Source organism: Balaenoptera borealis, assembly GCF_965194805.1.
Source record: "Balaenoptera borealis genome assembly, chromosome: 2".
NCBI lineage: Eukaryota > Metazoa > Chordata > Mammalia > Artiodactyla > Balaenopteridae > Balaenoptera > Balaenoptera borealis.
This window is the reverse complement of record NC_138867.1, coordinates 8180258-9315641: the sequence shown is the minus strand read 5'-3', so window position 1 is coordinate 9315641 and position 1135384 is coordinate 8180258. Positions and strand designations below refer to the sequence as shown.

Sequence of the window (1135384 nt, the reverse complement as noted above, 5' to 3'; positions counted from 1 at the left end):
CTGCAAATCTCCTCAATGTCTCTCTTAACAGAGGACAGTGGGTTCTCACATCTGCTTCTAACAACACATTCAATTCAGTGCAATGTAGAGTCTGGCCACATCAATATGTTCCGTAGTTGGAAAACAGTGCATATTCTGTTTTAGTCTCTTCCGAAACAGAACAAGTGGTAGTTTCAATCAACTTTTCATTCTGTTAACGTTGGTCCACCTACCCAAGAACGAGACCATAATATACTGAAGGTTGGAAAATACTAGCTTACTGAGCCACACACAAATACCACCAGTCGTTGCTGGTGGGGGGTGGGGGGGGGGAGGGAGAGAAAGAGGGAGACCCCAGAGACCCTCCCGGAGCCGCTGAGGACACAGAGAGCAGGGGGCTGCCGCCTACACGCGCTCTCACCAGACACCGCCCCGTCGGCACCTTGATCTTGGACTGCCAGCCTCCAGAGCTGTGTTGTCTAAGGCACCCAGACTATGGTACTTTTGTTGTAGGAGTTCCACTGAAGCGACAGGGTCACAGTTCATTTCTGAGCAGCCGTCCGTCACGCACACGTGCGAGTAACCGGCCGTCAGTCACGTTTAAGTAAAGACGGTGCCCACGGGGAGGGGCCAGTCCAGCTGAGGCGGCTGCCATGCCTGGTACGTGAGGTGCTTCACACACTTGCTGTGTCGAGAGCACCGAGACGCCGTGTACTCAGGGGCCGAAGTTTAATGGCTCCGTGGCCGGCACTGCTTCGAGGTCACCCGTCAGTGCGAGCGGCTTCCTAAGCGGGTGGTGGTGAGGGATACAGCTTCCAGCACCACCACCTGGTCCCCGCTCACATGAGTTTTACTCGTCACTGCTTTTGCACCATCAGTGCAACTGTCAACACAGTGAAAAAGCCAAATCAGCTCTTAGCGAGAAACTACTGTTGACCTCACAGCCCCTTGAAAACCGCTGTTATCACCTACGTAAGATGTTACAGCAGCACTCAGGACCCAGCACGTGAAGGTGCCCTCGCTGCTGCCACTGCGTTCCCCCCTCCCTGGCCTTCAACGCTCCCCAAGGAGCCACCTGTCTTTGGTGCCCTCTTTCTTGGCGCTTCGGATGACCCCCGTCTGCCCGGCTACCCCCAAGAAGCGCCTGAAATGCAGAAACACTTCTCCACGCCTAGTAGTAGTTCAATTAATTATTTGTTACTTCGTTACTCCCATTCCCCCCCCTTCAGTGGGGCTGTTTCACCAGGAACAGAGAAAGAAAGGATTGAAGACATTTGGTCACATACAACCCACTAGCCTCCCAGCCCCTGCAGAAGCATTTGTATTTTTGAGTGGTTGTTGATAATTAAAGACCAGGCCACCTAACAAACATGGAATAGGGAACTCCCTGGTGGCCCAGTGCTAGGACTTGGTGCCTTCACTGCTGGCGCCTGGGCTCGATCCCTGGCCGGGAACTAAGATCGCGGTGCAGCCAAAAAAAAAAAAAGCAAACGAAAAAACAAACAAAAACACTGAATAAAGCCGCAAGTGCAGCAATTGGGAACCAACAGGACAATGTTGGGCCCTGCGTGGGAATCCGGCTTCAGGGTCAAGTGCCTTCACTGCTCCTGATACACACGGGGTCGGCTACAATACAAGGGATATAAACTCGACAAGCCATTTGGAACTGGAAGATAAAAGGTAACATGGTACCCCGAAGAGGCGCTTTTACCGGAAAACATCAAAAGCTTGTGAAACAACATGTCTATGAGTTTGTTCATAAGCCACATAGTTTCTCTCGACCGAAACCAGCAGAAACATCTGTGAGGTCCACTTTTCGGAGGAGTGGTTTAGTAGCTCTTTTCATTCAACCACAAACCCCTTCATGTAAGACTGGTCCAAAGCAAGCTGCTGTATGTTCTTTATAGGCTAGAATCCACCCTTGTAAATCAACTCATCTGAACTACTAGGTCAAGATGTTTATCTAAGTGGGTCTAAGTCTGACTTGATCCCAAACTTGACGCATTCTGACGCTGCACCCAGAAAGTAGTAGTGTAAGTGATAATAGTGCCACTTCACAATCCATTTCATGATGAAATATGTACCAGGTTGTATGTTCGTTAGGATGAATGATATTGGCTCTTACTACTACGTTTCCTAGCGAAACCACCAATGCATTAACGTAGAGAAAACACAACAACCCAATAGTTAGGACTGGTCAGCACCCAGGTCCCCAGGAGAAGGAACCCTGAATCGTTTCCTGATCCTATGGAACCTGACTGGTCCAAATCCTCTCCCCCTGGTGGCACAAGAGTGAACTTTATCATCATGATTCTCTAAGAAACATCCTTTTAGAGAACCAAACACAAGCCAATGGGGGCAAAACAGCACAGGGGAGAGGGGAACTCTTGAGTTAGATTGCCAGGGTTTGACTAGGCTCTACCACGTACTGGCCAGAAGAGGCTGGCAGATCATTAAAACTCACCTGTAAGATGTGAACAACAAGAAACCTGTCTCCTTTCCAAGGCGGTGAGAACAGATAAAGTTCTCAGAACACAGCTTGGCCTACGGTAAGGGCTATGTCACTGTTAGCCAGTATTATTTCAGTAAGCAGAATTAATTCAATACCAATCTACTCATACATGGTCATTGCAAGGTATTCCCTCCCACTTAACCCATTTTTCCACATTTCACTCTAACCTCCACTCGTTCTGTTCCTCTGATAAGAAAACCCCAACAGGGTTCTGAATCGCCCGTCTAAGCACCTGCAGGCGGTACAGGAGACTGTGCGCACTCTGGCCTTCTCTGTACACATGCTGGCCTGTGCTTAGGGTGGAGCCAGGGCAGGATAACGCCAAGGGGACTACGTGAAGGTTATGCTGTTGACGCGGTCTCAGTAGCACGATAATAACGCCCTAGCACACGTCGGTGTAACCTAAAAGCACGTTAAGACATCCCACAATCGTTTGGTGGATACTCTCCTCTGATGGGTCTCTACAGTCAAAGATCCACCCATTTACACAGATGCAGCATTTAAATAATAGGACCAAGCCCATAATTCCGCAATGTTAAAATAAACCTTGAGAACAAACTGAACATCTAAAGCTGTTAAATACAGGTCCTACAGCTTATTACAAAAAAAAGAAAAAAAAAGAAAAAAAAATCAACTCAAACCCCTTCAATTAAGGCATTTGATGGATGTTACAGTGAACGTTTCTTAATGTGAAGAGCAGAACATAAAGGCTGTTTAAAGAGTTCCCTTTAATAACAAATACAAAACCCTGTGAGATCACATCTCTACAGTTTCATGTCTCTGAACAAGTGAAACTATTGCTACCAAACAGCTACTGTTGTTATAGCACCTACAGTGTCTAATAAAGGACATAGTAATAAATAACTGTAGATGCATCACAAGACACCCATTTATTTAATCATGGTAGTGGATCTTACTTCTACATTTTATTCTAAATTCTTTTCTTATTCTTCAGATTCTCCAGGCTTACGGATGTCATCAATCTTCAAAATCATTCTAACCATCTGTGTTGCAAGAGAGATCTGTTGCTTTTTGCCAATCAAGGTTTCTATGACGTGTTGTTGCTTCATATCTGAAAAACACAGATAAATTACTATAAAAGAGCATACATATTTATTACTAATACTTTGCTCCGATTTATGGAATCAGAGTAAAACTTAAGAAACACAAACTTGGCAGCCACTAGTCCCGGTTATACTTTCAGAAGAACGTAATTCCACTGCTTGCCACGACATTCTGGAATGCGAGCCTGGTTACCGGAGAGCCGTGGGGACAGAGCCGCCTCAACCGCAGGCGGAGTTTCTCAGTGACCTGCCGAAGGGGGGATCGCTCAGCGACACCTCAGCCCACTACGCACCCAGTGCCGCCACTTACTGATAGTAAGCCCGACGCGACCGTGCCTGAAACGTAAAGTGACTCCAGTGAAGACCTGGGCGTTCAAGTGAAAGGAACTGAAACGTGTGTCTGACAAGGGGCTGCGGCTGTTACTCAAGTCCCTGGGCTGTTGACCTAAACCCCGGAAGACACCTCCAGTGCTAAGTAAAAACAGCACAGAACACAACGCCAACTGCTGGAGACTCTGTGGTCGGCACTGACGCAGCACCCCCGAGACGGCCCCATCAGCACAGCAGTCACTGGGAACCGCCAGGGCCACCGTCCCAGCACGCTAAAGCCGCGCTACCTTCTCAGCAGATCAACTACGCGAATGCTACAGAAGTTACAGTACATCCCATTTACAAAACACCGGGGAATTTATGGGACACGACCACAGAATCAGCTGTAAACCGAAAGTCAATTTCAGAGCTGTCCTATAGGTCATACAGAACCCACGCCGACAGACATTTGTGTAAAAAAGGTAAGATGGAAATTATTTTCTAAAACGGAAGTCACCTTTGGAATAAACACCGCACTGCAGCTTTTTGTTATTAAAATTAGCTGTAGGTTGCCAAGACCAGCAGTCCAACAATTCCCAAGGTAATTAAGTCAAATATTCTAAAATTCAGGACGTGATACCTGAAGTGTGTTCAAGTATTTAAAAAGACAGGACAATACGCAGCACGCGATGCTTCAAGTCAAGTGGCACCGCAGCCCCGGAGCGGTGATAGCGCCTCACCGTTTGTCCCCCTGTGCATGCAGTCAATCCCGAGGGCAGGGTTCATCTCCTTCACTTGTTTGGCTCGGACTTCGGTCATAGTCTGGATGGGATTCATGCCGCTGTTTTCGGCGAGGGCCATGGGGATGACCTCCAGGGCGTCGGCGAAGGCTCGCATGGCGTACTGCTCCAAGGTCGGGCACTGGAAAGGCACAGGGTTACGGTCAGCGTACTTGGCCAATGCCCCCCCAACAGCTATTTGGAAACATAATTAAATCGCGTACTTTGAAAAGCTAACTCATAAAGAATTCTAAGGACAGGTCGTCCTAGAAAACGTCACTACATGATAAGGATGGAGAAGCTCCATGTGTGAGAAGTCGGAACAAGTCAGCCCTTCCTGCTGTGCCTGCAGGTACGACGTCTGATTAATTCTGAATTTCAAGTAACATTAAGAGTGCAAAGTTTTGCTGTTGAGGCTGCAAGGTCTGAAAAAGGCTGAGACACGCTGTTCGTGGTAACCCGCACTCGAGTACACGGGCACGAGAGTCGACGCAGATCGGACGCCTGGGGTCTAGCGCCCCCGCCGCCCACGCTGCACAGTCTGTGACGGGTCTCACTCACCTTGTCGGCCTCCTGGCTGACGGCCAGAGCACAGGCTACTTCGGCAGCGCCTCCGCCGTACACCACGCGGTTGTCACGGATGAGGTTCCGGATGACACACAGAGCATCGTGAAGGGATCGTTTGGCTTCCTCGATGATCTGGGGAAAACAATTTTGCCTAAGTTAACGTGATCACAATCTAATCACTTTAGAGCCGAATACCGTGCACCTGGGGTTTAATCTAAGTGCTTGCCGGGTACTGGAAATATTCCTACCTCGTCCCCAGTAAAATCCTTGGTTAAAAAGACTGGTGCCAGAAGGTTCTTTGCCAGATGGTTTGTATCTATTCTACTTTCCTTCCCTATAATGTAGTTTAAAAAAACCAAAATACACGGCAGCCAGGGACTCGTTCCAGGACCTATGCCCAAGTGAAGGGGGTCAGACAAAAACGACAAAGAAATACCCTTACGATGAGTCTTACTCATCTCGATGCACTAAAACCCATTCCTGGTGAACGGAGAGCATGCCAATGGTTACTGCTCAGGTTCCCCGTTTGTACCTATGAGACGGAGGAAAGGCAAGTGTGCCTCGTAGACCCAACGGTGGAACACGGTCTTCAGTATCTTACGTTGTGACATGTCCTTTTTTTCCCCGGCCGCACCGCATGGCTTGCAGGATCTTAGTTCCCTGACCAGGGACTGAAGCCAGGCCCTGGCAGTGAACGCGCTGAGTCCTAACCACTGGACCGCCAGGGAATGCCTGACGTGTCCTTGCTTCTCTAAGAAAGATGCTGTCATCTTTCTTAAGGTAACCGTGTCTCAGTTAAATACATTATGGGAAAAGCCAAATCACGTTCCAAATTCTGAAAAAACGGAGGACCAACAACTGCGTTCTCACCATCTTATTTCCTCCTCTGATGAAAATGGTGACGGCTCTGGAGTTCTTGCACTGCTCGATGACCAGCATCTTGTCTTTGGTGGTCCCGAATGAAATCTCCTTCACAAGACCCGCAAAGCCCAGCTTCTCGGCCGTGAGCTCTGAGAACCTCGGGACGATGCGGCCGCCCGTGGCGATGGCGATCAGCTGACCGGCGGGCCGGGAGGAAGGAAGACCAGGTTGGTGAGCGGGGACTCTCAAAATCGGACCACGGAGGAGCCAGGCTTGACCCATGAGCACCGTGTTCAGTGGAACCTCTGCCCCAGCCTGGCCCAGGTTTCTAAGTCCGCCCCGAAAGCCTGGCTCACTGAACAAGCTTCCGAAGAGCTGGGCGACCTGGTCAGGCTGCAGGGCGGCCCGGCGCCATGACCCCGTGCACAGCCCTCAGCTCTCCACCCGTCCCCGCCACGAGCAGCCACGAGGCCACGTGTGCCGGGCTACGGACCACGCCTGCAATGGCTCTCACTACCGATGTGGCTGACACCGAAGTGGGCAGCCCGTCCTCCTGCCTCAGAGCGCCTACGAGACAGCCAGGGAGAGAGGGGAAAGCGTTTCCAAATGCCGTGAAACATCAGAAACACGTATAAAAATGATGACAAAGACTCTAGCGGTCTCCTCTCTCCCAGCTCAGCCTCCTCTTATCTGTGGAGCCCCGGCACGGTGTGCTGACCGCAGGCGAGCGAGGTCACTGCAGCCGCACGTACAGAAACGCACCGTAAGCTCAACCCGTGTTCACAATCTCTTCACAGCGAGCCTCCTACCTCGATTTCAGGGCCTCCGACCCAACGAACCGCAGGCAGGTTATTCTGAAGGAGTAAATGATTTGCTTCGTCGTCAAAGCCCCACTGGCAAATGGCTAGGTTAGCGCCAGTTTCTTTAATCTGGGGAAAGAAATGCCGCAATCATGTGAATAAAAAGTAAGGGGCTTCCCTGGTGGTGCAGTGGTTGAGAGTCCGCCTGCCAATGCAGGGGACACGGGTTCGAGCCCTGGTCTGGGAGGATCCCACATGCCGTGGAGCAACTGGGCCCGTGAGCCACAACTACTGAGCCTGCGTGTCTGGAGCCTGTGCTCCGCAACAAGAGAGGCCGCGATAGTGAGAGGCCCACGCACCGCGATGAAGAGTGGTCCCCGCTCGCCGCAGCTAGAGAAAGCCCTCGCACAGAAACGAAGACCCAACACAGCCAAAAATAAATAAAATTAAAAAAAAAAAAAAGTACATATATAACTTCAATTTAAAAAAATAAAAATAAAAAGTAAGTACTCCTTGAGCTCTTCTGTTTGAAAGAAGGTGAGAAACATCGCTAGGTGTGTAGGTGTGTGCATTAAAATAATGCACAGAAAAGAGAAGAAAAGAAATATCCAAATGTCTACCTTCTGTCAGCTCTAATCTCTAAATACTGAACACGTATCAACGGGAATCACCTCATTTTTAAACAAAGCCTTAAACGTTAGCAATTCACGTGAACAACACTGTTACCAGGGAAGCAACATGAGGCACGTCAACAAGGCCAAAACCCCGCCCCCGGGAAACCAAGGTCCACAGCTCTGTGTTGCCACAAACACCTATGAAGCAGTTTATTCGTGTGTATGTTTAACAAAAATTGAATCTTGCGATATAATTTTCTGTAGCTTGCTTTTCGCACTTGAGTGGGCTATCCTCCGTGGAACAAGATACAGGCTAATTTACAGGCCGACAGAAGTGACCCTGATTCTAGTAAGACCTTCCCCCGCCCCCAATCCCACAAACAGCTAAGTGGCTCGTCCCGGGACGGCGGCAGTGATCGGTACTGTCAATCCCTCCCCGGGCAGTGAGGACTATACCGTGTCCCACAGCTGCCATTTCACTCCTGTCTCCACCCACCTGGCTCTCCACCTCCTCCCCCCCTTCCCCGACCCTCTGGAACCTTCCAGTGGCCCTCTGGAATTCAGCCCATCGCCAAACTCCTTCTTGGCAATGTTTCCTTTCCATTCTTGCTGGAACGCACGCTGGCTGTCCCCTGAAAAACCAACGTGCCCATGCCTCCTCCTCAAGTGGCTATCTTCCCTCCCACATGCTCCAAACAGGAGGGGCCCTTGCCTCTCCTGGCCACCCACGGCGCCCCTCTTCGGGTCACGCTCTCGCCCCCGACAGCGCTGGCACCCAGCCCCATCACCACTCCTGTTATCACTCCTGGCAACCTGCACACCTATCAACCCCTTGGCATCTTGGTTCCTGTCCTCTTCTCCTGCAGGGCACCTTGGCCAGCACTCCCATGGCTACCCTAGGTAGAGGCCAGATAACAAGCTCTCATTTACAACCCCCTGCCAGCATACCCAACCCCTCAGCCTGCTGTTCCCAGCCTCAGGGCCTTTGTACATGCTGCCCACTCCCACCTCGCCGCAGCCTGGAATGCTCCTCACCCAGACATGCTGCTCTCACTTCTCTGAGGTCTCTGCCCACATGCCACGCCCTTAGAGGCCCTCTGACCAGTGTCTGTACCAGTCCCCCGACCCGCTTTCCCCTTATTCTGCACCCCAAGAGCAAGCGCTCTGCTTTGTTTACTGCCGTATATCCAGTGCCACAACAGTGTCTGGCATATACTAAGCAGAGAAATATACCATGAAAGCGTAAATGAACTTAACTATTCCCCCCTCCCCTCAAAAACACTGAAACAGCTTCTAGTTTGTTTGCTATGATAACGTTTCGATAGAGGCCCATGTTCATGCATCCCCGAGTGCTGGTGTTTTAAACTCCCAAGGACAGAGTCCCCAAGAGAGGAACCGTTCCGTCGGAGAGCAGGCACGTGTAAAACGTTAACAGCCAGAGAGGAAGTTAAGTATTCATAAAATAATACTCTTGACTCGTTTAAGCAATGAACTGGGATGACCATGACTGCATTCTGGTTTGATTTCGGTTACTCACTAACTCTTGTCTAACAGTTATACTTGGAAGTCTCAAACATGTGGTAAGCCACACTACAACTGTTCAAACCAGGCACACACTAGCTCAGGTGTGTCCAGAACAAGCACGTAAAATCACAAGGGCAGCTCCACGTACCCAGGCCAAGTCGTTCATGCGCCCCAGACACGTTACCCTTTTAAGACTTGCCCCCTTACGCCGTTCTGTGCCATTTGATTTTTTTCTCACTGTGAATGTTTATCCATTTGATAATTTAAAAGTAAAGGAGGGGCTTCCCTGGTGGCGCAGTGGTTAAGAATCCGCCTGCCAATGCATGGGACACGGGTTCAAGCCCTAGTCCGGGAAGATCCCACACGTCGCGGAGCAACTAAGCTCGTGCGCCACAACTGCTGAGCCTGCACTCTACAGCCTGCGTGCTACAACTACTGAAGCCCATGCACCTAGAGCCCATGCTCTGCAACAAGAGAAGCCACCGCAATGAGAAGCCTGCGCACCGCAACGAAGAGTAGCCCCCACTCGCCGCAACTAGAGAAAGCCCACGCGCACAGCAACGAAGACCCAACGCAGCCAAAGATAAATAAGTTTATATATACAAAAAATAAGATTTAAAAAAAAAAATAAAGGAAAGAAGCCTATACTTTAATACCTTATTTGTAGCCACATAAAGTATCAAGATTAATACAGATTAGCATCACATGTATTTACTACTACCTGGAGCTAACTAACTGCATCCTTTCAAAGTTTTAAATTTCACCAAGAGCCATGGTAAGACTTACCTGCCGAATCATCTCCTCAAACTTCTCCTTTTCATATTTCTGAAGGGCTTTAAAATCGTCTACAGACGTCACATCCAGCTTATGCTTCGTCTTTGGTTTCGGCGGTTCAAATGGACACGTGAGGATGGCAATCTTGGCATCTTCCACTTGCTGCAGTGAGAGACAGAAACGTGTGAACCACCCAGGGGGCTAAGGAGGGAAAAGGCTGAGGCTGCAGGAGGCGCTGACTCACTTTGGGCATCTGCGGGTGACTGAAATCCTTGTCCACGATCACGCCCTTGATCAGCTTGGTGTCCTCCAGCCTCCCGCCCACTTTGCCTTCTACTTTGATGAGCTCGAAGTCAACGTCTCTGCGCTGCATGTCGGCCACAGTGAGGACGGCGTTCACGGCAATCTCGGCCATTTGTCGGTGACAGCTGTTAACCCTGAAACACGTGGAACAAACCTTTCACGTTCACTGAACACTGACTGCAGCCAGAGCACAACACGTGATGTGGTAACTCATATGACACAACATACTGCGACCCACAGATACTGTACGAAAAGAATGCTGCCACGACCTTCACTTTCAACCATCTGGAGCAGGGATTCCTAACCTGGGATGCAGGGACCCCAAAGGGAATCATAAACTGGGATGGGAAAAAAATTCCATCTTTATTTTCACTAACAATAACTGAAATTTACTATTTCCTTCCATTATGAATATACATAAGAGACCACTGAAGTACGGTAAGAACCAAAAATTTACCAAGACTGCCACTTTTTAATACTATTAACATTCTGAAGTCCAAAACAGAATGGGAAAGCTATGAAACCACCAAGGAGAAGCCAATCTCATCCACAGGAGGTGCAGCACTTAATGAGAAAGGCCTGACCATATCAGTTACAGAGGGGGGACGTTATCTTTTCTGAGAGTTTTGAAACATTTGAAAAGACTTCTCAGTAATTTTAATTTGATTCTGGAGAAACCACAAGGGAACTCTAGTACTTGAAATACAGTGCCTGAAATCTTAGGTCACCTAGAACAGATAACCATGAAACTAAAAATACCGTGTAACCTAAGTAACTGATATACAACGTTTTGCTTTATGTTGAGGATATCTGGCCCTCGTTAATCCATTTGAACATTTTCTATAGACCTACACATACTGGGGTTTTATAAAGACTTGCAAATAAAGCAGGGTCAACTTAGAAAGCAGTAATAACACACGATTTGTGCACTTCAAGAAAGGGTAATGCCTCCTTTCCAGGAGAAAAACAATGCTGTACTTGTGACAGAGGCCGCCCTGGGTAGTCACCCTTGCCCCGGAGCTGTCTCAGCTCAGACCTGCAACGAGGGGACAGCTGGCATCACCGAAGACATCTCTGCTTTAACACAGTGCCGCAGTGGATGCCCCTCCCCCAAGGCAGAAGGCAGCAGACGCGTCTGTAGTGCTTCCCCGGACCTCTAAGTTGGGACCATGTCTTCCTTCTTGGCACAAATTAAAAAATTTCTCAAATTGATATGGATAAGAAAAACAGCGTAATAAGGCACCTTACACTGGATTTTTATGCGACATTTTTACAAGAGCCCACGAGTCTCTACCGTTGTTCAAAGTAAGTGTGTCCTGGGGCTGACGCTGCTTTGAGTCTCTGGGGCAACAACTGTGTCTTGAGTCCCCAAGACTTGGCAGCAGGCCTGGCAAACAGTCAGTACTATGTAAATGTTATAAACGTAAGTCACTTTCAGCTTAAGTCAAACTTCAAGACTGCCCCTTTATACTAAATCAAAATTCTGGATCATTAACTTGCTTGTTGAATGAATAAAAGCAGAACCTCCCCACTAAAAGGCTTCCTGGCAAAGAAATGGTAGAAAGAAGTGTTATGAAAAATTAATACATCCCACTAGTAGGACCTTTTTCTAACCCATCTTATCCTGCCAAATTAAAGAACTCTATAGTTTCCAAATACTGTCAAGAGGCCTTAATAACCAAACCTGGAAATTCAGCTTCCAACTAAAACACAGAATGCCCGTCTACATTTGCAGTAAAGACAGAGTAAACCAAAATAACAACACAAACCGAAAGCAGCTCATTAAATCAACAGGAAACCAGCAAGGATAATTCTCAGGTGCCTTTCTGAACAAGCACACAAACTCCGCCCACTCTGTGAACGCGCCCGGCAACGCTGTACTGAACACGCACACTTTGGAGCCCAGCGTGGTCTTCGCGGTCTGGATCAGGGGCTCGGTGTCCTTCATGTCGACGAGGACACTGTCGCTGATCCTGTCCAGGTACTCGATAGCGATGCGGGCGGCCTGCTCGTAGCCATCGGCGATCCTGATGGGGTGAATGCCGCGGTCCAGCAGCTGCTCGGCCTCTTCCAACAGGGCACCAGCCAGGACTGCGGACGAGACAGCACACACCTGGCTCAGGAAATCGCTAAAACTCAAAACAAATTAGATGCTGCTGCTGGAAATATGAAGGTTCCAGAATTAAGCTGGAAGCGTCTTAGAGGCTGAGGCCATCTAATCTAATTCTGCTTCGGTTCTAACAAAGTCCTAACAGGTATCTCTTACAGATGAATGTTCAATTCTTGGTGATATACAGAATGTAAAGAACATAAATCGCAAACATTTTTATAAAGGGGAAAAAACTTCTTATGTGTCCTGGACCAGGGATTTCTGTTCAGGGACATTTATGTTGGTGATAAAAGGATTACAGAATTTGTTTATTATCCTCCCCCAACCTTCCCTTCCCCTCTCATTTCAGCATCACAAAGATGAGGAGTTTGTTTTAATGCTGCTGCATTCCAAGCACATCCAGAACAGTGCTCGGTACCCAATGAATATTTGAAATATTTGCAGAATAAATTAATTCAAATTTCAAATACAGAAAAAGTAACATTAAAGATATTCATCTTATCAATCCTCCCAAACTTTTAAAAAATTCAAACCTTCAGAAAAAATTTCAAGAAAGTTAAATGAACACTAGTTTACTCATTAATAACATTCGGTTGCATTTGTTTTCTCTACAGATGTGTGCCTTTTCTTTTCAACTATGTGAAAAAAAGTTGCAGAAATCAGACATGTCACCCCTAAATACTTCAACACAGCTCCTAAGGAAAAGGTCATTCTCCTGCAGCATTCTAACACTACTGTCACACTCAGGAACCTTAATATCGATAAGATACTACTCTAATACATGACTCACAAATGACCCCGTATGTCCCAAACATTCTTCACAGCTAGGGAAAAAAAAAAATCAGGCATCCAACCAAGTTTTACACATTACAGCTGGTTGTCATTTCTCTTTAGCCCCTTTAATCTAGAATAATTGCTTAACTCTACTCCCCACCCCCTTATTGTTCTTTTATGACAGTGACAGTTTTGAAGAGTCTGGGCCACTTGTCTTGTATCGTGTCCATTTGGATTTGTCCGACTGTCTCCTCATGATTTAATTCAGAATAAACATTCTCAGCAGGCGTGTTAGGCCTGTAATATTAAATAACACCTCTTAAGTGAGAAAGGATATTTTGCCTTTTCTTACCAACCACTCCTGTGGTTCCATCTCCAATTTCATCATCCTGTGATTTGGACAGTTCGACCATCAGCTTGGCGATCTGATGATCGACATCCATCATGCTTAAGATGGTGGCACCGTCATTAGTTACGGTCACGTCGCCATCCTTATCCACCATCATCTTATCGAGCCCTAAAAGACACCAATGTTTAAAATGGCTTTGACCTCTTGACCCAGTTCCTATCTAGGAATTTATTATAAATAAATAATTCAACATACATAAAGGAATATCTCCATGAAGACCTTTTTAGATTGGCTAATCTAAAGCAAAACATTGGAAGCAATTTAAAATGGCTAAAACTAAAGAAATGGCAAAAAAATTAGGGAGCATCACCAAATGTAACAGTCATCACAAAACATAATGTCACAAAAGACAACAGCTATGATTTAGAAAATGCTAATTGTAATTATGTTAAGTGGATAAAACATCTAATCTAAAATTGTATGCGCATTATGACTGTAACTGTGTTTAAGGTCTGGAATACACCAAACACGTTTGGCCATATTAGGGGGGAGGATGCCTCCCTTCATTTCCTAACTTTCGGCAAAGATAACGTATTGACTATTTATATTTATGACTTTTGTTAAAAAACAGAGAATGTTAGTCTCTTACCATTTGGTCCAAGTGATGTTCTCATTGTATTTGCTACAGCCTTTGCTGCCATTATATGAGACTAAATGAAACAAAAAAAGCCATATTCAAGTTACATATAATTTTAAGAGTTAAGAACATACAGCTGATGGTTATAAAAATCACTTATGACATATTTTCCGTTCTCTAGAAGTAGCAGCAGACAGGTCCATATCTAACTGTGACCACTTCCCAACTGCTAGCGTTAGAAGACAATTCGTATGTAAAAGAACAGAACTAAGTCCTCTGTGCTCTCTCTTTAATCCTCAACACATCTATGAGGCAGGTTCTACGGGCCCATTTTACAGCCCAGGGCATAGACAGTCTGGCCCGACAGGCCTTGCAAGACCACTGTGCAATGCTAACGTCACGTGAAGAGCCTGGCCGGCCACACACGGCACCCTGAACTGTCACACCATGGTGGCTGCACGCTCCTCTCTCAGGTGGTCCAGCCCGTACACAGCCCACAAGGCGGCCAATGCTGAAAACAACAGAAGCCTGCACGCATCCTCTCCTCCTTCCACGCATGACTACACTCATTCGTCTGGTTCCGTCTTCCTATTCCTGCCGTCACCAACCTAACCCTGACCCGTCGCACCTTACAGACTTCCTGGTCTCCTACCTCACCGATGCTTCGCGTTCATCCTCCATCCAGCTAAGCCATCCACTTCTCTCAAACACGTTACTTTCCAGTCCCCAGCCCTTCAATGACCCCCCAGTACCTCCACCCTCACGTCCGAAAGCTCCAGCTGTTCTTCAAGGCCCTCCACAGTCTGAGACCTGCGCCCTTCCAGCGAGGACAGCCTGCGCCTGCGCCCCAGCAGGCCCTCTGATCCCTGAAGACCCTCCGCCCACCAAAATCCTGACCAAGTCTCCAAGCAGTTCAAACGCACGTGTGCCGTGAAGCCTACCCTTGTCACCCCATCTAACAGGTAACAAGACACACAAAGTCCACCAGGTTTGTGAAAATACTGGTAATCCTCAAAATACACCTGGACTGATAGGTCTGCACAATGGGATTTTTATACAATAATAACCACAGGGAGGTGGTAGATATATTCTTAACCAGGGGTGCTACTGCCCCCCAGGAGATATCTGGCGATGCCTGGAGACACCTCTGGTTGCCACAGTCAGGGAGGGGACCCCAGTGGGAAGAGGCCAGGGATGCTGCTAAACATCCTGGACGGGACAGACCCCACAACGGACAAGGATTCAGCCCCGAACATCAGCAGTGCCGAGGCTGAGAAGTGGGCTTTAGACCGCTGGCTGCGGAGTCAGACAGAGGTGGGCTTGAACCGTGGTCCTGTCCTTTACTAGCTCTGGGACCTCCAGCAATCCCTTCACTGCTCTGGGGTCAAGTTCCCTATTCCATAAAATAGGACCTGTCTCAGAGTGCGAGGACTACATCAGATGTGGCAGGTGCAAAATAACCTGGACCTTCTGTTGTACTGGTATTTTGGGTGCAGGTAATGGCTACTACTTTCTCTGAAGTGAAAAATGGAATTGAATACGTAACACAAGTGGTGCGAGCATCTACCACGGATCAAAGGCTGGGTGGCCACTCCTTACGTTACCCCGTTTAACTCTGGTCCTCAGCTCGACGGGGGTGTATTGCCCCCACTGGGTTGTGTAACTTGTCCTAAGTCAAACAAACAGCCCGGAGTAGAACTGTACTGCTTCTTAATTTAAGTAAAACCCCAAGAAACGAAGCAAACAGGGACGTCTCAGACCTGGTGACAACAGTCCATACACAGCAACGTCATGGATTCCATCCCAGATGCTACCTCCCCAAGTTTAGTTCTACTTAAATTGTGATTCTGTTCAAATCCCCTTCCATGGCTCCCCTCCCATCCCTCAGGATAACATCTCGATTGCGGGGCATTCAAGAACTTCCACGTTTTGGGAGCCACTGTAACTTAAAGTAGACTGTGCTGTTAAAACCAAAGTGCTGTCTTCTACAACATGCCCTGAGTTCTCCTGCCCCGGTCCTTGCGTTCGCTGTTTCCTCTTCTTAGAAGCTAGCTCTCTCCCGTTCAAAACATAACTCCATCCCTGATCAAAAGCTAATCAATCCTCTCTCCAACGCCTGAAGGACACCCTCCAACTTTTACCTGCCACCCCTGCCATAACTGGTGATTCTGGTCGCACACAATCTTGTATTATGGTTACTGGTGACAACTTTTCACTCCTGCAGTAGTATTTTCTTCCTTAAAGGAGTACGTTTTTAAAATTTTACGACCCCACGTCCAGGAATACGCCATGCATAAAGGGACTCAAAAATGAAATGCGCCGTCAATGACTAAGCCTTTAGGAAGCAACAAAGAAAATGAACCTCATTTCCTTTGCGGCTGTTGTAGGGACACCGCCTGAGGGTTAAGAATCAGAGTCCTAACCGGCCAGGTGACCTGAGAACACCTCCGCTGCATCTTACTGCTGAAAACGCTGTTCGGAAGGACTGCAGGCTGGAGAAACCAGCGGGGACGCGCCTTCAACGCCTGTGAATTCAGGCCGCCCCACCCGACTCTGAAGGGCGCCTGCGGGCCACTTTAACCCCCAAATGGGACTAAGGGCTTATACGCTGGCTTTTCCCGGGCCCGAGGCGTGGGGTGCAGGGCTGGAGACCAGAGGGGCCCCCTCGAACCTTCCCCGGGAGCACGTGGCAGAATCACTTAAGTGGCGCAGGCGCAGAGACACCGGCTTCGGCCGCGTCCCCTCATCCCACCGCCAGTGCGTCCCCGTCCTGTTACCTTGAGGGCCTCAAGTCCCATAAGACGAGACTTGCGGTCCTGATCCTTGATGATGAGGAAAGGGCGGCCATATTCATCGAAGGCGAGGGTCCCCACGGACGCCATGATGCAGCCACAGCAGTTACTCTCCCACAACCGGCGGAAGCTACCGCGGAAGCAAGAACACACTCTGCTCTCGCGGGCGGGCGCAAAAGCTCGCGCATGCGCAGTACAGGACGCCTGAGACTTATTTCTCACTAGAGACTAGCTTAACGCCGGACAGTACCTTCTGGAATCAGCGGCCTTCGGAAACTTCTATCATCCAGGAGGCTGTGGGGGGAAGTTGGAAGACACGGACGGGAACTTGAGAACCCACAAGCCAGGAGTAGATAGAAGTTCAACATTTATTAAAGCTATAAAATCGACTATTTCTTTATAGTCGTTCCCAACGAGGAGCTCATTTACTTAGAGCATTATTTTCTCCCTCCTTCCCACCCCGGCTCCGAGAAGATGGTAGAGCCCACTTCCTCTTTTCAAAACTACCGGAGATCTCGCGATGGAGGGAGGAGGTGAGTGCGGCTGGGCGCGGGCGCGGCGTGGGCCTCCTGGGCCTGGTGGTCAGTCAGCCGGGATGTCAGCGATGCCGCAGGTCCGTGTCGGCGCGGCGGGACGGGGAGCCGCGGGGCCGCTGCTCGGGCTCGAGGTCTGGGGTTCCGTGCTCAGTGCTTGTGCCTGCGGCGCGTGCCTGTGCTGGTCCTGGTATCTGGCCACCAGGAACTGTTCTCAGCGCTTCAGGGCGAATAACTCAATCGGGAACGATCTTCTGGGATGTGGGCACTGGAGTCACACTGCCCGGGTGGGGGTCACAGCTCTGCCACTTACTAGCTGTGTCTTTGGGGAAGTGACTTGTCTGCAAAAATGGCAATAATAACAGTAGCATCTCTGTTTACGGCGGCTTTACGGATTCAGGGAGAACAGTGCCCGGTCCCTAGCAAGCTCTGTTTGTTTGTATTATGTGTTTGTTAAAGAGATTTGTTTGTATTTGTGTTTGTTAAGGAGATCACCGTTTTGCACGAATACTTCAGTAACTTGCCCAGAGTTACCCAGCTAGTAAGAAGCAAAATGGCCTGGCCTTGCTCTAAGAGTCCCACTCTGAAGCCCTGCGTTGTGCTGCCTCTGAAAGATCTTTTCCTGGCAACCCTATCTAAGTAATGCCAGGTCCTCTGAATCCCCTCTGCTGCTTTTTCTTCGGAGTGCTGATCACGACGTAATACTTTCTAGGCTTAGACTTATTTGTTATGGGTTTCCAGTCTCCCTGCACTCCAGCTTTGTAGAATTGGGACTAACCCTGCTGTATTATTCCTAGCCTTTATCGGCTGCTCAGATGTTGAAATGAGTGCGTGGGTTATAACATTTAACCGTGGCCTGAAAGTTAAGAACTGGCTTTGTCACCGGATGGTTGGTGGTGATCATTTAACCTCTCCTGATGCTTGGCCCACTTCAGTGATGCTCCAAGGACATTTTGGCTTTTGGTCTCAATTCACTTTGGCTTGGCCAAGTCAGTGTTTCCTGTGATGAATCCTGCAATCCATTTGGTTCATTAGATTGTCCTGAAGTATAGGAAATGTCTAATAATGTCCCCTATGCAGTTTATTTCCTGTCAAAACATGGAAAAAAAGTTTTTTTCTAATGTCAGTACATTCTGTATTTCAAAAAGACACAATGACGTTAGACCAGTACAAGAAAGGCTTCTTAAGGGACAAAATAATATACGTTAAAGGGACATAAAATATATGCTGTAGTTTTTCAGCTTGTATGTATGTGCAAGTACACAGTGAACAGCCCTAAAATATTGTGACGTTCAAATATAAACCCCACTTTAAACAAACGGCAGGTCCCAATCCCTAAAAGGCCTGTCCTTTCTTCCTGGCCTTTTTCCTTTGGCTTGAACTTGGATAAGAACCCTGTACCTTTTTGTGCCTCTGTCACTGCCTCTAGCATTGGCTGACCCAAATCTGTCACTGAAAATTAAGATTTTCAACCATTATCAGAAGTCAGTAACTAGGCAAGCCTGGAGACAACAGAAGTTCACTTTTTTGGGTCATTTACTTTCAACAACTGGCTCCCTCCAAGTGCTCGAAAGTAGCCAGTGGTCCCCAGAGCTCTCATATAAAGGAATGCTGCCATGTTCAAAAGAGCACATGTGACAGAAATCTTGTGTCATTTATATGACAGTAAGCAGACTGAATCTAACATGTTCCATCCAGAGGATTAGGCATTTGTAGAAGCAGTCTTGATTTTAGTTTTGAATCTTTAAGGATTGCTTTTCACTGATAAAAATCAATACATTTTTTACTGAACGGACATAGCAATATTTTGGATATATATATTGGATTTACATAGCAGCTTCTTCAAAAGCTCATGCAAATTTTTGTGACGTTGAAAGACTTTTGCAGGTCTAAAAACTTGACACAGAAGATCGAGTGATTTCATCAAGGGATACACTGCTGCCAGTGTTGACTTTCTTAAAAACACAAATACTGTAGTGCTTTTGCTCAAAAAGTTTCATCCCAGTGCATAAGAATAAAGTACATGTTTAACCTGGCATTCAAGGGCTCCCCTCTCCTTCCTGTCTTATCTCCCACCCTGTGCTCACCAAACTGCTCTCCCGCCTTCCATGCCTTGGCGTCCGTCCTTTTGAGAATGTCCCTTTTCTAATGCAGGCATCCTCTGCTTTTTGAAAATGAACTTCACACCACTTTGCTTTTGTGAAAAACCTACATTAGCCCCAGTTTTCCCAAACTGAAAGGAGTGCAGAGAAGGCTTTTGCTTTCATGACAAAAGGGGAAAAGGGAACGCAGCGTGCTGAGTTAGTTTTGCAGGGAGCTGTCCCGGAGGCGGTGTGCACCCCGCCAGGCTCCTTCCCCAGGAACCACGCTCAGCGTCCAGCCGCCGCAGCCCTGAACTGTGTCTGGGGGCATCCGTGCTTCACTAGATTTATTTTGCTTTAAGCCGTTTGGCTTACGAAAGATTTCATGGAAACACTCTGCTTTTGGACAGCAGGGGAAACCTGTACCCTCACGCCCCACTCGGATTCTGTTTCTGCCGACACCTCCCCGGTTCCATCATTGGGATCAGTCTTTCCTCCACCTCCTCTCGTATTCCCATGGCGTTTGGTACACGTTAGAGCATCTCTCACAACCTGCCTTGTAACTGTCTCCACTGGGCCCCCACCACTCACTCAGGCTAATGGGGGCCCTGAAGACCAGGAGGTCTTCATCGTCTCTTTTGCTGATTAAGTTGAAGGGCCCGTGTGTACACAGGTGAAACAGAGTTTGGGTCATCTGACTCGTGTTGGTCTAATCAACTCCCTACTGGCTTACGCTGACTAGAGAAACAGTCCATCAACAGACAAATGGATAAACAAAATGTGGGCTATCCATACAGTGGAATATTACATATTTGGCCATAGAAGGAATAAAGTGCAGATACATGGTACAGCATGGATGAATCTTGAGAACTTTATGCTAAGTGAAAAGTCACAAAAACCACATACTGTATGATTTCATTCATGAAAGTCTGCTTTCTTTAGAGACAGAAGGCAGATTTGTGACTGCTTAAGGCCAGAGGGTGAGGGGGAGGATGGGGGGTGATGGCTAAAGCATAAGGGGTTCCTTCCGGAAGTAATGAAAAAGTTCTGAATTTAACTATGGTGATGGTTGCACATATCTGAATCTACTAAGAACCTTTGAATTGTACACATCAAATGGGCAAATTGTATGATATATGAATTACATCTCAATAAAGCTGTCAAAAATTATTGAGCCCCCCCCCGCCCCCCGTGATAGTATTGAGAGTAATAATAATAGTGGCCAGTAGTCATCACTTTCTCTCTCGGGCTGCGCTAAGGGCTTTATATGCATTGTTGATTTAACTGACCCAATAACTCTGTAAGGATAGTATTATCTTAGAATCTTACAGGCAAGGAAACAGCCTTAGCAACAGCTTAACTAGTGCCACACAACCTGTTCAGTTCTGAGGCTCCAGAGTTGTGTGGCTGGAATCTTCCTAACCACTGTCCTCTACAAGTGCAATGCCTGCAGGAGGATTTTACACAAGGCATGACAGATGTGCCTTGACTTTAAAAAAAAAAAAAATCAAATGCACTTCTATTAGTATGTAAGTTCATACAATGCTGAAAAGTATAAATGAGAATGTATTTAAAACTCTTGCTTTCTATCAAACACAATCACTTTCCTAAACTTTACTTTTACTTTACCTCCATCGCCTGCATCAGCAATAGACTTTTGTTGTTGTGTCTGAACTGGTTTTCCTCCCCGACACTAGTTGTAAAACTCACTTTAGGGGACCTCGGGCATCAACAACAAAGCTGCACCGAGCGGGAGATGCTGAGGTGGGTCAGCGCCCCCCCCAGGCGGTGACTCACAGCCGTGGGCCAGCTTCTGGCGTGTCCTGTGTTCACATTTGGACCTCACCACAGTTGTGACAGATTAGCACATCTCATGGGTATGGTAGGCGGAAATAGGTCTGTGTTTGAATCCCCGGACCCTGTGAGGACGCTACCTGGGGAGCGAGTTGGCAGATGTGGGTAAGTTAAGGACCTTGACATGGGGGCATTATCCTGGCTTGTCTGGGTGGGCCAGTGTGCTCACAAGGAGAGGTTCCTTTCCTATAAAGGAAAGGGGGGCAGAGCTGTCAGAGGAGGTGTCGCGATGGAAGCAGAGGTTGAGCGATGTGGGACCAGTGGCCGAGGAATGCGGGTGGCCATCCTACCCTAGAGCTTCCAGAAGGAACACAGCACAGCCAGCCTATTTCAGACATCTGACCTCCAGAACTGTACGTTAATAAATGCGTGTTGTTTTAACCCACCAACTTTGTGGTAATTTCTTAACAGCAGCAGCAGGAGACTAACCCAGTGGGCCTTTTGTACGGCTTACTGACGCCAAAACTATGAACACTAATGTCTTCGAATGATAAGACTCTGTTGTCGCCCCTCCTCTCACTCTCCTTTCTCCTACAGATTCCTGTGGTTTTGGTCTTAGCGCCCCAGTGAGATCGAGAGCTGGTTCAGGGCAGCAATGGTCGTGTTCCCTGTCGGGTTCAAGTGCTGGGCGCTGTTCTGAGTGCTCTTCCTGTGTCCCCTTGTTTCATCCTCACAAGGATCCCATGATCCTCACCTTACAGAGGAGGAGACTGGGGTTCGGAGAGGTGAGGGGTCACAGCTCTCAGTGAGGGGCGGAGCCAGGGTCCTGACCTTGGCAGCCTCTGCCGCCGTGCCCTTTGCTCTGTGCTGTGCTCATCATTAATCCATTTAGAAATTAATTTCAAGTCAGTTTCAACTTAAAAAACTTGAGCTCCTATTAGGAATACCTTTTAAGGGATAAAACTCAACAGGAGGTTATGTAAGTTACCATTTGTTTCCTCTGTAATCGGTGACTAGAGTTTGCTTTATTCTGTACTTGTGATAGCATTGAAATGCTTATTTTATTTTTTGTTCTTTGTGGATCTGCTTTAAAAATCTCCTTATTACCATATTCAGTAAAACCTGAATTTTGTCTCCTCTGTTACTTCAGAATTTGTACAACTGGATTATTGATGCCTGACCAATTTTGATGTAGAATACTTTCATCCTATTTGAAATAGGGTAATAATCAGACATTTTCATGCTTATTTCTTTATGGGGCTTTGTTCTGAACCATAAAAATATGGAGTACATAGTTAATATTTGAATTAATGGATACTGATTCATAAAATACCAAATAGATTGGAACACATTGTTTTCTAAGGTTGATGCCTAGAAAAAAAATCAATATGTTGGAAAGAAAAGGTTTTAGTCTTCCATGAGTATTGAATAATTTTCTGTAAAACACTTTAGTTGCTGGACTCTAGAACTCATTGTGGACTTCTACATTTGTAATTTAAATTGCATTGAGCAAAATTATCCTTTAAAAAGCATGAGTTTATTTGTCAATAATAACTGTAAAAAAAAAACACTACCTTGGATTTCCGATTTGGTGCTACATATATCTTTTCTGCTTGCTCTCAATCCAGGGACACCCCCAGAAACACTTAAAGAAGAAAGGCAGTCAGGATGTGTTCCATCTACAAGTCTTGAGGGCAACAGTTTGAAGAAAAGCAATTGGGGGTTCTTATTTACTGGCATTGTTGGGGGGACGCTGGTGGCCGTGTACGCTGTGGCCACACCGTTTATAACACCAGCCCTCCGAAGAATCTGTTTGCCTTTTGTACCTGCAACTGCAAAGCAGATTGAAAATGTTGTGAAAATGTTGCGATGCAGGAGAGGACCCCTGGTAGACATCGGTAGTGGCGACGGGCGTATCGTGAGTTATGGGAAGATGTTTTAAGATTTATTTTTTTTAGGTTTTAAGGTTTAAAATTTCTGTTTCACAGTTCTTGCGAGGCTTATGCAAAGACTTGCTAAATTGACAGCTTAATAAAGTAGTCATTTAATTTTGTGTTTGTTTGGCTGAACTTCTAAGCCCTCCAGCGGGATTTTGGAATTTATTTTTCTCAGATTTAATTTTTCTTAAAGGCGAAAGTACACTGTAGATCTGCCAGGTAAAAAGGAACAATTAATTTGTAATTATGAAATTGTCCGTTAAAAAACTTAGGCAGTAGAGGTAGCATAACCAGAAGAAACATGTTAAGTCATGTAGTTTGTTTTACATTTTTTGCATCACAAATGCTTCTACATTCACCTGTATTTATACAAGTATCATAATTCCTGTGTGGTAATATTGAGTTAAATAGGGAAGAGCCAATGTGTTGAGCCCCACTTCTCCAAAAATCAGACTTTCAGTGACTTCAGCTCACTGTGACCCCAGCTGGGAACCTATAAATAAAGACTCAAAGCCACTGGCTGGCCAGCGGTGTCCCTCGCTGGGCAAGGTGGCGCCATCTTTAGGCCCCCACCCAGATGATGAGCAGAAAGTGAGGATAGCGGAAGTATAGGCTCGTGTTCTGGAAACATTTAGTGTGGAAACCAGCAGGGTACAGCACCGTTCACTGCCCCTGCAGACGTGGACCCTGCAGTTCCATGGTAGTGACCTGGAATAATCAGCAAGAGTGACTTGTTTTGAAGAAATCAGGAGATGTATGTATTCACTAGGAGGACATTTAAAAATCCAGATATGAACGCTTTACATCTCTGGATGGTCTCTTTCTGGTTTCTAAGAAAATGGCAGAGGGGCGACACTGTAGTTACTTGGGAAATTGCCGTAGATGGGACAGTTCCTTCAGGGCCGCTCCCTTGAACAGTGGTGGCAAAACAGGGTGAGCAGAGACCCCAGCCCAGCCCACCGTCCCTCTCACCTTTGGAGGCCGGGGGCATTTGGCACTTGACTTTATTCTGACTCGTTCCATTTTGCCTTTACCTGTTGTCGATTTTGAGCGAACCATCTTTAAATACCAAGGAAATGTGTAATTAATGGCAGGTTCCTCACTGACCGGTTGTTCTCGTTGCGTGTTACAGCCAGTTCACAAGGCGGGCTCTGGGCTCGCTCAGTTCGCCTGCTGCTGTCCGTCAGTGATGGAGGAGAAGGCAGGTTTTCACAAACTTTTTGTCAGCCCTTCCTGGGGTGGGCCAGTCCAGAATGAATTAGGCAGCTGTCCAAAGCAAGCCTGTCTGTTCTGATGCTCAAGGTGAAATCTTTGACAGAAAAATAAGAAAACTGAGTTTAAATGGACGGGCATTACGTTGTCCACAAAGCTATTGTAACTTCAGAGCTCCACCTTTAAATGGTGTCTTGAACAAACACCTTTTGATTGGATGTTTTATGATTATAGACAATAAATAGGAAGTTTTCATATGATTTGACCATGTGAGTTGATGTTTTTCTTATTTTGAATATGGCCTCTCTCCACAGGTAATAGCAGCTGCAAAGGAAGGATTCACAGCTGTGGGTTATGAATTAAACCCCTGGCTCGTCTGGTACTCCAGATACTGCGCTCGGCGGGAAGGGGTGCAAGCATCGGCCAAGTTTTACATCTCAGACTTGTGGAAGGTAAGTAAGGCAGAGGATGGTACTAGGAAACTCCACCCCCAAACTTTATAGTTCATGATTAGTATGACTGAAAACTGAAGATGTATTAAAAGAAGAAGAAATATAAGTGTATATTTCAGCATAATGAAATGTGAACAGCTTTTAAATTGATACATTTTACAAATCAACCCTACTTTGGAGTAGAAACTTCGGGTTTATAACTTATAGGTCATGTGAATACTAACATTTTATTTACTCAATTAAGAAAGTTCTCATTTCTATTTATTATGCAGTGATAAGATTTTGATCTCTTTTGGAAGTCTTATACATCGTAATATAGGCATTAACTTGTTAATGTCATTCTTGGTAAATAGGGGTGTGTGTGTGTGTGTTTGTGTATGTGTGTGAGTGTGTTTATGTGTGTGTATATGCGTATGTATGTGTGTGTGAATGTGTGTATGTGTGTTTATGTGTGTGTATGTGTTTATGTATGTGAGTGTGAGTGTGTGTGAATGTGTATGTGTGTGTTTGTGTGTTAGTGTGTATATGTGTGTTTGTATATGTGTGTGTTTGTGTGTATATGTGTGTATGTGTGTGAGACTGTGTGTGTGAGTGTATGTGTGAGTGTGTGAGTGTGTGTATATGTGTGTATGTGTGTGAGACTGTGTGTGTGAGTGTATGTGTGAGTGTGTGTGTGTGTGTGAGTGTGTGTATGTGTGTGAGTGTGTGTGTATGTGTATACATACCTAGAGAGAGACAGAGATGGTGCAGGAGAAAAGAAGGGATCCACCAACCATGCTGTCATGGTTCCTTCATGTCTTCATAAAGCACAAGATATTTCCAAGTTTACTTGTTCTCTAAAAAGTGCCCTGTAAGTTTGCTTTAGGAATGCTCCATAAAATACTTTTTCTTAAATAAGAATTTCCTGTTGTAATATTGTCATCAGTAGCTTATAAAAATTCACTCGAGTTTTGCTTGCATTCTTTTTATTCTGTATATACGTAAATGATCTCTCCATAGAGTAAATAAAACTTTTATTGGGCACTAAGAATTTTGACTGGCGAAGCACTTTTCCCTCCAGTTTTCCAGCTAAAGACCATTTCATTGCATTTTTTACTTAGTATTTTAGAGAAGAGGAGGGGGACTAGAATTCTAAGGGTGGCGCAACAGGAAACACAGGTGGTTCTGAAACCCCTTGAGCTCTTGCTAAGCTCGTTTGGTAGAGAGTGGAGTAGAAAGTGGGCCAGGGGTGCGGACGGCCCGGGCTACCTGGATGAGCACCTGTGGTCACTGGATGAGTCACTGCCTTCCTGACAGTTGACCCCGGGCGGCCCTGCATGGAGTGGCTCTGAAGGTGAGATGAGATAACTTACGGGAAACTTTTGGAAAACTGTAACAGATGAACTAACACGGGTGAAAGTGTGAACGTGGGAAATCTTAAAAAGGACCGCTCTTTGCGAAAAACCCACTGTTGGGTGAAATGGGAAATTGCTACTCATTTTGAAATAAAACTTAAGCTAACGTTTGGCTTTCAAAAATTAATCTGTGTATTGTTTTCTCCCTCCCCTTTAGGTCACTTTTTCGCAGTACTCAAATGTTGTTATCTTTGGTGTGCCCCAGATGGTGAGTACGCACTCTCCTGCCCCCTGCGTGTTTGGTTCTAGGTTATGAGGGGGCTTCCAGCCCGAACAGACCACCTCTCTCTGGCCTGCTCCCCCATGTGCAAAATGACAGCCTCCCGAGATTCTGAGGGAACATCAGATTTTAGATCATTGGTTTAACAAAGTACTTCAGGGCCCTAGAAGATTAATCATAAAAGATCCAGTCTTGTAGTTTAAAACTTTTGCTTCAGATAAAGGTCTCAGTGATCTACCTAAGCCCTAAAAATTCCAGTCTGAAAACTGCTTTATGAGCTCCTGGTGTCTAATATGGGTGGACATTTTCACGTTCGCTCACTTATATTCTGCTGAAATCACTTGGGAAAGTTAAGGGAATGTTCCCTTTGAGTTGATCATTCCTTGGATTTTGCAGTGAGATGATTTTCAGGGTGGATGAGCATTGACTAGTTTCAGTTGACCTCAGTTGACTGATTTGTATTAAACTCTGACTCTGTACTTTCACAAGTGAAAATGCTGCAGCATCAGACTGAAAATGATCCTGAATTTAGCCTTTGGAAAGGTGACCAGAATGGGATGCTTTCATTGCAATTGTTGGTTTACAGACCATAGAAAGAAATCCCCCTTCACTTTTCAAAATATATAATTGTAGCCATAATAATCTTGGTAAAATTGGATGCTTGCTGAAATGCCACTGTATGACTGATATGGTTTTTAATTTAAAAAAAAAAGAAATTTACTTTTTTCGTTGTTATGCCTTCTTATTCGTATCCTAATTTTTGTTTAAGATGTCTCAATGCTGGAGAAGTTTTGTCTTACTATTAGGACTTTCAGTGCAATGCCATTTTCTTTAAAAAGTCTATTTAGAAGTGCTTTTGTTAGATATCCTTGAAAGTGGCAGGAGTATATATGTTCGTAATTCTTAGCAAGCCTAAAATTAAGATGAAACCTTCGCATCTACACTTCTGTTATAGAAATGAAAAGAGGTAGAAAGGCATGATCCCTGGTTATTAAAAAAAAGAAAAAAAACTATTTAGGATCATAGAACTGCTATGGAATTTGATGGTTATTTCCTACTTATTGTGAAGTTTGGGCATTCTTTTAGAATAATTAGCATTTTGGGGCAAATAACTTTAATTTGAAATCTGTACTTTCTAAAAACAGAAAGTTGGTATTTATTCCTCGCTATCTCGAGAGGCCCCGTGGCGGCCGCAGCAGCTGTGTCCCACTAGGGGGCAGCAGTGGCCTTTGCTGGCCTCCAGCTCCTTGCGCTTTTCACCACGTTTGCAGTCAGTTTTGGGAACTGTTCACTCAAGGGAAATAAGAGTCTGTTATTTTGATGAATACTGTTAGGATTATCGTCCATTCTTCTGTACACGGAGAAATCTTAAATAAGGAACTTGCAGCATTTCACTGTTCCCAGAAAAAGGGAGCAGGTGAAATACACGAAGCACCCACGTTCCCTGGGATAAGAGGGATTCAGCCAACTTGGAGTCTTCCATGCAGGGGGATCGATCGGGGTGCAGGGCCCAGGTGGCTTCTGTGGGTCTGGGCGCCCCGGTTTCCGGGTGGAGGGCCCTGCTTTCCCCCTTGTCCAGCTTTGCCTACGTGGAGGCAGTGAGGGGAGGGGAGTGCTCCTGGGGGACTCAGGGGGCCGGTCGGCCCTCGGCGGGTCGTGTGAGCGCTGGAAAGTTCTTCAACCCATCTGGGCCCCATCATGCCATCTTCTGTCAATAGAATGCATTTCCCTGGCCAGTTTCCTGGCAGTGGCTCGGTGGCTGGACAAAGCCAGCATGGCAGGAAAGGTTTCCACTGGCGACTGAAGCACACGTAGGCTGTGAGAAGCCGGGGGACGCTTTGGGAGCTTCAGAGGGAGGGGCCCTGGTGTTACTCCTCCTCACTGTGCTCCTGGTGCCGGGCTGGTGCTTCCTAGCAGCGCTGTGCAGGGGTAGCTCAGATGGGAGCGGCCCTGACCTTGCATCCGGGGTGTGTTTCCGGCGTAACAGGAGTGAGGGTGCCGGTGGACCTGGCAGGCCACTGCTAGGATGGTAAACAGCCGCACTTAACACAAGCTCATGCCCTGAGAGTGTCTTTTCGGAACGTGGGGCAGATCGGTTGTGTCCTTGTTGAAAACCCTTCTGTGACTTCTTGCTGCTTGAAAGCAGTGAGGGTTCGGCCCGGCCCACCACGTGGCCCGAGTGGCCCTGCTTCCGCCAGCCCTCCGTACACCAGCTCCATCCTTCTCTTGGCCCTTAAACCGCACTGTGTGGGGCTGTGTCCTTCGCTCTGACTTCAGTGCCCCCAGCTCTGGGCCTGGCTAGGGAGCGTCTGCTCAGCGCTCGCAGGTCGGATGTCTTTTCCTTCGAGGAGCCGTCGCTGATCGCCCTGTGAGACAAGCCCCAACGCCCCCGACTTCCAGAGCCCTTTGCTCTCTCTGAGGACACGTGGCCGCACGTTTCCGTGTGCGATGGCTTTGGTGCTGTCGGCCATGGGCGCCGCGCACTGAGCTCAGGAGCAGGGCGGGCCTGTCGTCCTCGCTGCCAGACCTCCAGCTCAGCAGCACCCGGCCCCGTGATGGCCCCGGAAACGTGTGTCAAACGAATGGATGAATATCGTGTGAACATACCCATTAAGTACACTTTTCCAGTGGGCTGTTAAGTTTCGTAACTTCAAAGAATGACTCCTTTATTTTAGTTACGAATCCTGTTATGACTTGATGAATGAAAATACTGTCATCATGTTCTGATCAAGAAACATGATTCACAACCGAATCATTTATCATTCATTCATTCATTCATTCATTCAACAAGTGTTTATTCAGGGCCCACTAAGCACCAGACCCTGTTCTGCTCACTTGGAACACTTTAGTGGATGAAAAAGAAAAACATCCCCGCCCCAAGGTGTTTATATGCTAGTGGGGAGAGCAGATACATTCAGTGAGATGTCTGTGCACTGACGGAATATGTCGTGCGATAAAAGGGGGTCAGTGCCGTGGGGCTAACTGAAGCGAGAGAGGGACGGGGCAGAGACTGTCCTGAAAAGGGGACCCGTGGAGGCGAGAGGGGAGCCGTGTGGCCTGCTGGTCGGGAAGAGCGGTCCAGGCAGAGGAACAGCCACTGCGAAGGCAAAGGCGCTGAGGGGTGTGTGCCTGCAGGTCCCAGGAGCAGCAGGGAGGTGGGTGCGAGGAAGGGAGGAGGGGAGCGGGGGTGGGGGGAGGGAGGAGGTGAGGTCCGAGAGGAGATGGGGGTTGGGCGGGAAGGACACAGTCTGCCATGGAGAGCAGACGGGGAGGAGCCGGGGCACAGGGTCTGAGCTCTGGCAGGCCTCCGGGCCGTCGATGGAGCAGCTGGGGAGAGGTGGTCCAATTCTGGATGCGTCGTGAGGAGAGAACCAACAGGGTGAGCAGGCAGATCCAGTCGGGGGCCTGAGGGAAGGAGGAGCCCAGGGCGCCCCGAGGTGTTTGGCCTGAGCTGCTGGAGTTTGCTGAGCCGGAAAGGTGCAGGCAGAGCGCGCAGGGGTGGGAGGGGAGGTCAGGAATTCCACGTGGCACGTGCAGTCTGGGACGCGTGTGGGTACATCAGGTGGGCGGCAGTGGACGCCAGGAGTCTGGGGTGCGGGAGGGAGGCCTCGTGGGGCATTAGTGCCAGGAGTTGAAGCCGACGAGTGGCTGAGGTCACCTGGGGAGGGGCCGGAGCCGTGTAAGGCCTGAGCCCTGGCCCCCAGCAAAGGACTCGAGAGGAGGGGGAGGGGGAGGGGGAGGGGGAGGAGGAGGGGGAGGAGGAAAGCGGGTGTGCGCGTGGGTTACTCCAGAAGCCGAGAGAAGCCCGTTCCAGGGAGGAGTGACCAAGCGGCTCGGAGCTGCGGGTGCACTTGGCTAATGTGTCTTACGCCTTTGAGCTGGTTTCAACTTACGTTTAAAGTTTTGAAGATGTAATTAGAATACGATAAGTTCGTGTCACTTTGAAACGTGTAATTGTATGAATAATTTTGAATTTCATTAGGCGGACAGGGCACATCACGGCTTCTCTTTGTGTATGATATCAAGACCCAGGTTTGTTGCATATTTTTGTGTAATTTAGTCAGTTAATTTCTTATGATTGAAATAGTGCCTTTCATTTGTAGGTTTATCTTGACTTAGCATATGACAGTCATTTTGAAATAAAAGATCTGTAAAAGAGAAAAGAAGAATGGTAATGTGAATAAATTTATAATTGTTCTTTCTGTGAACAAAATTACCATAAGAAACGTCTGATATTTTGGAAAAACACATATTGTCCTATTCTTTGCTTATTTAATTTTTTCCTTCAAGGAACAAAACTTTTCCTTTTTTTTTATTTTTTAAAAAAGCAAAAGCAGTCTTTTACTAGCTGTTAAAAGAGTGGAAATATTCCATCCTTAATGGAATTTATTCTTTGTTATCTTGGTATTGATTCTGATGAAGAATCAGAATTCTGGCTCACTGCAGCCATAGGTCATGTAGAGGAGTTTTTCCAAACCTTTCTTTAAAGATACATAGGTGAGGAATAAAATCTTCCTAGAAGCCCTATTGATTTGTTCATCTTGATTTAATTGATTACTTTTAAAGGGAGTAGGTTTTGCTCAGATCTTGGTTTCTAAATATCATTTCTCACTCAGAGGAACCAGGAATGTTTGAGAAATGGCTGATCCCAGGGCTGAGGAAGGGAAGATAGAAAAGCCTGGAACATTTTGTTGAGCCCGAATAGCAGGAGGTGCTCAGAATGTTTGATGGGGCACATCCACTGGAGAGGGAAGCCAGCTTGAGGGAGCTCCCAGTGGCCAAGCTGGGACAATTTGTGTGCTAGAATAAACAAGGACGATGGTGGGTTGTAATCCATTGAATGAAGTGAGAATCCAGGAGTTCACACTTACAGTGATGGAGAGACAGAGGGGAAAGCTATTCCTCGACGTTCTGACTGTCGATCTGGGAGGAAGGATGGAATTAGCAAATTGCCACTTTCAATCCTTACAGTAAAGCTTGACTCAGGCAGAATCATCAGGAATGCTGCGTGGAGTGGGGGCAGCTGGATGAGTAACAGGACATTTGCATCTTCTCAAGGCGTCTCCCCGCACTTGCTTACCCATTGTAAAGGAGCAGTAGTAACCACACTGTGCAGACACCAGAAAACTCCTTGACCGAGTGGTACGTCACCCTCAAAGCAGGAGGACCCCGTGGGCTCGGGACCGTGGAGCCCTGCGAAGTTCACAGCCCCGCTCGTGGGGCGTTGCCAAGGATGCAAGCGCCAAGTCATCATGAGCGCGTGTCAGAGGGACGCCCGGTAAATAACGGGCCTGTGTTCTTAAAGGAGGTTATTGTCATGAGAGACTAAAGGAGGCTGAGGAGCTGTTACAGCTCCATGCAGCGTGGGAGCCCGGCTGTGGGACAATGTGAAGGACATTACTGGGACGTTTGACGAAATTGGGATGCTATTGGAATTATTATTACTGGAATACAATGTTAAATTTCCTGAATTTGATAACCGTGCTGGGGCTCTTTCTTAGAAAACACCGAAGTAGCAAGGAGTAAAGGGCCACGTTGTATGCGACCTGTTCTCAAGTGGTTTAGAAAAAATGTTCAGAGAGAGGGGAAGAGAGCAATAAGACAAACTGTTAAAAATTGGTGAACCTGGGTAAAGGAATACAGGAGTTCTTTGCTCTATTCTTGCAACTTTTCTATAAATTTGAAATTATTCCAAAATAACAAATTAAAGGAATAAAGTAGAAAAGATGTTTTTAGGAGGTGAAGTTGGTAATATAATTTTAGGACCTGAAGATAAAACTTTAAGCAGCTGTTAATTTGCTGACGTAATTACAATGTCAGTACTCTTAGCAAGCAGTAAAACTCCTTCTACACAGATAGATCAGTAATAAAATTATGCAAAAGTGATAAATAAGAGGATTTTATTTTTTATAAGTTATGTTGACTATCAAGAAATTAATTATCAGTGTATTATGGATACATTTTTAAAAACTATGAAATATTTCATCATATTTCAAGTTGGTAGAATGTGTATATTTTTTCATGGTCTAATTATACCATTTTTTGTTGATTTTAGGTGCTGTTGATTTTAAGATGTACCATTGCTGTTGGGAAAGAAAAAAAATGTTGCCAATTATAATTCTAAGACAATGTCAATTGTAAGATGTATCCTGATTTCAGACATGTTAAAAATGTGGAAAAAGATACGTAATTCAGACAGGGTAGATTGAAATGTTTAGGTAGGTAAATAATTTAAGGCTGCTTCTCACATTAATTACTGCCACATCATGATTTTAGTCAGGAAAGTGGAACTCTGTGGTACACATCTGCTATAAATGGCAAATTTTATAATTGATACTAGAATATTCTTATAACTGTTGTTCATGTGACTTCTGTATTTTAATGGATTATTTGAAGATGTATTTATGCCCAGGAGTGATCTTTTTACAATCAGTAATTTTGCACAGGTTTTTTTCAGGGATGCAGATACAAAAGGACATTGAGAAATCATTTCCTCCGACTACCCGCTCACTGAAATGGTGGCTGTCGTTCTCCACAGATGCCGCAGTTGGAGAAGAAGCTTGAGCTTGAACTTGAGGACGAGGCTAGAGTCATTGCTTGCCGGTTCCCCTTCCCACACTGGACCCCGGCCCAGGTCACGGGGGAGGGGATAGACACCGTGTGGGCCTACGATGCCAGTTCTTTCAGGAGAAGTAAGAAAAGGCCCTGAAGATCCGTGCATTTCCAGTTGGTCATTCAAATATAAACTTTATCCAGAGAGTTTTCTGAAGTGTTTGGGGTCTTTGATTTTATAGAGACTTAAGACTGTGTCTTCAGCAAAGAGTATATTTTTCCTTGTTATGGAATGAGAAATTATGATTGCTTTCCTTAACTTTTGGAGAAAATAAACAGAAGTTGAGACCAGCAAGTAGATTTCAAGCCCCTTTCATGGTGGGTTCAAAACAAATGTGCTCACTGCTTTTCATGCACTCAGGTGTGTGAAGATATGGATGAGCTGTGGTCATGTTGATGGGTGGGAGAGATGTCAGCAACTCTTCACATTATAAAGAGCATGCTTTAACGCCACAGATGAGAAGAAGCAATTTAAAAAGAGGGAACGCGTTTGTAAATGTTCACAATTTCCTGTAACTTTATTCACACTTGAGATTTATCTCTTTTTTTTCTGTACTTAGGGCAAAATTAATTTTCTAAAGGATTTAGAGAGGTATTTATATATATATATATATTTTTTTTTAATTTAATTAATTAAGTCATTTATTTACTCTTGGCTGTGTTGGGCCTTCGTTGCTGCACGCAGGCTTTAGTTGTGGCGAGCGGGAGCTACTCTTTGTTGTGATGCGTGGGCTTCTCATTGCGGTGGCTTTTGTTGTGGAGCACGGGCTCTAGGCGCGTGGGCTTCAGTAGTTGCAGCAGGCAGGCTCAGTAGTTGTGGCTCACGGGCTCAGTAGTTGTGGCACGTGGGCTCTAGAGCACGGGCTCAGTAGTTGTGGTGCATGGGCTTAGTTGCTCCGTGGCATGTGGGATCTTCCCGGACCAGGGCTTGAACCCGTGTCCCCTGCATTGGCAGGCAGATTCTCAACCACTGCTCCACCAGAGAAGCCCGGTATTTATATTTTATAACACTTATTAGGAATAATTTGTTCCAAAGTTAGTGGATTACTGTATTTTGTTGAATCTAAGCTGTGTATGTGTGTGTAGATGTGTGTCTATAAATACACATTTTAACGCGTCTGAAATTGTGATGTACCTTCCAGTTGATGGTGTCTTTTCACTGTAACTGGCAGTGCTGTACTTCATGATGTAGTTGTATGTCAGCCACTGTAGATAGAACCTCAGATATGATGAACTGTGGTATTCAGAGAAGACACAAGGTGTAGTGGAGTAGTTGGTATGGATTTAATAGTAAAATAAACAATCCTGAGCTTTGGTGTAAGCCAGACCTGGGTTCAGATCCTGCTTCCTCATCAGCAGGGACCTTGGACAAGAGGCTTTCCCTTGGTTTCCTGAGCTTCCCTGTCGTTGGGATAATGATACACTGAATAGGGGGCTGGGGACCGATCTGTAAAACTCGTGGCACAAAGTCCGTGGCCTCTAAGTGGTGTTTATTATCTTAGACACGAAAGAAAAGCTTGTTCACAGAAGTTGCAGATTATTTCTGCTAGTCACTTCTTTATTTTATGAAAGCAGCCATTTATTTAATATTTCTCACTTATGAGAAGAGACTTGACTGATTTAGATAAAGACAAGTTAAGGAAAACCTCTGAATGTGAGTAGACAAGCTTCACATATCTGAAAAATTAATATTGAATGGTGGTTGAATAATCCTTGTGTATCACAGAAAATAATTAAACTCCCAGTTATATACCTGAAACCTAAATACCAAACCTTTTTAAGAGAGATTTGATATAAAGTGAGATGGTTTGCATCTTTAACTAAACTGATAAAAATATGATCAATTCGATAATCTTCATTTTAGTGAGAAGCAACTGTGGACTCATTCATTCTTCAGCAAATGGTTATCGAGTGTCTTCTGTGTAATAAGCTTTTCCAATTCAATGGGGAATGACATGCAAGTTCCTGAATCTTATGGGATTTGTGTTCTAGAAGAGAGACAAACAAACAGGTGAGTGAATGTTACTGTGTGTGAATTATCTGGAAGAGGTAAACAGTGGGTGGTATAGAGAGAAACTGTGTGTCTGGGGTGAGGGGCTGGGATGTTGGGGACATTTGTCAGGTTTTTAGCTGTCACCATCCGTCCGTTTCCCAATAGTCCCTGATTTCCTTATGAAGAACAAATTCTTTCCCACTGTGTGTAGCTTTGGTGTCTGCCCCTTGCTGCCACCTTCCATTCCAGCCAGACCTGTAACTTGGCTGGGTGCATCTGGAGAGGGACCTCTCATAGCTCCCTGCCAGGAGGGTGAGGTGGGCAGAGGCCGGGTTTCGTGGAACCTTGGAGGTATTCCATAATTTCCTAGACATATTCCTGCCGGACTTGTAGAGGCATCAGGCTATCTGTGGAGTCATGTACGACTTGGCTGTTTTGGGGGTTCCTCCTTTAGCTTCCTGAGAATTAGATGATGCTTGGTCCTGCAACCTTAGAGAAAAACGGACCGTTTCATAGAAGTTCTGTGATTCATGGCAGCTGCAGGGTCTTTAATTGATTTTTAGTTCCTAGGTTAAGGACATTGATCAAATTTGCAAACAACACGAGGCAGGGAATGAGAGCTGCTATATTTGATGTCAAAAATAGGATTCAAAAAATGTCTATACAGATTGAAATCAGAGGCAAGTGCTAACTTGATAAAATTTAAAGTTAAAAAACACAGTAGAAATACAGCTTAGGGGCCATGTAGCATAACAGGAGCCTTTGTGAACAGGCCTGGAGGTTCCATGAGCACTCAGGTGCTCAAAGGCTTGAGCACATTCCCATCTGAACGCATCTTTCTCTGGAAGCATGGCCCCAGGATCGCAATGCTTGTGTTCCCCAGCTGTGCCAGGTGGGCACCTCATCAGACCCTCAGCCAACTCTGGCATTCAGACTCCTCGAAATGCTTAGCTCCACCAACTGCACATGAAACCAAGTTTAGAAGATGTAGGAAATGAGACTCTTCCACATACATTGTTCACCGTTGCTGGGAGATGGCATACACCAGCACAGGTGATAGCCAGAATAGAAAAAATGCAAGATTCCTGATATTTAAACCACGCAGCTGGATACTACCCCACTGCCAAAGTACTTTCCCTGATGGCCAAAATTATTAAAGACCTGCTGTGAAGAAATCAGTGTCCTCAAGTCCAGGTGTCTTCTAAGCTTGTGCTAGTATGTGTATTTCCTAGCTTAGAACTGTGAGAGGTAAATGCTTGGTGTTTAAGCCCCCCAGTTAGAGCAGCCCAGGCTAAGACAAGCTGATACTTAGAAGAGCCACGCTCGGCACTGCCCAGACTTGTCCGGGCCCTAGCCAGCATTCCCTTAGCTCTGACGAGGAAAGGAAGTTAAAGGGAGCCAAGCTTCAAGAGGACTCTCCCATGTGCCGGCTGCGAAGGGCAGGAAACCATCCCGCTGACCTGATGGTCAGGACTGAATAGGCTCCAGAAGTTCTGCTGGGCCGTTGGAGGGTGTGGTTGGACCATGCTCACAAAGGAGGCCTCCCCGGGAGGGGTCTCCTCTCCAGGTCTCCCCTCCAGGCTCACATGGGGGAAGCTTTTGGCAGTTTGTCCCTAAACTAACATGGGTGATATAAAAAACTAGAATTAGAAAAGGGAACAGAAGAAACCGCATTGATAAGCAGAGTGACTCTAGATGGTAAAGGGTCTTGAAAAGACATCCTAAGAGGCACCGAGTGGTGTGATGTTTACCCTGGGTGAGAGACGGTTCGGAGGAAAGATCTTCCAGGTTTTGAAGGGCTGCCACGCGGCAGCAGAAAGGAAAGTGGTAACACGGCTGTGTGCCTGGGTTTCCGTGCACTGGAACTGTCCCGTTCTCATCCTCAGGGAGGTGGCACCGTCTTTACATATTTTTCCTTTTTTAACCAAGGTGGGGGGGTGTGTGTCATTAACTTGCTCAGTGACGACCTGACCCGGAGGCGCAGGGTCTTACTACACTTGGCTGCTTCCCTGCAATTCGACCTGTTCTGTGGCTCTGGGATGTGAACTGGGGTCCTTGGGTGGGTGCCAGAGGGACGTGACGTTCACCCTCAGGATGAAGTACAGTCCTAATAAGGTCATTTAAAGTCAAAATGTGTTGCCTCTGGACCTGGTGAGTCCCTCGTCACTGGAGATGCTGGAGCAGAGGCTGGACAGCCACTTGGTGGGGATGTTGCCGAAGGGATCCTTCCACAAGCAGGCTGAGTCCTAAGACTTGAAATGATGATGAGTTTCCCCATCTTAGCGGGGCCGCCAACCTCCGGGGGTCTGGGACGCATCACAGCAGCCTTCAGCTGTGAAGGCGAGTCACACAACTGCAGAACTCAGCATCCCCAAACACGAGGAGGCTGTGATTTGCTAACAAGGAAGTTAGTTGAAGTACTGGGGTGCAGATGAGTGAAGAGAAACATATCAGGGCTCCAGCTGAGAAATGTGTAGGGCCAGAGAAGGAAATTGGACTCTATAACCCCCCCAAGGGCTCTGCTGGAGAGAACACAGTTGTGTTTCCTGGGTCCTGATTAAAGCAGAGGACTGTTTTTGAAGACTCTGGTCACTAACGGTGCGTCATCCCCTTCTGGCACTGCCTCACCCATAACCTTGTCCCTGGAGCAGCCTTCTGAGGACCAGAAGTCCCCGACCCTTCTCCAGTTTGTTGGCCCAGGTTTGGACATCTGGTGCGGCTGGTGGATAGACGCGAGCTGAACTACGGGATTCCGTGTTGAGAATTTTAACTGGGGAACAGAAGGATTGGGAAAAACTTAGTGGAACTTAAGGTTATGAAGTTGAGGCCAGAGGAACTTGGAGGGTGTGAGAGACGAGAGCCAGGTTTCTCTCTGGGTCAAGCGCGCCGTGCAGGGGCCAGGCCATGGTGCTGGGGGCAGGGAGGGTGGGACCCCCTGCCAGGTGCCTGCCCCCACCCACCAGGCGGCAGGAGGAGCTGGCACTGTCCCTGGAACGCCTCAGCTGCCTCCTCATCGGAGGAGTGTCCTCTTCCTTGAAGAGCTCCATTTAGGAACTAGGGTTATTTTGGACGAATGAAAATACTACTCGTCATAGCAGGTATTAAACAGGAGGAGCTCATTTTCCCCAAAGATGGTGCAGGCTATATACTTTCGTGGAAAAAAATGGATATTTGTATAAATGGAAGAAAATCTCCATTGAAATAACACAATAAAGTTTTTCGCTCAGATAGAAAACTTTAGTCGTCCAGGATCGCCTCGGGCAGGACTCCTTCTCCCTTCGGAGTGAAGCGTTCCTGTAATAAGGACGTGTTGCGGTTGTATTGGAATTGGTGCACTCGTGACCCAGTGGACTGATGCAAATGGAACACGAGCGACAAAAACCATATGCCTTTTCCAGGTGAGGGAGATTAGGTGTCTTACTCTTTCTCATTTAATATTATGGTGTGAACGTCATCCGGAAGGATGGATAAAACAGTAGCTCATCGATCACAAGGTTTAATTCAAGGATTCGAGGGAGGAATCGAGTGAGTTTTCTTCTCCGTAATATTGTAGGATGAACAACTGGGCAGCTGTGTCAGAAGAATTTCACAGAACTCCATCTGTATCCCAAACTCGGTGGATACATTCGTGTGGCGAGGTCTTGTACGGTTGGCTATAAATTCAGCTTTGCGGTATTGTCCGTGGGGAACGTGACAGCTGAAGGAGGGGTGGCGTGTCACAAGACATTAGGCGAGTGCCCGTACCGCATAGCTAGTAGTCAGCAAAATCCTAAGGCAAGTTCATGAAGCTGCTGCTGTTGCAGTGATCTTCCCTTTACCTCCCCCTGCACTGACCTTGTCCCAGGCTCTTACCCTTTACCCCTTTACCTTTTTGTTTTTTGCACATTTTTTCACACTTTAACATTAAAAAAAAAATTGTATTGAAGTATAGTTGATTTACAATGTTGTTTTAGTTTCAGGTGTACAGCAAAAGTGATTCAGTTCTACATATATATATATTTTTCAGATTCTTTTCCTTTATAGGTTATTACAAAATATTGAGTATAGTTCCCTGTGCTATACAGTAGGTCCTTCTTGTTTATTTTATATACAGTAGTGTGTATCTGTTATTCCCAAACTCCTAATTTATCCCTCCACCCATCTCGTAGCCCCTTTTTCACATCTCTGCTTTTAAGCGTTACATTTTCAAAGGCACTTGCATTTCGTTAAGGAGTGTGTTAATATGAATTTGAGTTTTAGTAAGACCGAAAGAGATGAATTTGTAATGGAGACGTGTCAGATTCCTTGCTTCCACCTGCCCTTACCCCAGTCTAAACTACTCAACTGGTACATCTGTGACAGCTTGGAAATGCAAACTGTGGTTGCCAGAAGTTTCTCTTGACCTGAAAATGTTAATTATGAATGGAAATTCGTAGTCCAGAAACTATGACAGTAAGGATAGCGCTCGTGTAATGACTGTCTACCATGTGATCAGCCTTTTACATACTTTATTTTTAATTCTCATGTTAGCTCTGCAGTGTAGACATGGTATTTCTTAGTGGGGTAAACGGAGGCATTTAGAGAGATTCATTTGCTAAGGCCCAGGCACTAATAGGCAAGTAGTGGAGCTGGTATTCAAACCCAGGCCCTCTGATATTAAAACTGTGCGATTTCCCCCATTTCACTGCCTGGGCAGGACGCAGGGGACGTTATGTTGCTCGGGAATCAGTCCCATCTACCCAGTTAGCTTAGGTATCAGCAACACTTGAGAAACTCTGAAGCCTGGGTTCCCTGACTTTCTATCACATGGTAGCGGGCACAGGGTGGTCCTCGAGTAATAATACCTTCTAAGCAGAACTGAATTCTCACCACCCCACCTACAGTTGGGTTAGTGCAGACATACCACCTATGCTGGAAAATAAACGACTGGTGAAAAGTACACATCTGTATTAGTTTGCTCAGGTTGCCATAACAAAATGTCACAAAATGGGTGGTTTCAACAACAGAAGTTTATGTGTCACAGTCTGGAGGCTGGACGTCTAAGATCAAGGTGCCAGTAGGGTTGGTCTCTCTCCTTGGCTTGCAGATGGCCGCCTTCTCACTGTGTCCTCACGTGGCCTTTCCCCTGCGCACCTGCATCCCTGGTGTCTCTTCCTCTTCCTTTAAGGGCGCCAGTCCTGCCAGATTAGGGCCCCACCCTAATAGCCTCATGTTAACTTAATCACCTCTTTAAAGGCCCTGTCTCTGAGGTCCTGGAAGTTAGGGCTTCAACACATGAATTTTGGGAGGACACAAATCAGTGCATAAGAACATCTGACCAAGTTAATTACGGCATCGTTTTGGTAAGTAAATAATTGGACCTAGCCTAAATGTGCATTGTTTGGAGACTAGTTAGTACTTTTTGGTCTGTGTGTCTGGAGCAGCTGTGAAAAAAACTACAGCAGAGTGACACGTACCAATGCACGTGTGATTTCCAGAGAGAGGTTCCTGTGCTGTGACATGTGTTCTTCAACAATGCACATTAAATGTTACCTGCCTTATGGAAAAGTTGGGTTAATGGGAGACTATTCAAAATGGGTGCAACCTTGAAATCAGAGCATTAACAGAAAGAATCACTGGTACCTGGGGAGATTACCTGGACTGTCCAGAAGGATAGCTCAGTGGCACTGGAGACTGCCCCAGGGGATAATAATTTATACAAATAGCGTGGGAATGCTGGTTTGGGGGAACAGCACAGCAACGGTGAGTCTCCTAGAGCTTCCACTTGCTGCAAGCCCGGGACTGTGCAAGCCCTTGGGCGATGCAGACCCTCCTTTTACAATTTCTTAAAGTACAACGGAAAGGGCCCCAGGTTGAGAACCACTTCCCTTCCAGGCGAAGCTTCCAATTCTGCTCTCATCATTCAAAGCTAAGCTCCCCTTGCAGGAAAATCACACATGAACCAATATGACTTCCAGGTTGTTCTCTCCTCTCTGCACCAGGGGTCTGCGAGCTAATTGGTGTTGTAACAATAGGTGTTGCTGCAGCGTGGGGTGTTGTCAGATGTAACGAACAAGGGGCACAACAGTGATGTTTGCATCTATTTATGTCATCACGGGGCATTCACATGCTCACACATGTGTTCTGTTTCTAACACACACACACACACATCCCGCCCGAAGTCATCTATGAACACAGGAGAAACTGGTAATAGCTTTTGTGTCTCAGGAGGGTGGGTGGCGTTTGGGACTTGAGGTAATAGGAAGACATCTTTCATTAAATATTTTAAAAATTGTTTTTTGCATTTTTACCATACATATGACTTTTCAGTGAAAAGTTAATTTTTACAAGTTCAGATAGAAGGTTAGCTCCAATTCACATATGAGATGCCACTTTTTAAAGCACATCAGAGGGACTTCCCTGGTGGCTCAGTGGTTAAGAATCTGCCTGCCAATGCAGGGGACATGGATTCGAGCCCTGGTCCAGGAAGATCCCACATGCCGCGGAGCAACTAAGCCCGTGCACCACAACTACTGAGCCTGCGCTCTAGAGCCTGTGAGCCACAACTACTGAACCCGCATGCTGCAACCACTGAAGCCTGTGCGCAGCAATGAAGACTCAATGCAGCCAAAAATAATAATAATAACATGACAAAGGATTAATCTCCAAAATTTACAAGCAGCTCATGCAGCTCAATGTTAAAAAAAAAACCCAATCCAAAAATGGGCAGAAGACCTAAATAGGCATTTCTCCAAAGAAGATATACAGATTGCCAACAGACACATGAAAGAATGCTCAACATCATTAATCATTAGAGAAATGCAAATCAAAACTACAATGAGATATCATCTCATACCGGTTAGAATGGCCATCATCAAAAAATCTACAAACAATAACTGCTGGAGAGGGTGTGGAGAAAAGGGAACCCTCTTGCACTGTTGTGGGAATGTAAATTGATACAGCCACTATGGAGAACAGTATGGATGCTTCTTAAAAAACTAAAAGTAGAACTACCATATGACCCAGCAATCCCACTACTGGGCATATACCCTGAGAAAACTGTAATTCAAAAAGAGTCATGTACCAAAATGTTCATTGAAGCTCTATTTACAATAGCCAGGAAATGGAAGCAACCTAAGTGTCCATCAACAGATGAATGGATAAAGAAGATGTGGCACATATATACAATGGAATATTACTCAGCCATAAAAAGGAACGAAACTGAGTTATTTGTAGTGAGGTGGATGGACCTAGAGACTGTCATACAGAGTGAAGTAAGTCAGAAAGAGAAAAACAAATACCGTATGCTAACACATATATATGGAATCTAAAAAAAAAAAAAAAACGTCATGAAGAACCTAAGGGCAAGACGGGAATAAAGATGCATACCTACTAGAGAATCGACTTGAGGACACAGGGAGGGGTAAGGGTAAGCTGTGACAAAGTGAGAGATTGGCATGGGCATACATACACTACCAAACGTAAAATAGGCAGCTAGTGGGAAGCAGCTGCATAGCACAGGGAGATCAGCTCAGTGCTTTGTGACCACCTAGAGGGGTGGGATAGGGAGGGTGGGAGGGAGGGAGATGCAAGAGGGAAGAGATATGGGGACATGTATATGTACAACTGATTCACTTTGTTATAAAGCAGAAACTAACACACCATTGTAAAGCAATTATACTCCAATAAAGATGTTAAAAAAAATAATAAAGCACATCAGAGAGAGACCTGCTCAGCAATGCTGTGGGGCTGAAAGCTGGGCTGTTGTGACCATGTACGTTGGTAAATGAGTGGAAAATTGGAGAGCTGGGTATTTCAGGGCACATCTACCGGCAGTCAGAGCCACGCCTTGTGAAGATGGAGAGCTGAATTTCAGTGGTTGTGTTGGTTACATGTTGTTTGTGATTTCTCTTTCATCGTGTTGGTTACATATTGTTTGTGATTTCTTTTTCATCTTTTTTTTTTTTTTTTTTTTGGCCTTGCCGTGCAGCGTGTGGGATCTTAGTTCCCTGACCAGGGATCGAACCTGTGCCCCCTGCTTTGGGAGTAAAGTCTTAACCACTGGACCACCAGGGAAGTCCCTTCTTTTCCTCTTCAGGTCTTTCCCTCTTTCTCCCCTGATATATGTGTTTATCATCAAATGAAACAGAGAAACACGTGATTTGTGTGATTGAGGTCAGCAGTCCCCAAAGTTAGAGACTGGAAGACAGGAGGCGGGTGGGGCGAGGTGGTGGAGACAGTGGGTGAGGAGGTGAGCGGGCAGCCCTGAGCAGAGCATCCTTTCCCTGGGCCAGACCTTCCCCTCCGCCCCCCTCCTTCCCAGCCACTGTAGGTCACGTCCAGCCCCTCCCCCTCGCCTTCGCCCTCGGTGTCCTTTCCCTCCTCCTCCTCTGGGAGATTGCCACTAACATTTAGAACGGGTCACGCCCAACACCAAATTTTGACAGCAAGTTAAAAGCCAAAATGCGTTCTCTTTTGCTTTTTGTACTGCCTAAAAAAGGACATCCTGCGTGGATTAGCAAGTGACGTGCACGAACAGTGCTGAATGGAACCTTTAGGTTATTGATTCTAAATAACCATAACTCCTGTCTGAAATGTTTCCTTTGAGGCTAGGGAGCCCTGAGTGAATGCTTCCCGGGACTGGCCGTTCGCTCCCAGCCCTTCAGGCAGCCCGTTTACCTCAGGCACCCCTCTTGGAAATGCCTTCTGTAACCGTGACTGAAACCAGGGTCCCTGGCACTTCCCACCCACTGGTCTAATTTTACCCCCTGGGGATCACCCTGAGGCAACCTAATTCTTCTTCCATGGGCTAGAATTTCAAAGGTTTGAGGGACTGTCTCCTGTCCCCAGTGAATCTTCTATTCTCCAAGTTCTTCATATACACTAACCTCCGTAGGCTGGTAACTCTCCTCTTAACAGAAGCTAGAGTTTGTATGATCTTTCTAAAGTGTGGCTCCTGGACCCAGACGTGGCCCCAGATGTGGCCTGACCAGCCCAGAGGAGAATGGATGACCCCCTTCCTCATCTTCAAATTAGACGACACATGACACTCTCAATCACATGGAATTTTTAGTTATGCTTCTAAGTCATCATCTGTCCCATATAATAATCTTATATAAACCACATTCGTGGAGTTTTTTTTTTTTTTTAACCCAAGTGGGTTTTAGTTTTTTGAAGCAAATAAAGAACCTTAAATATATTCCTTTTGAAATTTTATTGTGTTTGGCTTACCCGACTGCCAGGGGTTTTGAGGGGACTGCTGGATCCTAATTTCATCATCCAGTCATCTGGTTGCCCCTGTGCCACCCACAGCTGTAACAACCATATGCCATCAGTCTTCTCATCCACGTTGTGTGAAGGAAGCAGCCACAGAATGAGGCAGAACCCTGAGACCTCCCCACCTGTAACCTGTACCTTTGCTCTTCTGGCCGCACTCCTGGGAGGCTGTTGTTCACTGAGCTTATACTCTACTCAGTGACGCTCTCTTACAGCTCGTGTCCCTCTGTCTTGACTACAAGGATGTGTAGGCGAGCGTGTAGCCAGAGTGTCAGCTCCACGTGGGATTCATCCCTGTGTCCCAGCTCGGAGGACAGTGCCTGCATGTCTTAGGCGGTTGGTCCATAGTATTTGTTGAATAAATGGGCGAATGAAGGGTGTCAGGGGAGAGTTGTTCACGTGTCTTACTGAAGTTCAGCTACACTGTTTTCCTTTATCCCACACCCAGTGGTGTTGGCTTCCTAGTTAAAAAAGAAAACTTGCTACCCTGCCATGATTCATTCCTAGCCATTCATACTGTCTTCTGTAGTCCCTACATATTTTTTATGACTCATTATTTTTTAATTTGCTTTCTCACATTTTTCTTAAAAAACAAAACAAAACAGGTTTATTGAAGTCTAATTGATACACAAAAAAACCCCCCAACAAAATCCTGGATGTATTTAATGTATACAATTTGATGAGTGGACATATGCACACACCTGTGAAACCATCACCACAGTCAAGGTATAAACATATCCATCCCCTCCAAGAGTTTCCTCCTGCTCTTTTGTGTTTTGTAGTTGTTCTTGTCTTGGTGGTAAGAACACTTACCGTGAGGTCTGCCCTCCTAACAAACTGTGAAGTGTACAATATTGAATTCTTCACTGTAGGCACCATATTGAGCAGTAGACTTCTATAATATATATATATTTTTAAATTAATTATTTATTTTTGGCTGCGTTGGGTCTTCGCTGCTGCACACGGGTTTTCTCTAGTCGTGGCGAGCGGGGGCTACTCTTCGTTGTGGTGCGCGGGCTTCTCATTGCGGTGGCTTCTCTTGCTGTGGAGCACGGGCTCTAGGCACGCGGACTTCAGTAGTTGTGGCTTGCGGGCTCAGTAGTTGTGGCTCACAGGCTCTAGAACGCAGGCTCAGTAGTTGTGGCGCACGGACTTTGTTGCTCCGCGGCATGTGGGATCTTCCCGGACCAGGGCTTGAACCCGTGTCCCCTGCATTGGCAGGCGGATTCTTACCCACTGCGCCACCAGGGAAGGCCTAGACTTCTAGAATTTACTCATCCCGTATAACTGAGACTTTATACCCACTGAACACAACTCCTCTTTATCCCTCTACCAAACCCTTGGCAACCCTCATTCTCCTCTCTGCTTCTGTGAGTTTGACTATTTTAGATCCCTCGTGGAAGTGGACTCATGCAGTATTTGTCCTTCTGTGCAGGCTTATTTCACTCATCACGGTGTCCTCTGGGTTCGTCCGTGTTGTCACATACAGCAGGAGTCTCTGCTTCCTTTTTGCTGGTGTTCATAAACCTTCTCAGCCTGACTCTTTCCTGAGGTCCAGGTCTTGTCAGTCTGTGGTTTCCAGAATTGACCTTCCTCCCCTTTTCAGGACTAATGTTTGCACACTGCTACGAGATCTCTGCACCTCTCCTGTGGTACATGATTTCTCCAACATCCCCAGTAATAATCTTATTTCTGGACAATATTTTATTCTAACATGGATTCATTAAGAGCAGTTAACTGACCCAGCTGTCTCTCTGTAGATTAAAAAAGGCCTAGTTGGAATACATTTTGCTATTCATTCTGTTTTTTAAAACTTTCTTTCCCTTTGGATGACTATGAAATTCTTGCAGTGCTGGTTTCTTCCTGAGTAAATGAGTCCAAATTTGAAATTTCTTTCTTTTTTTTTTTTCTGGCCACACCGCTCAGCACGTGGGATCTTAATTCCCTGACCAGGGATTGAACCTGCGCCCCCGGCAGTGGAAGCATGGAGTCTAATCACTGGACTGCCAGGGAAGTCCCTAAACTTGCAATTTCTAATGAAGAAGTTTTTCTTAGCATAATCACTAATTGAGATAACATTTCTCTCTACTGACAATTTTTCATTTATAATATCTCAATTCAAAATCTAAGTATTTTGGGTGGTGGGTTCTAAAATAGAACAATGGATTTCACACACCATGTGTTTCTGCCTGTATTTACAATTTACAAATCACTTTCCACTGTCCATCGGTTCAGCTCAGCTGACTTTTCTCCTCCTCTCTCATACACTCACCTTCATCTTATTTTCCATCCTGTCTCTCTTGCATTTTGGGACCTGGCATGTGCTGTGTCCTCTTTGTGTTCTTGAGGAGGTGTTAGGTGTTTTCCTTCCACATTTTAGTTTTTCCAAATACAGTTTTTGATTGCAAAAATTCACACCCTAACGAAGCCTCTTGTCGTTTTCTGTTCACGTTTAACTAGGCGTCATCTTGTCTTTTTTTTTGTTTTTATTTTATTTCATAGCCTATCTGCTGATGCGGCATCACCTTTGTTTCTAGTAAATGAAAGGAAAACATTTCCACCCACTTAGTAGTTAGGCAAAGGGAAGAAAAGAAGCTTGAGTGCTCAGCAGTTCTCTGAGGTAAGTACATGATGGATTTACATTTTATTCTGTTTCACTGTTTGGTTCACAGGTTGGTGTTTTGTATCTTGTGTAGTTTGGTGATTATTTGTTAAGGTTTTTACTTGATGCTTTTTAAGACACGGATTTTGATCCTATATAAAAAGAGTTTCCATTAAAACAGAAGGTTCTGATTTTTTTTTTTCGGGCATAAAGAATTATTTTGCTACAGAATGCAATGGATTATGTTTAGCGTGATAGGAACAAATAAATATTTCAAATTATCCATATGACTATTGGTCAAATCCTGCAAACTGCTAGCAAACGTGAAAATAATCCAGACTGATGATGATGAATTTTGTCCCAGAATCAAATGAACTGTTGCTGGAATTAAAACGAGAACAAGGGTCTTACCGCTCCCTTTGTATGTGGAGGGAAATGATGAAGGACAGGGATTTGCTATTTACAGTTTTTCTCCCACAGCGGGAGGAAGCTTCAAAGTTTCAAAGTGGGTTTGATATGTTTTTTTTTCTTTCAGCTGTCAATCCTTTGTTCAGAAAAACCAATATTCTGGCCTAAGGAAATATCAATGGAAATGTCTTCCAAGTGTTGGCCAATAATGATACCATATAAAAATACCATTTAGAATGTTTTAACCTAATGTTTTAAGGTGTTAATGGTAAAATGTGAAAGCTATATGCTTTTAAAAATTGAGGTATAATTTACGTACAGAAAGACAAATGCATACCGTCACGTAACTACTACACAATCGAGATATAGAATAATCCCGTTACCCACAAAGTTCCCTTGTGCCCTTTGTGGTCAGACCCTCTCCCCACCCTCACTCCCTGGCAGCCACTCATCTGTCTCCTCTCCCTCTATTTTCCAAAATACTGTATGGATGGAATCATACAGAATGTGAACCTTTGAGTCTGGCTGCTTTCACTTAGCATAATGCATTTGAGATTGTTTCGTGTTTATCAATCTTTATTGCTGAGTAGGGGTCCACTGTATGGATATACCCGACTTTATCATTCACCAGTAGAAAAAGTTTGGATTTTTTTTCTGCAATTCTTGATGATTATGAATAAAGTCACTACAAATATTTGAATAGTGTTTATTTTATTTTATTTTTACTTTTTTGTGAACACGAGTGTTTGTTGAAGTTGGGTAAATCCCTAGAAATAGAGTTGCTGGGTGTCCGTTATGTTATAAGAAATCGCCAGGCTGTGGCTGTATTATCCGCATTCCCACCAGCAGGGCAGGGGAGTTCCGCTTGCTCGGCATCTTCATCAGCACTTGGTTTTCTGAGTTTTCTCCTCTCGTTCTCATAGGTTTGTTCTGGTTTCTTATTAGGACATCATTTTGCATTTTCCTAATGATGTAATGGGGAGCATCTTTTCATAATCTTATTTGCTACCCATAGCAAATCAGTTCTTTAATGACGTGTCTGTTCAGATCTTTCGCCTGTTTTTTTTTTTTTAATTTTTATTTATTTATTTATTTTTGGCTGTATTGGGTCTTCGTTTCTGTGCGAGGGCTTTCTCTAGTTGCGGCAAGAGGGGGCCACTCTTCATCGCGGTGCGCGGGCCTCTCACTGTCGCGGCCTCTCTTGTTGCGGAGCACAGGCTCCAGATGCGCAGGCTCAGTAGTTGTGGCTCATGGGCTTTGTTGCTCCGCGGCATGTGGGATCCTCTCAGACCAGGGCTCGAACCCGTGTCCCCTGCATTGGCAGGCAGATTCTCAACCACTGCGCCACCAGGGAAGCCCCTTTTCGCCTGTTTTTAAAATTGGGTTGTTTGTTTACTTATTATTAAGTTTTGATAGTTCTTTATAAATTTAGGATCCAAACATATATCAGACATGTGTTTTATCAGACATATGTTTTGCCAACATTTCTCCCAGTCTGTGGCTTCTCTTTTTCCTTCGTTTAGCAGTGTATTTTGCAAAGCCGAAGTTTTAAAAAAAAATTTATTTTATTCAAGTATAGTTGACTTACAATGTTGTGTTAATTTCTGCTGTACAGCAAAGTGATTCAGTTATACATATATATACATTCGTTTTCATATTCTTTTCCATTATGGTTTATCACAGGATATTGAATATGTTCCCTGTGCTCTACAGCAGGACCTTGTTGTTTGTCCATTCTATAAATAATAGTTTGCATCTGCTGACCCCAAACTCCCAATCCATCCCTCCCTCCACCGCCCTTGGCAACCACAAGGCTGTTCTCTATGTCGCAAAGCAGAAGTTTTTAATTTTGATGAAGTCCAACTTAATCAACCTTTTATGAGTTGTACTTTCATATCATATCTAAGAAATTCTGCCAAGTCACAAAGTTTTTCTCCTATGTTTACTTTTGTAGTTTAGGTTTATAGTTACAGTTTTAGGTTTTACATTAAGGTCTATGATCCATTTTGGGTAAAATGTTATGGAATAAGGTATGAATTAAGGTTTATTTCTTTGCATGTGGCCATCCAATTATTCTAGCAACATTTGTTGAAAAAACTGTTCTTTCTCTTTTGAATTGTCATTGCATTTGTGTTGAAAATCAGTTGACAAAATATATGTGAGTCTACTTCTGGACTGTGTGTTTTGTTCTACTGATCTATGTGTCTATCTCTCGTCAGTTCCTTACAATCTTAAGTATTACAGCTTCATGGTAAATCTCAGCTTTGTTCTTTGTAAAAAGTGTTTTGGCTATTGCAGTTCCTTTGACTCTCCATGAAAATTTTAGAATAAGCTTGCCAATTTCTACAAAAATGTCTACTGGGATTTTGAAGGAATTTGCATTAAATCTATAAATTAATTTGGGAGAATTGACATCTTAACAATATTGAGTCTTCCAATCCATGAACACAGTATATCTCATGTTTACTTAAGTATTTAAATTTTTTTTGCCAGCATTTGGTAGTTTTTAGCATACAGATCTTGAACATATTTATTGGATTTGTACCTCAGTAGTTCATGTTTTGGGGTTGTATTATAAATAGTAGTTTAAAGAAGTCAATTTCCAATTTTTTATTGCTGGTACCTAAAAGTACAACTGTTTTTTATATGTTGATCAGGACCCAGTTATTAGTCCTTGTAGCTCCTTTGTAGGTTCTTTGGGATTTTTTTTTTTTTTAAACATCTTTATTGGAGTATAATTGCTTTACAGTGGTGTGTTAGTTTCTGCTTTATAACAAAGTGAATCAGCTATACATATACATATATCCCCATATCCCCTCCCTCTTGCGCCTCCCTCCCACCCTCCCTATCCCACCCCTCTAGATGGTCACAAAGCACCGAGCTGATCTCCCTGTGCTATGCGGCTGCTTCCCACTAGCTATCTATTTTACATTTGGTAGTACATATAAGTCCATGCCACTCTCTCACTTCCTCACAGCTTACCCTTCCCCCTCCCCGTGTCCTCAGTGGGATTTTTAATGTACAGAATCTTATTGATTGCATTTCATTTCTCACTTTCTCTTATTAAAAAATGAAATAGGGATATTAATTTCTGATTTCTCCCTCCTTTTTCATGGATTAGTGAGATAATTCTGAAAAGCAAGCTTCTCGTAAGAAAGGTGTAATAAGCATTATAATTGTAATGTATTTTAGTTAAGAAATCTATTAAGATAGCAGTTGATACATGTGATAATTATAATTCAAATCCAATATGATGAGTGCCCTCTAAAATCTATTGTATATCCACAGTAACAGTGCTGGAATGATGTTAAACATAGTGGAAATTTTATCCTCCAGTGTTTTAAACCTTCAGGAGCTTCTCTAGTTTTTTACATTGCCATTTTCTAAAGAATAACGGATTGAGCTTTAGAGCTGTAGGTCAGTTGATATCATCTGAGGTTATGAGATAATTGTCATATTTTTATAATTATCTTTTAAGAGTGATCCTTGTTTTAATGAACATTAGTTTATAGTTAGTTTCCTTGGACTGGTTGCCATTTCTTTTCCAAAATTAAAAACACGTATACACACACCATATTTCAAAAGGAACAGTGGTGAAATTTTTGATGAGTCAATGAATAGTCAGTGCAAAGTGCAAAAACTGGAGAATAAACTTCAATAGTTGCAAATGCCTGCCTTAACTATGGCTGTACTTTATTAAACTTCATTGATCAACTTTTTTGTAAAAATGGTAAGCATGTTGAGGAAAGGGAAAAAGTGGAGCATAATCAATGCATAGACGTGATTTGCCTCCTTCTGAAAAATAATCATTGCAGAATATTTTATGATAATTATCCTAATAAAAGAAAGAAGGAGTGATTTTTTTTGTCATTTTATTAGCCATTATCCTATACAAATGTAGTTTTGATGACATATTTTTACATCCACACTCTATGATATATAAAAGTAATGACAAAATTCTCTTTAAGGAAAATAGATGCCACTTAAAGAAAAATATTATGATTTTTAGTGTTTTCATTTTCACCTTAATTGTAATAACTTTTTATATAATTTTTGGGACATAATCAGATTTTCAAATATCAGTATTTTGTCTGATGCTTTTTTTTTTTTTTTTTAAAGGAACTAGTACTTTATTGTTAGGGCATTGATTTTTTTAAGTGTACATTTCAGTGGTTTTTAGTATATTCACCAATTGTGCAATCATTGCCACCATCTAACGTCAGAACATTTTCTACACCCCAGAAATAAACCCTGTACCAACTAGCAGTAACCCCCATCCTCTACTTCCCCAGCCCTTGGAAACCATTAATTTGTTTTCTGTTTCTATGAATTTGTCTACTCTGGAAATTTCACCTAAATGGAATCATACTATATATGTGGCCTCTTGTGCCTGCCTTCTTTCACTTAGCATTACGTTTTCAGTGTTCATCCATGTTGTAGTGTGTAACAGTACTTCATTACTTTTTATGGCTGAATAATATTCCACTGTATGGATAGGCCAGATTTTATTATCCATTCATCAGTTGATGGACATCTGGATTGTTTCCACTTTTTGGCTATAATGAATAATGCTGTTATGAACATTTCTATACGAGTTTTTGTGAGAACATTCGTTTTCAATTCTTTTGCTGGGTCATATGGTAATTCTATGTTTAACTCTTTGAGGAACTGCCAAATTATATTCCAAAGTGGCTGTACCACTTTACATTCTCACCAATGACGTATGAGGGTTCCAGTTTCTCTGCATCCTCACCAACACTTGTTATTGGCCATCTTTTTTATTATAGCCGTCCTAACGAGTATGAAGTGGTATCTCATTGTGGCTTTGATTTGCATTTCTCTAATGATGAATGATGTTGAGTATCTTTTCATGTGCATATTGGCCACATATATGTTCTTTGGAGAAATGTCCATTCAAATCGTTTGCCCATTTAATAAACTAAATTATTTATCTGTTTTATTGGTGAGTTGTAAGAGTTCTTTAATTATTCTGGACACTAGACTTTTACCAGATGTATGATTTGTAAGTATTTTCTCCCATTCTATGGGTTGTCTTTTCACTTTCTTGATAGTGTCCTTTGAAGCACAAACATTTTTAGTTTTATTAAAAATTTATTTATTTATTTATTTATTTTTATATTTATTTTTGGCTGTATTGGGTCTTCGTTTCTGTGCGAGGGCTTTCTCTAGTTGCGGTATGCGGGGGCCACTCTTCATCGCGGTGCGCGGGCCTCTCACTATCGCGGCCTCTCTTGTTGCAGAGCACAGGCTCCAGACGTGCAGGCTCAGTAGTTGTGGCTCATGAGCCTAGTTGCTCTGCGGCATGTGGGATCTTTCCAGACCAGGGCTCGAACCCGTGTCCCCTGCATTGGCAGGCAGATTCTCAACCACTGCGCCACCAGGGAAGCCCAACATTTTTAGTTTTGATGAAGTCTAATTTATCTTTCATTGTCTTGTGCATTTGGTGTTACCTAAGAAATAATTGCCTAACTCATGGTCATGAATATTTACATTTGTGTTTTCTTCTAGGAGTTTAATAGTTTTAGCTCTTACGTTTGAGTCTTTGATTCATTTGGAGTTAATTTTTGTATATGATGTGAGGTAGAGTTACAGCTTCATTCCTTTGTATGTGGATATCCAGTTGTCCCAGTCTCTGTTGAAAAGACTTATTCTTTCTCTGTTGAATTGTCATGCATCTTTGTCAAAACTCAATTGACCATACATAAGTGGTTTAATTTCTGGACTCTCAAGTCTATTTCATTGACCTGTAAGTCTATTCTTATGCCAGTACTGCATAGTCTTGATTGCTGTAGCTTTGTAGTAAGTTCTGAAATGGAGAAGTGTGAGTCTTCCAACTTTCTTCTTTTTCAAGACTGTCTTGGCAATTCAGGGTCCCTTGCATTTCCACATGAATTTTAGGATCAGCTTGTCAATTTCTGTTAAAAAAGTCAGCTGGGATTTTGATAGATGTCTCATTGAATATGAATACCAATTTGTGGAATATTACCATCTTAACAATATTAAGTTATCCTCCATGAAATTGGGATGGTATTCTATTTCTTTAGATCTTTAATTTCTTTCAACAATGTTTTATAGTTTTCCATGTTCAAATCTTGCACTACTTTTGTTAAGAGTATTTCTAAATATTTTATTCTTTTCTATGCTATTGTAAATGGAACTATTTTTTTTTCTTTTTTAAAAATTTTATTTTATTTTTTAACATCTTTATTGGAGTATAATTGCTTTACAATGGTGTGTTAGTTTCTGCTTTATAACAAAGTGAATCAGCTATACATATACATATATCCTCATATCTCCTCCCTCTTGCCTCTCCCTCCCACCATCCCTATCCCACCCCTCTAGGTGGTCACAAAGCACCCAGCTGATCTCCCTGTGCTATGCGGCTGCTTCCCACTAGCTATCTATTTTACATTTGGTAGTGTATATATGTCCATGCCACCCTCTCACTTTGTCCCAGCTTACCCTTCCCCCTCCCCATGTCCTCAAGTCCATTCTCTACATCTGCGTCTTTATTCCTGTCTTGGCCCTAGGTTCTTCAGAACCTTTTTTTTTTTTTTTAGATTCCATATATATGTGTTAGCATATGGTATTTGTTTTTCTCTTTCTGACTTACTTCACTCTGTATGGCAGTCTCCAGGTCCATCCACCTCACTACAACTAACTCAATTTCGTTTCTTTTTATGGCTGAGTAATATTCCACTTGTATATATGTGCCACATCTTCTTTATCCATTCATCTGTCGATGGACACTTAGGTTGCTTCCATGTCCTGGCTATTGTAAATAGAGCTGCAGTGAACATTGTGGTACATGACTCTTTTTGAATTATGGTTTTCTCAGGGTATATGCCCAGTAGTGTGATTGCTGGGTCATATGGTAGTTCTATTTTTAGTTTTTTAAGGAACCTCCATACTGTTCTCCATTGTTAATTTGCCCAACTCTTAATCTCATTATTGGGCATTTAATTATTTATTCCTTTTTGAAAACTTGGTCGCTGATTTCCACTTGATAACCTCATTGTTTGCCGAGACCTAAGATAAAACAATTTAAAATTTCTGTTCTTTTCAAGTCTGTTATATCTGGCATTTTGTTCTTTAAGTAATTAATTATGATTTAACAAGGGTGATTTGACCTCAGGACATTAACTAACAGACATTTGTTTTTAAGAGATTTGCTACCACCATTAATCAAGGAAGATGAACATGAAAATAAGATCCTAAGTAAACTTGCTAATTGCTAATTTGATTATTTCTTGTAGTTCACCTTATCGTTGTCTCTCCTTTAAACAAAGCCAGCTACAAAGAAAATATTCTTAGGTGAATAAAAACATGTCCTTTCCTATACTTAAAAAAATCAACTGATGTCTAAAAAGTTTAACTTTAGTTACCCCCAGTTCAGAGAATTCCAAAGCATTCCTCAGTCTGAAGGATATTCTTAGAGGTGGAAAAAAAGGAAATTGTGCTACAGCAAAGCAAATGAAAGTCTCAAAGTGAAAAATCTGTAGTGAGATGAATCGTCAATCACTTTTCAAGGTCTAATTCTTCCTATTGAATTTTCTTATTTTGGCTCAGTGACACATTCAGTGAAGGGTCATGATTTTATATAATTAATTCCATGACTATAAGTACTGAAAAAAGAGAGGTTATTAAAACCCGGGAGACTTCTGAGTTCTAGTAAAACCATTAAGAAGGAACTAATGTGATAATAAAATGAAAAGCAATTCAAAACTTATCAGCCTAATAAAGAACATTACCAAATACCTTACCATAATAAAAATCTTTGAAAATGAAACAAAGGGAAAAAAAACCCTCACCAGCTCAGATTGACAATCTGTTATGATGGGTTTGGCCCTCATTAAATCAGTCATGATATCTTGAAGAGGGTATTTAATTACCAAGTGATTTGTAACCAGATTCATGGGAAAGTTATAGGGGGAATCGTAAGCATCTTGGCATCAACAACACACACACAAAGTCTAGCCACAAACGTGGTCTATTCTTTGGTACTCACCTGTCTTTTCTGTGAACCAGTTAGAAGCAGTTCTTTCCTCTGCAAGGCAGTGAGTTACACATACAGTGCATTGAAATAATAGCATTCCGCCAAGAAGGACAAAGTATTTCATCTCTATGAAGGGAGTCTGATGTCAAGAAATGCTTTGTGGCAGATGGCAATACGTACAGGTTTCCCCCCTCCATTTTTACAGTGGTGAAGGGAAGAGAGGATTAAGTGTCCAACCTTGGATTCTAATTCCTTACTGCAGAAGAAAGGCTGTCTTTCCCCTAAGGGGACTTGTGCTCATTCCATCTTGTTTCCACATAGGATTGTAGAGCACACGATTATATTTCACAACCACCAGCAAGCCTGAGATGAGCCATCACGCAAAATTCAGGTCATCAGGATCTCAGAGATGCCAGGTGCTCTCTCCTGCTCGGAGTGTCTGCTCCCACCTTAACATCCCTCACGGATTTCTCTTCAGCATCTTCCATTCCTGTTTCTCTTCCTTCTCCCTCGTCTCCTTTCTTCAAGGCTCTTCTCCTCCCAGTACCCTTAAGTTACTTCTGGGTGCTGTCGACTGAAGAAAAACTCACAACCTAGAAGTTGCCAGTTAAGTTTTATTTGGGGAACTTACTGAGGACTGTAGCACAGGAGGCAGCCTCTCAGATAGCTCTGAGGAACTGCTCCGAAGAGGTAAGGGAGGGGCCAGGATACAAAGGAGTTTTTGCTGTAAACAAAACAAAACAAAACAAAACATGTAGTTGAACATCCAAAGATTACTGCTGATCACAAAAACCAGATATCTCAAGTTAATGATTTTAGTGCTTTTCTATGTATGGGAAGATGCAAGAGTCTGGGCTCATTGAAATTATTCTCTAGATATGCACCTTAACTATCTAGGACCAGTATCCTGTTTTTCTTCATCCTGAATCCCCTAAGGGCACAAGGTGGGGTGGCTGATGGCATGATGGCCACAAAGTTTGTTGTTTACTGAAATGGCAGGCCACATTCTTTGTCCACAGTGCCCAGTAGAGTCTTAGAAATCTCACTGTTCTCAACTCCCCATGCACAAAACCCATGCTTATGAGCGTTCCCATAATAATCTCCAGTAATTATAAAATTGGAATGGACTTTAAGAAGTAAAGGTAACTGAGAAAGTGGTGTGCGCCCCGTCACACAAAAGTGGCTGGCCTGGAATGGGAACCCCAAGTCTTTGGACCTTCCTAAATGCCTGATGAGTTAGTTCACACCAGGCTGGTAACAGCCAATGCTGGCGCACCGTCAAGTCTCTGAAGTGTTTTTTCAGAAGTATATAGAGCCATTGGATGAATCAGTATGGTACATCTTCTTGGAGCATCAATTCAACTAGAACTGATATTGGGGAAAAAATGAAAGACTGTGCTAAGCTATTGTCTCTCAGCTTCCTCTGCCTTTCCGTGTTCAGTGTCGTGGTGTTGGGCTGAGACTCTGCAAACACGGTTCTACTTTGGAGCCGCTCCTTTTTAGGCGCTGCCTAAAGGGGGCGCTAAAGGGTGGCTGCTAGGCTGGAGCGGGAAGAAGGGACCTCCTTCTTCCTGTTTGTTTCCTGTTAGAGACCACCCAGGGACTGACTGCCCAGTGACAGTTTCTTACCCCGCAGCATCCGATGTTCCAGTAGCAATGGTTGCACTTTTCCCCACATGTACAGAACCCATCTCATTGGTCCCCTTAGAAACACCCGCACTGCTGTTTACGTTTCCTCCGGCAGAGAGCTCCATCCCCCGTGGGACTCCGCCTCTCTGCTTCTAGGGTTTAAGGATTCCAACTGCTTCCTTTTGTTTCCCAGCACTGGGGGGTTGGTTGCTTTCTGCATTACAACCTCTGTGAAACTTGGGGTCCCCTATTTCCATATTTTAGGTCACCAGTGCTTGGTTATCAACTTTATATGTTAAATTCTCAGTTAAAATCGTGGGCGTGGCTTCTGTTTCCTGACCAGACTCTGACTGATACAAGTACTTCAATCCGTATTTAAGATTATATTAAAATAATCATAAATGTCTATGGAGTAGAGCACAGAATTTAATTACATTTAACAGACAAAACAGGGACTTCCCTGGTGGTCCAGTGGTAAAGAGTCCACCTTCCAATGCAGGGAACACGGGTTCGATCCCTGGTTGGGGAACTAAGATCCCACATGCTACAGGGCAAGCCCGCGTGCCACAACTATTGAGCTTGCACGCCTCAACGAGAGAGCCTGTGAGCCGCAAGCTGCAGAGCCCACGTGCCACAACTAGAGAAAGAAAACCCGCATGCCACAACTAGAGAGAAGCCCACGTGCCTCAAGGAAGATCCCGCGTGCTGCAACTAAGACCCAACGCAGCCAAAAAAAAAAAAAAGACAAAACAGGAACTACTTCAAAGGAATTTGACACCTCTTCAGAAATGCCTCCTGCATTCCCTTCCAGACACCTTCATTATCTTCCTTTAGGGGTACCTTAGTGGGAAAGTTTAAGAAGCATTGGTTTGAGGAGTTATTCCCGAGGGTGTATTAATGCCAGGAGGGGGGGCTTCCAGAGACGAATGCCTTCATTTAAAGAGATGGAGATGGCGTGTTGGTTGGGAGGATCACTTGTAGCAGCTCTCCACAAATTTTACCTATGAGCAAGTCGGATTGTATCATCAGAGATGAAAAGTGTGTGACTTTAAATGGCATTATTCAAGTAATGATCGGAAAATAGCAATGGATTGGTATCAGAAGCACTGTTTTCCTGAACTCTATAAAATTCTAATAGAAAGTTTCAGCTGGAGCTGAGTGGCCCACCCCATGTGGGCTGGGTAGTTCCTGCATGAATCAGAGCTTTAAGCAGCCCTTGGAAATGGGATAAGTCGAAACTTCTGATTGGAACCAGAGCTAAACTAGCAGCTGTGGTTTGTTCTGTTCACTGATCAGCAAAGCTTCTGTTTCGCATTGGAACACCCCTGCATATGCTTGGCAGGCGGATGGCGTCTTGTTTGCAACTCCCGGAGAAGACATAACCACGGAGCTTCATCCTTCTTGAGCAGGCTCCCAATGTTCTTCTTGAAGAAAATAAGGCAAGAGAACAGCAAGAGAGCAACTCATTCTTGAGAGTGTATCGAACATTAAAATTGTTCATAATGCAGTTTAGTGTCAGTAGATAAATCAGTCTTTTTTTTTATCATAAATTTATTTATTTATGGCTGCGTTGGGTCATCATTGCTGCGCGCTGGCTTTCTCTACTGCGGCGAGCGGGGGCTACTCTTCATTGTGGTGCGCGGGCTTCTCATTGCGGTGGCTTCTCTTGTTGCGGAGCACGGGCTCTAGGCGCGCGGGCTTCAGTAGTTGTGGCGCATGGGCTTAGTTACTCTGCGGCATGTGGGATCTTCCTGGACCAGGGCTTGAACCCGTGTCCCCTGCCTTGGCAGACGTATTCTTAACCACTGAGCCACCAGGGAAGTCCTGATAAATCAGTCTTGCATTGCTAAAGTAGTAAACGCAATGGTAACGATAGAAACAGGTACACAGCCTCCTAGTGCTGCAAATAGAAAACCAGGGCATGGAAATTACACTGTGGTCAAAAGTAATGTCCAGTAATAGTTGGGTAAGATGTATGGAATAGGTTGGAATCAATGAAGCTGCACATGTGGGTTTGGGTCAGACCCATGAAGCTTATGGAATCTAGGTAAAGCTTTCTTCTACCGTTAAGTGTGTAAAATTGCATGAATATGAATGACAAGGTAGTCTTTATGGGAAGGGAACCCCTAAAAAAGGGCAACTTGAGAAGAGGACCCACCCCATCCCCTTGCCTGATTAATGGTCAGAAGTAGAGAGCAGAGAGAATCTGTGATAGGAGAATGATCTATATGAAAACATCTTTCCATGCTACCTGGTGGAAGCTTCCTGAAATCATGGAAGCACAGAATATGAAACTCTGGAATGCTAGAGCTGGTTCCATAACACACAGACACCCTTTCCTAGTTATAGGTAATTTTTTGGATCCCTTCGCTTATATCCTTGAAAATAACCAAGCCTAGAATTAATTCACCTGAGAAACAAAACTTAAACACAACCCAGATAATTCACTTACTGAATTATATTCTTAGAAATGAAAGCCAGTCCTACCCAAATGTATTTTAAGGTCCCCTCGTTCCATGGGATGCTCCTGAGAAGTTCTGCAGTGAGGAAACCCGTTAAATGTTTTATCCATATTTTTTAGCTTCATTGGAACACACAATTCTTTTTTCATGTAGCATCTCTTAAGATCCAGTGGAACCTGCATTTTTTATTTTTTTAATTTTCAACATGGACTTTAACTTTTTTCTGCTGTCCTCGATTTTGTGGTTTATGGTTTTAGAGATTTTTTTCATATTCTTTTCCATTATGGTTTATTACAGGATATTGAATGTAGTTCCCTGTGCTATACAGTAGGACCTGTTGTTTAATCCATCCTATGTATAATAGTTTGTGTCTGCTAATCCCAAACTCCCAATCCTTCCCTCCCTCACCCTACTCCCCCTTGGCATCCACAAGTCTGTTCTCTATGTCTGTGAGTCTGTTTCTGTTTTGTAGATAAGTTCATTTGTGTCATATTTTAGATTCCACATGTACATGATATCATATGGTATTCATCTTTCTCTTTCTGACTTACTTCACTTAGTATGATAATCTCTAGTTGCATCCATGTTGCTGCAAATGGCATTATTTCATTCTTTTTTATGGTTGAGTAGTATTCCATTGTGTATATATATATATATATATATATATATATATATATATATATATATATACACACACATATATATATATATATCTCTCACATCTTCTTTGTCCATTCATCTGTCAATGGACATTTAGGTTGTTTCCATGTATTGTAAATAGTGCTGCTATGAACATAAGGATGTTTGTATCTTTTTGAGTTAGAGTTTTGTCTGGATATATGCCCAGGAGTGGGATTGCTGGATCATATGGTAGCTCTATTTTTAGTTTTTTGAGGAAACTCCATACTGTTCTCCATAGTGGCTGTACCAATTTACATTCCCACCAACAGTGCAAGAGGCAGTGGAACCTACATTTTAAAGATCAGTCTGGGAGGTGGCCTAAAATATTCTCCTGCATATAGAAACACAGATGAAGATTGGTGTCTTCTTTTTGTGTGCAGTCTTTTGGAAAATTTATTGGCGCTTATTCTTAGGTATCTTGATCGAAAAAAGTGAGTGTGAAAATCATAAGGACTGTTGATTATTATTTTGGTAGTCTGCTTTCCACACACCTGGTAGGATTGGAATTCCCCAACTCCTTGAAATTAGGCATGGCCATGTGACTTAATGTGGTCAATAAGATGTGGACAGAGTCTTTATGATTTAGTGCATCAATTACTGCACTCACTTCTTCCTGCCATAACAGTTCCAGATGGTGGAGTCTTTGTCAGACTCTGTCCCTTAGTGAAGATGACAGGGAGCAGAGCCCGCTCTGTGCCCCCTTATGGCTGATGCATGATGAACAGGTAACATGAGAGAGAAATCATTATTTATTTTTTCTAGCCATGGAAGTTGTAGGGCTGTTACTCACTGCAGCATAGTTTAGCTTATTCTGACTGATACAGAAATTGCTACCAGGAGCCGGATGCTAGCATAGCAAGAAAGTTATAATTTGTCATTGGCTCGAAGGCCAAGTCGTAGGCAGTGAAGAAACTGTGATAACGCCCGGAAAGATGAGAATCCTTGTTATGCAGGCGCAAAAATTTTGGTGAAACTGTTGTTCACAGTTATTTGGAAGGCAGATTATATGCCTAATGAATTTGCAGTTCTAGAGAAAGAGGCAGGAAAACAATAGAGTTGACTCTTGAACAACCATGAATCACGTAGTACCATAGTATTTACTATGGAAAAAAAATCCGAGTATAAGTGGACCTGCACAGTTCAAATTCATGTTGTTCAAGGGTCACCTGTATTAGTAACATGGTGGTTTCTGTTGGCTGCGCTTGACAAAGTATTGTAAGAGACAAGGTCAGAAAAGAATTAGCTGGATTCCAAGCAGGAGGTCATGGAAGATTTGAGGCTTTGCAATATTGGAAAGGCTGACTGATTTTAGATCCCACACAACAGAAGATAAAATTGAGAGAAACTTTTAGTAGTAAAAAACATTAAATCTGAGTCTTGCAGCACAGGGCATGACCTCTGTGCCTACTGTTATAAACCATTCAAATGATTATATTTCCTTGGCTATCACACCATTATTACAACCTCTGCAAGGACTAAGGTGCACCAGAGTAAAGATCCAAATGAGACATGTCTTGAAGGTAACTGTGGTTGTGCCTGTTAGCAGATGGAGTTTTCTGGAATCAAATAGATAAAAGACTAAATTGTTGCAAGGGGTACACTTCCAAAAGAATCAGCGGGTTGGACTAAAAGAGACTATAACTGTTAAAGACCTAAAATGACCCTTGGGCCCCAAACACTTAGGTCAGGAGTAGGCTGAGCAAGCGGTGCAGCCCCTGAGCAGAGCATACGCCCTGATGCCTACTTCAGGATGTGTCAAGGAGCATCATGTAACAGGAGGCCGGGGCCTGTGCAGGATGATGGGTAATGAGGCTCCTTGCAGGGAGCATGTTCAGGGGCTAATATCCCCCCCGCCCAGCACAGACCTCAGAGTATTTGTCCAGGGGATTGCAGAATTGCTGAAGGCCACTGTCGGTTATATACCTCCCATTTTCCTTCTTTCCAAATAGAAATGTTTGTTGGAGTTTTCTCTTCCCTATTTCATCTTCATAAATTGGGTGTGTGTGGGGTAGATAACTTGTCTTTTTATTTTGTAAGTCTCCAGAACAAGAAGAGGCACATCCAGGACCAGTTTAGTCGCTGTGTATCACCTCCTTTCACAGACTGAATTGTGTCCCCTCAAATCAAATACTGAAGGCTTAACCTCCAAGGAGACGACACTTGGAGACAGGAACTTTACAGAGGAACTTAGGGTTAGGTGAGGTCAGAATGTGAGGTCCTAAGCTGAAAAGATAGGTCTCAGGGGAAACCAACCTTGCCGACACCTTGATCTTGGACTCCCAGCCTCCAGAACTGCGTGAAATAAACTTCCGTTGTTTAAGTCCCGCAGTCTTTGGAATTTGTTACACCAGCCTGAGGAGACTAATACACCTCTGGATTAAAGGATGAACATACCTTACCCAGAGGTGCTGGATCAATGACTGGGGAGGGAATAAGTGAATTTTGTTTAAAGGAAGAAAACTGAGCTGACTCGCCACTAGAGAGGTGGATTGCGGTGGATTCCGGTTATCATTAGGACTCTTCAGCTATTAACGTTATATTCCCATGACCCCTTGAAAAGCGGCATGGTCACGTGGCTCCCTTGGCCAACGAGATGTGAGCAGAAGTGACAGGTGTTTGTCTAGGCAGAATCCCTTAAGCGCCAGTGCACCATTTGTCATCTCCCCTCCCCTCTGCCACAGCATTTGTGATGTTCCAGATGGTAGAGTGTCTGTCAACCTGTGTCCCTGAATGCAGATTACACGGAGCAGTCCCAGCCAATCTATTGAGCAGGGTGAGAAATAATGTTTACAGCCATTGAGATTTTGGGGGGTGTTTATAAATGTGCCATAACCTAGTCTATCTCGATGAATCTAATCAATAATACAGGTTGGGAAAATTTCCAAAATTCTTATAGAAAATTTGATTGTATAATACGATTAATTCAATATATTGGAGCTTGTCCTTCATTAGATAAAGAAGTAGAGCTGATATCGGAAGATGCCCACCAGTCACTGTGCTGTCCTTTGTCTTCAAAGGTGATGCTATTGAATCACTGTCGGAAGAACATGTTTTAAGTTAATTTGTCAGTAGTGGTAATGGATTCTCTTAAAACCATTCACTCTTCTCCACTCAGCTGCCTCTAGGAAGGCGAGGGTTATATGTAATCATCAATTGGAACCAGGCGGGGCCTCAAACCCACCACGTCAGTTCCATTCACTTTGTGCTGCAATAAATGGGCACGAACAGTTGACAGCAACAAGGCAGAGTCACCAGGGAATCGTCAGGTCATGGTTTAGCTTAAAAATGAACCACAAACCAGGAACAAGGAATCGCCACCCATAGATTGCAGACATTTGTAAGATCAAGGCATAGTGACCTGAGGAACAACTGTTGTATACCTTCGTGAATAATGAGTGTGCAAGAAAGTTTCACCATGTGCAATGCCAATAACTCATCGATAAAATTCTAAGAATGTAGACAGGTGCGTTGTTATAATAAGGAGTTAAGAGAAGCTGAAAACATTCTATGGAGTAGAATGCATCGTTGTCTGTTGTGTGGTTGGTTGTTTATTCTCTAACAGTGCTTCAGAAAGCAGAGAATCCCAAGGGTGTGTGTGTGTGAGAGCGAGAGAGAGAAAGGGAGGAATCCTGAAGAGTAAACTTTTGGGAAAGACTGCATATGAGGGAGAAGGTAGAATTTTAGTCTTCAATCAAAGCATCATCCCTGTCTTCCAGAAACTATCTTCTGCCACATTTGCTCAAGCAGTCATTCCATGCAGTGTGGTCCCTCCTCCCCTGCCCACAACTATTTGCCCGAGGGGCCTCTTGACCCAAAGCGGGTCCTTCCCTGGGCTTTTTGACCAAGAGCCTAGAGTCTCTTTAGTGACAGAAGTCGTAAGAGATGAAGCTGACACAGTGGAATTGCTGACAGAGTGGTCTTGCCCCTCTAGAAGGCCTGTGGTGAGAGATGGAAGAATAAAGCAGGTTGTAGAGGGGATGGCTGGAGACCAAGCCTGTCAGGGTTCCAGGGCCTGGCTTCATCTGGTCCTGTCCTTGACTAGCACAAGACAACCCAGTGTCCTTATGTATTAGTTTCCTATGGCTGCTGTAACAAATTCCCACAACCTAGGTGGGCTTAAAATAACAGAATGTATTCTTTCAAAGTTCTGGAGGCCAGAAGACCAAGGTCAAGGTGTTGGCATGGCTGGCTCCCTTCAAGGGCTCTGAGGGAGGGAAACTGTCCAGAGCCCTCTGCTTGCTCCTGGGGATGGGTGGCTGTTCCTGGCATTCCCTGATGTGGAGATGTGGCACTCCAATCTGTGCCTCTGCTGTTACACGCATGCTCTCCATCTCTCTTTGCATTGTCTTCTCTCTGTGTGTCTGTCTGTATGTCTCTTCTTCTCTCTTTTTTTAAAAAATTATTTATTTGTTTGGTTGCACGGGGTCTTAGTTGCGGCACGTGGGCTCCTTAGTTGTGGCATGCGAACTCTTAGTTGCAGCATGCATGTGGGATCTAGTTCCCTGACCAGGGATCGAACCTGGGCCCCCTGCATTGTGAGCGCGGAGTCTTATCCACTGTGCCACCAGGGAAGTCCCTCTTCTTCTCTTTTTATAAGGATACCAGGCATACTGGATGAGGGCCACCGTAATGACCTCATCTTAACTTGATCACACCTGCCAAGACCCTAATTCCAAATAAGGTCACATTTATAGGTGCTGGGGTTAAAACTTGAACACATCTTCAGCAGAGGACATAATTCAAACCATAACACCTTGTATGTATCTTTTCCCTTAAGCTTCCTGGAAATGATCTCTGTCTCTTGCAGTTTCACTTGGGTTTGCGGGGAGGGCACCTGAGGCAGAACTTGAGGCCCTGAAGACAGAGTGGGTGTGAGGGAAGGAACACTGAAGAGAGTTATAGAAGTATTCATCGGTGTTGGGAGGGGATACTGGGTTAGGAGCTGAACTAATAGAATGACTCAAAGGAGAGGTGTGTGAGGCTGCCTATACTATTGGCTCAGGAGAGGACAGCCAGGGTTAGAGCTGCTGGGACTCTTGCCTTTGGAAGGCAGAAATCCAGCTCAAAACTGCTTAAGTAAAAAATAGGGAGGTGGAATTATGATACATGTAACTGGGAAGAGAGGAGATGTTATATATAAAGCAGAATAAAGCATAGCTGTTGCTCTTTTACATGGAAATATCAAAAAGAGCCAGGAAATATCTTGTTATTATGTGTAAAAATTAATAATACCAGTAATAATATTTAAAAAATGAGTGCCCAGCTGTATTTTGAATGGCCAGTTTTTAAACTAAATATGACACTACAATAATTACTTAAACTATACATAACATTACAGGGGTCTAAAGAAAGAACAAGTCTTTTTGCTGAAATAGATAGAAAAGGTTTCCTGGAGGAGTTAAAATACCAGCTATATTTGTCTGATGAATTACATTATTTTTTTAAATTTTTAAAAACTTTTTATTTTATATTGGGGTATAGTTGATTAACAATGCTGTGATAGTTTCAGGTGTCCAACAAAGTGATTCAGTTATATAGATACATGTATCTATTCTTTTTCAAATTCTTTTCCCATTTAGGTTGTTACATAATATTGAGCAGAGCTCCCTGTGCTATACAGTAGGTCCTTGTTGGTTATCCATTTTAAATATAGCAGTTTGTACATGTCAACCCAAATTCCCTAACTATCCCTTCTCCCCACCCTTCGCCCCTGGTAACCATAAGTTCCTTCTCTAAGTCTGTGAGTCTGCTTCTGTTTTGTAAGTAAGTTCATTTGTATCATTTCTTTTTAGATTCCAAGTTGAAGCAATATCATATTTCTCTTTCCCTGACTTCACTCAGTATGACAATCTCTAGGTTCATGATATTTTTAATCGTCCACCATTGATATACTTTTAGGTCGTTTACAACCTTTTGCTATTAGAAATAGTGAATTTTTTTGTGCGTATACATGATTTCATACAGGTGCGAGTATACCTGTAGGATACATTCCCCAAGGATAAATGTGTCAGACAGGGGTCAGTCAGAAAAACAGAAGCCAGTCCCTGTAGTTCTGGTGTTAAAGATTTGAATAAAGGGAGTGAGGGCTTACACATCCTTGTCAGATCCAGGTCAGCAAAGGTTAGGGAAGATGCAAACGGCAGTCTCAGGTCGAAGCCTCTGAGTCGGGGGTCCTTAGAAGCTCACTGCGAAATTGCTGTAGCTCCCAGGAAGCTCTCACCAAGGACCTCACTGTGCGGTGCAAGGTCGTGGCTCTCAAGAGCTTACCAGGAGCAAGCATCAGCTCCCGGCTTCCTTGCCTGGCTCCACCTCTATATGCAAAACAATGGTGGCTCCTCCCCTGTCTCTCATCTGCAAGGGCTTCTCATTGGACGCCTAACTCAGAACAAACCTGCCAGCGGCTTCTGGGGATATAGCTCCTCCCTTTTCTTTTCTGATTCAGAGACTTTAGAAGCGGTGGGTAGTGATGAAGGGTTGACAGCAGACAATCCAGGGCAAGCAATGTGTAGAGAAGTGCTGGGTTGATGGGTATGTGAACTTTAAATTTTAATTGATACTTCCTAATTGCTGCTCAGAGAGGCTGTACCAGTTTACATCCCCAGCCAAGAGTGTAAAAGACTATTTATAAGAATGCCTCTTTCCTTACGCTCTTGTCAACACAATGGATTATAAAAAATTTTTAACTTGGCAAAACCAATAACGGAAAATAATATTCTTTTGTAGTTTCTAATTTGTATTTTTAAATGATGAGACTGAGTGTTTTTCAGTTTTAAAAGCCGTTTTCCCCTCCCGTGACTAGTCTGTTCATGTCCTTTGTCCATTTTTATATTATGTTGCTGCACTTTTTCTTATTGATTTATAGGAGCCCTTTGTCATAGTGCTACAAACATATACCAGTTCTGGTCTTTTTTTTGCCATGCATAAAATTTTAATGTTCTTTACTCAGATTTTAAAAATCTTCTATTTATAGCTTTTGGATTTTGTGTCATACATGAAAGTCCTTCCCTACTTTGAGAACATCAGGGAATTTGCCCATAATTTCTTCAACAATATTTATGGATTTTTAAAAATTTAAATGTTTGACCCATTTGTGATTTATTTTGATATGATGAGTGTCATAGGGATCCAACTTGATATTTTCCACATGAATCAAAGGAAAGCAGAGAGTTCTAGATTAAACTGTATTCTTTCTAGAAGTTATAAATTGCAGACATCCCACCTGTAGGCTCGAGCAGCCCCAGGTGAGGTTGGGCAGGCAGAGGACTGGGAAGGACTCCGGGCTGGGGCAAAGCTGGAGGCAGGCGTGAGCTTGGCACGTTCACAGCTGGGAATGAGACTAGCCTAGGATATGGCTGGTGACGTGACGTGGAAGAGAGAAGCTGGGTCCACCTGGCGGGAGCCACGCTACGGGTGCGCCTCAGTATCAGGCCACGGTGATAAGGAACAGCACTGTGAGTAGAGAGCTGCAGTCGCTGCGTTTTGGGAAGTCTGGCCTGGCCGAGGATTGGTGGGGCGTGGGAGGGCAGATGACACAGCAGGGGAACCTGAGTGGATGTGCTGTCCCAGCCCCAGGCTGAGCCGACTCAGGGCTCCTTCCCCAGGGCTGGGTGGGCGGCTGAGGCAGAGGAACTGCCTACAGACAAGGGGCAAGTTTCAAACCAGGACTCTCAGGAGCATCTGTGGAGTCAGATCGGAGCATCCCCAGGGGGCCTGGAGACCTGGGATTCTGCTTCTGCTTCTGACTCAACCCCTGAGAACTTCACATCAGACCAAGTGCCCTTGTGGGATCCATGGCTCAATAATGAGACTTCATAGATCTGGTGAGGAGTTTGCACTGTGCCAGGGTGTAGGTGAGCTCTATACCTACCATCTCATTTAATCCTCACCTGCTACCATCCCCATTTTATAGATTGGGAAACTGAGGCTTAACTCACTCAAGGTCACAGGGATTGAAAATGGTGGTGCTGGTCCTGAGAAGAGTCTCTCTGACTCCAGAACTGAGCTCTTCATTGCTCTGAAGTTAACTCTGTGACTCAGGGTCAGCAAAACTTTTCTCTGCTCTTGGTTATGAGCAAAGGGCAAAGATTCATGTACATATATAAACTCTTCCATTGTAATTAAAAATGCACCTGCACATTGGGATGTACAAGAAAGTAATTCTGAATTGTTGACATACATTCTAGTGTGATCAGGTAAATGCCTCCATAGATTTTAGGAACTTCATTGGGGAAGACATCCCCTTCTTCCCAAATTGCTTGTCCCAGCTTCTTACAGATGCTTGGTGTTCCTCAGAGGGAGACAAGGGCTTTCCTGAGAGATAAGGTGTAAACTAAAGGCTGGGCTGCCGTCTGTTCCTCCGTGCCCTTCACGTTCTCTGCAGGGCACCTGAAGCAGAGATTTAATTATTTTTTTCTAGAATAAGGGAGGAGAAAAGGTGGCTTTTAAAGTAATGTTTATCCTTCACATTCACTTGCTATTTTTGTGTAATTATTTGATAAGAAAACCAAAGTTATAGGATTGACCGTGTTTCTATGAAAGGGAGGGAACAGTCTCTAAGCACTTTCTCAGCAGACTGTGACTCTCCCTTTCACTAGCAGTGGGCTTCCTGTGGTCCAGAAATCACGGCTGGCTACAGGGGCACCACCACCCGGGCTGTTGTACAGCGTCGCCTGCTTAGAAGGGCTCTGTGTTTTGTTTAATGCACCACAGTCGCTGTCTTAAAATTCTTAATAGTTTTTGCACAAGGAACCTTGCATTTTCTTTTTGCACTGGGTCCTGCAAATTATGTACACATTCCTGCCTGAAATAACATGGTTAGGGACACTTGTAGAAACTTGAGATAGAATACTTTATTGACCTCCAGTGACGTCCTGCATCTTGAGGGTAGGTGATAAAATGTGGGAGACCCAGGTGCAAGGAGCAAATTTGGTAAGGTTTTATGTAGGATGCCACCCGGCATCTTGCTACAGGCACCTCTGCAACCTTTCTGCCCTGTTCCTTGCTGTAGCAATCCACAACCCAAAATTAAAGCAGGAGAGCTGTTATTGAGAGAAATGGGAGAACTAAGCTTGCAACTAGGACCTTGCTCCAAACTCGCAGTTGTTTATCCTCCGAGAATTCTGTGAGCCTGTCGGCCTGGGGCTCTTCGTACCTTGTTATATATAGTACCTGTCCATTAATACTGGGAGAATTTCCAGGTGGGTCCTGTTTCACCTGACAGCCTGGCACCAAAGATAGCACTTAGGGGAGTGGGTTTTGAATCTGGTTCATGTTAAATCATTTGCAGAAGTCCAGGAGATAAGACATAAAATAAACTCGTGCTTGTTGAAGCAGAGTTGCCTCAACGGCTGCATCTCCTTCCTCGTACCTTCCTTCCCTCTTACCTCTAGAGTGCTATAGAGAAAAGTTTACAAACTCCTGGCCTAGATCCATGTATGGTCCTACCAATGTTTGTCAAAAATCTAAGCTTACTTCAATCTGAAGCTTTCCAGCTCAGAACACAAAAATTACAAGAAGAGTGAAAAATTCTCTATGGTAAAATGTATTGCCGAGTATTCAAATAGTTCAAGGGCACTGTTCAGCTGAACAAAGGAAATGGAGAGAAGAGTCCAGAGCAGGCTAGCTCTGTCCTTGGACATCGCAGCTTAGACACCCACTATAGATTCCTCAGTTCTTCTTGAGTATCTGCTTTTTCAATCTTGTCATTGTATTGCTTCATTCAGTTCTCCTAACAACCCCAGAAAGCAGGGTAGTGGGGTAGGCTGATCACGTGAATGGGCCCACTGAATGGCTCTACCCCCAGCCCCCTAGCTTTTAAACTCCCCCAACTCTGAAGCTGGACTTGGCCATGTGACTTGCTTTGACCAATGGGATGTAGAAAATGTGAGACTGTTTTGCTTGCTCTATCAGACTGTTTTGCTTGCTCTATCAGACTGTTTTGCTTGCTCATACATATATATATGTATATTAAGAAATCCCACAGTCTGCCTCTGCAAACTGGAAAACCAGGAAAGCTGATGCTGTAATTCAGTCTGAGTCCGAAAACCCAAGCACCAGGAGAGCCATTGTCCAAGGGCAGAAGCCTGATGTCTCAGCTCAAGCAGAGAGAGTGAATTCACCTTTCCTCAACCTTTTCGTTTCGTTCAGGATCTCAGTGGCTCGGATGAACCCCGCCCGCCGTGGCCAGGGCGATCTTTACTCTGTCTACTGATTCAAATGCTACTCTGTTCTGGAGACACCCTCACAGACACATCAGAAATAATGTTTTCCTGGCTCTCTGGAAGAGAGCCCAGTCAGGTCGATACATAAAACCAACCATCACAGGCTATAATGAAATTTGCAGTCCTTTCCCCATCCTTCCCTACTGCCGTCAGCAAACACTTTCCATGCCTTTTCGTTGTTTTCTCATGTATTTCCCTCCATAACTCTAAGTATGATGCTTTTACTGCTATTTCTTGACTTTTAGTTTTAGATTACAGTTTTATTACTGTTGAATTTATATTATGAAAAATCAGGATTTAGCTGTGTTTCATGATTACGTAACCCTCACACAAAGATATTTCCCTTTCTCAGATCTCCCCTTAAAAGGCTGAACAAATATTGTGTGTGTGTGTGTGTGTGTGTGTGTGTGTGTGTAATTCCCTTTTCTCCACATTCGGGGGTGGGTGGGTTTATATATCTAGTGTTTTCGTTATTTTATCTGTATAAATCTTGCTTACAAATGAGACAAATTATATCTTAGTGATTATATTTCATTTCCTGTGCATTTTTTCTGGTTCCTTCTATTGGGAATTGTTTTCTTCTTCGCCCCTTCCTGTCTTTCTTCACATCTCTCTCTGACATTATCTTTTCACATCTCAACCAGTTTTTTTTCCCAACTTTTATTCCAACAAACCTCTCAGATAACTTCTCAGATTTTTGTTTGGATAAGCTACTGAGATTTTATGTTTTTTCCCCCAGCTTTATTGAGTTACAATTGACATATCACATTGTGTAAGTTTAAGGTGTACAATATGATGATTTGATACACTTATATGTTGCAAAATGATTCCCCCAAGAGGGTTCATTAATATCTCTATCACCTCACGTAATTGCCATTTGTTTTGGTGGTGAGAATGTTTAAGATCTCCTTTCTTATCAAATTTCAAGTATAGAATATCAACTGTAGTTGACTATGGTCATCATGCTGTACATTAGGTCCCCAGAACTTATTCATCTTATAACTGGAAGTTTGTACCCTTTGATCAACATCTCCTCATTTCTCTCACCCCACCCCCTGGCAACCACCATTCTGCTCTCTGTTTTTGTGAGTTCTGCTTTTTTTTAGATTCCACATATGAGATCATACAGTATTTGTTTTTCTCTGTCTGACTTATTTCATTTCGCATAATGCCCTCAAGGTCCATCTATCCACCCATCCATTAATTTTGTAGCAGAAGGCGGAATTTTTTTCTTTTTTTTAAACGGATGAATAACATTCCATTGTGTGTGTATATATCTCTCTCACATCTTCTTTATTCATCCATAGATGGACACTTAGGTTGTTTCCGTATCTTGGCTATTGTGAATAATGCTGCAATGAACATGGGGGTGCAGATATCCCATCAAAATACTGATTTAGGGAATTCCCTGGCAGTCCAGTGGTTAGGACTTGGCGCTTTCACTGCTGGGGCCTGGGTTTGATCCCTGATCAGGGAACTGGGATCCGGCAAGTTGCATGGCATGGCCGAAAAAAAAAAAAAAAGATACTGATTTCATTTGCTATGTATATACACTGAGAAGTAGGATTGCTGGATCATATGGTAGTTCTATTTTTAAAACATTTATTTATTTATTTATTATTGCGGCTGTGGGCTCCTTAGTTGCGGCATGTGGGCTCCTTAGTTGTGGCATGCAAACTCTTAGTTGTGGCATGCATATGGGATCTAGCTCCCTGACCAGGGATCAAACCCAGGCCCCCTGCATTGGGAACACGGGATCTTAACCACTGAGCCACCAGGGAAGTCTTGGAAGTCTATTTTTAATTGAGGAATCTCCATACTGTTTTACATAATGGCTGTACCAACTTACAGTACTACCAGTAGTGCACGAGGGTTCCCATTTCCTCCACACCCTCGCCAACACTCTTCTAGGAGTCTTACAGTTTCAGTTTTATGTTTAAATCTTTAATCCAGTTTGAGTTAATTTTTGTGAGTGGTGAAAGATAGGCGTCCAGTTTCACTCTTCTGCATGGGATTATCCAGTTTTCCCAATACCATTTATTGGAGAGACTATCCTTTCCTCATTGAGTGTTCTTGGCTCCCTTGTCAAATATTAGTTGACTGTATATGTACAGGTTTATTTCTGGGCTCTTGATTCTGTTCCAAATAGGTGTGTATTTTTATGCCACCATCATACTGTTTTGATTACTATGGCTTTGTAATAAAGTTTGAAATTAGGAAGTGTGAAGCCTCCAGCTTTGTTCTTTTTCAAGATTGCTATGGCTATTTGGGGTCTTTCATGTTCCATATGAATTTTAGGATTGCTTTTTCTATTTCTGTGAAAAATATCATTGGAATTTTGATAGGGGTTGCATTGAATCTGTAGATTGCTTTTGGTAGTATGGCTATTTTAACAATATTAATTATTCCAATCCATGAACACAGGATATCTTTCTATTTATTTGTGTCTCTTTCAATTTCTTTCATTAAAGAAAGAATTGTTTAAATTGTTAAATTCATCATATTGTTTTTGACGTTATTATGAATAATATTGTTTTGTTGTTTCTTTTTCAGATATTTTGTTGTTAGTATATAGAAGTGCAGCTGATTACTGATTTGTTGATTTTGTATCCTGCGACTTTACTGAATTTGTTTATTAATCCTAATAGTTTTTTGGTGGTCTTTAGGATTATCTATATATAAGATCATATCATCCGAAAATAGAGACAATTTTACTTTTTCTTTCCTGACTTGGATGTTTTTTATTTCTTTTTTCTTGCCTAATTGTCAGTCTTGAGATTTTGTGGTTATTTTCCATGCAGGATTATTATAGCAATAGCTGAGTGATAAAGAGGCTTTCCTCATATGTCTAGAGATCCTTGGCTGATGGCTCACTTTTTTTTTTACGATGAAATGTCTTTAACTATGATAAGTAATTTTGGCGTACATTGGCATTGTGTCATACATGCACTTAAACAAGTTCAATTACATGTATTTAACAAAAAGAGAAGAGGAGAATGAACCTTAAGAGTACAAGTGTGTTGTACCCTCCACACTCTTATCACTGATGGCTCACTTTTAAGAATGGAGCACTGAAGATGGGCCCGAGACCCTGTGTGTGTAGATGGGGCTTGCGGATTATATAGTGACTGTGAGGGGACATAGATGTTTGATGGGGAGCCTCCAAATGTCAGTGTCTGCACATCTTGCTATTGTGCCACCACTTTTCCTGGGATGTCCCTGTCGCATGACTGGAGTTTATACATCTTACTTCCAGCAATCTGGTGGACATCTTCCTAGCATATCTTCATATGGCAGAGAGAGAGTGAGAAAGCTCTTGTGTCTCTTCTTATAAGGACGCTAATCCCATTCATGAGGGCTCCACCCTCAGGACTAAGTCATCTACCAAAGACCCCACCTCCTAATACCATCGCTTGGGGGTTAGGATTTCAACATATGAATTTTGGGGGGACACAAGCATTCAGTCCATAACACATCATGAGATAAAGAGTCAGATGTGGATATTGCTGAACCTGCAGAGTGCTGATGCTGGCTTACCTCTTGTACTTGTCAGTAAGAGCTTTCCTGATCTCCTTGCCTCCCCCTTCCTGCCTGACCTGGAGGGGTCAGAGCTGGATTTAGCAAACAGGAGCAGAATCACAAGCTAGGGAAAAGAGAAGAGGCAGCTCCCCTCCTAACTGCAAAAGCCTGACCGGGGGAAGGAAAGAAATATGAACTTAGAATCAAGGTTTGAATTTTGAATGCTTCTGTGGGACTGGATATTTAAGATGTGGAATCGAACTTTTGTTTCGTGATTTAGGTCTTTTTAAAGTTTTAAATTTAACAGTGACCAGAAAATTCATGGGGATTTTTTATCCAGAAGTAGAAGAACTTGTCCATTAGCAGTTTTAAAGGGAAAATGAGTCGAAAGTGGATGTTAATAAGTTTCAGTTGCTTTATGATTATATCCCAGACTTTGGAAAGTTCATCCTCATGATTACATTTATCTGAGAATCTTTTTATTTTGCCCTTTCTCTTGAGAGGGTGAAATTCTAGACTATTATTTTTGTCATCACCTCAATGATATTATTCCATTGTCTTCCAACATCTAACGCTGTTGAAGAGAAGTCTGTGTCACTGTAATTGCCGTTTGTGTTTCTGACCGTCTTGTAAAGGAGGCACTGACAGCCTTTGTTCTGGACTATCTTTTTAAGGATGTTTGTAGAGCAAACAGCCTCGGAAGGTGGAGATGATGTCTCCTTCTGGAGCAAGGGGTAGGCTTGCTTAGAGCCTTGGGAGCTGAGAGAGCCTCTCCTCAGGGTCTTCAGCTCTTCTTAGTGCATTGAGATATTTTTCCTGTTTGTTGCGGGAGATGTTTTGAGCCCAGCTTTGCCTTTTTTGTTTTTTTTCTTGGAACATAGTGAGTACCATTTAGACAGGAAGTTTACCAGTTGTAGATAAATAATCACTTTAATGAAGTTTTCTGGAGTATTTAATCACGTTTCATGGTAATGTAATTAATCCTGGAGTTGCATTTGTTGCCATAGCAATTTACTATTGATAATTCCATTTAACAGCACTGATTTTAATTTTAGCAGATATTGTCTATAATTTTCCTCAATGTTTACTTCAGAGTACTTACTCTATTTTTTAAAAAACATAACTCATCTAGCCTTCCTTATTATACACTCTCTTGAGACTTTCAGATCAGTGGTATTACTATTCCTAGAATTTTACACTGATTCCAGTCCCATTTAATGCTCTGCACACTTCCCATTTCCCCTTGCTTGGGCTGGATATGTTACATTTCCCATTTTACGACTTTTCACTTCTTCAAACTGCCCTTTATTGCTTGAAGTTCCACATTGTAATTTGAAAAGTAGAACACTACAATATCTATTTCTGAATGATTTGCTAACTACTGGGCTGTAATTGTATTCAAAATTGATAGTTCAGTTGAAACTTTAACTATTTTATTCAACTTGAGAGGTATTTTTGTAGCTGATTATTCTTGCTTATGGCTTTACCTAGAGCTTTTATTTCACGGTTACATTTTGTACCATGTTAAATATTTTTCCATCTATTTTCACAAAGCTAGATAAAAATGTTAACAAAGGCATAAAAGCCATATGTTAAACCAGGAATAGTATTGGAATCAGAAATGATATACTGCATCACCTTACTTTTACTGTTTTCTGAGATTTATTGCTATGGAGAAGATTCAACCCAAGAGTATGATGGCTAATACAGTTATACCAAATTTTCAAACCTCTAAAATTATGACGCTAAAACTTTCATATGCTGACTGGAAATGAAAAGGAAAATATGTTCAGATAAATGTCCTGAGGTAGAAAAATAAATACCAACCATACAGATGAAACAAGTCTTGCTTGTTATCTGTGTTAGATTGGCTGCTCTCCTGCTGAGAGCTCTTCCATCATTTGAGTCTTCCTTCAGTGATTTCGCACAGTACACTGTTACCCAAGGGGAGTCAGGAAATATGTGTAGGATGGCAGAGAATCACTGCAGTTCTGTTCCTTCCCCGTAACTGAAGGGCAGCAGCTCCTGACCTGAGATCCCTGGAGTCTCCGGGGTTCCCTGGGCTGGCTTTATGGACAAGGGTGCAGGGCATGGGTTATGTGTCTATTTATGGGAAGTGGGTCTACATCTTTCGTCACGTTCTTAAAGGGGTCCATGATCTTCCAAATGCCAAGAATGGAGTGTAACAACTTCTCTCTTTTATCGAAGACTATTTTAGAAATCATTTTGGCTATTACAAAAGGGCTAATGGGTATTAAGCACATTATTAATAATAACGTGTATGATTATGTGCAAGAACTGTCCTGAGCACTTGGTTAAAAAATTATTATGGGTAATTGCAAATGTACAAAAGTAGGGAAAGCATTAAAATGATTCTCCATGTGCGTATCACACAGCTCCAATCATTATCAACATTTTGCTAATTGTTCTTAGCCACTGAAATGCATGGCTTGATATAATTGCCGTAGGTACCCTAGGGGTAGGTACTGTCAGTATTCCTTTTACAGATGGGGACCCGAGGCTTGGAGAGGCTCAGCCGCTGGCTGAGGCTTGCACAGCTGGGGAGTGGCTGGGCTGTAGGGAGGGGACTTGAACCCGGGGCCGGCCAGCTCTGGAGGGCCACGCTCACCTCAGGCCACTAGGTGCCTCCCTTCCTGCGTGGCTGCCTCGCCTGGAGGATCTGTGGCCCCTGCACTCCTGTGCCTGGTTTCCCTGGAAGTGCTTTCATCTTGGAAGTAGCTACCGTTTACTGAGCATCTCCTCAGCTTTACACATGGTTTTATTCTATTTTTTTTCTCCTGTGTTTCAAAAAGTGTATTTTTGCTTTTATTTTAATAAAGACTTTCTGAGAGAAGGACTTTATTCCCACTTTACAAGTGAGGAAACCTCAGAACAGACGTTAGGCAACTCGACCAAAGTTATACTTAATCAGCGATGGAGTTGGTGCTGGAATCCAGACATTCCGTCTTCTCTCCAGCACACACTGGGCTCCGGGCTCAGTGACATGTGACATGAAATTAAGAAAAAAAATGTATAGAGTGTATTTTCTAGAAGAGAGTTTATATTCATGGGGTCAACTAATGGTGGCTAGAATCGGACACCTAGCTGGAGACTGCCGCTATGTCAGCACGGGGGAGGGTGCGAGGCTTCCGGTGTGAGCCCCTGCCTGCCTGCGGGGCACTGCGGTGTCTCCCTGAGACCCTCCCCCCAGCAGGTCCTCAGTGTCCAGTGCAGGCTCTTGTTTCCCAGTTGCAAGCTGGGCCCTCGGGCATCGCGGTGTATGCTCCCACGGCTTTGTGCACTCTTTCAATAGAGGAAGAAGAGACTTCCTGGAAGTGGTGGGTTTTAGGACCGTCCCTCACCCCTGGACGGTGAGATCTGCCTTCTGGGACCAGAAGCAGCATCACTCGTCATCACCCAGAAGGTGCCGTGCTCCATCTCGCTCAGACGAGCACCCAGGCCAGTGGCACCACAGCATTCAGGAGACACTCCTGTCCTTCAGGGGGTGGCTGGCCTGGGGCTGCATCACTCCAATCTCTGCCTCCACCTTTGTTTTTTTTTTTTTAATAAATTTATTTATTTATTTTTGGCTGCGTTGGGTCTTCGCTGCTGCGCGCGGGCTTTCTCTAGTTGCGACGAGCCGGGGTGCTGCTCTTCGTTGTGATGCACGGGCTTCTCATTGCGGTGGCTTCTCTTGTTGCGGAGCACGGGCTCTAGGTGTGTGGACTTCAATAGTTGTGGCTCGTGGGCTTAGTTGCTCCGCGGCATGTGGGATCTGCCTGGACCAGGGCTCGAACCCGCATCCCCTGCATTGGCAGGTGGATTCTTAACCACTGTGCCACCAGGGAAGCCCTCTGCCTCCATCTTCACATGGTCTTTTCCTTGTGTTTCTCTGTGTCCTCTTCTCTTCACATAAGGACACCAGTCATTGGATTTAGGGATTGCCCCCAATCCAGGATGATCTCATCCTGAGATCCTTAACTAACTACATCGGCAAAGACCCTATTTCCAAATAAGGTCACATTCTGAATTCTGGAGTAGACATGAGTTTTGAGGGACACCATCAACCCACTGCATTCTGGATGGCAGAGAGAGGGCAGGATCATGAAGTAGAGTTCTCGTGGTAGCCTTTTGTCATGGGGGTAGTGAGTTCCACCAGCTGTGTCCTCAGAAAACAGAGGATGTCGGGATGGAGGGGCTGGCCTAGCCAAACGCACTTGAGCCCACTTCTCCCCGCATGTATTGCTGACCCCAGGCATCTTCATCTTAGAAGCGCAGCCTCCATGGGTTTCCAAAGAACGCTTTGGAAAGTGGGTTCTACCGAGAGAAATATGACTCGGAAAACTCAAAGAAGAGTCTTGCAAGTCAAGCCACATAGCTGCAACCTCACACGCTCCAACAGGCACAGGAGTAGAAGTGCTCAACTGATGGATTTGCATATTTTACCTGCTCAAAGCGGAGGTTTACACTATGGCTAATAGGACATGCCAATTTAGTGTTGGGTTATTATTATTGTTGTTGTTATTGTAATGCCCTGCTGTGTCCTGGGAACACTCGTTGTGTCACTGAGGGTAACTAGACATGGTGGGGTGTGACAGTTGCCCAGCTATATCCCCACAAGGGGCTGGACTGTGGTGGGTCGTGGCCAGAGCTACTGCAGGTTCAATGACTCCTGGGACATGGGACATGGAACATGGAACATGTCACTTAGTTGTAGCTTCCTTACACGGTACTGCTTAGACCCTCGTCTGCTGATGTGCCCCCAGCCCATCCTCGTAGTATAAAATGATGAATTCTCGGCTCTGAGCTTCTCTGACCTGGTGGATTACTCCTCCATGATGGCTGCACTGACTATTAAATTTTGGACCTGCCTCTTTGAGCATATAGGAAAGCCACAGGTGTTTTGTTCTCTTACGTTTAACCTTATCTCAGGAATATCTTTTGCACTGTTTGCTACTCAGTGGCATACTGAAGGGGACTGAATTCACGCTTTTAATTCCAGTCTGTTTTAGACTCTGTGGTCTGGCCCGACTCCCAAACCATGCCCGAATCCATCTCCATGGCTGGGGGATGGAATAATCTATTTGATTTTAGCCCGTCTGGCTCGAACCTTGCATGGGGTTGGGGGAGGACGGTGGAGTCAGTCTCTCAACCACAGAGCTGAGTGGTGCGGGAGGCTTGTAAAGACGTTTGGAATTCTATGCCTTGAATAAAGAGAGGTAATGCTGGAGGAAGTAGCGGATGGCTCCTTCATTCATGGGTGTTTTCTAGATTGTATGTACTCTTTAGATGGCTGGACCAGATACTCACAGATTTCAGTGTTTTCATTTCTTGATGACCTTTTTCTTCATAGTGGGAAGTATAAGTCTTTTTTTTTTTTTTCCTCCAGGCAAATAACATTTCTCCTTTATTTTATGCTGCTGTAGCTCCATGTTCTTTTTTTTTTTTTTTAACATCTTTATTGGAGTAAAATTGCTTTACAATGGTGTGTTAATTTCTGCTTAATAACAAAGTGAATCAGCTCTACATATACGTATATCCCCATATCTCCTCCCTCTTGCGTCTCCCTCCCAACCTCCCTAACCCACCCCTCTAGGTGGTCACAAAGCACCGAGCTGATCTCCCTGTGCTATGTGGCTGCTTTCCACTAGCTATTTTACATTTGGTAGTGTATAAATGTCCATGCCACTCTCTCACTTCGTCCCAGCTTACCCTTCCCCCTCCCCGTGTCCTCAAGTCCATTCTTTATGTCTGCGTCTTTATTCCTGTCCTGCCCCTAGGTTCTTCAGAACCTTTTTTTTTTTTTTTAGATTCCATATATATGTGTTAGCATATGGTATTTGTTTTTCTCTTTCTGACTTGTTTCACTCTGTATGACAGACTCTAGGTCCATCCACCTCACTACAAATAACTCAATTTCCTTTCTTTTTATGGCTGAGTAATATTCCATTGTATATACATGCCACATCTTCTTTATCCATTCATCTGTCGATGGACACTTAGGTTGCTTCCATTTCCTGGCTATTGTAAAGAGAGCTGCAATGAACATTGTGGTACATGACTCTTTTTGAATTATGGTTTTCTCAGGGTATATGCCCAGTAGTGGGATTGCTGGGTCGTATGGTAGTTCTACTTTTAGATTTTTAAGGAACCTCCGTACTGTTCTCCATAGTGGCTGTATCAATTTACATTCCCACCAACAGTGCAAGAGGGTTCCCTTTTCTCCACACCCTCTCCAGCATTTATTGTTTGTAGATTTTTTGATGATGGCCATTCTGACTGGTGTGAGGTGATACCTCAATGTAGTTTTTTTTTTTTTTTTTAAATAAATTTATTTATTTATTTATTTATTTTTTGGCTGTGTTGGGTCTTCGTTGCTGTACGAGGGCTTTCTCTAGTTGTGGCAAGCGGGGGCCACTCTTCATCGTGGTGCGCGGGCCTCTCACTGTCGCGGCCTCTCTTGTTGTGGAGCACAGGCTCCAGACGTGCAGGCTCAGTAATTGTGGCTCACGGGCCTAGTTGCTCCGTGGCATGTGGGATCTTCCCAGACCAGGGCTTGAACCCGTGTCCCCTGCATCGGCAGGCAGACTTTCAACCACTGCGCCACCAGGGAAGCCCCTCAATGTAGTTTTGATTTGCATTTCTCTAATGATTAGTGATGTTGAGCATCCTTTCATGTGTTGTTGACAATCTGTATATCTTCTTTGGAGAAATGCCTATTTAGATCTTCTGCCCATTTTTGGATTGGGTTGTTTGTTTTTTTGATATGGGGCTGCATGAGCTGCTTGTAAATTTTGGAGATTAATCCTTTGTCAGTTGCTTCATTTGAAAATATTTTCTCCCATTTTGAGGGTTGTCTTTTCATCTTGTTTATGTTTTCCTTTGCTGTGCAAAAACTTTTAAGTTTCATTACGTCCCATTTGTTTATTTTTGTTTTCATATCCATTTCTCTAGGAGGTGGGTCAGAAAGAGTCTTGCTGTGATTTATGTCATAGAGTGTTGTGCCTATGTTTTCCTCTAAGAGTTTTATAGTGTCTGGCCTTACATTTAATCCATTCTGAGCTTATCTTTGTGTATGGTGTTCGGAAGTGTTCTAATTTCATTGTTTTACATGTAGCTATCCAGTTTTCCCAGCACTACTTATTGAAGAGGCTGTCTTTTCTCCATTGTATATTCTTGCCTCCTTTATCAAAAATAAGATGACCATATGTGTGTGGGTTTATCTCTGGGCTTTCTATCCTGTTCCATTGATCTATATTTCTGTTTTTGTGCCAGTACCATAGTGTCTTGATTACTGTAGCTTTGTAGTATAGTCTGAAGTCAGGGAGCCTGATTCCTCCAGCTCCATTTTTCTTTCTCAATATTACTTTGGCTATTCGGGGTCCTTTGTGTTTCCATACAAATTGTGAAATTTTTTGTTCTAGTTCTGTGAAAAATGCCATTGGTAGTTTGTTGGGGATTGCATTGAATCTGTAGATTGCTTTGGGTAGTATAGTCATTTTCACAATGTTGATTCTTCCAATTCAAGAACATGATATATCTCTCCATCTGTTTATATCATCTTTAATGTCTTTCATCAGTGTCTTACAGTTTTCTGCATACAGGTCTTTTGTCTCCTTAGGTAGGTTTATTCCTAGGTATTTTATTCTTTTTGTTGCAATGGTAAATGGGAGTGTTTCCTTAATTTACTTTTCAGATTTTTCATCATTAGTGTATAGGAATGCAAGAGTTTTCTGTGCATTAATTTTGTACCCTGCTACTTTACCAGATTCATTGATTAGCTCTAGTAGTTTTCTGGTAGCATCTTTAGGATTCTGTATGTATAGTATCATGTCGTCTGCAAACAGTGACAGCTTTACTTCTTCTTTTCTGATTTGGATTCCTTTTATTTCTTTTTCTTCTCTGATTGCTGTGGCTAAAACTTCCAAAACTATGTTAAATAATAGTGGTGAGAGTGGGCACCCTTGTCTTGTTCCTGATCTTAGTGGAAATGGTTTCAGTTTTTCACCATTGAGAATGATGTTGGCTGTGGGTGTTTTCATATATGGCCTTTATAATGTTGAGGTAAGTTCCCTCTATGCCTCCTTTCTGGAGGGTTTTTATCATAAATGGGTGTTGAATTTTGTCAAAAGCTTTTTCTGCATCTATTGAGATAATCATATGGTTTTTCTCCTTCAATTTGTTAATATGGTTTATCACATTGATTGATTTGCATATATTGAAGAATCCTTGCATTCCTGGGATAAACCCCACTTAATCATGCTGTATGATCCTTTTAATGCGCTGTTGGATTCTGTTTGCTAGTATTTTGTGGAGGACTTTTGCATCTATGTTCATCAGGGATATTGGCCTGTAGCTTTCTTTCTTTGTGACATCTTCATCTGGTTTTGGTATCAGGGTGATAGTGGCCTCGTAGAATGAGTTTGGGAGTGTTCCTCCCTCTTCTGTGTTTTGGAAGAGTTTGAGAAGGATAGGTGTTAAGAAGTATAAGTCTTATTTTGTTTTTCTGAGACCTGGGAGCAATTGTGGATAGCTCTGCTCACAGATATGGATGTTGCATTTGGGTTATTCAGTTAATAGCTGAGCCATGCTCTGCTGTAAGCACTGGAGATACAGAGAAGGGAAAGTCTCTATTAATTGGGGTAACACGAGCTGCTGTAACACAAGACCTCAAATCAGAGAAGCCAAATGTATCAACCATTTGTGAGAGTTTTGAGGGGCGCCCTGCAGGTTGGCAGGTGGGTCTGCTCATTCAGGGACTTTGGCTGATGCTGGGCTTTGCAGTTTTCAACACATGGCTTTCAAAGTCACCCTCATCCTTGGCACTCCAGCCAACAGGAAGAGGGGAAAGAATGTTGGTGGGGGCTGGGGGTTGGAGTGGAATACAGGAACCAGGCTTGGAAATAGCTCTCATCACTTCTGCTCACATTCCTTTCTTCCAGAAAGTTCCTACCTGCCCTATGAGGACGCACTTAATTTAATGGGGAAGATCAGCATGTGAATCAAAGGCAGAGGAAGTATAGGTCTTAAGCAGTAGTTTTTCTACCTCACATCCTACACTTTACAATTCCAAATTGTCCCAACGTTAGGAACTACTCAAAAGGGAAGGACTATAAGATGGAAACCCATTGTAGCCTAACACATGGAACAAGGCCATATTTTAATATCTTTATTTCCCCCTTATATCTGTTTCTAATTAGTTATTTCTTATTGTTAGTGATGATGTTAAGTTTTATTTACCTCACTGCAGTTCCTGGTCATTCTTTGTCTCTATTCCTTGGAAAAAAACAAATCCAAGCTTGTACTGGAGATTTATAATGTTCCAGGTTCAGATTTCCATCCCCTTCCCAACTTAATTACCACAACAAACCTGTAAAGGGCTGTTAATATTTCCATTTTACAGACATGGACACAGAGAACTTAGGAAACGTCAAGATCGTGCATCAGTAGAGATAGAGCTGTGTGTTTGTTAGGGTCACATCAGTTACTGAACAAGCAAACCTCTAAATTTCAGACATTTGTTTCTTACTCATGGGATAACCCAAGTGGGGGTTCCCAGGTGGTGGGTGGCTTTTGTCCCCTGGCTCCTTTTTTTTTTTTTTTTTTAATATTTATTTATTTATTTTGGCTGTGCCAGGTCTTAGTTGCAGCATATGGACTCTTAGCTGCGGCATGCGGGCTTCTTAGTTGTGGCAGGCATGCGGGATCTAGTTCCCCAACCAGGGATCGAACCTGGGCCCCCTGTATTGGGAGTGCAGAATCTTACCCACTGGACCACCAGGGAAGTCCCCCCATGGCTCCTTCTGTCTTGTGGTTCTGCTATTCTCTGGGACCTTGGAACACTCAGCACCCAGCTGGCTTCCACCCAAACTCAGGTCTTTTTGTTATACTGGAATCCCGTCTTTTCCCATGAATATACAGTGTCACACATACACTCGCATTTGGTGACTTTTATATTTTCGTATTGTCTTGGTAAACTGTGCCATTACCAGCATTTTAAAAACAAAGTTTGTAAACCTTAATGTAGGCTCTTTTTGCCTCCCAGTTTTTAATTTCCAAACAATAGTAGAGAAGCCATATATTTTTCTCACTCTCTAATATTAGCCTCATTTTTCCCTTTAGCTTTTTTTTCAGCAAAGCTGCATTTCTTGACAAGGTCTGGGTGTTTTTTTTGCATTGCTTCCCTTCTCGTTTCCCACCTCAAGGGTTGCTTCTGTAGGTGTTTTGACAGATGCCTGGCTCAAACAGGCTCCCATGGAGAATGGGTATTTCTTGGCTCTTCTGTGTTACCGTTCAGGCTATTAACAGCTCCTTAAATGGATTCACCACAGTCAGCTTTCAGGTCACCACTGGCCTTTTCAAGTTTGTCAGCCACAGGTGGGGATATTTCTAGCCCTTCCTAAAGCTCTCTGAACCTTGTTCCACATTTAGCTGTTTCTTAGAAAACCCTAGACTGTTTAGGGGAAAAAAAAATTTCTCCCTATTCCTGGGATCAAGAATTTGAAAGGAAATGTCTATAGTGTATCATTTTTGATCCTTTCTTAGTGAGTTACTCTGGCACCCAAGATGAGGGGCTTGAGATTTGATAGCCAGGGAGGATGAATGAACAAGAGGATGAAAGGTTAAAGGTAACCCCACTATGTAGTGAGCTATTCCCTGGCAATTAGCTTTATCCCGGGACTGTGTCAGCATCATATTTATTCTCTGGATACCTTTTCTCCAAGACTAGCATTGTTAGTCACGTGCTTCCAAGAAATGTACCATTTTGCCTGGTCATTCACAAAGCTTGACTGCTGAGTGAAGAGGCGCCTGAGCCTTCTGCAGCAGTGCAGGGACTCTGAGACAGACACTGGCCATTGCAGATTTGACTCACTACCCACACTGGCCCCACCAGAGGCAGAAGGCAACGGTGGCCAGGGGCACTCCTTTCTTAAAATTGAAGACTTGACATTGGGCTGAGCTCAGAGGTTTAATCCACCCCTCTGTCTTGGCTTGGTGTACCCTCAGACTGGTGAGAGGTGGGCGGCTCCTGCCCAGGGAGAGCTTGGTCAGGAGGTTCACCTTGCAAGGCCTTAGGTGTAAGGTAGGTCTAACATCCCTCTGGAAATTCCAAAAGTTGAACCTCTGGGTCTCTGGGATGCAAACAAAAAACATTTGACGAAATGGATATGTGTGGAAAGCAATGCTTAGCCTCTCAGTATTCTGTTTCTAGTTGTTCTATAATTCTTTTTTTTTTTTTAAACATCTTTATTGGAGTATAATTGCTTTACAATGGTGTGTTAGTTTCTGCTCTATAACAAAGTGAATCAGTCATACATATACATATGTTCACATATCTCTTCCCTCTTGCATCTCCCTCCCTCCCACCCTCCCTATCCCACCCCGCCAGGCGGTCACAAAGCACAGAGCTGATCTCCCTGCGCTATGCGGTTGCTTCCCACTAGCTATTTATTTCACGTTTGGTAGTGTATATATGTCCATGCCACTCTCTCACTTTGTATCATGGTAATTACTGAATTTCCTAGATTCTAAGATATCACTGATTGTAAAACACATTATCAATTTAATAGCAGTATTTTTGGTGTGTTGAGGAGGAGAACAAAATACTACTGTTTAAAATGTGCAGTTTGACTGCAAAACACATTCCAAATTTTAGAAATGATAAAACGTGATGAAATGGTAATATTTTAGCTCAAGGAAATATGTTAGAAAAGAATATGTTTCTGCTCCAGACTAGAGCAAGACCAGCTCCTTGGGTAGCTGGAGAGGCTTCTTTTTTTTCAGGTTAGTTATCCCTTTTCTGGCAGTGGTTTTTGGTCTGCAATTATAGGAGCAGGCAGAAGCCAGTGGTTTTAGCACTGAGGCTCCCGCAGGGCGATTTGTGGCTGTAATTTCTTGCTGTTGTCTGTTCTGCCTCCCACCTAGCTTGCACTGAAACACGCTGTGAGCCAGTGGACCCTTAGGGAATGAATTTGCAGGAAGATAAATTCCCCTTCCCTGCCTACATTTGAATGATATTGTGGAAACTGAATAGAATACAGATCACCCCCAAATTGAATTCTGTATACCTGCTCTGCTAAGTAGAAAATTGCATATCAAATAGGTTCCTGGACTCAGCTCTGTCTAGACACAAAGCTTGCTTCCAGTTTTTAATGTTCTCAGTCATTCAGGCATGTGAAACCCATTTGCCCCAATCATTTCAGGATCTCAGGCATTTTACTGAGGGGGAAGTTATCATTTTCTACTGCCAACTCCTATCCCTGCCCTACCCCACAGTATTCTCGAGGATGCTGTGTTTATCTCTGTTACAGTATCAGCACCCTCAACTGGAACTGTTTGGGTGTAGGGACTGGGTCTCATTTTTGCAATAAGTGTTTAGTATTAGTAGCAGCACACATCATTGTGCGATAAATGCATGTTAAATGCATGAGGGCAGGGAGAACTGGCTGGCATTAGAACCTCTAAAGATCCTTCTCATGTGGACTTAGCCCTGGAAGGAAGCCCATTGCCCCTCTCCTTCTGTGTACAGCACGTGGGTAAGATGCTGACTTGTGTCTGATTGGCGTTTGAGTATAATTTTCTCCTTGATGTAACTCCTCATTACGCCCTTTGTCTCTGTTTCCTCTAAACACTGGTAGATGCTGGGGCTAGAGGAAGCCGCAGAGACTGGTTGTGCCATTGCAGCCGTGCCAGTTCTGTTCAGTCTCCAGGCGGCCACACAATTTCACAAAGCAGGAAGGAAGATGCCAATCACAAAGTGAAAATGCAAGGACACTCAGGTTCCATCCAGGATCAGTGCCACTTGTTGGCAGATTGGGTGTCTCCAAGCAGGGGATTATTTGGGGACCATCAGGAAGATCAAGGATGGTTCCCTCAGTGGTCTAACAGCACATAGGTTTTCACCATTAGTGCTTTGCTCCTTTGAGGCTGAAACCTTTTTTTTTTTTCAAGAGTCTTAAGTAAAATAAAACTCCATGTCAGGGACTTGTGTGGGGAGGGCATAAACTGTGTGTCAAAGAAATTAAAACACGAAATCTGAATTTTGTCCTGAGATGGCTTTGCAGAGAGGACCCTTTGCTTGCATTCTGAGACTTGTGTGGCTCTCGCCTGGGCAAGGGCCTAGGGGTGGGGCCTGAGCTGTTTGATTGGCAGGGTACAGAATCTGGGGTAAGAGCCCCCCCCTTGATTTTCTCTCTGGGTCTCATGGTTTAGTCAGGCAGTTCTCACTGCTTTCTGTTGGGGTGGTTTTCCCTGGGGGGGGGGTGCGACATTATGGAAACTGGAGGGGGCATTTTTGCTTGTGACAAGGTTCTGGGGGCTCTGCTGGCATTTAGTGAGCATGGCCTAGGGACCCTGCACCCTGCAGTGTGTGAGGTAGTACTGCCCATGGATGGATTGCCCTGGGTCCTGCCAGACTTTCAAATGTCCCATGGGACTTTCTTTTTTGTTTGTTTGTTTTAATTTTTAAAATTAAATATTTATTTACTAAAAGGTGATTACCCTGAATATTTAAGTTACTGTTACTATTTCTTTCCTTTTTGAGCAAAGATCAGGTTTCTAATTGTGTTTGGTGCTCCTGGGGTCTTTTCACTGATGCCTGTGAAAGTGTACAGCCAAGTAGACACCGCAACCCAAGCAATCTCCAGAATTTCAAAATTTACACGCAGGAAATGTAATGGTTCATCTCGAAATTTACATAAGCCTTGAAATATTGGGAAGAATGACCTGAAAACAGCAAAAATAATGCAGTAGATGTTTACGTTTATAATATTTACAATTTGAGCAATTACAATCACACATTACATAGTTTCTACCAGTGAACATTGACAAAGGCCATGCCCATCACTGCTTAAGGAAACACACAGAGTTACTGACCAAGGACACCGTTGCCCTGTTCAAGGGGAAAGAATGTGGCAAAATTAGCCCATATGTTCTGCAGAAAGAGCTTCCTAATATCCTTTTTGTCATCACCATCCTTTGAACATGTCATCCACAGGAAGAGAATTCTAACCCATGATACTTTGGGTTAAACCACAACATTTAGCATGCCATTCATTCCCGAGGAATTTCTCCATGCCCGCCTGTGTCTTCAATGACAGTCTCTAAGAAGCTATGTAAGAAGGACAAAGATTACATCTTGTCTTTTACATTTGGGAGGATTTTCCTTTGCATGGAGTGTGTTGGGATTATGAAAAGCAAGGAAACAGAGAGTAGAAATCCCAGATTCCTTTTCTTTCATTTACTTGTTCATGAAACAAAATAATTATTGAATGTATCACACATGCCAGCTCGACACTCAGAGCTGGTGAGCGATGCACATTCGTAGTCTCATGTTGTTTCCTGCCATGGGACTTTCATACGGGTGAAAATACTCTCTGTTTTCCACGTGCACAGGTGTGAGCTACTCTACATTTTCTGAAGGCAGCCGCCATATAAATCATTTTGCTTGGAACTTGACTGAGTTAGAGCTGGAAAGTCACTTGTGGGGTTTGACTTACCAGTGTAGTCACCTTGTCCACTCACCTCTATGGCTTTCGTGTTCATGAAGTTTCTAGGGATGGGAGAGAGCATCTGACTACTGTATTACATCCTCCAGTATTGCGTTCTCTGAGATTTTCTGTGTTGAAATATATGTACATTTTACTGCAAATTTATTTTCCCCTTTTTATTATAGTTTTAGGGCGCTGTGATGATTATTTTTAAAATTATGTTTGCGTTAGGATGTATATATATATTATATATATTTTATATCATCTTTGGAACTTTTTCACCTTGCAAAACTGAAACTCTATACCCATTAAATAACAACCCCTGTTAACCACCATTCTGCTTTCTGTTTCTCTGAATTTGACTACTTTATGTACCTCCTATAAGTGGAATCATGCAGAATTTGTCTTTTTGTGAGTTTTTTATTTCACTTAGCGTCCTCAAGGGTCATCTGTGTTGTAACATGTGACAGGACGTCCTTCCTTTTTAAGGCAGAATAATATTCCACAGTATGTACAGACCACATTTTGTTTTTCCATTCATCATCAATGGACGTTTGGGTTATTCCCACCTCTTGCCTATTGTGAATAACGCTTCTATGAACACGAGATCCTGCTTTCATTTCCTTTGGATGTATACCCAGGGTGGGATTGCTGGATCATATGGTAATTCTACTTAAATTTTTTGAGGAACCTCCATACTATCTTTCATAGTGGCTGCACCATTTTACATTCCCACCAACAGTGCACAAGCGTTCCAATTTCTCCACACCCTCGCCAGCACTTAATATTTTCTGGTCTTTTTTTTTTTGATAGGAGCCACCTTAATGAGTGTTTTTATAGACTATAATTTATGTGTATTCTATTTTAAGATAGTAAAGGGGTAGTTAAAAAATGCTTGCTATCAAAAGAGTTTGAGCACAGCTGCTCTAGTGTTTTTCTGCATGACAAGACGATAGTCTTGTTAACCTACTACAGTATCTTTGGAAATTCGTTAGAAAACAACTCTCCCTTCCTCCTCTCTAATGATGCTCTTCTTTTCCCATAGCTGACCCTTGGCAGCAGCTTTGTCCAGTGTGGCCTCTGTGGTTTTCCTTTGTTCTGTGCGGAATTAGACATTTTTTCAGTATGTTTTTTCCCCCTCTGCAGTAATTAGTGATCTCTTTCTATTAAGTAGGAAACCAGAATTGCTGTTTTGGCACGGAGCACTTGAACTTACATACAACATTAATGAGTAATGTTTCCATGACTGACCAAGCTTGGATTTCCTGGTGGAAACATGTCTCAGAGACACAACAGAATAAACCACAGTTGGGGTTCTGGGGTTTTTACCTGCTGTATACTTTTTGGCCATATAAGTTATGACAATGCAAGTTAATGTTATCATTGGGAGAGTTGAAAGGTAGAGTATTTCATTTAGAACATTATGGGGTAAGGATGGGGAATAAATGGACTTCCTGTTCTGTAGACAGATGTGGAAGCAACTTGGTTGGACTGTTTGCCCCAGGACCTCAGTCTCGAGGTGTACTTCGTGAAGCCTTTTATGCATTAACCCTGGGCTCATTCAGAAGTTTTCCCCGCCTCACCTTTGGTGGTCTCCTCTGTGCTCTAACGTGGAAACCCATTACAAGGACTGACCTGGGATGTATTTTGTAGCTAATGTTTCCTTAGTAAACTTCAGTATAGGTCCCCCAAAGAAATTTTTCTGTGATGTGTCAGGGACCAAAAATATATATAAAAGAAAATCATTACAGTATTTCACTTGAGATTGTGCAGATAATGATAAGTTCCTTTCTTTTTTGGAAGAATTTATGGCTATTCAGTTAAACAGCCACCAAACAACCTGGAACCCACCACTGTTTCCAGGTGCGCTGTCTTGGTGTTTGTAGCTCACCATATGTTTGAAGTATGACATAATCCTTATGGAACACATTCAATTTGTTGCTTCCCAACTTCAATAGAAGCAGTTAAGTCTGTCTCCTTGTAGACAAATTGTTAATGAAAAGGGAGCTGAACAATCATTTTCTTGTAATATGCAATTCTGTCTCCTTAAATACAGGAGCCTGACAGAGCCACTCAGCACTTAGTACTTTGTCTCTACAACTGAACTCTCTCTGACCCTTTGAAACTAACAACTGGAGCAAAAAGAGAAGAAAGAGGGGGGAAAGTTAGCTAAAAATAAAAACTCACCTGTAATACATATAATCCTGAAAGTTGAGTGGAAAGTATATTTTACCTTATTGTTTTCTGATAATGTATGAATAATTGCCTTCTGCAGCCAGATCTATTTTTATTGGTTTTCAAGTATTTCGTGATGTTGGTGCAATGTTTAGAAAATGGTGAGACTGTCTGAAAGATTGAGAATCTAGAGTCCTGAGCTTTCCTGTGTTTTAGCAATGAGTCAGTGCTGCTGATCATGGCACAGATGCCCGGCGCTCCCTCTTCCAACAGAGCCACGCAGGAGAAAACAGAGAGATTGGCCATCGGTCCAAAATAAGTGTGTGATTTTATCTTATTTTATTTTACTTTACTTTAATTTTTTTTTTTTTTTGCTTTTAAACACACTTTAATATTTTAAATATTTTTAACATTTTTTTGATAAAACTATGTAACCTAAAGAAAAGTTGAAAAATGGTGTAGTGCACAGCCTATAATCACCAATTAATTTTACAATTAACTTTTTATAAAATTATATTTTATTTATTTATTTATTTATTTATTTATTTATTTAATTAATTTTATTTTTGGCTGTGTTGGGTCTTCGTTTCTGTGCGAGGGCTTTCTCCAGTTGTGGCAAGTGGGGGCCACTCTTCATCGCGGTGCACGGGCCTCTCACTGTCACGGCCTCTCTTGTTGCGGAGCACAGACTCCAGACGCGCAGGCTCAGTAGTTGTGGCTCACGGGCCTAGTTGCTCCGCGGCATGTGGGATCTTCCCAGACCAGGGCTCGAACCCGTGTCCCCTGCATTGGCAGGCGGATTCTTAACCACTGCGCCACCAGGGAAGCCCTATTTATTTATTTTTTATACAGCAGGTTCTTATTAGTTATCTACTTTGTACATATTAGTGCAGATATGTCAATCCCAATCTCCCAATTCATCACATCGCCACCACCCCCTAATTTAATTTTATATTTATTTATTTATTTATTTTTACAATTTTCCCAAGAGTTTCTTGAATAGAATTGAGCAAAGACAGCTTTTCACCCCATTTTAAAATACAAATAAAATATTCAACAAGGTCTTTAGAACATGGTGTAGAATAGTAACTGCTGGTGTTTATTGAGTGATTACTCTATGCCATCCCATACCCAAGTTATCTGTGGACCTCACCAGTGAGGGGTGATGATCACCCCCATTTGACTGATGCAGAAATGTGGGTCAGAGAGGTTAATTAACTTGCCTAAGATCACCCAGCAATTTTGTGGTAGAGCCAACTTTTACACGCAAGAAGGCAAACTCTCAAGTCAAGACGCTTAACCCCTATATGATGCCGCATGACAGCAGGAGATCACTTCACACAGTAAAACCTCGTCACTTCAGACTACTTTGGAGATCTGTGGGGAGGATCAGTCTGAATGACAGAATGTTTGAAAAGAAATGCAATCTTACACCTCCAAGGAGATGTGTACAGAATAAATTAATATGGGTTTTAAAATTAGGCAAGCAGGGAGTTCCCTGGTGGTCCAGTGGTTAGGACTCAGCTCTTTCACTGCTGTGGGCTCAGGTTCAATCCCTGGTTGGGGAACTAAGATCCCGCAAGCTGCGCGGCACGGCCAAAAAATTCAATAAATAAATAAAATTGGGGAAGCAGTCTTGACAATCTTATTTTATTGTAAAGGAAAATATTTGGTTTTTAAAATAATAAAGCATTTAATTAAGTGTCTTACTTTCATGATTCTAATCCATGGTTTCTCATAGTACAAATCTAAACTATTCGCTTGTTGATTAAACAAACATCGTGCCGTGCGGACCACGTAAGTGCCGTGCAGACATGTAAGTTACATGTGGTGGAATCTTTGAGAGTGTAGACTCCAGGCTCAGGGCTGGGTTCAAAGGCTTGTGTAATGTCCCAGGGTGGAGGACTAGATGGACCCAGAGGTATTCAGCAGCCCTTTGCACAGTGCCTGGAGCAGAGAAGAGGCTCAGCTGATGTGGATGATCCTCACTAGTACCCCCGACATGAGGACTCGGGGCCCACGGAGCGAGCAGGAGGCAGGGATGCAGCAACTAACCGCCTTCTGTAGTGAAGAGGCGTGTGCGGTCATACTGGAGGCGGTGAGTCTGGAAAGGCGGGATGTGGCCCGACCCTGGGCAGCCTTGGGACAGCGTTTGGGCTCCATTCTTTGGTACTAGGGAGCACGGAAGATTCTTGAGGCTGGAGTGATAGGGTAGGATTTAGGGAGTGATTTGATGGAGACACAGCAGAGACCTTGTCTGGAGGGGAACAAAGAGAAAGGAGACTAATGCTCCTTAGCATTACTCATTAATGTTGTATGTAAGTTCAAGTGCTCCGTGCCAAAACAGCAATTCTGGTTCCCTACTTAATAGAAAGAGATCACTAATTACTGCAGAGGGGGAAAAAACATACTGAAAAAATGCCTAATTCCGCACAGAACAAAGGAAAAGTGGGGCTAATGCTCACCGTGCCTGTCAGGCACACCCAGGTAGGGGCACCTGGGGGCCGTTGGCACATCAGGCCACCAGGCTGTTCCCACCACATGGGAGACCACGTAGCTCACAGGGCCTGACTCCCTGCTCAGCAAGTGGCCACTCGTAAGTCTTCTCTCCAGGTTACTCACAGACAGAGAACGCAATGGCTACAGTAAACAGGGGCTTTAGGCCACTCGACAGTTGGATTTCACACTGTGAACTGGGAAGTCTGGGTGTAGTTGCACGTGCCATTGCTTCGTTAGCGTGAGTCAGCATCCCAGCCCCGCACCCTCTGACACTCTGCGCAGATCAAGCTTCTGGGCTGCCCAGCTGGAGGCCAGCCCCAGACCACAGAGAATTCACCAAGGTAAATGCCACCCACGGGCTTTCCTGGGGGCCCAGCTGCACATGGTGGGTTTTCTTCAGTTACTGTGTGAACTACTGGAGTCATCCCTGCATCTCTGACTTTTCTCCTGAATTCTAGACCCATGTTTCCATTTGCCCTTTAGGGGTCCATCTTGTGGATGCATCTTCAGTTGAACTCGTCCCACCCACACCCGACTTGATAAAACCAACCCCTGGCCCTTCCTCCCTACGTGTGACAGCCCCCAGCACTCCTCCCTTCACTTATGACCTTGCTCTGTGACCTGGCAGAAAGTCCAGTTCCTCCAAGGCCTGTGACCCCTGATGCTTTCTCCTGGGTTCAGCCCTTGGCCAGCAGCACTTGACTTTCATAGGCTTTATCTCTAGGTGTTCCTTAAGGTCTTTAAACCAGTCTCCCCCTTTGGGGGGAAGGGTCTCAGCTTTGGCTTCCTTTGGCAAGACCACTGCCCCATTCTTGTGTCCTCCTCACCCCTCCCTTGGGACCCATGCAAATTCCACACCTGCAAATTGCCTCAGTTTGACCTTTGGACCTCTCCGTGTGGATAGCCAAAAGTCACGGTCAAAGTCAAAATTATTGACCCCTCAAATCTGTTTTTTCTTTGACGTTCTTGAATTTTTAAAAATGGCATTAGCTTTTGTCTGTTTACTCAAGGTAGAAACTTGTGGCCATTTTTCCCTCTCTTCTTTTTGGACACCAAGCCCGAGGTGAATCCTCTTCTTAAATATCACTCACAGCCCCGGATCTCCATCCATCAGTTCCACTCAGAACTTGGGTTGGTGCCCAAGTACAGGGATGGCCTTTAGCTGGTCTCCTTGCCTCTGTTCTTCCTCTTTTCTACCCCCATCACAGTCATGCTCTACACTGCTGCTCTGTAGAATACTTATCATCTCTTCTTCCTACGCAAGGAAACAATAGCAGCAGCAAGCAACCAACCAACAAAACGCATAAAACCTCCTTGGTGGCCCTCAGTTGCCGTCAGGGTGAACTGGATTCACAGTAAAGGATGTTCGTCATTTGGCCCTGACTTTCCAACCCCTTCCCCTGTGTTACAATTCAGCCACACCACCTGCCACTGTGCCTCTGTTTCCTGAGAAAGCTGTGCATTTGTGAGTTTGCTTTGTTTTTAAACGTACCTTTGTGCTTTTACATTTGCTGGGGATGCCATTTCTCACACCCCGTCCCGTCGTTTGCTTGTTGAACTCATGTTCACCCAGGCTTGGTTCAAAGGGGCACTGGCAGACATTCTTTTCTCTCTGTTTTCACGGTGACAGGAATGCAGTGATACTCACATTGTGTTACACTTGCTTGCCTCCCAGGTGGCCTGAGTAGCCTCTGAGCTGCTGGAGGGTAGGTCCTGTGCATTACTGTACTTGCACGGGTGCTCAGGGCTGTGCATGGCCCCAGTGGTCACTGAGCAAGGAGGGGGACGGAGGAAGGGACGGTGGCAAGGCCTGGGAAATGGAATGGGCGGCAGTATGCCATGGGTGGGGGGTGGGCATTAAGGAATGTAGAGAACAGCCAGAATCCATGAGCTGTAAAAGCTCAAAACTTTGTGATTGACTTTTATGTGCCATAGAACCTTGCCCTGTTGGCAACAATTTTGGGAAAAGCCTCAGCCCTAATGCTTTAAGTACATTGCTGTAATTTGGCTCTTCATAAAATGGCCTTTAAATTGTGTTTTGAGGCTGGGAAGTGCACATTAATGACGTGCTTAACTGTACAGCCGCAGCGAAACAGGAATCTAGGCCTATCTGTATGCAAATGCAATGCTTCAAGTTCATTATTGCTATTAGGAAATGGAAATACAGCCAGAGCAGAAATAACAGTATATTTCCCTCTGCCTATGCTGTGTTTTTGTCAATGGGGCTTCTGAAGGACTATGCATTTACTAATCCATTAGAATGAGCGATTTTTTTTTTTTTTTTTTTTTTTTTTTTTTAAACATCTTTATTGAAGTATAATTGCCTTACAATAGTGTGTTAGCTTCTGCTTTATAACAAAGTGAATCAGTTATACATATACAATATGTTCCCATTTCTCTTCCCTCTTGCATCTCCCTCCCTCCCACCCTCCCCATCCCACCCCTCTAGGTGGTCACAAAGCACCGAGCTGATCTCCCTGTGCTATGCGGCTGCTTCCCACTAGCTATCTATTTTACATTTGGTAGTGTATATATGTTCATGACACTCTCTTACCCTGTCACATCTCACCCCACCCCCTCCCCATATCCTCAAGTCCATTCTCTAGTAGGTCTGTGTCTTTATTCCCGTCTTGCCACTAGGTTCTTCATGGCCTTTTTTTTTTTTTCCTTAGATTCCATATATATGTGTTAGCATACTGTATTTGTTTTTCTCTTTCTGACTTACTTCACTCTGTATGACAGACTCTAACTCCATCCACCTCATTACAAATACCTCCATTTCATTTCTTTTTATGGCTGAGTAATATTCCATTGTATATATGTGCCACATCTTCTTTATCCATTCATCTGTCGATGGACATTTAGGTTGCTTCCAGGTCCTGGCTATTGTAAATAGAGCTGCAATGAACATTGTGGTACATGACACTTTTTGACCTATGGTTTTCTCAGGGTATATGCCCAGTAGTGGGATTGCTGGGTCGTATGGTAGTTCTATTTGTAGTTTTTTAAGGAACCTCCATACTGTTCTCCATAGTGGCTGTATCAATTTACATTCCCACCAACAGTGCAAGAGGGTTCCCTTTCCTCCACACCCTCTCCAGCATTTATTGTTTCTAGATTTTTTGATGATGGCCATTCTGACTGGTGTGAGATGATATCTCATTGTAGTTTTGATTTGCATTTCTCTAATGATTAATGATGTTGAGCATTCTTTCATGTGTCTGTAGGCCATCTGTATATCTTCTTTGGAGAAATGTCTATTTAGGTCTTCTGCCCATTTTTGGATTGGGTTGTTCGTTTTTTTGTTATTGAGCTGCATGAGCTGCTTGTAAATCTTGGAGATTAATCCTTTGTCAGTTGCTTCATTTGCAAATATTTTCTCCCATTCTAAGGGTTGTCTTTTGGTCTTGTTTATGGTTTCCTTTGCTGTGCAAAAGCTTTTAAGTTTCATTAAGTCCCATTTGTTTATTTGTGTTCTTATTTCCATTTCTCTGGGAGCTGGGTCAAAAAGAATCTTGCTGTGATGTATGTCATAGAGTGTTCTGCCTATGTTTTCCTCTAAGAGTTTGATAGTGTCTGGCCTTACACTTAGGTCTTTAATCCATTTTGAGTTTATTTTTGTGCATGGTGTCAGGGAGTGTTCTAATTTCATACTTTTACATGTACCTGTCCAATTTTCCCAGCACCACTTATTGAAGAGGCTGTCTTTTCTCCACTGTATATGCTTGCCTCCTTTATCAAAGATAAGGTGACCATATGTGTGTGGGTTTATCTCTGGGCTTTCTATCCTGTTCCATTGATCTATATTTCTGTTTTTGTGCCAGTACCAAACTGTCTTGATTACTGAAGCTTTGTAGTATAGTCTGAAGTCAGGGAGCCTGATTCCCCCAGCTCAGAATGAGCGATTTTATATCCTAATGTAAAATTAAAGGAATTTAAGGATAGGCCTAGGAGATATACTTGGTTAAACCTATATTAATGTCTCTATTGGTTCTGTTGGCTAGGTTAGTGATATATTATTGGAGAAGAAAATGTCCCCGTCGCATGTATACTTTCTAAATCTCAATGTATTTATTTTCTGACAAGGTGTAGAGCTGATTTTCTTCTCTTCTGTCCAAAGTATAAGACGTAGGGACAACATAACTGTTCTTAAATGCAAACCATACTATCAATCCTTTATTATTATTATTGTTAAAAATCTCCTTGCTATTATCGCATTCTCCATTTTCCTCTGCTGTACTCTTGGCTTCTCCCAGCTCTCATCTGTGAGCCCATTAGTTCCCTTTCCTTAGGCCCATCAAGCAGTGTTTACTGTGGTGTTTACCAGGGCCTCCCGTAGGTTGTGTGGGATCCTGGGCAAATATTCTTCCGTGGGCCCTCTGGCCATATTAACAATTTGACTGAAACGTGTTAAAAATGCTTGGGCCCATTGAGGTGTATTGATTTATCAGCGAAGATTTGGAATCACGGTAGAGAAGAGATACTTACGTTCTTACTTATTCTCCATCCGGTGCGTGTGAAGGTGCTTCCTCCTCTTCAGGCACCCTCTCTTCCTGTTCAAGTCGAGGCACCGTCTCTTCGTTGTGTTTATGGCCAAAGGCATCAGCCCCTGATTATTCCACATCCCTCACCTTGTGGTCACTCACAACACATGGCTCTTTGGAACCTGTTTGTGTTGAAACAATACGGCTCACCTTGCCTGTGCAGCTCCCCGGACCACTTACTGACCACTTACACTATATTATTCATGATGTATATCGTCCCTCGAGCTGTCCAGGAACACTAGCTTCCAGGGACAATCTCTAGGGTGTTACTGTGCTTTGTCAGTGATGATTACAAATGCAACCCTGCCCCAGAGAATGCAGTAACACTTGGATGATAACTTCTTTGTGGTCGTGTTAAATATACTAATTTTATAGCATAAAGCACATCTTCCAACTGCGTCTTTTAACTCTTTAGATGCTCTCACTGCATCCTTAGGATGTGCTCTCTCTCAGTGTTGACCACAGCTTTACACTCCACAGCCCGGGGGTAGGGCGGGGTGAGAGGAGTGGTCCCTTGGTGCAGGGGGTATTCCTCCCTCATCCTGTACCTAGGGAAGTACAACCATAAAGGAGTCCTGCTAGATTTACTGTTATTTCTGTAAAAATGTCAACCTGAAGGTTTGCAGACAGTCTCTTGAGTTACCCCAGAGACAATCCACGAGGTATTCTCAGATAACCGGGAAGCCTGACAAATCGTGAATTATCCAAGAGCCGAAGAGTTTGTAAAAATAGCATTCTGTATGTCCCGGCCATTGTGTGTGTGCGTGTGTGTGCATGTGAACTATTATAAGTGCTCAGTGGTTCTCATAATTTTCTGCACCCATTTGTGAAGTGTGCCTTGATGTTGGTTTTATTTTTCCTTTGTGAAAAAATATAATAATAGACATAAACATTTTCGAAAGGAATGTTGATGGTGAGGGAGGCTGTGTGTGGGGGGCAGGGAGTATGTGGGAATGCTCTGTACTTTTAGCTCAATTTTGCTGTCAACCTAAAACTGCTAAAAAAACACACCCTGTTTAACAGGAAAAAAACATTAAAAAAAAGTCTGGCCCGCAAGAGTGTGACGTCACCATGTTGATTGGAGCTGGAAGAGGATGTCTCCAAAGCCCCACGGTGTTGTGAGGCAATGGTCTGGGAAGTGTTAAGAGGAGATGGGTGCAGCCGCCTTAGGACCGCCTGCCATGTGGCGTGGAGACTGCAGAAGAGTTGGGGTGACCCCCCTGCCTGCCAGGGTAAAGGACACCTGCTAAAACCCCAGCTGTCCCTGGGTGCTGGGGACCAGAGGCAGCACTGTGGGTGGAACACAGATGCCAAGAGCCAATCCACAGACCTGCACACTTGGCTCAGGTCCACGGGTCAGCAGTGACTTTTCAGGAGCTCAGAACCCTGAAATTGTCCTGTGTCTGACATGAGTGAGAATCTCCAAAATCAGCATGTTGGCATCATTCTGGCAGCCTGGTGTCACACAGACCTTTGAAACCAATATTACACTGCCATCAGTTGGAGTCATCCACTGGCCAGGCTGCCCTTCCAAAACCAGAGCCCAGCCGGGGCTCAAGACAACCCCACAGGCATGAGTCTGATTGCTCCTTGGGGCATCTGGTTGACCCATTTCCAGACCACGGGGTCTGTAAATTAGACACGTTTGCCCTCTGGTGGTGCAAGAAGCCTGTGCTTCACTGCCCATGTCTTTTCTCCACTAGCAGTTAAAATATGAGGGGCCAAAACCAGCAGCATTAGGTCCTTCCTGAGATCCCCTCACACCTTTGGACTCCACTTTGCTGACTGGCCTGGCCACTGCTATTCGTCTGGTCTCACCGTCGACACTCAGAGCTGCTCTGTACAGTTGTGCAGGTTGTACATTGCACAGTGGTGCCCGTATCCAGGGGGCGCCACTGACATCACAGAGGGTGCAGCTCTGTGTATTTTACTACAGTAGATGGCAGTAAACTGTCTTGTTCTAACAAAGATTGGTATATTATGATGATTTTTTGATAAATGGAAGTCTTGAAGAAGGGGGTGCCTTTTAAGAATTTGCAGGAAATCACCGATATGGGCTAGCAGTGCCTTGGACTACACCTGTCCACTCCCTCTGCTGACCAAGCTGTGGAGGCACCTTCGTTTTCCCCTGGTTAACTTCATTCATTTGTTCATTCATTCATGCATTCATTTACTCGTTGAAAATTACTCAATGCTAACTGTGTGCCGAAGCCCTGAGAATTTTGAACGCTTTGTAAATAGTTTCACTACATGTGGGGAGGTGGCCCAGGCCCCCTTGGGCGTGTCCGGTGCTGGCCAGCGGACCTTGAACAGGAAGTGCCACTCCGGGCCATGCGGTTGAGAGGTGGGTGCTGCTCCCAGCCCACTTCCCATCCGGGGCAGACGCACGAGACTGGGAGGCCTGGGGGAGGCCCAGCTGCAGGGCTTGGCCTGCGGTCCTACTAAGTTCTGATGAGCCCAGTCGACGTGAGCACGGCTTCCTTGTCAGAGAGACCTGGGTTCAAGCCTTGACGTCACCACTCATTAGCTGTGCGGCTTTAGTCTTCAACCCCAAAGTCTATTTCCTCACCTAAAAAGTGCAAATAATAATCACCACCCCCTCCATGGTTGTTGTGAGGAATAAAGGGCACGACACACACACACAGTGCGGGGAACGAAAGGCCCTCAGTGAGTGGCCCCCCTGAGGCCCGGGGCTGGGGTGTTCTCAGTGGTTACAGGTGTGGGCTCCGGACCAGGCTGCTTGGACCTGAATCCTGGGTCTGCCCCTTCTGTGCTCCCTTGGGGAAGTGATTTACTCATTTATTAAATGGGACAACAGTCCCTATGTCATTAACCAGTTGGGAGGATGATATTCAATTGAGAACCGCCTGGCACAAACACTGGGTGTAGTGGGCTGAATGGTGGCCTCCCCGAAAGGTAAAGATAATCCAGGTTGTAACCCCAGGGACCGGTGACTGTGACCTTATTTGGAAAAAGGGTCATGGCAGGTGTCATTAGGTTGCAGATCTTGAGACAAGATCATCCTGGATTATGCGGATAGTCCCTAAGTCCAGTGACAGATGCCCTTGAAAAAGGCAGAAAAGGAAAAGGTAGACGAGTAGGGATGAAAGCCGTGAGGAGACAGAGATTGGAGTGATGTAGCCAGAAGCCAAGGAACGCCGGCAGCCCCGAGAGGCCGGAGGAGGCTGGAGGAGGCAAGGAAGGATCCTCTCCTAGCGCCTCTGGAGGGAGCCTGGCCCTGGAGGCACCTTGATTTCAGACTTCCAGCTCTCGGGACTGTGAGAGAATCCATTCCTGTGCTTTTAAGCCACCCAGTTTGTGGTAATTAGTTATAGCAGCCCTAGGAGACTAATATCCTCAGTAAATATCATCTCATCGTTATTACTGATGTCATTTTCTCACGGAAAATAAGAAAAGAGAAGGTGAGTGAGTAGCCATAGATTCGAGCAGACCAGCGGTGCCGAGACGGATGGATGGACGATGTCCCCTGAAGTGGTCTAGGGCGGGGCCGGCAAGCATTTCTCTGTAAAAGGCCAGATAGGCAGTGCTCATCTCAACTACTCAGCTCTGCTTCCCGAGCGTGACAGCAGTCACAGATAGCACGTAGATGATGAGACGATTTGGCCACCCTGGGGGGTCGTGTGCTCACCCCTGGTCTGGGGCAGCACCGCTCCGGGGTGGTTTGTGGATCGTGCCAGACACAACTACGTGTTACCCTCTGCAGTGAGATAAGGATAGAACGGAGCGTGTTTACAAACTTTCATGGCAATTTCATAGAGTAATTTTATGTCTATTGAGGCTAATTATGAAAAATTTAGGTGTATAGTTTGTATGTCTTTCTTTTCCTTCCACTTTTCTAGGAATTTCTTACTGTTAATTTTACACAAGTGTCCCTGGGCGGCAGAATTGAAATAAAAACCTGGCCTTTGCCCACAGAGGGTTTGAGAGACTTTGGTCTGGGCAGGACACTCTCCTACCTAAGAGGGCATTGCTTACCATAGGGAGCCCCAGAAAATGAGGAGGCCTGGGGACACCCAGCCCCTTGGGCAGCCCAGGAGGTGGAAGGGTCTCCAGCCTGGGGACCTGAGGTGGCTGAGTTTGGAAAGGACCTAGAGGCCTCATGCACGGACCCTGGCCAAGCCAAGGGTTGCGTCACATCCAGTGGTGTATTGCTTGACTGAATCCACCTTGCAAAGCAGGGCAGAAGGCTGACAGCTGGCCAGCCCAGGGCACCCAGGACTCGAGGAGGGACCGGCTGTGTGTGTGGGAGTCTTGGGTTCCCTCCCCCCTACAGTTGACCCCTTCCAGCCCTTTCCCACCCCACGTGAGGCTCTGTGAAACCCCGGCTGCCTCGTGCCATGACTGCCACCTTGGTGAGAGTGACTCTCCCAGGGCAGGGCGAGGCCTGCTTCCCCATCCTTGAGGCTGGGTCCCTGCTCTCCGCTGGGCTCACAGCAGGCGCTCAGTGAATGTGGACTGAAGGGCCACTGGACACACAGATCTCCCTTCCAGTGGCGTGCCCGCCGCCTGTGTTAGGGTATCAGGTCCTGTGAGCGTGGAGGACGTGCTGAGAACCGTGAGACCGGGGGAGGGGGATGGCAGAACCCGGCAGATCTGCCATCGAGAGCAGGGAGGTTTCTGGAGGCGCCACACATCCGTCCTCTTGGTCTGCGTGGATCTGGGGCTGGAGGGGTCCCTCAGAGAAGAGACGGGACGCAGGGCCAGCTGGAGAGGGAGTGCACGAGGGCACGGAGTAGCCTTCCCACGCGGCGGGGGGCAGGGAGGCGGTGCTGCCCGCTCACCTGGAGGACCCGGGAGAGAGGCGTAGCTGAGCTGACGGGTAGCACCGGCCCTCAGATTTCGCGGGGGAAGCACGCACTTCCCGCAAAGCGATGTTCCCAAAGAAACGCGCCTGAGCAATGCTAGACTTTTAAGCGTCATGAAACCTGGAGGGAAGAAGACAGCCAACCAGTCTGCTGGCTCTGGGGGCGGTGGGTGATGCTTCCGCCCTTGATGATTCCCTGCATCGAATCAGCCCACCCGGCTGTCTGGGCGCCTCCCTGTAGAATTCCTCCCCAAACTTCCCCAAGGTCCGCCCCGCCCCCCGGGCCCTTTTGAGAAAAGGTCAGTGCAGGTGTCACGAAGCCTGAAGCCTGGGAAGAGGCGGGATGAGAGCCAGCAGGAAGGGAAGCCCGAGGGCGAGGACTGAGCCCTGGAGACCGCAGTCCAGGACTGCAGGACACAGTCGTAGGGGGTTTGTGACTTCAAATAAACCTAGGACTGGGTTTCAGGGTGGGGGCAGGGAGACGGATCAGTGCGGACACTCAGAGCGAAACAGAACGTGATGTCAGACAAGTCTTGTCTTTTGGAACCAGCCGCCCTTCCATGCGCGATGTTTCAGTGTCTTTGCCATTTACCTCGGTCCTCAGGGAGGCTTTAGCTCATGGAACAAATAAGACCTCACATTTCAGTGACTGAGCCCCGTGCAAGCTGCTTTCTTGTAAAAGTCCAGTGAGGGTGTCCTGGGTGCTGGGCAAGGTCCACGTGGCGATTCAGGAGCCCAGGCTCCTCCCTTTGTGGGGTCCAAGGGCTCGGCTGCATTTGCATCCAGACGGGGGACGCGAGGGCAAAATGAATGAGAAGGGCCTCTTAGCTCCCGCCTGGCTGGCCAGAACGAGGCCCCTTGCCCTCCCCAGGGTCCCCAGGGCCCTGGGGGAGTGCCCTCGTGGAGGAGGTGCCAGGGACCTGCCAGCACCTGTGTTTACTGTCCCACCAGTACCGCACACGGTGAGGCTGGGGGTGGGAGAAGCCCTTCCTCGGGAGCAGACCTGGGTTCTGTTAGAAAGGGGATGAATGCTTAGTTGGTTCCAATGACACGTGTCCCTTCTAGGGTCCCTGGACGTGAGTCCCGGTGGAAGGAGGCAGGTGGTAAATTCCTGGGGTCGGGTGGGGGCATGGATTCCCTGGAAGGACAGAGCCACAGGGCTACTCGGGGCAGCAGGTGACCCCACCTGGGGCCTGACTGCCTGGCTGGGATGAGGGAGGAGGAGGGTGGGGACATGCAGAAGGAACAGGAGACCCCAGAGACAGCCTCACCCCCCACAGAGGTTTGGGGAACATGCGGGAAGGACCCAGTGCCCTGGAGGGAGCAGCGGCTTTAGCTCCCAGCTCCGTGAAGGTGGAGGCGGCTAGAAGCCCTTACCTGGCTCCCCTTCTGTCCCTTGCTGAGAGTTTCCGGGGTGAGATGGACAGTCCATGGCAAGAAGCACTTGCTCTGCTCCCCATGGTCTGATGACACAGGGGGGCTCCCCCTTGGTCTCACAGCCGGGGATACTGGTCCCGAGAAAGGTCCTGCCCAGGCCGTTCAGGGAGCTGGGGTGGCAGGTGGGGACCAGAGTTCTCCCAGGCCCCATCCTCTCCCCGGGGCCCTTCTCATCCCTGGCAGAGACACCTGGTCTCTGTGCGTGGGCCGCTAGGCTCCTACCCAGCACTTCCTGTGGCCAGTTTGTCTAATCACCTTACCGATCCTTCCGCCTGGCAGTTCTGAATTTGTGGATGCCTGGTCACCTGTTGACAGACGTGGAAACTGGTTCATAGAGTGATTTAAACCCCAGACCTGAGGATACGTTCTGGGAAAGTACGGGGCGAGGATGTCTTTCCATCTGGTTTATGGCTTCCCTCGCTGAGCGGTGCTGCCCTTGGCCTTGCCGAGATTTTATAACTGGCTCTCGTTCTGGGTCAGACAGAGCCCCCTCTGGAGTCGTAGGAGAGAGGAAGCCAGTCCCGCTTTCTGTGTGAGCTGGATCTTTTCTCTTGCCTGAATACAACAGTCATAAGTAAGACTCCAGTAAATAAATAGTTCAGTTCCCATCGAAATTTCCTATGCTGGAATTTGTGCCTTTAAAAGAAAGAAACATGAATGATGACTGGGACAGAGCATTCTTTTACTTGAACCCAGATGATTCTAACACAGATAGTAGAAATGTGAGAAGCCTCAGCTAAGTGTATTCTCTGGGTTATAAATTCCTTTTCTCTCTAATGCCTCTGCCTTATCTGGAGATTCTCTTGGCTGCACTTTCTTCTTTCACTTCTGTCTCTTGCTTCACTGTGTTCCTTCTTTTCTGGTATTTTACTAGCTCAGCAGCTGCAGCTCAACTGAGCCAAGAATGTTTGCTCTGGGTGGTGAAGAGGTGCACTCACTCTGCCCCCGTGGCCCTGCTCTCCCCGGCACACTGGTGCCCTTATGTAACTCTGTCCTTTTCAGAATCAACTCTGCCGGAGCTTGGTTAAAAAAAAGTGAGTGAATGACAAAATGACGGGGTTTGTTCACCTTTCATTAGCTGCCTCTAAAACGGAGCCCCTTTCCTAAGTAACTCTCAAAGTGTGTGCTTTGGCTGTGTCTACAGGATGCTTTGAAATGTATTATTTCTCAACTAAAGAACAGTGTGACCGGATGCATTTTAAAATAGCGAGTGCACTTGAAATATTGAGCCAGAGGTTTCTTTGCTGGGAGCATGGAAATAATGCTGGAGTTCTGGCAAAGTGGAAAAGTAACTGGTCATTCACACTGTTCTCAGAACTTGTGCTTGAAAGAAGTGTGACCTGTGCACTTTGGGGACAGTTATGGCATTCTTCATGGAACCTAAACTTACCCCGGAAGTTGTAATTGAACTTGAAAACAGCTGAGGCTAAGGTTTCAGGTGTGCAGAAGGGTAAATAGAAGTCAGATTTGGGAACATAGGGTCAAAAGGAGCCTAGAAAAAGCAAGGTGAAGGGAAAAAATATGTTGTAATGGCAGAGATAAGCACACATTTATCAGCTGTTATGATAAAGATGAAATAAAAATCAGGCTGAAACAAAATGACTCTGAAAGTTTTAGAATTAACTAAAAAATAAAATGTAGCAATATTCATACAGATAAATTAGAACTCGAAATGAGAAGTTTAAGAAGGACAGAGACAGACATTTCATATTAATAAAAGTGAAAATGCATCGAGGAGATACAATAGTTTTGACATTGTTTATACCTAATACCACATCTTTGAAATATTTACAGCTAAATATCTTTGAATCGTAAGGAGAAATTGACCAACTTAGAATTGAAGAGATTTTAACACACCCCTCTTGCAGTGGGCTGAATTGTGGCCCTCAGATATGTTTACATACTAATCCATAGAACCTCTAAATACTACCTTGCTTGTAAAGAGTCTTTGCAAACGTAATTAGTTAAGAATCTTGAGATGAGATCATCCTGGATTACCCAGGTGGGCTCTAAATGCCATCACAAGTGTCCTTATAAGAGAGAAGCAGAGGGCGATTAGACACACACAGAGGAGGAGACTTATGAAGACGGAGGGAGAGATTGGAGTGAGGTGGCCTCCAGTCAAGGAGTGTGGGCAGCCCCCAGAAGCTAGAAGAGGCAGACAATGGATTATCTCTTAGGGTCTCAGGAGGGAGCACGGCCCTGCTGACACCTTGATTTCGGACTTCTGGTCTCCAGAACTGTGAGAAAATAAATTTCTGTTGTTTTTAAGCCACTAAGTTTGCAGCAACTTGTTATGGCAGCCACAGGAAACAAATAACAATTCTCAAAAATGGATCGATCAAATAAAAGAATAATTAATAAGACTATCAAGGATTTGACAAAATTAACTCTACACCCAACTGAGTATGCTCATTTAAAAAATATGTAGGAAAATTTATTAAAATTAAGCATGTCCTAGGCCACAAAGAAAATGTGCAATTTCCCAAGATTGAAGTCACTGAGTCCTTATTCTTTGGAGGCAGTACGATGAAAACAGCAACCACCAGCAAAAAGATAGACAGAATATCCCCTGCATGCACTGGGAGATTAAAAAATACCTTCTAAAATATTCTTGTTTTAACAAGAAAATCAAAATGGAAGTTATACTACTTAAAAACAAATGACTCTAAAAGTTGTGCATATAAAGTTGTGAGATGAAGCTACAGTGTTACTCAAAGGAGAATTTAGAGCCAGAAATGCGTTTATTAGAAAACAAGAAAGATTGAAAAGAAATGAGCTAAGCTTTCGTACTGTAAAAAAAAAACTTAAAAAAAGGACAACAAAACAAACCTGAAGAAAGTGGAAGGAAGGAAATAATAAAGATTAGAGCAGAAATTAATGAAATAGAAAGCCAGAAAGTCCAGTAGAGTTAATCAACAAAACCAAAAGCAAGTTCTTTAAAGTGACTAATAAAATTGGCAAGCTTTGTGCAGGTATTGGGTTGGCCAAAAAGTTCATTCAGGAAACCCCAAAAGAACTTTTGGGCCAACCCAATATAATCAATAAAAAAAAGAAAGCATAAATAAATATCATGAGGAAACAAAAAAGGATCCATAGCTGTAGATATATTTGACCATTAAAAATTTTTAAAGAATTAAATATCTTTATACTAATATATTAAGAAAGTAGCTGATATTGAAAAGTTCCTAAGATACAAATAATCAAGATAGACCCAAGAACAAGTAGAGATACAATCATAAAATAAATGGAAATGATAGACAAAGATCAATAAGCAAGTGCCACCAATGCCATACAGTTTAATAGATGAGTTCTACCAAATAGTCAAGAAGATAACAGATTTGGGGAAACTATTCTAGAGTGTAGAAAAAGATGGAATGCTAAGCAACCCATTTTATGAAGTTAGTAGAAAACATATTATCAAAACCACACAAGGAAAGAATAAAAAAACTCCAAAGGCTCATTATGAACGTGCATGCAAAAACCATAAAAAATATTAGCAAATTGTATTTTACAGTTTATTAACAGGATAGTACATCTTGAGCCAGTTAGGGTTGCTTCAACAAAGAATATTTATCGGTGTGGTTAACTGCCTGAAATTAAATGAAAAAAAAAACACCCCAAACCTCCATGGTTTTCATAATAGATGCTAACCTCCCTCCCCCAACCCACAATAATGTTCATTCACCACATAAACATGGAGAAAATGGAATAGAAGGAAGCTCCTTGAACTAATAAAGAATATATACCAGAAAATCATAGGGGCCGACTTACTTAATGATGTAACAAAATAAAAGTCTAGTCACTGCTCCTATATTATACATCTTAGCCACATTTCAAGAAAAGAAATAAAAAATTTAAAGGAAGAAATAAAACTGTGATTATGTTCAGATGTTTTAGTTGTTCAGTTTGAAAATCCAAAGGAATCACCTGATGAATGACTAGAACTAATAAATTAGTTTAGCAGGAGTGCTGAGTGTAAGCTGAACTTATAAAGATCTTTAATTTTTCTTTAGCTACCAATAACTAATTAGAGATTGCAATAGAAAAAAAAACAATCCCCTTCATAAAAGCAACAAAATCTGTTAGGTACCTGAGAACAGACCTGTGGCACCATGCCAGGAGCATAGCCACTCTCTTTTTTTCTTTACTCAAAAACCCTGAAATTTTGTTTGTGTTGGCAATATACTCACCTAAAAATACATGATCTCCCAGCATCCTTTGCAGCTATGGTTGGCCATGTGATGAAGGTCACATGCTTCAGGAAACATAGGCAGAATTCCATGGGAGGGCATTCCTCACCAAATAAGAAGAGAACGTCACCTTCTTCCTGCCTAGGATACAGACAAGATGCCAGGAGGTACAGCAGTCTTCTTGTGATCACAGCGTGAAAGCTTCCTGCTGGGGATGGTGGAAGAAACGACTAGAAGATGCTCTGTTCCCAAATGATCTCTGGCCCTGGACTGCCTTACCTTGGGCTTCTTGGAGAGAGGGGAAAAGGAAGAAGGGGAGGCAAGGGGAGGCAAGTGGAGAGGAGAGAGGGAGGAAGAGGGAGGAAGGGAGGGAGAACCTTACTTGTTACAGTCACTGCTGTTTAGATTTTCTCTAGCTCACAAGTGAACACATCTTTAACTGATGTGAAACCTAACAAAGAAATGTTAAAACCTAAGTGAAGAAATCTGTAATATTTCATAGTAGAATATAAAAGATAGCCTAAATAAAAGGAGAGCTGTACTATTGGGTTGGCCAAAAAGTTCATTCAGGGCTCTCTTCCCGGCTTGTAGACGGCCACCTTCCTGCTGTGTCCTCACATGGCTATTCTCAGTGTGTGCGTGGGAAGGGAGAGAGAGAATGAGCTCTCTGGAGTTTTCTCGTATAAGGACACGAATCCTTTTGGGTCAGGGCCCCATCCTTATGACCTCATTTAACCTTAATTACTTGCTCAGAGACCCTATATTCAAATACAGCCACACTGGGAGTTAGGGCTTCAACATATGAATCTTGGGGGGACACATACTCTCAGTTTCTAACCACAGACCTTGTTGGCATCCTCATCAGCACAGAAGGACAGCCAGGTGGCCAAGTATTGTTTAATTTGTTGTGGTACTGTTGGGAATCACAGAATAGGTAGGTAGGAGTTTGGAAATTGGCTACTTCACCATCCTAAAAACAGACAAACTCCCATGGGCCACCCTATGCTGTGAGAACAAGAGCTTCCCCAGGCTGTGTCTTCACAGCGAAGACTGCTGCTTTCTGACCATGTCCCCTCCTGCTGTGCCAGAGGGCTCTGAGGGTCCCTCTGGTGCTGGGAGTCCCCAGGTCTGGTCTCATGGGTCCTCATGAAGTGGTCCCATCATCTTCCCTGTGGCCCGCTCCCCCTGTCCTGCTGGAGCCCCCGGAGCTGCTGACTTCATGCACTGACCATGTGGAGGGTCCTCAGGGCTGATGCTGCTGCAGCATCACCACCCCTTAGGCACTGCCACCCCCGGGGGCCTCACTGCCATGCAAATGCCAGAGCTCTTGGGGTGCCCGCAGGGCTCTGGGCTCCTGTGGTCCCAGGTCGGGAGAAAGCCTCTCTCCTCTGCATCCCCTTGGTCACAGGGAGCAGGGCCGTGGTGCTCTTGCCTCTGTGTACCCCACAGGTTTTAATAGCAGAGCTCTGTCCTCCGCCCTCAGGCCTCTCCTCCGTCATGCCTTGGGGATCTGGGACCCGGTGCAGTCTGGGATGGGGCTGTTATGCTGGGCTGTATCACTGGACCAGGCTTGTCTGCTTTGCCCTCTGGTCCCTAAGGATGAGCACCACACAGGAGTGTCCACCCCAGCACTGGGCAGCCTGGACAAGCCTTACTCCCAGAGGGCTGTGGCCTGGGCCTGGTGTCCACAGAAGGTTTACTATGACGTGGACCAAAACCTCCCCCAAGGCCAGGTGTGCGGAGCGGGGCCACCTCTAGTGTCTGTTCCAGGTCCCTCCTCTGCCAGGTGCCAGGCATGTGATTTCAGTAGGTTTGGGGTCTTCCTCCCCTTTCTCTGGGGCTGTGTGTCAGTTCCAGGGGACGTGCATAGTGCTGAGGCACCATGGATGTGTGTGCATGTGTGTGTGTGTGTTGGGGGGGCTGGGTGGGGGATAAATTATCAGCCTTCGTCATCTTCCTCCTGGCACCCTCTTGAGCATCCTTCCCCTTGCCAGGTCTTCATTGCCAGCTGCTGTGTGTCTAGTTTCACTCTTCTCCCTGCACGTGAAGTATCTTTATATCTGCAGGCCATTTGGGCCATGTTGGCACTGTGTCTGGGCCAAAACTGGACTACCCTTAGCCATGTGTCAGGGCGTCCAGGTGTTCCCATCCCCTGCCAGAGACAGTAAGCCTTTGGTACTGGTATGGGTTGGGTTGTGCTCCCAGAGACAAGTTCAAGTCCTAACCCCAGGTACTAGGGACCTTGTTTGGAAACAGGGTCTTTGCAGATGTAATCAAGTTAAGTTGAGGTCATACTGGGATGGGGGGAGGCCTTAATCTGATGACTGGTGTTCTTGTAAGAAGGAAATCTGGACACAGATGAAGATGGAGACAGAGATTGGAGTCCTGCATCTGCAAGGTGAGGGGCATCAAAGAGCTCCAACCACCACCAGAAGGCAGAAGAAGCAAGGAACAGACGCTCCTTCAGAGTCTCCAAAAGGAACCAACCCTGCTTAAACACCTAGATTTTGGACATCTGGCCTCTTGAACTGCGGGAATAAATTTCCCTGTTTTCGGGTACCTAGTACGTGGTCTTTTTTTACTGAAGCCACAGGGAACTGATACAGGTAGTGTTTGGAGACGTCCCTGCACACAAGACTTTCAGAATCAGGACACTCTGGCTCCAGTCCTGCCCCATCTCTCTGACCCTGACTTATCCCCTCTGCTCCTCAGAAATGCCACCGCCGTTTCCACTTCAGGGCTTTGCTTAGCTGTTCACCTCTCAGCCTCACTTCCTCAGCGACAAGTCTCTGACCACCCAGCGCAGCCACTGGACACTTTCCCTACTAATTCTCTGTGTAGCGCTGACATTTTCTTACATATTTCTTTGTTCATTATCTATCTCCTGCATATGACTTGGTGTTTAGAAAAGTTTCCTTGATGTGTAGAAAGTACCTAGCCATGGCTAACCCAATAACGAATAGACACAATGCTTCTACTTTGAGGTAAGTGTGTTGGTTTCCGTGTGTTGTTGTGACAAAGCACCGCATACTGGGCAGTGAAAACAACAGGTAGTTACTGTCTCACAGTTCTGGAGGCTGGAAGTCGGGAATCAGGGTGTCAGCCGGGCCGTCTCCCTCTGACACTGGGGAGAACGCTTCCTGGCCTCTTCCAGCTGCTGGCGGGGCCAACAGTCCTTGGTGTCCCTGGCTTGTAGCTCCATCACCTCAATCTCTGTCTCTGTCATCACCTGGACTTCTTCACGTCGTCTTCTCTCTGCCTGTGATATTTCTGTGGTCAAATTTCCACTTTAGATAAGGACCCAGTCATGTTGGACTAGGGCCCACCTTAATGACCTCATCTTAACTTGATCACCTGCAAGGACCCTATTTTCTTTCTTTCTTTCTTTTTTTTAATTGAAAGTTTGGCTAAATTTTTTTTTTTTAAGATTTAATTTAATGTTTTGGTTTTTTTTTACTGCGTTGGGTCTTTGTTGCTGCGTGCAGTCTTTCTCTAGTTGCGGCGAGCAGGGGCTACTCTTCATTGTGGTGCACCGGCTTCTCATTGTGGTGGCTTCTCTTGTTGCAGAGCATGGGCTCTAGGCGCACGGGTTTCAGTAGTTGTGGCACACGGGCTCAGTAGTTGTGGCTCGCGGGCTCTAGAGCGCAGGCTTAGTAGTTGTGGCGCACGGGCTTAGTTGCTCCGTGGTATGTGGGATCTTCCCGGACCAGGGCTCAAACCCAGATTCTAACCCACTGCGCCACCAGGGAAGTCCCGGACCCTATTTTCATATAAGGTCTCATTCACAGCTACAGGGGTTAGGACTTGAATGTATCTCTCTTGGAGGACGCAATTCAACACAGCAGTATGGATTCTTCAGATTACGAGTCACTTCTCTGATTTGGGAAGAATCTGGGTCTTTCCAGCCAGCACGACAATGCTCAGCTGTCACGGCTGCAGCCTGCTCCCTGGTGGGCTGGGGGCTTCAGGGGATTGTGTTCCGCTGTCTTCTGCAGCCGGGCTCTGGCCTGTACCGTGGACTGCTCTCCAAGGAGCTGCTGAACACTGAACAGATGGGCCAGTGCTCTGTTGAGGTACCAGGAAACTTCTTGCAAACTGCCCAAGGGATGAGCTCAAAGTCAGGTCCTAGATAAAAGAATGCTGACTTTTGCCTTATTCTCTGCTACTGAAAGGGTCCCTCGCCCTTGGATAATAATGTCCAAAAGTGAAGGAAGATTGGGTCACTCTGGGGGTAATACTGACAAATTTCCATTATTTATGGGCTGCTGGGACCATGTTCATGGTAGATAATGGATTTTGGTTCAAAAGGGAGTTGCCAATTTACCCTACAGGAATTCAGAAAGTTTTATTAAAAAACACTCAGAGCTAAGGCTAGTCTCTGGGTGTGTGTGGGTGGGGAAGTTTTGGGGGTGGGGAAGGTGGTCCCTGCCACAGAGCAGAAAGAGAAGCATGTAGCCAAAAGGCAAGCAAGCCGCTGGAGGGAAAATTCTGGAAGGGCTTGCCCCACTTCATGCTGAGGGAAGCCAGGAGGCAGCAGCTCCTGGCGGGCGGGCCTGTCAATTAGAAGCTGGACACAACAGAAGCCTGTGTACTTAAAACTCATTTTATTTGACAGAAAATAAGATGCTGAGGGTCGGTTCCAGGCCTGGCTGCTGGTTGTGGATGAGGCCCATTGGGTTGTGGTCCTTGGGTTCAACCAGGCCAGAGTTTCTGGCGGGGCTGAGGGACTGGGAGCAGAAGCTTCCCTTGGGGACAGAGGAGAGGTGGGCTCTAGGGTGAGGCTTCCTCAGGCCTTTCTACAGGTCTGTATGGAACATTCTGGGAACTAGAATGAGATGGGGGATGGGAGTTTGGTGGTGGATAGACATAGCCCTTAGCATTCAAGGTCAGTCTTAGCAAGAAGCCATTTGAGTTCACAGACTGTTAGAATATAGTCTGACAGGCAGAGCAGAGGGATGTGATGGAGAGATGCTGGCCTGGAGTGGAGGACAGATCCAGGAGGGCTTCCTGGAAGAGGGGCCCTCTCCACTGAGTTTGCAGGAGGGCTTCTCAAATATCAGAATGGTGCATTCTGAGTGTTAAGATGGTCACCATGAAGCCAGAATCGTGTGCCCATTATTCCTGCTGTAATCATTGTGGCTAGAAGGATCCACTCCACTTTACCGCTGATGTAGATGCTTCTCGCATGGTAGGGTTTGAGGATTAAATGAGAAGTCATATAAATATGCTGAGTGAAAGGAGTCAGTCAGAAAATCTCACATATTCTATAATACCATTGTGTTAGGGTTCTCCAGAGGGACAGAACCAATGGGACGTGAGTGTGTGTGTGTGTGTGTGTGTGTGTGTGTGTGTGTGTGTGTACACAGCTGACCCTTGAATAACAAAGGTTTGAACTCTGCAGGTCCACTTATACGTGCATGTTTTTCAATAGTAAATACCACAGTACTGTATGGGTCTGTGTCCATGTTTGGCTGAATCCGCAGACGCAGAGTGGAGGACATGGAAGAAATGAGTATATACAAAGGGCCAACTATAGGTTATATTTATTATATTTGGATTTTGGACTGTGTAAAGGGTCAGCATCCTTAACCCTTTTGTTGTTCAAGGGTCAACTGTATACATATAAATTTATTTATTTCATGGATTTGGTGCACATGATTGTAGTGTCTTGGCTAGTCCAAAATTGTCCTGGTAGGCTGGTGAGCCGGGAGAGAGTTGCACTTTGAGTCCAAAGGCAATCTGCTGGGAGAATTCCTTCTTGCTTGAGGAGGTTGGTCTTTTTCGATTAAGGGCTTCAACTGATTGGATGAGCGATTATTATGGAGAGCGATCTGTTTTATTCAAAGTCTCCTGATTTAAATGTTAATCTCATCTAAAAATACCTTCACAGAAACATCTAGAATAATATTTGACCAAATATCTGGGTACCATGACCTACCCAAGCTGACACATAAAATTAACTGTCACAGCCACTTATATGAAATGTCCAGAATTGGCAGATTTTGAGTGGTTGCCATGGGCTGGGGAGAGAAAGGATGTGGAGTGATTGTGAATGGGGTACAGGTTCTTTTTGGGGAGATGACATGTGAACTACAATACTACTGTACAGTGTACAGGCATACCTTGTTTTATAGCACTTTGTTTTATTGAGTTTCACAGGTATTGCTTTTTTTTTTTACAAATTGGAGGTTTGTGGCAACCCTGCATTGTCAGATGATGGTTAGCATTTTTTAGCAACAAAGTATTTCTTAATTAAGGTATGTACATTGCTATTTTAGATGTAATGCTATTGCACACTTAACTGACTACAGTATAGTGCAAACATAACTTTTATTTGCATTGGGAGACCAAAAATTCGTGTGACTCAATTTACGGCGATATGCACTTTATTGCGGTGGTCTGGAACCGATCCTGCCATATCTGCGAGGTGTGTCTGTAGTTTTGTAATACAGTGCCAGGAAAGTGGAAAGAGCAGTCCTGACATCCAGCAGTGGCTGGGCATTCACAGCCAGGCACGTTAATCTCCTGTTGGATGTAGACAATCTCACAGAACACCTACCTCAGATAAGGTTACTCTGAGCCCGTGATAAAGTGAGACCAAGCAAAGCCCCTTCATCAATTTGTCTAAGCACAGATGAAAACAAGATCACTGTGCCACCCACAGAACACCTAGCACGCCCCTCCTGGCCAACATGAGTGATCACTGTTTCACCAGTTACAGCTTCATCTTTGCTCTAGTCGGCTGTCCCCAGGGATAAGATGTACTGAGATACCCCCTCATAGGCTTGCCCCCTCTCTCTGATAGCATCCAATCTAGAGAGAAACCCTCCCTTAGAACCTCGTCCAAATCACCAATCAAAGCCCAAATCCTATAGTTGGTTGTATCTAACACCATCTTACTGACCACCATCCCCCCCAAGTTTCCCATGGTGCATGGTCTCTTTCCTCACAATGAATAATAACTGCAACTTGTTCACCAGAAATTCACAAGTGTATTTCTGGTGGCTTTGGCTGGAGGGCATTGACAATACACATAGATAAAATATATGAAATAGAATTTTAAAATGAGTGAAAATATGTAATATTTAAATAATAACTTATTCCTGTTTATTAATGGTACTGAAATTTTCTATACCATTTCTTTCTGTTCTCTTTAGAGTACATTAAGCACTTTTAATAATAGTAATATAATCAAATATGCATTATTAAAAAATCTTGTTTACTTTATTGTGATACAGTGATCTGAAGGCTAGATTTTAAGTTCAGTTTCCTTTGATATGGGTTTTAATATCATCTTAACTGAGAGTGAGACTTTGCAGATATATGTAGATTCAAATGGCTGTGCTTACTAAACCATGAAATTCATTTTTTTTCTTGACAGTGAAATTTTTCCTTTACTGATTTTTGTCTATATAATCATGCTGGGACATTTTTTTAAAAATGAAAAATAAAAAATTACAGTAAAAAGGAAAAAGTTATAGATTCATATTTTAAAAATTCCATTAATATACTTCTAGGAAAAAGAAAAAAGCTTGTATGTACCTACTAGTTTTTTTTTTGCAGTGGCAAATGGTATCATTAAATTTTCTGTTCTTAAGCTGTAACTTCTGCAAATTTGTCAATGACGTTTTCAAAATCTGATCTTGTCGTATTTATATGCACTTCCCAATATAGGCAGCTTTGTTCGTCTATTTTCATTTGTAGTTGAAGAATACCTCCTTATCATTTAATCACGTGAAGATGGAAAAGTCATGATTAAGGTGTTAATGGATAAGTTTGGCAAAGATTTATAAAAATCTCATTTTACAATAAATTCTGGAAATTGAGTTCACGTCTTCAATGAAACTCATTTTAAAAATCACAGCCACCAGTTATGCAACTTAAAACATATGGAATCAAAATCCATTCAAAATATTCATTTGGAAACCTTTTAAACAGCTTAGAAAATTCTGTTTTAAGTGTGCAGTTCAGAGAGTTTAGTGGATGACGTATTATCTTGTTTTGGCCAGCAAAGTCATATAATAATGAAAACATTTCCATATATCTGTATTCAGAAGCTCTCTGTATAACATTACTCTTTCTTTCATACTCATTTTAAAATGTTACTTTTACTTTGAAGGGACAGATGGAGTGTGTCTGTTTTTTCAAAAGTGTTTTTATGGTAACTGAATACTTACTAGTTGTCTTAAACAAAAGTCAAGGCAATCGGGAAAACTTACTTTTTTGGTGCAACTAACCTCTTTATATTTGACAACTGTTATAAGCACTTTGCCTACACTAATAAATCTTTGTGAGGTAATAAGAGATACTTGTGGTTCCTTATTTCATTGCATATTCTGCTCTTATAAGGAGTGTAATCTGCAGGTCTCTAACTAGGCAGAAGTGACTGCATTGTGCCACCAGACCCTCAACAGGAGCCCTGACGTGAGGGCACCACCGTGAACTCCCCAGCCTGTCCATCCCCCTCCCCTCACTCCAGGAGACCTTGGGATTGGCCATCACACGGACCCAGTAGGCAGCCCAGGGTTCACCTGTATTTCAAACTGGTCATGTGGCCTTGAACAAGTCGCTTACTCTCTGGCCTCAGTTCCATGAAATGAGGACCATCAGTCACAGCGCTTCCTGCTGAGTGGATGAAATGGAGCCAACATGGCGTCAGCTCAGCAAGCAAGTGCAGCCTGAATGCTGGGCCTTCGTGATTCTTTAGAGACAAGACTTCCCTTCGGGTAAGGTAAGTACAGTCGCAGAGAACACAGAGAACAGGGGGGCACAGAGGGTATGAAATCAGCACTGGGCTGGGTGATGGGGATGATTTTGCTTCTTGGGGACCGTGGCATTAGACTGGGTGTCAAAGGGTGGGCTTGATTTAGTTGGTAGGAACTGAGGAGAGGTGCCTTCCTGGGAGTGGAGGGGAAAGCAGACGAAGGAATCAAGGTGGAGAAGGCAGGCTGCCTTCGGCAGTGGGACGTGGGAGGCTGTCTAGACTGGGGGTCGTGGTGGGGGAGGGGTGGATGTGGCCCTGGTCTCTTAGCGGAGGCTGAGATCTCCCAGGGAGTCATAGTCGCCATGCAACCCCTGGTCCTGCCCCTTCTCCCACAGCATCCCTGGGCCTCTTACATTTTGGTAGGTTGGGTTAAATTCTTCTGGGTCCATGAGTAGGGGGCAACTGGCCCTGCCCCTTCCTCCCTCCTCTTGCACCTGCCCTTCAGCTGTGCCCTTGCACTTGTCTGGTTTGTCTATAAGGGCTTAGCAGACTTGCTTACTTGATGATCTTTAAATTGTTAATGATTTTGGCATTTTGTAATTAAAATGCTCATTCTCTCCATGAATTTTAAGCGCACATATGTCACAAATACAGACAGTATCTATTTTAATGAATGACATTAAAACACTCAATTCCAAGTAATGAGGTTATTTCCATGTCTTGGCTGATAGTTCATATTTGATTCATTCATTTATTTATCTACTCACTTACTAAATATTTTTGCCCCCCTGCTATGGGTAAACTATATTAATACAGCTTTGCAGATGTGGCTTCCATACATTATGGTGAAACAGTATTTCTATGCCTGAGTAACACACAATCGATCTTATGGAAAATATTCTTTTTGGCTAGGTATTTCATGATAATACCTAAATCTGAGCACCTGCATGCTGTTAAATAGTGCTGACTGTTTAGGAAAATACTCTGGCATTTAGGAAAATACTCTGGTGTGAAAGGGGAAGTTTCCCAGGGCATAGCCCGGAGAGACAAAGGGAGCAATGAATTGCTTTGTGTAATCAGGTTAGAGGGATTTTGAGGTTTCTGGGATGCTGAGAAGTATGGAAGAGAGGATATCAGAAATGTGAAGAGGTTTTATGGGAGAGTGTATTTTCCAAAGATGGAAACATCTCCCATCCCACAGGTTCTTCCATCAAGAGGTGGAGGCCATGTCCTCTTCCCCTGGACCCTGGGTAGACCTTTGTGATTGCCTCAATCAATGGAATACAGCAGAAGTTGCACCATATGACTTCCAAGGCTAGGTCATAAAAGGGCCATGAACTTCTACCCTGTTCTCCTGGGATGCTTGCTCTTGGAGCCTGGCGGCCATGTTGTGAGGAAGCCCAAGAGAGCCCAGGTGGAGAGACCACATGTGTAGATATTATGGTCCACAGTCTGCTCAAGTTCTCAGCCAACAATTGGCCTTAACTACCAGACAGATGAGAGAGGAAAATTTCAGCCCCCAGCTATTAAATCACACCCAGCCTTTGAGTCCTCCCAGAGGACATCCCAGAAATCATGGAGCAGAAAGAAGTTGTTCCTTTTGTGCCCTGTCTGATTCCTGATCCCTAGAATGTGTCAGCATAATACATTACAAATATTTTTAAAGATTTGAAGAACAATTCTAGGTTCATGGCAAAATTGAGAGGAAGGTAGGGACTTCCCTAGTGATCCAGTGGTTAAGGTTCTGAGCTCCCCATGCAGGAGGCATGGGTTCGATCCCTGGTTGGGGAACTAAGATCCTGCATGCAATGCAGCACACTGCAGCCAAAAAAAAAAAAAAAAAATTGATAGGAGGGTAAAGAGATTTCCCATATTTTCACTGCCTGAAAAGTCCTCTGTGGTCTACCTACTCATCCCTTCCTACCCCTCTCACCCCCACCCAATCCCTGGCAACCACTTTTTACTTGATTTTTTCAGGATGTTATATAGTTGGAATCATACAGTATTTAGCCTTTTCAGATTGCCTTCTTTCACTTTGTAATATGCATTTAAGATTCCTCTATGTCTTTTCATGGCTTGTTAGCTCATTTCTTTTTAGTGCTGAATGATATTCCATTGTTTGGATGCACCATGATATATTTATCCATTCAGCTACTGAAGGACATCTTGGTTGCTTCCAAGCTTTGGCAATTATGAATAAGGCTTCCATAAACATCTGTGTGCAGATTTTTGTGTGGACATAAGTTTTCAACTCCTCTGGGTAAATACCAAGGAACATGATTGCTGAATGGTACAGTAAGATTATACTGAATTCTGTAAGAACCCATCAAACTGTCTTCCCAAGCGGCTGTGCCATTTTGCGTTCCCACCAGCAGTGAATGAGGGTTCCCGTTGCTCCACACCCTCACCGGCATTTAGTGTTGTCAGTGTTCTGGATTTTGGCCTTTCTAGAAGGTGAGGAGTGGAAAATGTTTTTCACTTTTTAGTTTGGGGTGGTTTGTTGCATAGCAATAGTGACAGGAAAAGGCCTCAAAAGAGACAGGGACAGGATTGCAATGGGAGGCCTGGGGGATCTGGGAAGAAATTTGGCTTTCAAGTTAGTTCCTCAAATAATGGCTCTCCTTTTAAAACCAGAAATGTCTGCTATTTAATTTATCTTCTGTGATATAACTCCTCACCATCACCCTGAGTCTTTAGTAAAAGTCTGCTACCTTGAGGGAGCTGTCTTTGGAGAAATAAAGGAAAAGATCTGCATTTTGTGGGTGGTTTATAGCAAGGGGAGCTAGAAGATTCAAGTCCAGGGTTATCTGCATGGAGATTATGGAATCTGTGAAGGAGGAAAGAGGAAAAGGGGACTGGAGGAACTATGGGCCCCAGAGAACCCCCAAACATACAGGGAGGGTGGGGGGCTGTCCACTTTTGGGTAAAGAGGCTTAAACCATTCCATTTACATATTAAAGGAAAAGTGAGCTCCTGGGTCACCCAGCCCACAAACATTTGGATTATATTCATGACAAAATTGGTTCTTTGTCTCAACATCCTCTTGGCTGAGTGTCTGAGTGTCACTACCACACGTCTCATCAAACGTGGCACTGGTCTGTTCGAGTGTCTGTGACCGAGCGTGTCCTGGTAGCTGGCGCGTGCTGGTGGTGCTTAGAAATCAGCTGGGCCCCAGCTGGTGGAGGTGGGTCCTGCATTGCCGTCCTGTGACACCCTGGGCGGACAGAGAGCTTCTCTGTTCTTTGGAAATAGCATCTCAATTTTCCTTTGGGAACCACATGGGCTCCCCACTCTCAGGTCCTGTGTTTAGTTAGAAGGGCCTGACCCCCACCCCAGCTCCCAGGGCATCTCTATCTCCTGACTTAGTGGTTGAATCAAGGTGGGCTGATGACCCAAGTCAGTCCACGAGATCCCACCCCGACTCTTCTCCATGCCCTGCTCTTTCTACCAGGTGGAAGGCTAGTGGGATATTTGCCTGGAGCTTCCAGAGGCTGCCCAGGGAAGATGACCACCAGCAAGAGGGCAAAGCATGCGGTGGGGTCGGGGGGGGACACACAGGGAGGCCTGCTGGCACTGCTGGAGCCTGGATCCAGCCTGACCAACAGGCAGAGCTTAAATGCCGTGCCCAGGATTGTGGATCTAGGAACAGGCAGTGACATGAGGTCAGGCTGCGTACAGCCCTGCGGGGAGTGCACTGGGTTCCCACCCCTGCCCCTCATCCGACCCAGGAGGCTCCTGCAGCTTGGAGGACAGTCCCACAGGCCCACGCCTGCTGCCTCCAGCCCCACGTCCTCTGCCTAGGCCTCTCTCCGGTGGCTGGAGAGCTTACCCTGAGCCTAGGGCAGGGAGATGCTGCACGGGGGACAATCCCCCCCGCCCCTCACCCAACAGGGATGGGAACAGGTGACACTGGGCAGTCCCCCAGCCACTCCAGTGGGCCCCAGATCCAGCTGCCCCGGGGGTGACCTGCCCATGGACACACCCTTCACCAGCTTTCCCACTTCCCCTCCCCTCCTCACCCCTCCCTGTCCCTGGGTCACCTCCCAATAAACCATCATACCCAAACCCTTGTCTGAGCTTCTGAGGAGACCCCAGCTGACATGGACACCATGGCCTGCAGCATCCCTGTGCCTGCATCATCCTCCGTGCCTGCAGCATCTCTGTATCTGCAGCATCCTCCGTGCCTGCAGCATCCTCTGTGCCTGCAGCATCTCTGTGCCTGGCAGCATCTCTGTGCCTGTAGCATCTCTGTGCCTGCAGCATCTCTGTGCCTGCAGCATCCTCCGTGCCTGCAGCATCCTCCATGCCTGCAGCATCTCTGTGCCTGCAGCATCCTCCATGCCTGCAGTGTCCTCCGTGCCTGCAGCATCCTCCGTGCCTGCAGCATCCTCCTTGCCTGCAGCATCCTCCATGCCTGCAGCATCTCTGTGTCTGCAGCATCCTCCGTGCCTGCAGCATCTCTGTGCCTGCAGCATCTCTGTGCCTGCAGCATCCTCCATGCCTGCAGCGTCCTCCGTGCCTGCAGCATCCTCCGTGCCTGCAGCATCCTCCGTGCCTGCAGCATCCTCCTTGCCTGCAGCATCCTCCGTCCCTGCAGCATCTCTGTGTCTGCAGCATCCTCCGTGCCTGCAGCATCTCTGTGTCTGCAGCATCCTCCGTGCCTGCAGCATCCTCCATGCCTGCAGCATCCTCCGTGCCTGCAGCATCCTCCGTGCCTGCAGCATCCTCCATGCCTGCAGCATCTCTGTGCCTGCAGCATCCTCCATGCCTGCAGTGTCCTCCGTGCCTGCAGCATCCTCCGTGCCTGCAGCATCCTCCTTGCCTGCAGCATCCTCCATGCCTGCAGCATCTCTGTGTCTGCAGCATCCTCCGTGCCTGCAGCATCTCTGTGTCTGCAGCATCCTCCGTGCCTGCAGCATCTCTGTGCCTGCAGCATCTCTGTGCCTGCAGCATCCTCCATGCCTGCAGTGTCCTCCGTGCCTGCAGCGTCCTCCGTGCCTGCAGCATCCTCCGTCCCTGCAGCATCCTCCTTGCCTGCAGCATCCTCCGTGCCTGCAGCATCTCTGTGTCTGCAGCATCCTCCGTCCCTGCAGCATCCTCCTTGCCTGCAGCATCCTCCGTGCCTGCAGCATCTCTGTGTCTGCAGCATCCTCCGTGCCTGCAGCATCTCTGTGTCTGCAGCATCCTCCGTGCCTGCAGCATCCTCCGTGCCTGCAGCATCCTCTGTGCCTGCAGCATCCTCCGTGCCTGCAGCATCCTCTGTGCCTGCAGCATCTCTGTGCCTGTAGCATCTCTGTGCCTGCAGCATCTCCGTGCCTGCAGCATCCTCTGTGCCTGCAGCATCTCTGTGTCTGCAGCATCCTCCGTGCCTGCAGCATCTCTGTGTCTGCAGCATCCTCCGTGCCTGCAGCATCCTCTGTGCCTGCAGCATCTCCGTGCCTGCAGCATCCTCTGTGCCTGCAGCATCTCTGTGTCTGCAGCATCCTCCGTGCCTGCAGCATCTCTGTGCCTGCAGCATCTCTGTGCCTGCAGCATCCTCCATGCCTGCAGCATCCTCCGTGCCTGCAGCATCTCTGTATCTGCAGCGTCCTCCGTGCCTGCAGCATCCTCCATGCCTGCAACATCTCTGTGCCTGCAGCATCCTCCGTGCCTGCAGCATCCTCCGTGCCTGCAGCATCTCTGTATCTGCAGCGTCCTCTGTGCCTGCAGCATCCTCCGTGCCTGCAGCATCCTCCATGCCTGCAGCATCTCTGTGCCTGTAGCATCTCTGTGCCTGCAGCATCTCTGTGTCTGCAGCATCCTCCGTGCCTGCAGCATCTCTGTGCCTGTAGCATCCTCCGTGCCTGCAGCATCCTCCGTGCCTGCAGCATCTCTGTGCCTGCAGCATCCTCCGTGCCTGCAGCGTCCTCCGTACCTGCAGCATCTCTGTGCCTGCAGCATCCCCCGTGCCTGCAGCATCTCTGTGCCTGCAGCATCCTCCGTGCCTGCAGCATCCTCTGTGCCTGTGGCCTCCCTGAAACCTGAGCACTCAAGGACCAGGGAGCAGCCTTCAAAGATGGAGAAGAAATGATTCTCACCTCTGAATTCTCACCTCTCTCAGGGGAGAGAAACAACAACATCGTACGTCTTTTCAGACCTGCAGGATGGGGTCTGCAGAGTAAGGATCTCCAGAGACGTCTACGCTCTGTTTCCTGGAACCTGGGAACATGGACCTTACGTGGCAAAAGGGACTTCGCCGATGGAGTTAAAGTCACAGAGCTTGAGGTGGGGGGTCGACCTGGATTATCTGGGTGGGCCCGATCTACTTACATGGGCCCGTGAGAGCGGAGGACTCCCTTGCTCTGCCCCGGGTCAGACTCGATCTTACCTCCCTTAGGACACCGGGTAGGAGGAGCAGGGGCTGTCCAGTCATCTGTCCAGTTTTCCTTCCTTGATTCACCTGTTCAAGTTGTCCCCAGGATGATGGTTCGCCCTGCGTGAGCTCAGCTCAACGCTTCCCACTGTACCATCCGGCCAGCCTGACCTGGGCTTTCCTGTCCCTGAGCCTCTCCTGTGCGCCTGGCGGTACAGCGGTGCCGGGGGCTCCTTGCGACGGCCTGGAGTGGAAGCCGCGGGTTCCGGCTTTAGTGACTGCAGGTCCAGGGGGCCTTCCCCCACCCCCGCTCCCGCCTCCATCCCTCCCTTCTTCCCTTCCTCCGCCTTTCCCTTCCCCCCCTCCCTTCATTCTACGCCTCCCTCCTTCCCCACCCCCTCTCCCCCCATCTGTTCTGGTGTAGAAAAAAGGTTTCAAGCACAGGATTAGGAAACCAAATAGTACAGGGGGCCATATAATGAAAAGGGACAGTGCTTTGCTCTGCGCCCTCAGCCCAGCTGAGGGCTTCAGACAGACCTGCTTTGAAGGGTTTCTGTGTTTCAATCTCCTGGCCGTTCCTCCATGTCTCTAAGCTAAAGCTCTTACCCGGCTCTCTCCTGATTTATCAACTCCAAACACCATCTACTGGCTTCCTGCTGAGAGAGATGAGGCTTCAGCCCCTCAGCCCCTCCTTCCTTCCCCATCCCAATAGCTACATCACTTATTTCATTGCGCCTTTGTTTAACTGTGTAACTCTAAATAATATATTTAAACATCTAATTCTTGTTACTTCAGCTTGAGAAAACCACACACTGTCTCTCCCTTCCTTTCTCTCTTTCTCTCCCCACACCGATGTTTCATTATCTGGATTCAAAAGGAAGATCAAAACTGTCTATGTACAAACTCCTCTACAAGGACCCCTGCCAAGTGTCACTCCTTCCACTGAGATTTACAGTGGAGGTGCCCCTGGCCACCAGCTGTCATAGGAAGGCAGCCTCTGCTCTCCTGGGGTTTTCCTCCCAGCTTGGTATTTTGGGTCTTTATTTCTTTCCACTTTCAGGGCCCCTCTCCAGACACTCCCAGCTTTGGGCGTGTCCTGCACTTATGGCTGCCAGAGGCTCATGGCTGATGGTTCCCTCCTGGGCAGCGAGCACAGCCTCCCTTGCTCGTTGCCCTCCTGGAGGCTCTGACCCCCTTCTCCAACCGTGCCTTCCTCTCCAGGTTTGCCACCAACGGTCCCCGGGGCCTTTCCCTCTCCACTGTCCTTGGTGGAAGACTCTATTTCCTGGAGTCTATCCTCCCCCTTTCTTTGTTTACTCCCTAATTTTGTTAGAGCACATCCTTGGGTAGTTTTCTAAGAAAAGGTGCATGGGAGAGAAATTTTCATCATCCTATGTGTTCTTTTGCTGCCATAACAGATGACCAAATGCTCAGCATTTATTATCTCACAGTTCTGGAGGGGTGAGGGTCCCGGACATGACCCAAGTGCACTTCCCGCAAGGCTGTACAGAGTCTACTCTCAAGACACTGCCCCTTCCTACCATCTCCCAGATCCATGATCCTGGGCATGGTATTTAAACTTTTGTGTTTATTAGAGTCCCCAGGGGTAACAGATGGCATGTTCTGTTAGGATAAATTGAGGAGGTTTTTTTTTAAAGGAACTCATTACAAAGGTATGGCAGGTATCGGGAAACCATGGCATAGCGTGGGAACCAGGGCTAGCAATGGCGGAGCAGTTGCCACCCTAGGAAGAGGGAAGGGACAGGTTACTGGAACCCAGAAGAGGAGAGAGTGGCTGGAACAAGCCACCTTGAGAGGAACAGTGACAGTCTGTGGACGGACTTACCAGACCGATGTGACCTCCATGGCGGAACCAGAGAATAAACACCCTGATTTACTCTCCTCCCTCCCTCCCTCTCCTGCTGGGGCTCTTGCTAGCTGAACCCAACTGGAAGCCAACTTCTTTGGGAGCCTCTTGTAGAGTTTAATCAGTCCAGAGTCCTGGGGCAGGGACCAGGGTGGAGAAGGGTGGAGACAGACCCAGAAAAGCAAATGGAAGGATCTGGGACAGGCGACCCCTTTGCCCTCAGCATCCATTCCTGTCCTTTGCATGAAGAGCTCATGTCTCCCACAGAGGGAATGCGTGAAGTCCCACCAGCTACTCTCACTGCAAAGTGATATTAATTTGGTCATGTTTCCATGTGAAATCTAAATTGTCAGCCAATCCTGTGTCCTTCATTTAAGGAAATAGACATGAGGCAGGGATCAGCAACTAGGTTTATCACCACCGCTGCCGTGATTCCCAGCTTGGTAGGTCAGGGGGCCTAGAGAGACATCTTTTCCCACCACCCATACTTTAGTCTCCCTGCCATGTGCAAGCCCATGTTGGATGGATTCTTTACTGGTGCGATGACTCCCACTTTCATTCTTGCAGGGTGTGAGATCTTGGTGACTTTTCTGCAGTTTTTTTTTTTCTTGGCCAGGAATGTGGGGCAAGGGAGAACAAAGAAGTACCCCAACACATCCTGTAGGCTGTAAATACTTGATATCCTCTTTTCCACTGGACCCCTACTTTGGCTGTTGGTTCACTGGGAGGTGGAGGGGGGACAGGGGAAGGTGTCTCAGCTTCCAGTTGATCAGAAACATGATTGTTTTCTGCTTTGGTCATGGACCTCCAAATCCACTAAACCCAAGTCCATGGGCATGGGAAGTAAAACTTCTGGTGTGTTAAGAGCTAGAACAGTAAACACTTGTATCTCCACCCCTTGTTTCTTTGGCCTGTGCTCCTGGCTGTGGGGGAAGATTGCACCATACGTTGATCATTGGTTTAATCCTTAAACTTTAAGGCAGACATTCTACCCTACAACCTTATAGGATGTTTGCTTCCAGCTGGTACTGTAATTGGGCTTTGAGCAGACCATCCCATCATCTCTCGAGCCAGCTGATTCTGGGCAATAGGTAAACCCAGGGGATTCTATAGGCATGATCCCACTGAGTCACTTCCTTTAAGTGTCCCCTAGTTGATGTTATGTGGGACACCAGGGTGCTTGTTCAGGGATTCTGGCATTCTGTAAATCCATTAATGGTGAGATTGGCAGAAGTGCTGAGGGCAGGAAAAGAAAACTCACACTTGGAATGTGTGCTACCCTATGAGGACAAAGACTTGTCTCCTCTATAAAGCGAGGGGTCCAATGTAATTCACCCACCACCAGGTAACCAGCTGGTCCTCCCAGGGATGGTTCCAGAGTGGAGGCTCAGTATATTCCTCCGTTGTTGGAAGTTTGGGCGCTCGGCAGCAATGGTGGCCACATATATCTTGGCAAAGGCAGCCATGCAGTTAGGCTGTTGAGTCCATGTGTGGCATCCATCCTGACCCCATGCCCGGGTCTTCTTGCCCACCTGATATAGAGTGCCTCTTCCACCGTGGCTGCCCTCTGGTGGGCATTTGCATGAACACAAATGTGTTCACATTCTCAGAAGTCCTTCCACACAGCTCTCCCCCAACCTCCTTACTACCAGTTTTTCAATTTTGTTTTCTCAAAGGCCCTGACTAGTTGGTCAACTCATTGACCCCTGTGCTGATCACTCAGGGTATATTCACATCTTCAACCATTTATCCTTCACATGAAAACCAGATGTGCCTCCTGAAGTTCTATCTTGGGGGAAGATTTCCTATCCATTGTTTTTCAGAAATGGTCCTGAGTGCAGCAGGCACCCTCTTCCAGGGTGTTCAGGTGACCACGCAATTAATCCATGAGTCAAGCTCATACTCTTTCCTCCTTCATTAACTGGCCTTATGGAATCCCCATGAGGCCATAGTGCAGGATGACAGAGGGGTGAAACAGACACTCTAAGGAGGCATCTTGGAGGCTGAAACCACCTCCTTTTGCAGGTCAATTATGTTGCCTACACCTGCTTGGACCAGATCTCCACGTACCATTTCCATTTTATAATGGAATGCTTTCATGCACATTCAGTTGTTCTTCATGGTGGTTTGGTAGATCAGACATCCAGTTCTCGATGGGCAGTTCAGCTCACATTGTGCCTGTGCCTCGTGGTTAGTCTTTCTTCTTCTACCAGGTCGGGTAAGAAAGGAGCTGCTTGCGCAATGGAGAAGGTCCTTGGCAGAGGGAGGCAGTGCCTTGCTCCTGCACCTTCAGGGTCTGTGCTGTGAACTCTTTTTGGAGCCTCTCAGAGGCTCCACACAGCATCCCCCTGCTGCAGACACTTCCAGTATCATTGGGTCAAACGGCCCCAAAGTCAAAGTCCAGGGCAGCGTTCACTGCAGTCTCAGCTCTCCGTGGAGACTTTCCTTGCTCCAGACTCTGCTTGAAACTGGCACCATCCGCGTTGACAGGGTTACTTTATGGGCGATATGGCTAGAGAAGCATTTTCAAACGTGGTTTGTCTTACCTCCCCAATCCAAAGAAACCTATAAAGATTGTGCCTCTTTCTTCGTGGTTATCAGCTCAAGGGCAGTAACTTGTCTCTCATTGCAGAGGAGGTATCCTGACCACCTTCCTTGATGTGCCAGGCTCCTGAATTTTCCCAGGTTTATCTCTACCTTGTGGCACACTTGTGAGGACTAAGGCTTGCTGAGTGCCAAGATAAATGTGGAGGGCATGCTGGAGTTGGAAAATTATCATTTTATGACCATTAATGATTGGTTCAGGCAAAAGTCTTCAATGAGTTCTAAACCAAGAGGGAAACTTTGAAGAGGAGGAAGATCTTTGTATGGTTTCACAACATCTCCCCACAGACTGCTTGTTGCTTACAAGGGGAGAAATAGCAACTACGCAGTGGAGAAATTGGACACTAATTTAATGAGGAGGTAAAAATTAACCTGTGAGGAGTAGATGAATATCCAGGGCCTCCAGATATGATGCTCTGAGAAGGATAGGCATCACTCATGGCGTTTTCTGTCCTGGAAGAGCATAACCTGAATCCGGCTATGAGGGACCATGGAATAAACCCCAAATGAGGAAGACTCTATTAAAAATAAATTGTATTCTTTAATAGTGTGTCTTAGTCTATCTGGACTTCTATAACAAAATGCCATAAACTGGGTGGCTTAAACAACAGACATTTATTTCCCACAGCTCTGGAGGCTGGAAGTCTGAGACCAGGGTGTCAGCTTGGCTGGGTTCTGGTGGGAACCCTCTTCCAAGTTGCAGACTGCAGACTTCTCATTGTGTCCTCCTCACATGTTGGAAAGAGAGTGAGAGAGCTCTCTGGGGTCTCTTTATCAGGGCACTAATCCCATTCACGAGGGCTCCACTTTCATGACCTAATGCCCTCCCTAATACCATCACCTTGGGGGTTAGGATTTCAACATATGAATTTTGGGAGGACACAAACATTCCTTCCATAACAGTGTCAATGTCATAAAAGACAAAGAAAGGCTGTGGGAAATGTTACAGACTGATAGATATTAAAGAATCATGGTAACTAAGTACAGTACCTGAGCTGGGTTGGACTTTGTAATGGAAGAAAACAATTCTCAGAGGACATTTTTGAGTCAGTTGATAAAGCTGGAATAAGAAAGGCAGATTGGATAAAAGTACTGTTTCCATGATAAATTTCCGGAGGTTGATAACTGTTGTGATTATGTAAGACATTATCTTTACATTTAGGAAACACACACGGAAGTAGTTAAGATTAAAGGGCTATGATGTAAGTAGTCTTTGTTCAAAGGGTTGAGAGAGGCTGACAGAGAGACAGTTAAAGATGATAAAACAAATGAAGCAAAATGTTAACAGTAAGAGATTCGGGGTAAATGGTGCATGAGCATTCTATGTACTATTTTCATTCTTGCCAATTTTCAGTAAGTTTGAATTATTTGCAAATAAAAAGTAAGAAAAAATGAGCAAGGGACAGAAAAAGGCTGCAGGAAACATTCTTATACATGTCTTTGAGCCCTTGTATCAACATTTTTTGGGGAAATACTCTACATTCTTGGACATGGAATTGCTGGATCAAAAATAGTCACATTAAAAAAATTTGGTTGATATTGCCAAATTGCCAGGCCGTTTTTGCTGCACTACATCTCAAGGTAGAAAGTGATTGAAATGAACATCACTGATGGAGACTGACAATACCACCACCAAAGGGGCGTGTTGCAGGCTTGTTGGGCATGGATCCCATTTTCAAAGGCCCTTTAAATGCCCCATGTGCCTTACAAGTAGAGCAGGAATCACAAGAATAGTCATCATAGGTGTATTAGTCTGCTTGGGCTGCTGTAACAAACTACCACACACTGGGTGGCTTAAACAACAGAAATTTATTGTTCCACAGTTTTGGAGGCCAAACTCTGAGACCCAGGTATCTGCAGGGTTGGTTTCTTCTGAGGCTATGCGGGAAAGATCTGTTCCAGGCCTCTCTCCTGGGCTTGTAGACGGCCGTCTTCTCCCTGTCTATTCACATCATCTCCCCTCTGTGTGTTTCTGTGTCCAAGTTTCCCCTCCTTATTGGGACTCCAGTCATATTGGATTAGTGCCACCCTAATGAAGTCACTTTAACTTGATTAGCTCTGTAAAGACCCTATCTCCAAATAAGGTCACATTCTGAGGCACTGGGGCTTGGAATTCTAACATACGAATTGGAAGGGGGTGGACACAATTCCACCCATAACAGCAGGGGTCTATGTGCTCTGGAGCAATTCCCGAGTTTTTCCAGGCTTACCTCCCACCTGCTTTGAGCCCTGTGTCTGGGCTCCATCTCTTTTGGCTGCATATCTTAGCTTAGTTTTCATCTAGCTCTGCTCTCATTGGCAGCTTGTCTTGGGGCTTGTTCTCCTGGCTCTCACCAGGCATTCACTTCTGGTAGTCACCCCCAGAACCACTGGTAAAGAGGCCCTGCAGGCTGAGAAAGAGCTGAGGGCTGCACAGCTCAGCTGGTGGCCAGAGTCAGGAGAGAGAAATGAAGCCTGCATCTCGTTTTTCTCAGCATCCTCTCTGCTGCCCGACATCCATCACTTGCTACTATTTGTGAATACAGTGTGTATGTCAAATGTTGTTTTCTGTTTATGAATACAATCCCATCAGCACATCATATTCCTTCTGTTCATTGCACCCCATTTGCTAAACCCCTGCCGGGGGTAAGGCACCATGGCAGGAACTCTGTTAAGGGCTGTAAGAGACAAAAAAGGAATCAGACTCAGGACAGCATCAGGCATAGACAGTATGCCTGATGGAGGACTAGGGAAAAGGTGTGAGTGCAGATACATCATATCAGCAGTGGTGAGGGTCTGCTCCAGAACAGTCCTTAGACTGAAAGATGCAGTGGCCTATCCTATTAATAACAATTAGTGAAAAAAAGAGCTGGAGCCTCTGAAACAACATGGGCCAGCCCAGTCAAAGGTCTCACCTTGAATCATGTTTGTAAATCCTATGATTTGCACACGACGCCACTGGGTTGCCTCTTCTCTCTTAGTAAACTTTGCATGAAAACAAGCTGCACCGAATCAGAGGGATGCAACACAGATTTTGAAAGGCTTTCTTTCCTTTGAGGCTTTTCATTTTATACCAGAATTCTGATGTAAACTCTTCCACACAACTACATGTCCCCATGGGCCAACTAGCAAGTCAACCAGTGGGTTTTAGGTGACGTGTCCGCACACAGACTCACGCTCCACGGCTCGCCAGAACGCTCCAAGTGTCCTCAGCCTAGAGCTGTCCTGTGGGCATCGCTGGATCAAAATACTTCCTTTCAAATTGAAAATCCCAGTAGCTCAAAATCATCAGAACGTAATGAACCAGGTGAAAACCTGATTTAATATCCATCTCTGCAAACTGAACACTGAGGTGAGGAAGGCAGGGGCTGGGGAATTCCTTCAGGATGGAGAAGGAAGCCACCGACCCAAGGCAGCCACTCATCCGTGGACAGCAAAGGACAAAGGGACGATGCAGCCAAGGCCGAGGTGTCACTCGGGATTTCAGGGGGGTCCTCCTTGGGGGCTCTTATCAGCTGAGGAAATGAAGTTATAGAAACTGGAATCAGGGACTTCCCTGGCGGTCCAGTGGTTAGGACTCTGCTCTTCCACTGCAGGGGGCATGGGTTCGATCCCTGGTCAGGGAACTAAGATCCTGCAAGCCATGCGGCACGGCCAAAAAATAAAAAATAATGATAATACTAATAAAAAAACCTGGAATCACCCTTCTGTCAATCCTAATTCCAAACCTTCTCTTCCTTTACCTCACCTTCTCCTCTGTATTGGATTGAATAGGTTCCCTCCCCTTCCTGCTCCCACCCACCCCAGCTCATGTCTACCTGGAGCCTCAGAAGGTGACCTTATTTGGAAATAGAGTCTTTGCAGACGTAATTGGTTATGATGAGGTTATACTGGAGCGGGGCTGGAGTAAGGACACTGGTGTCCTTATAAGAAGAGAAAGCAGACAGGCAGGGAGAAGGCCATGTGATGACAGGGCAGAGATTGGAGTGATGCATTTATAAGCTGAGGAATGCTAAGGGCTGTCGGCAACATCATCAGATGCCAGGAAGAGGCAAGAAGGATTCTCTCCAGAACCTCTAGCTAACACAAGACCCTGCTGACACCTTAATTTTGGACTTCTGGCCTCCAGGACTGTGAGAGAAAAAATTTTCTGTTTTCTCCAGCCACTCAGGTGGTAGTCATTTTTTTGGCAGCCCTAGGAAACTAATACATCCTCTTAGAAGAGGTGTTTGGGGATAGTTTAAAAGATCAGAAACTTCTTTTTCTTCTTGGGTGGTCCGGTGTGTGTGTGTGTGTGTGTGTGTGTGTGTGTGTGTCAGCTTGGCCCTATTTGCACTCACAGGTGAGTTGTGTAGCAGATCACAGGCTGGTTTGGGGATTGAGGCTGCTGAACTCAGATTTATTTCAGAGATGGTGGGTTATTTTGTCTTTCTGTTGTCTGAGGGCTCACTGGAGCTGACTCAAATGTTTTCTCAGTCATATGAGAGAAGCAGCTACTCCAGTATTTAATGAAGTTCTTGGCTCCGTGTCTGGGGCCGTGAGGTTGGTTCCCTACTTTTGGGAGGAGGAGGATTTGGATGGGCAGAGGTGTGCAAAGGGCACAGAGCAAAGGTACGGGATGTAGAGGTGAGCAGGGACTCTCCATGTTAGGAGGAGGGGAAGTACCATCGGCTAAGGGAGGCCAGGATGGGTTAGAGAGCGGAGGGCCTGGGGAGTCCCTGTGGGTGTCTGACTTGCCAGAAGAGGTATTGAAGAATAGTCTCAGCTTCAGTTTGCGAGATGGGTCAGATGAGGGGGACAAGGAGACAAGGAGAAAGAGAAATCCCTGTGGACCTCTGATGTCCCCAACTTCTGTGCTGTGACAGAGCTGTGCCAGGTCTGGAAAATCTCCCCAGCAACATGGCAAATGGGGCCCAGAACCTTGCCACTCAGGGTTCCAAGTTCTAATTCTTGGTCTGTGGTTTCAGCAAGTCACGCTGACCTTTTTGTGCCTTCATTTCCTTCCTAAAAATAATAAATCACTGACTGTTGTGTCCAGTTTCAAGTGGCACATAAATGATGGTAAAGCAGGCTAGACATGTAAATTATCCAGAAATGATAAATGGTGGGTCCCACGAGTCCGCCAGCCTGGCAGGATCTTCCTGCCACAAAGCTTTCCACTGGTCTTTCTCTGAATATCTGACGACAAATAAGTTTCACTTTTTTTTTTGAACACAAGCATGAGATCCTCTGTGTGGAAGTACGGATTCTGGTTTGTTTTTCCTTGTCCATTTCCTTTCCAGTGCTCTTTCTGAGGACAAATTTCCTACATCCATGAGCCCCTCAGAAGTGACAAGGAGTGTAGTAGTGTCGTATGCGTATAAGTTGTGGTATTGTGCAGAAATCAGACTCGGCAAAGACTCTGCAGTCAGAGAAAGGGGCAGAGGTGTGGAAAGACAAACTTGAGTTCCGTGGGTCTGGGTCCTGCGTGGGGACCGTGCTATGGCTGTTACCATTTGACTGGTATTATGCTCAGGGCCAGGTGCCGCAACAATTTTTGTTGTTGTTTAGAGTTCTTTTTAAAAAATTGATGTGAAATTCACATACCTTAAAGTTAATCGTTTTAAAAGCGAACAATACTGTGGCATTTAGTATATTCACAGTGTTGTGCAACCATCACCTCTATCTAGTCCCAAAACAATTTCAGCACCCTAAAAGGAAACACGTAGTATGCTAAGTTGTGGCTCCACCTCTCCCCTCCCCCACCCCCTAGCACCCACCAATCTGCTTTCTTTCTCTATGGATTTACCTTTTCAGGACATTTCATGTAATTGGAATCATATAACCTTTTGTGTCAGTCTTCTTTCTCTCAGCATAACATTTTTGAGGTTCATCCACGTTGTAGCATGTATCAGTACAGGTGTACCTCACAGATATTACAGGTTTGGTTCCAGACCACCACAGTAAAGCAAATATTTCAATAAAGTGAGTCACACGAATTTTTTGGTGTCTCAGTGCATATAAAAGTTATGTTTACACTATACTGTAGTCTGTTAAGTGTGCATTATGTCTAAAAAAACAAGGTACATACCTTAATTAAGAAACACTTTTTGCTAAAAAATGTTAAGAATCATCTGAGCCTTCAGGGAATCATAGTAGTAACATCAAAGATCACCGCTCAGAAATCACCATAACAAATGTAACAATAATGACAAAGTTGGAAATACAGTGAGAATTACCAAAATGTGACACAGAGACACAAAGTGAGTAAGTGCTGTGGGAAAAATGGCGCAGACAGACTTGCTGGAGGTATGGTTGCCACAGACCTTCAATAAGTACAAATGAACTTATTTACGAAACAGAAATAGAGTCACAGATGTAGAAAACAATCTTATGGTTACGGGGGGAGGAGGGGAGAGGGATAAGTTGGGAGATTGGGACTGACATATACACACTACTATATGTAGAATAGATAACTCATAAGGACCTACTGTATAGTGTGGGGAACTCTACTCAATATTCTGTAATGACCTGTAAGGGAAAGGAATCTAAAAAAGAGTGGATCTATGTATCTGTATAACTGATTCACTTTGCTGTACAGCAGAAACTAGCACAACATTGTAAATCAACTATACTCCAATAAAAATTTTAAAAAACCTTCAATATGTAAAAAATGCAATATCTGCAAAGTTCAAAAAGTGCAAAAAATAAAGAGAAATAAAAAAAGGTATGCCTGTACTTCATGCCTATTTATGGCTGAAAGAGATTCCATTGTGTGGCTAGACCACATATTGTTTATCCATTCATCTGGTGATGGACATTTGAGCTGTTCCTGCCTTTTGGCTATTGTGACTACCATTGCCATGAGTACATGTGTATGTATATATATTTAAGTGCCAGGTTTTAATTTTGGGGGGATATACCTAGAAGTGGAATTGCTGGGTCATATGGTAATTTTACGTTTAAATTTTTGAGGAACCACTGAACTGTTTCCCACAGGTGCGGTACCATTTCACACTTCCACCAGCAATTCACGGGCACTCACTTTTAAGGAGGCATATACCTCCAGGGTCAGGCAAGTCCCGACTCTGCACTTGAAAGACCCCAGAGCGAGTGCGTCCTTAATCCCACAGACTCTGATGCCTCATTCTCCTCACCTTAGTCTTGGCCCCCATCATGCTGCTGGTCAGGCCTGTTCCCTCCATTGAAGGGCCATTGTCAGTGATGGAGGTGAGTCTCAAGAACACTTTTGTGGCTTAGGAGAAGGTTTTTTTTTTAAGGTTTATTTTATTTTATTAATTTTTATTGGAGTATAGGTGCTTTACAATGTTGTGTTAGTTTCTGCTGTGCAGCAAAGTGAATCGGTTATATGTATTCATACATCCACTCTGTTCTAGATTTCCTTCCCATTTAGGTCACCACAGAGCATTGAGTAGAGTTCCCTGTGCTATACAGTAGATTCTAGGAGAAGGTCTTTCAATATAATTTCCCATGCGGGTGTTGAAGTACCTGCAGGGTTTACACAAAGGCTCTGGGTGTCAGGGTGTACCAACCCGGTCTCCTAGTGACAGGGAGGCCCACCTTGAAGGGGGCCTAGGCTGGGGCTCCTCCAACTTTAACAAGCGCCCGACCACCTGGGGATCTTGTTAAAATGCAGCATCTAGTCGACTGGGTCTGGGCTTGGGCTGAGATTCTGCATGTCTAACAGGCTCCCTGGAGGTGCTGGTGCTGACATGCTGAGGACCGCCCTTTGAGTAGCAAAGGCCTAGAAAACAAGAAAAAAAACATGTCACTGGGAGAAGAGCAAGATGCAGCTGGGCCTCCTGGTCTGACCGTCTTTCTAACTATCTGTTTGCTTCTTTCAGAGTCCCCGACTTCCACCTCTCACGTGGATGCTGTCCCAGGGTAGAAAGCCCCCTCCAACAGCATATCCTCCCACATCACGTGTCAGCCCCCCCCCCATTCATGCCTGTCACATGTCTGCCCCCCCCATTCATGCCCCTCAGGGACCAGGCTCAAGTCTGCGAGGGAAGTGTTGGATTTGCCCATGTGGGTTAGGTGCCCTCTGGGGACCGGTCAGCACAGACAGGAGGTGGGGTCTGTAGGCAATTGACATCCCCCACTGGAAACACGTGGTTAGGGTGAAAGGGAAACATTTTGCAGAATAAAGGAAGAACACGTGGAGGAGTGATGGGAAGACAAAACAATGAACACCATCAAATGGGCGGGGGGTGTTGTCTAACTGTAGCTCCAGGCTCTGGACAGTCTAAGGCAGGAGAGTCTTCTTACCTCACCTACTGCAAGGAAGAAAAATAAGGAAACTGATTTTACATTGGGAATGTCACAAGCTTTGGCAATTTGCTTAACAGTATTTCTGTTTTCTATAAAATTAACATGGGAATTTCCTTGGCTTAGGTTATATTGTAGCGGTGCTTCACAACCTCTTTTCACATCATGGCATGTGCAGAAAATGACAGCAATTGTACAGAAACTGGGGTAATTGGAGGCAGCTGTGAGGTGAGGGGTCTGGACTCTGGGTGTCATGGGACTGAGGGGATCAAACCCTATACAACCATCTTTAACACATTTGCCAAATGCCAATGCGATATGGCACCCTGCTTGGGAATCTCTCTTTTCAAGGGCTGTTTCAGGTTCACAATCCTTATCTTTATTAAGAGAATCTGCACCCTAGTATCAACATTATTAGTCAGACAGTCATGCATGCAGTCAAAGTCTGTATCTTTAAGAAAAAGTCATTATCATTAAGGAAAATTATAACCAGTTGATTCAAAGAAATGTAATGATCATCAACATTTCATGCTAATTTTTTAATTTGTCATGCATCCAAATGCAAAATCCCCTATTGCTTTAATTTCCACTGAGTCTAGTTCATCGAAGCAAGAGTTAACCTATAATGAAGAGTGTCTCCTCCTTACTTCAGACACTTATTGCTTCTAGATGGCTTAGTACATGAAGAATGTTGCCCATGCTACACTTACTGCAGATGTGGAGATGATTCCTGTGGTTAGATGTGATATCTATTCATTGGTTTATAGATCCAGGCCACCACAGAGCGTTCCATGAAGCCACGTGATCCAGGAGGCCTGGAGTCTGTATAATAAATCAGAACTAACTGGAAGAGGTTTCCAAGTGCTGCCGCCACCGCGCCCCTCCCAGCCCCCTGGACTATTGTCTGTGCTACAGAGAACACTTCCTCTTTGGAAAGGGTGTAGTAGATCTCCTTAGCAGTCCCTTTTGTTTTTAGTGGAGGTAGAGGTAGAAAAGGATGGGGTGTTGGGTACTAACACCATGTACCGCCACTTCTACAAAGTGAGACACATCCTGGGACTAGGGCAGGCTTTGGTCTTTGTAAGTCTTGGGTAAAGTTGGCTTATTGGGAAAGTGGGGGGACCAATGGGATAGTCACTAAATGTCAAAACTACCCATCCTCCCAAACCAAGGAGCAAGAATTGTCAGATGCTCATCAGTGGAATCATGACCATAGGGTAGAAGGAGTGAGTGATAAAACGGCAAAGACTTGGGGGAAAAGCTACATACCTTGCAATAAAGTAAAAGGCAAAATAAAAAAGTAGGAGGCAGCTCCTTGTTCTCATTTCCTAATGTCCCCCAGCGTTGGGAAGAGTACTTGGAGCATGGTGAGGACTCAAGGAATGTTTGCTGAATGAATAAACAAATGAACCCAAGCATTCCTCTCCACACCTTGTCCACAGCCTGGAAAAACACCTCCCAAAATAGAGGCTAAAAATCTAACTAGATTCAAAGCCAAGAACAAAACTGAGTATTCGAAATGTGAAATATTGTAAAACTTGAGAAAAAGCGTCTAAATCAAAAGTAATTTACACAGCATTGTTAATCAACTACACTCCAATATAAAATAAAAATTAAGAAAATCAAAAGTAATTTAATAACAGCTTGGCAAAGTAGTGGTATGTCACCAGGTTGGGAATTAGGAAGCCTGGGTTCTGTACTACATATTTTTCAATTTCATACATGCCTCAAGGAGGCACTTTAAATCAGTAGGGAAGGGAAAGAATACTCAATAAATGGTGTGGGAAAAAGTGGTAAGGAAATAGGAAAAATATCACCATAGGACATCAAGTCATACCATACAACGAAATAAGACCCAGTTGTATTAAAAAATCGAACAAAAAAGTGATAAAAATGGTAAGCTGTAAGAAAACGTTATTGTGTACTTATTGAGCTCCTAGTGGGATGAAATTTTTGTTCAAACTTTATTGGATTAGTGTTGGTTTTAAGAGCTCTAGAATATTACTTTCTTATTTTTGTTCAAACCATTTTTGGATTATTAGTGTTGGTTCTAAGAGCTCTAGAATATTACTTTCTTATTTTTGTTCAAACCGTTTTTGGATTAGTGTTGGTTTTAAGAGCTCTAGAATATTACTTTCTTTTTTTTTTAATTTTTGGATTAGTGAGGAAATTGCAAGGTAAATTGAGAAATATGCAGGAAATACATAAACTCACATTTTGACCAGAGTCCCACAGTTCTGGAACCTCCTGGAGCCGCTGGTGGATCCCTTTCCAGATTTTTTGATATAAAAGGTGCACACCTTATAAATGACTTGGAGACTTGTAGTTTTCATTCAGCATGGTGCCTTGGAGAGCTATCCATTTTAGTATATACCAATCTGTTGTGTTCTTTCTAACTGCTCCATGCAGGATATGAAGACAAATAGGGCTGCACCTTGAAAATCCTGAGGGAAAGTGAGTTCACACTAGAATGCCAATGGAATTCTATGCGGAAAACATCCATCAAGGTTTAGAGACACTCGGAGGCATTTTCAGACACGCAAGAACACAATGTACTTTCTGGTGTTAGGGGTTACTAAAGGATGTGCTCTAAGAGTCACAAACAAGCAAGCAACAAAGTAGGAGGAGGTGGAGCCCCCCCAGAGGTTTAATATTGCTCAGCCCTCTTATTATATCATTATTGCTCTGTCTGTCTCTCCATCTCTGCCTTCATCTCTCTCTCCCCTTCTTATATTTCTTGTTTCCTCTCCATCTCTCTCTCCTCTTCTTATATTTCCTGTTTCCTCTCCTCTTTAGAACACTCACCCCTCATCTGAGGGTCCCCACCAAGCCCCCTCACTTTATTATACAAAGCAATCCAGTCGTGTCTTTGTCTCCCTGGCCTGCCCTGGTTATGCTCTGGGAACTTCCCCTTTACTTTCCTGAATAGTCAAGTCCCTCTATTGGAAATTCTTTCTCCTCCCTGCTGTACTGCAGGGTCATTTAACATTTGCAGGCATTTAAGTCCAGCCACCACTATAAAAAATGGCTCAGCCAAAAGAAGCTGTTCTCTGAGCAAAAGTGGCTTTCAGATTTATCTTTTCTATTGTTTTTCTGTCTTCTAACTTATTATTTTCTACATTTTTCTTTAATAATTCTTCATTCAACTTTCCTTTAGTTTGCATTGCATTCATCTACCTTTGTGAGTTGGGTGTTTAATTAATTTCTTTCCTTTCATTCTTCATTTTTCTTCTCTTTTTAATGGATAGAATGGAAGTGTTTTTTGCTGAGCTTTGCTTAGCTCTTTCCTATGGATTCTTACCTGTGACCATTTCATTATTGTTTTCCAGATGTTATGTATTTCTGTTCGTCCATTCTCTCTGACTCAAGGAGAATTTAAGGGCATTTTTTTTCCTTCTAGGTGGAGAGATTTTTTGTGTGTTTTGTTTCGATTTTCAGTTTCTGGTTTTCTTGCATTGTGATCATAGAAATTTTTCTTCCCTGTTTTTGCTTTCTGGAGATTTTCTTTTTTGGTCTGAGTCCAGTTTTTATGATAACACTTGAACTGAAGATATTTTCTTTATTTTTAGGGTGTATGTGTGAATATATTTGTGTATATATAAACCAGACTTACTTTATTAATTATTTACTTAATTACTTTATTAGTTGTGCTATATTGGTCTTCTGTAATTTATTTATTTGTCTGTCTACTTTATGTATCAAGAACAGATGGATGTGCATAGATGTTTAGGGCTATTATACCTTTATTGTGAAATTGCACCATTTAATTTAATAAAGTGCTCATTTTTGTCTTTTAAAAAATGCTTCAATCTGGTCTTCATTGCTATTAAGTGGTCTTCAATCTGTCTTCATTGCTATTAAGATCACAACTCTTGCTCTTTTTTTTTTGTATTTGAGTTTTGAAAACATTTTATTCAAAAGTCAAAAGACTTTTTAGTCTTTATGAAGTATTTTGTTTTTGGAACAGCTCTTGTGTACAGCTTAGAGTTGGGTTTTGCTTTTGGCATCCAATTTCTTCCCCTGATTCCTTTATTCCTCCCTCCCTCCCCCCACCCTCCTTCTCTTCTTCCCTCCTTCCTTTCCTTCCTTCCTTCCTCCCTTCCTTCTTTCCTTCCTTCCATCACAGATGAGTTAAGCTTGTTTACCTCTATAATGATAGATGGATTTGATCTTAGTTTTTCATATTATTTTACATTGTTTTCAGTTTTTATGGCTTTACATAAAGTCATCCACTATGTGGTCTGTTTTCTTTGAAAAATCTTCCTGAGGTTTAGGAAGGTTTGTAATTTTATTCTAATGGTTGCTTCAAAAATTTCATTGAAAATGAACACCCTTGGTCCTCTATTTTCACACAGTGTATGTTTGTTACTCTGAATAAAGTACAGTTCTCCCTCTGTATCCATGGGGCATTGGTTCCAGAAGCCTCGGAAGATACCAGAATCTGCCAATGCTCAAGTTGCTTATGTAAAATGGGGGAGTACAATGAATACGGTCGGTCTCAGTATCTGCAGGTTTGGCGTCAGTATCCATTCACGATTGGTTGAACTCATGGATGCAAAACCCATGGATATGGAGGGCAGACTGTAACAATAAATTAATATGTTTACTTTTTTCCCCCTCCCACATACCCAGTTTTAGTCAATAATACCCATCTGTCTTAGTGTTTATCCTTGTAAGGTAGATATGTTTATACTTCTACCACTTGTCAGCTGTAATGACTTTTGTGATCTTTCAGCTTTTTTAAATGAGGCGATTGACAAACTCACTCTGCCTTTTACCTTCTCATCCCCTTCTGCTGAGTCTTGTTTTTGTATCGTTTCTACATTGTAGTGGCATATAGCATTTACTTCTGCTCTGCGACCCTAGTCTATACATTTGTTTTGGTCTTATTTTACAATTAAATATATCCAATACTCACTACCAGGTTCTGTGCCTGTGGTTTTCTTGATCATCTTCTGGTTGGCAGAAGTATATACTCTAGTAGCTTCTCAAGAATGGTTCATGATAACAATATTCCCTAACTTCTTGCAATTAAAAACAAACATACCCTTTATACTCAAAGGACAAGTCGAATTTTCCCTATGAGTATCTTATAAATGCTGTTCCATTATCTTTTGGTTTTAATGGTGGATAAATAGGAAGCCAGACTGATTTCTTAGTCCAGAATTTTTTTTCTTTTTTTTTTTTTTAAAGTACATGATTAAGACTATGATTAAGTTTTGGTATTAACCATCCTAGGTCAACTTTTCTTTTCCTGGTACACAGTGTACCCTTTCAATTGTGCAGATTACATTCTTCTTTTTTAATTTCATGAACATTTCATGGATTATGTCATTAAATATTTGTTTTGGGTTTCTTCAGGATTCCAATTATGTATCTGTTGAATCTCCTTTACCTGTCTTCCAGGTCTTTTTCTCTTTAACAACAACAAAAAAATCCTTTCTATAATTTTGTTTTCTAATGTTCATGTTCCTCATTATTCTTCTTTACGTTTCTTATTGAGTTTCCAGAGTATCTAGGCTCATTTCTGCCCTTCTGGTATTTATTCATTTATCCTTTCTTGGAGTATACTAGCTTATGTTTTCTTTCTTTCTGTTGAGTAGCCACATTTGTTCTAGGTTTCTGTGTTTCTGATCTTCCTTTGTAGAGATAATGGCCACATTGAATATTTTAAAATTCATGGTGAGATACTTAGTTAAAATTTTTATCTGCTCCGTGGCAACATTTTTCTGGTGAGCATTTTTCATCTTTGATACATTTTGTTGCTCTTTCCCCATTATCTCCTAGTCATCTTTGTATTAATACTGAGCTAATTCCTTTTTCATTACTTATCATTGAATGGTCATATTTTCCTTGACCAGCTGGTAAGTGGTTCCTGTTTGGGGACCAGGTATGGAGGCTAAGGTGACTTTTCAGAGACAGTCTGCTTCTCGCAAATATGGCTTTTTTAAAATTATTTATTTATTTATTTATTTATTTATTTATTTATTTATTTATTTATTTATGGCTGTGTTGGGTCTTCGTTTCTGTGCGAGGGCTTTCTCCACTTGTGGCAAGTGGGGGCCACTCTTCATCACGGTGCGTGGCCTCTCACTGTCGTGGCCTCTCTTGTTGCGGGGCACAGGCTCCAGATGCGCAGGCTCAGTAATTGTGGCTCACGGACCCAGCTGCTCTGCGGCATGTGGGATCTTCCAGGACCAGGGCTCGAACCCGTGTCCCCTGCATTGGCAGGCGGATTCTTAACCACTGCACCACCAGGGAAGCCCCGCAAATATGACTTTTTATGTGATTCTTTATATTCACCCTTCCCCTCTGCTTCTTTCAACCAAAGCCTTTCAAGGAAGGCTTTTGCCACTGGCTCTGCCCACCTTCCATCTTTCACAACTGCTGTAGATGAGAGACACACCTGTTATAATAGAGTATCGGCCCTTCATCTTTAGGAGGTGTGTCCTGGTGGCATTTTCTGACCTCTGGCCACACTATGTCCTCTCTCCATTCTCTGTGCTTTTCCTTTTCCTTCCTCTATGTGGCTTCTGCTCATTTCAGCTGCATTCATTCGTATTTACATATATTTTAAAGTCTGTTGATTACACTGTTTTCCAAATTTTACAGAGAATGAAGTTCCTGCATTGTTTCAGTAATGCTTCTTGTTGTTTTATGATTTTGAGGAGGAGAAAGAGAAATGTAGACTTAAATAACCATGTTTACACTTGAAGCCCATTTACGTTTTCTTTAATCTTTATTTCATTTTGACATATAACTAAGCCATCAGGCATTTTCTTTTTTCTTTTGGTAAAATATGAACTTGAGGTCTGATATATATGTTTTCTAGTTGTCCCAATATTTTTTATTGAATAATCTGATCTTCGTTCCTGTTTTGAAACGGTATGTTTATCACATGCTGCAATCTTATATTTACTCTTTGTGGAACGTGTTATTATGTCTATACCTTCAGTTACTATTACCACAGTATTTTAATACTGAGTATTTATAATCTGTGTCTACCTTTTCAGAATCTATTTGCTATTTTCGCTGTTCTTCTAGAGTTAATCCAGTAAGGTATATTTTGAATCTCCAAAATGGAGATACAATATGTATTATATTCTGTGTTCATTGAAATATGGAATTCTTTCAATAGTACAATAAGAATTTCTCTCTTTTGAAGCTAATATTGTATAAATCATAGTTTGAGAAATGCTACTCTACTATTTTAACAGTAAACATCATGCTGGCTGTTGGTTAAAAAGAAGTCATTTAAAATGTTAAAGAAGCATTGGTCTACTCCTATTCTTCTAAATTAAAAAGAAAAATCAGAAAGGAGGTTAAATTTAGTACCTATTGAGAAGAATCATTTTCCTTCCTTGACCTGTTAATATGATGTATTATGTCTGGAATTTAGTTCTCACTATGAACCATTTATATATTCCTGTTATAAATGATATGTGTTCAGGGCATATTATTATTTTAATATATTTCTAGATTTGATATAACAGGATTTTTGCATCTATATTTGTGAGATTTAGTTTTGTGTCATGTCTTGATTTAAGGTGGCTCATGCTTCTTAAAATAAAATAGAACACTTCCTTTTTTGCTATTTTCTGAAACAGTTTAATTCCATAGACATTATCAGTTGCTCAAGAGTTTGAAGTAGCCTGCTGGGGAAATCATGTTGCCCCCCTTCGGTCCTTGGGGGCTGCTCTTTGACATAACGTTCAATATCTTCTGCACTGCAAAGGTAACAATGGTGGCAGCCATCGAAATGCCAGAGTCAAGGTGCTCTAATTCCAGTTATTAGAGGGTGGGAAGCTTCTTAATTTTACTTAACTTCTCTGTCTTCATCTGAGCAAACAGGCATAATGACAGGACCTACATCATAAGGTTGATGGGCAGATTAATTGAGACAGTACAAATTGAGACAGCCAACGAGTATCTGACACCAGCAAATGCTGGATAAATGTTAGCTGTTTCCTTTCTTTTTTTTTTTTAACATCCTTTTTTATTAAAAAAAATTTTTTTTAACATCTTTACTGGAGTATAATTGCTTTCCAATGGTGTGTTAGTTTCTGCTTAATAATAAAGTGAATCAGCTATACATATGCATATATCCCCATATCTCTTCCCTCTTGCATCTCCCTCCCTACCACCCTCCCTATCCCACCCCTCTAGGTGGTCACAAGCACCGAGCTGATCTCCCTGTGCTATGTGGCTGCTTCCCACTAGCTATCTATTTTATATTTGTTAGTGTGTATATGTCCATGCCAGTCTCTCACTTCGTCCCAGCTTACCCTTCCCCCTCTCCGTGTCTTCAAGTCCATTCTCTGGTAGGTCTGCATCTTTATTCCTGCCCTGCCCCTAAGTTCTTCAGAACCATTATTTATTTTTTATTTTTTTAAGATTTTATATATATGTATTAGCATATGGTATGTGTTTTTCTCTTTCTGACTTACTTCACTCTATATGACAGATTCTAGGTCCATCCACCTCACTACAAATAATGCAATTTCATTTCTTTTTATGGCTGAGTAATATTCTATTATATATATGTGCCATATCTTCTTTATCAATTCATCTGTCGATGGACACTTAGCTTGCTTCCATGTCCTGGATATTGTAAACAGAGCTGCAATGAACATTGTGGTACATGCCTCTTTTTTTTTTTTTTAATTATTATTATTTATTTATTATTTATTTTTGGCTAGCGGGCACCACTCTTCATCGTGATGCACAGGCTTCTCACTATCGCGGCCTCTCTTGTTGCGGAGCACAGGCTCCAGACGCGCAGGCTCAGCAGTTGTGGCTCATGGGCCCAGTTGCTCCGCGGCACGCGGGATCTTCCCAGACCAGGGCTCGAACCCGTGTCCCCTGCACTGGCAGGCGGATTCCCAACCCCTGCTCCACCAGGGAAGCCCCATGCCTCTTTTTGAATTATGGTTTTCTAAGGGTATATGTATGCCCAGTAGTGGGATTGCTGGGTTGTATGGTAGTTAGTTAGTATGGTAGTTAGTTAGGTAGTTAGTTTTTTTTTTTTTTTATTTATTTTTGGCTGTGTTGGGTCTTCAGTTCGTGCGAGGGCTTTCTCCAGTTGCGGCAAGCGGGGGCCACTCTTCATCACGGTGCGGGGACCGCTCTTCATCGCGGTGCGCGGGCCTTTCACTATCGCGGCCCCTCCCGTTGCGGGGCACAGGCTCCAGATGCGCAGGCTCAGTAGTTGTGGCTCACGGGCCCAGCCACTCCGTGGCATGTGGGATCTTCCCAGACCAGGGCTCGAACCCGTGTCCCCTGCATTAGCAGGCAGATTCCCAACCACTGCGCCACCAGGGAAGCCCGGTAGTTAGTTTTTTAAGGAACCTCCATATCGTTCTCCATAGTGGCTTTACCAATTTACATTTCCACCAACAGTGCAAGAGGGTTCCCTTTCCTCCACACCCTCTCCAGCATTTATTGTTTCAAGATTTTTTGATGATGGCCATTCTGACTGGTGTGAGGTGATACCTCATTGTAGTTTTGATTTGCATTTCTCTAATGATTAGTGATGTTGAGCATCCTTTCATGTGTTTGTTGGCAATCTGTATATCTTCTTTGGAGAAATATCTATTTAGGTCTTCTGCCCATTTTTGGATTGGGTTGTTTGTTTTTTTTGATATTGACCTGCATGAGCTGCTTGTAAATTTTGGAGATTAATCCTTTGTCAGTTGCTTCATTTGTAAATATTTTCTCCCATTCTGAGGGTTGTCTTTTCGTCTTGTTTATGTTTTCCTTTGCTGTGCAAAATCTTTTATGTTTCATTACGTCCCATTTGTTTATTTTTGTTTTTATATCCATTTCTCTAGGAGTTGGGTCAAAAAGGATCTTACTGTGATTTATGTAATAGAGTGTTCTGCCTATGTTTTCCTCTAAGAGTTTGATAGTGTCTGGCCTTACATTTAGGTCTTTAGTCCATTTTGAGTTTATTTTTGTGTATGGTGTCAGGGAGTGTTCTAATTTCATTGTTTTACGTGTAACCGTCCAGTTTTCCCAGCACCACTTATTGAAGAGGCTGTCTTTTCTCCACTGTATATTCTTGCCTCCTTTATCAAAGATAAGGTGACCATATGTGTGTGGTTTTATCTCTGGGCTTTCTATCCTGTTCCATTGATCTATGTTTCTGTTTTTGTGCCACTACCATACTGTCTTGATTACTGTAGCTTTGTAATACAGTCTGAAGTCCGGGAGCCTGATTCCTCCAGCTCCATTTTTCTTTCTCAATACTACTTTGGCTATTCGGGGTCTTTTGTGTTTCCATACATATTGTGAAATTTTTTGTTCTAGTTCTGTGAAAAATGCCATTGGTAGTTTGACAGGGATTGCATTGAATCTGTAGATTGCTTTGGGTAGTATAGTCATTTTCACAATGTGGATTCTTCCAATCCAAGAACATGGTATATCTCTCCATCTGTTTGTATAATTTTTAATGTCTTTCATCAGTGTCTTATAGTTCTGCATACAGGTCTGTTGTCTCCTTAGGTAAGTTTATTGCTAGGTATTTTATTCTTTTTGTTGCAATGGCAAATGGGAGTGTTTCCTTAATTTCTCTTTCAGATTTTTCATCATTAGTGTATAGGAATGCAAGAGATTTCTGTGCATTAATTTTGTATCCTGCTACTTTACCAAATTCATTGATTAGCTCTAGTAGTTTTCTGGTAGCATCTTTAGGATTCTCTGTGTATAGTATCACATCATCTGCAAACAGTGACAGCTTTACTTCTTCTTTTCCGATTTGGATTCCTTTTATTTCTTTGTCTTCTCTGATTGCTGTGGCTAACGCTTCCAAAACTATGTTGCATAATATTGGTGAGAGTGGGCAACCTTGGCTTGTTCCTGATCTTAGTGGAAATGGCTTCAGTTTTTCACCATTGAGAATGATGTTGCCTGTGGGTTTGTCATATATGGCCTTTATTATGTTGAGGTAAGTTCCCTCTATGCCTACTTTCTGGAGAGTTTTTTTATCATAAATGGGTGTTGAATTTTGTCAAAAGCTTTTTCTGCATCTATTGAGATGATCATATGGTTTTTCTCCTTCAATTTGTTAATATGTTAATTTGTTAACATTGATTGATTTGTGTATATTGAATAATCCTTGCATTCCTGGGATAAACCGCACTTGATCATGGTGTATGATCCTTTTAATGTGCTGTTGGATTCTGTTTGCTAGTATTTTGTTGAGGATTTTTGCATCTATGCTCATCAGTGATATTGGCCTGTAGTTTTCTTTCTTTGTGACATCTTTGCCTGGTTTTGGTACCAGGGTGATGCTGGCATCAAAGGATGAGTTTGAGAGTGTTCCTCCCTCTGCTGTATTTTGGAAGAGTTTGAGAATGATAGGTGTTAGCTCTTCTCTAAATGTTTGATAGGATTCGCCTGTGAAGCCATCTGGTCCTGGGCTTTTGTTTGTTGGAAGATTTTTAATCTCAGTCTCAATTTAAGTGCTTGTGATTGGTCTGTTTATATTTTCTATTTCTTCCTGGTTCAGTCTTGGAAGGTTGTGCTTTTCTAAGAATTTGTCCATTTCTTTCAGGTTGTCCATGTTATTGGCATATAGCTGCCTGTAGTAATCTCTCATGATCCTTTGTATTTCTGCAGTGTCAGTTGTTAACTTCTCCTTTTTCAATTCTATTTCTATTGATTTGAGTCTTCTCCCTTTTTTTCTTGATGAGTCTGGCCAATGGTTTATCAATTTTGTTTATCTTCTCAAAGAACCAGCTTTTAGTTTTATTAATTTTTCCTATCATTTCAATCATTTCTTTTTCATTTATTTCTTATCTGATCTTTATGATTTCTTTCCTTCTGTTAACTTGGAGGTTTTTTTTGTTCTTCTTTCTCTAATTGCTTTAGGTGTAAGTTTAGTTTGTTTATTTGAGGTGTTTCTTGTTTCTTGAGGTAGGATTGTATTGCTATAAACCTCCCTCTTAGAACAGCTTTTGCTGCATCCCATAGGTTTTGGGTCATTGTGTTTTCATTGTCATTTGTTTCTAGGTAATTTTTAATTTCTTCTTTGATTTCTTCAGTGATCTCTTGGTTATTAAGTAGTGTATTGTTTAGCCTCCATGTGTTTGAATATTTTACAGATTTTTTCTTGTAATTGATATCTAGTCTCATAGCGTTGTGGTTGGAAAAGATACTTGACATGATTTCAATTTTCTTAAATTTACTAAGGCTTGATTTGTGACCCAAGATATGATCTATTCTGGAGAATGTTACATGAGCACTTTAGAAGAAAGTGTATTCTGTTGTTTTTGGATGGAATGTCCTATAAATATCAATTAAGTCCATCTTGTTTAATGTATCATTTAAAGCTTGTGGTTCCTTATTTATTTTCATTTTGGATGATCTGTTCATTGGTGAAAGTGGGGTGTTAAAGTCCCCTACTATGACTGTGTTACTGTCGATTTCCCCTTTTATGGCTGTTAGCATTTGCCTTATGTATTGAGGTGCTCCTATGTTGGGTGCATAAATATTTACAATTTTTATATCTTCTTCTTGGGTTGATCTCTTGATCATTATGTAGTGTCCTTCTTTGTCTCTTGGAATAGTCTTTATTTTAAAGTCTATTTTGTCTGATATGAGAACTGCTACTCCAGCTTTCTTTTGATTTCCTTTTGCATGGAATATCTTTTTCCTTCCCCTCACTTTCAGTCTGTATGTGTCCCTAGGTGTGAAGTGCATCTCTTGTAGACAGCATATATATGGGTCTTGTTTTTGTATTCATCCAAGCAGTCTAGGTCTTTTGGTTGGAGCATTTAATCCATTTACATTTAAGGTGATTATCGATATGTATGTTCCTATTACCATTTTCTTAATTGTTTTGGGTTTGTTATTGTATGTCTTTTCCTTCTCTTGTGTTTCCTGCCTAGAGAAGTTCCTTTAGCATTTGTTGTAAAGCTGGTTTGGTGATGCTGCATTCGCTTAGCTTTTGCTTGTGTGTAAAGGTTTTAATATCGCTGTCGAATCTGAATGAGATACTTGCTGGGTAATGTTGGTTGTAGGTTTTTCCCTTTCATCACTTTAAATATGTCCTGCCACTCCCTTCTGGCTTGCAGAGTTTCTGCTGAAAGATCAGCTGTTAACCTTATGTGGATTCCCTTGTATATTATTTGTTGCTTTTCCCTTGCTGCTTTTAATATTTTTTCTTTGTATTTAATATTTGATAGTTTGATTAATATGTGTCTTGGTGTGTTTCTCCTTGGATTTATCCTGTATGGGACTCTCTGCACTTCCTGGACCTGATTGATTATTTCCTTTCCCATATTAGGGAAGTTTTCAACTATAATCTCTTCGAATACTTTCTCAGTCTCTTTTTCTCTTGTTCTTCTGGGATGCCTATAATTTTAATGTTGGTGCTTTTAATGTTGTCCCAGAGGTCTCTGAGACTGTCCTCAATTCTTTTCATTCTTTTTTCTTTATTCTGCTCTCCAGTATTTATTTCCACTATTTTATCTTCCAGGTCACTTATCTGTTCTTCTGCCTCAGTTTTTCTGCTATTGATTCCTTCTAGAGAATATTAAATTTCATTTATTGTGTTGTTCATCATTGTTTGTTTGCTCTTTAGTTCTTCTAGGCCCTTGTTAAAAGTTTCTTGTATTTTCTCCATTCTCTTTCCAAGATTTTGGATCATCTTTACTATCATTATTCTGAATTCTTTTTCACGTAGACTGCCTATTTCCTCTTCCTTTATTTGGTCTGGTCGGTTTTTGCCTTGCTCCTTCATCTGCTGTGTGTTTCTCTGTCTTCTCATTTTGCTTAACCTACTGTGTTTGGGGTCTCCTTTTCACAGGCTGCAGGTTCATAATTCCCTTTGTTTTTGGTGTCTGCCCCCAGTGGGTAAGGTTGGTTCAGTGGGTTGTCTAGGCTTCCTGGTGGAAGTGAGTGGTGCCTGTTTTCTGGTGGATGAGGCTGGGTCTTCTCTTTCTGGTGGGCAGGACTGTGTCTGGTGGTGTGTTTTGGGGTGTCTGTGACCTTATTATGATTTTAGGCAGCCTCTCTTTTAATGGGTGGGGTTGTGTTCCTGTCTTACTAGTTGTTTGGTATAGGGTGTCCAGCACTATAGCTTGCTGGTCGTTGAGTGGAGCTGGGTCTTAGCATTGAGATGGAGATCTCTGGGAGAGCTTTTGCCATTTGATATTATGTGGAGCTGGGAGGTCTCTGGTGGACCAATGTCCTGAACTGAGCTCTCCCACCACAGAGGCATAGGCCTGACACCTGGCCAGAGCACCAAGACCCTGTCAGCCACATGGCTTAGAAGAAAGGGGAGAAAAATAAAATAAAATAAAATAAAAAGTTATTAAAATAAAAAATTAAAAAAATTATTAAAAATTAAAAAAAGTAAAAAGTAAAAAAACCAAAAAAACGGACAGACAGAACCCTAGGACAAATGGTAAAAGCAAAGTTATACAGACAAAGTCACACAAAGAAACGTATAACATACACACTCACAAAAACAGAAAATGGGAAAAAAATATATATCTATGTATTTTAAAAAAAGGGAGGTGAAGAGAGCAACCAAATCAATAAACAAATCTACCAATGATAATAAACTCTAAATACTAAACTAAAATAAACATAAAACCAGAAACAAATTAGATGCAGAAAGCAAACCTCAAGTCTACAGTTGCTCCCAAAGTCCACCACCTCAATTTTGGGATGATTCATTGTCTATTCAGGTATTCCACAGATGCAGGGTACATCAAGTTGATTGTGGAGATTTAATCCACTGCTCCTGAGGCTGCTGGGAGAGATTTCCCTTTCTCTTCTTTGTTCGCACAGCTCCCGGGGCTCAGCTTTGGATTTGGCCCCACCTCTGTGTGTAGGTCACCTGAGGGCATCTGTTCCCGCTCAGAAAGGACAGGGTTAAAGGAGCTGATTAGGGGGCTCTGTCTCACTCAGGCCGCGGGGATGGAGGGGTATGGAATGCGGGGTGAGCCTGCAGTGGCAGAGGCTGGCGTGACATTGCACCAGCCTGAGGCGCACCATGTGTTCTCCTGGGGAAGTTGTCCCTGGATCATGGGAACCTGGCAGTGGCGGGCTGCACAGGCTCCTGGGAGGGGAGGTGTGGATAGTGACCTGTGCTTGCACACAGGCTTCTTGGTGCCTGCAGCAGCAGCCTTAGCATCTCATGCCCATCTCTGGTGTCTGCGTTGATAGCCGCAGTTCACGCCTGTCTCTGGAGCTTCTTTGCGTGGTGCTCTGAATCCCCTCTCCTTGTGCACCTGAAACAATGGTTTCTTGCCTCTTAGGCAGGTCCAGACTTTTTCCCAGACTCCCTCCTGGCTAGCTGTGGCGCACTAGCCCCTTCAGGCTGTGTTCATGCAGCCAACCTCCATCCTCTCCCTGGGGTCTGACCTCCAAAGCCCGAGCTTCAGCTCCCAGCCCCCATCTGCCCCGGCGGGTGAGCAGACAAGCCTCTCGGGCTGGTGAGTGCTGGTCGGCACTGCTCCTCTGTGCGGGAATCTCTCCACCTTGCCCTCTGCACCTCTGTTGCTGCGCTCTTCTCCATGGCTCTGAAGCTTCCCCCCCGCCATCCCCCATCTCCACCAGTGAAGGGGCTTCCTAGTGTGTGGAAACTTTCCCTCCTTCACAGCTCCCTCCCCGAGGTGCAGGTCCCATCCCTGTTCTTTTGTCTCTGTTTTTCCTTTTTCCTTTTGCCCTACCCAGGTACGTGGGGGAGTTTCTTGCCTTTTGGGAAGTCTGAGGTCTTCTGCCTGCGTTCAGTAGGTGTTCTGTAAGAGTTGTTCCACGTGTAGATGTATTTCTAATGTATTTGTGGGGAGGATGGTGATCTCCACGTCTTACTCCTCCACCATCTTGAAGGTCTCTCCTAAACATCTTTTTTTAAAATAAATTTATCTATCTTTGGCTGTATTGGGTCTTCATTGCTGAGCATGAGCTTTCCCTAGTTGCAGTTAGTGGGGGCTATTCTTCGTTGCAGTGCGCGGGCTTCTCATTGCGGTGGCTGCTCTTGTTGCGGAGCATGGGCTCTAGGCGCATGGGCTCAGCAGTTGTGGCTCACGGGCTCTAGAGCGCAGGTTCAGTAGTTGTGGCTCACAGGCTTAGTTGTTCCGCGGCATGTGGGATCTTCACGGACCAGGGCTCGAACCTGTGTCCCCTGCATTAGCAGGCGGATTCTTAACCACTGTGCCACCAGGGAAGCCTGTTACCTGTTTTCTTATTCTTGATCTGTTCAGACTTGTTCCCCTTTGAAGAGTTAACTTCAGTAAATAGACTATTTCTAGACAATTAACCATTTCATTGAGAGTTAAATATTTATTACCATACGGTCGTTCATAGTATTTGCTTATGATTTTAAAAAGCATTTTCTACATCTGTGGTTGTGGCTCCTTTCTAATTCTTAATAATGTGTGTTTGTGCTTTTCCCCTCATTTTTCTTGATTAGATTTGTTTGGGGTTTGTATATTTTATTGGTATTCTCTAATGTTGGATTTATTTACCAATGGTATTGTTTTTCTGTCTTCTCTTTCATTAATTTCTGTTTTTAGTGTTATATTTTTATTCTTGCTTTTTCTGTTTTGCTGTTGTTGATATTTTTCTAGCTTCTAGAGTACATTACTTATTTCATTGCTTTCTATTCCTTCTTGTTTAGCAATAAAAACATGTAAAGTTAGGAATTTCTCTCTAAGTCCTTAACATTTAATTAATATAAAACAGGAGTTGGTAAACCAAGGCTATGGGCCAAGTCCAGCCTGCTGCCTGTTCCTGTAAATAAAGTTTTACTGGAACATATCCACACCCATTCATTTGTGTGTTGTGTATGGCTGCTTCACACTACCATGGCAGAATTAAGTAGTTACAGAGAGACCTATGGCCCACAAAACCTAAAATATTTACTGTGTGGACCTTTACAGAAAAAGTTTGCTGTCCCCTAATATGAAGCGTTCCATAGTTTTTGATATATAGTTTTATCACTTTTTTCTAAGTAGTCTATAATTATAGACCCAACAAGTTATCCAGGAAAGTGTTTTAATTTCCATGTGGTTTGAACTTTCTTGTTTATAGTTTTGTTAATTTCTAGTTTTATTGCATTTGGTCAGAGAATATTGCCTAAACAGTGTCTTCTTTTTTTCTTTTCTTTATTTTTGATTTACTGAGATTTCTTTTATCACCTCAACGTGTGGTCAAATTTTGTAACTGTTCCAAAGACATTGAAGAAAGGATGCATATTCTCTATAGAAAACAGACTTTGATATTTGGTGACCTTATTCATTATACTATTTGAATCCTAATTCTTTTGTCTATGTAAAGATTGAGAACTCAAGATAAAGCTATGGCTGTGGTTTTTTTTTTTTAAATTTATTTATTTATTTATTTATTTATTTATTTTTGGCTGCCTTGGGTCTTCGTTGCTGCGCACGGGCTTTCTCTAATTATCGTGAGTGGGGGCTACTCTGTGTTGCAGTGCACGGGTTTCTCATTTCGGTGGCTTCTCTTGTTGCGGAGCACGGGCTCTAGGCACACGGGCTTCAGTAGTTGTGGCACACAGGCTCAGTAGCTGTGCCTTGTGAGCTCTAGAGCACAGGCTCAGTAGTTGTGGCGCACGGGCTTAGTTGCTCCACGGCATGTGGGAATCTTCCTGGACCAGGGCTTGAACCCGTGTCCCCTGCATTGGCGGGCGGATTCTTAACCACTGCACCATGAGGGAAGCCCTTTGATTCTTCTTATATTTCTGAGAGCTCTAGTTTGGCTTATTTTGATGCTAAGTTATTTATAAACATGCATAGGTGCAAACATGGCAGAAGCACAGACTGAAAAGCACTGGCCCACTGGAGCTTGCTCTTTTGCTGCTCTGGGGACTCCTGCCACCACGGCCATATGACCATCCCCGGCTAGCCTGGCCCCATCCTCAGCGTTGCTCCTGTTGGCCCTGCAGACAGTCAGCCAACCCCAGCTGCTGACCATGGCAGCTGACCACAAATGCAGACTGAGCCCAGCAGAGACCATCAGAAGAAATGCCTAGTGGAGCCCAACTGAAATCACCAACTCACAGAATAGTGAGATAAATAAAAAATCATTGCTTTAGGCCACTAAATTCTGGCATGGTTGGCCACATAGCAAAGACTAACATGTTCCCTGTGAATTTTGCCTTCCTTTAACATGTAATGACCCTCTTTGTCCAATGATAAATCTACGCATGTATTCTATTTTAACCATACTGTCTGTTTTGCTTCCTTTTAAATTATATATTTTTATGTATATCTAAGCTGTAGAACATGATGATTTGCTATATATATATACACATAGTGAAATAAAAACTACAGTCAAGCTAATTAACATGTCATTTCCTCATGTAAGTTACCTTTACTTTTTTTTTTGGTGATGAATGCACGTGAACTTTGTGGTAGATAGTGTCTGAGAGCTGAGGGTCTCGGTCATTTAACCACAAGTAACTGAATTCTGACAATAACCAGTGAGTTTGGAGAAGCACCTCCAGCCTCAGATGAGACCACAGCCCTGCCTGACACCTTAGTTTAACCTGATGTGAGGCTGAGTGTAGCACCTAGCTAACCCACACTGACTCTTGACCCATGGAAATTGTGAGATAGTAAGTCATTTTAAGCAACAGGGTTTGTGGCACTTTTTACACAGAGATAGAAAGCAATTACACCTCTGTATTTCTAACCAAAGGGCTTTTGTTGCCATTTATGGAATTGTTCATTTTTGGCATCCTGTATCACCTTGTTCTCTGATGGGTGAAGAGTAGCTCACTTACAAGGCTTGATCCTGTCCCCCCATTTCTACCCCATTAGAGTTTGAACAGTGGGCTACCCAGGCTACTTGATTTCATCTTTGCCCCAGGGATGAGTCTTAATTGGGTTTTGTAGCTCAAGGCCTTCTCAGTTTTATCTTTTACAGGTTGGAGATGAGAAACAGCACTATTTTTTAACCTGCAAATCCTGGAATTTATGGCCTCTCCAAACTGTCTTTCAATTCTGCTTGCAAAATGGCCATTTCTTCTATGAGCTTATTCCTTTTTTATTGTGCATTGTCAAAAACAGCCATTAGCAAATATCCAGTGTTACCAACATTCTGCTTTCTCCCCAAAACCACAAGTTCATTAGTGACACTCTGCCTTCCAGATTATCGCAGGTGATAGTTTTATCAAATGCTTCGGCACTGCATAAAAAGCCTTTAATATCAGGTTTTCTTTTTTTTTTTTTTGTCACCTGCCACTCGACCCCAAGGCCCATGCACACATTTTGTGTTTATTATAGTAACACTTTATTCTGGTATCAGTCTTGGAATCGTTCAGCTCTTCTGCCAAAACAATCAACATCAAAATCAGACAACCAAACCTATAGCTTATAATAGCAAAAGTTTCTGTCTGCAGAGGTGACTATGGGCTGGCTGGGGGTCTACTCCATGTGTCTCCTTTGTTCCAGGATCCAGGCCAAAGGGGTGGCCCCTCTCTGAGAGCAAAGTACATGGCAGTTTCATGTCATGAATCTTAAAGCTTTGGCTTGAAAAGATCACGTCACCTCTGTTCACATGTTTTCGCCAGAGGAAGTCATATGGCCAAGCTTGTTATCAATGGGTCAGGCGTGTGTAATCCTCCCTCAGGGAAGGGCAACACATGTCTACTCTGACATCATTGCCAGTGTTGACAGACTGAGAAAACATTTCTAAAACACACAGTCAGTGAATGATTAGTTTCTAGTGTATGTAAGGAACCACCTGTAAATCAACAAGAAAAAGTCAGGAAACAAATAGAAATATGGCAAAGGGCAAGAAGAGGCAATTCAGAGAGGAAAAAGCTAACGGCTTGTAAGAAATCTCATTAGTAATCAAAGAAATGCAAATTAAATCAAGATAACCATCCAACTGTCAAAAGCTATAGAGTTGGAAAATATCAAGCATTGACTTGAACGTGGGGAACCCTTTGTATCCTGCTGGTGAGAGTGTGTAGACTGGAACAGCTGTTTGGTAGATTAATTTGGAAGGAGTAAGTGAAATGGGCATAGACAGAGTGAAGTGGTGAATGTGTTCTGGATTGGAAAGATCTAGCTCTGTGGGATTATCATCACATCCACTTTCACCCCTCTATCCTCATTCTGTACTTGGGTGATGAGCAGAGTTCATTCTACTAGACTGTAAGATCTGAGAGGTGGGGACCATGTCTCGTTTTCCCACCATTGCATTCCCTGCACCTTGTACAAAGCTTGCCAGAGATGGACACTTTGTATGGGTTTGGTAAATAAAAGCATGTTTTAAAACATCCATTAAAACCGAGGGACTTGCCTCCTCTAGGGTAGGAAGGTATGGACTTGCCAGTGTAAAACTGCATTGTCTGAGTACTCCTTTGGGATCTGTTTTGGACTGAATTGTATCCCTCCCTCCTTCTCCCCCAATTAATATGCTAAAGCCCTGATTCTCAATGTGACTGTGTTTGGAGATAGAGCCTTTGGGGAGGTAATTAAGGTTAAATGATGTTGTAAGGGTGAGGCCCTAATCCAATAGGGCTGGTGTCTTTATAAGAAGAGGAAGAGACACCCAGAGGTCTCTCTCTTTCTCTCTGCACACGTGCACAGAGGAGAGGCCAGGTGAGGACACAGCAAGAAGGGGTCCATTTGCAAGCCAGGAAGAGAGGCCTCACCATACACTAACCCTGACGGCACCTTGTCCTTGGACTTCCAGCCTCCAGAACTGTGCGAAAATAAATTTCTAATGTGTAAACCCCCCAGTCTGTGGTATTTTGTCATGTCAGCCCAAGCCGACTCACAGAGGATCCAATGTATCATCCCGTATAAACCTGCCTCCTTTGTTTAATTTGCATTTCCTTACAGTGACTGTACCAAGGCAGAAAGACATCAAGCTGCTCAGGTCTCTCCTACTGATCATAATTTGCTAAAATAGAAATAGATTTGGGGAAGCTTTCTATTTGAGGTGGATGGGAACTTGATAACACAGAGTCCACTGGCCTGTCTTAACCATTGTTTGAAATGGTTGGATACTTGTAAGGCATGTAGCTCTTTCAAAGCCGATATGGAGTTTTCAGATCACTTCCTTCTCGGTGGTTTAAATCATGGTTGAATTGAGCAAACATCATACTCAGAAAGGCTCAAGACCAATCTGATAAAAACAGGAGCTAAGTATCTTTAACAGTATCTTAAAAAGTAACACCGAGTGTGCCAGGGCCATGATCCAATATTTCTTTGCCTGATTTGGGGGTCAGGCTCCTCTGGGTCAAGGGCAGCTCTGTTTCCTGTGGTCCAGGATGCCTCTGATCCCGCCTCCTCTGAGCTCTCAGAGCTCTCGTGTGTGTCCCCTGTCTCCAATCAGGTGTGCATCGCCACTGCCTGGACCCTCTCCTGTGAATCCTGATGTATTTGGGGTGGGCTAGGGCTTCTATCTTTTTAAACAAACCTCCTAGGTGATCCTGAAGTACACTAGAATTTGAGAACAACTGGTGTATAACGTGTTTGCACTTAATTATATTTTGTTGTGTTACTCTTGACTATTGTTTCTTATGTTTTAGCAATGAATTCTAAACCATTTTTACAATCCTCTGCAGGCAGGTGATACATCTCGATTTTCCTTTTATCCTTCATTGCACTGTAACGGGCCCATAACAGGCTCTTAGCAGATGCTAAATGCTAACGGGTAGCTAGTCTAATGACTAAAAGCACTTTTCTTTGCTCAAAGAAACTCTGCTTTTCTTGCGGGTGCTGGGTCTTTGGTCATAAGTTTCTCAACTGTTTCCTTTGGATTCCTTCTTGCTTCAAGGTCCATATCTTGGTCTCCATATCATCTGATGGCACCCAGACTTTTCACAGGCATCACTGGCCTTCTTTTACGTGGGCTTGAGCACCCATCTTTGGAGTGGTCCACAGTCGGCTGTAGCAGCCAATACTGAGGTTCCAGGACAGAGAGCACCTCTTCTTCAGGCTGCCTACTGACCACAGCTCTGTCTGTCTCTGGTGTCCTGCTGATGGGCCGAGCCCAGTGGTGAGCTGTGCACGGTTCTGTTTGGACATTGCCTTTCTTCCGTGCATCAGTTGGCTTTGGTCACTAACCGTGGTAAGAATTGCTGCCCTCTCCACTCCTCCTCACCTCACATGGCCTTGGTGGCCTCATCCTAGTGACCATGCTCTTGGATACACAATTTTCTTCAGGCAACCCTCTCTAGGCATGGCGTGGACTCCCACAATTTACTGATGAAATGCAGAGTTTGCCCTAGGATGGCCAGCGACCTTCCCTTGCCTGTCTCCAAGCTGGGTGATGGGGAAGGTAGCATTCCAAGAATGTTCTTAGCCCACCCTGAGAGAAGTTATTCTAAGTATGGTAACATTCACTCTAGCACAAAAACGAGAAGAAACATACGCTTAAGTAGCCTTGGGAAAGGGTTTGTCTACCCACCTACCCAATATTCAACAAGCCTTTCAAGTGACAATTAGTAGCACACACAATTCCTCAGGGACAAAGTTAATTTTGCCATGATGCTTTGTAGTAATGATATATCATATGTTTGAGCACCCTTTCAGATTAAGTCATGACTAGGGAATATCAGATAGGGGTACGGGAAACAGAATAGGTCAAAGGGAGGGGGAAGGTCTGGCCCTGGATTCTGCAGAACATGGAACGAATGGAGATTTTAGAGGAAACTTTCTATTTGGGGGATGGAGGATGGGAATTAGAGTAATGAGTGAGCACGCTGTCCACCAGAATCCAAAGGGATTGGATAGAAAGTCAGAAGATATGCATGAAACGTGGTATAGAAACTGTCACCAGGCTAGGAAAACCAAGTTCAGAATGGAGCGTCCACCTGGAGAATCTGCCCAAGGTGCAGAATAGAACTTAATGGAGTACAGAGCATGTGGTCCTACCCATGGGCGGGAGGCAGCTTTACAGTCTTTCAAGTGCTCTTACATACATGATTTCAATTGATCTTCCCAACATGCCAGTGAGGTAGTTGGGGCAGATGATGTTGCCTCTGTACTAGTTAGCTTTGGCTGTGTAACATCCACTCTGAGTTATTTATTCTCATGGATGGCTTTGCTCATCTCAGTTACATTTGCTGCTGTGGAATGGGTGTCAGCTTGACTTGGCAGGAGAGACGTGGCAGGGCACACTTGGCTCTGCTCTACACGTCTCTCACCCTCTTCGGGGGCTAGAGTCCCAGCATGTCTTTCCCATGGTGATGGCAGAAGCTCAAGAAAGCAGGTGGAAACGTGCAAGGCCTCTTGGCCTAGGCTTGGAACTGATGCACTCTTTTTTAAAATAAATTTATTTATTTTATTTATTTTTGTCTGCGTTGGGTCTTCGTTGCAGTGAGCTGGCTTCTCATTGCCATGGCTTCTCTTATTGCGGAGCATGGACTCTAGAAGCACAGGCTTCAGTAGCTGTGGCACATGGGCTCAGTAGTTGTGGCTCACGGGCTCTAGAGCACAGGCTCAGTAGCTGTGGCGCATGGGCTTAGTTGCTCCGCGGCATATGGGATCTTCCTGGACCAGGGCTCGAACCCGTGTCCCCTGCATTGGCAGGCGGATTCTTAACCACTGCACCACCAGGGACGCCTGGAACTGATGCACTTTTATTTCTATTATATTCTATCGACCAATGTCAATGGCCAAATCTAGAGTCAGATTGGGAGAGTATTACCAACTTACTTGGCAAAGGGTGACGATACAAGAGGGGTGAAGAATTGGGCCATTAGTGCATCAACTACTATGCCCCATTTTACAAATACTGAAACAAGGCTGAGAGGAAGTGATTGCCTCAGGGTCTACAACTCCTTGGTGGTCAAGCTGGGGTAAAATCCATGTCACCCATCTATCTAATGTGTCCTTAAATTACAAATAGGACCCATATTGGAAGAGTGCGTTGGTTACGGTTCTGTTACAGTGCCTGGTGGCAGTGAGCACTTGAATAAGTTCTCTGGAAAATAAATTCAATTTTTAAAAAAGCCTGGCTGTCAAAATCTGATTTCCTGGTTGAATGAATTGGCTTTGTTGTTCAGATCCTTTGGGTCTAAATTTATTTTACATGAATTTATTTAAGAAATTGATTACAATTCCCCCTCTATTTGGTACCGCGGGTGTTATAATTGGAAATTTAGAGAGAAAAGACAGAAATGACTTTAAACGATTTATGTATCCACCTACAATTTGCAACAGGGCAAAAATATAGGAGACTTTAGGTAAAATGAGCTGCATTAGACTCCTTTTTAGGCTTAACTAGCTTTATTCTTTTCTGATATCAATGCCCATTGGGCCTTTTATCTGCTTATTTTGAAAAACAAACTCAAAGTGTTTTGGCTGCTTGCTGTTCGTCCCCCTTTACGGTTTCTAGCACACGCGGCTGTAGGAGAAATTTGAAGCTGTGCACAATCTTTGACACATGCCACTCAAAATGAATCCCCCTTGTCTCCCTCTGTGTCCCTTGTTGTCAAGGATGGAGCTATCTCTATATAGTCAAGTTTCAGGTTGTTGTCAAATGCTTTTCACTCACTCTAAACCTATTAGGATTTCCACTCCAGAGGAATGTTTCTGGGGATTTGGGCCAAATCTTTGGCACCAAAACATCCTGAGTGCACAGGATTTTACCTGGGGACAAGCATTCCAGTTATAGCTAACGGACATAAGAAAATATTTGGAAATTTTGACTTAAAAGTGAAGCTTAACTTTATTGGAGGTAGACCAGGCTGGGACAGATGACTAATGGGAAGCACATCTGTGACACTCAGATTTTGGGTTGAGGGCCCTGGGATGGGATGGCTCTTTACACAGGGAAGTCACAGAGCAGCCGTGGCAATGTTGTTGGCTTGTGGACTTGGGGGTTTCCATGTTGCATTTGAGGAATGAGTTCCTTTACTGGTCAAAGTTTTTAGTACCAACCATGGCCATCAGCATTTGGTTCTTGGGACCCATAATTCTACTTGTCCATTTCTGTGTGGTCTTGTGTTGCCACCACTACTCTGGTAATACTCACCATGGTTATAAGCGTATGTCATGGAGGTAGGACTGTGCCATAGCACAAGTTTGCCATTTGCAGCTTGAGTTCTGAGTCTTCTTCTTATCCTGCCCCCACTCCTTATTCTCTACTGCTTCTGACCCTCCCATCTTCTGGCAGGGGAGCTTTCTCTTTTGTGCCATTTCATTCCAGGGCAGTGTAAATGCTTTTTTTTTTTAAACCAATTTTACTTTTGTCAATTTGCCAATTGAAAAACGAGTATAAAAATCATTATCAGATTGAAGAATTGTGTCATAGACATACTCAAAACTGAAATTTTAGCTCTGCATTTTAAAGATGAGTAAACTGAGGGCCAAAGAGATGTACAGGGAATGCTCCCAAGCTCACGGGGTGACTGGTGGCAGAACTTGGCTCAGAACATGGGGGGATGACTTTAAGAACTGTTCTTCCCACCATACCACATGGCTGCACTCACAGAAGAGGCTTTGGTTTGACCTGCCTGTTTATTGTGTGTTTGAGTATGAGCACATAATAAAGGAAAGATGCAATTTTTTTACTGTCTCTTTTTACTACATGTACATGTATTAATTGAGGTGATTTCCTAGATAGAATAGTGTTTTTCTAATCTTAGGAAATGGCATGTTGGGGTTCTTTTTAAGCAGGACTACTACAATGTTAAAATCATACATAAACATTTGCTAAATATTTAATATAAATGGTTAATTTTTAACCATATTTTTTGGCTGATATTAATTATCATCATTATTTATTTAAAGAACATTAGAGACATCTAGGATAGTTTAGGAGAAGTCAAATGTCATTATAGAAGGTCAAGGGCAAGCTGGTTCCATTCCCTTTGATTATGGCCCAAATGTGCCAGAAGGTATGTAGAACTGAGTTATCCAGAGAAAAAAGCACTCCAAGGGAGTGACCAGTGAACCTGTAGCAAGCTGCCCATGGTTCAGTTAACTTTGTTGAATTTTTAGAAAATGAGAGGTTAATGAATTTCAGATGGGGAGATTATTAGTTCTGCAATGTTTTAAATCTTCTTTACACAGCATGTAGAACAGCACTGTGTTTGGGTTCGTTCTTTGGAGAAACAGAATTAATAAGATGTATGTATATACAGAAAGAGATTTAATATAAGGAATTGGCTTACGTGATTTTGGAAGCTAACAGGTTCCAAGAGCTGCAGTTGGCAAGCTGGAGACACAGGAGAGTTGCTAGTGTTGTTCTGGTCTGAAGGCTGGCATGCTTGAGACCCAAAGAGAGCAGCTGTTTCAGCTCGAGTCTGAAGGTAGGGAAAGACTGATGTCACAACTTGAAGGCAATCAGGCAGGAAGAGTTTCCCTTATTTTAGGGAAGTTCAGCTGTTTTGCTCTATTCAGACCTTCAACTGATTGGATGAGACCCACCCACATTAGGGAGAGCAATCTGCTTTAGTCAGTCTACCAATTTCAATGTTAATCTCATTCAGTAACACCCTTTCAGACACATCCAGAACAACGTTTGACAAATATCTGGTTACCCTGTGGTCCAGTCAAGTTGACACATAAAATTAACCATCACTAGCACTGAATAAAATTAATAGTTCATTAAAGGCTTTCTGATAATGCTGAATTTTCCAGTATTGAAAGGTTTGGGCAGGTAGGATAGTGTTAAGATGGAGAGTCAGAATTCTACCTGCCAATGAGAATGGAGATCTTAGCTTTCCATGCCTTTCCACTTACGGACACATATGTGGATTCCATTTGTTACATTCAGTCCAGGATAAGATGCTGTGAGGACACTAGCGGACAGGGCCCTGATTCCAAGGAGTTTTCAGTTCTTTTGGGGTGAAGAACAATTAGGTGATAATAAGTGGCAGTGAAGAAGTTATGAGAAGGGACAGAGGTCAGTGTGGGTCTGTGGTTCTCACATTGCACACCTCAGTGTCTGAAGACATTTCTGATTGTCACAAACAGGCAGGGTGCTATTTAAGGTATTTAAGGATGCTGTTAAACATTCTACAGTGCACAAGACAACCCTCCATAAAAGATTGTCTGGCTCAAAATAGCAATAGCTCTAAGTTGGAGAAATGCTGGTATAGGCTTTATGGAGGAGGTGACATATAATTTACTTTTTCTTTCATTCATTCTCATATTTGCTCAATATTTATTTAGTGCCTACTCTTTTCCAGTACCAGTTTTGTCATGGAGAATAGGATAGGGAATAACCAAAGCAGTTCTGTGGGCATAGGTCTTACAGTTTAAAGGGAAAAAAGATTTAGAAAAAAATGAAAATCATGTATAATAATTATTGTGATGGGGAATACAGGGTGCTAAGGGAACCCACCACAAAGAGACACATCTTAGAAGGCCAGGAAACTCCTGCCAAAGAGAAGTATCCTTTAAGATACACTGAGAAGGGTTAAGTGGGAGTTGGCCCCTGAATAAGGTGTTAGTGGGTGTGTATCAGGAGTTGGAGTGTAGGGAGGGAGTGCTCTTTGAGGCACAGGCAGAACGGCTTGTTCAGATGTTTGCAGGTGAGTGAGAGGGTGGCATATAAGTGGTTCTGCATGTCAAAGATGCAAAGAGAAGAGCAGCAGATGAAGCAGAGATGCAGCAGTACCTGTGTCTAGGAGAACCTTGATTCATACCAAGAGTTCAGGTGTCATCCTAAAACCAATGGAAAATATTTAAGAGTTTTAAAGTCTTAAAGCAATGGAGTGATGGGATCAGATTTAAGTTTTGGAAAGTTCACTCTGGTTGCAGTGTGGAGGTGAGAGTGGAGGAGAGGAAGATGGTGCAAGGATGCCATCAAGACTGATGGGCTGGGATGGGCAAGAAAGGATGTCAGCTCAGAGGATGGCGACAATGGGAATGTCAAAAGCAGACTGACAGATTGGAGGGCTGTTGAGGAGGTAGAATAAAGGGCACTCGATGGAAAGTGAGAGGGAGGAATTAAGGAAGATATCCAGGTTTCTGATGGGGACGAGCAGGTATTTTGAGGTGCCATTTCCAGGGTGCACTGGAGTGAGTGACTTCTCCTTCAGTAGTAGTTGAAATAATGTGAATTATTGGAATTGTGGAATGACGTGGAGTCCAGTTGTGGATATGTAGAGTTTGAGTTCCTGAGTGATGTTCTACTGGATTTGCCGATTGGCCTAGAGAAATCTGGGCTGGAGCTCACCATTTAGAGTCAAATGGTTGATGAGACTTTGTAGAGCAAGGACAGAAAAGTGCTCTGAGACATGGCCACATTTAAGAATGAGTGGAAGATGAGGAGCTTGCATGGGCTCCCCAAAAGGGATCAGGATGGTGGAAGCAAAACCAGAGGAGTGTGGTGGTGGAGAAAATAAGACAAAGCAACCAGGAGAAAGGAGTAATTTGTGCTGTACTGCTGCTAACTGTTGCTCAAACCATCCACGCCTTTGGGAACATGCAGGTCCTTGGTGATCTTGAAAGAGCAGTCCAAATGGAGCCTCGCAGGAGGAAGTTATGTTGGATGGATCAAGGAGAAAGGAGCAGAGAGCATCTTCAGAAATGGGAGATAGATGAGCTGTGACCCAGGGTCTATTCAAGCTACTTAACAACTGGTGTAGCACATGTGCTGACCCATCAGAATAGCTGCAGGCTGGTATAGAACCAAAACATTCTGACTGATCTCAGACCTGACTGTAGTTCTGATGGACATACTTTCCAAATGAAAAGGTGAGATAGCTTGTTTGGACGTACAGCCTGGCAAAAAAAGATGGAAATTCTGGAGCATGTGGTTGTTAAGGAATGGCCCTACCCTGGAAAGATGGTGATTCATTGATTCATTTGGTACAGTGTATGAAGGGGTAAGAGTCCAAGATAATGTCAAGGTCATTTGAAAGTGATCTCAGGTAAGGTTTCTCAATAGTCACATCTCTGAAATGCAGATATTTACATCTGCAACTTAATTTGTAGCACTTCTACAGAAAATGATTAGCTAAAGGGAATAAAGTGCACCGAAAAGATGAAGCTTACTATATATTTTAGATAACCTATAAGTCTTAGCTAGCGAGACACTTCCATTAGCACAAAAAAATAATGGCCTTTTTCAACAAGATGACTGTCAAAAAGAAAAAAGGTAGACAGTCAAATGATTTATTTCCCCATCCATATTGAGTTTATTCATGGGGAGATTCACCTTGTGAACTAATAATTTTCTGGGCTACGAAAAAGCAGCAGGCATTTTTCTTTTTAGGAAATGCCTATTTTTATTTTATTTTTTACAGCGGGTTTCTTTTGGCCTAAAAAAATGATCCAAGTCTATGGCTTTGATATCAAGGAAAAGGCTTCTTTCAATTGCTTTAATCTTTTCCAAAAAGTGACCCATTGAGATAAATGCTCTCATGCTGAGAATCAAGGTTTTCTCTGATAGCTCAGGCAGAACAGGAAGCAGAACACTTTCTTGAAGTGGCTGAAGAAAAATTCAAGATCTCAGGCTGAGGAAAGGAACTCTTTTGAAAGGGCAAATTTAAGACCCATACTTTAAGCAATTAAAAAAAAAAAAAAGATAAATCTCACTCTCATGTCAGATGGTGGATGACACCAGAACCGGGCGACCAGGACAGAACTAGGGACCCAGGAAGCAGCTAAGAGGAAAGGTGCTGGCAGATGACTTCTTTCCTTTTGGGCAAACAAAGGGCCAAATTCCTGGAGGCCCGTTCAGGCGGGGGGGGGGGGGGCATAGGCTGTGTGACAAGTCCCGTACGCATGTCACATCCAGAGCTCTTCCTCCCCAGGGCAGAGGCTGGCCCCACTTATCCAGGCTTCCCTGCAGGCACGATGGCCATGGGACTGACAAGGGGTGTGGGTGGAAGCAATTAAGCCATCCCGTGTGACCCTCCCTGGCTATGGCCACCTTGCTGGATGCATGCTCTGATGGCCGACTCACACCAGACCCCATGAGGAAGAACATCTTCATGGTGTTAAGCTACCCCAGAAAGTCTGGGTTTTCCAAAGTGTGGCATTGCTTAGCACTAAGCTCCTCACTTTCAAGGTCTTTTTAGGGGATCTAAACAGGGCAAGTGCATTTCTCTGTGATCGTCTGATTCACACATTCAGCTCCACACTGCAGCTCAGGATTTGGATATCTGCCTGCCTGACCATGATGTCCTCGCCTGTGTCCCCTGTGACATGGGCTTCAGCACCTGTGGTCGTGCTGGGCACTTTATAGAAGCTCAGTGGAAAAGCAGCTTGTGTCTCCTTTGAGCCCTTGATCAGACCCTCATTTGCCATTTGCCTTTTTTACTGAAACGCTCTGTTTATATACACATTTCTCAGTAGAGCAAAAGCAGGTCAGGATGGAGCTTAAGGCAGGTTCTTTGATATAAATGGTCTGCCCAGGGGACAGACATCCTTAAAGGGCAGGAAGTCCTGAGGCTCGCCTTGATGACTATCCACTCTTCTCTTCCCCAATTTGGGGACCCCAAATTCCAAGACTACTATTTGCCTCTACTAGGGATTCTGGGTTATACTTACCTTGCGGGAGAGGAAAAGAGTTTTATTTACGGTTGCCTGCTTCACATATAGGAACAACTAGGGAGAAGCAGTTCCTGACTGAAACTGTTTTCTTGTCCAGCTCATCTCCTCGTGTGTGACCTTGGACGTGATCTCCTGGCTTTGGTGGGCTTCCTCTGTTGACTCCATGGGGGTGGCTGTAGCTGTCCTTAGCTTGAGTGGCTTCGTCGGAGCTGAGGAAACTTGCCCTAGATCTTCCCCCGTGAAGTCTACAGACACAAGTACCGTGAGAAGAGACCTAAGCCAGTGTGGTCATGCGCATCTCTTGGGCTCTTTTTGGTCCATTTGGGTAGCAGCTATAGAAGTTTGAGGCAGGTGAGGGCCGATTTGTCCTTTGACATTTTGCTCCTTGGTTTTTGTGACAGAAACTCTCAAACCAGCTCAGCCACACACAAGACATTTACTGAAGAAGCATTAATTTGCTGGCAGGCCCCAAGTGCTCATCAACCTGTTCTGTGAGCTTAATGAAGTGCCAGCTCCTTGCCCCTTAGATGCTCTGACCACCCCTGGGCAGAATGAGCCTCGAGGCTAATGCCAAGACTGCAGAGGCAAATGCTGTCACCCTGAGAGCCGGCATCAGGCAAGCTAAGACCTCCAAGTTTCAGGTTCCACGGGCGTGGGGATAAGGAGTGTTGTTATACCTCTTCCCACGAGAAAGGGTCCAGGCATCACCGGACCCATGCACTCTCTTCCTGCAAGGGGGGGATATTTTCTTAAACATTTCAGCCACTCCACGTATCTTGAATATCTTTAATGTCACCACAGAGAGCTCATTTCTAGCAGCCTTCATGACAATTGATAGGACACTAATTGAACTTATAGGAACCATTTGTTGATATTCTGTCAAGCCTTGTTTGATGACAACAGAAGTGCTGGCAGTAGCTGCCCTGTGTCTGGGCTTCCTGAGCAGACCACCAGAGGTCCACCCTGAGCTCTGCTCTCTTGTCAAGGATACTGGCAGCACACTTCACATCGCATGGTACATCTGGAGTATTTTAAAGGGAAGTCCAGACATGGAGATGGTCAACAGATGCCATCAGGTGAGCTGAGCCTGTGCTCTCAGCTCCCTTTGCCATTATAGGTGACACCAAAAGTAAGAGTAGCAGCTGACGTGTTGGGGCACTTCACTATTCCCTATATCTTATGTTCATCGTCTTGTGTCATCCTGATGGTAACCTGGCAGAGTGGTCTTATTATCCCCATCTTTCAGGTAAGGACACTGAGGCTCCAAGAATTTCTAAATTTTCCCAAGGTCAAGAGCTAGTAAGTGCAGAGATATTGACCCCAGTGCCTGAGTTCAGAACACCTCTGTTGCCTACTGGGTTGGACCCAAAGCAAATGGCCGATCAGCCAGTGAGAGCTGTGGCCAGCACAGCAGATTTCAGGAACTGGCTGAGGGTGTCCTGAGGGTGATGGCTAGACCTCATTAGACTGCTGATCCCAGTGATAAGAGGCCAGTGCAGAATGTGTTGATAGGAGCCTCAACTGCCCAGGTATCTAGAGGGGGTCTGTACAGGTGGGTAGATGAGGGTTGGGTTTAGGTCACCTTGCAGCTGCCCAAAACTGTGGTTCAGGCTTGTCCTCTAGCTGTACCCCCCAGATGAGCCCCACCATGGACCGGCCATCCAGGAGCTGTGGGCAGGGAGCTACACTGCGTGCTGGTATCTTCCTTGCCTGCCTGGACCTTAGCAGTTGATCTTGGCATGTCCTCTTGGGCGTTCTCATCCTCCTGGGGTCACTCTCATGGATCCTGAGGAAGTCTTCATTTTTTATAGGCTTCACCTTTCTTCTCTGAAACAGCCATTTGTATCAATGCAATTTACTGATGAATTTGATGAACTTCAGTTCATTAAAAATTTTCATTTAATGCATCATTTATGAGACTAATATCAGCACACACAGAATGATTGTATTGGTCGGGGCATGTAGCATGGTCAAACTCTGGCTTGGCCACTTCCTGGCTGTGCAACTGTCGAGCAATTGATTGGACATCTCTGTGCTTCAGTTTCTTCCTCTTAGAATGGGGATAAAATGGTACGTGCCTCACAGGGTTGTTGGAGGATTAAACTATTTAATCTATGTGAGGATTTGCTCCCCAGCCAACTCAATTGAATGGCTTTATGTTAAGATTTAAATAATAGTCTTCTTTTCTAGAATCCTTTTTTTTTTTGACAACATGATTTGCTACTTTGACACCGCAAATGAATGTGGGAAATGTTCCTTAATAGTGGAGGATTTTGAGGGAAGGTGGATGGATGGGAGAGAACCCACTGAAAAGTGTCGTGTGAAGAGATGCTTCATGAGGAAACACTAAACGCAGTTGGGAATTTTTAAGCAATTGGTGACTGGCTTAGTTCTTACCATCTTTATCTGAGTTTTACTTTGCTAAGTACTATCCAACAGTTTTTAATATCTAAGTTATTTGAGGTGGTTCATTCAAGGCAAACTGCTGAAAGTAAAAGCAAAATCAAGGAGAACCCCAGGGCTTTGAAGGTTTTTCTTAACTCGTAGCCATTTTCCACCTTTAAAAGCACTGACTTGACTTTTGTAGGAGCCTGTAGAATAATCTAACAGAAAATGGAAACCACGAGCACAGTCATTCCCTTAAATATTTTATACTGCATTCAGATGTGCATTTTTCAAAGATCATTTCCTTGACATTTTCTGGGGGTATATTTCTTGGGAAATAAATATGTTTGGTAGATGCTCATACCAATTTATTTAAAGCTATAAATAAGATAAAGATGCCTCCTGTCATTTGTACTAGAAAATATACGGATTAAAGGAATATCTTAGGAGGTCAGGCAAATGATTCATAATACTGTTCAGGTTATGCAGAGGTCAGTTGATGCTTTAAGCCATTTTAGCTGATCCTCAAATGAATTACTCTTAAGAATGGACAAGAGAGATCCTATGGCCAAAGCGTGGGCCAGAGACAATGCCCAGGCCACACACTTCATTAGGGGCCACTGAGCGAAAGAATCCGATTTCCTGGTTTTCCAGTCTAGGTATGTCACACAATCTCCCCAACTGTTCACGATCTGGTAACTAGATCACTCCGAATGCTTCCCAGAGCCTGGGAACAACCCTTGACAGGCAAGAAATCCAGTCATTCCATTTGGAGCCTGTCATAGGCCATCTCCCAGCAAGGCAGCAAGGAATCTATGCATGCAATGAGTCTATTCAATCATTGTATTGCTGCTCTGAGAGATAAGATGGAAATGGCTTCCCTCAGGGAATGGTTGGGAAAGGGTGGAATATGCAGGAACCATGGCACAAAGTATGTGACCTTAGGGAGAGAAGAGGCACCCAAGTCTGGGTTGGTCAGGCAAGGCTGTGAGGAGGCAAAGGGGCAGAACAGGGGTCCAGAGGAAGGGAGGATGTTACCTTGGTGTGGTATCCATGAGGGCGTGGTATCCATGGCAACAGGAGAGGCAGCAGGACAAAGGAAAGCACTTTGGGAGACACTAGAGTGGCTCCATCTGACCCAGGGAGGAGCAGGAGGGAAGAGAAGGTTTCCAGGTGAGCTGCACTCAGGCTGTAGCCTTTCATCCCCAGGAGTTCAGATTTGAAGGCAACAGGAAGCAGTAGGTGATTTTTAAGATAAATCAAATCAGATATGAAATACCTCAGAGGAAAACAATCTTCTAAAGAACTCTTTTGTAAATCCTTTTAAAAATGAAGTGAATCCTTCATCATGTAAATGCAGTGAAAACGGTAACTTTCAAATTCAATTATAAGTTTAAATTTTGTGTATCGCTTGTTTTCCTGAATTAAGTGAAGTACAACCTCATTTCTTTTATCCCACCACCAAAGTAATGCCGTCCTGAAAGAGAAGCCTGGTGTGGAGAGAAAAGGGGGAAATAAATATTTAGTAGAAGACAGAGCAATGCCATCAAGTGCTTATTTTGAGTTTTGTCTCAGAACTGAGAAGAAGTTTTCCATTTCTTCTTTTCATTTTTATGTCAGTATATTTAGGGTCCAAATCCCTTCAGAAATTTGGGACCTTTTTAAATTAGAAACATTGATATGAAGAAAGATGTAGTGGTGACGACCTGAGTCTGAAACTCATGAGGTGGTTGTTAAGTGGCTTACTAGCTGCCGTCCCCTCTTCTTCTTCCCAGGAGATTCCCCATTTTAAAATCAGAGCTCAGAGTGTGCTTCAGAATCCTTCTGAACACAGTGCTCTTGCACTGTCACTCCCAACTGAATTTGCAGTCAGGTGGAACCAACTCGCCTACTGGCTTTGAATGTAGTAAGAGTGGTTCTTACACTTGAGTGGGCATCAGAAGCCCCTGAAAGACTTGTTCCAACACAGGAACTGGACCCCACTCCCTCTGATTTAATAGGCCCTAGTGGGGTGTGGGGGTGGGGGGACAGAGATGTGCTGTTGATGCTGCTTGATGGGGACAACACTTTGAGGACCACCATCTTGGATTTTAGAACAACCATCAACAGATGGCAGCTCAATTTTCCGCTTTAATGTGGATTAGATTGGTGAAGAGAGCAACCGTTTAGAATTCCCTTACATTTTCTCCCCCTTCCTTGTTCTCTGTAGTTCTTCCTTTTGATCCCTTAATTAGAGGCTTTACAAACCTATGACCTTAAGTCAAGAAAATGTCATAGTACAGGACATTCAATTCTTGACATTCCAATGACTATAGTACCTTAGTTGGAAGGTAAGTGAATGTTTTAGAATATGAAATGGGCAGTTTCAGAATATAAGAAGAGCTGGTGGGTTGAAGAGTAAACCAAAGAAGAATGTGCTGGGAATTTAGGAAAAGTCCCAGTTTTCACTCCAGGTCAAGGGTTTCTACCAATGGTTATGTGGTTATTGGAAGTTGAGATGATCATTACAAGAATGACAAAGGGTGACTGTTTCCTGGAGCTGCCCTAACAAAGTACTACAAACTGGGTGGTTTAAACAATGGAAAGGTACTGTCTCACAGTTCTGGAGGCCAGAAGTCTGAGATCAAGGTGTTCCTTCTGAGGCTGTGAGGGACAATCTTTGTGTCCAAATTCCCCTTTCTATAAGGACACCAGTCCTATTGGATTAGCATCCACCCTAAGGACCTCACCGTAACTATTTACATCTGCGATGATCCTATTTCCAAATAAGGTCACATTTGGAGGCATAGGGCCTGGGGGCTAGGACTTCAACACATGGATATTTGAGGGGCACATTTCAACCCCCGACAGTGACCCTGAGCTTAGTTCTTGTTCAAACTGTCTGCAGGAGACCCGTCACCATGAGGAGCCTTCAGGGGCCTCAGGAGAGTCACCCAGGAGCTGTGACACCCACCCCTTTCCTCACTGGCTCTGGTGATTGGCCAAAGATGCCACAGAACGTATCTGGGTACGTGTGCATGACCATAAAGTATCCTACTATGTGGAAAGTCTACTTCTCTTCATGTCCTAGCATTGTCCTTCGAATTGCTGAGCTTTGAGATGATACCATCTCAGACTGGAAGACCAATTCCTAAGCTTGAAGAAGCATTGCTTTAAAAAAGGCAGGACCTTGTTATAACTGATACTGCAGTTGAGGGGTCCTGTTAACCCCCGACTCCAAGACAGAGGCTCGAATCTTCTGAGACGAGGTGTCTGCCAAAGGCTGCCAGGGACAATAAGAGCAGTAGATCTGTCAGTAGCTGCCAGGTGTCTGAAGGGGACACAGTTACCTGAGGGGCAGCTCTGATGCGCAATGGGACTACCAAGGCCAGCCACTTGGCTTGTGGTTTTTTTTTTTTTAATTAATTTATTTATTTATGGCTGTGTTGGGTCTTCATTTCTGTGCGAGGGCTTTCTCTAGTTGCGGCAAGTGGGGGCCCCTCTTCATCGCGGTGCGCGGGCCTCTCATTATCGCGGCCTCTCTTGTTGCGGAGCACAGGCTCCAGATGCGCAGGCTCAGTAGTTGTGGCTCACAGGCCTAGTTGCTCCGTGGCATGTGGGATCTTCCCAGACCAGGGCTCGAACCCGTGTCCCCTGCATTGGCAGGCAGATTCTCAACCACTGCGCCACCAGGGAAGCCCTTGGCTTGTGTTTTGACCTGAGGAACTGTTGCTTAGCTTTGTGGGGTGAATCTTTCTCTGCATCTCTCAAGAGAATTACCTCGTTTATTAACGTGTTGCTAAAATTTAAAATGCTACCTTTCTGCTCTTCGGGTAATTATTGCAGACAGGTTGGAGGCCTATTGTGAAAGCATGGTTCTCACCAGAACCAGATCCCACAGAATGTTGGTGGGTAGTGTGCTTGGGTTTTAACGCTTGGTGTTCCCTGTTTAACTAGTTCATGCGGCACCAAGGTCGGCAGTGAGCTTGCTTCTTCCTCATTTCCCCTTTGTGGGGCTTTTTGTTTGTTTCACTAATTTCTGAGTCTGAGTTTCCGTGTAGTCAAGTACATGGAATCATTCCTTCCAGGAGTCACAATTGCTGGGAGGAAATCGTTTTGCTTTTGATACTTTAGAACTTTTCCTCCCTTGCTCTCGTCCATCACTATTCCCCCATTTCTGGGAGTGCTGTTACCTCTGGGCATCTACTGGGCAGAGATCTTTAAACCCCACAGTGGAGACCTTAAGACACATGGCTTGAGGTTCAGTGAGAAATGGAGAGTTGTTGACATCTGGCTTCTGGCTTTTCTTTTTACCTCTTTCATCATATCATTGGTTTCATATTTCTTAATAGATTGAAAAATTAAGGATGTCTTCCATACTCTTCAATTTCTAATTTTTGTGATGACTTGGGAGCTCTCTATTGGCCCAGCTTTCTTTTATAAATCTTTTCATTGTATCCTTTGGAAGCCTGCCGAAAAAGTACTCTTGTTTTGACTGTGAAGTGTACATACTGTGGAAACAACGCTTTACAGAAATGGACTCATAAACGTATCCATGTGCAGGATGGATTTGGACTCAGGTCATTGTTTCAGACAAGGTGGCACAAAAGACAACACTCAAGATTCTTGTGTCCAGGTGCTATAATGACAGGTCACTTCACCTTTACCTTCCTTGCTTTATTGTCTTGCTTGTCTTTATCACTATAGGAATTCTTGGGACTTCCCTGGTGGTGCAGTGGTTAAGAATCCACCTGCCAATGCAGGGGACATGGGTTCGAGCCCTGGTCCGGGAAGATCCCACATGCCGCGGAGCAACTAAGCCCATGCGCCACAACTACTGAGCCTGCGCTCTAGAGCCTGCGAGCCACAACTACTGAGCCCACGTGTCACAACTGATGAAGCCCGTGTGCCTAGAGCCTGTGCTCTGCAACAAGAGAAGCCACCGCAATGAGAAGCCTGCGCACTGCTACAAAGAGCAGGCCCCCCTCGCTGCAGCTAGAGAAAGCCCGCGCGCAGCAACGAAGACTCAACACGGCCGTAAATAAATAAACAAACAAACAAAGAAAACAATTAATTAATTAAAAAAAAATTCTTTTTAGAAATGGCCATAAAAATGTGGAAATTGATGAAGACCAACCAAATGAGAAGAAGCACAGGCTATTTTTTCTTTACTCACCCTAGCAAGGGAGTCAACCACCTTTGCTGTGTTTTGGCAGACACTCAAAGGCAGGCAGGGGATTGGGGAAGGTTTACAGGGGAAAAAACCGGAGGACTTCAGGTGGGCTCTGATTGGAGGCTGTTGTTATGGGGAAACTGGAGGTGGGCTAACTAGAAGCAGGGCATCCTGTGTGATTGGTTAGGGGTGCACATTTGGCTTCCTCTGGTTGGTGCTAGATTGGAGGTGGAGACAAAAATTAGGGAAGCTGTCAGTTATTAACCAAGTCCTGGCCTTTTTAGGCCAATTGTTACAGGGGCTATTGGTTGGCTTCTGGGATCAGTCACTAGAGATGTGGTCTGACGTCCTGCAAGTCTGACTTAAAGAGCAGGCTGGCTTCCTGGGCTGGTTACTGTAGAGAAGGGGCTGGTTTCCTGGGCTGGTGGTTGCAGGTTGTGGGTCAGAGCTCTGTGTCCATATATAATCTGGCCACTGTCCATTTATATATTCAGTCTCTCGAAAGCAATCACGAGCACTAGTTGTGTCAATTAACTTCATTAAAATGCAGTTGAACATATTATCTTTCCTTTTCTCATCAAACCATTTCAGATCTATCTTCAGTGAAATACCATCCACAGAAATCCACATACAGTATATAAGCTGGTTGGTAAACAGTGGAAATGAGTCCCATGCCTGAAATTGCATGTTAAAGGAATAGATATCACTATATATAAACTATAATCATCATTCTTAGAAATGGAATTTTTTTTAAGGGAATGTAGTTTAAGTTACTAATGGGCAAATAATTTTGTAATGATATTTCAGTCATAGGTTAATTCCAACACCCCTTTAACTCTTTAGGTATTAATTTCAATGCCATTTAATAGAAGAGTGACCCACTTGTGTTACATTAAGTATTTAGGATTTTCTTGCAGGACACACATACCCTGGAGCCTCGAAAAGACCACCCTACCCCGACAGTGACCCTGCTGGTCCTTCCCTCTTGCTTCCACTCATTGGGCCATCCTCACTCTCTTTGGGGCTTATTCAATATTCCTTCCACCTTTGAAATCTCGCATCATTAGCTCCTGTGTTCCTCCACAGGCCCAGAAAGTCTTGTCAAACGTTATGTTCTATAGAGTGTATTATGAAAACAGCAAGTGTTACTTTTTTCGGCCGTACATTCCAAACTCTAAATTGCATCTTACTGTCCTTTATCAAACTGCACATGCTCCCCAAGTCCCCTACCACTGAGCTTCTGTCTCAGGTCACTTGCCAGCCTGCTGATTGGCTGTCCTTGGGCCAGGTCCTCACTGGCCTGATCGAGTTATTCACAGCGGAGGGATGCAGGAAAGTACGTTCAAGGTAATTTCTTCCCTAACTGCCTTCTCCAAAGGGAATAGATCCAGACACTTCTGCTAGAATCTGCAATTCAGTAGGGAAGGACACTGCATCATCCTGAAGAACACGTGCTCCAGGAAGGAGAAGACAAATAAGGATGCATTTCAGGTCTGGAAATCAGCAGTGAAAGTTCAGGTTCTGTGCTTGACGAGAGTTGAAAGCTGGCAAAGGAAGCAGAGCTGATGTCCTTCTGCACCAGCCTCCTGTTGTCTGTAAGGAGATCAGAGGAAAGGCCACAGGGACAGAATTCTGGATTCCAATTAACCTGGAGAGAAGGGCACAGGGACATCTACATAAAATAGTAAAGAATATTTAAAAGAGAAATTGCCAGCCATTTGGCCTTTAAATTCAGGGGCATTTGGAATTTTAAGGGGTGGAAATTAGAGTCGAGGGCATTTCTCATTTGTGTGGATGATTACAGGACTATGTTTCAGTTTGCTAGGTTCTTTATAGAACCCTTGTTTATGGAGAATGATTGATACATTCTTATCTGGTTTGTTCTTTAAACCATCCCTTCTAGTCCAGGTTTCAGGAGATCAAGTACCTTGTCATACTTCAGGTCTAGTTCATTCGTGGCCCCTGGTCATGGTTGAGATCCTGCAATGGAAGAGGAACATCTATATTTTTCTGAGAATTCATTCGCACTGAAATCACTTCCTGAAGTTTCCTGTGGCATAAGCCTCTCTTTGGTCATTATAACACTCAATTTAAATTTAAATCCTAATGTTCTTATTTGTTCATCCTCCTGTACCATGGAGAAGATAATTGGTTGTGAGCTATCTTCTCATTACTTTTGGCAAATCAGAAGAATTCCTTAGAACCAGCCATAGGTGAGCATAGAAATTCCCAGACGGGGTTAATAAGCCGTTCTCATCATGTGTGTTCTTTTCTCCCATTTGAATCGTGCTGCTGGTGGCGTCATCACTGGCAGCAGAAAGAAATATGATGTTTGGCTAATGGTTTGAGAAGGGGAGGGAAGGACTCGGGGTCACCTGTGGCAAAGCCTATTTTGAGCTGAGCCAAAGGAGATTAATGCTGTCACTTGCTTGATTAGCATTGCCACTTGTGTGGCTCTCCACTTCAAAACGTATTAATACTGAGAGAACAGCTAGCTTGGAGTTGTCTCGTTCACATTTGCAACTAACCTTGTAAAATCCCACAGCAGTGGGCGGACTGGAGGGAGAGCCTGAGATGCTGCAGAACCTCCCTTGTCTTTTGTTTGCGTTTATGACAAGGGCGTTCAAAATCATGCTAGATTGGTTAAGCTTGAGCCTGCAGAGTAACCGGTGTTTTGTGTCTCAAGTTAAACCTCTTTTTAGCAAAGCGTTCTAGAGCGAGCATCTTAAATCTATTCAGATGTGTACATGCATTTATTCATGTGAGTGTCAGGAAATTTCTTGTTAAGATAACCTTCCTAAGTATATCATGGTGATGTGAATTGGTAATGTGTTCCTATAGTCAGAAGTCATCTGCGCTCGGGTTTTTAAATGCTCAGTGTACTGTCTCATTTGGCTGGGCATGATCTGGGTTTAGATGTTCTGCAGGTCAAAGTATGACTTAGAACTACTTAAACATTTTCCATCCCGTTTGCTGATAGACTGAAAGTAGCTCTGCATATAAATGCTCTGTTTCTAGTTCTGTGGACCCACTCTCCTTTCTGTGGGAGGCTGAAAGCCTGATAGGTTCCTGAGCTTTGGAGCTAGAAGACTTCAGTTCCAGTCCCATCTCTGGCACTTCCCGGGAGCAATGGTTCTTTAAGTACAGAAAGCATTGTGGGTGAATTGGAGTAGATTATAGGTGCTGTCATTGAATCATAAAATAGGAATTTTAAAAACCTTTTGACAGATAATGCCAACTTTTCCTTTAGAAGGGTTATGCCAGTTTTACACTCCCACCATGCTTGTTCTGAAATTCATCAGATTTATCATTTAATAATCCTACCCAGAATATAGGAAATTTTTTTTGTGATTGTTCTAATGAGTGCTTCTTTGATGACTTGTGAGGTTAAACACACTTTTTCAAAAAACACAATGTTTATTGGCTTTTTTCTCTTTTCTTCTGTTTCTTTTTTCGAATTGCCTGTTAATGTATTTTGCAAATCACCTGTTCATTCTCTCTTCCTCAATACAATGAAATAATCATATGAGTGGTAAAGACATTATGCTTTTTTGGGAAGTTATAACAATAGTACCACAGCTCTTTTTTTTAAAAAAAATAATGGCTCCAAAATATATTGTATGAACCTGGTGTCTCTATGAACCCCACACATTCAAACCTATCTTTCCGCATATAGGTTTTCTTCTCTGATCCTATTTTTCTTTTTCTTTGTCACGAGTAGTTTCATGGGTGATTCTCTTTCTCTTTTTTTCTTCTTATTTGGCTATCTTATCAAACTCTTTGACATTTCCCATTAAACCACACTGCCCTGGCCTTTAGTAGATTAGGATGGTCCAAGCTACAGTTCTCCTTCTTTCCTGGCCCAGATTCCCCACCTGTCAGGCAGACCCTACTCCCCAGTGTGAGACTGTGTTGGCATCATGGGACAGATGGAGAGTTGTTCCTCTGGGTCTGAGCAGGAGGTCGTGGGCATTGAGAAGCATCATTTCTTCAATGGTGCAGCAAGTATTCATCGAGGGACTGCCACGCCGAAGCCCTGTTCTCAGGGCTACAGAGAAAGCTAGGGCCTAGCAGCCAGGGTGGAGAGGAGTATCATGGTTCCGTGTGGAAAGGTCAGGGAAGGCCTCCATGAGAGGATGGGACCTGAGGGAGATGGGGGAGGCAGCCACGTGGATATTTGGGAGTGAACGTTCAATGCAGAGGGAGCAACATGTGCCAAAACTCTGAGTGGGGACCATGAAGGGTATGAGGAAGAGTAAGGAATGGGCTGTGAGGCTGGAGTGGTACCTGGAGAACCAGACCATGGGAGGCCTTGTTGGGCATTGGATGGACTTTGACCTTTGCTTTGGGTGAGATGGGACATCAATAGAGAGTGAGAAAAGGGGATGTGATTTCAGTTGGTTTTCAAAGGGTGACTTGGACTCCTGTGCTGAAAATAGATTGTTGGGGAAGAGAGGGGGTGAGAGTGGAAGCAGGGAGACCAGGCAAGGGATGATGGAGGCTGGGGGCAGGAGGGAGAAGATTAGACCAGAAACAAAAAGACATTTCAGGGTCTTAATTATCCCTTGGATACTCTGTAGTCTGCTCGTATGTGGCAATGAGCCACATACACACAGCTGCATTGATATCACTTTGAAATTCACTCTCCTTTCCCCTCCTTCTCTGTCCTCCAGTGATCACTTCTTTGATGCACCTCTTCCTTTTCTTCAATATTTTACTGTAAAGTCTTTTAGCAATTGCCTGGGATTCTGATCTGTTTTCACTGGGAGATGAAACTGTCCAAGGTAGACTAGATCTCTGAGTTCACAATTTCTTCTAGAGTGTTGTACATAGGACATACACATATAGAATATACACATACATGTTTATTCTATATATGCTATATACATAGAATAGAAACAGACCTGAAAACCCCATCGTGCCCAGAATGATGATTCAAGGTTCTAGTTACAACCGGAAGGGTCTGCCGAGCATTCTAAAGGCATTCTGGAATTTACCCACTACTGTTAATTAAATTCACACTCATCTTTTCTAAGCTCCAGAATATCTTCCAAATAAAAGCAGAGAGAACCACAGGTCACATCAAACATAAAACGACCACACAGCGCTTCTTTGGCCTTTATCAAGAAGTTCGATTGAAGTTTGTCTAACAACTTTCCTCTTTTTAGCATGAATTAAATGTGCAATGTCCATGTGCCCAATTTGTGTTTTCTGGTGCTAGTACTTAGAACTCGATCCCAAGTATATAAAATATGAAAGAAGAACTAAACTTAGTGATTTTTTGGGTGCTTATCCTAATAAAGACCCAACTCACAAGAGTGTTTGTAAAATCCAACTGTCCTAAATCCTTTATCTTGCTGGACAGTGGGAAGGAAGATTTTGGCTTGGAAAAGCACAAGGGCTGAACCAGAAAACATGGTGTATTGCTTAGATGCAAGTGGCTTCCCACCTTCCAAAAAGAAAAGTTGCCATTAAGTCCAAATTAACCCCTTATGTACAGATGCAAACATTACTTTCATCCCTGGATGAATGGTGGTTATTCATTCATATTTTTCTGTTAGAATCCTAAAGAAAATCGGTAAGGCCAGCTCACCCTATCAGGCACATTATTTTGCTATAACCAAAATTATTGTATTGTATTGTTTTGTAAATCTGCTGAAACCAAATTTATTGTAACTCGATGGTTATACAAATAAAATATTTTTCTTATCTCTGTTACTGATTTCTAATAATTGCATAGTGGTCTGTACAACTCAAATCCTTTAAAATGTGTTCAAACTTGCTTTGTAGCTCAACATATGGTCGATTTTTGTAAATGTTTTGTATGTGCTTGAGAAGAATTTGTATTTCCTATTTTTTGGATGCAGTCTTAACTTTATAGTGCCTTAAATAAATCTTAGTGATTATAGTCAAGTCTGCTATGGCCTTAATTATATTATAGCCTTAATTAGGCTAATCATTTGTCTAATTAAGCAAATTAATTTGACCTATCAATTGCTAAAAGGGGTATGTGAAAATTTCCCATATGATTATTGATTTGAATTTTCTTCCATAATTCTGTCAGTTTGGCTTTTTCTCTTTGGAGTCTATTTTATGAGTTGTGTACAAGTTACAAATTATTGTATCTTCCTAGTAAATTAAAATTTTTATTTTAACTTCATGTTAAGAAATGCTTTTTGCCTTAAGGTTTATATATCTAATAATATAAATTCATGTGTGTGTGTCTCTATATGTATGTATCTATATATGTGTCACTCTATCTATCTATTTATCTATCTATCTATCCATCATCCACCTATTTCTTTATATATTATCTATCATTTACCTATCTATCTATTTCTCCATCTATTTATCTATCCATCCATCTATCGATCATTTACCTATTTCTTTATATCTACTGTATCTATCTATCTACATATTATCTACATATCTATATAGACTACCAAGCAGGGTGACACCAACTCTCTTTTGTTACTATTTTCCTGGCCTATCTTCTCATAACCTTTTTCTTTGAACCTTCATGTGTACTTTCATTATATATTTGCCTTTTGTAAACTATATGCAGTTGGGTGTTTTAGTCCAATGTGAACATCTTTGTCTTTAAACTGAAACATTTAATCCATTTACATTATTGTCATACATATATTTGGGTTAATATTTACCATAAGTTTTTATTCTTGTTATTTGTTTCTCCTTTTTTCTGTCTTCTTTCCCCATATTCTCACTAATAATTTAGAAGCTCTATACTCTTCCTCAATTCTTTTAGTGTCTATCTTTGAAATTTTAATTTGCACATTGAAGTTAATTTTCTGGCTCCTTCTTTTCCTTTTTTTTTGGCTTTGGAGAAGTCTTTACTCTTTTTCTATTTCATTAATAGATTTAAAAGATGTTTTTCTATTTATCCAGGATTTTTAGTTGTGTCAGTGAGAGAGTCAGCCAGGGTATCTAGTCTTTTATACTGACCGAAATGGAAGTCCTGAATGGATTTTATTTTCTATTTAAACTATGATTTTCATTATTTGAAATGCAATAAATGAATATTCTAGGAAGTTAGAAAATACAGGGAAATAGGAATAACCAAATAAAAACACCTTATTCCTGTCACTCATAGATGATCACTTTTTATACCTTAGGGTATATTGTTCCACATGTGTGTGTGTGTGTGACATGATATATATCTTTGTATGCTTTTAAAAGCCAACATAATATCATACTACTAATGCTAAGTAGTAAGGTGCTTTTCCAGTTAGTAACATCCACCTTTGCATGTCCATACATTTTTATTTTATCCTATACACTGTCCCTATTCCGGTTTTTCCAACTGTGACCAAATGTCCAGTTCGGTTGATTTGTTCACCCTCAACCCCAACCCAGGAGCCCTCACCGAATCTGGTTGTTGAATCCCCACGTCTTCTCTACTCAGACACAACTTCCCTCTTTGTTTCCATGACCTCGACTTGTTGAGCTGGTCAGGCATCTTTCCTGCAAGCTGTCCACTTTCTGCATTTGTCAGTTTTGTCTCTCATGGTGCCATTGGACTTGAGCTTTCTCCCCTCTATTTCCTATGAACTAGGAGTTAGTTTTATAGGATTAATGGATCCAATTCACACATTTTTGATTAGAAACCATCGTAGATGATGTTGCGACCTCATTTTGCATTGGGACACATCATATCTTAGGACACCATTAGTGAGTTTGGCCACTAGATTACGATGATAGTGGCTTGATTCCTCCATGGTAAAATTATTGATTTTTCTCCTTGACATGAGAAAATAATCTGTATGTTTCTACTTGGGTGCAATATGAATATCCAATTTCCATCAGTCATACCCAATAGTTTAAAAAAGTTTTATTTAAATTTTTTACCCATTTTTTATTTTTAAATTAATTTTTATTGGAATATAGTTGATTTACAATGTTGTGTTAGCTTCTGCTGTACAGCAAAGTGAATCACTTATACATATACATATATCCACTCATACCCAATAGCTCTAACATCACCTGGATATTTTTGCCTGGGCCAATGGCTTCATAAAAGTTTGCAGAATGCTGATTTTTGAATTCCATTATTTCTTCTCACTATTATCTGGCATTCTTCTGTAAAGCAGAGCTTTCCTTCATCAACCAGATAATTGATTTCTCTGAAATGCTATTTTTACTGGGAAGGCTTGATAAATGCTTAATTATTTCATTTTAATTACCAACTTTCAATTTACAGCATATTGTGAAGAAATTTTTCCTAATCTCTCTCTTTTTTAGCATCATTGTGGACTCACCTATTTTCACTGATTCATTGTGTTTCAATCCACTATAACTGAGATTCTTTTTGTTGCTCAGATTGTCATAGATTTGGATGTGGAAGCTTCTAGGCCATGTCAATGCTTAAAACTAGGAAGTATATTCTACATTTCATCAATACCAAGGCTTCGTTCATTGTATGTTGCAGCATCATTTTAGGTAACATTGAAAAAATAGTTCACAACCAATTTCGTATGAATTGTCATTAATTGTAAGATAACTCCTGATTTCAGAGACGTTAAAATGTAACAAAAAATGTGAATCTTAGATTCAATGCGATATTCTATTTTAAAACATACAGCATGGTGACTATAGTTAATAATACTGAAATAAATACAGTATTTGAAAGTTGCTAAGAAAGCAGATCTTATAAGTTTTCATCACAGAAAAAAATTCTCTATCTATGTATGACGATGGATGTTAACTAGATCTATTGTGGTGAACATTTTTCAATGTATGCAAATAATGAATCCTTATGTTATATACCTGAAACTGATATAATGTTGTGTGTCAATGAAAAAAACCCATGAGTTCGTACTGATAGTTTCAACTTATGTTAATAATAGTATGTACACTTAGTTTCTGTGATTTTCATAATGGTACATCTTTCCTCTTACCCTAGAAATATGGATTCCTAACATCCTTGTATGAGTTTCCTGTGGCTGCGATAACAAATTACCACAACCTGGTAACACAAAACAATAGAAATTCGTTCTCTCGCAGTTCTGGAAGCCAGAGGTCCAAAATCGTTATTGTTGGACTGAAATCCAGGTGTCAGCAGAGCTGCGCCTCCGCAGGGGGTTCTAGGGGAGCGTCTGTTCCTGCACTGCAGTGTTGGGTGGCTGCAGCCTTCCTGGCTCAGGGCTGCTTCACTCCAGTCTCTGCTTCTGTGATTGCATCACCCTCTCCTCTGTGTGTCTGTGTCAAATCTCCCTCTGCCTCGTTCTTATAAGGACACGTGATCGCATTTAGGGGCCACCTGCATAACACAGGCTAGTCCCCCCTTCTCAAGATCCTTAACTCTTTCACCTCTGCAAAGTAATTTTTTCCCTTTTAAGGTGATATTCACAGGTTCCAGGGATTAAGTTGCAGTTCTCTCTTGAAGTGTCATTATTCAACCTACAAAAATCATTCATGTATAGTTATTTATAACTTGATCATACAATGCCAAGTGAGCAGCTGTAAGATATCCGTGCACATATTATTACTAAAAATAAAAGTACTATGTGAAGTTTAACTTTAATATGTCAATTTTTTTTGGTCCGTAGAATTAAACCTTTAATTCTAAGGTTTAATTCTAAGGTGAATTCAAAGTGCTGTGTTGCAAACTTACTTGAGAAAAATCCTTTCTCCGTGTTTAAGTTCATTTGTCTCAGTTTGCCTTCAATTTCAAGGATTCCAACAAAAGTAGTCATTTTAAAATTAGGGGATATAGTTCATGATTCAATGTGTCTTTCACCAGTTCCTAAATTGGGAACTGACCTCAGCCAAGTCTTGTTGAGGGCAGCTGGGCCTGGGATATAAGACAGAACCTCTCCGTCCTGGACTTATTGGGTGCTCCACCTCTGCATGGCTGTGGGGCTCCTTTGGTCCCCCCATCAATGTTCTCACCAAGACATCTTTGTTATACTCTCTTTTATACAGATACCTCCCCTTCCCTTCCTTTCTAGCACTTTCCCCTTCTTTCTGAACTTTTCTGTCTAGTCTCCAGGATGTACTTTCCCCCCAGTCTTTTTTCCGGTTTCCTCTATACCTAACATTGTGCAATTTTTGCAAAGATGCTGAGAGTGAGATGAAGTGGGATTAGGGAACACTTGGAACTTGGGTCTCCTACTAGAATGCGAGTATTTTGCTTAGTTTCTGGGTCATCTAGAGCTGAGGACCAGGAGGCCCTGCTTTTGTGAAGGAGGGAACAAGACCTATCCTATTTCAGTAACCTCAGAACAAAGCACCCTTGCTCTGCAAACATATGCATGCCTGTCCTTTGGTATTTTCTACTACTTTATTTGTCCTTATTTTTCTATTAAATATCCTTTGGGGAAATATCCAACTTGAACCAGCTGAATCAAGGAAAAAGAGATCCTTCTTGCTGTAGAGGTCAGGATGTCCCTAGAGACCATACGTGGTCCCAGAGGGACCACCGTCTACCTGGAAAACTCAAATAGTCTGTTGGCAATGGGGTCAAAGGTAGTGAGAAGCAATTCTGAGAGTGGGACAGTTGTGACTTTTTGTGCTTTTATAACCCAGGATGATTCCTTACATGCTGCTATTTTGCACACATGGTACTTAATCTATTTTCTTAAAAGCATAAGCAACTGAAGGCCTCCCAGAATGTCTGTGTGTCTTTGTTGACTGTGCATCTTGGTAGAGCAAACTTAAGTCTTCCTGGGAGATGTAATATAATTCAAACATTTTTTCCTCCCTGGCTTGTCTTGATTGTGTGACTTGGTAAAGGAAATAAGACTACTAAAAGGAGAAGATAATTTATGTTATGGGAACTCTGGTTATTACTGAGACATACTTGAAATAACACTGTTACTGTTTTTAAATATTAATTCTGTTTCCTGAAACAATAAGCTAAAGAATTCAAGCAATTCTAAAGCACATGAAGGAGAAACTAAGCTCTCAAGAAAAGAAAATTGCTAGAAGGTGAAATATGCAATTTGACAGTGTGCATATATTATATTGTTATAAATGCTTCAGATTGTTTAACATCAAACTGTAGGATGTGTTTTGACAGAGCACAGTAGTTTTGAAGACAAGTGATTAATGTAGTACTTAGTTGGATAGTTTCTAAGAAATGAATTAGTTTTCTTGGATATGGAAGTGGTTGAAGGCATGTATGAATATTTTGGTTCACCGGGGTAGCATTTGTCAAATTGAAGCAATAATGGACTAAGACTCATTCTAGGGAGTTTAGAGAATTAAAATTCCCCGGTAAGTTTCTTTTATTGGAATGATTCCAGGAATCAGTTAACCAGATTATTAGGTATGTATGATAGAAACAGATTGGGGCAGGTGCCCACCTTACAGTCATCTTTTGGTGGTCGTTTCTAAGTCACCCTTCTTGTTGGCTCTTTCCCCTTGTCCCACTTTGAGGTCTGCGTGGGTCCTGTATGGGTCCCAACTGTGATCCATTAAAGGGCAGACATTTGACCTAAATTCGAGTGTTGGTAACTCACCTCGATAGCTACAATAATTGGTCTGGAGGTAGCATTACTAGGGTTATACTTGCTCAGACTTCCCCAATTTCAAAATTGAAAGTCCCACATCCGGGGAACCTCTTCAGTCTCAGGCAAACTGGGACAGATGGTCATCCAACATTTAACCAAAATTGGCCAATCAGAGTTCTTCCCTGGGAGATTTGGACCTGGGAGATTTGGACTAGAAATGAAGTCTTTCTCTTTCTGGCCACAAAACTGTGAAGATGTAAGTGCAGAGTAGCTGGCAGTTCTGCTTTCAATCCCAGGACTAACCTTGTCTGAGATAATAAAGTCTCTTTGTGGAGAATGAGATAGAAACAAAGTCCCGAAACCACTTGAGTTTTTGGTTCCATCTCTCCCCACCTTTGGCAAGGACAACATGTTTAATGTGAGCCAATGGATCGCCAGCTTTTGCCCACACTTTTCTAATTGGGTTTCTGACAATTGCTGAGCAAAGAATCCTAATACAATATGTTTGCTCCTAGACAAGTCAGGGGTTTCTAACTTTTAATCCTTTTAGTTATAATTTTCTCCAGTCTTACGAAACTTACAAAATAAAGAGTAGAAACATTTTAAATAGTAATTAGAGTTTCTTAGAGGATCCAAAAGCTAATCTTGCAGATAGGACAGAATTCCTTTCTACAAAATGTCTGAAAACCACTTGGTATACTTCACTCTTTCCCTCTAGTTATCAAGCCCAGTATCATCATAGCTTATAAGGCATCTCACATCTAGTGGTACATAAAGGCATGCTGCCCCTGTTAACTGATTTACTGTTGAATGGATGCATGTTTAATTGCACTTAACTCAGTTGTAATGATCCTTTAATCTTAATTTTACATTTGGGTTTTGGAAGAGAATCTTAGGAAATTATAGAATCAGATTATTAAGGATCAGGGGAACATCTTATAGCCACAGTGTATCATGCATATTGCATAATACAGGTCAAATGAATTTTGGCCATATATGTTTTATAGTTTCTCTTTTAGATGTTTAAGAAAGTGGCTTTATTTTGATATATGATCATGGAGGATGTACAATAGTCATGTCCAAAATTGCTCTTTGGAAAAATGAAATTTTCTGTTGTAGCTTGTTTTTGGAAAAGAACTGTCTGTTCATATAGTTAATAAAAATTTACCAAGTGCCCACCTTGTGTGTAGAAGGTGTGTAGAAGCTCAAGGAGTTAGGAGCCTCTAATCACCTTACAGTGTGTCTAGGAGGTGGAAGATGTATCAGTTGGACCCTTGCAGTTGCAAGTAATAAAAAATGCTACTCTAACTGGCCTAAACAAAAATAGGAAGGTTTTTGTTTATATAATGGAAAAGGTGGACCAAGCTCCAGGGCTCCCACACTGTTACCAGAACCTGGCTTCTCTCTCTAGGTATGAGCTCTACTTTCTCTGTGTGAATTCTTTCTCAGAATGGCCCCTCCCCCATCCCACGGTGGTTAGCCAGCTGCTGCAGCCTGAGCATCACTTCATCTTAGGTTCAGGTGGGGATGGAGAGGGAAAGAGTATGTGTCTCTCCAAGAACAATCCCAGCCAAGGTTTCCTTATATCCCCTTAGTTCTAATTTTCTATGTGGATTTCTACCCCCAAAATCAATTGCAGTAGCTTGAGGGTTGCTGATGATTCCCTTAGGCTTGGTCATATCCTCCATCCTGGAGCCAGAGTGAGAACCCCAGAATGTGTGAGAGGTAGTTTCCCAAAAGGAGGAGAGAGGAGGCATCATGGCTGGTAGATGGAGAAACAGTTAGCAAGCAATTTCTACAAAGGATATCTGGCTGAACAGCGTTTGGGAGTATGAAGCCTTTTCTCATTGAGTGTAAGTGGTGCAAGGCTGGACTATATCAATGTAAAAAAGAAGTTTGCACGAGTGCCTTGCTGGCTCCTATATGTACGTACACTATTCTCATACACTGAGAATCTTGGATTTTTTTAATCCATGTGTAGTTAATGCTGCAGGTCCACTGGACAGCCCTCTGCCCTCTTGTCACAGGGGCACAGAAGAGAGGGGATGGAAGCCCTGTGCAAAAGCTGGGCTCTCCCTGCCCCAGAGCTACCGAGCTGGACTCTGGGAGGAGGAGTTCGGGGAATTTTAAACAAGTGCCCAGGTGATTGCAAAGGGCAGGAAGAGCCAATCGTGTGGGCTCGTTTTGTCCAGAGAGTCATTCCTCCTGTTCGCACCCAGCCTCCGCCACCCAGCCTGCACAGTCTTGGTGACGCCTCCCTGCCTCTTGCGGGAACACTGATGCGCTCTCTCCTCTACAGCTACCTTGTGCTGTCTTTGGTGTTCCAGCACTTTTCATCTTGTGTTGTTGTGACTTTTTTTTAAAAAATAATTTTTAATTGAAGTAGAGTTGATTTACAATGTTGTGCTAGTTTCAGGTGTACATGAGAGTGATTCAGATATGTATACATATATATATTTATATATACGTATATTCTTTTTCAGATTCTATTCTGATTCATAAAAAATGCTTGTCTCACTCTGAACTCCCTAAATTGACTTCAACCCCTGCGCTGGGGGCCACGTCCTGCAGCTTGGGACATGCCGGTGTAGATAACGAGGGGGAGGCTTGGAGAACGGTTGGATTTGGAGCCTTGAGCCATGTCTCCCGAAGAGTCTGTAAAAATGGAGCTTCCGCAGGCCTCAGTCCTGGGGTGCCCTGGGGTCTGAGAACCATGGCGAACACAAGAGGGATGGGCTCTACGAGAGGGGAGAAGAAAGAGGAAATTTGCAGAGGACAGCTGGAAGATTGATGTTTACTAGAAGTAAAGGTCGCTAAGTAGGCCTGGACCAGCTCATGCAGAACCTTGAAAGTCAGGTGAAGGACTTCTGGACAAGATGGAAGGTGTTCATTCATCCATACTATTAAGTCATATCAGCCTTGCCATGGTCAGTCACCTGAGAAGTGTTAACACAAATTCCTGCCGGCCGAATCTGCTGGCCTTGATTAACGGGGGTGCCAAACAACGCAGTGGGGAGGTGGGTCAGTCTTGCTTTATCCCGTTTCGGGGTAACAGTTGGAGAGGAATATGAAACCGCCCAGGCACTATGGGGAGTGATTCCACAGGGATGGGTTTGCCACCAAACAGCTCCAAGCCCTTAGAATTTGCTCGTGAAGGCTGTAGGCCTCCATTTATTCTGGACCTTGACCTGTTCTCCTCTAACCAGAGATGAGTGGCAGCTGAATGGAGACTAAAGCCTGTATTCGATTTCCTGAAATTAATGCCTGGGTGTGACCTGCTTCTTCTTCTTCCTTATCTACTCTTCTTCTTCTTTCCTAGTGATGGCACAAAGATGGCAGGAGGAGAAGTTTCCTCGAAAGCTCCCTGACAGCCACCCAACACCCTGCTCTACTTTTTTTTTTTTTAATGTATTTATTTATTTTTGGCTGCGTTGGGTCTTCGTTGCTGCGCGCGGGCTTTCTCTAGTTGCGGCGAGCGGGGGCTACTCTTTGTTGCGGTGCGCGGGCTTCTCATTGTGGTGGCTTCCCCTGTTGTGGAGCACGGGCTCTAGGCGCGCGGGCTCAGTAGTTGTGGCATGTGGGCTCTAGAGCGCAGGCTCAGTAGTTGTGGCGCACGGGCCCCGTTGCTCCGCGAGCATGTGGGATCTTCCTGGACCAGTGCTCGAACCCATATCCCCTGCACTGGCAGGCGGATTCTTAACCAATGCACCACCAGGGAAGCCCTGCTCTACTTTTAAATCACTTGGGTTGGGCTATTGTTTTATCTGATGGGAAATGTCTGGGTGCTGAGACTTTCCTCTGGAAGCAGTAATATGAAAATCATATTCCATTTTGGACCTAACCAGGCCTGTACCTTTTAAGCAGACTTAACATCACTTTGGAGTAAAAACTCTTGCATGGCAAACGATGTGTGATCTTGAGGCTTTCCAAAATGAAAGGCTTGACGTTGAAAACTGGATGCTCTCGATAACCAGCCCGACAAGGCTGGCGAGGAGGTGGTTGAATGGGGTCTTAATGTTCTAGTTTTCATAAACTAGTCACTGTAGCAGGAGTTTATCAAATTGCAAATCGGAGCCTCGGTTAAAAGTGTTAGCTGTGATCCAATTAATATATTCATTTTTAATAGTGGGGCCCCAGGCTAGGAAAAGGCACTAACTCAGAAATGCGTGTGGGTTCTGTCTGGGTCCTAGCGCCTGCATTTTGAGGTTAACCTGGCACCTTATTGCCCTGCTTGGTCAGCACCCTTGGATTCACCTTTGATAACTTCTCAGAGGAAGGCAGGGGGAGACAGTGTGAGTTTTGCTCTTTTTGTAGTCCTAAGGATTTCTGCTGTGCCCAGGGTGGAGAGTTTCTTGCCAGTTGACCTTCTGATTTGCCAGGGGAGGTATAAAATGTAGTGTGTATTGATTGGCTTTGACTTTTGAGAAATAAGACAAAGTTGCTGTCTGCTGATGGAGAAAACTAATTACAGCTCGGGATCGCTGGGCTTTCAGCATCTTAAACAAAGCAATGCCCTAAGGTCTCCTAGGAAATCAAATGGAATCTAAGAGCGGAGGGAGAAATCAACATGCGGAGAGGTCCTTTTTATGCCCTGTGCTTATTTGACATCTGAAGTGAGAATTCTGTTGCAAGACTGATGAATCCCTTATAATTGTCTTCCTTTGGTGACACAGGACCTGTGGGGCAACTACGTTCATGCCCAAGCCACCTCGAGGCGGGACTTGGTGTTTCTAAGCATCCCCCAAGCACAACTGATTTGACTGTACATTAATAAGAAAGGGATGCTTGGCTTCCTATTTTCTGCAGAAATGGTGAGGACTCATCACCGCTGCCCAGCTGAAATGGAATCAAATTCCCGACGGAGAGCTCTGATCCCTGTCAACATTCTTCTTTGCCTTCCAATCCAAGTGCACCCTCGAAAGTTCCCTTCTATCTTCTGGGTCCGTTTTGGCGCGTTGGCTGTCAGCCTGCCGGCTCACTCAGCAAAGCTGGCGCAAGGGACCTGAGCGGTGCTATCTGTTCCTGGTCCTTGGCTCGCCCCTGGTGTCTGCATTCATCCCCTTGTTTGGCTGAGTCTGTGTCCCGAGTGGAAGAACTCCTCCTCCCATTGGTCCTGTTGGTTGTGTTTCGCACTCCAACAGCATTCAGCATTTTTGAATGTGGGTTAGAACCAGGATGCCCTGGCTGCTTCCTGCCAACACTTGCCTTCTAACTTCAGGTTGTGATCTGGCTTGCTACAAAGCCAGGGGACTTGCGAATCCCCTGAGAATTGGTTACATTCTCGGACGATTCCACGTTCCATAAGCCTCGTTGGCAGGGCTGCTCTGATCCTGCCCCAGTGACTGTGAATGTACTTCCACCTTGTCCTTGAGGCCAAGTCCCCACCGGTACCCCAGCCTCACCCACCAGCCCTGGCTTTGTTCGCTAGACCTCCATTTTTGCTATGATAACACGCCCGTTACCCCCCGTCTCCCGAGTCTGACACCCTGCTTTGCTCTTGGAAAGCCATTCTAGATTCTTAAACTTCTCCCTGGTCTTTGAAGTGCTGCTACCAACTACCCCTCCTCCCTGATTCTGATTTCCCCTCTATCTCCCCATACTGCCTTCCCCAGATCGTGTATGGTGAGCAGCGTAACCACAGCCCCCCAGAGACGTCCATGTCCGAATCCTTGGGGCCTGTAAATACGTCAGGTCACATGGTAAAGGGGAATTCTGGTTGCAGATGGAATTAAGGTTGCTGACCAGCAGATGGGGAGCTGACCTGGGATTCACTGGGTGGGCCCAACGTTATCACAAGGGTCCTTAAAAGTGGGAAAGGAGGCGGAAGAGGAGGGCAGAGGGATGATACGTGAGATTCTGGACCTGCCATTGGTTGCTGGCTTTGAGGATAGAGGAAGGGGCTACAGGTCAAGGAATGCAGGCGGCCTGCAAGGCTGGAAAAGGTGAGGAATGGGCTTTCTCCTTAGAGCCTCCAGAAAAGAATGCAGCCCTGCTGACACCTTGATTTTGGCCCAGGGAGACCCACTCTAGACTTATGACCTTCAGAATTGTGAGTAAATGGGTAATTGCAAATTGCAATTATATTAAATTAATTGTAAATTACAATTGTAATAGTAAATCTGTATTGTTTTAAGCCACTCCATTCATGATAACTTGTTACAGCAGCAATAGGAAACTCATACACTTTTTCTCACTGCCCAGCTCCCTGGCCCAGCATCTTCTGTACCTGCCCACTCTGACCACCTGCCTGGATCAAACCTGCCACTCCCCACTGTGCTAGCTCATCCTAGCTCACACTGGCGAGCACTCAGCTGAGAACCTGGCACGTTCCAGGTGCTGTGTGTGTATTCACTCACCATCTTGTTTGACCTGCCTTGTGCTGATACCAGGGTCTCCCTGCGTTGTGAGCTGGCCTGAGCTAATCTGGGTAAATATGGGGAGGCCCTGGAGGTTTGCAGTAGGTAACCAGGGAGGGAGGAAGGTATTGTCCCTTTTTCTTTCCTCAGGCTGCAAGCCTTGCCTTGCAGGTAAGGCTCTCACTGGGGCCATGGGGGGCAGGACTTGCCTTCTTGTAGCAGCTCAGCACATGGCCATGAGCCCATGGGGCTCGGGACCAACCGCCTGCTCCTCTGGTAGAGGCTGCTGGCCCTGCTTGATCCCTATGACCCCTTCCTGCATGTGCCCCACCAACCACTAATCTTTTTTTTTTTGGCTGCACCGCACAGCATGTGGGATCTTAGTTCCCTGACCAGGGATTGAACCCTTGCCCCCCGCACTGGAAGAGTGGACTCTTAACCACTGGACTGCCAGGAAAGTCCCACCAACCAGTAATCTTAAATGTCACTAATTTCACCAAGAAAACCCCTAAAATAATTGAAATAAGGAACTTGAACAGATGTTTGTACACCAATGTTCATAGTAGCATTGTTTATTATTCATAAGAGCCAAAAGGTGGGAACAACCCAAATGTCCATTGACAGATGAGAAGATAAACAAAATGTGGTCTAGACATACAATGGCTGGATTTGAGAGAGACAAGGTCGAGGCAGATCTGGGAGATATTTTGGAGGAAGAGTCAACAGGGTTTGGCAACTGTTTGGGAATGGGAAGAGAGAGAGGAGGAAGGAGTCCAAGGTCACTGCCAGGTTTCAGAAGGTGGGAGGTATGCCATCTGTATTGGTGTCCTGGGGCTGGGTAACAAATGACTACAGACTTGGTGGCTTAAAGCAATATAAACTTATTGTGCTAAAATTCTGGAGGCCAGAAGTCCACAATCAGAGTGTCAGCAGGATTGGTTCCTCTGGAGGCTCTGATGGAGAATCCCTTCCATGGCTTTTTCTTTCTTCACTTCTGGTGTTGCGGGCAATCCTTGGTGTTCCTGGGCTGGTAGAGGCACCCCTCCAGTCTCTGCCTCTGTTTTCACGTGACCTTCCCACTGTGTGTGTCTGCCTCAAATCTCCCTCTGTCTTTCTCTTAGAAGGACATCGGTCATTGGATTCAGGGCCCACCCTGAATTCAAGATGATCTCATCTTGAAGTCCCTAACTTAATTACATTTTCAAAGATGCTTATTCCAAATAAGGTTACATACTGATGTCAAGATAGACGTCTCTTTGAGGGGGGACACCATTCAACCCACTGTATCATCTGAACAAAATAGAGAACACCAAAGAGGAAGGAGTTGGGGGAAAAGTGGCAAGTTTTAGTTTGGGGTATGTTGAAGTGTCTGTGGGATGTCCAGGTGGAGATGTGCAAAAAGTATATGAATTGGGAGTTGAGGAGATGGGCTTGGGTATCATTGTCTACATTGGGTAGATGAGAATAGCTAAGCTCTTTCAAGGAGAACATGGACCACAAGGAAAGCAGAGACTAAGAGTGAATCCTTGAGGAATGCCAGCAATTAAGGGGAGGGAGAAGAGTCAGGGTCCACTAAGGAGTGGTCACAGGGGTAGGAGGAAGGCCATGAGCCAGCCTTGTTATTGGGACAAGGGAATAGAGAGTTTTGAGGAGAGTCATCAAGGTCAAGTATAGCAGAGAGACTGACCAAGACAGCTGCTGGGTTTTAAGGCGGCCTGGTCATCACGTCTGTGTGGATGTGAATTAAAGAGAGCCCTGGACTTTCTCCTGCCTTGCCTGATGAAGCAGTGAGTTTGTATCTGTGATGGCAATTGTTTGTAACGGGCAACACAATGGACGTGACTGGGTGTGACTCGGCTGTGAGTAGGAAGCTCTGAATTCTGGTCTCGGCATTGGAATTTTAAGATAATTACCTTAACTGGGTAGGGCAAGACCCTGGATGGATCTGATTTCCCCTTACAAACTTCTGTCTGCTCTAATGCTCCTAATTATCACAATCAAAGGTTGTTTGAGGGTAAAAAGTGGGGAGAAACAAGATGATAGGAAATTAGGTTAAAACCATGTGCAGTTGAAGGCAGAAAGGTGGAGGCACAATTTTGTGTCATTGAGACAAGTTATTGGACTGCACAAACCACTGCTCTGACAGTGACGATGTTTCTCATGAAGGTTCGAAGCAGTGGTCTGGTGTGCTCTGATCAGCCATGGTTGGTTCATCCAGCCCCGAATTAATTGTCAGCGTCTTAAGTGCTTTTGTACATTCAACTCCCTTTGAATTCGGTTTCCATAATTTTAAAGTTCATGGTACTTTCTCTTTCCCACTTATACAAGAACCAGAAATCCTGCTAATTATGAAAGGTGGCTCTAAATATCAAAGGTCATCTGTAGGCCTTTTTTTTTTTGGCTTTATGTCTGAGTTTGATTCACCTGGAACTTAATTGAGTGGATTGAGTGTATTAGTTGGAACAGGCTGGGTTTTGCTGCAGTAAGAAGCAACACCAACAGCTCAATGGAGTAACACAAGAGTTTCTTCTCACTTGTACTTCATATCCAACACAGCGGGTAGATGGCTCAGCCCACCCAGTCATCAGGGGCCCTGGATGATGGAGGCTCCACCATCTTTTGGCTGTGCCATCTGGAACACATGGACTTCTAGATGGCAGCAGCAGGGGAAGAGAGACGCTCTTTGCTACCTCAGTCAACCCATCGGCCAGAAGCTAGTCTTATGGTCCATCAGCTCCCAAATGCACAGGCCTGAGATGTGCAGTCTTCCTTTGGCCAGAACAGAAAGAGATGGGATATTGGTGATGGCTAGTGTTGTCCATCAGGGATGGATGTAAAGAGCATCAGTGAGTGACCTGCACACTTCAGCACCAGTTAGTGTTTAGATAACCCTCCCTCTGTACTGTAATACTGACTGGCTTATCCACCACATCACTGGTTTGCCAGAGAATCCTGCCCAGGGAACTACCTAGTTTGGGATATGTGTGTAAATGTTTGACAGTCCTGTTCAGATTACCAAATGAGTCTATGCCACCTTCACAGAAAGTGTGTCTAGGTAGCCTTTTTTTCATCCAGTGACCCTCTACCCCTGGACATTGTGGATTGGCCCAAAGAGTGGTAACCCCATTGGCTTAGGAGTGACCAATCAGATGTTCTTTTTCATAATTGTACCCGGATGTCACAGATGCCGTCACTGGGCTGTGGGTCTTGAAACCTGCTAGTGGATCCAAGATTCTGATTCTGTGCTGGTGTCCTCCTCAGGTTTGTCCTATGGGGAGCGGCCCACCCACTGGAGCATCTGTCCCAAGGTCCCAAGAGTGGCTGAAGCTTGAATGGTTTCAGGAATAAGGGGTGGAGCCTGGTTGTGAGGGCAGGGGTGTCCACACACATACACACGAACAACTTTAAGAAGTGAAAGGAATTTTAAATTGGAACTTGGCCTTCCAGGTCACTTGAAGGTGTATTTGACAAGGTAGTAGAATAGAAAATAACTTATTTAAGAGTTTGTTGGCTTGATGAATTACTTGTTCATATTTAGACATAAGGCACACGGGCCTCCACTGTATTTTTGCCTTGGGCCCTGAGAATGATGGCAGGGGTGGGTGGGGTGGGAGTGGGGCTGGGAGAGGCAGGGCATGGGTGCTCGTATTCAACATCTGTAAAAGGATGAAGGATCTTCAGATGATCTTTCGTGCCTTTAAAGTTCTGGTTTGCGTGTAAACAATCGGTGTGTTCATCACAAGTGCCAGTAGCTAGGCACTAAATTTGGTTCTTGAGGACCTCTCTGTCAATGCAGGTTTCATCAGCCTGTATAGTTTCTATCCAGACTTGAAAGTAAAATAGTCCCAAATAAAACAGACTAGATGCCCTTGTGCAGCTCTGTTCTCATCCTGCTCTGTTGGTGGGATATTGCAGGAATTAGTACGTTAGGCACCAAGGCTGGCTCCTCTGTCAACTCCCAGTTCCCTCTCTCCCACCCAATTTCTAGCTCCACTGCTATCTTGGGAATTTTCCTAAAAATTTTGTGTTCGGAGAAGGGGAATAAAGGTAACAGTCAGCACTGACTATGGGCAAGGACTTGTTCTAAATACTTAATGTAATGTGTTTAGGGCACTGATACAGAATTTGTGTGGCTCAGGTCAAAATGAAAATACCGGGCCCTTCTTCAATAATGATTAGGCATATCAAGACAGTGACAGCGGATCACTAAACCAAGCATAGGGACCCTTCTATGCATGGGGGAGGGTGATGGGGAGGGCCCTGTGTGTCTGCTCATGTCACAAGCCCATGAAGCCTCCTCTGTTGTGTATTCACTCTTTAATGCTCATAACAACATTTTGAGGAATTACTGCCCCCATTTTACAGATGGGAATGCTGAGGTCCAGATGGGTAAGTGTGATCAGTCTAATGTCACAGGATTAAAACACAGCACAGCTGAGATTGGAACATAGGTATTCTTGGTTCCAACGTGAGCCCTTAAGCAGCGCCCTCTGCTGCCTCTCTAGGGAGGAGAGTACTGGCACCACACTTACAGCAAACCTTCAGTAAAGCCCCTCGGTTGGATGGCTGGACTCTTCTTCCCAAGTTTCTTTTCTGGTGTTGCTAGCTGCCCCTCCTCTTAGCCCCTAAGATCACAGTCTCCATTATGAAAACAAATCCCAAAGCCAAGAATAAACTGACCCCCACCCCAGTGACTTATCGACCATTTATTTTATTGTAACTTAAGCATCCTCTCTGGGGAGCCTCGTCCCACCACACACACACAAACCGAGAGGGGTAATGAGGTTTTAAGCCAACAAAAATCAATCTTGTCTGTCCTCAGAGAGATTTTATTGCTACAAACATCAGATTTTCTCCATACTGTTATAGGAACAAAATTGCACTTCCTTTAAAACATTCCATTTATTGTTGCCCATTTATTCACTCTTATGGTTCTTTTCCTCCATTAGCCTAAATTTGTGAGTTTTTATTCCAGATTGCTCCAGATTCCAAGCAATCATGATAATCGAGTCTTTTTTAATCCATTTTGATTCACTTGCTGTTTCAATACACTCAGCACATAATGAAAGGGTCCCTGCAGAAATGCCTTTGCCTGCTTTATGAAAATGAGTCCTTTCCAATGAGTTCTGGCAAGAAGTTCATCTTAACGTCAAGGAATATTGTTTGGTGAATAAAAAAATATGACGTGCTGTCCTGTGGGAGGGCACCTCAGAGACACTCTCCCCTAGTACTTGAAGGTAAGCCAGACTATTATTAGAGCAAACAATTGATTCATTTTGCAGTATTCTTATCAGAAAACTTTGATGTTAAATGTATATTCTAATGAAGTTGGAATTTGGAGTAAGTGACTCATTGGAATGACTACTTGAGGCTCCTTTCCATGACGAATTGCAGGACAATAAAAGTGTATCTTATATTTCCAAACTTCCTTCCCAGATCTGCCACTTCCCGTCCAAAGGGTATCCATAAATCACCTTGGAAGTTGGACGAGAAGACTGAGCAAGGATGGAAGGAGAAAGGAAATCTCCCTGGGAAAGTTCAGAATAAATTAAGTAGATCTGATTAGTGAAAGAAGACAGCTACATTTCAAGAAGATGTTAAATGTTTTGTACAAATCATTTTATGTTGATTAAACAGTACACTGAAATTTCTTTTCTAAATTGAATGGGCTACAGTGAAAAATGGTATTTGGCCCACCCTGAGCAATAACTTCTCTCTGAAGACCTTTATGGTGAATTGAGAATTTTAAATTAGATGAAGAAATAACAATGCATGGTGTTGCTAAGCAACCACTATATGTCTGTTAGTAACAGAGACTCCAAATGGATAAGTTTTGGGTCATGCTGGGAGAACAAATAAGCTAATTACCTGAGGCAAAATTAAACAAATTTCCAAAAGCTGAACCTATGCCAATGTCATTTCATTCACATAATTGTGCCAAGGAGAGAGATTTTCGTGATTATGAGGGTTCATGACTTGGGTTGTGGCTCTCGAATCAGTTACACATTCAGTGGCTCGGAGAAGTGGCTTTGGTCTGGGAGGGTGATGATGGTGAAGGGAGGTGGGGAACTGGGGGGGTTCACAGCTGTAGATGGTCAGCTGGGTGTTCACAGTTGTCTGGGGCTTTTTGTGGATACGGGTTGCCTCCCAAGAGCAGAGATGGGTGAAGGTTCTAGTTTTTGTTCTCCATAACCTCACTACCAAGTGTTGACAATGAAAGCAAGTCTCAGAATGCATTCAGCCACCAAACAAGCTTTGTTGAACAAAGAGAATGAAACCTGTCCTTGGAAGCTCAGGGGAGGCTCAGCTGTCTGTCCTTAGCCTCTCTGAAAGTCAGACCATGCGGCAGAATCCATAGCAATTTCCTCCACGACTTCAGAGGGTTGTAGGTGTAGTGTCACTCTGCTAGCTAGATTCTTGGACCTTGCTCATACCTGCGCAGAGGTGCCTAGAAAATATTTCTAGCTCCTAATTCACAGACCTTGAACACCACTCATTTTACCAACAAAAAAATTCTTTCTACTACCCTTTTTGCTAATTAACAAACCCTCTGCTAGTCAGAGTGATATAGTTGAAGACTCTGCATTGTGAGCTTCTGAAAAGGGTCTTTCAAATATGAAGGAACTGCCCCTGGAGTGTAGAGTCCTGATTGGGGTATTTAAAATGTTTGTGAACCACTCCTGGGTTGTAGATGAAAACTGCTTCACACACACTTGTGTATGTTACTGAATCTAAGATGTCATCACTTGTAAGACATGTCACTATTTTATATATCACTAAGAAAAAATTGCTGCCAATAAAACTGATACAATACTTCTTAATCACTTAAATTTTTTTATTTTGTATTTTTTGAAAGAAACTTTTAGATTAGACTTAAACCTTTACCGTATGTTGAGCATGTTCATAGATTAAGAAGAAAAAAAGTATATGCAGAATTGTTTATGGTTTTCCTAAAAAAATCTTTCTATTCCAAGGTTGACTTTTTTCAATCACTTTCTTGACTAAGAAAGTCTTTTTTTTTTTTTAAATCCAGTGCTCTTCTTTGTGTTATTAAAGCCTGTGATGATGCATGCAGCTTTTCTTAGAATAACTAAAGCCGTTGGTGCTGGCTCTTATGTGGCTCTGTCCTCATGTAGATGCAGCAGGGATGGAGATAGGTGGTGTGGGGACTGAAGTTTATAAAATTTGAGGAGGGAGGCTTTCAAAAAAAGAACACAAAATCACAGATGCAAAATTAGGTATGATCATGATTATTTATTCAGAATGAGAAAAACAAATATTACAAAATATTATAAATTTGTGAAGTCAAATTTTGCAATCAGGAGTTGTCAAATACCACAAACAGTCCAAAATACCAAAAAAAAAAAAAAAAAATTCTTTCATTAACTGACTACTTGGCCTGCCTCGACAATGCTCTTTTCCCTACATTTTTTTTGGCTGCAAACTCAGTGATTGCTGCATCATATTGAGCTATGTAATAGTTATCAAATTGGCTTTAATATGAGAAGCAGTTTTTGTCATTGGAACACGCAGTTCTTCAGACCATTTCACCACTTCGATTTGATTTTTCATGCCATTTCATATGAGACTGCCAGATTCCATCAGGACAAGATGCTATAGTTACACTAAAAAAAGCCATCTCATGTATTGGAATGTATGAAACTTCACCCACGGAGATGTCTGTAGTACTTGCAGTTTGAGGCACAGTTCCATGTTTGTCCTCTTAAAACAGAGGACTTCTAATAAATTGTGTGATTTTCATAATAAAGTATGGTTTGTTTCCAGTTGTAAACATGTCATTGTTGAGTTTCTCTACAGAAGAGCACTTCCACGTGGATCTGGATTGATGATGATACTGAGCCCTCTGCTTGCAGTGTTACACCTTTGATGACTGGAAGAAGTTTGCATAGGCTAGCTTTTGGCTCTGTACATTTCGAACCTTATTTTCCCTTCACTACTCCCATGCTTGAGGTGTTAGAGCTGTATTCATCTGCTTTGGCTGCCATAACAAAACACCACAGACAGGGCAGCTGAAAAAACAGAAATGTGTTTTCTCACTGTTCTGGAGACAGGAAGTCCAAGATCAAGGTGTCTGCAGGTTTGGTTTCTCCTGTGGCCTCTCCTTGGCTCGTAGACCACTGCCTTCTCACTGCATCCTCACAGGGCCTTTTCTTTTTGCACGGGTATCCCTGGTGACTCTTCCCTTTCTTATAAGGGCACAAGTCCTATTGGATTAGGGCCCCATCCTTATGGCCTCATTTAACCTAATCACCTCCTTAAAGGCCCCATCTCCAAGTATAGTCACATTGGGGGTAGGGCTTCAATCTATGAATTTGGGGTGGGGGTAGAGGGACACTTCTGGGCCTACACGTTTGTGCCAGGTTGCTGGGTGAGGTGACATAGCGGGTGGTGGGGCAAACCTAGAAGCATTCTTATAATGAGATGACTAGCGATGACTTGGTTAAACTTCCAAGTGTCTGTGAGCCATGTAAACCTCATCGAACCTCAACTACCAACCAAATGACCTGTTTCTCCTGTTCAACTTCCCCTTAACAAGATCCCTACCCAACCTGAGGAGAATGGAGGTGGGGACAGTTCAGAGTAGAAGAAGACAATGGTCCTCACCAGTACTGGTTGAATATCTTACCTTTGCAGGTTTAACTCATGCAGTTACACTGTTAGGGTGCATCTCAGGGCCTTGGTAGGGTCCTGTGCAAGTGACCCTACCAGAAGCTTAAATTTTATTAGTTTTGTGGTAAATCCATCTCTGAGAACTAACTTAATTTTGATGCCATCTATGGGAAAATCCCAAAACACATGTGATTTCACCATTCTCCAACCCTTCCCTACAACTATTTGACTCCTAGGGGTTAAAAAGTATTTTACTTCATCTACAGGATTTTCTTCTAAATTGCTAACATCCAACCTGAAAGGTTGTTTTTTATTTTTCCAATTAGACCTTTTATTTGAAGACAATGTAGATTCACATGCAGTTGTGGGCAATAATATAGAAAGACCCTGTGCCCCTTTAACTCAGTTTCCCACAATGGTAGCATCTTGCAAAATGATGGTACAACATCACAACCCAGATAGGGACACAGATACAGTCAAGACACAGAAAATTTCCATCACTATCAGAATCCTTCCTGTTGAACTTCTGTAGCCGCACCCACTTCCCTCCCACCTCCGTCCTCTCCTTGATCTCTCGCATCCACTAATCTGTTCTCCATTTCTAAAATTTTGTCATTTTGAGAATGTTGTATACAGTAGTCCCCCCTTATCTGTGGTTTTGCTCTCTGTGGTTTCAGCTACAGTTAATTGTGGTCTGAAAATATTAAATGGAAAATTCCAGAAATAAACAATTCATAAGTCTTAAATTGTGTGCTCTTCTGAGGAGCATGATGAAATCTCTTGCTGACCTGCTCTATCCTGCCTAGGATGTGAATCATCACTTTGTCCAGTGTATCCATGTTGTATATACTAGCTACCTGCTAGTATAGGAAAAAACATGGTATGTATGGGTTTTGGTTTGAAATCTGCTACATCAGGCATCCACTGGGGGCCTTGGAACATATCCTTTATGGATAAGGGGGACCACTGTAAATGGATCATATAGTATGTAACCTTTTTTAAGATTTTTTTTTTCTACTCAGCATAATTCTCTGGGTATTCATCCAAGTTGTCTGTCTTCTCTCACAATTCAGAGTCTCCTTATATTTGTTTTAAATATAATGTTCAAGGTTTTCAGTTGTACATATTGAAAGGAATTGGGAAAGGACATCTATTCCCTTCTTGGAAGCAGAACTCCACCCTGCAGGTTTTGATGCTGGTAGTTTTGATGTTTGTTCCTGCACAGGCAATGACAATGACATAATGACAGCTGCCTCACCAGGAGCTAAGTCAGAGGCGGTAATAGATGAAAAAAAGTCTTAGAATGCAATACTGTATATTATGTAGCCTGTGATGAGTATTTTCCTGTAAGTTACAGACCATATAGCAGGTAATCTCTCACTTATCCATATTTTAAAGCTCACAAGAATTCTGGTCTCCTCACTTCTGTTTGCCAGTCTGAAGGTATTTAATAGCAGAAGGATATTAAACTTGGCAAATGTTTAACAAAGCCATTGAGAGGTTTGTGCACATAGTTTGTGGCACAGTTTGGGTGTCCCAGAAGGAGCAGAGCCTGCAGGATGTTTATTTGGGGGTGTCCCAGGCATCGGCCTCTGTGGGAGAAGCAGAAGGAAGCAGGATGGGGCAGAGGGAGAGGTCTAGCCATGGCGGCCTCAATGACCCTGTGTGGAACTCGATGCTAGATGAGTCTACAGAATTGTCCAGAGCTGGACCTGGCTAGCCAGGCCTTTATGCATCTGCTCAGCGGACTCTCTGGATGGGGGCTATGTGGAGAGGGCACATGAGGTCAGCCAGGTGGCTCTCTGCAGCAGAGGTATCCCTGAAAGGACTGGCCACCGAGGTCTGTCTGCCCCCAGCACTCCGAGTAGCTGGGCATCACATCTTTCATCTAAGGGGACTCCTGGCACTGCCTTGTAGTGCCCACCATGGTGAGTCAGTAAATATACATGTTGTAAAGATACATTCTCCAGAGTGTTCTACTATTAAGGGTGCATAATCAAAAAGTTGGCTAACCACCGATCTTGAAAGCTGATTCTTTTTGTGGGAAAAAAATGCCAATACCTCAGTTAATAATAACTCATAAGTTCTCATTGGTTGATATGAGTTTTTTGGTCGTTAGGGTGGCTTTTTCCCCCTAAAACGGATGACTTACATTTATTGGGGGTTTTAGATTAACATTCAATTTATTCAAATTAAAAAACATCCAAGTTTTGTTTTCCTTAAGCCTGTAAATTCCACTTGTAAGTCTTAGTGTTCTTTTTATAAATCCAGTGGATTTTAACAATCCTATTCAAGGGTGCTTTTATTAGTGTTCCAGTGAACAGACAAAACTATCTTAAATAATCAGCTCCTTTTACAACTTGGTTAATTAAATTCCTTTAAACATTTTTACTGCATTTATAAATATAATGTATTTGATTTCTCCTCTGTAGTTGATATAATAAATTAAACTTATGGATATAGTAAATCTCAACTTCTCTTAAGCATTCCAGCACTGTTTACAAACCTAGCCAAATTCTCTTAAACCTTTCAGCTTAAAATCTCAAGCCTAAAATAAAATGCACATTTTAATGGAATCACCAAGCGAATTCATTGGTTCTGATAGAGGAGATTATCCCCAAACACTTTAAATACCAAACATACACATTGTAACATACAAGCATTTATATTCTAACCTTCTCTTGGGAGCTGGCTAGTTCTCTGATTGTCAGAAGCAGGTTCTTTTAGGCAGATGGTGACGGCCCAACCAGGTGAGAGGAGCAGATCTCGAACCAAACTCTGCCTTCCACATGGATATTTATTTATTTATTTTATTTTAAAAAAAATTTATTTATTTATTTATTTATATTTATGGCTGTGTGGGATCTTCATTTCTGTGCGAGGGCTTTCTCTAGTTGTGGCGAGGGGGCACCACTCTTCATCGCGGTGCGCAGGCCTCTCACTATCACGGCCTCTCTTGTTGCGGAGCACAGGCTCCAGACGCGCAGGCTCAGTATTTGTGGCTCACGGGCCCAGTTGCTCCGCGGCATGTGGGATCTTCCCAGACCAGGGCTCGAACCCGCGTCCCCTGCATTGGCAGGCAGATTCTCAACCACTGCACCACCAGGGAAGCCCCCACATGGATATTTATTAAACAAACTCTTATTATTAAGGGTGTGAACTCAGTGAAGTCCCATTTCTCTGTCTTGTCAGTGGTCTGACTGCAATGCAGGAAGGTTCATCTGAGGACGATATGACATTATCCACAGGCCAGACTTCTCCCAACTTGATGGCTAGACATGGGAGTTTTAAGACATCAAATGTTGGTGACATCACTTACTGGGTTCTTCTATCCTATTCATGAAGTGTGGGGATTGTAATTAACATATTTTACTTAATCACACAACTTGCATACCACTAATTTCACTAACAAAAACCCTTTTCAGACTCTTTCTATATTAATTAGAAAAACCTTGGGCTTTGATGGAGATTTGGGTGGCTGAAGCTCTTAGTGTAGCCTTCTTGGTGTACAGTAGGCTTGTTGGTGAGAGTGCCAACCACAGGCTGGGGTTCTTCATAAGGCCACTGACTATACCTAAGGTATAACTTAAACTGATATATAGCACTGCCTATGCAAAGTATTTTAAGATAGATTATACACATCTTAATGCCTTCCAAGGGTAAATGATGCCCTTGGAAGTTTTAGAGTTTGTTAGGGACTGAATTTTGTCAGCCCCCCACCCCAGGCCCCCACCCCTCAAATTCATACGCTGAAGCCCTATGAATCTCCAATGCAATGGCATTAGGAGGTGAGGTCTCTGGGAGATAATTAGGTTTAGGTGAGGTCATGAGGGTGGGGCCCTCAAGATGGGATTAGTGTCTTTATAAGGAGAGATAGCAGAGAGCTTCCTCCCTCCCCCTCTCACCTCCATGTGAGGACAAAGGCAACACCTGCAAGCCAGGAAGAGGGTCGTCACCAGTACCTGACCATGTGGGCACCTTCATCTTGGACTTTTATCTTCCAGAACTATGAGAAATAAGTTTCTGCTTTTTGAGTGCATTGAGTCTGTGGTGTTTTGTTAAGAGAGCCTGAACTGACTGATACACCATTCCAGGAATATGGGGGTTCTCATCCTGACCAGAAGGATGTCACTTCTCTTTAAGAGAATTTTGTCTGGGATCCATGTCCTGGATGCCCAGGTCTTCTTGTGCTTCAGATGGATGTGTGGAGTCTTTTAATAATCATCCGTAGGGAGACTATAGGGACTCCTAGACCACACCCTTCAAATGGGATGGCCTTGTAGCCCATGTCCTCTGGGTTCAAGTTAACTCTCACCAGTTACTGAATTAACTGTGAGTTGAATGAAGCCCTCATTCTCACTGAGATCTCACTAACTTCCTCCCCTACTTGGTTAGATTTTACATTTATTTAGCTCTTTCAAATAATTTTAATGGTTTCCATTTTCCTTCACAGAATTAGCACATAATTCTTTCCTCTTATTTGCATCACAGTGAGTCCCACCCCACTGCCTTGAAGCGAATCTCTTTTAGAAATTCTCTTTATTTTTCTGTTTTATTCTTTAACCTCAATTATGAAATATTGATCTATGTAGAAGAACTATGTAGTGTACGTGTATACTGTGAAGCATAGTAATACGATAAACACTCAGGATACTGGAATACCTTATAGAATCAAAGGAAGAAGGAACCACTGGGCCTCGGGAGGACAGGATGTGCTGTAGTTCTGGATTCTTAGAAACAAGGGCTTCCGGATCATGTGTCTAGGTTGTGGCTGTCAATCCGATGATTCAACTCCAAATGCCTTCTCTCCTGTGTGTCTCCCTTGAAATCCCAGGAAGAAAAGTCTGTTTGACCTAGCATGGTCACACACTCAACCCTGGGGTTAGGGTGTGGCAGGTCTTGTGGTTGGGGACATAGTAGGGTAGGATAGTTCCTCCAAAGGAAAAGTTAAGGTAGGTGAAACAAACATTCATTTTTTATGCTCCACAAGCCAGGAGCTGCTGGTGGGGCTTAGTCAGGGCTCCCTGCCTTTGCTGTCTCTTGTTTCCCATGTGGGTTTCCCCTTGCATTGGGCAGCTGTGAGCTAGAGTAGCCTGTTCCCCGGCTGGCCTCACTTCACTATATTGCATGGAAAACCCCTGAGTATCATTTGAGTGTCATTTTCCCTTACCAATTTTCCAGCATTGATGTAGATTTTCTTGTCATCTGATGCTAATTTTGAGAAGGGATTAAATTTAGTGCTTGAATCATATTTTGAACCATAGGAGATATTTCTGGGGCAGGTTGGCAGGGTTTGTGGGTGGGATAGGAAGAGAGGGGCAAGAAAGAAGGTGAAGGAAGTTGAATATAGCAACATTCTCCAAGTAAGGGAATACATGAACAAATTCTGGGGAAAAGAGAGACAATGGGTAGAGTTTTAAACCTTATGGGTCTGGAGGAATCTCATAGTGAAGCTGAAACTGACCTTTGTATCCCGACACCGAATTAAATCTTGGAGACAGAGTTTTGGGTGAAGTAAAAAATAATAGCTTTATTGCTTTGCCAGGTAAATGGCCACAGAGGGCTAATGCCCTCAAAACTGTGTCCCAACTTGAAAAGGGTAGTGAGAAGTTTTATGGTAATGGTTCAAAGAGGATGTGATCAGCTCGTGAACATTCTTCTGATTGGTTTGTGGTGAGGTAATTGGGAATCAGCATCATCAACCTTCTGGTTCTAACCGGTCTGGGGTTTATGTGCTTGTGGGCAGCGTACCCTTGTTAAGCATTAACTTCTCCCACCTGGAGGGGTTTCAGTATCTGCAGAACAGCTCAAATATATTGCTGTGTGTATCCCTTGATGGAGAGTCAAGACCTTGCCTCAAGGCTGCACTATTGTTTCTCTTGACTGTTTCTTCCTTGTCTCACATCCCCTCCCTTCCTTAATTAATAACAGCTTGAATCTGCCTGCTGGAACTTAGGGGAGGTCATAGAGGCTGAATGAAGCCTATTTCCTGTAATCAAAGAAATGGGGGACACAGAAAGGCTTTTGTGCCCAAGAGCACCAAAGGGCCCTTCTCAGTATCAATAGGTTGATGCAAGTGTGGGCTGGATTGCTTGACCTCTGTTCCACTTGGGGGCCATGGTTTTCTGCTCATGCCCTTACTCTCAAAGTTTTGGTTTTCACCATCTGCTTCATCTTTGTCTGCAATCTTTTGTGCCCAGCTTGGTAAAAGTAATAGCAAAAATGATAATAACTACCATTTTTAGGAGCTTATGTAGCAGACACACTTAGCACTTGCTATATATGTTTAACTTAATTTTCATAGCAGCCCTGCAAGGTAGGTCTTTCTATCCCTAATTGACAAGGTGGGGAAACTGGAGCTTTGTGAAGTTACTTCTGCTCAGTTTGACTTGGGGTTTTGTCATCAGCTTCCACAGCTGCCTGGCTGGAGAGGCAGGATGGTCAAAAGTCTGAGAGGAGTCTGTCTGCCCGATTGGGATCTTGTCTCCATCATCTACTGGTTGTGTAACCTCATAACTTCCTTAACCACTCTTGGCCTCAGTTTCCCCATCTGTAAGATGAGGATCATCACAGAACTTACCAACAAGGTCATTGTGATAACTAAAGAAATTACACATGAAAAGCACTTGAAACAGTGCATAGTATATAATGAGCACAGTGTCAATGTAAGTGGTTGTTGCTCTGTGTCCGTGTGTAGTATATAGAAGAGAGCTTTCCTGGGAGTCAGGGCTATTAGTTAACTGTGGATTTTGAGGCAGGGCATTTTGCTCTTTGATTCTATTGATTTGACTGTGAAATTAAGAGGCAGATGAAATGTTCTCCAAGGGCCTCTTAAGCATTCGTCGGAATGAATGAGGGGCCAGGGCATGTTTCTGCACTGCCTGAGGTCCTTGCCATTTCCACAAAGGGTGAAGAACCACAAAGGGTGTCTACTGAGATCAGCCCACTTGGACAGGCCTTCTGCCCAGAATGTCTCTTGCTTGTGGAGGCAGAACTAGCCCCATCCAAGGAAGCCTGGGCTCACAGATTGTAAACCAGGACTCCTTGAAGTGGGGTACTAAGAGCAATGGAACCAAGTGCAGGATCTTCAAGGATGTGGCAGAAGCAGTGAAGATTCAAAGACACACACCTTCAAGGCAAGAATTCTTACCTTTCTTTTTCCCCTGGACCCCTTTGGCCATCTGATGAGGCCCATGTACCTTTTTCCAAATAATGTTTTTAAATACATGAACTACATAGGATTACAAAGAAAACCAACTGTGGTAAAATATAATTACCAAATATATATATATATATATATATATATATATATACCCACACATATATATATATATATTTGGTGATTAGTAATATATGGGTTTCTTTATTACCATATTAAATAGCAAGCTCCAGCTCCAGCAAGCTCCTACTCATGGTAGGTCTAAAAGCTACCTCAAGTTTGAAATAGTGATGAGAGTAAATATTTTCAGACATCTGCACAACCTTAATGTGATGTGAAAATACCTGTAATTTCTCTTGGTGATAAAGTTCCTGAAACTACTGTGGTTTGCTGCCTGCATTCACATTTGAAGGAAATGCTAAATTTCAATTAGAGGTTAGTGAAAATAAAGATGTAATTTTTTTCCCATCCAAGTTTATAGATTCCCTAATTCATGCAACCCCAATAATGTCTATGATTCTATTACCCAAAGGCAGATGCATAATGATGTACAGGTTGGGAGGCATGCCAGAGGCTGGGAAAGAAGAATGTCTAAACAAGAGCTGCAATATTCCTGATCTGCCCATGGGAAGGTCTTCTAGAGAGGGTGGAAATGAGAAAATCCCTCTCAAAATGGCAAAATATTCATTGTAGAGGCATAAAGTATTGAGAAGCAGTATGACATTGTGTTCTTATGCCCATGAAGTAGGCAAGGGTTGGCATGGGTCGTTTTTGGCCTGAGTTTCTTCCAGAGATTCTTGCAGACAGGCTGGGGTGTGAATTTCCTGTGAAAGTGTCATCAGGTTAAATATGTAAAAATACTGGCTTATCACCCATAATGCAATGGATTAGTGGAATGATTTAATGCGGCTCTCAGTAACACAGTTAAGATTTATGTGGATAATCATCCCAATGGTGGGAATGATAAGTTATCACATTTATTATTTGCATATAGAAAGGTCTTTCATGAATTCTCTGGGTTCTCACAATTCAACCTTATGCTAGAGAAGAAGGTGAACAGTTTTTAGATTTAATTAGAGAGTACTAGAAAGGTAAATTGAGAGGGTATAAAGCATCCATAGTAGCCTATGTATTCAGACTAAAAGAAAAAAATGGAAGATATTTGTTTTCTGACATAGGCAAATCTGGTGGACACACAGTAATCTGAAGTTTTAAGGCCAACAGTGAACGTGTTCTAGGATGTCTGCATAGGGGCCGTCATTTCTGGATAATTTTATGGCTCTCCCAGTACAGAATCAGTGGAAGCCAGCCAGTGGGACCTAGATTCCTGAGGGGTTGTGGAATTAATACAAAGACCTGTGAGTATCTCTCTGCATGTGTTCTACATTTTTCCAACCACGAGAGAGTTCTCACTAAATTTCTTGGTACTCAAAAAGGATCTTTGAAAAAGTTAGGAACAATTGCTCTAGAGGATACGCAATTACTTCCATGGAAATATGATTTCAAATTTATTCTCAGCAAATTTCAAAAGCCACCAGCATGTTCAGCTATTCACGTAATGCATTTCAGAGGTATGGCTTTTATGAAACAGCATACTCAGTTTCATACACCAAACTTTATTTCCTTATCTTTTTCATTTCTTTACTAAGTTCTTCTTAAAAAAAACGCTAGAACCTCAGTTTTTAAGTTCTATTTCAATATTATTTTAAAACTTATGTTCATAAATAAGCTTGAGTTTGTAGCTAGAAACTGGCCATAAAAGACTCAGGCTGCAATCGTTTCTAAAGGAAACACTGCATTTAAATTTGAGCTCAAATTAAATGAAGCAAGAAAGAAATGTAATGGAGGCTTTTTACTCATCTTTGGAAAATCGAAGATGATGGGGAAATTTATCAGAGAAAAGCAGTCAATCTGTATTGTGTTTTTGAGAGGTGATTCATTTATGTGTCAATACATAGTTGTTTTGTTTGTTTGTTTGAACAGATGGAATTTGGGAATCTGATGGGATTCTGGAACTTTCTGAAAGGGACTAATGGAAGATATTTTTTAGTTGGTTATTTTCTCTACCATGGCAGTGGCCTACTTGTCAATGCAGTGGAGAAAAGCATCAAGTGGCCAGAAGGTGGAGAGGCAGTGGCCAGGAGGACTTTGAAGGTGTGTAGCAGCCTCAAAGTCCTGAGGTTCTTCTGAAACTTAGCACCTGACCTGGGAAGCCCAAGGTAAGAATTCATAATGTTCAAAAGGAATTTTCTCTTCCTGCCTGGAGATCAATTTGATCTCCAATGTTAAAGGTCAGCTTGATAAACAGTTTTAGATCAACTAAGGCTAAAGGACAGTTCACGGTGAGTCTTCAAGGTCATTTCCCCGTGACAGTTGCCTACAATATGGAAGCACAGGCATCTCAGACCTGAGAACCATACTACTGAAACACGCTTGCAGCCCAAAGTCTCCCTGCCCTACACACTTCTGCTCTTCTATGGACAAGATAAGGATTTTTGTAAGAATTCTACAACAGAGGATTGAGACATGGTGATGGCCATTTAGAGGAGGCTGTGAAGTGGGAGCTTTAGCACAATGTGTTAGGACACAGGTCTCCTGCTAGAGGGAGGGGTTAACTGCATAGCAGGGTCAGCAGGTAAGCTCACATAGGATAAGAAATGCACTTTTAGAATTGGGTTTCTTGAGGACTCATTCAGCAGGCTAGCCGTTGTATTGGCCTCTGCAACTTCTGAACAGAACCAGAAGATTCAGCAGGCTCCTGCACAGCAGCTGCCTGGTTGCAGTTGGCTGTGAGAACTGGCTGGTGGTCAAGGAGATCTACAGACCCAGGTTGTTCCTAAGGATGCGAAAAGGTCAACAGATGAGGAGCATGTCATTACAACACCTTCTGAAACTGACATAATTCCTTTAAGAAATAGCCAGGAAAAAAGTCTCGGTGTTCGATCTCTCAGGGCCAGCCTCCTCTGTCTTGTTCTCTGGACAATCCTGTGTGCTCAAAAGCTGTCTGGAGCAAGCCCCAGTTCCTGGGATCCCATGTACAGACTTGATTTCCTTGAGATTTAAGGTCTTAAGAATGAAGCAACTGTGGGGCATCAGGCCATTGGCTTATTGCCTGTCTATTCTTCCAGGCACAGAACAGAAGGACTCATTAGATGTACTCTTAGTAGAGGTATTTTCAATGGGGAACAAACATAGGTTAATTAAAACCTATGTTTTAATTGTGAAACAAAGGTAATTGTTTCTTTGATTGTAATCACTGATTTTGTGGGGAGAGGGAAATGAGAGAAGGGACCTTAATTTAGGTAGCAGCTTGACATTATGTCACTTGATTATGCTCTTCAAAAACATTGAATTCGGAAGTACAGCAACATTAAGTTCCCAAAGGGTGAGTTCATCCTTGAAAAACAGCAAACAGTGAATGTCCTCGGTGGGTCCCAGTATGGAGCCTGGAGCAAATACGCTGGGGAACGTCACAGTCACTCCATGAATCTCATCATCTGTGTGATTTCCCCATGGGCTGTAGGCTCTTTGGGGGAAAAGTCAATTGATCTTGACCTTTGCTTTTTTATATTTTTCACAAATGCTCGACACTCAAAGATTTGTTGAAAGAATGAGTGAAGGAAGGAAGGAGGCAGGCCAGTTTCATCCAGTTAAGGTCAAGGCTACAAGCACTTGTTAGTTCTATGCAAAACTGAGACCTAGGCAATGATTGGTTTTCATCTCTTTTATGAAGCTGTCCTTACATCTTCAGGAAAAGGGGTCCATGGCCCTCACTGATCCCACTAAATGACCCATAGCATGTCCACTTTCCCATCTTACTTCTCATTTTTCTTTCCTACTCTTGCTGACTCATGAAGTCACAGACATAGCAAATGTGTATAAACATAGAATAACATGAAAAAATAATCTAGCTCACCAAACATTCTTTCTAATTTCTAGGTAATATCTGCTCCAAGAAAGGCAGCCTTCCCAATGTCCAGCTTGATATGACTCAGGAGCCACCTCTCACCCTTCTAAAACATCTGAACTCCTTGAAGTCTAGAGCCAAGAGCAAAGCCACAGGAGAGATGAAGTGTCTCCTCTTCTGCCAACATAAGCTCATTTTATGAGGGGTTCAATTTTTTTCCCCCAAGAGGATCTAAACATTTTCTTAAGTAACCCACACTGGAAAAGATCTTTCTTAAAGGAGAAATTTGTCCACCAACAGTAGAATAAGATATCAGAGGAACGTCATCATTTATACAAGAGAAACACATATGTCTGACATGCATTCTCTACAGAGTGATGCTGCCCCCAAGGAGGCAAAAATTGGTCCTCAGAGGTGGGGGGCATGGGTGAGAAAAATCTTAGATATTACAATGATTTGTGGACCTCTAAAATGTCATAGGGCATAGACAGATATACAGTGTGTTGGTGCCATTTAGATTTCATGGGAAGGGACGATTAGGAAAAGTCTAAAAAGGCTCTTTGTGGGAGAGGGATGATGATGAAAAAAAGTTGAGAAACACTGATCTATGTTAAACGAGGTCATTTTCTTCATCACGTTTTGAGGCCCAGATCACATCCAGACTTCTCCAGGAAGCTTTCCTTCCTTACAGCCTGTCCCAGTCAACGAATTCTCAGAACTGTTTTGGTCAAGGCTGTAGAAGGGGTGATAGCTGTGGTGCTATCTTGTGACTTTCTCTGAAGCCCCCTGAGGGAGAGCAGAGGCATCAGTACAAGCGTGGGGCCTGGGGGTGTGGGCTGTGGGTTCCAGAGGGTCTCGCCTGCTGCAGGACACCCCCTGGGCCGTCCCACATGTGTGCTCCCCATTCTAGAATAAGCAGAGGTGGGAGTTAGGGGGGCCTCGTGACAACACCAGCCCAAAGGACAGGAGCAGGTTCATAAATGAGAGATAGAGCGTGCGATGAGGGAGCAGATGTGAACTGTGAGAGGGCAAGGAGGGCCTTACTACAGACACATTTGGGGGTTGTCATTGCCTTCATGTTGCTGTGTTGGTTGGCTTCAATGTAGAGGATTGGGACATTCATTTATTTATCTGGTTACTTATTCAATCACCGTGCCAGGCATTATTCTGGTTCCCTACATACATAGCAACTGAATAGAAGGACCCAGTCTTTCCTCTCCAGAGCTTAATCCTTGAGGGGAAGCCAGGCAATCAACACAAACAAGAAATAACAGCCATTTGTAATAAAGTTCTTCAATAAAACTGGGTGGAGGGACAGAGAATGACCGAGTGCTCCTCAGATCAGGAAATCAGGATGGACCACTCTGAGTCGAGGGCCCCTGAAGGATGAGGATGATGCCAGCAGGGGTAGGTCTGCGAGAAGTACATTCTTGGCCAAGAAATATTCCTGCAAATGTCCTGAGAGGGGATGGGAAATGACCTCTGGCTACATTATGGATAACAGGTCATAGAGGGACAGGAGCGAGTGAAGAAGGCCTTTGCGATTGTAAAAGCCAGGGATGGTGGTGGTGTGACCATGGTGAGAGATGGATGGATTCAGGTTAAGCTTTGGAGGTAGAGCCAGGAGGGTCTGATGGACTGGATGTGTGGTGCGAAAAAAAAATAAAGACATCAGAGATGATTCCCAGGCTTTTGACTCGAGATGCTATGTAAGGGGAAAAAAATCACTGCTAAAGTGGGGAGGACGGGGGGAGGAAGAGGTCTAGGAAGAAAAGTTTGGTATTCTTATTTATATACAAGTGGAGATGTCAAATAAGCAGTTAAATACACAAATCAAGAGTCCAGTGGAGAGATCAAGGATGGGGATAAAAATTTAGGAAACCTGAGCCATAGCCAAGGACATGAGAGAGAAAGGCATCCTACACTACCACTGTTAAGAACCACTCATGGCAAATTTGGCATATATTCTACCTTTGTCCTTGCCTTGCTTTCCTGTGGGGACTAGCTTATGTGTGTACCAGAGATGATAGATTCCCCCAGTTAGCGGCCAGATCTGTTACTTCTTTGTGTCTTTCACAGTACATGTGGGATCTCAGTGACATGCGGGTGATCTTTCATCTTGTACTACTGTTCAGAGAGAAACCTGACTTCTTTTTCTCACTGTGAAACCAGGGAAGGTCCTTTGCTCTGGCTTTGTGTGAGGTCCAGGCCACTGTGGCTTCCTTCTCACCTATAAGAGGCTGCCTTAAGCCTCTACCTCCACCTCTGCCCTGGAGAGTTCTCAGAGGACAGGGACTTGGTGCGTTCCATGCCTTTCTTCTTGACCAGACCTCCTATTTTTTTCTCATCTGAAGCAAAAACCAAACCAAACCAAACCAAAAAAGTCAAATGAGGCTCAAATCTTATTTAGAAAACAAACATGGAGACGATAACTCCCCCTCTTTCCTTTATTTCTCGTATCCAGGGAGCGAACTTTTTGTTTTCCTTTGTTGGAAGTGAAATGAATGTATCCCCCTTTCTGTTTGTTTTATAATATTTGCTTAGCAACTCCTTAGCAACGGTAGGAAATTACAACCTGTCCCAGTCAACTCATTCTCAGAACTGTTTTCCTCCAGGATGTTGAGGTGGTCTTCTCTTCCTCAATCCTCTGACAGGGAAGATGAGAGAAAGAATCAGGGAGGGGGCAGCCACTTAAGATCGAGAAAGTGTTTTTTACTAGAAAAACTCCTAAAGGCACAGGGCCTTCACCATAAAAGGTACAGATTCTAATCAGAATATTTTGGAAATCTTCTCCACAAATACTTAGCAGACATCAATACTACTTCATGATGACACGTACTATTCCTAATCATTTCAGGTCAGGCCTTCAGAGAAGTGCTAGCACTCAGAAAATGCTTAAGAAAAATGTGTAGCTTGAGTCATAAATTCAGTTCATCATGCACTGTGTCCAGCATGAAATTTTAGCCTTCTCTGATTAGGAGTCAAAAAACAGAAGAAAAAGTCGGAAGCCTAATGTCGTCTTTATGAAATTCTATCCTCCTAGGATGACTAGCAGCTATTGCCCGATTCCCATACATTTTATAACCAGTAATTTGATAAAGCTAACTCTTCAGTGCCCTGATCCCAATAACTGGGAATCAGTGCTAACCAAGGACATAAAAAGGGGAGTGCTTGAGGTACTGACCCGTCATGGACAAAATTTTCTGACCAAGGAGAAAGAATGCTGTTTGCAATTAAAGAAAGCATGGTCCGCATTCCGTAGATGTGAGTGAGCACAGATGGGATAAAAACTGGGTCTGCTTCTGGTGGCAGCCATAACCATGCCTGATCCAGCAGGCAGTCCTCAGAATTTGAAAGGAAACCGGCACTGTTTGGGGATTATGAGAAAGCCAGTGGAAATCTCACAGGACCACAGGGAGCTCTTCCCTCCCGCTCCATCCTTCAGTATCCTGCAAGAGATAGTTGGTAGGATATAGTTCATTTCACATACATGATTTTAATGGAATGCAAACAAATTTGTTATTATTACTCTCCCCTTTAAAATGTTAATCCAATTTCTAGTGTATGTTTTAAAAATTCATTAAAAAATACATTAATTCTGAAAAAATACAGCATCCTTAAAAATACAAATGGATTTGACTTACTCTGCAAATCTCTTTGAATACATATGAAACTAATAAAAATAAATAAAGGGGATGAGAAGCTATAAGACTGAAACACACACATACACACATACACACAAAGGAGATAAAGCATCATTCAATAGAATAGCAAACAAATGATTCTCTTAAAGAAAATCTCTAAAATTTGCTTAGAGTAATGGAATCTTCATGGTTTTGAAATAAATCAAGGCTCTTGGCACAATGCTAATATGCATAAATGTTCAGTTTTCCCCACAACTGTAACTCCAAAATAGAAAGTTGGCTTTGTTTTTGGGGTAAACAAACCTATTGTATATTTCATATTTGCTGTACCCTTTCTTAAATATTTGGTTTTGAAAAATAATCCATTTAATGCTGTCCCACTGGAAGAACAACAAAACTGTAGTTGGAGGCTACAAATCATTGCCTGGGGGCTTCCCAGTGACTGAGACACCTGTGGGGTTGCTGCAGCCCTTGGTTTTTCCCTGCACACCGGCTCGCAGCCCAGGCGTGTTGCATAATGCGTGTATATCGATAAAGCACTGTGTGCAGAAGCTCCAAGACAGACATTAATACATGTGACACACTTGAATTTGCTTTCAGTGGAATCCTATAAATAAAGATTTATTCTACAACTGAGTGCAAATCCAGCCCGAAAGCTCATGGTCACCCTTCAGACGTCAAGGCCAGGTCTTTTTGTGACTCCGGTCAGTTCAGCCGGTCCAAAGCATCTACTGCTTGGAGGAGAGAAGGTCATGATAAGGGGATGCCCATCCCAGGAGAACAGGGCACGCAGGCTCTGGTGTAGAAGAAGCTGCCGGAGACTCAGAATCTGTAGGCTGAGTTCTAGGTGGGTCCACTGTGACTTAGGTTTCTGAACTTGGGCAAGCCATTTAATTTCTTTGGATTTCATTTTTTCACACCAAACTGAGAGATTTGGATGAATAGTCTCTAATCTTGAACTCTAAATAATTCTGCAATCCCTTCCTCAGAGCCCCACCCCTTACCTCACCTCCTAACCCATTTCCTACCCTGCGTCTCTCCAAGAGAAACTTATAGCTTGAAGAATGGCCTTAGTTAGGTAGGTGGGTGTGGAGAGGAAGACAAGAGGTGGCTAAATCACCGGGCAGCCACCTGCCTTTCTCTAGGGCAGCAGGAGCCCCTTAAACAGCTGCCAGGTGTGGAGCTGTCCTTGGTAGACCATGTGCCAGCATCCTGGAGGCTTAGTGCTTCTTCCCTTTTCTAGGTTCTTTAAGATGAAAGGTGAGACCTCTAGCCCTCAGCATTACTGGGCCCTTTCTGGATTCTTTCTGATGCCACATGTACTTAAGGAAATTTGTATAATTATTTTGTCATGTGATATATTTAAAGCTTTGCCAGATATATTTTACCTGAGCAAGAATTACTCTTAGAGAATTAAGTTCTCTTCTAATGTTCCTATGCCATAATTAACAATCTAGGTGTCCCTCTATAGCATTTCTGGATTAGTAATCTACTCCATCTTTATAGACATTGGGTTGGAAATTTTGAAGCTGCTATATATTTAGCAGGTCTCCAAATGAAGTCTATTTTTAAGAAGAAAAAAAAGGAACAAAACTCTCTTCTACTATAATTGAATTTTCTCTAAGGTTTTTAACAATCATTATGTGGGATTGAGGGCTATAAAAACTTCTAAATGTTAGATATGCTGCAGTTAAACCAATAGACTAAAACTTAGTTTGAATTATAGCTGTGAAGCTGCATTATTCTAGAAATAATTCCAGTACAAATGCCATAAAGATGATGATTTTTTTGATTTAGGCATTTTACCCCCAATTTCCTCTCAGATGGTCTTAGGACATCTTATGGCAGTTCAAAACTGAATTATAAGTAGTAAGATGCCTTAGTCAAACATTTATTCATATGCCAAAGTCAGTATTGATTAAAAATATTTACAATTTCTATCTGTTTTATCAATAGTTTTAAGTTTTTCTTGGCATGGACTTCTGGGCTGTGCTCTTGCTTTATTCTTGTTTATCACCCCAATTCATCAATAAAGTATTAGCTCCAGTTAATTGTCATCCATTAAGTCTTCCCTTAAAGTCGTCCAGAGAAAGTTAACTCTTACCTGTCATGTTTTTTAGATACTCTGTATGAATTCCATAAGACCCAGGAACGAAGCTGAATTATTTAGAGTGAGAAGAATGAGTCTCAAATATGGGATCTGAAGCGACCCAAAAAGAAAAGGCATTATTTGGTGGTAGAAAAAAGAGGCATGTAGGGCAAAGAGCACCTGCTAACTTGAAAAGGGATAAAATGGAAAGAATGTCAGGTAAGTCAAACATCAGATTGTTTGACGACAGAGACTCTTTCAACATTTCTTGACCTCACAATAGCATTTCATTAAGTGTAGCATGCAAATACCATTGTATGTTCTACAAAACTGAGTACAGACCCTGCCCTCTGGGTGCTTACAGTAAAAACCCATCTTCTTAGTACTTACCTTAGGTGCCAAGCCTAGAGAAACACAATTCTTGAGAAGTAACCCCAATCCATCCATCTGGTCATCTCCAAATGAAGGATATCAAAAGAATTGTTTTCTTGCCAATTAGGGTAGAGCTGTGTAGGTCAAATGATGCCACCTCATGGCCCCCTTTCAGAATGGGAGTAGCCCAGAGATGCAGATTGGAAGGGTTTTGGGAGTATTCATTGGCAGAGAAGCCACCTGTCACACCACTGGAGGCCTCACAAAGAGCAGGGCCTATGGTTCTATAAATTAAGATTAAGATAAAGCCTCAATGACCTTATTATGGTCCTTTTTAATATAGAATTCTGCAGGGTACAGGTTATATGTGTTTGTACTGATGGTGTACATAAGGCGGACATTTTTTCCTTGTGTGGGTTTCTAGAAAGATCTCTGCTCCCCTCCCACAGAGGGTGGGTGTTCAAGGGAGTAGTGTGAGTTCCTTCTCCCTGCTGATGGGCTCCTGGACGTATGCCCAGAATGAGAGCTGAATAGCCACTGTCCAGGCCTGTGCCATTGGGTGGGTCCAGGGTTCAAGGGCTCTACTTGAGTCTGGAAAGTTCTCTGGCTCTGGCGAGGTGGCTGGCACCAGCTCTCCCACTTCTCATTTCCAATCAGTAAACCTACTGCTCAGGGCTTCCCAGGAGGAGGTGCTTTCTCTCCCACCCTTGCACTCTCTCCACGCAACAATAGGCGTCCGGGCTAGGCCTGGGGTCCTGCAGTGCTCTGGACAAGTCTCAAGGTCTAGGATCAGAAAAGGAAAAGCTCCACTGCAGCCTCAGCCCAAGCTGTGTTCTCTCATCCTGTTTTAGGGGGAAGCCTTGGCCCAAGTGAGGAGCCTATGGTCCTTGATTCTTTATGGCCACCAGCTCCTTGTGTCAGTTTCCCCCTGTGCTTATAACCTACAGGTGAGAAAGAGTGAATATTAGGACCCCCTATTCATCCCAGGCTCCAAACTATAAGTTTATTGACTGACGATCCCAAGGGGACCAGCATCTGCACTTGGTTATTCTGAGTAAGCCCACCTCCAGGTAATATGATGGGAGAGAGGTCTTTGTTGAAGACAGTACTGTAGGAAGAGCTTGAATGAGTGCAGACACCAAGGGGGTCAGAGAAGCTCAGAGGTGAGAATGGCGTCATCAGACAGATGTAGAGCAGTTGTCAAATGATGATAAACACATTCTTTTGTGTCATGTCAATGTTTGGCCTTCCTCTGGTTCTCAAAATCTACCCAGGCCATGTTCTTAGAGATCCTGATCTCTCCCATTTTATCCTTCCCCTTCTCTTTCCTTTCCATCCACCTTTCTCGTCTTTTTAAATGAGAGCTTAGTCATTCACAGTGAGAACAACAGGTTAAGTTGTATCTTAATATATATGTATTTTAAAACTACATAAATGTGAAAGTGCTTATTAGTGATCGGTATATAAATGAGATATATACATACATATATGTGTGTGTATATATATATGTGTGTTTGTGTATATATACATACACACACAGATGTGCACAATCTTTTTTTTAAACAGAAATTTGAAGATATCCACTCTCCACTATTTACAGCTCATGTTAAATTTTAAATACTTCTGAAATTTTAGTAGAATGTGGACTCTCTCTTTAGAAAGTTCATGACATTTTTTGTCTCTTTCTTTCTTTCTTTCTTTATTCTGGCGGAACAAACAAAGTTTACTCTACCAAATAATTTGAAGCCAACAATTGAGGCAACAATCTGAGAGATTTTGAAGAATGTCTGGGTTTGTACGGCTCTTTCCTTAGGTGACATATATTACCACGTTTCAGAGTGTTTTCCACAGAAAATTCCCCTGAGACTGTGGTCAGATAAGTTTGGGAAATAGTGGGTTAATTAAAGTTAAATAGATTTCTTTACAGCAGGACTAATCAGAGCCTTTAGTAAGCTAAGGTACGCTATGAATTTCTAAGTTGAGATAATAGTGGCAAAATGGAAATCACCATTACCTAAATGTATTTCTCATAGAACCATTTTTTCCCAAGTGCATCATAGGACTAGTGTTTTATAGGACAAGCTTTGGGAAACACTTAAATAAATGCATCTCAAAGCAGCTACCTTACTGCTTTGAGATGGAGAACAGCCTTTAAGAGAAATCTCTCTCTTCTGCCTATTGAATATTACCTTGGTATTTTTGATGTCTTTTTGTCTTCTTATGGCATATTTTTCTCCCTTTTTCAGATGTGTGTGTTTGTCTTATCTTCCTTGCCTAATGTCTCTCCTCCACCTCCAACTAGACTGCAAACTCAGCGGGGACAGGCTGATGGCTCACTTTTCTATGTCTCTTTCCCCCTCCCACCCTCCCTAGAGTAATCTTTTTCTTGAAAGAGACACTGAATCCATATTTTTTGAATGGACATACCCTACAACATTTGATTCCTCTTAGTTTATTTTTTGCTGCTCCCCCCAAAACCCAAAAGAATCCCCCAAAATTACTTTCTTAAAACAAAAGGGCTAGAGTTGTTGTACTTTCTTAGGAGATTGCAGGGAGGGTTGCCACAAAGTATTTAAGCCAGGGAGGAAAATGTAGCAATTATCTTATTAATTGCAGTGTCGGGAGAAAGCAGCCTCCAGATAACCCATGAGCCATGGTTCACACATCAGGACCTGCTATTCTGCCACGGGGAGGCCAACTTTTCTAATCCCAGCAGGTCAGGTTCTAATGAAGGGCCAACATCTTGATTCTCCATGGATTTCAGGCCCTTGGGTGATAACAGCAGAGAGGGCTATTTTGTGGCCAAGGATGGAAACGTCCAGACATGGAAGGCACAGTCCTATTAAGCAGCACTATCCCTGGGAACCCTTGCCTCCTTAACACTTGATTAAAGAAATGCCATTTAAGACAATTTATGTCCCTTTATGTCCCTTGTCCTATTGTATCTTAACATTCCTAGGACACCAATAAAACAAGATAAAAACAAAAATAGAAAACGAATAAAAAACCTTTCCTTTTCCTTACTACATACATTAAAGTTTAGCTGACAACCCAAGCTCAAAAAGACTTCATCTTTAAAAATAAAGCAAGATTTGTCTACGTGAAATTGTGACATAGTAAAAAATATGTATTTGGTCTTTATCCCTGGTTTTTGGCACAGAGCTCCTAAAACCTTGGAATTTCCCAACATGGTTGATAGGGACATCTTCTGTTGTTCATAACAAAGCCTTTCAACCATACTTGACTTTGTCTAATAAGGGAACTCTCGGAGGAAGATGGAGGCTGGTTGCCAGGGGAACCAACCTATGGTTAGAGGGTTAGGATTTTCAACCCCACTCCCTGGCCTCTGGGGAATAGAGAGGGGCTAAAGATTGAGCTAATTACCAATGGCCAATGATTTAAATAATCATGCCAAGGTAATGGAACCTCCACAAACCCCTAAACAACAGGGTAAAGAAAGTCTCTGGGTTGGTGAACACATCTAGGTGCTGGGAGGGCTGTGCACCCAGAGAGAGCATGGAAGTCTCTTCCCCATTCCCCGCAGTTCCCTGCCTTATGCAGCTCTTCCATTTGGCTCTTCCTGAGTTGTATCCTTTATAATAAACCCAATAATAGTGAGTAGAGTGTTTTCCTGAGTTCTGTGAGCTGTTCTAGCAAATTATGGAACCCGAGAAGGGTGTCATGGGAACCCTTCATTTACAGGCAGTTAGTTGGTCAAGTCCCAGAGGCCCAGACTTGGGATTGGTGTCTGCAGTGAGGGGCAGTCTTGTGGTCCTGAGCCCTTGACCTGTGGAGTCTGTGCTGACTCGGATACTTAGTATCAGAATTGATTGGTGTGGAAAACCCAAGCAAACCAAATGTGGAAAACATTTGGTGTCAGAAGTATTGTGAGTACAAGAAACAAGCGTTTTCTCTTAGCCTAGATGTAGGTGATGCTTTTCCCCCCTCAGTGCCTGTATTAGGATATTTTTAGCTAAAGGGCACGGAAACTCAATATAATATAACATATGTTTCCTGTATCAGGGAAGACCAGGGCTGCCTAGGCTTGAGGGTCACACTCAGTGACATCAGGAAGCTGCCTCCCTACCTTTCGAATCTGCTGCCCCCTGAGTTGCTTCATTCTCAAGCAGGTTCTCCACATGGTGGCAGAGTGGCTGCTGACACACCTGGGTGTACATCTTCCCAGTGATGAAGCTAGCAATCCACAGAGAGTGTCTCTTTTCTGATGATTCCAGCAAAGTGTCTGTGGGGAGAGGGGCTGCCTGCCTGTCTCCAGTGGGTGTTGGTCCCTGCAGTAATCGCTCTGGCCAGGGGTTTGGGTTTCTCTGGGGGACCAAACTTGAGTCATGTTCCTTCCCCTCGGGCAGGGGAAGAGGTCAGCGCCAAATTCATCTATCAGAAGGAGTTCCCCATGAGGGATTCTGTTACTAGAAGAAGGGGAGGGAAGGAAATTAGGAGGATAAAAATTCTAATTACAACAACGCGCCCTAGCCAACTTCCAGAAGAAGCAGGAAACACTGCCTTTATTTACTCAAGCCATCAGACTCACTGTTTCCTGCCTTCCAATATTTTCTTTGATGAGAAACAGGATCAAGAGGGTGCCCCTCATCAGCATCTAAGTGACTTTTACATATCTATACCCAGGAGACATTCTTCATGATTTAGCTGAGCTTCAGTATTTATATTACCCATGTTTGGAGTCAATTAAACCCATTTGGGAACTAAAATGCAAATAGAGCAGCAAGCCCATAGGGCCGATGGCTGATATGTGGATATGTCACCACAAAAGAAGAAGCATCATGGGGTTTGCAGTGTCATCGCGCCTGGTAATTGAATGTTACTTTGTGTTTGAGCCGTTTCTGTTATTAAGAAACAGATACTCTTCAGGTGAATCGCATGGAGAAGCAAAAATTGATTGTCAACAAGTCTGTGGCTTGGATGTTATTACTCAGAATAAATTGTAAGGGGAATATGGTCTTTATGAGGGTGTTGATATATTTTTAATAGAAACTCTCCATCCCTGATACAGTAGATTACAAATGTTTCCAAGGGAAAATGGTACTGTCGGTTTATCATATAAGGGCTTTCTGTTGGTTTTAGTAAATTGAGTTTCTTCAGTGCCAGGAAACTCTGATAGCATTTACTAGACAAGAGACACAAACACCCTCTCTAGCACTGAGACTTTAGGCCATTTACATACTATGCCCTCAATTTTAATTACTTGGAAAAGAGATGTGCAAGAGAAACCATTATTAGAACTCAGTCGTAGAGATGGAGAGGAAAAAATCATTCTCTTGAAACTTCTAGGTATATATTTTCAGTTATATATATATTTCAGATTATCTTCCATTGTAGGTTATTAGGAGATATTGAATATAGTTCCCTGTGCCATACAGTATAAACTCTTAGAGTGGTGACCTAGACATGACGTAGTTTGTGCTGACACAGTGGTCTTTGATCTTGTTCTCCCCCTTTCATTGGAAATTGGTTTAGACCCAGTAGCTGCACTGGGGCTTACAAAGTGTGGCCAGGCGGGCTGGAGGGCCATGAAGAAAGCAGAAGGAAGTCCGATGCTCCCAGGATGAAAGCAGTTAGCAGTTTATTTGCTCCAAAGAGCTCTGCTATGACACCGTTTATCCTGTGTGTGCGCCCCGCTGCCTGGAGGGAGTGGATCGGGAAGGTGTGTGCGCCCCGCTGCCTGGAGGGAGTGGATCGGGAAGGTGTGTGCCCCCCGCTGCCTGGAGGGAGTGGATCGGGAAGGCGTGTTCGCCCTGCTGCCTGGAGGGAGTGGATCGGGAAGGCGAAGTCCTATCAAGGCAGTGAGGGGGTATCCCGCTCACCTTACTCCCCAGGGCTTGTCTGAACTGGAGCAAGAGAAAAAGGCTGGTGTGATGCAGGGTTGGAGAAAGCCATTTGGAAATTGGGCAGCGTGGACACGACTCTCCTGACCACCAGCTGACTTCCCTGGACGGTCACTGAGGGGGACAGAGGAGCTTCCAACTCGGAAACAACCACTGAAGCCACAAGGGCCTCTCTCCTGTTTGTGGGTACAGAGCTGTGAGTCACATCACGCACCCAGGCTGAATTAAGTCTCACAACGTGGCGCCTGCCAGGCACGCTCGGAAACTCCACCTGCAATGGTCAGGTAGGGTCTCCCACACAGGCTTTTATGAAGGTGGGCAAGGGATGTGTTGAGAACAGCTAGGTCTGCATTCTGGAGCAAGATAGATAGATACAGATGGGTAGGCATAGACATAAATATATAAATAATTCATGAGCTAGCATAATATTGTATTATATATGTAATATCTATAGTATCTTAATAGGTATGCAATACATATAGAGGTAGTGTGTATTATTATATTACATATATAATATATGCAATATGTAATATATTAATATGTTATATATTACATGAATACAGACATAATACAATGTTAATAACACATCTATATCATCTATACTATATCATTTATGATCTATGTGGTTGCACATGTATTTATTTATTGAAACGCACAAAACCACGCCGGGGGATGACTTCTGGGAAGACCAGCATTCAACCCACTGCAGCCCCTCTTCCTGCAGAGGTATTTCCTGATGAGGTGAATTTTACCTGCTTTATAAGCATTTTCCTTTACTCTAAAAGCAGATGTTTTCAATAATGTATCCTTCAGGGCGCTGGTTCTCAAACTGTGGCCCAGGACTAGCAGCATGGGCCTCCCCTGGGATCTTGTTAGAAATGCAGTTTCCGGGACCCGCGCCTGCTGGATCAAGAAGGGATGCTGTGGCCCAGAAGCCTGTGTTCCAACAGGGCATCCTGGGTGTCTCAAGTTGGAGAACCTCTGCTGTGGAGCTAGGCGCCCTCACAGGGGACTCGCGCTTTCCTCCAGGATGGTGTTCCGGTGCCCTGTGCAGACTCACACTTTCCTGGTGCAGAAGGTTCAGCCCTGCCCTCCCCCTCCCCCTGTTCTAGGTGTGGAAGAGCTGTGAGCCCAGAGAAGCAGTGCTCTCAGCTTCTCAAGGACGCTTTGGGAGGGTTGTGGGCTGCATTGTGCCCCACCAATCATATGTTGAACCATCACCTTAGAAAGTGACCTTATTTGGAGATAAAGTCATTGCAGATGTAGTTGGTTAAGAGGAGGTCCTACTGGAACAGGTTGGGTCCCCCATTCAGCATGACTGTTGTCCTATAAAAAGGGGAATTTGGACACAGACATACACCCAGAGAGAACACAATGTGAAGATGAAAGCAGAGATGGTATGCCAGAGATGGCCAGCAAACTCCCAGAAACTAGGAGAGAGGCTTCTTCACAGCCCTGGATAGGAACCAGCCCTGCTAACACCTCAACCTTGGACTTCCAGCCTCCAGAACTGTGAGACAATAAATTTCTGTGTTTAAGCTACCCAGTTTGTGGTACTTTGTATGGGAGCCCAAGGAAACTAAAACAAGGAGCATTTAGGGTTAATTTTCTTTGGTGAGCTGGCCTGAGTTCTGAACAATTAACTTCAAAAGAACTTTCTGAGCTCAACCCATTTGTCAGCTGGGAACTGCCTTACAGCACAGCAAAATCTCTAAGTCATGTTGACAATTATTTGGGACACGCAGTTCTCAGTTCCTAAGAGTGTTCAAGATGATACTTTTAGTGAGTTTTAAGTGACTGTAGTATCTTAAAGCAGGTTGTCAAAAGAATAATATTTTAGGTTTTATAGCACTTTTGACCTTCTTCTTCTTTATCTTTATTTTCTTTTAGAATTGCCCTTTATAAATGTTTTTCCCTTAGGATTTTTCATTTGTTCAGAGCTACAAATCAATACAATTAGATACAAAGGTCTTGGCTGAATATAGAAGCAAATTACTGTATATGTTGCAGGAACATTTTGTGCAATTTTTCTCTTCCAATTAGCCCAATTAGTCAGTGACATCTAGGATTGGTCTTCTAGAAATAATTATGGGCCCAAAGTCCAGTTCTTAGCTTTAATGAGGGAGCTGGTCTTCCTGCATGAATTGATAAGTATGAGATGTTGTGGGTAATAATTCCAAGTGTTTATGCTCTTCTTTCACTTGTTCATTAATTTTTGTCAAATAAATTTAAGACTTAAAAAATTTTAAAGACATAACTTTTCATTGGTTATATGAAACTGCCAAAAAAAGTTTTTACATAGTACATTTTTCTACAATACCTTTCAATGTAAACTGTAAACACACACACACACACACACACACACACACACACACAAATACATCTTTTAATTCTTAAATGGACAAGACTGGAAAAAGCCAACAGAAGAGTTATGATCTCTACAGTTGACACTTGTTCAGTATGGACCATACTCCCCAGAGTCTCCTGCTGAGAATGAGAATGTATTTCACAACCAGGAAAACTTGGAACTAAGAAATGATGATTATGCTCTTCTGCAACCTGATTGTTGGAGCTCAACTTAATGAGTGGAAAAGTAAAATGAAGCATCTTCATAAAAAAGAACTGCTTCAAAATGGTAAGTAGGTGTCCATCTCTTATCAGCCTGCAGGGGTCAGCTGAAATCACATTTTCTTTATTCTCAAATTGACATGACCTTAAACTTACCCCTGCAGGTGCCTCACCCTTTCAATGATTCCTTGGGTATTTGGGGGGATTTCTGTGTATTTGGGTTTCATGTGTTTGGCTCTCTCATGACCTTCGTCTCCAGCCTCCTCTTCTTGTCACTACCCCACAGCCCCTGCTATCAATAGTCCTCATGGGGAGTCCCCTCTCGTGGACACAGCCTCCCCCTTTTGGTGAAGGCTAAAGGCCACTATTCTGGCCATAGGAGGGGACATTACTGACTCCCTTTTGCCTTTCTGTCTCCAAAATAAATCCAGTCCTTCCATTTAAGGTCCATTGCAGAGTTGAAATCAGGCTGCATCAGTAAGGTTCTACTGCATGTCTATGGGTAACAGAAGGGAAGTACAACACCAAGAATAGTTTACGACTGTTATGAGGCATAGCCTTCAGAGGGAGTCACTCCACCTACCCATCATATCCACACATTCAAAGTCCAACCACTACAAGGTCAAAGAGAAGACAGTGGTCCCCTTCACCCAGACTGAGGTCTAAATTCGAAGTCTGCATTCCATGTTCCCATATCCTCCCTTTCCCAGGGGGATGGATTCTGGTAATCTACACTCACTCCAGGGGCAACTGCTCATCTCTCACCCTAGGAGCTCCCAGAATGATCCTGTCAGAAGAGGATAGTTCAATATCAGGATACCATCCAGGGTCCAGGAGAGTACATGCAAATAATACCAGCACACATGTTAACAGCCCAGCTTTTGTCTTGCCATGTCAAGTCTATTACCTTTTATAGCCCAAATTCCAGCATTAGGGGAAGATCCATGTCTTCCCGACTTTCCTGAAGCTCCAGGTTTCAAGTTGGGTGTTCAGTGAGTTATTGAGAAGGATGAACATCTATCTTCAACAAGTCTTAGCTTATTCACACCAAACCAAGGACCACTTCTTTCATCTCCTTCTCCCCACCCTCCAATAAAAAGTCAACAAAGACACAGTTCAAACTCAGTCATATGTAATCTGGTTTTGTATCAGGTCACGTCACAATTTTCTCCTAGAACAATGGGCAGGCACTCACTTTACATCTGTGGAACTGGGAGGCTACATTCAGAGACTTTCCCCAAACAAATGAGCCATCCCCAAGCTTCCACTTCTTGAGACAGTTCTGTAGCTCCAGGTATCTCAGAGACCAGTTTCAAATAGGGCATCTTCTTACACAAATATCAAGAGCTTAATTTCACAGGCTGTGTTGATCTTAACAAAAATCTTGTCAGGTAGGCGAAAGGTCAACTTTTACTTTCACAAAGCCTAATTGAAGAAGAGATCATCTGAAATTGTAGTCGGCAGGGCTGTATGTCAGGAATTTTAGAGTGGATGTTTCAATCTTGCATGATGCTATTCTCCATGATACCTCCCGGACATTTTACTGTTCAAAAGTCCTAAGTCCTGAATAGGGTGAGTAATATGCTGATTCTACATGTGGATACTCTTTTGTATTTCTTAGCAAAGCTGGTCTTTCTCCTAATTTTATATGTGTTGTACATACTTCCTAACCTGAGTTGTTGAACTTTTTTTAGGAGCACTCATGAGCCACTATCTCCATGATGGTAGCGGGATCAAGGGACTTCAGAGATGAGAGAGTCACGGTGCCCCTGACGGGTCATGAAATGATGGGGAAGTAGGTTCACAAACAAATGGCCATGACACAGTATAAACACTGTAATGGTGAAATTTGTAAATGCAATGAGAACATAGCATATGGTGGAATTCTTCTTGGCTAAGGTTCAGTGAAAGCTAAAGGGAAGAAGTGTGGATTTTTTTTAAAATTAGGAAGATGAATATGTCTTCCTAATATACATTAGCAGAGAAGGCTCTTCTAAACATGGAGAATATGAGCAAAGGCCTGGAAATATCTGAGAAGGGACAGATTGTCTGCTACAACTGGATTGGCAGGTAGAGAGAGAATAATGAAGTTAAGTCTGGAAAGACAAACTAGGGCCAATTTCGTGAAGGGTCTTGCCTGCCACTTTAAGGTGTTTTTGGCTTATTCTATAGGCAGTACAAATTCTCAGGTACTTATAAGCCAGTATGGCAGAGGGAGGCCAACAAAATAGGGTCTTCCTTTTCCAGGATGTGGAGATGTGGATGAGAAGGGGCTGCAGGAGGGGACACAGAAATGGTTCTCTCTGATGGAATATAAGTGGAACTAATATTGAGTTTCTTTATCAAACGTTGGATGTGCTGTGCTAGGCTGAAAGCACTGGGGAGAGGGCTGGTTCGTGATGTAGATTTGGGAGTCATCAGCATATAAGTCATAGATAATGTATGTGTTGTTAAAAGTGGGCTGACAGAAAGTCAAGGAATAAGAGTATTTAAGAGGCAACTAGAGGAATGATATCCATGGCAGAAACCAAAAAGGATAGTCAGAGATGTAGGAAGAGTCGGTTCATTGGGATGTGATAAAATGGAAGGTAGTGGAGAGTTTCAACAAGGAGGAAGGGAATGAATGTAGAAGAGGTCTAGAAAATAGTAGCAGAAAGTCATTCATGGATTTGGTAATAAAGAGCCATAAGAAATTTCTTTCGAGGTGGAATGATTTTGGTGGGGAGGAGTGCAGCGGTTGAGAATAAAGGGGCAGGTGATTGTTGAGGTTCTAAATGGAAACAATCAGTCATGAATATTTATTAGTGTGAATGAATATGCATGCAAGGCTTCTTATGTCTATACTCATCAATTACTCATCAATTACTTGGAGCTAATTATGTGATCTTGGCAAAACAAATGTCCCTGTTCCCCTTTTAAAGTATCATTTACTAAACTAAAGTTTTAGTCTCTGGCAATAACCCTATCTCTGCTCACTAGCTAGGGTGTAGATAGTAATTTTTAGGGTTTGATGGTGGTGGTGTGGAGGGGGAAAAACCTCTTAAAATTGTGAAATTTTCACTCTCCCATCCTTTGAGAGTGAAAAATTCACACACAAGCTCTGAAGTAACCCAGTGTATTTGTTGCCTGGGGCCCCCATAACAAAATACCACAGACTAATGGCTTAAACAACTGAAACTCATTTTCTCACAGTTCTGAAGGCCAGAAGTCTGAAACCAAGGTGTTGGCAAGGTTGGTTCCTTCTGAGGACTTGAGGGAGAATTTGTTCCTTGGCTTATAGATGGCTATTCTCTCCCTGTATTCCCTCTACACGTGTCTGTCTCTATGTTCAAATTCCCCTTTCTATAAGAATGTTAGCCATATTGGATGAGGGTCTTATTTAAAGTGACCTCATTTTAATTAATTACCTCTATAAAGACCGTATCCCCAAATACAGTCACATTCCGAGGTACTGGGGGTTAGGACTTCAACATATGCATTCTCGGGGGACACAATTCAGCCCATTACACCCATTCTCTGCAATCATCTGTAAGTATTTGCGGGAGTTTTAGAAGCACTTAGAATCCCATCACGACGTCAGTGTGTACTCTCGGGAAGTTATGGCTGCATCAGCACAGCTGAAGTGTTGCCTAGTCAATCCTAAACCATCTAGTATGAAGAGAGGCTATGTTAACAGAAGGCAGATTAGCAACATGAGGCCAGAGGATGAGAGCTGGAGAGCAGGACATTTCTGGGGCAGGAACTTCACTATCAGTGGGACAGGATGCCCTGTGTAGCAGACACATGCTTTGGTCTCTTTGAAAGGTTTGTCTGTATTTCTATGACTTCATGTCACAAACCATCAAATTATTCCACAATCTTCCCTTGTTGTCACTACATGCCCATCATACAACCTTTTTGTTTATAATTTGACTGTCCACATTGGAATTTTCAAAGTGGAGAGACTGTGCTGACCTGAGGAAGTAAGTAACATGGTGAGTAAGGAGTTCTCTTGTCGTGAATTGAGAAACCGCCATTCTCACTTACGTACCAGCATCTCGAGGACAACTGGTCTTCCTGGGAGACCTCTGGGTACCTGGCAGAGCTGAGGACGAAGCCACTTCGCCCAGCGCTGCTGTCCTGGGAGACTGAGTTCTAATTGGTCTTCTCAGGCAGCTTCTGCGGCTCTCTTCCCTGAAAATGCAACATTTGTCAATCTTTTTTGTGAAGGATCTTGTGGGAAGACTGAACCATTTGCTAAAATTAGATTTGTTCGTTATTGTTGGTTCTTTATTACCTATATTCTATCTGTGTCCTATTTCAAGTAACTGAAATGAGCAGATAACTTGGCAGTGTTAGATAGTGTTAGAATCCCATCACAACAGGATGGAATCCATCCCATAGTGTAGAAACACTGTGTTTCTACAGTCTTTTTGTGGTTTTGTTAATTTACGGTGGCATCTCGTTAAACCAAGACCTCTCCTAAGAAGTGACTTGTCATTTAAAAAATCATTGTTTTAGCCGCAGTGTGTGTCCGCGTGCGTGTGTGTGTTTGTGTGTGTGTGTGAAGAGTGGCTGTTGATGGCAGCATCCACGTGGCCTTTCTCTTCCTCCCCCAGAAGTGTCCACTGCAGGAATATCTTGCACTGAGTGAGCCCAGTTCCTATCACTCTCCATCAGACTTCCCTTCTCATTTGCCTTGAGGGGCTCTTGTGCCCTGAATGTAATTTTTTTGTTCCATAAGCCTGACTCATAAATCCACTCGGAGTTATTAATGACCTTATGACTTTGGCACCAGAGAGTGGCTGTATCTTTGACCTAAGGCTCCATAGATACCTGCCCAAGAATGGAAAACGGGAATTACAGAGACGTGATATTTATATACTTTCCTTCACCCAAGATTTCAAGAACGAATAAGAAGGTGAAGACGTCCTGAAAGACGTCCAAAGAACAATGGACAGGAATCACTTAAAGAGAATAAAGAGGCTATTAAGATATCATTAATGAATAATTAGGAGGATTATGCGTATAAGATTGTCTTTGTCCAATGTATTAATACATTTTTGTATTTTTTGTATTAAAATACTTTTCAATTGTGTTAGGATTCTCCGGGATGTATGTATGTATGTTATATAATATATATAACGTATATAATACATAATAAAATATACTAATAATATAATATACTGATTATATAATATATAAACTGGCAAGGCCAAAATCTGCAGCTAGAGACCCAGGAAAGATCCTATGTGCAGTTCAAGCCCAAAGGCTGTCCTGCTGCTGGAGAAGAGCTGATGCTACAGTTCAAGACTGAAGGCTGGCATAGCGCAGAGAGATCAGCTCAGTGCTTTGTGACCACCTAGAGGGGTGGGATAGGGAGGGTGGGAGGGAGGGAGATGCAAGAGGGAAGAGATATGGGGATATATGTATATGTATAACTGATTCACTTTGTTATAAAGCAGAAACTGACACACCATTGTAAAGCAATTATACTCTACTCTAATAAAGATGTTTAAAAAAAAAAAAAAAAGACTGAAGGCTGTCTGCTGAGAATTCCCTCTAGTTCTGAGGAGGTCAATCTTTTATTCAGTTAAGGCCTTCAACGGATTGGATGAACACATTATGGAGGGCAATCTGCTTTATTCATAGTCTGCCAACTTAAATGTAAATCTCATCCCAGAAACACCTCCACAGAAACATTCAGAATAATACTGGATCACATATCTGGGCACCGTGGCCCAGCCAAATTGATACATAAAGTTAACCATCACACCAATACTCTCCGAAAGCGTGAAAGCATTTTGATTGGAATTATGTTGGCAGCAGTTGTTTCACTTTTGATGGGATGGTTGACTGCATAAAAGGCAAAGAAGGGACAGTCACAGGAACCCATATTTAGGTGGGGTGGAATTGTGGGGAATTGTCCCCTTCAAGTTAGTCAGTGGAGGAGTGTGAATCTTGGAACCTGTTTGAGGGGCTGCATTCAGTGTAAGTTCATGAGCCCTACACCACTGTGTTTGTGTCTGTCCAGCTTCAGGTAAGCCTGTAGAAAACTTTGGGTTGGATGAAAGGATGCTTATTGGAAAGAATGATCAGTTGAGTGATGATGTCATCTTATGTCAATTTGAACTTGAAAAAGAACATTGTTCTAGAATCTGTAACCTTCATCATTTTTATATGTAGCCTGAATAAAAATAGGCAGGTGTGATTATTACAAGTATTTGGTGTTATGAATCTTGATTGGGCAGTGGATAAGTAAGACAAGTAACTAAGGAGCCAGGATATGTGGAGAGATTCAAATAAAGAACTGAATCTAAGTAGAAACTTGCAGGAGCACATTGTGATCCTATTCTTGGCTTCTTAAGCATTTCTGCAAACTGCAGGAAGATGGAGTTGTGGCTTAGTCATGTGGTATGTGTAAAAAAGACTTAGGAGACTTGAGGTGAGCATGGATTCGATGAATTTGCCAAGGCCAACTGGATGCGCTGAAAAGCTTGAGCTGAGTTTGTTGCTTGTCAAGTCGGCATTGCCTACTGGGACAGGATACTCTGCTCACCAGAAAGTCACAAAACAATCAGCCACTCTGTTTAGTCATCACATACTTAAATAGCCTTGTTAAAAGGGGCTTCTTTCTACATAATAATGGCTAGAAGGTAGGGTGATCAGTGAGATTATTTCCCCATGCTTTTCCTTGTTGCTGTCACATTATTTAGAAAACCAGCACTCAGAATTTGTTTCCACAGTGGAAGCTGTTAGAGTACAAATCCATTTATGATGACAAATGTATCTCTATTAGTATATTTTAGCCTAAATCAATTATATAAGTGCTCCGTAGGACCTTTATTTTGCCCAACGTTTCATCAGCATCAAGGATTTAAGAAACTGTTTGATCTTTCCTTTGCTGAAACTCCTTTATAAGAGTGATGGGTTTACTAAAATTTACAGTGATGCTAACCTGATTACTCTGAGCCATTTTAAGAGGATTAGACTTTTCAGGGGAGGATGGATTCTATTCCCATGACTAATGTTTTGGCCAATATAGTACAATGTTTTTCGATTATGAAAATTGGCTAGTAACCGTTTCAGTACGCTCCATCCCTTTCTGCTTATGACAAGCAGTACGAAAATATTTCTGTTGGAACTTGGTTGTAGATTAGCTTCATATCCCTGAATTAATCACCGTGGAGCAGGGCAACCTGCCATGTTGCAGGAGGGACCTGGGGTAAAGATCTTTGGCTGTTGACAGTTGCGGGCGACTCATTATGTGCAAGTGTTTCCCATTATTTAATCAAGGTTGACTACAGAAAATGGAGTGGAGTGGTGGTGGTAATCGTCATCTCAGAGGGATCTATTCTTTGCTGGGATAGAATTATGTCTCCAGGTTGAGGTTTCCAAATGGATTTTGCTTAAAAGAAAATAGCTTACTTGTGTTACTGTCACTGTGCTAAAATTTACAATGGATATAAGCTTTAGGAAGGTGGTTAATTAAACAACTTTGTAAGTGTAAATATCTTACAGATTTGGTAACCATATTTTTGGATCCAAAGGCTCTTGGTCTGATAAAACTTGGGGATACTTTTGTACTAAAAAGAATCTGGAAATGTGGCTTAGTTACCAAAATAGCAGATTTTCTGAGAGACGTTGAGAGTTTATGAAGAGAGGAGAATATTTGAAATTGGGATTGTATTAGTGAAACTAAACTCATGCTCTACCCTGATTCTCCCCCCACACCCCCTTGTCCCATAACTGGACTCTTTACCATTATTTATTAGTTCAAAGCACCACTGGGTAGCTCAAGTCAGGCATCATCCTTGACACTGGTCTCTTGTAGAGTTCCTTTATCCAACCAACTACTAAGTCCTATTGATTGTACTTCCTAAGAGCCAACTGCTTCTCTCCACCCCCACATTACCATCTTGGGTGAAGCCACAATCATATCTATGTAGACTATAAACACAGCAATCAGATTTTCCTCCCCAAGCCCTCCTACACTATTGGTGGGAATATAAATTGGTGCAGCCACTATGGAAAACAGTATGGAGGGTGCTCAAAAAACTCAAAATAGAGTTGTCATGTGATCCAGAAATCCCACTCTTGGGCATATATCCAGATAAAACTATAATTCAAAAAGATACATGCACCCCTATGTTCATAGCAGCATTATTCACAATAGCCAAGACATTGAAACAACCTAAATGTCCATTGACAGATGAATGGATAAAGAAGTGGTACATATATGCAGTGGAATACTACTCGGCCATAAAAAAAGAATGAAATAACGCCATTTGCAGCAACATGGACGGACCTAGAGATGGTCATACTAAGAGAAGTAAGTCAGAAAGAGAAAGATAAATACCACATGACATCACTTATACGTGGAATCTAAAATATGACGCAAATGAACTTATCTATGAAACAGAAACAGACTCACAGACATAGAGAACAGACTTGGGGTTGTCAAGGGAGGGTGGGGGAGGGATGGATTGGGACCTTGGGGTTAGCAGTTGTAAGCTATTATATATAGAATGGATAAACAACAAGGTCATACTATATAGCACAGGGAACTATATTCACTATCCTGTAATAAACCACAATGGAAAAGAATATAAAAAAGAATGTATATATTTATATGTATAACTGAATCACTCTGCTGTACAGCAGAAATTAATGATTTACAACATTGTAAATCAACTATGCTTGAATAAAATTTAAAAAAAAGAAAAAATACTTGCCTCCGCAAATTCCTCTTAGCTCCCTTCAGCTCATTCTGTATGCTGCAGCAGAGTTATGTTTTTAAAACATAAACTTGATCACGTTGTCCCCTTCCTCTCTCATTCTCTGTGGTCCATGCAACACTACATTCAGTTCCTTTGACCAAAGCTTCCCAACTCAGAGCTCACCTGCACATGTCCCCCACTTGGATCATCCCCTCCTGCTTCCACCTCCCCAACTTCTACCCCGCTGCCACCTACTCACGCTCCAGCTCTCACAACGACTGTAGGTGCCCAGTCTGGATAGGGTGTCCATCTGGGTGGGCTGTCCCTGCCATCTGCTTACACAGCACCCAGTACTTTCCCCACCACTGCACCATGGTGATGAAATAGTTAACCGTTGTTTAGCTTCTTTCACCTGCTAACCTGTCAGCTCCCTGGGGCAGGCACTGTGTGTACTGTGTCTTCTCCAAGCTTCGCTTTGTGCCCACCATATTCCAGGGACTTGCTACATATTTGTTGAATAGAAAAATAAATGAGAATCTGAGATGCGTGGTCACTGTGCCGGGGGAGCTCTCATGTGAGCCTGAAAGGTCAGGAACCAAGAATATATATGGTGGGTGGCAACATAAAGAGAGGTAAATATTAGCCCAATGTGTTCCTTCTCCTTCATTATACATCCTCTCTTTTGGTACATCTGTGCCATTCTGCAATCATCCCCTAAGGAGTAGAGAAAGGCAGGTGGGTCTCCTTCTGGCTTGTGGCTTGTGAAAACTGAGTGTGGTATCATAAAGAATAGATCTGGTCCTTGTTCCCAGTTTCTAGCGCAGAACTTTAAAATCTTTGGGGTTCCCTGAGTGATAGGAGTGTCTTTTGTTATTTGTAATGAGTCCTTTCAACCACACCTGAGTCTATGCTAATGAGGTGATTCAAGGTGGGCCCTTAGATATGAGAGAGGGTCTGGTCATGCGGCCAATGACATAATAAGACCTCAATAAAGTTGGAAGATCTTCCTGTTTGGTGAACACATTGATGTGCCAGGAAGGTGATGTGTCCTGACTCCATGGAGATGGGGCTTGGGACCTCTACGTCTGGGACCCTCCGAGGACTTGCCTTATGCATTTCTTACATCCAGCTGTTCCTGAGTTACGTCCTTTATAATAAAACTGTGATAGTAAGTGCAGAGAGTTTATGACTTGTTCTAGTGAATTATCAAAACCGAGGGGGTCATGGGGAACCCCTGAATTTATAGTCACTGGTCAGAAGTGCAGCTGGCCCTCAAGGCCTCTGGCCTTGGGGTGGTCTTGTGGAGGACTTTGTCCTTAACTAGCAGGGTCTGCTCCAACTCTGAGGACTTAGTGTCAGAATTGAATGGAGTCACAGGACACCAGGGGGTATCAGAGAATTAGTGTCAGGTCAGTGAGGGAGAAGCTTCAGGACACCGATGCCAGCAGAGTTTCCATCCTTTAAGACCAGAACAACTGCCCTGGGGAAGCAATGGGGCACAGATGTGGGTGGACCCCTGAAAAGGGAGTCCCAGGGTCCTGCCTTCCTGCAAGTGCCATCAAAGGCAGAAACCTCAGATGGTTTTGTGTGCTATGAGAGCAGAGAGGCCCTGTGCCCCCAGAGAGCAAGACCCCAGAGTGGAATCAACTGTCCCTTGGGACCCTGGTGAAATTCCTTGGGTTTTAGTGTAGGCAGCTGTAGTTGACTGAACCTGACCTGCAAAGGGGCATAGAAGCAGCAGGAAAAGCGCCAGCATGCCAGCGAGGGGGCTGGTCAGATCAGGAGGGGCTTCCAGGAACTGGGAGGGGTGGTGGGTTCCAGGAGCTGTGTGTTCAAGTGCGAATGTCACGTAAACCCTAAATCTCCTAGAGTTCTCTTGCTAAAATCTGTTAGTATTTATATAATTTTCATCAAAACCTCCCAAAATGGAATCACACTTACCTATGTATATTATTATTTTGCAATTGGAACTTTTGCAGCAGGCAGAATAATCCACCCTCCCTCACCAAAGTTGACCATGTCCTAATCCCTGGAATTTATATGCTACCTTAAATGGTGAAAGGAACTTTGCAGAGGTGATTAAGGATTTTGAGACAGGTGATGATCTGGATAATCCACGTGAGCCCAATGGAATCACAAGGGTCCTTGTAAGAAGGAGGTAGCAGGATCAGAGTCAGAGAAAGCGACGTGATGACAGAAGCAGGGGTCAGAGAGACATGTGAAGATGGAGTAAGGGACCACGTGCCAAGGAATGCAGGCAGCTTCTAGGAGCTGGACAAGGGAAAAAAAAATTCTCCTCTCCATCCTCTGGAAGGAACACAGCCCTGCTGACATCTTGATTTTAGCCCAGTGAGACCCAGTTTCACTTCTGACTTCCAGAACTGCAATATAATACATTTGTGTTGCCTTAAACCAATAAGTTTGTGATAAATTGTTACAGCAGGAATAGAAAACTAAAACTTTCACTTAAAATATGTAATAAACATTTCCATGTCCATAGACACATTCCTTTAGCCTCATTTTTAATGACCCCGGTGGTTTTCCATTATAAAGCTATATCATAATTTATTTATTGATCTATGGCTGGACATTTAAGTTGCGTTCAGATATTTTTTTTCTTCTTGCTATAGTAAACACCACTTTGATTAATATCCTTTATATATATCCGTCTGCACTTTGCTGATATTTCCTTAGGATCGATTTCTAGAAGTGCAGTTCTAGAAGTTTAAAGGTTTGTGACACACATTTGACATTTGATTTTGAGATATGGAGATGCTCCACGTAAATTTGTTGGTGACCAGGTGACTTCATCAGCCTGTCACTTTCATTTATGAAACCAGATCTGCTAAGAGAGAACATCCTTTCTTCTTCCCTTTCTTCTTCTTTACAAAGAGGAGAAAATGGAGATGCTAAAATAGTGCAGGGAGGAGGCTGATTTATATAATTGGTGGTCAGTGGGCATGTTCTTGTCTGGAGGAGGCCTCCTAGGTGACAGAGGTCAACATCTTGCAACAGAGCTGGGGTGAAAGAAGTTGAACCCATGAGTCCCCTGCACTTACATGTACCACTTTATTCTCCAAAGTGTTTGCCTCTGCGTGGCTGTGACTTTGCCCACCTGCAATGCTGTGGGCATGTGGTGATGACAGCAGAACGTCCTCACTGTGTAAGCCCAAGAGCTTTTGTTGCACACATTAAACACATCTCTAAACTCTATTATTTGAAAATAAAGACACCACTGGAGTTAATTAGGGACAAAGGATTAACATGAAAAGTACGTTGCATTGAAAAAGTGGTGATCAAATCAGAATTTGAACAACTGGGGGTTTTAATTTGGAAAGAAATGCAATATAGACACATTCATTTACTTCTAAAATACTAAGGTTAGCTCAGAAGTGACCAGACGCATGAGTGAAAGAAGACAAGAAATGAGGAAGAAGGGAAAGAGAAACTCCAGGGGAGATTGTGTGAAGATGGCGTAAACTGCCAAATCCTAAATATGCTTCAGGTAACAGGTCTATGTATGGCCTGTCATGCCTATGACCCTGGTGCTATGAACAAGTTCTTCTACTATATTTATTATTAATCACTAACATATAAATGACACTGGCTGCTGTGCATATTTAAGTCAATAGTCACAGATATGCCCTCAGAGACTGTTGACCACATGCCAAAAAAAGTCTGTATCTATGAAAGGCCAAAGATCTGGGACATCAGAACAAATCCACATATTTATCTTCATGCTGTGAGATATAAAGGTACTTTGGAATATCGAAATTTCGAGTTTTTCAATTTTCTTCTGCATATTTTGGTTGTTTGAACCAAGTATGGGAAACATCCTTTTTCCTATGTCTCCCTCCTTAGGCAAAGCAGGACTGGGGTGGGAGGGTTATAATGCCCACGCTTACAGGAACCCCTGTGCCAGGGCTGCCATAACAAATTACCACAAACTTGGAAGCTTAAAACAAAAGAAAGTTATTCTCTAACAGTTCTGGGGGCCAGAAGTCCAGAATCAAGGTGTCAGCAGGGCCAAGCTTCCTCTGAAGACTCTACAAAATAATTCTTCCTCCCTCTTCCAGCTTCCGGAGGCTCCAGGTACCCTTGGCTTGTGGCCGCATCCCTCCAATCTTTGCCTCCTTCTTCACATGGCTTCTCCTCTTCTGTCTCTTTTAAGGACACTGTGGTTAAACAACAGGCCCACCCAGTAATCCAGGATGATCTCCCCTTCAGACCCTTAACTTAATCACACCCGCAAAGATCCTTCTTCCAGATGCAGTCACGTTCAGAGTTACAGGGATTAGGACATGGATATACCTTTTTGGGGGCCACCATTCAGCCCACTACACTCCCCTGTCCACTGGAGGCTGACGTGGACAGAGTGGACAGTGGCGGCTTGGCTTACTTGCCTGGGAGACCGAATACACACATAGACGACGGCCAGGCCATGTACATAATAATAGAACTCTGACCCACAACCTGCAGCAACCTGCCCAGGAAGCCAACCCCTTAGCTGCGTAACCAGCTCAGGAAGCCAGTCCACTCTCTGTAAGTCAGACTTGTAGGAAGTCAGACCTCTAAGTCTAGTGACCTTCTGTAATAGGGAAGAACCTTTGTATTCTATATATTACAAGTCAATCGCTAAAGGGATGTTGCCGATAAGCTTCAATTATACATAATGGCCCATCTCTGGGAACCATGCCTCCCAGGTAATGAGCAGGAAGCTGAAATACCTTTGTTTGGCTCACAGGAAACATCCTGACCAGGACCACCTGTGAATGACTGCAGGGAGGACGTAATGAACACATCCCCTCCGGAGGCTGATGGGAACCAGGAAGTGTTTGACTTTGTTCCCTCCCCTTTTAGTATAAAAGAAGCCTGAATTCTAACTCGGGGAAGATGGTTCTTTGGGACAGCAGTCCATCATCTTCTTGGTCTGCTGGCTTTCCAAATGAAGTTGCTATTCTTTGTCCCAACAACTTGTCTCTCAATCTATTGGCCTGTCGTGTGGCAAGCAGTACAAGGGTGGACTCAGTAGTGCTTCCAGGAAGCTAAGCAATAATTCCTGTAATAATTGGCCACAGATGAATAACTGACAACTTTTCTAATTTTTGTCCCCACTTCCAACTTAGGACCAATCAGGGAAAGCCACGTGTGCAGCCCTACCCAATGGCATGGGATGTCCTGCTTCTACTTAGCCTTCCTCCAGCTTCCCCAGCCCACAACCTCCATCAGGGCATACCGGAGCCTTTCCCTTCTCCCCTTGGAAGCTTTCCCACTCCTGCACCTGACTCGAGTCTCTGCCAAGTGCAAGCGATGGTGGCCGACTCCCTTACTTGAGCAAACCCTGAGCCTGTGCTTTTTGCACTTGGTTGGTCTTTCTTTATTCCACATGCCTTTGCCATTCTTCTGACTGCATCAGGCAAACATTCTCAGTTCGGAGCTACCTTGCCTTTCATATCACTTTCCACACTGTCATGCCTCCCTGCTGCTAAGGAGGAGCCATGTCACGTTGGTGGAACTGAGTGGCACCAGAGGGCAGGACTGGGAGATGCAATGAGCAAAGGGCTGAGTGGCACCGGGGCCACCAGGGGGTGGAAACAATAGGACCCATGATGACATGCCAGGATGCACCACCGAAACCATTCAAAACTCCATCCTTAAAATCTGCACACATTAAAAGATATTTGTGTGTGCAGCCCAGGCAGTTTATAAATTGGGTTAGATTTCTTAGGCCTTTCCTTAGTTTATTGAGTGGCATTGCATTTGGGATAAACCAACGGTTATTTTCTACTACCCTATGGAAACTGAGAGGAACACATCTAGGAGTAAGAGAGATTTTTTAGGCATATGTGACTATATGAAGCTCATTATGAAAGAAAAATAGAGAGAAGGCCAGAAGACGTTAACCTCTAAAGGAGCAAATCAGGGCTGCAAAGAGAGGAGAACATGAAATAGTGTGAGAAGGTGTGAGAGGCCGTGTGTTTTAATATAAATAGTTCGTGGCTGAAAGTCAGGTGACCGGGGTATTGGGAAACAAGGAGCTGATTTATAGGATCCTTAGAGTGTCCTGCTGTCCCATAATTCACGCTCTGCTACTAGCTTGATGTTTGCCTGATGAGACAATAATTCTGGCCTCTGCTTTTTCATATGAAAGGTCTCCATTTTCATGGAAAACATCCTAGAGCCCATGGGAGCATCGGCTCGACTCCAACATCCATGAGCACAGATTGGAGCAGTGGTTTTGGAGCTGAGCTCCCTTGAGCAGCACAGAGGTTTTCCAGAGGGTCTGGGGCAGCTACAGGGGACCTGGCTGGGTGTTAAGATATGTTCCCCGTGTCAATCCAAATAATGCCACATTTGTCAGTTTTACATGTTGGGCTTCTACTTACATTTCCCTTTGAAGAAATTTTCTTTTAGCTAAACATTTTGAAAACATTGCAGCTGAGTATTCTGGGGAGATGTTACCTAGACAGTGACTATAGGTTCTCTCTTTTCCAGAACAGTCTTGCTTTCCTATCTTCCGCTCCATTCCCCAACCCCCGTTGCTACCCTCCCCCCATGTGTCAAATGCACATGTTTCAGGAAATGTATAACAATGGTCCATCTCACCTGGCTCAAAGGTGCTTGAAATCTCCATCTATCAGGCTGTGTTCAAGTCAGAGGCTAGTTACAGACAGTGGGAAAATTAGGACAAATTTAATTCAACAGATTTCACAACATCTCTGGAGAGAAGGCATAATTAATCCTGATCTTAGAGATGAAAATCTGGAAATGCAAACTATCTGAAGGATGCCCTGCAGGACACTGGATGGGTCATTAGACAGCCAGGGCTGGAACCCAAGCATGTGACATGCAAGCCTGGTTTCCCTGGTGCCTTTTTTCACAGCTGCCTTTTGAATTTCAGTCTGCTGCCTCTGATCGAGAATACGGTGGCCACGAATCGTTAATTCTTGTCACCAACACAACTTACACTTGACTACTTTATGATGATGGGATTTCAGCATTGAAATTCCTGCCCTAGAAGCAAGTGAAATCAAAGGCAAGCAGGGTCTGTGCTTCTTGCCTTGACCCTTCGGTTGATCCTGTCCCTGAAGGCACACATGCTGGCCGTGTAGCTTGAAGGACCAAGGCCACAAACCCCGGGGGAGCCCTGCAGCCTTGCGATGGCCATTATCCCATAGGACAGGGGACATGGGAAAGAGGGGCTTCTCTCTGGCTTTAAACCAGGTGTATTTTGTCTCTGTGGCTGCTATAACAAATTACCATGAACTTTGTGGGTTAAAACAACACACATTTATTCTGTCACAGTTCTACGGGTTACAGAAATCTGTAATGTATCTGAGTGGGCTAAAATCAAGGTGATGACAGAAAGCCTGCAGGGGGAGAATGTATGCCAGCTTCTAAGGCTGCTCATTGCTCGGCTGCATCATTCCGGGCTGCCTACAAACATGGGCCCACCTGGATAATCCAGGATAATCTTCCCGTCTCAGGATCCTTAGTCACATCCGTGGTGTTCTTCTGACATACACCGTAACATATTCACACGTTCTGGGGACGGGTATGTGGACATCTTGCAGGGGCTACTATTTAGCCAGCACACCAGGCAGTTCTCAGACAGGGCTGAGGTTCAGAATGAATCCGGCACCCAGACTTGACAAAGGCTGGAAGTGGCCCCATCTCCTCTGGAGGGTGAATGAGGCGAGCAAGTTTTCTCGAATCTTCTGTTTGCAGCTAGATGTAGCACGACTCTCTTGAGCCTCTGAAGATGCAGTGGGATTCTCCAAGTGTTTCGATTCTGGAAACCTCCCATCCTTGGAACATGGAGACAAGGGTGCAAAAGTCCTGGGCTGGCGCATGTCCTCAGGAATCAATTCTGTCTGCAAAGAGCCAGAAAGATCTCGAAGTGCTAGGCATCCTCTGCCATGTGCCCTGACCCCTGGGGACAACAGGACGGGAGGAGTGGAGACCCGGCTGGTCCCTGACCCTCTACACTTGCAGGCAAGTTCCTTAACATCAGTTTCCTTGACTGCTACAGACATGGAATTCAAAACCAGGCAGCACTTGCAAAGGCTTTAACAATTTTATTTTACTTTTATTGTTCATTCTTTCAAAAAGTCTATTTATTATTTATTTCTAACAATAATCACGGTACATGTCCAGGATAGAATATTGGAATAATTCAGAAATCCATAAATTAGCCAGAATCTAGTCTTCTACGATTCTAAGGTATTGCTCCCTGTTTTCCCAGGCAAATACACAGATATCCACAACTGGGACCAACCATTCTACAAGCATGTAAGACATTTTTTGCAGCAGTTATCCAACTGCTGTTATGCGAAAACATTTTGATTTATTAACCAGTGTAATATACCTGCAAACACAGAATTTTTGGTGCTTTTCACACCTACTTTTCCTTGCTCTCAGGCTTCTGGAATTGGGACTTCCACGTTCTTCTCCCAGAAAGGTCATGAAGAGCGTGAACTGTGCAGCCCATGGAGAAACCACGTCTTGCTATTGGAGTTTCTTAGCTGGTTTTTACAATTTATAAAGAGACAATGATCTTGAGATTCAAGGCTAATGATTTGCAGGAATTGGGCCTTTTGAAAAAGAAAAAGATGTTTGAGATTCATTGCCTTGTCTTCGGCTCTCAAAAGCTAAATAAGTCACTGTGTATAGATTATAATGTTTGTACTGTAAAAGGTGGATTGGGGGAAATGGAGAGAGCGCCAGACTATGTTGTCACCCTACTGGATGAAGATTCAGTGCTTTGTGGAGGTGCAGGCTGGGGGATTGGAGAGGGTGGGAGCAGAAAGGGAGGTCTGTGGTCCAGGGTCAGGGGGGGACGTGAGTAGGAGAGACGGAGTCAGCCTAGTGCAGCACGTTCTGCCCAGATCACTGGGAGCCAGGTATTTGATGAACCAGCCCATGCAGACTCTCCTGTCAGCATCTGAGTGGGTCCCACGGGTAGGCACTGCGGGGTCCCACTGCCTTGCCCTTTTTTTTTTAAACATCTTGATTGGAGTACAATTGCTTTACTTTGTTGTGTTAGTTTCTGCTGTATAACAAAGTGAATCAGCCATACATATACACATATCCCATTATCTCCTCCCTCTTGCGTCTCCCTCCCACCCTCCCTGTCTCACCCCTCTACGGGGTCACAGAGCACCGAGCGGATCTCCCTGTGCGATGCATCTGCTTTTGATCATCCTTTGAGATAACCTGAGGGTGCTGTGGGACCAGGTCAGTCTGAACACTGAGATTTGTTTAGCTCCATCTCAATTGCCCTGTGTGCTCAGCTGCCCTTTTCTTTCATTTTTTTATTTTATTTTTTATTGAAGTAGAGTTGATTTACAATGCTGTGTTAGTTTCAGGTATACAGCAAAGTGATTCAGTTCTACATGTATATGTATACATATACATACATATCTATTCTTTTTCAGATTCTTTTCCATTATAGGTTATTACAAGATATTGAATATAGTTCCCTGTGCTATACAGTAGGTCTGTGTTGTTTATTTATTTTATATATAGTAGTTTGTATCTTTTAATCCCAAACTCCTTATTTATCCCCTCCCCCGCTTCCTCTTTGGTAACCATGTTTGTTTTTATGTCTGTGAGTCTATTTCTGTTTTGTAAGTAAGTTCATTCGTATCATTTCTTTTTAGATTCCACATATAAGTGATATATGATATTGGTCTTTGTCTGACTTACTTCACTTAGTAAGATAGTCTCTACGTACATCCGTGTTGCTGTAAATGGCATTATTTCATTCTATTGATATTTATGGCTGGGTAATATTCCATTGTATATATATGTAGCACATCTTCTTTATCCATTCATCTGTCGATGGACATTTAGGTTGCTTCCCTGTCTTTCAGCCTCCCTTTTCAATGGCCCAGGTTTCATACAGCAGAGAATTACCTATTTTCTTTCCTCACATGTCAGTTCCATGTGAGTGCCTGGTGCTCAGGAATTCCGGATATTCATTTTGTGTCTCCTTCCTCTGCTAAGACTTCTCTGTAGGATCCTCTGCTTGCAGCTGGCAGACAGGGGAGGGAGAAAGATGGAGGCTTTCATATGGAAGGTTTTCAATGGACCTGGACTGGGAACACCCACCGTCACTCCTGCCCACATTCTTTTTTAATTTATTTATTTTTGGCTGTGTTAGGTCTTCGCTGCTGTGCGCGGGCTTTCTCTAGTTGCAGCGAGTGGGGGCTACTTTTCTTTGAGGTGCGCAGGCTTCTCATTGCGGTGGCTTCTCTCGTTGCGGAACACAGGCTTTAGGCGCGCAGGCTTCAGTAGTTGTGGTTCGCAGGCTTAGTTGCTCCGCGGCACGTGGGATCTTCCCAGACCAGGGCTCGAACCCATGTCCCCTGCATTGGCAGGCAGATTCTTAACTACTGCGCCACCAGGGAAGTCCCACTCCCGCCTACATTCTATTGGCTAGTGCTCAGTCACATGGCCACAGAGCTGCAAGGCAGGCTGGGAAATGTAGTCTGGTTGTGTCCAGCAGAGGTAGGAAAGGGAGTGGTGAGCATATGGTCAGTCTCCTTGCAGGCAGGCATTGCGTCTGTGGGGCCTACAAGAGTGTTGGGCATGGGGCTGATAATGAATAAATATTGTTGAATGAATGAATGAATAAATATGTTTTAGCCTATCTAAATCTTTCCTAAACATCCAAATTGGAAGAGATTAACTTTTTTTCCTGAGTGTCAGTTTCACTTATAAACGTTATTATGTACTGAAAAGCTCATGGAAGGTAACTTGTAATAGGAGAACACTAGTCTTAGCTCTGCCAGTGAGACCAAGCTAAGCCTTGATAAAGCCTCTTGTCCCTCCAGGGCCTTAGTTTCTTACTCCATCCAGGGTAGCTCTGGAGGGCAGAGGTACCATGAGGCTGTTTCATATGTGATCAGCAGCACAGTCCTGTTTACAGAGCAGACCTGAGATGAATGTTTCTAGATTGATTATCTGACCAGCATAGTTCCCTCTGACTGACACATTCCTCCAGGTCTGGTCTGCTTGGGGGGAAGTACATTAAAAAGAAGGACCCTCAGCCAGGAGGACAGGAATGACCCAATTGTTAAAAGACAGGTTGTCCCCCCCAATGCCCTCCAAGGGCTGGAAAGAGCAAAATCCAGATGTAGAGCTACCATTTCAGACTTCCTTCAGCCATTGATGAAAATTGTTCAACCAATGTTGTGGTTTATATTGGAATTACAGGAAGCTTCTTGACAAGGCTTTTGTTACAAGCCTGAGATGGTTCATGTAGAGGGTTGTCAAATTTAGGGGAAAAAAATACAGGATGTGTATTGCATGGGACATACTTATAGCAAAAAATGACGTGTTGTTCATCTGAAATTCTAATCTCCCTCACTTGCTGTATTTCATCTGGTAACCTTATTCACGTGGATCCACAGCCCTGAGCACGGGCTATACTGTCTGTCTCCACGTATGATGCATTTGAACAGTGGCACAACTGGCTGGGAACTTCCAACATGTGTGAGTAGTCAGAGCAGGTGCCCCCTCCTTTCTTATCAGGTATAAGTTTGTTACTTGGTGATTGACTTGAGTGTTCATCCATTAGCTCCTATTTCCATTTCCTGGACTGGCCAGCCCATCTTCTGCATGTTCTGGCTAGTGGGTCATTTACTTCCCAGCCTTGAGTAGAAGGGACTGTCTTGCCTCCCATTCATCTTACTTTCCACCTGACCAGAATTACTCAGCCAAGTCTCTAATGATTGTATTTGCTCATCCTTTATTAAAATTGGGGTTGACCTTAACTTCGTGAGCCATGTTCAGATGTAATTAAGATACACTTGGTTTGGTCCACAACCACTTATAAATTTTAATTAAACTGGATATATATTAAACTGAATTATTTTACAAGAAATAGTGCATTTGATAAGAAATGTAATTATGTGTGTTTGAAATGCTACAGTTTTATATTTTGAAATCCTGATTTTAAAAGGGAAGTCATCTTAGGTCAACTTTAGCCTTGAATAAGCATTGATGAATGGGGTCATTTCTGGCTTTGATTTTAATGCATATTAGTCTCTTTTCACTATTGGAATATATCCATTCATTCATTTGACACTGAGGGTTTATTTAGTACCAGGAACTATGTGACTCATTATATCGGAAACTCAAATTTACAGATTCATAATTGTCTTCCTTTGCCCTTGCTTTTTGTCTTCGTAGCCTTCATGAGTTGAGTTAGTTATCCACTTGAGTATGAGTAGATTATCTTTTTATTACTCATTTACATGTTCAACTCTATTAGTACCTTAAAAAGTTTGGGTAAAGGATGTCTAAACTCTAAACTGTCTTACTCAAGGAGAAAAGATATCCTCTTTCATTTTTTTTTTAAGTGAAGACCAAGTCTGTTTAGGAAGGTGAAAAAAGGTTGTGTAAGGAAGGTAAGTGTTATGGACTGAATTGTGTCCCCCCCTTGTTAATTCATACGTCAACACCTAACCCCTAATGTGACTGTATTTGAAGATAAGGCTTTAAGGAGGTAAAGTTACCTGCGGTCAAAGGATGGTGTCTTAATCTGATAGGATTGGTGGTTTTATAAGAGGAAGAGACACCAGAGCAGAGATTTCTTTCTTTCTCCATGTTCATGCACCAAGGAGACGCCAAGCGAACTCACAGTGAGAAGGTGGCCATCTCCAAGCCAGGAAGAGAGTTCCCACCAGAACCTGACCATGCACACTTCCAGCCTCCAGAATTGTGAGAAATAAATCTCTGTTGTTTAAGTCACCTAGTCTGTGATATTTTTATTATGGCAGCCTGAGCTGACTTATACAGTCAGCCTGAATCTAAGATTTTGATGCATGCAGGAGTGCCATGGCCAGTTGGTATTCTGGCCTGGGAGGTGAGCAGCTCTGTTCTAGGGCAGTTTTTCCCTTTGCTGTAATAGATTCCATGACGACAACCACTCCCTGCTCCTGGTAACAGCATGGATTCCATCATCAGTGTTCCTGGGACAGCTTTTGATGATGGAGCAAAGCTAACCAGCTTGTCCTCGGACTGACTCGCAACCTTGACCTATTAACATCACTTCTGGACTGATTGAACTTCACAACCTAGATGCTTGTGATTTACAACCTGAAGTCTTCCATGAAAAGATAAAGGCAGAATTCAATTTATCACTTCCCATGTCTTGCTTCCATTCCATCAGGGAGAATTTTTCCATTAGAAGAAGTAATAATCCTTTCCCTTTTTTGTGTCCCCTTGAGTCTCACATGTCAACAGATTTCAGAACATCCAAAAAAAAAAAATCTCAAGCTTAACTTAGTATTTGATGTAACTTTTATATTCCTCAGCTGTGTCCAGCCCTGAAAGCATGGCTTCCGTCTTTCCCTCTGAGTCTCACCTTCTGTACCTCTTTGATGCACTATAAATGCTCTCTGTGGATCAATGGAGAGTACCAACCCTCCAGACATAAAGCTGTGACAGAAAATCAATATGTGGTGTGGACAGTTGAGGAGAACCTTAAATAATGTCTTAAAAGAATCTGCACTCCAAAGGTCCCCACTCCCAGTGCCTGCAGAGACACCTGGCAGGGGTCATACCTGCTAATGTGTGTGTTCTTTCTTGGCATGCAGAGGTTTTGCTAAACCAGCGGATGAAAACTATAGTCAACATTACAATTAAAAAGCATTTGGATTCACAGATTATTCTGACACTTTTTCCCCCTCCTGTCCCTATAGTGAGGATATTTTTACGTACCGAACATGGCACTTTGCTAAAGTCATACTGTGACCTAATGTGTGCATCTTAGTTTTTTTCTAAAAGTGACACTTAGCAACTTTTACTTGCTGGCACCGTCTGGTGCCAAAAACAGTGAGAAGATGCAGCTAGAGAGAACCAGGGGCTGCTTTTCTTCTGGTGTTAGAAGAGAAGGAGGCAAGAGCCCCTACTTATTAGCTTCTTGTTATAGCATAAAGTATTATAAAGCTGCCACATGTAAAAGGATCTAAGGAGGGACCACAGGCCAAATGTCTGCAATTCCCAAGACACTCCAAGACTGCAACAGCCGTTGTGCTGACTTTTGCCAGATATGGTCAGCTGTGGATTTCTCCTGGTGGAGCACCCCTTGGGTAAAACACTCCGGGGCTTTTCTAGAATAAAACTTTTGCTAAGAAAACTTCTTAGGGCCCTGGAATTAGATAAAGGTAGGCAGGTCTTGGAGGACATACTTTTCAGAATAGTTTTTGTAGCTTGCGTATGTTAAAACAACAACAATAAAAAACACAAGACAGAGGAGAAACTCAAAGGGCACCAATGAAGCACTGAAGCACCGTCACTGTGAGAACTCCCCATCTTGGACGGCCTTGCTTGTAGCTGTTGATAGTGTCGTAAAGCTGCCTGTGGTTTGCAGTAATGTGCCACCACAATTTAGTCCATGGGCGCTCAGTAGTGCGAACTAGGTGTGAGATGCTCCCGGAGATGGAGTGCCTGTTCAGAATGTGAGAGGACGTGGAAGATGGCAGGCCAGAGGAGGAGATGCAGGTGTTTGCACAAGTAGGAGGGAAGGTGTGGATTAGGACAGGGAGAAAGGGACCTCGGGAAAGGTGGTTCTTTGTTAACATTACTTGAAAAGAGACAAGAGCTGTGACTATTTTTCCAATTGAGAAATTACCATCAGCAGTAAACACTTTTGGCTCATAATGATTTAGAGAAGGAAGGGCCTCAGGTCACACAGGACATTGAAGACAGACCTTCTGATATTTCTCTTTAGGACATCATGGCCCAATTTAGGTTCTGGAGCTGCTCTGATCAGTATGGCAGCTACTGGCGACACGTGTCTGGTGAGTCCTTGAAATGTGGCTGGCATGAATTGTATAAAATACACTTTGAATTTCAAAGACCTAATAAGAAAAAAGACTATTAAGTATCTCAATAGTTCTTAAAAATATTGATTACATGTTATAATGATGCTATTCAGGATATATTGGGTTAATAAAGTACATTATTAAAATTAATTTCACTACAAATTTCTATTTATAAAATACATAACTCATGTGATATAATGCACAGCCTGGTGACTACAGTTAATAATACTGTATGGAATATTTGAAAGTTGCTAAGAGAGCAGATCTTAACACTTCTTATCACAAGAAAAAAATTTGTAACTGCGTGGTGATGGATATTAACTAGATTTATTGTGGTGATCATTTCACAATCTATATAAATATCAGATCATTATGTTGTATACCTGGAACTAATATAATGTTTCTTGTCAATTATATCTCAGTAAAATAATGAGATGATGATGTGAATAAAAAATTAATTTCACCAATTTCTCTTTTCTTTTTAAATTGGTACTAGAAAACTTAAGATTATACATGTGTTTCACATTATATTTCTACTGGACAGTGCTGTTCCAGAGTTATATACACAGAATGAGTTGAATCTCTCTTATGCATGATCACACTTTAAAACATTTTAAGTTCCCCAATTAAAAAATGAATACCCCTAATTCCGTCAGTTACTCTTGAAATGATCTGGTTCCAGAGAGCTCACCAAGCTTGTCACCCCAGTGATCAAACATCCATTTGTCAATGTCTCCCTTGAAATATGGTGCCTGGGATTGAATGCCGTGATGCCTGAACGTAGTTGAGAAAGGACTTGGGGGAGAAAATAGTCCCAGGCCCTGGAATCTACATGGTACAGGCTGAGATTGCTACTCATCTAACAGAGTTCACAATCTTTCTAGGGCAACCTCAGTGTGAGGTGGGCTGAGGTCTGACTTGGATCTGACGCTCTGGCAATAAGAAAGCCCTCGGGGGAGATGGAAGCAAGAATCACCGTTCCTTTGGCTCTCTGTGTGTCTGCAGACCTAGATCTTTCCTCATTCTTACAGCAATCTGACTTGTAGACTCCACAGGACTCTCTCCCACCTACTCCTCTTGGGAGAGGTGATTAATGTAAATAATTGTCCTGGTTATATAAACAAGAGGCACTGTGTTTTTTAACAGCTGAGCTTTGGGAACTTGGAATTCAAGTGCTTCCAAAGATGTGCAGGGCAAGTTCCATCTTCTCTGTTTTCTGGGCTTTTGATCACTCAACCATCCCACATAAACCAACTATCTACTCCTGACTCACCCTAAGCCATATGTGATCTATAGGTGATATCAATATGTTTAAGGTGGATAGAAAATTCAAGCTCTCAAAATGTTCCAGAGGCTCATGTTTGTTTACTTGAGGTGGCTGGGTGGAGGGGTTGCCAGGACTGGACAGCTGGTTCTTTATTGTACTAAAGTCTAACCATGTCCCGTCACACCCTCTGCTTCACTAAGAGCTGGGAGGAGTGGGGGTGGGGCAGGGGGGTACAAAGAAAGAAGAGAAATTTGCTTCTGAAGGCGGGAAACAAATGCAGTCCAACAAATGCAGTTAAAGAACAACGTTCTCTTCATTCTCCCTGGGACTGCCACTCACTCAATCACCTATTCAATCTTTGGATTAATGTACAAAACTTTGAGAAGTTTCATTTGGCCCATTGAAAGGTGTGTGTGTGTGTGTGTGTATGTTTCATCCTTTTAGAAAGAAAAAGCTAAACCCTTTAAACTTTTATTTTGAGAAAAACCTCAAAATCTGGTGCATATATATATTTAATCTTACCCCAAGGAGATAGCAGTTTAATCCCTCATGAGTCATCATTCAGAATCCAGCAAATAGACCCAGCAATCCCACTTCTGGGCATATACCCTGAGAAAACCATAATTCAAAAAGAGTCATGTACCACAATGTTCATTGCAGCTCTATTTACAATAGCCAGGACATGGAAGCAACCTAAATGTCCATCAACAGATGAATGGATAAAGAAGATGTGACACATATATACAATGGAATATTACTCAGCCATAAAAAGAAACGAAACTGAGTTATTTGTAGTGAGGTGGATGGACCTAGAGTGTGTCATACAGAGTGAAGTAAGTCAGAAAGAGAAAAACAAATACTGTATGCTAACACATATATATGGAATCTAAGAGAAAAAAAAAAGGTCATGAAGAACCTAGGGGCAAGACAGGAATAAAGACGCAGACCTACTAGAGAATGGACTTGAGGATACGGGGAGGGGGAAGGGTAAGCTGGGACAAAGTGAGAGAGTGGCATGGCCATATATACACTACGAAATGTAAAATAGATAGCTAGTGGGAAGCAGCTGCATAGCACAGGGAGATCAGCTCGGTAGTTTGTGACCACCTAGAGGGGTGGGATAGGGAGGGTGGGAGGGAGGGAGACACAAGAGGGAAGAGATATGGGGATATATGTATATGTATAAGTGATTCACTTTGTTATAAAGCAGAAACTAACACACTGTTGTAAAGCAATTATATTCCAATAAAGATGTTAAAAAAAAAAAAAAAGAATCCAGCAAACATTCTGCTGTTTTAGTTCTTTCCAGTGAGTGTCCAGAAGACATTTCTGTTTGTGCATCACTTTGGGCTTTCCCTGCTTCTCTTTTGAGCTCCGCCTTCTCCTCCTGCCCCAGTCATGTGGATTATACGTCTCCCCTGACACGGTTTCTTCCATCCCTACTAACACCTTAGCGCCCTGTGAAGGGTCATCACAGAGGCATTGTGGGAACCTCCTGGTGAAAGGTGCTTTGTAAAGAATAATGCTACATAAATGGAGGATCATTATTACTAGATTAGCTTCTCTCTCCCGGACTAATTATTTCACAGTCTTGCAGAAGGAACTGCATTTGCCATCTGCTGGCCCCATTACCTAAACGACTCACTTCTTTTAAACCTGGTCACACCGCTCCTCGTTTTTTCCACCTCCCATCTTAGTGCCGTCGGCAGATTTTAGAGTCCCAGCGTTCAGATTCTTGTCAGAGCCACTCAGTTTTATGGTGCATAACAGCGCTCCCCGAAGTAGCCCAGTGACCCTCTAGAAGTTGAAGGCAGTGACAGTCTCGCTTCATTTCTCATCTAGCATTTACCTCGTTTTCATCATCTACTATTTTGCTCTGTGTCATCTGCCTCTTAAAAATTTACATGGAGTCTTTTTGAAAAATCAAAGAAAGCTGAACAATGCCTGCTTGCTTTATATTTCTTTACTAACTTGATTGACAGTGAATAATTTTTTGGCTTCTTGGTCATATTGTCTAAAAATTAAATTCCAGAAAGTTAATTGAGGGTGATCTCTTTCACACTTGAACTCTTTTGGCTTATGCAATTTTTCCATGTTTGTTTTACTTGTCTTTAAAAACTATCCTCTTTCCAGATTAGCTCTCTAATGGAACTTTAGATGTGCGTTTTAAATTTCCATGATTTGTTTAATTTACTGGTTTGTATGTATATTTATTGCTTAAATCAGTCTGAGTTAAGCTTGAAATTGGAAGTGGAAGCAGGGAATTGTGGTGTAACCAAAGGAACTCCCACCGTTTACACAAGGCACAGGCAGATACAAATGGCCCCATCTCCTTTTCTTTCTTTTGCAAATATTCTATTCCTTACCCTGCTTTACTTGTTAATAGAAAATAGTGATTTCTAATCAAAGTGAAGCAAATCATTTATGAGTCTATGCTATATGTCAGTTATAGGTTAATAACTCTGGAAGATACACACACAAATATGTACCACTTCCTATTCTGCTCCCATAGTCAAATAGCAAGGAAAGCCTTAAATATCAGTTCAAGATATTAAAACACTTCATGATTAATCAGAGAATTAGTTGTGCAAATAGTAATTACGGCAGAAAATCTGAGAAGAGAGAGCTCACTTTTAAACATTAATTTTTCAAAATGAAAATGTGCTTTTATTATTATTTATGCTCATAGACATAATACATGCTCATTATAAACAGTGGGAAAAGATGCTGAGAAGAATAAATGGAAAGTCATCTATAATCTCTACATGGAAATTATTGCTGTTCACTCTTTAGGATATAGACTGCCAGGCATTTTTTGTTCTATTATAATGTATTAGTTATTATTTGCTTCATAAGAAACTATCCCCAAACTTAGTAGCTTGAAATACCAACCATTTATTTAGCTCATGATTCTTCAGGTAGGCAATTTGGGCTGGGTTCAGCTGGGCATTCTGGCACAGGCAAGTCTCAGGTGACCTCACCTGGGCTTGCTCCTTTGCCAAAAGTCAGCCGGTGGATCGGCCTTAACCAGCACAGGTTGGGTGTCTGGGGTCTTTCTTCAATGGCTTCTGCTTCCTGCAACAGCCTACCCGGGGCTGGTTCACAAGGTGGCCTCAGGTTTCAAGAGCAGCAGAAATGTAAGCTCCAGTACCCAAACACTTTTCAAGTCTTCTCTTAGATCACATTTGCTATTGTCTCACTGGTAAAACTCAAGCTAAATGGCTGAGCCTAGAGTCAGAGTGAAAGGGACTATCAAAAGGTATGGATACAGGAACAAATTGGGGACATACTGCAGTCACTTCACCACAAGTAAATCTACATAGTTGTAATAATTTAACAAAATGAGATCCTACTATATATGCATGCTGAATCAGCCAGTGTTCTCTAGAGAAACAGAACCAGTAGGATGTATATATCTGTATATCTATATCTGTACAATTTTGTTTTTAGAAGAGTTCATGACTCATTTCCCTTAGTTATTTCTCTTCTTTAACTAGAATTAAGCATAACATGATTTGGGTCAGAGACTTGTCTATTTCTCCAATAAGCTGCAGCGAGAGCTTAATATATAAGCATAGGGTAGTCAGATTACTTTTGAAAATGGTCTTCTTCAAAGATTATTGTATCTCTTACAGAGAGCAGACCATTTGAACAAAATTAAAGTACGATTTGGAGAAAGAGGTTTCAACTGGCTTTTATTTCAATCATTAAAAGAAGTCAGTATCACCAACTGACCCTCTGGAACTTCCAGAGTGCTCTGAGCTGATGGCAGGAATCTGGGGTTGGGGGAGAGTCATGGCAGCAAGAAGAGCATTTGTCAGAATGATAAGAAGAATGAGAGGCTCCCCTTAGAGGGCCAGTGGGATCACAGTAGCAGCGCTGGGATGAGGCTGAGGGGAGCAAAGGCAGAGACTGCCGGGGGTGCGTTACTGAGCTCAGGTTTGGCTGCTAACTACTGGAAAGCCAGTACTGGAGAGACAAGTGTTGGTAGGAGAGGAAAGGTGGCTTTATTCAGGAGACTGGCAACCTGGGGAGAAGGTGGACTCATGTCCAAAAGCCAATTCCCAACTTCTGATCAGGGGGCAAGAGCTTTTAAAGGGGAGTTTCAGGGGCTGTACAGGTAGGGGAGGGGACTGCATCCAAAACAGCACAGTCAGCTCTGACAGTCATCTTGAAATTGGTCATGCGGTGGTCTGATCAGCGTCATCTTGATTGTTTTAAGTACAGTTAATCTTTAGTTCCAGGGTCACTTTGTTCCCATTTCCTTGAGCCCTGTTCTTGAAACAATGCAAGATGGAGCAGCTCATGTCATGGCTACAGTCTGGTCATCATGTAGTTAACTTCTTCCACCTGGGGAGGGTTTCAGTATCTGTAAAACAGCTCAAAGGATATGGCTCAGAATATTATCTCTAGCCTTTGAGGAGGAATTAATGTCCTTGAACTTTGCTTAATGGCTAAACTATTATTATTTTGTCTTGTTTGACTGTTTTCCTTTGCTTCTGCATTTTCTCACTTCTTTGATTAAATTTATTCTTTCACTAAGGTTTTTCCACAGACAAGAGGCAGGTGGAGGACATGGTGGGAGGTCTGTCCTGGGAAGGCCCCATAGGGTCCTGCTCGGTTACAGGTGGGGTCCTGGGGCTGGTGGGTGTGAGCTGCTGTCTGACTCAGCTTCCCCCAGATATACAGCTTTCATCCTCACAGACACAGGTCTACCTGGGCCACTGCCTGGAACACTTTGATCTCAGGTGGAATGCTCTGATTCAATAAAAGCTTATTTGGAAACTAAATTTTGTGGTGAGCAAGCAATCTGTAGGGTACACATAGGTAGAACATGATGTACACATGAAGCTTACAAAATGTTATAAATCAATGTTATCCCCAAAACAAAACAAGATAAAACAAAAACCACACAAAAAACAGGCAGTGGGCCAGATTTGGTGTACGGGCCACAGTTTGCCGCTGCCTGGATAAAGCACAAACGCTTCCGCCTGCTATGAAGGACTTTTCCTCTTTAGGTTCCTACCCAGTTTTCCACCCTACTGTGACACTCGGCATGCTGACTCCATGTGCCTGGGCCTGGTCCAGCTTTATGCCTTTGTCCATTTCTGTTTTCTCTGCACACCCAAGCTGCATCCTCCTTTCAAAATGAGCCCTCCTGAACCTTTTAGAATAAAGGAGTGAAACAAAGCTCATACCATGCTGTTTCAAGTGCTCAGATGGGAAAATACCATTTTTTGTTCATTCTTTCAACTTCTGAAGTGCATACTTTTTTCTTTGTCTTATCAAAAGAGCTCGGAGCTGGTGATCCTGGGACGGGCAGCAGCTGAGATGGGCTGACGGGTGAGCAGGACGTCCCCAGCACGGCAGGGTCTACGCTCCCAATGCTGGAGCTGTGTCATTCCTGACCTGGGTCAAAAGACTATTCCAAAGACACCATTCCACAGGAAGGAAAATCAATAAGTAATTTCTTTCTCCCATGTAGCTCTATAGGTGACAAGGACAAGTCACACACAGCTAGGGCTGTGAGGAAGTGTGCCTGGAGTGAAAGGCAGCATTCTGCATGGCTTTAAATGAAAAGAGAGAAAAATGGGAAAAGCAAAGAAGGCCAGAACAGATAGATGCTGATGGGCAGAAAACCATTTTTCATAGGCATTTAATTTTTGTTCGCCCAGGCACTTTTGCATCAGGGCTGGTTGTTGGTGGAGCTATAATTCTATTTACAGATGGACGATGTGGACTATTTTTCAGGGTGAAGGGTTAGTCTCGCATCTCTTGAATCGGAATCTATCCCATGGCCGCCTCCTCATCGCTCTCCGTTTGGAGAGTACTCTACGGAAATTGCAAGTGAGTGATGAAATGTGAGTGCGTTGAGAAGAGAATTCCTCTGCGCTTTCGAAATGGAGCTTGCCACAATGGTAATCTATCATTTTTTGCTTCCAGAGCATTGCCACTGAAATGCAGCTGATTCAGCTGAGTTTGAGGAAACAGTAGCAACATCAAGTTAAAGAAGCTTAGCGGTTTTGTGGCTGATACATGCTTATTTCTTTCATGCTTTCTGAAATAAGTATTGTAGACAAAGCTCTTCATTCTGTTCTTTCAGTGACTGGAAAACTACTTAGTCCTAAAACAACTTTTAATACTTTGTCTAAGGGGTCATTCCAAATAAATGAATCTAAGTGCCTCAAATATTTTGACACATTGTTTTTCTGGGCAAGCTAGCAAACTTGTTTTCTTTCTAGATGTAACAATATTGCCAATCAGATCAAGATGATGAAGCAACAGAAAAGTTCTAGAAACAACCCTTGATCCATTAATAGAATTAATGGTCCCATTATGTCATCTAACAAGTTTTATTTTCCTCTGTGTGCTGAGAAGCATGAAATTATCATGTAAATAATGTCACATCTGTGCAAACAATTTACAAGGTGCTTTTCAAATTCAAATTTAAGCTGTCATTTCTCTTAGTTTGTTAACAGGTATCTTACCTGAAGTTTTCTTCCATCTCATATGAGAATTGGATATTGATTCTTCATTGAACCCTCATCCTTATGTGACAGGAATCCATGTGTTTTTAAGGATTTGGAGTGAGTGCCCATCAACACCATTTGGAATTAAGATTCTATGAGCAAAGACAGCCAGCAATAGGCTTGGATGAATTTCTTTAGCATTCCTAGCTGGCTTCATAATCCTTTTAAAGGTAATTTAATTTTCTTTTTGCATTCACCGAGTTTGTTCTTATGTCTTAATGTTTGTCTACTGACGGTCCCTGTGGCCTCCTAGCTTCTGGATTGTTCTCTGTGGACCTCCATTAGATAACTCTGCATAGAGAGACTGGCAGTGGTGGAAAGGAAGCAATCATTACAGAAACACGACCATCTTGATCCCTAAAGCAGCCTCCTGCATACATCCAAATCCTGCATATGCTAAAACGTAATGGTGTTCCTTTCTATAGAAATGCAGTTTCTGGCCTTGTGTGTTTTGGTGTAGGTACTTGTTATTGTCATAAACACACACACACACACACACACACAAAACTTCACTGAGAACTTGTATTACTTAGCACTGCAAACCCAAACCATTCCAAAGAGAATGAGGGAGTACATTCCAAACCCTTTAAATACTTCAAGCATGCATTCTACATCATTTCATTAAATTCAGGCCTCGCCACTCAGGAATGTAATTTCGTTAGCCAGGTGGATATTTCCAAGGTACCTTTTGTTCTGCATTCAAATCGTCTTCAACAAGTGCGCTACTAATGGTTTTCCACGGTGGCATCATCTGTCTTGCTACAATGCTGTTCTGTTGGGCGCTTGTATTCAGCACCAAACTAATTGCAAATCAAATTTTAGCATCTCAAGGATGCGAGGGCTAGGAAATACTTTCTCCTGTCCCTTAGGTTCGGGCAGAATAACAAGATAACAATTTCTAGCCCTCTTCTCCACGCTGCATTATTAAAGAGGCTGATGTGGGTAGAGGCTTTTTTCAGTGTGGATGGTGTGTGTGTGTGTGGTGGGGGAAGAAGGGGAAAAGGACACAAAGGCTGATACTGTGTGAAGTTCTAAGATTTGGAACTTCCTATCTAAACATCTAGGTCTCACGGATGGGATTGCGATTCTGCTTTTACAAATGTTGGGTGTTTGGATAGTTCGTTATTATCCTTCAATATGATTTAAAACGCATAGAAATGATCATACTGCTTACCGGCCATTCTAGGGCAGCGGTTTCCAGGTGGCGCTAGCGGCCACTTTGACAAAGTGGCCTGTGTTAAACAGACATTTTACATTGTGGGTAACGAGACCTGCCTGGGGAACCAGTTTTATACCTTTCACTCAGGATCTGAGCACTTGTCAGGGGTGTCCTCCAAGGGTGAGCTGGTGGTGACTTCTCACTCAGGCTTTTTATCACCCATGTGGACACCATTGGGAGGAACCCTGCAGCCCAGTGAATGTTTACTGAAGACTTGCTACGGAATGCTTACAATAAAAACTGACTCCTTGGACTTACCTCCTTAATTGATATCTCCCAGAGTGCTCTGGTGTTGACACAACCTTCCAAGCACGGAGTGATCTTGAAGACCACCGTCATGGATTGCATCTGATTTTATGACAGGTTGTCAGGAAAATGACAGACTCTGGTACAGTGTCATATTCCACCACATTTGAATCATTTACAAATATGCTCTAGGCAGGAGTCTTGGGAACTGTATGAAAAATTACAGTTGCTCACTTGCACCACTTGATGGTTCCCTGGAGCCCCAGTGCCCAGGGAGGAGGTGTCACACGGTGTGGCTCCCCCGCCCTCGGGATAGGGCTGGTGGACCTGGAAAGACTGACTCTCAGAGAAGTGCCTCACCTGGGGCAGGATCACAAAGAAACCTTCCATAACCACTCAAAGTCACTCCACGATTACTGTCTCAGGAACAAGAGTGAGTTATAGGGACACGAGTTCACTACTTTCTGGGAACCCACCAGAGAATTTTTTATTTTAATATAACATCCTATGTCTTCCAATATAGCCCTTTGGAAACCGAACACTATGTGCATTGAGGCATATAGTTTGTTTATTGTTATTTGAGCTGCGTTGACTGAGCCTCTACTATATATCAGGCTCTGTTCAGAGCCGTGTACAGACCAGGGGCAAGTCCTACCCTCACTCTGCTAACATTCTAGAGAGGAGAGAGACAGTAAAGAAACAAAACATGAGCAATCAAAAGTCCTTAGCATAAACATGGAGAAGAAAACTGAAAGAGGAGTTGGGGTGAGAGCGAGAGGCCCTGTTGTGTTTGGGGACCAGGCAAGGCTCTGAACAAGGAGGCCTTGTGAGCAGGCCTGAGCATGCAGAGGAGAAGTGTGGCCCCGGGGGAGGCAAGTGCTTGGTTCCTGAGCTGATTATTCTTCCACAATCACAATCTGTAGTAAAAAGAGTGGCTGCTCCTTCACCAGCTCACAGGCAGCCTTTGGAGAAATGTCCCCAAAGCTTCAAAACTGGACTTCAAGTTTCCTCATCCTGCTTGTACACAATGTTGGAAATGTCTTGAGAGAAATTTTGTTTCAGTTTCTTTTAAAATTAAAGAAGGGCCCCTCCACAAAAGTCATATCCTGTCACATGGATGCTGGTGTGTAGTTCTAGACCCGAGCTGGCAATGTGGGTGAGTCTTGAGCCTTCCTGGGTCACTCTTCTTCTCTGTAAATGGGGATGTTTGGGGAACAGGCTTTAGGTTCCGAGAGTTGTGTGTATCTCCTCATTTGAGCACATGTGTATCTCTCCATGGGAGTCCATGCATATGTCTCCATGAGAACCACGTGCAATTTCCCACATGCCTGCATGCACTCCTCCTTGCCAGCCTGTGTGCACTCTCTCTGTGTAAGCTTCTGTGCATTCTCCTCTTGTAATCTTGTGTGCACTATTCACTATTTCCATGTATGCTCATGGATCCTCTCTCCATTCAAGCCCACATGACTCCCCTCCTGTGAGCTTGTGGCATTTTCCTCCTGTGCACAGTCTTACCTTGCAAACCTTGGACGTCTATGATCATGATTGTTGGGGACCCAAAGTCTGCAGGGACCTGGGGGATGTGCACTGCCTTTAGCAATGGTCTTTGTCCAGGGCTTTCATCCAAGTAAGAGAGCCCAGGGCCTGGAGACCAAGGATCGGCTATGGGGTCCTCCATGGGCAGTGCATTCCTGGGCCCTCCATGGTGTGTGGCAGCCAGATTTCTACTGGCTCCTCTTGGAAACTGTGGCTTCGGTGCTTATTCAGGTTGTACTGCTGGTCTTACCCAGCTCAGCGAGGTCATGTGACCATTGACTACAGGAGGGGAGCCCACTTTGAAAAGGGAGGTTGGTTCTGAGATCCATCTCGGTGCCCCTGACAGGGCACATCGTGGGCCTTCCCTCTCACTGCTGAGAACTGCCTTGAGCCAGCTGCACCATTCCCAGCTCTGAAGTGCTCTTCACCAGGTCATTGTATCTTGTCAACAGTGAGAGGTGGTTATGCCTCGCAAACTTCCCTACTGGTTCGTAGTGAAAACAAGTCTTAAACCAAATTTGTCATCTACAGAAAGCAGTCGAGAACAGTTTACACAGTGGATAGTGTCGACCCGGGAAAGTCTCAGCTCTCTGTCCTTCTGGGCGATTCCTGCACACCATGCAGGGAAGGCTCTGTGACACATGTGTGACAGTTTTCCTGTGACAGAGCCCTGCCATCCTACCAGGCTTCAGGCCCCCAAGGTCCTCCTACTCAGCTGCTGCAAATAGGGTGTTTTAAGGGTAAGCCTTGGTGCCATCCCTATGGGTGGGGACGGATTTAGAATAAACTGTAAACTCCAAAGCATTTTACAGATGTGAGGGATGAAAGATTGGGAATCTGTGTCTCTTTACGTATGTACAGTTGTTAACAATTTAGTAGCTCAGAAGAAGACCCATTTTCTCATTGACAACTTTTATCTAAAAAAAAATAGGTCATCTAAGTTGCAAGAGTATGCTTTCTCGTCACCCACTCACCCTCCCTGGGGACTCTCTAGAGCTATTCTCCTTATGACTGAAACGCATTATGATTGACATATTATTCATCACAACCTGAGTAAGAGGCAATTCCCTTTTTGGACTTTTGATGGAGGGAGGTGGAAGGTGGGGAGTTGTGAGCAGAAAGGCTGGGAAGAGTATAGAAGACCAGAAATGGTGGTCATGGAGAGAGAGGGATATGCTGGAGCCCGTTAGCATGCAACGTGGTATCGGAGGCACATTTGGGCTGGTGGTCCTGACCTTCACATGATGCCCATTTACCTCTTCCTCTGAGGGGCTCACCTGTGAAAGATGGTGGGTGTGCAGAGCACTCAAGGTGATAGAGGAGGTACAGCCTATACCCAAGAGACGCATGTTCCCAGGCAGAGGCAACAGTAACGATCTATCTGAGAATTCCCAGGAGAATGTGTCCACCAGCACAGCGCGGTCCAGGCAGGCCCTTAGGCTACTCCTATTCTTTTTTTTTTTTTTTTGGCCATGCTACACGGCATGCAGGATCTTAGTTCCCAGACCAGCAATCGAACCCGCATCCCCTGTCGTGGAAGCAAGGAGTCTTAACCACTGGACCACCAGGGAAGTCCCTGGCTGCTCTTATTCTTAAATAATGACTCTCATCCCTTCCCCAGAAGTGGTTTCTGTGCTGGGGATCTGGCCCAGATTCCAGGGAAGGCATGTATACAGTGGTGCTGCTTTAGTGCCCAGCTCCTGGTCTTTCATCGAATGGGAGTCAGCACTGAGTGGGAAGGTAGGCAGCCCCTAGAAGATGGTAAAGGCAAAGTAAGAGTTTCCCTTGGAGCCTCTGGAAGGAAGGCAACCCTGTCATCACCTTGATTTTTAGCCCATTCGGGTGCATTTTGGACTTTTGACCTCCAGAACTACAAGAAAATACACTGTGTTGTCTTAAGCCACTGTGTTTGTGGCACTTTGTTACAGCAGCAATGGGAACAAGTACAGGCACCAGCAGAAGAGTTGGAGGTGATCCGCTCCCGGGCTCAGGGGAGAAGAATGGTAGAGGCTGGACAGGCGTTTGTGGGCCCTGAGAGGAGAGGAGGCTGCACCTGTCCCCAGGCAGTGCCCTGGGGGAGGGCCCAGGCCTTAGAGGGGGTGCTGCAGTGGGGGGTCTGGACAACTGGGACCCTGGGCTACCCTGGCTCACAAGCCAGAACCTGAGACTAGAAGGTGTTCCACAGCACCCTGTACTGGACAATTCCTCTACCAGCCCTTCTTCCCCAGCCTCAGCTGGTGATGTTCTCTCCACCTAGTGAACAAAACAGAAATCTAGAAACAATTCTCACTACAGCCCCTCCCCATTTTCCCATCCCCAATCCATCCAAATTTAATAATTCAGATTGAATAATCTGGCCCTAAGCTTCCTCTCTGATTTTACCGACTATTGTCCTTTCAGCCATTTCTGTTTGTCACAAAGACCAAATGGATTTTTCCCTTTAAGGCCTTTGATTTCCCTATTACAGGAAATTAATTTCTTCCCCTTGGCCTGCTTATTTTTTGGGTCTCAGCTCAAGTGTCACCCAGCAGAGGGACCTCCCCTGACCCAGGGCCTCTGAAAACCACTGTTCTCTATCACATCTTCTGGGTTTTATTTTCTTCGTAGTTTTAAACCCTACTTGAAATGTTCTTGTTTGTTGGATTTTATGCTTATGGTTATTCTTTTTTGAGAACAGGGAAGACCATGACTGTCTTGCTCACTGTTGAGTCTTCTGTGTCTAGAGTGGCACCTGCATATAGTAGGTGCTTTACATCCTAAACATCTCCAGGATCTTTGCCATATTCCCTCTCCAGCTCCATCACCCTATTTCTCATTTGGATTGATAGTGGGAGACACTTCACAAAGAAGCAAACTTTGAATTGTGTTTGCTCTTGAATCTGCTGGAATAACTATTTATCTGTAAGCTGGCCTGTAAGGAGAAAGATAAGTAAGTCCCTGAGGGTCTGGTGCTTTCTGAATACTAGAAGAACCCACGACTTATATAGTATAGAGCAATTAGTACAAGGCTGAGGATTTAATTTGTGTGTTAAATAAACAAATTCCATATCCTATAATAAACATATTCTGTAGATTTAAGGAACAATGCATTATTTCACATGCTTTGAGCTCTTCACATGCTTTTGAATTGAAGATTGCATTCCTGGGAAGTTAAGTGAGAAATATACAGTTTGGAATTGAATTATTTTGAGAATTTTCTTGCTTTCTCTCAGTAAATATAATGAGACTGATCTTACATAGATTTAAATTTAGATAAGATGTTTCCCCTTTACTTTTCTTCACTGTGCCCCAATGGTCACAGAATGTAAATGCTTCCTGTCAACTACTACTACTACTACTATTACTACCACTACTACCAAAATTACTGCTACTAGTACAATTACTACTATTACTACTACTACCAAGATGACTACCGGTACTACTGTGATGACTATTACCACTACTATTATTACTGATGATGATCTTCTATAGATCACAAGCTTCTTTCCTTCCAAGGTCCCACTTTATTTTCTTTGTGGGTAGAGTGTTTTTTTCTTTAAATTTTTGTTTTGGAATAATTATAGGTTCACAAGAAGTTTAAAAAAATGTACAGGGAGGTCCTAGTTTCCCTTAATGGTAACATCTCACACACCTCTAGTACAATATCAAAACCAGGAAACCAACATTGGAGGGTTTTTTAAAATTTTTAATCAAGGTCATATCAATTTTTTTCAAGTTTATAAATTTTATTTCCACCATGGTCCATATATATGTTCAAACAAGAAAGAGGTGCATGATTTATTGGTTGTTATATGATTACATGATTAATTCTCAGAAAGTTCATAACATATTTGGTTACAGGTAGCACCTTTCTGTGTTTTCATCATTTTAGTCTTTCATCCTTTGAGTAAATCTTTGATTTGAAGTGGATGACACTAGTAGAAAATATTTGAGAGGTCTGGGGTCTTTGGCTGGACTATTATTTCTTTGCTTTTTCTTTGCTTTATTTTTTTGTTGTTTCTGGGTGTTACTTACAATATCATATATTGTATTGGCTGATGCAATTTCCTAACATAAAGCCATGAAATGCTGCATTGCAGTGGGGCAAACTTTTTAATGCGTCAATGTTTTATTAATATGACAAAAGTGAAGTAAGGCACTCTTTCATCTAACTGAAGGTGTATTGCTGTTTGATATTAGTGACTGGACTTTAGGGCTCCCCTTTTCTCTTTCAGTAGGAAACTAGCCCTGCAGCCTCTGGAGAGGGATTCAAGTGAAGGAATTTCTAGGAAGCAGCGATACCCTGCTCTGGAGCCAGTTAGATGAATTATTTGTGGAGTCTTCCTTTGGAAGTCAGCAAAGAGGTTTCTCTTCCTCTGTGCAGAATAGCCACAGAAAAAAGGGTCTGACAAGACCCCTTTCAAGCTTCATGAATTTCTTACTGCAGTCCTCCTGGCGTAAGGCACGACCTGAAACATTAGTTCGGTCACTCTAATTGCTTCAGTAATCTCGTCAGACATTTCAATAAGGAGCACTGTCATGGCTTCATTCTTCGTATTTTTTCCTCCCCACAATCACGTTGCTTCACCTTGGGGAACTGGTGTGGGGAACAGGTGGGAAGCATCCTTAGCATGTAAGCTCATCATTTAGGAGCAAGAGACCCAGTGGACGCAAACCGGAGGGGTGCTGAAAGGTGTCCTTCTAACATGGGAGCTGTGTGGTGACCAGAGGGTTTGGAGTTGAACTCAACTCACTACTCACGTTCTTACCCCTGGCTGTGTTTCACAGCAAAAATGCCAATGCTTGGGCCTCATGAAGACCAATTAGCTCATAATCTTCAGGAGGTGAGGCCTAGGCATTAGCATTAAAAAAAACCCAACACTTTCAGGTGCATAGTCAGGGTTGACCACCACAGACCAAGGTGCTGAAAACAACATATCCTTAATGAAATAAACTGTGCTATGTTTGGATTCTCTTATTAAAGGACTGGGTTAAGCAGGCTCTGTGATATCCACTGTGAAGGGGAGATCAGGAATGGGGGAGATGTGGGTCACAGGGAGCAGTGGTATCCATCCTGGGAGGCACTGCCGGCCAGTTAGCAAAGTCAATGTGTTGGGCCCTGATTGGTCAGGCTGGATTGTAGTGCCACCAGTCTGTGCTTTCCAAATAAGGCCCTCGTCAGTGGGTGAGGTGCAGGAACAGGACTCTTTTTGCCAGGAGGCTAGGCATGGTCTCCAGGTGAGCTAGATTCAGGAAGGGGGCGTGTCATGGTAAGGATGGGAGACATGCAGTATTCCCACTTCCCATGCAACATGGCACTTTCCCCACCTAGTGTGGATGGAATCAAAGATCCCTGCAGTTCTCCTGGAGGCCGCTCTCAAGTGACAGGGAGGAGGGAGAGAGAGGCCTGGGAGTCAGCAAGCCCCAGATCTTGGGCTTCATCTGATGGAAGGAAATATCAAATTCTGGATGTCCAGGGAGGCTAAGGTTTCTTGGAATTTCCCACTATGGCTGCTCCATTGGGGTCGACTTGGTCTATGGGCAGTGACCATTGGGGGAGATCTTGCTCTGGAGAACCAGAGAAGTGCTAAGTACCCCCTATCCCCCACCACTTCCTTAGAAACCCCACAGTACTGTGACTGGTGCATTCATGTCCTGTAATTGGCTTTAATAATTTAAAACCATCATCTTATCATTAGTCTCTTCTGTCTCCTTTCTAATCATGTTTCATCCAATCATGACTTTAAAAAAAAAAAAAACACTGTAAAACCTCATAATACAAAAGTGAGAAAGCTGACACCAAAGCTGTTTTAAATTGGCCTCTAGAACATTTGACGCTGCTCAATTGAGTTGGTCTTCTGTAATCACAATTCTCTCCTCTCCCCAACCTGGCTAGAAGCCACTCATTAATTATAGATAGAAAATATAAGGGTTGGTTTTCCTGCCTTGCATTCATCACAGAGATGTATAGTAAATGCAGTGAAATTGCATTGCTAAACTTGAACTCATCTTAAATCAAACTGACCTTTAAATTGTCCTTCAAACTTTTGCCCCCAACCCCCATTCCCAAATAACTATTGGTCCATAGACCAACTTTTGTTAATGAAATTAAATTTGATTAACTTTATTTGAGCTCAGGCTGAAAAGGTTGGAAAATAGCTTTTACTGCATGCTCTCGGTGAAATCTAGTGTAATGTATTATATTAATATGCTATTTGATTCTCCAACTGAGATAAGGAAATAGAATTATGTTGGTGAATGAAAATCACAATGCAATCTCAGCCCACACCAAGTCATCTAAACTAAAGGATATGTTTTCTAAAATGCAAAACCAAAGAAAAATAAGAAGTCATGGATGGATGTAATGATCCTCTCCAACGCTGAGGACCAGTCTCCTGTAGTTTGGTCTCAGGGGACCCTGACTCTTCCCTATCATTGCTCTTCATCACTGGTCTTCGTCCAGGCTTTCTCACATTCTCTAAGCCCCTATGTTTTGGTCCTTATCCTGTGCTGCTTTCCTGGTCTTTGAGCAAAGGATGAAATACTAGGATGGCACCATAGGATAGCCCTCACCCAGCTCCTGAATCCAAACCAAAGTCTGAGCCAATTTAGGGTCATAGAACTACTATGTAACTGGCTAGGGCATTTTCTAGTGATATGGAGACCACAGCAGCTCCCTCCCCCAGCTTACCTTCCCAGCCTGCCTCCTAAATCCCCTCACCTGGGGCTCAGTAGCTTGGAAGAATAATGTCTGATACAATATATCCTCCTGTGTGCAACTACAAGAATCCTAAGACATTCTGTCAAAGATGTTAGAGTTCACTGCTTATACTCCTGAAAAGTGACCAGATAAAAGGGACTCCACAAGCTCCTGTATACATCTCACATGCCTTCCGGATCTCTTCCACTTCCCTCCATGTGAAGATCTTTCACATGCTCTCTTATTCTTAGTTTTTTCATCTGCAGAACGGAGATGCTTAGAGAAAATACCTATAGCTGTGTGTTTAGATGTAGAAGTTAGGTGAGACACAAACATTTGCAGAACTGAATAGATGAATTAGGAGAATAGTGTAACATGTTCTGTGTTTCATACATTTGTTAAGGATTGAATTGTGTCATGGTTGTCAATGAATTGAAAAATTCATTTGTTACAGTCCTAATATCCAGCACCTTAGCACCTGTGACCTGATTTGGAAATAAGTTCATTGAAGATGTAATTGGTTAAGGAGAGGTCATTACGATGGGCCCTAATCCAATATGACTGGTGTCCTTATTAAAAGGGAAATTTGGACACGGAGACACAAGGAGAAGGCCATGTGAACATAAAGACAGCTGTCTGAATGGCCGTATGAACCTGAAGACAAGCCAAGGAGAGGGGTCTGGAACCGATTCTCCCTCACAGCCTCAGAAGGAATCAACCCTGCCAACACCTTGATGTCAGACTTCAGCCTCCAGAACTTTGTGACAATAAATTTCTGTTGTTTAAGCCACCCAGTTTGTGGTATACACTTTGTTATGACAGCCCTAGAAAACTATCAGTAATACAATATTATGTGGGAGGGAAGAAAGAAAGGAAGAAAATCAGAAAAAATTTAATGAAAGAAGAATGGGATGAAATAAGAAACTATTCCTTTATAGCACATGTCATTTGAAAAAAGTATCTACTGCAGGGTAGATATTTAATTCTAATTTTACAGGTAAAAAGACCCCCAAAACCCTGAGGCTTACTCTACATGAATGCTCAAGTTCGCCTCATTTATAAGTTGTGGGATCAAGAGTCAAGGCTAAATCTGTATGCCTTCCCAACCATTTGCCATACGATACAAGAAGATTCCAATCCATCCTAGCTATTACTCTTTAGGTTCTAAGAAGCAGAAATCTGCCCTGGTGTATCTGAAAGAATGGTGCTGGGCTTTTGTTTGTTTTACTGAAAGTCTAGGGATAATCTCCTGAAATCCAAGGCAGGAAATACCCCTGGGGCTGGCTGAAACTGGAGGAGAATGGAGAATCAGAAGCAGAGGTTGATTCACTCTCATCCCTCAGGGCTTCGTGTTTCTCTCTTCTCCAATTCCGTCTGTCATGATCTGTCTGGTGGCTAGGGGCTACTGTGGTCCCTATGATCCCTGCCTCCTCATGTGCACGTCCTTGTGTGAGGCAATAAATGTGGGTTGTTTTAAGCCCCTAAATTTGTTGTGATTTGTTATGCTGCAATCTCTGTTTTCATCTTGCAATATTTTTTGTCTTGTACCTAGCTCTGTATGGTTACTTAGTACTAACAACTCTCACCCACTAGCTCAGGCCTCTACTGCTGGCTCTAACTTCACTCTGTGTCTCAATTCCATTTTTTTCCTTTAAAATAGACTTTATGTTTTAGAGCAGTTTTAGGTTCCCAGCAAAATAGAGCAGAAAGCACAGAGATTTCTCTTATACCCCATGACCCCACAAATGCACAGCCTTCCTTACCATCAACATTTCACACCAGAGTGATACTTTTGTTACAATTGAACCTACGATGACACATCGCTATCATCCAAAATCCATAATTTACGTTAAGGTTCACTCTTGGTATTTTATATAGTTCTGACAAATGTATAGTGACCTGTATTTACCATTATAATATCATACAGTGTATTTTCACCACCCTAAAAAATCCTCTGCACTCTATCTATTCATCCCTCTCTCCCTGCCAACTCCTTGCAACCACTAATATTTTTACTGTCTCCATAGTATTGCTTTTTTCCAGAACATCATTCCATTGGAATCATATAGTTTGTAGCCTTTTCACATAGGCTTCTTTCACTTAGTAATATGCATTTAAGGTTACTACATGTCTTTTCCTGGCTTGATAACTCATTTCTCTTTATCACTGAATAATATTCTATTGTCTGGATGTATCACAGTTTATGTAACAATCACCTACTGAAGGCACCTTTGCTCTTATTGCTTCCAAGTTTGGCAATTATGAATAGAGATGTTGTATACATCCAAGTGCAGTTTTTCTGTGTGGACATAAGTTTTCAGCTCGTTTGGGTAAATACCAAGAAATGATTGACATATTGTATGATAAAAGTATGTTTAGTTTTGTAAGGAACTGCCAAACTGTCTTCCAAAGTGGCTGTACCATTTTGCATTCCTACCAGCAGTAAATGAGAGTTCTTGTTGCTCTATGTCCTTGTCAGCATTTGGTATTGTCAGTATTCTGGATTTTGGCCACTTTAATAGATGGTAGTTGCATCTCATTGTTGTTTTAATTTTCGGTTTCTTAATGAGATATGATGTGGAACATTCTTTCATATGTTTGTTTGCAATCTGTATATCTTCTTTGGTGAGGTGTGTGTTCAGGTCTTTTGCCCATTTTTAAACCAGTTTTTTTCTTATTGAGGCTTTTTTTTCTTATCGAGGCTTTTTTTTTTCTCTTTGCATATTTTGGATAACCATCCTTTATCAGATATGTCTTCTGTAAAATTTTCATCCAGCCTGTGGCTTGTCTTCTCAGTCTCTTGACTGTGGCTTTCACAGAATAGAAGTTATAAATTTTAATGGAGTTCAGGTTCTCAGTTCATTCTTTCATGGATTGTCCCTTTGGTGTCGTATCTAAAACGTCATCACTGTGTCCAAGGTCATCTATATTTTGCCTTACGTTGTCTTCTAGGAGTTTTATAGTTTTGTGTTTTACATTTAGGTCTATGATCCATTCTGAGTTAATTTTTGTGAAGATTATAAGGTCTGTGTCCAGATTCTTTTTTTTTTTTTTTTGCATGTGGATGTCCAGTTGTTCTAGTGCCATTTGTTGAAAAGACTATCTTTGCTGCATTGTATTACCTTTGTTCCTTTGCCAAAGGTCAGTTGGCCATATTTATGTGAGTCTATTTCTGAGTTTTCTATTCTCTCCATTGATCTATTTGTCTGTTCTTTCACTAGTACCACACTGTCTTGATTATTGTAGCTTTGTATTAAGTCTTGAAGTTCAGAACTGTTACTCCTCTGACCTCGTTCTTTGTCAATATTGTGTTGACTACTCTGGGTTTTTTGACTCTCCATGGAAACTCTAGAATAAGTTTGTCAATAATCCATGAAATAAGTTGCTGGGATTCTGAATCTATAGATCAAGTTGGGAAAAACTGACATCTTGACAATATTGAGTCTTCCTATCCATGAACATGGAAAATATCCTCATTTATTTTGTTCTTCATAGATTTCTTTTTATCCGAGTTTTATAGTTTTCCTCACATAGATCTTGTACATACTTTATTAGATTTATATCTAAGTATTTCATTTTGGGGGGTTCTACTGTAAATGATATTGTGTTTTTAATTTCAAATTTTATTTATTCATTGCTGGTATATAAGAAAGTGATTGACTTTCTAGTATTAATCTTGTATCCTGAAAACTTGCTATAATCACTTACTAATTTCAGAAGTTTTTTGTCAATTCTTTTTGTTTTCTACATAGACAGTTATGTCGTCTTCAAACAAAGACAGTTTTATGTCTTTCTTCTTTCGCAATTTATATACCTTTTTTCCCCCTTTTTTTGTCTTATTGCATTACCTACTACTAGCAGTATGAGGTTGAAAAGGAGTGGTGAGAGGGTACATCCTCACCTTATTCACGATTGTAGTGACAAAGCTTCTAATTTCTCACTGTTAAGTATGATATTAGCTTAGTATCACTTGGTAGTCACTGTTAGTATGATATGATATTAATGTAGGATTTTGAGTGATGCTTTTTATGCAATTGAGGAATTTCTCCTCTATTCCCAGTTTGTTGAGAATTTTTATCATGAATGAGTGTTGGATTTTTTCATATGCTTTTTCTGCATCTATTAATAAAATCATATGACTTTTTTTTACCCTGTTGATATGATGGATTACATCCATTGATTTTCAAATGTTGAACCAGTATGGTATACCTGGGATAAATCTCACTTTGTCATGGTGTATAATTCTTTTTATACATCGTTGGATTTGATTTGCTAATATACTGTTAAGAATTTTTGCATCTATGTTCATGAAAGATACTATCTCTAGTTTTCTTTTCTTATAGCGTCTTTGTCTGGTTTTGGTGTTAGGGTAGTGGTAGCTTCATAGAATGGCTAGGAAGTATTTCCTCCTCTTCTGTCTTCTGAAAGAGATTGTAGAGAATTGGTATAGTTTTTCCTTCAATATTTGGTAGAATTCACCAGTGAACCTAGTGCTTTCTGTTTAGAAGATCATAAATTATTGATTTAGTTTCTTTAATAGATATTGGCTTATTTAGATTATCTATTTCTTGTGTGAGTTTTGGAAGATTGTATCTTTCAAGAAATTGGCCCATTTCATGTAGGTTATAAAATTTGTGGGCATAGAGTTTTTCATAGTATTCCTTTGGTATCCTTTTAATGCCTATGCAACCTGTAGTTATGTCCCCTCTTTCATTTTTGGTACTGGTAATTTGTGTCTTCTCTGTTGTTTTCTTAGCTAGCTTGGCTAGAAACTTATCAATTTTATTGATATTTTCAAAGAACCAGCTTTTGGCTTCATTGGTTTTGTCTATTGATTTCCTGTTTTCAAGTTCATTGATTTCTGTTGTAATTTTTATTATTTCTTTCCTTTTGCTTACTTTAGATTTACTTTGCTCCTCTTTTTCTGGTGTCCTAAGTTGGAAGCTTAGATTTTTGATTTTAGATCTTTCTTCTTTTCTAATGTATACTTTCAATGTTACAAATTTCCCTCTAAGCACTGATTTCACTGCATCCCACAGATTTTGCTAAGTTGTATTTTTATTTTCATTTAGTTCAAAATATTTTAAAATATCTCTTGAGACTTCTCCTTTGACCCATGTGCTATTTAGAAATATGTTGTTTAATTGCCAAGGTTTTTTGGGATTTTCCAGCTATCTTTCTATTATTTATTTCTAGTTTAATTCTATTATGGTCTGAGAGCAGGCATTATATGATTTCTACTCTTTTAAATTTGTCAAGGTGTGGTTGATTTTTCAGCTTGTTCAGCTTTTTACTTGTTGTTAGGATGAAGTGGTGACTTCCAAGCTCATTACGTGCTGGACTGGAAACCAGAAGTTGAAATTTTATAAAAAGAATCTCATTTGTTGCTGGACAGCCCAGTGACAGCCATAGCTGGGGTAACTTTGAGGCACTGTGTGCTAGTTAGGGTTCCTGTTTCTAGGATGCGGGATAAGGCAGCTATGCTTTTGGATTTGGGGAAGAACACAAAAGCACATTTACATATGTAGTACATACCCTCAGGAGAGCAGTTGCTACATTCAGTGCATATATGCATAGGTAGTATTCAATAATAATTTTTTAAATTTATAATAAAGACTTTACAACTTCACAGATCCTTGGTAAGGCTAAATGGTAGAGCATGATATTCAATGACACACCAAGTTTAAGAGCTATACAACTATGTTGGGGGTAAAATCCTGGCTTGGCCCCAGATGTCATCTGTGCTCTCTTCGCACACCTTGCTGGTGATATCTGGGAGACAGAAGACACATCAAATAGTAATGGAAGATCAACAAGAATGTGATCTTGCAGTCCAGTGAGCCCACCAGTTCTGAATCCTTTCATGCTGTTCAGGTCTGCTGGGCTGGACTTGGGAGAATGATAAATAGGCTGGCGCTGGAGCAATTATTCACTGGTCAGTTAAAGCAAAAAAACCATGGGTGAAATAAGTGAAGGACAATCTATTATATGGGGCACCTGCCAAAACAATTCTTCTAGGGCAGTTGTGCTTTTTTCCCCCTATGGAAAATGAACAGAACAATTTGATGTCCAGTCTCACTGCCCCACTCTGGTCTAGACCCACATCACTTCATGTTTGCATAATTGAAGTTGTTTTCCCACAGGTTGTCTTGCCTTCTGTCTTTCTCTCTTCCAAAGCATTGTTACTACAGGAAGGTTTATTCTCTAAAATACCTCATTATCATGTACACTCCCTTTCTAAAAGCTTTCAATCCCCCCGCCCCCCTCATACGGGACAAAGTATAAACTCACCCAATATTCTAGACCTTCTGTGTTCAGATGACAGTCTTGTCAATAATTTTTTCTCATTATTTATTGGCACCTATCTTCACCTCTGGCCATATTGTTTTCCAGAAGACCAAATGTCCCTTTCTATGACTGTCTCTTTGCCTGCACCCTTTCTTTATTCAAGTGGACACTCTCTTCTCTACCCAAACAAATTCTGTGCCTGCTTCAAGTCCTACCAGAACCAGCTTCTTAAAGAAGCTTGTTTTTCTTTTATTTTTTGACCTCTTCAATTTCCAGTGTCTCTGTGAAATAGTAAGAAATATATATGTATTTGTCTGTGCCCCTGGTTCTTGGCATAGAGCTCCTAAAACCCTTGTAAATAGAGGTGCTAGGAAAATCTTTTGTTCTAATATTTAGTCTTTGATCCTGGTTCCTGCTGCAGAGCTCCTAAGACCTTTGTAATTTCCTGAGTGATAGGAGCGTCTGACACTGAGCTCCTAAATTCCTTGAAATATCCTGGGTGATGGAACGCTTCTGTTCTAGTGAGGTGACACTTGGTGGGCTCTTGGATGGGGGTCAGTCACCAGAGAGACCAAGCCATGATTAGAATCTTGGAACTTTAAACTCCTCTCTTCATTCTCCAAGTGGGGAGAACGGCTGGAAATGGAGTTAATAATCGGTCATGTCAGGTTGGTGAACCCATCCACATACTGGACACACCCCAGCTCCATGGGGACAGAAACTCCTGCCCTCAGGACTCTCCCAGACCTATGGATCTCTTCCTCTGGCTGTTCAGTTGTATCCTTTATCATAGTCTTTATTACGTAATAAAGTGGTAAACACAAGTAAGTGTTTCCCTGAGTTTTGTGAGCTGTTCTAGCAAATGATTTAATTCAAGGAGGGTGCTGTGAGAACCTCTGATTTGTAGCCAAGTTGGATAGAGGTGTGGGTAACCTGGGGACCCACTACTTGCCATTGGTGTCTGAAGTGGAGGGCAGTCTCGTGGGACTGAGCCCTTAACCTGTGTGGTCTGCGCCAACTCTGGTTCGTGTCAGGATTGAATTGAATGGTAGGATACCCAGCTTGTGTTGGAGAGCTAGTCAATGTGTGGAAAACCCCACACACCAGGTGTCAGAGTGGGAGTAAAGGACAAACATAGGTGTTTTTCTTATACAGTCTCCTGTTTTGGCACTGTATCATTTCTGGACTGAGACATTCATTTCTACTGAGTCAGTCACTACATTTCAAAGCCGTTTGTTCTGATTTTTAAATCAAGTTCAGAATCAAAGCTCCTTGAGAGCTGGAACCATGCCCGTCCTATCTTTCCTTGTAGTGTTCTCAGGGTCCACCTCCGTGCTCTACGGGGGAGGCTCTCAGTAAATATTTGATGAATGAGTAAGTGGTACAAAGCAAAGCAGCAGTAAATCTGAGTCCAGCTATCCTGCCCTCCAAGGGGGAAGACTGAGTTTCAGTGACACGCTCCTCAAACAGGCTCTGTCCCTGATAAACTGTTCTGTTGCGGCTGAGCACAGATGGCATTGTTCTTTCTGACACAAATTAAATCCCTTTGAGCAAGTGTATCTTAAAACATAGAGTGATAACTTATACAGAATGAAACACATGTCTTGGTCTTGTGTAAGTCAACTGTATTCTGCCAGGGGTGGGCTGTGTGTTCAGGCATTCTTGGATGAGGTGTTGCATTTGAAATTGAACAGAGTGAAATCCATTAACCTATTAGGGAACTGGACTCTGGGCTGCAGACCACCTTCCCAAGGTGTCCTGACCACCTGGGCTCCCTGGGTGCATCTCAACTTTGATTACTGCTCAAATAAAAGCACTGTAAGATTATAAGGCAACAATGTGAATCTTTTCTAGAACATTTATCAGAAGAAAGCACTTACAATGCACATTGCTTTCTATGTCTATTTACTCAGACCCCAGTTTTCATCTTTTGTTAGAGTTCTGCTTCTTTAAAATTTTCATGTCTAGCTTTTTTTTTTTTTTTTTTTGGTCTTGTGTTCAAACTTGGGGGGAAAAAATCCCTCCTCGTGCTCTAGTTTAGAAAACCTGGGTCGTGTGAAAGGGAGTGGGCCAGAGAAATTAAGAGATTGGTCACACCAGTCCCTCTGCACTCTTCTGTTGGTCATCACTCTGAGTGCCATGGTCACACACAAATGATTTTCCTGAAAAAGCTTTAGCATAGACAGTATAAAATATTTATATGTGTGAGCTAGTTAGTTTTACTCTCTCTCCTGGGGATGGTTAGTTAGCATTTATAGTGTCCTGAAGAGGAACGCACACTCCACTGACAGGCACACTTAGCATTTTAAAAATGCTGAACATGAGTACACAGTTGAGTGTCCTCTGCCCCAAATCCTCAACTATCCTCATCCACAAATCTCTGCACTAGAGATTGGTTAATTCATGTAAGGACCATTGGAGGTATTTCTTATTGAGGTAAGTGAGAGATACACATAATAATTGGCATATGTGTGTTGGTTAAAACCTGCCCAGGTCCTTCTGCCCTTCCATGGACAGGGTGCATGAATCTGGGGGTCCAGCAGGCTCTGTGTGCTCCTTTGGAGTGTTGCCCTTGACCTAAGGCTCTGCTGCATTTTCCTTCTAGTCTCTTAATTGAGAATTCTGTGTCCGGATCACACAAGGCACTCCAGGAGTGCTGAAGTGACAGAGAGATGGGACTCCATCAAACTTCCAGGAGCAGACTGTTTCATGACAGCTTACCAAGAAACATGAAACGTGTGTGCTTGCCAAGAAACATGTGTGGCAGAATTGTGTCTGAAACCTACTTTCATGGTGATGTGCCCTTTGGTGGTAGTAAGGCTGTATGGAAGGGGCCCTCTTGCCCTTTCTCATCTCTGGACACCACCAACATCTACTGGCAAGAGCAAGCTTACCATAGTAGGGTTGTCAAAACCACACACACAAGCTGTTTCTGCCTTGCTCTGCTTGCTTAAAGAATTCCCTCTTATCCCAGAGCCAAGAGCTGAGGATAAGATTATTGTGCCACAAAATGGGAGGTACTTTGAAATTCGGATCCCTCTGTGCCTGGGAACTGTGAATGTCTTACTCAGTAATCTACTTTCACTTTTTTCCCCTGGTAATAATAGGATACGGTGATGGTTCATTTTATGTGTCAACCATACTGGGCTAAGGAGTCACCAGAGAGGTGGTGAGACACTATTTATGGGTGTGTCTGTGCAGTTGTTTCTGGAAGAGATTTGAATTTGAATCAGTAAACTGAGGAAGATTACCTTTGCTAGTGGGCATTACCCACTCTGTTGAAAGTCCAAACAAACGGAAAGGAGGGGCAAATTCTGTCTCTCTTCTTGAGCTGAGATGTCCATCTTTTCCTGCTCTCAGACACTGCGGTCCCTGATGCTCAGGCCTTCAGACCCCAGGACTTACACTGATGGCCCCCCTAGTTCTCAGACCTCTGGGCTGAATTATGCAACCTGATTTCCTAGTTCTCTAGCTTGCACATGACAGACTGCGGGTCTGCTTGCCCTTCATATTTGCATGAGCCAATTCCTGTTATAAGTCTCCTTGTATATATATCAGTATACCTCTTACTGGTTCTGTTTCTCTGCAGAGCGCTAACACAGATACAAACTTAAGTTGAGGATGTATATTTTCCAGATGGTTATTTTGGAGTTTAAAAAATATCAGATTATTATGAACAATTGTTAGGCAAGGAAAATTAGCCTATTTAATTAACCTAAGCTGAGATATATATTAATAGTTTAAAACTGAGTCATTAGAAACACAAGGATGACTTATGAACAGTAATAGTCCTACTTAGAATTCAGAAGAGACACCCCGTGTAATTAGAAAATACATTGTTATGAAATACAGAGAATTAATTAAAGTTAAAATTAGAGGGAGAACATTGAAGATATGTCTTTTGCCCGTGTTTTGTCTCCTAGTGTTGTGTTTCTATATCAATCTAAAACAGAACGTGGGTTCTTTCATCTGCAGTCTCCTAGTGATTTTATCTTTCTTTCCCTTCAGATAAATGGTTTCGTTGCTTTTGTCATCTTCCTGGCACATTTTGAACTGCTTTGTCTACTCAAGTGGAAGAAACATGCTTAATAAAGCCAAATGACTTCTTCCTAATGTTAATTCAGTAAAAAATGAACCCTCCTAAGAATGGGAATGGATGATCTCATAAAACTTGACTTTAGGCAAAGATACTTGCCTACTTTGTCATTCCAAGAAAGTTATTGCAGTTGAAAAAAGCAAGCATCTCTCCAACTTCTGGGGAGGTTACTGTCTGCAGCTTAACATACAAAATGAGCACAGGTAGATCTTCCTGAAGTTAGCTGAGGTCAACATGCTTGCTTTAGAACTTTACACTGCCCTCCAGAATCACCTCGACTGCCAACGGAAATAAACTGTCTCGCTTCTAGTTTATTACTTCTACCTCTGTTTTGAAAAGAAATGAAAAAGTCCCAGATGTAAGATAGAAAATCTGTGAGAAATTCTGTATTCACCAACTGTTTTGATAAAAACAAAAGTCTTTCCAAGATGCAGCATTTTTAATTCAAGAAGGAATTTTTTTTTTAAATTAATTAATTAATTTATTTATGGCTGTGTTGGGTCTTCGTTTCTGTGCGAGGGCTTTCTCTAGTTGTGGCAAGCAGGGGCCACTCTTCATCGCGGTGCGCGGGCCTCTCACTATCGCGGCCTCTCCTGTTGCGGAGCACAGGCTCCAGGCGCGCAGGCTCAGTAATTGTGGCTCACGGGCCCAGTTGCTCCGCGGCATGTGGGATCCTCCCAGACCAGGGCTCGAACCCGTGTCCCCTGCATTGGCAGGCAGACTCTCAACCACTGCGCCACCAGGGAAGCCCAAGAAGGAATTTTTTACAAAGTTTTTTTTCTTTTTATTTAAAGGTTCTAATAGGTTATTTGTGTGAGTTTAATGGACCTTTCAGACTGAAATAGTACTTTCAAGATGATCTTGCTGTCAAAAAACGTGAATACTTGAAAGTAACAAAGGCTTACATTTGTATAGCATTTTAGAATATACAGAGCACTTTGCTTATTCAAGCCTCACAATGACCCTGTTGGATAAACAGTATTTCCATTTTATATATGGGTGTCTGGAAGCTCAAAGAAATTAAATATATTGCCTAATATTATGTTCACAGTGGTGGACTGTTAACTGGAACCCATCAATTGCAAATCCAGCTTTCTTGAGAAAAAACCACACTACCTCTCTATAAAGTATCAACAGGAGGAAAAATGGAGACCATCCTTAGCCTTCTGGGGAAGTAGCCACCTTTCCTAGGCAGTGGTGCCTTCATCTGTACCATTTCCTCTGAAAACAGAAGTTATTTTCTCTCACAACTGTGCATCATCTTTATAATAGCTTATTGATCAAAGCCAGGTCCCCTTTCAAAGCAAGGAGGAAACCAAGTGCCCTTTCCTTGTGAGTTAGTTTTCCAGCAGAAGGCACTGGTTTTGCAGTCCCAGCTCTTCTGCATGAGCCATTGTGCATTTACACCCACTCCCCTGTCTCCCCCATGCAGTCCATCTTGCTTAGGCACGAGAAAGCAACGGCTTTGGTCTAAAGATGCAGAGCGAGCTGAACTTGTCACGGACTACTCGGAACATTCTTCATTAGCCTCAGCTGCACTCCTGCTCATCAAGAACTGTCCCGATCATTATATGGCTGATTTATGTTAGCTGTTTATGTGGACCGCTTTTTGGCATTCGTGTTTTAAATTTTAGAAAAATGTTGAACCTCATGCATCAAGCTGCCTACTTTCTTCTTGTCATGAAGTCGGTATATGGACATTTTGCTTTGTTTCTTGGCCAAAAATGTAATAACTGCACCACACGAAGAAATCTACTGGGAAGTGGCTTCACCAACAAGGATGTCCCCTGGCACCGAGGCTGATGACATCATTGTAAGAGTCTCCAGTGTCTAGTAACTCTGTTTCTAACCTGCCTTAATATCTGTAGGTGACCAGAGTGGAATTAACTTACCTGTGTTAGTCTGCTCAGGCTACCATAACAAAATATTACAAATTAGCTGGCTTAAACAACAGAGATATATTTTCTCACAATCCTGGAGGCTGGAAGTCCAAGATCAAGGTGTCAATGGTTTGGTTTATTCTGAGGCTTCTCTCCTTGGCTTGAGATGGCCGCCTTCTCACCACGTCCTCACAGGGACCTTCCTCTGTTGTTTCTTTTTGCGTGTCCAAATTTCCTCTTCGTATAAGGACTCCAATCATATTGCAGTAGGGTCCATGTGAAAGACCTCGTTTTAATTTAATTACCTCTTTAAAGACCTTGACACAAAATACAGTTACATTTTGGGTACTGGGGGTTGGAACTTCAACATACGAATTTTGGGAGACTACAAATCAGCCCACACTTACTTTAGTGCATGTGATGACTGTTCCCATTCCCTTCCCACAGTTAGGATCTATCCTATCACTCTTGATCAAAACACCCTAAGCTCCTGCAGGCTGTGTCAGGTACTGTATGTTAGGGACAGTTCCCATACCCGTCTGATCCTTGGTCCCTGAGCAGCTCTTAAAGGTGCAGGTTTAGGGGACACTCCCCCATCTCCCTCCGAGAGTCTTAAGCAATAGTCAGGTCTTAGGAATCTATTCTGTTTTTACAAAATAGAAAAGTCCCTGAGGGGATAGATGTACAAAGACAAACATGCATTGTTTAGAAGTTGCTCCCTCTGGGAAGGGGCCGGAGAGCAAGAGTGGAAAAAGACTCATCTCATTGTTACACACGTGGGGGCTGTTTAGATTTCTTTTGTATTTGTATTATTTTTTTAAAAATAAAAATGTATGTATTAATTTAAAAATAAAGCCTTTTTTTCAAGTGGATCTTTGACCAGTCTAATTGGAAAACTACAGTTGAACGAACCTTGGGCTCTGTCTAGGAGCATGTATTTTAAGATCAGTACCCATCTGTGCTAAGGAGCTCAGAGGTGGGGTCTTAGTGGGGCTTCAGGATGAGGCAGAACAGACTGGCAGACTCACAGACAGAAGCACAGGTGGCTCAGGTGACCTACAAGATGATGGACAGGAGAAAACATGAAACGGAAAGCCACGTCAACCAAGGCATCACCCAGATATTAGTAGAGGAAGGCAGGACGGGACCTGCCAAGATTCCCTAGACCGTGAGGCTCAGAAGTTCTTGCCTCTGGCTGCACGTAAGGATTAGCTGGGTGGCCTTAAATGTACTGCTCCCCGTGCCCTGTTCCAGACAGCCTGATGGACTCGGTCTGGGTAGAGGTACAGGCATCAGCAGTTTCTAAAAGCTGCCTGGATGATTCTGACGTGGGGCACGTGGCCTGGGCTGAGCACAATCGATGGTCAGGTTTGCCCTGCACACTCCTGGGAGTGACCATGGGACAAGTGAATGCAGGGCTCCTTGGCCAGTTTACTCCTTATCAGTGAAGGAAGAAGGAAATAGAAATGAGCCTTAGTCTTCTGGAGAAGGGCTGTCTTCCTGAGCATAAGGCTCTGGTACCTGGCCCCAAGCCTGCTTCCACTGGCCCAGCCAGCCAGCCAGGGGAGGGTTACAATGGAAAGAATGGGCAGAGAAAGTGCTTTTCCCTGGCAGTTCTAGAATTCCAGACATGGAGTGGTGGTGCGGTGCCCAGGGCAGGGAATCATGAAGAAGATATGCAGTGAATTTCTAGCCTAGACCATTGATTCTTTTTTTTTTTTTTAAAGATTGATTGATTGATTGATTGATTGATTGCTATGTTGGGTCTTCGTTTCTGTGTGAGGGCTTTCTCTAGTTGCGGCAAGCGGGGGCCACTCTTCATCGCGGTGCGCGGGCCTCTCTTGTTGCGGAGCACAGGCTCCAGACGCGCAGGCTCAGTAGTTGTGGCTCACGGGCCCAGTTGCTCCGCGGCATGTGGGATCTTCCCAGACCAGGGCGCGAACCCGTGTCCCCTGCATTGGCAGGCAGATTCTCAACCACTGCGCCACCGGGGAAGCCCCTTGATTCTTAATCTTCCCTGTATGTTGGCGTCTCTGGGAAGTTTTAGCCACCGCTGGTCCCTGGGTCTCTCCCTGAGGTTGACGCGTATGTGTGAGGCTCATCCCGGGCACAAGCGTTTTCTGAAGTTCCCCCAGTGATTCTAGTACATAGTGACTAAGATCTGCTGGCTTATCAAAGATGTAATTGGAAAGGAAAGAGTAGAAAGGCAAGAAAAAGATGGCAATGCCTGGGTACTGTTGCAGGGAAGAGTTCTCCAAAGCTTGAGAAATGAGTAATGAGGTGGTTGGGTCATGGTGTGGGAAGAACACACGGATTCTGATGGGCAGTGACATTCCAGATGTAACAACCAGTACAGAACGTGGGGTGGATTATAAGGGTAGGCAGCCCGAGGGTCCTGGGGAAGCCAGAGAGGGTGAGGTGGGATGCTGTGACATCGGATCTCCAGGTTCTGCCTTTTTCATTGGCATATAGTGGGGCTCTGCCCGTGGGGTTCTGGGGGAGAAGCACTTTGGAGACTTGGGGCACAGACATTCTTCAATATTTTAACAACTGGTCCAGCTGCAAGGGTGGGTGCTGGCTGAACATGAGCCTTGGTCTAATATATGTTCTCTGGGCTTCTACCTGCAGAGGAGGATGTGCATGCTGGCATTCTAGATGAGCCCGTGAGGACACCGTGGGCTGTGGGCTCTTGCCCAATTTGCTTCTAGGATTCTGGAAAAACAGCAGCCACATGGAAGGAAGTACACTTGGTGGGTTAGCGGGGCTAGTGGGCGTAGGCTGAGCCCTCTGCAGTCGCCATCTGGACCCATACCTGTGGTTGGGACTCAGAGTTCACCTGCCCTTGGCCCCAAAGAACTTATTCATATGGGTTATATCTATCAAAACGTACCATATTCGAAATTAACTTTTAAAAATATTTGTTTAATAATTCATTAAAGGCAATAATGATAAATCTATTACATGACAATGTAAATAATATATTTCTATGAAAAATAACAGTATTCTCCAAAGCAGAAAATATTTGGTGAGAGGTTAGCATTGTTTTATGTTCTTTTTTGCGTTTCTCGTTCATGGAAGAAGGCTGCCTTCTCACATCTGCTTCTGTGCTCAGTCCTGGCAATTTGTTATTTTCCAGATATGAGGTTGGAGAAGGGAGGGGTATTTAATGTTTTTTTTTTTTTTTTTTTAACCCCAGATAGTTGTAGATATTCTTTTATATTGCATTAAAACTCCACTAAAGACTAGTGGTGGGGACTTCCCTAGTGGTGCAGTGGTTATGAATCTGCCTGCCAGTGCAGGGGACACATGTTCGAGCCCTGGTCTGGGAAGATCCCACATGCCGTGGAGCAACTAAGCCCGTGAGCCCAACTACTGAGCCCACGAGCCACAACTACTGAGCCCGCGAGCCACAACTACTGAGCCTGAGCTCTAGAGCGTGCGAGCCACAACTAATGAGCCTGCGCTGTAGAGCCCTTGAGCCACAACTACTGAAGCCTGTGCGCCTAGAGCCCGTTCTCCGCAACAAGAGAAGCCACCTCAATGAGAAGCTCACGCACCACAGCGAAGAGTAGCCCCCACTTGTCGCAACTAGAGAAAGCCCATGCTCAGCAATGAAGATTCAACACAGCCAAAAAACAAATAAATAAAATAATTTATTTAAAAAAAAAAAGTCTAGTGAGGGGATGAGGTACAAAAAGCCAAATATTGACTTAATATTAGTACAGATATATATAGCTTTGACTTCGTGGCCCCTCAAGAGGGTCATGGGATCTCAAGAGATGCCCGGAGACATCCTGAGAATTGTTGAGGGAGAGGAAGGACGCTGCCCTGAAGGGACATCCACGGGGAAGAACGGGGCTCTGCACAAACCCTGTATAATCAACTTTTGGCTACGATTTCTCCTCTACGTCTCTTTGCTCTGTGTGCAGTTGTTTCTTGTTTTTGGAATCCCGTGTTAAGGCTGATATGTGGTTATAAGTAGGTCACAGTGGCCCTCAAAACCAGAGCCAGGCAATTTCACCGGGTCAGTCATTTAAACTTTGAAGTGTTCAAAGAAAAATAAACAGTAAAGGAAAGCCAACCAAAAACGGTTCTTTCCCATTCTGAGGGCTTTTTGCCTTGTTCATGGTTTCCTTTGCTGTGCAAAAGCTTTTAAGTTTAATTAGGTCTCATTTGTTTATTTTTGTTTTTATTTTCATTACTTTAGGAGGTGGGTCAAAAAAGATCTTGCTGCGATTTATGTCAAAGTGTGTTCTACCTATTTTTTCCTCTAAGAGTTTTTTCTTTTTTTAATATATCTTTATTGGAGTATAATTGATTCACAATACTGTGTTAGTTTCTGTTGTACAACAAAGTGAATCAGCCATATGCATACATATATCCCCATATCCCCTCCCTCTTGAGCATCTCTCCCACCTTCCCGATCCCACCCCTTTAGGTCTTCACAAAGCACCGAGCTGATCTCCCTGTGCTATGCTGCTGCTTCCCACTAGCTATTTTACATTTGGTAGTGTATATGTGTCAATGCTACTCTCACTTCCCCCCAGCTTCCCCTTACCCTCCCCCGGTCCTCAAGTCCATTCTCTATGTCTACGTCTTTATTCCTGCCCTGCCACTAGGTTCATCAGTCAGTACCATTTTTTGTTTTTTTGTTTTTGTTTTCTTTTTTTTTTTAATTAATTAATTAATTTATTTATTTTTGGCTGTGTTGGGTCTTCGTTTCTGTGCGAGGGCTTTCTCCAGCTGTGGAAAGTGGGGGCCACTCTTCATCGCGGTGCACGGGCCTCTCACTATCGTGGCCTCTCCTGTTGCAGAGCACAGGCTCCAGACGCGCAGGCTCAGTAGTTGTGGCTCACGGGCCCAGTTGCTCCGCGGCACGTGGGATCCTCCCAGACCGGGGCCCGAACCCATGTCCCCTGCATTGGCAGGCAGACTCTCAACCACTGCACCACCAGGGAAGCCCCCTGTTTTTTTTTTTTTTTTTAGATTCCATATATATGCATTAGCATACGGTATCTGTTTTTCTCTTTCTGACTTACTTCACTCTGTATGACAGACAGCATACACAGATAACACACCACCTCACTACAAATAACTCAATTTCATTTCTTTTTATGGCTGAGTAATATTCCATTGTATATACATGCCTCATCTTCTTTATCCATTCATCTGTCGACAGACGTTTAGGTAGCTTCCATGTCCTAGCTATTGTAAATAAAGCTGCACTGAACATTGTGGTACATGACTCCTTTTGAATTATGGTTTTCTCAGGGTATATGCCCAGTAGTGGGATTGCTGGGTCATATGGTAGTTCTATTTTTAGTTTTTTTAAGGAACCTCCATACCGTTTTCCATAGTGGCTGTATCAATTTACATTCCCACCAACAGTACAGGAGGGTTCACTTTTCTCCACACCCTTTCCAGCATTTATTGTTTATAAATTTTTTGATGATGGCCATTCTGACTAGTGTGAGGTGATACCTCACTGTAGTTTTGATTTGCATTTCTCTAATAATTAGTGATGTTGAGCATCCTTTCATGTGTTTGTTGGTCATTTGTATATCTTCTTTGGAGAAATGTCTGTTTAGGTCTTCTGCTCATTTTTGGATTGGGTTGTTTGTTTTTTTGATATGGAGCTGCATGAGCTGCTTGTAAATTTTGGAGATTAATCCTTTGTCAGTTGCTTCATTTACAAATATTTTCTCCCATTCTGAGGGTCATCTTTTCGTCTTGTTTATGTTTTCCTTTGCTGTGCAAAATCTTTTATGTTTCATTAGGTCCCATTTGTTTATTTTTGTTTTTATTTCCATTTGTCTAGGAGGTGGGTCAAAAAGGATCTTGCTGTGATTTATGTCATAGAGTGTTCTGCCTATGTTTTCCTCTAAGAGTTTTATAGTGTCTGGTCTTACATTTAGGTCTTTAATCCATTTGGAGTTTACTTTTGTGTATGGTGTTAGGGAGTGTTCTAATTTCATTCTTTTACATGTAGCTGTTCTGTTTTCCCAGAACCACTTACTGAAGAGACTAGGATTAATCTCCAAACTATACAAGCAGCTCATGCAGCTCAATATCAAAAAAACAAACAACCCAATCCAAAAATGGGCAGAAGACCTAAATAGACATTTCTCCAAAGAAGACCTACACGTGGCCAAGAGGCACATGAAAAGCTGCTCAACATCACTAATTATTAGAGAAATGCAAGTCAAAACTACAATGAGATATCACCTCACACTGGTCAGAATGTCCATCATCATAAAATCTACAAAAAATAAATGCTGGAGAGGGTGTGGAGAAAAGGGAACCCTCTTGCACTGTTGGTGGGAGTGTAAATTGATTCAGCCACTATGGAAAACGGTATGGAGGTTCCTTAAAAAACTAAAAATAGAACTACCATATGACCCAGCAATCCCTACTACTAGGCATATACCCTGAGAAAACCATAATTCAAAAAAATACATGCACCCCAATGTTCATAGCAGCACTATTCACAATAGCCAGGACATGGAAACAACCTAAATGTCCATCAACAGAGGAGTGGATAAAGAAGATGTGGTACATATTTACAATGGAATATTACTCAGCCATAATAAGGGATGAAATTGGGTCATTTGTAGAGATGTGGATGGACCAAGAGACTGTCATACAGAGTAAAGTAAGTCAGAAAGAGAAAAACAAATATCGTATATTAATGCGTATATGTGAAATCTAGAAAAATGGTACAGATGATCCTTTTTGCACAGAAGAAATAGAGACACAGACGTAAAGAACAAACATATGGATAACAAGGGGGAAGGGGCTGGGAGGAATTGGGAGATTGGGATTGACACATATATGCTATTGATACTATGTATAAAATAGATAACTAATGAGAACCTACTGTATAGCACAGGGAACTCTACGTAATGCACTGTGGTGACCTGAATGGGAAGGAAGTCCAAAAGGGAGGGGATATATGTACATGTATGGCTGATTCACTTTGCTCTACAGTAGGAACTAACACAACATTGTAAAGCAACTATACTCCAATAAAAATTAATTAAAGTCTTCCCTGGTGGCGCAGTGGTTGAGAATCTGTCTGCCAATGCAGGGGACACGGGTTCTAGCCCTGGTCTGGGAAGATCCCACAAGCCGCAGAGCAACTAGACCCGTGAGCCACAACTACTGAGCCTGCGTGTCTGGAGCCTGTGCTCCGCAACAAGAGAGGCCAAGACAGTGAGAGGCCCGCGCACCGCGATGAAGAGTGGCCCCTGCTTGCCACAACTAGAGAAAACCCTCGCACAGAAACGAAGACCCAACACAGCCAAAAATAATAAATAAATAAATATTTTTAAAAAATTAATTAAAAAAATAAAAGTGGTTCTTTCACATGGACACTCACATGTTTAAGATGTTAGTTTTTATAGACTCTCAGTCCTGCTCATGCCAAACTTTTTTTTTTTTCTTTCTTTAGGTCACTTTTAGGGGATCAGATCAGACTCTCAAATTATGCTTTCAGGTGACTCTGTGATATTCTTTATCATTTGGGGATGATGTGAGTCCTGTGAGGAGGCGGATGCACTGCTGAGCAGATGCCAGATCTGAATGGAGTAAAAGTGAGAGCATGGAGAGATGTACTGACGTCACTGGTCCTTACATGTTAGGAGGAGGTGGGTACCTTAAAGGAAGATTAGGTTTTAGGGTGAATTTGAGGGTTAAATCTTAAACCAGTCCAGGGTGAGTTTATGGGTAAACTTAGGATAAAGTATTTGAATTGCAGATGAGAGCAGGTTAGGAGTTTTGTGCCCTTAACCGCTGTAGCTAGCTGCCTTTGGTGAGTGGAACGTCTCCTGGTTTCTTTTGACTTTGCCATTTCTACTTCCTCTGCAGGCGTATCCCACTCAACTTGGCCATGAAACTGTGGGATTTCTGAAGGTTGGATCTTGGGTCCCATTTTCTCCCTACCCCAGATTCTATCCTTAGGGGATCTCACCCATACTCACAGCTTCATTACCTGGAAACCCTGTTGTGTCAGAAATTGATATCTTCAGCTCTGACTATTCTCTGATCCTATATTAAACTTCTATATTGACATTTCTACTGGGATATCTCAAATATCCCTTACACTGCACTTGTCTGAATGCAGATGCACGTTCCTCACCAAGTGTGGTCTTCTTTCTGTCTTGTGTGTTGCCGTGAACGTCATCCCCCGGGTTTCTAGTCGGAGACCTCGGAGGCCTTCCTCACCCTCATGCTTCCCCAGCCCTGTTTAATCTCTTCCCAGGTTCTGGTGACCCCATGTCCACTTGTCACCTCCTCCAGGCCCGCTGGGGCACCATGGCCTCCCGTGGGATTTTGGCTGCCGTCTCCTAAGGCCTCTTTGCATCCCCTGTTGCCCCACAATCTGCTCCATATAATAAAGTCGGAATCAGCACTGGAAAATGCAAAAATACAAATCTGGTCATGCAGTCCACCCTCCTAATAAAAAGCAGTGATCCAAAATACCCTCTGTGATGATTTAATGCAAACTGTAAGCTCAAAGGCTTAACTCAGAAATGGAAACTGCTTTCCTGGTGGAGCATGGAACTCTGGCTGAGTCTGGTTCTTTGAGCTCTAGCTGGGCCTGCACAGTCCTGAGCCAGCCAGAGATATGGGCAGAGTTCATGCACAGAATTTGGGGCTCTCTTCCTACCAGACACTCACCCCCCATGGTTTCCAGATGCTGGGGTTTTTCCATCTCTGTCTTCTCATCTGTAATTCAATAAGACTGCAAATTTTCACTTGCTCCCGCATGCTACACACTGGGGCCTGTCCTCGGAGCAAAAGACACAACCAAACTCCTGTCCCTTTTTCAAATAAACATCCCCATCCCTTCAGTCTCTGCCTGCTTTAGTCACCCTCCAGAACCCTTCAGACAGTTGCTTATTATATCTGGCCTCAAGTTTTTTGTTTTTTTTTAACAGTTTAAGGAAGTTTTTTCTTTTTAATAATTTGAGGGGATGTTGGTCCCATAGGAGTTACTGAGCCATTATCGGAAGTACAAACTCAAATCTAAAATTCTCAAGCTGGCCTTCAAGTTTCTGCATAGCTTGCTTTTTATGTGCTCCCCTCTCTTCATCCCAGAAATGGTCCCCCAAACACTCCTCCCTTTGGCCACACTTGTCAGTTTTCACTTCCTCAATGGTGCCACCCTCCTTCCGCCATCTTGGCGTTGTTCACGCTTTCTTTCCCCATGACCTGAGCGCTCTCCCCCTTTCCTCAGCTCCACATAGTTGAAGAAAGATGCTCTTCCTCTGGGGGAGTCAGGCACTGCTTTCTCAGAAAAGGTTCCCTGTATCCCCTCCAGGTCCTTCCTCTGTTATATACTGTGAGAACCATGGATGTTTCCTCTGTGTCTTTATTTATTTATTTTTTAAACTTTTAATTTTATATTGGAGTATAGCCGATTAACAATGTTGTGAGAGTTTCAGGTGCACAGCAAAGCGACTCAGCCATACATATACATGTATCCATTCTCCCCCAGACTCCCCTCCCATCCAGGCTGCCACATAACACTGAGCAGAGTTCCCTGTGTTATACAGTAGGTCTTTGCTGGTTATCCATCTTAAATATAGCAGTGTGTACATGTCAATCCCAAACTCCCTAACTGTCCCTTTCCCACACCCTTCCCCCATGGTAACCATAAGTTCATTCTCTAAGTCTGTGAGTCTCTTTCTGTTTTGTAAATAAGTTCATTTGCACCCTTTTTTAGATTCCCCATATAAGCTATATCATCTGATATTTCTCTTTCTCTGTCTGACTTACTTCACTCAGTATGACAACCTCTAAGTCCATCCATGTTGCTGCAGATGGCATTATTTCATTCTTTTTTATGGCTGAGTAATATTCCATTGTGTATATACCACATCTCCTTTGTCCATTTCTTTGTCGATGGACATTTAGGTTGCTTGTGCATTTATATGGGCTGCAATTTGACGTTTGTTTCTGGAACTCTGATTCATGTCTATTTCCTCAGTCAGACTGTAGGCTGGTGAGATCTGGGACCATTTTGGGGGGATGACAGTGAGCCATTTTCTCACCATTGTGTATAACTCCTGGTCCACCCCATGAAGTGCTCGCTCAGCAATTTACATGCTTTGTACATAAGGCTCTCCATACATGCATTACAGATTGATTAATTTAAAAAATAATCCAGCAGAGTGTGGAAGGTTCAGGACAGCAGAAGTCTGTTCCTATTGCTAAGCTGGTTTAGAACTGACAGAGCGTTAAGAGTCTTTCAGGCTTTGGGGAAGTGACTCAACAGAGAAAATGCAGGCGAGGTCGAATCCATTTTTTTGGAGACTCACTCTTTGTGACTGTTAACCCTTTGTCAGTCAGTCTAGAGCAAGAAGAGAAAAGGAAGAAAGTTGGGGTGTTTCAGCATCAGGCAGCCACTGTGGAAACTCAGCCATGAGGCTGCCCCAGGTGGAAAGGGAGGGAGAGAGGAAGGGGCAGGAAGGGTGGTCTGGGTGTGGGGAGGTTATGGTGGGATGGACAGTGAGAGACTCAGAGGTTATGGGTCACGTCAGTGATTCTCTCCAGCTTTGTCTAAGCCCCAGCTCTGTCCATGTACTTAGGATTGGTCCAGGGCAGCGGGCTGTTTCCACTCTTCCGCCTCTGCTCCTGTTTCCTTGCTATATTACGTGAATCCTAACCCTTTTCTGGGAGTACTCCTACTTAGCTTTCAAGATTCTGCTCAAAGTTCCATCGATTATCTTTTCTTTTCAGGCAAACTGACTTTCTTTCTTTCTTTTTCTTTTCCTTTCTTTCTTTCTTTCTTTCTTTCTTTCTTTCTTTCTTTCTTTCTTTCTTCCTTTCTTTCTTTCTTTCTCTCTTTCTCTCTTTCTTCCTTCCTTCCTTCTTTCCTTCTTCTTTTTTTGTAATCCTTTCTTTTTATTCCTGTGTAACATCCATATATTTTTCTATTTCCCTAGTTATGCTTATTACAACTTATCTCACTTGTTCATTTTCATATCTGTTTTCCCTGTTGGACTGTAAGCTCTTCAGGACAGAGTCCAGGTCTTATTCACTTTTTATCTGTAGTGCGAGCTCAGTGACAAGCACACAGTCAACGTTGCATAAATGGTTATGGTTGGAACAAGTGAGTAAATGATGACAGGTGTTCTGGGTGGTTTGGGGGTTTGGGACACCACCTTTGATTTACAAGTGGTGGTGGAAAAGCCTTGTGTGATGAGTCGAGTACTGGGGGATGACAAAGGCAACATGTGGATAATCAAAGTCAGTGGAGCGAATGTGGTCAGGGAAGTAGGAAGAAAAGGCCTTGAAGTTCTCGACCAGGGTGTTGAGGAAACTGGGGGAGACAGGAAGAGATTTGCAGGGAGTTAAATCACTGCCTGTGATTATTAGTTTGTGGTGTGATCAAGTTACCTTTCAGTTAAAATAAAAGTGATGGCTGGATATGGACAACCGAAACTCCCTTGTCCTACTGGTCGAATGTAAATTGGTTCTATTACTTTGGAAAACAGTTTGGCAGGACCTACTCAAGTGAACACACATATACTTTATGCCTCAACAATTTCACCCCCAACAGTAATGCAGGCATGTGTTCACCAAAAGCTGTGTGTGAGAACGTTCCCAGTGTCATTAGACATAATGGTTCTAGACAGGAAGCAACCCCAATGTCCATTAACATATAGAGTGAAGTAAATCAGAAAGAGAAAAATAAATACCTTATGCTAATGCATATATATGGAATCTAAAAAAAAAAATGGTACCAATGAACCTAATTGCAGGGCAGGAATAAAGAGGTAGACATAGAGAATGGACTTGATGACATGGGGTGGGAGGGCGAAGCTGGGGTGAAGTGAGAGTAGCGTCGGCATATATACACTACCGAATGTAAAATAGTTGGCTGGTGGCAAGCAGCAGCATAGCACAGGGAGATCGGCTCAGTGCTTTGCGATGACCTAGAGGGGTGGGATAGGGAGGATGGGAAGGAGGCTTAAGAGGGAGGGGATATGGGGACATGTGTATGCATATGGCTGATTTGCTTTGTTGTGCAACAGAAACTAACAGTATTGTGAATCAATTATACTCCAATAAAGATCTATTAAAAAAAAGATTAAATAAATTAGAATTCAACCCCCCCCCAAAAAAACAGTAGGATGGATAGATTTTGGTAAATTCAATAATGCAATGAACTTCTATACAGACATGAAAATCAGTGAAATACTGCAGAATGAAATGACATGGATAAATCTCACAAACATAGTGTTAAAAGAAAGAAGGCAGACAGAAAAAATATGAGACTGTGAGATTCAGTATCTTATAAGGCTTAAGAAAAAGGGAAACTTCTGTTGTGTTAAGCCCAGGAGAGTTGTTACATTTGGGGAAAAATCAAGAGGTAGTAATTGGGAGAAGGCTCAAAGAGGCTTGTGGTGTGTGGAAATGTTTTATTTCTTGACCTAGGTAATGGTTACGTGGATGTTTTACTTCTTGATAATTCATTGAAATGCATACATAAGCCTTGTAATGTCTCCATCTGTGTGTTTAACTGCAATAAAAGAACTTATTTCAAAAATATAAATAATGTTATATATTTTAAGTTAGTAAAAAGGTAGGTACCATCCTCAGTTTTCTTAATATCATTTCTCTATGAGAAACCAGTTCTTTGATACTGCTCATAATTTTATTGATGTTTCTTCCCCAAAATACTTTTCCTTATTTATTTGCAGATGGATTTTCAAATGACCACTTTGCTAGTTTTGTTAGAAAGAATTCTAACCTGTGTTTTATATTTCATATGCATTTATTACACCAACGCCTCCCTTCCTTAAAAGGTTAATTTGCTGCCATGTCATCCTTCCCCTGCCCTAAGCTTTTCTGACTCATTGACACATGTTCTTCTCCCACATAAATTTTCAGTTGATCAAATCATTCTTTTTCTCTTAAAGGATGAATTTACATTTTAATTGGAGGCTGCAGAGAACTATTGATGAAACTGTACCTTCTCATACTTGAGCTTCTTTTTTCCCTGACTTATACCATTTGTAGTTCAATTTCTTGAAACATCCAAACTTAACAACACCACATAACTGAAAAATGTTTGATCAGAGTCAATTAGAGCAGTGCTGCAGAAACAAAGTTATGGTATATTATAGCAAGAGATTGCATCCTGTTACACTAAATAATTTGTGTTTGTGTTTTGCCTACAGTGATATCTACATAAAACAAATTAAAGGAATTAATACTGTCTCTAGTTAGCCAAGTCAGCAGTGTTTGAATTTCAAAGTGATCACAAATTTTGTATTTTTAACCAAACGGCTGCACTTATATTTAACTTTTCTTCAAAAAAAGAAATTATAATGTTGTAATGATTATCAAAAAATCAAAATTTCATTGAATATCTGTAATTTATTCAACATTGGAGAGGCAGTAGCTTGTATAGATGGAAACAGGGGCTCAGGATCAGACTGCTGGGGTTTGAATCCTGACACCTGTATCAACTGAGTGACCTTTGGTGAGTCATTTATCCTTTTGGTACCTTAGTTTCTTTGTCTGTAAAAAGATGTCATTGTGAAGATGAAAAGAGTTATCCATGTATATGGTCTCTCTGCCTGGAACACAGTAGGTACTCAGTACACGCTAGTTGTTTTGCTGGTTTCGTTGCCATTGTTACATCTGTGTTGCAACTGGTGAACTATTACTTAGGACTGAGAGTGAGTGTCAGTTTAAAATGTAAAGCCATTTTTTTTGTGTAGCAAGGGTCCATGTGACAACAAAAAGCACAATTTGAATGATAGGGAATGTAGAAAAAGAAATGATTTTTTTTTAAATACAGCTATTTTCTAAAAAAGGTCAAAGTTATTTGGAGCTAAGGTTTAAATAAGGGTTATTAGCTGAGAGAGAGAAATTAGTGTTGGCGAGAGTGCCTACTGTTGATTGCCAGGCTGACAGCATAATAATAGTTGTGGTGACAGGACAGACAGAATCTAACCATTATGATCCCTGTGGAATGATACCTTAGTAACCAATAATAGTGATTTTTGTCTCAACAATTAAGATGAAAATGTATCACATTAGATATTCCATTATGTTTATTCTAAGTACATGAGAAAGCCTAAGTGCCTCAGAACTGCCCAGTAAGGACCAGAAGAACTCCCAGCTGACCCATAGACTCAAGAGAAATAAAAATACCATTTATGCCATTGAGTTTTTGGTGCAGCTTGTTACAAAGCAATAGCTAGCTGACACAATCAATTTTATCTGAAAGGGCTGAGAAGCTTTGTCTTTAAATATTAGTGACATGTTCTCAAGGTCCTCAATCTTTCCAATCTCTGTTACTAAATACATGATGTCGACAACATCAGTGCAAAATATGCTTTCAGATTCCCCAGTCTGGTCTTCTAGTTGTTCCCTCATTTGAGCCTGACTTGAATTTTATGTGGCAAATAGTATCTCTGGTGATGGACTTGGTATCAGCCTCTCCTTGTCTACAACCTGCCTTTATTTTGTAGGCAGACTTCATCCTTATCTGCCTCTGAACTCTCAATGTCTGATCTTGGGTTGGCCTCCACTTCTGACTTTGCTACCCTGGCATTGGCCCTGGTAGCTAGAAGGAGACTGTGTTGCCATCTACACCAGTGGTGGTCCTTAACTGGGGGCACTTTTGGCACTCAGCAGATGTGTGGCAATGTCTGGAGACATTTTTGGCTGTCACCACTGGGGGAGGTGGGACTATTGGCATCTAGTGGATAGAAGCTGTGGGTGCTGCTCAACATTCTACAATGTATAAGAGAGCCCCCCTACAACAAAGAATTATCAGTAGTGCTGAGATCAAGAAACCCTGGTCTAGATCTGTCACAGAGAATGGGTCCCTCAACAGTGAAGTCTCTAATCTCCAACAGCTGCCCTTGGGTGCCCACCTCTCTGTGTTCCAGCTCTTCTCATAGCAAGTCTCAGCAGCAAAGTTGCTCACTCTCTGATAAACTGTGATTTATCCAACTGAGCCAAAATTCCTCAAAAAGCAGGTGTCTTCCCCAGAGATTCTATGAGAGTCTTTTCATGATCATGACCCCAGTTTCTACCTTAACCAGCTCCAGGACATATAACAATACCAAAATTATTCAGAAACGAATCCATGATTTCGTAATCTGGAACCTGCATAAAAATCCTTAAAGAAGATAAACAATTCTTCTCTTTTAATTATATTTTAAGTTTGACTGAACTTTGCAACTTGTGCTTTCAAACACAATAGTAGCTTCCTCCAATGAGGCCCAGGTTTGTGGAATTTGAGTTTATTAAGCATGCTTTCTTCAGGGGACTATGGTTTTGTCTTTATCGCTGATAAAGAAAAAACTAACCCAAACTTGATGAGGAATATCTCTGCCCCGGAATAGAGACAGGGACATCCTGGTTATCTGTTTCTCTATCAGGTATAAACAGTAGGCTCCACTGATATGGAGCGTCTGATAATTTAGCAAAAGAATGCACCAGGCAACATCTTGACCACATCAAAGAGATGGCTCACACAGACAGAGAGAGAAAGCTGTAGCTACTTCTCTGTACAATTTGACCTTACCACTCCTGGAACTTGTGTTGTATTCCTAGCTGACATAATCTAGTTTGTATACAGCAATCATGTCCTTATCAATCAGAGAAGTAGAACCGCAACAGCGGTATGAAGTATGGGGATGCTGTTGAAACCTTCTGTGCTACTTGTTGCCATGGTATCCGGTTTCTGCTTTGAGCGCTGAGCATGAAGTTGCTGTAGGTCCACCTGAATGACAATTGGAAAGCTGCATGTAGAAGGGCATAGAGACAAACTGGAGCACCCAAGGATGAAGAGCAGGACCCTGAGAGGGAAAAATGGAAAGTGCAGATGTCGTTCGCTGTCTCCATCAGTGCCGTGGACAGACACACCCTCTGCTACAGAGCTACACGTGTGCCGGTGCCAGGCTTCAGACAAGCTGAAGAAGACCTCGTGGCCTGTGAGATCAATATTACTGATTTTTCCTTTTGTCTCAGACTGCTATATGGCTTGTTCCTGCACTGTGACCCCTCCTGTCTATTTAATATTGTGATAATTTGTTCACTGTATATTTTTCTGCCTTCATTTAAAAAATCACATTAATACAGTATCTATCTTGATTATTGGGTTTTTTGATTCCCCCTTAAATTGTGTGCCCTGAGGCCAGTGTCTCACTCAATTCACCCCAGTCTCTCCCTGCTTGTGGAACCTGGAGAGCTGCCCCACACCACCAAGGTCAGCCAACTGGTCAGTGACAATGTCTGTGAGCTGCCACCATGCCTGGAGCCCTGCGTGGACCTTCAGAGCTTAAAAAGACATAGCTACTACTTCACTTCTGCATTCCAAATCTCATGTAAAATGTCCCCTGTGGCCAGCACCAACCCAGGACCACACAGGGATGGGAACCTGGGAAATGTGCTTTAAGCTTAGCTTAGTTGACACAGGTCAAAATCACTAGAACATTCCAACGTGTTGCATGATTTTATTCTTCTTTGTGGAAGGTGTTGATGAGTGCCTCTAGGTTCCAAAAGTTTCTCTAAAAATGCATTCACAGGATGCCCAATGGCTCTTCGTGTCCCTACCCTGACACAGTTACTATGTTTGGAACCCGTTGTAACTAGCATTCTTATAGCTGTAAACCAAGAAAGATGATGTAGCCACGTGAGCTAAGTAAAAACGACCCCAAACTAAAGACAATTAGCTTTGAAAGGCTTGTATTGTCTAAGTGATCAGACAGCACTGCTTCGTTGCAAGGGTTCTCGGTCCATGTCCAAATGCTGTCGGATTCTATCTGTTAGATGGCCAGTTCTGTTTGGATGCTTATGCATGTTGAGTCTCATCAAGTAGCTCAAGGCGCTAATGAGCGAAAGTCTTCTGATGAGCATGACCTATCCTCCTGGAACCACCCTCCATGGCAGGGTCCCATGGGCGGTGGTGCCGGGCATGGGGTGGAGTATCTAAAAGAAACTCTCCCACCGAAGTGGAGGAATGTTGAGGAAGCTCCCGGTGTTCCAGGAGCTTAATGCCCGGGATGCAGTTCAAGATGAAGCATTTTATATTGCATTCTACTCTCTGCCGAATGCTATGATGCTACAGTGACTGTGTTTGTTTTCCGAACCTACGAATTGACTGAGAGCTCCCCAATGACTCGTGTTCCCCACACATGATAGTCCAAATGACTCCCGTTACTGGCTTTCAGTGGAGCCATTTTAGTAGATTGTGTCTAATTCTGGTGGAGGGAAAGAGCAGCCACAAGCTATAACGTGTCCTCCTCCTCTGGTTTCTTCCCCCAGCGAAATTTTGATCCACTTTTCCATTAGGAGGCAAATGACAGCTGAGTTTAGAGTCCTTTTCTTTTCTCTAACCTGTGATCAGAACTTGAAAGACACGATATTCTATTGATGTTCTGTTTTGGGGAGGGGGGAAGGAGGTGACTTACAGAAAAAAAAAAAAAGGAGGAAAATGAAAGAACAACTTTTACACTTTTATCTCAGAGGCAAATTCATGCTGAGTTCCGATATATTAACTGGTCCCCAGACAGAAATTTGAAAATACTTCCAGCTCTTTAATTTGTCGGCTCTATCGAGAAAGTAAATGCGTGTCAGCCATTCACCCAGAGGACAGCAGTTAATACTCTGACACAGGCCAGATGGCCCTGAACAGTGTGTCGACGAGGTGACACCACCAATGACAGGATCAGTTCCTGGATGTACTTCTCAATGTGTTAATCAGGAGATTGCATGTGTGTATTTTAATACCTGTGGTCACTTGTTATTCAAAAAGTACAAAGAATGGGAGTCTGGGATTGACATATACACAGTACTATATTTAAAATAGATAACCAACAAGGCCCTACTGTGTAACACAGGGAACTCTGCTCAGTGTTCTGTAATAACCTAAATGGGAAAAGAATTTGAAAAAGAATAGATACAGGTATATATATAATGGAATCACTTTGTTGTATACCTGAAACTAACACAACATTGTTAATTGACTACATTCCAATATAAAATAAAAATTAAAAAAACCCCAAAAAGTACAAAGAATTGAAAAGGTGAAAGAGGCATATTTTGCATATATGTTGAATTTTATTCACAAGGGTAATATTAAAACTTACTGGTAGGTTGAAACTGTTTCTAAAATCTCTTCTATATCAGGAAAGAGGGAAGGAGAGGGGTTAATTGACAGTAGAAAACACAGATTGGGGAGGAAACCCAACTATTTTCTACAAAAATAAGAATGTGCTTGAGTTCAACCCTCTTGAACAGTGGGTTTCAAGAGAGGCCAGTTACAAAAATATAAAGAAACCTCTGTGTTAAATAGTCATTTCAGGAGGAGTTTAACATCTGAGTAAATATATTAGAGTTGGGAGCATTTGTGAACTGTGGTTTCACGTTCCTGTCTGAGGAGTTGAGCAGAAATTTGGAGGAAGGACATTAAATATGTGTTTCGGGAACTCTATATTCCTTGTGGCATGTGTAGACACATTTGGGAGTAATCTGTATCCTGGGATTGGTGGTGTCTTTGTTCTCTTCCTTTACCTGAATAAACGCTGTGGAATTGAACATGTGTGAGTGCTCAAACTGACACATTTCAGGACAAAGAATATTCTTTATGATCTCTGCAACTCTACAACCTCCCTTTGTTTTTCCGTCACCTCCCAGTTTTGAAGTTTCTTGTGCAGCTGTTGTCACCATCTCTTTCAGTCCCTCCTGGGAAGCTGGATCCATAACTTTTAAAATTAAGAAGTCATTATAGTGCTATGATTTGCATTTTTAGGTTAGCTTTTTCCATCTGCTTTCCATAAAAGATACTTCTGCAAAGTAAATTTGGCAAGGTTTTATTTAATAATATTTTTAAAAACCCACCAGGAAAGGCAATGTTCATTACACACAGAACGGGAGAAAGACTATGCTACTGAGATGCGACAGATTTCGCTTTAGGACTAGATAGAATGTTCCATGGGACTCCAGTGAAGACTGGATTTCCTAGCCAAATGTGCAAGAGAACAATTACGGACTTCAACAGTTATAAGTACAGAAAAAGGAGACGGACAGATCTGGAGTTCTCATTTTAACAATAACATAAAGAAGTGAATGCAGGAATAATCTCATTACTCTAAGCTACGCCTCGCCATGTCTTCTCAACTCAGTGACCCCACTGGCTCACCCCTTCAGGACATTTAATGCATATTTGAACCCCTTGCACATCTTTTGGTTTGTCACCTCTTTCCTCCTGCACTTCTCAGAGGCCCGCTTCGTCCAGCAGGTAACTGGCTCCCATGACTCCCAGATCCTTGTCCTTCTGGAGTTGTCCAGGCAGGAAAGGGTCCTTCCCCACTTGTGTCTGCTCTTCCCTGGATGCTGGGTTTCTGAGCAGCCCCGGATCCCTGGATATGCTGCTGCTTTCTCTGTGGGACTCAGCAGACTGCTTGAAGTAAGACAGCGCTCCTCTTTTCAACCTGGTGTCTCAAGTTCCCCAGCTGCACCCACACCTGCTTATGCAAATGTCTTTCCTGAAGAGATGGGGCAATTTAAGATGGGAATTACAATGCAGAAATGGACAGGTTAAACCTAGGTGCAAGTAGGACAGTCTCCAGAGGTCTATAAGAAGCATTTAAGGGATGAAACCCTTTCCAACTAAGTTCCCCATAAACTCTCTCCCACAAGACTTACCTGCCCCCCTGTCCAGTGTGTCAGTCATTAAAAATCTCTTTTTCTTCCTAACCTATCACAAAGGAATTGCTCCTCACTTTTGGGGACTCCTCACATTCCCCTTTCACACGCATCCTTCTCCCATCCGAGCAGTCCTCACTCTGAGACATTGAGTCATGGCTAACACCACAGCATCAGCAGGATGGCCAATGCTGGCCCCCGATGCACTCAGGCCCCCTCTTCCCCACAAAGCCTGAAACAGTTCTGGGGGAAGGCTGTGGGATTTCACACTAGATGATGGGCCGCTGAGAGAACAGACCTTTGGTGGCTCCCACACTACTGTGAGTGCCTGCATGTCGTTCCTTTCCTACTTGACGGGATGCGCCAAACTCTCAAGTGTGTCTCCCAAGGACCAACGCCCTTTCTCAGGCACTGAATAGTCCAGATGTGAATTTGCAAGCTGACAGCACGGGAGCTGGATTCAGGCGACAGCCTTATTCAATGTGGCTGGCACGGAGTTATGAAAATATCTGAATTTGAATACCTGTTCGTAGGACCTCCCCTTTCCAAGTCACCATGTCCTCACCACTCCCTGTTGCCTCCTGCTCACTCTCTCTTTATCTGAGCTGCCTGATTCCTAAAGTCATCTGAATTTGTGATTAAATGGAGGAGGGAAAGGATGGCTAACTGCTGTCTAATTTTCAAAATGCATCCCCCTCCATGAAGTCTGTAAAAGCATTGTTATGCACGGTAGGTCTTCTTGCCCTTGTTTGGACTTCCCAGAATCAAAGAAGAGCCACACCTCCCTTCATAGCACCTCCCTTAGCACAAGAGGAAATGTTCTGGAAGTATTACTACTGTACAGATGCCAAAAAACTTGGGTCTGAAGCATAAGGTCCTTCTGCTTGAAATTGATTGATTTGGCTTGAAGATGGGAAGTTGATAGAATCACATAAAAGGTAAGATCAGTGCATGACCTTCAGAGATCTTACACCTTGACTCAGAAATGGAAAAAGAGAAGTTGAGGGAGATTGAACGATTTGCTCAGACAGAGTGGAAACAGCATCTATGCCCAGATCTCTTGACTCCAAGTCTGCAACTTTCACCTCTGTATCAGGAAAGTCATCTAGCGATGCTGAACATTTTTTCATGTGCCTGTTGGCCGTCTGTATGCCTTCTTTGGAAAAATGTCTATTCAGGTCTTCTGCCCATTTTTAATTGTGTTGTTTGTTTTTTGATATTGAACTGTAGGAGGTGTTTATATATTTTGGATATTAAACCGTTATTGGTCATATTTGCAAATATTTTCTCCCAGTCAGTAGGTTGTCTTTTCGTTTTGTTGAACGTTTCCTTTGTTGGGCAAAAGCTTTTAAGTTTAATTAGGTCCCATTTATTTATTTTTGCTTTTATTTATTTTGCCTTAAGAGATAGATCAAAAAATATTGCTATGATGAGATATTATGTCACATCTGTCAGAATGGCTATCATCAAAAAGACTGCAAATAACAAATGTTGGCAAGAATGTGGAGAAAAGGGAGCCCTGGTACACTGTTGGTGGGAATGTAAATTTGTGCAGCTACTATGGAAAAGAGTACGGAGGTTCCTCAAAAAACTAAAAATAAAACTAACATATGATCCAGTAATTCCACTCCTGGTATATATCTGAAGAAAACAAAAACACTAATTCAAAAAGATACATGCACCCCAATGTTCATAGTAGCATTCTTTACAATTACCAAGATGTAGAAGCAACCTAAGTGTCCATCAGCAGATGAATGGATAAAGAAGATGTGATCTATCTATCTCTCTCTCTTTCTATCTATCTATCATCTATCTATCTACATATACACACAATGGAATATTGCCCAGCTATGGAAAAGAAGCAAGTTCTGCAATTTGCAACAGTGTGGATGGATCGAGAGAGTATTATGCTTAGTGAAATAAGTCAGACAGAGAAAGACAAATACTCTATGTTATCACTTATATGTGAAACCTAAAAAATAAAACAAATGAATGTATATAAAAAAACAAAAACAGACTCACAGATATAGACAACAAACTAGTGGTTACCAGTGGGGAGAGGGAAGGTGGGGAGGGACAAGATAGGGGTACGGGAGTAAGAAATACAAATGATATGCATAAAATAGATAAGCTACAATGATATATAGTACAGCCCAGAATGTAAATATAGCCATTATTTTGCAATAACTTTAAATGGAGTATAATCTATAAAAATATTGAATCGCTATGTTGTACACCTAAAACTAATATAGTATTGTAAATCAACTATACATACTTTGATTAAAAAAAGGGAAATTCCTCTAGTGTGGGGTCTTAGATGAATCCAGCTTAACTTTGGAACAGGCATAAAAATAATTTTAAAAAGAAGAGGAAAAAAAAATCCTATGGTAGTTATGTCCTGCAGCTTGAAGAAGGTAGCAGAGATGAGGTCTTAGTAGGACTTTGAGATTCCACTCTGGCCTTAAAGGTCTGACTCAGAGCATGAAACAGGACCCCAGAATCTCCACCTGAGGGATAAATGCTGTGCAGTCAGTGAAGAGGAATAAGGTTATTTCTCCACTTTTAGATTTTGCAGATTTTTAAAAAGACAATCACAACAATAGTTTTTCCTGATCAACCTAATGTTGTCAACATCTCACTTTGCCATATAGGATACCGAATATAAAACAAAGTAAAACTAGTACCATCTACTATCTCTATCATTTTATAAGATAAAGGACTTTTTTAAAACTAAAGAAGTAGGATGGGCATAATCTCAAAGTGGGAACAGTCCTTCCAAAGAAAAATATTTGGCAAGTTTATACCAACAAGGTAATAAAAATAAAGGATTTTATTTAAAATATCAAATGCAGAGAAAATACATTATACAACTTTACGTTGTATATTTTGCTTTTACAATAATTTTGTCAGTTTAGGAAGATATATTTGATGCTGTGAAATCAAGTGACCCTTAGTTACCCAACTCATTCCATGTGATGCTTTGTTTTTATCACAGTTGACACTAAGAATTGGGCTGGTATGGAGTTTTGATAATATTTTACATATGTGGAATATTTTCTGCAGTCTGAGAGGAAGTTAAAAACAGTCTATTTTTTCCAGTGGCTTCTCTCACTTTCCCTGTGCAGGACCAGGAGAAAGCAGGCCAGATGCTTAGTTGCATGGGCTCAAAGGGGGTCATTTAGGATTGCCAGTCTGAGGTCCCCGGCATCCATCACAGACAAAGAATATACCCGAGAGGGACCCCGGTGCCCAGGGAAGGATGGTCAGTGGGTGGCACAAGTCTGGTACAGTGGGTGAGGCCTGGGGCTCAGAGGTGGACTCCCAGGTTGACGCCAGGACCTCTACTTGTTAGCTTCAAACTCAGGACAGGTTACCTAACCTGAATTTTTTATTTCCTTGTTCGTAAAGTGAAAATCAGAATAGTCCTACCTCATTGGGCTATTGTGGTATCTTTGAAGTTCTTAGGACCACTCTTGACGTGCCATACACCCTCAAAAGACAGTTGCAGTTATTACAAGGCCAGAACATTACCTGACAGATTAAAGATTAATGGAATAAATGGATGACCTAATGATAACAGGGCACCGGTGAATTTTAGGATTAGACGTGCTGTTTCTTCAAGTCAGTTATGCGTCTGACAGTGCGATTATCATCTGTTGCTTGCATATATGATTTCCCCAGCTTAATTAACAAATCATTTCTTCATGTGCTAGAATTAAACTATTTAATTAATTTACCTAAATCATCTTTGGTTAGTGGCCTGGGGGGGGATGAATTTACAGGTGAAATTTAATTTCTGGACATATTGGTATTTGTCTGCATTCACGTATCATGTTTCAATTTTAGATAGAAAATTCCAAAGTTGTCATAAGGGCCTTGGAAAATAAAAAGTGTGAGGGCCATTTGGAAATACTTGATTGAGTATCTAATTCCAGCCTACTCTTTCTGCTACCCAAAGTGATGGGTGGTTAGAGACTGGACTAAGGCTTTTGATTTTTGAATGATTATTATTGGTTTTGTACTGTCTTGAGCAACAGGCTTTCTCAAAGGGGAAAATTATGAAAATTAGAACTTGTGGTCGTAGATATGATTCCCTCTTTGCTAGTGTGAACTACTTTGGAGGAGTCATCCTCCAATCAAGCTAATGGTGACAGTCTAGAAAATAAAAAGTTAAACGGCTGGGTGTGAATTACATTGCTATGTCTATTTGCCAATCACTGTACCATCACTGAGCTCTCTGAATTACATGGAGCCTTTTGGGAAAGTTGCAGGAAATATTTTCTTTCTTGTTTTTTAAGGCCACAATACTGTAAAAAGTGTTTATAAGCGTGGAAGCAAAAATAATATATATAAATAAAGGTACTTTTGTTGACTTAGAAAAAAAGACTATGTATTATATTAGTATATTTACATACATAGATATAACTTTATTATATAATAAAATCTATACTTTTGAAGTTGGCAATGAGTCAAGATTATTTGCAATCACTTTATTCCTATTGGTTTTCTTTTTCTGCCCTGAGCCTATGTCCATATTGGAGATTTGCTCTTTGATCATTGTGTTTGTTAACAATAGACAAATTATGACACTTTGGTTGAATTTCCCATTTCCTAGGATATATTTATTTTGTGGTGGGCAGGGAGCATGTCTTGTACACATTAAAAAGCTCAGTGGTAACTAGTGCAGCCACTTACCCACAGAAAAATTTTGACAGTTGTTAAAATGAATACCAGTTATCCTTGGACTGTCCTCCTTTGTCTGGGCACCATTTGGAGCAGAGGGAGAATTTCAGGAGGCACCTTTTCACACATGAAGAGAGGAAAGTCCTGGGGTAAAATTCCTCCTGTGGACACTATGGGTCTCAATGAACACGCTCCCCGAGGCCAAGTCTGAGCAGTGGGGGAGGCAAGGGAGGGGTTCTCTGTGATTGCTCTGGCGAGCCCAGGCTGGGGTCCTGTGTCTGTGCCCAGGGATGCAATTGGGCCAGGCAGAGCGGACACTGTGGTGAGATTTGAGATGTGCCAGGGAGTCATTCTTCACCCAAACCTTCCTGTGAGTAGTAATTGTGACATTGACTATAGGAAAATTGATGCTGATGTGAATGCAACCAACTTCTGAAACAGCAGCTGTTAACTATTCTCTGGACAACCTTGGAAAGGAAGTGGTCAAACAGACACTCCCTGAGAGCCTCTCCTCCACCCACCCTGTAATCATCAAGAGTTGTCTGGGGAAGAGATTTTGCCCTGACTACTGGGGTCTTTAACTGGCTTCCTTATCATAATTCCTTCCTTTTAAAGATTTCCTCTTATAATCCGTTTTGCTCACATTCCCCTGATGTCCCCTGGAACTTGAATCTGGCTCTTGTCTCTTGCTCTCAAGAAAGGAAAGTGCTTACCAGCTGCTCTCTTGAGAGCTAACAGGGACAGACATGTCCAGAGCCTTAATAATTCGAACCCCGCATCATTCAGCAAAACTCTAGAAACGCTAGTTCTTTTATTTCATTAGATTCTCCTGGTAGTTAGGTTTTCAAATGAATGCTGTTTTAAGAAAATTAATACCCTGCATTTTAAATTAGCTTAGTTCCTGTGCATTTTCTGTTGTGGTTTTCCATAGGCATAGTGACTTTGACATGGCCGTTTCTCCCTGCTGTGTGCATTTCATCCTCTCATCCATTCTGTCTTTATGGAGAATATCCACTGAGCTGTCAAAATGTAGCTTAAGCATCCCCTCCTCCATCTTCTGGGAGATCTGACCACTTCCCCTTTTGAGCACTCATCGTATGTCCTGACTTTGTTCTGTATTCACATTTATCATTCTTTATGGTACTTATTTATTTCTATGTCTGCCACTATTTACTGGATGGGTTCCATGTGTTAACTATCTTCATATCCCTGGTGTCTAACAGGATGTATGTAGTAGATGCTCAACAAAGTCTTATTGTCTGAACCCAGAAATTGAAAGGATTGTGGACAGAGAGGAGACACACTATGCGATAGCTAGGATTAAAAAGTTTAAGTGGAGGCACAAAAAAAGTGAAAAGTGTAGGTGAAGAGGAGGTGCTGAGAGGCAAAGCAGTTGGTTTGTTTTTAATAGGAATCTTGGAATCACCCAGCATTTGGGGTAACTCTGATTTATCTGAGAGATAAGTAGGCTGCTCAGCATCCAGTTTTAGAGCCTGAAAGGAAGATCGAGACCACAGCTGTAAATGTGTGAGTGCTCTGTACATAGGAGACATTTGAAGCTGTAGGTGTGGATAAGAGTTCCCAGGTAGAAAAGATATCATGAGAAGAGTAGAGGGCCCAGGAATCTAAAATCATGTGCTTGCAAGTTTGTCAGAGGAAGAGAGTAAGAAGTAAACCCCATGACAAATGATCAGTAAAAGGCAACGCAGTCATGTTTCCAGAAAGATGGATGGTCAACAATGTTAGTGCTGTTGAAAGATCAAATGAGAACCAAAGAAATACCTGGTAGAACAATGAATAAATAATAGGTCAAGTAAGATAAAGAGTACCTCGAACTTAATCTATCCGAATCTGAAATCATTTTTGTTCCCAACTCAACTGGTCTGTGTTCAGAGGTCTCCAAGACCACTGCCAGGGTTTGGGGATACCCTAGAATGACGCACAAGACTCAGCATATAGTCATACTCATGGTTGTGATTAATTATGGAGAAAAAGGATCCTGGTCACAAGTAGAAAAGGAAAAGGCATATGGGGTGAAGTCTGTGGGAAACTAGGTGAAAGCTTTCAAGAGTCCTCTTCCAAATGGATTCACAAAGGATGCACTTAATGCACCCTAGAAATGGGTTATGACAACATGTGCGAAACGTTGCCAACAAGGGAAACTCATTAGAGCTTTAGTACCCAGGGTTTTGTCTGGTCACATTGGCACCCTCTGTCTGGCACGTACTCAAATTCCAAACTCCCAGAAGGAAAGTAGATGTTCAGCATAAACCAATAGTTATTACAAAATGTTTAGGCACAGCGAGATACTCTTATCAGTAATGACAGGAGCCCTCCAGAAGTCAAGTTCTCAGACTCCAGCCAAGGGGTAAACTTGGATAGCAGTCAGGCCTACTATGTTAACTCTTTACTGCAGAGTCCTTTTCTAGAATCCCTTGTCTTGGTGAATGACACTATCACCAATTCTCTTAAGCAAGTCAGAAACCTAAGCATCTTCCTAAGCCAACTTTGGCTGACTGTGTGGTTTTAGATCCATGGGGAATAGTGAGAAAAACTATAACACACATGCACACACATATACATATATATGTGTACTCTTCATATGTGAAGGCTTCAAAGAGATACAAAGACAGTGAGAATTTCTGGGGCTAAGATACAGAAAAAATGAGAAATAAAGAGAGGTGTTTGGCATCTGCAGTTGCTTTTGCCCAGAAAGCAAATGCAAAATCAGAAAACAAATGTGGCATCTGAGAAGTTAAGATTCTGAGTAAAGCTTTTGGTAGTGTCACAAGGCTGAAGAGTCAAAAACTGTAGTGAAGGACATTTTAAGAAGAAGAAGAAGTCCTATAATTGCTCCAGGTTTTTGGTTATTACACGAAAGGCTTGCACCCTCAGAGTAAGGCTAAACTGAAAACATCCCATAACTCACAAAGACTGAAAAACAACTCTCAACCAGCTTAATCCTAGACAAGAAAAAGATGATCTGCCAGAGGAAAAATTAAACACACTTGGGAGGGTAATAACCTTATCCAAAGCCTTGAATTGTCTCTACAATTTTTCATACACATTTGGCACGCATTAAAAAAAAAATCCAGGTATACAAAAAAACTTGACCCAAAACTAGAGAAAAAAAGAAGTTATATAAACATACCTTTAGACAGTAAAAAATTGGAGTTATTGTACATGAACACTAAATGTCTATAATTAATATGTTCAAGAAATAAAATTGAAAGATGAGGAATTTCAGTAGAGAATTAGAAACCATAAAAAGATTCAAATTGAAATCATATAATGGAAAAATAAAAATAAATAAAATTGAGATCTTAATTGATGGGCATAACATCATATTTGGGTGAACTGGAAACAAACTGTAGAATATATCCAGACTAAAGCACAGAAGGACAAAAGAATAAATATAAAGAAAAGAAGAAACATATGAGACATAATGAAAAGATGTAATTGTAGTTACAGAAAAAGAGAAGAAAGAAAATGAACAGAAGCAATATTTGAAGAAATAGTGGTCAAGAATTTTTCAAAACTTTGGAAGGACAGCAAGCTTCAAAATCAAGGCCTACAAGCCTCAACAGAATTAAGATGAAGAAAATCAAGCTTTAATCACATCACTGTAATTTCTGAATACCAAAGGCAAAGGAAATTTTAAAAACATTCAGAGGTGTTGAAAAGGCAGAGGACTTTGAAACAGCAAGACCAACAACTGACTTCTGATGGGAAACAATGGGAGTCACAAGACTATTGAACAATTCCTTCAAAGAGATGAAAGAAAATAACTGTGAACCTAGAATGCTTTACTCAGCAAAATAATCTTAAAATATGAAGGTGAAATAAAAACACTTTCAGAGAAGCAAAAGTTAAGAATACTTTCCAAAAGCACATGAAGGGAGTTCTTCAGTCAGGAGGAAAATGATCCCAGGTGCAGATATAGAATGCTGAAAGGAAGACTAACAGAAAATGGAAATGGAATTGACTATAAAAACAATAAAAATAACATATCAAGATGTCTAACAGTACGTGTTAATTACAAACATGAGAAGAAAAGCACAAGTTTTGGAAGCTGAGTAAATGGAGAGTATTAAGTACTAAGTGCACTTCATTGCATTATGAATCCACAGGTACAGTGGGAAACAATCATTCAAGATCACTGACCTTGTTTTACTGATTTTACATCCTGCTCGTCCCTTGAATCTCTGTCCTTCTCTCTATTCCTCCACCCACATCTAGTCCAGGCTGTAGACGATCTCTCTTTCCTGGAAGACTGCAGCCACACCCACTGGCCTCCCCACTTTCCCTCTGCAACTCATGCAGTCTGTTCTCCACCAGTAGCCAGAGTGATCCTCCGACAGTCTAAGTGAATCTGTCTCCATAATCACTTCTCTCTGGTCCAGATCGTGCTCTTCCTTCACCGCCTGGATGTGGTCATTCCTGCAATGCTCCCTGACCTGAGGAAGGGAGAAGGTATGTAGATTCCTACTCTTTGCTGAGCTGCCACAGCACCTGGCTGGTGCCCTTGTGATCACAGCCCCAAGCTGGTTCCTTGATCACAGGGCAGTTTGGCATCCCTCTCTTCTTTTGCAGCAGGGCCCTCCTGTGGGTCTCAGACTGAAGTTTCCTTCTTCTATCTGTGCCCTATCACTTTCCATCCTTCTGGAATCCCTCAGTTGCTTGTTCAACAAGGAATGCCTTTCTTCTTTACCATTACATTAACGGGTTAAGTTTTTAAATGTATAGGAACTGGGTGATGATGTGAAGGTTGTAAGATAGGCAACTTCACATTCCAGAAAAGGATGGGAAACTTCTACAGAGGCTTCCTCTTTTCATGAAGTGGGGAAAATATGCTCCATCTCTTGCCTCTCTCTCCTACACACATGGTGTGCCACTCGCTCAGACAGAGTAGGGCTCCCTGGCTGCTCCTTCAGGTGTGTGTTCCAGCACAACTGAGGGTCTGTGCCTGCCACCCTGAGGAAGGCTCAGCAGGACAGGGGTTCCCTCTTCCTATCACCAGGAGGAATTTTCCTTAGCTTGTTTTGTTCTAGTTCAGACTGGTGGATCCAGATGTCTTTAGCTGTGTGGGTAGTAAGAGTCAGGTTTTGAATAGAACACCCTTGTTTGGCCTCAGTTCTAGGCCATGTTCTCTAACTGAGCTTTTACTAGAAAACCCACTTCTCTCCTGGTTACTGGGGACTTGCTCAGCCATTAATTGGGTTCAGACCATGGACTCTATTTGGCTAACTGTCCTTTGAACACATTCTTTATGGTCCAGAACTTTGGAAGGAGAGGAGTGTGTTCATACTGGTCCTTAAGGACCAACATCACCATCAAAGTGACATGTGATTGATTGCTGTTTATATGATCATCTTCATAGCTTGCTCTTATGTCTTGGGCAGTACTGAGTCCTGAGCACTGAGAGCAATCTACCATGAGTCAAGAAACATGGGATTAGCTCCTAGCACCAAGAAGAAAGGTCAGTGACCATCTTTGGGCCTCAGCTGCTCTCTGTGTGAAATGAGACTAGGTCAGCGATGCCTACTTCAGAATCTTGTTGGGGAGATAGTGTTTGGTTTGAAAAGCATATTTAATATTGTAGTATATATTTATATTGGGGGGAAATTTTTTCATTGTTTCCATTTTTTTTCTTCTGCTGGTGTCTGGTTGTCAGCTGTGTGATATGATCCTGCATGGTTTGCTGCAAGGACAGCACTATACTCCATCAGCTGGGTGTGGATGCTACGGTTTCTGAGGGCCTGGTCCCTCATCTGGCCATAGGGCATGCGGGGGATGTCTGATGGGTCAATCATACTCTGGGTATTCGTATTGGCCTCAGCAGGCTGGCTAGAACCTCTGTCCCTGTTTTCACTCATTTCTTCTCTGGTCTAAAATCCTTATGTCTGATGAAATCATCCTTAACCATTGGGGCTTAGAGACCTCTTCATCACCCTCTGCCTCTCACTAAGCTTGCTTCCACTGTTCCCATTACATACTCTATATAATATGCAACTCTAAAGCCTACTGGCTTCTCGGATGTAGAGCAAGGCAGAGGTGGGGTAGAGCTGAGAGCCAGCATCTTTTGAGGGCATGCGCATTTATTGTGCTTATTAAAAGGTATAGTTTTTAAATAAGTCTAAGAGAAAGATGGACTGCACACCTGCTAAGACCCCTCCTATTGTAATGTAGCGGATTCTTTTTTATTTTATTAATTAATGTAATTTAATTTAATTTTGGGAAGAATACTTAACATGAGATCTACTGTCTTTACAAAATTTTAAGTCTACAATATAGGTACGTTTTAGGCAGATCTCTAAAGCTTATTCATCTTGCTTAACTGAAACTTTATGACCACTGATTAGTGACTTCTCATTTCTCCAATCCCCCAACTCCTGGAAACCATCATTCCATTTTTTGATTCAATGAGCTTGACTACTTCAGATACCTCCTGTAAGTGGAATCGTGAAGTATTTATCTTCCTATGACTGGCTTGTTTCACTTAGTACAATGTCCTCAAATTTCATCCACATAAAACATTGCAGAATTTCCTTCTTTTTAAAGACTGAATAGTATTCCATCATATATATATAACACAGTCTCTTTATCCATTCATCTGCTGATGGACTCTGAAGTTGTTTCCATGTTGTGGCTATTGTGAATAATGCTGCAATGACCATGGGAGTGCAGATATCTTTTTTTTTTTTTTAAACAACAGCTCCTGTTTATTTATTTATTTATTTATTTATTTATTTATTTATTTTATTTATGGCTGTGTTGGGTCTTCATTTCTGTGCGAGGGTTTTCTCTAGTTGCGACAAGTGGGGGCCACTCTTCATCGCGGTGCGCGGGCCTCTCACTATCGCGGCCTCTCTTGTTGCGGAGCACAGGCTCCAGACGCGCAGGCTCAGCAATTGTGGCTCACGGGCCCAGTTGTTCCGCGGCATGTGGGATCTTCCCAGACTAGGGCTCGAACCCGTGTCCCCTGCATTGGCAGGCAGATTCTCAACCACTGCGCCACCAGGGAAGCCCCAGATATCTTTTTGAGATCTTCTTTCTTTTAATTGAGGTATAACTGACATTTAACATTACAGTAGTTTCAGGTGTACAATATAATGGTTCAATATTTGTATACATTGTGAAATGGTCACCACAATAAGTCTAGTTAATATCTGTCACAGTTATAAAAATTTTTTTCTTGTGACAAAAACTTGTAAGATTTACTCTCCTAGCAAACATGCAATTACTAACTATATTATTAACTATAATCACCACGCTGTACATCACAACCCCATGACTTACTTATTTTATAACTGGAAGCTTATACCTTTCGACTCCCTTCACCCATTTTGCCCATTCCCCACCTCCTGTCTCTGGCAATCACCAATCTGTTCTCTGTATCCATGACCTTAGTTTTTTTTGTTTGTTTGTTTTTGTTTTTAGATTCTACCTATAAGTGAGATCATACGGTATTTGTTTTTCTCTGTCTGACTTATTTCACTTAGCATAATGACCTCAAAGTCCATCCTTCCTATCACAGATGGTAATATTTCCTTCTTTTTTATGGCTGAACAATATTCCATTGTATATATATACCACAACTCCTTTATCCAGTCACCCACCAATGGACACTTAGGATGTTTCCATATCTTTAGTTATTGTAAATAATGCTGTAATGAACATGGGGTTCATATATTTTTTCCAATTAGTGTTTTCATTTTCTTTGGATAAATACCCAGAAGTGAAATTGTTGGATCATATGGCAGTTCAATTTTTAATTTTTTGAGGAATCTCCATACTGTTTTCCATAGTGGCTGCACCAATTTACATTCCCACCAACAGTGCATGAGGGTTCCCTTTTCTCCTCATTCTCAACAACACTTGTTGTTTTTTGTCTTTTTGGTAATAGCCATTCTAATAGGTGTGAGGTGATATTGTGGTTTTGATTTGCATTTCCCCAATAGTTAGTGATGTTGAACATCTTTTCAAGTATGTATTGGTCATCTGTATGTCATCTTTGGGAAAATGTCTATTCAGATTCTCTGCCCAATTTTTAATTGGATTTTGTTGTTGTTGTTATTGAGTTGTATGAGTTCTTTATAAATTTTGGATTTATCAGATTTTATTTATTTTATTATTTATTTTTATTATTTTTTAATTTAATTTATCAGATACATGGTTTGCAAATATTTTCTCCCATTCAGCAGGTTGCTTTTGAGATCCTTGGTTTCAATTCATTTGGGTAAATGTCCAGCAATGGAATTGCTAGATTATTTATTTGGTAGTTCTATTTTTAATTTTTTGAGGAACGTGCATACTGTTTTCCATAATGGCTGCCCCATTTTTCTTCTAGTGGATTCTTTATAAGCCTACTTATGCCTTGGAATAGCAGGTTCAGTGACAAAACATATGCAGAAGACTCTGCAGTCTGATGCATTGAAGGTGCTCTGTCAGACTTATTCAATACTTCTGTTCCTCCCCGATGGTTTTTCTACAGATGAGGACAACAGAGCAAGTTGCCCACAAACTGAAGGTTCTAGCTCTCTGCCTCGTGTCAGGCTTAGATCTAACTTAGAGTTTTAACAGCAGCAAAATTTGACCTCAAAACACAAACCTCTAGTCTTTTAGCTGGAGATGGATGCAGCAAATATAAGACAGTAAGAAATGAGTTGAAAAATTGACTCATTTTTTAGACTTAAAGTTTCTTGTTTTTAGCAAGTAAAATGGACTTGAAGGAACCTATTTGCTTCTAATGGATTTGCCATTCCCTCCTGGTAATCAGGTTGCACGGGGCCTGCTCTCCTTTATCATCTGGTAGTCATTTTCAGAGCTAGTGAGACACCACGGGGGATTGCCTCTGGCAGGCAGTTCTCTGTTTGATTTGCACCATTTGTCCATGTGCATTTTTATGCATTTGAGGAACGCACATCACATCATCACTGAGCTTGATTCTTTCCATCATGCCTAAGTGTGTGTTAGCTCTGGGGTGAGGACCCCACATGCCGGGCTGCCCTGGAATGTGGCCCAGCAAGTATTTTGTAGCAATGCTTCAGGCTGCATTAGGGCCAGCAAAGGAACTGAGATAAGCACTACTTCCCTGTGCAAACCCACTCTTTCCTCCTAAGTTTAGGAGGGGAAGAAAGAATCCCCGCATGAGAGTACAGGATGTGCAATGGTAGCATGCCCACTGCTGGACGCACACCCCTTCTGCGCCGTTCTGCAGCTACTTTGCTCCCACCCACTCCTGAGAACAAATGCACTCTACTGCTGTGTCTGGAGTCTCATTTCCTTCCTTTGGTGCCAACTTGGTTCTGTGTGAACTGAGCAAGGTTAACCCCAGACAAAACTTTGAAACAAGTTCCTTTTCTTCATCACCACCAACCCAAACAATATCTTCCAGTCCTCTGTGAAGATAGCACACCATTTCATTGGCCAAATACTTCTTTAGCAGCTACTATGTGCCTGGAATTGCTCCAGACCATTGATTTGCCTCAATGATCCAAACAGACAAAATCACTGCCCTTAGAGGGTTTATATTCTGACAGTGACACAGGCATGAATGCAGGCCAGTCAAAAGTTCAGATGACCAGAGGGGACAGTCAGTAAAATAATGAGTGGTGTGAGCTAGTGTAAACCTAAAGGAGTAGTGGGGACTGTGGCCACCTGGAGAGGGAAAGTGCACCTGCTCTTCTGCAGGAATGTTGGCCCTTTGCATCTCATCTTGAGAGAAACTGGAAATCTGAATGTATAACATGTAAAATCTCTGGTTTCTTAAATGTTGGTAACTAGCTCAAAAGTTTTAAAAACATTATCAATCCCTAAATCCAAAACCAGACAAACAACAAAAACAAAAAAATCGTCTTTGCCAGATTCTATCCATCGCAGTCAGTTTGTGACTTCTGTGCTGTAGGTTAAGCAGTTAAAATGGGCTTTTTAATTTCAAGTGACCAATAGATTAGGGAACATAGTTCTTGAGAGGCAGCTGCTCAGGTCTGTCTCCTGCTACAGGAGACATAAGTGACCAATGGTCCGCTTTATTCACTCCCCTTCTTATCCACTCCCACAGTTATACCAAGGCCACCCTTGCTGCAGGCTGCAACCAGCCAATGACTGGGCATGGCTGGGTACTAAAGCACGATGCAGACTCCTCCAATGGGCGACTTTGTCTCAGGATTGCCCATAGACTTGGCCAAATTTGGTTCTTCCTGCAGCTGAGGTTCTTGCTCCCCAGTCTTTCTTCCTTCCTTCTCTCCTTCCAGAGTATCAGACCTACATTGCAGTCTCAACCTCTTCCTGCCTTCGCCTGCTCTCTCCCAATATATCCCTTGCATGTCGAATATTCAGCAGAACCAAACTAACACAAGGTGACAGAAGTTCTGATTGAATGGGAGTCTCCTTTCTAATTCTGGTTCCTCCTTAGCTTGTTATTTCCTATTGTTTTGTTTTGTTTTTCCTGGCTTGTTACTCGATGCCTCAGATAGTTTCAAAGGCGCCCAGAGGCTGGGGAGATGAGCTGCAGGGCAAGGAGATGGGCTGGAATTCAAGTGGGTGGGGAGGAAAGTGGAGCTTGGCAATGACAAAGTTCCGAGGGTGGAGGCAGCACAGGCTAAGAGGTTAAGGTAGACAGGTCTGGACAGTGGGCTGCGATGGTGGGTGGTGTCTTTCCTGCAGAGGGCAGTGAAGGCCTTTCCCAATAACCAGCTTTGCCGTCTGATTCCTCAAAGGTTCAACTGAATGTTTTCGTATAGTTACAGAGCAAAGAGGTCATGGTCTCCCCTTTATTATTTCTTCTTTGGATTCCTTTCCTGTCTGTCTCTTCTCCTTCTTCTCCTTGTCATCACTCCCCTCACTCAACACTTAAAACACACACTCAAACACAGGTGAGTGCACACACCACACACACACACACACACACACACACACACACACACACTTCCAACTTAGGTCTCCGGAAGTTCACAACCTGCCAGATAAGACATTAGACTTTGGGGGTGTTACACAACGGGATTGTTGACTTGATATTTTATAACAATGCACTTGGTACTTTTAGCTCCTTTATACTGATGTTTCCAATCCATTTTCATTTGTTCAGTTTTTCACTGAATCCTGTGAGAGGTAAGAAACATTGTCCTTGCCATGATGATGGTGATGCAGACTTGAACCCACTCACTCTAGTACTCAGGGGTCTTCGTCCAGACAGTGTAAAGACTTGTCGATGCATGTTTGTTGACAGTAGCTGGAGTAATATATTCAGTTCTGTGGAAGAAATAACCAGCCACTGAAGTTTCTAATGGGCAGCTTTCATCCAGTCCCTCAGCATTGCTTTGCCTGTGAGTGTGTGTGACTCAGGACAGAATTGCTTTGAAACCAAAACAACGGACCCTCCCCAGTCACTTAGGTTCTAAGAGGTCTGTGGCTTGTAGGGAGCAGAATGCAATAATCAATGGGACACTCTAAGCAAAACCATCTGGGGCTCTTACATCAACTTGAAAAAAATGCACCTTCGAAAGAGTGCTGAATTTTCAGTTCTTAAATGAGGATGAACCTACTCTATGAGAAAGAAAATGTGGTTTGTAAGTGAAATACATCCACTGGTGGGCAGAAAGTTCTTGTGCTCATTTTTAATGCCTTAAGCTTTTTCTTTCTACAGACTAACATCTCCCACCATTCTATATCTTTGCTTTTATTTGATTTCTTCCATAGCTTTCTTTCTCGGCTACCTTGACCATGTGGTGAATCCAGCCCAGGTTAGAGAGGATTGGAGGTATACATTGGGGGCCAAGGGGAGTGGCTGACCTAAGACCCAGGGTGCTGCTAAGTGAGGGTTTAATTGTCCCCGACAGACGGGAAAAGATCATTATAATGAAAAGTTTCTTGAGCTGGTAGGGAATTAGTAAAAAAAAAAAAAAATCATTTAAGAAAAGACTGTTATTGTTCTTGCATCTGACACTTTAAACATAGCTATTGAACTCGCCTACTTCTTCTTGGTGACTGAGACAGGAAAACCAGCAGCCAACACCACTTCATATACCCAATTGTGCAAGATTTTCCGTGGCTTACCTGCTACCTACCAATTCTTGTTTTCATTTTTGAAGTCTGAGACTTCCTAGAGACATTGCCTTTTGTCAATTATTTTTCTTGGTTTTATTGTGAAATATAACACATACAGAAAGGGCTTACAGTTGATATGAACTGCTGTTTGATGAACACTGATAAAGCAAACAACCCCATAACGGCCACACCGTCGAAGATAGAGAGGCTTACCAGGCTCCAAATTTCCTTCTCAGATCTATTGCTCGTCCAGGGGCTAACCCTTGTCCTGGTATTTTCAGTAATCATACCCTTGCTTTTTAAAAGTATTTTTGTCTCATAAATGCATCGCTAAACAATATAATTGAGATCATCCTGTTCTTGAACTAAACATAAATGGAATCAGAGTGAACGTGTTCTTTCGTCTGACTTCTTTTACTCAATACTGTTTGTGAGCTTCATAAAGATGTTGTATGTGGCCGTCATTCATGCATTTTTATTATTATAGAGTATCCTATCCAATGACTGTATCACCATTTAAAAATAATTCAAATGACTTTTGTCAGACGTTTAGATTGCTTTCATTTCAGCCTTGATACACATATCTGAGTTAACACAGTAGAAATCCCTCTGGGTTGATACCCAAGAAAAATATTGCTGGGTCCCATGATATATTTATCTCCAACTTTATTAGATAATGCAGGTTGTTTTACAAAGTATTTATACCATTTACACTCCTATCAGCAGTGTATAGGCTTCCCCTTTGCTACACATCCTCATCAACCCTTAGTATTGTAAGACTTCAAGTTTTGCCAATTTCATTTGAATTTCCTGATTATGTAGGGGGCTGAGCACCTTTCCATGTGTATTTTGGACAATTGATTTTCTTCCTTTCTGAAGTTCTTATTCTAGTCCATTGTCCATTTTGTTTTTTCCTTTGGAGTTGTTTTTTGCTTTTTGGCTTGTAGAAGTTTTTTATATATTTTGTACAGCAGTCTTTTGTTAGCTATAAATGTTGCAAAAAGTGTCTCTTCTGGTTTGTCTTCTTTTTAGCTTTAGATTGCTTTTTATGAACAGAAGTTCCCAATTTCAAATCAGGGACATTTATCAATCTTTTTATTGTTGGTGCATTTCAGGTCTAGTTTAAGCAATCCTTATTGACCCCAAGGTATCTGTCATGGGCTGAACCGTGTCCCATCCCCTCCCTCATTTATATGCTAGAGTCCTAATCCCCAGTTTCTCAGAATGTGACTGCATTTGGAGATAGGGCCTTTAAAGAGGTAAGGTTAAATGAGATCATATAGGTGGGCTCTAATCCAATCTGACTGCTGTCTTTATAACGAAGAAGAAATTTGGACCCACACAAAGATACAAGGGATGCACACATAGAGAAAAGACCATGTGAAGAGGCAGCAAGAAGGAGCCCATCTGCAAGCCAAGGAGAGAGGCCTCAGAGGAAGCCAGCCCTGCTGGCACTGTGATTTTGGACTTCCAGCCTCCAGAACTGTGAGTAAATAAATTTCTGTTATTTAGGCCACCCAGTCTGTGGTATTTTGCTGTGGTAGCCTAAGCAGACTAATATAGTATTGAAGATATTCTCATACATGATCATCTAAAAATTTTATATTTTTGGTCTTGGCATTTAGCATTTAAATTAAACTGAAATTTATCTCTGTTTGTAGTGTGAAGCAAGGGTTCAATTTCATTTTTTTTCCCTTAACGGATACCTAATTATCTCTGCGCAGTTTACTGAAAAGTTCTTCTTCAGTCACTTATCTGCAACGCCACCCCTTTCACTGATCTAATATCCACATAAACATGTGTATGTTTTTAGGCCATATATTCTGTTTCATTTGTCAGTTTGCCTGTGACTGCACCAAGACCAATGTGTCTTCGTCACCTAAGATTTATAACAAGTCCTCATATCTGGTAGAGCAAGTCTAAAGCCCCTGTTCTCCATCAGTGTCTTGGCTACCCTTGGGCCTTTGCATCATCCTATATGTTTTAGAATCAGCTTTTCAATTCCCACACATGTCCACACACACATTAACCTGCTGGTATTTTGATTGGGATTGCATTTAGTGTATAATTAATTTGAAGAATTGACATTTTAAAAATCTTTAAAATATTGAATATTTTATTCCACAAACATGATAAATTAATTTATTCAAGTCTTTTAATGTCTTTCACTAAAATTTATTGATTTCCTCTGAAGAGGTCTTGAACATAATTTGTTATATTTATTCTTTATATTTTTATATTTTTGATGTTACTGTCAATGGTATCATTTTTAAGGTTTTACTTATTGTTTATTGTAATGTATATTTCCAAATATACATAAAATTATTATTTCATATGTATGCAAAATTGATATTTTACAACTTTATTGAGGTGTAATTGAAGCATGATAAGCTATATTTAAAGTCCACAATTTGATCTGTTTTAACACGTATATACCCATGAAACCATTACCACAATCGTGGTAAACATTCTACCAACCCCACAAGTTTCCTTGTGCTCCTTTGGAAGCCATCTCTTCCTCTGTCCTGTCCTCATGCTACCACTTACGTGCTTATTGGCCACTTGTATAGCTGGTCCCCAACTTACGATGGTTCAACTTGTGATTTTTTGACTTTATGAGGGTGCAAAAGTGACACACATTCCGTAGAAATTATACTTTGAACTCTGAATTTTGATCCTTTCCAGGGCTAGTGATATGAGGTGTGGTACTCTCTTGTGATGCTGGGCAGTGGCAGTAGCCACAGCTCCCAGTCAACAACGCAATACACTTACACCATTCTGTACCCAGACAACAATTCTGTTTCTCATTTTCAGTGTAGTATTCCATCAGTTACATGAGCTACTCAACACGTTACTGTACAGTAGGCTTTGTGTTAGGTAATGTCACCCAACTGTAGGCTAACAACCTAACTGTTCCTTGCATGTTTAAGTTTTGCTGGGCTAAACCATGATGTTTGGTGCATTAGGTGTATTAAATGCATTTTTGACTTATGATATTTTCAACTTACTGTGGGTTTATCAGGAAGTAACCCCATCGTAAGTCAAGGAAGATCTTTACTTTTTCTTTGATAAAGAATAAGTCTTTCGCCCATTTAAAAAATTGTGTTCTTTGTCTCCGTACTGACTTGGAGTGGTTCTGTACATGTTTCTTAGACAAGTCCTCTGTCAGATACACATGTTCCCAATATTGTCTTCAGCTCTGTTGTCTTTTCATTTTAAAATTACATCTGTCCAAGAACAAAAGTTTTAAATTTAAATAAATTCCAATTTATCATTTTTTTCCTTTTCCATTTTATGCTTTTTGAGTTCCATCTCAGAAATCTTTGCCTTCTATAGGGTCACAAAAATTTTCTGCTCTTTTTTCTTTTAAAAATGTTATAGTTTAGGTTTTACTCTTTGCCTATGATCTATTTTGAGTTAATTTTTATAAATGATGTGAAGTAAGGGTTGGGGGTATTATTATTATTATTATTTTTCTATATGGATACCCATTTGATCCAGCATCATTTGTTGAAGACTTTCCCTTCCCTACTGAATTGCCTTAAAAAATTTGTCAAAAATGTATTGACCATATGTTTGTGGATCTGTTTCTGCACTCACTAGTCTGCTATTCTGTTTCATTGATCTATGTCTATCTTTTTGTCAGAACCAAACTGCGTTGATCATTATTGCTTTATAGTAAGTCTTAAGCCAGGTTGGCTAAATCCTTCATCTTTGTTCTCAGCTACAAAATTTCTTTGATTATTCTAAGTTCTTGCATTTCCATACACATTTTAAAATCGGATTGTGAATATCTACTAAAAAAACCTGCCAGAGTTTTGACTGGGAATGCACTTAATCTTTACATTAATTTGGAAGGAATGGCATTTAACTATATTGACTCTATTAACTATATTGAATCTTCCAGTTTATGAATGTGGCATGTCTCTGTACTTAATTCTTCTTTAATTTCTTTCAGCCATGTTTATAGTGTTTATTGCAGAGGTTGTGATATCTTTGTTACATTTATTCTTAGGTATTTTATGTTTTTTGATGTTACTGTAAGTGTAATTAAAACAATTTTTATTTTCTAATTGCTTGATGGTAGTACAGCATAGAACTGCAAAGTACAATTGATTTTTGCATTTTGCCCTCATTGTTGGGCAGACTTACTAAACTTATAATTTCTGATTAGCATCTTTAGATTATTTTGGATTTTCTAAAGACACAACTATACTGTCTGAAAATAAAGAGATCTTTGATACTCCCTTTAAAATTTTTTTGTACATTTCCTTCCCCCTCCCCCCTTTTACAGTGTTACTATACTGGATAGGACCTAGAATACAACCTTACACAGAAGTAGTGATAACAAGCATTATTGTTCTATTCCTGACAACAAGGTGAAAATTTTCATCATGTTATTATCAAATAGGAAATGACTTTTAGATTCCCCTTATCATGTTTAGGAAATTCTCTTCTATGCTTTGTTTGTATAAATGATTTTATGAATAGATGTTGAATTTTGTCAGTTTGGCAGCATCTACTGAGATAATCTGTAGCTGTTGGAAATGAGGTACATTAATTCAATTTCTAATATTAAATCAAGATTGTTTTCCTAGAATAAACCCATTGACTTATTCTTGGATATTATATACTCTATTTTTTAAAATAAATTGTTTAATCAATGTGCTAATATTTGTTTAGGATTTAAAATTCTTGATATCAGGAGTTTGAGTTTTCTTGGTTTCTATCTATTTATTTTTAATTAACCTCAGGAGAAGTTTTACAAATAAGGCAGCATTCACAGGTTCTGGGCTTTAGGATGGAGAAATACATTTTGGGGGGCAACCATTCAGCCTACTACAGGCATATATGAATTAAAATGTTTATGTCTTCTTGGTGAATTAAATCTTTTATAACTGTATATATAACTTTTATATATACAGTTAGTATACAGTTACTAGTCTTTTATAACTTTATAAATCTTTTAACTAGAGATAAAGAGGACCCTCTTTATCTCTAGCAATATTTATTGTCTTAAAGTCTATTTTATCTAATGTTCAAACAGCCACGGCTTTTCTCTTTTGGTTAGCAGTTACTGGCATATACATTTGAATCCTTTTCTCCAGTCTTTCTGAATCCTTATATTTTGGATGTATCCATTATGCACAACATACAGCTGGTCTTTTAGAAATCTATTGGCTGATCTTTGCTCTTATCTGAAACATTTAATCCATTTACATTTAATATAATGATTTAAATGTTAGGGTTTAAATGTACAATCTTTTTATTGCACTTTCAATTTGCCTCTTCCTATTTATATTTCTTTTTCTTTTATCTCTTGTTTTATTTTTGTGTGACTGAGTAGTTCTTATTAATCTATTTTTTCCATCTTCTTGTTTTGAAGTGATATATTATGTCTCTGTCTTTTTTAGTAGTTATTTTAGAAATCACAACCTACATACTTAATTTATCACATTTTAAATTTAATCAATATCAATAACAAAACAGTTTATTGTTGTATATTTAATTATATTTCCCTTTAACATCTTTTTTTTTTTTCCAGTTCCTTACTTTCCTTTTGTGGTTACTTTCCTTCTGCCTGAATCATATATTTCAAGATTTCCTTTGTGAAAGTCTGCTGGTGGTAAATTATCTCAGCTTATGTTTACTGAAAATATGTTTTACTCTCATTCTTAAATGATATTTTGACAGTTGGAAGTTATTTCCCTTAAACTTAGTTGAAGACATTATTTCAAAGTAGTCTTGATTTTATTACTGCTTAAGGGTTCAGCTGCATTTAACTGTTGCTTTTTTTGATGGTATTCTATTTCTTTTGCTTTTAAAATTTCTTTCTGTTTTTGTTTTTATCTCATTTTACTATGATGGATATTTATGTAGATTTCTTTTATTTCCCTGCTTGGGATTTGTTGGGTTTCCTATATCTTTTACTAGTTTTGAAAAATTCTCAGCAATTTTACTTTTAAATGTCACTTATGCTCTGTTCTCTCTCTATTATTCTTTTGCAGTTCTGTTTAAATGGATGTTAAGTTTTTGTCACACTAACCACCACACTTTTCTTTTTTCTTTCTCTGTCTCTCTGTCTCTCTCTTTTTGTTTTGTTTTGGTTTTTTTTTTGGTGTCTGTCTTTCTGTGCTGTATCATGGATAATTTCTTCTGGGTTATCCTTCAGATCATCAGTTCTACATTCACCTGTTTCTAATATGTTGTTAAGCTTGTCCATTCATTAAACATTTTTTTCCTATATATTTTTTTATTTCTAGAAGTTCTATTTAGCTGTCTTTCAAACGTGCTAGGTCACTTTAAAAAAAAAAACCCTATTCCCTACATATAGTAATCATAATTATTTTATAATCTATTTCTGACGATTTTAATACTATAGTCTTGTAAATATAATTCTGCTGTCTGCTGTTTCTTCCTAAGCTTTATCATGGTGATTTCTTTCCTGGTGAGCTTGGTTGTTGGTGTGCTGTTCATTATTCTCAGAATTTTATTATGGTAATCTTTTGAGGGCCAAGAGAAAGGTGATTTTCTCCAGAGAGGATATGCATTTGCTAGTGTCAAGTTCTAGGAGTATTTCCAGTTTGGGATCATCATAACCAAGTTTGTAACTTGAGGATACCTGGATCACCCAGGCAATGCTGTAAAGGTTAGCCCATGGCTATAATTTCTTAGGGACATTTTTTCCTTTCTTTTTTACCTGTTACAAATGGGGCCAAGACAACCTCCTCTACAGTTTCCTCCATAGATGTGTAAGAAGAGTTTACTTGTAGCTCACTGTTATTCTTTTTTATGAGGCTCTGATCCCTCTGCCTAAGGAGGAAGATACAGACTGTTATAGAAATATTGTTTAGGGGGTGTTATGAGTTGAATAGTGTCCTCCTCAAAATTATATGTTGAAGTCCTAGCTCCCAGTATCTCAGAATGTAACCTTATTTGGAAATAGGGTTATTGCAGATGTATTTAGTTAAGATGAGATCATACTGAAGCAGGGTGGGTCACTTAGCCAAAATGACTGGTATCCTTATTGAAAGGGGAATTTTATACACAAAGACACACACATGTGAAGAATGACACATGAACATGAAGACAGAGATCGGGGTGATGTTTCTTTGGCCAAAGAACACCAAACACTAGCCAGCAGACCTCCAAGAACCAGGAGAGAGGCATGGTCAGATTCTCCCTCAAAGCCTCAGAAGGAACCAACCCTGCTGACACCTTGATCTTGGATTTCTGGCGTCCAGAACTGTGAGACAGTAAAATCCTGTTGTTGGAGCCACCCACCACTCTACTTTGTTACAGCAGCCCTAGGAAACTAAAATGGGAGATTGTGTGAGTTACATTGAAATGAAGGACGATTTAAAAATAGTGGGAACCCTTTCAATTCAGACCAATAGAAATTATAGGGAGTTGGGTTTGGGGTTATATGTTAGTACCTTAGACCTTCTCTTCACTCTCAAACATGCTTTTTCCTATTGTGACCCTCCATCATGGATCACTCTGCCTGAATTCTTCTGCCTCAAATATTCTCACATGTCCATTCCCACTTTGCCAGGAGCCACTGTTACCCAACAAAGTTACATTCCTGTAGAGGCACCCTTAGTTATCCCCAGTTAGAGGACCCAGGGACCTCCAATGGTTTCATGTATATCCAGGGATAAAACCAATTTTCCATTTTGGGATATCAAAGATTACATGAACTGGCCCTACCCTCCCTCCCAGGAACAAAGTGAAAAAATGATTTTTATAGTGTATTTTCCAATGCCAAAACACTAACTAGCTCAGCTAGAAAACTTTGAGATGGTTACCTGGGAGAAGTGTCACCCTCATTCATTGACTGGGAATAATGCCAAGGGGATGAATGAGACATTTTTTTTTCCTACAAGAGGGAAGCCAGAGATAGAAGCGACCAGTTCAAATGAAGCCAAGGCTGAAAATCAGTGTCATTTGTCACCATCTGAAGCTATACAGGGGTGTCAGCATTGTGGATGAACCCACCAATCCTCATGGGCTATTTTCTAGCTGTCTCATTTTAGAGAGGATTTATATTTTGGAGTCTTGCTACAGATTACTTCTGAGACAGATGAAAGGAAACAATTTATAATTGTTTAACATGTGTGCACAGGTCAACATATACTACCTCCAAATTATCTGCCTTCTTAGGAATCACAGTTCTTTGGAGATTTATAGAAGGCACTGGGTTTCAATCACAGTATTAAATTCAGTGACCTTCAAGGGAAACAGGGAGCAAATTACAGCTTCCTCTACTTGTACATGCCAGGAAGGAGTTGGCCATTCATCCTGCTACCAGACAAACGAACATTGTAGTGACTTCCTGCCAGGGAGAGTAGAGAATGAAAAAAAAAATTCTGGGCAGTGAAGACAAGTTTGGACACACTTATGATCTACAATTAAGTCATCCAAAGATGCTGAAGTCAAACTCTTGGACTAATTCTGACAGAAAAACCAGTGGGTTCTGAATACTTTTGAAGCTCTTGAAATCCATGTAAATAAAATTAGAGATTAATTTCTTCAAAACCTGTGATGTAAAATATTCCAGAGACCAGGTCTTGACCCATTATTAAAAATAAACTTGCTTTTTCCTTGCAGAAAAATATTTCGAGCACAACTGTGATGCAGAATAGATCTATATGTTATCCTCCATTGTTTAATCAATGCAACATTCCAAGCTGTCACAGTGAGATAACCCTTCTACAGCAGATATTTAAACTTCTCTATCTTATTCTTTTTCAATGTCTCTGAGACACATTTATGATGGATGCTTAATCCCCAGTCAAGTCTCTGCCTGGAGCTGTCTGGAAACAAGGAACAACTTAAAAGGCAGACAATAAACAGATTGTATGGATTTTATCTATACAGAAGCCCCTGGCACCCCTAGTGTGACCAGCAAAGCTTGGGGTCTTTAAAGGTTTCAGCTTCCAAATGTTACAGCCCTGAATGAATATTTATAACCCATTTTGGAGACTGAGCATCTTCTAGTACTGGGCAGCATATTGGTCCAGTAACTGGGTCACCTGCTGGCCATTGGCCAGTTTTGCCAGATGATCTGCTTTCCATTCTGTGGCTTCCCTGAGGTGCTATAGCTGTTTGGCATGTTCTGCCGATGACCGACTGGGAAGTTCGAGCTGCACTTCTTGTAGCCAAATGAGTCACGGGTACATTAGAGTTTGGAAAGTAAAAGTAAAACCACAGATCCCAGTGGAAGAAATTACTTGTGAGATCTACCGTGCAAGATCAATGCAGTTCCTATTTGTCTTTAGTGTCTCAAAAAAGACCAGAATTAAAGTGCTTTAGAGTTGTAGGTGGTATTATTTCTTTGTCAGTTGCAGGCTTTTAAAATTGTAATGTATGCCAAAGGCCGCATTGGCTGCTCCTTAGGCTGACTGTGTTGCCTAGCCGGTTCAGGCCGTCAGATTATTAAGATAACTCCTGAGTAAATAAAGGTTTTCAGCCTGGGTTGGGACATAACTGCAACTAGGTTATCAATAAGGTGGCCTGTTGAGCGCATTATTCTTCTCTCTGAACCTATGTGGTTGGAACACGGTTTATAGATTTTGGCTCAGATGGGAAGTTTAAACTTTTATTCACCCCTGTGTGTGGAAGCATACCAGGCCCTGGGAGGAGTGTCTGTCCTCCTGCTGCCTTGCTGGCAGCCCTAGAAGCCCCACTCATGGATTTAGCTGCTGCCTTAAATCTGAACTCCACCTGGAAGAAACATCTCCCCCAACCCACAGATACTACCAGCCAAAGCTTTAAACAGAGACAGAATGTTTTGTTTCATCTCTTTCTCATCCTTGCTCCCTCCTCCAGGTCTGGGACTCTTTTTTTTTTTTTTTTTTTTTTTTATAAGAGTAGCACCTAGTAACAGGAAATATAGGGTTTTGGTTTTCCTAATTCTACTCCATCCTTTTCCCTCAATTTTACAGCAATTCTTAAATTTACTTATTTTTATTTATTTATTTATTTTTGGCTGCATTGGGTCTTTGCTGCTGCGCATGGGCTTTCTCTAGTTGCAGCCAGCGGGGGCTACTCTTCGCTGTGGAGCACCAGCTTCTCACTGCGGTGGCTTCTCTTGCTGTGGAGCATGGGCTCTAGGTGCGTGGGCTTCAGTAGTTGCGGCACGCGGGCTCAGTAGTTGTGGCTCGTGGGCTCTAGAGTGCAGGCTCAGTAGTTGTGGCTCACGGGCTTAGTTGCTCCACGGCATGTGGGATCTTCCCACACCAGGGCTCGAACCCGTGTCCCCTGCATCGGCAGGTAGATTCTTAACCACTGCGCCACCAGGGAAGCCCTGGGACTCTTTAATTAACGGTTTCTCAAATTAGAATATGAGGGCAATTCCCTTGCAGCATCTCACATAACACAGCAGTGTGCTTTTGCTGTTTGGATGGGGTGACACCATGTGTGAGAGACAAATCTTTTATTGGGACCTCCAAGTGGGTGTGCATGCTTGCTACCCAGCACACTTACATTTGTGCCCATCTGTTTGGGTGGCAGGAAGCCTGTGGAGGGTGGCACAGGCCAGTTCCAAGAAGGCTCGTTTGCCAACGGAGGATCTGGTTCAGAGGTGCAGACTGCAGAATGCGGCATGCACCAACACTCCTGCCAAGAGTACCTTCTGTTTGGCAGCAGTGCCTGAATGGGGCAGCGTGCTGCTCTGCAATGGGCAACATCTGCCGGTGGGAAACTGTCAGGAGATATGCCCTCTGTGATTGATTCCGTTGCACGCTGTCACCCAGCTCCCTCTAGAACAAGCTAACGGTGAATACCTCACAAAAGCAAGCCAGTTCTAACATCACTTACTCTTTGTGGAAATATTTATTGAATGCCTACAATTTGCAAGTCATTGTGCTAGGTGCTCCTGGGTGATACAGATGAATTTGAAATGGATCCCAGCTTTTCGAGGCAGACACACATGTCGAGAGTTGGTTGACTTGAAAGGAACGCTAGAAGCATAGAGACGTATGCACCAAAGCTACAGAGATGTGCAATCGGAGTCCAGAGGTTGCTCAGCTGTGGGGTTGGGCAGTGGCGTGTGCACTGGGCCGTCAGGGTGGGGAGGGTTTGCATCTGTGGTTAGATGGGAAGGACCACTCCAGGTGGAGGGAATGGAGGGAATTGTATGTGCCAGCAGGAGTGAGGGAGTGCAGCGCTTGACTGGGGTGTGGAGTGAACCAGGAGCCGTGAAAGAGGAGGGAGGAAAGATATTCTGAGGACAGATCACAGGAGGACCAGGCACCAGTTTGAGAGTTTGGCCTTGGAGAGCTGGTCAAGACAGAGCTCTATTGCCTGTGGGTGCGGGGAGAGGGGTAGTGGGGAGATGGGGGCTCGGTTAAGTGACCACAGCAACAGCGCTGACCCTTGGTGCCTCGGTGCTGAGAGCCGTATTAGGGCTTCATCATTTATCGCTTAGCCGACACTTCCTGAACTCCTTGCAACAGGCTCCTTGTGTGGACCACGCCAAACCTGGCCTCTCCACCTAGGTGGGGAGTTAAATCGAGAGACCTTTGCAACTCAGTTCAATGAAATAAGGTCAAAGCTACAGGAATTCCTGTGGAAATCTGGGAATCCAGAGATGGGGGTGCAGAAGCAGCCAGACGCCTGAAATGTCACCCACAGAGCAGGAGACAGCATGACCTTCATAGCTAGGGGTCCTGGGAGGGTCCCAGCAGTGTGGCTTTGGGCAAGTTGCATCACTTTTCTTGCCTCACCTTCATCACTTGTAAAATGAGCCTAAAAGTAGCACCCACTTCATAGGGTTGTTCTGAAAACTAAATGTGCTAGTGTATGTTTAGGGCATGGAAACATGATTGTCCTCCAGGGTCTGACCAGGGCACGTGAGCTGTTGTTGGTGTCATTACTGTTGCGGCAGTGCTGCAACACACAGCCAGGGTGGCGTTTCACCGACTACTCATTTCTTGCTCATGCGTCTGGGGACTGCGGGATGTCTCTGCTGGGTTTGACTTGCTGGACTCAGGCTGAGGGTCTGGTTTAAGTCTGGTCCACATGTCTCCATGGTCTAGATCCCAGGAGCCCCTCCTGTCCGAGACATCATGGCAGAGAGCAGGAGTGCTGGGGTCCAAGCCAAGCAAAGTGTCCCCCTCGGCAAACATCACACCTCCTCACATTCCACAACCAAGAGCAACCTCAGTGGGGGAGGGAAAGGTTGGAGGTGGGGAGGGGTAGTGGATATTTGGTAAATAATAACAATATATAGCATCTGTCATGAAAGATTTCCTGGAAGAGGTGACAGAAATAGATCGAAAAACAGTTGGGTAGGCATGTTAACTAGAGGTGAAAACCACAAATATAAAGAGGTAAAACTGAGCAAGTTGAGACCGTGTCGTAATGAATTTTCTTAATTTGGAGTAAAGTTGGCATTGCAGATGACAAAAAAGATTAAACTTGAAATAAGGGGTGTTCCTGTTGTTTAAACTCGGTTCAGATGCTTACAATTTGGGGGTCTCTATGGTTCCATTATGCCAAAAGTAGGGAGCTAGATTAATTAACCTCAAAGTTTTCTTCCAGTATTCTGTGATTCTGTGATAACTAATAGCCACGGAGAAAGAGGGGTTGCTGAGATGGACCTTTGGAGGAATAGAAGATGTCTAATTTGGATGAAAGCATTTACTGTTAACCTTGGGAGTTTATTTTTGAGTAAGAGTTACTACCGTCTCTTGATTAGTGGAAAAATACTCATACGGGACTTAGAAATGTTCACGAGCTCTGTGTTGAATGATGCAATCTTTAGTATGTGGCAGAGTCACCTGGAGGGCTGGTTAAAACAGATTTTTTTGGTACCACCCCAGAGCTTCTGGTTTGGTAGGCCTTGGGTGGGACTCAGGAATCTGCATGTCAAAGAAATTCTTGGGTGATGCTGCTGCTGTGGTCCAGGCGTCACACGTTGAGAACCACTGGTGTCAGGGATGTTGCTGGTGTCCTGCCCAGATGCCCTCCACCCATCCCCATCTGCTCTGAATATAGTCACACCCCATAGCTGTCCTGTCTCGAGGGAGTTGCTCTTGGCTAATTGAACCCTCTGGGAGGTAAAGCACCCCACCCAACAGGTACACACTATCAAAGGCTTGTCCTCTTGTCTCAAGATGGAGTCAACTCTGTCTTGTCACTGATTCTCCAAAGCTTCCCTGTGACATCGACTCAAGCTAATCTCTGGTTGAGAACATATTTTTGGTTAGCATTTTGACCTTGCTGTTCCCGGGTGTCCCCCCCTCCCCTTCCCCTCAGAGCACCCCTGCAGTCAATCACAGGGATCAAGAAATTGTATCTCAGATTCTGCTTCTAGTGAAACTTACTTGAGCCAGATGGTCTAGAGATGGGAGAACCCCAAACAAGGAAACCCACTGGTATATTGTTCAGGGATTTAGACATTAGGTGTCGAGGACACAGTTTTGTGGAAATAGAAGTAGGACAATCCAAATAACTTCTGTTAAAAAAGAAGAGCTAACATAGATCCACTCACCACGTGTAACATTTTATATAAGATTAGACGTGGGGCAAAGGAGAAGTACAGAAGTTTCCCAGGTGGTTGACATCTGAAGTCTGTGAATATGATGAAGCTCTCTGTAATAATGGACAATTTGAAAAGGTTGTTTTGAGAGAAGACCAACTTGGGTTTTGGCTTATGAGAGTTTTGTGTGTTTTAGGGTTGTCTGTGAAGGTTGCCTGTAGGTACCTGCATACACAGAGCTTGAGAGAGGGTGAGCTGTCAGGGCTGGACTGAAGCTTTGGGAATCATTTTCACACTTTGTAGTTAGATTGTGAGGGTTAATGAGGTTACTGAGACACTGAGCAGCAAAGAACAGATGGCCTGGGACAGAAATTTCGAGGCTGCCCGCTTGGGTTATACCCAAGGGAAAAGCAGACTTTAAAAGAAAGTAAGGAGACAATCTACACGGAATTATAAAAAAGGATCAGTGAGGCTGGAAAATGGGGGACCAATTTTGTTTTCAGTTGGTTAACTTTATTCGACATATGTTGAAATATTGGTGTTATGAACTTCTGAGCCCTTGAGCAATTTTCGGCTCTACAAGTAGTGTTCATTTTTGTCTTGTGTGTGTGTGTGTGTGTGTGTGTGTGTGTTTAGTGATTGGTTTAGACGTGAGCAAACATTTTCACCTAAATGCAGTTTCTCAGAATCCTAAATAAATATATTCAGAGAAGGTGAACACTGAACGTTTTTTAAGAGGAGATAGGCATGCAATGATGGGCAGATGGGGGAAGGTTATTTCAAATGGCCTTTATTCAGGCTATTTTATCTTATTCCAAGAGAGATGAGAGGTGTGTGTGAAGGCAAATCCATAGAACTGAAGTGTCAGGGAAGCACCAGCAGTGTGACTCAAGTTTATCCGACACTCATTGTGTGTAGGGCAGTATCCGAGAGTCTGAGGAGGAGTCTGGGATGAGTAAGACATGACTGCTGCCCTCCAGACTTGTTTTCTTGTCCCCAAGAGACAGGGTCCTATTTAGGGAAACAATGTACAGGTATCAATCAATAGGTGCTCAAAGTTTCAGGACCTTGTAAACTTTTGCACATTGTTATTTTCCCCTTGAAGTTCCCATTTTCTCCACTGAAAGATCTTTTTTGTTCTCTAGCCCTTCACTGGAAATCTTGTTTCATATAAATCTCATCTAATTATATATATGTCTCTCCTCCCTTTTTTGCTCTTCTAAAAAATAGTTTATTGCTTCCATTTTCTAGCTCCTTCCGTGCAGTAATTGGTCCCAGAGTGAAACATTATCCTCAAGCTAGTGCTAATGTAAGAGTAATATTTTTTCACTTCTTTCAGATTTTATTTAGCATTTGACATTGCCTCTCCTGTTTTTGTTTGGTTTATTTTTATTTTTGTTCTTGTTTTGGATTGCTTTCCCAGGATATACTTTTTTTGTTTCCAGGATATTCTTGACTATGTTATCCATAATCATTAGACCCATCAGTAAATCAAATTAAAAAGAATAACAGTAATACCCCATAGCACGTAGAGGACACCTTCCAAGGGTTTTCTCATTTCATCACTTACTTTGGTCCTTAGTTTAGGCTTAATTTGCAAACAGGTTCATTTTACTTTGGTTTCAGCTTCTATGCATTCTCCTTCTTTTGCTCTCCTGATGTGACGCTAGCTCTTGTCTGTCACATTTCTGAAGTACTTAAGGCTCAGTTTCATTTGAATTAGTGCACCATACTTGGTGCCTTGCATCTTTTTCAAACTTGACAACTAAGACACACTGAAGTACTGTCTTATCCCTGGAGAGCACTAACATTTCTTTTGCCTTCAGTTAGGAGCTTAAGCAGAAACTGATTTCACTTGTGTCTAATTTATTCCACAAATATTATTAAATGTTTACCACATGCAAAGCACAAGCCCAGGTTCTATGGGGGAGATAAAGCAGAATAAACTGAGCTTTTTATTTAGTAGCACAAATGAATCTGTCAACGAACACTATCACAATAATACCCAGTACAAGGCAATATGGAATCAAGACTCTAGGAGGGGTATAAACTCAATGACAATGGAGTGTTGAGAAAAAGAAATTGATGGAATTCATTGAAGGTAATTATTTTCTAGCAAACAATGGAGAAGGAATTTATTCTGCTGATCATTCAAGTCAGCTGAGCCAGCCCCAATTATATTTCAGTACAGACAGTGGTAAGCTGGTAAATGTTTATCAATGGACTCTCTGGGGTGGCTGGGCGGGGGCGGGGGGGGACGGTGCTTATTGCGGCAGTTGTGCATAACCATGGTGTAAATACTCCCAGTACAGCTGATTTCAAGCTATCAATCTGATGTTACTGGATGTGAAGTTGGGAAGAAATGCACAGAAGTGACTCTCCTAAGCCAGTGTGAGCTGGCTCTATCACCCCAGAATATGGGCCAGAAATAACTACTAATAAAATGTTTTGAATTGTTTAAATATTTTCTAAATTCACCATTTGTTCCCTGTAAGGAACAGTAGTAAATAGTTGAAAAAGAAAAAGAATCCCCTGTTTTTGTACAACCAGAGCCATGAAGAAAGACCACATCTTTTTACTGGGTTTGGTTTACCACTTTATATCCTGAGAAGCAGAGTGGGTGTAAATAGAAAAAAGTAAGGTCAGTGGACTTAATCTGGGGGGCCTTGGGCCTCCAGGAAGAAAAATAGTTGCAATGGTATAACTGCAGGTGACAGGAGTGGGCTCTGGGGTTAATTGTGCACTACATAATATGAGATATTGGCCACCAAAAATGAACAGAATTCATTATTGTGGATTCTAAACAGTTTATTATATGTTTAACAGTGGGAAAAAAACCATGGTTTCATGTAAAATGTAAAAGCCCCACTATGAATATCTAATGACAGTTTATTTTGACTTTTATTTCTGTATCATATACTTAATGTTGTGACATTCATGCAGAATATAATATTCATGTGCTCTAGTTTTTTATTTGTTATTACTTCACTTATACATTTCCAAGTATCCTCACATACTTCAGTTTTTAAGGATTGATGTAGGTCTGTATGAGTTTAATAATGGGAAAGAATCTAAGATACAGACACAAAATGGTGGAGCTGATAATAAAGCCTGGTTGGTACGTGAGGAACAGTAGAAAGCCCAGCAGAGCCTGGGATTCAGAGGGGTGTGTCTTAACTCGGGCTGCTAGAATGAAATATCATAGATTGGGTATTTTGAACAGCAGAAATTTATTTCTCACAGTTCTGGAAACTGGGAAGTCCAAGATCAGGGTGCCAGCAGACTCAGGCCCTGATGAGGGCCCTCTTCCTGGTTTGTAGACACCCGCTTCCTTACTGTGTCCCCACGTGGCCTTTCCTTGGTGCGTCGGGGGTCTCCCCTTATGACCTCATTTAAATGTAATTGCCTCCCAAAGGCCCCATCTCCAAATACTATCACACTGGGGATTAAGGCTTCAGCATATGAACTCTTGGGGGTGGGGAAGAGCACAAACATTTAGTCCAGGGTATAATAAGAAATAGGTTTGGAAAAGTTGGTTAAGCTCAGATTACAGAGGACATTTCGAGGCCAATAAGGAATGCATGTAGAAAAAAAATTGAAGTTAATTGATACCATTGATGCCATTGATCATGAGGATATCATGATCAGTGATATCCTGGTTCTGTCCTCAAGAACTGACTGGCTTAGGAAAGACTTTGCCTATAATCTTTTTTTTTTTTTTTTTGTATAAGAGTGTATCCACTGCAAAAGGCCTCAAGGAAATGCAGAATACAGAATTCATAGCTGATGAAGAAGTCGCCCTTGGTACCAGTCAGGTCTGTGCTGATTTGCAAAGAGTTTGCTGCTGGTCGACCATGAGGTTAGTACAGAAATTGAGAATGAGCATTTAGAAACTTTTGTTTGCTGAATTTTAAAAAGTTGAACTCACATTTTATTATTGTATTTATTTTTAATAATTTATTTTTATTGTACTTTACAAAGGTATTGGTCCATGGTTTCTTGGAAATTAAGGATAATACATTGAATCTTTATTAATGAGCATTTGAGAAGCACTGACCTGGTAGGGCCATTAATAGCAGACTCTGAGGTTGTTCTATTCTTGTTCAAATCCTCACACTGTCAGTTGCCATCTGCTTAACCCCAGGCAAGTTATTTAACTTTTCTGAGTTGTATTTCTTGGGATAATGGTACCTACTTTATAGAATAGAGGCAATGTGAGTGTTAATTGAGATACTCTATCTAAAATTGTCTGCCCAATGTTTAGTATTTAGTGTTTAGATTGTATTCTGTAATATATATTATTATTGTCTCAGGAGTACACATGAATAGTGAAAGAAATTTAGCAGAACATGGATATTTATTTTTAACATCTTTATTGGAGTATAATTGCTTTGCAATGGTGTGTTAGTTTCTGCTTTATAACAAAGTGAATCAGCTATACATATACACAGATCCCCATATCTCTTCCCTCTTGCACTTGGATATTTTTAAGGTGAGATTTTTGTCCTAGAAATGATCAAATCTTTCCTGACAATTATCCTTTCACCCTATTAGGTTCCTGTGAAAGTAACATATGAAACAATAGATAATTAGGAGTCAAAACACCACTTTATTAATAGTTGCACATACACAGTGCAGAGCTGGTAAAAACCTGAGTTCATCTGCTGAACAATTATTGAACAAACGCATCCTGAGGGTCTCCTGTGTGCCAGGCAGTGTGCTGGGCACTGAGGATTCAGTGGAACCCAAACCAGACATGACACTTGACTTTACAGAGGAAGGGGAAGGAGGAGAAGAGGGAGGGGGAAGGGAGGAGAAGGGGAGGAGGGAGGGAGGAGGAGGAGACAGACTAAAACAAAATCATCCCATAAATAAGTGGATACTGTAACTGAAATTACAAAAGAGATGTATTTGCGGCCGTGTAACAGGGATTTTTCCTGATTGGGGATGTCAGGGAAAACTTTTAGAGGAATTGTGCTTATATTGAAATTTTGAGAATGAATAGGCATTACCTAAGTAAAAATTAATGTGTGTAGAAGAACTTCCTGTGCAAAGGCCCTGTGATTAGGGGGAGTAGGACAAACATAAGGACTAAAATGTGGCTGTAGTACAGCTAATAGGGGATGGCGTAGCATGAGATAAAGATGGAGAGCTTGGGTTTAGATCATGCGGCTCTTTACAAGTCACTCTAAGAAAATATTTTTTCCTAACAGTAATGGCAAGCCATTGAAAGGGGTTAATCTGAGGAGGCTGATGTAAATGCTCAGACTTCTAAGATGATCTCTGCCCCCTGGTGATACACCCAGTATAATCTCCTCTCCTTGAGTGTGGGTAGAACATGTGACTTTCTTCTACCTCATAGAATAAGGCAATGGGATGTCACTCTGATGATAACATTACACCACATTAGACTCTGCCTTAACAGACTAGAGTAAGACATTATCCCCTGGCTTGATGAAGTGAGCAGGCATGTTGAGGAGGTTCACATGACAAGAAACTGAGACCTCTAGGGTCTGAGGGCAGCTTCTAGTGGTCAGCCAGCAAAAACCTGGAGCCTGCAGTCACACAGCTGCAAGAAGATGAATTCCACCAACAACTTGAAGGATCCTAGAAAAAGATTCTAACCCAGCCAAGCCTTCAGATGAAAATACAGCCCAACTGACAACTATATTGCAACCTGAACCTGGCGAGACCCCAAGGAGAGGACATAACTAAGCTGCATCTGAATTTCTGACCCAGCTGTGAAATGATAAATTGTGTTATTTTAAGCCACTGAGTTTTGGCAATTTGTTATGCAGCAATAGAAAACAAATACTTTATTTTAATGTAACATCCCTGTGGTTGCTTTTAGAGAACAGACTGAAAGAGAAAAGAGTGGATGAGGACAGATCAGTAACATAGGTGAGAGATGAAGTAATGGTGGGGAGATGGGGAGATGGAGAGGAGTAGAATGATTTGAGAAACATTTAGGAAGTACTGAGTGGAGAGGGTAAAAGAAGGACATGTAGGAAGTGATTCTTTGGATTCTGGCTTGTGGTGGATCAATGACTTTCCTGAAAAATTGAGAACCTGCAGATTAAATATATTGAAAAAATATGATTAAAGACATTTAAGAAATACTGAAGCAACCAAGACGTGAAGGGCAAATAATCCAGAGGGAAGGGAATTACAGAGAGGTAAACTAAATTTCTGTGAGCTACTTATTTCTTCAGAACACTTAAAGTGTGTGAGGGGTTGAAAAACCAGGAAGAGATCCCTAGATAAAAGGTAGAGAAAACAACCAAACTTCTAGCATGAGGTTGGAGAACAAAAATCTGTAATTTGATAGTGCCAAGGTAGGTAGAACAGGAGATGCCAAAGCCCTGGAAATAAGCATAGCATAGAGAAGTAAGTCCAACCTTCAGAGATTTCCCCCCTCAGGATATTTGCCTGATTATTAAGCTGCTCTGGGAAAGATGCTAAGAAGCTATTAAAAAGCAGAAAAGAGGTTTTGGCTGTCTTGAGGTTTTCAGTAGACAAAAATTAGAGGTCAGGACTTGCCAAGGAGGAGAGACACCAGTTAAACATCAAATACCCCAGGCTTCCAATTGGGACCAATGGAAAGCTATATCCTAGAAGTTGAAATTAACCAGAGACAGACAGAGACTTACAAAAACTTCCACCTTGCCTCAAATCAGTTTAGCATGGGATTTGAGCTTAGATTAGGTTAAGGTGGTCTGTTTCAATATAGACTGCCTACCAGAATGTAGGGTGAACTTTCCCTGCAGGAAGATAATTTGCTCTAGAGACTTTTCTATTTTTAGTAGATAATGCCTGACTTTCAATAAAAAATTACCAGACATACCAATTAACAGGACTGAGAAAAAAAAGACAATAGAAACAGACCCACAGATGATAGAGTTTTCACACATGTACATGAAAATAACTGTGGTTTAATTTTCCAACTTTCTTTTTCAGATCAACTGTTTATTGATTTTTTCCCCTAAAATACTATATATTTAAGGAAACTTCTAAACTGAAAAGAGTTGACAAATTTTGGTAAATCTATAGCAAAGGAATGAGAATTTCTGCTGGTAAGTTTTCATGACAAACACAGATACGCATCCGCTTTCCGAGCAAGACATCAAGTTTACTGGAAACATTGAGTTAAATGTATAGCTTGTGGTGGTGGCAGCCATTTCACTGATGTTTGAGTTACACAAAATAAAGTTTCGCTCTCCCTCCCCTGCCCTGTGATTACAATGTAGCTTCCTGCCCCAGCATGTCTGCTCCATGATAATTAAGGACTCTCTGAAGAAACCCTCATGCTATGGAGTGAGACCCAGCTTTTGTTTGCTCATGAGGAATATGGTCAACTGTGAAATCTGCAACTGCTGGGAAGACATGGGAGCTTGTACAGTGTTCTGCTGTGGAAAGGACTAAGGCTAGTTAGAAGTTGGACCTACAGCTGACCAGTGAGGATAGACTTCTCTGTAGTAGGCTCCATTTAAATTTGTGCAGCCACTATGGAAAACAGTATGGAGGGTCCTCAAAAAACTAAAAATAGAACTAACAAACATATGATTCAGCAATTACATTCCTGGGTATATATCCAAAAAAAAATTAATTCAAAAAGATCCATGCACCTCAATGTTCATAGCAGCATTATTTACAGTTGCCAAGATATGGAAGCAACCTAAGTGTCCATCAACAGGTTAATGGATAAAGAAGATGTGGTAAATATATACAATGAAATACTGCTCAACCATAAAATGAATGAAATTTTTCCATTTACAACAACATGGATGGACCTAGAGAGTATTATGCTTAGTGAAATAACTCAGAGAAAAATAAATACTCTTTGTTATCACTTTTATGTGGAATATAAAATATAAAACAAATGAACATATAAAACAAAACAGGAACAGACTCACAGATATAGAAAACAAACTAGTGGTTACCAGTGGTGAGAGGGAAGGGAGGAGGGTCAAGATAAGTGTAGGGAATTGAGAGGTACAAAATACTATGTATAAAATAAATAAGCTACAAGGATATATTGTATAGCATAGGGAATATAGCCATTATTTTGTAATAACTTTAAATAGAGTAAATCTATAAAAATTTGGAATCACTGTTATACACCTGAAATTAATATAATATGGTAAATCAACTATACCTCAATTTAAAAAAAAACTGTGCTTGATTGTCTGGGCTGGAATTTGACTTCACCTTACTTTCAAGATAATACATTAATCTGTTGCTGTTTCATGGATGCTGGCAAAAGACATGAGACTCTTGGGTCAGAGGAAGGACTTTATTACTCTTGGCTCAGCAAGCAGCATGAGCATTGGCAAATTTGCATTGCTCCTTTCCTCTCAAGTTCCACAGGGGTAATGTGATATGGCGCAGATGAATGCTACATATTCAGTGGGTTTGCATGACAGCTGAGGAACACTGAACTTAGGAAATCCCTGCTTTGTAGCTAGCAATAAGAAAGCCTACTCTTCATCCTAGAGAAAGACATTGCATTATTCCTCAAAATTGCTGGATGAAAATGCAATCTTGAGAAATGGTCTAGGTAAAGGGCGGCCAGGGCCTTTCATTCTTGGCATCCACAGCAGAAAGAGAAAGTGATGCTTAGAGCCCAAGAGAGATTGCCTCTCCCAACATGCTATGCTCCAGAAAATAGATGATAGAGTGGAGAATGTTACCAAGTACTGAAATCTGTAAAATAGAATCATTTGAAACTCTAGAAGTAAAATACTCAATAAACACAATTAGAAACTCATTGGATGAATGTAATAACAAATGTAACCAATCAGAAGAGAGAATTAGTGAACTTAAACTAAGAGAATAGAAAATATCCAAGCTGAAGCACTGAAAGGCAAAAAGTTGAACACATATAAAGTAAGAAACATGAATTACTGTGAAAAGTGCTAATATATGTATAATTGTTGTCCTCACAGAAGAGAGAAAGAGGCATAAGAAATCTTTCAAGAGAAAATGATAGATTAAACACATTCAACCCCATATTCTTGAAGCCCTGTGATTCTCAATCTTAATAAATTTAAAATATTGCAATAGTACTGCAAAAACCAAATGACAAAGAGAAAACACTTGAAAGAAAGCAGAGAGGAAAACAAGACACAAAGGAGAAAAAATAATGACAGACAACTGACTTCTCAAAGAATATGATGGAATTCAGATGATGATAGAATGACATCTTTAAAGTGCTGAAAGAAAATAAAGACCAACCTAGATTTCTATGACTTGTAAAAATGTCTTTTAAAGCTCAATGTGAAATAAAGACATTTTTAGATAAATAAAATCTGAGAGATTTTGCACTAGCAGACCATCATGAAAAAAATTCTACAGGGAGTTCTTCAGACCAAAGGAAAAGAATCCCATTGGAAAAACAAAAATACAGTAAGAAATGAAGAGCAAGAGAAGTGGTAAATATAAATGGATATTGACTCTACAAAATAATAACAAAGTTTTGGGATCTAAAATATATGTAGAAAATACAGAACTAAAATGCATGACCGTGATGTTTCAAAAGACATGAGTGGGTAAATGGAATTAATGTTTCGTAACATTATTTGGAGAATAACGTTCCAAAATCTTACTTCATGTTAGATTTTAAAGAGTCAAGGATGCATGCTGTAATCTTTACAGTCACCACTAAAAGACAGTAACATAATGTATAAACTAAAAACAGAGGACAGAGATAGGAAAATATAAACAGAGTGAATATTGGTGTCGTTCATTCAGATGGTGAACTCTGGAAGAGTTTTAAGAGGAGATGTAAATTTGGTGGTTGGATGAATTAATGTGGCTCTCAGAAGAGATGTCTGGGCCAGGGATAAGCTTTTTTGAGGCATCTGTTTTCCAGGTAGAATTGAAGAAGAGTGAGGAATATTCTATTTGCACAGGTCAGTCCTCAGTTTATCTCACCTTGTCTGTGGCTTACAGTGAAGTGACTGATGGAATGGGTAGCAAATCCCCAGGAAGGAACCAGATGCACCTGAAATACAAGGCAGTGAGGGGCACAAGAGTCCAAAGCTTCTAGTGCATAGTCATCTCTTTTTCTGGTAATCACGATCCATCCACAGTCACCTCCTAAATGATTGGATTTAGAGCTCTTCTTGGAGTACAGAAGTTTTGAAATGGTGAGTAGAACTGGGTCTGATATGAGAAGAGGGGTGAAAGTTACTTTTCCCCTTGAAATGTCATAATGAATAATATATCACATTAAATATTCTATATTAAATTAGCCAAGATATAAACACAATTGTTAAATGTTGGAAAGCAAGAATAATGACTATAATTTTAAATATATAATTTCCTGTAATGGACTACTTTTTTTTTTTTTTTTACATAGGTGTGTTTACCTTTACACCCCCTGACAAAACCGTACATAAAAAATACCCATCTGCTTTTGAGTCTTGTGAGATACTCAATACCTCTGGTGTGAAACTTGGGAAGAATTTTGCTCATTCGTTCTTTATTGACAGCATAACTGAGCTTTGAGTCATTTTGCACTTATTGGGTTCCTCAAGCACAATTTCTCATGTTTTGGTGCAGAAAAACACCTTCCCCATGTTGAAACTGTCTAGGGTGTTGTGATTGTAATTTCAAGGAGTTCCATCATTTCACTGAAAGCTTCTCTTCTTTATTTTGTCTTAAGGAAAAAAAGAGTAATGGACTAGATTTTCATTCACTTACGAGATCTGCTTGTCTTTATAAAAGACTAAGGCTGTCTTTAGTGTATTTCATTGTTTTCCAAAACAAGATTAGTTTTATTGCTGATATTATGTATGAATTCTTACCTCTTGCTTTTCACATGGCAGCTTGAGAGTCAAAAACCTGGGAATTCAGCCTAAATTATTTTTCCTTTTTGCATGTGTGTAATGAGTTCCCATCATCCTCTCCTGCCTTCATGCCCGCCCCCTCTGCTGCTATAACAAGACCTGGTTATGTGGCACATCTGTCTCCTTGGATTCCCAATGGCCAGCACAACATCCTGGTTCCCCTGGTGCCTGTGAAGCTCAGTCGCCATCACAGCAGTGGTGACAGAGGCTTGTCTGATGCTGACTATGTCATGGTCCTGAGTTAAGAATTTAAAATTAAAACATGATGTCTGTCAACTACAAATTGGCACTTGCCGTCTACCTCCACAAGGGTGAAATCATGAGCTGCTGCAGCTGCTGACCTTCAACAATCCCTGAAAGGGGTTCAAGGTGGCGATCAGGAATGAGGCACTCTCTGCTCTGGGAAAAACTGGCAGAACAGGTCTTCAGATAATTAGATATTTTCAGGAGAAGATTTTATGAGCCCAATTCTTCCATCTCCTGGTATCTAGAAAAGCACTAAAAGCCTTCATGGTGACGTCTGCTCCTTCTGACTAGCAGTAACCTTCATGAGACTAGCAGTAACCTTCATGAGACTAGCAGAAACCTTCTGCCAAAAATATGAGCTTGATTGCAAGTACTCCCCCTTCACCAAAAACATATATACTGCCCTTCCCCCCTACCTCTATGGAGCAGTTTCTCAGAGCTATCTGAAATGCTGTCTTCCAGGCTAGAGTCCTCATTTTGCTCCCCAAGAAACTTAACTCTCAACTCTCACTTTGTGCATGTTTTTTCAGTTGACATGTCTTTTCACAGGCTTCTGCAATGAGCGCTCCAGCCTGCACGTACATATCCAGTTAGTCCGAAACTCGAGTCTCCCAACCTCCCCACTCACATGGCATTTCAGATCGCTGGTTTAGTCCGCTGCTGCTGTTTAAACACCTAGCAGAGAAAACACTGAAGGTCAGTTTTCTCGACATGAATCATTTCCAGCTCTGAAGATGACCTTAAGGGACTGAGCTTCCTTCACAATGAGATCATCGCACCTTACTCCCTTCCTAAAATCTTCACATCAAAGAATTCTTTTCCCTGGGCTTGTTATGGTGTGATGCCGAGGAGAGCTGCTCTTTCAGAACGAAAGTGTTGTTCAGTGTTTAAAGCTGCCAGAACTTCTGATTGATTTCATCTTGAGAACTGTGGACATTAAAATCAGAGGCAAATGTCAGTGATAACCCCCAGTTTCTGAAGAACAGAAATCTCTACATCTCGAGGTGTCACTTCACATTATTTATGCATAACTTGCATACCACAAGTTCTGTTTGCAGCTTTTTCTTTGCATACTTGGGGAAAAAAAAAAAATAGGGCTGGGAGATGTCTCGGCTATCACGATGGGTGGACCTCTCCTCAGGCTGTTTAGATGAGGCATCTGCATTTTAAGAGGAATATTCTGGTCCCCTCTCCAATCTCCTGTGCTCTCACACACTCTTGGGGACTCTTGTTCCTACACTGAGTTCTCAGACTTGGGTTCTGGGGAAGAACCAGGAGCCCACTGATGTTTCTGGAGGAGGTCAGGGATGCAGAGTGTGAGTGGGACAGAGCAGGGCACCCCCAAACTGCCCAGACACTTTTACAGATTCCCAGGCCCCAGCCCCAAACTAGAGAACCAGAATTTCAGGCACTGTGCCCAGGGGTCTGTGCTCTTTGAAAGCTCCCCAAACGGATTTTGATCCTCATGCTGGTTTGGAAACTGCATCCCTGGGGCAGAAGTCCCTGTATATCGCCCATGGGCTTGATGGAGATGTTCACCATAGCCAGGCTTGGTCTGTGGTGTGATGAGATTGAGGAAGCAAACCTGGGACTTGAAGATATTAGAGAAAAGGGGAGACCATTAGAGACACACACTGTCTTACACAACAGCAAGCAGATGTCTCTTTCAACACCTCTTTATTGTGTACCTACTATGTGTCTAGTGCTTTTCTTGATGCTGGGGGACACAGCAGTGAACAAGACAGAGAAGATCCCTGCTTTCAAGGACCTTACAGTCCAGTCAGGCAACCAACCAACCAACCAACCAACCAACCAAGTAAACTGTTAGAGCCACTTCCATCTACATAAACTAACAAGTCCAGAAACATTCATCAATACACCGTGATTGATAAATTAGGACCAACCCAGTGTTAAATTTTATGCTCTGTAGTCTAACAACATTAGAATCTCTTCTCATGTACATTCCCCAGGTTTCTGCTAATATAAATGGGCAAAATCTTGAAATTCTTCTTGAGTACAAGTCATTTCCTCCTGGTCAGACTTTGTTTATGCCTCTAGAGCATGAAGGGCACCAGGGGTGGCTGGTCTATTTATTTTGTGGAAAGTTTATCATTAACTATCAAGAAAAGGCGGTTTCCTGATTCTGTCGCTCACTGTTATCTCCTCATGTTCAATGTGTATCCGATGAGCAGCAAAGAATAGTTCTTGCAGTTAGAGGTCCGAGCATCCCATGATAATATACAGCAGTGGTTCTCAACTGGGAGTAATTTTGCCCCCCAGGGGACAAAGGGCACTGTCTGGGGACATTTTTTGGTTGTTACTACTGAGGAGGGGAGATGTTAATGGCATCTAGCGTGTGGAGGCCAGGGCTGCTGCTTAACACCCTACAATGCACAGGACCGCCCTTCACAGTATAGAATTATCCCGGCCCAAATGGCTATAGTGCTGAGGCTGGGAAACCCAGATATAAAGGGATGGAATGATGATAGATTTTATTTAATGCTGAAGCTCCAATAACACACAAAAACCTGATTTTATCTGGGCTCTGATGATGAATTTATTACAGACTCAGTGTCAGCTAACATTTACTGGGTTTCTCCTGGAGGACTTCCTGCACAATTATCCCAGACACCCTGGGCTCTAGGCATCACCAGCCAAGTTTTATAAAGAGGAAACTGATTCTGAGAGGTTTTTGCCCAACCTCAGAGCACCCCTGAGGGGCAGAACAGGGATTTGAACTCTGGATCTCTGCTTCCGAGGCCCAACTCAGCAGGATACAGCTGTCACGGTGGCATCACGGGGTCCTTATTTGGCAGGGTTCCCCTTTCACGAGGCGTCGTTGGTCACTTGAGGTCTGGCTGTGTGATGTCATTCACGGCATCAACAGACTGCTGACAAGTGGTGCTGAATTCTTTTCTTTCAAAACTGGCTCTTTTAGAGACTGAATGAGTGATGGCAAGCAATTATTCCTTTCTGTCTTTTGCCTGTCTTCTCTGGTCTTATTCAGAGGCACAAAAGAACGTTTCTATTGGCATAAGTGCCAGCGGATGGCTGTGAATTGGTCTGAGCCACATGACTCGGAGCAAATGCTGAACAGGCCATGTCCAGGCATTTCTCACAAGAGGCCATGGCTGCTTGTTTTAATTCATGAGTGTGGTGACGGCGAGGCCCCTCCTGGCCACAGTGGAAGGATGCTCTGGGAGACCCCTGGCTTGGGACCTGGACTCTTGGGCCCCAGAACATCACAAAATCCTGTGTGTACATGTCTCCCCTTCACCAGCCCAAATACTGTCCTGTGCTGCCCTGTGCTGGCTCCTCGAAACATGCAACTGCCTTGGAAAAGGAAACTTTTCATTCCCTTTGTATTTATGAACCTTGCAAAGCTGGGGCAGATGTTTCTCTGAGACCCTGCAGTGCCCCTGGAGCAAGGGGGCAATCAATTTCCAACCTATTGCCGGGCAGCTCAGGCGTCATGAAAGAGACTTAATCTCCAACGATTAAACATTAAGTGCTTTCTAACATTTAAACATTAGGCTCGTTTTATGATTGTGAAAGCAGCAGTAAAGCAAGGGGGAAAGAAGCTTACTGCATCTTAGCTTGTGCAGCAAATTGAATTTCTATCGACAACAAGTGCTTCTCCCCCAGAAGAGCCCTTCAAGTGCCTGGATGGAGAAAGATGGGCAGAGGTTTGTGGGTTTAAAAAAATACAGTAATAACATTTATAGAGATAAGGCTGTCAACACTGCCCTTAATACTGCAGATTAGTTTTGACAGTCATCTTTATGATGCACAGGGAGAGGGATTGCCCACATCCCGGGGGGATGTCTACAGAGATGAAACTAGACCAATGCAACTATTTAATGTGGTTGCTATCCTGTGTTTGATCTTTAAAATTTTCTTTTCGGGCTTCCCTGGTGGCGCAGTGGTTGAGAATCTGCCTGCCAATGCAGGGGACACGGGTTCGAGCCCTGGTCTGGGAAGATCCCACGTGCCGCGGAGCAGCTGGGCCCGTGAGCCACAATTACTGAGCCTGTGCGTCTGGAGCCTGTGCTCTGCAACGGGAGAGGCCGCGACGGTGAGAGGCCCGCGCACCGCGATGAAGAGTGGTCCCCACTTGCCACAACTGGAGGAAGCCCTCGCGCAGAAACGAGGACCCAACACAGCCATAAATAAATAAATAAATAAAAATTAAAAAAAAAAAAAAAAAGCGCAGTGTGAGAGTTGTGAGTTAAGTTTAAAAAAAAAAAAATTTTCTTTTCATGCTATGAACTTTTTATCCATAGGTGTGAATTAGCATAAAGAATTAGCACATTTTAAAAATATTTTATTTTATTTTATTTTAATACAGCAGATTCTTTTTTTTTAACATCTTTATTGGAGTATGATTGCTTTACAATGGTGTGTTAGTTTCTGCTTTAAAACTAACTGAATCAGTTATACATATACATATATCCCCATATCTCTTCCCTCTTGCATCTCCCTCCCTCCCACCCTCCCTATCCCACCCCTCTAGGTGGTCACAAAGCACCGAGCTGATCTCCCTGTGCTATGCGACTGCTTCCCACTAGCTATCTATTTTACATTTGGTAGTGTATATATGTCCATGCCACTCTCTCACTTCGTCGCAGCTTAACCTTCCCCCTCCCCATGTCCTCAAGTCTATTCTCTACATCTGCGTCTTTATTACCATCTTGCCACTAGGTTCTTCATGACCTTTATTTTTTGTTGTTGTTAGATTCCATACATAAATGGTAGCATACGGTATTTGTTTTTCTCTTTCTGACTTACTTCACTCTGTATGACAGACTCTAGGTCCATCCACCTCACTACAAATAACTCAATTTTGTTTCTTTTTATGGCTGGGTAATATTCCATTCTGTATATGTGCCACATCTTCTTTATCCATTCATCTGTTGATGGACACTTAGGTTGCTTCCATGTCCTGGCTATTGTAAATAGAGCTGCAATGAACATTGTGGTACATGACTCTTTTTGAATTATGGTTTTCTCAGGGTATATGCCCAGTACTGGGATTGCTGGGTCATATGGTAGTTCTATTTTTAGTTTTTTAAGGAACCTCCATACCATTTTCCATAGTGGCTGTATCAATGTACATTCCCACCAACAGCGTAAGAGGGTTCCCTTTTCTCCACACCTTCTCCAACATTGACTATTTGTAGATTTTTTGATGATGGCCATTCTGACTTGTGTGAGATGATCTCTCGTTGTAGTTTTGATTTGCATTTCTCTAATGATTAATGATGTTGAGCATTCTTTCATGTGTTTGTTGGCAATCTGTATATGTTCTTTGGAGAAATGTCTATTTAGGTCTTCTGCCCATTTTTGGATTAGGTTGCTTGTTTTTTTGATATTGAGCTGCATGAGCTGCTTGTAAATTTTGGAGATTAATCCTTTGTCAGTTGCTTCCTTTGCAAATATTTTCTCCCATTCTGAGGGTTGTCTTTTCGTCTTGTTTAGGGTTTCCTTTGCTGTGCAAAAGCTTTGAAGTTTCATTAGGTCCCATTTGTTTATTTTTGTTTTTATTTCCATTTCTCTAGGAGGTGGGTCAAAAAGGATCTTGCTGTGATTTATGTCATAGAGTGTTCTGCCTATCTTTACCTCTAAGAGTTTGATAGTGTCTGGCCTTACATTTAGATCTTTAATTAACTTTGAGTTTATTTTTGTGTATGGTGTTAGGGAGTGTTCTAATTTCATTCTTTTACATGTAACTGTCCAGTTTTCCCAGCACCACTTATTGAAGAGGCTGTCTTTTCTCCACTGTATATTCTTGCCTCCTTTATCAAAGATAAGGTGACCATATATGTGTGAGTTTATCTCTGGGCTTTCTATCCTGTTCCATTGATCTATATTTCTGTTTTTGTGCCAGTACCAAACTGTCTTGATTACTGTAGCTTTGTAGTATAGTCTGAAGTCAGGGAGCATGATTCCTCTAGCTCTGTTTTTCTTTCTCAAGATTGCTTTGGCTATTCCAGGTCCTTTGTGTTTCCATATAAATTGTGAAATTTTTTGTTCTAGTTCTGTGAAAAATGCCAGTGGTAGTTTGATGAGGATTGCATTGAATCTGTAGATTGCTTTGGATAGTATAGTGATTTTCACAATATTGATTCTTCCAATCCAAGAACATGGTATATCTCTCCATCTATTTGTATCATCTTTAACTTCTTTCATCAGTGCCTTATAATTTTCTGCATACAGGTCTTTTGTCTCCTTAGGTCGGTTTATTCCTAGATATTTTATTCTTCTTGTTGCAATGGTAAATGGGAGTGATTTCTTAATTTCACTTTCAGATTTTTCATCATTATTGTATAGGAATGCAAGAGATTTCTGTGCATTAATTTTGTATCCTGCTACTTTACCAAATTCATTGATTAGCTCTAGTAGTTTTCTGGTAGCATCTTTAGGATTCTCTATGTATAGTATCATGTCATCTGCAAACAGTGACAGCTTTACTTCTTCTTTTCCGATTTGGATTCCTTTTATTTCTTTTTCTCCTCTGATTGCTGTGGCTAAAACTTCCAAAACTGTGTTGCATAATAGTGGTGAGAGTGGGCAATCTTTTCTTGTTCTTGATTTTAGTGGAAATGTTTTCAGTTTTTCACCATTGAGGACGATGTTGGCTGTGGGTTTGTCATATATGGCCTTTATTATGTTGAGGTAAGTTCCCTCTATGCCCACTTTCTGGAGGGTTTTAATCATAAATGGGTGTTGAATTTTGTCAAAAGCTTTCTCTGCATCCATTGAGATGATCATATGGTTTTCATTCTTCAATTTGTTAATATGGTGTATCACATTGATTGATTTGCATATACTGAAGAATCCTTGCATTCCTGAGATAAAACCCACTTGATCATAGTGTATAATCCTTTTAATGTGCTGTGGGATTCTGTTTCTTGGTATTTAGTTGAGGATTTTTGCATCTGTGTTCATCAGTGATATTGGCCTGTAGTTTTCTTCTTTGTGACATCTTTGTCTGGTTTGGTATCAGGGTGATGGTGGCCTCGTAGAATGAGTTTGGGAGAGTTCTTCCCTCTTCTATATTTTGGAAGAGTTTGAGAAGAATAGGTGTCAGCTCTTCTCTAAATGTTTGATAGAATTCACCTGTGAAGCCATCTGGTCCTGGGCTTTTGTTTGTTGGAAGATTTTTAATCACAGTTTCAATTTCAGTGCTTGTGATTGGTCTGTTCATATTTTCTATTTCTTCCTGGTTCAGTCTTGGAAGGTTGTGCATTTCTAAGAATTTGCCCATTTCTTCCAGATTGTCCATTTTATTGACATATAGTTGCTTGTAGTAATCTCTCATGATCCTTTGTATATCTGCAGTGTCAGTTATTACTTCTCCTTTTTCATTTCTAATCTATTGATTTGAGTCTTCTCCCTTTTTTTCTTGATGAGTCTGGCTAATGATTTATCAATTTTGTTTATCTTTTCAAAGAACCAGCTTTTAGTTTTATTGATCTTTGCTATCATTTCCTTCATTTCTTTTTCATTTGTTTCTGATCTGATCTTTAAGATTTCTTTCCTTCTGCTAACTTTGGGGGTTTTTTGTTCTTCTTTCTCTAATTGCTTTAGGTGTAAGGTTAGGTTGTTTATTTGAGATGTTTCTTGTTTCTTAAGGTGAGATTGTATTGCTATAAACTTCCCTCTTAGAACTGCTTTCCTTGCATCCCATAGGTTTTGGGTCGTCATGTTTTCATTGTCATTTGTTTCTAGGTATTTTTTGATTTCCTCTTTGATTTCTTCAGTGATCTCTTGGTTATTAAGTAGTGTATTGTTTAGCCTCCATGTGTTTGTATTTTTCACAGATTATTTCCTGTAATTGATATCTAGTCTCATAGCGTTGTGCTTGGAAAAGATACTTGGTATGATTTCAATTTTCTTAAATTTACCAAGGCTTGATTTGTGACCCAAGATATGATCTATCCTGGAGAATGTTCCATGAGCACTTCAGAAGAAAGTGTATTCTGTTGTTTTGGGGTGTAATGTCCTATAAATATCAACTAAGTCCATCTTGTTTAATGTATCATTTAAAGCTCATCTTTACTTATTTATTTTCATTTTGGATGATCTGTCCATTGGTGAAAGTGGGGTGTTAAAATCCCCTGCTCTGATTGTGTTACTGTCGATTTCCCCTTTTATGGCTGTTAGTATTTGCCTTATGTATTGAGGTGATCCTATGTTGGGTGCGTAATATTTACACTTGTTATATCTTCTTCTTGGATTGATCCCTTGATCATTATGTAGTGTCCTTCTTTGTCTCTTGGAATAGTCTTTGTTTTAAGGTCTATTTTGTCTGATATGAGAATTGCTACTCCAGCTTTCTTTTGATTTCCATTTGCATGGAATATCTTTTTCCATCCCCTCACTTTCAGTCTCTATGTGTCCCTAGGTCTGAAGTGAGTCTCTTGTAGACAACATATATATGGGTCTTGTTTTTGTATCCATTCAGCCAGCCTATGTCTTTTGGTTGGAGCATTTAATCCATTTACGTTTAAGGTAATTATCAATATGTATGTTCCTATTACCATTTTCTTAATTGTTTTGGGCTTGTTTTTGTAGGTCTTTTCCTTCTCTTGTGTTTCCTGCCTAGAGAAGTTCCTTTAGCATTTGTTGTAAAGCTGGTTTCATGGTGCTCAATTCTCTTAGCTTTTGCTTGTCTGTAAAGATTTTAATTTCTCCGTCAAATCTGAATGAGATCCTCACTGGGTAGAGTAATCTTGTATATAGGTTTTTCCCCTTCATCACTTTAAATATGTCCTGCCACTCCCTTCTGGCTTGCAGAGTTTCTACTGAAAGATCAGCTGTTAACCTTATGGGGATTCCCTTGTATGTTATTTGTTGTTTTTCCCTTGCTGCTTTTAATATTTTTTCTTTGTATTTAATTTTTGTATAGTTTGATTAATATGTGTCTTGGTGTGTTTCTCCTTGGATTTATCCTATATGGGACTCTCTGTGCTTCCTGAACTTGATTAAATATTTCTTTTCCCATATTAAGGAAGTTTTCAACTATAATCTCTTCAAATATTTTTTCAGTCCCTTTCTTTTTCTCCTCTTCTTCTGGGACCCCTATAATTCGAATGCTGGTGCATTTAATGTTGCCCCCGATGTCTCTGAGACCATCCTCAATTCTTTTCATTGTTTTTTCTTTATTCTGCTCTGCAGTAGTTATTTCCACTATTTTATCTTCCAGATCACTTATCTATTCTTCTGCCTCAGTTATTCTGCTATTGATCCCTTCTAGAGAATTTTTAATTTCATTTATTTTGTTGTTCATCATTGTTTGTTTGCTCTTTAGTTCTTCTAGGTCTTTGTTAACTGTTTCTTGTATTTTCTCCATTCTCTTTCCAAGATTTTGGATCATATTTACTATCATTACCCTGAATTGTTTTTCAGGTAGACTGCCTATTTCCTCTTCATTTGTTTGGTCTGGTGGGTTTTTACCTTGCTCCTTCATCTGCTGTGTATTTCTCTGTCTTCTCATTTTGTTTAACTTACTGTGTTTGGGGTCTCCTTTTGCAGGCTGCAAGTTCGTAGGTCCTGTTGTTTTTGGTGTCTGCTCCCAGTGGCTAAGGTTGGTTCAGTGGGTTGTGCAGGCTTCCTGGTGGAGGGGGCTAGTGCCTGTGTTCTAGTGGATGAGGCTGGATCTTGTCTTTCTGATTGGCAGGTCCACAGCTGGTGGTGTGTTTTGGGGTGTCTGTGAACTTAGTATGATTTTATGCAGCCTCTCTGCACATGGGTGGGGTTGTGTTCCTGTCTTGCTAGTTGTTTGGCATAGAATATCAAGCACTGTAGCTTGCTGGTCATTGATTGGACCTGGGTCTTGGCATTGAGATGGAGATCTCTGGGAGATTTTCACCGTTTGATATTACATGGAGCTGGAGGTCTCTTGTGGACCAATGTCCTGAACTTGACTCTCCCACCTCAGAGGCACAGCCCTGATGCCTGGCTGGAGCACCAAGAGCCTGTCATCCTCACGGCTTAGAATAAAAGGGAGAAAAAAAAGAAAGAAAGAAAGAAGAAGATAAAATAAAATAAAGTAAAATAAAATAAAATAAAGTTATTAAAATAAAAAATAATTATTAAGAAATTTTTTAAAGTAATAAAAAAAGAAAGAAAGAAAGAAGAGAGCAACCAAACCAAAAAACAAATCCACCAATGATAACAGGTGCTAAAAACTATACTAAAAAAAAAAAAAAACAACGGACAGACAGAACCCTAGGATAAAAGGTAAAAGCAAAGCTATACAGACAAAATCACACACCGAAGCCTACACATACATGCTCACAAAAAGAGAAAAAGGGGAAAAAATATATATATTGTTGCTCCCAATGTCCACCTTCTCAATTTGGGATGATTCGTTGTCTATTCAGGTATTCCACAGATGCAGGTACATCACGTTGATTGTGGAGATTTAATCCGCTGCTCCTGAGGCTGCTGGGAGAGATTTCCCTTTCTCTTCTTTGTTCACACAGCTCCTGGGGTTCAGCTTTGGATTTGGACCCACCTCTGCATGTAGGTCGCCTGAGGGCATCTGTTCTTTGCTCAGACAGGATGGGGTTAAAGGAGCAGCTGATTCGGGGGCTTTGGCTCACTCAGGCCGGGGGGAGGGAGGGATACGGATGTGGGGCGGGCCTGCGGCGGCAGAGGCCGGTGTGACGTTGCACGAGTCTGAGGCGCACTGTGTATTCTCCTGGGGAAGTTGTCCCTGGATCATGGGACCCTGGCAGTGGCAGGCTGCACAGGCTCACGGGAAGGGGATGTGTGGATAGTGACCTTTGCTTGCACACAGGCTTCTTGGCGGTGGCAGCAGCAGCCTTAGCATCTCATGCCCGTCTCTGGGGTCCACGCTGATAGCCGCAGCTCATGTCTCTGGAGTTCCTTTAAGGGGTGCTCTTAATCCCTTCTCCTCATGCACTAGGAAACAAAGAATCAAGAAAAAGTCTCTTGCCTCTTCGGCAGCTCCAGACTTTTTCCCGGACTCCCTCCCAGCTAGCTGTGATGCACTAGCCCCCTTCAGGCTGTGTTCACACCGCCAACCCCAGTCCTCTCCCTGGGATCCGACCGAAGCCCGAGCCTCAGCTCCCAGACCCTGCCCATCCCAGTGGGTGAGCAGAGAAGCCTCTTGGGATGGTGAGTGCTGGTCTGCACCGATCCTCTGTGTGGGAATCTCTCCGCTTTGCCCTCTGCACCCCTGTTGCTGCGCTCTCCTTCATGGCTCCGAAGCTTCCCCCCTCCACCTCTGCAATCTCCACCCGCGAAGGGGCTTCCTAGTGTGTGGAAACCTTTCCTCCTTCACAGCTCCCTCCCACTGGTGCAGGTCCCATCCCTATTCTTTTTTTTTTTTTTTTTTAATTTTATTTATTTATTTCTTTTTGGCTGTGTTGGGTCTTCGTTTCTGTGTGAGGGCTTTCTCCAGTTGTGGCAAGCGGGGGCCACTCTTCATCGCGGTGCGCGGGCCTCTCACTATCGTGGCCTCTCTTGTTGTGGAGCACAGTCTCCAGACGCGCAGGCTCAGTAGTTGTGGCTCATGGGCTTTGTTGCTCCGCGGCATGTGGGATCTTCCCAGACCAGGGCTCAAACCCGTGTCCCCTGCATTAGCAGGCAGATTCTCAACCACTGCGCCACCAAGGAAGCCCCCCATCCCTATTCTTTTGTCTCTGTTTTTCCTTTTTCCTTTTTCCCTACCCAGGTACGTGGGGAGTTTCTTGCCTTTTGGGAGGTCTGAGGTCTTCTGCCAGCGTTCAATAGGTGTTCTGTAGGAGTTGTTCCACATGTATATGTATTTCTGATGTATTTGTGGGGAGGAAGGTGATCTCGACATCTTACTCTTCCGCCATCTTGAAGCTTTTGCCGCCATCTTGAAGCTTTTGCCTCAGATTCTTATTAGTTATCTATTTTATATTTAGTAGTGTAAATATGTCAATCCCAATCTCCCAATTTATCCCACTACCCCCACCCCCCCACCCCCACTTTCCCCCCTTGGTGTCCATACATTTGTTCTCTACATCTGTGTCTCTATTTCTGCCTTACAAACTGGTTCATCTGTACCATTTTTCTAGATTCCACATATATGCATTAATATACGATATTTGTTTTCCTCTCTCTGACTTACTTCACTCTGTATGACAGTCTCTAGGTCCATCCACGTCTCTACAAATGACCCACTTTCGTTCCTTTTTATGGCTGAGTAATATTCCATTGTATATATGTATCACATCTTCCTTATCCATTCGTCTGTCGATGGGCATTTAGGTTGCTTCCATGACCTGGCTATTGTAAATAGTGCTGCAATGAATATTGGGGGGCATGTGTCTTTTTGAATTATGGTTTTCTCTGGGTATATGCCCAGTAGTAGTATTGCTGGGTCATATGGTAATTCTATTTTTAGTTTTCTAAGGAACATCCATACTGTTCTCCATAGTGCCTGTATCAGTTTCAATTCCCACCAACAGGGCAAGAGGGTTCCCTTCTCTCCACACCCTCTCCAGCATTTGTTGTTTGCAGATTTTCTGATGATACCCATTCTGACCGGTGTGAGGTCATACCTCATTATAGTTTTGATTTGCATTTCCCCAATAATTAGGAATGTTGAGCAGCTTTTCATGTTCCTCTTCACCATCTGTATGTCTTCTTTGGAGAAATGTCAATTTAGGTCTTCTGCTCATTTGTTGATTAGGTTTTTTGTTTTTTTAATATTGAGCTGCATGAGCTGTTTATATATTTTAGAGATTAATCCTTTGTCCATTGATTCGTTTGCAAATATCTTCTCCCATTCTGAGGGTTGCCTTTTTGTCTTGTTTATAGTTTCCTTTGCTGTTCAAAAGCTTTTAAGTTTCATTAGGTCCCATTTGTTTATTTTTGTTTTTATTTCCATTACTCTAGGAGGTGAGTCAAAAAAGATATTGCTGCAATTTATGTCAAATAGAATTCTTTCTATGTTTTCCTCTAAGAGTTTTATAGTGTCCAGTCTTACATTTAGGTCTTTAATCCATTTTGAGTTTATTTTTTTGCATAGTGTTAGGGAGTGTCCTAATTTCATTCTTTTACATGTAGCTGTCCAGTTTTCCCAGCACCACTTACTGAAGAGACTGTCTTTTCTCCATTATATATCCTTGCCTCCTTTGTCATAGATTATTTGACCATAGGTGTGTGGGATTAACTCTGGGCTTTCTATCCTGTTCCATTGATCTATATTTCTGTTTTTGTGCCAGTACCATATTGTCTAGATTACTGTAGCTTTGTAGTATAGTCTGAAGTCAGGGAGTCTGATTCCTCCAGCTCCATTTTTTCCCCTAAAGATTGCTTTGCCTATTCAGGGTCTTTTGCATCTCCATACAAATTTTAAGATTTTTTGTTCTAGTTCTGTAAAAAAATTTCATTGGTAATTTGAAAGGGATTTCATTGAATCTGTAGATTGCTTTAGGTAGTATAGTCATTTTCACAATATTGGTTCTTCTAATCCAAGAACGTGGTATATCTTGCCATCTGTTTATGTCATCTTTGATTTCTTTCATCAGTGTCTTATAGTTTTCTGAGTACAGGTCTTTTGCCTTCTTAGGTAGGTTTACTCCTAGGTATTTTATTCTTTTTGTTCCAATGGTGAATGGGATTGTTTCTTTAATTTCTCTTTCTGATGTATTGTTGTTAGTATATAGGGATGCAAGAGTTTCTGTGCATTAATTTTGCATCCTGCAATGTTACCAAATTCATTGATTAGCTCCAGTAGTTTTCTGGTGGCAGTTTTAGGATTATCTATGTATAGTATCATGTCATCTGCAAACGGTGACGATTTTACTTCTTCTTTTCCAATTTGTATTCTTTTTATTTCTTTTTCTTCTCTGATTGTCATGGATAGGACTTCCAAAACTATGTTGAATAATAATGGCAAGAGTGGACATCCTTGTCTTGTTCCTGATCTTAGAGGAAATGCTTTCAGTTTTTCACCATTGAGAATGATGTTTGCTGTGGCTTTGCTGTATATGGCCTTTATTATGTTGAGGTAGGGTCCCTCTATGCCCACTTTCAGGAGAGTTTTTATCATAAATGGGTGTTGAATCTTGTTGAAAGATTTTTCTGCATCTGTTGAGATGATCATATGGTTTTTATTCTTCAGTTTGTTAATATGGTGTATCACATTGATTGATTTGCGTATTTTGAAGAATCCTTGCATCCCTGGGATAAATCCCACTTGATCATGGTGTATGATCCTTTTAATGTATTGTTGGATTCTGTTTGCTAGTATTTTGTTGAAAATGTTTGTATCTGTATTCATCAGTGTTATTGGTCTGTAATTTTCTTTTTTTTTTTTTTTAGTATCTTTGTCTGGTTTTGGTATCAGGGTGATGGTAGCCTCATAGAATGAGTTTGGGAATGTTTCTTCCTCTGCATGTTTTTGGAAGAGTTTGAGAAAGATGAGTGTTAGCTCTTCTCTAAATGTTTGATAGAATTCACCTGTGAAGCCATCTGGTCCTGGACCTTTGTTGGAAGATTTTTAATCACAGTTTCAGTTTTATTACTTATGATTGATCTGTTCATATTTTCCATTTCCTCCTGGTTCAGTCTTGGAAGGTTATACATTTCTAACAATTTGTCCATTTCTTCTAATTGGTCCATTTTATTTTTATAGCGTTGCTTGTAGTGGTAGCTGATGATGGTTTGTATTTCTGCAGTGTCTGTTGTAACTTCTCCTTTTTCATTTCTAATTTGATTGATTTGAGTCCTCTCCCTCTTTTTCTTGCTGATTCTGGCTAAAGGTTTATCAATTTTGTTTATCGTCTCAAAGAACCAGCTTTTAGTTTTATTGATCTTTGTTATTGTTTTCTTTGTTTCTAGTTCATTTATTTCTGCTCTGATCTTTATGATTTCTTTCCTTTTGCTAACTTTGGGTTTTGTTGTTCTTCTTTCTATAGTTCCTTTTGGTGTAAGGTTAGATTTTTTATTTGAGATTTTTCTTGTTTCTTGAGGTAGGATTGTATTGTATAAACTTCCCTCTTAGAACTGCTTTTGCTGCATCCCATAGGTTTTGGGTCATCGTGTTTTCATTGTCATTTGTCTCTAGGTATTTTTTTATTTCCTCTTTAATTTCTTTACTGATCTCTTGGTTATTTAGCAACGTATTGTTTAGCCTCCATGTGTTTGTGTTTTTTACACTTTTTCCCTGTAATTCGTTTCTAATCTCATAGCGTTGTGGTCAGAAAAGATGCTTGATATGATTTCAATTTTCTTAAATTTACCAAGGCTTGATTTGTGACCCAAGATGTGATTTATCCTGGAAAATGTTCCATTTGCACTTGAGAAGAAAGTGTAACCTCCTGTTCTTGGATGGAATGTCTTATAAATATCAATTAAATCTATCTGGTCTATTGTGTCATTTAAAGCTTGTGTTTTCTTATTAATTTTCTGTCTGGATGATCTGTTCATTGGTGTAAGTGAGGTGTTAAAGTCTCCCACAGTTATTGTTTACTGTCAATTTCCTCTTTTATAGCTGTTAGCCTTTGCCTTGTGTATTGATGTGCTCCTATGTTGGGTGCATATATGTTTATAATTGTTATATCTTCTGCTTGGATTGGTCCCTTGATCATTATGTAGTGTTTTTCCTTGTCTCTTGTAACATTCTTTATTTTAAAATCTATTGTATCTGATATGAGAATTGCCACTACAGCTTTCTTTTGATTTCCATTTGCATGGAATGTCTTTCTCCATCCCCTCACTTTCAGTCTGTATGTGTCCCTAGGTCTGAAGTGGGTCTCTTGTAGATAGCGTATATGTGGGTCTTGTTTTTGTAACCATTCAGTGAGCCTGTGTCTTTTGGTTGGAGCATTTAATCCATTCACATTTAAGGTAGTTTTTGATATGTATGTTCCTATTACCATTTTCTTAATTGTTTTGGGTTTGTTTTTGTAGGTTTTTTTCTTCTCTTGTGTTTCCCACTTAGCGAAGTTCCTTTAGCATTTGTTGTAGAGCTGGTTTGGTGGTGTTGAATTCTCTTAGCTTTTGCTTGTCTGTAAAGCTTTTGATTTCTCCACCAAATCTGAATGAGACCCTTGCTGGGTAGCGTAATCTTGGTTGTAGGTTCTTCCCTTTCATCACTTTGAATATATTGTGCCACTCCCTTCTGGCTTGTATAGCTTCTGCTGAGAAATCAGCTGTTAACATCATGGAAGTTCCCGTGTATGTTATTTGTCATTTTTCCCTTGCTGCTTTCAATAATTTTTCTTTGTCTTTAATTTTTGTCATTTAAATTACTATGTGCCTTGGTTTGTTTCTCTTTGGGTTTATCCTGCCTGGGACTCTCTGTGCTTCCTGGACTTGGGTGGCTATTTCTTTTCCCATGTTAGGGAAATTTTCGACTATAAGCTCTTCAAATATTTTCTTGGGTCCTTTCTCTCTCTTTTCTCCTTCTGGGACCCCTATGATGCAAACATTGGTGCATTTAATGTTGTCCTAGAAGTCTCTTAGTCTGTCTTCATTTCTTTTCATTCTTTTTTCTTTATTCTGTTCCATGGCAGTGAGTTCCACCATTCTGTGTTCCAGGTCACTTATCCATTCTTCTGCCTCAGTTATTCTGCGACTGATTCCTTCTAGTGTATTTTTCATTTCAGTTATTGTGTTGTTCACCTCTGTTTGTTTGTTCTTTTAATTCTTCTAGGTGCTTGCTGTCTAATTCTTCTAGGTTTTTGTTAAACATTTCTTGCATCTTCTCAATCTTTGCCTCCATTCTTTTTCAGAGGTCCTGGATCATCTTCACTATCATTATTCTGAATTCTTTTTCTGGAAGGTTGCCTATCTCCACTTCATTTAGTTGTTTTTCTGGGGTTTTATCTTTTTCCTTCATCTGGGACATAGTCCTCTGCCTCTTCATATTGTCTATCTTTCTGTGAATGTGGTTTTCTTTCCACAGGCTGCAGGATTGTAGTTATTCTTGCTTCTGATGTCTTCCCTCTGGTGGATGTGGCTATCTAAGAGGCTTGTGCAAGCTTCCTGATGGGAGGGACTGGTGGTGGGTAGAGCTGGGTGTTGCTCTGGTGGGCAGAACTCAGTAAAACTTTAATTCGCTTGTCTGTTGATGGGTGGGGCTGAGTTCCCTCCCTGTTGGTTGTTTGGCCTGAGGTGACACAGCACTGGAGCCTACAGGCTCTTTGGTGGGGCTAATGGCGGACTCCGGGAAGGCTCACACCAAGGAGTACTTCCCAGAACTTCTGCTGCCAGTGTCCTTGTCCCCAAGGTGAGCCACAGTTGCCCCCTGTCTCTGCAAGAAACCCTCCAACACTAGCAGGTAGGTCTGGTTCAGTCTCCTATGGGGTCACTGCTCCTTCCCCCTGGGTCCTGATGCACACACTACTTTGTGTGTGCCTCCAAGAGTAGAGTCTCTGTTTCCCCCAATCCTGTGGAAGTCCTGCAATCAAGTCCTGCTAGGCTTCAAAGTCTGAATCTCTGGGAATTCCTCTTCCCATTGCCAGACCCCCAGGTTGGGAAGCCTGACGTGGGGCTCAGAACCTTCACTCCAGTGGGTGAACTTCTGTGGTATAATTAGTCTCCAGTTTGCAGCACATTCTTTAACATAAAGAATTCTGTACCCTGGGCATATTTTTATTCTGTTTGTGTGTGTGTGCAAATTTCTTTTCTGGAATTGCACATGTCTGCCAAAATATAGAATCACAACACTAGCTAATATTTACTGAGTTTCTTCATGGGCTGGACACTTTTTGGTATGAGCACTTTGCTCGTGCTAATTCAGGGCTCTTAATCTTCAGAGAGAGACTGTGCCTCTGTTTTCCAAGGAAGGAAGAGGAAACAGGATATTGAAGAAATGCTGTGGAGTAGCACGGCTGGGACTTGACCCCAGGCAGTCTGGCTCCTGAGTCTACACTCTGAGCATCTTAAACTGGGCCAAGTGCTGCTTGCTTCCCTTTCTGAACATGCGAGGGGACCTTGTGCTGTTATAGGATTTGTGACCTCCAGGCCGTGGACCTAGAAAGTGAAAGTGGAGATTAGGGGAGGGTTGGGGAGTCAAGTAACCTCCATACTGAGCTAAGAAATCACCAACCGAAGGCCACCCCTCCCCACCCCAGCAGGAATCACTCACTTAAGTTGTTCTACTCTCTTGTTTTACTTGCTTGGTTAGTAAAGATCTTGCTTGATGTGTAAAGGTCATCTTTAAGTTAAGGCGTTTAGAGCTATAACAAAAGGATTGGCTTGAAGGAACTCAGTTCCCACTCTCAAGGGAAGCATATGCATCTTATATATTAATTCATTTTCTTAAACCATATCAACCTGCATATTAAGCTATTCTTGACCTACTAAAACAGCAATTTCATATGATGCAACCATATACATGCTTATGTTTATAGTTATAAATACAAAGGAAACAACCCTTAATCAGATTTGGTGATTTGGTGGGATGATTTTTCCTTTATGCCATCCAGTTATTTTTCTTCTTTTATAGATATTTATTCTTAGTCCTCTTCCCCTCTTTTGGGATAACAGCATTCCTTTTTACCAGATGTTAATCGTCACCCAGCTGTCTTCTAGTTTGCATTCAACCATGGACAGTAGGTCATCCTTTTATTTTTAATTCTTCTTTGTCATTTTACCTTAAGTTAGTCTTTTCACAACTTACCAAGGAGAGTCTTCTATAGTAAAGGATATTGTTAGCAATAATGTTGAAAAAGTTAAAGGAAGTTACATAACATAGTGAAATATTTTTAGAGCCCTTCAATTCTATTATCAATATTTTGGCTCATTATATATTATCATTTCTTTTAATTAATTTTATTTCAAAGTTTGCCTGCTTGCATGGAGTCACTTGCTCCATTGATGTGTCATGATCTTTTTTTGCTCACTTTACTTTGTTCACATGTAGGTGACGTGTCCCAGAGGGAAACTCTTTGAATCTCAATGGTTAACTGTCTCCTCTGCTTCAAGGAATGCATAATCATCATACAGATTAGGGCCAAGAGAAAAACTACTTTTCCAGCGTGGAATGGCTGTAGGGAGAAACTTGGCCAGGAGCAGACATTGGCAGAATTGTCAGCCTTCTTTATCAAGAGTCTGGCCTTTTGCTTCAATTCATGATTCATCTTTTTAGTAAAGTTTCCAAACATTAATCCATACTTATTTTCAATCATGAGTCTTCGATTGTATTTCAAGGCAAGCACAGTTCTCCTTTATATGAGTTGCCTCCTGTATTCTGCTAAAACTCATCTCTGCTCCTTTCCAGTATGTGCATAAGGACAGCATGAGGAAGTCTGGGAGTAAAGGAAGGAAAATGTTGCTCATTTATTTTATTGAGAACTGGTGCAATGCAAAGAGGTCAATGTATGCATAGTTTCATTTATCCTTACGTTTAATCAACAACAGAACTATGAGAATGAGACCCAGAGTAGGTTGTAGATCAAAGAGGATGAGAACCCAACCTAGAGATGAACTGGACTTGCTAACAGGTCCAGCTATTTTATATAAGTAAAAGAATAAATGAAAAAGCTAGCCATGGTGCTGATTGGTTCTGTGAAACCATGAAGGGCAGGTCATTTCTCTCAGCCTGTATTTTTTTCCATTAAAAAGTGTCAGAGTTAAACTAAGATAACTCTAAGAATCTCCTAACAACTTAGTGATCCTATGAGCTCTCTAATATGTCAGAATTTTCTTTGGAAAGTTCTTAAACAAGGACCTTGAGATCTTTTCAGGAAAGAGTAATAAATATAATTAAAGAGTTGGTAGGTAAGACCTGTGAATAAAATGTTTAAAAAGCAAAAATTATTGTGCCTTGGCAGAGAAAAGACAAGAGGTTGATAATAATTTTAAGATAACACAGTAATCTAAAAAAAAATGAATCTAGTAAGAAGCCTGGCTTGTCTTTAAAGCTAGTATGTTATGATTTGAAAATAATGCAATATGTTCATTAGAGAAAACTGTAAAATCACCAAAGAATTCATACACACAAAAGCAAAAACATAATTGAACCCCCAAACTCACCTTTAATCTTTCATTGGATTTTTTTTTTTAGCACTTTTCTCTGGTTAATAAAAGTCTAAATAATGTTGCATATACTCAGTTCAGTGTCTTGTTATTTTGTATTTATATTAAAATGAGCATTTCTAAATGTTATTTTTTGTAAACATTTGTATGGCTACATATTAGTCTTTTCTGAGATTATGCCACCATTTATATAGTCATATAATTTTTTGCTTTTGTGATAACCCTGTAGAAAACATCTTACATAACACTTTACTCTAGATTCTCACTATTTCTCCATAATGGGATATTATTCCTGAGCTTCCTGGATCAATGGAAATGAACAAGTTGAGGTTGTAGATTATATTGTGAAATTGCCTTCCAGAAAAGTTCTATCACGTTGCATTCCTAAAAACTATGTGTTTTCGGTCTCACCAGTGTACTCTCCAGCAATTATAATTATAATTTTATATAATATTTTAATTATGTAATTATGTTATAATTAGAGGCTAATTTGATAGAGAAAACTATTACTTGCTTCAATTTTCTCTCTCTGTCTATCTCTCTCTCTCTCACACACACACACACACACACACACACACACACGAATACTTTACATAGTTTGTTAACAAGGTTCCTTTCTTCTTTTTGTAAATATCTCTTTAAGTCCTTTATCCATTTATTTGTTGGTGTCTTAGTTGTTTTGACCAGTCACCGGAAACTTAGTTTTCCCAAGGACCTACACACATGAGATGATTTTTAAAAATCCATGGTGCATAGGAATTTATTGGAAAGACTAAAACCTCTGAGTGAATGCAGCCTCAGGGAAAATGCCACAGCTTGAGCAAGTCACTTTTCTTCTCCACATCTATATTCAACTCTGTTAAATAGGTATCAAATGAGATCATCTTAATGACCACTGAACTATGCTCTTGGAGAAGATGGAGCAAAGAGACCTCAGAGTTAGTGGCCTATCGGTTGGAAATACCAGAGCAATGACTCTTATTTTGGTATCAGATAGACCTCAAGATCCTTTCCAACAAGATTCCAGCAAAGGAATCTTCCAAGAAAGATTTGATAATTTTATACCCAGATGTCTGCTTTTATCTATCTATCTATCTATCTATCTATCTATCTATCTATCTATCTATCATCTATCTATCCACCTATCTACCTATCTACCTATCTATCTATCCATCTATATGCCTATGTCTTGTCTTTCTTTATTCAGTAACTCCTTGAGCAAGCCTAGTGCTCTTAACACCTATTGCTTCCCTCCCCAGACAGAGCTGTAGGTGTTGTAGACAACAGCCCTTGTGACCTCATACCATTGCTCAGGTAATCTCCCCCATCTCTGTTGCCTTCTCTTCTGAACCCCCTGTTTCTGCTGCTGTACTGCCTCTGGTTTTGACTTATACTTCAACTATACCTCTCTGTCCTGATCTCTGCAGGGTCTTCTTGTCTGGGTTACTTGGACAGTTCTAGAGCTGAAGGGACAGTTCCTGTCCCTCCAGGACCTGACCCCTCAGCTGGGGTTTAGCAGCCCAGGTTTCTGCCTTTCCAGCAGGGTGCTGAGGCAGAAATTAGTAGGGGTCATTTTTCTCTCTTGCAATCGAAAGCAGAAAAAGAGATATATCTGGATTCTAATTTCAACAATTATAGTTAAATTAATTGGTCATCAAGAGGAGATTTTCATTTTGAATCATATAAATGACTTTTGAGGATGAGAAATGTTTTTGTCTATGATCGCAAAGATAGGTTACAGTCTCAATGTCTTGAGATGTTCTCAGAGGAATGACTGGGTAGCATGTCTGGAAGCCTTTCCTGTTCCATGATTCTTGTCTCTTTATGTTACCCACTTGTCATGGCATGGCATTTTTGTTTTGTTTTTAGTAGGAATTATCAGAGCTATAGCTTAATAAAACATGAGCCTTTAATGCCTTTGATTATTCAAAATTTTTATTTCAGAGCTTTTGCAGAAATTTTGGCCTCTGGCTAAACAATCATTACTTTGCAGTAATTTTTCTCCCTAGCAGTATGTAAGCTTACATTTGTTGGCTTCTCTTTTGACATAAATCCATTTATTTCAAGTTCTCAACACAGCTGAGGTTCTTTATCAATGGCTAATTATCACTCACACTATGCAGAAACACATTTCCTCTGTATTCATGACATAGCACTTCTGTAATCTTAGCCTCACAGTGAATGTGCCTACAGAGAAGGGTCCATATACCAAATAGATGCAATAAAACTATTCTCTACTAACCTGAAATAATACAAGAGGCTATACCTTATTTTGGGGGTCCTGTTATTAAGTGTGATGTTTCAAGGTTAATGCATCCTTTCTGATTTACAGGAGTTTGGGAATATGAATATATGATAAAGTATGATTTACTGCCTTTAATTAAGAATAGACAGCTATTTACAATGATCTGGAATCCAGCTGTATCATTCAGAATGATTTTTTTCCCACCTATCTCTACATGACGCTACAAGTTAGACACTCACAAGATTTTTTAGCTTCAAGCACAGAATAATGAGGATATGAATCAAATCAGGAAGTTCCCAAAGAACACTTACATTTAAGGGGTAAGGAGAAGAAGAGACTTCAAAGGAACCTGAGAATTTGGTGGCAGGAAAATCAAGGAGTGTGTTCCATGGAAATGAAAAAGAGAATGTTTCCAAAAGGAGGTAAAAGCCAAATGCTGCTTAGAGGACAAACAAGGTTAAGGCTAAAATGTGTCTCAATTTAAAAAAAAATGTTGACTATGTTTTAAGGTCAAAAGTAGTACATGATCACTGAAAAAAAAAAAAGCAAACTGATGTGTAGCTATAAAAAATATCTTGTCTGAGTTTTTAAAAGATGCTAACTTATCTATAATATATATTAAATGAAAACTCTACTAATTAGTAAAGTTAACTTTGCAAGAGTGAGACATTTTTATTTCTTATGTACATATTTGTAAAAACAAACAGTGAAAGAATAAACAAGGAACCAATGAAATAGTTACCTACTGAGACATTTCAGTGTATTCCTTCTTACATTAACTTTTGAATCATATAGGTATTAGTAAATTTTAAAGCAAATTGAAACAGATATATTTGTATATCAAATCGGTAACATAACAGAGAAAGGATTTATTTCAAGTGACTAATATATAGTACTAAATATAAATCTTTAATATCATTCATCTAAAGATAAAAGAGTTGTAAAAAATTGTAAAATTCATTCAGTGGTTTTATTAGTAGTTATAATATTAATGTCATTATTTTAAATTTATTTTATATATGTTGTAAGATAAAGCTAAGAACAGTGTAATGGCAAAATTAAATTGAAAATAGCTTATATATTTATAATTTAAAAATTACATTTTTTATTTCAGTCCACTGATATGACCTAGAAACAATATCACCTCAGTTGTAATGAGCACCCCTAACAATCAGATCTTGGCCTTTAATACTGATACTATTCACCCCAGAGGGGATCATGGCGTCTTTGATAAATGACTTATTTCAGGCTAGGAAAGGTACAACGTGAGACTGGAACAGCTTGTTATGCCAGAGAGCAAGGAAGGTTTCTCAGATTAATCGACAAAAAGACACAGGGTTAAGCTAGAAAGTGCTCCCATTGGCCAGTCATAACAATTTGAGCATAAACTTGATTTTGGTTGATTTCTATAGGGTGTATATGTGAAAATCCATGCATCTATAACATTTTTTTGGGAGAGGGTGGAAAAAACTTGCTTCTTCTATGTAAAGAACACAGTTACATGTACAGTACATAAACAGATATTCAGCAAACATGTAGTATTCAAATTTTGTGGTAGGGGGCGATTGGAGAAAAAGTCTAAAATTTCTGAAGAGGGGATGAAGATGATAAAAGAAAAAAAGTTGGGAAACACTGTGATGTACTTCCAAAGTGCCTCCTCTCAAGAAATGTCACAGCGTTTTACACTCCTACCAACAGAGGGAGACTTGTTTCTTTTCTATTTTTAAGTCTCTAATCAAAAAAACAAAACAAAACAAAACAAAAAACCAGAAAAATCTGTCTTTGTTCAAGTCCTTTTTCTTTTAATAATGATGTTTTGCAATTATTTTTTGAAAAACATAAGTTCGTACCTTTCTTATTCTGTTTTTCCAAGTTCAGATATTTTTTTGGGGTGGAGAGGATGTTTTCATTTTGAGAGAGGGGTCCAGTTTTAGCCACTCATCACTGTCTACTTTCTACAGCAACAAAAGCATTTATCCCTCCTTGCAATCATAACTTTGTCATAGTATCTCGAATCTCTTTGCAACCCTACTCCACCACCTCCCATTTATTATCATGCTCTTGTTTTCTCATCTTTCATTTTTACCTTATGGATACTCTGCAGGTGTTTCAAAATAGCCAGACCTTGCATTCCTCTAAAATTGGCAAATAATGGCTGCAAAATTCATCTGTCCAATGCAAAAGGTTCATCCAAGATCTGTTCCACCATTGATCTTTCAGATTTGAAGTAGTGTTTTCATTGATACTCATCATCAAACAAGGAAACATCTGTTCCAATAGAGTGCTTGTGAAGAAAGAAGGCAAGCGGGGGGTGTTCTTGAATCTTCTCTCTGCCCACTTGTGAGATGAATGGATCTCTCCTTGAATCTACAATTGGAAGAGGGTGCTGTTGATGTTCTCCTGCTAGGATTCCCAGCCTCTAAGTCTTTCCTCCTGTACATCTGTTCTCCCGAGAGAGACCCTGCCTGTGTAGTTTCTTATACTCAGATCCAATGAAGTATATGAAAAGCTACAATTCTTGGCTTGCACTGCTGTCAAGACTGTCTCTACCCCCTCCTCTAAAGATTTACCCCTGAGACAGCATCAACCAGAAAGCACCAAGGTTCTGCTAGCATCTTCCTCCTTACTTCCTGCCAAGCTGTTTCCTGGGATTTGTATTTCTGTGTAGATATCAGTTGACAATGGCAAGACAGCATAGGAATGTTGATGGAAGTAAAGCCCACTCATCTGACGGTGTTTCAAGAGTGGCCTGGGATTATGGGCCAGAATGTCAGTGTCTTGGGACACTGTTTAGGGGATGGAAAATGTCTTCTTTTAGTCCTTTTGTTTTCACTTTTAGAATGAATTTGTTTTATAAAGTACCGTTTGAGGTTGCCATGAACTGAAGCCTGGGTGGATTTATCTTAAACTCTTCGTGCTACATATGGCTATTTCCTCCAAGACTGCGGAATCAGTCTGTCCCTCATTTTTAGTTTTTAGTGCTATGAGTTTTTGTGCTTCATTTAGGAGAGAAGTTGGAAGAAGCTAGACACTATTTCAAGTTGAAAATGATTATGTGGTCTTCATAACCAACATTTCTGATGGTTCTATGTTACTTCATTAAACTGATGTACCATAGTTGACTTAATGATTTCCCATTGTTGACCATTTGATGTATTTCCCAATATTTACTATTATTATGAATAGTTCTGTAGTGAACACCTTTGTGCATAAAACTTTTTATAGGCTGTGAACATAGGTAGATGTTCTGACATAGCCTGGTTAAGTCAGGGATTTCTTCTTGTCCTATGATTTCTGTTTCTCCTTCTTCCATAGAAATTCAGCGCCCGTCTCTCAGTCTAAGACAGAGATTGTATCTTCCAGTCTTCTTTTCTAGTGATTTCCTTTCCATGTGACTAATTTCTGATGAATGGGGTGTGAGTGGAAGTGAAAAGTGCAAACTCCAGGAAGTTTCTTTAAAGGAAAAGGATATCTGCTTCTTCTTTCTCCTTCTTCCAGTGATGGCTGGAGACCCAATTCCACCTTACACCATGAAGCTGAATAGTGGCAACAAGGTGAGGTGGGAAAAGTGGAATCCCATATGGTTTCATGTCAGTGCTGGTCTCCTTACTGACAACAAATACATTTCTATCTTAAGTATTAATTTTTGAGGTCTTTGTAACTTGCAGTTGTGTGCAATCCTACAGTATACCTGTGGTAACATGAAGGTACTAGGTTTTAATGTGTGATCAGTAGATGGCAAGAGAAAATAGAAATCCTGGAAAGTAAGGTAGGAATGTGCCTTATATAAGCTTGACATTTCAGAGTTTTTTCCTCTATGATTAATCTGGCTTATAAGATCTGCTTAAAGGAACCTCAGGTCAACATGCTGAACCCATCGATGCCTATTTGTTCACCCCTTTAAATGGCATGGAGCAGATACAATTAGTCCCATTTCTTACATAATAAAACTAAACTTGGCCAAACTGGGACACTTGCTAAAATTACAGGTTTTTGTACTAAACCCCAAACTTTTGGGGTCATAATATCTGAGAATGGAGCCCAAGAAGAAGTATTTTTAATAAATTTACTGACCAATTCTGATGTGCTTCTACTCAATTCTTCTTTATTTTGAGATTATTGCTATTTGCCCAGTTATTTTCTCTCAACCTATAAAATTAAGCCACATGAAATGGATCTGGAGAAACATGTGACTTGACCTGACAGCCTCATGTTCGAGGGATGGTGAACTCAAGCATATAAATAATCCTTTGTTTTAAATACCCAAAACTCAGAACCTTCTCTTGATGCAGACTCATTGAGATGTCTCTAAGTCTCCCTTGGCCATCCCTAGACCTCCCTCAGCAATCCTCATCTGAGGTTACATAAGGGCTACAGCCTTCCTTCCTGTTGAATCAAACTTCCTTCTATCTACCTAAAATAGTAACTGAGGAGCTCTAAAGAAAAGGGGGGTTACACAATGATGAGGGATACAGATGCATTTCAATTCATTTGGGTATGTTTTCTCTAGTGAAAACTCTCTCTCTCTTTGAATAATACATGGCATTGAAGTCATTAAATCATCATGTTCCTTGTGTCCCTCTAGGAAGATTAGTCCTGTGAATTGAGAGCCTTTGAATGTTTATTTCCTTGTGTTTACAATTTTGGGGTCTCCTGTTAGGGGCATGTTGTGGGTTGCTTTCAAAAAGCAGCTACAAAGATTCCCTTCCCTGTATCCCATGCCTCACAAGGTGATGCCATGGTTCCTCCCATTGAGAGGTGGAGCTTATGTCCCCACTGCTGGTGTCTGGACTGGGCTGTGATTCATTGATCACAAGAATGTGGATGAAGTGGCCTGTGCTGGTTAAGAGGCTCAGCTCAAGAGGTCTTGCAAGCATCACTTGTCCACTTGGAAGCCTGCTGTGTTGTGTGAACATGACCGGGCTAGCCTGCCAGGTGAAGAGGGAGATGTGGCCATCACCCAATCCCCCAGCTCACAGCCAGCCAACCTACCTGACCTGCAGCTGAATGTGGATGCTGAGTGAGCCTCGCTGAGCCCCAGCCCAAATGACTAACCTGCAAGAATCATGAGCTACATAAATGGCTGTCATTTTAAGCCACTAAATTTGGAGATGGTTAAATTTTCAGCAAAAGCCAGCTGATAGAGGCATCAACATGGCTATAGAACATGACAAAAGGCTCAGGGTGACCACACCAAAGGCACACGGTCTTGCAAAAGTCTCTAACTCTGAGTTAGGGAGGACATTTCAGACATGAGGTGAAATGTCTTCACTGAGAGTCTCTTCTTGATGTAGCCAAGGTGTCTACCTGTACAATGCAATTTGGTTAAAAAGGTCTTAGTTGTGTGTAAGATGGGCTTGAGAATTCTACAGCCTCTGCTGGTCGTCCTGAGCATCCTGTGTCTGTTCCTCATCTTCTACTTTTTGGCTGGAAAGAGACACAGTGATTATGGGGGAATGTGCCCAGGTAATTTTCTCTCTTCTTCCTCCTCATCCTCCTCCTCCTTCTTCTCCTTCTCCTTCTCCTTCTCCTTCTCCTTCTCCTTCTCCTTCTCCTTCTCCTTCTCCTTCTTCTTCTTCTTCTTCTTCTTCTTCTTCTTCTTCTTCTTCTTCTTCTTTCTTCTTCTTCTTCTCCTTCTCCTTCTTCTCCTTCTCCTTCTCCTTCTCCTTCTCCTTCTCCTTCTTCTTCTTCTTCTTCTTCTTCTTCTTCTTCTTCTTCTTCTTCTTCTTCTTCTTCTTCTTCTTCTTCCTCTTCTTCTTTCTTCTTCTTCTTCTTCTTCTTCTTCTTCTTCTTCTTCTTCTTCTTCTTCTTCTTCTTCTTCTTCTTCTTCTTCTTCTTCTTCTTCTTCTTCTTCTTCTTCTTCTTCTTCTTCTTCTTCTCCTCCTTCCCCCTCCCTTCCTCCTCCTCCTTCTTTTTCTTCTTCTTCTTCAGATACAATTCACATACAATAAAATTCACCATTTTAAAGTGTAATGTTCAGTGATATATTCACAATGTTGTGCAAATATCTAATCCTATAACATTTCCATCATTCCCAAAAGAAACCCCATACTCATTACCTCAGTGACTTCCTAAACTTTTTTTCAGTTTGTAGAGTTTCCAAGATGAATTTTTTCTACATCAGTTCTTACTGTGCAATCAGAAAATGTGTACATTTGTGAGTCATGTAGGATTTTCATTGAAAAAGTCAAACTTTTTCAAGGAAAACAGAAGGATTTTTTTTCTCAAATAGAAGAAATATGGAAATAAAAGCAATGTGAAAATTAAAAGTGGGTACGTGTAAAATAGAAAGTAAAATCCACTCTCACTCCCATCTCCATGGAGACAACTGCTATTTTCAGTTTAGGGTATATTTTTCTAGGAGAAGAGGATGTTTTTACAGATATTAATGCTCATCTACACACTCCTTCAACTTGTGACATGTGAGTTTGAAAATAATTTTTATCATATTCTGCTTAATTTTGTAGACCTCAGAATCTTATTAAAGACTTTGACTCACATGAAGTACCATATATAGGGAGACATTTTGTAGGTAATGAAAATATTAATAAATTTGGAAAAATTAAATATAATATTGAAATGTTTTATTATAAAATATTAACTGTATATTGCAGAAAATTTAGAAACTACAGTAAATAAAATAAAAATGACCCTTAATGAGACCCACCCTAAATTAGCCACTGTTATCATCTTGGTGTATTTCATTTAAACATTTATTTTGCACATTTTAGTTTAAACTTTAAGAATTGGGATGAGCTTGGTAGAAAATTATACTTAAAATATATAAATTATCAACTATATTATTATTAAAATCATGAACTGCTTTGATGTTTCATGGTTCTCATGCATATGTGTGGATATCTTTTATGAAAACTATGAACAGGCTGAGAGAACTTGATGATTAGAATGTCTCTATAACAATATTGCTTTGTATCACACCTAATAATGAAATGTTTCTCCCTGAGATAAATTATTTCTGGCTATCTCTGATAAGTAACTCCGATGAGTGGTAGCACGACACTATCCTGAGAAATGTCTACAGAAAAAAAGCAATAGATTTTTCAATTTATGCTCATCCATGATTCAAAGGCTGTTTTTATTACAAGGATTTTATATTGTGTTTTAATTTTGTTCCATTTCTGATCATTGTTTCATATTTATTCCAGGTTTTAAAACCTTATTTTAACAAGAGTATGTTTCAGATCTTCACTGTCTTTGATTGAAAGACAATGAACCAAAAAAATCAATTGTAATTGATTATCCTGCATAGTAATATGTTATTTTATGGGCAGATTAACATTGTATATTATTTTTTCAAGAATAATGTGCTAGATAGATTCAGGCTTAATACCATATTCATAATTGATCATGTTGAAAAGGGGGAAAGAAAATAATCAACACAGAGTGTAGATGGCAGTTGATAAATTATAGATCACAAAATATTCACTCTTTAATGAAAACTCATAATTTTGTTTTACAATAAAGACATATAACCCTTGAGAGAGGAAACTTACAACTTGATAAATTCATCTCTTTTGACACCTAACAGTTAATTCCTCAGTCAGTTCAAAGTGGGGTCCCTCCATGTGTTCAGGCTATTGATAAGTTGAAGCATGCACATATATTTTAAAAAGGATTAAAATTCCAGTTTCTATGATGGTACATTTCATGAACATTAATGACCCTAAGAGGGTGACCACTTCCTATATATGTAATTTCAAAGGAAGTAGAATTATAGAGTCCTGGGAAATAAATATAGATTTACTTTAGCTTGAGTTTCCTGAAGGGTGAACATTTTTGGAACAAATATAAGCCATATTTATTTTGTGGAGTTTATGAACTAGTTTGCAAATGTAACCTGAAGAGAAGCTAAAAATATATGTGGGCTGTTGAGTATGTTTATGCTTGTACTTGTTTTTATTAAAGTTTTTTTTTTTTTTTTGCCAGGCACCAGAATTTAGTCAACGAACAACACACACCTCTGTGGTTACTTGCTGTGGATCCTCTGATATCCTTGATAGCTTGCATATGTAGCAGAAGGAAATCTTTCTCTAAGGGTCTGCAGATCTGTAGAGCTTTCTCTCTCCTTTTTGTGAGTCATCTTGGCTTTTCACCATTAAATAAAAACATAGATTGTATATATATTTAATTGTACATACATAAAGAAAAGCAAGAGAGAGAGAGAGAAAGAGAAAGAGTTCACTTATACCAATTGTCAATCTGAGCTCAAGGTTTCAGACATGGAGTTTGTTTCTCCATGCTGACAAGTATCTGATCCATACTTCTGGTTCTTCCCCTCCATCCTGTAAAGTCTTTAGATTACACTGCATAGACTCTCTGTTGGTTACCCCAATCTGTCTTTCATCTCCAGTGTCAGGGAACCTGATGCACTACTTTGATCAGTTACAATCTTCTTTTCCATTCTTTCTTTAAGGGAAGTTTATTTGGAAGGCTTTTAGAAAGCTTAATTATATTTCCTTTTATCCATCTCAAAATAAATAGCATTTCATTTACATGGCCCATGTGTTCACCATTCTGCCTTGCCTCCTCTGACAGGACATGGGAGAGGGAGAAGGAGAAACATTGCATTAAGTTGTATATTTCATGCAGAAATTTCAAAATGTCCTGACAGATTGCAAAAATAAATGCTAAACAATAACAGTGTTTACACTCAGTAATGAGATAATTTATTAGTAAATTAGTGGGACTTTGCTTTCTCTGTTTTGCAAATGAGGAAGCAAAGTCAGAGAAAGGATATTTTCTTTTCCCAAGGTCACACACTCTTTCTCTGACAGAGCCAGGGAAAGAAATACAATTTTTCCGTATTTTATCTTCTGCTTAGTCCATTGAGCCTAAAATTTTGTAAGTAAACATGGATCATAGAGAAGGTAAGTTATGTCATTGTTGGATGATTGAAATGTATCCATGTTGATCTTCATTCTAGAGTAAAAAAGAATGTAGGACTGACTCATTAGTTTGCATTCGTAGACAAGTGCTTCAGTGATTTTTAATTTTTATCTGAAATGCAGAATGGATCCCTTATTTGAACTTTCATAGGCTGTCTGTACGAGAAAAACGCTCAGAAACAATGGAATTCATCGTAAGGAAAACCCCGAAACAACCTGTGTTTGATGTTCAAAATTTTTACTCCAGATATTCCAGTTTAGATAAAAGAAAATTCTTGCCATGGAGTTTCCTTAAAGTAAGACAGAGTTTAATTGGCATTTTGTGCTAGTATTTTTTTTTTTTTTTGGCCTTTTTCCTTTTACTTCTGTTGAATAGGAAAAATCAGGCATCTAGGTATCAATTAACAGCAAATCCAGATTTTAATGTCGATATTTTCAGAAGGCCAAAAATGTCTAGCCAAGTCCCATTGTCACTGGATTCTATTTCGGAAAGAAGTCCCTTTAATTTCAAAGGGGATTTTACTTCAAAGCAAAAGAAAGAAAAGGTGGATGAGTATTTTGGGAAAGTGCTTTACCTGTAATGATGATGGCTAAGTCACATTCAACTGTGCCTGGGTTGAAAAGAAAAGAAGAATCATGCAGTGGCAGGCTTGTATTCCACAAAGCATTTTGAACTTGAAAACCAGATTGGAGTGAACTAAAGGGAATATTGTGGTTGAGGAGATAAGAAGAAAAAATCTCGGAAGAGATGTTTTAAGTTATTTGCAGATGGAAAGAGAAGTAAGGTTGGCAGTGAAAACCAAGTTAGTTGATGAGACCAATGAAATTGGAGGTTTAGGAGGCAGGGATGGCTATGACAAGATGTACTTTAAATTCCATAAATATGATGAATAATGTATAACAATGATGAGAGGCCAAGTGTAATTCATTGGAAGTCACATGTCAATCTATTTACAGCTAACCATGGCCTCTATGCAAGATGTATCACTTAGGATATAGGTTAAGCTACTGTAACAAAAGGACCCTAAACACAGGGGCTCAGAAAAGATAGACTGTCTTCTGTAACAGTCCAGAGTGGAGCAGTCTACGGTGCTCTGTTCAGAGAGATGTGGTTCTACCAAATCAACATGTGGTTTCCACTCTGGACCAAAGATGTGTTCTCTAGATCTAGTCATCCGCAGGCCAGCAGGGATGGAAATGGGCCAGGAAGTTCACCCATATCCCTTTCTAGGGTCATGACCTAAAAGTGGAACCTGCATTAGTTTGCTAGTGTTCCTGAAACAAAGTACCACAGACTGGGTGGTTTAAACAAGAGAAATTTATTGTCTCTCAGTTCTGGAGACCAGAAGTCCAAAATCAAGGTGTTGGCATGGTTGGCTCCTTCTTACGCTTTGAGGAAAAAAATCTGTTCCAGGCCTTTCTCCTTGCTTAGAGATGGCCATCTTCTCCTATATGTCTTTATGTCATTTTCCCTCTATGCATCACTCTGTGTCCAATTTTCCTCTTTTTATAAGACACCAGTCATATTGGATAAGAACCTACCCTAAGGACCTAATTTTAACTTGATTACCTCTATAAAGACCCTATTTCCAATTAAGGTCATATTCTGAGCTACTGGGGATTAGGACTTCAACCTGTGAATTTTGGGGGTGATACAATTCAGCCCGCAATGATATGCTTCACTTCTGCTCACATCCTGTTGCTAAAATTTAGCCAGGTCCACAACAAACTGCAAGGGAGGCTGAGACATGTAGTTATCACCTGGGCAGCTAGATGCTCAGGTAAAATGCAGGAGAAAGGAATTTATGGAAAGCACAGTCTCCGCTAACAAACCATTGTCTTTCACCAACCATGAACTGTCTATGGGCAGGGACCATGTTTGTTTTGGTCACCACTCGTTTCCTGTACCTACCATGGTGATTCATAACTAAGGGGTTTCCCCAATTTTTTGATGATAGACTAAGAGTTGCGAGCAGCCTTGGTGCCCTGATGAGGGTTTAATGTCACTCTCTACCCTCAGCTCTCGTTGGAAGTTCACATACAGGTGTGCATTTAGACCCCCCCCCCCCCGAAGTCTCAGTCCCATTCTGTGAGGATACTACAGGGTTAAGGGACTGTGTGGGACAAAGAGTACATGGAGGGTTTCCACTGCTTTTCCTGCCAGCATTTCTTCCATATTCAGCGTTCCTGACCCACATGGGAGACAAGGCAGAGGAGTTAGTGGGAGCTGTGAAAGTGGTGCTGACTGAGAGGTCACAGGGACCAAGGTCACAAGCAGTGCAAAACGAGCAGAAAAAACCAGAATGGCTAAGTTCCCATCTTCCTACAGGCTGACATGTTCATATCCTGCCACAGAGGACTCGCAGCAGCCAAGAGAAGAATATTTTCAGAGAAGGGACTGTATCAAACGCTAATGAGAGGTCAAGTAATAGCTCAATCACTTCCTTTGGTTTTGGCAGATGGAGACTTTGGGGAACTTGCTGAGAGACGTTTCCTTGGATGGTGGAAGCAGGAGACAGATTGGGGTCCTTTGAAGATTGACTGAGATGTAAATTTCTCTGGCACATGTGCTAAAAGTGGGCTTGTTCTGTCCCAGAGACCATGGCAAAAATCAACCTATGGTCTACATGTGTTTCACATACATGCGAATCAATAATAAAATACAGGATAAACGAAGGAGAGGAAAAGGACAAATGGGAGAGGTTCCGTGCAAGGTTTGTGATCATGAATCAGCCTGATTATATATCTAGTAACTTTAGTTGTTCACTTGTAGGTGTGCCAGAAAGTTGGCATCATCCAGGATTAAGATGTGGTTTTTAAATGAAAACTTTCATTTTGAGACAACTGTAGAATCACATGCAGCTGTAAGAAGAAATACAGAGAGATCTCATGTAAGGATGAGGGTCTTGACAGGTATTGACAATGGAAGCAGAGAGGTGCGAAGGGCAGAGAGTGTCATCGAGGTGGTGGTTTTTATTAGTGGATCAAGGACTTTAAGCTGGACATGCAGAAAAGTGAAGTGTAGAGAGTCAACGAGCAGCGAGTGAGAAAGAGGTGGCATGAGAAGGACTGGGTGTTTTGGTGCATCAAGACGGCTGAGTAAATATTCTAGAAGCAGAAGAGGAAGAACTCAAAAAAATGGATGACCGAAGTTCTGATTGAAATTTCTGCCCATAATAAGGCATGACTATCGTGCAGGTGGCCGAGGGGGAGGGGCGAATGGTCACTGGAGGCGAGGAGGTCAAGGGACCAAGAGGCTAGGGAGTTTGAAGAGTCATCCAGAGGAAGCACCAGTCACCCAAGCCAGAATTTTGGAGGTCATGCTAGGGCCTTCCTTTTCTTTACTTCCTCCGTGCAAATTCATCAAGATTTTACCTCCTAATTCTTGCTTCTGCTCCGTGTTTTCCATACCCACCTCCTATGCTCAGTTCCTCTCTCCCCAGGAGTAACCTCACACCTCGTCTCCTTGTCTAGAAGCCTCCCCCTGACATTCAATATCCACCCAGGCACCAGGGGGATGACCTTCAGCTCATGACCTTCACAACCATGACCCACCAGACAGAGCCCTCGTTTGGCATCCGTTGGTACTGCAGGAGCTTTCCCTACCTCCCCTTGCTTTCCACCTGGTAAGGTGGAGCTGCTTGGAAGTGTGCACACATCTGCTTGCCCTTACCCTTCTCCTTAGTTTGGCCAGTTCTTAATAATCTTCCATCACAGCCCTGTCCTTAGTCCTTGACTGTGTCAAGTACATTCCCTCTTGCTCCCGACAAGATAGAGTCCCCAGTACAGAGCTCCCTGTACTGGAGAGCACCCCTGCATTACATTGGGAATGTGTGCTTATGTGCCCTGAGTAGACTGCAAGATTAGCACAGGCAGAAAGCATGTCTCATTCGCAGTGATCTGAACCCAGATAAAATTACCTTAATTACCTTCTCTCTATACTAGGATCTCTCAGCTTTGACACCACTGACACTTGGGGCTGGATCATTCTCTTGCTGGGGGCTGTCCTGTGCATGGTAGGATGTTAAGCAGCAGCCCTAGTCTCTACTCACTAGATGCCAGTAACATCTCCCAGTTGGGACTGCCCAAATGTCTCCAGCCATTGCCAAATGTCCCGCTGGGGACAAAATCACCCCCGGTTCAGAACCTCTGGTATATACTAGGAATACTCAGGAGGAGGACATCCCAAAGAAGAAAGAAATAATCCTGCTCTGAGGTTCACAGCCAAGTTCGTGTGTGAAGGCATCACCTCTGCAGTCTCTACCTTTTCCCCAAGTCGCTACGTCTCATCTGTTGTTTCACATAGGCCAATGTGTATTCAAAAACGCTTGTTGGATTTTTTTTATAACAAAATAATCTTTTAAAAAAGTTTCCACTGAAATACTGTGTCAGTAAGTTTGTAATATCCTCAAAATGCCACTGAGAGGAAAATGCACTTGAGAACACACGTGTTAGCACGTTTGAAGCTGTGACAGCCCTCAGGATGTAGCACTCACTCTTCGGCAAGGACAAGTCTTCAGTTTCTTTAAAGTGGAGTGAAAGATGCCGCGAGATGTTTCTTTCTTTCTCCTCTTCCTTTTTGACTTAAATGCTTAATTGGAAGAATTATGCCCCCTAATTTAGTAATGCAGTGACAGAGTTGCAAATTATTTCAGAGGATTCGTGAAGTTAACACGGTATAAAAATACACAGCTGGATTGTTTTAGTAAAAGAGATAATTAGTTATGTCCGGACCGCCGTATATTTCTCCTTCTTGTTCTCATTGAAACAAAGATGCTCTATGGTGTCAGTCACCAGCTGGCGCAAAGGGCGAACCCTCTGTCTGATGATACCCTAAGTTTTTGGCCTTCTTAGCAAATCTTCCCAATTCCATGCAGCCTGGTTAAGTCTCCTCTACTTGCTAAGCGAACTCTCCTTGGAAGGTTATCATGTCAGATAACTGGGAAGAAGCGGTTATCATCACTATGTATGACATGGGTGGGAAATCAGGAGTGGGAGGGACTGTATTTTGGAAAATATTTTGAGTTAGGTGGCCTCCCATTCATTTAGTGATCTGAAAAAGATATGAGGTAAGACCAATGCTTTTCCACCTTTGTAGTGAGAAGGTGTTTTTCTGTGTGTTTGCAAAATTCAGAAATACGGAATTCTCGGCTGCTTGGACTTAGGGGCCAGGACAATAAATTTGGGTTTCCCAAAATGTCTCATGAAGGGACTTCATCTTTGGCATCATTTAAAATCATTTTATTTTATTTTTTTAATTTAATTTTTATTTTATATTGGAGTAGAGTTGATTTACAATGTTGTGTTGGTTTCAGGTGTGCAGCAAAGTGATTCAGTTCTACATATACATATATTCATTCTTTTTCAGATTCTTTTCCCATATCAGTTATTACAGAATATTCCTTGTGGATTATCTGTTTTATATATAGTAGTATATATGTGTTAATCCCAACCTCCTAATTTATCTCCCCCCATCCCCATCCACTTTTCCCCTTTGGTAACCATAAGTTTTTGGGTTTTTATTAATTTTTAAAAATTAAAAAATATTTTTAATCTTTTACACTTTAAAGACGCATCCTGAAAAGTGAACAGATTACAGTCCCTAATGGGGATGAGATGCATGATGAAAGGGCAGTGCAAAAGCAGCTTAGAAGGAGAGGCCCTCTTTACATGGTTTTGTTGTGAAGGTCATCATGGGCAAGGAATCATCTGAGTGGTGCTCAGTGGGAATGGCGCTTGGGTGGGTTTTGAAAGACAAAAGGGAGAGGAAAGCTAACTCTGGAGGGTCTACTAAGGAATCAAAGGGACCTGGAGGCGTGGAGTTGAATAGACCTGCCACCGCCCTGGGTTCTGTGGCTTTGGCGAGTTGTTTGACTTTTGCAGGTTCAGTTTTCTCATCTGTGAAATAAGGAGAGTAAGAGCTGTCTTGTGAGATCCTTGAGATCCTGGCACAGCGCTTGCACCCAGCCAGACCCTGCACTCACATCACAAGGGCCCTCATCTTATGTCACCTCTGCACCATGAAGAGCTCTCAGCTGCAACTTAGAGGCATTGGTTTATTTGAAAACATTTACATGAGGGTTTTTCTATTTGACTGAAGGAGAAGGAGGGTAGTTGGGGCCATTAGGGTATGGAGCGGTGGGAGGGAAGGAGATTGGGGTGGGAGTTGGAACAACCAGGAGGTGTCTAAGTCCTGCTTGACCAACAGATCATGTCTGAGCCAGAGAGGAGGCTGCAGGCAGAGGGCAGGAGCAGCCCTTCCTGAGATTCTAGAAGACACTGAGCAGGGAAGATCTGATGCCTTGTGGGCACAGTACAGCGATGTGTAGGGCTGCATCTTGCCCGTACAGTGTTTTTGTTCAAATTAGGTGTCTTGGTTCAAGTTAGAACGTGCCCTTCCTCTGCGTGGTCATCATCATACATGGGGCACTGAGCTGAGCAAGCAGAGCACAGATGGATTTCACCTCCTACCCTGTCCCCTTGGCTGGGTGTCATTGTGCAGTCAACAACCTGTACAACTGTACATGGAGGCTCTAGTGTCCCAGCCCACTTGGTGGGGCTACAGTTCTGTCTGGGGAATCCCAATAGGTGGGGTGGATATTTCCTAGTTCCTCTTTGGGTATATGGGCACAGAACAATGGTGAGGCCCTTGCAGTCCTTGACCCTTTGAAGAGGCGGGAGCTCCCCCGAGGATGATCCTGCTTGCTCACCTTCATCCATCATCCCCCAAACAGGATGAGCCCAGTGAGGTGAGGCAACTGTCCTGCCTCGGGAAATGAGGTCTGTGTTTGTGTTGCATGTCCCGGGCTGTTGTCCAAAGTGGGTGAAGTGGCACCATGGCCTGACGTGGGAGGGGAAGAGGAACCCCCTTGGGCATGAGTCTACCTGACTGAGAAGACCCCGTGCTGGCCCTTCTCTGGCCTGACAGCAGACATCCTCATCTGTGACACCCTCGTCTGTGACTGGGGTAGTGATAGGAAGAAGAGCCCCTCCTGATGGCTAACAGGGAGGGTTTGGGAGAGAGAGTGCCTCAGCCGTCCATGTGGTCCTGGACTTGCCTTATATCTGCACAGTCACCTACTCTCTATAAACTGAAGTGGGCTTCCAATGTGATTTGATTATTATAATGACCTATGCTCATGGGTTAAGCTGTAGGAGCTGCTCTTCCTGTTGAAATGTGAGTAGTCAGTTATCCAAATCTCACAGCATGAGAGATGGACAGTTGCTGGTCACTTTACAGTTTGGGAAACTGAGTCCAGGAGCAATCAGCCTTGCCTTCAGTTACACAGCTAATTAGGGGTAGAATCGAGACAAGGACATAAACGTCTTTTTTTCCCAATTAAGTGTTCTTTCTATAACATTCTCTACCAAAGATTAGAAAATAAATCCTTCCAAGTCTGATAGATATTTTGGTAGGAGCTTTATTGAGGTATAATTTACATACCATAAAATTCACTTGCTTTAAGTGTGTAATTCAATGATTTTTAATAAATTTACTGACTTGTGCAAGTTTCACTACAATTCAATTTTAGAACATTTCCACTAGACCAAAAAGATCATGAAGGCCAATTTGCAGTGAATTTCCATTCCTGTCCCCCTTCTCCCAGCTCTAGGCAACCACTAGTTTGCCATTTCTATAGATTTGCCTTTTTTAAATTAAATTTTTTTTCATATTAATCGAATCTTACAATATGTGGTCTTTTCTGTCTGGCTTCGTTCACTTAGCATAATGCTTTTGAGGTTCATCTATGTTGTAGTCTGTATCAGTACTTCATTCCTTCTTTTAGAAAAAAAAAATTATTTATTTATTTATTTTTGGCTGCGTTGGGTCTTTGTTGCTGCGTGCAAGCTTTCTCTAGTTGCGTTGAGTGGGAGCTACTCTTCATTGCGGTACGCAGGCTTCTCATTGTGGTGGCTTCTCTTGTTGCGGAGCACAGGCTCTAGGCGCACAGGCTTCAGTAGTTGTGGCACACAGGCTTAGTTGCTCCACGACATGTGGGATCTTCCTGGACCAGGGATTGAACTCGTGTCCCCTGCATTGGCAGGTGGATTCTTAACCACTGCACCACCAAGGAAGTCCCTTCATTCCTTTTTATTACCAAACAGTATTCCCTTGTATGGAATGGCTATACCACATCTTGTTTACCTATTCACCAGTTGATGAGCATTTGGATTGTTTTGCCTGTTATTAATAATGCCGCTATGAACATTTGGCACAAGTCTTTGTGTGGATGTATCAGTAAATTTTTAAAGGGAATTTGAAAGTGTTTCAAAGAGAGTTCGTTATACTGCTGAAAACAACACCAGTACAACATCCTTCTTCCCTCGTCTCCTAGTCACAGAGTATTACACAATTATAACAGGGAGAAGAGCTGGAAAACCATCAGTGACATAATCAACATCATTAGATCGTTGCCAGCAGCCTTTATTAGGCTCTAATTCTTCCTAATACCTGGGATGGGTAGGAGCTATATTTTTCCTATAGACTGAAATTTTTTGCTATTAATTTATACTCTCTTCTCTCTCCCTCTAAAAGGAAGATGTTTTTCTCCTTCTCAGAAACAGTGAGAATCTTCAACAGAGAAGGTGATAAATGTGCAAGCTTTGGGCTATGTTATCTTCAAAGTCCCCTAAGTGCCCCAGGACCAGCCCCTGCGAGTCCCCCCATTACCCTTGGCACTACTGACATTGGATTCTTTGCAGTGGGGGGCTGTCTTGTGCATTGTAGGGTGTGTTAGCAGTATTCCAGCCCACGACCCACTGGACGCCAGTGGTAAACCTCCCAGTCGTGACAACAAAGACTCCAACATCCCTGGGGGCTGGAACACAATGATCCCACTGGAAGGAGATGTTAGGGGATGGGTCTGAGACCACCTCCTGCCCTGCTCTTTCTCTGGAGGGGCTGAGGATTGGTGATCCAGCCAGGCCTCTCCCAGACCCTGGAGGACCCCACAAGGGCACTGAAGGCTCAGAGACAAGGCGCTCTGTAAATGGGTCCATGTTACCCATGACTGGAGCAGTATTAGCTTCACTATGAAGGGAAACATGTTCGGGCACGGAGGAGGATGTTATGGGAAACAAGGGGATGAGAACATGACAGCCTGAAGGGGAAATAACTTTTTATTTAACTCTGATGTGAAGTCAACTGCTGCTTGAGTCAAAAACAGCCGCCCACCCGATGGCCACGTCTGCCACTTAGAGAGGAGCTGGTGCTCTGTGTCCCTGGCAAAGGGCACAGGGACACTTTGATCTTTTGCAAAAAAAAAAAAAAAGAGCAGTTTTCCACACGAAAGGTTTTCCTGTGTGTTTTCAAATGACACACTTTTAAAAGACTTCTGGGCCACTCCCTTGTTTTGGCTTAGGACGGAGCTCTGAATACTTCCCCTGAAGAGGGGAATTTGGGGATTTTCATTTGTAGGACAAGCACCCAAATTTTCAGGGACTGAGAGGTTTCCTGGGACTTTCTGGGCTAATGCCAAGATATATGGTCAACTTGCTCAGAAGAGGCAGCGTGCTGCAGCAAGTCCTACCTGTGACCCTGGCTGGCCCTGTCACCTTGAAGAGCCCTCTCCACCCTGAAGCTGCAGGGTCTTCTCACGGAGAGTGGGTGTGGTGACACATCCCTGCGTTCCTGGGGGGCCGGCCCATGGGCGGGGCGGGACGGAGGCTGTGAGCAATGCGTCAGTGCAAAGGGTTTTGTCCAGAGTGGAGGGCGGTGGAAAGCACATCAGTCCAGCGAGCACTCGGGTGCCTACTGTGTGGTCTCGTCCAAATTATCCTACTGAGCTTTTATATACTCTTAAATTAAGTTCTTTATCCAACACGTGACTTGGAAATGTTATCTCCTGTCTGTGGGTTATCTTTTCATTCTCCTACTAGGGTATTTCAAAGAGCAGAGGTTCTTAATTTTGGTGAAGTTCAACTTATAATTTTATTTCTTTTATGGGTCATGATTTTGGCATCGTATCTAGAAAATCTTTGCCTTACTCAAGGTCACAAATTCTCTCCAGTACTCTTCATGAATTTGTATAGGTTGCAGTTTCATTCTGTTGTCATTTTCCTTCTGCTTGAAGAGCTTTAAAATGTTTGGTAGTGCAAGTCTGTTGGTGATGAGTTCTTTCAGTCTGTGTATATCTAAAAACATTTTCATCTCCTTCTGTTTGCCTGACATACCCCATGGTTGACTCTCTTGCTGTACAGTTGATGCTGAGTCTTGAAGAGTAACTTGAGGCCCCTGGCAGCCCCTGACATCTCGGTTGGGGTTGATTTATCCACATGCCTGCAGAGCTAGCTCAGAGAGATCCCAGGAAATGGACAGAGGTCAGGGGGTTTGGCAGTGGGAGGACCTGGGAAGTACCTGGAGCGCTGACCTTAACCTTTTTGACTGTAGGGCCCTTAGAGAACAGGGTGGCAGCTGCTCTCTAATGGGGGTCCTCTCTCCATAAGTATTTACATGTACCCCACTTGGGCACACAGGTTCAAGGACTCCCCCTGAGATCCATCCATGGTCCCCTGGGTATAGGGATTGGGATAAGGACCCTGACCCAGAGCTTGGGGGCTCTGTGAACTGGGCAGGGTTCCCACATGAGGGACCCCTGAGAGCACAGGAAAGACCAGAGGGCAGAAACTTGAAGAAAGGCACTGTGCTGGAGAAAAGTCTTCCTGCTTTGCCCAGGGTGGGCTCTCCAGGGGCTGAGCATGTCCAGGGGAGGCAGGTTAAGCATGAAGCCCTAAAATGCCGCATCTTCTGAGTCCTGGAGACGCTGCCTGAAACCCTCTAAGACTCCTGCCTTCCATCTTGGCTCCTTATTCTCCTGGAGGAATAAGGCAATGAAGGCTTGATGTCAGGGGGACTTCCCTGGTGGTCCAGTGGTTGAGACTCCACGCTTCCAGTGTGGTCAGGCAGGGGTTCCATCCCTGGTCGGGGAACTAGGATCCCACCTGCCTCCTGCCACGGCCAAAAAAAAAGGCTTGATGTCAGGCAGCTGAGAGTAGGGGGACCCCAATATACTGAGCACCTACTGCGTGCTAGATGTGGTGCTGAGCCCTTTTCTTGTTAAAGAGCTTTTAGCTTTTGAGGCCATTGCTTTTCTCTCCAGCCCCAAGGGGAAAAAAAGCTTCCTAGAAATGCAATAGTTTTAGCCGTCCAGTCTAAGGACACTTGACAATGATGCTGGTGGAGTGCATGTGCCTACAGTTTTCAAGTGGACATAAATAAGAGCCAGATTGTAAATTGCTTCTGGTTGCTATGTAGCAAACACTGATTAGACAGCCAGTGGACGTGCTTCAAGAACCAAAATGCTAAAAATATCATTATTACATTGTTATTGAGTGGAAGGTGAATGGTTGCAACATAGATACTATACTAAAAACTATAGCCTTCAATGCAGTAGGGGCTTTAAAATTCACTGCAATATTAGGATCACTCTTCAAATGACTATTTAAAAAAACCAAAACAACCCTACTGATATTTCAAAGCAAAATGTGACCTCTTTCTGAGTCTATCTGAGGTATACAATAGTTTAGATTTTTTTAAAGGACATTTTAGTAAAGATTTCATCTGAGAAAAGACTACTTAGAATAATTTTGTTTAAATCAATGCTCAGTTCTTAAAGTGGAAAATTAAATTTTTTATCAAGCTGTTAAGTTAAAATGTCAAATTTTGTTTTAACTAATAAATTTAATAATTTTGGTATAAAATAAAATAACTGCTTGTGCTTATGAATATTCGTTTAAACAAATTAAACAAATAGGATTAAACAAATGAAAATCACCTAAATAACCAATCAAACTTAGAAACTTAATTAGTTAAATTTACTTAAGCATTTTAAAACTCTACTCTCGAAATTTAATATATCTGAAATATTTCATATCTCCCACAGGACAGACTTACAAATCTAATATGTAAATTCCTTCTAAGCACTTACTCATCTCTTATAAATATAACAAGTGAATAAGCCAAGTTCTAATAAACTATCAACAACTCTTTACAAACTTAATCAAATTCTCTTCCTTTCACACTGAAACCACAAGTCTACAATCAACTGAAAATTTCAAATCAAACCCCTGGGCCAATATGTCCTATGCTCTGATATGCTGAAATCCTATAGATTTTTCAAGTGATTTAAATGACACAGATTTTTTTAAAAAATGATGATCACATAATTCATTCCTAAATTCAGTACAGAAGTACTAATATTGTGGGTTAGATTTGCCTCATTATCTCTGAATTTTTTTCTTCACCTTCCTGATTACAAAGTTGCTTAACTGTCCCAAGGGAGCTAACTTACCTTTAAGGCTCAGTTCTGGAAAGTGGTTCAAGATCCAGGGTATGTTTGCAGAGTCTGGACCCAGACAGAGATCTGGCACCATGTCCAGAACAATGGGCTCATAGGCGATAGGACTTCTCAGAGCATCACTTTTCATGCTTCCTGATGTTTCGTGCTGTCTCTTTACCCACTTTTTAAAAATTAGCATCCTAATGATTCATAGCCTTTAATGTCTTGACTTAAATCGATAAGACTCTGCACCCTTTAAGTGTTGCATCTGGTTTCTCTTCAGTTGACCACATTCTGCATCCAACGCCAAAGGGTTCATCTCCCTCAGACTGTGGACTTGATGCCATCCTTAATGAAGAACTGCAGCAGAAACCTACACCATGGGTGCATATAGGGTATTTGGGCTCATTTTATTGTGTCTTGCAAGGGCTGCTTTATTATTACACCCTCACAAGCTAACACTCTCCTTTTCCATTTGTCCTAAAGGTTTTCCCATTTGTGGTATTTGGTTTCCTTTGAAGTGATCAAAGCTTTGTTTTCTCTTTGTTACTTGAGTTGAAAGAACTATCTATTTACCGATTAGCCCTTAACACCGTGGGTAGCATCCAGTTGTTTCTAGACTATACCTCAACACATATCCTATCTCCCTTGACCCCCTACCATTCCTCCATAAAATCTACAAAAGAAAAATAAAAGGTCTCCATTATTCTGATTAGCACTTCTTTCTGGGACTTTAGTAGGTTGAATGTGGTCCTTTGCAGCCTCTTGGTGGCCTTCACGCTCTATTTGTAGATGAGCCCAAGGACATTCTCTTTCATGAAGGTGCTCTCTTTTATGCTATGTTATCCCTACCAACATAGGGAAGAGATTTGGGCTTCTTGCTTTTAAAGATAAAAAATAATAATAATTAGACGTTGGATTTTATTTTATTCATTTATTTTTTGCTGTGCCACGCAGCATGTGGGATCTTAGTTCCCCAACCAGGGATGGAACCCGTGCCCCTTGCACTGGAAGCGTGGAGTCTTAGCCACTGGACAGCCAGGGAACTCCCTGGGCTTCTTGCTTTTAATCTTAAGATTGTCTTCACTTCCAAGAGCATGCACTTGGACTTGAGGTAAAATGAACATTTTGATCAAAATATCACCAGTTTAAAGATGAAAAGTGGAAAAGATATAGGGGCCTCAACTTCTTCCTCCCAGTCAGCTCTATTTTATCTCCCAAAGTAAAGATTCCTAGAGAGATCTCTTCTCATTACACACATCACTTTCCCCATGAGATTAATGATCACTGCCACACTTCCTCATAAGTCGTCAAGCAGGAGTAGTCTTTTGGGAACTTCCCAAAGATGTAGTATTGACACCTGAGCAAAGAAATGCGGGGTCACCAACATACATACTCACTTTTGAATTTTTTATCCTTTTGGAATAAAAGGTCTGTTGTCAGTAGCTTCAGTGCAAGTAATTTTTCCTCTTCAAAAGTCTGGGTGATTGTTGTTAACATTTGTAACCCACTCAGATGGTTAGACGTTTCAAAGTTAGAATACATGAAGAAAGTCTTCTTGCTCCAATAATAATGTAATCCACCCCAGGTCTTCATATTTACAAGCCATCAGCTGGAACAGATGGGTTCATTCTATATCTATGACCTTGACAACCTAAGAGGTTTTTAAAAGAGCAGAAGTTCACCACCTCTTCAAAATTACCATCTGTGAATACAAATGTTCATGCATGTATATACATATATATGTGCATACATATACATGTATGAAACTTAAATGATACTTCTTTAATTACATGGAAAAGCAAATACTATCAGTATTATATGTATACACCCCCCATATATATACAGTAAAAAAATACTTAGATTAACTCAGAAAAAATGATAGTAACACCAAAATAGTTAAATACTATTCCAAATATTCTGCCCATTAGTGGTAATATTTTTGCTGCGTAGTTTCTGGTGTAATTTTAGGCTTCCTTTACACAGACCCACATGATGTCATCATAATATGGAAACATAATTTTGAAATAGAAGACGAAAAAACTAAATTCAGATAAAATATCTTCTCATAAATTTAAAGTGTGGAAATAAAATCACCAAAAAAAAAAAAAAAAAAAGCTAGTCATACTTCAATCCAAATTTAGTAAATCCCAGTGTCTCAAGGAACCCAGTTTGAAAACTCTTGATTTTAGGTTGTCTACCCAGATTCAAATGATATAAAGTAGGAGGCAATCTCTTTTAACTATAAATAATCAGGACCTCTTTCGAGAGATAAAATAATCCAAGAATAATTCTAAAAATGTGTACAAAAATGAGTACACTTTTGTATCTGTGTAGCACAATTAATAAGTTTCATCCCGTAAAGAGCATCTTTGTAAACTCAGAATCCCAGGAAATGTGGACAGAGGAGGGCAGGTGGCAGTTATTATTTTTAAACCCATTTAACAGAGCAGAGCACTGAGGCTCAAGGAGTAGTCAAATCAGATCAGGAGTCCTGGGTGTGCTACTCATATCCTGACTCCTGGTGGCTCTAAACACTATCCAACCTCTTTCTCTTTCCTGCCCCTAAATTTGAACATATTTATGTAGTGGTCCTGAAAGTAACGGCGAGGATTCATGTGCTCACAGGAGAGCTTGACAGCTCTGTGCCTAGCTCACAAACAGCTCACTTCACAAGTAGATCTTCTGTCCCCCACTGCATCAGAAACCCCACCCATAGTCACCTAAGAAGTGTTTAAAAACACGGATGCCCCAAACCAAATGAATCTCTGAGGGTGGGGACCAGGAACCAGTATTTTTAAAAAAACATCTCCAGGTGATTTTAATGTGCAGCCGGGGTTGAGATACCTAATCTGTCCTTGTCATCACACTTCCTCTGATGAATGGAATAACCCTCAGATGCTCTTTCCTCTTGTGCTGCGTGCTGGGGCTCCAGGATGCAGAGAGGAATGGGGAGGGGAGTCATCCTAATGTCCCCATGATCCATGCAAATGTGTGTGTGTGCACGTGTGTGTGTGTGTGTGTTCACTCTAGCGTAATACACTTCACAGCTCTGAGGCTGATGCTATTTATAATACTACTTATCACACTTTATTGCGCACAGGATCACCTGCAGATCTTGTTAATGTTCTGAGGCAATGGGTCTAGGTTGGGGTCCAGCAGTTTTGCATTTCTAACCAGCTCCCAGGGGACATCAATTGCTCTGAGCCACAAACCATACTTTGAGGAGCAAGGATACAGAGCACTTAAAGACTAATCAGTAAATCTTATTTTACACACACAAATACCATTTTTCATTGATTGTAATATTTCAATTTTTTCCCACATTTCAGTAAATGTGCAATCTTCCAGACGATGATGTCTTATGTTTGCTGTCAACCAAGAAACAGCCAACACAGCTGACATTGCCCATGTGCAGGTACACTTGGTCCTGGCTGTCACACTGATGGTACTTCAGTGAGTCATGAGTGTGATTAGTAACTATATAGTTGAGTTTATCTGATGGTTAAAAGATCTCTGAAAATTACATACATTTTGGCATTTAAAGGAAAATTTATTAAATACACAAAAAGGCACAAAAACAGAGTAGCAGGGTATAATGTGTTGTTAGTAAAGCAAACATGGCTTTTTAGTAGAATGGCATAGTCTCCTATTTCTCGCAGAGGGACCGCCAAAGGCTTAATGGCAGATTATAATATTGGTTCAAGACACTTGCTGCCCTTCTCTACCAGATTCCTCCCTCCTTCTTGCATCTACTTGTAGGAGGAGCTTATTTCATGCCAAATCATGCCACACTTGACCACGTGACTTCCTTTGGTCAGTGGCGTGTGAGCAAAGTGATGCATGTATTCCTGAACAGAAGACTCAGGAGACATCACACTGTTCACTTTCCCTCTAACATGAGAATGGCACGTCCCTGGTAGGGGTCATTCTCTCAATCTGGTCCCCAGAATGAGGACCTGTGGAGGTGAGCTGCCACAGCCAACCCAAAAGCACACTGAACCCAGCGAAAACAGAACCTTTGTTGTTGTAAGCCCCTGGGATTTTGGTGGTGGTTTTTACCACACATGACTTATCAAAAGCTGACTAATAGAGGGGCCTAAGAGAAGAAGTAGGTGGAAGTAAAGTGCTACGGAAATCTATGCAGACGGATTGCCTAGCACAGGACCACCAACGCAACCGAAAGTGAGAGAAATCGCCAAATCCCAGAGAATAGAACAAAGGCGTTCAGGCAAGGAGAGAATGGTGTGATCAATTCACGCGTCTAATTCACAGACTGTCATTAAGGCATCCCTCTGTAACCTAATTTACAATTTGTTTTTCTCAGTCATTTGAAAAATAAAAGTGTGTCTTGCAATCGTGTCGTCTTAGAATCCATGAAACAGTAGCTGCCCCACTTTGAGGCGCCATGTTTCGTTTTGTTTCACATGCTGAATCACTTGTGCCCATTTCTCAAGCATCCTGAATGAAAAATCTGCCAGAGGATTTGTTCATTACAAGGCACTTTAATGAAGAAAAGGACTCTGTGTATGTATATCCTCCAAGTAAGGAAAAAATAGTGCTGTTTTTAGAGCAAATGTCAAATTGTTCCTGGAAGGAAGATCTAAGGCCTCCCGTTGTTTCCTTGCGTTTGAAGTCATTACTTTGTCTCCAATGCCCCAGAGGAAGCTCTCCCGGCTTGCAGCTGATGCTCCTTTTTCTTATTTAGATGGCTTTTTTTTTTTTTAACATCTTTATTGAAGTATAATTGCTTTACAATGCTGTGTTAGTTTCTGCTTTATAACAAAGTGCATCAGTTATACATATACATATGTCCCCATATCTCTTCCCTCTTGCATCTCCCTCCCTCCCACCCTCCCTATCCCACCCCTCTAGGTGGTCACAAAGCACCGAGCTGATCTCTGTGCTATGCGGCTGCTTCCCACTAGCTATCTATTTTACATTTGGTAGTGTATATATGTCCATGACACTCTCTCACCTTGTCACATCTCATTCCTCCCCCTCCCCATATCCTCAAGTCCATTCTTTAGTAGGTCTGTGTCTTTATTCCCATCTTGCCACTAGGTTCTTCATGACCTTTTTTTTTTTTTCCTTAGATTCCATATATATGTATTAGCATACTGTATTTGTTTTTCTCTTTCTGACTTACTTCACTCTGTATGACAGACTCTAACTCCATCCACCTCATTACAAATACCTCCATTTCATTTCTTTTTATGGCTGAGTAATATTCCATTGTATATATGTGCCACATCTTCTTTATCCATTCATCCAATGATGGACACTTAGGTTGCTTCCATGTCCTGGCTATTGTAAATAGAGCTGCAATGAACATTTTGGTACATGACTCTTTTTGAATTATGGTTTTCTCAGGGTATATGCCCAGGAGTGGGATTGCTGGGTCGTATGGTAGTTCTATTTGTAGTTTTTTAAGGAACCTCCATACTGTTCTCCATAGTGGCTGTATCAATTTACATTCCCACCAACAGTGCAAGAGTGTTCCCTTTTCTCCACATCCTCTCCAGCATTTATTGTTTCTAGATTTTTTGATGATGGCCATTCTGACCGGTGTGAGATGATTCCTCATTGTAGTTTTGATTTGCATTTCTCTAATGATTAAGGATGTTGAGCATTCTTTCATGTGTCTGTTGGCCATCTGTATATCTTCTTTGGAGAAATGTCTATTTAGGTCTTCTGCCCATTTTTGGATTGGGTTGTTTGTTTTTTTGTTATTGAGCTGCATGAGCTGCTTGTAAATCTTGGAGATTAATCCTTTGTCAGTTGCTTCATTTGCAAATATTTTCTCCCATTCTGAGGGTAGTCTTTTGGTCTTGCTTATGGTTTCCTGGCATTTTTTTTTAAAACAACGGATAAGTTATTTGGATGTGAGGGAGGGATAGGTCAAGAGAGTTGCGTCTGCCAACTCACTTTTGTTGTATTTGCTTTCTAACAGGAGGGGACAGTTATCGTCGTTATGAAATCATGATCCATATGAGAAAATAGATACTCAGGGTACACAGGTGCCTGTAAAAACTCAGGCACTGTTTGTGCATAGCTCTTACCTATGGGTTGGGGGGGGGGAATTAATCTGAGACCGCACTTCTTTCTTTTTCTCTTAATTTTGTCTCTATATTTTGAAGACAATTTATTCTTGTTTTAGAACACAAAACATTTTCATTTTTCACTCACAACCTCCACTCTGTAGTCTCTTCCAAAATACCCTAACAGCTTCTAATGAGTTGAATGTGCTTCAGCGGAAATCAACCCACAGGCTACGCAAGACTCCACATTTCCCTCTGAGATGAAAGGCAAGGCAAAGAGAGCTATAATTATATTTCCTTTCGGCTTCCTATCTCCTCCTTTATTCCTATTTTTTTTTTAAAAAGAGACAAAGATCTTAATAGAAGTGCTTCTACCCTCACATACCTGTTGGAAACTCTTTAAATTCCAAGAATTAACTTTCAAGGATTTTTAGGCCAAAGATAAGGGTCAGCCAGACTTGGTGAGTGACAGCAAAATAACTGGATGCCAGCAGGGATTAGTTGAGCCGTATTAGAGATACACAGCAGAAGTGAATGGATATAAACCATTTGTACAGCTCCAACTTGACTTGCCCAAGTTGATACAGTCAGTCATCCTTAAGCTGCCTATAGGGTAAAGAGTCAAATGAAGTTCTGAAAAGCAGCTGCTGTGTTTGGACAGTGCAAACAGCCAATTTAAAGCATGCAGGCAGAGAACTCCAGTTAAGCCTGCAAATCTGGATCGGGCACACATATACCTACTTATCTGTGTGATCCTTCAGCAAGAAACCATTAAGTCTCCGCTCTCTCTTAGTTCATCTGCAATACGAAGGGGCGGACAGAGATGATCTCTTGACCCCCTTCGAATGCTGACCACCCTGTGATTCCGCTCCATCCTCATCCTGTGGGACCCTTGACCGCCTTCAACAGGCTCGCCACGTGCCCAGCACTGCAGAATCGCCTGGAGCGTGCCACATTAAGCTTGACAGGGTACATAAAGCATCCGCCAGCCAAGCGCTGTTGGTCCAATTGCTGTCATTCTGCAAAGTCTAATCCAGAGTGCCACACAATTGTGAGAAACCCTGGATAAGAACTTCATCTCTAACAGCACGCACTGCACTTGGCAGGAGAAGTTTGCCCTTGCTTCGGCTCCAGCACTGTTTGCTCAAATGCAGACACTCTCCAGAGACCTCTCTTTCAGACTTGATTGTTGGTAAGGAGTTCTGGCAGTGTCTCTTGCGAAGCTGCTGGAAAGGAGTAGCCCAGGGGTTACTGAGCACACAGGAGATGTTCGGTTCTTAATTGTCTGGGAAGACAGTCAAGGAATAAATTACCAGGTTCTGATATTTCTGAAGTGTCACTGCCATTTGGCTACTTCGCTTGCAAGAGATGATTGGCAGGTCAGCAAATGTTTGCAGCCATGTTTCAGGGCGTTGCAATCTCCCCAAGGGAAAGCCTTTCATCTGAAGGGCCACTTGTAGAAATTGAGTATCTTATATTTCCAACAGGCTGGAAAAAATTCCTGGCTACTAAGATGCTTTTATGTTACTTGGTCTTTTTTAAAAAAATTTCAGCTTTATTGAGGTATAACTGACACATAAAATTGTAAGATTTTTAAAGTGTACATCATGATTTGATACATGTATACATTGTGAAAAGCTTCCGCATAGAGTGTTACATGGCTTTTTAAAATAAGGACAAAGGGGGGAAATGCAGACAAATTTATAAACACTGTATAAAATACAACTAATTCTATATTGCCCTCCTTTTCCATAATGTTCTCATCTAAACTTTTGGATGCTATCATCTACAAAGCAAATTCTCTTTTAAATGTGTATACCTGTCAAGACTATACATTTCCCAATATTACAATTGATGATATTGATATTACAATGCTTCCTAATGTGGTCCTGCTTCCTGACTTCATCTCACAATCATTTGTTGATGGGCCACCTGCTAGCATAGGTGATGGGAACCTGAAATGAATGGGCAGAATCTCTGCTTTTAGGATGTTCACTGGTGTCAAGTGGAGAACCTGCACCAGAACAGATCACTAAATGCAATGCAGTGAGTTCACACCTTAGAGGATCATAGGAAAGGTTCACTGAGATAGACCATGGGTTGAATTGCCAAGAACAATCACAGGTCTTTAAGGAAAGATTCCTGGAAGCGGGTAAGGACACATGAAGGAACGGAGGAGAGAAATGGTGTGGTTTATGCAGAGAAAGTTCAGTTCAGCTGCTGCAAGAAAGTGCAAGAAGTAATTGGAGGGAAGGCTAAAGAGCGAGGTGTGGATCAGATCATAGAATGTTGTGTTGCCACTTGAAGAAGGTTATTTCTCATTCTTAACGTTATCTTATTTCACAAACAGCCCTTCTAGTTTTTAGCAATTTTAATCCTTTCCACTTCTTAAACTAAAGATTTAATCCTTTAATCTTCTAGGGATGTGGGTCTCAACTTCTTCTGCACATTAGAGTCACTTGAAGAGCTTTCTAGAATCTCGATGCTCAGCTGCATCCAATACTATTTAATTGGGATGCAGGCATCAGTACTTTTAAAGCCTCTGGGTGGTTACGATGTTCAGCCTGGGTTGAGAACCACATTACTATCTGCTATTTAAGGAAGGTAAGAAAGGCAAATTCTAGGCAACACTTACCTTTGAAATTCACATCCCTTCCTAATTGCAATGGTCCTTTGTCACTTTTTGCATCAAGGTTTACAGCATCTGTCAAATTCACACATAAATTTACAAGTAACTAAAGGAATGGAAATTTCATATGGCGTCTTTGTCAAAAGCTCTCAAACATCTTCCTAGGAAGTATTCTCCCAGAAATGACAGGCATACGTAGCAACTTTAGCCCTGGTAAGATTTCACGGGTCACCACTGTCCGCCCTCAATTCAGAGCCTGAAACCCCAGGTTCCTGCCTCTCTCACCACTTCCTGCTGACTCACGGCCCCATCGTGTATGAGCTAATGTTTCTATTCTGCCCTTAGAATCTAGACCCTTTTTGTGTAACACATCTGGCTCTAAAGCCAAGTCATTGATTTTAAATAAGCAAAGGAGAATTAAAACAGTTCTCTGCAGAGTGGCTGCATCCTGGATAGCCAAAACTTCAAAAATTTTTGGTCTGCTTCGTTGTTTTGTATCTTTTCATTAGTCATGAAACTTTGCAAGGTGGGTTTGGGAACAACCAAATCTAGATTTTTCTGAGCCAGTTCTAGCAAATGAGTTGAGGTTTCTCTTATGAAACCCGAGTGAAGTTCTTGCGGGATCAGTAGATTAGGGGTTGACTCCTCAGTCTGACCACTAGGCTACACAGCTTGGTGTTCACATCCCAGAGACCCCTTCCTTATCTGTAGGTGAACTTCACCCCCTTGAACTGCTAGGATAACTAAATGTGATGGTTTATGTAGAATGGTAAACACTAGTCTCTTGGACCCTAAAATGTCAGTGTCCTTCTCAGGCAGGAATGAGATTACTTAGGTCTCAACTCTACTGGAGTTAGGGTTGACATTTCTGAAAAATGCTTTAGCTGCAACTCAAAGACACACGTGTTTATTGGAGAGCTATCCTATCTCAGGTGCCGTGCTAGGCTCAGATAAACAGAGATAACGGAAGGGCATCCCTGTCCCCAAGTATCTTAAGATAATCACGGTTAATGTTTGTCTAATGCCCACACTGTAGAATGTATTACACAATCGTTAAAAATAATGATAGAGAGCCTTATTAGATGGCTTGAAGGGATTTCTCCTAGATGTTATGGTGCGAGAAAAACAAGGTTCAGAAAAGGCACAGCAAATATTTTAGTTTTTAAAAAACTAAACCCTCCCCTGAAGATGCACATTTACATCATGAGTGTATGTCTCCAAAGGCATGGGCAGGAACCTATGGGTAAATATAGGCATCTGGAAGGATACAGGTGTCAACATAGCTCACCTGGTAGTGGGAGTGGGGTGATGGGAAGAGCTGGGGAGGAGGTGGTAGCAGTGGTGAAAACAGCATGTAGGGTAAGATCTCATTCAGGTAAAAGTATGTGTATGTATGGCTTCATAAAGAGATGCATTCATTTTTTGTTGTTGAAAAAGACATAGGTTCTTTCATTTAACATGGGAGACTGTTATAGGCTGAATTGTGTCTCCCAAAAATGATACACTGAAGTCCGCAGCTTCAGATTATGACTTCATTTAGAACTGGAGTCATTGCAGACGTACGTGGTTAAACTGAGATGAGGTCATCTGAGTAGAGTGGGCTCCTAATCCAGCGTGACCCCTGTCCTTAAACGAAGATGGCCATGTGAAGACAGACGCACGGGGGAACATCTCATGAATGATGCCAGCACGACAAAAGAGCATCAAGGACTGGCAACCAGCGGAAGCTGTAGGAGGCGAGGAAGTGTCCTCCCTTAGAGCCTTCGGAGGGAGCATGGCCCAGCCCAAACCTTGATTTTGGACTTCCGGCCTCCAGAACTATGAGAGAATACATTTCTCTTGTTTTCAGCCACAAAGTTTGTGGCACTTGGTTACGGCAGCCCTGGAAAATTCATACAGACACAATTCTTGATTCTGTTTTATAACCTGACCTTTTTCATTTAACAAAATATTGTGAACATCTTTCCGTGTCATTCAAGTTTCTGCTACAATATCCAAGATTAAATCGTATCTGTACTCTGAAAGTATGGCTGCATTTCGTGTCCTGTAAATTGACCTTATAAAGTGAACTGTGGGCCTTTCTGCTCCAGTTGGGTCCTCAAGGGCAAGTTGGGGATTTGGGGAGGGATCCTCTTCACCGATGCTTAAGTAGAAGGCTGGGACCCTGTCCTATTCCTACTGCCTGACTGTTGTCATTTCTTCTTTGCCTGTGTTGAGTGCAGGGCACACACCTGGCCTTGTACCAGGTGCTGGGAATACCTGTGCCTGAGGTGTGCCCTGGCATGTGGACTCTTGGGAGACCTGGGCAGAGTGCTGTGGTCCAAGCCTGGCCCAGGAGCCCAGGACCTGCTGGAGATCACAGGGCCTGGCAGGGGTCTGTGCGGACAGACCTGGGCCTGCTGACGTCCCAGGGGCTCAGAGGCTCTCCCTTCCCCAGAGGAACCCCTGAACACCAGAAGTAAGTTTCCTGCTAGTCTGGTTAGATGGATTCTCAGAATCAAAATTGTATTTATTTATAGAAAATTAAGAATGAATGATCATAGTAGACCTTTCTATGGTACAAGATGTTCAGTACCATACTTTGTTCTTATGTTAATTAACTTATTTAAACCTCACCACTTCCTAATGCCCTAGGTACTGTTGTCATCCTCATTTTACTGATGTAAAACTGAAGCAGAGAGAGGAGAAGCCACTTGCCCAAGGTCACAGAGCTAACAAGAGGAGGAGCTGGGACTTGAATGCAGGCAGCTCGGCTCCCAGGGGCTGGATCATGACCACTGGATAACACAACCCCAAGACTCCTGGACACTCCAGGGCTGAGCAAGTACCCGTTCTGAAGGTGTCACGTTCATTAACTCCTTAAGTGCGTGTGGTTTCTTCTGAAATATGAGCGTGTGAACTGAGACACATTTTGGCTACTGTATATTTCACAACATTCTGGCCTTCCTGAGATGATAACATACAGTTTTGGTGTTTTACATTTACATTTTAAAGCTCTAGAAATAACCAAAAGAAAAAAAAAAAAAGAAAACATGGAATAATCTTGTTCCTTTAAAAAGGTATAGAATACTTTTATTCTGGAGGAAGTCAGACCCAAAAGCCTATTCAGGAAATGGTCATGCAGAGAAGAGGACATGGGCTTGAGGAGTTCAGGTGAGACATGAGGAAGGACTTCCCGTAGGGGCAGGGCAGGCCCAAAGGTGATTAAGTAGAACCCCACCCCTGGCCCCAGTGGAGTTCAGATGGACACAGTCCCGAGGCCATCTGGTTTCCAGAGGACGACTCTGGCTGGGGTGTCCCCCGGGCCAGCCAGGCCTTTGCATCAGCTAAGCTGACCAGATGCTCTTGGGAGCAACTCCTGTTTCGAGGGCCACTTGGGCCTGCTGACGTTACTGCTTTTCTTAATAGCTAAGGAGTTCAAGTAGAATCATCGAGATGATCTTTCCACGTACCTGAGTGAGATGATTCACGTGTATGAGGAGAGACACAGGTTGTAATGATTCTTTCAGGTGAAGGGGAACCAGGCTATGCAAGCATTTAAACGGCCAGATTTAAAAGTTAATGACATACTCAGAAGCCAATCGAGGGAAGAGAGGGGAAGGCAGTGGGGCTGCAGCAATTTGATGGAAGCTGGAGACAAGCCCCTTACACAGCCATCGGGAGGAGAGGATCTTTGTCAGCTCCAGCAACACCCACCTGAGAGCCACAACTCTGTCTTCTTGTTCAGGAGTTTCTGCCCTTCCCCAGCTGTCCTCATTCGGAGGAGTTTTCCTGGTTTTGATTGCAGCGTGTCAATTGTTAGCCCTTTTGCCCCTTTGGTTTCCAGATAAAAATCATTCCCCCTTTCTCCAAAGGATGATTTTTATAAGTAGGAATCCTTTTCCTTGACAACACAACATTTAGTTCCAGCATTAGAAGGAAAAGAGAAAGCTATTGCCTTTAAAAATGTTTTGAAGTCAGGGATGAGGTAGATGAGAGTTATAATACACATACCTTTTAGTCTCTGGCTAACGTGCTCTTGAATGATGGGAAGACAGATCTCCGATGCCTGGAGATGGAGCAGCTGATAGATCCAGGGTTCTAAAGGGATGCCTGGCTGGGTTCCGGGGGCCTCTCTTTGACCTGTTCTGAGGCTCAAATGTTCAGGTCAGTTTCAGCAAGATCAGGACTTACTGTGTGGGTGGGACCTCCCCTACCCCATCGGGGTGCCCATCCAGGAGAAATCAGCTTAATATGAGCATCTGTTTTTTTTTTTTTTTTTAATTGGAGTATAGTTGCTTTACAATGTTGTGTTAGTTTCTGCTGTGCAGCAAAGTGAATCAGTTCCACTCTGTTTTAGATTTCCTTCCCATTTAGGTCACCACAGATTATTGAGTAGAGTTCCCTGTGTTATACAGCAGGTTTGCATTAGTTATCTATTTTATACATGTAGCGTATATATGTCAATCCCGATCTCCCAATTCATTCCACCCCGACTTCCCTCCTTGGTAACCATAAGTTTGTTCTCTACATCTGTGACTATATTTCTGCTTTGCAAATAAGCTCATCTGTACCATTTTTCTAGACTCCACATAGAAGTGATGCTATACGATATTGAGCATCTGGTTTTGCAGGGGAAAGAGCAGAATGGGGGGTGTCTGTAAAATGGATATTGTGTTGTTAAAAGTAGTGCTCATTTCCAAACCTTCCAGAAGCCAGCAAGCCCAGCCCACTGCACCTGGGCAAGAGGATGATGAGTTAGTGCAACTCGCAGGAACTGGCCTGTCTTTCATCCCTGAAGACCATCATTAGTCAGAGGGGCTCTGCCGTGGTCTGATTGTTTGTGTCCCCCTAAAATTCGTATGTTGAAGTCCTAACCCCCAAGTCATGGTATTAGGAGGTAGGGACTTTGGGAGATGCTTAAGTCATGAGGTTGGAGCCCACAGGAATGGGATTAATGCCTCATAAAAGAGAGCCCGCACCCTTTCTGCTGGACTAAGACAAGCTCCCAGCACCCCCTAAAAATGGGCACCTGCCCTGTGCCAGGGACTGTTCAAGGCACTTGAATGAGAGGCAAGTCCTTGTCCTCAAGGGGCTTCTACTCTAGCACAGGAGAGAAATAAGGCAAAAATACATCGAGAAGATACATTCACAAGACGGCTCATTCCTTCCACATGTGCCAGGTGCCCTCTGTGCATATGGGAGATGCCATGTAAGGAACAGAAAGGCTGCCTTCTAGAGGAAGGGCTAGACCATGCAGGTGAGGAGTGAAATAAATGTAGTGAGGAGGTTATGAACCCAAGGGAGAGTCAGAGCAGGATGAGGATGGTCAGAGCACTGGAGTGGACAGGTGTGCAGGTTGGAATAACAGGCTCAGGAGGCCTTGATGAGAAGTGAGATGCAAGTAAAGACTTGAAGGAGGAGGGAGTGAGCATGTGGTTATCCGAGGAAGAGCATCCCAGGCAGAGGGAATGTTCTGGCGTCAACGTCCTGGAGATTGTCTGCTGTATCTAAGGAGCACCAGGAGCCGGTGTGGTCAGAGAGGTCCACATAAAGGGCAGAGCAGAAGATCTGGTCAGTGAGGGAAAGTGAGCAGATCCTGTAGGGCTGGTGGATTGTGGTGAGGATTTGCCTTTTATTCTGAATGCAAGGTGGAGATGGGGTGTGGTCCAGAGCAAAGAAATGGCATGTTTCAGGTTACATCTGAAGAGGATCACTTAGGTTGCTGTTGAGATTAGGGAACAAGGGTGGAAGCGTTTCAGAGGCGATTACAGCGTCCAGGCCAGAGGTGACGGTGCTGGGGGCCAAGGTGGTCTCAGAGAAGGCTGTGAGAAAGGGAGCTTTAACAAGATTTGCTTGAGGGGTGTGAAAGGGAGGCCTTAAGAATGACTCAGAGGTCTAAGAATGGGGGGCTGGACGGATGAAGTTGCCACCAAGTGAGATGGAGAAGTTGGCAGTAAAGTTCAACTTTGTAGATTGTGTTGGGTCTCCAAGTGAAGATATTGAGCTGGCAGATACACAAGTCTGCAGTTCAGGAAAGTGGCCTAGACTAAAATATGGATTTGGGGAGTCACAGCACATGGGTGGTTAGTTGTATGTGTCCACTTGGCTAGGCTATAGTACCCTGTAATTTAATCAAACACCAATCTAGGTGTTGTTCTGAAAGTATTTTATACACATAGTTAGATGTAGATGTGGTCAAATCTGTTGACCGTAAGTCGAGGAGATTACCCTCAACAGTGTGAGTGGGCCTCACCCAATCAGTCGAAGGCCTTAAGGGCGAAACTGAGGTTTTCTACAGAAGAAGGAATTCTGCCCCAAGACAGAAGCGTGAGCTTCTGTCTGAGGGTCAAATAATTTTTTTCGGTAAGATGAGATGATTCATAGCAGATTTCTATGCTGATGGGGATGATCTCAGAGAAAGGGGGGAGGTTCATAATATATTTAGGAGAGAAAGGGGGCCTTGCTGGAGCAACGCCCTTGAGTAGGGCAGAGGGGATGGGAAACACAAAAGGTTGACCTTTGATGTAGCTAATCGTGGGTTTCTCTCAAGCAGTGTTTGTCAACCTTGCACCTGCATCAGAATTCCCCAAGGGCTTGTTCAAACAGAGTTCTGTGATGTGGTCTGTGAATCTGCATTTCTTACAAGTTCCCAGAGCCCCTGATGCTGCTGGTCTAGGGCCACACTCTGAGAACCACGGACTTTCGTGAGCAGGTGGAAGGCAGAATATGTAAACACAGATGCTTGGAAGAAGAGAGATGGCGTGGGGACAGTCTGAACATCTTCCTCGGAGTGTTTCCAGCTTCCTAGTCAAGTAGAAAGCCAGGTCACTAGCTGAAAGTGGGGAGAGGAGAGAAGGTTTTGGGAATTTGAGGAAAGAGGAAAAGCTGGTGAAGAGTCATTAAGGAGAAATGGGAAAGTGAGTAAACCAGGGTCAATAGAGCATATGTTTGACATTATTAAAGGTCCACCTGAGTTTCTTCATCGTGAATTTCAAGTGAGATCAGTCAGCATGTGTTTTTCTCCAGCTACATTCAATTGGCAGTGATGGATTTCAGGGTAGTGGTTTTGCCAAGCAAGGATGAAAATACATGAAGCCAAGAGAGTCAAGGATATGGGCAAAGAAAAATTGTAATGATCACCCAAGGAATGGGAGCCGAGTAAGGAGGGAGAGAGGGAGGAAAGGTGGAAGGGCTGAGGCATTGTGGAAGAGAGGAATTCAAGGAACTAAGCAAGAGTCCACAGGCTGGACTATAGATGTATTGAAATTGCCCAGAATAAAAGAGAGTGGCATTGGGAGAGTGACACTGACTTAGGAAATCATACCTGCTAGAAATGAGAGGGAGAGTTGTCAGCCTCATTAGGGTTAGTGGGTAATATAGTCTGGAGACATGAGATCCAAAGCTAGGATCTTTAGGGAGGAGAGAGAGGGATGGTGAGTGTCATGAATGCAGCACAACATAGCAGGGACGTAGGGAGAGTGGCTGGGACAGGGGCAGAATAGGATGGTCAAGGCAAATCCTCTGAGCAAGTGACATCTGGGCTGAGTCCTGTAGAAGCCAGCCCAGTGGAGACTGCAGGTGGAACATTCCAGATAGAGAGAGTACACTGGCTCCTAGGAAGAATGTAACTGGAGTGTGCGGGGAACACAAGGATGGATGGACGTGTTGGATGGTATTGAACCAAGAGGGTCCTGGTAGCAGATGCAGTCAGAGATGGTGCAGGAGAGAGATCACGCTCGTGCGCCCCAGGAAAGAGGGTGGATTTGATTCTAATAAAAAGTGGAAGCCAATGCATGGTGAAGTGGAAGTAAGGGAGCCATGTGGTGTGTTTATGTTTTTTTACCTTGGCTGCCGCCGAGGAGATGGGCTGTGAGGGGACGACAGTGGAAGAAGAGAGACTGGTCAGGAGGTCTATTGAAGACCAAGACCCTGTGAGATGGTGCTCACTATGTGCCCCTCAGCAACCCCAGGAGACTGGGAAATATTACTACCCCCATTTTACAGCTGTGGAAACGAAGGCACAGATTTAACCCAGCTAATAAGGGGCAGAGGTAAGAGTCAAACCCTGGTGGTCTGGGTCTAGATGTGAGGCTCAGAGCCAGGTGCAATGCTGCATCTGTTGGCTGAGAGATCTGGATGGCTCAGACGCGGAAAGAAGTAGGACAGTTGGTGAGGAGAGAGCAGGATCAGGGTATATTTTTGAGATGGAACTGGCAGATATGAATTACACACGAACTGCAGGGTAAAGAGAGAAATGAAGGATGGCTTCTAGATTTGAGGTCCGGGCGACTCTGTGGGTGGGTAGTACCATTTGCCAAGATGGGAAGAACCATGAAAGGAGCAAGTTTGGAGGAGAAAATAATAAGCTTTGAATATGGTAAGGTATGCATGCCTTCCAGAAACTTCTGTGGATCTGTGGCGTAGGGAGTCGGATGCGCTCATTGAAGCTGTGGAGAGGCTGGGGCTGGAGAGACAGATGTATAGATCGTGTATAGATGTAGAGACGGATGTATAGATGTATCGATGGACCCATGGAAAGGAGGAGACTGTACATGAAAGAGAAAGAAGATGGCGATTGAGTGTGGGACTCTCCAGCCTCAGTGTCAACGAGAGGGGATTTCAGTGAGAGACTAAGGGGCAGCAGCCAGGAACGTGTGAGGAGACCAAGGGGGGGTTCTGTGAGCTCCCAGCTCTGACCAGACTGTAACTAACCACCCCACCCCAAGGACTTTCTAACCCTCTCTCTCTCTGTTCTTTAACCTCTGCCGATATTGTGCGCTTCTTCAGCTGAACTCATGGCATTCCTTCCCTGGCTATTTCCTGAATTTGGGAACAGACAAGGAGTGACCCTTGATCTGAGTCAACCCTCTAAGATAGGATTTGCTGGGACAGAAGAGAAACTCAGGCTTACCCAGATAAACGTATCAACACAGTGGTGCAAAGTCTAGCCCACATTGGGAACACCAGCCTGATTTTGTATTTGGCTGATGGTTGTGTATGGGGACACCACAGGCTGGGGGATGGATATGGATCTGTGATCACAGCCTTATCAGGGGTTATGAGACCTATCCAACCAAGGTGGCTCCTGGGATCCTTTGGGGGACTCAGAACCGGCCCAGGTAGATCTGCAACGTGGGAAATCCTACATCATGGGCTGTCTCGTGTTAATTGTTTTGCGTCCTGCCTTCTTTCAACATCTCTGTTTTGTTTCCATAAGGAAATCCCCAAGAAGGAGGGCCTGAAGTCTGTCTTAGTCTGATCCTCAGCCAGCTTCAAATTTTTTTAAAAAAGAGTAAAATTAAAAAGTAAAACATTCTCAACCACTCTTTCCCACATGTTTGGTTTCACACAGTAACTGATTTTGAATCTAAAGTAAGCATTTGTAAACATTTATTTAACATCTTTTTGCATTAAAAATATTAAACACCTACATAGTCAGGTTTATCTAGGATTCTTGAAGGTTTTCAGCAATGAAATTGAAATATTCCATTATGTTGCTTTTCTAAATGGATGATAATGATTTACTCTAAAAAAATGCATTATAAGATCTTTGGCTTTTGTGCTGTATTCCTGTATAAAGCTTAACTATTTTATTTGGAGATGATGAAGAATAAATCTGAAAGGCCAAGTAGCATCTTGGCTATGAATAACTCATCCGTATGTGATCACAGAGCACCAGACAACAAGAAAGGCAATTCAGATAAAATATTAATAGAACGAGATGAAAACGTATTTCTAATTGCCTTAGGCCACCTATCTGTGCATTTGACACACTGATGCTTTTGTCTTAGTGTAATCTAGTCTATGTCCTTGTGGGACATGAAAACACAGTTTTAACGATATGCTGTAAATTTATTCCAGGAGCACTGATGTGAGGACTTGCTGTAGAATTAGGTACTGGATCATTTATTCTTGTATTAGGTCTTCCATTATTTTCATCTCTGTATGTCTCGCTGTCATGTTTCTGCCACCATGATGAAGGGACTCTTCAAAGCTTTCCATGCCATCTGGCAATCCAGCAAAGGATGGGTTGTTTCCTGCATCTAGAATCCCCTCCCAAATGGTGGGACCCTAAAAATCAAGTGTGGGTGTGATATTCCCACACCCGTGGAGAAGTAGCCATTGAAATATTGATCGGGAATGGGCTATTTTTTTTTTTTTTGATACATCACTGACTACTTCTGTTGTATGTGTGCAGGTTTGGCTGGCATTTATTCATATCTACTTTGTGCTACAGTTGTATTTGGCGCTTAAAATATGTGATTTTAATTAAATTATTCCATTTAATTCCATCTCAACTGAGGGGGCATATATTATCTGAGATTCATAAAAAAGCAATAAATTTGTCTGTGTTAATATAAGAAAAAGTGATAGTCAAAGTTCAATGCTGTTTTAAGCCTCACGACCAACACTTCACTTATTTTTTATTTAAATTAATTATATACTATTTTTATTATTTTAAAAGCTACATATGCTCATTATAGGGAAAATTTAGTGGTATGAAGAGTAAAATTAATGTTGTGTTTCTGCCACCCAGAGACAACCATTGTTAACTCATTTATATGTGAACTTTTAGCCTTTCTCTAGACGTGTGTTTGTGTATGTATGTTATTTTAACATATTTAGCTTCATGCTATAAATAAATTTTATATTCTACTTTTCATCACTTGATATTGTATTGTGAGCATGTTCCCGTGTTATTAAATTTTCCCCAGACACAGTTTTTATAAATAAGCTCATGGCTATATCATGATTTATTTAACCTTTCCCTTGCTAGTGGCTGTTCAGGGGGTTGCTCCTTTCTTAACTGAATTTTTAAAAGATGCCATAAAAAATTTTTATGCATAAATCTCAGTTGAAATCTCTGGTTCTTTCTTTAGGTCTGGCTTCTAAAACTGGGATCACTGGGTCCTGGGCTATCTGCTCTTGTTTGATACATCAGGAGAAATTGTTTCCCATACAGATGCTTCTCTGAGTTAGGACAGAGAGGGTGTGAATGACCTGGAGGGGGTCATTGATCAGGGATAATGGATCCATGATCACAGCCTTATAAGGGGTTATGAGACCCATTCAACCAAGGTAGTCTTCTTTGAGGTTGACAATGAACATACACGTTAGTAAATACATTCTAATTCTTCTTAAATTTGCCTTTTCCTTATCAGAAATTCTTCCTGGACCCAAGCGATAAGCTGACTGACTATGCTTCTTAGTTATGTTGGAAGTGCGAATTTTGTGTTTACAGGTGGTCTTTACATACCTGTATTTAATACCTGTATTTAAATAAGATGCTGGGAGCAGCTCAAAAAGGCTAGCCAGAAGTTATTTTAATCTTAAAAACCCCAATCCTATCAGGGCATTTTAATCTGAAAGATACTTTCAAAGGTGACCTTTGAAATTTCTATAGAACTAAGTGTTTTCCTAAAAAGCAATGAAAAATGTTGGAACAAATATGAGAAGTAAGTCCTACCAGGGGACGAAAAGTAATTGCCACACTTTTACGAGGATTTCAGATGCACAAGTGATTTATAATCCTTCCCAGAATTAGGGTAAAATAATGATGAATTTTGCATTTAATTTTTCAAAACCCAACTTTGTTTCCCATAGACTGTCTATCACCCCTCTTCTCCCAGGGCCCCTTGTTATCCTCCTGCAGTCTGACTGTTAAACACATGACCTTTTAATTTATTTTTGAGTAGCATCCCTGTGGAAATCTAGGGAGGATAAAGGCTAGGAGGTCATTTTGATTTTCCCTTCAATCTTTTGTGTCTTCTCTTTTATCCTCCCTAAATTGTGAAGTAATTAGATTCTTACATTATTTTCCTTTTTGAACTTCTACAAACATTCATTTTTATTTTCCATATTGTTTTACTAGCTAAACAATGCTGCTCTAGATTGGTTAGGAGCACACAGCAGTTCATTTGAAAATCGTCTGTTTCATGTTTATTTCCTACTCCTTTGTTCCTGGACGAGTCCAATGCCCCATTACTGTGGTTTTGATGGACTTAATTCTCTGTTGAACCCCGGGCTCCCGGTACTATCTCTCTTCCTGTGATTCCCTATGTTCCCCTGATTCTCACTTTCCTCCCCTCTCTGCCCCTTGGCAGAGCAGGATTTCAGATGTTGGTGCACATCTGGTGCATTTATAGACAATCCCGTATGATTGCTTCTTTTTCTAGATTTTCGTTGGGATTCATGGAGTCATGGAATGAAAGCTGGCATTGCTGTTTTCTCTCATACATAATATATCTAACACCCCCTTTTTGTGACTTTCTCAATTCTACTTCTTCAGTTTATTTTAAATCCTACAAAACTAATTCTCCAAAGGTTAAGCTTAAACAAGGTTTTGATATGGGCATTATTGAGGAAGAGTAAAAGTGAATTTAAACTCGTGCTTCAGCGGCTACCTTCTGTTATCACAAATCCACATATATTTTTCTCTGAAGGGGCCTGTATAAAGAGGCTTTCCGGAATATTATCTTTTATTATCTTGGCATGTGTTTGTAGAAGAGAATTCCATTGAGAAATGGCAATGGGACATATTTTTTCTTTCTTTTTGATAGGAATTCCCCAAAGAGAATTCTTTCTGTTTCCAATTTCGGCAAAGCTTCTCATCCCAGAGGAAATATTTCCAACATAAGGTTAGAGACAAGGAACTCTTACAAATTGCAAATCATTCTCAATGGCCAGAAGGGTGTTTTTGAAAGAGATCCTCTTCCCAAGTGGTGCGAAGTTTGAAGTTTGTCACCCTTTCCTTTCTGAATTCTACCAAGTAGGTGTCAAGCCCAGACTTGTTAGCAGCTTTTGTGCTATCTTTTAAAAATGAGGAACGAAAGGAAAAGATTCAGATCATTGCGAACTTTCGTACAGAAACCTAATTTGGAAAAGGGAAAGTTCCCAGGACAACATACCAGCTCTGTGTTGCAACGTACACACACACTTACGCAGGTAGTAACACAAATGGTGTCTTTGTTGTGGGTTGGGTAAGATGCATTACCAACGATATAATTTAATTGGAAATGCTGTGAAATCTAACATATTTTTATCCTCTGTGAAGCTGGTGATATAAACTAGGTTTTAGTAATTGTAATAATCCAAGATTGGGGTCCTTTGGCTCTTCTGAAAGAATAAGAGGTACAATATCTTGTTTTGTGCCTTTATGTGTAGAAATTCCTTTCAATAGATATTTTGCTTCTTAGGGTTCTTTTATTTTGTGGGCTGTGTAGGCAGGGGTGGGAACAGTGAAAGGAGCGCTGGATAGGCTAGAGATCCACCCTTGGCAGCTTCAGCTTGCTCGGTAAGTGTGGAAGGAATTTAGACAGGATATTCTTCTATCATTAGCAACGTGAGGCTGAAGAAAGGGTCTCACATTCTCAAAATAGAAGAGAGGGATGTGATGCTTTGGAGAACTCTTCTGGCTCTTTGAGGGCTCTGAGCATTCAGGAAAATAATGGTGGGTAGTGCAAGGCTCGAGGGGACTCACATACACTAGCCTAAAGACAGTGCCCCTTAACATCCTCCAGGCTCCTATTGCTGCATCTCTTCAGAGAAGTACATGGGACTAGCTCCAGGATTTGGGGATTTTGTTAGATTTCAGGGTTCTGGAAAACTGTTCAGTGGAGCTCCACAAAAAGCTGGGTAAAGTAGGCTTCATGAACGAAAACTGTCTGGAGCCAAACTAAATGTCCAGATGTGGTCTGAACATTTATGTCTGGTTTTATTGCAGCGATTACTGGGCTGTTTAGTAACAGAGTAATAATTACTGTCTCAGTTCTTGTGTTTGATGACACACACACATCGTCAGAGAACAGGAACAGAGAGTCATAACCCACTGAATAACTGAGCAAAGACACTAAACATCTATATAAAAAAAATTTCAAAAGGCAGGTGGAGTTTAGAGAAAAATGATAAATGGCCCTTGTTTAAACTAAATGCATAGGAAAGAAGAAAATTATCAAAATTATTTTGCAAAGGTATTAACACAATTTTGTCTATCCTTCTGAACCTTTGAAGTAGCATAGGGATTTAAGTCTTCCATTTTATCATTTGTGTAAAGGAAGGATAACTTCCCCATTTTCCTTCATCAAACTATACAGTTTTTTCTTTCTGTTATTCAAGTACAGCCATCAAGTCCATCTTCTTAATTTAGGTCACTTACCAGTTAATACCTGACTCTTAACTAGAATCCTTTCTCTCATCCAACTCCAAAGAAAATCTAAAATGAATACAAAGTAATTTTAAAAAGCATATGTTGTGCTACTCTTTCAGAAGATTATTAATTCCTCAGGGGAAGGTGTATTTTCTCCTCAATTTGGCCACAACCTTCTCAGAGTGGCAATGTTAATTTATTTGGGTTAACATTTTTCCATAATGAAAGATAAACCATTTATAAAGAAGCCATTGCCTTTTGTGTGTTAACCTTCTGTCCTTTGATTTTGTTATAATTTCTTATTGGCTCCAGAAGTTATTTTGTAGATTCTTTGGGATCTTCTGCATAGAAAGTCATATCATCTACGAATAAAGGTGGTTTTATTTCTTCTTGTCCAATCTGTATAATTTTTATTTATTTTTCTTGTCTTATTGCACTAGTTAGAATTTCTCGAATGGCATCTAGTAAGATTGGTGAGAGAAAACATCTTTCCTTTTCCCCAGATTAAGAGGAAAGTATCTAACTATAAATCTCTTAAAGGAAAAACATAAGCAGAACACCCTTTGACATAAATTGCAGCAAGATCTTTTTTGATCCACCTCCTAGAGTAATGAAAATAAAAACAAAATAAACAAATGGGACCTAATTAGACTCAAAAGTTTTTGCACAGCAAAGGAAACCATAAACAAAATGAAAAGACAGCCCTCAGAATGGGAGAAAATATTTGCAAGTGAAGCAACTGACAAGGGATTAATCTCCAAAATATACAAACAGCTCATGCAGCTCAATATCAAAAGAACAAACAACCCAATCAAACAATGGGTGGAAGATCTAAATAGACATTTCTCCAAATAAGACATACAGGTGGCCAAAAAGCACATGAAAAGATGCTCAACATCACTAATTATTAGAGAAATGCAAATCAAAACTACAATGAGGTATCTCCTCACACCAGTCAGAATGGCCATCATCAAAAAGTCTACAAACAATAAATGCTGGAGAGGATGTGGAGAAAAAGGAACCCTCCTACACTGCTGGTGGGAATGTAAATTGGTACAGCCATTATGGAGAACAGTATGGGGGTTCTTTAGAAAACTAAAAATAGAGCTACCATATGATCCAGCAATCCCACTCCTGGGCATATATCTGGAGAAAACCATAATTCAAAAAGATACATGCACCCCAGTGTTCATTGCAGCACTATTTACAATAGCCAGGACATGCGAGCAACCTAAATGTCCATCAACAGAGGAATGGATAAAGAAGATGTGTTACATATATACAATGAGATATTACTCAGCCATAAAAAAGAATGAAATAATACCATTTGCAGCAACATGGATGGACCTAGAGATTATCATACTGAGTGAAGTAAGACAGAGAAAGACAAATATCAATATCTTATGATAACACTTATATGTGGAAACTAAAAAAGGGGTACAGATGAACTTATCTACAAAACAGAAACAGAGTTACAATGTAGAAAACAAACTTATGGTTACCAGGGGGTAAGGGATGGGGGAGGGATAAAATGGGAGGTTGGGATTGACATGTACACAGTACTATGTATAAAATTGATAACTAATAAAGACCTACTGTATAGCACAGGGAACTCTGCTCAATACTCTGTAATGGTCCCTATATGGGAAAAGAATCTAAAGAAGAGTGGATATATGTATATATATAACTGATTCACTTGGCTGTACACCTGGTACTAACACAACACTGTAAATCAACTATACACCATAAAAATTTTTAAAAAATAGGAAAGCATCTAGTCTCTATATGATGTTAGCTACTGGTTTTTGGAGATGTTTTAAATAAAGTTGAGAAAATTCATGTCTTTTTTCAATGTGCTGAGAGTTTTTGTCATGACTGGGTGCTGAATTTTCTTAATGCTTTTCTGCATCAATTGACATGATTATATTATTTTTCTTCTTTAACTTGTTGATATGATGAATTACAAGGATGGAATGTTGAAACAGCTTTGCATGTTTCCTAAAACATTTCCCACTTCATTGTAATGTATAATTATTTTTATACATTGTTGGATTTTATTTTCTAATTTTTTTGAGGATTTTAAAATCTGTGTTCATGAGAGATATTAGTCTGTAGTTTTCCTTTCTTGTAATGTCTTTGTCTGGTTTTGACATCATGGTAATGCTGCCCTCATAGCATGAGTTAGATAGTGTTTCCTCTACTTCTATCTTCTAGAAGAGTTTGTAGAGAATTGATATTATTTCTTCCTTAAGTGTTTGGTAGCATTCACCAGTGAACCCATCTAGGTCTGGTGCTTTCTATTGTGGAAGGTTATTACTATTAATTTAATTTCTTCAATAAATACAAGCCTATTTTAAAAACTTCTTGTACAAGTTTTGGTAGTTTGTGTTTTTCAGGGAATTGGTCGATTTCACCTAAGTTATAAAATTTGTGGACATAGAATTATTCACAGTATTCTTTTGTTAACCTTTTAATGCCTGTGGGTTCAAGAATGATGACTCCTCTTTCATTTCTGATATTGATAATTTGTGTCTTCTCTCTTTTGTGTCAGTATCGTGAGAGGTTTATTGAGTTTATTGATTTTTTTCAAAGATCCAGCTTTTGGTTCCATTAATTTTCTTTAAACCATTTATAAGAAAGAAGGAAGTAAAAGGCAATAGAAATGAGTAAAGGGAACTGCACGTTGGTTTACAGCTGCACTCTGGTGAAGCCGAGTAGGCACTCTAAATCTTATGCCAGGTATAATGAACAGTGGTAAACTACCACTTTAAAAATAGTGACAATCTGGTTTCTTTTCAATGTCATTCCAGAAGAGTTTAAATATGGGTGACCTTTGCTTTGAAGGCACCAAGTAATGTATCATTTACCAGAAAAACTCAAAAACTATTTTTCAATCATAACTGCTTTTTTCCTCCCAGGAAAAAAAATTTTAAACTTCAGTTTGGGTAAGAATAATGTGGAGATTATTTAAAATGCAAATTTCTGGATCTCACCCAAATTCTACTCAGTATCTCTGTAGAGGGGACCAGAAAATTATTATTATTTTGAAGGGGGGGGTAAGGGAGTTTTAAAATATACAATAAGTAATTCCTTACAGTGATTTGAAAAAGTATGAGAGCAGATGAACAAATAAAGCTTAGTGATTTAGGATTTACTTTTGTAAAGTCAAGTTGACCAATATTTAAATGTTATACTTGTATTTTAAACATTATAATATAAATATAAAAACACAAAACATCCAATGTTACACACTGATCTCCCATGCCTGACTTGGATTTAGATATTGAGTATTTTATATTCTATAGAAAGGAACTTTCAAAGTTTTGTCAATTGTCAATTGTCAATTTGTCACTATTATTCCTCATCAAAATCTTCATAAAATCTAAAAGGCTGATATTAAAAGAAGTTATTTGTCTTCTTGAATATTCTAAAACGTGCCAATTTGGATTAGCCTTCAGATTTTAAGGGCTTGTAGGATATACAAAAAGTACCCAAGATCGTTTTAATACATTTAGGATAAGTTTGTTTACAGTTATGACAGAAATACTTTGGACTTTCAGATATTGAAAAAAATATCCTAAGCACACATAAAAGGCATTTTAGGCCAATTTACTTATTAGTAGACATAACACACCAGAAAATTATTAATTGTGCAAGCACCCCAGTTGAGTACAATGCAGTGGCCTGCTGACCTTTCACTGAGAATATTGCCATTGACCGTGGAGCTGGAAAGGCCTTCAGAGTGCATGCATCTTGACCCTTCATTTTATGCATGAGATACTGGACCTCTAGAGGGGGCAGTGCTGTGCTGGAAACAGCCCACGATTTCTGCTTCCTTGTACAATGATGTGCAGCTCAGGACACTGGCAATGATTGTCCAGCTTGATTATCCAACTAAACTTTGAATGTACTTTAACAATTATAAAAATCAAATTTTAAATAAGGAACATACATAATTGCTTTAGAAATTATAAAGAGCATGTGACAGATATGATGTTTCATCAACAGGATTAGAGAATGGTGTCACTGCTGTCTGCTTTGACGTCTACACAGTCAATACCTACGACTTGCGGAAGCTGTACAAAATGACATGGTTCACTAATCCAGCTGAACATTCTAGACACAGATGCTTACATATCAGAGTTCCCTCATTAATTGAAGCGGAAAATAAAATCTTTCACCCGTGTTTATGTTATGTACTTAGGAGAGTCATGGGTTTACATTTGAAAACTATTTTTTCTAGCTTGGAGGTCCCACTGAGATGTCAGGATTTACCTGGAAAGCTGTCTTGCTGGAGAAGTGTGTACCTTGGACTGCTTAAGCCTGTGTGGGTTTTTTTTTGTTTGTTTTTTGCTTGGCTTCCAGTCTGAGTTCCAAGAGACCATAGAACTTTAACATTGTTCATGCTCTATTTTATTTTCTTTTTTTTCCTTGATTTTGTGTTTAGTCTTTGTTTCTGGTTCACACAGGTGGTTCACATAGAAGCTAATTTACTCCCCATTGGAGTCAACTATTGAAAATTTGGTTCTATCGCCCATGGTTTATTAATTTCTATAGATAGAGGATAGTGATCTATTCTCTCTTGGATGACATACAACAAAGGATTCATATTTTCAGTCCTTTTTGTTTGTTTGTTTGTCTATTTTGAATTCTAATTAAGAATTTCTGGGATGGGACACAGCTTTTTGAGATGTGGGCCACAGAGTTTTTGTGTGTCTGTGTTTACTTTTGACCTGAGACTGATATAGTAGAACTGAAGCTGTAAGTTCTCTATGTGTCTTCATGTCTATGTGTCTGTGTGGGTAGTTGAGAAAGGTATTTTCCTCTCACTGTGTTAGCAGGATTTTTCCCCCTTTCTCCAGAGAATATTAATGACTTAGGTTGTTATGTCGCTTAAACTAAAGGAGCTCCCTTCTGATTGTTTATAGAGGTAAATATACACTTATATAAATAAAATATTCTTAAAGCTCCTGCAGAATAATGAAATTGAATTTCTAATAATTTAAGAGAGTTACCCTTAAAAATTATATTGCTAGATCAGAAACATTTTAAGGATTCAATTTTACATAATTAAGATATAGGTTTGGCAAATTGGACTGGTATAATAATTACGGTTTTCAAAAGAAGTCTATGTCTTTTGTCTCATTTACCAGTATTAACTACATAAAAGCATATATGTTATTTTAGTTGATTGATTTTCTCATTCACAAAGAGCATAGTCTGAACTTCCTAAAATTATGCCAGTTTCATGATCAAACAAGCTAATAATACTCCCACACAGTGTTAAAGATTATGAAAAGTAATTTGTGCTCAACTAAATTGAATCATTATTCCAGCAAACTTTTTATATCAGTAGTAATTATGTTTTGTAGTGTGTCAGTTTAAACATAATTTCCAAGGTCTTCAGGTAATTTAAAACCTTAAACTAATATTAAATTGAGCTAATTAATGGAAAATTCTTAGATAGCTAGATATTTTCTAAGTGATATGGAATTCTGAAATACTAATGTCTAAGCATAATTTTAAGCTTCATATTTCTATATGCTACAAGGGTCTGTATCTTTGGGTCATGTTACTGAATATGTTCATTTGTGCTACCTTAAGAAGGTATAAAAGCAATGAGTGTAGAAGTAGAAAGCTGTGTTAAGTATACTCACAAGCAATGTCATTCTGCTAAAAAGCTACAGAGTGACAGATGGTTCTCAGTCATATATTCTCTAGTTTTCTCTGTGAAATAGAAAATTTTCACACCGGTCAGGAGTTATAATTAACATACATGACTGAGACTATACTACAAGCAATGATGATGGAGAAATGCAAGGGGGTGTGTGCCTTTATTTTCTAAAGAAAAAGAGTAGTTTTGTTCTCATGTGAGTCAGTTCCTTCCAGAGTATGAAAGAGCTTGAAAAAAGGCAAGACCCAAAAAATAAATTTTATTTGATTCGGTTTATAACAACTGAATCTGAAAAGAAGGCATAAGTTAACATTTTAGCTAAGGTTGCTCAGTTTTGATGGGTTGGTTTCATCAGTTTACTGCATAATACCTTCATTTACAAGATGAAAGAAAATTCTTTACCTTTTGCAAAATCTGTCTACATAGCAGAGAACCTGTGTCTACCAGAACAACTTTTTGTGCATTATGTTAACTATATTATGTCCTTGGTTGCTAAAAAAAAAAAAAACACCAAAGAACAAAGTTTTCTCACTGTGAAAGAGCTGAGGTTCTTTACGAGTTTATTACCTTTTATGTGTATTTCAAAACATTTTGTTGTCACTTTGATTAAATAGGTCACCATGCAGTTGGTTCTCAGGCACCTATGATCCAATCAAAATCAAGTGCTCAAAATCTCCTCTGACAGCTGTTTTGATTTTGCCTTACCAAGATCGGCTCCTATATTTAGAAAAAATAAAATAAAAACTTCAGGATATCTTTTACACCTAAAACTATGTTTGAGATTTTGCAAAGGCCCCAGAGCAATCTCCAAGATTTATTTTTTACCTCATAAAATGAGAAACACAAGAAATAATTAAGTTATTTTAATGTACTATATATCTCTTAAATTAGCTCAATGCTATCGCAAGAGCTACATGGGAAAAGTCATCAAATTAGAAGAGACGTTTAGCCTTCTCTTGAGTTTGTTGATGTACAATGCTATTAGTATAAATATTACAGACAGTATGTGTCTTCTGAGAAGACTCTGGAGGTTTGTCTTACTCTCGGGGGATGCATTGATCCAACCCTTATGAAACAACTATGTACTGTACTCCAATAGGGAGTTTATTCTCCTGCATTCTGATATTAATGATGATACTAATCACTAAGTCTTTGTCATCTACAGGTAATTTTTATTGTATTCTGATGCTGGCCTGAAGGCTCTACTATAAGGTACAGGTGAGCAGTTTTGTCTATAGTCTTAGATCCTCATGGAAATGACTATAGCAGGTACTTTGATCTATTGATTCTTCAAAGTAAAGACTCTTGGGTACAGGTTTCTGAACTGACATCATTTAAAGGCTTTCAGATCCTACCACTGGCCTGAGGCAGGATCTCCAGGACTCTTCCTAGTCTGGAAGCAGAAGGCTTCATGAAACAGGCTGGTGACCCACGATTCAGCAGAAGAAGAGACCGAATGAACCGATGACAGAAGTTTTGTTGTGATTAGTTGCTTGGAATTTTTAAAATATTTGGTTAATGTTCTATTTTTCATGTTTATATTAAGAGGTCCTTCTTCTTTCTGAATCATCACTAACTGATAAGTAGACTCTGCTTTTGTAAAGTGAAATAAAACATTTTGAAATGATATCTGATTCTCACTCATCCCTCAGAAATCATCAATTTTTACTGAGTCTTTTCATGGCAATATAGTTATTTACGTAGGCTTAATGCAAATCTCTCCACCTTTTTACCAGAATATAATTAGATTGTGCAACCACGGCCCCTCAAGGGGTGTCATATTTGAAAAGAATGGTTATTTAATCAAGAATGGCAAACTATTTTAAAGAAGAAAGGTTATCTTTTAGGGTTAGCCTGACTTAGGGTCCTGGCCTTACAGATAGTGAGGAAGGTCACTTCCGGTTGGGCCAAGAAACTTAGCAAGTTTTGGGAACATTGAGAAGGAAGGAATTCACATAAATTTGTAGGCCTAGCCAGTGAAATCTGGTAGAGAAAGTTTCTTTGAATTTTGGTTTCCTAGCTTCTGGATAGCAAAAGACAGAGGTTTTAAAAAATAAAATTCAATCTCCTTATGAAAACTTTAAGACAGAAGTTAATTCTGCAGCCTTAGTAGTAGCACAGAATGGCATGGTTCTCAATTAACAAAGCAAATACATGGTTAATTAGCCCTTGGGCAGCACCTATGGAAATAAGAAGGCCAAACCAATGAGACCAGCACTTTTGTGATCAAGCAGAATATTAGCAGATGGTGTTTATGATCCCCAGGGCAAGCTTGTTGGGAACATTTTTGAAAAACTTTTAAGGTTGTCCTTTTAAATACAATGCTGGGAATTATCTAGCAGATCCTCCAGGGTTATTTGATTATGTAGAGGGATGCACCTTTGATTGTCTTTGTCTAGGCTATACCACAGCTCTGTAAGTTGTAGAAACCTGGTAGAAATGCAAATGACTCTTGTCTACAGAAATGCAGATGAACTTTGGTAGTGATACAACTCATTTCTACCCTGTAGAAAAGATGATCCAACTATCATTACAAAGATTACATTTTGCGTCTAGTTTTGCATCTATCAGCAAATTTAGCATTTTTGATATTCTACATATATCTGGTCTTGAGCCTCTTCTTTGAACCAGTTACATATGTTCATTTTATATTATACAACAGTTGTGATTTTGTGAATTTGAAAATGATCCTTTTGAAAAATCATCTTTTAACAGTCTGTCCAGTTCACGTCGTTCATCTAACACCAAGCAGCTCATTGGATTTGCCTGTTTCTGAGTCCATGTTTGGAGCACTCTTTTGATAATTCTGCTTTTGAGGTATGCAGAAGTGGGGTAATGAACCCACCTGACCAATCCCATGTCTCATTAAAAAAATTTTAAAACCCAAAGTGGAAATTATAGGAAGACAATATTGGACAAGAATTTAATGCTGACATCTTAGCTAAGAATCCCTAAATGAGAGTTGTGTGTTCAAGCACAAAAACAGTGTGTGTTAAGTGAGAAGCCTGAGGCTGTAATACAGAGTACAAAAGTTCCTTCATACTTATTTTCTGCCATTACCAAAAGTTAATCTTGGCTGACAGGACACTGAATAACAGGACACATGCTCACCTGTCCTTGTGAGAATCTGCACATTCAACCCCCTTCTGAAGACCAAAGAAGTATTCAGCCTCACCCCAAATACACTCTGAAAATGCCAGGATGGAAAGTGTTCCTAACTGAACACAAAGCGTTGTTTTAAAAAAAGATTTCCAACCTCTGCTGTATGCCTGTGGATATTGATCATGCTTTTGGGTCATATTAAATCTTTTCCTCTTTCCTTTGCTTCCTTGGGAAACTACCAACTGTAATACTCTGATATCCTAACCTTCCCAGATTTGTTCCTATGTACAAATTAAAGTTGGGAGCAATGAAAACTTTGTAAGATTATCTGTAATGTACTGCCAAGTATTTAATGCACAATTAGTCAAAGACCCAATTAGAATGCAAGTAAAACTGAACCTATGGTTAATTAAAGCACCTGGCCAGTGAAGCTGAGAGATGGCGGTTTAGGTACCTTAGGACATGTAAGTCAGAAAACTTGGTCCATTAAGAGTGGCTCAGAATCATTTTAAAGCTTGTACTTTGGACAAGAGTTTGGGCAGAACAATTACAAGTTATTTAAATAGGTGTTTTAGGATTTGGCTCCAACTTGAATAGTTTAACTGTGTCCTCTCACTTCATTTGGACGAAATTATTGTCAACCTCATGTTCTGTATAGAGTCACTGAGAGTAAAATCAAAATATGAAATGTAAAGCAAGTGAAGGACTCATTACTAAGTAATGGAAAAAGAAACAGAAAATATTATTTGTAACATATGCTTCTATGGCCTTCTGAAGATGACATATTCAAAAATTTAAAAAAATAAGATGCAGATTCTGATTTACATACCTCTATTGAGTGTCAACTATACTAAGACAATTTTATTGTTTTATGAGAATATATTATATGCTTTTTCATCTGGCCTATATATTGACCAGAAATGAACATAGGATCATCAAATGTTAGATCAGGAAGAGTCATTGGACATCATCTAGCCCACTGGTCCTAAACTTTTTCTTGAGGGGAGAGATAAAGGATGTTTTGGTGCTTTATGAAACCTGTGAATCCTTTCTGTAAAAATAAAATCAAACATACAAATATATTCCAAAATTTGCACAGTTTTAGCAGCTCTCATGATATATCCATATATCACAGGTTAAAAGGCTCTTGATCCAGTTGCCTCAATTTACACATAAGAAACCAGACTAGAAGATGTGGCCAAGGGCCTCCAGCCAGTTACTAGGAGAGCATGGTCTGGGGTCCCTGACTTTTACATACTACTCTAAGTAGTATGTAAGAGTCAGGGGAGTACTATATCCTGTGCGCCCTCGGCACATCTGTTCAGGATTGGGTACTATGCTTACCTCTGTCTCGTTGTTTTAATCAATCAGCAAAGTATTTCAAAGATAGCATTGTGTTTCTGCCCCTTCTGTGACAGTTGTGTAATAGGTTCTTTTTTTTTTTTAAGAATTAAGTCCAGACCCTTTATTTATTTATTTATTTTTGGCCACATGGCATGTGGGATCTTAGTTCCCCAACCAGAGATCTAGCTCGTACCCCCTGCAGTGGAAGCACAGAGCCTTAACCACTGGACCACCAGTGAGGTCCCTGTAATAGCTCTTTGAAAGCTACTCTACAACGTTTTGTATGTGAGGGCACATCCAGTCACTACTGCTTGAGGTCTGTGACTTGCCTTGCTTATTCTTGTAAAGCTAATGGTTCATCTTCTCTAACCTGAGAGGAAACAGCTATCTCAATCTGATTGCCAGCTGGTGGTTAATTTCGCAGTTTTGTCATTTGATCACTGCTTTTGGAAGTGCTCCAGTTTTCTTCACACCAAAAAGGAATTGTGATGAGTTATGTGCTGTTTCTAATGATGAAAGTGGCAAAGTGACCATTTTCTCTCTAACTATCACGTAAATCACGTTATACTGATTGCTGGGCCTCTGTGATAGAGACTTCTGGTCTTTACCAATATCGGGTTTTTCTTCCTCTGGAGTAATTGAGGGGATTAAACTTCCCAGGCCCATTGTAGTTAAGCAAGGCATGTAACTAATTCTGGTCAATGATTTCAAGTGGAAATGACATGGGCCATTTTCAGACCAAAGCATTTAAAATCTGGGTAACTGAAGAGAGTTTACTAAAAGAGTGTGTTGGATTTTAAGTTTGCAAAAATGTTTGCAAACATGTGGGCTAGGTTTTAAGAAAGCAGCACGTGATGGTGGTACACTCTGGTCTAGTAGCAGTAGGGAGGCATTACAGCACCTGGGCTTGAAAAGACAAGAGAAGGAGTCAGTATCAGAATGCAGAGAGAGAGAGAGAGAGAGAGAGAGAGAGAAAGTTCTGGTCCTCAGTAGAGGGATGCAGCCAGGCCACCATGACGCCACAGACTGTGAGTGGAGGAAAAACACCCCGAACTCATTTAGCTTCTGCTGGTGTGGTACACCCCATCGGTCAAAGGCAATGAGAACCAGAGAACAAGATCACACAGATCAGACTCTTGCGACTGAATAGGCTGGAGAATGCTGGCAAGGGGCTCTGGAAGGGCAAAGGGAGCTGTCCAACACAGAATCCTTTAGCACCCTCTCCCCTGCAGTGGGCACAATGGAAGAGACACAGGTTCAGAGCAGCCTGGAGGGCTAAGCTCCACACTTGGAGGACAGCTGTCCTGAAGGGTTGCTGGATCCACCAATAAGTTTGCATGAGCAAGAAATGATCTCGCTGTGTTGTCAGTGAGATTTTGTTTGTTTGTACTTGACTAAGACAACCACTCTGAATAGGCACTTAGGCACTTTGCAGGGGAGGAGTTTTGATGTTCCTCTTGTTTGTGTGCAAAGATAATAATCCCTTCAATGGCTGGATGGAGGAGTGAAATGCACCTCCTTGTTTCCCTGTGGATTTATGAAGCTTCATTATCCCGTTCAAAACCCATAAAGGGGATTTTGTTACTGGCTCAACCTAACCTCAAGTCTCCAATGAGTCATGTGGTCAATATTCCTGTTCATTCCTTTTCATTCTTTCAGTATCTGGAATATTATGCCTAAAATATATACATGACATACATGACCAATAATTCAAATTTTGTGCAGTGTCAGCCATGGTACTGTGTCATGGTCAATTTTTCAGAGTTATCGATCACCCTTTTATCCACTTAACCCCTGCCCCCTTTTGGAGGCAGCCTTCAGTGGTTGGGTCTACACTCCAAGGTGATGGCCATGCTGGGTCATTCACCAATGTTGACATCACATTCGACAAAAGCTGCTCTCGTACTGAGATGGCTGTCCCACAACTTAATAATGTGTGAGTTCTTTCTCCTTGTTCCTTTTTTTTTTTTTTTTTTAATATTCCTGTCCCAGTCTTCCAAGAAAAATTCTGTATTTTCCGGAACTGTTCCTGGATCTTTTATGATACAAACTTTTGAATCTAGAGAATGGTTAGAGAGAAAAAAGCCTGAGAAGTAGGAGGAAAGAGAAAATAATTTAATGAAAGAGCTTCAGTTTATATTCATAACAGAAAGTCAGAGAGCAGGAAATGAGAAGAGGATAAGAAAGTGGTCACAGGCTGGGTATGAAGAAGCATGTTTGGTGTCTGATGTTTGAGAAGCTCTGGAGAACCTATAGGAGCGAGAGATTCATGGGGGAGTAGAAAGAGGTTTGAGAATTTTTTCTTTGTATTATGAATGAGTTTTCCACCATGTTGAACATCAAATAAGTTTGCAATCCCTTTTTAAATTACTTCAGACCACTCGATTAGGGTTTTAAAAATTCAAACCTATGCTAAGATGGTACCACTTGAGGACGTTGAATTTATTAGTATTAAAATTTTGGTTTAAATTCTAGAACATCTATCTCTCTTTTCAAAATTAAGCATTTAGATAACCTCAGCTCCTACTTAACAAAAGAATAAAAAGCCAACAGATGGCAACTTTATCTGTTTTCCTCTGTCAGACCTAAAAACTGACCTTCAATCTCCTACATCCATCCTTTCCTCACTCCCTCTCACCAGAGTGGAACACACGTCTCGGACCGCCATCCATAGCACATCCCTTCCCTTCTGTTCTGGATCCATCCCCTCATGATAATATTTATCTCCTAGTCAACCTAAATTATCAACCTCATCTTCTCTACTGCCCTCTTCAGATCCTTGTTTCTCTCTTTTAAAAATACAGTGTTTTTTCACAATTCCCTATCAGTTGACTTCTTCCTTCTCTTTTTTTTGTCAAGCTTCTTGACTTCTTTTTCCCTCTTCTTCCCCTTGCACTCATCCCTCCTTAACATCCTTCAGGACACCTCTGTCCCCACTTTTCCACTAAAAACATTCTCATTCTGGTTCCTAATGGTATCCCTGTTGCAAAACTCAATACCCACCCTTCCATCTTGCTCCATCTCTCAGCAGCATTTGGCAACTTGGATTACATCCACAATCTTGAAATGGTCTGTTGGCTGTCATAACACTGAATTCTCCTGGTTTTCTTTCTCTCTGGCTATACACTTAATCTCCTGTGTACATTCTTCTTTGATCCTACCCCTTAAAAATAGTGTTCCCCAGAGTTTTCCCCTAGATTCTTAATCTATACATTTATCTTGTGTACTGTCATACCCAATGGCCTCTATCTGCATTCATGTATTGATGACTCTCAAATCTCTGTTTCTAACAAAATCTGTTCCTTGAGCTGGAGATTGATATATCCAATTATTATTATTTCCCACAATCGTTTACTGTCCTCTCCCCCATTACAACCTCAACATGTCCAGATCAGGGCTCATTACATTATGACCAAGCATAATATATCTCATACTCAACCATAGTATCTCATGCTCTGCACCTACTAAATGGTTGTCATCCACCCTGTTGTCCAAACTCAAAAACTGTAATCCCCACTGACTTCTTTCTGTCCCTCCTCCAGTCACCAATTCCTGTCAATATTACCTCATAAACTTTCCTAGAATTCATCCTTTTCTCTCCACTCCCATGGCCACTCTCCAAGGCCAAGCCCTTGAACCTCTTGCTAGAGTTAATGCAGTACTTCCTACCTGGTCTTTCTGCTGACTTTTTCAAACCATTCATTCTCTGTACTGTGCCTAGAATGAGTTTCCACAAACTCAAATGTTATCGTGTCAATTGCTTGGTGCCACTTCAAACCTTATAAAATAAAGTTCCTTGTAAGATGAAGTTTCAAACTTTTATCACTCCAGCCTCATCTCTTGGATAAAAATCTGTATTTTGAACTTTGAACAAGTGGATTTTTCTTTAGTTTAGTGCAGTTGCAAATTTCAAAGATTTTCTGAAACTTCGCCATTACATTGTACAAATATACATAAAGCATAATAACTGAGTCAAAGTGGAGAATTTAAACATGATAAGCAGTTCCTGGATCTTAAGACTGAGCTTTGTGTTTTGTTTTTGCCTAGTAGGTAACCTAACACAATCAGTTTCCAGGGATTAGATTGTGGACCTCTTTGGGGGCCATTATTCTGCCTATCATAGCTATGTACAGTGAGACAAAACTTTCCTGTGGAGCTCATAATCCAGTGATACCATGTAAGACTCAGCAGCTTCTTAATTTACACCCACACTTGTAATAAATAATCTTGATTAATAAAGTATTTACCAACCTCCATTAGCAAGTTTTAATGAACACACTACTTTTTTGTGTATGAATTTATGGTTTCCAAGGTTGTGACTTCACCTGGCTGAAAGGAGTACTCACGCTTCTTCTATTATTTTCCCATTTTTGTATTATGTTCTCTAGAAACTGAAGAACATGCCATTTTATTTAATAATTTCCTTTACATATTTAGGGAGTGCCTATGACTTCTGAGCCCAGTTTTGGACACTGAGAAGAGGAGGGTTTGCGGAAGTATGGAAATGTCATAGATGTAATTAACACAAACAAAGAGTTTGACAGTCATATCTTACAGAATCTAAGAAATGTCAAAGGATATACTTCCAAGGATCCAGGCTTGATAAGTACAAAGAAGGGAGAAAAAAAACCGTATCCTGAGCTGGTCTTGGACAGAGGGGAAAGGAAGAAGGGCATCCCTGGTGGAGGAATTACAGGCAATTTGGGTGCAGAGTGGTCTGGTCTAACATTTTTGTCAAAGTGTTCAAACACGAATGATCCAGAATAGTAGGTGATACCAAATTAGACGCATTTGGCTTTAAACTCTGTTCTTTCAAAATTGTTTTAGGAAATTATGTTCCACTTAGGAAAATATATAAACGAAATGGCTGTCCTAAACATAAAAATGTGCTAACAAATTTATGTATTTTTAAATCAGTTCCAAACAGAATATTTCCCCCTCCTCTCCCCCTCATCACTTGCCTTCAGGAATATCCACCCAGAAACATCTTTCTAAAGTTCTACCATGAGAGGGTTTACTTAGTCTGGGTGAGAGATCTTAAGATCCTCTAGAAGCAAGTGCCAAGTGCGTGTCATGTACAATTTGCAACATTCTTAGGTTCTATAAAATATTCATATTTATGCAATTGTGTGTTGTATAATCCACACTCATTTATATTCCCATGACTTACTGGGTAATGACACTAAGTATGCAGTTGGCAGAGAGGAGTGAAGTGACAGTCATGACGATTTTGTCAACAGTAGGGTGTTTAATTGTAAACTGTTTCCATCAAGAAATCCTCCAAGTTAATTTATTTTGTCTGTATTGCCAGTGGAAAAGAATAGCACTGCTCAAGGCAGGCTGTGAAACTTAGAACTCTCAACTTCATTAGCATCCAGAGGGGAATCCTGGGAGAGAGAAGAGCAAAAGGGAGTTGCTTCTGGTGCTAATTAACAGTAAAGGCAAGCAATGTAGTTGGTAAAGTTAATCTGGAACTTTTTGCAAGTACAGTCTCTTTTGTGCGTTGTTTGGTTGGAGAAAATGGAGAAGAAATGAACACAAGCTTTTTTCTGCATTACTTATTGCTTTTCACGTGTCAGCAAATTTGAGTTTGCCCTTCTGATTGGTTCCTGACGGGGGCTTTTGTTTATGTTAATAATGTCTCCCAGTCACTCCTCACATTTGAATTTACCACTCTTGTCTCTGATCCTCTATGTCACCAACTTCCCCTGTTCAGGTCTAACCTAGACATGCATCTCTCATTTAGCTTTTGGGTTTTCTCTTCCTTTACCATTTAGGGCTTCAGGCAGATAAAGATTTTCAGCCTCTCCTGTGAATGACACTGAATTAGATTCAGCCAAGCCTCACCCACCTCCCATTTCAAATCTTCTCGGCACATGAGGTTATTAATGTGGTACATGGTGACAGCAGGAATTTGAGTTAAAATAAAGTCTGCGTATGGAAAAAAAAAACAACTCAAGTATTTTCTTAAGAAAATCAGTACTAAACTTTGCATTGTTTTTCACAGATCTTAGCTATAGAAGTGAGGAAAACTAGGAAGTTAGGGTCAAATTCAGAGATATTTTGCCCATCTGAAGTATTTTCCCCTCTAAACTTGGGTTTTTCTGTTTTTGCATGTAGAAAATATCATGTTAGAGAGATAGATTGTGTCTAAATATTTTGGGGGGAGTACAGCTGTTTCACTAAAGACTCAGCATGTGTTTTGTATGATGCTTCAGAAGTAGGTATGCAGGTAGAAGTTCATTTCCATGACACCTGACACCCGGCTAACGTTTTCACGAGGGTGAAGGAGACAGGTGAATGTTCTCTTTCTATGTCTATTCCTTGGAGATCATGTGTTCACAAAACATTGAGAGATTAACAGGAAGTCTTTTACTTGAAATCTTGTTTGTGCTGTTGTATGTTACATGACACAGGAGAGAAAGCCTCATTAACAACGACACTTACACTGTAGAGCAGCCCCGCCTACAAGAGGGAAGGCATCTAAATGGAAGAGGAGCTCCTGGAGCTCCAAGGCACTTTCAAGGGTCAGTTGGCTCATTTCCCTCCCTCTCCCACTGCGTTCAAGTCAGCTGCTGGTCAGCCTGTTTTCCAGATGTGGGGCTGAGACCCCAACAGGTCCAACGTTCGCTGGGTATCTCAGAGGTGATTGATGACAGATGAGACCACAGGTCCCCTGCCTGCCATAGATGCCAATCAACTCACAGTTCTGTCTTCCAACGAATGCAAAATAAAATCGCTCTTTTCTTCATGTAAATCTTTTGTTTGGTAATTTTCTAATATCCCACAAATGTCCTTATTTTAATGCACTTCACATCAACATTTGACATTGATAACATCTGTCATTCTGGGGAGAGTGTGGGTGTTTTGCCGTAGATAAGTAACTTAGAACAGCAGGAATCTGTTGGTGACTTTCAGGCACTAGCTTCAGTGGGACACTTTGGAGTGTTGTGGGCCGGAAAATTCACGGGGACAAAAAATGGGAGATGGGTTGCACTGCCAGCTGTGGGCCTTTGGGGAATCTCAGTTTACTTGGATCTCTTTCTCTGATGGGTCAAATGAGGGGAGTAAGGTAGACTATCTCTGAGATCCTCTTCTGATTTTAAAGTTCTCTGAGTCTGTGGATGCTGAAGGAGCATGTGCTTGTGTTCTGACCACCCTCTGGGACACCACGTTAGCAGTGATTTGTGGTATTTTAGTGGAGGGAAAGGTATAATGATCCTACCCAAGTGGCAGAGGCTGGTTGATGAAGTATGGCATAGGAAAAGAAAAATACCTAATTCCTGATCAGAATTTAATGAGAGGTTGCATTGGGACTAAGCTCTGTTTATAATAAGTCTCACCTGAGAATGATTCTTTTGTTAATAAACATCTTTGAGTTTCTCTGCTGCCACCAGGATGCATCAAAAGAACTAATTACTCAGGTTTTTGTTTAATGGTGCTTATCTTAATAAGTTAGGAGCTTTTGAGTGAAAACAATAAAAATGAAAATGATTATAGTGCAGTGCAGCATAATCAGGATATTTTCATAATCAGAAGTGAAGGCGTCGCAAAGCCAGCAACATGGACTTGCTGCTGGGAGGTGTTACCTGCTCAAGGGTTCTGTCAAATTTAAGGCACAGGGACCTGGAGCAATGGAGGTGTCTTTGCTTATCTCTTAGCTTCTGTCTCTGAACCTGTACCTGCTCTGAAATTGTGCTCCAAAAGCTGCTCTTGGCTCTTGGAAGGCAATCGGGTGACAAATTCCAATGGACATCCCAGTGCGCTAAAAAATCCCACAACTGAGGTAGTTGTTGATCTCCAGTGTGAAATTATCTTTAACTAGATTCCACTAACTTGCTGGTTTTGAAATTCGTAAGGCAGTGTTTTAAGAAAGAGAGAACTGTACCATGGTGCCTTACTAGCGTCACTGAAAAATGATGCATGAAATAGTGCTGCGTGGTAGAAGTACTGGAACTAGAATGGGAAGATCCAGACTGTATTCCTGCCTTTATTACTTATTGGCTGGGTCTTTGGGGCAAATTGTATAATCTCTTGGGGCCTCATTTTCTCAGCATTTCTATTCACCTACAAATCAGTCCTAAGAAAAAGGTTTAGTGGTCAAATAAGTGAGGGAAATCCTGAACACTAGAACACCCATCATTTATATTAGGGCATCAAAGAACCTGAGAAACTTTGTTACGACACTTCCCAAACTTACTAAACAATGGAACCTTTTTGCATTAAATTCTATCACCAAGGAACACCCCTGAGGAACATGGGGCCAGATGACCTCTATAATCCTTCCCAATTCCGTGAGGAGGTCCACAGACACGATTTCTGTGAATTTTGAGAAAAGCTACTGAGATATGAATTAAATCCAATAACAAAGTTAACTTGCTTTTGAAAAGACCTTGAATTCTAGAAGGACTCATTTAGTTGCTGTATTTCATAGAATCTTAAAATGCCACTGGTTATAAAATGCACCATTATTTTATGTACTTCTAAGGAAAAAAATGCTGTTAGTTAAACTATGACATGGCTTCTGTTATAAGACTCATCCTGATTGAGAGATATCTTAAATTCCCTAAATTCAAGTAGTACTCACGTATTTAGAATTAGGAATGCTTTGGCTAGTAGGGCTTGAAAGGAGGAGAAGGAGAAGAGCATTAGAAAGAGATTTTTAAGCATTAAAAGCCTTTATGCTTAAATCTCTTAAATATAATTTTTGCATGAATAACTTTCACCATAACTCTAAGGAATTGCTGGGAATCATACTTGCCTTTTACAGACTATGCAGCTAAAGATGTAACAAGACTGGACATCACCAAAGATGACAGAGTGAATTCCAGCATTTTTTCTGGATGTTAGTATGCGTTTACATGGCTTGTGTTGTAACTACTTCAAAATATCATTATTTATTAATCCTTAGTTTTACTAATTCCATTTTCAAGTGAGTGAATCTGGAATCTACCTTGGGCTTCCCACTGCCCAATAAATAGTCCCTCCTGTGGCTGGTAAGGCAAAGCCCCTCCCCTCCCGGGCACTGTTGACCCACCCGAAATGCAGGGGGCAGAGGAGGGCTTGAGGAGGTGACTGGGCCAGAGGAACCAGATGGGCCACTGTTCACTGTGAGTGCGACCACTTCACCAGAAAAAGTACCAAAGGGGAAAGACAACTGGATTTGAACTCATAGGAGTGAGGGAGCTTGTGCTCTACAAATAAGCGAATACGGACTACTGTCTTGGAAAAGGAAGGGCACGGAAGCAAAGGGACCGAGTTCCATTACTGAGGAAGGTAAAGGCAGTCTTCTGTGTTTCTAGTTTCCAGTTAGCTTTCTCTAGAACTACGCAGGCACTGAAGAAAATTTGTGGGTTTTTTTCAAACTGAGTTAAAACAGTCAGAAAAATACGATGATATGAGTTTGGCTTTTCTAGCAGCTTGACGTGGGAATTACTGGCAGAGTTTATCTCTATAGTGTGAAAAAAAATTAAACTCAAGCCTTAGCATATGTGCACCCAGGGAGAGAGACACCCAGGGCTGTCTGAAGGCCAATCTGCACTGAAGCTTGTTCTCCGAGGGTCTCCAGAGCTGACACTTGGTTTATAAGTCATTACTTTGAGTCAACACTAAACGTCAGATTTCAAGGCAAAGTTAGCACGGTGACTGTTATTCCCTGTCACCACCTTAGCGTGAACTGGCTCATCAACCAGAGGGCTGGTCATTCATTAGCACCCTGAAGAAACAGAAATGGGGTCAGTTTAAATAATATAACACTCATTGCTGGATTGGCTAATGACCATTCTCAACTTAGACTAAACAAAGGTGGTGCTGTTAGAATAATACTGTGTCGCATTTTGGGACCCGAAGTAAGGACTGTGCTTTGACTTCAGGAAAGCTTGGAAGCAGGAATCTAAACCCCAGGAGACACCGTTTTCTCTGACCTCCTCTCTCCCTATCTGCTTCCTTCACTTCTCTGGCTCATTTTTCAGGAAACAGGACAGCTACCAGGGCCTGAGTGTCCCCTCTCCCAGGCCAGGGCACACAGAGACTGGCTTCTCATTTCCAACAGTAGCTCCAGCTCTGGTTGGATCATGTCTCACTCATGGACTTAGAAACTCTGAGAATGGAACGGTAATAACTCCTGAAAAAGTAGTAATTTCCCAGGAAGTAAAACAATGTCAGACCCTGAAGAGAAAACAAATCAAATCTTGCAGGAGGAGGGAAGGAGGCAGGAAGAGAGAGAGAGACACACACACACACACACACACACGGGGAGTGAGAGAGAGAGAAAGGGAGAAGGCAGAATGGTGAAATGATTTATATACTTTTAACCACAAGCATGAGGGCAGCTGGAGTGAAGTGGGTCTCCAACCAGGTGGGAACAGCTGGATGAAGACGGCCCTGTGCATGTTCTTCTCTGGGTCGTCCTGGCATGCAAACCCCACTGATGGAAATAGCATCACATGGGGACAAAACACACACAAGTGAAGGACTCAGTCTTTAGGAGGCAGCCCCACTGCTGAGAGTCAGCTCCACCCTGGAGAAGGTCTGGGAGGGGTTTGGGACACTTTGGCTCATAAAGAAGGAAGTCATGAAGGGAAGGAATTTGACTTATGAATAGAAAGACTAATTGAGCCTCTGTCCTTCAGAGTTTTGGGATATTGCTAACTTACTCCGGTTAAGTCAGTGTGAATAAATACCACTCAGCTGCATGTCCACAATGTCCTGCCTGTTGTTTGTCCACAGGGCCACCCAGAAGGAGCCAGGAAAAGGAACGGCAGCACCTCAACCTCCTTGTGCTTATCTTGTCGGGCTGGAGACCACATCCCTCTCCCACCCTCACCACTACCCCCCAGAGGCTGGGTCTGCCCTGGGAGGGGGGAAGGATGTCAGCCACAACTGACATCAGTCAGAAGACTTTGATGTGCCAGGTGCTGTCAAAAATAGTAGTGCTTGTCATGCATTATTTCACCTAATCTCATGAAGACTTAATGCCATAGTTATCACTATTGTTCCCAATTTCCAGATGAGAAAATTGAGGCTGCGAGAAGTTAAATAACTTCCCCGAAGTCACTCAGCTAGTGATAGAGCCACGTTGGTCAGATTCCAGAAGCCCTTACAGCTACATTGGTTCATCATGTGCCTCAACACCCCAATTGTTAATGGGGAAAGAAGAGTCTACAACCTGGTAGGAGGTGAGATTGTGAGTCCTTTGAATACACTGGGAAAGAATGAAGACCAGGGTCACTGCTTACTCTCAGAATCTATAGGGATAGTGATATCTCTGGCTCTACAATCTGTCCGTTTGTACGACTCTGTCAAGACTCTCGTACAATGAAAAATGGTAGAGTAGAGCTGCTGAAATCAACCAAGGTCTCAAAATATGTGAATGGGAAGAGTTGAATGAAAGGCCAAGTGTGAACAGTGTGTAGGGAACACCTGATAGAGAGTGAGGGCTGGAGTGAGGCGGGCAGGGTCATTCCTCTCTGTGACCTTGCATGTGATACAGCAGAGAGATTTCCTCTTCTATCCAGGTCCTCTTGGGGATCCACAAGACTTGCTAGGATGGAACTCAGGACTGAAATAAGAGACAGTTCAAGAGAAGTGTACGTTGAGCAGGGGAGGTGGGATAAGTCATGGATCATGCTGATTTAGTTTGGATTCCCAGGAGATCCTGAGACAAGGGTTTCAACACGAGTACTTTGTTGGCCATCCCAAGTAACACCACGTAGGAGGTGGGTTTTTCGAGGCACGCAAGGGAGAAAGGGTGCATCTCCAAGCAAGTTACCACTGTGGCCACGTGGAGGACAAGCCCATTGGGAGATGGTTTAGAGGATGCACCTTAAAGTTATCCCACAAGAGGACCAAGGGTGCTGGGGTGGTGACCCACCACTCTCAACCCAAGGGACATTAATTCCTGGACACTTTGGGTCTGCGCCACAGGAGAGCAGATGGGACTCCTGGCTGACCCTGGACCAATGTGTGAGCACAGAGGAGTGGGTGGCGTATTGATGCATGTGCAATCTGTCTTTCTGTGGTTCTCCAGCCAGGGAAGCTACAAGCAAGTCTTTTCAAGAAGGTTGGGGTCTCTCACAGATAAATTCTTACTTTGCCTTGACAGGTGAGAAAGAGGAAGAGGACCGATAGGCAGGGATACCCATTTCAACAGCACCTGTATGATGCATTGGGACAAGCAGTGGACCATTCGGCCATGCTTTTATATGAAACTGTGCACTGAGAATAAGGTGAAACTAGTTAAAATGCAAAGAACACTAGAGGATTAATGATGCATTTTCAGTATAAGGAAACAAGTATAAGGTCTGCAAATTGGATGAATGGAGTCTTGGCAGGGGTGACAAAGAAAACGATGCTCAGATGCTAAGTTCTTGTGTCCTCTCTGTCACCCATCAGAGAACGTGGACCAAATATTGGAGGGAAAATTGGCTGTTTCAGGGCTCTCCATCTAGAACATAAGGACAGGCATATTTCCGTTATATGAGATAGCTGCGCAGGTTCTTAAATGAAATCATACATTCTTTAAAAAGTTACATTCCTAGATAGAAACAAACACTATTCAGGTCAGCCAAGAGGAATACAATTATATAATTGATTATTTCGGGATAGCAATTTCTGTTAAGTTAGGGATAGCACTTCATGCAGTGGTTGGGATGTGGGCTGGAGGTGGGTCTTTCAGCCCGGCTTGGTTTCTCACCTGTAAACCCAAGATTAAAATGTATGCATCTCCCAGGATTACCATAGGGATTACAGGAGATTTTCTATGCAAAAAACATGGTATAGCACCAGGTAAATAGTACCATGTATTATATTTACAATACATGATAAAGTATTGGAGTTAATTTTATTTGATCAAGCATTGTGGGATTTTTTTGTCTTTTGTAAAAATTAATTTTATTTCATCATATGCTTATATTATTATGTATTTTTCTCACACCTTGGCAATAAAAAAAATCTAAAAATTTTCCTTTCAGTTGGTATTTCAACAAACATTATTTTGGTTCAGATATAGGGTGATGAATTGAGATATGAGTCAGTTGGTTTCAGCAAAGTTCACCCCCAAAAAAGAAATGACGGGATGGTGGGAAGGAGGGAGTTTCCAGTGATAAGATAAAATATTCAAATATATCCCCTGGTAGACAAAACTTAGGAATAATTATGTGGGAAAACTATTTCATTAAAATTTAAAATGTCATCATATGCTCTTACCAGAAAAAAAGGATTACAAGTTTTTGAAAGTTATTTTTCCCTCTTTTCAAGATGATGATAAGCTGCTTAAAAATTAGATGAAAACGTGAGCCAGTTGCTACTTGCAAAATCAAGCAAGTGGGCCGGGTTTGCCTTGCAGGTGCTATTTCCTGTGTGAGATTTCTTACAAGTTGGCGTTTTGTCCAGAGGCCCCAAGCTTTCATTTTTGAGCAATGAGGTAACAGTTGCCCTGTGCCAGATTGTGAGCTGCTTTGAAGGCAAATGCAAATGCTTTGGGTTTCTTTCCCCAATGTCATGTTTGACTATTCTTTTAAAATTTCCCCAGATCTCCCCTGGGTTCAGACCTGCTGACTGTTTGAATCCTGAATCTTTTCCATCGAGCAGTCGCATTGCCTTGCCTGAGTAACTCCACAAACGTTTTCTGTAAAGGGCCAGGTAGCAAAAACACTTTTGCTTTGCGGGCCACTTGGTCTCTGTCACAAATAGTCAACTCTGCAATTGTCACGCAAAAGCAGCCGTAGACAATGCCCAAATGCATGGTTCTGGCTGTGTTCCAAAAAAACATTTCTCACAGCAACAGGCGATGGGCAGGATTTGGCCCCCTGACTGTTGTTTGCTGACCTTTGAGTTATACCATTAGTGAAGTCTAGCAGTTTCTATCGAGCAGTTATTTGCAGCTCTGATGGTTATTTTTATGTACTTGGCTGGGCTAGAGTACCCAGTTATTTAATCACACACTAATCTAAGTGCCTCTGTGAAGGGCATTTGGAATGTTTGATGTGATTAACACCTATAGTCAGTTGACTGTAAGTAAAGGAGATTATCCTCAATAATGTAGGTGGGCCTCATCCCATCAGTTGAAGGATTTAAAGGGAAAAAACAAAACAAAACATAACCCTGAGGTTTCCCTAGGAAGAAGAAATTTTGCCTCAACACTGAAAAACCAGTTTCTGCCTGAGTTTCTAGCCTGCTGGTCTACCCTAAAAATATCACATTTGTCAGGGCCCCCAGGCACGTGATATATATATATCTATATATATCTATATATCTTAAGATTTGTTTCTCCGGAGAACCCTGACTGATACAGGAGAAATATGCCTGATGAACTACTTTTTGCCCTGAAGACTCATTCTCTTTTACTGTGTTATTATCTTTACATATTTGTTTGTTTATTCATCCGTCCATCCACCTATCCACTCATCCATCCATCCATCCATCCATCCTTTCAGCAATCTTTCCCATCTCAGGAAACCAATCCATCAGTTATTAAAGCCAGAATCCTTGAAGGCAGCCCAGCCTCCTGCTTTTGCCTGTGAAACATATTTCCTTCCCATCCTCACCTTTTTTACATGGCTGCATCCTACTCCGAGCCCCCTCTGTGGTCTGTACCTCATCGGCTTACTTGCACAGGTATAGCACACCTGCCTATATGTGCTGCTTTGTAGCTACACATAAAACACATCAGATACCAAGCCTTGTACTTTATTTCCAAAAGGTCATCGTGTGAAGATGAGACTTTTGTCTCCATTGCCATTTATGCACAGCCAAGATGTAAATTTCTTCCCTCAGCCTACCCCACAAACTCACTATGAGGGTCAAGGAGATGGCAGTGGCGGAGAACCCAAACCTTGGATGAAAGAGCCCAAAGTAAAATTTTTCTCTTGGTTCTGCCTGAGCCTCCTCTTCATGTCGCAGTGATCTTTGCAATCCATATGTGTCAAAATCATCTTTAGGTCTTTTGAAAAAGTTAATATCTAAAGATGCACATAGACGAATAGGAATCATTCCCACGATATCCTATGATTTTATACTGGTATGCTATACAAGATGTCTTTAAAAACATAAAAACAAGGAGCTGTTATTTATATGTTTATAAACTCTAAATTTCCTCCCGTAGAATTTCCTCTTCTGAACTCTTGCCTCCTGCATCTAACCTGTCCACTGTTGACACATTCGGCAGTTTCATCACACAAAATTAGAGGAAGATGTCCGTGGGTATCAGCATGAAAAGTGAGAAAAAGGGAAAAAAAGAAGCTTAACACTGCTCGATGAGGTGTAACGCAAAATGTGACCCCCCCCCACGTCCCCCAAGGGCCACTGAGTCGGCCCACATACTGGCAGCAAACCTTGTTCTTTCAAGTGCGTCGTGGAGGACGGCAGTGTCGACGTTTCTCTGAAATAACAGGCAACTGACCATTAACCAGTAACATTTTAAAAGAATTTCTAGGCGAAGGTAGACTTTAAAACAACTTTCCAAGAAGTGTATGTGCCTACTTGCCCCATTCTGTCTCTGGTTTAACTCACTCTACCCTAGTTGTCTCCATTCTGGTTCAGGAAGGGTCTTTCGCTGGCTTTTGGTTTCCGGAAGCTTCTTCACGACTTCCCAGACATTCTCGACAGGGATGCTGGTGGTGGTGTGTCGGTAGGGGATGTGCCCAGGAATAAACAGGGGCCCCAGTTAGGAGCAAAGTGTTGTCACAGCTGGTCAGGAAGGCGGAAATTAAGACCGACTGGCGCATCACTTTCTCCAAGCTGCCTGGTGATTGGAAAGCCGAGGCCAGGCCATTGGAACACGGACCCCTACTCTTCAATGATCACCCTGTGATGTCAGAGACCACAGGCCTCTCCCTGAGAGCGTCGCCCCTGTGAGGGCATGAGTCCTTCTTGCTTAGACCTTCTTTCCTGCACTCTCCAACAGCCACCCCACCAAACACACGCACGCATCCATGGCAAGACGGGTCCGTGGCTCCGTCAGACCCGGGTCCACCCTGGCTTTACCCCCGAGTGTGCGGTTTTACAAGACGGGATGAAAAGGCCAGGATTGGAGGGTAAGAGAGGCGGCGGTACCTGTGTGGCACAGGTGGATGTTGTTTTCTTCCCCTCTGAGCCACACGGGAGCCTGGCCTGGTCTGGTCACCTGCCTTCTGCCTGCTCCCCTTGGTCCTTCACAAGACCCCCTCTGGGCCTCAGTTTCTCTGCAAGAATCTTCCTTCTCCGGGGTCCAGGAAGCCTCTGGTTTTCTCCAAGAAGCAAGTGTGTTGAGTCTTTCAAACTCCTAGCCCCAAGATCTTGACACTCAGGGCTGGAAAAAGAACAGAAGAGGACACAGGCTCTACGTTCAGATGTGCCAGCTCCCCTCTGCTTCCACTCTTCTTGGCCTGGCCTCTCCTGGGATCGGGCTTCTCTTTCCCTGTGCCTCTGCATCCCAGCGGCTCCCACTTCACATTCACTACTCACATCCACACAGAAATGGCCACGCTGGTAGGGCAAGCTTCCAGAATTCGCAGTGAATTAGTTTTGGGCAAACTTGACTTCTAGCCGACTTCTTAGAATCCTGTTCTGTTTTCTCCCTTGAACACTTAAAAACACGACACTCAATGGCATTCTTCAGCAGTGACAGTGTAGGGAAGGTTGGACTATTTTGTCTACGAGCATTTGGATTTCAGGTAGTGAAAATACTATGTAAACAGAATGTTATATTGGAACTTTGTTCGTTTTCCCCCTTATTTTTTTAGATGTTTCAGTTATGATACCAAGGAAAGCTGTGTTGAAATCAGATCTGCTGTACCTTCATTTCTGTATTTCAGGTGGCACACATTGTCCATGGCATTGGGTAGATCTCATTCTGCACTGTCTTGGTGCGCAGGAAATGATATTTCTTTGTTCTTCTGTAATTTACCTTTATGACTCCATTGCATTGGGGTGGTAGAAATGTTTGTCAGCTTGGGGTTATCCCAACATTTCCGGGGTTGTATGTAAGTTCTAAGAGGATTGCAAGAGAAGATGGGAGAGCTCTTGTAACATTTGGCACTTGTATGTCCAGAATTCTCAGCATCTCCTGTTGTATGTCTGGTCCTCGTCTCTGCACCATCCTCCATCTCTGTATGGCTCACCTGTAGATCCGGCGACCGTCTGAACATCTCTACCAAGGATTCATCCTGCCTTTCCTCCACACACACTGGGCAAGAGCAACTCCCATGGGGCTGAGTGCGGTGACTTCCATGCCATGCTTGGGTGCATCGAGTGTTCAGCCATTCCTGCACCTCACTGTGGTCCCAGGAACTCTGCAAGGCTGCTTTAGTTCTTCCAGCAAGACACCCTACACAAGCACTTCTACTCTGGGTCCTGCTGCTTCCTTAACCCCCATGTGGAGCCAGACCCAAACCCCCAACCACTCCGGAATCCTTGTCCACACCCCTCAGGCTCAGACTCTGGGGAGCACGGGTGCCATGCTTTGCTCAGAGCCCTGCCAGCATCTTAGCTCCCATTGTTTTTATGATGATTTTTCTCCTTCCAGCCTGGGGATCCTTATCTTTCCTGGATGAAAAGGTTGGAAAGACTTTTTTTTACTTGGAACCTAGACTTGTAAAACTCTAAAGCCTCTTCACTGCTTTCTGCTGTGACATTAGTTACTTGAGCTCATGAATTCTCTCCTTCTGGTTTCCCCAGTAGAGTAAAAGGGTGAAAAGTCCAAGCCAGTATGGAAGGGTAATGTCAGCTAGTACTGAAAAGTTTTATCTGAGACAAACAGTTTCTCTTTTTCATCAGCTCTATTTATTAAATGACCATTTATTGAAAGTCTGCTTTCTGATAGAAATGTACTAAGGTTATAGGATGCATAGGTGAATATCAGACAATACCTTATCTCTTTAAGGCCTAAAAACTCAGGAAGGTGATGAAAAAAATGAGCTGCCTCAGTGTGAAAAGGGTGATAATAGGGTGTAAACAAAGCACTTTGGTAGCGGAGATCAGGTCACCTGGGGCTATTAGAGCATCTGCATTGTTTCTTGGGTATTGTTTGGAGCTCAGGAATGCTGTGTCCAGAATTTGAAATTGCTGCTTTACCATGGATGTGAAGCAATTTGGGGATCCTTCCCGAAGGGATGGAGCAGGACAATTTGCAGATCCAGCTTTAAACATTGAAAAATGTGTCCCTCAGCTGCTCACGGTTGACATGAAAAGCATCATCTGTCGGTAGGTACACCAGTGTGAAGACAGGTCTTCCATAGGGGATGCATTGTGCTGATGAACACTCTCTTATCATAAGAAAAATTGCTTGATGAAGACTTACTGTGTAGTCCCTCTGTTTAGAAGTCACACTTCTAAATTTGGAAAATCTACGAAAGATCACACCCAGTAGGCTCTAGGGTTCCTTTAACAGGTTCACCCCATTCTCTCAGGAGTTCCCCCTGCATCACTATGCACACCGTATGTTTAGGGCTCAAGGACCCAGTGCCCCACGTGGTTCATGGATAGGAAAAATTAATATTCTTAAGATGTCTATACAACCCAATGTCATCAATAGATTTGATGCAATTCTTATCAAAATTCCAGTGGCATTGTTCACAGAAATACAATCCTAAAATTTACCATATCACACAAGCATGTCCAAAATGGACTGCCTGAAGAAATGCCTCCCTAACTCCAGGGCTTAAGGCACACCTTCTCAGGATTCTATAATTCTGGATTTATTGATCTTATCACTGCTCTGGAAGAATTACATTGCAATCAGTATTTTTTCCTAACTTATAAAGTCCTCAGAGAGAAGTTTCTCCAAACCATTTTCAACTCTTTGCCCAGCGTCTAGCCAGGTTGCCGCACGTGGTACACGCTTAGGATTTGGCCCTGAAGCCACGCCATCAGAGAACACTTGCTCGTAGATCTCCCTCAAGGGAAAATCATGTTGAAGAAATGTGGTCATTCTTGGGCTTCCCTGGTGGCACAGTGGTTAAGAATCTGCCTGCCAATGCAGGGGACACGGGTTCGAGCCCTGGTCTGGGACGATCCCACATGCCGCAGAGCAACTAAGCCCGTGCGCCACAACTACTGAGCCTGCGCTCTAGAGCCCGCAAGCCACAACTACTGGGCCCGTGTGCCACAACTACTGAAGCCCGTGCACCTAGAGCCCGTGCTCCGCAACAAGAGAGGCCACTGCAATGAGAAGCCACCGCAATGAGAAGCCCGCGCAGCGCAATGAAAAGTAGCTCCCGCTCGCCACAACTAGAGAAAGCCTGCGCGCAGCAACGAAGATCCAAGGCAGCCAAAAATAAATAAATAAATAAATATATTAAAAAAATTAAAAAAAGAAATGTGGCCATTCTTGTACTCAGACTGGCTGCATGATATCGGGGACTTGTCCATTGTTACCCGCACAAGGATACAATTTGCCACCATGGCTCACAGAAGGTGCTAGGTCTTGTTGGAAGATGTGCTGGAAAAAAACACAAAGACTACATTTGTAGTCCATCCACCGTGCGGCAGAATTTAAGCAGTTTTTTTTCCCCCTTGGGAATAAAAATTGGGAGAAAGTTTCCTTTTGCATATTGAGTGATTCATTTATATTGTATCTCCTTGCAAAGATAGAAAATGGCTTAAGAAGATGCAATATTTCAACATAATAAAAAATTTAGGAATATCTAAGAGAAGCATTTTTAGAAAGCCAAATAAAGGATAAGGGTTCTGAAATGAAAACAGAATCAGAGGGAGGGTCTCCTGGCAGGTCAGACAGTCTTACACATAGTAGGAGGTAAATCACAAATTTAGTTCTGGGCCCGATGAGGTCAAAAAGAAGGCACAAATGAAATCAGTCTCAGAGTTGAATTTTAAGAAGGTGTAGACTGGTCAGGAAAGTATCTGCTCCTCCTGACACTGAGAAAGGAACTATTTCTTCCTTGAGTCTTCACAGGGAAAGGCTTTCTGCAAAGGGATGAATGTGATTCTCAATCACAGGCCTGCAGGAGACTGTCTGAGATGTGCCCCAGGTCCGCAGGTCAAGGGTCATGAGGTCATTCCAAAGGGATGAAGGAAAGCAGACCGAGGATGCTCTCCTTTATTTCAGCGACGTTGTTCCCAGTTTTACTCTGTTGTGACGCTACATTTTCTTTCTTTACCTCTGAATCCAATATAAAAGCTTCCCCTTGGACTGAGAGAGTGGAGAGCACTTCTTTTCCCCCAAAATGTGTTTTATTCTTCAAATATAATTGCAACTATAACTGTATATAAGCAGGGATTGTAAAATTTCACCTTTCTTATATATTCTGTTAAAAAGAGTCATTTTACCATAACAGGAAAGTGAAGTGAGGTCCCCAGTACACAGAGTTGTCTATGTCTCCATGCTTGAAAAGAGCCGCCCAAAGCTCCAGCCCTTCCCTACCTGAGGTCCAGGTGCGTTTAGAGGGTGAAGAGAGCGGCCAATTTCTGATCCCTGGTCTCCGTCAGGTGTCCTGAAGTCACCTGACACTGATCCCCTTGACGGTGGAATCAGCCTGGGTTCCTTGCTGGTGATGGTCAGTGTACTTCACTCACACGTGGACGTCTCTTTGCAGATGTGGACTGGTCGGGGGCTCTCTGTCCTGCAGATGCCCGCATTTCTTTTCTTTATAAATTTTATTTCTTTTTAATAAAATAAACCCTGAGTATTTTCCTGGGCCTGGCCCCGCTGGAGAACCCTGAGCAGGCTGGTTGGGCCCCACCCCTGGGAAAGTCATACCAGATGGGTGGGGTCATACCAGATGGGTGGGGTCATACCAGATGGGTGGGGTCTTCCCTGACCAGTGCCACCAGGGGTGGCCAGCAGCTGTGACAGCAGGTGGAGGGCTCCCCAATGTTCCTAGTGAGGCAGATCCTGGAGGGGCCTTTATAGGGATTGAGAAACCTAGGCCAGGAGAAGGCAAGGGGCTAGGGCAAAAGCACACGCTTCGGGACAAAGCCCAGTTCTAGAACAGTGGTTCTCAAGTAAGGACAATTTTGCTGTCCAAGGGACATTTGTCAGCAGACATTTTTCATTGTCACGAATCGTGGTGTCCTGCTGGCACGTACTGGGTGGAGGCCGGAGATGTTGCTCAATATCCTACAAACACAGGCAGCCTCTCAACAAAGAATTACACAGCCCAGAACGTCGGCAGGGCCAAGGGTGAGAAACTCTGCTCCAGAAGGGAGCGCAGAGAAAACTGGGCCCAGCGTGGGAGAGCTTAAAGCAGAGCCATGCCGGGGACAGAGAGAAAGCAGCAGTAGCAGGGAGAGGCAAAAATAGAAAAATTCTCATCGGAGAAGCAGGTACCACACACACACGTGGACCAATGGTAGATTTAAAGAAAGACGGGGTTTACAAACTTCAATAAAAGGCCACTATGGATCTTAAAAAAAATCAAATGTGCACAATCTGGGTGGAGTGACACTGGCTTTGCCCAGGTAATTCATCAGTGTTGCAAACTGGTGCTGGTATATTTGGGGGGAGGGATTTGGGAGAGCAACCCTACTCTATGCTGAGCAGTTTGCATTTATCTCCCCATTTAATTCCCACAAGAATCTTGTCAGGTAGGAATTGTCCTCCTCACTGCATAGATATGTAACCTGAGGTTCAGAGAGATGAATGACTTTCCCAGCATCACACGCTGGGTAACTGGCTGAGCTGGGACAGCTGCCCAGATCCGACATCAAACCCACGCTCCTTGCTGCCCTCCTGCTGGAGACCTGGGAGCTTGGGGTCTTAGTGACTTGAAGGCCTTGGGTGTTACGATGATTAAAAAAGAAAAGGCAGGAACGTGGTATTTGGTGAACAGCAGCGTATCTTTTCCTACGGAAATATGTTCTCCAAGTTCTATCTGCTTCTCATGTAAAACAAGAATCCCCAGGTTTCCCTCCTTCTCAATCCAGACCCACTTTCCGGGAAAACTATTTTAATTCTTTGAGCTGTTTCCTCTAGTAGTTAAGTCCCTATCACGAAACAAATGTCTTCTGTGATTCATTACTGATATGTAAATATTAAACTATTTATTGACTTTCTATTATGATAGATGCAAATCTAGCTCACACCCGCTCTACCCCCCCCCCCCACCGCCCCTTTTGCCTCCTTCCAGTAGAGCTTTACTACTCATTGCAGTGAATACTATGTAGTTGTGCTTGGCATTGAAGACACAAATGTGACGAAGACACAATCTGTCTCCTTCATGAAGTTTAATCACAGTTGGAGGAGACACACGGAAAGACGCAATTACCTTACAACGTGATAACTTCTGGGAGAGCAGTGCTCACAGGAAGAGGAAAGAGGCACCTGATTCTCCCTAAAATGCTTAAGTCAAGTTTTAAAAGATGCATAGAGTTTGCCAAAGAGTGAGAAGTGGTGGTGCGCTGAGTGACGGGATAGAGGTACTGGATTTTAAGCAGTAAATGTGCACAAGTTCTAAAGCTTGAGAGAGAATGAGCCATTCAAAGGACCCCAGTGAGTAGGGAGTAAGTACAAGAATCCACATGCAACACTTACACGCTTAGCACAGTACTTGACAGAGGGGACATCTGATAAATGTGGGGTGATGGCTCTGTGGTTATTTTGGATGATGATAATTTTGTTGTCGCTGGTTGTGTTGTTGGTTGGGATGGTGGTGGCGATGTTGTTGTGGTGACTGATAGGGGTCATGGTGGCCTTGCTGTTGCTGAGGGCAGTTGTGGTGGTGCTTTTTTAATTTTTGTTGTTGGTGGTGACGGTCGTGGTGGTTTTGTTGTTGGTGGTTTTGTTGTCATTGGTGGTGGTGGTCAGTGTGCTGTTTTTGGTGGTATTGCTGCTGGTGGTTTTGTTGTTATTGTTGTTGCTGTTGGTGGTAGTTGTGATGTTGTGTAAGAAATTGTCCACGGCTGGACCACAGGGAATAAGAGCGGCTGGAGTTGACGTTGGCCTCACCTCTTCAATTTGTCTTCTGTTCATAAAAAGATGTGCTGTGGGCCCCCCGTGACACAATGGAGAGATGGGTAATAAGGTTTTGTCCCTCAGAGTCCACAGTGACAATGCACTCTCCCCTTAGGAAAAGACTACAGGCCCATAATAATTAGAGGGTAAAATATTGGAGACTTAGAGCTATCGACCTCAGCTGTCTTTTGACAGAGCATGGGCACGATCTTCATGGCAACCGCAGAGAACCATTGAATCTATCCCCAAGGTTTAAGAATTTCAGAATGTCAATCCATCTGCAAGCTGGATTAGCAAACTTGGAACCCTGGGGCAGCAGATGGTGGGAAGCTCCCAAATGCCAATGCGACCCCAGACAGAAATATTTCTGTGCACACTCCTGATCTCCACCCTGCTTTCCCTCGCGTCCATCTGCTTTGGAGGCAGGTGGCCCATTCGAGAACTGGGCAAAGCTTTGTCCTGCAGCAGAGGCACACTGATGAGCTGCTCTGTTGGGCCATTTTACAGCCTGAATGACCATCTCTGTGTAAGCAGTATAGGCCGAGCTGATGGCAGCTGGCGAGGGCCTAATCTGGAGTGATGGTGCTGGGTATACGCCAAGCGTCAATTTTTCGGCCTTGGCATCACTATGTGCTGTGAATACGCCTGCTCACTCACAATGTGCTTTTGACATTCTAAGCACTAGGTGGTATTTCTCTGTAGTAAGCTTAGGAGGTTGTGTGAGGGATCAGTTTTGCAGAAAATAGCATAGGCAATAGAAAGAAAGAGGATAGAACCATAGGTACTGGATACAGGTGAAAAGAATATGGGAATTTAAACATTTGCTTTGCAAATCTGAGGCCAACCCATGACGGTGAGGCTTAGCATTTTAATTTTTTTCAGTAGAACCCTCCAAAACAGCCATTGCTCGAAAGGCAAGTGTAGTGCTTTGGCAAGACTGCAATCCACTGGGTTTCCTCTAGAAAGCTGCAAGTTGAACCTGTTCGCCTCTTGGAGGTTAAACCCAAATTTTCTTATCGTGTTTAGTACAATGCAGATGTATCAGTTAGGTATTTGTTGCATAAAAAAATTACACTGTGTTACAACTGAGCAACCTTGGTTGTTGGTCTGGGGGCCTCAGTTCCTCTCTGGCTATTGGCCAAAGGCCATCATCAGTTCCTTGGCCCCCTCACCTCACAAAACGGCAGCTTGTTTCAACAGAGCAAACAAGCCAGAAGAACCAAAGAGAGAGAAAGGAAAAACGGGAGGGAAATCAGTCTTGTATAAGCTATCTCAGGAGTGACATACCATCACTCTTGCTGCACGCCACTTGTCAGAAGCAAGTGATGCCCAGCCCACCCGCAAGGGGAGGAGATTACACGAAGGGGCTAAAAATATTCAAAACTAAATCTGTCAAAATTGAGTAACACATCTGAAGTGGATGAGCAAGAAAGAGAAAAAAAAAACAACAAAACTCCAGCAACACTCAAACTATGACGATGATAATACTTCTTGTTGGACATTTTTTAAAGGTTTTATTTATTTAGTGCTTACTGTGTATTAGTCAGGATACTAAGGGTTGTTTTTTGTTTTTAAGATTTTTTTTTTGATGTGGACCATTTTTAAAGTCTTTATTGTATTTGTTACAATATCACTTCTGTTTTATGTTGGTTTTTTGGCCACGCGGCATGTGGGACCTTCGCTCCCCGACCAGGGATCGAACCCGCACCCCCTGCATTGGAAGGAGAAGTCTTAACCACTGGACCATCAGGGAAACCCCCTAAGGTTTTATTTATTCAGTGCCTACCGTGGGTCAGTCAGGACACTAAGGGCTTTTAATACAGTCTTCCGTTTCACTCGTATACAACCCTGCAAGCTTAGGATGGGCCATATTTTATGCATGGAGAAATGCGGTCTTGGGAGAGTTAAGATGACAAAGTTTGTTAGCAGCACCAGGGCTGTGACCCAGCCTAACCCCAGAGCCTGTAGCTTTAACCTTTATGCTCCACAGCTCCTCCATATTTCTGGTTTTAGAAAGTACTGTCATATATAGTTTTCTTCTGGACCATTTGAAAAAAAACAAATGCATTAAAAAACTGTGTGTAGCCTTTGTATCAAACATACTATTCTCACAAGAGCCATGTTTTGGAAAACTCCTTTGCTCTTTGCTGGTATATACATTGCTCCTAGCCTGTCAGAGAACTTTTGCCAAAACAGGCTTTATTAGCTGTCGATGTGAGCAGCTTACCCACTGGCAGGGAAAAGCTCACACACACACCCCCGGTTCTCAGCTACCGCCTCGGGAAGGCGGGGATGGGGAAGTGAGGGGATGGGACATACGGGGGTCCCAGTGGAGACACCACATCACCTGTAGGGTCCAGGGCAGCAAAGCAGCCACTGCACATGCCCAAAGGAACTGGAAATGACAGCACCAGGAGAAGTGTGGGCAGCAACCCCCCAAGTTCACTGTGACACCCCTGAAGCTCCCCAGAAATGTGGGGTGGGGGAAGAAATCTAAAAACCTTAGAGAGTGGAAGGTCTGGCCTTCCATCCCCAAAAAAGAAAGGCTCTTTAAAAACCTCCACATAATGGATATTCCAGGTGGATGCTCTGTCTGCCCCCTCCCTGACACCTGTACTTACCTGTGTCCCCACCATGAAGAACACTGGTCGGTCCCCCGTGGCTCCTCACCACGATGCCCGCGTGCTTCTGCTGCCATCATTTCAGTTACAGGAACCCTTACCAAGAGCCAGTTGAGACAGTTTCCAAATGGCTTCATACTTTTTGCTTCTAGAGGGCTCCAGACGCGTCCTTCCCTGTGGCCGTATTGTCTCCGGTGAGCCTTGGCCATTTTTCCCACTGGAGACTGAGTATCCTTCTTTGCTCCTTGACTTGAGTTTGACCTTCGATTTTCTTTAGCAAATGGCATGTGAGTAGAAATGACAGTGAGCCGGTTCGGGGCCCAGGGCTCCAGAGACATAACTAATTTCTATTTGCTTTCTTGTCTTCTGCCATTGCCATAAAAGCATGCCCCAGCCAACCCACTGCTCCATGAAGGATGAGACACACACAGAGCAGACCGAGACTAGCCTGTAGCTTAGAGCCACGGCCAGAAAATCTCCACCAAGATCAGCCAGACACTTCCTGTATGCGTATAAATATACATCTATTCATGTACACATAAGCATGCATATACACATACGTAAACACATTTTTGAAGACAGTCACAGTAATTTCAGTCTATTCCCATAAGGTTCTTTCTTGTCTTCTCCATTTCCCATATAAACATGTGCCTTCTTCCATAGTGAGAACTCTGGCTTCCAAAAATATTAACATGTTTACTAAGTTGCTCAGTCCTGTATCTAAAATAGTGTCAGAATTGCTTTGTCCATATCACTATGATAAATAAACCTACTGTTCCTCTGTATTTGGCTTATTTCACTTAGAATAATGTCATCTATATCTATTCATGTTGTTGCAAATGACAGAACTTCCTTCCTTTTTTGAGGCTGAATAATATATCATAGTCTGTATAGAATGTATTTTCTTTATTCATCTCTCAGTGGACATTTAGATAGCTTCCATGTGTTGGCTGTTGTGGACAATCTACAATGAATATGAAGATACAGATATCTCTTTGAGATCCTGATTTCAAGTCCTTTGGATATATACCCAGGAGTGGGATTGCTACATCATATTTTAGTTCTAGCTTTAATATTTTGAGGAAACTCCATATTGTTTTCCATAGTCACTGCAGAAATTTACATTTCCACAAACAGTGCACAAGGGTTCCCTTTTCACCACATCCCTGTCAATACTTGTTTTCTTTCGTCTTTTTGATAATAGCCATTCTAAAAATTGTTAGATAATATCTTGCTGTGGTTTTGATTTGTATTTCTCTGATAATTAGTGATGTTGAGCACTTTTTCATATATCTGTTGGCCATTTGTATGTCTTCTTTGGAGAAATGTCTATTTAGTTTCTTAGCCTGTTTTTAAATGGAGTTATTTGTTGGTTTTGTGTGTTTTTGTTTTGTTTTGTTGCTACTGAGTTGTACGAGTTCCTTATATATTTGATATTAAACCTTTGCCAGATATATGATTTACAAATATTTTCCCCATTCCATAGTTTGCCTTTTCATTTGTTATTTCCTTTGCTGTGCAGAAGCTTTTGGTTTGGTGTAATCACACTTGTCTATTTTTGCCTTTGTTGCTGTGCTTCAGTGTTATATACAAAAAATAGTTTCAAAGGCCAATGTCAAAAAACTCTTTCTTTATATTTTCTTCTGGAGGTTTTACAGTTTCAGGTCTTATGTTTAAGTCAAATCTATTTTGAGTTGATTTTGTGGATGGTGTAAGATAAGGGTTTAATTTTATTATTTTTCATGTGGATATCCAGTTTTCCCAACACCGTTTATTGAAGAGACAATCCTTTCCCCTTTGTATATTCTTGGTATCCTTGTCAAAGAACAGTTGACCATCTATGTGTGGGTTTATTTCTGGGTTCCCTATTCTATTCCATTGGTCTGTATGCCTGCTTTTCTGCCAGTATTATACTGTTTTGATTACTGTAGTTTCGTAATATATTTTGAAATCAGGAAGTACAATGCCTCTAGCTCTGTCCTTCTTGCTCTATATCGCTTTGACTGTTTGGGGTCTTTTATGATTCCATATGAATTTTAGGATTGTTTTTTTCTACTTATGTAAAAATTTCCATTAGGATTTTGATTGAATTTATAGATGGCTTTAAAACACTACAATTTTTAAAATAAATTAGTAACATGAATCCTTTTTTCTGTAATATATGTTGTCTCTTCTTCCCATTTGTCTTTTTTGACTTTGCTTATGTTGTATTTATGCCATCCAAAATTTTTATTTTATTTTTACAGCTAAACTTAATGTTTTATGGCATTTAATTTTTAAGTCATAATTAGCAAGCCTTTTACTATACTCAGTTTATAGGAGAATTTACCTCTGTTTTCTTTTAGTATGTATATGCACATAGTTTTCTTTTTCACATTTAGCTCACTTTTCTGCGGGGAATTTATTTTTATGTATGGTTTGAGGAATGGATCTAATTTTATCTTTTTCCAAATGACTGACCAATTGTCCCAACATCATTTATTAAAGAGATTATTGTTTTCCCGGTGATTTGAGATACCTGTTTGCATTTTTTTCCCTTAACTTTGCATTCTGTTCCACAATTCTGTCTGCTCCTGTGCCAGTAACACCCTGTTTTAATTGTATAGGATATGTATTATGTTTTAACATCTGGTAGGCCTATTCCTCCCCACAAACTCCCCCACCCACTGAGCTCTTCCTTGTCAGTGTTTTCCTAGCTATTCTTGTGTGTTTATTTTTCTAACTTGTCTAGCTCCATTGAGAAGCTCCTTAGAATTTTTATTGGGATTGCATTACATTTATAAATTAACTTAGGGAGTACTGACATCTGGATAACATTGAGACATCTGAACGAAGAACAAGGGATGTTGTTCTTTTTGTTCAGTTATTCTGCAGGATACTTATTTCCCCCTGTTATTTCCTTTTTCCCCTTCACTGCCTCATCTCCAAGGATTACCATGTCTTTTCTACATGTCAGCGTCTCTCCCACAAGTAATGCTTCTTTGAGGCTGTCTCTCTGGTCTGTCCCACTTCCAAGCTCCTTTTCCACAGCAGTCCTATGAATCTCCAACTCCTGACTGGTGTTGAGTAATTTTGCGTTTATAATTTCACCTCCTCTTTCTGGGGCTGCTTTTCTCTGTACTTCTTCTAAGCCCTCTATTCCCTCTGTTCTTTTTCACAGCTGTTCCCGGTCTCCCCTCTCTGCTCTCTCCATCCACAGGTTCTCAGAAGCAAAGAGTGGACAGAGGAGCACCAATGGAATTTGTTGCTGTTTTTCTCTACTCTCAAGTAACCTAAAGGTTGCGGCTTTCTCTGTCTTCTGGCAGTGCTGAAGGCATGAGTTCTTTTAAGTTTCATTTCTTTTCCTTATTGATTTCATGGTTGTTTTGGAAGGGAAGCCAAGGTTCAGAACCTTCCCATCCTTGTTCTCCCAACCCTGAAGACTGTATTTTTAACAAGCTTGATATCTAGGCAAGCCTAGAGTTAAATTTCAAATCAGAAGTTGTCTTTCCCCCAACTGGAGAAAGACTTGAGTATGTTCACAGATTATGGAGTAAAGAGAAGGTGCAATTTCAACTGATGAAGAAATTCTGTGCCTCTACACAAAAGGGGCTTGTTCAGGGAAACTTTGAGGACAGAGATTAGGGAATCCATTTAGTCCAATGTTTGGGTGATTTTGAGGAAAGAGTTTCAGGAGTAAGTTCAGGTAAAAACTATAAAACATAGACTTGGTGGAAATCTGGATTTGACTTAATTTGATTGCCGTCCCTGGGGCTTTGTCCCACTATAGTAATTTAGGCACTCTAATTTAGGTTGTCTTTAAATTAATAAGATTCACAAATGAATGGCACCATACACTGCTCTCCACACCCTTCCCTGCCATGTTCTGACTTTGGGCAGTAAAAAAGTATCTGACTTGTGAAATTGGGTGTGCCACTCCCTATTTGGGGGATGCCATAATAACATGATAGGATGTAACTGGTTTATTGTGACCTCTGAACTCTGAAATATACAAACAGGAAATGACTTCATTTTCCCCCCACTCATATTTTCAATCTTGCTCTGTTGGAGTTTCCCTCTCTGCCCATTGAAGACATCTTAGGCAGATTCATACAGTTTTCTTGATGCTTTGGCTCAGTTTTAGAGAAGATTCACTGTCAGGTATTACAAATCTAGTTAGATTAAAAGCTTGAATCTTACATTCAGTGCAGAGCCGCTCCCCAACCCCAGCTCAGGGTCCCGCAGTGCAGAAGGGAGACACCTTCTCCTCCATCCCTCCTCTCCTGCCTTTTTCCTTCTCCTCACCTCTCCAGGACAGAGGCAGGGCAAAACTGAATGGAAGAAAGGGGACAAATCTTCAGTGCTTGATGCTGCTGCAATCCACCTGCCCCCTCTGTGTGATTGGTTCTCCAAAGCTGGTACTTCTTTTGAAGGTGGTTCTGTGGTTGTCGGGCAGCCCCATAGAGGCCTCTACAAATATATGGGTGAATTCTGTGGGGGACCTTTTGAAATCCTCTTTCTGCTTTTGTTCTTATGGTATACCCACGGCCTCCTGGTGAGGGGACCCTCACTTCAGTAAGTTCCCTATGGGTGGGTGCTTCCAAACTTCGTGGCTTGGCCACCATCTCGAGTATCCTTATCATTCAAGATGGTGGGCACAGAAGGGCCCCAAGTGGGTCCTCTCTCCCTAACTCTTACACTGCACTGTTCCAGCCAGCCTCTCATCTTCCAAATTCTCCAGGAGAGAAGCAGGCAACAGTTTCTTCTTACATATACCCCCCAATTCTAAGAAACACAGATCTAACCCTCCCAGGAGCTCTCTTTCTTGCTTTACTTAACATGCAGGGCATTGACTGTAATGGGTAGAAATATGCCAACCTCTCTCTCTTAAAGTGTGTATAGTTTCTTCTGATATCTCTTCCTGGAGCTTCCTTTTCCTTAGCTTGAAAGGGTGGGCAAGCACCCTACTTCCCTCTCTCCTAGAGGGACAGTCCACAGCAGTCCCCTCTCTGGTTGTCAAATCTTGCTTTGGCTCATTCCCTTCAATGAACTCATTTATTCACATATATGTATGTGTGTATATAAATATTCTATATAGCATATATATGATGTGTATATATATATGATATAGATGTATAAGTTGCATATTGCACACATATTGCATTATCATGCTAGACACAGTTTGGTCACTAGACTGGCTCTTCAGTCTTTTAATAAGTCCAGAGGAATGTGTTAAGCACTTTACTTTGGACCACGAGGGGCTTTCCCCCTATTCGTCTGAAGCTTCAGCCAGAATCCTGAACCAAAGGGAAGGGTGTCAACCATATTTTGTTACAAACACCTTCTACCATTTTTGATCGTCTCTTGTGTGCCAATCCCTATTCCAAATGCTTGAACTAATTTTCATTTTGTTCCTGTAAGGTGGCTTTTATTTACCTCCTTTTACAGAGTAGGGTACTGGGGTTCAGAGAGGCAAAACATCTTGCCCAAGATCACACATCTGGTGAGGCCAAACCTGGATATGGCTGGAGCTCTGTCTGATTACAGAGACTGTGTTCTGTACTTCATCACAGCATCAGATGGCTCAATAGCATCAAATACATTTGCTAAATGAAAGCAGACTTCATTCTCCTGAAAGTGCTGATGAAAAAGTTCAGTTGGGACACTGAGTTTGTTATCATGAACGCTGGTGTGGATAACACCAGATTCCCTGGAAACCATGAAGATATTATCTACATCCTATTTACAGATGTAATACCAAGTAAAGACTGCAAACTACTGTCCTTCAGGGAGGATAATCAGCCCATCATTAGTGACTTGTTCAAGTTTCTGGTTCCTCAGTGCATGCTGATTTTTGACATAAAGCCATTTATGCACATGGCATAGGCTGCATGCAAGGTTCTGTGCTGGCTGAGAAAAAAGGTTCAATGTGTAGGTCTGTCATTCAAAGAGCAGAACCAGTGCCACCTTTCCTTTTACATGTTGACATGAAGATATTACTCTATTCGCCTTAAACAAAATAATTTTTAAACAAATAATTATACTGACAGTAGAGGAACAAAAGTAATTCTGACTCTGAATTTGTTAATTGTTCCACCCTTTTTTGGATATAAGCCAATGTTTGGTCTTTAGCTGAAACAGACGTTTAACCATCAACCATTGGTCAGAAAGATCAATTTACCCTGTTATTTTAACTCCCTCATCTTTCCTAACTATACCACACACATTTTTTCTCACTGACCTTCCAACATGTTCCCAGCTTTCATGAGCTTTGTACTTCAGATATTAAATTACAAAAGAAATGGAGCAAAAGGACTAAAATATATTTCTCAGAAATACAGCTGTGCTAGCAACTGGCGCCGCGTGTAAAGTATGTCTCTTATCAAACTTCTCATCACATTTCAGCAAATAAATCTGACTCTCTGTGTCTAAAGGTATTCTCTGTGTGTCCTCCTCGGTGACAGCATGTTAGGATTCATCTGTTTATTTCTTCATTCACCGGACAGAACAAGAGTCAGTTCCTACTCTGGTAGCCACATAAAGGAGATAGTTATATTCCAATCTGACATATGCATGGAGGGGGTACTGCAGAGTAAGTGTCATCAGGGAGGACCTCGTGTCCCAGGCTGCATGGTCATGGGAAGCTTCCTGGGCAAGGTCATGGCTGAGCTGAGTCTTACAGGAGGAGATGGTGATGGTGGTGAAGGTGGGGGCAAGGTGACCTGGGTGGAAGGAGGTGGCGTGACTCAGGCCATGGAAGATAGAATCAGGAAAGATGAAGAAGGTGGGTCTCTTACTCTGCTCAGGCTACCATAACAAAATACCAAAAGCTGGGTGGTTTAAACAACAGAAATTTATGTTTCCACAGTTCTGGAAGCTGGATGTTTATGACCAAGGTGCCATCAGGGGTGGTATCTGTTGAGGGTTCTCACCTTGGGTTGCAGGTGGTTGCCTTCTTACTGAAAGTTCACAGGGTCTTTCCTCTGCGTTGCTGTGGAGCTGGGGAGAGAAGAAGGGACACAGACAGAGATTACTCTATCTTTCTCTTCTTATAAGGACACCCATCCCAACACGAGGGTCTCACCCTCATGACCTAATGTAATCCTAATTACGTCACAAAGGCTCCATCTCCAAATATGATCACATTAGGGGTTAGTGCTTCAACAATATGAATTCGGGGAGACAATTCAGTCAATAGTAGTGTGTATATTAGTCAAGGTTTTCCAGAGAAACAGAACTATATGTATCTGAAAGGAGAGAAACAGAATTGGCTCACACGGTGTGGAGGTTGGCAAGTCCAAAATTTGTTGGATAAGCCAGTAGGCGAGAAATTCAGACAAGAGTGGATGTTGCAGTCTTGAGCCTGAATTCCACGTGGCAGGCCAGGTAGGCTGGACAGGGTTTTCTATGTTGCTATCTTGAGACCAAATTGCTTCTTATTCAGGAAGCCTCAGTCTTTGCTCTTAAGTCCTTCAACTGATTGGATGAAGCCCACACACATGATAGAGAGCAATCTGCTTTACTCAAAGTCCACCAATTTAAATGTTAATAACATCTACAAAACTTTCACAGCAACATTTAGACTAGTGCTTGACCAAACAACTGGGTCCCACAGCCTAGCCAATTTAACACATAAAACCCTCTCAGTGGGTGATGAGTCAAGGGGTGGTGAACATGATAAATCAGTGATCTTGGGCTGGATTCCAGAGAAGCTGAACTGTGCTAATGAACTACCATTGCCCTGTAGATCTGGGATCATAAACACAGATGCCTAAGGGAACCAGGCAGGTAAGATAAATGGGTGAATTGACACCTGCTTATATTTCTTACACTTTGTTTACATACTAAACACATGAGAACATTCTTTTTTATGAAGGTGGTCCCCCAGCTGCTTTTTTAACAGAGACTTGTTGGTCTATTTTTTCCCTATTTTGGACAGGGGTATGGTTACACAAGAGTATGTCTCCATTATGCCCCAAATAATGGTACAAGCAGGGATAAAAAATAGCAACTATCATGTGTCCTTACTACCATTGAAGGAATAATAGTGGAGGACACTCAATGAATTGGAATTGAATTTTTAAAGGAAACATTTATTTTTAAAGGATCCCTTGGCCCAGCACACGGTGCTCTGTAGACATGGGGAGCTAGTGTGACCAGTTGTTCTGATGCTTATGTGACATCTCCTAATTTGAAATGTCAGTTCCAACTATTTAAATCTGTGGACCAAACATCACTTGCTGGTAAGGGCAGGTCCTCTGCTCTAAGTCGTGGGGACTACTTACAGGTTTCAAACAGGACAATTTCACATTAAGTGAATTCATTATCTATTGCCGCATAACAAATAATCCTCAAATGTAGTGGCTCGAAACAAAAACATTTATTATCTCACCATCTCTACGGATCAGGAATTGGGGAGCAGCTTTTGTGAGTGGTTCTAGCTCAGGGCTTCTCATGACTTGTTAGTCAAGATGTCAGCTGAGGGCTTGACTGGGGATGGAGATCCACTTCCAAGCCCACTCATGTGGCTGTTGGTAGGAGGCCTCAGTCCTCGCCGTGTGGACCTCTCCATCGAGCTGCTGAGCATCATCAGGACGTGACAGTTGGCTTTCCCCAGAGCAAGGGATGAGAGAGCCCAAGATGAAGCCACAGTGCCTTGTATAATCTAACCTCAGAAGTGAAATTCCATCACTTCTGCCATCTTCTACTGGCCACCCGCCACCCTGGAACAATGTGGGAGGGATTACACAGGGTATGAATACTAGAAGGCAAGGATCATTGGTGGCCATCTTTGAGTATGGCTACCACACTAAATATTGGGCTAACATTTATGTAGAGGATTGATTTGAGGTAGGGACCTTTTAGGAGAATATTGTTCAGTAGAATGTTGATGAGGGGCTATTGTAATTAGAAAAAAGAAAGAGAAACTGAGTTGACAAATATTTAAAAAATAAAATCATTGAAACCTTGTGACTGATTCGATGACTCATTTCTAATCAATAAGAGAGTCTGATGGTGGGAACTTCTGGGAAAATTTCTCTATCCTGATCAAAGAGAGAGCTGAAGAATGAAGGTACTAAAATTTCCCTGGCTTCTCCCTGAATTTTCCTGCCTTTGAATATAACTGTGTGGGAACATGATGCATGGAGCTGTTGCAGCCATTTTGTGACAGTGAGGTGACAAATCATTATATTTGATGTGGTGGAGTGGGAGGATGGGCAGACCTTGAGTGTCTGGTGATATTGTTGAGTCACCAATCAACCCTAGAACTTGTTACATTAACAATAAATATCTTAAGAATTTAAGCCACCATGAGTTGTCCATTTTGTCATGTGCTGCTGAAAGCATTCCCCACATATAGGGGGAAAGAGAGGCATTTCAAGCTCTAAGACTGATTGGTTTAAGGCTAGATTAAATAAAAACTATGCAACATTTTTATTTCATAAATAGTGTAGATGATGGTGATGTTAGATAAAATGAAAAAGATAAAAGGAGAGCAGGGACCAGTCCATACGAGTTCTGCTGAAATTGACCTGCTTGTGGGACATCCACGTGAAAAAGACCAGCAGGTGATGGTTAAAGGAGAGAACCATGCTTAGTTCATCTTCATATTCCTCATGTCTAGTATGATGCTTAACACATGCTGAGGAAGTGAACAAATGAATGAAAGGAAGGATGCTGAGAGCCTAAACCAAGCTGGCAGTCATGGGGCTAAAAAAGAAAGACTACTTGTCTTTGTTTTGCTACAGAACTCCAATGTAGATGGTGAGTGACAGATCCTAGTCAATGTGTGTGAAATTTAGACTGTACAAAAAGAGAGACATCACTGTGTATGATAATGCATTGCTTTATGAGGATCTTCATTTTCTGTTCCCTCTCTATGTGTATTTCTTTAAATGGTAAGTTGCCTTTGAAGAAAATGGTATCTCCATTTTTTTGCAGAAGAAAACTATGTCAGGGAGATGAAAATTAAGTGAACAAAATTGAATCTGCCATGTAGCCCAGCATTTCAAGGATTCTTATTTGAGAACCGAAAGGAAGTGACGGTCTGTAGCCAAGCTGGTTCTGCCATCCGTATTATATGTTCACTCTCATTTAAACTGAGTAACCTGAAAGCCTCAAAGTGCTGGTTGGTCAGCTAATTTCATTTGAAGGATATTCTATGGGATCTTCTTTTTTTCCCCTTTGGACTTTGAAGTTTATTTCCATTTTCTAGGCTACCTTCAAATGATGACATATCCTAGTAGGAGCTTGTACCATAAAGACAGAGTATTATGGTCGAGTCCTTTCTGTTCCCTCACTTTCAGTAGACACTAGAGATAAGAGTTACAGATGGAAGCCTCACGGCTGAGCTCAGCCAGCAACCCTGAGTGGGAAGCAGCCCCAGGCAGAGAGTCACATGTGTCTGCAGTGAGAAAATAGTGTGGTTTGGACCAGCGAGTGCCACCGGGGTCTCGGTAGGGATCTTCACAGCTCTGGTACATCAGTTAATCTGAGTTATTTTGCATCACTTCCCCACAGGATTGGTGCCCTGGTTCCAGAATGGTACACAGTGCCAAAGCTCGGGGACAGATGGGCTGAGAGCTCCACAGTGGCTCTTAAGGCATCACTTAGTCTTTGTAAGTGGTAAGTTCAGGTGGGCAGGCTCTCTGGTCTTCCAAGCTCGTTTGAGGGGTAGAAACGTTTGTGAGGCCATCCAGGGTCCTGAAGTATGAGGACCAGACATTCCCCACCATGGTGTCATCTAGGGATCTGGCAGCTCCACCTGGCATTCGAGGTACAATTAGGAGACCTCTCTGTTCTCCCTGGGCTCCTGCTTCTTCACTCCTCTTCCCATCTCTACCACCAGCCAGAGGGAATCCATCCCTAGTCTTGAGGAAATCCTTCTCTTCTCAAGGGTTTGGAAATTTTGTCTCTGGAATTCTCTCTTGGCTTTGGAGCAGCAATAAAGGTCTTGAGATCTTTCTGTCCTTCACTCTGTCACATCCCACCCCGGAGGCAACAATGCGCAGAGTAACTCATCGGTATCTTGCATGGGAAGACGTGAGGAAAGCCGGAGAGTAAAATGAAGGACAAAACCCCCACACAAGAAAAACAGCATCATTTAATATCTCAAAATATCCCTTTAACGTCAGGGTCTGCTTTCACCAGTTCTGCTCAGTGAAGGTTCAAAATTTCACGACCGTATTTGTAAACCGGGCCTTACCAAGCCTGAAGCCCCCTCCCCACCAGTAGCCAGTGTGCGGAACTAGCCTCGATGCTCTCTGCTCTTTATCAGGCAGCATGTGGTGAGTTCTGAGCACCCAAATAGCCTCTGAGCTCTATTTTTCCGCCTGCGCTTCTCAGTTACTCAAATACACCTGGGTCTGCAGGGCTGCACAACGCAACTTCTGTTTGGTTCCCAATAGTATTTCCCCCTTGATGAGAAAGGTGGCTTTCCCTAAACCCTTGCCTGGTTGCATGGAGCATGGACCCCGCGTCTAACGCTCACTGGCCAGGTCCCCACCGGTGCTTTGGGGTTTGCTCAGAATATTACACAGGAGATGGGACCGCAGCACTCCAGGAGTTGCTCGGTACTCCCTGTCTTTCCACTGGATGGTTCCTTCTTATCGATGTCTTGGCCCCAGTGGAGGCTGACCTGGGCACCGGGGTTTGGGTTGCTGGCCTTGATGGCCAGGCCAATTCCCCTGGTCCCAAGTATGAGCGCAGCTCAGCGTTCTCCTTCACACCCCTGCCCTGAGGTAGCCTCGGCATTCCTTAAAGCTGCGGTGACCACACTTGAATTGTTAGCACCATGGAAAATGGTGCTAGTTTGTAGTAGCAGCCCCAGAATTATTTGTTGAGGGTCTGAGGAAGGTTTAAAAGCAAACACCCATCTTCTGGGCCTAAATTCTGATGGAGATCAAAATAGTACATGTATTTCGAACAGAGCTGATTTTAGAGAATGTGCCTTAGGTAGGAGGGCAAAAGGGACTTGATAACTCCTTCCCCCAAACTCGGACTGGACCTTGGAAAAGCCCACGCATAATAGCTTGGGTCCTGTTGAGGAAACTTGCTCACCCAGGTAGCTGCATCTCAGTGGTTCCAGTTGGGTGACTACCTTGTGCCCAGACTGTCCTGATTTAGCACTGAAAGCCCTGTATCCCAGAAACCCCTCAGTCCCAGACATGCTGGGGCAGTTGGTCACCCAAGACCCCTAGACTCCTCTGGGCTCAGGACTAGGTTGACCAAAACGATGATTAGGATTTGGGGGTTTTTAGATACAATCAATAGGAACAGAATTTCAATTTTAGTTTACATCTCTGAAGTAATATGGCTTCTTTTCACTAAGTAGTGATTAGAAGAGCAATATAAGCATAGTCACAGGAAATAATTCAAACAGGACAAAACAGTTCAGCATAACAATTAAAAGTCATCCTCCAGGGAATTCCCTGGTGGTCCAGTGGTTAAGGCTCAGCACTCTCACTGCCGAGGGCCTGGGTTTGATCTCTGGTCTGGTCGGGGAACTAAAATCCCACAAAACTCAGGGGTGTGGCCAAAAAAACAAAAAACAAACAAACAAAAAAACCCATCCTTTAGATCTTCCAACCATTAGCCCAGGGCTCTCTCAAGAGTTTCCTGATGATAGTCTATTAATATTCAATGCATATAAATGCTTCTTTATACACAGGTATACATGCATTACAAACAATTTTCCACATTTTTTTCCTTGCAGTAACTCTATTTTGAAGTTCCACCCCTAAGAACACATATACATTTATTTAAATTTAAAAAAATGACTGTATAGTTTTCTTCCCACCAAAGAGCAATGTCAAATTGGCCACTTGTGGATATTTAGCTTGTGCTTTCTGCTATTACGATCTGCAGTGAATAAACTAGTAAGCACATTTGTGTGCACATGTACCTACTGGATAAATTGCTAGAGGGGGCAATACCACCGTATATGTCCATTTTACATTCTGACAATTTAGAAGTGTTTACAGATACATTGCACCAATTTACATTCCTATTAACAATGCGTGAGAATGTTTTCAAGCTCTCTTATCATCTCTGGGTATTATCAAACTTCTTCATCTCTGGCAATCTGATAGTGAAAAATAAGCTATAATTTTATTTGCATTATTTTAGTCATAAATTAAGCTGAATCTCAGTTCACTGTTGGCCTGAATAAATTGGTCACTAACTGGCCACTTGTTTGATTTGTGTGTGGACTAATTTTTCATATCCATTTTTTCCTTCTTTTTGAAATCTGCATGCTTCTGCTTCTTAAAAAAACCTATAGTTTTAGGATGATTTTATTTGCTTTCTTCATCATGAATTGCCTTTTGTTGTTCTTTGAGGGTATTAACTGTCTACATTTAAATACTTAAATCTCACTGAAGCTCATGAACAGTCAGCCTGCATCTCATGGGATCTATTTCACTTAGCAAATTAGATTTATAATATCTAAACTTTTTTCTCAGTGGAGCTGTTGCTGCAGGAAGTGGATAAAGAACATGGGTCAATAACAAGAAGATACTTTAAGGAGGGTTAAGTTTTTGAGGGAAGAAATGGTGATACAGAAATTTCAGATGAACATAACATAAAATAAAAAGCTAAGGCATTCTTAAACTCATGGGGTCCGACACTTGTGGTCTGAATTCAAATTTCATCCTAAGTTTTCTATTGTAGGGAAATCACTGCATTAGTTTTTTTCCTGTAATTTTTTTATCCATCCATCAGTGTCAGTTAATATTTCCTATTTAATTTAAATAGAACATAGTACAGTTAAAAATTTTCTAGACTAGGAATTCAGGGTAAATAACTCTTTGTTTGATTTTACTACAAATCAGCTTTATAACTTTGACCACTCTGGAATCACTTTCCAGTATAATAAAGTTGAATCTTTCAGCCCTAAAATCTTGATCTTAGAGGATATTGCTTGTTCCCAGAGGAAGAATTTCATCTAGTGGCTAAGACACTTCATCTTATAAGAATATGAACAAATTCTCCTTCTCATAGTCAGTCCTGCCTCACCATCCACTCAGATCTGAGCAGTTGTGGGCACAGATACAATGTCAGCCAGGCTCTGAGTCTACCTGGAAAATGATGGGATTGCCAAGTTTCCCGAAAGATCTTGGCTTTCATGTTCTGAGAACAGTTACATGGTTTCTCGGTAGCCACTTAGGTTCTGTTCGATGGCTGGCCGTCCTAGCTTACCAAGGATTGGTCTACCTCATTCCTTGCAGTCACTTCTGCTGAGTGGGATGAACCTTTGTGTATTTGTGGTTGGATCCTTTCTGCCTGGATGTTGCGCCTCTTGTCTCCATGTGGCCCTTGTTGCTTCCCCCAAACTGGTGCTCTCGTAGCTGTTCTACAAAGTGAGGGTTCCCTAAACTGACTGTCCTTCTACTGGATGCCCAATTTGACCAGTCTGATGAGCTCCGTTTCTAAAGCACTGATCAGTGTTGTAGACTTATTTATTCATTTTTTCCCCAGTCTTCTCTTTGGGGGATGTTGGTTTGAAAAGTACTAGAGTCTGTGTCTCTACTGAACAGTATCACACCCAGAGTCACCCCAGCCACAGACCAGCCATGGCCCCTGATGGAATGCCCGTACCTCCTCCTCCTCCCTCTCCCACCCCCTCCTCCTCCTCCTCCTCCTTTGGACATCTTCTCTCTCCAATAAGAACTGTCCTCTAGTTGTTGGCAGAGGGGGTGCCCTTAATCCTGGTATTATGAGTATTCTGGTATTAGAGTCCCAAATCTCTACATCTCCTCTCAGGAGAGCAATCAAGTCTCCAAGAGTACCCTGGTACATGAGGCTGGAAACAATCTACTGGGGTTTAGCTTTGTTTTTGCTTTAAGGCGATGATGTTATGGGACTTCTCTGGTGGTCCAGTGGTTAAGACTCCGTGCTCCCAATGCAGGGGGCGTGGGTTCCATCCTTGGTCAGGGAACTAAGATCCCGCATGCTGCGTGGCACAGCCAAAAAAAAAAAAAAAGGCGATAATGTTAAAGGAGATATTGTTTAACCGGCCCTTTCAGTGCTTCTCTTACTGGCCTCTCCATTTTGTCTGATTTTATTTTCCCCTTTGTTGTTGGAACTTTCCTTTCCTTTTCATTTCTCGTCACTGTTGGCTCCCTTAGCTCTGTCTCTCTTGTGTATTTTTCCCCCCCTCACTTTTGTTGGCTCTCTCCATCACTCCACCATCCCTTTAAAACCTGCCTATCTCCAGCACTGCGTCCTTCTCCCCTCATCTCTTCTAGCTTGACAAGATCATTCTGGGTGTTCTCATCTAGGTCAATTTTTTAAATGACCAATTCATGTCAATTAGCTATTTTCGTGTAACAAATCACTCCCAAACACAGTGGCTTGAAACAATAATTATTGAACCCATAGTTCTTCTGGTGAGCAATTTAGGCTGGGCTCAGCTGGGTGAGTTTCTGTGCACTTATAAGTTTCTACTTTATGAGTTTATTTTTGTTTCCAAGGATCTATCACATGGCTTTTCACCCTTGAAACTATTTGCATTTGGACCAGATAATTCTTTGTTTGTGTGCGGGGCGGCGGGGGAGGGGGGGTCTGTCTTGTGCATTGTAGGCTGTGTATCAGCATCTCTGGTCTCTACCTGTTAGATGCTGGTTACAAACCCCCTCCTCAGTGTGACAACCCCAAATGTCTCCAGACGTTGCAAATGTCCCTTGAGGTTGGGATGGGGGAATTGCCCTTGATTGAGAAGCACTGACTTATTACAATAGCTGAAAGACTGAGAACTGAATAAATGTATGTTTAATAAGTGAATGCATTTTTTTTCCCCACAGATGCAAAAATTTTAGAAGCATTTGACACTTATTGGACAGACCTTTGATAGACTCTTACCAGGAGGAGTATTTCAAGGCTTAAAAGAAAAAGAGGAAGGAAATAGCCTTGCAACTGACTGCCTTAGAGAAATGAGAGGGTGGAAAACACACAGCTTTAACAGTAGGTTCAGTGCTCACCATCTCTTCTAAAGTTTTCTTGAGATGGGACATCTAAATTTCATTCCGTTCTACATAAAGTGACCTTTGGGCCAGTTTTGTCCCCTGCAAGTCATACTCACCTCATTCCAGCAGAGACTTTAATTATATTAAATTTTAAAATAGTCCATTCTAAAAAAGACTCTCTAACTTTTGAGAAATATTTTGATCATGAATGGTAGCAATGTGATTGCAAGAAAGAAGAGAAATTTGTGTAAATTTGATTTGGGAAATGTTTAATAATCTTTCAAGACATATGGAACATGTGAAAGCCTGTTGTAATAAGAATTGGAAATTTTTTTCCAATATATGAAGACACAACTTTACAAAAGTATTTGGAGTTAATACACATACAGGTATGCTTTAACATTTGTATTTGTTAAATCATCATTGGTTCTAATTTCCAGTGTTTAGGTTTCCTTCAGTTTATGTATACCGACCATTGGTTTCTTGCTTCACAGAGGAACAAGCATCTTTTTCCCTTTGTCATTGTACCAAGTTATACTCATATGCAATATTAATAAGACTTTTGAAACACCAGTGTCACCTCATCACATTTTATTTTTCTTGTCAGAAAAGTAGTTTGCTCCATGCAGTAACTCAAAGTTATCCAACCTAGTCCCAGAAAAGTTGCTGTTCATCTTGCCAGACATATGAAGAGAAGGCATTTCAATGAAAGAAGAGTTCAGGGAAGAAAGAGATGAATATCATTACAAGACTCCCTATGTGATACGTCCGCCATATTGCGAATGAAATAGTAACCTCTTTTCAGCAAGAATTGCTTACCGCCTATGTACATGGGGAAATGTAATTTGTTTTTACCACTTCTACTTTTGAGACACTAGTTGGCCAGTGGTGTTCCCCTATATCAGAACTGTTGAACAGCTCCATCATTCTTTTGAGAAATGTTGTTGCAATGCTGGTGTTTCCTATATGCTATGGACTGAATTATGCCCGCTCCCTCACCCAGAATTCACATGTTGACATCCTAACCTCCAGTACTGCAGAGTGTGACTATATTTGGAAATAGGGTCTTTAAAGAGAGAATTAAGTTAAAATGAGGTCACTGGAGTGTGCCCTAATCCAACAGATTGGTGTCCTTATAAGAAGAAGAAATTAAGATACAGACATGCACAGAGGGATGACCATGTGAAGACACAAGAAGAAGACAGCCATCTACAAGCCAAGGAGGAGGCCTCAGGAGAAACCAACCCAGCTGAACACCTTGATCTCAAACCTCCAGCTTCCAGAATTGTGTGAATATATTTTCTGTTGTTGAAGCCAGACAGTCGGCGGTACTTTGTTATGGTAGCCTTAGAAAACTCATATACTATATTCCAAGTCTGTTGTGCAATTGTGTAATATAGAGTCCTTAAATTCCTTAGAGTGACCTCCCCAGTCTGTCTTTTCTACTGCTTCCTGACCAACTATAGACATTGAAAATAAGGGCAAAGATAATGAAGGGCATCTCCATGGAGATACATGTATATATATATATATTTTTTTTTTTTCCCTTACATCTATGGCTAGTCTGTAACTGAATTCAATCAATACATTGCCTAGATCACAATTTTCATTATTTGTTAAATTGTACTCATAATGGAACTAGAGTAGACACAGTTTCTGGTCCGAAAACCTCATTATTTCAAAATTGTGAACTTGATGAATGATTCAATTACAATGTTAGGAAACATAAGCTGGATTCTGAATCAGAGTCATTTTTAAAATCAACTCACTTAGAATCTTGATGAGACAACAGTGATGAAAAAGATGAGAAAAAAGTCTCACCGTGTTCAGAATTTTATGGATTAGTTTTCTTTGTTTAAGGCAGAGCGAAGCTCTGTTTTTCATATATTGGGATTAGGTTAAACACCAGAATTTCTTTGGAGTTTAAAAGATACTAAAATAGATTATCAGAGAAATGACAGGCTATCTTTCTCTGAAGAATTTTGAAGAAATAGGCTCAATTCTTTTCCATCAAAGATGCATAGTTGTGGTTATTCCTTGGGCTTATGATGACCCACAGACCCTGCTAACTTTATGTTGGTATAAGAAAAAAGTGAATTATTACTTCGAAGGTGTTATAGGCCTTTAGCTAACAATGTCTTTGTCAAAGTAGTCGAGAATCAGAAACAGCATGTCACAGTTAAAAGAATATAGGCTTGTTGAGAGAAGAAAGGCAAGGTGGCCGAGGGACAGTTGGCCTGTAGCACATCAGGGTCCTATCAAGCTGCCCACAAGTATGGCCAAACAACAGAGCACTTGACTTTCCGGTGAGTAATGTAGGTCCACAGGGGGAAGTGTGTTTAGAGACAGACTTTTAGATGCCAAAAAAAACAATCACAGAATCCCGGAGACCATATGAGTTTTGGTGATAGAATCTCACTTTGGCTTTTGATGTGAATCTCTGTTATTTGGTAGTGGCTCAAGGCATTAGGCACAAGTAATGAAAGAGGATTGTATCATTGCAACTCATATAAATCTTCCCCAGAGGAACAAACCATCCTTAGAAGTCAAAAAGCTGCATCAGCTACATATTAATAGGAGCGTGAAAGCATCAGAGGGAACTGATTCTTTTCATGGATGTTCAGCTTCATCACTTTGACTTTGGTTCATAGAGTTAATTACACCTCTGATTGGACTTACAAGGTAGATCATTCAGTATGTTTACATGAACTAGATGCTTTTAATCATTATGTTTGTTCTATAGTTTGAGGGTGACTGTGAGAACAAGTTTATTTTTATATGTCTTGGCCTATTCTCACTGAATTCACAGTTTACCTATATAATTTTCCTTTTAAACAGCTTGTTGAGATATAATTGATATACAAAAAAATACATATATTTAATATATACAATCTGATAAGTTTAGACATATGCACACACCCATGAAACCATCACCACAATCAAGGTAATAAACATATCCATCACCTCCAAGAGTTTCCTGCCCCTGTACCCACTTTTTCAGTGGTAAGAACACTTAACATGAGATCTACCTTCTTAAAATATTTAAGTCTCCAATACAGTGTTGTTAGCTATAGGCAGTATGTTATACACTAGAGCTCTAGAAATTACTCATCTTGCATACCCGAAAGTTTATACCCAGGAACAAAAACTCCCTGTTTCTCCCTGCCCCCAGCCCCTGACAACCACCATTCTACTCTCTGCTTTTCTGAGTTGGATTATTTTAGTTACCTCATATAAGTGGAATCATGCCGTGTTTTTTTCAGTGTCTGGCTTATTTCATTTAGCATAATGTCCTTCAGGTTTATCCATGTTGTTGACTATGACAGGATTTCCTTCTTTTTTAAATACTGAATAATATTCCATTGTAAGTATATATTCTTTATCCATTCTCTTTATCCATGCATTTATGATGGACATTTGGGTTGTTTCCATATCTTTGCTACTGTGAATAATGCTGCAATGAGCACAGGAATGCAAATATCTCTTCGAGATCCTAATTTCAATCTATTCTTTGGGATTGTACCATCTGACATTTCTCTTGAAATTCTTCCAGCTGGGTGTTACACACGCTGAGGTAAGCTGGAATCTATTTTCAGCCTAGTTTTTAAATAGGAAAGTCTCCTTTACTGTAGAACTCCTTTCTTGGAATAAAAGAATAACTCCTTTCTTGGAATAAAAGAATAACAGGCTGTCACTCCATTTTCACTATATGTACTAAAATATGGGGGAATGGGGCAAACAAATTTGGAACACAAACACTGAGAAAGAACATATACAGAGTCATTTTCTTTGAAAAATTTTTTTAAAAATTAACATTCATGAAATCTATGACCTCTGGCTGTATCTGCATACAGTTTAGCCACTTAACTTTGCGGTTCACAAGAATTTCACAAACTGTAAAGGATGAAGTTTCCAGAATATTCTCTGCCTTCAAGGGTTGTAATTATTAAGAATTTGTTGTCATTGTTGTTAAAATAAAATCTGCTGATTTTATTCTCAGGTGTGTTTGTATTTGTGAGGATATCTACCTCCTTCCTTTTATGTTTTCCTGCACATTTTTAAACTTTGCAAGTCAATGGAAAAATTTGTCTCATGTTCACTAAAAACAAAACTAAATACTACAACTTTACAGAAAGGCACTTTTTGTACAACCGTTGAAATAGATTAACCAGGATTTTAGGAATCCAATTTTGATATTATGTTGACAATGTTTAAAGGTGGCATACATCTTATGTTATGATATTGCTGTAGCAATCACATATAAATAATTCATTTGAAAACTATTAATAAAGAATACCTAAACTATTTATACAAGCTTATTCTTTCAAGACATTTTGAATCATGTTTTTCAAGTCCCAAGAAAAAATACTACTGGGATTTTGATTAGAATTCCATTAGAACTATGGATTCACTAAGGAAAATGGACATGTTAAAATGTTCATCATGTTCTTATCTGAGAACATAGCATGTTGCTCCTTCAGTTTTTTAAAAACTATTTTGTCTTTCACAATAACATTATCTTTCCTTAATGAGGTTAGTTCTTGATGCTTTATGTTCCGAATGTGCTGAGAACAAGTTGCCTGCCTATAAAATATTTCTGGGACAGAGGCTAATATTAATTTTTGTCATCTTTATTGAGTTTTCTTACTAATTCTCAGAGATTTTTTTTTTATTGATTTTCTTGGATTTTTAAATCTCCTTTTTTGCAGTTGGTAATAACTTTTGCCTTATCCTTCCTAATGGTTACATTTTAATTTTTGTTCTGTATCTTATTGCATAAATCAGACTTTCAGAATTATATAAAATAATAACAACAATGATTATCTTGTTCTTTATTTTAACCAGCGAGTCCTTAGTATTTTAAGATTAAGTGTGGTAGTTGTTGGTTTGATACTTTAAAAAATTGTCTTATGAAAGTAATCTTTTATTTGTATATTACCCAAGCTTTTTTTAAAAAATAGTGTTAAAATAGTGATAAAATTCCATGAATTTTTTTTTTTTAGCAAATAGCATAATTCTTCATTTTTCATATTGGTTCTCTTAATTTATAAAATTATATTAGTGGATTTCCTAATATTAAACCAGTTTGCATTGGTGGTGTCAACTTTCTTTTCTGGGGTACTTTTTTTCAAGGTATGATTAAATTGTATTTAACACCCATATTTCCAAGTGAACTTAGACTTGAGTTTTCATTTATTTTGTGTTATATATGTTACACATTGGTCAAATGCTCTTCTGCTAGCTTGATAAAACGAACTGGTTAGCTTTGTCTATTTTCCTATCCTCTGAATAATTTACATATTATAGGGACTACTTCTTTCTTTAAAGTTTCAAGGAACTCATCTGTAAAATAGCTCTGAAATCTTTATGGTGTGTAGTGTTTTGTAGCTTTTGTTTCATTCAGAATACACACACATACACACACACATACTTCCTCAGAAATAATCCATTTGTTAAAAAACAATTTTAAATTCCATTGTAGATATTATATGCTATATTCTTTGTCCAGCTTTATCAATATATAACTGACATATAACTTTGTGTAAAACATGTTGTTCTGATACATTTATATGATTACCAACATGTCATCAGTTAACATCATAAAATTACCATTGTGTCACATAACTATCATTTCTTTTTGTGGTGATAACATTTAAAGTCCACTCTCTTAGCAACTATTCAAGTATATTATCAAGTATTGCTAACTATAATCACTACGTTGTATATTAGATCCCCAGAACTTATTCATCTTGTAACTGGAAGTTTATACCCTTGAACAAAATCTCTCCATTTACCCCATCTCCAGCCTACGGGAACCAACATTCTACCTTCTGTTTCTATGAGTTTGTCTTTTTTAGATTCCACACATAAGTGATATCTTATGGTATTTGTCTTTCTCTGTCTGCCTTATGTCACTTAGCACAATGCCCTCAAGGTCCATCCATGTTGTCACAAATGACAGGATTTCCTTTTTCTCAAGACTGAATAATTTATCATTGTATATGTATACACATATCTTCTTTACCCATGCATCCATTCATAGATACTTAGGTCATTTCCACATCTTGGATATTATGAATAATGCTGCAGTGAACATGGGGTGTGTAGATATCTCTTCCAGATCCTGTTTTAATTTCCTTTGGATATATGCCCAGAAGTGGGATTGCTACATTATATTAAGATTCTAGTTTTAATTTTTTGAGGGACCTCCATAGTGTCTTTCATAGTGGGTGCATCAGTTTACATTCCCACCAACAGTACACAAGGGTTCCCTTTTCTCTGTATCCTCGCCAATGTTTTTTATCTCTTGTCTTTTTGATAATAGCCATTCTAACAGGTGTAAGGTGATGTCTCATTGTGGTTTTGATTTGCATTTGCCTGATGATTAGTGATGCTGAACATATTTTTTACATACCTGTTGGCTATCTGTAGGTCTTCTTTGGAAAAATATCTATTCAGAGCTTCTGCCCATTTTTTAATTGGATTTTTTTTTTTTTTTTTTGCTATTGAGTGTATGAGCTCTTTATATATCTTAAATATTAACCCCTTATCAGGTGTATAATTTGCAGATATTTTCCCCCATTCCATACGTTGTCTTTTCATTTTGTTGGTTGTTTCTTCTCCTGTGCAGAAGCTTTTCAGTTTGATGTAGTCCCACTTGTTTATTTTTGCTTTTGTTGCTTGTGCTTTAGGTGTCATATCCAAAATATTGCTGCCAAGATCCATGTCAGGAAGCTTTTATCCTATGTTTTCTTTTGAAGTCTTATGGTTTCAGTTCTTATGTTTAAGACTTTAATCCATTTCCAATTAATTTTTGTGAGTGATATAAAATAGGGGTCCAATTTCATTCTTCTGCATGTGGTTATCCAGTTTTCCCAAAATCATTTGTTGAAGAGACTATCCTTTCCCCATTGAGTATTCTTGGCTCCCTGTCAAATATTAGTTGACCACATATGGGGTTTAGTTCTAGGCTTTTGGTTTTGTTCCATGAGTCTAGGCCAGTACCATACTGTTTTCATTACTACAGCTTTACAGTATAATTTGAAATCAGGAAGTATGATGCCTCTAGCTTTGTTCTTCTTTCTCAAGATTGTTTTCACTATTTGGGGTCCTTTGTGGTTGCATGTGAGTTTTAAGATAGTCTTTTGTATTTCTGTGAAAAACGTCATTGTAATTTTGATTGAGATTGAATTGAATCTTAGATGGGTTTGGGTAGTGTGGACGTTTTAACAATATTAATTCTAACAATCCGTGAATGGATATCTTCCCACTTGTTGTGTTTTCTTCAATTTCTTTCACCACAGTCTAGTATTCTTTTAACTGTAACAAAATCTTCTGCGCTTGGGGGACAATTTCCCCTTTCATTTTCCTGATAGTATTTATTCCTGTTTTATCTCTTTTTTGTTTCAAGAGGTTATCTATTTTTTCTTTAAGACAGTTTTTAGATTGAATTTGAATTCAATTATTTCCATTGCAATTGCTTTCCCTTCCTCCTTCTTTCTTTCCTGCTTTCCCTTCTTGTTCTTCTCCTTCTTTTTCTTATTTATTGTTCCTTCTGAACTTCCTTAGTTGATTGCTTTGTTCACTTATCTTTGTTTTATCTCATCGGTAATGAAAGCATTTAAAGCTGTGAACTTTCCTCTGATTACATACTTGGCAATATGCTTTAACGTTTTATATGGTCTATTCTCATTATTATTATTATGTTTATAGCTTGTGATTTTGATTTTATTTTAAACCAATGGTTATGTAGGTTATTTTAAAATTTGATGTATTTACAAAAGTTGTTTAACCTCCTATTTTCAAAGGGAAGACTAAAATCTCTCCTTTACCTTGACTCTACCAGGTAATAGGAAAAATCACAGAAGTTCTACTCTCCGTCTGCCTTTTGTAATATATCCTGAGACTTTCAAAATAAATTATTGTCATTAACTTATTATTTTTTGTCTTGCATTTGTTTTCTTCTGTACTGTCAGCAGCCCACTTAAATTCATCCATTATATAATTATTTTCTACACCATTATTGTGGCTTATTACTTTCTTTAGTGTATATTTTATGTAGTTCACTTAAACACTTTTCAGGTAATCTCTCTTTATTTCATCCAGTGTCTTTTTCACTGAAGCCTTTCTCTTTGTGTTCTTCTCCTTGCTGTTTCTCAGCAGTGACATCTTCTAGCTTCCTACTTGTTTTGTCTCCCTCACACTCCATTTCCTGAATCATGCTTCAATTGTTATGGTAGATATTTGACTTAGGTCGGTCCCCCTGCTGCATCTTCAAGATGCCATTCCCCCTGCTCATCCTGAGGGGATTTCTCACTGGTGCTGCTTGGGTGTGAGGGTCTTTTCTTCCTGTGGTCATCCTCAGCTGCAGTCATGGAGACCCGCCATTTCTCTAAGTTTGAGTCTCTGAGCTCCAGACAGCCTTACTCTCCATTCCCTTGGGGGCACCCACACAGCTTTTAGATATTCAGAGGGAGGTTCTGTCGATCTTTACAGCTTCAATATCCAGCATCTAGGTTGAGCTTTCCCCCACCCTCCTTAGTTCATTGTGTAGGGAATATGGAAGATCATACAGACTTTCCTTTGGCCCAAATTTATCTCAAACCAGTTCCATATGTCTCAGGGTTGATGCAAACTTTTTCCAAATGCTGGAAGTAGAAGTGTAACTCTGTCAGATGTAGATCTAGTTTATGAGTTTTCATGTTCCCTTGTATCTTCAAAGTTGTTTTATTGAGAGAGGAATTGTGGCTTTCTTGACGCTTTCTCAGGGCTATCATGAGATGACAAACTGAAACAACAAAAACAATAATGATATTACTACTAGTTACAGTAAAAAGAGCAATGACAGAAATGATTTTGTTAAGAGCTTGCCTGAGCAGCAGGCATGAATTACTGAATTACTTTATTAATACACTCTGTGTAATAGATAATATTATTCCCTCCTGTTTACAGATGAGGAAAGGGTCACAGAGAGGTGAATCTGCCCCTAAGCCACACAGCAGGTAAACAGTGGTCGGAACATCCAGACAGTTTAACTCTGGAATCAGCACTGCTGACCGTGCACTGGGACGAGAAAGAATTTTACATGTTACTTAGTCTACCCCCAGAGCACAAGAATAAAACTCTGAACAATGTCATGGAATTGAGAAAAGTCCTTTCATGGTGAACTAGTGAAGTAACATGACGGAAAACTGAAAATTCAGTGAATTCTAAAGACAGCTACTGAAAAAGAGACAAATTTCTCGAATGACTCCCATGGGATAGTAATGATCAAAATTAACCTAACTAATCCATATGCGAGAAAGAGCTAAAGAATAATTGTTTTACTGGTTTTCAAGTCAATTTTCACATACCATCCTCTTCAATGCTTATGTTGTAACTGTCACAACTGTCTACCAAACATCATCACTTACAAAACTAGATTTAAAGTGAGATAATAGAAAAAGATGTAAAATTAAGATCAAACAACATAAACCCATTAGAAAGCAATTGGCCCTTTAACTTTTCCCTTCACAGATTTACGGGTGGCAAGAAGAAGTAATATACTTCAAACACTAAATGGCACCTATTAAAATGTTGGAAGCCAAAATTAATAAAAAGTTTTATAAGTAGGGTAACACAATCCCTTCTTCTTATTCTTTTTACCTTTATTTTTGGAAGAAAATATTAGTTTCAAGGCCTTAGTTTGGTGGCCCTTAAGCTTAAGACAAGAAATCACTGTGGGTTCGTCTCTTGTTTGATTTGCAACTACTTAAATTTCCTTTGATCTCAACTTAATTTCTTCCATATTTTTGTGAATTAAAAACTTGTTTGATTTTGTTTTTCCACTTGTTACAATTTATCATCTGCCTTCTTGTTGTCAACAGCTGCAAACATCTTTAGAGGCTGCACTTAAAAGGGTTGATTTTGTGATTCATTTGTGTCTTAATTTTGGCAAAGGGGGCCTAATTAGTTATAAATCTTCCCTTGTGAATTACTAAGAAGCAGTTTCCCTGCATGGCAAAACTAGGGCTGGAATAGCTTTATTAAAATTGATGCCACACAGGGGAAAAAATAAAAAAGCTAGTAATTTCTTTGAAGATAGTCTATGCTTGAATCTTGGAGGTGAGGGTTATTGAGTCATAATAGCTGGTTTAATTCTATCAAAAAGTATTACACTCTAAATTGTTCTTGAGCATAAAACTGACCATGTTATGTAGAAAACAAACTTATGGTTACCAGGGGATAAGGTGGGGGGAGGGATAAATTGGGAGATTGGGACTGACATATACACACTACTATATATAACATAGATAACTAATAAGAACCTGCTGTTGGGACTTCCCTGGTGGCGCAGTGGTTGAGAATCTGCCTGCCAATGCAGGGGACACGGGCTAGAGCCCTGGCCCGGGAAGATCCCACATGCTGCAGGGCAACTAAGCCCGTGTGCCACAACTACTGAGCCTGCGCTCCAGAGCCCGCGAGCCACAACTACTGAGCCCACGAGCCACAACTACTGAGCTTGTGCTCTAGAGACCACGAGCCACGACTACTGAAGCCCGTGCACCTAGAGCCCATGCTCCGCAACAAGAGAAGCCACTGCAATGAGAAGCCCACACACCGCATCAAAGAGTAGCCCCTGCTCGCCACAACTAGAGAAAGCCTGCGCACAGCAACAAAGACCCAATGCAGGCAAAAATAAATAAAATTAAAAAAAAAAAAAGAACCTGCTGTATGGCACAGGGAACTCCACTCAATGATCTGTAATGGCCTATATGGGAAAAGAATCTTTAAAAAAAAAAAAAAAGCGAGTGGCTATAGGTATATGTATAACTGATTCACTTTCTTGTACACCTGAAACTAACACAACATTGTAAATCAACTATACTCCAATAAAAATTTAAAAAAAGAAAAGAACTGGCCATGTTATTTAAACTGCTGTATGATAACTAACACTACACACAAACCAAACTCCAAATGGACCCATGCATTGATTAACTGCTGGCTGTGTGATAAAACATATTTTTTTAAAAAGGCAACGTAGTCAGCAAACTCAGTTTGGCAACAGAAAGCATCACAACAGAGATCGTGCTACCACTGAGCAAGGGATACAGATAACAAGAAATTTAAGAAAGGTATTTGCCTCTTTATTGTGCCTCTCTATTGAAAAAGCTTTGAGGAAGCTCTGTAAAATGCCTGAAGAAGCCAAGTGTTTTAAATCGTCATTGTACAATGTATCTATCTGTATTTAAGTTTATATATATTTATTTTTCATTTGGTGGACTGAAGGCAGACAACCATCTCTGATTCACCATCAACTTTGTGTTTTGCTCAAGCCCAGGGCTCATCCACTGATGGGTAGCAGCCTTTCAAAGCTCTTCTTGTGGAAATAGCTGGGTGGGGAGGGAAACGGCTTCTGAATTCAACAAGTCCACACAGGCAAGAGAAATGATTCTTCCTTTAACATGGGTCTCACACGTCCTCAGTGAACGTCATCTTTCTTGGTAAATAAGTTTTTAAAAATAAGTGAGAAAGTCAGGGTGAAGAAAAAAAAAGTAAGATGGGGTCAGGATGAGGCTTATGGATGAATAGGTGAGCCGTAAAGCCAGCTCCATGTCACGCAGAGAAAACATGCTTTGTCATGTAATTCTTGGCGTCCATAAAATATAAACATGTTATTCAAGGGAGGCACAGCTCTTTTCAGTCCTCTCATTGTTTCATGGAGACAGTGCCCTGTGATGTCATGAGCTACAGGGTCCACTATAGTTGGACCACAAATCAAGTGAGAATTGCCCTTTGGTTCAGTATCCCTTACTGGAAGCAGATGGCATCAAACCAAAGTGCTATTTGGTTTGAGCATCTTAACAGGTAACCAAACTATGTGCCTAGGCTCTTTGATAGTCTGAGTTAATTCAATAATAAAAGCTTAATATTTAAAATCATTGTGTTTTATAGGAATGGGCTATAACCCCCATAAAATTGTACGCAAAAATTGAGTGTGTGGCCTCATGAAATTCCATAAGGTCAGCAGGCTCTGGAACAGAGACCCGCACTTTTTAAGAATCACCAGTCTGGAGGAAGGGTGGTCTCCGATTCTCAGGCAACCCTAGGCCAATATTTTTTCTCTGAGTTGAGGTATTGGTAACCCTTGACTGGAGGCCAAGGTGTACTCTGCCTGGCACCTAGAAGGCTGGTGTCCTTGACAACCAGAGAAGAAACACAAGCTCTGCAGTCCCTGGAGCTGGGCTCAGTGTGGCGTGGGAGCTAAGGACACAGCCCAGGTATAAGGCCCCTGCTCTTCTTCATGAGAATGAGAAATAGCTGAGGACAGAGGCCAGACTTCTTTTTTTTATTGAAGTATAGTTGATTTACAATGTTGTGTTAATTACTGCTGAACAACAAAGTGATTCTGTTATACATACACACATACTTTTTTAATATCCTTTTCTATTACGGTTTATCACAGGATATTGAATATAGTTCTCTGTGCTACACAGTACGACCTTGTTGTGTATCCATTCTACATATAAAAGCTTACATCCTCTAACCCCAGCCTCCCACTCCAGCCCTCCCTTACCCCCTCCCCCTTGGCAACCAGCAGTCTGTCTGTTCTCTATGTCTGTGATTCAGTTTCTGTTTCATAGATAGGTTCATTTGTGTCATATTTTAGATTCCACCCCCTCCAAACAACAGAGAAAGGATGGCCCACAGGCGGCATCTCTGGCCGTGGCCCCGAGGCGTTCAAGTCCCAGGGAAAGGGCCATGGGGGGCTGCACTTCACCCCTGTTTAATCCTCCTGGAAAGTATCATCTGATCTGCCCCTACCTGAATCTCAGCTTCATTTTTAAGGGATAGGTAGTCTGTAGACATTTTTTTTAAGTCTAAGCTGAGTAAGTCCTATTGGTAGAATCAGAAACTAAGAAAACACCTCAAATAAAGCACTAGACATCTCATTTTGTTTCACCAAGTAATCAGCATCGCAGGGCTCCCTCGTCTTGCCTGTTCTCTGACTAGAACATTGGCCCACATTGGTTGGCTCTAGAACATGACTTCGCTTCACCTCTTCCATAGTCATGCCAGCGTTACTTTCCCTTCCCCTTTTATAATCACCTATAATACAGACCAAAGGCACATTTCTCACTCTCCTGGAATCTTCCCAGAAGCTTGGGGACAGCAAGCTCTGCACATTTAGGAAGGGTGTCACTGGCAAGCCTCATACAATCGAAGAGTGTGGGTGCTGTTTCCTGGGGCTGCTGGGACAAGATACCACAACTGGGTGTCTTCCGACCACAGAAACTTATTCTCTCACAGTTCTGGAAGCTGGAGGTCTAAAATCAAAGTGCTGGCAGGACCGTGCTCCCTCTAAAGCCTCTGGGGGGGTTCCTTCTTCACCTCTCCCAGATCCTCGTGGCCCCAGGCGTTCTTGGCTTGTGGCTGCATCACTCCAACCTCTGCCTCCGTCTTCATGTGGCTTTCTCCTCTGTTTCTTGTGTATCTGTCTCCTTCTGTGTGTCTCTTCCAAAGACACTTGTGAATCTAGGGGACACCAGCGTATTCCAGGATGATCTCGTCTTGAGATCCTTAACATCATTACAAATACGGTGCCATTCCCAGGCCCCAGAGTTTGGGATGCGGATGTATCTTTTGGCGGGGACACCATTCAACCCACTGCAGTGCACACACACCCCTCCCCCCCCCCCCACGCACAGGACTGAGTTATCTCCTGGGGTTACACGCATTTCTGGAAAGAGTGGAGTATGGTATTAGAGGGAGGGGCTTTGGCCTGGTTTTGAAGGATCTGAGTTCAGCTATATGGTAGAGTGGGTAGTGAGAAGGGTTTTGTTCGTTCGTTTTTTCATGACCTCCCTTTTATTCCTTGATTGTTGGCAGAGGATGGCTTGCTCAGGGGGACGAGTCCCACCAACACGATGGAGGCAAAGGTGTTGGAACTGAAGCCAGTTGTGTCTTATTGCAACCTCAGTGGGCATCTCTGCCTTATTTATCTATCTCTCCGTCTCCACTTTAGAGTTCAGAAGTAAGATGGTTGGTCAAGGGAGGCATCAACACTTTTAACTGAAAATGAAGGCAGACTTTTCTTTTTCCCTGACAGAAATTAAGGCTGACTTGTTTGGGTTGACAATGACTCATTTGACTCATTAGATGATAGGAAGGCGATTTTCCGCAAGCTGAGTTATGTCCTTAATTTTAATGAGAATAGATTTAAAGCACCTGATAAGACAAAAGCATTTGAGGGCCACCACTTTGTATCTATCCAGGGCTGCCACTTGTGTTAGAGTCTCTGCAAATGTTATCGCCTTAAGTTGGTCAGTGCACAAGCTGTGAGGTCAGACTCACAAACCTGGACATTTTATTTTTAAATTATTATGCAATAATATAATTCATAAAATCTTATTTTCTCAAATGCTTCTGAGTATATCAAATTAAACAAAGTGCTTCTTCAGGAAAGTCATTTGATAAATCTTGGTAACTTTTTTTTTTTTTTTTCCCTACATTTCATTGCATTTGATGTGGTCCTCATAATAAAGATGCAGACGCTGAGCCTTCCAGAACTTAGGGGACTCACCCCTGCCCCCAGAATTGTGTGGAAGTGGGCATCTACTTAACACCAAAGTCTGTCTGTCTCTTTCCTCTGTCTGCATTGTCCAGCGTACATCAGAAATACACTCATCCACATATAAGCAATATCGTATGACATGTGGAATCTAAAAAAATGGTACAGATAAACTTATTTACAAAACAGAAACAGAGTCACAGATATAGAAAACAAACTTATGGTTACCAAGGGGGGAAGGGGGAGGGATAAACTGGGAGATTGGGATTGACATATACACACTACTATATATAAAATAGATAAGTGATAAGGACCTACTACTGTATAGCACAGGGAACTCTGCTCAATACTCTGTAATGACTGATATGGGTAAAGAATCTAAAAAAGACTGGATATATGTATATGTATAACTGATTCAATTTGCTGTACAGTGGAAACTAACACAACATTGTAAAATCAACTACATTGTAATAAAAATTAATTAAAAAAAAGGAAAGAAATACCTGCGTCCAACTCACCTATGGTACTTGTCGAAAATGCAAATCCCAGCCTTGTCTCAGATTTATTCAATCAGAATCTTTGAGGGATATCTGGGAATCTCTGTTTTTAAAAACAATCCCAACAGATTATTCTTTATTCAATAGACTTCTAGAATTGTTCTATTTCTGAAAAGGACACATTTTCATATAACCATGTAAGACTTCATTTAACCTGCGCAAGTGATAAATCAACCCTCCATACACAGCAAGAATATTGAAGCTTTGTAAAGGTCACTCCATTAATGGTTTAAAGGGTTCCCAGATTTCTATTGATAGATAATTAATATCACTTAGCATAGTTATCTAAGCATAGGATGAAAAATTACATCTTTGTTCTGAGGTTTCTGGTACTCAAATCTCCCAGGCATGGGGCAATGGTTCATTTGCTGCTTTGTTTTGAAATAAGTTTTTGGTTACTTTTTTCTCTATGCAAGAGTCCGTTCTCCCACGTCAGTGACTCGCAGTGCCTCTTTTGATTGGACCTAGGCACATCCAGCACCAAGCTACCCACGAAGTTCCCCATCGATTCTCATCTATAGAAGGGCTCTCACCTTCTATTTCTCAGTGCCTCATTCAATTAGAGTTAAACAAAGCAAGTGCTAATTGAAGACCTACTGCAGGCGAGTCGTCTCTGCAGGTGCTTCAGAGAGCGGTAAAGGAGGATGCGACACCAACTCTGCCCTTGAAGCTTTAGAGAAGGTACAAGGATGGAGCTGGTGACACCAGGAAATTTACTGTCATTGGACAACCATTTCTGCCCTGCTCTGCGCGTGGCCCTTGGAAATGCTGGGGAATATGCCGCAGGCACAAATGACTCTGTTGGCTAAAGGGAGTCGGACAATATAAAGCAGAAAGAACAGATCCATGCTGGGGTCCTTAAACCTTCATCTGAGCCCAGAGCAGGCTTTGCCTGGCCCTTCCACTCCCCACCACGGTCCATCAGTCTCATCAAGCAGTCGTCCTGGGGCTCTCACTGACAGGAAGATCACAAGATAGAACTGCATAAGGACGCCAGCATCACCTGAAAGTCAAAAACCTTTCCCAAGTAGAGTGAAAGCGTCCACGCTTCCCCTTTCACTGGGGGCCCTTGTTTCATCTGGCAATGGTTTAGTATAAGCAACAAAACCATGGATAGAATTCTCTGCAGCCTGTAGATATTGATGCTCTTAAGACTCATTTCCAGTGATGTACTGTTATGTCATAATGCACTGGCTTCTGAGAGATCATTAGATACGGCAGGCTCTGTAAATTGACACACCAAAGCAAGTTCCATTTGTTCTGTGGGTTTTTTTAAAAGGCATCATAAGTTAGTGACTCTGAATTAAAGTACATCATATATTAGGACATGTATTTGAATTATATATTAATAACTCAAGTTATCTTTCTCTTGTCTATACAAAAACATCACGATTTAAAATTTTTGTTGAATATTTTATATGTGTGAAAAATACACACACAAAAGGTAACTAGATATTTATATTGATGGGTAATACAGAATAATATCAAATACAGAAAAACAGGTGGAAGGATATAAAAATAATCCATTAAACTGTTACCAAGATATAATTACTATTAATGTTTAGGTTCATTTTTATAGTAATAAGTGTTTTAAAATAAAATTGGAATTTGGGGGTATATATATATATATATTTATATATATTATTATATTTATATATTTATTTATATTTATATATATTTATTTATATATATATAATTATTATTATATTATATATAATATATATATATATTTGGGGGTATATATATATACGTTAAATTCTACTTTTAAAAGTTAACATTTTATTAGGAGAATTTCTCCATAACATTAAGTTTTTTGAGAAGCAAATATTCCCAGGCATATAGTGGCTAGTTTCCAGTACATGGATATAATGTTATTTGTTTGGCCATTTCCTCATACGTTGGACCTTTAGATGATTTCTTTTCTTTGCTCCTATTTTTTCCCTCCTTCCCTTCTTCCCTCCCTCTCTCCCTTCCTTCCTTCCTTCCTTCTTTCCTTCCTTCTCTCTTTTTTCTTGCTACTCTTGTAAATAAAGTTACCCTGAACATCACACTACAGGTCTGTGTGTGATTAATAACATGACAAAGCAAAGTCTCAAGGAATTTCTCAGGATTAATGGCCCCTAGGAAGGAGTTCACCGTGGACCAGATCTCCCATCTGGTAATCTAGTCTCCGGGAAACGCCTACTGGTAACAGTAAGGACTGCTGGGTCAACATTCTTTTTTCTTTCCTCAAGAATAAGAATTTTTTTTTTTTTTTAGATTTTTCCCAGTGGCAACAGCTTTGTCTTCCTGATGACACTCTGGCATTCAGGACAGTTATCTGTTTTTGAGTTGCTGATGAATAAATCTAGGAATTGAAGATTTTATGAAACAGAGTCATTCAATTGCTGTTTAAAAGATACAATCAAAATGGCGTGATCTGTAAAGTTTGCCTGCATTACGTAGAAACACTTAATTCTATATATAGGACAATGCCCTATGCTTTTCTTAAAAATGATTTGTAGTGGGCTTCCCTGGTGGCGCAGTGGTTGAGAGTCTGCCTGCCAGTGCAGGGGACACGGGTTCGAGCCCTGGTCTGGGAAGATCCCACATGCCGTGGAGCAACAAGGCCCGTGAGCCACAACTACTGAGCCTGCGCGTCTGGAGCCTGTGCTCCGCAACGGGAGAGGCCGCGATAGTGAGAGGCCCGCGCACCGCGATGAAGAGTGGCCCCCGCGTGCCGCAACTGGAGAAAGCCGTCGCACAGAAACGAAGACCCAACACAGCCAGAAATAAATAAATAAATAAAATTAAAAAAAAAATGATTTGTAGAAATAATTAGAATTCTTCCTTGGCACCCTATAGTGTGACTTATACTAGTATATGTCATTTATCAACTGCCATCAGCTCTGGCTGGGTGGTTTGCACCAGCACTATACACAGTCCTACAAGACCTGATGCTAGCATATAACAAACAAAACTAATATGCCCAGACTTCAGCCCAGATGTTAAATATGTGACTAATCCCAGTGGGCTTGTGGTTCCAGCATACTTGATTTCCAAGAGACATTTTGTCCAGTTTCATTTTTATATTTATGATATAACATAATACAATACTATAAAATGTGATAGTGTAATAGAGATTACTATAAATATATAACTATATTATAGATATCATATACAAATATTAATTATTGTATCTTTAGCACTCCAAAAGTGTTTTTCCTTGACATATTTTAGTCGAGATGAAGTGTTTTCTATGCTTCTGTAAGGTTGTATTGTGTGGTCAATTAATCCATTTCAAAGAGCAAAAGTCCACTTTTTTTCTTACAGTCTCCCCTTTGGTTGCTTAAATGATAAAACTGCTCTCTAGCACTTTCATCAGGAGAGAATATTACCAGGTTATGTTATAGGTCCCGTTCCCTGTAGATTTGCCTGTGAACTTTACCTTGATGCCTCTCATACCTACCCCTGGTGCAGATCCAGTCTACCTTTGCTCTCCAGACCCACACGTGCAAAGGCCTCGTGCATGTGCCCTGTGAATTCACCCTACTTTCAGCAAATACAGTCTGGACATGTATGAGCTGCAGAGCCAGTTCTGAACCCTCCAAAGTCTCTGTTCTTTGGGGGTGTAGATTGCAGCGGAGGAGGGTGGCAGGGATATCCTACCAAAACCTCAGGCTCACTCAGATCAAACTGAACTTGTTCTGGGCTTAGCTCAGACCTGCTCTTCTCCCCTAGTCCCTGTTTCAGTTTTTGGCACCTCCCTTGACCCATTCTTCTAATCTTATAACAAAAATGTGCCACGCACTTGGCTAGATGCTGGCAACGTGACAGTAAGGCGTATAGAGCTTGAGCTGACATTCTGACAAAATCACAGCAAAAGCAGAAGCTGCTGAGGCATGTACATGCAGCTCTGTGTATGGGGGGGAAGAGCGGGTGAGAGAGGAAGGTCCCAGCTCTGGAAAGCAGATAGTTTTCATTTCATGTGCAAACTCCAATCAGTTAATCGTGGCTGCCTCGAGCTCTGGGTTGAGAGGGCTCCATCTAGGTTGAGACAGAAGACTGCTGTGATCAATTAGTGATGTCTGCCAGGGGCAGTAGCTAGAGGTACATGGTCATGAATTCTAAGCATTTACATCCTATATTCCTAACATAGATTTCTTTCTAACAGAACTAGGGGAAACCACCACTGGATGTTTGCCTGAGCATAAGAATGGTTTGCTGAGTTGTGTTTAAAGCCCCTTGTGCCTCAGGAGGACTCTGCTCCCCCAGGGTAATTATATCAGTACTTAAACCTTCCAAAATTATGGCTGCCAAACTGTACTGTGTGTTTTTTTAATGTATATGACTAGTGAGTATCATTATCTTAATTTTTTAAGGTAACGTACACATGGGTCTTAAATCATTGTGTAAAAGGCTCTCCAAAAAGACTTGGAAGCTTACGGAGTATGGTATTCTGCCTGATGGAGAATGATAATAATATGACATTATAATATTACATTTTTATAATGCATATGATACTATAATACATATAAACCAAAGATTCTAGGGAAGAACACAAATTTTGTGAGTTCAATTGTACAAAAGGCAAAGAATAAGTAATACTTCAAATGACATGGTTCTGAGCTCTTGTAGTTTTGTATTAGACTACATTCAAGGATCTTTCCACGTCCCTGGTCATCTCAAAATTCAACTTATTTCTGTTGGTTGGTTCTGTTAATCAAATGGATTAATGACGCCATTATGTGTCATATTATGTAATTTTCCAGTCAATAGAGGAAGAGATTTTGGAAAGTGAGCTCACTGGAAGAAGTGGAACAATAGTGACCCTCATTCCCTTCAGTTTGGTGTGACTAGTTGGGGCTGGATGCTGAGCCAGGCATTTTAGACCACCCTTGGCTTACCTGGAAACCACATGGAGACAGTTCAGATCTAGGTTGGTTCACAGCAGAGCAGGTCTGAGGGTCTCATCCTAAAGAAGGCAAAATTCAGCCAAGTCAAGCCCTTCAGAATTCTATAGGCATGTCAGTTGCACCATCTTCACTCTGTGCTTTTTAGTTCTTCAGGATTTTATCTCGTGTATTATATTTCTGTTTTCTCCCATAATCCCTGTTCTTTCCTTTCTTCCTCTGAATTTCCCACTGTGGGTAGCAGTACTTATTACTTCACCAGGGTAACCTACTAACTATTCACTACAGGAGGGACGGAGCAGGGCTGCCTGAGAATTAGAAAGAAGACCCTGACCAGGTTGAGCAGGCACCTCTGTTTCCACTCTTTGGACTCTGCCTGGAGAGGGAACAATACAGGTCTGTGCCTCCATGCCTTACGTTTTATCAGAGCAGATCCCCATTCCCCAAGGGGAAGCTTGGATAAGCTTTATGTCTGCTTAATTCTGGGCAAGGTGTAAAGAAGCTGCCTAGCTGTAGAGCAAAGTCATGTTCTCCCAAATCAGCTTTATCGGCAATAAACTTGATGTTTTGTACATCATCTGCCTGACCCTTGGCCTGTCTCTCAGTGGTTCCTAAATTTTGACAAGGATAAATGGAGTGTTAGGTACTAACCTATAAAACTTATATCTTTCCAATACAGCCTCTCATTTAATGTGTCCTTGAGCCACTCATTAATTTAGTTCTGTTCCCATGAATGTCCCAGATGCTGTGATAATATTGGAGATAAAGAAAAAACAAATGAAACATGGCCCCTGTCTTCAATGATTTCATAACTTGGCAAGGATACAGACAATTAAAAAAATTCAGAGAACCACATGTGAAGGGCTTGGAGAGAACTAAATTTTGGATGCTCAAAGCATTTCCAACTATAACGTGGCCACAAATCATCTGGAGATCTTGTTAAAATGCAGATTCTGATTTTGTAGGCTTAGGGTGAGGTAAGATGCTGCATTTTTAATGAGCTCCCATGTGATGCCTAGGCTGTCGGTCCATGGACCCCACTGAGTAGCGAGTAGCAAGGCTATACAAAAAATTGCTCTCCCTAAGAGCCAAACTGCACAGAGAAGGTGCATTCACCCAGTCCATTCTGGAAAGGCCAGGGAAGACTTCTCTGAGGAGGGGACAACTAAGCTGAATCTTCAAAGATGAGCCATTTGTCAGGAAAGATCTGGAGTAAAGGAATTTCCAGTTCCAGGTGAGGAACTGTGGAAGAGAGTGATGGTTTTTTTTGTTTTTTGTTTGTTTGTTTGTTTGTTTTGGTTGTTGCTGAACCATGAAAAGCTCCCACAAGTGTGAAACGGAGCGTGTGTTGGAAAGAGGAGAAAATAAGTGATGGAATTCAGTGCTAAGGATGGAGTTTCGATCTTATCCTGCAAGTGACTGGGGGTATTAAAGAACTTAAAGGGAATTTTCATGATCTAATTTAAAATTTTAACAGACTTTAATTTTTAGAATAGTTTTAAATGTACAGAAAAATTGAGAACATATTACAGAAGACTCCCATATTTTCCCTACCAATCTTTCCCGTTATTAACATATTACATTAGCATAGTACATTGGTTACAATTAATTAACCAATATCGATATATTATTATTTATTAAAATCCATACTTTATTCATATTTCCTTCATTTGTACCTAATGTCCTTTTTTTTTGTTGTTGTTCCAGGATCCTATCCAGGATACCACATTAGATTTAGTTGTCATGTCTTCTTAGGTTTCTCTTGGCTCTGGCTGTTTCTGAGACTTTCCTTATTTTTGATGACTGACAGTTTTGAGGAGTACTGGTCAGGTATTTTGTAGGATGCCCCAATATTGGGATTTACCTGGAATTCTTATCCTGATAAGACTGGGATTATTTGGTTATTGGGAGAAAGACCACAGAGGGAAAGTGCCATTTTCATCCCATAATATTGAGGGTACATAATATCAACATGACTTATGACTGTTGTTATTGACCTTGAACTAGTATTTTTCAAGTTTCTCTATGGTGAAGTTACTCCTCCCCCAACCCCTTTCCAAGCTGTGCTCTTTGGAAGGTAGTTACTATTCACGATTCACACTTAAGGAGTAGGAGTTACGCTCCTTCTTCTTGGGGACAGAGTATCTACATAAGTTACTTGGAAATACGCTGCATAGGAGATTGGTCTCTTCTTCCCATTTACGATTTTATTCAATCATTTATATCAGTACCGACTGATGAATATTTATTTTACTCTTCAGAGGCTATCTTATTTTATTTATTTTACTATTCAGTGCTTATTAATTTTATTGCTCACACTGTCCATCTTTGTTTATTGGGAACTCTTCGAGTGGCACCTATGTCTTATTGACATAACCCATCATGAGGGTGTTTCCTTTTTGGTACTTTCTCATTATCTGGGACTACAAGATGCTCCAGGCTTACCTTGTATTTTCCCTGCCCCAGTTCTAGAACCAGCCATTTCTTCAAGGAGCCCAGATTCCTTCTATTGGAAGATGGTATCAGATATCAAGATTTGGATGCTAGGGCTGTTCATTGCTCCTAGGGTGTTGTTTCTTTTAGGCTCTCTCTGCCTATATTTCTGTAGGCAACAATTTACGTTTGTATTAGGCTACACATAAGTTCACACTCATGTTTCCATCTCTAATCCAGTACCACAGGTATCATTCTAGCCTCCTCCCTGTGCTTACCTGTAAATTCTCAGTCCTACAGTGAGAAACCTTCTTCCCACCGCTTGCCATCCATTTACTTATTTGTTTAATTCCAGGGTGCATGTAGAGCAGTATCAACATTAACCCACACCCCATAGGAAACAACTTTATCAACTAGAGTACTGTGTTTATGAGCAGTTCCTATGGCCTTTAGTTTTAGAGACTCTGCTCATTTCCAAAGTCACTTAGGTCAGCAACTTTCCTCCTCACTCCTTTTAATGAGGGTGAGGAGAAATTATACACATTTGTAATAGATTTATATTCTCTTGTCACATTCTGTATCTCTTATTAGGGTAGCCCAACATTCCAAATGATTTTTTTAAATTTTCATACACTAAGGTTCACTCTTTATCTGGTAAAATTCTATGGATTTTGACAAACGCATAACATCATATATTCATCATTATGTTATCATAAAAAGTCTTATTGTCCTAAAAGTTTCCTGCACTTCATCCATTTAATCTTCTATCCCTCTCCCTGAGCTCCTGGCAACCACTGGTCACTTTATGGCCTTTATAGTTTTGCATTTGCCATAATGTCATATAGTTGAAGTCATACAGTATCTTGCCTTTTCAGACTGGCTTCTTTCACTTAGCAATGTGCATTTAAAGTCGCTGCTTGTCTTTTTGTAACTTGATAGCTCATTTATTTTTATTGCTGAATAACATTCCACTGTATGGATGTACCACAGTTTATCCATTCACCAGTGAAAGAATCTTGGTTGCTTCCAGTTTTTGGTGATTATAATAAAGCTGCTATAAATATTAATATGCAGGTTTTTGTGTGGACATAAGTTTTCAAGTCAGTTGGGTAAGTGCTTAGGAGCACAGTTGCTGGATCATATGGCAAACTATGTTTAGCATTTAACTTTGTAAGGAACTGCCAATCTGCCTTCCAAAGTGGCAGTATTATTTCGCATTCCCACCAGCAATGAACGAGAGTTCTTATTGTTCTGCACCCTTTCCAGAACTCAGTATTCATAGTTTTTGGATTTCGTATGTTATAATAAATGTGTAGTGATATCTACCTGGTTTAATTTCCACTCCCCTAATGAGAAATGATGTTGAGCATCTTTACATATGTTTATTTTCAATCTGTATATCTCCTTTGGTGAGGTGTCTGTTCAGATCTTTGTCCATTTTTTAATTGGGTTGTTCCTTCTGTTATAGTTTAGTTTTAAGAGTTCTCTATATATTTCAGATAACAGTCCTTTATCAAATAAGTCTTTTGTAAATATTTTCTTCCAGTCTTATCTTTTAATTCTCTTAACTGTGTCTTTCATATATCCAAAATTTTAACTTCAGTAATGTCTAATTTATCAATTTTTTTCTCTCATGTATTATACTGTTGGTGTTATATCTGAAATTCTTTGCTAAGCTCAGTCACATATTTTCTCCTATGTTTTCTTCGAGAAGTTTTATAGCATTGTATTTTGTATTTAGATTTATGATCTATGTGTGTTAATTTTTGTGAAAGTTGTATGTCTTTGTCTAATTCACTTTTTCTGCAATATGAATGCCCAATTGTACCAGCATCATTTGTTGAAAACACTGTTCTTTCCCTGTTAAGTTACCCTTGCTTCTTTGTCAAAAATCAGCTAATGATGTTTGTATGGGTCTATTTCTGGGTCCTCCATACTATTCTGTTGATCTGCATATCTACCCTTTCACTACTCTGTCTTGATTACTATAGCTTTATAGTAAGTGCTAAAGTCAGGTAATGTCAGTCCTCCAACTTTTTTCTTCTTCAGTATTGTGTTGAGTGTTCTGGATCTTTACCCTTTCCTATAAAGTTTGAAACCAATTTGTTGATATCCACTAAATAGCTTGCTGATATTTTGACTGGGATTGTGTGGAATCTATATATCATGTTGGGAAATATGGATATAGTAATAATATTGAGTTTTCTCATCTGCAAACATGAAATATCTCCCCATTTATTTATAGATTCTTTGATTTCTCTCATCACAGCTTTGTAGTGTTCTGTATATCCATCCTATACATATTTTGCTAGATTTATACCTAAGTATCTTATTTCGGTGCTAAGTAATTTTTTTTTAAAGTTCAAATTCCAATTATTTATTACTAGTATATAGGAAAGCAATTGACTTTTGAACATTAGCCTTGTATCCTGCAACTTTTCTATAATCACTAGTTAGTTTCAGGAGTATTTTTGTTGATTTATTTGGGGGATTTTCTACACAAACAATCATGTCATCAGTGAACAAAGACAGTTTTAATTATTCCTTCCTAATTCACTTACCTTTTCTTTTCTTGTCTTATTGCACTACCTAGGTTTCCCAGGATGAAGTTGAATGGGAGTGGTGACAGATGACATCCTTGCCTTATTCTCATAATTTAATTTTTAAATGATGAATTTCTGAGTTACATGAGAAAAGGAGTAGAAGTAGAAAAGGAGGTAGTATTGCAGTAGCCTAATTACGAAATTGTTTTCAAAATTGTGGAAGGGAGAATTTAAAGGAGAAGATGGATTCAAGAAAAATGACACATCTGTAGAACCTGGTGACTATCAGCAAGTATAACGTAGCTGGCTTGGACACTGAAGCAGTGAAGCATCACCATTCATCAAGAGAGGAAACTCCTAGAAGTATTAAGAATTACCCTGAATGCATTTACATATATTAAACTCAATATTTACTAATCTTTATGAGGTAGATACCATTATTATTCTCCAATTATGGATGAGGAACAGAGACATGAAGAAATTAAGTAACTTACTGAAAGCTACCTAGTTGTACAGCAGGAACTAGATTTAAATCCAGACCATCTGGCCCCAGGATCAATGCTCCTAACCATATATAATTCTTATCTGCATGTAATACTGGATGAAGATTAATTCAGTCTTTGGCATATATGTTCTAGGAATATGTGGGATTTTTAAGTGGAAATGTACTCATTTGTTTCTTAAGCTATGCTGTTGGTACATTGTTGATCATTTTCGTATTCTTCATACTTTTTTGAATATCTGAAATGTTTCATAATATGATATTCTATTCAAGATTAATGGTATGAAAGTATTGGCTTGACTCTTCTGTAGGGCCTGACATAGCTTGCAGGTAAAATACAGTTATTGGGGCTACTCCATATTTTTGTTATATGTATGTCTACTCTCAATCTCAGTCAGCATTGAAAACCAGGAGAAAAAGCCATCCTGATGCCAGAAACTGTGAAAAAGGAGCATAATTGCTGATGTCATCTTTTGTGAGGGACCAGCTCTCCTCAGAACTGAGTGAAGCAATCCTAGGAGAACCTCCCAACATTCTCTGTGTTGGGCAGAGAGGCTGGAGGCAAGGGCAAGCCATGAGCAGTGGTTGGGAGCACAAGTATCATATGATGATTTTATAGTATTTATTAGTGTAGAAAAATTGTAAAGTAGATAAAAGCATAAACAAGCATGTAAATAAAAAAGAAATCATAATGCCTACACACTTAACATTTGTTGTATCTCCTTCCAGTCTCTTTCTCCTACATGTATATTTGAATTATTAGTACATTAATTTACTTTTTTAAGCTTAAACTTTTAAAGCAGAGACTATACTCACATGTGTTAAAAATGTGTGTTTTCAATTTCTAACACGATGCCAGGCACATGGTAGACATGCATTAAATATTTATAGGAAAAATGAACTCTAGAAATCAATACAAATGTTTCATGTCTCATGAATTTCCAGTTTGGAACATATCAATTAGCTTCATAAAATGACCATTTTAAAAAAAATTTTGCCTTGAAATTGACTTTTTAATTAATATCGTTATTCCTACTTCTCTCTGTTTAATTTCATTTGTCTTACATATTTTCCCATCATTTTATTTTTAAGCCATATATTATTTTTTTAAGTGTGTCTCTTTTTGAATAGCATATAGTAGAATTTGCTTTGTGACTCTGTGAATCTTTTGTTTTATAATTGAGTTCAACTCATATTTACTGTTATAACTGATATGTTAGTTCTTACTTCTGCTTTCTTTGTTTTTGCTTCCTGTTTCCTTTTTTTGTTCCCTCTCATCTGCTGATCTAGATATTGTTTCCTGTATTTTTTCACTCTCTAGTGAGTTGAAGACATGCAACCTATTTTTATTCTACTATTATTTAGTGTTAAGGTTCTACCAGTATATTTATACTGTAAATATGCTAGTATGAAAATATAACATATAATTTCATTGGGAAAAATCTGTTTTTTTCCTAAGCATCAGTTCCAAGAAAGGAATAGTTCTTATTTTTCTCTCAATCATCTGATAAATTACCAGGTGCTATTTCACAGATGAAGACTTATCCTTCCCAGATATCATGAGTATTAATAAAGATATTTTGTTAGACATTAAGAGCAGTTCCCATAGCTGTGGTCAACCAGGGGACATGGAATTGTAGGGCAGATGCAAGCTTTGTAGATACCTTCATATTATACATCAGAGCTGTCCATGGAGGACATCGGCGGCTATGTCAGCTATAACACCACAGTTATAGCGAGGGTCTTTCAATCACAGAGATTGTTTTAACTATTTATTAACTATGTTGTGATTTTACTCTCAGTCAGAGCAGCTGCTTCAATAAATAAAGCTCTCCAAATCCTTTCTAAAATGAAACTTTTTTAAGAACAGAAAAATATCTTTTTACAATTATTTTCCCACTTAATAACCTGTCCGGAAATAGGTTCAAAAAAAAAAAATCATGAAGCCCCTTTTATATAATTTTCCTGAATCCATTTCAACTCCTCAAGTGATTAGTGAGCATCTAATTCATAGAAATCATATTCCTTATCCCCAAAAGTAGGTTGAAACTTGGTGAAGATACATCTTACAGTATTAGCTGAAAAGTAGGGTGGTGTTACAATCACAAATACTTCAACTTTTAAACAAGTTATAAACTATCATGGTGTAATAACATGGGAAAAATCACTTCTCAATTGCTGTCCTCTCTGTCTCTTTCTCCCTCCCACCTTATGTTCATTTATTTTTATTTATTTAAAATCACTTCTACAATGTTTGCCATATGCCAGGCAATGTTCTCAGGCTTTTACAAATATTAAGTCACTTAATTCTCATAACAACCCTTAGAGGTGGATATTGATATTACACCCATCCTACAGATGAGGGGACTGAGTATTTGACTCCAGACAGGACAACCTAGAGTCTGTGGCTTTAGACATTACACTCTACCATCTCACTAGCATCCTCAGAGTTTACTGTTTGTGTTTCCACAGCTCAGGTCTAGGTTAAGGTGAGTGTAAGGAGGAAACGGGACATAGTTCAAAGAATAAAAGAGATCTGGGTTTACGGCCTTGGTCTGTCCCTTACAAGCTATGAAAAATGTGGGTAGGCAGAATTATATCCCTAAGAACATTCCAATCCTAATCTCCAGGACTGAAAATGATGAGATACCACACCCATGAATATGTTACCATACACAGCAAGGGGACTTTGAAATGTAAGCAGGATTACTAATCAGTTGACCTTAAAATAGTGAGATTATCCTGGATTATCTAGGAGGGCCCAGTGTAATCCCAGGAGGCCTCAAAAGCAGAGGCAGGAGAGGAAGTCGAAAAGATTCAAAGTACGAGAAGTACCCGATGTGCTGTTGCTGACATAAAGATGGAGGAGGCCGGGTGTCAAGAAAATGGGGACCTCAGTCCTACAACTACAAGGAACTGAGTTCTGCCAACAATGAGCCTGAACTTGGAAGCAGAGCCTACCAGAGAGCCTCCAGAAACGAGCACAGCCTGGCCAACACCTTGATTTTTAGCCTTGAAGGATTCCAAGTCAAGTAACCAGTCCTGCTGTGTTGGGCTTCTGACCAAAGAACAGTGAAATAGTAAATTGGTGTTTCAAGCGGCTAAGTTTGTGGAACTTTGTTACATAGCAATAACATACAAATACAATGACCTCAGACAAGTTCCTGAACCCTGATGAGTTTGTTTCCTCATCTGTAAAGAGGGCTTTATGGTAGGTGTGTTCTTTGAAGAATAAATGAAATCATTACATGACAGTCTGGCATAGCACCTGACACTTAGTAAGAGTTCAATAAATGTGCCTGCAATTCACAGGTATAAAAAATAGATTGTAAGAGTCAAGAGTGAAAGAAAGAAACTAAACAAGGGAAATGGCACTTCAATTGAACTTTGAGAGGTAGGCTGAGTTTTGATAGACAATCCAGATTACAATTAAACCAGTGAAAAATTGACAGGAAAAAACTCTACAGTTTACCCAAATCTATCACTCGTGCAGAAGTATGAATTTGCATTTTAATAGGCAGAAGAACATTAACTGATCTCAGACTGTGGCATCTTTTGGAGGCAACTTTCAATCCTGGAAAATAAAACAGGAGCAAAAAAAAAAAAAAGGAAATCAGTATAGAATATATACAGTAGTTTATAGCCCATATGTTCACACAGACAACTGTCAGGGGCAGGACCAACACAGGGATCATTTTTATTTCAGCTCTGTACCATTTACTCTGTATGTGCAAATGAGAGCTAAAAAATGACTGTGTAAAGCACAAGATGCACGTTCACATCTGTGATTGACACCTGGTATACGTGGTATGATAACCATCACTTTTCTACAGAACTCAAAGGAAGTCTTGTGCAATGAAATCACTGAGATTTTAAACAGCACTAATTCAGAGATTATGGTTCTGCTGCCTTGTTGGGAAATGCCAAAAAAAAAAAAAAAGGTAGGAGGGAAGGCAATCCTGAGAGACATGGAGGGTCTTCCTAGGTTCCTAGGACTGCCACAAAAAATCACCCCAAATTGGGTGGTTTAGAACAAAAGAAATTTATTCTCCCACAGTTCTGAGGGTGAGGAGTCTGAAATCAAGGTTTTGGCAATATTGGTCTCTGCTGGAGGCTCTGAGGGAGACTCTTTCCTTACCTCTCTCCTGGCTTCTGGTGCAGTTGGCAGTCCTTGGCTTTCCTTGGCTTATAGATACATTGCTCCAGTCTCTGCCTCTGTCTTCACATGGCCTTCTCCTCTTTCCTTATGTCTCTTATCAGGACACTAGTTATTGGATTTGGGGCCCAGCTGGGCAATCCAGGGTGATCTTATCTCAAAATCCTCAACTCAATTACACTTGCAAAGACTCTTGATCCAAATAGTCACATTCACAGGTCCTGGGGGGTAGGACTTGGGCATACCTTTCCTGGGGTTGGACACTCAAATCCTTAGATGGACTATTACCTAAAACCTATTGAGAAATAGCATAAACCTTCTTAAATAAATGTGGAATTATACAAGGAAAAACAGAGCAAACCCAATGTGGCTAATTTATGGCGGTAGCATTTTAAGTTAAAAAAATTCTCTAATTTGGATTTCAGGTAAATATTAGTATAATCTTCTGCATGAAGAGAAAAGCTCATTCTTAGAAGAAGGAAGAAAAGATTGAGTCCCTGAAAAAAGTTGGGCCATTATATGCAACTAGAATTTATAAACCTCTCCTCCTACTACATTCCAGACTTGTAAAGATTCCAACATGAAAAATAATAAAATATTAAGAAAAAATACAATTAAAAAATACAAACTATTTTCCACCTTCATTTCAAATTTTTAAAAAATATTACCATTAGTTGGGTCCAACAATTCTAACTGGTGGTCGAGGTGATTCAGTGTTTGGTTTGCCTTTTTTTTTTTTTTTTTTTAAATGCAGTTCTCATATATCTTTCTCACTTTTTTTTTTTTAATGTACTTATTTTTATTATTTATTTATTTTTGGCTGTGTTGGGTCTTCATTTCTGTGCAAGGGCTTTCTCTAGTTGTGACAAGCGGGGGCCACTCTTCATTGCGGTGCGCAGGCCTCTCACTATCGCGGCCTCTCTTGTTGCGGAGCACAGGCTCCAGACGCGCAGGCTCAGTAGTTGTGGCTCACGGGTCCAGTTGCTCCGCGGCATGTGGGATCCTCCCAGACCAGGGCTCGAACCCGTATCCCCTGCATTAGCAGGCAGATTCTCAACCACTGCGCCACCAGGGAAGCCCTGGTTTGCCTTTTTTTAAAAAGCACAGATGTTGTTTGTAGAATCATCTTTACTTAGCAAAGTTTTCATGAGAGCAAGCTAACTTCTAATTATTGTCTTGATAACTTTGTTAAAATATTTGTAATAATGCTTTGTAATGTAGAATTGTATGCAAATATAAAGTGGAATTTCATTGGTCAAATCAAGTCGCATGATAGCATTTAATTTTACTTGGATGGGGGACTAACCAGCACTCAGAAAGAGAAAGAGACTGAACATTTGTGAACACCTGAACTACCGCAGCTTGGAATGTCCAAAGACTTACTACAAAATGGCAAAATATCTTTTTCGTCAGGTTGTGGATAAAATCCTTCCATATCTGATCAAAGGTAATTGGATATTGACAAGCAAATTCCATTTTCATCATTATCTCTGGAACAAACAAGAGAGAATTAGTCTTCCTACTAAAATTTCTTATGGAAAAGACAAAAATACTACCAATTTTGTTGTTTTTCTTTCTCAACAGATAGAATATATAATTTCCAGAACACTGATAGCATTCTGGACACTTCCAAATATTTGAAATGTCTGTGTGAAACTAACAGATTGATAGGGTATGCATGTATGTGTGTGTGCATATATATTGTGTTGCTTATTAGCATATATGTTTGCTCGTATTTGAGTTCCCCTCTTTGTAGGCACATGATAAGGACTTTGCCTCCCATTCCTCTGAGGTCAGGTGTGGCCTTGTAACTTACTTCGGACCGTGACTGGCTGAAGGTGACTCATGTCACTCCTTGACAGAGCATTTAATTGCCCGCAAGACACCTGACTGGTATCTTTCCCTCAGCTATGGTAACCAACCCAGTGTGCTCTGCACCGAGGAAGAAATCCATCACCCCGCACTTCCTTATGAGGAATAATGTGGAGCAGAGCCCCTAGCAGACCAAGGTGGGCATGCAGCATTAGTAAAAATAAACCTTTGAGATTTGGGGGTTATGATAGATTATGAAAATAGCCATAAATTCCTCTGTCACCTTCACAATGTGAATTGTTGCTCTTCTCATCAGAGGGTACATTTTCTTTCTCCAGCCCCCAAAACTGGGCAGAGCGTGTGACTTTCTTTGATGGATAAACTGAGAAGTAACATTGAGGGAGTCCCCAACAAAGGCGTCTTGAGGCCTTGTAACTTCTGCTCGACCTCCATGCTGCCTTTGGACCACCCTGTGTAGCCAGCATCCATAGGGAGGGACCACGTGCAGAGAGAGACCTGGCTGACAGCCAGGATCCACCTCCACGCATGGGAATAGACATACCTTGGACCATTCAGCCCTGGACGGGCCACAGACGGGCCATGTAGTTACATGGTGACCCCAGGCAAAACTCACAGAAGAACTGCCAGCTGAGCCCAGTCCAAACCACTGGCCCACAGAACTGCGAGTGAATACAATTTTGTTGTTTTGAGCCACTAAGGTAGTGTAGTTTGTATGTGGCAATGGATAACAGATGCAGCTTAAACTAGCTTATCCTGAATAATGCGTGTGTGTAGTTATGTGTTTGTGTGTCATAGAAATGTGACTATGTTATACATACACATACACATATGTATCATTGTGTGTGTATAGAATAGATCTGTATATACATTAAGTATATACATATACACACGTACTGATGTGTATATGTCAACATAATTTTTATCAGCAGACTGGGTCAAGAATGTGATTCCGTTTTTATTTTATAAACAAAGAAATTCATATGTTCACTGAAATTTCCCTCATTCCTATCAAGATAATCTTAGCAGATGGCTAGATTAAAGGGGTCTTAAAATTTGGACTTGAGGAAATCATTCTCTAATGATTCTTCTGCAGACAAATGATATTAAAACCAGATTGTGAGGTTAGAAGATCAGTATCTTTGTTTTTCCCTCTACGCCCTGATGCATTCCAGAATACGCTATGCAGTCATTGCCAGATGTGATTGAGACCACCTTCAGGGTCAGGAAGATAGTGTCCATTCTCCTTTTGGAGTTCAGGATTACATCACTCCTAACTGACACTGCTGTGATTAGTCAAGCTGGAATCACTTGGGCTAAAATGCAGCATGGAAATCCACTGATGCTTTTAATATATTTGAAAAGTTAGTATAAAAATTATAAAAACATTTCTAAATTATCTCAACTAAGGAAGGGGATTGGTTTATAAGACAGAACCAGAGTTCAGGCTGATTAAAGTCTTCAACTGGAAAGAATAGGATTGGTTAAAGTGGAAAGTTGTTTTTTTTTTAATTGAAATATAGTTGATTTACAATGTTGTGTAAGTTTCAGGTGTATAGCAAAGTGATTCAGTTTTACCTATATATGTATATAGATATATATTCTTTTTTCAGATTCTTTTCTATTATAGGTTATTACAGATATTGAGTACAGTTCCCTGTGCTAGACAGGAAGTCCTTGTTGGTTATCTATTTTATATACAGTAATGTGTATATTTTAATCCCAAATTCCTAATTTATTCCTCCCCACCCTTCCTAATTAGTAACCATAAGTATGTTTTCTATGTCTGTGAGTCTATTTCTATTTTGTAAATAAGTTCATTTGTATCATTTTTTAGATCCACTTATAAGTGATATCATATTTGTCTTTCTCTGTCTGACTTACTTCACTTTGCATGATAATCTCTAGTTCCATCCATGTTGCTGCAAATGGCATTATTTCATTCTCTTTTATGGCTGAGTAACATTCTTTTTTATGGCTGAATAATATTCCATTGTATATATGTGCCACATCTTCTTTATCCATTCATCTGTCGATGGACACTTAGGTTGCTTCCATGTTTTAGCTATTGGAAAGGTTTTAATTAAAAAGGAAATTTGCATGAAAACTATGTATTCGTTTTCTGTTGCTGCTATAACTAATAAACGCAGATGACATGGGTTAAAACTATACACATCTTTTATCTTCCAGTTCTGGAGGTCAGAAGTCCAGTCCAGTGTGGGTCTCACTGGGCTCCAATCCAGGTGTCAGCAGGGTGAGTTCCCTTCTGGAGGCTCTAGGGAAGAACCTGTTCCCTTACGCATTCAGGCGTTGGCATAATTCAGTTCCTAGAGGTTGTAGGACTGAGGTCCCATTTCCTTGCCGGTTGTCAGCGGGGAGCCGCCCTTACTTCCCAGAGGCCTCTCTCAGATCTTGGCACACTTTCCCTACCTCTAGATCTTCCTCATGCTGCCATCTCTCTGACTCACTCCCCTGCCTTCTTCTTCCAATTTTAACTCATGCAATTAGATTGGACCCACTCAGATAATCAGGGTAATTTTCCCATCTCCAGGTATGTCCCATAATCACATCTGTAAAGTCCATTTCACCACATAAGGTGACATATTCACAGGTTCCAGGGATCAGGACGTAGGCATTGTTGCCAAGGGTGGGGCATCATTCAGCCCCTCATAGCCTACAGAGAGGCATAGGATGATTAGAGGTGTAGGTCTTAAATACCTCATAACTACTGGGTCTCACTTCCCAGTCTGGGCAGTTTGGGGAATGGATTAGGATATCTGGGGAACTTGGTGAATGCTAGGGCATGCTCTGTGTAAGGAAGAATGAGGTTCATGTGTAGGCCTTATTTTTTGCCAATTTGTTTAGAAATATATCGGACTTTTCCATAATACCTTTTATTTATTCTTAAAAAGCATGTTTAACTACCTCCTTCTATGTGGGAATTCCTTCGTAGATGAACGCTTAGTGCTTTTCATTCCCCAGTCTTGAGACACTCGCTGGTGAATTCGGGGCTCAGGGTGAATCTGAGTCTTGACGTCTGAGTCTCTTCACTGCAGAGTGAGACAACCTGAAGGATGTCCCACAGTCTACTCTCCTGACTCTGTGGGGAATGGTTCTGACCCAGACAGGTCCCCCTCTTTCACGGTAAGCACAGGTGAATGGAGAGTGCAAATAGCAAGGGAATTTATTTGGGACCATTGTTTGGATTTCGTTCAGAGGCAGGATAAATACAAAAGGGAATCCGGTAATAAAATGAAGATCTTCTATTGGGCCTGACCCCTTATGACCTAACAAAATGCTCATGTCATGTGTTTTCCCTTCTAATAGCTTTGGATTGTGGTGCCATGGAGCCATCACTAGGTATGTGCTCGCTCACCAAATTCTTATACATCAGATAGACCTGACTGTGGAGCCAAATGATGTCATGTAGTTCTGTCCACTGGCCACCAGCATGGTAGCTCTCCAGGGTGCTCACAGGGATGGAAGACCTCCCGGCAGGAGGAAAGCAGTCCCATGCTACTGCCCTGGCTGATTTTCTAAGCAGTGGAAGCTCAAGCCTGAGATCATTATTAAGGATGCAGTACTGTCATCCTTCCTGGAGGGCAGCTGGTCTAGGTCTTGAGTGTTAGGTATAATTAGGGAAGTCCAGGTGGCTTTTCAGAAGCCAACCTCAGTCATTGCAGTCCCAGTGTCTTTAGCAAGAAGGAAGCTCTCCTTCCCCTGGGGCAGGAGTTCAGGGCGGTCCCTGTGCCCCCACAATGGTCACCAGAAGTCTGGATTCAGCTGTCCAATTTGAGAGTCCAGGGACTGGTTTTGTCGGTTTTCACAGAGATTATCAAATCTCCTTGAAATCTCTGGGAGTCTGAGCCATTTAGGAAAGTTAATAGCAGGCAGATTTATTAAACTGAATGCCGATTTGCTAATTTGCCACAGGGGATAGACTTTGCAGGCGTAAGGATACTTATATCCAAGGCAATCTCTCCAGGAAAAACAGATGTAGACCAAGAGCAAAGGGAGCATGAGGGCTTTGTGGGATGTTGTATTCATATTGTGTCTTCTATGACTTCTGAAAACGAGGCTCTAGTGATTAGAAGAACATGTTGTGCCGTTCAGGCGGTTTTACGGTAAGTGATACCCCTCGGTTTTCCATTGCTCTGGACTCCCAGCAGGCTTGACACGGGAAGGCATCATCTCATACTTGCCGCAACGTAGTTGAATAAGTAACAGCTTTTAAATTGGATTATCTACCAACTTTGCTACCAATCACTGCTATATCAATAGGAAGTCATTTGTGGTAAATTAATTTGATCCGTGGGTAACTCATCCATTATTAATTGTTTACTAGATTTAATTCCAGAAAGTACAGGTACTTTCTGGAAGTAGCTGTGCACTTTGTTGCACCCCTTCGTGTCTGCAGAGCTGCTCAGCTTGTGGGTCTCAGACCGAAGTATTGGCACCACCTGGGAGCTTGACAGACATGCAGGTTCACGGTCTACTGAATCAGACTCTCTGAGGACTGAGTCCAGGAAATGGTGTTAATGAATCTTTTGGGTGATTCTTCTGTGCATCAAATGGTTAAGAGCATGGATTCTAGGGTCAGACTGCCTGGGTTTGTATTTTGGCTATTCCACTGCAGGCTGGATATTCTGGGGAAATTACTTATAACCTCTCTGAGACTCAAGTTTCTCATCTGTAAAATGGGTTTAATAATGGTTCTTACCTCCCAGGGTTGTTGTGATGGTTAACCAAGTCAGCCCAGGTAAAGTGTGTTCTGAACAGTACCTGGCAAATAGGAAGCATGTGCTAAGTGTTTGCTATTATTATTGCTTTCCTTCCAGGGCTGATAGAGTGAGAATATACAAGTGTCTGCTTTACTGGTTCTGATTTGCTGAGAGTTCAGCCTCTGAATGGTGGTGATTGAAGGCTGAGGAGCCCCAGATATGGCACAGGAAGAATAGGCTTGTATCTCCAAGGCCTCGACCACACCATTGAATGTATCTGATGAACATTTCTTCACCACCACTGGCCTGTTGGTTTTTAAGGTCACTTTTGTCTTCGAAACTTTCTTTCTAAACATCATCCCAGTCTCTTGTCCTGCTAGGGTAACATCAGGTAAAGTGTAGGCCAGTGTTCAGACCATTCAGGGGAGGAATATTTGTAGTAGAAGCAAATAAAACTTTTAAGGAGAGGATCTCAGTCATCTGCTTTTCATTTCAATACTGAGAGATTGAACTTCAAGGTGAAGCCCATCACTGTAAAGATAACAGAGCTTCCAAAGCACAAGGTTAATGTTTTGGTTCTTTAAAATTTCACAAATAAGTCATGTTTGTTGAAATAAAAATTAGAAAACACCAGGGGCTTCCCTGGTGGCGCAGTGGTTGAGAATCTGCCTGCCAATGCAGGGAACACGGGTTCGAGCCCTGGTCTGGGAAGATCCCATATGCCGCGGAGCAACTGGACCCGTGAGCCACAACTACTGAGCCTGCGCGTCTGGAGTCTGTGCTCCGCAACGAGAGGCCACGACAGTGAGAGGCCCGCGCACCGCGATGAAGAGTGGCCCCCACTCGCCGCAACTAGAGAAAGCCCTCGCACAGGAACGAAGACCCAACACAGCCAAAAATAATAAATAAATAAATTAAAAAACAAAAACAAAACACCAGATTAGCAAAAGGAAAAAATTCACCCATAATTCCATTGTCTGGAGAAAATACCAATTAATTTTTTAGATGTATGGTTCTGCAGGTTTGTCTGGATATATATTTTAAATTGAATTTAGATTATACTATATTCTCTTTTTAACTGGGTTTTAAAACTTAACATATTGTGAATGAGTTTTTAACACGAACAATTATAGGTTGTATATCACTGTTAATTATTGAATTGTATTTTATTGTAATTCCTGATTTATTTAATTACTCCTTTAGGTATTTTTAAAATATTTTTTTCATCTTATAACCAATGAGCAATGAAATCTCATGTTCCAATATTCATGGACACATCTGATAATTTCCTTAGAACACATTCTTAAAGGCTGACTTGCTAGATCAAAAGGGCAAAGCATTTTAAGGGCTTATATTAAATGTTGCCAAATTACCTCTCTCCTCCCAAAATTATACCTGTTTCTTCTTCCACCGGCAGTGGGTACAAGTGCCTTAATTTAAAATTTTGCCAACACTGGATATTGTGCTTCATTTTAATCTTTCCCAATTTAAAAGTGCACTCTCAGTCGATGAAACATTCAAGAAATATTGATTAGGAACCTGTATGTCCCAGGCACTCAGGCTCTATCACCGTCCTTACAGAATTTATTATCACAGTGATTGTCAGAAGAAAGCTGCACATTAAGTGCAGTAAGGTGAATGGCCTGCAAGGGAGCACGGATGGCACAGCATTGCAGAGCCAGGGTCCCTCCTCAGAATTGGGAGTCAGGAGAAGCTATCAAAGAAGTGACATCTGAATTGAGATCTTGAGGATTAATAGGAGTTACCCAGACTTCAAGCTGGGAAATGGTGGTCCCGGAGAAAGAATGGAAACCCAGTGGCAGGAGGAAACAGGGCAAGGTCAGGACAAGGCATGCAGTTGTTTTAATTTGTATTTCTTTGATTTCTAGACAAGTTGAACATTTTAAATACTTATTGGTCATATATGTATATCTTTCTTGTGAACTGTTTATTCATATCTTTTGCTTAAACATCCAAGGGTTTGGTGTTTTTTGCTCTTCTAAGAACCCTTTTAGAGTTATATTAACCTTTGGTCAATCACACATTTAAAATAGTGTTTAGGGCCTATATACTTCTTTAATAAATTGCCTATTTTATAATTTTTGTTCATTCAGTGGATTTTTTTTTTTTTGTCTTTTTAGTTTTGAGATTTCTTTCTAAGATAAAGTATCCACTCAGTCTCTTATACATAAAGTTTTTTTTTCTGGTTGTTACTCATCTTTTAATATTGTTTATTGTTTTTTTTGATCCCACAGAAATTTAAACAGCCATATTTGTCAGCCTTTCCTTTCAATATTTAACCCTCCTCTACTTAATAATTTTATTAAGATATAATTGTCATATTATGAAGTTTGTAGTTTGATGAGTTTTGACAAATCTATGCACCATGTAACCACCACTGCGATGTAGTTGTGGAATATTTCTCTCATTACAAAAAGCGCCCTCTGTTCTGTACCAGCCAATTATCTCCACACACCATGCTCTGACCACAGACCACCACTGTTCTGATTTCTAGCAGCAGAGACTCATTTCACTTATTCTAGAACTTCATGTAAATACAGTCACACAGTATTTACTCTTTCCACCCAACATAATGTTTTTGATATCCATCCGTGTGGTTGCACGTGGCAGTACTTTGTTCCTTTTCATTCTGAACAGTAATCCATTGCATGACTATATTTCAGTGTAGTTATCTAGTCATCCAAATGTCTCTTGGTGGACATTTGATTTCTTTAATGTTTTTGGCTGTTATGAGAAAGCTGCTATGAACATTCTTTGTACAAGTCTTTCTGTGGATATATGCTTTACCTCTTTTGGTAAATAAAGAGATAGGAATGAAATTACTGGATCACTGTGTATGTCTAACTGCATAGCAAGCTGGCAAACTATCTTCCAGACTAGCCATATCATTTTCACTCCCACCAGCAAGACGCTTTGTTCCACATTTTCGCCACTTGTTTCATTTTTAATTAATTTCCATGTAAATTCTGAGGCAATAGGAATCTGACTTTATGTCTCCCTGGGGGCTTAGCCGCTTACCTCAACAATGCTCATCAAAGAGTCCACAGCCCCTCCATTGCTTTAAATACCCAAATGCTTTTATATACACACTTTTCTTTTTCTGGACTATCATTTATTCTCTGGTTTTCTGAGGCCAGTTTTGCTCCATTTTAGTCACTGTTGCTTCATAATACATTTCAATATCTGAGAGTGAAAGTCACTCCTCTTTACTCTTTTTTGTCCTTGTTGTTCCAAAAGGTTTCTGGCTTCTTTTATACCTTTAGTTTTCCTTGACGTTTAAGATTATTTCCCTAAAAGTTTGATTTTTATAAGTCAAGGAGTGATGGAGGGATAGAGAATAAAATTAAGAGATTGTTCCAGCCTTCTGTAAATTTTTGCCCAAGGGAATAATAGCTCAAAATATTATTATTATTTTACACTCAAGTATTTTTTAATGTGCGATCTCACTAGTAGTCATCTAAATGCAAATTAAAACAATCGTTGTCATATGTCAGATTGAAGTTAAATCAAAAGAAAAATGTAAAAGACAATAGTTGTTCAGTATAGGTGAGAATGCAGGGAAATGAGTATTCTTCCACACTGGTTTTGGGAATGTAAATTAGGTAAGCATTTTGGGAGAACACTTTGGCAACATCAATAAATTTTTTTAAATTTCATACACTTTTTGCCAGCAATTCCATTTCTCAGGATTTCTCCTATATACCTCTGACTTCTAGCATCTAGTGTTCTAATGCCAGTCTAGTTGTCATTCCTTTCAAGTCACCTGTCCCTTCCCCCAACTTTGGAACTTTTTAGGAGTTTCTGTTTATCCTTGTTCCAAATTTCATGGTGATGCATCATGTTGCAGGGTCTTTTCCCATTCATCTCAGTCACCCTGCAACAGGCCATTTCAATTTGGGCCGTTTTGACAATGGGAAACTTGTATAATTTCTTTGATAATTGCCTTTGTTTTGGTTTTCCTTTTCTTCTTTCTGGAACCCCTGTAACATAGATGTTGGCCATCTTTTTTTTTTTTTTTTTTAATATTGGAGTATAGTTGGCTTACAATGTTGTGTTAGTTTTAGGTGTACAGCAAATTGATTTAGTTATATAAATACATATATCTATTCCTTTTCAGATTCTTTTCCCATATAAGCTATTACAGAGTATCGAGTAGAGTTCCCTGTGCTATACAGCAGGTTCTTGTTGATTATCTATTTTATATATAGTAGTGTATATATGCCTATAATAAAAATATTACTTTTTAAAGAAACAGGTGTATTTTCTACACAGCAAATGCAGGAAGGATTTTTGTTTTTGTTTTGAATTCCATACTGAGTTGAAGTTCAGGAGTCCTTTTAATTAGACCTTCAGGCACTATGGAAATTCCTATGGAAAGTAATTTTAAAAGTTCTCAACTTCCTGGAATCTATTTTTGGAAGGGAATTTACACTTCTTGTTAATTTGCTCCAGATAAAGTTACAAAACTCTCAAGGCATATTACCAAAACAACCTAGCTGAGCTGTCAGTTCCAGACCTTGCTGGACGTCACCCATGGATGGAGCAAGTTGTTACCTGGAGATCACTGACTAACCACGAAGCCACCTGCAACTTTACTTCATGCTCAGAAGTCAGCATAGGACCATGAGGCTTGGTTTGGGGAGAAAGAGTGGCTGTGTTCCACATCAAGGAAAGAACAGTGGACTTTGAATATTTAGGAATAGCTCTTATTTGGGGACTAATTTTCAGAGATATTGATTAAAATTTAAGACAATAATTGATGCAATAGCATGTTGTTTTTTGCCTTCACGTGTGCTGGATGTTAAGATCCTAGGAAATCCAAATAGAAAAGAGAGTTAGTGCAGATGTAGAGAAATTGGAACCCTTGCGCCATGTTGGGGGAACGTAAAATGGTGCAGCTGCCGTGGAAGGCAGTCTGGCAGTTCTTCAAAAAATGAAAAATAGAACTAGCATATGATCCAGCAATTCCACTTCTGGGTATATACCCCAAAGAATGGAAAGCAAGGACAAGAACACATATCTGTCCACCCATGTTTATAGCAGCATTATTCACAGTGGCTAAATGGTGAAAGCAACAGAGGAACAGATAAACAAAATGTGATCTCTACACACAACAGAATACCATTCAACCTTAAAAAGGAAGAAAATTCTGACACTTGTTACAATAAGGAGGAGCCTAGAAGAAGACATTATACTATGTGAAATATGCTATGTAAAAAGGACAAATACTATATGATTCTACTCAGATGAGGAACATAGAGACAGAAAGTAGATGGTGGTTGCCAGGGGCTGAGGGGGCGGGGATGAGAAGGTGTTTAATGGGTGCAGAGTTTCAGTTTTGCAAGAGGAAAAAAGTTCTGGAGATGGATGGTGGTGATGGTTGCACAAAAATCTGAATGTACCTAAGGCCACTGAACTGTACACTTAAAAATGGTTTAAATGGTAACTTTTATGTTACATATATTTTGGCACAAGTAAATCTTTTTAAAAAGCCAATAAAACATAAAAAGATCCTAGGAATTCCAGGTTCTAAAAAACCTTTCAGGATCATTGTATTAGTCATGGTATATTAACTATGAAACAAACAATCTCCCAAATTTGGACGACTCAACGCAATAAAAGTTTACTTCTCACTCATATTTCCACCCATTGTGGGTTTGAAGGGGGCAGGTGGCAGTGGGGATGACTGCTCCATGCGGTCATTCAGGGAACCACATTCTTCCATCGCGTTACCCCACCTTCCTCTGGCTTTTTGGAGTTCTCTCTATTCAGCCAGGCAAAGAAGAGGAGGGTGAGGATAGTGCTTGGGCAGTTTTTACAGGCCAGACGTCAGAAGGGCCCATATCTGTCCTGGTCATATTCCACTGGCCTGAACTCCATCACAGGGAGACACCTCACGCAAGGGACACTGGGAAATGTAGTCCAGCTGTGTCAGAGGAAGAGTGGGTCTCAGATATTCCTGGGAACTGCGGGTCTCTGCTACAGACATTGTGCAGGACATAACAACATGATAAGAAGATCAGTAACAATCCTAGCAGTCAGAATTTTGTAGGAAAGATATTTCTCATGGGGAGAAGAGAGATATGATGTCTACCCAATCAGTCCCACACCGCTGCCTTAGCATGATAATTTGCAGTCATGTAACTATACATATAGTTATTTCAATTAAGCCACATTTTGATATGAAGATCGGTTGCTTCAGCAACTGACCTCGAAACTTCTTCCTGACGTTCCAAGTGAAGTGACTCTTACCGTGCTAGTCATTACTAGGATCAGATCAAGTTCATAGAAGTGATGGTCCAGAAACTTGACAGGCACCACTTGTACAGATGGGAATATGGAAACCCAGTAACTAGAGGCTCACTGCTAGGTTCTAGACAACTTTCCCATCTGTAGTGTAAGCTTGGACAGTCGTTTGTTTCTTCCTTTTTTGTAATGCAAGTGCCCGACGTAAGCTTTGATGCTGAGGCATCCCCTTCAAAGAAAGCTAATTCGAGTAAACACAATTGTAGCCACAGGACTAGGTGGAGGTCAGGCTGCGTCCTTGCTCTGAGGGTCCTTTGCTTGAGAGAGCCCAGCTGATTTAGATAACTGACCATTTGGGCTACTTGTTTTTTTCCCTTCCTGTTCTATAAATTCCCCCTCTCATGTTTTAAATTCCCCAGTAAGTAGTGGACCCTTGAAACCCTAGACTTCCACCCTCCATCTCAATAAAATCAGAACCTCAGGCTCACCTCACCACCCACCCCCCCTTCAACACTGCAATGTGGCCCCAGGTGTGTTGTGTAACTTCCAGGTCTTGTAAGTAATAAAACCTCTATTTTTTCAGTTTCCTGATGGTTATTATTGAAAAATATCTTGCAATCATAAGAACCATAAGGGCTCATCCAACTCCAACACTGGTTATCAATAGGCTGAGACCAGCACAAAACGCCATCCAAGATGGTCTGGAGCTGAAGTGGAGGAGAGTGGATAGAGGGGCTTAGGGGGCTGCAGAGCCCCAGCCATAGCTCCTGTGGATTCTAAGTTGGCTCCTGGTCTCTGGAGTGTTCACTATTCCTGAACCCTCACCAGGGCTGCTTAAGAAACACCAATATCTACACAGAGCTGAGCTGCACTCATTCAAAGGGAATGAGCTATAAATTCACCTGTATTTATATTATACATATATTCATAAAATTTTGGGTCTGGGTTATAATTTTTTTAAAATGAAAGCTTTAAAATTTGTTGCAGATTTCTCCATTAAATATGCCCACGTTAAGTTGAAAAATCTTCATGAATGTGAATCACTTCCCAATTTATCTTGTTTATCAGCTCGGAATTTAGCATGTTGGGTGATTTTAAGTAACACACTGTGGAATTATTTCACACTTTTCTTCCGGAAATTTTCGCTGCCTGTTTCTGGATTGGATCTCTTCTGCAACCCAAGACCTTATCCTCCTCCATACTGGTACCTGTGTGAATAATTATTGACCCCATTATTTAAAACAGAAGTCTCTGCATAGATTTGTGTTAATTAAATCTAGTAGCTGCATTGAGGATCAATTCAGAGATGTATGTATGAAACTGGAAACATTGCCCCTCACCCAGGCTGCCAAATCAATCACCCTAAGGGCATCAGTCTGATGGGGTCTGATGAGAGAGCATGTTCAGTTTTTCTGTTTGGGATTTCTCCACACCACAGCACAGCACAGTATCTTCTGATACTTTCCATACTCTGAGTCTGTCTGAAACACATGAAGTGATCTTGATATTTGCTAAGTGTTCCAAACAGTAGCCATTATAATAATTATTACCCAGCCAATCTGCAGGCAGCATTCTCTAGTGGACTTTCCACAGTGTCATTGAGGAACAGAGGTATTTTTATTTTAAAAATTTAATGAAGCATCCATTCATCAAAGAATTTTTAGCACCTACTATACGTATCAAGCACTATCTAGTTACTGGGGACACATCAGTGGAAAAATTTTTCTCCGTGTTAATGGAATTTTAGATTCTAGGAAGAGGAACAGAAAATGAAATATGTTCGGGGGGAACCTTCAAGATGGCAGAGGAATAAGACGTGGAGATCACCTTCCTCCCCACAAATACATCAGCAATACATCTACATGTGGAACAACCCCTACTGAACGCTGGCAGAAGACCTCAGACTTTCCAAAGGCAAGAAACACCCCACGTACCTGAGTAGGGCAAAAGAAAAAAGAAAAAACAGAGACAAAAGAATACAGACGGGACCTGCACCTCTGGGAGGGAGCTATGAAGGAGGAAAGGTTTCAACCTTTCACTGGCAGAGACTGTGGGTGGCAGGGGGGAAGCTTTGCAGCCACAGAGGAGAGCGCAGAAACAGGGGTGCGGAGGGCAAAGCGGAGAGATTCCCGCACAGAGGATTGGTGCTGACCAGCACTCACCAGCCCGAGAGGCTTGTCTGCACAACCGCCGGGGTGGGCGGGGGCTGGGAGCTGAGGCTCGGGCTTCAGAGGTCGGATCGCAGGGAGAGGACTGGGGTTGTCTGCGTGAACACAGCCTGAAGGGGTTAGTGCACCACAGCTAGCCGGGAGGGAGTCCGGGAAAAGGTCTGGAGCTGCCGAAGAGGCAAGAGACCATTGTTTTGGGGTGCGCAAGGAGAGGGGATTCAGAGCACTGCCTAAACGAGCTCCAGAGACGGGCGCGAGCCGTGGCTATCAGCGCGGACCCCAGAGACGGGCATGAGACACTAAGGCTGCTGCTGCCACCACCAAGAAGCCTGTGTGAGAGCCCAGGTCACTCTCCACACCACCCCTCCCGGGAGCCGGTGCAGCCCGCCACTGCCAGGGTCCCCTGATCCAGCGACAACGTTCCCGGGAGAACACATGGCGCGCCTCAGGCTGGTGCAACATCACGCTGGCCTCTACCGCCCCAGGCTCGCCCCGTATTCCGTACCCCTCCCTCCCCTGGCCTGAGTGAGTCAGAGCCCCTAATCAGCCACTCCTTTAACCACCCCCTGTCTCGGCAGGGAACAGTCACTGAAGGCAGCCTACACACAGAGGTGGGGCCAAAACCAAAGCTGAACCCCAGGAGCTGTGCGAACAAAGAAGAGAGAAGGAAATCTCTCCATGCAGCCTCAGGGGCAGTGGGTTAAATCCACACAAACCAATTTCATATACCTTGCATCTGTGGAATACATGAATAGACAATGAAACATCCGAAAGTTGAGGCGGTGTACTTTGGGAACAACTGTAGACTTGGGGTTTGCTGACTGCAAGTGATTTGTTTCTGATTTATGTTTATCATAGTTTAGTTTTTAGTGATTGTTATCATTGGTGGATTTGTTTATTGGTTTGGTAGCTCTCTTTTTTAAAAAAATTATTATTATTTTTATGTTAATAATTTTTTTTCTTTCTTTCTTTCTCTCTTTTCTTCTGAGCTGTGTGGCTGACAGAGTCTTGGTGCTCCAGCCTGATGTCAGGCCTGAACCTCTGAGTTGGGAGAGCTGAGTTCAGGACATGGCCCATCAGAGACCTCCCAGCCCTAAGTAATATCAATTGGCAAGAGCTCTCCCAGAGATCTCCATCTCAAAGCTAAGACCCAGCTCTACACAATGGCCAGCAAGCTCCAGTCCTGGATGCCCCATGCCAAACAACTAGTAAGACAGGAACACAACCTCACCCATTAGCAGAGAGGTTGCCTAAAATCATAATAAGGTCACAGACACCCCAAAACACACCACTGGATGCGGCCCTGCCCACCAGAAAGACAAGATCCAGCCCCACCCACCAGATCACAGGCACCAGTCCCCTTGACCAGGTAGCCTACACAAGCCACTGAACCAACCTCACCCACTGGGGGCAGACACCAAAAACAATGGGAACTACGAACCTGCAGCCTGTGAAAAGGAGTCCCCAAACACAGTAAGTTAAACAAAATGAGAAGACAGAGAAATACATAGCAGATGAAGGAGCAAGGTAAAAACCGACCAGACCTAACAAATGAAGAGGAAATAGGCAGTCTACCTGAAAAACAATTCAGAGTAAGGATAATAAAGATGATCCAAAATCTTGGAAAGAGAATGGAGAAAATACAAGAAACATTTAACAAGGACCTAGAAGAAATAGAGAGCAAACAAACAATGATGAACAACAAAATAAATGAAATTAAAAATTCTCTAGAAGGAATCAATAGCAGAATAACTGAGGCAGAAGAACAGATAAGTGACCTGGAAGATAAAATAGTGGAAATAACTACCACAGAGCAGAATAAAGAAAAAACAATGAAAAGAATTGAGGACAGTCTCAGAGACCTCTGGGACATTAAACAAAGCAACATTTGAATTATAGGGGTCCCAGAATAAGAAGGGAAAAAGAAAGGGTCTGAGAAAATATTTGAAGAGATTATAGTTGAAAACTTCCCTAACATGGGAAAAGAAAAGGTCAATCAAGTCCAAAAAGAGCAGAGTCCATACAGGATAAATCCAAGGAGAAACACACCAAGACACATATTAATCAAACTATCAAAAATTAAATACAAAGAAAAAATATTAAAAGCAGCAAGAGAAAAGTAACAAATAACATACAAGGGTATCCCCAGAAGGTTAACAGCTGATCTTTCAGCAGAAACTCTGCAAGCCAGAAATGCATGGCAGGACATATTTAAAGTGATGAAAGGGAAAAACCTACACCCAAGATTACTCTACCCGGCAAGGATCTCATTCAGATTCGATGGAGAAATTAAAACCTTGACAGATAAGCAAAAGTTAAGAGAATTCAGCAGCACCAAACCAGCTTTATAACAAATGTCAAAGGAACCTCTCTAGGGAGGAAACACAAGTGAAGGAAAAGACGTACAAAAACAAACACAAAACGATTAAGAAAATGGTAAGGGGAACATACATATCGATAACTACCTTAAATATAAATGGATTAAATGCTCCGACCAAAAGACATAGACTGGCTGAATGGATAAAAAACAAGACCCGTATATATGCTGTCTACAAGAGACCCATTTCAGACCTAGGGACACATACAGACTGAAAGTGAGGGGATGGAAAAAGACATTGCATGCAAATGGAAATCAAAAGAAAGCTGGAGTAGCAATTCTCGTATCAGACAAAATAGATTTTAAAATAAAGACTATGACAAGAGACAAAGAAGGAAGCTACATAATGATCAAGGGATCAATCCGAGAAGAAGATATAACAATTGTAAATATTTATGCACCCAACATAGGATCACCTCAATACATTAGGCAAATCCTAACAGCCATAAAAGGATAAATCGACAGTAACACACTCATAGAAGGGGACTTTAATACCCCACATTCACCAATGGATGTGAATCCAAATGATCATCCAAAATGAAAATAAGTAAGGAGAAACAAGCTTTATATGATACCTTAAACAAGATGGACTTCATTGATATTTATAGGTCATTCCATACAAAAACAACAGAATACACTTTCTTCTCAGGTATTTATGGAACATTCTCCAGGATAGATCATATCTTGGGTCACAAATCAAGCCTTGGTAAATTTAAGAAAATTGAAATCGTATCAAGTATCTTTTCCGACCACAATGCTATGAGTCTAGATATCAATTACAGGGAATAAACTGTAAAAATAGAAACACATGGAGGCTAAACAATACGCTACTAAAAACCAAGAGATCAGTGAAGAAATCAAAGAGGAATTAAAAATATACCTAGAAACAAATGACAATGAAAACATGATGACCCAAAACCTGTGGGATGCAGCAAAAGCAGTTCTAAGAGAGAAGTTCATAGCAATACAATCCTACCTCAAGAAACAAGCAAAATCTCAAATAAACAACCTAACCTTACACCTAAAGCAATTCTAGAAAGAACAAAAAAACACACCAAAGTTAGCAGAAGGAAAGAAATCATAAAGATCATATCAGAAATAAATGAAAAAGAAATGAAGGAAACAATAGCAAAGATCAATAAAACTAAATGCTGGCTCCTTGAAAAGTTAAACAAAATTGATAAACCTTTAGCCAGACTCATCAAGAAAAAAGGGAGATAACTCAAATCAACAGGATTAGAGATGAAAAAGGAGAAGTAACAACTGACACTGCAGAAATACAAAGAATCATGAGCGATTACTACAAGCAACTATATGCCAATAAAATGAACAAACTGAAAGAAATGGACAAATTCTTAGAAAAGCACAACCTTCTGAGACTGAACCAGGAAGAAATAGAAAATATAAACAGACCAATCACAAGCACTGAAATTGAAACTGTGATTTAAAATCTTCCAACAAACAAAAGCCCAGGACCAGATGGCTTCACAGGCAAATTCTATCAAACATTTAGAGAAGAGCTAACACCTATCTTTCTCAAGCTCTTCCAAAATATAGCAGAGGGAGGAACACTCTCAAACTCACCCTATGATGCCACCATCACCCTGGTACCAAAACCAGGCAAAGATGTCACAAAAAAAGAAAACTACACATCAATATCGCTGATGAATATAGATGCAAAATCCTCAACAAAATACTAGCAAACAGAATCCAACAGCACATTAAAAGGATCATACACCATGATCAAGTGAGGTTTATCCCAGGAATGCAAGGATTCTTCAATATATGCAAATCAATCAATGTAATACAGCATATTAACAAATTGAAGGAGAAAAACCATATGATCATCTCAATAGATGCAGAAAAAGTTTTCAACAAAATTCAACACCTATTTATGATAAAAACTCTCCAGAAAGTAGGCATAGAGGGAAACCTACTTCAACATAATGAAGGTCATATATGACAAACCCACAGCCAACATCATTTTCAATGGTGAAAAACTGAAACTATTTCCTCTAAGATCAGGAACAAGACAAGGTTGCCCACTCTCACCACTATTATTCAACATAGCTTTGGAAGTTTCAGTCACAGCAATCAGAGAAGAAAAAGAAATACAAGGAATCCAAATTGGAAAAGAAGAAGTAAAACAGTCACTGTTTGCAGATGACATGATACTGTACATAGAGAATCCTAAGATGCTACCAGAAAACTACTAGAGCTAATCAATGAATTTGGTAAAGTAGCAAGATACAAAATTAATGCACAGAAATCTCTTGCATTCCTATACACTAATGATGAAAAATCTGAAAGAAAAATTAAGGAAACACTCCCATTTACCATGGCAACAAAAAGAATAAAATGCCTAGAAATAAACCTACCTAAGGAGACAAAAGAACTGTATGCAGAAAACTATAAGACACTGATGAAAGAAATTAAAGACAATACAAACAGATGGAGAGATATACCATGCTCTTGGATTGGAAGAATCAACACTGTGAAAATGACTATACTACCCAAAGCAATCTACAGAGTCAGTGAAACCCCTATCAATCTACCATTGGCATTTTTCACAGAACTAGAACAAAAAATTTCACAATTTGTATGGAAACACATAAGACCCCGAATAGCCAAAACAATCTTGAGAAAGAAAAACGGAGATGAAGGAATCAGGCTCCTGGACTTCAGACTATACTCCCAAGCTACAGTAATCAAGACAGTATGGTACTGGCCCAAAAACAGAAATATAGATCAATGGAACAGGATAGAAAGCCCAGAGATAAACCCAAACACATATGGTCACCTTATTTTTGATAAAGGAGGCAAGAATATACAATGGAGAAAAGACAGCCTCTTCAATAAGTGGTGCTGGGAAAACTGGGCAGCTACATGTAAAAGATTGAAATTAGAACATTTCCTAACACCATACACAACAATAAACTCAAAATGGATTAAAGACCTAAATGTAAGGCCAGACACTATAAAATTCTTAGAGGAAAACATATGCAGAACACTCTACGACATAAATCACAGTAAGATCCTTTTTGACTCACCTCCTATTGGAAATAAAAACAAAGATAAACAAATGGAACTTAATGAAACTTAAAAGCTTTTGCACACCAGAGGAAACCATAAACAAGATGAAAAGACAACCCTCAGAATCGGAGAAAGTATTTGCAAATGAAGCAACGGACAAAGGATTAATCTCCAAAATATACAAACAGCTCATGCAGCTCAATATCAAGAAAACAAACAACCCAATCCAAAAATGGGCAGAAGACCTAAATAGACAATTCTCCAAAGAAGATATACAGATTGCCAACAAACACATGAAAGGATGCTCAACATTACTAATCATTAGAGAAGTGCAAATCAAAACTACAATGAGGTATCACCTCCCACTGGTCAGAATGACCATCATCAAAAAATCTAGAAACAATAAATGCTGGAGAGGGTGTAGAGAAAAGGGAACCCTCTTGCACTGTTGGTGGGAATGTAAATTGATACAGCCGCTATGGAGAACAGTATGGAGGTTCCTTAAAAAACTAAAAATAGAACTACCATAAGACCTAGCAATCGCACTACTGGGCATATACCCTGAGAAAACCATAATTCAAAAAGAGTCATGTACCACAATGTTCATTGCAGCACTATTTACAATAGCCAGGACATGGAAGCAATCTAAGTGCCCATCGACAGATGAATGGGTAAAGAAGATGTGGTACATATATACAATGGAATATTACTCAGCCATAAAAAGAAACGAAATTGATTTATTTGTAGTGTGGTGGGTGGACTTAGAGTCTGTCATACAGAGTGAAGTAAGTCAGAAAGAGAAAAACAAATACCGTATGCTAACACATATACATGGAATCTAAAAAAAAAAAAAAAAAGGTTCTGATGAACCTAGGGGCAGGACAGGAATAAAGACGCAGACATAGAGAATGGACTTGAGGACATGGGGAGTGGGAAGTGTAAGCTGGGATGAAGTGAGAGAGTAACATGGACATATATACACTACCAAATGTAAAATAGATAGCTAGTGGGAAGCAGCTGCATAGCACAGGGAGATCAGCTTGGTGCTTTGTGATCACCTAGACGGGTGGGATACGGAAGGTGGGAGGGAGATGCAAGAGGGAGGGGATATGGGGATATATGTGTACATACAGCTGATTCACTTTGTTATACAGCAGAAACTAACACAACATTGTAAAGCAATTATACTCCAATAAGGATGTTAAAAGAAAAAAGTTAATATGTTCAATAGTGCTAAGTGTTATGGAAGGAAAGAAGACTGAAATGGGGGCGGGGGAGGCGTGAAGAGTGATGATGGTGTGGGATCGGGAAATCAGATAAGGCCTTTTTGATGAGGTGACATTTGACCTGGATTAGGAGAGGGCCTGAATCGTGTGGCTATAGAAGAGTGTTGCAAGCATGTTAAACTCAGGCTACCTGGATAGCGACACCTGCACACCACAGGGTCCATCCTGGCATGGGGTGCACCACACCCAGCAAAAATCCCTGCAAAACCAGAGGCATAAAGTCCCATTATCCCTGATGTGGCAGATCTGGAGCTTCATAGAGGAACCAGGCAACTCTATAGAAATGCCAGCATGGATCTATGCACTCTACACGGCCAAGGGTACATGGGAAGTGCACTGCACAGGTGAAATTGTTATTTTGCTTCCCCCGCCCCCATTTGGTGTTCAGTGTTTTCAGGGACAAACACTGTTGATGATTTTTTTTAAAAATCCGATTTCTCTCATTTGGAAAAAATTTTCCCATGGTGAAGCAGCTATAAATAAGTCCAGCATGTATATAATAAGATGATAATTCTGTAGCTATGTTAGGGAAGATTTTTTTCTATCACCTCACTTAGAAAATACAAAGTTTCTTATGGATGTAGTCTTTATTTGTAGATGTTGGGTAAGAACTGGCTGTCTCTAAAACACCTCCTTGGAAATCACTAAATGTCTTTTATTCCTCTGTTACTAATTTTATTTTTCATATGAAAATTTCCAGCACCAATTGCAGACTGTATAACTGTCTCCATTTGGGCTGTAAACTGCTTATAATTAAATCTGCTTTTTAACTGCATATTTATATGCAGGCTATTATACCTGGTTTAAAACAGACAGGCATATTTGTTAAGTATTCTCAGCTTTAGATAAAACATAAATGCCTAATTTTTTTTAAAAAAAATGCAGCCTTTTCTCCAAAATGAGGAATATTAGCTGTTCTGTTAGTCATGAATCTAACTTTACTTGAATAAAATTTTCTTTTGCTTGAAAGTATTGACAAGAGTGGATGCAGTTTGCATAGTTTGACCTCCTCAGTCACAAGTGCAAAACAAATGTAAATGTGGCTCCACTTTTAATACACTTTTGCATAGCACAGAATACCTTGCTGGAACATGCAGCGCATATTTGTGTGTCATTAAAAATCCATATTTGAGATAGAATTTGCCCTAGGACATGTGACTGCTGACTTCTGATTGAATTAGAGGAAATTGGGAAACTAGAAGCTGATAAAGTTGCATTCCAGCGAGGCATCGGCCAGGAGTAGTTTGGAAAGATAAGATGTAGCTTGAGTAACCCTGAGACACTACACTGAGGCTACAACATTAGAGTCGGCAAGCTCTTGCACAGATCTTTTGCAGACACTCCCAACTCTTGTTAACTATACTTCTCTACGTAACATTTGCTATATTATGGGCTCTAAAAGAAAATAGTGGCAAGTAACTTATTTCAAATGCAATCATGAACAGTTTTTTGTTTTTTGTTTTTTAATTTATTTTATTGAAATACAGTTGATTTGCAATGTTGTGTTTATTTCTGCTGTAGGGCAAAGTGATTCAGTTATACATATATATACATTCTTTTTTGTATTCTTTTCCCTTATGGTTTATCACAGGATATTGAATATAGTTCCTTGTGCTATACAGTAGGACCTTGTTGTTTATCCATTCTATATGTAATTGTTTGCATCTGTTAATCCCAAACTCCCAAGCTATCCCTTTCCCGCCCCCTTGGCAACCACAAGTCTGTTCTCTATGTCTGTGAGTCTGTTTCTGTGAACAGTTTTTTGAGTAGCTATATTAACTTAATCATTCTGCTGCTTCCAGACTTTGGTAATGAGGCATATGAATAAACACAACAGTAGGTGCCCAGGAAGTATTTGTTCAGTGGACAAATAAATAAGTGCAATGTCAAAGACCTGTGTGTGCCAAGGTGCTTGGTACATTTGCTGAATGAAGTAGTTAGTGGATCTTTAAGATAGCTTTCAATTGTTAAATCATTCCTACACTGCTTTGGTCCAGTCCAGTTTTGATGATGACCCTCAGAATTAAGCAGGTGTTTCTAGCTCCCTTTTAGCAATGAGCAATTATGGACCTCACAACAAACTCACTATCAGAACCACAAGATAAAAGAGCTTTAAATCAGAGTCAGGAGTGAGCTGATGGAGAAGGGGCTTTCCAGAGGAGAAAAGCTGGAAAGGAGACCCTTCAAGGATGCTTTGGTACTGATGCTGCTTCCCACCCCTCTACATGAGTGGACAGCCTTGCTAGGACTGAATTGAGGTTGAGATCCAAATGTTTGCTAGATGTCACTGGGTGTAGATCATTATTATAGATTCTTCCTACATGATGATACAAGTCCCTATCAAAAAAGGGCAGAGGTGTCAAAAGAAATTGAGGTCTTCATTTTGCCAGGACACTGCTTTGCAAAGAATGTGTCATGCCTTACTGCTGTCCCTCCAGTAGTGGCGATTATGGGGCCGATGGAGACCTGGCGAAAGTAGGTGGCCTGTGCTTCTGCTTGGGGTAGCCTTCATGTCCCCCAAGGCCCAGTGCATGGGAGCTTCATCTAACCTTACAGAGGGTGTGGTTCTGGCCTCTTCCGGTCACACTTTGGCGCACCTGAAATGATGCAGAAGCAATGCAGATCACTTCCACTGTAGACCTGATAGATTATTTGGGGGGAAAAAAGGCATGAAAATAGGTTTTATAAATCAGTTTTAAAAGTGGTTAGAAACTAAAATGAGGTCTAAATGTCTGTTCCTGGCAATCTGGGTCAACACAAGAGATCTGAGCTGCATAAATTAACAGTCCATATAATTAAGACCATGTTTTTCTCTCATGTGTCGTGCTGTTTTCCCCTCCTCTCCGGCTCCATACCACTGTGTATCCACGGTCATATTTACTTTCTCTTTCTCTGGTTTAGATCAAAGCATGATGCATTCGGAATATCTCTGACAACAATTACTTTGGGGTATATTTGATCTCATCTCGTTTTTATAGCCAAAATTTCTTTTTTCATGATTGTGTGAATTCTTAGGAGGAAGTAAGTCTTGTAAATCACTGTGTTAAGCCATAACTAGAAAAAAAGGGTCACCTAAACCTAACAAAGAGTCACCTAAACCTAACAAAAAAATTAAGCTACTCCTGATGGCTTAATTGTTAACATTACCCAAATCTCCTCTGCTACAGTAGAATCTATGATTATCTAAAACATGTTTTGTGCCTGGAAGGAAGAGTAGATTTTAAAAATTGGTATTATCGATTTAACTATAACAAGACAATATTCAGATTGGTGGGTAATTGAGGAAGGATAATATTTCATAAAATGAAAATTCCCTATCATCATTTATTATATATGTAAGGAGCCTTAAATGTACAAGGGTAAGTATTAATGACAACAGAAAATTATAATGAAAGGTTGCCTTTGGGTTTCCATTTCTAATATATTACCTTGCAATTTAAATTATGTTGGACCAATTTTAATCTATGAATGGCTGAAGAGCCTTGGATACCATTGTTAAATGTTCTTTTTTTCTCACATTTGGAGAAAAGACTGAAAATTCCTGTGTCTATACTTTGCAGTCAACATTGGTGGGATACAGGTACATATATGGGGGGTTTGCACATCTCTCCCCCCCAAAATGGTCATTAGTCATGCCTTGGAAGGACCATAGCCACCATGTCCCATTCATCAATGTCCTACCATTATTCCATCCTGCTCCCATGAAGGCTGCCCTAGTCATAACTAGGAGAAGTAAATCCACAGTATCCACTCTTCTAGAATACACCTGACTATTCCCTGGAATAAGTCAAAGAGGATTGTTTATCTTTTCTGGGATTCTGCTTTCTCTTTCTTCATACAATAAGGAGTTGCCACAAATAAGCACTAATATCCTTTGCAGATCTGAGGTGATGTGGTTCTGTATTAAGTTTACTGTATTGAATTCAGAAGGTCAAGTTCATGTTTTCTTTTTTTTTTCACTCCCTCTGAATCAGTGCGATTCATTCTATTTCCTAGTCACAGGTTGTATCTTTCATCCCACTCACGTGTCCCAGAAATGTTCACAACAGGTAGATGCTAGACTATGGTGGGTAGATGGAATAACATTCTGTGCCAGAGGAAAACCATTACAAAGATTATGTAATACTGAAGTCTGACTAGCAACACCTTCCTAAAGCTGAGAAGCTTTGTTTATTTATTTTTTCACTGTTGTTCACTCAGCAGATGTTTCTAGAGTATCACAGTATATATCCACACATATATGTCTCTTCTTGGATGCAGGGGATGGGCCGTGTCCCCAAACCACAGGACATGGGAGACCATGAAGCCTACTCCCAGCTGCTGGGGAAACAAAGCAAGAAGCAACAATCTGAGTCTTCTAGAAGCTGACAAAATTACATCTGGAGAAGCCTGTCTTGAGGGGGAGAAGGAGAAACAAGTCTTTATGCATGAAAACCCAGAATGCCCAGTCCTACCATTTCATTGTAATTCCTAAGTAATATCCTTTCTCTGTGGGGCAGGAAAAAGAGTCTCAGCTCCTAGGTTAAACGGGAACCATTCAAGATTGGACCAGGGCAGAAACCGCACTATGGTTTTCAAGACCACATATGCACCATCTTCATCCATGTGTCCAGTCTGATGTTTGCAACCAACATACGCCAAAGCAGATTAAAGTCTATAGGACCATGCATCCTCTGAACAAAGTGTAGCCATTCAGTGTTCAATGCCAGTGACAGTCTATGCAGTGTGGAGTGAATAAAACTGATGTCCATATGGTAACCTCACGCTTTGTGAACTCTTCCTATAGCACAATAAAACCCTGAGCTGTTCAAGTGAGTTTGTGACGGGGAAGAAATCATTAAATGTATAGGGAGGGCTTCCCTGGTGGTGCAGTAGTTAAGAATCTGCCTGCCAATGCAGGGGACACAGGTTCGAGCCCTGGTCCAGGAAGATCCCACATGCCGCGGAGCAATTAAGCCTGTGTGCCACAACTACAGAGCCTATGCTCTAGAGCCTCCAAACCACAACTACGGAAGCCCGAGTGCCTAGAGCCTGTGGTCTGCAACAAGAGAAGCCCAAGCACCACAACGAAGAGTAACCCCCGCTCACCGCAACTAGAGAAAGCCCGCACGCAGCAATGAAAATTCAACGCATCCAAAAATAAATAAATAAATAAACTGGAAAAAAAATGTATAGGGAAACCCCAGAAAAGAATTTTTTTATTTTTTCTAAACAACTCTCCTACAAATATGTTTGAAAAAACTTTGACTTTAGTGAAGAGAGCACTCAGCTTTAACTTCACAGGTTTGGGCCCTAGGAATATCACTAAATGCCTGGCTGTAGGAAAGTCACCTCTCTGGCTCTAATTCTTAAATGTGAAAAATGAAAAGCACATCTCTGCTTTTCTATATAGCCCGCAGGTATTATATTATAGTATATCCAGTGTGAGAAAAACCCACCTCAAGTTTTCTTCAGCAAAAACTGGGAATTTAAACGTTCATTTAAATGTCAAGGCCAACAGAATACGAGGGCTGACTCTGGAGGCTGACGAGTTCTGAGCACTGGTCTTGCTCTCTCTTTTCTGGGCACTGACGTTCGTTGCATAGAATCCATTCTTTGGCAGGTTCAGGTCCCTCCTCATGGTGGCAAGATGGCTGCCAGCAGCTTCAGGCAAACATCCTATCTCGAACAGAGAGGCTCATTTTGCCCAGCCTGCTATATCAAAAATTCTGGGATTCGTTCTGACTTGATGAATTTAGACCTCATGCTCATCCTTGAATGGATCTCCCCTGGCCAGGTGAGTGGTTATGTTAACTGTTAACACTTGATCATGTGCCTCTTCCTGGATTCAGAGATGAGGACAGCCCCAAATAAGAGACATAACAAGGATGGAGTGCGGGGGTGTTGGTTCCTCCAAAGGAAGTCAGGGTAAAGAGGAGGGAACGAATGCGGGGAAGGCCAAAAATAGCCGTTGTCCAACCTTTATCCCTAAACCGCTCAAAGGCATTTTCACTGTCACTGAGCTTTAACGTGGGAGGAAGTGATGCTTAATGTTTAAGGACACAAATAGTATTTAATATCAGATTTGGGTCCACATCTGGGAAATGTTACTTTTTAACTACATGTCTTTGGGCAATTTCCAACCCTCTGTGCACCTCAATTTAATCATCTGTAAAGTGGAGATAATGTTGATTTCATAGAGTCTTCAAGAAGGCAAATTGATACTGTGTCTGTCAACTGTTTAGCATTTTAAGAGCTAAATAAATGGTAAGGATTCTGCTCTTTCCCAAAAGCTTCTGGCTTCAGATTCTTTCACTGCGAATTCTTTCCATCCCCCAAGAAACAGATAATTCCCATGCAATTTAAATTGTTCTGGTGCATAGAAAATAAGAAAAGCTTAACAACTTTTTGATAAATCTAGCATAACATGGATAATCAAATTGATCAAATATAGCACCAGAAAAATCTCCGGATCAATCCTCCCTGTAAATAAAGGAGCGGTATTTCTAAATTAAACAGCAAATAGAATAAGCCATATATAATGAGATTAGGCTCCCATGACTGGTAGGGTTGATTTCAGGGTTGCAAGTATTAACTCACGTACTCTGCTCTCATTACCCTTCCCTCCCCAGAGAGGTGGCATCAGACAGGACAGTTGGAGTGACTTGAGTGCACAAAATAATTTCTTATTTATAGAACTTGGGCACTCCAGTTGGCAACCTCTTCTCTACATAATCTTGTCCAGCCTCATGGACATGCAAGTAAATTCCAAGTGCATATTTCTAGCCCTTGTCACTCCCCCAAAACTCCAAATTTATCACTCACTGCTTAGTAACAGATTTTCCTGGAATAGGCACCTAAGACTGAAAATGTCTACAATAGAGCCCTTGATTTTAACTTCCCCCAATCTTCCCTTCTTGAAAAATGGCACCATTGCTCACCGGTGGAGCATGCCAACAACCCCAAAGTATTCTTGATTTCTCTCTTTCCCTTACTCCCCCTATCAAAACCATCTTAAATCCCTGCTGGGATTTCAAATCCAGATATTTCTTTCCACCCTCTTCTACCAATCTCATCTGGGGCGACAGCATCCCTTGCCTAGTGTACCACAGCAGCTTTCAGACTGGTCTTTCTGTTCCCACTCTAGCTCTTTCCTGACTCCCAAGTCTGTTCTCCAGAGGAAATGCTTTTCTTTTCTTTTCCTTTACTTTCTTTTTTTCTTCTCTTTTCTTTTCTTACAGCAGTCAGAGTAAATGTTTCAGAACATAGATCTGATTATGACAAATGCATAACACATACCAAACATACCAAACATAACCCCCTGCCAAACACATACACTCACACAAACTTTGCAATGGTTTCCTATCACATGAGGATGTAACCTAGTCCTTACCATGGCCCAAAGCCTGCCATGATCTGGCCTTGCCTGCCCCTCTGTTCTCCCCTCCTTGGGCTCTTCCCTTTGCTCATGTTCTCCAGGCACCGCAAAGTTTGGGCCTTTGTTTTTCTGGAGCACTTCAAGCTCTTTTTTTGATTCAAGGGGGCATTGCTGTCTCCTGCCCACTCCACTTGGAATGCTCATTCCCTCGATATCTATAGATGATCGCTTCTCGTTCAGTTCTCTTTTCAGTTATCACTTCCTCTCTGGAGGAGTCTACCTTCCCTGACCATGTTCCCTAAAAGTGCACCTCTCTCTGCATTACCTGGAAGTATTTATTTCCTTATTTGCTCAATTCTCATCTTCCCAACTAAGATGTAATGTCCAAGATGACAGAGACTCTGTCTGTCTTGTTCATTGCTACATGTTCCATGCTTAGAACAGTGCCTAGTCATAACGCCCAATAAATATGTGTTGACACATAAGGAGGGAGAGAGGAAGGGAGGGAAGAAGCAAGGAAGGATTTGAAATTCCCCAGCTCAGTTCAGAGCTGAAGACAAAATCGTGAGAACCAGCAGTTACTCAAGTGATATAAGTGCAGCACCCTTTCCTCATTGTAACTAACAAGGGATTCTTGCTTGTAAAGCACTTTGAGTTCTTTATGTGTAAGACAAATTCAATGTATCACATGGCTCCATTATTCTATTTGCTGTAATGCAAGTAAATTTTAGGACATTGAGAGGAGTAAGGAAAAGCACAGAAATATATTATCAGGATAAATAGAGCAGAGGAGGGACAAGCATCTGGGAGTGACCTGAATATTAAAGACAAAAATTTTAGTCCTAAAGATCAACCTCAAATTCAAGTGGAGAGAAGCAAATGAATGGATTTAAAGAATTCTTAGTCTGAAAGACTCTGGAGCTTTTCAACCAAAATGTTGTGAATTTTAGACGGAATAAATTCCATATAGGCTTTCTAAGGGCTGAGCTATTCTACAGGGAAGGTTCAGAAAGGATGTCTGCCCTGGTTTGCCCAGAGTCTATTTCTTTCTTATTTGAACAATCTTATTAAATATACAATAACGTTAATACAGATGCATGTTCCTTAAAGCAGGAATTGTTCCCTTGATAATGAAGTGGGAAGACCCACTTGGGAAAGGTATTAAAACTATCGCTCACTTTCATGATGACACTAATCCCAAAGTAAATGTCCGTGTTCGCTGGAAAGGAAGAAGGATGGTCATTATAGCTGTCTACCTGGTGAGAAGCTTGCCAATGTCAAGTTAACTGCATGTGAAAAAAAATAGCACTTTCTTTGGAGGAGCTGAATGATTTGAATATAAATAAGCGACCCTCTCCGCCTGTCAGTTACCTCAAGAATATTTAGTATTGTCTCTTTTAATGACTGCTCATTACAGATGAGTGCAAGTGAGCAGATTTAATCAGGGTAATATGGGGTAATCATCATGTGAATTCCTCCACATCAGGATTTGTTCCATCTGTTCCGAGCCATTTGTCCATGTAAAACTGTCACCATTCCGAGCTGATGACTGACAGGTGAGGCCAGACTTTTGTACGTTTTTCATCTCAGAGTCAGAAATTCTCTGATGTGTCCTTCTCACTAAAACAAATGGCTTCAAAGACACAAAGCGGTTCTGTATTCAGGACCATTTTCCTCTGTTTGGTTTGTTGCGTTGCTCATTAAAATACTTAGCTCACCCTCACTTAGCACAAGAGCACGACCAACGACCATGGTTATCTTGATTGATGTGCTAGACTGTAAGGGGGAGGCTGCACCAGGCGACCTCGGAGGTCTTCCCACGAGCACTGAAATGCAGCCTCCGGGGCCCAATGGCATCAGTTCCACAGCGGCAGGAAGGCTGCGCGCCTGGGACAGACGTTTCTTATCCCCCCATCCTTCCATGGAACCAGTGCGCGTCTCAGGCGAGTTGATGTGCCTTCAGTAGCCTTTGCGCGTGCTCACTGAAGAGACTGGTGATGGAAATTATTGAATGGGAAAAAAATGTAGCTTAAGCCTCATGAATTTTTATTTTTTACTCCTCGAGATTCCTGCGCCAGAAGACCTGTTCTACGTGAAATACAGTTTTCTATGAAGAATTACTGCTACTCCCCAAGCAAGTTCTCACAAAAGTCACAATAGAATATTTGAGAACCAAATACCCGCTCCAGGTGCTTGAATTCAAAAGACAAACAGCACATGAATACGTAGAATCCGGCATGGTTATTTCCTTTAAGTCTTCGGTGTGCTGTGCGTTACCTCCGCTGGTTCAAGTCAGTGCTGAAAACGATGTTGCTGGTCTAGACTCAGAACAGAATTTTTTTTTACATTTTTTCCCCTTTAGTGTTACCATGACTTTTTTGCGAAACTGAAGTGCGCAGACCATGCTGAAGGGCTCAGTATGTAAACGTCATGGCAAGACTTGGGTGACAGGGAAGAGGCACGTGCTGGTCCTGTGGCCTGATGTCTTTAGGAACAGAGAATTAGAAAACAAAAGCTCTCTTTTAAAGTGACTTTGTAATATTTTTTTCTCTTTCCTTTGCTATGAAAACCCTAATATAATTGAGTTTTGTTCTACTTAAAAATGTACCATCTGCCAAACACCAAAAGGGAGAAGGAATTCTGGGGGTGAGAAGAAAACCCAGATACACCCTCCCAGAGTCTGCAGGGTACAGACAAGGACCCAGCATTTGCAGGCAAAGTGACAGGCACAACGATGGAGGTTTGATGGAGAAATCACAGAAGCTGTAGTCACTGCTGTTCTGAGAGCTCCTGGCTTCCTCATTTCATAGGAGGATGCCCTGCCCTTTTCACTTTTCCTGCCTGCAGAATGTAAAATTGGAAAGTTTTTAGTATTTTTCTCTTTCCTTCCAAGGGAGAAGAACAAGGTTTATCCTGATCGTCAGGCTTGAATCTGGATCACTTTTGATAGGGCCCACCCATGAACCACATTCCTCGACGTCTCCTTGAAGATGTTCACGGCTGTTCCCTACAACTCATTGAAGTTGTAACACAAAGAACAGAGTAGAGTCCTGGGTAGCACAGACACTGCATATTCAGAGAAGAATCACAAAGAAATCTAGGCACCTGCTCTCACCTTGAATGGTTTCATATGATTTCCCTTCCAGATTTCTAAAAGTGAGATTCATCCTAAGAGCCCTTCAGGACACCTTCAGACAAAGTAACAAGTATCCATAGGGACATATGCCCCATTTGGGGCTCTGCTGGGTCCATTGTGATCAACTGCTAGGTTGGAAAAGCTTCCATTCCACAAAGGTTTAATAAATCACTCCCCACTTTGTGCTCTGTTGGTGAATTCTCCAAATACTGAATTTAGTTTTATGCCACACTGTACAAGGTGACTTGCTTTTATCTGCCTTTAGTTTCTGAATGCTTTGAGGACAGAAACTGTTGTATCCACCTTTGTCCCCACATGTTAAGACAGTGGTGTTCAATGGGGGGTGATTTTGCCACTCAGCGAACATTTGGCAAAGTCTGGAATCACTTTTGGTTGTCACACCTGGGGCAAGTGGTGTACTGCTGGCATCTAATGCTTAGAGGCTGGAAGACATGCTATATTGCACAGGATAGCATCCACCAACCCCCCTTAAATATCCAGCCCCAAATGTCAACACTGTCAAGATGGAGAAAACCTGGTTTAGCATAACACCTCACACAGAATACATTTTAATAAACGCTCACGTAATTTTTCCAAAAACAGTCCGTAAGACAGTTATAACAACAAATTGAATCATGTACTCTTTTATCATTACATTTTTCCTGGAACAACCAGCTCATGTCATAAAATTGTCATAGTTTTGAAAAACTAGTAGGGAAAAGGTATCAAGCCCTGCATTATCCTGCAGATGGTTGGCTACTGATGGGAATGGTGCTGAATGGCTCTTATATTACCTTCCTTTAAGCTTTTGACCTACTGTGTACACAGACATGTAAGCTTAATTACTTTGCCATTATAGTATGTCACGCTTTGTGTTTTATCACATATGTTTTAATACATATCTCTTCTAAATTTTAGGTGATCCTAAATTGCTCAACAATTGCATATTGGAGAACTACTAGTTAGGAGGCTTGTGTTGCCGATTGTACTACATCATTATAGCACAAGTGATGGTTTCAAAAAAGAGTTTTCTGTAAAGAATGCCTCACAGAGAGGACCTTCAAGCTGGTGGAGGCGTAAGACGTGGAGATCACCTTCAGCCCCACAAATACATCAGAAATACATCTACACGTGGAACAACTCCTACAGAACACCTACTGAACGCTGGCAGAAGACCTCAGACCTCCCAAAAGGCAAGAAACTCCCCACGTACCTGGGTAGGGCAAAAGAAAAAAGAAAAAACAGTTACAAAAGAATAGGGACGGGACCTGCACCTCTGGGAGGGAGCTGTGAAGGAGGAAAGGTTTCCACACACTAGGAAGCCCCTTCGCGGGCAGAGACTGCGGGTGGCAGAGGGGGGAAGCTTCGGAGCCACAGAGGAGAGCGCAGCAACAGGGGTGCAGAGGGCAAAGCACAGAGATTCCCACACAGAGGATCTGTGCTGACCAGCACTCACCAGCCCGAGAGACTTGTCTGCTCACCCGCCAGGGCAGGCGGGGGCTGGGAGCTGAGGCTCGGGCTTCGGAGGTTGGATCCCAGGGAGAGGACTGGGGTTGGCGGCGTGAACACAGCCTGAAGGGGTTAGTGCACCACAGCTGGCCGGGAGGGAGTCCAGGAAAATGTCCAGAACTGCCTAAGAGGCAAGAGACCATTGTTTCAGGGTGCTCGAGGAGAGGGGATTCAGAGCACCGCCTAAACAAGCTCCAGAGACGGGCACGAGCCGCGGCTATCAGCACGGACCCCAGAGACGGGCATGAGACGCTAAGGCTGCTGCTGCCGCCACCAAAAAGCCTGTGTGCGAGCACAGGTCACTCTCCACACCGCCCCTCCCGGGAGCCTGTGCAGCCCGCCACGGCCAGGCTCCCGTGATCCAGGGACAACTTCCCCGGAAGAACGCACGGCGCGCCTCGGGCTGGTGCAACGTCACGCCGGCCTCTGCCACCACGAGCTTGCCCCACATACCATATCCCTCCCTCCCCCCTGCCTGAGTGAGCCAGAGCCTCCGAATCAGCTGCTGCTTTAGTCCCATCCTGTCTGAGCGAAGAACAGACACCCTCAGGTGACCTACATGCAGCGGCGGGGACAAATCCAAAGCTGAACCCCAGGAGCTGTGCAAACAAAGAAGAGAAGGGGAAATCTCTCCCAGAAGCCTCAGGAGCAGATTTGATTAAATCTCCAAAATCAACTTGATGTACCTGCATCTGTGGAATACCTGAATAGACAATGAATCATCCCAAATTGAGGTGGTGGACTTTGGGAACAAGTGTAGACTTAGGGTTTGCTTTCTGCATCTAATTTGTTTCTGGTTTTCTGTTTATCACAGTTTAGTATTTAGACTTTATTATCATTGGTAGATTTGTTTATTGATTTGGTTGCTCTCTTCCTTTTATATATTTTTTTTTCCTTTTTCTCTTTTTGTGAGTGTCTGTGTGTATGCTTCTTTGTGTGATTTTGTCTGTATAGCTTTGCTTTTGCCATTTGTTCTAGGGTTCTGTCTGTCCATTTGGGGTTTTTTTGTTTTGTTTTTTTTTAATTTTTTTTTTGTTTTTTGTTTTTTATTTATTTATGGCTGTGTTGGGTCTCAATATTCTGTAATAACCTATATGGGAAAAGAATCTGAAAAAGATGGATATATGTATATGTATAACTGAGTCACTTTGCTGTACATCTGAAACTAACACAACATTGTAAATCAACTATACTCCAACATAAAATAAAAATTAAACTAAAAAAAAAATAGTACACCCAGCCCTTGCCTGTTTCCTTTTCTGGTAGAATTTTTTTATTGTGGTAATACATACATAACATAAAATTTACCACCTTAAGTGTACAATTCAGTGGTATTAAGTAAGTCACAGTGCTGTGTAACCATCACCACTATCTAAGAACTTCTTAATCATCCCAAACAGAAATTCTGTACCAATGAAGCAATAACTCCCTCCTCCCTCCAATACCTGATATCCTCTTTTCTACTTTCTGTCTCTATGAATTTGCCTTCTCTAGGTACCTCATATAAGTGGAACTGAAGCCGAGCAGGACCCTGTGGGGCTCCTGGGCATGGAAGCCTTTCTGTTTCTTGTTTCTTGACTCCAGCCTCCAAGATCTTCCCTGAGTTCCAAAGGGCAGATTTCAACAGCTGCTAATCCAGGAAAGGAGGGGATGAAAAGACAAGGGAGGGGCAGCCAAGAAACAACAGTGCAGCCTTGGGGCAAGGTCTTGGTTCCACCTCAAGGGATACACATAACAATGTCTTTAAGGGCTTTAAGATGTCAGCATTCTTCATACCATAGAAAGACCACCTGAGGCTACATGAAAAGAACCAGAGAAGCTCATCAAGAAGATTACCGAGACCAGATTAGAGGAGTGCAGGCCCTGCACACACCCTAATCTTATCAGCAACTCCACCCTTGAACTTTTGCAATAAAACTCCTCATCAGATCCTCCCGGCTTGGGACACACAGTTTTTCAGGGCAGGAACCCGCTGTGTCCCCCTTTGCCTAGCAAAGCAATAAAAGCTTTCTTTTCTACTTCACCCAAAGCTGTCTCCAAGCTTCGACACTGGTGCACAAATGCCAAGCTTTCGGCATCAGAACCGTACAGGATTTGTCCTTTTGTGTCTGTGTTCTATCACTTACAATGTTCTCAAGGTTCATGTATATTGTAGCATGTATCAGAATCCCATTCCTTTTCGTGTCTGAATAATATCCCATTGTATGTCTATTCCACTTTTTTTTTTTTTTTGGCTGTGTTGGGTCTTCGTTTATGTGTGAGGGCTTTCTCTAGTTGTGGCAAGTGGGGGCCACTCTCCATCGCGGTGCGCGGGCCTCTCACTCTCGCGGCCTCTCTTGTTGCGGAGCACAGGCTGCAGACGTGCAGGCTCAGTAGTTGTGGCTCATGGGCCTAGTTGCTCCGCGGCATGCGGGATCTTCCCAGACCAGGGCTCGAACCCATGTCCCCTGCATTGGCAGGCAGATTCTCAACCACTGCGCCACCAGGGAAGCCCCTATTCCACATTTTTGTTACCCATTCATGGACTCTTGGGTTGTTTCCACTTTTTGGCAATTGTGAACAATGCTGCTGTGAATATCAGCAGCATTGCACTTGTTGGTGCAAGTCTCTGTTTTCGGTTCTCTTGGGCATTCACCAGGGAGTGGAATTTTGGGGTCATATGGTGATTCTATGTTTAAGTTTTTGAGGAGCCAGCAAGCTGCTCTGCACAGCAGCTTCCTCATTTTACTTTCTCATCTGGTAGAATTGTTTTTATTCCCAAATAGTTGGTGTAAGATTTCATCTCTCTCCCTTCTTTCTGTTGGATTTGGCCACTTGCCCCTGGGAGTGGATATGGAAGAAGCTGTAGAACTGCCCTGTGACTCCCCAGCCTTCGTTCTTTTCCCTCTGCCTCAAGAACAGTGCATCCCAAACAGGGGCTGCGGCTTCAGGACTCAGAACAGCAACAGGGCTGCTGCAGACTCACAGCCATCACGCAACGTACGTGAGAAGGAACTCGTGGCTGCGAGGACTGAAACGCTGGCCCCACTTGTTATTGCAGCAAAGCAGCCTGATACACCCGTCATTCCTCCTTTCACTCTTGAGCTTTTCTATGTTTTTATTTCCTTTCTTTGCCAGATACCTCTACACATGCTGCTTCCTTTATCTGGAATTAGCTCACCTCCAAACTCTGTGAATGTTTGATTGATTATTGGGGTGAACCATAGGAAACTGTCATTTCAGCAGATCAAAAATGGCCCCATTTCAGCAGTTACATATGGTTTAACAACAAAAAACAACACTAGCAGCAGCCAGGCATGGATTCCACTGGCTCATTAGCATATCTCGTTCAGCCCGGGATAATCCATGTGCCCACTTCAAAGATGGGGAAACATGAGCTTCAGGCTCATCAAGTCACCCAGCTCACGAGTGCTGGGTCTAGATTCCAAATCAGGCTTTAATATGACCCTCTATTGTTCAACAAGTTTCTCCCCAATGTCCCCCACCCCACCCCAAGGTGCTGCTGGAGATTCCCTGAGACCGTATCTATTTCAGCCCCTTTACTTGGGATTTGCCTTCATTACTGCTCACAATTACATACCTGGAACTTTATTAAGCATGTGGTACCTATCATTATCATCCCCATTTTATAGATCAAGGAACAGAGGCTCAGCTTACTACCACGCTTACGGCATTGCACAGACGTTGCATAAATCACCCAAATAAGCAGGGGCAGTTCTAGCAAGAACTGAGGAGACCAAGTTACTGGCTTTGGAAGACAGTGGTTTGTCTTGTGTATGGATTAGTTTCTGATCTCTATAAGGTATGACACAAATTTACTTAGCCTCCCAATCTAAATTATTATGCTCAAGGTTTCCTCTCTCCTCCCATAGAACCTGTTCTCCACATCCGTCATCAACTGGTGCCGTTAAGGGCATCATGCCTCCGTGATCAAAGGCACAAGTCCTTGACTCAAGAATTTCAAGTATGACAGCAGACACGCAGTGGTGCATATGCTAGAGAATATTTGTCATGAAACCAAGTTTTTTGACTATAGCTGGTCAATGCTTTCTGGAAGCCAATTCTCCGGGTTTCAAGTGAAGTAAAACTTATTAATCTGCAATCACAAGCATAGCTCTTGCTGTCCAAATGAGTGAGTTTGTGGCCAGAGGGCCTTCCATATATTTAGTAATACAATATCCTAGCTGGCTTTTAGCCACTTATTTTTTTTTTCCAATCCTTTTCCACCTGCTTATCTTCAGAAGAAGCTGAAGTTTCCCCAGTGGTTCTGGAATCTAGGTCATTCAGAGCATGCTTACCAAGTGCTGAGCCCAGTCTAGCTATGGGGCCTTAGATACTCCTAAATTCAAATTCTACCTGGTTAACACACAGTGCGTGCTTATATTATATGACTTACACAAATCTATAGAGGAGGAGATTTTAGTTACTAGAAAGTAAAGATTTCACTTAAGAACATGCATTCCAACCTCAAAAATTGAAATAGTCACAATGTGTGTTTTTGCTCAGGAATGTTGAGGTTGAAATAAAATGGATCTTCAGTCATCATTTTAAAAACAGACATGTTTTCAGAGATTTAAGTAGATATTTTATTCAAAATTATGTCATATTGCTCATCTTGTGGAGAAACATTTAAAACAGAAACAAATAGAGCACCAAAAGGAAAAAAGGAAACCCACACTTCATTGATTTGAATGTTTTGAATTACAGGCTAAAATCACCAACCTGACCCCCAACCAGAATGATTAAGTAGATCCAGATGTCACAGATATGATGCCAAATGTTTAAATCACATCTTAAACACAATCATTATTTCGTCCTGCAAAGTTATGGAGTGATGCATCGGATGGTCTAATGTATCAAGGAGAGAGAGAGGGGGAGATGCTAGCTTTACATAGGAAGACAATGAAACAAAAGCCCACGAGCTATCTGAATTTTTGTTGACTCTCCCCAAAAGCTTGATGTTTTCAGCTCGCGGTGACCGATTTTCTCAGTCCCTACCCTTTTCCCAGCATAAAGTTTTCAGATGACAGTCTACAATGATTAGGTGGCAAAAGAATAATTCTTTCAAAAAGAATATACCACTGTCATTAAGTTTGTGTTAATACAATCTCTAATGTGATTCCAAACTCATACCCTAGCAAGACCCTCTTTAAAACAGGTGAGTCTCCCTGCCCCTGTCATTTGGATTGTTCTCCAATATGAGCGCCATCTGTCTGCAACATCTGTTATCTCACTGATTGCCAAAGTTGATTTGCATGATCTGGCTGGTTTCTTTCTTTCTTGGATATTTCTGACTACCTATCCCTCCTCTCACCCAAAGAGATGTAGGTCTACATGCCCAAAAGTTGTGGAAATCAGATTTCCCAAGCCTAAAATTAGAATACTTATAGTTTGACAAGAACGACTGTATTTAAGCGTATGGGACATAATATTTAAACTGTCTGAAGTCTCTAGAATGGGTGGTCCCTAACCTAAAGAAGACAAGTAAACATTAAATGTTTATGTCTTCCTCCCATTTTTAGGTCCAGATTATTCTAACTTCAAGCCATTACTACATTTGAATGAGAGACTGAGAATTTAAAAGGCATTCTTAATCTGTGAGAGTTTTAAAATTGTTGTGTTTATTTCCTGAGTCAAACTGTTGCAGCATTTATATTTTGAGAAATCTGTTGCTATAAGCACACAGATTTAACCTTCTTGGTTGGAGTCACAATCTTATGGTCACTGAAACCTCGGAGAATCCCTGGACCTTGGGCACTGAAGGGGTCAACATCAGAATGGCGAATGGGACGCAAAGTGGCAACATTTGTCTTCTGGTTTGGGGGTGTCTGACCTCTCTCTGAAATGGAATGGAATGCTATTGCTGGCCCCCTTTTCAGTGAGAGCCTGCCTCTTTGCGCATCTCCTTTGCTACTGACTGAGCAGGGAGGCCACAGGAAGTAGGGGAAGGGTGGACAACGCCTCATCCTGCAATCAGCACTCCTCTGGCTGGACCCATGTGCATGTGATCCCACAGCCAAGTCTCCTGGGCAACTGTGCCCCACTCCATCTCAAAAAATTCAGGGACGGGGTGGAGGACAATGCCGTACCACGATAGAGGCTAACCCCATGCTAAATGAGCGGGACAAAAACAATTTGTCAAGGTTAGGGAGTCCACATAAGGGTGGCTCCAGAGACACAGAGACCCAGTTAGTTTTGTTTCAACGATGGAGCAATGAGTGTCCCACACACTACCCATCAACGTGATAGCTAGGCGACGTTTCTGGAAGAAATATATTTCTAGGAAGGTAGACTGCAAAAGTGTTTCTAGAAGAGTTTGCTTTAGCATGCATTATCTTTTTTATAACTTTGGTAACTTTTAAGTATACAAACAATCATACCTTCATGTTCATCTTATTAACCAGCATTATTAAAGCAGGAGTTGCATGAAATTGAATGAGAATTTGGCATCTGAGTAAAAAAGTCACATGAGAATGGTATATTTACAAGTTTTCCCCTGAATATTTGAAATCTCTTCTGCTCTCCTTTTCTCCACCTGCAGGTATACACACCATGATTCAAGGATAAGGCATCTGAACTTGAGATGTACAGAAAATAAAAGTGATCCCTCACTGTCCCCTCCAAAGGAAGGGGCAATCATCACCTCCATTACACAACTGCTCTTCCCAGAGTTGACCACCTGACTGCACAGTTAGCTATAAACCTCCCACCTATTGGGACGTGGGAAAACAAAATAGCGGGAAGACCAAGGCTGTTATTTTGCTCCTTCCTCTGTGGGAAGAGGAAGAATAGCCTCAGAGCTTTCCCACACCCAGGAAGATGAGTACTTCCCTGGATCTTCTGAAGCAAAGACCTCAGTTTAGTACAACCACGCCTGTGTGTCTTAGGCTTATAAACCAATATTTGAATCCACATTATTGGTGATCGGCAAATCCAAACCTAAACACATTTTCTATCATCATGTGTGAACTTTAAGCTATAGCCAAAATGAGGAATGTCTTTTGCTTCACTGGGAGCAGAAACGTTCTGAAGTTGTTTTAGAAATATACATATATATCTTAGCTAGCATCCAACATCATTGTCAAATAGAAAATGCATTTGTGACTTCAAGCAGATGGAGATACCCCCAGCCCACCCACCTACTGATGTTGCTTCATTGGGAAGACATGCAATGTGGTAGGAGTTCCAAATTGCCACCATCAGTTGAAAGGGTCCCAAAGCTGAGAACACAAGTGCAAAGTGAAATATATTTGCAAGCTATTGTCTGTCGGTGTGTCTAATTAAGGGAATGGAAAAAAAGAGTTCAGCTCTTGATTTTTCTTCCTCTTCCATCTGTCTGCCTTTTTATCAGTTGATGGGACACGTCACCACGGCATCTAGGATCTTGGCACCATGGAGCAGGTGAGCCTACTTACAAGGACAGAGAAAGTCAGACTGTCCTCAGCTTCCTCTCTGATCTGATGAGGAAAAATGGTTCTATTGTCTGTGACTCTAACAAACAGTGCAGAAATAATATCCAGGTAAACAAGAAATGAGCAATCAGCGCTTCCAGCCAGGCTAAATCATCTAAGACCAGGCATCAGACACACAGGGTCCCCACGACATTCGTGCATCCTTCTGCCATCACAAGTTCAAACCTGTGCTTCCCTTTTTCTTTAAACTTTTTATTTTGAGATAATTGTAGATTCACATGCAGTTGTAAGAAATAATACAGAAAGATCCCTGTAACACTTACCCAGTCTTCAACAGTTAGGTAACATCTGGCAAGGGTACTGACATTGATGTAATCCAGCAACATGCATTATGCTTTGAAAATCAGTGTAACCCTTTGAAAAAGGAGAGAATCCATAAAAATGTCTCAGGTTGGACAAATAATCTTTAGATGATGTTTTGTATATTTATGAACAGACTTCTTCGTTTGGTTAAGGAGGCATGGCAGGCACTGTTAACTCACTGAACTGCCAGTTCTTTGATTGGATCAAAGTTCTCTCTCACTGACAGCACTTTCCGTAAAGGAGCAATTTCTTTGCATCTTGTTTCATTTTAGGATTTCCTAAAATTAAGGTAATAGAGTGTCCAGAGTGGTATGAACCAACCTCCAAGATGCAGAACAGAAATATGAAGCTTCTAAAGTTGAAAATTTGAGAATAGAGCAAAGCAGCTGTCATGGAGTGGCAGAGATAGAAGACCAGAAAGGACAGGATGGAGAGAAGAGGGCTGATGTGCACGCGTGTGCGAGGGTTCCTGGGGCCTGTTGCTGTGTTTCTCATCTGTCAGATGTGTCTCCCCAGGGAAAATATCAAGAGCAGAGAAGAAATAAGGAAGATAAGTAATGGCAATGAGAACTCAGCAAAAAGAAAGGCAAACTGTAAAGCAGGTATTTCTTTGATTTGAGTGGTTGCATTTGGGGAGAAAAGGTCCAGGAAGTGTTCTTTGGAAAATATCCATCTGTGTTTGCTGTGGAAAACAGCCGTACTAGATGAATATAGCAGGGACTCAAGTATCAGCCAAGGAACCAACTTGGATATCCTCATCTTCAACCAGAAGAGTGGGTGAGCAATGGTGGCAATCTTGGCACAGTAGAGAAGGCTGAGCCATGTGGCAAACCAAAGTCCCGATTCATTTATAAATGTGAGAATTACGAACTTCTCAGCAAGCTGAGGGAATTCAATCAAGGAAAGGACAGCCAGGTTAATGTAGAAGATGGCTAGCTGCAGACAAATCCTGGAAATCGCCAGGCAGGAAAGAAGGAGATCCAATGGAATCATCTTTCGCTGCTTGATCAAGTGAGTGCCATTCACAACCACAATGATACCATTTACTAAAACCCCAACGAGAAATTGTATCACTGCCAAACAGAGGTGGCTGGTGAGGTGAGACTCCAGCATTTTGAGAAGAAAAAATCATTTACTGTAAAAAGTGATATAGTTATAGATTTTTGGGACAGTTTGGATTGTTCAAGTTTTCTATTTTTCTTCAACTAGATTAGAATGCCTTTGGAGGACATGACTCTTAACAATAAAGGCAATGAGGTAGCAATGTGGTGGACATTTGTTTGTATCACTGTTTTCTCAATTTAGTTCCGAGGCAGCAAAATAAGAAAGAGACTCTAGCAACAATTTGCTTCTTAATGATGGTGTTGGCATTTTCCAGGTCTACTTAGCATTCAACTTCACCACAAGCGAATGGTGGAATCACCTTCAAGGCTGGGAGAAGGGCTTCTCCACTTCATAAGCAGTGGAAATTTCTTAATTCCTTCATCTCTACCATGAATATTTAATTGTGTCTACAGGTGTGATTCTACTTAACATTTGTGAGTCTTTCTTTTTTTTTTTTTAACATCTTTACTGGAGTATAATTGCTTTACAATGGTGTGTTAGTTTCTGCTGTATAACAAAGTGACTCAGCTATACGTATACATGTATCCCTATATCCCCTCCCTCTTGCGTCTCCCTCCCATCCTCCCTATCCCACCCCTCTAGGTGGTCACAAAGCACCAAGCGGATCTCCCTGTGCTATGCGGCTGCTTCCCACTAGCTATCTATTTTACATTTGGTAGTGTATATATGTCCATGCCACTCTCTCACTTCATCCCAGCTTACCCTTCCCCCCATCATGTCCTCAAGTCCATTCTCTACATCTGGGTCTTTATTCCTGTCCTGCCGCTAGGTTCATCAGAGCCATTTTATTTTATTATTATTATTTTTTGATTCCACATACATGTGTTAGCATATGGTATTTGTTTTTCTCTTTCTCACTTACTTCACTCTGTATGACAGACACTAGGTCCATGCACCTCACTGCAAATAACTCAATTTCATTTATTTTTATGGTTGAGTAATATTCCACTGTATATATGTGCCACATCTTCTTTATCCTTTCATCTGTCGATGGACACTTAGGTTGCTTCCGTGTCTTGGCTATTGTAAATAGAGCTGCAATGAACATTGTGGTACATGACTCTTTTTGAATTATGGTTTTCTCAGGGTATATGCCCAGTAGTGGTATTGCTGGGTTGTATGGTAGTTCTATTTTTAGTTTTTTAAGGAACCTCCATACAGTTCTCCATAGTGGCTGTATCAACATACATTCCCACCAACAATGCAAGAGGGTTCCCTTTTCTCCACACCCTCTCCAGCATTTATTGTTTGTAGATTTTTTGATGATGGCCATTCTGACCAGTGGGAGGTGATACCTCATTGTAGTTTTGATTTGCATTTCTCTAGTGATAAGTGATGTTGAGCATCCTTTCACGTGTTTGTTGGCAATCTGTATATCTTCTTTGGAGAATTGTCTATTTAGGTATTCTGCCCATTTTTGGATTGGGTTTTTTGTTTTTTTGATATTGAGCTGCATGAGCTGCTTGTATATTTTGGAGATTAATCCTTTGTCAGTTGCTTCGTTTGCAAATATTTTCTTCCATTCTGAGGGTTGTCTTTTCATCTTGTTTATGGTTTCCTTCACTGTCAAATGCTTGCAAGTTTCATTAGGTCCCATTTGTTTATTTTTGTTTTATTTCCATTTCTCTAGGAGGTGGGTCAAAAAGGATCTTGCTGTGATTTATGTCATAGAGTGTTCTGCCTATGTTTTCCTCTAAGAGTTTTATAGTGTCTGACCTTACATTTAGATCTTTAATCCATTTTGAGCATATTTTTTTGTGTGGTGTTAGGAAGTGTTCTAATTTCAATCTTTACATGTAGCTGCCCAGTTTTCCCAGCACCACTTATTGAAGAGGCTCTCTTTTCTCCATTGTATATTCTTTCCTCCTTTATCAAAGATAATGTGACCATATGTGCATGAGTTTATCTCTGGGATTCTATCCTGCTCCATTGATCTATATTTCTGTTTTTGGGCCAGTACCATACTGTTTGGATTACTATAGCTTTGTAGTATAGTCTGAAGTCCAGGAGCCTGATTCCTCCAGCTTCGTTTTTCTTTCTCAAGATTGCTTTGGCTATTCGGGGTCTTATGTGTTTCCATACAAATTGTGAATTTTTTTGTTCTAGTTCTGTGAAAAATGCCATTGGTAGTTTGATAGGGATTGCATCGAATCTGTAGATTGCTTTGGGTAGTATAGTCATTTTCACAATGTTGATTCTTCCAATCCAAAAACATGGTGTAACTTTCCATCTGTTTGTATCATCTTGAATTTCTTTCATCAGTGTCTTATAGGCCTTGTTTTTGTATCCATTCAGCTTGTCTATGTCTTTTGGTTGGAGCATTTAATCCATTTACATTTAAGATAATTATCGATATGTATGTTCCTATTACCATTTTCTTAATTGTCTTGGGTTTGTTTTTGTAGGTCTTGTCCTTCACTTGTGTTTCCTGCCTAGAGAAGTTCCTTTAGCATTTGTTGTAAAGCTGGTTTGGTGGTGCTGAATTCTCTTAGCTTTTGCTTGTCTGTCAAGGTTTTAATTTCTCCATCAAATCTGAATGAGATCCTTGTTGGGTAGAGTAATCTTGGGTGTAGGTTTTTCCCTTTCATCACTTTAAATATGTCCTGCCACTCATTTCTGGCTTGCAGAGTTTCTGCTGAAAGATCAGCTGTTAACCTTCTGGGGATACCCTTGTATGTTATTTGTTGTTTTTCCCTTGCTGCTTTTAATATTTTTTATTTGTATTTAATTTCTGATAGTTTGATTAATAGGTGTCTTGGTGTGTTTCTCCTTGGATTTATCCTGTATAGGACTCTCTGCACTTTCTGGACTTGATTATTTCCTTTCCCATATTAGGGAAGTTTTCAACTATAATCTCTTCAAATATTTTCTCACTCCCTTTCTTTTTCTCTTCTTCTGAGACCTCTGTAATTTGAATGTTGGTGTGTTTAATGTTGTCCCAGAGGTCTCTGAGATTGTCCTCAATTCTTTTCATTGTTTATTCTTTATGCTGCTCTGTTGTAGTTATTTCCACTATTTTATCTTCCAGGTCACTTATCTGTTCTTCTGCCTCAGTTATTCTGCTATTGATTCCTACTAGAGAATTTTTAATTTCATTTATTGTGTTGTTCATCATTGTTTGTTTGCTCTTTAGTTCTTCTAGGTCCTTGTTAAATATTTCTTGTATTTTCTCCATTCTGTTTCTGAGATTTTGGACCATCTTCATTATCATTACTCTGAATTCTTTTTCAGGTAGTCTGCCTATTTCCCCTTCATCTGTTTGGTCTGGTGGGTTTTTACCTTGCTCCTTCATCTGCTGCGTATTTCTCTGTCTTCCCATTTTGCTTATATTACTGTGTTTGGGGTCTCCTTTTTGCAGGCTGCAGGTTCGTAGTTCCCATTGTTTTTGGTGTCTGCCCCCAGTGGGTAATGTTGGTTCAGTGTGTTGTGTAAGCTTACTGGTGGAGGGACTAGTGCCTGTGTTCTGGTGGATGGGCTGGATCTTGTCTTTCTGGTGGCCAGGGCCATGGCCGGTGGTGAGTTTTGGGGTGTCTATGACCTTATTATGATTTTAGGCAACCTCTCTGCTAATGGGTGGGGTTGTGTTCCTGTCTTGCTAGTAGTTTGGCATGGGGCGTCCAGCACTGGAGATGGCTGGTCATTGAGAGGAGCTGAGTCTTAGTGTTGAGACGGAGATCTCTGGGAGAGCTCTCACCAACTGATATTACAAGGGGCTGGGAGGTCTCTGGTGGACAAATGTCCTGAACTCAGCTCTCCCGCCTCAGAGGCTCAGGCCTGACACCCGGCCAGAGCACCAAGACCCTGTCAGCCACACACCTCAGAAGAAAAAGGAGAAAAAGATAAAAAAAGAAAGAAAAAAAGAAAAGAAAGTTATTAAAATAAAAAATATTAAAAAATTATTAAAATAAAAACAAGTAATTAAAAAGAAGAAGAAGAAGAAGAGAGCAACCAAACTAAAAAACAAATCCACCAATGATAGCAAGTGTAAAAACTATACTGAAAAAAACAAACAAAAAGAACCCTAAAAAACAAATGGACAGGGGCTTCCCTGGTGGCGCAGTGGTTGAGAGTCTGCCTGCCAATGCAGGGGACATGGGTTCGAGCCCTGGTCTGGGAAGATCCCGCATGCCGCGGAGCAACTAGGCCCATGAGCCACAACTACTGAGCCTGCACGTCTGCAGCCTGTGCTCCGCAACAAGAGAGGCCGCGAGAGTGAGAGGCCCGCGCACCGCGATGGAGAGTGGCCCCCACTTGCCACAACTAGAGAAAGCCCTCACACATAAACGAAGACCCAACACAGCCAAAAAAAAAAAAAAAAAGTGGAATAGACATACAATGGGATATTATTCAGACACGAAAAGGAATGGGATTCTGATACATGCTACAATATACATGAACCTTGAAAACATTGTAAGTGATAGAACACAGACACAAAAGGACAAATCCTGTACGGTTCTGATGCCGAAAGCTTGGCATTTGTGCACCAGTGTCGAAGCTTGGAGACAGCTTTGGGTGAAGTAGAAAAGAAAGCTTTTATTGCTTTGCTAGGCAAAGGGGGACACAGCGGGTTCCTGCCCTGAAAAACTGTGTGTCCCAAGCCGGGAGGATCTGATGAGGAGTTTTATTGCAAAAGTTCAAGGGTGGAGTTGCTGATAAGATTAGGGTGTGTGCAGGGCCTGCACTCCTCTAATCTGGTCTCGGTAATCTTCTTGATGAGCTTCTCTGGTTCTTTTCATGTAGCCTCAGGTGGTCTTTCTATGGTATGAAGAATGCTGACATCTTAAAGCCCTTAAAGACATTGTTATGTGTATCCCTTGAGGTGGAACCAAGACCTTGCCCCAAGGCTGCACTGTTGTTTCTTGGCTGCCCCTCCCTTGTCTTTTCATCCCCTCCTTTCCTGGATTAGCAGCTGTTGAAATCTGCCCTTTGGAACTCAGGGAAGATCTTGGAGGCTGGAGTCAAGAAACAAGAAACAGAAAGGCTTCCATGCCCAGGAGCCCCACAGGGTCCTGCTCGGCTTCAGTTCCACTTATATGAGGTACCTAGAGAAGGCAAATTCATAGAGACAGAAAGTAGAAAAGAGGATATCAGGTATTGGAGGGAGGAGGGAGTTATTGCTTCATTGGTACAGAATTTCTGTTTGGGATGATTAAGAAGTTCTTAGATAGTGGTGATGGTTACACAGCACTGTGACTTACTTAATACCACTGAATTGTACACTTAAGGTGGTAAATTTTATGTTATGTATGTATTACCACAATAAAAAAATTCTACCAGAAAAGGAAACAGGCAAGGGCTGGGTGTACTATTTTTTTTTTAGTTTAATTTTTATTTTATGTTGGAGTATAGTTGATTTACAATGTTGTGTTAGTTTCAGATGTACAGCAAAGTGACTCAGTTATACATATACATATATCCATCTTTTTCAGATTCTTTTCCCATATAGGTTATTACAGAATATTGAGTAGAGTTTCCTGTGCTATACAGTAGGCCCTGTTGATTATCTATTTTATATATAGTAGTATGTATATCTTAATCCCAAACTCCTAATGTGCTGTGGTATAGTTCATGGGCAAAACAAGTCAGAGATAATTCTCCATCATGAATTAACTCACTGTTAAATCTTAAATCAGCCTTCCTCATTAGAATCAGCTTGTGGGAATAGATAAATATGACGAATCCAGATGCTTTTAGAATCTAAATAGATAATTACCATTCAAATAGGAGATCCTACTCCACTAAGTACACAGGCTTTTACAGGCCATTGACCCTAAGAATAGCAGTGGTTGTTTAGAATAGAGAAAAAAATCAAGTCCTCTGACATCATCTTCAAAAAGTTCATCCCAAGTGTCAAAGCCAAATAAACCTAAAAAGTAAATTTCTTTCTTTCTTTCTTCCTTTCTTTCTTTCTTTCTCTCTTTCTTTCTTTCTTTCTCTCTTTCTTTCTTTTCTTTCTTCCTTTCTTTCTTTTTCTTTTCCTTTTTTTTTAATAGGCAGAGGGCACTTGGGGCAAATTGCCAGGGAATGGAAATTCTTACCCCTCAGGGGGTCGAAGTTGTACTTGATTGGCTATAGCAGAGAATTTTAAAGGCTGATTCAGCCACTGGTAGCTAATTCAGAGAGAATAAGCTGATTATGAACTGCCTGCTTCCAGAACCTTCAAAATAAAAACACTTCCCTGGATGGAACCAGTATTTGTCAACGTGAGCCCCCAAATGGAGCAAGCTGGGGTGCCTCTTTGGGGATCGTTGACCTTGTCCAGTTATGAATGTGACCAGCGTTTAGTTCAGCTAGCTCACCTGGGCAATTTCAGCTGAAAATGTAGTACTTTTCTTTTTTTTTTTTTTTTTAATTATTAGCACCTTTAATTATTATTTATTTATTTTTTATTTTTTTGGCTGTGTTGGGTCTTTGTTTCTGTGCGAGGGCTTTCTCTAGTTGCGGCAAGCGGGCGCCACTCTTCATCGTGGTGCGTGGGCCTCTCACTGTCTCGGCCTCTCTTGTTGTGGAGCACAGGCTCCAGACATGCAGGCTCAGTAATTGTGGCCCACGGGCCTAGTTGCTCCGCGGCATGTGGGATCTTCCCAGACTAGGGCTCGAACCCATGTCCCCTGCATTAGCAGGCAGATTCTCAACCACTGCGCCACCAGGGAAGCCCAGTACTTTTCTTTTTTTCCCTGCTTTGTTACCCTCCAGGTTTCTGCCCTTGCAAATCGCAGCTGCTTCTTCATCCCTTCCACCCAGATCTACTGGAATGTGCTTATCAGTTACAGGCTGAGCACCACTCCTTCTGAAGAATTCCTGGAGGGATCCGGAGTATGAATGGCTCTCATTCTCCCTGTTTTTACAGGAAGAGAATGAACGGACCTCGTGTGAAATAACTCTCCAGCATGTTCTCTTCGGGGCTTTAAATCATACTGGAGAGAACAAAAATAAAATAAAGCAGAACAGGGCAGACAAGCTGGCAAAGACTAACTGAGAAAGGCGCCTTGGGCCTTCGGGGCTGAGCCTTTGGGGCCAAGATCAAGTGAGACCTGGCGGTTTCCCTCTCAAGTGTGGGGCATCCTGAAGGGACTGTGGGCTCCAAAGGTCCAGCCGTCCTCTCACTGGGCTGGAAGAGGGGATTTTTACATTTTCAATTAGATTATTTTATTTACTGCAAATAACGTAAAAACGACTAACAAGCAGTGAAGAAGAAAATCATCCAGAATTCACATCCTAATAAATCAACCATTTGGATCTGTCCATGTTCCCATTCAAATGCTGTGAATTAAAATATTTAATTTTTACCTTATTATCATCATGGCAAAGGTATATTTTTATAAATTTCATTTCCTTTATTATGTTTTTTTCTTTTTGATTATTTTAATGACTACAGAATATTCTACTGAGCTGATATGTAGCACCATGCCTAGAAATAGAGGCAATTAACATATATTTGTTGAAAAGATAAATTAATATATTTTTACTTATCTACATCCTTATTTGGGGCATTGAGTGTGTTTCCATTTTGACTATTTTAAATAATGTTTAATGGCTCTTATGATTTTTCCTACTCTTTGCATAATTTCATTAGGAAAAGTTCTTGGAAATAGGATTCCTAGGTCGGTGACTATTAAGTGCACCAGCAAATTCCTTTATGAGAAGATTGTACAGATTTGCTGCATTGTCACTTCGCAATGCATAAGACAGCTGGGTTTTTTATCTCCTGAGCAGCACTGTTTGCTTGACTTTTTTTTTTTTTTTTTAATATTTGCTAATCTCATAGGTGCAGAGAGAGTGAGAGATTTCAATTTGCAAATCTCTTTTAAAATCATTACCGAGTAACTTTCGCGTTTTATCTTCATTTTAGAAGTCTTTTCCTACGGCCTGACACAGAACTGGATCCGCTTTTAACGTTTCTCAAGAAACCTTCTTTCAGCGAGTCGGAGAGTCTCAAAGTGAGCATGGGAGGCGTCCTGCACTGGCTCTGTGTGGCAAAGGGGACAAGTTTGAGTCACTGGACTGTCCCTAACCACTTAACCACCCGCAGCACAGAGCCTGGCCCATGGTAGCTGTCACTGCGTGCTGTCACTAAATTCTTCTAGGGCCGAGGCCCAGGGCTTAGGGTGGCCCCCGGCTGGCAGGGAAGGCTCTCAGGCGGGATGTGTGTGGAAGACCGTGAGGTTGTTATTGACAATCCTCCCCGAAGCCCTCTTGGGGTTGGCAGCTACCTCGTGCTTCACATCGGCCAGTCTGTCCTCACATGGTCATCAGTTATTTGTTAAATCCTCACGGTGGCGTGCAAGGCGGCTTCACTTTCATCCTCACGTTCCAGATTCAGGATGCGGCCCTGGGGATGTTGTTTGCCCAGGATGCCTCGGCCGCTGGGATCCAGGCTCAGGTGATCTGACTCCACAGATCGGAGGGCTCTTTGCTCGGAGGGCTGTCCTGCAGTGCTGGGGCACAGGGACACCCTGGGCTGGTGTGAGTCCTTCAAAGTCTTACCTGGAGTGAGGTTTACCCGGAAAGAAGGTCACACGTGTGTCAAATGATTACACGCTGTCTTCTTCTTTATCGTTTAGAAATTAATATTGAATCAATAATACATGGAAGTACCAGTGATGATGAAGATGATGATGGGCACTAATTGTCCTGATCTTAGTATTTTAAGAACTGAGACCTGAGTAGGTTGTTGTCGACGCCACTACAGATGAGGAGACTGAACCCCAGAGACGGAGTGGCGGGCACAGCCATGACTCCCAGCGGGTCTCCTAACTCATCTGCATGAGGGGCAGGGTAGCAACGCCGGCCCTGAGGGCGTGCTGAGGGTGGGGTGCTCAGCAGTGGGTGTGGTACACAGGACTGTGGGTGACGGGGCAGACAGCAAGCGGAAGCCACGTGCGCAAGAGAGTGGCCGGGGTGGGGGGCGGGGTTCAGGAGAGAGGCTGGTACGTGGGCTCAGGGTCGTCATAGGCGACCAGGGGCAGGAGGAGGGGCGCTGGGCAGGGAGAGATGGGAGACCCTCTAGATGTGTTGCTGGGACAGTGACAGACAGACAGAATGGAGGGTCTGGGGCTGGCCGGAGTTCACCTTGAGCAGGAGAAGGAGCTAAGAAGGGGGTGGAGGGGGACCTTGAGAGCCACCTGTGGACCTCGTGGTTCCTACAAAGTAGGGGCTGAGGATGGAGCCGCAAGGCCACCGCAGACCTGCGCTTCCGCAGTCAAGCACTCGGGAAATTCCCAGTGCCCTGGCCAGCAGACTGGCTGGACGTTTCCGCAGAGCCTCTGCTGGTGGATTTTCACAATATGAGGGACCCTCAAGTCACACTATGGGGGTGACACGACCCAGGGCAAGGGGCTGACCTAGCCCCCTGAGCAAAGCTGATTTTCCAGAACCTCTCCATCAGTTTAGCAATGAGCCCTGTTTCCTCATGTACGTTCTTCCTGCATCACTCAGGTTTCTCCAGGTATAGGTCAACATTCTCCTTCTTGGATTAAACTGAGAGAAAACCTGAAAGGGACCGTGGAGGAGACCCTTTTCCTCGTTGCTCTAGACCAGGTTTCTCAACTTCAACACTATAGGCGCTTGGTGCTGGGTAATCATTCAGGGGAGACAGGCTGGCCTGTGCACGGAGGTGATGAAAGGCAGCACCTCTGGCCTCTGCCCATTAGATGCCAGGAGAGGGACTTCCCCTCCCTGATGTGACAGCACGAAATGCATCCAGATGTTGCCAAACGTCCCTCAGGGGCAAAATCGTCCCCGGGCGGGAACAACCGTCTTAGCAGAACTTGTTTATTTTACTCTACAAAGGGAAAATGGACTAATAAATATGTAGATGGACACTTGTATAATTTAAAAGTAATCTGTGACTATGGTACTAATTATACAATTAAATAATAGAGCACTGAGTCTCTGTGAATATCACCTTCCAGATAAAACTCAGAACTGTGCCATTTGAGCCAGATTCAAATTCTGTTCTTGTCTTTCTCCCAGAAGCTTTCCCCTGGACATGGTCTCCCTTGTTTCCTGTTTCAAACCACTGTTTATGGCCTCTGAGAAACAGCTGTTATATCCCCCAAATAAGGACATTTCAGTGGTATGGGTACGTACTAGCCTCGTCCTTTTGTTTGTAGCTCCTCTTAAGGAGGACGCTGTCCTTAAAGCCCGGACAACACCATCTGATGCTCTGCGTGGGTTTTAGAGCGCAGAGTGCAAATGGGGGCAACTGCAGTGCAGGAAGACCAGGTCAGAGGCTCCTCTTCCGCGGCGTCCGCTGTCTGCCTGCCGGGTCACTGGGGGTGCAGACAAGCCTCTGCAGAGAGTTCAAGGGTGTCTCCAGCACCGTCATCCATCACTTCTTTAGATGTGTTGGGGGAGAGGTCAAGTCCAGCAGGCGGGCTGTCCAGCCAGCAGTGCTATTGCCCTTCGCCTCCTTCCTGAGAAGCTATGTGTGGCCACTCTCAGAGCTGGGGACAGCACTTCCCCCTGAGGAGGGACAGTGCCTTATGTGATGGGAGCCCGTGCAGACCTCCCGGCAAATGGCGACAGGTTGATTGCTCTCTGGAGACTCTGACCGCACAAGCAGGGCGAGTGTCGCAAGGAATGTTTATGAGTGTAACAGTGTGCAGCGCTAGTGTAACAGTATGACTAGTTTTGTTTTGTTTTTTTATAATTTTTATTGGAGTATAGTTGATTTACGATGTTGTGTTAGTTTCAGGTGTACAACAAAGTGAATCAGTTATATATATATATCCACTCTTTTTTAGATTCTTTTCCCATGTAGGTCATTACAGAGTATTGAGTAGAGTTCCCCGTGCTATATGGCAGGTCCTTATTAGTTATCTATTTTATATATGGTAGTGTGTATATGTCAATCCTAATCTCCCAATTTATCCCTCCCCCTGCCTTATCCCCTGGTAACTGTAAATTTGTTTTCTACATCTGTAGTTCTATTTCTGTTTTGTAGATAAGTTCATTTGTACCCTTTTTTTAGATTCCATATGTAAGTGGTATCACATATTTGTCTTTCTCTGAGTATGATTCTGTTTTAATTTTTTTTTTTCTCACCAGAATGCTAGGGGGACCCGGACAGACAGCTGGGTTAACATGTAAATATAAGTCTTTACCAACAGAAAGATAAACCGCGTCCTGATAGAACTGAGGGTGGGAGAGGTCTTTCCGAGCAGAAACTCAAAAGTCAAAAAATTCGCAAATCTGATGACAGAAACATTTCAAATATCTCTACAGAAAAATAATCTGAAGGATAATCATCAGAATATTGGGAAACAATCACAGCCTATACAAGAGAATTAATATTAACATAGTAAGAAATCTCAGAAGCAATGAGAAAAGATTTAGTATGCTCAACAGAGCCGGCAAAAGATAGGAAGTAGGCGATTCAACTAAGGCTGGAAAGTACATGAGAAATTTGTATCCAAAATGCAAACTAGAACAGCAATTGGGTAGATCCGTAGTTTAGCTGGCAGGTAAACAAAGATGCAGAAGGATGCGGTAGCCAGAGCTGGAGATTCTGTGGGTGGAGGACGTGGTGTGCGGGCGGGTTTGGTATCAGCGTAGAGTTTTTTGAGAACCGTTGGCCATTGTACGTTGAGACTGGAAAGTCTGAGTACTTTGACTGGCAACTCCACATCTAAGTACTTAGTATCAAGAAATAATAAGTACTTACTCCCAACAAAAATTTAGAAAGCTTCATGACGTGAAGCTATGAAGGCAAAAATGTGGAAAACCCTAAATGACTAGGAGAGAGTTTAAATAAACCCCAGTTGAACCATACAATGGAATAATCCTGAATCTATTAAAAATATTTATGTTGACCTACACTTATGGACATGAGGATGTTTATAAAATACTAAAGGCAAAAAATAGATTTAAGGTATTATATATGATTTTATTTATGTAAAATATCTAAGTATACTTACATATACTTATACATAAATATATAGAAAAATTGGAACTACATGTATCAAAATATCATTCAGTAGCTATCTGTAGATTTGCAAATCAGAATGATTTCATTTCTTCTTCTCTTATCCGTAGTTTCTAAGATTTTGACAGGCAACATGCATTATTTGTGTAATAAACTAATAATAAAAGCAAAATAATAAAAATCAAAAGAGACCCTGTGACTCTTGAGCAGCCTTTTCGCTACCTATTCTGATTCTTGGAACTTGTTCGAAGTGGATGACTCTTTCTGACTTCCCACTTTCTGCCTTACCTTCAAAGCTGGGCTTTGGTCTGAATCCTCCAGACTCTCCTGTAACTCTTTCTCTCATTTTTATCAGGCCCACATCCCATGTTAACTCCTGCCCAGCCGTTCCCTGCGGGATCCAGCTCCTTTAGGCTCCTGGTTTCACATCAGGAATGAGTTCCCAGAAGCAGAATTGAAAGCCAAAGGAGGCCTATGGGCACCAGCGGCTGCTCTGAAATATGTAAATCTGGTTTATTGCTCTGCTGCTCAAAATCCTCCATTGTCTCACCTTCAAATTCATAATTAAAACCATACTCTCCCCGTTGCTTATAAGATCCCATGAAATCTGAGCCCTGGCACCTCCCTGAATTTTTTCCCTCTCTCTTTACCTTACCTGGTCTGCATGGGACACAGTGGCCTCAATGCTGTTCTAGTTAACACACCAAGTCCATTTCCACCCCAGGGCCTTTGCACTTGCTTCCCTTGGCCCAGAAAAATGCACAGTCAGCCTCTCTTCCTCACTTATTCAGGTCTCTGCTAGAGTGTCACCCCCGTTAAGAAGCCTTTCCTGATCATTTAATCTAAAACAGAACCTTCCCCATCATTCCATTTCCCCTGACTTACCTTTATTTTTCCGTAAAGCTCCTCAATCACCACCTGATGAGAGGTTCGTTGTTTGTTTATTGCCTCTCTTGCCTGCAACAAAACTCCATCATGGGGAGATTTTGGCTTGTTCTTTGCTGTATCCACAATTCCCCCCCCAAAAAAACTTCCTGGTCCACATTTACTGGTGAAAAGAAAGAGAGGGAACAATAGCAGAAATTAATGAACTGGAAGACAAAGAAACAAAATCACAAAAGCAAAAGCTGTTTTTAGAAAATAGAAAATAAACTACTGAGAAAGCAGATTAAATCAAAAAGAGGAAGACACAAAGAAATTATATTAGTGATGACAAAGGAGGTAAAACAGATAAAGGAAAAGTTTTGAAAATTATAAGAGACTTCCCTGACCGACTTCATACAATAAATGGAAGATTCCGCTGAGTTGGGGGCCCTGCCTGCCCTGACGCCCCCTGCTGGCCATCTGTACACAGTGGGGACAGGCCCAGCCCAGGAGAGGTGCGGGTTGAAGCTTATATGACATGAGAGAAAAATCACACAAAGTTACATACTAAAAAGCTGACAAATATCACAAAGATCGTAAAACCCAGAAAAATCACATGACATTGTTATTAGCAGTAGCCGTAACCGACTTTCTGCCACACGTCTGCAATGCTCACTTCTCTGGGTTTTCCTTGTACATTTTTATTGCTTCCTCCTATGACAATAATTTAGCAATATCATTTTCTGTAGAGAGAACAGAAAGCTAATTCCATCTTTCCTCCAGCAAGGTTGACAGAAATTTGTTTTTTATTGTTGATAGTTTGGAAAAGCTGCTTTCGGAGCCACCTCCTTAAATGGCAATGTCACAGTGGTAACTTTCTGTGCAGTTTCTTGATCAGTGTGTCCTCCCAGAGGGACTAGGGAGGGATGCAGAGTCAAGGGAAGCCCTCGGGGACCTTGGGTCTTTCCTGGCAGGCGGGTGGGATGGGTGCAGGATCAGGTCAAGTCCTCAGAGGTCCACAGCCTTCATCCCCCAGGCTCTCTGGATATGGCCTCCCCCAGTCACTGCCTCAGTGGCAGGTCCATCCTCCCACCAGGGGTAGTTCTCTCCAAGCAGAGGACAGAGCAGCACCTTCAGATCCTTCTCCTTGAGTTCAAAGATGCTCCATGAATCCACAAGAAACAGGCTGATGCTGGGGCCACAGGATGGGACATGGTACTGGCAGTTTTCTGGTCCCCACAAGCAGGGCGTAAAGGTGACCCTAGGATGGGGCAGTGCTCCATGCCTCTGGCCAGCAGCTGGAGCTGCTGAAAACTCCCTGCATCCCTGGAGGAGACCACAGCTCGTGTAAGCTTCGTTCTCTTCATGACAACCTCACTGCTGAGCAGGAGCCAACTTTGGAGCAGGTAGGAATGGTTCAAAAGCCTGCAGGAGAGACAGATGGGACTTCCTTCTCGGGTAAGGGGACAGGATTTACTGCCATGGTTATGCTTCCAGGTGTTATTCTACATGTGTTCTTGTCCTGGTCCTTCTTCATTCCTGCCAAGTCCTGGTATTGGCCATCAATCCCCTCCCACTCCTTATACCCTAGACAAGAATGCTCACCTTGCTTTTACATCTGACATTTAACTGTTTGTTTTCTATATGTTTTATGTCTTTTTTTGTTCCTCTATTTCTCTATTACTGCTGTTTTTTATGTTAGATACATGTATTCTAGTGTACCATTATAATTCTATTTTCATTTATTTTACTATATATTTTTGAGTTATTTTCATAGTGGTTGCCCTGGGGATGATAAGTAATGTCTTATCATATAACAATCTAGTTCAGATTATATCAATTTAATTTCAGTGTTATGCAAAGACTTTGCTCTTGTATGGCTCCATTCCCTCCCGCCCCTGTGTGGTATTATTGTCACAAATTACATCTTTGTAAACTGTATGCCCATCCACGCAGATTTATAGTTATTTCCTTATGCTGTTGTCCTTTACATTTGATAGGAGGAAAAAAGTTACAAATAAAACAATCATTTATACTGTCTTTTATATTGACCTATGTTCTCACCTTTATTGGTGCTCTTGATTTTTTTGTATAGATTCAAGTTGCTGTCTGATGTCCCTTTACTTCAACCTGAAAGACTCACTTTAGTAGTTCTGGTAGGGTAGTTCTGTTAGAGACACATTATCTCAGTTTTTGAAATATGAGACTATATTCATTTCTCCTTCATTTCTGAAGGATAGTTTTACCAGATATAGAATTCATGGTTGACAGGTTTTTTTTTCAGTGCTTTGAATATGTCATGCCACTTACTTCTGATCTCCATGGTTTCTGATGAGTAATCAGCCATCAATCTAAAAGAGGATCATTTGTACAAAATCAGTCACTTTTCTCTTGCTGCCTTCAAGATTCTCCCTCAGTCTTTGCTTTTGACAGTTTGATGATGATGTATATATGTGGATAGCTTGAGTTTATCTTACTTTGAATTCCTTGAGCTAATTGGATGAGTAGATTGTTTTTCATCAAACTTGGGACATTTTCTGCCATTATTTCTTCAACTATCCTTTCTGTCCCTTCCTTTCTCTCCACTCCCTCTAAGATTCCCATTATTCATATGTTGAGAATTTTGCTTGTGTTCCACAGGTCGCTGAGACTGTGTTCCTTTTTCTTTCTTTTTTTTTCTTTCTGTTTCTCAAAATAGATTATCTCAATTGACTATCTTCAAGTTCACTTAGGGTTTCTTCTGCCTGCTCAGAACTCAACTTCAAGAGCCTTGAAGTGAATTTTTCATATTAGTTATTGTACTTTTCAACTTCAGAATTTCTATGTGATTTTTAATGATTTCTCTTTCTTTATAGACATTCTCTATTTGATAAGACATCATTTTTTTCCTTTAGTTCTTTAGACACAGCCTTCTTTACACTTTGAACATATTTGAATAGCTTATTTAAAGTCTTTGTCCATACTCTGGTTTCTCTTCAGATCATATAAATCTTTCATCTTTGTCCAATAAGTCCAATGTCTGATCTTCCTCAGAGACAGTTTCTATTGATTGCTTACCCCCTGCCCACCTGCTGTATATGGACCATGCTTTCTTGTTTCTTTGCATGTCCCATAATTTTTTGTTGAAATCAGACTATTAAAATAATAGAATGTGGCAACTCTGAAAATCAGACTTCCCCCTGCCCCCCACCCCTGCCCCCCACCCCTGCCCCACCCTGGATTGTTGTTGCCACTGTTGTTTGTCTGGTGGCTTTTCTGAGCTAATTCTACGAAGTCTGTATCTTCCTCATGTGTGGCCACTGCAGTCTCTGCTCAACTTAGCGGTCAGCTAGTGATTGGACAGAGATTTCCTTAAATGCCTGGACACCGATGTCTCCCAGTTTTTTTTTTTTTCAGGCTGTCTATTTGGCATTTACTTGTCAAAAGGCCACAATATAACTTTTATTCTCAGGAGGCAAAAGCCAGAATGAAAACAAGACATGTGGTTATATTTCCAGAGTGAAAAACAAAACTTTTACAAAGTTGACAGATAACATTTATTAAAACATGTCATACACAGATGAACCGGTTTGCAGGGCAGAAATAGAGACCCAGGTGTAGAGAACAAACATATGAACACCAAGGGGGTAAAGCGGGGGGCTGGGGGGTGGTGGGATTAGGATTGACCTGTATACACTAATATGTATAAAATAGATAACTAATAAGAACCTGCTGTATAAAAAATAAATAAAATAAAATTCAAAATTTCAAAAAAAAACCATGTCATACAAAAGGGCATGGTCTCTTGTATAAGAAGAAAATATTAAACAGTAACGTTTAATTAAGTAAAACATGTGTACACTGAGGACAGCAATATATAAAGACAAAACTATTCAACTTTTGCAAAACAGGTATAGCATTTCACAAAATATCCATAAGATAAGCACCTAATGATAATCTGTTTATCATGAAATGGTGTTTTGGTCTAAGAGTCACCTGACTTGCATAAATAATTATCTATTGATAGAAGAAACATTGGGAACCTCATAAAAGGAAAGAAAAGTCTCCCAGTTTTTGCCAAGGGGCTCTATATGTGTTTTGAGGTGCTCCTTCAACTCTCAGTCAGGCAGTTGATAATGTTGCCTTTGCCTTCCTTTCCTGCTTGCGCAGAGCTTCAAGGTCAGCCAAAGGTGAGAGCAGGACCTTCTTAGGACTTTCCTGAGCAAGCAAACAGTCCAGGGCATGTGCGCTGTCTTTCTAGATTCCCAGGAATATGTCAGAGCTTTGCTAAGCCCCTATGAAGTTCTCATTCCCCAGTTTTTTCTCTTAAGCTTTTTGGTTAGTCTAGGGTTTCTCCCAACTGTTATCCACCACCTCAGGCAGCTACAAAGTTAAACATGTCAACATTAATTGTTTTCAACAAGCACCCCTTGGGGAGAAGGCTTTTTGCACTAGGCAAGCTCTAAGTCAAGTTAAATGCAGATAACCCTGCAAGTGAGATCTTCCAGGGAACACTGAGACAGGTCGAATAATGACAGTTATTTGGGACTGGGGCTTTGCAAGAGCTCCAGCTCCATTCTGTTACCTCTAGTGTTTGCTAGGTTGCAGTGGAAATACAGGCTTTCATTTTTCAAGGTTATTATAGATCTGGAGAGCAGGGGATGGGACTAGAGCAAGTTAAATGCCATGAAGCTCACTGGTCTTACTGAGATTTAGCCAGTTATTCTCTAATAAATGCTCCTCAGATTACTCCATGCCTTTGGTTAATTTCCAGAGGTCTGAAAAATTTGATTCTGACAACTTTTGCCAGTTGTCTCATTGCTTTTATGGAGAATAGAATATTTGGAGAAAAGAATTTCCTGCCTTTTTCATTGATGTCATTTAACTTTCTTTTTTTTTTTTTAATTAATTTATTTATTTATTCTTAGTTGTGTTGGGTCTTCGTTTCGTGCGAGGGCTTTCTCTAGTTGCGGCAAGTGGGGGCCACTCTTCATCGTGGTGCGGGGGCCACTCTTCATCGCGATGCATGGGCCTCTCACTATCGCGGCCCCTCCCGCTGCGGGGCACAGGCTCCAGACGCGCAGGCTCAGCAGTTGTGGCTCACGGGCCCAACTGCTCCGCGGCACGTGGGATCTTCCCAGACCAGGGCTCGAACCCGTGTCCCCTGCACTGGCAGGCAGATTCTCAACCACTGTGCCACCAGGGAAGCCCCTTAACTTTCTTTTGATACATGAAATATCTTAATTATGCTCCTTTTATGTAACCTCAGCCTGACCTGATAGCTCTGTTCCTGAAGGAATTTGACCCTGATTCTTGGTCCTTACTTATCCCCCTTGGCCCAAGTTTTCACTGTCCTATAACATGAGTACACTCCTAAAATGTGATTTTATTGATGGTATTCAAACTAGTGTATATACTAGCACCATTAAAGTTTGTATAAGGAAGTTTTATAGTGAAATATGACTCCAAGTGTGGCCCCAGCCAGCAGTGTGAACATCACTTGTGAGCTAATTAGGAATTCAAATTCTCAGGCCCTAACCTGATCTATTAAATCAGAAACCAGGAGTGGAGCCCAGATAACTGTTTTAACAAGTACTTCAGGTAATTTTTATGCTCATTGAAGTTTAAGAACCACTGGAAAAGAGAAAAGTGTATAATTGACTGCAGTTAAATATTCTAATCACCTGAGTAGCCATCTATTCCCTATCTCCACTGAATTGAGTGATCTTAGATGAGTTACTTATTCTCCTCTGTAGGCTTTATATCCAAACCTGTAAAATGATGGAGTTAATATATAATCAAAGAGATAAGGGGGTTATTTTGTTTTGGTTTCTGTATGGTATCTGAATTCCCAGTCTTGCTTAGAAGTACCTTCCCTTCTTAATGATTATAAAAAAAAAAAAGCATAACTCCTGTATCTTATTATATCATTAAATGGGTTGTACCTTTCTAGATCTTTAATCAATCTAGAAATCATTTTTAAATTTTGTATAAATGCATATATATATATATTTTCTTTTATAAATTGTTAGCTATTTGTCCTAGTATCATTTATCATATATTAAAAACTCAAGCAATTTTGGTTTGGTTTCTGGACTCTATGTTCTGTTTTGCTCATCAATTTTTCTATTCCTGTGCCAGTATTCCCAAACTATATTGTTTGGATTAGAGTAGCTTTAACATACATTTAAGTATCTGGAAAATAAGTCCCTTATAATTTCTTTTCCAAAACATTCTCAGAAATGATCAAGCTTATTGTTCATATGAAATTTATAATCATTTTGTCTAATTTCAAAAGCAAGATCAGAATACTTAAACAACCATTAGGATTCTGATTGGAGTTGCATTAACTTTACACACTGATTGGAGATGCATTTATGATATTCAGTCTTCCCATTCAGGGATATGACATGTCTTCATTTACTGAAGCTTTCTTTTATGTCATCTATAAAATATTAATACTGAAAAAATCTTATGACTTCCTTGATAAATTTATTTTTAGTCATTTTGTAGTTTTACTGTTGTCATGAATGGAATCTTTACCATTTCAACTTCTAAATGGTTATTGAGTAAAACTGTTGGCTTTTTCAAATATTTATCTTATATAGTGGCATCTTCATACGGTGCTGTTTTAAAAAATTAGTTCTAAGAGGTTTTCTTTTAGTTAAGCCTCCTGAATCTTCTATGTATAAAATCACATTAGCTGCAAATAGTGATACTGCTTTCACCTCTTTTCCAATATTTACACAGTTTACTTGATTCTGGCTTATTGCATTAGCTAAATTCTTCTAGAAAAGACTGAATTTTAGTAGGCAAATCCCTGACCTTGGTCCTGTTTCTAAGTGTGGTAAGAATACATTTAGGATTTTACTATTTAATATGAGGTTTTATAATAATATCTGGCATTATTTTAAAAATCATTTTAAGAAGTTTTTATTTTATTTGAAGTATTTAATTAGAAATTCTATTTTACTTAAAGTTTTTAATCACAAAATTTTCTTCTTGATTAGGTTTTCCTCAGGATATGATGATATAAATATTTACTCAAATTTTTATTAATATATTTAATAATATTTCTAGATTCCTTAAAGTTGAACCATTTTCAGCAAACCTGGAATAGAACTTTTGTGTAATGCATGTAGTAGAAGATATCATAAATAAAATTACAAGGTAAGTGGGAGGTTTAGAGAAATTATTTTCAATACAATGCATACAAATTGCACACTACATAACATATGTTACATATATTATATATTTACAATATATACACAATATATATGTTATATATTATATATTTAGAATATATAATATAATGTGATCTCTATTAATAAAAAAATAGAAAATAGACAAAGGATATAAATAGACAAAACAAAGATGAAAAATACAAATGAGCCAATAAATATATGAAAATATACTTAATCTCACTAATAATTTTTAAAATGTAAATTAAAATGAGATGCAGTTTTGCCTTTCAAAATGGCAACATCTAAAAAGGCTAATAACATCAAGTGTTAGAGCACGTGTGGGAAAAATTGATTTCTTCATGCGTCTGTAGTGGGAGTATGAATTAGCACAACCTTTTAAAATATAATTCATATATTAAAATTTTTAATATGTATATATGATAATCCAGCAATCTTACTGCTAGGAATCTATACAAACACCATACTGTGAGTTGGCAAACATAAACGTGTCAGAGTTCTCACTGCTACATTGTATATAACAGTTTTAGGAAAATCTCTCAAGTGTAAATTGATAGGGAGCATGTTAAGCAAATTATGGTGTAGGATACAGTACCACGGAACATCATGGCTGTTGATAAGAGATTACGGGTCTAAACTAACTAGTGCATACAGCAGACTTCCATTCTTAAATATGAAAGTACATTGTTGCTTATATGTGTATAGATTCTGGGGTGATGTTTTCACAAGGCTACGACAGCCAGGATCAGACCAAGTTAGTAGTTGCAAGTAACAATAACTAATTATGGCAGATTCAGCAGAAAAGAAGAGACTGAGGAGCCCTTGATATTCTTGAGACATCTGAGAAATAAGCTCCCCACTTACAGGAACTGTGTTCCAAACCATGTACAAAGACTGGCGTGACAGTGACAGTGGGACCTTTGCTGTCACTAAGCTGGGATGCTACAGTGTGCACTGCTTCCAGGCTTGACCACAGTCGCAGCTGCCCCAGATCACACACCACTTTTGTTCCAGGGACTAGGTAGGAAAGCGCGGCTGCCCCCAGGAGCCACATGCCTCCACCAAAAGTGGATTCCATTGGAGCTTCTTTTCGCAGGATGCTCTTTCCCAAAGCAGGGCCTGTGTGTGAGGATCAGCTTGGTGGAGGCTGGAAACACGTGGGATCCAGCTTCCAAGAGCTGGGACCCCAAGTCCTCTGGGATCTGCCTTAGGGAGGTGGGACTCAGAGGGCTAGAAATGCCCAGACATACCAAGGGTGTTCAAATTTGCTGTGAAGCCAGAAAATATGACGTGTCCAGCAGAGATAGGTTCCAAACTAATGTAGACAGTGATCATCTCTGGAGGGTAAAAACAGAGGGGTTGTTGTGGCTGGAATTCCATGGTAGAATTTCAGGGAGTGTTGATCACATTGGGATGGCACTTACAACATGGAAACACTCCTTTGGGGTGGAAGGATGTGTGCGTAATATACATATATACGCAATGGAGTTATTTTAACTTTTTGTGTTTTTCATTATTTTTCATATACAAAGCTAAAAATAAATTAAATGAGATAATTGGGACACTTTGAGTCCTGTAACATTTTTATTCTATTTTTGCAATAGAATAAAAATCATGTGTAAAGCACAATAAAATTCAATATTAAAGTTTTTGATATCACCGTATTTCACTTATACATTATACAGCTCACTGAGAGCAAAAAGTAACTTGGAGTCTTTGAGTTCAGCACCTGGATTTGTGAAACACCAGGTCCCAGATGGATTTAAGTGATTTGCTTTAGCCAATGTGCTAATACGTGATAGAGCCTATTCTGGGATTTCAGGTTCTTGATTACTACTCCAGTGTACTATGGTGATGGCCAGTGAGACCACCAGTTGGACTTCATCTCTTTCTAGTTCATTCTTTCTAATCATGAAAAACCGACAGCTTCCCATTCCATGAAGGATGGAATCCTGGTTCCTTATAGGACCCCACACACCTGGCCACTGTCTGAGTCTCTCATCTCCCTCGTGATCCCTGCTCAGCCCCACTGACCTCTTCCTCCTGGAGCTTGCCAACCTCATTGTCACCTGAAGATCTCTGCACGTCGTCTCTTTGCCTGGAATGTTCCCTCCTCCCCCGGCCCCAGGGTCTCCACACGACTCACTTCTTCATTCCATTCCACTTTGTGCTCAAAGACCTCCCACTCAGTGAGGCCTTCTATAACACACAGTAGAAAACCTTACTCCCTTCCCCCGCATTCTCCAGCCCGTCACCTGCATTGTAGCAGGATCCCCTGTTCTTCCTCGGGAAGGTTAGCTCTGCGAGGGAAGAGACTATGGTCTGAAGTTTCCGTCTCTGCTAAGCTCGTATATTGAAACCCTCACCTTCAGAGATGATGGTAGGAGGCAGGGCCTTTGGGAGGTGCTTAGGTCATGAGGGTGAAACCCTCATGAATGGGATTAGTGCCCTTGAAAGAGAGGGTCTAAAGAGGTCCCCAGCCCCATCTACCATATGAGGACACAGTAAGAAGGAGCTGGCTCTGAACCGGGAAGAGGGCTCTCATCAGAATACGACCATGCTGGTGCCTTGATCTTGGACCTCCCAGCATCCAGAACTGTGAGAAATAGTCTTTTTTTTGTCTATAAGCCACCCAGCCTGTGGTGTTTTGTAACAGCAGCCTGAATACTGCCTGATTCACTCCTGGTATCGACCGAGTGACTGCACATCTCAGTCCTTCAGTAAACACAGGTAGAAGGGATGAGCCATGGCATTAGTTAAGGAGACCACCAGCTGAACTGAAGGATATTGAATAGACTTGCTTCCTTCATAGTTCTTTTGCAGGCTTCTTTCCTGTGGAATCCACCTCCTGTTGAGCTACTATCAACCAAACACACATGGAGCTGATTTCAATACCAGTCCTGTGAATAGCAAAGACTCTTTTCTCCACACTGGCCTCTTCCATTGAGCTCCCAGTCCCCATGGCCTTACCCCACTCACGAACACAGTGAGGACAACCAGCCGTGCAGCTCCTCATTCCTGCTCTGCGCATCTTTGCACAATATTGTTAGTGGCTCAAAATCTTTTTACCTGCCTACTTGGGATCAGCTTGTCCACCTACATTCTTCAAATAGCTCCTAATAGTTCCTAATTATTTCTGCTGCTTGAGCTACACTCTTCATAGTAATTCACTTCTGGATGTAGCAGTCCTCAGATCAGCAACAAAGAAAGGTCCAGACTTCATCTGCTTTTTTTTTTTTTTCCCCTCACTGAATCCTTTTTATTAATGTCCATTTAGTTTATATGCATTCAGTATCTGAAAACTAAATTCAGCAGAAAGCGCAATGTCATAGAGTTTTCTTATAGAGAAATTGCTCATGGCCTCACAGACCTCTTCCCGACCACACCAAGACATTTTACTAAGAAAACACCCTAAACTTTCCCAGCTTTGATTGTAACAAAAACCCCAAATATTTGTATTTCTTTGTCTGGTGTCCTATGCAACAGAAAACATGTAGGCTGCTTAAAAAACATAACCTGAGTCACTGTTGGATTAAACAACTGTGTCAATATTAGCCCACAAGCTGGTGTTCCATCTTGTTTAAAGTGACCTCTTTGATTACGAAATTGAATGTCTTATTGTACCTTCACCTTTTGATGCCATGTGCTACAAGCCTCTGCAGTTCTACCAAGCATGGAAAATAAAGGTTAAGGTTGTTTCCATTATTCATTCTGCGCTTGACACAGGGTGGAATATCACAGGAGAAATGAGAAATAAGAATCTATGCCACAAAGAATCTGTGGTCAGGGAAATCATGAGTAGGGGTTGATGCCATGGTTTATACCAGAACATCGAAGAGAAGCATTTCTGTAGGACAGAACTTTTAAAGGAAGAGAAGGACAGTGCTCTGTTATTCCTGCAAGGGACAGGAGTACCAGGGTGGAAAATAGGAAACCAGGGAAAATCCATCCATCTAGTATGGAGTGATGACCGCAACCAAGTTTGAGAAGATTAAGGGACAAAGGGAAGTAGGGTATCTTGTAAGTGGAAAGCTTCTACACTGAGAAGCATCTAGGTAGAGGGGAAGAAAACATGACCTATCTCTCCATCCTGCCTTAGGAATTCATCAGCTTTTCCAGGCCATACTTTAGGCAAAGAGGAGAACGAAATTGATGTCAACCCAGTGGGAAGACTGTAGCCCATTATGACAATGCAACGCAGATTTAGATGTTGTTCATCCTTAACTTTGGTTACCATATTTTTAATTGGGTGCCATTTTTTTTCATTGGGTGTTCCCCCCCACCCCCGGATGCTACTTTTAAGGCAAAGATACTCTGCCTGCAAAGAGGCTTCAAACTCTAACTTCAAACCTTCCAGATAGTGTCCCAATTTTGATTTTCACAGCTCAGAGCTGTGAAAAGCTCTCATTCTTTTTCACTCTCCAGCATCTGCACTCTTTCTTATGATTGCACCTTCCCTGCTATGTAGACGCTGTTTTGGTGGCCCAGATGCCCTCTCTGGGCCAGCGTCCCCAGCTGCTGGGAGCATTGGCTGCTAAAGATTCACCGATGCCCCCTGCCTTTCCAGAGCTTCCACTTCCTGGAGCCTGTATTGGTTCTTAGAGAACCCACAGCAGAGAACCGGAGACTGGGTGGCTTAAGCAAGAGAAACTTATTTCTCACAGCTCTGGAGGCTAGAAGTCCAAGGTCAAGGTATTGGCAGGACTGGTTTCTCCTAAGGCCTCTCTCTTTGACTTACAGGTGGCCATCTTTTCCCTGTGTCCTCATATGGTTTTCCCTCTGTGTCTGCCTATGTCCTAACCTCTTCTTCTTTCAGGGACACCAGTCATATTGATTTAGGGTCCACCCATCTGATCTCATTTGACCTTAATTACCTTTTTAAAAGCCCTATTTCCAAATGCAGTCATATTCTGAGGTCCTGGGAGTTAGAATTTTAACACATGATTTTGTAGGAAACACAATTCAGCTCATAGCAGACTAGAAGTCTTTCCTTTCTTTCCTTCTTTTCCCCCTTTCTCTCTTTTTCTTTCTTTCCTTCCTTCCTCCCTTCCTTCCTTCTTTCAAGAAAACCCTTTCTAAAGCTATTTGGAGTCCAGTCACTAATAGCCTCTGAGTATTTGACCCTGAGACAGTTTCCTGGTCAGTAAGCCTGCAACCACAAGAACTGTTCTACTAAAACTCTGCTTTCCTTCCCAAAGTCCTCTTAAGATGTGGCCAAGGAGGGATGTGACACAGACAATGAAGTCCATCTTAGGGAGCAAAGCAGGAGTCAGGGAACCCCTCTGAGGTCACAGAACCAGCAAGTCCAAGAGCTCACTCTATCGCTCGGGTGGGGCTGTTCTCACCCAGCAGTAGGTGGTGATACCACAAGGGACCACCTCTGCCATTACCACTCACCCCTTTCCTGAACGAGAGTTCCAGATGGATAAAAAGTAGACTCTGTACTGGACCAGAACAGACCCATTTCCTGTAGCCTTCCATAGTTGTTCAGCAATTCCTTACATGTTGAGGGCAGTATCATAGCCTCATTAGGCTGACTATGACCCCCAAAGACACCACGTCCTAATTTCTGGTGCTTGTGAATATGTGACTTCACATGACAAAAAGGACTTCGCAGAGTGATTCAGTTACGGATTTTACTGGGGAGATTATCCTGGATTACCTGGTGGGTCCAATGTCATCATAGGATCCTTATAAAAGGGGAGTGGGGCGGGGGGGGGATGGTCAGAGTCAAAGAATAGGTGACAGAGAAGCAGAGGTCAGAGAGGAGAGAAGATGCTGTCCTGCTGGCTTTGAAGATAGAAGAAGCGTCCACAAGCCAAGGACTGCAGGGGCCTCTAGAAGGCAAGGGGCAGATTCTCCCCTTGGAGCCTCCGAAGGAGCACGGCCCTGCCAACACCTTGATTTCAGCCCAGTGAGGCTGATTTGGGGCTTCTGAGCTCAAACTGTGAGATAATCCATGTGTATTGTTTTAAGTCACTAAGTCTGTGGTCATTGTTACAGCAGTGATGGGAAACTCATGCAGTCTGTAACGGGTATGGATGTGTGCCACAGTGCTTTAGTCCAAGAAACACATGAATTTCTAACATGTATGTCATCCTAGAAATATAGAATATCATCTCATATTTAAACCTAGAACTAAACTGGCTTGAATTGGGATGATAAGGAGAGGTGTTTTATGAGTCAGTATCGATTTTCTCCTGGCCTAAGATCTCACCTGTATCCTTGAGGACTTAGGTGATGCAGACGATTTACAAAGGATCTCCTGACTTCAGGCTCTGACAAGAACAGCTGAGGTGCCCATCATCTAAACCCACATTCCAGGCTAACCGTTCAGGCGTTAGCACATTATTATTATAAAGAGCCAGGTAGTAAATACTCTAGACTTTGTGGTCTCTGTCACAACTATTCAACTCTGCTCTGGTAGTGTGAAAGCTGCCATAGATAACACGTAAACAAATGGACACGGTTACACTCCAACGAAACCTTATTTAAGGAAACAGGCTGCAGCCTGGATGTGGTCCACATGCCACAGTTAGCGGACTTTTCCTTGGACCACCCAAAGGTAGGCAAACTTCCACTCCCTTGCAACAAACCTGGTGACTTGGATCTTCCATGCAGCCTCAAAGGGCACAGCTCTTGGGGGTAAGTCTTCAAGCCATTACAAACTACCTTAATAGGTGGCTACAAGATGAGGTGCTCCCTGGAGGCCAGGTGTCCCCAGCAAACTCCCCATCGATATCCATCCCCGAGCCCCAGTGACTCCTGCCATGTGCACCGGTCCACTCCCTGTCCCTTTCCACACCTCTTCTGCAAGGATCCAGCTCTTTCCTTCCAAGAGCCCTTTTCCATTTGAGAAAAGAAAAGGAAATATGCTTCTTTTCTTTTTATAACCACAGGAAAAAAATTAATGTCCTCAATCGGGTTATCCTGCAGTTCCATATTATTTACAGTCTGTTGGATAGACTTAAACTGATGATTCAGTAAACCGTAAGTAGTTTTCATTCTACATGAACAGTCTTTATCAGTCAATCCCTTTGTGCCTTAAAGAGTCACAGACAGCATTGCAGATAAACATCTAGACGGCATGCAATGCAATTGAAAATAGTCCAGGTTCTAACAGCCAGCGCTGGGAGGCTGGGTGACCAGTTTTCCTTACATAACAGCCCATTAACCAGGTTTATTCCCATCTGGGTGCACCACGCAGGCTGCCCTTGGCCTTGCCCTGGTTGTCTGCTCTCCTCTACAGGTCACTGGTGTGGTTGTAGGACTCCCCTCCGTCCCTGGTCCAAACGATTGCATTTGTAGATGTGAACAAAGCCGAGCTAAATAGGCTTATACAGAGGAGACAAAGCAGTTGTCCTGGGTTTCAGGCACCTGCCTTTTCTCCCTTAGCGTCAAAACAAAACAAGCTCTTTGGGGCTTAGTGAATACACATCTATTCTTTGGCTTCCCACCTCACACAAAGCTGATAGCTAATCTGTTAGTATTTGGACAGTGTTTCCAATTGCTGTGTATTGGACTTAATTACAATAAAGAAAATGTTTAACGGGTTCATCTTGAACAAAATGGTGCACTTAATGGCAATTTTAAGAATAGTTTTATTCAACAAAGCTTCATGTTTGAAAGAAATGAATTTATAGCCTCAGAAGAAAAATCTTAGCAAAGGTTATAGAAATGACAAACTATGCTATTTTCTTCCCTTTTTGTTCTCTTGCTATTCAACCTTCCTTCACCCACCCACACTTATTGAAGAAGAGTCTTTGCCTACTGACATGCTAGCTTACCTTCCCTGGTGAGAGCTTAGGAATCAACAGGAGGTGAACAAAGGCTCTGGAAATCACAGGTAGGCTAATTGTCAAATCATATTTCTTGACTTTGCAGGTATAATCTGAATGAATGGGAAAACTGCAGAGACACACAGTGGAGGCAAGTTAAGCCACCAACTAGGAAGACAAGCTAACAATTGCTTCTTCTACAAGTTTGCAAAAAGAAAGAGTACAAATGGATAGGATGTGAGCAGAAAAAGATTTTTCTTTCTTCCATTATTTGGAAGAATCTGTTTAACTTATCTGGAGAACTTGAAAACTCAGGTGTTTGAAACTAGGAAGGATGAACTATCTTGCTTTCTTTTCCAGTCCTCCAGTTTTATATAATTTTTTTTTAATGAAATCAGGACAGAAAAAGTGTGATGTGTCGTGCTGACATTGCTGATTAACTTTTGTCAGTTATTCCTTTAAACTAAGGAGAAAGATATATGATGAGAAGTAAGTACTGATTGTCCTATAGAAAACACTAGAAATAAGGCTCATGCTTACTTTTGTTAACTTAAGAAATAAACTATAAGCTTCTCTTCTCCCAGGAATTCAGGAATTGCACTCTGCTGCATGCGTGGATACCCCTCAATTTAATGTATGCTGTACCAACATTAACTGGAAGCTGGAAATGGGAAAGCAGAGGTTGTGGATAATAGTATCCATTCCTCACAAGCCATCTACCTAGTCCCCTAACAAGGTAAGACACCACCTGAGTCATCCCAGTTAAAAGAGCGACATTACCCTTTATCTCCAAAAGCATTATTTTTTCCCCTGAGTCTGTGTTCTATTTTCTTCATAAAGTAGGAGTTGTGGGCAATAGAATAATTTATTTCCATCATATGGAACCGTCCAACTTTCCAGAACACTACTGCGCTTGCCATCGTGGAGACAGCCTTTTTTTTTGTTTTTTTGTTTTTTTGTTTGCTGAAGACAAGTAAAAAACAACTGTTCTTTGTTGCAGTGCAGACACCTATAAAATTTTAATGTTCCATAGGAAAAAATTAAGAACTGGGAGACTAATATTTAATAAATCAGAATACCAATTTAAAATACAGCTTAGTTTCATGTATTTGTTTAAAAAGGGAGAAGATGGTCAGGAGAGAGGAAGCAAAATGGAAAATGAGAGCAAGAGGGAAGAGCAAACCCACAGAGGGAGAAATGGGAATTAAACAGAAGGAGAAAAGGCAGGTCTCAGGCCACTCCGGCTGCTCCAATAAAAATACTCTAGCAAGGGACTTCCCTGGTGGCCCAGTGGTTAAGAATCCACACTTCCACTGCAGGGGGCATGGGTTTGATCTCTGGTTGGGGAACTAAGATCCTGCAAGCTGTGCAGTGCAGCCAAAAAAAAAAAAAAAAACTCTAACACCACAGTTCTGGAAGCTAGGAAGTCCAGCCTCAAGATGCCAGCAGAGCTGGTGTCTGGTGAAGTCCGAGTTCTGATTCCTGTACAGTGGACTTCTCTCTGGGTCCTCCTGTGGTGAAAGGGGAGAGGGAGCTCTGGGGCCTCTTTTATCAGGGCACTAATCCTTTTCATGAGGGCTCCACCGTCATGACCTAATCACTTTCTAAAGATGCCACCCCCAAATATTCTCACATTGAGGATGAGGTTTCAACATAAGAATTCTGGCGGGACACATACATTCAGCCTAGAGCAAGACACAGGGCTGTGGTGGGAAGGAGGAGAAGAAAGCAGCATCTAAATGTATAATATTATAGAGAAGCTGGTAGCAGGGAGAGAGGATGGTCAGGGAACACGATGAATGAGCATAAGAAGAGATAGAGGGAGGGTAGTGGAAACTGTACTGTGAGGTACCCAGCTCGCCCTGCTGCCACCCCCGGACCCAATACTTGTCTCTGGAGTAAGTTATACCATGTTGTCATGAGGCGCTACAACACTGGTTATGCACCCAGCAAATATTTTCGGGTGCCTATTCCTTGCCAGACCATGTTCTAGGTACTGGGATACATCAGTGAGGCTCAGGTTCAAGTGAGACATGCAGTGCTTTCTCTACTAGGAAACGCGTTTTGTTTTCATTATAAAATTCTAGAGTTTATATTTCAAAGAAAGATTATTTTACCCCAGATTTCTTAAGCCTTTGCATCCACAGGAATGATTAAGGGTTTAAAGTTGTAGCCTGCATTTTTGGTATGAATTAAAAGGCTTATTTCATATTTGAAAGCAGCCAGATGCGTTTGGGATTTGATGAGGGGTTTGCATGGGGAGGGTGGGGAGAGGGGGCTGAGGAATAGGATGAAATTATTTCATGAACCTAAATGTTACGTTTGGAAAGGTGCTCATTTCATTGTCTTGGCCCCTTTTTCCCTCTGAAATCAAATCCACATGTCTTCTTAGTCCAATTGAGTCTCAGAAAGCAGAGTTCTTGGCACTGTTACACAGGGAATTAAGAGAACCTTCAGGTTAAATAAAGGTGTGAGACTCAATTCTCACTTTTGCAACTGCTCTTATCAAAATGTCAAGCTTCTCAGTTGGTTCTGAAGGTGTCGGCCTTGGTATCCCCCCCACACTTGTGATGGTTGAGATTGCAAGTGAGTTGTTACACAAGGAGCCATTGCGCAGTTCATTAACACTGATTGCTTCTCTAGATTTAACTGTGTCCGTGGCAGGTCACTCTGGGGTCATCCCTCTGGGGCTGGCATATGGCCAGGGTGACGGTTGCATGGGAGGATGGTGTCATCCCAGAGATACCCTAGATGTAGCACGCAGCAGAACTTGAGTGGAGAGTGGGATTTCCAAAGGAAAATCCCTTATGATTTCCTGTCCTTATGCTCGAGAAATTATTTTGGAAAAAAATACTGTTTGATAAAATCTTTTGGCAACAGATACTCATTTTCCATGGGAAGGGAGATTTCTTTGAATTATTACACATGTTCAATTTTAGTAAAATTCTGGAACTGGATAGATGTGATGGTTGGTACAACATTGTGAATGAACTCAATGCTACTGAATTGTAGACTTAAAAAGGGTTAATATGGTCAATTCTATGGGATTGACATATACACACTATTGTATATAAAATAGATAAGGAATAAGGACCTACTGTATAGCACAGGGAACTACTCAATAGTCTGTAATGACCTATATGGGAAAAAATCTAAAAAAAGAGTGGATATAAGTATACGTATAACTGATTCACTTTGCTGTACAACTGAAACTAACACAACACTGCAAATCAACTACACTCCAATAAAAATAAATATCAATCAAGCAATCAATCAATAAAATTGTCAATTCTATGTTATCTGTATTTTATCACAGTAAAAAAATTAGTTGGTTGAGTGTATTATAAAACAAGTTGCAAGAAATAATTAGTCATCAATATAATAATACTTTTGGTTTTAAATCAATGGGAAGAATGAAATAAATTCACCAAATTTGAAATAATTTGCTTAAATTAGGCTCATAATTTAGTATGATTTGATAATAAAGCAGATTCATAATGGACATTAATTTCTTCTGCCCATAGCTTCTGAGTTTGTCTTCTGATGCGGGAATATTAAAAAAAAAAAGGGACAAAATATGACCAAAAAAAATCCAGAGCTAATCACTGTATCAGGAACTAAGAAGTGAGTAATCGGGCTCCTATGAGATAAATTGCACCATTTGGCATATAATCCACTCTGTTTAGGAAATACAGCATTCAGAGGGAATGTATCTGGTAAGAAAAAACATCCTTTTAATCTTATCAGAAACAGCTCTGCACCTGGAGTTTCGAGCAGCGCATCTCCCTTCATTAGAGCCTCAGCTTCCAAAGCCCTAAAGGACTCCATTTGAGGAGAAGCGAAGCTATTTACAATCATTTTTCTCCCTTTGCAAGCCGAGCCATGTGAGTATTGAGAAGCAGCTCTATCAGATCCCCAGGCAGAATGAGGGTTTCTAGAAAATGCAGAAACTTACTTTTATGGCAAAATAATTCACCTGAAAAAATTAACAACTTATTCCGAGCCCCTAATATCTGCAGTATAAAATTCATTTTTATTTTGTTTTCTTTTAAACTTTATAGAACTGCAGAGACCATGCATATGCTCAGTCGACTGCTCTGGTAAAGAAGAGGTTGATTTAGTATATAACGGGCAAAGCCTTAGTAAATGTTTCCAAATTTGATTTTGGGGGGGGGGGTGGATCTGGACATTAATTCAATGATACTATCAATACATTTACCAGGATCTTAACACCTCACAGCCTCCTTAGACAATGAAATGCAGAGTCAGCTCTTTCTAATGTTTAACCTAAGGTGACTCTGCTATTAATGAAATAATTTCTTTTTTCTCCTCTCTAGGAAGACTGAGGAAATCTATTTACATATTATCAGCTCATCTACTTAATGTCTGTGGACTGTGTCCCCCTGTTCCTTATCCGTAAGCTAATAAATACAGAACCTTTCACATCTCCACCAAGAGATTATTTCCCCACATTTTGATTATGCGGTCATTTTTCTTTAGGCGTTCTTTAGGGTAATCCACTGGACACACTGAACAAAATGGAAGTAAGTTATTGTTGATCACCCAGGAGACCCTCTAATTATGCAGAGTTAATACGTATATCATTGCCTGGATGGACTGTTTCTCAGTGTGACTATACTCACCCATTGAGAACAAGGGTTGGTCCCGCTCACCTGGCTGACTGAGGGTGTGTCCTCCCCCTCATTACAGAAAGTGCTCCTCTTTCAAAACTACACCAGGGAAGAAAAATAAGTGATGATGGTCAGCATCTCGTGTTCTCAGTTCCCCCAAAGTTCCCCATGTGGGAGACTGCATCAGCACTCAGTCTTATTCAGTGCCTTGAAGGGGACCACGTGACTTGTCTTTGCCAATGAAATACGAGTGTGTTTGGATGGAAGCTTTACGAGCCAGCCCCTGCTCCCTTTCCCTCATCTGAGATGATGGAAGAAGGAAGCCCCTGGAAGCCAGGGTCTCTGAGAGATTAAGATGAGCGGAGCTTGCAGCACACAGTGTAAGCAAGAAATAAACTATGTCATCTACCACTGTGATGTTTCAGGTGGTTTCTACAGCACTGTCCAATCTATCTTGTCTGATACCTCACCAATCACAAGTGGAAAATCTTTTTAATTTAATTTTTATTTTATATTAGAGCATAGTTGACTTACGAGGTTGTGTTAGTTTCAGGGGTATAGCAAAGGGATTCAGTTATACATATACATGTATCCATTCTATTTCAGATTCTTTTCCCATATAGGTTATTACAGAATATTGAGTAGAGTTTCCTGTGCTATACAGTAGATCCTTGTTGATTAACTATTTTATATATAGTAGTATGTATATGTCAATCCCAAACTCCTAACGTATCTCTCCCCCTACCCATCCCCTTTGGTAGCCATAAGTTTGTTTTTGAAGTCTGTGAGTCTGTTTCTGTTTTTTTGGGTTTTGTTTTTAATATTGTAAAACAACGATACTTTATTTTATTTTATTTTTTTAACATCTTTATTGGAGTATAATTGCTTTACAATGTTGTGTTAGTTTCTGCTGTATAGCAAAGTGAATCAGCTATATGTACACATATATCCCCATATTCCCTTCCTCTTGTGTCTCCCTCACACCCTCTCTATCCTGCCCTGCCAGGTGGTCACAAAGCACTGAGCTGATTTCCCTGTGCTATGCAGCTCCTTCCCACTAGCTGTCTATTTTACATTTGGTAGTGTATATATGTCAGTGCCACTCTCTCACTTCGTCCCAGCTTACCCTTCCCCCTCCCCATGTCCTCAAGTCCATTCTCTACGTCTGCGTCTTTATTCCTGTCCTGCCCCTAGGTTCATAAGAAACTTTTTTTTTTTAGATTCCATATATATGTGTTAGCATATGATATTTGTTTTTCTCTTTCTGACTTACTTCACTCTGTATGACGGAATCTAGGTCCATCCACCTCACTACAAATAACTTGATTTCGTTTCTTTTTATGGCTGAGTAATATTCCATTGCATTGTATATATGTGCCACATCATCTTTAACCATTCATCTGTCGATGGACACTTAGGTTGCTTCCATGTCCTGGCTATTGTAAATAGTGCTGCAATGAACATTGTGGTACACGATTCTTTTTTTTTTTTTAACATCTTTATTGGAGTATAATTGCTTTACAATGGTGTGTTAGTTTCTGCTGTATAACAAAGTGAATCAGCTTTACGTATACATATATCCCCACATCTCCTCCTTCTTACATCTCCCTCCCACCCTCCCTATCCCACCCCTCTAGGTGGTCACAAAGCACTGAGCTGATCTCCCTGTGCTATGCAGCTGCTTCCCACTAGCTATCTATTTTACATTTGGTAGTGTATATATGTCCATGCCACTCTCTCACTTCATCCCAGCTTACCCTTCCCCTCATCATGTCCTCAAGTCCATTCTCTACATCTGAGTCTTTATTCCTGTCCTGCCGCTAGGTTCTACAAAACCATTTTTTATTTTATTTTTTTTGATTCCATATAACACATATTTATGTGTTAGTATATGGTATTTGTTTTTCTTTCTGACTTACTTCACTCTGTATGACAGACTCTAGGTCCATCCACCTCACTACAAATAACACAATTTCGTTTCTTTTTATGGCTGAGTAATATTCCATTGTATACATGTGCCACATCTTTTTTATCCATTCGTCTGTCGATGGACACTTAGGTTGCTTCCATGTCCTGGCTATTGTAAACAGAGCTGCAATGAACATTGTGGTACATGACTCTTTTGGAATTATGGTTTTCTCAGGGTATATACCCAGTAGTGGGATTGCTGGGTCATATGGTAGTTCTATTTTTAGTTTTTTAAGGAACCTCCAAACTGATCTCCATAGTGGCTGTATCCATTTACATTCCCACCAACAGTGCAAGAGGGTTCCCTTTTCTTCACACTCTCTCCAGCTTTTATTGTTTGTAGATTTTTTTATGATGGCCATTCTGACCAGTGTTAGGTGGTACGTCATTGTAGTTTTGATTTACATTTCTCTAATGATTAGTGATGTTGAGTATCCTTTCATGTGTTTGTTGGCAACCTGTATTCTTCTTTGGAGAAATGTCTATTTAGGTCTTTGGTCCATTTTTGGATTGGGTTGTTTGATTTTTGATATTGAGCTGCATGAGCTGCTTGTATATTCTGGAGATTAATCCTTTGTCAGTTGCTTCATTTGCAAGCATTTTCTTCCATTCTGAGGGTTGTCTTTTCATCTTGTTTATGGTTTCCTTTGTTGTCAAATGCTTTTAAGTTTCATTAGGTCCCATTTGTTTATTTTTGTTTTTATTTCCATTTCTCTAGGAGGTGGGTCTAAAAGGATCTTGCTGTGATTTATGTCATAGAGTGTTCTGCCTGTTTTCCTCTAAGAGTTTTATAGTGTCTGGCCTTACATTTAGGTCTTTAATCCATTTTGAGTTTATTTTTTGTGTATGGTGTTAGGGAGTGTTCTAATTTCATTCCTTTACGTGTAGCTGTCCAGTTTTCCCAGCACCACTTATTGAAGAGGCTCTCTTTTCTCCATTGTATATTCTTTCCTCCTTTATCAAAGATAATGTGACCATATGTGCATGGGCTTATCTCTGGGCTTTCTACCCTGCTCCATTGATCTATATTTCTGTTTTTGGGCCAGTACCATACTGTCTTGATTACTGTATAGTCTGAAGTCAGGGAGCCTAATTCCTCCAGCTACATTTTTCTTTCTCAAGATTGCTTTGGCTATTTGGGGTCTTCGTGTTTCCATACAAACTGTGAAATTTTTTGTTCTAGTTCTGTGAAAAATGCCATTGGTCATTTGATAGGGATTGCATTGAATGTGGAGATTGCTTTGGGTAGTATAATCATTTTCACAATGTTGATTCTTCCAATCCAAGATCATGGTATATCTCTCCATCTGTTTGTATTGTCTTTAATTTCTTTCATCAGTGTCTTACAGTTTTCTGCATATGGGTCTTTTGTCTCCTTAGGTAGGTTTATTTTTCATGATTAGTGTATAGGAATGCAAGAGATTTCTGTGCATTACTTTTGTGTCCTGCTACCTTACCAAATTCATTGATTAGCTCTAGTGGTTTTCTGGTAGCTTTTTTAGGATTCTCTGTGTATAGTATCATGTCATCTGCAAACAGGGACAGTTTTACTTCTTCTGTTCCGATTTGGATTCCTTTCATTTAATTTTCTGCTCTGATTGCTGTGGCTAACACTTCCAAAACTATGCTGAACAATAGTGGTGAGAGTGGGCAACCTTGTCTTGTTCCTGATCTTAGTGGAAATGGTTTCAGTTTTTCACCATTGAGAACGATGTTAGCTGTGGATTTGTCAAATATGTCCTTCATTATGTTGAGTTAAGTTCCTCTATGCCTACTTTCTGGAGAGTTTTTATCATAAATGGGTGTTGAATTTTGTCAAAAGCTTTTTCTGCATCTATTGAGATGATCAAATGGTTTTTAACCTTCACTTTGTTAATATGGTTTATCACATTTGCGTATATTGAAAAATCCTTGCATTCCTGGGATAAACCCCACTTCCTCATGGTGTATGATCCTTTTAATGTGCTGTTGTATTGTGTTTGCTGGTATTTTGTTGAGGATTTTTGCATCTATATTCATCAGTAATATTGACCTGTAGGTTTCTTTTTTTTGTGACATCTTTGTCTCGTTTTGGTATCAGGGTGATGGTGGCATCATAGGATGAGTTTGGGAGTGTTCCTCCCTCTGCTATATTTTGGAAGAGTTTGAGAAGGATAGGTGTTAGCTCTTCTCTAAATGTTTGATAGAATTCGCCTGCAAAGCCATCTGTTCCTGGGCTTTTTGTTGGAAGATTTTAAATCACAGTTTCAATTTCAGTGCTTGTGACTGGTCTGTTTATCTTTTCTATTTCTTCCTGGTTCAGTCTCGGAAGGTTGTGCTTTTCTAAGAATTTGTCCATTTCTTCCAGGTTGTTCACTTTATTGGCATATAGCTGATTGTAGTAATCTCTCATGATCCTTTGTTTTTCTGCGTGTCATTTGTTACTTCTCCTTCTCATTTCTAATTCTGTTGATTTGAGTCTTTTCCCTTTATTTCTTGATGAGTCTGGCTAATGGTTTATCAATTTTGTTTATCTTCTCAAAGAACCAGCTTTTAGTTTTATTGATCTTTGCCATTGTTTCCTTCATGTCTTTTTCATTTATTTCTGATCTGATCTTTATGATTTCTTTCCTTCTGCTAGCTTTGATCGTCTTTCTGTAATTGCTTTAGGTGTAAGTTTAGGTTGTTTATTTGAGAAATTTCTTGTTTCCGGAGGAAAGACTGTATTGCTATAAACTTCCCTCTTAGAACTGCTTTTGCTGCATCCCATAGGTTTTGGGTCATCGTGTTTTCATTGTCATTTGTTTCTAGGTATTTTATGATTTCCTGTTTGATTTCTTCAGTAATCCCTTGGTTATTTAGTAGCATATTGTTTAGTCTCCATGTGGCTGTATTTTTTACACATTTTTTTCCTGTAATTGATATCTAGTCTCATAGCATTGTGGTCAGAAAAGATACTTGATACGATTTCAATTTTCTTAAATTTACCAAGGCTTAAGTTGTGACCCACGATATCTATTCTGGAGAATGTTCCATGAGCACTTGAGAAGAAAGTGTATTCTGTTGTTTTTGGATGGAATGTCCTATAAATATCAGTTAAGTCCATCTTGTTTAATGTGTCATTTAAAGCTTTTATTTCCATACATATTTTCATTTTGGATGATCTGTCCATTGGTGAAAGTGGGTTGTTAAATCCCCTACTATGAGTGTGTTACTGTCAATTTATCCTTTTATGGCTGTTAGCATTTGCCTTATGTATTGAGGTGCTCCTATGTTGGGTGCATAAATATTTACAATTGTTATATCTTCTTCTTGGATTGATCCTTTGATCATTACGTAGTGTCCGTCTTTGTCTCTTGTAATAGTCTTTATTTTAAAGTCTATTTTGTCTGATATGAGAATTGCTACTCCAGTTTTCTTTTGATTTCCATTTGCATGGAATATCTTTTTCCATACCCTCACTTTCAGTCTGTATGTGTCCCTAGGTCCGAAGTAGGTTTCTTGTAAACAGCATATATACGTGTCTTGTTTTTGTATCCATTCAGCCAGTCTATGTCGTTTGGTTGGAACATTTAATCCATTTATATTTAAGGTAGGTATCGATATGTATGTTCCTCTTACCATTTCCTTAATTGTTTTAGGTTTATAATTGTAGGTCTTTTCCTTCTCTTGTGTTTCCTGCCTAGAGAAGTTCCTTTAGCATTTGTTGTAAACTAGTTTGGTGGTGCTGAATTCTCTTAACTTTTGCTTGTCTTTCAAGGTTTTAATTTCTCCATTGAATCTGAATGAGACCCTTGCCGGGCAGAGTAAACTTGGTTGTAGGTTTTTTTCCTTTCATCACCTTAAATATGTCCTGCCACTCCCTTCTGGCTTGCAGAATTTCTGCTGAAAGATCAGCTGTTAACCTTCTGGGGATTCCCTTGTATGTTATTTGTTGCTTTTCTCTTGCTGCATTTAATATTTTTTCTTTGTATTTAATTTTAGATAGTGTGATTAATATACGTCTTAGCATATTTCTCCTTGGATTTATCCTGTATGTAACTCTCTGTGCTTCCTGGACTTGACTGACTATTTCCTTCCCCATGTTAGGGAAGTTTTCAACTATAATCTCTTCAAATATTTTCTCAGACCCTTTCTTTTTCTCTTCTTCTTCTGTGACCCCTATAATTCTAATATTGGTGAGTTTAATCTTGTCCCAGAGGTCTCTGAGACTGTCCTCAATTCTTTTCATTGTTTTTTCTTTATTCTGCTCTGTGGTAGTTATATCCACTATTTTATCTTCCAGGTCACTTATCCGTTCTTCTGCCTCAGTTATTCTGCTATTGATTCCTTCTAGAGAATTTTAAAAATCATTTATTGTGTAGTTCATCACTGTTTGTTTGCTCTTTAGTTCTTCTAGGTCCTTGTTAAATGTTTCTTGTATTTTCTCCATTCTATTTCCAAGATTTTGGATCATCTTTACTACCATTACTCTGAATTCTCTTTCAGGTAGACTTCCTATTTCCTCTTCATTTGTTTTGGTAGGTTTTTACCTTGCTCCTTCATCTGCTGCATATTTCTTTGTCTTCTCATTTTGCTTAACTTACTGTGTTTGTGATCTCCTTTCACAGGCTGCAGGTTCATAGTTCCTGTTGTTTTTGGTGTCTGCCCCCAGTGGCTAAGGGTGGTTCAGTGGGTTGTGTAGGCTTCCTGGTGGAGGGGGCTGGTGCCTGTGATCTGGTGGTTGGGGCTGGATCTTGTTTTTTGGTGGGCAGGGCTGCATCCAGTCATGTGTTTTGGGGTGTCTGTGAACTTAGTATGATTTTAAGCAGCCTCTCTGCTAATGGGTGGGGTTGTGTTCCTGTCTTGCTAGTTGTTTGGCATAGGGTGTCCAGCACTGGAGCTAGATGGCCATTGGGGAGAGCTGGGTCTTAACATTGAGACAGAGATCTCTGGGTGAGCTCTCGCCGATTGACATTACATGGGGCAGGGAGGTCCCTGGTGCTCCAATATCCTGAACTCAGCTCTCCCACCTCAGAGGCTCAGGCCTGACACCCAGCCAGAGCACCAAGACCCTGTCAGCCACAGGGCTCAGAAGAAAAGGAGAAAAAAGTAAAGTAAAATAAAATAACATAAAATACAATAATTTTTTTAAAAATTTAAAAATTATTAAAATAAAAAAGTAATAAAAAAAAATAAGAAAAGACCAACCTAACAAATCCACCATGATAACAAGCACTGAAAACTATACTACGATAAACATAAATATTACAAACAGGTCAGTCACAGACAGAAAACCTCAAGTTTACAGTTGCTGCCAAAGTCCACTGCCTCAATTTTGGGTTGATTCGTTGTCTATTCAGGTATTCTACAGATTCAGGGTACATCAAGTTGATTGTAGGGATTTAATCCGCTGCTCCTGAGGCTGCTGGGAGAGATTTCCCTTTCTCTTCTTTGTTCGCACAGCTCCTGGGGTTCAGCTTTGGATTTGGCCCCACCTCTGTGTGTAGGTCACCTGATGGCGTCTGTTCCCACCCAGAAAAGACGGGGTTAAAGCAGCGGCTGCTTAGGGAACTCTGGCTCCCTCATGCTGGGGGGAGGGAGGGGTACAGTAGTCATAATTGGAATGTGGGGTGAGCCTGCAGCAGCAGAGGCCAATGTGACATTGCAACAGCCTGAGGAGCGCCATGTGTTCTCCTGGGGAATTTGTCCCTGGATCATGGGACCCTGGCAGTGATGGGCTGCACAGACTCCTGGGGGTGGGGGAACGCATGTGTAGATAGTGACCTGTGCTTGCACACAGGATTCTTGGTGGCTGCAGCAGCAGTGTTAACATTTCATGCCCATTTCTGGGGTCTGAGGTGATAGCCAAGGCTCGTGACTGTCTCTGGAGCTCATTTAGGCAGTGCTCTCCCTTCTGTGGGCATGTGGGGTAGGAATCCTCTCTCCTCATGCACCCCGAAACAATGGTCTCTTGTCTCTCCGGCAGGTCCAGACTCCCTCCCAGACTCCCGCCCAGCTAGCTGTGGTGCACTAGCCCCCTTCAGGCTGTGTTCACGTAGCCAACCCCAGTCCTCTCCCTGGGATCTGAACTCCAAAGCCCGAGCCTCAGCTCCCAGCCCCTGCCCGCCCCGGCGGGTGAGCAGACAAGCCTCTCAGACTGGTGAGTGCTGGTCGGCACTGATCCTCTGTGTGGGAATCTCTCCGCTTTGCCCTCTGCACCCCTGTGGCTGCGCTCTCCTCTGTGGCTCCAAAGCTTCCCCCCTGCCCACCCTCCATCTCCACCAGTGAAGGGTCTTCCTAGTGTGTGGAAACTTTTCCTCCTTCACAGCTCCCTACCAGAGGGCAGATCCCATCTCTATTCTCTTGTCTCTGTCTTTTCTTTTTTCTTTTGCCCTACCCAGGCCCGTGGGGAGTTTCTTGCCTTTTGGGAAGTCTGAGGTCTTCTGCCAGCGTTCAGTAGGTGTCCTGTATGAGTTGTTCCACATGTAGATGTATTTTTGATGTATTTGTGGGAAGAAAGGTGATCTCCACATCTTACTCCTCCGCCATCTTGAAGGTCCCCCCTCTTCAAATATTTTCTCAGACCCTTTCTTTTTCTCTTCTTCTTCTGGGACCCCTATAATCGAATGTTGGTGCATTTAATGTTTTCCCAGAGGTCTCTGAGACTGTCCTCAATTCTTTTCATTCTTTTTCCTTTATTCTGCTCAGTGGTAGTTATTTCCACTATTTTATCTTCCAGATCACTTATCCGTTCTTCTGTCTCAGTTATTGTGCTATTGATTCCTTCTAAAGAATTTTTAATTTCATTTATTGTGTTGTTCAACTTTGTTCGTTTGTTCTTTAGTTCTTCTAGGTCCTTGTTAAACATTTCTTGTATTTTCTCCACTCTATTTCTGAGATTTTGGATCATCTTTACTATCATTACTCTGAATTCTTTTTCAGGTAGACTGCCTATTTCCTCTTCATTTGTTTGTTCAGTTATACATATACATATAAACACTCTTTTTTAGATTCTTTTCCCGTATAGGTTATTACAGAGTATTGAGCAGGTTTCCCTGTGCTATACAGTAGGTCCTTGTTGGTTATCCATTTTAAATATAGCAGTGTGTACATGTCAATCCCAAACTCCCTAACTATGGAGTCCCTGGGCTCCACTCAGCCTACCGAGGGATAGGAAAGAAAGCCAAGGTGTTAAGGGGCTCTTCCTGCTCCAGGATAGCCCAGCTTCCACGTTCCTGAGACCTTACACTCACATCTGTGGATGAGCAAGGACAGAAGAAGACGAACATCCAGGGAAACTTCTGAGTCCTACATGCCATCCTGAAGCTCCATGAATGCAGGGTTGGGTGATGCTCTTATCAAGGTGGCGAAACTAAGCCAAAAGCACAACCAGAATCTTTTCTCCTCTCTTACAGAGTCCTGTGTCCCCAGCACCAGCTACAGGTACCTTTACATTTTCTTTATTTTTTTCACTTTATTTATTTTTATATGATTTTATTTCATTTTTTCTTCTTTATTGAAGTATATTTGTTTTACAGTGTTGTGTTGATTTCTGGTGTACAGCAAAGTGGTTCAGTTTTGGAACCTACCTTGTAGTGCAGTGGTGAAGAATCCACCTGCCAATGCAGGGGACATGGGTTTGAGCACTGGTCCAGGAAGGTCTCACATGCTGTGGAGCAACTAAGCCCATGCACCACAACTACTGAGCCTGCACTCTAGAGCCTGCGAGCCACAACTACTGAAGCCGTATGCCACAACTACTGAAGCCCACATGCCTAGAGCCCATGCTCCTCAACAAGAAAAGCCACCACAGTGAGAAGCCTGTGCGCCGCAATGAAGAGCAGCCCGTTTGCCACAACTAGAGAAAGCCTGTGCGCAGCAACAAAGACCCAATGCAGTGATAAATAAATAAATAAATAAATAAATAAAAATTTTTTAAAAGTGATTCAGTTTTATATATATATATATGTGAATATATATATATTCTTTTTCAGATTCTTTTCCATTATAGGTTATTACAAAATACTAAGTAGAGTTCCTTGTGCTATACAGTAGGTCCTTGTTGGTTATCTATTTTACATATAGTAGTGTGTCTATGTTAATCACACCTTGACATTTCTTTAAATGTCCACAGGATAAAGATGTTCCTCCAAACAAACAGAAAGAGAAAACAAAGAGTGAGACACAGAGACTCCATCTGGTCTTGATGGGGTTTTGCACTGATTATGGAACTCCAGTTTTTATTTTATTACTTATGTGTTTTACAGAAATTGGAAGGAGGGTGTCAAAGTCGTTCAGGCATGAGCATAAAATCCTGCCACCTGCCTGGGATGTACCTCCTGCTTCCACTGAGACAACTTCTAAACAGAAAGGAAATAACTTTTTTGATACTTGACGATATTAAAGCCTTGTTGCATTCTCATCCCTAAAGTTTTTTAACCCTCATAGCCCTGAAACGCAGACATTGTTTCAACTTAACAGATAAGGTAATGGAGGCTCAGAGAGAGTATTTGCTGAAGACCACACAAATAGTAAATGACAAAGATAAGATTTATTCTAGGTCTGTCTGACTCTAAAGTTGATGATCTAAAGTGATATCAATTTTGAAAGAAGATGTGGTACCTATATACAATGGAATCTTACTCAGCCGTAAAAGGGAATGAAACTGGTTCATTTGCAGAGACACAGATGGACCTAGAGACTGTCATACAGAGTGAAGTAAGTCAGAAAGAGAAAAACAAATATCGTATATTAATGCATATATGCAGAATCTAGAAAAATGGTACAGATGAACCTGTTTGCAAGGCAGAAATAGAGACACAGATGTAGAGAACAAACGCATGGACATCAAGGGGGGAAAGCGGGGATGGGAGGAATTGGGAGATTGGGACTGACATATATACACTATTGATACTATCTATAAAATAGATAACTAATGAGAACCTGTTGTAGAGCACAAGGAACTCTACTCAGTGCTCTGTGGTGACCTAAATAGGAAGAAAATCCAAAAAAGAGGGGATATATGTATACATATAGCTGATTCACTTCGCTGTACAGCAGAAACTAATACAACATTGTAAAGCAACTATACCCCAATAAAACAAATAAAGTGCTACCAATGTTGGTCTCAAATATCATAATGGTCCTCAGGACATAGATTTTTATTAACTCTATAAAAACTCTATGACTTCTTTCACAAGCAGCAATTTGATTCTGTGCACGGTACTTATCATACTGGCCCTTCACATATTCTTATTTTTGACAGACCTTTTAAAATATTTTAAAGGGTTGGGTTTCCAGTTATGGACATGTAGGCAGTCTCAAAGTCTCTAGTGAACTGAAATATTCTTAGCGGACTGGTTTATTTTGACATGAGTAGTTTTATCTCCAAACTCTACGGTAAGAGAGCAATTGACGATCTCACCGTATTTTTCAGTGTGGCAGGAAACCATTCAAGAAAAAATTCCTTGGGCACATTTGTGTGGCAGATGAAAATGACCGTCTTGCGCCAGAAATGGATAATCCCAGGTGTTCTTCATTCACATCTCTACCTAGATCTGAGACTTGGCATTGAACTTCCCAGAGCTTTGGTTGAACTCTCTTGGTCTTGTCTAATTCCACACAAAGTGTCCAGAGAAACCTGCTTCCCCATGCCTTGGCTGCAAATGGGTTATAAATGAGTTTTTAAAAATCTGAATACATCTGAATCCAAAAATTCTTTGAAGCTGCTGAGTCTGCAGGTGTTCAGGTGTCTGGAGAGAGAAAGTCTTGCCAAGAAAAGAGCATTCCAAATATATCGGCTACGTGGACTACACTTTCTTGGGTGAGGTAGAGGAATTACCTACATAGGGAAATTAAGATGGGCAGTACTCAGAATGTGAGGACCTCGAAGGTTTTCATAGTAGATTCCCCAATTAATACTTATCATCTTTATGGAGTAGCTGTAAAATGGAAGTAGCCAAGCTTTGTGGAAAGTAGATATAAAACCAAAGACTTTAAGTAACTAGCCTGTGGCCACACAAATCAATGCTGGGAGCTGAGAATAGAAACCAGTCTTCCGACCTCTTGTCTGAGACTCTATCCATCATCCCTGTCTCCCTGGGACTAAAATATACCCTTTCCTTTAAAAACAAATGAAACCCGTATGATCCAATGGAATTGAGTGTCATTATTGTAACTGTCATAGCAACCAGATTTAGAATTCAAAATATAAACTTTGATTTTATATTTTGGGAGGGCACTGGGGAGATAGTAGTAAGAAACCCCTCTCCAAGTAAATAAATAAAGTTTAATTCTTCTATGACTTGAATCCAAATGCTTGTATAGAATGCTTTAGATATTTGAGCTTTAGAACTTCCAGATGGGTAAATATAACTTTTTCTCACAGATTTTTTGCTGTTTCTCTGGTTTAACAAAATGAGAATCCTATTTTCATTCTATGGTTATCTTTACAGTATTCAAGTTTCTTTAGAAACTTGATGATTCAATATATAATTAATACATTTTACAGGATTTCAAATAATTTCTAGTCAGGATGTAATTCTATGTATCATCATAATGAATAGGCAAATGTTCTTCACTTATTTTTTTTTAGCGTTATATGATATGATTGCTTTAAAAAAGAAAATCCTTCTCCAAGACTAGTCCCTAATGAAAATGCTTTACATAGTAAGAGGTTATAATTATATGCAAGAGAAACCTCAGTTGCTCCCCAGTTCCACCTTCCCCTTTTCTTAATTTTTTTTCTAATCTTTTTGTCGCTAAGCCAAATGACTGCTTACCCACATTCATCAGAGCTAAATGTGACCATGTGTTTTGGTTAAGGAAATGTAAGTCGGAGTGTTTTGTGCAAGTCACAGGAAGTGTCTCTAAAGGAACCAGGGCCACCTTCTTCCTTCCTGGACCATGGCTGTGACGGCTAGAGCTCTGGCATTCAGTTGGGACTCTGAGGTCCTGGGGCACATTCTGGGGATAGCAGAGGTGTCAGCTGGACAAATCCTGTGTCCTGAAGACTTAGGGGAGCAGGCTCATGCATGCCGTCACTGTTGCCTCTGGACTACTTTTGCAGGCAAGACAGGTAACATATCTAATTTGTGTAAACCATTGCCAATTGGGGCTTTCTGTCCCATACAGCCAAACCTAATCCCAACAGATATAAATGATGTAAAATGGCATTATTACTGTTGGGTTGTTTTATCAAAATCTAACCTTCTAGGGCCACCAGAAGGAAACAACCCATCTGGTCTTTTCTACGCCCACTCCTCCCATCCACATCATAAACAGTGACCAGTTTCCCTGGACTGTGCCTGACATTCCCACCAGCCTCCCTCAGGGACATTTACCCCTGGCGTGGGTAAGAGGAGTGTGCAGCCCTCTCTGCAGAGAGCAAACAGCCTTTGATGACAAGGATGTATTCCTAATAAGCTAGCTGTCCAGGAAGTGTGGGGATGCCCAGAGACTTCATCAAGGTGCAATCTCCAGTCTGTGAAGCATCCTGATGAAGGCACCTTGGTACAATTAATTTACGATCATTACCAACCTGAGGTTTAGAATAACTGCAGAACGGCCACCTAAGGCAAGTGGGTGACGTTCTGTGAACACAGCCCTGATGCCCTTGTCTGTCTCATCAGTGCTGTGCGCTCAGCCTACATGCCCAGAACAGCGCTGGGGGAAGCCCCGTGCTGGTTAGCTAGTTATGTTAACCAGCCTTTAGGAGCTGACTGCTTTGGAGAAATGCAGACAGCTCTCTTGGATCAGATAACAAGTTACAAAAGGACCTGGCATGGACATATATACACTACCAAACGTAAAATAGATAGCTAGTGGGAAGCAACCACACAGCACAGGGAGATCAGCTCTGTGCTTCGTGACCACCTAGAGGGGTGGGATAGGGAGGGTGGGAGGGAGGGAGATGCAAGAGGGAAGAGATATGGGAACATATGTAGATGTATAACTGATTCACTTTGTTATAAAGCAGAAACTAACACACCATTGTAAAGTAATTATACTCCAATAAAGATGTTAAAAAAAAAAAAAAGGACCTGAATTTTTGGAATAACTTTGTCAGGGAGACTGTGTCTCACACATGTGCTTCATCTTCTGAGTTGAGGCCCCAGCTGTAACCTGACCTCGGGCAGAGGAGGAGGAGACTATCCAGGTGTGGACAGTTGTTATTAACCTCTCCAGGTGCAATGCACACCACTGGGCACAGACACCTCGCCCTCCACCGAGCTGAAAATTCAGATCTGCAGCAAGGCACAGGATGATTTTCATTGTCAACACAATTTACTTTTTTTTTTTGGCTGCATTGGGTCTTCATTGCTGCGCGAGGGCTTTCTCTAGTTGCGGCGAGCAGGGGCTACTGTTTTTTGTGGTGCGCGGGCCTCTCATGGCGGTGGCTTCTCTTGTTGCAGAGCACGGGCTCTAGGCACGTGGGCTTCAGTAGTTGCAGCATGTGGGCTCAGTAGTTGTGGCTCACGGACTCTAGAGCGCAGGCTCAGTAGTTGTGGCGCACGGGCTTAGTTGCTCCGCGGCATATGGGATCTTCCTGGACCAGGGCTCGAATCTGTGTCTCCTGCATTGGCAGGTGGATTCTTAACCACTGCACCACTAGGGAAGTCCCACAATTTACTTTTAAGATGAGGAAGTCTAAAAGCAAGTCGCCCTTCGGGTGGGTTTCTGGTACAATAAGAGTAGCAGCAAATAGGCAAATATTTGCATTTCTTTTGAAATATGAAAGCTTCTCTTATTTCAGAAACAGTCTTTTGGGACAAAAAATACTTATCAACAATACTACCTAAATATATGATCTCTGCATGAACCTAAATATGCATTACACAATGCTCTAGATGTTAACCGTTTAAATGGCAAAACGTGCATTTATATATGAAGCTATGTTACAAATACAAATATTAACCTCATTTGTTTATATTAATTTTATTAACATAAGCCATAAACTTAAAAGCTCAACCTCTAATAACTTTGATTTAAATAATAAGAGATTGTTCCAATTCAGTGATCAAGTTCTCTGACTTTTAAATCTGAAAGATTATTACTAATCATTCAACTTCATCATAATTGTGGTTTAAGGGTTTTTATGAGGAGAAATTACTATCTTTTTTCCTTGAAATCCCCAAATGATTATTTAATTGAATCTTTTTCTCTTCCATATTGTTTTACATGATTTAGCAAGTGGAATGCTGGCTTTCTCCAAAAGTGTTTGCTCCCAAAATAAGGAGGCCAATTATTTGCTGGAGGTTCTGAATCTACCAACTTTGGAAATGTTGCCAAATTGTACATTCTTCCAACGTGCTATGTCATAATCTCAGTGTAGCAAACTGGTTACACTCATTTAGATGCACCTCTAGGGAATCTACTCACACGTTGTTTTAAATGTTTGGTTGTTTTTGCTGGCTTATAAATGTTCCGAAGAAAAAGAACCTGGCTTCTGTAGAAGGCAGTTATAAACTGGAAAACTCACCAGGAGGGGAGGTTTCTGAATCAGTCAGTTTTGAAGAAGGGAACGAAGGGTCAATTACCAGCCCAGGTTGAAGAATCTTGGTGATGCAAAACAAGGAGAGCAGAAAGAATTAAGAGAGACAGAGAGGAACCTTGGAATGAAATGGACTTGGCATTGGAAGTAATAGGGGTGTTGAGAAGGTCTGTGATGTCTTGGAAAGGAGGAAAAACAAAAGCTAAGTGTAAAAAAGAAAAATACTTTGGTCAAGCTTATATCTGATAAGCATTATTCATTATTCAGGCATACTGTGATTGTTACTAAAGCTTATATTTCTTTTACTATGTGCTCTCTGTGGACCGTGCTGCTTTTAACAAGAGCATCTACTTTGATGAATCTGTGTTTTAGTTTCTTAGTGAAGGGGGTTTCCCTTGACAGAAGAGCCAGGGAAGTCGAACTGGTAGTTTATTCATTCAATGATTCAACAAAATTAATTGAGCAATATACATTTTTATATCTGTATATTTACAGATTTCCATGAATAGTCAATTATCTTTGCATTGCCTTGAGTAACGAATACAATATTTGGCTGCTTTATAAAGATCTGTGAATTGTATCAACTGTTTGTAAGAAAAAAAGCACAGGTTCGTATATAACCTCCTCTCATTTGAGAAATGCCTACCTGTTGGGTTTGCCAGCTCAGGTGGTGGTTCTCCAAAATGCAGGCTGCATTTGTAGTGCTCCAAATCTCACCTTCCCAGAATCAAATCTAGACATTGCGATCTATTAGCTCTGTGACTTTGGGAAGCTTACTTAACCTCTCTGGGCCTCAGTTTCTTCATCTACAAAATGGGGATAATTGTAGACATATAATAAAGATGAGACATTGGAACAGTGAGAATGGCAAATGTCTACCTTTGGGTGTAAAACCCGATTCTTGAAATTACTAGGAAGATAGGGAAGAAGAAGGATATTTCCTTGCCTCATGGGAGCATACAACCTAGTTTGGCAACGAGAAAATATACAAAATTATGAGGAAAGGTACCTCTGAATGTACAGTGATGGCTATCAGGTTATAGGGAAACTGTGATAGGTGTTATTAGTTGCATTTTTTTGGATTTCATCTGGGTTTTAAACTAAGGGTCAGATTTAAATTCACAATGAGAGTTATACATAACCATAACCCCAATCCCATACCCACAATTCCAAAATTCAAAATGCTTCAAAAACCATTTTATTCATAACTCATGTGGCTACAAGAAATGACCTAATAAACATTTTAGTGAAAACTTGACATGAACTGATGTGAGGCTATTTATAATTGCTATTATCCCACATCGTGACTATTTCTAGATGTCTCTATACTGGTGTATACCAGTTATCTTAGTGCTATGCAAAGAGGGACCCCAAAACTTATGGCTTCAAGCAGCAATCACAATTTATTATCTCTCAAGATTCTGTGGTTTGAGGGGCTCATCTGGGTGGTTCTTATGCTCCGGTTGGTGTCAGCTGTGGGCTAAAGTCATCAGAGGTCCACCTGGGCGGAGACTTCTGAGATGGCTCACTCACACAGCTGGCAGCCAGCGCTGAGCCGGGCCTTGGGCTGAGATGTCTCAGGTCTCCTCCACAACCTTCTCTCTGTGACTCATTTGGGCTTCCTCAGAACAGCAGTTGAATTTTGAGAGGGTGAACTCCAAGAAGATCGAAGAAAAGCTACAGCTTTCTCAAGGCACAGGCTCCATGTTTAGGGTGTCACTTACACTGCCTTCTAGTGGCCAGAACGAGTTACACACCGGTCCAGATTCAAGGACCAGGGTAACGGACTCTACCTCTCAATGGGAGACGTGGTAAAGAATTGGTGAAGTGGGGGAGGGGTAAATTGGGAGATTGGGATTGATGTATACTCACTACTATATATAAAATAGATAAGGACCTACTACTGTATAGCACAGGGAACTCTACTCAGTACTCTGTAACGATCTATATGGGAAAAGAATGTAAAAAAGAGTGGATATATGTATATGTATAACTGATTCACTTTTCTGTACAGCAGAAACTAACACAACATTGCAAATCAACTATACGCCAATAAAAATTAATTAAAAAGAAAAGAATTGGTGACCACTCTTAACCCACCACAAGATGCTATGTACTCTACAATACAGGTACCCAAAACCTTTGTAAACATACATCTCCAGCCCCAGGAGCTTTGGATGAAGATCTGTGCATCCTTCCACTGTGTGCTTTTAGCCCAATCAGGTGCATGCCGATGTGGAAATGCACCAACACCGGGACTGGCATCTTCAAATATTTTTCCTAACAGAATGTTGAATGTGTGAATGTTTCCCTTCACACATGTTTAGGTTAATATCCAAAATGTCTTATCATAAATTTAAATAATTGCAAGGTTATAATTTCAAATGTCTTGTCAACATTGGAAACTTAGAGTAAAACCCTAATATTTTCTCTTTTAAATATACTTAAATATATTCAGTGGAATCTCAATCCCAAAGTGATCTGACATCCACCACCAGCTATCTTTAAACTACATGAACAAACTCTTCTTTTACAGGAGAAGTTTTACATCATTTCTTTTGCTCATTAAATTTGCATTTCCATTATGCTTCTCTACAATATAAATATGGGTCTGTATTTAAATTTAATTTTCTAAAATATCATGTGATATTTTAAAAACCTTGCTCTACATTTTGAATAATTACTTCTGGATTTAGTTATCATCACAATAATTACTATTGCATAATGGAACAAAAATGAAAATGTCTCACAAACTTTGATAATTATAAGAAAGAACATAACATTTTATTGAAAAAAATGCATCATTAGTGAAATGGGTGATTTTTTTTCCTTCTTTTTCTTTTCCTTTTTTTGGTTCTGTTTTTTCTTTTAGTTCATATGTCTCTGGATGAATATTACCTCTTGCTAAAATGATAGAGGATTCAGTATCAATTCTATTCCTATTAAGTTGCTCAATTCTTTGAACTCTTCCAAGCTACACTTCAGAAATCATATTACAATCTATCATCAAAAATTACCTTCAATATTCGATGAGCTGACAATTCAATTAAGTTCTCCTTTAATTTTGTTGAAAAAAAATTGGAAACCAATCTGACTTATTATCAAGTCATTAGTATAGACTCATTTCCCCATTTCTCGAAGTGTGCATCTCTGAGACAGCTACCTTGGAATATCAAGGAACAGTGAGAGGAATGCTTTTGTTCAGTAAAATGACTTTTTACCCCTTAAAAAGCTACAGAACCGCTGGGTCCCCTGGGTGAGCAGAAAGCACAAAAAGGAGTTGGGGAAGGGAAGTGGAGAGTATGGTCTCTGGGGCTGTGAGTCATGGCTTCCAAACAGGAAAGCCAGCTCAACGTCTATGTTTTAATAAATAGGGCACTACCAGGAGAACAGCTCCCTGACTGACCCAGAAACCAGAACATTTTGAGGAAATGAACAACAAGTTCAACATGTTGGAGAGAGGGGTGGAGAATCAGGTAACACAATTTATTTCCCTTTGGGAAATCCTTAACAAATTTACATTAAAAGTTACAGGTAATTAAATTAAATATTTTATACTGACTGGAATGTAAAATGAGACTTCGTGCCTGGATCCTAGTAGGAGAATAATGAATATTTCTGAATGAATGAATGAGATAATTGAAAATTATCTGAATTCCTTCCTAGGGAATAACTTTCTGAGGTCATCAGATTTAATATTTTTATGGTATCTGAAAGAAGGAATGTGTGATTTGCATGATACCAGGTTTGTCCCCACCCACAAATCATGAGTGTAGACTGAAACTCTCCAAGTGGGCCCAGTAGTACTAGATGAACTTTAATTAGCAAGTGTTTATACAACAATGCTTTGAGAACTAGAATGCAAAGTGTTTCTATAGAAAGATGGAGTCGGATTGTGAATAATTCAGGGCTGTATGTAGACGTTATCCCTTGAATTTCAAAATAGAATTGACATATCATTGACATAAAAGAAGGTCAGTGTTTTTAAATATATGGGGAAAAAATCATAAAGTATATTACCCCACCAGGTGATTATGGCAGGAAAACTAGCTATAAACCCCAAATTGTGCTCCTTTCTTCCACAATATAGAGACATTATGGTAGGTGGTTGCCCAACTTAGGACATTTTTCAGCTCAGCTTTCTATCCACGTCTGGCCATGAACCATTTCTCTCCAGTGAGATATGAGCAGAAGTGATGCGTATCACGTCTTCGCTGGGGTATTTAAGAAGCAGAGGAGCCTTATCCACTGTCTTTTTGCCTTTCTGCTGGTTGAAAACAATACTTCAGGGGTCCAACACAGCACCCAGGAATGGTGGAGCCACAAGATGGAAAGCGTTAGGGTCTCTGAATCACAAGTTAGAGGAAAACTGTCTACCAACCAGGAATTTCTCCTTGTACTATTACACGAACAAGAAGGAAAAAATCCCATTATCTTAAAACATCCAAATGTTGGGTTTATTATAGCACTGCCCTAATAAAACCGAGGTATAGATTTAAAAAAAGTATACAAATAAAAAACAACTTAAGTAAATTAATGCATTGTAGGTTTATATTTTATCTTTAAGCAAATATAAAGTGTTTATATTTAAGGAAACATAAGGTATACGTGTGGTTATATTTTCCTATTGACTGGGAGACTCCAAGGTGCCTCTTTTACTGTCAGTACTACACTCATGCGTGCTAATTTTCCTGCAATTAAAAATACTTAAAACTTGTTGTAAAGCAACTATACTCCAACAAAAATTAATTTAAAATAAAAGGAAAAAGAAGAATATACTATATGCAATGTCACAATTAAAAAAAGACAACAAAAACCTTTCACAACTAACCTATGGATTTTATCACATTGTGAATAATTCTTTGGAAAATATTGTCACTCCAGCGTGTATCAAACAAACAAAAATAGCAGGGTGTCACTTTATTAAAATGATTAAGATTTGATTAAGCAAAGTCAGAGTGATGGCATAGAGTGAGATGAACAGTTGTTCTGGCCGTGGCATCTGTTAATTGCACTTGGGTAGCACTGCCGCTGGGAAATGTGTTGGCATCCACAATTGGCAGTGGAAGAGGCTGCCTGGCCAGAGCCTGCCACCCATCCATCTTCATTCAGCCTCCTTCCTAAAGGCCAAGGTTATTGATACTCTAACAAGCAGACTGACAGGCTTTATCAAACTTCTGTTTAGAGTCCACTGATCAGAGGAGGGCAACAGCTTTCCTGGCAATTTATACAAATGACTTTGAATATGTGAGTTTAAATGTTGATTTTTTTAAAAAAAATAATCTGTTGAGTCTTCATATTTTTATCTGGGGTAAAAAGAGAGGAATAGGGCAAAGAATACCAGTGTGTCAATTCTCCTCTAAAATTAACTTATATAAAACAGCAGAGGGGACTTCCCTGGAGTCCAGTGGTTAAGGCTTCGCCTGTAGGGGGTGTGTGTTCGATCCCTGGTCAGGGAGTTAAGATCCCACATGCCTCGTGGCCCAAAAACCAAAATGTAAAACAGAAGCAGGATTGTAACAAATTCAATAAAGACTTGAAAAAAATGGTCCACATCAAAAAAAATAAAGAAAGAAAAATAAAAACAGGAGAGAAATCAAATAACATTTGAATCAGTTACGGGTGGATATCCCATTCTAAACTCACAGATATCCAGCTAAAAGAACTTCTGAATTTTGCTTCATCTTTGAAGAAGTCAGTTTTGATTACTCCCTGAGAAAATCACAAACAGCACACATTACAGTTAAGCACAGTGCAAGCAAGTTCTAATTACTGGGTACTTCTAAATTCAAAAGCATTAAGAATTCTCATAACATGATGATTAGAGTCAAACAATACTTGGGTAGGCAACATCTTCACTTGAGTGCAAATTTTGGTATATAATCCAGATGTGTTGTTTACATGCTGTCAGCCCTTCATCTTTCAGATTTTTTAAACTTTAATTGACAAATACCTTTGACTATATTACATGACACTTCACAGGCAGAGCATTGCTTTGTTCTCCTTATGGGAATAATCAACTAAACAAAGAGTTCGGTTATTCCAGAATCCATCCATCAGTTTTCAGAGTTTGCTGTGGAGACAACCCCCGAATCTCTGGTTTATTTCTCACTCACACTTGATGTCCTTTGTGGGTCAGTTTCAGGTATCTTCTTTCCAGCACCAGAGCTGGAGGAATGGCCTCTGATGGGGACATGCCATGGGTTTGGCTAAAGGAGCAGAACGAGGGAGGTGGGGCAAACACTGCGTGATTCTTGGAGCTCCTGCTCAGAGGTAGCCTACATCCTGTCAGCTCACACCTGTCAGCTCACACCTGTCAGCCACCGCAAGTCACACGGTCAAGTGGGAGAGGAGGAGCCAACAGTTGACAACAGTAGCAAAAGCTATCCCAGTGCAATCTCTCGGTCACAAATATTCCTTTACCCACCTCTGCACGCAACAGACATCACCCTCTTGCAGAGGAAAATATTCCCCAGAGCCCTTTCAATCAAAGTTCAGGATTTCACAAAGTCTCTCCATCAGGTCTTATCTGGAGACCCAAGAATAAGAGCAACAACAAAAACAAACAAATGGCCAAAACGTTATCTTTGAAGAAAAAGCACACAATAATCATTCCTTTTTTAAGGAATAGTAGGCACACATCAGTCACATCAGCTGGGCAAAGTTTGCTAAATCTCCTTACCCTGGGGTAGGGTATTGTGATTCTTGAATTCTTTACAAGAGTTACTGATTTGCTATGTTGGAACTTTACTATTGTTCCCCTCAATGCTATTGAAACACAAATGGGTTCCTTAGCAAGCAGTCCAACTATTTTAAAAAACTCCCTAGTTTGACTTTGGTGTGTTTCCCCAGTTGCGGCTGGGTAGGGTGTGTGGAAGGTTTTCTTCTCTTGCTAATGTTATGACTGATACAGAAGCCCAAAGACTGACATATTATGCATGACACCATTATCTAATAGTGTAACCTTACATGTCCCAGGGGAAAACTCATGATCATTTCCGGGCAGTGAGTAAGGATTTTTGCTTTTCTTTTTAATATATTTCTATCTCAAAGGTAGAAATGATAATTCCTTGGTGTTCCTCCTTCCCATTTTGTATGAAGATTGAGGTACAGCCGTTTCCCTAATCCACAGAGAAGGCTGGCAAAGTAGAGAAATTAATCCAGGGCAGGGGATGAAAGACTGCGGGCTCTCCTCACAGCTGGGGCAAATCCAGATTCCAGAATCAGGACCATCAAATAAAGAGATTGATTTTGATGCAGCGTACTGGTGAGTGTAGGGTTGGATCAGATGAACTTACTTTATTTCCTCTTGTCCTTTTTGCAACTTCATTTTACTCTCTTATCTTGCCCCCATAAGCAGACACGAGAAGGCCCATAAATCAGACTTAATCTTGATTCAGAACTTAAATAATAAAGAAACACAGTGGGTTCAGTTCCATGGAAGTGTAGGTAGAACTTACTCAGGTGGATCATAAAGGGCAGAGATACGGTAAAATGTGGGTAGCCTGAAAGGAGCTCTTCATTTGGCTTTTCCCCTATTTCTGAAGCTCAATAAACATGGACAGTAGAAGAAAGATGAATTGACATGAGACTGATTTCATTGTTTAACCTGAAATGAGATCTAAAGTCCATGCTTCCCAATTAGACTCAGGTGATCAGGCCTGGCACTGAGGGGCTCTGGGGAAAGGATGAAATCTGCTCGTGACGCCTCTCCTATCCCCTCCTTTCTGGACCCCTGGATGTTCTCCCTTTAACAGTTCTCCTCTTTCCCACCACCCTCCCCCATCACAAGCACTCTGGTTCCTCCAGACAATCTGGGAATCTCAGGTTCCCTGGAGGAGTAAATCCTCTTAAAGCCAATCATTCTCCTGTTTTAACAATCAGAGCAAGAGCTACTTGAGCATCTCAAGTTAAAATCACACAGTGGTGTCTGATGACTGCTTTTGTGAAATCAGCTTTTAAAATGTTGCCTATTCTTCTGCCCAGTCACTCTCTAACTTCTGGTGTTTTCAGTTTTAAACTTTAAAGGTGATATTTCCATCCTTCCTTGCTTTGTGAGTCTTTCTACCTTCTGGGGTCAAAAGCAATAAAATGCTGACACAATCTTAGTGTTAAATAATGTTCAACCCTTGTAATGTTGGCATTTTAGAGAGGACCACAGGGAGAGGGAGGAGGTGGGCTCCTCTGGTGTAATTTAAGACCCGCGAGACGAGATGTCCTGGGTTGGAGGCTTTTGCAGGGAGCGCTCACATCAAGGCTGATTTATTAGACCTTATATTTATCCATCCATCCACTCATTCAAAAACAAATATGACTGAGCACTTAATATCAGCTTGGCACTGTTTTCAGGACAAAACAGGTAAAAATCCCTGTCCTTATGGAGCTTATTTTCTAGTGAAAGTATTCTTTTCCTAATAAAAACAGAATGTATAGTTTGTTATAAAGTGATAGGTGCCCTGGGGATGGGGGACGAGGATGGAGTTCCATAGTGGAACTAGGTGTATGGGGGGGGGTGACATTTTAAATGGAACCATCAGGTAGGCACCACTGGGAAACCGACATGTGGACAAATGCTTGGAGGAGGTGAGAGCGTGTAAGAAAAAGTTTGACCCCGTTTTGATGTATGGCTGCTGACAGCTTCCAAGGGAACACCGCTGCCGTTCCCTCCCCTTCTGCCCCAGATGTCAGTGCAGCGGTGGTGCCCCAGGAGGTCTAGCCCAAACCCCTGCTAGAAGGGGTTGCGCAGCCCGGGCAGGCACACAGCCTTGCTCAGATCGGCTTCACACTTGGTTTAATGCTTGAAGCCACATCTAATGGCCACATCTTGAAATTCTTGATCATTCTTGAACATGACCCCCGCCCCCCCACCAAGTTTTCATTTGCACTTTGTCCTGCAAATGATACACGTAGTCCTTTCTCCCAGATCTGAAACAGAGGTTGAGGGAGTTCTAATATCATATTCAAACATGGCCTTCCAGGTTTCAAAAATAGCACCTTTTAACTTTTGAGATAATGATAACTTTTGAGAAATTGTGGACCCACATGCAGTGGTAAGAAAATCTCCAGCGAGATCCTAGACACGATTTACTTGGTTTTTTTCTAATGGCAACATCTTGCGTTAAAAGTATCTTTTTTTTTTTTTTCAGTATGAGGATTGAGCATCTTTTCTGTAACAGCTTATTAGTTGCATTTACATTTTAAAATATTTAGTAAAGTGGGCCTCTTTTTACTGTTCATTCTGTCTATAAATGTTAGGAGATAGTTGCAAGAAACCTTTGAAAAATGGTCCATGCTCCTCCATTTCTTCCCTCACCAGCTCTCAGACTTCCGCCCCTCTACTCCCAATAACTGCTCTCATCGATTCATGTGATTAAATCCAGTGGGTGTTTTTCTGTTTAGCTGACCTCTCAGCAGCATCAGTGGATTTGATTTCCACCCCTTCCCTGGACCTGCTTCCTTCTCCTGGCTTCCAGGTCACTGAGCCATCCCTGGTTTCCTCCTGTCTCATTGGGAACTCCTGAATCCATTGCTCGTTCCACCTCCTCCCACCCCCGAATCCAGAATTCTGAGCTCTGGGGCTCACTCTTTGCACTTTGGTCTTCCCCATCCCTGTATCCCTGTTCTTAGCCTGTCCAATCATATCTGAACTGAAGACTCCCAAATCCCTCTCTTCAATTTCAGACTTGTACACCCCAACTGCCTGCCCGAGGAATACTTTGTATCATCACTTTGCACCAAGACAACCTCATTTCTTAAACCAAGACTAAAAGCAAAATAATATTAGAAAGAGAATATAGATTATTTTAAGATGGAATTGCTTGACCGTTTGCTAATCGTTGCCCAAGAACTGCTAACATCTTTCTGCTTTTGTTTCTAGATTACATTTTACTTTATTCTTCTTCTTTGAAAACTTCAGGAATAATTTGAGATGCATATTTCTTCTACTCTGACATGAACTATGTATTTTAAAATTGGATTTTCTGTTTTTACATTATTTCCAGCCATCTGTAGCTTTTAACATTTGAATTAAAATTTATTTTGAAATACCTCACAAATCTAATCAATTTATAAAATGTAAATTTTTTTTCAGGCTTATTCTTCTAAATTGAAGGCAGGTGGAAACTGTACTTTTATATATATATATGTATATATATATATAATATATATATACACATATATATACATATATAATATATATACATATATATTATATATATGTATATATATTATATATATAGAGAGAGAGAGAGAGCCCATTTCAATGTCAGTACTCCAACCTGACCCTGTAAATTGATGGGTGGGAAAGTATTATTCTAAAAATACTAAGTAAAAACCAACCAATTTGTGCTTATGTGAAAACATTGCTCAGAGCCCATACAGCTCTACCCAGCATCATTGCCTACGTGGGGCAACCAGCTAACTGGAATGTCTAATCAATCAGGAGAAAGATTTTTCCACTAAATGAGGAACAGATGCAATTGAAGTAAGTTAAACCAGTTGAAAGTTTTTTCTACAGAAGTAAAAAAAATGTTAAATATTGGCACTTTCATCTGGTTGAACCTAATATGTACGGGCACCTCAATATGAAGAGTGATGAAATCACTAACGAGCAGAACAACTCAGAAAGAGATGATTCCGAGCAAAGGAAAAAGAAAAAAAAGAAACGAAAAGGAACGCAAAATACGAGTCTTCGATAACGACAAACAACTCAGGGAACATCCTGACCGTGAGTGGGACCCCTCCAAGCCCAGAGCCAGTGTGGTCCCCATGGATCCTCCTCGCAGTGGGCAGTGACCAGGAGGGACCAGCCCTGGTCATGGGAACACAGAGCCATCCTCTCGGTGAGCATCTCTCCAGACATGTACATCAGGGGAAATGGGAGTAAAAACTCTAGAGCCATGGAAACCCAACTGATAGCGACAATATAGTCATAACAATGGCTTTTGTTGCCCTTTTCATTGACCATAAAGATAACCCATGTTCATTGTGAAAAATTGAGAAAATGGAGAAAATCATGATGGAGGAAGTGATAATCACTCATCTGTATACATGCTTCTAGTTGTTTTGTCATGAATACTTGTATAAATACAAAATTAGGACTATATATTTTACATACTTTTATATACTGTGTATTTTTATAACCAGTGTATTTCACCTATGTCATAACATAATTACGTTGTAAATAATTTTCATAAGAATGTCATAAGCAGTTTCCCATGAGTTGAAATAGGCTTTGAGAAGAAAGTGAGATTCAAATGTTTCCATACTAGCTATGTAATGGATGGGAAAACATGTATTTATACTTCTCTTGTGAGATATTTATGTTGCTTCCATCTTTTTACTGTGTATAACAGTGCCACTGTGACAATCTCTGTCCCCAACTGTTGTAAACCTCTTATTATTTCTTTAAATTAATTTGGAGTAAAATGGTGTGTTCATTTTAAAAGCTCTTGCTAAATATTTCTCTTCATAACATTTATATAAATTTACATGCCCATCAGTCAGGAAAATAAGAAGGTAAAATACATATTTGATAACCTTTGTCAATTTAGTAGTTGAAAAGGATATCTCATTGTTATTTAATTTTTTAGTAAAATTAAGGTGTATGTTTGATATCTATTTTCTTGGTCCTTTTATGAATTATCCTTCATTCATCTTTTATATGGGATTTTCTTTTTCTTAAGCACTCTGTGTATTTAACATCACGCAGGTGGTCCACGTCTTAGCGGTATAAAGTCACCCTAGCTTTAGGGACCCAATCAATTATGGAAACTTAGTCGCCCCCAGGTTGATTGCCAGGAATCAGCTCACTGAAAAGCATCTACTCCCTATTACTTCTGAGAGACCCCAGAGGAATTCCACCACATGCTAATTATTTTTATTTTTATTTTATATTATTTTATTTTTTTGTGGCCATACCGCATGATAGCAGAATCCTAGCTCCCTGACCAGGGATTGAACCCGTGTCCCCTGCAGTGGAAGCACAGAGTCTTAACCACTGGACCCCCAGGGAAGCCCCCTGACCACATGCTAATAAGCCGAGCTAGTGAGCTGCCATCACCACCTGCTGTTTGACTTCTGTCCACCTTGGTCTGCCTCCCACTTGCCATGTGTACCATCAAGACACCATATTGGGAAACCATACAGCTGCCATCAATGGTCAGGAATACTCTTGGGAATAAACAGAGAAACGGTCTTCTCTAGGGTGGCAAAGCAGTAGTGTCATTCCTGTAAACTCTGCGGACGGCTGCCCTTCGGGTGCAAGAATTTGCCAGGCGTAAGAGAGGGGATGAGTAGCCTGGGAAGGGAAGTAGAACAGCTGTCTATACCTAGGAGCATCTGGGATCCAGCTCAAATAGCCAGATGTGCCCTGATATACAAACATACTAAGCCTTTGTCTGTGACAAATGTTGCAAATATTTTCTTTTAGCCTGTTGCTTCTGCTGTAATTTATTAGGTTGAAGTATGTAACTTCCTCTACATGAACAAAATAAGGAGTTGACTTCTTTTTATGGAAACATGGTCCACTAGGTATTCTGAAGTGCAGAACACCATGAAAGGCTGGATAAAAATAAACCAAACTTCTTTAAAATGCATAGCTGTGCTCACAACAAAGTAAGGAAACCCTCAAGGGTTAAAAATAAAGAGAGAATAGAAATTCACTCGGTTGCTTTGTGCAAACTGGGGGAGAGGGTAGGTAGGGCATGCCTATCTTGGTGAGCAATAAGGGGTGTAGATTTTAAGGTCACAAGAAATAAGGCTTTGGGGCATGCAAGAGGGTATGAGGACATTGTTTCCCCGCCCTCCACCCCAAAAGCCCTTGATTGGCTATATCCTCAGTGAAAGGGAATGTGAAACGTCCACTCACCAGCAAAGAGACAATAAAGTGATTTTCTCCTGGGCTCATGGTGGGAAAAACTCTTCTCTTAAAAATTATAGGGCGGGGTGGGGGGGCTGGGGGCAAAAAAAAAAAATTATAACCCTGAGCTTTCTTTCACGAAGGTTTTGAGTTTGACGTTACTACACATGGGATCCCCAAAGGAGGAAATTAACAACAACAAAAACGTAACCCCAGTCTGGTATCACTCCTGGGAAACCCCAAAGCTTCTCCAAGGGACATATTTTAATCCAGGACACTCAGGGTTTTCACAGATAAAGTCCCACTGAGCACAAATTCACAATCTAAACTTAAAAATCACAAAAGAACAATCTATCATGTGCACAAGTGAGCAGAAAACACAAACAGTAGATTCAGACAGTAGAAAAATAGGATACTGAGGACAAAATTAGCCTACTTGAGATGACTAATGCCACAAAAGAAAGCAGAAAATAAGCTCAATATTCTTACAAAAAGACCACGTACATTCTAACAATGAAAATTATGCCCATTGAAAATAAAAGCCTAATGGGCATGTTAAAATAAGGAGTTAAACCAGTTGTATCTGAAATGAGAACTTCAAGCAGTTACCTAACGACTTATTCACTCAATTTAATGTCATTTCATATAGAAGGACAACCTGTCTGGCATCACCCAGGGTGGATGCCCACGTCTGGGAACAGAGGGGAGATCAAATGACAATGGAGGGTGAGGTAAATTGCCCTAATATTTCGAATAAGGAATTTCCTAAAATTTCCTTGTTGGCAATATCGCCAATATTCTAGAGGAGGGAGATTCAGAGGTAAAAATATATAGTCGCCTTGCAGTTACATCTGTAAACTAATTATAGTTTGTTTTCTAAATATTTATGCTTCACATTAAAAAGATTCCATGATGTGGCAGGGGTTCCACGATATCAACTTCCCTTCCTTCTCTAGCAATAAAAACCTTGAGTTTTGTCTGGGCACTAAGCCATGCTGAAAAATGAATTTCTTCTTAAGATTTAATTCTGAATAATAGGATTGAAGAGAAATGATGTGTGAAATCTCCAGGGATATAGCATCCCTTGTTCTGCCTCCTTACTGGTGGACATGGTCCTAAGAAATGTTGAGCCTTGAAGACCAGAGAGTTACCAAGGCATGGCAAGGCGACTAGGAAAAAGGATCCTGGGTGCCTGGTGACCCTGTGGAACAGAGATACCAGTTTAGATTCTGAGTGAGAAAGAAGTCAACTTCTAAGCCATCATAAATTTGGGTGAATCTATAGAGCAGAATTTGATTCCTGGGAGTGCAACGTTGCCTTTGTTAGAAACTAAAATTGATGTCATTGTCTTAGAGGAAACATTTTGACAGTGGGTGGCAAAGACACAGATCTTGGAGGCTGGAAAGCTGGTGATCTTTGTTATGCAGTGACAAAACATTCAGTGATACTGTTTTCTGCAGTATCTTGGGAGGCAAAACACATGCCATCACCACCATTCAGGAAAATGATCAGAAAATTAGAACGTTGGTGTGTTCGGGCTGCTACTTGGCACATAGGAGAGGTGTATTACAAATAGAGCCAGCGAGACGTTCAGCAAAAATGGAAGGACCACAGCTCTGCTAAGTCACCTTCTCTCTTGAGGAAGCGACTAACTCCCCTGTAGTCAATTGAGTTGACTAAGGGTCCTCTTGGGACTTGGTAAGGCTGATAAATCCGCACCCTACCCCAAACTGAAACAGTGACAAGAGGCAGCTTAGAGAAGACGACAAAGGCAAGAGCTCATAAATTGTTCTCATGCTCCTCAAATCAGGAGTTTCCTGTCAGACAATGGGAGACCAGAACAAGGAAATTTCCTTATTTCCTTGAGACACCCTCAAGGCAGTCACCATTTACTTGAATTCTGGCAGAGCACCGAGATGAGGAAATTAAAATGCTGAATTTTAAGGTTGAAATGGCAGTCACTGCTAAGTTTTTCTGAGAAAAGCGTGTTGTTAAGGAAACCACAAGGCGAGCCTGCGTACCTATGTGATTGGTGACCCACTGTCATCCTGTTGGAGGTTGTGCTTGCCCCAGCTGGATCACACAGGCTAAGGGACCACAAGGGCAAAGGGACCACACAGGTACACCCAGCAGACAAAGCCATGAAAGACAAAGGACGAGGATCTCCTTCCAGAGAGCTCTGCCCAGGGCGTCCAGATGAAGTGACCAGAGACTTGACTCCACTTCCTGGGCAGGGCGACTTCAGAAGGATGTGCTAACCAGTAAGAACCCGTGGCTGCTATTTGTCTTCCACTGGGAGATTTTTTTTTTCAATGAATTTTCCTGTTCCTACTTTACCATTGTATATTGGATGTGATGGATGGGCAGAAAACTTATCTTTTAATGTACACTTGCTAGACTAGGGGACCAAGCCTGGACCTGGTGAAGACAGCACACATTTGGAGGTGAATGCAATGACAATATGGGATTGCCTGCCTGGGGTAGGGGTTGGATGTGTCTTCATGTGAGAAGATGATTAGGCTTGGATACTTGGATGGACGAAAAGGCCAATTAAGACAGAACTAATGCAAAAGCAATAACCATTGTTTCTTCTATAGTATGTAATTCCATACACTATATTTAGCTGGGCACATGGTGATTCAGAATCTATATCTGACCTTGTAACTAAGTTCCAGCCAAGGTCATGTGTGTGCAGCCTCCAGGGCATGTCCACATGAGAAAGAGTATGCATTCCCTTTCTCTTCCCCTCCCTTCTTTCATGGCTGGAATTTTGGAGTGGTGGTTAAACACGTTGGACCGTGAAGACATGGGAAGCCCACTACGAATGGCCCCAGAGAGGAGCCAGTCTCCTGAGGAATTTTGGAAGTGATCTATCATCACAGCCCTGGCTTTTCCTTTGCCCCCAGGGTTTAAGCCCCTGTTATTTTGCGTCTCTGTCATATAAAACCCAATTAAATCCTTGTTACCACACATAGTGAGGTTAAGTCATACTTGAATAATTCTTTCATGGTCTTTGTACAATATTTTGCTGACAGACCCAAGTAATTATGAAATATCTGAAAATGGGGGACTAAACTCAAATGTATAGCCAGATAATTATTATAGATGCGTGTGCACCTGTGCACATACACGCCCATCGGAAGGTGAAGCAGTGAGAGGTAAATCACAGCCCCTTTCCTGTAAGGAATTAACAGGGAGAGTGAAGCATAGGGGCGGGGGGCCTGGTTTACGTGCCAGGAGGCCGGGATCAGATGTTGCTCTGTCCCCAATTGGCTCTGTGAATCCAGAAGGGACACATAATCTCTTCAGCCTCAGTGTCTTCATCTGTGTGATGAAGTTCAAGATCAATGATCTTGAAAATCCCATTTGGCTCTCAAATCTTATCTTGACATTAACAAAGTAATATTAATTTTGCAGTTTCCTAATCTGCAGTTATACATTCTCGCCTTCAACTCCATCTGTTTGCCGACCTTGGGAATAGGAGCCATTAAACTTGGAATAAAAACACTTAGAAATTGTTTTCCTTTTTTGTTATGAAATAAAATTAAAGTGCCAAGCGTGTTTTGTCAGTTCAAATTAACATTTGGACACAGGACGGCCCTGACGCTTGGGTACCAGACACAGCGAACAATCTTTTCACTCTGCTGCTGCATTCAGTTTTTCCCAGAATTGGGAAAAAAGAAAAGAAAAATCATGCTTTGAAGCTAAACAAGATTCCTTTTTCTTTTATTTCAAATAGTTTGGAGAACATTTAAATTTCCCACCCGTTTTTCTAAATAAAGAGAACCGGGAGCCTTGATGCCCTTATGGTTCGGCCAGGGCACTGAGATCTGTAAGTGGCTTGCTCCTTGCCTTACATCTGGCTACTTACCCCGAAGGGGAGTCAGTCCAGACAGGTATCCTGTGCTCGAGTTATTTCTACACATGTCCAGTCAGCCTTAACCCAATCTTTTAACAGTAAGATCTGTTGTTGCCTAGATTGCTAATGCCTTTTGTGAAATCCTATAACTTACAACTCCTTTTGTCTCCAATCTTTAAGGAATATTTTGACAGGCAAGGGCTTCTTCTATGGAAAATGACAGGCTACACTTAATGTGACTTGGACAAAACTCAGGACTGTTTTAAAATGTAGATTTTCCTTAAATTTGTGAAGGGGGAAAAATTAGCTACTATACCATACAAATGATTTCCCCACCCTGGGTCATGTCATGCTCTGAGTCTGAGCAATTTACCGAAATCCTTAATATTTTGGTCACATTCTAAAAACTGTTAGAAATAATCTAACAGAGCACTAGAGTCATTCATTTTGTTTTCACTCTACAAGAAAATAGTTTTGAACTCCTGGTAACGTAAGCCACTATGCCGGCACTGTGAATACCAAGAAGATAAAATCTGGTCCAGGTCTGAAAAGCTGATGTTCCTGAAACAAAATTCCTGAGAGTAAAGGCTGCAAGGGGAAGGAGATGACAGGGATTTAGTTATAGGAATGGCAAGACTTTATGGTAATTCTGATTTACCTTCAGAAGGTAACATGCAGGCTGTGTGTGCTAGCATTCCCCGCGGCTGCCGTCCTCAAAGGGCGGTCCCCAGACCCGCAGCATCGGCATCACCTGGAGACAGGTTAAAGATGCAGTCTTGGGCCTCTCCCAAGACCTAATGAATCAGACACTCGGGAGGGTGTTGGGCACCAGTTTGGTTTTAATGAACTCTCCCAATGATTCTGAGGCATGTTCAAGTTTGGGCGCCACTGGGATCAGCCACCCGGGGGCCAAAGGTGGCCCTCCACCTGCTTTTGTAAATAAAGTGTTATTGGAACACAATTCATTTATCTCTTGTCTGGAGTTACAACAGGGACCCCCATGGCTCACAAAGCCTAAATATTTACTACCTGGCCTTTACAGGAAAAGTTCACCAACCTCTGGTCTAGTGCATAGTAGAGGTGGTAGAGAAGATCCAGCCTCAGAGGACAGGAACTGAATCCCATCTATGCCTCCCAGTTGTCTGATTGTGGGGGAAATGACTTAATCTCTCTGCCTCAGTGTTCTCATCCATAAAGTGGTGATAATAATCGTTTCCAGCATGTAGAGATTTTGTGAGGACTTAGCAGGTTAATAGCTTAAAACTTTAAGGCCAGAGCCTGGTAAACAGGAAATACTCAACACATGTCAACTGTTGATACATGAAAGACACACTGTAAGACACTTGGCGGGGGACTGTCTGAGCCTCAGATGTTTGTGACTTCACCTGAGCAGTCACCATAGATGATGAATCACGTGCCCTGAACAGCACGAGGCTCTGAGGAATGACATAGAAGACAATCCTGCCCACTCGGAGAGGGTAGCAGTATTGGACTCGGTGGAGGCTGGCAGGTGTGGCATAATTTTCTGGGAATGAGGTAACTACAGGCCATTTCCTCACCCACCCAAGAGTCTGACATGTTTCTCCGGGGTGAGCTGGAATGATATCATCTCCTAGGGGCAGTGAAAGGTGAAATAAATATTATTGTAGCTCCTATGCTTGCATGATTAAAGAAACATGTCTGTGCCGGTTGAGCTGAGAATTTAGGGTAGGGAGAGAGTAAACAATGGTCAAAATGGTTTTGGTGCTACTCAATGGGGAATCCTTTCTCAGTCCATATCCCACAGAAGGTGCTTTTCCATGTACAAAACTGCAAAATCTGATCCTAGCAGAAGAGAAAAGTGAAGTGTGTGTATGTGTGTGCGTGTGTGTGTGAGAGAGAGAGACAGAGACAGAAAGGGAGAGACAGAGACAGAGGCTCTCATAATACAGGCAATCTCTAAACTAATAATCAAGGCAACATTTTGCAGGAGATACTACAGATAAACAAAATATTCTATAGAAATCAATTGATAAAAGTTGAATTTTAATGAATTTTGGGGCAAGGTGAGGAAATATTAAGAATCTGCTCTGATTATATAAGATTCTAAACAGAAAAACATGTCTCTCAATATAGCTTAGTATGGAATGAGTTGCTCTATAGGTTACTCAGAGCAAGAATTCCAGAAGCTTAGAGATGGATAGAAGAACACTCCCAGTTGAGCACTCAAGCCTTTGTTCTATTGGATCATTTCTTCCTCAGGACTATCAGAACCACTCATGATTTAGAGACAAGTAAGCTTTTGAACTGACAGTAACCCGAGTCAATATGGGCTGTGTTTCAGACTCACCCAGGGAGCTTTTTCAAAATCACATATCTGAACTCACCCCCTAGAGACGAATTCACTGGGTTGAGGGTCAGCCTGGGCTTGTGTTTGTTGACAAACTCCCGAGATATTTCTGATTAGTCACACTGGTTAAGGATTGTGATGATCAGTTCCTTCTAGAAGAGATACAGGAGATTAACATCGAATTCCATTGCACAGTTATTCAGGTTTACTGTGTTGAAACTTGTATGAGAAGTTTAGTACAGTGGGAAGAGGGTGGCGTTTGGAGTCCAACCCTTCTGGGTTCCTCTGGTGATTAGTTTGTGGGTTACTTCATAGAGGCTCATTCTCTCTGAACCACATTTTCAAACTCTGTAAAATGAATAAGGTGGTGCCGCTTTCTCGTGGCTGTTGTCTGCTGACCTGCCTGCGTCACCCTGCCTCTCTCACTGAAGGCTCCTCTTGGTGATTTCAGCATCTACACTGATCACACATCTAAGATGCTGGGCTTCTGTTCCATGACCCATCTGTCCTCCCTACTTTCAACAACCACTAACTTCTCCCCCTGGGCCCCCGTCTCCATGGAAACACCTTGATGCACTGCACCTCCTCCCCCTCCCCCTCCCCCATAACAACTTCTCTGCTTCACTTTCAAAGGGATCCCTTACAGTGATTCCTGACTTTATCTTATCCTGCAGTCCACTGCCACCATCATTTTTGTCCCCACGTCCTCCTTAGTTGGCTTCCATTGCATAAACTGTAAAGTCACTTCCTTGTAAACATCTCCAGTTTTCCTGCTTTTCTCTTTTTCCGTTGCCTGGAGAAACCATCTCCTGGTTGGACCCAATCACTGGCTTTCCCCACACCAGTGCCTTGGCTGCTGAACTTTGCTGGAGAAAATGGCACTAGCACGTGGATGGGGTTCATTTTATGATGACGACCACAAGCCTCATTTGTCATTCAGTGCAGCATGGAGATCCCAGTAAGATTATTTTCCTGATTTCCAAGATGCTGATTTCACAGCTTCTCTTCTCTAAACTTCATGCCCTCTACCTACTCCCCACCCGAACCTGACATCATACTTCACTAGGAAAACAAAAGTTATCAGAAGGGCAGGCGTGCATCTGTACCAACAAAGCTCCATTCCCCCCTGTGCCTGCTCTCTCTCTGGCCCTCTCTCCTATGACAACGCTAAGACAAACCCCTGCTCTCTCCAAACACAAATTCTATTATCTCCTATTTTCCCAAGGACTTTGTTCCTGGTATTATCTTTTTTCCTCTATTACATAGGCAATTTCTTTCTGTCTCTGAAGGTATTTCAATCCATGTATAAACATGCTTCAAATGACCCACTTTAATAAATAGCCCTCTGTACACACATCTCTCCAGCTGGTACTGGTCCTTTTGTTCCTCTTCAGGACAAAACTGCTCTAATGAGTTTCCTTTGCCTACTGTGTGCACTTTCTTACTTCCCATGAAACTTCTTTATTGAATTATGAAATCTTGTGAGCATACAGAAAAGGATAATAATCTAATGAACACCCACCAAACCAGCTTTATCCAATCTTAACATTTCTCAATATTGCTTCATATCTTTTTTTTTTTTAAATGGAAAACAGAATCACAGATAGAGTTGGTGTCCCTTGTTTATCCTTCTACAATCTCCTTCTCCCCTCCCTCCCCAGACATGAATGTTTATCATTTCTGTTGCTATTTAACTACTGTGTATATATCCATACATTATACAGATATGATTTTTGGTTGTACTACTTTATATGAACCGGCAGTATACTGAATGTCCTCTGAAACTTTGCCCACTGGGCTGTATGGAATGTACATTTTCAACTTTATAGGGGTGGTCAAAATGCCTTCCCAAGTGATTGTACCCATTTACACCTCTAAAGTTCCCCTAGTCAATGTGTGATAGCACTTGGTATTGCCAGACTTTTTTGTTATTGCCACTCTGATTGGTTTGGCATGGTGTCATCTTGCTTTAATTAAATTTCCATGATTATTAAGGAGGTTGTATTCTATTCTTGTTTATTGGCCACTGAGCTTCCTGTTCCATTTGCACATTTTTCTATTGCTTCCTCCTTCTCCAGTGGATGGGTGGGAGTTAGAAGATATATTCTGTCTACCATTTTTTGTCATTTGTATGCACTGACAATTCTCCCGGGCTACGGCTTGCTTTAAGTTGTATTTTGTCATATGCAAGTTCTAAACTTTAATGTTGTTTGCTGTACTGATCTTTTTTATTTTCTTTAAGACTGGTGCTTGTATCTTATTTTGAGAACTGCTTCCCTACCCAGAGGTCATATAGATAGATGCTTAACATATTTTCCTAAATGTTTGAATGTTCTGCTTCTCACTTTGGCTTTAATCTACTTTGAAGTTATTTCTATGACTGGCTTGAGGGAAGTATCTGATGAAATGTTTTTGCATCGGGATAGTCAATTGTCTTAGACCCATTTGAGCCCCACTTCTCCCCAGTGAGCCCCTTTGTCGCATGTTAAAGCTGGCATACGTGGGTGTCTGTCTATGGACCCTCTGCTCCATTGTTTTCTCTGCCTCTCCCTGTGCCAATATATAAAAGTCATAATTGCTATAGCTTTATGAACAGTATTGATATCTAATGACCCCCATCTATCTTGTTCATTTTCTACAGAAATTACTTAACCACTCCTAAACATTTGCTCTTGCCTTGCTTATACATTTTAGGATCTACCTAAGTTCCATAGAGCCAGTCGAGATCTTGATTGGACCCACATTGTATTTAAGGATGAATTTGCGGAGGAGGGACATTTCGAAATGAATATGTCATGTTCAAGATATTATACACTGAATCATTCCACCCTTAAATGTGAGATAGGATTGATTTATTTAGATCATCTTTAGGATCTTTAAATTTAGTTTTATAAGTTTTCCACAAAGGTTCAACATATCTTTTGCCAACATTATTCCTAGGTAAAAATTGTTTTTTTTTGTTAAGTTATCTTTTCTAAATTATATTTTCTGCTATTTGCTGCTGGCTTATGGGAACACAATTGATTTGTATGTTGAGATTCTATCTAGCAACCTTGCAGAACTTTCTCTTTATTCTAATTATTTATCTGTAGATGTTCTTAAGTGGTTTTACTGGAGACACTTATACAGTCTGTAATTTAAAGTTTGTTCCTTCCTTTTCAACCATTGTTTCTGTGTTGAATAAAAGTGTTGATATGTGCATACTGGTCTTGATCTTCTCTTTCAAGTAAATATCTCCAACTTTTCACAATTAAACGTCAAGTTTTTTTTTTTTTTTTTTGGAGATAGTCTATTAGATTAGGTAAATTTCTTTCTACCACTAGTCTATTTTTTTTGAATTTTTGAATTTTATTTAATTTATTTTTTTATAGAGCAGGTTCTTATTAGTCATCCTTCTTATACATATTAGTGTATATATGTCAATCCCAATCTCCCAATTCATCCCACCACCACCTCCCCACCACTTTCCCCCCTTGGTGTCCACACGTTTGTTCTCTACATCTGTGCCTCTATTTCTGCCCTGCAAATCGGTTCATCTGTACCATTTTTCTAGATTCCACATATATGCGTCAATATATATTTGTTTTTCTCTTTCTGACTTACTTCACTCTGTATGACAGTCTCTAGGTCCATCCACGTCTCTACAAATGACCCAATTTTGTTCCTTTTTATAGCTGAGTAATATTCCATTGTACATATGTACATCTTCTTTATCCATTCATCTGTCGATGGGCATTTAGGTTGCTTCCATGACCTGGCTATTGTAAATAGTGCTGCAGTGAACATTGGGGTGCATGTGTCTTTTTGAATTATGGTTTTCTCTGGGTATATGCCCAGTAGTGGGATTGCTGGGTCATATGGTAATTCTATTTTTAGATTTTTAAGGAACGCCCATACTGTTCTGCATAGTGGCTGTATCAATTTACATTCCCACCAACAGTGCAAGAGGGTTCCCTTTTCTCCACATCCTCTCCAGCATTTGTTGTTTGTAGATTTTCTGATGATGCCCATTCTAACTGGTGTGAGGTGATACCTCATTGTAGTTTTGATTTGCATTTCTCTAACAATTAGTGATGTTGAGCAGCTTTTCATGTGCTTCTTGGCCATCTGTATGTCTTCTTTGGAGAAATGTCTATTTAGGTCTTCTGCCCATTTTTGGATTGGGTTGTTTGTTTTTTTAATATAGAGCTGCATGAGCTGTTTATATATTTTGGAGATTAATCCTTTGTCAGTTGCTTCATTTGCAAATATTTTCTCCCATTCTGAGGGTTTTTTGTCTTGTTTGTAGTTTCCTTTGCTGTGCAAAAGCTTTGAAGTTTCATTAGGTCCCGTTTGTTTTTTTGTTTTTATTTCCATTACTCCAGGAGGTGGGTCAAAAAAGATCTTGCTGTGATTTATGTCAAAGAGTGTCCTTCCTATGTTTTCCTAAGAGTTTTATAGTGTCCGGTCTTACATTTAGGTTTCTACTACTAGTCTAATAGCTAAGAGGTTTTTTAAAATGATAAATATATGTTGAATTTTATCAAAGCATATTATGTAGTTTCTGAAATGATCATACGGTTTTTCTTTTTTATTCTGTTGATGAGGTGCTTTATATTGGTATATTTTCTAATGATAAAACATCCTTGAATTTTGGGGAGTTTGGTGTATGGTTTTTGTATTCACTGGAATAACTTTCATAGAATAGGGATTAATTGTGCCTTGAATATTTGGTAGAATCTTCCTAGAAAACCATGCAGGCCTGTTTGCTTGTTCTTCTTTTTACTGATTCAGTTTCTTGAACGGTTGTAAGTGTTTTTGGATTTTCATTTCTTCTTTAGTTAGTTTTCTAAAGCTGATTTTTTTCTAGTGAGTTACATATCTTTTCAGAGGTCTATTTTATTAATCTTTTATGATTTTTTGAAAACAGCTTCGGTATTGTCCATTCTCTCTATTGTATCTTTATAGCCTATTTCATTAAAATGTGATAGTAACTACATTATTTTCCTTGCTCTGTTCTTTTTCTGGGTTTTTGTTTTGTTTTTTTTTTAAAGAAATGGAAGCCTTACTTGATTTTTTTTTTTTAATTTTTAAATTTTATTTATTTATTTATTTATTTATTTTTTATGGCTGTGTTGGGTCTTCGCTTCTGTGCCAGGGCTTTCTCTAGTTGCGGTGAGTGGGGTCCACTCTTCATCGCGGTGCGCGGTCCTCTCACTGTTGCGGCCTCTCTTGTTGCGGAGCACAGGCTCCAGACGCGCAGGCTCAGTAATTGTGGCTCATGGGCCCAGCTGCTCCGCAGCATGTGGGATCTTCCCAGACCAGGGCTCGAACCAGTGTCCCCTGCATTGGCAGGCAGAATCTCAACCACTGCGCCACCAGGGAAACCCTCTCTGGGTTTTTGAGTTAGACATTTAGCTTGTTAATTGCAGTCCTTCTTAGAGTTCTCATCCCCCCAAAAAACCATTTTTTTCTATTTCTTTAAATTTGTATCTATATGAGATGGTGGATGTTCACTAAACTCACTGTGACAATCTTTTTATGATGTAAGTCAAATCATTATGCTGTACACCTTAAACGTATACAGTGCTGCATGTCAATTATATCTCAATAAAGTTGGAAGAAAAAAATTTCACTGCTAAAATTTCACTTAAGGCTAAATTTCTCTGTAAATATGACTTTACCTATATCACGTAAGTTTTACATGTTGTATTTTTATGCAACATATGAATTTTTCTGATTTCCATTATGTCTTCTTTGTCACATGTGTTATTAGAAATATGGCTTACAACTGACACGTGTGAAGTTTTCTAAATTTTTTTTTAAATTATTAATTTGTAACCTAATCATGGTACTAACTATTCAGAATTTATTGAGGCTTGCTTTGCAGCCCCAGGCTTGATTAATTTTTCTAAATCTTGCACGAGCATTTGATATATCCATTAGAATAACCTTGCTAATTGCTTTTCTCAGGATATCTAAATTCATACTATTTTTTTTCCTGTGGATCCGTCAATTAGTGAGAGAAATATGCTCCATCAATGATTGAGGATTTGTGATTTTCCTTACAATACTGTAGATTTTTACTTTTTATATTTTGAAACTCTTTTGTTAGTTGTATACGTATTTGTATTTCCTAATAAACTGAATCTTTTTTAGATAGTAAATATTTTTACTGAAAAAGATTTTAATCTAAATATCTGTGTTTCTGATATTAGTATTTGTAAACTAGCTTTATTCTGACTGATGTTTGCCTGATGTATTTTTTCCCTTGGTGTTATTGCGCTTTCTGATATAACTGGATTTTATATATTTACTTAATTTCTTCTAGTTTTTCTTTCTACAATTTTTTTCTTTACACTTGTCTTCATTCCCTTTCCAGCCTTCTACTGGATTGATCAAGTTGTCTTTATTTCATCTTTTTTCCTCTCTACTGTTTTAGAAGATTGTATCTGTGGCTGTTCTTTTGCAATTATGATTACTATCCTTGATATTTTAACAACTGTGTATGAGTTAACTTCTAAAGTTAAATATTTCTGCTTTTTCCTGGAATCTTACTCTCTTCCCCCATTTTCTTGTTAGTCACTACTCATCCTTCCAATGTCAGCTCAAATGCCACCTTCTCAATGACGCCTGTTCTGACTCCCCAGACTAAAGCAGACACTCCTAAACTTGCCTTTCATAGCACTTCCCAGGGCTTATGCTGACATACTTGTGAGATCAGTCATTGATTCCCACCTCCCCAAGGTAATTCTGAAAGGGCGGGCATTGGCTGTGCTGCTCTCCCTTCTACTCAACCTGCATCCAAGTGCTGGGCACATGCCAGGCAACAAACTATACTGAAAGCAGAAAAGCAGTGTGGGAGGGAGGGATGGAGAGAAGGAGGGCTGCATGGGGGGTAATGCTGAGAGATGAACCTGCAGGGACGCTGGATCTGGAAGAGTCTTCCATGTTCTGTCAGTTAGAAATCCCATTCTTCTGCGAAAACCAGAATAGAGACAATGATGGATAAAACAGAAGGGAAAGTCATTTCTTTTTCATGTTACGAAGTCTGCACGTAGCAATCCCGGGCTGATAAGGAGGCTCCGTAAAGTCACTAGGGATTCAGGCCTTTTTTTTTTTTTTTCCTTCCCAGCTTTACTATCCATAGCTTATATCCTAAGGTTACCTAACAAATCCAAGATGGTGGCTGGAATCACAACTATCACAACCAAGTTCCAGGCAGGAATCTGGAAGGGGGAGGGAAGGGCAAGAAAGAGTACACCCAGGTAGGTGTTGCCCCGCTTTATGAAGCCTTCCTTGGAATCCCAGGGACTTACATCTTATTCGTCATGGCTAAGTTCCACGGTCAAACCTAGGTGCAAGAAAAAAAATTATTTTCAAAGCCAGGAAGATTGCAGTTTAAATATAATCAGGGGGTCTGTGTTATTAAGGGTGATGGGGGCAGGGGTTGCTGTTTGCAGATGATCACTGTGGTGTAGTGATATAGACTAGGGGTGACAAGGAGACAGGTAAGAGGAGGGGTTGGTATTTCGGGTGAGAGAAGTTGACATTCTGCATTGAGGCAACAATAATGGGAATGGAAAGGAGGGTCCGAAATGAGATTTGACAGACGGTGCGACAGGATCTTCAACAGTTCACCTTCCTGCCGATTTGCTTCAGAAGACACTTTGCCTACTGGTGTAATTTCACTTAGTAGATATTCTTTTCATTGAACTCAAGATCATTATGAGTTGATCTCCCTGGTAAATGACGGAATAAATTAAGACAGACTAATTTGTGTTTCTAAATCTATGTAGGATAAACATTATTTTTTAAAATATATTCCCAAATGTACTTATTTCCCCACCAAAGCTCTATTTCCAAAGACAGAGGAATATAGAGGCCATTAATAAGTATTAAACATATATATATTTTTAAAAGTACAGTCTTTCTTTGCTTATAGATACTCAAGATATATACAAGGCTCAATGTCAGAAAATTACACTCAGGAGTGTTTTATCTCCATGCTGCAAATCATTTGCATTTCCTCTAGGTATTCCCACAATCTTTTAAACTTAGCATTCCCCCCCCAACCCCGCCCATACAATACTTATAAAAAGGCGACTTGAGGTATTTTGAGCATACCGATTTTATTTTAAGGAAAGTGGGTTGCTAGAAAAATATATCTAGACATTTAACCATAAACACAAGGAAAAATACTTCAGATTTCTAGAATACTTTGGTCTTCTGGATACATAGCTGAGGTAAAACACATCTTTTATTAATAGACCCTTACTGAAAGTGAGATTAATTACTAAGCTTTTCTAAGTAAAAAATAAGTGAGCATTTCTTGTTGAATATATGCTCTGATTGTTGTATCCTTGAGTTCTTGCTGAGGTCCGCAGTAGATGATAGATTTTAAGCAGGCTGTTCCCTTGAACGTGGCTGTGAAGTCTGGGAAGGTGGTTTTCACCTGTGAAGTGAGATCAAGAGAGCTCATTGGTGACCAGAGCTCACCTGGATGGGGCGAGGGCCAGGTTACTCTGTGCTAACCTGTACGGAACAACCGGCAGTGGCAAAGCATGTTCACCTGACCAGACGTGGGAAGCTTGAAGCAGGCCCTGGATGGACTTGGGTGGAAACTGAGACTTCAGAGAAGGGGACACGATGGAATGTCCAGTGCACAGACTGGCAGAGCGTTGGTGCCCACGTGGTTGACCTGGTCCTTCCATTTAAGGTCCAGGAAATTGCACTTTGTCCCATGCCCATGCTCATTCTCAGATGTGCTATAACTATTCTTTCTATTCTGTCCTAGTTTCTGGGCTGCTTTTGTTGAACAAAACTGGTCTGCTTACCTCTGCCAGGGGAGTGGGCTGCTACACCAAAAGGGGAGTGAGCGTTTCTTGGGTTAAAAAAACCTAAAGAGTTTCTGGGGAAGCTCAAGGGATGTGAGTAGGAGCTTACGACTCCCTGAACTCTCCTTTCTCGGTGATTCTTCATCTGTAAAAATTCTGGGGAGCATCCCAATGTCACCTGCAACCTTAATCATGGGTCTTCCAAATACTTAAAATTGGTGAACAAAAAGCAGCATTGTGCAATTTTAGTGATGCTCAAACAGATATCTTTTTATCAATGTTTGGCCATTTTAAGAAAAAAAAAAACTGATGGGGTTGATCAGATGATCCAGCAGTTGTTTCAATTCTTAAATGCCATGGATCTAAAAGAAGGAAAACAGGGGTGAAAAGAGAACGTATGTTGATGGTGATTGTAATGTGTTCCCGCCTCATTGGTAGGAAAATCCAGTTACGATGTAAATGTCCAGAGTCACAACTTCTGGGCTGAAGTTTTTCATGATATTAATATAATCTCATCGCATTGTAAGGATCACAAACAGCAAGGTTTCCCTTTAAGGTCACTTGTGACCCACAGCAGCATCATGAGCTCTTCTGGGTGATGTTCTCTGCAGCCCCCTCCCGGCTTCTCTCCTCTAAGGTGGCAGTTTAACCATGTGGCTGGAATTCAAGCACAAGGGAGGGAAGTAGAGACAAGACAAAATCAATTACTTATTTCAGAGACATAAGAGATCCTTCACAGTTCCACCCAGAAACTGAGGTGAATCAGGAAATGGATGGCGTTTTTCAAATCACATGAATCAGCGCCCCATAATTCATCATTTCCACCACGTGTTTGGTTGGATTCCTCATTCTTTTACATTAACTGCACGGCTTACCTAACACAGTTTAGGGAAAGCTATGATTTCATTTTTAAAGGAAGAGAACTAAACGGTTTTGTTTTGAAATGATCACCTCCAGTTTTGACTGCGATGTGTAGCAGCTTAATGCCAGAATTTCTTCAGTGAGTAGTTTTAAGGAAAAAATCCCAGAAATTGCATTTGGAAAAAGGAAACACCTGTGGATTCTTTTAAATAATTTTTGTTGTAGACAGCCTACTTCTGTGTTGGGCCCTGGGTGAGTATTTCACCTATGTCACTTTCTTTTTCCTTTAATGTTTACAAAGGACCTATGTGCCATCAGGTTTGTTTAAGCTCCTGATGAAGAAACTATACCTCAGAAAAGTTCAGGAACTTTCTCCAGGTCACAAGGCAAAATCATGACTTCAGTTTAGTTCCATTTTGCTTTAAAACTAAGGATGCACCCTAAATTATTATTTGGTTTCTCCCATTCCTCATTTTTATTATTAATGTATTTGTAATTCATTATCACTAAAAATACATATTTTAATAATGCTTCGGTATAGTCTGTAAAGTACCTGTAAAATCGACCCCCCCAAACATACACATAAAGTTACATAACTTATTGAGTTAAATGTTACTAGCCCTCCTGGGTTATGGAGTAGATAGCTACTTCCTTCCCACTGCTTAGCTCTCTATATGCAGAGAATTTTTTTTTTTTTTTTTAACGCCTTTAACTGTAGTGTTGAGGGGCAAAGAACAAGGAGTAGTTAAACACATTTGGGTTCCAGTTTCTTTCTCCCTTTGCCCTGGCGTCTGGAGGATACAAGGTCAGCATATCCACCCAAGGGTTGCAAGGGCAGGTGTAAGGCAGTGTCCTCCCTCCCCTTCCCACCTCCCCAGGGACAGAGCAGCCGGGCTAGACCTTGGCCAGCCTCCTCCTCCCGGGGGAGCGCTCCTGGGCCTCTGTGCCACGTAGACAGGAGAATCGGAATGTCGGGAATGGAGCTAGTGCCCCACGTGTCAAGCACACAAGGAGGCGTGTTAAGCTTTTCATTAAGGCCCGGCAGCTGCCAGGCACCAGGCTGAGCGCCCCCAGCACAACCCAAGGAAGAATGCACCTCCGAGACCCGCCCAGCTACTGACATTTCCTCCGGACGTCTTAAAGGAAATCCGAGTGAGGCCTTGAGTACCCACAGCAGCTCCATCACCAGCGCTACAGAGAGGCTGGAGTTCTGAGGCTGGGCTGAGCTTCCATGGAAACCTGCGGAACTACTTTCATTTAATTCTTTTATTAAAAAATATTTCTAGAAAATAAAGACAAATCAATGTCAATTTGTTTTTCGATTGTTTTTCTCTTGGATCTGGGTGGCTACAGCGGGAGCCATGACACCTTGCAGCCAGAGATGGGTTCTTTGTCTTGTAGATGAACTCAAGGGCACAGTCTTGGGCACGCTGGGCCACTCCCACTATCGGGAATCCCAAGACCCGGCCACTGGCCCTGGAGCGGCTGTGTGAATGTGGGCCGTAGAGCTTTCCATTGTCACTGCGGTAAGAGGGTCGTGGTGGGGACGTTCATGAGTTTCCATACGCAAGGGAAACTTGAAAGCCACTCTTTGAGGCCGAGATGGAGAAAAAAGGGCTCAGAGAGACTGTTCCCCACCCCCATCCAGAAGGAGAGGGTCAGGCGCGGCCCTACAGCTTTCCCTGCCGAAGTTTTGCAACAGAGTATCAACAAATTTTGCAACAAATTTCAGGAGTCTTGAAAGGTACTCTGCTTTCCAATTACGAATCTTTTCACCTGAGTACTCGCTCGATAAAGGCGAAACATCCGGCAAAAGGGCAGCAAGTATCAATAACATTTGCCCCATAATTGGACGAGATGACTTTGTCCATCTGGGGGCCCCTCTCTTAACGCTCAGCGTGGCCACCTGGGGACCCCCTGACCTGCCTCCCTGGTTCGCCGCATCTGTTCGTTTCTCTAACTCAACTCTGCCGAAATTGACCCGATCTAGCCGGGAGGCGCACCCCCAAATCACTCCTCCAAGAACCCGCAGCAACTCCCTCGGTCTTTAAGAAGTTTCCAGCTCAGAGCGCGCAGGAGGATGTCGCACAGAAAGAACAAAATCACAGACTCGGAGTCGGGAGGACCCCGCGGCCCCTGCCCCCGCTCTCATCACACGGCCGCATTCAGCCGGGGGACGCGCACGTACCTGGAGCTGAGGCCGGCGGAGTGGACGCGCCACATCTCGGGTCTCCGCCCGCGCTGCCTCCGGCCCTTTATGCCGCCCCCGCACTCTCCCCCCGGCCCCCTCCCCCCGCAGCAGCCACGTCGGAGCTGCGGGACCGGGGGCGGAGGAGCTACAGAAAGTCTCTGCAAGGCGGGCGAGAGGGAGTCCCTGAAAGTCCACGCTCGGGCGCAGTCGCACTGGGCAGGCAGCAGTGGGGCCCCTGGAGTCCGGGGGGACGCCGGAGGAGCGGAGGGGGTCCGGTCCCGGGAAGGGGAGGTGTCAGGAGAGGGGCCCAGGGAGGTCAGGCACGGGGAGGGGCGCTCGGGTTTCAGCCGGGCTGGGAGGAGGAGGAGGAGGCGCGGCGGCGGGGGCGGGGCCGGGGCGGGGCCGGGGGCGGGGCGAGGCGGCCCCGCGCTCCCGGCCTGTGCTCCCCGCGCAGCTCTACTCGCTGGGAAGGCGGCGCCGGCGGCGGCTGCTCTCCCTGCGTCCGCTCCCGCGCGCCGCGCTCCCGCCGCGGGTGGGCTCCGCAGCGCCCGGCCGCTCGCGGTCCCTCCCCGGCGGCGGCCCCCACCCTCCACTTCTCTCGGCTGGGGCGGCCCGGCCCTTGTGGCGCATCCGAGGGGCTCCCCTCTCCCACTCGGGCTCCTCTGCGGAGCTGGCTGGAGCACCCAAATTTGCCTCCTCGTCTGACGACCCCGTTGGGCGCGAACCTGCTCAACCGCGGTCCGCCCGTGCGCCCGGGGACGGTGCGCCTGGCGCTCGAGCTGGCGCCCCAGCCCGGAGCGCAGCGAGCTGGGGGTGGCTGTGGGGAAGTGGCGGGGGCGGCGGCTGCTGCCTCGACTTCCCTCGCCGGGCGCTGAAGAAGACCCTCAGAGCCGCTCCGGGTCCCCGGCGCTGGATGACTGGCACGAGGAGCGCGCCTCCCACCTGGTGAGCGACCCCCCGCCCCGTCCCCGCGTGACCGTAGCCGCAGCCCCGACCGAGCCCCGTTGGGGCCAGGACCCGGGGGCGGCCGTGGTCGGCGGGTGGGTCAAGTCGATCTCGGGCCGGGTCGATCTGCAGGCACTGGGCGGGGGGCAGCCCGGGGGCAGGGTCTGGACTACCGTTAGTGCAGGGGCGCGCACAGTTGAGCGAGTACACTGGCTGGAAGTTTGTCTGCCTTTGCAGAGGTCTGAGTGTGCAGAGGTAAGGAGCGGAAGCGACCCGGTGGGCGCCCGGGCGGTGGGAGAGAGGGCACCCCTACCCAACACCTCCATAAGGTGCGCAGTGGAGGTCTTTGCACGCAGCCGGCGCGTGTCCAGGCTCGCATCGTCGGGAGCTAAAGGCAGGGGTCCCGGTGGCCGGCACTTCGCAGTCCGGTAATCGCCGCCTGGGGCAAGGTTTTTCTGGTCGAGTTACTGGGGCTTTGCGGCGCCCGCGAGAACCCGGGAGGCGGTGGGACTTGGGCTCAACTCCACCGAGCGCTTTGGTTAATGAGGGAGACGGAGTCTGGCGGTCGCCCTGAACGTCGCGGCCGGGGATGTAGGGGCCTGGGGAACCGCTTGCTCCGTGGGCTGTAGCCAGGCCAGTCCCTTTCCGCGGGCATCTCTACGCCGCTCCACGATTTCGCATCCCCTGGCTCAGGATTTCGGGGCCGGAGGGAAGACGTGCGAAGGAGCCGCCGCCGAGGAGTGATCTCCCCGGGATCGCTCCCCGCGGCGCTCGGTGCCCGGCCTAGCGCAGTCAGATCCCGATTCCCCGGGCTTTGGCGGGAAGCGCGTTCACCTCCTCGCCCTTTCCTCGCTTTGTACCTGGATGCGGCTGTTCAGAGTTGGGATTTAACTTTCCTGCACTTGCGGCGTCCCCGGGATCCCCGGCAGGGGGCGCTGAGAGCGAGCGCAGGAAAAGGGCGAGAGGATGCCAGGAGCATCGTGCTGGGTGAGTGGGTGGAGGTCCGAGTCCGCAGAGCGAGACCAGGCGGCTCTTGCAGCAATTTCACAGAGGCGGAGGGTGGTGGAGGAGTTGATCTGTTGACCTGAGGGAGCTGTCAGCCTTGTTAGAAGAAGGGACAGGAAAGGTGGTTTCCAAACTCAAGGCCCTTAAGTAGAAAGACTCCTTTCAGAGACAAACGTATCCTTGTAAACTCTTCCTGTTTGTGCATCTGTCTTCCTCCCTGTGACCGCTGTATTTACTCAGAAAGAAATCGAAATTGAGTGAAGATAAGGTGAGTTATGTTTAATATTGACATTAAGTTCTCAGGTGCACATTAGTTAAAATGCCAGGAGTTACAAATGATTGTCGCATCTTTTTTTTTTTTAATTGAGGTTTATGTTGAATCTCGTATTTAAGCAAAACAATTGTATGTCACAGTTAGCTTATCCAGAAGAGCTCTGTCACGATGGCCACCTTTGGAAACGACAGATATGTATGTTATTAATTATAGAGTTAGTCTTTCCTAAGGAGACACAGAAAGACAAAAACAGACTTTACCAGGGAAGATTTTTAACACCTAATTAGGATTGCTAAATTAATTGCTAGTTAATGCCACTTTCATTATTGAAGAGAGGGTAAAATTTATCATACACTATTTTGAGCGACCAATTCACACTTTCAGTTCAAGCAGATAATACCTTAACTTGTGTATCATTTCAATAACTTTTGCTATGTCTGCGTTTACTGCAGAGGAAACAGGGATTTTGTACCCCCAAAGATTTTTTTGCCATGCTTGTCTTAAATGAAAAAGCAGTCTGAAATGTAACTGCTTGGGCCCCTTGAAGCAGATTTCTTTTTTCTTGAGTTTCTTCCTTGCAGAAACTTTGCCACGAAATAGCAGCTCAGGCTCATCATTTGCACGCTCATGGAATCGTGGGGGTGATGAACTGGTACCTGCTTTTACATGCTTTTAGCCTTGTACGTACTTCCTTAATAGGGAGAAGATGAATGATGCTAATCATTTTATGCCTTTTACAAACTGCACTAACTTATTTGGTTGCTTTAATGGCAAACAGCTGTGAGATTCCTGCTGCAAGCAAAGACTTTGGTCTCCTGGGTGGTAAAGCTTTCCTTTGTCCAAAAGAAGTTTCTGAGATGTTCAAAACTAGGTAAAATTAAGCCTGTGCTCTTCACTGCTGTCTCCTTTTAAAATGATTCCTTCTCCATGTTCGTATAGGATGAAACATAGAAACGTATAGCGCAGTGGCTGTTAAAAGGTGTCGGCCAGTGGGGCATGATGAATTATGCACGTTCTAATCTTTTGCTTAAGTGTTAGCATTTGTAGACCTTCTGAATCCCCACTCACAGCTTTGTAGTGAGAAATCTTGCTTCACTTTAGATTCTTGATCGGAGATGTTAAAAAGCAGCAAACTTTTCTCTGTGTTGTATGCTAATTGCTCAAAATAACAGATGCTAGTTCCTTGGGACTCTCTCATACGCCCCTGATACTAGAGAGAGCTGCTTAGCTGAATCATTACATAATTTTTATTAACTTCGTGATTATTTTTAATGATTCCAAATGTCTGTATTTGTTGTTATAAAGTCATCGAAATTAAGGCTTTGCTTCTGATATGCATACCGGAAAGTGGCGGAGGGGGGAACAGACCTTTATTAAAGGTCCAGCCAAAGGTCTAAAGGCATTCCATTATGTAAACAAGTGATCAGCAACTCTAGAGTTAACTAAGGTTAGGAACTAATCCCTAACAAGAAATTTGGATCACAAATCCTCCAGTTTGTGAGACAGAACAAGTTAATTAGTTTATAATATGTCAGAGTCAAGGATTCCGTTTATGGAGTAGTCTACGCACAGGTGTTTGAGAAAAGTCCCACATCCTGCAGTAAATCCCCCATAATTCTTGATTCTAAAATCACACCATATTTGTGTTTAAAAATGCTCCTGACATTGTTGCTACAGGTATGCAGACAAATTGCTTAGAGTATAATTATAACACCAAAGTGACACGTTTTTATGTTTAGAGTTAAATAATTTTTAAAATGTAGCTTTTGCCCTCGAGCAAATTGAGTTACACCGAAGTGCAAAGTTTGTGTGCAGAACCTGGTACACTTCTGCCCACACGCGTCTATTTGCATGTTTATACAGAGAAAGTGAACGATTTTCTTGAGTCCTAAGATGAGTACACATAAGCACTTTAAGTTGTTTATACTATCTTTGTGTACTGTTGTTGATAACGTAGACATTTTCACATATGTCTCTGGCTACCTTTTAAAATTGAGATGCAGAAGTTTTGTTGAAAATTACTGGCTTTTATCACTCTGCTTGCTGCCTTGTAGAAACAATCAGCTGTAGATAGGGGGCAATCTGCTGTCTTTAATTCCTGCACAAATTGGTGGCATTTTAAAGATAAATTCAACAGGTGAGGAGTAGCTAGTTCATTGGGAAGCAGTTTGAAGAAGCAGCTTTTGTTGTGCTTGATAAAGATATCACTGATTTCTTTGATGAATTTACCGGGCACTGGTTATCTTAGATATATATAGAATCAATTTCTAACGGCAAGAAAAGAGGAAAAAAATTAAAGTAAGCTGGAATATACGTAGACAAACTTGTTTTGATTCAGAATTTATGCCAGACAGAGCAAAGCAAACGAAAACTTGATCCAAGAGAAGGTCCAGTATAACAAGTAACTTATTATAACATACTAGTATTGACACAATTAATCTTTGCCATCTAAAGGTTCTAGAGCTAGGGAAACTTGGCTCTGAATTTCGCAGAGTATTCTGAAGCAACTTCAAAGATAAGTTATATAGTTCCCTGGGGTGTGACATTTAAAAGAGTATGAACCCAATGGTGGGCTCAAGAAAACAGAAAATTTTCTCAAAGGAATTGCTGTCGTCTTTGTCTTTTTCTTTACCTTCTTTTATTGTCCAAGATGAATGGTTGTTTGACAAGAGCAAAGTTGAGCACTTTACTTCTCTTTCCTAAGTTTTAAAATATATTAGCGTAGTACTGTTGCATTTGGAAAAAATTAAATCATTCCATTCTTTACTCTTTTTTTTCCTACATACACTAGAATTGGCTTCCTGATTAATATTGAAAAACACTATATTTTAGAAGAGAATAAAGTTTTAGAGGGTGAATTTCTTTTATTTCTGGAAGGCCATGACCTCACTAATCTTTATCTTCCCATCTGTCATTCATTATTTGTCACCATCTCTCTGGGGAATCAGCTACACTAGGATTCACGTAGAATGATGAGGAGGTACACATTGGAACAATTTTATTTTATGTTGCATTTTTATGTCCATTTGAGAGTAGATTACATTACTGCAGTAGGTAATTCAATTACAGATATGTATGATAAATAACCAGGAGACTGATGCTATCAGAAGACAACTCTACTGGAGAAATAATACTGTATTTGCTGAGATGTGAAATTAAATAAGTTCTAGGCAAGTGACAATCAGGATTGAGCAAGGACAAATTGTTCACAGGAAATAGAGCCTCTTTCAATCGGTTCAAATTCACCCAGCATTTGGCAACGATATATGATATGCCTATGCAAAGAAAAACAGAGTCAAAAAAAAAAAAAAAGCATTAAGAAAAATTCTGCTAAGCCGTTTCCTTAAGTTGTCTGCAGAAACATAAGATGGTTAGTGCCTGCTGTGACTTCCCGGAAGAGACCCGTTTCTCACCAACTGACCCCAGTGCAATTCCATACAAAGAACTTCCCTTTCTGTAAAAGAAACTGGAGATGTGACACATCTTGGGGAGGGCTTCCAAGGCTGTGCTCAGTCAGTCACCAAGGATGCAGCTGCCCTGCGGCCAGGACTACTCAAGCTCTCAGTGCCAGGCCAGCGTCCCCGACGGAGGCCAGGGACATTTATGGCTGGACATCCTGCAGCCAAATGGGCATTAGCATCACACCCTGCTTCTGTGATTCCTTTTACGTGGCTGAGATTTAGATCTGCTGTAAAACTTCACCGATTGTAAAGCTGAGAACATTGTTTGTAACTGGTGGCATGAAGCAAAAATAATTGCTCTGGATGTTAACCTTCCTTTCTTTGTTCAGCAGACATTGCTCTTAAGCCATGGTTCATGCCAGTCGAGGTACATGTGGGAACTGAGTAAGAATTTGCTTCTGAGACGCCTGTCAAGTCAATTCCTGCCTCTTCTAGCTGTGGACTTGACTTTGGGAAAGTTAGTGCTAGGAAAGCTGGGTAGAATAAATTACCAGAAGCCCGGGCTTTAATGGAGTACTTGCCTAATTGGGCAGGGCAGTTGGGAGAGGCCTCGGCCTCCAATGAAGCACTTGATGGCCAGGGAGAGGTCCCCATGGAACAGGCCCGCCTACTGTGCTGGAGCGATGTCAGCGGTGGTTGGACAGGTCGCAGGCCAGCTGCAGAGGGGTGATGAGGGCAGCAGCAGTTGACAGTGGCGTAACTGTCCCCGTGTGACTGAGGGGTGTCAGATAGAGGTCCCGGGAGGGCCTTGCACAGAGGATGCGGGCGGAGCATGTGGATGGACTTGGAGACGGCCAGGCGGCACTGGTGGGTCAGGATGTCAGGCCTGCCTCGCCCCTGGGGGTCCTCCCCTTAGAAGCAGGTCCTCCAGAAGATAGAAGGGGAGGAGGAGCCAGGAGGTGGGGTAGGACTTCCCTACCAGAGCGATGAAGATGTTGGGTTGCTCCAACCCAACATGCTGTATTTCTTAAAGACTTTCACCAACAGAGAATGGAAGTTCAGCAGCCACATGAGACTGCCACTGGTGAGTCTTCCGTGTCTAACACAGCGCCTGGCACACAGGCTGCCCTGGGTTCGTACGTGTGGTGAGTGAATGAATCGGTAGATGCCTTTACGTGGTATATAAATAGTACAGACTGCGATATAGTGTCCTGGATAAAGGCTGTGACTTTACTAAGACTTTGGGGGCCAACCGTGGAAGCTAAACACTATTTAGGTGGAGAAAAGTGTTTCAAATACCCCCAAACTGATTTATTTGCACAGTCTTGAAATAAAGATGTCTTTGTGAGCCAAAGACTGTGCACTTCACATATCCTAATACAGGGCTATTTGCACCATTGTAAATGCTTGTTCCGTGAGTTGATGACCTTGCTGGAATTGGAGATTAGCATAAAACACTTTATGTGTATTCAAATAGTTTATGTTTATTAAAACATAAAAAAGTGAAATTCAGGGATGTTGTTTACTTATTGAAACCAGCTCCCTCCCCTCGCCCACCCATAGGCACAAAAATTCCAGGGAATGTATTGTATCCTCATGATGTATTTTCACACATTACAGAGACTTTTAGAAATTCTAGAATAGTTTAGAACTAGGGAAGCCTTTCTTATTTTATTTCTGCGAGGAGGCCCATGAGCCTTGTCACTTAGTTGGATTTATAGATTTAATAAGCTGAAACAGATGAGTGGATAAATAAAATGTGGTCTAGCCATACAATGAACTACTATTCAGCAATCAGATGAATGAACTCTTGATAGAGGCTGCAGTAAGCGTGAACTTGGAAACATTGTGCTTAGTGAAAGAAGCCAGTCACAAAAGACCGCATGTCGTATGATTCCATTTATAGGAAATGTCTAGAAAAGGTAAACCTGTGAAGGCGGAAGGCAGATTCGCAGTTGCCTGAGGCTGGGGCTGCTGGTTGGAAGGCACTGCAAATGGGCAGGTGGGACTTTTCAGGCCAATGGAAACGTTCTAAAACTGCATTGTGGGGACAGTCACACAGCTCTATACATTTACTAAGGATCGTCGAATTGTACACTTACAGTGTGTGAATGTTATGTCATGTAACCTATACCTCAGTAAAGTTGTTTACAAAAAAAGAAAACTGGGACATAATCTCTAAAGTTAGAGTACGTGAAACCGCCATGGCCTAAACAAATCCTGCTGTGTTTCCTGGGAATTGTGTCTGTGTTTCCAGGATTTTCACAAAGCCTAGTGCCTTGGCCACCAGATGCGAGGATGAGCAGCGTCTCTTTGATCCCGCGGCACTTCCTGGGAAGTGTATCAGAGCTGTGATCTCTGTCATGAAAACAAGCAAACCCAGGTTGTTTCCAGATGAGACCATGGAACCGAATCAAATCCATTAAACTCATCGGCCCACCTGGCTACTCAACGTTTGCTACACCCCGATTCCCAGTCGTTTGTTAGAGGATACTTCTCTTCTGCCAGTTTTATTGGTACATGGACATCGCTCCGGGAGGGGGGGTGGAAATCTTTGAAAACATACAGTCTCCTGATCTCATTAAAGCTGCAGGGTCTGGGGCTCCCAGAGCATGGCTCTGCTCGCCAAGGGTTGCTGCTTTCCTGGGATGGAGCGAAGTGCACGACACCTGCTTCTGTATCCTTGTTCACTTAGCAGAGCTTCTGCTTTCCCTGGTGAGGTTACTTCTAACAGCCAGAGCCAGTGGCAGAATGCAGATTTTTGAATGCCCAGAGCCTGAATGGTTAAAGTGAAGAGTGCCTTTTTTTTTCCCCATTAGAAGAAGAGCCATAGGATCACTTCTGGCTCTTTCTATTTTTCTTTGACATGTTTTTGCAGTTTAAAGCACAAGCTGAGATTAGGTTATGGGTAGAGATACATGTGAATTGCCTATCATTTCACTCTCTTGCCCTTCCCTCCTCTGTTTCAACTCCCTCCCCCATGTGAAAGGGACTTGCCAGGCTTTGTTTAGACAGTGGCATCTCCAGTACCTGGCTCTTTGCTCTGGGGATTCAGAGCTGCTGCTGGATGATGTGATACCATAGGTTTCATCGACAGACATGCTCTTTGGCTCAGTCTTATTCCTGGGCTGCTTCATGTTGGCTCGTATAGGTCAGTCCTCATCTAGGTCAGTTACAAGTGTGACGGGAACGCAGTGGCTGTTTAATTTCATCCCAGCATTTGTTTCACATCTGATGGTGCTCTCGAGCTGGGAGAAACATGCATCGGCTTATCAGGTGAGAGAAGCAGTTGTGAGAAAGAAGTGGGAACCTCTCCATCCCTCAGCCTTGCGTCCTGATGGAAGAGATCAGAAGCCTTGGAGCTATGCTTCTCAAGGCCCTTCCTCTTCTCCACCTTGAACTCTCACTTCCCTGGCCCCTGGTCACAAAGCTGATGCCAGGAAGGTGAGGATACCTGAACCCAGATGCTTGAGTTGACAATATTTCCCACTCTACCTGTCTATCCCCACTTTCCTTACAATGCACATCTGAAACCAGTGTAAATGCCCCTCATGAATGGAAATTGTGCCGTAGTCGGGGGTGGGGCTGGGTGAGGGTGGAGATGGGAGGTCCCGGAGCTCTGCCCCTCCAGGCAGGGCACACTGGCTGTCAAGGCTTCCTAAGCAGACTCCTAAGTCAGGCCTGGAGCCAGATTTACTCTGTCTGCCAGCAGTGATGGAATCCCTAGCTTCTGTCGCCAGCTCGTGAAAAGAAATCATTCAGGAAACTGCAAGCTGGTGAGTAAGAATTGCAAAGATTCATTCACTGGAAAGCTGACGCCTGAAAATTTTATTTAAGTTCGAACAATTTCTCCAGGCCCACCTGCTGGGTTTCCATCTCCTTGTGGTTTATCTTGGTGCAGAGGAAAGTCCGTGGTGGTAAAGGGCTCACAGTGGGGATCTTGGCGGACACACCCCAGAGATGGTACTGGCAGAAGGGCCTTGTGGATGTCCCACACCGCACTCATCCCTGACCCAGGAATCTGTGCAGTAAGGTCCACTTCTTTTGAACTCCGTGGAGTAAATACCAGTGCTTGGACGTTAGTTGCTAAAGCTGTAAACCCCAGTTAGACCATAGAGGGGAACAGTCAGTCTTCATAGTGGTTAGATACCTTGTCAATTCAAATACCTTGAAGACACTTTTAAGAAGAGTGTCTGTCAATGAATTAATTGTTTATTGAGGGAGGCTCAAGGAAATCAATGCTTTGAACTTGGACCATGGCTAGAGGGGAGACTGACTTGCCCAACGTGGGGAGGAGAACACAGAGAGTAACATACCTTACGTTTTTGATTAGGAAGAATAGTACTTCCCAAGGCCTACGTAGTATTTAAAAGGGACTTTTTTTTTTTTTTCTCATATAATGAAAATAATAACAGAAGATCAAACACTTCAGATTCAAACCCACTTTAGAAGTATATTTGATTTATTTGTTTGGGTTTGTGAATGGGAGTAGTACTAGCTTTGGAGTGAGTTTGGGAAAGAGAAGACCAGATAAACATTCTTCGTTTAGTCTTTGGGACCCTGAGTTCCTTGATAATCTTTCAGAAGAATCTCAGTTTTTCTTCTGGTGGCCAGTTACTTTGCTCTTTTCTGTCAGGAGGGAAAAGAATATCATGACCTCTTACCTAGGAAGTATGGGTTAGAGGAGAAACTCAGTCAGGTGCAGATCTTGTTTCATACTTCTCCAGAGTGTCACCCAGATCTTTGTCCTCTATCAGAATGCCCAGCTCCATTGGTGCATTGGCTTGGGGTCAACATGAAGAAGGGACACAGAAAGGAAAAGAGTGTCCTGAATGCTGGAAATCCTTCTGCACTCCAGAGAACTTTGGTTCCGTTTAGTCTTTTTTTTTCCTTTAATAAATTCTATACTGACTTTTTCTGTCCTCCTCCTGCAACCCAGACAGTGATCCTTTTTTTGCAAAAGCAATCACAGCTCCGATCCTTCCTGTCATCAGCGAGCTTGTGATCTGCGGAAGAGCCACGGAGCACCATGTCACACATTTGCGTGGGAGCACAGCCCCATTGGACTGGGACACTGGCCAACCTGCCCCTTGGAGTGGGCGCCATGGAGGTTGTGACCCACAAAGCGAGGCTACGAGTTCACCCCCGGATGATCTGTGATCTGGAGTCTCTTTCATTTCTGGTGGTAGTGCGTGAACGTTGATGCAGGTTTTGGATTCGCCGCTAAGTGTCTCTCAATGGGCTTTTAATCTTTCGTTTTTAAATTAAAAATGTATGTTTGCCGGAAGAACTGGCTTCGGGGCCCAGATTTTCTGCCTGGAGGTTGTTGGAGATGGGGATAAGTGGGAAGAATTAAAATCGTGATCGGAGGCTTGGCAAAAATCATCATTAAGAGGCCCGGGCAAAGGGCACAATTAGTGCACGGCTCAGATCGGGGATTGATGTGGGAGACCCGCAGGGCCAAGTGCCCTTTGTGGGTTCTTCTTTAATTGCACCTTTGAGTGAACACCCAGTTTAATTAAGCCTGTGGGGGTAGACTTACGAAAAGTCAAAAGCATGTTAGGGAAGGCTGCTTGCTTGAAAGAGTGTGGGAACCCTCGTGTTTATCGCTGTTACTCTTCAGGTGAGTGCTACCCTGTCTTTTTATCTTATTTAAAAATTTTTTAATTTTATATTGGAGTATAGTTGATTAACAATGTGGTGTTAGTTTCAGGTGTAAAGCAAAGTGATTCAGTTATACATATACATGTATTTATTCTTTTTCAAATTACTTTCTTATTTAGGTTATTAGAGACTATTGAGCAGGGTTCCCTGTGCTATACAGTGGGTCCTTGTTGGTTATCCATTTTAAATATAGCAGTGTGTACACGTCAATCCCAACCTCCGAATTCATCCCTCCCTGCCCCCCCCAACACCTTTCCCCTTTGGTCACCATAAGTTTGTTTTCTAAGTTGGTGAGTCTGTTTCTGTTTTGTAAATAAGTTCATTTGTATCATATTTTCTTTTTTTAGATTCTGCATATAAGTGATATCATATGATATTTGTCTTTCTCTGTCTGACTTACTTCACTTAGTATGAAAATCTCCAGGTCCATCCATGTTGCTGCAGATGGCATTATTTCATTCTTTTTAATGGCTGAGTAATATTCTATTTTTTTGTTTTGTTTTGTTTGTTACAAGGTATTTATTTATTTTGAATTTTTGAATTTTATTTTCTTTTTTTTTTAATATAGCAGGTTCTCATAGTTATCCATTTTATACACATCTGTGTATACATGTCAATCCCAATCTCCCAATTCATCCCACCACCACCACCACCCCCCTGCCGCTTTCCCCCCTTGGTGTCCATACGTTTGTTCTCTACATCTGTGTCTCTATTTCTGCCCCGCAAACCGGTTCATCTGTACCATTTTTCTAGGTTCCACATATATGCGTTAATATACAATATTTGTTTTTCTCTTTCTGCCTTACTTCACTCTGTATGACAGTCTCTAGATCCATCCATGTCTCAACAAATGACCCAGTTTTGTTCCTTTTTATGGCTGAGTAATATTCCATTGTATATATGTACCACATCTTCTTTATCCATTTGTCTGTCGATGGGCATTTAGGTTGCTTCCATGACCTGGCTATTGTAAATAGTGCTGCAGTGAACACTGGGGTGCATGTGTCTTTTTGAATTATGGTTTTCTCTGGGTATATGCCTAGTAGTGGGATTACTGGATCATATGGTAATTCTATTTTTAGATTTTTAAGGAACCTCCATACTGTTCTCCATAGTGGCTGTATCAATTTACATTCCCACCAACAGTGCAAAAGGGTTCCTTTTCTCCACACCCTCTCCAGCATTTACTGTTTGTAGATTTTCTGATAGTACTCATTCTGACTGGTGTGAGGTGATACCTCATTGTAGTTTTGATTTGCATTTCTCTAACAGTTAGTGATGTTGAGCAGCTTTTCATGTGCTTCTTGGCCATCTGTATGTCTTCTTTGGAGAAATGTCTATTTAGGTCTTCTGCCCATTTTTGGATTGGGTTGTTTGTTTTTTTAATATTGAGCTGCATGAGCTGTTTATATATTTTGGAGATTAATCCTTTGTCCATTGATTCAGTTGCAAATATTTTCTCCCATTCTGAGGGTTGTGTTTTCATCTTGTTTATGGTTTCCTTTGCTGTGCAAAAGCTTTTAAGTTTCATTAGGTCCCATTTGTTTATTTTTGTTTTTATTTCCATTACTCGAGGAGGTGGATCAAAAAGGATCTTGCTGCGATTTATGTCATAGAGTGTTCTTCCTATGTTTTCCTCTAAGAGTTTTATAGTGTCTGGTTGTACATTTAGGTCTCTAACCCATTTTGAGTTTATTTTTGTGTATGGTGTTAGGGAGTGTTCTAATTTCATTCTTTTACATGTAGCTCTCCAATTTTCCCAGCACCACTTATTGAAGAGACTGTCTTTTCTCCATTGTATATCCTTGCCTCCTTTGTCATAGATTAGTTGACCATAGGTGCCTGGGTTTATCTCTGGGCTTTCTATCTTGTTCCATTGATCTATATTTCTGTTTTTGTGCCAGTACCATATTGTCTTGATTACTGTAGCTTTGTAGTATAGTCTGAAGTCAGGGAGTCTGATTCCTCCAGCTCTGCTTTTTTCCCTCGAGACTGCTTTGGCTATTCGGGGTCTTTTGTGTCTCCATACAAATTTTAAGATGATTTGTTCTAGTTCCGTAAAAAATGCCATTGGTAATTTGATAGGGATTGCATTGAATCTGTAGATTGCTTTGGGTAGTATAGTCATTTTCACAATATTGATTCTTCCAGTCCAAGAACATGGTATATCTCTCCATCTATTTGTATCATCTTTAATTTCTTTCATCAGTGTCTTATAGTTTTCTGCATACAGGTCTTTTGTCTCCCTAGGTAGGTTTATTCTTAGGTATTTTATTCTTTTTGTTGCAGTGGTAAATGGGAGTATTTCCTTAATTTCTCTTTCAGATTTTTCATGATTAGTGTATAGGAATGCAAGAGATTTCTGTGCATTAATTTTGTATCCTGCAACTTTACCAGATTCATTGTTTAGCTCTAGAAGTTTTCTGGTGCCATCTTTAGGATTCTCTATGTATAGTATCATGTCATCTGCAAACAGTAACAGTTTTGCTTCTTCTTTTCCAATTTGTATTCCTTTTATTTCTTTTTCTTCTCTGATTGCCGTCGCTAGGACTTCCAAAACTATGTTGAATAATAGTAGTGAGAGTGGACATCCTTGTCTTGTTCCTGATCTTAGAGGAAATGCTTTCAGTTTTTCACCATTGAGAATGATATTTGATGTGGGTTTGTCGTACATGGCCTTTATTATGTTGAGGTAGGTTCCCTCTATGCCCACTTTCTGGAGAGTTTTTATCATAAATGGCCGTTGAATTTTGTCAAAAGCTTTTTCTGCATCTATTGAGATGATCATATGGTTTTTATTCTTCAGTTTGTTAATATAATGTATCACATTGATCAATTTGCGTATATTGAAAAATCCTTGCATTCCTGGGATAAACCCCACTTCATCATGGTGTATGATCCTTTTAATGTGTTGTTGGATTCTGTTTGCTAGTATTTTGTTGAGGATTTCTGCATCTATATTCATCAGTGATATTGGTCTGTAATTTTCTTTTTTTGTAGTATCTTTGTCTGGTTTTAGTATCAGGGTGATGGTAGCCTCATAGAATGAGTTTGGGAGTGTTCCTTCCTCCGCAATTTTTTGGAAGAGTTTGAGAAGGATGGGTGTTAGCTCTTCTCTACATATTTGATAGAATTCACCTGTGAAGCCATCTGGTCCTGGACTTCTGTTTGTTGGAAGATTTTCAAATACAGTTTCAATTTCATTACTTGTGATTGGTCTGTTCATATTTTCTGTTTCTTCCTGGTTCAGTCTTGGAAGGTTATACCTTTCTAAGAATTTGTCCATTTCTTCCAGGTTGTCCATTTTATCGGCATAGAGCTGCTTGTAGTAGTCTCTTAGGATGCTTTGTATTTCTGCAGTGTATGTTGTAATTTCTCCTTTTTCATTTCTAATTTTATTGATTTGAGTCCTCTCCCTCTTTTTCTTGATGAGTCCGGCTAATGGTTTATCAATTTTGTTTATCTTCTCAAAGACCCATCTTTTAGTTTTATTGATCTTTGCTATTGTTTTCTTTGTTTCTATTTCATTTATTTCTGCTCTGATCTTTATGATTTCTTTCCTTCTGCTAACTTTGGGTTTTGTTTGTTCTTCTTTCTCTAGTTCCTTTAGGTGTAAGGTTAGATTGTTTATTTGAGATTTTTCTTGTTTGTTGAGGTAGGCTTGTATAGCTATAGACTTCCCTCTTAGAACTGCTTTTGCTGCATCTCATAGGTTTTGGATCGTCATGTTTTCATTGTCATTTGTTTCTCGGTATTTTTTGATTTCCTCTTTGATTTCTTCAGTGATCTCTTGGTTATTTAGTAACGTATTGTTTAGCCTCCATGTGTTTGTGTTTTTTGCGTTTTTTTCCCTGTAATTCATTTCTAATCTCATAGTGTTGTGGTCAGAAAAGATGCTTGATATGATTTCAGTATTCTTAAATTTACTAAGGCTTGATTTGTGACCCAAGATGTGATCTATTCTGGAGAACGTTCCGTGCACACTTGAGAAGAAAGTGTAATCTGTTTTTGGATGGAATGTCCTATAAATATCAATTAAATCTGTCTGGTCTGTTGTGTCATTTAAAGCTTGTGTTTCCTTATTAATTTTTTGTTTGCATGATCTGTCCATTGGTGTAAGTGAGGTGTTAAAGTCCCCCACTATTATTGTGCTACTGTCAATTTCCTCTTTTATAGCTGTTAGCAGTTGCCCTATATATTGAGGTGCTCCTATGTTGGGTGCATATATATTTATAATTGTTATATCTTCTTCTTGGATTGATCCCATGATCATTTTGTAGTGCCCTTCCTTGTCTCTTGTAACGTTCTTTATTTTAAAGTCCATTTTATCTGATATGAGTATTGCTACTCCAGCTTTCTTTTGATTTCCATTTGCATGGAATATCTTTTTCCATCCCCTCACTTTCAGTCTGTATGTGTCCCTAGGTCTGAAGTGAGTCTCTTGTAGACAGCATATATATGGGTCTTGTTTTTGTATCCACTCAGCAAGCCTGTGTCTTTTGGTTGGAACATTTAATCCATTCACGTTTAAGGTAATTATCGATATGTATGTTCCTATGACCATTTTCTTAATTGTTTTGGGTTTGTTTTGTAGGTCCTTTTCTTCTCTTGTGTTTCCCACTTAGAGAAGTTCCTTTAGCATTTGTTGTAAAGCTGGTTTGGTGGTGCTGAATTCTCTTAGCTTTTGCTTGTCTGTCAGGGTTTTAATTTCTCAATTGAATTTGAATGAGGTCCTTGCCTGGTAGAGTAATCTTCGTTTTAGGTTCTTCCCTTTCATCACTTTAAGTATGTCATGCCACTCCCTTGTGGCTTGTAGAGTTTCTGCTGCAGCAAGCAGTTGTTAACCTTATGGGAGTTCCCTTGTATGTTATTTGTCATTTTTCCCTTGCTGCTTTCAATAATTTTTCTTTGTCTTTAATTTTTGCCAATTTGATTGTTATGTGTCTCAGCGTGTTTCTCCTTGGGTTTATCCTGCCTGGGACTCTCTGTGCTTCCTGGGCTTGGGTGGCTATTTCCTTTCCCATGTTAGAGAAGTTTTTGACTATAATCTCTTCAAATATTTTCTCTGGTCCTTTCTCTCTCTCTTCTCTTTCTGGGACCCCTATAATGTGAATGTTGTTGCATTTAATGGTGTCCCAGAAGTCTCTTAGGCTGTCTTCATTTATTTTCATTCTTTTTTCTTTATTCTGTTCTGCAGCAGTGAATTCCACCATTCTGTCTTCCAGGTCACTTATCCGTTCTTCTGACTCAGTTATTCTGCTATTGATTCCTTCTAGTGTAGTTTTTATTTCAGTTATTGTATTGTTCATCTGTGTTTGTTCTTTAATTCTTCTAGGTCTTTGTTAAACATTTCTTGCATCTTCTCGATCTTTGCCTTTATTCTTTTTTGAGGTCCTGGATCAACTTCACTATCATTATTCTGAATTCTTTTTCTGGAAGATTGCCTATCTCCAGTTCATTTAGCTGTTTTTCTGGGGTTTTATCTTGTTCCTTCATCTGGTACATAGCCCTCTGCCTTTTCATCTTGTCTATCTTTCTGTGAATGTGGTTTTTGTTCCACAGGCTGCAGGATTGTAGTTCTTGCTTCTGCTGTCTGCCCTCTCTTGGATGAGGCTATCTAAGAGGCTTGTGTAAGTTTCCTGATGGGAGGGACTGGTGGTGGGTAGAGCTGGCTGTTGCTCTGGTGGGCAGAGCTCAGTAAAACTTTAATCTCCTTGACTGCTGATGGGTGGGGCTGCGTTCCCTCCCTGTTGGTTGTTTGGCCTGAGGCGACCCAACACTGGAGCCTACCCGGGCTCTTTGGTGGGGCTAGTGGAATACTCTGGGAGGGCTCATGCCAAGGAGTACTTCCCAGAACTTCTGCTGCCAGTGTCCTTGTCCTCAGGGTGAGCCATAGCCACCCCCCGCTTCTGCAAGAAACCCTGCAACACTAGCAGGTAGGTCTGGTTCGGTTTCCCCTGGGGTCACTGCTCCTTCCCCTGGGTCCCGATGCGCACACTACTTTGTGTGTGCCCTCCAAGAGTGGAGTCTCTGTTTCCCCAAGTCCTGTGGAAGTCCTGCAATCAAGTCCCGCTAACCTTCAAAGTCTGATTCTCTAGGAATTCCTCTTCCTGTTGCCGGACCCCCAGTTTGGGAAGCCTGATGGGGGCTCAGAACCTTCACTCCAGTTGGTGGACTTCTGTGATATAATTGTTCTCCAGTTTGTGAGTCCCGCAGCCAGCAATTAGGGGATTAGATTGTATTGTGATTGCGCCCCTCCTACCGTCTCATTGTGGCTTCTCCTTTGTCTTTGGATGGGGGGTATCTTTTTTGGTGAGTTCCAGTGTCTCCCTGTCGATGATTGTTCAGCAGTTAGCTGTGATTCTGGTGTTCTTGCCAGAGGCAGTGAGAGCAGGTCCTTCTACTCTGCCACCTTGAACCAATCTCAGTAATATTCTATTGTATATATGTACCCTGTCTTTTTTTTTTTTTTTAAAAGGAATTCCTTTATTTTATTATTTATTTATTTATTTATTTATTTTTGGCTGTGTTGGGTCTTCGTATCTGTGCAAGGGCCTTCCCCAGTTGTGGCAGGTGGGGGCCACCCTTCATCGCGGTGCACGGGCCTCTCACTATCGCGGCCTCTCTTGTTGCAGAGCACAAGCTCCAGATGCGCAGGCTCAGTAGTTGTGGCTCACGGGCCCAGTTGCTCCGCGGCATGTGGGATCTTCCCAGACCAGGGTTCGAACCCGTGTTCCCTGCATTGGCAGGCAGATTCTCAACCACTGCACCACCAGGGAAGCCCTGTACCCTGTCTTTTTAAACCTAGCTGTTGGGATGGACCTTGATGTCTGCCAATTAGCCATTTTGCCTGCTAATGGCCATGTGACCCAAATATGTTACAGTTTGTGTCAGATTTTTAAAAAGCCCCTGGTGAAGGAGACCATCAGTGCCAGCCAGATCCATCCCTGTGTCTTTCCTCTATGTGGGAAGAAAACAATTTGTATTATAAATGTATTTCTATCAAAGAATTTGCATTAGATATTTAAGAATTTGTTGCAAGCTAAAGGAATTCATATAAAGATATAATTAGAGGTACATTTGAAACTTGTAAACTATACATGTTTGAAATGCTTGGCTTTTCTGAGCAATTGGGAGGTTGTTAGTTGTTTCCTTTTCCTACATTAGCTTCCAGATGATTAATGGGATTTATTTAATTAAATGTTCACACTTAAGTGAAGTGGAGGCCCAAGGAATGTTCTGAAAATAGTATCAATTGTTTTGTATTGATCTGCAATATGCACTATGGCTTGCTTATACTTAGAGAAAAGACATTCAATTTTATATTAATAATCTTTTTAAAATTATTTAACTGTTAGCTCTAAAGTGAAAAATCTGTTTAAAAAAAATCTTATGGGCAACCTGAAAAATTCCCTATCATGAAATGCTACTCCTTTACTGCATTCCTCAGGAGGAAGGCAGTTTTAAAATGAGAAGCACGTTTCTGTGGCTGCCACAGTAAGTTGAAATGTTCCGAGGGGTAGCTGGGCTATTTTTAACGGGTTCCAATGTATCCTGTGGTGGCTGATTTCCAATGATCCAAAATTAGTCATGGGATCTTGGCCACCACAGTGTCTGGGGTTCAGATGATCAGTATGCTTCATATCTTTAAATTGTCCACCGAAATCTACCGCTAGCATTGATTGCTTTGGTCGAACAATATATCATTCTTTGGAGAAAACAAAAGGATAACCTCTCATTGTGAGCTAAGAGGTCAGGAGCTATGGAATTACGTGCTAGGCAAAGTGGGTGCTGACTAAAATTGGGAACACTTTCAGACTTTTGGAAGGTGACAGTCTCTTGGTGATGAGAACAGTTAAATACCTAACAGGGACATTTTAATTTTATTGGTAGGTCATAAAAAAGAACAGCTGAGATTTTTTTTTTCCTCTTCTGTTTTGTTTACGTGAAAAGAAGGTCAAAGGAGAAGGTTGACGGGACCCCTAGGGCAGGAAAGGCTTGATGATCACAGGGGTCTTCCATCTGTAGAAAAAAGAGAGATACAGTTACCGTCCTGAAAATATCTCTTCTTACACATGTTGCCCCCAATCATTCTAGAGACAAATGACCAATTCACTTCGGAAGAATTAAGTTTACATTTCCCTATGTGTAGAGAAACACTTCCTTATTAAATATATTCGCAGCATACAATTATCCTTTGCTGTGTTCATTGATGACTGTTTTTCCCGTAGGTTTTTTGTTTGCTTGTAAAGTAATCTATAGTTGATAGAGGATGGGCTAATTTTTAATAGCTTTATTCTGACAAACCCTTTTTGTTGTCTTAATTTAAATCGACATGGCAGCCGGGAGGTGGATTTGATTCGAAGGAAGGGAAATGCACTTGATTGAAGCATAGTGTCTTACTTGTTGACTGTTGACTGCCTTCTAATTGATATAACCATTCCATAGAATTGCACAATTTGGGGGACACTGTTGAGGCTGTCCACTGCATCTCTTTGTCTACTAACATGGGTGTTGCCGTATAATGTGGGCCATTAGTTTATACTGTAGTCCAGCTCCAGAGGAGCACTGGGTGAAAGATGACATTTGGTCACCCAAGAAGTGTTTACCAGAAACTTCCTCTGTGCCAGATCCCAGGCCCTGCTCTGCGAATGCAGAGTGTGTAGAGGACAGAGATGGTCTCTGCTCTCTTGGTGCCGATTTTCCAGGTGGATGTTCCTTGTCGTGGCATGGATGCCATTTTTCTCCGGTGTTCCTCAAGAACCTGAATGATGCTTCAGACACCATCAAACTTTGAAGATTGCCTAGAACCTCGAGCCAGCATGAGGTGACAGCAGGTGGAAGACAGGGGCACGGGAACATTTGGAACACCACTCTTGTCTCCACGCCCTGGCAGAGCTTCCTTCCTTGCTGGCACTAAAGGGAGCTGAGGAGGTTGGGAAGATACCCCACTGGCACGGACACATGGTTGGTACTTGGTCCAGGGCTTTGGGGAGGACCCTCCACTCTGGGTGCACAGCTGCACCCATTCAGAGCACGTGCAGCCAGGATACGTGCCTTCAGATGTGGTTCTCTGAGTGCATAGAGGGCCTGGAACCCAGAAATGGCTTCAAGATGGCTAAGGGAACTGTTCACAGCCTTCCCTTCAGGATCTTAGAGAAGTTTGCAGGCATCTCCGTGGGGTGGTTCAGAGTCCTTCCTCATCAGGGCTGGATGCCGAGACCGCTGTATGATTAGCTCACTGTCTGATTTGGAGAAAGGTGTTTATGTCACTGGTTCCAAATGTGAGATAGGTTTCTTGGTGTGTTTTAAGAGACAGAAATCACGTAATCCCCCTTCAATGCAGAACTGTCATTTTCCGTGTCTAATGCACTTTGCAGTCAGGATAAAGAAGGGACGCTGACCTTTCCCGAAATTGAAGAGACTCAGGATGTGAAGAGGGGGATTGGCGCTGGAGCAAAGTCAGATAACTAAGCTGCTTAAGACCCACTCCCGGCCAGCCTTCCCCAGGGATGCCCGCACACTCCGCCTGCCTCTCTCACGCTGATTTCGAGCCCCTTAGCATAGCGTCCGGGTTTATGTGAAAGCTCCTTTGTAGAGGGATTTCAGCTTGTTGGTCAAGATCCCTAGTTAGGCCGTGTGCTGCTGGAGAGGGTCATTTCTCTCTTCCAGAAGTCTTCCTCCGTGTATCCCAAATGCTCCCTTTCTCTGAGTTGAGCCATCATCAGTGGGTTCCATGACGACACAATGCCAATGACTGTTTAAATCACTCAGGTTGTGTGCTGATGTGGTCCATCCATCATTTCTCATTGCAGAGATGTTTGTGAGCCAGAAGAATTAACTGACTTCTGTTCTATTTTCTTCCCTTTGTCTTTTATATAAGCCTGAAAGAGAAGCACCTCGTTTGGGGATGAATGTTAGCAAATATCTTGGAAATAAAGGGCCTATTTTAAAGGAGCCCCCTTTTTTTTTCAGGACATTGTTTGAGACTTGAAGAGTTTATTGATGATGTGGGTTGTTCCCTTTGGGATGTTTAATTTGGATAAAGGTGTTGATGTTATAATATCCATCAAGTTATATGCATCTGTGGAAGCCTCGAAATGTAAACAAAAATGTGGCTGTTAGTTTAAAAGGGAATATCTGAACTCTCCTCCTGTCACCTGCAGCGCTAAGTGAACATAATTTTTTTTTAAACACATGGTCTGTCTCTTCATGGGATAACCCAACACAGCAAAGAATTGCCAACTAGCTTTTTTTTTTTTTTAACATCTTTATTGGAGTATAATTGCTTTACAATGGTGTATTAGTTTCTGCTTTATAACAAAGTGAGTCAGCTCTACGTATACATATATCCCCATATCCCCTCCCTCTTGCGTCTCCCTCCCACCCTCCCTATCCCACCCCTCTAGGTGGACACAAAGCACCGAGCTGATCTCCCTGTGCTATGCGGCTGCTTCCCACTAGCTATCTAGTTTACATTTGGTAGTGTATATATGTCCATGCCACTCTCTTGCTTTGTCCCAGCTTAACCTTCCCCCACCCCGTATCCTGAAGTCCATTTTCTACGTCTGCGTCTTTATTCCTGTCCTGCCCCTAGGTTCTTCAGAACCATTTTTTTTTTTTTTTTTTAGATTCCATATATATGTTAGCATACGGTATTTGTTTTTCTCTTTCTGACTTACTTCACTCTGTGTGACAGATTCTAGGTCCATCCACTTCACTACAAATAACTCACTTTAGTTTCTTTTTATGGCTGAGTAATATTCCATTGTATATATGTGCCACATCTTCTTTATCCATTCATCTGTCGATGGACACTTAGGTTGCGTCCATGTCCTGGCTATTGTAAATAGTGCTGCAATGAACATTGTGGTACATGACTCTTTTTGAATTATGGTTTTCTCAGGGTATCTGCCCAGTAGTGGGATTGCTGGGTCATATGGTAGTTCTATTTTTAGTTTTTTAAGGAACCTCCATACTGTTCTCCATAGTGTCTGTATAAATTTACATTCCCACCAACAATGCAAGAGGGTTCCCTTTTCTCCACACCCTCTCCAGCATTAACTGTTTGTAGATTTTTTGATGATGGCCATTCTGACCGGTGTGAGATGATACCTTATTGTAGTTTTGATTTGCATTTCTCTAATGATTAGTGATGTTGAATATCCTTTCATGTGTCTGTTGGCAATCTGTATATCTTCTCTGGAGAAATGTCTATTTAGGTCTTCTGCCCATTTTTGGATTGGGTTGTTTGTTTTTTTGATACTGAGCTGCATGAGCTGCTTATAAATTTTGGAGATTAATCCTTTGTCAGTTGCTTCTTTTGCAAATATTTTCTCCCATTCTGAGGGTTGTCTTTTTGTCTTGTTTATGGTTTTCTTTGCTGTGCAAAAGCTTTTAAGTTTCATTAGGTCCTGTTTGTTTATTTTTGTTTTTATTTCCATTTCTCTAGGAAGTGGGTCAAAAGGGATCTTGCTGTGATTTATGTCATAGAGTGTTCTGCCTATGTTTTCCTCTAAGAGTTTTATAGTGTCCAGTCTTACATTTAGATCTCTAATCCATTTTGAGTTTATTTTTTGTGTATGGTGTTAGGGAGTGTTCTAATTTCATTCTTTTACATGTAGCTGTTCATTTTTCCCAGCACCACTTATTGAAGAAGCTGTCTTTTCTCCAATGTATACTCTTGCCTCCTTTATCAACAATAAGGTGACCGTATGTACGTGGGTTTATTTCTGGGCTTTCTGTCCTGTTCCATTGATCTATATTTCTGTTTTTGTGCCAGTACCAAACTGTCTTGATTACTGTAGCTTTGAAGTCCAGGAGCCTGATTCCTCCAGCTCCATTTTTCTTATTCAAAATTGCTTTGGCTATTCGGGGTCTTTTGTGTTTCCATACAAATTGTGAAATTTTTTGTTCTAGTTCTGTGAAAAATGCCATTGGTAGTTTGATAGGGATTGCATTATATTTGTAGAATGCTTTGGGTAGTATAGTCATTTTCTAGTCATTTTCACAATGTTGATTCTTCCAATCCAAGAACATGGTATATCTCTCCATCTGTTTGTATCATCTTTAATTTCCTTCATCAGTGTCTTATAGTTTTCTGCATATAGGTCTTTTGTCTCCTTAGGTAGGTTTATTCCTAGATATTTTATTCTTTTTGTTGCAGTGGTAAATGGGAGTGTTTCCTTAATTTCTCTTTCAGATTTTTCATGATTAGTGTATAGGAATGCAAGAGATTTCTGTGCATTAATTTTGTATCCTGCTACTTTACCAAATTCGTTGATTGGCTCTAGCAGTTTTCTGGTAGCATCTTTAGGATTCTCTATGTATAGTATCATGTCATCTGCAGACAGTTACAGTTTTACTTCTTTTCCGATTTGGATTCCTTTCATTTCTTTTTCTGCTCTGATTGCTGTGGCTAAAACTTCTAAAACTATGTGGAATAATAGTGGTGAGAGTGGGCAACCTTGTCTTGATCCTGATCGTAGTGGAAATGGTTTCAGTTTTCCACCATTGAGAATGATGTTGGCTGTGCGTTTGTCATATATGGCCTTTATTATGTTGAGGTAAGCTCCCTCTATGTCTACGTTCTGGAGAGTTTTTATCATAAATGGGTGTTGAATTGCGTCTAAAGCTTTTTCTGCATCTATTGAGATGATCATATTGTTTTTCTCATTCAATTTGTTAATACTGTTTATCACATTGATTGATTTACCTATATTGAAGAATCCTTGCATTCCTGGGATAAACCCCACTTGATCATGATGTATGATCCTTTTAATGTGCTGTTGGAGTGTTTGCTATATTTTGTTGAGGATTTTTGCATCTATGTTCATCAGTGATATTGGCATGTAGTTTTCTTTTTTTGGGACATCTTTGTCTTGTTTTGGTATCAGGGTGATGGTGGCGTCGTAGAATGAGTTTGGGAGTGTTCCTCCCTCTGTTATATTTTGGAAGAGTTTGAGAAGGATAGGTGTTAGCTCTTCTCTAAATGATTGATAGAATTTGCCTGTGAAGCCTTCTAGTCCTGGGATTTTGTTTGTTGGAAGATTTTTAATCACAGTTTCAATTTTAGTGCTTGTGGTTCGTCTGTTTATATTTCTATTTCTTCCTGGTTCAGTCTTGGAAGGTTGTGCTTTTCTATGAATTTGTCCATTTCTTTCAGGTTGTCCATTTTATTGGCATATAGTTGCTTTTAGTAATCTCTCACGATCCTTTTTATTTCTGCAGTGTCAGTTGTTACTTCTCCTTTTTCATTTCTAATTCTATTGATGTGAGTCTTCTCCCTTTTTCTCTTGATGAGTCTGGCTAAAGGTTTATCAATTTTGTTTATCTTCTCAAAGAACCAGCTTTTAGTTTTATTGATCTTTGCTATCATTTCCTTCATTTCTTTTTCATTATTTCTGATCTGATCTTCATGATTTCTTTCCTTCTGCTAACCTTGGTTTTTTTTTGTTGATGTTGTTCTTTCTCTAATTGCTTTAGGCGTAAGGTTAAGTTGTTTATTTGAGATGTTTCTTGTTTCTTGAGGTAGGATTGTATTGCTATATACTTCCCTCTTAGAATTGCTTTTACTGCATCCTGTAGGTTTTTGGTCGTCATATTTTCATTGTCATTTGTTTCTAGGTGTTTTTTGATTTCCTCTTTGATTTGTTCAGTGATCTCTTGGTTATTTAGTAGTGTATTGTTTAACTTCCATGTGTTTGTATTTTTTACAGATTTTTTCCTGTAATTGACATCTAGTATCATAGCATTGTGGTTGGAAAAGATACTTGATACGATTTCAATTTTCTTAAATTTATCAAGGCTTGATATGTGTCCCAAGGTATGATCTATCCTGGAGAATGTCCCATGAGCACTTGAGAAGAAAGTGTATTCTGTTGTTTTTGGATGGAATGTCCTATAAATATCAATTAAGTCCATCTTGTTTAATGTATCATTTAAAGCTTGTGTTTCCTTGTTCATTTTCATTTTGGATGATCTGTCCATTGGTGAAAGTGGGGTGTTCAAGTCCCCTAATATGATTGTGTTACTGTTGATTTCCCCTTTTATGACTGTTAGGATTTGCCTAATGTATTGAGGTGATCCTATGTTGGGTGCATAAATATTTACAATTGTTATATCTTCTTTTTGGATTGATCCCTTGATCATTATGTAGTGTCCTTCTTTGTCTCTTGTAATAGTCTTTATTTTTAAGTCTATTTTCTCTGATATGAGAATTGCTACTCCAGCTTTCTTTTGATTTCCATTTGCGTGGAATATCTTTTTCCTTCCCCTCACTTTCAGTCTGTATGTGTCCCTAGGTGTGAAGTGGGTCTCTTGTAGACAGCATATATACGGGTCTTGGTTTTGTATCCATTCAGCCAGTCTGTGTGTTTTGGTTGGAGCATTTAATTCATTTACACTTAAGGTGATTATCGATATGTATGCCTATTACCATTTTCTTAATTGTTTTGTGTTTGTAATTGTAGGTCTTTTCCTTCTCTTGTGTTTCCTGCCTAGAGACGTTCCTTTAGCATTTGTTGTAAAGCTGGTTTGGTATTGCTGAATTCTCTTAACTTTTGCTTGTCTGTAAAGGATTTAATTTCTCTGTCGAATCTGAATGAGATCCTTGCTGAGTAGAGTAATCTTGGTTGTAGGTTTTTCCCTTTATCAGTTGAAATATGTCCTGCCACTCCCTTCTGGCTTGCAGAGTTTCTGCTGAAAGCTCAGCTGTTAACCTTACGGAAATTCCCTTTTATGTTATTTGTTGTCTTTCCCTTGCTGCTTTTAATATTTTTTCCTTGTATTTAATTTTTGATAGTTTGATCAATATGTGTCTTGGCATGTTTCTCCTTGGATTTAACCTGTATGGGACTCTCTGTGCTTCCTGGACTTGATCAACTATTTCCTTTCCCATATTAGGGAAGTTTTCAACTATAATCTCTTCAAATATTTTCTCAGTCCCTTTCTTTCTCTCTTCTTCTTCTGGGACCCCTATAATTCGAATGTTGGTGCATTTAATGTTGTGCCAGAGGTCTCTGAGACTGTCCTCAATTCTTCTCATTCTTTTTTCTTTATTCTGCTCTGCAGTGGTTATTTCCACTATTTTATCTTCCAGGTCCCTTATCCGTTCTTCTGCCTCAGTTATTCTGCTATTGATCCCTTCTAGAGTATTTTTAATTTCATTTATTGTGTTGTTCATCACTGTTTGTTTGCTCTTTAGTTCTTCTAGGTCCTTGTTAAATGTTTCTTGTATTTTCTCCATTCTATTTCCAAGATTTTGGATCATCTTTACTATCATTACTCTGAATTCTTTTTCAGGTAGACTGCCTATTTTCTCTTCATTTGTTTGGCCTGGTGAGTTTTTACCTTGCTCCTTCATCTGCTCTGTGTTTCTATGTCTTCTCATTTTTCTTAAGTTACTGTGTTTGGGGTCTCCTTTTTGCCATCTGCAGGTTTGTAGTTCCCGTTGTTTTTGGTGTCTGTCCCCAGTGGCTAAGGTGGTTCAGTGGGTTGTGTAGGCTTCCTGGTGGAGGGGACTAGTGCCTGTGTTCTGGTGGATGAGGCTGGATCTTGTTTTTCTGGTGGGCAGGACCGCATCTGGTGTGTGTTTTGGGGTGTCTGTGACCTTATTATGATTCTAGGCAGCCTCTCTGCTAATGGATGGGGCTGTGTTCCTGTCTTGCTAGTTTTTTGGCATAGGGTGTCCAGCACTGTAGCTTGCTGGTCATTGAGTGGAACTGGGTCTTAGCATTGAGATGGAGATCTCTGGGAGAGCTTTTGCCATTTGATATTACATGGAGCCGGGAGGTCTCTGGACCAATGTCCTGAACTCGTCTCTCCCACCTCAGAGGCTCAGGCCTGACACCTCACTGGAGTGCCAAGACCCTGTGAGTCACACGGCTCAGAAGAAAATGGAGGAAAAAAAAAAGAAAGAAAGAAAGAAAAAAATAAAATAATGTTATTAAAATAAAAAATTTAAAAAATTATTGAATAAAAAATGTAGTAAAAAAAAGAAAAATAAAGAATGAAAGAAGAGAGCAACCAAACCAAAAAACAAATCCATCAATGATAATAGGCGCTAAAAACTATACTAAAAAAAAAAAAAAGGACAAAATCCTAGGACAAATGGTAATAGCAAAATTATACAGACAAAGTCACACAAAGAAACATATGCATGCACACTCAGAAAAAGAGAGAAAGGAAAAAAATATATATTTTAAAAACAAAAAGGAAGAGATCAACCAAATCAATAAACAAATCTACCAATGATAATAAACTCTAAATACTAAACTAAGATAAATATAAAACCAGAAACCAATCAGTTGCATACAGCAAACCCCCAATCTACAGTTGCTCCCAAAGTCCACCGCCTGAATTTGGGATGATACGTTGTCTATCCAGGTATTCCACAGATGCAGGTACATCAGGTTGATTGTGGCATTTTAATCCGCTGCTCCTCAGGCTTCTGGGAGAGATTTCCCTTTCTCTTCTTTGTTTGCACAGCTCCTGGGGTTCAGCTTTGGATTTGGACCCGCCTCTGCATGTAGGTCACCTGAGGGTGTCTGTTCTTCGCTCAGACAGGATGGCGTTATAGCAGCAGCTGCTTCTCAGGTGGATGTCACTGCCATCCCTGTATGGTAGGTAGTCATCCTGTTATTTGAGGTGTCACACGAAGCTCACATAAAGCACTAGGGGTATTTGTTTTTCTCTTTCTGACTTACTTCAGTCTGTGTGACAGTCTCTAGGTCCATCCACCTCACTACAAGTAACTCAGTTTTGTTCCTTTTTATGGCTGAGTAATATTCCATTGTATATATGTGTCACATCTTCTTTATCCATTCATCTGTCGATGGACACTTAGGTTGCTTCCATGTCCTGGCTATTGTAAATAGAGCTGCAATGAACATTGTGGTACATGACTCTTTTTGAATTATGGTTTTCTCAGGGTATATGCCCAGTAGTGGGATTGCTAGGTCATATGGTAGTTCTATTTTTAGTTTTTTAAGGAACATCCATACTGTTCTCCATAGTGGCTGTATCAATTTACATTCCCACCAACAGTGCAAGAGGGTTCCCTTTTCTCCACACTCTCTCCAGCATTTATTGTTTGTAGATGTTTTGATGATGGCCATTCTGACTGGTGTGAAATGATATCTCATTGTAGTTTTGATTTGCATTTCTCTAATGATGTTGAGCATTCTTTCATGTGTCTGTTGGCAATCTGTATATGTTCTTTGGAGAAATGTCTATTTAGGTCTTCTGCCCATTTTTGGATTGGGTTGTTTGTTTTTTAATATTGAGCTGCATGAGCTGCTTGTAAATTTTGGAGATTAATCCTTTGTCAGTTGCTTCATTTGCAAGTATTGCAGAAAGAGAAAAACAAATATCATATGCTAACACATATATATGGAATCTGAAAAAAAAAAAAGGTCATGAAGAACCTAGGGGCAAGACGGGAATAAAGATGCAGACCTACTAGAGAACGGACTTGAGGATATGGGGAGGGGGAAGGGTAAGCTGGGACAAAGTGAGAGAGTGGCATGGACACATATACACTACCAAATGTAAAATAGATAGCTAGTGGGAAGCAGCCGCATAGCACAGGGAGATCAGCTCGGTGCTTTGTGACCACCTAGAGGGGTGGGATAGGGAGGGTGGGAGGGAGATGTAAAAAGGAGGAGATGTGGGGATATATGTATATGTATAACTGATTCACTTTGTTATAAAGCAGAAACTAGCACACCATTGTAAAGCAATTATACTCCAATAAAAATGTTTAAAATAAATAAATAAATAAATTCAATTGGAAACATTTAAAAAAAAATTATTGAGAACCTCCAAAGTGTTTTGGTTTTTGTGGGTCATATTTATTGCTATGTATCAGATTATAAATTAAAGTTGAAAATTTGAAAAAAAAATTCTTTATTCCTTTGACAACTTTGGGAGGTAAATTACTTTTTGTTTCTGTTTTTGTTTTCCTCATTAAAAACAAAAACAAAAACAAAACAGGAGGTGTGAAGCAGATCATGACACCAGAAAGACGATCGTGTGCTGAACAGGACCAGAATCCTGGCCCTTTAATCGCCCAACTTCACCAGCCACTAGTGGGGCTGGAACCAGGGGCCTGAACTGGCGGCCTGAAGCCCAATGCTCTTCAGTCGCTGGTGGCTCTCGGGGAAGAAGTCACCTCTGGAAGGTACCTAAGGGCTGACAGCATTTCCATTAGAAACTGGGAGCAATCGTGTTCTACATCAGTCTCTCTAAGCTGGATGATTCTTATTTTCCAAACTGAAGTCTTCGCTGGGCAGTGGATAGCTGGTTTATGTAATGAAAGGCACCTGTATGCTGTGAATTAGTTTTGATAAAACCAGTAAACTATTTTACCCTGAACAGTCCTCATAAATGGAATTCAAGATATATGTAATTTCAGATATATAAACATGCAAATATCTATTTACTTACTGGTTTGTACACCCACATCCCACTTGGCTTTCTAGCTGAATCCTCAGCTTCAGTGTCTGTTACCACAAGATTGTAATGTGCTTTTGGAAAAGAGGAGGGCTCTCCTGACACAGACAAATGTCCCTCTTCTTTTCAACGTTTTTATATCTTTGGGAAGCATTTGGTAGCAAGAACTTTGCAACTCAATGTACAGGACAAATAGAAGCTTGGTAGCAGGTCATATTTTGGAGGAAACGTGTGGCTTATTAATGAGGAAGAAATGCTCCTTTTGATTACTTTTCAATTTGATAACCCAAAGGGGTTCCCAATTGTCTGAAATGTCCCAGAATTCTTTAAAATATAATTACTGCAAACATTGGAATAATTATTCTTCATTATATAATCCTACAAAGGTACAAAAAGATAGATATCCCAAATAATACAGTTTTTGCTCTAGATTTAATTATGTCACATCTATAGAACTTCTCTCCCTAACGTAACACATGTATCTTACCTTTGTCCCGCCCCTCTATTGATTCGTGCTTAAAGTAAAAAGATACCATTTCTCCGTCTGGTGTTCTGGGAATTTTGACATCCCTGAAAACCTTACCAAACTTTCCTCATTCTAGCTTCACTTCACCCCAGGGGGCTCAGCAGAGACAGTGCCTGGAAGCAAGTGGTGGGGTATTTTTGGTTGTCCCAGTGACTGGGGGTGCCATTTGGGGCATTTGGGTCCCAAGGGCCAGCACATCCATTATCATCTGTTGCCATCCCTTGAAGAGTCCTTTTTCCCTCTGGTTCAGAATCCGGTTCTTTCTCAAGTTCCAGCTCAAGTCTGGGCTCTCAGGAAACACATTGCATTCATCTTGCCTGCTCCTGAACTTCTGTTGACCTTGCTGTCTCTGCCAGTCATTTGATGTAACTATTAAGTTAAACAAGCTTGCCTAACTTTTCTTGTAAAGGGCCAATTGGCAAATATTTTAGGCTTTGAGGGCCACGTGATCCCTGTCATGACTACTCAGTTGTGCTGTTGAAGCATGAAAGCAGCCGTTGGCAGCATGCAAAGGAGGGGGCATGGTTGTGTTCCAATAAAACTTTATTTATACGAACAGGCTGCGGTTCAGATTTGGTCCATGGGCTGCAGTTTTTGATCCCTGGCTTAAAGCATATGAAATAGCTATTTTTGTAGTTCAAAAAAGGTCAACTGTTGGCAATTTCATATGGTTCAAGCTAATACATTGCATACTTTGTTGTAAAGCTCACTATCATCTGAATGTGTCTCATTTCTACTCCAAATACGTCTGAATCTCTCTCAGCCTCCTGTTTTTATTTATTTTTATTTTTTTTAAGCTTTTTAGTCTCCGTGGTGGCCAAGTCAAAGCCTGAAATATTTTGGTCATGCACCAAGTGTATGTTTAGTTCATGATGAAATGCAGAACCCTAAACTCAAAACGCCTTCACTGGAAGAAAACTTAGAGCCTATTAAATATTCTTTTGGTTACCCTAAAGATGTTTATATTTATAATCACATTAGTAGTGACTGAGATTTCCTAAGTCTTTACACTCTGACCAGGGGGATTTTCGTAATTGTTGTCATGGTTGTCGATTCTACCTATATTTGTTTTCTAGGGTGATCACACCACACACATGGTGGCTTAAAGCAATGGAAATTCATTCTCTCACAGATTTGGAGGCCAGAAGTCTGAGGTCAAGGTGTCAGCGGGCTTGGTTCCTTCCGAGGCTGCGAGGCAGAACCTCTTCCGTGCCTCTTCCTAGCTTCCTATCTGTGGTTTCCCGCAGTCCCTGGTGTCCCTTGGCTTGTAGGCGCATCCCCCCAGGCTCTTCCTCTGTTGTCAGGTGGCATTCGCCCTGTGTGTATCCCTGTGTCTCTTCTCATGAGGAGTCCAGTCACTGGATTAGTACCCACTCTCATCCAGAAAGATCTCATCTTAATTTAGCTAATTATATCTGCAAAGACCTTATTTCCAAATCACATAACATTCTGAAGTTCCAGGTAGACATGAATTTAGGGGGACACTGTTCAGCCCAGTATACCATCTATGAGGGAGGGATGCGGGGTGCCCGGCGCCAGAGACGGTACCTTGCTGGCAGCCTGATGGTTGAGCTGCGTCAGGTCCACAGAGACTTTCCTGCCTCTTGGGGTGGTCCCAAGTTACTTGCTTTGGACCTAGAATGGAGAGTTACGTTTTTGAGCACTTAATGAACATTTGCTGATTTTAATTTGCCTGGGAGGCACTTCTTCGAGACCAACTGCTGACAAAATAGGGTCACCCAGGAGGTGATTATGATGCGGTAATGATGACTGATAATTGATAATTCACTGCTGAAACACTGACTTATGTCACCTTCCCTTTGGTCCCTCTTTATATCTTTTTATATATAATTTAGAAACACTTAGAATGTGTTTAATGGTTTTGATTTCTGAGCTTTTATAAACAATCGCATACTATATAGAGGGGTTACAATTACAGCTAAGATTTGAAAAGTATGCAGTGAAAGTTTCTCTCTTTGTAAATGTTTAAAATTCCTGCATTTTTATGGGATCCGTGAGCATGATTAAGTTTCTCATTTTAGAAATTGAAACCACTTTCTTCTAAGGAAGGTGAATGGTACAGGAGCTTACGTCTCTAACAGGACCGTGATATGATAAGGATCTGGAAATAGAGGTGACATTTAAACATTTAAAAGAATGCATCATTGCCAATGTGCTTTATTCAGTTTTTCTACTCAAATCATATTGTCCTTTGTGGAAGCTCAGTTTGACAGTTACACAGTTCTCTTATGTATGTTTCAACTTTGATTTCATTTTTCTCTTGATTGGAAGAGTTAATTCCCATTTTATCTAAGTAAAGGACAGATTTCTTCAGCTTCTAATAGATTTTAAATACTCTTTTATTAGCTATGTAAATCAAATCTCTTATAAGTTACAAATTGCTTTATCCTGTAAAATTGCTTATATCTTTATTTTACTTAAGCTCAAAATATGCATGTGCATAGTAGTTTGAAAAAGAAAAAAGTTACCTCCAATAAATTGTTTCAATAATGTTATAAGCAGCTGCATGGTCCTGACTATGTAAAAAGCTGTGTGAATTCAATTTCAGCAGAAGATCAATTTGATCAAGAACTGTGATGAAGTTCCACAACTAAAACATAAAAGGGAGAAGCTGAATTATGTTAATTTAAGGCTTGTTGGTTGGAGACCACATTTAGGAGATTTCACTTTCTGTTAAATATTATTAATTCTATAGTTATGATAAACCTCAAAGGCTTAGTTTAACTTTCCAGTTTAAAATTGCTCATTTTGGAAGCTCAGGAATTAAAACCCATTCAGGAGAGTGGGGCATCATTCCAGATATACCTCCTTTATTCTCCCTTGGCCCCTAATCTTTTCCTCATTTTCTCTCTCGTATGCACACCTGGCTGCTCCAGAGGCATGAGATCCTTTATTACATTAGCTTGAACTTGCTTTACTCTCTGGAAGTTGTCAGCATCTTTTATTGAATGATCCGTGGATGTAGGCGCTGTGTTTGGCTATGAAGGTGACAGAGGAGGGAAAAAGTGAGGTCTCTGAGAAGGTTTAATCCAGGCCGACAGGGGGGCTCTTATACAGAGAGGCCACCTTGAGCCCATGCCCTGGAGCCTAGAGAAGGTGCAGGAGGGGCTCGGGGCAGGTGTGGCAGCAGCCCTACCTGAGCGTCTCAGGTACCTGCATGAATATCCAGCAGACAGTCTCACCTGTGACCTCCTCCCTCGAACATGCCAGGCTGGCCCCCCTCCCTGGAGTCATGACAACCATGGAAACATCAGGGACACACCATGGACATATAAGGGACACACTGACACACATTATTGATGCAGGGAAGCTTGGAACGAGTGAAGGCAAGAAGGTACTTGAGTTGAAGAGCATTCTTGAAAGACTTGAAGGACTGTTGATAGGGAGGGAGGTTTTCCTTGTCATTTGTGCCCCAGAGGAAAGAACTAGGGCCAATGGGGAAAAAAAAACATTATAATTTAGAGTCATAAAGGAATGGAATGGGCTGGCTTTGAGCGTTCAAATAGATTTGATAAACCACTCAGCAGGAACATGCAGAGAGACATTAAATCCTGAATCATTTATTCCATAGTTGTTACATATCCATCATTTTTGTTTTAGTTTGTATTCCAGAATCGTTATTTCTAGACAGAGAGCCTTTGCATATTTTTAACAAAATAAGCTTAAAATATAAAATTTTAGGATAGTTTTAGATTTACAGAACAGTTGCCAAGATAGTACAGAGTTCCCATATACCATCTTATGTTAGAGTGCTACGCTGGTCACCAGGAAAAACCAGCATTGATGCATTATTGCTTTATTATTAACTAAAGTCTGTACTTTACCTGGACTCCCTCAGTTTTTCCCTCACGTCCTTTCCTGTGGGCTCATGTTTCAGGATCCCACCCAGGATCCCACATTCAGTTGTCATGTGTCTTAGGTTCCTCACGGCTGTGACAGTTTCTCAGCCTTGTGCATGTTTGTGGTGACAGTTTTGAGCAGTACTGGTCAGGTGGTTTATAGAATGTCTCTCAGTTTGGGTTTGTCTGATGTTTTTCGCTGGACTAAACCATAGTTAGGGGTTTTGGGAGGAAGACCACACTGGTGAAATGTCATCCTCTTGGGTATCAAGGGTCCAGCCATCAGCATGACTTGTCACTGATGATGTTGACCTTTTTTTTTTTTTTTAATATATTGCATATAGATTAGCACAAGCTTTTTTTAAAAAAATTAATTAATTAATTAATTAATTTTTGGCTGTGTTGGGTCTTTGTTTCTGTGCGGGGGCTTTCTCCAGTTGCGGCGGGCGGGGGCCACTCCTCATCGCGGTGCGTGGGCCTCTCACTGTCGCGGCCTCTCTTGTTGCGGAGCACAGGCTCCAGACGCGCAGGCTCAGTAGTTGTGGCTCACGGGCCCAGTTGCTCCGCGGCATGTGGGATCTTCCCGGACCAGGGCTTGAACCCGTGTCCCCTGCATTGGCAGGCAGATTCTTAACCACTGCGCCACCAGGGAAGCCCGATGATGTTGACCTTGATTACCTGGCTGAGATGGCATAAAATATGGAATGATATATAAATCCAGAGTCTCTGAAGGGGTTCAAGGCCCTAAACAAGCTCCAGCCTGCGGTCCTTACTTCCCCCAACTTCCCGCCCTCACTGCCCAGACCCCTGCGGCTGTCCTTCCCTCCGTGCCTGCGCGGAGTCTTCTTGTTCCAGTGCCTTTCTCAGCATCCCATCTCAGCCCTCTCCTCCCCGCCCCGCTTCTGCTACCCTTTGTTCTGCTCTGTTTTCCCCGTGAGGCTCATCACTGCCAGCGTCCTGTGTAGGTTATGTGTCCTTTTGTCAAAAGAAAGGTCACAGCCTTTAGACCACGCTCCTCTGCATCTGAGGTTACAATTTGGGGGTGAATAAAGCCTGATCCTGGGCCACGGTGATGGGCCTTCCTCCAGTACCATTGGTGCGAATCACTTGGCTTTTTTCTGCCAACTTTTCTCACAAACTTATATTCTGAGAATTGTGGGGTTCAGTGGCGCTGTTTTCCTTCAGCACTTTTCTTCCCAAAGGTCTGAACTTCTGGTTACTGTATGTGTTGTGACAGTATTTGCAGAAGCACACAGTCTAGGAGTATTGAAATGGGTTTCAATCAGGGAAATGCATCAGAATCTATCAGAAACATGTTACTCGAAAGCAAAAGGAAGAGAGTATGTAATCGATGTTTTAGATCCTGGATAAATGATGCATTAGCACGTAATGATCATGTGAGAGAAAGCACTGAAGTGCAATCCCATTTACAGGCCAGAAAAAACAGCCTGTGCTGGTCTCAGCATGGTCTTAGCTGTCTTGGGCCCTACTGGTTTCAGCGCTTAATTGTGTGGATTTTGTGATAGCTTGTTGGTTTTTGGCTTCAGTACACGCACCGCGATTGGAAACCTATCTAAGGAATTTTTCCTTCTACTAAGACACAGAGCACTCAGTGGCAAACCTCTCAAACGTTTCTTTCAGTGTTAATTATGTGGTTAGAAAAAATAAATGAGCCAATTAGAGAATTAGCCCCAAATTAAAATGTCGCCGAATGGTCACAGCAGCTAGTTCAGGTTGTTTTTGTGTTTTGGGGGATGGAAAGCTTTTTCTCACTTTGTAAACCCTGAGTTGAACAACGGAAAGTTCAAGGGCATTGTTCTCTTTTAATGCCACATAAACAACCAGCGTTAAATTAAAGAAATTTTTTTGCGGGGGGCAATCCATCAGAAGTGTGCTAGGCACATAGTAGAATCAAATATTTAATTTTGAAACGTTTTAGAGTTCTTTTTAGATGTCAGTTGAAAACGAGGCACTCGCTTAAAAAAAAAGTCACAACCAGGAGAGCTTCGCAAACAATGTCAGCGTTTATTTGCACAGCCTGCGGGTAAGTAATAACAGTGATGATTAGCGGTGGCGTGTTTTGCAGAGACAGGAGGAAAACCAAGCACAAACACGCAAAATGAGGCAAAAACTCACATAAATACACTAGGAAGGATGGAGCTCAGTGTTGTATTTATGTCTTTATAATATGCCAGAGTAATTCATTTAACCCAGAGAGCGGGAATTCAGATGGCAGGTGCCCCAAATGAGCCTTCATTTATCCAGCCCCCAAAATATTTTCTGCTCTGATGTGGAATGAAAAAAATAAATGAAAGATAAACTGGACTGTAAATGTATCATTGAGACTCATATTCACAATTTTTTAAAACTCCTTTCTGTTGTGATTCAGTATCTTCTCATTTTGTTAATGGAGTGACCGTTTTCTCCTGGTGGGGCTCCATCAAGCATCAGGCAGTGCACAAGCTGATCTGAAAAGGGAGAAGGTAACATCTGGTCTGAAAGTGCGGGAGAGAGAGCATCAAATAGATAAATGGGAGAATCTACAGGAACCCATGGGAGTGTCGCTTACGGCAATGGGATTGGATGGACAGACATCTCTAGGCAGTGCGTAAACTCACATTAACATTGAAGTGTTCCTTCTTCATTTTCTCTCTGTAAATAATATGTCAATTTAGATTGATCCTTCCATAGGAAATCTATAGAAGACCAACTTAGTAAACATATAATGGGCAGGATCCTTGAGATCATTCATCTTCCTAAGGTGTAAGTTAGGCACTTCAGAATTTACGTGAATTCCTTAAATCTTGAAAATTGGTGAGATGCGGCCCTACTTACCTTCAACAGTTAATTCACCTGGAAAACAATATGCCTTTCACCTAAAGAATGAGCTGACTCAAGTAAGGGCCCATGTCGTCTTTAGACGACATGAAAACCTAGATTTAAATGGAGTCACACCTAAATAACCCAAGGGTAAAAATATGTAATTTAACAATTCCACAGCAAATCAAACAATCTGTGAAGGTCCCTAAGTAAAACATTTGTGTTACTGTCTTCTGCAAATTGGGCTATTTCTGGGAAAAGTTTCTGTGGATTTGCCCATGGTTAATTTTGTTTTGTGTGAGGGAAATAGAGTTGCCCTGCCTTTTGTAAATTGCAAGTCATTTTTGAAGTTTTTGTCTGGTTGCCATAGTTACTACTCATGTTTCTTTTTCATGGGATGGTGCAAATCATTGCTTGTCTTGACCTTTCTCACCTTTTGCTACCATAAACCCTGACCAGAAGGGGGAAAACTCCTTTGTGTTAGTTTGCTTGCTTTTTTTGTGTTCTAAGTCTGCAAATGTGAGCTGCTATGCTAACAGGAAATCAAATGGGAGGGAGTTGCTCATTGGTAAGCTGCAGTCCCTCGATGCTCTTGTGATATTATTTTCTTCATAATGAGCTGGGAAAATAATCTTTGTAAACTTTAATGATGCACAAAAACTGACTGTTGCACTGATTAATTATAGTAAAACTCATCCTTTTAGCCAGGGAATTCCAAGTCATTGCTAGGCTAGCTTCATTAATTAGAGAAATTAATTATAGGCAAAAGTTTGAAAAAGTAAACTATAAGTGACTTTTTTTGGTCTTGATTGCACTCCTGGTTTTTATTCCACTGCTTCGCCTCCCGAAAGGTACACACAGAGGACCTGAGGATGCTGTAGAAATGCAGATCCCGATCCAGGGTTCTAGGACAGGGCCTGAGATGCTGCATTTCTAATCAGCTCCCAGATGAAACTGATGCTACTTGTCTTGGACCCTCAAATTGACTAGCCACAAGTAGGCTACACAAAGCTCCAGAGCCCTGAAAAACCTCTGCGTAAATTCCCTTTTCCTCCTCCACAGACATTTAGTGAACAGGCTAGGCAAAATTTCCGCTGACTCTTACTGTTCTTTTGTTTTTTTTTTTTTTAAAGTACAGGTAGTTTTCTTCTCTCATAGGTGGCATTTTCTACTACTTTTCTTTTTTTAAAATTTTATTTATTTATTTATTTATTTATTTATGGCTGTGTTGGGTCTTCGTTTCTGTGCGAGGGCTTTCTCTAGTTGCGGCAAGTGGGGGCCACTCTTCATCGCGGTGCGCGGGCCTCTCACTATCGCGGCCTCTCTTGTTGCGGAGCACAGGCTCCAGACGCGCAGGCTCAGTAGTTGTGGCTCACGGGCCTAGTTGCTCCGCGGCATGTGGGATCTTCCCAGACCAGGGCTCGAACCCGTGTCCCCTGCATTGGCAGGCAGATTCTCAACCACTGCGCCACCAGGGAAGCCCCTTACTGTTCTTTATTTAGAAAAAAATGTGATTATCCACAGGCATCGCAGAATTTGTTTTTCCACTGGTGTTTGGTTATTTGAATGGTGACAACAATGATGGGCTTTTTTCCCCATCCACCTAGACTTGGGAGTTGGTTTTTTTTTGACTGTACTACAACCAAGAAGTTGTAGATGTTCCTGTTTTAATGTCATTGAGAAGAAAGTAAATAATCAGGAACTGATCTGACTGACTTTTTTCTCTATTTCCTTCCAAAGAAGCTGATGTGAGAATAATACCAGGATTTGGTAGAACTGAGAGGCTCTTTTCAGTTCAGTGGTACTTGTGTTCCTTCCATTAGGATATCACGCACATTTCAGAGTCTCACGGCGGAGGGCATGTTCTTTAAGTAAGGGCGTATGTGGATCCGTGGTCCCATGATGCCTCTCAGGGAGCCCCCTGTGTCCCATGAGGTGTCACTCCAGCGTGGCTCCAGGACTCCTTGGTCGCTGCTTCTCCAGTTATGTGCCCAGCGCAGCCAGACCTGCTTCCACTCAGCTGCCCCTTGACGCTCTTCAAGGGGCGTCCCTACGCTGGGGCTCCGGATGCTTTGATGAGGCAACATCTTTGGAAATGGTCAACCATTCAGTAAATGGAAGACCTTACAGACCATCATGCCTCTTCGCACTGGGTTCCTCTTGGGGGGAGATTCTTTGGTTCACACTAAAGGGAAGGCAGTTTTCTAAATTTTTCACATTTGCCCGATGTGGGCTATAACCCGAGTAACTGAGTATGTGGAGGGGTCACCGTGAAAGCGTGTAGAAGCTGTGGGTAGGAGTCTGTTTTTCTAGGGATTCTAAGTGGAACCCCCTCCACCCAAGCAATGGAGCTCCCAAACCCCTTACCTGTGGAGGCCGTTTAGTTTTCCCTGCCGCTAATAAGACAACTCCTGCTCTTCGTGGGTTATACATTAGGCGTACAGTATGTGTATGCATGTATATATGTGTGCATGTGAACATGTGTGTATCTGTGTGTATGTGTGGGGTGTGCATATGCACGTATATGTGTATCTGCATGCCCTTGTGAATGTGCATGTACATGCATGCATGTTTCTGTGGTGTGTACAGTTGTCTTTATACATGCATGTGGCATATGTTTTTGTGTGGTGTGTGTGTGTATATGTGGTATGTTTATGGGTATATGTGTGTACATACATGTGGTGTCTGTATGTGGGTCTGTGTGTGTGTCGTGTGGTTTGTGTGGTACGTGCGGTATGTATGTGTGCATGTGTGTGAGTGGGGTGTATGTTTGTGGTGTGTGTGTATGTGTGTGTGGTGTGTATGCGTGTACGTGTATGTCGTGTGTGTGTGTGTGCGTGCATGTGTACCTCCTCGCAGGCAGGGCTGGAGTCGAGCCCAGCCTGGTACCCTCTGCAGTGCCTCGCATGATGCTTTACATCGAGTAGGTGTACAGAAGGGTTCTTTGGTTAAAGTGAGTTGAGTACTGCGTTTGAGGGAATGAAAAGCGATTGCTTTCAGATTGAATCCACCAATCTCAAATAACAAATAAAGGAGCAAACGAACTAATAAGAGAACAGAATTCTGTCACTGATTTGTCTGTGAGGCACCGCTCCGATGGCATCTGATGGAGTGAGGTCTGGGGAGAGAGAAAGACAAATATTATGTGATATTACTTATATGTGGAATCTAAAAAATAATACGAATAAACTTCTAGAATTCTTTTTATGCTAAATGTTTTAAATAAAGAAGTGGTTTGGGGTAGTGGTTAAAAGCATGGATTCTGGACACCAATCGTCTGGACTTGGCTGGGCCACTTACTAGCTGTGTGACATGGGGCAAAAGAGTTAACCTCTCTGTGCTGTTTCTTTATCTGTAGAATGCAGATGCTAATGCTCATCTGTTAGGAAGTTTGTTAGGATTCATGAATTAATATATGAATTAATATAAAAGAGCATATAGAACCCTGCCCGGTGCACACTATGTATGTATTATTTTTATTGTCATCAACAGCAACATTATTCATCTTATTAAACATTAGAGACCGCAGAGTTACATGAAATATTTGCGACCAGGGAGACTAATTTTTCTGGGATGGAGGAGAGGCAGTTATATTCTGATCACAGTAATGTGTACTTTACTTATTTAACCTCAGTGGTCCCCTAACCTAATGACAGTTAAATTAGCATCCAGGGAAGGGCCAGCAGCGTGAATCAAATTCTACCTTGGAAGCCTTTGTTCAGAAAGTGCAGGATAGGATGGGTGCTCTGCCCTCCAGAGCTGACCAAGTTCTTGAAGAGATGGGGTGCTTGTTCCAGAAACTACTGAGGGCCATGGCTACAGGACAACATGTCACCAAGGACACGCAGAGCTACCTGAGGAGCCTAGACATTTGCAGCAACAGAATAAATGCAACCAGAAAATGCGTCCAGGGGAGTGATGGAGCAGGAGAGCTTGTGCAGCGGGCAGAGGCATCAGATGCTGCTCAGCAGGTGGGGTGCGGGGACAGCTGGCTCACCAGCCTGAGCAGCTGCAGACCCTCTTGTGTCTTCCCTGGCTGTGACCTTCCAGCAGGAATGAGCTGGGGGCTGCAGCGTGGTTCACACGGGCCCGTGACCTACTGAAGTTGGTTGTTTCATCCAGCCTTTGTTGAAATAATTTAAAATTACAACTGGAAAGTTTTATTCCTTCTGACCTATTAGTTAAAAATATAATGTTAATCAGCTTAGCAGTACCTTGAAGATAACCAAGGGTCTGGGCTCAAATATCCAATTTATTTATTTTGTAACCCAAATATCCCATGATCACATTCAGATGATGATATTTTTCTCTTACATGCCATGACTGTAATGTGTTTGGGCAGTGGATTTAATGTTAAATTAATAAACTTTTATTTTTTTAGTGACAGATAGAAATTACCAAATAGGACCAATTTCTAGCTGGGTTTTGACTGCTGTTATAAAAATATGATTTGGGTGTGTGGGGAAAACATTTTGAGGAGTCTGACTTGAAACTCTCCACCCTCTCTGTTGGCAGAATGAAGGAATCAAAGATCCCATCCTGTAGTTTTTCTCCAAGAGTTTCATAATGCACAGGGTTAAAGATTAAGTGGGAGTAGAAATTAAACTAATCAAAGGTTTCAACAATCTGATTGTTGTGATTAGAAAGCATGTATTCATTGGGAAGGTGACTAGCAAATAGTTTGGAAGGATGACACTGAGAGGTAAACGTAGACTGCTGTGCTAGGTGGGATAGTGGACCCCAAAGAGGTCCCCCTCCTAATCCCTGGACCCTCTGAATGTTACCTTACATGGCAAAAGGAACTTGGCAGATGTGCTTAAGTTAAGGGCCTTGAGATGAGAGATTATCCTGATTATCCATGTGAGTTCTGAATGTAATCGCAAGGGTCCTTGTAAAAGGGAAGCAGATGAATATTTGCTACAGACAGAGGGGAGGAGGATGTAAAGATGGAGCAGAGAGAGCTTTGAAGATGCTCTGTTGTTGCTTTGAAGATGGAGGGGATGAAACCAAGGGATACAGGAGTGCAGCGCTGGAAGCTGGAAAAGGCAAGGAAACGGCTGCTGTCTAGAGCGTTCAGCGAGGCCCTGCCGAGGTCTAGGTTTCATCCCAGGGAAACCCATTTCAGATTTCTGACCTCCAGAAATGCAAGGGAATAAATTTAAGTTGTTTTGAACCACAAGTTTATCGTAATTTCTTACATAGGAAACTAATATGTCACTTTACTATCTAATTAGTAAGCATTGCATCTGAGGGCATTGAGTTTTTAAAAAATAAAATTAATTTTCAAATGTATAATGGAGGCTGTGTGAAACTGTAATAGCTATAGTGATTGGAATAAGGGGAGAATTAAAATGCGAAAATTCAGAAGGTGACTCTGGGGTATAGATTGGGAAGGCTTTGGAAGTAGACAGGATCAGTGATTCTTTAGTTTCTTGGCACTTTATGGCACAGCCCTGTGCTGTACCATCTGCTTTGTGCAAGGGGCTGCTACTGCCAGGGCATAATACAGTCAGAGACTGTAAATTTTGCTGAGGATGTGATACTCTCTTTCTTCCCAACCTTTCCCTCCTCTTCTCCCTCTCCGCCCAGCCCCCTCAAACAAATATGTGTTCCTAGGGGCTGATGTTTTCTGGAAGACTACTCTCTAGGATATATATATTTTAAAAATTGATTTAACACATTTTAGAAAGAAAAACAAATTTTTTAAGTAACTTGATGAAATCTAGAGGATTTGATACCTTCTTGGATGAGATGCAGAGATAAGATTCTCTCTGGATTATTTTTTTCCCCTCTAAAGATAGTAAAATTCTCCAGCTTAATAATGTTATAGGAATGAATCATAAATATTCTTAAATTTACCAAAACACACCTTAAACCCATGTGACCGTTATTTTTTTTTTTTAAGTTCTTGAGATGGGAGATTTATTTTCCTAAAAGATTTTAGTGGGAGAATTCACATCGACAACCATGAACGCACTTTCTTCCTTACTCTGCGTAGTTTTCTTCTGCATCTCGTTTAGATGAAATAAGGCAGAACGTTCTTACTACTTGAACTTGGCTTCATTTTATTTTCCGTTTTCATTAATGCTTTTCTTGCTTTGGCACACAGCACTATTTGGTTCACAATGCTCTAGAAAAAATGCTTAATTACTGAAAAACTTTGACTGCAATTCAGGAAGAACATGCAGAGGAACATATTTGTTCAGGTTAAGTTTACGTGACTTTCAAAAATAGATAAAAATAATCTGCCGCTAAACTAAATGGGCGCTTTTGTTGAAAGGATTTGGTTGTGAGTGGAAAAGAGATGGGATCTAAGGCATTAATTTAAAATGCCTTAAAAGGAGAAGCAAGATGCATCACTGTGTTCCTGCTGGCAGGAGACCAGGTTCTTCTTGAGGTCTGTCCCTGGTGCCAGAATACTGTCCACAGCAGTGGAATTGAACATGAGGGTTCCGTTTTAAATCCACTCCATGTGCATTGAGATTGCTCAGTTGCTATGAACATGTAATTTAAAAAAATAAAAAGAAAGGAAATAACTCTAGGTTATGAATGAGAAGACCAGGGTTTCTACTTTTTGAGTCATCATTTCCTACCCACATATTTCTAGACAATCCCTTCAAGGCATGAACCTCTGTTTCTTCATTTGCAAAATAGCAGTCTGCACCTTGCTTCCTACTTAGGATTCTTTGGAGGATCTAAAAATTAGGTCCATGCAAACACTTCATAAAATATAATTTTATGTAAAAAGAAATGCTTAATTGTGAGGGTGTTTTGAACATGGCTGAAGTAGAAGGAAGGTAAATTTTTTGTACACTTGTTTACTTTTTGGGGTGAAAGTGAGAAGAGTTGGGTCTTCTCCCATGCAGTGAAGCAGGGGAGGTGGACCTGGGCTAGTTCAGCTCCTCTCTCTTCTGGGAGCCACGGTTGTGACTTCCTCTAACTTTTGATGTCAGGAACCTAAGACCGATGAATACCCCTCTGCCTTCATTCATCCCCAAACTTATGTAAAGGATGTTTCCAGATTCTCCATTATTCATTCCTGGCTAAGAGAGAACGAGATGTCTGTGCAAGAAGAACAGATGCGACGAGAAGTCACACTTTGTCTGAGGAAGGTATTGTTTGCATTTGTGTTACATACTATTATTTATCATAATTTCCCCTCAAATCATTTGTTTCCTGGTTATTAACAGGGTAATTTAGCTTTGTTTTTAGAGTATATTTGGGACGTAGGTACCAGACAAGTCAGACTGGAACATCTGCAGGTTGGATGGAGGGGTCTTCCGAGAGAGTTGGTGCCCTCAGTTTCTTTCATCAGGGCTGTTGTGTCTCCGGTATATCAGAGATGCCTCTTTTCTTGGATTCTGAGAATCTGGAATGATATTCACAAGTACTTACAACGTCAGAGAGTTTTCACCCTTGTAGTTGTGGTTGCCTCTTGAATCATCCAGATAAAAAGATTAGACTATTGTAAAAAGGATATATCTCCTCGACTTACAGTGAACTGAGAACAGGACAGAGTCCAATTCTGTATCACCGTGAATAACGTAGATTAGAGGAACTTCCTTATATTAGTACATCATGGAATCTCTTGAATTCGATACACTCTTGCCTAGCTGTGGAAGGACTGTGTTGCACAGTGGGAAATACACCTCTAAAATTCATCACCCCAAGAGTTAAGGAATCTATTATAATTACTCACTGTACCTGAACTCCATAAGGGTTTGGAAGAGCTCATAAATTAAAGAGCCATTAATGGCTACTGAAAGAATTCAGAATATTTCTAACTCACAGAATGTGGACTGAAATTTGAATGACTTAAACAGCAACTTCCAATTATGTGTCTGTTGGAATTGATGTGATAGGCTGAATGGACTTCATTCCATTAAATGAATTCCAATAAATGGATTTCATTCCATTGTAGCAGGTTTTTTTTTTTCTTTTTTTTTTTAGTGTGTGTAATGGTTGTTACCAAAAATATTTTCCAAACTTGTTTAACTCAGTTCCTTGAATTGCTATCTGAAATTATATTTTAAAACGTTTCTCACCTGAGGGATTGGAAAGATAATTTTAGGTTGAAATTCTTGTTGGGAGGTAAACGGAAGGAATTCTATTGTATATCAGTACATGTAAAATATTGTTAACTTTGCATTAACTTGAGACAAGGGTCTGAAGTATAAAATTAAAAAAAATTTTAAAGAACATGCAGTTTTACTCATTTCAGCCATAACTGTAAATGGAACAAGGTTAACAAAGGATCCCTTAAAAAGTATCCCATCACCCAGAGATGAGACTCCTTTGCTAACCAAAAATACTAATATTTTGTGATGATGTATAAATGAGCTTTTACAAAAAACTTGAAAAATCCAGGTTCTAAAACGTGTTATTTACCTCCCAATAGTTCGTGCTTACTAATTTAGGAATAAAACATCACCTCTGAATCATATGAAATTGCCATTTTGTAGGTCAAAATTTGTCAAATATTAGCGATTTTATATGATCAGGTTCACTTTAATTTTTCCAGTCAAGCAACAAACATTTATTATAGTAGATTATTACTGTCTGCCAGAGTGCTGGCAGCCTGTAAATCCTCAGTGGACCCTTTGCTGAAGGAATAAATGAGAGAGTAAATGAACGGAAGACTGAGTGGGTAAATGCGTATGAGTTTGGGGCTCAGGATTGTGCCAGGAGCCACGGGGCTAAAGTGGTATGTCTTCCAGTCTTAAAGCTTTTTCTTTCAAAGTTTTTTCCAGATTCCATGAAATTAAGTTTTCCTATCACCCTGACCTATCACAGAGAGTCCTTGTGTGGACATCTTATCTGAAATAGGATGGCTATTCCCATGAGAGAGCTGCTGCTTCTTTGCCTTTTTTTACGTTCTCATTCTTATCAGTATTTGAAATCATATGCTTTCTAGTTTATATATTGTTTTTCTTCTATCTTCTCCACTAAGGTCCATGATTGGAGGCACCTTATCTTATTCAATAATATATCTCCAGTTCCTAGAAGAGTGAGTGGTACGTGGTAGGTTCTCAGTAAATACTTTATGCATGAAGGAAGAAATCATTTGAAAAGAAACTGTCTAGTGAAATGAGCTGATTTGTATATCATCTTCCCCAGAAACTAAGCATTAAGATGAAGTGCTGAGACTGCTGACAGAATTTAGAATATTAGAATGATAACCCCCTGGGCCCATGTGGATGGGCTGACACCACAGTACTGTAGGGACCCTGGGGCTCCAGAACCAATATTCTTTCATCCAACATTTTTTTGTTGAGTGCCCACTAAGTGCTGGGCAATGGATGCTTAGTGGGTCTTGGAAGAAATGTAAAAGTGGACTTCCCAAGTCCTGTCCCCCCATCCATTTCTCATGTCCTCAGCCCCCATCGTCAGCTGCCTTCCACTTTTAGTAATGCAGCTCTGGAGAGAGGTAGTGGGCTTCTCCTTGCACCTACCCCGATACCTTCTGCTTGTCCAGAATTGGTCAATGGTTGCAGATGACTTGGTCTCTCTTCTCTTTCGGAGGCATGATTTCATTGTCAAATACTCTGCTTTTACTGTCGCACCCACAAGGGTTCTGATAAGCATCCTCTAGGGTTGCCAGTGAGACTGTCTTGAACCTTTGTCCTTCATTATAATTCACTTTACATTTGTCCTTAACTTTAAGCTCTTACTTTGTAATAAGTACCAAGAACACAGTAGTGAACAAGACAGATATGGCAGTAGAATCTCACAGAACTTCCACTGTGCCAAAAAAGATAGGAAAGTCACAGAGTAACTGCACTGAAGTGGGAGGAGGTTTATTGAAAGGAAAATAGAGAAGGCTCCGGAGTGTATAGCAGTGGGGAGGTGGCAGGGAAGACCTTAAAAAGGAGGCCATTATGTAGACACCCCAGAGAAGGAGAGGACCTAGGTGGGGCGGTAGGAGCGGCAGAGGGAGCTGGGGTGCGAGAAAGCTTGGAGCCGCTGCAGACCTGGAAACGTTATGTCCATCCAGCGTCTGTCCCTCTACCGTCTGTCCCATGGTCAGTGGCATGCATCTGTGGGATTCTCCAAACCATCTGTTCTGCATGGTGGAGAATGGATTGGAGGAAGGCAAGATTGGAGGTGGGGAGACCAGTTTGGGAGCCTCTTCAATAGCCCGTGCCCAATATGGTGGCAGCTTTTATTGGAGAGGTAACAGTGGGTGAGAGGGAAATGGTCCATTTAGCAGGAATTTAGGAGGCTCAATGCGCAGGATTTGGTGACTAGTGGATGTGGTAAGAGGAGGGGCCTTCATGATGGGAGGTGACACTCACTGATCTCCTGCTTGATCCTTAGAAGAAGGGCTGCTCTGTTCCAAGGTGAGCAACTAGAGAAGGCATCTGAGCTTTTGCTGTTGGTGGGACTTAGGGGGAATGAATTCAAATATTTGGCTCTCAAGACTCAACCCACTCGCAGGGACTCATCTCTTTCCAGTTGATATGATAGCTTTATGATCATGTTCTAGAAACAATTCCCCACACTGTCTTTCTAAAGTTTTCCTTTGTGCTGGAAGAACAGCTTTCCGTGGTGGACACTCCTAGGGTGGAAACTGGGTCCTGCCCGGGGCACCATATGGCAGTTATAGGAGTCTGTTTCCTTCCCCCCAAGGCCGACTGAGAACTTATGTCACGGGCTTTAGGTGCACCATAGTGCATCAAATATGGAAGCCAGGAAATAAGGAAAGACCTCAGGAGTACATCCTGCACAAAGTAATAAGCATCTGTAACTATATTGTGTAGAAGGCATGGAAAAGCAAGTTTGACAAGACAGCCGATTTATTCTGAAGAAGATGATTAAGGCATGTGTGTTCCCACAAGATGATGGCACTCATAAACGGTTAGCGAGAAGTCATACTGCGCCAGATGGCATTTGCTTTCTAAGACTGCTCATATCCCATCTCTCCAAGGAACTAGTTAACATGTAAATCTGCCCCAAATATTCTGGGATGGTTTTAACCTGAAGACCTGATAGTCTGGGGCGATGGTTAAAAACTCAGTCTCTCCAAAGCACGTGCTCCTTTATCCTTTATGGCAATAAACATAATTAGATCTAATTGTGACGGAACACAACCATGTCATTGCTTAACAGTATTTTTTTCCTAGTAAAATAACACCTTTGCTACCTCACTAATTTCATCCTGTTTCTAACAAGAGCGGACGTTTTTCTACGAGGAATTGACACCCATTTCATGTTATTATTGGTTGTAGCAAACTTATAATAAGACCAGCTTTAAACAAATCCTCAGTAATTATTTAATTTTCAAGCTTCTTTTGGCACAAGCTCATGCTTCAGAGAAGTTACAGTGGAGTACTCCCCAGTAAAAAAACATGCTGGTCCTGGGATGGCGTGTAGGTGGGAGACAGGTCTTCAGGATAGTAGTGCGCTCTTGGGAATTGACGCTGGTTGTGTTCTGAGACCTCATAACTGGAACCTGATGCTCCAGAAGCTCCCTGTTGGCCTTGGCTTTTAAAGACTTTGTTTTGGATGGATTTCATCACCTTCTCAACATGTCTGCTTGCCACCTTTGCCCACAGTTTGTAAGGGGCGCAACAAAGCCCCACAGGGATTCCCCACCAGCACATATGCCTCCTCCTTAAATGGGATTCTCTGCAGTTGTCTCTCTAAAAACTGGACCATGTATAAGATTGTCTGATGATAGCTATTTGCAGCCCAAAAGTTTTAAAAAGAGACCTTTTATATTGGTATTAGGCTAAAAAAATAATTTGGGAGTTAAACATCAGATCTGTTTAACAAACTTGGAACCTTAAGTGAGTATGAATACATTTTATAGCAGTTAAATGGAGACATGAACAAACTAAGAAGTCAGGTAATTTTAGCAACTCCTAACCAATGGTATGAAATTAATACATGTAGCCTGATAAAAGAGTGTCCCCATTACAGCTAATATAAAATTAAGCTTTTCAATTAAATTGGCCCCTGTCTAATGCTAAATTAATCTTTAAATGATTGCAAGAGGAAGCCTGAATTCTCTTCTTTCAGCTGTCTGCAGCCATCATATAAATTATTCTGGGTGGATATGGTTTTTTTTTTCCTTAAATTAATTAATTAATTAATTAATTTATTATTTTTGGCTGCATTGGGTCTTGGTTGCTGTGCGCGGGCTTTCTCTAGCTGCGGCGAGCGGGGGCTACTCTTCGTTGTGTTGAGTGGACTTCTCATTGCGGTGGCTTCTCTTGTTGTGGAGCACGGGCTCTAGGCACCTGGGCTTCAGTAGTTGTGGCACGCGGGGTCATTAGTTGTGGCTCGCGGGCTCTAGAGCGCAGGCTCAGTAGTTGTGGTACACTGGCTTAGTTGCTTCACGGCATGTGGGATCTTCCCGGACTAGGGCTTGAACCCATTCCCCCTGCATTGGCAGGCAGATTCTTAAACACTGTGCCACCAGGGAAGTCCGGGTGGATATGTTAATTTAATTATACTTGAAAGTTTCCCACGGGGTTGAGGACCCACCTCGGTGGCCCAAGGTGCTTTTTGGGGCATATTTCATTTGGCTGTGTTCTTGGTGAATGTGGAGAAGGGCTGCTCGTGTGACATTAATCTACCCGGATAAATTTCTGATTGCTCACTTTGAGACTATTCTTATCATTAATCTCTGAAATTCTAAACCTGGAAGTGAAAAACGATGGAGAAAAATCATGCTCCCCATTCTCAAGCCCACGCTGTCTCTCCTTGCAGCAGTTAGAAAAGAGATCACCGTCTTAGCTTTAAGAATCTGCTCTTCCTCTCGGGAAAAGATGCCAGTGGAGGTGTGCTGGGTGCCATGGGCTCTGCCTCTCCAGGTCCTCAGGCCTCAAGGACTGGGATTAGTTGGGTACAGGCACTGGCTCTCTGGCTGCTCTACTTTCTGGAAGAGGGTGATTAAGCAGCTCTCCTCCCACTGCTTCAGGGAAGTCAAATGGACTAAAGGAGAGTTAACTGCCTCCACCATGTCATCAAAAAGTTCCGACAAGCTGTGGACCCATCCCCAAGGGGAAGATGAGGCTGCTGTCTATCTTACAGACTGTCTCCTGTTCCCCTGGCAGCGAAGCTGTATCTGAGAGCTCCCACTGGTAATTAGTGAAAGTCACTGATGAAGTGAGGTTGTGATTTGAAAGTCTGAGTCAGAGACATGTGAAATAGAATTTAAAAAATTCTACTAAATGGATTTCTTCATTGGGTAAACTAAGCCCAAATGGGCTCTCTGTTGAAATCAAGATGCATTTACCTTCTGTGAACTATTAAAATAAGAGCTAGATCCAGGATAGGAGGAGGAAATTGGGCATCTCATCCTTAGTCCCCTCCATGTGAAATTGCTCAGTCATTATTATAGTAATACTAGATGTTTCCAGAACTCTTTTTTCCCCCACATGTTATTTTATATTTCTGCCCAGATAGAAGAAATATAGCGAAGCTAAATTAGACTTTTAGTTCTTCAGCAGTCTGAATTTTGTTGCAATTTTTGGTCAGGAGAAATTACTAGGTGATGAACTTTGATTTCCATGAAAAATGCAGTTACTGTAATGCCAAAGATGACTGGACATCAAGCTGTTTGCTAGACCAAGCATAGGGGATTATGAAAACAGAGGGGAACGTCCAAGCATTTGGAGGAGGTGACAGACTGAAAAATGACGATGGGATAAAGAAGAAACCTAATGAATTGCCCCTCAGCATTCGGTTGGCACCATGATGTAATCCACTGATGTCATCAGTAGCAATATGGCGTCTCTGCTCAGGACTCACCAATGACAGAGCTTCACATGGCCTGGCCCTTGGCCCCTTTCTGTCCTCATTCACTGCCTTCTCCCTTGCACCCATCCTCTAGCCACGCTCACCCACATGCTCGTCCCTGAGCTGCCAGGGAGTGCAATGTCTCCTGCCTTCCTTCAGGAAGGGTTCTGCCCCACTATCACCTGTTCTGGGGCAGCTCCACTCACTGCTCCATCTGTGGTCCTACCCATCATCACTCGCTGTCCCTCATCATACTTTGTTGTTCTTAGCAGTGATAACCCACCATTACATCATATATCTATGTATTTATTGGTTTATTCTCTGTCCCCTGGCATGCAGCCGTCCTCTGTGAGAATGGGGATTTTGTCTGGCTCCCTGTGCATCTCTGGGGCTGGCAGAAATTTCTGGAAAACAGTAGATGCTCCAACATCTGTAAAATGAGTACTGTATTTGAAAGCATTAACATTGTCTTTTGTGGAAACTATAAAAATAAACATTTGTATTTTCTTGGCTTAATAACATTAACATGGAGAAGATCACAGTTCATCATCTGTAACTGGTTAACATCCTTTAAGAGTCATAGTTAACGTCAACTGTCATTTACTGAGCACTTTCTCTGTGCCAGGCATCTGGACACTTCCTGTCTCAAATGATACCAAGTGTTGGGTTTGAAAGAAATTAATGACTCAATCTTTATCCCATTGCAACAAGCAGTTGTATGTTTTCCCCAGCGTCGGGCAGTGAACTCCTCTATCTTTAGTCAAGAGTGATGTCATCTAGGAGTAGGGCCCCTGTGCTGACTTTTATCCATTACAAGCTGTCCTCTGTTGGAAGTGTTTATTTTAAAATTTTTTAACATACATAACTTTAGTATGTGGTTTGAAATGCACATAGCTGGTCCCCATGTGCGTTTCAGAACATTTGAGGGTAGCCCCAGGACATGGACAGTCTGTTCAATGTATATAGTAATGGAATGGACGTGGGCATTGTGACACCTGCCTTCTGTGTTTGGCTCTGAAATCCACTTACTGGGAGTTTTTCATGGAAATACATAGCCTCGGAGGACAGCGGCTCTCAGGTATAGAAGGCTTTCTGCATCAGCCTGCTGTGAATGTCCAAGGAATAACGTGTGCTGGGGTCCTGGGGCTCTTTTAGCCTCTCCTCCTCAGCTGAAGCCCTCCCTTCTGCCTTAGGTCACGCTCTGTGTTCCTGTGGAGGAAAGAGCTGCTCTCCTCCAGCAGGGCACCCGGCACGGTGTTAGGAAGTCTCTTCCCCATGGGGTGTGGAGATCAGAAGTCCCCCCTCTTACGCACACCTAGTCCTGCAAGTGGGTGGGATTATAAAAATGTTTTAAATACTCCCTTTCCTCCTCATCTCTTTTTTGTTTGTTTAAACGTGGGAGAGGCCAGAGGCTCTGTTTCCTGTACTGACAGCTCTATTCCAGGGATTCACACATTCTCTGTACTGTCATTATTTGGGCACGTACCATGTGCAGAGCACGGTGCAAGATGATCAAGAAGACGTCTTCTCTGGAGGAAAACTTTGCAGTACTGGTTGAGTCGGGGCTTAGCGTTCCAGTGTCCCTTTGTGGAAATATCCAGGAAATCAGAGAACGGAACGAACCCTGTTGATTCCCCATGCTTGCCTTCCCAAACTTCGCTTCTCTTTCCTCTTTCCTCCCCCTTCCCTCTGGGAAGGGTGTTTCATGACAGGGTTGCCTCTGTTTTCCCAGGCAGCTTGTCCCTGATGGATTTCAGACTGAACTTCCTCCTCTCCTTGAAGTTGGGGGCTGCAGTGCCGGGCCCTCCCGCCAGGACCTCGCGCTCTGGTTTGGCTAGGAGCGCGCCGGGTGGCAAGCTCAGCACGTGTTTCCTTGCACAGGAGGAGGCTGGCTGACACTCAAGGAAGCCCGTGGAAACTCCGTAAGCCTGAGATGCAGGATGTGTCCAGATGCTCGGGCACGATTGGAAGGGAGTCCAGGCTAGCGCTCTGCTATTTCTGGCGTGCGGTTTGCTGTCCGTCCTGTCGGCCTGGCCACCACGTGCATGTCTCAGTTTCTTCAGTCACGTGTGCTCAGGAACCTGCTGGCACAGCCAGGCATTCTTACCCTGGGCCACCTGGTGCCTGTGATATGCACACGTATCGATGAGAATGAGTCCTCAAGTGTAAGCACAGCTTGGCCTGCGTTGCAGATCGGTAGCCGCTTCTGCTGTTATTTAAAGCCCAATTATGCATGGAAATGTTTCCTGGCCTCCGTGTTAAGTGCTACGGAGCGGTGAACTCTACCCTCCAGGAAAAACTATCCGTGCTGCATCCAGAGATGTGTTCTTTTTCAAAATTATTTATTTATTTATTTATTTTCGTTGGAGTATAGTTGCTTTACAATGTTGTGTTAGCCTCTACTGCACAGCAAAATGAATCACCCATACACATACATATATCCCCCCTCCCTTTCTGGATTACCCTCCCATTTAGGACCCCACAGTGCATTAAGTAGAGTAACCTGTGCTATACAGTATGTGCCCATCAGTTTTTTTCTCAGTTCTTAACAAAGATCCTTCAAGATGCCTCTGCAGTATTGCCATTTTTATTTAAAAAATGACATCTTTAAAAAAATTTTTAGGGCTTCCCTGATGGCGCAGTGGTTAAGAATCCGCCTGCCAATGCAGGGGACACAGGTTCCATCCCTGGTCCGGGAAGATCCCACATGTCGCAGAGCAACTAAGCCTGTGCGCCACAACTGCTGAGCCTGTGTGCCACAACTACTGAAGTGCAGGCACCTAGAGCCCGTGCTCTGCAATAAGAGAAGCCATGACAGTGAGAAGCCCGCACACCGCACCGAAGAGTAGCCCCTGCTCGCCGCAAATAGAGAAAGCACGTGCACAGCAACGAAGACCCAACACAGCCAAAAATAAAAACAAATACATAAATTTATTTAAAAAAATTTTTTAAATTGAAGCATAGGTGATGTACTGTATAAGTTACAGGTGTACGATATACTGATTCAAAATTTTTAAAGGTTACACTTGACTTATAAAATATTGGCTTTATTCCCTGTGTTGTGTAATATTTTATACATAGTTTGTACCTCTTCTAAGGGCAGAGAGTGAGTTTGCTCAGAATGCTCATGATTAGATGTTTGTCTGTTTTGGTTTATGCGGTAGCTTTGATTGTTTTCAGTATTGTCCTTATGCCATGAAAACAGTGTACATACCTGAATTCCATCTTATGTTTGGGAATTACTGCTGAATAATCTAGAAATTGAACAAGTTACCTTTTCTGCAGGTAGATTCGAGAGCTTTTTAAGCTTCCCCTTTTGTAACAGTTTGGAAAGTGTTCAGCCACATGTATCTGCAAACTTGATTTATTGCAGATTAGCCAACTAAGCCCTGTTTTTCTCATGTAGCACGCTGCATGTCCAGAGCCTTTTGAGACCCAGGCTCCTCTCTCCCTCCCTCAGCCATCCTTGGTGTGTGGCTTTTGTCTTCATGCCTGGCACTTCGAGGGTGCAAGAAGGCTGCCCCCCTCCAGCTGAGAGCCTGTATTCCAGCAGGAAGAGGGGCAGGGCAGCCGGTTCTTCCTCTTCTTAAAGAGCTTCCCAAAGTTCCCCCCAGTGCCTCCTGCTGGCCTCCCAGTGGCCTGGAACCATCCAGGGTCACCCTGATGGCAAGGGAGGGGGAGGTGGGCACGTGGCTGCCCCAGGACTGTTGAGTAGGGATGACTGAGTTGGGGGGAAGGAGAGAAGGGATATTGAGAGGGCAGCGCCAATGTCTACGCCATGTTCCTGAACTCTTCCAATTACTGATGTAGCTTTTGGATGCTTTCTTTTGCCCACTTTGTATTCTATTTTTTAAAAAAAATTCAGCACATAGAAAAACACTCAAAGAAATGCGTGTCTATATTTATGTATATATACTTTATAATAGAGCATTTTATACACACACACTCATACAGACACATATGTATATTTGAATTGCCTTTAGAGTAACCGGTGATTGATCAGCAATCTAGTTCTTTTATGTCAGCACCCTACATTAAAAAAATTTATTTATTTATTTATTTAAGTCTGTGTTACGTCTTCATTGCTGCACGTGGGCTTTCTCTAGTTGCGGCGAGCAGGGGCTACTCTTCCTTGCAGCACGTGGGCTTCTCATTGCGGTGGCTTCTACTGTTGTGGAGCACGGGCTCTAGGTGCGGGGGCTTCAGTAGTTGTGGCACACGGGCTCAGTAGTTGTGGCGCACAGGCTTAGTTGCTCTGCGACATGTGGGATCTTCCCGGACCAGGACTCGAGCCTGTGTCCCCTGCATTGGCAGACGGATTCTTAACCACTGTGCCACCAGGGAAGTTGCAGCATCCTACATTTTAAATATACATATACATGGATTTTATTTCTATGGTATATTATAATTCTAACAGCTTAGAGATTAAACTGTGTTAGCAACCGTTTTGACACAGTTATACGAAATTGCTAATGTATTTTGTGAATCAGGCATGTTTTTATTGGAGAAAAGCTGTTTTAAAACGTTGGTAATTAGTTTTTTTCCATTGTCTTTGTGTGACATCATTATAAATATCAAGAAAATCAGTGTAAGAGATTCTAACTTCACACAGGGGCTATTAAATCAGTGTCTGGTTTTTTCATAAAGGCAGGGATAGCTAATTCTTTCACTGGGGAATTAATTTATTTTGATCTTTAATTAACAGTTTAGCTTCTGAAGATGTCGATGAAAGATTCTTACGGAATAAAGGCCCAGCTTAGAAGGGATGTGTTGGCAAGCACCAAAAAGGCAGGGAGAGACCCACAGGGGAGCAAGGGAACTTGAAACTAGATCCACCGATGTTTTCCTTTTCTGAAACAAATAGCGAGGACGGGGCCAGGCACGGACCACAACCTGAAGTTATGCAAGTAGGGTTGCCTGAGTTAACAAGTATTTTAGTGTAAGTATGTCCCAAGTGTTGCTTCGGGTCTAGTTATACCAAGACGTTGTTTGTTATTTATCTGAAATACCAATGTAACTGGGCGTTCCGGGTTTTCTCTGGCGCTCCATCCTCAGGGGACCTCTGTATGGCCACTGTGCTCCATCACCGTGGACCAGCTCAGTGCCGTCCGCAGGGCTGGAAGGGTGGTGTCTGGACCAGGCGGGAGAAAATGAGTGCTCTGGGTAGAATAACAGGCACACTTTGATTAAAAATGCACACATATCAAGAGCTAGTGTGATTTTTTTTAATCTGTATTATTTTATTCTATTTTAACAAAACAAATACATGTCTATGGCTTAATAAAACATACACACAGACAGAAAAATGTTTGGCCAGTTATATACCAAAATATCAGTATTATCAGTGTTTACTACCAAGTGATGAAATTTCAAAGCCTTTGGAAGGTTTGGTGCTTTGCCACATAGATCTGCACATGTGTCTTATGAACAGAAGTTTTCTTGTCATTGGGAAAGAGTATCGCTTCTGAGGCCTCATGGGGGTGACAGCTGCCCCACCGTCACGATCGGTATGGGGCGACTTTACAAAGGGTGGAGTCTGAACCGTGTGTTGCATTTAATAATGAATTATAATAACACAAAACGAGCTGAGGATTAATCAAGGCTTTATCAACTGGTGCTGAATTGCCTCTGATTTGCATCTGGCTCTGTGTGGTCGGCCTGTTGCCAATGACTTATTCAAAAACAATTGCTTTGCAGTTTCTTCTTAATTGCACATGTGGTGCTGTAGGGTGATACAGAAGATATTAAAATACGAGTAACAGATGGATGCTTGTTTGTGGAGCTTCACATCCCATATATTTTCTCCTTATAGTTTTCTAATTACTTATATACCTATTCCTGTAAAATAAAATTTTTCTTTCTCAGGACAGCACTAATTTCAGCCTTTTTTCCCTCACTTTTCCTACGCTTTCTTTCTTTTGGCCGTGCTGGGCAGCACGTGGGAGCCTAGTTCCTAGACCAAGGGTCGAACCCGAGCCCCCTGCATTGAAAGCGTGGAGTCCCAACCACTGGACCACCAGGGAAGTCCCCCTACACTTTCTTATCTCTGTTTCTTCTTGTCACCTTCCTGTGGGACTCGCTGTGCCCTGGAGTTTGGCTTTTGTTATTAGTGGGTGGAAATTAATGATATATAAGCAGGTTGAAACACTTTGAAGGTAATGGCCATATTCACGTATTGATGACAGTGGTTTTGTTATTTATCTGCAATGGCTGTAGTTTCCTTATCCTAAATGATAACAGAAGAATAAAATACTAAAGAATCGAAGTGTCCGTTTCTGGACCGTGGGAAAGGAAGTCAGTCGTCAAACTTTATGCTCCTACATAGATTATTTATAGAGCCTGCTGTATGTAAGGCATTGTCTGATATTCAGAAATACAGGAGGTGTTTCTCTGATTTCAGATAGATTGCAGTTTAATGGGGGGAGGAGAAAACAGATATCCAGATAATTAGATCAATGAGGCACTCTTCATGTTGCATAGGCAGCAAGCTTTCTTTGTGCCGTTTCTAACAGTTTAGTTCCTGTGATTTTGTAGTGCATTCATTACCAAATACACCCATTATTTTTGTCTGTTCCTTTTGGCATTTGCTGACTTTTTTAAATATGGGAAAAATAACTCAGGTGGGGATAGAAAGCAAGTAAAGGAACGACAGACAGTAAACTATTTGATGTTTTCCCTAAAATCCTTGTTTTTCGGATGTTCCATAAAGGTTTTTGAAGTTTTAGTAGTAGTAATGCTTTGTACTCCTGTGACGTCTCCTGGTGGTGGTGGAGGCAGGTGGGGGCCAGTCACCCCTTTTTTACGATCAGTGCTCCCACCTCCCTGGCTCCACCAGGTGGCACCACAAAATCACAAGCATCCTCACACCCTCGGGAGAGCATGGGACCTTTCTGTGCTTGTATTTACACCCACTCCTTTGCGTTTACTCATTGGGTTGTGGCATTATCATAATTGCAGCATGCGTACATTTTCGTTACGTTCCTTTAGCTTGCAGTTACTGATATATCTGTTTGATAGAGTGAATTCTGTAATTGTTAATCATACACACAAAACAAATACACGAGATAAACACAGAAGGAAAACAAATGGGAACTATGCTAAACCCAACCCGGCTCCAGCCATGCTAAACATCGCCTTTTGTGTTATGGTTCTTGTTCAACTCCAGTCCTGAGTCATAATGGCCCCAGGCGGGATGCGTTTATTTGGTCAGAGCTGGTTTTTGTCGTACTTGGATGGCATACCCATGGGAAATGCGCAGCTGCAGAGAATGCCTGAAGATTTTGTGATCTGAGGCTCAGCTACTGTTTCACGGTTGTTTTGCTCCCTGGTGCCGTATTGTGGGCTGGGAAATGGGCCCTGCGGATACCTCATCTCCCTAATGGACCTGCCTCAGTGACAGAGTGCCTTCCGTGTTGGAAACCACACAGGAGTCTGAGCGTATTGAAGAATAACTGCAACTCTGCCTTTTAAAACAATGTCATAACTTCCAGAAATTTGTTTTACAGTTTCTAAAATTTATCTCTGTACTGAAAATATGACAGATTTTGGTGTAGTTTTCTCAAAAGAGCTGGATGGAGGGTGAACTGAAAGTCATTTTCCTTTCTGGTGGCATTGCCCTATTTTAGACTCTTTGTGTTTATTTATGATAACGATGCTATCAAATGTATTGTCATAATTGTACTGTGATTCTAGAAACTCTCTTTCGAATATAGGTAACAAATGCATCTTTGAGTGTGGGCTCAGAATTTGTACTCTGTGGGCAGTGATTGCAGCCAATTTCAGGAAATGTTTTCTCAATTCTACATGAATAGATAAGACATCCCGTCAGGGTAAATTTCGTATTAAGCATTGTAAGATTCGTAGGTTGACAGCAGGGAGCTTGGGAACACCTGGAACCTGTTTCTGAGCATTTACCGTCTGACAGGTTCCAGAGGGAGATGAAAGTGCAGAAGCCAAGGCCAAGACCAGGTACAGAGCACCTTCTTGCACCTGTGCCCCAATTCCAGCTTAGTCTCTGTCTTCTGTCCCACCCCCTCCATTTCCGCTCCTCCCCCCCCTCCCCCCCCATCTGAAGCAAGGACACATTCGTTGTTGCATTAGGAACTCAGTCCTCAAGCAGGCGAAGTTTCCTTCTTCACCCATTTCCCTGCAAACCTCTGCTTGAATCTTGACCCCTTCGCTATTGAGGCAAGGCCAATCGGGGGAAAAAGATCAACCAGCCTATATAAAAGAAGCAAATACGGGAGCGCAGAGGAGAACCCGTCAGGAGCTCCCCAGTGCCCGGGACGCCCAGGCTTAGGGGCTGACACCTGGCTTCTCAGGCCGGCGTCAGCTCAGGGAAGCTGCTTGTGTTCACCTTGGTTCCAGAGATTGGGAGCCTGAGAGCCCCGCCCAGAGCTGCCGGGCTGTCCAGCTCCCGAGTGGCCCCATCTGCCCTGTCCCTCCTCCCTCATGTCCTTACCTCTCTGACCCAGTGGAAAAGAAGCGCTTTCCTAGAGTACAGTGAAGTGTCCTTTCCCTGGAGCACACCTGTTTAAAACACCTTTGAACTTGAGCAGATTAGGAAGGGTGGCTGGGAGGAGCCAGGAGTGTCCCCGGCCAGCATCCTTCATCTTTGTCCAGCCTCTGTCCTGTCCCAAGTGAGGAGTCGGCCAGGGGATCCATGAGAGCTCATCACACCTAAAAGGTGACCGTGAATCTCCAGTGACAGCAGAATGTGATAAATGGTCCTCCCAGCTATCTTAGTTACACAGGTTTTTTTATAATATCAAAAGAAAAATGTTTGTTGGCGATGGAAACATATTAAGGATGCGGGAATAATTTTCAATTACTCAATAATTTAATACTCAGCTGTTATCGTTCAGTTGAGGAGAATAAGGGGCAGTTCACTGAACATTACTGGCTGCCTTCATTGGCAGCCTAAACTCCAATGACTTACCAGTGATGTACAGGGTCAGATGGACTGTGCCGGGGGTTGCCCTCGGCCTCTGTGCAGTTCACTTGGGATGAAGTCTTGGTATCCGTCACTGTACCCAGCTCTGCACGCATCACATCCCAACCATCAATGCACAGTTTACAACTTAGAATCCAGTGCAGTCCATCTGCTCCTGAGCACTAGCCAGGAGTGAGACGAGAGGCCACGCCGTGGTGGGAAAGAGGGACTGACATCAGAAATATGCAGTTTTAGCAAGAATTCATGAAGGCAAATCAGCCCAATGATTAAGAGCAGCAACTTTACAGGGAGGCTCCCGGCTGAATCACTGCTCAGACTTCCTTGCTGTGTGACTTTTGTCAAAATCCTGACTTCTCTGGCTCATGTTCTTCTTCCGTAAAGTGAGGACAAGAGTTAATACTTCCTTATGGGGCTGTGTTGAATCTGAACCATCACCGTCGTGCTCAGATGCCTCCTAGCTTGAAGTGCTGGCTAAATATTAGCTAACACCGTCTTTTTTGGGAACCTCCCTTCAGACATTTGTCACCAGAGTAGCTATGACACTCAACCTCAAGTCTCAGATAATGTGAGTTGTGCCCAATTACTGACATGTCCTAGAAAATAATGACCTGAGCTCTGGTACATCTTCCATCATTGCCATTATAGTAGCATCTATCCCCAGGTGAATGTGTCACACAGGGTAGACTCTATATTTGAAGATACCATGGAAAATCAGCAAGCATCAAAAACATGCAGGTCTGGGACTTCCCTGGCAGTCTAGTGGTTAGGAATCCACGCTCCCAGTGCAGGGGGCACAGGTTTGATCCCGCATGCTGCGGGGTGCAGCCCCCCCCAAAAAATATGCAGACCTTTTTTTTTTTAAAGTAAGGATAAAAAGATATTTGAGCATATGAGCTTTTTTTTTTTTAGTGCTTTGTAGTTTACAAAGTCTTTTTTTTTTAAATTTAATTTTATTTATTTATTTTTGGCTGTGTTGGGTCTTGTTTCTGTGCGAGGGCTTTCTCTAGTTGCGGCAAGCGGGGGCCACTCTTCATCGCGGTGCGCGGGCCTCTCACTATCGCGGCCTCTCTTGTTGCGGAGCACAGGCTCCAGACGCGCAGGCTCAGTAGTTGTGGCTCACGGGCCTAGTTGCTCCGCGGCATGTGGGATCCTCCCAGACCAGGGCTCGAACCCGTGTCCCCTGCATTGGCAGGCAGATTCTCAACCACTATGCCACCAGGGAAGCCCGAGCATATCAGCTTCTGAGGCAGTATGAACGATGGTGATGCTTTCCTTGAGAAACCACTGGCGTTAAATATACACAGGCCAGTTACCGTTAGAAGTCACCGTTTTCTGTCCAGTGTGAATGCTGATTGTCTCCATATCCTGATGGTTTCACCAGCTCCAAGTCTTTCAGAGAGAAATATCATGTCCCTGTAAGTCTCTGATACACTAAGCTAAAAGGAGAAAGAAAAATGGTACCATATGATGTTCTCTTTAATAAGGCACTGCATTTAGAAGCCCATTCCAGATTAACTAATTTAAAAGACAAATATTGGATTCGTGTGCAAGGCTATTTTAAGGCCTTTTTTTCCATGCATATTAAAATGTAAATGAACAGTGATTATCTCAGGCTGCTCAGAATATTGTCCTTCCTGGTAACTGGTAGCACAGTGTGCATGGTTTTTTTGACTTTAAAAATATTCTCATGGACTAATCTGTAAATTAGAAAGTATATACCTAAAAATAAAAAAATGAAGAATCAAAGCAGCCGTAAAAGCTCAGCATTCTTTAGGCAAGTTACCAACTGCTCCAGGGCAGTGATTTGGGTTGTCTGTTGGTGGGCAGGTTCGTGTATTGACTGGAGAGAGCATATGCTTCAGATTTCAACAGCCCTGAATTTTGACTTTTGATGCTGCCACTTACTTAGCTGGGTTAAATTAGACATGTTTTACGATCTGAAGAATGCATATAATATTATTTTGGGGGACTGTATTCACTGCAGCTTCAGTGTTCCAGGTAGCTGCTTCAAACAGTTTCATGGCTTTTAGAGACAGTCTTGATGGAAGTGTCTAGTGCTTCCTACGGAATAAACTTCTATAATTATATTATCCTTCAGCTGCCTCCAAAACACATTGTATCAGGATATGCAATCATACATTCTTCATTAAAGGACCTCACATTTACTCAAATGGTCATTCAAGAAATATTTGGTGCCCACTGTGTGCCAGACGCGCTGGGGATCTGGAGTTTACATTCCTCATGCAACTGACATCACGGAGTGTGTGGACACGGGAGGGGCAGCTGATCATTGCTGAGCAAACAGGTGAGTATTCAGTCTATCAGGGCCAAACAGATTCTGTGAAGAAAAATGAAGCAGCCTAAATTGTGAGACTCCATTTCTGTCCTCTCCCTTCTCCAACACTGACAATACCTTGGAAAACCCTGTCATGTCAATTGCCTTCTCAGAGGTGGGGAAAGCTCTCACAGAATTTTAAAGGGCAGGTTAATTGTGTGAATTGTCATTACTTTTTTTTTTTTTTTAACATCTTTATTGGAGTATAACTGCTTTACAGTGGTGTGTTAGTTTCTGCTTTATAACAAAGTGAATCAGTTATACATATACATATGTTCCCATATCTCTTCCCTCTTGCATCTCCCTCCCTCCCACCCTCCCTATCCTACCCCTCTAGGTGGTCACAAAGCACCGAGCTGATCTCCCTGTGCTATGTGGTTGCTTCCCACGAGCTAGCTGTTTTACGTTTGGTAGTGTATATATGTCCATGCCACTCTCTCACTTTGTCACAGCTTACCCTTCCCCCTCCCCATATCCTCGAGTCCATTCTCTAGTAGGTCTGTGTCTTTCTTCCCGTCTTACCACTAGGTTCTTCATGACCTTTTTTTTTTTTTTTTTTCTTAGATTCCATATATATGTGTTAGCATACGGTATTTGTTTTTCTCTTTCTGACTTACTTCACTCTGTATGACAGACTCTAGGTCCATCCACCACACTACAAATAACTCAATTTCGTTTCTTTTTATGGCTGAGTAATATTCCATTGTATATATGTGCCGCATCTTCTTTATCCATTCATCCGATGATGGACATTTAGGTTGGTTCCATGTCCTGGCTATTGTAAATAGAGCTGCAATGAACATTTTGGTACATAACTCTTTTTGAATTATGGTTTTCTCAGGGTATATGCCCAGTAGTGGGATTGCTGGGTCGTATGGTAGTTCTATTTTTAGTTTTTTAAGGAACCTCCATACTGTCATTAATTTTGGTGAAACAAAGTATTCAGCTTGGTTGAGAAGAGCCACGTTTTATGTTGGTCTCTATAGGATGTATCAGGGCAGGTATCGGGACCTGTTAAGCAAGTCTGATGGCAAAATCTTCTTTTGCCTTTAAAATTATAAACAGGTACTGTAATGGAGCTGGCATGGACTTCACTTATAGTTTGCTCTTAACACCATGATAGATTTGTTTTCGTTAGTAAAGATGGCTTGGAAATAGTCATGTACATCTCATTTACCTATTCCTCCCCACCGAGCTCCCCTCTACCACATTTGATATGGTTTAAAACCTGGGAACATCTGCATTTTGACCGGATGTTGGTTATATGGTAGGAGAAGGCAGAGAAGTGACACATTTTGCACTTTGGATCAGTCTGGACTGGCCCCAACTTGGGGTCATGCAAGGGTCTGCTCATTCCCTGTCCCTATAATTACAATGCGATGAAGGTTTGAGGGAGGCGTCTGAGCTGGGCGGGAGCACCTGCTCTCACCTCCTCAGGCTTCTCCTTCAAAGACATTCTTGTAGATGTGACTCTTAGAGGAACTGTGTGTACCAGCATTATTCTTGTTAATAAAGCGGTAGAGATGATGCCCCAGGATACTCCCTTGTAATGTTCCCCGTTGAGACTGCCTGGCCACTGGAATCTCTTAGAGAGCCCTAGACACTCTTGAAGACAGTCCCTTATAAGATGTAAAGAAGACTCTGTTAAATGGCCTCTTGAATTTTTACAGACGCTCTCCCTTCAACTTGGACAGCTTCCTTTGGTGTAAAAAAATGGTGTTTTCATATAGAGCCTGTTTGACGAACTTGTAGAAAATACACTTAAAACTAGATTAGCAGCTCTAGGATTTTGACTTGAAAACTAAGAATGTTCCGTGCCACCCATATTATTTCATTAGAAGCATCCATGGGAGTGCGTTGAGTCTGAAGCGGACGCTGTCCGCAATGAAGCCCGGCATTTGTGGCTCACTACCAGTTTACCATTTTGTCAACCGTATTTTTCTTTATCTGTACAAATCTGCCCTCTGCTTTTGGGAAGAGACACTATCTCTGTCTTTTAAGACTGCTTGCTATGCAAACATCCTTGGAAAGATAGTCCAGAACAAAAGGTGTCAGTGCATCTTGAGATGAACACCCTAGCGTTCACAGCAGCACTATTTGTTGAGTCAAGACACGGAAGCAACCTAAGTGTCCATGGACAGATGAATGGACAAAGGAGATGTGGTACAGATACAATGGAATATTACTCAGACATAAAAAAGAGTGAAATAATGCCATTTGCAGCAACATGGATGGACCTAGAGATGCTCATACTAAGTGAAAAAAGTCAGACAGAGAAAGACAAATATTGTGTGATATCAGTTATATGTGGAATCTAGAAAAAGGATACAAATGAACTTATTTACAAAACAGAAACAGACTCACAGACATAGAAAACAGACTTATGGTCACCAAAGGGGAAGGGGGGAGGGGTAAATTGGGAGTATGGGATTATCAGATGCACACTACTATATATAAAATAAACAACAAGGACCTACTGTATAGCACAGGGAGCTATATTCAGTATCTTGTAATAAACTATAATGGAAAATAATTGGAAAAAAGAATGTAGTATAGATATATACATATATATGTATAATCAAATCCCTTTGCTGTACACCTGAAGTTAATACAATATTGTAAATCAGCTATACTTCAATTTAAAAAAAAAACGAAGCATGAGATATCCACAGAGAATTGTTCACCAACACTCACAAGTATCCATTGACAGCTCTTCTTGGGAGCTCAAAGGTTTGTGACTTCATCCATCTTTGCCCTTGTCCAACTGATTATTCCTAACGTTTGAAAGTTTTTCTTTGATCTCCCCACAAAGCTGGTTATTCTCTTCTTGTCCTAACATGGCATCATATCATGTTATTTCTTTTTTATTCACACCAATGATATATTTTCTGATGTCCTTCTTAGACCATGAACATCTGGAGGGCATTCATGTCCAGTGTCTAGTACCATGCTTGCTACTTAGCAGGCTCGTTCATGCAAATACATGTTTGTTGAAGGAATTGATGAATAAGTGTGTTCTTGATTCTTTTTAGCAAAAAGAAACATTTGGAATAGCTGCTGTTTAATTATTTATTGATAGGAAGGATAAATAAAATAAAGCAGCAGTATTAGTAGAAAATTTTTCTGAAACACTTGCACATGTATTTTCACTGCAAACCCTAGCTGGACCTTTAGGAAATGGCTAGGTTTTGTTCCTTTTAAAACTCGTCCATTATTGGTGATGTCAGATTGTCCCGCCCATCCTAGGAGAGTTGTCCTCTGGAAGACCACTAGCCTTCTGATCCCAGAGGTGATGGGGGGAGGTGTTGCATGTGCAGGAGATGCCTGCAGGCTCACCCCACACTGTGAAAGGCAAACCCCTTGCCGCCAGCTTCTGTAGTCGATCATGCAGCTGTGGTCCAGATGGGAGCAGGACGGTGACTAAACACTTTCTTCTAATGAATGTGGGACCTTTTCTGCACTTTACAGTTTACACGCATTTCTTACTTTTACTCTGAGGATAAATTCTCAGCCAGCTAAAACCTTAAATAAATGCTTAGAAGAATCTTTGCAACTTGAATTTATACTGCAGCTTTAAAAAATAAATAAATAGTTATTTTATTTTATTGAAGTGTATTTGATTTACAATGTCATGTTAGTTTCAGGTGTTCAGCACAGTGATTCAGTTATATATGTGTATACACACTCATATATATAATATATTCTTTTTCAGATTCTTTTGCCTTATAGCTTATTATAAACTATTAAGTATAGTTTCCTGTGGTATACAGTAGTTCCTTGTTGGTTATCAATTTTATATATAGTAGTGTGTATGTGTTAATCCCAAACTCCTAATTTATCCCTACCCCCCTTTTTCCTTTGATAACCGTAAGTTTGTTTTCTGTGTCCATGGGTCTATTTCTGTTTTGTAGATAGCCTAAATCCTAAATGTCCATTGACAGATGAATGGATAAAGAAGATGTGGGATGTGTGTGTGTGTGTTTACACACACACACACACACACTGGAATATTACTCAGTCATAAAAAAGAATGAAATAATGCCATTTGCAGCAGCATGGATGGACCTAGAGATTATCATACTAAGTGAAGTAAGCCAGACAGAGAAAGACAAATATCATATGCTATCACTTATATGTGGAATCTAAAAAAAGAAAAAAAAGATACAAATGAAGTTACATACCGTAGTTTTTGAACTGGCATGAAGGAAATTTTTAATAAGAAAGAATTATTACATTTTAATTATCAAATAACAAATCGCATATCTCCTGTGCATTCACTAAAGAGCAGAGATATATTCAGAAATACAAACAAAGAAAATTACATTCGAAGCTCATTTCCTAGTTTTTCTAAGTAGAGCTTAGGGAAAAAGGATAAGTTGCTAAACTGGAAGAATTGAGGCTAAAACTCAAATAGACTGATTTATTATTTACTGTCTAGTTTTAAATGTAAAAATATTATTTTGCTTTGCCAAGAATCACTTAAAAATACACAAATATCCCTTGACTATTGCGGCTGGGATGGTCCCTGCCAGTCCTTTCCTCAGCCTCATGCAGACACGTTTGTTTAAGTGACTACTTACTGGTTGAGGGACTAGTTACTCAACCAGGTAAATTCCTCACTGTGGGCTCAGTCTTGCTCCCTCACATAGTCCAGCATTTGCTACTGGGCCAGACACTTGGTAGGGAGTCAGCAAATACATACCGAATGGTGGAAAACACAGATTCTCTTTCTAGGCACGGTCCTTGCTGCAAATGAAGGAGTGAGTCTTCTTGCTTTGGGAAGTCGTGAAGGTCAGGGCAGTAGAGGTACCTGTAAAGATCAGCTTCTCCCACCCAGAACATTTCCAGCTTTGCCTCATTGACTTTCTCTCTTGTGAGAAGGCTTCACAGGTTAGCTCTTGAATTTGCTCTTGGGTGAAGCTGTTATTCAGAGACCCTGTCCTTGCCCATGCCTGCCTGCTGACTCCTAGTAATGGCGCTTTAATCACTGCCTCTGGGTAATTACTCATCTCGTCGGGACCCCCGTGTACTGCAGGTAGGGCTAAAGATGTCGCAGCCCCATGGCTTAGAAGGAACACAGATTTTTGTTGTACCTGAAATAATGGCAGTCTCAAAGGAGATAAAGAATTTCAGCACTTTGAAGTATTTTACAACTACTTTGGTTTTGAAGTAGGTTCATGCACCTAAGTACAAATATTGTTCTTTTCCTGAAATTCCTAGTTTTCCCTTCGGAATGAATATTTTAATATATACAATCAGTTCGCAAGAATTTTTAAAGTAAAAACGGCCAAAAGGAGTGTTTATTATTATTTCTTAGAGAGGGAAACTTGAACATTTTAACCAGATACTTTGGAAAGCATGACTTTTTGAATGTGAGTTGATGCCACTAATATACGCCAGTCTCTAGGACAAAATACTTATTTTGGAAATATATCTTGAATAATGTCTAAATTTAACCTGTGGCATTTATTATTTGCTGGCTGCAAATAGGAATGTGCCACGTAGCCTGTGTTTTCTCATCTAAAATGATGGCAATCATGATCTCATACAAGAGTCAAAGTTAGGAGGTTTAAGGAAATTTTGCAGACTCTAAAGTACAATACAAATATTGGGTCGGCGGGGGCCATGAGAGAAGGGGAATTGGCGGAAGCTGACTCATCAAAGACGTAATAATCAGAAAATCGGAGGCCTGGGGCTAGGAGCAGGGTTGGTTAGAAAGCTTCCCAGGTCAGCCTGATGAGCAGGCTGGTTGGAGAATCACTGGTCCATCGTATCAACATGTCTCCTGCATAGATTCTGCTCTGATCAAGGGTCCGGTCTTTGGGAACTCACTTGGAAAGCACAAAGATTATACTGAGAAGTAGACTTATTTCTTTCATTATACAGTCTACCTTGTCAGTTTCAGAGTGAATATTGTATTGCCTTTAAGTTTATTTCTATAGTTGTCTTGAGTCTGAGAGTTAAAAGACTAACTTCTTGGTATCCTTTTAGCTCTCTCTCAGCCTCCATAAGTAAAGCACCTTGAGGTCAGGGTCTACACCTTGCATTTCTTTTATATATTATTATTCGTGTAACACTTGGCTAATTACGCAAAAGGAAAGAGCTCTGTGGATAGTTGCTGATTTAATTTGGCTTTATTAAAAAAGGGATAATTAAGCTCTGTCTTTATGGAGGACATTTGGAAGTACAGATCCAGATAAGAACATGGCTCACTCATATTTAAAAGTGTATTTTTACAATTTCACTAAAAATAGGCAGAATATTTAGCACATGCTAGAAACAGATGCTACTTGTGAAGAGTATGGTGACCCTACATCTGTTGCATTGACCCTGAGTGCACTGCGAGATAAGATCAGGGAATGTGTTGGTTCGCCGCTAGAAAACATTTTTTTGAAAACGTTCATTTCTATAAAGGTCAGTTCTGAGCTGCCGCTAGCGTGTGTGTCACTTCATGAGGTGCTGGCTTCTTGCTGACGTTGCATGAAAGCCATCACCTAGTTACATTTTTCGTTTTTGTTTCCCGGGAATCAGGGACAAGATAGCGTGGGAAAGTTCCTTGCAAGGAGGTAGCGCACATTTCTAAGAAGAGAAAACACAATATGGACTTAACTTGGCACATTTGTAGTTGGGAGGAAAATAACTTTAATCCCATTATCAAAGACTGTCAGGCCCTAATGAGATTTTTCTCTTCTTGTTCCCTTGTTCTATTCTGTTTCTGTAAAACAGGCTTTTAGCTCTGTTTTATAAATAGACTGTACTGACATTCTCCCCATAGAAATAAATGTTAAAAATTAATTATTAATGTTACCAGGGCATCATTCTAGAGGAGTCTTGCAGTAATCAAATGGGGCTTATGTGGGTAAGATAGAGGGAAGCTGTTTTGAAAAACTGTAAGTTTTCTGAATAAATAGGTGGTGATGACAGTATGCTTTTTAACATTTTTTTATATGTGTATATATGTATATACACACACACATGTATTTATAAATGTATAAATTATACGTTTATATATATAATTACAATTATATGTATTATATAATTGTATTAAATTTATACAATTATACATTATACATATAATTATATGTATTATATAATTAGATTTATATACATATATAAATCTAATTATATAATACATATATATAAATATAATATATATGTGTATATCTATATGCACACATTTATTGATAGGCTTCATTTTTGAACAGTTTTAGGTGAACAGCAAAATTGTGTGGAAAGTACAGTGATTTCCCATATACCCCCTCGCCGCTCTGTACATCCACAATCTCCCCTGCCATCAACATCCCCCATCAGAGGGTACACTTGTTACAACTGATGAACCTGTATTAACGCATCATTATCACCCAAAGCCCATTGTTTACATTAGGGTTCACTCTTGGTGTTGTACATTCTATGGGTTTTGGCAAATGTATAATGATGTGTATCCATCATTGTAATACCACGTGGAGTAGTTACACTGCCTTAACAAAGCCTCTGCGTTCCTTCTGTTCATCCCTCCCTCCTCCCTAACCCCTGGCAACCACTGATCTTTTTACTGTCTCCATAGTTTTACCATTTTCTGGGTGTCATATAGTGAGACTCATATAGCATGTAGCCTTTGCAGATTCAGTTCTTCCACTTAGTAACAGGCATTTAAGGTCCCTTCCAGTCTTTTTGGCTTGTTAGCTCATTTCCTTTTAGCCCTGAATAATATTCCACTCTCTGGAAGTACCATGGTTTATTTATCCAGTCACCGACTAAAGGACATCTTGGTTCCTCCCATGTTTTGACAACTCTGGATAAGACAGTATGCTTTTAAAGGAAATCTCTTTTATGCTATTTTCTTTTAAATAAAGAGTTCTGTAAAAATGACAAGGAAGTGGAATTTGGGTGTTGCAGAAACCAAGGAGACAGTGAGGAGAAGCTTGAGTATTGGGGATGTTGAGAGGCATTGGTTCATCTGGTGCCCAGTTCCCTTGTGTTAACTTCTTACCCAGATTGCATTTGGTGTGGGACCTGGTTTCCCTATTCAGATAGTTAATGAGGTCTCTTTAGGACTTCCCAAGAATCCAATAGTGTAATGATTAGACAAACACTCTGTATTGTTATCCAGATGTGCCTTTGAATCTCCACTTGTGAGTCAGCTTCGCATTTGTATGAATTTAAGCAAGATTCTGAATTTTCCTGAGCCTCGATTTTCTCTTCCAGAAAAGGTGTCAGTAATGCCTTCTTGGTGATGTGTGCACAAAGCCTGGCACACAAGTGGTCAACGGGAGATTACTGTTCTCCATTGAACTATCACTTTCCAGCTTATTCTAACATTTACTTCTCATGTTGTTTATTGTCTTTTTTTCCTCTATAATAACATGCGCACCATGAGAGCAGATCTATTTATCTGACTTGTACTGATGGATCCCCAGTGCCTAGAAAAATGTCTGATACACTTAATAAATAGCTGTTGAATGAGTGAATGAAGTTTCCAAAGGAACCGATAGGCTTTATCGAAGCTGCTCGGTGCCTTTTGTCTATATTTCAGGAAACCTGACCACAGATATGCCAAGGAAGAGTGTGAATGTCCATAAATTAGGACCACTACGGGAAAGTCAATTAATTGTATTCTCCCCAAGAAGCAGCAGCAGAGCGGCCCCATTCTCCCACCAGACGTGGGATTAGGCTTTAGCATCGGAGCTTTGAGGCTAGTTATTTTAAGAGCTGCAGCTACCCTCCCCGCCAGCCCCTGTGAGTACAGTAACTGGACACCACCCTGAAGGAGGAATACACATTTATTTATTATATATCTGCCTTATTAATGTTTTTGAAATAAAATGCTGATGGCCAGGGCATAATATTAGTGTAAAATTATTTTCACAGGATGTTTTTCCTGATACAGAGAAATTAATGATGGATCACATGAAAGAAGAAGATGATCTTCTATTTTTCCATCTTACTCACTCCTCAAAATCTGACTTATAGTCTCCAAAAGCTGCAGTGTAAGGCTAGGGTTGTACTAAAACAAAACTTGTGTCAATTTAAATAAGATGTATTATGCTCGCCTTTTGTTCCCTGCTGCATGAGGCCTTTAGTGAATTCAAATGGGGCCTTTTTAATGTTCTCAAATTGCAAACGTTGCTCTTTTTTAGCAAATGAGCAGAGGAAAGTTGGCAGTCCTATTTGTTGAGTGCATTTGTTTTGAAGAAATCAGCTCAGACACTTTACGCATAATATGTTTGACTATTTTACCTAGGCATTCTCACGAAGGAATTCAGTTTGTTTGGGGAGCAAAAGAGAATCATTCCCGTCTCTAATTATAAGTTTCTCATATATTTCATTTCAAATGGTCTGTGCCGATTGGCTCACTTGTGTATCTTTTCCATGATCACGTAGCAAGAGGAAAAATGCCAAAGACAGCATGAGGGTAAAGCAGTGCCAACTAAAATTCAGCATTACATAGCTAAAAATTGGAAGTCTTGAGTGGTGTTTGAAGGCAGTGTATTTAGAGCAGAGCCTCACTTGGGTAACCTATTAGATAGAAATTTGTAATGTATCGTAATGGACGGTAGTGTTAGAAGTGACGCATCCGTCTATGTGCAGCGTTGTGACTGCTGTTTCAACTTGGAGCTGCTCTCATCCTCCTCCCAGCTCTGCTTCAAGGGCACTGTCATTTCTTAAGTGTTAAATACCTACTTCACTCCTTTATTCTATTTGAATTACTTTGGCCATGCTATTTGAAGAGTGGTTTTTCTCAAAATTTCTGATACTCAGAATGAACACGATGGACCATTCACAGCGTAATCCACAACATCTAGCACGTACCATCTATTTGTGGCAAAATACATTACCACCATCTCCACCAAGCCCTGGCTGTCTTCCCAATGGCAGCTTCTTGATTACATTCTTGAGCCTCACAGAGGACCTGTCTTCTAGGAGGGACCAAGGGGATGCATTTTATGGAAAGGCTGATGTTTTGTTCCCTTTTGTGCAATTTTAATTGGAATAAAAGAACCGTTGTAACTTGGTCTAAGCATAGCGCCTGCCATTTAATAAGGGCCTGTAAACGGGTTTTATGAAAAAGCTAACATTTTGTTCTCTTTTGAACAATTTTCATTAGAACTAAAGGCTGCCGTTGTTAGTTTCATTCTGCATTCAAATCTAGTTTTTTTTTTTCTAACTGGGGCAAAGTGCTGAAAGCACACTCTTTGGATGCAATGTTGGTCTGTGTCACCTCCTGTCTGGACCTGGGGAAAGCCTGCAAGAAGATGGTGTGTGAGCCCCACCAGAGATTTTGGGTTGTTCAAAGAGGGCTGATAGTCATGAAAATGTTAAGCAGATTCTTGCTGGAGCTTAACGCAAAATAAATAACAACAGAAACCAAACCTATCAAACCAATCACCTAGTGAACATTTCAAAAGGTGCTTTTGCGAACAAGGCCGTGTTGACTTAAAGTCCAAAAGAACACAGGAGTAGAGTTCGTACTAAAATTTACTCACTTCAGAAGCAACTTTATCATAGATTTCTAACATTCTCCTTTCCACGATTTTTCACCCGATGGTGGATTTCAAATAGATTTAAATATCTTTCTGTTTCCGGAAAAGACTCTGCAATGGGCAAATTTTATTCCAAAATATAAAAAGAAAATAATTGTAGTAAATACTTGTGTTCTGGGGATACACAAGCAGCACATTAGAGAACACGGGCCAGGTCAGTTTAGAAATTAAGTTGAGGACACGGTCTTCGGCAGGTGTGTGGCAGGCATAAGCTCCGTACAGGTGCTTGTATCAACAGACGCAGGGCTGAGACTAGTTATTGATTTTCCTGACCTGAGAGCAGTAATGAAAAATATGGTCACAAATCGTAGAATATAGTGACATTAGAATATGGCAGGTCAAAGTGGTCTTTCACGACAAGCTTACCTGTGACAGGCAGTGTATTTAACATCTGGAGTTATTTTATAAGTGGTACTTACAAGTTGTAAAATGCTCAGTGGGCCCATCCGGAAGTGTGGGAATTCCAGCTTCAATTCAGTTCACCTGCAGGTAGAGATGCCCCTCTAGACAGATTTCATCTTTCCAAAGAGGGACCAAAGAGCGAGTGATTCAAGCTGAAGTGCGGATGGAGTAGCCTTACAGGTGAGCACTGGTAGAGCATATGTTTCCAGGCAGAACATAACTACTAAGAGAAAAGGGGTGGGGGAGGTACCTGTTCTTTGCCTATTAAAGTGGGAAAAGGATGATGCTGGCTTTCCCAGTGTGATTTAATGCTGTACTGGAAATTTTAAGCAATGCAATTAGATAGAAAAGGGGATAAGAAAATATGAATGTTGAAACAGAAAATATAAAATTATTCCATGTTATGTTGTGTTTTGGCCCCAAAATACAAGATAATCAATTACAAGTATTGGAAGAAATAAGAGTTCAGTCAGGTTACAAGTTACAAAATAAATATGCAAAAGTCAACAGTTTTCTATTTACCAGCAATAAATGATGAATGTATAACAGCATAATGTGACCCCATTCGTGATGGCAGTGCAAATACAAAATATCTAAGAATTAACTTAAAAGAATGTGTAGGACCCATATAGCTCTTTGGTGACTCCTGATATTGATGTTGGTTTTCCTGAGGTTCTTGGTCATTAGATCATCCTAAGAGCCTGGAATCTTCTATCTGTGGTTGCTGTTTTGCTTTCCATAGTTGGAGTGCATTGACTGAGGATAATGAGGTTGGGTATACAGTAGGTCTTATTTTCTTGTGCTTCCTGAGTGTCAGCAGTCATTCAGGGCACCTTCCTGCATCTTTGGTCCAAGTACTCATGCCGGTGCTTCCATCCCAAGAGCAGATGCTCATGCTACTTGACTCCGGGTGGAGGTGGAAGGGACCATTGTTTAGAGGTTCTGAATGGGGTTCCCCAACTAATCCCCAAGGCCTTCGTTTCTCTTGCTCATCATCGCATCTGTTGCTTCTGAACTTGGAGAAGCCCTAGAGTCTTTTCAGGTCATATTTGAGGCTGCGAGTTCCTCTTTTTATGTGAGCTGATTTCCTTTCTGTCTTTCAGGGATTCCTCAAGATTTCTGGCCCGTGTGGCATTTTCATCTTCTAGCACTTTCATGAACAGTTTCTTTTAAATGCACACGTCCTTTTTGTCATCTCCAGGATCCCAGGATGGGAAGAGGAGGCAGGTACCCAGGGTCAGGACCCTGAACTATACATGGTTTCACACAGTTTTCCCTGCGTAGGATTGCCAGATAAAATACAGGGTGCCCATTTGAATTTGAACTTCAGATAAACAATGCATAATTGTGTTAGTATAAATCTGTCCTGTACTTAACCTAAAAAAAGTATCCACTGTTTATCTGAAATTTGCATTTAACCTAAAAAAATTGTGTGTTGTTTATCTTCTATTCAAATTCAACTGCACATACTATATTTTTATTTGCTGAGTCTGGCAACCCTACCCATGGGTGTCTGGTGAACAGAAGCTGCACTGACTCTACAGGAATGTGTGTGATGGAGAGTAGGGGCAGAGGAGATAATGACCCATACTTTAGGGACCCTGAAGGATGGACCTCCCTAGACCCTGACAATGCAGATGCTTCAGATCATCCACTTTGAGAACTGGACCAAATAAACTGGTAGTTGAACCAAGACTGACTTACCTGGTATTGTCTGGTGCTTTCTCAATGACTACTTCACAATCAGTCTGTTTGTGCTGCTATAATAAAATATCATATGCAGTTCTGGAGGCTGGCAAGTCCAAGATCAAGGTGCCAGCAGATCCAGTGTCTGGTGAAGGTCTGAGTTCTGATTTATAGATGGTGCCTGCACACCACGTCCTCATGTGGTGGAAGGGAAGGGAACTTTCTCAGCTGCTTTTATAAGGGCACTAATCCCATTCCTGAGGGCTCCACCCTCATGACCTAATCAATTTCACCTCCTAATACCATCACCTTTTGAGTTAGGATTTCCACATGTGAATTCAGGGGAGACACAAACATTCAGACCATAGCAATAATTAAGTATATGAATGATTCAGATAATATTTAACTGTGAATAAATGAATTTCTAACAATAAATATGCTGATATATAATGATAAATGACACTTCAAATAGGATACCATATAGTCTACTGAGTTATTTCTAGTACTTTGCTTGAAATGTTAAAATACTTATTCAGTCGTATTATTAAAACACACTCTAATTACAGTTCTTTTAGAGTTTCCACTTAGTATCATTAACTTCAAAGATGTTGAATGTTGACTGTGACAGCTAGCTAAATAGTTGTTTGCTTACAGCCTCCTGATGACGTGCTAAATAAGGAGTGTGTTAAAACAAAGAGATCACATAAGGAATTTTAATATTTTTCAGACTGTGGGAGGCCAATGAAGTAATGTTAGTGGCTAATTATTATTGACATGTTTGTAAAATGATTCTAAGAACTATAAATATAGCTTTCGTTTTTTATTTAGCAGAAGAACATGGAGTGCATGCTTTGCCTTAATCTTTGGAAAAAAGTTCTGTATAAAATTGCTTGCATTTTAATGTTTTCAGGTTGGAAATTTGTTCCTTTTTCCTCTGCAAAGTCTGTGGATATCAACAATTCATTTTCTCCTTTTTTATTATTCTCAGGGGACATCATTTTGAGTTAGTATTTCCTGGGACCCCTGCATTGCAGAGTATGAGTCTGTGAATAAAGAATTAGCTCCCAAAGAATTGTCACACTTAGAGTCATATTACTTTCTATCTGTTCAGGCACATGTTGGCTGCACTGTCTGTGTCAGGCAGAAAGGAGTAATTGACCTTGACATTATCTATATCTTTAACAGTTTTTCTATTTTTTGTCTAATCCCTCACAGCTGCTTTTTTTTGCTTCCCCCTAAATCTTAGAGTTTTTTTTTTTTTTTTTTTTTAAACTGCACTCATTTTGTGACTTACGCTTTTCAATCTTTGGTTCTAATTTACTTTTCTCTTCTGAACCTTTTGATTCGTAAGAATTTAGGGGCTTGGCTAGTACATACAAGGGCAAGGGGAAACCAGAAAATAAAAGAGAAATAACATTCAGAATTCTTATTGCAGCATTTTCAGCTAACTTTATTAAATGGTTAGTAATTTACTCTCTTGTGTCTGTACATGCTTTCTGTCCCACCACACTTCTTTTTGGTACATTATATTAAGTCTGTATAGATAATGTGTACTTTTTTATGCACTCTGAGCTTTGTTTGGGCTTTTGTTAAGGGGTGGTATTTTCTGTGCTCAGATTCATTGACTTCTTTCTGTTCCCTTTACAGTCTGGCTTGTCATTCACTCCTTTAAACATGGTTGGAAACCAGGGCCTGGGTTGCCAGGTATGTTATGAGGATAGGCATATAAATCTTTGCCTTACTGAGAAATTGATAGAAGAGTGGGAAAGAGAGAGAGAGGTATGAGGGAAGTGAATGGTAAAGGGGGAAGAAGAGGGGGAAGAGGAGAAGGAAGAGAGAATAGGAGAGATTGAGAGAGATGTGGAGAGAGACTAGGAAAGAAAAATGGAGAAGAGATGAAGGGATCCCCCCAAAGAGAGAAAACATAGTGGGAGGGAAGGAAAGGACAGAGAAGGGGGTGATAGAAGGAGAGGTGAAGACAGACCAGCAAGTCTCAGAATGAGAAGGTGATAATCTTTGGTCCGTGAATGCCATTAACAGGAAATCTGTGCATAACTAAAGTGCATCTGAATCCAAATTAGTGGCTTGATAATTTCATGCAATATTTAATGCAATAGGGTCACAACAGGAAGAAAATGAACAGTCCTTTGAGGTTTGGCTTTAAGTTAATATGTGCTCGTCATGAATTTTTAAATTCCTAAGAATTTTATAAAGGCAAGTGGAGAGACATAAAGGAAAGAAGCTCCGTTCAACGACCACGATCTGTAAAGCCCAGCTGTATCAAGATAAAAGCCCCTTACAGAGCAAGTCCCCACACATGGGAAATGGGTCTCAGGGCCCCAAACCGGTTCCCCTTCAGTTCTTACTTCCTTTGCCAGTGGTGGGCCGGGCTGGGTCCATCCTCTCACCTCCTGAGAGCCAACTGTGTGCATCTCTTCCCATTCTCGTGTCCAGTGACCTCCTGCTGGTAGCTTGAAGTGGGCCCTGGTGGGAGTGTTTACACCATGGTAATTGGCAAATACTACAAATAAGGGCTCCCCGGGAAATCCTGTTACTAAACATTGACCAGCACGCCTCTGGGTGCCCCTTATTTTCTACCAGTGACCAGTATCCACAGCACTTGTTACTGGGCGCCCACAAGGGGCTGTTTCCCCTCCCACCTCCCTCCCACCCGGAATGCTGACCTCTAAGGATATCCACTCTAGTCAGTGGGTATCTTGTGGATATCTTGATTTTTCTCTCTTCCTCAATCAAACTTTATTTGTTCTGAGTTCCATTCCTATAAGCTACTGCTCTGTATTAGAGGGCTTCCTATTCCATTGGTATAAGGCCCTGTGACTGCATTGAATTAATAGGATACTGCTCCTAGGTGCCATATTTAAAAACATGACAAAGGTCTTCTGGAGTCAGACAAACCCATCACCTAAATGGAAGCAATGCCAGGCCCTGTTCAGCCCTCAGGTCACAGCAGTGTCATCCGAATCTGCCTGTGTACATCCCGGACCTTGGGCAACACAACCAAAAGCACATTAAAGGACAAAAGAAAAGTATGGTTGGGTAGACCAAGATAATTTTTGAGGTTAGTGAAATTTCATGAGGAGCAGATACTCTTTATGTTTTGTTTACTGAAACATCAGTTCAATTTCAGGGAAACAGAAATGGTTTAGAGATGTGACTTCCACTTTGTGCCTTCATCAGGGCCACGCGACTGACCCTGTGTGTCCACGGAGGCTGAAATAGATGTGTCTGTGCATTTGAAATCTTTCTTTGGGGGGTTTGTAGGGCCATGCTCTTTGTCTAGAGAGGAGGCCACCTCCTCATTGGAATCTTGTCAGTGGCCTTTCAGGGAGCAGCTGGTCTCTGTGAGCGTCTGGCTTTTCCTGGTGCCTCTGAGCTTACAGGCACCTCTCCTTATAAGTAAGTCAGAAAGAGAAAGACAAATATAGTATAATATCGCTTATATGTGGAATCTAGAAAAATGGTACAAACGAACTTACTTGCAAAGCAGAAAAAGAGTCACAGAGGTAGAAAACAAACTTATGGTGACCAAGCAGGGAAGGAGGATGGGATGAATTGGGATACTGAGATTGACACATATACACTATTGATACTATGTATAAAATAGATAACTAATGAGAACCTACTATATAGCACAGGAAACTCTACTCAGTGCTGTGTGGTGACCTAAATGGGAAGGAAATCTAAAACAGAGTGGATATATGTATATGTATAACTGATTCACTTTGCTGTACAGCAGAAACTAACTCAACAATGTAAAGCAACTATACTCCAATAAAAATTAATTAAAAAAATATAAATCTGGCCTCTGAACAGATGAGTAGAACCAAAAAATGGGAAAGGAGACAGAGAAGGAGAAAAGAAAGTGAAGTATAGACTAGAAATGGAAACAAGCAACTGAAAAAAAAAAGAAGACATTTCTAAATCTCAGCAGTTTAGGCAGAAATCTCTAGAATTTCCATTGGTTTGTCTCAGTGAACAAAAGTATGTAGGTTTAGATAGTCTTTTTAATGGTGATTTCCACCACCCCCCCAATTTGGCAATCACAGCCTATAGGGCTCAGAGATGACTCCTGATTGATAGGACACATTGTGACCTGGACCAAAATAACCCCCTCCCTCCCCAAAACGTCCACTTCCAGGACCCATGGTTCTCATATCCTAAATCGAGAGCAAGGTGTAAACAGAACAATCCTGCATTTATGATACCAGACGTATGCTTATACCATGTTTTCCAGTCTCTTTCAGTGGTTAAGATAGGATTGTTCATCACTAACAGTAATAAACTGTGTCTGTCCACCTGTCAGCACATCTAAATTTCACCTTGTGGGATTCCTGCCTGTCCTGCCCTGGACTGAGGATGGAAAGTTGCAAGGGAGTGGAGCGGGAAGGCTGCGGCCAAGGTGTCTGATTTACACACCCCTCCCGTGCCTCTCTTTTCCCTGCGAGGCAGCTAAGTGATGAGTCTCCATCTCCTCCCAAGCTGGTTTTTCCCTCCTCCACAGGCCGGGGGACCACTCACACCTCACATCTTCCAGCTTGAAAGGCTATAAGAGCAGATTTGTGATGTACAATATTCCTGATTAATTGATAAATACACATGGCTTATTCCCACTCACAAGAGCAGGGTTGCCACCAAAAACGAATCTAATTTGGTATAAATAACCCCGAGGTTTTATTGCCTGCAGCCTTTGCTTTATTGAGTTATTAATGCTGTGTCCCCCACCAGGTCAGCAGTAGCTAATGACTGATTTGTCTGAGGTGGTTAATATTCTCCAATCAGTTGTAAGTAGCCCCGAGGACTTATTTTGCTAACTTACAGTTTATATTATTGGCTCAGCTCTCACAACGGCTCTGGATTCAGGAACATAGTAAAAATTAAGCAAGTTGTAGCATTGCATTTTTAAAAATAAACAAAAACATATTTGGTTGTTTTCCTTTGGTTTAAACCGGTGGTTCTTTAACTGGGGGAGATTTTGTCCCCCAGGGGACATTTGGCCATGTCTGGAGACAGTTGTAGTTGTCACACGTGGGGTGTGTGTGCCAGGTGTGTCCAGGTGGAGGTCAGGGCTGCTGCCAAGTGCACAGGACAGCCCCTTACGGCAGAGGATCATCTGGCTCCAAGCGCCTGCAGTGCCGTGGTTGAGAACCCTTGGTCTAAACAGATTCTTAAGGAGAAAAAAAAAAAATGAGCATTTATCAGAGAGCTTCCTGGGTGGACATTTCATTCATTCTTTGAGAAGCATTTTGTGAGCCCCAGTTATGCTCAGGTACCAGGCTGGCAGGGGGGGTAATGATGTGAGCCCCAGTTATACTCAGGCACCGGGCTGGCAGGGGGTGTAATGATGTGAGCCCCAGTTTTATACTCAGGTACCGGGCTGGCAGGGGAGGTAATGATGTGAGCCCCGGTTATACTCGGGTACCGGGCTGGCAGGGGGGGTAATGATGTGAGCCCCAGTTTTATACTCAGGTACCGGGCTGGCAGGGGGGGTAATGATGTGAGCCCCGGTTATACTCGGGTACCGGGCTGGCAGGGGGGGTAATGATGCGAGCCCCGGTTATGCTCGGGTACCGGGCCGGCAGGGGGGGTAATGATGCGAGCCCCTGTTATGCTCGGGTACCGGGCCGGCAGGGGGGGTAATGATGCGAGCCCCGGTTATGCTCGGGTACCGGGCCGGCAGGGGGGGTAATGATGCGAGCCCCGGTTATGCTCGGGTACCGGGCCGGCAGGGGGGGTAATGATGCGAGCCCCGGTTATGCTCGGGTACCGGGCCGGCAGGGGGGGTAATGATGCGAGCCCCGGTTATGCTCGGGTACCGGGCCGGCAGGGGGGGTAATGATGCGAGCCCCGGTTATGCTCGGGTACCCGGCCGGCAGGGGGGGTAATGATGCGAGCCCCGGTTATGCTCGGGTACCCGGCCGGCAGGGGGGGTAATGATGCGAGCCCCGGTTATACTCGGGTACCGGGCCGGCAGGGGCGGGTAATGATGCGAGCCCCGGTTATACTCGGGTACTGGGCCGGCAGGGGCGGGTAATGATGCGAGCCCCGGTTATACTCGGGTACCGGGCCGGCGGGGGCGGGTAATGATGCGAGCCCCGGTTATACTCGGGTACCGGGCCGGCGGGGGGGGGTAATGATGCGAGCCCCGGTTATACTCGGGTACCGGGCCGGCGGGGGGGGGTAATGATGCGAGCCCCGGTTATACTCGGGTGCCGGGCCGGCAGGGGGGGTAATGATGCGAGCCCCGGTTATACTCGGGTGCCGGGCCGGCAGGGGGGGTAATGATGCGAGCCCCGGTTATACTCGGGTACCGGGCCGGCAGGGGGGGTAATGATGCGAGCCCCGGTTATACTCGGGTGCCGGGCCGGCAGGGGGGGTAATGATGCGAGCCCCGGTTATACTCGGGTGCCGGGCCGGCAGGGGGGGTAATGATGCGAGCCCCGGTTATACTCGGGTACCGGGCCGGCAGGGGGGGTAATGATGCGAGCCCCGGTTATACTCGGGTACCGGGCTGGCAGGGGGGGTAATGATGCGAGCCCCGGTTATACTCGGGTACCGGGCTGGCAGGGGTGGTAATGATGCGAGCCCCGGTTATACTCAGGTACCGGGCTGGCAGGGGGGGTAATGATGCGAGCCCCGGTTATACTCGGGTACCGGGCTGGCAGGGGGGGTAATGATGCGAGTGGGCGTGAGCATCATGCCCTACACGTTCTGCGGGCAGCTGCATCCGGTGGAGGTGGGCTAGCGGGGGAACAGCCACGCCCAGCATGACTCCCGCCTTGAGATGGATAGACAGCAGTCGTGATTCATGGTGGGGACAGAGAGCAGATATGCCTCCTGCTCTGTGTGAAGTGAGAAATAATGCCTCAAGAGGGATTTTACAGCTTAACATGAAAACCCTGTCTCACATGGCCAGTAATATCCACTTTGATTTCTCACTTTATCCACATGAAAGTTCAGAGCACTGTACACAACTTTCCTGCATGGTTGATGCTGTCACAGATGAGGAAACTGAGGCCCAGGAATGGTAAGCTGTGTGTCCGGCTCGCGGCTGACAAGCAGCGGGGTCCATGCCCATCCCACATCTCTGCTGTGTCTTCTCTTTGAACCTGTTAGGAAGAGAAGCCCTGTTATTTCCAAATGATAGCAGGCATTTTTATTTTGTCTTATTCAAAGGTATGGTAAAGAATAATGGCGAATATATCAGCTGAAACGACACACATGCAATTAGCAACGCATCAGGCATATTGTGTGGAAGCTTGGGTGAGTCAGGGGTGCGTTGGGCCAATTCAGCTCAAGGGGCAGCTGGATCGGGCTCTGTGTGCATTGCAGTCTTGACTCATGCAGCCTCCTGCCCACGGGGCTGTTAGTCTTCCAACATCCTCCTCAAGTGTCTAGCATCTTGCCTGGCGAGGAGGCATCAGATCATCTTCATTAGCTAGAAAACAAATATAAAAGGCAGCTAATAGTATGGAAAGCTGTTTAGCCTCACTCATAATTAAGAACATTTAAACTGTCAACTGATTTTCACCTATTGGATTGGCAAACATTTTTAAAAAATGGAATGTGTGCAAGGACTGATAGGAATGTAACAGCCACTGGGCAGTTTAGAACGTATCGTTCAAGGTTAACTGACCAGGCAGTAACATGTCTAGGGATTTATCCTCTGTTTATGCTCAACTAATTGTGCAGTGGTAGAAGATATTCACTAATTTCTTACTTTTAATGGTAGAAAAATCCAGATGTCCACAAGAAGGGACATTTATAAATGGTTTATAAAGGATGGAGTAATACATGTCCTTTAAAAAGACTGGGGCATATCTATTTTTGCAGCCATGGAAATGTGTCTATGATGTATTGAGTGAATGAAGTAAGTTATAAAATAGCATGTGTAAATCTTTTCGTGTGCACATTTTTGGTCATAAATACATGGAAAATGAAAGAATATACATTAACCTGTTCTCATTGGCTAACTCTGTAAAATGAATTGGATTGGGAGGAAGGAGGGGAGGTTTTTTTGCACTTTATATAATTCTATACTTTTAAAGATGACTGTTATATATTAGTTTAAAATGGAAAACCTTTTCACCCAGAACACATTTATTGAGCACCTATTAATCGCCATGTGCTCTGCTCAACACTGATGGCACAAATGTGAATGAGACATTTTTTCCTGCTCTAGAGTAGCTTTCAGGCAAACTTTAAAAAATACTTATTGGCCAAATTAATCCCATTTTCTATTTTTGTGGTCCTCAGTTACTTGGTTGCTCAGGACAATTAGGTTAAAATAGAAATAAAGTTATTCGGTACTGTGCAAGTGAATTATATTTTGCATGTTTCTGAAACAGTTTTTGAATCATTATGATATAGGAAATAAATGTTATTTTAAGAGCTGCATTTTCTTCAAAACTTATTGCGTGTGTGTCACAGTCTGAAATGCATACATTGGAGAATGTGTTCACAGAGAGCCGATTACGTGGTGGGCAATGGGAATGGATTGATGAGCAGGATGCATGTGGTTCTTTCTTCTTTTTTATTTTCTTTTTTTAAAATAAATTTATTTATTTATTTATTTTTGGCTGCGTTGGGTCTTCGTTGCTGCACGCGGGCTTTTCTCTAGTTGCGGCGAGCGGGGGCTACTCTTCATTGCGGTGCGTGGGCTTCTCATTGCGGTGGCTTCTCTTGTTGTGGAACACGGGCTCTAGGCGCGCGGGCTTCAGTAGTTGTGGCACGTGGGCTCAGTAGTTGTGGCTCGCGGGCTCTAGAGCGTAGGCTCAGTAGTTGTGGCGCAGGGGCTTAGTTGCTCCGCTGCACGTGGGATCTTCCTGGACCAGGGCTCAAACCCATGTCCCCTGCATTGGCAGGCGGATTCTTAACCACTGCACCACCAGGGAGTTCCTGGTTCTATCTTTTTAAAGTCTAGTTGAGGAAATAGAAACCAAATATGGAAACAAAGAGTTGAATATATCATTAAAATTGAGATAATGGGAAATGAGCATGCTGGATTTTGACAGGGCTGTTCATAAGAGTCTCTCTGAGGAGAGGACACTTTAAAGTAGAGAAGAAGAATGGGAAAGAATCAGTCATACAAGCAGTGGGGAGCTTTCCATGTGTTAAATCATGGAGACAGGAAAAGATCTCATATGACCCAGCAGTTCCACTCCTGGGCATAGATCTGAAATAAACAAAAACACTAATTTTGAAAAGATATATGCATCCCAATGTTCATAGCATTATTTACAGTTTCCAAGATATGGAAACAATCTTAAGTGTACATCAACAGATGAATGGATGAAGATGTGGTACATATCTACAATGGAATACTACTCAGCCATAAAAAAGGATGAAGTCTTGCCATTTGCGGTAACACGGATGGACTTGGAGGACATTATGCTAGATGAAATAAGTCAGATGGAGAAAGACAAATACTGTATGATATCGCTTATATATGGACTCTAAAAAAATACAATAAACTAGTGAATAAAACAAAAAAGAAGCCGACTCACAGATATGAAGAACAAAATAGTGGTTACCAGCGGGAAGAGGGAAAGCGGGGAGGGGCAATATAGTGGCAGGGGAAAAAAAGGGTTATTATGGGATTGTATGAAATCATGTGTGTGAAACTTTTGAATATTGTAAAGCAAAATAGAATTTAAAGAATCTTCCATTCAATTAAAAAAAAAGAATCCAGTGGTCGAGAGTTGGCCAAAGTGGACTGGTGTGGCCAGAGTGAAGGCAGGGCAGGCGGGCAGGGCCTGGATGGCAGGTGACAGGTGGTCCTAAGGCTGCATTGCCACTGTGCATAGTGGAGAGGCTGTTTGCACCCTGTGATGGAAAAGATTCTGAGATGACGGGCAAAATCCAGTTAACTTTGAGGTAGAAGATTAATTCCATAGCGCCTTGCACATGGGTGGGTATTCCTCTCCTAATTACTTGGTGAATGGATAAATCTCTAAAACATGTATAGACTCTTCCAGATGAAATATCAGAATGTCCTACAAAAACAAGTTAAGGTGCTTCTCAGATGTGCCTATTGACTTCTTGGTCTTTTTCAAGCCAGACTCCTGTTTCCTGGTGGGAAGGTCTGTCCTTGCCTTTGATTCACATCTGTCATGGCTGGTGTCCCCATGTGTCTGGCTTCTCCCCCAGAACCCCACTAACTGGTAGATGATTTGGTTTAACCCTGCCCTCAGGCTCAGCCCTACCCCACACGCCATGTTCAAACTTGGCCTCAGCCGGGTGTGTGAGAGCGGCCTTTCTCGAGGTGTTCTGACTCAATAGACAGTCATTTCTGCTCACAGGCACATCTGATCGTCAGATCAGAGCCAGCCCTAAGGGACTGAACTCTTCACCTTGGAGAGGGCCTCTTTCTCTCAACGTCCGCAGCTTTTTTGTTTGTTTGTTTTTAACATCTTTATTGGAGTATAATTGCTTTACAGTGGTGTGTTAATTTCTGCTGTATAAAAAAGTGAATCAGCTATATGTGTACATATATCCCCATATCCCCTCCATCTTGAGCCTCCCTCCCACCCTCCCTATCCCACCCCTCTAGGTGGTCACAAAGCACTGAGCTGATCTCCCTGTGCTATGCAGCTGCTTCCCACTAGCTATCTATTTTACATTTGGTAGTGTATATATGTTTATGCCACTGTCTCACTTCGTCCCAGCTTACCCTCCCCCCTCCCCATATCCTCAAGTCCATTCTCTACGTCTGCGTCTTTATTCCTGTCCTGCCTCTAGGTTCGTCAGAACCATTTTTTTTCTTTTTTTAGATTCCATATATATGTGTTAGCATACAGTATTTGTTTTTCTCTTTCTGACTTACTCTGTATGACAGACTCTAGGTCCATCCACCTCACTACAAATAACTCAATTTCCTTTCTTTTTATGGCTGAGTAATATTTCATTGTATATATGTGCCCCATCTTCTTTATCCATTCATCTGTCAGTGGACACTTAGGTTGCTTCCATGTCCTGGCTATTGTAAATAGAGCTGCAATGAACATTGTGGTACATGACTCTTTTTGAATTATGGTTTTCTCAGGGTATATGCCCAGTAGTGGGATTGCTGGGTCGTATGGTAGTTCTATTTTTAGCTTTTTAAGGAACCTCCATACTGTTCTCCCTAGTGGCTGTATCAATTTACATTCCCACCAACAGTGCAAGAGGGTTCCCTTTTCTCCACACCCTCTCCAGCATTTATTGTTTGTAGATATTTTGATGACGGCCATTCTGAACGGTGTGAGGTGATACCACATTTCAACGTCCGCAGCTTTTATTAGCTCTTCCTTTATCATATTGTCCACCATTTTTCTAGTATTTAAACTCTTTGGTAAATCAACTATACTTCAATAAAAAAAAGCTCTTTGGCATAGATAGATACAGATAGATAGATGATAGATAGACGATAAATAGATGATAGATAGAGAGATCGACGTAGGTATAGATGTAGATTCTTTTGGAGGCAGCCAGCTATGGTATGTGTCCTGCATTCTCCGTAACAAGCAGTCACGTGCAGTGTGCAGTGGGCGTCATGGCCGTGCTTCTCACCAGCATCTTTGGACTCCTTGGCATCACTAATGGTGTCACTCTGGTGACCCTGTCTTTTGATCACTGACTCCCAACTCTGCTATTCCAGCTTCCAGCATCTGGGCTCCTGCCCTGCTGATCTGACCCCCTGCCCCCAGCCCAGGAGGGCATATGGGGTCTCCAGTCCTTGGCTATGGTTTCCCCAAGACCTGTGTGCAGATGCTCATGTGCTCAGTACACGTCAGCTGGCCAGGCTGGGCATTTGTCAGGGTCCTTGTGCCCACCCACGCTGGGCCATCACACCCCCATCTCCTGGATTGCTTTGTTCTCTCTTCCTTTCATCCTTTCCCCAGGCTCCTCTTCTCCTCCCCATCTCCCTCCCTCCCCATCTTCTCCCTTTCTTCACTCCTCTCTCCACTTAATATACTGTACCCTAGTTTTGGCCAAAATTTCAGGGTCCGATCCTTAGGCTCTACATGCTGTTTTCCTTGGGTGGGAGACTTAGTCTTGGCTGTCTGATCCCCAAGTGTCTGGTCTGATCCCCTGGAGAGTCAGAACCCAGAGTCACAGCACCTTGCTGTTGTACTGGTCTTTGCTGGGCTTATTGGTCAGTTAGTAGTTCTCATTTTCACTACTGATTTCCATATTCTGCCAATAGGTTGTACTAATTAAAGCTGTATAATTCACTGTAAAACTGGTGCTTACAAGTAGGTTTTTTTTTTTAAGTTCTCTTTTTTTTTTTTCATTGTTATTTTAAATCATTCACTTGACTAGGTGATCTGGTAGTTCCTTCCCTGTTGATGTTTATCATTCTTGTTAACCCTGGCAATAGACAGGAAAAAAATAGAAAAAAAAAACAACTTAAAATATGGATCAAAGAAATGGCCAGCAGTAAGGAAACAGTTAAATGAATAATGTTGCATAAATAACATGAATATTATGCAGTTGTTAAAAATCCTGCACTTAAAAGGTTTCACTTTATATGCCTGGAAATATATTTTATGCATACCTTTTCAATAACTATGAAGTCTATATAAATTTATGCAATATATGTGCATATATATATAAAATACATTTCTAAGAAAAAAGACTGTAAAGAAATGCAGCAAAATGATAATAGTGATTATTTCTTGGTGGTCAGATTGTGAAGGATATTTTTCTTTTTTTTATACTTTTATAAATGTCTACAATGAATATATGCAGATTACACAATGAAGAAAAAAAAGGCCTATGAAAACATTAAGAACATATCTGGAAGTGAACAAAAATTATTATTAAACAGTGTTTTTTTGACTGCTTCCCCCCATCACCTAACCTTCTTATCCCCCTCGGGTTCTGCTGTTTTAGACAATTCCTTTGGCTGTTGCCCCAGACCAAGCTAAGGATTATTTCTGTGCCTATAGAACAATCCAGGAAAAAATACAACACAGCCTCAATAGGGCTGACTCTGTTCTTTGAACACAGGGCAGGAACTTTCCATTTCATACCTTATTCGCAGAGCACAGAATAGATTTCCAGAGTCACGTAATGCTATCAGGAGGTGGCATAAAAGAACAAAAATCAAAACAAAAAACTCTTCCAGAGCACTATATGATGTCTTTTCTATGCTCAAAAATGATGAGTCAGATAGAAGAAAAACAAAAGCAAAAACAAAAGCAAACACTGCCAAGTTTTTAGAGAAAAAGTGGAAGAAAAATTTCCCAAAGGACAGATGCCTTTAGAAAACATGACTGGCTGTATGTACTTTTGAGAGACAAAAGTGAGAATTTATAGCTTTTTTAAAATTAAAAATTGTAGAGCCCCATTCTTAATAATTTGCATTTAGATCTTATACAGTAAAGAGTATTTTACATCATTTTACTGAAAGCAGCAACTTGTTACTTTTTCTACTTTTCTGTATTATTCCTTCAAGCGAAATTGGAAATAAAAATGTACCACAGAGCATTTAATTTTAAGTAAATGAGCTTGCTTGTAACTGTATTGTTCAGCAAGGTTGTTAATGAATCTTGTTAAAATGAATATGTACAGACTTAACTGGTTGACGAAATTGTTAATAGCATCAGTTATTCGACATATTACACATGACTTGTAAAACTGAATTATGCTGCATGTTTTGGATATTTTAACAAATCTCTCTTGCTTATTGTAATCGAACCCCAAACCGGTTGCTTTGACAACAATCTTTTTGAATTTTCTGAAGTCGTGGCTAGTTCTAAACCTGATACTGTAGCATTTCCTGTGTCTCTGGTGGTTATGGATTGGCGGGAAGAAGTCACACCGTTCTCTCCCTCACTGACTCAGTCAATGATAACAGAAACCTCTGGGAGGTGGGGTGTGCATGCCCAGTCCCAGCAAATCTGTTCGATCCCTGTGCAGTATCCCCTGAATAGATCTGTCTCCGGGCGCCTGCTGGGCAGTGCCGAGGGGAGACCCATAGTCCTGCAGGAACCTAGGAACCGGTTGGTTTTAGACCCCATCACGCTTTCATCCTCAAGTCACCGACATCACTCTTCGTGTAGACTTAGGGGTGTGATACTTGGAGGTGAGGGAATTGGGTTCTCCTGGTTCCTGACCTGCAGGAGAGGGAGGAGAGTCTGCTCCCACCTGGTCCTGAACAAAGTTCTCGCTTCCGACTTTCCATTGCTTTGGAAAAGCCTTTCTCCTTAGCCACCTACTCTCATTGAGAGTGTCCTCAATCACAATTATTAATGTTTTGATCAAAAGTTGGGCTCTTTTCTCCATCTTCTGAACTAGTCTGACAGATTACTCATAATTATATCAGCATCAATTTGATGGGTTAAGTTACAGTAACAAAGGATCCCTAAATTTCCATACATTAGCTAGTGTCTGTTTCTCATTCATGCTCTGTGTGTTTCTGGGGTTTCCAGAAGCTCTGCTACCCCACTTCTCACTCTTGGGGGGCAGGCTGACTTCTGGGGCCACTGTCACCTGGATTGTTGCTGGTCATTTTGATGGGGAGGGAGAGAACATGGTAATATGGACCACTGTCTCTTAAAGTCTTCTACTCAAGGGGACTCCAGTCCAATCCACTTATATCAGCCAGAGAAAGTATGTGTCCATAGCCCACTTCAAAGAGGTGGGGAGGTGAGATATTCTACCAGGTGCTGGGAGGAGAGCTCCAGGAAGACAAGTGAACAGCTTTCACAGTTTTGTTTGTTTTTTTATGTGTCAGGCATGGTCACCCTAACCTTTTCATGTGTAGTATCATCTCATTTACTTCTCCCAACGGGTAGGAACTGTGATGATCCTTATTTTACACACAGGCTTATATAGGATGTGCACGTGCTCAAAGCTGCCCGATAGTGTTGGACAGAGTTGGTTGTGGCATCTAGTCTTGTCTGTTTCCCCGGAGCCATAGCTCTTGGCCATTGCACAAGGTTGCTGCAGAATTCTTTTGAGGCCAGCACAGCAGGGGCAAGAAACTTGCCATTCCCAGACCTTCTCTAATTGTGCCTGCCTGGGTTATGCAGCCCAGGGAAACACCGTAACATCCTGAGGATAGAGTTTGCAGTGTGTGGAAGCCAGATTATTTTCTGTCTCCTTCTGAGTCAAATACCTGTGCTACATCCTTATCACTTTGTTTGCAATGATAGGAATTCTTATTAGAGGGCATTTCTTGAACATTTACCATGTTTTGGGCATTGGGATAATCCCTCTGCGTACACTGTCTCTCTCTCTCTCTCTCTTTTTTTTTTTTTTGGCCGTGCCACGTGGCATTCGGGATCTTAGTTTGACCAGAGATCGACCCCACGCCCCCTGCATTGGGAGCGTGGAGTCTTAACCACTGGATCGCCAGGGAAGTCCCTGCACTGTCTCCTTCACTCTTACTCATCCTCATTTAAGAAATGAGGAGTGGGTGGCATGCCCGAAGTCATACATGTCATAAGTTGCAGAGTCAGGACTAAAGCCCACAGTCGTCTGACTCAGAGCTTGCCTTTGAAACCCTTTGTGCCTTAGGGTATAAGTAAAAGTACTCCAAGTACCCCGGGTTCTTACAGAGCACTCCTTCAGTACAGGCCTGTTAGAGGTTCATTGCAGGGTAAAGGTTGCTTTGGATCTAGGATTGAAAACTTTTCTGCCATTAGTATTTGAAGAAGAGGAGGGACAATAGCCATGATCAAAAGGGCCACTTACCCACACTGCTCGGAGTCTACAGCATGGTTAGGATTCCCATTTATATCTCGGTGGGAGGGAGCAGACAGCCGGGGGCTGCCATCTTGGCTGCAGCATGTTATGACCAAGTTAGAGAATCTCTGTGAGCCTCATTTTCCTCAAGTGTAAAATGGGGACACCTTGCAAGGGCCTTGAACATGAATTGTCTTCCATGGTCACTTAATGAATGGGGGTGGCTTTTTGGAGGAATGGAGAGATGTTAGTTTTCTCCCTTGGCTGGCAGCCCTCACTAGCCATCCCAAATAAGCATTCCATCTGACTGAAACCTATGTTTCCTTGAAACGTGGCTTTATGCCAAATGTTCTAGCCATGATTGCAACCCATTGCTACTCTTAAGCCCCACCAGTAGAGGAATTTTGGAGGGATCAGAAAAATTAACCTCTTAAAGCAGGCAAAAGTGGAAACTGATACAACATTCTGGAGAATAGTGTGGTAGTATTGATACATATAGGAAAAGCTTTAAATATGTGTGAATCCATTGACTCAGTGATTCATCTTCTACAAGTTTGCCCGAAGGAAATAATCAGAGAGCTTTATTTGAAAGGTTTATCTAGTGTCATGCTAGCACTAACTGGAAGCCACCAAAGTACCCAGTAGTTGGGGATTGGCTAAATAAATGGATACCACCATTTGATGGATTGTTATGTAGTTATTTAATCCATATGTTTGAATGATATTCAAGGAGTTGGGTAAAAATAGGTAAAGTAACTCCAATTTTACCTAATAGAAATGTACTTACACACCTAAAAATTGACAGGTATCACATGCCCCCGAAGGTTACCAGAGGCCATTTATAATCCACCAATAAGAGATGTCTCACGACTCTTATTTTCTTTTTATGTTTTTGTATTTTCCAAAATTTCTCACAATATAGATAAATATTCAGAAAAATATTATAATTTATTGAAAAGGAGATTGAAAAAAACCACTAAGGATGGTTTAGTACTCACGCCTCAGCTTTTCGGGTTGCCATGGAAGCAGCATGGGGCAACGTCAGGGAGGAGGCATGGGGATCCTGGTCCAGCTCTGGATGAGATCTGTCAAAATCACTTAGTCTACATTCCGACAGTAGAGGAGTCGGCCAGCGCCTCAAGTCAGACATTTCTAATTTGGCAAAATTACTGTCATTTACTGTTATTAAAGCTACAACAAAAAAACAATGTCTGCTTCTTTTATTTTAAATAAAATCTGATCACAGGTTTCATTCTGAGTAACGAAAGACTCCTTAGCTGACCCTCCTCGCGTGAGTCAGTACAGCCTGCCATTCTGAATTTGGACTTGGTGGTCACCAAGACGTGAGCAGCGCTGATCTTCCTATAGCTCCGAGCAAAGCTTCTTACCCCTCTCTGCTCTCCCTAAAATGGGGTTAATGATCCCTGTTTGCTTCCCTAGCTCACTGGGGTGTTGTAAGGATTAGTGGGACTTAGGACTTTGAAGTTGTAGTGCCCTGAATGGTGCGATTACTAATAAACCCGTAAAACTTTCATCAGCAGTGTTCCCCTATTTGTAGCATTTAGTAATTCTGCACAAGGAACCAGCCTCCTGCAGGCATGGTGCCAGGCCCACGCCGGACCAGGATGGGCTCAGGCCTGCCTTGGCCTCTCCACCCACCCTGGCCCCTACCGCCAGGCCCAGAGCTGCTGGGACCTGCCTCAGCTTGATTCTGCCTTCTAGCCTCCTGAGGCTTATTTACCAAATTCTGTCCAGGTAGAAAGCCACCCATGCTTACAGCCCTCTAGTCCGTGCCAGGAAACAGAGACAGTTTTCCATCTAAGCTGCGGGAGTTCTGCAGAGTGGCGCGGCCAGGTGGAAGCTTGGAATCCCCCAGTGAGTGCCCTAGAGCTCCTACCTGTGGAAGTGGAAGATGCTCAAAGTCATAATCCGGGACTAAGTCAAGGCTCAGCTGGGCTCAGGGCAGTTCATGCAGCTCAGTTCCCTGTTTCCGGCTTTGGATTCCTTTTGTTTATATGGCTCATGAGATGAAAAGGCCAGAAACTTTGTGTCTGGGGAAGAGGATTGATTTGGACACTCATTTGTGAGGATGCCTTTGCCTGCTGTCTGCTGGTACTCACTAAAACAATGAAACTTGTCTCTGTATTGGGATTGACAGGCCTCCTTCTCCTTCTCTGTCACATCTGCACACTCCTGTGATAAATCTGAGACACACTGATCTGAAAACACAGGTTCCCTCTTGGCAGTGACTTTGAAGAGTATTTGAGAAATGCTTGTTGGGAGTGGATGCCAATTATTTAATGCAGTGTGGGAAGAGGAAGAATGAGAAAAATCAGCCAACTACTCAGGTGAAACCAATCTCGGTTCATTAACTCTGAAATATTTATGATAAACATTGAAAATAATAACTTTATAGTAACATAAGAACAGATTGTATTCATTTAAGGACTCTTTGGTAATTGGATTTCCTTATCTTTGTATATAAACACATTTACCTAGCTTTCCAAACTAGACATCTCAGACTCATCCTACGTTCTATCCTTTTTTTTTCACACCCCTTCTCTAATAGCTGCCAAAGTCTATCTCATAAACCACCCCACCCCCAAAATTCTAGCCCTTCTTTTCCGTTCTCTTTCTCTGCTTTGATAGATGGAGGTATCATTCCTTCACTGGCCTCATGACTCCTCTTAGTTTTAGTGGCGTAATCCTTGTTTCCACCATTTAGTGGCTTAATCCTCGTTTCCAAACAATCCATGTTTCCTCCCAAGGGTAACCAGATTACCTTTATAAACAGCCACTCAGATCTGTGCACCCCCAGCTCTGAGACCTCACTGAATTCCCATCGCTCTTGAGATAAAGTAAGAAGCAGACTTTCCTTATGTGCAGGTCCCTTCGATAATGCCAAAGAAAAATTGTACTGGAGAAGTTAGACTTTAGGTCAGGAAGACTTTATTCAAGGCTATTGCAATAGGGGTCAAGACAGTTGCAACAGAGGAGAGAGACTGAACTCAATCCCACTGAAATGAAAAGTGGAAGAGTTTGTAGGCGCTGGGGAGAGCTAATGCAGAAGTTCTGGAGGGCGTTAGGGAGGTGGCCGGCTGGTGTGATGAGACCACCTGTGTTTACTAATTGGCACCCAGCAGCTAGGCTCCCACCCTCCCCCAGAGACTGGGAGACAGGCGCCCTATCTTCCTTGAGGATCACAGTTCAAAAGGATGGCCCCTGGGTCCTTGAGACAGACAATCCTGGGTTGTAAATCTGGCACGAGGCTGTGAGAAGATTTGTATCTCAAAGGGGCAGAGAAAGAATTGATGACTCTAAGTTTTCTAAAGTATATGTTCTAAGAAAAGGGTGGTCAGGGGTCCAGGGTCAGGAAGAAATGTGCCTAAAGTTTAGTCAAGCCGAGGGGAACTTTAAGGCCTTCCTGGTCCAAAGCTGAGCATGACTTTAACTTGTAACCTCATCTCCAAACTCCCTGCCGGGGTGTCTACACTTGAGCCACACGGAACTTCTCATGGAAGTTTTGTTCTTGCTTCTCCATGTTAGTGCCTTCCACACTCTTCTTCATGCTCCTAGAACTCCAAGCAGTGACTAGGACCCAAAATGGTGTAATTAAATATCTACAGGCAGTCGGCCCAAAGGACTGAAACGGATTATATTAACTTAGCTCATTGTGGGTGATTGAAACTGTTCTCTGATGAATAAATTTCTCTCACCTGTTTCAAGATCGATACGTGGAGGCTTTGGGGGAAATCCTGAGATTTCAGCTCTCGGAAAAGTTACTGTATTTTGTGTAAGATTCTGATTTTAACCAGAAAATCAAGGAAATTCACAAATAAGAAGACAGTTTCCTAGGAATCACCTGGTAACCTGTTAAAACTGAGACTCTGAGGCCCCACAAGTAGAGATTCTGATTCAGTGAGTCTGGGACGGGCCTGGGACCCTGCATTCTGATGCTTCCTTACTGATTCTGATGGGAAGCCAGAAGCCAGCACTAAACGACCGCGTGTCATCCAGCCTTCGAGTGCGTTCCAGGTGATGGAACTGGGACTCCTGAAACTGACGATGCAACGAAAGGTTTTGGGTGATGCTAGGAGACCCGTGGAACCTGGACATGCACCTCTCCCCACACTCCTCCATGGAGGCATGGTGCAGCAAACCTCCAGTCACGGGCGGTTGCAGACCAGCGGGTGGGACTTGCCGCCCGCATCTGTTTGAAAGGAGGCCCGAGTCCATTAGTCGTCATGATCTTGTTCTAGGGCTAAGGTTACCTCACAGCGAGCAATCATTTATGGGCACTTGTGTCACTTTCACACATTTTCTCCCCATTTCCACTCAGAGTAGGCGGCGATGGTCAGCAGGCTTCAGTGCCAGGGCCGAGAGAGGCTGGCAATGGTGGCATCATGCCCCCAGAGCCAGCTTCCCCAGCTGAGGCTCCGAGGTTCAAGCCCCAGTTAAACTTCAACTTGATACAAAGCAGAAATAGACCCACAGACATAGAAAACAAACTTATGGTTACCAAAGGGGAAAGGGGAGGGGGAGAGATAATTTAGGAGTTTGGGATTAACATACACACACTACTATATATAAAATAGATAACCATAAAGGATCTACTGTATAACACAGGGAACTATAGTCAATATTTTGTAATAACCCAAAGGGAAAAGAATCAGAAAAAGAATAGGTATATATTTTCATATATATATATGAATATATATTTGTATGTATAACTGAATCACTGTATACATACATATATATGTAGGTATAACCGAAACTAACCAATGTTGTGAATCAACTATACTTCAATAAAAAAAATAAACTGCAATTTGACTAAAAGATAAACAAAAAACTCCTAGTTTTTTGGAAAATATATTGAAGGCTACAATTTTAAAAATATGGAAAGTTATTAAAATTATTTCTTAAATGATGAAAAGGAGTATAGCAAACAATTTAAATGGTAGAAAAATGTAAATGAGATCCCCCTCCCCAGAGACAAGCAGGATTAAGTCTCAGGTTTTTCTCCAGAAGTTTTCAAAGCAGACGGAAACATACCACACAGACTCTTTGTAAGAAATGGGAACTTAGACATTGTTCTGACTCCTGCTTGTTTTCATGTAACTCTTTGTCTCAAAGATAGTTCTAGGGCAGCAAATAGATTTACCCCATCCTTTTCAATGCCTGCATTTGAAAGTTATACCATCCTATGCTTCTAGCCCTGTGACTCTCAACCAGTGGCAATTTTGCTCCCCGGGGGACATCTGGCGATGTCTAAAGACGGTTCTGTTTTCATAGCCCGGGGGGGGGCAGTACTGGGTGCTGCTGGCCTCTAGAGAGTAGAGGCCAGGGATGCTGTCAATCTCCCTAAATGCACGGGTTGGTCCCTACAACAGAGAATTAGCTGACCCCAAATGTCAGTGCTTCCACTGTGGAGGAAACCTGCTATAGCATCACTGATTTTAAGACTCCTCAGGATTTGCCTTTAGAGTGTAGCTTACCAACCAGTAACAACAACATAGATAACATTTCCCCAAAGCCACAAAATATAGACCGTGAAAATGCTTTCGGGGGTGAGGGGCACTGCTGTGGGCAGCGTGTTCCAGTCTGGGTTTGATTGATGCATCTGTTGGTTTGGAATGACTTCGGTGGTTTCAGCGCCTACTATGTGTATATTAAACATTCCTTGTTATTTCCTATTGCAAGGCTCTGCTGGAGGAGAGCTAGCTCCCTGGGGACAGAGGAAGGTCGCGTTGGCAGAGGAGACCTTGGTGGCCTGGAGCACCCGCCAAACCTATAATTTCACAGGCAAAATGAGAGTATCCATTTTTAGCCCCAGATTTTTGTATGCTTTAAATTCTGGCTGCTTTATTTTTGTCGCGGCTCTGCTGTGTTTACTTCATACCCAGGAGAAAGGATGTTTTCTTTATAGAATGATTGCTACTGACTAAGTTTAAGAAAAAAAAAACAAACTAATTTGCTAAGAAAACCATGCTTAATTATTAATATTGTCCAGACCTCTTGTCCTTCCCAGAGGCTATTGGCAACTCCTCCCGTTTAGGTGATACCTTACGCTTATGTGTAGCTTTGTTTTTTTCTGTATCTAAAGCAACTCTTTCAAATGCAGTTTATCACCAAATCTCCCTTCTCTTTTTCTTTTTGTTTTGTTTTTGTTTCAGTGAACTTTTACCTAGCGCTGGTTGTGTTGGAAGCCTTACTTTGCACTTGAAAATCCTTTGTTTTTTTTCAGGTCATGTCTTTCCCAAATAAGACTTTCTTGTTTTAAATAAATTGAGTGTTCCCCATAATATGAGTCTTTTTGAGAGCTTGGTGCATCCTTCGTTTTTGGAAGACTTGCTGCACAGTTAGTTCAGGCTTGGGATACAGATGCTCCTAGCACTGGAGTGGAGGTCAAGGTTGGTCATAGTGGTCTCCAGGCCTTAGGGCAAGATTGTATGTTGCAATGCAACTGTCATAACAATGGAAATATATAGGGCAGTAAAAGACAAAGGGGAAGTATATAGGGAAGACAAGATAAAGACATTTGTGTTTTTTACATTAAAAAAATTTTTATTGAGGTAGAGTTGATTTAGAGTGTTGTGTTAGTTTCTGGTGTACAATAAAGTGATTTAGATATATATATATATATTAGTTATGTATATATTTAGTTATATATATATTCTTTTTCAGATTCTTTTCCATTATAGGTTATTACAAGATATTGAATATAGTTCCCTGTGCTCTACAGTAGGACCTTGTTGTTTATCTATTTTATACGTAGTAGTGTATATCTGTTAATCCGAAGCTCCTCATTTACCCCTCCCTCCCCCCCCTTCCCCTTTGGTAACCGTAAGTGTGTTTTCTATGTCTGTGAATCAATTTCTGTTTTGTACATAAGTTCATTTGTATCATTTTTTAAGATTTCACAAATAAGTGATAGCATATGATACTTGTCTTTGACTTACTTCACTTAGTATGATAATCTCTAGGTCCATCCATGTTGCTGCAAATGGCATTATTTCATTCTTTTTAAAGGCTGAGTAAGTAGTATTCCATTGTATATATGTACCACATCTTCTTTATCCATTCATCTGTCGATGGACATTTAGGTTGCTTCCATGTCTTGGCTATTGTAAATAGTGCTGCTGTGAATACCATAGTGCATGTATCTTTTTGAATTAGAGTTTTCATCTTTTCCAGATATATACCCAGGAGTGGGATTGCTGGCTCATATGATAACTCTATTTTTAGTTTTTTAAGGAACCTCCATACTGTTCTCCATAGTGGTTGTACCAACTTAGAGTCCCACCAACAGTGTAAGAGGGTTCGCTTTTCTCCACACCCCCTCCAGCATTTATTATTTGTAGACGTTCTGATGATGGCCATTCTGACTGGTGTGAGGTGATACCTCATTGTAGTTTTGATTTGCATTTCTCTAATAATTAGTGATGTTGAGCATCTTTTCATGTGCCTGTTGGCTGTCTGTAAATCTTCTTTGGAGAAACATCTATTTAGGTCTTCTGCCCTAGAGCTTTTAAATATCATTTCTGTGCTAGGAAATCTCTATGCTAAATGCACGGCAAAGCCTGTGACTAAGAAAATGAGCATTTCCACAAATGATGTAAATTACAGTAGACTGTCCGTATTTGGGTTACTTAGCCATCTTTGGGGTTAGTTCCAAAGAGAAGCCTTGTGCTACTTGTTCAGCAAGGCTTAGGGACGTCTAAGACAGCAAACAGAGGGAATAATTGGAAGCTTACTCTCCATAAGAATAGCAAAATAGTTGATAGATAACCAACCAAATTTATGTCTTAAGGCAACAAATAATCTAAAATTTTTCAAAACATAATGACAAAGGCTTATCAGTTAATTATAAGTAGAGGAATACATGGCTTTAATATAGTATTTATTTTCATTTGATTGTATTGTACACTTTCAATGACAAGAGAAGAATAAATTCTATGAACTAAGGAATTCCATAATTTCTGGGAGCTAGAAAATGTAAACATGGAACATTTGGTTCTGTTTCAAATTGCTAAACATGTCAAGATGAGGAAAACATTTCCCCCTTTTCCTCCCCAAATGAAGATGTGATTGAAAACATTTAGCTTTGAGTAAGCAGCAAAATTTTCCTACTTGGAAATCTAGGATACTATATTTTATTACATGCATTTTTAGACTCTTTAAAAGAATATAGACAGAAATCATGTATTTAAACATCCAATCATGAGTTTAAATTAACTCATAAACATGCTTTAAAAAATACTTTCATGCTTATTGCTATGGACGCAACTGTGTCCCTCCAAAAATTGTATATTGATGCTCTTATTCCCCATGTGGTAGCATTTGCAGATGGGGCCTTTGAGAGATAATTAGGATTAGATGAAGTCATAAGGGTGGGACACTCATGAGGGGATTAGCGCCCTTGTGAGAAGAGGCACCAGAGAGTTTGCTTCTCTCTCTGTGCCAGCTGATCAAGAAGGTGGCCGTCTGTCTGCAAGTCGAAAAGAGAGCCCTCACCAGGGAACTGAATCAGCTGACACTTTGATTTTAGATTGCTAGCCTCCGTAACTATAAGAAACAAATCTTTTTATTTTTTATTTTTAAATTTTACTTATTTATTTTTTATTGAAGTATAGTTGATTTACAATGTTGTGTTAATTGCTGCTGTACAGCAAAGTGATTCAGTTATATGTATATATATATTTATATTTATATATACATTTAAAAAATATTCTTTTCCATTATGGTTTATCATAGGATTTTGAATATAGTTCTCTGTGCTATACAGTAGGACCTTGTTGTTTATCCATTCTATATATACAAGCTTACATCTGCTAACCCCAGCCTCCCACTCCATCCCTCCCCCAACCCCCTCCCCCTTGGCAACCACCAATCTGTTCTCTATGTGTGTGATTCTGTTTCTGTTTCAAAGATAGGTTCATTTGTGTCATATTTTAGATTCCACATATAAGTGATATTATTTGGTATTTGTCTTTCTCTTTCTGACTTATTTCACTTAGTATGATGACCTCTAGTTGCATCCATGTTGCTGCAAATGGCATTATTCCCTTCTTTTTTATGGCTGAGTACTCTTCCATTGCATATATGTACCACATCTTCTTTATCCATTCATCTGTCGATGGACATTTAGGTTGTTTCCATGTCTTGGCTGTTGTGAATAGTGCTGCTATGAACATAGGGGTGCATGTATCTTTTTGGATTATAATTTTGTCTGGATATATGCCCAGGAGTGGAATTGCTGGATCATATGGTAATTCTGTTTTTAGTTTTCTATTCTGACTGTTTATTTCAACACATCCTGCAGTCTAAATATACCTCCCAAACATGAAACAGTCTACATAAAACAATTTAGCAATACCTTTCTCATGCCTGTTCAGACAACCAGATCCTTCATTTATACTATTGTTAACATGAAAATCAAAATCTCCTAGTGTGCGTTCTCAGGAATGCTTTATACAAACTATCAGAATTTTGAAAATAAACTTTGACAATAATGATGTGACATTTTTTAGTAATCACAGGTCAATTTAAAAGTGAACTATCTATGGTTAGTAACTAATGATCAAATGTTGCTGTTTTGATCGTATGCAACTTTATTTCTCTTACTAGGTTAAGGCCTTGCTATCTTTAGAACCACTGTGGAGTAGTGAGTGGAAAATGAGGATCAGCCATCTATTGACACAATGCTTGATTTTGTGCTGTAGTTAAAAATAATCTTATTAAAATCAGTCACTTAAGAAATATATATTTATAGTTTATGATAGACCAGTTCAATGGAATAGTATCCTATATATGCTTATTGTAAATAAAATTGCTTGTATCATTCTAATGGGCTGTATCAGTTATCTTATATTAAAATAATGCAACAAACTTAGTGACTTAAAAGAACACATCTATTATCTTACTGTTTCTGTGGGTCTGGAGTCTGGATACAGCCTCTTGGCTTCTCAGCAATGCTGCAATCAAAGGCAGTTGACTGGGGTTGGGGTTTCATCTGAAGGCTTGACAGGGAAGGATCTGCTTTTTGGTTCATTTCCTAGTGGTTGTAGGACTGAGGGCTTCACTTCTTGCCAGGGGCTTCTTTCAGCAACTAGAGGCTGCCCACAGCTCCTTGTCGGTGAACTTCTCCAGCTTGGCTGTTTGCTTCCTCAAAGCCAGCTAGGGAGAAGGAGACTCCAGCAAGGCAGGTGCTGCACTCTAATATAACAGAGTCATGTAATCACTCATAGCTTGTCACCTTTGCTGTGTTCTGTTGGTAGAAGCAAGTCACAGGTCCCACCTACCTTCAAGTAAGGGGATCTTGCAAGGCAGGTATCCTGGGAGCTGTCTAAGAGTCTTCCTGAAACATGATCCATCAATAGCTTTCTGGAAGACATTTCCAGTTTTTAAAGAAAACAATGTAATTATGGGAAATTTAAAAATTAGATATTAGATATTAACCTTATAATATATAAAATGCACTATGTATTTAATTATTGCCACCAGCCTTGATTAAAAATCTTCCTGGTCCATATTTTATCTTGTGAAAATGGATGAAATCAAGAGCTTAGTCTTCTAAGACTACCTGAATCAGTTTTCATCCAGCATAGCTTACCTTCTCCTGACTGAAGCTGATAGTAGCATGTGATGGTTTTAAAGGATGTCACTGTTGATGCAAATTTGATTATAAAATGTGTACCCCTTTGGGACTCCCTGGCTGAGCCTCTCGGCTTCTTACACCTGCCTGTTAGCTGTCATTGTGTCTCCCAAGTGGTGATACTCAGACATGTTCCACGGAGTTGGCACTGCCCTCCACGGCAATCCAAAGCTTCTTGTAATATATTTCATAGAAAATTTGACTTTTACATATGGACAACCAGCCATTTGCGGACACTTTCCCTGGTCCATCCCGGAGCTTCAGCTAATGGACTCATCATGCAGCCCCAGAGCAGTCTGCAGCCCCCTTCTATGTATTGATGCGCGATCTGACCATTAGCTGCCTGAACCTACATGCTGGACCACACGTGGATGGGTGCCTGCGTCCATATTTCATTAACTGGTTTATTACTGATGTGCTTACACAGTGGAGCAGCTGAACATCTGAGGAAAGTGCCTCATTGCCAAATGCTCCTCTTAGTTTCAGGCAGTTACCTCAGGTTCATACTTTCTACGTTATGCTGAATCGTTGAGAAAGACCAAAAGACTGGTCTGATCGATTTTTAGAAGGTAGCCCACTTGAAGATTTAGAACAAAACTAGTATCACTAGGGAAAAAAATGGGACCCATTTGTCATCAGCTCTCTGGACCTTTCCACATGGTAAGGCATAACTGCTCTGCCCCATTCTCATATGAATGGAGAGGTGCTGATTTTTAGAGAATAAGTTTCCTTTTCCTTTCGTACTTCATATCAAAAACTTGTCCTGTGACCCTTTCAAAACATGGTCCTTATATATTAGAGGGCTTCAAATTGATGTCTCTTAGTTTTTGCTTTTTTTTTCTGGAAAAGTTGCTAGGAGAAAAAAATGTCATGATAGGCCTAGAATGAGTCTTTGCAGTTGCACAATACAGAGGAAGAAACCAAATTCCCAGACAACTAGATTTTCTAGACCTGAAACTGGCATTAAAGAAAATTATCTAAACATACCAACTTCATTTTATAGATTAAACAATGAGACCCACAAAGGTAAATCTGTGGACACAGGCTCATAGAATAAGTTAACCCTGGCCCTCTAGGCCGTCCCTTTTTTGGTTTAAGGAACAATTCCATTTGTTATAGTGATAGAATTTTTGAGTACCAACTCTTTGAGCTAGGAACTTGGCATTCATAGTTTTGAAAGCTCATAACTTTCTTTTAACCTGATTGCTGTTACTTCCCTGCTTTTACATGGGAAACAACTTAAGAAAGGTAAAAAACAAAACAAAATAAAAAACCCCAAAAAACCGTGTCCATGCTACCCAGGTAGAAAGTAGTAACAGGGTTTTAACTTGGGTCATGGCGCCATTTCTAGTCCTCTGGGGAGCCTTTTTCCAACTTTTCTTAGAGAAGAAGGAGTTGTGGATTCATTCAGGCACAGCCATTATGGGTGGGTGACATGTTCTTCTGTTCTTTTTAAAGTAACTTGGAAAGTTCTGGGCCATGTACTTTCAGGAGTTGAACTTAGAAGCAGCAGGTTTTTAGCAGAAACAGGGAGACCAAGTATTTCCCAAAAGCTCTGAAATAGGTACATGGTTGGGCTGATTTGTTAGGATTGATTCAGAAAATTCAGGGGGTAACAGTATTAAGCCCTGGGGACTTTGAGGCCTGTTCAAGACTAAGGAAGTTTCCATGGGGAGAGGAAAGGCGAGTTGAGTCTCTCTGTAGAGCAGTCTGAGTAGAGTTCTTCTGAGGATTTCCCTGTTTGATCCTATTCTCTTTTGGTGAGGCAGGCCCCTGTGTTGTCATTTAAACACCTCATTGAAAGGCAGTTCTAAATGGTTTTTAAAATGAGCTCTGGTGAGGTCCAGTACTCCTTGAAGTTCCCCAGAGCTGGGTTTCCCCCTCGCTTGGAATCACACTGTTTATTTTTAAAAGCTTTCGCGGTTCGACCCTTCTGGTTTGTTATTGCAGCTGGACCCACTTAGTCCTCCTTTGTCTCCTCCAGCCCTTTTGTGGTTTGGGGTACTGTTTGGAGCGTTAGGACCGGGTTGAAGGGACAGGAGACCAAGGCCACGGACACATCTGCTTTCTGTTAGCACCCAGAGTCACAGGTGCCCCTAATGGGGCTCTGCCCGCTCACCAGAATCCTTTCTCTTTTCTTCTCCCCTCTCCGTGTTCTCCTTGAATTCCCTTGAAAGTCAGGGTTTTTCATTTTCTCCTTTTGTGATGTTCTGTTCTCTGCTTTCAATTACCCCCTCTTCTTCCCCAGGCAAATCCTGATTCTCACCTGCACTCAGATTCTTGACACTTGTCTTTATAGCAGCAATTATTTGCAGTGGGTTGTAGAAGAAAGATTAAACTGCCCAGGAAGACACAGTGTGACCATGACACGTATGTCCCTCCCTGGCCCAGCTGGGGACGGAGTAGCTCTTTGTTGAGCTGGGTAACAAGGAATTCAAACCCTGCTGGAAGATGAAGCCGGTGAGTAGAAATTCTGCAGGGAACCTAGAAGGATTTACTTTAATTAGAATTTATGCCCCGATCTAAGTCCCGTAACTGCAGGCTTCTTGGAAACAAAGAGCTGACTTCTGCAGTAATTGGCAGATGGAGACTTGATTCTTTCTAAGCACCTTCTCTGGTCGTCCTCAAACTCTTTTGGAGCACGTTCTTCTCTCTGTGCTTTGTGCCTCTGAGGCTCTCCAGATAACGTGTACCCTGCTGACTCACACTACCTGGAAGGGTCTTCTGAAAGTTTTAGTCAAATACCAACCGTTTCTCTGCTTTCCAGCTCAAAATTTTAGTGGTGCTTTAGCCTTCCTTTCGTGCTGCCACTAGATCTCTCCAAAACTCTCAGTTAACGTATACACACGTCCTTATTTTTAGCGTGTAGTATTCGGAGAGAGCAGGGACTTTTTAGAGCCAGCTTTGGCTGAAAAGCCAGATGGAATAGTCGTTAAAAACCAAATTCTCACGATTTCTTATTACAGGATTGCTCGATCCCAGTCTGAAACCCGTTTCCTGTCCTGGCCTGTTCATGTAGGCACATTACCTCCTAGTCTCGAGAGCTAAGCCCCTGGTCTGCTAACTAACCAGGAAACTCCTTGAGAGGTGTGGTTAGTCTGCAATAATCACAGCTTCAGGTGTAGGCAAGATACAGCCCTGTCTGATGCTGGTGAAATAAAAATGCAGGTACCTGACTCATAGCCATCATTCCTGGGTTTGATTTATCATTTATAGATGATTCTGATTTTCTCTATGAATGTGTCTGTGGCGCCTACCGGCTTATATTTTTGTGATCATGGTTGAAAGTACTCTTTCTGATCTTGGGAAATTGTGCATTGCTTTTTCAGTATGTTTTCTTAGTCTGAGGGCACATGTGAGCCATTTCTGTTCTTTTCACTCTCTTTCTTTGGACAACTCCCTGTGTATAGGTGGGGGGGGGGGGAGATGCTCAGTTTTCTTTCCTTTTCTTCATTATAAAAGGAGGAGTGTAGTTTACAAGGAAGTCAGTTCCATTCCAAAAGGTAGTAATTATAATTCTTTTTAAAAAAATTTTTTTTTCTTAATTAATTAATTAATTTATTTATGGCTTTGTTGTGTCTTCGTTTCTGTGCGAGGGCTTTTCTCTAGTTGTGGCAAGTGGGGGCCACTCTTCATCGCGGTGCGCGGGCCTCTCACTATCGCGGCCTCTCTTGTTGCGGAGCACAGGCTCCAGACGCACAGGCTCAGTAATTGTGGCTCACGGGCCTAGTTGCTCCGCGGCATGTGGGATCTTCCCAGACCAGGGCTCGAACCCGTGTCTCCTGCATTGGCAGGCGGATTCTTAACCACTGCGCCACCAGGGAAGCCCTATAATTCTTAATATTGTAATAAAAGGGGAGAATTTTCGAGAGGAAAAAGCCTGTAAAACCATACGGAAACAAGAAAGTAATGGCTTTGGGCCTTTTTATTTTATGGCCTTTATGGATTGCTTTGCCTATTTTGTTTTTTAATGTTAAAGGTCTCAGTGTACTTTGTAGTGTAGTGACTCAATTGAATTAAGACTTTCATGGACTAGGAAAAAAAAACAGTACTCGCCGTTCTGTACCAGTTTAGCGTTTTCTCCTTTACACGCTGTGTAGCAAGAAAACACTTTCCTATTTGACATGTGACCGATGGGACTATACCAGAGGGCCAGTGTGATGTGTTTGGAACTTCAAGTTAATAGCCTCAGTTGTCAGGCATCTATTATCTCAAGTGTAATGAGACACAATCAACTCTTTAGACTGTCATCATCCTTTAAATCGAGGGAGCAAGGATCATCATCTGCTGCAGAACCCAAGGATCTGGTTCACATCATATAATGAGGGCTCTAGAGAGTCCTGCCAGCCAAAGCCAGAGCCCCCAGTCGGCAAGCGAGTGACCTTGACCACTGGCCTGTCATCCCTGATGCCCGGGATCACCCCCATGTCTGTTTCTGAGGGCTCTAATTGTCACTCTAGAAGGGTTAACGCCAGACAGCCAGGCACCAGGGGCTCCCACAGTTCGCTGCTAGCGTGATGAGTTCTGGGCTCCTCAGAAGCCAGAGGGCCAATAGTTTTCTTCTCAGGAACAGTCAGGTAGCTTGTGTCTTTGGAGTTTCCATTGCCTGACCCCTTATCTCCGTCCATCGAGGTGGCCCCTCCTCTGTGTGACATACACTCCACTCACGCAATCCTGCCTCCCACCTTCACATCATCTTACGTCAGCCAGCGTCTGACATTCCCATGTAGAGCTGGGACATGGTTATGGTATTCTGTCTTTTGTTCATGACCTTCACTATTTACAGTCTGTCCTTATGGAGGACTCATGGTACTCATGCCCCATAAGTTCATCATGAACCCTGAATTAGCTAATCCTGAATCATTGCTCCTAGGGGACATACAGGGCTAGGTTCCTGCGAGCTTCTGGTCCCAACATCTTCATCAACCTATGAATAAAGAACCTCATTTTAATGCATATTTCTGATAAAGACACCTTACTTAATATATAGTTGATCCTTTACCTTTGCACTTACAGCTAACAGCACATTTTGCGGTAACAAATAAGTTTTAGCCAGTAGGCGAATTCACAAATATGGAATCTGTAAATGTGGAATCTGAATAATGAAGATTGACTGTATTTTCTTTTTCTTTCATGAATATCAATTACCATTTGAAAGAAGTAATGTTTGGAGTTGTCCAACTCCGTTTGTACTCTGAATCCCATAGGTGCAAAGTAGATGTTTAAGCTCCTGGTAAGGAAGCAGCGTTTTCTGTCAATCCCTATGTCCTTGGTATTTGCAGCATCACTGGTGGAAAACCTCCCAGCCTTTGAAGCAGCTCTCAGACATTCCTTCTTCCTGATGGAATTAGACCTCTTTGGACATTTTCCTGCCTGTCCTTGTGTGGCCTCATTATCTCTGGACATCAGTGCTTCTGCTTTGACCTGGAGGAGAACAATGATTTTAGAGCTTTTGTAATAAATAGCACCTTGAATAACAAGCTGGGTGAGGAAACTAGGCACATCTACCGAGCAAGTGACAACAGTGGTTACTTTGCATCTCTAGTTTCTCTTTTTAAATTTTGCTTAGGGAGAGTGTGGCTGGAAGGTAAAAGAAAGTTTCATTTGCTCCGGGTTAAAGATGTGGCCTTATTTGTGGGAGCCCACCATGATTCTTCTTTTAACAGGGCTGTGAAACTTCCTTCTGAAACACAGTGCCGGCCTCCGTGCCCTGGTGGGAGCCAGAAGGGGCCGGGCTGGAATAATCTGGGCGGGGATGCTTTTCTGCTTGTGAGATCGTGTATTGGCACGTGGGCTGGCACGCTGGCTGAGTTGCAACAGAGCTTTCTCCCCGAGCTGCCGACGTCTGCTGACAAGCCAAGGACGGCTCTGAAATTCCTGCACAGCATTTTGCTTTGGGAAGCCTGCGGTTCCTCGATCACTGTGTGTCTGTCAGAGCAAACTGAAATCGAGGAGAAGGGGCTCCCTCTGGTGATTTCGGCAGGGATGAAGATGTCTTCTGAGCAGTGACAGTTCCCAAAGTGAATGTCCTTGAGGGAGGAGAGCTCGTGTCCTTGTAAGTTCTCTGCCCTTCCTTTCTTTAAAGGTCTGTTGTAGCCATAAGGAGCATTGTAGAGCCCGTGTGGGCTGTAGGACTGACAAAAGGAAAAAGTGCTGGTGGGAAAGGTGAAGCAAGGGAACGAGGGGAAGAGTCTTTCTATTGACAGTTTGTCCTTTGATGGCAGAAGGACTAGGTGTAGCGCTAAAACCTTCCAGTTCTTCAGATTTCCTCCATGATGATTATTGTTTTCCTACTACTGTATGGTTCAGATAGAACCAAAACTCTTACCTGGTGTCCACACTTTGTCAGGTGCCTTGTCTGCCAAGTGGAGTTCCCGTCTGCCATCCACGGCCAAGAGAAGAAGATGATGATGGGGAGGTTGACCTCTCCCAAGGTTCACAGCAGAGGGAAATCATGAAAGCCGGGTCTTTCTCATCTCAGGATGGTTATGATCAATTTGCATCTTTTTAGCTTCTGTTGAAAGACCCCTGTGTCCCCCAGAATATGCAACTAGGAGAGACCTAATGTGCTGGGGGTTAGGAGTTTGTCAAGGAATGTGGGTAAAGACCGTGCTATTACATCAAGCTATGGTTTGGTGGTTTACCTTAGGAGTCTTTGAGACAAGCAGCTGTCACCAAAATTTCATGCCACTTTTCTGATTTACAGCTTCTTTTACAATATTTGGAAAGGCAGCATGACTTGAGAAATTGTCAGTAAATAATGCATAGCCCTGCCCAAGGGCAATCTGAAGCACATGACGACGTAAATGGCCAACAGGGTGAGATGTTTTGTTCCAAGAATAATAACGGGTCTTATCACGCCTTCCCACATTGCTATCAGCTTTCCATGCGAATGAGGGGTTCTGTTTATGGTTTAACTTCCCTGGTGTTCACAGTGACGGCTGCATTGATGGGATGGTCCATAATTAGACTGTAGTTCCTCTGGTGAAATGTGTGAGGAGAGAGAGACAGATTTTGCGCCAACACTGTGCTGAGAGGCTAGCTATCTGCTGGTCCAAGAGAGGGGACGTGGATAAGAAACCTGATGTGACAAGAATGTCTTATTTTAACATGAGTATATAGTTTGAAAAACAAAATCCCAAAGCAAGGACAAGTCTGTGTCCTGCTGTCACTTGACTTTATTTTCTGTATCACTGTTTTGTCCTCTTCACTAGAGTCATATAGACCTTTCTTTAAAGCTGGATTCACTTGTTAGGCTCATTACCCTCATGGAATAGCATCACTTCTGTAGGCCTAAGTATGAACGGAGTCAAAAAACATAACATCGAGATTAAAATGCACATTTTAAAGTCAAGCATAAAATGTCCCCAAGCACAGATTGATTTTCTGGTGCTAAATTCTCTAAAATGCTTTTATGTTTTTAACTGGGTAAAGCACGTCATAATTTCATGTTCACGTGGGCCAGAGCCCGTTCATGTTTTCTAAAGCTACATGTGACGTGGAAAACTGGAGGGTGAAAGGGAGCTGCTTTATACTTCCTTCTTCTGCAGTTAACTGAGGAGAAGGGACACAGGGTGAGCAGGGCATCAGCCAAGGGTCAAGTATGTTCAGGACACTGCGTGGGTGAAGGGGCCTGAAACCTGTGATTGTAGAGAGAACGGAAGCCCAAGAACAAAAAAACTGTGGATTTTGTTTTAATCAATCGCTGCAGAATTGCTACGTAGGAAACACTCCAGTTCAAATGGACACTATTAGTTCAGAACTCAGAGTAATTTTTACTTAGCAATTCACCTGATAGCTGTGAAAAATGGGTTTACTAAGGGAATTATCAGTATAAGCATTCGATTTACAAAAAATAATGTGTGTATCACTGTGGAAAGGCATTTTCCTGACTGGTCACTGTCGGCCACCGGGTTGCCCTTGTTCTCCTGTCCTGACTGTTCACGTGAGCGGCCATCTCTCCATGGGGACATCTCTGAGCCCCTAGAGAGGTTTTGAGGGGAGTGGAGGCAGCTCCCCCAGGGAGTCTGAAGAAGGACCCTTGTATATGTCAGTCGGCTTAATAGATAAGAAGAGAGCAATTTTGGCTTCTTTGCACAGGAGAGTCTGGGATAAGTTTGGATCTTACAAGAGCATAAACAGGATGTAAGAAAGGGGACCCAAACCTGTAGGAGTAACGTCAGAAAGCCGCCTCTGAGACTTGAAATCCTTCTAAAGAGAGGTGAAAGGAGAATTTTATTTTGAGCAGAGATGGGATCAAGGCAAGCCTCAAGCCTCTGGTCCAGGAAGGTGTGACTTCCTTTCCTCAGGACTTTCTCTCCCACACAGCCGCCACCCACCGTCTCCTGCCTGGGCACCTGCTGAGCGCCTGGCATCTTCTAGACCTGGAGGAGGGCCAGGCAGCATCTCGATCCCACCTAGGTTTGGCGTGCTCTGTTTTTCTGGGTGATTTTGATTGCTGTCAGATTGGATGATGTGATGCCAAGTTGGAAGAGTATCTCAAGAAGCTGACTTTAGGATTTTTCCCCTGGGTCCGTGGATCCATTATCATCTGCACACGCCAGGAAGTAAAATGAAGGAAACCTTATCAGGTGTTTGCCCATCTACCTAAGCCTGGGCTTGGGGACTCAAAGTTGAACGGGACAGGATGAGTGCCCTTGATGGGGGAAGCAGACAAACAAACAACAGAGGGTGATATGATATGATATAACCAGAGGCGGGCACTGGGTGTCCTGGTCACAGAGGAGGGGTGACTGCATCGCATGGGGACACAGGTGACACGTGGATTTCAGAGAACCAGCTGGGATGCAGGAACGGCTCTTAGGATGATTGGCTTGAGTGACGAGGTTGAGCCAACAAGATATAATCCAAAAGGGCAAGAAATACAGAGTTCTTGATTCAGATTCATAAATAAACTTCATACGTACCACAAGGAAGGGAGTTACTTTCTCGGTAGCTTGTAAAATCAAAAGAAAAAAAAACCCAAAGCAATGGCAGTGGTCAGTTTCATCCTGTTTATCCAAAAGAGGAGGGATTTGTCTTCTCGACGGTTTATGAAAAGGAAACCCAAACCCACCCCGCGGTGGAGGCAGGGAGAAGGGACAGGGCAGACAGTCACTGGGGGTTTGTATGGGTCAGACGTGACCTGGATCACTCTCCCTGTGTTGTCACATTTGCTGGTAGAGCTTGTCAGTGGAAGATAACGGAACACAATTTTGTAAAATGCCGTCTGTCTTTCAAACCAGTCTCGTTTCCTTTCCACTTAGTCCAGCGGAGCAGGGCTTGTATTGAATGCGGTGGTTAGCAATTGACTGTGGCTCCTTTAATAGTCAGTAAGCTCAGATGTTTCCCCATTATTCAACACTCCTGTCCCAGGTCTGATATTTTTGGTCCATGGTGTCACTAATCAAGGGCGGGGAGAGAGATGCAGGTAGGGGGGACACCCTTAAGTCAGGGTCGTGGGCTGACATGTTTAAGGGTGCGTGTCGCAAAGAAAATGGAGAAAACATCTTTGATTCATACAAAAAAGAGTGTCTTTTCTACAGCAGGTTTGCATCAGGACACGCCCGGCCTTCTGGTTCCATTTAGCGAGTCCGATTTGATCAGATCTTGTCCTTGCTGGAGGCTGCAGGATGGGAAGAACGGCTTCATGACTAATCTAAGGCAGCTGACATGGTTGTTTTTAAACATTTGTGAAGCTATGCTGGTTCTTCCTGGGGAAGAAGTTTCAGTACAGTTTGTGCTGAAATGGGTGACATGACTCGTTGCCAAATGTAAAGAAATGAAGATCTTTTTAGTCCCCTACATGTGTAAACACTCTAAACACAGCCATGTTTATAGGAAAGTTAGACACCATCTGGTTCAACACAGAGTAGCCTATTTCTTATTTTTATCACTAATTTATATTAAGAGGCTGGCAAATAGAACAGAAGTAGATTTTGGGTTATGCAACACACCCAGGGATTCATATAGTGTTAATCCTGCTGTAGCCTCAAAAGCATGAAACAAATGCACCTCTGAGCAACTTGGCCTCTCGCCGTAATGAAGAAAGGAGTTGTCTTCTTTCTTAGTCTTGGAGCCCACCTTTGACAATGGAAGACCCAACAGGTCATTGGGACTGATTTCAGCAGGTTTTAAATGTCCATTATTCTTCATGCCTTTGGAGATATGAACGTTCTGAAATGATTTCAGTGCATTTGCTGGATTTAAGCCAAAAAACAAGGGCATAGTTTCACTGTTAAATCAAAACACGATTTGCTTGGCCCAGGTTGCTGTATCCCATGTAAAACAGCAGCATGAGAGTCTGGGCACATAAAATAAATGAAGACATGGAGAACCCAGAACTGACACAGCCCACCATGCATATTGGATTGGCTTGTGTGCGTTTGTACTAATCTGATTGTCCTTTACTGAGTTAAAGGAAAACATCTTTATGTTTCTCTCTACTGAATTGGAGAGAGAGCATCCTTTGTAGCTGGAAAGTTCCAAAAGACTTCTTCTATCTGTTCTTTTTTTAGGAAAATATTTTTTCTGAGTGATTTACTCCATTGCCGTTTCAGTAACAGTTCATTGTGAATTTCACAGTCTGCCATCTTTCCAGGGATAAAAACCGTCTTCTCCTTCATGCTCTTGCAGGAGACCTTTGTCTGTCTTAGCTCAGCTTCGTCCTGAGAAGGTTTTTGTGTCAGTTGTGAGTTTAATCTGTGGCAGGCATTTCCTTCTTCCTATGTAATGACCAAAGGGCTGATTTAAGAACCCAAGCCCGTCCTGTTTTCTTTAACAGAAGTAGCAACAGTAGTTAAGTAATTTTTTGAGTTAAATTTGAATTTCGAGCCCAAGTTGAATCTTGAGTCTCTTTTGTGTGGGCAAGCTACTGCTTACAGGGTAGTCTTCTTGAGTGTGTTGTTCTGAATAAGTAGGAATTGAGAGACCAGATTTTTCAAAAAGCCTCAGACAGCCTTCTTTCTCTGGGTACTGATATTCTAGTCTACAAAGGACGGATCAATTTAGCTGTCAAAATGAAAGCTGAGAGGCCAACTGCCCATGCAAATTAACCACTTGTGCAAGAGCTTCAAAACTGCCTGCGTGAAAAGTGAGGCTGTCCTTTGAAAACTAGGCACATGGCAGCAGAAAGAAGAAAGTAGTCACCATTCGGAGACGTTGGTGTCCTTAGAGAGCCGATCTTAGAAGTTGCTCATTTTGAGCAGTCGCTTAGTTTTGGGCAACTTGTTTGCTTGAATAAAGTTGTCATTTTTTGCTCTTTCTTTCTCTCTGTTCCCATGCCTCCTGGCAGCTCAGAACATGTTTCATTGTCTGGTGCGGGAGCAGAGGAATAGAAAGAGTTTTTTACACAAGCTTTGTGTCAGTTACTGAGGCAATATATTTGTTCCAGGGTCAGCAATTCCTACCAGCTTTAAATACTCACCAAAGGATGAGCTACAGGAAGACGAAATGGAAAACAATTGGGTTTCTTTCTTCCCAAATGTTGTTAGGATTAGTCAACGCTTTGAGAAATGAAATCCCCAATTTCCGCCTTCCCTTTTCTGTAGTTCTCAGCTGTGTCTAATATTTCTAAACCATCACATTTCACAGTGACGACTGTCTGATGGAGAGAGGGGTCTCGGCGCAGATCTGGGTGGGAAGGCTCCAAGCAGGAAGGGTATGTCTTTTCCTCGTGCATCTTGCTCTTTGGATACGACTGTCAGAAGTGTCTCTTCTACTCAGGGAAGTAGGGTTTACCTCTGCTGGTCTCGGAGCCAGATGATTGTGTCGTGAAATGACCCAGATGTGAGGTCCTGTGTCCCCACGTGAGGACACACTGTACTTGAAGCCTCGGCCATTGCTAGGGCTTGTCTCCAGGGGTTCCTACTCTGGCCCTAAGACAGCCAGAGATTTAAAGAAGGGAAATGGTGACATTTGGTACTTGTCTTTTCTAAATGTAGGTGAGATAATTATCAACGAGATTTTTTACTAAGTGGTCTTGATCAACATGTGGCATTATTTGTATAGAAATGAACTCGTTGGTTATTAAAGAGATTATTTCTGATTTGGGGAAAGCCAAAGGGTGAATTCCTTGAGGACAGGACTCTTACACGCATTATGTGTGCCATTCTTTGATACATCCTCAACCCAACTGTGACACAGGAAACTGACTGATTGGCCGTGTATACTGATGTGGAAAGTAAGGCAAAACATCCATTTTGCTTTTTCAGATACAATATTGTTGTGTAGTTACAACTCTAAAGATTTTAAATGTTTTTTATTTTCTCCCCATACATTTGTTGTATCATGCATGTTTGTGTGAGATCTCTAACCTTCTAAAGCCACAGCTATTTGCACTGATGTTGTCCCTATGGAACGCTACTTGATTCAGACACTGTTTGTAAACAGAATTTGACGGGGGTGCAGCACAGATTCCGTAACACTGGCCAGTGCAGGCAAACCTCGAGGTGAAGGAACACCTTTCCAAAAAGAAAAAAATCCTAAGAGTTGGGCCACCTCATCACATCCTTTTCTAACGCTGCTTTCAGCATTTATACATCATAATGTCAAATAATGTTCAAAGTTTGGATGGGGATATTGAATAAACAACAGACCTGTCTTAAGAACAAAACAGTTTTCAAAACGTGAATCCTGACCCCATCTTAAGTGTAAAGCGGTTGGCCGTCTTATGTCTGGGGAGATCTGGCCCCGTGGACCAGCCCCTGACGCCAGCCACCATCTGCCCGGAGGGGAGGGACAGGTGGCCGCTCCCCAGAGCACGCTCAGAATGGCCCTGTACAGACCGCTGCCTTTACCAGATGCTTTGTTCATCACCTCAAGCTTTACGTGCATTTGGCTTTTCGTCTTCAGTCTTCACGTTGTTTTCTTGAATGCTGGGATTTTTGCTTAGGAACTTAGGAGCAGAGGCTCTGCCCTCGTCCCTCTTGCCTGGAACCCAGCCTGCCTGCGATCACTTATGTCCTTAGAAGTCTGCACCTTTCAGAGCGCCCCAGTGTCTCTGCAGGCTGCTGCTTGTGTATTTACTTCTCTTTCCCCTCCCTGCTTTTCTAAGTGTCCTTCTTTCCTCTTTCCCTCTTCCCCCTCTCCTCTCTACCATTTTTGCTTTCCTGCCCCTTTCCCTGTTCCTGTTGCTGGCACTTTTCTTTTTCTGGATGCCTGGGGGTTTCTGATGACCCTCCCAGCCCACAGGAGCCTGCCTTACTTTCAGGCAGCGTCTTTCTTTACCCTCAGTGTCTGCTGTTGATTTCTCCAAGCACCATCCAGCGAGGCACAGGTGTTTGAAAGGGAACGGCAGAGACTGTCAGAGTTGACCTCACGCAGGACCGCGAGGTCAGGGACAGTGTCAGGGAGGGGAGCGACATGGCGTGTACAGAGACAGTCAACCCATTTTCTTCAACTCCTTGTGCACCTCTGAGTGGTGTTGGACGAGGGAGGGAACAACAATATCCTTTACTTGTTTTGTATCTTCATTCCTAGTGAGAAGATTCTGATTCTCAGAGCTTGTTATTGTCTTAATTTCAAAGACATTCATTCCTCATGGGTCCATACTCAGTTTCTAGACTGATGTTCCTGTACAACTAATGTTTTGCAAAAATGGGCTATGATTTATAGTCTTTTAAAAAAAAATATTTTAAAACCTAAAGTTCTCTTGTGGCAGCTTCTCGCCCGTGGTTCCTCCCGTTCTTGTCTATTCTCTGCAGAGCTGCCATATTGATTCTCCTAAATACCACTCTCATCCTGGCATTTTACTGAGGCTTCCATGACACCCCCTTCCTTTGGATGACGTCTCCTCTCTTTTTCATGTTAACGTGCCCTAATTGTCTGCTTTTCTAGTCTGTTAGCTCCTTGGAGCTGCTCCTTTGAGCCTTCCTTCCAATTTAGCTGTGCGTGGGAGTGGCCTTTCAGATAGACTGGCCTTGTGTGCTCCCCAGCCGGTCCACATATTCCTGGTGGCAGCTTTTTTTCCGTGGTGAGGCTCTAATCGAGAATCATGAGGCAGAGGACGCAGGAATTGTTTCTACTAAAGTTGCTATTAAGTAAAAGAGAAAATAATAAGGGTAATATGGAATCGAGTCAAATGGGGACATTTATATATATTAATAAAACATAAGCAGTTTCTTATTTAATGGGAAGTTAAATATGCACTTTAAAATATTCCAACCTCAGTCTGAGATGACCCTCTGGGGCTTTGTAGCTTCTTAACCTTTTGAAGTTTCCCTCAGTTTTCTGCAAAATACATCAGTGATTTACAGTTTATACATCAGCTAATTTATGACCTCACTGGGGGAGGATGGGAGAGCTCAGCTTCCAGACCTGAAGGGGCCAATATCCGTGACTTCAGCTTAGCCTATTCAAGGTCACTGCTTTGTTGCTGTGGTTTCCGCTGCTGACCCTACACTGCTTAAAACACGTGGGTGTCATGTTGAATGGTATATATTCCTTTAGAGGGTGGCATGCCTACCCAGGCAAGGCTTTACCCTCCATAGTAGAAGGTCCTGATGCTGTTTGCTTGGCTGTCATGGGCCAGGGTGGTAAAATGTGCTTTTCACCTTTGATGTAACTACAGGCATAGTTACAGCCTCTCAGGGTGTATGTCCCTGGATCCTGCTGCTGAAACTAGTTTCTGGTTTAGACTTCAGATTCTAAAGGGAGTCCTGTTGTCCCCCAAGCTGTGTGAACTCTCGATGGGCATTCTGTGCCTTGAGTGTTGCCTTTTCACAAGGAAGGGACTCGCTTTTGAAGTCTGAAGTTTGGGCCTGGAGTGTGTGGCTGTCTAGGTTGCAGGCTGTCCCTGCCTGGATTCAGCAGGGATGTTCTCTTCCTGTGGTATTTGTCGTGGGGTTGTGTCAATGCTTCTGGATTCTTCCAATGTGCTTTTTGGCCTCTGTGTCCTTTGCCGTTTAAGAGGCTGGCCATTCTCTGTAGGCGTGACTCTTGGATGTCCTAGCTGAGAGGCCACATCAGCTAATTTATGATCTCACTGAGGGAGGATGGGAGCGCTTAGCCTCCAGACCTAATTAGCAGGCCTGTTTTTAATTTAATTCTGACACATCGGAGTCTGTAGGAATTGCTGGGTACTCATGGCAGTAACCAGTGGACCTGTCCAACTGTATTAAGAGATAAACAAATGCAAAGAAATTTTAGTACTAATTGTAAAATAGATTTTAGGGCTCAAGAGAGGAAGTTGTTGTATTCAAGCATGCTGTTTAATAAAGAAGCCTCAACTAACATATTTGTTGCCACACCCAAAGGAGATATTATTGGTGTTGTGAGAAAGGAATTGGCTGCTCCTAGGAATTTTTCCTGGGCTGAGTATGCCTTCTTACCTTGGGGAGAGCTCCCTTACTCCTCTTTTGGCCTCAAGGATTTGCATCTGCACCTCCTCCTTTCCAAAGTATGAAGTCACAGACTTTCAAAGACTCAGCTGGGACCTCATAGGGATTGGTGATGTTGCAGCGCATGAGTACACCTGGGCTGTGGCGCCTTCCCGGGCAGTTCTGAATATGTTGGATCACCCACTTGCTTCCCATGAACTTACCAAAGGCACCTCATGGAGGCCAGGAGCCTCATAGAGGGACATTGTCACCAAGCCACCGCCCTCTCTCCTCTGAACCTCAGGACTTTCACATGGCATTTCAGCAGATAGAAAATCTTATAAATTTCCAGATGCTGTAATTCAGTTGATCTTCTGCAGGCAGATGATGGCCTTTAGATAATTACTAAGTAGACAGTGTAGGAATCAATGCATAGAGGGATAGCCAGAATGTTCCAGAATGTTCTGGGAACTTCTTCTCCCCCTTTTCTCATCATCATCCTCAGCTGCTACTCAAGTGTTTGTGTTGGGATAGGCAACATCAGTGTGTTTGAACTTTATGGCAGCCAGAAACTGCGGAGTGAAGAGAGTAGAAAGACACTACATGAACTAGGACAACAGAAAAAGCACGAGCCCCCAAATTGTAGTATATGAAGTGACAGGCATCCTTAAATAGTAATGGACAAATTTCTTTTTTGAATATGAAATGGAAAGTAACCCATTTCTTCAATTTCTGGCATACATGGTTCTAGGGAAGCTGGTGCTTTGTGGTAGTTTTTTATCACATTCCGATATCAAGTTTTCAGGATTTTTATGTGTTAAATTGAATGAGCAGATTGGATAACTTTACTTGGTTTTAGTAAAGTGAATTATTTTTATGGTTTACAATTCCTTTTTAAAATAAAGTTATCATATTGTGCATCAGGTAAATTAATATGTAAATAAAAATACAAGCTCAAAATCTACTATAGTTTATTCTATACCTTCTGCCTTTATCTCCTATTTTTTGAAATGCATTACTTAAGGTACTATATATTCCCAAAAACAGAATGAAAGAGCCATCATAAAATGGGTAGATTCACGCAACCTGTCTGAATTTGATGTTCAAACTGCTAAAAGTAATTCAAATCCGTGTGAAATGATGGTCCTTTCATTAGTTTCATGAGATTTGTTCTCATATATTAACATTTGAATTGTTATTTCTTCTTTTCTGAAGAAAGAAGTCCATTGGTGCATGGGATGCGAGGCTAGGGCTGTCACATTTGTGATTCCAGGTTGTTCTGTTGTTCTGTGCTAAGCCTTACAGTGCCAAGGCAGCTGGTTGGGCAGGGCATTCATGGAACTTTCCAGAATCGATAAAAAATGACCATGGCCTCTTTTAAAATGGGTTAATCGAATCTCTATTTTTTTTTCTTTTCTTTTTTGAAGCACTGGTGTGTGAGAGTTCGGCTGCACTGCCCGAGTGACTGTGGATCCTTGGTGTGATACATGATCAAGGAAACGCTCCATCCCTTCCCTCCTTGGTAAGTCGGACACTCAAACGGGAAATGAAGAAGCCAACAGTTTTATAGATTGAGGTACTGTGATGGTTGATGAGCATCGCTTATCTCTGCTGTTAGAAATGGCAGTGAATGAATGAGCAGGCTTCCAGAAAGAAAGTGAAAGCACAGAGAAGTTAAGTAATCAGCTCAAGATCTCACAAGCGGTCAGAGGCAGAGCTGTGATGCGAACCGATGTTCTAAGCCCTAACCCACTACTACCTCTTAGCACTAAGAGTGGCTCCTGAGAATAAGGACAGACACACTTTTATTCTGTACTGGAAATACTCAGGTCCTTAAAGAAAAGCTCACAATAAATAGTAAGCAATCAGTTTTTCAAACAGCAGTCTATATCAGGAGATGGTAAACTTTTTCTGAAAACGGTGAGGTAGTAAACATTTTAGGATTTGCTGGCCATATCATCTCTGTTGTACTAACTCAGCTCTGTGTTGTAGCCTAAAGCAGCCACAGATGATGTATGTAAATGAGCAAACGTAGCTGTGTTCGGTAGAACTTATTTACAAAGACTTGTCAAGCTGAGCTGGATTTGGCCCTCAGGCTGTAGTTCATTGAACCCTGATCTGCATGCAGTGCTCAAAGATCCCAGTGTAGAGAGTGAGAGCGTTTTAGTGGCCAGTAGGTATGAGTCCTTTAACAACATTTAGCTTGGATGCTCAGAATTTACTCATAAGCCACTTTTAACGAAGCCTACTGTAGCTGAAAAAACCTACTGCATGGAGTGAGTGCATTTGGTGTTCCAATGCTTTCCATGGTCGGCATGCCCCGAGTGCATTAATCTTAAGTCCAAGCACCTAAACTATAGCTCTGCTCAAAACAGGGCCTGATCAAGAATATTTTGGTAATCCAGAATGTATAGCTCATTTACAAGATAAGTTCAGATAGCATTACCTATTTTGGTCTCCATATAATTTCTAAATGTGACATTTTTATTTTGTAGCCTTATACATGCTGCTACTTATACATATTAGGGCAAATATGCAATTATCTTGGGCTGTCTTATAATTACGTTGCACAGAAGTGTTCTGGTATCAAATCTGCATCTTTTATTCTGAGCAAAAGCAGATGTTTACAAGAGTCAAGTTTGAACAAGATTGACCTACTTAAATCATGGGATAACATGGCCATACCCTTGGCCAGATACATCAGATGAAGTGGGTTTGTGTTTTGTTTAACTTTTTCTTACAAAAGGATACTTCTGACACCTCAAGGCTTGTTTGACTCTCTACCTCACTGCTTATCATCTAGCAAGACGGGTAAAGCAAAGCCAATCAATTTGTGTTTCTTGAAGGAGTTTAAGCAGGGACCTGTCCTATTCGTTTGTTCGTTCTTTCATAGAAATAAGTAATTGTAGCAAGCCCGTGAGCCTGATGTAGGATCACTTTTGAAGATACGCCTTTTTCCAGAGTCACTCGTCCCTTGGTACTTGTTCCACAAGTAACGGAAAAGTGTTCTTCACTTTAATGGCAATGATATAAAAAGTAAAATTCAGATTATAAAAGTATTGGAAAGTTGTGTATGGTACCTTATTAACTGGAAAAAGCAGATTGCAGAATAATATATTCAATATAATCCCATTCATCTTAAACACACACACACACACACACACACACACACACCATCTCTGCACACAAGTGGCTGTGTGTTACAAAGTCTGCTAGAACATACATCAGTACATACCAAACTCTCAGTAGATTATCTCTGGGGTTGAGGGTGTGTGCCCTTTATGAGCCATATATTCACTATCTAAAATTTTCTCAAGAATGTTGTATTTTTGCAGTTTAAAAATATGAAAAAAAGGATTAAAATAGTGAATGCTAATTATGGAAATTATGTAAAAGAAGGGGAAAATTCACCCGTAATGCCTCCACCAAAGACAATCACTGCTGTCAGTTAATGTAGTCTTTTGTGAGTGTTTTACAGAGTTGAAATAACACTAGACATAAAATTTTGCCTATATCATCTTATTGAAAATTGTTAATAAATCTCATTTTAATGCATCATAATATTCTATCATGTAAAGGCACTATAATGGAATTTACTGCTTCTTCTTTGCTGGAGGTATATATTATTTTCAGTTAACAAAAATCATAGACAATGCGAAAGGATCGTGACAAGGGGAGTGTAGCAGACACCTGGATTCCACTGCTGCCTTCTGGTTTTTTACACCTCACACTATCACTACCTTATGAAGAGTAGAAATTTTGGAGCATAAAGTAGGTGCTTCATAATATCAGCTATTATTATAAAGCTTTTTTTAAAATTGAAGGTTAATTCATTAAGTCAGAATAGCCGTAGTTGCTTTGCTATTTCAGAGCCAGTGAGTTTTAATCAGATTGCCAGTCGGCTTTGCAGAAGTGTCCTAGACGTTTATACTTCACCAATAATATGTTAGAGAGTTTGTTTTGCTAAAACCTTACTATCATTATCATCATTAATTTTTTAATCAATTTGATAGTATTGCTTCCTTTTATATGTTCTGTTGTTTAGTCATTATGGTATTTGGTAGATTTGTAAAATTTTATGTGATAATTAGCCATTTTTTGAGAAGGGGAAGAGAGAGGGAGAGAGAGAGAAAGTAGAAGGGAGAAAGGGAACTTACATGTGTGAAAGAATTGTTAGTCCTTATTTTATACCCGTTTAGTTCTTGAGATTCAGCATTTTCTTACAGATATTAACAGAATTTATTTTTAAGAATATTAACCCTTTGTTGTCATTTCCCCCCCACTCTATTTGCTTGTTAACTTTATCCTTTTAAGTTTAAAGAAGTTCATTTTAGTGTCGCCAAATAGTTCCTTCATAATTGTTTCACCAGTGCTTAGAAATTTAATAAAAATTTTCCTTTACTTTCTTCTGATGTTATTAAAAATATTCAACTCTTTCATTCAGGGAAGAGTTCAGTTATTTAAGAATAGCTATCATTTTTTGTAATTCTTCTCATAGTTTTATTCTGCCTCTCTTTTAACTCTCTGGCAAAAGTTATCTGACAATGTTAATCTAAGGAATATGTTCAGACAATCAAAATATTTGTAGGAATGAGAGATCTCAACGACACATCGCTTCATCCTACAAATAGAGACCAAGTTTACACCCAGACAACTGAAATTCTTTCATTCTTTTACTTTCCTCTTTTGGTTAGGGATTGGTTAACTTTTGCATTTTACCTATTTTTTTAACAACTGTATTTCACATTTTTTATTTAATAGAACTTAACTCATTATGTTGAGCAGCATTAAGTCATATCTCAGTGTTTTTCCTCTTGTTTCATTTCTGTACCTAACTTTTGGTGTTTGCATTAAATGTTCTGTGGTGCATCTGAAAGACCAAGGCAACAGTGGTTGAATCTCATGTGTATTGGTTGATGTCTTCACTTGTTGACTTTAAAGCACTTACCTAAAATATTAATTTCGTTATTAATTTTCATGTGCCTACCATAATGGTTTCATAGTTTATAAGTTCTAAAAGATAGAGAATTAGCTAGATTTCTCTTTCTGAGATGGACGTGAACTTGGAAAGATTGAACCCCAACTCAAGTCTCCATCTTTCCTTAGTTTTCTAGATTTGTTGGCTGTAAAATTCTGAGTTTTGCTGTCATTGTTTCAGGTGGTGCCGCTGTGCTGATAGGAATTCTATTTTGTGGTATTTGCAATGCATTTCTATGTATATTATTGACATAAGGTACAGCCCTTGCTTAAACACACTGAGTGGTTGTATTTGGGGATCAAGATTTAGCCTGTCATTCTCAATAAAGTCTGGAATACTAAAGCTGTGGTCTCCACATCTTATTATTCTTGTCCCATTGTCTAGTCAGCCGGATGGAAAATCTCCATGAGGCGATCTGGAAAAGCCCCATGCAGATCTAATCTGTTTTGTCGTGTGCATCTCACTCTACGTTAGCCAAGTCCACGGACAGGAGAATTGTCTGCTTCCATTATCTACGCGAGGAGGCATCGGAGCTGGGGAAACCTTGCTTTCTCTCCTGTTCTCTTCCCTGTTGGGATTTTGGCCTTTTTTAATTGCTTGTTTAGGTGAGTAACTGCCAAGTGTGTTATTGTCCCGGCTTTGTGACTACTATAAATATTTGTGAGTCACAGATGTGTGGTGAAGTTCAGAATCCATTTTCTTTCCTTCGTTTTGTGTTTAAGTCAGGCTGGGAATGGCATATGTGTACTGTTCATTCTCAGACACCGATTTGAGGGGCAGAGGTGTGTGGGGTTAATTGCTTGGATTTGAAGCTTTACGTGTGTGTGTGTGTGAGGATACTGCCCCCTTGATTAAACTGTGCGTAAGATCTTTTTTTGGCAGAAGTCTCCAAAGGGCATAAAAATGACCCTATGTTTGGATTTTTGGATTTCATGGGACTTGAGGTTTTCCTGCCTTGTGGTCTCCAGATCAGAGTACTGGAGAGGCTTCTATAGCTGCAGGGTTACAAACCTAACCAGTTCATGTTTTATCCACTGGGGCCTTTCTTGCGGTTTTCATGTGTGTTTGTGTCTGTTTTAGCCTCCCAGGCCACAAAGGGAGCAGAGTCATTTTGTTTCGTTTGCTTTTGCGTAAAGCTTGGGCAGTAACCACTCTTGGTTAAACCAAAGCAGAAAAAGCAAAGGTTGGAAAGATGGTCAGGAGATTCTGGGAAGTAAATACCACCATATTCTCATATAACAAGTTTTAAAAATAGTGATCAGATCTTCCATTTCCAGCGTTGAGGAATTAGGTGGGTATATCTAAATTGTTTATCATTGCTCAGAATTTGTGGGGGGGATGGGGGGAGGTGACCGCCCTGCTCACAGCTTCACAGCCTTTGAGAGCTGTTCTTCCTCCTTCCATAGAAAGTCACCTCCTTGCTACAGTGATGGTGAGGCTCTTGCCCCAACTGGCCAATCACACATCCCACCTGGTGGCCACTCTGAACAGTTCTACTTGAGGCCAAGACTCCAGCTTGGGCACCAAAATCCTATTCCTTCTCTTCTACTCAAAGACCCTTTCTTTCTTGCGTCATCAGTTTTTATTTTCCCCACTCTGTTTGGATCTTTCCAATAGGAATGCAAACATTAAACCATTAAAAATAGATGAAGTGTGGACTTGAATTTCCCCTCCAGCTATGACCCAATTCTATTCTTCTCTGTACAGAAAAATTCCTTGAAAGCATTTGTTTATATTTAGTATCCTCAATTCCTGTGTGTCCACTTCCTCTTGAACCCACTTGGACCGCACGGTCCTTCCATCAGTCCTGCTATGTTGCTACATCCAGTGGTCGACGTGCAGACAGCCTCACACGTGACAGTCAGGGTCAGCAGCGTTCGTACAGTACAATCCCTTCTTCTCAGCTCCTTGAAGCACTTGCTCCATCTGGCTTCAGGACACCACCATTCCCTGGTGTCACTCCCACATCTCTGGCCATTCACCTCAACTGCTCATCTGCCTTCCCTATTGGAGTCTGAAGGGTTCAGTGCCTTGACTTCACCTCTTCCCCCGCCATCCTCACCATTTGTATAAGTTCTGCCCTACCCATAATGTAGGCTCCATGAGGGCAGGGATTTTTGCCTAGTTTGATCATTGCTCTATCTTCAGGCATAGCGAACGGCCTGAGACATAAAAGCTGTCAATGTTTATTGGTTGGGTAGATGGACGGATGGATCTTTGGGGATTTTTCAAACTGGATAAGAAAAACCCTATTTCTAATTTGGATACAGAACTGGAAGTACATGAGATTGTCTGCAAGAGGAAGGAATGGGATTATTCACCCTCTACCCTCCCAACCAGAGTTTAGTGTATTTGGTATAATTTTCCCCATATTGTCCAGCAGGTGGGTACTTACTTGTTCACCCATTCTCAGTTCACATGTCACCTACTCTATAGACCCTTATCTTCTCTCTCCATGGCTAGATAAATTACATGGCACCTCCTTTGTGTCCCCACGTTCCTGGGCATGTCCCTACAATGGCAATTTAAAGTTGGATTCATTGTACTGTTCCTTGTAAACATGCAGTCTTTCCTTTTCAGACCAGGGAACCCTTGACTTGATTGTGTTCATCTTCCCAGTACTTAACATACAATAAGCACTGAATATGTACGTGTTATTTAGTGAAGTGATTCCGACCGAAATTTTGTAAAACATGATTTACTCTAATGGTCCTTAAGAGTGTGATAAGAATGTGCTCCTTCTGATTGTGCTATGTTTGATTTAAGATGCTTATTTCATGATTTTGCAATAATTAAATAATTAGATTTGCGGTAGCCATTATGGACTGTCCCCATATTGTCCAGCTGAGGCCATTCATTCCACTGTTTTTCCAGAGTCTTTGCTGCTTTCTAGTGTAAGTGCACATCATTCATAGTACTTCTTAGAGAGGAAAGAGTGCACGATCCTTCCGGAGTCTGTTTCTCCCTGATGGTTGTCTATGAGTCGAGAAGATAACTGGAAGAGAAGTTGACAGTAGTCTAGTATCACATAGACCAAGACCAATGGCCCCCTCCACTATGCAGTAGGATCAAATGTCTGCTTCTTCCTGGCATTTAACGTTTCTTAAATTGAGTGTTCAGACGCACTCTTGGTATCGCACTGGAATTTCATCTGTATCGTCTTCAAGGAATACGTATTATTAAATGTAAAAATAGCACAGAGTAGCATGACTCTTAGGTTATGGGGCTGACCAGGCTCAGAACTCTGAAGTCGTATTTCCTGTAAAGCAGTTATCAGGGATGTGCATGTTCAAACAACAGCACGGATGTGCCTTTACAGAGTCCCTGCTATGCTGGGAGTACAGCTCTGAGTCAGTTGAATATGTATATCTGTAGATAGATAGATAGGTAGGTAGGTAGATAGATAGATATAAATAGATACAGATAGATTGATAGATATATAGGATTGTAGATATAGGCACAGATAGCACTAGCCTTGAGCTCATGAAGGTCAGTAAGGCAGGAATACAATCAATGAAATAAATGTCTAAAACAGTGTACTAAAGCCCAGCTTTGTGGCTTAATTATAAGTTTCTGATAAATTAATTGATAGCTACTGAAGGATCCACAGCTATGCAGCACCTTTTAAATAATCTTTCACTGACTTGGTGCTACAGCACGTGCACATACACATACACACACAATGTTTTTCATTGGATGATGTGGACCACTGGCCACCATTTTTATCACCCATCCCAGAACACATACATATGTTCTGAGCTGAGCTGTGACCAGCAGGTAGGAAGCTTCCACAGGCCAGGCACACAGTAGGACCCAAAGAAGAAGGAAAAACATCAGTGAAGTATTGAATGACCACGTTTGCCATACAAATGCTCATTCTGAAATATCTTCACTGAAGCAAGCATATTTTTAGTAGGCAAATCTAGTTCTTTTCTCCCAACTATGACTTTTCTCTTTTTTTTCTGGAATTCCTTCTTAACTCTATTTGATATGTAGTTATATGCTAACTTGATCATTCCACTGCTATATTTCTAGGAGCTGATTACATTTCTTTTGCAGCTTTCTATTTTATGTGCTGTTATGCTCTTCTAAGATTATTTCATAATCCAGCTGTAATTAGGGTGGTGTCAAGGTCTTAGAAGTTTCTTCTGGGATCTCATAATAATAGCAATAATAAGAAAAGTGAATTATGATGGTCTAACTTTGTTCTGTGGTTATAATGTTAAGTGTCATGTATATTCTAACTTTGACCTTTATTTTCTGGTTCAGGTTTTGTCTTTATGGAAGAGCATTTACAGGTCATTTTTGTTTTCTTAAGCAACTCCTGACTGGTCAGAGATACCTACAGCTAACATTTCTAACCACAGGTGCATGGTTTGTGAAGACTTTATTGATTTGGAGTAGGTTCTTCTTTTTCCGAATGCAGGCCAGTTCCCCGTGCATAGAAAGGGTGGAGTGTAAATATTCTATGTCACCTCCACTTACCTGCATGTTTGGGTCTGACGGACTTGGACCAGTTAAAAAGAGGAGGTCATTGAACAGCCCCTTGTAATGTGGAAATGATAATAGAAATTTGATAGAGGTTCTCCAGCATTTCATAATATGGAACATTTTATAAACCACTGGTACTAACTTAGCAATAATTCATACCAGTGGCTCAAGTTATTTGAGCGCACCCTACATCCCAGGCACTGGTATAACTACTTTATTTATATCATTTCATCTTCTCAGCAACCATACACAGCAGGTTCTAATATTATCCGCAGTTTAGAGATGAGTAAACCAAGGCATGGAGAGGTTAAGAAACTTGCTAAGGTAATTTAGAGGTTACTCAGATGCCGACCCCAGTGAATAATATATAACTTTTGAATCCAGAGTGTGTTTTACCCCCTTTATTTTATAATGGTCACCAAGGGAGCTCCCATGGCAGACTATTACAGAGAAGAATTATAGAGCAATAGACCCACCTATCCTAAGTGTTATTTAAAAGCAGCTATAGGTTTCTGCACATAGTATCTTGGTTTTATTTCACTGAGGCAGCAAGTATTTTGAGGGTTGGAACCCACTCTCACTGTGTAATTTCCTTGCAGAAAACACATGATTGGTGGTTAATCTTAAAGGAAAATCCGTCATGGATAAAACATCTGTATAAACACATGGTGCTTCTGAAGCATCTTTTCCGGTACACGGGGGTCATCAGGGGCATCCCGATTAATGTCGGGTTGGAAATTGTGTTTCTATTATTGTTGTAACACACTAACCACTTTTCTTGAAAATTGCAAGGAAAGTGACAGGGAGAAATAACCTGTGTCCACCCACCCGCTCTCTCCAAACAGATCTTTATTGAGTACACACAGGGTAGGAGACTCTTTTAGGTATTGGTGATATACTGGCAAATATGAAGCCTCCCACTTCTCATGGAATGTATGTTTTGGGGGAGAGTTAGATTATAAACGCTAATGACATCCCAATAAATGAAAAAGTAACATATAGTGGTAAGTACAATGCGGAGACTCCAGATAGGGTCATGTGATAGTCAGTGACTAGGGGGCAACTTTGGACCACCTGTGTGCAGTGGGGAAGGGGAGAGTGGTGTGAATTGAGAGCAAGAGGTGGGCAAGAGTTAGGGCGCGTAAGACTTTGTAAGACAGGACAGGACACCTCGATATTTATTATGGGCATTGGGAAGCCTTTGCCGAAGTAGCAGTGGGACAGGATTTGTTTGCATTTTTAAACTGTCATTTAAATTTTCGTGGTCGCCATGGAGAAAATGGATTGTAGAGCAGCAAGAGGGGAAGAAGGACGGCCAGCTAGATGGCCATCACAGGGGACCGGGGGAGGCATGATGGTGGTACCGTCTAGGGTTTTGCTGGAGAAACTGGATGGATGTGGCATGTTTCTAGAAGCAGGGTCAAAGGTACTCTGGTGGCTTGGGCACTGGGGGAGAGGGGAAGAAAAATTAGGAGCCACAGTAAGCTTTAGGCTGGAGTAGGTTGTTGGATTGTGGACCATTTACTGAGACAGAAGTTCTGGGGACTTGTGTAGATTTTGGAAGGAAAGTCAGGGATTCTCCTAGGGTCATGGAAATCTGGGGTTGAAGGTCAGAGAGAATAGGCAGTCATATATGTGAGTCTGGACCGTCTGGGGATGATTGGGACCAGAGATCAGTATTGTGGAGTCACCTCCATATTTGACAGTATTTCAAGTCCAGGCCTTTCACCCAGGAGAGACTGTAAAGAGTAAAAGGGCACCTCAGGCAGAACCGTGGGTGTTGGAGGCTTTGAGCAGGGGCTGGTATCCGTTGGAGAGCACTTCACAATGCTCCGCTTGACGTACTAGTGCTTTGATACTTCAGAAGTGATCTTAAAAGGGACGAAAAGTCCCAGAGGTAATTCTCCCCTTGAGGGATTCATTCAACGTGTTAGCAGCACAATTCTTCACTGTTGTAACCTAAAATGCCATTCTGGTTACGGGAAATAAGGTCATATCCTTAGAGTGAAGTACAGTATTCCCTTGGTACCTGCAGGGGATTAGTTCTGGGACCTCCCGGATACCCAAATCCGAGGATGCTCAAGTCCCTTATATTAAATGGTGGAGTGCAGTGAATACAGTTGGTCCTCAGTTTCCCCAGATTGATCTGTGGTTGAAATTGCTGATAAGAGGGTCAACTGTATGTGATGTAATGTAATTTCTTTTCAACCTTTATTTTGCTTTTTTCTTCCAATCAGCAGTTCCGGTTCCCACCGTTTCTCAAAAGCAGTCTCTTGCCAGTTGAGTCTTGGGAGGCATGGGGCAAGGTGTGACGTGGGTTTTAACTGCCTACCCAGTTTTCTTTATTAACAACATGCTACTTTCTGTCATTAAAATTTTGTGCTACTGTTCTCTCATCCCTCAGTGTGCTCTTTTAATTACTGTAATCATATATTTTTTTCCAGGGACCTTGGGCTAGTGAAAGTTCAGTATTTAGGAGGCCTGGGGAATGTTTTTGCCAGTGAATTTCACATTCTGAACGTCAGTTCTGGCAGCCGTCTGCATATTTGTTGACTAAATGAATCTCTATGAACATTTGCAATGTGCTGGGTAAGAGACTCTATGACATGCTGTTAATAATAATGCAGCGGATAATGATGCAGGCCAGAGAGCCACTCAGTGTCTGATTCCCTGCAAGGATTCTAGTTAACCCCGCTTGCATTGTTAACACCTTTTGTAAAAGGCTCAAAGATACAAATCTTAGGATGTCACCAGAATTTTATCAGTGGCTTAGAATTCTGATTTCTGTCAAAGAGAAATGCATTGAGCCGATTAATGTAAAGTTGAGGACTCTCATTTCTCCTAGTTAATGAAAATAAGATTTGGCACTGGCCATTAAGATTCCCCGAGACGGATGTGTTCTGCTGTAAGACAGGATATAGAGCTGTATGTTGAGAAGTAATGGGTTTGAGCATCCAGAATCCACACAGAGACCGTTGTCAAAAGGACACCCATAATTTGTAAGGCACAGTGATGAAGCACTTGTTAACACTGATGCGCTCTGAACTAAAGAATAAGTTACTTTTTTCCAGTGTGTCATTTAATTTTATTCCACAATTTTTGGGATTAGTAACACTATACAGCATCTTTAACATTGATACCAACGAGAGTCCGATAAAAATTCAACAAGATGAAACAACCCAATAACACTAAAAGGTGCTTGCAAGGATCAGCTAAAATGATAAATATATTTCTCTCCCACTTTACCACCTAACGAAAAAGCCTGGGACTTGATTCCTTGCAGAATTCTGGGAGATGACAGAGCTGGAAAACAAACTCTCAATGAAAATGTCAGGAACCGGTTCTCTGGAGGACTGTACCTCACGCTAGCCTTCTCGTTTCTTTACCTCTCAAGTAGAGAAAAACCCTGATGCCACATACCTTTTTTAAAGAGACAGAAGTTTCTCCCGCGAATTCACCCCATTTCATATACACAGCTACATTGGTTTCCTTCTGGGATTCCTGATTCTCCCAATGCTGGAGATAGTTTCTGAGCTAAGCATACCATGTATCTGCTCTGGTCAAAAAAAAAGTCCATCCTCTGGACAGCACAGAGTAGTATTTGTAGCTGAAAACTCCCAAACAAACAATCTGCCCAGATTTAAGAATTACAACTAGCGCTACATTTAGTAACATCCACCCCAGGGGGCAGGCAGGACCAGCCACATTATCCACTGTGTGGGTAGTCACATTCTTCTCAGCCAGGGAAGGGGAAAAATGACGTTTGTGCCAATGGTGAAGAGTGCACTTTTGGACATGTCGTTTTATTTATACTGGATCCTTTCCAAGTTTATGTTTCAATGGGTTTTTGAGTCTTAATTTTAGCAGTTGCGGACTGGGAATTTTCTGCTGATTTCCTCTTGTTTTTTTGGCAACTGAAGGACTAGAATGTAATCTGGTTGCCATTTAAAAAAATTATCTATGCTACGAGATAATGTAAACAATCTAACAAGTTGAGTATCACATACAGACAATATTTGTAATGCATATGATGGCCTTAAGGTTAATATCTCTAACATACAAAAAGCTATGTAAATTGATAAGAAAAATTCAAACAGCCCACAAGCAAATGGGCAGAGATATGAATAGGCAATTCACATATGAGTAAATTCTGATGTTCAGTAAGTAGGTGAAATAATGTTCCATCCACTTCCAACTATCAAAAAAAAAAAAGAAAAGAAAAAGGAAAGAAAACACTTGCTGCTGGTAGTAAGGATGCTAGTAAAAGAGGACTCTCACCCATTCCTGATGGAAGTGTGAATTGTTTATATTTTGGGGAAAGCAGTCTGGCAATTCTTATTTAAAATGTACACATTCTTTGAGGCAGCACTACCACTTCTGGGAATATACAGTATAAAAATGAAAACACCAGCGTACATGTATAAGGGTATGTACATTTGGTGTCTATGGTACCTTTGTTTTCAGTGCTCTCCTTTGCCCCCAAAAATCTGTAAAAACTACCCCAAATATTGAGTATGTATCAATTGATTATAGATTATATATCAATTAGATTATAAGAATGCCTATGATATGATGCAGCCTAATTTAAAGACTAATTTAAATCACTCCTGGTTAACATGGAGAGATTTTCCTAATCAGCAAGAAAAGTAGATCTCATGTTATAAAGCAGAAAGACCTTCATCCCCCAAGTCTGTGTACCATGTTTGTGTGTGATACGTGAACATGGGGAAAGATCTAGATGGGTATCCACCAGACTGCTAAGGATGGCTCTGTGGGTAGGGGGAGAAGCAGCTTCTGAGAAATGGCCCTACAGTAGGCATTAAGCTTGCAGAAGTATGAAGACTGGGGAATCTGGGGTCATGAACACTAATCCTGTTGCTCTGGATGTAGATGAGGTCTGGATATAGGTAAGATCATCAGAGAGTCTTTGCATTTCTTTAAGGTGCTTAAAATAATTCCTACAAAGGGTGTAAGCTCTTCTTCATCCCCCAGCCATTGCTTCCTTATGTCAGGAATCCTTTCTCACTGTCTTTTCATAGCATTCATTCTCCTTTGAAAGTTCCCTTCATAGAAGGCAAACATTCACCAGCAGCACATTAGAAATCCTGTCTGCCCTTAGGTATTTGATGTCAGATATTTAATATTTCCCCTCCTCTCCAGCACATGAGTGACCTGGTCAAGTCAAAAATGCTTCCTGGGTCTCCTTTTCCCTTTCTGTGTGTTCAAATACCATAATTTTCTTGGGCATTATGGGTAGTGACAAATATTATAATTCAGGTAAATTATAATGGTGTAACTTTTTATCAAGAGGTGCTGCATAAACAGAAAGGTTGAACCTCATACAGCCTCCTGCACTGCTCTGTGCATGAATGCTGCTGTTATTACTTAAAAGAAGGGAAACCGGCAAGGGGGTGGAGGAGAGAAAGATGCATGGTGACATACATGTGAGCCAGTGACAAACGTGGGCGTCCCCATGAGTTTCAGTAGACTCTCTGGTCCACTTTTGGAAAGTGTCCAGTGCACCGTGCTTGGTTCATGATGGTTCACTCCAGTGCCATGTGAGCACATGTACCAGCAAATGACACGAAGGAGAAATGCAGTGGTGCTGCCCTTGAGCAAATGCCCTTCCAGTGTTTGAACTCCATCTGGAACCAATATGGTAGCCAGGGGCCCAGCAGAGCACGTCCTGAAGCCAGGGGTTTGGCTGCAGATGTACTAGTAGGGCTTTGAGGATGCACGTCAAAGAGTGTCTGCTTAGTTGTAACTTTTCTCTATGTGACACCACAGACAAACAAAAGTTGTTCTTAATTTGCCTTTCTGAAAACTTGATTTATTTTTACCGGTTATATGTTCATTTAGTTGGGCTTTGCTGTATCTTGACATACACGGGTTCTTGAAGAAAGTGAAACGCTCCCCAGATTAATAAACAGAAGTCATGTGGGTGTCATTTATAAATATTTAAACCTGCCGTGCACTTGTGCGTGGATGCAGACCCCAGGAAAGCTGAGGCCTCCTGTTTTTTGTTTGTTTGTTATTTTGGCCACGCCACGTGGCATGTGGGTTCCTAGTTCCCCAACCAGGGATCGAACCCGTGGCCCCCCCCCCCCCCTGCAGTGGAAGCACAGAGTCCTAACCACTGGACCCCCAGGGATGTCCCGAGGCCTCGAGTGTTATCCCCACTGTCAAGACACTATCGGGTCCGTCCATGGGCTACGACTTCTCGGGCACCCACAGCATCACAAAGGTTGCCCAGCTGTACCCAGGAGACAAGGTAGCTACCTGTCATGACTAGGTAGCTGTCATCACCTTGTCCCCTTTGATGCTCAGCTCAGAGGTGCAGGTTTCCCTCACTGAGCATGACCGTGAGCAGGATTTTGCACCACTCTTCCTCTGCCTCTGCCTTTACTTCCTAAGTGAGGCACACAGTCTGGCCAAGACATGTTCTATTTGTCCTTTACTTTGTTCTAAATGGTTAAGATGCTTGTTGGCCACCTGAGCCCCTCTGAGCACCAGGGGGTGTCAAGTAGAGTAAACCCCATTACTCGTCCTCATTAACATCAGGAGCGTATTTAGGACAAGTTTATTGCTCTCTGTGTATAAAGACAGATATCAGAGTTCCTGATCTTAAGGATCTTGCCACTTAGCATGCCCTCAGTATTTGTCATCTAGGGAGGGCAGTTGCCACATGCAGAGGATAAAGAACACTCCTGTTGGGTGGCAGGGATTTCGAGCAAATGGCAAGGCTTTGATTGGAATCATGGGAGGGCGTCTGATCATTGTGGACTGAAGTCCAGTGCTGCTCCTACTGCGGAAAAGAACTTGGAAAATGGAGCGTGTGCCCTAATTTTGCTCCATCTTTCATATAAACGGTGCTATGGACTGAATGGTAGTGTCCTTCTGAAGTTCATGTTAAATTTCTAATCCCAATGTGATGATGTCAGGAGTGGGGCATTTGGGAGGTGATTCGATCCTGAGGGTGGAGCCCTCATGAATGGGATTAGTGCCCTTATAGAAGAGGCATGAGACTGCTTCCCCCTCCCCCCTTTCTTTCCCCCACCTGCCTCTCTTTCTGTGCAGTGTGAGGGCACTGCAGGAAAACAGCCTTTGTGAACCAGGAAGAGGGTTCTTACCAGACACCAAATCTGCTAACATCTTGGTCTTGGACTTCCTAGCCTCCAAAGCTGTGAAAATAAATATTAGCTCTTAAAGCCACCTAGTCTTAAAAAAAAAAAAAAAAAAGCCACCCAGTCTCTGGTAATGTGTTATAGCAGCCTGAGCTGACTAAGGCAGGAGGGATTTAATAAATGCTAAAATGAAGTTATCAAACAGAATGACTGATAGGCAAGGGTCGTGTGGATCTGAGTATCTGTGGCGATAAAGATACAGCACAGAAGTGAGGGAAAAATGTCTCCAGAGACAGGAATGCAGTTATGGAATCAGGTGGATTGAACCTTCAGGATCATTCTTATTCCTCTTAACTTTGAAAACTGTAAGAAGTAATAGTCGGTTCCTACTTTGCAGGTTATAGGCAGTGCCAAGGAATAACTGGGGTCAGACGGGTATGGGTAGTTGAGAGGAAAAATGCACAAACTGAGATCCCATTCAGGGCTTAAATAAATGTAGATTTACGTGAGAAATTAAAAAAAATGTTTTAACAAAGCAGATGATGTGCATTAAGTAGAAACAATAAATACATTCTGCGTGTACAATCCAGTGGAAACAAATATTTAATTAGAAGTTGCAGCTTATGACGTTGAAAAAAATATTCTTTGAAAAACAATTGTTCATGAATTGTGTCCAACTGGTTTTTATATTCTAGTGGGACTTCTTTGGGGTAAAATGTAAAAGCAGCAGCGTCTTGAAATAATATAGCAGAGAGTTGAAATGCTTGCTATAAATTGCCTCTCTTATTTTTTACATGGTAGAATAAAAAGAGAATCTGTATAGGATATAAAAGATAATTAGGAAGTTGTCCAATGACTGTAGCAGGCTTCCGATTTTAGCAGCTGAGAAAAGTTTCAGTGGTAAGGAGCTTATACTTTTCCATAGCTTACAGCTTGTGAGCTATGGAGAATACGTGTCACAGGCAGGGGATAAGGAGCTTTCCTGTTGGGACAGGAATTGTGAGCAAATGACAAGGCTTTCATTGCACTCATGGAGGGGGTCTGATCATTGCGACGGGTAATTGGTCGTACCAAGTCCTCCTCTCCTCACAGGGCACAGTGCTCCCTAAATTGCAGGGTTTCTTTTTTTTTTTAGGCTGGAGCAGTTTCTCAACCTTGGCACTACTTTGGGTAGGATAGTTTCTTCTTATGGGGGGCTTTCCTGTGTGCTATAGGAAATTTATCAGCATCCCCAACTTGTACTCACTAGATGCCAGTAACATCCCCTGGTTGTGACAGCCCAAATTGTCTCCAGACATTCCCAGATGTTCCCAGGTGGAGGGACTAAAGTTGCCCTTGGTTTTGAGCTATTGATGTGAACGCACTCTACTGAATTAAAAGGAGGACAAATCTAAGTCTTGAAAACGTTGTGTGTATTCGTGTAGCCATACGTCTGTGAAGGCCAGGGCTTGGACTCGATACACTGTAATTTTCCTGTTGCCTTTGACAGTATTCCCGACCTTGGGCCAACAGCTTCTAGCCAGTACATGGGCGAGACAGCCCTGCCTGGGGAAGGAGGCGGGCAAGACCCGCAGCTAACAGTGTCTGCTCTCCCCCGCCTCGGGGCCCTGGGAAACTCGCCTGGATCTAGTTGCTGGGTAGTGCGGGGCCTGCCTTTGATGAATCATGACTTGGGGGCTCACCCCGTAGTTACCAGTGATCAGAAATGGGTTAGAGTCGACCAACGCTGCCACTGGTTAACCCCTACCTTCCCTGACTTCCCACATCTCCAAATCTCAACGCTTTTCTCCCTCATTTATGGATTTTAGAGTGGAAAGGGTGGAACAAATAAAATTCAACCCCCAACTGAAGGTTGAAGAAATTAAGAGTAAGTTTTTCTAAGAGCTTGGAGAGTTAATCTATGATCTGATGACCCTCTACCATCATTTCATTTGCCTCCCTTATTTTAACTGACAACCCTCCAAAACAACACAATGATTAGAGTAAAATGTATACTTGGAATGTCAAAGTGAGTTTTTTTGACGTTACCCCTGAGACCCATGGATTTTATTGTGCTGAGTGAGCGCAGGTTAAAGCTGCCTTTGAAAGGACACAAATTTTTTTAAAAATTATTATTATTTTGTTGTTGCTCAGCTTTCTCAACTGTGTTCCCAAGAAGAATGTTTTCTAACAACGGAAGATTACACAGTCTGTATCTTTGCGCTAAATCAGAGACCTGATGCGAACTCTGGCACTGCAGAACATGATGTGAATTTGGGAAACTCTTTGAAATAGAGTGAGGCCGTAAAGCAGTGAGTGAATTATAACGATGCAGGCAGTAGTCATTTTGATTTGATAGGCGTTCAGCACGTCCTCTATTCCATACATTTTCCATTTTATTTAAAGGAAAATTCCACCCAATTTGCTTAGACCCACCGTCTGGAAGTATTTTCTCTATTGCCTTTTGACACCTTGCCAACTGAAAGAAAAAAAGATAGAGGATGAAAAAATTATAAAAATACTGATTTTAAAGGAATGTGAAAAGAAATGCTAATTTTTCATCTTCTAACACATGCACTAAGTTAAATTAAGATCCTTTAAGTTTTCTTTGGTAAGTGTTTGTCCTCTGGTATGTGTAACAGAGTGTTTAGATTCCCGCCCTTCCTCTTGCTGTCCTTTAACAACTCCGAGGCCCAATACTTCTTACATGTGTCTGTGTTCAGTGATCATCTTTACTGTATCAGGTAGGAGAGCTCCATCTCACAACCGATGAACCCTAGACAGTGAGCAGTCAAGGTCCTCTGGTTGGTACAGCTTCTTGTATACTGGCCAGAGAATCTTTTTTTCATTCTTTGATGAAATTTTGCTTTAAGAAAACAGTTTTCTGAAAGCTGCATCTTAAAAGTAACTACTGATTGGAAGCACTTACTGGATAAGTCAAGAAGTGGTTGATTTAACATTTGAAAAATACAAGGCTCTGTTTTATTTGGGTCAAATGCCCATCTGCTTACAGATCCATCATCACCCATGGGGACCAGATCTTCTCCAACTCAGCATCGAGTGCACTAAGCTTTGGGTGGCAATGAATCACACAAAATTGAGACATATGTATGAAATGCTGTAACATTTATTGAATAGCCATCTATGAAATGGTGTAATATTTACAGCAGACCTGCTATGTGTCAGGCATGGTTCTAGGAGTTTTTTGAGGGTTATGTCAGTCATGATGAAAACCCTGCAAAGTAAAGGATTTTATTCCCATTTAATAGATAAAGCTGAGACACAGACATTTTTTAACTTTCCCAGCATAGAATCGTGAAGGTAGATTCATTCCAGGATCGTCTAACTTAAAAACCCTTGTTCTGATTTTGGGAAATATTCTTCTGTTAGTTGTGAATGATACCTGCGGTTGATATTTTCTTCTCATCAGTAGATCTGGTAGGTTTTGCTAAGGTTTTTGGATGACTTTCTTGTATCATTGTGTGAAGGTTTCTAGTAAAGAATGTGGCCAATGTTTTCATATTATGATTAGTAGACAATAAAAGCATCATTCAAGCAAATGCCTTATAAACATTTGAAAATGGACATATTTCCATCTTAATATTTATGCAGAATTCATGATACTTAGAGCACTGAATGTAAATTTATGTTATAAAATCTAATCAGAGGGACTTTTTTATTTTATGCTCATTTGGAGACAATATACTGTCTAGGCATCAGCAGAAAGAGCTGGAGAAAAACCCTCATCTCAGATGAAAGTAATTTTTTCTCACTCATAGTGAATTGCTAGATCTTGAACATAACTGAGTAAGGTTTTCCATATCTTATGCTTCATTTATTGTAAATGAAATTAATTTTGTTAGATGGTATTCTTTAAAGTCTCAGATACTATTGCAATGAAATATGATGATTATACTGTCTATTTATGCATGTAATATGTGTTTTCCTAAAATAATAACATAATCAATTTTCATTTCACAGTGACAAAAGAGTTGGGTATCCTTTTAGATAAACAGGAAATACAGTAGATGATAATTTTGAATCAGATTCTACTAGATAGAAAAAAAAAGTTAGAGATGTTGTCTCCTAATTTCTTCAGATGAGTTTTACATTATAGAGATTTTACATACCTATATTGGGACACACCTTGCTTGCATTCAGTGAAATTCATTTAAAGGGGAAGTAATAGGCTTTGTAAATGCTAGACTGTTGGGGAAAGGCAGAGTACAGAAATGTTTCAGAAACAAATAAATTATTAATGCTATGTAATTTGATTTTTATTAAGCAGATAGAGCTTTTGTTGTCCATGTATAACAAAACATTGTGAAATAATATCTGCTGTCATTTGTCTTTCCGTTCCTGTAACTAAGCATATGCAACAGGGTGGAAATACATCATGACTTAATTTCTCCAGTTTATGCAGCGATTTCAAGCATTCATTCTTACTCTCTCTTCTAACCTTCCCTCTTTTACCCACCTTCTGTCACACACTCCAGCTCACCTTTTCATTCTTCCCAATTCATACTATTGTAAGTCTTACGCTTCTTCCTTTAGGAGGTCGGACTGAATGTACCAGAAGGTACCCCAACATAGCAATGTACACCCGCCCATTGATGTAAGTCCTAGCTCCACCCTCCCCGATAGCACGGGCATGCCATGTAAGCCTTACATACTCTTCGCCTAAACTTTCTAAATCTCATCTAAGTCTGCAGAAGCCGGTTGAATTCCTTCTCACTCTTCTCAGCCCAACTCCCTTATTTCCAATTAGTCCCATCTCTAGCAAGTATATACTTTTACATTTGCTATCGTAGGTGGTATATGTTTAAGTCATGCCCTTTCTCCTTCCCTGGAGTACTCTAATAATGATTTAGGGAAAGATTTTTGCCCACTGTCCTGTCATTGGGTAATTTTATATCCCATTCTCCTGGGGACGTGCCTGTCATTCCCAAAGTTTTCTTCACTCTGACCCCAAGGAGCCCAACACCTGACCGCCTGACCTCATGGCCCCTAGCTGGGAATGCAGATTTTGTTTTACCACCTACTAGCAATAAGTCCACATACATTTCACATGGTGGGTTATATGGAATGGTAAACACTGTGGATGAAACACCAGAGATTGCTGATGGATGGATGGATGGATGGATGAACTCTGTGTTTTGGTAATGAAGTCTCTTTATACAGGAAAATATTAGCAATGGGGACTGTTCAGTGTTGAAAACAATAGTAAAGTGGTAGAGGAATCACAGTAAAAGTGGTTCATAGTTCCTTGCTTTATATGATGCTCTTAATATGAACGTCTAAAGATTATTCTTAGTCAATCAGGATAGCCATTCCGAAGATAAGTCATTTACATATAGGATAATCTGGGAAGTGGTTGACTACATTTTGTTTTCATAGGAAGAATTCTCTAGCTTAATTGGAACAAGCAGCAGAAGAAGAGAAGGGTCAAGGAATCCATGACAAGATTGAATTTCCACCCATCATTTACAAGGACAGGACACAGCCTTCTTAAAGGAGACTGTCTATTAATTCCAGGGATGGATTTAGCTAAGACCCTGTGTCTCATTCTAAATACAGCTCTAGTACTGGCAGTCACAATATCATTTGACCTTACTTAGCCTCAGTTTATCCTCCTGTAAGTTATAATTTGTGGTATTTTCTAATCGTAATTGTATATTTAATGTAAGTCTTTCTATTTGGTGGGCACAAGTTTAAGTTTCTTTCTTTCTTCTTCCATCCCTTCCTTGTGGGTAGTTCACAGCACGGTTTAATTCTTTGAGTTGGAGATGAGCCATCCTTCTGGCAGTGGGTGAAACATGGTAATGATGTGACTTGACTATCAGTCTATGGGTGACTTAAGAGAATTGCCCAGCTTATTGTAGTTGAGGATAGTATACGTGAGACAGGTGGCTTTTATCAGGCTGCAGCTAGGGTCACACTTTTGCTTTCACTTCATGTTGCTTGGATATGGGCTGGAGATGTATGGCCCCTGAAGTGGCTGAATTCAGAGGATACCTGTGGTATAGGCAAGGCACAGAGTACAAATGGATGAAAAAGAGTCTTCTCTTACTTGACTGCTTTAACCCAGTGGCCTAGCTAAGTGTCCAATTAAGAAGATTTATTAAAGTCTGGAGCCCCACAAGATAATCAGCAGCATAGCAGAGAACATGCCAGAGACATGCCATTTTATTTCTTCCCATCCATCGTGCAACCATCTGACGCTGTTTCTTTTGGCTGGGCTGGAACAGCTAGCTTTAGTATGCATGCAGTTGGAGAATAATTTTTGGAGTGGTGCTGTAAGCTATTTTATTTATGGTTACACAGTGTACACAGTTTTTCAAATTATCACAGGATGAGATGCGAAATGCCTTTTATGAAAAGAATGACCAGATGGAAATTGTCATTTGCTGTAACTCAAGAATAAATAAAGGGAGTAGGTACAGAATGCTTTGTTGTGGAAATGTAAGCAGCTTGTATGCCTTTTTTTCCTTACTTGCAGATTGTTTTATTTACTTATTTATAATCTGTGAAAAGAATAGCCTGGATGCTTTGTAAGATTAAAGACCAATGAAATGGAAATCCCAATCCTGGGGAGATTGACAGCTGACTGTCCAGGGAAACCAAACATTAAAACAGCCCCAGGAAAATGGAACAAAATGCTTTGAAAAGGTGAATAAAGAAAGGTCCTACCTTTTGGAGCCCATGTAATGTCAGAGAAAATTTATTAGTTACACATAGGATATTTTTAATAAGATCTTAGGCTCTCACTGGAGTTCTTTATTATTATGGTTATCATTTTTTACTTGCTAATAAATAGACTGACACAACCATACGATTTCTTTTGTCCTATTATAGGTGTAGGTACATGCTTATCTCTTATTTATACACTTTCCTTTATTTAATAAGAACAAATGAAAGATGCCAGAAAATAAAACCTATAGCACTAACTTTTTTTTTTTATATATAAATTTATTTATTCATTGTTTATTTATTTTTGGCTGCGTTGGGTCTTCATTGCTGCGCGTGTGCTTTCTCTAGTTGCAGGGAGCGGGGGCTACTCTTTGTTGCGGTGCGCGGGCTTCTCATGGCGGTGGCTTCTCTTGTTGCGGAGCACGGGCTCTAGGCACGCGGGCTTCAGTAGTTGTGGCTCACGGGCTCTAGAATGCAGGCTCAGGAGTTGTGGCGCACAGGCTTAGTTGCTCCGTGGCATGTGGGATCTTCCCGGACCAGGGCTCGAACCCGTGTCCCCTGCATTGGCAGGTGGACTCCCAACCACTGCGCCACCAGGGAAGCCCTCTAGCACTAACTTTTAATTAACAGTTTCTAGGAAAGAAAAATTCTCATGATAAAATAAAAGCTAGAAGAGTTTTTTCCTATCGAATTATTATTGTTACAGGAAGATACATAACATTTTTTATTAAGCTTGCATCATGCCTGGATATAGGGGAAAAAACCCTAAGCAAAGGATATAGGATCACACTTAATCTCAGCATGAGACCACAGAGCAGTAGGGGGTCTTACTCATTTGTTAAAACCACAATTTTCCCAGGAGTCTTTTTCTCTGCCTGGAGACTTTGGTTTGAGCAGCTGCATGAATGAGGGACGGGAACCATCCTGGTAACAGCACAGACGCCCCATCTCGTGCCTCTGTCTGAGGCACTTTCACTCCGCGGCCAGGTGTGTTCAATCATTTCTCAACAACTCCTCAGGGAGGGAGGAATACTTATCCGCAGGGAGGAACTTAGTCATGGAAAGGTTTAAGATGCGAAGGTCTCAAGGTCAACTCGTAAATTAATTACAGAGCAGCCACCTAGGAGCCGCTGTGTCTCCTCCACACGCAGGTAAATGACCCTTCCCAGGTGTGGGCTGGGAAGGAGAGCCTGGGGCTGCGAGCGCACTGGACATCGATGGACAGAAGGACAGAGGACCCGACTTTTAGTTCTTGCTCAGCCATCAACTCAGATCCCCAAAGTGTTTGTTCTAGTTTCTCCCTGGCCAACTGTGCTGGTGACTTGGTTGCCCAGATTTGCCTGGAAAAGGCTTTGGACTCCGTAGCTGAGACATACGGCCCCGGATCCCAGATTTCACACTAGGATATTTGACCCTGAAGGTTTAGAGAGAGAGGTATGTTTGAGTGAGTGGTTATCTTTTGGCTTTCCTGTGGAATTGTTTTCGTGTGTCTTTAGCCACGTCTCTAGACTTTCAGATAATAAACTGCGCTTTTATGTTTTTGTCGATTAGCCAGGGTGCCAAGGAATAATCGAAGAGTGGCTGGTTGGTACCAGAACTCCTGTGTTCTTGTTTCAGCTCTGTTATCAGCTAGCTCAGTGGTTCTCTGGCAAATGACTTTCCCTCTTGGGGCCTCAGTGTCCATGTCTGCGAAAAGAAAAGGTCAAAGTAAAATCGGTGGTTTCTAAACTGTGTTTAAAATGGCCCCAGATTTTCCCCAAAGTGCTCTGGGCGGAGGGGTCAAGGCTTTTGAACATAGGATTCTGTTGTTAGGAAAAAAGGCTGCAAATCAGCAGACCGAAGGTTCCTGGAGCTCGGTATGAATCTGTGACATTTATTTAAAAAGTGTAACTTACAAATTTACAAAAAATATTACATATTACAAAAGGTATAACACAAAATTAGCTTTGGAACTGTTTTCAGTTTAGAGTGGCTGCAGAGTGGAGTGGTTTAGAGACCCTGGAGAGACTGCTTCCTGGGTTCGAATCTCAGCTCTGCCGTTTACTATGACCATAGGCAAGGTTCTTAATGTCTCCATGCCTCAGTTTCCTCATCTGTGAAAAGAGGACCGTAGCTTCTGGCGGTAACGGTTTGTCAGTGTAGGTTCACTCTGGGGGAGGATGTTGATTGCGGGGAGGCTCTGCATGTGTGAGGTCAAGGGGCACGTGGGAAATCTCTACCTTTCCCTCAATTTTACGACGAAATGAAAGCAGCTTTAAAAATATAAATTAATGTATTAATTATCCATAATTTATATATGTAAAATTAATATAAAGTCTATTAGTTTAAAAAGAGGATAATAATGATAGAAATTGTTTCATTGGGTTGTTATGGGGCAAGATGATTAATAGCTGTAAAATATTAAGAACGGCACTTGGCACCGAGAAGCGCTGTGTAAGAGTTAAATAAATGAATGCTCATCCACTGGAAAACTTGTTTTGTAACATGGAGAGAATTTCTGCAATTTGTGAACAGTTTCAGTATTTTCTGCGTGTCCAATGTGTTTGCACCTTGGCTTCATAAAGTGGTAGATTAAGCATTTGTGTAGAGCAGAAGTTGCAGGCCAAGAGAACAACTTGGGCAAGTTTTGGAAATGTAGACGTTCTAGAAGTGGAAAAGTGTAGTGTGGGTAAGAAGTGTGTGCTGGGAAAGTTTAGTGGGCTTATGTCCAAGAAGGGCTTAGCTTGTGCTGGAGCACAATGCAGGGTTGCAGGATTCCTTGCTATAGGAATTGTACCTTCCAGCTAATGGTAGTGGTGATCGTGATGGTGGTAGTGATGATGGTGGTGGTACTGATGGTGGCAGTGGTGGTGGTGGTGATCGTGATGGTGGTGCTGATGATGGTGGTGGTACTGATGGTGGAAATGGTGGTGGTGGTGATCGTGGTGGTGGTGGTGATGATGTTGGTGGTATTGATGGTGGAAATGATGGTGGTGATGATCGTGATGGTGGTGGTACTGATGATGGAAATGGTGGTGGTGGTGATCGTGATGGTGGTGGTGATGATGGTGGAAATGGTGGTGATGATGGTGAGGTGGTGGTGATGGTACTGGACAGGACAGGAGACTCTCCTCTTTATCTTAAGTAACTATTGTGCTGTCCCCACCCAGAGCTTCCAGGCCAACTGATAAGAAAAGGCTCAGTTGACTCTTGGGACTGAAGGCAGAAAGCCCTTAGCTGCAAGGGGAGAAGAGAGGTGGGGATAGGCAGTTAGCTTTCTTTCTTTTTATACTTCATGGCTGACCCCTGTGAAGGTCATATGGCCTCTTCCGCAGGTGCGTACTTGGCTTCTAATTCCGTTACCCATCTGCAAAGCGAGACAAAAGCAGCCAGGTAGCTGAGAGATCAAAGGACGCTTCCTCAGGACATTCAGTGTTCCTGTTCAGGTTTTTGAAATGGATTAGGTGAAGGCTTTGCTTACAAATTTTGACAGTGTTCATTTCATTTACCAAACTGTGCTGTCTTTGTTACTGTGGTAACAAGCACATTTATCTGGTTTCCGTTATATAACTGTTTTGTGAAACCCACCGTTCATTGTGGCGAAATTGTGTGTTGTAGAGATTAGGGTACGGTTTGGATTAATATGTGCAGCACATTCTGTTTACAGGATCATATTGGCACAGTAAATAGACAAGAAAATGGAAGTACGAAGAAAAGATTGGAATGCTCCCTTTTTACGTGTAGTCCTTCTGTTATGTCACAACTCAGAAACTTCTTTGAGATACTAACTTTGTATGTAGCAGTGATTCTCAGTGGGAGGGAGGGCGATGCCAGGCCCCACCCCCCCACCCAAACCAGGGATATTTGTCAATGTCTAGAGACATTTTGATTGTCAAGACTATTGCCTTGAGCTACTGGCATCTCCTAGGTAGAGGCGAGCGATACTGCTAACCGGCCTTCAGTGCTCAGACAGCTCCCCCCAGCGCCATCCCTGCCCCAGCAAGGAATGATCCCATCCAAGTGCCAGTGATGCTGCGATTAAGAAACTCTGGTATGTAGTGTTTATTCTATGAGAAATTTGATAGAATACATGTTTCTCATTCTAGAATCTCTTCTTTTCCATTTTCCAAATTTCATGACAGTGAACATCTAATCTTTACTTAAAGGCCTCTTTGAAATCTGTGTAGCACAAGAAACCTTCTTGCTTTGGACTAATTTCTTTTTATATCTTCTCTGTCTGTTCTCTAGATACAAACATTTCCAGTTTAAATGTTAAGGCTATAGCTATCTTACGCATTTCCACTTGGTATTTTTATCAATTCTTAGTAATCAACTTATGTATGGGTTGATTCTCCCCAGATTTGGTTTTAAGCTCCTGAATACTGTGTAAAGTTCTTTGAATTATTTACAACATGTAGTTTAGTGCTATGCATGCTTTACTTATCCAATACACATTTAATGTTTAAATTGGATACTTGAAGCGTTCATATAAATCAAAATACTATTTTTTGATATCCATAATTCCTTTCATTGAAGAGAAAAATCAGTGTTTCTTTTACTCTCAAAGCAGAAATACATTCAAATCTCACTGGATTTGAATATTGACATGAGGATAGTTTGTTTCATGTTTGAGGAAATATTTTTAGCTTTCTACTTTTCTAGGCTTTAATTATTGTATTTATTTTTAATAAATCTAGGGTAGAGTCTTTATGAGACTATTCCCGCTGGCCAAACTTTGAAAAGCCTGTGTTATGCTCTCTTTTTCTTATGATATTATAAATAGATATCCATGACTTTGCCAAACTTAATGATGAGTAAGCAGTTGCCTTTAGGAAAATGTATCTATTTGGACGATTCCTGCTGTTGGGCATGTGAAACCCTCTGAGACAGAACTGATTTGGTGGTGTTATTTTCACTGTGTTCTGTTTATTTAATTTCTAACAAATTCTTTCTCCCATGTCCATTTTCTCTGACTAGTTAAGCCAGGGGTCATGAATTAGCCTCATCATGGGGAATTAGAAAACCAAAGTTCCTTATTTCCTGGTAGGTAAAGGGAGAGCCCAGACGTTCATCATCCTTGGTCATTTCTGCTGGCCTGTGGGTCCCTTTCTCCTGCTGGCCTGTCACGTGAGTGTGTAAGATGCAGGCTGTGCGTACTTAGGGCAGCTGTGCTCGTGTCCCCTCTTACAGACGTTGTCTATCCACACACGTCCTCCAGGTGGTCCATTCAGCAGTAAGGAGTAATGGGTGATATGGAAGAGAATCTAGAAGATTCAAAGTCCCCCTTTTAAAAGGCCATGCAAACGAATTCATGATTACTGACCCTCAGCGGGGCACCAGGCACCCTGGCAACCTTTTGCAGGTTATTATATTAGCTCATTTAGTCCTTACAATCATCCAGCGAGGTGGGCGTGGTATCCTTATTTCACCTCACAGAGCTGAAGTCACTGAGCCAAGGTTTGTATTTCTGTGTTTGGCTCACGTCTGCCCAGCTCCAAGTAATGTATTCTTCTCACTGTGTCTCTCCACCAGAACCCCACTGGCTTTTTATACATTATAAATCATTCAGTTCCATGAGAGTGAAGGAAGGTGACCAGGTGTGGAAGGAATGCTGTCCTGGGCCTTCAGAAACTTACCTTTAAATATGGCTTAAAATTAGGAAAGGTGCTGCGTATGAATGGAAAGTTTGAGAAGCCCTGAGATAGACCAAGTCATAGCCCCTGGGTGATAGGGAGGATTTTTGTGAGAGCATGTAGGACAGTCCCCGTTGTGGGATTCCTGCAGAATTTTCGATCTCTGGGGAGACCATTTTTCTGTGAAGCCATTTTCTAAGTGTTATTCAGATTCTCTGAAGGGACACAAATGCTGTAACAGCAGGTGTTTTGAACACCCTCCTTTGTTTCCTGACGTGTGCAAACACAGTCTCCGGGGACGTTCCTGGAGTTGGCTGCTCGGGCCTGTTATTTCACGGTAGGATAAAATAATGAGTATCTTGATTAACTTTCTGTAACTCTAGAAATTGCTTCCAAACCACATTAAATCAGTGAGAGAACATGCCTGAGAGCTGGTTACCCTCTAGTCACCCTTTCTTTGGGCGGCCGGATAATCCCTTCTAGAATCTAGTACCTGTTGGAAAGAGGGAGACAGCAAAACAGCCCATTGCTTGTTGGTTTAGGGTTGGAATGCCAGCATCCCCCTTACATGAGTTAACCTTCGGAGGTAACCTGAGACGGTCTACCTGGAAGGCCTTAGTGTTTGATCATTCATTTGTGGTTATTTTCATCCTGTGATCTCAAGAACTAGCTATCAGAGGTGAGTCTAATCATGATTTCTGCCTAATAAGGGGAAATTATTTGTCTTCAAATTATGTGCCAATGGGACACTGGAATGATCCTTTATAAGAGGAACCTTCTAATCACTCATCATTGCAAATATACATTTCAAAATAATTTGATTAAATAAGGAACCTAGTGATATAGTGTTAGAGACTTTGAGCTGTTACTAAATCTTATAAATGGTTTAGCCTTGGCTTGGAGATTTATCACTGGTATTAGTTACGGTAACTATAACTTGGTTACCAAGTTATGGGTAACCAAGCTGCAATTTTAGGCCTGCTTTTCTCCTATATATATATATATATATATATATATATATATATATATATATATATATATATATAGGAGAGGGCTAGTTGGAACCACTTGACTTTATGACTTTGATTAGAAACAAAAATCATTGATGTACCCTGCTTAGTTTAACCTCAAGGCAGGCAGCTAATGAAAGCATGTATCACCATGGTTAGGGGAAATATGACAACTCTGGGTTTCATGGATGAGGAAATTAAGAGAAGGGCCACATGTACGTCTTCTAAAGATGATTCACAGTAGGACACTGAGCCTGTCTTAGAACTTGGATATAAACGCCATGTATCACCTTTACTGTGTTTCTGACCAGCTCCAATAGTAGAATAGGAGAGCTGTGTGTGTACAGTTTCTGTTTGTCTTTTCTCTCATCCTCTTCTCTCTTATTAAGTTGTTTGTTTCTAAGGCTTAAACCTCTGAGCACTGACAAGGAACACTCAGCAAAGAAGATTAGCCCATTTTTCAACAGAGTATGAGATGGCTTGAAATGAGGGGTTCCAATTTTCGTTACAGTGTGACAGCAGGTGTGTGTTAATTATAGCATGCTAGTCAGTGTGAGATGCTGCATGTAAAGAATTCAATATTACAATCTTCACAACAACCCACGGGGAAAGTCCAATTAATATCCTCATTTTGTAATGAGGCAGTTGAGCTTTAGAATGGTTAAGTAACTCACCCAAAGTCACTCATCCAGCAAGGGGCAGAAACTCAGGAAGGCTGATGGTGGAGCTGGACTTCCCAGCCACTCCTGTACCTCCTCATTTGTCTCACAAACATTGACTGTGTCTCCATAATGTTTAATATCTAAGTTGTCTATTGTGATCAAAAAAAAAAAGTCTACTAATAAGACTGTCTCTGCCCATGGGCTGATGCTGTATTGAGGATACCAAGTCCATGAAGAATTATATCACTTTGTAAGTGGAATGATAAAAGATATGTGCAATGGGTTTTGAGTGCAAGGTCTGAGGAACAACTAGTTCTCATGCGGGATGAGAGTGGGTAAATAAACACGCTGTTGCAGATGCATCTGAGGTGGGCCTTCACAGGATAGGAGTTGTAGTTGGGAGAAGCCATTCTGAGCGTAAAGAGTGAAAGGGGTGTGTAAGGGTAAGCATGCTGGTGTCTCAAGAATGCTGAATCGTGCGTGGTGCCTGGTGGAGGGTGAGATGGGGGTTTGGAGTAAGACTGTGTTGCGTCTTGCCAGCCATGCTCAGGGACTGTCCCCAGGATCAAATGCAGAGGGTCAGGACAGAGGCGTTTAAACCATGTTGGGGATAGATGGAAGAGAAAGAAAAAGCCAGTCATGATTCAACCAGAACGCTGGCTGGGGCAGGGGGAGAAGGACATTCACCACGTACCATTAATATATGCCCGGTGACGTGTTGGGAGCATTAAAAGCATGAGCTTGTGTGGTCCTCACACAAACCATGACAGTTAGATGGTCCTAGTATTTTAGATGAGGAAAGAGAGTTGGCAAAGGTTAGGAAACTCTTCCAAAGTTCTCAAGCTAGAAGGTAGGCTGAATTCAAACTCACATCTGTCTGATTCCAAAAGTCGTTGGGAAGACCTGTGGAATAATCCGATTTGAGATAAAGCTGTAGCATCTCTTCTGAGATGGAGGACGAGTTTGAAACATGCTGCTTCTAAAAATTCCAGAGAAGTGTCAGTAGACAAGACAAGATGTCAACGTCCTTTGTTGCTCTGTGATTGTATGTTTACGTGGAACTAATTAGCCCCTGGCCATGGGCAAAATCACTTTATTAATAATAAGATATGTGGGTGTTTCATGGATCCTCCTTCATGGGTTTTGACATTCAGTGAAAAGAGTGGACCAAGAGGAAAGGGTTTAGACATCTGAGTCCTCTGTTTGTGTGTGTGTGTGTGTGTGTGTGTGTGTGTGTGAGAGAGAGAGAGAGAGTTTGTGTGCAGAGTTAATCATTTTAAGCACGTGGTTACAGCAAATAAGGACACAAGTCTCCATGCTGTAGACCAGTGCAGAGGACTGTCTAGCGAGCCACGTACGGGGCCCACTTGGATTGGGACAGGCTTCATTTGGTTTATCAGAGCGTGCTGAAGACACGCTGGCCTGCTCAGAGACACTGCTCTGGAAGGAATGGTGACAGTCAGGAGAAGAGGCAGCTGTTTGTTAGGGCTGAGTTGTGCTTAGCTAGCAACCCCAGGCCTATTCTTATCCTTGAATTCCTTAGGAAAACTCCCATGTGATGAGAACCCTGCCCAGAAAATCCCCATAGGATGAGAATCTTGCTCCGTGGTCTAGGAATCGATTTGTAAAGATACGCTGGCTAAAGATTTATATAGGGTTGTGATTTGGGGAAAACATTACTCTTTTGTGATCTGAAATGCTAAGTTGACAGTTCACAGCACTCTGTGACCTCATGCTGTGGGGACAGTGGAGGGAGGGGTGAGACTAATATTTAAAGGCTGAGAAGGGGACCAAGGGTACAGATGCCACCCAGCCACCTGCATGCTCATTGGTTCTTCTGTTTACTTTTCTCTTTGGAAAATGAGAAATACAGTACTGGAAAAACTTTCCTTAGCTATCTGATATAATTGCTCTCACACTGGAAAAACACTGGGAAAAGAATAGGAATTTCTATTGAATATGTTTGGGTGAGGAAGTGTGGGCATAGTCTTTGGAGATTGTCCAAAGGTGCATGCACATGGCATGTTGGGGACATCAACTCTTGGGCTTAGAGCCAGGTCTCCACCAATACAATTATTAACTAATAGAATATAAGGAATATAAATGATCAGGTAATTCCTAATGATGGATAATATAAGTTATAAAGTAATTTTTCATTATAAATAGTGAAAGGTATTTAAATTTATTGCAGAGTCAGTTGTTTCATGAGTATGTATGCGGCAACAAGCTATCTGGATAATTAGTGCATCTCAACTTAAAAATCTGCTTTGATCTCAAAGTATTGAATAACAATGTCAATTTCAGATTGGGTTTTGTATGGCTCTTTTACTTCTTTATACACCAGTAGTTCATTCACCCCTGCCCCCCAACCCCATTTATGTCAGCCTAAGGGGAACCCAGCCTATGAAAAGCTCTATATATGAAGACGTCTCTCCTTACTTATGGGGTCCCCACCATCACTGCCACCTCCATCACTGCTGGGGGCTCTCCTCCCCTAAACTGAAAAGATCCCCTAAAACCCCTCCTGGAAATCAGCTGTACACAAAGCTTCTTTCTCTACTCCCAGCTTCATCATCACAAGAACATGGTAGCCTGAGTTGGAATTTGGAATTTTTTTATAATAGCTTTACTTTATATATAATTCACATCCCATAAAATTCACCCTTTTAAAGTTTGCAGCACTTTTTCATATATTCACAGAGTTGTGCAATCACCACCATGTAATTTTAGAATATTTTCATCACCTCCGAAAGAAAACCTGTATCCATTAGCAAAATTTCCTCATTTGTTTCCCCCAAGCCCCATATATTCTGTCTCTATGGATTTGCCTCTTCTAGAAATTTCATATGAATGGAATCATAGAATATATAGCCTTTTGTGATTGGCTTCTTTCACTTAGCATAATGTTTTCAAGGTTCATCCAGGTTGTGACTGTATCAGCACTTTATTCTTTTTTCTAGCTGAATCATATTCCATTGTAGGACATTCCACATTTTCTTTTTCTAATCATCATTAAATAGTTGGTGGGCTTTCACATTATTTCCTCTTTTTTGGACTGTTATGAATCATTCTACTATCACCACTCATGTACATTTTTTGCGTAGATATGTGTTTTAATTTTTCTTAGGTATATACCTAGAAGTGGAATTGCTAGACCATTGGGATTCATTTTTACAGAGAGACAAGTAGTTTAGTACCATCTTACATTTGAAATGCAGCATACACTCTACACATTTTTTAAATGTGGGACTTTCTCCAGTGGGGTTGGTATTCTATGGCTGCAAAGTTGTCAGTCTGCCTAAAGCAGTCGGTCATTATACCATTGGCGAGACAGGATGGCACAGTGGTTTCTGAGTCAAGCACATGTGAATTCACGTTCTGGCGCTGCCCCTTTCTAGACGGCTGATAACCTGCAGCCAAAAGGTTTTGAGTTCTCTGAGTCATAGTATCTTGACTGGATAAAACGCGGGTCTGTGATTCACAAACTCTCACAGCTTTTTCCAAAGTATTTCTTGTCATTGCATGCAGAAAATGGTAACATTGTGTGGGTAGATTTGGTAAATGGTGGAGACTACTTACCTAGAGGCGGAAGCGGGGTGGTCCCCGGCACACCTGGATTGCAGCTCTTCGGTATCCTAAGCTATACCGGGCTACTCACCTGTGGCTCTCACCTGCTAGGAAATTGTTTTCTCAATGTGTCTGTACTCTTGCCTCTTCCTGTAACCTCTTCTGTTCTAATCTCTGAGAATCACCATTAACCACTAGTGAAAAATATTGGACTATAAACTAAGCTTTTGAAGGGTTATGATCTCCTTGTATTTTACCTTCAGTATGGTGCATGGGAGAAACTCACAAGATAAATGAAGACTCCAGCGACATGCTTTTGAACACTTTAGCTCTGACTTCCATATAGGAAGCTATGGATGACCACCGCAAACGCCCTTCATTTGATCTAACATTTGATGCCACACCATCGTCATAGTTTTTCTAGGCTTTCGAACATTATCCTGTTTTTCTCGATTTGTTTTTTTCTGCGCTGGCTTCGGCCAGCAGGTCTTGGGTCACTGTACTGCTTAGGTAATGAATCTAATTTAAATTCTAGTTTCCTACTGTGAGCAAAATCTCTGGCCATGAGGAATTTCCTCCAGAGAATTTGGGTATGTCATCTTGTTCTGTTGTATTTTTCTCTGAAGCTTACAGCCCTGATCAGCTCTTCTCTGAGAAGAGGACCACTCAGATGTAGTAGGTGCTCCTGAGTTAGGGGGATGCTTTTCAGGTGGTGACCTAGCTCTGATGAGATGCAAGAATCTAGTCCTTTTAAAAATGATTAATGGTTGTTTTCGAAACCATCTTTCCTGTTCTTGCTAGCATCTTCAAGCATGACACGTGTAACAAATGTTCAGAGACTGGACTTATTAGACAGAGCTGCTTCTGTCCTCTGGTGATGAAAAGAGTCAGAGAGGGGACTTACATTCCCAACTCATCTTGATTCTCCTCTGTAGCATTTTCTCAGTAAAAGAATACGTAAACACTTCTTCTGATGATAATAATTACACATGCCCATCTGCAGTAAACTTGCAAAACAACCCCCAAAGGTATTAAAAATCTATGCAGAACCGCACATCTCAGATGATTCTAATGATCGGGTGTATTTTCCTCCAGATGTTAATTGTAACAATTCAGATCCACGTTGTGGTGTCTAACAATTATTGAGCACTTACAGTGGGGTTTGCATTGTTCTAAGGGTTTCACATTGGTTAAAAAATTAAATCCTCAAAGGTTATCTCCACTTGAAGACAGAAATACAGGCCATACAACCAGCAAGAAACTGAACTGGGATTTGCATCAATGTCAGTCAGACTCAGCACCCAGGCTCCCAGTGTTTGTATGTTTACATTTCTCTATGAGAATGTCTGTGTGTCCATGCATGGGAGCTCGCATTTGTGGGTGTGCTCTGTGTGCACACATGCACTTGTTTATATGCTAGGCACAGAGTTTAGTTTTCTGCCCACACATTTAATATTGTATCTTGAGTATTTCTCATGTCCTTAAAATTTCTCTTAAAAACAGTATCCTCTTACTGTTTTTCTCTTAAAAACAGATCAGACCTTCCTGATCTTCTTTATTTGTATATTTCCCTTTCCGTAAACAGAAGCTTCCAGATCGTGGTTGTAATACATAATAATCAGACTAGCAGGGATATATTTCAAAGTAAATCTTTGTTGACTTATCTGATGAATTCCTTTGGAGAAAGTCCTAGAGATGAAACCGCCAAAGCAAAGTGTATGAATACAATTAAGCCCCTTAAGATTTTTCTGTGTGTGTGTGTGTGTGTGTGTGTGTGTTAGTGTATCAAAGAAAAAAAAATTGAGTTTTGTCAAGCAGCCATAGCCACCGCCAAGCGCCTAGTTGTTCACATTTCAAAAATAGCAATTGTTAAAGCAATACCGGATTCTGCAAGGTGGAAACGAGCTTTTCTTTTGGACTTCTTAAATACGTAGCTTTCTTCCATAACTTGCCAATTTATTATGATTCATGAGACTAGTTACCAACTAGATAGATCTGTCCCTGCTGCAAGGGGTTGTCCTCAAACAGCGAGCTTTGTGCTTGGAAAACATCCGACTTTCCAGAATGAAGTGTTTGTGAGTGAAAGCACAGCCTCTCCACCTCCAATCTTATCTCTGTGGGTAAGGACCTGCTTCTTGTGGTCCTGTGGTTGTAATCAAAGAGAACCGCGTGAATTTTCCAGAATAGCGAGCTTAACCATAACATTTTGCCTCTTACATATAGTGTTAGAGAAGGTACGTCACTTTCATCTAGGCACTCAACCGGAAACACGATCTACCGCATATCGACAAAACAAACATGTGAGCTAACTTTCCTGTAATGATTTCACAGTATGTGCTATTTACCAAGCTAAAGGGGCAACTCTGAGAACAAAAATGCAGGATGGCCATGTCAGGATGGAAAGCATTTGTCAAAGCCTGTCCGCCTGATCATTTCCTCTCTGTATGAGCTGAGGGCTTTGCTTATTATGGTTTATCTGCCAAGGCTGATAAAACCAATCCCATTTTCTTAGTTAGAGTGAAGATTTCCTTTTTTTCCCAGGTAAAATGAGTGTAGTAAGTAAAGGAGTTGGAGGTCCCAGTTGTAGAAATGTCTGTACTGACTCATGGTTTACACCAGCATGTCATGTGTTTTCATCATAAGTGTTCTTCACCCGACTTTAAATGAGAATAATAGGAATTTCCTGTTTTGTTTGGAGAATCCTTATGGGAAGTTGGCTTCTGCTCTGTCAACATTTCTACCTTCTAACCATTCCCTCTTTAAACATGCCCTGCTTTCTGTCCTGCCCTCAGCTCCTGTTCGCCCATCATCTTCTATCCCTTATCCCGAGTGAGTCAACCTGAGCTGAATCTAAAGATGGACATTAGGGCTCCAGTCTCATTAGTTAATCTAGAAAACACATCTCACCCCATTCACTTATACTAAACCTAAATATTTTTACTCACTTTAAGTTACAAACTAAATCAATGCTTGTTGAAAATTCAAACAGTACAGAAGAATATAAAATACCCCCGCTGCCTAAGAGTAACCACAATTTTCTTTTACCTACAAACATATAAACATAAAACTCATCTGGTTTATTTCAGTCAAAAATGGGACCCCTCTCTTTCTTTCTCTCTCTTTTCTCTCTCTAGAGATAAATAAATATCTACACTTTATTTTTTCACTCAGCATCATTATGGATTTTTACGTCCATGTACAGAGTTTTACTACATTGGTTTTACAAGCTGTATACTATTTAATAGGATGGATGTGCCATGATTTATTTGATTTCATTACTTACAACTTTGGTCTTTAAATTTCATGCAGGTAAATGTGTTTACTACCCCCATTCTCAGTAAATTCTACCCTGAGACTTTATTCTGTTTCTCTGCCCAAAATGTGATCTTTTTATTCAGTCACATGATTCCCATGCTTCCAAAACTCACTTGTTCTCCAACCTCCTCCTATGTTAGCCGGACCCTTCTTTCCACTATTTGTAAGTGGTTGGTTGATCCATTCATTCAACAGATATTAGACATTTTCTATGTGCAAAAAAATGTGGTGGGCTTTGAGGGGCTACAGTAGCGAGTAGGGCACAGGCTCTCCTGCGTGGTCCTCCCATACAGCAGGGATGCCATGTCACAGGCAGAAGAAGCTGGACAGTGTGAGCTGAGGGCTGTGGAGACAATTGTAGCACAAGGAGGCTCAGTGGGGGCCTCCTTGTTTCTCACTGGGGAAGTGGTCACGGGAATGGGGAAGCTGGTGTTGGATCTGGACCTCAGAGGAGGCATGGGGTTCTAATACAGACATAGGAGAGTGTGTTCCAAGCAGAAAGGTGGAAGTGGACAAACAGGGTGGGTGGGGCTGAGGAGAATTAGTGAGTCTAATTGATCCAAGTGGTTTGATCATGGAGACGTGATGAAGTAGTGAATTATCTCCATTGTTCATTCAGTTATTTATTCACTTTCACATGAGCATGACTGTGAAGTTTCTGTTTACATTTCCTTGCTTTTTAAATACATTTTTTATGTTTTATTTGTCACATTTTTAAATTGTCTTAAAACATGTTTCCATGATATTTATTATCTTTGTGAAACTGAAATATAATTGATTTACAATATTGTGTTTAAATATAGTCTTAACAAATTCAAATTATTGTTTAGTTTTGCTTCTTTGTATATTTGCACTAAATAGCGATTTACTATATTATATATTATTCTTGACTTTTTCTCTCACTGTGATGTTTCTATTATCTGTTTATGTTGTATGTAGCTGGTGTCTATCCATTTTCCCCGTGATATAATACACCATAAAATTTTCCATTCTCTCAGTGGACACCTGTATTATTTCTGGGTCTTTGCTATTATGAAAAATGCTGCTATGAATGTTCCTTTATAAGCTTCCTGGGGAGATGTGGAATTTTCCTAAGGCTGAGGCCACCCACCATCACAGCTCTTTTTAAACAGTGAACTGATTTTATCATCTCTTTGTAGGAAGACACTAATTTGGTGGTTAGAGATTTTCTTTTCCTGCAAGATTTAAGAAGCATTTTTTTAAATAGCTCTTACTTATTAAAACTTTTTTAGTGCTTCCTAATCACTAGGGAATTTTCTATGTTCTTTCAAATTAACTCGTATAATCTTAAGCTATGGGTTTTTATCTCCATATGACAGATAATGGAACCTGAGACATAAAGTTATTGTTGGAGCTAATTGCAACCCAGGCGGTCTGGGTCCAGAGTCCGTGTTTTCAGCATCTCTGGAATGCTGCCTCTCCCAAAGTAGCGGTGGTGGGCAGGGCGGGTCACCAGGACATTGTAGGCTGAGGGGTACCATAGGTAGTTCTTAATTTTCACAAGGCAAAATCAAGCAAGCAGGCATCCTGCAGCAGTGTTTAGCCCCCTTCACTGTTAAGGAACAGTGTGCCAAATTGGTGCAATCTGTCATTGCTTTTCCTGGACTTGTATTTAGGAATCATTCTTTTTGTGTTTCCATTAATATATCCACCATCACGTAGCTTTTAATATTTTGAAGTGCAGAATTTAACACACTTGGGGATTACTTTAAACCACGGAGACCTTTATTGTAATGTCCTCAATGACCTTTCCACATTTCAGGCTAATGAACTGAAGAATAAAACACCACGTGTCCACAGCACGTCTGCGTGTCCCCGCATTGCATTATGTGCTAATCGTTCGATGTTTTTGTGGCAGCTAATTCATGGTCTTCGTTGACTTGTTCTCCTGAAATCTCACCTAATAGATTGATTCCTTGTGAGGGAACTTGTAGTTTTCCATGGAAACGCTCCCAAAACTTGCCGTGAGCACTCCTCAGCGGCACTGGCAGAAAGTATCCAGGCCTTTACAATGATTTTTCCATCACTTAGATGAAGGCTGTCTTGGTTTCTCTCCCCTCTAGGATCTAGTCAGTCAGTCGATAATACTTAATATCATACTGCCTTCTGGGCCCTGAGGACATCCAGCAAGCAAGACCCAGGCTCAGTCCTCCAGTTCTGATATTCTTGTGGGTTAAACAGGCCATAAACAGATACACATCAGTTGAGTGATTTCACGTAGTTTTGAGTGACTTGAAGAAGTGAACACAGAGGAATCTGGTAGAGGGGAAGAGGCTGTGCTTCAGCTGGCCTGGTTGGGGAGGCCTTTCTGAGGAGGCGACATTGAAGGACACCTGAGTAATGAGAAGGAGGCCCCTTGGAAGGACCTAGAGAAACAACCTCTGGACCTAAGGACCAGCAAGTGGCATCTGAAAGGCGATGAGTCGGTGGGCGAAAATACCAGAGAGATGAGTGCATGCGTGTGCGTGGCCCCAGCACGGCGCATGGGAGTGCTGGCGAAAGTGCAGAAGTGGGTGGGGACAACCCTTTAAAGAATACAGATCTTTTATTTTCGTTGATTCTTTGTTTCCAGCTGTATTGAGGTACAATTGACAAATAAAAATTGCATATATTTACAGCGTACAACATGATGTGTTTTTTTGTTTTTTGGGTTTTTTTTAAAGAGCAAATAAGATGGGAATTTTATTGGAAAATTATGTGAACAATTTTATGAAACTTATGTAACTTTGATAACAAAACCTAAAAAAGGTAATACACAATCACAACTGACTTAAGATCTTAGTCAAGTGAATTAAGCAGCTGTAATAAAATAACAATCTGCCTTGATTTAGTTATAGTTAGGCTTGTAATGCAAAGGTGCTCCAGTATTAGGAAATCATATAAACATACCATATCATTAGGACAAACTGCAACGTGATGTTTTGATATATGTACACCTTGTGAAATGATTATCACAATCAAACTAATGAGCATATCCATCACGTCACATAGTTACCTTTGTGTGTGTGTGTGTGTGTGTGTGTGTGTGTGTTGTGAGGACATTTCAGATCTACTCTCTTAGCACATTTCAAGCACACAATATGGTATTATTAACGATAGTCACCATGCTGTCCCTTAGATTTCCAGAACGTATCCAGCCTGCATAACTGAATCTTTGTACCCCTTGATCAACATCTCCCTGTTTCTCCCACTCCCCAGCCCTTGGCAGCCAATTCTACTCTCTGCTTCTCTGAGTTTGACTTGTTCAGTCTCTTTACGAAGATTGCTCTGGTTGTAACGTAGATAATAGGCTTTGTTGCAGGGGAGGCAAGAGTGAAAGCCCCAAGACCCCGACTAGAGAGGCTTCTGCTGAGTCGGGGGGAGAGAGGAAGCGGCTTCACGTGGGACTGCAGCCATGGAGGTGAGAGGGGGCCAGCTGCGTGATCCATAGGACAGGGTTTACTGATGGTTTAGAGTGGCAGGTGGGGGAATTAGAGAAGCCAAAATGACTCTAGCTGTGATGGGGAGGACTCAGGCGGGAAGCAGATTTGGGGAAGAGGGGCAACTGAGGGTTTGTTAGGTCCATGTTTGGTTGGAGGTAATTCTCCGCACTCAAGTAGAAGAGAAGAGAGGATGGAAGTTGCAGTGTCAGGGTCAGGTTGGAGCTGGGATATACATCTATGTTCACCTGCTGATGGTTGCTCTTCCATAACTTGAGCTCCCAGGACGATGTGTAGATGGTGAGCAGAGGGTGACACTAGACGCTAAGCCCATGTCGTAGTTGTTCAAGGGCTGGTGCACATTCTTCACTATCTAGATTAAATTATGATCAGTGAGGTCTCAGGCTCCAGGACTGGTGAATGATGCTGCCAGTCACTTCGTGAAATTTCTGTCCCCGAGCAAACACGTATTCAGGCCCAACTGAAGTCAGTTGGTAGAAATAGAGCACCTGCTAATTTTTTTTAGCCAGAGGATCCATGTGTCTAGCAGAGCTCCCGATTCCTAGTCAATAAATGATAACTGCAGAAACGAGGTATACGCTGGGACGGTACCTTCAGTGTAGCGAGATGACCATGGATTTGGAGCCAGGGATGTACCTGTTAGAATTGTTAGCTCTTCCATTTATCTGTGGGACCTCCTTGAGTCTTCACATCTGTAGACTAGGAAAGAATGTTAATACTTATTTTACAGGCTTATTTCAGGAAAACAGAGATGTATTAATGCTGTGCATCAACATATAACCTTCTTCGCAGTTTCTTGTATTTTATTGTTCTCCGATTAGCGGAATCTTTGATTTTGATATGATGTGGCTCAGTATTTTTTTTTGTGATGAGAACTTTTAAGATTTACTCTCTTAGCAAATTTCAAATATGCAGTACAATATAGTTATTTTTTATTTTTGTAAGGATTTCTTATTCTTGTTTTTAATAAACGGACCCCAAAATTGTAATTAGTGCTCTTGAGGTCTATCTTTTTTGTCCTTAGACCAAAGAGTGTGACACATTTGAACTCAAATGAATCAGCTTTGGTGTATTGGTCCACTGGCCTAATAGGTATCATCAGACATCACACACAAGGGCCATTCCCAACTGAAATCTGAAAACACCAATCAGAGGCCTTTTCACTAAATAGCCTAGTTTTCCCAAGTGTATCAGTAGGCTATTATCTGTAAATTTATCTGATACAATTTCAAGGTATTTGTATTTTCACCCTAGAATAATGAATTTGATGAATTTACTTCTGCTGTGAATTGTAGTATCTTTCTCTTTTTTTTGTCTTTTGATTTTTCAAGTGGTTCCAGCAAATTATGGTGTGCCAGAATAATTTATTCAAACCCCTCAGGGTTCACACACTTCAGTTATATCTTCCATGTGCTTTCATGTTTCCAGACCCGGGAGACTTCCTCTTTTTAGCTGGTCTGCCTATAGTAATCCCTTCATCCCTTTGACCACTAATTGGAAAATTATGACATTTAGAAAGGACATTTCTCAAAACCATGGGAATCCTCATATTTGGACCAGATGTTAAGAGAATTTTAATAGAGGAATAAAACATCTGTGACAATGAATAGCAGAGTCGTAGAAGGAAAGGGAACAAGAATTGCATTTTAATGGAAGCATAAATATTGATTAGAAGGTAGAGAGGTGTATGTTGATTTACATTGTTTTTCTCCATTAACTCATTCCTCAGGTGGTAACTTTTTGTGTCTGCTACATCCTGTATTGTCCAGAGGTTGAGATTTTCACAGCCTATTTTAGAATGAGGCACATACACAGGCAATTGTAGTTCAGGGTGATAACGACTATAATAGAAATGAGTGTTGATGTACAGAGGGGCCACATGGAGATGGGGGGGGAACTGGGAAAAAGTCAGAGAAGGCTACTCAGAGATGAAGCTTAAGAATTGGAACTAGAGGCAGGGAAACCTGTCAAAAACAGCTAGCAATGTAGATGTGAGAAATAGAGAGGGTTGGTTAGGGTGGGGAGTGGGGCATGATTCTAAATATGGGTAAAAGGGAAGAGTTGTCAGAACATAGAGACATAATGACACATGACCTTTGGGAAGATGAAGGAGGAGAAAATGGTGGGTGAGTCCTCAAAGAGAGAAATTGGGGTGGGGTGCACTTTCATTTAAAGGGAAGATGGGAGTAAGAGTTCTGGATGCAGTAAGCACACAGGGAGATTGGGGTGTTAAGGAAACCAGGGAGGAGAGGGTTTGGGGAGATATTCAGTTGGAGAGGTCATGGGCGCAGATGCCATGGTGATAGATGTCCAGTTGCATCAGCTTACCGGACTTGGCAATCAGAAGGCGACCAATGATGCTGACCAGGGCAGAAATGTTGGGGAGCATTCTTTTCTTCCTGCCAATGTTGCATGCTTTTGCAGGTCATCATAGACGTCACACCTTCTAGGTGACAAGAGGCAAAGTGGCCCTCCAGCTCCTGCCTATCTTACCTAAAAATGAACGGGAGCTATGAATAGTAATTGTCACATTATGAGAGTCATTTATAATGTGATTATTTTGTTCTGTGCCTATGAGTTTCCTCTCTCTAGATAAATCCTTTAGAAATTGTCAATATAGTTATGTTGCCTTGAAAGACTCGTTATTTAAGGGTTTGTTTTTTTTTTCATTCTTAGAAAGTATTCCTGTTGATTTAGCTAGCACAGAAGTAGATTGAATGAACCTACACTTAGTTTTAAAACCTGCTGACAAAGAAAATTAATATTGCCTTTGTGTAAATAATAATTTTACCTAATGGACTTCATTTATTTTTATGGTCCCTCCAGGCGATCTGGAGCTAAACAAGGGGAAAAAGACAAAAGTGTAATAACAATTCCCTTTGAAGAGAGATATAAAATAAGGTCACTGGAGCTGAACCATTATTGAAATGTGTAAAATACGTCAATGTTTGCTTTTTCCCATTTTATTCCGTGAAGTCATTTTATATAGCCATAAAATCCTATCTCATCTCAGTTCAGATACGATGAAAACCTATGAGTAATAAAGTCATTTTCTTACTCAGTTACCTGAAGGTGGCATCTGGCAGTGTTTCTGTACTTGAGGGCAGTCAGTGTTTTCATTAAGACATTCCTAAAAACGTTGCACTAATTCATTTGTGTTAAACCTCTTTTGGCTGAAATTTGGCAGTCACGGTACATGGGTTAAAATAATATAAAGAGGATCCAATTTTCATAAAAATGTACCTAAAAAGTGAAGATGCAATATGTCTGGTGAACATCCTGATTGCCCTTATAGACTCAACGCAGTAACAAGAAAACTTTAATTTTGCTTTATTTCCCAAAGAATAAAATGTTCGGTTATTGTTTTTGAAAAAGGTTAGAAGAATCTATTTACTTGAACACTGTGCATTAACTTAAGTTTACTGTTTTATTGATCCCTCATTTAATCCCATTTCCTGCTCAGTACCTAGAATGTCTGACATTACTACTAGGAAAGAGCACAGATTCATTCAACACGTTCCTTCCAGCCATGAAGACACTGAGGGCTTGGATGCCCCCTGACCTTTATTCCCCCTTCTTTGAACACTTGAACTTGAAGCCCTTCAGAAGCCATAGCTTCTGTCTTCTTCCTCCATTCAGAGGGATTCCTCCCTTTTCTATGTTCCCTAAGACTTTGCTCCTACTTCTAGGATAATTTGGTAATTATCAAAAGATGGACTTTTACTTGCTTGACTACTCATACCTGTGAGCTGGAAATGCCCAGACTGTGTCCTCTTCTGTGTTGGAGGGCTGTCCCTTGCCCACAGGTGGCATCCTTCAGTATGACTGGCTGGATTAATGATGCCCCCTGTTTCCAGGCCATGGGTTCATCTCTTACGCTTTACTCTGGGGAGAAGACTATGTTTCTGGGGGTAATTCGGGTTGTTTGAACTTGTGGCCATAAATGTGTGGTTTTTACCAGTGTGAGCAGGAAGGCTGAGTGTGCCAGGCAAAGGGCCAGTGGGTTTTGCTCCTGTTTTGACATGGCCTGACACTGCGCACTTGATCTTACCTTAACCTGTAAGATCTGTTCAATTCATTTGAGCCTTCGCTTTCTCTGCTGCAAAGTGAAGGGAGAGATGAGGTGATTTCAGCCGGCCCTTCCACCTCTCAGATTCAGTGAGTTGTTGACTCACTTCCTGCCTCCTGTGTGCCAAGGGGCTGCGTAAACCATCCGACAATGGTGCTTGTTCAGGGGCAAGGGATGGCTGAGTTCTGGTGATGCTAAAGAGAACGTCGGCTACGTGATTTCTGATTCATTCAGATGGCCGATTCAGCTTGTTGGAATGCATACATTTGGGGCTGTAACTGTGTGTTCAACCCCTAGCTTGTTTACGATACGAAGGAGACGTCAAAGCTTAGAAACGCGAAAGGTTATATGACTTTCCATGGAACCCTTGATGAGGAGGCAGGCACTGTAATTGGTTCATCAGGGTTTCCCAGGAAGGATCTGCCACCTTGGCTGGAGTAGGCGGCCGCTGTGTGTGCAGAAGGTGGAGGCCAGCCTTGACCTTGGGTAGTGGGAAGACTTGGGGCAGAAGTGGGGCCCGAGGCGTCAGCAAACATGCAAAGAGTGTGCAAGGCTTACCCGGAGGACCGTGGCTAGGCTGGAGGGGCTGAAGCGAAGCCCTGACACTGGGAGTAGTGGAGGTGAAATTAGGAGGAGTTGGTTCGTTGGTGGAAGGGCAGAGTATTCTCTTCGGAAAGCAGTGGAAAATCCTGAGAGGGTTTGAATAGGGCAAGGCTGTTTACCTGGCAGCAGCTGACGACTGTGCAGTAGATGTCGTAACACCATGTTTGGCTGTGCCAGGGTGTGCGGGAATAAGGCTCCATGGTTTGTTCAGATGAGGGACTGATTTCTTCAGTGGTTCTGCTGCTTTCGGTTCGGGCTGGGGCTTTAGTTCTCTGGGGGAGTGTTTCATCTGATCTCATGGAATAGGGCCAAGAGATGGAAGGAAAGATGAGGGCAAACACAGACCTTTCAGAAGAGCTGTCCATCCCCTCCTTATAAATCCTGTCGTTGTGCTTCTGATGTTACAACAGACTGTAACTTTTTGCAGTTGAGATGCGCACGCGAAGTATCCTCCAAAGGGCTGCTGTGCTCCAGTGGGTGTGGGGCTCGGCTTCCTGGTCCTCTCCGAGCAGCTCATTGGTCAGTTCTCTCACCTGACTTCTCCATCTTGTCTGCAGTGGAGGTCCTAAAGCCATCACGTAGGAGCCGGGCTGGCAGAGTTTCTGTGGACTCTCTGAGTTGCGCCCATGGATCTGGCCACTTCCAACTTTACAGTGGGTCAAAGACTCAGAGGAACACCAGCCTCCCCTGAAAAAAAGTACATGAAGCTTATTTTGGATCTGTTTTTATTAATCACTAGTTAGACTTTGTACCTGAAGCAAAACTTCTTGTGTAAGCTTTCATTCTATTGATTTCTATTTTATCTGACAGCAGTTTTTTTTAACTAAAAGGAACAGTTATTTTCTATTCGCCAAAGCGTATTCATTTGCAGTGTGGGTGTGAATGAGAAATGTTATTTATTGCACAAACATGTATATACGGAGTTTTGCTTATTTAGATCGAGCTTATAGAGAGAACCTACTCCCACATCAGGAAACTAAAGGGAAGGCGTCAGGGATTTTGAAGTAGATGCAACAAAAATGCTTCTGTTTTGTAGCCCAAAGTGGCCTGCTGTAATAAATCTTCCTATTGGCAAAATCAACTTGTTCAGTATTAAGTCACCAAACATATTTTTAATTTTCCAGAGGTGGTAGGATGAAATTCGAACAACTTTTATTGAAATTGATCCTTTGAAAATTCCTTCATCATGTATTTCCCCGATGTAGCAAATAGTTATAATTAACGTGACTTTCGTTTTTATTGAAATTTTGCTGAAATGACTCGATACGAATTCAGTTGGGTGATTTATATAAGCATATTTAAAAATAATCTTTCAAGTGATGATAGCTTATTTAATTTCTAAAGAGGGAGAGGTATTTTGATACATAGAAATCAGAGATTCTCAACCAGGGCGATTTGACAAAGTCTGGAGCCAATGTTGGCACAGATTGGGGGGTTGCTACTGGCATCTAGTGGGTGGAGAGGCCAGGGATGCAGCTAAATGCACAGAACAGCTCCCAGAACAAAGAATTACCTGGCTCGAAACGTCAATAGATTGAGCACTAAAATCTCTGATATAAATATGCTTCTCCCCACCCCACCATATCCCACTGAGAGGTGAGAGTCCAGGATGGAAGGACCTGATAATTTAGATCTGAGCCTGTTTTGAGTAAAGGACTATTCAACGAGTTAGCTTTGCATGGTAGGATGCTCAGAAAACCCTGATCTAAATGAAAACTGTGAAAACCCCTCCCTGGTACCTTACCAGGCTGACTGTTTACAGTACCTTTATTTTAAAAAAGGTAACATGTTATAGTCTGAAAATTATAAACTTCTAAAAATCACCTGTTCTCATTAAATGTGCTTCCCTTAGCTTAACGTGGCAAACATATAATTTCATCTCATCCCCAAAGGACCAGGGGTCTGTCCTATTTTAGCAGCTCTTTCACTTGACAGGGCGTTTTCTTCTCTAATCATCACTTTCAACATCCCAGGGAAGGAACGTTTCAGGCACTTGTGTTATTCTTCTTCACCTTTCCTTCGGGAAGCAAGATGTTAGGATTGAGATGGGAATGCATGGCTATTGGAAATACAGGACAGGTCCAATTGGCAGTTGTCTGTATGACTTGTTTCATGGTTAACAGAAGGGGATTCTGTGTTGGCTTGGGTCTGACACACTGAAAACTATCTGCAAGAGAAGAATTTGCTTTTAGCCCTAGGGTGACTTGAGCTCAGTCTCAGAGGTCGAGATGGCCGTGCTCCCGTCCATTTCTGTGATGGATTTCTGTTCAGTGGGAGTTGATGTGTCAGAGACGCTGCTCTGGGTGCCTCTTGGGTGCCAGGTGTGGGTGTAATTGCTTGGTGTCCTGCCTGCCACAGAGCTAGCTAGCACTTACTGAGAGTTCACTGCTACTTTCATTATCCTTCCCATAATTTTTTATCATCACCGTTTTGTTTTGATGTGGGGCAGTGATACTCTACCTGCAGCCCTTTCCCAAGTGGACTGGTGAGGGTGCTCCAAATCTCCTTGCTCTGAACAGATCAAAATTACATCTAAAACATCTTTAGCAGGACTTCCCTGGTGGTTTAGTGGTTAAGAATCCGCCTGCCAGTGCAGGGGACACAGGTTCGAGCCCTGGTCCGGGAAGATCCTACATGCCACAGAGCAACTAAGCCCGTGCGCCACAATAGCCCTTGTGCCTAGAGCCCATGCTCCACAGCAAGAGAAGCCACCACAATGAGATGCCCGCGCACCACAATGAGATGCCCGCGCACCACAACAAAGAACAGCCCCTGCTCGCCACAGCTAGAGAAAGCCCGCGCGCAGCAATGAAGACCCAACGCAGCCAAAAAATAAAAATAAAAAAAATAAAATAAAACGCCTCTAACAGGTGTTACTCTTTTTAAACTTAATTTCTTATTTCATATTGGAATATAGTTGATTTACAATGTTGTGTTAGTTTCAGGTGTACAGCAAAGTCATTCAGTTCTACATATACATCTAACCGTTCTTTTTCAGATTCTTTCCCCATATAGGTTATTACAGAATATTGAGTAGAGTTCCCTGTGCTGTACAGTATAGGTCCTTGTTGATTATCTATTTTATGTATAGTAGTGTCTATGTGTTAATCCCAAACTCCTATTAAGATATGTCATTTGGTAAAATGTCATGTCGTAAGTCTCAGGTCAGAGGGAGAAGAAAGATGGGCTGCTTCATGTATTTGCCTCCAGACTGGAGTTCAGGAGCAGTCTCCAGTTTTGCAGATTGTGACCCCTTTTCCAAGAGTGAAATTAATCATACTTTTAACTTTATAACCCAGGAAAAAATAGCACGTGTGCCTCCATTGTCCATTACAATGTACTGGCCTGGTCAGGGATTATGGACCCATTGGACAGATGTATCCTTGGCTCCCAGTTTTCCTCTCCGTTCCTTCCTCCCCGTTCATGCTCAGACTCTCTCCCTCCTCCAGAAACCATACTCTTGCCTCATCATGATTTGCAGCCCCTTTACTTTTTTCTCTGCCTAATTTGAACATTTCCATCCATGGGAGGATTGAGTCAGTGGGGCGCAAAATATGGAGACTGTGAAATTCGATGTACCCTCCACTTCGTGTTTTCTCCATCTTGACATCTCACCATGTATTCGTGTGCACACCCCTTTTTAAAGAAGAGACCCCTCTCCTCCCTTTCATAACCACCCTCTCTACTGGAACCTTAATAGTTTGCCACCCCAGTTTTTTTTCTGGATCTTATACCACCTCTCCCTCTTAAATCTACAATCTCTTCTCCACTCACCACTCCTCAGAAAAGAAGCCACATTTAATGATCTGTTTTCTGTACCCTACAATTTTCTGAACTTTGGTCCTTCAGTGCTTACCTGATTTCATTGAATTTTCTGGGGTTACCTAGCATTCAAGGTACCACAGATATTCTGCCCCACTTTTGCTTCATCTGTTCCCTTCTTGGTTTCTCATGTCATGGATTCTGTCTCCTGTTTTTCTGAAACTGACCCCAAAGTTGACCATTGACTGTCCTTTGACTAAAGCCAGTAGTCTTCGCTCTACCTCATCAGCGTACAGTGGATGAGGTCTCTTTTTATTTTTATTTTTTAATTTTTTATTAAAAATTTTTTTTAACATCTTTATTGGAGTATAATTGCTTTACAATGTTGTATTAGTTTCTGCTGTATAACAAAGTGAATCAGCTATATGTATACATATATCCCCATATCCCCTCCCTCTTGTGTCTCCCTCCCACCCTCTCTATCCCACCCCTCTAGGTGCTTTGGTACCGAGTTGATCTCCCTGTGCGATGCAGCTGCTTTCCACTAGCTATCTATTTTACATTTGAGACCTCTTTTTAAAACGTGTTATTTCTATCCTCCAACTTAACTTGGCTCCCACGGTGCTGTGTTCACTTGATGCGCTATATCTGTTCTCTTGTCTCATCTTCGTGTGGTTACTTTTCTTGAACAAATTCTAAATATTCACTTCTCTTTAGCCCTTTTTTTCTCTCATGCTTTCCCTTGGTGTGTCTCAACCACACCCATGATTTTAAACATTCCAAAGATTATATGCTGTCTCTGAATTCTTTTTTTTCCTGAGCATCCAACCTGGATTTTCCACAATCTGCTGCATTTCCTTAAATATTCTCTTGGCATCTTAAACCCAACATGCACAAAACCAAATGATCATATCCTCCTCTAAAACATCTTCTGTTGATTATCATATTTTAAAAAATGGCATGACTGTCCTCAAAGTGACTCACATTCTTTATCTTCAGTCCATCTGTGCCTCTTTGCTTTCTGTTCCTCCCAATTTAACAGATTAGAACAACAACCATTTATTATATTTCACACTTCGGGGGTTAGGAAATTGGACAGCGCTCAACTAGTTGATTTCTTTGCTCTTGTGATACTAAAGTCACTCAGTGGGTTTCGACTTTACTCATATATCAGGTGCCTTGGTGGGGCTGGTTGGGAAGCTGGGCTTAGTCGGAAACATCACCAGGAGGACCTATATGTGGTCTCCCTGGCATGGCAGTTTCAGGGACAATGGGCTTCTGACCCAGTGTCTCAGTGCCCCAGAGGAGACAGGAAGTAGAAACTGCTAGCCTCTTAGGGTATGGGCTTGGAAACTAGGGTACCATCACTTCTGACCCAGTGTCTCAGTGCCCCAGAGGAGACAGGAAGTAGAAACTGCTAGCCTCTTAGGGTATGGGCTTGGAAACTAGGGTACCATCACTTCTGACCCAGTGTCTCAGTGCCCCAGAGGAGACAGGAAGTAGAAACTGCTAGCCTCTTAGGGTATGGGCTTGGAAACTAGGGTACCATCACTTCTGACCCAGTGTCTCAGTGCCCCAGAGGAGACAGGAAGTAGAAACTGCTAGCCTCTTAGGGTATGGGCTTGGAAACTAGGGTACCATCACTTCTGACCCAGTGTCTCAGTGCCCCAGAGGAGACAGGAAGTAGAAACTGCTAGCCTCTTAGGGTATGGGCTTGGAAACTAGGGTACCATCACTTCTGACCCAGTGTCTCAGTGCCCCAGAGGAGACAGGAAGTAGAAACTGCTAGCCTCTTAGGGTATGGGCTTGGAAACTAGGGTACCATCACTTCTGACCCAGTGTCTCAGTGCCCCAGAGGAGACAGGAAGTAGAAACTGCTAGCCTCTTAGGGTATGGGCTTGGAAACTAGGGTACCATCACTTCTGTTGTATCTGACTGAGCACAGCAGTCAGAGAGCCAACCCAGATTCAAGAGAGGGGGTGAAGATCCAGCCTTCAGTGGGAGGAAGGTCAAAGAAGCTGTGGGCATCTTTAATTTTCTGTACTTTGCCTTACCCATCACACTGAGTGTTTGCTGGGTTTGCCGTAATTTCTGTTCACATTGACCCCACCTGAAGTCACAGCTTCCTTTCTTTCTCTTCTGAACGATTGCTGTATCTTCAATTTAACTTCTCGACCTTTATGCTCTTCTTTAGCCGATTTCCTATGTATGCTATGGTGAGAATGATTACTATTTCTTCTAATGTTAATATACTGTGGTAGCTTATTGCCTAAGAACAGAGACCTCAGACCTTAGTATCATTCACCGTCCAAATCTTAACCCAACATTCTCTCTAAGCTGCTTTCCAGTTCTCCCCTTTCTATCCCCTGGGGTCAAGTACAGTAAACACATGTTGCCTACTCATTCCTCTTGGCCCTCAAGTGCATCCTTTCATCCTCTCCTGGATTACTTCCAGAAGTCTCCATCTGTTGAAATCCTCATTATCCTCCACTATTAAACTCAAATATGAAGTCTTCCTTTGACCCACTCTTGATCTCTCTAAATAGCAGTCGTACTCTCTCTCCTAACCCCCATAGCGCTCCTGCTTCTTTTTTATGATTTTCTAACAGCTTGGATTATAGTTATTTTTATGAGCCTATCTTATTTTAAAGCTTATTAATCTTTTAAATTATTCGTAATCTTTAAAGTTTCCCTGCTCCCAGCACGGCCATTTCATTTCACCCAGTAGGTGCTCCATCTAGGTTTTATTTGATGCACACTTGATCTCTAGCCAAAAACTTTGCAGGCAGGTCATCTGTAAATTTCAAAGGAGAAATGCACCCACTGTGGATGATTTTTAAGAGTTGGGTAGCATAGTGTTAATCAGGTTATTAGTCAAGGACAGACAACGGTCATGGCCTTATTTAATAGGGGCTTTTGTATTTTGAAAAGGGAAGGGGAGGGATTCTTAGGGCTTCCACATATAGATCTGCATTTGCATGAGGGGGCAAGAATGATGTTCCAAGGGAAAACCAATCGACGATCACAACTCTGAAACCGAATTCTTCACGGGGGTGGGGATGATGACAACTTGATAGAGCTTAAACTTGAACATTCCTTCTTTTATAGTCAATGGCTTATCTCATAAAATTATTGGGAGGAAAAGAGGTCTAGATTGAGACATACATCATTACTCACACACTTCTGAAATATCTCCTAGAAAAAGGTGTGTTTGTCCAAGCACGGCAAGGCTCTTTTTTTTTAAAGGGCGTGATGGGGCTTTACTGAAAGACCACCCACCAGAAAACGTGAACCCATGTTAACGCACTTGTTCTCTTTTGCGTGTTTTAGGCACTTTCCCCACATGACGGGACGACGAGCTTCTGGTTAAAGACAAGTGTCCAGAGCCTAAGGTCTCCTGCCCACCATGAAGGGACCCTGCGTCATTGCGTGGCTCTTCTCAAGCCTGGGATGGTGGAGACTCGCCCAGCCGGAGACAGACGCATCTCAGTGCCAGAGAGCAGAGCACCCGGTCATTTCCTATAAAGGTGAGGGTCGAGCACGCTCTGATTGCAAAGGCACCATTTAAATGCTCGTTCCATACTCATAATAGCACTGGTTATCACTCTATTATTCTGTGAGTCTTGTTTTAGACGTTGTTTAAAATCAGAGCAAAAATACAAAATCCCCCATCACAAGAGTTTCATATTCTGAAACTGATCACTATCTTAAGAAGAATCCAAGCTCAGAATAATCATAGGCAGAAAGTCCCATAGTTGAGGCCACTTTTACTTAACAGGTGCTGTCAGCCTCCTAGGCATTTGAACCGGGGGAGAAAAATGTGACCCACAGAAATAACAACAAAACCAAGCAAAACAAAAAATTCTTCATTTCAGCATTTCCCAACAAAGCCTTAGTCCCACCACACAATGTACGCCTTTGTCTCTATCTGCCATTGCGTGGCAGACAGAATTGGTTTACTGTCTCAAATATGCCTACATATCTGTAGGATCAATTGATTAGTGTGTATACATATTCTTTTATTCTTTAATTCATCAAAATTTATTTAGGGTTCTTTACACCCTGGACATTTCTAAGCATTTAAAGTGATAAGTAAACTAGTCTTTGTCTCTGTCCTCAAGGAACTTGCTCTTATATCATGAAACTGAGTATAATTAATCAGACATTGTATTTTAATAATTCATCCAATGAATAGTTTTGTGGTCTGTTATTTTGTAACTTTTATATCACAAAAAGATTTGAAATATATACAAAAATAGAAGAGTCTAAGGAACATCCAGCCCCTGTACTTATTAATCCCTGGCCCACCTTTTTTCATGTATATCCCCACCCGTGCTCTACCCACATTCACCAAATTATTTTGAAGCAAATTCAAGAAATGATACGATAGTGCCATAATATTTCACTTCTTGGCTATCAAAGATAAGGAATTCATGATGCCATAATCACACCAAAACATCAGAAACCCAGACAAAAACCAGTGCCATAAAATTAGCAAACATCCAGTGAGGCCTGTGAGAGCCCTGATGGTCACAGGAATGCTTGTGCCTTGTTCTGGTAACGGTTGAACTGAGTCAGGAACGGAAGGACCTTCATCTCTTGCAGTTGGCTGGTGTCGTCTATTGCAGTTGGCTGGTGTCGTCTGTTGCAGTTGGCTGGTGTATGTCATGAGTCTCTTCATCCTTCACTGTGTTTTGTTGTTGTTGCTCTCCCCTTGCAAATTAATTTTTAAAGAAACTTGAATCCATGGTCCTGCAGAGTTTCCACAATCCAGGGTTTGCCCAGCGCTTCCCATTGCTGTCATTCGGATGCTCTTCTGTCCTGAATGTGTCTGTAAATTAGTCGTGATATCCAGAGGCTGCCCAGATTCAGGTGTCTCTGCTGTGTCACGGATGGTGCTGCGTCCTTCATCGGGATGTGAATTGATCAGTCATCGAGGATCACGGCCTAAATCTCCTGATTCATTCATGGGTGAAAAACTGGGAGTTTTTAATTTTACAATTCTTTTTGCATTTAATGGGTAAAATATTTCTACATAAAGTAACTTTCCCTCCTCAACTATTTGAATATCCTGAGGGTGCAACTGACATAGGAAAGGCAGAGTGAATGCTTATTTTTCTTCCCTTTACCATTTTTGTTAAGAGCCTACTTAGTTGGTTCTCCAACATTATCCAGAGGGGACAAATAAAATGTTATGTTTGCTTTTTTTAAAAAAAAGTGGTTATTAGAATTATTTTTAATACATGGATTTCAATATTTGGTATATTTCCATCACTTGCAGCTTATGTTCTTACAGATGGTGAAATCATCACATTTCAGGCCTAGGGGAGCCTCTTGAGGTTGGCCCCTGAGTTCTTTGGCAACAACCCAAGTGGCCTTGGATGGCTTGATTATTCTCTGGGATAATAAGACTCCTCTTATCCATTTCCTTCTATTGACCTGAGAATCAGCCATTTTTATCTGATTCAAGCATAGGGGTGATCAAAGTCAGGTGTTTTCAGTGTATAGAGCTAAGGAAAACGTTCTTTAAAATGCACCAGAAGTTGCTCTGGATACTTCCAGCTCATCTCCAGGACTCTAGAGACTTTCTGATCCTCTTCCATTTTATGTCTCTATCTTTCTCTCCTGTGCACAGAATCCTGTCTCTGCAGGTCAGCATAATTATTCCTTTGCCTTTTCCTGTAATACATACTTAGTCATTTCAGAATAACAGTTCTGTGCAACTTTAGTCCTTGTTGACTACAGAAAACCCTTTCGGATGATTTTTCTTCTTTTCTTTTAGTCCTCAGGGTATAAATCTCACCGGAAAATTGAAGCAAAATTAGCACCTTGAAATTGAAAGAATTTCCCTTTGTAGGGTTGTGCCGCCAACTCAAAATCCAGTTAATTTCATTTGTTTAATTTCACTTGATTTTTCGAGGTTTTCAAAATTTACATTACATTATTCTGTAGTGTTTTAAAGTCAAATTAATAAAACAAGCGGTGTTCAGAGAAACTGTTTTCCTTACCTTGTTCACTCTCTCTGCCTTTAGCTCACCTTTTACTTATAGTTTATAGTTGATGCTTCTTTTTAAATATAAACCAAACTCCACGCACACATACACATGAACATATATATTCATACCCTCTTTTCTTAAAAAGTAACATATATACAGAGTTTTCTCTATCTGGCATTTTTTGACATCACGATATACCCTGGAGTCCACGTCCCAATAGTATGGATTTATGTCACTTCTTCTCATAGTCACATAGCTCTCCTCTATGTAATGAACTCTAGTCTACTCATCAGCTCCCTGCTGGGAGAAGCGATCATGTATAGTGTTACAATGCGTAGTGCCTCCTGCACTTTTGATATTTTTGCAAGTGTAACATTGACAGAGATTCCTGGAATTGGGATTGCTGGGTCACGGGGTGACCGCAGTTGTGGTTTTGCTAGATAACTGTCTGATTCCCTTTCATGAAGGTTGCACCATTTTGCATTCTCATTGCCCTGGATAGGAGTATCTGTTTCGCACTAGACTTTCCAACAGAGTGCACTGTTAAGCTGTGGGATTTGGGAAAACCCCATAGCTCATAAATGGCATCTCAATATGCTTTTAATTTTCATTTTTAAAATTTGTACTGAACATTCAACAGACATTTAATAACTGCCTATATATGTACCGGGGTCTGTGCTAAATACGGAGGAGATAGAGGTAAAAAACCTAGTTCCTGTTAAGGGTCTAGAATATCTTGAGGAATATAAACCAAAAGGACCATTGCATTACATTGTATTAAGGGTCCTCTCTTTGCCGGGTGCTGTGTGAGCCCAGGGAAGGGGTGTCTGAAGCAGACAGCCTGGGCTGTAGAAGAATGGTTAAGGAGGTTTTCTAGGATGCAGCAACGCCAGAGCTGAGTCCCAGATGATTGTTAGAAGGTGTTTATGAATCTCATGAGGGGAGCACAGCAGTTTTTGGCAAGTGTCGAGTACAGTAAGCCATGAAATCTTAGTTCAGATTACAGAGAGGAAGTAGAAGGAGATGAAACTTACAGTGAGGATTCAATAATGCACGGCATCAAAAGGCATCTCAAGAAGTCCCCCTTGGGCTTTCCTGGTGGCGCAGTGGTTGAGAATCTGCCTGCCAATGCAGGGGACATGGGTTCGAGCCCCGGTCTGGGAAGATCCCACATGCCGCGGAGCAGCTGGGCCCGTGAACCACAACTACTGAGCCTGCGCGTCTGGAGCCTGTGCTCCGCAACAAGAGAGGCCGCGATAGTGAGAGGCCCGCGCGCCGCGATGAAGAGTGGCCCCCACTTGCCGCAACTAGAGGAAGCCCTCGCACAGAAACGAAGACCCAACACAGCCAAAAATAAATAAATTAAATTTTTAAAAAAGAATAATCAATGTCTTAAAAAAAAAAAAAAAGAAGTCCCCCTCTTGTCTGCACAGGCTCACCTTGGAGGATGGAGAAATGCCGGCAGGAAGAGCAAATTCTGGGACCACTGCTGTGACCAAAGGGAGCAGCGATGAGGGCCTGAGCTGCGGGAGTGGTAGCAGAAATGTAGAGAATTGGGTGGATCCTGGAGATGTGAAGAGGGAGTTGTTGATGTTTTAGAGGATATAAGACAGGAGGGGGCAGGAGGCACTGAGAGTGAGCCCTGAGTTCTTGGCTGTTGATTCCAGACGAAATAAAGAAGGGGAATCTGAAATGATGTCAGATCGAGAAAGCTGAGTTCCTAGCTGCCATCGGCTGGAGTTAAATAACTGAGAGCAGGTATCATGGGAACCAAGAAAGGAGAGCTTTTCCAAGAGGGAGATGGCCGTCAGAGTGTCTCATGATGCAGCCAGTTCAAGGCACCTGTGGGCCAGAAGGTAGAGTGACAAACTCATCCTGATTTGCCCGAGACTTTTTGGGATGTAGCACTGAAAGCCCTACTATCTTCTGGGAAAACTGGGACAGATGGTCACCCTCCCAGAAACTCTGTCAGCAATGGTGTACTAGTTTCCCAGTATTGCTGTAACCAAATACTACAAACTGGGTGGTTTAAAACAATCACAGTATCTTCTCTCACAGTGCTGAAGGCTAGAAGTCCAGAAGCAAGGTGTCACCAGGGCCACGCTCTGAAAGCTCTAGGGAAGAATCTTGGCCGCTTCTTAGCTTCGGGGGGCCGTCAGCAATCCTTGGCGTTCTTTGGCTTGTGGACCCATCACTCCAGTTCTCTGAGTCTGTAGTCACGTGGCATTCTCTCTGTGCGTCTGTGTTCTGTGTCTGTTTTCCCTTCTTTTTATAAGGACACAAGTCATATTGGGTTTAGGGCCCACCCTCACCCAGCATGACTTCATCTTAATTAATTACATCAAGGCCCTATTTCCAAATAAGGTCACAATCATCACAGGTGCATGAGGTTAGGACTTCAACATATCTCTGGGTGGGCGTGGGGTGGACGCATCAACCCGTAGCAAACGGCATTTATCAGAGCAGTTTGGCAGCAGTGCTGGGGATAAAACTAGATGCTCATGAGTGAAGGGATAAATGTGAGGTGAAGAAATAGACATAAAAATAGAGAATTACTGTCTCAGTTGGCAGGGACATGAGGACAGGGAACGGCTTTCAAGAGAGTATTACTTAATCATCCTTAAATGGTACTGGTGAAGAGAGAAAAGACAGGGGGAGATAATTGACTAGGCAAATTCCCCGGGGCTATAGGAGGGGATAGGATACTGGGCAGAGGTGAGGGATTAGCTCACAGGAAGGAGACCCCACCTCCAGCCAGCCCAGAGGGAGGGAGGCCAGGGCACCCAGGATACAGGGCAGTTGGAGGGAGTACCTGGGGACCTCCGTCTTGGCTGAGAAGGAGTATGCAGGCCATGGGCCAAGAGTATGGGTGCTTTAGGAAGGAAGTGCTTCTCCTAAGAAAGGATAAGACTGTTGATCAAAAACAGACATAAAAGATTCCCTGTGGCTGTTTCGAGCCCAGTCAGCCCTTGAAATGTCTCCTGTTATAGCTGAGCAGGGCCATGGCTATGTCCCATAAACACTCTTCTGCGCTCAATACAGGAAAGTTTGAGAAGGTGTGATCAAACACTGATAAGAGAGAACTAAAGGAAGGGCTGGATCATCTTGATGTTTACCATCTTGGTTTCTGGGTACATTTAAAATTTCATGATCTAGCATTATACGTTGGAGGCACCCTGCACGGGAGGCTTCTCAGGAAGCGTCTGCAGGAACATCTCAGTACAAGGAAGCACATTTCATTGAAGTCTTGATGTGATTTACCTGGCTGGGCAGGAGGTGCTGGCAGGATCTTTTTTCCCAGCCTTGGTAAAATATTTACCACTTCGGGCTCCGCTTGTCTTGTGGAGTTCATTGCTCAACAAGCCCTAACAGCTTGCTGTGTTTGCAAGGGTACTCCCTTGACTGCATGTTCTGGAATATTTATCCCTGCTCGTGCAGTGGCTGCTAAAACACCCTGACCCGTGACAGACGCACCCTTCACACTTATGTCCTTGTCGTTTGCTTAAATGACTGTTCCAATAAAGGGGGGGAAATAGCGACCCTTCAAGACAGCGTGTTTCTCAGCACGCTTACTGAATCTCATAACTGTATCCGAAATGAGTTTTAAATGTTTAATGTCCACTTAAGGCGATAGTGCCATATTCTGCTTTTGTTTGTTTATTGATTAAAGTTTACCCAGCACGCTCGCAATTTAGAGAATGTGCTCCAGTTATAGGAATTGGGCAATTTCACATAACACACAGAGAAAGACCACCGCTGGGGTGAGTCATGCTGTACTCAGGCTTACTTTGCCTTGCAGCTTTAATATCATGACTAATTTGGAGGCCTTTTTTCAATGTCTTAGCTGACAGCACTTAGTATTTTTTAAAATTTATTTCATTTGAAATATAGTTGATTTATAATGTTGTGTTAACTTCTGCTGTGCAGCAAAGTGATTCAGGTACACATATATATATATATATAAATATACATATATATGTATATATGTGCACATTCTTTTCCATATCCTTTTCCATTATGGTTTATCACAGGATATTGAATATATTTCCCTGTGCTCTACAGTAGGATCTTGTTGTTTATTCATTCTATATATAATAGTTTGCATCTGCTAATCCCAGATTCCCAATCCATCCCTCCCCCACGTCCCCTCCCCCTTGGCAACCACAAGTCTGTTCTCTATGTCTGTGAGTCTGTTTCTGTTTCGTAGATAGGTTCATTTGTGTCGTATTTTAGATTCCATATAAAAGTGATGTCATATGGTATTTGTCTTTCTCTTTCTGACTTACTTCACTTAGTATGATAATCTCTAGTTGCATCCATGTTGCTGTAAATGGCATTATTTCAGTCTTTTTTCATGGCTGAGTAGTATTCCATTGTATATATGTACCACATCTTCTTTATCCATTCATCTGTCAATGGACATTTAGGTTGTTTCCATGTCTTGGCTATTGTGAATAGTTCTGCTATGAACATAGGGATGCCTGTATGTTTTTGAATTATAGTTTTGTTCACATATTTGCCCAGGACTGGGATTGACAGCACTTACTATTAATGCCCAAGATGACTTCTGCCTGCAGAATCAGGCCAGGTGCTGTGAATTCTCCTCTCAGCTCCCTGGGATCTCTATCTGTAACTCCTGGATGTTCCTGCTGAGTGTCTTCCTACTTCTGGATTTGTTGTTTGGCCTGAGAATTGTTTTGGAACTTATGGAAGAACCGTATGGATGCTTGACACTAGATTAGCAACATTTGGCCCCAGGTCTGAGGGACTCAAAATGGCTATTCCAGCTGGGGCCATCACTGGGACCGGACTAGGACGTGGCATGTGGCCCTGGAGTTTAAACAACTGCCTTATCCCCACATGTAGCCTTGGGTGATTGAAAAAACCATGACCGAAAGCGGCCAACCCAGGATTTTAAACTCGGGTTCTATTCCCATACCACAGGATGAATGATTATTTTTCACGGATCCTGTGTTTTTCTTTCAAATGGTATAACTATATTCCATTGCCTTCCTGTTAAAGGCATTGATGTGTTCAGTGTTGACAATAAAAATGTGTGGCAAGTTTTGTAACTCTCTGTTGGCTCTTCTTTATGTTAACTTACTGGGAGCCCCAGCTCTTCCCTACCTCCGAGAGGCTGTCTTTCTCCCAGTCTGGAGGGTGTCACGTACACATTTCCTCTCTCCCTGTTAACTGCCAACCCTGCCCATGGTCCTGCCTCTTACCACTCTTCCCTTGACTGGCTCACAGACCTCGGGACCACTGGCATTGCTTGGCTCACCACCTGCTCCCCTTGGGGCTCCACACCTGTTCTGTGGCTCCTTACGTGTGTCCCAGGATCCCACGCCTGTCCTGTGGCCTCATGCATGTCCCATGGCTCTATAGCTGTCCTGTGGCTCTTTATGTGGCCTCACAGCCCCATGCACGTATCAAAGCTCCAAGCCTGTCTCGGGGCTCCATACCTATCCCATGGCCTCATGAACATCCCAGGGCTCTGTACATGTCTCACGCTGCTCCATTTTCTCTCTGGGTTTTTGCTGTGTGGTCTCTCATGCCCCAGACAGGCATGTGGTTTCATGATCCTGGCTGGATTTTACCTCTTCTCCTAGGATCTAGGACGCTCATCACCACAGGAGGGACTGTCGTAGATAATTTCTAGAGGCCCTGTCAGATTTCAGAGATTTCAGAGTCTTTGACCCTGTAAAGACCTTGATTAAAATTGCTTACAGTATTTCTCCCTGTTCTTCTAGTCTCAGATCTGCCATTTGACCTTTATAAATCATAAGTGTGTATGACTGCATGACAATGGCCCACTTTCTCCAAGGAAGAATTAGGAAAATTTATTTTAATTAAAAATAGATTGCATAAAATTCATTTTAATATTTTCATGTGAATCTGATTAAATAATAGCAAGATACCGATTACTGTTGAAAAGTGTCTTGAACTCAATGCTTTTCTTTGTAAAAACTAAAATTTACATAAATCAAGTGTGATTCTCTTTGGTTTCATAACGGGTTATGAGTTATCCTCCTTTGCCTTTATTTGGGAAAGAAAAGTGTTGTTATGGATCCTATAAAAAGTCCTTAGACCCATCAATAATTTAACTGCTGTTATCATGCAAATGACTGAATGTTTCATATAATGTAATCTCAAAATTATGTGGGCAGAATATTTGAACCTATATGCAAATGAAACAACTAAGGTATAAGTACACTGCCTATTCTATACGTTAAGAGCTACACTTGGTAATACATTTTTTATTTTAAAGTCTGTTGCTAGTTTGCTATCTGAAAAAATGGAATATTAAAAAACACATTACTTTTCAACTCTACAATGTAGATATGTAATGATCATTCATGAGTGCATAGAGGTGTTAGAAGAAAATGCACTCATTGTAAAACCACTACGCATTATTCATTGAGTGAATTGGTTGCAATACCTGTGTTGTACTTTTATGTTTATTGATCTTTGATTGATGAAAGCTGAGGGTCCCTGTTGTATGTTTTTTATAAACAATGATTAAGTTCTGATGAAAATAACTTACTGAGTTTTGAGAATGATCAATAACTTTTGGATTACTTTTGTGTTCTAGCGCCACTAATGAAATAATTTGTAAGATTCCACATCTATATTTTATCTTGAGATAATCAATTTTTGATTGATTTGTCTGGGTGGGGAAATAGTTTCTATTTTTCTGAGACTGCAAATGGAATACTTTAGAAGTTAAGTAGTTCAATGGGATTGCATTAAAACTGGGGATAAGAGTTTGTGAAGTTATTGTCAGGACTCTGATTTAAAACGATCATTTCGTTGGGCCTCAAATGGTATGTTATTGTATTTTATTTATCTTTAAGCATATTATAGTCTTTCTAAGCATTAAATGGGCAATTCATCCATTTCTCACAATGACGGTAGACAAAAATCTAATCCTTTTTTTATTTATGAGTAAGAGTTGGAGATTAAATGTAGGGTGAATAAACTTTTAATTAAGCAATACTTTTTCTTGGATTTATGACTTCTTGTCTTCTTCTAATATCAAGGCAAGGTAATCTGCCATGGTCACATTTGAGGAGACAAAACATTACGCCCACTTCAGCAGACAGCAGTGCTGAAATTTTTCTGTTATCAATATAACAAAGAAAAGACTACACTGAGTTTTCTAAATCTTATTTAGTTTGTGTACTAATTTAATCAGCACCATAACCTTTTATTTTCCTGAAGCTTTTTAAAGAAAAGGAGTTATTTTTTAATTTCTCTTTTGCTCTCCCATTTCCCTCATGTGAGTCAGGGCTAGACTTCAGAAAGCCTCATCACATGGGTCACACGAGGCAGGAAGCATTCTCATTCATAATCAAGAGTGCAGTGATAATGCATGCTAACACGCCAAATGAATAGATTCTTCCAATCTGCAAGATGACAAACTTGTCGTAATGCTATTTGACCATTCCCACCTTGAAAGCACCTCTGGACTGCGTGTTAGATAGACTACAAACCCTATTAAATAAAATCAATGAAACGAGACCCTGGTGCCAGAACAGCTGGACTGGCAGAGTGCTCCTGGTGGCTCTCAGAGGGTGATTAACGATTGTCATTCTTATTCGTAGTTTTGATTTTTGTGCCACTGGAGTCCCTCACCTCATCACACAGAGTCTTTAGCTTCTGCTTGTTTGAAGATAAAACCAGAGCTCCAGTTCATTAATAATTCAATCAATCTTTATTGAGTGCATATGATGTGCCAGAAATGGTTTCAGTCACGGGGTTACCCCAATAAGTGAAACAGTAGAAATCTCGGCCTGTGCTGAGTTTACGTTCTATTAGGGGAGACAGACAATAATAAGATGATATAATATAGACCGGATTATATGGTGCTAAGGGCTGAGGAAAAACATAAAGCAGGGACTGCGTTAAGGAGGGGAGGGGTCGTGCAGTTTTCATCAGGGTAACCAGGTGTGCTCGGCATTTACCTGTTGCCTCCATCCCCACAGCTGTCCCTTTTATATTTCACTTTGTACAACTGGTCAGAGAGTCGGTGAAATCTCTCAGGCTTCCGACCCAGCTGGGTTCCTGTTAGGATGTGTGAATGGGAGGAACCAGCAGTTGCTGAGGAGGCTGGAGGAATAGTGAGGATCATGTTTATGCCTGCGTAGCGTGGCTGAGGACCGAGGCGATTCTAAGTCCCCAGTTGGGGAGCAGGCAGTCACAGCTTGAGTCACAGCTGCTTGAGAAGAGCACAGCAGCAGGAACAGGCTTATGGGGTCCAGCCCAGCTTGTTAGCAGCTGCTCATCTCTGCGTGTCATGCATTCTTCCTTCGTTCTTGTACTTTATCTTCCAATACCTTTACAACCAGTTCCCTATATTAAATGTTCTCTGTTTGAGGTACCTAGGGTGGTTTCTCTTTTCCTGACTAAATTGTGCGGCATACAGAATGACCCATTGAGTCAAGACTTAAGGAGGTGAGGGGGCAAGCCATGTGGATAAATGAGGAAAACGTGTTCCAGGCAGAGGGAAGAGCAAGTGCCTGGGCCCTGAGGTGGGAGGGTACTTGGCAGGTCTGAGTAAGAGCAGGGAGGCCAGTGTGGCCTGAATGGAGGGAGTAATGGAGGTGAGATTGGAAGGATAATAAGGGCCACGTTCTATAGGGCCTTTATGAATTTGACCTTTATTTGGGGTGGGGGGACACTGGAAGATTTTGAGCAGAGGAATGATAGTGTAAGGCACTAACATGACTTAAAGGGTCACTCTGGCTGCTGTGCTGAGGACAGACTGAACTGTGGTTGGGCGTGTGGGATTTAGAGCAGTGAGAGCATTTTGGGGGCTGGTGAGTGATATAGACTGGTGATGGTGGTGGCTTAGTTGAGAGTGTTAACAGTGGACACCAGGGAGCAGTGACCATATTCTGGATAGAGTGTATTTGGAAGTCAAGTCCAAAGTATTTCCTTTCAGATTGTACATGTGCTGTGAGAGAAAGAGAAAAGCAAGAGAGACTCTAAGGCTTTGGGCTTGAGTGATTGATCAGAGTGGAAGTGTTATTTACTGAGATGAGGAAGGTTGTAAGAGAGTCACACTTGGAAGGAGTTTGGGAGGCTCAGTTTTGGACATGTTAAGTGTGAGATGTTTCTTTAGCATCCAAGTGGAAATGTCTAGTAATCAGCTGCATATACAAGTTTGTATTTCTGGGGAGCGATTTTTTGAAAGCTCTATGAGGCACAGCAATTTGGAAACTAGCAGTGATGAAGAGAACAAGAAATCTGAATATTTAGTCTTTATGATTTTTGTCTGGATTTTAATGTTAGTTACTGTATAATGCAAAAGTATATTGAGAAGTTATAATTTCGTAGTTAAAGAGAAAACTTCAAATCATTGCATGGATGGTTCAAGCCAGATTCAAACATTTTCTGAATTAAAAAAAATAGACTAGAATAATATAAAGCATGACTCATTCAAATTTAGAGCTCATTTGAATGCTTTTATTTCTTAATTCCAAAGGGTCAGCCCTACTTAAAAAAACATATTTACAAAAGTAAAGCTCCAGCATGGAAATAATAATTTCTCCATTTCATAGTGAGAAAACAAAATCTTAGCTGATAAATCCATGGATAAAAGTATAAATCCCTAACACAAAATAATTAGTTTCGGGACTATAAATGCAAACCAATGCAAAATATATGAATGTGTGAATTCTACTTTCATGATAGAGTTTTTAACTACAACATCTAATACTAATTTTGCAAATTGTATATAAATTGACAGAAATTTTCTGTCATATATGTTTCTTGTTTGACCAAGATTTGGTAAACAGATGATTTTTAATTTGAAAAATGATATAGGGGACTTTTCTGTCTGACCATGATTGGAAAAAGGGATTTGATTTACCTTCGTGATTTAAACAAGAAAACCAGACAAAATATTAGCAAGTACAGTTTTCAGACAATGTACAACAGGCAGAGGATGGCACAGGATTGTAATTTCTTAGGGAAAGGAAATAAACAAGATGAGTCCTATGATTGGCTCAGCTCACTGAAAGTAGTTTCCAAGACATAGCACAGTAATGGAGAATACAAACATAGACCAGCATAAATCAAGTCTCAATACATTAAAAAGGATTGAAATCGTGCCTGTGTAATCAATGAGCACATCAGAATCAAACTAAAAATCAGTAACAAAATGGTATATAGAAAATTATATTGGAATTTAAGCAGTATAATTCTAACTGGCTCATAGGTCAAATAAAAAATTAAAGGGAAATTCTAAAATATTTTCATCTGAATGACAATAAAAGCACAACTTATCCAAATTTGTGGTATATAGTAAAGCAGAGCTCAGGGTGGGGGGATTTATATCATTATTTACTTATATTAGGGATGGAGAAAAATCTGCTATCAATGGTTTTGGGATCTTCCTTAAGGAAGTCTACAAAAAAAAAAGCAAATTAAACCTACAGGAAACAGAAGGAAGAAGAAAATGAAGATGAGTATAAATCAGTTTAAGTGGAAATAAAGAATAATGAAGATCAATGAAACTAAAACCTAGTTCTTTAACAAGACCAATAATATCAATAAACCTTTAACTAGATTGGTTAGGAACAAGAGAGATATATATTTATCAATATTAGGAATGAATGAGGAGACATCACTACAGAACCTACAGAAATTAAAAAAGATTAATAGCAAACAATGAACAACTCTATGCCAATAAATTTGACAACTTAGATGAAGTGGACAAATTCTTTGAAGATAAACAATCTCTCCAAGTTCACTTAAGAAAAGTCAGATAAACTAATTCTGTATCCATTAAAGGAATTAAATTTGTACTTAAAACTCTTCCAACAAAGAGAACTTCAAATCCAGATGGCTTCAATAGTGAATTTTGACGAGTACTCAAGGAAAAAAAAAGGACACTGATTCTACTCTTCCAGAGTAGAAGAGGATGGAACACTTCTCAGCTTATTTAAGAAGTCATTATTACTCTTACCAAAATCCGACAAGACATTTTAATATATAAAACTATAGACCAATATCTCCCACAATCATAGGCACAAAAATCCTTAATAACAGTTCAGCAATCGAATCCAGCCATTTGTAAAAAAGATAGTACATCATGTCCCAGTGGGTTTTATTGCATAAATATAAGATTGCATAGGATTTCCAAGGTTTAACACTTGAAAATCAATCAATGTAAATCAGTGCATTAACTGACCAAAAATATTTTTTTAAATTCATCTCAATAGATATAGAAAAATCATTTGATAAAATTCAACACACATTCATGATAAAAACTAGAAGTAAAGGTTGTTGCCACACATGACAAAAGGCACCTTAAAAAAAATCTAAATATAATATTTAACGGTGAAAGCCTGAATGCTTTCCCCACAAGGATGTTTACCATTACTATTTTTAGTGCTTTTAGTTATCATTGTACTAGCCCCTGAGAAAGGTAATATTAGATAAATAAATAATATATTATAATAAAAGTAATTTAATAAACAAATGGCATACATAAAAAGGAAGAATAAGAGCGGTCACTGAAATTTTAAAAAGACCTATTAGAACTATTAAGTGAATGTCTCATGATTTCCAGATACATAATATAAAAAAATTCAATTGCATTGTGATATACTATCACTTAATAATTATAAATGGAAATTAAATTATATCATTTATAGTAGCTCATAAATATGAAATAAGGATATCTTTAACAAAATATGTTCAGGAGCCAAACATTGAAAGCTACCCAACATTACTGAGAAAATTAAAAAGACCAAAACAATTGGAGATAAATATTTATAGATCAGAAATTTAATGTTAAGATATAAATTCAACTGTAACATATGCATTGCAATCTATAGACTCTTACAAACCCAGTGAAAAGTTCATGTGCTTTTATTGTATAAATTGAAAACTTGATTTTAAAATTTACATGGAAATACAAAAGACTTAGAAAAGCTGAAAGAGCTTTTGAAAAGGAGAGTAATTTTGGAAGTCTTATAGTACTTGAATTCAAGACAGTGTGATGTTTGCACAAGGATAAACATAGAAATCAATGTAACAGAAAGCAGAGACCAGAAATAGACCCACATATATACTGTCAATTAATTTTCAGCAAAGTGGCCATGGTAATTTAATGAGGAAATATAGTTCTTCCAAAAAATGGTGCTGGAAAAACTGGACCTCTCAATGCAAAAATTAACTGAAATGGATCATAGACCTAAAGTTAAGAGACAAACTTATAAACTCTCTAGAAGAAACTGTTTGAAAAAAAAATTTCTCAGACCTTAGATTAGGCAAAGATTTGTTAGGATACAAAACAGCACATAAAAGCAAGTTTGATAAACTGGACCACATAAAAATTAAAAACATTTGCTCTTCAAAGACACCATTGAGAAAAGGAAAAACAATCCAGATGCTACGTGAAAATACTTACAAAACACGTATCTCCTAAATTTCTTGTGTCCAGAATATATAAAGAAACTCTTACAACTTTTATAAATGGACTAGAGATTTAGACAATTTGAAAATACTAATGACAACCATGGTGAGATATCCCTACACATTGAGCAGAGTGACTAAAATTAAAAAGACTGATAATCCATCAAGGAGGATGCGGTGAAAATGGACCTCGTATGCTTTGCTGCTGATAATGCAACATGGTGCAGCCACTTTGGAAAACATGCAGTTTCTTCAAAAGTTAAATATACACTTTCCTTAAATTCCAGCAAACTCACTCATAGCTCTTCGCCCAAGGATAATTAAAAAGTTGAATAATGTCTACAGGAAGATTTGTACCCAAAGGTTCACAGTAGCTTCGTCCCATCTAATCCAAACTGGAAACAACTCAAAAGTCCATCAGTGGGGGTGGACAAATTAATTATGTAAAATAGAATACTACCAGACAATACAAAGAAATAAACTACTTAACACAGACAATGAAATGGATGAATCTTAAAAGTAGTATACTAAGTGAAAGATTCCAGATAGAAAAGACTACATATTCTGTGTTGTCCCATTTTGTGAAATTCTATAGAAGACCAAACTAAAGTAGCAGGATACATATTAATAGTTGCCTGGGTACAGGGCAAGGGAAGGAATCCACTGCAAAGGTTCCTGAGAAAATGTGTGTGTTGATGCAATCATTGTATGTCACGATTGAGGTGGTGGTGATAAGGTTTATACAGTTGGTAAAAGTAATTGAATTTAAGTGGGTAAATGTTATTGTGTTTAAATTATACCTCAGTGAAGTGAATTTTAAAAATTATGTTAGTTCTCACAGGGAGCTCTGCTCAGTATTCTATAATAACCTAAATGGGAAAAGAATTTGAAAAAGAATAGATACATGTATATGTAAAAAATAAATAAATAAAATGGAAAAAATAAATAAAAACTATGTTAGTTCCAGCTCTAATGGAAAAGAATGGACTTGTCAGAATGTAGGATCAAATTGCTTAAGAAATCACCTGAGTTTGTCAAAACACAGTGAGTGCCATATTTCCTTGGCATTCAGGCCAAGCATTATGTGAGAACTTTATGATGAGAAAAATTGTTATGTGTAATAATGTTATGCAACATTTAATAAGACGTGTGTGTATTATGTATGTGTGTATCAGCAGAGCTACTTAAAATCCAGGATAGTCAGTTCTTCAATGGAAAACCACCACATAAGCTGTTTTAATCATTAAAGTTTTTCCCTCCAGCGCTATTTTAAAAGCCAAAAACCCTGTAGCACAGGTTAACTTGGTATAAGAGAGGTAATTTATATAGAAAGGTGCTTCTTCAAACACTGCCCCCGCCCAAGCATAATCTTTGGAGGAAAATATTTCTGACTCATATGTACTTTGAGAAGATGTCATCACATCTGAGAACTGCTGATTTGTAAGTTACTTTTCAATTTAAGAGATAATACTACTTCTTGGAATTAGCAGCTATTAAAAGCATAGCGAGGAAATGAGAGAGGCATGCATTTAGCTACAGTAATTTTGGTCATAGTGCATATAATACTTCTTTATTCTTTACAGGGCTGATTTTCTATAGGTGGTCCTTTCCTTTTCCCTACTTCTACAGTTAGGAATGGGGCAATTAAAGGACCCATTTGTGTAAAGCAGCGCTGTCCAATAGAACTTTCTGTGAGGATGGAAGGACGTTCTGCCCTGGCGAACATGGTAGCCATTGGCCATGTGTAGCGGTTAAGGACTGAGATGTTGCTAGTGCAACTTAAATAATGAATTTTAAAATTTATTTAATTTTAATTCACTAAAATTAAAATATAAAAAGGCATGTATTCGTGGTGACAACCATGTTGGATAGCACAGGTACGGACCTTTGGCTTCTAGCACTATGTAATAAATATTGGCATAGGCTCCTGTGTGTCTACGCAAAGGCCCTGTGTCCTGGCATCCTCTCTGAGTCAGTTTTTTGGAAAGCATCATGGTTCATGTTTTAAGAAAACAGGGCTAGAGAAAGGAAAATTGTGTAATTGTTATAATTCTGCTATTAACTATTTCTCTAATGTAACGGCAATCTCTTGTTGTCTTTCCTTTTGATCTCAGTTTCTTTAAATGAAAAATGAGTATACTGGACTATTATATCAAAGGTTTTTACCATACTTATGATGCTATTGCCCTTCAAACTAGGATAATAAGGTAACCCAAAGGACATTTGGGACACGCCTTAGGTCTTTAAGAAAATTCCCTCCTCTCTTATTCCTCAAACAATAGTAACGTAAAGTTCTGTATTATAAAAGCAAAATAGAAATTGAGATTTCTATTGACATTGTTGACGTTGACAGCATCTTTATCACAAATGTTTAGTAGGAAAAATGAATTTATTTCATATATAAAGAATGGTTTGCCCTTTTATTTTCATACATTTCCACAATTAATTAACGTATTAAAGTGGAATTAATTTCATTTTAGACATGGCACTTTTTCTATCTAGAAGCAAACAACTCAGAGGTGAAATATTAATTTATATTTCAAGTCACTAACGCAGTGACGTTTAGAAACTCCTACTCTGAAAGCTCACTGGCTGTTAAACTTACAATATCAGTTAGAAGTATCTTGGCTGCAACTAACAGCCAGCTGACCTAATAGTGGTTTAAATTATAAGGATATTTATTGTTCCCTGACTAGACTTAAAGAATTAGGCATCCAAGCTCAGAAGTGTCAGCAATGTCCCAAGCTCTGTCATTTTGCTCAATCATCCTCATGGAGTTGGCCTTTGATTTTTGTTTTTATTTCATGTTTGGATGGCTGTTGGCAGCATTCAGAGGCTGGCAGCAGCAGGAGAATGGGGGATAACCAACTTCTTGACCCATCTGTTTCATATCAGAAATCAACAACAAGTGTAAAATCTTTCATGGGCACCATGTGCAGAATTGTTTATATGCAAGTGGCCAGAGCTATGTCACATGGCTGCCTCAAGTTGTAAAGGGAAAGGAAGTATCTGGCAAAATGGAATGGGAAAAGTCATGAATTAACCCCTGAGTCCAGTAGGCCTGGGAATAGAGTGAGATGAGGAACTCACCTTGGGTGCATATTTAAGAGGCATCAAAAAAACCTCGGTAATTAAGATACGTTAATGCAATATATATTTTTTAAAATCAATACAAATGACAGAAAAATCCATGATGAACAAACTATCCAGATTTTAAATAGTCAAGATCAGTACAGTCTCCTTCCAAGCCCTATGGAGAGCCAATGTCTTTATTTAAAATATTAATAGTTTGTTCTTCATGAGCTTTTTTGTGTTAATTTACACCTTGAAAAATATTGCATTAAATTATTATCTTGATTGCTGAGTTTTTTGGCACCCTCTTAAATTTCACAAGGAGGAACTGTGGAACTGTCGAGCAGCTCATAGCTTTTGTCTCCAGAGCTGTGCCACTGGTTCTTGTGTATCTGTCCCATGGATAAATCATTATATATGCTTCATAGAATATTTTATAGTCTAAAACCCTGGTTAATAAACAGAGTGTATACTCTATATTTATTTCTGAACAGGAGTAGTACTCAATACTCTTTTTGACTGAAACGCTGACTAGACACTCTCATGATAGGAGACAGAAAAAATTTCCCCTAGCAGATTGTTTCCAACCAAATCTGAGACACCATGAAGAAGAGCAAGAATTCCTCACTTTTGTATTTTCTCGTTTTTTAAAAGAAATATTGTTGAATGACTTGAGACAAAAGATGATTCATGAAAAGTTTGAGAGGGTAGAAAGATCTGTTGGTGCCTTTTCATGTCTCTTGAAGTGGGCAGTGGGAATTTGAGTCTCTTTGAGTGACTAAGAATGTCCTCAAAGAACTCATGTTGCAAAATTGTGGAAATTATAATTATGCAATATGAGAGCTGGTACAAAAGAATTCACCCTTCCTGTAATATTAATCTCACTCTATCTTTGGTCTGATTAACTCTTAGGTGATATTGATAAGCTGTTTATTTGAAACCTCTTAGGCTTTTTTTCCCCTCAAGGAACCTGATAAAAGCAAGGCTACCATCTCTCACTGGGAAAGCTTTAAAATTCTATCAGTCTATTCCTTATGAATACAAGTAACCCTCCTACGATGAAAATTTCATATGAAAAAATTTCATCTAGCCCTGTGAAGCCTGTCTAATATAGATATGTTGTGAGAATTTCCTGCAAGGCTATAAAATAAGTTTGTATTAAGGGTCAAATGTATTATTCACACCATTTATGAGATATAAATTCTTCAGTCTCAAATGTGTCTGCACAAAACTGCTCAGTGTCTTCTCTGATTTAATTCAGCTTTGAAAGCTCTTGAGGGCAATGTTTGGAACTGAGGGGAAAAGAAGGAAGATCATATGGAAATAATTTTCATAGTTGGTTGTTAAAGATGCCTGCTATGAGAAAATTTAACGTACACAACAGTGAAAGAAAAAGTGGGAAGATTATAGTGAGCTTTGCATGTGTTTATCATTACTGTTCTTATTTAAGACTTCCCCTTCTTCCTGAGCCAAACCTGAGCACCCCTGGTTTTTTAAGCAACCTTTTTTTTGTAAGCAACCAATGAAATACTGTGTTTCTCCCAGCTATATCCTGCCTCATGCCCTGCCTATTTCCATATACTCATTTTTCTTCTGATCACTTGAGATGCCTTTTTATTTTATTTTACTTAATTTTTTGATTCAGCCATCCCATTGCATGAATTAAAAATTGTTTTCATTGCAACTGAGCAACCGACCCATTGCAGGTCTGTAGCTCTTGGCAAGAGCCATGTAACTGTTGCCTAGCAGGGGGGCGGGGCTGGGGCATATAGTTAGATAATATTCCATCTGCGGCATGTTTCGTAATTCTCAAACGCTCTGGGTTTCTTCTACGTTTATACCTACATGAAACTTCAGTTGAGGTCGCCAAGAATTTAACACTCCAAGTGAGAGAAAGATATCTCCCAAAGGATGTGTAATTCTATTATGTAGCAACAGCTCTTGCTGTGACTTCAAGCCAAGCAAAAGCATTTGCTAGAGCTGGAGCTACTTTCCAGCCAATCCCACCGTGTGGCCTTTTAGAACTTCTCTCATCCCAGCAATTTGCTTTTGACCTGTTCCTGCCCTACCATATAATGGTGACCTCCCTCTTCTACTGCGGTAGGTGAGGGTAGAAGCCGTAAGTGTTTTTAGGTGCAGATTCTGCTGTTTGTTTTTATCATCTGCAGAACGTTAAGGGACCAGTGCGCCCGGAGAGGACAGCAGCCGTCTTCAGATGGAGTAAAACAAACGATTCTATCAGCACTTGGCAATGATTTCCTGTGTGCTGTGTTTGTTCATGTGCAGATTAGAAGGACTTATGCCTTTTATAGTCTGAGACCCAATTCCTCTGGCCACAGAACCACACAAACAATGTCCGAAGAACCTAACACGATTATAAGATCTCTTGAAAAATCCTACTCTAATGAAATGTACTGTGGAGTTCTGGGATCTTTAATGAGTGGGTTTCCTAACCATATTAAAGGAAAGAAAAATGAAAAACAGAACAAACAAAAAAAATAAGACTCATTCACAAATAGCATGCCTACATGACCAGTAAGTCACTGAGGGATCCTCCTGAGTACTCCCTAGGGCCAGATGAGGTGCTGAATGGTTTCTGGGGAGCTCATAATTTCTCCTCTAAGCATTTACAGATGGTTTTGCACGTAAAAATTAAGATTTGAGCAACTATACTTCAATAAAAAAATTTTTTTAAAAATCCTCAAAGCAGAATTTTGTAAAAACAAACAGCAAAAAACACCTCAAAAATAATTGCCTAATTAAAAAATATTCAGCAACTTAAGACTTTAAAAAATTCATTACTTTCTAGCACATATTAATTTCATACACACACATCTTTTTTTTTTTAACATCTTTATTGGAGTATAATTGCTTTACAATGGTATGTTAGTTTCTGCTGTATAACAAAGTGAATCAGTTATACATATACATATGTTCCCATATTTCTTCCCTCTTGCATCTCCCTCCCTCCCACCCTCCCTATCCCACCCCTCTAGGTGGTCTCAAAGCACCGAGCTGAACTCCCTGTGCTATGCGGCTGCTTCCCACTAGCTATCTATTTTATGTTTGGTACTGTAAATATGTCCATGACACTCTCTCACTTTGTCACAGCTTACCCTTCCCCATTCCCATATCCTCAAGTCCATTCTCTAGTAGGTCTGTGTCTTTATTCCTGTCTTGCCCCAGGTTCTTCATGACCTTTTTTTTTTTCTTCTTAGATTCCATATGTATGTGTTACCATATGGTATTTGTTTTTCTCTTTTTGACTTACTTCACTCTGTGTGACAGTCTCTAGGTCCATCCACCACTCTACAAATAACTCAGTTTCATTCCTTTTTATGACTGAGTAATATTCCATTGTATATATGTGCCACATCTTCTTTATCCATTCATCTGTTGATGGACACTTAGGTTGCTTCCATGTCCTGACTGTTGTAACTAGAGCTGCAATGAACATTTTGGTACATGACTCTTTTTGAACTATGGTTTTCTCAGGGTATATGCCCAATAGTGGGATTGCTGGGTTGTATGGTAGTTCTATTTTTAGTTTTTTAAGGAACCTCCATACTGTTCTCCATAGTGGCTATATCAATTTACGTTCCCACCAACAGTGCAAGAGGGTTCCCTTTTCTCCACACCCTCCCAGCGTTTATTGTTTCTAGATTTTTTGATGATGGCCATTCTGACCGGTGTGAGATGATATTTCATGTAGTTTTGATTTGCATTTCTCTAATGATTAATGATGTTGAGCATCCTTTCATGTGTTTGTTGGCAATCTGTATATCTTCTTTGGAGAAATGTCTATTTAGGTCTTCTGCCCATTTTTGGATTGGGTTGTTTGTTTTTTTGATATTGAACTGCATGAGCTGCTTGTAAATTTTGGAGATTAATCCTTTGTCAGTTGCTTCATTTGCAAATACTTTCTCCCATTCTGAGGGTTGTCTTTTCGTCTTGTTTATGGTTTCCTTTGCTGTGCAAAAGCTTTTAAGTTTCATTAGGTCCCATTTGTTTATTTTTGTTTTTATTTCCATTTCTCTAGGAGGTGGGTCAAAAAGGATCTTGCTGTGATGTATGTCATAGAGTGTTCTGCCTATGTTTTCCTCTAAGAGTTTGATAGTGTCTGGCCTTACATTTAGGTCTTTAATCCATTTTGAGTTTATTTTTGTGTATGGTGTTAGGGAGTGTTCTAATTTTATACTTTTATGTGTACCTGTCCGGTTTTCCCAGCACCACTTATTGAAGAGGCTGTCTTTTCTCCACTGTATATTCTTGCCTCCTTTATCAAAGATAAGGTGACCATATGTGCGTGGGTTTATCTCTGGGCTTTCTATCCTGTTCCATTGATCTATATTTCTGTTTTTGTGCCAGTACCGTACTGTCTTGATTACTGTAGCTTTGTAGTATAGCCTGAAGTCAGGGAGCCTGATTCCTCTAGCTCCGTTTTTCTCTCTCAAGATTGCTTTTGCTATTCGGGGTCTTTTGTGTTTCCATACAAATTGTGAAATTTTTTGTTCTAGTTCTGTGAAAAATGCCAGTGGTAGTTTGATAGGGATTGCACTGAATCTGTAGATTGCTTTGGGTTGTAGAGTCATTTTCACAATGTTGATTCTTCCAATCCAAGAACATGGTATATCTCTCCATCTATTTGTATCATCTTTAATTTCTTTCATCAGTGTCTTATAATTTTCTGCATACAGGTCTTTTGTCTCCTTAGGTAAGTTTATTCCTAGATATTTTATTCTTTTTGTTGCAGTGGTAAATGGGAGTGTTTTCTTAATTTCTCTTTCAGATTTTTCATCATTACTGTATAGGAATGCAAGAGATTTCTGTGCATTATTTTTGTATCCTGCTACTTTACCAAATTCGTTGATTAGCTCTAGTAGTTTTCTGGTAGCATCTTTAGGATTCTCTATGTATAGTATCATGTCATCTGCAAACAGTGACAGCTTTATTTCTTCTTTTCCGATTTGGATTCCTTTTATTTCTTTTTCTTCTCTGATTGCTGTGGCTAAAACTTCCAAAACTTTGTTGAATAATAGTGGTGAGAGTGGGCAACGTTGTCTTGTTCCTGATCTTAGTGGAAATGGTTTCAGTTTTTCACCATTGAGGACAATGTTGGCTGTGGGTTTGTCATATATGGCCTTTATTATGTTGAGGAAAGTTCCCTCTATGCCTACTTTCTGGAGGGTTTTTATCATAAATGGGTGCTGAATTTTGTCAAAAGCTTTTTCTGCATCTATTGAGATGATCACATCGTTTTTATTCTTCAGTTTGTTAATACGGTGTATCACATTGATTTATTTGCGTATATTGAAGAATCCTTGCATTCCTGGGATAAACCCCACTTGATCATGGTGTATGATCCTTTTAATGTGCTGTTGGATTCTGTTTGCTAGTATTTTGTTGAGGATTTTTGCATCTATCACACATATCTTTTTGACCAGACTGGTGGCTGAAATAAAAAAGATTTATAAAACTGTTAGAAAAAATTAAGATTTGAGTTGGAGATAAAAGGTTTTCTACTTTAACCTCAGCTCCTAACCACTGAAATCATGTCGCATTTGGTATTTATCTAGCATGGAGGCCCCGTAAAGAGATTAGGATGTGTGTGGGCTGGATCCCCAAATCATGGGGCACAGAGGTTAATTTTGTGTTCACTTGGTGTTTATGTTCTTTCTTTCTTTCTTTATTTATTTGATATAATGAATAGTTAAATGAGATTTACCGTAGTAATTTAAATTCTATTTTAAAAAAGCAGATGTTAAATAGAAAGTAGGGACTTAAAATTACACAGCTCTTCCCTGAAGTTTTAAAATGTGAATATTTATGGACATGAAAATGTTGGGAATAATAGTCTCTGTTCATTTTGGGGTAATATTCTTAGTTCCTGAGGAATTGATGCAAAAACATAAAGAAGACAGTTCTTATTTAAGATTTCCAGCAAAACAGTAAACTGAGTTGATGGGAGAAATCCCTCACCCTCATATAATGGCATTAAAAAATACAGAGATGCTCCAAAAGCAAAAAGGGGAAAGTCTTGGGGGACAGGTATCAAACATAAGAGTCAGGTCCGGAATTCTCAGTAGGAATCCAAGTTGAAAAGTCTTAGGGGCTGAGGTTTTAAAACACGCTTAGGAATAGAAGAAGTGGGTGGTGGGGGTCCTGATGGGCAGGAAGAGTAGAAACTCAACTTCCAGTATAAAGCTACAAGCCACAAGTCCTACCTGCCAAGTGGAAGTTCAGAAGAAGCAGGGCCCTAGGAAGCAGGGGGAGGGAAGCTGGCTGTGGGTGGAAACAGACCCTTGAAGGGGAAATTCAAACACCACGCCTGCTTTATGGGATCCCATTGTGGATCCAAACATATACTACCCTGTGAGGGAGGAGCCACAAACAAAGAAATTGACAATTGAGAGGAAAACACCAGATCTTGGACCCTGAGAGGGCCCTCTAGTGTTCTGCTCTCTAGAAATGCCTCCATCATTCCTGGATCATAGGTTCTTGCGGGACTAACTCTTGCTGAAGATGAGCTCAGAGTCAAACAAGACATAACACTGAGACCATAAATCGCCCCAAGAGAGTCAGCAGACACAGTCAATGCAGAACTTATACCCCGAGACCCGTATAGGAGACCAACCCCCGACAGATTTTAAAGTGTGTAAGGGTTACCCAAGTAGAATCAAAATGTCCAGTGCAAGAGGCCAGGGCATAGATGAGACAGAAAACAGATGTACCAAAGAAGAGTGTCTGAATTGGAAAAATATTCTGAGGAAATCTGTGCAAATGTAGTACAGAGAGAAGGATAGATTAATCTCTCTTTGAATTCAGAGTCAGGGATTCATTTAAGTATTTATCTAGAAATCATAACACTTAAGAAATAGATGACTCAGTCCTACATCACAGAAAAAAAATAGAAGTCTCCATGGTCTAATTTTTATCACTTTCCCTCCTTTCTCTCTAAAAAGAGCCATATATTCTTCCCTTATTTTCAATGAGAAAAGTATGTGATTCTGCATAGAATTGGGTTTTTAGAGGGTGAGATTTCTGTTTTATATGTTATTGTACCCAAAACAAGGACTTCACAGATATGGTGGAGAGAATGACTTTATATTTAATTCTTTGCTTTCAAAGGGTTTACTTTCTCCAATAGGGTAAAGAAAATTAAAAAAAAAAAGGCATTTCAAAGGTAAATCATAGACTGAGAGAAAATTATGAAATAAATAGTATTCATTATTTGTGGTTTTTGCTCTTCTTTGCCTTTTAACTCTTAGAATTCTAGTTTTCTTACAATGTGGATAATAATATTTGCTTCATTCAGGACTTTTCAAGATTCAGGGTTGTATATTATAGAATAACCACCTTTTTTCTTAGCTTAAAGCCTAAAATATTGTGTGCAATAAATACATACCATCACTGGTTTTATTATTTTCGTTGTAATTTTATTATTTTCACTATCATCCAAAGTAAAATTCCTCAAGGCTTCATTTCATTTGGTAGCTATTGTCTTGTTATAAAAAGCAAGGTATGAGTTGTAATAAAAAATTATTTTTGGGGGGGAATACTATTGAGATAGTTCTTTTCTGTCTCTGTCTCTTAATCTAACCTCTCTTTATAGTTGCCTTTATTTTCTTAATGTATTTATTTCAAAAAACACCTTTACTGATTTTTAGACTATTAAAATGTTGTCTCTTTTGAAATATATTCAATCTGTCAAATTTCTTAAGATCTTGCTCACTGTACTCTATTAGGGTTGCTAACAGGATCAAAATCCCATCCCTGTGGATAGCGCCCTAAACATTATCTCCAAGTATTTGTGCCCCTGCTTGATGCTAACTTGGGATTAGTGTCCAAACAGTACAGATGAGATATGGTACCCACCACAGAGGTGAACGGTGGTTCATTGGGTGACTAGGTCATTGAACTGCCCAAAGGGCTCAAAGGCCATTGCCAAGAGATGATGTCACAGTTGAAATTCTTGTTTATCTCGAATTTAAAAACTAAACAAAAATCGTCTCTTATTATCTGCGTATAAAATTAGGACAACAAAAATTCTAAAATCTGTTACCATGACCTCAGGAGAATCAATCATGAAGGGTTGTCAAAGGAATAACTTTCTTATCACAGTCTTGAATTCCAGATCATTCTGCCTCCTCTGCCTCAGTGGTTTTTGAAACTGGGTGGATGTTTTGTCCTCAAAGTGTAACTTTTTCCGTGGTTTTTTGTTGATTTTTTTCCCTCGCCCTCATGAAAATGGTTGAGTTACACTAACGTGGATATGTCACTGCTCAACAAGCCACCATGATGTGGTGTCAAACGTAAAGACAGAGCAAGCTGGCATTGATGACTTTTTGAATTTTTTAAAGGAAGGGGCAAAATTGGGTGTACGGGAATAATTATTATGGGTATGAAAGTGCCCTCGATGAGAGAAAGGACTCATTTCGGATTCCATGGATGTCAGCTTGTCATCAGTTCAGCTTTAATCTGAATTAATATTTGGAAGTTCCCTCTCTGGCCACTTCATTATTTGGGCCACTGTGTTACAAAGGGGATCTATGGCAGGAAAACAGTGCTGATAATCATGACAGGTTATGAAGAAAATAAAGAATAGCAGTCTCGAATTCTAACAATGCCTCACAACCCAGCAACTAATATTTATTGAGTCTTTTATAATACATACCACAGGTTTTTAGTCTTTATGAAATTTCTATAACGTTGCACTGTCTCTACCCTTTTATGTAGCCCAGGAAACAGGCTAAGAGAAGTGAAGTAGCTTGCCCAGAAGCCCGCGGTGCATATGTAGCTGAGCAGGGCCTGGAACCCTGACCTGTTGGAATGCATAGGTCAGGCTCTAAAATTCTGCAGCCCTTAGCGTTGGTGGGAAGGAGCTTGTTCTATGTTCTCCAGCCTTCTGTGCATGTCTCAGTTTGTGTGTGTGTGTTGCAGGTTGGTGGGGGGCGGGGGGGGTTGGGTGTCCCTGAGGAGCTGGGGGCCTGGATGGGAGGGATGAAAGCTCCATCCTAGCCTACATATGTATGCTGCCCCTCCTCAGGTTAACAGAAGCTTCTCGTTGCCCTGCTGGCTGCCAGCTTTACCAGGGGCTCTCAGCCAGCGCTGTGCCCCTGGAGTCAAAAAGTTTGAGGCAAGAGTATCTCGTTATGTACCTCATGCCAAAACAAGGGTCTCCTTTGCTAGATTCCAGGGCTCTTTATTATACTGCAGAGGGACAGCCCACCCACATGTAGTTGGAAGAACTCGTCTACATCGTCAGCTTTGTCTTATATTCCAGATTGACGGTTTTCATCACAGAGCGGCTACCTAAGGACTGATGTTCATTCATTCATCTTTGTGTTCAACATTCATTCATTCAGTTACTCATTAAACCAGCATCCGCTCATTCATTAAATACGTTTTTCCCCGGTGGTGCCTGCTTTGTGTCAGCCTCTGTATTAGGCTCTGGGAATACGGGACGCGGGAAGACAGTTGCATGAACAGGCAAATTGACAAGGCATCCCGGGTTCTGATAGGGCAAAGCTTGTGCCACGTGTGCGCGTGGCAGGTATCCTTCCTCTTGTCTCGGGAGACTCGGGCTTTCCCGAAGAGCTGCCGTCACAGCTGGCATCTGCAAACAGGTAGCAGAGCTCCAGGTGAGGAAAGGGAGGGGAGGGGAGGTCTGGAGAATCCCTGGAGCAAAAGTCCTTGATACAGCTAGAGCCCAAAGTGCAGAGAGAATGGGTTGGAGAGGAGCCAGGTCGGTGTGGTTCTGCTGACGTTTCATCCAGGGATGTTGACGTGGGGTCACAGGCAGGGGACACTGCAGGGCCAGGGCACTGAGGGAGCAACCCTCCGCGCAGCCAGGAGAGCCACGGCCCACAGCAAAGCCACGGCCGGGGGATGGGGGCAGAGAATGCACATTGAAGAAGTAGAAGCAACAGGATTCCATGAATGGGTGCGGGGCGAGCGTCACTGCAGTATATTCCAGGGTAATTCACTGCTTTCGGTTCAGTTTAATTAAAACCTGACCATTCCTACCTTTTTAGTTGAATTTCAGCACTGGGACATGTATTCTCGTAATTCTTGTCCCAATAATGTTAGTTAAATAACTTTGGTTTAAAAAGTGGATTAGAAATGTATCCATAAATATTCATTGATATTATACTGTATGATGTAGAGATAAAGAATGTTTGCCTTATAAATTTTTTTAAAAATTTTTATTGAAGTATAGTTGATTTACGATGTTGTGTTAGTTTCTGCTGCACAGCAAAGTGAATCAGTTATACAGATACATAGATCCACTCTTTTTTATCTTTTCCCGTATAGGTCATTACAGAGTACTGAGTAGAGTTCCCTGTGCTATACAGTAATAGGTCCTTATTAGTTCTCTATTTTATATATAGTAGTGTGTATATGTCAATCCCAATCTCCCACATTATCCCTCTCCCCTTACCCCCTGGTAACCATAGGTTTGTTTTCTACATCTGTGACTCTATTTCTGTTTTGTAAATAAGTTCATTTGTATCATTTTTTTAGATTCCACCTATAAGCGATATCATATGATATTTGTCTTTCTCTGTCTGACTTTCTTCACTTGGTATGATAATCTCTAGGTCCATCCATGTTGCTGCAAATGGCATTATTTCATTCTTTTTATGGCCTTATAAATGTTAAGACATGAAAGATTCAGATGACCCTCTCATCTTTACACTGGGCATCAGATGACTTTTCTGTGTGTCTCCCTTTAGTACAAGTACTAACACAGTCACAAGAGACATTTCACCTGGGGCTTTTCATCTTCACGTCACCAATTCAGTGTTGGCTCCTTGGGTCACAGTACTACTCTCTCATCACCCTAATCCTTTTAATAGACACAACATTTGAAAAGAGGCTTATATTTATTCCTAGAGTTTATAAAAATATTGTCAGGATCTCTTATGCTTGGGCATCTTGAATGTAGTAGTGTTTATGTTTTGGGAAGAATAAAAATAGAAATGTTTATAACAGGTGGGGAAATTTAAAAAAGAACTAATGCAAGCTAGAGTCATAGGCTTGGTCGGTCCCGCTTGTGAAAACAATTCTGCCTAATTATAGCCCTTCCAGAAGGACAGCATTATTATACTGACTATATGCAATTAACTTGACTTTTCTTTCTCTCCACATGAAAATAGAACTCTCTGCAGTTTCCCCCTCACTTATTCTCAAGCAAGGACTACAATTTTTTTTTTTTTTTTTTTTTTTTAGTGGACACAGTCCAGCATTGGTCTTTTCTTCAGGAGTTCTAAAATCTCTGTATGGCATTAAATTTAATAGGTCTAGTATATCAAAGATGGAATTATAATTATGAAAAGTCAGTTAAAAGAAGGGTGAACGGTAAAATGAAATGAGATTTTTAATGGCTTGCCAACAGTTGTAATTAATAAGATGGAGTTCTGGCCATGCATGTGACCTTCAGGCAGGAAGCAGACAAAGCCTGGTGTGAATGGGCCCAGGAAGGAGAAAGATTTTTCAGAGGAAAAGGGCTGTACATCTTGCCAGCTTTTGCTGCCCCTTCTTTCAGGGCTTTTTCTTGAAGTCGGGCTCATTGGTGAGGTCAGGAGGTAGCCTGATGGTCATCATATCAAGTGCATCATTGGAAGAGACAAAGTGAACCAGGCTATGGGACCCCAGGGAGAGGGGAGTTCGGCAGGGAGTGTAATTGACAGGCCACGTGTTATCTTGCTCAGAGTAGGAAGCTGCTTTTCGTGACAATGTTAATTCCTGGGTCTGGTCCACTTCAGTATCTGTTTTACCAGGTGAATTGCTTTGAACACTCCTTGCAAACAAAGAGAGAATAATACAAATGCATGCTGGCTTTAATGCCTAATGCACAACTTCCTGGCTCACCCAGTGGGCTCCTGAGGCTATAGAAATTGTTTTTGTCTGATTAAACTCAGGTCCCTTTGAACTCCATGGGGGTTCTTTTCTGCTTGCGCTTCTTGTAACTGTGTGCAAAGCCTTTTTTTTTTTTGGTCTGATTTGGAATCCAAAAGAGCCTTCAAGTCAGCCCACTCCACCTCCTTCATCCTTTTCTTAAAGCATAAAGATTTGTAGTTACTGAAACATCTGTTACATTCCATACCCTGAGGCAAAGACAGGCAGAACTAAATTTTCTTCACACACACATACACACACAGACACACATACACACACAGACGCACACGTGGTCCTTTTTCTGCTCATGCACATAAAATGGGTGTAACAACATAAAAAGGCAGAAACAAATCAGAGCAAATATCTAGTAACTGGTTCAAAAAAGATGTTAGTTACCCATCTAATTACCACCAAAAGAGTTTATGTCTTTCAAGGGAGCCCACGGAGAGGAAATGCACCTTCAGGGAGACTAAGAACCTAACTGGACCTATAAAGGGCAAGGAGGCACATTAGAATGTATATTTATGGTGCTAGAAACAGCATCTAATTGGGAGGCACTTAAAAGCACATATGAGATAAAGGGCTTACTGGTTTCAGGGAGGGGGTTAAGTAGTCAAATTAATTCTAAAATCAGTACCATCAGGGCGATTAGATTTGAAATTCTACAGTGAACTCTACAGGAGCTGGAGATGATAGGGGAGGGCTAACATGACCCTATGAATGCAGAGTGTGGAATTCCTTCATTCATCCTTGCATGTGTCTATTTGTTCCTTTGCTCGACCTTCCACAAGGCGTCCTGCTGACTTTCAATGTGGGAATAACTTGCTTCCTTGAACATCCCTGTCAAAAACCATATCAAATACCATCTCTGTGTGGATGGAGGTCAGATTTCTCTCTCTCAAGTTCAACCACTCCTGAGCCCCAGAACTGCCCCGCGCCTACCTACTTGTATCGACACTGGGATTTCTAGTGGGGATCTCCACTTAGATTTCCAAACTCCTAAACTTATTTTCCTTCTAATCTCTCCTATTTCAGAAATGTCCCCATAGATTGAGTCATCTAGGGGAAAACTTGGGTGTCATCCTTAATCCCTCACATTTCCATCTTTCCCCAATCAGCTAGTTCAAAACCCCTCCTACATTCTCCCCTTCCCTCAGGCTCCCCTGTACTGCTGAGGTATAGCCCCCTTCCTGCATTCTAAGTCCCCTGGGGTCCTTCTCCACGCTGTAACCATAGGCGCTTTAAGAAGTGCAAAGCTGGGACTTCCCTGGCGGTCCAGTGGTTAAGTCTCCTCACTTCCGGCGCGTTCACTGCAGGGGGTGTGGGTTTGATCCCTGGTCGGGGAACTAGGATTCCTTGTGCTGTGGCCAAAAAAAATTTTTTTTAATAAAGAAATTAAAAAATGCAAAGTAGCTCATGCTTCTCCCTGTATCCTCACCCGCTTCCCTCACACCTTGGCTTCCTTGTGCCATAGGACAGGGGTTGGGGAAAACTGCAACGCATTGCCAGATCTGGCCCACCTCCAGCGATGTGAATATTGTTGTATTAGAGCCTAGCTACACCCTCTCATTTGTATTTGCTTGCAGTGACAGCAGTGGAGTTGAGTAGTCGTGACTGAGACCACATGGCCTGCAAAGCCTAGAATGCTCTCTGGCCCTTTACAGCAAGAATTTTCCAATCACTCCTGTAGGATTCAGTCTGAACTTTTCACCTTCACCTGCAAGTCGCTACCTGAGCTGGCCCTGCCTCCCTCTGGCCTCTCCTGGCCTCAGCTCTCAGGACACGCGCCTCGTTTGTGTTGCCCGCTGACCCTGGCTCATGCCCACCTCGGGGCCTCTCCCCAGACAGGTCCCTCTCCTGGAGTGCCCTTCTGCCAGGTCTCTGTGTGACTGTTTTTGTCACTCAGGTCTCAGCTTAAGTTTCCCCTCGGCAGAGCGGTCTTCTCTGTACTCTGCGTAATGTAGCTCCAAGGCACATCCTAAAAAGTCATCCTTTCAAGTTACGTCATGGCGCTTATTAGTTATGTACCTGATTCTGTCCTCCTCACTAGTATATGAGTCTAATGAGAGGAAGAACCTTCTCTGTCTGTTATCCCACCGGGTCTCTGGTTCCTAAAACAGGGCCAGACGCAGAGTTGCTACGTGTCTGTCAGATGAAAGCCACCACATGCCTGGTAGTGGGTGGTCCAGGGAGGACACATGAATGGGATCAAGCAGTGATCAAAGTTGACCATGAGGAACGCCGTGAACATTGGGCACAGAGCAGGAAGGGTCTCTGAAATCATTTGAGGTACATCAGGGAATGAGAGTGTGAACTTGTGAAGAAAAAATTAAAACAAGATTGGAAATGTGACTGTGACACTGAATTCACAGCTCTCTCCAAGGAGTTTAGAAGTCCAGCTCCTGGCTTGTCCACACAGGGCTTGGTTGCCTGCTGGGAATGAGAGCAGCTCTTACACAATCAGCCTTATGGTCCCTGTCAGGTTAATACCGGAAATGAACACAACCACAGTGCACCAAAATAAGCCCAGAGTGGACAAAACAAAGGGAAAGAGAACATTTTTCCTCCCTAGTCTCCTCTGACTGTGCACCACTTGTGAACTCATTTTTGTGGAGGTTGGTGATTTGAAGGCGTGGAGTGCAGAGCTCTCTGGGGGATGCTGGGTCACGCAGAAATCCACCTCTGCTGGGAATAAAAACCCATAGATGTCAGCTTTTGTTTCGAACCTAAAACACATTTTTTTTCAGTCTAACATCTTGAGTGTTTGACTTAGTGCTACTGGTTCCAAAGTAAGCCTGGGAGGGAGATGCATAAGTTTTCTGGAACCATAGATAACATCAGCTGATAGGCCATGCTAGGAATTTCAAAAGGCTTATTTATTTTGGGGGGAGGAAATGGAAGTATAGTAATTAGCTGGTGTTTCAAAATGATTCTGTGCAGGGAACACTCAACTTTTGTCCATGAGGAGAATAATGATTTTCTGTGTGCCTTTTTTTGCTTTAGTTGAAAGATATTAAAGGACAAATGAAACTAATGGAATAAAATATTCTGGAAATGCTATTAATTATGGATGCTAAGTGTTACAGAGCAAATCATGTAGGGTGATTGATTACTCCAGACTTCTCATCCTTAAAATGGGACATTTGAGTAGATGTGTCTAGAGGTTCCTTCTTACTTAAAGGTTGTGTATTATTTTTTGTGTCTGTTACTAAAGAATTATACGTACTATGTTTAATTATCTGTAGTACATATTTATTGAGCTCTTCTTAGTTTATGATCTTCTAGGGCAGAGGCTGGAATACATTTTTGTTGCTATAAAAGGTCAGATCGTAAATATCTTAGACCTTGGAAGTCAGACAATCTGTATTCAACTTTGCCAGTGTAGCCCAATTGCAGCCCTAGAATATACATAAGAGAATGCTCTGTTCCAGAAAAACTTAGTTACAAAACAGGCAATGGGTCCAGGGTGGCCCATGGACCATCATTTACTGGTCCCTGTTCTAGAGCCTAGATATCAACAACTTTACCAAATAGTAAAAATGGCTTTTAAAGATAAATATACAACATTATTTGTATATGAACTTGTTCACATATAAAACAATTAAAAGAATGGCATAGTTCATAAGTGCCACTGAAACATAATCAACAACCAAGAGGTATTATACAGGTGATATCTGGTGGGCCAGAAGGGATAGAGAATGGCTAGTGAGGGTTATTAAAGAAGGATGCAGGTAGATTCTGGGACTGCACTGGGCCTTGAAATGTTCAGCATTATATTATTCAACGTTCATTGTCATTTTCAAGTGCATATTCCTTTGAGGCCTATTGTAGTACATCCTAAACACAGATATTAATAAACTTGCACCCTACTCTTAAGTGGCTCCCAGCCTGTTATATTTGTTAGAGAGCAGGAAGGAAGGTCGTTCAGAAAAGGTGGAATCGGGTTAGCAAAGTGGGGAAGTGGGAATGAGTTCAGTGAAGAGCTGATTGTGGTGCAGCTAGCAGGGCTTTGTTGGGGAAAAACAGAAGAGAAGTGAAGGGCAGGAGGGTTTGAGAGGGGCTGACGGCCAGCAGAGGCAGTTGGCCGTGGCCCATGGAACCTTGCCGGCAGAGGAAGCCAGGGCACGCAGAGTGCAGCCTTCCCACTTGAGATTGGATGGCCTTCCAAAGGCTGTCGGTGGAAGTTCACAGGGACATCATAAACTAAGAATGTGCCTTCAAATGTGTGTGTGAATTGCACGAGAGGACTGGGACACTCATGCCTTGGAAGCTGACTTTCTTTTTTCCAACCCTCCTAAAAGACCTCTCCAAAGCAGTTGCATTTTGGCTTTCTTTCTTCATTGAATATCAGTGTTAATTATTGAATAGAACAATGAAAACTCTAATGGAATGTCTGCTCATTTTCATTAATCTATTGTTATCTTGTTGGTTTCTGTGGAAGAATCCAAGGTAAAAATTCCTAAGCAGAGAATTTCTTGTAGTGGATTGGAAAACAAAAAGAAAAACAAAAAGAAAACAAAACAAAAAACAGGACAGGGGCTGTAAAATATGTGAAGAAAATCACAGTGAAATGTACTAATAATATTATGAATAGCATTTACCTGTTTTCCAGCCATAGATCGATTACAACTCACAAAAAGAATTTGGTGAGCTTGATCCTAGGAAAGAATTGCCCCTTTGGAAAAGCTGTAGACAGGCTACCTACGAGAGTCTTAGCTGTTCAAGGGAACTAGTATCTCTTCTTAGAAAAGCAGGTTAAATAATCCTGTGATATAGGGAGAGAGTGATTTCTGTGTATTTCTGACTCACCTAAACCCACATGTCTGTATTTGAATACCTCCCAGGAATATTTATATGGATCTTATTATTTTATTTACTGTGATTATCATCACAAGGGGGATAACCTCTCAGTTAGGGGTCCCCCAAACTACTCTCAGTTTCAATGATTTCACTAGAAAGATTCACAGAACTCAGCAAAGTTGCTATACTCATTGTTATGGTTTGTTACACAAAAGGGATACAGATTAAAATTAGCAAAGGTACAAGGCACATAGAGCAAAGTCCAGGAGCAAGCAGGTGCAATTTGCTATTTGTTCTCTCCCAGTGGAATCATCTGGACGGCACTCAATTCTCTTAGCAAGATGCGTGACAAAATGTATGGAATAGTGCCAACCAGGGACTCTCACTTGAGCTTTAGGGTCCAGGGTATTTTTTTTTTTGATTCAGTCAGTAGGCATGGAACACCCATGTGGCTGACCTTAGTTACTTAGACTCCTGTCCCTGTGGAGCTCGGACTGATACACCGCGGTCAAAGGTCTCCACCATTAATCAGGGCTCCCGGGTACACAGAATCACTCTTATAAGGCAGGATATGCCAAGGTCTTAGAGATTATCTCCCAGGAGCTGGTAAAGGATCAGACTTTATTCGGAAAGTGCAGGGTTTGAATGCCCCAGACCTGCTGAGTCAACCCGTTTCTGGACAACCTCTCACTGGATTAATAGCTTTCTGACAGAGGGTGTTACTTTTTCAGTTGGTTTTGAATGGTTCTTCATGCCTTTCTAAATTTGGCAGGGGTCTTACACCCTGAGTAGGTATTGATAGAATGTGATTTATTAGGTTGGCCAAAAAGTTTGTTCGAGTTTTTCCATAACATCATACAGAAAAACCCGAGCAAACTTTTTGGCCAGCCCCAATACATGAAAGTGAATATAGTTCTAAGAGGAGGCAAAACTGATGTCAGATATGTGGCCTCGTCCGCAGGATGTTGTCAAAAGATTTAATAGAGCCATCCTCGTGGTAAAATTGTGAGATGGGTGAAAACCACCCTTTACTGCCCCCGGTGGTGAGGTTGGGAACTGGTATTTCTTGAGACCCTCCCATGCTTTAGGTACTCTTCGGGCTGCTTCCTGGGAATTAATTTACGTATTCTTCCCAACACATACTATTGTTCTATTATTTTCCTGTTGTATTGTTTGTTAAAAAAAAAATAAGGCAACTGGTGCTGACAGTTGGTTCTGAGAAGACCCAGAGTTAATTTCCTTTTCAGTAATGGCTGTAACAGAATCATGCCTCTATATTACCAAGGAGGCCCTTTTCCTAATACCTTGGATATGTGCTGTCTCATGAGTAGCCACTAGCCATGTTTGGCTACTGAGCAGTTGAAATGTGTTAGTTCAAACTGAGGTGCACGGTAGATAGTGCAAAATACACACTGGCTTTCAGAGACTTAGAACATACACATGCAATGAAAATGTCTCCAAAATTTTTATTTTGATAACATGTTGAAATAATATCGTGGCTATATGGGTTAAATAAACTGTATTGTTGAAAATCAACATTTTTCAATGTCGCTACTGGAAAAATTCACATGTGTAGGTAACAATATATTTTCATTGGCAGTGCAGCCTTGGAACATTTATCTTCACACTTTCCTTGGGACCAGCAAGCATTTCTCTTCTTTGGCTTAACTCTCTTGTGTATATATCTCACTTTTTAAACTAAATTATAAGTGTCTCAAGGGCAGAGGTCTGTCTTATGTAACTTTGTATCCTAGCCAGTACCTACGGTAGGTTCTTCCATGTAGCTGGTACTCAAGAAATATTAGTTGACTACATAAACTATCTAAGAATACTCTTGGTATATATTGTCTTAATGCTTAACCCTAAAGCTCCTGGAAAAATCCGGGTCTCTTTTGGAAATCATTCTAGTTCTGATGTACAGATAGAATCAATACTTGTGCAGACACCACGTGGGGACTTTTTCAAATGTCTTCAAATGAGGAGACTTCCTGGGACAACCCTGGCTTGTCTCTTGAGTGGTGGAGGCTTCCTTCTTCCCCTGACTCCTGAGGTCTGTGGCGGTAGAGTCTTAGATGAGAACATATGCTGTTTCCACTAGCAAGGAGACAGAAGAAACTGAGCATGAATTGTCAGAAAGAGATGTTAGCTTCAACAAATGATTTATTAAAGCCAAAGTCTGGCGATTCCTGAGTATGTGGCAGAACAAAGTGTAAGAACATTTTAAAACCAAATACCCTAAGGTTCTAAGAAATTCCTGAAACTGTCTCCTGCCATCCCTATCGTTAGCCAGTGGCAAATGGCTTTACTTGTGCCTCTCAGACTTCTGGTCATGACTGCTTACACGCAAGCACACGGCTGACTCTTGGAATAATCTAAGTGCCTGTTGAATAGGAATCGCTCATTTTTATACTTTTTGTCGTATTAACATCATTTCTAATTCTGAAGTTGTAAATGTGAAGGAAATTACTTTTTAATGTCCTCTGGCACAACATTAAGATTTTGCAATTAGATTTTATAGCCCACAGTCATATGCTTCAGGTCACAAGGCAAAATTAAGACCTTCTGCACCAGGAAAGTTTCCTGTGGGTGACGCAGGGTGCTTATAAGCCAAGCAGAGTTCAGGGCAGGACAGCCCAGGCACCAACTTCACAACCTGGAGGACAAAGCCAGCCACAGGCCAGGAATTTGAGGGTCTCGCCTAGTTTACATATGAATTTGCATAATCTTTTAACTAAAAAAAAAGAAAAAAATCTTCCTTGATGGATGGATGAATAGAAATTGCTTCTTGTGTGAGCTATCCAGCAGTAAAAACCTGCCACTGATTAGCTTGGCTCTTATCCTGCAGTCACCAGCAATAAGTGCTCTAGATGGTTTAATGAAACAGGTTTCCACTATCTTAAAAGTTATAAACAAAAGAAAAGGCAACGCCCCCTGCCAGGTGGATTTTGAACCCAGCTCACTAACAACTTTCCAGAAGCTTCTCCTTATACCTTGCCAGGTGTGTCTCCGGTAACCGTTGTACAACTCAGAATTTGGGGGACCAGAGAAGCCTGGTTCTCACCTAACACTTACATTTAGATCCTGAGAATGAACAAGTGTTTCTGATATGGCCAGAAAATCATGCAAACAAATGAAAAGTTGGGGAAACAGTGGAAATCACAAATCCTACACTTCATTCGGAAAGGGAGTACATTTCATTTCGTAATGAAATGGTAGTTGATCCCACTGAAATTTTGTTTCCTAAGATTTTTCTTAAAATACATACCCAGGATAAGTATGAAATGCATTTATTTAGTTCTGTGTTATCCTGCAATTATCTAACTTTGAGAAATGCTATATCCAAAAGTCACACAAGAAGTCCTTCTCAGAGTGAAGCATGCCCTCACCCTGCCCCTGGCCAGCCTTATCTAACAGCTACCCCCTGATACAGGCTGTCTGCTTTTGCCCTTCCTAGAATAATATATGCATTCTTTCCTATAATTTAACTGATTTGTGGTTATTATTTAATGTCGATTTATGTTGTGAATACCTATTATACCATGGATTCCAGGCTGTAAAACATAGCCTAATTTGAGACTTGTGGTTTTTAAATTGCTTTTGAGTTAAGAACACCCAAATCAGGAGCACTTCAAGAAAAATGAACTATCATAACTTTTTGGTTTCTTAGAAATCCACCCAGGCAGGCTGTCCAAGGTGAAGCAGTAAATTTTAGAAGAACCCAATTCCAGAGCACAAATATTTTGTACAACTTGCAGTTTGTGGATTTTTCCTATAGTGAACCTGTGAGAAATGGATTATTATATGTCATTGCAAAGAAACGTATGAAGAGACTTGATAAAACGCTAGACTCATGGTGAGCAGATATGCAGCTAAAAACAAAAAGGATCTGGCAAAGCACTGTTAGCATTTTTAAATGCTGTGTTTTATGTGTCATGTTTGCAAATAAAAGTATAAATAAAAGATACTTTATGCTTTTTTGGTAGTTGTATTATTTCGCTTTTACTGATATAAAAATATTTTAATTTATCTAACAGGTTATTATTGAATATTTTTGTTTTATTTTAAAGAAAAGTTCACATCAATGGAACATTTTGATCGTTTCCTGTAGCAAGTTTTTGAGATCATTATTTTCCTCTTTACTGAAGTTTTCAGTGTGTAAGATATATGTGTGTGTGTATATATTTATATCTCTCCCCATATACTTATGTAAATACATATGTATACACACATATGTGTATATATGAACATATTAATGCCTGTATCTGGATATAAATATGTACAACTATATATTTGTATCTAGATATATATGTAAGTATATACATATTTATATGTCTATATATTTATATATGTGTTAATAAACATATGTAAATACACATGGATCTACCAATATATGTTTGAATATAGAAATATATACCTAAATATAGATATAGATATTTTGGTCTCTTAAAATGCTACAATTTGGAAAGTTTTATGTGCTCAGGTAAGTCTGACAGAGACCAGTCCATGGTTTTCCACTTGGGTGTCCTCCTGCTGTGATGGAGAAGAATATATATTGGTAAAGAAGTCACAGGACTTGAGGTTTTCCACTTTGCCACTCATTGGCCTGTGACTCTGGGGTCATGTAACTTCTTTGCCCTGAGTTTTATCAACTATAAAATAAGGAGGGTGGATTGCAGGATAATTAATACCATGTCCTACTGTAATTACTTTCATTCTACTAAGTCCTAGGTAGGAGTTATCGTTAAAATAATTGAGGTCGATACATTTGGAGAAACAAAATTGGCCTGATATTTTCCAATCTTTCTACAAAACTAAAGTAAGGCATAGCATATTTGCATATTTCTAAGTTAGCCCATGTAACCAGGACTTGTCTTGGAAAAAAATGGTGAAGGAGTTACATTTTGCACTTTTGCCATCTTCTTCCTCTGGATGCCTTGTCACCTGTGGCGGGCCCTGGCTTCTTTCTGCTTTCCTCTGGGACCTTCTTTCTTCAAACTGTGCCCTGACCGGTAGACAGCCTGGGCTGGACCATTCCTGTCCCTAATTGGAAAACTACCACCAAGTCCCTCCTTTCCAATTCTTCTCTCTTTTGGTGGGTGGCGACCACCATTTTCACTAAATTAATCCATGCTGATATATTACTAGGTGCTAAGGATTAATGTACTTTATACATGCCTTGGAAAGTTGATTTTTAATTTGGACCTTATGGAAATATTGCCTTAGTCCTAACCTGGGTTTAAATTCCAATGAAACTGCTTCCCACTTTGCTGCATTTGGCAAGATATTTAACTTGTCAAAATCTCAGGGCTTTTTATTAAAAAAATTTTATTTCTACAACAAAAAGTACAGGTCTAGCCTCATAGGATTATGAACATTAAATGAAATAAGAAGTTGTTAACATGTAAAAATATCTAATATAGTTCCTGAAACCAAGTAAACACTGAAAATATAGATAATAAAAAAAAGCATGAATAAGAGACATCAGTTATTCTGATATACTTTTCCCCAAGCATAAATGTTTGTGAATTTGCTTATTCCCTCCCTGATGATGTGTTTTGCGATTGATCCACCACTCAACAACCACCTGAGGCTTTGGGGCTGAAATCTACTATAATCACTTGAAGAATTTCAGACAGGACTTCTGAACTTCTGACTTTTGGACTTCAACAGCAGAATCTTACTGTGATTCTTCCTCATCAGGCTTTAAAAGGCTTTCTTAACATACCACCATCACTAACTTGGACAGCTTTAGAGTTTTTGCTTTTTTTTTTTTAAATAGTAACTTTTACTCCTTTTCCTTTTTCTCTTCTTTTTTGGTGGGTGGGGAGAGATGAACTTGAATCTGTTAAACTAGTCTCTAATTTATATATGCCAATTATTTAGACCAGATTTAGTAATAGATACATGTTCGTTAAAGTCATTATTTCTTGAAGCTGTAACACTGAGCTCTTCTAAAAATTGAATCGGTACACCTTTGCTAGACTGTTTATAAAGCAATCATGTGGGTGCCTATATGGCAGTAAGAGAAGGCAAATATGAATCATAACAACTAACCTTGCAATAGAAAGTCATCGGCACAGGCCATATTTCAACAACCATGTTTGTGTAATGAATGGATTAGCTAGGATGATTAATATCAAATATTAAAAATTATCTATAAATTATTCAATTTGAATTTATAGGTTTTTATGTCACTACTTGACGTTCAAACAGTGTCATATTGGCTGCCATATTTAAGTTCCATTTCATCATATGGTTCTCTCAGCAAGATCAGAAGAGAGGGATGGGGGGGAAAGGTAAACTCATTACTTGGGGGTAATTAGACGTATTAAGAAAGTCAGGGTTACTGAAAATTGTGTCTTCCCAGCTCCCCATGTGCTGTGTGCCCACCCTGATCTCCTGTCCATCCTGACCTTTCTTCGGCATCTGGTGGGCTTGTTCACCACCACCTGCCCTGGTGCTCTCTCCTCTCCTGCCTTATTTGACTCTGTTCTCTCCTAGCTCTACTTATGCATCCATACCTGTTCATTTTCTGAGTCCTTAGAAAGCAGCATTGATGAATTCTTCATGCTACTATGGAAATCTGTTATTGCAGTGGGGAATTCTACTGGTAGCTTTTCTGATGTCACACTTGTCGAGCCATCCCTGTGTCTCTGGGATAAATCCAATCCCATATGAAATAGTGCGTGTGTGTGTACCTGTGTGTGTGCATATCACTGTGTGTCATATGCTAATCTAGGTATTTCCTTAGGAATGTGTTCAGCCCTGTTCTTAAATGAGGGTTGCCCAGGATTTCCCTTTCTTCATAATATCCTGTCCAGCTTTGGTATCAAGATTATGAAGATTATAATAGCTTCAAAACTGCAGAGAGAAGAGAAGCTTTACCCTTTTGTCTAATCTCTGAAATAATTTATATAAAACTGGGATTATATGTTCCTTAAGGAGTTGGCAAAACTTACATGTAAAACCAACTGAGCCCTTTTTAACATACTGCGCTTGGGAGTTTATTATGTATATTGTTTGGCTGTTTGAATCTGTAATAACAAAAGAGTGTAATAAAAATGTGTTTTAAAAGGTTTTTTCTTAAATGCCGGGAGTATGCATATTCTTACAGGCAGAGGGGAGGGGACTTGGTAACATTGGAGATGATAGAGGAAAAAAGAGGTAATTTAGTGACGGGATTAAAGAGGAAGGAAGAGATGGGATTGAAGAAAAGTTGGAGGGACTGGTCTTCAAAAAGAGAATGGAACTCTGTGATTCTGATCTTATATAGGAAGTCGGAAGAGTATGTAATGATGCAGGCATATTTTCAGTTAGAGAGATGGATTGATGCAGGAACTTTCCATCAAGGCCCTCATGGTAACCAGTAACGTAGAAGATTGTGCATTATGCAAATATCATGAGATATTCCGACCCTCTGGAGGAGGACACACAAGGAAATAAGAAAAGAAGAGAATATGCAGATTGACCAACTTTGATCTAGTGTTAACCATAAAAATATACAGTTTTCATGGGGGAGCTCATTAGAAATTTAAATAAGGAAAATTGAGCAATACTGACAGAACTCTATGATGTGAACTCATTTTCCCCTCTTTATGTGGCTCCTTTTATTACTTGAAGTTACTTTAGGAAGTAGTGTAGTCACTTTCCTGTTGCTCAGTATAGGAATCAAAACCTGAAATATGTCTCTTCATCCTGGTTCCTTTTGATCACTCTCTTGCAATTCTTCTCAATAAAAAGAAAGATGCATGCGTGGGAGAAGCGTTAACTGTTCTTCCCCTGCCTTTTCAGTCTTCTCTCCCCTTATGAGGCTCACATTTCCACTCTGGAATAGAAGGGTCAGCCCTTGGCCTTCTTTTCTTCCCTCACACAACCTAGACCCCCTCAATGCCTTGAATATGACATGTGCCCAGCTCTGGCAGCTGTGAGTTTGGGGGGCTGGAGCCCTGGAAGTGCACTCAGGACTGTAGTTCGGGCAGGGCTCCCTGGTCATGGGTTTCCAATCTGTCAGATGAGCCTCTCGAACTAAAACAACTCGATTGACACTTCTAGGTCTTAGGGATGCTTAGCGATGACTGACTTTGGAGTCAACATGTCACTGGAAATTTTTCATAGGTAACATTCTGCCTGGTCGCCCCCAAAGCCATTAGCTTTCTCTAAAACCAGCCTTACCCCTGACATCTATGTCTCAGTCATCCTTATTCTCGTCTTCATTGAATCTCAAAACTGTTTTGTTTTCTTTAACTTGTTCCCTTTGGCCTCTTCTCCAATTAGTTATCAGGCCAACCAGACTCTCCCATCACATCTTCTTTGCATTTTCATACCCATTACCTAAATTGTATCGTTTTTAGTTTTTAAAGCTAATATTCTTGCCTCCATTCCCTCCTCTTTCCTGCCTATCAATGGCTCATTTGTATTTCTAAGATATTTGCTTTAATGTGTCGAGTGCTTGCTTGCAAACTTTTCAGAGCCTTGCTATCACAGATGAGGTCAAGTCCAGACTATTTAACCTGTAAGTAAATTTTTTTTAAATTTTATTTTATTATTATTTTTTATACAGCAGGTTCTTATTAGTTATCTATTTCATACATATTAGTGTCTACATGTCAATCCCCATCTCCCAATCCCACTGCCCACCACCCCCTGCTTTCCCCCCTTGGTGTCCATACGTTAGTTCTCTACATCTGTGTCTCTATTTCTGCCTTGCAAACTGGTTCATCTGTACCATTTTTCTAGATTCCATATATATGCATTAATATACGATATTTGTTTTTCTCTTTCTGACTTACTTCACTCTGTATGACAGTCTCTAAGTCCATCCACGTGTCTACAAATGACCTGATTTTGTTGCTTTTTATGGCTGAGTAGTATTCCATTGTATATATGTACCACAACTTCTTTATCCATTCATCTGTCGATGGGCATTTAGGTTGCTTCCATGACCTGGCTATTGTAAATAGTGCTGCAATGAACGTTGGGGTGCATGTGTCTTTTTGAATTATGGTTTTCTCAGAGTATAGTCCCAGTAGTGGGATTGCTGGGTCATATGGTAGTTCTATTTTTAGTTTTTTAAGGAACCTGCATACTGTTCTCCATAGTGGCTATATCAATTTACATTCCCACCAACAGTGCAAGAGGGTTCCCTTTTCTCCACACCCTCTCCAGCATTTGTTGTTTGTAGATTTTCTGATGATGCCCATTCTAACAGGTGTGAGGTGATACACCACTGTAGTTTTGATTGCATTTCTCTAATAATGAGTGAGGTTGAGCAGCTTTTCCTGTGCCTCTTGGTCATCTGTATGTCTTCTTTGGAGAAATGTCTATTTAGGTCTTCTGCCCATTTTTGGATTGGGTGGTTTGTTTTTTTTAATATTGAGCTGTATGAGCTGTTAATATATCTTGGAGATTAATACTTTGTCCATTGATTCATTTGCAAATATCTTCTCCCATTCTAAAGGTTGTTTCATCTTGTTTTTGGTTTCCTTTGCTCTGCAAAAGCTTTTACATTTCATTAGGTCCCATTTGTTTATTTTTGTTTTTATTTCCATTACTCTAGGAGGTAACCTGTAGGTAAATTTTTTACAGTTATATTTCAATATACCTTTCCCAATAGTTCTTTGAGTTGTCATTGCTTTGCTTTCCTCTCCTCTCCTTTTTTCCCTCTTTTCTTTCAATTTTTTTTAACATCTTTATTGGAGTATAATTGCTTTACAATGGTGTGTTAGTTTCTGCTGTATAACAAAGTGAATCAGTTATACATATACATATGTTCCCATATTTCTTCCCTCTTGCATCTCCCTCCCTCCCACCATCCCTATCCCACCCCTCTAGGTGGTCACAAAGCAGCGAGCTGATCTCCCTGTGCTATGCGGCTGCTTCCTACTAGCGATCTATTTTACGTTTGGTAGTGTATATATGTCCATGCCACTCTCTCACTTTGTCCCAGCTTACCCTTCCCCCTCTCTGTATCCTCAAGTCCATTCTCTAGTAGGTCTGCATCTTTATTCCCATCTTGCCCCTAGGTTCTTCTGACCATTTCTTTTTTTCCTTTTATTCTTTTTTCTTTTTAGATTCCATATATATGTGTTAGCATATGGTATTTGTTTTTCTCTTTCTGACTTACTTCACTCTGTATGACAGACTCTAGGTCCATCCACCACACTACAAATAACTCAGTTGCATTCCTTTTTATGGCTGAGTAATATTTCATTGTATATATGTGCCACATCTTCTTTATCCACTCATCTGTTGATGGACACTTAGGTTGCTTCCATATCCTGGCTATTGTAAATAGAGCTGCAATGAACATTTTGGTACATGACTCTTTTTGAATTATGGTTTTCTCTGGGTATATGCCCAGTAGTGGGATTGCTGAGTCATGTGGTGGTTCTATTTTTAGTTTTTTAAGGAACCTCCATACTGTTCTCCATAGTGGCTGTATCAATTTACATTCCAACCAACAGTGCAAGAGGGTTCTCTTTTCTCCACACCCTCTCCAGCATTTATTGTTTGTAGATTTTTTGATTATGGCCATTCTGACCGGTGTGAGATGATATTTCATTTAGTTTTGATTTGCATTTCTCTAATGATTAATGATGTTGAGCATCCTTTCATGTGTTTGTTGGCAATCTGTATATCTTCTTTGGAGAAATGTCTATTTAGGTCTTCTGCCCATTTTTGGATTGGGTTGTTTGTTTTTTTGATATTGAGCTTCATGAGCTGCTTGTATGCTTTGGAGATTAATCCTTTGCCAGTTGCTTCATTTGCAAATATTTTCTCCCATTCTAAGGGTTGTCTTTTCGTCTTGTTTATGGTTTCCTTTGCTGTGCAAAAGCTTTTAAGTTTCATTAGGTCCCATTTGTTTATTTTTGTTTTTATTTCCATTTCTCTAGGAGGTGTGTCAAAAAGGATCTTGCTGTGATTTATGTCATAGAGTGTTCTGCCTATGTTTTCCTCTAAGAGTTTGATGGTGTCTGGCCTTACATTTAGGTCTTTAATCCATTTTGAGTTCATTTTTGTGTATGGTGTTAGGGAGTGTTCTAATTTCATTCTTTTACCTGTAGCTGTCCAGTTTTCCCAGCACCACTTATTGAAGAGGCTGTCTTTTCTCCACTGTATATTCTTGCCTCCTTTATCAAAGATAAGGTGACCATATGTGCATGGGTTTATCTCTGGACTTTCTATCCTGTTCCATTGATCTATATTTCTGTTTTTGTGCCAGTACCATACTGTCTTGATTACTGTAGCTTTGTAGTAGAGTCTGAAGTCAAGGAGCCTGATTCCTCCAGCTCTGTTTTTCTTTCTCAAGATTGTTTTGGCTATTTGGGGTCTTTTTTATTTCCATACAAATTGTGAAATTTTTTGTTCTAGTTCTGTGAAAATTGCCAGTGGTAGTTTGATAGGGATTGCATTGAATCTGTAGATTGCTTTAGGTAGTATAGTCATTTTCACAATGTTGATTCTTCCAATCCAGGAACATGGTATATCTCTCCATCTATTTGTATCATCTTTAATTTCTTTCATCGGTGTCTTATAATTTTCTGCATGCAGGTCTTTTGTCTCCTTAGGTAGGGTTATTCCTAGATATTTTATTCTTTTTGTTGCAATGGTAAATGGGAGTGTTTTCTTAATTTCACTTTCAGATTTTTCATCATTATTGTATAGGAATGCAAGAGATTTCTGTGCATTAATTTTGTATCCTGCTACTTTACCAAATTCATTGATTAGCTCTAGTGGTTTTTTGGTAGCATCTTTAGGATTCTCTATGTATAGTATCATGTCATCTGCAAATAGTGACAGCTTTACTTCTTCTTTTCCGATTTGGATTCCTTTTATTTCTTTTTCTTCTCTGATTGCTGTGGGTAGGACTTCCAAAACTGTGTTGCATAATAGTGGTGAGAGTGGGCAACCTTGCCTTGTTCCTGATCTTAGTGGAAATGGTTTCAGTTTTTCACCATTGAGGACAATGTTGGCTGTGGGTTTGTCATATATGGCCTTTATTATGTTGAGGAAAGTTGCCTCTATGCCTACTTTCTGGGGGGTTTTTATCATAAATGGGTGTTAACTTTTGTCAAAAGCTCTCTCTGCATCTATTGAGATGATCATATGGTTTTTCTCCTTCAATTTGTTAATATGGTGTAGCACGTTGATTGATTTGCATATATTGAAGAATCCTTGCATTCCTGGAATAAACCCCACTTGATCATAGTGTATGATCCTTTTAATGTGCTGTTGGTTTCTGTTTGCTAGTATTCTGTTGAGGATTTTTGCATCAGTGTTCATCAGTGATATTGGCCTGTAGTTTTCTTTCTTTGTGACATCTTTGTATGGTTTTGGTATCAGAGTGATGATGGTCTCTTAGAATGAGTTTGGGAGTGTTGCTCCCTCTGCTGTATTTTGGAAGAGTTTGAGAAGGATGGGTGTTAGCTCTTCTCTAAATGTTTGATAGAATTCTCCTGTGAAGCCATCTGGTCCTGGGCTTTTGTTTGTTGGAAGATTTTCAATCACAGTTTCAATTTCAGTGCTTGTATTGTTCTCTTCATATTTTCTATTTCTTCCTGGTTCAGTCTCAGAAGGTTGTGCATTTCTAAGAATGTGTCCATTTCTTCCAGGTTGTCCATTTTATTGGCATATAGTTGCTTGTGGTAATCTCTCATGATCCTTTGTATTTCTGCAGTGTCAGTTGTTACTTCTCCTTTTTCATTTCTAATTCTATTGATTTGAGTCTTCTCCCTTTTTTCCTTGATAATTCTGGCTAATGGTTGATCAATTTTGTTTATCTTCTCAAAGAACCAGCTTTTAGTTTTACTGATCTTTGCTATCGTTTCCTTCATTTCTTTTTCATTTATTTCTGATCTGATTTTTATGATTTCTTTCCTTCTGCTAACGTTGGGGTTTTGTTTTTTTTTGTTCTTCTTTCTCTAATTGCTTTAGGTGTAAGGTTAAGTTGTTTATTTGAGATGTTTCTTGTTTCTTAAGGTAAGATTGTATTGCTATAATCTTCCCTCTTTGAACTGCTTTTGCTGCATCCCATAGGTTTAGGGTCATTGTGTTTTCATTGTCATTTGTTTCCAGGTATTTTTTGATTTCCTCTTTGATTTCTTCAGTGATGTCTTGGTTATTAAGTAGCGTGTTGTTTAGCCTCCATGTGTTTGTATTTCTTACAGATTGTTTCCTGTAGTTGATATCTAGTCTCATAGCATTGTGGTCAGAAAAGATACTTGATACGATTTCAATTTTCTTACATTGACCAAGGCTTGATTTGTGACCCAAGATATGATCTATCCTGGAGAATGTTCCAAGAGCACTTGAGAAGAATGTGTATTCTGTTGTTTTTGGATGGGATGTCCTATAAATATCAATTAAGTCCATCTTGTTTAATGTATCATTTAAAGCTTGTGTTTCCTTATTTATTTTCACTTTGGATGATCTGTCCATTGGTGAAAGCACAGTGTTAAAGTCCCCTAATATGATTGTGTTATTCTCGATTTCCCCTTTTATGGCTGTTAGTATTCGCCTTATGTATTGAGGTGTACCTATGTTGCATGCATAAATATTTACAATTGTTATATCTTCTTCTTGGATTGATCCTTGATCATTATGTAGTGTCCTTCTTTGTCTCTTGTAATAGTCTTTGTTTTAAAGTCTATTTTGTCTGATATGAGAATTGCTACTCCAGCTTTCTTTTGATTTCCATTTGCATGGAATATCTTTTTCCATCCCCTCACTTTCAGTCTGTATGTGTTCCTAGGTCTGAAATGGGTCTCTTGTAGACAGCATATATATGGGTCTTGTTTCTGTATCCATTCAGCCAGTCTGTGTCTTTTGGTGGGAGCATTTAATCCATTTACATTTAAGATAATTATCAATATGTATGTTCCTATTACCATTTTCTTAATTGTTTTGGGTTTATTATTGTAGGTCTTTTCCTTCACTTGTGTTTCCTGCCTAGAGAAGTTCCTTTAGCATTTGTTGTAAAGCTGGTTTGCTGGTGCTGAATTCTCTTAGCTTTTGTTTGTCTGTAAAGCTTTTAATTTCTCCGTCAAATCTGAATGAGATCCTTGCTGGGTAGAGTAATCTTGGTTGTAGGTTTTTCTTCTTCATAACTTTAAATATGTCCTGCCACTCCCTTCTGGCTTGCAGAGTTTCTGCTGAAAGATCAGTTGTTAACCTTATGGGGATTTCCTTATGTGTTATTTGTTGTTTTTCCCTTGCTGCTTTTACTATTTGTTCTTTGTATTTAATTTTTGATAGTTTTATTAATATGTGTCTTGGCATGTTTCTCCTTGGATTTATCTTGTATGGGATTCTCTGTGCTTCCTGGACCTGATTGACTATTTTCTTTCCCATATTAGGGAAGTTTTCAACTGTAATCTTCAAATATTTTCTCAGTCCCTTTCTTTTTCTCTTCTTCTTCTGTGATGCCTATAATTCGAATGTTGGTGTGTTTAATGTTGTCCCAGAGGTCTCTGAGACTGTCTTCAATTCTTTTCATTCTTTTTTCTTTATTCTGCTCTGCAGTAGTTATTTCCACTATTTTATCTTCCAGGACACTTATCCGTTCTTCTGCCTCAGTTATTCTGTTATTGATCCCTTCTAGAGAATTTTTAATTTCATTTATTGTGTAGTTCATCACTGTTTGTTTGCTCTTTAGTTCTTCTAGGTCTTTGTTAAACTTTTCTTGTATTTTCTCCATTTTATTTCCAAGATTTTGGATCATCTTTACTATCATTGTTCTGAATTCTTTTTCAGGTAGACTGCCTATTTCCTCTTCATTTGTTAGGTCTGGTGGGTTTATGCCTTGCTCATTCATGTGCTGTGTGTTTCTCTGTTCTCTCATTTTGCTTAACTTACTGTGTTTGGGGTCTCCTTTTTGCAGGCTGCAGGTTCGTAGTTCCTGTTGTTTTTGGTGTCTGTCCCCAGTGGCTAAGGTTTGTTCAGTGGGTTGTGTAGGCTTCCTGGTGGAGGGGACTAGTGCCTGTGTTCTGGTGGATGAGGTTGGATCCTGTCTTTCTGGTGGGCAGGTCCACATCTGGTGGTGTGTTTTGGGGTGTCTGTGGCCTTATTATGATTTTAGGCAGCCTCTCTCTAATGGGTGGGGTTGTGTTCCTGCCTTGCTAGTTGTTTGGCATAGGGTGTCCAGCACTGTAGCTTGCTGGTCGTTGAGTGGAGCTGGGTCTTGGCGTTGAGATGGAGATCTCTGGGAGATTTTCTTCTTTTGATATTACATGGAGCTGGGAGGTCTCTTGTGGACCAGTGTGCTGAACTTGGCTCTCCCACCTCAGTGGCACAGCTCTGATGCCTGGCTGGAGCACCAAGAGCCTGTCCTCCACACGGCTCAGAATAAAAGGGAGAAAAAAAAAGAAAGAAAGAAAGAAGAAGATAAAATAAAATAAAGTTATTAAAATAAGAAATAAAAAATAATTATTAAGAAAAATAATTTTTTAAGCAATTAAAAAAAAAAAATGGACAGACCCTAGCTTTTTCTTACTTTTTCATTCCACGCATTTAGTATTGCCTATACATCCAGGTTACTGTACCTTGAGCTGCAGGCACTGCAGTGAGCAATGCAGACATAAGAGCCTTAGTGTTCTCGCCCAAGAGCAGAGAAACTGATCAGGGGCCCCTTAGGAGTGAATATGAACAATACCAGTTACAGCCACAGGGGGCACCATATCTCCCACATGGCACTCTTGCTTCCTCAGGACACATCTGTTCTGTGAATCTCTGGTCAGATCTCTCTTTTCCTGGTCCCTAAGCCCCTCAGTCATCTCTCCTTTCTATGTATGAATACTTCCTGTAACCTTACAAATACCTGTAAAGATCTTGTATCTATAGATACTGTGTTTAAAGAAGATATTTGTGCTCCTTCCCTAACTGAATTAAAAACTCCTGGAACAGATCATTTATTAACATCTTTTTATAGCTCTAGGACCTTTGTACTTATTTTGCAATAAATAAGGATTTTTTAAAAAATTGACTTGCCTGTAAAATGAAGAATTTTATATAAAATACTAAAAACAATCAAGATACCATGAAAATATCAAAAACCAAATACAGATCTTTATATAACTCAACACTGGTTTCCTTTAAGCAGAACAGAACTTTCAGTTCATGTCAGTTTTTTCCCCCAATAACTGATAGTGGAGGAAAGCCATATTTGTTACACAAAGCTATTGCTTGGAAATAATCTACCTCATTTACGTCAGCAAAGGCCTTTCTACAGGACATGTGTTAAGACATGGGCATATTTCCATATTAGATCTTTTTTAGCATCTGTTTTTGTGGAAGAGATTATTTCTGTGCTATACACTTTTTCCCCAAACCAATAACTGTGTTGATTTGCCAGTTGTCATGCACCTGTTTACTCAGTGTGATATCACTCAGAATATTAAACTCAAGGATAAAGACAATCAGATCACATGGTTAGTTGTCAAGGATAATGATAAGGTTCAGCACAAATGGCAGACAACTCACTGAAGATTTTTTCTGGGTCAGAAATGAGCTAATGAAAGTTGCAAAAATGGCTAATATGGCTGAGTTCTATCCCTCTTCAAATACTATCATGTTGTAATAATCAGACTCTAGGCTGGAGGTCATTTAATAGGAGTTAACAGTGCTTATAAAAAACCTGTCTCTAAAGAGTGGCTATTTTCTGATTTCCCTTAGAAAAAAAATGCAAATGAGGCCGAGAATTTACTGTGAATTTCTCACCTAGAAAGGACTGAGTGTGTTTAACTAGTCTAATCTTGGGGCCCAAATAGAAATCTAAAGGACAGGGAAATGGAATATCCACTTTGAAAGAAGGCAAATGGTGCGCCTGTGGCTTTTGTGATTTTTCCACATCTTTGGCTCCTTCCCATCAAGCTGCACAGGAAATGGTCTTGTTTGCATTCAATATTCCTCTAATGAATCGTGTGAATGCTGTGTTATTTTCTGCCCAGTCCAGAGGCAAAGGGAAAATGCACATCTGGCTTGTAAATCACAACCAAGCATTGATGCTTTGCTCCCTTTTTATTGGGTGGCTGTCCTCTATGTTTTATACTTTCTCAGTGTGGGTTATGTGACACCCTGACAGAAACCTCCAGTGGCCCCTAAATGATCACCTGGGGGGACCTTCCAATCCTCTGAAATGTAATGTTTGCTACCTGATGTGCATTGTCTGTGGTCCCCAGAGGAGGGAAAAAAACATTCATTTTTATCTTTTTATTTATTTTTCCTCTTTAGAAATTGGCCCCTGGTTGCAGGAGTTCAGAGCGAAGAATGCTGTGGATTTCTCGCAGTTAACATTTGACCCAGGACAGAAAGAACTTCTTGTAGGAGCAAGGTGAGAGAGCTTACATTTTGCCTCCGCAGGTATTTTCGGACTTCATTTGACATCTCTGCAGTTACACATGAGCTTCTCTGCCATAGTTGACAAGTGCTAAGTAATGTTTCATCTAAGAATGAAATTCCGTACGAGTGTCATGAAGTGTGCTACAACTAATAAGATGACTGCTGCTCTTTATAGCCAGAGTTTATTGGGTGTTTCCCGAGTGCCAGGAGCAGTTCTAACATGAATTCATTCATTTTTTCCACCTATGAAACCTGAGAGATAGGTATTGTCACCATCCCTATTTTAGAGATGAGGAAATTGAGACAGAAGGTGGATAAATATATTACCCCGGGGACACACTTATTATGTTTAATCAAAGATGGACCCAGGTTTCAGACCCAGACAGTTTGACTCCAAAAGCCATGTTCTTATTTGTCAGTATACTCTTCAGCACAATTCTAGACATCAGGAGACCTTGATACCCATTCCAACACCCATCACTACCTTTCTTTGTGACCCCCATTATGATAGTTACCAGTCAATTGAGAATTCAAGGGTGTTGTTATTATTTACTTCTCTTAAGGAGCACGTGCTCCTGTCTCCAGGGCAATGCCTGACCTTCTAGTTTGAAGGTGAGGCCACTGGAACCCAATCAGAACAGATCTTGTGTTGCATCCCTCGTATTTACCATGACTTCCTTAGAAAACATGTGTAATCCCTGCCTTCAAATCACCTATCCTGCCAGTGTGTTTTGAGGATGATGTTTTAAAAACATTTTGTATTCATCTCTTAGGAAAAATGATGTAATAACCCAAAGAGATGATTTGGACTCTTCTGGCCTTCAAGGAAAGCACTTTAGGCAGAGGAGTGCACATTATCTGTTTTGGCCAAATGTACTAGATTATGAAACATACCTTTCATAGCAAGAGAGGTTGTGCAATTTCTACATGAGTGAAGCTAAATCTGGCTTAAGCTCTGGAAAAATTGAACAGTTTCTAGAATCACTGCTTTTGCTCTCAGATCTTAAGAAGACCTCGTTCATCCAACCCAACTCTTGAAGACTCAAGACGTACGGTCATAACTTAAATGAATAGACAGAAGTCGGCTTAGTTCCTGGCACTTAACATGCCACTTGTATCTCTTTTAGTGTTTACTGAGTGAACAGTGAGTGTGGATTGGATGGGCTTACTTGATATTCTTTTACTTACTTCAGCCCGTTGGGACTACCTGGGGGATTTCTAATGCTGACTTCCATCAAATTCCATCACTGGGAGCCTGGGCCGTGCACTGCAGGGCTTTTTAACTGGTCTCCTGGCCTCCAGATTTTCTCCTCCTTCTGCATACCATGGTCAAAGTCATCTTTTAAAAATACACCCCTCAGTAGCTCCTACTGGAGCTCTTATGACTTGTATGCCTTCACTTATGTTATAGAAATACTATTTTCTCCAGGGATCATCTGGGTTAATTTGGATTTATTAGGCTCTTTTGGTGTGGCCTATCAGACCCTCTGGCTTGTCATCCTACATCCTATAGAGACACACTTTTCATTCTCACATAGTCCAGGCACGTGGAATTATTTATGTTGCCCACAACTATAGAATGTTCTCTTTCTTGTCTCTGGGATTTGGTAATCTCTTTTGCTTTCCTAGAATATTAGCTACCCGCCCACCCACATCTCAAGTTATCCACTGGGTGAATTCATACTCATTGTAAAGATCTGACTCAAGGGTCCTCCTTTGGGACCAAGCTGCTATGTTCCCTGCTCTGTACGGTTCTGTTGGCACACCTGCCATCTCTCTTCATTACTGTACTTATTGCATTATTTCTGTTCATGTTTCACTCTCCCCTTTCCCATTCTCAGATAGTGACGTACCAGATGGTAGAGGATGGGGCTGTCTTTTCTTGTTTTCTCTAAAATGTAGCACACTTTCTCCTCCGGGTAGAAGCTCAAAGAGATATCTATTGATTCACCATATTTATTTCCAGGATTTGATTTGTATGTGTGACCCTCTGCATTTGGTAGGACACTTAGGGAAAGGGGGGCTGGAGTTGTAGCAGATTTATTCCAGATGCCTACAGTTGGGCAAGACACAGGAAGTAGCAGCCTCTAAACCCCAAAGCTAATCCTTAGGGAAAATGGACTCTCACCCTTAGCCAAGGGGAAGGGCCCCCTGCTGGGGTAGCAGGTACAAATATGGCCTCAAGTGGTGTAGCTGAGTCCTGCATGTCTCATTCAACTCTAAAGAGCTTTGGAAACAGTTTTCCTGTGAGCTTGACTCAAAAGACCCTCCATTGTTTCTGGAGGTCCTCGGCACTACACAAACAGGGCAGTGTCACATATATGCCTACACTCTGCAGGTGGTAGGCTTTTGGTCAGTGACACCGATTCTCCTAATGGGGATGTGAGAAGCCACTGAGAAAACTAAGATTTGGAAGAGACATCACCGTAGTTCTGTCCTGACTGCAGACAGCACCTGAGAATTGTCCCCAGGCGACACCTATTCCTGAGAGTCTCCATCCCAGTATCCCTGGAGGGCTCCATTCCATTGTTCCTTGAGGGCTCCATCCCAGCCTGCCTGAAGGTTTCCTGCTCAGTGTCCCCGAACGTCTCCATTCTAGCATCCCTGGAGCTCCCCATCCCACCATCCCCGGAGGTCTCCATCCCAGCATCCCTGGAGGTCTCCATCCCAGCATCCCTGGAGGTCTCCATCCCAGCATCCCTGGAGGTCCCCATAACAGCATCCCCGGAGGTCTCCATCCCAGCATCCCTGGAGGTCTCCATCCCAGCATCCCTGGAGGTCTCCATCCCAGCATCCCTGGAGGTCTCCATCCCAGCATCCCTGGAGGTCCCCATAACAGCATCCCCGGAGGTCTCCATCCCAGCATCCCTGGAGGTCTCCATCCCAGCATCCCTGGAGGTCTCCATCCCAGTATCCCTGGAGGTCTCCATCCCAGCATCCCTGCAGGTCTCCATCCCAGCATCCCCGGAGGTCTCCATCCCAGCATCCCCGGAGGTCCCCATAACAGCATCCCCGGAGGTCTCCATCCCAGCATCCCTGGAGGTCTCCATCCCAGCATCCCCGGAGGTCCCCATAACAGCATCCCCGGAGGTCTCCATCCCAGCATCCCTGGAGGTCTCCATCCCAGCATCCCCGGAGGTCTCCATCCCAGCATCCCCGGAGGTCCCCATCCCAGCATCCCTGGAGGTCTCCATCCCAGCATCCCTGGAGGTCTCCATCCCAGCATCCCCGGAGGTCCCCATCCCAGTATCCCTGGAGGTCTCCATCCCAGCATCCCTGGAGGTCTCCATCCCAGCATCCCTGGAGGTCTCCATCCCAGCATCCCCGGAGGTCTCCATTCCACCATCCCCGGAGGTCTCCATCCCAGCATCCCTGGAGGTCTCCATCCCAGCATCCCCGGAGGTCTCTATCCCAGCATCCCCGGAGGTCTCCATCCCAGCATCCCCGGAGGTCTCCATCCCAGCATCCCTGGAGGTCCCCATCCCAGCATCCCCGGAGGTCTCCATCCCAGCATCCCTGCAGGTCTCCATCCCAGCATCCCCGGAGGTCTCCATCCCAGCATCCCCGGAGGTCTCCATCCCAGCATCCCCGGAGGTCCCCATCCCAGCATCCCCGGAGGTCCCCATCCCAGCATCCCCGGAGGTCTCCATCCCAGCATCCCCGGAGGTCTCCATCCCAGCATCCCCGGAGGTCTCCATCCCAGCATCCCTGGAGGTCTCCATCCCAGCATCCCTGGAGGTCTCCATCCCAGCATCCCTGGAGGTCTCCATCCCAGCATCCCCGGAGGTCCCCATCCCAGCATCCCCGGAGGTCTCCATCCCAGCGTTTCTTAAGGTCTCCATCCATCTCATTTCACCACAGTCCCAGAGCAGCCATGGGAGGGATTGGCCTACCCACTGAGTCAACCTAGCTTGCACTATGGCATGGTGACCAGGAACAATAGGATCACCAGACTTAGCACATAAAAGTTCAGGATGTGCAGTTAAACTTGAATTTCAGATAAGCAACCCTAGGAGCATGGGCTGTATTTCTGTTCTAGAACAGGACGTGGTACATTGTGGATACTCAGTAACGAAACGAAAGAAAGGGGTAGATGGACTTGCTTAACTGCATGACCTTGAGCCCATCTCGGAGTCTAATTTTCTTATCTTTAAAGTTGATATAATTATTTCTACCCCTTTCAGCTGTTGTGAGGATTAAGTGAAATAATCCAGGAAGAGAGATTGTCACAATGACAGGCATCCTGTAAGCGTGCAGTGGTGGGGCAGCTGTGTGGGTATCTGTGGGTTTCGGCATGCGTGCGCATATGCATTTCGGGCAGATACCACTGAGTGCAGAGAATAGCAACTTTACCTAAGATACTTGGTGGGATTAGGCTCAGAAGGTTTGAGAGGGAGTGTGAGCCAGTTATAAAACTTTAAAAATAATCCAGCCCTCAGATTCCTGTTTAGGAGGGCTTGACCTAGCAAAAGAAGTTTAGCTAGCAGGTGTATATTGCAGAAATCCGTAATAGTTTAAATATATGAGCAGTGGAAAAATACAGTGATAGTATTTTTGTTTCTTCATAGTTAGCACTAGGCCTTGTAAAGCCATTTATTGGATGGTTTCACTTTATACCAGTGATACTTTATGTTCCTGAAATTGAAATCAGTTAAAAATTCTTTGCAAAAAGAAGTTCTCCTGCTGCAAAACAAAAACAAAGACAAAACATAAACAAAAACAAACAAACAAAACCAACCCAAAAAGCCACTTCTCTTTAGAGGTGATTTGTGGTTATCTAGTACCAGAAGGTAGTTGCATCTGAATTCATGCAATTTCTGGAAGGATCCTTAAATTTACCATTTCCAAGGTGCACATAATCTTTCATATTATTTTAAAAGCATTGATATTCATATTCTGTTTTACCCATGCCTCTTTAAAAACTAATAATGTGTATTTTCAGTGATGAGACTCAGGCACTTTCATTTTAGAGAATGTAGAAAATACTGTAACGCATAAAGAAAAAACACCATTTCAGAAATAATCACAGTTAACCTTTTCAGTAATATCCCCGCAGTATTTGATTTCTGATTGTTTATACTATTGGGATAATATTTTATGGATGATTTGTATACTTCTTTGTTAAAAGAACCTACTAAAAGCAGTTTCTACTTTATATATACATGAAAATTCCAAATGAAAGCCTATGTTGACGTTTAGAGGTTTTTGTATAATTATAAAAGTAATGATAGTAATAATAGTTCACAAAGTTGATAAAAGTTTCAGTTTTGTGGTGTATAGGATTGTAACAGCAGATCTAAGAGAGAGTGATGACATTTTATTCTCCAAATGAATGTCTTTAGTGTTTTGGGTTCAGTGTATGCATGACAAGTGATTCTGTGCCGAATTCAAATGTTATTCCAAATGGCAGATAACTTGATCCATACACAAAGCAGTGTTTGACAATAATCAGGGCATTTACAAATCAGCCATATTTTTGTAAAGTGTAAAGCTATACAATAGTAATGAAAGAAAGAGCTTCTCATCAAAGAGAAAGTGAGTTTCTTTCAGCTTTTCTGTTTGTTTCTTGGTCTTTCTTCATTTTCTTCCTGTAAGTTGACTTCTGGTTATCTTACTCTTCTCTAACAAGCTTCAGTGTAATAGAAACATATCACTGAAGGGCATAGTCTTGCAACCTATGATATTTTAGGAAGGACACTCACCCGTGAGCTCTCGCGCAAGTGCCTGGGAGTCCAGGAGGCCCACCCATCTGCCGATGATTAAGGTGATGGGATTGAAGCTCTTAGACCCAACACTGGGTCAGGTGAAAATCATAACTGATGACAAAGATAAGATTTATGTATGTCTTGGGAAATTTTTAATTTCAACTCTATTAAAATGGGAACATTATGAAGATATCAATTGAAAGGGTAGCGGGGATGCATGAGTCTCCTCCAACAGCTGACCCACGTGAGTACCAGCCCAGAGCCGTGTGTGTGCCTTGTACGGAACTCTTTGACTTGCCATTACAGTCAATAGACTATTTCCGTATATTGGAAGATATTTCTGTACACGTATCTGTGTGACAAATAGTACGGATTTCTAATCAGCATGTTTACTACTAAAAACAAAAAACTAAAACCCAAGTGCTTTCAAGACAAAGCTCGGTCTTTCCTACAGTCACAGCAAATTGGCCTTGACAAATTTTAGTGTATTACTTTAAACCATTGTTTTGCCCATGGTTTGAATCTTCAGAAATAAAGATACAAAGGAAAGATTAACTTGCTTTTTGTTATGCTGGGACTGAATTTTCTTTAAGTGTTCCAAGCATAAGTTCTCATAAGATCACATTAAATGAATGAGCAGGCTTCTATGTAATTAGTGTAAATTCCTACTTTCAAAATGATTTTGCCATTGGTTCTAAACAAGTGGAGCTAAATTTTAGAGTCACATAAGTGTCGCCTTTGAAAACTGACCAATAGAATTCTCTCTTTTTCTGGTGGTTATAATTACTGTTTTTCTTTTAAAGTTTTACCTTGGCATTAATCTGCTGGAAGCAGTCTATAATTCAAAGAAAAACTGGAGATTTTTACGAGATCAGCAATTCTGCTTCCAGTAGCCACAGCTTCTTTCCGTTTTCCAAAGGACACATTTTAGTCGAGTTTATACAATTAAAGGGAACTCCCGCTGAGTGGAGTGAAATCAGCAATTAGGAGTGAATCCAAAAAGCAGTAAACCCCCATCATGCAAAGAAATCCGAGGTAATGATGATGTTGACATTGTATTTACATTAAATATGACTTAGGAAAACAGCTGGTGAGGAAAGGAAGGATGGAGCTGTCATTTCTGCTTTTCATTTTTAGCCCACCCCAAGAGGAATTTTTTTTAAATTGTACTTTCTGGTTTAAATATTTCCTTCTCCCTGTTGGCTCTTGATTCATAGCTGTGTTTTGCTCTTAAGATTCTCTTTGCTTATCTTCCTCCTTCTCCCTCTTCTCCCCTGTCTGCCAATAGGCCCGTTTGATTAATTAACCTAATCTGTGTTAAAAAAGATAATCCATTCTTTGTCTACCTGCTTTGGTACCTTTCTGCCCAGAATTTACCAACAGCAGTGTACCTAAGTATCACCCGGGGCATTCATTCAGAATGAAGCTTTCTCTGCCCCTCCCTCCAGCTCTGTTGATACAGGGGGCTGGAAGGTGGTCCCAGAGTGTGAGCTTTTAACGAACAGGTGGTCTGCAGACATTCCTGTGGGAAAGACGTCCAACCATTGTCTGCCTTTCGCTGTTATAAAAAACAAAATAATCTCTGCATTTTTTTCTCTGCTGGAGGTGGGGAGAAGATAGACCCAGCAGAATTGTGACTTATTAGGTTTTAAATATACATACAGTCTTCCCTTTTCCCATATTCCCTGAATGAGTCAACAAAGGAGCATGATAAAAACTAACCAGCCTCTCTGAGTGTGTGTGTGTGCTACAAGTTTTGAGTGTTGAGAGCTTGTTTCCTAGCCAGTCCCACATGGGGTCCATCAGAATTTATTAGTTCACATAGTTACTCTTCTTTCATCAAATATTTATTGAACCTACTGTGTGCCAGGGAATATCCTAGACACTGGGGAAACGAAGATGCAGCGGTCTCTACCTGATAAAGACTTTAGAGCCTAGCGCAAGGGTTGGCAGGCTAAGGCCCCTAGGTTGGCCTTCTGATTTTGTAAATAAAGTTTTATTGGCACACAGCCACATCTGTTCATTTGCATATTGCCTGTGGCTGCCTTCCTGCTTTCAGTGCAGAGATGAGTGGTTCCAGCAGGACCACAAAGGTGCAGGATTTGCTACTTAGCCCATGAAAAGGTTTCCTCACTCCTGGCCTGGTGGGTATGGGGAATACAAGCAATTAAGTTCTCCAGGGAGGCCTGAATAAAGGGCCCTGGAAACACCAAGAGGAAAGAAAGGTGATGGTCCTTGGGGGTGAAAAGGGTGCACGGAGAAGGTGCTTTTTCAGTTGGGCCTTGGAGAGGAATTAGGGGTCTGGCAGGTGGGGGAGAGTCTTCCTGCCAGAAGGACCATAGAATGGGGAAGCCAGAGATCCTGATGACACTGAAAAGAACTCACCTTGACTGGACCTGTTAGTGACTGAGAGGAGGAGTAATTGTAGATGAGGCTGGAGCATTAGATTTTGGAGCAGCTGGGATTTCATCCTCTAGCCGAGTGGTTCCAATTCCGGCAGTCAGGAGAGTGGCCTGAGAAATCTTTCAAGAATGCTGATGGCCATTCCTCTCCTCAGAACATTTGAATTAGACTTTCTAGAAGTAATGTTGGAATATTTGGTTTAATCAAGCCTCTGGTAATCTCCTGGCCTGGAAAATTTGAGGACCTCTGCTAAAGACAGTAGGAACTCAGGAGATTTCTAAGGTCATACATTTACATGCTCAGATTTGCATTAGGGAGGTGCTTCCACCATACTGTGTGCAGAATGCACTAGAGTTTGGAGGTATGGTTAGCAATCGGGGGCTGTGGATCAGGAGACAGTAGTGAGAACTTAAATTTAGGCAGTGAGAGTGCAAATGGAGATAAGTCAGATTTGAGAAGCATTTCAGAGCTGGGTTTGACAGTGGTTGATGGCCAATCACGATTGGTGGCTGAGGGCAAGGGTCAAAGATAAGATTTGGGAGTGAGATTTGAAAGTGAGGCTTGTTGTAATAAGATCAGCTGGGACTGAGCATTTGAGAAAGGAGCTGTAATTCTTCGATTATTTGAAGATACATGAGAAAAAAATCTCAGATTTTACTAACTCTGAAGATAACCCAGAAAAATAGTGTATATGGAGATAATTTGAAGAGTGACTATTCCTAGGAAAGCATAGGTGAAAGGAATCATAGAATAGCACAGTTGGTATTTTTTCAAATGAAAAATGATCTCTATTAACTGAAAAATGAAAGGAACAAATCAAATACCCAATGGACCAGCAAAAGCAGAAGTCGTGAGTTAAATTTAGAGCAATAAGTCACCATCTGTAATCCTCAAAGCACTTAGAGATTTGCACATAATATTTAGAACATAATAAAATTTAAATTATCAGTGTGATTATTGACAGTATTGATTAATAACTCTTTCCCTAAATACGCTTATGGGAAAAGGTTTTTCTGGTTTCATATCTCTGAAATTTGCTAACAACACTGGTCTTAACTGTTGCATGCCACTACAAATCCACCTTTGTTATTTGATTCTACTTGCAAAATAGTAAGAGGTTATCCATCTACTTCTGTGCCTTTTAATCTTGGTATTTAAACATATAAGAGTGCTATTAAAATGGTTTGATTTTGGTTTTGATGTAGTCTTTGAAACCTATTTATAGTAACCAAGACTTTTCAGGGGTTTGAAATAGACTTTTTGGGCTAGGTAATGAGATAAGCCAATACAATTTTGGGAGAGTGAGTACTAGACACATATGGTAACAACAACAATAATAAAATCAGAATTATTTAAAATGTTTTATAGCCCAAAGTACACATATTTATTTGTTTTGAAGAGGGTTGAAAAAATTCTGACTGAGGAGGTAGCTCATAATATGACATTATAATATTATACATTTGTCGCCATATTTCAAAATATATTAGCAAAGTGAAAAAAATCAGCATTCAAAAACTGTGATCTGAATGTGATCCCACTATTTAAATATAGTGCTATATCTTTAAAATAACTTGGTATATTAAAACTGAATTAAACTCCCAGAAACTTATGGGAAAAGAACATTAAAGAGATATTTTTGGAATGGTTATAATAACAGAAAAAAATAAAGGCTTCTAGAATTTGTTTAGAATCAATTGACATAGTGAAAGTCTTAGGAATAGCAAGTATAGATAGTAGGTTCGTGAAGTACATGACAAGGTTACATGCTGAAATTAAATCTTCATATTCTTAAAATTTTGATGTGATTGAGATATTAAATATTTACATGTAGATAATTAAAATAATTTTTATGAAAACATTTTGTGCTATAAAAGATATAGGTACTACTTTAGCTTCAAAGTCACACATTTATATTTTAATCTTTAGGTCTATCAATGCAACTGAAAATTTGGATGTCATGTAGGAAGTCACAGTGTCAGGCTCTGTGCCAGTGGGATATTGACAAAGTTAGGATAGAATCGTGCAGTGAACGGAAATCACAGAGCGGGTGAAGCTGGCACAGGTACAGGTGAGACTAGCTTCACTATCAGATTTGCCCAAATGGTCACTGTTTACGTGTAGTGGGTATTCTGTCCTCAGATTGTTTCATCATCAACAATGGTCTAAACTTTTATTAAACAACAAACATAAGTTTCTATCACTGTTGTTTAAAACATTTTTTATAGGTTTACTGTCTCTTTTCAATTTACTTGATTTTCTTAGTGCCACGTGCAAGTCTGTCTTTCTTAATTATTCCATCTTCTGGGGCTCAGTTATAAGCAAGCCTCTAACCTACATGTTCAATAAGAACTTGAAATTTTTTCCTTTGATTTTATAGCTATATTCATCAGAGACCAATTGAGTTATTCTAAGAGAATGTCATTTTAAGACACCTGTGTCTTTCATAATTAGTGGAGGTCAGAGTTGAGTTTTATAGTGTCTCTAGATAAAATGAGTCATTTAGTTAATATGCTCATGATGGCTCAACCTTTTCTTTAATGCTGGCTGAATTTTATTACTTTACATGAAGACACAAATGAACTTTGTCTATTAAGGCCATCACTGCTACCTCAGAGAATATGTTGTTGTGCTTAGTGATTTGCTGCTAATAGGCCACTGGGGGATGTGATGAGAGGCAGGAATGAGTTATTCAGTCCTATAGTCAAAAAGAAATACACTCTGGTGAAGAGGGGAGACCACACACTCAGGTATCTAGTGGGGGAAGGATGAACTTCACAATTGTCAGTTTCTATCTGCCAAATTAAATGGCTTTGTGATTTGAATTATTCAGTTTATTGGATTTCTGTATTCCTCATATATCACTCCTACAAGTGATAAGGTTACTACATTTGAATGTGCAATGTCAAATTTTATCCCAAGGCATTTGAAAAAAAGTAAGTTCACACCAAGGGAAGAAGATCCCATACTTTCATTTACTATGGTCATAAAATTGAACCTTTACAGCCTGATTAAACTCTTGCTTTGTACTTCTATGATGAGAGGGGGGACCTGGCAATGGAGACTAGCTCCCCTAAGCTACACAACTAATACGCTCCTAGAATCTAATCTCTTAACCTTCTGCACCACTGCCTTTCTCCCTGAAGAATAGGGCAGTATTCCTCATCACTACATATTTACATCTAGGGGTGTTAGGAAGATTAATGAGGCCGCTTAAATACTTTGGGTTGCTCAAAGCATTGCCCTATTAGAGAAACTGACCTTATGTGAAACATTCGGTTAGCATTCGCTTTGGCTGGGAGCCAGAACCATTACTCCTTCTTGTTGGAAAGGTTGGTAGCCTTTCTTGTGAACCTCACATATATTGTTTTTCCTCCTCTGTGTGCTTACAATTATAAGATAAAGTGGTTGCCTCTTCTGCAGTGCCCTGGAGAGCAGCCACTTGCAGGGGACCATAGATCTTACTTTAGTGCCCAAGTGACCCAGCATTTGGGAGTATCCATTTTTTATTCCCTTTAGAAGATTTTCTTTCTTTTTGTAACCTCTAACTTCATAGGTCGTTGACCTAAACTGTGATGGATCAAGCTGTTGGGAGATTTCTGGTCCCTCATGTTGCTAGATGAGCTGGAATTTTTCCAAGCAAAAATACTTGGCATTGTATTTGGAACCAAATAGTTAGAGGACAGGGTTTTGAGAATAGTAGAATCCACTCTATGTTTTGTCAGATTCTGAGGTCCAGGGAGGTGATTAGGGAATTCCACAAATTTTTCATGTATGTTTCATCTTTCACAATTTTTAAAAAATTGTTGAGAGGAGCTTCAAGATGGTGGAAGAGTAAGACGTGGAGATCACCTTCCTCCCCACAAATATATCAGAAATACATCCACATGTGGAACAACTCCTACAGAACACCTACTTAACGCTGGCAGAAGACCTCAGACTTCCCAAAAGGCAAGAAACCCCCCATGTACCTGGGTAGGGCAAAAGAAAAAAAGAAATAACAGAGACAAGAGAATAGGGACGGGACCTGCACCTCTGGGAGGGAGCTGTGAAGGAGGAAAGGTTTCCACACACTAGGAAGCCCCTTCACTGGTGGAGATGGGGGGTGGCAGGGGGGAAGCTTCGGAGCCACAGAGGAGAGCGCAGCCACAGGGGTGCGGGGGGCAAAGCGGAGAGATTCCCGCACAGAGGATCAGTGCCAACCAGCACTCACCAGCCCGAGAGGCTTGTCTGCTCACCCGCCGGGGCGGGTGGGGGCTGGGAGCTGAGGCTCGGGCTTCGGAGGTCGGATCCCAGGGAGAGGACTGGGGTTGGCTATGTGAACACAGCCTGAAGGGGGCTAGTGCGCCACGGCTAGCCGGGAGGGAGTCCGGGAAAAGTCTGGAACTGCCTAAGAGCCAAGAGACCATTGTTTCGGGGTGCACGAGGAGAGGAGATTCAGAGCGCCGCTTAAAGGAGCTCCAGAGATGGGCACGAGCCGCGGCTATAAGCAGGGACCCCAGAGACGGGCATGAGATGCTAAGGCTGCTGCTGCCGCCACCAAGAAGCCTGTGTGCGACCACAGGTCACTCTCCACATCTCCCCTCCCGGGAGTTTCCTTAATTTCACTTTCAGATTTTTCATCGTTAGTGTATAGGAATGCAAGAGATTTCTGTGCATTAATTTTGTATCCTGCTACTTTACCAAATTCATTGATTAGCTTTAGTAGTTTTCTGGTAGCATCTTTAGGATTCTCTATGTATAGTATCATGTCATCTGCAAACAGTGACAGCTTTACTTATTCTTTTCCGATTTGGATTCCTTTTATTTCTTTTTCTTCTCTGATTGCTGTGGCTAACACTTCCAAAACTATGTTGAATAATAGTGGTGAGAGTGGGCAACCTTGTCTTGTTCCTGATCTTAGTGGAAATGGTTTCAATTTTTCACCATTGAGGATGATGTTGGCTGTGGGTTTGTCATATATGGCCTTTATTATGTTGAGGAAAGTTCCCTCGATGCCTACGTTCTGGAGGGTTTTTTATCATAAATGGGTGTTGAATTTTGTCTAAAGCTTGTCATGAGTAGTGCTAAGACTTGAATTGTCTCAAAATGATTTGTAAATGCACCTGTGAATGAACAGTGATGATGAAATAATTGTACTGTAAGAATGATTCCTCTGTGTGTGTGTGTGTGTTTGGTGCCAGTTAAAATAGAAAGAGACATTGGATGACTGGTGATGCCATTTGGCACAGTGGGATAAGGGACAGCAAAGTGGAGGGAGGATCTTGTTTCTAATCATAAGACTTTCTCTGAATCCTAATAATCTTGGATAAATCACAGTGCACCTCCTAATTTGCAGAAGTTTCCTCATCTAAAAGTTGAGGGGTATATACTTTCTAATGACAACCTAGCTCCAAATTCTTGGGTTCTATGATTTTTTTAGGTCAAAAAAAATTGAGGATGGGTTAAAAAATCACCACCTTACATCTTGTAACCCAGGAAATACCAAAGGAAAAGTTTAAATCTTTGGTGCTTCTCTTTATTAGGGTTTTGGGCATGGTGATGGTGGTGGTGGTGATGGTATCTCATAATTACTGTGTTGTTTTTCCTAGTAAGCATGCCCCTCTTCTCTGCCTCTTCTGTTCACCTATTGAATACCTCTGCCATACTGATTGATTACTGATGAGATGGTTGTGAGGGTACCATAGTTCTCAGGTGTCTGGGGAAGGAAGAATAAATGGTTGAAATCCACCTGGGTAATGCCTGGGGGAACAGAGGGGTCCCTTTTCAGACTGTTGGGACCTGAGAGGCAGAAGTGGCCAGCAGAGTTAGATTTTGTTGGGGAGATACAGGCTGAGAGTGTGGCATGTTTGTCATCGTAAATCAGTGTCTACCTGTCTCAGTTCATTTGGGCTGCTCTTACAAAATACCACAAACTGGTGGCTTATAAACAACAGACATTTATGTCTCACATTTCTGGGGCTTGGAGGTCCAAGATCAGGGTGTCAGCCTGGTTGGGTTCTGGTGAGGGTCCTCTCCTAGGTTGCAGATGGCCGACTTCTTGCTGCATCCTCACATGGTGGAAGGGGCGAGGGAGCTCTCTGGAGCCTCTTTTATAAGGGCACTAATCCCATTTGTGAGGGCTCCACCCTTATGACCAAATCACCTGCCAAAGGCCCTACCTCCTAATACTGTCACCTTTGAGGGTTGGATTTCAACATACGAATTTTGGGGAGAAATCAACATTCAGACCATAGCACTTCCCCTGTGAAAAACACGTGAAAACGGGACCCAGCATTTTCAGAGAATGAGCTCTATACCTCCTTCAACCCTTAGCACAACGAGAGAGACTTTGAACTTTTCTGTCCAGTCACCCTGCCCATAGCTGTACAGAAAATCATGGACACTACAATCTTCTTTCCTCAATGATATGAAGGCCTTCCAGCTTTTCCTTAGTGTATGAGAGCTGCCTTTCTAGAAAGTTCTCAGAGACAGATACTGTAGTGTGGGCATTCATGCTTGTATATGTGTATGTGTGCGGGGCAGGGGCGGGAGGAGAGAAAGAGAGAGAGAGAGAGAGAGCCTTGCAATATCATCAAAGCTCTGAACTAATTCATTGATTAAAAATATGAATGGCTTCTTTTTTGGGACTATTTGTAGAAAAAGTTTTTCTTAAAAGAGCCAGTGAGTTGGAAAGAGTGTGATGACTGGGTCCCAGAATGAAGACAAGATAAACAGTGTTATCTTCTTTCCTAAAAATCCAGTGGTGCCGCCACCATCCCTACTGACAACAACCCCAATACCCGAACACACAGAGGTAAATGTGCCCACTTATGCCCGTAACCTGCCATTGCTGGAGGGCGGAAATGCTCTTTCCTTCTCCCTAAATGGAGAAGATGCTGAGAATTTCAACATGGCTGGAAATTTTAATATTTTCCATAAACTGCCTAGAAGTAGCTACTATTAATTGAGTGCTGGTAATGGCTCAGACACCATTCTAAGTGTTTTCCTTGGCTTTAAACCTCACAACAACATCAGGGGGTAGATATGACTATTAGCTCCGTTTTACAGTTGAAAAGATTGAAGCATACAGTGCTCAGCTTCCTCCCCCCCCCCCCAGGTTGTCTGGTGGCAGAGCTTTGGCCTTTGCACAAATGTTTTTTTTTTCTTAACATCTTTATTGGAGTATAATTGCTTTACAATGGTGTGTTAGTTTCTGCTTTATAACAAAGTGAATCAGTTATACATCTACATATGTCCCCATATCTCTTCCCTCTTGCATATCCCTCCCTCCCACCCTCCCTATCCCACCCCCCTAAGTGGTCACAAAGCACTGAGCTGATCTCCCTGTGCTATGCGATTGCTTCCCACTAGCTATCTATTTTACGTTTGGTAGTGTATATGTGTCCATGCCACTCTCTCACTTCGTCCCAGCTTACCCTTCCCCCTCCCCATGTCCTCAAGTCCATTCTCTAGTAGGTCTGTGTCTTTATTCCCGTCTTGCCCCTAGGTTCTTCATGACCTTTTTTTTTTTTTAGATTCCATATATATGTGTTAGCATACGGTATTTCTTTTTCTCTTTCCGACCCAGTTCCCTCTGCACGACAGACTCTAGGTCCATCCACCTCACTACAAATAACTCAATTTCGTTCCTTTTTATGGCTGAGTAATATTCCATTGTATATATGTGCCACATCTTCTTTATCCATTCATCTGTTAATGGACACAAATATCCTTAACCACTAGGCAACACTGCCCCCCGCAGTGGAGGGGCAGGGGCTGTTGGCAGCTTCCTGCTGCTGGAAGCCCGCGATGAAGCCAGCCTGAGGGTAGGGAGCCGTGGCGCTCATAGAAGCAATGAGTGCGAGTGCGTCGGGGCCAGTAATTGCCTCTGGGGGCTCTTCCAAGCCCCTCATCTTAAAGATTTATCTGTGTGTACGTGTAGATCTCTAACGTCTCTTAGAGCAGTTGTGCTGGTATCTGTTCCACATCACGTGAGAGCCTGGCGACTCTTCGAATGCCAGGCGGCCTCCAGTGGCGTTTACCTTGGCAGCTCGGCTCCGCTCCCCCGTATCTGCGCTGAGTTCTCATTCCTTCCGCTGCAGGACGACCTTTCTGGTGGAAACCTTGCCTCTCCAAGGGGGCCGGCTAAACAGAAGTAGACTCTGCTGCCACATTCCCTCCTCAAAGGCATCCTGAGCTCTGCGTAGAGGGCTGATTCGACTGTAAGGAAGGAGAGGGGACGCTTCCCCCAATGGCTTTGTGAGGGAAGCGCCACGTGCCACGCACTGCTTCTCTGGTGTTGTTTCCGAGGTTAAATTGGAGGCTCAGAAAGAGTGTGGTGAACAAGCCATTGTAGTGGTTGAGGAGGCAGTTTTCAGCGTGCAGGATGGCAGTGTTCCCGTGGCGGGGGACACATTGTGAGAACCCTGAGCGCGCAGGGGCCGCTGCCTGGGACTCGTGAGCCCGCCCTAAAGGTGAACGAAATCCCTTCTCGTCCTCCGGCAGTGTGCGCATGCGTGCTACTGGTAGCAGCCAGCCCGGGATGGGGTCGTCCCTGTTGATTTGTGCTCCAAAACACAAATTGCATCCACACCATAGGGATGTTTCTTGGTTCTCTCAGGGCTGTGCCCATGGCCTGACGTGGCTGTCCCTTGTCACCTCTACTGGGACACTGTGTTCACTTCTGACATCTGCCCGCCTTCCCAGGGAATGAAAGTCATTTACTTTTGTTTCCTGCTGGTGCTGAGTTTTGTTATTCTCCTGATGCCATAGTAATCACCTTGGACCAGTCCATTATAACAATAGCCTCAGCTTTTCCGAGACCCCTCCCCACTCATGCGTTCTTAGGGGCTGCTTCCCACTACATGCCAATTTCTCCCTGCCGTCGTTGTTCACACCTGGGTGGACTTTCTCCTCCATCCATCCCTGGGTTGCTGTTCCTGCTGCACCAGCTTCTCATCTGCATGATGTTAAGGAGACGTTCGTTCATGGCTTAAGCTGGAGGCCAGTCCCTTGTTTCTAAAAGTTACAACGGTACAGTCCAAAGTCTTATGTGACTGCTATCTACATTTCCCCCCGTGCTCTGCTGATGTCTGTTGTGTATTTCACCGTTCTTCCCCTTCGTTGTTGAAAGCTAATCGCTTCCTTTTCTCTGACTTCCTCTTTCACGCTTGGGCAGCCAGAGCTGACTCTTTCAAACAGTCAGACAGACAAGTTCGTGCTTCTAAACTTATTACACACTGAATCCATCCAGCGAGGCAGAGTGGTGTAATGCTCAGACCATTGGTGAATTCAAAACCTGGATGTGTTTTAATTATACAACATGGTGAATGTAGGTGATATGTCAGGATGAAGGCTCGTGAAGAGTGGTTTTATATCATCTTGCTCAACTTAAATTCAGTTTCAGCATCAAAGACCCACTTCCGTTTGTCCATTTCACATCGATTAAGAGAGCTGATTAATAATTTAGATATACCTTAGTCCCCACCCCTTTATTCCTTAGCTTTCTCACCAGTCTCAAATGTGTGTTTCTGTTGACGTATTGAACGCCTCTTTGAACTCTGAGTTCCAAGGAAAACTGTGTTACACACAGTCTTAGCAGGAGATTGCTTCGGGAGCCAAAAATTGTTAGGTTTTTTTCCCCTTGTTCTCATAATTTTTACAAACTGTAATTTTTTTAGATCTATTAAAAATGAAACTGCTCTCTTTTTGTATTTTGTAGAAACTACCTCTTCAGGTTACAGCTTGAGGATTTGTCTCTGATCCAGGTAGGTGCAATTTATTTTTCTCAAACTTTCATTTTCCATCTCAATTAGCTCCGTGTTTGAGGGGACGAAGACAGAGGTATGTGAAGGTATTAATCGAGCCAGAGCAGGCCGTTCCTTCCTCAGCGGGTCAGGCCGCGGGACGCCTGGCTGCCCTCTTTGACATGAGTCGTCACCTGCTTTAATTCCCAATTAGCCCTTTTCCTACTGTGCGGCCTCTCCTCCTTTCATGGGTATCATCCTGATTTACTCTTCACCAAATGACAGATAATTTGAAGGGCGTTTCCTCAATGTTAGGAAGTGGCCTTTTCCCCCTTGTTAGAATCATCATTGATTATTTAGTGTGATGCATCCAGCCGCCATATTCTTGTAAAAATCAGCCCCCTTTAGGAAAACATCTTTGTTTCCTCTTTATTATTTATAATTAAATAAATATGACTCTACGGCTTAAAAACCACATATAACAAAGAATTAGTGACGATAGATAAAAATGAAATTTACCTACTTGTGTTTTTTTTGCGGTTTGGAGGAGGAGGCACCTGAGATGCTTATGCCTGAACGGAGTGTTTATTTTAGTGGCGGATCTGAACCACAAAGGCCCACTTTGCCCTTTTATTCTTTTAGAAGGGTCTCCTTGGAGAAGGACAGGGTCATGGCATAAATATCCACTTCACCAAGATTCTGGAATTCCCCATGGAGCACGCCAGAGTCCTTGGGCTGTGTGTAGTTTGGAAAAATTCTTTAATCACCCTCATCTACTAGAGTTCTAAGAAGTGATTGGAGAGAAGTTTATATTATTTTCTTCTCTTACGTGATGCTGATATTTGTGAGCATTCACGAAACTTTAGATCTAGGGTTTAATATTAGATCCATGTTTTATTCACCAGGGATTTAAAATAAGCCAGTACCCCCCAGAAAACTAATATTGGTAAAGCACTTTGAAGACCCATAGACCTGGATTTTGTTATCTAGCTCTGTGACTCCCAGCAATTGTGGGTTTCCTCATCTGTGGAATGGCCACAAAACACTACCAACCCCATACTGTCTTTGCTAGAATTAAATAAAGTAAGGCATGCACAAGAGATAAGGCATAGTACTTTTGCAACAAATGTTAATTGCTTTTGTTTTTTAAAAGTGATAACAATAAATAATAACTTCTTATAATTATTTCATCACACTGGACAATGAATTGTCTTTCCACTGCAATTTGGTAATATAAGTGTTATTTCATCACACTGGACAATGAATTGTCTTTCCACTGCAATTTGGTAATATAAGTGGTCTTTAAATGAGTTGATCATTGGTAAAATTATGAGTGTATTAATAAGAACTCAGAATGATCAGCAGTTAATGCAGAATACCATTTTAAAGCTCTGGTTTTAAATAATCTTTTATAAAATATATAGATCATTTGATAGGATTATGCTCATTTTGATTCTCAGGGTATAGTATATTATTTGGCATATTGCGTGTGCTGAAAAAGTGAAATGTGCAAATATGTGTGTGTACCAATGTATGTTTCCATATACATGTGCATTGATTTCCTAGTTTCCCAGCTCCTTTGGCTGAGAGGGTCTAGGATATTGTCATTCCAATAGCAATGAGCACACTTAGTACCCAGTACTTGGTTTCTAAATTTCATTCTCCATTAAAACGAACCAAGCCTTGGGACTTCCCTGGTGGTCCAGTGGTTAGGACTTCGAGCTTCCACTGCAGGGGGCGTGGATCTCTGGTCAGGAACTAAGGTCCCACATGCTGTGTGGCCAAAAAAAAAAAAAGAACCAAGCCTTCTTGGAGAAGTAGCTGATTCCAGGGCCTGGACAACCAAAGTTCCAGATAAGCCTGGAAGATTTTGATGTTTCAGAAATTAAGGGAGTATTCAAAGAATGATGAGAGCAGGTCAAAAGGATCTAGGAGCCAGCTTGACGTGGGCTTACTGAAGAAATCTGGGACAATTTGATTGTTAGAATAAGTAATGATAGTATCAGGTTATAGCACAGTGAATCAAATATTAGTAAATACTATGAGTAAATACTAACATAAAAATAAATGAATAAATAAACAAATGAGACAGAAGGGACTGCTCTTCCTTACTCTAAAATGCCACCTAATAAATGTTGAAGGAATGATTTAATTAGAAAATTATAATTTGGCAACCCTCACACTAAAAACTGATTCAGGCAAAAATGATCAATGGATGCAAAATTTGTGGGTGAGAGTTTGATGATGACCAAGATATCTATATAGTCTCAAAGTCTTTACCTATAAAATACGTATTAATTGCCAGAGGAAAACTTGTGACTTGATAATGAAGATAGCTGGCCAGTACCGTGATAACCAACTAGTTAAAGGTACTTTCACTAGGAATGGGGCAAAGAGTTAGTGTAAGCTTCCTGATTAGATGCACTGAAAAGGCCACAGCAAGATTTCTATGATATTAAAGCCAAAAATTATAACCAGTTTCATCATGAGGAACCATCACACAGACCAAACCTGAAGGCCATTCTACAAAAAACTGGTCTCTACTCTTCAAAAATCACCAAGTCAAAAGAAAGAAGAGCTATTCCATCATAAAGGGAAAAAAAAATACACATGTCAACTGAATGAAACATTTGATTTAAATTGCATCTTGGAACAGGAAAAAAATTTTTTCTTGTTATAAAGGACACTCTTGGGACAACTGATGAAATTTTACTGTCTGTGGAGAAGATAGTAGAAATGTATTAATATTAATGTCCTGACTTTGATAACTGTAATGTGGTTATGAAGGAGAATGTCTTTGTTCTTTGGACAGAACTTCTGAGATAAATAAGGGTGAAGAGTATCATTTCTGAAACTTATTCTGAAGTGATTTAAAAAATTACTGTATGTGTATATACATATATGTATATGTGTTTATGGGCATACACATGCACACACACACACGCACGCATGCATGCACACAGAGAGAAAGAATGATAAAACAAGTATGATAAAATGTTAATGAGGGAACCCTAAGAATCTAGGTGAAGGGTTTATGAGAGTCCATTGAACTTTGCTTGCAACTTTTCTCGATGTTATTTCAAAATAAATAGCTGCAAAAAATCAGGCGATGCATTTGCCATTACTGTGTGTATAATGTTATTTTAGGGGCAAGGGAACTAACTGTAGTTTCCTCATTATTGCTTCTCATTGTCATGACTACCTTTTGGTGGAAATCAGGTTGAGGTTACTGATGAAATTGAAGTGTTCTTACTGAGGTTTGGAAAACTCATCAGCATCACCTCCTGGTAAGAGAGAGCACAGTCTGCTGACATAGGGCCAAGCAGGACGACAGGGGCTTTCCGAATAGAAGCTTTGACAACACGGCCCTAATAACAGATGTCAGACCACGCGGTGCGGTGGGTACACACAGCGCAACCCTCCTCTGTTGTGTTTCGTGGTTGTGTACGATGCTCTACAGCCTGCCTTTCACTCACTGTGGAGAGAGGACTCTGGGAATTCTTCAGGACAGACTGCTTTCCGTACATGTCTCCAGTTAAGTTGTCCTTTTGATTTCTATGAATACTTTATTTTAAGTTAAATGACCGTTTCTAAGGGTGACAAAAAAGACTGGCACACTGATCAAGAAAGGGCTGTACTGGTGTTACAAACAGCACTGTCCAGTAAAGACATAATGTGAGCCTCGTGGGTAGTTTAAGATTATCTGATGGTCACATTGAAACAAGTACAAAGAAACAGGGGACAATTTTTTTATTGAGGCATAGTTGATGTACAATATTATATAAGTTTCAGGTATACAGTATAGTGATTCACAATTTTTAAAGGTTATATTTCATTTATAGTTATTATAAAATATTGGCTGTAGTCCCTGTGCTGTACAATATATCCTTGTAGCTTATTTATTTTATACATAGTAGTTGGTACCTCTTAATCCCTTTGGGGGAAATTATTTTTAATAAGATATTTTACTTGTTATATCTCAATATCATTTTAACATGCAATAATTCCAAAAAATTAATGAGGTACATTTCTTTATTTTAATTGTATTAAGTCTTCGAACTCTGGGGTGTATTTCACTCTTAGAGCACATGTGGGTTTGGACTAGCCACCCTTCAAGAGCTCAGTGGAGCCGTTGCTACCCAGTTGGACAGTGCACTTTACGATCATGGGGAGTAGAAGCGTTTGTGACTTGTACGCCTTCAGTTACGTTGTAGAAATATTGTTTTCTCCAGGGACCATCCGGATTAATTTGGATATAGTAGGCTAAAAATTTTCTCCTTCCTTCTCTCTTTGAAGATAGAAAGTAATTGTTGAAACATGGGAAAATGAGGAAATGAAGATGAGGCAGGAAAAGCAATTTGCATAAACAGTGGAGAGCATTAGAACTGAGAATGAGTGACAGCCCTTATTTAACACCAGACAAGGCTTCATTTGACCTGGCCCCTCTCTGCCTGACAGCAGGGTCCACTTCCAGTGGCAGCTCCCCATCACCTCGGGACGCTTCCCTGTGTCTGTAACGCCAAGTTGCTTATAGCTTCCCAGACTGGAGGCCATTTCCCAACTTTTAGCACCTACTCATGTCCTCTTTCTCGTCAACAATCTTAACCCCATCCTCTTCTCGATCTAGAAGAAGACTGCCAATCCTTCGGTCTCACTTTAACTGTCACCTCTTTGTAACCCACCTTGAGTCTGTTTGGGCTGATGACCCTCGGGTGCATTTCATAGCCTCAGCCTTTATTTCTGATGAGCCCCTCTTGTCTCAGGTTGAAATTCACTCTATGCTGTGAGGAGGGTTTGATTTCTTGTCTCCTCAGTATTAGATGAAAGTAGATCATTAGAGGCAGTTACCCGGCAGGTGATAGACTCAAGACAAATGTCTGTGAAAGTCTGAATCCCTTGATATTTAATAAATATGTTCACTCTGCAACTTTTTAAAACTCATCATTAGTAGGGCATGGGTGAATTTCATATTTTTGTCCCTAAATTCAAGAGAAGGACAGTAATGAAACCCAGCGACTGGAGCAGTGAGGAATGCCTGCTGGACGAGGCATCCTAAAACACACGTGTGCACACTCTCACCCCACAGGAAGCTTCTAGGACAGTACAGGTAATCCCTGACTCTGATCCACTCCTTTCTCATGTACCAGTCACCTGTCTGCTCGATACTGCTCTGCACTTTTCTTCTGCCCTATATTCTTCTGCCTGGACTTTGTTTTAGGATCAGTAATGAGAAAGCAGTTGTTGAACAAGGTTCCTTTGTTTTTCTTCTATCTAGTGATTTTCACAGAGTTCTAAGCCCCCCCCAGTCAATGACCCCAAATTCGATGTGCTAGTGTGTGTACTTCAGCCGGCACAGTTCCCAGCTGCAGCAGGGGCACGAGGCACACCCGTGGTGCATCCTTCCATCTTCCCTTCCTCACACCAAGGTGGTCCCCACACAGTGACTTGATGATCCCAACTTCTGTTTTTAGTGAGAGGAGAAGAAGGGTCCCAGCTCTTGTTCCTGCCCGAGAGGTGAGGGCAGGGTGGGCCATGGGCTGCCGGCATTATTCACAGGAGCACGTTGTCCATCCAACGTGGTTGTGCCTTGTGGCTCAGCTTGTGGAACCGTGCGGAAACCCACTGATGAGAAAAATGGACTTTTGTGACGTGGCTTTAGAGTGAGAAAATGAACTGTGAGGTCAGACTGCCTGATAAGCTTGATACCAACCACAGTCCGGAACGGGCATCAACAGAACCCCGAATCAAGAGTTCTTTTTCCCTTTTTCTCCCTAATAAAGTTGAGACGTCACTAGTGGAGTTTCTGAAGCAGTCAAGATTTGAGCAAGGATCGGGTCGGTACATGGTTATTATTACCCCCAGTGAACATTATCTGTTTGAGGGAAGTCTCTTAGCATCACCACAAAAATATTCACATATAAATATACCATGTGGTAGAATGGCTCTATATGGAATATTGTGATTTTCAAACATACCTCAGTGTATTAAAGTAAAAGACCAAGAGTTGCTTTGAAGGAAACAAAACCTGTTTTTCATCAATGACTGGAGAATCAAATATTCATGTGACGTCATTTATAAGGTGTCTTTCCACTCTGAGGCTGTGATAAATCTCCTTGCAACTCACCGTGTGCTGAAATGTAGACATCACGTCTTGGAAACCAGTCACTTTCAGGCACAGTGATAGAGGATGTGGAGGTTTCCCATCAGGCATCTCTCCTACTTCTTGTCATGGTAACAGATCCGGCTCTTCAGCATCACTTTGCTTCTTGCCTTGATCACAGCGGTTATGTTACAAGAACAAAGCTTTTTGGAAAATATAAAAATGCAGCCGACCCTAAGACGAATTGACAGCATTTGCCCATCTGGGATCGTGCCTGGGATGGCCCGAGGTAGAGGTGCGCTGAGCACGGTCCTAAGAACACAAAGAGACTGCAGCTCATTTCACCTCAGTGTCTTCCTAACAGTCTTTTGGGAAATAGCTCAAAATCCATTTTTATATTGTTTTGTTACTGAGGGAAAGGTATTCACAGCTTGTTTCTCACTCATGACTGCTGGAATAAGCAGAAAAATTGCAATCTGTGTGCCAGTTTACCACCTGCCTCTGTCCGGTTTCTAAATTGAAAACTGTTAAGTCTCTGACGACCTGGTCAATATTGGTGGAGAATTCTCTCCAAAGTTAAGGTAAATGTTAACTTTGTTTCTTGTATATTTGGGTTTGGGGAATTGCCTTTCAACTCCAGTCATTTCTAAATTGGTGTTTCTCAACTAGGGGCTGTTTTACCTGCTGAAAACATCTGGTTGTCACCCCTGGAGGGGGACATGCTAGTGGCGTCTAGTGGGTAGAGGCCAGGGAAACTGCTAAATGTTTTACAATGCACAGGTCAGCCCCTCCCCGCTCAACAAAGAATTTCCTGGCTCAGAATGCTAATAGCACCAAGGTTGAGAAACCCTATGTTAGGTTTTGAAGAAGCCACTTTTTGAATCTGTGATGTTAACATTTCTTGATTGAATCCAGAAGATCTTTGATATGCTTGGGGAATTTTCCTCTTTAGATTCCTTTGTATATTTAACCAAACACGTGTATGAGCCCTTAGTGGCCATTTCTAAAGAAGCTGCTGGGATTCTTGAGTATAAATTGCTTCCTTTTATTAATATGAAATTAAATTTAAAAATAGAGTCAATTTATAATACCAGTACCCTCTCTAATGGGTCATAACAATTTGATGCAACTACCTTCTGTTGGAATTCTTCTGTATAATTTAAAAATGATATTTTAATTAGTAATTTAGAGTAACTATTCAAATGAGATATTTGTATTAATTTTTAAAATCTTGTCTTATATTTATATTGGACAAGGGGAGACTGGTCTCCCATGTAGTTAGCCACAGTCATGATTCTAAACTTTCTTTTTTGCCTTCTTTATCAAATATGTTCTTGAAATCATAGTGTTATAGAAGTGGCAGGGATCTTAGAGATTAAAGAGCTTAGAGATCTTTATTAAAACCTTTCAGGGTTTCAAAAACTAAGACTTGACAATCATAGTTACAGTTTTACTGGAACACAGCCATGCCCATTCACTTGCATATTGCCAGCCCATAGTCATCATTAATACATCTTATTGGAACACAGACATGTGCATTCCTTTGGATGTTGTCTATGGCTGCTACATCAACTGGGTTGACCAGTTGTATCAGGTACTGTCTGGGATACAAATCCTAAAGTATTTACTATCTGATCCTTTAAGGAAAAGTTTGTCACCTGGTACTAGTATAGATCAAGTTCTCAGTGAGTATTTCCTGGTGAGTGAACACAGGATAATGCAGTGTAATTCTTTGTCTTTGTTTTTGCTTTTCTTCGGACAATATTTGGTTGTTTGGACAACTGTGTTAATTTTGACTCCCTGGGCTATAATTTCATGGTCCTCCCTAGACTGTGACCCATAGGTTGGGAACCCATAGTGTCACCACTCACCCCCAGATTCTTGTCTCTTCCACTCCCTTGGTGAAAATTCTCTGTCAGGAGCTGTTTTATCTACCTGTTTATTGAAACACATTTACTTTCCTTTTCTCATAACTTCCTGGAGGATTTATAGTTGCTGATGTACATTTTGTGTAGATGAGGACTCAGATTTTACTAGTTTCAGAGAATATTAGTCACATTGAATTAATGCTGTTAACAAATATCCCTTCACTCTCAGTGGCTAAACGCACACTCAGAAGCCTTATTTCTTACTTACATGACGATTGTCCAGGGCAGCAGCTATAGGGGCTCTGTTCTGTGCTGCCATCCGGGAGCCCAGGGTGTTCTGCTTGTGGTGCCTCCATCTTCAACCCACGCCTCCAGGGCAGCGTGGAAGAAAGTGTGGAGGATCATGCAGAGGAGATCTACATGGGCCATGCCAGGGAATGGCATGCCTCCCTTCCGCCCAGTGGCCACCACTAGGTCACGTGGCCTCAACCAACTGCAAGGAGGCTGGGATTATAGTTTGTCTCCATACACGGGAAGAAGCAGAAAACTCAGACCTTCAGACATCCATCGGCATGCATTAGCATTTTCTCCCAGAAGGTGCTAGAAAAACAAGATTAGCACCGAGGGATGCACTTAACTGGTCCTGTTGTCTGCGCCTACCCTCTGCCATTCCAACAATTCTAATTTTTTACTACACACACAGATTTATCCACGCTTCTAACATTTCTGTAAATAACAAAGAAGGGATACTTTGAACAAACCACTTAACCTCTTTGGACCTCAGATGTCTTGATGGTGCGTTTGGAGAGCAGAGTCAGGGAGAAGCGTAGGCTGGATCATCCCTGCAATCCCTTTCAGCATTAAGATCTTAATATGTGCCATCCTTCTGCCGACTCTTCTTTCTGTCACTGCTTGAATGCGACTCCTGGGTTCCTCCTTCTTTACGGAAAACTTTCCCTGTAACGGGAAACTTGGCATGGTGCTTATTCGATGTAACTTTAATGACCTAATCTGTCATAAGATAATGAGGACAACAGTAATAGGAGACGGTGTTTACTGTGCCCTTACTGAGTACTCAGCTCTTCACATACATCATCTCAGTTTTGTTTTCTCGGTGGCACTAAGGTGTAAGTATTATTTTCAGTATTTTACAGAGGAGGAGTTGAAGCTTGGAGAGTTTATGTGATTTAGCCAAGATCACCCAACTGGTTTGTGGCAGAACTATGATTTGGATTGGGGCATGTTGGGCCCCAAAGCACAGTCTCTTAATCACGTACACTCTACTTTATCGTAGTCATTAGTGCTGACTGCCGTACCACCTGTGGTCGACCACTGGCATACAATGGATACAGTTGTTAATTTATAATTATAATTTGTATCTGGACTTTCAGTCGGATTCCCTGGAATTCTGACACAGAGATTCCCATGCTTGTGTTTTATTGAAGGTGTGTTCTCAGCAGGTGAATATGGCAGAGAAAGGAACAGGTCGAGAATTTACTCTCAGCTGGAGTTCAGCATCAGCCTGATCCCAGGGGAACTCCAGAGCATGAATGGAATCTCAGTTGGTCGCCTCTGAGGCAAGGGGATGGTGATTTATCCCCCCTTGGCCTTCAGTCATTAGCAACAGGTTTTTGAGTTTGGGCAGGGGGTGGGTGTTGAATCTCCTGGCAGAGTGGTTCTCATCAGCCAAGAGCAGTTCTCCGGAGAAGGGGGCAGCCTGAGTCAGAATCCGTCAACACAGCAGCCAGAGGAAGGTGCACTGGCTTGTGAGGAGAGCTGGGCAGGGCGCCAGGAGCACTCACTATAGTATGTACCTCAGTATTTGTAGGTATCTTACTTCAGCTTGTCCTGATGTTCTAGACCCTGACTGCACAGACACTGGTCCCCACCACCAAGAAAGCAAAATGTTTTTATGTCTTCGAGAAAAAAATGCAACACATACTTGATTATTGAACGCATTCTGTTGCGTTGTACACGCCTTATTTTTTAATAATTTTTCCTACCCATTTCTGAATTTATTCTTCATTTGCAGCCTCAAAAACTAAATTGAAGATGCATGGATATTTTTCTTAGTCATGTGTATCATTTGGTTTCATGAAACGAGGTCAAGCAGTTTCTGTAAGCCAATAGCAAACACTGTCCAACAGTCACAGGCTGTAGACAAATGGAGGGGTCCATTTCGTTTATCTAAAATGCATTTCTACTTCTATTTCAAAAGTGGCCCCAGTGCCTGGCATAACTGTTGAACGATGAGCATATGCTCACAATTCTCTAGTCTGTTTCTTTTTCCTTATTTGTGTGCCTCTCCCAAAATGCTGACACAAACAGATAAGCCAACGTACCGGGAAAAGCCTTCGTTTCAAATTTAAGTAATGGATTTCTTGTTTGGGTAAGAGATTATGTATCCTGGAAGCTGGAGTGTCCCGGCTACCTAGGGGCCAAGGGAAAATGAATAACAAGGGAGAAATATAAATGAAAAAATGTGAGGCACATTGGCACACCTACTGCTCTCTGGAGTGAATGGATTGAAACTCTTGACTTGGTGATTCTTTAACATTCTTTGTCATCCTGAATTTATTCAGTGACTGTGATGGAGTTGGCGAGAGTAACTGTGGATAGAGCTGAGAGGGGTTCTACCTTTGCTTAGTATACACCCATCAAACTCTCCTTCTGCTGTTCTCACATAGCTAACCTTTTAGAGTTTATATAATACTTCTTCATTAGGTCACAATATTTAATCTGTTTGCATCATTTCTTACTAACTTGGAGGCTACTCAGCCTCTTTCGAATTATAGGGTATGATGTCTGTTATGATCTTATGTGGGTTGATTGTACAGTTTAACTCTTGAGGTTCAAGCCTATTTTCAAGATTTGGGGGCAATCAATTATTATTTACATGTTTTCTAGAGGGCACAGAGGCAAGTTACCCTATGAGAGTTCCTATTATAAATATTCTATTTATAAGAAATGGGTATAACTATGTATGGAGTTGTGTTAACTTTTGCAGTACAAAGACCTTGTAGAGTCTTTTGCTGAAAATTTTTAATTATCATTTTAATAAAGGAATATTTAACTCAAAGGTAGTCTTAAAGTATAGCCATCAGTTTCTGGTTTAAGAAGGAGGAGAGAACCCATGTACTGACCTTACATCCATCAAAACTTAGCATTTAAATAAAGATAAAGGTGCATAAAGGGAAAAATTCTATGAAGAACAGAAATGGAATCATATATATATATATATATATATATATATATATATATATATATACCAAATTTGAAGGTGTTTTTGAGAAACAGATTTTTGGAAATTTGGAAAGATAAAAAACAGAGAAAACTGCAGTACAAAACATGATGGTAAAAGCCAGATAAAACCAAAACTAATTACTTCAGGTGAATCAGTAATAGTTCAAGGAGTATAATAGGATATTAAAGAAATTCCAAATGTTATATTCAATGAGAATCAAGAAAATATTGTAGATATTCAGTGAGAAATGGAAGACTGAACACTCAGGATTATCTCAGTTCTTCTCTGACACACCATTCTGAGGACATAAGACATATTTTTTTTAACGTTACAAGCCCACAAGAACAAGTAAAATTGGAGAGGAGCTAAAACTATTTGAGGTTTAGCTAGAGGCCGAGCCTCCAGTAGATGGCTGCTGTTCAGAAAGGGAGAGACCAGTTTTGGCAGTCACAGAGAGGTGTAGTCACAAATTAAAGACTTAACAGATCAAATGGACTTTAAAATAAAGACTGTTACAAGAGACAAAGAAGGACACTACCTAATGATCAAGGGGTCAATCCAAGAAGATACAACAATTGTAAATATATATACACCCAACATAGGAGCACCACAGTAGGTAAGGCAAATGTTAACAGACATAAAAGGAGAAATTGACAGTAACACAATAATACTGGGGGACGTTAACACCCCACTTACATCAGTGGATCAATGGACAGATCAGACAGAAAATCAATAAGGAAACACAAGTCTCAAATGACACATTAGACCCAATGGACTTAACTGATATTTATAGAGCATTCCATCTGAAAGCAGTAGAATACTCATTCTTTTCAAGTGCACATGGAACATTCTCCAGGATAGATCACATGCTGGACCTCGGTAAATTTAAGAACATTGAAATCATATCAAGCATCTTTTTTGACCACAATGCTATGAGATAGAAATCAACTACAAGGGGAAAAAAACTGCCAAAAATGCAGACATGTGGAGGTTAAACAATATGCTACTGAACAAGCAATGGATCACTGAAGAACAGGCTCTGAGAGCAGAGTCCTCATGAATAGGATAAGTAACCTTACAAAAGAGACCCCAGAGAGATCCCTTTGCTCTTCCACCATGTGAGGTTACAACACCGTCTGTGAACCAGGAATCTTGCCTTCACTGGACACCTAATTTGCCAGCACCTTGATCTTGGACTTCTCAGCTCCCAGAACTTTGAGAAATAAATTTCTGTTCTTTATAAGCCACCCAGACTTTGGTATTTTGTTACAGCAGCCTGAACAGACTAAGCTAAGACCATTATTATTACCTTCAAGAAAAAATAAAATTGTTTTGAGACACTTATCTTATTCCATGGCACATCTGTGAGTATGTGTGAGTATACATCTGTGAATATTGTCATAGTCATAAATATGTAAACATGGAGTATCCAAGCAGAATTATAATAAATCCATACTGAAAAAGTGGAGGTGGAAGGATGTGTATGTGTTGATGGGGGAGTGGGATAAGTTGGAAAAGGAGCCAGTAAATGATATTTTTAACTGAAGCAATCAAGAAACAGCAATGAAACCGCATTATTTAGAGACTTGGAGATAAATGCCAAAATAGGCCAGTGAAAGAGTTGGAAGTTCTTACTTAGAACAGTTTATGGGCCACAAAATAGAGGGCTTTCTGTGCTTAGCACAGTCTTCTGTGTTAAGCCCTGTACTTGTTTAACTTTAGTTTAAAAAATAATATAAAGAAAGATACTCTATCCATAAAGCATGAAAAGGCTGCCATGGAAAGGAGAAAACCATTATCAAGAAAGAATTCATAGAAATAAACATATGGTGTCTCATATATACAATTCATCAAAAATATGCAGAAAGAAACTAAAGGGTTCCATAAAATGCCTTTAAGAAGAAAATAGATATTTTTTATCTAAATCACAAGGTTAACAACTGGAAAGTGGTTAGTTATGTGATGACTATTTTTATCAAAAGGAAAAGTAGAAATGCAATTATAAATTCTATGAGAAAACAAAGATAAATAATAAATATACAAGAATATACTCCAAATATAAAACAAACTTTTTAAAAACAGGATGTAAACAAATATAAAACAAATATAAATATAACATATAACAAATGTAAACATAAAATGAATATAAAACAAACATTTTAAAATATAAAACAAACTTTTCTAAAAACAAGAATATACGCCAAATATAAAATAAACTTGGAATGATTTTTAGTATGAGAAACTGAAAGCAACAAATGTGGATAGAGCATAAAGACTGCAGATTTTATTTGTATGTAATTTCTTAAGATTTATTATAGTTAATGACACAGTCAATTTTCAATAATGTTTACTTTTCCCCAACAAGTGATTTGTCTTTTATGAGTGGGATATTTTGCTGGATAAATCCTCATCTTCTGTCTTCTATATTTCTTTGAGAATCAAGCTAAAAGCAAGCTTAGATTTTAAAATTGGTCCCATTTCAAAATATTTTATATAGGGTTTGTTAAACTTTGTAATTGTCAAGAACTGTTTTTTTTTACTTGTTTTTTCTGATTCTTCTTAAATAACTGAGCCAAGTTTTACTACCTGGAAACATAAACATGTTCTGTAAAGAAATATGTGGTTAAAAAATAAACAGCAACCTTAATGACCTCATCCTATACGTGTTTAAAACTTTATTTTCAAAATTTAATAGTATCTTTTAGGAATGTTTTAGCAGTTTATATGTATGGTGAAGAAATATGAAATTTAGACGTTCCTTCAATTTGATTTCAAGTTCCTTTCCTTTTTTATATTTAATTTATATTTATTATCTGAAATAAGTAAGTTAACCGGTGCTCATCTCTATGTGGTGGGTGGTTTGGATTCTCCTTTTTAAACTTTACTGTAATTTTCATAATTGCCTGCCATATATATGCATTATTTCTAGTATCATCAAAGGCTAATAAATTTAAATAGACTCACGAAGGAAAAGAAATCTGATTTCAGAACTTCTTTTTTTTTTTTTAATGAACCTGGGAGGGAGACTTTTTTTTTTTTTTTTTAATTTTTTATTTATTTGTTTATTTATGGCTGTGTTGGGTCTTCGTTTCTGTGCGAGGGCTTTCTCTAGTTGCGGCAAGCGGGGGCCACTCTTCATCGCGGTGCGCGGGCCTCTCACCATCGCGGCCTCTCTTGTTGTGGAGCACAGGCTCCAGACGCGCAGGCTCAGTAGTTGTGGCTCACGGGCCTAGTTGCTCCGCGGCATGTGGGATCCTCCCAGACCAGGGCTCGAACCCGTGTCCCTTGCATTAGCAGGCAGATTCTCAACCACTGCGCCACCAGGGAAGCCCTGATTTCAGAACTTCTTGCTGTATTATAATTAGAGTTTCTTGAGGGGTCCCTATCTCTTCCTCTCAGCTTGAGCCCAGTAGAGCAGTCAGAGAAGAAACTCTGAGAGAATGGATGCATATCTTCTTTTCCACCCTCAACACGGTTCCCTGCAGTGCCAGCAAGTGACTTCAGATTTCAAACCTGCACAGCAGCTGTTTCTGTCTCAGTTCTAAAGCTTTGGCTTTGTCTGGATATGGTTGACATTACTGTTAAGGCAGCTTAGATACCTGTGATCTGGGATCACGCCTTGATGATCATTATGAATCTGCCCTGAGAAACAGCCCACAATGGTCATGAGCAGAACATGACAATGAGAATGAAATTCAATGCTGTTTCCATCACTATCTGCTTCTTAGTCCCATCGTAAAGGTACAGCAGGTCTGAGATTCCATTTGGCTTATGTGATGGTTCAAGTACATGCAGTTGACCCTTGAACAGCATGGGTTTGAAATGTACAGGTTCACTTATGTGTGTATTTTTTTCAATAAATACATCCTGCAGTACTACGTGATCTGTGGTTGGTTGAATCCAAGGATACAGAACCGTGGATATAGAGGGTCGACTTAAGATATTCCATGATTTTCGGCTGCATAGGGGTCAGTGCCCACCCCTCGTGTTGTTCAAGGGTCCACTCTAATGACTTTCGAGTATCTAGAGAATCAACAGCAGGAGGGTTAACTGAAAGAGTCCACGTTTTAGCCTGTAAGGGGCATATGTCATTGCCTTGCTTGTTTATTTTTCTTCTGGGATTACCAGGACCCCACTCTCTGTGATTCTGGCCGTATTGCCAGTGACCTGGTATGGTAGGTTGAAAAAGGGCCCCTCAAAAGATCTCCATGTCCTAATCTTTGGAACCTCTGAATGTTACCTTATTGTGACAAAAATTCAGTGAAGTGAAGAATCTTGAGATGGGGAGGTTATCTTGAATTATATCGGTAAGCCTTAAATGCATTAATAAGTGTCCTATTAAGAGTGAGGCAGAGGGAGATTTAACACACACATGCAGAGAAGAAATCCGTGTGAAGATGGAGCAGAGGGAGACTTGAAGAGGTTGGCCTTCAAGGTTGGAGTGATGTGGCCACAAGCCAAGGAATGCAGCAGCCACTGGAAGCTTGATGAAGTAAGGAAGAGTTCTTCCCTGGAGCCTCTAGAGGGAGCTTGGCCCTGCTGACACCTTGATTTTTGATCCAATGTTACTGATTTCTGACTTCTGATCTCCAAAACTTTGAGAGAATAAAAGTTTATTCATCTATGCCACCAAATTTATGGCATTTTATTACAGCAGCCACAGGAAAGTAATGCACATGACCTCTATTTCTTATATCTTGCAGTCAGGCTGGTGACCCAGGAAGCCTAATAAGAGTATCCAATCTCCTTGCTCCAGGGTTCTGTAAATGACCCAAGTGCAGCTAATTAGTTGCCTTAAAGGACTTTAAAATATGCCCTGAAAGAAACAAGGCTAATCTCTTTTCTTTGCAATCATGAACTTGAAGGATGATGTCACTATAGGCTATGTGCAGCCATTTTGTCACCATGTGGTGTCTGCTGAAGAATAAGGCCCAACAGAGGCTATCATAACTAGAAATCAGCACTGTTGAATTCTTACAGCATACTTTGAATCCCTGGGCTTGTCTGTGCTTGAATCTGGGTTTCTCATATTGTACTTCCCAGTTACAAAATATTTTAAACCTTTTGCTTTTGGCTTAAACCAATTGGAGTTTAGTTTTTATCACTTGTCACAGTGATAGTGACAAGTTCTAAGGGCTTGGTTAAAATGATTTTAATTTTGTCTGATGTTAATGTTAAAACTTCTCAAGATAGATTAGAATGCCAGTGTACTCTTTATTTTGAGACTCCTGAAGCTTATGCATTTACCGCCTAAAATTTGTCTACCCTTTGAGAAAAGAGGCTGTCTTAGAGCATTGGGTCTAAAGTGTGATTTGGGTCACCAAGTGTGATTATCTTCTGTTTACAATAAACATTACCATTGGTTAAGGGAGTCACTTAGCTCTGAGAAACACACTTGGCTTATAAATACAGATCTCAAAGAATTCATTTGGAAGTCACATTTAGACCAGGCAGTTCTGTCCTTTAGAAAGCATACAAGTTAAGTCTGAACATACGATCCTTTGGGTGGCATATTCATTTCCTAGGGCTGCTGTAATAAATTACCACAAATTTCGTGGCTTAAAACAAGAGATATTTATTCTCTCCCAGCTCTGGAGGTCAGTAGTCTGAAGTCGAGGTGCCAGCAGGACCACACTTCCTTCAGAGGCTCTAGGGGAGGAACCGTCCTGCCTCTTCCAGCTTCTGGCGACTCCAGGAGTTCCTGGGCTTGTTGGTGCATCACTCTGTTCTCTCACTCATCTTCATATGATCCTCTCCATGTGTCAGAGTGTCTCAAATCTCCCTCACCTTTCTTGTATAAGGATACTTGTCATTGGATTTAGGATTCATCAGATAATCTAGGGGGATCTCATCTTGAGATCCTTAATTAGACTTACAAAGATCCTTTCTCCAAATAAGGTCACATTCACAGGTTCTGGGTAGATATATCTTTTTTGTGAGGCCGCCATTCAACCCAAAGTGGGTAGTATTCAGGGGGTCTTTAGAAGACATCTTTCCGAGTTTATGCATCTTTGTTTCAAAGAGATCCTACCTATTCATGGTGCTCTGAGACTTCTCCTTGTGCTATAGCTGCAAGCATTTTTTTTTTTTTTTAAACATCTTTATTGAAGTATAATTGCCTTACAATAGTGTGTTAGCTTCTGCTTTATAACAAAGTGAATCAGTTATACATATACATATGTTCCCATATCTCTTCCCTCTTGCATCTCCCTCCCTCCCACCCTCCCTATCCCACCCCTCTAGGTGGTCACAAAGCACAGAGCTGATCTCCCTGTGCTATGTGGCTGCTTCCCACTAGCTATCTATTTTACGTTTGGTAGTGTATATATGTCCATGCCACTCTCTCACTTTGTCACAGCTTACCCTTCCCCCTCCCCGTATCCTCAAGTCCATTCTCTAGTAGGTTTGTGTCTTTATTCTGCAAGCATTTTTATAACGACTCTTCCCTTTTTCCTCTGTCTCAGGGTTTCTTAACCTCAGCATTATTGACATTTAGGTCAGGTAATTCTTTGGGGTTCTTTTCTGGGGGGGCTTGTGCACTCTAGGATGTAGGGTAGAGGCTTCAGGCCTGACCTCTGTATACTAGATGCCAGTAGCACCTAGCCTCCCAGTTGGGACACCAAAACTTTCTCTAGACATCACCAAATGTCCCCTGGGGGGCAAAATCGTCCCCACTTGTGAAGCATGGCTCTATCCCCACATCACCCAATGATGATGATAAATGTCTTTGACAGAAAGGCAAAGAGATAAGAAAACAGAAAATTGGAGAGCACAGACGCAAATGTAAATTCTGCCTTTCCTGTACTCGAAGTGAAAGGAATGGATTTTCTCTGGCAAAACAAATGCATTATGGAAACCTGCCTTTCTGACCCTTTTCTGGAGTGGACATACCTTAGACATACAAGGAGGTTGATGGTGGCATAGAGCATATTTGTCCTAACACGCATCTCAGTGATATCCTGGAAGACGACTCCTTGAAGATGATCACAGCTCGGCTTGTTCTGCTACACCAGCGGGTGCTACAGGTATCCTCACATCCCTGAGGCAGCTGTGGGAGAGCACAGCATACTGGAAACGCCTTTGGATACAGTAGTGGGGAATTGAGAGGGTGGGAATGCAGTTTTCCTTCTGTTTCTGTTTTGTTTCAGTACAGTAATGTGTCAGGGTGACAGGCTTGGGGGCTTATGGTTCTCACTTGAGCTGGGCCCCTGAACGGTTTCAGGAGCTCTCCTCTGTTGTATTTCATACATTAGGATATCCGTTGTCCAGCCCCATAGGGAAAAAGGAAACGTGAAGCATAGCTCTTCTCTCTGCCATTTGTAATAATCACTGCCCAGTTTTTCTTGTAAATATTTTTTGACTTTTTATAGTTTCAGTTAGGAGGGCAGAGAAAGGTGTTACACATTGATGGCCTCCTTCCCAAAACCTGTTCAAATGACAGGTGTTTACAAATGATGAAATTCTGCCTAAGGCTGTGCCTAAGGGGATGCTTAAAGTTGGCACCTAAGCCCCACCCTGCGAAGGTGGACTTCAGCTGGGCTGCCGGTGACACTCTTCTGCCCTGTTCTCCCCCCTCACTGCCCTCCCTCCCTGGTCCATCAATCAGTGCCCAGCCTGAGACAGCGAGCTGATAAAAATGCAAGGTCAGCTCTGAGAAAGTCCCCAGGACAAGATGGGCATCAATTAATTATTCCCAACTTTCCTGCTTCCTGAGTGTTGGCCTGATCTCCTCCAGCTGAATTCAGATCTCCCACCTGTGTCTCCACGTGCTGTTTCTCCTGTTCAGACCCTACGCCTTTGTCTATATTCTCCTCCCAATCAACTCCTGGCAACTATTATTTTAATTGTCCTCCTCCATGCCAGCTGTTTCTTCATTACGCTCCTGTCCCAGTTCTAATTTGCTCTCCTCCATCCCAGCAGAATTAGACTAGATGGATGGGTGATCTCCAAGGGCTCGTTCGGCTCTAAGATTATGAGATTTACATGTTCAATTGCTGTGGTTGTCCCCTTCTTCAGAACAGTTAAGCTCCCTTTCAATGTTTAATTAATATTAGAGTGCAACAAATCTAGCTCATTCTGTGCCTTTAATGGCCAGTTGACTGTGGGCTTGGTTTATCAAGCCTGTCCAAATGACTAACTGAAGAGATCCCAAGCTCCTAACAGCTCCATGAGGCAAGTATTTACTTAAGCTAATGGCCTCCATTCTACAGCGGGCAGAGCCGAAGACTATGAGAGCTCATTGCTAAAATATTATGATAATGGTTTGGAAATCATACAACAATGGGGCCATTTTAAAGTGTTTGAAATCTTACCAGCCGTTTTCACTAAAGATGTCACTATGTAATTTAAAGCTGCAAAAATGTCAGCTACTCCCACAATCTTGAAAAAGCACCTTAATTACAGATATTTTCCTTTGAGAACCTTGTTCAGAATTCTATGCCAGAAAACAGAACTCATATTTAAGATTCTTTTAAAAAATGGAATCAGTACAGCACTAGGAAATTAAACTATGTAAATACTTCTTGTTATTTATGCATTTTTGGTCGTTTGAGAGAACTGTTCAAAAACCTTTCTAAAAAAGGTTGGATTGGGATGCTTTTATTCTATCTGTATTCGTTTCCTAGGAGTGCTGTAACAGAGCAACCACACTGAGTGGTTTAAAACAACAGAAATATATTCCCTCACAGGTCTGGAGGCCAGAAATCAAGGTGTCAGCAGGGCCGTGCCCTCACTGAAGGCGCTAGGGGAGGGTCCTTCTTTGCCTCTTCCAGATTCTGGTGTTTTCCACCAGTCCTTGGCATCCCTGGCTTGTAGATGTCACCCTAGTCTCATGGCCGTCTTCTCGCTATGTGTCTTCACATCAGCTTCGCTCTGTGCTTACCCATCTCTGTGTCCAAATGTCCCCTTTTTAGAAGGACCCCAGTCATATTGGGTTAGGGCAGGCCCTAATGACCTCATCTGAACTTGATTACCTCTATAAAAACGTTATTTCCAGTTGAGATCACATTCTGAGGTACTAGGGGTTAGGATTTCAACCTATCTTTTGGGGGGAGGGGCACAATCCAACCTTTAACACTATCAATATCATTTTTAATGATAGATGACATTTTGGTCACCTAAGTTCATATCTACATATTCTTTAATTCTGCACACGTGTGTGAACAAGTAAATCAACACCCCCCCCACCCCCGGTGGAATAGTTTAGTTGATGGTATGGAATTTAGAAAAAAGTATTTTTTTTTTTAAGTTGAATTTATCACTTTTCAACAACATTCGGCTGTTGTTAGATTTTCTTTTAGGTAACCACCATGCCACCTTGTTTTATTTCGTTTTGTTTTTTAAATGAAGTATAGTTGGTTTACAATGTTGTGTTAATTTCTGCTGTACAGCAGAGTGACTCAGTTATGCCACCTTGTTGTTCATCTTTTCACCACCCTTTTGTTCCCTCCTAATGGAGCATCCAGTGATGCTGGCTGTCTTCTCTGAAATTTAACTGTTATTTTTTGCCTGTCATGTATCGCTTCCTTTGTCTTGTCCTCCAGAGGGAGATCCTGTAGCTTCTGCCATAACTCAGTTAAAGCTCCTTGAGGAAAGGAGAGTACTTTTACATGTTTTTTTGAGCCCATGCAGTTTGGAGCATGATGACTGAGGCACAGAATGTACTCTGTCTTTCCCTCCCCTTATCTCCTTTCCCTGTTTCCCTGCCTGATATTTTTGCTGTCCGTACTCATCCTGAAATTTAAAAATTATAAAATATTGCAGAGGTATTATTTCATAAGCTAATCCTGAAACTTAAAAATCATAAATAAAGTATTCCATCTGGACCAGGTTACTTTCTGTATGATGTTTTACATTTATATTTGGTCGGAGACTTTCTAAAATGCAGATTTCCTTTTGTAATTAGAAAAAACAAGTAACCAAATTAACCCTGAGCATCAAAATTATAAAGTGTAAAAAGAAAAAATCCGGCATTATAAAGATTTGACCAAGCACATAATAATACAATGCCTTTTGACAACTGAGTATAAAATGGAATTACACATAACCATAAATGTAAATGTGTTCCCTGAGTCAGAAAAGAATGTGTAATTTATTTACCTTGGTAAATAGAGATTTCACATTGATGGCTTTTTTATTAGCCTTGCATGTGTGAATAAAAGTATAGTTCTACAGTATGGAGGTTCCTTAAAAAACTAAAAAATAGTTACCATATGATCCTGCAATCCCACTCCTGGGCACACATCTGGAGAAAACTCTAAAAGATAATGCACTGCAATGTTCATAGCAGCATTATTTATAATACCCAAGACATGGAAGCAACCTAAATGCCCATTGACTGTTGAATGGATACAGAAGATGTGGTATATATATACAATGGAATTTTACTCAGCCATAAAAAAGAATGAAATAATGCCATTTGCAGCATCATGGGTGGACCTAGAGATTATCATACTAAGTGAAGTAGGCCAGACAGAGAAAGACAAGTATCATATGATATGGTTTATATGTGGAATCTAAGAAAATGATACAGATGAACTTATTTACAAAATAGAAATAGACTCACAGACATAGAAAACAAACTTAAGGTTACCAAGGAGGATAGAGGGGTGGGGGAGGGATAAATTAGGAGTTTGGGATTAACATATACACACTACTAAATATAAAATAGATAAACAACAAGGACCTACTGTATCGCACAGGGAACTATATTCAATATCTTGTAATAACCTATAATTGAAAAGAATCTGAAAAAATATATATATGTATAACTGAATCACTTTGCTGTATACCTGAAACTAACACAACATTGTAAATTAACTATATTTCAATTAAAAATTTTTAAATGCTTAAAAAAAAAGTATAGTTCTAATCATAGGTGATTTTTCCCACAAGGAAATCATAATTAAAATGGCCTTTATCATTTTAAAGCATGATTGAAGCAAGTATATATGATCTTAAGCTCATTGCTCATGGTCAAGGAAACATGAATTTTCTTTTTATACACAAAAAGAAAATGCATGATCCAGGAGCGGTAAACTTGAGAAGATGTATAGGCTTGAAGTGAATTGGAAAGGAGGAGAAAAAGGTGATTCAGTTTGAACAAAACCCTTTAGTGTACGTGACACGTATGCAATAAGTAAACTGCTAGTGAAATTATTTGTCTTACTGTAGCATTGTTATCTTCCTGTAAATTTCAGTTAATTTTGTTTTTACCTTTATTAGGTCATAAGTCAAATTTCAAGCCCCAAATTATTAATTGTTTTCCATAGCATTCAAAATGGGAGTGAACTCTGCCAGAAAAGGCACATTAGTTTTTAATAAATACATTTGTGAAAAGTACCATTTTTCAAATAGAACACAGGGACTTATCTATTTTCGTGGAAAATGTATATTTCATAGTTACAGAGTATGCCACATCCTATACATTCAGCCTGATGCTTGGAGAGCTCTGTATAAATATATCACATTTAGCTTTTTTAGAAAGAAACCTGTTTTATCGGGTTTTGACAAATTTCAGTTTGTCATAGCAGTTTAAATATAGCCAGCGTCTTTGAAGATTCATAGGTCAGCCTCTAAGACATGATAAGCCTATAAATGGAGGTATAGATAGTATATTAATTACACATTTCATACACTGATAACCTTTTCCTGACCTTCTAAAATGACTGGTGTTTTTTAGACCCTATTGCTTTCCTCATGCGGGATTCAATTCTGTATTTCCTTGCCCCAGTTATACATCCCCTTTTAAATTAACATGGTAGCATTTGAAGTTTTGAGTCCTTAATTATCATTCATCCCATTAAAATACCCTTTAGATGATAAGTAATAATCTATTTCCTCCACTGGTTATCAGAGTTGTTATTTGGCAAATAGAAACTATAGTTTCTTCTAGTTCTACCTAGAATTGTTGGGTGCTATTTGGATGGGGACAGTGATTTCCAGCCAGATCTTCCAGATATAATTTTCTGAAGATATTTAACAATAGAAGGAGGTCACATTTTCCTGAATCTTACTGATACGATGGTGACCTTAGCCAATATTGAGATATCATTGTGGGTGTGTGTGTGTGTGTGTGTGTGTGTGTGTGTGTATATATATATCTGTGTGCTAAGAGCTCAGCGTGCATTGCTCTTAGACTCTTATCAGGACTCTTATTTGATACACACCATCTTTATCCTGATTTTGCATTTGAAGAAAGCTTGTCAGTATTACACACCTGTAAACTTGGTGTGGACTCCAGATTAGATCTCAGACCTCCTGGCTATACCGCATGTTCTTAACCTTCTAATATAAATACTGAAGAGCAGGATGGGGAAACAGTGGCTCCTCTTCCTCCCCTCCCCATTGTCCGTCCCTTTCCCTTTTAGCTTCCGCATACCATCTGAACCACTGGAAAATTCTACCAAGCACTCGCTGTGAATTATTTGGTCTCTCATCTCTCTCTTTGTTCACTTAATTCTAACTCACAAAGGTTAGTTTATTTCTGTGCGTTGCCTTTTCCACTAGCATGAATGTTACAAATGCAAGTTAGGACAAAAGGCTCACTGATTTTTTAACACGGTGGTTCTAGAATCTGTTAGATCATCGGATTCACTTGAATAGACTTTTAAAGGTGAAAATCCCCAAATCCTTTCCATGCCTACTGAATAAGGATTGAGCCACTGGGATTCCTGCTTTGAACACGAACTTTGGGAAAGTTCATGAACATGAACTGAGCACTGGTGTCAGTCATACTTTGTGGGAAAGGATCCACACATGGGCTGTGAAAATAGTGCATCTAAGCCTAGAAGTACTGGAGAGCAGTGAGAAGAGTAGGGTTGGAGGAGCTGGATGTTGGGTGGGTTGAGGAGATGGAAGATGGGAAATTCTCCTTAGATGCTAATGACCTTGAGTGATGGTGAGGCATCCTGCTGGCTGTCCAGTGGGTATTTGAAAAGGCAGTTCAGAATCTTAGTGGGGACAGAAAAGGAGAGGGAAAGAGGAGGAAAACAGAGCAAATGAAAGCGAAAGAGTGAGAGAGAAAATGAATGAATAAGTGGATGAATGAATGAATTATGGACCGGGTAGGTCTGGAAGTGGGGCTTAGATTGTTGGCTCATGAGGAAGCCAGTTCTGCCTTGAGTCCTCAGTGTAAAGGAAGAAACAGCGGTCTGCTCTGTGGATGAGGTCTTAGGACTCCAGTGTCCTTGGACAAAGCAGGTAACAGGTGCAGGGTTGGGAGTTCTGAGAGGTTAAGTAAGTAGGCTGGTCCTTGGATCTATGAAGAGCTTTTGGCCAAGGCATCTGGACAGCACTGAGTATTTGGACATGTGAAGCAGGGAGTTTGGCACCAGTGGGTGTGACATGACGGCAGCATAATGTCAATCCTCGTGTGAGGAACAGCAGGAGGAATCCAAGAGAGAACGGAAGGATGAGTTCCAGTGTCCATCTCGTGGTGTCCGGCAGCACCATGACTTCTGAGCCCAAGGCAAGGGTTGCTGCCCGGGTCTGGGGCAACTTTGCTGATGTCGATGGAGAATATCTCATGGGCGTGTCTGATTCCCCAAAGTGATACAGGTTGCATGTGCTGAGGCTTATTCCCAAGTGTAGCTCCTCCAAAGAGTCACGGCCCTTCCAGCTCTTAAATTCTGAGCAGCAACATTGGAGCTGAGCTGGGTGGTGGTTAGAGGGTCCCTGCATCACAGATGCATGGCGACCAGCCCAGTGCCTTCTGGCCATCTTTCAAAGACATGATTTGGAGAGTATCCACTGCTGGGTGTGATCTGAGCTTCTGTTCCCCATTGCATTTTCTTGTCTCTTTTCTCCCTTCGATTATATGATTAATTAAAAGCCAACATTTTTTCGAAGCACTTATACCTCTGTTGGCAGAGGTACTACCAGGTGATAAGTCAGAGAGGGTGAAATTTATAGACTGTAATTATGATATGCAAATCAAGAAAAACATACTTTAGAGAAAAATATAGAGCTGACATAGTTAATATAGAGCTAACATAGATGCCAATAGCATTCACCTTTTTATTTACTTATTTATTGATTTTTGCAAAAAATACCAACATCCCCTCCATCTCCACCTGAATATCAGTGACTAACCTGGGTTAACAGTTTCTGAATTCTGAATACTGTGTGTAGCATGGCTAACGTAGGCATATGGCAGATCAAGAAATGATCTAAATAAATTTAAATTTGGAGGAAGAGGAGAGAGAAAAGTGAGAAAAGGAAATTAGATGAGCAAATGGTATAGGAGAGGCAGACATGAAAGAAAGATTCTGCAAACTGTGACAAACTGAGGTATGAACAGTGTGGAATTTAATGACATGCATTAGATTTATTATTATTATTGCAAAAAAGCAGCAATTAACCAGTCGTCCATATAGTGAATATAAAACAGCTGGCTGTCAACACTGCATGTTCAAAAATTCCCATTTGTGTTTCTCTCATGATAACTTTTTCCTGCAATTTAAAATTAGAGAGAGTTTGTTTTTCATATGGCTCTGGAGGGGGAGGTGGAAACGATGACTTCATAAACCTTTAAGAAGTCAAAGACGTTGAATGAAGACATTTTCTCAGAGGGAAACAATGATTGATTGCTTTCAATCCCTCGCTTCAAGTTTTCAAGAAACAGAAAGCATAAGGTAAATCATATTGACAAATAGGTATCAGGGGCTGACTGTTTGCAGTGCGTTCTGTCAGGGAAGAAAGGGACCTGAGAACTCAGTTGAATCTTACGTTCTAGTTGACAAGGTAAGATTTATGCTCTTGCAAAAGTAATAGTAATAGTGGTAGTGCTATCCCAGGCCCTCTGTGATTAAGTGCCAGGGTGTGACATCAGACAGGGGAGCTCAGAGCAGGCAGACGGGATCACTGACCACGGACCAGACAGTCAGAGAAGACAGGGCAAAGCTCAGGTCACCTTCCATACCAGGGTTCCTTGCCCTACTGGTATTTTGGGCTGGATAATCCTTTTTCATGACAAGGGTGGGGGAGGGAGGAGGCTATCTGCACATGCCAGTGCCTTTCCCCCCTAATTATGACAACCAAAATGTCATAGGCATTTCCATATGTTCCCTGGAGCCGGAGGGGGGCTATTGAGCTACTAGTCGAAACTAACAGCAATTGCTCAGCTTTTGGAATTACCCACGTGACACGAGCAGTTGAATACCTATTACGTTACTTAGGACATTCAAACAAATATTATTTTCTGTGCTAGTTTTTGTTTAATAAAGTACCATGAAAACTATGTAAACTTACAAGGAATTCTAGAGTAGTTCATCTTCCTATAAATTCAGCAAAGTTTAGCCATCTGGCATTTCATCTACAACTTCTGTATTAATAACTAGAGGCAGTGCAGAGGAGTTTTGGAAAATGCTCTCTGGGTGCTCCCTGTCTCTGTGTGTGGCCTTGGGAAAGTTACCTAAACTCACTGTGTTTCAGTTTCCTCTTGGGAATAATTGTGATGCCTTCCTGCAGATTTTTCTGACGAGCGAATGCAGATAACCCTGTGCAAGCAGCCTGGTCTGTCATAAGCACTAAATGGGTGTCACTATTATTTTACTGTTTTAATCGCGAACTTTACAAATCAAGTGTATTCTGGTAACTGCTGTATTTTAAGATGAAGACCATGAATGGGCTGGGAGACTCACAGAATTCATTGGTAAATTTGGGGCCAAAGGCATTTGCTAAGGGAGAAGGGGGCTTAAACATTTGCATACGTTTAAAAACATCATTATTTTAATATTTGGCATCTTCTAAGTACCACGACTGTCCCTGCCCCAGTTATGGTTCTGCCCAGGTGGGCAAAAGGAGCCTGGGCAGGCTGTTGAGACAGGGGTGAAAGCCAGCTTGTCTCTGGGGCTGCAGGCTGAGCGCGGACTCCGCGGGAGGGTGGGCTTGACACGCGCACCTGTGATTAGCAGGGAAAGTGTCCCTACTAGACACCCAGAGTTGTGGCAGAGTCCTTGCTTCGGTTGGCTATTGATTGCTGCCTAAGACAACCGCAAAACTTAGTGGTTTAAAACAACCATTTTGTTGCTATTTTGCTCACAATTCTGTGAATCGGGAAATTCCAGAAGCCTAAGTTGGGGAGTTGGTGTATGACCAACATGGCATCAGATGGAGGCCCTTGGAGCCGGAAGTTCCTTATTCAAGCTGGTTTATCCACTACTGTGTCTGCACTTCATTGCTTCTTGGGTTACCTCTCTTTCTCTCCCCCCCTCCTCTGCTTTTTTCTCCTCCTCTTTCTGCTTTCTTCTTCTTCCCCTTCTCCTCTTCCTCCTCCCCCTTCTCCTCCTTCTTCTTTGTCTACTTCTTCCTCCCCTCCTCCTCCTTCTCTCTCTCCCCACTCTCTGTCCCCCAGCCCCCCACTCTTCCCATCTATCTCCTTGCCTACCCCTCCTTGTCATTTTATCCCCAGGGGACTCTCCCGCTGCTCTCAGGACAGTCCTGCTTCTTACCTGGCAGCTGGCTTCACGAGGCAGGAAGCTAGGCTGTCAGGCCAGTTAGGACTGAGCGGGGAGCTAGCGGGGACAGGGCCACTTATGTCGTATTCTATTGGTCAAGCAGTCACAGGCCTGTAGGGATGCCAAGTGGTGAAGACCTGGACTCCAGTTCTGGGGGGGGGATCCGCAGGTCCCGTTGCAGAAGGGCCCGTGGTGGGGGGACACTGCGGAGCCATCTGTAGGGCTCACGGTCTGCCTGTCTCTTTAAGGCCTGTGTCCTGTGACTCCGCCTCCCATAGATTCTGACCCCCTTGACCAAGGATCTTCATTTTTAACAAACACCCGGAGATGAGTCTGATGCAGGGAGTCTAGAGTCAAAAGCAATTATTTCAAAAATAGATGGGAAGAAATACTAGAATTTCTGTTTCTATTATTTTCATATAAAAGTAAGTAGCATAAAATTTACTAATATTAATATGCAAGGTGATGCCGGTGCCCTCGCTTTCTCAATATATTAAGCTGCTGACACACGTTGGGGTCAGTTTCTGGGGTATCCTGAGGGAATCATGGACAAATGGGGAAGGATTTTAGTTTACAAGTGCTAGGAAATTTTTGCATTATGTTATTTATGTGGTAGGATCTTCATAATGTTTTGTAATGAAGTGTGGAGGGACCGTTACTTTGTGTTCCATAGAGAGGTTCCATAGGTATTTAGTGGCAACATATTTTTTAAATTGTCATATTAATATATTAAACATAATTAAACTTAATGTATGTATATACAAATATATGAATATGTCTATCACCTATCGACTGTCTAGCTATTCAATATCTATCCATTCATCTATTTATCTATCATCTATCTATTCAATATCTATCCATTCATCTATTTATCTATCTATCCATCTATCTACCCATCCTTTTTAAAGAGAAAAGTGGTCCAAATTTGCTGAACTTTATGTGATTTTTAATAGTGTGTTAAATAGGTGTTTTTGGAAAAAATACAATCTTTATTTCAAGAATGAGACAGAATCTGCTTTTCAATAAAAACTAATACAATGGAAAAGTAATTTTTTAATCAGACACTTTAAAATAATTCCATCCTTACAGGAATTTGTGGTTTAAAATGAAATAAAAGGGACCTCCCTGGCGGTCCAGTGGTTAAGATTCCACGCTTCCAATGCAGGGACGCAGGCTCGATCCCTGGTCAAGGAACTAAGATCCCACATGCTGCACCACGTGGCCAAAAAAAAGAAAGAAAATGAAATAAAAGTGTCACTATAATAATGGCCTTATTCGTACTTTAGATTCGGAAATTTAGAAAATTCTTTTTTAAACATTCTTATCTACACTTTTAACTTGGTTGTAAAACTTCCAACTGGAGGGTTTCAGTGTGCTTTGTGCTCATTTTAAACTTTTCTTATGAGTTTTCAAGCAAGAGGTTTTAGGATGGAAATGTACTGGCAAATTTCAACACACAAAAAAATCATCTAATCAGAAGGTGGGTTTGAAAGAAATCAAAATTTAGTAAGAATAGTCAAGAATGCAATTGGATTTACCTGTCTGTTTGAGACGTCTACTTTAGTTATAACAGTTTTAAACTAAAAGTCAAAATAAACTGAATGTGAAAACGAACTCTCTAAACAAAATTTTAAATCACTGTATCACTGTATCATACATTATTATTCCAAGATTTTAAAAAACTTGTTCAGTTAAAATATAAAACAACATTTGTTCTATATAATATCTTTCACTGTATCTGTATGTAATTCTTTTAAAATGTAATGAAAATATATATGTACACATGCACAGTTGTGCATATAATATGTGTGTATAATATATAAATGATGAAATATATACTGAAAGAGAGTAAATGTCAAAAGTCTTCCTGATAAGAGTGTATGGGCAAAACATTCTGGGAAATACTGGTAGTCATATTAAAGATGTTTTGTGAACATCACATACTGGTCTCTAGGAAGCGTAAACAACTAATTAAAATATAACTCTGCTCAATATTATGTAACAACCTAATTGGGGAAAGAATTTGAAAAATAATAGATACATGTATATGTATAACTGAATCGTTTTGTTGTCCACCTGAAACTGGCACAACATTGTTAATCAACTCTACCCCAATATAAAATAAAAAGTTTAAAAAAATATTACCGCAGCTAGGGTTCTCTTTCCAGCAAAAAGCCACTTCATTTAAAAATATTTTTTAGACAACAAAACCTTTGCTTGGAGAACATGATTAAATGTTCTCTGCTTTTTTGTTTGCTTTGTTTTGTCATTTCTACTTTTTTCAAATATCACATGGCATTAATTAGATCTAGTTTAAAACTTGTGAATTTCCTACTGCCAGATTAATTGTAATCTTATCAAGACTACTTTTTGGTTCCAACCACTTCATTATGCAACCTGTTTTTGGTAAAATTGGTTTTTAGTTTAATGTTGGAAAAAAGAACACCCTTATTCTTGATTTTAGAAAATGAATTTCATTTGTGAGACTGTGTTTGCTAGAAATACGAACACCACTGAGAATGGCAGTGAATTTATTTTCTCCCATTTCATCACCCTTGAAAGAACGTGTACCTGTGCTGGGCATCTTCTCTTGCCCCTCCCAGTACACTCTCCCCTTCTCCATGGGGCCCTGCTGCATGGACCACTTTCATATTGCTGTGCCTTCAAGCTTCTGGTTGGTTGGATGGGACCAATGGAGAAGTCACATAGAACTTGGGTAGAGAGGAGAGGGAGGCCAGGGTTATCATTCCCATAGGGTTACCTCAGACTGACTGTGGCTCTTGACCAAAGGCCAGCTTCCCAGGGCCTCATATCAGAGCTCTGTACTGCCTGGCTCTCTCCTTAGGGACCCAGTATTCTCTCATTGTCCATCTGGACCCCCTGGTAGCCACTGTGGACTCTGGTGTTTCCTTCTACCCACTCACATTTTAATTTATAGTCCTCTTATTAAGCTTTCCTCAAATTATCTCATGTGATGATGTTGCATATTTCTTATATGACCCTTGATTAATAGAGTATCCTATAAACGTATTTTATGATTTTCCCAGGTTTGGAAGTATTTTAATTCTATTTTAGAACACAGCATATACATCATGTGTTTCTTTTACATTAGTCATTTATTTGCTAGTTCTCTCTATCCATCAAGGTTTTGAAGAGAGACAGAGATTTTAAGAATCTACATTTTTAATTGAGTTTGGTTGAATAGGATTGCATTAAAATTTTTTAAGTTAGGGTTTCCTCATTTGAGGAAAAAAGATTTTCAAAGTGCTTTGCCATACTTGATTACAGCAAGAGTTGGTAATTTTTTTTCTGCAAAGGATCAGATAGTGAATTTTGAAGCTTTGGCAGGCCATGTGATCTCTGGTGCAACTGATCAGCTCTGCCATATGTTGCAAAAACCAACCACAGACAATATGTAAATGAACTGAGATGGCTGTATAAATAAAACTTTATTTATAGTAATAGGTGGTGAGCCAGATTGGCCTGCTGGCTGTGGTTTGCTAATTTCTGTACTGGAGTAACACAAGGTTGGGAAATGGATATAATTCCTTTCAAAAGCATAGAGTTTTTAAAGGCATATAAATTACCAAGCTTCACAATGGATAAAATTATAAAAACTTTGCCGCTTAAATTATTATTTAAATTCTATTTACAGAAAACTCCTAGTTATATTCGTCTAAAAATAATTACAGTGTACAAAGAAATACTTGCCTGTAAGAACTACGTATGTATGAAAAGAACTTGAGTAAGTGCCTAGTTTGTGTGAATTGAATAATATTTAGTGTATTGTGTGAAGCCTAAAAATAACATTTGATACTTTTGCTGACTCTGAAACCACTTAACAGATATTTAATTAACCTTAGCAAGTGTGGATACAGATGATATTTTTCAGATCATGCTGATGTTTGAGTTACATATAAAAGTGAATGTCCTCATTCCTTTTCTCCATGTGTGCATGTGTGTTTGTGCATGCGTGCACGATCCATTAGTTCCTGGTCTTCTGCATTGCTGACCACTGCGGAGTGTGTGCTGTCTCCTTCACTGCAAAGGGTGCATGCAGAACAAAAGCAATGGGCCGAAATGGGCTTGCATGTGGTGACTGTATCTAAAGAAGGGGAATGTGTTCAAAGATTGAAGGGTCCAAAGTCAGAGTACGGGAGGACGCTGGCCCCAGACAGATCTCAGGAGACTCACATGTGTCTCTTCACGGATTGTTTTCTTCTCTGCTGATTGGCTTTACTTCAGGTGTTGGCAGACATCAATTTACTGTTTTGCAGTCTTAATTGTGTGTGTGTGTGTGTGTGTGTGTGTGTGTGTAAGAGATAGGAAGAGGTTGACTATGAACATTTGAATAAATGATTGTTCAATAAATGATGATCGAAAGCAAAGGACTAAGGAATATCTTATTTGGAGTGGAATAGGTTAACTGTCCATGCCTGGTCCAATCAGCTAAGACCAGGAAGCAGACTGCCCATGTCTTTTGGGGCCACTCTTTGAAGGAGTATTTCCCTGGCACTGAGCGTGGGGAGCTGAGGAGAAGACCACCAGTGTCTATTCTGTTGCCCAAAGCAGTATGTGAGAATTCCAAATAAGGCCACAAAGATGGGTCTGACCCTTTTTAACCTATTGGACTGCGTGGTAGAGAGAAAGGTCTACTTTATTTTCCAGAGTCTATGGAAAGTAAAGCTATCAATAAAATGGTAGGAAAAAGCTATTCCATATATATATATATATGTATATATAATTTTTAAAAATAGCTCTTTAAGAATTGTAACTATTTGAAAATTTGACTTTATGTTGATACAATCAGGTGAGGGTATCCCACCTACCTGCAGCACACAGGTACATTTCAAATATAGCTTCATGAGAAATCTCTTTGTAATTTCTTTTCAATATAATATTACAGATAGAATTGTAGCACTTTAATTTAGCATCTGTACTTGGTCAGGATGGTGGTATAACTCTCTAGTATTCTTGGAAGCTTTATACAAAGAGTTAAGTGTCATTTAGTGCAGCTCTATAGAATATTTGCCTCAAAGCTTGTACCTTCTCCCTCAGTTTTCTTGGAGGCATTCATGTGTTTTGATGGTATTTCTTCCACTGCCCATGAAGCAACCACCAGCAGAGCGTCTGGGTCATGATTCATCGTAGGATACCACCTCCACAGTGGGAGCCAGTTGTTCTGAGACCCGCTGGAAATTATGCTCCTCACCTGCGTTCCTGAGATCAGCCCTCCATACATCAGAGGTCACCACTGCCTGCCCAAGATGACTGTTTGGCAGAGAGATGGATCAGGTAGCCAGAAACAGCTGTTCTGGAAACTAGAGAGCTGATGTCTAAGTTTGGCTTAGAGAAGAACCAGGCCTCGCTGGTTTTGAGTCTCATGACTCATGGCTTTAACGGGACGACTATGGTTTGAGTTAAACGATGTGTTTAATTTGGACATTAGGATATAGAGAGACTAAGTAAGGAGTTCCTTGTTAATCCCGTGTGTCTTTGGAGAGGAAGAGCTCTAGGCATCTTGGCCTTTCAAGCTAACTCACAGAGGCCGCTGTCTTGGCCGGTTCCCATCTCAGTGACTGACGCTTGGGATCCCCTCCCAGATGGTTTGCAGAATCCAGCACCACACGATGGAGGTAGGTGAGTTTTATCCTGAAATGCAAGCATTTTGTGGGCAGGAACATTTTCTAACAAGAGATGCTCAACATTCTTACTAGAGTGGAAGGCATCTTAGGCTTAGTGGATGGAAGGCAAAGGAGACTGTGAGGAGGTGTAAATGCTTCTAATTAAAGCCAGAGTGGAGGCTGGGGAGGTGTTGGAGGCATGAGGAATTTAGCACACAGCTACAGATGTTTCCTTCTGCCTTCCTCTCCTTTGGTGTTATTATTAGAATAGAATTATTAGGAAACGTGAGCTTTCTTGCTGGACCGGCTGTCCCAGACTGGCCGAGCGTATCTGGCTGGCCGAGGAGGAGCCCCCTTTCCTGTGCTACCATCACATTTCCTGAGGCTTGGCTGTGAGGACTGATCCCTCCTCCCCCAGCGCTGGAGTAGAACTATAATTGAAGCAATGTGTGGTGCGTTGGCACAAGGAGAGCTATTTATGAAAGCGTATCCGTTTTGAACTGGTAGGCTTCTTCCAGCTGAAAACTGCAAGAACAAGGAAGAAGGCTGTTCTTCATTTCACATAAAAGCCCCCTAGGTTCTCACTAGCCCATGATCAGGGAGTCTGTTCCATTTGTGATTTTCTCAAAATGTGACCCTAAGAAAGAGTTCTTGAGTTAGAAAATAAAGGAAAACAATTCCATCACTAGTGATTGTTAATAATAATTGATAAATAGTGTCTAATTTGAATCAACCCGATCCGTCCTACAAAAGGAACAGAAGTAATTATATTCTGGTCTTTCCTTATTCAAGGGTTCAGTGCTAACTCCCATAGGGCCATCTTCTGCGCATAATTCATTCAGGATGTGTCAACGTTGATACTTTTCAGGCAAGCAGATCTAGGTTTGAGTTTACATTATGAAAATGAAGGTCTTTGGCTTTCCCCTTGTCACTATTAGTTTCTTTCAGAATTCTATATTAGCTACTGTTTTATAGTCTTCTGAAAATGATTGCATTGCTAGATATTCATTACAATGTGCTTTCACATGGAATTGGAGTATTCAATCAGGAAAACACATTTGATGCAGACAAAATCATTATATACATATTTTTACTAAAACCATGGATCGTGTGCATTAAGGTGTATAGTAATTAATTCCATGCATTCCACGTTCTGTGTTAGGTACTTTGACCATGAAAACAAAGTGAAGTTTAAGCATTCTTTGAGATGGGTAAGAGGGAGCTGGGGGAACCACTTGGGGGCCATCACTGGAGAGAGAGGGGCATGCCTGAGGTTACACAGGTTCTATGTAACCATGAGCATACCCAGGGCAGTCTCTTACAACTTACTCATTTGCCTATGTTGTGGGATTTGGTTGAAGATATGTCGGCAGGGGCAAGCTGGTCAAGTACCTAGTTTTCCCAGCCAAGGAGTGTGGTAGAGAGAATTCTAAGTGTCTCCCAGCATTCGGCCCCCTGGTGGACATGCCCTGTCTAATCCTCTCTCGTTGAGTGTGGACATCATTGTTAAGATCATAGGATTCACTTCCATGATCAGGTTACCTTATATGGTAGAGGGATTTTGCAGATGTAATTAACACTAATGAGTGGAGTATAAGTTAATCAAAAAGGGATATTATCCTAGGTGGACTTGACCTAACCATATGAGCCCTTAAAAGGGACTCCAAAGTAGTGCCAGATGCTCTGCTGTTGACCTTGAAGAAGCGAACTTCCATGTTGTGGAAAGGGCCACCCGGCAAAGGTTGATGAGCAGCCTCTAGGAGCAGAGGGCCTCAGTCCTACAACCATAAGGAATGGAATTTTGCCACAGTCCTTGAGTTTGAAAGAGGATCCTGAGCCTTAAGAGGGATCTCGGTGCCAGCTGACACCTCGACCTCAGGCTGGTGAGATCCTAAATAGAGTTAAGCCACATCTGGACTTCTGACCCACAAGAACTGTGAGCTAATGAATGGGTTGCTTTAAGCCTCTAAGTTTATGACAACTTGTTAGAAAGCAATAGAAATCTAAAACAAGAGTGCATTTGTTTTCTGTTGCTGCTGTAACAAATTACCCCATAGTTAGTCGCTTAAAACAGTGTAAATTTTTTATCTTACCCTTCTGGATGTCAGAAGTTCAAAATGGGTAAAATCAAGGTGTCAGCAGGGCTGTGTTCCTTCTAGAGGCCATCAGGGACAATCTTTTTCCTTTTGCCATTTCTAGCTTCTAAAGGCTGCCCACATTCCATGGCTCATGGCCTCTTCCATCTTCAAAGGTAGTGATTTCATCACCCTGGGTTCTGCTTTCTCCATCACACCTCTTTTTCTGACTCCGACCCTCCTGTGTCCCCCTTTCACTTACAAGGACCCCTGTGACTATATTGGACTCACTGGATAATCCAGGATAGTCTCCCCACTTCAAAGTCAAATGATTAGCAGCCTAATTCCATCTGCAGCCTAAATCCCTCCTTCGCCGTGTAACCTAATGCATTCTCAGGTTCCAAGGGTTAGGGCATGTACATCTCTATTCTGCCTACCACTGGGAATTCAGCTTTTGTGTCGTGGAATTGGGGACGCACACATGCGACATGGTGGAATATGTGTTTCAGAAGGACCATTCCGATGGCATGGCAGGGAGCCCAGTTGGGAATTCCTTTCTCCATCTGGCCAGGTATGACTGCCAGCAAGTGGGTAATGCCTCAGTGTACCTATGGTCCTTGAGATTACACTATTTCTGGAAATGGTAGTAAATTAAGTGGATTTAGCTATAAATAAATGTATAATATAGATTTCCCTTAATACTCATTTCACAAAGAAAGAGAGTGTGTCATTTTGTACATGTGTGTTCCTTTGATTGAAAGTTGTGGGAACGTGCATTTACTGCATTTCCAGTCACTGCCTTTATGGGGTCCTGGGTCCCCTTCGCTTGCCTTATTGAAAAGCCCAGGGACAAATCCATGGCTCACTACCAGCATGTCCACAGGCCTCACTGCTTGTTCTGGCTTCTCATCCTTCCAACCTTAATTTTCTCTTTGCTTCATTTTTCTTTTCGTACTTTCCTCCATTTGCTGGGTCTTCGAAATTTTATTTGTATTCATTATTGTTTTAAAAGCGTGTTTGACATTAATCTGTTTGCTCCAGAGAATGAACCTTGTTTGACCTGAATTCCAATGATGCTCTGGTGGTCAAGTGGGAAGGAGAGGAGACACGAGCCGCCTCTCACTTTCCTTAGGAGGCCCCAGTATTCCGAGAGGTTAAGTGACCTGACAAATGTCAAATAGCTGTCTTCTCCCCTGTCAGGGACAGCAGCATTCCTTGATCTCTTTTAATCCAGTTTCATGGTTCTCTTTACCTTACTGTTTAGAAATATTTGTAAGAATCTGGATATTCCTTAGTTACCTCTCCATAGCTCTGTCAATCAATAAATCAGTAGAAAATCAATAAAATATTCAATAATATGGGGATGGTATTTACTTTTCCTATGAACTAGGGTTTTTCAACTTTGGCACAGTAGACATTTTGAGTGGATAATTCTGCATTGCGGGACTGTCCTAGGCATTCATTGTACCATGATTAGCAGCAACCCTCGTCTCCACCCACTGATGCCAGGAGCGTACCCCCTCCTAGTGTAACAACCAAAACATCTCCAGACATTGCCAAATGTCCCTAAGGGGGCAGACTCATCCCCAGTTGGGACCACTGGTATAAACATATCCGAGAATAGCAAGGAAAACATAGTTTGCCTAGGAGCTGTTGGCTGGATTAATTTAGGTGCTTGAATGAGGTGAAGAATATTTTAATTCCAGTAGAGAGACATTCTGTGTTAGAGGGAAAATGGAAATTTAATTCTGATAGACGTAAATAGGCCATTATCAAAGTATAGTAATTGTCTATTGCTTTTGTATTTTGTTATTTTACCAGGTCAGTCTGGTAAAGGTAGATTTAAAGATCGTTAAATATTAGAAATTAAATTTTGATAACCCATCTTAATTCAGTAATAATAATATATTTGATTTTCTCATCTATAAAATGGGGATGACAACGGCACCTACCTCACAGTGTTATTGTGAGGATTACATGAGACTTACAAAATGGCTTTTATTTTGCCTAGAAGCTCTCAATTCATATTAACTAATATTATCAACCAGGAATTGTGTTAAGTTAATGAAGAGATTTTTAAATTATAAGGTATAAACACAGACACGCATCCACATAGAATTATATATTTATTTATTTTAAAAACAACTTCACGTTTCCTAGTACCTTCTTCCTAAGCAAAAGTTCCAGATAAAACAAAGGTTCATCACCTTGTCCTGGAGAAATCTCTCTATCTGACTAGAGTGGGTCCAGGCTGACGTTCTCCAGTGGTTCATCGAAGGCCAAGCCAGCAGCGCTCAGGACGACCTGAAAAGGTGTCTCAAAGTAAAGGCTGCGTGTCTGAGCTGCCAGGACTCGCTCCCAGCCCCCTCACACTTTCTTTTCTGACCAGAGTCTAGAGACATGGTTGTGATTGTTTCAGGTTGACTTATGCAATCTACCTGCTCAAGTGTCTGGCCATGTACTTCTGAAATTTTTCCTTTCTGCATACATTTGTAAAGTTATTGTGTTTGGCGGGGGAGGGTCTCCAAGCCCCCCTCCCCCCCCAGCTGCCGTCGTTCTCCAGGAGAATTCACAGGACTCCACACACAGTTGTCTCAGGGCTGAGGTTCCTTACGGTGAAGGATACACAGCCATGTCTGTGGCAGGAAAAGGCACAAGGGGAGAGTCCAGGGGAAACCAGGCGTGAACTACAATTGTCCTCTCCCAGGGGGGCCATGCAGGATGGGCTTCATCCCTCCAGCAACAGATTGTGAAAACACCTGCGAAGCGCTGCCTACCAGGGAAGCTCACTGGACTCAGTGCCCAGGGGTTTTATGAGGGCTGGTCACATAGGCACCCTCTGCCTGGGACCTACTAAACCTCCAGACTCCTTGAAGGAAAGCAGATTTCCGCATAAACCACCTCCTTCCATAAATGGTTTAGGCGCAGTGAACCATTCTTCTTGGGAAATGGTGGAAACCCTCCTGAGATCCAAGCTCCCAGATACCAGCTGAAGGCCAACTTTGCAAACAGGCCCTTCTAGGGATCACACTCTCAGATCTGCTCTACGGACTCCTTTCTGTACAGTTATTAAAAGGGGACTGGAGTTCATTGTCATGAGGAATTTAATTTAATAGCACTGGATCGCTGAGTCAGAAAAGACCCTTAGGGCTTCCCTGGTGGCGCAGTGGTTGAGAATCTGCCTGCCAATGCAGGGGACACAGGTTCGAGCCCTGGTCTGGGAAGATCCCACATGCCGCGGAGCAACTGGGCCCGTGAGCCACAACTACTGAGCCTGCGCGTCTGGAGCCTGTGCTCCGCAACAAGAGAGGCCGCGATAGTGAGAGGCCCGCGCACGGTGATGAAGAGTGGTCCCCGCTTGCCGCAACTAGAGAAAGCCCTCGCACAGAAACGAAGACCCAACACAGCCATAAATAAATAAATTTTTAAAAAAAACAAAAAACAAGAGTTCTCACTTTAAAAAAAAAAAAAAAAAGACCCTTAGAACTACCCCTTACTTTATGCCCATGCAGATTTTTTATATTTTAATCCAGCATAAGTAGAGAATATATGTTGAGAAATCCTATACACATTTATAGAAACCTTAAGATCATCTTTTATCATACAAAATGTTGCATTCTATATTTTATGCTTTTTTTTTTGCTACTATTACATGAATAATTGTACTTAACGTGTTTATAGTCTATTTTAGTGAAAATACAAGAGTATTTTCATGGACGTTATCTCCTTTGAACTCTGTATCACTGTTTTTTGGTAACTAGGGCGTTTATTTTTTTTCCATGTTTCCAGATGAGCAAACTAACTTAGACAGGTTAGACAATTTGCTGAAGGTTGCATAGCTAATTAAAAAAAAAAAGAACACACAAACACTGTCCTTATATTGCTCTCTGAACTCCACAGCTTTCTCTAGTGTCTTGTCCTGAGTCAGATAAGAGTCATACCTGCAACACAATAGGTTGTTATTAGCATTCATTTTTTGTTTGTTTCTTTCATGCCTACCAGAGATAGTATTAAACTTTCCCTTATATGTCATCTACCTGCCTATCTCCTTTCCTCCAACTGCCACCAAGGTGTCTCAGACTGGGGATGGGGATTCTATTCTTGGCAGTTTGTTGCAGGTGAGGGCTTTAGGCGGTTCCGTGACATAACAAATTTGAGGCCTGAGGCTGTCAGCTCTTCATCTAATAGTTTTTCTCGTGGTACAGTTCCCTCCACGCCTGGCTTTCTGTGATGATTCTAAGGGATGCATTTTTGGTAGTTCCTTTAGTCTAAAGATTGGATCTTACAATCTAGAGGGAAAAAAAAATGTGTTTTTGCTTAACATCTCAGAAGATAATGGTATGATGCAAATGTTGTACACCTTACTAGCTTATTTATCATGAAATTGTCATCGTTTCTAAAACACGTTGAAATATACCTACTTCAAAAATAAATTAGTATGTTTAAAACAGAGATAAATATACTTTATCCCCAAATTATTAAGCAATTACAAATCAAACAGTTGGGGCTGATTCATTATCTATATACAAGGTAGCATTTTAAAAATTCATGATAAATTGCAGCAATCTGTTGAAGTGTTGAAGGTGCTTATTTATAAAGTGTGATATAAATGAAATTTGCCACAGCGGAAGGAAAATAAATTCTTTATTGACATCCAATTATCTCTTTCCCTCACTTCGAGATTCAATATGTCCTCCCTCTGCAGCAACGCTTACCACTCAGGGACAATAATAGTTATTAACAAACATACCATTTTTAGTTCCATTGTCATTAAGACTTTTTACATTCCGGGTCAGTGTCATCACATTACCAACAAATTCGGAACTTTATTGCAAAACAAAGGATAAGGAGTAAGGTTTACATTTCCTTCCCTGAGAGTTCCGTGACCTCATTTTCTGTGTTTTCCTCAGTGAACGGGTGGTCTTGCCATTGTCTGTTGAATCAGCCTTCCAGACTGAATTGCTAACTGCTCACATCCTCCACACACACAAAACTTTTTGCAAGTTCATTCTCCAGGTTTCTAACCTCAACCTCTCAGTATTTTCACCAGTGATTCAGATTAGGATTTAAAGGATGCGCTAAAAATATTTGTGTAAAGTCGAAAATGAATAAGTTGACTGACAGTGTTAGGGTCCATTGGTGCTTAACAGATGACATCTTCCAAAATAATATTTAAAAACAAGAACTGATTACGTTAATCAAGAATAGGAAATAGCATAGGTTTTTCAGGAAACACAAATCAACAAAATTTACATGGCTCTTAAAAAAAAAAAGCAATCATGCTTGTCATTAATCAATGTACAATATTATGATACAGAATGTGTTGCCTTCGCTTTTTTGTAACAAATCCTATCATGTCTGAAGTATCATGTGTGTTTTCGGATGTTATACTGTTTAAAAGTCTTTTAGACAAAATAAAGAGACTAGCATTATGAAATTCTGTGTACTCAGCAGTCAGTTAAAAAATTTATCCACATATTTTGCAAATCTTGTTTCATCTACTCCCTTAACCACTTCTCCCACACCCACCCCTAGCCACAGATTATTCTGAAGCAAATCTGAAACAACATGTCATATCATCTCCCAACATTTTGGCTGAATTCTATACTTTTGAGTCACAGGCCGTCGGAAAGAAGAGAGAGGAAAGGGACCAGAATAATAATAGGAATCGGATACCATGTTATCGGAGAAATGAGAAAAAGAACTTGGGTATACTGGTCTAGAGAGTAGAAGACCCAGGAAGACGAATTAGGGGTCCATAAACAAGAAAGGGACACTCATGTGGAAGAAGGTTAAGAATTTATCTTCGTGTCTCCAAGGCGTAGAACCAGAACTAATAGGTAAAAGCTATGGGGTGATCGATATCAGCTCAGTTCAAGAAAGAGCTTCCTACAGCCAAGTGGGCTGAAGATTCAATGGACTGTCACAAGAAACTGATGTTTTCAACCAACAGGATTTATCAAGTGGATAGGGCAACAGCTTGGCAGCGTGACCTAGAGGGGCAGGTAGAAGGGATTTAGGTGAGATTGAAGTCACATGGCTCTCTCCAAACCCAAGAGCCTGTGAAGTATGGTTGGATTCTCAGCTCAACCTCTTTATAGTTTTATGAAATAGGAATCTAATCTTTTCCGAATATGAAAGCCAGGTAAGAGCTTCATCCTACTGTTTGTAGTGTGGGTACCTAGGGACATGGAAAGATCCTAGTGTTTTGAGCCAGCAACCTAGCAATTCACCTTGATTCTGCCACTTTCTAGCTGGGCAGGGTTCAGTGAGATATCTCCCTCAGCCTGAACCTCAGCCTGCTTATCTTTAATATGGGATTTTTAAGGAGTTCTCTGAAAATTTAACAAGGGGCCATAATTTAAGTCTCTCTCCTTTCTTGTGTACTCAGTTAGTTGCTTAATATTTAGTGTTTGAACTTAACTGTTCAAATGTCCAGAGCCTCTGAAATCTTCCATGTTAATATTGCTTTGATACAGTTGAATTTGTATTAATTTGTTCAGCAGTCTGACCTGGGGGTACAGTGATGAGTTACACAAGGTCTGTTCAGAGGGAGGCTAGAGTGTGGCGGGCATTCTGGGATGGATCGAATTCTCTTCATCACTCTGGGAGAAACAAGGATATTTTTAGTCTAACCATGCTTGCCTCCTCCTATTGAAAGAGAGTAGTTGCAATAATTTCACTGCTGTAATCTTCCTACATTCTTTCTCAAGAGGGTAGGAAGAGGTTGCTTTAAACATAACATATTCTTTTCTAGTAATGTTTTGAGGGACCTGATTTCCACTGTAGCCTAAAATTACATTAAATAAGAAGGGCTTATTCAATAAAGCATTACATCATTATATAGATAGAGACTTGGTAAATGTGTAATAGTCACATTCATGGAGACGTAGCCCTCTAGAGATTGTCACAAATAACAGAGTATCCCCCAAATTATATGTTTCTATTCATCCTCTTTATTAACAGTATTTACAAGTAGAGGTTTGCCAATAGATTCTATTTATAGGATACCTAGAAAATACAGAAACCCTCTCAATGCTTTGGAACGTGCCCTGGTGAACTCTGACATTCCGTGTTATCTGAAACATCAAAACAAAACACAAAACTGTGGCCAAGACTGTTCTCTCCTTGGAAACATCAACCTGTGTTCAGAGACTTGAAGGATCCAGCTTCCCCTGTGATGCCCTCAGGGCAGACGTAGAGCCGGCAACATTCAGAGCTCACACAGTGAGCAATCAAGCACTGATGTCCTTTGTTCACCAGCAGGTTGGGAAATGTAAGATAAGTGGGTTTTTTGGTGGAAGTGGGAGAAAATGTGGGAGAGGCTTGGAAGGAGGGGCTGCTATGGGAAGAGGAATACTAAAACTTAGCAATTCCTCTTTGGTCGTCCTCCGCAAAGCACTGCCCTTCTCCTTCCCGCATTTTTCAGATGCCAGGCCCTCAACATGAAAACACGGCGTGCCAGTGGAGTGCCTCACATTCCTGCAAGCGCCTGGTGGGGAACAGACTCGGGCTTGCTGCTCCCGTGTCTGGACCCCAGACATTCAATGTGGGTGGAAACGAGTCCTGTGAAGGTTGGAAGGAAGCTGAGGGGGCAGCTCAGTTGAACTTGGTTTAGCCTAACCCTGGAGGTGATGTCTGTTTAAATTGCCTTCTTTCACCCCAATGGTGAGCGAGGAGATCCCCTGCCATCGGGGTTATAGAGATGGCTGAACACAGGACACCCAGCACTGGACAGATGAGATGATAACAGTTTGTGAGTCACGTGTACTCACAGCTGGGGTAGGAAGACACTGCAGGCACGCAGGGCCACACTGGGAAGAGAGCGAGCAACCGGGGCTGTGGGAAGCAGGCTTTATAGTATCAAAGGGTGGGGTGCCCCTTGGTTCCCACAGGAGGATGTGACGGGCTTGTTTGAATAACCATGTGGGCTGACAGGGAACTGAAGCCGCGACACAAGGATGAGCAGGAACAGTGCCTGGTCCTGTGATAGGAGGGTCATTGGCTAAGGGACCTTATTCACTGGAGCAGAACAGAAGGAGACCTTGGCAGTGACACCATTCGAGACCCTCCAGGTTTTCCCCAGATTTGGAGGCAGCACATAACAGTAGACCTTAATTTTAGGCCTTACACCACCACACTCGAAAAAAAAGAAAAAAGAAAAAATGCACTTCTTTGCAATCCCCATGGACTACTCACACATTGTTTCGGTCACTCAGCTCATATATTAATACTCTTTCCCTACTTTTCTATTCCTAAATATTAAAGTGTGTGTACATTACAGTGGAGAATCCCAAGAGTCAGATTAGAAGGAATTTTAGATCAAAGACAATCTTATTCACCTTTTGGGGGCTCCAAATAAGGGATAAATTACTTAGTAGATAAAGACACTTGATTCTCGGCCACAGGCCACCCTCCCTCACTTCACTTCCCTCCACGCTGGAGGCAGCAAATCTTGAGAACATCACATGTTAGGTAGCAACGAAGGTCCTTTGTTAAAGGGATACTGTCGTTATTGAGAGGAAGGTAGCTTTCTTTGTCCTCAAATAGGATATACAAAATTATAAAACTAGAGATGCACTTCCTTTTTTGTGTTTCCATCTCAGTCTCCAGCATCCACTGAGGAAACACTGAACGTTACCCACAGGTGAAGTGAGAGGGAGGGTGTAAACGTGTGGATGCCCCACTGCTGGCCAGCCTGGAATCTCGAAACTGAGGACCAGAGGATATTTTCTACTCAAGTCATTCATCTGACATCAGTTTTGAACTTATTTCCTTACAAAATGGTTCCCTGAATGTGTGGCCACGTTTTAACTTCAAGTGCTTATTCTGGTACCTTATTCTGGGATTTTCTTAGAACGTTATTGAAACAAAATGCCCGGTGTTTAATGCCTTCCAACTCCCTCTTCCTCGTTGTCACCCTCTTAGCTTCTAGGTTACCCATTTCCCCTCTTCTTCCTGGCCTCTGTTTCTTTCTCCCTTCCCTCCTTTGTTGCCCCTATTTCTTTCTATGATCTTTATCCTCATTCCACAAGCCCCATTCCTCCTGGCTTATAGGACTGTGTTGGGCAAATGTGAAATGTTCTCAGATAGGAAATAATAGACCTAAACTAAAACTTAAGTGATCTATTTCGAGGATATGTTTTATTCTCTTCTGGTCTTACAACATAATTCCCCAAAATAGACTTGAATTTAAGTTTGTTTACATCTTTCATTACTGACCCATATTTCCTAAAAAAAAAGTAGGCACATAGCCATCATTTGAGAGTTTCCAACCCTACAATTTGCTTAAAGACAACAAAAGTAGATTTACAAGCTAAATTCACCTCTTAGTCTCTGCAGGGGAGATAGGGAGAGATGAGGTGAGCATGTGTTTGCGAAAAGAGAAATCCTCATGGCACTTGAGGTTGTTTCTGCAACGTCTCTGCATATTAAAAAACACCAAAGTGAAAGAGGAAAAACCCATGCCAAGATGGACGTCTTTTAGAGCAGCTCATGGTTAAAAACCCAAGTGTAATCAATAAGAACAACTTGATTTTCACCACGTAATCACATGGTGGGGAACTAGAACAAGTCATAGGCATTGAAGAGCATTTTCTCTTATGTTTTGCAAGCTAAATTCAAGCCATAGATAAAGGTTAAGTGGCAACATACATGTGTTCCAGTGTCTTCAGTGAACCTGGGGACAGAGTGAAAAAGCAGGGACAATTTTATTCCTTTCATTGTCTGATCTGTGTCTACTCACAACAATTCTGACATCAAATGAGGGGTATTTTTCCCACACCAACAATTCTCCAGCTCTCTTGACACCAACTGGGTGTCCTACAATTCAATTCAATTCTGACACTAACTTCCTGGAGTTCGCCAGACCCTGCAACAGTTTCAGGACTCAGCCCCACTAGACTGATACCTGCTTCAGAAAATCCAGGTTGTCATCTGTAGTCTGACCAACAGGTGTAAATCAAGGCTTTGCACCACCCACTCCTCAGATTCAGTAATTTGCTAGAGCAGCCCACAAAACTCAGGGAATCACTTTACTTTTACTCATCTACCAGGTTATCATAAAGGATGCAACTCAGGGAGAGCCAAATGGAAGAGATGCATCAGGCAAGGCAATGGGGTGAGGGTGTGTGTGGCAGAGTCCATGGTCTCTCCGGTCACACCACCCTCCCAGCACCTTAAAGTGTTCACCAACCTCAACCAGGAAGCTTTCTGAACCCCATCATTTAGGCATTTGGGGGAGGTTTCATTACATCAGCATGGATGAATAAATCATCTTTGGGTGTTCATGATTTAACTCAATCTCCAGCCCCTCTCCCCTTTCCTACAGATAGGACTGTAAGTTCCAACCTTAAAATCACAGGGCTGCTTCACCTGGCAATGAGCCCCCATCCTGAAGCCATCTTTGGGCCCATCAAGAGTCATCTTATTAGCTTAAATTCAGATGTAGTTGAAAGTAGCTTGTTATGAATAACGAAAGATATTCCTATCACTCAGGAAATTCCAAGGGTTTTAGAAGCTCTGTGTCAGGAACTGAGGGTGAGAAGGATAGGACAAAGACCAAATATACATTTCTCATTGTATCACACACTGATAACAAATTTTCATGAATTCCTCAATGCATAGCACTGTTTGTTCCAGCTTTCTCCAAATATTGCAATAAGCAACTTAATATTCTGAACAGACTTTTTTGGCAGATATCTGTATTTTTTTTTTTTTTTCTGACTGAATGGATTTAGCTTTTCAAATCATTTGGAATTCTTTAAGCATTTGTTTGAAATTTTATTTTCAAATCTGCCCCAAAGCAAAGAACAATTTCTTTTCCATACACATGGAAAGATGTGTTACTATGAACCTTTTAAGAATATAAAAAGCAAACTGTTGCCCAGTAGCTGTTTGCATTTATCCCTTCCACTGTAGCTGTATTTCCAAGTTAAAGACAGATACCTGAAGGATTAGAAGGGGATTAAAAAGGATGTTTCTTTAAATAATTAAATTTAATTAAGGCTCTGTATTAAATGCCATTTATAAATCCTTCTTAATACTAACCAAACTTGGGTCTGCTAGCCTGATGCACAGGAAAGCCAATCTACTGACACCAGGTTGTGGGGAGGGAAAGTACAGTGTTTACTGCAGAGCACCAAGCAAGGAGAACAGGCAGCTCATGCTCAAAAGACCCGAACTCCCTGATGGCTTTTAGGGAAGGGTTTTTAAAGGCAACATTTGGCGTGAAGGCTGCAGCTCATGGACCTTCTTCTCATTAGTTGGTGTTGAGGGAACAGGGTGATGTTTCTGGAATCTTAATCATCAATCTTCTGGCTCCAACCAGTCTTGGGTCTACGTGTTGTGGTCAGTGTGGTCACCATCCCACCTGGTTGGGGGTCTTATTTTCTGCAGAACAACTCAAAGATATGCATCTTAAAGATTGTTATGTATAACCCTTGAGGGGAAACTAAGTCTCTCTTTTATCACTGAACTGTTGTTTAAGCTATCATTACTTTTGCTTGACCACTTTTCCTTTTGTTTTTTCTGCTTCCCCTCACTTCCCTAATTAGTAGCTAGGAGACTAAATCCTTTTCTGCAAACAGGAGATGAGGGACATGGAGGGGCTTTTGTGCCCAGGAAGGCGCCTCGGGGTTCTGCTCCTTTCAATCTCCCGTTTTCTTTGATACTCTTTAATCCTGAGGGAAACAGGAATGGGACAAGGAAATACAGTTTTGGATAGAGAGGTTCATCAACCTTGGCATGGGAACTCAGTTTTAGGCGTGCTCAGTTTCAGTACTCACTATGACCTCTTGAGATTTTTTGCTGCTTTTTATACCCATTAACCAATAAGGAATAACAAGGGAGAGAGAAATGAAAAGATTCCCTCAACTCACATTGCCGGTGTTAACAAACTCAGGTTCGGCTGCTCGCTGCTCTCAGGCCAATACTCGAGAAACAAGTGCTGGTTGGGAAGGAAAGATTGCTTTATGCAGGATGCCAGCAACCTGGGGAGAAGGCAGACTAGTGTACAAAAACCAACTCCAAAGAGTCTGCATGACCATGAAAGTTTTAAAGCAAGAATCATCTGGGCGGTGGGGTCAGAGCCTTTGTTAGCTTCCACTGTGTGCAGACTTTCTTCTGATTGGTTGGAGGTGAGGTAAAAGGGCAGCGTTCGGGAATCTTGTGCTCAGCCTGAAGTTACCATCCTCCATCTGGGTGAGGGCCTTAGTTCCTGCAGAAGAACTCAAAGGTATTGTTACGTATATTCCTTGAGGAGGAACCAGGACACTTTCCCAATGCTGCACTATTGTTTGTTTGTTTGTTTTTAAGAATATAAATATGAATTTTTTATTTACAATCTGAAATTCCATATTCAGAAATTTACAGCTTGGACACTTAAAACTCAGTAACTATGCCTATACAAATGTATTTAAGCTTCCTGACACTAAGTCAAATAAATACATACTTGTTAGGTAAAAGAAAAAAAATTTAAAGATACCCTGGAATTTAAATCAAAAATAAATATTAAAGATATATATATGAATGCTGCTTGGAGAGTTCTGGTTAAAATACTTGACTGGAAGTCAGAGTTCAAAGTACTTTATAAAACTGTATCACTTGCTTGCCTTGTGCTATTTATTTAAACACTTAATGTCCCATTTCTCAATCAGTGCAAGCTCTTTTGCCATATGGCACCAGGATCAGGATATTATATTATCATAAAAGCTCATATCCAGGGCTTCCCTGGTGGCGCAGTGATTGAGAGTCTGCCTGCCAACGCAGGGGACACGGGTTCGAGCCCTGGTCTGGGAAGATCCCACATGCCGCGGAGCAACTGGGCCCGTGAGCCACAATTACTGAGCCTGAGCGTCTGGAGCCTCTGCTCTGCAACAAGAGAGGCCGCGATAGTGAGAGGCCTGCGCACCGCGATGAAGAGTGGCCCCCCACTCGCCACAACTGGAGAAAGCCCTCACACAGAAACGAAGACCCAACACAGACAAAAAATAAAAATAATAAATAAATAATAAATAAAAAATTTTAAAAAAAAAAGAAAAAAAGCTCATATCCATTTTGTATTTGACTCGAGCTCTTTGATAATTGTTTTTTCACTTTCTGGGGGTCAATCCAACTGGCCAAATAAAAACTCTTAATCTAAATCAATAGCATAGTGCTGGCTGGGCTAGTGCCCTTGAATAAGTCATTTAGCTTCATTCTCTTGTCTGCACTATAGTTTCTTGACTTCTCCTCTTTTGTTTCTGCATCCCCTCCCGTCCCTGAGTAGCAACTGTTTGAATCTGACCTTTGGAGCTCAGGGAAGGTCAAGGAGGCTGAATGAAGCCTGTTTGCTACAAACAAGAAACGGGGGACATGGAAATATTTGTACCGGGGCGGGTCCCGCAGGGTCCTGTTCACCTTCATCAGGATTCTGCTCAGCTCTCCCCACCCCCAGGCAGACCCAAGGATGGTTGGAGCAAATGAAGAGAGAGGACCCATGGTGGTAATGACTTGGGCCTTGAGTCTGCAAGTGGAGAAGCCAGACTGACAGACAGACCTGCTGTCTCTCCCCTTGTTTGGCAGCCTGCCTGCTTGGCTATCAGTGTTCGTTGGGTAATATAACACCATCCCTGAGACTGAGTAAGTTTGAGCTATACGTTTTTAACCCAGTAGTTAGGATTTTGATTGTGTAGTGAAATTTTGGTTCACCAAGCCTTCTCATTTAAGAACTAAAATGAATACATAGAGTTACACCTCAGACTAGCATTTGGGGAACCTATTTGATGGGAAAAGGGCAGGACTTGTAACTTCTCTAGAGATTCTTTCCAAATCAGCATGAGCATTTCTATTTGATGTTAGCGGTGTGACATTTGACAACTCTTCTCCTCAGTGATCCTTCTCAGCCAGTTTTCAGTATTGAGTTGAAATGAGTCTTCAGCAGGGGCAGACCTCTGGGTTTTTGCTGTAGGCGCCGGCGGCTGGTCGTAGGGTGCAGTGATATCACCCAGGCCGACCCTGTCCTCTTCCAGCCTTCTCTCCGCCTCCTGGGGGCCTCCGTTGCTGTGTGTAGAGTGGCCTAGAGCCCATCTCTCTCTGCTCACTCTTCTGTAACCTACTCCTGCACCGTGTGGACACATCCCACTGACGCCTCGAGATGCTGCTCCCGTCAGACATCCGGAAGCCACGGCCAGCACCACTGTTCAGAATCGCTAGGGCTGCCTTGTGGCTCTCGTAGGGGGAGGAAGAAGGCAGGGGGCTTCATTTTTTCTAAACATTATTCACTGACCTCATCTGTTGCAAGGAGAAATTATAATCCATTTTTTAGAGCCATACAGAATCTGAGTCCCTAATATGAACCACACAATTTGTGCTGGAGCTGTCTGTTTGTTTTTTTTGTTTGTTTGTTTGTTTGTTTTGGCTGTGTTGGGTCTTCGTTTCTGTGCGAGGGCTTTCTCCAGTTGCGGCGAGCGGGGGCCACTCTTCATCACGGTGCGCAGGCCTCTCACTATCGTGGCCTCTCTTGTTGCGGAGCACGGGCTCCAGACGCACAGGCTCAGTAGTTGTGGCTCACGGGCCTAGTTGCTCCGCGGCATGTGGGATCCTCCCAGACCAGGGCTCGAACCCGTGTCCCCTGCATTAGCAGGCAGAGTTTCAACCACTGCGCCACCAGGGAAGCCCGAGCTGTCTGTTTTGATGAACATTTTTAGATATGACACAGAAGCCTTTATTTCATTTGATTTGCTTTCAGTGAAACTTAATTTGGTAGGAAAAAAAGACATACATATTATATATATATAGTTTGCCAGATATGCTGAGCTTTACTCTCTCCTGTTATGATAATTGTGTGGCTCTTTCTCCAGTGTAATAGTACATGTACCATGTATCCTATTGAAAGCAGTAGGTGAGCTGATTTTCATCTGTAGAGCAATCCAAATGTCTTACTACAGGCTGCTCTGAGGAAGTAATAGACATGACAGCTAAGAAGTTTTCTCTGTGTTTTTTACCTTGCAAAGGAGTTATTCTCTGATACGAATACTCTTGCCAGATGCAAAACTCTTCAGGGCCGTGTGATGATGGCCACCACCCCGGTTATGCCACACCCACTCAATGGGCAGCAAATCCATCAGGACAGGAATGAGCTTTCCAATGCCTAATGAAGACAGAAGATCCCAGGCCCAGCTACTACTGACTTACTTTGCCCTAGAGTTAATAGAGAGCTTCACATCCATCTCTTCATATCTTACAACAATCTAATGAAACAAGAAAAACAGGGATTATTATTCCCGTTATATAGATGTGCAAAATGAGTTGCCTAAACTGCACACTCATCTTAAACTTATGGTCTTGAAACAAGGTCACGTGATAACAAATGCAATGAGGTTTTTTGCCTTAAAATTGTCACCTTCCAGGGGCTTCCCTGATGGTCCAGTGGTTAAGATTCCGTGCTTCCACTGCAGGGGGCATGGGTTTGATCCCTGGTTGGGGAATGAAGATCCCACATGCCACGCCAAAAAAAAAAAATAGTAACAATTGTTATCTTCCGTTCGGAAAGTTTCTAAAGGCAAAGTCATTGTGCCTTCCTGAACTCCTAGATTCATTTTTTCTTTCAATATTTTCTTATCAGGATGTCCTATGTGGCAGGCAGACTTCTGAGTGCAGGGAGTAAAGGGGTGAGCCAGAGAGAAGGACTTTCTTCTCTTAGAAATTTGATAACCGTTGGAGACAAACATTTACTCAATTGATAGTTAAGGAAAGTATTAGAGAATCAAATGCAGTGATACGATAGGCAGTGTCTGTGGGGCTCTGTAGATAAGGTGGTCGGGAAAAGCCACCCTTAGAAAGCGATGTTTGAGGTAATGTCTGAATGTTGGGGAGTCTGGCAGAGGTGAGGGGAGGAGCTTTCTGGAAAGGGAGACCAGCAGATCCAAAGGACCAGAAGAGGGCATGACCTTGGTGAGCCAAAGGAATGTAAAGAAGTTAGGAGTTACTGGTTCCTAGTGGTCAAGGGGCAGAGGAATGGTATCACATGGTCAGAGAAGTGGTGGTAAAATCTCATGAGGTGTGTGAACAAGGCCAGGGACTCTGGATTTTATTTTAAGTACAGTGGAAAGCCACAGGAAGGTATTAAATATGATTTAATTTTCATATTAAAAAGATACTTTTTGTTGAGGTGTAGAGAAGGGGTTTTAACGGGGAAAGATTGGAGGAAGAACACCAGTTAGGAAAATGTTGCAGTAGTTTAGACAAGAGATACTGGTAAAGAAATGGATGGGTTGATATCGTTTTATATTTGTTACAGTCAATAGGATTTGCTGGTGGCTTGGATGTTGGCAATGAGGAAACAAAAGGAATCAAGGATGGCTCATATATTTTTTACTCGAGCAACCGAGTGGGTAGTGATATGGGAACACCGTGGGGAGAAACAATTTGGGACACACTGAAGGAAACCATGCATGGTGATTTGGATACATTCAGCTGGAGACCCCCTTTGATTATCCCATGGGATATATCCAAGAGAGGGTTAGAAGAATGAATAGTTCCCAGCAATGGATGGGAATGGAGAGACAGTGTACTGATGGTTTTTACCATCATGGGACCAGGTCATCGTCCTCAAGAAGGAAAGTTTGAGAGGAAAGATGAGAGTGCCAGGCAGATGCCAGGGGCAGGCCACCATTTGGAGGGAACACAGCAGAGGAAGAACCGATAAAGGAAGCTGAGAAGGAGCAGCTAGTGAGTGAAGAAGACAACCTGGACAGTAAGAGTTGAAGAGCGTGGGGAGAAGGTGGTTCTAGAAGGAAAGAGAGGTCAAGTCTCTAATGCTTTTGAGAAGTCATTAACAAAACGCTTAGACAGTCAAATGCTGTGATGGACGCTTCACTCTGCTCTGCAGGAGAACAACCTGCACTGAGTTTTCTTGATCCTAATGTCACCGTGCTCTGGCCATGTGTCTTTGTGTTCCAGTAAATCATCTCTCACTCTGAACAAGTGTTTCACACAAGGGTCTTGGTTTATCCTCAGTTATAACGGTAATACGATCGGCAGCTGGGCATGGACCCTGCCTGTTTGTTAATCAGCATGTGGAAGGCAGATTCGTGATTGTGTGAGCTATCGCAACTTCTTGTTCCATTCCCTTCCCAGAAAAGAACAAAACAACAGCCAAATCGCAACCTCTGAGCCACTCTTATATCACTATAGCCCCTGTGTTCCCAAGCAAAGACAATATAAAGCTCAAAATAAACAACGTTTTGTCTTTACCTCCAATTCAGCTTCTTTCCTGAACAGTAGAATACTTTTTCATAGCACCACCGACATTTGAACGCAGCACCTCACACTGATCTCAGACAACAGACTCAGGACGTTCTGTCCAGAGCCTGCGAAGCCTTCGGAATTTCCCATCTCCGTTATGGAGCCTGTGCTTATACATTCTGCCCGCTTCTGCACCTGATTCTGCCTTATTCAGGCTTCTTGAACTTGACCTCTTTGCTTTATCCTTCATGGGCTTACACTAAGCAATGTTCTTTCATGAGTTGTCTTCTGTTTTCTCATTTTTTCAATCCTTTTTCCTCAGTCAATTTCTGAACTGCTTATCTGATCGTATGCCTGACCTTGGGCAGTTGTTTGCAATGCTCCGTGCCTTAGTTTCCCCTGCCTCATACTGTGATTAATGTCTTAATGTAGGTAAACTATTATATTACTTTCCTACTTAAATCCCTTAAGTGCAAAAATGTCTGTTTTCAAACCGCATCATCTAAGAAACTTCATGGTCCGACCTTTTCTCTCTTTCCAGCATCAAAGCCTGCTGACCTCCACCATCCCTCAGGGCCTTCAGCCATACCGCATTCTTGCAGTTCCCTGACCCTGAGATGCCTTTTCACTTCTCACAGACCTTGCACATGCTGTTGCCTGTTCCCAGGAAGCATCTGCCCCTTTCGTTTACCCGAGGAGCCTCCCTTTTTCCTCCAACCCTGCTCAGCTGCGAGCCTGGCTGAGCTTCGTGTGACGCTCCATTTCCTCTACCCAGTGTGTTCCTTTCTCCATGCTTTCCCGGGGTACACTTTTACTTCCCAAGTTGTGTTATAATCACTCTTGACTTTTCTGTCACCTCTGCTAGGCTCAGAATTCCTAAAACGCAGGAGGGTTTGGAAAGGAGCCGGTTGGATCCCGAATTCTGTCACAGGCAGAATATTCTTTGTCAGTAAATATTAGATAAATAAATTTACAAGTTGTAAACTGGGTTAGGTCGAAATATGACTGGGTAGTTAACACTGCCTGTCTGGGGGAGGGGTGTTTTCTTGGCATAGAACTAATTACAAATGATTAAGGGTTACACAGGGCTTTTATCCATATTTCCTGTTTCATGAGTTCATTAATATTAAACACAGACAAGCCTCAATGTCCGTCTTTAGTGTCGTTAAGCATCAGAAGAGAAAGTTTGCTTTGCCGTCTTAGGACTATTATGCAATGATAATTTTGTTTATCTCTGATGTAATGGCAACATCAGTATGTAATGGCAACGCAGAAGCTATGTCCTGAAGCTAAGAGTTTCTCCCTCCTAGGACCCATCACTGTTTAAAGGAAAAGCAAGAACTGACAGAGAAGCCCTAGGGATGAAATGTAGAAATGCCCAGGGTCGGATATCTAGAAAAGGTGAAATTCTGAGGTTTTGTAGGCCACATTTGGACTTACTGCATCCATTTTTTAAATAGATTCGATTAAAATTGGGTAATTAAGCATTATATGTTGGTCGAATCACCCAGATTGTGTATTATCATGAACACAAATCTAACCAATGACAAGTGACATTTGTCAGACCACCATAGAAGATAAACCAATCAAAATGGTTATGAATAGACTGAAAAGGTCTTTGAATGTGCAAAGAAAAATGATGAACACCCTCGGACAGAGATAGTTCTCGAAACCACAAATCATTTCTAAATTAAAAAAGCAATTAAATATTTTATCATTGCTGTTTGAATGTATGTGTGCATGGCTTGATTTTCACAGCTACAATAATCCTAAGAAAATAATTAAGAGACCTAATTATCCATCATCATAATCCATTAAACCAGTTTCCCTTGGGTGAGAGCACATATAGACGTGTACGGGAAAAAGTGATCCTGTTTGGAAAAACAAGTAAGAAAAAACAGCTTCGCTTAATTATTCAGCCCAATCAGACTTGTAGGCCTCAGGAAATAAGGAGGATCACTCGTTAGCATCACTTATTTCAGGGACGTTAGGGCTTTTTTAGGGTATGATTGTGCTAGAAAATACTAAATTTAGAGCCAGTGCTTTTCTACAGCCTGTGTGATGGCTTCCGGAGGAAGGTTTGGCTTCCCCCTTTAATGGTGGCAGTGTTGACAACCTGGGGACCATTTAGGAAGACTCTGCAGGGCTGGGTCCTTTGGTAAGAGGAGAGCAAGGGGAATCTTGAGACTGTTTGGACACAAGGAAGAGTGACATTCTAGGAGAGACCAGTTAGGCTAGCTCCCAGCGAGTATAAGCACCCAGGAGTGCCCCAGGCCCCGCGGTTCCTCTTCCTTGTCTTTCCCAGCCCTGGTATGGCCCCTTCAATGGCCCTTCACACCTCCTCAGGGCTTCCCTGCTCTGTGCTGGGGGAAGAAGGGGTTGGCCTCTATATTCCACGTGAGGAGATGGGGACCTACCTTGGGCTGTAACAGGAGGAACATGGAACGTTATCATCTCAGCCTGGAACTTCCTGTTTTCTTGGCTGTGCCCCTGTAATGGGTGGGTCTGTCATACCCTATTCAGGACACTGGGGGTCTGTTGACCTGGGTGCTTATCAGCTTGCATGATATCTCTGTGGGAGAGTTTTTACTTTATTCCCTCAAATCCAACATATAAACTCACACTGGGAATATAACCCAGTTTGAATTACCTGTATGTAGTTTAATAATCTTTACCCAGATGTAAGGTGCCAGAGGATGATGGGATTATATACACACTTATCCACTCATATATGCTCTGTGTCTTACCTTGAATATTATTTCAAATGAGTTTGAATAATTCAACAGAAGTGCAGAGTGAGAGACTATTCTCAATTAAATTTACTTTTGTGTTCTCCCTGCCCTTTCAGAGCTCAAATGGGATGGGCAGGGGGATGCTTGCCAACGCGTTCGAATGAATGAGTATGTGTGGTCCGGAGTCAACGCTGAAACTATGAATGGTTTTGTCAAAATCTCAGTAAAGACGGAGTGAACAGGAATCATCTCTTCAACCAAATCATTTTATTTCCCATTTTCCCACCAAGAGCCTTTCTTCTTTTTATTACAAAGAGAAAGCAACACATTTTATTTCCTCTGACAAGTTCAAAGCAAGCAAACTCCGTCTTTGCGTAGGACTCTGGTGAGGCAGGAAGGCATTAGGAATCTGGGCGGTGCTAGTGCCCTACTTTCTAAAAAAAGGGACCATAGCCCATGGGCGAACATCAGAGATGCTAAAGCCAGGTGGCCTGGGTTCAAATCCCAGGTCATCTGCTTAATAGCTTGGATAACTTTGTACGTTGTCTACCTTTTTATCTACTATGTAGGATGAACTTAATACTAGTGCCTGCTTTATGTGACTATTGTGAGGGCAGGACGTTGTAGTGATGGGCAGGAGAACAGCAGATATCATCCGCATTAGGAATTCTAGAATATTTTCCCCGATATATCTTTCCGGCAGGTATTTGAGGGTGTTTTACTGTCACTCCTGTCTGATTCCTGGTTTCTGCTGTTGTATTGCTCCTCTTGTAACTTTGTGTCAGCTCCAGATTGACTGACAGCTTTCTGCATCCATGTTTGTCTGTTGGGTCTGGTTGAGCTCACTATGCTGATTCAAAAGGTAGGCAGTAATGAATTCGTTCAAAGTCACAACTTGAAAAATCAGGGTCAGACCCAAATTGTTCCCTAAAAATGGCATTAAATTTCCTCTGGTAATATTGAGAATTATAGTAATTGAAACCCAAGTATACCTGAAACTCCAGTGTGAATTCTGAATTTGGCTGATTAGGAAGTGAATAAATATTTCACTTTTTAATAGCATGTTTCTTTCTCAGAATTTTCCACATATGTGAAAATCTAAGAGAAATCTTCCTAACAGACACGAAAGCTTAATCTTTTCTATTGTATTTTTCTTATTTTTTCCACTTAAAAATTTCAACTTCTTGAGCTTTATTAAATGTCCTGTAAGTCAAGGGTTATAAGTTTTCCCTCATTTTTCATTTCCATTTGTGTCATTTTTTTTTATATATCATCTCACTTGCTTATCTCAGGATGCAGAATTCTAAGCAAATAAGTCATTATTGTGTGACTTTGAAAAAGAATTCCTTTTACTGAACTACTATGAACTCCTATAATGTTAGTGATACCTTTCATGTGATGAATATGGTTTGCTTCTCTGGTTGTCATTGTTTTTTCTTTAGGTGGTTTTGAAAAACCAGAATTTATTACCAATGAACTAAAGTATGTTTGATTCAAAAGTATGAGGATCAAAACATCCTATGAATTTGGTTTTTTGTCAACTACTTTGCTATTTTGATAGTAGATTTACGGCTCTATTATGTTTCACTTCAAACGGCATTGTAAACGTAGTGTAGTTTCTCTGAGACTGGAGTTACTTGTGGGGTGGAAAGAAGGCAGGCCAGAATTGCGCACAGCGCTTAGCCCAAACCTAGCCAGAGGAGTGGGTGGAATCAGTTTCGTATTACAGTTTAGACAGATTTGAGCTACTGACGTCCACCAACTGTCTGGCCGGGTGAGTGGGCACCTCCCTCCCTCACGTCTACTTTTTCAACAGGCAATGCTCTTCCCACTACTAGGTGGCTGGTCACTCAGCACTTCTTCTGTATCCCATTGTCCCTGCTTATTTCAGGCCCTCGACATCTGCCCGCTGGTTGCTTGCAGTGGCCTCTATGCCAATCTCCTGTTCACCTACCTCGCTCCTTTCCAGGCCTTGTCATATCCCCAGAGACTTCTTTCTCAATTACTGATCTCACCATGCCAACATCTCGCTCTTATCTGTGGCTTCTTGTAATTCAGGAAAAACATGTGAACTCCTTGGCATGCTTCGTGAGGCCTGTCCTGAGCTGCATCCAACTCAGAAAGCCACGGCCCTCTCTGTTCCCCGCCCCAGGGACTCAGGTCCTCACACAGACACACACACACTTTCTTCCCATTCCAGGCCTTCCTAATGGCCGATTCCTCCCCTTTTCATGAACGTCCGCCCCTCCACCATCAGTTCCTTCACAGTCGAGCTCGAGCCTTGCCATCCTGGGAAACTCCCCTTGATTCATCCCTAAACACACCTGGGTCAGGTGTTTTCAGCGCTCCCCAAACCACTGCAAGTATCCCCCCCAGCAGACCTTGCATAACAGAAACTGTGTCTTTCCTATGTACAGGGACCAACTCAGATGTCTGGCAGAAACGTGGAGGTGAATTTCTTCACCTGATGACGTTAAAATCATTTGTGTGTGTGTGTGTGCGTGCGTGCGCACAGCGCATATGAGTAATTCATGTGTAATTATGTCTGCATTCATTTTTCTATGGCTGCTGTAACAAATTAACACAAACGTGGGGACTTAAAGCAACAGAAATTTATTCTCTCACAGTTCTAGAGGCCAGGAGTTCAAAATGATTGTTATTGGGGCTTCCCTGGTGGCGCAGTGGTTGAGAATCCGCCTGCCAATGCAGGGGACACGGGTTCGAGCCCTGGTCTGGGAAGATCCCACATGCCGCATAGCAACTGGGCCCGTGAGCCACAACTACTGAGCCTGCGCGTCTGGAGCCTGTGCTCCGCAACAAGAGAGGCCGCGGTAGTGAGGGGCCCGCGCACCGCGATGAAGAGTGGCCCCCGCTCGCCGCAACTAGAGAAAGCCCTCGCACAGAAACGAAGACCCAACACAGCCAAAAATAAATAAATAAAAATAAATTAATTAATTAAAAAAAGATTTACAGGGGTCTACATCTTTATTTGCTGCATCTTCGTGCTGTGGTCGCTGAAGATTCCTTTGGAATCTTTTAACTGTATTCCTAAATGAAATCTTGTTGTATGGCTGGGAAACTCATTCCTGTATCAGGGCCAGAATCGTTTCTCTACAGTTTTCCCAATGGATCTAAAATGTGACTGCCAGTAGTCAAGTGCTCTACGTAAGAATGCTTTGGTCAAAGCCATACTACAAATTTAGCTTTGTGAAGACACTTGCAAAACCACATTAATTGCACAAAGTTGTTTACCCTTCCAGTCGATCGAGGTCCTACGGGGCATTCCATACCAATATGCTGCTCATCCTGTATTTTTACTTTTTACTTTGCAAGACCTCTCGTCATTGTCCTGTAACGTCTTCAGGTAGTGTTAAAAGGCTCAGCTTGGTCTGATATTTTTCATGACTATATAATCAATTTATTCCTTTCAGGGTACTTCTTTGCATGTGCAGAATAAATGGTACATTAGCTACAATGTCTAATTTTAATTCAGTTATTATATATCTATTTAATTTCTAATGAACATGACAATTTTGGTTGAACATCACAAATTTTGTGATGTTTGAATTGCATCATCCGGGTGATGGAGGACGTAATTGTGTGTTTGAAAACTTGGCATTCGAAGCCACAGTTTTCAGACATTTGGGAAATATTCAGCTAGGGAGCTGGTCCTTGAGAAGTCAGTCCACTCTGATTTCAACACTTTTATCCCATGCTTGATTGATTTTATATACAAATACTTTAGCGAATTTATGTATAAAAATACTAGTCATTTCTCTAGTAATTAGATGCTTTTGCCTACATTGAGGCTAACAAATTGGACAATATGCCATTTTTCAAACCAAACCCTCTTGGATCCATGAAAATAATTTCTTTGAACCTAAGAGCAGCTGCTCTTACTAGCCTTACCTTCCAGCAACGCTTTCAGTGATGGCAACATTTTGGAAGGATAACAGTTGTTTGGTGCATTGGTGTCTGACAATCATAATTCTAAATATTACACCAGATATTATAATGTCCTTTGATACTGGCCTCCTTCCTAATGCACTTTTTTTTCACAAAATCATCTAGAGGGGCTCACTGATGTCCAGGAGTAGGGTTATTAGAACTCATTTTCTGTTACTTTGTTTTTCTCCATCCTCAGGTTCATTCCAAGCACTTTAAATTGCTTATCAAAGATGCTTGGTTCATTAGAACCAAATATGCTTCCTGGAGCCCCAGAATTCTATAGATGCTGAGGGATTTTATGCATGGCATATGTTTTAATTCTATTATTGAAAAAGTAATTACATTAGGGTATACCATATACAAAATTTTAAGGCATTGGCGGTCCTCAGTGAAATAACTTTTATTGTATATTACCTGGATAACCTGGTTTATTGTAGAGCAGGGAATAAATTGTCTGCTATCGTTTCAAATTCTACTCCAAATTAACTGAGATTCAAAGGTGACCTTATTTAATACTACTTAATTTGTATAAATCAGTATTATTTCACAAGTAAGCAGCCGAAACAAAATACAGAAATGACTGGAGCTGAGAGTGCTATGACTCAGTGGTCACTCGGCCTCACATTTTTTAAATGATTTAATGCTACCATCTTGCATTATATTTATAACAAGGATTTAGTTAATACCGCTTTTGCATTCTTTTATATGAAATTATGCATAAGAATTTACTTAACAAAATGAGTCTTCTGCAGAAAACGTGTGGAAATCCGTGCTCTAGCGCTCTAGTGGATTCTGCACCCACCTTGATGTCCCTCTTCCTGTTGTCAGGATACAGGGAAGGGTTTGGAAGAGGAATCCTTGAAGGGCGCTGGCCGCAGAAGTGCAGGGCATGGTAGTCTTGCCCAGCCAGCTCAAGGGCTCCAAAGCCTCACCTGTCCCTTCCACTCGGGGGCACCTGGAGCCACTTCCAAGGCTGCACGTGGAGAGCATTCTATACCCATGCGTTTATTCAGCAAGTGGATTGTTGAACAACTGAGTTCTTGTGTGTGAAGCATTGTTCTGGGCCCTGGGGACATAGAAGTGAACCAAAAGGACAAGATGCCTGTCCAAGTGGAAGTCACCTTCCAGTAGGGGGTGGGGAGAGCAATTGCCACTTGACCTGCATAATGATATAGGCCCCAGTGAAGAGGTAACGCTTGAGCAAAGACATGCAGGAGGCACTAGCTGGGTGTGGGTCCCAGAAAGTGGGGCTAGCTGGTGCACGAGCCCCAGGGAACAGGTCTGCCTTGTCTGAGGATCAGGGCAGGGTGTGAGAGTGAGGGTACTAGGAAACCAGAGAGAGAAAATAAGCGGCTCGACTTCACAGAACATTCCAGATGCCTTTGGCTTTTACTCCAGGTGAATGAAGGGCCCCTGGAGGGCTGTGGCAGAGAGGGGATGGTATCTCGACATCCGTTTTAAAAGCACAACGTTGCGCTGTGTCAAGAGCAGACCGTGTTCTCATATTCAAGTTGTGTAATTTCACAAAATCAACCGAAGGTTTTTATATCATACCCTGGCCATACAGTTGTTAACTCTAGAATTTCATTAGATGAATCATGTCCCCTTTAAAATCAATACTAGGACCATGAGCGAGTCCAGAGGCTTTAAAAATGAATACATTCCATGACAGGGGAATTGATGGCGTTTATGATTAATTAATATTTACTGAATGCCTACAGCTCTGACCTTAGATGTGCACACATTTCTGTGCTTTTGGTATATATTTTTCTAAATTGTGGGGAAAAGAAAGAAACTGTGACAATCAGTAATGAAGGTCACTTACTTTGACAATTTCAGTGAAGGGAGAGTGGTTTAGAGCCCAGGCTTCCCTCCAAGTTACCAAATTTGAATCTTGGTGCCCCACTTACTATTTTTGTGGCTTTTGGAAAGTGGCTTAGCCACTGTCCTCATCCGGAATATTACCGTAACGGTATTTTCCACATAAAATTGTAGAGAGACTTACACATGAGATAAACGCTGGGTGAAAGCACCTAGCGCTGTGGTTAGCAGGTAACCAAAGTCTTACCAACTGTTATCAGTGTTCTGATAAGATTTGGAAGCTAATTTGCAGCAGAGCAATGGCCCTCTGTGTGCTATCAATTGTCAGTTTCAGAGTTCGTAATGTCACGATGTCTGGCTGTCTGTACCGTGTTGAATGGCGTCCCTCAAAAATTCATGCTCACCTGGACTCTCAGGATGTGACCTTTTTAGGAAACAGGGTCTTTGCAGGTGTAATTAGTTAAGATAAGGTTTTACTGAATTGAATGGGCCCTAATTCAAATACCAGTGTTTTCATAAGAAGAGGGACATTCGGACAGAGACACACGGGGGAAACACGATGTGACGACAGAGGTGGGGACTGCAGTGACGCTTCTATAAGCCGAGGCAGGTCAACGATGGCCGGCAGCCACCAGAGGCCGGGAGAGGCCAGGAAGGGATTCTTCTCCCTTGGAGACTCCAGAAGGAATCTACTCTGGCTGATTATAGACTTCTAGCCTTGGGAACTGTGAGAAAACAAATTTACATTGTTTAAAGCCCTCTAGTTTGCGGTGCTTTGTTACAAAGGCCCTAGGAATCTAATACATTGTCCGCTCAATTTAAAAAGCCCAATTAGAAAACAAAAAGCCCCAGTAAGCGTTTCACAGGTTGGCAGCTCCACCGGGCAGTGATCAGAGGAAGTTTGATTTGGTATCATTCTGTGGAAGAAAATCTTGGGCTTTGAAATAAGGATTTAAAAAATAGTTATAACACGTATTTATGGGACTGTCTGAGGTTAGATGTTTCTCTAATGTTGGATGACTTCAGTTTTGTAAGAATCAAAACACAGTAGTTAAACAATAAATGCTGGAGAGGGTGTGGAGAAAAGGGAACCCTCTTGCACTGTTGGTGGGAATGTAAATTGATACAGCCACTATGGAGAACAGTATGGAGGTTCCTCAAAAAACTAAAAATAGAAGTACCATACGACCCAGCAATCCCACTACTAGGCATATACCTTGAGAAAACCATAATTCAAAAAGAGTCATGTACCACAATGTTCATTGCAGCTCTATTTACAATAGCCAGGACATGGAAGCAACCTAAGTGTCCATCAACAGATGAATGGATAAAGAAGATGTGGCACATATATACAATGGAATATTACTCAGCCATAAAAAGAAACGAAACTGAGTTATTTGTAGTGAGGTGGATGGACCTAGAGTCTGTCATACAGAGTGAAGTAAGTCAGAAAGAGAAAAACAAATACCGTGTGCTAACACATATATACGGAATCTAAAAAAAAAAAATTGGCTATGAAGAACCTAGGGGCAGAACAGGAATAAAGATGCAGATGTAGAGAATGGACTTGAGGACATGGGGAGGGGGAAGGGTAAGCTGGGACGAAGTGAGAGAGTGGCATGGACATATATACACTACCATATGTAAAATAGATAGCTAGTGGGAAGCAGCTGCATAGCACAGGGAGATCAGCTCGGTGCTTTGTGACCACTTAGAGGGGTGGGTTAGGGAGGGTGGGAGGGAGACAGACGCAAGATGTGGGAACATATGTATATGTATAGCTGATTCACTTTGTTATATAGCAGAAACTAACATACCATTGTAAAGCAATTATACTCCAATAAAGATGTTAAAAGAAAAAAATCAGTAGTTAGACTATATGATGAAAGTCCCCTTCCACTTCTCTGATTTGGAGACCACCAGTAAGAATGAAATGGACTTGCCTATATTTGCCACGGGCATACGTGCAGGGGTATGGCAAATTGATATTAAAAGTGAACGAATACACCAAATATCCGCTAAGGAGTAAAGGCAGAGAGGCAAGCTGGACAAATCCTTCCAAAGTGACTCAACTCTACCCCTTTATGTCTTGCTGCAACACAAGGCATGCGGGACCTTTGTTCCCCGACCACCAGAGATCGAACCAGGGCCCCAGCGGTGGAAGCGTGGAGTCCTCACCCCTGGACCGCCAGGGAATTCCCAAGTGCCACTTGTTTTGAACCCATCATGTGTGACCACTAAAAGCCATTAGCAAAGAAGATGCCTTTGCTCAAGGATAACTAGATTGACACTTGAGTCAGGTCACATAAAAATCACAATTGTTTCAAGTTCCGACTCTTTTGCACTCTGCTTCTCTTTTGAACACATACAGTCTCACGTTCCCTGGCAATTTGTTTATAATCGCCATGACAATTTAACATTCTCCAGCATTTCACAGAAATCCATGCCATAAGAATATGAATGCAAACATATTTAAAAAAAAGCCCTCAGGTGGTTGTTAATTTTTGGCACTGTGTAATTAAACTAGTTTTTTTTTTTAATGTTATCTTTTGCCGGTATCTAATTAGCAAAGCCATCTGCTGAAAGAGTACTGGCCCATCTGCCTAGAATGTTGTTCTCTTCATTTTTATGAAAAGTATCTGCCTTTGCTGGTCCCTGTCTAATTAACTTCTCTCGCTGCAGAATGTGATAATACACAACTTTGTTTATATACTTCCGAGAACTGTGGATTTATATGTATGTAACTCGAACATAAAAGGAGCCAATCTTTTTCTTTCTCACATCTGATTTACTCCTGAGATCCCAGTTCTGTTTATCATAACCTGAGCAAATGTGTGCGCACAACAGGGAGGTGTGTACTGTGTCATGAAACAATAGGTGCTTCCATACATCCCCAGGGTTTCGGCAGGTATAAACTGATTTTCTGTAAACCTACTCGCTTTCCTTTTAGGTCTGTCCATAGCATTGTCAATTCCTGAAAGTTGATGATGTTGTAAGTTCCAGTGTTCCACTGGATTCTGAGATGAACGTGACTACTGTAACAATGAAAATGACCACAGATGCATTCTCAGATTTAGCATGATGTTATCTAGGCTGATGGAATTCACTTATATTTTATTGTAGACTAATATCTGATGTGTGCAAATATTATCTGTATGTGTGTTTTTCCTTCTATCACTCATTATCTATCAGTGTCTTGCACTTAGTAGGTATTTAATGAATATTTATTAAATGAAAGAGAGAATGGTGAATGCGTTTGCGTAAAGCAACACCTCTGCAGACTGTTGAATAGCACAGATGTTATTTCTAACTATTTACAGACAAAAAAAGCTGTGCCACAAACAGGAAACTCTGTGTCTTTTAAAATGTAGATGTTTCAAACTCATTGCCTTTGGATATCCAAGTAAACACATTATCACTGCTACGTGTCTGCTGTTGAAAAATATAATGAAGGGGATAATGAAGTAAATACAGAATGGAGTAGAGAATTAAGATCCCTTTTCTCTACTAGGCTCTGGTGCAATAGAAAAAGACAAGAGATGACAAAAATTAAAGATTTAATCCCCAGGATAGAAGATCATGAGTGTTGCATTGAGATCTGAAATGTAGAATGTAGAACCCCCTTAGCCTTTGTTTTGACTGTCATAAACATAGGTTTGGGTGGGTAGAAAAGTGTCTTAGACGGAGTCAACCAGAAAGATGCCTTCGTAAATCAGTAGTGGGATTTGTTCCAAAATTATGATGCATGAAAGAATCACAATGAATCTCCATTGAGAATAGAACAAGAAGGCTGGATTAAAGAAGTTTAATTGATTAGACTACATCTTGTGGAATAAAGAAAAGTTGTGACCAGGTTAAAACATAATCTAATTCAAACAGAATAACTGAGTAACTTTGAGAAATCTGGTACTGGGGAGTTCCATTGATATTCATATTTCTCTCTAGTGAAAGTGTTTTTCTCCACTGCTGCCAAGTGGTCAAATAGGTAAAATCTAGTTTGCTGAGTGAACAGACAGTAGGCGATTTCGTCTGGAACACCCAGTTTTAGGCCAATCTGGAAAAGACACATTTTCCTACTCCATTGTTTTTCAAATTCTGTGATATCCAATCACATGTGTTCAGCTACAATAGGTAGTTCAGTTCCATTCTTAATATAATTTCCCTTTATCCTGCCTTCTAGTCAGGTAGAAAGTGAATCAACAGAAAAGCTATACAATCATGGTCTTTAATTAATTCTGGATTTGAACATTACTGGAAAGTTGATATATTGTAATAAAAATGCCCCAGGAAAGTGACTTTGCTACTTTTAATAACCGTCTTCAGAAAAATCTATAAGATTTTTCCTATTTTCTGTTGGCCTAATAAACTTGTGTGAGCAGTTGCTCTTTCTGGCTAAACTGGATAAAGCAATGAAATATCTTTGAGAACTCTCACATTTTTTTCTAGTACTATCCCCTTCCAATCCTTGGCCAGTGTTTATCTTGAAAATGCAAAGGTTACTTGGACATTAGGCAGACTTGGGAAGCTGATTGTTTGCCATTTCAGCAGAATGATTTGAAGAATTTTGATGGCATTTGATAAATATTCTTCTTGTAACTCCGGGACTAACTCTGCTCCTTGCAGCTCTTAAGTTTACTGAAGGCAGCATTACTATTTAACTTTCAACAAAATCACTAAACCAGTGAGAGCCACTAGGAATTCCTCTTTATCTAAATCATTTCACTGAATACTTTTCCTAGTAATTATAGAGTACAAATTCCTCTTTGTGATATATAACTCTAAATCCTCTTGACGATATAAAATCCAAGTTATTATGGGGTCTGCTTTGCTAAAGAATGTATCATAGTGTATCAAATCTGTTTTGAGTTTAAGTAAGGGCGAAGGCATGGATATCTCTATTTAAATGAAAACAACAGAATGAGCTTTTATACAGAGATCTGCTAAAGGAAAGCTCCACTCAGAATAACAGCAGTGCACTTGTTTTATCTGTGCTTCATGGGGATATATAATTATGCAACTGTACCTGAAGTTCTTATCTCTTCTCTGGAGATGTCATCACTTCTCATAAAAGTATCTGTCATTCTAGTATGGAATTCAAGTTATTTGTTTGCATTAGATGCTAATTAGCTGTAACCTTATTGTTGCCATTAAACATTATGAACAGGAAAACATCACAGGAAGAATGGACAAATTCTCTTATCAGATGTTGACACAGACAAAAATCTCTAAGTCTGCACAAGGGAAAACAGTTATAGTATTGTTTCTGTTTGAAAGGCACTGAAGTGGTTCTCTCTAGAACACTTTTCTTATGAATTCATATTTGCCAAGTAAGATAAGATATGCAAGATGCAGCGTTTTATGTTTTCATCTCTGTTATGTAACATTCTTTGGAGAACAGTAGATATTAGATAATGGTGTTAATATGACTTTGTCATTCTCCTCAGTTTAGAAGAATTAGCAAAAAAAAAACCCTTCTTTTTAGAAGTAAGGGTGAAGGCATTATTCTCTTTCATAATATTTGACATTAGTATTTGTTGGCTTAGTTTAGTTTATTGTGTAACAATAGTCCAAATTAAAAACAAATTGTCCCTCGCTTCGATTTTTTCTGAAAATGATTTAACTGGTTCTTCAGAGATCTTGAATTCTTCAGAAATCCAACTCTAATAGTAAGATAGAACATAATTGTAATAACAGGTGGACAGAATGGAGAAAACATTTTTGCCCTATAAAAGTCCACATTCCATAAAATAATGGAAAAGATAAATATCTCAGATGCTTATATCTTTTCAAAATATGATTCACAGTCTCAACATATTGGCCATTAATGTTTGCAGGTATCATTTCTTCCTGTGAAGTAGGCGCCGTGTGTTATCTTAACTAATCACAGGTCCATTTGTAGGTTAGCGTCAGATGTGAAAGAATGCATATCACATTGATCAACCTGAGTTAGATTTGGAAAGTGAGGGAAAAAATTTAAAAGTCGTGGCTCTAAGTATTTAGCCAGAGCTAATAACTGTATAAAAATTATGGGCATTGGGAGGAAGTAGTAGATGGGCTTTTGCATGAGCTGTTTATTTTATTGACCATTCATCATTTATATATGTCTTTGGGGAGTAAGGATATGCAAAATCACTCTTGCTTCATTATCTGTGACTATTGATAAATGACAGACTGTTAAACTAAGATATACACCTCTAAATGAGGATTTAGATCATTTTGTTTCAAGGCTTCTCTTTTCAGCATCCTATGAATCTCTTCCGTAGTTTCACTGAAATGAGTGTTTCTGTCATCAGCGAAGTAGTCACCAACTCAGGGCGTGTGCTTCTCTTATAGTGACTAGTTTTAAAGCACGTTATTACTGCGTAAATGAAAATACTTAGGGGGTGAGTCCTTTAAAATGCTTCACTGTGAAAGCTCAGTATAAACCCACATGACTGAATTCCATGTTTCTGGTGTAAATTCTATGTTAGTATGAAAATGTTGGTGCCATGGTGTGCCCACCTTACCTAATCTGGTTACCGATACCTTATTATATTTTTCCCTTTTATGCAGTCAAAGTCCTTTTATTCAGTTGTTGTCGTTTTGGTGTTTCCTATAGGCTGTTGAGTGGGAGTGTGACGAAGCAACCAAGAAGGCCTGTTACAGCAAAGGCAAGTCCCAGGTAAGGAAGACGCCATTATGGGTGGTCACCACCTCTTTGAAGGACAGTACATAGAACGTTTAATAGGAAGGCTATTCCCACTTATGATGCCGTGGAAACTGAAAAAAGAAGCAAGATTCAAAATATATGCACAGTAAATTCTCGAGGTTTTAACATGGAAGCAAGATTAACAACAATCGGCTGTTAGGATTCAGAACATATGATCAGATCTAATTTGCACTCCCAGTTATTAGAGTAAGATAAGAAATTAATTGGTTATGATGTCATTTAGAAAGATATGGGCTTGAATTTTGAAAATACTATTTTAATTTCCCCCAATCATATCTTACAGCTAACTCCAGAAAGTAACTCTATGATAAATATAATTATTATATCAAAAATGATTTGAGGTTTTTTTTTATAATTCATCTTAACATGTCTTTAAAATAAGCTCTCTCTCTCTCCATATGAAACTCTACATGACCAAGTTTCTAAGGAAAGAGCAGATTATAGCTAACATTGGAAATACATTTCTCGAGCTACGGTGCACATTGCAGGCCTATCTTTCACACAACTGGTGGGCTCAGTAAGAGACATGAGTCTCTTTTCCAAGGAAGTCTGTGTTTCTGAGGAAATCCCACTGGATCATCTTGAGGAAACTCTTCTGCAGCTGGTACATAAGCTCATTGTCTCATTCTGTTACTGATCATCTAATACTTTATTGGAACGTGGGCCTTTCCGATGTGAATCACACTTTGGGTCACCGAGTAAAGCAGACTCACAGGGAAGCAGCAAAGAGGGCTCACTGCACAAAGTGTGGTCCCAAGGCCAAGGGCTTGAGGAAAAATACAGCAAGTGGAGAGGGCGCTGGTAAAAGATCCTTAACACCACCTGTGTTTGTCCAAGGGGGTTACGCACTTTATTTTACCCAATTTCATTTCCTGTTTCTTCGTCTTTTAACTCAACAGTTTTGAGAGTCAGACATGGAGGCAGGTCTCAGCAAACTTAGTCGTTGGGTTTCCCAAAACTAGGAAAGAACTAGGAAGTAAAGAACTAGGAAGAAGGAAGGAGAGAAGGAAGAAAATGTGATCTTAGCTAGAGAAACACTTGGAGACATTTTTAAAAAAGCAGAAATTGATGAATGCTGTTTACTGAAAGATACCTAACCTCAGAAAGTACCTCTGAGATAAATCATCAGAGGCACAAGAAGATTTAAAAGTGGCACCAGGTTCCAAAGAATCAGAATACCGTCTCTTAAAATACCCCCCAAAATAAATAAATCAGTACATAGTAAATTTATTTACCCCTGTAACAAATTCAGAAGAGTTTGTATAAATTATGTATGAAGCCTTTGAAAACGTTCTTCCTATTTGGTTTTTCCTCTCCTCCCTGTAACGCTTGCATGTTTGGTATGACAGGTGGATTCCTGCACTTTTTTTTGCTCCTCACTCATCCCGGAGCACAAGAAATTCTTCAAGTAAGACCCCCGTAGTGAGGAGTGAAAGCTGGGGAATCAGATCTGCCTCGGGGGGGAGGGTGGGAAAAAGGACTTTCTTTCCTCTAGCAAGATCCACTGATGGGAAGCATTGGCCTCTCTCTCCAGGGTTCTCATGCACACACTGTCCCCTTTGTCTGGTGACATCAGTGCCCCCAGGGCCCCTGGGCACCATCTGTGACCTCATTTTGCCCATGCTTTCTTCTCCCTTTTACTTTTCCTCTTTTCTCTCCTTTCTCTTCTTGTCTTCAATCTTCCTCTGGTACTTTAGGTCTTCTTCCTCCTCTTCCTTCTTGCTGGGGCTGTGGTACACCCACAGGCAGCACTATTCAGTTTTGGGAAACCCAGCCAAAAATCTTTGTGGACACCTGCCTGTCTTAAGGCCTGTCTGGGGACATGTGTAGTTGGTAGCCCTGGGTCGGGGGGTGGCTGGGCCTCCCTTCCCTTCCGAGGCCCCATCTAACTGTTCCCCGCCCCCCTTGCCCTCCCCCGCCCTGCCTCCCTCCCCCATCTCCCTGGACGTGTGTGTCCCCTCTCCTCGGGGGTTCCTGCCTGACCTGTCCCGCCCCACTCTGCATCACTTCTCAGTAGCCATTTGTATTTCCTGGTCAGGCTGTGTTTTAATTATTCAGCCCCCTCCCCTGAGCTGGGCCACATGAATTCTTGTTGAGCCCAGGACACAGCCTGCAGTGGCTGTTTCACTCCACTAAGGAGCGAGCAAACGCGTAAGCCTTCACCTGGCTTCTGCCCTCACCGCTCCCGGCGCTGGAGCGACTTCTTGCTGTGGAGTCCCTCCTGGCCTCTACCTGCCAGATGCCGGTCATTCCTCTCACCCGTCATGACAACCAAGAATAACCAAGAATGTCTCCAGACATTGCCGGACAGTGACTCGGGTGTAATTCCCAAGATGGTATTGTATTGGCAACTTTTCATTGTCTGTTTTGAATTTTGCTCTCCCTTTAAGAGTACTTTCATATTTCATCTAGATCACACTTATTTATTCATTTCACGGGCTTTAAAAAAATGTCCTCTCTGTGGACTTCAGTCTCCTGTGTGTTAAAGGATAACATTCAATGACTTAATCTAGCCAAGGTTTCTCCTATGAGTCTATCACTTTAAAACAATCTGTGTGGTAGCCTTATACGAGTAGATTATTACTCCTTGGGGTGAAAAGTTGCTTCTGCTGAATCAAAATCGTCCCATATTCTTCCTTAAGCTGTGATCATTGGTTGTTTGATGCTTAGAAGTTAAGCAAGTAAAAACCAGAGAATACACAGGAAGGGCCATCTTTCATGCCTATTAGGAATATATCTTTGATCCACAGAAGGGACAGATCATTATTATACATAATTGAGGTTTCCTGATACACAGAAAGAAAATGAGCAAAACAAACATTGTCAAAGAAAATCGTACCTTTAAGTTCCACATGTTTCTGGTTTCAATGGACTAAGAACAATGGCAAACCTCAGTAATTATAAATCGATTCAAACTGTGTTTGCGGATGAGATTTTTTTTTCAAGGTGAATACGTTAAGACAGATGACGATGAATTTCAAAGTGCCAATGTGAGAAAGAGAAATGGCATATTCTTTTAGGTTGCATGAAGTACACTGATAAACTCACAGACAGTTTTGAACAACCTGCGCTTGGTTGAAATAGAATTCGGTTTTGTAGCAGAACCATGTGCAGTGAAGTTCATGTGCACGAAACGATGTGATAGGTCTATGAAGGCAGCAGCCTAGGCAGCGCTGCTGGGCTGGTCCAGGGGTGGTGAGAGCAGAGGAACATCCAGGGCTCTTCATTTTCTGTTATTAGTTCCTTTCCCTTATTTAGCATCTCTGTGGCTTTCTTAAAGTGGCACCTGGCACAGCAGCCATCAGAGACCTGAGCCCAGCTCCTGGCACACAGAAGGGAAGGAAACAAACAGCTCCGAAGGTCTAGCCCCTGAATTCAGAATTCATTCAACCCCAATTTCCCTGTTCTGACAGTTCGAGGAGCCAAATCAGAAGACATTTCCATAGAGTCCATTTGACTGAAATGTAACATCTCTTTGGGGGAGTGGAATTCAGATTTTCTTAGTAGCCCTGAGTTTAGAAATAAGAATTCAATTGTTTTCTATTTTTGTTGGCGTTAGAGTAATATGAAAACTTACACACAGATTTACAAAGTTCCCCTTCTCCCTGAAATAGAGTAATGCAAAATGTGACATCTCAAAAATGAGAAAAATGCCAGCCATTTTGTCTGAACTCATTTTTTCCTACCCTAAGAAAAGTGGTCTGTGCTTCTCCACATAATGCCTTTTACTGCAGAGCCAAGAATGTGGAGCGTGGATGAGGCGCTGGGCCTTCAGGGGTGGTACTGCTTGCGCCCACTCAGTCCTCTGGGGAGAGCATTCCTCCGCGGGCTGCAGAGGGGAGAAGAGAGAGGGCACATTTCCTCGTGTTCCCCGTGTTGCTGGGACCGACACAGACATCATTTCACATTCAGTGGATTAAAATGACCATTTAGGGAATCAACGTCAAGAAAATGTAGCCAGATCTTTGATTTGGGCCTGTGTAGCAGAGAAGGGAGGACGGAGACTGTCAATTCTTGGTGAGCTTTGAATTCTATTTTACTTAAAATTTTCAGCTCACTTGGGAGAAAGAGGGGGGTGACTTGGCCTGAAATGGCTTAAACATCCTATCTATGAAAACAGGTGGGAAATCTGTGTTGTTTATGGATTCAAAAAGGGTTTATAATAAACTCTGTTGTATTTAGTTATTTTTGAAACATCATTATAGACATTGGCTTCTAGAAGTATTTAAATGTGTTTTACACAAATATTATTTTAAACATAAATAGTCGATTCTCTTGTGATCTAACAAAAGCTCCTTGTCTGCTTGGGGTTATTATGTCTAAGCCAAAGCCCTTCCCACCGTGACCTTTAGGAACTTTACAGAGGAAACACAACCGATTATTAAGGGAATGAAAGAGCTCCTTTAGGCACATATTATACTTTATAATTTTCAAAAGATTCTCGTCTGTGATCTCATTTCAGTATTTTTAACACCAAGTTCCTAGAATGGTTTTGCAAGTTAGTGGGAGAGTTTTGACTAGAATCCAGTGCTCTGTGTGTTGTTCTTCCTGCTGTATCCTGTGGTCCTGCTTCCCAGCTTGTCAAATTCTGCTCGTAAACAGGTAAATTCCAGAGAAGAAAAACATGATGCCATCCCGCCTGGGAACCTGGTGATGTAGGGGGTGAAACAACATTTTCATCCAAGGTGCCAGTATTTGGAAAGCTATGAGTTAACTGGTGCAGGCAGCACACTACGGAACTGCCTTTATTCTGTATAATTGCTCCAAAAATGGAGGGTTCTTTAAGATTAGGTACTAACAACCTGTGCAGATTACACATACCAAATTTTGGTTCATAAAATTGAGGTTCCCTAACAAGTTACCCTTGGAGTCAGCTCAGTTGAAAACAATCTCATTATGTAAATAAATATATATGATATACTTTATTGATACACTTATATAGCATACACTCTTTTAATATATATTCATATATATGTGTATCCGTATATTTATAGTTTTATAGATATACATATAAATATCTATATTTATATATCTAAATATGGATATAATAGTATGTCTATATATTTATATAAATGCTTCTGTAATATGTATGCATATATATTCATGTGTAATACATATGTCTCATATATATGTATATATGTCTTATATATGTGTATGTGTTTTTTTATATATATATTTACATCTGATTGGACGGTACGGTTTTTCAAGATCCACCTGGTAATCATGACTCTTGTTGTATACATTCAGCCTAAAAGGCACATGCAGTTACTATAAGTTGCTCTTCTGCACTTTGGATGCTCTCAAAGGTATGGCATCATTAAGGAAAGACACACGGCAGTCAGTGGGAGTGCTGTAATTAACATAAAGGCTGCTGGGCTCCGCCCTCCTCCTCCTCCCTCAGATTGATGGGTGGGTGATGGGCTGGGGGTTGCTGAGGCTTCGTCCCTGTTTATAGGTCATCCTTCTACCCAGTGAGTCTTTCTTCAAGCAGAACATCTGTTTGGGAAATAAATATGATGAAGTGCTGCAGGGCAAACCCAGTTATTTCATGAAGAAAATTGTTCCCAAACACATGCTCTCCCTGCTGGGGCCTTGGTCTTATGTCCTTGAGATCAAGTGGGCATCGGCTGTGGCATCTAAAAGCTCTTTGGGTGAGTCAGCAACTGTGCATGTCAGCTATCAGTTCAAGCAGGAATTGCTTCAAAGTCAAGGACAGGTTGACCCGCCTGTGGGACTGCAGGCACAGATGGGTTATTTTAATGTTTAAGTGCTATTATCAAAGTGAGGTAGATGAGTCTCGTTGTAACAACAGCAGCCATGTGCTGGCAGGCTCCCAGGAGCCTTGGGAATGTGCACTGTGTCTTCTTGGAAAACTGGAATTCCTTAAATCCCCTTATGCCATTTTTGAGCTACAGAAATGGGATAAAAGAAACAAATTCTCAGGTGAGATTCTTATCATGGACATTTAGATAAGCTCATTGAAAAGATAAACCTAGAGTAGAACCTCCTAAAAGGACTTCTGTGTTATATTTTAAAACAGGTGGTCCAAGCAGTACTTCTAGTAGGTTCAGATAACCCGTGAAAAGCCCCTGTCTGTAGCAAAGACTGACAAAGTGATTGACTACAGATTTTCCCACAGGAGAATTTGGATTTGGGAATCACCATCGTGAGCAGACTCAGTATTACGGGGCCTGGCTCTCAGGCCATTTCCTGTCATTCTTAATTTTGACTCTCTGATTCATAAATTTATCTTCTGCTCCAAAGCAAAGTACTTCTGCTTTCTTCCATTTCTGTTTTTACATTCTGTTTTGCTTGGACTTTCTCCAATCTCTCATCAAAAAAAAGAAAGAAAAAGAAAAAGAAAGTTGTGATTTTCAATGTATTTATTTGCTTAGGATTCACATCCAGTCTGCTTCTAGTTAGAATCAGTTGAGCAGTTTGTGAATTAACCATGAGGGAACATTTAGGCGAGTGAAACAGGAAGGGGCTGAGCTGAGCTGACCCAGACTGTGGGCGAATGAGTTCAGCTCTGGACAGTTCAGAAGAAACACAAAAGTATCACCCCACCTCCAGTGGTTCCTCCTATTGGACACAGAGGGTGAGCAGACCTCGTCCAGCCTCACTGGTGATGAGACAGAACTCTTCCTCCCCATCCTCCTCCCTGTTCCCTCCAACCTTGCATGCTGGGCTTACCTAAAGCATTACCCTCCGCGGGCCCCATTTACCATAAGCAACTACGGCTTTCACGGAGCTGGTGCTGCCTGCATCCTCTTAGTAAAGACCGCATAAGCCTCCATGTCCGATTGTCCTGTTTCCTGACATTTACCTGCTTCCTTCCCTACATCCTCACTCAACTTGGGGGACCCTATCAGCATCGGGGAGACACACAGCACAGGTAACCTTTCCCAGAGGGTACAGTGTATTCTCGTGATTTCCAGAACATACTTTTTAAATTCTCTGTTCTAATTCTTTAAAAAAAATTTTTTTTTGATGTGGACCATTTTTAAAAAGTCTTTATTGAATTTGTTACAGTATTACTTCTGTTTTATGTTTTGGTTTTTTGGCCGCGAGGCATGTGGGATCTTAGCTCCCCGACCAGGGATCGAACCCTCACCCCCTGCATTGGAAGGCAAAGTCTTAACCACTGGACCGCCAGGGAAGTCCCTCTCTGTTCTAAGTGAAATAATATTGTGCCCTCCCTCATTTACTTTTTTCCAGGATTTTTTTTTTTTTTTTTGATAACCAGTTGGATTTGTCCCTCGGCTCTGACACACATCAGCATCCTGGGTATCACATCGCCAGCCATCTTTCTAGTTCTTCATCAAGTTTGTGATGGGCCTTCAGGAAGGTTAATGACCTACAGTCCTGTTTTCCCTTTGTCTTTCTTTTGGGAGATTAAGATAAACACCACATCTGTTATCTTTATTGTTTCTCTTCCCAAAATGGATTAGAGGCCCTTGCTTTTTCTTCACCGGCTCCGTAAGACTCAGCCATGAGAGCACGTCTTTTCAATGGGGATGATTCTCTTGGAATAACTTACCCTTGGCCAAGTTCACGGTGATACGACTGCCTTTAGCGCATTTCTACCTGTGTCAGTCTCCTGCTTTAAAAAAAGCGAAACGCGCAAAGTTCTTTTACGTTTTGACTCATTCTTGAAAGAGTTCTAAAAGCAGCAACAGAAAACAAACAAAATCCCCACGTCTCTCCACTGTCTGTAATTTTCTCTCATTCTTTATTATAGTGTCATTGTTGTGTCTGCTTTGTCCATTCCGGCCATCAAGAGCCGTCTCAGCCCTGTGTTCCCCGAGTTGTCTTTCTGGAGTGCCCTCAGACGCCATTAGGTCTGGTGTTTCCACCCTGGCCTTGATCCTGTCTCTGCAAACTCTGTGCCCCTCTGCTCTCTGAGGCAGCGTACCCCTCCTCTGTGTTCTCCGAGTGAGAGCTCCCTGACCCTGGGAACGGATAACGATGTGCCTTTTTGAAGTCTGGTTTTGTTCTTTCTCTTCAGAACTCTCCTTCCCTTTCCCCAGGTATAAAAGCAAAACAGAACAGAACAAAATAAGCCTCCCCATCAGGTGTACCTTTCTCTGTTACTCAATTTATTGTCTTCTGTTGACACTCATTTCTTAATTCTTCTAATAGTTAACTTCGATCTTTCATTCTGTCCTTTTTATTTTTTCCTCAAAGTATCTTCAGTTTAGCAGCCAATGATAGTTTGTTGCTTTTTTTTTTTCACACACACACACTGTATTTTATTTTTACAAGAGATAAATAGACTGACAGCAAGCATTGTAAATGGATGACCACAACAAAAGCAACAATGATTGCAATTACCAAACACGAAACACACTCATACTATGTCATAATATTGACATTCAGTCCAGTAATCCTCCACTGTAACAGCTCCTTTACTTTGCAGTGAAAATTGATTTGTATATTTTTTGCCTCTGAGTCCTTGTGGTATTTTTTTTATTATACAAACAGAAAGTCACAAAAATTATAATCATCCTCATCAGTTCACTCAGTCCCATGTAATTAATTTCTTTTTCCATCTTGATCTTTTGTTAGCACTTTTATGAGTTCATCAGTTTTTCATTAGAGTTCTGAAAATGCTTATTCATTCAGTTCAGCAGTACAGTCAGTTACCAGAAACCTGTACTTGTCAGAGTCTTTTCCATGAACTCCTTGAAGATGAAACCCTTTTATAGGAACATTTTTGCAAAAGCATCAGAGTACACACAGAACTGTCTGTAATGACAAAAGACTTAAAAATGACCACGGTTAAAGATTTGATGAAAGTTCATAATAATGCAATTGACAAGGAAATTTAGTTATTTCTGAGATACACATTTTAAAGTAATAACTAGAATTATGACTTATAACATTATACCAGAACATATAAGATTTTTAGAAATTTCTTGTAATGTCTGAAACATTTATATTAACATATTTCCATACAAATAAATCAAAGAAAGTTTAGTATTAGTTTTTGTTTGTTTGTTTGTTTATACTGCAGGATAATTTGTTGCTTTTATTGTTAGTAGTAGTATTAGGAAAATTATCTACCTTTGATATTTCACTTTACAGTTAGAAAACGAATTCAAATATTTTAGCTCATTTTATATCCACACTTAGGCCATGCCACAGGCTGAGTTATGGCAAATCAACATTTCGTGGAGACTGAGGCTCTATTCCACTGAAGAGAGCATTGCTGTGCCGTTAGATCCAGATCCTCCTGATTGGGGAAATGTGTGTCTAACTGATATATCATCATGCAGCATCTTCTAGGTCTGGTTGGTTGGTCAGTCACCATTTCCTATTCATTTGCTGGAGTCTGACTTTGCCCTTTCACACCTTGCACTGTGGTCCAGGCACGGAAGCAGGAGGGACTGAATTATGGAAGTAGTTTCCTTACCTGTCTCCTGAACTGCCATCTCACATCTCCACTAGCTTCCACATGGTCCAGAGTGGTCCTTCATTTACAAACATCACCTCAGGTCAAAACTGCATGCAGTAGCACAGGGAGATCAGCTCGGTGCTTTGTGACCACCTAGAGGGGTGGGATAGGGAGGGTGGGAGGGAGATGCAAGAGGGAGGGGACATGGGGATATATGTATATGTATAGCTGATTCACTTTGTTATACAGCAGAATCTAACACAACATTGTAAAGCAATTATACTCCAATAAATATGTTTAAAAAAAAAAAAAAACTGCATGCAGTGAAAACATAAAACGGTTCCTTCACATTCAGAATAAAAAGTAAACTCACTGGTCTGGCACACTTGGCCTGTATCTGGCTCCCCAGCTTATGTCCACCTCTTCTGTACGCAGTGAAAGCACTGTGCTTTCTCCAACCGTGATGCCTTGTCAGTCCATTCTTTCTGCTGAGAGTGTGTTTTCCCTCCTTTACTCGGTAAAATCCTGCAAGTGTCAGGGGGTACCTCCTCCAGGAAGCCTCACCAAATCCTCCTCTTCCTTTGAAACTTATCTCAGGTGTCATCTCCTCCAGGAAGCCTTCCGACACCTCCTCCCTTCCCCTCTCCTCTGGAGATAGCAATATGCTGTTCTCCGGTGCCTCCTCATTAGAGTATGTTGGCAGCTCCGTGTATTTTAATTTTGCGCTACGGGCCTCGATTGTGACTTCTTCCACAGTCTCTACCAAAGAGTATCTAATCAGTAAATGCTTGCTGGCTGAATGAATGAAGAGCTTTCTACCTGAAAGTTCCTGCACTACTATGACCATGCCCTAGATTTATATGTATGTTTTGCAACCACAGAAAAAAAATTCACAGGTCTGAGTCATCCATTAGCATGAGCTTTCATGCCTCATGTTCCAGACATCCTTTACTTATTAGTTATATTTTAATTTTTCATCAAGGAATCAGACATGTTTATAGAGTCTTGCTGTGCATACATTTTGAGAACTTTATGTAAAACTCCTTCCAATTTGCAATCAGAGTTTCACATGTGACCCTAGCATCTGGAGAAGCATTCACCATGTGTTTTCAAGTTCCTGGGGAAGTTTTCTAAGACACTGTTTCATGAGCAGTGTTTATTTATTTTCCTAGTATATGTCAAAGGCAATTTAGGGCTCACACTGTTATCAGCTACAACTCAAAATGAAAGCCCATTCATCAAAAGAAGACACACGCTTTGAGATTTTAACTGAACATATATTTATATCTATCTTTACACATATCCTCCTCTATTGAGCAAGTGTGCAGAGAAAGACTATTTTAGAGTTCTGTTGTTATTTTTTGGTCAGTATCCGAGAGGATTTTTTTGTTTGTTTTTGTTTTTACTGGTTAATTAACATCTAATCTATTAACTAGACAAGATGTATTCATATTCACCGTTCCTCTTGCGCTCAGGCCTCCTTAACGAGTTTCTTGTGATTTTTTTTTTTTTTTCCAGGAGGAATGTCAGAACTACATCCGGGTACTGCTGGTGGGTGGCGACAGGTTATTTACCTGTGGAACCAACGCTTTCACGCCGGTCTGCACCAACCGCACGGTACGGCTTCAGGTGGAGCTTTGACAGATTTTAATACCGGGAAAATCCAAACATTCTATTAAAACCCTAGTTTTAAACGTTTTTCTATTCTCCAAAGAGTTGCTTTTTAATTTTAAAAAACATCTTTTGTCAAACTGAAAAAATATTTGATGTATTGATCTATTACTAATAACACTATTGTATAAAGAACTGGTAATAATTATAGCTTGTTTAATTAAATTTAAATATGCTTTCAAACTATTTCTACCAGCTCTTTTCCCACCAGACCCTAAACATAATCCTAAACGTATTCTTATTTCTTTTTCTTCTTTATCGTAGGGAGGCTGTTAGGTATTAAAATAACCCTAAAATCATAATCTAAGTGAAGAAAATACAGTTTACAAATTGGATGAGAAGGGTGTCAAAAAAAGTAAAGCAAACTAGCAAACAAATGGAACCCTAGGAAAAGTAAAGTTATATGCCACCCTCTTTTTATTTTAACCTGTCGTTATTGACAGGGGAATTTTCAGCATCCAGGTCTTACACCCGTAGAACTGCCGGGTTACCCGAGCACACGTGTAATCGTCCTAATTTGGGATATTCATTTGATCTTCCTCCAGGAACATGATGAAGAAATATCACTATGTTAATTTCCTGGTTACACACTTTCTCTCAAAACCTGAGCTTACCATCCTCTTTTACTGTTCATTATTTTCAAATAACATTCAGTTATTGGAAAGAAAGGGAGGACGTTGATGATAAGAAGTGATGCTCACAGAGAGATCCCTAGGTACCGTGGCCTGTCCTAACCACCGTACAACTTCATCCTTACGTTCACCCTATGTGGTGCTTAACCTTTGGGTCACTGCTTTATAAGAGTCTGAGGCTTAAAGGCTTTAAGTAGCTTACCCGGGGCTACACGTCTAATAAAGCAGGCAGTGTATCTGAGCCCCCCTGCCTAACCCCTCTGCTCTCGTACCTCTCAGGTAAGAGTAAAGAAACCAGCGGAGCAAAGATTCCCTCCGCATCCAAAGAACTTTTCTCATTCAGTGGTTGTTCAGCTCCTCAAATGCTGGATTCCCACCACTTGACTCCAAGACACTGAGTTGCCTCTCTGAAAACTAAAAACTAAAGGCTTGGGAATTTGGGCTACGTGGTGCTAAATATCCACACATCCTTACCGATGGATGCAGTTTTGGGCTATTCGTAATATTTCGATTCACTTTTATTGATAAAATTGTACCTAATTTTTATTGCAATTTGTATTTCTATAAATATTGGAAGTTGGGTTTTTAAATTAAAGTGGAAAAATCTGCACTGTCCCATGCATTGTAAGTAAAGTCATAGACAAGAATCTAACTTCATCTTTTGTGAGTATCCAAAAGCCAGAGGTTCAGTAACTCTCAAAGGATGATGAGAGAGGTTGATGGGTAGATTGTCTCAGGATGACCACCGCGTACTGTTCTCGTCCAAGCCAGAGTGCAGAGGTTTGTCACGTTGTACGAGCCCCAGAGAGTTTATCGGGCATGCTTCATTTGCAGTTTGGGTGGATATGCTCCGTGAACGCTCTTAAAGGGGTTTCCTGGGGGATAATTTGTTTCCCTGTCTCGTCCTCGCACCTAGCTGAGCAACCTGACGGAGATCCACGATCAGATCAGCGGCATGGCGCGCTGTCCTTACAGCCCTCGGCACAATTCCACGGCTCTCCTCACGGCGGGCGGGGAGGTCTACGCGGCCACGGCCATGGACTTTCCCGGACGCGACCCCGCCATTTACCGGAGTCTGGGCGTCTTGCCCCCTCTCCGCACCGCGCAGTACAACTCCAAATGGCTCAACGGTAAGTCTTGCCTTCACTCCCAGTTTCCCCTCTCGTTGGTCTGTGATACCCGGTGACTTGGTGCTCAAAAGCAAACTGTCACCGTTTCTAAAACTAAAATAATGTCTTCATTTTCTAAAGAAATCACAATGTACCCGGTTCTGGATTTCAGTGTGGAAAGGCATCAGGTGGCTCTTTGCCAACTCGGAAGAGAAGTGATATTCTCCGCACTTAGGACATGATAATAAAGCTAATGCTGATACGAGCATTCCTCAAACTGAAGCTGCTTTTTTTTTTAAATATTTTTTTAATTTTTATTTATTTATTTATTTATTTATTATTAATTAATTTATTTATTTATATTTATTTATGGCTGTGTTGGGTCTTCGTTTCTGTGCGAGGGCTTTCTCTAGTTGCGGCAAGCGGGGGCCACTCTTCATCGCGGTGCGCGGGCCTCTCACTATCGCGGCCTCTCTTGTTGCGGAGCACAGGCTCCAGACGCGCAGGCTCAGTAGTTGTGGCTCACGGGCCCAGTTGCTCCGCGGTATATGGGATCTTCCCAGACCAGGGCTCGAACCCGTGTCCCCTGCATTGGCAGGCAGATTCTCAACCACTGCGCCACCAGGGAAGACCTGAAGCTGCTTTTTCATATTATTGTTTGCAGTTTAGGAAATCCGATGTTGTGTCAAAGATATCTGTAGCCTCATGTGCATTCTTTCTTCACTTCTTTATTAGATACCTAAAAAGGGAAATTACTAGCATTTCATGAAAGTTTCAGGCAATTGTGTAAAAGAATGTGTTTGGCTTCAGGTAGCTCCAAATAGCTTGACCAATTTTTTTTTAATTTAATTTTTTATTTTATATTGGAGTATAGTTGATTTACAATGTTGTGTTAGCTTCAGGTGTACAGCAAAGTGATTCAGTTCTACATATACATGTATCCATTCTTTTTCAGATTCTTTTCCCATATAGGTTATTACAGAATATTGAGTAGAGTTCCCTGTGCTACACAGTAGGTCCTTGTTGATTATCTATTTTATACAGAGTAGTGTGAATATGTCAATCCCACACTTCTAGTTTATCCCTCCGCACCATGTTTCCCCTTTGATAACCATAAGTTTGTTTTCGAAGTTTGTTTCTGTTTTGTAAATAAGTTCATTTGTATCATTTTTTCTTTTAGATTCCACATATAAGTTGACCACATTTTTTTAAAAAAAGGTATCAAGTCATACAACTAGAAGGTCAGGGTAGGTGTCTTCAGAGTTGCTCACTTCAATGACTCAAGAGTTAGTAAGGGACCCAAGTCCTGTCACCACTGTCTCTGCCACCCACAGTCGGTCAGGTTGGCCCTCAGGCTAGCTCTGCTCATGGGTGCAAACCTGCGGCTACAATTCCTGGTACTGCATCCAGACATGACAGTATCCAGTGGAAGAAGAACCACATTCCTTGTGTCCTTTTTTTGAAGAAATCAGAAACCCCCAGAAGACTTCCCTTGAATCCTGGGCTAGAACTTGGTCACTTGCTCAGTTAACAAATAGAAAGTGACTCCAGCCACCCAAATTGAAGTTAAAGTTGGCTATATACTGAGACCTGCCAGCTGAAATTCAGCCCTCTGCATATCGGTACGTTCATGTGTGAATATGGTTACACACACACACACACACACACACACACACTAGCAAACACAATGTTATTGATAGATGTATGCACCATATGTAATCCATTCCCTCAGTCGTTTATTTGATAGTTTGCATAAAGATGAAATCTTGTAATTGCCATGATAATATTTACTATTTTGAGCTTTCAAGTCCTCCAAAGATTTACTGGCTTTTCATCGAGTACAAGCTCATTACTGTAGACCCGAGTTTCTCACCTTAGCACTGTTGATGTTTTGGGCCAGATAATTCTTTTTGGGGGAGGGAGTTTGTCCTGATTGTTGCAGGACGGTTCGCTGCATCCCTGGCTTATACCCACAAGATGCAATAGCATTCCCCACCTCCTGAATTGTGACAACAAAAACTTTGTCCAGAAACTGCCAGATATTCCCTTGGGAAAATATTGCTTCTCTTTGAGAACCACTGGTTTAGAATGATCACTTATGCATATTTATGCTTATGTGTATATATACACACAAGCATTTTGTCAAATAAGATAGTCAAACCAGCCATCACAGTCTGCCTTTAAAAGACTCCCTTGTAGAGAAAAGAGTCTTCATCCAGTTTCTTCAGCAAGTTGAATGACTCCGTGAGCTTCCAAAGGGCAACGTGAATTGTTTTCTCAAACCAAAGCAGTAACTAGATTCCCTAGGTTAACATTATTTCTGTTGAACTGGTTTCAACTGGACCTTTCGACTCTCCTTTCCGCTCTGATGCTTTCTTTCATCTGTGTAGCTTAAAGTTCTTTCTATTCATTTGTTGAGTTTTACTGGCCAAGCAGTTTCCAGTTAAAAATCAAAATGACTTACTCCCCAACCACAAGCATTGCATTTAGAGTTTGCTGAAAGCGAAGTAAAAATTAATTCGGAGTACAATCTCTTTCTTTTCCCAGAAGCGACAGCATGAAGAATATCTTGGGAAAATAATTCAGGTTATGGCATGAGTTAGAAACACTGTTTCTTTCCATGTGACTTAGATGCCCAGGCTGATCAGGTGCTCAGATTCTGTTAACCCTCTGGGTGCAATCTTTCCCATTTGAGAGTCAGGCGATGTCATAAGGACAGTTGAAGAGCTCACCCAGGGTTTCCACAGTCACTGTAGGCATATATGTCCTAAAGTCATAAATGATATTATCCAGCAACTGTGGCCATTACAAATAAGTCCAAGGTGAACATGGCGGAGCCGTCACTCTGCTCATGGTGTCATCATAACTCGCATGGCACTGAATTGTCCCGCTGTCCTCAGGGAGCGTCGCCCTCTCGTTCCCCACCAGGAAGGCCCTCACTCCCAGGGCAGAGCGCAGAGAGCCCTGAGGGTCCCAAGTTCTTCTGTGTTGAGTGTTGATTCCCTCTCCTGTGTTCTCTTGGGACACTTTCTTCTTCTACTGAACGCTGAGGTATCATTTCTACCTCTGATTGGCCCTGGTTTTCTGCTCTGACCCTCCCTCCAGCATAGATTCTGGCCTCTGAGCCCCACTGAGCTCTGCTTCTGTGCCCCTGCTGAGCCCGGATGCAGGGACATTTATTCTCACGGTCCTCCTTGGAATCCACACTTTTCCTCCCATCTGCCCTTTGACCAGACACCCTGTCTCTGTTCTTTCTGCTGTGCTCTGGAGTAATTTTCTTTCTTTACTGGAGGTTGGTGCCTTACCTGTTATCCTTTTTTTTCACATCCTTAAATTTCTTGCTCTCTGGTGACAATCACTATCTTTTTATAAAAATGCTCAGATCTCCTCCCTCTTCCATGAGACAAAGACAAAGAAATGCAATGAAGCTAAAAACATCCTTAGTTCTGCAGTATCTAAGAAGGGTCCTATTTCCTGTGTGATATTAGGTACCCACTAAATGACGCTCATATTCTTCTCCCGAGTTTTCAACTGATTGAGGATCAAGGCACAGGAGTCACCAAATGGAGATCAGAGAGTTAGATTTGTTCTTGATAGAGCTTAGTGTTGGAAAATCCCAGGGCTGGTGTGTTAAGAGTATGCAGATTATGACCTGCTGAATGAAGAGGTACAAGCTTCCACGTGGGGTTGGCAGGCACCTTCCTCAGCATCCGACCTCCCGTTTTGGGGAAGTGAAAACCCTCGGGCTTTGCTTGAAGGTGCGGTTTCAATACACTCACGCAAAGAAAGTACAGTCACAAGGTTTATTACTTGCAGATCCCAGAACCCAGGCCCCAGGAGCTGGGGAAGGGCAGCCCTCCATCCCAGGTCAAGAGCAGGAGATAGAGAGGAGGGTAGCAAACACCTGTTAACTTACAAGGTTATCTGGGCAGAGGTCACTGTCTTTTCGTGGGCTCAGTGGTCATATAAGAAGGTAGGGGATGGAGGCTTTGGAGGTGGAAAGTCCTGCCGGCGAATCAGTGCTCACCCTTCAGGATGCTGATTTGTCTCAATTCTCGGTTTCCTCGTTTGCAACCTGGAAATAACTTGCCACCGGACCTGGCGGTTGTGAGATAAAAAATCAGACCGTGAAGATATGACGAACATTAGTGGCATGCAGCGGGGACTCGATAAATAGACGTAATTACTGTGAACTCCCCAAAGTCTGATACGACATCGGATGCATAGTGGCAGTGAGTAAATGACTGTTGGCTGAGTGCGTGGAGGAACATTTTGGGCTGTGGTTCCTGATTACTGACACCTACCAGCCTCTTGTTTCCTGGCTTTCCTGACACTGACAAGCCTCCTCTGTGCTTTCCCCACTGTGCCCCCTGCCGCCCCTCTGCTCTGGGCTCTCCTGGCTGCCCTGTCCTGCTTCTGCCACATCCAGGTCCCCCAGACACATTCCCCTCACTGCCCAGTCCGCAGTACCTCCAGGTGTTCACAGGGCTCAGGATCCCTGGGAGGCCATCACTCAGCTGACAGCTGCTTACAGGTTATGATAAGCAGAGCTCATGTCTTTGGTTTGGACATTTACCAGTTTTTTGCCAACATTTCTCTGTTGACGAAAGAGAACTTTCTCGGCAGGGGAGGTGTGGAGGACAGCACCTATGAACCGCGGTCTGCAAAATTTTTGTCTTCAGCTTCCCTGCTGTGATTAAACTGTGTATAGGATACTTTGCCTGTACAGGGAGGTAGACCCTTTCCATAATTGGGTTAATTAACTCATATAGGGCAAACTCATGGCATGACCGGTACAGCGGTTGCTAGCGTGTCTTGTTCGCCTCTGCCAGCCCTGTGCAGGCATCTCCCTCCTCAGCCAGCAGTCAGGCACCGACCAACTCCCCTTGCTCAAGCCATGCCTTCGGCGACATTTTGGGCGCTGGCCGTGTTTGTTTTGTTTGTTTCCTAGGGTTGCTGCAACGAAGTGCCACAAACTGGGTAGCTTAAAACAGAAATGTGTTCTCTCAGAGTTCTGGAGGCGAGAAGTCCAAGATCAAGGTGTCGGCAGCCCGTGCTCTCTTTGAAGACTCCAGGGGAGGGCCCTGCCTCACCTCTTCTAGCTCCGTAGCCCTCAGCATCCCTTGGCTTGTGGCAGCATCACTCCGGTCTTTCTCTCTGTTCACATGGTCTTCTTCCTGTGGCTCTGCGTCCTCACGTGGCCGTCTTCATATAAGAACATGGGTCCTATTGGATTAGGGGCCCCCCTCATTCCAGTATGACCTCATCTTTACTAATTATATCTGCCATGACCCTATTTCCAAACAAGGTCACATTTATAAGTACCAACATACATTTGGGGAGATGATACAATGCAACCCGCAATAGTGTCCTCATCAGGAAACGCTCAAGTGTTGAAATCTTAAACTTCTGTGTCTTATTTTCCAATGACACTGTTGCATCTCTTTCTGGGTTGTGGGTGAGTCCTCTGGCCACTCAGTCTCCTGGTCTCAGCTGTTTTCTCCTCGTTCTCAACAGACAGTGTTGCCTTCTTGTTCCCAATAATAAGCATCAGAAGTCCTCAGGTAGGGCTCACGGGACTGCCGTCTTCGCCCAGGGCAGAGCCGGCCTGCACCCGTTTCCTCCTTGCATGCGCCAGAGCACTGGGGTGGACAGTCCATCCACTTAACTGTAGCCTTATCCACTGTGCATCCCTCCTCCACCTCACGATCTCTGGGGAAGGGGTGCCTCTCTCTTAGGCAGCATTCTAAAGTGGATTTCACCTCCCTCATTCTGGGTCTGAATTACTCCCTCAAAGGACTGCAGTGAAGGCTTGGCAAAAATCAGCACTCTGGCCCTCCAGAGCAAGAGAAGCACGCAGCACAAAGGATGCTCTTCAGCTTGTCAGAACATGTAGACAGAACACGGCAAGTCATGACCCTTCAGGGACCCAAGCCTCTGGGGACCTCCTTTGCTTCAGGGCCACTCTTCAGGCAAATGGTGACATCAGGCTGTCCAGGGTGATGTCCTGCCAGGATACAGACAGCCCTGCGTAAGGACCTACCAAGCCTCTAATCTTCCCACCACACCTCCCAGAGACCCAGCATAAATACTACGTGGTAGAGTTCCAACAACCTGCCCTGAGCAAGCTAAGCGCCTTGGATCTAATACCAGAGTTCCAGGTGCATTGTCTTATGACACCACCCCCATTACAGCTGTCCACCAATGAGTGGGTGTCCCTCCTGCGCCCCTGCACCAGTGCAGCAAGACCCAGGTGGTGGCCGTGCCCTCAGCTGTCAGCAAGGGCTGACGTGGAGAGGACAGCAGGGCTGGCTATGACCCCTCCATCGGGTTTTCTCTTTCCCAGCCTGTGTGATCTGACTCCGCTGCTACCTTGCCACGTGCCCTCTCGGCATCCTTTAAGGCGGAGCGTGCATTTCCCTGGCTGCACCGTGCCTTCCTCACCGTGCTCCTTCCCACGTGCTGTTTATGCTGTTTTTCTTCCCTTGAGTTTTGCCTCCTCCGTAATTCCTGCTCCTCTGTAGGTTCAGTTGGAGTTGCAGTTTCCTCAAGACTCGGTGGATCCCTTTCACCCCTTCTTGACGGGCGTTGTGCGTGGCTGTCTTCACCCCACGGTACTGGAGCACGTGGTCCCTGTCCTGCTCCAACCCCACTCGCGCCCCCATTTCACCTGCAGAGAAAGCTGAGGTGCCGCTGGCCAGCCCCCAGTGCTTCCCTGTGCTGTCTCCTACCCACGCTTGCTCCTGCTTTAACCTCTTACGTGCATCGCCACTGGCTCCCTCCTCTCTTCCAGGGATTAGCAGACGTTTTCTATAAAGGGCCAGAGAGCGAATATTTTAGATTTTGCGTCCGTATGGTCTCTGTTGCAGCTTTTCAATTCTGCCATCGTAGCACGAAGGCAGCCATCACCAATGCATACACGAATGCTGCGTGCACACACAACTTCATTCATAGCCAGCAGGCAGGATCTGGCCTGAGGGCTATAGTTTGCTGGTCCCTGTTCTATCTGGAGAGCTCTCAGCCCCAGGCAATCCAGCTGGCCGGTGGGTTTAGCTCCATCGTCTTTGCTCAAATGCCGCTTCTCAATGGGACCTCACCCCTGAGCACCTTATTTGAAATGACTCCCTCCTCCATCTAGCCCTTTTTTTTTTTTTTTAATTATTAGCACCTTTAATTATTATTTATTTATTTATTTATTTACTTATTTATTTATGTGGCTGTGTTGGGTCCTCGTTTCTGTGCGAGGGCTTTCTCTAGTTGCGGCAAGCAGGGGCCACTCCTCATTGCGGTGTGCGGGCCTCTCACTACTGTGGGCTCTCTTGTTGCGGAGCACAGGCTCCAGACGCGCAGGCTCAGTAGTTGTGGCTCACGGGCCCAGCTGCTCCGCGGCATGTGGGATCTTCCCAGACCAGGGCTCGAACCCGTGTCCCCTGCATTGGCAGGCAGATTCCCAACCACTGCGCCACCAGGGAAGCCCCCATCTAGCCCTCTTGATTCCCCTTAGCCGCGTTAGACCTTTATCCTTAGCGTTATGCTCTCTTAGTACTTGTCTCCTTTCCTCCACTAGAATGAATGTTCCCCAATGGCCAGGCTTACTTGTTCGTCACTGATGGATCCCATATACTTTCAACAGTGCTGGACACATAGTAAGCACCCAATACATCATTTTTGAATAAATGAACTAATAGATGAGTAGTTTACATCTTTGTTTTCCCCACCCATGAGTTTCTGAATTCCTTGAGGGCAGGGATTAGGTGGGATCAATTTTTGTGTGGTCAGCATTTCATACGGTGCCTGAAACACAGTTGAGGCTTCATCAGTATTTGTTGAATGACTAGGAGATAGGCACATTCATAAGTAGCAGAAATATGAATTTTGTTGTTAACAAAGGGAACGTGTCATATTAGTTGTAACCCAGAACTTTAAAAATATAGATTTGTATGTTTGAAACCGATGCAGGTCCAAACATTTAAAGAATCTTCTTTTGCCATTCTCATTTGGACTCCCATTTTCAACCATTACGTATTCAGTTAGTTATCAAAGACAGTGTGATTAATTGGATAATGTTCTGGAGGAATTTGAAACATTGAGTTATATGTTTGGTCATGACTATAAGTTTCCAAATCGGATTTTTTCCCCTGTGCCAAAATCACTCTTAAAACAAACTTATGTGTTTAGAGAAATACCTTAACAGCCTTAATGCATTAAAATACTAATTGTTAATAACCCTTATTAAATGATTATGGTAAAGCAAGGTAATAAATGTTTAACGGTCTATGCTTAAAATAGAGAAGCTGTAAAACTTGCCTTCAAGAAACTGGCAATCAAATCGGGGAAACAGTCAACCCATGAAAAGGGGAAAAAAATATACATCTCCAAATTAACATTGTACAAATTGAGTTTGTGGGTTCTGGGGGAACTGCTTGCTTGCACATGGGCTAAAACCTCGGTAGGAACTTGGAAAAAGGAATCTATCAGTGAGCTTTCAGCATGGACATCTTGGGGGGCCTAATCTCACTGGCAGGTGGTGACCTGCTTATGTTCCTTCCCTGGAGGCAGCGTTTGTCTCTCTCCTGGGTTTTCTCCACGAACTCTGCTGCTTCCTCCCATTCTCTGAGATCCCAGCCTTGACCTCGCCCTGGAGGAAAACACACTTGAAATCCATTGTATCATTTTTAATGAGCTATTATGTTTCCAGTTAAGAAAACTCTGCCTGTGACAATCTCAAATTCTCCTGGTTTGAAATAACTCTATTGATGATACCCAGGCATTAAATAGACTCTTTGAGGTCTTTAAAATACAATGATTAACCTTCTAGTGATTAAAGATAACTTACTTGGAGGGAGAAAAATCCTGTGCTTAACTCAAGGAAAAATAGTTTCTGCTTATCATGAAGACAGGTGCTTTGTGGAGCTCCCCTGCTTCTCCCTGGGGGCAGACACCACTTCTTGGGGGTCCAGACACAGCCAGGCTGGGGTGACCCTGTTGGGCTCCATCCTGGGGACAGTGAGATCACTTTTGGCAGTCTACACAGTGCAGTCCCTGAAGGTGTGAACAGTCTGCACCAGGCTCTCCCTGGACAGACAAGATTTGCTAAAGCAGGAAATTCATAAATGCAGGCAGAGTTCCCAGACGAGCAAAATAAAGACAAGTGGGGCCTGGGAATGAAGTATACTTGTTTAGGAAATCTGAAGTGTTTATCAAGGAGAAGAAGCTAGGTAAAACCCAGAACAAAAATCACGATTGTGGAGTCAGCAGCCTAGTTTTGTACTTTACCAGACAGCACCTGGGGAGATGCTTGCAGAGGGGCGTCCTTGTGAACAGTGGGCTCTGTTCAGTACCGCAGCTGAAAGGCTAACAGCTGACAGCTGACTCGTGAAGTTTCAACTTGTTAGGGTGATGACACGTGGACTTAGAGCATGGGAGCAAAGTTGTGTGACATGAGACCCAGCATGACGAGCTGCCCTTTTCTAATTTTCAGGCTTGATCAAGCCTATCAGAGGGCTTTGGGCAGATTGTCTCTCTTGTGCGGGACGGATGTAAACACCCTTTGGAAAGAGTGTTGTAAACCAAGTCTGATGATCTTTATAGGGTCAGAAAAGAGTTTAAATAAATGGCCTCCCTGCATACCATTTGCCTGTCTGTGCACCTGCTGGAGTCTCTGGTACATCCAGTTGTTACTCCAGGTGCAAGGGGGAGTCACAGTGGCTCTTCACAACTTACCAGGTGGATGGGACACTCCATGTACGTGTTATCTGAACCAGGGCCACATGCTGAAGCATGCACGAGCTAGGATTTGAAGACAGATCCTTCCCCCTCTGTGGGCTCCTGGCCTCCCCTTTGTTTAGTCAACATCTTAGGAAATACCGCCACCATAAGCTGCCTCCGTCTCTCTCCTGATGTCCACATTTTTATGCACAAGTTGCCATGGAAGCGGGATACAGGGACTTTGGAAATAGTGGCCGGTGCTTCTTGATTGGTGAAAGCTTGCAAAAGGAGACAGAATGAGCTGGGGTTATTAAACCCAAAGAAGAAGCGCCTGTGGGGTTATTTAACACAGCCCTTTATGGACACAAACATCTGGTAGGTGACAGGAGGGAATCAATTCTTGTGGTGCTCTTTGAAAATAGTGTTGTGTTCTGTCCTGGTCATTGAGTGCTGAGTTCCTGAAAGCTGAGCAGCCACAGAATCCCTTTAGTCTTGTGATGAAGGCTCTATACTTGCCAATAAGTCATTTTGTCACCAAACTCAGGTTCGGCTGCATGTCCCTCAAGAATCCAATACTGAGAGACAAGTGTTAGGTAAAGGGAAAGATGGCTTTATTGAGGAAGCCAGCCATTCTGGGGAGAAGGTGGACTCATGTCCCCAGGAACCAACTTCCACTCCCCAGGTCTTGCTCAAAGATTAAACAGGGAAAGGAGGAAGGGGCCACGTGCTGAGGAGAGAGTTGCGGGGTACATGATCAACTCGTGGATCTTTTTCAGATTGAGCAGTGGTGAGGTAGCCAGGAGTCAACATCACTGACCTTCTGGTTCCACCCAGTCTGGGGTCTCCATGCTTGTGGGCAGCGTACAGTTAATTTCTTCCACCTGGTGGGGATTTCAGTATCTGCAAAACAGCTCTAAGGACATGGCTCAGAATAGTATCTATAGCCCTTGAGGAGGAACTAAAGGTCCTTGACTTTGTTTAATGGCTAAACGATTATTATTTTGTCTTGCTTGACTGTTTTCCTTTGCTTCTGTATTTTCCCATTTCTCTGATTAAATTTATTCTTTGGCCAAATTTCTTATTTTACAGACAAGAGGCAGGCAGAGGACAGCGGGGGTGGGGCGTTTGTCCTGGGAAGGGTCCTGCTCAGTTGCAATTTGGACTTCCAATTTACACATTTCAAAAGAGAATGGATGGGGCTTCCCTGGTGGCACAGTGGTTAAGAATCCACCTGCCAGTGCAGGGGATGCGGGTTCGAGCCCTGGTCCGGGAAGATCCCACATGCCACGGAGCAACTAAGCCCATGTGCCACAGCTACTGAGCCTGTGCTCTAGAGCCCATGAGCCACAACTACTGAGCCCACGCGCCACAACTACTGAGGCCCACATGCCTAGAGCCCATGCTCTGCAACAGGAGAAGCCACCGCAATGAGAGGCCTGTGCACCGCAGTGAAGAGTAACCCCAGCTCGCCACAACTAGAGAAAGCCCACGTGTATCAATGAAGACCCAATGCAGCCAAAAATAAATAAATTAAATAAATAAATTTATTAAAAAAATAGAGAATGGATAAATCCCACCCTTCCTTCCCCCATCAAGATGTTATGAGGCCAGAGGCACCAACTATATACACTAAGACGTATGGAAACCTGCGTAAAAAAAAAAAAGATCCTCACAAAGAAGATATGCCCCGTTATAGAGAACACAATATGCTATATAGAAATTGACTAGTACTTATATAACCACTCACGAAAATGTTTTGATGTTCATTGTCTAGACATCATAGCTGTTTCCTGGTGACAGTCCTGGATCACTCCTGACACCTGGCATGATTATTAACATTACTCCTTTCCCCTCTCAAAAGATTTCCAGTTTGGATCATAAATCATATTGTCATCCTGTTTATAAGATACTCAGTTCTCTGTGTTTCATTAAATTTGTCTCCATATTATTCAATTAAACTTCTTGTTTTCCCTCAGTCAATGCCTTCTCACATTTTTTCATTCACTGCTGAACATTGGATGGTATAATCTCTGTGTTTTTGTCTTCTTTCTTTCCCTGGCCCTCATCAGCTCAAGAGACAAAGACCAAGCCATCATACGAGTTTACTTATTCTAACTGCACAATGTTGTAGCCCAGTATTTTCTTTCAATTCAATCTTGCACGTTTTCCTCTTAGTCTTTAAAAATATTTTATAGGCATTAAAATATCTCTAAGATCTTTGAATTAAAGTTAATATTCCAATTTTAAAACTCCTTAAGTTTTACAGTTCTGCAGGTTAAATGATTAATTCCTGAAAGAAGTGAACCTATACATTTAAAATATAATCAAGAAAAAACAAACATGGTCAATGGAAAGTTGCAGCTTTGAAAATGTTCAGAAATACATAGTCATGAAATTACTTATAACTAATTGAGCCCTGGACTGTTTGATTTAGTCGAATCTTACAGGAGGTTGGAAAGGCTGCCAGGGGTTTGGTGCTTGGAATGGAGTGAGCCAGCAGGATAGAGAGGGATGTCTCTGGCCCTGTGAGCTAGACCAGGTAGACAAATAGCCAGTTAATGGAGCTCCTGTTGACACTGAGAGAGGGAGAATGCTTGGTGAGAGTTTGGGCTCCTAGCCTACAAGCTGATGTACAGGTGGCTGTTCTCATTTAGGAAGAGACAGCAACGTGTCCCTGTGGTACAAGTTGCTCCTACTTGAACCAGCAAATCTATGTGAGTAACACACTTTCAACAGATTATGGTCCCCGGAAGAAGGAAGGAATCATGTGTGCCGGAGCCATGTTTCTAGTCCTACCGAGATGGTTTAGCAATGGCTTTCTTTCTGCCGGGTCCTCAGTGAGTGAAGGACCTGGGGCTTCAAAGCTCATGTTACTATGTCAGTGATCACTAAGGACACGCTTGGGCCACGTGCCACTCCCACCTTCACCTGACACTGCCACCACACACATGGGAATTTGGGTCATAAGCTTGTCTTTAAAACTCTTTAGTGTCTCTCCAGTGGCCCTTGAATTCCAGATTCCTCTCTGGATCGCTGGCCTGGCCCAGCCGTCTGCCGCCCGTCCTGTTGATTCCTTCCGTGCCAACACTAGCTTGCTTCCGTTCCTGGCCACCCTTAGTGTCCTCTCGCCGGCTGCTCTCTCTCCTGCCCTTGGCCTGGAGCCCCATCCCAACCTGGCATCTGCCCTTTCCCTGCTCCCCTCCTTTCTGATTCTCGAATTCACGTCGCTGCCCTGGCCCCCATGGTCCTCCTCCTCATTGGGATGACTCATTGGTCTGTGTCTTGTTTGTTGCCTTAAGTGGCCTTGAGGGCATGGGTTGTGGAATACCCGGGGCCCAGGACAGTAGGACAGCCCCACAGTGGGTGGTAAGGAAGTGCCCGGTGATGCAGGTGCTCCGGCTGGCATGCTAGCCTCCACCTCTACCACAGACCCTCCGGCGTGTTTGGTTCCAGAGCTGCTGAAAGGAACACGGACCCTAATTTGATATACAGAATGCAAACTGAATGAGTTAACCTGTTAAGTAAATACTGATGGTATGCTTACCAACCTATGCATGTGTATTAATTTATATATTTTTGTATATGCTTATTATTAATTTATGTATTGATTATTTATATAATAGTTTATATATGTAAATAAATAGTGACCTATATTTTGATGATTAGCGACCAAGTGGTACGCACTTGGCATGCATTGCCTTTGACTTTTCACAATGATACTACATATCGGGTATTGTTATCACCACTCTAAAAGGAGGAAACTGAGAATGTAGGTTGTTAAGTAATTTAACTAAGTTCATACAGCCAGTAGGTGGAAGTATTGAGCCATATATACATATAACTCAATCCTATACATATGTATGTCACACACACAAAACATACACACACAAACATGTATATCCATCTATCTGTATCTATCTATCTATCTATCTATATATATATCTATTCTTTTCCTAGAAATCTTAAGGAAAGAATTTTAGTATATCAATGGCTTTTAAACCACTTTTTACTTAATTTAATTTTGGTTTAATTATCCCCTCTTAATAAATCTCTAGATAAAATTAGCTTTACTTTGGAACCCTCTGCAGCACATGTTCATGTAGCTGTGACGAGGGAAACAGTGTTCACAATAAAGAGAGTACCTGAAATCTAGGAATATGCACAGAAATGGTTTTGGTTGTAACCGACATCAACAAATTAGGGAACTGAAAACCTCTGGCTCACGGTGTGTCATATCTAATTATTGTTTCCATTAACTCCTTTCTTTTTGTGGAATAGCTTGCTACTTTAAAACTCAGCCTGGCTTTATTTATGTTTCTCGAATTCTGATCACCTTTAATAGATACATGTTTGATTACTCATTATCATTATGTGAAGTTCTACTAAATATAAATTATTAAAAAGGAAATCAAAAGTAAATCATGAAAGAAAAATTATAGCCATCATTTATTGCGAGGCTACTTTGTACCAGTCTCTTTAATCCTTAGGTTGAATTGTTGTACAGGATAAAGGAACATTCCAGATGTCAGTGGTCCAGCCCAGGGTTTCAAGCTGGGATGGGCGGGGTCAAACCCATACAGGCTCCACCTCCACCATTTTCTAGTCTGCCTTTGACAGGTGTATCACCAGGTGGCCTTTGATTGCAAAATAATTTTGATAGATTTTGATGCTAGTAAGATTTTTATAGAGTTGGAAAATTGGAATTCCTTTCCTTTTAATGTCCATTTTCATCAATTTAGACAAATATTTCTATATCAAGAGCCTCTCAGTGATCTAGTCAATCATCAGATTGGGCCATTGAACCTGGTGCCCCTCTAGACAGAAGGCAGAGGGGAAGGATCCATCCGGATGTTCAGTGTTTGGTTTTACATGGTCAGAATCTTCTCAAAGACGTTGATGCTTTTGCTCTCCTCATTGCTCATGTTTATTTATACTGTGTTTCCCTACTCAGTACTCCCATCCGCATGGTCGCTATTATGTAAGTCAGTGTGCCAAATAAAAGTCCTCATATCATGAAACACAGTTCTTCTTAAACCCTGACATATTTTGTAGAATACTCTGTAATCTGTAACTCAGTATGTCTGCAAACATGAGGAAAAAACCAGCTTCTCCACACATATATTTGTAATAAGCTGACACATACTCATGTCTGTTTTTATTCTGAATTAGCAGCACCTTCTATTCCTGTGTACCTCTAATAATAATAATGAATAAAGGAGCTCTTTCATGCACTCACATTCATTGTAGACAAGGAGGCCATTGACTGATTTATGGCTAGTTCAGTTCACTCAGGAGTGGCAGATACTAGCTTATGGTGAATTGCATTTTAACAAGAGACAGAGCTTAAACAATGGAATGGAAACAATATGCATCTTATTATCCTGCCTGGTGAGATTCAAACATCCCCTACCTCCAGATTTAGATCTATAAATGAAAGAGCTACTTGGCTGTCTATTTAACAAGTATTTCTGCTTTTCTTCTATCTTTGGAAAAGGAATAGGATGCTGGCTGAGTTTCAGAAGGGTCTGGAGCCTCCTGATGTGACAGCAGGTCACCCAGTCAGGGCCCATCATCCTCCTGCAGGACCACTGTGGGGCTGCACGATGTGTTTCCAAATGTAGTTTAGCTCCCCAACTAAAATGACCTGTAATATGTGGTGAGTTAGAGAAACACATACACTACGTACCAGCCACAAATTCTTCCCTTGTTTTCCCAGCAGGAAAAAATATAGTTGAGCATTTCTATCTAAAAGGCTCTTTGTCACCCTATCATAAAGTGGGTTTGGGGTGGTTTGGAGAGACATTGGAGGTTCTCCATGGAAAGAGGAAGCCGTGGGCTAATCTGCTTGGCATGATTCAGTACTCCTCCCATATGAGATATCTGGGTGAGATTGTTCCGTGGGTAGACAGTGAACATGATGAACACAGATAGAGGCTCTCACGGTCCCTGGTGGGCACTCCCGGGCTCTGGTGGGCACCATTGGACACGTCATCTCTGGAGTTGGGGCAAACACTTCCCAGCAATATTCTTCTTTAATAAGCCCTTGGATTGTTGGCTTCTTCTTCTTGCTGCTCTTCTTTCTGTGGCATCCTTGATGTCTCTAATAGCTCCAGAGTAAAGATTCATCTGGGCATCTGTCTTCCCCTCTGGTCTGTTTCCAAACCCTCCTCACCTTGGTTCTGAGTAACCCCACTCAGCACTTTGGTTTTTAAAGCATTGCCCAGAATTCCAAGTCCTGTTCTTGAGCGTTGTTAATGCCACTGATTGTCCTCTTGCAGTCCATTATTTTCTTCAGTGTAGTATAATGGTACGTGTATAGGCTGTGAGGTCAGACGGTCTGGATTCGGGACATAACCCAACCCCCACTGCTGGTTGTGTGAACTTGGACAGGTTCCTTAACCTCCAGGATTTAGTGTCTTCATCTATGAAATGGGAGGAGTAACACAGTATCTCCCTCTATAATTCCTGTGCGTTTCCTGAGCTTATGAAGGGGGACCGCCCAGTTCAGAGCCTCACACAAGAGTTTACCACTCAACAGGGTTTTTTAACTATAGGCAAGCCTTGAGCTGGAAGAAACCAAGGCAGATCTTTTTACCTTTTCAGCTCCTCGACTTCCTACTCAAGACTTCCTAGATACTCTTTACTATGTGGTTTTCATGCTGTTTGTCCCTAAGTTAATAGCAGAAGAAGGTAGTCATGAGGGTGTTTGATAAACCTTGTGGACTCTGCCTCATACCTCGTCCACATGTGCTGGGACCTGTAGCTAGACACACCTGTCCTGCATCTTCTTTCTTTGTTTTCTTCATTTTAGGTAAGGTTTGTTGTTGTTGATGATGGTGGTTTTTTTGTTTGTTTTCAGTACAAGGATCAAACTGCAGTCTGGTTATATGAGCCTGGCTTCAGAACCTGCTCTGATATGATTTAGCCTTCTCTTCAGAATTAGACATACATGTGAATATTATCTTCAGAAACTAAATACAGTTTTGTAATTGTTTCATACCTTTGCTTTTGGGATCTGCTTCAGTGAGTAAGTCTCTTTGGGAGACTCATAGTGAACACAGGTTCAAAAATCCCCCAATACTTTGCTTTACTTTCCGAAAACACAAGCCGGAGGTGTGTAACCTGTTTTTGTGAGCGTCTTTCCAGGATATTAAAGCGTACTGTACGGTAAATATTTCTAACTTCCATCTCATACCTGTTAATGCAATCCAGGGTGTTTTGGTTTTTTTTTTTAATATCCATTTCAAATTAAAGCAAGTGATCAGCCACTATGTTTGACAGTTTATAAATTAAAATCAGTTCTTATGAAATTCTCTGTTACTTAATGTACTTAAAATGACTTAAGAACAATACCATGGGCTGAAGAGAAAAGTACATGACATATACAATGGAGAATATTTGTTACATTTTTAGAATGTGAAGTTGAGTTAAATTGAAACATTTTGTGATGACATCAAATATTGATTGAAATTCAGTTGAATTTGACTGAAAACTGGCTGTAGCCTTTCTGAACAGAATAGCAGGGTTCTCAGTGCCACCTCCCTGTCAGCCTCTGAATCACTGTCTGCATTTCAGGTGAGCCTGTGGTGGGTCTTCCTCTTAACATTAATGGGTCATTTTGTAGCCAAACATATTTTTAGTTGTCCCGCCAATAGCATGTCTGTTGGTACAGTCTGATTGGATCTGGCATAGTACAAGGCCAGTTGAATTGTCCTACAAAACTAATTGTCCCTGAAATATGTCCTTGTGGATATAGTTGTGTGTATCTTTCCATTAATTTTGAACACCAAAGGATATTGTCCTATTATCCTAATTGCACCATAAATTAAGACACTTGCTAATTGAGTGGAAAGCTCTTAGCAATAGAGAGAAGAGTAAGAATCAAACCTGGTTATTAAAGAACAGTATTAGGGCACACCTGTTTCTGAAAGGGTATCATCCTTATTATCAATAGACTCAAACAGGAAGTTGTGAAGATAACACTTCCAATGCTATGTATGAAATTCAGTTGACAATCTATAATAAATTCCTGAATGCCTAATGAGCGTGGTGATTAAGTAAAAGTTTGCCATAATTTTTTCATTTCTAAGTTCCTAATTTTAATCTAATCATGAGGTCAGAAAGCTTCCAGACAATGACTCCATCTCAATACACTTCCCCCCTTTAAATGGATGCCCCAGAAACCCGGAAATAAGAAGATAAGAATTGATCATCACATTTACATGGTCACCATAGTAACAGGAATTGCTAAAGCTGATTCAGGACACTAACCTTATAGTTTCAGTTTTCACAAATGGAAAACATTTTTAAAGTCCTTACTAAAAGCACATAACTTATGTCAAAGTCATGCTCGTGTATATAAGTAAAATCAAAGAATTTTGGTGTCTTCTACACAAACATGATACCAGACTCCTGTATTCTGAATCACATTTCATGTTTTTAATCTCATTTCCTCCCACTGTTTCTTTTTCTTTTCACATTCACATAACCTTTATTATAGTATATTGAAATAATTGTTCTATTTTATTGTTATTGTTGCTAATCTCTCACTGTGTCTAATTTATTTTTCCTTTCTTTTTTTATCTTTTATTTATTTATTTATTTTCTTTTAAACATAGCAGTGTGTACATGTCAATCCCAAACTCCAAATCTATCCCTCCCCACTGGTAACCAGAAGTTCATTCCCCAAGTCTGTAAGTCTGTTTCTGTTTTGTAAATCAGTTCATCTCCCACTGTTTCTGAAGATGATGTAAGAGTATACAAATGAAGTACTATCTATGGCTTTAAAGTGTATTGCAAATTTTTGCTGCCCATTTTTGGGGTATTAATGTTATGTACCTAAGTGCTGCCTTAACTCAGGATGCTTATGTGTGATGTTTGGAATCATGCTGGCAATTTCCTGTCACTTAGAGCTCATGTACCGAGTTCTACCCAGTGGCATAGACCATTAAGTTGCTCTTAGGGCCTCCTGTTTCTTCTATAAGAACCGTGGGTTTCCGCACAAAATTAGTTCTCCTTGGAAGAAATACCGAGCAAGCAAGACACAAAGGAGTAGCACATGGATGTTGAGACTTTTCTTCTTTCCTGTTTTTTTTTTTTTTTGCCTTTTTACTTTATATTGGAGCATAGTTGATTAACAATGTGTTAGTTTCAGGTGTACAGCAGAGTGATTCAGTTCTCCATATATGTGTATCTATTCTTTTTCAAATTCTTTTCCCATTTAGGTTGTTACATAATATTGAGCAGAGTTTGCTGTGCCATCCAGTAGGTTGAGACTTTTCTTCTTTCCTGCTTTTTTTTTTACCTTCTTACTTTATAGTGGAGCATAGTTGATTAACAATGTGTTAGTTTCAGGTGTACAGCAAAGTGATTCAGTTCTCCATATACATGTATCTATTCTTTTTCAAATTCTTTTCCCATTACATAACATCCAGCAGAGTTTGCTGTGCTGTACAGTAGGTTGAGACTTTTCTTCTTTCCTGCTGTTTCTAGAACCAAACTTCGTGTCCTCTTATGACATCGGGAATTTCACCTACTTCTTTTTCCGCGAAAATGCCGTGGAGCACGACTGTGGGAAGACCGTGTTCTCCCGAGCTGCCCGGCTCTGCAAGAACGACATCGGGGGCCGGTTCCTGCTGGAGGACACGTGGACCACGTTCATGAAGGCCCGTCTCAACTGCTCCCGCCCTGGCGAGCTCCCTTTCTACTACAATGAGCTGCAGGGCACCTTCTTCCTGCCTGAGCTGGATCTGATCTACGGCATCTTTACCACCAACGTGTACGTAACTGGAAATCATTCCTCCCCTGCTTTTCTACTCCTTCTGAATGAGTCTGCTGTTCTCTGACCTTTGAAGTTTACAAGTTGCTTTAAAAGTAATCTTTCTTCTTTTACTGGGCTAACAGCCAAAAGAAATTTTGAGTATGAATTAAATGTTACAAAAAGTGATGTGATTTCTGAGACTGGTATTAGGAAAATAAAGCTAATCAGAAAGTTTTGATCTATCCTTATGTCATGGTAGCATCATGACAAATTATTCTCTGTAAGTTTTTCCTTCCTGATTTACCAGTGTGCTCTGGGCACTTTTTGAAATGCTGGAATGTATTAGATGTCTTTTTTTCTCCTATACACAAGTCACGGCACGCGTATGTCACTGCGTAATGAAAGCAGTGTTGTCTGGAGAGTTTGATCTTTGAGATAATGTAACTCTTACCTGGACCCCTGCTCATGTGTGTGTGTGTGTGTTGTGCACATGGCATACAAGTGCTGTACCGATGGGCCTCAGCTCACTGGGGGGCCAAAAGAAGTGTCCACCAACACCTGTCAGGGATGCTTAGGCTGGCAGCCCCTGGGACATCCAGAGTGACACCAGGGACCCCGCCCAGACCCCTTCAGAGTGAGTGAACGCAGTGAACTGAGAAATGGGATGCCAACAGGGAGACGATACGTTTCTTCCCTTCCTGGGAAGAAGCATAGCAATGGGGTCAAAGGCATGAGCCCCCGGGCCCCATGCGAAGCAGGTGTAAATCCTGCTTTCCTTCCCCTCAGTCTGTGACTTGGGTTCAGTAACCTCCCTGTGCTTTTGTTCCTACATCTGTAAGATCAGGCTGGTCTCAGGGTCTAGAGGTTCCCTGTGATAAATAAGATGCTCCCTTTCAGGCACTTGGCAGAGGGCTCAGGGAGGTATTATTAACACTCCGCCCTCGACTGTCACTGTGCCAGGGCCAAGGCGTGGTCACCTGGTCCCCAGGTAGACCCCCTCCTGTGGGTCTGGCTGGCCATTATTGCTCCAGCAGAGCTGTCTTCGACTTCTTGCTGAAGTCCAGTCGCATGTCCAAAAGCTAATTCTTCCTTACACAATTTGACTTATCTTCTTAAAAAAGCGTAAAATTAGCAATATGAATAAGTTCATATTTATCGTTTATGAGTTTATTTGCCGGCAGTGAGGGGTACGCGTCTTCCCGCCAGACTCTCTTCTCTGTGCTGGAGCTTCCAGAGGGAACACGCACCCCTGCTCTCAAGGCTCTAACTTTCCATGGGGGTGTTTTTTATTACCATCCACACAGAGGTGTCACAAAGAATTCAAAAATTTCCCTTTTTGGTACCAACCTACCTGGAGTTTCAGTCCAACTCCCCCATTTAGCGGCTGGGTGATTTGGGGCAGGTGTCTTGACCTCACTGGGTCCCAATTTCCTATCAGTGAATTTCCCCTACCTTATGAAGCTTAAATGAGTTGGAGTTTGTAAAGCCTTTAGAAGGTGTCTACCATCTACCTAGTCAGTGTTTTTCAGACGAACCAAGTTTAAGGTAGATATTTCCATTTTGGAGTTTCTTGACTTTTTCTTTGATTCAGCGGGGAAAAAATGGATAAGTAGACATGTTATTGGCTAAAAGCATTAACACGAAATTTTAAAACCATAGCTGAGCTCACAATGCAGATTTATTTAACAACAAAAAAATATTGCTGTTTCCACTTAGTAAAGGGCACGGGACTCTGAGAGCCTCTCATTTATAGCCTTCAATTCTGCACAGCTTGAATTCTAAATTAAGGCTTCAAGATGTCCTGCATTGGTGCTCTGTCAAATGTTTCTCTCTGACCCTTTGAATTTAAAATTCTTTTTAAATTTAAAAAAATACATATATATATATTGATACATTATATATACATATATATATATGAAGGGTCTCTGACAGGCACTTTTTGCAAAATGCTTTTAGTTGGTTTTTTTTAAAGGATAACATATAACCACAACTATCTGGGGCTTTTTTAAAAAGCAGCAGCAGCAGCTTGCCCCACTGCCAGCTAAAGTAAGCAGATGAACAGGTGGGGAGAGCCCTGCTAGGCTGATGAGGAGTCCATCCACGGGAGGAGAAAGTCTTTTCCCTTCAGGAATTCAGAAGGCATAACATACAGCTCCTCAAAAGCCTTTGTCACTCCCCTTGTGGCTGGGTGAATTCATCTCATCTGGCAGGATTACGAGTGTCATAACTGCTAAATACCCTTGTTCCTAGAGTGAAGTGTTTGTTCCCCTATAAAGAAAACCCAGGGGGACACCGTTCATTGTTTCAGCTTCATCCTTGGGGTGTTTAGGAGACTGATGGTGAGTCTTCCCCGAGAAGGCGCTTCCTTGGCACCCAGGGCCCGTGGGAGGACAGCGGTCTCCGCGGGGCTTTCTGACCTGCCTTCTCCTTTCTCCTCCTCGGCTCCCAGGAACAGCATCGCCGCCTCCGCCGTGTGCGTCTTCAACCTCAGCGCCATCTCGCAGGCCTTTAACGGGCCCTTCAAGTACCAGGAGAGCTCTCGGTCCGCCTGGCTGCCGTATCCCAACCCTAACCCCAACTTCCAGGTAATTCTGGGGACAAAGGGGCACTCTTCCCATCATCCCCCCACATAACATGCAGAGTCCTTGTGTAAACAGACTGGCTGGGGCGATTTAACCCCCCAGCGCATGCGCAGTGCGGCTGTGAGCCACTGCCACCCAGCCCCTGGGGACAGCCCCACACTCGGCTTGTCTCATGTAAATAGACCGAGGCCTTTTGTCTACTGAGGCGCCCGACCGAAAAAGGGCCTTTTGTCAGCTGTGACGCCTGAGCCTGGACTGAAAAAGGCCAGCATAATGCAGCAGGTTGGGAGTCCAAGCTTCAGTTACTACTAATGATGGTGGACTCTGTGTCCCCAGAAGCTCTGACTCCTAATGAATGACGCTGTAATGAACGGGGTCCAGGACACAGAGCAGTGGAGATGCACAAACAGAATTTGAGCTCTAATTGGGAATGTGGTGAGATTTCCCGTTGGGGTGAATGGGATGTGATGGGGCAGCTGTGAGGGAATAAAGAGCAGGTGGAAGCCATTCATGTACGAATCACAAAATTGCCACATGTTCAAGCTGTAAGGGGCTCTGTACATCATCTCCTCCCATCTACCCATGTTCAGAAGAAGCTGAAACCCAAAGAGATGAAGCCATCTACTCATGTTTGGTCGGTCAGCAAGTGTATTAGTCAGCTCAGGCTGCCGTAACAAAATACCACAGATGGGAAATTTATTTTCTTGCAGTTCTGGAGGCTAGAAGTCCGTGATCAAGGTTCTGACCAATTCACTCTCTGGCGAGAGCTCCCTTCCTAGCTTGTAGATGGCTACCTTCTCACTGTGTCCTCATGTGGCTTTTTTTCCTCAGTGAACATGGAGTGACACTAATCCTATGAGATCAGGGGCCCACCCTTATGACCTCATTTGACCTCAGTCACTTCCTTAGAGACTCCAACCCCAAATACAGCCACCCTGAGGGTTAGGGTTTCAACATATGAATTTTGGGGAGACACAGACATTCATGCATAACAGCAGGCTTCCCTTGAGGGCCTTTCTTCTGAGAAGAACTTTCATAACATTGCCATCATCGTCATCATGGGTGTAATTTTTAGAACCACCAAGTGCCAGACACTGGGCTCAGTGCTTCCCATGTATCTTGTCGCATTCTGGCAACTGTGCTATGATCGGTAACAGCTTCTCCCACAGACAGAGATGGGCGTCCGTTGAACCTCAGAGCATGTAATTAGGCCGAGGACACTGGCTGATTAGTGGCCGAGCTGGACTCCCAACCCCAGTCCTCAGATACAAAGCCTCAACCTCCTCCGATGAGAGAAACTTTAGTTTTCGTAACTAATCAGTGCTAGAACTGGGTCCTGTATCCAGGCCTCCAAATTCTGATGGGTTTGTCATCCCAACACATGAAACCTCTCTGGCTTTTGAGAAAACTGCTAGTAGGGTAAAGTGCAGTTACTTTACACTTTACTTGGACTTTGGCAGGCACCATTCAATTCTAATTGTTTTGAGGTTTTTTTCCATAAAGATCGCAGGGCTGGCAATTGGGATGGGTTTACACGTCCACTTTACCACTTACTGCTTTACTTGGGGAAAATTATTTAGCATCTCCCATCCTAATTTTCATCAATAAAATGAAGAAGGAGGACTATTTTAGGATTATTTATTTTTAGGTGATTTGTCTTATTTTCTCTTCTCAGCAGCTCTATGAAGTGGGCATCATTAGCACCACTTACAAGTCAGGAAACCGAGTGATCAGATTTATACTGGTTATCCAAGCCTCGCTACTAACCAAGTTCAGTACTAGACAAAGAAATTCAGGCAAGCTGACAGTTTAGTGGGAACCAAACATGAAGTAGTCACTTTTCCTGATATATACGGTTTATGTAATTATTAACTGAACACTGACTCTCTTTGCCCCATTGTTGAGTCTCTGCATCTTAACTCCACTTGTGTCCCCTGGATCTTGGGGTAATGTAACTGTTTAAAAAGGCCCTTTGTAAAAACCATGAAGGTGAAATATATCATTCCCTTTAAGAAAGTCCACTGTAAAATCCTGAAGTTTAAAAAAAACAAATTTAAAATGCTCACCATACTTATAGGGTTCTTTTAATGTCTTGACGTTTCAATTGCAAATGTCTTCACGGTGAACAGTGACTTAACAAACTTTGTGATGCCTAACCGACTCCAGGCAGTGGATAACTTTTAGCCCCTTTGTCTGGATATATTTCTGGCACACAGCAAATCCCCTCATTTCCTGAGTCCACGGGCATCTGGTTTTATAATGCCAGGGCTTACTCACGTTTATGAGATGGGAGTCGGGCCATGCAGTGTGATGAATGAAACCTGCACAATGTGGTGTGCCTGTCAGGCAGGGAGCTTGCTTAGCTGAGTGTGTCTTCTTTGGGTAGAATTTAAGATTTGCACAGACTTAAAAGCTTTTGCGCCGCAAAGGAAAACATAAACAAGACGAAAAGACACCCCTCAGAATGGGAGAAAATATTTGCAAATGAAGCAACGGACAAAGGATTAATCTCCAAAATTTACAAGCAGCTCATGCAGCTCAATATCAAAAAAACAAACAACCCAATCCAAAAATGGACAGAAGACCTAAATAAACATTTCTCCAAAGAAGATATACAGATTGCCAACAAACACGTGAAAGGATGCTCAACATCACTAATCATTAGAGAAATGCAAATCAAAACTACAATGAGGTATCGCCTCACACCAGTCAGAATGGCCATCATCAAAAAATCTACAGACAATAAATGCTGGAGAGAGTGTGGAGAAAAGGGAACCCTCTTGCACTGTTGGTGGGAATGTAAATAGATACAGCCACTATGGAGAACAGTATGGAGGTTCCTTAAAAGACTAAAAATAGAACTACCATACGACCCAGCAATCCCAGTACTGGGCATATACACTGAGAAAACCATAATTCAAAAAGAGTCATGTACCAAAATGTTCATTGCAGCTCTATTTACAATAGCCAGGACATGGAAGCAACCTAAGTGTTCATCATCGGATGAATGGATAAAGAAGATGTGGCACATATATACAATGGAATATTACTCAGCCATAAAAAGAAACGAAATTGAGTTATTTGTAGTGAGGTGGATGGACCTAGAGTCTGTCATACAGAGTGAAGTAAGTCAGAAAGAGAAAAACAAATACTGTATGCTAACACATATATATGGAATCTTAAAAAAAAAAAAAGGTTCTGAAGAACCTAGGGGCAGGACAGGAATAAAGACGCAGACGTAGAGAATGGACTTGAGGACATGGGGAGGGAGAAGGGTAAGCTGGGATGAAGTGAGAGAATGGCATGGACATATATACACTACCAAATGTAAAATAGATAGCTAGTGGGAAGCAGCTGCATAGCACAGGGAGATCAGCTTGATGCTTTGTGACCACCTAGAGGGGTGGGATAGGGAGGGTGGGAGGGAGACCAAGTGGGAGGAGATATGGGGATGTATGTATATGTATAGCTGATTCACTTTGCTGTGAAGCAGAAACTAACACACCATTGTAAAGCAATTATACTCCAATAAAGATGTTAAAAAAAAAAAAACAATGTTGTGTTGATTTCTGCTGTACAGCAGGGTTGTTCAGTTATACATATATATATACATTCTTTTTTTTTTAGATTCTTTTCCGTTCTGGTTTATCATAGGATATTGAATATAGTTCCCTGTGCTATACAGTAGGACCTTGTTGTTTATCCATGTATTTACTTTTAATATTCTATATTTCTAACATTACTGATTTATTACATATGTTGCAAAATCATATAAAAATAAAAGTCATGAAAGATAAGATAAAAGTAAGGGTTCAGCCATCTTTCTGTACCCTAACAGATTGTCAGGAGATGATATATTTGAAATACGGAAGTATAATTATCAGCATCAGACAAACATTATTCAGTAACAAGCTCCACTTAATATTAAAACCAATGATCCATATTTGAAATTTAGATAAAAGCTACTAAAGACTGAAAGGGTGTCAGTGAATTGATATGACCTTGATTTCTAGTTAGAAAGGTCAATCTGTCATCCCAATCCAATCAGAGAAAAAATAAAATATTGAGGTTCTGGATTATGGTTATTGGGAAAAAAGATTTTTTTATATTTTAAAATATTTATTATAGGAGTTAAGAGGTACATATTTAAAAAATTTGAAGTTGGAAGTTAATTTATACACCTAAATTTTATATTTGGATTTTTTTTTTTGGTTTTCCTCTGAGGAATTAATTTTTCAGATATCTTCTACTCTTGATACCAGTATGTTTGTTTTTTAAAGTAATTTTTTGATCTTTTCCTAGAAATCTTTCCCTATTCCTAGCTCATGAAGATATTCTCCTATTATTTCCCTAGAATCTTTATTGTTTTAACTGTTACTTTTAGATTTACAATCCAACTGAAAATAATTTTTGAGTATAGTGTGAGCTGAGAGTCGAGATTTTTTTTTTTTTTTTTCTTGGTGGATATCCAATTGGCCCAGAACCAGTTTTGTAGGGCAGTGGAAATGCCTCTCCCCGCCACTATCTGGTACCACTTTTTTAACTAATCATGTGTCCATATATGTAAGGATCTGTTTCTGGACTCTGTTCTACTTCATTGATTTATGTGTCTACCCTTATGCCAATACCATACTGCCTCGAATAATAAAGTGTTATAATAACTCTTGGTAAAAAAAAAAGATTTGCATGGAACTAAAGTTATAGATTATGGTGATTCTTTGTATAATTCCTGGTGCAAGTAGGTACCAAATGTTTTCTTTCAGTTTACCATACTTGATAACCGTGCTAACTTAAGGCAACTTTACTGACTTCCATGAGACCATCTAGGCAGGCATAGGGTGGGAATATGTTTTGAATTAAGGATCCCTCCGCTAGTTGTGTATAAAGGACCTTATGTTTGCAATAACCAACGGTTAGAAGTGGTTAGATTTTTTTTATTATTGTTTGCCTACTGACATTTGGAATTTTATGCAGTACTTATGTACTAGAAGTAGCTAATTAATTAGGAGAGCAGAAACATGATTCAGGTTTAGGAGGAACAATGGGTTAGGAGGAACAATGCATAATTTTTCAAGATTTGAAATCTGTTTCAAATTTGATACAGAAATCTCAATTGAAAACAATAACAAAACAAAACAAAGTATTATTTTTATCAGTTGCAATCTAGAAACCACAGTAGGTGGTGCTCTGAAAGACTGCCCTGTTAGAGGCTGCAGTCCCCAAAGTCACCCAGGCTCTGAGCCCTCACTAGGAAAAGCACCAGTCACTTCCAGAAAACATTATTCAGATCCAGTGGCACACCTGCAGTGGGACAGACTCTGGTGGTTTTGATCGCCACCAATCAAAAGTGATGGAGCCGGGCTTGCCTGGTGGCGCAGTGGTTGAGAATCTGCCTGCCAATGCAGGGGACACGGGTTGGAGCCCTGGTCTGGGAAGATCCCACATGCCGCGGAGCAACTGGGCCCGTGAGCCACAACTACTGAGCCTGCGCGTCCGGAGCCTGTGCTCCACAACAAGAGAGGCCGCGATGGTGAGAGGCCCGCGCACCGCGATGAAGAGTGGCCCCCGCTCGCCGCAACTAGAGAAAGCCCTTGCACAGAAACGAAGACCCAACTCAGCCATAAATAAATAAATAAATAAATAAATAAATAAATTTATTAAAAAAAAACAAAAAAAAGTGATGGAGCCAAAATGGAAAACAGACCCTCAAAAGTGGTCAGGCAGACGAGGAGGCCACTGCTGGAGGACCAGATGAAGGAACTTGGCCAAGCCATCACCCTTTGGTACAGGATACATGTTTGCAGCAAGACGGGAGGAAAGGTACCACCAAAATCAGGCCCTCTCAGCATGCGGCTAGGTGATCGTGGACTTGCCCACCAAGGGTTGGCAAGCTAGGACGAAGATGGATCTGTCATCCTTGAAGAAAATAAACAAGAATGCAAGTATTATTGTATTAAGAATTTGTACAAGTATTGATCTTATTACTTTCAGAGGTGTTAGCAAGACAACCATTATGGATGGTAAGCCACAGGAGGGCGATGGCTGTGTTTTTACTATTTTTATTGTTTTCCTCTTGCACAGAGTAGCCGGGGTGTCACACAGACACTGCGGGAGCCCGGTGTATAAGGCACGGTGGGAAAATTTGCAGCCCATTAGAGAGCTAAGTGGGTTCCTTATGATCCAATAAATATATGCTATAAATTTAAATAGCTTTCAAAATGTTTGAAAAAGAATCCTTGGGTGAGATATTCATTATAGACTGGCAAAAGAAACCAGGACATTGTAGAGTATAGAGTATAGTTTAAAACCAGTTCTTGGCTAAAGATTTTGTCAGTCGGTTCCAACCTGTGGGGTTTTTTCCCACACCACCAAGCAATTCTCCAACACCAGCTGGGTGTCCAACAAGTCAACTCAATTCCGACACTGTTCACCCAGAGATAGCATCAGATCTGACAGGTGGAGGGCTCAGTCCTGCAAGACCCTGCCCTTGAGCCCCACTTCAGACGCCATTCTGAAGTCCAGGTAGTTACCCATGCTTCTGACCTGTAGGCTACAGGTGGGACATTCCAAGGTTCGTTAGGTTCGTTAATTGGCTAGAGAGGCTCACAGAACTCAAGCATTTTACTTACTAGATCACTGGTTTATTATAAAGGACACAACTCGGGAAGAGCCAGGTGGAAGAGATTCACAGGGCAAGTAGGGCAAGGCATGGGGAAAGGGCGTGGAGCTCTTTCTGAGGTGGGTACACTCCCTGAACCTCCACTTGTTCACCAACCTGGAAGCTCTGAGAGCTCCATCCTTTGGGGTTTTTATGGAGGCTTCCCTATAGGCGTGATTGATTAAATCATTTGGTCATTGGTGATAGATCCAACCTCCAGCACCTTTCTCGTTCCTGGAGGTCAGGGTGGTGGGACTGAAAGTTCCAACCCTCTAATCACATGGTTGGGTCCCCTGAGGACTAGCCCCCATCATTAGGTGAGGTCCAAAAGTCACCTCATTAACATAACAGAAGACACCTGTATTGCTCTCATCCCTTAGGAAATTTCAAGGGTTTTAGGAGCTACAGGGACAAAGACCAAATATATATTTCTTATTGTAAATCACAATATCACAGTGACAATTCAGGTTGCTGATTTAAGTCAGATAAAGCGTCGTGAAAACGACAAGGAGCTGTCGGGGTTCCTGCTCTGAAGCCCCAGCCCACCCAGGCCTCTGCGTCACTTAGGTCCCCAGATTCTTCAAGAGCAGCCTGAGGTCCTCAGTTTTATATTATGTCTCCTGATTTTTCTGATGCCAATTTTTTACACGGTGCATAGAAAACAAAGCCTGCATGTAAAACTTCACCCAGCAGGCAGATTGCTCATCGCTACCTGTGACTTAAGTATTGCTGCTGATTTCAGGAATAGAAAACCTCCAAACACTGTCACTCTCAGAACTAGAACTCACCTGGATAGACTTCAGAGCATTTAGTAACACATTTGTCAACAGGCAATGTCTCTGTCCTCCAAGTGTTACTGTTAAACACGTTAATTATGTAAAAATCTCCTGGCACGCCCCCCTGCCCCAATACAACTGCTATGTATTCACCCACTGATTCCTTCCTCCCTTTATTTATTCATTCATTCCCTCTGGCCCCTGCAGCTCAATGGCCCATAGAATTGCTGCCCTGCTACTAGACGGAGGCATTGACCATTTACCATTGTTTGAATGGCTTCTCTGTGCCAGGCACACGGCCTTGTTCCTTGGCCCTTACAGGCACTTTCAATTAATTTACAAATGCTCTCCAGTGATAGTCTCAGTTGGCCTCACAGCAGCCCTGTGAAGGGAGCAGAGGAAGTGTTTTTCTAGCCACCTTATAGGTAAAGAGGCAGAGGCCGAGAGGCAGGGCCTCACCTGAGACCACGGAGCTGTGCCCTTCACCTTCACCTGACCATCCCACCACCTGGTACCTGGGGCCCCCTGCAAGGGTGTGACATTAAACTAAGCATTGGACCAGTCTTGGAATCCATTTTGCTCCAAGATACTTTAATTCTAAATCAGCCTATCATTTTATGGCATGTAGGATATTTTATCAAGTGCTACAAAAATACCATCTATTCTTAAAAAGCCATTTCCATCTTATACTTTTGCACCTCTAACCTATTATAAAACCAAGTATTAGAAATGACATGTTATAAAGGTAGTTTCAGATGGTATGAACAGGGAAATTCATTTCCATCAAACCTACTTCTATGAAGTTCTGCCGAGGATCAGCCTTTATGGGTACCACAATTTAAAGTTCATGAAAGAAATGAGAAAGCTTGGTGATAATTTTCTAATTCTATGTTCTGCCCCAGGAAAGCTTTGCTTGCTCTCCTACCCCTCTTTCAACCTCATCCTTGCCCAGGACCATCCTACATAACACCTGCCAGCCTTTTCGCAGCACAGCTCTGAGTTTAATGCTCAGCAATTTCCAGGCCTAATTTTTTTTTTCCCTGTGTATCACAGATTCCTCTTCCTGGTATTTCTTCTACCTGAGGATCTTCTTCCTTCCTTCCTATTTCCTTCTGATTTTTTCCTTTACACTCTTCTCTCTGCCCGTCTCCCTTCCTTCCTCACTTCCTATATCTTACTCCCCTCTCTTCTTGAAAATTCATCACTGTTGGGGAGAAAGAAAGTTTCCCCTGCCCTTCTAGATTCTTCTGACCAGTCTAAGAATTAAATTGACATGAGACAGATTAACAGGAGAAAATCCAACAAAAGTTTAATAACACGTATACATGGGAGGGACCCAGGAAAACTGAGTAACTCACCCAAGTGGCCAAAACCCTCATTTTAAATACCATCTTTAGCTAAAGATGAAGGAGCATATTGAGGGTAGTGGTTTGAGACTTCAAAGGGGAGGAGAGCAATTGACCTGGAGATAGAAAAGCAAATGCTTGGTAAATAAGTGTTTGCTGGGCCTACAGAGACAATGGGACCCCGAGGGGGCTCTGATCTCTAGGCCCTGCTGAGTTTCTCCCACCACACTTAGCCCATATTCTTTGCTGATATCTCTGGAGATAGCTCTGTTCCAGGAACAGGCCCTCCATCTAAATTTTTTAGGCATTTAGGGGGAAGGTCAAAGTTTCTTCCTGAGTCTATTGGGCCTTCATTGTTTTCAGCTCGAAATAATCCACATGCCAGAGAGACATTTTGGGGTGGAAAGTTTTGCTCCCCTGCCCCATGTTTTTTCTTGGTGCTCGACTCTGTGAATTTTTTGCTTTTTCTAGCTCAGAATATGAGCACAAAGCAGTAAGGCCAGCACAGTGTCTTGTAGCCCATGTAAAAGACAGTAGAACAATATCACATAGTTTACAGATTAAAATGACCTAATTCTGTCTCCGTGGAATCCATATCTTTCTTATAAACCCGCCATTCCAAGGAAAACTAGCAAATCTACGTGATGCATTTGATTGCTGTGTTTTCCATCTGGGAACCTGATTTATCTGACAGATTGAATAGTGTGCGCTTGGTCAGACAGCTCCCAAGGGACTACACAGGTGATGAGGAGATTTTCTGTATATGCTGTTAGAACTGAAGTTAGCAACGACTTCTACTCCATTTTTTTCAAGCTTCTGATCATTCATTTATTTTTCTTTAACTTTTTATTTTATATTGGAGTGTAGTTGGCTAACAATGTTGTGATAGTTTCAGGTGTACAGCAAAGTGATTCAGTTAAACACATGCACGTATCTATTCTTTTTCAAATTCTTTTCCCATTTAGGTTGTTATACAACACTGAGCAGAGTTCCCTGTGCTATCCAGTAGGTCCTTGTTAGTTATCCGTCTTAAATATAGCAGTGTGTACATGTCAGTCACAAACTCCCTAACTATCCCTTCCCCCCACCATTTCCCCCCGGTAACCATAAGTTGGTTCTCTAAGTCTGTGAGTCTGCTTCTGTTTTGTAGATAAGTTCATTTGTTCTCATCATTCATTTATGATGGGAGTGGAGAGACTCCCCAAATATAACAAGCTCAAACCTAAAATGGGAGGAACACCAAGGATGGAGACTTTGGTGGAAATGGAGAAGGGAGCACATTGGCCCACTCAGGGGTTCAGATTCCCAGTCGCCCTTCAGCTGGGGTGGCTGGTGCCAGTAACGGCATATCTTCTTCTGCAGTGCGGCACCGTGGACCAGGGCCTGTATGTGAACCTGACGGAAAGGAACCTGCAGGACGCTCAGAAGTTCATCCTGATGCATGAGGTGGTGCAACCAGTGACTGCAGTGCCCTCCTTCATGGAGGACAACAGCCGCTTTTCCCACGTGGCCGTCGACCTGGTGCAGGGCAGGGACACGCTCATCCACATCATTTATTTGGCCACAGGTAGGGGCTTGCCCTCCTCTGAGGAGCTTTCTATCATCTCCTGATTTTGTGTTTTAAATTCTAAACATGAGATCTCAATGTCAAGCTTTGGGCCTGTCTTCTTTCCTCCAAGCAGCAAAGCCCAGGATGCTTCCTTATCTTCGTCATCCTCCGAAAATAATCTCATCATCTTTTTTCACTGTGTTAGTTATAATTTTTATTGGAAAAGCAATGCCTGATTTCTTTCTTTCAATTTCATTGAAGTATAGTTGATTTACAATGTTGTGTTAATTTCTGCTGTGCAGCAAAGTGATTCAGTTATATATGTGTGTGTGTATTCTTCTTTGTGTTCTTTCCCATTATGGTTTATCACAGGATATTGAATATAGTTCCTGGTGCTATACAGTTAAGACCTTGTCGTTTATCCATAATATGTATACTATTTTGGATCTGCTAATCCCAAACTCCTAATCCTTCCCTCCTTCACCCCCCCCTCCCGCTTGGCAACCACAAGTCTGTTCTCTATGTCTGTGAGTTGGTTTTTGTTTCATAGATATGTTCATTTGTGTTGTGTTTTAGACTCCACATATAAGTAATATATGGTATTTGCCTTTCTCTTTCTGACTTACTCTGCTTAGTATGATAATCTCTAGGTCCATCCATGTTGCTGTAAATGGCATTATTGCACTCTTTTTTATGGTTGGGTAATATTCCATTGTATGTATATATAAAATCATATATTTATCCATTCATCTGTTGATAGACAGGATGTTTCTATGTCTTAGCTATTGTAAATACTGATTTCTTAACTAATATTTCTCAACTACTCATAAAATACATCTTTTCTTGGCAAGACCATTTTAATTCAGATAATTTAAGACAGTGAAATTTGTTAGAGGACATTGTCCGGTGAAATATTATCCTGAGATTGTCATATGATTTCCAATTGGTTTACAAACAGTGCTCACAGCAATATATTCCTGTTGTAGGACTGTAGGTAGAGCATTCTGAAGAATATGTTTGGGGGCATAAATAAGAAAATATTTTACAGAAAACACAGGCAACAATGCTTATCAAATTATCAGTGACAACTAGACCTCTTCGGTTTCTACAGTAACTCACCTGTTGAAGGCAGGTTCCATCTCTGTTCATTATGTGAATGGCACGGGGTGCCCGAGGCCAGCCTCGTGGCTGGGTCTTAGTTTTACAAACTTGCCCAGCTCTTTCTTGCTTCAGGTCCTCCCGTATAAAAAATCTCACTTTGTGAAGTCCACCCCATCCCTACATCCTCTGTCCAGTGTTTTGTATAGTTGGCACTTCTTCATAGAACACAGTTTCCACTGTTGTTGTTAATAATATCTTATATCCATCAGTTGGTTAATTTTATTTACAAAGTTGCTAAGATTTACTGAGCTTTTACTATTTCATGGTTCATCTGAGCGCTGATGAGTGAGATGGTGAGCAGACCAGCAGCATCTTGCTCTATATTCCTGCGGGACAGCACATAACGAACCAACTACTAAGGAAATCGTGAGAAGTGATGCCAAGCTTATGCAGTGGGTGTGACTAAAGTGATGTGGTAGGAGAGCCAGGAAGGCTCCTGTGCTTGGCCGATGAGGTTAAGCTCAGAGCTGACCAAGGAGGAAGAGCTGGCTTTGCACAAGGAGGGACACAGCCAAAGAGCCAGATGCAGCAGTGGTCAGCTGTGGCTGGTGCTGCTGTGTGGTCAGCTCAGCTAAGGACAGAGGTGTGACCATTCCATCACCAAAGGAGGCCACTGGTGCCTCTAAAGGTCAGTCTGAGGGAGGAGTGGGGTACAGGGAGGGAGCATGGAGGAGGTTAGGGGGAAACAGCTACCATGAGCAAGGCTTCCGGAAGCTATTCAGTGAAGGCCTGTAGAAGATTGATATGGTAGCCTGAGGGGATGGGACCTCAAGTCTGTTTTAAGAGCAGATAAGGAATTACCATCACAGTGTCTATCTTGTTCACCAGAGTCTAAGAAGGAACCATGACCCTTTTTCTGCTATTTTCATCTTAATTCCCCCATAGGGTGTGGTAGCTTGAGGAATGAATGAAATGGACCTTTCCAAAATTTTCCTATTTTATTTTTTCCCATAAATGTTCTGGTTGATGCCACAGAGAATAGAGTCCTCTTGGAAATCTAGGAGGCTGTTGAGTTCCTCATCAGTACTTAGAGGAGGGATGGTGAAGGGAGATGGGCTGGTCCTGAGCAGGCCTGGGTAGGTCAGCACAGAGCAGCCTATGGCCTCAACTTGAGAAACCTGACCTAGTCCACAACCAAGGCCATGGGAAGGTCATGTTTGTTTCCATTGTGCTTATTGGTTTGTAGATGGCCATCTTCTTGCTGTGTTCTCACTTGGTGCAGAGAGAGATCATCTCTCTCCTGTCTCTTCTTATAAGGGCACTAATCCCATCATGGGGCTCCACCCTCATGACCTAATTACCTCCTAAAGGCCCCACCTCCAAATACCATTGCTTTGAAGATTAGGGCTTCAGTGTGAATTTTGGGACGACACTCACATTCAGTCCATAGCAATGAGCAACTTGTTCTATCAACTTAAAACATGGCTGCTGGGATAAAATATTTGAGGATTTTTATCACAAACAACATGTTTGAACAGAATCTAAATCAAATTCCAACAGAACAACATAGATAAATTACCAATCTGAGATTAAATTATAGTCAACATCTGTGGCTTTTTAAACAGTACAGCCTTCTAGAAACTTGCTTGCTCAAGTCTGTTTTGAATGATCTCATGATTGGGCTGCTGCTCTTCCCCTCCCCCGCCGGTTCCCATCCCCTCCCACGCTAAAGCTAGGGGATTAGCTCAGCCTGAAGTAGCTATGGTTACCCCAGGCTGTCTGATCCTGGCTCCAGGTTTGCAGTTCTCATTCTGATAATGATAGACCGCAAGCCACTCAGCAAATATGTCCTACAGAGATTCACTTTTTTGTTCTGCAGACCTGATTTGTTGCTTTTGTTTTAATCTACTGCCTGTTTGTAAATTCAGTCATGGCATAGAAAGATGTTACTAACAGCAATCACAGGATGGGATTATGGGGAACGATGCCATACATAGAACTCTTCTGCAGTTTCCATGACTCAGTAGTCAGGTTGTTTGTTAAACTCAAGGGGAAGGGGTTTTGCAGTGAGTGAAGGCCCCTTCCAGCAGGGAAATAACCATGGATACACGGGGTCCCAAAGAGAGCCCTGCTCCCAACCACATGAAGGGACTCAGGGCAGACATGCAGAGTTCTCCTAGCATCTGGATACATAGATGGTATTTAAGTTTGTTTAGACTAGCTTGATGATTCTAACTTTAGGACCTCTTAAAGTACAAATTTCATGTCTCAACCAAGTTCTGGATCTTTTTGTTTATCTCTTAGCGCACTGATGAATACATTTTGAAGGTGATCTCTTCTTTTACAAGTTTTAATTCAGAATAAAATTTAGCTTTAAAGGATATCATTTTTAATGATCCAGCAGATAGCTTTCTTCTTTATTTCCAAGGCATTGAAATGTAAAAATGGAATATGAGAAAGAATATCCAAAAACGCCAGTCTGTTTTAACTAAACCTGCTAAGAGCTGAACAACTCCTAACAAGTAGGGATGACAAAGATTACAGAATCTGACCTTTAAAATTCAGAAGGCTGATGTTTATGTGGCCTTTTATTTATACCTTGCCCAAGTAGTTTACATCAAGTCAAACCTTGGATACATTTGAGAATAAACTGAGTCCACATGCTGTACCTTATTCAGGAATTAACAAGTACTCAGCCGACAGGGCATGAGGGTAACATTCACAACCAGTGAATGTGAAGATGGAATACTTCCTAACTTGCTAATAAAATCAGTTTGATATCTTGGGTTTGGGAATCAGGTTTTATGATAACTTGTTTTCTCTCACCTAGAGTTTACTTGAATAAGCACAAATTGGAGAACACCTATCCATGGCCATTTGAAAGCTGGTTAATTTTATTTGTCAGTATTATCTGAAAATTGAAGTGAAGAAACCTCTGTTCATTGTGCAGTTCACTTTGCTTCTTGCAGCTTGAATGGCATTTCCCTGCTGGCCACCAGGGAAGGCTGTTTGACTCAGGGACCACCCCCCTGAGTCAAACAGCCTTTCCCGGACCCCTTCTGGGTCTGTTTTCATGCTACTCCCATCTTTCTCCTGTTGGAAATCCGGCCGCGGTTAGGCACATTATCTGGGCCATGACTGTGCTAATACTTTGTAAGTTATTCCTTTGAAGGTCTTCTCAGAGCAGGAGGCAAAATGGCATTGGTAACTCCTTTAGGATATTTATGACTGGAGATCTATAAGTGGCTGTGTCTTATATCCAAACAGCTGCTCAGTTCCTCTCTACAGAGATAAAATTAGCATCATGTTGACCATCCGCGTATTCTGGTAATCTTGATTTGCGGAACCCTGTCTCTTCTGGCACTTCTCCCTCTGTGATATTCCTTTGCCAGCTCCATGTGTTCTGTCTGCCCCTCACCTATGGCTGTTGCTCTGCCCTTAGCTATGGTTGTTCTAATTCTATGGTATCTCCCTGGAAATACCATTCAGTTTCAGAGTTTCTACTGTCCTCTCTAGGGTGAAATATGTTACTTTATTTTCACTTGATCTCAATTCCAATATGTCTACCAATCTGCTCCTTCTCCCATATGCTTTCTTGCTTTTGTTCAGGTATCACGTTCTATAATTTTGAACCCTCTGCCACCTCTGCTAACCATTTTTTTTTTTTTCCCATAACTGTTTATTCCCTTAACTCAAACCCTTCTTATTTCTGGAGCACATTTTAGACCAGTGTCTGTTCAACGAGGGCATGGCTAAGACTCACCTCGAGGACATGAGAAATGCGGGTTCCTGAGCCCAACCCCATGAGATTCTAATTCAGCACAGAGAGTGGGGTGTTTCTAACAGGATCCCAGATCAACTCAATGCTGGGCATTTCTGCTCCATATTTAAGTATTGCTGTTCTAGAGGAAATTATAGTTTTGTTTTGTTTCTCTCTTTTTTTTTTTTTTAACTTAGAGTCACTTCTCTATAATAAATGTACCTTGCCTCTCTCTGTGCTTGGGCCCTGACATTATTGTGATTGATTTCTAATTGTTTGTGATGCAAATATAAAATCTGTTATCCAACATGAGCGGAGCAGACATGTTTACATTTCATCTCTGTAGTTGCTGGTATGATTTGCTAACTAGTTAGCAAAACAGATGTGACTTGATTTGAAAGAAAATATTTTAGGATGCAGCAAGCTGATACAGAATGATTAAAATATATCAGGCTAAAAAAAAAGTCAGAAATCATATGTAATAGAACTTGGTGGTCTAGGCAGGGACAGGCAAAAATACCAGGAATGATTTCTCTGAAATAAAGGAAGAATTGAGGCTGAACATTTCAAAGCACACCATATTTGAGCAATATTGACTCAGAATAAAAGAACACTGAATGTAGTCAGGTTAAGTCTTTAAATTGCAAAAGTAAAGAAAGAATTATTCAGGTACTCAGGAGAAAAAAGTACCTACAAATGGAAAAAAAAGTTAGGTGGTTCCAGAACACTCTCTGACTGCATAAATCTGTGAAATGTGGTCTAAAATATTCTGAAAAAAAAAAAAGAAAATATGAATCAAGAGTATTATATTCAACCAGGAATAAAGAAAACAGGCAGACATGCCACAAAATGAAAATCTCAAGCAATAGAATAAATACCAGGAGTGTCTTTTACAAGCACAAAACAAGGCTAATTACTGGCTAGATTCAGCCAAACAAATGATGGAGAAGCTTTGAGAAAGAAAGGAAAACAAAATAAAACAAAATAATGGAACACTCAAGACCAGATTTCAAGTAAAGCAATATATGTAAAAATTGGAGGAAAATTGAATGTGACTCAAGAGTTTCATTCTAGGCTAATCTTTCCTTCAAAAATAAAGGTACATGGAGAATTTAGGGGTATAGCATCTATCAAAACAGAAAACCTTGATTTCTAGTTAAAGAAGAATATCAGAACGGAAATATCAGGAAAGAAGTCATGGAAAAAGGGTGGGTGGTGAGCTGAGGATTCATTTTAATTTCAGATGAAAGAAAAATTAAAGTGTCGTATAGAACATGAAAGGCTCTGAGAGCTGGTGAAGCGTCGTGGGTACAGAACACTCAGAGAAGGTCCATGAACTGGACGTGTCTTAAGCCCCTCCTCAGATTTCCTTGGCCTTCCTTTCTCCTGGACCCTCAACCATTTGCTCCATCTCAGCTGCCACCTGGGCTGATAAATGCCTGGGCAGGACCATGAGGTTCTTCCCACTGGTGCTGACCAGCTGGTGGCCAGGCCCTCGTGCCAGTTCTGGACATGGATGAGACATCACACCACTGGCCTGGGATATGGCTTCTCAAGCAGATGCTAAAGGATCTGGGAGATACAACGTGGAAGTGCAGGGGGATTAACTCCCGTGAGGCTAATCTCAACCAACAAGAGGCAGGATATGGGAAGGAACCACCTAATAAATTCCTTTCTCTTTTTTCCTTCCAATGGGCTATTCAGCTGAAAGGGAGCGTTATGTCGTTCTAGTGCTAATTTGATAAAACTTAATGAATTTTGAGTTTAATGATAAAGTAATTGTAGTGAATAACAGCAATGTAGGAAAATTCCAGTTACCTGGTGTTATGGTTAAATTGTGTTCCCACGGAGGGTATGTTGCAGTCCTAACCCACCAATAGCGCAGAATGTGACCTTATTCGGAAATAGGGTCTTTGCAGATGTAATTAGATAAGATTAAGTCATACTGGAGTAGGTGGACCCTTAATCCAATATGACTGGTGTTCTCATAAGAAGAGGAGAAAGACACGCACAGGAGAGTGACATGTGACAACACAGGCAGAGATTGGATGTGGCTGAAAGCCAGGGACCCCCACTGATGGGCATTCACCACCAGAAGCTGGGAAGATACAAAGAAGGATTTTACTCAGAGTCTCCAGGGAGCATGGCCCTGCCAACACCTTGATTTCAGACTTTTAGCCTCCAGAACAGTGAGATGATAAATTTCTATTGCTTTAAGTCATTTAGAATGTGGTATTCTATTACAGCTGCCCCAGGACACCAATCCACCTGGGTATACTTTTTCACTTTGCACCTGATCTTGCAGCCAATTTAAAACGTTAGCCTGGCTTTCTCCTGCTCCCCTGACACTTCTCGATGTCCTGAACTTAACAAACAAAATTAGTATTTTATATTAGGATCTGATAAACTCTATGAGTGTATTAAGCAGCATTATCTATTCATAAATTCTCCAGGATCTTAAGTCAATGTTAGAAAATATGGGATAGATTTTACACTTCACCTAGTATTATAATAAATTGAGGATATGACTTTGTATTTATGCATATTTATAAATACAGTAACAATCCATTCATTATCCATAAGAAAACACACACAAAAAAACCAAAATCAGTATTTTAGTATTACTTTATGTCAGGCCCAATTAAAATGAAAAATCTGTTGAGTACAATTTAATATATACCAAATCACTTAAAATGGTATAACAACAATTAATTGTTTTGTTTTACTAAATATAGGAACCTTAATTTTTGCTTTTTAATGTGTTTTGGTTTTAAACATGTTTTCTGAATAATTTTAGTACTTTATGCCTAGTTCCCCAACCACAAAATAATCTGAAGTTGTACACTAATTAGTAAATGTCCCAATTTACTCTAAATTGATGCAATCCACTTCTGCCTTTAGAGAGGAGACAATTTTGCTCTTTTCTTCTCCATTTGCTTTCTCTCTCCTGCCTTTCTTTGTTTTAGACCCGTGTAAATCTTTCATTCTCTCTTTCATGTTTCACATGATCAGGATTGACTGACAGTTGCCCCAGGTAGTAAAGCGTTGTAGTCTGTGGACGAAAGAAATACAAACTATCTCTCTTCACCTCATCTTTTCGTATAAATCCTGCCCAATGTGCATTTTTGATATAACACCTTTAGATGTCACGGCAGGTCCGGCGTCATGTTCCCAGGCCTGCTGTCCTCCTGTTTCTACAAAATTCTAGTTAGTATATCATTGTTTCTGTGTGAAATGATGTCATAACTCCAAACAGGTTTTGGCAACATCCACCCAATATCCCAGGTTTTCTTGTTTTGTGAATTATAGATCTCCACTTCTGCAGAGAAATATTCAGACCACTTACTGTGAGGAATTTCCCTGGGGGTCCAGTTTTTAGGACTCCAAGCTTCCACTGCAAGGGGTCTGGGTTCGATCCCTGGTCGGGCAGGGAACTAAGATCCCACAAGCCATGCCGTGGTAAGGTGAGTCTAATGTAGATCACCATTTATTGAAATACATAACTTAGGATATGTTTTTGCGGATACTTTTATCCTGGAAATTCAGTTATGAGAAGACTCACTTGTCTGCCAATTTGATGATGAACCTGCAAGTGTTATTATAAAAGAACTTTTCTAGTTGGTCTTAAAAACCAACATCTCCATAGGTAATAAATCTCCCAATTAAATGGCTACTTCATCCTCATTCATTTCATCGTCTGGGACAAAACACATTAAATACATTGTACAATTATTACCAACACTTGTTAACTACTTCTCTTCATACAAAACTTGTTAAAAGGGATTTTATCTAAATATATATATGTAATCTTAGCAGTTTAACACAATTTACGTGTATTATCTGGCAGATTCTGTGGGTCAGAAGCCTGGGTTTAGCTGGGTCATCTGCTCAGGGTCTCACCAGGCCGCAGTCGAGATGTTAGGCAGGGCTGCAGTCTCATCTGAAGGCTGGACTGGTGAAGAATCCACATGCAAGCTCATTCAGGCTGTTGGCAGAGTTCATGTCCTCGTGTCTGTGTGACTGAGGGCCCCAGGATTTTGCTGGCTCTTGGTAGAGACCACTCTCATGTCCTACAGGCTGCCTGAAGCTCCTTCCCAGCCAGTCTTCTCTGTCCAGGCTGCAAAGAGCCTTTCTTCTCAGGGAAGGTCCTGCCCCTCTTTGAAGAGCTTTCGCCTGATCAAGTCAGGCCCACAAAGGGTAATCCCGCTGTAACTCAAAATCAACTCATTTGGGATCTTAATGACACCTGCAGAATCCCTTCCCTGTTGCCATATAATGTCACCTAATCACAGGAGTGACATACCATCATCACAGGTTGGGCCACTCAGGAAGAAGGGGTACATATATATATATATACACATGTAATTGTGGAGCCACTCTAGAAATTTGCTTCTACAGGAAGTCTCTTGAAACACCCACCCCATACCTGCTACCCACTCCCACCAAACAAACAAATAAAAGAGCTCCTAAATGTAAGTTTCAATTGTGAAAGTTTTAAATTAAATATAAAATGTTTCTCCTTGGGGCAAACATCTACACTTTGAATTACTAGGGCTGTTCATATGTAAAGGGAAAAAAAACATCTCTTGCTCTAGTTTGAGCTGCCTAGTTGCATCGATTATTTGTTCTGAGCCTGGTCATCTAGACCCGGCTGAAGTGCTCATGGCAGAATGAAGTCATTTTTCATTGGCTCTGGTGCTCCATGAGCTAATGTCTGTACTGGAAAAAAAAAATCAATAACGTAGAAGTGGAAGGCAGGGGGGAAATGCCATATATTCTATGGCATTTAACAGATAATTCCCTCACAAGCCAAAAACAAATAAACAAATGAAATATCTTACAACATTAAAAATGTAAGGGCCATTACCATGTCTGCCTTCTCTCTCTCTTCCTTCCTTTCTTCGTACTGTGACCTTGAGGCGTGGGCCTTTCCTGACTATAGAGATAAACACACACCCTGCCAGAAGAATCCTTCTGACGTCACCCTACAGGCGGGGAGGCGACCGCCTATCTCCCCCAGGGGGTGCTGCCTCTCTGACACCCAGTCATTCCTGGACTACTGGGGAACTCTCAGGATTCCCACAAGAAGAGCCTGTCGGACGCTTGAGGTTGACATGGACCTCTGTGAACACACAGGACCAGGCTGCAGTTTTGTGATTCCTTTGGGGATGCAAGGAACAGACTCTTAGGACTCTCCCACCCCTCCACACTGCTGGTGAGCATTCAAGTAATCTGTGAAATTGCTGTCAACTGGCCCACCACTGTCATTCTCTAAGCTGTTAAATCAGAAAGCGACATTCTTCTTAGTACCATAAAATCTGGAATAATTTGATTCTGTTTATGATGTGTTAACAAATTGAATCTTTGCACTAGGAAAACTCGGGTTCCACTCGGCCAGAGTGCTGGCCCCTCTCGCTTTTTGAAAGGAACATGGCCTTCAGAGTAAATCATTCTAAAATGATTTCGTCTAACACACAGGAGGACATGGTAATGGAAGCTTTGCAAAGGTGTCGGTTTGCTTGGGCCGAAGTGGACCCACATCTGATCACGGCAGCAAATTACTTCTAGGATTGTTTACGCCTTGGCTTTGGCCGTCTACCTTTCTCATTCCTCGTCTAAGCACTTTCTGCCTTCCTTACTGGCTTGTATATACGACCCTTGCCTAACAATGATGGCCAAGCATTACTAAGCAGATTTAGGCCGTGGCCTCCAGGTAATTAAATTCTAAAGCAGACAGCAGTGCACACAGAAGGACCAGGAACGAATAAGTGCAGTCTCCACCGAAAGATGAAATATCATTAGCAATGACATTATATACAGGCTTTCTTCCAGAAGTCGTTACACAGGAGAGTGACTGGAAGAAAATAACACCCCATCATTTCTTTGCAGAGGAGATGTGGGTAGAGAAATCCCTTAGTGCAAAAGGAAGAGATTTGACAGACCTAGGAGTAAGAGAGCACTAAGGTACAGGGGGCGAGGTATACCTGTTAATATTATACTTCCCACCTGGAGCCCATTAAAGGAAGTGGTGAATTAACCCAGGTGGAAGGAATTCATCCTTCCGCCAGGATGCCTGCAGCAAACTGGGATTGGTGCAAACAGCTTGATGGTGGTGTGATTATTGACAGTGCAGGTCTGCAAACAAACCTGTGTGGGTGTGGGAAGCCGTATTTGTCATTTGTGGAGATGTCAACATCAGAATTTCTTTTCATTTATTTCTTGCAAAAAAATTGGATAATCCCACGGTGCTATGAAAAAGCTGTCCAACTATTTGTTTATAATATTTTCATCCCCCTTTCCTCTTTGAAATATTGAAGTGGCCAAATCGATGTTTCTTAAGTAGGGTATTTTATGGCCTGTAAACAGAATTGTCTTTCCAAAAAGATGCTGCAGAGGTTCTTATCAAGGAACCATACAATTCTCAGAGTGTAAAGAATGGAATAATTTTTTAAGCCAATGTCGCTAGGGGCAAATGCTCTTCCTACTTGGTCTTATCTGACTTACCTGTTGGATAAGTAAGTATTTCCTTAGAGAAGCTGAGGATGTGACTTTTGCTAATGAGACCTTGGATGAAGAATCAAGGCAGCCCAAACCTAACCAACTCCTAAAGTCAAGAATATCAGAAATTATAATTATGCACGAAGTTACTCTTGTAGACCAAAGAAAAATGAACATGAAGGGAAAAAGTACCTTCCCCCGCTGTGCATTGGCTGATAGTAAATGCTAAATCAATGCTGAATAAATGGGTAGATGTCCATCTGGCCATCCAGCCGTCCTTGCTCATCCAGCTCCATTGTCATTGTGTTAACTAAGCCCAAATATGAAAGAAGAAAAAAAACTCTGAGCTTTTTCACCATTTAAGAGCATTTAATGCAAATTAACTTTTTTGACCAAGTGAATGATTATCATCACTTTTTTTTTTTTTCTGAAGGCTACAAAAGCTTAACTCTGTTTGAAATTTTTAAGGCACTTTGAGATTAAAACAATGTTCAGAGGGCAGTTCTTGTTATCTATTTTTAGTCTAATCTTGCCCTCCAACTGAGTATAATGAAACTGATTAAATATGTAATTTTTTTTTATTTGAGGCATTAAACTTGAGTGGAGAGAAAGGAAAAGAAAATTTGCTCAAGATAGGTGATTTTTTTCTTTAACTAGAAAATATGTGTTAAGCATTGTTATCATGTGAGGCTAAAATATTGAGAATTATCTATAATTAGTATAAGTTGCTTACAATGATCCTGAGTTAAGACCAGTAGAAGTTGGTTTTCACACCCCCAGAACAGATATGAGGTTTTTATGCCCTCAATTTTCTTGTATTTGTGTTAATGATAAAAATTTCAATAATTGTCTCAATATTCAAAATCTCATAAGAAATGAAATCCTTACCTGTAGTATTGAAAGTGATCTCAAAGATTAATTATCAGTGTAGGCATTTAATTCAGGTCCTCATTGATATAATCAATTAATTTTAAAAATCTGACCTTGACCATAGCAAAAGAACACTGGTTCAAAGTGAAAGATAGCCCCATCGGCAGAGACCTTGACTTGTCCTTGGTAAACTGGGTCTTTAAAAAGCAGTCTTCACAATGCACTGTTGCTCTTTGAGTTAAATTTTAATTTTCTGTTTTAAATTAGAAATTGTATTGCTTACATAATGTTGGCATTTTTTTTTTATACTGTGGGAAGCATTAATTTCTCTCTGCATGGACTGGATAAGAGCCAGTTATCCTGGTCTTCATTGAATTGCTGACCTGTGATGATTCACCTGCAGCTTGTCTTCAGGACCCTCTAACTTTCAAAGCTGGGGTTCCTTAACCTGTACCTCTGGGTTACTCAGATTCTGGGGCCTTCCTGCCTTGAGCACCACGTGTGCCAGGAACACAAGGGCCCAAGCCCAGTGCCAGGTCTTCTTTCCCTGGCTGGGCTGTGACCCCTCACCCAGTTTTAGTGACTGGGCCTTTGACATCTCTTGTGGCCTGTGATCCAATCTTCTCTCCAGTGTCTGAGTTGTATCCCATCTTCTCTGATATGTTCTTATCCCAGGCAGAGGGCCATTCTTGTGCCCTGTAGTGGGTGCCCACTCCTTCTGGTCATCTCCAGACACCGACCTGTTGCCCCCCTGGTCCTCTCTCTCTTGGTGTCTGATTGGGACCCTCACCTTGGCCTTCATGGTTGGAGGATGTACAACTGGTGTTGGGACCAGCCTGGCCCTCAGCCACTTGAATCCTAGTTAGGGGAATTTTGTTAGGACTCCTAATTTGTCTTCTGCCTGAGTAAGAACTGGACTCGGTTGCCATGTGGGTCACAAATCGGCACCCACAGAAATTTCGGGAGCCACATCGGAAAGTCAGCGCTGAAGCTGGCAGGCCGAGGGCCCCGGAATCTGCATCGTTAGTGTGTGGCATGTTTAGTGGCTGAATACCTCAGCTTTTCATCTCAGGAAACGAATCACAATGCAAGCCTATTCCCCTACACACAGACATTTAATGGCATGTATCATGCCTGCCCAGTGGAGACCAGCTGGGACTTGCCTGCCCCTTGAATATTTGGTTCCTTATTTCAGACTCCCAATTTCATGGCCTTGGAAGTCTCAGCTCTTCCCACAATTTCTGTTTATTAATTTTGAGCTTATGCTCACGAAGTCCTGTGTATCTCAGGCAGACTGTGTTTCTCACGCTGTCAGACACAAAGTCAGCTCCTTCTCCAGATTGTGTTTAAAAAGAGCAAGACACAGCAAGTATTGTGTGAGTTTAGAAGACGCCATGGAGGTTCCATGGTCACCGGGAAGGTTTATTGGCAGTTTCCCATCTCCCTGCCTTCTCTCTCCCGCCCCTTTATCTTTTCACTCTTTCTCAATAGGCTCCCAACGAAAATCCTACCCTTATCTCATCTGGAGCCTTCCTTCCTTGACACCCCTCCCCATATCCAGGTGCAGAGGGCAGATAAAGGGGAAGTGTGTCGGCTCCCATCTCAAGCTCTGTTCAGGACACGCTCCAAAGAATACCTGCCTTCATCCCAGAGGAATATTAGGGAATAGGAGTGTATGCACCTTATTACATACTTAATAATGCCTTTTGTTTTTAATACTCACTTCTACTGTAACATATTTGCATCTAAATTATCTTCCTGTGGTGTAAGCATGTGTGTGTGTGTGTGTGTGTGTGTGTGTGTCTTGAGGGGGGCGTATAGCACATGGTATAAGAGATACATGTGTTCATCCACCTAAAAAGCCAAGTTTGCAAAGGTCAAGAATTGCATTCTATATAGTAGTTTTCCATTTTTAAGAAGTTTTTTGGGGGGGAAATTTTAGACTACTATTTTAGATATATATTTTATGTATAAGGAGTAATAACATGGGCACACCAATTTACCCACCAACCAAGTCACACAGCAGAGCTGCACAGGTGTTCTAAAGGCCCCCCTTTTCACCACCCCCCCAAACCCCTGCCCTCTTTCCAAAGTATTCACTACCCTGAATTTTGTTTTTATTATTTCCTTGCTTTCTTTTATAATGTCACCATATTTTATTCCCTAGATGGCACAGCTTAATTTTATATGCTTTTGAACTTTAGGTAAATGGATCTATGTATATTCTCTTAAGATTCTCTTTTTAAAATTTTGTTCAACATTTTTTTTTTTAAAGGAATTCCTTTTTTTAATTTTTTAATTTTTTTATTTATTTATTTTTGGCTGTGTTGGGTCTTCGTTTCTGTGCGAGGGCTTTCTCTAGTTGCGGCAAGCGGGGGCCACTCTTCATCGCGGTGCACGGGCCTCTCACTATCGCGGCCTCTCTTGTTGCGGAGCACAAGCTCCAGACGCGCAGGCTCAGTAGTTGTGGCTCACGGGCCTAGTTGCTCTGCGGCATGTGGGATCTTCCCAGACCAGGGCTCGAAGCCGTGTCCCCTGCATTGGCAGGCAGACTCTCAACCACTGCGCCACCAGGGAAGCCCTGTTCAACATTTTTTAAATTAACGATTCATCCATATTCATGCACACAACTGAAGTCCCTTCATCTTTGCCACTATATACAGTTTTTCATTATCTGCCTGAATTTAAGGTAATCTTGTTGATTGCATTTGGGGGCTTTCTGGTCTTTTGCTGTTATAAGTGGTGCTGCTACATCTGTCCCTGCATCCCTGTGCACATCCCCTGAAGCCTGTACCAAGAACTGTGTCCAGGACAGGGCTTCCCAATCATGGCAACCATAGAAAATGACATTCTGTATATGGCACATTGGAAAAATCAAGGTTACTTGCTACCATGGGCACCAACCCAGCAGGGGAAAGCTGCCCACACTGTCTCAGGAGTGGAGGAGGTCTGTATCATGGTGTATGTGTAACCTAGCCATGGCCCATGGGCTGCGAAGCTGAAGTTGCTGATTCACAGGGTATGGGAATCTTCAGTTCTGCTACACTATTCCAAATTGCTCGCCAAAGTGTTTTGTAGAGATCAGAGCTTCATTGCACTTGATCCAGTTTGTGGCATTGCACAAACACATGTAAACTGGACTGTTTCCCAGTGTTCGTTCCCTGGCTCCAACCCAATGCATCACCCTTCTAAGGAACATTTAATCCTACACGTCTGTGAGCCACGGTCCCCAGTCTTCCCCACTTTGGTCAGGACACTCTCCCTCCCCGACCTGCCCTCATTTCCTTCTCTGCTGGGTGAATGCACATTCATCTTTCAAGGTCCAGTTGAAAACTGTAGACTTTCCCTTCCCCATCCTCTCCTCAGAGACTGGTTAAGGGTTTCTCCTTCTAGATCCCAGAGGCACAGAGACTTGGGAACAATGACCTGGCTTGAGAGGGTCAGAAACGCCCCACAGAGGAGAGGGGGAACTGGCCCTTGGAAGGTAGGGTGATGGTTGCCTGGTGGAGAAGGTTTGGACAGACCTTCCTGGGAGAAGGCACAGGATATGGAAAACCTGCAGATATAGAAAGGCATGAAGTGTTCTGAAAGGCGAAAGTGTTCTGAAAGGCTGGCGTTGTGGATAGAGAGACAGAAGATGAAGCTAAAATGTGGGATGTGTCAGACTGAAAATTTTATCCTAACAAATGGAAAGGGATTTCAGATGCATGAACAGATTCGAGCCAAAGGGGAGACACAGCTCAGTTTTGGGATATGCTGAGTTCCAGTTTCCTGTGGTAGGTCGGATAGTCGGTTGGAACTCCTTCTTTGAGGCCAAAGAGAAAGGTTTGGATCAGTAACGGAGACCTCAGATTGTCTTTGAAGCTATAGAAGTGGATGAGATCATGCCTGAAGAAAGCATGTGAAAGTCTAGCTCCCAAATAGCTTGGAAATACCATATGCTAACACATATATATGGAATCTAAAAAAAAAAAAAAAAGGTTCTGATGAACCTAGAGGCAGTACAGGAATAAAGGCGCAGACGTAGAGAATGGACTTGAGGACACGGGGAGGGAGGAGGGTAAGCTGGGACGAAGTGAGAGAGTAGCATTGACATATATACACAACCGAATGTAAAATGATAGCTAGTGGGAAGCAGCTGCATAGCACAGGGAGATCAGCTCGGTGCTTTGTGTCCACCTAGGGGGTGGGATAGGGAAGGTGGGAGGGAGACGCAAGAGGGAGGGGATATGGGGATATATGTATATATAGCTGATTCACTTTGTTATACAGCAGAAACTAACACACCATTGTCAAGCAATTATACTCCAATAAAGATGTTAAAAAAAAAAATAGCTTGGAATCTCAGCCACTAGTTCATAATTAGTGTAATGTAGTGATTCAGGAAAATGACAAAATAATTTTCTTATTCCATTGAGTAGACAGCTCTCTCTTTTCTTCCAAATTAATGTTGCAAAATTACAAAAGTTCTTTGCATAGATTTTTCTCAGCCATCTCAGTCCACACCTAATGGGACCAGGCACAGTATAAATGTTACCACTGCGGGTGAGAGGCTAATCTAGACTCTGTGTTCCTGCCTGGTGACTGTCAGAGAAGGGCTGCCGACTTTGCCACCTGGGTCATTGTTTTGTAATTTAGATACAGTAAATCTAAGGCAAGTAATTACCTTCTAGAAACTTGAATGGTCTCCTTAGCAGAATGATGAGAGTTAGAATTAAGCTGTGGGGTTAGAGGAGAGCTTAGAAAAGATACCCAGCGGACTCTATTAATGGCACTCTCGTTTTAAGTGGAATATGGTTTTTATTCACAGAAATAAAAAATGTATTTATTCACAGTAAATAAAAAATTTACTCCACTGGTAAATTTCCTAAAAGCACCAGCTTATGATTTGGAGTACTTAAAGGAGTGTTTTGTTTCATTTTGTTTTTCAGTAAGGCAGTAGAGCAATCATCCACCCCTCTGCCTTGTGTGCAGCCAGTGCTGACAGAGGCAGGGAGCTTGCTCATTTTAGACAAAACTTGGGTAAGGATTATAATCTATAAGCTAAACATAGCAATAAAATAATAATACTGAATTCTCACGTAACGCATCCTGCGTGCCAGGCACCGTCCGGGCCTTCTGCATAGATGAGCTCACCGCATGGCCCCTGGCCTGTGAGCTGGGCCCCAGGGTGAAGGAGACACAGATGCGAGTGACCTGGACACAGGAGTCTAACTTGGATCATCGGGCTCCAGGTCCTCACACGGAACCGTGTGCTCTGCTTGAGCACCTACTGTGTGTCAGGCACAGACACCCGTGAGATCACGGTGAATAAGACAGGCTAGGTCCCCCAGCACCTAACTACCTGGAATTTGTATGCCGAGGGTGAGGATGCAGGAATATGGTTTAAAAATAATACTTTGGGATAACAGAATGTTGCATATAATTTATGACTAGGATGTTTAAGCTGGCTGACATATCCTTTTTTGAGAAAAAATAAGCCATTAGTTGAATCTGATAAACTGAGTTAATTAAAATCTCCTTTTCAGGCGTACCCTAGCCAAGAAGGCTTGTTTTCTTCTTTTAATTCCCTTTTACTATATAAATGCGATACTGAGCTCCCACTGCCAAGACCAATTTAATTCATTTGCTCAATTATGGGTTAAAAGAAAGAACTTTTGACACATATTAGCTGTCTGCTACTTTGGAGTCACAACTGGCTTAATTGATGAACTTTATATAATGATCTGTTGCTATGGCAACATGCTGCCCAGTGAGTGGAAGAGGGCATTTCATCATTACCTCACTGATAATGCTCAGAACAGTAATAGATGCAAAAAAACGTGCTTCCTTTTACTCTGCAGTAACTCTGGGTCGATGAGACAAACACGAAAAATGTCTCTTGGATACAACAGCAGAGAATGTAATAGAGTCAAATGCACAATTGGAAATAAAGTAATTCAGCTTCCCTGATTAGTGGCCTTGGTGTCCGCAGTGAATCTCCAGCCCTGTCACGGGCAACCATGGTCAGAATTGCCTGTCCCGTTCACAGGTTTAATTTCTGTACTGGATTCAGCACATGGCAACTTGCATAATAAACATCCCTTTAAAACACAACAGAACTTAGAAAAGTAGTAAGAGGAGAACAGAGTCAAGATAAAAGATTTAACCGTCCAGGGCTTTGCAATAATCCTTCATTTTTATATCACATTTCCCTGAACTAGCCCTCTCTTTGTTTCATGGTGTGACTTTTTCCCTCTCTTAAAACAAAAATTCTCTATGTATCCAGTATGTTACAGCTCCACCCTCTTAAGTGTTTTATTGCACCTTAGAGGAAATATATATTTATTCTGTGTTTTGGAAGTGCTTCGGGCTGCTATACTCAAGAAGAATTGATTTCTTGGCCTTTTTTCGTCATTCAGGGTTCTCAAGTTCATCAGAGTTGATGCCGCTATACACATAGGACCATAGGACATGATGACTTTTTTCTTTAAGTATTGTTTCATTGTTGAAGCTTTAATGAATTGCAGAAGGCTGTCTGATCGTATTCAAGTATGAAAAATCAAAAATTATTATTTTTATTTATAGCAGTAGTAAATGTTTTATTGAGCTGATCATATTTCTTTTCCTTCCCTCTCCTTCTCCCTCCTTCCTTTCTGCCTTCCCTCTTTCCAAAAAAAAAATATATATATATTTTCATGAAACCTCGAAATTTCGGTGAAACTAAAATTCTAGACATCCTCCAAAAAGAAACTCATTATAATCAATGAGCTTTCCCTCAAATACTGGAAAGCTCATTCCTGACCACTCATTTAGTTCTAGTTGTCCCCCAGAGATCACCAGGGTTGTTAGCATAAAGGTTGTGAGCAAGGCTTCCGCTATTTGAATTATTTTATAATATTTATCAAAATGCATCCGTTTTCCACAATACTACATGTTCTGTTATCATCTCCTGCTGCGTTTCTAGCCCAGGATCATACGTACAGGGGATTAAGTGAAATACATGACAATATTTGATAATACCAGGCTGTTACTAAGATGAATCTTATGTTGCAATCATACAAGGTAAAAAGAAAATTGTCTAACATAGTTTATAATGCCTTTGCGTTAGAATTTGAGTCATAATATCTTAGGGAAATGTGGAAAAATAATTTGCAGTCCAGTTTTGAAATTGCTTTGAGCAGATTATCTGGTGACAAAATCTTCTTACTCTTGACATGGAGTCCCTCTAATAGTCTGCTCAGGCTGCCTTAACAAAGAAAACACAGTACTGCAGATTGGGTGGGTTAAACAACAGAAGTTGATTGCACACAGTTCTGGAGGCTAGAAGTTCGAGATCAAGGTGTTGGCAGGGTTTATTTCTTCTGAGACCTCTCCCCTTGGCTTGCAGGCGGGCATCTTCCAGAGGTATGCTCACATGTTGGGTGCACAAGTCTACGAATTAATTTCCTCTTCTTATAAGGACACCAGTCACATTAGATTAGGAACCGCCCACATGACTTCATTTTACCTTAATTACCTCTTTAAGGGCCCTATCTCCGAATACAGTCACATTCTGAGGTATTATGTATTAAAACTTAAACATAAGAATTTTGATGGGGTACAATCCAGCCCATAATAATCCATATTTTATTATAAGGTATATTTCATACCAAATGAGAGATTGCTGTATTTGAACATCCCTATCAAGATGCAGAATAGAATCTTGCTTAAACTATTGAATCCATGTTAATTAGCAAAGTGATCGCTGAAATTTAGAGAAAGACCAGCTATTTTCCCCCAAAGTCAAAAATATAGTGAATTTTCAACCACTAATAACTGAATTACATCCATTAGAGTTTATATTACATCACATAAAGCAATTAGTGGTTAGAGAGTCATTTTTATTGTAAAAGTTTTTTGTTTAAACCAATCTTTTGTCACCTTAAATCCTCTTTTTTTAAAAAAATAACTGAAATAGAATATTCTAGGCATTTTTCATCCATTTATTCTCATGTTTGCTTCCTGAACTTGAGGAAATGAGAGTCCCTAGCCTGGTAGAGAAGTCAGATCTGTCCTGGCACCACTTATATATTAGTTACGTGTGTAGGGAATTCTGTGATAAGATAAGCGTGTCCGTAAATCATAGCTTAATCTTTGTCTTGAATAACCACTACTGCTTAATGCACTGTTTTATCAGACCACCTGATCTTTTAAGAAACTTACCAGCCATACTATTACTGATGCACCATTATAAGGATTGTATATTATACTTTCCATATTTTCAAAACAAAAATACCTTCAAAAATTTAGAAACCAGCACTTGATTGATATGCAGAGGACCTAAATTTTGGCCCAATCGTCTGATCTTTGGAACTCAACCTTTCTGGGCTTTGCTTTCCTCACCTGCAAAATTCAAAATATTGTTGTAGGTCCCTTCCAACTCTAATGTCCTACGACTGTTTGAAATTTTAGTTTAGAAATCATAATGATGGTAGATGATTTGCAATTAGAGTGCCCATACCAATGGGATCGCTCGTATTCTACCCCAAAGACTTATCTTGGATTCCGAAAATTGACTGAATTAGGAAAATAAAAGTGGTCTGTAGTTTTCTATTTGTACGTCAAGTTTACATCTATGCTTCTCTTTCCTTGTTAGCTTAATTTTGGTATAAATACATCAGTGTTGTTTTTTTTTTTTTCTTGTTTGCACTGGCTTTCATATGTTGATTATCCAGGCTGTGAATGATGAAGTCAGGTTGCCCTCACCAGTTCTGTTTGGGAAGGCAGTCAGGGTCATTGGTTTTCTCAGAAAAGTGATACAGAAGCTCTACTCCAAAAGAATAGGGACAAGCTTAACCTCTAATTAAAGGAAAACTCTACAAAGCAAATGAACAAAAATAGAAAGAATCTTCTTTAGTGGTTGTGCTTACTTTGCGGCAGTCCATAAGGTTCTGATATAAGCTGACAATAATTGCATTCACTCTCATCTGTCATTTGCCTGTGGGCACATTACCAGCGGGTGACGCCAGGTGGCCAGGTGAGGGGTTAGGGGCCAGGTTCTAATAATCAGGGCTACACTCACTGGCTGGACAACCATGAGCCTTCAGTTAACCTTTGAGGACCTACAGCATCTTACCTGCGGTAGGAGCTCTAGTGCAAGGATTCTCAAACATTTGTGGAGACAGAACCTTTTGTTCAGTGATTCTCAGCCCTTCCTGCTGGAACCCTTTCTTCAGTGGAAATCATATGGCAAGGCTAAATATGTGAAATGCAGTGAAATGAAGCTTGCCGTGTTGTGGGTTATGAAGCTCTTGCCTGTTTTGGGGAGTGGTGGGCACCTGGCTCTTCAGGGCAGTGCTGGGCCACCTCTCTACAACTCTAAGCTGTCCAGTACCATAGCCATAACCTGATGTGACTGCTGCACACCCGAAACGTGGGTAATGTGAACTGAACCCTCATTTCAAAGACTTAGTAGAAAAAAAGAATGCAAAATAGCTCAAGCATTTTATATTGATTACATATTGGAAGATTGTATACTATTTTGGATACATCAGGTTAAATAAAAATTTGTAATTAAATTTAATTCACCTGCTCTTTTTTTTCTTTTCTAAATGTGGCTGCTAGAAAAAATTTCAGTTACTTGCATGGATGGTGCTACAGTTCCTTTGGATGATGCTGGTCTAGACCCACTCTGTGGGCTCTCGCGTCCAGACATCAGTGCTCGAAAGTTTTGTGGGGATTCTAGTCATTGTTGCTTCCTCAGGTCCCATGTGCAAGTCGCTCTGTTCCCATGAAATGCATTAGGAATGTGTCCTGGCAGCTTTCTTTACTACCACACTTTGCTCTAAGATCATTTTTTCATTGAAACCAAAATATTTTTTTTCTGCAGAAAAACATGCATTTTTGTTTGTTTGGTTTTGTTCTTTTTTTAAAAAAATTATTTATTTATTTATTTATTTATTTATTTATTTATTTATTTATTTATTTTGGCTGCATTGGGTCTTCGGTGCTGTGTGCGGGCTTTCTCTAGTTGCAGCGAGTGCACTTCTCATTGAGGTGGCTTCTCTCTTTTTATTTTTTAACATCTTTATTGGAGTATAATTGCTTTACAATGGTGTGTTAGTTTCTGCTGTATAACAAAGTGAATCAGCTATACGTATACATATGTCCCCATATCCCCTCCCTCTTGCATCTCCCTCCCACTCTCCCTATCCCACCCCTCTAGGTGGTCACAGGGCACTGAGCTGATCTCCCTGTGCTATGCAGCTGCTTCCCACTAGCTATCTATTTTACATTTGGTAGTGTATATATGTACATGAAGTGGCTTCTCTTGTTGCAGCGCCTGGGCTCTAGGTGCATGGGCTTCAGTAGTTGTGGCTCGCGGGCTCTAGAGCACAGGCTCAGTAGTTGTGGTGCACGGGCTTAGCTGCTCCGTGGCCTGTGGGATCTTCCTGGACCAGGGCTCGAACCCATGTCCCCTGCATTGGCAGGTGGATTCTTAACCACTGTGCCACCAGGGAAGCCCTGGTTTTGTTCTCATTTTACTTACTCTTCCCCTAAGGTGCTTGGTAGCTCATTAGCTATAGGACGTGCACATATTTTCCTGTGGGTTGGAGGTCGTGGAGCAAACTTCAGTGTTTCATGGATCATTTCTTGTGGTTGGAATTTTGGGGAGGATTTCTTCATGTCCTTTTCAAGTAGCACTCCAGTCTTCTGATAAGTTTTATGTAAATATTTCTTCCCCAGAAGTCACTTTTAAAATTGGATTTATTACTGTTTCATGTGACAGTGTTCCAGCTTTACCATAGTATACCATTTTGTTTGTGACTTTTGCTTTTTCCTTTGGTCATTTTCCTAATGGCTCAGAATACTGAGGTTGAAATGAATACCTCTCTTATTACGATAATCCAATTTTGCCTCTGTGTTTTCCACCTGCCGTCAGATGTGCCTCTGGTCTTCCATGACTTTATTAGTCACCAGCAAAAATCAATATTAGGAATTGTTTGGACCTGCAGTCTGATGATTTGTGCCCAGAAGAGTTCTCATATCCCTGGCAAGCACTTCAGTGAAGCCCTTCATTTGTTCAAGGTCTGGTCTGGTGACGGTGCCTTGCGTGGCTGTTGTTTTGGGGGGTAGTTGTCCCTTTCTCTTATTCCCAGAGATACTGCCTTTTAAGTGTACATACAACTTCTGTTCATCCAGACATGTTTGATCTGGCTCTGCATGCCTCAGTCTTTAGATAGACGGTGTAAGGGAGCGCGGACGTCAGTCACCGTGTTTGCCTGTCTGTGCCTGGACTGTGAGAAGGAATGTGGTCCTGGTAACCAGGAGACCCCCATGCTTTCTGAAGCAGCTGCTGACAACGTTTTTCCTTCACGTGGCAGCTTCCGATGGATCAGGATGTTGCCTTCCTTCTAACTACCTCCCGACTGGTTACGTTTCATGACTTCTGGAAGATTTCATGGAATAAAAAGAGTATGCAAACAATCTAAGTATAACTACCCTTTCCTAGGTATCACACTGGCTGTTTAATTAATGTTTACTTGGGGTCCATTGTTACTTTCTCTTGTTCATCAACATTGACGTGAACCTCCATTTCATGTCTGACTCATTACAGGATTTTGAAAGTACAGTTCACAGGAAATATATATCAGTTCTTCTACTCTCTGAAACTCAGTTTTCTCATCTGTAAAGTGGGAATACTCATGCATATATTTGTTACATCCTCACCAGCTTGCTGAGATGATTAAATGAGATGTGGATATAATAAGGCTGCCAGATTTAACAAATAAAAATATAAGATGCCTACTTTAATTTGAATTTCAGGTAAACCATGAATAATATTGAATTGGATTTACTAATACTAAAAAAAATAATGGTTTATCTAAAATTCAAATTTAAGTGGGCATCCTTTATTGAATCTGCCAACCCCCTAAAGTATAAGCATGCTTCCTGTTCTGCTGAAATTAGGCAAATATAAGTTCTTCAGCACGATATTTACATTTTCATGTAATTACAACTATTCATGTCTTTCAAATGGCAACCATACTATCAGCTTTCATCAGCCTGAAAAATCTTGCAGTAGCTCTCTTTCACCAGTAGCTGTGGTTTTCAATTTTAGAGATAAACTACAAATATCTGACCCTCAAATGTGTGTCCGTAACATAATTAGTATTTCGAATTCTCACAAAAAGGTGAATATTATGAGAATTGGGGCCAAGGCAGTGCCAGCCCCGTGGTCTTGCTGTCAGCTCCGATTCTGCACTTCCAGAAGCTCTCTCTCCTCCTCTCTCCTGGGGGAAGTGATCTGCAATTGACAGGAAGTGCCAATTTTCTCTTTCCTTTCTGATCTCAAAACTTTACAGACTGATCGAGAAGGTTTTCTGTATTTCTAGCATTGATTCTTTTCCTTCCACTGACTTTGATTAGAGTACTGAGTTTCAGGTGTATATGGTTTTATTTTTCTATGGCAAATTTTCAGAGCTGATATTTTCTCAGCTGAAACCAATGAAAATGATTTTCCTCATTCATATTTAGTTTATGACACTTTCAGTTGAAACATTTGGGAATTGGGGAAATACTGTTACTTGTTTCACCTTCACACTGACTGATCTGACTGATAGCGTACCTCTCATTAAATGTTGCAATGCAAACATATTAATCAGGAGTCTTTTTAGCAAAGGTACAAGTGATAATGACATTCCCATAACAGTTGCCTTCCTTCCTGCCTTCTTCCCTCCTGTCTATGTTCCTTCCTTCCTTCCCTCACTCGTTAGTTCAGTCTCTCGTCCAGCACGTATTTATTAATCTCCGTGGGCCACAGAGGTGGCCGCTCTGCAGACATCAGAGGACAAAACCAATAGTGTCCGCCCTCATGGAGCTTAATAACGGCAAGTGTAGACGCCACAAGACAATTAAATTAGTAGTTAAACTGTGGCAGATATTATAAAGCAAAGACAACAAAACATAAAAGCACTCTGAGAGACCTCTCCGAGTCCTGCAGTTCTGTCCTCTCATATGAAGTGGATCTTTGTTCCTTGGTTTCTTAGGAGCGAGGCTCTGACTTTCTGCCTCTGAAAGAAAACAAAAACGGCTTTGCCGCATCCTTGCTCTGTGACCAAACCAAACTTGGGTCCATTTGCCCGCGTGCAGTAAAGCTGATTTACTGACACCAGGTTGGGCTCGGGCCTCACATGGCCCATGGGTGACTTGGTCCCGTGTTGACACCTGATGCAGAGGGTCCGAGGCAGGAGAGGGCTGTGGTCGTGCGTGTGTCCAGATGCTCACGCCAGAGACAGTGAGGAGAGTAGGGTGGGTGTCTGGGGGCGTCCAGGTGAGGAAGGTATTCTACACTAAGGTGACAGTGTGTGAACACTGGGGCCAAGGTGCAGGCTGAGGGAGGGCAGGCGTTGAGGGAACAGAAGGAGGCTCCTGGGGTCCGGATGTGCTGACCCTGCTACCAATAGCACGGGGAACTTCCACGAGGTTCCTCACTTGATCGGGGGGCTCAGAGTGAAGAAGACCCGGCAGAGGCGTAGATGGTGAACGAGCACCTAAGTCCACGCTAAGTCCCCTTCTCTGAAATGCTAAGAAGTCCTCCAGTTTTGCTGGATCCCAGTCAGCTGGAAAGTCAGATACAAGATGTGCAGAAATACACGTTGAGAAGTTTGGATCAATGCTGGTTAGTTCTTTTAAATCAAATGGTTAAAGATCTTTGAAGATTTGTTTTTTCTCCGCACAGTTGCTTAAGAATTCAAAGTGCGTATGAGCATATTGACGTTTGAATTGTTACTGATTTGGTTTCTCAGAGTAATAATCCATCAGCAAAATAAATAATAAACAGCCAGGAGTCTCTGTGCACCTGTTGAATAGGATTTAGTTCTCTCACCCATGTTTCCCATGAAAATAGCGTGGTAACCGTCAAAAGATGACAGTTTGCCACCTGGACTCCCGCCTCTTTTGCCCCTCCTCACCTCCACCCCTGCATTGCTCTAAAATGTTCTGTTTTATCCCAAGAGTCTCTCTTTTTAAAATTTTTATTGGAGTATAGTTGATTTACAATGTTGTGTTAGTTTCAGGTGTACAGCAAAGTGAATCAGTTATACGTATACATATATCTGCTCTTTTTTTTTTTTTCCTTAGATTCTTTTCCCATATAGGCCATTACAGAGTATTGAGTAGAGTTCCCTGTGCTCTACAGCAGGTTCTTATTAGTTATCTATTTTATATAGAGTAGTGTGTTTATTCCCAAGAGTCTCTTACTTAAGACCCATCAGAGCCTCGCAGCTCACTGGATGGTGGAAGGCCCTGGCTCCTAACTTCCGTCTCGGACCGCGTCCTATTGTCAGGATGTCCCAAAGGGCAGCAAAGGCTCCGTGCCTGTCACTGGTCCACAGGAGGCTGGCACTTCCATCTGCCGGTGGAGACCTCCTCTCAGGGTATTGGGACTGAGACACTACGCGGAGGTCACCTTCCCTGAAGCTGCCACCTGTTCCCATCCCTGCCTTGGTGCTGGGCTCATCTCTGATGCTTTGCCCCATGCAGGCAGGAACACCCAAACATCACTGGGTTGAATTTCCCGCCAGCTGGAAACCGTGGTCTCCAAGTCAAAATTAGGTTGACTTACACAGTAAATACATACAAATTGTTTTGCATGCTTTAAGTGTGAGCATTTGATAAAATGCTGCCTTGCTGCGTATACTGCCCCTGCCTCTCTCCCTCTCCCCCCTCCCTCTCCCCCCTCCCTCTCCCCCCTCCCTCTCCCCGTCTCTCCCCCTCTCTGTCCCCGCCCACTCCCTTGCTGTGCGCTCACAAACACACACTCTTCCCTTAAAGACGACCCAGCAATCCCACTACTGGGCATATACCCTGAGAAAACCATAATTCAAAAAGAGTCATGTACCAAAATGTTCATTGCAGCTCTATTTACAATAGCCAGGACATGGAAGCAACCTAAGTGCCCATCATCAGATGAATGGATAAAGAAGATGTGGCACATATATACAATGGAATATTACTCAGCCATAAAAAGAAACGAAATTGAGTTATTTGTAGTGAGGTGGATGGACCTAGAGACTGTCATACAGAGTGAAGTCAGTCAGAAAGAGAAAGACAAATGCCGTATGCTAACACATATATATGGAATCTAAAAAAAAAAAAAGGTTCTGAAGAACCTAGGGGCAGGACAGGAATAAAGTCGCAGACCTACCAGAGAACGGACTTGAGGACACGGGGAGGGGGAAGGGTAAGCTGGGAGAAAGTGAGAGAGTGGCATGGACATATATACACTACCAAACGTAAAATAGATAGCTAGTGGGAAGCAGCCGCATAGCACAGGGAGATCATCAGCTCAGTGGTTTGTGACCACCTGGGGGGGGGGATAGGGAGGGTGGGAGGGAGGGAGATGCAAGAGGGAAGAGATGTGGGGACATATGTATATGTATAACTGATTCACTTTGTTATAAAGCAGAAACTAACACACCACTGTAAAGCAGTTATACTCCAATAAAGATGTTAAAAAAAAAAAAAAGACAGGTACTGTATTTTTAATCTTCCCAGTATACATAGTAATCCTGTTTGTGCTTGGACTTTCTCAAAAGTGACATGTTTAACCAGCTAACCGAAAATAAAATTAAGCAGTGGTTTACTAATACTGCATGCATTAGTGTGTGTGCATAATTGTATACACTGTCACATGCGTAGCGCTTAAAACAGCCAGTTCATGATAAATGTTCACTGGAGATGTTTCGGATATACGTTTCTTAATGAACTCAGGATAATATATATCCACCTAGTTATTTTCTCTCTAAATGTAAACATCCTTCCTCTCTAAGGACTCTCCTAGGAATGAAAAACTGGAAAGGTATTTTCTGTCCAAACCTCTTGTGAGATTAGCAGATTGATCGGAAGCCTTGAAGCCAGAGGTTCTTGATTTTATTTCCTGCTTTAGATGACTTGATAGCCTCATTATGTGTGTTTACAGAATAAGAATTACAGTGTTTTGAAACTCAGATCCCCATGGGTTTTATGAAGTCAGTGCCTTCAGGGTGATTTGAGGAACTTGTGGACGGCTTTCAGAAGTGCTTCTAGAGGGTTGGGTCTCATTCCCTGGATTTACACACTGGCCTTGGGGGCCTCACCACAGTGCACCAAGGACGACAGCATGTTTCAAGTCTGGGTCCCAACCCTGGAGGTTGGCTGCACCGTGCCCCTCCCTGGTGGAGAGGACCCTTCTCTGTGCCCATCACAGCCACTCTGGAGAGTCTGTGTGGTTCCAGGGACACTAGGACACTTGTCCCCAGGCAGTGCTCATAGCCAAAGTAAGTGAGCGTAAGCACGTGGTGAGCAGAAAACCTCGAGTGGGGAGGGGACCGGGTCAGAAATGGATGTTCAGGGCTTCCCTGGTGGCGCAGTGGTTGAGAATCTGCCTGCCAATGCAGGGGACACGGGTTCGAGCCCTGGTCTGGGAAGATCCCACATGCCGCGGAGCAACTAGGCCCGTGAGCCACAACTACTGAGTCTGCGCGTCTGGAGCCTGTGCTCCGCAACAAGAGAGGCCGCTACAGTGAGAGGCCCGCGCACCGCGATGAAGAGTGGCCCCCGCTTGCCGCAACTAGAGAAAGCCCTCGCACAGAAACGAAGACCCAACACAGCCAAAAATGAATAAATAAATAAATTAATTAATTAATTAAAAAAAAAAAAGAAATGGATGTTCATCAGTACAGGCGAGAAGAAGCCGTGGAGCTGAGACCCAGAAGAGCATCCCGAAGAACAAGCTTGGGGGAGAGAGAGAGGAAGGAGGGGATCTAGCCAGAAAGGCAGAGGAGGAGTTACCTCCGGGGCAGGAGGGAAGCAGGTGGTCCTCTGCTCCCTGCGTATCTGCAGCTGTGCCCCATGCGGGGTCTTCTGTGCTGGGGCGGCAGGGCCAGCTCCTCTGTCTCTCACTGGGAATCCAAGGATTCCTCTCACCTGATGCTCTCCAGGGGATGGTGCAAAGCCGGCCGCGTTGAGCCGCAGTGAGCTTTTCTGTGCTCTGGGTCTCTAGACTTGCATCGGGACCGGGCAGCTAGTAGCCGAGGGGTTCTCGTCCTTGGCTGTGTGTCCGCGCTGCTGAGAGCTGGGAAAATACTGGCGCCTGGTCCCACATACAGCGGGGCTAATTGCACAGGTCCAGGGCGGGGCCCTGGCATCAGCAGATGATCCTACGTGCAGCCAGGCTGGAGAACCCCGGGGGCTCAGCTGGCGAGTGGCTGGTGAGACCCGTTGACCTCACTTTCTTCTTTCCCTGTCGCCTCCGCAGATTACGGCACCATTAAAAAAGTGCGGGCGCCCCTGACTCAGACCTCGGGCAGCTGTTTGCTGGAAGAGATGGAGCTCTTCCCCGAGAGGCGGCCGGAGCCCATCAGAAGCCTGCAGATCCTCCACAGCCAGAGCGTCCTGTTCGTGGGTCTGCGGGAGCACGTGGCCAAGATCCCACTGAAGAGGTGCCAGTTCTACCACACGCGCAGGTAGGGCAGCCCCAGGGGACCCTCTGGCGTGCTGGCGCCCCTTGTCGAGGTGCCACCAAGAGAGAGGGCACAGGAGCCCCAAGGGCTTTCAGATTTCCCGTGGTTAAATGGGATGAGGACCTTAGCATCCTTGTGAATCCTGCATCCCAGGATGCAGAGAGTTCTGGTGCAAACCAGGTTTCTGTGATGACAGTAACACATCAGTATCTGTGGACGAGGAGCCACTGTATAACATCTGTAAGCAGATGTCAGGGTGAAAATAATTTTTTCAGTGCGTTATAACATTCAGTGATGATGCTGGTATTTGGTGTTCCTGAATTAATCTGCTACAAGTATATACACACACACACACACACACACACACACACACTTTTTTTAACCTGTGGCCACTAAAGTATTTTAAACCGCACTTTCTCATCTAACACATGTGAATTGCTGTAGAATCAAATGGGAAAATATATGTAATGTAAAATGCAAATGGGCCAAATGGGTATTCTTACGTAGAAGGAAGGTTTTTATGTTTAATAAAAATCGTTACAATATTCCTTTCTAGATGATTTTAGACAATGAGGTATATAATGTGTTGCCTCCTTTGGTATCAGAGTGTTGAGAAATAAATAACATAAGGGACCTCCCAACTAATAATGATGCTGTTGTGATTAATAATAACAAATAGTGATATTGATTAACAACTATCTTTTATATAACACCTTTTCCCTAAATTTAACCAATGGCTGCTTGAAGTTTGTTCTGGTTTGTGTTTCCTGCAGGACTAGCCTAGGGCAGGAATTATTCTAGCCCAGTTGCTGATGGTTCAGTGGGCGACAGGGAGGGTTGGGGTCTCATGAACAGGAGTGTCACAAGTTAAATGAAGCTGGAAGGGCACCAGTCCTCCAGCTGCAGCCCAGCATGCTCTGGGGGGACATGACAGGGGATAACAGGCAGGAAAACAGGCCTGTGCCATACACAGGTATTTCTGGTGCTGAAATGGGAGTTTCTGGTTTGCAAAGCATGAGGCAATTCACCTCTTTCCTGGTGCTCTGCTAGCTCAGCAACTTGTAGGTGCAACTTAGGCAACTAGGTCCTGCATCAGGTCAGGGAAGCCAGACATCATCTGCCCACTCCTGTCTCCTAGGCAGCTGCACTTGAAGTTCAACCATGAATCCACAGCCATCACCACCACCAGGCCCAGCCGCCCAGGAGGAGTTGACAGTTCCCCCTTTTTCTTTCAAGGAGAATAAGCCCCTTGCCTGTCTTTATCAGGCTCCTGGGAGGACAAGATTTTACAGTTATATCTAAAACTGAATCTCCCTGCTGTTTGCCTGTCCACTCGCTCAGAGAAAAGCAGTGAGAGATGATAACTTTATTGTAAACTGAGAGACTGTGGTCTTCTGTGTGCTCACACCCAGAGTGGGTTAGTTTGTATTTGACCCTTAAATATTCCATTAGAGAAAAGAAAATCTAAAGATTTCAACCCAAGAGTTTCTCTGGATTTCTCCCAATGTTTCTCTGCCATCTTCCTCTTATAGAAAGATAGGAAAACCTCTCTAACACTCATTGCAGAAAAAAAATCCATTTTTAAGGAACTGGTATCTACATGACCAGATCTCTTTTTTATAAATTATGGAGAAAGGTAGTGTGGGGTTTTTTTTCTGGACAAAAGCAATTTTAACTTTCAAGAAATATGCCTAAAGAAGTACACGGAATAGGGACAGGATAACAATTGAATAACAATAAATACTCATTTCTTTGTTAAATATATTTTTCATAGTACAATGTAAGTAATTTTGTTATCAGGAAATCATTTTTATAAATGAATTTTGAAGTGTTTAGAAGAGAAATTGAGCTTAACTAAATTACCTGTCTCCTTCAAAATCATATTCACATTGTTCATATTTTGAATATCTGTTTTTCAGAGGCAGTGCAGTTTGATATCAATCAAAACACTTATAAATGATAACAGTTGATATAATTTCCCAAGATTCTTTTACATGTCTGGCACTGTGCTAGATCCTATCCCCACTTTCCTTCATCATTACACCCTGACAGTAAAGTCAAATATCATCTCTGTTTTTCAGATGAGGAAACAGTGTCTGGGACTTCTGGCATCCTGCCCAAAGTCACATAGCTCATGTGATGTGAAGCCCAGATTCAGAGCGGGACTCTCTGACCCCAAGGCCCAGACTTTATCTTTGGTTCACTGTGTTGCCCCTGGTACAATGAGGACATCATGCTCAGTGGCCAGATTTCAGCAGGGACGAGCCATTTGATGGCATTTTTCACGGTGTTCTTGCGAGCCAGAGCTAGTTAGTACCAGGACAGGCTGAACTAAGGTGCACTGACGAGTACTCCCAGCTTCTTCCCATTAGTGCCTGCCTTATGATGCCCGCCACCAGGCTGGGTTAAGCAGACCAAAAAGAGGTTGTGTACCCCTGGGTTACTGTAAAATGAGTCTCCATTCTCTAGCTGTTCTAAAGGTGACCCTGGACCCAGGAGGGGCTGAAAACAGTGCACGCCTGCGCCATCCACACTATGCACACATTGAAACTTGGAGCCAACGGCAGAGTGTTTTTAACTTCCCATAGCTGTTTTCCTCAGAAAGCTGTTTGGAAAGAACAATATTTTAAAAATATATTTCAGTTGAGTTTGACCTCAAAAACTGAGCAAAAAGATTTGGTTTTGATTTTAACCTTTTTTTTTGCACAACCCATTTAAGAAATAGCATGGAAAAGCTATGCAAATAATAAAGCAACTCATCAGACTGGATGGTGACTTCTGGGGATGTAGAGTGGGAGAGAAATTTTACCTTTCCTGTGTATCCTTGGTACTCTAAGACTTACTTACCACACGCATGTGTTAGTTTCATGAAATGAATTAAGATTTGCTGAATTCTGAAGAATATGGGAATCTGGAAAGGGCTGCATATGGGTATAGCATGTGAAATGGAAGGTAGGTAAGCTGACACCACCCTCACCTGAGGCCGGTGCCCAGCCAGGGGCTCCCAATAGCAGCGTGAAAGTGGTAAAAGTCTTCATAGGGATGCACAAGGTGAAGCAGGCAAGAATAGCCACTAACTTAATCCTACTGATGTAAGTACCAATATAAAGTCATAACTTGCCACTTGGAGGAAAACAGACTGGCCAAGAGCTGATAGAGGTCTTATCTCCCTGCTTCAAGAAGAAAAGAATGATCACAGGACTTGAGCTGCAGTAGTCACGTCCAGAAATCAAGCTGTTATTCCCCACCCCACCACCCCCAAGGAAATAGTGTAACCTTCCAGTTAGTCTGGCTGATTGAAGCTCCTCAGGTCTAAGGAAAGGAAAGCTTGGGGAAGTGGTGACGGAAAGGCTTTTGATTGAGACTTTAAAACCATTTTAAGGATTGTGCATTAATTAGATCAGTGGGTTGGCAAACTTTCTCTGTAAAGAACCAGACAGAAGATGTTTTAGGCTTCCCAGCCTATAGGGTCTCCGCTGCAGCTGCTCAACTCTGTCCTTGTAGCATGGAAGCCGCCACTGACCATAGTGAGTGGGTGTGGCCGTGTGTCAGCAAAAGGCACACAGGTTCATCCGGCAAAGGAAGGATTCACTTTTCGATTCAGTCAGTTTATTGCTTATGTGGACAACAAAAGTAAGAGCAGAAAAGGTGTCAGCTACCCAGGTCCCTTATCCCACAGATGACACCAAAACAGAAGAGGCCAGATGACAATGTGCGGGATAACTTGGGCCCCACGCTGCTGAGGGGCTGATTCTGTGCTGCGGTTTTATAGCCTGCGGCTGCACCCTAGTAGGGGTGAGAGTAGGGGGCAAAAAGCCTTATACCTCATTAGAGCCCAGGAGGCGACGAGAAACCGTCTCCTGACAGCCTCCCTGGAGCACAGGGAGGTGGGAGGAAAACAGCTTTGTAGCAGGCGCTCATAATCCTCCCATGCACGTGATCGGGCGGGTCCCAGGGTGCTCTGCCGAAGCTTAGCTTAGCTGTAGTTAAGCTTTGCCCTATGTGGAGACATGAAAAGCCGCCAGGGCACCAGGGCCAAGCATTCTCCTACCCTGTGTTTCAGTAAAACTTTAGGGAACAGGCTGGATTAGGGCCATGCACTGTCATTTGCTGATTCCTGAATTAGATTATTATCATGTATGCCTTTTGAATGAATGAATGTGCCTTACATCATTACATACACTAATTTTTAAAATTAGGTGTTAAATTACATAATTTAACTCTAAACCCTAGTAAATTAACAACAGAGCATTTTCTACTCTTCAGACATTCATATATCCTTTATTTTTTGTTTGACACCCACCACAATTCTGAGGTAAGATAAACCTATCAGGTTGTAGTGTTAACATTTTATAGATGAGGGATCAATCGGAATCAGAGGGAGAATGTCCAAAGAATCATCAGTCAGAGAACAGAAATTAGAATTCTTCCTTCAGCCCTTGGGAATGTGAGCTCCCGAAGGCTGGGCATTGTCTTTCCAGGTTCCGTACAGCCTTCAGCATGTGTCCGGCCTGAGACAGGCTCAGTAAATACTTATCAAATTAACAAATGGATACTCTGCCTCTCCCCTTTCTGTTATTTTTCTTTATAACCTAGAAAGAAAACCTCAGTTCTTGTGTAACAGTAAAGCTTCCTTTACAGAAAAGTGTAGTGATATAAAACATTAGCCAAAAGATTGAAAACCCTTAGTCCTTAGGTGTTTATTTTATTTTTGCTTTGCTGTAAAAACTATTTGGAGAGAGAAGAAAAGCTGGGAACTGGAAGATTCATATCCTGTATATAACATAAGAGACACGGCTTCTAAAGTTTGCTTTATAAAACTGGAGGGAAAGAGGAAACCATTAAGAAAAAAAACGTTGGCTCCATTTGTGAATGGATTTCTAGTCATTCTTAGTTCAGTCAGCCTGTAATAAAAAAATTAACATCTCATTAAGAAAAGTAGTGTGGAAATTAAATTACTGTAGGATATTTATTGCTTGAAAGAGCTACAGTTTAAAAGGTGGAGTTAATAGGTTGTCACCTTTATTAATTACATATTCTCTAAAGACAGCATCTGCCTGATGGGAGAAACACAATGTATAGAGAGAAATTGCAGGATCCCCACAAGGTGCCCCAGCAAGACAACCTTAGCCATTCAGTTATGAATCATATAAACATCAGGAGGACATTTTGAAATGTACCCATTTTACAAAGTAAATATTCTCCCTTCAAAATAAACTTAATATTTTCCTAATCTCAACATCTTGAGTTTTTGTTTGCTTTGGCTTTGGTGTAGCCTCTAAAGACTGTGGATTTTCCTTAGTTAATTCACTTATAGTATATTTATTGAATCTTATGTGTACCAAGCACCAAGCCAGGCTCTGAGTGTATGATGATAGATGAGCCATCGCTGACCCTGTCTTCGCGGGGCTCAGAATCTAATGAGAAATTCTGACATAAATAAAATCTCCCAAATGTCTCTTGTGGATTCAAGCCAAAGGGCCTTGGAGTTGCCTTAGACTTTATCCCCAAATCGATTTATCATTAAAGTCTGACCCTGGACTCCACTAGGACCTGATCTGCAAGCCTGCCATCGCTGTCCAATTATTTTTTTAAGCTATATCTGAATCACAACCAGTGCTCCAATCTTAAATTTCCAATAGTAAGGGAATTAATTACCAGGTTATGATATACTGACTCAGTGGCGTATTCACTCAGTGGGTTATTCTGAAGGCATTAAATGATGACAATGAAGACATGTGTATGATACGATATTAACTGAAAAAGCAAGACACGTTATTTGTTTGCCATCATTAATACTGTTTAAAACATAGAAGGAAAAGACCGAAAGTATACATGCCAACATGCTGTTCACAACTCCAAAGTACATGCCAACATGCTAATGACAACTGTGAAATACATGCCAACATGCTATTCACAACTGCGAGATACATGCCAACATGCTAATTACAACTGTGAAAGACATGCCAACATGCTAATCATAGCTGTGAAATACATGCCAACTTGTTAAATGCCTGCCAACATGCTAATTACAACCATGAAATGAATGCCAACATGCTAATTACAACTGTGAAATACATGCTAACATGCTAATTACAACATTGTAAGAGGGGGTCCGAGGTGGGCTTGGGCTGGAACACAGTGTCTTCCAGAAACTCATAAGTTACACCCCCAAGTCCTGGGCAGGGTGGAAAAGGAACAGTCAAAATGTGATATGTAGAACATGAACGTGCGTGAACTAGACTAGTAAATTAAGAAATGTAAGTCATACTACTGTTCTGTAATAATCAGGGGAAAATGTAGGTTATGTGAGGTGTGACACACAATTTGGGAGGGATTCTCTATTCTAAAAGGAATTCTCTATTCTTAGGAAAGGAATATCAAATTTTAAATACAAACATGACAGAGGCCAATCCAGAATCTTTTTTTTTTTTCATCTATCAAACATTTTTTGAACAGTTCCAGGCAAGCTTTATTCTGAATGCAGGGAATACAGAGAGAAATCAGATATGGTTGTGGCTTTTTATTTTGATTTTTATTGGAGTATAGTTGATTTACAATGTTGTGTTAGTTTCAGGTGTATAGCAAAGTGAATCAGTTATACATATACATATATCCACTCTTTTTAAGATTCTTGTCCCATATAGGTCATTACAGAGTACTGAGTAGAGTTCCCTGTGCTATAAGTAGGCCCTTATTAGTTATCTATTTCATATATAGTAGTGTGTATGTGTCAATCACAATCTCCCAGTTTATCCCTCCCCCCTCCCCCTTGGTAACCATAAGTTTGTTTTCTACATCTGGGACTCTATTTCTGTTTTGTAAATAAGTTCATTTGTACCATTTTTTTTAGATTCCACATATAAGCAATATCATACGATATTTGTCTTTTCTGTGTCTGACTTACTTCACTCAATATAACAGTCTCTAGTTCCATCCATGTCACCTACAATCACAGAATCCTAAAGGGTCTCATGAAGTAAGGAAGTTCAAGCTTCCTTAGCTTCATGGTAAATCCACCTTTGACAATGATATAAACATATATTTGATCCAGGTAGACAATAAAAGCAAAGAAAATATTTGAGTGCCATCTTGTAGAGATGCTATAGCCACCCAACAATTTCAGGTTCCGCTCCCTGTTCAGTTTCCTAAAAGAGCATGTTTCTGTCTTCTAAATGGCAATCCAAATAGTCACTTGGATAAAGTTTTAAAATCAGTACAGTTACCAGCCTTTTTACCTCAGTGTGTTTGAGAGGCACAACTAAAGGGCCCACACTGCGAGGTTTCATTATTTAACGTCTACTCTACAGGTCTCCTGCTTTTGAGCTCCCAGATTTAACGCTATGTAAAGAACTCCATGGGAAAGCTTGGGCTGCAGCAGTTTTTCTCAGCTCCAGATCCTTGCATCTGAGTGATCCTGAGCAGAAACACCTTGGCTTTTATACCCTGAGCTCCTCCTAAGGTTGTATTTGCAGCCTGGTCCAGTGAATTAATGATTCTTAAGGAAATCATCATCCCTATGTGTCTGCAAAGCAGCTCGCATACAGAAAGATCATGAGCTTTGGATGCAGGTGGATCCTGGATAAGCCTTTGGCTTAGTGTGTGATTATGAGGTTACTCAGTGTGTTACTAGAGCAAAAAGACAGAGACCATATAATGGGTCTGGCAAATAAGAAGAATCCAATTCGAGACGGTTCCTCTCCTTTGCTGCTTGAGCATTATATTCAGTTCATGTACCTCCTGCTAAGCCCGTGCTGCTCTCATACGCGTGATCTGCCTTCGTTGTCCAGATATACTTCACATTGCCTCTGGACCAAACAGAGGGCAAACTGACCTGCTGTGAATTTGTTCTTCCACCTTTAAACAACTTCACCTTGTCTGAGATGTACAGGGCCCATCAGGCCAGATTCTGCTCCTTGCATTAAGTTATTTACCTCGCTCTGGTCTGTTTGGGCAAATGGATTTTCTGGCGGTTGTGAGACTCTACCTCGAGCACGTTCTGTGTGTAGGTGAGTGATGTCAACATGGCCCCAGCCAACGGGCAGGAGCGTCTGTGGGTGGGTATTCAGTAATCCCCTGTCTCAAGTGAGCAGGTACATATGCATACAAGCGGGGCTGATGGAGGCTGAACAGGGCCGGGTGTGAGGAGAGCCAAGTGCTTACCTTTGCCCATCCCAGTGGCTGGGGAGGGCAACAGAGAATCCAGATGCAAGGTGGGTACCACACGTGCCTCAACTGTTCTGCTGAGATGGGCAGATGTCCTTCCTGGGGTGGGCTGTGCCCCACGGGAGGACGCCTTGGCCCAAGCCTCACTCACTCAGTCGCAGGCAGACTGTTAAGTCAAGTGAATTATAAGTAGCCAAAATAATAGTAATAATAAAAAAATTTCTCTGGACTTATTGTGCTCTAGGGTTTTGTGTAAAACTTAAGATGGATGACTTGACACTTTGCACAGTCTTCAGGTCTGACTGCTGACCCTTCAGTCTCTCCTGTGTCTTCTGATTCTGCCTACTAAACCCTCATGTACAGAAGGGTTTCTCTTGAAGAAACATGAGATGGGCAAGAAATAATTGTGTCTTCATTTTTATCCTTGACTGGCTGGAGAGGAGAGTAGACTGAGAGAGTGGACTTGGAGAAACCTATAATCGCCTCTAGTTTACAGACAACAGAAGATCGAATACCAGAGTGTAGGCTTTTCCCTGAACGAAGAGGCCAGTGGATGCTGTTCTTTCCCTCCCGGGCACAGGGACACAGCGTTTTCCAAGTCACTTCTGGAAATTGCTTCAACATCCCTGAGCTGTGAAGGGCTCATGTTTAGTCTCTGCGCCCCTTTTGTTCCTGAGTACAAAGCTGCACAGGCTGCCTTCCCTGGAGAGGGGCCCTCAGCGGGCGGAATTGGCCTTTCCAGAAAAATGTTATGTTTGTTCTAGAGAAAAGTCCCCAGTGACTAAGGCCCACCCAGAGGCCAAAGTAAACAGCTCAGGAATCTGTGCAGGAAAATTAGGTGAAATGGGACTGTCCGTATCACATCAGAAACCAAAGCTGACCGCAAGTGCTAGATTTCCAGAAAGCATTTTTGTTTTGCTTACTTCAAATGCCCTCTACTTTTTTCACTGTTTTTTTAAACTATCAATTTTCCCATAATGCCTCACTGTAAAATTTTTATATCTACCTAATAAAATTTTTTTTTTTTTTTTCTTTTGGCTGCATTGGGTCTTCCTTGCTGCGCACGGACTTTCTCTAGTTGCAGGGAGCGGGGACTACTCTTCATTGCGGTGCGCGGGGCTTCTCATTGCGGTGGCTTCTCTTGTTGCGGAGCACAGGCTCGAGGCGTGCAGGCTCATTAGTTGTGGCACGCGGGCTCAGTAGTTGTGGCTCGCGGGCTTAGTTGCTCTGCGGCATGTGGGATCTTCCTGGACCAGGGCTCGAACCCATGTCCCCTGCATTGGCAGGCGGATTCTTAACCACTGCGCCACCAGGGAAGTCCCTAAGATTTTAACTAAAAGCCGTTTGCTTAGTATTACTGGCAGTACAAATCAATTATTTAAATTTGATATTATTTAAATTTGTATTTGTTTTAAGAGCAATAAGAAACTAATATGAGCAACTCAATAAACAGTTTAGGAGATAAAGTTGAAGAAGTTTCTCAGAGAGTACAACAAACATAAGTTGATTCTAGAATGCATGAGACTGCTCCTACAGCTTGGGGCTAGAAGTAAAGAGAACCAGTAGAGGCGCAGTGACCTCATAGCCATGCAGTAAACATGTATTGAGCACCTCCTTCCTACAGGGCACTGCAGTCAGTGATAATTCATACTGTAGTCAATATGGAATCACCATCATCTAAGGTTCATTCATAAATAATTCACTTTAACATGTTGGAAAGGATGCATGAAGAACTATAGTTTTTTAAAAAATTATTATTATAATAATCTTTTTTAAAAATTAATTAATAAGAAAAGCAAATTGAAATGTGAAAAATCCTCATTTAATTTAATCAGTGTAATTTAATTATAAGCCAATAGCAAACAGTTTTTAATATATTAAGTGTTAGTGACTAACTGAAATTTTAGTTCATTAATTTCCTCTACAAATCATAGCATGTAACATGAATATTTATTAAATGCCTTTAGCAAGTTATGTGTAATGAGTGTAAACATATACTTTTACTGGTAATTGTGTCTTTGCTTACTTGGCATGTGTCCTAACTTTTAAAAATGCTGTTGCAATTGTACCTGTATCTTAGTTCTTCTTGGGAATTATAAATTCGTATTCTAGTAGATTTCACTATCTACTAGAATCCTAGTCACCACAGCCAAATCTCCCTTGCTTAAGCAAAACCCCCATATTTTAATCACATCAGTACACTTCTCTGGAATCTTAAGGACACTTCAACCCAGCCAAGCCGCTCAGCTCCCAGGATCATGCCATGTGCACATGACTCCTTGTCGTCTTTCCTGGAACCACTATGACCAGGGATGTGCTTCTGATTCAGCCAAACCCCAGCTGCATTCAAAGGACAGCCTAAATAGCACCTCTTCCTGAAACTCTTCTGGGCCACAGCTCGCTCCTCTGATTCCTATAGCACCGGTTGTCAGGGCTTCTCAATAGTCATTCCTCACTAGGACATTGTCAAGCAGTGGTCATGAACGTCGTCTTCCCCCCTCACTAGACTGCAAGTTCATTCCTGACCCTTGTGTCTTCAACACATGACACTGTGCTTGCACGTGCAAGTAGTAAAAAAAAAAACCATTGTGAATGGATCCAGACATGTAGCTGAAATACTTTGCACCATTTATTGGAACACGCTGTGGTGTCTCACATCGCCTTATTAAATAAAGACCCCACGGCATTCACAGATTTAGTATTTTTGGTATAGAATGTTTTCAAACACTCCCAGAAGTTGACAGCATATATTAATTTGTAATTATGTTTATAGATTAAGTAGAATAAGTATATGCAGCCCATCTCAAAAAAACTTTTTTTCTACCACATGATGTAAGTTAATCCTCAGAACAGCCCAGTGAGGTATTATCCTAGTTTTGCAGAAGAGGAAACTGAAAAAAAAAATATGTTCCAGTTGGATTTACTAATTGAGAGACTTGTGGATGTCTTAGAATGTATTCCTCAGGAAGGTTACTGTCTAATTGGAATTTTCCAGTCTTATTTTTAGTAAGATAATGTTTTTAATGCAACTCAAAGTAAAAGCAGATCCTGAAGTATATGGTGACATAGCCGTTAAGAATAAAGCAACTGAGATTGTCTTAGGTATTAAGACACTATTATTCATGAATAGATAAATTGTTCTCTCTCAGTGTCATTACCATGATAATACAAATAAAAATACTGACATTTGACATGTGATTTTTGTACACAATTTGGGAAGCACTTTAAAGGTGCAGCACTTACAAGGGAACCTAAATGCTTAGGGAGGGAGGCTTGAGGGCTCAGCAGATTCTACACCCCAAGCTTCCGCCAAAGCGCCACCTCCATTTATCAGGTGTTTCTTCAAACTCTCAAGTTCACTCCCTCCTACGTTGTACACTTTCCCTGTGCTAGTCTTCCTGCCAAAACACTCTGTTTTTGCTGAAAAATATCACGTCAATCACTCTGTTCCTCTCATTGGTCCCAGCTTAAATGTCTCTCCCCACATGTTTCCTCATCCCCCTTTTGTTTTATCCTTTGCAACTGGCTGTTGATACCTATCGGGGCAGTTGTTTAATGTTTATTTCCTTCACTAAGAGGTGAGTTCTTTGGGTACAACTGACTGTGTCTGTTTTGTTTCCCGGTACACCCAGGAAACACTCTGAAAATCAGTTCAAGGCAGGTGCTAAGTATGTGCTGAATAAATGAATGATGGAAATACTTTTGAAATCCCATGTTCAATGAATACATGTTGTTGATAAGGCAAGAGTTCTTAATATCAGAAATAAACTGACATAATGGCAGTTAGTGTGACAGAAACAAGCCAGATGAAGTCATAGGTACTTAGATAATCTAATATGCAAGGGGATCATATTCAGTAATTAGCTCCAGCTTTGCAGAAATGCAGTGAAAGATTTTGATGAATATACCCATTTATTTCTATTACTCAACAAATAGCATAACCGCAAACTTTAAAAGTAAAGGAAGTGTTTATATAAACTGTAATGTCATTAGATTAATTTCCTGTAAGAAAGAAAGCAGTTTATCCTTCTAGAATTAAGACCTACATCTAAATATACATTTGCTCTAAAATACACTTTCACTAAATGTCTTCTCAAATTAAACCTCAGATTCTGACCAACTTGTTTTCTGAATTCAGATACTTTCAGATACCAGGGTAATATATCACATGAGAATAATCTAAGGTTCTTAACAAAATAAGAAAAAAATTATTAAAAATATTCATCACACAAAGAAAAACATTTTCAAAGTGGACTAAAGAAAAGCCACTTTCATGATGGCTACATTCATAGGAAGTCTGTGATTTTCCACATGATCTCCTTAAGGGACACACCTTCCAAAAATAATAAGTTATGATGACTGGTTTTTCTTAAGGTATAATTTAGAATAAAGGTAAAGCTCGTCAGAATGTTCCCCATGGTATGAAACATTTTAAGTGAGGAAAACATAGTTAATATAAACGGTATTTTTAATGAATGGGCACTTGTGATTGTAGAGAAGTTTTAGTATTTTAAGTGTAATCTTAAGAATCTACAGAACCATCCGCAGTATCGGAAGAAAGAGACGTGATTACAAGCAGCTTTTCATTGAAAACAGCTTAAAATATTCCATGTAAGCCTGTGGCGTTGCTTCAGTTCTACAGGCAGCTTTGCAAGGGGGAAGCCGCCAAGTTAGGGACTTGGTGGAATTTCCTCGTTTTTGGAAGTTTACGTTTGTCTCATGGTCATACTGCTTGAATAAGAAACATGAAACGGAATTCAGGCGTCTTGAATAATTCTCGAAGGGTAACTTTGCCCTTTTTGCCCCCCGACGGGAAAACGGGATCCAACACGGAGAGGATTCCGACGTGTGATGTACACCGTGGAATCCAGCAGTGATGCCAGTTCAGTAGGACAGGGGCTCTGGTCCTGCCTACGCCTGGCAATGCCCTGGAATCGGAAAAGATGAAATTTAAGAGCAACCAACGGCGAGCGCACAACGAGGCTTTCCCAGATAAGGCACCGCTCAGGCTGCAGGCAATCAAATAACTTTCGAGCTTTGCTTCTCCATCTTCCCTGTAAAAGCCTCTCCTCAGCCCCTGTGGGCGGAGCCTCTTAACCAGTGCCCCCTTGGCACTGCCACATGTTTGCTCAGATAAACTCTTGAACAGTTTAATCGACCTCAGTTTATCTTTTAACAGGTACAGGGTCACTTATCAAAAAGTTCCAGCGAGGTTATGGTGACAGGTAACTGTTTCACACTCCTTGCCACCCCTAGTCCTGCTGTGAGAAGCACCAGTTTTAACCATTTGAACTTCTGGGGCTGGTTAATACACAATAATTGCATGGTAACTTAATCAGTAATAGTTTTATACCTCTATTGCTTCATTTATTATCTTTAGATGTATCTTCCCCAGCTGTGGAACTTGGACTTCTTTCTCTGCTTCGAATTTTTCGTTTTAAAACGAGAATAAATAGAGTAGCTGACGGAGGTACTCTGTTTAAAGGTTTTATGAGGTTTACAGGAGCAAATCGAGGTCCAGTTCTTAGAACAGTGCTTTATGCAAGGTTTACATATTTGATGTGTTAATAAGGGGATTTTAATATCATTAATATTAATGACATTATTACTTCGACTGCCTCCCTGGCCCCATGTTTGATGACTATGCTATGATTTCTAGTCCTACTCTTGGTGAACTGGTAACTCTGTAACAGATTCAGCCCCTTGTAAGCTCTGCCCTAACTCAGAAGACCTTGGCGCTTCCGCGCTGAACTCACCTGCCTTTCCTCACAACCCTTTCCTGCACACCTGACCTCTTGACCCTTCAGAGAGAAGGTGTCCAATGCCCTGCATTTCTGTGGGGTCATCTTCTGTATAATTTTGACTCTGTCACAGTCATCTCTGTCTGTTTCCTCCCTCCCCACATCTACATTATATTGTGTTTATAACTTGGGGGCTGAAATCTTCATCTAATGATGCCCATGTTGTATATGAACTCTTTCGTTTAGACAAAGCTAAAATAAAATATCTACCATCTACAGTATTTCTGATATAATATGTTGAATATTGTAGACAGGGCTATATTAAACCACTATTAAATTGAAAATTTTAATGCATTTTTAAGCTAGGTACTCAAAAGGAACACTTCTCTATTTTATTAAATTTGAACCAACCATGTTGCAGGGTTTGGGGTGTATTTGTTTGTCCTTGGGCAAATATTAGAAATCTTCGGTGTCTCATTTTTCTCATCAATAAAGTTAAAATAATACCTCCCTCATCAGAGTCGTTTAAATGGTTAAATGACATAATAATTTTATATATCACAGTAGGTGTTCAACAAATAATACCCATTATTAAGGGGATGAAGATGATTATAATGATAGTAGCGATGATGGTGGTGGTGGTGAGAATGATTATGATGGTGATAAATAAAGTGAAAACATGAATACATTCCTGTAAAAGTTGTTTCTGTATAAAGGATGTAATCATTTTATATATCACAGTAGATGTTCAACAAATAGTACCTGTCATTAAGGGGGTGAGAATGATGATGGTGGTGGTGATGACAGCTAGTATTCTGGAGCCTTTGCAAGATTCTGACTCTAGATTGTTCATGACACCAAAAGGCGTCATGTTAGCATGGACAATCATTTGGTTGTCAGCCCTGGATCTTAGAAAAAAATAGATATTTCAAATAAAATTAATCTATTTAATTTTAATTAGATACTTACTGGTGTATGCAGTTAGCTATGTTCTCTACTGTGCAGACGAAAACTTTGTTTCTCATAGCTAGGTCCCATGTCAAGTCCTAAGAGTCAGTTCTTAGCTTGCGTCTATGGTACTAGATAAACCTGCCTTTCTCTTGACCCTTTGGTGTGTGTTTCCAGCGCCTGCATTGGGGCCCAGGACCCTTACTGTGGCTGGGATTCGGTGATGAAGAAATGCACGAGCCTGGAGCACAGCCTGAGCATGATGCAGTGGGAGCAGAGCATCTCCGCCTGTCCTGTGAGTGTCCGTGTGTCCCGCTCTGGAAACACTGTCCGTGGGAACCAAGCTGTCCTACGATCCTGACCCACACTTCCACGGTGTCCATGCATTTTCGCATTAGAACCTTCCTCGCAAATCCAGTCTGTGTTCTCTTAACTTATTCAGCCCTTCTTTGCACGGAGCCACACGGGATCCTGCTGGCACCTTGCTGTCGGTTTTGAAGAGAAATATCTTAAGAGAAAACAGTGCTGATTTGAAAATGGGATGCCACATCTCTGTTTGATTCTTGCATTTTTATCTCCAGAGCTTGGTGTGGACTATTTTGCCCTTTGTAGCATTAATAAAATAGCAACTTCCACACCCATCAATATCCCTTGGGAGCTGTAATTCCAGAAGCTGAGCAGTAGCGCATTGGAAAGAATAAACTAAAGGATATTATGATGGAACCCCACATGGGACAGTCTCCTCGCTACTGCTCAGGGTCCCAAAAAGTCCTGGGAGAAACAGCCTAGTGTACATTCCCACAGGGAACCCTGCAGAGTAGGGAGAAATTCCCCTGTGTTTAGAGCCGGACTCTGAATCCAAGAAAAGAGATTCCACACTTTCCTTTGCCAGTTTATTTGTTTGCGTCCTCGCTTGTAGGATCCAGCGTTTCTTCCCCTTTGTCTCTAGAGCCCTCAATCAAGTCATTCCAAGTTTCTTTCTGTTCTCAGAGAATATGAGCAACAGCTATTGACTTCAACATATTTGAAAATTTAGTAAGTCCCTTTGCTGTCACATCACTGCTGATCTCCATGCTGTCATTTCTGGCCTCACCTCTGCAAGACAGAGGTGAGAAGGTGAGGGACACAGGCTGTTATTTTAAATCCGTGCTGTTCCTTCTGTTCAGAACTGCCTGAGGCATCTGAACAGTCTGTCCGCTTCTTATCAAGGAACCTGCACTTTCCATTATCTGAGCTACATGTCACGAAGCCTGTCCTTCAGTTTGTAAGTGAGAAAATCAGGCAGAGTGTCATGAGGGAGGCAAGGGCTATTAAACCAGTGTTGTTCCCCAAATGTTGGCAGGAGATCTAGGCCTTTCACTGCAGAGGGGGGTGTATCACCACATCCAGGCTCTGAGCAAAGCCTTGCAGTGGGGTTAGCTGCTAATCGTTTCGGTTATTTAGCTTTGGATCTCTGAATTTAGAAGCAAACTTTTTTGCAGTGTCTTGTGAAATTGGTTAAAACATGCCACTGTCTGTGTGAAGTTCCTTCTTAATGTCTGAAACACTCTTTAAAAGCACAAAGGTGTTCACCTTAAATTCTTTGCAGCTGAAGAAAACACAAAGTGCAGTATCTGAAATGTAGCTCTAAAGTTCAGACACGCACTTTAGAAGAATCAGTGCATCTTCTTGTAAATGTTTGACCTTACAGTTTTAATGGTTAAAAAAAAAGGCGGAAGATAATAGCAGTTCTTCTCAAGCAGTAAAGCCATTGGTCCAGGACTCAAGGCTGTTTTAGCGGATATCTGGGACATGCTTAGTTACATAAGGCGAAATACACACTCATCCACTTAGTTTATAACAAGTACGTCTTGTATGTTTCTACGGTCAGAAAATGAAAGACCTGGTATTTAAGAAGCGACAGGAGGTTTATCACTAAAGTTGCTTCTTTCTGCTGAGAGGACAGCTTCTGTTATAAACTCAAGGAAGGTCAGAGGGCGATGTGGACCTGCGCTGGTTTCACAGCTGCCCCTCCACCATCTCTTTTTGAAAAATGTAGTTGAGACGTGATCTCTGATTCACCGTCCCTAAAACATACATAACAAGGTCTTTTTTCTTCTGGTTTGAGGTGATTTCATTACACAAAACCACCTCTGTCATCTCATCCAATGTAATTTGTCATTTATCAAGATACACTACTGATAAGAATATGCAAAGCATCCGACAACAGACAATAAATTATATCACTTTTAGCAAACCACAGGAAAGAAAAACATATATTTTTTCTGACTTATATAGGCTACCAGATAGAAAATGGGAAATCCCATATTACCCAAATATTGTTTTAATTTTACATCCCTTTCAAAAAATCTCTTAGAAAGAAATGAGTTAGATGAAATGATTAGCATTAATATAGAGCAGACTTAAAGAAGTATTTTTAAAAGCTATTAAAATAGTAATTTGCTTCTATATATATATTTTTTTTTTAATTTTTGACTGAAATGGAAGAAAGGTTTGACTTTATGGGCCAGAGTAAAGACAGAGAACTATTTTCCACTTAAAGATCCTTATTTAAAAATGTTTATGGATTTCTTTTGTCCAGGAGACAGGGCAATAGTTGACCGACATATTGGTTAACATTCTTTTTTCTTATATTATTGTAATTTAAAACATTGTTCTCGGTTTAAGAGATTTGAAGTACTCAAGCAAGATCTAAATTTACATACCTAGAGTGATTCAAGAAATATATACGTCCTGCATAACTTGCAATATTGCTTAACAAGGATAGCGTAATCTTAAAAATCTACCTGGGCTTTATTTATACGTGAATGTCATCCACACCCTGTGTGGACATATGGTTATTAGCATACCATGGCATACAGTGAGTCTCTATTCCAAATTACGTCGTGCAGTGACTAGCAAAATACATAGACCAAATAAGCACCTAAATGTGTTAAAATAACAGATTCTTCCCTGGCTACTGTGTAATTATCATCTTTGGAGTGAAAGGAGAATTTAGCAGTGATTAAGCCCAGAGCCCTTTATTTAGATGCCAGTACCATAGACCAGAGACTAAAAGGTTTACACAAGATTCTGAAACTACATTGAGAAAGAAATCGGCTTAAGTCCAGTACTTCTCACATTATTCCTAGTCTACAAGACGATGTCATTCCCAGCTGTCAACATCTCCCAAAGCAGTGGCTGGTCAGTGGACTCAGTGATTGGTGACCCATTAGTCATTGGCATATTATGTTCAGATAGCCTGAGAGGTATCACTGAAATCAACTGTAAAAGAAGGAAAAGGGAATTGAGATTAATTGGGTGTTTAGATCATGTGCTCGGTGCCATGTCAGGCAACTTTCAGTGGAGTATCTCATTTAATGTTCATGATGTTATTGCTTCCATTTTGTCTCATAGATGGAAGAAGTGGGATTCAGAGGCAATAAAGATTACCTCTATTCATCCATCTTGCAGAGGCCACACAGAGTTCCATCTTAGTTCTCTTCAAAGGTGCTATCTTCCCTTCATGTACTTCATTTATACAGATAGACTTAAGGACGATATTAAGTTGATGTCATAACATGAGACAAGCCTCTCCAAAGAGTGCATCCAATATCCTGTTTTGTGACCAAAGGTACATGAGCCTTTAAAAGTAAATAAAGGAAAATCTTTTAACTTCTGAAAAAATATCCAAATAGAAAGTATAAGACTTCAATTTAGTCATAAGAACATGATGGTTGGAGAACAGTAAGAACCTAAAGATATGCTCCAGGGACCTCTATGCTCATCAAATGAATCTACATCCTTCATCATTTGGGAATTAATGAATTGAACATGAATAAATCAAAAGTGGGATTAAGGATTATGCTTGTTAACAAAAGTTGGATCTAGCCAGCTCTTGGAAGTCCATTATTTCCTAGGTGAAGGGAACTTTGCTGTTACACAACTGGTGGTAAAAGTGTATGAAGCTGATTTCCATAAGACTCTCATCAAAGAAAGTTCTAAGAATCACGTTACCCAATGAAATGGCTGAGATCACAGGCTCTGGATTAAGCTTGTTTAGACTGATTCTTGGGTCTTTTACAACCAGAGTGACTTTGAGCTTATTGAGTGACACCTGGGCTTCAGTTTTCCTATCTATAAAGTGAGGTGTACGTTCTAGGGATACTGTGAAGATTCAGGGAGATAATACCTGTCCGTCACTCAGTGCAGTGCCTCACCTCACTGATAAACTTAGCTTCTACAAAGGCCACCTCAGCTGGCACTCAGCTTATGGCCCCGCAGGCCCCTTTCCACAAGTCACTGACTTATTCTTTTAGTTTGCCAGTTTCTACATCTTTTCCCATCATAAAATGTCCTCTTCCAACATTCTGAATGATTGCTGCTTCCATCTTCATTCATCACCATCATATTGTATTTCCTCCTGACTTCACAAATCTTTGATTTTTCTATATTCACGATCTCTTGTAGTTATAGAGATCCTAACAATCTCTGTGCTGTTTCCTTTGCATTTTAGACAAGGAAACGGAAGCCAAGGGGGATTTAAGAGAACTAACCCATCTTTGCAGGTCCCCAAATCATCTGCCCCTTCAAAAGTTTCTAATCAGTATTGGGGGGATTCGTAGACATTCAAAAATCACAAGGACTTCCCTGACCTACATGACCCTTCTCATCGTCACAGACAAGGAGGCAAATGGAAGGAACCGGAAGTCTCAGAGAGCCTCTGGTGGTGGTGATGCTGGTCTGTGCTCATCAGTCCACATCCCCTCCCCACCCCTGCCCCAAGGGCCTGAGCTTCCCCACTTCCAGACTGTTCTCTCTCTCCTCCCAGGCTTTCTTGTTGTCTTGGGTCTAGCCAGTGTGCACCACGGGCAGGAGAAGGAGTCTGGGGTCCTCCTTCCTGCCCTCCTTCAGCTCAGCCTACAGCTTTGGCCAGGGCTTCATGCCGCATCACAGCCCCTGTCAGGCAGCCCCTTCCCAGGCTCTATTCTTCCCTCAGGCCCCCATAACCTGTCCTCCCCTCTCCCCAACCGGCCGACGGGATGAGCACGGTCGTAGCTCCCCGTGTTTCTGCTACCTGCGGCTTCCACATCCCCTGATGGGTCCCTTAAGCCCACCCACACCTCTGCCCAGGTTGCCTTCATCACATTCGTTCCACAGTCCTGCCAGGACCATCATAAATGCAAGCGCTTAAGACTTGGATCTTCATCTCTGAAACCTCACTGGTATCATGAAGCCGTGTTATTTTATACTCTGTAACTCGTGGGCTCCCTGTGCCTGAACCTCCAGCAAACATTCTAGAGGCTTCTGGCTCCTTCTGGGCTGGGTTGGAGTCTAGTCCACAGCAGAGCAGGCCCTCAGAGAAGGAGGACATTTTTGATGTAAAATTTTAGAGTCAACATGATGTGATAAACTACATGGATGGTGATATTCTCTTTTGATTGGTTTTTCATGTTGCTTTAAAAATTCACTTTTAAGCTCCTTAGGTTTTTGCACGATTTTCCATGAGCTGTGACATATGTGTTTGTGTGTGTGTTTGGGGTGTAAGAGGCACAACTATGTGCTCCTACATTCACACGCAGAGCAGCACCATGGAAGCACAATCCAGTCCTGTGCTCTGATAATCCCCCCTTTCCACAGTTTATCTGTTCACCAATAACCCGCTCAGTAAGGAATCCCTCATATCCTGTACAAAGCCAGCCAATGGCCCAAGCCTACCAGGAAATTGAATAAAAGTTATGAAATGTTTTCACTGTGAAACTGTGTCAAGCAGTAGTAGAAGCCCCCCTTCTCCTTTTTATCCCCCTATAAGAATTCTTGTCCCCAATTTCCCCTTCCAGCTGTCACCTGCATGCCAGAAGCAGATGGGGAAGACTAGGGAACTGGCTTCCCTGTGGCCCAGATCTGGGTCTTGTCGGAGGTAGAGCATCATTTGGATGCCTTGAGGGAGGCAGGTAGAACCATATTTGCATTTGTGAAATCGAAATGGAACTCAGCATCATTTCTGTGTGATCCGTGCAACGCTTTTACCTCTGGTCGGCCCTTAACTAGACAGTAGTGCCTGTGCCGACCGCTTGACAAGTACTCAGGTGCCATTTTCCTTAGCCTCCGAGCACAGCCCAAGGGTAGAAACTCTCATCACCCCTCTTTACTAGGGAGGGATGGTCCCCCCCACCCCCTTCCCCCTCCCCGCCTCCCCCACCACATAGCACAGGTAGCTGGTGCGTCAGCCCCCATGCCCAGCCCCGCGCGGCGCTCCGAGGGCAGAGCAGCAGAGGGGGGCTCCCCAGACTCAGAGCACATTCACAAAGTAATAGTAATGATCAACACGATCAGTCAAAATAATATGGACCTATACTGTGTAGATATTATACAAATACACTGTGTGATCACTGTTACTGCTGATGCTGGCTCCATGAGCAAGGGCTTCACGCTTTTTACGGTGAGAACAGTCATAGCCACATTTACGTAGCGGGCAGGTGTTTGGACTTAAGAGCACGTGAGGACTTGTGAGCGTGGTCAGTCCCAGTGAGAGCATCAGCTGATCCCTTCTCTACCTGCACAAGAGCCCTTTCGGCCAGAGGCAGCAGGAGGGCTGTTAAAGGATGGAGGGCGAATCCTGAAACTCCCAAGTGGCAGGGCCTTTGATGCTTGAACAACAAATTCAGGGAGAGATTCGTGGTGTGAACCCCCTTGTCACGCAGGGGTCTGTTCTCCAAGAAAACACGGGGGTCTCCTTATGGTCAGCGTAGGAGCTGTATTTTTATCCTGGTGGGACGGGGGAGGTTACAGGACCTTAGAAACGGGGATATTTTCCTCTTAGGAAAAACCTGCCTTTGTGCATCCCCTCACTCTGGGTGGGATCCGGTGAATCACTCTGAATCCAGAGGATCATGCGGTTTCATCCCTTCCCTTTGGTCCCAGCTTCTTATAGAAATAGCCAGGTGTGGTTAGTGGGAGTATAAAGCCTTGGAGTACCGATAAGAAACAAGAGGGATAGAGTCATAACTGTGGCAGCTGGAGGTGGGCAACCAGCCAGGTCAGAGGAAATGAACACACTTAATGTTTACTCTTTCCTGTTGTATTTGGATACAGATCAGAGGTAAAGCTCACTTGGATTTTCACACACAAAATACGGTGTCAGCTTTGTTCTGAAACTGTGTCGTGCAGGTACAGTTTGCCCCAGAGAAATTAACTGTCTCATCTGTGGAGTCCCCTCCTGTGTGAATGATGAGCCTTTAATCCCCCAGAATCATCCAGGGTGGGAACATTTGGGCGAGAAGGTGGGGCAGCAGGCAGCAGAGAGTCAAGTGAAAGCACGTAACTTACCTGTAATCCCTTCTCTTCATTTGTCATGTTTTCTAAGAAATGCATAAGGCCCCATGTTAAATTTAGGAGGTTTGGACTTTAGGCCTTCTTCTGTCCCTTTTCAGAGGAGAGATTCCTTTTTGGGGCTGGGTGATCTGAAGGCTGGGCCCCATGACTCTCAAATCTTGAGGACACTCTAGCGCCTGAGAAAATCCCCTGGTCAGATTTACGGTGACATCGTCCGGTCTCCCACCTGCACTGGACCTAGTCACCATGGGCCGGGGCGGGGGGCCCGCCAGAGAGGCCCCTCCCTTCCTCCCTCCCTGGAGGCCCTCAGACCATCCATGTCACAGAGCTTCCGGGCCCCCTGCTCAGACCCTGCCGTGGCTCCTAGCTCAGCTCTCCGCTTTGCTGCCTCTGGACCAGCTGCCCGCGTCCCCGCGACGTTATAGCCCGCTTGCCCTCCGTCCCACACAGCAGCGTCATTCCCCTCTGTCATCGCTCAGGCTGCTCGCCTCCTCAGCAGCCCCGGCCAGCTCCTTCACCTGCTGCCTCTCTCCTGCCTCGGGGCCCAGCGCAGGCTCCTAACCGTCCTTCCGATCCTTCCGGATCCTGCGACTTTGCCGAGAGCCCCTTCTCCGCCCACGGCCCCTGCTCCGAGCTCCATCACTGAATTTACTTGCAGTAATAATTAGCGGTCCAGCTCCTCCTCGCCAGCTTAGAAACTCCTGGAGGATGGATATAGGACGGGTTTAAAGGGGATACACCTAACAGCTGGTAGGTTCCGGTGGCTTAATACACACTCTTTTAATATGTTATAAATTAAATGTTGTCAGTTTGAGGTGACTTTTGAGGCCAGGTCTTAAATAATGCCAGTTGACCAATCTTTCATTTTTTTAAGGTACGTAAAAATGCAACAGAGTAGTACATATGTGATTTTTCACTCCAATTCTTTTTGTTCCTTGGGTTTCTCACATGAGTGAACAATCCTGATTTTGCTTGATTGACAAGTCGTTACATCCTTCCCCGTCCTCCCCCTCCTCCTCCGCCTTCTTACCCTTCTTTTCTTCTGCCCCCTCCTCCCCTCTGCCTCTTTTTTCCGCTCCCTCTCCTCCATCACTGTCTCCACCGATGACCTCTGCTGCTTTACTTCAAAATACATCCCTGTTCCTCTCCTTTTAATCGTAATATGAAAGATTCCAGATGAGCTCTGATGGTCCTGTGGGAGACCCTTCATTTTTTCCCTATTATGTTTGCAGCCGTAACCCTTTCCGACACCCAGGTTTGTGTCTGCTTCCTAGATGAGGAATCTCACCGTGGACGGGCACTTCGGCGCGTGGTCTACGTGGGCGCCGTGCACGCACACCGACGGCAGCACCGTGGGATCCTGCCTCTGCCGGACCCGCTCCTGCGACAGCCCGGCCCCCCGGTGCGGCGGCTGGCAGTGCGAGGGCCCCCGCATGGAGATCGCTAACTGTTCCAGGTGTGTCCCTCGCAACACTCGGGCTTAAACTCACGAGTGAGCTCAGCCCGCAGAGGAATTTAGGAAACCACTTCTAATACATGCCTTCCCTCTTCAAGAGAAATGTCAGGAAAAGACAGGGACACTCAACAAATCCTGCTCATTCTAACAAAGAATTGTTTCTCTTCTGTCTTCTTTCCTTACCGCTACTGCCTTAGTTCACATTTTCATCACTTTTCTCCTGGAGTATTGCATAGCTTTTCATAGTTCCTGTAGTTTATATTATCTCACATTTTAATGTATTTTCACATGATTCTTTGTTATATTTCTCAAATGTATATAGTAAGCAACACAAATTACTTAATAAGTGCCTGAGCTATGAGTGGATGAAGCGTGTCAAAAGGAGGAAATGTATTTTTGAATTGTTACAAGAATTGTTAGAGATAACTGCTTTGAATTTCTCCTAGATATTAACAACAACAAAAGCCCTTCTTTATTTGAAAGCATCCAAGTACAGATTTTAGGTAAAAGAGCATATAACTCATTCAACCCAAAAGGAATTCAAGAGGCATTTGAAAGACCAGAGAAACCAATAAACAAACTAGGTTTATTCCCTGAAGATGCAGTTCTTTAAAAGTGTGGTTGTCTACCTGCCAATTTTGCAAAGGGAAATAAAAACTGAAACCTTTTAGGAAAAAAAAAAAAAAAAAAAAAGACAGGGACACTTACCACTTAAAAACGATGTGATCTATGAGACCAGATTTAAAATTACAAATTAGATTTGTAATATACATATATACATAATCATATGTATAATATACATATGTATGTATAACTGAATCACTGTACTGTGCACCTGAAACTAACAGGATATTGTAAATCAACTGTACTTCAATTTAAAAAATTACAAATTAGATTCTAAACCTGTTTATATGTTGAGATAAATCTAAACCTATTCATGTGTTCGTTGTTAGATTAGGGAAAGTATTTTGAGTGTGCACGACGTTAGAAGAAGGAAAAGCATAAAATTTCTGAATGTTTAACTAGACCCTGCTCATCAAGTTTTTAAATGGGAAGGTGGCTATCAAAAATCACTATGGCATTTAAATTCCCTCACGCATTTAACTAGTGACGTAACAGAAATTATACCTTTGCAACTTTTGAAGTTGTTTTTTTTTTTTTTTTTACTTTTGAAGCTTTTGATGAAAAAAAAACTTCGATGCCAACTTACAAGTAGTTGAGAGGTATCTAGTTTATCACCATTCTTTTAGGGGGCAGGTGAGAAGCTTGCTATGAAGACCACCGTGCCCGAAAACCACACTGTCCAAGTACAAACATTGTGAGTGACAGCTGTCCCATCACAGCTACATCACGGGAACTTTAGTTGCTACCCTAGATCTGTCCTTTACAGATTCAGGAATATCACTCCAGGGGCCGCTTCTGAAACTACCAAAACTATCCTACACTGGCGCTCACACTCCAGAGGAGCCCACTTCTAACAATGCATATTGCTTTCCAAATGTGCACGAGAGTGGCACTTACTGGTATATGGGCTGTTAGGGGTAAATTTTGGTTGATGAATTAAGGGGTGTCCAAGAATACGTGAGCTGATACCCTGTGCATGCATCTCTGTCCTTGCATGGATTGGGGGGTAGTGTCTGCCATGATAACGGAGTAGGATACCTTTCCCTGCTCTGAGTAGAAAGCTGGCTAGAGCAGCTGTCTGCTGTCAGCAGTATCACATCTGCTTGATGTGACTCTCTCATGAGTGTACATTTCAGCATGCCTGAGGGATAGGAAGCTGGGACTCCATCATTTACAAACACAGGCCATGTCACAGTTTCGTATGTGTCGCCAGATTCTATCTGAGATTTGCCTTCTCTCTTATGAACCACCTCACGGCAGGGTCTGGAGAGACGGCCCATTGCACTCACTTGCTTCTAACCTTTGGAAGCCACTGATGCTGTCAAAGGAAAGAGACAGTGGAGCAAGTGGATTAGGCCAGTTGGCAGCAAATGTTTTTTGTTCTAGCAGCAGGGGACTCCTGGTCTACATATTCCTTTGAAGTTATCTGCCCAAAGTATGGTAATCTAACACCAGAGATTGTTTTTAATGCCCTTTATCAGTTGATAGCCTGTTTATGTTGGCCTCAATTTTGTTGGAAGCAAAAAACTGGAAACCACCTAACTTACAAACCCATATTTTTTGGCTCAGTCAGCAACGCCAAGTGCTTCCTCAATTTGTGCAAAGAACATCCAAAAGTCTTTACAAAGGCTGATCTAATGATGCTAAATTAAACCTGTTCTTTATTTATTATTGTAATTGTTTAATCCAATATACTCAGCAAGTGTTGGGAAATTCAAAATATTGCTAATTCAATACATTTTGCAAATATAATATCTTTGATGAAATGCTTTTATCGTATCACGTCATTTAAATTTGTTTTCTCACTATCTTGGAGCCGCAGATTAAAGGCATTCAATTTATGGACATGAACCCACAATATAAGGTAATTAGCTAAGCCAGACTTTATTATCAAACCAGGGTCAAGTCAGACTTCCTATCAGTCAGGAAAATCTGGTTTAATTTTATAATTAAAATGAACACAGGAATGTGTATGTCACTTCTGAATTCTAATTCCTGGGGCAGGAGGGAGGAACAGAGAGAGAGAGAGAGAGCTGTAGCTAGCTAAGCAGAAAGGTAGAACGTCAAGGAAGGCTTGGAGCCTTGACAGGACTTCGTCATCTAAACACAATAAGTCCACAACTTTCAACGTTTGTTACCTATACCTTCTTTTTTCAAAAAATTTTTTTATTGAAATATAGTTGATTTACAATGTTGCGTTAGCTTCAGGTGTACAGCAAAGTGATTCAGTTCTACATACATATATGTGGGACCTTAGTTCCCCGGCCAGGGATGAAACCCGCAGCCCCTGCATTGGAAGCGCGGAGTCTTAACCACTGGGCCGCCAGGGAAGTCCTTACCTATACCTTCTTAGGGGACTTTTCTCTAGGAGCAAAACGTGTGTCCGGCCTGGGTTGGTCCGGAGAACCAGTGACGGCGAGATCGTCTGTGTGCGGTAATGAAACCGCAGGGGCCTCTGAGCACCTGCCCCTGGGGTGGGGGAGGGGAGCAGGAACCTGGGCAGAGCTGGGCTGCAGGCCGCACAAAGACATCAGCTGGCCGCACAGGGCGCTCCAGCGCTGGCAGCTCCTTGATGCTGTTAGATCCTCTCACCTGAGAGCAGTAACCACCAGCACCCTCAGCATCTGGAGAAAGGCAGACCACAGCGTCCACTACTGCGCGCTTTGACAGTAGCTGGGAGATAGACGCCAAGTCCTTAATCACACAGCTCTGCTCTGCGCTGTACTCCGAACGTCCCAGCTCAGCTAACGTCTGCTGCTGGGTACCCCGGAGAATGGTTCAAACAGTGTGATCCGTGGAGTAGGTTTCCTGTCTCCTTTGTATATTGTTCTGTTGTTGTTTGTTTGATTTTTCTTTTACAACTATACTCAATTTGGTCCTCCCTTCCCTGCATCACCTGTAGCACTGTGACCACAGCAATATTTCATATTTTAAAACAAGCACCAGGACACCTGAAACTAACACAACATTGGAAATCAATTATACTTCAATAAAAAAGATAAAAAATTTTAAAAAGCAAGCACCAGGAAAGCTTCTTGGATCAGTCTCCGAACTCTTCTGCCTCACTTCATGTAGGATATTTTTTTAAGTGTTATCTTCTCTCCAGGAGCCTATTTAGAATGCAGAGACCTCTGGGCGAGTTGTCTGTGACATCACTAACACTGAAAAGCACGTTGGGTGACCACACCATATGGGAGCCCAGGGCGTGAGGGCACTGCCTGCCCAAGAGGAGAAGGTCCGTCAGATAAGGAAAGGCAAGCCACAAGGGTGGATTTTGCCCTCCGCTCACCTTTTCCATAGGCCAGCTCAGATCACTCCACAAAGTTGAAAGGAGCCCATCAGGGCTACAGAGATTAGATTATTTGTGTTATTACAGAAAACAACAGCATATCAACCTTGCATTATGTGCTGCATTATTTCTATAAAGCTAAGTTGGTTTCCACTGATGCCTGGCAGAAACTTTATAAAAGCCATAGAACTGTTATTGTTGGAAGATTATAGTCAGTGAATAATATTCTTTTTTATATTGTTTAATGGAAAAAAAGGACTATCACAGGCATTACTGTGACTTGTTTATCGATACCTCCTCTGCTCTGGTTCTAGTTGTGGAATGTCATTCACTAAGCAGCGCCATGATACAATTAGTGGTTATTTTAAGACTAAAATTCAAATCAATGAATCTGCTTTAGTGATGTTTTAAATGCATAAGTGGATTGTTTTGGACTGACTTAATCACAGAAATGATCCATCTGCTGATATATGCTTACTTCTTTGGTTGCCTGCTACTACATCTGCCCCCAAGCAGCGTTTCTAGTTGTGCAAACCCAGCCCCATAGAATAATCACACACATGGACAGTATATTCATTTATTCCCTCAGGTATTATTCTCCTATTATTTACAAACACTTCCATTTACCTACCTCCCTGTATACATCAGTTTCCATAGATTGTAAGTAGACTGTATCATCAGATGTCACGTTTGTTAAAAGGTTTAGGAAATTAAGAATTGCCAAACAATTTTGGAAGCAGTGTTTCCTGCGTTATCTAACCACTTTTTTCATATATAAAGAAACTTTGAAAGTAAAAATGTCATTTTATTCATGTTGAAATTGCTATTTTTGCATGTAATTCAATGAATTACTTGGATACTTTTTAAAATTGTGTAGGTAATGACGTGTAAGATACTAATTACTTTTAGAAGCAAATTGGGAAGTCCGTCTTATTTTGTGTTATTTTGGTTAAATTATCACAAAGCAGCTTTGTTATTATATTGTACATTGAGGTATCACTTTATATTTTATTGAGATTATCTTTAAGTTTCAGAAAATAAAGTAGGGAAATATGAAATACACTAAGTATTTTCTCAGAGGAACTTTCATTTGAAATTGTGTTAGAAGTTACATATTTAATTTGTTGTTTATACCTTGAGCTTCAATGGCATAGCTGTGGACCGCCATGCTTTTAAAGGAACATATAAAGTAAAATAAGAATTCATGTGAGTTGATTTTTTTCAGTGGAAATATAAATCCTATAGATGAGGGTAACAGCTATTTAGAAACACATATGCAGTTAGAGAAATAAAAAAAGTTCTACATGCAGTAAGCCATCTATGTGGGAGTTTGGACTCTGGATTTAACAGATATTTTAATACTTAAACATTTTTTTATTCCTATAGCTTGTTTTTAAATAGCAGGGACAGACTGCTAAGCGAGATATTTAAATTATAAATATTCTACATGCAGCCATTTTAAGGGAAAAATACAATATCAAACAAAAATTTTCTCTAGCTGCTAGTAGCAGTTTATTTTATAAACCACTTTTATAAAAGTGGTTCATTTTCTTTATTTTACATTTTTAATATATCTACCTTATTTTATATGTATAACAACATAAATAAAGATATATGCAATTTGCACTTCCTATTTATACACTACGTCTTTGTCAAATTGCAAGAAAATAGCCAAGAATCTGAATTTAAAATACCCATTCTTCATTTTTTTTTTAATTTTAATTTTACACTTTATTAATTTATATTTTTATTTTTGGCTGTGTTGGGTCCTCGTTTCTGTGCGAGGGCTTTCTCTAGTTGCGGCGAGTGGGGGCCACTCTTCATCGCGGTGCGCAGGCCTCTCACTCTCGTGGCCTCTCTTGTTGCGGAGCACAGGCTCCAGACGCGCAGGCTCAGTACTTGTGGTGCATGGGCCCAGTTGCTCCGCGGCATGTGGGATCTTCCCCGACCAGGGCTCGAACCCGTGTCCCCTGCATCGGCAGGCAGACTCTCAACCACTGCGCCACCAGGGAAGCCCCACTATTCTTCATTTTTAATTAATAAAGCTTGTTTTAAAACTTCGCACATTTTGGTGCTCTTTATCAATAAGAATGCCATCGAGAAAGTTACTGATTTTCACTGATGTTAGCAGAGTTTTAAAATAAGCATTTAGATGAGTATTTTGTTCAAATGTGCAGTTTTCATAGATGACACCTGACATGGTACAAGTCAACTAAATTCATAAACTCTCAGGTTTCAGGGATTCATCTCTAACTGCTTTTCAGTGAAATAACATTATTTTTCATTAGTTTATAGTTTAATGTTTTCATAACTAAACTTTCTTAATTGTTCCTAATATTGCTAAAACTTGACTCTCAGATTTCCTATTTTGATTCTAAAGTCAGATACGTGGGGAAGAAAACCTCACAGTGACTGAGGTTCCTGTGACAGGACCTTTATTCCCACGGCTCCTCGCGGGCTTTTCCTTCACAGCCCCCAGTCAGTGGTCCGTGTCGGGAACGTGTGACTTTGGGGGCGGGTGCAGACAGAGGCTGGGCTCCGAGCCAGTTGGACCCAATGACCCCGTGGCTTCCTCCCCCAGGAGTGGAGGCTGGACCCCCTGGACCTTGTGGTCTCCCTGCAGCACCACCTGCGGCATCGGCTTCCAGGTGCGCCAGAGGTCCTGCAGCAACCCTACTCCGCGGCACGGGGGCCGGGTGTGTGTGGGACAGAACCGCGAGGAAAGGTACGTACCCTCCCTGCTCCCGGCATCGCCATCCTCGCGCTTACTGTCATCCCAGCGTGGTCGGTTCCCCTGCAGTTTTAGTTTTGGATCCGGCTCAGCTTCTCTGTGGCATCCTTTTCTGTTGAGCTGAATGACCCTCCTCTTTTTCTGACATTCTTTAATTCTGAGCAAAGCTGGGGGTTGACAGCATTATTGGGCCACGGTGGAGCCTGCACTGTTCATCCAGCTGAGCAGTTCCCGAGGGACTGGAGATCCAAGGTCACTGGGCACCTCTGCGCTGGGCTCCCCAGAGACTAAGCGTATGGGTCTGCTGGAGAATGATTGTTCTTGTTGGAATTCAACTAGAGTTGAATTCTAGTCTCAAACCTCCAATTCTGAATAGGGCCTGAGCTGGTCCTGGGCCCAGATGGTACTGCTTGGATGAGGTAAGTTTTCCATCACAACTAAATTAAGCACTGGCATGTAGGTGAGAACATAGTATTTTGGTTATATTTACAACTATGTGCTAGTCTCTTAACAGGTACCCTCAGTGAAGCTGCAGGACAACCCAGAAGGGGGGGATCCTTTACCACGTGTATTTTAAGCTTTCCGCACATCATAGGGACATTTGAGTTCAATCTCGCATTTAACAGTTTGTTGCTTTCTATAGACTCAGACATTTGGCTTTGGCCTCATAAAAATCTACAGTGGTCATAATTGACTCTTTCTTGTATATTTAAAGTACACTCTCGTTTATGGGAGAAAATCCAAGTAGGTGAATTTCACATCACTTTCAGGATTCTTACTCTCCATATCAGGTAAACTTATCCTATTGATCCATGAGAAACAAGCTGGCTTTCAGTACTTTTTAATGAAAATGTAGCAAGGCTTATAGCCAGTGAAATGGGTTCAGTGGGAGCCTCAGGAAAATACTGTATGCGGTTATTTGCTATGTGATTAATATTTATATAGACAAAACCACAGGCTTAGTGTATAGATAATTCTCTACTAAATATTTATCACAACGTGAAATTAACTGGAATCATTTTTTTTTCTTTCTTCACTGTGTACCTAAATCACCAATTAAGACTTCGTTCTTTTGACTCAGAGAGAAAAATGAAGGATGACTTTTACAAAGCAGGGTTGGTCGTTTTTGTAGTAGTCCCCAGTGACAGACTTGCGTAAGCTTGTCATTTCCAATCTGACACCAGTTGATAAGTGGGAAAGCCGATTATGGGGAAGTTGTCTCCCTGCTATTTCCCAGGGTTATAAGACTTAAATTGGTTGGAAGTTGTAAAATGCTATACGTTGTCACGTAATAGAGCCCATTCAGGCAAAGTCGCCTTCATCTGTGCGAAGCCACTCCTAGAATCACGGCACCTCCACAACCACACACCTGTTATCACCTTTCCCAGGCTGAGCACGCGGGAAGGAAGAAGCTGGTTAATTCTGTGGTTAACGTAGGTGTATGTTCTGTATCCATTTATGAGTGTTCATAAAGCTTCATTTTCAGAAAGAGATCAGGATGGCTAATGTGTTTGGGGAACTTACACTTAAAACATTCTTATTTTACAGAAGAAACACTCATTTGGGCTAGATGAATATTTGCTTAAGAAGGGAACATTGGGACTTAAGTAATAGACGCCTGGATGGTAAGAACAAGGCCTGTGGCCCGGGGAAGTCTCCCTTTGGAACTGCCTTTCTAGGGGGAGTTCAAGAAAATAATGAAAACTAGAAAAGACAAACACATGATATCACTTTCTTGGTCTTCACAAACAAACGGTTCTTAGGTTTCTTTGCCATGTTATGCAGGAAGTCTCTCCACCTAAGTAATATAAAGAAACAGCATTCTGATTCTGAAAAAAGGGAAATTTGAGAACTAAACTCGAGATTAAAGGAGAGCCTTGTCTCCCTGAGAAGGTACAAAGGACGATGGACTAGACATACACAATCATTAATAAAATCACATTGTGTTTATTTAAACACCGTCAACCGTAAAGAACGCCTGAGTGGCCACAAATGAATAAATTGGCTCTCCTGGGAAAGTCCCAAAGTTAATGTTAGGACTACAGTCAGTGACTTTTGATTTGGGATAAAATCTCCAATATATGAAAAATTCAATGAGAGCTTTATTGCAACAGAGATCTCAGAAATAGCTACATCATTTTTTCTACATAATGGATAAAGAAAATATGTAACTTATATTCTAGATGTACTTTAAAAGGCATGGGCATTTTGTTTTTCTGCTCTAAAACTTCCTGGAAAATGATTTTCTTGAGTAGCAGAAACTGAATAGAAGCACTGACTCCTTAAAAGGTTACCAGCAAGGATGAAGCAATGGATCTCTGTGTATAAATATTATCAAAATGCAAATGTCATTGTCTGTATTTGTTTTCTCCTGCTGTGTGACACAAACTTGATGGCTTAAAGCAACACACATTTATCAACTCAAGTCTCAGTGGACCAGGAGTTCCTACATGACTCATCTGGGCTCTCTGCTTAGCCAGAGCTGTGGTCTCATCTGAGGCTCAACTGGGGAAGGATTTACTTCCAAGATCATGTGGTTGTTATCAGCATGCAGTGCCTTGTGGGCTGTCAGTCTGGGATCTCAGCGTCTCACTAGTTGTCAGCCTGAGACGGTCCTCAGTTTCTTGCCAAGTGAGCCTTCCCAATATGGTCACTTGCTTCCTCAAATCCAGCAAGGAAGAGAATCTCCTTGCAAAATGGACATTACTCTCCTATGTAATGTCATCACAAAGGTGACAAACCACCACCATTCTATATTCTGTTGGCTAGAAGAAAGTCACAGACCCGGTCCTCAGTCAAGAGGGGGACATTACACAGGATGTGAACATCAGAAGGGCAGGGATCATTGGGATCACCATATAGTTTATCTGCTAGCGTCGATTATCTGTCCCTGATGTGTACAAAATGCATTTCCCCCCTCCCAAGTTTCCACAAAATTTTATACCATTCAGTCATTTCCCCAAAGTCCAGAACCTTATTTAAGTCAGACCCATATGTGAATGAGCCTCCCTGGGTGTAGTTCATCTCAATCTGTCCATCTTTAAAATGAGAGACACGTTATCTGCCACCAACACACCCAGTGTACCCATGGTGGGACAGGCAAAGGGTTACAGCTACAGATAGTTCCGTTGAAACAGGGGGGAAATGGAAAGTACCAAGAAATTTCCATTGAAATTCTGAAATCTATTCAGACAAGTGTATGGAGTTGCTTGATTAAGTTTCAAGGCTTGGCCATGATTCTCCACAATTCTTAGCTCTGTGTTCTGGGCTCTCACTTCTGTTCCCTGAATCATCCTTCCTTTCTCATGAAAGGTAGCATGTGCTTCCAGCTGGGCAGTTTAATCAGCCTGCTTCCTGCCAGTACAAGTTTGGGTTTCCAACAGCCTCATTTCATTTGTACTTTCTCCATACATTTCAGTCTAAGCTGGTGATCTTTTTGCTGAAATAAACTCTATAAGTCTTCTGTGAATTTCCTTGGGGTTTACTCCGCTAAACAGATCTACACCCATAGATCTTTTTGAGATAGCCCTTCTCTACCTGGGGTTCCTGCTGAGATGGCTGAGGGACAACACCCTCCAGCTTGCTTGTGACTGAGAGGATCTGCGACTCTTGCTCTTGACCTTTTGAAAGGACTCCTTGTATGACTGAACGCTACTCTGATCTTTTGATGTTTCTGAGGTTTTAACAAAAGGTTGTACGGTCACATCCTCAGCATTTTATTCTATGTCAGCCTTTCCTGACAGTGCTCAGAAGCTGCTTCTTCGTTTTAGCATCTTTCGCCATCAGGAGAGGCCAAGAATTTCCAAAACCATCCAGACCTGCTTCTTTCCATTTAATATTGCTTCCCTCAATTATTTTTCCTTCCACATTTTACTATAAGCAGCAAGAAGAAACCAGGTGGCACCTTCAACACTTTGCTTGGAAATTTCCTTAGCTATATAACTCAAGTCACTCTTACATATTCTGCTTTCCATATAACTGCAGTGACAAATTTGGAAGATTTCTTCATTGTATGACAAGGGTCTCCCTTCTTCTAGCTTCTAATAATATGATCATATTTTCTTTTAATTTCTTTATTGCACTAAAGATATATATATATAACATAAAATTTGCCATTTAACCATTTTTAAGTGTTCAGTTCAGTGGCATAATTACATTTACAGTATTGTGCAACCATAACACTATTTCCAAAACTTTTGCATCACCCCAAACAGGAACTCTGAAACCAAAAAGCAATAACTCCCTATTATTTCCTCCTTCCAACCCCTGATAACTTTTAATCTATAAATTTACCTATTTCGGAGATTTCATATAAGTAGAATCATACAATATTTGCCATTTTTATGTCTGGCTTATTTCACTTGGCATATTGTTTTCAAAGTTCATTCATGTTGTAGCATGTATCAGAACTTCATTGCTTTTTAAGGCTGAATAATATTCTTCTGCATGGCTGCATCATATTGTGTTTACCCATTTACCTATCAGTTGACATTTGGGTTATTTCCACCTTTTGGCTACTGTGAATGATGCTGTCATGAATGCAAGTATCTGTTCAAGTCCTTGTTTCAGTTCTTTTGTGTACATATGTAGTAGTGTGTGTGTATATATATGTATAGAATTGCTAGGTCATATATTAATTCCATGTTTAGCTTTTAGAGCAAAATTGTTTTCTACATTGGCTTCATCATTTACATCCCTACCAGCTATGTACAAGCGTTCCAATTTCTCTACATCCTTGCCAACACCTGTTATTTTTCATTTTTTGATTATAGCCATTCTAGCAAGTATAAAGTGTCTCATTGTTGTTTTGATTTACATTTCCCTAAGACGAATGATGTTGAGCATCTTCTCATGTGCTTATTGGCCATCTGTATATCTTTTTTGAAAATGTCTAGGCCTTTGCCCAGTTTCTAATTGGGATGGCTTTGTTGTTGTTGAGTTTTACTTCTTTATTTTGTCTCCTTCTAAACCTTCACTGGCAGCATCCTCCAAGTCTACATGTATACTAACAGTCTGTTCAAGGTGATTTGGGTTTTCTCTACCATGCTTTTCAAAATTCTGCTTGCTTCTACTCATTCTCTAGTCCTGAAGCCTCTTTCATATTTTTAGATATTTCTTACAGTAGCACTACATGCCTAGGTGCCCAGATCTGTCTTAGTTGTCATTCATAATAATATTACTTCACACTTAGCTGCCTAAAACACCACATGCTTTATTGGCTCACAGTTGCTGTGGTTTCGTAGTCTGGACAGAGCTTACCTGGGTCCTTTGCTTCAGGGTCTCACAAGGGTGCACCAAGGTGTAGACTGTGGCCATGGTCACGTCTGAGGCTCAGTAGGAGAGGGGAGGGGACTGCTTCCTAAATCCCGTGGCTGTCAGCCACATTCAGTTCCTTCCGTGTTGTTGGACCGAAGCTGTTATCCAGAAGCTGCCCTCAATTTCTTGCCACCTGGGCCTTACGCATCTGACTGCTTACTACTTCAGAGCCAGCAAGGGAGAGAACTTCTTGAAAGAAGGACATTACACTGTTATGTAACATAGTCATGGGAGTGACAGCCTGTCATCTTTGCCATATTCTATTGGTTAGAAGCAAGGCCCAGGTCCCACCCACACTGAGTGGGAGGGGTTTACACAGGATGTGAATTCCAGGAAGCAAGGCTCATGAAGACCATGCTCGAGTCTTTCCACTGCATTACCAAAGTTAAGAGACCCAGGAACCAATGGGGGTTTATTATATGATTTTTCTTCGTCTTCGTGGGCAAGTTTACTTAATCCTGTGATGAACCAAAGTGATGCTGTTTGCAAGCCATTATCATCACTCTATCCTACTGGTTCCCTTAGCTTTCCCTTGGGGTAAAAAATAATATTATGGAGGACTCAATACATGTACAGTTTCTCTGGTGCCACAAAAGATTCCATTATCCCAGTGTGGCCCAGCCAAGGAACAATCACTTAAAGCAAACCAAGAAGAAAATAGTTCTAACAGTGCTCTGATTGGTTCAGGCTAACAGAGGTTTCAGTGAGAAACCAACATGGATTGAACCACCACAGAACACAATTTGTAGCCTGAAGAAATAAGACAAGGAACATGATATGGTATTGAAAGTCTAGTCTATACAGGATTATGAAAGACAATGCTCTTCACAGAGACTAGGTTTGTGGAACAATGGATAATTTCTGGAGAAATATTGCTGGGCTATTAATTCATTTTTAAATGCAAAATGAGAATGAGCAGTCATGGGCAAGATTAAAATCCTAATTTTTAATGCATCATGAAATGCATCTGTGACTGTCAGCGCTTTAAGATGCTAGAGGTCCAGGAGAGCAAATAAAATTTCAAAACTGTCTAGCTTATCATTTGGTAAAAGCCAGCCGTGTGTTAAGGACCAGAGAATGAGGAACCAGTGGCTGGTCTACTGTGTAGCTATTTTATCCATAAATTAATAAAAATCCTTGCACACCCAGAGTCACCAAGGTAACTAAGTTTAGACGCCCATTGTTGTTTGTAACACTAGAGGCCCAAGCAGCAGTTTAACAAGAGGTACGTCTCTCAGCGGCATGTGTTTGTTGGGTGAAGGAGTTAGGGGGGCAGAGCGACAGTACTCCCTTGAAATTGCAGAGAATCCAGAGTTAGGAGCTTGTAAGGGCTTAGCTTCTGAGCAGACTCTCCCAGATTGAATTCGTGAGTGAAATCCAGACATAAAGGGACAGACTGGCAATTTCTAGTTCCCTCTGACCTCCCTTGCAGAGGGCGACAATCACATATCCTGGTGTGCCTTTTGTCATAGGACTACTACAGAAAGAGAAAGAGAAGGGGGAAAGCAAATTGTTGACCACCTAAAAATGAGGCCAAGTAAATCATTTATAACACTGGTTGAAATTTCTATGCTACACGCAGTTATCAAATTCTCCAGCTGTGGACTTTCAGCTGTAATAATACACTGAGCGTATTCAAGGGAGGGCCTGCTGTAGGCAGAGATGAGGAAGGATTTATGCACTATGATTTATTTTGCTGTGGGGAAGTGGGAGCTCAGTTGCTGTGCCTTTTATTAAAAGTCGAGGGTTTTATAAGTATTTTTAGTAAGATTTTCCTTTGCCCTCCCTACTCTTATTGTCGGTTTGTTTTTGTTTCTGCAAGCTGAAGTTCATGTCAAGGAGTCGAGGACGTCCAGATCTTTTTAAATATGGGCAAAATCACCTTGGAAACAGGAGGTGGCCTTCTATCCACAATGAGAGAAGCTACACATGGATATTTTGAATTAAATGCTGAAAGTTCTGATGTTCTGAGTTTTCTTGACTTACTTCTTCCAAACGCGTTCTTAAAACAAATGGCAGTTGCCTCACAGAACAATCCTTGCACCAACATGTATGCTAATAATCACTAAGGAGTCAGGATGCTTTGCTTTACTTATGGTAACTCTACACATCTGCACAGGCTTCCTGAGGTCAGATGCTTTTCATCTATTGTGTCCTCAGTGTTGTTTTGGCTCTTCTATCTAGAGGTCACACTCTCTTAATTAGAAGCCTCCTTCCCCTTCCTTCCCACATGTGAAACTGTCCAGAGTCCTGAGCTCCGAGACTCAGGGCCCCAGAGGACTATCTGTCTTAAACAATCAAGCACACAAGGAAGAGCGATAACTATTCAGTTCCACTGGCTACTCTTTCACGTGGAGATTTAGAGACCTAACCATTTTCCTGATTGGTTCTCGACTCTCTGAAGGCTCTTTCCGCTGTGAAATATCGACCCTCTCTCCCTAGAAGTAAGCATGCCTCCCACTTTCATTGGAGAGGCTGACTTTGGACTCTGCTGTTTACTTATTTGCTTTTCTGTACGTCCACACAGCTGCCGTCTTATTCCCATTCTACCAGATGCCATGGATGTGATGTTCCTTCCCTTCTCTTGCCATCACCATCCTCTTTGTCCAACTTGGGCTATCTCTCCCTCAGGTGGCTGGCATCTATACCCTCCTGGCCGGCATCTGCCCCATAAACTCCTCCTGCACGTGACCCCTCACCCTGAGCCTTTGGAGGCTCAGACCCCTCACTCAAGCATGGAGCGTTCCCCTCATCTCAGGGGCACCAGCAGGATGATGAGACGCCAACTTCTGTAGTCCAGCCTTCACTCTAACTCTGACGGTGCTATTTTGTCTCTGGAGCTTGGTGGGATTTCCTTGCTTCCTTGCAAATAAAGTTCAAGTTCTTCCACCCTATTTGTGTAAAGAGAGATCATTCCACTCCTTTCGCCTTTTTCTATTCACGTCTCCTCCATCACCTTTTTGCGTCACTCTTCCCGCTCCTACCTTCTGTTCTTTTCCAGAATGCTCACTCTGCTTCATCCTATTGACTCCCTTCAGCTTGGCCTGGCTTCTTGCTTTTCATGGCTGTACCTGTTCCGGAATCCATCACATTCTTCATTGAATGTCCCTGGTTTGATGGGAAGACAGTTGAATCGTTATCAACATTGGCTGTCAGGAAACTACGCTCCCCGAATTACCTCTCTTACATTCTGGGAATCAGCTGTTTACCTGTATGTTTTGCTCATTAAGATAGATAGTGTTTTCTGACTATGGAGAATAGTATGGAGTGTCCTTAAAAAAATAAAAAAAGAATTGCTATATGATCCAGCAATCCCACTCCGGGGCATATATCCAGAAAAAAACTCTAATTCAAAAAGATACATGCACCCCAGTTCGTAGCAGCACTGTTTACAATAGCCAAGGCATGGAAGCAGCCTAAGTGTCCATGGACAGATGAATAGATAAAGAAGATGTTGTATACATATACAATGGAATACTACACAGCCATAAAAAACAATGAAATAATGCAATTTCTAGCAACATGGATGGGCCTAGAGATTATCATACTAAGTGAAGTAAGTCAGAAAGAAAGACAAATACCATATGATATCACTTACATGCCGAATCTAAAATATGACACAAATGAACTTATTTACAAAACAGAAACAGACTCACAGGCATAGAAAACGAACTTAAGTTACTAAATGGGAAAGGGAGGAGGGATAAATTAGGAGTTTGGGATTAACATATACACACTACTACATATAAAATAGGTTTAAAAAAAAAAGGACCTACTGTATAGCACAGGGAACTATATTCAATATCTTGCAATAAACAATAATGGAAAAGAATATGAAAAAATATATATATAATGTATATTTTATATATATGTGTAACTGAATCACTTTGCTATACATCTGAAATTAACACCGCATTGTAAATTAACTCTACTTCAATAAGAAAATAAAGATAGTGTGTTCTATCCTGCACATCCTGGACTTGGGTCTGTTTCCCTGTATGCATCTCAGGTTGGACACACCTGTGATAGGGAGGTACTCTTTGTGCTTTTGAGCACTTAATGAGACACAATTGCCAAATGTGTCTCACTAAGTTTGGCTACATTCAGAATAACATCTTCTTCCCTATGAGCTGTAAACCTGCGCATTGCCAGGTTGTTTCCTTCTTATTTTTTGTTTGTTTCCCTCACTTTGCTTTATTTCACTTGTAGTATTAAAGACGAGGAGAAATTTGATCCTTCTAAGGCTAAGGAAAGCCATGTATATTTGGCTAAAAGTTCGCAGTATGAATGTACGTGTAGAAGTATAGTCAATCACTAAAAAATAGGACTAATTGTCAATAGTAATTCAACTGTTTTTGGGTAACAGGTGGTCATCTAAATTAAGGTAGCTAGACATCATTCTGAGAGTCTACAAATAAATTTAAAAATACAATAACTTGGCAGTATGTGACTTGAAGCTTCATGCTAAAATTAGACTAACTTTTCTTTTACTCATATTAGTAGGATTATGGGCCTTATTTGATTTGACGATGAGAAATGAATTCCAAATACAATTTGCTGCCTTTATATTCATAACCTACTTTATCTTTCAGTGTTTATGTTTAGAAGATAAACTCCCTACTTAGGTATTTTCTATGTGTTCTCATTTTCTGAGTGTCTATTTGAAGGGTTTTTTGTTTGTTTCTCCTCTAATTGGCTGCACAGGAAGATCCATCCTGCATTGTGAGTCCAGCATTTTCCTCGTTGTCTCCCGCGCATCCCATTGTCTGTGCACACACAGCATGGCCAGCGCCACATCCGCCTCCTTCCCTGGGTGACCACCCGGAACACGAAACGCCCCTCACGCGGAGCATGCCCATGGGTTCAACATCCCGTGCAGGGCCAGAGAGTAGAAAGCCTGTGGCCTCACATTCCACTAAACCCTTGCTTTTTTCCTCTTGGTTTCCTCATTACAGATACTGCAATGAGCATCTGCTGTGCCCCCCACACATGTTCTGGACAGGCTGGGGTCCCTGGGAACGGTGCACAGCACAGTGTGGAGGTGGCATTCAGGCTCGCCGCAGAACCTGCGAGAATGGTCCTGACTGTGCGGGCTGTAGTGTGGTGAGTAGTCCTCCTCATCCCCAGCCCACAGTCTAGAGCTGGGAGTCCAGAGTCAGCACACACTAGATGCTCTGCAAACACAAGGTGTTCTGCAAACACAAGGTGTTCTGCAAACTGAATGCTCTGCAAACACAAGATGTTCTGCAAACACTAGGTGCTCTGCAGGGACTAGGTGCTCTCACACACTAGATATTCTGCAAACACAAGATCCTCAGCAGACACTAGATATACTGCAAACATTAAGTGCTCCATAAACATGACACATCCAGGCACTAGATGCTGTGAATCACGTAAGTCTTTCTGGTTAATGAGAATGTCTGGAGGAGATACTGGAAATTCAGAGTATCCTGAAGGCTGATTGGAATAAATATTCTCATATAAGATACACTGCCCCAGGAGTTTTCCAGTTCTCATTTCTGAGCTAGTACAGAAACTTCAGTCTGCTTAACTCTGGGCACTATATTTGGTTTGGGAAATGGGATACGGTCGTCATACTGGGCCCGCGCTAAGTTATAAAATGCGGACAAACCGGAGACACTGAGGATTGAGAAACTTTATGGGGCCATTGTCAGAGCACATTTGGTGCCAATTCTGAGGGAATAAAAGACAAATGATGGTTTTGTTTTTCTTCTGCCTTAACGGGTCCTATTTCCCTTAGCACTTTAGACTCTCAAATAAAATTCCACTTGTGCAAAGGCCTGTTGTTGCTTGTCCTGTGTCATCTGTCAGAATGATTGAGCACCAAAGGCTGCTGGGCTTTTACTTTATTTGCCTGCCCCTGGTGCTGGCCCTGCAGAGTGGCTGCAAAGACAGTGCAGGTGTTTTGGTGGAGAGGTTCAGCCTGAGAAGGTCTTGCTTGGCGCCCTTCCTCACTGGTCTTCCAGTTGGTCTTTGCAGCAATTTTGTAACGTTGGCTCATGAGGCTTAGGAGGTTTCTGTGTGGCTGTAAAGTTTGTTTTTGTGAGATGCAAAGACCACACACTCCAGATAGCCTTGGGAAATTTGGAGAGATGAAGAGGATTATTAGATGCTTTGCCAGATATTACGCCCAACCCAAGGAGATTTCTGTTATTGGGATTTGCAATTAGATTTCTTCCCCTTTGCACTGGCAAAGTTTGCAGTAACTTTAATAGAATCTATCACTGATTATAGAGGCACTTCTTTCCAGGTCACCCTGAACTAACTTTCAACCAAGGAAAATCTTAGCATCCAGTTTCGGATGACGTATTTATTGATATTTCAGATGCTAAGATTTTAAATTATTTATGAAAATGTGACAGGTAAATCTGTGAACATTCACATGTTCTAGGAAAACAGTTCAAATGTGGTAGATTTATTCTTTGCTGAAATATATCAGTCCTGTTCCCGGTGGCTCGACATCTAACACTGGGATCTCCACTCCCATATCAAGGTTTGTCTCCTCTGCTGGGAAACCACAGGGATGGATGACTTGAGTTGATCTTGCACTTTAGTCTCTAAAACTCTGCAATACGAAGAACTCAGAAAACGTTTCAAGTCATTCATTTTCTTATTGCAAACTGACTTCAATTATTACATTTAAAAACAGTTTAATGAAAGAAAAATTACATTAAGGAAAGAGTAGCCTATCTCCTACGTAGTCACTGGAGTATGTGTGTGTGTGTGTGTGTGTGTGTGTGTGTGTGTGTGTGTGTGTGTGTGTGATACATATGATTATAAATGTAAAAGCTGAATGTCTTTCCAAAATGTTCATGTATTTTGGCTTTATTTGTGTCTAAATTTACAGAATTATGGTTTATGAAAAAAATATAACATCAGTTTTCAAATCCAGAGGAATATCATGAGTGTCTCTAAGAAGTCTAATATAAGTTTTTAGGTATTTTAGTTTAGTTTTCTTTTTCTTCCCCACCATAGTTAATCTACTGGCCATGTCATTCCAGGAAGGTGTTATTAGGGTACACTGGAGCAATCTATTCTTTTTTTTTTTTTTTTAATTACTTATTTATTTATTTATTTATGGCTGTGTTGGGTCTTCGTTTCTGTGCGAGGGCTCTCTCTAGTTGTGGCAAGCGGGAACCACTCTTCATCGCGGTGCGCGGGCCTCTCACTATCGTGGCCTCTCTTGTTGCGGAGCACAGGCTCCAGACGCGCAGGCTCAGTAATTGTGGCTCACGGGCCCAGTTGCTCCGCGGCATGTGGGATCTTCCCAGACCAGGGCTTGAACCCGTGTCCCCTGCATTGGCAGGCGGATTCTCAACCACTGCGCCACCAGGGAAGCCCAATCTATTCTTTTACGATAGAAGCACAGCATTTATTTTTTTCCTGCATGGTTTTTTTTTTTTCTATTTATTCCAGTTTCTGTCTCTTCTAAGGCAGGAATGCCAAATGAGGAACATAAGCAGAATGAAGGAGGGGCTTGGTTTCTCTGGATTGCTTACCAAATGTATCCTATCAATTCAATTCCTAAGATTTTTTTAAAAAAATTAATAGGTATTTAAGTAAAGTAATATGTTGATCATATTCTAGTTGCAGTTTAGAAATCTTTGGCCACGAAGTATGTTCGTTTTTGATGTTTTGTCTTGTACCAAGATAGTGGCACACAACACTGTAAATCAACTGTACTCTAATATAAAATAAAAATTAAATTAAACATTAAAAAACAGAATTAAGAAACAAATGTAAGGACATTTTAAATTGGAAAAAATGGTAGTGGCTGTAAGTATAGGTAATTTGTGGATTTTGGATTCATGAAATTGATTATCTGCTTGCCGGTATCTGGCTGGATGACAAGTCAGGTGATATCTCTGAGTCTCTGTCTCCCCCACTAAGAAGAGGGTGATCATTCATCCCTCCCAGAGCTGCTGTATCAAGTGCGGTGGTGCCCGTGACGTTCAGCCACAAGGTCTCACCTTCCCTGTGAGTTCTCTTTCCTCCTCTCATTCCTTTAATTGTTATTCCTGGGCTTCAGCTGCTTCTCTGAGCCCAAGCTTATTACAAATGACTGTATACTAATGGAATGTTATTTACACGGTAAAGGACAGCTTTGTGGACAGTATAACAACTTGAATTTCCTGAGCACTACAGCAGCCAATAAAAAAAGAGTTGGTTTCAAGTTCAGGTATGAACGGGATAAAAAGACTTGAGAAACTTTTCTTGCTCCACCATTTTTAAACTGAAGTTTCATGAAAAGATTTCCCATATTTCACCCGTGAAATTCACACATCCTTGTCTTTGATGAAACCTCCACGCCTTTATTTAAATCTCAGTAAGAGATGGTCAGTTCGGACAGTTAAAGACCCTCATTGAGAGCCATTTGTTTTTTCTGTGAAACTCTGTTCTTAAAGTTCCAAATGTTGATATCTCTTGACAATTGTGATTTCAGTTCTTTTGGTTAAATATGTAGAAGTGGGCTTGCTGGGTTGTATGGTAGTTTTATTTTTAATTGTTTGAGGAACCTCCATGATGTTTCCAATAGTGGCTGCATCATTTTTTTGCATTCCCATCCAAAGCATGCAAGGGTTCCAATTTCTCCACATCAGAAGAATTGAAATCAGGATCTTGAAAAGCACTCTGCACTCGCATGTTCATTGCAGCACTATTCACAATAGCCGGGATGTGGAAACAACCTAAATGTCTATCTACAGATGAATGGATAAAGAAAATGCAGTATAGATGTACAATGGAATGCCACTCAGCCTTTAAAAAAGAAAGAAATTCTGCCTTATGTGGCAACATCAACAAACCTCGAGGACATTAAGTGAAATTGGTGCTAGAAGTGAAATTAGCCGGTCACAGAAAGACAAATACCATGTGAGCCCACTTACGGGAGGTATCTGAAATAGTCAGATACATAGGATCAAAGAGTGCAAGTGTGGTTGCCAGAGACGGCATGGAGGGGGAAATGGGGAAATCAAGTTTCATTTAAGCAAGATGAACACGTTCTAGAGGTCTACTCTCCAACATTGTGCCTTCTGTCAACAATACAGTACTGAACCCTGAAAAATTTAAGAAGGTGGATCTCATGTTAAATGTTTGTCATGTTTACCATGACAAACTAAAATAATAAAAAGTAAAGTTAAAGAAAAGTAAGTTCCAGATGTTGAAGGCTTGGGGGCCCATGGAGCCTTGGGTTGTTTGGGGAGCTGATTGACGCACACGGAGGGAGGGCCTGGATCTTTTGCAGTCAGTTAATTGTGTGACTCCGAGGCCCACCCACTATCCTCGGGGCCCCTGTCTTCCTCCGCGAAGTGCAGGGCAAAGCCAGCTAGAGTCCAAGTTCCCTGGCCCTGAAATGACTGATTCTGTGATTCTGGTACCCCTTCTCTGGCCTCTGATGAGTTTGGAATGAGATACATCAGGACACTTAATGGACAGGCATTTTCCCCCACTTCCAAGTAAGCTTGTCTAGAACCCACAGGAGTGCTGGGTTCCTCCGGTCCCCGTTGCTCCTCCCCAGCTCTCCACAACATCCCTTCACGCCTGTGGCCTCCCAGAGCGAGTAGGCAGGTGAGAGAGGAAAAGCCACCCCCCAGCTCTGCCTCGGAGTCGGCAGGACAACTGGGGCCCTGTTCCGCGTCTCCAGGCTGCATCCTCGAGTGCAAACACCTGGCTGTCTCCGAGGATACACAGAATGTATGAGATACATGTCTATATATCCTAGCTCAGTGACAAAGCAACATAGGCAAACAGAAATAGAAATTGTCACCATCGTTATTGGCATCAAGTCACAGTCTCCAGGAAAATTTTTCTATTCTTGAATAATATACCATTAACAAGTCACATTTTATGTTTTTCTATTTAAAATGACTTTTATATTAATATTTGTAGAATTTGTATTTATATAGATATATAAATTTATATTAAATATAAATTATTTTATGTTACCTATATTTGGCATATGTGTTTCGCTTTTAACCTCTTTTGATAATATCTGGTAACCATAATGATGATTGTCAGATCAAGTCTTATAAATCCTAACTTACTGCCTAATGTCACATGAATTACTGAAATGAGGTTATCATTAGACAAACTTGAGTTGTTATCCAGGCATGTTATGATAGACTGGACCCCTGTGTCCTATAACAAAGTGCTCACAGTAACCCTGGATGGCAATAGAAATAAGGAGAAATGACGTTCTTTACTGAGCACTTGCTGAGAGCTGGATGCAATCTATCTGCTCTCATTCTGTTACAACTCTGTAAGTGTGACTCTACTACACCAGTGCTTATGGATGAAGGAAAGTGAGACAGCCCAGGCTAAAGTGCCAGAGGGTACTGAGCCTGCCCCTAAAGGGGTGGCCCTCAGGGAGAAGTGGCACCATTTTGCTCACTCTTTCCCTTCTACCTGCGAGAAGATGGGCTGAGAGAGAGGCTCAGGGTCTGTTCCAGGTCCCACTGCTGGGATTCAAGCCTAGATCACAGCAGTGACTTAGAAGTTCGAGGTTATAATTATTTTACGTAAAATTATTAGATCATTTTAGAATAGCCACTTGGGGCTTAATTATCTTTGGCATATTTTTGTTTCATTTTTAACCTTTTTCGGTCATATATGATAGCCATGATGATCATTGTTATATCAAGTCTTACAAATCCTAACTTACTGCATGATATCAAATGAAATGTTGAAAGGAAGCTATAACCAAGCACACTGGAGTTATTATTTAGGTGTGTTATGATAGAAATTCTGTGTTACATAATCAGATAATTAACTTTTATTGAGCACCTACTGCCATGCAGTGTACTAAGAGTGGTCAAAATAGATTATGTTTATTTTCCCTGTGTCCCTGCCAGGCAGTTTTCATTATTATCTCCACTTGGAGATGGGAAAACTCAACTTGAGAAAGATGAATGAACTTAGCCAGTACCCAGCTGCTAGTGGGTGACTAGGCCAGCATTTGAGAACTGGTTCTTTGGGCACAAATAGAATTTAATGACACAACTACATTTGCATAATATTTTTTTGGTTAATGTTAAGTAATAAATGATAAGATTTTATTTTTCTTTACTCTTATTAAGTACAAAGTGTATCTTAAAAGAAGGAGGAGGTTTTTTTTTTTTCCATAACGCTTGTCTTCTTCATTAGCACCCTTGATGTCCATAATATTGCAATAATATCCTTTCTGCCAACCATGAAAGTTCCATTAATAGATTCTCATGAGCATGGAAATTAATTGAAGTTGAACTCACAACCCAAATCTTAATTATATGTTTTGTTTGAAAATTACAACGCAAAAAAGGAAGAAAGACAAAATGTTATAGTATGTAAATAGAATTGCTTCTCAAATTAATGCAACTCGGAATTCCCTCAAATGTTTAGCAGACGTGTGAAAGAATAAAGCTAAAGACTGTGTCACATACAGCAAAGATTATTCAAAAGCAGAAACAGACTTAGTCCTGCCAGCACTATATTTATTACTGAAATATCACACACGGTGTAAAACAGTTGACAAAAGCTGTGATTTCACATATCAGCAGGGAGCTTATAGGAGAGATATCTATATCCTAGATACAAAAGAACTGGACCACAGAAGCCCCTGAAGGGTCTAGAATAAAGACATTAAAACCAATACATGCTGTCAAAGGGATTCCGTGAAGGTTAATCAGAGTTGATATGACACGCTAACACTTGTTTGGGTCAAGTAATGGCACCGGTCAAGTAATGGCACCATGGATACATTTAGAAGCAAGTAAAACCTGGCAGTTGGAAGTTTAAATAGGTTGTAATGTATGAAAATAATGACAATATTACAAAAATAACTTGTTTTTGTGTAGCACAGTGGAGTTCACAAAATATTTAGAGAAATGTCATCTCATGTGTTCCTGGATTTCCAAATAAGAAAATCTGGGCCCAGAGAAAATAGTTGATGGATGCGAAACCCTGCGGTTGTCAGAGCAAGACCCTGGGTCCAGGTCTTCTGCCGCTAAGGAGCTGAAAGGTCCAGGATGCTGTGGCCTCCTCAGAAGATGCTAGAACAAGACCTGATTAACTGACAGGAGCTAATGTCCCCACCCACAAAGCCGGATCAGTTCAAAACGGAGTTATTAGAAGACTCATTTCCTTTTCTCCTAAATGATAAAGCTATCTTTACTGCCCCATTTTTTTTTTTTTTTTTTTTTAGTACTAAATTACCTTCAAGAGAATAATAACCTCCTTGCAATGGCACCTGCTTCTCTTCAGATGGGATAGCTGGCACCTCCTTTCTGCATAAAATATAGAGGAAACCTTAGCTGGGAGAGACTGAAGTTTTTAAACCTGAACAAGTAGTTTCTGAGTTGGCTGCTTGATGGTATGGGTGGTTCGTTTCCCTTGCACTCCGGTTTAGTGTTTCCTCAATTTTAAAGGTGGTTTTCTAGAGATCCACAGTCCTGCCGTGGAGGACAGGAACATTTTTACGAGGAGGTACATAGCACGTTTTCTCTTTGTCCAATTATGTTTGTTTGCTTTTGTTAAGTTTGTACAAGGTAAGCCCAGCTTATGCTAGATTGAGGTACTTGGACATTGCCAGTTTACATTAAGCTGTATGTGTTAGTTAAAGGGTTATTGTTTCACTTTGGACCAAGATCCATTTCTGCATGTTTATCTGCTGCCCCAGCAATACCTTGAAAGCTCGGTCACAGACGCTGACCTCTCGCCTGGGCTTCTTGCATGGGCTCCTCATTGAGCTGTCTGGAAGCTCTAGTTACTTTAATGAGCCAGTGGCCCTTCTGGGTTAAATACAGCTAGCTTTAGCCATTGTTTATGAAAATGCCATTTCATAATTCTAAAAAGGCTATTTTCTGAAGTACAATTTAATAAATAAAATTAAGTAAAAATCAAATAGTTGATTCTAAATCAGTGGAAACAATGAGAAGTTTTTATAGATAAAAATAATATTTTTCATCACTATCACTCTTCCACTGCACTGTGTTTATAAAATGCATTCACGTGTATTTCCACATATTCTTCTGCAAGGGGAATGATCGCTCTCCCTAGCTAAAACTGGCTGGATATTACACCTTCCGAAGCATGGGAATGCAAAATTGGCTTTCCTTTGTTATGTGAGATCTCAGTGAAGACCTTGCAAAGATGAAAGATTGTCAGTGTAAAAATGCCACATTTTGTTAAAAGAGGCTTGAGTATTTTGAAAAAGTTAATATAAGTACACAAAATCAAGTAGTAGTACCGTGGAGAGCCGAAGAAGTGTAAGCATTCTGAAATTTAGAACTGGAAGTTTGGTCATCAAGTTTAAGAATGATGTATGATGCAGATGGAGAGAAGAGAAAATGATGGATTGTAGGAGTTAATCCATCAAAAGTCTGCCTCTAGAACATAAAAATTATTCTACAATCTCTGGTAATTATAATTGGTGTGGAGATCTGGAGCATTTCACAAAAATGTTTTATTTACAGTGTTGGAAGTGTCTATTGCCCAGATTTCTTTGCAAAGAATCAGGTTTGTTTCTGCCTATAACAATTCAAATACAGTGATTGCAAAGTTAGTTGAAAAGAGAAGTTTTTCATGAATAGAGGTTTTCTGTTGTAAAAGTGACTTAAGTGAGACAGACAGACACACACACACACACAAATTCTTCCTTTACAGTTTACCAATAAATTCCATGATAAAGATTTTCCAATACCTGATATTAAAATACCTAAAATTTACTTATGGAAACACAGTAACCATATTCTCAGCCATAACAATTTCCACTAAATGGCCATGAGCTTAAAAATCTTTTGTAGGCCTACTCAAATACACAGTACACACAGAAGAAACTGATTTTCTAAAGGCATAAATAAATACTCAGCTATAGGAAACCCAGGCCTCTTTTAAATGATGCCAGATTTTTACCTGCTACAAAATGAGTAATTAAATGTGGCTTTCTAAATTTAAATCCTTAGTAGAAGTTCCTATAAAAACAATCAGGGAATAGTCTTTTCCAAATGCATTTTCAGTCTCTGTAGGCCTGTTGACACTCTGGGCTAATCGTGGATTATCCACAGAGAACACTCCGGGGGTCGTTTAGTCGATTTGATGTCTCTGTCAATTTGGACACTTATTTTTGGTCAATTTCTGTAGCTCACCTTGTCTTCTTCTAGTTGCGCCGGGCACTTGCCACTGCAATTAAAGAGAACACTCTCTTGGAGTCTGAACAGGCTTTGCTTGTTCATAGTTTTTAAAAAGCAATTTAGTTATCCTGTCAAATTGGGCTTTATATGATGTGCTGTGTTGCCGTCCTTCTCATTTGGAGTTGAGGACTTCCTGTCCTCCATGTGCAGTTTGTAGCATCAAGGATGCACTATTGCATTTGGGTATTTCCCTCCCCGCCCCCCCAATTTTAAAAAATCACATTTCAGTCCAACACCTCACTGCACAGGCTGGGGCCATGTTTCCGGGAGATATTTTCATATCTTACAGTATCTTGAGCCATGGCTGCATGAGAACATTCTGTCCATCCAGCCATCCCAATCTGAGACCCGTGGTTCTACTTGAGACCAACTCTGCTCAACCAACTGATGGGAAAGATGGAAGGAAGCCGGGGTCTGATCTACTGTAGGTTCTGTGTTATAGAAGCCAACATACTGCCTCAGCTGACTCATTTCTAAAATCCCCTCTAAAAGCAAGGAAATAAACAAGCAAACAAAAGCCTGGGGAGACATCCCTCTGATCGGCAAAGCCTTTTGTCATTTACTTAATTGATTGTGCCTCTTGTGGTGCTGACTCAGGTTTGCAAGACCTGCATACATCACAGTCTTAAGAGATGTTTGCATGCACTCATACTAATGTAGCTAGAATCTGAGCATCTTAATTTTTTTTACTCATGTTCATGCCATTATTATTGAATAACTATTGAGCTTCTGCCCCATGACGGGCTCTGGGGATACCACAGTGATTACTCACTGTGGTATCCCCAGAGCCCGTCATGGGGCAGAAGCTCAATAGTTATTCAATAATGTAAGGGACTCATGGTTCCTGCTTAAAACTTGGGAAGGATTCTTCACTTGTGAAACTTAACCTGAACTGGTCTATGCACAAGTCTGTTCATTAGTTTGTTTTGGTTTGTGGGTGCTGTCGTTCAAAATATTCTTTAGTGCCAATTTTGATTTAGCAAGAGTGAGGTGTGTTGTAGAAAGGGTTCACATGTATGCTACTGCAGCCAGAGAGTTTTAAAATAAGTTTTGATCATATTATACTTGTCACTTGGTTTTATTCATGGCCTACAGTTCTTCCTTTTGGAGGAAGTAGCATAAGTGTTTAATTATATCAACAATATGTTTTAATTGGTGTTTTGCTTAAGATTTGCATTTCCTATTTTTTATTATTTCATCTGAGTGCCTCCAATGGAATTATTGAACATGTATAATTTCAGTTGTTAAAACAACACACATACATAATAATTTTCAAAGCAACTTGTAATTAAGTAAAGAAGGAAGTAACAGATGTTGGAACATGAAAAAAAAAATGGTTTAAAGCACTGAGTATTTTTCACAGATGCCGTGGTTTCTTTCTTCCCAAGTGGTATCCCTTTATTAATCCTCAAATTTTCTAAGAATAAGAGCCTAGCTCAGAACTCTTCTATGTGAATACAAGAAAGAATAAAGAAGCTACTTCTCCATTTAGATTTTTTTGTTAATATTTCTAAGTAGAAATACAAGGTTCCATTTAGAAGCTTTCAACATTTGTCAGAATAATTAAAAAGCTGAATTATTTTGCTCTGTGATCTAAGGATGCGCTATAATAACAGACATTCTTAGAACAGTTGTCTGTTCATTTCACTCCACGGCATGTTTTTTTCAAGGTCTGTTTGACATGCAGAATCTCATGAGGTTCTGGTTTGAAAGAAATAGTTGCAATAAAGGCTCTTGAAGATGGAGTTGGCTCGTACCATGTCACATTCTTGCATTATTATATAAGCCAAGCTGCGTGAGAAAGTCACATCCTACACACTACTATTTGGGATCTTGCTTCTATCATGATGTGAAAGGTTTTCCACATCTGTTCCAGTCTATCCTAGTCCCATGAAATTGCCCAGTTTACAACTATTGAAAGGCAGTCTTTCAAGGAAATAGAGTGTCATCATGTGGGAAAAAGAAATGGCAGTGGCTGTAAGAAATAAGCTGTGGAATCTACCTTATAAAATTATTCAGACTCCGCAGAAGCACATGAGCCATCGCCTCTCAAAAAAGAGAGAGACAAAAATAGCAGGGGCAAACAGATGGAATCCAGACATCAGGGCGAGCTCTCTGATGTTCGCCAAGCAGTTTTCCTTAGGAAGCTTATGTAATTGATTTCCTTCTCTTCTCTTCTTGCCGCTGCTAATAGCTTTTAGGGATAAGCCTTGACATCTGAAAATGAAGGGTGGAAAGGAACTCTGCCTGTTACATGAGTCGTGTTTGATAATTGATTTCCCTAAAGCTTGGTGTGATCTCATATGTAATTGTTAATTTCTAGACAGTTTTACATATGGAAGAAAAGAACATTCTCAATGGCTTCAGTTACTGGTTTCATGTCTTCCATTCTACCCTCTGTAGAATTTTCAGATCTTTTCATCTCTATAAGTAGTCAACGAAAAATGTTGACTATTTACTGTGTGTAAAGAACTGTACGAGGTCCTATGGAAGATGAAGGTATGCAGATGCATACAAGAAAACTCCGAACCAAGGGAGAAAAATATAAATCTAATGACCAGAATGTAAGGAAGAAGTCAGGAATGCCGATGGAACCATTAAGAGAAAACAATGAGTCCAGAGGAGGGAGAGGTTACCTCTGGCTGGCTGGGTCAAGGGTCCCAAAGGTGTGGCTAGGATTTGGCCAAGTTGAGATGGGAATGGGAGCTTCTTTATGAAAGAAACATGAACGAAGGCTGTGAATCAAAGGGCGTGGGGAATACACTGGGAGCCGTAAGTAGTGTCATTTGCGTGCTTGAGGATGCATAAAGGAATATGGCAAGACGCAGACAGGGAAAGTAAGGTGTTTCATTCCTGAAAGGTCTTGGGTATCAGACTAAAGGGCATAGATAGCCATTTGATGCTTACTTACTTGCTACTGCAGTTACATAATTGGGGCTAGGATAACTTTCTTGTGTTAATATTTCCACAATATAAATCCATCAGTGATTTCAAGCAGGTAAACCACATCATGTTTTCAATTATTTTTCCTTACAGCAAAAAAAAAAAAATCGTCTAGATTTTACTATCTAAAAGCAGCCATCTAATTGTAAATACATACCTGACGTTAGGCATGCAGATCTGTGTGGGGGTGTAGGTGTATAGTCCTTATTCTGAAATTTGCTACTTTCCCACAATCGTTATTTCAACTTTAGTACGTGCTTCTAAACCTAAAAAAACATAAATTAAGGTCAGTGTTGCCCCCAAATATGTCATAGAAACTTGAGTTTAGTCCTATTTCAAAGGGGAAAGTTCCATAACATTAATATGAGATAAATTAATTTGTTTTTAAACTTATTAATACCACAAAAGAAGATATTTGAGATTTTTAAAGTCAAGGACAATATCTATTTTATTTGTGATTGTATCCTCAATACCTAGCAGAGTGTAAGAAAATGAATAAATGAAACTAGTTATTAAATTTATGTACTAATTTTTTTAAAAGATGATGGCAATTTGGCAAAATGTTAGCAACATCTTTTCAAACGAAGTGATCATTCTTGTGCATTATATTGTTTTTGTCTACTCTTTGGTTCTTTCTTACAGTTTCTTATAAAGGAACATATTTTGTGGTTACTCTTTCACAGAGACTCTTCATACCCCAATGGAGCTGCCTTTCGTTCACATTTAATTTTTCTTTCCATGATATTAGCTTATGAACATTTCATTTCTTGTTCATATTCTTAAACTATTTTGAATTCTTCCTAATTAGTTTTACAAGGCTGCTCCAAACGAATCAAATTTAGCACTGAAAGCCAGTATGCCTGCAGTAATAGTGTATGAAGTTCATTAAAATTGGTTTTGATATTAGATTATACTTGGCAGTGACCTTCCAAGACCTTATCAGACCCCCATAGGCAAGACTTGAGTACATATGACTATTACAGAGCACCCAATTAGAAAAGAAAATCTGAATTTAATATTTTAAAGTTGCACAGATTCCAATATTGGAGCTCTCCTTTGTAAATAAGGAATTAAATGTAACGGCCCTGAGCTCTTTGCAGACCATCATCCTGCATGCTAGTCAAATGCTGCATTATTTCCCTTGGTGCACTTCATGCTCACAGTCAACGTTGAGTCGAGCTCTATTCCCTCGACAAGTGAGTCTTGAGCAACCATGAGTATGAGCCACAGCCTGGGATGTAGGCTGGGTGGAATGTGAATCTGGGTAAGTTGCTATTCTTGACCTCAAGGAGCTCTCAGCCTGGGACGAGAAATACTAACAACCCCATAACATCAACTCCTGGTAGACAGTGCCATATTGAAGATAAGCTACCGGTGTCCAGAGGATGCAAGGAGGCAAGCTTGCAATTTTCAGCCCCCTGTACACGGGATGGGTTTCCCTGGACAAGCCCCACCTCACTATTTTAGGAGAAGTCAGTTGGGTGTTTTAGGGGTGACTGAGAGTTAGGAAGACGAGTGCTCAATGGGACTTCGAATACAAATGGTGTCCCCATTAGTTTGCTCCAACAGGAAGGGTTGGCACTAGAATTGGCTGAGGCCCTGGCGTTTCCCCGAGGGGGCACGTTGGGGGGCCTTGCCTCTGGTACCCCCCACGTATCCACTGAGGAGCTCCCACCGTTTACCCTGCGGAATAGAGATCTGCCTAAGCATCTCCAGTGCATTTGTTATGTTTTCCATGCACTGTGGATCTCGTTGAAGCAAACGGGTCCTTTAGCCTGCACAGCCAGGAAACTGGAAATGTAAATACTTCTGGTCCATTGGGGTTGATTTTATATTTTGTAAACCCCAATTCCTGGGGCTGTTAAGGAGGTATCATTCCATGTGTGTGCCTTCGTGAGGATTTGGCAGCCTTTTGCTTGGGTGCATATATCTTAAATGACCTTCTCAGGGCCTCTCCCGCTCTCTCTTGTCTTGTTTGTCATCCTTGGTGCTCATACATCATATTATTCTTAGAAGTGACCCAGGGGTCACCGCATAATGAAAGGAATCTGGCCAAAGGAAATCCAATTCCATCCTGATACAAATTGTCAATTTTTAAAATTCTGACTCTTCACTTCTATCTTTTACTGAGATCTTGGCAAAAAAATATATAATCAGTAGAAATTGTAACTTTTTTCCCAGTACTCATTGTTCCTTGTTCTTTAGCAGAACTTACAATTTCCCTTTTGTTGCTTTTAGATTAATATTTGTGTAGGGGAGGCCTCTGAGTAGGTGTGGCTATGAGTTTACTACACATTTATCGGGTTTTGCCTCATTTGTTTGAAAGGAATCTTAATTAATTTTCAGCGTATGTACTCAAGTTAAAAAAGATAAGGGACTAGTGTTATAAAAGACATGTCTGGGAATTCCGTGGCGGTCCAGTGGTTAAGACTACACTTCCACTGCAGGCAGCACGGGTTCGATCCCTGGTCAGGGAACCAAGATCCTGCATGCTGAGAGACACGGCCAAAAAAAACAAAAAAAGGTTTACAATCTGGCACTTTGCAGACATCCTATTTATGTCTCAGTGGAAGACACAACTTTGCTTGGCACAGTTTTAAGTTGTCAGTCATGTCCTTGTAACTGGACCAGGGTGAAATCATTGGTAAGCCTGAATTTCGAGAAAGCTGGGTGATGCTTTTTCTGTGGTCCTCTCCACTAGAGAGGGGAGATTCCCCAGGGGGTTGGGGATACTTTGCGGAGAACACTGTGAGATTCCAAGCCACCAGCTGCAGATGCCCTGTCTCTGTGGCTCAGCCCTGCACCCTCAGCACCTTCTCGGTAGCTGGCACAAACTAGCTGCTCAATGAATTGTGTGAAAGGCCCTGGCAAAATTCAGATGAAGGGAGAACTGTCACAAATCTAAACCAGGAGCAGAGATCAAGCATTCTCTCCAGAGGTCCCCAAACAATCATCATATTTGCAAGAAGAGTCAGGTCTTCATCATTTTAAGCTGTATTTGTATCTCTCTCCCTCACTTAAACATTTGTGTCCCTTTTCTCGTGGCCACCTCTTTGAGTAGGGGAAAGGCATTAAAAATCAGAGCTAGTGGTGCCAGCTCATAGAGATGGTGGCAAGGATTCTGAGCAGTAGACAGAAAGGGGCAATTTGTTTAAAGGTGAGAGAACCCTGTAGCAAGTTCTCCCAAGATAAGATATCCAGTGGTTGAGTTGCTTGGTAAATGACGTTGACCTCGAGGGCTAGAAATGGATGAGCCCCAGAAGCACTGCTAACCTGTAAGGTGCCTTTGCGTGAAGTAGTACATATTTCCCCTTCTGAGGGTCACAATGGCCTAGGCTCAGGTCTTGGCAGGCAGCCAACATGTTCTTTTGCTCCTTCCTCTGGGGACAGACAGCCCTCTGCCAAAACTCATGGCTTAGGAAAAGATGCAGGCTGAATTTGAGCCCTCACATGCCCCTTTGCCAGGATCTTCTTTTGTGCAGTGTACATATTGTGCAACCTTAATTCATCAGACTTTATGTATACATATAAATTTTACATATATAAATATTTACATTGCACTTATATGTTCCTATTCATAGTATGACATTTATAATGATCAAATGGAGAATCTTATAAATAATGTATTTTATATTAATAAGATTAAGAAGAAAGAATGTCAGAGTCATTCCAATAGATGCAGAACAAATGTTTGATAAAATTCAACACTCATTCATAACAGTTTTTTAAAAAGTCAGCAGACAAAGCATAGATGGGAGCTTTTTTAACCCTACAAAGGCTACCTATTAAAATGATACAGCAAACACCATCACACATAATGGTGAAAGGTTAGAAGCTTTTCAATTAAAGTCAAAGAAAAGCCGTGGATTCCTGCCAGCACTGATAATGTTAATATTATTCTGGAGATCATGGCCAATTCAATGCAACAAGGCAAAGAAATAAGAGTTGTCAGGTCAAGGATGGGAATGATCTATCCCAAGGATTCCTGCCACCTCACTTACCTATGTCTCAAAGATCAGGGGCTACTAGTTAATGGCCAGTCGTTAGCTGTAGGCCAGACATTATTGTGTATTTGGCAAAGGACACCACGTTGAGCCCCTGTAGGTGGCACTGGGGGCAGGGCTGGTGCTCAGCTGGACGAGCTCCTGGCCCCTACCCCACTTGAACCATGGCCGCTTGATCTTTGTTTGTGTATTGTTTATTGATTGAAAGATTATTCCGTATTTTTAAAGATTTTGTGGACCGTTGAGGAAAAGTTATCAAAAATACAGGAGCTAAGGCTGGTTTTCAGATGCACGGACCCCGTTAGTGCCATATTTGATGGAGGAAGGGCCGGGAGGTCTTCTGCTGTGTGACAAGCAGCAAGTGTCCAGTGCTGAGCTAGAAACAGAACACGAGAACTAGGTAGCAGGTGTCTTCACAAATCACTGGAGACACCCCTGTGCAGGCAGGTCCTTGTGATCCTGCATCCTTCCTCTGTTACTTTCCAGGGCACAATGGTGACATGAAGGAGGGAGTGGTATTTTCAGGTAAATATAGGAGAATCATATGTTACAGTAAAGGCAGCAGCAGCAAAGGCAGAGAAGCCTGAAGCCACATTATGTATTTGTGGGTCTTTAAGACAGTGCCACATGGCTCAGATAAAGGCCACAGGATGGGAGGGGTTGAGCCAGGGCAGTGGATCTAATTTTCTGAGTCTGGAAAGCTGAGCACCTTGGGCTTTATCCTGCTGGTAACATGGAGTCACGGAAATGCAGTTAACACTAATTAGCCAGCGTTTGTTGAGGCTGCCGCCTCCACCATTCAAACTGTCTTACGGTAGAGCCTCCTCGTATACGACCTTGACTATAATTTTGTGAGATTATATATATATTTCATATATAACTGCATATTCTATATGTTAATACAAATTTAGGCTTCTAGCTGCTGGTGTCATTCCTGCCTGCCCATATAAACTCTTGTTTGAAAAAAACCGCACATCTCACTCCCCTGACCGTAATGTTCTGTCTGAATATGGGCTAGGACCTTTCATGGTATAATAAAGCCAAATAACCTCTAACACTGAGGAGTGATCTAAAAGAAGAAAACGAAACTTTTTTCTGTCACAACATAAGAGAAAACTTAGATGTCTATAGTGACCCTAACGTACCGCTTATTTTTCTTATTCAATATACTTATATTTGTAGGAAAATTAAGCAATTTAGAGATACTTCAGTCATATTTTGGAAGAACAGGCATTTTTATTCAGCCACCTTATGGTTTTTTCTTTGCCTAAATGAATATAAATTGAAGCAGAAAGCAGTCAGTAGTCTTGCTTAAATTTTACAATATTTCCTAGAAGAGAAAAAATGAATTTTAAAGTCATTCACAGTACAGAATCCTAAATATTTTAACTGGGACATTTTCTATAGTCCTGAAAGATAACTTTAAATAAGAAGCATCCCTGCTTTATTAAAGAAGCAACATTCTAGAACAAGAGACTTGTAACCACATTTATTGGTTTAGATAATCTTCATATAGGAACTTCCACATAAGTGACCTCCATTATAAGTTTTTCTATTTTCATATATATATATACATGCACACACACACATACAAGTGTGTTTATATAGTGACAACTGGGGGAAAGTTTTGTATGGCTAAAATCTAAGGAATGTACAACTTACGTCAGGATAAATATCTTTGACAAATATATGGATTTGACGGAATTTTACCCACTTAATAATTTGATCACTGTATTGTATATTAGGAATTTATAGATGTTCAACTTATATTTAAGTAGATGAAAATCCATAATGTAGATCCGTCTTTAAAAGTTGATTTGGACAATTATTTTTCATAGCAAACTTCTAGGTAAACTGTTTGGCATCATAGCCACATGTTAAGTATATTAAAGGCCAGAACTGTTTAACTTAAAGTTCGAACTTAACATCTAGAATGTCCTAATTCTACCGCAGCCCTCGTCGACGGAAAAGCAGCCACAGTTAACGCTGGCAGCCAGGGTCGGGCCACGTTTAGGAAGCGGGTGTGCACCAAGGTTTTGCTGTCCAGCCTTGTGGCACAGACTCCCAAGCCCTCACAAGTTCTGGCTGTTCTCTTTGCGCTGTGCTCCAATCAGCTTAATGATCCATTGTCCAGAATATCACATAGATGGAGGGAGGGAGAAAGAGGACCACGAGAAGAGGGGGCATAAGACAGCAGAGCTGTGCCCGAAAACTCAGGTTACGGAAAAAAAAAATTCAAGCAAATGTGAGAAATGTGTTTAGGCTCTGGAAAACAGCAACAGCAACAAACCGAATGCGTTAATAGTATTGTCAGTAATAAATAAATTTAATTATAAGCCCAAGACATCAATAAACCGTTAAATTAAGTTCTGGGAGAGAAGTTTATAAATCTTAGAAATAAATCCATCCAGAGCGGTCTTAGACAAATGATTGTGTTATGATGTTGTTACTTCATTTAGACAGATTATTCATTCTTGTGATAGTTTATGTGAGAAACATCATTCACTTTTGTGATAGTCTATTTGAAAACGATATGAGGAAAGTCGTTATATATTTATATTACCGCATTGAGATTGTACTCAACCAAGAGAGAGCAACGCCTTTATCCTCAGGTTGAAATGAGTCTCCTTTGCTGGGAGATTGGTGGTCTCTTGTGAATGTAGCTCCCAGCTTTGAGAGGAAAGCCAGTAGAGTAATGATGATCTGGAGACACCACCCAGGCCTTGGAATGACCCTTGGCCATCAGTTGTGACCACAGTCCTGAGCAGATTACTGTCACACTTTCTTCTTTTCATCAGGCCTGCTGCTGGGACCCTGTGCATACATTCTGAACATTTATAAAATTGGGGCATAACGAATTTTAACTTTATTAAGAAAAAATACGGACACATACCCAGCTCTTTTGGCAACTTATATTTTAACCTGTCGGTTTTTTATTTTCTGTAGTCAAAACTTGAAACTTTTCTTAAAGTGGATAAGATTGCACTGGATAAGTTTGTTTTGTATTAGCAGTGACACTGTACTATGAAGGCATGGATAATTTAGCCAGAATTGGTTGCTCAAGGCAGCTAAGCTGTTGGGTGGAGTAATACACCCCTCGGTATAAAACTGGTCGGTCTGTCAGACACAGAACCCCAGGCCCAGTGGCCCATGGCATTGGCCACAGTGTCAATTACTGTGTCCTCATGTGATTTAAGATTAAGTCCCCCCTGCATCTTAATTCCCATAACACATAGTTGGTGTGGGACTTAATGGCACTTTCACATGTCTACCTTGAACTTCCCCCGTTCATTTTCACCACTAACATCTAAGATCCCCTGAGGATGTAGCTTAGCATCTTGCACGAGGTATAGATGCTCCAACATGATTACTGGAATAAGGATTAATGGATGAGCGGATGGATGGATGGATGGATAACATGATACTTCTATTTTCATGACTGTGTTGTTCATTGAAAACATCATTTGTACAATATTACTTTGACTTTTAATTTCAAAAGTATAATTGTTTAAATGTAGGTACTTAGGACATTACCCATAATTTCTGGCAGGAAAGATTCATGAGGTAATAGAAACGTAGTTAATCTGAATTATAAGAAGAAAGTCATTTACACAACTTTATTTGAGGAACATAATTTCCCAAGGTAAATTGGCCAAAAGAAGACCAAAAAAAGGGTTCCTTGTGCTTTAAATTCTAAGCAAAGATGTTGATAAAACATATGTGTTTTTCATTTCCCAGATCCATTAAATGATGGGATCCCAGCTTAGGGAGCCAAAAGAATACCCAAGAGTTCTGAACATTTCCATACTGGTGAAAGGAAATGACAGAAGAACTTTGACCCTAGCAGTGAATGTTCCAAATGCATCATTCATGGTGTAGGAATTTTAGATTAAATAAATGCTCCTACTACTATCTTTTAGGACATGAAACCTTAACTAATTATTTAAGCAATGTGAACTGATAAAAAGTCAGCTTCATGTAAACTCAGTTAAGAACAAATTTCGAAGATAATTTTCTACTGGATGATCACATTACCAAGGGAGTGAAATGATGTACATGGAAACTTGGATGCAAGTTAAGTTTAAACTTTTTTTTGCCAGTTAGGTAAATCCATTCCCTTGTGTGTAACCTTGCTGGGATCATTAGGGGTTTTTGTGACCATCCGCATTTTCTTGGACAGAGGATGATTTCTCAAGATTGCTAGTGACCAACTTTGCAGAACCCCTAATATTTTCACGTTCTGCATCCCATCTTCATTTCCAGGCTTCTGTGCAGACCAAAGATGCCCCATATGCCAGGATCCCTGCTAATCACTGTGAACACCTTATCTTGTTAACACTCCCCGATAATTATGATGTGTTTCTTTTTATTTTATTTATTTATTTATTTATTTATTTATTTTTATTTATTTTTGGCTGTGTTGGGTCTTCGTTGCTGCACGTGGGCTTTCTCTAGCTGCGGCGAGCGGGGGCTACTCTTTGTTGCGGTGCGCGGGCTTCTCATTGCAGTGGCTTCTCTTGTTGTGGAGCACGGGCTCTAGGCGCATGGGCTTCAGTAGTTGTGGTACATGGGCTCAGTAGTTGTGGCTCATGGGCTCTAGAGCACAGGCTCAGTGGATGTGGCGCACGGGCTTAGTTGCTCCGCGGCATGTGGGATCTTCTCGGACCAGGCCTCGAGCCCGTGTCCCCTGCATTGGCAGGCGGATTCCTAACCACCGAGCCACCAGGGAGGTCCCAATGATGTTTCTTTATGTGCCCATTTTTCAGATGAGAAAGATGAGGCCCTGGGTTAAGGTTAAGACCTGGTGGCCTCTCCTGGTTATCACATAAGGCAATGAATTTGGAAATGAGCAGAGAGTCTCACAATAAGAACTGATTAGCCCACTTATAAATAAACTCAGACTGGAAGTCATTGGAGGAGGAAGACAAATGAAGTGCAGCTCCCTGTACATCATACACTTTCTGGGAAGCCGCCCACCAACAGACTTGAAGGAGAGGGATATTCTAGATGGCTTTCCTGATTAGAACATGGAGTCAAGTGGGCTAAAGATTTTATGAACGTAGGACTGCATCCTCAATCTTTTAAATCCTGCTTAGGTTTGGCAGGAGAGGGATGACTTCCATACAACTTCAGAACTCTGGGGATACACCCCTATTTTCAGTTCTGAATCAATGAAGTTGATGGTAGCATCAGTCCTCCGATGAGAAAACTGCTCTCGCCTTTTGAGAACTCGTTTGATTCCAGGTAACATCCTCTCTGACAGCATTTGCTAAGGTGCCCTCTCTTCCACTCTGGTTCCCTGAGAAGCTCTAAAAACAGGGCTCCAAGGTCAGCTCTGAGCACTCCTGGTTTGATGAAACCCGTTTAACTCTGTTGAACCCAGGGCTTCTCAGTCCCTCCTGACAACAGATGCTTTTGTCTCTGTAGCACCATGAGCACCCCATGAAGATACACTTTAGGGAAAGCTCTTCCGTGGAAGGAGCAGAACACCATCTTAAATTCTGTTCATGCCCTTAAACAAAAGATATTTACCCAACATTATTTCACTCAAACATAGTGACCTGAAGTTCGGGAACTGAGGTCCTCGTTTTCTTCTGGCTGTAGGTAGGAGGATGTCGTCAGTTCCTATTGGCTGCCCTCAGGTCCTAGCCATGTGGTCCCCTCACAATGTGGCAGCCAACATTTTCAAAGCCAGCAGGAGAATCTCTTTTGTCCACTACAAGGAGGTCTTAGATTAGGAGGAACCTCACTATGCCATCATTTTCACAGAACCCACCCACACTCACAGGAAAGGGATTACATAAGATGTGATACCCAGGTGATGGGGCTCTTGGGGGCATGTGAGAATTCTGCCTACCAGAGTCTGCGAGTGGGTGCTTACTGTCAGATCACCCTTAAGGTCATAGCTGTGCCATAATCAAGGAATCAGGGTGGAGGTGACTAATGACAAATAGACCAGCTACTCCCAAGGCTCCAGGTAGGACGACTACTCAACCCTCCCTGCCTGACGAAAGGCAGAAGAAAACTGATATCTTTAGGAATTTTGCCAATTGAGTAAGCAAATAGAAAAAGACATTACAATTCTGTTTTGGCCTACGTTCCTTTAGCTACACAAGCAGAATAAAGAAAAAATAAAAGCATCCAAATTATCTAAAAGAGGAAAATGGTATTTAATTATTTTGCAGTCAATGGTCAGGTAAAAACAAGTTGTATATATTTATCAACACCATCTGACTCACATTTATTTTTAATACATTTCTCAAAAGCACAAAACAAATTATTTTAGAAATTAATTTATATATAAAATAAATGTTTACTTATCAAACCACAGACTAATAACCAAGTGTTGGTAAAATACCAACGGTTGCCTAGGCTGCTAAGTAACAGCTTTTAATACATTTAATTTTTTTAATTAGGCTTTGCCCAAACCATGAGTATGGTTTTAGCCTGTGTCTTCATGACTGAATTTTCCATAACCACTCCATTATTCTAATTTGATTTTGCATCTTCTTGCCAAGAAATTAAGCCACTTTAGCCCACACAAATGTGACTATATGACTATAACCATACCATCCAAATCCTGTGATTATAGGGAGTATTTTCTTTCTTTTCTTAAGCCACGCTTTTCTACAGTTGTATATGTGCGGTGAGGTGGTGAGACACACACACACATGATCATTTTCTAGTAAGAAAGCAAGTGACCATTGTTTTTTTGTACTTAAAAGAATCCAGGGCAACTGCCCCCATGTATTAGTGTAAAAGCAACGCCCCATGAGTTGTCCTTTCAAAGCCTCAATCTTAAATGACACAACGTCAGTTTGGTTTGTGTTATTTACTCTTGTTCTTCCGAAATTCCTCCTAAGAACCCTTAAAATATGTCCAGATATTCTGAAGCAAGTATATTACAGTTAAGCATTTTTTTTCTTTAAAAATGGAGGAATGGAAATAAAGGGTGGACTTTTTTGCTCAAGGTCACCCATTTCAATGGTCAGTTTGAGAAGGACACATTTTTCCCAATGGTAGGCTTTCACTCCTAACTAAAAGTAGTTTCTCCTCTTGTTGCAAGGTATTTGCCAGAAAAAAAGATAACTGAATTCTTGATGTTTGCTCTCAGGGACTAAGAATTTAAGGGCATGATAGTGAGAGAATAAACCAAATAAATGGATCTTCTCATTTGAGATGTAAGTTTATAGAGTGCCCACAAATCACAGCCTCTATAATAAAAAAGATTTCCCGCGACAGCACTGATTTTCTTATTCTCTTGGGATTTCTACAGTGTTATAAAAAGGAATGCCTAAAAGTATGTGTAAGGAGGAAAGCCAGCTCCATTTTTATAGATATACACACGCATATAATCTAACACACACAGGCACACACATCTTTTTCTAATATGAAAGCAGAGGAATATTTTGCTGCTTTTTCTGCACTTAGAAGAGTGCAGGTTGACTGCTTGTTGAAAGTATTGATAAATGCACCCATTTGAAAGCGCTTGAGGTGTTCATCTCAATCCTCTCCCCCTTTGGAGCCAGAAGTGCTGCCAGTCACCCAAATGGGGAAGGAAGTTGCATCAGCCCCAGGCTTTACCCTCAAAAAGCTTGCAGGCTTTGGAGACCCTTAGGCAAACAAGTGATACAGTAAAGATTTATGAACGTGGCCAAAGAGAGGACTGTAGCTACCCAGAGAAGGTCTGCTGAAATGCAAGCAGTTACTGCAATAGAACAGTGGGATTTTCTACTTAAAAATATTCGCTCTTTTTGTTCCAATATTGCTTTCACATTTTAAAGAGTATTTCCATTTTATTTCATTGGGCCTTTAATGACTAATAATAGTAATGGAAATAAAACAAGAATATTCTTTAAAATCTCTAAATCAGCATCCCCTCTTCAAAGTAGCTAGCGTAGACTGTTTGTCATGTAGCCTTTCGATATCAAATCTTTTTACCTTCTATGAACCAGATTCAAGTGCGTGCACTGAAAATTTATTTTGGGTTGGCCGACTAAATTAAAAGCAAGATTGTGGATTGCAAAATGTGTTTGTTAAGTCCTTTGAGATCATCCTGTGTAACCCTTCATTTGGCGTTTGTTGCAGTGTGTTCTGCTATAGGCTGAATGCTTGTGTCCCCCCAAAATCCATGTGTTGAAAACCTAATGCCTAAGGTGATGGTATTAGGAGGTGGAGCCTTTGGGAGGTGATTAGATCATGAGAGTGGAGCCCCCGTGAGTGGGATTGGTGTCCTTATAAAAGAGGCCCCAGAGAGTTAGCCAGCCCCTTTCATCATGTGAGGATACAAAGAGACATCTGTGACCCGGAAGAGGACCCTCACCCAACCATGCTGACACCCTGATCTTGGACTTCTAGCCTCCAGAATGGTGGGAAATAAACTCCTGTTGTTTATAAACCACCCAATCTGTGGTATTTTGTTATAGCAGCCTGAACGGATTAAGACATGTTCAAAAGATTTGCCAAGGATTATACAGTGAATTAGAAGGTGGCCTTGGGGCTGAGTGCTCCTTCCATCAAGCCATCCTGTGACTCACAAACATCTCCAAACCCCATGGAAGATCATTTTAACTCCTTCATGTTCAAAGGCCTGTAGCAGCATGAAAATGCACTGAAGCTAAAGAAACTGATTGTAAGAGGAATAAGATTATAAAAGAATGCAGTTGATGCACATGTATCTGTAGGCTAAACAGGCAGTTGCTACACTGGCTGATTGCATGATAGAAAATAACATTTTCTATCATACAATGTGGGATGTGGGATGACAGGTAAAATTGGCTTGATCATGCACATTTTGTATTTATGAAACATTTATCTACAAATACTTAGTAGTTACATTCGGTCTCAAATATTCCAACATGAATGCCATAAAATAATTGTAATCTTAGTTTGTGTGCAGGTACGTGCAAACACAACTGTTTTGAATATCACTTCTAAATTAGCAAAATAACCGCCATTTTTTAGAAAGTGAATTGTTTTTCAGTGACCACATAGTTTTTAATATTTTATTGGGTATGACTGGTGTACCATATACTGCACATGTTTAACATTTGATAAATTTTAACAAATATGTACATCCATGCAACCATCAACACAAGAGAATGAATGTGTTCATCAACTCAGAAGTTTCCTTGTTCCCTTTCGTAACCCCTCCCTCATATACCTCCCTGCCCTCCCTAGTCTCAGGTAACCACTCATCTTTTTGATTCTACATAGTTTTCACTTTTCATGATTTTATGTGAATGGAATTATACATTGTCATTCCTTTTTGGGGAGCTTCTTTCACTCAGCACAATTCTTTACAGATTCTTCTATGTTGAATATAACAACAGTTCATTTCTTTTTATTATTGAGTGGTCTCTTATTTGGATATGATTTGCTTAGATATTTACCTGCTGATGGATATATGCATTGTTTCCAGTTTTTGGCTATTGCAAATAAAGCTGTTGTGAACATTCATATACAAGTATTTGTATGGACATATCCTTTCTTTGCTCTTGGGTAAATATCTAGCAGGAAAATGTCTAGGTCATATGGTAAGTGTATGTTTAAGCTTTTAGCAAAGTGTCAAATAGTTCTCAAAGCAATTGTGTCATTTTACATTCCTACCAGCAGGATATGAGAGTTCCTGTTGCTCTGCAAGCTCGTCAGCATTTGATATTGTCAGGTTCGAGGTTTCTTTTGTTGTGTTTCATGTTAGCCGTTCTAATAAGTGTGTGGTGGTTTCTTGTGGTTTTAATTTACTTTTATTCTTTTATTTTTTGAATTTTATTTTATTTTTTTATACAGCAGGTTCTTATTAGTTATCCATTTTATACATATTAGTGTATACATGTCAATCCCAATCTCCCAGTCCATCACACCACCACCACCCCACCCCACTTTCCCCCCTTGGTGTCCATACATTTGTTCCCTACATCTGTGTTAATTTACTTTTATTCTTAAAAAAAAAAAAAAAAAAAAAGATGTTGAATAATTTTACATATGCTTTTTTGCCATCTGTATATCTTCTTTGATGAAATGTCTCTCCATAACACTTGACAATGCTTATACTGTTTTTTTCTTTTATTGTTGAGTTTTAAGTTTTTAAATGTATAATGGGTATGAGCCTTTTATCAGATAACTGATTTGCAAATATTCTCTCCCATGTGTGACTAGTCTTTCATTCTCTTAACAGTGAGTGTCTCTCAAAAGTAGAGGTTTCTGATTTTGATTAACACAACTTATTTTTACCTCTCTTATGACTGATGCTTTTGGCATTGTATCTAGGAAATCTTTGCTTAACCTAAGGTCACAGAAATACTCTGCTAAGTTTTATTCTATACATTTTATGCTTTTAGATATTGGTCTATGATCCATTTGAGTTTATTATCATGGGTAGAGCAAGTTATTGATCAAAGTTCAGGTTTTCACATATGGATATCAAATTGTTCCAGCACCATTTGATGAAAAGACTGCTTTTACCGCTAAATTGCCTTTGTACCTTTTTTGAAAAATCAATAAGCCATATGCATGTGGGTCTATTTCTGGGCTTTTCATTCCACTCCTTTGCTCAATCTTTCAATCTTAATGCCACAGCATTTTGATTATTGTACCTTTACAATGAATCTTGAAGTCAGGCTGTGTAAGTCCTCCAACAATGTCGTTTCTTTGCAAAATGCTTTTGCTATTCTATTGATAGATACTTTGTATTTCTATGTGAATTTTAGAATTAGCTTGTCAAATTTTATTTTTTTAAGAGGCCTTCTGGAATTGTGACTAAGATTGCATTGATTCTATAGATCATTTAGAAGATTAAGTTTCCTTTAAGTGTACAAGTCATGCACATATTTTATGAGACTTATTCCTAAGTATTTCATATTTTTGATAGCATTGTAAATGGCATTCTTTTAATTTATGATTCCTCATTGCTAGTACATAGAGACAGACTTAATATTTTATATTGATCTTATATTCTTCAGCTTTAAAAAAAGCATGCAGGCTTTAACCTTTAAGATGTTGCTTGTATGTTTTTAATAAATGTCCTTTGTCAGATTTAGGAAATTTATTTCTATCCTCGTTGATTGAGAGTTTCTATAAGGAGTGGGTTTGGGCATCTTATCAAATGACGTTTCTGTACCTATTGAGATGTCCATCTGGGTTTACTTTTTAGACTGTTAATAAGGTGAATTACCTTGATCCAATTTTAAATGTTAATGAACCTTGCACCCTTGACGTACTCCCTACATAATTATGAGCTATTGACCTTTTTAAATAGTTTGGAGTTTTGCTTATTAAAATCCTGTTAAGCACTTTTGTGTCTAAGTTAATGGGGAATATTCACATGTAGTTTTCTTTCCTTCTTATGTCTGTGTCTGGTTTTTTATATAAGATTAAAGTCGACCTCATAGAATGTTGTGTATAGTTGATTTTATTTCTTCCTTATATCTTCCATGTTTCTACTTAACAGGTTGTCTTTCTTCTAGCTCCTTGAACATATGCAATACAGTTATAATAACAGTTTTAAATATTCTTCACTTCAAATCCTGTCATCTGTGGCTTTTCTGTGCCAATTTCAATTGACTGATTTTTCTCCTCATTGTAAGCTGTGTTTTTTTAGCAGCTTCTTTGCATACCTGGTAATTTTAGATTAGATGTAAGACACTGTGACCTTTTCCTTGTTGTACATTGGACACTTTTGTATTCCCCAAATTATGCAAGAGCTCTCCTTTGGGACAAGATCAAGTTATGTGAAACTAGTTTGATCTTTTTGGTTTTTGGATCTCTTTAGTTGATATCAGACCAGAGTTTAGTCTGGGGTGATTTTTCCCCATGGTGGAGACAAGACCCTTCCTGGTACCCTAACTGATGCGAGGAGAATTATGAAGCTTTTCAGTCTGGCTCTTCGGAGCAAGCAGTATTCCCAGCCCTATGTGAGTGGCGTGCACTGTTCCCTCTGATCTTTTCAGGTGGGTCTCTCCCCACCCACGTGTAGTCTCTTCATACACATACGTTCACGGGTTTCTACTCAGCTGAATACCTAACGGGGGAGCTGTGCATAACTGGAGTTTCTTCTTTGTGCAGCCCTCTCCTGCTGAGAACCCCGGCCCCTTTGGCTTCCTTTACCTCCCAGTTCTGTCTCCCCAGTCACTAGTCTGTGCCTGGGTCTTTTCTTCCTCCACCATCATCTGGAAACCTTCTCAAGTTTGTAGGCTGGGTCAGTTGCGGAGCTCACCTCATGGTTCCGAAACTTGGTGATCTCTGACCTTCGTTGCCTAATGTCCGATGTCTTACGAACTGTTGTTTTATGTATTTTAAAGTTATTCTTGGTGAAAGAGTTCATCCCATTTCTGTTACCCCATCTTGGTTGGAAGCAGAAGTCATTCCGTGGCATTATAATTTTGAATGCACTGTCTCCCTTTTCTTTCTCTTCCTTGCTGGGACCACTAAACTAATTTCCAGGATTTCCTGTCAATCTGGGCTCTGCTTCCTCAAGCTCCTGGGATCACAGATCTACCTCTGTACATATGCTTCAGTACCTTGGTACCTTCGCGAGCACAGCTGCATTACTCTCTTGTTCCTCTGGTGCAGAATGGCTTTCTGTTTCAGAGTGTAACAACTTAAATACTGAAAGAGAATTTGATAACTACATATGGAAACCATACGTATTCCATACGAGAATATATTTAGTTCATATATTCAGCTGTTGAGGCAAACACTTTAAGGGTAATTTTCTTATTTTGTGCTAAACACATGGTATCAAAATTTTTCTTGGATTGTTACCATCTATTTTACTTTCAACCTATGGAATATAAGATATTTTAGTTTTCTCAAAGGAAAAATAAACAGCAAAACGGGGCCCTGCTTAACCATCTAATTTTTCCCCAGATTTATGCAGATTCCACCAGAATGGGCTTATTTGTGAATTGATTTATCCATTCACCAAAAAATTATAGTATTGTACTTAGGACTGGTAATATAAAATAAATATGGCAAAGTTCTTGCTCTTCACAAATTTACAGTCTGTTTGTGGAGGCAGACTTATAAATACACAATTAAATGTCAGTGAAATACACGCTTTGATTCTGTGAAACAGGACTGAGAGGACGGTGGCCTGAATTAGAAAAGAGACAGTTAAGATGGGGAGGAGAGAAGGAGCCTAAGAGGCCGTATCTATAGGACTTGGCCTAGAGGTGAGGGAGAACAGGCAGGTACCTCCCAGGTTTCCAGATTAAACTTTCAAATGGATGGTTGTATCACTGTTGACTGGGACATGTAAAACATAGGCAACATGTTAGGAGAACTGTTTAAAATTGATGTAGTAACATGTTTATTTTTTCCTTTGTTGTTCTTGACCTTTTTCTTTTCTTTTTTGTCCTTGCATCGGCTGCTGTCTTTATTTTTATTTTTTTCCAGCTCTATTGAGATATAATTGAACATAACATTGTGTAAGTTTAAGGTGCACAATGTGTTGATTTGATACATTTATAAATTGCAAAATGATTATCACCATAGCATTAGCTACCACCTCCGTCCTGTCACAAAATTATCATTTCTTTACTGTGGTGAGAACATTTAAGATCTACTTTCTTAGAAATTTTCAAGTATATGATACAGTATTATTAGCTGTAATCACCATGCTGTAAATTAGCTCCCCAAAGTTGATAATCTTATAACTGAAAGTTTGTACCCTTTGACCCACATTTCCCCGTTTTCTCCAACCCCTGGTAACTTCCACTCTACTCTGTGTTTCTCTGAGTTTGGCATTTTTAGATTCCACATGTAAGTTGGAGCATACAGAATTTGTCTTTCTCTGTCTGACTTATTTCACTTAGCATAATGCCCTCAAGGTCCAACCAAGTTATTGTAAGTGGCAGGATTTCCTTCTTTCTCGTGACTGAATAATATTCCACTGTGTGTGTGTGTGTGTCTGTCTGTCTGTCTGTCTGTCTCACATGCTCTTCATCCATTAATTCGTCACTAGACACTTACGTTGTTTCCATATCTTCGTTATTGTGAGTAATGCTGTAATGAACATGGAAGTGTAGATATCTCTTTGAGATCCTGATTTTAATTCCTTTGGATATATAGCAGCAGTGGGATTGATTTATTAACCATTCTTATCTAATATTTTCCACCAGAAGATTAAGAATCCTATGTGACAGGTATAATAATTAGCTCCCTGAAATCCCTTGTAAAATAATTTCTCTTTTTAGCATCAAATATAATGCTGTTCAAGTTCCATTCAAATCTGGGTTTGCTTGGATTGTCACCATCTCTCTATTTTACTTATAGCAGCAGTTCCTCAGTAAATTGGAGCATACAGGCTCAGTTAAGCCATACAACTACTCACCACTGAATTGAACCACTTTATAATTTTGGTCATTAATATAAAACAGATCAGTCATACCATTTCTCAGTATTTCATAATTTGATATTTTAACTGAATGCATCATAATCAAATCTTAAAAGGCAGTTGAAAGGAGAGGTCCTGAGACTCCTGTTGGATTTTGTACAGTGAGGAGCTAATGGAACATAAGAACAGACTTTGTTATCAGAGGTTTAAGTCTAATGGGCCTGAATTGATCTTCTTCACCCTTGAGGTGTACCCGCCTCTGGGACATGTGACAGCTGCCACCATCCCCCCACCCTTCTGAGCATTTTACCAGTACACAGAGGCCAACCCAGGCTTTAAAATATATTTTCTATTCATCTGTTTCAAAAAAAAAACTTCATCTCCATAGAAGAGGTGAAATTTCTAGTGCAAGGAAGCTCAGAATTATTGGGAGGACCCTCTGTGTTTGTTTACTGAGACATGGGATCTTACTATTTTGTAGGTGATGTCAAACTTGTTAATGCTAAAAGCAGGGGTCCATAAACAGCATATGTTTTAAGTCCATTTAGGCAAGGAGCCAGGCGCCCCTGGACACTTGCCCAGCCAGGCTGACGCAGAGTGATGAAGGGAATGCATATGGCATTTTCAATCTGGGGCTGGCAGTGCTGCCACACAGTGGGCCTGGAAGGTCCCAGACAAGGCCGATTGCATTCCTATTACGTGGTCTCCATTCCAGTGAAAAAGAGCACACACATGTTCTGTCTAGTATTTCACATGATTGAGTTTATGGCATCCATTGGGGTTATTTTTTCACTTAAAAGGCAGCATCCAAAAGATGCCATAATAAAACGTGCTGTAAACAAAGGAAAATGAAATCATCTGTTTTCCAGTGTGTGTTGGTGTGGGGATGGAGAGCATCAGTGTGGGCCAGGGAAGGGAAGCAAGAGGTGTTAAATCAGGAACGTGGTGATGATTACTCTACATGTTTTCTGTTAGAAGCGTATGAAGTCACAAACATGAAGAACCCTCGAGTATTGTCCCTTGTAAAAAAATTTTAAAAGATAGACCCTGCGTAAAGAAAACTAGTTAGACTAATTAGAATCATGACAAAATAAATATTTTAACAAGCTTCCAGTTAAAGCTTCTGGTGTGGATACACATGGCTACTTTCTCTCCTACCAGAATTCATTTATACAATATTACCGAGATTTTTTTATTTTCAAAGCATAAACCAGCCAACACAGTTCTTACTGTGTCCAAATACCTGATGGGGAGTGGGTTCATGACAAGTTCATAGAAATTTGACAACAACCCTGACAAACCAGGCGAGTCCTTGAGTCAGACTGGGAGGGAACTGGACATGAGACAGAAACCAATCAGCTCTCTGCACCAGTCATCTGTGGATAGTGTTCATCTAGCGATAAGTGCAAACACTGGATTTGGATCTAACCAAAAGTGCAGCATAACTACATTAAGATGATGGGAGATGGGAAGGCTGCATCAGGGCTGGAGACACAGGGAGAGGGGTAAAGGGTTAAAGAATAAAGAGCTAAATCTTTTCCCATAGTGCACAGTTAATGGACAATGCCTGATACTGGAAAATTCTTGTTGTTAGCTCTAAGGGATAAGTATCTAGATAATCAACTGAAAGAGATGGGGGGAGGATAAAACAATTCTCTTTTTCATAATAAATCTTAGAAAGCTATTTAACTCTTCCTTTCTATGTATGTTTAACATTAATAAAATTATTTTAAAAGTATGGCCATAGTTGAATGTATTATATGTTGTGGGTTTTCCCTCTAATGAAACATCTAATGCTATGTTCAAGGTCAAACCCTGTGCCCCTTAGATTTGGTCGTGTTTCTGGAGACATAATGTTTAAAATTCTTGCCAGATTAAGAGACCTAAATTTATACTCCTAAATTCCACTGCCCAAAAATGGCGTGTCCCACTTGCCAGGGTCCTCCCCACTGTGCTTACAATGGAGGTATCTGGTACTGGGGAAGGGAGGTGAGACTGAAAAATGCCATCAACGTATTAACTAGGGAAATCTTGTGAAAATTTCTTATAGACCAAAAGTTATCATGTATTGTGTTATCAACTGGAAAGCTACCATTCTAACACTTTGAATCTGCGATCCAGAGCTTAAAATATAAATCTCAGACTGAACATAATGAGGTCCAAAAATCAAATTCTGGTTCCCTCATTTTAACTATAATCTTAAAAATAAATAAATAAAAGCTAAAGTTAACGTCAAAATATTCAGCATTTTGGGTCACTTATCAAGTGAAAGGAAGATGATTTGGGGGGAATCACCATTTTTATTCACATACAATTACATTTATTATCTCATTCTCATTGTTGATGCAGAAACTGTGCAGATTCCTTTGCAGTTAACTTGAACACCAAACATTCTCTTAAATGCCTAATTTGACCAAAAAATGTGCTTTTAACTTTGCAGGGTAGCTGGTGGGTGTCAGGACCTAAAGTTTTAGAGCGCCCTCTCCTTCACTTAAGGAAAGATGCCCCTGCCTCTATTTCTGCAGTATGATAAGCATACTTCATGTGTTTTCTCCGCCAGGAGTACCAGCCTTGTAATACCAACCCATGCCCTGAGCTGAAGAAGACCACACCCTGGACACCCTGGACGCCTGTCAACATCTCTGACAATGGGGGCCACTACGAGCAGCGATTTCGGTACACGTGCAAGGCCCGCCTGCCTGATCCAAACTTGCTGGAAGTGGGAAGGCAGAGAATTGAGATGCGGTACTGTTCTAGTGATGGAACCAGCAGCTGCTCCACCGACGGTGAGTAAGCGACTCTGTAGGGACTGACTTGCTTCCAGGGACACGTGTTCTGTCTTATCTCTAAGTTCATAGAAGAGCCCAGTTAAACTAAAATTTAACTGGGCTTCCTGTATTTTATTTGCTAAATCTGACAACCCTGTCTCCAATTCAATCACTTAGTCCCTTATTTCAGAGCAGGCTGTGAACTTACTTCTTATGACATCAAAGTAAAAACAGAGAAAATGAATGACATTGTTTCTTTAACTTTATTCTCTTATCTGAACATATATTTTTTAATCCTTCCATTCTCAGATACATATAAAACCAACACTAATATTCATTTTAAATGATATAAACTAAGGAAAAATTTTGATACACATTTATAAAAGACTTCTTATATTTCCTCCAAAAGTATATTGTGGGCATGGCTTAAAAAATACTTCATCCTTCTTGTGTCTTAATGGCTTCAAGTTCTAATGACTAGCCATGCATTTTGGTATTGATATATTGAGAATACAAAATTGGACTTGTTTGCCTCTGACCACATGAAATGAGGCTAAATTGTGTGTTCTTTATTGATTAACCACAAACTACTCTCTCATCAGAGAAAAAGGTTTCTAATCTATTTTCTCTGAAGAGCATCTGCCTAGGTTTCTGAGCCAGAATTTTTAAGTAGACAACCAAGAAACTTAACAATGGATAGAACTGTTCACACATCTGCCTTCTCACATTTCCCCAGAACTTCATGGCATACTTGAGAGTTTTTTGTTAAAACTTGTGTCACACTGCCTACCTTTGAGAAAATGACTGAATATTTTTTCATATTTTAAGTCAGTAGGCATTTCCATCAAAATGAACATGAATTGCACAAGGACAATTTGTTGTAGAATTCCCAATGGAAGTGAGAAAGGTGTATTTTCTTTGTAAGAAATTTCTCAGAACAATAAGTGACCTATTACCCAAAAAACCCTCTTACTTGTATAAGGACTTTGCTACATTGACAAATTGAGTTCTTAGTTGCACCCCTGTTAATAGCAACTGCAGAGAAAGAAGCTTGAGTTATAGGAGATTATCACGCAAACTGCAATTTTATTTTTATTTGGTTTTGTGCTTCTGAGGTGTGTAAAAAGTGTTCCACTGATATCTGAGAGTATAGTTGCAGAAGCAAAGCAGACAGCGCTACAGAATGAAAGTTAGTTTGGACTCTGGTTACTCTAAGAGTTCCTAACAGAATCGTGCTTTGGCCATTTCCCTTGCAGGCCTTTCTGGTGATTTCCTGCGTGCTGGGAGGTACTCTGCCCACACCGTCAACGGGGCCTGGTCAGCCTGGACCTCGTGGTCACAGTGCAGCCGAGACTGCAGCAGGGGCATTCGCAACCGGAAGCGTGTTTGCAACAACCCGGAGCCCAAGTTTGGGGGCATGCCTTGCCTGGGCCCCTCGCTGGAATACCAGGAATGCAACATCTTGCCCTGCCCAGGTGAGTGGATCGAGTAATCTGGAAAAGACCGAAACATCAAGGGCCTTGGAAGACTTTCTCACTCAGCTTCCCTGGCTTTATGTTTGAGACATAATTTGTGGTAGATAAATAGATAGATATAAATATAGATGTAGATGTAGATATAAGTGTAGACATAGGTATCGATGTAGATATAGATGTAGATATATAACAGTTATAAATATAGATATGGATACAGATGTAGATAAAGATACAGATATAGATAGATATAGATATAATCTTCCAACTGCATTGGTATAAAGACAGATATCACCTAGGCTGGATTATGTTCATCTATTACTTCTGCTTTAAAAGAAACTGAAGCATTCTCAGGAGCCCCTCTGAGGGATCGTGGCCCCAAGCACTGCACCTCTTGAGAAGTGGGCTGGGCTGCCACGGTCCAGAGAGAGGTGTCCTGTCTTTAAACTGGAGGTTGGTCCCTCCCAGACTCTGATGCACCCAGCGCCCCCCGGAACTGACCTCCCTCCATACTCCCGAGTCCTCACCAGAGTGACAGTTACCAGAGGTGGCCCCGCAGGGCCCTGCCAAGCCTGTCGCTGGTGCCCTCAGCTGACAGGGGTCTACATCCTCCTGAGGTCAGTCCTCTGAACACGCAGCATCGTCTCCTGGAGACCCACAGCAGCTGTGCTGTCTGGGTCTTCCTCCTGGTCCCTGGCTTTTCATTCCGCGGGATTCCCACACAAGCGCAGGGTTAATAAAATGACCTTAAGGAGCCCCCTCGCCCCCGCTCAGGGCGTTGTCTGCTAATACAGCCCCGAAGGCTCCTCTGTCGCCTTTAATGCTCTAACCATCTGTGCCTTCCTCTTGCCCCGGCTCTGAGTGCAGCTCTGTCACCTTGATCGCTTCCCCCTGACCTTCCCACAGTCAGAGGATCTTTAATTTAACCCAGTGCCTCACGGCCATCCTGAGTGCTGGCCTCTGGCTGTGCATCCTGCCTTTTGACTTTGTCAGAGTGACCACCCGAGGAGGGCAGGACCATCTCACTCACAGCAGTGCCCTCAGCTCCCAGCGTGGGCCTGGCACACACTCGAAATAGCTCTCAGTGATGGTTATTGAATGATGAGAAAATAAGCAGTTGGTTACTTGATCTTCCTTTCTTTATTCATTCAGTTTTTCAGCAGACATTTTTGGATCGCCCGCTGTGCGCTATTCACTGAGTAAAGAAAGACACAGTGACCTGGTCCAGGTCAGAAAGGAACTGAAGAGTTTAGTGAGGAAGCATCCTGTGAATAATGTCAACCCAGTATGGTTGGGTCGATGACACGATGCAGTGGCTACGTCAGCTGGGGACCCATGGAGCTGGAATCACGGCAGCTCTACCGAGCAGGCTGCCCCTGGGCTGGGTCTTGAGGGACGGATGGGGTTTGGCCATATAGACAAGCAGGGGTGGGGCATGAGGGGTCATTCCAAATACTGTGTACCTTGGTTTTAAAGGCACAGACCGCTGCAAATAGAGCATCTTTTTCAGTTGGTACAAACAACTTTCTGAGTTCCCTAAGCAAGGAACTGGCTTGCAGCAGTACTTAGTGAGCATCTATTAGATGGATGGATAGATGGATGGATGGATGGATGGATGGATGAATCAACATGTACATTAAACTGAAAATACAGTTCCCAGCTTTGTAGCTGGGTCACTCAGTAACGTCCCTGCTCCTTCAGCTGCCCCACTCCTCCTCGGCTGTCTCTGTTTCTCCAGCCTCAGGAGATGCTTCCCTCCAAACTACCCAGCTTTCCTGGCCAAGCGATGCCGAGGGGCTGGGAAAGGTCACAGAGACATGTCTTTCCCACAGCCCCAGCCTGGAGAGTGGAAGGGCTCCTCCCCGGGGGGCTGAGAGCGGACCCCTGGGGCAACATGATTAGATGAGGATCCATCCTGTAAAGTGGGGGAGGGAATGCCACATGGGAAAGTCAGGATCCCTCCATCCACTCCGCCTCCCCAGGCTCCAGACACAGGTCCATGCTGCCATCGGCTGAATGTACAGACTCTCCAGATGCTCGGTTGCTGCCCTGGCCTTCGGGTGCAAGGCTCAGGCCCACGTCCGAGACATCCCATTAACATGATCTAGTGGCTGTTTTTATTTTCATTGATTTGATGGTCAAGGCAGTATCATGTACGCGTAACCTTAGTGTCTTGAAATAGCTCTGTCCTCATCTTCTTTTTGAAAGCCAAGATTCCATACAGGGTTGTGAAAATATTCAAAGTGGCCCTCCTCACTTTCCACTTGGGAATACATGAGTTCAGGGGGTTGAGTGGGGCAAATGTCAATTCTCTCTCCCACCTCCTAGAAAATTCCTAACACAGGCCAGGATGCAACTCAACACAGAGGGGTTGGAAGAGCTCGGGGCTTTGGATGCTCAGCTGCCTGGCCAGTTATAGGCTATTTTTACTTCATTTGGGACTCTTTCCTCCCTATGCATTTACTCCTCCTTTGTCCTCTTGGGTCCACAAGAAACAGTTACAAAGGGGTGGTATATTTTCTTTAAAAACAAGTTTTCTCATTATGATTAAGTTTGAAAATAAATCGAAGACCTGAGAAATATAAAAATACCTCTTAAATTAATCAATGAAAACTTCGATCTCCAATTCTAATGTGGATCAAAACTTGCAGTAAGCTTTGAAAGTTGAGCCCATGTTGAAATGATCCTTTTTCTTCTGTGGTTTGGTTTAACTAGTACTTTCACCGACATAATTTATTCCCAACATTGAGCAATAGCTTGGTCTTTCTCCATCACTCCTTTTTCCCAATTCGTGTTTGATTCAGAACTGATTCCAGACCTTGGCCGACAAAGGATAGCAGATGGTTCTTTCTTCCTAAGTCATATTCCAATTCAATAAGATAATTTATTTCTTCTTTCTTATGAAAACAGTAAGTGCGAGGAAGAAGGAACGGTGAGTGAGTATCTCATGGAGGGGAGACCTTTTGAATCAAAGTGAATTTGGACAGGTGTGTGTTCTGTGGATGAATCAGTTAAGCACCTATGGTGTGCTAAGAACACTCCTTGCCTCTCTGTCCATGAAATCTTTGAGTCCACAGTTTGTTCTGTAAACTGCAAGTGACACAAAAGGAGGATAAGACACTGGTTCTGTCCTGGGTGGCTGGCAGAGGTCGCGCTAGCTGGGGCTTCACCTGAACAACCACAGAACCGGGTTCATGGTCTTTCCCAGGGACTGGGTTTTGTACTACAGGTGTACATGCACTCCTTGGTCATCCTCGTGCTTGCATTTTGCATGCTTAGAACCATTTCCTGAAAGAATAGGAGGAACTGAAGAAGCGTAGGGAGGAATGTGAAAAGCCAGGTGGAAGATCCTGGATCCCCTCCTGTGATGGTCAGTGGCGCGCACAGCGCGTTCGCACAGCGCAGACTCTCTCTGTAGCCACATCACGTGGGTCAGATGTGGATTTCAGAAGCGGTGTGACTTTGTGTCCCTTCCCAGTGGATGGCGTGTGGTCTTGCTGGTCCTCCTGGTCAAAGTGCTCAGCGACATGTGGAGGTGGACATTACATGAGGACCCGCTCGTGCACAAACCCAGCCCCCGCCTATGGAGGCGACATCTGCCTGGGCCTGCACACGGAAGAGGCTCTCTGCAACACGCAGCCCTGCCCCGGTAAGCACCCCGGCCAGGCCCGTGCAGACAGCAGGGCAGACTCACCCTTTTCCTGATGTACAAATGGTGAAATGATGAAACCACATCACGACAAGACCAAAAGAGGGGGACACATCAATGCCGCACTATTGCCGGTGAAGTGACCTCGTGATACATTGTTCTGCAGTGGAATCATTCTCACCACGCTGTAGTTGCAGAACTAGTTACAGAAACCGGTGATAACCAAGCATTCTTAAAATATTTAAGCTGGTAATGGGAGCTGACATTTTGTTGCTGAGAATCAAGGTGGGGAAGCAGGAGAGCCCCTGTGAAGTGGCTTCACAGGAATCCCCCCAGGACCGTGGGCATGGGGGTTCCGGGCTCCGAGGCCAGCTGGCCCGTGTGCCCAGTGGATGCCCTGTAGGAGCCCACCCATCCAAGAATTAGCTTCGTTTTCTGCCATGTAGGGACCACTTGGAATGAAAATGAGACAACCTCTTCTGAGTCTAACTTCGACTTTGAAACACACACACACACACACACACACACACACACACACACACACACACACACACACGTTTTTAACTAGCTCCTGCAGACTTTCCTTGAAGGTTCCATGTATATTGAAAAGTGCCTAGAAACCAGATTCTCAGTCATCCCCAAAACTGGCACTTTGCACATTTCTAAGGAAAAATTATACCCTTTACAATGGATCAAAACACAAGTTTGGTTGCCAAATTTAATTTCAAAAGAGGAAAAAACCAAGCTGCATAGAAAAACATTATTAATATTTCATAAATACTATTGAGAGTTCATTTTTTTTAACCTCCTTACATAAAATGAGTATTAATTCTCTCTTTTCACACATCTGTAGGTCAGGGTGAATGTAACACATCTTAGCGAATCTTCCTTTTTGGGGTAAAGTGACTTTAGCTAGTTCATCTTTTGGCCTTGATGACTTGTGTGTGGATCCTGTGTGCTTCAGTGACAGTAAACAAGGGATAGAGTGAATTCTACCACGAGTACAGCCTGCCTTTGGCGTACTGACCCTGCAAAGTTGTTTTCACAACTGGAAAGAAAGTATTTGTAGTAGCTTGAACCCCTTTCGCAACCAGGACTTTCTCATTAACACACTGTCATTTCTCTTGCTTGAGCACTGAGGCCTGTAGAAATTTTCTGGAGAAGGATTTGAGCATGACCCCGTAGGAATGGGGTCTGCATTGATGATCTCTCTGCCACCAAGGAAGGGTCACGCACAGCCAGGCTTCATGCATTAGCTTATGGAGTGTCTAATACAGTTAATTTAGAGCATTAAAATAATGTGAGTTTTAGAAAATGTATTTTAAGCACATTATTTCTAATCAAAGGTATATGAGTTCTTTTATTCTTGCTCCTTTGTATTTTATTTACTGGACTGGTCATAAGATACGAGTCCATCTTATTTATACACAGACCCACTATAAACATCATATGAAACCTTAATGTACATAAGCTGACCCAACTTCCAGGTTGATGGATCTTAGTGGGTCTTGTTGCCGCATCTCCTGTCTTCTGGCCGCTGCAGAGAGCTGGTCGGAGTGGTCAGACTGGTCCGAGTGTGATGTGTCTGGAGTCCAGGTCCGCATCCGCCAATGCATTCTTCTGTTCCCCGTGGGCAGCCAGTGTTCCGGAAACACCACGGAGAGCCGGCCCTGTGTTTTTGATTCCAATTTCCTCCCAGGTAAGAGGGGAGATGCTTATTAGTGCAAACAAAATCATTTCCAGTACTTTGAGAGGCAGTGATTCGTAGGTGGGAGTTTTATCTGTTCTATGAGGTCCTGTTTGCTGAAACAGAGATGATTCAATCAACTCTTATGGTTTCAAGGCGATTATAGATTTGTAGATAACTGCGTCTGTAGACTTGAATTTAGGTCATGAGTTTTAAGGTTTTTTTAAGCACAATGTCTTCTACAATTTATTGCCTATAACACAGTCAGAATAGTTTGTTCAAAAAATGAAAATAGGTTGTTTGGTTACTTTAATATTAAGTTAAGTGCTTTGGCAAAGTTGTGCATATGTGTTTGCACAGGGAAAAGAGGGCCATTCTCTTCATACAGCCTTAGTTTATTTGGGAAAATGGAAGGCTGTCCTTGCTCTCGTCTTGGAGAAGAGGTTGGCTTGGCCCTTTGACTACAGGCTTTTCCATGTGAAATCGATGTTTACTTATTAGTGATAGCTAGTCACCCATCACAGGCTCACTGTAGGCACGGGCTAGATACTTACAAATCATTTCACATATGCCCACCGTGTGCCTTAGCGCTCTGATGTGGACCAAAAGCAGAGACTAACCTCTTACAAGGTAATAGCAGGGAATGCCTTGTTTTCCTTCACTAAAGGAAAGATATTATTTTAGAAAAAACTATCAGCTTCAGCCTCAAAAGGCACCTCAATCTTCTGTGGTCTAGAACTGCAAGAGTGTTTATTGTTGTTTCCTTTTCAACCATAGACATATTTTTAATTCTTGTTATCGAATGAGAAATCAGTACAGGAGAGAATAGTGTTTCTGGACTCTTGAAATGGTGTTTATCCTTGGGGTTAAACATTTAGGTGGATCTCTCCTTTTATTGGCATCCTACTTGTCAGTTTCACATGGGGCATGGCAGAGGTCATGAATGGGCTCCGAGTAGGAAGATTATTTGTTTTGGCAATTTCCTCTGAGCTCTGGTGGAGTGGTCCCCCTCCCCAGGGAACGTGACAACACTGACTTTGATGAGACAAAAAATCTGAGGCAGGAATACTACAGACAAACACTGTGGGGTTCCACAGCTGGCAGAATACATTGTAACAGAAAATCAGCACATATGCCAGCCTTATTTTGAAACTAGTGCCCTGGTTTCAACCCAAGGGACCATAGCATTTTCTTTTTGTAATAATGAATCTCACCCCTCTCCAATCAAGGTGACCTTGACCAAATACATCTCCGGTTGGTTAAAAAAAAAAAAAAGAAAGAAATATGTTTTTAAAAACAATTAATCAGGCTTTTGGAAACTGACTCGCATAAAACTCAAAATCATTAGACATTTCATAAATGAATCATTAATGTGATCTTCCTTCCCTACACCCTTTGTACATTGTGATTAAACTTTGTTTCTCCAGAAGTATCTGTGGCAAGATCCAGCAGCGTAGAAGAGAAAAGGTGTGGAGGTAAGTTCTTTTTTTTAATTAATTTCAGGTATTTTCCAGTCATTTCTCTTCCCATATGTTTCATATGCTGTTTCTGCTACTGGCCAAGAAAAAAAATAAAAACTGGAGAAACTCCTGAATCCAAACACCTTATATATTTTGGCAGTAGAAATGCTAAGGAGTCCATATTTGACATCTGGATCAGTGGTTCTCAGGGGGTCCTTAGACCAGCATCATCAGTATCACCTGGGAACTTGATAGAAATGCAGATTCTCAGGCTGCACCACCATCTACAGAGTCAGAACCTCCCTGAGAGGGGACCAGCACTCTGTGGCTTAATAAGCCCTTCAGGTGAGTCTAGTGGACATAAGCTTTATGGCCCAGTGATCTCGGTATTAGCTACAGTTAGATTTCCTATGAGTAAAACAGAATTCAACGATTTTCTTTATATTTAGAGTGCAGATCCATGGAAGCCAGCCTCAAATCTCCAAACTGCTGAAATGATAAAATGTCAGAATTTTATTATGGGCAAAAGGCTATACCTATATCTCCAGAGATATTTTTCTAACTTCCTGCAACCCTGAATGACAGAAATCACATTCTCTGGGTCAAATCCATAATGCTTGTGGACTTTCCCGTCTAGTTCTAGACTGTTTGGATGGGAGGGGCCGGCTGTCCATTGATCAGAGCCTAGCCCTGGTCCACCTTTGGTGTCAGAGCCAATAACCACACACAAGACCAGCATCTTCATGTGTGTAGCTGATGACTCTTCCTAACCATTTCTAACATAATCCATTCCAGCGGGAAGCCCCAGGCAGCTCAGCCCAATGGGCTTTGGTCTCTCACACTCAGAAGGAATCTGGATTTTCACTGGTGTGTTTTAGGAATGTACTTAGTTATTGACTGCACTGGTTAAGAGTCTGCTATCTGTTACGCTCTATCTGTTTAGTCAGCCATCTGTTACTCCATTTGTTCAATCATCTTTCCTGAGCACCCACTCTGTGTCAGTTTTGTGAGGGGTGTTGAGCTTACAGTGGGGACTCAAACAGCCCGCAGCCCCTCTGGAACCAAAAGTCATATCCCAAGAGAGCCCTGTGCCTGAGAAGGGCAGTGTCTGGTGTCTGACTGCGTCAGTTCAGTGAGCCACTACTTGGGGATCCGGCTGCAGGGTGAATGTTGGCTGGTTCACATAAACAGAATTATAGCTGTAGTATTTTTAGGTCAGCAGTCACTGTGTGCCAGACACCGTAGAGGTATCCTGTTTCATCCTCACAAAGAGCGTTCGCGTGGGTGCCTCAGCCCACTGTTCTTTACGTAAAACGCTTTGGAGGTAGAGCAGGGTTCGGAAGTCAGCATTCTTCAGATTATAGATGGGTAATACGGGTCATATAAGGTATGACACCCCGAGGTCTGGGGGTCGCACTCCATAACCAACCTCTTTAATGACGTTGCCGTGAAATGTGGGTGAAGTGAAGCTGCTAATCAATGCTTCTCCTGGTTCTGCAGCAAACGATCAGGTCAGGTCAGGCTTCACTGCCAGGTGAGTGATGAAAAGTCAGTTTTCAGAGAAATTTTCGTTTGGGGAATTGTAGAGAAGGAATAGCAGTCACGTCTTTTTATCTGTATTTTATAAATAGGGATCATGAGGGTCAGAGAGATGCGGTCCACACAAACAGTCGAAGTGAAGCCGGCTTCGGATCCAGGCAGTGGGATCCCAGCGTAAGCTTTAAGCCCGGAGCACCACGGGAAAAGGGTCCTGGTGCCGAGGGTCCCAGAGGAGGGTATCTGGGGTATGCAGCCACAGCAGCCCTGGCCAGGCGACACTCTTGGACAACACCCGGGGTCGCCACGGGAGCAGAGCTTGTAGAGAGTGTTCCTGCCCTGAGGGAGGTCAAGGCAGAACCTGGGGGCAGCCAGCTTGACTGGCCCTCCAGGCCTAACACAAGTTCAAAAACCACTTTCCTCGGCCAGCCTTCTCAGGGTTAAGATACGGGAGTCCTGCCAAGGCCTTGAGCACCCAGGAGAACATGATGCCAAAGGCTCGTTGCATCCTAAAATGCAGCTTCTGCGTGTTTGAACCAGCTGTACCGAAGGCTGCACCAAATCAAGCCTTGAGGTGCTATTGATTCAATCATAGAAACTTTAATTACTCTATAATACTCAGAACCAATCGTTTAGATCTTAGGCTGCTGACATTGACACAGCAGCATAGGTGGGTAAGAGGTAAGATGGGGCTAATTGTGGGGCTGAGAGGTAAAAACAATCACCTAGCAAGGAAGTTTGGGGATGCTTTTTTCAGTTTGTTGAAAAGAATCAAACTTTGCACAGAAAATCAGCCAGTTGAATCGACTGGGTAGTTGGTCTCTATTCTAGCTTTACTGACCAAAATCAACAGCAAAAAGCGTTGTATTCAAAGCAAAGAGCCACGCTAAGCAGATTCAAGAGATTTCATAGGCTCGATTTTTCCCTTATGCAGAAAAAATGTAGGCCTATTGAAATGTTCCAACTTAGCTATTTTTAGTTGCATGAGACACAAAGACTCATCATAAAGATGTCAGCTGGCCCCAGCCTTCCCCAGGCACCTGCAGGAATGATTCATTTGACTAATGACAAAGTACCTGCATAGGGAGAGAGTCATACATCTTCTATATATTATTTTATCAGTGCAGCAGAAGTACTTTTATCCATATGCTGCATTGACCCTGGGGGGTCCAAATGGCTAAAGTATCGAGAGATGACAACAGGTATGAAATCACTCTTGCTTATCTTGAGGGCAGCTTCAGGGTTAGAGTAGAAGCTTCTAGCGGTTGCTGGTAGAATGGCCCCTGGATACTTTATCCAGCTGTCCCAAGTTCAGCCCTAGAGTCTTCACACAAAATCAGGAACAGCCAAAGATTTAGCGATTCCTTTCACTTGGTTAAACCAGTGACAGGATAATCAAGAAGTGAAAAACTGAGGTGGATGTCAGGGAGTGGGTGATATCTGTGGAATGTTCTAGTAACATCCTCCAGGATTATCCAGCTCCAGGTGCGGAAGACACCTGAGGCGCGTGTCAGGAGTCACCTGTTTGGAGTCTCAGCGTGGGTGGAGTAGGTTGGTGACGGTTCGCAGAGCACAGAGGACGAGGCTGCCTCCCCACGCGGTGTTCATCCGCCCCCTGGAGCGAATGTATCTCCCAGCGCCCAGGGCCCCGAAACACAGTGTCCAGGAACAGCAAAGGGGCACAGCTTAAATAAAGGGAGAAGCTTAGAGGGTTTAGGGACCGATGAAGGGTGCTCCACCTGTGCTGTGGATCCCAGGTGAGGCGAGGACAACTCAGAGTCCTCGGGAGGAGCCCAGGTGTTTAAGGAGAAAACATCCCAGAACCTGGGTGTGGTAGACAAGCTCACGGGTCTTCTCTCCCCGAGAGCCCCGGGGACCTCCCCACGTGGCCCAGCGGTCTCACCCGGCATCCACAGGGGTGCCCAGCAGGCATCTTCAGTGGCCCCGTTTGGGTGCAGGGAGAGCAAGGGTGTCACTCAGCCCTCTGGTGGTGCATGGAGGGGACACCTTGGGAGAAAAGCCAGATCCCCAGGATGTGCAGTGGAGACATAGGGCCAAGAACCCTTAGGCAACTGGTTAGCTATACGGTGCCAACACAGCATAGAAAAATTGAGGTCCTGTTTTGCTTTACCTGATTTTCAATCATCTCAGCTTCATGGTCATGGCTCAGATGTTGTCTTTATTCCCTGAAAGGCTTAAAATTTTGATTGTAAGGTGTTTTACCAACACACAATGCATATCTTTTTTTCTTTTGTTGCTCTTTGTCAGAGATTAAGCAGTTCTTGGTTAAGCTACCTTGATGTCACTCAAACCAATCCTGTCTTAGAGACATGAGTCCATATCAGCTCGTTTTTTCAACATTGTGTATTTATAACTCAAAGAAAATAACTTAAAGATGCTATTAGATAGAAAAAACACTGTAAAAAAAGAAGGTCATTTCATGACCATTAATAGATCATATTCCTTTGACACAAATCCTTTGTTTCTTTGGAGTAAGCCATTTTCTTTTTTCTTTTTTTTTTTTTTTAATAAATTTATTTATTTATTTATTTTTGGCTGTGTTGGGTCTTCGTTTCTGTGCAAGGGCTTTCTCTAGTTGCGGCAAGCGGGGGCCACTCTTCATCGCGGTGCGCGTGCCTCTCACTATCGCGGCCTCTCTTGTTGCGGAGCACAGGCTCCAGACGCGCAGGCTCAGTAGTTGTGGCTCACGGGCCCAGCTGCTCCGCGGCATGTGGGATCTTCCCAGACCAGGGCTCGAACCCGTGTCCCCTGCATTGGCAGGCAGATTCTCAACCACTGCGCCACCAGGGAAGCCCTGGAGTAAGCCATTTTCTTTATCAAGTCTCCAAAATACAATGTGAGTGAAAAAATGGTACCCAGGATAATATTTACAACACGCACACACAGCATGCAAGTGCGCCGAGTGTCTCTGGAGGAGCACAGGAGAAGGTGGTGACAGTGGTTCCCTCTCAGAAAGAAAACAAGATTTATTCTTGTATATCCTTTTGCACTTTTTTTCATGCAATCATATGTTATACAATATGTATATCTTCATGTTCCAAAACATGTAATGGAAAACATAAGAACGATAGAATCGGAACACATTTTTAAACAAAATGAAATGATAAAGGAGGGGGAAATAGTCGGGCTTGCAGGTGAGCAGTGAATTGGAAGCACTAGATACATCCTTGCTTTTATTCCCGGGACAGCGAGGCTGCAAGCAGGGACTCAGCCTGTTCAGGAAAATGGAAAACATGTTCCCTGGAAACCCCCCAGACCACAGATCATGCTGCACTTGAAACAGAAGAACGGTCTCTTACAAGCCTTTAAAGAAAAAAGTGTCTCTGCTAGCGTATTGGGTGACCTTTAAAAGATCACCATATTATATGGTGGCTATAATCCATAAGAGCGTTGACTTAAACTACACTGAGCTCGCTGCAGAGAAGTGTCTTGGCGGCCACGACATTTCAAAGGAAGGCCCTATGATTTCCTGACTCTTAGGAGGAGTGTGGAGCTTTCCACTGGGTCCTTCTCTTTTCCTCTGAGCCCACTGAGCTGGGGAGGAGCACATCCTTTTCCAGCGTGGCCTCATTTTTGATGTTGTCTTCCCAGAGTTCAACTTGTTCCACATGATCGCCGTGGGGCTCAGCAGCTCCATCCTGGGCTGCCTTCTTACGCTGCTTGTCTACACCTACTGCCAGCGGTACCAGCAGCAGTCCCACGATGCCACCGTCATCCACCCCGTTGCGCCTGCCCCTCTCAACACCAGCATAACTAACCACATCAACAAACTGGACAAGTATGACTCGGTGGAGGCCATCAAGGTAAGAGAACAGCAGCCTCCGCTGCAGCCAGGTGTGCAAAGACGGCAGGTGGACCCTGACGGCAAAGCTCCGTGGTGGTGGCATAGGTGACAGGGTGGGGGACAAGGTAAGTGGCTCCTCTTATTTTTTTTAATTTTTATTTTACATTGAAGCATAGTTGATGAACAACATTGTGTTAGTTTCAGGTGTACAGCAAAGTAATTCAGTTATACATATACATGTATCTATTCTTCAAATTCTTTGGATGACCTGCCTTAGTTATTTATTTATTTATTTTTTAACATCTTTACATTTAACATTGCTTTACAATGGTGTGTTAGTTTCTGCTGTATAACAAAGTGAATCAGCTGTACATATACATATATCCCCATATCTCCTCCCTCTTGCGTCTCCCTCCCACCCTCCCTATCCCACCCCTCCAGGTGGTCACAAGCACCGAGCTGATCTCCCTGTGCTATGCAGCTGCTTCCCACTAGCTATCTATTTTACATTTGGTAGTGTATATATGTCCATGCCACTCTCTCACTTCATCCCAGTTTACCCTTCCCCCTCCCCATGTCCTCAAGTCCATTCTCTATGTCTGCATCTTTATTCGTGTCCTACCGCTAGGTTCTTCGAACCTTTTTTTTTTTAGATTCCATATATATGTGTTAGCTTATGGTATTTGTTATTCTCTTTCTGACTTACTTCACTCTGTATGACAGTCTCTAGGTCCATCCACCTCACAACGAATAACTCAGTTTTGTTTCTTTTTATAGCTGAGTAATATTTCATTGTATATATGTGCCACATCTTCTTTATCCATTCATCTGTCGATGGACACTTAGGTTGCTTCCATGTCCTGGCTATTGTAAATAGAGCTGCAGTGAACATTGTGGTACATGACTCTTTTTGAATTATGGTTTTCTCAGGGTATATGCCCAGTAGTGGGATTGCTGGGTCATATGGTAGTTCTATTTTTACTCTTTTAAAGACCCTCCATACTGTTCTCCATAGTGGCTGTATCAATTTACATTCCCACCAACAGTGCAAGAGGGTTCCCTTTTCTTCATACCCTCTCCAGCATTTATTGTTTGTAGATTTTTTGATGATGGCCATTCTGACTGGTGTGAGGTGATACCTCAATGTAGCTTTGATTTGCATTTCTCTAGTGATTCGTGTTGTTGAGCATCCTTTCATGTGTTTGTTGGCAATCTGTATATCTTCTTTGGAGAAATGTCTATTTAGGTCTTCTGTCCATTTTTGGATTGGGTTGTTTGGTTTTTTGATATGGAGCTGCATGAGCTGCTTGCATATTTTGGAGATTAATCCTTTGTCAGTTGCTTCATTTGCAAATATTTTCTCCCATTCTGAGGGTTGTCTTTTCATCTTGTTTATGTTTTCCTTTGCTGTGCAAAAGCTTTTACGTTTCATTAGGTCCCATTTGTTTATTTTTATTTCCATTTCTCTAGGAGGTGGGTCAAAAAGGATCCTGCTGTGATTTATGTTATAGAATGTCCTGCCTGTGTTTTCCCCCTAAGAGTTTTATAGTGTCTGGCCTTACATTTAGGTCTTTAATCCATTTTGAGTTTATTTTTGTGTATGGTGTTAGGGAGTGTTCTAATTTCATTCTTTTACATGTAGCTGTCCAGTGTTCCCAGCACCACTTATTGAAGAGGCTGCCTTTTCTCCATTGTATATTCTTGCCTCCTTCATCAAAGATAAGGTGACCATATGTGCGTGGGTTTATCTCTGGGCTTTCTATCCTGTTCCATTGATCTATATTTCTGATTTTGTGCCATTACCATACTGTCTTGATTACTGTAGCCTTGTAGTATAGTCTGAAGCCAGGGAGTCTGTTTCCTCCAGGTCCGTTTTTCTTTCTCAAGATTGCTTTGGCTATTCGGGGTCTTTTGTGTTTCCCTACATATTGTGAAATTTTTTGTTCTATTTCTGTGAAAAATGACTTTGGTAGTTTGATAGGGATTATATTGAATCTGTAGATTGCTTTGGGTAGTATAGTCATTTTCACAATGTTGATTCTTCCAATCCAAAAACATGGTATAACTTTCCATCTGTTTGTATCATCTTTAATTTCTTTCATCAGTGTCTTATAGGCCTTGCTTTTGTATCCATTCAGCCAGTCTATGTCTTTTGGTTGGAGCATTTAATCCATTTACATTTAAGGTAGTTATCGATATGTATGTTCCTATTACCATTTTCTTAATTGTTTTGGGTTTGTTATTGTCGGTCTTTTCCTTCTCTTGTGTTTCCTGCCTAGAGAAGTTCCTTTAGCATTGTTGTAAAGCTGGCTTGGTGGTGCTGAATTCTCTTAGCTTTTGCTTGTCTGTAAAGATTTTAATTTCTCTGTCAAATCTGAATGAGATCCTTGCTGGGTAGAGTAATCTTGGTTGTAGGTTTTTCCCTTTCATCACTTTAAATATGTCCTGCCATTCCCTTCTGTCTTGCAGAGTTTCTGCTGAAAGATCAGCTGTTAACCTCATGCGAATTCCCTTGTATGTTACGTGTTACTTTTCCCTTGCTGCTTTTTAATATTTTTTCTTTGTATTTAATTTTGATACTTTGATTAGTATGTGTCTTGTCGTGTTTCTCCTTGGATTTAGCCTGTATGGGGCTCTCTGCGCTTCCTGGACTTGATTGACTATTTCCTTTCTCATATTAGGGAAGTTTTCAACTATAATCTCTTCAAAAATTTTCTCAGTCCCTTTCTTTTTCTCTTCTTCTTCTGAGACCCCTATAATTCGAATGTTGGTGAATTTAATGTTGTCCCAGAGGTCTCTGAGACTGTCCTCAATTCTCTTCATTCTTTTTTCTTTATTCTGCTCTGCAGTAGTTATTTCCACTATTTTATCTTCCAGGTCACTTATCCGTTCTTTTGCCTCAGTTATTCTGCTATTGATCCCTTCTAGAGTATTTTTAATTTCATTTATTGTGTTGTTCATCACTGTTTGTTTGCTCTTTATTTCTTCTAGGTCCTTGTTAAACGTTTCTTATATTTTCTCCATTCTATTTCCACGATTTTGGATCATCTTTACTATCATTATTCTGAATTCTTTTTCAGGTAGACTGCCTATTTCCTCTTCATTTGTTTGGTCTGGTGGGTTTTTACCTTGCTCCTTCATCTGCTGCATATTTCTCTGTATTCTCATTTTGTTTAACTTACTGTGTTTGGGGTCTCCTTTTCATAGGCTGCAGGTTCATAGTTCCCGTTGTTTTTGGTGTCTGCCCCCAGTGGGTGAGGTCGGTTCAGTGGCTTGTGTAGGCTTCCTGATCAAGGGGACTGGTGCCTGTGTTCTGGTGGGTGGGGCTGGATCTTGTCTTTCTGGTGGGCAGGACTGCATCCGGTGGTGTGTTTTGGGGTGTCTGTGAACTTATTATGGCTTTAGGTAGCTCCTCTGCTAATGGGTGGTGTTGTGTTCCTGTCTTGGTAGTTGTTTGGCATAGGGTGTCCAGCACTATAGCTTGCTGGTCGTTGAGTGGAGCTGAGTCTTAGCGTTGAGATGAAGATCTCTGGGAGAGCTTTCACTGATTGATATTACATGGGGCCGGGAGGTCTCTGGTGGACCAATGTCATGAACTTGGCTCTCCCACCTCTGAGGCTCAGGCCTGACACCTGGCCGGAGCACCAAGACCCTGTCAGCCACATGGCAGACATCTCAACAGCCACAAAGGGAGCAAGCAAGCATTTTCTGACGTGCCTTTTAAGCTTTGCTGTTCCTGTGAAAAGGTGGCTTCTCATATTGGGAGTTAGGTTAAAAATGGGACATGGAAATGGCAACAAATAAAATGCTGGAAACTATCGAGTGATTGGTCACCATCCAGATCTGCCTCCGCTGTGCCTCAGCATCCAAAGAGCGGTCCCACCAAAGAGAAGCGCTCCGTGCTGAGGACCTGCACATGCTGAGCAGTGAAATGAGGACTGGGATTGGTCAATCAGATATACAGATCCATTACAGGAACCCCCAGGACGGCATCCTGGGAACAATTGTTACATTATTATAAAGACTATCTTCTAATAACTTTGAAGCCTAATGAAGTTTCTTCAATTCTGTGTAATGTTGATGCTGGTGCAATTGGTGGGGGGAGGTGATGCATTGTGTTAAATTTCCTGAGTGGGTGATTAATAACCCAGTGTTTCACCCAGAAATTTAGAGTGAATGACCAGTGTCCTTCTTGTTCTAAGGAAGAAAAGGTGGAAAAGGGGTGAGCCTGACAGATCTAGGTTCATGAGTCATTTACCAGCCAGGTAGACTTCTCCCAGGTATTCACAGTAACTGAGCCTCCATTTTTTTCCTTGGTGAATTGGAGATAATGAGAATAAAGTGAGGTAAATTATACACAATGCCTTGAACACTGCCTGGCAAAATAAAAGCGGTTTTTATTTGAGGCATTTTGCATCCTGGTTCAGAGTACAAGTTACTTACTTCTTTGAACCTTTAAAATGGGTTAACACTATGTACTCCTGTATCATTGTTGTGAGGTTTAAATGGACTAAGGTACATGAAGCCCAGCATCCAGCAAATAGCGGCTGTTGTTCTTACTGTGTCTACACAGGAGGTCAGGAATGTGGCTGGAAAGACATCACAGGCTCTTGTTACTGCACCCAACCTTCCCTACCACCCACATGAATGCAGGGAGTTCTCACGAGCTAAGTTACCTTCATTTTTTTCTTGTTTTTTTTTTCTCTTTTGTTCTTCCATTGCAGTGTAGTTGATTTACAATACTGTTAGTTTCTGGTGTACAGCAAAGTGATTCAGTTATACATACATATATTTTTCTGACTCTTTTTCATTATAGGTTATTACAAGATACTGAATCTAGTTCCCTGTGCTATACAGTAAATCCTTGCTTTTCATTTTATATATAACAGTGTATATCTATTAATCCCATACTCCTCATTTATCCCTCCCCCACCTTTCCCCTTTGTAACTGTAAGTTTGTTTTCTATGTCTGTGAGTCTATTTCTGTTTTGTAAATAAGTTCATTTGTATTATTTTTTAGATTCCACATATAAGTGATATATGATATTTGTCTTTGTCTGACTTACTTCACTCAGTATGATAATCTCTAGGTCCATCCACATTGCTGCAAATGGCAATATTTCATTAAGTTACCTAAATTTTGATATTTCTGTTAAGTTGGTGGTTCCCCTTAATATTCTTAGGGAGCATTTTGATGCCCTCTCTCTGCTATGATGGTTTCCTTTGAAATTCAGTTTCCTTCCCATGTGGGAGTACGGAATATCTTCAGCCCTTACAACTGCCACTGGTTGGAAGGTCTTGTGTGCTGGGAGCTGCAGTGTTCACACTTGCCCTCCCCACCCCCGCCATGAGGCACCCACATGCACAGAGATGGAGCCAATTCACTTTTACTCATGGGCCCTACTTACAGCAGGATCCAGAGTCCATTGGCACCTTATACTGATCAGATGACAGAGCCAGGAAGTGAAGCACTAGGAATTAATAACACCCCACACACCCTCTCAGAACCAAGCTCCCAGAGCGTGAGGAGGAACATGAGCTCCCCTGAGCAAGACTCTTCAAGAAGAAACCTCCAGGACCCAAGAATGCGGCCCCTCTCAATGTGATCCCAACCCGTCAGCTTATCTGTGGTGACTACTACTTCAAGCATCGGAAGATAATTTAGCTGGTCTTCTGTTCTCACTGAAGATCCAGTAGGCACTTCATCAGAAATCTTGCTGCTCTGAAGGCAAAGTACTGCTGCCTAGTCTCTAATGAATCTTTCTAGAACTTTCTTCTGACTCCTTGCCCAGACAAGTCCTGGGCATTTGGGCATGCCTACGACCTCACATCTTTATTTTGGTCCTCTTAAAAGTTACCCTCTTTCTGGGACAGTTCAGCTCTTTAAAAGTACGGGTAACTTTCATGACTGTTAATGAGGAAGAGCATCTGTGTCAGAAATGGCCACGGTAGTCACCTTCCAACAGTGTAGAAAATGAAGAGAAATTAAGAATCTCATGCATTTATTTAAATATGTTCCTTCAAAATCTCTTACCAATGTACCATGACAATCCAAAAGCTGCTTAAACACCTATTCAGTTATAAGTGGTAATATTCAAAGTGTTTATGAATTTGAAATCACTAGAGTTTTAGGTTTCCAAGAGATTTTGATTTAGGTTTTCTAACACTTGGAAACTTCCTGACTAAAGTTCAAAAGTAGACTTTCTGAGTAAAGCTCAAAGTAAAGTCTGGTCTGAAAACCTACCAGCCTCATTCTAGTTACCAGGCAAGTCCTCAGCAAATGATGTGAGGAAGCAACTGAGAAGTGAGAAGACACATTTTAAAATAATGGAGCCTTAGGAGAGAGTTCGAACTCCACATACAGTGGGCTCTTGAACAATACTGAACTGTGCGGGTCTACTTATATGCAGATTTTTTCAATACAGTAAGTCTCCTACATACAAACGAGTTCTGTTCTGAGAGTGCTTCATAAGTCCAACAAAGTTAGCCTAGGTACCCAACTAACACAATCGGCTATATAGTACTGTACTATAATAGGTTTATAATACTTTTCACACAAATAATACATAAAAAACAAACACAAAAAGTAAAGAAAACACTTGAATCTTACAGTATAGTACCTTGAAAAGTACAGTAGTACAGTACAACAGCTGGCATCCAGGGGCTGGCATCGAGTGAACAGGCAAGAAATAAAGATGTTGTACCACTGTACTCTATACAGTACTGTACAGTAAAGTACACAAAAGCACAACCACTTGTAGAGGATGCACACATGTGACAAAGTACGCCAGACACGTGAACTAACTTACGTGATTGGACATGGGAACGCATGTTTGCATCTTTGAAAGTTCGCAACTTGGAGGTTCGTATGTAGGGACTTACTGTATAAAATACCACGGTACTACACGATCGGAGGTTGGTTGAATCCAGGATGCAGCACTGCGGGTACAGGGGAACCTCAGATATGGAGGAACCATGGATCTGGAGGGAAGACTATAAGTTATACTCTGGTTTTCGACTTCGAGGAGGGTCGGCGCCCCTAACACTCGCGTTGTTCAAGGGTCAACTGTAATTGTCTCCTAACTATAGTCTCTTTCTGAAATACTACTTACTGAATATTCCTAAATCTTCTATTTCATTTTTTACAGGCATTTAACAAAAACAACTTGATCTTAGAGGAAAGAAACAAATACTTCAACCCGCATCTCACTGGGAAGACGTATTCTAATGCCTACTTTACAGATCTCAATAACTATGATGAGTACTAAGAGTTCTTCTATTTTTGGCTTCCTGTAACTTCCCCAGCTCCTCAAGGCCTGTGCTCCCTGACTGCCCATGTCTCCAAGACTTCAGAGATGGAGTTTGGATACATCTCAAGTGCATTTCAAGCCACGAGTGTCCCATTGCTGCCAAAAAGACACGTTCTTAAAAGCAACAAAAATCTAATCATGACATCGTGAAAATCTGGTCTACAATTCTTGATCATTGTTTAATGAGCCATGGTGTGCAGGTTTCTTTTATTGTGTTCAGTCCATTTTTCTAACAAGTCAGTTGTTTTCTTGAGCTTTTTCATAACTGTACCACCCACAATGGAAGGGGTCTTTAGAAGTATGAACATCTTCTTGACCTTGAGCGTAAATCTTCATGATGTTTTAATTCAAGAAAATAGGCACTTTATGTGAGAGCCTCCCCACCTCCACACGGTTTATAGTATTGATAAAATGAAGAATCTGAATGTGGCCATACAATGACTCACCATGGATCTCCATCTTCTCAATCTGGATGATACCGTGTATGTTTGGACTTGGAATGCTTCTTGCCTGAGGACGCCCAGGGATTCAACCTGGCTTATGTCTTCAAAGGTGATGGTATGAGGTGTGAGATGCTCTACCCTTGGTCTTGCTGCCGTTACTGTATTGTCCCTGGGGGAGGTGAGTGTAAAGAACAGAGGTACAGACACGATGAAGGGGGAACGTGTTCTACATGCTGTTGTGAAGCTCGCCTTCTTCTGACTTGTGGATTTCATGGCATTTCAGGGAGCTCCTTGTCGCGCGTCGGCCAGGTAGCCCACCTGTCTGGTCCACAGTAACATCGTAAAGAACCACTCTGTAAAATAACCACTTGTTTAGCATTTGGATAACAGACTCTACACCTCCCCTCTCTCTGCAAAGAAAAATCTTGAACATTCATGATACTAATGAGGAAAGTATTGAAAGGACTGAAATATAATTGAAAACAACTTTTTTTTATTTTCCATGTTACAGAAAGTATTGAAAAACCTGACATTTAATGAAAAGCAACTTTTTTATTTTCCGTCTCCCTGATAGAACTAATGTATGGCCATCCGCCCCTACCAAGAGCATTAATGATGTGTAAAGCTGGCTTTCTGCAGCTTGTGGCTGTACATATTGAAGTGCTCCCCAAGTACCAAGCTGTCATTTGCTGCCTCTAGTTCAGGTGAGGAGGGGATGTTTAGCTCTGGTGCCTCTTGTTTTTTATCTCAGTGCTGCTTTGCCATCCATCCACTCCCACTTCTCCCTGCATGGGGGCAACAGCATTTCAGGAAGTACCTTGAGAAGTCAGGGTGTTTGCAAGTAAGGTTTTTAATGATCCCATGGTTCTGAGCTTCGATCATTCATAAGCATTTCAGGGTGTTATGATACTATTCAGAGGGGTCCCCAGGAGAAAAAAAAAACAGGATAAATTACTCGCAAAAAACTGATGCATAACATAGAGCAGTTGGTTGAATAATTATTGAAAGTAAGAACAAGATTGAAATTATTCATTTTATGCCTCAGGGTGTCATGATAAAGGCCTGGGTGGACATAAAAACATGTTCTTATTGATAAATGAACCTTCAGATCTGAGAAAACTTACAGTGTGGGCATTGAGGGACACAGACTTTTAGCCTACATAGGTTGGTTAGGTTTTCACCCTATCCAATTTAAAGATTTGAAAAATCCTATGTTTAGTAATGAATGTTGGTGAGTTCAAAATATTCTTATATGCCCAAATTTTCAGAAACGGCTCTACTAAAATTAAAGTCTAAATTGCAGTTGGGCTCTGGGAGGTCTGATAGATTTCAAATGAATGATTTTCCGGGTCTTTCCAGTGGGAAGTTCATGCTACATCTCCCGTATTCCTTGTATGCTGTATGAGATTGCTCTGTTTCTACGCAAAGTCCACACTTAGGAAGTGAAATTTAGCCAGATAGTTTTCTAATTGTCCTTGGGTTGGATTTTCATTGGATGCTTCAACCTGTCTCATCACTTTCCTATTAGAAAAATGTCCTCATTTGTGTAGCACATTTTAGCCGGTTTTTTAATTCCTCCCCCGCAATATTTTCAAAGCTTAAAAGTTCATTCTCTTTCCCCTAGGAAAGAGGATATTGATATTTCAAAAAAGCATCACTGGTCTTGATGGGAAATGCTTCCCAAATGACATCAAAGTTGGTCTTTAATCAATCTTGTGCAATGACTAGGGAAACCACCCTTCCCTACAACAGAATTTTCGTGTTGTTGATTACATAAATCTTTACAATTATCACTGCAAAGAAGTTCACTCATTTTTGTTCCCTGACACTCTATTCAAAAGAAAATTGTTCTCCCCTCTCTCTCGTCCTCCTTCCCTCCCTCCATTCCTCCTTCTTACTTAACAGGATATCAATTTGTTTAGTTTTAGCTATAATCCAAGTATTTTAAGCACCTATGGAATAACTTTTGTTTTCCCGTCAGTGTAGAGCTGTTGCTTCTGTGTCTATGCTTCCCCTCTGTACTCCTCATCAAGCCCCCATGTGATGGGCTTTCACATTGGTACCTACCACTTCTGCTGGAACCTTCATAAAGCACCTCTTCCTTAGGCTGGGATGGTTGGGATTCCTGGCAACACTTGTCACATTTTAAATTACTGTGTGACTTCTTCATTCTCTTTATCTTTTCCCTCCCTCCCTCCCTTCCTTCCTTCCTTCCTTCCTTCCTTTCTTTCTTTCTGGTACAAGCGGTGCAGACAGAGACTAATATTTTTAAATTGCATCTCTCTGAGCCTCACATCAAATGACATTAATCACAGTTTAATTTCTAGGGTTATTTCTGGATACAATTGAAGTTTGGCTGGTTTTCATTAGGAAACTGGCTTTAATCTCACATTTAAATTCTTTGGAAGTGATTCCCCGTGCTCAGTGCTTTCTCTAGACTAGACTAGTCACTGTCTAATATCAACCCTGCAGTGCCACAGGGTCCCTGCTCGCTGCATAGCGGGTGGCCTTCCCCAAATAGCTCTGAAGATGATGGCTTTGATGACACTGAGGGCTTTGTCACCCCGAATGACATGGACTCCATGAATTCTGAGGCGCTCTGGGGGCGCAGGATCAGGCTTTGCTATGTGAACTCCCAGCGTCCCCTGACTTGGGTGTTTCCTTACCCAGTTGTCTGACTCGCTTTAGGCACGTTTCTGTGCTGCTGCCCCTGGAAACTTATGGGAGGTTCTGAGCTTCCCTGCTCCTTCAGAGACATTTCACTAAGCCTATAGATTCTGACTAGAATCGGCATTAATACTGGGAAAAAAGAGGGTTCCCTGTGTGTGTCAAGCGTGGGCAGAGATTTTAAAGGAACTGAGAGGAGTAAAGGGTGAGTGGACGTGAGGGCTCCCTGCGGTGGAGAAGGCTCTGTCCCCAGGAAGGTTCAGCCCATGGGAACGGCATGAGCCAGGGGTCTGGCCCCATTGACTCGCCAGTGATGCCAAAGAGAAAGGAAGCGAATGTGGGAGAAGGTGACCTTGAAAAGAAGGGGACCTGGTCCCTCCCAGCCAGATGTCATGGACGGTCCCAGGTGGGGACCCACGATCCGCTTGCACAGCCCTGTGGGCTGATCCCTGGATCTTCCGGGATCAACTACCCAGAGTGCAGGTGAAGGTGCCTCTGTTTCCTTATTTATTTGCAAAAGGGTGAAATTCATAGGAATCAAAGCCTGTGTGGAGAGAGTTCCCACTGGAATCTTTGGTAGAGTTCGTGAGTCACATGCCTTCCAAGTTATGGACAAAGTCTCAGCAGGGGAATCCCAGGGGCTACCTGAAAGGATGCTGTTTGTGTATCCGCAGATCAAAGGAGATTTTATTTAAAGATGTATCAAGTCTACACTCAGCTAGTCATTTTGTGTAAACACGTCCTTAATGCACATTGGAGGTGCAGCCTCCTTAGAGTCTGAATTTACAAATATCCCAGTGCCCCTTTATGAGATTTCCGTCACTTTTAGAATCAATCGTGTCCATTACCCCAACACTGTCAAACCACCTTCAGCATTGACTTAGCCCTGCGGCATCAACTTTCCTTAGCCCCAGGGCGTCTTTTATATTTCAGTGGAGTTTTCTTATGTGTGGCATTTTGGGGTAACTATATTTAATTCTGTCTTTCTGTTTCAAAAAGTGACTCTGGAACATCTATCCAGAGGCAACAGGTAGGGTAGCAATAGTGGATGCCAAGCACTGAGTCTGACTCCAAGCCGCTGCTCTCCATGTGGCAGGGCTGTGCTTAAATCCCACAGCTCCGATCGTCCTCGTTCATGAAGGCAGGGAATTAAAACACTAACCTTAAATCTACTCATATGCAAACTCTCTGCTCTTATTTTTTAAGATGATGCAAATTGGAGTACACAGATCTCATTGGCCATGCCCAGCACATTTATTCCTTCTACTGTTTCTATCATGTCATGGTAATTTATGTTGGCTTGCTGATTCATGTCGACATGACATTACCAAAATTGATTACCTCTGATTACCTATCCTTAACTATTATCAGACACTAGAAAGCCATTCTGATCAATGGGTGTGAAGTGGGAGAACGTTCATTTTGGCCTGAGAAATGTACAAAAGGGAATGCCAAATATTTCAAGTGTATTACCATGTAAGATAAAATATTTGGAGACCAGTGGCCATTGTTGAATTTATTTCTGCTGTTCTCTCCTATTGAAGTCATTAATATTAGTTGATTTAAAGATGTTTTGTGACTCTATAAATACAGAACCAATGCATTCTGGTTATCCATTTTGATAACCTGATAAAACACAAGAAAATATATTGCTTTCATCCTTGCTTATTTTCTCTTTTGGAAATTGAAAAGTAATGAACAAGACGTAAAGTTGGACTATTGGCAGGGATTTTTAAAATGACTATTCCATACTCTTTTTTATGGTTTTATGTTAAAGATGTGTTATAGATATTTTTGTAGCAGATGGATCAAAGTGGGTTTTTTTAATGATCATAAGTTGCATCATCAAACATTTGGTACATGTTTCAGAAGCATTAGGAATGGCGACCTGTTCTCTTCTGAAAATGTAAGTTCATATTGCAAAGGGTCTAAGAGCATCATCAAAACCAAAATCAGGGCATCCCTGGCGGCACAGTGGTTGAGAATCTGCCTGCCAATGCAGGGGACATGGGTTCGAGCCCTGGTCTGGGAAGATCCCACATGCCGCGGAGCAACTGGGCCCGTGAGCCACAACTACTGAGCCTGCGCATCTGGAGCCTGTGCTCCGCAGCAACAGAGGCCGCGATAGTGAGAGGACCATGCACCGCGATGAAGAGTGGCCCCCGCTTGCCGCAACTAGAGAAAGCCCTGGCACAGAAACGAAGACCCAACACAGCCAAAAATAAATAAATAAATAAATTTATAAAAACAAAACAAAACAAAATCAGAGCCTGACATGAATGTACTGTTCCTAGTGAAAGCTGTCTCATATAGTATTTTCTAAAGACCATATTAGTTCTGCCATAGAAAAGAAAAAAAAAACCAAAACACTATCAAGCTTATTACCCATGATTCATTACCAATTCTCATTCAGGCAAACATGTTTTACTTTGTTGCCATGATGACGGTAACTAGTGAAAGATACTTTAAGACCAGAAGGGAGAAAAATTGAGATAGAAAACCACTCTATGGTATTTCTTAAACTAACATGTTGGATGGGCAATAAAATTCATTCCACCTCTTCCATATCAGTCAGAAATCTGAGGCCAGCAGTTCAAACACGATCCTGTTCTTTCTCAGATTTTTGGCAACTTAATGCCAAAAATGACCCAAATATTAGAGTTCAAAATGATCCCCGTTTTAGATAAATACAAGCTGGGAGAGCAAAATCTGGATTCCAGAAAATCCAAACTATCCTCCTAACATGTCACTAAGAAAGAGCCTGATTAGTAAGTGCAGATGGTTTAATTTCCTATTAAAAGTTGCCAGTGCCTTGTTTAAGATAATGATTTATCATTTCATCTGGATATTATTGGTTGAAAGCAGAGGACTGATTGGCTATACTTTGAAGAAAATCATTCTTATATGCCTCTTTGAACTCAGGAATAGAAAATGAACAAGAAGCACATCATTGTCAGATGTGATTTCCACCCGCACTGGGGCTATGATGCCAGAATGGGTGCCACGGTGTGTTCAGAATTTAGGTGAACCCAGCCTTCCAGAAACTGACATCACTTTAATTTTACATTTTCCAAAAAACACCTTAACGTTTGTTCTGTAGTAGGAATGTCAATGGGATGCCTATAGAAGTTAGAGGGTTTTGTTACTGTCTGTCTTCAGGCAAGTCTGTAGATACAGGAAAATCAGACATAGGCTGGTGATGACTGACACAGATATGGTGAGTGGAATGAGAACCACCTAGAATATTGCCTGCTGCTTGTTTGTTTGTTTGAAGTCAATGTCGAAACTGCTTCGTAAGTTCACAAAGTTTTCATTCTTAATTTGGGTTAAGAAAGTTAACAGTGTTTTCTCTGCTAAATTTGATTCCTTTTCCCCTGTACCATGACCGTTGGCCAAAACCAAACTTGAACTTCTGCACTTTGGAAGAAAGCACACTATGAACCTTCAACACAAGCACCTGCATCCACCACCAAAATTCTACACTGTCTGCAAGGGAAGTGCACAAACTTGGTCCAATGTAGGATTCTTCAAAAGTGTGTTAACTAAATTTGTGTGTTATGCCACTTGATGGGACTTTTGAAGATGTTATGAAATGTTAAATGCCTCATTCTGTGTTAATTTGCTGTTGCTGTTCTGTGATACAAAATAAACTTATTTGGGATTGTTTCATTTTTTTTCATGGAACCTTCTCCGAAGCCACCTTGACCCCTTGGTAAACTTACAGAAAGTTACTGATCTTGAAATTAATTTTTAAAAGACCATATATATTAATCATAATGGAGCTTTTTTAGAATGAGGTAGCGCTGTCTCCCCTTTATTGGAATGAGAAAAACAGAGCTTTGGTTGCCCTGGTGGAATGCTTGTGGATTTCTGGGTATTCCCCCTCAGGACCAATGGGGGATGGGGGTTTTTCAGTCCTTACATTTGACTTTCAAGGTTTCACTGGAAACCTTGTTGTTAAAAATGTGTAATACCGATTTCCAGTGGTCTTCATTTTTTTCTGTTTATCAAGTCACTGGTCTTAAATGCTCACTTGAGAGCTGTCCAGGTCTATATCTACAAAAGTTGTTTAATGACACCTGGTAGATACATTGTTTTCAAAATCAGTTTAAGACACCAGCTGAGGCAGTGCAGGAAGGGAGCCCATTGCCCGCTGCCCTGGATCAATGCCGGAAGTTCAGGGAAAGGGTGGGTGGGTGTCTCCCAACCAGTCTGCAGAAACCAACTCTCACGGGCTCCCAGCCTCAACTCAGAGGAAAACAGGCATATTTTTGAGCTGGTATCCCCAAAGTGAAAGTGTCCCGCTCGCTCATTGCTCTTGGCAAATTGCCAGGTTCTATAACCCAAACCTCTGCATCTTTTATGAATAATAAATTCATGAAGGATGATCCCGAGTATTGCCAACCGTCCCCCAAGCTTCCTTCCATACCAGCCCCCGCTTCATCTCTATCTGCCAACATTTTGGGGACAAAATAAGAGAATCCTGATTATGTACAGTAAAAAATGTATTATATTTTTTGTACTTAAGCTTTATGTAAATAGTCTGTCTCATTCCATTGTAAGTTAGCATTGAAATAAATTCCACCATTTAGGAAACAATTTAGTGGCATTTTTCTTTGCGTAGCCTCAGTGGCCCCTGTGTCCCCAGATGTACTGAGGCGCGATCACTACTTGAAGGAGAGCGTTTCATTGGAGTGAGACTGCAGACGACCTCTGGGGAAAACCCCATAACACGCTCCTATGTGATCAGATGCCACAGCCTCTTGCGTGGAGGCCAAGACAGGACCAACCAACTTCGTGATGATTCTGTGAAGCCGTAAACAACTTTTACAAGTATTTCTATGGACAATAGGAAGTGTGGGCCAAGGAAAATCGATCAGGTTTTTCATTTACAAGGAGTTGATAACCTGTACTGTTGATGATCAGTTTGCTGTTATATTAAGCTCGCCTTCTCTACAGCACACCATATTCCATTCTTCCTTGCATAAAACAAGGTTTTTCTAGAATGAACCGCTGACTATTAGCATGAACACAGCTAGAAGATGCCTGAAAGATGTATTTCAGTATTCATGATCCCATTACATCTCCTTCTCTCTCTCCATATACACACACATACACACACACACACACACACACATATACATCTAATATATACTCACATACATGTATATATAAACATACATGTGTATAATTGCACATATATATAATTTCCAGTTGAGCACAAAGCTGAAAGGCCCATTTAATATGGATACAAATATTAACATAATAAAATAAAGCTATACAAAAATATAAACTAGCGAAGCACGTGATAATGATTAACCTACTTTTAACCCCAACTAATGAAATATTAATTTTTAAAATCTGTCTTTACCCAGATGATCCAGGCTGACTACACATTAAAAGACTTCTCTGCTTTTGGAAGGTTGGATGTCCTTTAGTGCTAAAAGGGCAGAAGAATAATTTCCTACAGCTTTTTGGGGAGGTCTATTTTTCCTGATTAGGCAGGCTGACAATCCAGGAGATTATTAGTTCTGGCTGCATATTCGTATTATCTGGGGACTTTAAAAACAATATATCACCCAGACCCCATCCCAGACCAAATCAGTTTGGATTCTGAGTATCTGTATTAGATGATGAAATATTAAAATCTTAAAGCATTCCATGAAGAACATACATTTGAATGTTTGTTAGTTTAGAAAGTGAGTGGAATGAATGCGGTACCACAATTCTCTTCCTTGTGATTTTTTTTCTGAATCTTTGTATTTACAGTGATGTACTCTAATATTTAGACATTCTCACCCAATGCTCATGTATCCACCTCCTCTTTTTAGAATCTACTTCATTCACTCTTAACAAATACAATTGAAATGTCATTTAAAATCCCTTTCTGGACATATTTGAAATATACAATGTAAATTTCCATTTAAAGCTCCTCCTTGAGCCCAGCTTGTGAAGAACAGTAGGGATGATTGACTGTATTGACTGCACAACTGTAGAGAATTAATGTAAGAAGAAATTTTCCTTAAAATAGTATCTGAAACTATGTTTATTTTCTGGAATTATACTTGTTTATACTTGGTTTACTTCTTTAAAGGAGTTTGTTTATAAAATCAAACAAACTGATGTCTGAAATGGCCTTTCTCTCATTAATCTGCTTGACGTACATTTTCCTCGGGAGTATATGAAGCTCTCACCCCACCCCTGCGATCACAATCAGAACCAGATCTGAAAGCAACAGGAACACATTTGATAAACATTTGATAGTTCTGGGCAGTGCAGAGCTCCTTAGACCAGTTACCAAAAGCATAACAGAGGAAGCAAAGTCAAAAGGTAACCCTTTGTGAAATGATCCTCGTAGAGTACACAGGAAGTGCAAAAGTTCGTCTCTAGTTTCAAAAGCCATTATTAATATTTTGAAAATGAGTCTTACCATAAAACACAGAGAAAACCTTGCTGAACTATGCTTTTTCAATCTTAATGCCTGTGAGCTCCATGATATTTGTCAGGTATTTGCCATGGCCTTTGCCAGAGGGTGAATTGTTCGTCACAGTGGTGGTTTTGAAAGCAGCTCTGTTGCCCCTTTCCTGTTTGCCCATTTCTCTTCCCCCCTAACCTTAAAAGAACCTAATTACAAGAGTGAGGTCACTAAGCAACTGAAACTAACTCCTGTCTTATGCTCTCCTGAATGCTCACCATGTCTTGTCTAACCTGTTGATTCTTCCCCTCGATAAAAAGAAGTAAGATTAGCTCTCTACCCCCAGTAGGCCCCACTAAGCAATACTGCAGGCAGATCACACGGGCAGGATAACATCTGAAGAAAGAGTCAGAACCCAACCTCCTGCCTCAATGATTCACTGAGATTCTCCCCCCCCACACACCCCACCCCATTTTTCCCTTTAAAAACCAACCTGGCTGAGCGGAATCTTCGGAGTTCGTCTCTGGACACAAGTCCACCATCTCCCCAGCGCCTTTCCTTTCTACTGATTAAAGCACCTTTCCTTTCTGCTGACACTTGCCTCTCCAATTATTGGCCGAACCTGGGTTTGATTACAGTTTCATGGGCCACCTTTCCTTAGAAAGCTGGGACCAGTGAAGACAGCCACACGCGAGTGCTGTGCAGAGGTCTGTCCACAGGTCTCTTCCTCTTCAGTTCCTTCTTCCTCTCTCGCACCTCAGTACTGCTGTCACCTCCTTGTTCCTGCTACTAGATGCCTGAGACAGGCGCCCCCTGGTGGCCAGGCCTCGCCCTTCCCTGAGAGAAGCATGGTTGGGGGAAGCAACATGGCGCCAGGACGTTCCCATCAGGAGGACAGATGGGCAGCCAGGACTAGGAAGCCATCCAGTGAGAGGATTCAAGCGCACACACGGGCAGATCAGCACGGCAGCTGGAAAGTCCCCATTCTGAATCGAGGAGGTGCTCCTGTTTGCGGGAGAGACAAGGGAACCCACACTCGTCACACTCGTACACAGGACAGCTGCAGGGGCTCCATTCTGAACTGGGAGAAACATTTTCCATGGGCTTCAAGTCATTCTAACCTAACTCTTTGCGACACATGCATTTTGTAGGACATATTCAGGATAGATCCCACTTGAAAGCATCTGGAGCTTATGTAATTTGAGTGTCTTTGAAAGAAAAGGAATACAAAATTCAGACTATGAAGTTAAGGATGAAAATTAATGTTCATTCAGATTTAGAAAAGAAATCTGTACAAACTTCAAACAAAAAAATTACAACAGAAACTACATATGTAATAAATTGAAGAAAAGTAACAGAGCATGTGTGTTAACTGCCAGACAAAAACTATTCTACTGAGAGAATAGAAAATAATTATTAATCAAGGTTGATTACCCTGTTATGTGTAACCGCATGTAAAATTTTAGGATTTTTGTCAACATCTGGAACATCTCTACCAACTTTCCTTCATGTGCAAGCTAAGGGAGTAGGATGATTACCTACGCAGACCAGCTTATGGCTCTGTGTTTCCAAATCTTTCTTCACTATTCGCAGACTTGGGGGCTGTGCATTGCAGGACAGGCCCTCCGATGCCACATCTTTGTGTCAGCACGTGGATGACATGACGGAGGGAGGTTGAGTGCTCCCACATCGACAACAAGACGCTGCAATAACATCACTTTACATGGAGGTGACTGCAAATCAATGCACACTCTTCCCGAAGTCCAGCTGAATGTATTCCCCACCTCAGTTTCCCCACAAACCCTCCCAGAAATGCCCACAGCCACTCCAGTGCCCCCTAATAGAAGGGGAAATGTGATAGGGGGGTGGGGAATCAGGATGGAAAGAGAAAGGAGTCTTACATGCAGTTGAATTCTTTACCTGATCACATTTTAGAAAATCACTCATATTTTAGAAAACCACATGACATATGCACGTGAGGGGATGAAGCATGTGCTCCATTCTCTCCATGATACTCCATCTCTGGACCACTAGGCACGAGGTCTGTGCTGGAAAATGGGAAAACAGAGTTGGCTAAGACAGCTGTGCCTTTGGATCCCTGATGACAGGGAGGCGGTGTTGGGCTGGGTTCAAACAGTGACTCTGTCCTTATGGCTGCGACCTTGGGGCTGCCTCAGTGTCTCATCTGTAAATGGAGATAACAAGAGCATCAATCCACCTTGTTTTATGGCACTTCATAGATATTGCGTTTTTTACAAACTGAAGGTTTGTGGCAACCCTGCACAGAGCAAGTCTCTTGGCGCCATTTTTCCAATAGCATTTGCTCACTTGGCGTGTCTGTGTCACATTTTGGTAATTCTCAAACCTTCCACCAGCAAAAAATTATAATTCACTGAAAGCTCAGATGATAGTTAGCGTTTTTTAGCAATAAAGTACTTTTTAATAAAGGTATGTATTTATTTAGACATAATGCTATCACACACTTAATAGACTACAGTATAGTATAAGCATAACTTTTATATGCACTGAGACACCAAAAAATTCATAAGACTGGCTTTATTGGGATATTCACTTGACTGCAATGGTCTGGAATCTAATCCACATTTCAGAGATCTGCCTGTATTGAAAGGTCCTTTTGATGATTCATTGAGTTAACACAAACAAAGCACATAGCAAAAGGCCTGGCCGCATACAAAGCGTTGAACAAACATGTCATTACTATTATTGCTTTTATTGTAAATGGAAGGATAATGTGAATAATATTTGAACGAGTGGTACTTTATTGAACACTCCTTGGGGCAACTAGGATGTTATACAGTTAAAAAGAAAAAAAAACCCACAGCATTTGAAGAGGGGAAATGTGCTTTCAGGCCAAGTGATTATCAGAAGAGAGATGTATCCGTTGCAGGGAAACAGAGAATCTGGCTGGTCAGATGCACATTTAGGGGATTGCTCAAGGGTCGACAAAACACAGGCAAGTAATGATTATCCATGGTAGAGGTGCCAACAGGAAGGGAACATTTAGATTCTTGATTGCTCTGTTCTGTGGATATAGAACAACCTGTATCCTCTCTTCACGGTATAATGGAAGGACTTGCTCAGACACATGATATTCTTACAGCTCTTGGAAAGAAGGCTTTCTGTACCTCTAAGGCGATATTCTCATGATTAGTATGTATTATGTAAACAAAGAGTGTGAGGTACTTTAATATTTTCAAGAATTATGGAAAAGATAGATTTTTCGTGGTCAGTAGTCAAGATTGCTAGTTACCTTGGGCTCCTTGACCTTGAGATAACCAGAGAAAGTAACAAGTTTTTAAAAGACAGTTAGTTTTGAATATTTTATTTGTTTCTGGTCTATTTTTCTTTTGTCAAGAGAAATGATGATGGGAAGCCCTAAGGGGTAAAAAACAACAAAAATCCAACCTCTGAACTTCAGAAAGTGGAGACCAAGGTCATCATGACACCACACAGGCTGCTTGAGAACTTGAGAAAAACCTGCTACAGAAAATATATTTTATGACCCGGGTATTTCATGTTTTCTCATTTGATCTTTCGGTTTGATTTTTCACTGCTTCAGTTTTTTCAGAAGTTTTATGAAAATCAGGATATGGAAAAGTTGTAAAATACCAAAATTCAGACAGCCTGCGTCCTGGAATTTCCCAGAAGTGTTCCCCTGTGTGGAGGGAGCTCCAGGTAAGAGGCAATCCATGAACAAGTGAAGTCGGCTGGAATGGAGACATGCTAGCTGCACCCACAGGAGGGACTCTGAAGCCACTTGGTGGGGTCTTACTTGCACAGACTCACATAACTACAAAGTAGCCTTGGCCAGATTCTGGTGTTTGAGAGCAGCAGAAAAAGAAAACTTTGTAGAAAACAGATCTAAATGTAAACATGTCTTTTTAGCTATTGTGATTCACTCCAAAGGAGAGCCACTCACAAAAGAATTGAAAGTCTAGACATTTGACAGCAAAGCGGCTGCCCACTGCCCTGACGATACTGTCCCCCGAGGAGGACAGAGCCAGGTCCAGACCCAGCTTGAAGACCGGGGGCAGCACCAGCTTCGCGTGGCAGAGCCTCTCGCCAATCCGGCCGAGGCATCCAAGCGAAGGGCCTAGACATGTGACCAGAACCTGGGCGATGAGATTTCTTTGGAAGGAGAGTGGAGAACCCACCACAGCCGGTGATGGGAGATCAACGTAGGAAAGTGGGTGAAAGCCCCAATCCTGTGCCTGGAAAGGGGCTCAGGTGTCGCTCTGATTGGAACGTGAACCAGGATAACACTTTTGAAATGACTTAGTTTGCATTTCTGACGCCAGTCTTCCTGTTTGTTTGTTTGTTTGTTTTCCTCGCTTCCTGTCCCCTTTGAACTGAGGCTGGGCCGTGAGTCTTAGTGCTCCAGCCAAGCTGTGAGTGAGGAGGAAGCCAGCACAGGAAACCGAGTCTTCCCGGCGTCCGGTGTGACCGGGTGACACAGAGGTCCCCGTGCTCTCCCCGGATGTATAGGGGAGTCGCGAAGGTCCCGGGCCTGCTGTGGTGAGAAGCAAGGGGGCCCCCGAGTTGAGCACAGGATGAGGCGGGCAGAGACTCTGAGAGCCCCGCAGTGAGGAGGGCTGAGGCGTGATGGGGTCAGCGGGTGGGGGGAGGGAGGGCAGGGCCGGGGCTTCTCAGCCTGGAATCTCAGAGCAGCCTCAGCCAGAACAGAGGCCGCCGCCCAGAGAAACAGCTGGCTCTTGGGTGAAACTACTTTTGTGAGTGTTTATGTGCTTTTGAAGGGTTTTAAAGAGAAGGCAGGCATCTTGGGGCGTCTTGGGGAGCACAGCTTTGGTGTGGTGATGAGAAGCGGCATGAGTTGGGGAGAACACTGTCTCCCCCGCTCTGTGCGGGCCCAGAGCTCTCCGTCCCCTGAGCCCTGGGCCTTGAGAACCAGAGCAGTGCCCTGGGCGGGACCACTGGCTTTCTCCCGGGGTGGGGGGGTGTCGAGTGGTAGCAAGTGCAAGCAGAGGCAGCAGGAGGTGCCGATCTCAGGGAGGGCAGTGGTCCCAGGTGAGGAGAACGGGGCCCCTTCCTGCGGTGTGGCCACGGGTGGGCGTCCTGCCCTTGGACCCGGCCCGGGGCTCCCGAGACCCTGGGGTGCAGGTGGCCGCGGGCCGAGCACCTGCGGAGCACCTGAGGGCAGGCGAGGGCGAAGCGCTGAGCGCGCAGGTGTCCCTCAGCTACGGGAGCGCATCTGCTCCAGCCCACCTGCTGCCCGTCCCGCTCGCGAAGGTACCCGGGCCAGAGAACGTTCACCGGGAAACCAGACGTGAATAGAAACGGGCGCGAGCGCGCTCCGGACGCACGGGAGGACAGCCGCGCATCGCCGGGCGCAGGTGGCGGAAGGAGTGCGGGCCGGTTCGTGCGTGATCACGACAGCACGGCCACGGCGCGTGCAGTGGGAGGGCCTGGAAACCCCTTCAGAGACGCCCGCACCACGTGGGAAACGCCTGGGTTGAGGACGGCCGGCAGGACGGCGGCGTCGGGCACCTCAGCAAGTTTCACGACTGCGCGCACCGAGGTGCGATCGGCGTTCATCGGGAGATGCCCAGATTCGGCGCTCTTCTCCTTTCTTCTTCCTCCTCCCGTTCATCCCTAGGTCCCTGTCCTCACAAGAGGGGGACCGCGCGCCAGATCAGGTCGACCGACGGCGTCCAAGCGCCTCGTCCCTGGGGAGGGACCGGCACCTGCTCGGATAAACGTAACTCAGTAAAAGCATCCCGTTTACAGCAGCCGAATTTAAACACAAACCGACTCCTTCCTAGGAGCAATCCCATCGGAAGATGCCTTCCTGAAAGTGCACATCTTTGTCTAAAGTTATGCAGCACTGGAATTCGTGGAGCTGGGGTGACTGCTGGCCCCGGCGAGCAGGCCACTCTGCGGCTGCTGCGGGCACAGGAGCGGCGAGGGGCGGTCAGAGCGATGCTCACAGCCCCGGGCGCCTTGAAGGAGGAGAGGCGTCGGGCTCCGCTGTGAAGTTGCCGGGACCAGGGAGGGGGGGACTCCTGAGAGATGGGGCCCCGCGGCCGCCTTCCCAGCAGGCGGGGACTGAGCAGAGGAAGGGCAGGTGTGACAATCGGCAGGGGTACGTCTGGGCAAAGCAGCGAGTATTAGCTGGTGAAAGGAGGAGAGGACGCCTGGGGCACTTTGCAGTGAGGCCGGGAGGAAGGAAGGAGTTTGACGGGACGGAGCGTTTCTGCGGAGCAAGGTGAGAGGAGAGAGAAGTTAGAAAGATCGGAGGGGCCCGCCACGGACGGCTCTGGGAGCCTTTGTCAAAACCACAAACAACGCAAAATGAGTGGCCTTATTTTTTGGTTTGTTTTAAATCGTGCAGCTCCTTTCTTTTTAAAATAAATTTATGTGAAGCACAGTTAGAACAGTTAAGAGTGGAGCTGGTACGGCGAGGCATAGAGAGACCGGCTTCTTCCGAGCTCTCACCCATGGCCAGGGCCGCAGGTACCGTCCAAACCCCCAACCACACGGCTGCCCTGGGAAGAATCGGCGCCCGGAAGACATCACCGGGAAGGGATGGTCCTTTCATAGACCCGGAGGCAGCAAACGCGGCACAGCTAGAGGAAAACGGCTTTGTGATGGGGAGGGAGAGAAAGAAGGAGGGAAGATGGGTGTGCTGAGAACACGGAAGGCCCCTTGGGCAGGGGCTGGGCTTGTGTTGGGCCCTCGGTCCTTGGCAGTCAGCAAATGTCAGGTTGCCGGGCCTGGAGACCAGGACGCTCACCAGGGTGAGCTCTCAGTGCTTAGAAAACAGCCAGCCGTCCTGTTTATCTTAAAACCCATCACTGTGAACTTTACAATGTGGTCAGGTTATTTTCTGGGAGCTTTTCAGAAAACAATTTTCAAGAGTGTAATAAAATGAAAATGGGACCTAGGTAACAATCAACCCTATTATCGAACAGTATAAGAAGTTTCTTGGGCTTGTGAAGGTGATCCTTTGTGAGACAATGAGATGTTACCCAGCCCAGGTGGAAATGCCCTTTGAATCTGTTTCTAGTACCTGAGGGGTGGCAGCCCACTGTCCTTGCCCAGCTTACTGTGGCTAATGGAACGAAAAGGATTAGATGCGTGGAAACAACGGAGAGGAAGGGAGTAGGGAAAATATCCGGCACGTCTCAATCCTACATCTCTACTGCCATAACTGGGCATTGTCATTTACAAAATTTTGATAGCCTAAAACAAAAGCAAGTTAACACATGTAACTCACAAATGGATTCATTAGAGAGAATATTGCCAGTTTTGTCTTGAGAAGACAATCATTATGTTTGTTCCATTACATTGGATTCTCCCTTTAACGATTATATGTGTTTTGAAGAGGGAAACTATTTCTTTTGGAAAAGCAGGTCTGCATTGCTCTTATATCACCTGTAAAGTACTGTAACCAGTGCTTACCATGTCCCCTATTTCTATGCTACCCATTCTGCCCGTAGTCAAAGAGTGTCTCTAGGGAAATAGAATACATTTACAGAAAAAGCTGTGATACTTAAGGGTTTCCCATCCAGAAAGTTCTGCCATAAAGCCTGCTGTCTCTTAAACTAAACGCTCTATTAAAGCAGAAGGTTGTGCAAATTAGGCTTGAGGTTATAGACCTTCTTGTAGAGAAGTAGGGCACCATGGACCCAGGTAATACCTTTGCAAGGATGGTATTCTTTGTGCTGGAGCAAACTAGAATTGACCTTGTGATATAGGGTCAGGAACTGGGAAGTCAGGCCCATCCATGACATAAGGATGAACAACCTGTGCTCACTACTTAGGAATCCCAGGCCCATGTGAGAACTAGTTCTGGGCTATGGTTGGAAAAGAGTAGCCCATGACAATGAAGAACCCACAGCCTGTGTGATGTGCAAAAATCTAATATAGAAATAAATGTTGAAGGGTAGTCTATCATGATAAAATCTGCTCATACTTTAACAAACTTAAAAGCAAATCTTAAAAAGATCAAAGCAATTGAAATAAAACATAATTGGTCATCAGAAGAAGTCCCAATACTCTATACAGGAATAAAATAAAGTTCAACATTAAACAACACAAATTTGCAATTTTCAGCATCCATTAACACCAAGCATGCAAAGAAGAAAATATGACACAAATATTTGTATGCAAAATTCATAGCAGCTTTGTTCACAGTAGCAAAATGGTAAAAACAGCCCAAATGTCCAGCAACTAGTGAACGATAAATTGTGGTATATTCATAAAGTGGAATTCTGCTTAGTAACGAAATGGAATAAACTGCTGATACACACCAACATATATGAATCTCAGGAGCATGATATTAAGTGAAACAAGCCCTACACACAAAAACATTACGTGATCTATGAGTCTGTTGATATGAAATTCTAGAAAAGGCAAAATCATAGTAATAGAAAACAGATTTTATTTTTATTGAAGTATAGTTGATTTACAATATTATATTAGTTTCAGGTGTGCAGCTTAGTGATTCAGTATTTTTATGGATTATACCCCATTAAAAGTTATGAGAAAATAATGGCTATAATTTCCTGTGCTCTATAGTATATCCTTGTTGCTTCAGAAAACAGATTTGGGGTTGTCTGGGCTGTGGTGGGAAGGGAGCTCCTTCTTTCTAAGGGAGCTAGAGGGACATTTTAGGGTGATATAAATGACTCTAATGGTTAAAAGAATGTATATATTTGTCAACAATGATGAAAGTTTACCCTTAAAATTTATTTTGTGTTATTTATATATTTCAGTAATGCCAATGGAAAAAATTTAGTCTAGAAACTGATAAAATATTGTGGACCAGACAGAGACAAATGTAAAGTTTCATTATAAATTCTCCACACCAGGGGGCAACGTGTGTCTCCCTGAAACAGTTCTCACACAAGGTAAGGAAAGAATATGGGCCCGTAAGAGAAGATCCCACCTTGAGAGATATTCAGACACTGCCATTAGTTGATGACCATTTGGGTTATTTCTAGTTTGGGGCTACTTCAAATCTTATAAAATGATTTGAAAATAAGTATGTTTAAGATGTTTGAAAAGATAAGAGAAATGGTAGAGTCTATAAGCCAAGAATAGGGCATGATGCACAAAGAAAATGGAAATTCAGAAAATCCATCAAAATTCTGAAAAAAAACCCTATAATCATTGAAAAAGATCTCAAAAGAAGGGTAAATGGTAAATTAGATATGACTGTTGAGAAGACAGTAATTAGAAGATAGAACTGAGGAAATAAGACAAAATGAACCACAGCTATGAAATACAAAATAGAAGTCATGACAAAAACAATGAAAAGATTTAATATACAGCTACGTCTGTATATTAATACTCAAAAGCACTGTCGGATACCAGCTTATACTATCTTGCTTAGATTTAATGCAGTTGATAGAACTAAAAGGATTAGACACACTCAGGGAAAATAAAGAGGAAAAGATTTAGGGAAAAATATCCAAGACATATCTCAATGTCCCGGTATTCTATAAATCAATAAAACAAATGACAGATTCTGGAACAATAGTTTGTCAAAGAGAGCTAACTGTCCATAAAAGATTGGTGTCCCCCAATTATAGGCCAGAGTTTTCCCTGGGAAGTGGCTATGCAGAGAGAGACTTCATTTCCCTATCCTAGTGCCTTTAAGTGAATCGGGTAAAGATTCTGACCAATGGGCTGTGAGCAACGGAAAAGGATACTCACTTCCAGGGTGAGTCTCTCAGTGCTGACTGGAGGTGTCCGTGAGTCCTTGGGAGTTGTGTGTAAGCTAAGACATTGGCATTGCCACTGGGGACCCTCAAAGGACTCAGGATAATTAATTGCTGATATACCAATATATCAATAATTCATGCCCCTACCCCCGCCTGCCTCGGCTCCTGGCCTCATTGACCAGGATAATGTATGTACACAAGAACCAAACTCTTACGGTGTTTGAGCCATTATGCAACTTGAGATCTATTCTTTCACTCAGTTAGCTTACCCTAAATGTTAACACACATCACTTAAAATGTCTCTTTCTATAGAAACATGCTTCCTCTTTCAGGCATTTAAGCCTTTTGATCTTTTAAAAAGATAATTGTAACATTTTTCAAGACTGTTTGTTCGGTCAGTTCCCTCTGCTGTATCATTAGAGACAAGCAGTGTTTAAAATGGCTCTTATTCATAAGAAGATCTTGAACTTACACCATGTATATTTTCTCCACGTTAGCCCAAAGTAATCAAAGTACTTACTAGAAAATAGAGGTAACTTCTTAAAGAGACAGAGGTTCTATGTTATGGTTTTGAACTGCTCAAGGTCATGCCTAGAGAGAATTTCAGTACCTTTAGTGTCAAGCCTCTGTGAAAAATCACTGTTGGGTTCATGGCGATTATGCATTGATGAGAAATGGAAAATATAAGGTTATAGCATCCTCTAGGGAGATAAGATACTTTAAGTGCTTTCAAGGAGAGAAAGCTTCTAAAATTGGAAGCCATGATTTGAGGTTTTAGAAACTTTAATTACCAACCTTTACAGCGTCTAAAAAAATCTCACCATGTTTCCACTTGCTGCTGGCTGTAGAGCCTTCATGGCACCTACTTGTAGTATGTCTCATTGCACTTCTCGAACTTGGACAAGATAGAAATGATTCTAAGTCACAGATTTAAGGGAGGAGAAGGTGCTGACACCTATATGTAGAAGCATACTAAAATAATGACAATGTTAAGACAATAATAGCAACGTTTATGATGTTCATTCATAACTGAGTTATATTAGAGTAAATATGAACATATTGAGTTATATTAGAGAAAATATGAACATATTGAGAACATAGAGTAAATATGAACAATTGCACATTAATTTGGCAGACGGTAACTTCGAAGAAAGGTCTTCAGACTAGCAATCGGCAGATCCAACCTCATTCCTTGATAAACGATTGTGATATGTGCATGCAAAATGGTACAGCTTCTTTGGAGAACTGATCATTTTCTATAAATCATATATATAGGTGTGTATCTATATACATATATATAACATATATGACTCAGCGATTGCACTCCTACAGAAGTGAATTTTATATTCACACAAATACCTGTGCACAAATGTTTATAGCAACTCTATTCAAAGTGTTTCTACTCTTCTTAGCAAGGGGTCTTTGCCCTCCTGCAACTCCAAGTGTTATCTCTACTCCAGACAGGAAGAAGGTAAGAGGGGATGAGGAGGAAAGGGTGGTCCTGCTGTAGAGCAGCAAAATATTCCTAAGAACTGTTGTCAGACGGCCGCGCCATCTCGTCTGGTTAAACCTCCAGGTGCAGGGGAGGTTGGAAATTATCCTTCTTTACCTGGTACACTGCAATTCTAAACAAAGGAAGGATTCTCTTGGGAAGAAGGGCAGGAGGGTGAATATGTGGATAAAAAACAGTACCTGCTATATAAACCTGTCATCCAGAGATGACTGCTATCACTTTATGTTCATTTTATTAGGAATATACAAATGTTTTTATAAATACAGACTTGAATACCATTCAAACCATTTCCCCTCTCTTAACACTGTGCATGAATATGTTCCAGGAAACAAGCTGTCTGCTTCTTCATCGTGTTAAGTGGCTCCTTTTTTTCCCTGTCAGGAATGTTCAACCCCTATTTGGGGGAAGTTAGGTAGTTTCCAACTGTCATTACAAACAAGGCTGTGATGACTATTTTTGTAAGTACGTCTTAGGATATTTCCTGTAAATGAAATTACGGTCAAAGTTAGGCAGGTATCTGAGGCTTTTGATTACAAAATTGCCCTTTAGAAAGGTTACCCCAATTTGTATTTCCATCTGTTTTCCAAGTACCTTCTCTAGTGCTAAAGGGGATCATCTTTTAAAAAAATCTTTGTAACATCCTTCTGCAATTGTGAGCGGTGCTAAGAAGATGCAGATAATTAGGAGAAGCTGAGGTCCATCTGTATGAAAGGCGTAAACCATCTCAGCTGGAAGATGACCAGAACTGGGTCTGGGACAGCAGCGTGTTGTGTGAAATAATTCCGTGGGTGGCAGTCTTTGGGTTGCCAAGTCCCTAGCATGTTAATGATGGAACATCAGTCCTTTGCCGCAAGGATCCCTTCCACCCCATTGATTTTTGAAAGACCTTCGAGGGTGCCCCATGTGCCCTCACAATCCTGTACCTTTGTCCTCCTCTCTTGGCAACCCCCCGCACCCCGCCCCGTGCTGTCCCACCGGCTCTGCCTGCAAAACCCCTGGAAGACCCCCTGCTGTCCCAGTCTCTGTCTCAGAGCTACCGGACCTCCAGGCTGCAGGCTGGTGGGGAGAAGAAGCCGGGAGGCAGGAGGGGTCTCCCCGCAACAAGGTGCTTTACTTTGTGACTCTGGACACAAGGTCAGCGGCTCAGCATCCCAGGTGACGAAGCTCTTCAGCCAGGTAGGCAATCTGGAGCGTCTGAATCCTCTCTTGTTGGGAGGCTTAAACCAGCTCCAGGGACCTCAGCAAGCAGGTGTCCCTTGACCCCTCAAAGTTCTCCTCTTCTCAGTTTAGTCTCCCCTCAGCAAAATATCCCCTCTCCCCTCCCATTTTCAAACTCAAACACCATGGGTGTGAATGGAATGAAAGGACCCTACTGGGGGGCTGAGAGGGGGCTGGACCCCCGGAGCAAACTGCCCGCTCATGCGCATTGGCTTTTGTGCTTCCCTGAATTCCTTTCACACCCGGTGCAAGTGCTCAGGGCCGTGGATTCTCTTGGCAAAGGAGCAAAGTGAAACGTGGTTAGCCTGCAATGGATGGAATGCATTTTAAATAAAAGCAGGGTGGCGCCTGGTGGTGTTGTTTCACTTTGGAGCTGTCTGGGGGTGTAATAGAGCCCAGTGAACAGCAAGGAGCAGTGGTAAGATGGCAAGTGCAGCAGCCTGGGAAACGAATGGACCTTCCTTCCTTCCTCCCTCCCTCCTTTCTTTCTCTTCTTTCTCTCTTTTCTTTCTTTCTCTTTCTTTCTTTCTTTCTTTCTTTCTTTCTTCTTTCTTCTTTCTTTCTTTCTTTCTTTCTTTCTTTCTTTCTTTCTTTCTTTCTTTCTTTCTTTCTTTCTTTCTTACTAGCTCTATAATTCTGACATGCTTACTTAACATCTGTCTTTGTTTCGTTATCTAGAAGATGAGTATGAAATTATTACTTGATCATAACGTCATTAGCAGGATTACATGAGCTAACGCCTGTAAACCTCCAAGCACACTGTTTGACACCTAGAAATGCTCAATTACTATTACAAATTATTATTTTTTTTACCTGTTTTTCTACTAGGAAGAGTAATAAACTTCCAGCATTGAAGTTTCTAGCTCCTCTTTCTCCCTAGCCCATTCATCCCATGCCTCACATGCTCTCATTGTGGATCTTGAAACCTTTCCCTCATAAGGTCCCTGTGTCCTCTAAAACCCAGCGGGCAGGCCCCAATTTCCCCCTCTCTGTGTAAAATATTACAGACTCCTAAAATATGAAAGTTTGAGAAATTTTATTATTAGTCTGAAGCTATACCATCACTTTGGCATTCAACAAACAGATAGTAAATGTTATATACGTGTTTGGGCAATAAAATCTAACTGGAAATGGCAGTGTACCAGCCCGTATGTTGCTTCTCAACGTTAAGCCACCTAAGCTAATTTCATCCTTAAACCATGCCTACTGCGGTATGTCCCATTATTACCCTACCCCTCAGATCAGAAAATTGAAGCTCCAAGAGCTTAAGTAACTTTTCCGGAGTCACATGGCTCATGAGGGCGGGCCCAGGATCTGCACCCAGGCAGGCCGGCCCCCCAGTCAGTGCTCCTGGCCACTATGCTCTGATACCTGCAAATGAGATGTTTCTATTTATTCCTCAGCATTAAGTACACTTCACCAGTGCAGCGTGGATATTCACGAGCCGGCAGCTGGAATTGTCTTGATTAGGACAAAGCACACGAGGTCCCCCACTCCACTTGCTGGTGATTTATTCAGGCTGGGTCAAGCCAAATTGATTATGTTCAGTTTCTCATCCCATAAAGTGGGGTGAATAATCGCAGCCATTGCATAAGGTTGTTAGTGAGGACTAAATGAGTTCATTTAAAAGGAGAGCTGGCTCTAGATAAATGTTAGCTATTATTTCTTCTGCAAATTAATATTCATTGTTGATTACAATAGACTGAGCTTTGTGCTGTATTTGTCTGGAAGAAATATTTTGATAAGAAAGCCACTTCAATTCATGAGAAGGCCTCCAGAGACACACTCAGAGAGAGGGATTTGGAATTCTCCGGACAAAACTTGGGAAGGGAAAGGGGAGCCCTGAGACCCAGTCAATGAGGGCAGAGCTCAGCTGGAAAAACTGCTGGAGTTGAAGGTGAGGAAAAGGGACTGGATTCTTAAATTGTTTGTTTAGGGAATTTGTTAGAAAACCTTCCCTCGGTCTTAGTTTGATTCAGAGAGACTAGTCAAAATGAATTCGGTGACCACTGAAGGCACTTGCTCTGTGTTTGGAGATGACTCAGGGGACCAGGATCAAAGGACCATCAGGGCAGAGCACAGGATTTAGGGGAAGACAGGAAGCTTGGAGTTTCTCCGTGATGGATAAATTTCATTAGGATATTGACTCTGATTGAGGGCATATGGTAGTAATGAATGACAGGGAAATGCAGTATTCTGAAGACTCCGTGAAATCGGCCTTAGTGGGGAAAAATAAGATTGTTACTGAAGTGAACACAGCACTAGGGGCATTTCTGGAAGAACCGGGTTCCACTGTAGTTATAATTTCCCCACTGAATGAAAAGTCCTTTCATAATATTAACTAATACCAAACAGTTTTATTGTGCCAATAAAGTACACATTTATTCAATCAACAAACCTTTCTTATACACACTTTATGCCAGGTATCCTGCCAGGTGCTGGGAAGACACTGATTAATAAGACAGTGTCTCTGTTCACGAGGAGGTCACACTGAGCAGCTCTGCAGGAGAGAAACAATACAGTGTGGTCAGTATAAAGGGCTCCAAGAGTAGCTGTTGCTTGAAAGAGGACAGGCTTCGTGGAAAGGTAATGTTCTTGTTGCCCTTTGAAGGGAAGAAGAATTCCGCTAGACGTGAAGAGCAGCAAAGCTCGCGTGCTGGATATTCTCTATCTGCTCCTCCAGATCTGTTCTCCACCTGTCTCCACTGTCCTGTGCCTTTATGCACTGCTTCAGTTGGTTCCTTTGTCCCCAGGATTCCAGCTGAACTTGTGCAATGAGAGGTCCTAGGAGCAGATCATAGCTTGGGAGGAAAAGAAAGTTTGAATATTTAACCCCAGTTCACTGCCTACTGGACCATGGGTGGACAATGGGTGTGGTCCTTCACTGAAGGGCACTGCTTCTTATGGATGACCTTTTTCTGTAGCTACAACTCTCTCGTTGGGTTCTGGAAGCTTCTCTCCCCCCTCGACATACACCTACGGTGGGTCACAGCGTTACAATTGCTAAATTTGGGGTGTTAGAACGTCGTTTTGGTTCTATTTTAACCTTGCACACACCGTTATCAATACCCCATTGGAGTGTGTTAATTGTTCTTGGGAAACCTACTGATGCAGCCTTAAGTATATACCATGTCTCTGAAATGTACAGCTTATGCATAGTGGTGGTTGTTGATTTCCTCAGAGATTGTGTCCTCCGATTACATCAATCATAAAGACCCCATCATGCTTAGTTTTGCACTCAGTATCAACCATGATTTGGGTCTCAAAAAAGGTAAACCTGCGATAGATAGGAATTATGTAGTATCTTTTTATTTCTGTTCAAACTCTGTAGTTGCTACTCTGTCGATAGCTTTAGGAATAACTTATTCTCTATTTTTAATTAGCAAACTGTTATGATAGAGTTTGAAGGAGGACTATATTTAAGCATATTCTCTAAGGAGTAATGCAACTTAAAAACAGCTCATTAGCAAGAAGAATGTTAACTAGGATATTAAAGAAACATTTGAAATTATTAAGTGCTTTTACTGTCTCTTAAATTATGCCAATACAGAAGAGACAACTCAGTGGTTCCTATATCGCATAATCAGTTATTATGAATCATCTAAAGATCAGGAAAGAGTGGTTATTATTAAAATTGAAATTAACTTTGAATAACATTTGAGGAAATGTTTTACATTCATGATCATATTACTTTTACTGACAAGAAATAGTACGTTAATGGGTTTTAGCTTGCACGTCAAATGAATGATTCTTAATCCTTCCACCACCATGGGAGAGATCAAATTGTATGTACTTTCTATTATGAGGTCATCTCTTCTGTTTTCAGCATTTTCACATCATGGAATCAGCTATGACTCTGCAAACAACACATGGGTTAAAGTCAAGGAGTATTTAAACCAAACTGGATGATTCTCCCTTGACTTCTGGCTCCCATTCATTCATTCATTCATTTATTAGTGTTCCTCCCAAATTATTTATTTACAACTTTGTTTTTTTCCATGGGGCACAGTGTTCCATAGTACATGCTTTGGGAAATCCTGTCTAGAATCCTGGGAATGAAAATGAGTGGCAGGCAAATAAGGGCCATGTTCTAAAGGTAAAAGAGGTCAGATCGAAAGTAGACTGGATATGAAAGGTGAGCTGGCTCCCTTTCTTTTCAAAGAAGGCTAAATGTCCTGTGGGTTTTCTGATCTACAGGAGTTTGAGTAAGTTATCCATTTATAATTTGTGTGTCTCGGGAGAATGAGAGGGGGGCGGCTGGGTGTTACGTGTTCTCATCAGATTCAAAAAGAGGTGGTCGTTCTAGGTAAAACTGTCTCGGACATATGATACTATATAATATGTAATCATCATCTTGTATTTAAATTTTACTATTTGCTCTTCTTCTTACAAATTCAGGCAAAGCTATAAAGGAAGTTAGATAAGTTCTGAGTTCACAAAGCTTATGTGTTTCATATAGAAACAACTAACCCCAAGTCCATACCCCCAGCCACATCCTTTATCTGACTCTCAGACGCCAGGATGGTATTTCCCCTGCCCTAAGTCAACCCAGGGCCAGGGATCAGACAACTAAGGATAGCTCGTGTGCCCCAAAGCTGGCTGGAATTATCAAAACTAGCAAATCCTAAACTGTTTACTCTTCCCTGCCTTGCCTTTCCCCTGGAGATTCCGGTAAAGACTCTGGTCTATGCCTTCCCCTCTCTCCTTTCTCCCTCCTGAGCGACTCTGATGCTTCCCATTGTGGCCTGCATGGCACGCCGTGCCTCTCATTTCTAAGGGAACTGTGGGTAACATTAAACTTCTAATGTCATTGACCTCTGCGTGTCGTCACTGCACTGCTTTTATAAATTAAGACCTACACACAAATCATCGATACTCTAAATCGTCAGTGATCAAAATAAATGGTAGCTATAGAGGGACTCATGTCCACAAAAAAAAAGGCATGTTATTTTACACTTATGTACAAATTCAACACTGGATTTGGGGAATACAGACGTGGAATCTGGGGGTGCTGATGTGTCCATTGGCAGAGCATCTTTGGGAAGATTTTGAAAGTTGTTCTCTATTTCTTAGACAACATGGGACACTGGTCCTTCCAGGAGTCCTTGTGCTTATTTTATCTACAAGTGTCCTGATCCATAGTCTCCTAGTTTTAAAAAATTAAACTGTCTTTTGGTCATGTTTTTATTTTGGGATCCAGCTTTTTTTATATAGAATGCTACACATTTGTTTTGTTTCCTAGCTTGCTTACTTTCTAGGACTTTCTCTCTCTCTCTTTTAAAATTGTGGTAAATATATATGACCTAAAATGTATCAGTTTAATCCTTTTTGAGTGCTTAATTCAGTGTCATTAAATACATTCACACTGTTGTACAACCATCACCACTACTTCCAGAAATTTTTCATCATCCCGAACGGAAACTTTGTGTCCATTAAAGAATAATTCCCCTCCTTCCTAACCCTAGTCTCCCCTCTTTTATTCTGCCTCTACGAATTTGACTGTTTTAGATACCTCATATAAGTCAAATAATACAATATTTATCCTTTTGTGTCTGGCTTATTTCACTTAGCATAATATTTTCAGGTTTTATCCATGTTGTAGCATGCATTATAACTTCATTCCTTTTTAAGGCTGAATGATGTTCTATTGTATGTATATACTACATTTTGCTTATCCATCTACCTATCGATGGATATTTGGTTGTTTCTACCTTTTAGTTATTATGAATAATTCTGGTGAACACTGATGTCCAGTTTTCTGTTTGAGTCCCTGATGTCAATTATTTTGGACGTATAACTAGAAGTGGAATTGCTGGATTACACGGTGATTCTGTTTAATTTTTTGAGGAACTGCCATACTGTCTTCCACAGCGGCTGAACCATTTACATTCTCATTAGCAATACATAAGGGTTCCAATTTCTCCACATCCTCATGAACACTTGTTTTTTTCTATATTTTGGACAATGGCTATCCTGTGAGTGTAAAGTGGTATCTCACTGTGCTTTGATTTCCATTTCCTTAAAGTTTAGTGATATTGAGCATTCGTTCATGGGCTTATTGGCTATTTGTATGTCTTCTTTGGAAAATTTCTATTCAAGTCTTTTGCTCATTTTTGACTTGGGTTGTTTGTCATTTTGTTGTTGAGTTTTAGGAGTTCTTACGTATTCTGATTACTAACATATTATCAGATAATGATTTGCAAATACTTTCCAGGTCTTTTTGAAGATATTCATCCAAATGTTCAAAGTCTTCTAAATTGACAATCTCCAATTCCATTTTTAAGCCTCTTTTTAATATTTGAACCTCATTTAAAGAGGAATAAATCTCTCTTCAATTCAACTCTTTATGTACCCCAGAATATTGTTTATTTTATTTTAATTAATTAATTTATTTATTTATGGCTGCATTGGGTCTTCGTTGCTGCACACGGGCTTTCTCTAGTTGCGGCGAGCGGGGACTACTCTTCGTTGCGGTGTGTGGGCTTCTCGTTGCAGAGCACGGGCTCTAGGCGTGCAGGCTTCAGTAGTCGTGGCACATGGGTTTAGTTGCTCTGCAGCATGTGGGATCTTCCCAGACCAGGGCTTGAACCCGTGTCCCCTGCATTGGCAGGCAGATTCTTAACCACTGTGCCACGAGGGAAGTCCCCCCAGAATATTGTTTGAACTATTTCTGTCCTATTTTAAAAGATACTCACCTTTGTTTTGATTCATCTTTATTTTGTTTATAATTTTATGTTTTTGCCCCACCTGAACTTAAGGGAAATACTTCCGAAGTGGCCTCAGATCATGCATTTCCTTTTCTAAAGCCCTCTTAAGACCATTTTCTGATTTATGTGCAGTAAGATTATTTAAACCCTCTCCTGGAATTTCCCACAATGTTGCTTTAACCATTTTCCCCTTCCAAGGGCCTAAGAATGAAAGGAACTACAGACCTAGTAGTCCACAACAATAATTATGTAACAAAATCCTGAATTCTGTCACTAATGTCTGTCTTCATGAAACAGGCATCAATACTTTTAAAAGTTAGGGAAATAACTTTAAAGTCCTCAACTCATTTCTAGACCAGGGTATAAATTCATCTGCTTTGGATCTAGAAATTTTAAGAGGAAGTTTTTCAATGTGATTTTTCTTTTCTATTTAAAAGTAAAGACACAAGCAAATCTTGAGCAAAATGTAGCACTTTAAGAAAGTCAGAAGGAGGAACAGAAGGAATGGAAGTGGTATGAATGAGTGGCGAAGACAAAGTCAGAGGTAGAGAGATGCAAGAGTGTAGGTTTCAGAAGGCTCCAGTGGCAGTGAAGTTTTTTCCTTGGTTTTCCTATAGAATTTTTAAGGGAGGCTCCCCTGGAGTCTTTCTTTTTGTTGATGCTTCCACATCCAATCAGAGAAAGCTGACCATACTATGTTTCATTTTTTTATCTCTTTTCTAGAGTTCCTCTTAAATGTACCTTTTATATACCAAAACATCTACTTAATGCCTGTTGCAATTCTAGGTCTTCTTTAATGAACTATTGCCAGTTATCAGGGTGGTCACAGAGATTATTTTGAGAGGACAAATATAGGAAACAGGAGTTCCTTTGGAGGAGGTTATGGCTTTGATGAAGACAAGCTCATGGCAAACATGAATGAGGCTATAGTCTGTCAGAAGTCTAAACTAATGAATGCTGTCTTGGGTCTTTGAAGAATACAGGCTAGCAAAAAGCCATATGATATACAACCTGGCAGACTGACTTCAGAATATGTAGTTAGCAACGTGATCTTCTTTCAGGATTTGATAAGACAAGGAATGTCCTCACATAGACTTGGTTGGTAGTATGGGGGGAAGAGGAGACCCAAACATCACTGACCTTTGCACAAATTGGTTATTATTCTTGCAGATTCCAAACATCAGTCCGTGGGATTCTCTTGATTGGAGGCTTATTTGGCCCATGCCTGCATCTCCCCTTAGAGCAACCCCTTGTTCACTCAACAGACATGATACAGAAAAAAATGCAAACATACAAGACAGGACTCGGTGCAGACAGAGGAACAAAAAGTAAAAGTGAGACAAGCAGTACAAGAATCAGATTAGTCATGACGATATTTACCAAATATTGCACCTCCCCAGAAAAGGTCAAATTCCTTTATTCAAAAACCTATTTTTTAAAACAAGTTGTAGAATAACAAAATAAATTCAACAGTAAAAGCTCCATGAAATAAGTCAGATCTGATATCACTGTTTCGAGACTCATGAGCAGCAGTTCAAAAGGCTTATCAATTGTGGAGATCAAGGGGCCCTCTTGGTCCTCCTCTTGTTTCAGGTTTCTTGGAATGAGACCAAGAGAGGCTCTTCAAAGGAATTTGGTGGAACCACCACTTGTCAAAGGAAGAGGTTACCATGAAATATCTATCTATATCTATCTATCTATCTATCTATTTATCTATCTATCATCATCTATCATATATCTATCCACTGAGTTTCTTATTTACTTAAGCAAGGAAGATACATGTTTGTTAAACCCAATCTCTCCAACTAGGATTGGCAGGTTTTAAAGCTGGGGTGGTTAGGAAATGGCAGCCCTCTAGACATAAAATTGGCTTATCATTGAGTTGCTATTTAATTTCAGTGGAGTTTCTTACCCTCCACCATCATTAATTCCCAATTCACTCTATTTCCAGTTAGATTCTTTCAGGCTAAGTCAACAAGATGCTTCCAAGTTACTTTCTCCAAATCACCTACTTGACCCATCACTGGCTTGCTGACATGGTTCCAGTGATTCTCAGTTTCCATGGGCTAATTCTCTGTGTCCAAGCTCCACCTGATAGCTCAGATCTGACACATGCAGCCTTCTTTTCTGTGCCCTTCTGCCCCTGTTCCCCTCCAGGTGCCTCATACATCAGTCAGCGTGTTGTTCCCTTACACTGTGTCACGCGTGCCCTTTTGCTCATACTCTTTCCTCCATCTGAAGTGTTCAACACCCTGGGCTCCATTAAGATAACTTACACCTGTTCCTTCTGACTCAAATCAAAAGCTTCCTCTGGTTACTGATCTCAACAGGGACATGCAATAACCATTCTCACCCCTGAGTTGTAAGTATAGCTTGGTGTACTGGGATGAAGTAAAATCCTGCATTTCTCAGTTGCTGACTCTGCCCTTGGGTGATTTGAGGTTACATCTTCATTAGTGAACTTGGAATAATATCATCTACCCTTTTCTCTTCCACAGATTTGTGAAGAGGATTCACAAAGTTAATGTTTAAGAAGGAACAATCTACACCAAGAAGTACTAGTATAGGTATTTACCTGTCAGTGTGACGTTTTGTGGTTATTTGTGTGTGCATTTATCTCGCAGAATGTAACTCCCCAGAGGAAAGACCAAGGTGACCACATCCATAAATCACCTCATAGAGGAGTGTCTTGGACATGAGAATGCCTTGTAATAATCCCCTGCGTCGGTAATCAAGTCATAGAAGAATATTACCAAAAATAGCTACATCTTATACCTGATAATACTTATATTTTACACATGATAGGTTTTAGAGATGTGTATCTTTAAAGAAAACTTAATTCCAAATTATAGTTACAGAATTTTCACGATCATTATGAAAAAAGTGACATCTGTAGCAAAATCAATGTAAACTGTTTCTATGCTTTAAAGTGACCAAGCATACAATAAACATGTTTTGATAATGATTCTTTGATTTTTGTCATCTCATTATTTTTCTCGTGGATTTCAAGGTAATACAATTTAAATGAAATAGAAACCTTTCTCCTCATAAAACAAAAATACTGTCAAAAATTGCATTCACCGTCCTATTCCAGTAACAACTTGATACCTCAGGTTGTGCAGCTTTGGGGTACACTCCTCTCTTTTGTACGATGTAAGAATAAAATCGAAGGGCCTTGGCTTCTGTAAATTCTTTGGAGAAAAATAGAAATCCTGGGATATTGTATGCCTTTTGTTTCCTTACAGGCATGCGATCATTTATGACCATCTTCAAGCTTCTCTGTCCCAGGAAACACCAGCTGCAGCTGCACACATCTCGTTTTAACTCTCTTTCTAGACAGAGGTACATCCTTTACAGTCACAAAACTCTTGGGCATCTGATAGAACTCAAGATGACTGTGTTTGTCTCTAACATTTTTAAAGAACCAAGTACCACAGCTTGCGTTGCCTTTGGAGCTAATCTGGTTACAGCCCCATCATTCCACCCCTGAGGAAACCGAAGCAGGAGGGCAAAGTGACTTTCCAGGTCCCAGATGTCACTGTGGCAGAGTCAGGGCTGGGATCTACTCTTCTTGCATTTGGTGTCCTGGCATGGGGTCTCCTGAGTGTGCGTCTGTCCTAACACACACTGTAGCAGCCTGTGTGGGAGGGTCTATGCCGGCTGCCTCCCTCCTATCAGTGTCACTCAGGTCCCTAAGGTCCCCCCTCTCAGTTCAGCCAGGCAAAGGGCACGAAGCACCCTGAGCTGCATGAAAACACAGATGACATGCTTGGCACTGTCCTCACTCTTACGCTAGTTGCCTACAGACAAGACTGATCTTCCAGCCTCATTAAGGGGATGTATCAATACACCCGTCTTCTTGGGTTGTGCACAAATTCGTGGAGCTTTGCTGCACTTGATGTGGGTTTGGGATAATAGACAGAACCAGGAGTGCTGAAGCAGAGATGCCATCAATAAAAGCCTGTAGACTGAGCCAAGCATATTTTAACAAAAAGGCAGAGAGCAGATCTGTGGAGCACAAGTGTGCATTATGACAAGTAAAAATAACAGCGGTTTCCACGCTCTGGAAAAAATGTCTCTCTTCAATATAAGGGAACTGTTCACCGGCAGCTGTTGCCCTGTTGAGGATGGGATGGGATTAAAGCATCCGTGAGGATCCTGGAACTAGTCCTTTCACAGTCAAGAAACCACAGTGCAGAATGAACCTCAGAGAGTCAACCCCCGTCATGGGGGCTGTTTGGGATCCGAGATGATCACAGACTCTGCCCTGCAGCAGCTCATACTTTATTATGTGTTTATGTAAGAACACCAGGGAGACATTGATAAGTTCCAGAAGAGTGGTAAATAGTGATGGCTTAATTCAGAGGAGGGCCAGCCAGGTTCCCACTGGGTCCTGAAGAAGGAAAGAAGGAAGATCATTTCTTCACATCTTCTGATTTCAGCAAAGTAGTATGAGTAGCTTATTAGAAGGGGCTAACTTATTAGAAGGGGCTAAACATGTGCTTTCTGCAACTCAAGTAGGGAAGAAAGTTCCACCTGTGCATTCCAAGTTCAAACATGAAATCATCTCATTTCTAGAAAGGCATTGCTTCACTTAAATGTAGTCACTCCTCACCCGAAAATGATTATCTCAATGGAAGTCTTGTGTGAGATTGTGAAGTAGAATACTTTGAAGTAAGTACGCATTGAATTCCTAAAATTGGGGAGTATATTTTGATTGACTTAAGAGATTTTAAAATTTAAGGTTTTTAAATTTTATGCTGGATTTTAAAACAATGTTCTTAATTTGCTTTCTTTCAACATCAACCATAAATAATCTTTTCCCCAAACCTTGATGATCTCTCTCCCACTTCCATGACAGATGCCCATCATATTAGATGCAAGGACAAACACTGCTATAGAATTTAGAAAAATGGAAGAGTTCACTCAAGAAAGGACACAAGGCAGCCTTAGCCTGTAGATTATTTTCTCTACAGTTAGCATCTATTTTTTCTCTTTTAGACTTTTTTTTTTTTGTGAATGAAAGGATTTTATCTTATTATCTCCTTCACATCTAATGCGTCTAACATAAGATACAGCAGGTCTTCCCTGAAAGCTAGATTCAGAAATTTTAAAAATAAACATGTGAATAAATAAATAGAATATTTGTTCCCACTTTAATAATAGACCATTCAATGTGTTGAAATCATATTACAAGAATTCTTAACTCCACATAATTTGAATTGTACAGAACGTGCAAGTTGATGCTTTGCTGCAACTGCTCTAACTCAGCTCCTTGTAGACACGTGGGACTGAATTGCCAGTGATGTGACTAGTAGTGGACAGTGTCCTGCCTTTTCGTAAATAAGGAGGCGTGTAGTCATGTTAGTTTACGTCTCTAGATTTTTGTTTAATTAAAGAAAAAGGAGAGCAGAAAACAGCTCTAAAAATATAAAAGTTTGGAGAGGAGTTTAGTTTGCTTGTCAAGAGGGTAGAATTTCATAACTATGAACTGGGTAACTTATGGGAAGCATGAGTGTTTCCACATGCAAAATAACAACATAATTATTCACAATAGGAAGGACACTGTTAGGTGTTAAAGAAAACTCATCATCACCCATTTGGGGGCATTATATGTCCAGGCTTGGCTAACACCAAGGGCATCTTGACTCTCACTCCATCTTCATCACCCTGAGTAGGCACCCCAGGTGTTCAACCAGATCTTACTTTATATCACCGTTGCTAGTAAATTAAGATAGAGTGAAATTAAATTGCCCTCAGCAGAACACATAAGAACTGTAATTTCAGCACAGCACTGGAATTTACCCCTTGAGTTCCACCTGAAAGAGTCTGTGTCTCATGTTATCGTCTATGGAAATGTATACTTAGTGCAAGTGAGGAGGACATCAAATCTACATGATATGTGAAGCCAGTGGATTAGAGAGAAATCTGTCTAATGAAAATACTAAAAAGATACAGTCATGAATAGCAGCTGACAAGTAACCACCGTAATTGCTGTTTGTGCTGCCAGTCAGATGACTGCATTGGTAATATTGGCTTCAGGAAAAAGGGTATAGTGACAAAAATGCTAAGTGACTCCAAAAATATTAACTTATTCAAAGAAATAAAGCTAGCCAAAGAACACCCTGCAATATGTCTTTAGAGGACTGTAGAATTTACATAAAAGCCAACTTTCAATTAAATAGTAAAAAAAAGATTATGTATTCAGACTTGAGTTCACTTTTCACATAACTGCTAATTTCTGGTTGATGTGGAAATTACTTAGACTTGGTCTTAGAACTTTACTTATTTTTAAGACAAAATTGTATGTGTGGATGGAAGTGGAGCATAAGTGTCATGAGTATCGAGTTCTTACACAGAACACAGAGTCTACTTAAACCTTGGACTTGGGGAGAATATGGGAACAAGTGTGAGAAAAACACTCTCCCCACCTCACCTCCACCTAAGAGATATAATGAATCTTAATGAAAAAATATCCTGAGAAACCCTGGTTATGGAAAGTTTGTACAATTTATTTACATAAATTTAAATAGCAAATACATATTGACAAAAGTCACCAATGAAAAAGATCAGCAGAGCAGGCCTGGTGTATATCTACTTGCATTTTTCTCTAATGAAAAGAAAATGTTGGGAGAAAATAAATCATATTCTCGTCCTGAGCTCTGGCAAAATCATCAACATTCAGTAAAGTATAAAGAGATAAATTGTGAGTGGTTACTAAAGCTATGTAACAAATACCCTAAAACTCAGCAGTGTGAAGCAAACATTTATTACAATCAGAGATTCTGTGGGTCTGGAATTCAAACAGGGACCATCAGGGACAATTGGTCTCAGCCCCACAATATCGGGGTCCTCATGTGGAAGACCCAGAGGTTAGAGTCACCTGAGGAGTCATTCATTCACACGTTGGCTGGTTGATGCTGGCTTTCAGCCAGGGCCTGGGATTCCACTGAAGGTGAACTCTCCTTGTGGTCTCTGTGTGGGACAGCTTGGGCTTCCTTACAATATGGCAGCTGGCTTCCCAGGGCATGTTCAGCTTCTTCTCATAAGAAAACTCAGACTTAGGCCTCACTTCATGTAGGGAGGCATTTTATGGTCTCCTGCAACTAGTGGGCTGCATTCAATTGCTGTTTCTCTGAACAAATTAAATGTGAGCCTCCACTGCTTGCTTCTAATTCTAGAATATTTAGACATCTAAATATTTGGCTCCCCTCTGTAGAAATATACAAAGATATATTACCTCAATTTTGCTTATTTTTTTAACCTGTATTTGAGTGTGTGTATGCGTCTGTGTGTGTGTTTCCATTTTTTCTATATTTTTGAGTGGAAGGCAGAGTTCTTTGGGCATATTCTGCTCTTTTGAATAGAAGTCTAATCTTAGAAATAATGATTCACTTTTGGAAAGTAGGACAAAGGAAACTTTGAAGAGAATCTGAAAAATATCCTCAAGGGTTGATTAAATCATCAAAGAAATTTCTTCCTCCTGTTGTTATATAAGTACATGCACAGATTAAAGTACTAGCAGATTCAGTAATACTTTATTAGCAAAACTCTTTTATTGAGTAAATTGGAGAGTAGTATAATTAATGTCTTAAAATGTTGGCTAACCGATTTTTAGATTTTGGATATTAGATTTTGAATAGTACAACAGTGCAGATTAAGATATGGGCTTCTTTGCAGCATATAAATGAGAAGTAATCATAGCCTAGTATATCATAAATGGTAATCCACATGTTCATTCTAAAAAAAATCACGTTATTTTTTATTTTGATAACATAGATGTAATAAAATAGCCAAACCCACACATATACACTCATAAACACTCACACTTACCTATTCAATCACCTTAGAGCAAATGAATAACCACACGATTTTAGTGTTTGCATTGCATTTACAGTTTAGTTGAATTCAATTTTAATAGTTACAGCCAGTTAGTGAAGGCCAAATATCATGAGTCAACTTTCAAGAAAGAGAAGACAAACAATCATGGAAAGCAACAAGAATCTGGGGGCAGAGGGATAACAGTTTAGGAAAATCGACAGATGAAATTTCTTTATCAGAAGTGAAAATTATAATAAATAATTATAAATTAAAAAATAAAAATAAATAATTTATCAGTTGATTAAAAGTCCAAGTCAGGAGCTGTATAGCTTCCAAGACAGAATGCTAAGTATAGATTGAGGGCATAAACCTCCACTATCACGTTCACTAATGCACTTCCACCTCCCAGGACAATTCTCGGCACCTAATAGGCATGTGACAAAATTACATTCAATATATTAATCAAACGATTGATTGGTGGAAGGATGCTGAATTGCAGAGAACATAGGTGCTGGGGACTAAAGTATGGTGTTGTAGCCCAGTACTGACACTAACCAGCTGTTTAACTTTGTAAATATATTGAGCTTTCTGGGACTAATTCTTAAAAGAGGAGAGTAGATCAGATGATACCCAGGGCCCTTTAAGCTCTTATGGAGTGAAATTAACAAAGCACCTAGGAAATATGACGTGGAGATAAATGGAGACAATGCACTATCTTTGACAGGGACATAGTTACCTCCTCTGCTCCGTCCTGCAAAGTATAGTAAATGAGTAGCAGTATCACCAAAACTCGAAAGTTGTTCCTTAGCAGCTCCCATAAATGTCATATATCCTCAAGTCCAATAAAGGTAAAACAAACTCACCTAACTAGGAAAACAAAGCTGCTTTCCCTCCTCTTTCCTACTCTTTTCCACTCTTTCCCACTCAGGCTATCCTTGTCCATCACTCTAATAATAAAGGATAAAGTTAATTGATAAGGGTTTGAAGTAAGGGCCCTTGACAATGGAACTGTGAAAATAAAAAGAGAATATTGTGGGTACTCCAAGGCAGTAAGGCTCTGCCTAGCTTCTATATGCCAGCAAGTGGTTATAGCTGAGTGTTTTGCTTCTTTTCTTTTTTTTTGCTGAAGTTGCAGGGAAGGAGGTCTCCATTGATTGCCTTTTCTCTTGAGTATGCGGTCACATTGTCTGTTTCTTTGTACATCTGGTAATTTTGGATTGTATCTTGTGAATTATGACTGAGACATCATAAAAACTATGAAGTCTGACATATTCCTCTCAAAAGTGTCGATTTAGTTTTCTGTTGTGACTAAACTCAAATTCCCCACCCTGTCTCCCTAGAAATGGACAGTAGCTAAAATCTCTGTTCTGTTCATTTAGCCTTAGATGAACTTAGCTTAGTCTACATGTAGAACTACATGTGGATAGTTCTGGAGTCAGCCAGAGATGTAGGTAGTTTATATACAGAATTTGGGGCTCTTCCACTGTGGCTTTCCCAATATCAGGATTCTCTTTCTCTCTTTCCAGCTTCCACGTTCACTTTGAACTCTGTCCTTTCATTTCTCAAGCCAATAAGGCCTTGTGTTTCCATCTGGGTTTTAGACACCCAGCATGGCCCTGACTGAAGCCTGGTCTCAGCTAAAAGCTGTAAAAAATGGGAACTCACAGAGTCCTCTTCTCTTTATCTGAGTTTCTACTCACTGTTCCTGAGTCTTTGAATGCTTTGCCATTCACAGGCAGATTAACTGAGCTAGGAATTGAAGCAACCACTTTTCCTACATGTCAACTAAGTACATGTTGCCTACACTTCTTTTCTATCTCAGAGATTATTTAAAATTACCACCTCCTACTAGGATACTGTTCACTTTATCTCTTAACTCTTTGTACCCTCCACTCACATGCTTAAGAATGGGAACACTTGGAATTAAAGATGAGTTGAAACTGGCTAGATGCACGGTATAGAATTAACATCTAATATTTTTCATCCAAACTGGGTCACTTTTGAGAGTTAAGGAATGTTATTAGTAAGATAACCAATGTAAAATGGCAACGTCTTTGGCAATTGTACTGATTAGGTTCATTTCTGGTTCTCCACTGTATTAGTTTCCCACAGTTGCCATAACAAAGTGCCACAAATTAGGTGGCTTTAAAACAACAGAAACTTATTGTCTCAAAATTGTGAAGGCTAGAAGTCTAAATTTAAGGTGTTGGCAGGGACATTTTCTTTCTGAAAACTGTAGGGAAATCCTTCTTTGCCTCTTCCTAACCTTTGGTGGTTTTCTGGGAATCTTTGGCACTCCTTGGTTTGTAAATGCATCACTCCAATCCTCCAGTCTCACAGGGCATTGTCCCTTTGTCTCTGCCTTCACATGGACATCTTCTGATACAGTCCTACCTCTTTTTATGTTTCTTTTTTCCATTTACAGTTGAAAATTAGTGTGAATCCAATGTCAACACAATGTTTTGCTGATGTAAGGTATAGACAACCAAAGGCAGCTAAAGTACAAATTTAAAAGGTTATTTCTTCCAAAACAGTGATTCCGAAAGGTAGTTACATTATGATAGTTGAAGTGGCCCAGTGATCATGGTAATCCCAGTTGCAGGTTTACATTGTACATTGTACCTTAATATTCTCCAACACTGGTAAATATAATTCCCAGTCATTTTTGATTCAACACTAGACTACTTTACAATTTAAACAAAGATGAATTATAGAAGCTCAGAACCTTATCTTTCTCAGTAAACTTGCTACAGAATAGATTCAAATGCTCAAGGAGTTTGCATGAGTTGAATATTTCATTTTGGCATCCCTAGTTTTTCATTTATAATAACTGAAGATTGTTCACATCAGATAAGAACAAAAGACTTTAACCTCCGAAAAACTTAGAAGTCTATAACAGCAACAGCATTCAACAATGCATATAATTAGAATATTAGTATGGCCCAATTTTTATTCCACTACAGCTCAGTGTAATAGCCCTCAGAATAACAGTATAATTTTATTACTTCATTCCAATAGTTTTCCTTTTCAATCTTGTGAAAGAATATCCATTTACAACCTACTTATTCAGAGCATTCACAAAGGTACCTCAAAGTCTGAATCTTCTTCACTAATTGTACTTTGAGCAAAGTTTTAAATGAGCACTTTTCTCACTTGATTTTATTGCTGACGTCAGAAATAGGGTCACAAAACCTTGCCCACAAGTGCAGTCTGGATTGTGGAGCGCTTTCCGTCGGTCAGCTTATATTGTGTTATAAAAGTGAATTTGAATGCCTGGGGTAGTATTTGTGTGTGCACACGTGTGTGTGTGTGTGAGTGTGTGTGTATGTTTAGATACAGACCTCTTCATCTTGTATTTTTATTTATTTATTAGAGGTAGCATTGATTTCTAACACTATATAAGTTCCATATGTTCAACATTATATTTCTAATTTTGTGTATCCTGAGATGTGCTCACCACCAAAATTTTATTTTCCATCTGTCACCAGACAGTTGATGCCCTTCACTCTTTTCACCTTTCCCTCCAGCCTTCTCCCTCTGGTAACCACTACTCTGTTATCTGTATCTATGTATTCATTTTTGTTCAGTTTGTTCATTTATTTTGGTTTTTTGTTTGTTTGTTTATTAGTTTTTTATAGTTCACATGTGAGTGACATCATGTGGCATTTGTCTCTCTCCTTCTGACTTATCTCACTTAGCACAATGCCCTCAAGGTCCATCCATGTTGTTGCAAATGGCAAGATTTCATCATTTTTTTTATAGCTGAGTAGTATCCCATTTTATATATATTCTGCATCTTCTTTATCCTGGAAATAAACCCAAGCACATATAGACGATCGATTTATGACAAAAGAGCAAAGAACATTCAATGGAGAAAGAACAGCCTCTTCAATAAATGGTGTTGGGAAAACTGGACAGTCACATGTAAAAAAAAAAAAAAAGAAACAAAGAAACTAGGCCGCTACCTCACACGGTACACAAAAACTGACTCAAAATTGGTGAAAGACTTGAATGTAAGACCAGAAACCATAAAACTTCTGAAAGATAACAGAGGCAGTACATTCTTTGACATCAGTCTTAGCAATATCTTTCTAGATATGTCTCCTCAGGCAAGGAAAACAAAAACAAAAAGTAAACAAATGGAACTACATCAAACTAAAAAGCTTCTGCACAGCAAAGGAAACTATCAACAAAACAAAAAGACAGCCTACCAGATGGGTGAAGATATTTGAAATGTATCTTCTTATACTCGGAGAAATCACACATTCAGGTTACCTGCCTGGCCCTGTGGACATTTAGTTTAAGCACCTGGTACAAAAGTTGATTTAAACATCTTGAGAGAAAGACAATCTCAGAGGGAGGATTTTCTACAACTACACAAGTCAAGCCTCCAGCAGAGGTGAAATTAGTGACCTTGGTTTCAAGATCCTTTTCAACGTTTAAATCCCACATAATAAGTACAGGAATTTGGGAGGCAGCGGTGCATAAGTGCGCAGGACTTGGCTCTGGGCTCAGACAACCTGACTCAGCTCACTGCTCTTGCCACTCACTGTGTGTATTTGGGACACTTTATGTGAACTGATGAAGACCCAGATCCTTCCTCTTTAAAATCAGAAATTGTGGCGGCATCATTACTGGGGTTCAGTTGCATGTGAAATTGCATATACCTAATAGTAATAGTATTCCTTCAATATTACCAATAATAATAGTAAGTAACAATATTATTGGATTATTGAATAAAATATAAGGTGAATTAAGATGACTAAGTAATTAAGGCCCCAGAAGGCAAAGTTCCAATAGAGATATATGAATACAGTGCAAATTATGTTTTCTCTTTTGCTTAATTTTATTATAATCATACTGAGAGCCTCTTCTTAAGTTTTGTGTTGTTTTTTTTTTTTTTTTTTTGCCCAGGGTTGATTTTCTTAGTAAATAGTTGCTGTGAATTATGTCTGCTTATATCCTCAGTTTACTGGCTTGCAGTGCTGGCTAACTTTACAGGGGATTTGTGTTTCTCTTCTAAGACCTCAAGGACCAAACTTTCTAAGCTGCGGTCTGAGAGCAGGAGGGAACAATGGCTTTCGCAGGAAACTGGCCCTGTCTGCTTTCAGGCATGTCATAATAGCTGAGTAAATTGGTTTGGTCTTCTTGAATAAGTTCCTCACAAAGCTCCATAGATTTCTGGACTGAATCCCTTATGATTGTGAAAGTGAGTACAAATGGATTATTTGGCAATTCATTCCAGTACTTTTATGTGTTAAATTTGACTATCTACGCCTAGATTTTTGGAAGGTTTTCCTTTTAGCCATTTTTTTTTATGAAAAAAAAAAGAATATCTTTTTCTATGCTTTAGCAATCTCTTGGATCCCACATGCTTTTCCAAAGATAATCGCTGGAGACTCCACAGCTATGTTCTTATAGCCACAGTTGTTGGCAGACTCAAGTAAAAATTCACTTGGGGCTCACCGAGTTCCCCAAGTGTCATATGCAAATGAAATCCCACTGCACACATTCCAGAAGATGCTCCACCTGTGACCCTGTCCGTTCTGAATGTGGTTGTTTTCACATGTGTCAAAGCCTTCTTCCAACTCAAAAACAATCTGTATGACCCTCAACCAGCCACACGACTCCCCACCTTGGGAAACAAGGTCAAAGACAAATTTGCTTATGATTTAATCTAATACACAAACCTTTTCTACTTCTTGAAGCCCAAAGGAGAAAAAGAGAAAACAGACAAAACAAATCACTAAATGTGCTTTTAATAATTGGTTCTAATAGTGTCAATTTAAGGTTGATCATCTTCACCAGTAATTTAGTTAAATGGTTCTTAACAATTGGCACAGAACTAGGTAGAAGTGGAAACAAAAATGGCCTGTAAATTAGCTGTTATTTTTGGATTTGGGAGACGCTAAGTGCCAGCAGAGGGAAGTCTGGTCAGGGGAGAGAAAGTCCTGCTCAGAAAGAGAAGTTGTGGGACATGGTGATACATCTGAGACGATTAAGAGGAGTTTAGGGCTTCCCTGGTGGCGCAGTGGTTGAGAATCCGCCTGCCAATGCAGGGGACACGGGTTCGAGCCCTGGTCTGGGAGGATCCCACATGCCGCGGAGCAACTAAGCCCGTGAGCCACAGTTACTGAGCCTGCGCGTCTGGAGCTTGTGCTCCGCAACGGGAGAGGCCACGACAGTGAGAGGCCCGCGCACCGCGATGAAGAGAGGCCCCCGCTTGCCGCAACTGGAGAAAGCCCTGGAAATAAATAAATAAATTTATTTTAAAAAAAAAAAAAAAAAAGAGGAGTTTAGCTTTCCCTTATTTAGCCAGATTTCAAAGGCTGGGATGCAAGGACAACCATTTTGGAAAATTAGTAAAGGAATAAAAGAACTCCACATCTATTTCTAGGTGTGTAAATTCGCTTGTCCTCAATTTATGCTACTAAACTACTTTCTGAAGAGTAAGTCTGGCTGTGTGCATATGGAACGCATTCAATATATATCATATAATCAGATGATTTTCTTGTCAACATGAAACATGGTCAATGAGTTCCAGAAATTATAAAGATTTTAAAATAGATACTTTAAAGAGAGAATAAATTGGTTGTATTTTAAAGTGACTGCATGAAAGGGCGTATTGAGAAAGCAGAGTTTATTCTCACAGAGGGATGGAAACGAGGCAGAGGGTTTCACAGTGGACTAAGCAGAAAGGAAAGTGCTCCTTTCAGGATGCAATTGTCATAGTAGTGGTGGGAGAGAATATAAATGCCTTCTGACACATCGTATTAGGACTTCCATATGAAAGAAAGATTATGTGTATCATCACAGATCAAAACTCTGTTTATTTTCCTGATGCAAAACGATTTAACACAATCTAAGAACATCAACTATTCTACTAAGAATCCTAATTTGTTTTACATTGGCAAAGAACACCAAAATGAGGAGATATGATGAAGAGAAGGTGAGCAGATTCATTTTCTTTATAAAAGAGTACAAATCCATTTTTCTAAATCACGACTTCAAAATTACACATGCAGACCCTTGCAGGGACAGTTCTCTCATGGCTAGAAACTGTGTGTAGGTGTATTTGTGCATGTTTTATTTTTTGTGATAGCTGCACTTGACCTGTTCTTTCCCCCCCACCCCCACCCTGGGGATGGCTCATGTATGCTGAAAGGACAACCCCTCAAAGGGAAATGTGTACAGCTTGTTATCCATTTGGCAGCTGGGGAAGAAGAGATCCTTATTAAATGCAGTTGAAAAGATTCTACCCAAACAGAAACCCAGCTCAAACTAGCTTAATGTAAAATGAGAATTTAATGACTCCCAGAGCAGAAATCTAGTTCGGGCATGGCTGGACCAAGAGGTTCTAACCTGATCAGCGGGTACTTCTGTTTCTCCATTTCTCCCCTCCCCTGCTTTCTGGATGCACATATACCCACATACAGGTGCACACGTGCACACACACACACACACACACACACACACACACACTACATACACACACAGGTATATACATTTATACATCCTATTGGTTCTGTTTCTCTGAAGAACCCTGAATAATACAATGCTGTAGACATGTGGACTTGGGTCAGCAGGAGATCTGCCTGGTCACGGGTACACGTGTGTAAATGGGGTTAATAATTCCTGCTTCACAGGGCTTTTACAAGGGTTAGAAGAGCCCCTGCAGATGAAGAAACCAACACAGTATCTGCTGCAGTATCAATAAAAAAATCTAACTCAGTTACCAGCACATGTTGGATAAATTTTTGTGTTTATAATGACCATCACTGTCTCCCCTGGGGTAGCCAGTGTCCTGTGGAGAAATTAGACAGTGTTCTGTTTGCAGGACTGCAGGAAAATATACTCACTTGTGATGAACACAGTATCAAGGGAAACGGTGATGCGGTATCTGAAGCCCTGCACAGGAGTGAACCTTCTCAGCGTTTCTGTAAGTCATTCCCGGTCCACATTGCACCTCTGGAGCCCCTTCTCTCCCGGTTCACCCCTTGCCATTCTCCCACCCACTCTCCTACCAGGACACCCAGGGAACACACACTAACACCACCAGCAGCTGTACTAGAGCCGTCCTCCAGGGGCTCATCTGACAATCCCGTGAACACTGCCACACACTAGTCAGACAGTGTTTGGTGATTCCCTACTGGATCACAGCTCCCTCTTCTCAGACCACAAATATTATGAGTCTTACATATCTCTAACTCATATCCAGTGTTAATGATTACACCTAAAATAACCGTAAAACTATACCCTAACCATAGCGGGAACTGCAGAAGACACTGTAATTAGTCTACCCATATTTATTACCCCTCTTCTTCCATTTCTAAGGAACCTCTATGTCGTTTGGACAGCCATGTGTCCAGCTAAAAAATCTCAATGTTCCAGGCTGCCTTCTAGCTAGGGGTGGCCATGTGACATAATTCTGCCCAATAAGAAAGAATCCAAATTTGGGGGGGGGGCCTTCTGGAGAAGCTGCTCCTTTTTTGATAAAAATTGTCAGATTCAGCTGGCACACTCTTTTTGCCCTTTCCCGCTTTCTTTTTTGCTGCCTGGAATAGAAATGTGATGCCCAGAGGCACAGCAACCATTCCGTGAACATGAGGATGAAAGGCAGACATTAAGGATCACAGAACAGGAAGGTAGGAGGAACTTGGTTCTGAGGTTCAGTTTGGAGATACTCCTCCCAACCAGAATGCATCTACCCTTCTGGTGCCTCTGGAGAAAATTTAATTAGTCTATTCTCACTATTCAGTTTGCTATTACTTGCAGTTGAAGGAAACTCTGAAACAAGTTACAAAATAATATGAGGAGAAGTATCAATAGAATTCCAGACATCTTAACAATCATCATGAAAAACAGCAACCAAATGTGACCACAAGCACTTATTAGAAGATAAAACAAGAAGAAATACAGAACTAGACAAATATAAGGTAGTTACTATCTACTCATTTTTCCTTTAACTTACCCCAATTGCATTTAACCTTTCATACTTTCATATTTCACACATACACACACACATTTAGACAGATATTCACCTTATTTTAAAGTGATACAGTAGTCTCAACATGTTTTACTGGTTATTATGATTACAAGTTTGGTAAAAAGGAAAGAGATGCTAGAAGAAAATAATAAACTTTTTTGCAAAATCAAAGAAGAAATGACATGCCACAATTAGGAAGAACTAGCCTTCTTAGTAGTTATCTTTATTGTCAAATGGCTAGACTGCATGATTTTCTCTTTTGACCTTTTAATGGAAAATTGCAAGGATCAGTGAAAATTCATAAGTGAGGCATGAAATGAAGGCCATTTTTACCTGACTTAATCTCTTTTGGCAATTACCATCTTTGACAGTAACTGCATGATTACAAAATTTCTTCCTCAATTTGATCTATATAATCAGACTTCATGAGAAGTCAATATGAATTGATCTGAATGAATATAAACTGTTATAAATGTTTAATAGCTTAACTCATCAACCAAATCTTTTATTAGTGTTCTATGTGCTATGATCACATAGGAACTAATCAGAGTGGCTTCTGTATTCGAATGAGTTAAGCGATTTTTACCATTCCGAAAGCAACAGGAATCAGACGTGAATACTCTTGCCATTTGGTCTTTTCTTTTTATTCGTACTTGCCTCCTTTTTTCTAAGAATCATGTGTGGGCATTGAGGGGGTAGAATGTAAGGCAGCAAAGTGGGGGATTTTGTTTCTGTCCTTTTTTCCCCTGGAGTTACAAACCCAAACCAATGTTCGGGGGATTTGGAACGAATACTGGATTCCCCTCCCCACAAATTGCAGGTGGCATTTGCCTCACTAAAACAAGCTGTCTTGGGCAGATCATAATCCCACATATAAGTTTAGATTTCCCGGTTGTTGCTCATACTGGGTTTTCTCTTTGCGTTGTCTGGTACAGGGAGGAGTGTCAGAGAGAAGGTACTTCTGTGATTTCTGATTCTCCTCCTAATACCAGCAGTGCCCAGGGCAATCAGGCTGTCCCAGGAAACCCCTTCCTCTTCAGGAATCTCAGAAATCCTGTGTGTGGGACCCCTGCATCAGGGGGAGGCCAGATGAAGGGTGCATTTACTTGTCATCTGAAGAGCAGGGGGCGCTGGGGTCTGTCAGGCCAGGGCCATGTGTGGCTAAGCAGGGGCTGAGCCACAGACTCTGTGGGAAGGTGTAGCCTTGGGCCCCATGTGGGACATGAGGGAATCCAGGTACCAGCAGGCAGGTCCAGACTTGCCTCAGCAGAAGCTCCAGGTAAGAGAGGGAGGCAGCCCTGAGACCTGTCAGCCAGGAGGCTGAGGGACAGGGGTTAAGGCCCAGTGGATTTGTGATCACTGCCAATGCCTGGAGAGCCCAGGGGCAAAGGGAAGGAGAGGAAGGGGGCTGCTTCTCGGCAGCTAAGAAAACAGGCGCTGAAAGCTGCGGGTAGTCACACGTGGAGGGTGGTCGCATCAGTGCTTTCAGACTCGAAGGAGCGTTGACTGGCCTCCAGATGTTTTTAAAATTCTGAGCCAGGGGTCAGGGTGTGCCCAGATGCAGCATTTTCTGAGGCTCTGGGATGCTGCTCTGCTCGTCACACCCGCACTGGGAGTTCGAGGTCCTCAGGGCCATGTGGGCTGGACGAAAAACAGTGTCTGGGTGAAAGACAGGGTTTTCCCAGCCTGAGTCAGGAGGCGGGGGTCCCAGGGAGGAGCCAGGACTCCTAGTAAATGCAGAAGGCAGGTCAAAGCGAGTTGGGTCCACGGGTCCTTTAGGGGAGAATGAAGAGGGGGACAGAGGATCTTGTCTGCCAATGGATACCTCTGGGGACGCAAGGCTTTCAGCTGGGTACTGAGATGCTTACACTCCATCTGTAAAGAGTGGATTCATTGAATTATTAGCACCTTTATTTTTTTTTATTGAATGAAAGATTCTTTAAATTCTATAGTGCTTTACAATTTTCGGAAGTTTCACACATGTGATTTCATATAATCCCATAATGACCCTTTTTTCCCCACCTCTATATCGCCCCTCCCCGCTTCCCTCTCCCCACTGGTAAACACTAGTTTGTTCTCTAAATCTGTGAGTCTGGAAGCAACTTAAGTGTCCATCAACAGATGAATGGATAAAGATGTGGTATATATATACAATGGAATACTACCCAGCCATAAAAAAGAATGAAATTTTGCCATTTGCAGCAACATGGGTGGACTCAGAGGGCATTATGCTAAGTGAAATAAGTCAGACAAAGGCATACTGTATGGTATCACTTATATGTGGAGTCTAAAAAACATAACAAACTAGTGAATAAAACAAAAAAGAATTATCATTATCATTCAAAGTTTGGAAAAGGAACGAATACTTTCTTCAGGGAGTAACTGCCAGACATTGAACCAGGTATCCTAAACCTACTCTTATCCTTTAGAGCCTGGAGAGAGTGATAGCGCCAAAGTCAAAGTCTGGGGAGACGTATCGGCTGACTTTGTGTAACTCGGGCTGGGAGGGAACAGTGCAGGCAGGGAGGCTGGGAAGGCCAGCTGCATCTTCCAGGTAAGGGGTGGAGAGAGCTGGGGTGAGAGCGCCCGGGAAACCACGTGGAGTCTGCCTGATAAGAGCTGAAAACAATCTCTTGCTTAGTCCAGATTTCTGCATATCCTTGTTTGTCAGCACTGAGATCACATAATTGTAAAGAAAGAGCTCTCACGTATACCGGGGCCTGATGAGACAGCTGTTCTGCTCAGTTCTGCAGCCCCCCCGACCTCCCAGTACTGCCCCTGACCCAGCCCTAGAGCAGGAGCAGAGCAGCTATTCATCGCAGTGACAGATACACCCACGCGGGAGAGATTGGAGGCACCGCACAGCTCACTATAAAGTCAGACTGCAATCCTCCCGCCTTGAAGACTGACTAAAATCAAGAACTCTGAGCTTCATTGAGAAGCAATGTAGTGTCTGTCCTAGAATGAACTAGTAAAAGACTCAAGGTTTTTCTTCGCTCTGAGTAAGACGTAATTCATTGGCCCTATGACTGTCTACCCAGCCCCAAAGCTGGGTCTACCGTGATGCTGGTATTTTATTAATGACAGTTGGTGACCTTCTACCATACCCTGAGCTGATTTTATTTGATTGTATTTTATATATATGTAAATAGACTTAAAATAACGTATAATTTGGGTATATGTTATAGGTAAAAAATGTATTCAAAAGAGTCACATCAATTTTTAGAGTGTTTACAAACCAGGAAGTAGACATAGTATAAGGAAATGAGCCAAAGATAAAAATGCAAGCCCCAAATACACAAAGGGCCAAGAGCTACATGGGAAAAGATCCCAGTCTTATTGGAATTCAAAAATATAAAATGCCATTTCTCACTCACCACGTTGGCCAAGACAAAAAGAAAGAATGAAAATATCCCAGGGTTGTCAAATCCTGCCCTTTCGTGCACTTCTAAGTAGAATAATAAACTGACATAACATTCTCGAAGATAATTGCCAAAATATTTCAAGAGCCTTAAAAAGCGTTTGGCATTTACTTCGTCTGTGAAACACGGCAGGATCCCATGAGGCTGGGCAGTGAACCAGGAAGGTGATGTTTCTTCTCATCTCCGTGGTGCCCGTTGCTAGGTTTCTGACTCCGGGTAGAACACAGTGCCGCTGGGAAAGGAAGACCACGTTCTGGGCGGGAAGAGATGCGAAACATTCATTGGGTCCGACTGCAAGGAGTCACTAGGGCCTTATGTACAGTAGTTTGAACTGCATGTTGGGAGAAATGAGAGCTATGATTGAGTTGGAGAGTAGTGGTGAAGAAATGGAGGGAAAAAATGTAGCAAATTTTCAAGAAGGTTTTGGTGTGAAATGAGGGGTATGTGGGTAACTGGAGGAATATATAAGGTCAAGGGCATTTTTTTTTTTTGTTAGGAAGGGAGAATCTTGAGCATTTTAAAATGCTGATGAGATTAAAAAAAAAAAAAAGGTGAGGCTGAATATAGAGCAGAAAGAAGATAATTGCTAGTTCAGGGCTGCTGTGAATTGAGGAGGCGGCTAAGTGGATGAGCCCACAGGGTATGTGGGGAGAAGCTTGGCCTAACTCAGGAGCACCTGCTCCCAAGGACAGAAGGGGAGAAAGAAATGATGAATACAAGTGAAAGCACTTCTGCGTGGAACTGGTGATAAAAATCTGACATAGATCAGGCAATGGTTAAATTCCCAAAGATGCTAGAAAGGAGAGCTTCTGTAGAAGTGGAGTTTTAGGAGAAGGGAAAATATTTGAAATAACCCATAGAGAATGGGAAAGTGAATTGGTTATAGTTTAGAGACTCAAATGGATTGGATGAGAATAAATTCTCATTCCATTCTGGGATGTTGATTTTAATCTAAAGATAACTTCTCCTACATATTTGTTATCTTTACTGTAAAATAAACCATTGATTTAAGTTCGCAGAGTTTTAGTAATGACTTTGAATGAAGATAGAAAGAAAATCCCCTCTGAATATGATGTAGCTTCTGTGTCTATTGGTTATACCTTTTCCCATGTACTATTTTGGTAAGGATCTGGTAGAGTTTGATTTCAATACTGACTCATAAAGCTCAGGGGTTTCATAAGACAAATAGATAAGAGACCACAAAATGAACGAAAGAAGGAATGTACAATGATATTGTTCGGTGCCTACTTCTGATTTGGAGAAAAAGCTTTTTTATTCCACATCATTCCATACTAAAAAATAGAAGCGAGAAGGGTGTTCAAAGGAATAAAGAAAAGCTAACTTTAGAAAAGTATTACTCGTAGTATTC

The 1135384-nt window shown here is 41.7% G+C and overlaps 5 protein-coding genes and 1 long non-coding RNA gene across 21 annotated transcripts; 3 read left to right on the top strand and 3 right to left on the bottom strand.

The window, feature by feature from the left end:
- Positions 1–3362: 3362 nt before the first annotated feature.
- Positions 3363–16963, bottom strand: CCT5 (chaperonin containing TCP1 subunit 5). Its single transcript, XM_082382608.1, has 11 exons — positions 16734–16963; positions 13969–14029; positions 13323–13487; positions 11979–12177; positions 10028–10220; positions 9796–9945; positions 6881–7000; positions 6081–6266; positions 5205–5342; positions 4605–4785; positions 3363–3563 (listed from the first exon to the last, which is right to left on the bottom strand). The coding sequence occupies exons 1-11, from the start codon at positions 16836–16838 to the stop codon at positions 3436–3438; spliced, it is 1626 nt and encodes a 541-aa protein (XP_082238734.1). The 5' UTR covers positions 16839–16963; the 3' UTR covers positions 3363–3435.
- A 129-nt stretch (positions 16964–17092) lies between these two features.
- ATPSCKMT (ATP synthase c subunit lysine N-methyltransferase) lies at positions 17093–33278 on the top strand. 10 transcript variants are annotated; one of them, XM_082382616.1, is made up of 8 exons: positions 17093–17281; positions 22307–22377; positions 22785–23074; positions 24620–24757; positions 26309–26359; positions 30354–30403; positions 31463–31649; positions 32910–33278. In XM_082382616.1, exons 3-8 carry the CDS (start codon positions 23018–23020, stop codon positions 33078–33080), a joined length of 654 nt encoding a protein of 217 aa, XP_082238742.1. In that variant the 5' UTR covers positions 17093–17281; positions 22307–22377; positions 22785–23017; the 3' UTR covers positions 33081–33278. The 10 variants fall into 10 exon arrangements, 9 of the variants coding, with proteins under 9 accessions (XP_082238742.1, XP_082238738.1, XP_082238745.1 ...); XM_082382615.1 differs by having other exon boundaries at positions 17270–17361; XM_082382617.1 differs by lacking the exon at positions 17093–17281 and adding an exon at positions 20555–21569.
- Positions 33279–480395: 447117 nt separating this feature from the next.
- LOC309623539 lies at positions 480396–494880 on the top strand. The gene is made up of 2 exons (XR_014241399.1): positions 480396–488142; positions 488505–494880. It is a non-coding gene; the product is annotated as an uncharacterized lncRNA (long non-coding RNA).
- Positions 494881–508860: 13980 nt separating this feature from the next.
- TAS2R1 (taste 2 receptor member 1) lies at positions 508861–530441 on the bottom strand. Its single transcript, XM_082382621.1, is given in 2 exon segments — positions 508861–529384; positions 529388–530441. Coding segments are annotated over 2 exon segments (894 nt in total). The 5' UTR covers positions 530000–530441; the 3' UTR covers positions 508861–529102.
- A 74513-nt stretch (positions 530442–604954) lies between these two features.
- On the bottom strand, positions 604955–617492 carry LOC309623056 (uncharacterized protein; the record flags this gene model as incomplete). Its single annotated transcript, XM_082379595.1, has 5 exons — positions 604955–606335; positions 608728–609613; positions 609726–609916; positions 610582–610776; positions 617386–617492. The coding sequence occupies 5 exons, from the start codon at positions 617490–617492 to the stop codon at positions 606311–606313; spliced, it is 1404 nt and encodes a 467-aa protein (XP_082235721.1). The 3' UTR covers positions 604955–606310.
- Positions 609540–1116515, top strand: SEMA5A (semaphorin 5A). 7 transcript variants are annotated; one of them, XM_082382604.1, is made up of 24 exons: positions 609540–609675; positions 726433–726527; positions 730368–730588; positions 777659–777855; positions 829750–829849; positions 847666–847711; positions 915384–915446; positions 926410–926508; positions 928111–928324; positions 947504–947789; positions 950221–950356; positions 960496–960700; positions 990172–990379; positions 1005409–1005526; positions 1013820–1014001; positions 1020496–1020639; positions 1030917–1031064; positions 1063990–1064215; positions 1065454–1065672; positions 1069148–1069318; positions 1070862–1071017; positions 1072433–1072480; positions 1077614–1077825; positions 1082380–1084947. In XM_082382604.1, exons 4-24 carry the CDS (start codon positions 777735–777737, stop codon positions 1082533–1082535), a joined length of 3258 nt encoding a protein of 1085 aa, XP_082238730.1. In that variant the 5' UTR covers positions 609540–609675; positions 726433–726527; positions 730368–730588; positions 777659–777734; the 3' UTR covers positions 1082536–1084947. The 7 variants fall into 7 exon arrangements, with proteins under 7 accessions (XP_082238730.1, XP_082238727.1, XP_082238728.1 ...); XM_082382602.1 differs by lacking the exon at positions 609540–609675 and adding an exon at positions 705947–715743; XM_082382601.1 differs by lacking the exon at positions 730368–730588.
- The last annotated feature ends 18869 nt before the right edge of the window (positions 1116516–1135384 follow it).

What these genes read in the sequence shown, in the direction of transcription:
- CCT5 (XM_082382608.1), bottom strand. Translation starts at nt 16,838, where the DNA reads ATGGCGTCCGTGGGGACCCTCGCCTTCGATGAATATGGCCGCCCTTTC. An exon ending in TCGGAGGCCCTGAAATCGAG is followed by an intron (nt 6,267 to 6,880) that starts GTAGGAGGCTCG and finishes CCCGCCGGTCAG; the next exon opens with CTGATCGCCATCGCCACGGG. An exon ending in CATGCACAGGGGGACAAACG is followed by an intron (nt 3,564 to 4,604) that starts GTGAGGCGCTAT and finishes TGTGTTTTTCAG; the next exon opens with ATATGAAGCAACAACACGTC.
- ATPSCKMT (XM_082382612.1), top strand. An exon ending in TCTTTGGTGTGCCCCAGATG is followed by an intron (nt 26,360 to 30,353) that starts GTGAGTACGCAC and finishes GAATTTCATTAG; the next exon opens with GCGGACAGGGCACATCACGG. An exon ending in TGTATGATATCAAGACCCAG is followed by an intron (nt 30,404 to 31,462) that starts GTTTGTTGCATA and finishes CCCATTGTAAAG; the next exon opens with GAGCAGTAGTAACCACACTG.
- SEMA5A (XM_082382601.1), top strand. Translation starts at nt 777,735, where the DNA reads ATGAAGGGACCCTGCGTCATTGCGTGGCTCTTCTCAAGCCTGGGATGG. An exon ending in AGGATTTGTCTCTGATCCAG is followed by an intron (nt 847,712 to 915,383) that starts GTAGGTGCAATT and finishes TGTTTCCTATAG; the next exon opens with GCTGTTGAGTGGGAGTGTGA. An exon ending in GGCATCTTTACCACCAACGT is followed by an intron (nt 947,790 to 950,220) that starts GTACGTAACTGG and finishes CTCGGCTCCCAG; the next exon opens with GAACAGCATCGCCGCCTCCG.